Source organism: Sciurus vulgaris (assembly GCF_902686455.1).
Source record: "Sciurus vulgaris genome assembly, chromosome: 12".
Taxonomy (NCBI): Eukaryota; Metazoa; Chordata; class Mammalia; order Rodentia; family Sciuridae; genus Sciurus; species Sciurus vulgaris.
The window spans coordinates 38,754,000-39,907,432 of record NC_136473.1 but is presented as its reverse complement, the minus strand read 5'-3'; the positions used below and the strand labels follow the sequence as shown (position 1 = coordinate 39,907,432).

Genomic DNA, 1,153,433 nt, shown 5'->3' with positions numbered 1-1,153,433 from the left:
GTACAGCTTAGATGACAGTGTTTCCAAGGACAGAGTGGAGCTGTCTGCTTGATTTTAGCAGTTTAGTCAAATTCAATCTGAAATCAAATCAGTCCCAACATATTTATTAGGGAAACAATGTCTAAACCTTCTAACAATATGGTTTTGGGGAACAAGCCTTCAAGACTTGCTTCCTTTCCTTCAGTCTTCTGAATAGTAGAAGGGAGGGGTGGAGGTGCCTTCAATGTTAGCACTGTATTTAGAGGCTCAGATTTTCCTGTTCAGAAACAGACCTTACTATGGATCCTGGGAATTTCATCAGGAGTGGAAGCGACTGCCCATTAGACTCATTTGCAAACGATTTCCTGTCATGGCCCATTCTCCCTGAAAAATCACATTTCTGACTGGCTGCAGTGTGAGCAGGATGGAGTTGTTCTCCTCATTAGAATCTCAAATGTCCTCAGAAAAGAAAGAATCATTGTCCCCTGCACACCTTGGTACTACTATCTGGTCTCTGCTCATTTTGCCTATTTATTTCTCATGCTTTCCCTTTCTTTCACTTTTTCTTTTCTTTTAATAGTCTCCTTGGTATTATTCCAGCTCTTAATAGCTTCCCTTCTGATGTTTTCCCAAACAAAGCACCTTTTGTGTTACTGTCAAATACTTGCATTGGACTTTGCCATGTCGTCTTTTAATACTTTGTGTTTTTTTGGACAAATATGAAGAGGCTGTTTGAATTTTTCTTTTAGTTCTCTTCATTATCTTAAAACAGCAATTAAGACACCAACCAGAACTCTCTAGTGCTCTATTGGAAACAAAGCCATCATACTCAGCCTTCCCTATAATTGAATTATTGAAGCTTGATGTCATTTTGGTTTCCATTCAGTCTAACCCCTTAATAGCAATTTCATCCTATCTTAGACCTGATAACCAGTCCTAGTGCCAATTCTCTAAGGTACCTGAGATCGAATCTTACAAGGCCATAATTTCATTTTCTTTATCTGTATTATATCATTTCTTGCCACATAACTACTCTTAACATTGTTTGTATCGTCTTGATTATATCTGTGAATGAAGTTAATAAAACTTTCACCATTTAAAATACCTGGAAGATGTAAAAATCATTTTTGTGAAGTCATTTCAGCAGAGTTGGCTTTACCCTTCTAAATAATTCTTCAATCATGCCTTTCCAAAGCATACTACTAAGTCATCATATTTTTATTGATTGATTTAATTTTTATGATTAATTTTGTTAATTGTTCCATACAGTCCTGCTAAATCTAGGGCTATCACCCCCTTTGTTCTTTTATGTTTCTGTACTGACCCTTGGTAATCACCCTCAAAGTTGAGAAGTCAGTCTGTTTTCTTCTAGGTAACCAGTTTTCATTATAATGTCATAATAATAATTATTTTAATTGTATCATTTATCTGATGGAAATACTCATTGGTGGCTCTGGAACTAGGCTGGCTTGACTGTATGTTGAAATAACACCCTTATTATTACAGGGAAGAACAGATTCTGGGCTATCATTTTAACTCAATCTACAAGGCAGGAAAATGTCCAACAAATGATTGTCACAGAATTGAAGAAGATTGTACTGCTTTGTCACAAGTTTCCAGGAAACCACAATGCACATGAATTGCTAAAGGCTTGCTCTTCAACTTCTGCTAGGCGTTCATGAGCCCCTGGGAAGAGGACAAGGGCAGATTCCCCTCATTATGCATAAGCCACTTTCATTATCTGCCACCATATTAGCATTCAGAGGAGCAGATGAAGCAGCCAGTTGAGCTTTGGCAAATTATTTAATGAATCTGCTATAGCCACAAGTGTTTTATGAATTCAATTCAGCCAATATGCTATGATCTGAGTTTGTGAGAGTTTAGCTGCAGTCAATCTTCAAGCTAATTGTTTAATAGCAGAATTGATACCTAATAGGGCATTTCGTGCCTTGCAAATCAAAGCACAGGACTGCAGCTTTATTTAGGATCTAATATAGGAATCTATCCCTTTCTACCAACATACTCAACTTCCAATAGGTTTCAGATATCACAAGTTAACCTTTATTTCTGGAAGAAATCTGTTGAAGAACTATCTCCTGACAACAAGAAGGTTTTCTGTGATTTTCAGTAGAATAGTGATATTCCAACTGAGTGGAGGTCTTTTTATTATGAAAAAAGAGGTTTCTCTTCATTTTTTGAAATCTGTGTCAATAGTGCTGACTCTTCAGATATCATCAGAGCTCTCATTCCCACAGTGAGCTGAGGGAGAACACTGTCGCCAAGAGTGCCAGTGGCATCTAGGAGCAGAAAGGGGAAGTTTGTGTTTTATTGAGATTTTGTAGTTGATCCGTCAAGAAGGAAAACTTCCTCTACCTTCTTAGGTTCAGTATCTGGGGCCTGCAAATTAAACTGATAAAAGACCAATAGCAAGAAGAAAAGACAAGGTCTATGGGTGTAATTCAGTGGTGGAGTGCTTGCCTAACACGCAGGAGGCCATGGATTCCATCCCCAGCACTGAAAGGAAAAAAAGAAAAGCAAGAAAAATCAGTAGACTGTTAGTCACATATGTATGCTGGAGTTCACAGAAAATTGCGACTCAAAAACTTAATCTGGGACTTAATAAGAGTTAATAAATGGGATGACATCGAATTAAAAAGTGTTCGCATAGCAAAGGAAATAGTAATGTGAAGAGAACCTACAGAATGGGAGAAAAACTTTGTTAGCTACTCTTCAGACAGAGGATTAATATCTAGAATACACAAAGAATTCAAAAAACTTAACACCAAAAAAAGGAACCCAATTAAAGGGCAAATGAATTAAATAGACACTTCTCAAAAGATGAAATACAAAGTCAATAAATATATAAAAATGTGTTTAACATCTCTAGCGATTATTAAAATGAAAATCAAAACTACCCTGAGATTTCGTCTCACACAAGTCAGAATGGCAATCATAAAGAATACAAACGATAATAAATACCAGAAAGAATATAAAGAAAAAGGAGACTTCTACACTGTCGATGGGACTGTAAATCAGTACAACCACAATGGAGATCAGTATGGAAGTTCCTCAAAAGACTAGGCAAGGAACCACCACATTACCGAGCTATGTGCTCCTTGATATTTATCCTAAATAACTAAAGTCATTTTACAAAGATGGAACATGCATACCCATGTTTATAGCAGCACAATTCACAATAGACAAACTATGGAAGAAGCCTAGGTGTCCATCAATGGATAAATAGACAAAGAAAATATGGTATTTATACACAATGGAGTTTTACTCAGCTATAAAGAAAAATGCAATTATGTGATTTGCAGGGAAATGGATGAAACTTGAGACTATTATGTTAAAGGAAATAAGCCCAACTCAGAAGGTCAAGGGTCATATATTTTCTCTCATTTGTGGAAGCTACAAAGGAAAAAAGAAAAGAGAGTTTGGCCAGGGATGGGGTGGGGGGTTTTGCATGAAAAGCAAAGTGAGATTAGTAGAATAGAGGAAAGAGATAGGGGAAGGGGAAGGAGAGGAAGTGCTGGGGAGGGATATTGGCCAAATTATATTGTTTTGTTGTTTGCATGTACAAATATGTAACAATGAATCCCATTATCATGCATAACTATAATGCACCAATAAAAATATTGTGAACAAATTTAAAAAAGAACTGGGGGTTTATATACCTCTTCATAAGGGAAAGGAAGGAGAAGAAAGGGGACTGATGGAGAAACAAAGGACTTTTAGGAAAGATACAAGGGCCCTTAGGATAATAGATATGATCGTTTCATCCTACTGTCTGGGTGATCTCTTTTCCCAGTGCCGACTTCATCCTTCTGGTGACTGGAGTCAATCTCCCTAGTTTGTGAAACTCTCAGGGGAAGGAATTTATGACAGTTAAATTTATTTATCAGATAAGGAGAGTTCAGGAAGAGAAAAAAAGTCTCTTTTCAGTGTTGTATTCTGGATCTTTCAGGTTTAAGGTGGGCCTTTCAATGAGATTCAGCAGAGGGGAATGCCTGATAGAACTGAAAGAAGATCATGGGGTAATCGTTCAGAATTAGTGGGAAAGGCCAGGGAAAACATCTTAGGTAAAAAATTTTATATAATCTTGCTAGGAAAACTGTTTATGCTTTCTGTTGAAGAACTGATAGGTTCTGAAAATTGTTCCTCAAGTGAACAATTCAGGAGCTTGACTGAACAAGATTCTCCTGTAAAAGTAAGGTTCTGCTAATGAGCACGGTGAAATGTGAAAGTCCAGTTAATGTGGATCAAGGATCGTTCGGGGATAGGTGTTTCCATTCTTGCCGGTTAGCATACTCTATTCTTGCTACATCTTTGGTTTTATGTATCAGCTAATAGATCCTTTCTGTCAACCTATAGCAAGAACTTTTCAATCAGTATTAATGAGTTTTGGTAATAATTTCATTTATACTTTGAAAAGGTTGACACCTTGTCCTTTCATTCTGATTTGGAGATGTTCTGACATGCAGATCACTTGAGCTACTTTTTTTTTTTTTTTTTTTTTTTTTTTAATGTCAGTTCCTTAACATTTTAACTTGCAGTTATATCTGACACAAAGTCTAAAACCAAAGTCAAGCACACAGGGCCATACGAAATGCCTGGGAAGATAAACTAATCTAAACAAAGCATCTACTTCTACTGCACACCTCTGACCCTATCTAGTGTGCCAAGCACAGGAGATGCTTGTGGCTGCCTCCACCCTGGATTCCTTGTGAGCTGGCCAGCTCTTTGCCATCACAGTCCCCATTGAACTCCAGACAGCTCCACCCAGGAGAGGAGTTTAAAGGTGTCTTCTCCGCCACTGTAAGCCGCGGAGAAGGTCAACCCAAGGACAGCCCTCCAGGCTTACTGGTACTAATGATTAAAAGAATCAACTTCCTGGGCATTAAATGAAGCTGGCAAAGGCATTTAAAACCCTTGGGTCAAATATTTAGACCTACTTTTTCTTCTATAAGATGCAGGGTCTCTGGTCTGATTCCGAGGTCCTTGATCCATTTTGAGTTGAGTTTTGTGCAGGGTGAGAGATAGGGGTTTAGTTTCCAGTTTTCCCAGGACCATTTGTTGAAAAGGCTATCTTTTCTCCATTGCATAATTTTGGCACCTTTGTCTAGTTTGAGAAAATTGTATTTATTTGGGTTTATGATGACACATAATGGGGGGGGTGGGAGGGAGGCAAGAATGGAGGAAGGAGGGACTGTATAGAGGGAAAAGAGGGGTGGGGGGAAGGAAAAAATAACAGAGTGAATCAAACACCATTACCCTATGTAAATGCATGATTACACAAATGATATGCCTCTACTTCATTTACAAACAGAGAAACAAGATGTACCCCATTTGTTTACAATAAAAATAAATTTAAAAAATAAAACCCTTGGGTCTTAAGACTATGATGTCATTTTATGTTATATCTCATGGGTCTGTCACATGGTAGGTATCCCAGGAATATTTTAATAATTTCCACTTCACATACTTCTAAAGCCTCAGAGTTTTTCCCTTAGCAGTCTAAAAACTCCCAGCCTGTCTCCCTATCGGCATTCCATCAGAGGGACTCTAATGAGATACAGTCCCTTGGAAAGGGTAGACGAGAACAAACTGGACATGGCTGGCTCACAGGGACCCAGGCCAAATTCTGAAAGACAATTTGATTCCAGCAAGCTAATATGTCCTTCCCCTTCTTTTATTTCTCCTCCCAGATCCAAGCAATCTTGTGCCATCCTTTGTTTGCAGAAGATCCTCTGACATGGTGCCAGATTTAGGTTTCTCCTTCTCAGAACGATTTGACCTCCAAAAACAAAATGAACTTGTTCCCAACTTCAATTACTCAGGATTTGCTCTAGGATAACAGTTAATAGTTTTCTCCTCCAAGGGTACACAGTCATATTAGAAATATGAGATCTCTTCATCACAAAGGGCAGAAACACAGGTACCCCCAGAAGCGTGATCTGGAGCTAATTAGTGAAAACAAAACTGCTGTATACAGGAGGGCACATTATGAACCAAACAACATTAGTGGGAAAGGCGCCCCCTAAAGTTTTGCAGACTCTCTGTCCTAAGCAATCTTGTGGTGGTCCCTCAAATTACAGTGTTGATGCCTCTATTTGGATTAGCCTTGGACTAACCATAGAAAAACCACGTGCTTTGCTGTGCTGGTAGTGATGGTATTTGCAAATGGATCGAATTCCATTCCCTTTGTTGCTTTGACTTTATCTAACTGGGCTTTAGGGTTCAGAGTCAAACTCTTCTACATGTAAGCTAATGTGAAGATGTGATGATCTCATATTATCAATATACATTCTATGCCATGTAACAACAGGGACATGTTCTTAGAAATGCATCTTTAGATGAGTTTTTCATGGTGTTGACACAAACCTAAGTGGTATAGCCTACTACATGCCTCCACTGTATGGTATAGCCACTGTCATATACATGACTAATAGTTGATCTAAAGGTCTTTATGTGGCATACAATTGTACAGCCTTTGTTCCTTTTGGAGAAGGATGAATTGTGGATATGAAGGGAAAAGTTCTCTTTGTTTACAAAGGTTTATTGGAATTCTACATAAAATGAGAAATTATGTATAATCTAAAAATTATGAAATAATCTTGTATTTGGGAGAAACTTCTTTTGGTAATACAATTTGAAGAGAGCAAAGTTTAATAAAAATCACCTGGTGAACATAAGTGATTCTCAGGCCCCTTGTTTATACCTTTCAGTGAACACATCGATGTCTTTATAGGGAAAGGGGTTTGATCTTCTTCTATTCTAACAAAATGGAATATGGACCACAAAAAATAAAACATTATGCAAACTACTATATGCAAATCAACCTCCAGTAGGACTGAAGCTCACATTTGCAAACCTGTTAAGATTCTATTAGAGTACAGTAGTTAATAATAGTCAAGAAATCAGACTTGCAATTAGACAGATCCAGGTTTATAGCCTGGACTCTGCCATTCTTCAACTGTGTAATTCTGGACAAATTATTTAACCTCTCTCTCAGTTATAGCATTTGTAAAGTGTGATTAATTAGTAGTCATTGTTTCAGAGGAAAAATGATATGCAAAAAAAAGAATTAAAAGCTAATCCCAGGAAGCACTCCCTGGATGATAGCTATTAATATAACCACCCTGAACATTTTAAACCATTTTTTTAAATTTCATGTTATCCCAAATTTTTCCCAATGTTAAAGAAAGAGATCCTGAATCTGTGTGCATGTACACATGTGTTTAAGTAATTTAGTTTGAAATACAAGTGACATTTGCCTACATCCATTGTGAGAGAAAATTCTCCAGTGGTTTAGCCTACTCTCCAACCAGCAGAAAGCGACAAGTAGGAATCTCTGTGCCTCTAGGAAGCCCTCAAAATCTCTGTAAGGCAAGACAGCAAATTTCCCTGAAAGAAAAACTACTGGGAAACCTGTAATAGAGAACAATCGCTGAGAGAAAAACCAACAGGGCACACCTATGTCCACATTCAACACTGCTTGCTTATTCAACACAGTTCTGGATCATTTTCCAAATCCAGATAAAAGGGAAAGATATTAAGCCTGTGCAGGCTTTGCCTTTTTGACTCCAAACGCCCACCCATATTTAAAGAAAGCCAAAAATCTGGTTGTTTTGGCAGTGTATAGATAAAATACCCATTTTAAAAATTGAATATTTTGCATTTTTATTTGGACATTGGACAGCATGTATTTATTTATTTATACATGCCCTACCTACTTCCTCAGAGGGTTTGAGACAACAGCATCATAAAGACAGCCTTAGGTTATAATTTGCTCTAAAAACCCACTAGCTTAATGCATTACAAAAGCTGTGCTCGAAGAGGAGGAGTCATGGGCTTCTGTAAACATAACACCATTAATTTAAGTACTAAACTAAAATAACAAACTATATGTTAAGCATAAAATCAAATCTGCAATTGTACCTTAAAGTACCCATATGAAAAACATAGTCATTTTAACTAGATGAGAACATTCTTTATTATAACAAAATTAATTTGCAAAATCTATTTGCATTTATCTACATGTTCAACATCAGTACAATCCCGGAAGCAGACTTCCTAAGACTGAGGTTATTACCACACCACTCTGATTAAATTTGCCCAGAATAAAAATTCAAGTGAAAAAAGAAAGAATATATTTTATGTCATGCTAGTACCAAGGTTTAATTTCTTCCATCATTCATGCTACACAGTCATAAAAGGAAATCACCAAATATAAGTAGCAGCTACAATAATAATAGTTACCATCTCCTGAGCAATTACTGTATGCCAGACACTTTAAATACATGAGCTATAATGACACTAGAAGGGGATCTGCCCCTTAAATTGGGTTTCATATTTACCATCATTAGAATTTCATTGTCACCACAATATTATTAGTAATAAATTAAAAGTAAGAGGGTATGCTCATTTATAAATTATAAAAGTGATATTTCCAGTCTGTGGTACAAGCAGTACTTTGCAAAGAGTGTGTATTCTCAGGCTGAAATATATAAATAGTCTCTGAGTATATACTGTACACAACAGCAAACTGCAATTCCATTAGACTCTACCCTGACTTATGTATTTGTATCTGTCTTTATTGGATGCTTTTCACTGCATGCCAAGTTTCTTCCTCACCACAAACTTGTGGAAAACATTGGTGTGTTCACCTGGGGAAACTGAGGTTCAGAGGACTCAGACCACAAGTGGGAGAACCAAAGTATTATCTGTTTTGCCCCAAATATCATGCCTGTCATTACCACATTTTGTCACCTTTTCTTCATATTTTATCTGATCTTTCATCTGTATTATTTCCTCATGTGACTTCTTGTCCCTAATACTGAGAACATGTAATTAAGAAAAACTCACTTGTCAGATTTTATTATTGTCCTAGTCGGCTTTTCAACACTGTCAAAAATACCTGATTCTTACACTTCTGAATGGGTTTGTGGAAAAAGAGATAAAAGCCAGAAGATAGTTGCTTGGATTTAACCTCCACCACAATTCAGAAACCCACTGTCATGATCAAACGCAATCATTTTAATAATCATATAGAATTGTATCAGCACGAAACTGCTTCTTCATCTTCCTATAATCTCTCTACTTTGGTATAGTCAGTCATTCAGCAAAAACTTTAAGGATCAACTAATGCCGGGAGGAAGGCTATGGAGGAGGTATGGATGGGAAAGTACTGTGCCCACCTCTGGATATCACACCATCTAGACAGGGAAAGATTAGAAAAGCATCAGTCAAATGGAGCAGGTGCCCTGGGGGAACTGAAGGGGTGCATACCTCTTGAAACTGTTCCCTCCTCTCCAGAACAATAACAGGAGTATTGAGAATCAGATACGTGATTCGGTTTATACGTAGCATATGCCAGTGCCTCCCCATTGCTTTTAGATTGGCAACCAGGCTTTTCATCATCCAACTGCTGCTGAACTACTCAGCCTACTTCCTCAACCACTTCCCTTTTCAAAACACTATATCCCTCAAATCCCAAGACTATTAGTAATTACTATATATATGATGATTTTTCACATTTCCAAGGTTTAGTTATGAGGGTTTTTTTGTTTTGTTTTGTTTTTCTGAATTATACTAGACTCTGTCCTTTGCTTCACTCTCATATCCCACTGGTCACCAAATTCCCTTAATCTCAGCTCTTCCTTGACTCCTTTGAATGGCACTTCTTATCCAAAAACAGAATACAAATTATTCTCAAATACAAATGGAAAACGTTCCAGGATGCACTTATGTTAGACTACTGCTGTGACTTGAATGTGTTCCCCAAGGTGCCTGTGTTGGAAACTTAGACACTAATACAAATGTTGGGAGGTAGGACCTAAGAGAATGAGTGTCACAAGGGTGGAATGAATGGATTAATGCCACTATTTTGGAAGTAAGGTTGTTAGCATAAGGGAGACTTTGACGCCTTCCCTCTCTTTCTCTCTCTCTCTCTCTCCCTCCTTCCCTTTGTTCCTATTCTGCCTTCTATCATGGGATAATGTATCAAGAATGCTCTCATCTGATTCCAACTCCTCGATCTTGGATTTCCCAACTTCAGAACCACAATTCATAAATTTCTATTAATTATATCTTACCCAGTCTAAGGTATCCTATCCTGTTACAGCAACACAAAACAGACTAAAAGACACAAAACAATCCTAAAAGATTAAAGAAAATCGAAATCCTTTCAATTATCTATTCTAACCATAATGGTATGAAACCAAAAATCAATAACAGGGACGTACAAAAGACATAAATATATGGAAATTTAAAATATGCTTCTGAACAACCAATGAGTAAAGACGAAATCAAAGGGAAATTATAAAAAATACAATGAGATGTTATGGTTTGAATATGAGGTGTCCCCCAAAAGTTTTCCTATGAGATAGTGCAAGAAGGTTCAAAGGAGAAATGATTGGCTTGTAAGAGTCTTAACCTAATCAGTAATTTAATCCCCTGATAGAGTTAATTGAGAGGCAACTGAGGTGGCAGGGTATGGTTGGAGGAGGTGGTAATTGGGGTGTGGCTTTGGGTATATATTTGTATGCGGGTGAGGGGAGTCTTTCTGCTTTCTGATCACCATGATGTGAGCTGCTTTCCTCCGCCACCCTCTCCTGCCATGATGTTCAGCCTCACCTCGAGCCCTGAGGAATGGAGCTGGCCTTCTATGGACTAAGACCTCTGAAACTGTGAGCCCTAAATAAACTTTTCACCCTTTACACTTCTCAGGTCCTTTAGTCACAGCAGTGAAAAAGATGACTAAGACCTGATAGAAATAAAAATGGAAGCAGAAGACACCAAATCTTATGGGACCAAAACAAGCAGTTACAAGAGGGAAGCTTATAGCAACACACACCCACATTAAAAAATGAAGAAAGATTTCAAATAAATAACCTAACACTATACCTCAAGGAACTAGAAAAAGAACAAACTAAGCCCAGAGTTAGTAGAAGGAAAGAAATAACAAAGAGCAGAAATAAACAGAGACTAGAAAAACAATAGAAAAGATCAACAAGAGTCCATTTTTTGAAAAGATAAACAAAATTGACAAATCCTCAGACAAAGAAGAGAGTTGACACAAATAAACAGAATCAGAAATGAAAGAGAAGACACAGCAGCTGATAACAGTAGGAAGAGAAAGAATTGTTGAGATAACTATGAGTAGTTAAACCCCAACAAAGTAGATAACCCAGAAGGAATGGACAAATTTCTAGAAATATATAGCTTGCAAAGACTGAATTATAAATAAACAGCAAACCTGAACAGGTCAATAACAAGTAAGAAGATCAAATTAGTAATAATGATTAAAAAGAAAGAACACTCCCATCAACGAAAATACGGAACTGGTGGCTTCATGGTTGAATTCTACCAAATGTTTTTAAACAAATTAATATCCTCCTCAAATTGTTTCCAAAAAATGAAAAGAAAGTGGTTTCCATGAGCTAGGGTAGGGAGGACAGTAGGGAGGTATTGTCCAAAGATTACTAAGTTTCAGTTGACAAAATGAATATGTTCTGCAGATCTATTATACCATGCAGTGACTATAATTAATAATAACATACTATGTGCTTGAAAATTGCAAAGAAAGGTCTTAAAGGATCTTAACACAAAAGATAAGTATGTGAGGTGATGAATGCTAATCAGGTTGATTTAATCATTTCATAATGTACATACACCCACCCACACACACACATATATATATATCAAAGTGTCATGTTGCACACCATAAATATATTCCATTTTCAATTGTATCCAAAAAAAATTGCACTTCTCTATCTGACCAAAATCTACAAAAATTTACAAATCTACAAATTTTTACTTTAAGCATCATATTCTCCAGAAACTTCTCTCTGGTACCCTTTCTTAAAAGGCTGACTTAGGTGCCTCTTATTCGCCCTCTCTTTATTTCACAAGGAGTAATTTCAGCATGATTATATTGCTTATTTGGCAGGCTCCATTGGGTGGCAGTGACCTTTCTTATCTGCACCCTCAGTGCCTCATATAGTATCTGAACATCATAAACACTCCAAGTATTTTGGAGTGAATGAGTAAGGAAGAATTTAGGAGAAAGGATGAAATGGAATAGGGAGATTTGGTTCTTCTTAGTTACTGTCCACTGCTGACTAACTCTTGTGTTCTTAGATTCTGTTCTCACATAAGAAGTACAAAAGAACTTTATTTACCCAGTGGTACCCCCACCCAACTTCTCTCAGATTTCTATAGTGAGTCTTTTGTGTCTTCTATGACCATTGCAATATTATTTAACTCAAAGATCTGAGTTGGGGGAGAGAAGCAAATTATATATGATTGAGAGACATTTAGCACAGTTTCATGTAATCAGTGTGATAATGATAATGGTGAAACAACTAAGCCATTTACCACTTGGTGCCAAATTTCATTTCCCCTGAGTTCTGGTTATTTTGTCTGGCTGCTAAAAAAAATCTTCATTCAGAACTCTTAAACTTCTTTTTCCTCATCTTGCAAACATGGTTATTCCATCTTCTCTTTCTTTATCCTACCTACTCTCCTTTGGTGACTTTTATTTTTTAACCTCACATGGTATCTTTACCCTCTTTTCACTTTATGATTCTTTTGATTCCAGTGTCATTCTATCCTCTTCCCCTCATAAGCCCTGGGTATCAAGCCATATTCTTTTGCAATATCCTTTTTAGATCTTCATAACACATGTCCCCTTTATGAACACAACTCATGGTGAAGTCAACTCTGCCTTTTAAAATATTCATACTTCGTTCTTTACATTTTAATTAAGATAATTATGTCTCAGGGTATAGAGGACCACTTCTCCTTTCAACCTACCTTTTAGGGAATTGCTTTAATTACCTCCTCTTCACCCCTTTGGTGAGGGAAAGATTCCTACCCCAGTATTATAGGGATAGCTGAACACATGGCACCTGACAAGGTCAGATGAGATTGACGGCAAGTCACCCGTCACATATAATCACAGCCCAGAGAGAAGAACACAGCATGCCACACAGGAACAGAGAACTTGTACTTTGGAACAGTGAACAGGTAGAAGGCTGTGAGAGGTGTGCTTTGTAGCATCAAGAGGGTGGTATGAACCTCTCTTTTCTGTGAGAGGATGTGATTGACTTGTTGATTCATTCCTCAGGCTAGCAAGGAACCCACAACTCAAAGACCAGCAGAAACTCTGCATGACCCGTGGCAAGGGGATTTGTTTAGCTAGGGCAAATTATCTGAGGGACAGAGTGAAAGAGACAATTTGAAGCCCTCCCAGTTTTCCCCAGATGTCAAGACATAATATTGGGTACTGAATTTTCATCTTACATGATAGTAATGACCATGTTACCTAAAAGGGAACCAAATAGAGTACATTTTCTTGTACCCAAGAGAATACACTTAAATATAAAGTGTGAAAAGAGAACTGAGACCATTGCTCATAATGAATGGGGGAGAGGGGATAACTATCCAGTCTGAAGAATTAAATCCAAGCTTTCGAGGTCAGAGGGCTCCACTTCCCAAAGCCCCCTAAGGCCTGGCATGATCAGGACCTGTTCTTCCTGGCTTGTGTGAGGTTGATAATGTGATGAATGTGCAGAGTACCCTGACTGAGTGACAATTCTGCAAACCAATCATCCCACATTTTCTTTGTCTCTAAAAGTACTATGACACCATGATACCAGTGGTTCCTCTGTGGGTGAAACTAGAATGTCCAGTTGTGGACAGTAATAATTGTAATACTCAGTTTGTACAAGAGAAGGTTCCTATGCATCCAGGGAGGCATTTTCTTAAACAAAATAGCCAAGCAGAAATGGAAAGCTTACGATATTTCACTCTATGCAAAGTGCATATTTCATTCTATACAATCTATACATCTTTTCTCAAAATATTCTAGAATTTAATTCTCACATATTTTACTACCTGGAAAATGCAAGATCTTTAATAATGGGAGTGATTGTCCTCTTGGCTGTTTTTCCTTCTTTCTCTCATCCTTGATAGGCTCGTTTCTCCTTTGCAACCAGGGTGTGTAATTGTGAGCCACAGGCTACTGTGTAATGAGGAGAGAGCAGTTGGTTCCACTTAACTGAGCTGATTTGTGTTATTCTGTATGGTAATATGCACTTATTTTGCATTCAGGGAATATAGACTTTTTTTTAAAAGGCATTTGTCTTTTTCCATGAATTTTTCTTTGAGAATCATGAAAGGACAATGCAAGGTTGCTGCTAAGCTGTGGGAACATGATAGACTATCCTATACAAACATGTGCCATTTCCTTCCTTCCATTTTAACCTCCTCCTAAAGAATGGCAATTTTTTTCATTGTTGTTTTTGAACATGGTCTAAAGGGTTACCCTGAAGTCACATTTATGGTGGCCTCACAGCTGAAAGCTTACAGTAACCACTATTCTTACAGACCATATCCTGTCATTGATTTTTACAGAGAACTCCCCATTGATTTCAATAGGGTGTTTTTCTCTTAGATCGATGGCAGGATATAGCCAGTGACATTAAGCATAGATAAAAGACCTATGAGTTAACTGTCAACAGAACTAAAATTTAGATGTAAACTTGCTTAACAAAAATTGACTTTCAAAGGTTCATCAGAAATGAAAGTGTTTCAAAATGCCTTTTCCCCCTTCAAGGTCAATATAGATAAAAAGTTTCTTATTCCCAAATCCTTATTACCTTAGATTTGTCTTTTTGCTTTTCTTGTTTATCAAAATCACATTCTCATTAGTACTTCTAATAGATTTAAAGATTTTTCTTAAAAGATCATGTTCTTTGCCTTCAACCATAAAAACTTTGCAGGAAGGAATAACCAGTATACACATAACTCTAATATAAAGTAGGAGCAGGGAGAAAAAAGAGCAGAAAAAACATTTCAAACTCAGGGGTGTTCAGAAAGTAATCACTCCATAGTTACCTATACAGTATCTTGTATATGAGAAGTAAAAAATTAAAAATTTAAACATCTAATTACTTTTTTTTTTTCCAAGACAGAGTCTGGCTATATTGTCCAGGCTGGCCCTGAACTCCTGGGCTCAAGCAATCCTCCTATTTAAGCCTTGCAAACAGCTGAGACTACTTGCATGGTACATGCTGGCAATCAACTCAAAATTTTTAATACTGTGTGATATATTCATTGGCCCAATGCACATATCAGTATTATGTATATTTCAAGATCAAAGCAGGAAATCATCTGCTAGTAGAATGTACTATTATTAGAGTAACCGTACCTCTTAGTATTCCTAGAAAATTTCAGTTTTTGCCTGATGTCCCACAGTAGTTATTAAGAACACTTACTTATACTTTCAAAAACCACCCTATTGAGCTGATGAATTCCATGACCACATTTCTAGTAATGCTGATGTAAGGTATGTCTTAGATATGGCTGGTCAATGAGAAATGGAACAGGGGACTATGAGGACTCTGTGAGGACTGGTCTGGGGTTCAGAGCCCAGGACTCTTCCTACATAGTCAGGCTAGGTAGACAATATCTGGCAGTGTGACATCCAAACCCTGCAAATATTGAGGCAATTGATATTGGTCCCTGACCTCCTTCAAGATATTGGTTTCTTTCCACCTATTCTCTCCTTTTCTTTTAATTTTATATCTCTTTTCTCCCCTTCTCCCTTTCCTCCTAGAATCACTAATTGCTGAATGGTTATCCTACAGTCTGCAATGCTGCTGGCCTGCCCAAGAGCATCCACATCTCTTCCACATGGTTAGAAAGTCATACTTTCCAATCTGTCAACCAGTCAGTCAATAAATATTTATTGAACAACTGTTTGGGCCAAAAGAAGTGCTAGGTACTAGGAATGTAGTGATAAAATGTTAAAAAAAAAAAAAAAAAAAAAAAAAAAAAGCTGTAATCATTCCTAGATCTGGGATTTTACGCGACTTTACCATGCAGGACCAGTGCTACATAACTGATTCAAATTTGCTGACAGATTTGTGAGTGTAACCACATAAAATCATCTTGAAGGTTTCATCAGTCTGAAGAATTTTAGATTATAACCAGTAACTCTGAAACATTTTTCTAATTAGTAGGGGATCCTTTAGGGTTGATTCATATATATTTGAACTTAACATTAATCACATTCAAACATGTTTAATGAGAAATCATTAAAATTTGATATAAGTAGACTTCACAAATATAATCCTTTTTTAACAAAGAAATTGCATGGGTAAAAGGAAACAATAGAGTAGCATTGTTCTTTGGACATAAAACATCTGATCAACAGATTTAAAAGAGATCTTATCAGCCTAATGTTCAGAAATGATTTTTGTTTTGTTTTGTTTTATGCTGTTTCTTTATTTCTCACCATATTCATAAACTCAAGTAACAAATCTTGGATTTTGCACCAGATAATCTTCTTGTGTTGACGTTCTGGATATGAAGGCTTAAATTGAGGAAATGGCTATGAACACAGGCAGACTCACAGTTAATACATTTCAGACATTTGGCTTCCAGAACCTTCAGTGAGCAAAAGAAAGTTTATAAAGCTCTTGGAGCCATTTTATAGGAAACTGAATTGTTGAGCTCTTCTATCTCATTACACTTGCCATCTCTGCCCACCAATTCCCTCTTTCATTGCACCTAGCAATTAAGAATGGGCCTGAATCTGGACATTCAGATGCAAGTGTGGCATTTAGATTTAGCCTTATTTGTAAACAGCATGATTCACAAAAAAATCCATGTGAATAACAAAAGGAAGAGGCTAGTGCAGTGTGAAGCTTTAATTAATGTGAAGCTAACCCAAGGATGTGCAAACTGTCAATTTCTTCCTGGCTGCATGGGAGGCAGCAGCTGACGTGTCTGTCCTGATTCAAAAGCAGTTTGCAATCTCGATAAAGCAATAATCATGCAAAAGATTGGTAGATCTGCAAAGATGTATTAAAAAATAGCCACTCCCTAAGGATTACTCTCTGGGGAAAGAGTGAAGAAAATACATACTCATTTCCTTCGATTCCGTCTGCGTCAGATAAAATCATTACACAAGATTAGAAGTCCAAAGGGTGGGAATTGTTTCCCTATCAGAAAAACCTTTTCAATTTTCTCCAAGCCACCATGTTTCCTGATGGTGTCCTGAGCTGAACGGGCAGCTACCTCCCCAACTCCTGAATAAGACAGTTCCATTTCTCTATGTCTCTGCCTCAGAAAAGCTCTATGGTCCTATCCAGAAGCTGTCCACAGTTCATTTTTAACCCAGTGGAGAGGTTCTGAGAACTCAGATGACAGTTCTATCATAGGTATGCATCTGGTTGTATAAGAGGTTTATCAGAAGAAAAGGGCATTGGTTTCTGCTCATAGAGTTGTCTGTATTCAACCTTAGCTGCTTTTTTTCCTTTTGTGTGCATACATGCACCTGTGTGTATGCATACACCACTCATGAGAAATTAGAAAAGGCCGTTGGGGGTTTTGCCTTCATCCCAACTAGCTGTCCATGGTTGCTGATATGCAATATTTATAGCTTCGGAAGACATTACTATTGTCTAGCATATTTTTTTGGATTTTCTTCTAAGCACACAGTAGAATTGCAATTTATTGCCCTCTTAAATTTGTGATTGGCTCTGACCAACAAAGGGTGGGAGAGAAACAACACACCCATTCTAAGTGGAAGCCATGGGACCAGCAAGCAAATTACCACTCTCTCACTTCCTTCCTTCTGTCACAATAACTGCCATGTATTATAGTTTGTAGTTGTAGTGTCAGACTGAGTCCTAGACACAGGACAAAGAAGAAAAGAAAATGTCCAGGTGCACAGACAAGAAATAAACCTTGTTTTTTAAACCTGCTGAGAGTTAAGTTAGGCATGTTGGTGAATACCTAGAGTCCAGCTACTCAGAGGCTGGAGCAGAAGGATCCCTTGAGCTCAGGAGTTGGAGACCACACTCAGCAACATTGTAGTACCCCATCTAAAAACAAACAAAAACAAAAAAACAAAACAACCAGCTTATGAGGTTTACGAGTTGCTTGTCACTATTGTTTAACGTATCCTGTAAGGCTGATATGTGAATCTAGAATATGTTGTGGACTTTTAAAAACAGTGTATGTTTACACAACAACATACCAGCCACAGATCCCCACAGACCAACATTTTACCGATGTCCTGTTCTTTAAGCAACACTACACATGGAGCCAGTTCAAACTACAGCTGCTAGCACACCTGCCAAATGCTTGCAAAATCTCCCCAAAACTCTTGACATGAGATGTGAGCCCTGTGCACCTCTACAAAGAAAAAGTTCACTTTGAAAGTCATTTCTTTTGTTTTGAAAACCAACTCTTTTTCTTTTATCCCTTTCCTACCTGAACACACACTCTCATAAATTCAAATGAGATCACCAGCCCGTCAGACATTAATAGAGATGCAGGCAGCCTATCCATTTGGGGAAACATACACTTAGTCATCCATTTCTCCACCTATCTATTCTTCTGCCCCCACTTCCAGGAATTATTTCTGTTGAGACAGCAGTTATTCATTCTCCATCCCCCAATCTTCCTTGACTGGGCCACTTCTCAATTCATAATAGGCAATTTGAAACGTAAACCAACTCAGGGACATGGACTGTCTGAGCCAGGGAATTACTGTCGGGGGTTTCTTCCTAATGCCCCTCTGCAGGGGAGCTGTCCTGGCTACAGTATCAGTAGACAATCTAAGAGTCTCACCTTCCATCAGTACAGATGTAATAAGAATAGAATCTCAAAATACAGCTTTCTGCAAACTCTCAATTTATTAACCTAACGTTTTAAGAAAAGAAGGATTCAATTGGTGATATCAGAACCAACTCTCTCCCACATGCCTGAAAGAAAAGAAACTTATGGGGGAAAAAAATGTAGTGACACTGAAATATTCAAATATAGGATTTACATGATAATGGTGGGATAGAATACATTTTTCACCATTCTACCTGCAAATGATTATACAGCCGTATAATCGTTTGCATGGCAAAAGCAAACCATATTTCGATTAAACCCAGAAGTTCAAAAGATTGATGGAAATCTTTTGCTCATTTCCAAAACAAAGGCATCAAAAGATAGTGGAATACACCCTAAGTAACCAGTCTCCCTTTCCAACCTGAATAACTGAGCTTTTCATCTCATGTCAAAGACCTCTCTATGGGGACAATCTGTAAGGTAGATTAGAATATGTCGTATTGCTCTGAAGGCAATTTTGTTTAGGAAAAGTGATGCCTCTCTCCTAGGCATGTGCCCCTTCTTTATGCCTCTCAAGCACTTGCTACATCTGGTTCTTGTCTACTATCACACTACATGGGGACTTTTCTGACACCCTTATCAGACTGTATTCCTTAAGGGCAGGGCCCACTCTTGATTTCATTGTCATGTTCTTGGCAGCCAGCATCCTGCCTGGCACAGGGCAGATAATAAATATTAAGCTTCAAAGTCTTTTGGATGATGCCACTTTTGAGCACTGTGTACTCTTTTCCTCTCCAGCACAGGTGTAAAGGGAGACTCCGAGTCCCTGGAACTGAGCTCTCCTTCACAGCAAGGGACTCATCAGGAAGAGGAGATCCTCACAATTCAGGGAGAGACAAGAAAAGGATCTATCTTCTCATCATCTCAAAGGTCTATAATTATATTCTGGATCTTCCTTTCTTTATCTTGAAGCTTTTGAACTCTATATGAAAAATATGCACACATTTGGATTCTATATTTGGCAGATTAGACTCTCAAATTCACACCCACCCACACCCTACTTATCAAAGACTTCCCATCAGACTTTTAAAAATGCAAACTCCTCATTACAACTGATAAGCCCCCTCCCATTCTCATCCATGATCTGAGCCCTAGGGCCTAACTCCCTGAGCCTGGCCCTCATCCGTGTTCCTCCTATTGGCTCATTTCATTCCAAATCCTTCCATTCCAGCTGCTCAGACTTCCTTCTACCCTTGACTCACAACAAACACCTTCTCACCTTGTGGCCTTTGCAATAAATGTGTTCCCTCTGTAACACACACTTACACTAGAATTTTGCATGACTCACTTCTTCCCCATATTCCTGTTGCTTACTCGAGAGGCCTTTCCAAATTGCCTGATCTTCTCTCACTCTTTTATCTATGACCCTCCTATTCACTCTATTTTTCTCCCTGGCACTGAACACTATTTGCAGTGATACCACTTATTTGTTAGTCTATTTTTAATTAATTAATTTATTTTTTCATTCACTGATTTTCCATATTTATTGTCTACTTCCCCTACTAGAATGCAAACTTAGTAAGGGCCAGGACTCGACCCTAGCTCTCAGATATATGCCACAGTTACTTGTGTGTAGGAATCAACAGATCTGAGACTTGTTGGGTAAGTGACTTGCTCAGAGTCACAGGACCTGGATATTTTCACTCCTCCTTTCAGGCACTGTCTCTAATTCCAAGGTGTTGGCAAACAAGAGTTCCAACTTAATTTCCTTTTAATCCAAGAGAAGTGAAAGCTTTTTGAACAATGCTGTTTATATTACCAAGACCACCATAACAAAGCACCACAACTCTGTGACTTAAAACAGCAAAAATTTATTTACTCACAATTCTAGAGGCCAGAAGACCAAAACATGTGGGTAGGACCGTGCTTCCTCTGAATGTTCTAGGGAAGGATACTCCCTAGCTTCTTGCACCTTCTGCTCGTTGCCAGCAATCCCTTAGCTTGGACACATAGCTCCCGTCTCTCCACTACCATATGCCATTCTTCCATGTGTGTCCTTGTTTCCTCTCCTCTTCTTACCAAGACACCCATCATTGGATTTAAGGCCCACTCTAATCTAGCGTGACTCCATCTTAACTTCATTACATCTGCAAAGATCTCATTTCCAAAAAAGGTCACTTTCACAGTCACAGGTATCCTTTGAAGAGAAGACAATTCAACCTATAATGAAAGTTCATTTAATCCGTCACAAGGAGAACATGGGGACCATTTTAAGAATAAGCCCCTTCTCCTGATTTGATCTTGAATGCAGTCTACACAGCGTCCTCAGGGACACAGGCAAAGGAGTCCTCCCATAACATCCTTTAATCAAGAAGTTCATCAACCTCAATCTTAGGGAATTTTGGAAGGAAGTACTCTAAAGAGGACCTCTAAAATACATAGGATATGTCAGGGAAGAGGTTAAACAGAATACTAAGTATTTAAGTTATAGAAAGTTGTAAACAGTAAGGAGAGAGAAACACATTAGTGTTTTCAAGAAAGCTAGGATTTTAGAAAAGTAACAGATACAAATTTTTTAAGAGAAAAGTAAGTAAATTTAATTTACCAGTAAAAATATATTTATAGAGTGTGCAAGTCTCTGGATCAGAAATACGACAAATGACCCCAGAAACCCAGAAAGCAAGTGGGTATATTCTCTATATACACACACATTAAAAAAAAAAAAAAACCTAAAATCGCATTCTCATAATGCCAAACCAGCAGATGATAGTGTACAATTCAGTAAACACATACTTACTCTATTTTATGCCAAATGTCCAACTGTTGTTTTTTCCTGCAGAACCAACAGTTTGGCCAAATTCTATGCAGAGTGTAACAAGAAGTTAGGGTTGTAGCCATGGCCTCCAGGCTGTTCAATAGGGTAACCAGACCCATCTTCAGCACAAGTAGTATGAATTCCTACCTTGTCCTGCTAAAGTCTACAGAAGGCTAACTCTTGTCCTTCCCTGCTTCCACAGGAGGGTCACATGAACTACACCAAGAAGGCTGCTCCATACAGAATTGCAGCTATTCTGAAAAATTGCATTCTGTGTTCAATGACTCCAAAATGTGAATGTGTTCCATTCCTAAGCATTGTGACAGTCTGATCTGGGATGCATGAGACATTCCTGAGGGAAGACATGGTGTCTGCTTCTAAGATTCACATTACTGGAAGATCTTAAGAAGAGAAATGCATTTCTTTGGGCTCAAAAAATAAAGGACTTCCATGGGAGGTAGCAAGTACTTAATTAAAAAAAATATATTGCAGCAATTAACTAGAATGCTGTAAAATGAATTCCTGCTAAATTGTGGGAGATCATCTCTCATGTCCTTTTTTCAAAAATTGTATCACTTTGAAGATTTATTCACTCCCCAAAGATTTCAAATATACAGAAATTTCAAATTCATTGAAAGAGAAATCAGAAAAGAATAACATAGAAGGAATTTAATCATGGATATAGTGCACGAAGCAAGCAGCTGATACTCCACAGGAAAGGTCTTTAGAGGCTCATCTGTACAGAAAGAACCCAGATCGTGGAGTAATTTCAGAGGGTATATGAGGGAGATCAAGTCATCCACCCTAAATTAATCATAGGAAGTTGTACTCTCTTCAGGAGTTTGTATTTTATAGCACTGGTTCTAAGATTGAGAAACAGAGTACTTTGATGGGGTGGAGAGAAACTACTAGAATCAATTCAAGGGTATTTTTAAATTATACCTGCTCAACCTCAGAGGCTGAAGTCCCTAGGTAGGGATTGGAAAGGGAGTTGGTAAGGGGTAAGGATGGAGAAGGATGCTTAAGAAGGAGGTTTGAGAAAGCTCCTTAGGTGACTGTAATGATCTTTTATTCACTTTCATGAAACATAATTTACATTCTTTTCCATCTCTTAATGATTTTTCCTCCAAAGTTGACTTTGCTTTTCATATGCCCTGACTTTTCTTAGGCACAGTTAACTGTAACAGAGATTACTGTGGCTAACAATTTGCTCAGTAAAACTGTCTTGGTCAAGTAAAAAAGTTTTGTTTTTGTTTTTTTTTTTTTTTCTCAATTTTCTAAAACGCTATTAATTTGTGGAGACAACAAACTTTCACAACTTGAGTTTGGGGGAAATAAAGTTCAAAATTATATGATGGCCAAACTATGTAAAGTCCCTTTTGTGTTGCTACACAAGTATGAATCTATCCCAACCAGACCTCCCATGTTTAGGGACTTCCCTCAAACCCCTTGACTATTTTAAGATTATGAAATGCGCTCTGGGTTCAGCTCCCCTAGGTATCCACACCCTCCCACTCCATGAAGAGACAAAACATCTGCTCCTCATCTCATCTTTGGGAAAGTATATTTAATTATTGGATGCTTTCCTTTTCAAAATGGTGCTAGCTTTTTTTCTTCTTCTTCTTCTTCTTCTTCTTCTTCTTCTTCTTCTTTTAGCCTTCAGGTCACAAACAAAATAAAATCATCTCTTCAAACGTTTAAATCAGATAATAGCATCCACGTCAACAAAAATAACAGCTAATAGTATAAAATCATGTCTTCTCTACTTAGAAGTAAAAGTCAGTCTCCAGCATTGGTTTTCTCAGCATCATGCCATGAAATTGACCTTAGAAGGCTTCTAGAAGCAAGGGCATGCCAAGAAAGGAACAGCTAGGGAACAAAGGAAGATTATGGGATCTTGCAAACTTGAGCACCTCACGAGGATCAGTTATTGTTTCTCCATCCTAGCAGAATCTTCTAGAAAACTGCATGTGCACATGTAAGCAAGAAAAAGAAAGGCACTCACAGAAGATGGATATAATGTGGGAGACAAGGAAACAAACCAAGCATCTGAGTCTTCTTAAGAGAAACATAATGTCTTCCACATCTTGGTATAAAAGACTGATAAAATGAGAAGCAGAGGTTTCACTACAGTAAATCTTTATTAAAAGAAAAAGAAAAAAAAAAAAAAAAAACCACAGGGGTTTAAGCAAGTATGGGCCTAGTATTACTCACATTTGAGCAACAACCAAAAAACAATATTACCGGTCTCTAAAAATTTATTTTTTTATACTTTTTAAAAATATTGTCTCATTTGTTTTAAGTCCTGTTTAAAATTTGGCCAAAGGGAAATTTGGCTTTGCTTTTGTTTTAGCAAGAACTACTAGAAGGAAAAAGAGATAGGAAACCTTCTCTAGCCTTGCTTCACTTTAATTTAGGCAACATTTTGTGAATCACTTCTAAGCCAGAGTTCCTGCCTTCTAGAAGTGGGCATTCATTGGGGGTACATGTAATGAGAGACATTTGTAATCCAATTCAGAGAGAAATTTAACTCCAAGTTAGGGCAGGGTAGGGGGTGGGAGGAAGTCAGGACAGGAAAGTTCCTCAGAAAGGCAATGTCTACACAGAATCCCCAAACTCAACTACTCTCAGAATTTTCAGGGAAGTCTTTGAAACTACATATTTCAGGATCTCCCTATGGATCTTTTGAATCAGAAGAGAAGACTGCATCTTCACAAGCCTCCCTGGGGTGAAACTGAAACCATGGCCTATGCTGGGCTCTGAAAAGAGAAGGAAAATCAAGGATGTGTAGGATCCGGAGATGAAAAAGAGCACATTGGAGAAAGAACTGAAAACAACTGGGCATGTTTTAGTCACCATTTTCTGTAACTTTTTTCTTTTGCTGTGAACGAAAGACCTGAAGAGAACAATTTTAAGAAGGAAAAGTTTATTTGGGGGCTCATGATCTTAGAGGTCTCAGTCCATAGACAGCTGACTCCATTCCTCCAGGCCTAAGCTGAGGCAGAATGTCATGGCAGAAGCTTATGGCAGAGGAAAGCAGCTGGAGACAAGGCACCAGGAGGCAGAGAGAAATACCTTCACCACAGACAAAATATATAGCACAAAGGAGTTCCCCCAATGACCCTTTCTCTCCAGCCACACCTTACCTGCCTGCAGTTACCACCCAGTTAATACATTCAAGTGGACTAATGCAAAGATTAGTTCAAACTCTCAAAACCCAATTGTTTCAGCTCTGAACTTTCTTGCATTGTCTTACACACAGGCTCCTGGAGGACCCCTCATATCTAAACCATGACAGGGATGACTGGCAGTCACAGAGCAACATGGGGATAATTGACTGAGAAAACTGGAGTTGAGAAATAGCCATATCAGCAAAGGACTTGTGCCTGATGTTAAGGAGTTAGGACTCCATCCCACTGTTGTAAAAACTGGAAGCCAAGACAGCAAACAGAAAGGGGCAGAGAGGGATCAGGGGAGATGTGGGAATAAAGGTAAGAAAACAAGAAGCGAGACCTTCCCATGGTCTCCAAGAACCACTTTCTTTGCCCTGTTCCTTTGTTTCTCAACCTTCTTCCTTTTCACAAATATCATTTGCCATCAGGGAAAGAAAGTGAGAGAGAAGTACATACATTGTTTGCGATCAGCTGGTACACTTCTGCTCTTGAACTGTGTCAAGAGAAATATATGAAAATTCATCAAAGGAGGAAGCCCTACGTTCTTTCCAACATGGCTCTCCCAGACTGCCCAGAATAACTTCGCTCTCCACCTAAGACCACATCTAATGTTCACTTAAATTGGTCTCACTTGTAAATAAATATCAAAGTTGGTTTGAGTTCTCTCTGTAATAATGAGGTTGGACCCCTAAGACACACCATATGATGATACAATCACTGTCCCCTTTGTCCTGTGACAATGTCCTGAGATTATAAATCTCCCCACCCCCAGGCTTCTTTAGAGTCAAAACATCGTAACACAAGAACCTGAGGGAACTTGAGACAGTGATTACATAACAGAGGAAAGGGGGTTTTTCTTCTGCATGTTGCAGTCAGCCTCACCTCTCTGTCCAAGGTGTGTCCATGCTAGCTCAATTTGTGAAACTTGAAGGTACAGAGACCAGTGGAAAGATTTAATAAAAACATTTAGTAGTAATAGGTCAAGAGATGGATCCTTGAAAACCACAAATTTCTCCCCAAGCCCATTTAAGTGAACACACTTGCACTAATAAGAAGTGAGGTTTCTCTAAGCAGAGGAAGTAGATAAGTGAGAGAAAACCAAACCTTTGATAACAAAGATTATTATCTTTAAAAGTAACCACACACAAAGTAAATTGTGCTGGGGGACAATTTAAAGGCATTTCCCCTCTGTCCAACAGGTTTTCTAACAGGACAGTTGTTGAAAACAATCACAATGTGGAGAACGTCAATTTAAATGCAACCATGGATATTGGCCAACAGGTCAACCAGTTCTCCACATAGCTTCTTGGAGCTCTTTTATTGGTGTTTTTGAAGATAAGTAGAAGAGTAATCAAAGAAGGGCAGAAGCAACTTTTTTTTTTTTTTTTTTTTTTTTCCAACATCCGGCCTGATCAAACAAGCTATTTATGCCCAAAACAGAAGACAGAGAGTCCTGGAGTCTCACTCACCCACACTCAGCTGTAGATTCTCTAAAATCTAGATCAGTATGTTGGAAAGATACTCACTGGTAGAAAACATCTAGCAGAGGTCATTATTCAGATATAGAAATTAAGTTTAATGCAAGATGATACCAAGGAGTATATAGAAGTATCTTTGTATGATATTCTTGTTTTAGGGTCCCAAAATCCTCAAACAGGAATTGAATTACTCTTCTTATGCTGCTCCTTACTCCTTTGAATGAAGTTGGAATCCTTAAAATAGTTTGAACCTTAAACTTCTCCTAAAGAACCATGTGTTAAAGGCTTGGTCCCCAAGGATGATGCTATTGGGAGGCAATGGAAGCTTTAAGAAGCGTGACATAGTAGGAGTCTTTAGGTCACTGGGGGTATGCCATTGAAAGGGATAGTGGGACCCCGGCACCTTCCTGTTCCCCTTTTCTCCTTCCCTGACTAGTTTTACTCTGCCACATATTCCACCTCAATGTGCTTAAAAAAAAAGTGGGGAGGCAGAGCAATCAATCATGGACTGAAACCTGCAAAACTGTAAGCAGAAAAAAACCTTTTCTCTTTCTAAGTTGATTATCTCAGGTATTTTGTTATAGTGATGGAAAGCTAACACAATCCTGATCAAAGGTAAAGCAATTTAAAACAAAAACCTAAAAGCTCAGCTCATAACTGAGCTCTCCTAAGAAAAAGAAAAGTTAACACAATGAAAATGTCATCCTTTTGAGCTATTCTTCCCTAGAGAGAGAAAGAAAAATGGAGCAATAAGCAGAAACAGAGGAATTCAGGGAAGATAAGGAAGCCAGAATATTCTGTTATCCATGGACAGGTAGCTTGTCTGTGTCTCACATTTCAACCGAACCCAAATTCGGAATGTATAAGTAAGATAGAATAATAACTCTTTCCTTGAGTGTTTGATATAGTCTGAATCTTGTGAATACGGATTCAGAAACATCTGTCTTCCACATCATCCGTCTATTGCCTGCCTTAGACTAAAATCTTGGGTGGAACTAATAGCTCCAGTCATGCAAGTTGATGCCTCCAGGGGAAGGAGGTGAGAACACAGAAATATTAATACAGCCATCAGAGAAACCACTCAAAGCCAGCAGCTGACACTGTTTAGTCTCATTGACTTACAAGGACTGGGTAGTTTTAAAAGTGAATTATGAAAGTGGTTAAGGGTTTGCCTGCGGAAAATGTTGGCAGGTATCGAAACCAGACTGCTTGTGGCCACTTCTAAGATTTCAGTTGACATGGTTTGTGGTTGAGAAGTCAGAAGGACTCCCCTGGAACTAGGGTTTAGCCCTTCCTAGTTGATGCCAAATCCAAGCCGGGCATGAAAGGCAATTTTTATAGAGTCAAAGGCACCGACAGTATATAAAGTTTTATAATCTGATTTCTACAACATGACCCTGGCTGTCTAAATTTCCATGATGTTGAGAATGCAGAATAAAAGACACCAAATGCAGAGGGCAAATCTAGACCTGCTCAGAGCCCAGAGGTTAAAAAGTTTATACTGGCCAATTACTTTCAGCCTGAAAAATTCAGTATCAAAATCAGGCTTGGTCCTTAAGAGATAAGCCAGGGCATTGCAACATCAAGGTAATATTCTTTCATTTTGCTCTTATCCCCAAAAGGAAATTAAGAAAATGTAGCTAAAATAAAAACAAAAAATTTCAACTTCATTAATGATCAACCCAGAAATAAGGTATAGTATTTATTTATATAAATGAACAAGGTATTATTTCTTAATATGCTTAATACACTTATGCTTGGGTATTTACTTAAAATACAATTCGAATTCATACCATACTTTACATTTATCTTATTCCTAACTATTCAATATCATCCAGAAAGGCCTGGAATGATTTCTATGGCAATATCATGGTCCAGACTACAAAGAAGTCACATTACTTTCTAGATTCACCCCACTGTACAGATGTCAAAATCACAGAATTTCTTATTTCTGTTGCTCCATTTGATTGGTCATGCCTAATCTCCAGAGGGGTGGCTCATTGACACAGAATGAGCACCTCCTTTTAAGTCAAGAGACCTGGCGAGGGGCCCAAGCTCTACTACCTCCTGCCCCATTGAAATTGGGTCATTTTGCAGTGATTCATACTGCTGCCTTGGTTTATTACTGTCTCCTTTAAAACTATATTCCAATCTGTTCTCCTCTGAAGTTCTTTAACTTTTGCCTTTAAAGAATTTTATTGCATCTACTAGAACCATGCTTTTATGAAACATTGACACACTAGAGTGAACAATTTTAAGCTTCCTAGTCATTGCATAAATATGACCACCAAGTTGAATACCACTTACTGAATACTATCTTGTCATTAACAGCACAGACTTTGGAATCAACTTTTAGGTTCATATCCCATCTCTGACAGCAACTAGAGGTGTAACCTTGTGCAAGATTCTTAACTTCATGTCTGAGACTTTAAAAGGTATCTGTCTTAGAGCTCTCAATGAAGAAAATAAGGTACATGCCTCATGCAATAATTATGTGGGAATTCAGAGCAATAATTCATGTAAAGTTATTAAAAAAAAAGAGTGCCTAATGCATATCAGAGTGCTAGATGGTCTGTTTTCATCAAATCAATATTTGTACATAATTTAAAAAGCAAAATAGTAGTGGGTAGAAGGAAAAGATAGGAGTCTACTCCACAAGCAGTTTCCAACCTGCTAAGGTAACTGTTCTGTCAATTCTTGAACCTGCTCTAGGCCTAGAGTTTGTGAAATAAAAGGACTTTTCATTGTCACTTCTCTGTGAAAGCACATACATTCAGATAAGTCTGTCACTAATTCCCCCCTCTGCTTTTCATCTGAATTTTCAGTGGAACTTCTCTTGATCTCCTTGTCCTTTACCTTTAAACTCTTTAAAATTATTTACTGTGAGCTTTGAAGCATTCGGGAGGGAGTAAGAGCAATGTGTGTTCAGTCCACCACAGTGTTCAGTAATGTTAAATGCTTGACTATTGTTATTAACACATAACCATTGCATAGCTAGTTTTACTATGGCAATCACCACTCAGGTCCTCTGCCTGCTCAGAGTAAAAATGCATTCAAATAAAGCTGTGTTGGTGAACATTCAGAACTGGGGCATGTTATGTGCATCTCAGTCTGGTTTTAAATAGTATAGCAGTGGAAAATTCTTTCTCCTCCCTCCTAACTAAATTGCACCTCCTTAGTGACTTTTCCCAAACTTTCTGGGTTCTTTTCCTCCAGTAACTTTTTAATGGGCCCCCTGACTGTTTTGACCTTCCAGTGACCCTTTGGTTCTTTGCAAGTCCTTCTCTCACAAACTTGTTTTAGCATTTCCACATTTCCTCCCTTCTCACTGTTTCCAATTCCTCAGATTGACTTTCTCCTTGTCAGGTCATCAGCAGCTCTCAGTAATCCAGCTCACAGATCGCTGACCCAGCAAGGCATAATTGAGCTTCAGATTAAGTCTTCTAATTGCAGCATGTGGTCCTGAGCTCCTCAAAGAAAGACTGTGGGGGGTGAAATGGAAAGAGAGAGAGAGAGAGAGAGAGAGAGAGAGAGAGAGAGAGAGAGAGAACAATTGCTCCTCAGGACATTTCCAATAATTCCACAAATAAATAGAAAAGGAAAATGGGTGTTTTGAAACCAGAAGAGTGAGAACCCAGAATGTTCTATATAGTCTGGAGTTTTAGAAAAAGTGGTTCAGTAAGGCTGCACAGAGATTGGCAGAGACCTCCCATCAGTCCTAACGTGTTCTAATGGAGAAAAGTAAAGATGGATTTCCTTCTCTTTTTAACTTAGAATTGTTCAATGGGACAAGCTAAGAGGCTTTGTTTGCCTGGAATACCTATCATTGGCAATTTCCCCATAGACCTCTGGATACCAGGACTCAAATATCTAAAGTAAGGGAAATTTCCATTCCCCTTTCTACCTTTCTTTGTTTCTTAGTGTGGACTGCATAATAATCAGGTACAGAGTTGGTATCCTGGCTGCAAGTGAGATTTCTACTCTTCCAACATTTCCCTTTGTTTTGGGGTGTCTTCAGTTTATTCATGTAAATATATTCTATGGAGACATAAGTAACCTGAAAAAAAAACTATATGCAGCTGAAACCTCTGGGTTTATGCTGTCTATTCTAACCCTATTGAGAAACAGCAGGGAATAAATGCAAGGAAATTATATAAAGGCATGATTCCATAACAACAAAAGTGAAGAGCCTTGAGGTGACATGTGCAAAAGAGGAATTGTTGGGCAACTTCCTTCCTACCAAGAGACAATACTACAAGACCAAGCTAAGAAAATTAACAGTAAATCATGCAGTATGTGAGCAAGGCTAAATAATAGCATAATTTAGGTGAAAAGAGTGTAGTTGGCTGAAAGCGCCTGGATTGTAATTGTTTAATACAATAGAAACACTGGCAACATTTCAAGTTAGAAATTCCCGGTTGATTTAACTCACCATTCCCACCATCCCTTAGCAAACCTCCCAGTAAGTTGAGGAGCTCTGCCATTGCTATGAAGTATTTTGGTTTACCAGAAGATTGTTTATCTTGGCTGCATAAATTCCACATGTCATCTCCTACCTTCCCTTGGGTTGAAAGATTCTGAACTTGCAGAAGAGATAAGAAAACTTGCCTTTTGGAATAAAAACACTTTGATATATCAGACACTTTATACAATGCATAAAATATAGATATTCTTAAATGTCCCTCTACTATCTGTTATCTTCCCCACCATCCTTTCAACCCCAGAAACATATTTTAACAAGACTAGAGAATAAAAACAGCATTAGTCCATTTAGGACATTTGTGTGTGTGTGTGTGTGTGTGTGTGTGTGTGTGTGTGTTGCTAGGGATGAAGCCCAGATTCTCGTGCACAATAAACAAGTGTTCTTCCAGTGAACTACGTCTCCATCCTTCCTTTTTTCTAAATAAAATTTTTTTTCTTTCCCAATCATAATACTAAGTTAACTATGATTTTCACCATCAATACATAGTTGTAAATAAACAAACAAAATAACAGAGTATCTTATAGAAGTGACTCTGAGAAATAATTCTCTCATCCATATTTTTCTTCTGATCCAGAAATGACAGGATCTTTATCGTTTCTGTAGGAAAATTAAAGTGGTTTGTGGGAAAGAAAATTTGGGAGGTTTTCTAAATTGGGGGGAACCATGGCCAATGGAGCAAAGAAAAATGACAGTCTGCATGGGATAGGGGGTAGGAGGATAGGTATTTAACTCACTACCTGTCATTAAAAATACCAATATGGCCTAAGATTTTCTACCTTCCCATAAGTGTTTAAAAAATATTTTAGAACTTGCACCACACTAGCAAAGATGCAGCTGCTGTGCTGTTTTTCTTGGCAGGCATCAGGACCCTTTGTGGATACTGAATAAACCTGAGCTTCGAAGTCAAGCAACTCTAGAACCAGACTGCTGAATGGTTCTCCTGAGAGTTCAAATATTTGACTGAAAAGATATGTATAAAACTCACTTCTTGTTTGGATGCTAGAAAATATGGACACTTAACCAGGTGTGAAAACATGGCTGGGCTTCTGTAACTGTGGTGTTAGATATCACTGGTCTCAAGGGGTGTTGGGAAATGAGCCTTCCCCAGCCACCAGCTCACACTAAGGGACAAGGGTCCACCTCTGCTCTCTTGACCTGGTTTCCTTGGGGCTTTCAATTAGGAGCACATTCCTTTCCTCCCTTTACTATTTTCAAGTTTAGTACAGGTCAATAAGCACCTGAAGCTTTTAGGACAGCAAATACGAAGTTTAATCAGCCTCCTGATGAGTGAAAATGCTCTCTGAGTTGTACAGCACTTGAGCCTTTGGCATTTTCCTATTCAAGATAAGCCTAGATAATATCTGGGATCAAATGCAGTTGATGAGGTTTGAAGTACACAAATGCTAACTTATTTTTTTAAAAAAGAAAACTTAGCCTTGTTACACCCCAAAAAGTAGAAGAGTAAGTACGTGGCCTTCTAGCCAAAAACCTTCCATCTTTTAAAAGTTTTCTTTAAATTTTTTTTTATAAAAATCATTAGAAATTTTTATAGATAAATTAGTTGCCTATGGGAACTTGAGACTACTATAGTTTGGATCTAGAATGTCCCCAAAAGCCCATGTGTCAAAGACTTGGTTCCCTGACTGGTGCTGTTGGAAGGCAGTAGCACCTGCATGAGGTAGAGTCTAGTGGAAGGTCTTCAGGTCATTGAGACACGGCATTTAAGAGGACTTGGGTTCCCAGTTTCCTCTTCTTCTTTGCTCTACCATGAGGTAAAAGTGTCTGCTTGACCCCTTGCACCCCAACATGATATCAACAGGGCCAATTAACCATGGACTGGAACCTCTGAAACCTGAGCCAAAATAAACCTTTCTCTTTTTAAGTTGAGTATCTCAGTATTTGTTGTGATGACAGAAATCTGACTAACACAGAGGCCAAAGAAGTAAATGTTTCAAACTAGGAAAACAGCTGGAAAATTCAATCTTCATATAAATAAAAGTTACTAAAGTTTGTTTAATTTGAAGAAGACTGATACAAATTGAAATCATAGTTTTATGAAAATAATCCATAAGCAATTCATGGTGGCCTTTTCAGAAGCACAACATCTGTGACTTTCTTTGGTAAATTAACTTAGTTCATGTTACTGTCAATAAACCAAAAGAATACTTTAAGCCTTTTATTTTTATCTATTGTTAGGAAAATTAAATCCATATTTCTAGGGCTTTGTTTTTCTTGTCAAAATTCACCTGCCAATGGACCTTGCAGATAAATGTGAGGTATGTTTGGTTTTGAACAAATCTAGGAAGTACTGGTTTGAGAACAATGCAGTGGCATTAGGTCTTGGCCAGATACTAATGATTCAATTCAAATAAATTGCACATAGGCCCAGACGTTCTGTATTGTTCTTCATGCAGATCACTTGTAGGAGACCATCTCTTCTTCCTGATTACTCAGGAATCACTCAATGCCCTGGAATTGTAATCATTTGGAGATATATTTTACCTTGTTACAGTAAGTAACAAAAGAACATGCCTAAGTCACATATTTTTCTCGTAAAATGGTTGAGAGTCTCCTTTATCCCAAGATATGATCTCTAAACCTCTGTGTGGAACTGAAAGGGAATATCTGAGTCAGCCCATAAGAGGGGAAACTTGTTTTAGGACACTTGGCAGTGAAGCTTATCTGCCCAGGAGAAGCCCTTTCTGTGGCACCTGATGACTATCCTGCCTAGCTACCCCTTTTATCTTCTACTTAAAGGCTTGAAAGCATGACTTTCTCCCTCATCAGTCTCCTCTGGCTGCCTCTGATCTCCCTACCCCCAACCACCAACCCAAGGTCTGTTCTGCACATGGCCAAGCCTCACCCGGCAGCATGCCAGAGAATGGTCACCTCGTAACTACTTCATAATGATGATGAAAGCACATAGCCATAATGCAGCAGTTAATCATTGCAAAGTGAGCCTCATCTCCAGGACCCAGAGGGGAAATCCAAGCAATGGCACATATTTTTGTCAAAATTTGCCTGTCAGTGGACCTTGCAGATGGAGTGAAGTGAGTTTTGGTTTTGGACAAAGCTAGGGAGTACTGGTTTGAGAAACAATGCAGTTGCATTGGGTCTTGACCAAATACTAATGTTTTAAATAAATACAACTTATTCAGTATTATGTTTGATAGAACCCAGAGAAGAAAAGTCACTTCTGGCTAGAAAATCTGGAAGAGCTTTATGAAGAAGGCAAGACAGAAGATGAGGAAGAATGTGAACCCATTGTGCAGGGGAGTGAGAAAAGACACATGGAATGGAAGAAAAAGTGGCTACAAAGGTAAGCAAGCAAGAAAGGGAGTTGGTGGTAGGAAGAGAAGTAGGAGAAAAGCTGAAAAAGCAGCCTGGTATCCTACCTGGGGGCCTCTGACTTCTATACCAGAGGAGGTAAGCTATTCCTTAGACAAGGGGAGTCATCGAAGGTTCCAAGAATGGGGTTGTCCTAATAGGAGCAATATTCTTCAGAAGATGAATATGACCAGACTAATGGGTTGACTCAGAGATAGAAAGGACAGGAAGCAGACAGCAGCTAGGAGGCTAGCGCAGTGTCTGAGTAACAGGTGATAGTGCAGTTGGAAGTCTGGGACAGACGGGAGAAAGAGAACAAGAATGGAAGAAAGGCTTAGATGGGAGTTGGACCTGAGTAGATGGAGGAGGAAACTACAAAGTCATTCTGAGGTTCCAAGCAGAAGTGACCAGGATCACTGTGTTACCAAGGATGGACAAAGGAAACCGGACTTGAAGACAGAGGACTGTAGGATAGAAAGGAGCTAAGATCCAGAAACACGGGTTAGTGGTGAGTAGGGAGGTCCACATAAGGTAGGACCCCAAGGCAGTTAGACAGTGCTGCTTACTTAATACTCACTTGGTAAGCATTAAGTAAATGAGTGAGAGTATAAAGGGGGAGAAAAATCTGAAAGTATATTCCTTATCTCCACTTAACAAAGATGGAATGCAGTGAAATTCAAATACAAATAAAGGCTGAGAAGTACAAAAGACCCAATGAAGCAGGTGCTCTTAAAAAGCTTAGTCAAATTGAAACCATTCCTGCCATCTAGCTTTGACTTAATAATATAGGCATAACATGATGTAATTTTATCATACAACATAACTTTCGTTAATGAAGTATAACAACCACTGGCAAAATCCGGGAAATGTTTTTTAAAGTACCAAGGGTACTGCTCTGCTCAATAAATTATATAATCAAAATAAACCCATGGCATTATTCTAAAGTAGTGGAATTTCTGAATTCAAGAATCAAGGAGCCATGCTGCCAGAAGTGGCTCATTACGTGGACGTCCAGCAGTGTGAGTCTCTCATTGAGTAGAATGCTTCAGTTCATCAACTGTTGTAAATTGTTTTGTTTTTATTCTGTTTCCCATCCTGTAACTAGAAGCCTATTGTAGCAGCAAAGTTATAGACCATGATCATTTCCCCACTATCCTTTGATATATTTTTTTTTTTTTTTTTTTGTTCTCATTTCTTGAGAGTTTGGGTGCTAGTGGAAGATAAGTGTGAGTCCTTGTCCAAGGAACTCTCAGTGGCCAAAAATAAATGGGAAAGTGTTATAATATTACCAATTTGTATTTCTAAAGCATCCTTACTTGAAAGAGCTTAGAATAGTTTTAGAACTATTTCATTACACCAGTGTACATGGAAAATATGATGGCATTCATGTTATAGATTTTTTAGCTTGGTCAATAAAACTTTCTGTACTCCACCAATAAAGAATATTATTAAGATGTCAACTCTTAAATCTGAGTCCTCTTTTCATGAACGGTCAGTTCCTTCTAAACCTCCATAGTGAATATATCATCCAAAATGATTTTCACTAAAGTGCCCTTGGCTGCAGAGCTAAGCAGGATTAATAATTTTAAGAATCATGGCGTTTCATTTTCAAAGAAAATAATGTTACCATTCTGAGTAATGGTGGGTATGGAGTGAGCTAAGTGGGGAAGACAGTTGTACTGAGGCACCTCCATATGCAAAATTCACCTTTTAACTATGTATGTAAAAAAAAAAATTGTACAAAGGACATTTCACCTCTGTCAGTGGAGTCTAGAAATTTCCACATTACTCCTCACTTTTTTTTTTTTTTTTCAAACCAGCTGCCAAGGATAAGGTAAAATGAGCTCTGGCTAATGGAATTCATAAATCATTTGTTAAGAGCCTGGGCACCTTTCAACTCTAGCATTCTTTTGTGTGGTCCTCAAACAAGTTGGCAGCTATGGCATTTAAAATACCTCGGCACTGTCCTTTGCTCACTGCCACCAAACCCTCAAGGAAAGGGGGAGAGAGGACCAACAACTCTGCTTCCTACACTGACCAAATAATTTCCACACAGGCGGATGAGAGCAGAGACTGATTTGTTCCCACCCTTGAGAGTTAACAAAGGTGGATAAACACAGCTCAGCTACCTGTCTGTTTAATCCTCAAATATTCATGAAGAGGTTCATGGGAGCCAGTCATGAGGGGAGCAAAAATAAAATCCAATTCCTGCCCTCCAAAGAATCCATCAAGGGAGGAATTACAAATATCCCCATTTGATACCACTCTTGAAAGCAGCTGGGCCAATGAACCTTTGCACTGCAAACTCCCCTACTAGGTCTCCTTCTTAGCCTAGGGGAAGTGACAGAGCAAAACTGTGCTAATGAAGGTTGCCACGGCCCCTCCATTCCCATCTATCCATTTTTCTCTCTTCTTCACACAGCTGCTTCCCGCCCTCTGCCTCCATCCCCCACCCACTTTAGAGGCATAGTTATGTGGTTGTCACCCCACCCCCAACACCTCTCTCAGGAAAGGGCTAAAGTCAGTCAATGAACAAGAACAGGTGTGTGCTTTTTCTTGCAATCAGAACAAAGCAGAGTTCCCCTAACAAGTTACTAAATTAAGGAAGTTGATTTTCTTGCATGACTTATGTAAAGCCATGTCCTCCCTTACTTTAAAGCTACTATGTCACTCCAAACTTGAGGATTTAAATCCCAGTCATACTTGTCCTTAAAGCTTTGTAGCTGCTTAGGTATCACAAGTATTATGAACTGGTGAGCAGAGTAGTAATTATGGAGCAGAGGGCCCTTCCTCATAACCACCTCTGAAACATCCCATTGACATAAGCACGTGCTATTCATTATGAGGTGTCTCCAAAGTTCATGTGTGAGATGATGCAAAGTTTTCAGAGGTGAAAAGATTAGATTTATGAGAGATTTAACCTGATCAGTACATTAATCCACTGATGTGGATTACCTGGGCAGTAACTACAGGCAGGTAGGGTGTGACTGGAGGAGGTAGGTCACTAAGGGCCTGCCTTTGGGGTTAATATTTTGCCCCTGGTTTGTGGAGCTCTCTCTCTGCTTTCTCCTTGCCATGTCCTGAGCTGCTTTTGTCTGCCACACTCTGCTAACATGCTGTTCCTCCTCATCTTGGACCCAGAACTAAAGAATAAGCCATCTATGGACTGGGACCTCTAAAACCATGAGCCTAAATAAAATTTTCCTCCTCTAACTCTTCTTGTTAGGTCTTTTGGTCACAGTGATGAAAAAAGTTGACTAAAACACATGCAGCTACACGTGACTGTTTAAATTACCTGGCTAAGGGTATGGCTCCATGGCAGAGGGCTTGGCTGGCATAGTAAAGGCCCTGTAAAAAAAAAAAAAAAAATACTAAAATAAGTTTTAAATCAAGTAAAATAAAGTGAAATTCAAAATTCAGAGTCTCAATCAAACTAGCCATATTTCAAGTCACACCTGACCAGTAGCCATACTATTGAACAGCACAGAATGTTTCTGTCTTTGCAGAAATATTTGTTGGTCGGTGTCACTCTCAACTAATACTCCAACCATGGATGAGGATCACTTTCAGAAGTATTCACCCAACAGCATCTACACCATTTATGTTTTTAAAAAAAATCAGCCATAATAAAAAAATTTAAGCTATAATTATGCAAAACAATTCATTCTCCTACACATAAAAGGACCAGAGACATTTTTCATTATATTCCAAATAAAGATGATAACAAAGAGATGCAGTAAGGATTGAATTGAAATAAGTTAGAAAAAAAAATCAACTTATCTTTTAAACAGGTTTAATCTTTGGAGATCTTTGCAAAGAGTTATTTCATAATGTTTCCAATTCTCACACAATGCTCTAAAATTCACATAAATATTTTAATCGTCTTTTTGTTCTTCTAGTGTTTCATGAAAGAATACATTGAAGGCCTATAGTGTTACAATGTGGTATAATGTACACAAATCACAAGGCAATCTCCAGCCACCAAGAGCAAGGAGGGTAGCACTAAATACAAAGAAGGAACAGGTGACAGCTATCTACTCATGGTACTCCAGCAGCTGGGAAACTTTGTCTTATCTCTTCACAAGCGCATGTTGATGCTCTCTTTCATGATGGCAACAGAAGTATTGATTCTTAGGCAGGACTCTCTTGGCCCATTGTTTCTGCTGCTATCGCTTTGTGGGCTTCTGTAGCATGCCAGTGCCTTACCAGTGTGGGACAGGATGGTGTGTAAGCAACGCAGTGGGATTGAGCTATAAATTGCAAGCCAGAGAGATCTGCAGAATGGCCAGATTGGTGACTAAACTTAGGAAAGAAAAATATAGGAAGAAGTACATTTCCATCCTTGAGATTATCGACCCAACCCTAGTCTATTTCTAACCCACCACCTAATAGAATGACAAAATACAAAGAGCATAAACGAGGAAGCAGAGCTTGGGTTCTGCGATCTTCCTTGCATCTTTCCACCTGTGCACAGTCTGGTCTTCACCTGATTCCCAAAAGTTAATTCCCCTTCCTCTGAATAGCTTAATGGAGGACAGCTTACCACTCAAAACTCAGAGAATCAGCTTCTCTTTCAAACATGAGCCACAGTACATCCCAAAGATCTTCCTTCTGCCCCATCTCTCTTGTAGTATTACACTTATTCCCTTGGTGGCCTATCATGTCAGCTGAAAAGCAACATTCAAATCAGTGTCAATCAGTCAACACATACTTCCTGGCACCCCTTGTGGAGTTTCCAGATGGAAACACTCTCTCTGTGAAAATGCAAATGTCTGAGAAAGGAGAGCAATCTAGAGTCTCTGAGGCCTTGACCATTGATGAGTGAGAGTCCTAATCACTTGGACAGCAGAGGCAAGGGTGGGGCTGGAGGAGCACATGGAGAGTGGAATGTCTGTAGTGTTCGAGGCAGAGAAAGTAGCACATCCATGTGGCAGCAGCATTCTCATTGCTCCTGAGCTCTCCAGAAGAGGTGTTAGGGCAAAGCTGATGGGTTGGGACTTAACCAGCAGGCCCTTTCTTGTCTTCCAGGCAGATGGGAACATTATATTGGAAGAGATAAACAGGGCCGAGCATGTTTCAAAGCCTACATGGAAAAGTAGGTAAGTTCAGCTACTGAGCTGCTCTATGACTCCACCAAGATGACAGTTTTAATTGCACTTGCCAAATGAGCTAATTATGGTCAGAGAAAGTTAACACTGGGGCTGCAATGAACAACGCTTTTTTTCCTGTGAAATGCAGCACACAGGTGACATCCTTATGCAATTCAAGTGCTTCTTTAGGGTTTGGAAAGATATTTAAACCAAAAGAGTTCAAGATAAAGGGGAAGGAGGGGAAGAATATCTGTGTGGGATTGTGAAGGTTGAGTGGTGAGCAGGAAGTGGAGTTCAAAAGAGATAGACTAATAGCTCACAAAAGGCAGCAATAAGTGGGAAAGAGCAATTAATTGGATCAGTCTGTTAAGGCTCAAAACAGTCTGATAGGAAGAAGACGTAACATCCTGATTCCCGAGTTAGCATCCCAAATCTTCCATATGACTAATAATTAAAGCCAGCTCTTGGGAAATAAATTCTTTCATTTGTATATTCAAAGCAGGGAATGCAGTAAGCCCTTTGACCGTACTCCAAATTTTCTTTTGGAAGGTAAATTCCTTAAGATCCTCAAAAAAATGTTTGGAAGCATTCTATATAGCCATGACAAACTTGAGGTTCTAATGAAAGGACCAGCAAACAATCTTTACTTCCAAAAGTTGAACTGCATCCCAACCTATCCACAGAATTTGTTTTTGAAGACTCAACTGCTAGCGTCAGCATGTACTTCAGGAAGTCTTTTTGAGGATATTGTTAGGTTTTTCTATTCCTTTTTTCATTTTGTTATTCTGCTTTTATACACGAAAGCACACATGTACACACTCTAACTCCTCCAGGAATTTTGGCAGAAACAGAACAACGAGGTACACTACAAGGAGCAGAGGTAACGAACACACCGGTCACTTGGGAGCCCAGAATAGAAAACAGAGACATGTATTCAGCCAGTTCTCCCTCACCTCAGCTATCACCTGGGGACAACCCTAGACTACAGGAAGAAGAATGACCTTGGTCCCTGTTGAAATGGTTACTAGCACAACCACATTGAATGTTGATGATTACTTTTTTTCATGCCGTTTTCAAACTGGGTAATAAATTCTCCACCATCTCTCAGGAAGTGAGTTATTCAAGTTTTGTGAATAAGAGAAAAATGAGTGAGAAAAACTCAGTGAAGTACATGGTATTGATCATTGAGAAATGACAAGAAAATAACTTTTTCCTTAGAGTATTTTTTTTTATTTTATTGTTTTTTTTTTTTTTTTTTATTGGAGTTTTATATACAGTAGTTGGGTTCATCCAGACAAACTCATACATGCATGGACCTTTTTTGGTTTTTTTTTTTTTTGTTTTTTGTTTTGTTTTGTTTTTTTTTTAACTCTCTGCTTCTAACAAAAATCAGTGGAACTAGTCTAGGAAGAAGAGAAGTATAAAAAGGCCCCTGTGTTGGAAGAAGCAATAGAGGATGTATTTGATTGAGTTTGGAGAAAATACACCAATTAGAAGAAAATAGCTAGATGGCATCCCCACGGACAGTCTGGGGGTGGGGGTTTCACACTGAGGACAGTGAGAGCAAAATACCTGTCAGCTAACATCAAAAGCCTAAAGAGCCCAGGGAGCAGCAGTTGGCCTCTAGCCATGCTTAATGACCATTAGAATCATCTGTTATGCACAGGGCACTGGGCAAACCTCAAGTTCCTGAGATGCCCTTCAGTAGGGCTTGGGTGAGGCCAGTAAATTTGCATAGCTAACAAACTCCAGGTATTGCCAATGCTGCTTGTTCTGAGGACAGGCACAGTTCTCCAGGGGAGTTTGGCTAACATTCGAGTGACTGGAATCTTATGGGAAACTCAGTCTCTGTTTTCTTTTATTAGATGGTACAATTGCATCATCTTTAGGCCTCTTAGAGAACAGGGTGTTGACCTACTTGCAGCTGAGGAGCATCAGTCTGTCCAGCAAGGTCCATGTTCCCAGGATTCAGGGAGGATGCACGTTGCTGAGTATGGGTTCTTTATGGCAAGGGTCACACTGGGAAAAGTTGGGGAAATTGTTCAAATACACACATAGCTTTTGGAACCCTTCTTTACACTAACAGAAAGGCTTGTTATTCTGCTATTGCACTTATTTTCAGTCTTAAAGGCGCCACTCAGGTGAGCCCTACTTATTATACCAGGACTTCTTTTCTCCCCTTCTTCACAAGCAATGGCTCATTTCTAGCACTTTTAAAAGTCCTTGGAGACTTCTGAATACCTGTTAAGAAAACTGAGACTCACATTAGTTCTGGAAAGAGAGCTGAGATTGTCAAACACATTGGTGTTGAGCTTGATTTGGTGGTGATGGGATCAGGCCCTCTCAAAAAGAAATTGCAGTGATATACACAGTCTTTTAAGTGAAAAAGTCAATGACTCCTAGTCAGGTATATTCTGTTTGACCACCTAAAATTGTGTCCCCAGGTGATGTGAGCAAGACAACCACTTTAGCTATTTGTTGAAAAGCCTCACTTCCACTGCACAACCATTTCAGCACTTCTTCATTAAATTTAAAACATCAAAGAGGATTTGCAAATCTGGAAAACATTTATGAAAAATTTAAATGGGGTGTCACTTTGGCAGTGTAAGTGGCATGAACTGTTTGATTTTCAACTATTTACAGATGTCTCTGGCTCTGGGACTAATGCATATATTTTCTAGGAGAAATTTTGTATGCAAAGTTTTGACCAAATTTGCCTGAGAGAAGAAAATTAGTTTAAATCTATATAGTGGAACTGCCTCCCTATATGCAGTATGTGTCTTTTTCATCAGATATATGAGAAAAGAGAAAATTTTTCCCCAAATTTGTATTGTATTACAGTTCTTGATATCTGAAATTCTGCATGAGAAGATTTAAGAACTTAATGTTCTATTCTCATTTTTGTTTGGAATTCCTGAGTTCCAAAGTTGCCAAATCCTTTCTTTCCTGTTTCATATTTATGCCTGAGAACTTTCTTTAAATAACTATCTGGAAACTGGACACATAAGACAATGCCAAAAGACAATATGAACTGGGGACATATCTGGCCCTCTTCAAATCTAGAAATTTTCCCAAACATTGTTTTTTTGGTTTTTTTCCCAAAGATTCCAGTAATAAATGATACTGTGACTCAGAGCTTCTACCCTTGGGAAAAAAGAGAAGAAAGTTCAGGGTTTTGTCTAGAATATTTTGAAAGACTAAATGTTTTCTGTAGACTAAATGTTTTATGCAATTCATATTTTAGTTATCATTTATGTCACTTCTTACCCTGAAAATAATTTGATGTGACTTACAAAAGACCATACAATACTTTAAAAACTAGCTAAGAAAGTGGGGAAAAAGAAAAAAAAAATAATTGCCATAATTATATTTCACTAATGTTTGGCTGCATATTGGGACCTGAATTTTCTTGTAGTCAACCAAGAAAAGGAAACTCTCTTTTTGAAACTATTAGTGGGAAAAAGTTGCTCATGAGAAATATAATCTAGTGCTGGTGTTAAGACTGAGTGAAAATTTTGCATGAATAAATTGATAATATTCTGAATGGCTTTCTTGCATTGTATAATAATGACTTTAAAAAGACTGAGGTCAGCCCGGTGCAGTGGTGCACACCTGTAATCCCAGCAGCTCAGGAACCTGAGGCAGGAGGATGGCAAGTTTAAAGCCAGCCTCAGCAAAAAGTGAGGTGCTAAGCAACCCAGTGAGACCCTGTCCCTAAATAAAATACAAAATAGGGCTGGGGATGTGGCTCAGTGGCCATGTGCCCTGAGTTCAATCCCTGACACCCCCCCCAAAAAATTAAAATAAAAAATAAAAAGACTGAGGTCTGTACACCCCTCAACAAAGACCAATGGTTTAACCCCAAAGGAGAACACAATTAAAGCAACCCCAGGAAGGGGCAGAAAGATGTAGTCCAGAAAATCAGCTGAACCTGAAGCCATCTGAATTCAAGGACAACATTCATGCATTTTTGACAATCTTCTCTAGATATTCTTATCTTGAAACCAAACCTTTAAAACATGTCAAACCCAGTCATGCTTATCACTTGGGGAGATTGTTAAAAATGGAATTTTGGAGCATCACCCAGGTCTAACACATCAGCATCTCTGAGTTAATGCCTTGGTATCCTCTGGTCTTTCTAAAGGATGACCAGATATGGCTACCATCACACCGAAGTATTTGACACATTTAAACCTTAATAAATATGCTGCCTCCGATGGCTTCTGTGACCCTGAACACTCTCTCTTGTTTCTTTACATTTCTTATAGCTGTTTCTCCAATTCTACCTCTTTTTCTTCTTACCTAAATGGTTTGTGACTTTCTTGTTTTTTTTTCTTCAGTCTCAAATCTAGTGGCACAAATAGATATTTCTATTCAACCACCTCACCAAAAATGTCCCTCCCCAAAATTATCTTTCTCTGCTCCGAGTACATTTTCAACTGCCTACCAGGGATCTTTGTGTAAATCTCTTATCATTTTTTATACCAATGCCCATCCCAATTGGTCATTTCCTCTTTTTGATAACTCCATTATCACCAGTACCTTTCCAGTTATGCAAATTTGAAACCTCAAAGACAGTTTCCTTTCTCTTCGGGCCCTAACACCATTTTCAATCAACTGTCGGCTCCTTTTAATGGTATTTCTAAAATGTCAATCTCATTTGTAAGTCCCTCACTGTCTTCTCTCTACAACTGCCCTATATTGGATCCTCATGGCTTATTGAGGATTATGCAAATTATTAAACTGTATAATATTCTTCAGTCTAGACACTTGAGGAAAAGTTGGAATAGTTTGGGTAGGATTCAGTTTTAGATTCATAAAGCATACCTCTGACAATCAAAGTCTCATCTTGTACTTACCAGAATAAGTTGCAGGGTCGGTCTTCATATATCAGCCTGCCTTTCCAAACATCTTTAGCCCATACCAGTGCTGCCCTTTCCCATCTCTGTACCAAAGTGCATGCTGTTTCCTCCAGTGGGGATATCACCCCACTCCCATCCCACTGAGATCCAAATCCCACCAAGTCTTTAGGGTCAGTCAACTGTGCCTCCCACACATCAATTAGATTTAATATCTTTCCCAAAGTTGGGGTTCAATTAATATTGGATGAATGAGTGAATAAATAAAAGAATCAATATTCTTATCAAAATTTTCTCTTGGTCACATTATACAGGGAAATAAGAATTGTTTTTATTATTTCTCATTTATTTGAGTCCGTTCTTTCTGGGGAAAGAAACATTCCTTGATGCTCTTTCATAACCGAAGAGAAAAATATTTCATATGTGACCCTTCACAGGAAGCAGAAAACCTTTCTATGAGCCACATGTCATAGACTCTCAAGGAGACCTTGAATCAGAGGATCCGTGAGGGGCAAGCCGAGGCATAACAGAGGGAAGTCTATGGGTCAGACACCTGCACGAGATCTCAAGACCAGGCAGCTCTGCAGAAGAGCAATGGCTTAGTTAGGAAAGAAGTATGGGGGCTCAGGAGCATCACTTTCTCTTCACCTGCTGCTATTATGGGTGCAATGACACCATGGGACACTGTGATTTATCAGAGGAAAATAGCCTGGTAATAGGAGTAGAACTAGACCTCATTAAGATGAAACAGTGTCTGATATCCTTGAGTCAGACAAAAGAGAATATGAAATTGATGTGGTCAGCATTACTGCCAAGCTGCATTTGAAAAGAATCAAACAAAGTAGCAATTGACAGCACTTCAGGAGGAAAATACTCACAAATGAAACAGAAGCATGTTGAATGTAAACCTCCAGTCTTAAATGCACTAAAATATGACTTTATGTTTCTATAGTTAGATCATTTTGGAACAGATCTATAAAAGGAACAAGGTGTATACTTTTAATATGTTCTTACCAGAGCCCTACAGCAAAGGGTGGTGGTAGGATTAATTTAATTACCAAACTGTCATCTCTTTGAAATAAGTATGGACATGTTTCTAGGGCTGAAAAGACAGAAAGTGCTTTATGGAAAAGGGGTGGGAGAAGAGTTGGTGACACCTGACCTGAAGAATAGTACTGGACAGAGTCCTCGAGATCTTCAACTGTTAAATAAAGGAATAGTTAGATATGCATCATAACTGCTTCTTGCCACTTCCCAAAACTGTAGGTAAGGTAGAGACATTTATTTAGAGTTCTCCTTAACCAGTAAGCCATGCAGTCTATACATACGAAATAGTCCTCATGCAAATGAAAAATCTATTTTATCAAGTTGCTTTTAAAAAGAGTCAACATGCTTTTTTTTGTCTGAGGAGCAAATGATAACTAGTAACCTTTCACTCCATGTGAGATTTGGTATTACCCTTTGTTGTTTATTGTTATTTATTAACAGAAGAAAACTTGATAATCACTATTTTCCCATCCAAAAAAATATTTATTCATGTTTTCCATTCAAATCCTCACAATGTACTACCTCTTATCTATAACCCAGGGGACCATCTCAAGCCTTTTATCTCAAAGTTTTGTATCTCCTTCCCGTCCCTCATCACACTTCCAAAACAACTGAAGAATAGCGCTGAGCTAAGAAAGGAGTCTCTAGGATCTTTGAGGGTGCAGCAGGGGTCAAATTTGTTCTGGAGACGTGACCTGGAAGTCAATTCCATTTCCTCCTCCGGGCTACAGTGTTCCTTCTTCCTTCACTTAGTGGCTAACAATTTTTAAAGTGAGAGATGTGTAGACTTTAAATAACATGAAGCCATCTTTTTAAAACAATTATCATGTAATCTACTTAGTTTTATAAACTTCAAGTGAAATACATCTATACGTGGCAGATACTCTCTGGCTTAAAAATAAATTTCTTGTCTTAGATGGTTTCACTAGAACAGCATGTAGCATGGAATAAATCTTTGGAGAGCCTCATCTTATTGGACATAGAGCGCTTCTTCAGCCAACTGTGACAGCAATAATAAAGGGTGCAGTTCTCTGCTGTGGGAAAAGGCAAAGCAAACAAAAAAGTGCAATATGTTCCTCACAGAGACTTGCTTTGAAACATGACCAATAATAATTGCAAAGGAAGGAGAATCTTTCCCATAAGTCTTCAGAAACCTACTTTATCTGAACAGTTGACTTAAAACCCAGAAACAATGGGCTTCTCTGATTTTCATTTTACTTCTTAATATAAATAAAATCTTCCAACAGAGCACAGGAGCAACATGGATAAGGTTAAAACCACATTGGACTGGCAGTGCAGAGACCCAGTCCCGTCTCTGGGTGACCAGGACTTCATGTGTCAGTTATTGCACCTTTGTGGGCCTCCTTCCCCCATCCCATCTTCTGCAAAGTGAAATTCAGTAATTTCATGTATTGAGAAAAATTGACCAATAAAAATCAAAATAAAGCTTCTGTGGAAAGATTCATGAATATCTAATTGAAATCACAGCATATACACTATTTTAAAGAACTTTCTTAAGGGATTCATCTTTCTAGCTTTGACTCTCCTTAGTAAAATTTTCCTAAGGAGAATTACAACAAAAGACAGCAGGGTTAAAAAACAAAACAAATCATTTTTTCCAGATCCTAGAGCCTATACAAATATGGTGTGCAAAATGTATGGCAGGAGGAAAGGAAAAGCAAGGAAAACCAAGTTGACCTGCTGCAGACCCTTTTGCCAACATACCCGGTAAGGTTATTTTACAAGCCAAGAGGAGATGGTGGATTTTACCCCAAAAGAAACTCTGGGGTCAAAAAACAAACAAGCACTATTGGAAATCATAACCATTTAATTTCTACTGTGATAAATGAACATTTCATTTTCTCTATTTAGCATACAATAAAAACTTACTTATTAATGAACTGTATTGTAATGAATTGAAAGGAGTTCTTGCATGTGATGGAGGAAAAAAATATGAAAACCCCACAAACACAAGGACCATCATTTCACATTAATATAATTCTCTTTCCCACCCATTTCTCACAATCATGTACTCTTGATATATTTAATCTTTTGCAATGGTTCCCATAGCAACTCCTCCTGGTAGTGTACAGCTGAAGGCTACTGTATCTTGAAACCCAGCCCTGCCCTGGGCAGGTTTTTTTTTTTTTTTTTTTTCCCTTTCTCTCCCCACCACTCCATTTATGTTTGTATTAAATCTGGGGTATCAGCTCCCCTTGCACTGACCATCGGAAAACTGCTGGAGATAAGAACATGAGACCCTTTTAGGACAAAAGATATGCTACTTTTATCTTTCATGATTTTCAAAGTAGAGGTCCTTATTCATTTAAATCTACCCTCTTCATCACTATATACAACTTCCTCAACAGCACCTATGAACATGAAGAGGTGCCCTTTAAGTGGTATTAATTAAAATCTGTCCCTAAGGAATAAAAACATCACCTCTTCTCTGCCCTCAGTTCTGGGGTAACCAGGAAAACAAGATGCTGCAAATCCTCTGTTCAGTAATTCATGGGGGGCTCACAGGCAGGTTTGCAAACAGCAGCTTTGAGAGAGCATAATACTTAAGAATCCGAATGGTAGGATATACTTCTCATTTCCTCCCTGCAATTTGTTTCTCTGCCCCCAGATAATACCAGCTCTGAGGAGTGGGCTCAGGGACTAGAAAATCAAATATTATTATTAATCACTGTAATTACTTTTCTTGGCCCAACTTTGGAGCTGGGAAGCAAACCAAATTCTCTTGAGTGCAGTCCTAGCTAAAACATGTTGCAAAGCCACCATTACCTCATTCTTAGTCATCTTAAGCTAGAAAGAATATTACTGCAATTTTTTTTCTAAACTATAATTCAGCTTGTTTACATACATTCACCTCATCAAAGACAAGGTTCAAAGTGCTTCTCTCTGAAGACTGAAAAAAAATCTTGTCTCTAACTCACAAATGTCAAAAAAAAACTTCAGGGTAAATAAAATTAAAAATTACTTATGTATATTTGTATGCAAATACACTTTTGCTTACCAATTGAGGAGAATTAAGGTTTCTGAGTTAATAATATGTAAGTGACTTGTTTGATATAGCAGTTATACTTCCAATAAGTTAATGACACATTCTCTTTTCTAAAAAATGCCCATCTAGGGTATCAACCATTGCAAAACTATAGGGTGCTATTTGCTCCTGGAGAAATGATAAATTTATGTATTTATTTAAGCCATTCCTCAGCAGAGGAGATTAGTGTTTTAATCTTAAACCCCCAAACAGCCTATGAAGACAATTTTGTGTCCTAAAAAGCACATTATGACAAACAGCATATTTTGACATAGAAGCAAATATTAAGTACATTAAGTGCATCTCATTTAAAAACATTACTATGGGCTATAGAATACACCAAAATACTCTGGTAGAGATCTGTGATCAGATTAAATTATCCTCTTGTTCTCTATTCAACAACAGTTAAAAGGTTATTTGAACTTTTCAACCAGTGGATTTACCATCAAGAAGTCAAGTTTGAAACTACATGGACTCAACATTATTGACTATTTATTAAATTGCCACTGTGACTTAGCTTTTCAGGTGGCAGGAAACCAAAGCCTTTTTTTTTATGTGAGCTAGTTTAGACACACTGTATTCTTACATAATTTGGGTCATGTCAGTTTGCCTAAAAAAGTCAACTACAGAAACCCTAAGATCTCTTTGATCATATAGTGATCAAAACATGAATTTGATCCACTGATACTTTCAGGAATGTGTAATTAAACACACCCTTAAAATTGTTCATATTCTGTGGGTCAAATGGTAGCATATGAGACAAATAGTGCAAATCCTATTTTCTTTTTTTTCTTTTTGAAAATATATTATTGAAGTATAATTGACATATAATAAACTGCATAATGGAAGTATACAATTGAATAAGGTTAATTTTTGTATCACTGCCACATTCAAGATAAGGAACATATCTGTCACCCAGGTAAGTTCCTCATGTCCCTTGGTAATGCCTCCTTCTTCTTTCCCCTCCCCAGATTCCATTCCAATCCTTAGTCAACCACCCCCATCTACTTTATTTCACCATAGATTAGTTTGTATTTTCTAGAATTTCATATGAATAAATTTTATATGTGAATTATTTTTGTTGTTCTTCTGCCTTCTTTCACTCAGTATGATTATTTTGAGATTCATCCATGTGGTTGTGAATATTGATGATTTGTTCCCTTTTATTACTGAGTTGTATTCCACAGTCTGGAGATACCAGACAGTGTTTATCATTCAGTTGTTGGTGGACAGTGGGGATGTTTCCAGTATGGGACAAATAAGGCTTCTGTGAATATTTGTGTATAAATCTTTGTCTGCACATGAGTTTTGATTTCTAGGAATAGAGTAGCTGGATCATACAGTAGGTTTGTCTTTTACTTCTAAAGAAACTGACAGACTAGTTCCAAAGGAGATGTTCCCTTACACATTACCACTAGCAGTGTGTAAAGAGTTCCAGTTGCTCTACATCCTTGCCAACATTGATATCATTGGTCTTTTTAATTTTAGACTTTTGAATCAAAGAGTAGACATATGTCATTGTGGTTTTAATTTGCATTTCTCATATGACTAATGATAGTATCTTTCCATGGGCTTATCTGCTGTGCATATATCTTCTTCAGAAAAATATCTACTCAAATCTTATGCCCATTTTGTTTTTGGCTGTTTGCCTTCTAATTACTGAGTCTTAGAAGCTTCTTTACCATACTACAAATTTAAAGTTCCTTAGTCAATACATGATTTGTAAATGTTTTCTCCCAGTGTCTGTCTTTTCATCATCCTCATAGTGTCTTTCAAAGAGCAGCGTTCTTAATTTTGATGAAGTCTAATTTAGCAAATTTTTTACTTTTGTAGATTGTGCTTTTAATGTTACATATGAAATGCCTTGGTCTAAGCAAACATAAGAAATTTTTTCTCCTATATTTTCTTCTAGGAGGTTATAGATTTATATTTTATATTTAGATCTATGATCCACTTAATTTGTATGTGGTACAAGGTGTAGACTGATGTTCATTTTTGTAGGTACTACCATTCAATTATTCCAGTACAATATAATGAAAGATTATCCTTCCCCACTAATTTGCCTAGACAACTTTTTAAAAAACTCACTTAACATATATGCATGAGACTACTTATGAATACCCTACTCTGGTTGTGTCTATTTTTCCTTGCAGTTCTATCTGCTTTTGTTTCCTCTACTCTGAAGCTCTGTTATTAGGTAAATTAACATATTCAGTGGTTGTGCTATAATGAATTGACCCTTTTATCATTATGAAATGACCTTCTTTAGCATGCTAATATCCTTTGCTCTAAAACCTACTTTGTTTGATACTAACATAGCCACAGTAGCTTATTTGTAATTAAGGTTAGCATGAGGTATCTTTTTCCAAATTTTTACTTTGAAACTAATTTTGTCTTTACAGTTAAACTGTAAATCAGCCTATAGTTGTTCTTGGGTTAGTTTTTATTTGTTTTTCTTTTCTTTTCTTTCCTTTTTTTTTTTTTTTATCACCACCTAACAGTTTCTGCGTTTTAATTTAAATGAGACCTCTGTAACTTAATGTAATTATCAATATGGTTAAATTTTACCTACCATCTCACTACTTATTTGTATTTGTCCCATCTATGTCCTGTTCCTTTCTTCCTTTTTCTCTGTCTTCCTTTTAAGTGGGTATTATTAAAATTTATTTCTTTATTTAAGACATCATTGACATCTACTTTATGTCAGGCATTGTTGTAGGCACTGGAAATACAACTGTGAGTAAAACAGACATAATCCCTGCCTTCTGAGACTTACATTCCCTATGGAAAATAGCAAAGAGATCAGGTGGCCGACTGAAGCAGGTATGTAAGGAGAATGGAAGGTAAGAGATCACTGATTACGTAAGACCTCATAGATCATTGTAGGGTGTTTGGATTTTATTCTCAGTGTGATGGGAAGCTACTGATACCTTCTGAGCATGAAAGTAACATTATCTGCTTTACATTTTTAAAGAATCACTCTGTCTGCCATATGACAAAGCTCTAGTAGAAGCAGAAAACAATTAGGAGGGTGTGCTGTTTCCAAGGAGAGAGAATGGCATTTAGAATAGATGACACAGTGAAGATGGTGTTTGGAGTTTGGCTATATTTTTAAGGTAGATTGACAAAGCTGACTAATAAGTTAGCTATGGGATGGAAAAAGAGAAATCAATCCCATTTTATGTGAGCAATTACATGAAAGTTGATGCTACTTGTCATAGAAGGTTAAGTTTTGTTTTGAATACCCTAAGTTTGAGATGCTCAATAGACATTCAAATATTAATTAGGAAGTTGGATAGGAACCTCGAAGATGAGGGGAGAGGTCATGCTGGGGAGAGATATTTAGGAATGAACAGTAGACTTGTGTGAAAATAAGAAAATATTCCAATTGGTAACTCCAGGGGAATAAATTATTTTCTTACAATACAAATATGGTACATCTCTTTGTACTCCAAGCCCAACACACAGTCTGCAGTAGTCAAAGTCCTATTGATTGTGTACAATAGAAATGGACTCTACATAACTAAAGTAAAATGAGAACATTAATTTAGAGAAAATTTTTACACAACTGAAGGACAATTGGAAACCATGTGACAAGAGGGGCTGCCAGAAACCAAGGCCAAACCAGAGACCTCCATGATAAGAGCTGAGGAATTGCCATTAATAAAGCTCAGCCCAATGGCTTTAAGTTGCAATGCCCTAAAAAGCCAGTGGAAACCAGAGGAAGGAAGGACCACCTATTCCTCATTTGTTCAAGAGAGTTACAGAAATAAATCCTTGCTATTTGAAGTGTCTTGGATCAGCATGTGCAGAAAACCCTAGAAGGCAGAATCCTAGTTCCCACCCCAGAACTACTCAACAGAATTTTATATATATATATATAGTTTTTCCATTAGTTTTTCTGAGTATTACTATATATACACATGACATATTTATTTTGTGGTCATCTATTCATACTTATAACCCCAAAACCTTAATTCCATTTCAGTGCCTTTACCTTCCCTACTTCAAATGTCCTTATCTTGAGCATCACTTAATGCCACATTTTTTGCTTGAGTCTTCAGATAGGGTCTACAGATTTCATCAAGAGATGGATAGGCCACCATTCATACACCTCTTTCTATCCTTCCCATTATTCTTACTTGATGCTCCAAAATACTTTCTTTTATAATTTCGTTCCTTTTGGAACAATTTCCCATAGTCATCATTTAAGGGTAGATTGACTGGTGGTGAATTCCTTTAGTTGTTTTGTTTTTGTTTTTTCACCTGAGAATGTCTCTATGTTCCTTCATTCCTGAAAGTTTCACCAGCAGAAGTCCTGGTTAGCATTTTTTCTTTTTGTTTTTGTTTTGGCATTTTTGAAAAATGTTGTGCTACTTCTTTCTGGTCTCCGTTATTTCAGATAAGAAATTCACCGTGATTCTAGTTGGTGTTTCTGATAGGTAACAAGTTTTTCTCTAGTGCCTTTAAATATTTTTCTCTTTGCTTTCAGCTTTCAGAAGTTTAATTACAGTGTGTCTTAATGTGGATATTTTGGGGTTTCTTATTTGGAGTTTGCTCAGCTTCTTCACTCTGAGGTATGTGTCATTCACAAAAAGTGAAAACTTAGCCATTATTTCCTTGAATACTGGTTTACCTACTTTTTTTCTCTTTGCCTTTTGAAACTCCAATGATATAAATATCGGGTCTTTTGTTCTTGTCCCAGAGTTCCCTGATGTTCTCTTCATTTTTTCTCCAATCTGTTTTCCCTCCTTGTTCAGATTAGATACATTCTATTTCTTGTCCTCAACTTTGCTTATTCTATTCTCTGTCATACCCACTCTACTATTGAGCTCACCCAGCAATTTTTAGTTTCTCTTATTGAATTTTATTAGCCCTATAATTTCCACTTGGTTCCTTTTTTATCCTTTTATTTCTTGTTGATACCTTCTATTTTTAAAATTTCTTTCAAAAGAATTAATAATACCTTGTTGAGGGATCTTTTTTATGATGAGTGCTTTCAAATCCTGATTCTTAGTGTGAAGGTGATATATATTATATCCTGGACATTTTGGCTTTTATGTTAGGAGACTCTGGGCTCTATTTAGATCTTTTATGATAGCAGACAGTCAATCTATTTAGGTTTAGCACAGAGGTCCTGGCCTGCTTCTATGGGCTGTGATTCCAATGACATCTAATTTTCAGAGCCATGCAGTGCCACTTCTCTGCTTGCTTTCTCCGGTGCTACTGGGGCTCTCACTAGTCCATGCTGGTTTTGCTGGTGGGGTCAGGGTATAGTTTCTCCAAGCCAGGGTGTCAAAAACCTGTAGGAGGAGGTTTCAAGATGGCGTCCTAGAGGGTGGCTGCATTTCATGTTGCTCCAGGACTCAGGATTCAAAAGAGGAGATATTGAGACACTTCGGACCAACTCAAAGCAGCCAGGTGACTCTCACCCGTTGGGAAGGCGTCCTGGATGGGACGGTGGTCCCGGAACGCAGGGAACTTAGTGAAGTAGAGCTGCCGGCAAGACGCCCCTTCCCCCGCTGGAGCAGTGAACTCGGACAACTGGGAGCGCCGTAAAGGAGGCCGCTCGGCACAGCGCTGGGACTCGGAGCAACCACTGGGGCCCCGGCGGCTGCCCAGGGGAGGAGCGGTGAGGAGAGCTGTGTGGACTCAGAACACCGGGGCCTGCCCTGAGGAGGAGGAGGAGGAGCGTGGCCGCTTGGATTCGGAGTGACTACACCAGAGCTACAGGCGGTTGCCAGAGGAGGGGCTGCGTGGCGAGCTGTTTGGACTCGGACCACTTCTGAACACCGGGGCCTGCCCAGAGGAGGAGGAGGAGGAGGAGGAGGAGGAGGAGGAGGAGCGCGGCGGGTCGTGTGGACTCGCAGTGACTGCATTAGCGCTCCAGGCAGCTGCTCAGAGGAGAAGGCGAGTGGTGAGTTGTTTGGACTTAAAGTGACAGCTCCTGAACACAGGGGGGCTGCCTGGAGGAGGAGCGTGGTGGGTCGCTTGGTCTTGAGTGGCCGCACCAGAGCTCCGGGCGGTTGCCCAGAGGACCCGTGCAGCGGGTCACGTGGATTCAGAGCCACTCAGAGTGACCGCTCCTGAACACCCGGGGGGTTATCTGGAGAAGGAGGAGGAACGGGGAGGGTCACTTCGACTCGGAGTGATTGATTGCCCAGGGCTACGGGTGGTTGGTGGGAGGAGGAGGCACGCAGTGAGTTTCTTGGACTCTTAGTGAACGCACTGGAATACTGGGCAGCTGTCTGGAGGAAGAGGCGTGTGGCAGGTCTCTGGGACTCAGAGCGATTATACGGGGCCCCAGGTGGCTGCTCAGAGGAGGGGCCGCATAGCCAGGCGATTAGGTGCAGAGCAGGGTCCCAGGACCTAGGAGGCTTCTTGGTGGAAGAGCCTCACAGAGACAGGCTTAGGGGCGGAGTGAAGGTTCCAGGACTGTGGGCAGATTCTCTGAGGAGAGGCAGCCTAAGGAGATTCATCTGCGAAGGGTGAGGCTCCCAGGCCCAGGAGGTAGGGCCGGGCCCCTGGGAATTTTGCAGATGAAGGCAGCCCAGCCCAGGCGGTAGCTGTAAATTGAGGGGAACCTCTAGGAGGGAACTGACCAACGAGACCTCCCCACTGGGTGAGTCTTCCTTGCCGGGTGAGGTTTCCCCACAAGGATGGTAAAACCAGAGACTCAGGCCCAAACAGGCCGTGCCTCAGCCCGCAGCCTAGGTCCCCTTTGGATGACCATTGGTTAACAAGTGGAGGCACCTCTGCCCACTAGCAGGGATTATACCCCACCTGAAGGCCACCACTCCTAGAGAGGCAGCTTCCTTGTGTTGCACCGCATTATCAACTTCCTCCAAGACTTCAGCCTACTGAAGGCTAAGAGGGGATATATATAGAAATCTTCAGGGACATTGTTAGTCAATAGAGGAAATCTGCAATATCTCAGCAGTCCACTGATACCTGAACAATATGAGAAAACAAGGAAAGAAAATGCTGCAAACAAATCTAGATATTACATCAATAAAACCCAATGACAGCATGGCAGAAGAAATGACCGAAAAGAAGTTCAGAATGTACATAATTAAAATGATCAGAGAAGCAAACGATGAGATGAAAGAGCAAATGCATGCACTGAATGATGAGATGAAAGAGCAAATGCAAGCATTGAATGATCGCACCAATCGACAGTTAAAAGAGCAAATACAGGAAGCAAAACATCATTTCAATAAAGAGTTAGAGATATTGAAAAAAAACCAAACAGAAATCCTTGACATGAAGGAAACAATAAACCAAATTAAGAACTCCATAGAAAGCATATCCAATAGGATAGAACACCTGGAAGACAGAACCTCAGACATTGAACACAAAATATTTAACCTTGAAAACAAAGTTGAACAAACAGAGAAGATGGTAAGAAATCATGAACAGAATCTACAAGAACTATGGGATATCATGAAAAGGCCAAATTTAAGAATTATTGGGATTGAGGAAGGCCTAGAGAAACAAGCCAAAGGAATGAACAATTTATTCAATGAAATAATATCAGAAAATTTCCCAAATCTGAAGAATGAAATGGAAAATCAAGTTCAAGAGGCTTATAGGACTCCAAATACACAAAATTACAACAGACCCACACCAAGGCACATTATAATGAAAGTACCTAACATACAAAATAAAGACAGAATTTTAAAGGCTGTGAGAGGAAAGAACCAAATTACATTCAGGGGGAAACCAATACGGATATCAGCAGATTTTTCAATCCAGATCCTAAAAGCTAGAAGGGCCTGGAACAACATTTTTCAAGCCCTGAAAGAAAATGGATGCCAACCAAGAGTCTTATACCCAGCAAAACTTACCTTCAAATTTGACAATGAAATAAAATCCTTCCATGATAAACAAAAGCTAAAAGAATTTACAAAAAGAAAGCCAGCATTACAGAACATTCTCAGCAAAGTACTCCACGAGGAAGAGATGAAAAACAAAGAAGCAAATCAGCAAAGGGAGGAATTATCCTAAAGGAATTGTCAAATAAAGGAGGAACCAAGTTGTGTCAAACAAATAAATAAATAAAATTTTAAAAATGAACCAAATGACCGGGAAACCAAATCATATCTCTATAATAACCCTGAATGTTAATGGCCTGAATTCATCAATCAAAAGACATAGACTGGCAGATTGGATTAAAAAGAAAGATCCAACAATATGTTGCCTGCAAGAGACTCACCTCATAGAAAAAGATACCCATAGACTAAAGGTGAAAGGATGGGGAAAAACATACCATGCACATGGACTCAGCAAAAAAGCTGGAGTATCCATTCTCATTTCCAATAATGTGTACTTCAAGCCAAAGTTAGTCAGAAGGGATAAAGAAGGTCATTTCATACTGCTTAAGGGAAGCATAAATCAGCAAGATATAACAATCATAAACATCTATGCCCCAAACAGTGGCTCATCCATGTATGTCAAACAAATCTTTCTCAATTTCAGAAACCAAATAGACCATAACACAATAATACTAGGTGATTTTAACACACCTCTCTCACCACTGGACCGATCTTCCAGACAAAAATTGAACAAAGAAACCATAGATCTCAATAACATAATCAATAATTTAGACTTAACGGACATTTATAGAATATACCATCCAACCAAGAGTGAATACACTTTCTTCTCAGCAGCACATGGATCCTTCTCTAAAATAGACCGTATATTATGCCACAAAGCTAATGTTAGCAAATACAAGAAGATAGAGACACTACCATGTATTCTATCAGATCATAATGGATTGAAGTTAGAAATAAATGAAAGAGTAAAACACAGAAACTATTCCAACATCTGGAGATTAAACAATATGCTATTATATGATGAATGGATAACAGAAGATATTAGGAAGGAAAGTAAAAAATTCTTAGAGGTAAATGAGAACAAAGAAACATCATATCAAAATCTCTGGGACACTATGAAAGCAGTACTTAGAGGGAAATTTATTTCATGGAGCGCATTTAATAAAAGAAGTAAAACTCAACAAATAAACGACCTAACACTACAGCTCAAAGCCCTAGAAAAAGAGGAACAGAACAGCACCAAAAGTAGTAGAAGACAGGAAATAGTTAAACTCAGAGCTGAAATCAATGAAATTGAAACAAAAGAAACAATACAAAAAAATTGACAAAATAAATAGTTGGTTCTTCGAAAAAATAAACAAAATTGATAAACCTTTAGCCACACTAACAAAGAGAAGACGAGAGAAAACCCAAATCACTAAAATTCGGAATGAACAAGGAAACATCACAACAGACAGGATTGAAATACAAAACATAATTAGAAGCTATTTTGAAAATCTATACTCCAACAAAATAGAAAATTTTGAATACATCAACAGGTTTCTAGAGACATATGAATTACCTAAACTGAACGAGGAGGACATAAACAATTTAAATAGACCAATTTCAAGTAATGAAATAGAAGAAGTCATCAAAAGCCTACCAACAAAGAAAAGTCCGGGACCAGATGGGTTCTCAGCCAAGTTCTACAAAACCTTTAAAGAAGAGCTCATTCCAATACTTCTCAAAGTATTCCATAAAATAGAAGAGGAGGGAACCCTCCCAAACTCATTCTATGAAGCCAGTATCACCCTGATACCTAAACCAGACAGAGACTCATCAAGGAAAGAAAATTTCAGACCAATATCCTTAATGAACATCGATGCAAAAATTCTCAACAAAATGTTAGCAAATCGCATACAAAAACATATTAAAAAGATAGTGCACCATGATCAAGTGGGTTTCATTCCAGGGATGCAAGGTTGGTTCAACATCAGGAAATCAATAAACGTAATTCACCATATTAATAGACTTAAAGTCAAGAATCACATGATTATTTCAATAGATGCAGAAAAAGCATTTGATAAAATACAGCACCCCTTCATGCTCAAAACACTAGAAAAAATAGGGATAGTGGGAACATTCCTTAACATTGTAAAGGCCATTTATGCTAAGCCCATGGCTAATATCATTCTAAATGGTGAAAAACTGAAAGCATTCCCCCTAAAAACTGGAACAAGGCAGGGATGCCCTCTTTCACCACTTCTATTCAACATCGTTCTTGAGACTCTGGCCAGAGCAATTAGACAAACCCAAGAAATTAAAGGGATACGAATTGGAAAAGAAGAACTCAAACTATCCCTGTTCGCTGATGACATGATTATATATTTAGAGGAACCTGGAAATTCCACCAGAAAACTCTTAGAACTCATAAGTGAATTCAGTAAAGTAGCAGGTTACAAGATCAATGCCCATAAATCCAACACATTTTTATACATAAGTGACGAATCTTCAGAAAGAGAAATTAGGAAAACTACCCCATTCACAATAGCATCGAAAAAAATAAAATACTTGGGAATCAATCTCACAAAAGAGGTGGAAGACCTCTACAATGAGAACTATACAACACTAAAGAAAGAAATTAAAGAACATCTTAGAAGATGGAAAGATCTTCCATGTTCTTGGATAGGAAGAATTAATATTGTCAAAATGGCCATACTACCTAAAGTGCTAAACAAATTCAATGCAATTCCAATTAAAATCCCAATGACGTACCTTACAGAAATAGAGCAAGCAATTATGAAATTCATCTGGAAGAATAAGAAACCCAGAATAGCTAAAGCAATCCTTAGTAGGAAGAGTGAAACAGGGGGTATTGCAATACCAGATCTTCAACTCTACTACAAAGCAATAGTAACAAAAACGGCATGGTATTGGTACCAAAATAAAAAGGTAGATCAATGGTACAGAATAGAGGACACGGACACAAACCCAAATAAATACAATTTTCTCATACTAGACAAAGGTGCCAAAAATATGCAATGGAGAAAAGATAGCCTCTTCAACAAATGGTGCTGGGAGAATTGGAAATCCATATGCAACAGAATGAAACTAAACCCATATCTCTCACCATGCACGAAACTAAACTCAAAATGGATTAAGGACCTCGGAATCAGACCAGAGACCCTGCAGATTATAGAAGAAAAAGTAGGTCCAAATCTTCACCTTGTTGGTCTAGGATCAAACTTCCTTAACAGGACTCCCATAGCACAAAAAATAAAAGCTAGAATCAACCACTGGGATAGATTCAAACTAAAAAGCTTTCTCTCAGCAAAGGAAACTATCAGCAATGCGAAGAAAGAGCCTACAGAGTGGGAGAATATCTTTGCCAATCATACTTCAGATAGAGCACTAATCTCCAGAATCTATAAAGAACTCAAAAAACTCTACTCCAAGAATTCAAATAATCCAGTCGACAAATGGGCTAAGGAAATGAATAGACACTTCACAGAAGAAGATCTACAAGCAATCAACAAACATATGGAAAAATGTTCAACATCTCTAGTAGTAAGAGAAATGCAAATCAAAACCACCCTAAGATTCCATCTCACCCCAATTAGAATGGCGATTATCAAGAATACGAGCAACAACAGGTGTTGGCGAGAATGTGGGGAGAAAGGTACACTCATACATTGCTGGTGGGGCTGCAAATTAGTGCAGCCACTCTGGAAAGCAGTGTGGAGATTCCTTAGAAAACTTGGAAAGGACCCTCCATTTGACCCAGCTATCCCACTCCTTGGCCTATACCCAAAGGACTTAAAATCAGCATACTACAGAGATACAGCCATATCAATGTTCATAGCTGCTCAATTCACAATAGCCAGGCTGTGGAACCAACCTAGATGCCCTTCAATTGATGAGTGGATAAAGAAACTGTGGTATATATACACAATGGAATATTACTCAGCCATAAAGAATGATAAAATTATGGCATTTGCAGGCAAATGGATGAAATTGGAGAATATCATGCTAAGTGAGATAAGCCAATCTCAAAAAGCCAAAGAACGAATGATATCGCTAGTAAGTGGAGGATGACACATAATGGGGGGGAGGGAAGGGTTAGTGTTAGGGTTAGAGTTAGGGTTAGGGAGGGGGACAAGTATGGAGGAAGGAACTACTGTATAGAGGGTAAAGAGGGGTGGGAGGGGTGGGGGGAAGGGAAAAAATAACAGAATGAATCAAACAACATTACTCTATGTAAATTTATGATTACACAAATGGAATGCCTCTACGCCATGTACAAACAGAGAAACAACATGTATCCCATTTGTTTACAATAAAAAAAAAAAAAAAAAAACCTGTAGGAGGAGAAAGGCATTCCTGACCCAGGAGCACTGTGTTAGTCAGTTTTCCATCACTGTGACAAAATAACCTGAGATAAACAACTTATAAAGAGGAAAATTTTATTTTGGCTTATAGTTTCAGAGGCTTCAATCCATAGTTGGTGGGCCTCATTGATTTGGGTCTGTGGTGAGGCAAAACATCATGGCAGAAGTGCATGGTGAAGGAAAACACCTCAGAGAAGCTGGGAAGCAAAGAGAGAGACAAGAAGGGCATGAGTCCCCATAGTTCCTTCAAGGTCATGCCCTCAATGATATAATCTCCTTCCACTAGGCCTCATCTCCTAAAGGTACCACACCTCCCAATAACACCAGAAGCTGTCAACCAAGTCTTTAGCATTTGATTCTTTGGGGTACATTTAGGATTCAAAGCATCAAAAGGACCAAGAGATTTCCTGGACCAGGTTTTTATAGTCACAAGATTTCCCTTGTTAGTGCTGTCTAGCCACTTAGTGTCACTGGGTGGAGGAAGGGAAATTTGAAGCATGCTTTCTGGGCCAGGTATTTGCTACAATGGGATCTCCCTGTCAATGGGTGCCTGGACTGTGAAAGGGCCTCAGCCCCAGTGCAGGGATGAGGAGAGCACTTCCCCTGGACCTTACCCTTAGCAGAACTCTGATCAGTCCCTTTGGCTGATGCTACTCAGCTTGCTTACTGTTGCTGACAGGCTTCTCCTTCAACATGAGGAAGAAATGAACCTACCCCAAGCCACTGCCAATGGTAAGGTGGAGGCCTGGGTCACCTTGGGAAGGAGGGATTGTAAGACCTACTGTTGCTTATTTTTCCTCTGGTCCTAAGGTCCCTAAGCATTTCTCCATCATTCAGACTTCTCTTTAAGTTTGCCACATCCCTAGCCATTTTTTATATTTTCTTTGAGACAGGGTCTCACTGAGTTGCTTAGGGCCTTGTTAAGTTGCTGAGGCTGGCTTTGAACTCATGATCCTCCTACCTCAGCCTCCCAAGTCACTGGGATTACAAGCATATGCCACTGTGCCCAGCTAAGCTGTCTCTCACATTACTTCCAGGGCTTAGAGTTGAACTTAACAGGGAGAAATGCACCCACACCATTTTACCTGGGCAGAAGTCCCAGAGGTGTTCATTTGCTTGTTTGTTTTCATTTTTTTTCTTTTTGCCAGGGTCTCACTGTTGCCCAGGTTGGTCTCAAGTTCCTGGACCCATACTCCACAATACATTGTTATTGCCTTAAGTCGATTACAGTTTTACGTTATTTCAATAAGAAAAACTCTTTATATTATCCTCCTCATTCCCATTTCCTGGGCTCCTCCTTCCTTAGCGCAGATATGATTTGCCATCTGGAATCATTTTCCTCAGCTCCAAGGAGTTCCTTTAACATTTCTATAGTGCAGGTATGTTGCCAAAATGTTTTTTTTTTTTTTCAACTCTGTCTGAAGAAGTCTATTGTGTATTATCTTTAAAAGATAATGTGTTTGTTGATTAAGAATCTAAGTCAACAGTTTTTGTCTTTGAGAACTTTAAGATGCAACATCACTGTCTTTTCACTTGAATTGTTTCTGAGAAAACTACTTTTCTTCTATACTTAATATGTCCTTTTTCTCTGGTTGTTTTCACTATGTTTTCTTTATTGCTGGTTTTAAACAATTTGATTGTGATGTATCTCCCAGTTTTCTACATGATTCTTTCAGTTTGGTTCTTCCTAATCTTCTTGGCTTTGTTGATTTATACATTTAATCCAATTTGGAAATATTTTCATCATTATCTCTTCCAAACCAGTTTTCTGTCCTACTCCAATTACACATAGTTTAGGCCCTACAGTTGTCCCATAGCACACCAATGCTCTCCTATATTTTTTCAGTCTGTTTTCTCTTTATATTATTTTGGATAGTTTTTACTACTATCTCTCCAACTTCATTAATCTTAACTTGGCAATATCAAATATTCTACTAAGCACATCCAATATGTTTTTCATATTGGACCTTCTAAGCTTCATCTTTTAAAGTTTGTCTTAGTTCTGTCTTTTCAATGTTTCTACATAACACATTTAATCTTTCCTCTAGTTTTTTGATCATAGGAATATAGTTATGACTGTTTTAATGTCCTTGTCTACTAATTCTATCATTCCTTGATTCAGAGTTGATTTTAATTAATTGGATTTTTAAATCCTCACTAAGTGTTGTCCCTTCTTGCTTCTTTTGCATGTCAGGTTATTTTTTATTAGACAGACATTGTGATTGTGTGATTGACTGCTAAATACTTTTGTATCCCTGTCAGTTTTCTTGAGTTCTTTTTTTAAATTTTTCCTTAGATGTAATCAAATTACTTAGACACAGTTTGATTTTCTTGGATCTTGTGTTTAAACATTGTTAGGCAGGACTAGTGAACCATTATGTCTAGGAACAACTTTCCTCCTTACTTAGGCAAAACCCCTAAGCACTGTATTTGATGAACCATAAATTATGAAGTTTTCCACTCTAACTGCTGGGAATGGGCTTTATTGTAAACCCTGAGGGAGCTCTGCGTCTTTTTCCCTGTAACTCTTCTGACTGGTTCTTCCTCAAGCATGGGCAGTTTCCTTGCTGACATCCTAATGTACACTTAGAGAGAATGGCCACCAAGCAGACCTTCAGGGTTACCTCTCTGCAGCTCTTTCTTCTGTGGCATTCCATCCTGTGAAATCTAACCACCTTCATCTCCCCATTCTCCCACTTCTCTTCCCTTAACTCAGACTACTAGGCTCCATGGGGCTTTGTTTCCCTGCATCATGGCCTAGAAACTTCTTCTTATGATAAATTCAGTCAGTCATGGGTCTCACCTTCTTTGCTTTGCCTGTTATCTTTGGATTTCATCACCTGGTGGCCTGATGTATAAGATCTTGTAAACTTTTTTTCATAAAACTGTTGTAGTCTTTTGCTTTTTGGATGAGAGAGTAAATCTAATATCTATTCATTTATTTTGGGCTGAAATAGAAATATAACTCCTATTTTCTTGGGACCTGAAAGGAACAAGAATCAATGAAGAGGCACTCATTAGGAGGTTTGGCATTTGCATCCTCATGGACTAGGAAGGGGGAGTGGAGATGTGCAGAAGTGGGTAGATATGAGAGCTACATATGAATCAGAATCAACAGGATTTGGTGACTGGGGGACGGTTCAGGAAGGGAACAGGAGGGAGAAGGAAGTGTTGACATGCCACTGGAGGTGTGGCTATGCTCTGCATGGACACGGGAAGCTCTGGAGGAGGTACTGATTTGGGGTGAGATGACCTCAATATTGGATATGTCCAACTTGGTTTTGAAAGACCAAGTATTTATGGACTGAGAGTAACTTATTAAAAGATGAAGTTAGAAGCAGATTTTAAAAAGGAATAGGCCTTTCTGCCCTATCCAAGAAGGGGACTATACGGCATTGTTCTTGATTCCTGTCATAACTTAAAGGGAAACTGTCACAATGTCCAGAGCCCTTGACGTCCTGCAGACGAAGGAGTAGGATGTCCTCAAATGTCTTGTAGCAGGAATCCATGTAGGTGGCACCAACCTTGATTTTCAGATGGAATAATCTATCTACAAAAGGAAAAGTACCGCATATGCATCATAAGTCTGAAAAGGACCTGGGAGAACCTTCTGTTGGCAGCTTGTGCCATTGTTGCCATTGAAAACCTGCTGATGTCAGTGTCACATCCTGACATAGGAATACCGGCCAGTGGGCTGTGCTAAAGCTTGCTGCTGCCACCGGAGCCACTCCTATTGCTGGCCACTTCACTCCTGGAACCTTCCCTGACCAGATCTAGGCAGCCTTCTGGGAGCCACGTCTTCTGGTGGTTACTGATCCCAGGGCTGACCACCCGCCTCTTACAGAAGCATCTTATGTCAATCTGGCCACCATTGCTCTGTGTAACATAGACTCTCCTCTGCGCTATGTGGACATTGCCATTCCATGCAACAATAAGGGAGCTCATTCTGTGGGTCTGAGGTGGTGGATGCTGGCCCAAGAAAAGTTCTGCGCATGCGTGGCACCATTTCCCATGAACACCTGTGGGAGGTCATGCCTGATCTCTACTTCTACAGAGATCCTGAAGAGATTGAAAAGGAAGAGCAGGCTGCTGCTGAAAAAGCTGTGACCAAGAAAAAATTTCAGGGTGAATGGACTCCTCCAGATCCTGAGTTCACTGCTACTCAACCAGAGGTTGCAGACTGGTCTGAAGGTGTGCGGGTACCCTCTGTTACTTCCAGAAGTTCCCTACTGAAGACTGGAGTGCCCAGTCAGCCACTGAAGACTGGACTGCAGCTCCTACTGCTCAGGCTACTGAGTGGGTAGGAACAACCACCGAGTGGTCTTGAGCTGTTCTGCAGAATCTTATTAAGCAAAATGGAAATAAGGTTACGGAAAACAAACACCAGTTTCCTAGGGAAAAAAAAAAAAAACAAAAAAGATAGTAGAAAAGAACTGTGATCATGCCATACTGTGGATTGTCATGGGTTGTTATTACTCTTGTTGGAAGGAGAACTCACTTAACACTTAGAAACAAGATGCTTTGAGGTCATCAGACTGCTTTTACCAAGTCCGTAAAATAAAAATGGCTTCAACTTTCAGTTTTAGAGTTAAAAATGTTGAGGGTTCTTATCAATGGAATATAGATTTTATAATGAAGTTGCTGTAGGACTTATTTTTCAAATATTTGAAAATTCTTGATTTGTACCATGAGGTTTTTATATTATAAGCTGTCACAACCTATAAAGAAAACTAATGTAGATGACAGACTGATGTCCAGGGAAGTCAAAGCACTGAGCCAAATGGAAAAAGCAAGCTAAAAGAACTCACCTGAGCATTCAGAAAAGATACTGGACTTGGAAGGGAACAATCAAGAGAACAAAAAGAGCCTCTTGATATAAGCTGAGAATTTTTAAATATATAAAAGTAATTACTTGCAAGCAATTCATTGACAATATTTACTCCCTTAATAATAAGAATGACTTCAGGATGCCTGACTTTAAAATCATCAGTTGAAACCATTTTTATTTTGTATTGACATGTTAGAAGCAGGCAGAATTGTTCCAGGCTGAGTCTAAACGACCTGATTATGAGCCAACATCAAAAGTGTAGACAGTTTTAGTCAGCAAGAGCAAACACCTGCTGAACTCACCATCATGTTTAATATTGTGCTGAATTTTGAGATATAAGACCACAGCTTAAATACTTGTCTAACAAAACAGCATCAGGCTTAAGACATTGACCTTTATTTGTGTAAAACACACAGAACTCTCTCCTGTCAATAAGCATAGCTGTCAGATGCTCTGTGTGCAGCCACTAAACACTCTGAGGATTGCAAGTGGAGGTATGGATATTAAGTCTGTACTTAATCAGCTGGGAAAGGTGAGAAGGTGCATCACACTGACTAATTTCAACAGCAACTCTAATGCACTCTTAATTATATTTGGTGTCTGAAACATTCATTTAGTCACTGATTGCAAGACATAGTGGCAAATATTGAGCACATTTACCTCTCTTTATAGACAGTGCATACTGAAAAAAAAAAAAAAAAAAAAAAAAGAAATCCATATCCTCAAACCATGTGGTTGGGAGTATAAATTGGGGAAACCTCTTTGGATGTAAATTTGGCAGTATAGATCAAAATTAAAATTTGATTATTTTCCCTTCAGCCCAGAAATTTGACTCTAATACTTTTATTCTATAGGTAGTTTCACATATGTGCACAAAGATAGGTGGATAAAGAGAGATGGAGCAGAATTGAAAGTCCTAGAAAAATATTGGAAATAAGCTATATATTCATCTCTAGTGAATTGGTTCAATAAAACATTGTATTGCCCTATAATAAAAAAAAAAAACAGTACAGTTGTAAAACTAATGAGAACTTAATATACATATACACTGATTTGGAACACTTTCTGAGATATGTAGAGGAAAATAAGACACAGAAGTATGTAACATACATTTGTGTAAAAGGAGGGATCAGTGTAAATATTGTGTGTACACAGCATATGTTTGTCTCTGAAAGGATACATGAGAATTGAATAGTCATGGTTGTCTCAGGGAAGGACCAAAATAAGAAAAGAAGATGCAGAAGATAGGGAAAGGTGTACTTTTCATATATATCCTTTGAATATTTTACTATGTAATATATAACCTCTTCAAAAATTAAAAATTAAAAATGTATCAAATATTAAAATTATATCAAACTCCATTATAAATTTTGACATGGCTTCAAGAAAAAATACTTGACTGGAAGATGGAGTAGAGATACTTAAGAATGTATCAAATCCTGTTAAAATTGCATATTTAAAGGAAATTAGAAATTTCAGATAAAACTAATGATCATCCAAAGAAGTCAGAAATACAGAAACAAAGGAATTAGGATGATTTCCTTGCTTGGCACATTAGCTTTGAATTCTAAGAGAAAAATAATGACAGCTTTCCTGAACAGAAGACAAACCTCAAAAGTCACTTAGTTCCTCTCATGTCTCCTCCTTCTCTTAATAGCTTATACCCTGCAGTTACCCAGCATTTATGAAGCTTTTATAAATAAACAGGTGGGTCTGGCCAACAAGAGAAAGAGAATCAAGAAAATAGGGGAAAAAAACATTTGAAATGAGACTATATACAAACGAAAGAGCATATTTAATGGAATTTGTAGTGAAAATAGTTCATTTTACCACTTATCAACAAAAATATTTTTTGTCAAATTTTTACGCTATATGTATCTATCAAAAATCACCTTCAGTCAGGCGTGGTGGGGTACACCTGTAATCCCAATGACTCAGGAGGCTGAGACAGGAGGATCAGAGCCAGCCTCAGCAAAAGTGAGGTGCTAAGCAATTCAGTGAGACCCTGTCTCTAAATAAAATACAAAATAGGACTGGGGATGTGACTCAGTGGTAGAGTGCCCCTGAGTTCAATCCCCAATTACCACCCTGGCAAAAAATGACCTTCATTGTGCATGACTTGTAAGTTGATGGAAGTACATAGAATACAAATGAATGTATAATAAAACAGATCACATCACAGGCGGGCACCACCTGAGCCTCCCTACAGAGCTTTGTTACCCAGAGAACATCTAGGCCGCAGTGAGGACCTCTAAAAATTTTGTTTGAAGTTCTAAAATCTGAACTGATAGCTACTATTTTGCATCTATAAATAACAAGAACTTTGATATTTGACTTTCTATCCTAACAATTAGTTTGCAATGTTTTACATATCCAGTTAGTGTTGTTTTTTTTTTAATTAGACATTTATAAAGGACTAGTGTTGCATTTTCCCATTTTGTCTTTAAATAGTTTTGTTTTTGTTGGTTTTGTTGCTGCCGTTGTTATTATTTTGGTGGCTTTACAACTTTATTTGACTTGAGTGGTTATTCTCATCTATGTTGACATGGACTTTTGAAGGTGGTAATGGGGACATAGGTCACCATTGTCTAGAGCTTGTTCAGTGGATCTTCACCCTCATTGTTTTCTTGGACAATGGCACATGGATACCTTATGGGACATTCCTTATTCCTCTGGCCAGAGAGCCTTGCTGGGCCTGGTATACACATCTAGAGTTCTCGTCTCCTTTGTGGCATCTCTCCACTATTCTTTGGAGCTAAAGGAGAGCCCTTCTTTAAGCCCATTTGTAGATGTCAATGATATATTCTTGGGTCACACCTAGTTAATGGCAGAATGACCCTTCTTCTTCCCACCATTCTGCCAGGCCCAGGTTGAAAAGAGAAACTTAAAATCATTTTAACAACTATCAGTTAGGTGGGGGAAAGCCCCTCATGAGGACAATAAACTTACTTTAAAGAACCAAGTCATCATGTTGAGGCCATGCTTCATATATCCAATTGACCTGGTCATGAATTATCTCTTAGAAAAGTCACGGCTTAGTTCGAACAATTGCCTTCATCAAAGTTTAATCATATTACACAAGTTTCTGGATGCTTTTGGGGGCAGATTCCACTCTGGTAGAACTTCACTGACTCTAAATACAATTTATGAGAAGATTAAAAGCATATGTTCCCTAACACTCACAGGTGGCCCCACTTTAAAGCACTGAACTAATGCCAAAGACAGACAGCAATGTCTATGGAAGAAACCCAAAGAGAGAAGAAAAGGAAAACCAAGAGATAATGAAAGGATGGGGAACATCAGAAGATTTTAAAAGTTCATTTCCTGTAGAGAAACAAATTCCTTTCCTTCCTGCCCGCCCCACTCCCCAACCAAGACAGCTTCTCTGTATCCCACAGACCTCAGGCCGCACCTCCATTTACCTAATAAAAACCAGCTTTCAGCCACTTCTTTCTCTCCTAATCTTGAAGGATTCTCCTCTCCACCTTGCTGTCATTTATTGAATGTCTCTATCCAAATGGGGCAGTGAGATAGAAGATGAATCTGGTATGGATTACATCAAGTTCACAGCTGAGTAAATGTTCTACATCTCTCAATTATGATGCTTAAGTCCAACAAGATGGACCAGACTTCAACACAACCCACCTTCATCTGAAGGTCCTGCCTATGCTACGAAGAGGCTATTAGACAAACCACTGAACTGAAAGATGGCCTCTGACTTTAGTTACTGTTATTTCTGTTAACAAGATTCTCTGCAGTGGGCAACAGATATTTGTACTGTGTTCTACAATTCAGCTAGGAAATTATTTGTAACATGGGGAGTTAGAAATGGTCTCTCAAAATCCTCTCAATCTTTGTGAATTGAGCTGCTATAAACATTGATGTGGCTGTGTTACTGTAGTATGCTAATTTTAAGTCTTTTGGGTATAAACAGAGGAGTGAGATAACTGGGTCAAAAGGTGGTTCCATTCTAAGTTTTCTGAGGATTCTCCACACTGCTTTCCAGAATGTCTACACCAATTTGCAACTCCACCAGAAATGTACAAGTGTGCCCTTTTTCCCCACATCCATGCCAACATCTATTATTATTTGTGTTCTTGATAATAGCCATTCTAATTACATGAAAGATATGAATCTACATTGTGTACAACCATGGAAATGAAATGATGTACCCCATTTGTGTACAATGAATCAAAATGAAGTCTGTAAAAAATAAAATAAAAAAAAAATTAAAACAAACCCTCTCAGCCTCGTGGTTATATAAATCTAGGAATCTATATATTGTAAGGCCCCCAAAAAGGAAACCCCAACTCTGTCCCATGGATCGACGGCAACCCCAATCAACCGCAGGAGGCGTCACTTGATGCAAACCGCAAGAGGTGTTTATTCCAGGGCACTGGGACCCGACTCATGACTCACGCAGGAGTCCAGGAGTCGAGTCCCTAGCAGAAAATCTTGTAGGTTTATAAAGGCAGAAACCACACATCAGGAGGGGTCGCACATGAAAAGGGGAAAAGGGGGGAAAAGAAGGAAAAATGGGGAACAAAGCTGCCAGGAAATTTCAAAGGGGGTCTGGGTTTGCTGATAACATATAACATGTTTCACAATGTTTTACAACAGGCTGTAGATTCTGGTCAATAGTTTCTGGTAATCCTACTGTTTGAGCACTATCTGGCTATCAGGCTCAATTTACTCTTTTACTCTCTGTTTGGGGCTGTTTCCTGGAACAGCTTTAAGGGCTTTGTTCCCATTACTGGGAGGGAGACCTTAGGGAGTTGAAATAAAACAGACAGCTTAAAAAAATGTCCATTCTTTCAATATCAGGTAACCAAAAATCAGAATGGATCCCTAGCAAAGTAAGCATTCACAGATTCTATGACACATTGGGATTTTTTGTTTACTATTGCCAGTTAGTTATAAAGGATATTATAAAGGATGCAAATTTTATAACCAAAACATATATATTTGTTTTCTATCACAAATACCTAAGTTAATCAACTTACAGAAAAGGTTTATTTTGGTTCATAATCTTAGAGGTTTCAGTAAATAATCAATTGGCCCTGTTGCTTTGGCCCTGTTTCCCCTTGGAGTGCATTTCCCCAATGACCTAAAGACTTCCTGCCATCCCTCTTACATTTCCTTGGCCTTGCCTCTTGAAATTTCCACCCAGAAGCACCAAACCTCTAACACCTATGCCTTTAGGGCACATTCCAGATCCAAACTACAGCAGCAAGGCATGGGGAAGGGATACCACACTTCCATGCCTTAGAAGTTCTCCTAATCCACTCATTTTGGATATTTATAGAGGCTTCATTACATAAACATTACGGATTAAATCACTGACCCTTGGCGATCAACTCAACCTTCAGCCCCTTTCCATTTGCTGTAAATGAGAAAACGGAGGTGGGAGGTGCAGGGGGGGTATTGGAAAAGGGATTGAATGTTCTGATCCTCTAATCACAAGTGGGTTCCCCAGACAACCAGTTGTCCAGCACAGAGCTATGAGTCATCTCATTAGCATACAAAAAGATACTTATCACTTTGGGGATTCCAAGTGTTATACCAGGAAGAGGGATTAAGGCCAAATGTGTTTTTCTTATTATAAACCACAATATTACAGTTCAAAAGCCAGTCTTCGAACATGCAAAGGGGTCATAAAAGTCAAAAGATATTCATGTTACTAAAATACCAGGCATCAATAATTAGCCCAGTCCATTGTATAATATGTCAAAACACACTCTACTGTCATGTACATCTAAAAAGAACAAATAAGTTTTTAAAAAAATGTGTCTTCCAGGGTAAGGTCACTGTTTCACAGGTTTCTATAAGATCTGGTATGAAAAGCAGGAGTGGGCTCTGCAAACACAGAACTCCAACCTATCAGGAAGCTGTCATGATTGAGATAAGGTAAAGATCAGTGTCCTTTTGCTCTGAGTCACTTTTGAGGTTTAAATGGAACTGATGGATTTTAATAGGAAACAGAAGATTCCTAAGACAGAAACAATGTACTTTGTTACTCACAACATGGCAAGAAGTATTACCATTGCCTGTTTCTACAGGTTCCCTTGCCCCAGCATTAAGTCCCTTGGGTATGCAGCAGTGTGGGCCCAAATTGGCCCAATGTGCACACACTGGGTTTGCATTTCAGCTGAGGAGCACTAAGTTTGGAGAGCCCACTGCTTTTAAATAATAAGCAAGCTTATTCTTTGAGGAGAGTTGACCCTATGTCTAAAGGTTGTTAGCTTCAAACACAACCCTGAGAACTGACCCAGGTAAAGAGTCACCTTGATCTTGCATTCTGGGTTCACCCAGCAAGATGTATAGATGCATAAGATTTCTATGAGAGACAGTTTCTCCCAAAAGGAAGCCTATATTTCATACTTTGAGGGTGGGGGAATGAATGAAAACTTATATTAATATTTTGAGATTTTTTTAAATGCCTTTCTGAATATGCCATTTCAGTATCCTCCTCTCTTCAGTGGCAGATTACAGTTTCAGACTAAATTTGAAGGGTCAGTATAGTCTCATGCTGCATTTTACATTTCTTGATGTGGTAACAATAATGGTCAAATAATATATTGTATTTATTGAACACTTACAATTTTTAGCACTGTGCTAATTTTTATAGGAATCATTTCATGTAGTCTTCATAACTTCATGACATAGGTACTATTTACTATTATCCCATTATATAGATGATTATAAGTGAGGTGCAGGTAAGTTAAGTGAGACAAGGTCTCACTGAGTTGCTTAGTGCCTCACTTTTGCTGAGGCTGGCTTTGAACTCTCGATCCTCCTGCATCAGCCTCCCAAGCCACTAAAGATAGATTTTTAGTGTAGATCTGACTGTTTTATGAGTCCATTCATTATTAGGAAAATATTCTAAAATACCATATTATTATTTCAGGACCTGGAAGCATGAGTTTTTGGCCCAGTCAGTTTAAATGCATTTTATGCTGTGAATATTTTCTTCTTTTTTGGGTCATCCTGGAATATTCCTGGGTTTGCCACACAAAAGTGCAAGGCAAATTCTAATGCTGGCAAACTCTGGGGAGGTAAGTTGGATAAAGATTCTCAGACAGGAAAGAAGAGAGCCAAGGACAGTTGAGAAGGAATAGAGAAGGCTTTGCCACATATTACTTTCAGTTTAAGAATGAAAGTTGCTAGAGGTTGAATTCATGGAACGGGCTGAGTAGATTTCACAGTGAGGATGTGTCAAGAGCACAGATGCCTCCTCTGTCCATGATGTTTGTGGGTGGCCTGGCCTGAGACTCTGGGTTTCTCATGAAGGCAGGTCACAGGAAAGGGTGTTTCTATCACTGTGAGACAGAAGGTGTTCCTCAGATGGTTGCCCATGGAATCACCTAGGACCAAACCAGATCAGTTATGAGAAAATGGGATTGGCTTTAAGAAAGGAAAGTAGAATCTTGGTGTTCTGTTCTAGAAGGGTTAAGTGGGGGCACTAAAAAGGAGCCCAGGATCAGTAACAATAAAATCAGTAAAATGACTCTTGGGGAGGAGGGAGCCAATGATTTCCTATGTGTTAGGTTTCTTTTTTACAGGGGTAGGGGAGGGGAGGTACCAGGGATTGAATTCAGGGGCACTTGACCACTGAGCCACATCCCCAGCCCTTTTTTGTATTTTATTTAGAGACAAGGTCTCACTGAGTTGCTTAGTGCCTCACTTTTGCTGAGGCTGGCTTTGAACTCTCGATCCTCCTACATCAGCCTCCCAAGCCACTGGGATTACAGGTGTACACCATCGCACCTGGCCTAAATGCTGGGTTTCTAACCAAGAGCAGTCTTCCAGGGGATGAGCAACTCTACTCCTAGTAAGAGTACCTAAAACCTAGACACACCACACTGCAAAATGAAAACCCCAAACAGGAAAGTATCTAATAGATAGAGAAGCTTAAGGAGACACGTCTTCAAAGTCCCTCATGTTCATACTCAATCTATAGACTTATTAGTATACGCATCTTTGTTTAATATAATGCTAAACCACTGCATTTAGAGGAATGTACGGGGATGTTTGTGGGTCCAGGAAGGTGCAAAATAACACTGCCCATCTACCCAGAAGTATCCAAGAGGCTGTGCTCAGTGACAAGGATACTATTCAAAGATCTGGTTTCTCAAGGGAGGGTGGAACTAAAGCAAAGTCTACATGAGAACACATATGCCTGCTTAGATATGGAGACAGATGAAGGTCCAAAACGATACACATCTCTAGGCACATGCTGTCATGTGCAGTCTCTAGAAAGAACTTGCCTCTCTCAGGTGGTCATCCTGCATCCCACCTGCTTATCATCACACCATGACCACAGAACATTGCTCACATGGATGCTGCATGGGATAGTTCATTCATGCTCTGATTTCCTGGGCAGAGGACAACAACAGTAGACCACCCCTTTAGAGGTAGTATTTTAACTTTCCAGGGAGTAAAGTTAGAGTAGGAAGCCACACAGGTCTTTGGGGACATTTTAGTGGCATTCTCTCCTTTCTTTTTACATTTAACAATGTGAGAAATAGTTTACACTCTAACTTTCAAGTATTCAGAACCAAAATAGAAAATACATACCTTTCCTCCCCTTTATTTTGACTCACTACCATTAGCAGATCACACTTTAGGGTTAATAATCAGTAAATTTTATAATTAATACTTGAGAAAATCTCATTTATGGTCGAGAGGTTTCTCATCGCATAGGACATCATATTTTTTTAACAATCTATTCTCACATGTGCATGTCAACGAAAGAAACAATGACTTAGTAATACACCCCAGGACAGCTCAAGGGCAAATTATAACCGGTAACATAGGCATGGGAATTTACAACCAGGGGCATTTACCTTGTTTGTAGTCATAGGTACTACTGCCCACTATAGGGTCTTCTTAAAACACTTTATTCCAAATTCCAAATTATAATTAGCTAATTATTACTTGGTTCAGGGACTATAGATAAAGAAACTTTGGAAGATTAAATGATACCTAGAATACCTGCCTCAAAACGCTCACTTTTTATTACTTAAATACTTCAATTTTCTCTTAGAAAAGGGAGAAAAATACCTTAAACTCTGAAGGGGAGAGAACTCAGAAGATGTTAATGACTGTAGCTTCCAAGTCAAATCACTTAATTTGGTGTTATGTGCTATGTTAATTTCAGTTTTCCTACAGAAGAGGAAGGCTAATTGAAGGTTTATCTGACATTTCTTTTCTCAGGGCTGTGAGTTGTTCCCGTGCTATTTCTCTCCTGCAAATTGATGCACACCCCGACTTTCTTAGCACACTTGGAGTCAGCTGCCTCAGCAGAAGTCACCTTTTGCTGAATTCCACAGACTTAACCAGCTATCTATTAAAGAAGACAGTGTTGGCCTGGGATTCCAGAGATGAGCTTCTAGTCTCAGCTCCTCTACAGCTTGCTGTGTGACCTTGATGAACACAACGCCTCTCTGGGACCAGATTCTTCACATTTAATTGAAGGAGGTTGTGTGAGATGATCTCAAGGGTACCCTCCAGCCCTGAAGTGAGATTCTGTGGCTATAGGAAAGAAATGTCACCATAATGAAAGAAAAAAAAAAAAAAAAAAAAAAAGAAGGAAATAAAAAGAAACAAATTAGCAGCCTGGAAACAACTTCAAGATAACATCCAGGCCAGAAATTTGATTCAAAAAAAAAATGGCAGGTGTGGGGTAGGATTCACAGAACCTTATTTTCTATTCTGCAGTTCACATCTCAAACCCTGGAAAAATCAACATTTCCCCAGTTACTTCACTGTGGCATCTTCTGATTCAAGGTCATCTCTTAGACCCAAAGTCCACTCATAGTGTCCCTAGTGTGAGGTGCCCCTGGTCCCCACTCCCTCTTCCTTTACATGGTTCTTTTCTCTCCCATTGGCAGATAAGTAGCATAAAGAGTGTGGGGGCTGAGAAAAGATGAAAAAAAATTATAGACGGGCAACAGCAAAACAAAGAATATGAAAGAGAGCACCCTTCACAAAGGAATCCTGAGCAGAGTTAAGCAAAACAAGGCCTAAGAAGCAGAGATACAAGATGTGCCACATCTTCCTGTTCAGTCGATTGCAGAAAACTCTGAGAAGAAATGAGAGAAGGTGCCAGAAGCAGAGGAGCAGAGGGCTGGCTCAAACACTCCCAGAAATGTTTGAATTTTTTTTTTTAAAAAAAAGCCAAAATCAGGAAGAGAATATATTACTGACTCCCATGGGAAGAAGTCCCATTGCTAGCATTATTTAAATCTGGATGAGTCAGGGCACCAGAAAGATGTACCTGAGGGAATATCCACCAGGATCAGACGGCTGGGCTACGTGACTTAACAAGTCCTTCCTCACTTGTCTATTTTGGCATGTGGGTGAACACTGCAGCAATGCCCCAGGGACTCCAAAACCAAGAATAACATCAGTGAAGCTATTCCAGCTGATAATGATTGGACCTTGATTTAAGGGACCAGGGTCATGAATTGCCAGTTTGGGCAAAGGTGTTGTGGGATATGTGCTTGCTTTGCTGCTGGCACCCAGTTTTTCATTGCCATAACCACAAAATACCTCTGAACAATATGCACAAATTTTGTAACAAGACCTTGTGGGATTTTCTGGTGGATGAGAAGGTATTTGGGGGGAAGGGAGACATTTTATATTCTATCCACCTAGCTAAACATGAGAATGTAAGAAAAATTTTCTGACCTAGATAGCAAGAGGAGAATATTCTGACAGAGACCTCAGCTGCTTCTATTGGCTATGTCAACCATATTGGAGGTGGTGACAGACCACAGGGGGGAGCAGCCTGAGTCCCTTGAATTGTAAATGGCTCCTCACATGTCCTGCTAAGGAAGAGCACACTGGTGGTTTCATTCCTGCTACCAAAGAACAGTCATGCATGCTGGAGCTCATCCAAATGTATTCCTGTTTCTCCCAGTGGACCGTCCCCTGTCATAGGACAGTCTCTGCTTTAAAAAACAGGGATCTCCCACTGTGATATAAAACAGATTGCAAATCAACCCTGCTCTGAAACTGAAGCACCAAAGAAAATAGCCACCAAAGCCAAATAATTCAGCAGGCAGCAATCCAGGGCTACTCAGTCTCCTTACTGGATTCCTGAAATGGATTTCCAAATTGGGTTCCCCATGCCTGAAAAGCACTTCTATTGCTGGGGTGAAACAATTTAGTTCCTAGTTAACAAGGATTCCAGAATCATTTTTCCTCCAGTTTCTGACCAAGTTCCACCTGATGGAGTAGTTAAATTCAAACAACCTCTTCCACCAAAATGGAATGCCTTCCAGGATAAAACTTGACCTCCTTCTAAAACAGCTTGGATCCTAAAGAAAGATTACACAGAAACTGTAAAAGAAAAAGTTCCCTCCCTAAAAATACAAAAAATTTTGCCCAGGAATAAAATGGGAAGATAGCAGACTGGCTATTTAAAGTTATCCTTGGATTCATTAGAGCTTCGATATGGTACCTACTGCTGAGCTGATGACAGGCAGGGATTTTACAGAAATCAGTGGATCCAATTAGCACCAGGGGTCCACAAGTCAAGCACTTCCAAGCTACAAATTATTGGTGACATTTCTAAACACAGATTGACAACCAAAGCCAGGATGGCTTTCTCTACACCTTTGGAATGTAATACCCTGCCCACTTTTTCTTATCTGCAATATTATTTTAAAAAGAAAAAAAAAAAAAAGCATCCTAAGATTTTTGTTGTCACACTGACACCTATGCTTGAGAGACTGGTATATGCTTACTCTAGTGAACTAGGCTTGTTAGTGATGTTTACATTTTGCACTTTTAGCAACATACATATGTAGGCACGCAGACAGTGCAGACAGTGCAAAATTCATTATCATGATAAGATTATATAGACGTTTGTGGATAATTGAGTCACTTCTAGACTTTTCTGTCCCTATAAAATGTCAGACCCTGTCTTGCAATTAAGGAAAGTCCACTTCTGTTATAAACTAGTCATCCTCCAATTGTTCCCGTAAAACAGCACTGCTTCATAAATCAGGTCCAAATATTCCACAAGTAAAATCCAATCATCTCAGACACAAACAATTCCTGGGAAAAGATTGAGTTAATGACTGTCAAGGAGGTTTTCTCACATATATTTTTCTTGAACTCTCAGTGCTACTCCCCTTGTGTCTACTCGCATTCATTGGCAGAGGTCAATGCATCTCAACAAATAACAAATGGAAGAAAACCTAGTGACAGCTGATCCTTTGGTTCAGTAGTTTGTTTCTCTTCCCATGTGTGTTCAAGTTTGTGGTTTTATATTATAAACACATAACACACTCCCATTAGGCTTTCAACTTTCAGAAGAGGAGGAGTGTCTCTACACACAACTCAGCTGACTATTTTAAAATATGTGTCTAATAGAGAAAAAAATAGCCTACCCATCCTCTAAACCATGCCAGGGACTCTAACCGTTAACTCTGCCTCACCATCGCAAGCACAGGTCAGGTGAGAAAACAAGACTAAAGAAAGTGTAGTCCATCACTTCTCAATAATCTGAGGCAAGAAGGAACTTTATCTGTAAAAACCAGATAAGTAGAGATTTTAGTCTTGTGGACTGTACAGTTCCTGCCACAACTATTCAACTTTGCTGTTATGGTACACAAATATTAGGTCACACATAAATAAATGTGATTAGCTCCAACGAAATTTTACTTATGGACACTAATATTTAAATTTTATGTAACTCTCACATGCCATGACATATTCTTTTTCCTTTTTTTCTATTCACTTATAAATAATTTAAAAAAAAAAATGACATTTAGCCCACAGGCCAAACCCTGTCCTAAAGCCTACATGCTTTAAAACACTTCCTTGGCCATTGGGTAATTAAATACTTGAACTTCCTAATTTTTTTCTTTCCCCAGAATACATTTACCAAATTGACTTTGTCACCATACTACTAATTACATAAAGGGAAGTGTAAGTAGCAACAGGTGAGTGTCACAATTGGATTTATTGTGAAGATGCCACCAAAACATCATACACTGCATTGTAGTGGATAATTTCTCTTAGGTTCTGATCACAGAAATGGTTTTCCTCTTGAGCAAATAGCTTATCACAAAGAACCATAGCATTGATCACTTTCCCTTTTTGCTTGAACTGAGAAAGTTAAAAGGCTGATTTGCTCAAAGTCAACAAGCATATTGGATTGCACAATATATATTTTGGGGTAAATACACTCCCCACTTCTATCTTATCTATTTATTTATTTATTTATTTATTTTTCCCTTTATCGTGCATTCTTCACTTTTCAAACTTCGTTTTATTTCATGCACTTTATAATTTAGCCTAATACGCAAGATTCAAATAAAATAAAACAAGTAAAATATACATACTATGCTCATATATCTGTAGTTAAGATTGTTGGCTATCAAGCCAAGCTTAGTGGTGCATGATTATAATCCCAGTGGTTCAGGAGACTGAGGCAGAAGGATCACAAGTTCAAAGCCAGCCTCAGCAATTTAGCAAGGCTCTAATCTACTTAGAGGGGCCCTATCTCAAATAAAATATTAAAAATATGGGGAACTGGATGGAGATATGGCTCAGTGGTTAAGCAGCCCTGGGTTCAACCCTCAGTACTATAAAAAAGAAGATTGCTGGAAAATGTATTAATCAGAAAGTAAATTGTCATAATGTCCCCCCTCCTCAAAAAAGCACTATGAACTTCCAGAAATGTAACTAGTGAAAGTGACCTTCAAATCTATTATGGCTGTAGAATCCTCTTTATTTAATTTTTAAAAACTTTTATTTGTTATTTTTACTTATACACGACAGTAGAATTTATTTTGATATATTTATACAAGCATGGAATGTACATTATTCTAATTAGGATTCCAGTCTTGTGGATATACATGATGTTGAGATTCACTGTGTTGTATTCATATAAGTATATAGGAAAGTTATGTCAGATTCATTCCACTGTCTTTCTTATTTCTATCCCCCATCCTTTTCCTTCATTTCCCTTTGTCTAATCCACTTTTCTTCCCCACTCTCTTGTTGTGGGTTAGAACCCATATATCAGAGAAAACCTTCAATATTTGATTTTTGAGGATTGGCTTATTTCACTTAGGATGATAGTCTCCAGACCCATCTATTTACCAGCAACTGCCATAAAATTATTCTTCTTTATGGCTAAGTAATATTCCATTGTGAATATACACCACAACTTCTTTATCCATTCATATGTTGATTGGCATCTAGGTTAGTTCCATAGCTTATTATTGTGAGTTGTGCTTCTATAAATATGGATGTGGCTGCATCACTGTAGGATGCTGATTTTAGCTTCTTTGGATATATACTGAGGAGTGGTATAACTGGATCAAATGGTGGTTCCATTTCTAGTATTTTTTGAAGAATCCCCATATTGTTTTCCAGAGTAGTTGCACTAATTTTCAGTCCCAGCAACAATGTATGAGTATACCCTCTTCCCCATATCACCACCAACATTTATTGTTACTTGTATTCTTGATAATTGCCATTCTAACTGGAGTGAGGTGAAATCTCAGTGCAGTTTTAATTCACATTTCTCTAATTGCTAGAGATGTTGAACATTTTTTCATGTATTTGTTGACCACTCATGTTTCTTCTTTTGAAAAGTGTCTGTTTAGTTCCTTTGTCCATTTACTGATTGAGTCATTTGGACTTTTTGGTGTTAAGCTTTTTGAGTTCTTTATCCTGAAAATTAATACCTTACATAAGGGACAGGTGGTAAAGATTTTCTATCATTCTGTACGTACTCTCTTCATGCTCTTGATTGTTTCCTTTGTTGTGAAACCACATAAACAGTTATCTCTTACTAGACAAAGGTGACAACAACATACATTAGAGAAAAGATAGCCTCTTTGACAAATGGTGCTGGGAAAACTGGAAATCCATATGTAGTAGAGTGAAATTTAATCCCTATCGCTCACCCTGAACAACACTCAATCGAAGTGGATCAAAGATCTAGGCATTAGACCAGAGACCCTGCACCTAGTAGAAGAAAATGTAGGCCCACCTTTCTATCATGTCAGCTTAGGAACCAACTTCCTCAACAAGACTCCTAAAGTATAAGAAGTAAAATCAAAAATATATAAATGGGATGGTATCAAACTTAAAAAGAATCTCTCCTTCAGGGAAATCTTCAGCGGAAGTCCAACAGCAACAGACAAAAAATGGAGCTATTTAGAGTAAAGGTAAGAATTCTGAGCCCAGGGAGAAAGCAGGCAGAGCTCACCTAATGGACGGCTTCTCGGAGTGTTTGTTAGAATGACAGATTTGGGGACTCCACTTAGAAACTCTGAAACTGCCTTTCTCAAGCACTGAGCATGAGAATCTGCATGCTAAATGAGTTCCTTGGGGAATTCTTTAAAACACTAAAAAGGAGAAATACTACCCAACATCCTGACAAGGACAATCTGACAAGCACTCTTCCAGGCAATAATTGCTGGATAATTTGGAGAAGATGGGTAGGGAAAGGAAGCTACCTGGGAAATGTGATGGGTTCTTCATTCACAGGCAGAGGGTGCATGATGATGACCCCATCCTCAAGTCCTGCTTTGTGGTTTACTCACTGTCTAGCATAACATCTTACCTCCTATAAGCACGTTCTTCATAATCTCTATGTCCCATTGTAAAACAGGGATGTTGATCAGTCACAGTTTCTTGGGATGATTTGGTGAGTCACAGTAAGGTCTTTACATTAATCTGAAAAGAAAGAAAAACACTTTCCTTATTCCCATCCTCTTACCGGAACTATCACAGTGCCCTTCATAATGTCTCCTCCTACTTCTCTCTGTTTTCCTTTCTTTACTGCCCTTATGGTTTCTATTCCTTTGCATTTACCCTCTTTGATACCAAAATGCAACTTTGCATTACTGGGGTGGGGAAAGAAAAACAGCATCTTTATAGTTAAAAAGGTGTCAAGATCAAAAGACTGTTGTTCTTTCTCAACATGGTGGCAACTTCATAAAATGGGATACAGTGTGCATAGTGGCTAAGCTGAAGGCCCTTTCATTCCCGTAGTGAATCGGGCTTAATCTAAGCATGCACCTGTAGACCAAGAGCTATTTTCTAATGTCCAACTTCAGTTTGTCAGTACCGCACTTCCTCTATCAGCCTAGCAGCTGCAATGCAGATATTACCAAGAGGAGATACACAAAAAATGTCTGAATATCATCAGTCACATCATCTTTATGTGCAAAGACACATTAAATATATTTTTTATCAGTAGCATCATTTCAAAAAGCTTCAGTCATATATTGTGCCTTAAGGAAACAAAATGTAATATTTACTTGGTAGTAGGGTATTTTATGCATATTTTAGTACATGTATTTGGGGGAAGGTGTGTAATGTTGCCCCAAGGGGTTGAAAATTGGTTCTTGGAAGGCAAAAAAAAAAAAAATCTTAGCAATTATGATGCTTTATGGTCATATAGAGGGCAATAGTATATAAACAGATATACAGTGTGTCTAAGGTATTAAAGCATTACAGGAAAATGGAATAATTAGGAGAAAAAATATCCAAACGTCTCCTATGTGTGTGAGTGGGGAATATTGAACAAAAGGGTAAGAAATAATGTGTCAGTGGAATATGTTGATATGGTGGCATAAACAGTTTGGGGTGCCCAGATAAGATAGATTATTAAGACATAGGCATTAAAACAATTCTGATAACCACTGGAGATTCTGAGGGGAATTCAGGGCTCCTGGAAGAAATCCTAATTGGCAAAAGTTTCAAGATTTCCTATAGGATGGGTTAAATTAAATCAATGTATAGTAAAATACACTATATGCTTAGATCATGGCCTAATTCTAAAAAGGCTTATTGCTGAACACTGAGAAATCATTTTTTAAAAAGAGAGAAATCCACCCTGTATTCTTGAATTAAAATTATGCCCCATGAATTCTAAACTATAACAATAGCTACAATAAAATGATTAAGATGCCCAAATTCATCTAATCACACATTCCGTCTGGTCCATTCAAGCACACACAGTGCACAACAGAATGTAGTCACAGCTTTTCTTCTCTCTGCTATCTGTAAATAGGAAGGAATGTAGGAAAGATTAGTATTGAGTTCTGTGATAAATGCTCATATTTTCACAAAATGTAGATTGTGTTCTAGAAAGATCAGCTTAAAGTTTAGTTTATTAAAACAGGATAAAACCCAGAAGTTTAAAAGAGCCGTATTAATATTCTGTTCAAATCATCCCTTGATTTCTGTTTCGAAGGGCACCATGAGACAGCTTGATTTTTATTACAGTGAAGAAAAATAAAACGACTCCTTTCCATTAATCAAAAAGGACCATAAAAATAGGTTTCACTAAAAGCTAGCTCTGACAAGTCCAAATGGAAAGTTTGATTTTGTGAAAAGATAAAGAATATCTTTAGAAATATTGTAATCAATTCTGCAAAACTTAATTTTTTTTTTTTTTTTATTCCATGACTTTTCAGTTATTGTGATCTTCAATTTCAAATGCTCCTTGGAGCCATTTTACTCTGTCTCGCAGAAGAAAATGAACTATTTAGCTCCACACTTAATAGTGAACTCCATTTCAGCATACACATTAAGGCCAGACTCCAGCAGGCTCTGATCAATACATTTGGTTATGAACCAGAGGTCCTTCATGCAGTCAAAGATCTGCACTGGAGATAAAGGACTGAGAGCCCTCAGTGATTGATGCTCTCTCAGCAGTGCCCTGACAAGTGAAGCCCCAGGAAACAGAGTAGAAAACCATATGAAGGTAGCCAATCGGTCCTTGGGGAAATGCTGACCAGCATGGACCAGGAATCACATCTAAAAGTCAACAGAACAGAGAGCTGGTGTAGCACATGGTACTTAATGTGAAATCTGGACTCTGTCTACATATTCTGTGTCAAAGCAGTTCTATGAACCCCAGGGACTCTCTTGGACTCAGACTGAGGAGTCTGCTTCTGAAATGAGGGTCATGGAAGTGCTAATCAAGTAGGCTGCTCTCGCGGCACCTCTTCATTCACACTCTGAGGCTTGCTTTGACTGGCAGCTGTGATTGGAATAGTTACTGCAAGCACATCCTTCCAAGCATGTGGACACAGCCCAAGACACCTTATAGATAGATCAAACACCTAGAAGAACAGAGAGCAAGAGAGAATTAGCGATGGCAAAATCCTTATCACAGGCAGTCCTGCGCTGTGACAATTCAGCTGGTTGAGACTCAGATTCACTTCACTAAATAGGTATGTAACATTGCTGACACACTTCCTTCATCTGATTGTCGAAGTAGAGCGGGTTTTCCAAATATTGTACAATATCTAGTGGAGAACTTCAGAACTCATTAATAGCTTTCAGAGTAGCAGTAATAATTTAACCAGATACGCAGTAAGCAACAGTAAAGACATTAAGAGAAAATCATCGGTGGGTAACATTTCAGCAACTAGTCCTGGATAACATGCCAAGGCCTACAGACTGCAAAGAATCTGGGTTCCTGGACTTTACATCTTTGTATCTTTTAAGAAAAACTACAAGTGGTTAAAAGAAACAACGAAAAAAATTCTACCTATATGTGTATTACTTCGTAGAAAATATTTTAGCAGCTAATACTGCATAACACACCCAGACCCCCAGAGTACAAGAAATCTGGGTTCCTGGAATGTAAAATGTAAAAATTGTGGATCTTTTTAAAAAGATCTTAAGTTGTTTAAAAAAAATTTACCTATACATGCAACATTTCATAGAGAAGTTTGGAAGAGATAAAGGAAACATCCACAACCTTTAAATTAATGTTTGACTGTTAAACAGAAAGAAAATAATTAAGGGGCAACATGTGTTTATAGAAAGAGCTGAGTTGAAAAACTGACATTTGAGTTCAGAAGTTTCCATTTGGATAAAACTTGTGTTTGAAGCACATGAAATGAAATGATGATTCCCTCTAACACATGTGTCCATCAGTTGTTATGATGTAGGGACAAAGAATCCATGTTTTTCTCTTAGCAATTCGATATAGTATAAATTCCTAGGAAAAAAAAAATACTGTTAAAATCAGATAACCCAGGTGAGATTGTCCTGCATACAGCAGACCTCTAATAAAAGCTAGCTTTTGTCCTAACATTTGATAGGCTCACTTGTTTCAGAGGATGTCCATCTAGCACAGACACATGCACAGCTCTGTCAGGAAAGATGAACTATAACAAACTCTCCCTTAGTACCTCCCAGAAGACCCGTATTCATTCCAACACGGTGGCCTAACAAACATCACCCCTCCAGTTTGGAGGGGAATTCTAATGAGAGCCTGTGCTCATTTGTTGCTCTTCCAGGTAATCCATTTGAGATGATATTTTGCAGTTTTTCTTGTCCTTTTCTTTTTCTTTGGTTTTGTTTTTAAATAACAACAGCTGTGCTCTGAATCAGCTCCTTTTTGTTCCTTTTCAAGTGACTGGAATCTGGGGGGTTGGAAAGATGCTTCTTCATCCCATTGATCAAAGATTCCTTTCTCTGAGAACTGGTTCACTCCCTAGCTATACATTAATCAAATCCTCCCCTTTTTCTCAAGCGCCAAAAGTGTTTTCCTTCCCTCCCTCTAGCTTTACGTCTGCTTCTACATTAGGGAAGTTGATGAAGTAGTTCTGCTGTGACAGACACCCAGGGGGCTTTCATCTCAAAGGCCACAGATTCCATCTCGATGGGTCAGATTCGTTTACTAAACCATCAGGCTGCATCTTACATGACCCCTCAGAGCCCCCTTGGTTGTGGAGTTGGAGCCAACACCTGAGAACTGGCAGCAACCAACCTTGTGTGTTTGTGAAGTGGTGACCTACAAGGGACAGCCTCCTGTGGGGCATGACCCTTGCACACACATCCGGGATCCTCTTCCAGAAAACAGCTCTTCACTTAGGTTGCTGTCAGCCTCTCAGCCATCTGTCTTCAGTGAGTCATTTTATCTTTTACAATAATTTTTTATTGGTCATCTATCATGTGCTTAGGTTTGAAGCTCTAATTGGGAATAATCTTGGTCAAATAGAATCCACTTTTCTCTGAGTGGCATTAGGCAGTCATTATTTCACCCCATAGAGAAAATGCCTTATTATGAACCCAACTTTGGCTTCCTAATCATATTCTAATTGCCTGAATCTGGGCTCTTTCTGGCTTAGCCAGCCTTAGTCTGAGAACAGTCATTCTAATTCACAATGAATAAGTAAATAAATAGCTAGTATTTGCAGAACCAAAACATTGCTTCAGTCCTTTAAGAAATGAGGAGAACTCGGCTCAGAAATCTGTTGCCTAGCAACGCTGAACTAACTTTTCTCTCCATTTTCCAAACCAGTTGATAGCCTCCTGTTGGTTTGTCAGCATTCCAATGTAAAACTTCTTTCCCCTTTTAAATTAAGAATGAATTTTTGTTTTTCAATTTTCAGAGAATAGACTTTAAAAATCACTATTTTTTCCCCCGAATTTCACAGCCATCTCGTTCTCAGTCGGGCCCAATTTGTTTTCCTTCCCTGATAAAAACATCTTTTATCTTCCAATTAAGTACTATATCTAAGAACAATTTGCATATTTCTCACAAAAGGACACAAGCCTCTCATGGATGTTTAATTGATTTTAATTAATAATAACAACACCAGGCAATTAAGTGGCACTTATACTTTGCAACATCCTTTCATGTCCACTAATTCATTTAATTAAAATTTTAGATGCTTATGCAAACTTCTTTGGTGTATGACACCATGCTCAAATTTTTTTTTTTGAACTTTGATAAAGAGGTTGGTGGTGCTCTTTTCTTTTGTTCTGTTTTAAATTAGGAGACAGTATCTGCAACTAGGCTTTCACATGGTAATTTGGCATTCCCACTCCTCAGATGGTCAGAAATATAGAGAAAAAGCAAAACAAAGTCTTTCATCTGTTCTTTTCTCTTTTTTTTTCCTGACACTGAGTTCGGTTGTGGAGGTGACGGGCCTTGGTCAGTGGCTTTAAACAATGCAGAGCCCGTTTCTCTCTCTGGGTTCCAGTCCCTCTGGGTTTTTAGTAGAACTTGTCACTGAAAGGAGACAAGGAGAGCTGTATCCCTGAGGACATCTCTGGGCTCACAGTTATCTTGATGCCTTTTTCTTGCTATTCAATCTTTGAAAACTTCCCCATACCAAAGGCAGACACTCTGTGGCCGAGCACCTCCTTATATTTCTTAACATGATTGCTTTAAATGTCACTATGACCCAAGTCAGACGTGTTAAATTGGTTTGTGGGTCTTAGGTTTGACTCCGTCCTTCCTTGAACACTCTCATTTCATATCGGCTTCCATGTAGACTCCCAAATCATGGACCAGCGTTAGGTGTCACAGACGTCATAAGCACATTGATTTCTATTCTTTGCACATTAGTGTTGGTGAACAATTTCCTAGGAGGCTGGGCCCAGGTTAGACAAAATAAATCACCACGTTTATTAAAATCACCTGTCTTGTCTCTACTGTAAAGTACTTTACAGGGCCTCAGACTTTACTTTTAGGGGTTGGAACGAACTTCAGCACAATTCATCATAAAAACCACCCAGATAGTCAATGTAAAGATGTGAATAAATTAACTTAGATGAGGGAATGTTCACTTCAAAGGACTGTGTTTAGACATCAACAAAATGTAAGAGAAACAAATGTGTCCTAAAATATCTCAATCCTTTGGCAGCTGTATTATTTGGTTTGTGTTGAAGGATATGTGAATATGTGTATTTTAAGGCTCCAAATATGTAATGTAAAGTAGAGAAGGAATATACTTCAATATTCCCAAAGCATAGTCCCACAATAATTTCACTGACCAAGGAAAACATAGCAGAAAGTACGTTCCTCAAATTCTTTTTCTTTTTTTTTTTTTTTTTTACTCCTTCATACCAGTAAAAGGATTTTCCAAGTCTTTTCCATTCTCCCTCTTCCACCCAACAGCAGGCCCTTGGCCTAGCCATCACTTCCCAGAGATTTATGCCTTTGGAAAAATGGAGGCCAAGTGCCCATGCTTACAAACAGGACAGGGCTATGAAGCCAAGGGAATGTCATCTGGCTGAGACCAACTCTATAATTTGTAGGGTTCTAACCAAAATAAAAATACAAGGACCCAATTTCAAATATCATTAAGGCCTTCCTGATGGCAAAGGGAGAACTAAAACTAAGCCCAGGGGATCTTCTAAGAGCAAGGCCCTAGGCAATGGTACGGGTCTCATGGTGCCCCTGGCAAGAGGGACCCTCCTCTGATGAAGCTGGAATCTCAAAAGCACACGGGCAAAGCTGCCAAGAGGAGTATCTTCAGCTAGAACAGGAGAGAGAACAGTGACTGCTGCTCTCCCTCAGCTTCCACATGTTCTCCTCTCCTTAGTAGGAGAGGTTTGGGGCAGGAAGGAAAGGAAAAGAACACTTACCAGTGTCAGGCATTACACAGATGGTTATACTTAATACCTACAATTGCTTTTAATCCTTGGAAGAACATTTTGAGTTAGGTAGGTGTTGTTAGCTCTCTAATGTGGGAACAAAAATGCCTGAAAAATCAACTTATACAAATCAGCTTTTACTTTGGCTCATGGTTTCCAGGGCTTTAGTCCATAGTCACCTGCCTTGTCATCTTGGGTCTGTGGCTCCACAGTACACCACAGTGAAAAGCATGTGGAGGAACAAAGCTACCCACCTTATGGCAGCAAAGGAAGCAAAGAGACTAAGTGAGAGGAAGGGACTGGGTCTCAGTATCCCCTTCAAGGGTACGCCTCAATGACCTAACTTCCTCCCACTCTGCCCTGCCTCATAAAGATTCCAGCACATCCCAGTCCTGCCACTCTGTGGACCAAACCTTTAGCAAATAAGCCTTGAGAAGACATTTAAGATCTAAACCATAACATAGGTAAATTTAACAAGTGAAAGAAACTCAAAGTATGTTAGTAATGTTTGCAAATTTTATAATTCATAAATGATAAAGACTGTATGTGAATCCCTGTAAAGCTTCTTACAGAAGTAGTTGTCCTCTGAAAAATCAGGGAAAACCAGCCCTTAACAGTGGGGCAAGTCTATTCAGTACAAGAAAAGGTAAACTAATGAATCAGTAAATACAGGTGTCCTTCCATATGCATGGACTATGCTTCCTTGGATTCAATCAATTGCAGATCAAAAATATTCAAATATAAAATTGTGTCTGTACTGAACAGGTAGAGGCATTTTTTTGGTCATTATTCCCTAAACAATACAGTAAAACAGCTATTTACATAGTATTTACATTGCATTAGATATAACAGATTTAAAGAATACAGAAGGATGTACATAGGTTATATGCAAATGCTTTGCAATTTTAAACAACAGACTTGAGCATTCATAGGTTTTGATATACAAGGGGAAGTTCCTGGAACCAGTACCCTGTGGATGTGGATGATGGTGTGTTCATTCAGAGTGTAACTGTGCTTCCCCAGTCCTGTGATCTGTACCCTTCTGTATTGGAGCATTCACCCTCCTTCCAGGAGCCCTGCCCTTACTGTCTTGTGAGTTCCACTGTATCTTCCATCCTTAATGCTCATGGCATGCCCTTCTAGATAACATCCCAAACCTTCCACCTTTCCCAAACTTTCTTTCCATCAAAATGTTCCTACCTGACATGACACTCATGGAAGGGCGTGCTATCTACCAAGTTAACTCATTACATCAGTGAGTTCACGAATCAATTAACTTGACCCAAAAGTGTAAATAATGTGTGAATTTCTGGGCTTCATAGCAAAATCAATGAGGTGATTTTTTTTTTTTTTTCTGAGAGATGCTTTTCTGAACCCCTCAAATTATATCATCTAGTCCACCTTAGGCCTCTAGAGTCGACAGCATTTTAGCCATATAAAACAAAATAAAGGATTTAGGATTTAGGTATAATTGTCAGAGGTATAGGTTAGATAACAGGTTGTAGGAAATGACCTGAGATACCACAGAACTTTCACAGACAGCAGCAATAAAACACTTTCTGTCTGGTCTGTAATATCCTGTATCCTGTTAGTCCTAGACCTGCAATGAACAAAATTGCCACTTCTGCTAAATTTCATGGTCAGTGATTCTGTGATATGGAGAAATGTCTCGTATAGATTAAAATGAAATCATCAATGGCCTTACACTGACTACTGATGACACACTGGGACCAACTCTTCCAAAGTACATTCATAGCTCAACCCACCTCTCTGTGGAGTTCAGTCAACCAGGGTGAGAGTACTTGAGGAAGTATTCATAGGAGAGCACACATAGAACACAACCTCAGTATTGTCCTAATAAAACATAGTTTTATCTCAGGCTTTCCTGATTTTATTTGACAAGAAACAAGTTAGATCATGTGTTGAGCCTGATACATGAAAATCTTAAAATTATTTGTAAATAATATGCCATTTTTTGCTTTGGAATATGATATAATCCTTAAATGTGTACTTGGTTGTGTATGATAGTCTAGGAAATAACTTCCCACAAGAAAACTAAGTCATGCTATGAAGATTTTATCCAGAAGAATGCAAAGGAGTTTCCTGGTTTGTTCTTTCTGCTTATTTTCTGCAGCATTTGCTATTATTTGCCTTTTTGGACTTCTCTGACTTCCATGACACAGAACAGTAATTAATCCTTTTCTCCTCTGGTCTCTTTCTCCTTTGTGGTTTATTTTCCTTTCCCCTGTCCTCCAAAGGCCAATCATGGTTCTTTCCTCATCCCTTCTTTGTCTCTACAGGGGCCATTTCTCATAGCTACTTGTCACAATGTCAAGTCATTACCTTGGCCCCAAATCCTTCTTTTTTTTTTTTTTTTCCCAAGACTCCTGGCTTGAAATCCTGTTCTTCAATAATCTGAATAGCTCTTCTTCACAGTGAGTTTAAGAAAACTCAAACAAAACTCCAAAGGGAGAATATAGTATTTAAAGAGAGAGAATGTTCCCTGTTATTAGAGATCTCTAACCTGAGGCTAAACATTCCTATGGCAAGAGGAGCTAGAGGGATCTGAACACTGGAAGTGAGACTGAACTAAAAGAACTTTACTTAAGGTCCCATCAACAAGGTTCTATAAATTATTACTTTTTCCACAACCAGTTTCTCCTTTCAAAATTTCGCTGGTCATTCAGACTCAAAATAATGGAGTCCTTTGCGCCTTCTACTTTGCTTTTCTTCCATATCTCAGTAGTCATCCAGACCTACTGGTTCTCTTGTACAGCTTTCCTCGCTCTTCTCCACTGTCTATTCCCATTGCTTCCAGCAGCAAAATTAAGCTGATCTACCAATGCCCTTGAGTTAAATCTGGAATGAATCTGGAGCCAGAATCTCTGCAGCAATTTTGTTTTGCAGCAGGTAAACACTCTCAGAGGAGAAAGCTTGAATAATACAAGCAATGAAAGAGAGGACCAAGGCTAGGGAGGAAAACAAGGGTGGAGGTGGGCCCACAGCCACTCCTCAGTTCCCAGGGTGCTGCTGCGGCTCTGTCTTAAGGGCAGGCTGCTGAACTCTAGGCCGTCTCTGCCATATATAGGTTCACCCTCCCAGGTGAGCAGAGTTTGATTTGTTCAGTTTATTCCCCTCCACAGCCTGCCTCATCCCTCCATAACTCCTCAATCTCCATGTTTCCTTCAGTACCCCCAAACTTCTCACATACTTAAACAACCCACTTTCCCTTCTTAAAGGAAAAGAAGGAGAATGTTTTCACTATACTTGCTGGAACCTTTCCCGTAGAGCCCGCATCAGGCTCCATTCTGGTATCTCTTCTCTGGACTCTTTACCTTATGATTAGGATACTGAAACTGCCTTTCAGACTCAAAATCCTCACACCAGGGAATCCAAGATGGCGGACTAGAGGGAGGCTGTGTTCCTTGTCGCTCTGTAACTCCAGTGTCAAGCAGAGGATATCTGTTTCTTGGTAAGGCAAATTTGCTGCTTATCGATTCCCTGGTGTTTACCCCATTTGTCTGCTGTGATGACCTGCAGTCTGCCAGCATATCGACGCCTTTTTTGAGTACAGATTGCTCACTGTCAGGCGCCTATCATCCACCATTTGCCTGCCTCTCGCCTGTCCATCGCCTGCCCTACACCTATCCATCACCCAACACACGAGGTTCACCTCCCGATCGTCGGACAACGGTCAGCAAACTGATCGCAGACTGCCAGTGGATCACCAGCTGCCTGCTGTTGCCTGGAAGTTCTCTGTTACAGTACCTGCAGGTTTGATTACACATGGTTGCCGCCATTTTGAGACAACAGCCAGGCCCCGGAGGACCCCTGGCCGGACTGACTGAGCCCCGTCTCCAGGATCCCTCAGCCTGACCGATCACTCCCTACCTCTGGGGCCCTCACATCGACTAACTGCTCCCTGCTGCCAGGACCCCGAGACCAACTGACTGCACCCTATCACCGGGACCCCAGACCAACTGCACCCGGCCTCCAGGATCCCACAACCACACCAAACACACCAGAACTCCAGGACCCCTGCCTGACCAACTGCATCCCGCCTCCAGGACCTCCAGCTGACCACATCCACCCCTGAGCTGCAGCTCCCCATTTGCCAACACATTTTGAAGCCAGAGCAGCCATCTTGGATAATCCTGGAAGCCAGAGCTCCGATCTTTAGGTGGGGCAAATCCCATCCTGAGACGTCTGCTGGAGGCTTGAAGCTCATTGTCAGGTACCGCTTATGCATCAGGCTACTGAACACTGGGAGGGTTCATTACTATATGACTGTTATACTATAGATTTTCTTTTTTCTCCTTATAGAAAAATTTAAGTTTTTATTTCTTTACTTTTCTTGCTCTCTTTTCCTTTTGTTTACCTGTTCCCTCAGAGTCTCTTTCTCCCTTTTTTGCATGCTAACATCCAATTTCTTTTGATTACACTCTCGCCCTTTCTATTATGTAGAACTTCTGTATAATCTTTTCTTATCCCATTAACAGCCACATTCTACATCCCTCTGCATCCTCTTTGTCCTCCATTAGAAACTGCAGACCTTATTGCAAGTCTGTTTGTTTTATTGAAGATAATATTTTAACTCATTCTGTTTATTATGACAATTTTGTTATTGTCCTCATAGGGGCTATTTGGTCTAGGATTGCATAGTGTCTGAATTGGGCACTGCTAATATTGATCTCCCCTTAAAGAAAGGGTTTTGGAAACCTATAGGGCCACTATAAGCCTATAGGGGGAAATCTGAAATACCCCAGATCTGCACTGCTAGAGGGGAAGATACATGAACAACATGAAAAAACAAGGAAAGAAAATGATCCAAACAAATCTAGATTCTATATTAATAAAATCCAATGACAGTATGTTAGAAGAAATGTCAGAAAAGGACTTCAGAATGATAATACCAATAAGCTGAAAGACACCTGCAGGAAGCAAAAGATCATTTCAACAAAGAGATAGAGATTCTCAAAAAAAATCAAATAGAAATCCTTGAAATGAAGGAAACAATAAACCAAATAAAAAACTCAATGGAAAGCATCACCAAAAGACTAGACCACTTGGAAGACAGAACCTCAGATAATGAAGACAAAATATTTAATTTTGAAAATAAAGTTGTCCAAACCGAGAAAATGGTAAGAAATCATGAACAGAAGCTCCAAGAACTATGGGACATCACGAAAAGACCAAATTTAAGAATTATTGGGATTGAGGAAGGCACAGAGATACAAACCAAAGGAATGAACAACCTATTCAATGAAATAATAGAAAATTTTCCAAACCTGAAAAATGAAATGGAAAATCAAATACAAGAGGCTTACAGAACAATAAATGCACAGAATCACAACAGATCCACACCAAGGCACATTATAATGAAAATGCCTAACATTCAAAATAAAGATAGGATTTTGAAGGCTGCGAGAGAAAAGCATCAGAATACATATAGGGGGAGACCAATACGGATAGCAACAGACTTCTCAACCCAGATTCTAAAAGCTAGAAGGGCCTGGACCAACATATTTCAAGCTCTGAAAGAACATGTTGCCAACAAAGAATCCTATACCCAGCAAAACTAACCTTCAGATTTGAAGATGAAATAAAATCCTTCCATGATAAACAAAAGTTAAAAGAATTTACAAATAGAAAGCCTGTGCTACAGAATGTTCTCAACAAAATATTCCATGAGGAGGAAATAAAAAAAACAAGGTAAGTCAGCAAAAGGAGGAACTACCTTAGAGAAAAACCAGTCAAAGGAGAAACCAAGCCAACTTAAAAACCAAGAATAAGCTAAATGACTGGGAATACAAATCATTTCTCAATAATAACCCTGAACGTTAATGGCCTAAACTCATCAATCAAAAGACACAGACTGGCAGAATGGATTAAAAAGAAAGACCCAACAATATGCTGCCTGCAAGAGACTCATCTCATAGATAAAGACATCCACAGACTAAAGCTGAAAGGATGGGAAAACACCTACCACGCACATGGACCCAGTAAAAAAGCGGGGGTTTCCATCCTTATATCAGATAAAGTGGACTTCAAGCCAATGTTAGTCAGAAGGGATAAAGAAGGACATTTCATACTGCTTAAGGGAACCATAAATCAGGAAGACATAACGATAGTAAATATTTATGCCCCAAACAATGGTGCATCCCTACACACCAAACAAATCCTTCTCAATTTTAGGAATCACATAGACCACAACACAATAATTCTGGGTGACTTTAATGCACCACTGTCACCACTAGATAGATATTCCAAACAAAAACCAACCAAAGAAACCATAGAACTCAATAACACAATCAATAACCTAGACGTAATAGACATATATACAATATTCCATCCATTAACAAGTGGATTCACTTTCTTCTCAGCAGCACATGGAACCTTCTCAAAAATAGACCATATGTTATGCCACAAAGCAGCCCTTAGGAAATGCAGAAAAATAGAGATACTGCCTTGTGTTCTATCAGATCATAATGGACTGAGAGTAGAAATCAATGACAAAATAAAAAAGGGAAATTACTCCAACACCTGGAGACTAAATAATATGCTATTGAATGAAACATGGATAACAGAAAACATCAGGGAGGAGATAAAAAAATTCTTAGAGGTAAATGAGAATGACGATACAACATATCAAAATCTCTGGGACACTATGAAAGCGGTATTAAGAGGAAAATTCATTGCATGGAGCACATTCCAGAAGAGAATGAAAAGTCAACAACTGAATGACCTAACATTACAGCTCAAAGCCCTAGGAAAAGAAGAACAGAATAACAGCAAAAGTAGTAGAAGACAAGAAATAATTAAAATCAGAGCTGAAATCAATGAAATTGAAACAAAAGAAACAATTCAAAAAATTGACAAAACAAAAAGTTGGTTCATTGAGAAAGTAGACAAAATAGACAAACCCTTAGCCACACTAACAAAGAGAAGGAGAGAGAAAACTCAAATTAGTAAAATTCATGATGAAAAAGGAAATATCACGACAGACATCACTGAGATACAGAACATAATGAGAAGCTACTTTGAAAATCTGTATTCCAACAAAATAGAATCTACCGAAGACACTGACAAATTTCTAGAGACATATGCTCCTCCCAAACTGAACCAGGAGGACATACACAATTTAAACAGATCAATATCAAGCAATGAAATAGAAGAAGCCATTAAAAACCTACCATCCATGAAAAGCCCAGAACCAGATGGACTCCCAGTCGAGTTCTACAAGATCTTCAAAGAAGATATCATTCCAAGACTTCTCAAAGTATTCCAGGAAATAGAAAAATAGTTTGCCCCCTCATTCTATGAAGCTAATATCACCCTCATATACAAACCAGGAAAAGACACATCAAGGAAAGAAAATTTTAGACCAATATCCTTGATGAATATAGATGCAAAGATCCTTAACAAAATATTGGCAAAGTGTATCCAAAAGCATATTAAGAAAATCGTGCACCACAATCAAGTGGGGTTCATCCCTGGAATGCAAGGATGGTTTAACATCCGTAAATCAATAAACATAATCCATCATGTCAATAGACTTAAGGATAAGTATCATATGGTTATTTCAATTGACGCAGACAAAGCGTTTGACAAAATACAACACCCCTTCATGCTCAAAACACTAGAAAAAAATAGGGATAGTAGGAACATACCTGAACATTGTAAAGGCTACGTATGCTAAGCCCATGGCTAACATCATTCTGAATGGAGAAAAACTGAAACCATTCCCTTTAAAAATGGGAACAAGACAGGGATGTCCTCTTTCTCCACTTCTATTCAACTTTGTCCTTGAAACTCTAGCCAGAGCAATTAGGCAGACTAAAGAAATTAAAGGGATACGAATAGGAAAAGAGGAACTTAAGCTGTCACTGTTTGCTGATGACATGATTCTATATTTAGAGGATCCAAAAAACTCCTCCAGAAAACTTCTAGGCCTCATCAATGAATTCAGCAAAATAGCAGGCTATAAAATCAACATGCATAAATCTAAAGCATTTTTATATACAAGCGATGAAACAGCTGAAATGGAAATGAGGAAAACAATTCCATTTGCAATAGCCTCACAAAAAAATAAAATACTTGGGAATCAATCTAACCAAAGAGGTAAAATATCTCTACAATGAAAACTACAAAACATTGAAGAAAGAAATTGAGGAAGACCTTAGAAGATGGAAAGATCTCCCATGTTCTTGGATAGGCAGAATTAATATAGTCAAAATGGCCATACTACCAAAAGTGCTATACAGATTCAATGCAATTCCAATTAAAATCCCAATGATGTACCTTATAGAAATAGAGCAAGCAATCATGAAATTCATCTGGAAGAATAAGAAACCCAGAATAGCTAAAACAACCCTTAGCAGGAAGAATGAAGCAGGGGGTATCGCAATACCAGAACTTCAACTATACTACAAAGCAACAGTAACAAAAACGGCATGGTATTGGCACCAAAATAGACAGGTAGATCAATGGTACAGAATAGAGGACACGAACACAAACCCAAATAAATACAATTTTCTCATACTAGAAAAAAGGGCCAAAAATATGCAATGGAGAAAAGATAGCCTCTGCAACAAATGGTGCTGGGAAAACTGGAAATCCATATGCAACAGAATGAAACTAAACCCCTATCTCTCACCCTGCACAAAAATCAACTCACAATGGATCAAGGACCTTGAAATCAGACCAGAGACCGTGCATCTTATAGAAGAAAAAGTAGGTCCAAATCTTCACCTTGTTGGCTTAGGATCAGACTTCCTTAACAGGACTCCCATAGCACAAGAAATAAAAGCATGAATCAACAACTGGGATAGATTCAAACTAAATAGCTTTCTCTCAGCAAAGGAAACTATCAGCAATGCGAAGAGAGAGCCTACAGAGTGGGAGAATATCTTTGCCAATCATACTTCAGATAGAGCACTAATTTCCAGAATCTATAAAGAACTCAAAAAACTCTACACGAAGAATACAAAAAACCCAATCAACAAATGGGCTAAGGATATGAACAGACGCTTCACAGAAGAAGATCTACAAGCAATCAACAAACATATGAAAAAATGTTCACCATCTTTAGTAATAAGAGAAATGCAAGTCAAAACTACACTAAGATTCCATCTCACCCCAATTAGAATGGCAATTATCAAGAATACCAGCAACAATAGGTGTTGGAGAGGATGTGGGGAAAAAGGTACACTCATAAATTGCTGGTGGTGCTGCAAATTAGTGCAACCACTCTGGAAAGCAGTGTGGAGATTCCTTAGAAAACTTGGAATGGACCTACCATTTGACCCAGCTATCCCACTCCTTGGCCTATACCCAAAGAACTTAAAATCAGCATACTACAGAGATATAGCCACATCAATGTTCATAGCTGCTCATTTCACAATAGCCAGACTGTGGAACCAACCTAGATGTCCTTCAATTGATGAGTGAATAAAGAAACTGTGGTATATATATACAATGGAATATTACTCAGCTATAAAGAAATTATAAAGAAAAATAAAATTATGGCATTTGCAGGCAAATGGATGAAATTGGAGAATATCATGCTAAGTGAGATCAGCCAATCTCAAAAATCCAAGAGGTGAATGATCTCACTGATAAGCGGATGATGACACATAATGAGGGGAGGGAGGGGGGCAAGAATGGAGGAAAGAGGGACTGTATAGAGGGAAAAGAGGGGTGGGAGGGGTGGGGGGGAAGGAAAAAATAACAGAATGAATCAAACATCATTACCCTATGTAAATGTATGATTACGCAAATGGTATGCTCTTACTCCATGTACAATCAGAAACAACATGTATCCCATTTGTTTACAATAAAAAAAAATCCTCACACCACTGTGTGCAGTGATACCAGATTAATCTTCATGAAATAGCTATTTGTATTCATCTCTTCCTCAGAAGCCTTTAATATTGTCTCTTTTCCATGGAACAGAGCCCCAAATCTTGTCTCATAATTAAAAGCCTTCCAGAATATCTTCAATTTCTCTTTCCCCAACACACCTTCTGCTAGACAAATGTCTCTTGTTTCCCGAACACCGTATTTTACTCACTCCTTTTCTTGGCCAGCATCCCTCCCTCGAACTGAAGAGCTCCTGCTACTTCCAATTATCAGGATTCTAATTCATTCTTAAAAATCCAACTAAATATATCCTTAGTGTATAAGCTTCTCCCCAAATTTCAGTAATAGATGTTCTCTCCTCTTTTTCATCCTTTAAGATTGACTAAGAAGTCATTGGCGGTTCCTCATGCCCAAAGTATTACAACAGCCACATCTGTGTTGTGGTTTTTGCATACATCTTAGTTTTTCTACTAGTTCATTTCCTGGAGTTCTGATAGTTCTTTATGTATATCACAGTATTAAATATAATGTGTCAAACACAGTAGGGATGTAAATTTTCCATTGACTAAATAAATGAATGAGTAAATCTTTTCTAGCAATGATTCTTCAACTCTTCTTTCTTAAACAACTCTAATGTTGCCCTCCCAATATTCCTTAAGGAAAGAAAGTATTTTGATTTCAAAGTTTTATATTCACAAAAAATAGAGAGTTGAGATGGGAATCAAACTGTAATTAGTATTATTTACTATCTTTGGTAAGGGCAGTGCTTTGGTAGAGTGGATGATAGGAAACTTGAAAGAAAGTTTCTGCTCAGAGAAGCCCATTCACAATTGCCTAGAGCTACTAAAATACTGTCTGTATATAATCCTATCATTGTTTGTTGAAATTAGCAAACTGCCCTAAAATAAATTTATTATATGACCACTAATTTTACATTGCCACTTAAGGGTATGATAAACAACTCACACAGAACACAAAAATATAAATGAGATGAGTCCTCCACAATCAAGTCTAACCAATGTTTCTGAACGATTTCACTAGGCTCAAAAGATTTATTCTTTTTGCTTTCATATCCTGATAAAAAAAGGTGGTTGCTAGCTGAGAATTTACTGGTCTCCTGTTTCAAAAACATGAAAGTTTATCCAATGGGAAAATGTCAATTTGAAAGGAGATTTTATTAGGTGTTACTCATAAGTACAGAACCATCTATTTAGCATCAAAGCTGGTATGTTAAAAAAATGCATCCACATATTTGAAACTGAAATGACATAAAGACCAATGATATTACTTGAGTTTTTAGAACAACTCTATGGGTAAATGCCATCCATCAGCAATTCAGCTAAGCCTAGACACTTCCAGCATCTATAGTACAATCATAGTTATTTGTTCAAGCCGTTGATAACTTCCAGACACTGTTAAGTTTTAGGAATACAAAGGTGAACAAGACATAGCCCTAAAGGAACTTTATTCTAGTTTGAAAAACAGACATGTAAGTTAGCATAATGTGAATTACATGCTTTAACAGAGAGGTTTGCCCCAGATGTGATGACAAGCCATAAAGGAGGTAGTCCCAAACTCTGCCAGGAGAGCAGGGACTTGAGGAGGAGGAGGATAATGAAGGAGAAGGTAGAGATTGCTTCCCTTAGAAAGGAGCATATAGGTGTTGAAAAATAAGTAGGATCTAAATCACATTAAAGTAATACTGTCACTGCTAGAGTGACTAATTTGCTTAACGCAAGAAAGAACAAGAAAATGTTTTAATATGCACCTTCCAAATCATCTAAACTTAAATTTTGTTTAGTATAATTGCAACATTGAATTAATTTCACTTTATTTAGGATTTTAGAATATCTTAAGTAGTGATATTTTGAGAATGAGGAAATATTTTATCATTGCATTATGTTTCGCAGAAAACTGTTTTCTATGAAGACATAGATTCACTATTAAAGCATATAGCTCCTTTGACATGCAGTTACCAAAATGACCCTTTTTATTCAGATATGGAAGTGCTAAAGTTGCTTCTGAGGAAGTGAACAAATATCCTCATACCACAGAGAAGAGACACTGTGAGTTCATTGAAACCCTGAAACCCTGTCGATAGAAATGTTGAGAGGCCATGCCTACTTTGGACAGAGAGCCCTGACTGAGCTTGACCTAGGGAGAAGCAACTACTGTGAAATTAGTTACCCTGAATATCACTGCAAAGAACATACCTTGGTACAACTTCTCAATAAAGAAATCCTAAGTAAAAAATCTGGCAGTGTGTATCAGATACATTTACTCATTTCCTTTGACCACTCATCCACTTCTAGACTCAAAAATGATTCAAACTGTGGCCTAACAATTCCAAAAAATTATCAGTGAAGAATCATTTGTTATGACAAAATAATGTAAAAACAATCAGGAGGGCTTGGGAAGTAGCTCTGTTGTAGAGCACTTTCCTAGCATATGGGAGGTCCTGAGTTCAATCCCCAATACCATAATAAAAATAAAATAATCAGGAGCAATCCTGTGGCCCAACATTTAGGTTATGGTTGTATAAATTATGAAACTTCCATAAAATAAAGCATTATGCAGTATTTAAAGTAGTGTTTATGAAGAGCATGTCATTTATGTCTTAAATGTACAAAAACATTTTGGCATTTTGAATGTATTAGCTTTGATGCCAGATAGATGGTTCTGTGCCCATAAGTAGTTTCTAATAAAATTAATGAAATCTCCTTTCAAACTAATATTATCACATTGAAAAAATTTCCAGGTGTTTGAAATAGGAGATTAGTAATTTCTCAGCTGGCAACTATTTCCCTCTTTAGCATATGATAGCGAAAAGAATAAGACTTTTAAGCATACAGAAATCTTACAGGAACATTGGTTAGAGTTGATACTGGAGGTCTTATCTCATATACATTTTTGTGTATTTGTAGAATTGGTTATCTTAAACTTCAGAGGCATTTTAAACTTCTTGGTCATATAATAATTTGTTTCAGCATAAGGGAAAATGTTCACGATCTCATGCTAAATTAAGGAAAAATAATTACATGATTCTATACATAGAGTAAGACCTCTATTAGCCATCCATCTCTTCCTTCTCTCTGCCTCCAGCTGCTTGCCAGTATCATTCACGTGTGCAGGGATCTTGTCTATGTATCAACATTAAACCAGTGACTCTCCCAAAGTAAGCTCTGGATGAATATGTTTTGATGAATCAACTAATTTTATAAACAGTACATATGTATTCCCTTGTTAAGCCCTTACTATTTAGCTGCATTGACAGTATAACCCATACCCATGGGTGTCTGCAGAGAATTCCTAAGGACAGAGGGTGCGAACACAAGCCAATCTTCCCTCTCTTCTCCCACCACCCCCCCCCCCCAAGGACTCCCTGCTCATTTAAATCCTTTACCATTCCCCAGGCTGGTCTTTGCACTTGGGTATTCCCTATCTTCCCATCAAGTCTTAGCATGGGGGCAGAGGTTCTATTACAAAGTGGACCATCTGTTAATAACTCACCATCTCGTTTTTCTCAGTATTATCAGACTTTTTTTTTTTTGCTATGTATCATTGAGTGTGCATAAGGAAGAAAATCTTTCATTATCATAAATATAAATACCTTGCGAAATGGCTAGGAGATTTGTATACCAAAGTAGCAAGACAAATTTTTCTATGGGCAGTTAAGAATCAAATTAATTGTCTACTGTATTAATTGTATACTATATATATATATATAAATACAGTATATACACTATAATATACACACACACTTTTCCCCATTTCCTACAATTGTCATATTAAAATTTAAAAACAATAACCATTTTAAAGCTCATTGACTATATTCACAAATAATTTTTAATATATTTCTCTATTAGTCCACAAGCCTATTAAAGGAAACCATAATTTAAAGAAGAATATTAAGTGGTAATTAAGAAAAAGCCTATAGGAACATTGTTTTCTTTGAAATCACACCAAACTGAATGGAATATCATAACACACTTTTCTATGTGCTTACCTTGGTATATTCTGTGCTGTTTTTGCAATAATGTCTGAGAATGGGTAATCTATAAAAAATTTATTTTCTCATTTTTTTCATACAGTTCTGGAAGTATAAGATCAAGATGCCAGCATATGGCAAGGGCTTTCTTGCTATGTCATCCATGGTGGAAGGCTGAAGGGCAAGAGAAGGCCTGGGGGGCAAACTGTTCTTTTTATAATGAGCCTGATCCCATGATAGTGACATTAATCTATTCATGAGGACAGAGCCCTCTTCACCTCATCACTTTTAACAATCTTACCTCTTAATATTGTTACAATAGCAATTAAATTTCAGCATGAGTTTGGGAGGGCATAAACATTCAAACCATAGCAGTACTCCAATCAGATCAGACCTCCAGAACTATTTTGAAGCAACACAGTTTATCCAAAGTTTGCATTTCAAAGATTCCTTCTGACCTCTGGTTTCCTGCAGCTCCACAACTCTGAAACAGTGAGTCTAAATGCACATATAGCTCTTCTCGTTAAGATTCTAGTTCTGTACTTATTAAGAGATTTGGATCTCTACACTAGTCAGAGAATTCTGAATCTCAGCTTCAGTCATGAAAGTGATAATTACTATGGTAAGCAAGGCTAGATTTTTATGCATTTTGCTGGTCTGCCTAGTCATTGAATATACACCACTTTTGGAAAGCAGAAACACTTGGGGTAGCTCCATGGTGGTTTTTGTTTACACTTGCTTATTGAGTTACTTACTTTATTTTGCTAAATGCAAATCAGTTAAGTTTCAGTCACATTGCTGACCACTGAGAGAAAATAAACAAATAATGTACATTTTGTCAATGGATAGTTCTTTGTATCCCTGATGTAGTCACTGTACATCATCTATCAATCAACTGCAGGAATTTTCCTTAGTTACTCCCACATCTTTGAATATTCACTTCACCACAATACCCACATTCTCTGGCTCCTGAGAAGAGACTAATTGAGAGGGTGTGCTGTATTACAAAGCACAGTTTGCCTAAAAAGGAGATTGCCATCTTGCTCATTAATTTTACATTACCATACTGTGCTTCTATTGATATTATCACAATGCTTTCTACAGCTACTTACTGCGATTGCAAAAATACACAGATTGTTCTGTCATTAAGAAGAGTAAATGATTTTTTGAGCATTGCAAGAAAAACTTTTATGATCATTTTCCCTGGCTATAGTAAACTGTTCTAAGATTACAATATGTGTTTTTGTGTCAACAGTCATGTGCAATATACATTGATGTGATAGAGCTACCACATAGCTCTTGTACTGTTGAACTGTTGAAGATGTCTTGCTCTCCCACAGAATGTTGGTTTTAGGGTACATCAACAAAAGAGGCAATTGATATAGTTATAAAGATGTGACTCCATGTCAGTTTTCTCATTTATTCCTAAATCACTGAAAAATAGATGAGAAAGGATGGCCACAGTAGAACTTCTAGCATAATTGTCATCATGTAGGATTTGGTATATCTGTGCATATCTAGTATGTGGACATACCAAACAACAAAAACAACCTAAAAAACACTAAAGAAACAAAAATATCTCTTTACTGTGGAAAATGGGTTTCAGATTCCAATCTGTCACTTATTTCTGGAACACTCCAGGTAAGTGCAACATGCCCATTTACTAAGAGCCTGGGCTTTATAAATAAGACGTGTTGGTTTGACCAAAAGCTGCATCATTTACATCTATGTGACCTTGAGCAAAATACTCCCTGAGCCTCAGTTTTCTTCATCTCTAAAAGTGAGATAATAATAATATCCAACTCAATAAGTTGTAAATATTACATGCAATAACATGCAATAATGTATACAAAGTGCCTAGCCTAGCATCTGGCAGATAATAAACTTCCAACAAATAATAGATACCACTATTACTATTAGGGCATTATTACTACTGGACTTTGCATTCTTTAACTCTAGAAAATCACTAGATGAAACAATATCTGAGAGTCCATCCAGATATAATAGTCTATGACTGAACTGGGGAATAATTAGAACCTTACAAAAGAATTCCTTACAAAACACTTAAATAAAAAAATGTCAATTCCTTCATGAAGAATATTAACTTATACTTCAAAGATCTTGTGTAAGGTAAAGATCTGATGTTAAGGATAGCATAAGTATTAAAATTGCCTTCTTCCGTATTTATTTGTTCTTCTTTCCCAGTGGAGGGTAAGGTTTAGGGAGGCAGCCGTTCTGTCTTGTTTGGCTTTATAATCCCAATGTCAGCTCATTGAGTGACTTAAAAACATTGAAATGAAAGAATGTTTTTGTGGTGGAAATGAGCAGCCTAAAATTACTGCCTTTGGAACTATGGCTGTGAATCAGTGGCAGAGCACGTACCTCACATGTACCAGGCCCCAGGTTCAATCCCCAGAAAAAAAAACTTTGCTTTTTGTGGAGAATACAGTTGAGTGATAAGGACTATAATGAAAAATAAGGTATGAAAGGGGTAAAAGAAACTTAAGACTGAAGTTTACAATTTTGCTTAGAATGGCCAAAGAAGGCCTCACTAAAGATGTGACATTCAAAGAAAGACAAGAATGTGAGGGAGCATGTTCCTCTGATATTAAGAGAACATTCCAGAGGTAAATAAAATGGGTGCAAAGGCTCTGACCTGTGAATATGATTAGTGTGTTGGAGGAACAAGAAGAAATGTGTGGCTGAAATGGAGGGAGCTGCAGGGAGGGTAGCCCGAGATGCAGTCCAAGAAGAGGGGAGGAGGGAAGAGCATGTAGGGTCTTACAGGGCCTTTCAAGCCATTGGCTTTTGCTTGGAAAATGAATGGAAAAGAAGCTGGAGTTTGAACAAATAGGTGATATGAATTGATTTGTTTACATGGATTTCTTTGGCTTCTGTGTTAACAGATTGGTCTGGGAAAGGAGGAATAAAGAATGTCCATTGGGAGTCTATTGCCTTTTAGACAGAGAAAAGATAATGGTGGTTCTGCTTGTCATAGTAGAACTGATGACAACTGGTCACATGCAGGATACATGGTGAAAGCAATGTTTCAGGATTTTCTTTGATAAAGTGCAGAATAGAAGGGAAAGAGAGCAAATAACTGAAGGAAACCATTTCCACTGGTAGAGATATCAAGACTGTGGAGAAAAGAGGCTTGAAGGGAAATATTAGGGGTTCTTTTTTTATTAAACCTGTTTGATGTGAGGTGCATAGGAGAACTCTAAGTAGAACATTGAAGAGACAGACACAGAGTCTGGAGTTCAAGCTTATCGCCAAAGGTACAGATTGGTAAGGATCAAAAAATAGATGGTATTTTTATCTATGAAATGGAATGGGATCATAAAGGCAGTGTGTATGTGTAGAAAAGAGAGTGGTCCAATGACTGAGCATGAGATTCCTTGAATGTTTGGAGGTGGATAGCTAAAGAGGAACCAGCAAGAGACTGCAAATGATTGACTGGTGAGGAAGCAGGAAAACCAGGAGAGCATGGAGCATGGATCAGAGAAGCCAACCACAAACTACACCCAGGGAGAGAGAATGGAGACAACTGCCTCAAATGCTGCCAAGAGGTCAGTATGATGGTGAAAAACTGACCATGATAATTAGCAACATGGAGGTTAACTGATAACTTGATAAAGGAAAATCTGATGGTGTGAAAAGCCTGATGGGAAGAATACAAAGGAGAATGGGTGGAAGGAAATGAGAAATAACCATGTATAATGAACTCCCAAAAGGAGTTTATTTAAAAGAAGTGGAGAGAATTGGAATGGTAGCAATATGAGAAGTGGACCCTGGAGAAGGGTTGTGGAGAGTGGTAACTGAGAATGGGAGGGCAATGACTGAGATTGAGTGTCTCATAGCTGTGGCTGCCTTGTGCCTAGGAATGTTCCTGTGCAAGGCCACAGGATGCTCAGCTGCTGTGGCAATGCCCTGCTTGAGGAGGCTCTATGTAAGAGTCCTATCAGTTCTGACCTTGATCTCAAGCACACAGCTTCTGGGAATAGAGGATTTTTTTTTCGTTTATTTTATTTTATTTGTTCTAATTAGTTGTACATGACAGTAGAATACATTTACATATTTTGATAGAGTGTGATCTCTCATTTTTTCTGATTATACATATTACAGGACCACATCAGTCACGCACTCATACATGTACCAGAGGTAAGCATCCTAAATTGAGGGTCATCACTAAAAATAAGTGGGAGCTATTTGCAAACATTAAAGGAATTCTTATGCTAGACAATGTTTCACCAGCTCCGCTACTCCTAAGCCAGCCCGATTAACAGTAACTTTAAACAAGGGACATTCTTGAAAACTACACAAAGTTCCTAACATTGCACTTTGCAACTATGGATTGCAACTGCCAAAAAACTATGTCAATGTATCTTCTAGTTCTGTAACTTTCCAAGTACAAAGAGTAATGCTTGCATAGTCTTTAACTGGATAACAAGACATATATAAATAAAGATTGCTGGCATAACTGTAGATCTGCTTCCCCATCAGAGAGTGACACTCTCCTGATCCCAGCTATTTATCTTCAAAATCTGTGCTTGTGAGTTTTTATTTTTCAAATTCCTCATCACCCCTGGCTGGAACTGCAAGTTTGACCACGCTGGTGGAGAAGAAGGGTTGTTTGGTTATTGGTTTGTTTTTTCTAAGATGAGAGAAATAATCACATATCTGTCTGCTGATGGTAATAATCTACTGGAGAGTGAGAAAATTTTCCAGAACAATTTTCTGGTTTGAGAGAGGAAATGATCTAATGAACAAATGGGGGGGCAGTTGACTTTGGCTATAGATAGAGACAATTTCTCCATAATCTTCAACAATGAAGATGAAAGAGAAATGGGCAAGTTTAATCAAGTGGTTCTTTCTTTTCACTCTTTTCTAATGCTAAAAATAGATCAGTTTCTTCCTCAAATTCACATTTTAATTACTACAACAACCCTGGATTTATTATTTAAAAATTGCAGATGTTATGGTGATAATTCCAATTCACTTGCCTTTTCAGGAACACACCTATTACCTGAAGTAAATTACTCCTAAACAATATAACACACTTCTGGAACCAGCCATCATAGAACACAGATTTTTGAGAATAGACTTTTAAATACAGATTTATTGTGTAGCTTATGCTCTTTCTAAAACAGAAATCCATAATAATATTCCATATCTAAATTATATTTCACTATTAGGAAGAAACAGTCTGTGAAGTCCCTTTTTGATTACTCTCCATCTTTTCAGAATATCTATAGGAACCATGAAAGATATCATTTATTTAACACTTAATCAACTGGAACCTTGTGTTGTTATTTCTTGTATGTGTTACATGTGTGTTCAAATACACATTAATAAACTTATTGTAACTATTTGTAGAATATGGTTATATTTCTGCATAACTGATGATGACTGAAGCAGTATCCTGGAAACAAGCAAAACAGGGAAATTTCTAGGAAACATCCATTGTCATTTTTCTGTTTAAACAGAAGTAGAAAATAAATAATAAGCATAAGTCCATGGAGACAAAAGCTAGACCATAACCAAATGGTAAGCCTAATGCATTCTTTGAAGGATGAGGCAACTTCCTAAAGCTAGTATCAGATCATCTTTAAAAACAATGTTTCTCTTTTAAAAATTGTGCAAAATAATGTTTCCTAAGCAAAAGAACAACTGGAAATAAAATTGCTAGGACTACAGGTCTTCCACTGTAAACTTCACATAGAGAAGTTGGCTGCCATCTTTGCAGAAAATGAAAGGTTAAGTGTAATCCCACATTGTGAGTTGGCATCATAAAGATTTTCATCATTGTACCTTGTCAGGTATAATTTGTATCCACTCTTCTTTCTCATCTAAGATTGATTCTTCTCTGCTTTATCTTGCTGCAATGTATTTCTCAAGAGAAAGTCTTATATTACATTATATTATATTATGGAATCAGGCACATAAAGAATTTGAAGTATACTTGTAAAACTTAATTTTCACAGAAGAATCTTCCAGTGATAAAAAATATTTTTATGGATTACAGTTCTTAATTACTAAAGAGCAATTTTACATGTGAAAGCAACATTTAAAGTAATAAATTACACAGTGCAAAACATTATGTTAATCAATAACTTTTTTAAATGCAGTAAAAGTGATATATTTCACAAACATTTACTAGGTTTTACTCTGTTAATGGAAGTTACAATCATTATAAAACAGTTTAGAAATACAGAAACACACACACAAAAAAAGAAGTTTAAATTCTCTTAAGTCCATCTCCCCCAATAAATTAATTGCTAACATTTTATTACATTAATGCAATAAATATTTTATGTATAGTTGGTATTTTATAGTACCTGCTTTATAACATGGTTTTTTATGTAATTAATAACATGATATCAGTGATCTTCTAGGTCATTAGTTTTCTCAAACATCATTTCCAATGGATGTAACAGAATAAAGATACCATAATTTATTTTACATATTCTCTATTGTCGGTCATTAAATATTACTTCTAATTTTTCACTGTTAATAAGGTATGCTGAAATACAAATTGCTCAAGCCTAGGATATTTCCTCAGGTTAAATTCATCAAAGAAGGATTATTTAGTCAAAAGGTTTAAGCATATTAGGACTTTGAGTACATATTGCTAGTGGTTCTATACAAAGCTTGAGTGATTTACATTCATCACAAAGCATTAGAAAACTACTATTTTCCCTCTGATATGATATTACTCTAGGGAAGTTTGCTCCTCTAAAAAGAGAATGTCATCATATTTTATAACTTTGACAGATGAAAAATATCTTGTTTAAATTTGCATTTCTTTGGATCCTAGTAAGTTGAAATCTTCCACTTTTCTGGTTGTTTATAGTTTATATTTTAGAAATTCTCATTTATGTCTTTTGCTTTGATGTGATCCTCTTTCTGTGAATAAGATTTTCATTTAAATAGTTATATATTAAGAACATCAGTCATTTGTCCTCACGTCATAAATATTTTCACTTTTTTCCCTTAATTGTATTAAAAGGTGACTTTTAACATTTTTCTAAACAAATTTTTAAATGCTTGAATTTTTTTAGTTTTTAGATAGCAAACATTTCCATTTGTGCTCTTGGCTTCTCATTTCTTAATAGAATTCCAATTTACTTTCTCTATTCCCATTTCAGTGTAGCTGGAAGCCCCACCTTTCTTTTAACCATGGGATGGATACATGATCATAATTAGGTCCATACCATTTACCCTTTATGAAATATTAATCTTTAGCTGAGGAAGAAAGAAACAGAAAAGTGTTAGAGTTCATTCAACTTCAGTTGAAATGTCTCGACAATACTGTTTCCTGCTATAAAATCGTTTCTATAGGCCTGACTTCTTAGTCTCCTATATTTTCGTGGTAATTTCCATTCCCCAAGTCTGTTTATGTCCAAGCATTCATATTCATTTTCTGAATCCCTGATATTAGTCCAATGGCTACCTTTTTCTTAATGAACCAATCAGTATAAGCTAGACAATTACAAGGTAAAAAAGAACCAGCAAATCTCACCAAAGTTCATTTCCCACTTAATTCAGTGCTATCAGAAATGGTTTGCTCCTCAGGGTCACTGAGGATGCCTGCCGACAGAACTTTAACATTAAGACATGCTCTCACAATTCCAGGGGCAGGAAAGGGAAGGTTAAATCTCTCTGAAATGTTCTGGAATGAAGTGACTTCTTTTTACTTTTCATTGGTTCAAACACGTCACATGGCCAAGCCAGATGTGAGAGAGGAAGGGAAGTATGACCCCTTCCCCAAGGACATACAGCAAATATTTGGAAATAATATTAGAATCTACTATGGTTAGCTAATCAGTTTTCCTAATGCTTATAACCTTAATGGTACAAGTTTCCTTTTGGAAGTAATATTAATGGTACAAATTTCTCCTTGGAGTTCTATCTTTGATATGTTTAAAAAGGTCTTCCTAACACTAAAATTATATAATGTTTCATGAAATTGCTCTGTAGTTTGTTTAGTGTTTTAATCCCAATTTTCCAAATTGATGTTATACTTTGATAATAAAAATAGTTGCACAAATTTAAGCCAAATGTTGCAATATCACGCAGTTTGTGAATTCACAATGCACATTAACATCATTTTTAGAATTTGTGCAGTAAAGGAAGCACTTTAGTTTAATTTGGAGTTTACCACACTTACTTAGCCATAAAACTATTTATTTTTCATGTTAACCTTTTAATAGCCCAAAGGTTAAGTGTTCCTTGGAACACATTTAAGAAATACTATTTTCTCTGAATTGGAATTTATTTTATTTTCCAGGACATAGAGTTCTACACTTCTAATCCAAAAAGTATATTTTCCTAGCTCTACATAGTAAATGAATTTTATTTCACCTAGCAAATTGATGTGTTATTTTTATCAGATGCCTGTTATTGTATCCATATTAGGGATTATTTCTGAGGTTTTCCTTATGTTTCATTGATTGCTCCTTGGCTTCCAGTATTAGCACTACATTGATTTTATCATTATGGTTTTGTCATGTTCCTTCATCCATTATTGCAAGTTCTTTCTACGCTTTGGCAAGTTTTTTCTTTATTTCCATCTAACATTCTATAAAAACCTAGACTACCTACTAGTGTACTATGATAAGCAAATCACCTGGTAAGCACAGGGAAGACTAGGGTCTGTCCATATGTAGGGAATTATTCTATTGGAATTTGTAATTGTTGAATAATTAATTACACAAATTATTACTTACAATTTCTATACAATCTATGAAGAAATATAGGGTCATAAAATTGAATTAGTAAGAATGTGCTTAAGTCTTCCTTCAACTCCATGATTTTGAACTGGTTCTTAAAAGACAAGGGAGAAATTAACAGGATACAAGGAAGAGAAAGAAAAATTCAAGCAGAAGGAATCTTAAAGGTGTTGAAGGGCAAACTTACTAAACATGCAGGTAACTAAAATCATTGTACCCACAGCATGGAACAGGTTGGGAAAAGGAGCCTAAGATGCAGCAGCTGGGGCAATAGGAGCCATCTGATAGGGAACCTTGTAAACCACAGGGAGGATCAAGCTTTTACTTAAGCAACAATAAGAAGCAATGAAAGGATCTTTAGTTAGTGCAGTTACAAGATCAGGAATTAAACCCCTTCTCACTGTTGTTTAAGAAAATAGTAAAGGAATTGAGGCTATGATGGGCATTAACTGAAAGAGGAGACTAGTCAGGAGATAAACCCAAGAAATGACAGTTGACTGGCTGGCAGAAAGGATGATGTCTTAGGGAGACACAGAAAACATTTAGAAGGTAAAAGTCATTGAATTTGATAATTCATGGAATTTTCCCTGATTTGAATTCCCTGAATCCCAAATCTATTGTGCTCTTGATTCGGATTGAGTGAATCCATAAATAGATTTGTGGACAGTTGTTTTGCACAATATTTATTCTGTTCAACCAGGAACAAGCTTTCATTCATTCACACCTTTCTTTATGCCCCCTCAGCAAAATTTACTTCCCGAAAATCACATATATTTCAAGCAAGGCTGAATTTTAGAGGTGGTGTTTTCTTGTTGTTGTTATGCAATATAATCTTTTTTCCAGTGTGTTTTTTATTTAATTGTCACTGTATCTGGTATACAAGAAAGCCCTCGACTTCGGTAATTATATTATAACTCACCACCTTGAAACAGAGTTCCCTATTACACCTAATTTTTCCCCCACGTGAATCTCTTGGGTTTTCTGAAAATGGTAACCACTGAATTTCTCCTTTCCAGAGGATATCTGGCCCTCCACTAACTTTCTTCACCACTGACTGCATTTGTAAGAAGCTTCACTGATGATAACAAGTATTACTGCTTTACTTCTGGTTTTAAGAACACCAGTGTGGTTCTTTCCAAGTAACATTTCAAAGCATTGAAAAGATTACAGAATTAAATACTTTGGGGAAACATCAGCTCAAACAAGGCAACACTGATTTCTTCATAAATTCGTCTTCTGTGTCCATATAACAATCTAGTACAGCATTTCCCAACTTGATTTGAACCTATGTACCCCTAATTCTTTTATCTCATTTTCCATCTTTGAAGTCTCTTATTTTGTGGGATGCAGATCTGGAAAAAGGTGCCAAACTATTTTACCATTGTTTTCCTCTTTGGTTGTAAGGGAAGACCATTCCAACATATTTTCTCAATCCCAGTTCCAACATGTTTTCCCAGTCTCAGTCCCAAATTTTTGGGAAAACAAATTTACTAGTCCTGCTGGGACCAGTGATTCTCCCCATCCCCAGGAATAGACAAGTCCTACCTTCATGTATTCCTGTTCGCCCATCCCAAGGATTAGAAGAGACAAGTGTAAAGCAGTTTTTTATAAAGCCACCAGGCAAATCGTCTCCCTCCTCCCATGGCGCATAGGTGAGGGACACACAAATGATCTCTAGAAAAGTCTCCAATGGATGGCCCGATTTGTATCTGGTTAATTCCAAACAGTTGGACTTACTTTAAAACTAAGAATTAAGTTAATTACCCTCCATTTTAACCAGTGATCTACGCCTTTAGAATTCTCCAGCTCCTTAATACATGACTAGGACTGAGTGCATAGTGGAAATTTTGAAAAATAAATAATAAAGTTTCATAGGTTGGAATAGTAAATGTTAGGTTTTTTAGTGATGGCACAATTCCAGTGAAGTCCTGGTCTATATATGACACTTTCCTCCAGAATTAAACTTTTAGAATTAAATTAATTCTTTTTGAATTAATTTTATTTTTATTTATTTATTTATTTATTTTTTTTTTGGTAGAGAAGGAAAAGTTTATTTGAGGTCTCACAGTTTCAAACTTCTCAGTCCATAGACAGCAAACTCATTCCTCGGGGCTCAAGGTGAGGCTGAACATCATGGCGGAAGAGTGTGGTAGAGGGAAGTAACTTACATGATGATCAGAAAGCAGAGAGAGGTTCCACTTGCCAGATACAAATATATACCCCAAAGCCACACCCCAGTTCCCACCTCCTCCAGCCACACCCCACCACTTCAGTTACCACTCAGTTAATCCCTATCAGGGATTGATTCACTGATTGGGTTAAGACTCTTAAAACCCAGTCACTTCTCTGAACTTCTTGCATTAACCTACACGTGAGCTTTTGGGGGACACCTCACATTCAAACCATAATATATAATTTTCCCTTTGCCTTGAAATTGCTTGCCTCCTCTTATCCCAACTAATCTCCTCTTAGCCAACTAATTCCTCCTCATTTTTAGGGTGTTTGTGTTGTAAGCAATAGAATCAAACTTTTAGAATTAAATTAATTCTTTTAGAATTAAATTAAAATACATTATCATCCTCCTACCTTTTTTAAAAAAATCTTATATCAAAACAAACAGTTCACAGTACAAAATGTAACACAAGTTGGATGAATGTTTTAGGAGAAAAATGCATACCTCCATTACTGCCTGATGAAGAAGCATACAGGTTAGCTGTCTGGACTTGTCAGTAGCACCTCAAAAATATAATCTGTAACCACAAAGGAATATGCTTTTTAAGGCATCAGCCATCTGTAGCAATGTCATAACAGTAGTCCTTGTCTTTATTTCCTAGTGACTTCCCCAAGGTACATGTTCCCTCAGTTACACTAGGAACTCAAATCCTTTCACATCCAGAAACCCACAAAATATGAATATATCTATATGCTATACCAATAACCAAACATTGCTTGAATAAAGATATTTTTATTTCTATTCATTAAATTGCTGTGTTTGAAATGTCTCAAATGAATGCTTTGGAACAGTGTCATGCCAAATGTACCCACACAAACAGAAAGGCAACCCGGCTTAAAAAAACAGTGCTAACAGCCACCATGCTCTGATTGGAGCCACATGGTACTCCAGGATGCCATGTGCTGCCTTTTCTACCAAAATTAAGTTGGAACATTTCCTCCTCTGGGCCCCCCTTTCCCATTGCCTTCTCCCTCTCTGATTTTGAACACATTACAAGAAACTTGGATAAAGGACAACACAAAGTAACTATGACCAAATGTTCTTTTAACCCCTACAGTGAGTTGTTCTGTTTTTTAATCTGCAAGCTATCAAGAGTATGTTTTACCCACTCAAATAAAGACTTGCCAGCCATAACTCCCAGCCATAACCAGTATCAAGTTAATTTTTAGGAGGATTCTTTGCCCACCTGAGTGACCTCCTCCAGCTTTGGCTTAGGGTTGCCATTCTTGGTTGTGAATGCTTAGGCAGAGCTCAGGAGTTGCATGAAGATGCAAAAATGGGGATGCCCCAGGAGTCTCACCTGAAACACATTTTAGCATTGCACAACCCCAGCCTATGAGGAGGTGACATGATGAAAACACATAGGAAAAAAACAAGACATGAAGTTTATTTAGCTTGTCCAGGATCCCACAGCTCCTAAGACATGAAAGAAAGTATAGGACTGAAGACTAACAGATGCCAAAACTCAAACTCTAACTGTCCTGCCACTTGGCTTCTGAGGGTTTGCTTACATGAAGGTTTTACTTTAGCAAAAGAAATGGGTATCTTTCAACCACAAAACAATAAAACATTCATTTCACTGAAATGTCAAATGTTCAATATTTAGTACTGTTTAAATGCAGTGTTTCACATTTTTTAAAAAAAGTTTGTGTTTTACTTGACTGGAACAGAGCCTCAGAGTTTGATTCCTTCTAGTCGGGCTTCCTAATGTGGACCATCATGGCATCATGATATGGAACTTTAGATTACATAGAGGGGAATGAGAGGGGGAAGTGGGGTTATGAAAGATGGTGGAGTGAGACAGACATCATTACCTTGTATACATGTATGATTACACGAATGGTATGAATCTACTTCATGCACAACCATAGAAATGAAAAGATGTACCCCATTTGTGTACAATGAATCAAAATTTAGTCTGTAAAAAAGAACTTTTTTTAAGTCTATGTATTTTTTGTGGGGGCAGGGAGGTTGCTGGGGATTGAACCCAGGACAACTAACCACTGAACCACATCTCCAACCTCCTTTTTCATATGTTTTATTTAGAGACAGGGTCTTGCTGAGTTGCTTAGGACCTCACTAATTACTGAGGCTGACTTTGAACTTGCAATCCTCCTGCCTCAGCCTCCTGAGTCGCTGGGATTACAGGTGTGTGCCACCACTCAGCTTGAAAAGGCTCTCTGAGGATAACCAGGCCACTCACTTGAATGCCTTGTGGCTTGGAAATATTTACTGCAGATGAACATCCTGCAAATGTGGCACCCTGCCCCAGCAGCTCATGACGGTAGATCCCAAAGCACTGGATACAGAGAGCAAGTGCCCTGTGCTGAGCACTCCCCTCAGAAGCACATGTCGCATTGGCTCCTCACTTCTCATCTCCCTGCCTCCCTGCCCCATGGCCTCCTGTACATGTCTGGACCTTTTCTATACATCAAGGGTAGTCAGAAGCTGCTCCTCTGTTGCAAAAGAGAACTTAAGGATAGTTACTCCACACCAAGAAAACATATGGTCTAATTTCCTGAAGAGAAGAATGGAAGGAAAAGGTTCAAAGGGTGCTCGTTTACTTTTAGAGGAAAAAGTTATTGCACAGGGTAGTAAGTGAGCTACATTGTTTTAAAGAATAAGTGACAGGTATGCTAGACCAGGTGTGGTATTTCCTAAATCCAGATCACATTTTAAGAAAAAATTCTCTAAAAGGAAATGTGTGTCAGGGAGTCATCTCCTTTGCATTGGAAGTGATAAGGGGCACCATTTACCTCTCCCCACCGCCCCAGCCAGGCAGGACAAGGGAGGCTGGGCTGAAAGATGAGCCATGTCTGTCTCCGTTGGTTGAAAGCTCTTCACTCTGACCGGGTTAGGAATGGATTCATCCAGCCAAAGGAGCTTTCAAATTCTTCCCATTATACCCCCCCTCAAATAATGTGACAACACAAAAGCTGTGGCAAATGCAGCTGCTCCTCTCTCCTCTCTGTGGATTCAACAAACCACAGATAGAAAAGATTTTTTTAAAAATGGCATCTACTGAACATGTACAGACTTTTTCTTCTTGTCATTATTCCCTAAAACAACACAGCATAAGCAACATTTACATAGAATTTGCATTGTATCAGATGTTTAAAGTAATCTAAAGATGATTTTAAGTAGGTGCACAAGAGAAGGTTCCTGGGTTATATGGAAATACGATGCCATTTTCTATAAGGGATATGAGAATCCTCAGATTTTGATATCTGTGGGAAGCCCTGGAACCAAATGCCCATGGATACTAAGAAATGACCTCACTTAGCAAATAATCAGAAAGAAAAAGCTACAGAACCAAGCAAATACAGAAGTCACTCCCAGGCCATTGGCACCAAAGTGAGGAGTGTGTGGGAGAAGGCAAGATTCCCTCATAGTGCTGGTGAAGATTGGGTCCTAAACGTGAACTTGGAGCAAGCTCAGGAACAGAGGGTGTGGATTTCTTCCTGCTTAATGCTAAGGGTCCTGCTACTTGGCGCACACAGGCCAGGACTGGGCAGGATTGTGCAAGGCCCAGGGAAGAGCAAATCCAGTGAGTTCAACAGAAGAGAAATATGGCCTGGATTCTCACAGAACCTGTTACTATACTCTAACTAGGCTCAGCTTTTCACCCACTCCACCCAAGAAGAACCTGGACTTCATCTTTCCAAAGCCCCAATGAATGGTGGTTCCAGGAAAGGAACACAGATCAATTCTTTTGTTGCCTGAATAAAATTTCACCTGTAAACAAACTACACATAATTCTCATCCCAGTAGTAGGATCAATCATTTATTGATCATTTTTGTAGTCCAGAATTAAAGTGGATATTTTATTGGTAGGTTCTATGAACAACCAAGTTTCCATGACCCCAGTGGGAAAATCAGCTGAGTAGCTCAATGGATGAATAACCCAAGGTGACTGGTGCCTCACCTGACATCCAGTCATATGGGAAATGTGCACCTTTAATAACAAGATATACTTTTGCTGCATTTCAAACACAGTATAGACAACTGCCTCAGTTGTCACTCCACAAGGGTCTGAAGCCCTTTCTTATAACCTTCACCTCCCAAGCACAGGTATTCTTAGAGAAAGACCTCTTTGGGGTTAGGTGTCATGGCTTGCTCATCTTTGTGCCTCATTATCTTCCCCCAAGCCACTCCTCCAATTCACAGAACAGGAGCTTATATGCGACTGATACTCCATAAATATTTATGGAAGTCAATCTGCTGTAACCTTCTTCATGCTAGCACTTTGACAGTGTGAAACCGCCAAGCCAGTCATCTTGAGAATAACAAAAACTGTTTTCCTAAGGAGAAAGCATATTTTCAAATGACACTTGTGAGCTTTTTCTGATTACAAAAGTAATGCATATTCATTATAGAAATTTGGAAAATGCAGAAAAGCATAAATAAAAAGTACAATAATTAATAATCCCATCTACAAAAGAATCATGGTTAACATTTTGATGCATATTCCTCAAGGTTTCTACATACCGCATACTTCTACGTACATATATTACAAAATTGGGATCATAGTGATTACTATTTTTAATCTTTTTAGCATAACTTATTAGCTTTGTCATGCATGTCCTTAAATATTCTTGAAGAACATGATTTCTAATGGTTGCAATGTGTTCCGCCATATGGATGTTCCAGTATTCTGTAATATAACCAATTTCCTTTGTTGGGTATTTTGGTTATTTTCAATTTTCTACTATTATAAATAAAGCTTCAGTGAACATCCTAGTACATAAATCTTTGCACCCATTTTAATTATTTCCATATGTGAAATTTCTACAAGTGAAATTGCTCAAATCCCAAAAAAACAAAACTATTTTGAAGATGAAAAATGATCTGCAGGCCAAGAACTAACTTTATCCATTTGAGGAGATGAGAAACAGGTAATGATCTCTTAGTTTCTAGGCATGAATCTTGAAACCTTAGTATTTTGGTTCATAGACTTACTATCTTCCCAGAATATACAGAAGATAGTTTTCTCTCATTTCTTTTTTTTTTAAATTAGGGTAATAGATTTTTATTTTTTGATTTTTGAAATGTTTTAAATTTTTACAGACTGCATGTGATTCATTATACACAAAGGGGTACAACTTTTCATTTCTATGGTTGTGCAAAATGTAGATTCATACCATTCGTGTAAGCATACATGTACATAAGGTAATGATGTCTGTCTCAGGCCACCATCTTTCATACCCCTGCCCCTCCCCCTTCTCATTTCCCTCTATGTAATCTAATGTTCCTCCATTCTTCTCTCACCTCCCCATTCCCGTTATGTATCATTATCCACTTATCAGGGAGAACATTAGACCTTTGGTTTTTTTGGGATTGGTTTACTTCATTGAGCATGATATTCTCCAATTCCATCCATTTGTCTGCAAATGCCATAATATTATTCTTCTTTATGGCTGAATAATATTCCATTGTGTGTATATACCACAGTTTCTTGACCCATTCATCTGTTGAAGGGTATCTAGATTGGTTCCACAGTCTAGCTATTGTGAATTGAGCTATTATAAACATTGCGGCAGCTGTGCTACTGTAGTATGATAATTTTAAGTCCTTTGGGTAAAAACCGAGGAGTGGGATAACTGGGTCAAAAGGGGATCCATTCCAAATTTTCTGAGGAATCTCCATACTGCTTTCTAGAGTGGTTGCACCAATTTGCAACTCCACCAGCAATGTAAAATGTGCCTTTTTCCCCACATCCATGCCAACATCTATTATTGTTTGTGTTCTTGGTAATAGCCATTCAAACTGGAGCAAGACTCCCAAAGCACAAGAAATCAAAGCAAGAATCAATAAATGGGATGAATTCAAACTAGAAGACAGTCTTCTGTTGAGTCAGTGTCACATAAGGAAAGGAGATTTGGCTCAGCAGCCAGACAGGCCTGTGTTCTAATGCTGATACCTCCATTTATTAGTCATGTGCCCTTAACTAACATACTGAGCCTGATTTTCAACAAATATGCAATCAAAGAAAGTCAACTGCCTCTTTTCAAAGAATGCTAGTTGATTACTCAAAACTGTTAAACTTCTTCTCTCCTTCTTTGCTATTGAAGCTGTTTTTTGTTTGTTTGTTTCCTGGTTTGGAGAGGTACTGCACCTAGTAAATTTATGAAAATATCAGTTGCTTTCAGCTAGCTGTGGTCTTGTATATTAGCACTTAGTCATAGAATGTAAGGGAAAAAGATTGTGAGACTTTTTCTTAGAATCAGAGATAGTTGGAAAAAAATCCTCTTGCATTTTCTTTCTGCTGATGCTTGGAATGCAAATGTGATGGCTGGAACTCCAGCAGTCACCTTGTGTTAAAATGAAGCCATACTGTAAGAATATTGAAAAAGAAAACCTGATGCCTGAGAACTTTGTGATACCAGGCAGCTGCTACATCTGCCTGAGACTGATCTATTCACATTGCTTTTAGCTGAAAGAATAAACCCCATGTGGTTAAGCCAGCATTATTTTGAGTTTTCTCCTATAGGCAGCCAAACCCAATTTTAAGTGATGAGAAAAATCCCTGTTGCATAGTTGTTGTGAGGATAAAATAATTTATTAATATGCTTGGCATATAACCGTTTCTCATAAAAGTTAGGTCCTACTTTACACAATGACATTCAGTTTTTATCCTCAGAACCTGTTAACCTTCAGCTGGCCTTCTCTTGACTGTCCTTTTGACCTCTACTATGAAGCCACAGAAAGGCCTCCTCTGATTTCCAGTTCAGAATTTTCTCCCAGTAATCTCAGCAGTTTATATCCCCACATAAATTGTTCACTGCTTTCTACTCCCCACCCTGAAGCTCAGGTTTCCATGAATTTCCAGTGATTTCTAAACTCACATGCTTTCTCAGGGACCAGAATCAATTCTGATTTTTCTAATACTTAACTCACAAATGTACTCATAAGATTTATCATGAAGGCAAAAGTGTTCATCATACCTTACTCTAAGGAGCTATCACACACTCACACAGACCTGGGCCTGAAGTCCTAATGCACAGTTTGCATTATCTTACTGATTAGATCTGGCAGATTCCCTGATCTCCAATCAGAAAAAAACCTTTTTCAGCCAAGTGCCAGTGGTGCATACCTGCAATCCCAGCTACCTGGAGATTGAAGTAGAAGGATCACAAGTTTGAGGCCAGCCTTAGCAATTTAGCAAGACCCTGTCTGAAAATGAAATATAAAAAAGATCTGGGTATATCCCAGTGTTAGAGTACTCCTGGATTCAATCCCAGTACCACAGAAAGGCAGGGGAGGGGGGACTTCTTATAAATCTGAAATTCAGAAAAATACCTAATTAGCCCTTTTAATGTACTGTGGACACATCAACCTATCTATCTATGTACCACTTTCTCTTCATGAACTGGGAGTCGTAAACTGTAACCAGGGCAGAGCCTCATTCTTGAATGGTTAAAATTAAATTAATTTACCCAGTCACAAAGTGATTTGACTGAATTTGATCAGTTGTTAAATAAAAAACAAAGCAATTGTCTGAATTCAAAAAGCGCCTTCAGTTTTGTTTGCAAACATATATGCAAATAGAAATAGGACTAAATTATATTTAACAGTGAAAAACTAGAAACAATTTAAATGCAGCAGAGAGTACATAGACTGTTACAACCAGAGATGTAACCATCAGTTATAAAAGTTACATTTATAAAGTAGATAATAACAAGTAAAATGTTTATAATATTAGGAGAAAAAATTGCATATCCAGATGGCATAAAAACAGACCCACTCTGTCCTTCCGATCTGTTACCTGCTGGTTTTTCAGTTATTCTCTCACCTTCGTGGGACAGCTTCGCACCAGAATCACCACATTCCTCTGCAGGTACATCCCACCACAAACCTGGCCTACAGATCTTTCCTTCCGATGACTCGCCATCCTACCTAGCAACCTACTTCTGTGATCCCTCTGGCTCTTATTAAACAGAATTTTTCTGTCTTCCCAGTGTAAAAATTTGGTACCCCATTTCCTGACACGATTGTATTTCTCCCACACTCATCCTCCTTGCACACATATTCTTTATATTTATTTCCACCCCAGATCCCTTAGTCACCCCATTGCACACCCTAACTAATCCTTCTGCCCTCACACTTCCCCACTGAGGTGGCAAGCCCTTAGTTCTCTGTGTGTCTTCAGTTTTCTGGCACCTTTATCCTCCTTCCCTCCTGTCCTACGAGGCTCAAGCCTTAGACTGACCCAAACATCAGCATTCTCCGATTTTACTTTGAGGCTTCTAAGCACCACTGAGGTCTCCCCATCCACCCAGACTGGGTTCAGTTGTGGTTTCTGACCTTAGCTAAGACCACTGCTCCCCGCTCATTCCAGTAGATCCCTATGCCTAACCCCTCGACCTCTGTCAACCACGGCTCTCCTTTCCCCCTTCCCTTACCAACTCATTGGAACCAACGTCCTTCTGTCTCAAGTTCATCTCAATCCTTCTGGGCCATCTTGTCTTGTTCCTCTGGGTCATAAGTAACCATCACCCTCATTGCCTCACCTTTCTTACCAGCATCAAAATTATTCCACTGCATCCATATCAAAAAATGATGTTCCCTTGCCCTATGTCCATTCCACCTGTCCTCCTTCACACACAGACAGATATATAGATATTTCTCCTGCCTTTCCTCCCATATCTCACACTTTCTATGATAAAAATATGTGGAAATAAACAGAAAGAAGGATCTGATCTTAAACATTGACAAACAAAAGCAGTAAGTACACAAACACCTTCCCTGGTGTGTGTGAGATCAGTTGAAACCATGTAATTAAAAGTATTCATTATAAAAACCCTATAGAAATATAGCATAAAATTCCAAACAAACTTCAGATACCTTTGCTGTCATCTGAACTCCTCTGGGGCACACGATTTTGTGTACATCCCTTTCCATGCCCATTCCAGGCACCTGGCACAATGCCTGGCACAGAGCACATCTTAATTCTTTTAATTATTCAGCCAATATGTCTTGAGCAGCTACCATGTGCCAGAAACTACGCAACATGCTGGAGAATATAGAGGTGAGAAGAGGGAAATCCTGGCCATCATGCCCTACCATGCCGCTGAAATGAGGAATAAATATTTCTTGAGAAAACCTAAATCTGCCTGTGGTCTTGACATGTTATCTTTTAGAAATTCAGTTGTAAGGAAAATATATTTCCAACAACTTTTAGAAGGCTGAAGAAAAAGTAAGAATATTAGCCAAACGGAAACCTATTTGAGATTTTTAGAGTACCTTCTGCAAGGGACACACTGTCCCAGAATCTGTGATGATTAAAGAAAAGAGTGAGTCCTGGCTTCTGGTCTGCAAAAGCACAGGAGCTGGCTGAGAGAGGAGGGTAGATGGACATAGGCAGATAAGTCTAATCCAAGCAGACACAAGCAAATGCTGTATTGGAAGTTCAAACGGGAATGCTGAGAGTTCAGGGAAGGGCAAGAATGTAGGAGAGCATCATGTTCTTTTAGGGGGGGTTCTGCTCATGCCTGTATGTCTGGCAACTTAGGCAGCAACAGCTTTGCAAACAGATTTGAGTATCTGTGCACCCACAAAGCATCCCAACCCTGCCTGAATGGATGGATTGCTGGTAACTCTGGGAGCGGTGAATGAATGCTGGGTTCCTATGAATGTGCAGGGCAAGACCGATGTGTGGGTGGATTTTCCATGTCTTCTGAAATATGTAGGATCAGTACACAGTGCAGGAAAGGAAGCTGAAGACCACCCATTCTAACCTCCTATTCTGTGTGTCACTGTTTACTTGTCTGTATTTCAACCCTGGAGTCTGCATCCAGGTGTAAAGACAAGAATCCTGCAGTTCCACCTTCCTGCAGACCCTCGATTTTTGAAGTTACCCACACTTAAAGAAAAAGTAGGAGAAGTGAATATTGAATTAAATAGAACTCAAGCAATCTGTTTTATTAAAGCAAATTAATCATAAATCAGAAGAATAGGTGGAGTCCAAATTACATAAACGAGACAGGAACTTGGCCACAGCCCCATCCTGGCAAGCTGTCATGCCCGATCTACACAAGGTCAATACGGCAATTCATTTCCTGAAATTACTTAATTCTGCTGTCTGTAACCAAACAGTTATTTATCTTCAAGTACAGGAGCAAGTCACTTCAAAGTAAAATTGATATTTGGAAATCCAAGTTGGTGAATTGTTACTAAACCATAGGGCTTGACTCCTTTAAAGAGGAACACTTATTAAGCACTTGAAAATAGAATTCCATTTACAAAATTTGACTCCACTTTCCTGTATCATGGCTGGATATTTCTCTACCAAAAATAGAAGAAGAAGAAGAAGAAGAAAGAAAAATAGAAGAAGAAGAAAAGAAGGAAGTAAAACTTCTTACCATGATCAGCAGATAATATTTATGCTAAAACAAGCTGCAAAAATTTGAGTGGTAAAAGTCTTTATGCTGCCAAGTCAGATTGCTGGAGGTCAATTTTAACTTCCTTTCAAATTACAGTAATTAATAACAGATTTTTCCCTATTATTGACCCAGCCATAAACACAGTCTTGAAAAACAGCCCAAATAGATCTACATGATGCCCTAAAAAAGAAAGTTTGCCTCCATGGCATCAATGTAAGCTTTATTCCAGATTTCTGGCAAAGCTCATCTCAATTGCCTCTCTCCAGCAAAGTGGGCCTACGCACACTGCAAAATAAACTCAGAGAATGTTCAGCAATCTGCTGGTGGAGGTGCTTGCTAAGTGAGCATCTCTCCCCTCCGTAAGCTGAAGTGTGATCATTTCTCTGTTCACCTCATTTGCATTATCTAATGAAAAATGCACAACCTTGGACTATATCTGAAACTACAAATTTATTAGACCTTTGCAATAAGAAGCTAGGCCCAGTCTGGACATCTTTATTGCACACATAGTAAATGAAACAGCATAGCATTTCATGATTGGAAGGCATTAAGGGAATTTTTTTTCAAGTTGTAAAAATACAAGCATTTACTTCATAAACACTTAACAAACCTAAGAAGGTAAGGAACCAACCTTATCATTTGGTAGAAAAATATAAATTCGACACAGAATGAAGAACTGGACATGCTCAAAAAGAAATGGATGGGCCTTCAGAAGCGTTGACTCTCTCTTGGTTAGAAGAATACACTCTCAGTATATTGGACATAGAAAGTTGGGAGAGAATCTAACCAGGTGACTTTGTACACATCACGCCTTCCTTACTTAAACATGGAAACTTTAAAATGATGGTATCTTTAGCAGAGATACAAATTTGGGTATTTTCCCTAAAATCAAAAGTGTACTGGGAATAACCCAGGTGACAAGTTATACTGAAAATTCCTTTTTTCACAAAAGAAGGGGAGATCTTATTTTCTGCAGTTGCAATTACATCAGCTAATGCTCACCTTTCTGAGTTATGCACACAGGTGAGCCAATGGTACTTTCTGCTCTTTTCTTTTGAGGATGAAAATGACAGCTGTACCCAGCACAAGGTATTGCCATCTGTATGCATTAGATGAGCCAATTTAATTTTTAGGATAATAGGGCTTTCCAAGTCTTCAAAGCTACAGGCAAAAGGAAGAAAAGGCCATTGTAGGCTTACTTGGATACTGGAAGTAATTTTTCTCTCTTCTGTAAACTATTAAGATAATGAAACCTATCGAAATTGCATATTTACTGGATAAGATTTTGTTTTGGAATCGCATTTAATACATATTATTACAAAGGAATAACGAAAGGGAAGGTGGGGTGATGTGTCAGCACTGGAGCTGAGGAGAAGACGCATTACCTTGCAGATGGAGTCCTGTGTGGAGTGCTTGCGGATGTCAGAATGCATCAGGGGAATCAGAAGGAGTGAGCAAATTCAACATGTTGTGAATCTGGGAAGTCATTCTGTGTTTCCTATAGAAAGGCACAAGCAGGATCAATCAAATTGGGTTTTAATTAGAACACAAGTCAATCAGGAGACTAAATTCCAAGGCTAATTCTAGCACTGTCCCAAAACAAAAACAACAATAAAAAAAAAAAAAGCTCAATTAGACATTGTCTTCTAGTTCTCAGCAAAAACGGAAGCATCTGCCTAATTAGAAAAAGACATCATTCATCCAACACAAATTAGGAGACTCTTCCATGGAGGTTGCATGCAAAATTACATGAGCATGGGTAAGAATTTCTATAACTCCTGAGAACATGTTTACAGAATTACATAGCCTTTGATGAAATTCTCATTGCATCCTGCTCTCAGGGCTGCGTGAAGGGAGTTATCCTTATCTTTAAATGAACAAATGCCAAGAATATCCCATCCCAATAGCCTCTCTCAGCAGAGCAAGAAAAACGTGTAATTTTTTTTTAACTGAATGCACATTTAGCTTCCCTTTTTCTCTGCTGATTATATTTTCCAAATTCATTTTTATTGAATTGGTCTGGCTTAACATTTAATTGGCTTCATATAAGACAAAAATAGGTCTTATAACAGTTTGCACTGAATTTTAAAAATGCAAAATAGAAAAATAAAATAATGCAAACACATTTATTTACCTCATATTCCCATATATGTGATTCGATCCAGATTGCACACTTGTCATCATGAGGTGCCCAGAAAATTATTACACATGTGACCATATAAAAGAACTTATCACTTGGTTTAGAGGGGGAAAAATGCCCACATTACAACTCTACATTTTAATATAGCGGAAGTAAGTCCATGTAGTCACACATTTATCAGGAGTTGCTCACCAAAGAATATCTATTAAGAATCCACCTGCACATATGGCTCTATTGAATGCTGAACAAAGATCACCTGTTTCTGAGGAAACAGAAATGTCAGTGCCTGCAATATACTGTGCAAAGATCATATTTTGTTCACATGGAATTCAGTTTTCATGTGCAAACTAAATTTTTAATGAAATATTTTTCTTTTTTCTACCATAATATCATTCCCAGAATACTCTTAACAGACAAAAAGGTATATGATATTCAGACTCAAATCTGGTTTTTCCAAGTTCAAGTTTTACTTTTATGTTAAATAACAGGGTTTTTTATTAATAAAATTTTACTGTGAATACAGTGATATCTCTGGTTACAAATGATGTGTTGGTGAAAGTTTTAGTCTTTCTTCATTATGAAAGATTATGTTCTCATCTGGGAGCAAGTCAGGTAGGTAGGGTGACATATAGCCCTAACCTAGAGAAAGCTCCAACAAGGTGAAAGGTCATAGGAATGGCTCAATTCCCAATACAAAGGAAATGGTAAAATGGCCCACTCATGAAAAATCTCTCCTGTCATCTCCCAATGCTTTACGCAGACCCACGCTCTTGAGATACCCTCTCCCCAGTATATCTGTGGAACATGTTATTTGGCAAATGAACCCACCTGCTGCTGTAGTTTGAACTGCAGTGTACCTCCAAGGTCCATGTGTTGAAAGTTTGGTTCCCAGCCTGTGATGTCTTGGGAGGTGGTGTTACTTTTAGGAGGAGGAACCTAGTTGGAAGAAGTTAGGTCATTGTGGGTGTCCCCACAAAGTGAATACTGGGAACCTGGCTCCTTTCTCTCTTTTGCCTCCCAGCACCCTGAGATGAACAGACCTTCTTCACCACATATCCCCAGTCATGATATACTGTGCCTCCACAGGCCAAAATAATAAGACTAAGCAACCAAGGACTGAAACCTCTGGAACTATGAGCCTAACTAAATATTCCCTGTTTTTAAGTTGACTAATCTCAGGTATTTGTTACAGCAACCCTAACCTGACTAACATACCTACCTTGTAGACTCTCATGGCAAAGAATTCAATATGGACCAATTTCTCCATATGCACCCCAAAAAGAAAGTGGAGAAAATGCACATTCCTCTTTGCTCCTGGTCTCTGAGTTTTCTTCTTCTAAATGCTTCTCATTTCTTAACATCTAAAACATACTTCAAACTCCCCACCCCCCAGAATTGCCTAAAGTCCCCTTTCCCTAATTTAAAATGTATTCCAACCATTTCATCCAACTATCTTTACCTCTTTCAAAACATGCCTCAACAGATTTCTCACTTCTTTTATTTGCCAAAATCTTCAATGTTTGCACCTTTGACAAAAATACTATATGGCTTGTGTTCTCTCCATTCTTTGTTTTGCTGAATACATTGCACATCCATACTGAATCCAACAGTGCTGAAGTGTTGCTAGAACCAATCATAGCTGTATTTCAATTACAGCCAGATGCCCTGCCCTCTGAAGGACTCAGTAGCACAGCACCTATGCTGTTCTTTGGGGTAACGAGTGATAGGACAGAGGGCTCTCGTATGTGGTCCATCTGAGGCCTAGTTCTGAATCATGAATATCCCTGGACAATAGGGTCAAAGGTAAACTGACAACCAAGCTGGTTTTCTGGGATTTAGACTGGACATGCAGAGAATGGTCAGTTTGTATTGACAGCAGAATAGTGGAAAGGAAAGGAGATTCACCAGGAAAAGGAAATTGTGCAGATCTGAAAAGGCAAAGAGAGAGTCCTAAGATCCCTAACCTATCTCTATGTCCTTGGCTTCTATTCTCGTTGAGTCTTTTACTTGAAACAGAAAATGCCTAATTAGATGTGTACTAAGTCTTCCATTTTCTCTCCAAATTTGCCTCCTTCTCACCTTCACCCACATTCAGAAATCCCAACACTGTTTCTGATGACTCTAGAACCTTCTCCCCTCTCTCACCCCCTGCTCCTTCTACAAATGCATCCCCCTAACCAACCACAGAGGTAGTTTGAGACAGCTTAGGCAGTCATCCTATAACCATCTGTTAAGATAGAAGAAATGTTCTAAAGACACTTTAGCTAAAAAGCATTGGCTAGTATGTGAGAACAGTTGGAGGAAAAAAGTATGAACTATAGAAGGGAAGCAGGTTTTGGAGACTGCATCCAGGAATTCAACAGGGACAGAACAAGTAACATGTGTTAGCTTAACCACTCTCAGAAGGCAGTTAAAGAAAATGAAGAAGATTAGGGGTAGGAACCAATGATTAAAATATGGTTCAAAGTAGTTTGGGGAGACCTCTGGGAAATGAGAATGAAAATCCAAGTAGTCTTTTTGGAAATGTGATATATAAGTGAAGATAGTTTTAAATGACGACAATTTTCACCTCGCTGAGTTTAATCGGCAGACTTTTTTTTTCCCTGAGAACTTCATTTTTATGTTTATTCCTGGTTCCTGAGATCTGATTAAGAGCAATGAAATCAACCAATCTTAAATTGTGGTGAGTAGTGTTTTGCATTATGCTAGTCTGCAATTTATTATCTGGGCCATCTTTACCATACCAGTGACAGAAATGCATCTTGCTTCCTTGTAACATTTCAGTTTAATCCATTTTGATAAATGGTAGAACCTATAATTAACTCAAAAAAATAGGGAATAAAACTTGTGCTTTTATAGTAAAATAAATGTCTTTTTTATCTTTTTAAGTCAAAGAGACTCTTTCCCAGAAACCATTTAATTTGATTCAACTTTGAAAAAAATCATCCCATTTCCTCCTTCCCACTGAAAGATGGTATTTTATTTAAAAGCTGACATAGGCAGTTTGACTTCTTAACCCAAGTCTGCATTTCCTAGGTCCCAACAAATGCAGTCCACTTTCCATGGTTATGAGCCACCTCTTCATCTGTTTCCCAGCCACAAGATCACCCATTGCCAACTTCTCCCAAACAACTCATTGTCAGCAAAATTCCTGGATACCAGGACGATCCCACAGATTAAATTTTCATTCTCTATAGAATGCAAGTTTTTGTATTAGAGGGAACCAAGAAAAGTGGGTTTGGCATTAAAATCTCTGATGAAGGAGAAACACTTCTCTTGATGTTTACTTTGTGGCAGAAAATGTTCCTCAAAAATCAATCAAACACCAACTTGAAGGAGCATAAACTAACGGAAGACGTCATTGGCTCTAATCTAATTGTGATTAACCCACACTTCTGGGGCAAAATTAATTTTAATTCGTGTATGGGTGTGTGCGCGTGCATGTGGGTGTTTGCATGTGTGTGTACATCTTTAGGTTTCACAAAGCACCTGCAGAAGAAGAACAGCATGAAAACATCACAAAGCCAAAGAATATTAGACACTTTAAAAAGGCAAATATTGGGGCTAGGGATGTGGCTCGGTAAATGCACAAACCCTGGGTTCAATCGCGAGCACCACACACAAAATAATAATAATAACAACTGAATTAGACAATGTCTATAAATTTTTGTCATTTATTTTTTAAACAAAGTGTTCATTCATCCACCTAATACCCAGTTCTCTTCTTCCTCCAGTTCTAACATAACCACCTCCTGCTTAGCAAACTACAATGTCAATATGAAATAGAGCAAAACAAGAAGCAGATCATTCTGGCTCTCTTTGAAGATCGCTTTAGGGAAGTGTCTGGCCAAGAAGGAGGGTCCTGTCAGGCCTGGACATCAGGCCACAGCAGGTGGCCCCGCTGCCTCCCTGGCCACTGGACAATCCCTCAGAAATAGAGTTGTCCTGGAGAGTGACAGATTACTAGCCCTGGAGGCTACAGGCCAGTGCTGCCAGGACTGGGCCTGAGCACAGGGAAGGAAAGTCACAGCACCAGAGAGAATACTGGAAGGGAAACGGTGAAGCCAACTTTCAGCTGGGTGTTTGGCTTGTGTTCCCAAAGTCGCCCTCAGGTTATCACGGTTTTACCTCCTGTGCAGGTTTTGGTGGAATAACAAACAGCCTTGTCCTACAAACTGGCTTAAAACCAGGGGAAGTTTCAAACCATCTCAGGTAATGCTGGTGAGTAAATATTTCTCTAGTAAAAAACTTCTGTCTTCCCATGCCATACAATAAAGGTGACTTCTTCGCTTTAAAATGTCATCTCTTTTAAGAAATGCAGTATCTGTTCTTGGTTCCACTTACCCTGCCATAAAAGAAAATGTTCATAAAGAGTATGTTATCCTTCTCCAGTTGAGTTTCTGGATCTTTTGGGTATGAGGTGCTCTGATACCTGATACATTATAGTGATGATTTAAAAGACGAACAGAACCTGCTTGCTTTGCATGGATAGCAAATACCAAATTAGTTTATCAGCTATTTTCATCAAAGATCAATAAACAGCTCTCCTGCTTGGCACTCCCTCTAGAGTCTGGTTGTCTGGTTGTGGACTTAGAAACACTCTCAGCATTAAATGCCCTGTGTTAGTCTGCCACTTTAACGTAAGAGATGAATCAAGAGTGTCACTTCTCATTTTTACTTCTCTAAGCCAAAGCATTCACTTGTGTCTCTGTTGAAATGTCTTATAAAACACTCCCATAAAGAATCTGGCCACTTAGACACTATAATGTTAAAAAAAAATCAAATCTTTTAATTGAATATTTACTTGGATTTAACTATGTGAACAACTGAGGCCTGGCATCGTATATCATTCATTTATTTTGTGCATCCTGAGAAAGGCTTAAATGATACAAAGACAAATTGTTAGTGTTGTTTAGAAGAAAAAAGTGCTATGCTACCTAAGTATTTGGGGCATAAAAAATACTTAATGAAATAATTTTTTTTTTTTTTTTTTTTTTTTTTTTTGTCTTTGGATTTCTGTCCTAATTTTGCCAGGTAAGTTGATTTACTTGAATTAGGGACAAAGGAGTTCACTACTTTCCTCCCTCCTAATGGACTTAGAGATCATTATTTTGAGTTTTTCAAGTCTAGTACATTGAGCAAATGGATCACTGAATATGTTTATTTATACTGTTTCCTGGGTTCCTAATGGTCTTCCTATGTAGATTGGTTTGTTTTATAAACATGCATGGAATACCAAAATAATACTAATCTTTTCCCTCTTTATTTTAATAGAGCCACGTTTTTAAAAACTCAGAAACATATCATGTATTGGGTTTTTGAGAACTAGATTACCAGATTAATTATCTATTTTATAAATAGTAAGAACATCAAGAAATGGAAATAAAAGAAGAAATACTGGCTCCGGTGTGTAGCTCAGTGGTAGAGCATTTACCTAGAACTTACCTAACATGCACAAGGTTCTGGGTTCAATCTCCAGCATTGCAAGGGGGAAAAAGAAATAGTATCTTCTTTGCTTAGTAGAATTCCCATACTAGAAATGGCTAAGGAGTCCCTTTTCATAGTCCCTTTTCCAAAGTATAGTTAGCTAAAGCTAGTATCCTTTTAGGGAAGGGAATGTTGAGAAGTAATTCATAGAAAGTGGGTATTTAATTGCATTATACCTTCCCTAAAAAGAAGGAGGAGGAGAAGGAGAAAAGGATGAAGAAGAGAAATAAATAGCTTTGAATGAAATAAGCCACTTGCAATATACCAGACAAACATCATGCATCATGTTCACACCTTTCCTTATAACAGGTTTTTTTCAAAGGTAAGGTATATTTTTACACTAGCAATTTGTTTTAAGATCAGTAAATGCTGAGTTTTAAAAAAAAAATCTGCAAAGTGACTAATTCACATATGGACATTTTAGGAGGGGATAGACTTGGACTCAGAAGACATTCAGCACTTTCTAAATGCATACCAGTTCATCACTTTCCTCAGGAGGAAAGGTGAAAGCTGGCTTGCATTTTCCCTTGCTGTAAACATCGGTGTACTCATTTTCCGAACATAAAATAATAATGATTTATAATAGCATCCCCTCCTGGTCCAAAATCTATTGGCTAGAGTCATGTTACTAATGGAATTGAAGCTATTTTCACTTATTATTCATGGTAATACTCAGGTTCGGCTGTAGGCAAAACTGTTAAATAGGCAAAACTTATCTTTGGTGCCTTCCCCCTCAATAGAAATTTCCCCTGGTGGGAAAAACTAGACCCATACTTACTCAGGTGTTTATAGCTAGTGTGACAAAATATTCAGTCTTACCTCTTTCAGGGATATTTGTGCCATAATAAGAGATTCTCAAATTCCAGAGGGGAAAAGAAGGGATTCTCTAATTTTGAGATCTCAGGTCCTATGGCAGCCAGAGCAGTGCTTCGTTTAGGAGACTTCTGTGCAGCAACCTTTATCCTCAATCATATGGGTGTCCACCTACCCTGTCAATGTGGAGGCTGATTCATAAAAACATGAGTTGCAGTGTAGCTCCAGGTGGTAGAGCGTGTACTTAGCATGTGGAGGGCCCTTGGGTTCAAACTCAAGCACCAAAAATAAATAAATAATAAAATAAAACAAAAACAGCAAAGTGATAAATCTTGAGCATCAATATAACCATCACTTGTAAGTATTATTAAGTATTTCAATTCCACATTATAGGCTAGCACTTTGCAATCTAACTACGAATGCAGAGTTCCTACTTCCTGTGTTTTTTTCAAAATACAGAGGGCAAGACACAACACATTTTGTTCTTTGTTTACCTACAAGAACTTTCTGTGAAGTAGAGAAGAGAGGAAATTCTGTAGACTGCAGGCAATCTCGCTGGTCTCTTTATCTATGATATTTTATTGATGAGAAAGAACAAAAAAAAGTTTCCAAAGACATGATTGCCAAGTCAGCCCTCTGTTTTCAGACTCATTCCCAGAGAAAGAAGAGCACAGAATGAAATGAACATTAGACTTAGAACCAAAGTTCCGTCTAAATCATGGACTTGCCACTTTGAGACCTTGAGCAAATCCCATTTTTTGAGCTTCAGAGTCAGCCCTATGTGGAGAATGAGATGTCAAAATTCCCTGCCAGCACTAAAAACATCTTGAACTTAAGAATGCAGTATGAATAATATGAATAATGGTCCAATTCAGACTCCAACTTGGAGTGATAAAGTATGATTTTAAATATTTGAATTACTTGAAATAATGAATGGCATTCTTATTTCCTCTTCCACATCCGTATTCACACTTGTATCTATTACAGCCTCCCAATTATGATTCATTATGAAGAGAAAAATCTTTCTTTCTGGTTTGGTGAAAGGTCCATTTTTTAATGTTATTCAGGTCAAAGTTGCCTTTTCTGTGTTGGGTGAAATTACGTAACTAACTCCAGAAATAGGATTACAGAATGGGCAAGATAACAGCATTTCCAATAATTAATGAGTCTTTTTGTCTTGGCCTATGCAGTTGACATTTCATACAGATCTGTATTTATTCTGTAGTCAAACATGGGCCAAAATAAGACAGCTGAACACCAATTTTGGTTTGTATGATTATCATGGGGGGAAAGCCCTGTCAATTGCACTGCTTAGTCCTATTTCTATGAATTGCTTAATAGTGGTTAAATGGATTTTGAGAAATTGGATTTTCTCTATTTCTCCTCGGGCAGGAACCAAAAACAGGAAAAGCTCTAAATATGGTTAACAGAACTCTTTCCTCCAGACTATTTCCTGAAGCTGAATAAGGATCAGGGGCTGGATCGGTTCCTTTGTTTTCATTTAACATCATCTTTAGATGAACACTTTTTAATAATAGACTACTCTTTGAGTCTCTGATTTAAGTAGTGACTATTGATTGACTAGTTAGAACTTCCGTGCTTTATGAATTGTTCTCTAGAGGTGATGAAATGAGGAAATCAATGCTCTTATTTGCGTTTATAGTCAGACTACAGAGTGAATTGGATTTTCAAACACCAGAGACAAAAGGACATTTTAGAATGCCATTAGTTAAGGGATAAAATTTTTAAAGGGCTAATCATATCAAGGCAAACATTGCTCAAACTATTCCCGCACATGCTGAAATCCATGATGAATTTAAAAGAGTCAACCCTCAAGCATGCGAGACGGCTTTCTTTAAGATAGAAATTGTCATCTTCACCATTGGTCCCTTGCTACTAATTCATGCAAAGCAAAGTCATCTAATGAGTAAAAGAATGTACTTTGAGTTACCTTGCACTGGTTTATTTTCAGCTGCATGGCCTTGAGCATGTGGCTCAGTTCATCTGAATCTTCATCCATTTTCCTCTAAAATGGGCTACAATACTTCTCCCTCCTGGCATTCCAAGGAGAATTAAATAAGGCACATGATTTCTGGCTTATGCAAAACATGATAATAAACAAGTCTCTCAGACCTTCCCTTGGTTCCATGTCTTGATTCTCTTTGATCTCTTTTCTCTTCTGAAATTCAGTCAAAGCCTTTCCCTAAAGTTTCTTTATTTACCTAAGGACTGGATCCACCAAAGAAGGGTATAATTGCTCCTATCCTCTTACTGAAAATTCATTAACCAAGGAAGATTAAAATCATGTCACAGAGGAAGAGAAGGAAAATCAAGCACCAGGCCTAGAGCCCAGGTAAACTTTACCTCCAGCCTTTGTGTGTTCTCCAGGTTATTTTATTTTCTCTAAAACTCATTTAAATATTACCCCTACATTGCCCATAGCCCCTCCATTTCCCTCTCAGCTAGGAAGTATGTATTTGAGCTTCAACCATCTGGCCCTTTCTTTGAGTTTCATATTTTGTATGGGTCCTATACACATATGTATGTTAAAAAATAAATTTATGCCAGTTTCAGACTTACCTGGGAGCCATCTTGCTCTTACACAGAAAACCTCATCTTGTGAGTAAAAAACTTTGTCATACCTTTTTATGGTTTATACATGAGGTGTCTCCCAAAATTCATGTGTGAGACAATGCAGGAAAATTTAGAGGTGAAATGATTGGGTTATGAGAGCCTTAACATAATCAGTACATCAATTTCCTGATAGGGAGTAAATGGGTGGTAGCATAGGCAGGTAGGGTGTGCCAGGAGGAGATGGGTCATTGGGGCTGTACCTTTGGGGTATTTTGTCTTTGGAGAGCAGAAACTCTCTCTGCTTCCTGGTGCCATATCCTGAGCCTCTTTCCTCCACCAGACACTTCCTGCCACAATTTTCTGCCACACATTGCGCTCAGAGCAATGGAGCTGGCTGTCTCTGCACTGAGACCTCTATAATTGTGAGCACCAAATAAACTTTTCCTCCTTAAAATTGTTCTTGTCAGGTCTTTTGGTCACAGTAGCAAAACAGTTGACTAAAACATACCTTCTTAGTGTGTATGTGCTCATTCCTAAATTGGCTCTCACTCCTTCAATCAACAGACAATATGTCTCAACTGAATAGTAGGAAATACATAGAATTACCGTGTATTTCTTACACAGTAAGAATTACATAGGAGAGTGTAGGATGTATGGAGGCAAGAAGGCCAATGAAAGGGAATTTGCATAATTAAAGACTACATTCCTTAATTTTCATTATAATGAAAGGTGTAAAACATGTCAAATTAAGTTACAAAATCTCTAAAAGATCTAGGAAATCATTGGACTGAGCTCTCCCACCCAATGAGTCTTTATTCTTCTTAAAATAAATATCATTACTATGCTTATCAATAGCATCTTTTGAATTTAGCTTTAGAGGTAAGCATGTTTCCATTCTATCTTGCCTTATACCAGTTTGAGGAGAGTAGCACCCCTCTAAAAAAGTGAGATGATGCAACCACTATGGAAAGCAGTATGGAGATTCCTCAGAATCTCTTGGAATGGAACCACCAATTGACCCAGTCATCTCACTCCTTGGTTTAAAATCAGCATACTACAGTGATGCAGCCACATCAATGTTTATAGCAGCTCAATTCACAATAGCCAGATTGTGGAACCAACGTAGATGCCCCTCAGCTGATGAATGGATAAAGAAACTGTGGTACATATACACAATGAAATATTACAAAGCCTTAAAGAGGAATGAAATTACACCATTTGCCAGTAAATGGATAGAACTAGAGAATATTATGCTAAGCAAAATAAGCCAATCCTAAAAATCCAAAGGCTGAGTGTTTTCTCTGATATGCTGATGATAATTCACAATAAGGGCAGCAGATGGGTGCTAGGGAAGAATAGAGGTTCTTTGGATTAGATAGAGCAGTGTGAAAGGAGGGCAGGGGTGGTGGGGATAAGGATAGTAGAATGAATTGGACATTATTACCCTATGTGCATATATGATTATATGACTGGTGTAACTCTATATCATGTACAACCAGAAGAATGAGTAATTATACTCCATTTATGTATGATATGTCAAAACGCATTCTATTATCATGTATAACTAATTAGAACAAATAAAAAAACTAAGTGGATAAGACAATTTTTTAAAAAAGTGAGTTGACATTTGACCAACAACAGACACTAAAACATTTCAGAGCTTTGTGACATATTATATGTGCACACACACATATACAGGGTATAATAGTATATATATGTGGTGTGTATATATATATATATATATATCATGGTATGTATATTATATATAATAGGAAGCATAAGATAGCATTCTGCTAATATTCTTTTTTATTTTTTTTCACCTTTGGTTTAGGTTAAATTACTAAATAAGTCCCAGGAAAGAGAGGAGAGAGTAAGAATTTTATAGTGTTATTTTAAAAATTATTTTCAAGGCCTGCAAAATATATGCTCAATGTTTTGATTTCAATCAGAAATGAAGGATTCCTCTCATCACTGCATGTCAGTATTTCTTAGTGCAGACATCTCTGCAGAATTTCAATTCATTTGAAATAATCTAATCTTACGAGTAAATCTGACAGGTCTGAGTGAAATAAAGACAATTTCTTGAGTTGAAGCAGTAATTATTTCCATTTTCCATTAAAGTAACCCATTCAGCAGTAAAAGATCAGAAAAAATTCAAATTATAAGACAAAATTACCATTAAAGTTGAAATGAGTTAATGGAAGAAAATATGTAAGCAAAATGAAGATGAATACTTTTCAAAATTAAAAAAAATAATGGTAAACACTAATAGAAAATGCTTTGTAGGTCTAAAATACCTTATATCTAGAAACCTAAAAATCAAAGACAAATGAATAGATAATTATAACACCTGGGAAGAAAGGCAAAGGACTGGAGCATTCCCTGTAACCTTCAGCAAAGGGAAGTAGATTCAAAAGGAAAATAAAAATTCAGGGAATTTTTTTTTTTTTTTTTTTCTGTTTCACTCTTCACTCTTGAACATTCTCCTGAGAAGTGAGTTTTCTTTGAAGATGTTTTCTCTCAGTGGGTTTCCTATACTCCGTGAGCTCTCTTGGAGCACAGAGCATGATGGTTTGTGGCATTGGGGCCAAGACAGAAATGTGTGTTTTGGAAGGAATACTCTCCTTTCTACTCTGCTTCCCTTTCCCTCTTGCTATGGTATTTCTGAGTGGAGGGCAGACACAGAATGTGAAGGCATGAATTAAAATCACTCCAATCCAGTGAGGTGTCCTCTGGGAATTTTCATGGCTCAACTCCGTTCCAAGTACATCTGATAAGGACAAGGGACCTGGAAACTACAGACTGGTTTTTCCAAGTGGTCACTCTATAAGAATCCAGTGTTTGTGTGAATTTTTCTCTGCATGTACCAAGGTGTGCATTTTGTTGACATATTTTTCCTACAGACTAAAAATTCTGAAAGAATCTTAATTGTAATTTAAAAGAAATGGGAATCTGTTTTTTATTTTAATCTTAAAATCCTCACCAAGATTATAGAAATAATATCTATTTTTCCGGATGCATATACCCTTAAGAGAAAGAAAAAGATTAAACAGTTATCAAAAAAAAAGCAACTGCTGCTTTTGAGTATTCTGAGCACATTGCCTCTTGTCCAGTCTCCATCACTGTGTCTTTTTGCTTCCTGAACCTGGTGTGATGGAACTGATACTAGGTCAAACATTATGTCAGACTTAAGAGAGTTCTCATTTCCAGGCTTACAAAATTGTTTAACTGCTGTAGGCCTCAACTTCCTCATCTGTAAAATGGGAATTAAATTAGATAATTTGGTCTGGCACATAGTGCTTAACAACAGCTCTGCATTACTGCTTAATTCTAGCCAGTGATAATTTTAAAAATGGAGGAGAAAGGGATGTATTAGTAATAAAGAGGCAAGCTCATTTTTTTAAAAAAATGATTTTTAATTTCAACATGTTTAAATTTTATACTGAGCAATTAATATCCCGCAGCTCAAGAGTAAGTTAAATATAATCATTCTACTGCAGTCAAGTAGGAGGGGATATGTGTATCAGAGATAGGTCAGTACATTCTTGACCCCATTATGAATTTCTTAGACTCTCAAGAACCTTTGAATCAATTCCTCAGATTCTTCTGAAGACTATGGAAGCAAAATTCTCCCTCCAGATAGAAAGATACCCATGGGATAATTGTATGCATCAACTTACTTGAGCTGAGGGATACCCAGAAAGCCGATGAAACGTTATGTCTGGTTGTGCCTGTGAGGATGTTTCTGAAAGGTATTAGCACTTGAATTGCTACTCTGCGTGAAGATCACCCTCACTTTTATGGTTTGGATGTGAAGTGTCCCCCAATGATTCGTGTGATCAGACTTGGTTCCCAGTGCAGGAATGGGGATTTGGGGAAGATATGGCACATGAGTGCTTTGACTTCATTGATGTATTAGTCCATTGAAGAATTCATATCTGAATGAATGACTGGGAGGTGTTGGAAACCGTAGGCGATGGAGCCTAGTTGGAGGGAGTGGGTCCTTGGGGGCACACCCTGGGGGACTAGATCTTGCTTCCAGCTCCTCCCTCTCCCTCTTTCTATTCCCCCTTTCTCTCTCTCTCTCTCTCTCTCTCTCTCTCTCTCTCTCTCTCTCTCTCTCTCTCTCTCTCTTTCTCTCTCTCTCTCTCTGTTTCCAGGCTTTCCTCCATCATGCCATCTGCCATGATGCTCTGCTTCACCTCAGGCCCAAAGCCATGGACCCAGATGACCATTTACTGAAACCTCTGAATGGTCAACCAAAATAAATCTTTCTTCCTTTAAATAGTTTTTTCCCAGGCATTTGTCATGGTGATGAAAAGCCAACTAACATACTCACCATTGTGGGTGGGCTTCTTCCAATCCAAGGAGGTCCCAAACAGAACAAAAAGGCAAAGGAAGGGCAAATTTGCTGTCTCAGTGAACTTGAACATTCATCCTCTCCTGCCCTCAGTCATACGCACTCCTTGCTCTCAAGCCATCAAGCTCACACCGGGTTTTACACCACCAGCTGCCCCATTCTGTTGAGACTAGAACTACATCACTGTCTTTCCTAGGCCTCCAGCGAATACAAATCATGGAATGTCTCAGCCTCCATAATCATGCAAGCCAATTCCCTCATAGTAAGTCTCTATGTCTTTCTATGTCTGATATGGTTTGAATATTATCCCCCCAACCTGGTCCAGTTCATTGGTGGAAATCCTAACCCTGATGATACAATGAGATGGGAATTGGGGATATAAATAGGTCAAGAGGGTGGAGTCTTCATAAATAAAATTAGTGCCCTTTTAAAAGAAACCTAGAAGAGATCCCTCACCTTTTCCACCATGTGCAGGAATAGAAAAAAGAGGTAATCTATGAACCAGGAAGCAGACCCTCACCAGATATTGATTCTGCCAGAGCCATAACCTTAGACATTTCAGCCTCCAGAACTGTGAGAAATAAATAATTGTTGAAATTTGTGTGCTGTTTTGTTTTAGCAGCCTAAACAGACTAAGACAATATTCTATTGGATCTGTCCCTTGGGATATTCCTGACGTAAGCAGAGAAATCCACTGAGAAAAGAATCGGAATTGCATGCTTTGAGCTCCTGTGTTTTCTGCAGTTGTGTGACCTTGAGTGTACAGCTTAGTCTTTTTAAGTAAGACTCTGCTTCTTCATCTGGAAATGGTGATTTTAGCAAGATTTATGTCATTGTTTTTTTTTAGTTTAATGCTTGGCAAAGGCTGACTTTCAATAAATATTACCTTTTATATATTAATATTATTGCTTTTCTCTCAAATTCCAAAAGTTAGATATTAAGCACTTAGATGATACTTCCATAATGAGGTCAGTTCAAGGATGCTGCCTTGTCCCCATGCCTACCTATTCCTGTACTTACCATAGCAGAAGCCCTATAATGGAGCAGCTATATTCAAATGAGAGAGATTAATTGCCTGTTCTGAATTCTGAACTAGTGAGCTTCCAGCATTTAGTTATAAAAATAATATTCACCCTGTTCATTTTAATTCCACTCTGACCCCCCAGCCCAGATCCTTTCCCTTTCTTGTTCACACAGTGACTAGGATGTCCCAATGGCTGGTAGCACCTGGACCCACCATTACTTCAAAGTGATGAAGGAGATGCTTCATCTGAAAGCTATGTTATCTTTCAGCAGATGACTGCAGTCCAGAGGCGATAATCATTTCAAACTAGCCAGGAGAAGGAGAACGAGGGAACTATAATAATGTTAGTCAGGTAGCGTTTCCTACCTTATCAGCCCCAGCAGACGCAAACACGCACTGACAAATACTACACCAGAGGGTAGGATAAAAGTGGAATTAGAAAATAACTACCTTCAGGAGATACTGGGCTTCCAAATTCGATATGCAATTGTAATATAGATAACATGGAAAAACAGATAATAAATACAGCTTTTAATTCAAACATGACCTTCAAAGAGATTTTTCCTTGGAAACACAAATGAAAAGTCCTATACCTTTGAAAGAGCTGATCCAAACAATAAGCATCCTCTCTCGTCCCCCAACCTCAGAGTACAAGGCACATCACAGACTGTTCCTCTCAATAATGGCCTTGCAGTATGCTTTTATCACATTTTATCACATATTCTTAAGTTCTTTATCACATTAGAAAGATAGGCTTCCTTTACCACGTTTTATCTCATTCCAAAGGTATCTTATCAATATTCACTGGGCAAGCATATGAGTATTTCTAAATGACAGCACAGAACAGTATATGATAAACGGGAACATTGCTGCCACTCTGATCAGCAGGCAAGATAAAGAGAATGTGGCCAGCCGGAAAAATCAACTGGGCTTGGCAGAAGTGTCAGGATCATCTGTAATGTGGCAGGGAATGATTCATCACCAAGCTCAGCGACCCCCCTAAAGTTGAAGGGAACCAAGCCATACAAGGTCAGAAGGCCCAAAGTTCCTTGCAGAAGTGGCTCCCAGCTACAGCCAAGTGGATGCCATCCATTGTCCTTGAGAAGCTATGGAGGCTTTGCATTAAAGTGTTCTCTCCTAAAGCCATATTTTATGGTGCCAGAGCATTTTAATTGAGCTGAACTACGTGCACTGGCCTCTTAAGGCTCAAGCGAGCTCTTCCCAGCATGACATTGAAACAAAGACTATTTCTGCTGCTTAACAGTTTGTAAATCATATAGAAAACCTTGCAAGGACAGGGGCCCCTCCAGCATCCTTGATGTCTCAATCCCTCCCTTTTCCTTGCCCCATATCTTTGGTCTCCATTCTTCTGTGGACCATTTGTGTCTTCTATAGTAAGCTTCCCAAGGGATGGGAAGGGTAAACATACGGCTTCCTTTCTCACAGGAGCATCCCAACATCCAACTACTTTGCAATTTCCAACAGTACTATTTAATATAATTTTTAAACAAAATCATTTGATTGGTCTCATTAAGAAAAATTATTACATGAAGAAATTCAATTCTACCAACTAGAATAAGACAAGCATGCCCTCATTTCTGAGATAAAAACACAAAAACATTCTCACATTAAGAAAATAAAAAAATTGTAAATTAAATTTATAAAAAGTAAAAGGAATTCAATCCTATAGCGAGTATATTAACTAACACAAAAGCAGATGAAAACTTCCAAATCTCATCAGTCAAGTGCCTGTAAACCAGGTGCAAGACCAGCCAAAAAGTTATGATGTTACAGATGACCTACAAGGCAGGTCACTGACCCCAATAGACTCTGTGATCCCTTTTGCTGGACAGAGGAATTGCAATTCACAAGCAATTGAGCAGAAATTATTTCCTCTCTGGGGCGGTTGAACTAGCATAACAAAATCACAAATGCTGTGACTGAGTTAGCTTAGTTGTTTCAAAAACAATGCTAATGATGTCAGGGTTGCAGGGTCAAACCCCATATGGGCTCATTGTCTTGGAGCAGAAGAAATGATATTCCATGGCTCGGGTGGTTTCAAAAGCTAATGTCTCTGGTTAAATGGAGACCCAGCACCAAGATTTCACCAAAACCCATATACAATTCTGGAAAATCAGTTCAAAAGATAATTTCTCTCTGCCTAATTATGCCTAATTAGTATGATCCCTGAAAGGCAAACACATAAGAGTGTCTTGTCTATACAGAATACAAAAGGATAGTAAATGATCTGATTTCTGCATTTTGTTGCTGAAGAGATCAGAGAAGAAATGATTGGGAATTCAGGGCCAGAAGCATGATTGCTTTAAGAAGAGATGGTCTCTCAAAATATTTTAAAAAAAAATCTAAGAGACAAATAAAAAATGACCCCAAGAGCAAGAACAATGTAAAAAGACCAATGTGACAACAAAAAGAACTCTAAGATAGTAGGGTCTCTCATAGCTGCTCCCAACACTCATTGCAACACCCTAAAGTTCTCCTACTCAAACACCTAACAGTCTCCTGGTTCTGCTCTTGAGAAAACAGTTTTAATAGCACATTCTCAGTCTAAGGCACAATTGCACGATATACAACTGGACTTTTATGAATAAGCACTATATTTTTAAGCAACTTATTCATCATATTTTTCACATTTTTGTTTTGGCATCCTACTAATTAGGAATTTACTGCCACTTCTAAAAAGGACTTTGGTGAGTTGGCACCTGGTAAGCAAGTTATTTCGACAGCAGCAGCATCAAAGAGCTGATGGATAAGAATCATCCGTGAGTTCAGACTTCAACACTTTTCTGTAAATATGCTTAGATCCTGTCTTCCTGACAGGCTGTGACAAGTGCCAGAGACAATCTTCAATTCCATTTTTTTAAAAATGAGAATATGGAAAGGGGTGAGCTGGCTAATGAATGTAATTGACCAGTTATTAAAACAAAAGTAAGGTGAGATTCTGAATGCTCCTCCCACCCGACATTTACCTGCAGAAAGTCATTCCTAAAAATGTAAGATACAAGTAGTAGAAATGTTAGAAAGAGGTTGTGGGTATGAGGGATTTGATAGCTGAGCCTGAGAAATCTGTTAATCATGTCTATTAAGAAGTCAATAATTAAAGCCTTAGGTGCCCTGAAGGATTACCCTTATCTTCAGACCCACAGGTAAAAGTTCTGATGTTTTTTATAGCTTTTATGATCAAGGTACATGACCTTGGGAAACAAAAACAATTGCTTCTCTCCATCTTGGGCCCATTTGATTACATTCCAATCAGAAAAAAGTTGGGGGAACACTACTCCCAAATTATATAGATCTTTAAAATGTTGCCCTGGAAAGCAAAGGCAACAGAAAAATCCAGATGCATACATACCCTTATAAATTGAAATTATGATTTGATGAAGATTCTTTAGATCATTTTCCTTGAGAATGTATTTCTAGCTCTCACTGATGAGCAGAAAGTAGGAGAGAAAAAGTCAACAGCCGAAAAGATAGTGCTGACATGTCAGAGGATCCGAATAATCAGCTTTAAAAAAAAAAAAAAAAAAAAAAAAAAAAGACCTGGGGTTAATAAGCAAAATGAGAAATGTAATTAAGCTTTTTCTGTTCTGTTCTAAATAGAAGGATCTACTCACTCAGCATCTTAATGACTGCCTGCTACCTACCTTGAGGAGTGGCGCTTCCCACAGGGGACTTAACCTCAGGACCTCGGAGAGTTCATGTTCTGAACTACCCTCTTCTTTCAACCTGAATTCTATCTCGCATTGCTCCAGGCCCTCCTAGGAATATGTGACTGTTTACTTAATGTTCAGGGAAAACAGATAAGGAGAAGGAGGGCTGATTCTGGTACTGACATCCTATACAATGAAGTCTCCTCATAATTTTCAAGCCTTTGTCGCCTGACCAGCCCAACCCAGAGTAATTGCTCTCTTCTCTTCCTTTCTGCTAGCTCTTATCTCTAACATTCACTTGTTACTTTACCTAGCAGAGTTAGCTGTCTGTTTATGTAAACTTATCATGTTTTTAGAAGAGGCAGTAAAGCAATTGACACAGGAACCATTAAATGAGATAATGTACATGATTAATGTCACGTATTTCTATAAACTTCAGGCCAACTAGCACAATACCTTGTATAGTAATCAATAAACACTTGTTGGTTAGATATATGTATTTTTAGAAGTATTTTGTTAAATCGGTGAAACTTCATTACCCAGCAACAAAATGAGGAATTTGGGTTAGATGATCTTTAAATTTATTTTGAGCCTAACTACTCTGTGATTTTTACTCATTAATTGGCAATTCAATACTACATTAATGTTTATCTTAGCACAATCTATAAGGGGGAAAAATGGTGTTTGCTGACAAACTAATACAGTAAGGCAAATAACCCCCAGGAAAAAATATCTGAATGAGGGTTTTAGAAGGTTGTTCATGTCACTTCAGATGTATTACATGATTAAAATTGGTAAGTTAATTATAAATCTATTCTATTTATTGATTTTAATAACTTTTTTGGTACTTGAAAATAACAAAACTACGTTTCTTTAAAATATAATCTATGATTCTATATCTTAATTTATGGAAATGAATTTTACCTCACCCATTTAATGGCAAAGTCAGGGTTCATTCATACTTATTTCTTCACAATCCACAGCACTTCAAAGACCTTGCCAGGTATAAAATGTCCATGCTATCTTGTTGCATTAACTATTCAAGTCACCATCTACCTATTATTTGCCAAATTTAGCTCTTTCATAGGAAATTCAATAAATATTTCCTGAGAGGCTATTACATTTAAGTCAGTGGCCTACATATTAGATTTTTTAAATTACAAACTGGATTTTGGTTCAGGAGAGGTAGACAGAATTACACAAGCAACTGTGACTCAGTGGGCACATAATAAAGAAGAGAAGAATACTCTTCAAACCTTAGGGAAATTTTCCAAAAGAAAAGCTGTCCCAGATGAAACCTGAAGGCACAGTAACTTCAAGCATGATGTGATAGTTTGGGGACTGAAGCTGCAGCTCAGTGGTAGTGGGCTCGGCTAGCATGCATGAGGCCCGAGATTCTTCCTAGCACTACAGAGGGAGAGAAAGAGAAAAAGAAAGAGAGAAAAAGAGAGAGAGAGAGAGTTCTATCAGGAAATACTTTCTAGACTGAAGGAAATAGTCATATAAAAGTGAGAAAGCACAAAGAAACTGTTAGCCGAATAATTTTAGACTGACCTAAATGGAAGTATGAGCAAAGTTACAGATTAAGGTAAGAAAGAAAGTAAGAGATGAGGGCGAGAGGAAGAAAGAGAAAGAGGGAGAGAAAACAGGCTAGAGAGAGACATGAGCAGTGGCAAAATTATGTCAAGATCTTATGTGCAATATCAAATAATTTAGACTTTGTCTTCTGGTGATGAGACAATTCATTGTTGTTTTCCAAGACACAAAAATAAAGTGATCCAATGGATATGCAACTGTAGGATAGAGAAGAAATGGAAGGCAGACAAGATTTGGCATGAAGATAGAAGATAGGAGCACAAGAAGATGGTGACCCCGGGTCAGTTACTATGTAGACAGAGACATGTGGTCAGGCTTCCCAGACACTGAGGAAACATCAGTGGGAGTCAGTGATTGATCATGAGGGTGAGCAGGTGGATAGGTCAAGGATGACGCTTCAGGTTCTGCACTGGAGAATTGAGTGCATAGATAGCATCATTAATTGTGACTGGGAACAGAAGAGGGAGTGGTTTGTAGGGCTAGTAAAGAAGGGCAGCAGGGAAGGCACAGAGATAAGAGGCTGAGGTTTTATGGTGTTGAGTTCAATATGATTGTGAAACACTCAGTTAGAGATGTCTGGTTGGCACTGGGCTACATTTGCCTGTAGATAAGACAAGAGCTCTGACTTGGACATAGGATCTGGAAGTCATTAACCACTACATGGTGATTAAGTCATGGAAGACAGAAACAAGAAATTAAGAGGAGAGAATAAGACATAACTTCTAATTAATAGTATTTAATAAAGGTTGAAGGAAGGCGTGAGAACTGGGATCAAGAGGGAAGAGCTGGAGAAGCAGGAAGAAAACTAGAGAGTGTATGGTTTCAAAAAAGGCAAAGGAAGGCTATGTTTGAAGAAGGATAAAGATATGGATGGTGCCCAGTGCTACTGATAAAAGGTGACTACAGTACAGCCATTGGGGTTAGGAACAAAGAGGTCAAAGGAGGCCTTGTGACTTAGAAAACTGATGCTTAAAAGCTAAATTGCAGGACTCACCTTCCAGACCTCTCATCAGTAACTGGACATACCGACCATGGTCTCTACCACCCAGTTCCATTAACTTCTAGGTTCCTGTGGGTTTCCCTCTTGCCCATCCATCCTAGAGAAGGGATTTCCTGGATCCTTTCCTCCTATTCATATCCACCGAACTTGAGAACTCTGAGCTTTAGTCCTTAGACTGCTCCACTCCTTTCTCTGCTCTCCCTCTCATCTTTCCTCTCCCTCTGACCATGTCTACAACCCCATCCTCACACCTTCTTCACATCCATTAGCCGTGCCTGATGTCCTACAGCTGCCACTCAAGCATTTGTCCCTCCATCTTTCTCACCATCTCTCCCTCTCTCTCCTACTGACTGTCTGTTACTCTGCTCCCTCTGTCCCTCTCCCTCTCTGCCCTAACAATGACTTCTGCACTTTATATCAAAAGCACACTTCTAACTGTGTGCTGAGCTCCTGCAATTTCATCTGCTGAAAGCATCCTGAATTCACAATAAACCAACTGATCTCCACCAACCTTTCCTCTCCCCATCTCCCAATTCCTCTGTTCCTTCATTTCTCATTTTAAAACAGACTATTTTTCACTCATTTTAGGTTTCTGCATCCAATCTGTTGAGATCACATTTACCTGATCTGCCCAATATTCTCACATCTCTCCCTGCCTTCTGTTACACACCCACCATTATAGTTTAGGTCACTCTGTTTCCCAACACTAAACCGCTTTCCTATTCAGTCTCTTTATATCCTGCCCTTGAACATGCTATACATTCAACCAGAGATTAATTCTCCTGCTCAGTTTAATGCCTTCCATTGTCTTATGAATTCAAAACTGTTCGAATATGCCCTCAGAGCCCTCCATAACTTGACATTTTACATCTTACCTTTCCAGTTTACTGTTCCTCTATCTGTTCACTAAGTCCCAAGGAAACTAGACTGCTCACCCTCTAATATATTAAACCCGCATCGTTCACCCGGCATCTGTCCATTTTGTTTCCTCTCTGGAAATCTTTCCATTATATAAAGTCCAACTCCAATGCTATTCCTGCCCATTACCAACTCCCCACCAACAACTGATGCTATGCTTCCCCCTGCAAACAAAAAGATCCTCATGGCATTTTTATTATATTTCCCTTGTGACACTCACTGTTTCTGTCTGGATTACAATCATTTGTGTCCTGGAATTATCACCTTCTACTATAACCCAAGATTCCTGTAGGCCATAAACATGCCTGCTCACCTGGGGCTTTTGGTGGGCAATAATTGTCCATTGGTCTGAATTAATGAGATTTCATTACACATATGTAAGCATTTGTTAATAGAGTTATTTTTTCCTTTTCTAGTGGCATCTTGAACAGAGGTCCCAAATTGGCAGCTGGAGGCTGAATCTGGCCCACAGATGTATTTTGTTGAATCCACAGTTATTTTTTTAATTGAGTCAACATTTTTAAATGGAATACTTTATACAGAATGCCAGATTTTCAGCTTCTCTATAAAAGGAGACTGTTCTGGCAACACAGAGCCCATACTCACTTCTGGCAGAAAAATAAGTGAAACTGGAGTCTGCTCACCTCCTTTGGATGAGGCATGTACCCCTCAGATCACCCACTCCACAGTCCTTCATATGGCTTTGTAGCCCAAGTCCATGTCCTCATTGGGTTACTGATAGGTCCCTGAAGGCAATAGAGTTTGCATCCCCTGGTCTAGCATCCTTATAAAAGCAGTGTGTAGAGCTTATGCTGGTCCATGTTTCTAACTTAAGACAATTCCTAGGATCAAATTTGAGAGGTAAAAGAGTTGTATCACAGAATGACTTTCCCTTCTTTCAGTAATAGGGCTCATTCTCACCTTTACCCAACAATGCCCTTGGACTCCAGCTAGAAAATCATCCCATGTGATTTGCCCTGCTCCTTTCTCATCAAAATATACCTGCCTTCTAAGGTAAGTTGCATGATTAAAATGTGTTGAGACGTTAATGAATTAACGATGATAATATTTCCCGCATGGGCATGAATATGACAGATCTGTGCCAAGAATGATGTCATGTTCACCCATACACACTTATACATGCACTATGGTAGATGTCGTGAATGAATCACAGTTCTTTTTCAGGCCAGGTTCAAATAAATCCTCAGAAATAATCTCAATTCAGCACTTTGGAAACTACCAGTTGGGTGGCACTCAAGCAGGCCACATTGCCATCTTCACAGTGTATGTGACACAGTAGCCTGCATCCTTCACAGCATACCTGCTACACACACTTCTCACATCTTTACTCTCACTTTGGGAATGGGTGGTGGACAGAGAGGTAGGATCATTGCTTTGTAGATGAGAAAACTAGTTCCAAAATATTTGTCACTTACTTGCTCTCAAGTGAGATGAAGGCATTCAAGATAAGTTAAAATTCCTGCTCTGGGTGTCAAAATCTGCCCTCTTCCAAAGAGTGATTTAAATAACAGAGCCCCAGAAAAAAAGTTGGGGACTTTTGTTGATTGTAACTAAGAAGGAATAAAGATGAGACGAGTTCCGTTATATGTCCAGGGAAGTGATGCTTCTGCTCTCCTCCATCTTGTAGGGCAGATGCAGTGAGCACAAGAAACATTCTGGTTGCTTCCATTTAGCAAATAAACATGTGGGGCAAGAAGGCAGGTAGGAAAGAATGGAAAGAAAGGTTGAAGGGACAGAGATGTGTCCACTGGAAAAGAGAAGAGGTGGCAATCATGAGAAAGATACCGGACAGCAGACTTGGACTCAAGAAGGGAAGAACATTTAAATAAATATGATTGCTCCCTTTGTGATCCCTGTCATTGAAAATGTTCCAGAAAGTTTTAAGTGGACTTGACACACTGAATAAGGAGAATCACTACATGTTTCTAAGATTCTTCTCATATCTAATTTCTGTGCTTTCCTACAAAGATCACTTAGGAAGAATTGAAGCCAAATTTGCTGATAGTTGGTCAAGCATACTCTCCTACACACTATAAGCCCTCTAAAATAATATATTTACTTTTTACAGAGAATGTCAATGCCTTAGAGCCAAGAAATGTACAATGTGAATTTGAGCATCTTGACAGAGTAAAGCCATATAATTACCATTTGTTTATTGTTTCTTTTAAGTTATCCCTAATGTTCCTATCATATGTCATAATACTGCCTTTTTAATCTCAATCCTCTCAGCAAAACTCTTATAAATTCCCAGGAGTATTTCTCTTCTAAAAACATCACAAAGAATTGGGGCAAATCTATCTAGTAATGTACATGAACAGTGACCACAGGGACCTTGAATCTTTTTCTGAGTTTTGTGTCGACCAGTCACCCACCTGTAGGACTCTGTTCTGCTTTTGTGGAGCCTAGGATTTGGAGGAGTGGAATCCAGGAACTAAGTAAGCTGTGAAGAGGACAGGGAGAATCAGACAATGAACAGAAACTGCAGAGAGTGGGGTCTGTGAATGGGGAAGCAAGCCAAGTCTCTCATCAGATAGGCATGAAGAGCTGAACCAGTAGACAAGCAAAGGGCAGGTCACTGGAAGTACCAACAAAAGCACATTTTAGAGGTTAATATATGGCAGCGAGCCTGGATGACAGGCATCTTTTACAATCATCCCAAGGTACAAAAATCCAGAAGACCCTAAGATGATCTTCATATGGAAGGAGTTCTAAGTAATGCAGGAGTTCCAGCTGTGCTTCCTGTTAGGTCAGAAGCCAAACCCACAGCAATTGTAGCCCAGAGTCTAAAGGTGGAAACAGTCAGAGAATATGCCTACAGGGAAAAAAGAGAGGATGTGACAGTTCAAGGATAATTAGGACACATTATAATGGAAACCACCAATCACCCTCCCCATTCAGTCATTCTGGGCCTTTTTTAGAGATTCCTAGTCATAACACAGTGTTCTCTAAGTTCTCCAGGTCTAAGTTAGGACAATGGCAGACAATCACATTCTATCTTTCCTGAGCTGAGAAGTAAGTACATCATGGTCAATGTACATGCACGTGCCCAAATGGGTAGCCATTTACACACATTGCACACACAGATGCACAGATCTGTACTCTTCCACATCTGCATATTTTCACTCATTTTGTCACTCTAAGTCAAGATATGGCTCAGAGCTACATCACTTGATAGAAATACAAATGGGGAAAATAAAAGCAGAATATTCTTGCACATCACTCTCTGTCAATAATAATTTTATCCCAATCAACCTCCCCAGTGGAGTATAAGCCTTGCCTTCTACTAGATTTTCAAAAAGTGTTAAATCAGAGCAAATACTTCTCTGCTTCCTATGTGACTGTACAAAGCACTGTATGCAGGTGGCTGCCTAGTAAATGCCTTTTAATGATCTGGTGCAATACCAAGAATCACACAATAAATGCAGGGGTGGCAGGTTTTCCAGCCTGTGTTCTGAGATGTGCTGCATTCCTTTAGTGCCTAAGGCCAAATCTGTGGTAGTGAGAGAGAGGGTTAAATGTATCTCCTTTCACTTCAATAGTTAACCAAATAACTTTGTTCAAAGGCACAGTAAAACTAAAAAATAAAGAGAAAAAAGTTGTACATGTAAAAAAAAAAAACCTAAAAATAATGATTAATGGATATACTTAACAGGGTATTGCTTACATTCATCTCTGTCATAAAGTTGCCTTGATAGCTTTTAGAGACCTTTATCAGTGTTAATTTTGAAAGAGATTATCACAAGAAGTGGGTTCAGTTTCTTAGGACTGCATGGTAGGCTCCCTAGGAGCACAGCCTGAAGCTTAATGAGGGTGTCACCAATGTGCCATCAAGGCACAGAAGACTGGAAAACATGGCCCGTTCTCCAAACAGAAAATGCCTCTGTTTTTCCAAGTACCACATTCAGGGGCAGGATCAATGTCTATTTCTAAGAGTCAGGCTTGGGTAATAACTCAATATTAGACGCCTGACTGAATGGGTTTTTTTAATCAGCTGCATTATACATTATGAATTCTGTTTCTAGGAATTCAGAGGCAGAAGAATAGAAGAGTCCCAAATAGTCACTAAGGAAAGGATGTAAATCTGCCCTTAACAAGTAGGGGTGGCTTAGTTCAGCATGACCCCCGATCCCTGGGGCTCCCGTGAAGCTCTATCAGTATTTCAGTGAATCATCCCTAGGTAGAAGGAACTGTTAGTTCTGGAAGCTGGAAATCTTGATTTTCATTCCAAATGCCTTCTAAAGCAATCAAGGTTTTGGTAGACTGCAATTCAATTTCTCATATATAAGTGATCTTATTGAATAAAATGTTCAAATGAGATTAATTGCCTCACTTTATAATCTACAAGTATGTTACAGCAACAAGATATAAATTTAAAGAATGAATTATAAAGTAAAGAAAATGCTAAGTGTGTCTGGTACCTCCCTGATAGTTGGCTTTAGCTCCTGCTTCTGTTAAGCTCTGTGACTGACTCCTGGATGGAAACAGGTCTCGAAAAACAGCTCTCCTCAGGTCTATCCTCACCCACCACATCTGTCACCACTCTGATTGTCACCATGCTGCTCACACATTCCTAATTCATAATCTAAGGCTGGCTTCAAAGGAAGGGAAACAAATCCTTTCCCTGAAGGGGACATTCAGTAAGTAGCTGTATTTCCCATCTTGAAGGCAAATGGCTATCAAATCTTGATTTGATTTGGATGATAACACAGTTATCATTTCACAGCAGATTTGCAGATCCAGGCCTGTTTGGACATTTATCGATTATGGATCTAATCCTCCTGTGATGGCTAATTATATGTGTCAACTTGATTGGGTCACAAGATACCCAGATATTTGATTAAATATTATTTTGGATGTGTCTGTGAGGGTATTTCTGGGTGAGATTAACATTTGAATCAATAGACTGAGTAAAGCAGATTGTCTTCCATAATGTGGGTGGGTCTCATCTAATCCACTGAAGCCCTAAATAGAAAAAAGCTGAATAGCAGAGAATTTGCTTTCTCTGTCTGATAGTTTTTAAGCTATGACTTTGGTCTTCTTCTGCCTTCACACTTGAATTTATACCATTGACTCCTTTGGTTTCCAGGCCTTCAGACTGATATTCTTAGGATTTCTCAGTCTGCATAATTATGTAAGTCAATTTCTTGTAATAAATCTATCTTTGCATCTATCATCTACCTTTCTATCCATCAGTATATGGATCTTATTGGATTTGTTTTTCTGGAGAACCACCCCCAATGGCCAGGCATGGTCAAATGTTGATCCATTCACGTATGACTGCTTTTTGTGACTTTACCTATGAAAAACTTGAGCTTAAAGGGTTTAAGTAATGTATCTAGTACCCCAGAGCAAATAAGTGGCTGAACTCAGATTCAAATTCAGATCTGTACGATTGCAAAGGACAGTCTCTCTCCATACAAAATGCACTGTGTCACTACTGTGTTTCAATTGGCTCGTTCTAACTTGCTCTCTCTGCATAGGGAAAAAGCTAGAGAAAGAGAGAGGTGCAGGAGACAGAGAATCAGGCAGAAAAGGGATTCAGAGACAGAACACACAAACACTAAAGATGGCAGCTACAAAATTCAACAAGGCAAGGCATTCTGATTTCAGACAAAGGATGTTAGGAACTGCAGCAGCAGAACAAGGTAGGCCATGGAGAGACAGACAGCACCAGCAGCCCACAGCTCTAGAAGGGATTGCAAGGACAAGGCTGGCTGGAAATTGGACAAGGGAGTGACATAACTCTGATGCAAAGGCAGCGGACTTCCTCAAGACCAGATGCTTTTATTCTCTTCTCACCTTGGTTGTGCCAACCCTTGGTGAGTCTGGCCTAAAGCCCTGCAGGTGAGGAAAATGGGAAACAGCTGACGGGCCAGTACATGTGGGAGCAGAGAGCAGACCCTCTTCCCTGGCAAAGGCATTCCCCTGACAGGTGGCAGGAGGAGAGCCTGTTCCCAATCAAACAGAGCTGGATGGAAATAGCTAAGATGAAAAACAAACTCGATGCCATCACTTCAAACTCTCCACAGGCAATGGGAAGCGGCTGCTGGTCTGGACCTTGGTGGGAAGGAGTCTTCCCAGCTGAGAACCTGCACAGAAATATCAGCAGCCAGCTCCCTGAAGTCAGCAGAGTCCCAGATCCAGCTGAAATTCTGACTCATAATAATAAACCATGATAATAATAATCTCAACAACACTTATTGAAAAGTCTTCATGGCTCAATACTTGGCATATAGTTCTCTATTTGATCATCTAAACAATCCTGGCATTTTCCCATTTTATAGGTGATGAGATGGTAGATCAGCATGGTTAAGTGACAGTCCCCACACCTTAAGTAGGAGTGCACACTCCTGCAACACTCTTTTCCCAAAGGTGAACAGAACATCAGAATCCAAATTTTCCTACTCTGCTCTTCCTACTATGAAGATCTTCTTCTGCAACCAAAACACCAGAATGTGGGAGAGAAGGGAACAGGGGAATGGACTCAGTATGCTGAATATGCACTGGGGAAAAGATACACACACACACACACAAAAAAAAAAAAAAACAAAAAAAAACAAAAAACATATGTATGTGGGTAGATACATAATATCTACATAGAAAGTATATAGTTATGTAAAATTTTACAGGCTTCAGTCATTCCCATGTTTTTCTACTTTAAAAATGACCTCATGCATCCCTTTTTCTCCCAGAAGATATATCTTAGCCATATCTTAGCCATAATTAAGACATATTTAAATGGGCACACTATTTTTTCTTTAAGGAATATAAAGTAGGTTTTTTTTTTCACATTCCTTTAAGAACAGCTTGTTTGATGATCATTTCCCATAATTTTACTCTTTTCTAAAATGGAATGTTTTTCTAATTCAAAAGAAGTATAAGTCCATTATTTTAAAATTTTAGGCAATGTGATTTAAATTTCCTAGTTACGAAATGCAATTTTAATTCAAGATTCCTTAATGCTTCTAGCTGAATTGTAGAATAGCTAAGGGACTTGGATGAATTTTGCAGAAATGGTCCCAGCTAGCATATTTAATTCCCTGATTTCAGACCAGGAATTATGGAATCTACAAGTCTTACAAATATAAGTTATCTCTGCATAAGGAAAAATTTTTGAAGACATTTTTCCTATACCATTAACTAAAATGTAGACAATTTAGCACTTTGAGTCTGTCAGTGGCACAAGAAATAGAGAGCTTCACATGAAAACAAAGGTTTTTCACCATGTCATCTCAAAAGCTTTATTTTCAATTTTAAATAGATTTCATCTTCAGTAAGTCAGTTTTATGGAGTTTGGTTTTAGGGCACATACACATTAGTAGTCATTTGTTCTTATGTATAATTTTACTACTAATACCAGACAAGCCCTTCAAAGAAACTCCCAGGACCTGTCGTGCCTAAAAGAAGTTCATTTATTCAACTGCAACGTCCTTGTTCCCAAATGGGCTCTTCCTAACAAGCACAGAAGCCGAAAACATCACCGGAAAAATATCCTGGAAAATGGTTCACAACATTCTAATGGGTTACAGATGGCTTGGGAACCTTCCTGCCATTTTTTATTGTTAGCAAGCTTCCTTTCTTCTGTCTGGAGTTTTATTGCTTGCTTTCCTTGTTAGCCTCCTGGATGCTTGAATTAACCCACTGAATCTTTCCAAGCTGGTGGATAGAGCTGACTGCCCCTTGCCATAAAGGTCTCCAGCTGACTATGAGGCTCCTAAGGCTTTGGGATGTGTTTCCACACAATCTGTAACAGAAGTCGTTCATGCTTGCCAAGCCCAGCAATAGGTTGAAAAGTTTACTTCTGTAAAGATATTAAACTTCCTTTAACTGCATATGTGTGTGTGTGTGTGTGTGTGTGTGTGTGTGTGTGTGTGTGTGTGTATTCTAACGGTAAATCCTTACAGTTACAATGGTGTCCTTGGAGACCAGGAAAGCTTATCCAGATCATTTTTATTGGGTCAAATATCAATCAGTCAAGCTCAGGCTGCCAGTGGATTATGTAGTTAGGAAGTGTCAGCATGTTAATAGTTCTGCCTGTTAACAGTGTTAACTGGTTCACAAGATTGAGAAGGATTATTACCTGACACTTGTGTATCCTGGCTGAACTTGGAATGCAACAGCTCAAATCCAACCAAAATTAACTACATCAGACATCGCTGATGGGGAAATAAAAAGCAACTAACCCAACAGAAGGAGGGATGGGACATAGGAAGCACTCTGGATCAGGAACCAAAACACTAGAATTGAGTCCTTCATTGTTAGCCCCCACCTCTGCGAGAAGCATCTACTTTGTTTGCCCAGTCTTCTTCTCTATTTCTTCCAGGAGATGGCCTTCCTTGCATTCACCAGGTTCTTCTTCTGAGTATATCAATCAACATTTACCCTGGACATGACCCAAGTCAGCCAATCCGAGCCCTCCCCTAGGGATTTTTTTTTTTTTTTAACTTATAACTGAGTTAATAGATCATTGCACTGTATAGCAGAGACCAGTGGCTATGGTCCCAGTACATAGAAGAGGCAGGTCTGTAGTAAAATAAATAGGATCTGACACATAGAAAGCAGTAAAAAGGGGAGAATCAGAAAATCCAATAATTGTCCAACTCCAATTCCATTACCCGTGAGGCTTAGATCCAACTTTGCTCATCCCATAGTGGGCTCCGTGGAAAACACTACATCTTGCCTTTCACCTGAACTTACTTAACATGAGTTTCTCTCATTTGAAATAAAAGAGTCGTGATGGGGTGCAGTGGTACACAGCTGTAATCCTAGTGGCTCTGGTGGCTGAGGCAGGAGGATCCAGAGTTCAAAGCCAACCTCAGCAAAGCGAGGTACTAAGCAACTTAGTGAGACCCTGTCTCTAAATAAAATACAAAATAGGACTGAGGATGTAGCTCAGTGATTGAGTGCCCACGAGTTCAATCTCTGGTAACTGCACCCCCCAAAAAGTATAGGGAAGACAGAACTATTTCCTTTTCTGGATGGGCATTTCTACTATCATGAATCTAATCCTGCACTACCACTGTATATAGAGTGTAAGAAAGAAATAGATGACTCGGTTTTCCTGTCTAGAGAAACCTCATCTGGAAGTGAATGAGATGACTATATCACCCAGAGATCTAAACGTTGAACTGGGTGGAGTGACTCAATGAGACTTCAGGATGGTCTTCCTTGGAAAAGGGCTTGGTATGGTCTATGAGGGAAGAAGAATACATATTTGAGTAACCAAAGTAGGGTCATGTTAGTTTTCAATCATTAAAACAAATACACGAGACAATCAACTTATGAAGAGAAAAGGTTTATTCTGGATCATAGTTTGGGAAGTTACAATCCATGATTGATTGGCCTGGTTGCTTTGAGCCATGAGTTGGACATTATGCAGGAGCTCATGGTGGAGCGAAACCATTCACCCATGATCAGGAAGCAAAATAGAGGAAGAGGCAGGGGCCAAGATCCCACAGTTTCCTTCAATTTGAAGACTTCCCACTAGGGTCACCAGGTTATACCTCTTAAAGACTCCGTAATCTCCCAATAGTACCACTCTGGGGAACAAAGCTTCAACACATAGGGTTTCCTGGAATATTTAAGATAAAAACTATAACAAAGGTACTATAATACAAACAGCTAATTGTTCCCTAATCTCTCTTCTTTTTCTTAATAGAATGTCCAATTTTAGCTAGATGTACCACTATAGAATGAGGAGTACATTTCCTAGCCTTCTTGCTGCCAAGATGAGTGGCCACATGACTCAGATCTACTTACTGGGATATAGCAGAAGGGTCACTTAGTCATATTCCAAAAGGGAGAAGCTTGCCCTCCTTTTCTTCTCCATCCCTCCTTATCCAGATTGGGTGGTAAACCATCTTGGAAAGTATAGATGAGACCAATATCTTAGGGAAGGCAGAACTCCAAAACAGGAAAACCCTTGGTTCCCAGCACAGTAATATCACCTTATTAGCCCTGGAGCTTTATATGAGAAGGAGAAATAAAACTCTACCTTATTTAAGTCACTTAGTACTGGTCCTTGTTAGAGCAACTAGATAATGTTCCCTACTTTTGCAAATACTTCACATCCATGAAGGTATTCATTTCAGAATTAAAGTTCCTTAAAGACAAGGACTGGTACCACTCAGTTTCTGGTGCGAATCTGAAATGGTAGTAAATGCTGGAGACAAGATGACTGACAATGCCTCTGTCTGGCTATCCTTTCCCAGTTCCTTGGGGCAGCTATTTGTCCCTGTGTAAGGTCCAACTCATTCTTGCCAGGAGATGAAGGACACTGACTGTCTTGTTTTAATAAAGCTGAGAAGAATATGAAATAAGCTGCTAATGCCAACTCTCAGAGAACCGATATTAGGACAAAGGTGTACCTATTAGGACATAGCACAATGATAGGGACTCAGTGCCACTCTGTTGGGGATAAGGTTCCAGGAGGATTGACAGTTATATCCTAACATCCCAAACATTGTCCCATTGCCCCATTGAAACTAAAAAGTTAACTTCTGATTTACTTAGTTAGCAAGGTTCACCAGAACCTCATTTCAAGGCTAAAACCAATGTCCATTCTGATTCATCAAACATGAAATTGATGAATGATTAAATAGCTTGAATCATCCTTGCCTTAGATACCAGAGTATATTTTGTACATGATCAGGTCATTCAAATGAGTTTCCACGACTATATGTTCCCTTAGCTCCCCTACTGGTTATTTTCTTATTTCTGTTGAAACTGGAACCCTGTCCTCAAGCCTGTCTGATATCCTGCAATGTTCTTGCAAATTCTTTTCCTTTAGGGGAACAATTGGACCCTGCCATAAAGAAAAAAGATCCTCAATGCCATTTCCCTGACTTTCACCTTGACTTCTATGGTCATGCACAACCCATCATATCAGAAACCCTTCACTAATACCTGCTACATTCACACTTCGGGGCATCATATGGCTATAGTTGAAAACTTTAGATTCAGAAGATTTGGAATAAATGATCTTATCATTTAAAGATATAAATATAGCCTTGGCAAAATTAACCTTTCTAATTTATTCGGTAGCTTCATCTTCAAATGAAGAGAATAACCTTTACCTTAGTAAGTTGTTATGAGAATTAAATGGCACATAGTAAGTATCCTAGAAATTCTAGTGGGTCAGTGCCATTACTATCCACCTGGTAATTACTCTTGGGCCATAAAACTGCCTTTCTGCAGTGAGCCTGAAATTCTCCTCCATTCATCTGGTCCTGGATATTGTCCCTAGTCTGACAATGTTTTTGACCCATATAGTTGTGAATAGTCAGTGGATGAACACATGAATTAAATATGGTATCTGTTGTTTTCAAATACAGACTAAGTATCTACTGTAAGCCAAGACAGAGTTTTACCCCACTCTCATCATCCCATCCTTCAGTGTCATTGTCAGAACAATAGGAGTCACTGAACATATCATCTTTCCATCTCCTCACTGCCAATGACATCCGAGAACTTATATGAAGAGAAGAACTACCATGAAGGAAGTTCATATTGGCTTTCAAGTTCCTGGGATTAACCCCAGTCTAATGCTGTGAGGGACTCTGTGGTAGACATGAGTCAGTAAAGCAATCTGTTCTAACTCTCCCCCAGTGGGATGGCCTCACTCCATGAACTCTTGAAGGCCTGCCCTGCTGAGGGGCCCACTAGAAGGAAAGGAAGGAGAGAACAAGGAGGAGTGTCACCATGAGTCCCCATGCTAGGAAGGGATTCCCAGGCTCTGGCACAAAACCCAGCAGCAGCTGGTCCTTCCCTGGAAACAGCACCAGTCTTAGGAAACAGATAAAATTGAAAAAAACTGCAGAAAGGGAAACCTTCCTTGTCTATTAAACTTTCAAATATGGCACCTGTTCCCTGATCTGGGACAAGTCCCCACTTGGTCTCCTCAGAGTCTCAGTCCTCATCACTGCCCTAGGGCTTAGAACAAAGAAAAAATATTTAAATGGCTCTGTTCCAATGATCATCACAACCCTGCCTTGGGGAGCTGTATAAATAGATAAAAAACCATCTCTTTTCTCAAGTGTAAGTATCAAGTCCTGAAAAATATTTCTACCCTTTTAGAAAGGGGTAGGAATGAAAATTATGTTAGAAAAGACTGAAGTAACAAAGGAGAAGTAAGCAACTTGGTAAAAGATCAAGGTAGATGGAGGAAAGGGAAGAATTAATTCTGAAAGAATCAATTGGTGGTTTTATATCACCAGACACATGCAGCCCAAAAACCCTGTAGGGCTTACAGATACAAGAATTCATCTACCTCTAGACCTGTTCTTAGATTGTACAAGAGGCATGGATGATTGAACTTGGAGTTTGGGTTCATCATGGCAGGATCAGAAATATTATCAAAATAATTCCCAATGATTTTCCTCCCGTTGTCTTTCCTATTGTATGTATGGCTATGAGCACAGCAGAGTCCATGGAGAAGATCAGACCCATCAGGCATGTGGCTGCTGAGCTGCAGACTGTCCCCATAGATCCTGTCTCTCTTCCTACTTTCACAGCCTCCACATACTGGCTTTGCTCCCAGCAGAGGCAATGTTCCCGTAGGATTGTGTCCAGCTACAAGGCCCTGGCAATCTGGCCCAGAGAACTCATGTGGCTGATGGGCAGACAAAGGATCAGTGTGGCTAAGACATTAAGGTCTCCCCTGGATGCTGCTCACCTTAGACCTAGGCCTGCAGTCCCGTATATCCCACAAGCCAAGCAAGAATAGAATGAGAAGAGACAGCCATTTATTTTGGCATTTAACTTTCTTTATCATTGTAGTTGATTAATTGCAGCTGCCCTTCAGCCTTTTTCTCTGCATTAGTTATATAGACTCTTTAAGGTAAAGGACTGTGTTCTAGTCATGGTGACTTTCACAGTGTCAAGCAGGATACCAGGCACATATTGGAATATAGAGAATCCAAGGGTGGGTAATGGGTTTCAAGTCTGTTTCTGTGCCTACTTCACAATCTTAACTGTCCTCTACCTATGAAAATATGAATCCCATCTGTGGCAAAAGAGTCTGAAAGTTTGCCAAAATTTTCACTGCTGCAGAGCTTCTCTCTGGCCAAATATGACTCAATCGGATCTTAAGCAAAAGACCTGGAATGTCTTCCACTTCTGGAGACTTCATGCCAAGCACAGGATGTAAAAGCTCACTTCTTACTCTTGCTGCCCACTTCTGACACTGTGAAAGACAAATCTCCCCTCCACTTGCAGATGACCTTCTTTGCAGAAACACAAAGGCACTAGCTCACTTTGGGCACAGCATTGCCAACAGTCACAGATTTCTGCACCATAGTGTCTCTTCCCTTTCCCTGGAGATCATCCCAAACTTCTCTCACCTTGGAATATTTTTTGAGCCCTGAGAACTGGGTAGGAATGACAATGCAAAGGATTCAACATAGGTGAGCTTCCTATACTTCTTTCTGCACTTCTTGCCACCACCCAACCTTCCTTTGGCACGGTAGTAGTTAGAACCAGGTAGTTATGGGCACTATCTTGTACACATTAGCTACAAATGGTGTCTTGGACTGTTTTCTGCAGCTATAACAGAATACCTGAGATTGAGTCACTTATTTACAAAAAGGGGGATTTTTTGTTTGTTCTTTAGCTTGCAGTTCTTGAAGTTCAAGAGGTTGGCACTAGCATCTGCTCATCTTCTGAAAACAGCTATAAGCTGCTCCATGTATAGCAGAAAATGAAAGAGGAAGAGAGATGAAGAAGGTCAAACTTTAATGATATCTAACCCATTTCCATGAGGAAAACATTGATTCATCCATGAGGGTAGAACGTTTTGACCCTAAATGCCTCTTCAAGAGCCCACCAGTTCTTAATACCATAACATTAAGGACCATGTCTCAACATGAGTTTTAGTGAGGACAAACTATAGCAAATGGTTATCCAAATACTTGATATAAAAGCATAACCCATGATGGAGTTTTGAGCACTGGTGAAAGAATATTTGGGGTGGGGCTGGAGTTGTAGCTCAGTGGTAGAGCGATTGCCTAGCATGTGTGAGGCACTGGGTTCAATTCTTAGCACCACATAAAAATAAATAAATAAAATAAAAGTATTGTGTCCATCTGCAACTAAAAAATATATTTAAAAAGACTAGGGAATTTTTCCTATAGGATACCTCCTGGATTTCTGTTTTAAAAATTACTTTTGCACCAAGTATAAGAAGACAGAAAGTATTCAAATAGGTAAGTGATTATCAAATGATTTTTCCCCACCTTTTCAATTAAACTCAACAAATGTCAACTGAATTACTTCTATACACAAACCTCTGTGCCAGCTGTAAGAATTACAAAGAACATGGAATGCTTTTCACTTCTGGAGTCTTTGTGCAAAGCACAATATATAAAAGCTCACTTCATACTCTTGCTGCCCACTTCTGATACTGTGCAAGATAAATGTCCCCTCAACTTGCAGTTGAACTTCCTTGCAGAAGCACGAAGACACAAGGTCACTTGGACTCAGCATTGCCAAAGTGAGCTAATGAGAAGGACACAAGTATCTGTTCTCAGAAAGCACAACTCTTTTGCAAAAAGGATGCATTTAACCTCAGATTAATTTGCTGAACCCTGTTGAGTCATATAAACAGGAGACCATTGGCCTGAGATTGTCTTCCTACTTTTAGTTCCTATCTAATAAATCACAACCTAACCTGGTATGTAAACAAACTGAAACCTAACTTTGGAATATATTTTTATAACAAATAACTAAGCTCCAGCTAATTGTAGGCAGCCAACTGATAAGACCATGTCCAATTATGGTAAATACCCAGCTGTAACAAATCAGCTGGTTTTTCTACTTTGCTTCTGTGTTTGATATATAAAAGCTTATTGGTCATATTACTGGTAGATCCCTCTGAACCTCTTCTACTTCTAAGTGCTGCCCAGTTCATGAATCATTCTGTGCTCCAACAAACTATATTAAACTTGTTTAAAATTCTTCTTTTACAGACCTAAGTACTGTAATACCCACTAACATGATTCTTTGTGGGGCTGGAAGGTTAATTTAGAAGTGATCATTATGGTTCAGGTATGAGATGTCCCCCAAAAGCTCAAGCGTAAGAAAATGCAAGAAAGTTTAGAGGTGAAATGATTGGGTTATGAGAGTTTTAATTTAACCAGTGTGTTAATCCCCTGATATGGGTTAACCGGGTGGTAACTGGAGGCAAGTAAGGTATGGCTGGAGGAGGTGGGTCCCTGGGGGTGTGCCTTTAGGGTATATATTTTGACCCTGTTGAGCAGAGCTCTCTCTCGCTCTCTCTACTCCCTGGTACAAAGTCCCCAGCTGTCTTTCTGCACTACACACCTCCACCATGATGTTCTGTCTCAAGTCAGGCCGAGAGCAATGGAATCAGACATCTAGGACTGAAAACTCTGAAACTGTGAACCTCAAAACAAACTTTTCTTCTTCTAAAATAGTTCTCTTTTCAGTTCTTTTTGTCATAGTGGCAAAAAATCTGGCTAAAATGGTGATGCTGTCCTGGGCTTTTCCTGAGGGCTAGGATGTGTCTAAGAGCAGGTATGTGTGGTATATGTGGAACTGGGGGAGGCAGGGGTGGCAAAAGTAGGGAAGAATGGGTTTTCTTGGCAGAGGAAGATTCTGAGCAAAGGAATGGAAGGATGAAGATACACATGAGCTCTTGGGGAGCAGTGATGAACCTAAGTGTCTGCCCTTGGAGGAGGTTGTGTAGAGGTCGAAGAGTGGCCATGGGGCCAGAATGATACAATGGCCTGATATTGCACATCATGATTGCCAGGTACCCTGGAGGCAGGTAGGGACCTTCAAAAGATTTTGCTATAGAAATGATATGATTGCATTTGTTTTAGAAAAGCTAATCCTAACAGTTTATTATCTCAATGTTAATAAACTATAAGAGACTGAATATCTGCTCACTCACATTCAGTGCCAATGATTTACACAAAAATGGAACCATAGCAGGGAAAGTTGAGGTGCCACAGAGGCACTTATTAAAGGGCATTATGGTTTTTACAACTAAGACTGGGGGCAGTGGATCCTTCAGCTTGCTACTGAGCCCAGTGAGTGCAGGTATAAGGAGTGTCATTTTCCATTTCTTTGCCCACCTATTGGTCCAGAGACCCACTTTGTTCCTATAGGCATTTTCAAGGATATTTTAAGGAGAGTTCTCTACCTAGGGTTAATCAGACTGGAAGGAATTGGTGAAGACGCAGATAACCCCCATCAGCTGGGCAGCCATGTGGGGTATACTGGTCACAGCCCACCCCAGGGGAGGCTGGGCTACTCATGCAGCAACTGTATCCCTGCCTGCCTGGTCTCTTCTCACAAAGCCACAGCCTCTTACCCCATCCTCTCCTCTCCCTGGGCCTTGTACACTTGTCCTAGTGTGAGAGGCTGATCCAGGTGGGAACCTTTTTACTCATGAGCCTCTCTCACAAACCCTGGTTAGATTGAGTCTTTGCCTTTTCCATTAACTTTTTTAAAAATATCCAGAAAGAGGTATACTTTTTCTCTGCTCCCTGCTCTCATTTCCAGTTCAAGAATACTTCAGCAGCAACAAAATGGAAAAAAGAAAGACAAAAGAAAATGTGTATCATATTTCAAAAATATTATGCTATGGTAAAAAGATTCTGAATGCTATTGGCTTTTGTTAATATACTTATTACATGCATGAAATGCAAAATTCTTGAAATTCATCAAATATTTTCCTTTGGGCTTTTAAACTTATCCAAGTCACCAAAGCACCACTATTAATAAACCAGTATATGTCAGTAAATCCATCTGAATCTTAATTAATACAGTTATTTTGCCACACAGTTAAAACTTCAGAGTGTTTATTACTATCATTCAACCAGCTGGCTGGTTCCTCCCCAACGACATCACTACTCTGAGTAATTGTGCATAGCAAATATTTTAGTAAATTATCTTTTTTCCTTTTTTGAAAAATAATTCAAGATACAGAGATAATTCACTTCATCCTTCATCTCTAAATCCTAATCCAGTCTAAATATATTCACATCTCTTTTAAATAGTCTCTTCAGGCTCCTTAATCTTTCTAATCATTTCTTGGGAAAAAAAATTGCTCAGTTCTAAATAACACCTCTCCTGGCAAAATACCTGCTCCCATGAATTCTGTCCTGGACTCCTACCAACTCTGGGGCTCCTATCACTAGAAATGATAGAATGAGGTACCCCTGCAAGAATATAGACCCCTACACATCTCTGAGGTCTAGGCCTGTTGGTAAGGTCTCTGGGATGCTGTAATAGTCTCACACAGCATAGTTAGCTCCATGAGAAGGTGCTGGAAGGTTTTATTTCTGTCTTACTAGATGACATGACCTACAGTGTTGGAAAAGGAGTCTGATCCACCCACAAACAACACAAAAACTGTTCAATTTCAAAATATACTCACAGCATAGCAGGGGAAGTTTTTCATTTTTAGGTAGACCTTTAACCATGGAGCCTCACTAAATCTGGTAAGAACTTTACCAGGGGTAAGTAAATACAGTAAAGTGATCTATTGGAAATTCTTGCCTTCATTAGTTTTTCTAAGTCTATTACATATATTTTTGAAAACTTATCATTCTGATTGTTCATCTAATTCAGGATTTTTTTTTTTCTGGTGATCAGAAGTGAGTGTTCTGGGAAGGATGCTCTTGTTTCAGATTCTGTTCAATTCCCTTGACTGGAATTAAAGAATACCATATCTCATTATTTTTAGTTCACTTGATTTTCACCTTATTATTTCCAAAATTATTTCTGAAATTATACATAAGCAGAGTAGTTAGTCACATGATATGGTAATAGGCAGGAAATCCTTTAGTCACTTGGAAGCATTTTATATGCAAAAAAGAGTGGGTGCCTGTGTGTGTGTGTGTGTGTGTGTGTGTGTGTGTGTGTGTGTGTCTGTGTGTGTGCACTCACATGAACACCCTTTTGTTGCCTAAAACTCATCATTCACTAATCTTCATCACTCACTCACTTGAAACTAAAGCTATGTCTATATTGATTTTCGGGGAGATTTTTTTTTTTTAAGTATACTTCTGACAATCCTAACTGATGAAATCATTCTTTCTTCAAGTACCAGAATTCTCTGGAATATTATTTAAAAGTGCAGCTTTCTGGATCCTACCCCAGGCCTACAAAATCAGAATCTCTGGTGGCAGAAGCCAAGGATCTGTGTTGTTAACAAATGAATCCTTAAGAACTATAAAGTCTAAAGTCTAAGAGCCACTGGATTAAATATTGAGAGTAGTCTAATTATCCTAGCATGTGTAATTTCTACACATATGCATGCATGCACACACACACAAACTGTAGTCTCTCAAGATTGTCTTCATGTACACTTGCATTCAAGGCAAGAGTCTGATGCCATAAGCCATGAATAAATTCTTTTAGGACAGATACCATAACAATGTAAGTAACCAACTCGTACAAAATAATTTACTCCAAATGAATTCCTAACAATCTTCTTCCTCCTCTAATTTTCCTACTTTCAAGAAAAGATAAAAGCTATTAAACATCCTTCCTTCTTATTTATTAAAAAACAAAACCAAGGCTATTTATGCTAAGCCCATGGCCAACATCATTCTTAATGGAGAAAAACTGAAACCATTCCCTTTAAAAACAGGGACAAGACAAGGATGTCCTCTTTTACCACTTCTATTAAACATTGTTCTTGAAATACTAGCCAGAGCAATTAGACTAAAGAAATTAAAGGGATACAAATAGGAAAAGAGGAACTTAAGCTGTCACTATTTGCTGATGACATGATACTATATTTAGAGGATCCAAAAAATTCCTCCAGAAAACTTCTAGACCTCATCAATGAATTCAGCAAAATAGCAGACTATAAAATCAAAACACATAAACCTAAAGTATTTTTATACACAAGCAATGAAACATCTGAAAGGGAAAAACAAACCCATTTGCAATAGCCTCAAAAAAAAAAAAATAAATAAACTACTTGGGAAACAATTTAACCAAAGAGGTAAAAGATCTCTACAATGAAAACTACAAAACATTGAAGAAAGAAATTGAGGAAGACCTTAGAAGATGGAAAGATCTTCCATGTTCTTGGATAGGCAGAATTAACATTGTCAAAATGGCCATACTACCAAAAAGTGCTATACAGATTCAATGCAATTCCAATTAAAATCCCAATGACGTACCTTACAGAAATAGAGCAAGCAATCATGAAATTCATCTGGAAGAATAAGAAACTCAGAATAGCTAAAGCAATCCTTAGCAGGAAGAGTGAAGCAGGGGGTATCATAATACCAGAACTTCAACTATACTACAGAGTAATAGTAACAAAAATGGCATGGGATTGGCACCAATATAGACAGGTAGATCAATGGCACAGAATAGAGAACACAGACACAAACCCAAATAAATACAATTTTCTCATACTAGACAAAGGTGCCAAAAACATGCAATGGAGAAAAGATAGCCTCTTCAACAAATGGTGCTGGGAAAACTGGAAATCCATATGTAGCAGAATGAAACTAAACCCCTATCTCTCACCCTGCACAAAACTCAACTCAAAATGCATCAAGGACTTTGGAATCAGACCAGAGACCCTGCATCTTATAGAAGAAAAAGTAGGTCCAAATCTTCAACATGTCAGCTTAGGATCAGACTTCCTTAACAGGACTCCCATAGCAAGAATCGACAACTGGGATGGATTCAAACTAAAAAGCTTTCTCTCAGCAAAGGAAACTATCAGTAATGTGAAGAAAGAGCCTACAGAGTGGGAGAAAATCTTTGCCACCCATACTTCAGATAGAGTGCTAATTTTCAGAATATATTAAAAAAAAAAAACTCAAAAAACTCTACACCAAGAATACAAATAATCCAATCAACAAATGGGCTAAGGAAATGAACAGACACTTCACAGAAGAAGATGTACAAGCAATCAACAGATATATGAAAAAATATTCAACATCCCTAGTAATAAGAGAAATGCAAATAAAAAATACCCTAAGATTCCATCTCACCCCAATTAGAATGGTGATTTTCAAGAATACAAGCAACAATAGGTGTTGGCGAGGATGTGGGGATAAAGGTACACTGATACATTGCTGGTGGGGTTGCAAATTAGTGCAGCCACTTTGGAAAGCAGTGTGGAGATTCCTCAGAAAGCTTGGAATAGAACCACCATTTGACCCAGCTATCCCACTCCTTGGCCTATACCCAAAGGACTTAAAATCAGCATACTACAGAGATACAGCCACATCAATGTTCATTGCTGCTCAATTCACCATAGCCAGATTGTGGAACCAACCTAGCTATCCTTCAATTGATGGATGGATAAATAAACTGTGATATATATATATATCCATATATATGTGGAATTTATCCCAAGGTAACAAGGACAAAACTCTATGCATAATGATGGAAACTACAATATTTTTTTAAGAGCAGAAATTCTGGACATATACAAAGGTTCCACAGCGGGGTACTCAAGTACAACTGAGACTATATGTACATCCAATATAATAAATATTGAATACTATATATAAGCAAAGTTGCTTAGGAATTCTACAGAGCTGGGTAATAAAGGTACAGACCAGGTTAGAGAAAGAAGACAGAAAGAAAGATATTCTTTAGAGGAGTTCAATAATGTGAGTAAACTACTTTTAGTTGTGTATTTAAATTCTTTTTTACCGTTTATTTATTTTTTATTTTTTTATTGTAAACAAATGGGGTGCAAGTTGTTTCTCTAGTTGTACATGAAGTAGAGCTATGTAATCCTGTATTTAAATTCTTAAAAAAAATTAGAGCTCATACTTCTGATCGCCCCAAAGTCCCATTGCACATTTTCATATTCCTTACTCAACCTAATCACTCAAATTGAGCCAACATTAAAATAAGAAAAATAAATCCTTATCATCAATATACTATATATTGGGGGTCAAACATTTTAAAGTAGAACAATATCTTTAAAAAGCAAATGGGGAGGTGGGTTCAATTCCCAGCACCACATATAAATAAATTAACTAAATAAAAGTCCATCAACAACTTAAAAAAAAAAAAAAACCTACAAAAGAAATCTTTGGGTAGTTGAAGATATGTGAATATGGACTGTATATTAAATGCTATTATTGTTAGGTATGATAGAGGTGTGGTGATGTATGTGAATGTCCTTTGCCTTGAGAGTTGTATGAATCTGAAGAATTTATGCAGGAGGTGTCATGATGTCTTCAAATTACTTTCAAATGTCTCAGAATAAAAGCATATATTCATATACACATATATAAACAAGTTATTTTCAAATGATTCAGAATAAAAGCATGCATATATAGAGTATAGGTATTCATATATGCACATATAAACTTGCATTTGTACGTGTGTGAGAGAGAAAGTAATTGTGGCAGAATGCTAAAAATTGGTGAATTCAAGCATTTATTATATTTATCTTCTAACTTTTCTGTAGATTTAAATTTTTTAATAAAAAAAGTTGGGAAAACACATTTTTTTCTGTTTTTATTCCTGTTCTCTCTTCACCTCCCATACCCTTTCCCACACCTCCCACCTCCCAGCTGGCAGTGACCATCACTTACCTAACCACACCAGACACTTGTCACCACTAGCAGACTTGAAGGCATCACACTTCCCAGGGTTCCCTTGTAATCCACAGGAGTAAGAAAATGGGCTGCCAGATTCTGCCCCCACCCCAGAAGGATGATTTTCTGCTCTCATTCTGTCTTTCAAGAAATTCCAGCATATAAGATTCTCCCCTTGCAATATATGGATATGTTTATCAGTTAGTGTCCAACTAGCAGTTAACTGAAAAACTCAAGGGCATATAGTCATTCCAAGGGACTAGACAAACATAATCCTGCAGACGGTCCAGAGCACTCGCAGGTCTTGTGCCAATGTTATGTAGATACACAGAAGGGACATTGGTATATCTGACATTTTCTTATTCCTTGATGGAGAAGAAATTAGAAATTAGTGTCAGAAACTAACAATGGCAGGCTGAATAAATGCCATTCAAAAAATGTCCAAATTTGAATCCCTAGAATCTACGAATGTTACTGTTTATGGAAAAGAAACTTAGAAGATGCAGTTAAAGATCCTAGGATGGGATGGTCATCTTGGATTACCTCAGGAGACACTAAATACAGTCATAAGGGCCCACATAAGAGGGAGGCAAGTGATGAGGGAAGCAGAGATTAGAATGAGACTGTCACAAGCCAAGGAAGATGACAAGAAACTGATTCTTCCCTGGCGTCTCCAGAAGGAACCAACTCTGACATCTTGATTTTAGAGTTCTGATTCCAGAACTGTAAGAGAATAAATATGTATTTTTTAAGTCACTAAATTTGTGAAAATTTGTTACAAGGCAACAATAAAACTAATATGCCAGTCTTGTAAATGTTTACTGTGTTTGGTCACAGTCATTTGATAATAAACTGTAGCTTGTTTCACAGTGTAACTTCCATATTCCCTAATCACTTTGGTTTTTGTATCTTTATAAAATTTTGCATTAACAAATTCTATCCAAAACTGGTATTGGCTATAGAGGTAACTATAAATCCCCTAAACCCCACCTCCTACAGAAGTCAAAGCAGACTTGCTGAGAGAGGGAAGGACTTCCTCAGTTCTGTCTTCTGTTGGGACCACCATCTTGACTCAGTGCCCTGCTCTCTTTTCTGGCTGCCATCTGAAACCACCCCAGGCACCATGGGATAATAGAACCAAGGAAAACAGAGATTATTCATCAACTGGGGCCCAAAGAGGTCAGCGGGAGGCAGTTTGATATGGTAGAGACACATATGCAATTAAATCCCAGTTCTTCAATTGCCAGCTATGAAGTCTAAGCTGTTATTACATCTGAAAATCAGAAATAGTAATGTTCACTTACTAACTAGTTTTCTTGTGTGGATGAAATCAGGTTATGAAAATAAAGTCCCTAACATGGTGGCTATTAGCTATTATGATTGAAAGTGACTTTCCTGTAGTCCATAAAGGTAGTATTGTTTAGAAAAGGACTTTGTCTCCCATATTCATCCACAATGGCATTCCAGTGCGCCAGACATGAAACCATCTCACAGGGTACACCAGATTGCCTTAGAATACCTTGGAGAATAGTAATCCTCATTGTTTTCTGTTCATTTGACTGCCCAAGACTGCCCTCAGTTCATTGAGTCAAACATTTGTTGGACACCAGCTGCATGATACATGGTGGATAATTCTGTCTGGGTGGGAGGAAGGACTTGGATGAGCAAAACAATGTCCCTTCCTCAAGAAAAGTCTATTTTAATGTGTCTAGACAAGAACAGAGTTGACATTTATGGTGCAAAAAGAGTGGAAAGCATAAAAAGGACAAAACAAGGTGCCATGACCAGTTCATGGACAGATGAAAGGCTTCATATGGCTCCCCAAAGAGAGCAGGGATTTAAGTAGACCCTGGAGATGGCAGGATGGTGACAGATGGTGGAGGGATGAGGAGTGTGTTACAGGAGGAAGGAGCATAAACATCTGGGACCTACTCAGACAAGAACGAGCAGTCTGTCATGGCTCAATTTAGGGACACAGTGGACAAGCTCATATCCACTCCAAATGTAAATGCCATTTCTCATTGGGATAGTTCTGCTTTGTTCTTTATGAACGAAACAGGGCAAAGTGTTTAAATTGATCTTGGCCACTTCTCCTTCCCTAGGTATAGTCAACAAGTAAAAATAAAGCTGATTTCCACTCTTGTAAAAGAAATAGCTCAAATAGCTTCTCAATTTAAACAATTTTAAAGCCAGTAGGTTTCCATTAGGATGAGGAAAATCTAAAAGAGACACTTTTGTGGCTAGAGGAAGGCTTCCCAAGGACCCCTTAGTGCAAAAGTTCTGCAAAGCAAGTATTCCAAGTTTCAATAGACAGCCCAGTCCCTGGATTCTCAATGCAGAAAATCAGAGAAACCAGTTAGTACGAGCTAGGGGACTCTTGACTATGACAATCTGTGGCTAAAAAAAGATAGCAAGGACACCCATCAGGAAGTTTACATGGTAGGGAAGGTTTCTGCACTGGTAACCAGAACTCACTCAAGAGCCTGAGGTTTATGTGAAAGAAGTGATCCCAGAAAAGCAGGGATATAATACTCAAGGTCCCTACAGACCCACAAGGCTAGCCCAGTACAGCATTTTGCAAGGAATGTCTGGGAATGTGAGTGTGAACCAAAGAGATAGTAATCTTGGTGCTCAGTTAATATGGGATACGCTACTGAGGAGTAAGCAGGAGAGCCAGGCTGGGTGTCTCTCTCCCCTCCACAGAGGAGAAGCATCCAGGAGACAGTGCAGGACTGTTATTCCCAGTGTGCTGAGCACTGACCAGATTCTCCCATTCTTTCTCTGTCTTTTATTTGGAAGTAGAACTGAACTTTTAGGACTAACTAAATCCTCACAATAGGGAGGGCCATGGGAGTTTCTCAAAAGGAAAAGATTAGAAAAAACATACTGGCAGGACATGCTTAAACTTGGAGAAATGGTACAGTGTTTATCGCATTAGTACCAATGGTCAAAAAAGCCCTGCCACTTCCATAGGAATTCATGTTTGAGGAGAGATTTCAGTGTGCCATGTTTATATGCATACCTGCGTCCCCTGTGGCACACACCTACAAAGGACTCTGGCTATTAAGCATGAGTGATCAGCACCCTGGTTCTGGAATGCTGGTTGCAGAAGACATTGATGAGCAAGGACTTGTCAACATCTTTAAAATCTTTCCTATAACAGGATCTATGTAGATCATATTAAATGCATAAGTGGAATCCTTGTCAATTTATCTTATTTATATTCAATCCTAGATAAAAGTCCCTCTCCTCCACAGCTACTTGTCACATATTATTTTTTAATCAGACAATTTAACATCAAATTGGTGTGGAAGAAAGCAGATGAATGTAAGGGAGACTGGGCTAAATTCCGTATTCTGAAGTTCAAGTCAAGGTGCTAGACTCAACATCTGGCTATATTCTTGAGAGTCTCAAATTCTGTAAGATCAATAACCATCCTTTCTCACAAGACCTCTTCATCTTCAACCTGTCTCCCCAACTGTGCAACTTACCAGGAACAACAGTGGGCTAAAGATGTTGCCCAGTGGTAGAGTGCTCTCCAAACATCCAAAAAGGCCTGGATTCAATCCCCAGCACAGGAGAGAAAAGAAACAGTGAAAGATAGCTTCTTAGACCCTTAGAGCAAAGTTTGAACATGCAGAAAGTCAAACCTTGTGATAATTCTACCTTAATGTTCCACGTCAGAAGGAACTATAGGAGAGCTGTGACAATGGGGTTGCTGACCTAGGGGGCCATATCTCCCATTTTGCCAAGGAGACACAGGCAGACAGCTGCTCCAGGCATGTTTGTGTATATGTAAATATTCATATACATACACTGAACTCTGAGAGCAGTCTGGCCATCTGCCACAAATGCGGGGCCCATCTCAACTATGCAGTCAGCGTCACAGATGGAGACAGGGCCAGTGCCGTGCAGCTCTGCCCTCGCTTAGACTTCCACATGCAGACAATCCAGTACCAAGGCTCCTTTCTGAGCCTTGGAGGTTTTCCCATCACACTATTACAATAAACGGAAAACACAATTCAAATTAAATCTAGTCTTATGGTTGCATTGTTCTAAACTCCAAAGCAGTTATTAACAAGACAAGGTTGAAGATGCTCAGACAATAGTTCATCCAGACCCCCTTTCTCTCTCTTGCCCAAAGCTGTTCTGTAAACTCAACCAATAACTCTTCCCTCTTAGATCCAAATCAACAGCCCATTGAAAACGTTCCTACTTCAAATCCCAGAGACAAAAGTGAATAGCCAAGCACAGTCCCAAATAAATCCTATTGTTCCTTCTCCCTCTGGCCCCTACCTTCCAGCCTCAAAGCATCGCTGTCTTAGCTTTTCTTTCACTGGATTCTCACCACTGCTGCCTTGTTTCCATAGAATCACAGAAGCCAAAGCTAAAAAAGACTTTGCATGATATTTCCCTTCACACAAACCCCAAGGGCAAAATTTTACCAAACTCCTACTCTTACATGCACAACAGACATTTCTACTGGGAGTTGGGCAGAGAATCATCCATGATTATTGAGTTCTTTCATATGCATCAGAGAGCAGCTCTGGATTGGCGGGTAGAGGCCGAATGTGGTAACATTTTCTCCTTCCAAAAGAGCCATTCTGTTTAGCTTTCATTTCCTGCTCCAGATTAGAAACCTCAAGTTCATATCTATTTCTAAGCACTCTCATGGCATACTCTCTCACTAATAATGCTGTACACACCCAAGCCAAGAAGCACTCAGAGAGATGGATGGGGCAGAAGACAGGAAGGTAGGCAAACTTCACAAATCTTAAGTCTTGTCTGTGCCACAATGTGACCTTGAGAGAGGATTCAAGTTGTAGTGCCCCAGACCATGATAAACAAGCAAGAAGACATCAACTTGGAAAGTTGGCCTCCTCTGATCTCTATAGGTTTTCCACCGAGACCAAAGAGTGCCTACATTCTATATTATTATTTTGGGGTCTGCCTTGCCAGGTTAATATGATCAATTGAATCATAAAACAGTGTTACAAGAGTGTCAAAATTTGGTTACATGATCAAGATTGCATAACATCTTCAATATCCTAACTTGAAAAATGTTATCCAATGAGAGAAATGTAGGGCTGAAAGTTAAGCAAGCAAAGAACTATTTAAAAACCCCTGCAATGAACGTAGGTAACCATCAACTAGTTTGTGGGTTCTGAACAAGCAACATTAAATTGATTTTTAATGTCTTCATCCATATCATTATGCCATCACAGTTGAGAATGGTAAAGCTCTAGTAAGTGGCATCCAGTAAGTAGACAACTAGGACAAGAAAATGTTCCCAGACCTTTCAGTCTATCAGACTGGAGATATAGGTATGTCATATGGCCAAGGACCAGTCCTTCCTGATGGACCAGTTCACAAGGCCAACTTGGCCCACTGACCCTGTCCACCAACAGGGAGAGGGTTTATACACAAAAAAACAGATACTTAATCATGAGCTGTCTCATTTTGAGATAGTAGTAGTTTTCTTTCCACACCATTCTGAAAATCAGGCCCTGTTAAGAATCATGATCAGACCATATTGATTACTTCTCTAAGCATCTCTTCAAGGGATTCTCTAGACACAGTTGACTGAGCTGACTTTAATTTAAGCACTTTGCTATCTACAGATTCCATCAGTTTAGCTTTGTGAAAATTATGACATTAAGGACCCAGCTTCCCTAAGGAACTCTGAGCATTGATGTTCTTGATGTCCTATACTTCCCTAGCTTAAGGGAGGGCTCTGGGTAAGTCTGCCCCTCCCCTCAGTTGAACGCTGCCTTGCCAGCACTTTTTCGACCATCAGCCATACCTTCTTGCTGCCCAGATTTCTCTCCCTGACAATCAACAGCACACAGTGACAACTAAGACTATATACCCAACCCAACACCATCCAACTCTGTGGAGCAACTTTCCTGTCAACAGAGAGGAGTGAAACATTTGAAGGAGCCACATACCCTTCCCAACATGTCTGGTTTTTTAAAAAAATATTTTTTAAAATATTTTTTAATATTTTTGATTGACACATAATATTTGAACATATTTATGATTCATGTATATGTTGGTCAATCATCAATTCAGTGTAATTAGCATATCTATCATTAATCTTTTATCATCCATTCCCTTATGGTGAGTGTATTCAAAATCCTATCTTTTAACTATTTTGAGATGTACAATGCTGTGGGGTTTTGTTTTGTTTTGTTTTAAGTCCTCTGACACCTCCAGAGAAGGTCATCCTTGGGTAATGAACACTGGACTGATTCTTTGATTCACTGACAGTGAGACAGTGGGAATTACAGGTACCCAGAGGAAGTAGATTTTCAACCTCTTTATTTGTTGAAACTATTTCCTCTCATAGCGTGAATGGAATTTTAAAAATGATATCTAAAGCACAGCAGGAAAATAATGTAAATCTAGTGGCAGGAAATTTTTCCCTCCAGGCACCATTCAAAAGCCAAACTCATTTAAGCGAAGTTCCAGGGGTTCAGAACAGTCGAGAGGACTCTTGCTCTGCTTTGCCCGACTGCATCAGGGCGAGAGGCCGGAGTGCGTGGGGAAGAGGAGCTCGGAGCTGTGAGTCAGCCCTGGAGACGCCCACTGAAAACAAGCACTCAGACTTGTGCAGATGAAATCTGGAGGCGTGTGTAGGTGGATCTCGTGTTTCAGATGCTTTCAGAGTATTTTGTCATGTCATTTGTTCCATTAAGGTTTGTTTAAAAGAGAAAAAATATAATCCAGGAAGCTAACGTCAACAACTAGGAGGATTTTGTAAATACCATTCCTCCCACTTCGAGCGGCATCGCCTACATCAACACTTACCCACACGTCGTCGGTAACGCTCTGAAAGAAAGTATGCGAAAACGACAGTGCAAGGTTCCCATTATTTCAGGAAGCTTTTACCAAACATCTACTTTGATTTCACACTTCTGCACACAAGGAGCCATGACCACACTTCGAAGCGTGAGCCTTGTTCCAAAATGGATGGGGAGCGTTGCCAAGAAACAGGCTGGTGGGCAGCAAAGGAGAAAGGTAGCCTGGGACAGTGACTTCCGTGAGAAACTGTCCCCCGCTGATGAAGAAGTGTTCCTACACTATGTGGGGCAGCCTGCATGCTTAAATAACTCAGCCAAGTGTGGAATTTTTAATTTACAATAGAGGCAGAAAGCTCCTTTAGAGATGGGATGGTTGTATTGAAACATCAGTAAACAACCAGAAATGGAAAAGAGTTTGAGTGAAATGGTACATTTTTTTTTTTAAACTGGAAATTGAACACGGGGACACTTTACAATTGAACTACATCCTCAACCCTTTTTAAAACATTGTTTTATTTTGAGACAGGGTCTAACTAGGTTGTGAGACAAATAGTAATCGTTTAGGTTGTGTGGTGTGTGCGTGTGTGTGCGTGTGCGTGTGATGCCGGGAACTGAATCTAGGGTCTCACACGCACTAAGCAAATGCTCTACCACTGAGCTACATCCCGAGCCCTGGGAATCTTTTAGGTGACACCTAGGTTGAAAAGGGGCTATGTTTTGTTTTGTTCGTTGTTTCTCACCTGAAACCAAAGCGTTATAACCCTTTCCCACTTGGTCAGCTGGAGGCATTGCAGGTGGTGAACATCTTGTAGCCTGATTGGATATTGAGTTTGGGAAGCAGAAGTGAAGGAGGAAGTAACAGAAGCCACTAATTAATACAATTGATGATGAACAGCATGGTTGAGAAAGGAAACCTCTGCCCGTGGGGCTCTCAGAAGGCCTATTGCACCGGGACACCAGCAGGAGCTTCCCTATGTCATGTTGGGGGTTGTCCCATCCTAGGCTTAAGGTTGACACCAGCTCAAGATTGGGACTGAGATAATTTTTTAAACCAAAGTAAAGACTTACAATCCTGATCTTCATAAGCTGGTGTGGCCCGTCTGCTTCCTTTCCTTTCCTGACTGTTCAGTCCTAGAGCTCTTAGTGGCAGAGCAAAGGATAGAAAGAGGGAGCCTCTGTGGCCGACAGTGGTGAAGAAGACAGAAAGGAGGAGGAGGACACATTCTCAGAAGGGTCACCTTCTAGGGGTGTCAGAGCTCAAGCAAGGCGAGGTGGGTGTCCTCAAAGAGGATGGCAGCAGCATGGTCCAACCCAGAGTGTTGAAGTCTGAAAGAGGGGAGGGCATGTACCTGTGGGCGCAGCGTTAATGGGCAACAGATCAAATAAGCAAATGTGCTGAGTGCAGTGGGCTTCACACTCTTTACTGTTCAAAGAAGGGAGGCTACAAATTAGGCAAGGAGAAGAAACTAGAACCTCATGGTATTGTGTTTTGGAGGGACTGATATGATCCTTTGGGGTTTTCAAATGATAAATTTAAAAAATTTTAAAACCAGATAGATACAGAAATAAGTATAGAGGTGAGCGCATGTGCATGTATGCATATTTGTTTGTGTCTGTATGTACGTATCCATATCTCCTGCACACCTGCATGTCCACTGAAGAAGCTACATTCCAAAAGCAACGAGGACATCTAGCACCCAGATATTAGCACCTAATACCCTTCTTCACTGAAAGGAACAGGGCTTCTTGGGGAAGTGAGTGATTCCATGGCAAAGGCAAGAAAAATAATATTGAGAACATCTAATTATGTCAGAAAAGAATGGAGTCTTCAAATAATGACTTGGAACATGTCAAGGGTCACAAATGACAGCTTGAAGGGTTACTGCTGGCCAAATCTATGGCAATCAGTGAATCAAAATAATGTTAGAAATATATCCTATCAGAATAAAGAACAAAAAACATGAATCCATATGGATAAAATATGAATAGAAGTTCATATACTCACAGGATATTTACGTAGTTTCTAACTGTTCTGCTCAAAATGCTTATCAATTAAGAGTAAAAGAATAATTTTAGTGTAGAGGAACCTGGCAGATGCTATCATCAACTATCAAAATAAAGCTCACCATTAAGGGGACAAATGGAAGCTGTACACCTCCTGGCAGAATGCACTGAGAGGAACACAGTATTTCCTCCTGAATACTCTGGACAAAAATATATAACAAAAACCTAATCATGGGAATGCATCAGACAAGGCCAAGTTGAGGGACATCCTACACTTAACTGGCCTAAAATCTTCAAAAATATCAAAGTCCTGAAATCCAAGCAAAGAATAAGAAACTCCTCCAGACTGAGATGAATGTGTTGTGACAATTAAATGCAATGAGTGCTTCCGGATAAGATCCTTTTGCTATCCAGGTCATTCTTGGGACAAGTGGTAGAACTGGAATGGGGTCAGAAGACTACATTGCAGAAATATATTGTTTTTGATATTATAATTTGGATGAGTACATTATGGCTACATATAGGGAACATGGGAAATATAATAAAATACAAACTACTTGTTTTCCATGTAGGAAATACAAACCAAAATGTTCAGAAATCATGGGGCATGAGGTAGGCAACTTAACCTCAAATGGTTCCATGAAAAAAAAAAAAAGGAATACTATATGTGTAATGTTCCTGTAATTTTGAGCTTGTTCCATATTTTCTCTAAAAAGAAACTTATAGGGAAGGTAAATTCTATAAGGATTTGGGCAAATTAATACAACAGTGAGGCTTCCTGGATTATGATTCTAAGCCCACAGGCATAAAAATTATCTAGGGGATTTACACACACACACACACACACACACACACACACACACACACACACGAAGAATTACCCCAGTGTGGCTGCTGTCACTAGTTGAGTAGGCTCAAATAAGGAGGTGTTGATGCTATGCTATTGAACTGGCCTGAGGTTACATGGACAAAAGTAAAGGGTTCTAAAGAAAGTTGGGTAAAGCACTTGCTGTCTCTCACCATATTGATATGTACCCTGAATAGTACATAGAATAAGTCCCTTTGTAATCTATATGGTCAATTCAAAAAGTTTATGTCAGCAGACTAACAGGAGCTCAGTAAATATAGCAATTATCATCATTGGACACCAGAGGCTGGGCTCAGTGCTCCAAGTATGTTGTCCCAAATCTTCACGACTACAATTGCATTTTACCACAACTCAAGCGAGTTAGTGTTATTCCATGAGGGATAATAACCTGTCCACCTGAGGCTCAGAGAGGCAGAGATTCTTGACAAAGGTCACTCAGCAAGAAATTTAGTATGTTCTTTTCCTGACCCCACATGGAGGGCAGATCTCCCTCCCTCTCAGGCACCCTTAACTCAGTTGAATAAACCACCCACCCTCTGGATAGGAAAAACCTAAAGGAAAAATTTGAAATGATTTTCAGTGTCCGGAGGGTCAAAAAGAAATCCATTCTCCCGTCAGAGCACCTGTGCATTGAGCAAAATCACTGCAATACCAAGACACATTGCCACTCTCACACCCTGGGAAGGAAACAGGGTGTAGTTCTTCCCTTCACTGCTAATGGGATCTCCTGTTTTCTGCCAAGGACATGGCTGGAAAAGAACAGCATGATGGTGACCTCCAAATAGCATTGTGGGATCCTGAGTCATCCTGCTCCCCTGACTATGAGACTGGAAAGAGATGCATGCTCTTCTCCTCCCTACCTATGCAAGCTGCCCTCTGCCTCCTTGACGCTTCCTCCCTAACTCCTACACCATCTGAAGCCATTGCCTCAGTTTCAGGGCCAGTGAGATGAGGCAGAATTTCAGGATCTCACTCTTACATGGCTGCTTTATCTTAATAATTCTAATGCTTGGGTATATAGGAGGTTCCTATAGCATCTGAGCAGTAATGGAGAACTAGATTAAATCATTTTCCATTTTGTGAGCTGTCCTATATTTTCATTAGCTTTTAGCAAATTTCCAAATGAGAATCCCTATAGATGCTGTTCATTAAAATATGTAAACTGGATACAACTGGATTTCATTCCCAGTCTTTATGCTCTTATATGACAAACAAACAATTACCCTTAACACAAGAAACAGTGCTTAGGTAAGCTCAGGTTTTGGAAGACACCATCAAGTAAGTAGTATAAGGGACTTTGTAGGCAGTGTAAAATAAGCAGAAATACAAAGTTAATGGACTCAGGTTTGGCAGATATTTCCAAGAGATGAATGGTTCAATCTATGCCTACGGTCCACAAATACTTATCGAGTTTCTGCTCCATACCAAGTACTGGTATAGCCTCTGAATATACAGAGATGAATATAACTAACAGGGGGTAGAAGGAGTCCCTTCCTCAAAGAAGATCAGCTCCAATGGGAAGTCAGGCAAGTCAATCAGTTTGCACGAGTGGAGAATCAATTTCTCATTCACTCAACAAATGGTGACTTGTTCACACCTCAGTCAAAGGTCTGAGCTAATGCAGATTGAGAATGTCTGGCTCTCCTAGCCCCAGCTCTGTCCAGCTACTTCGTTTTTCTGCTGGATTACCACCAATGCCTACCTCCTCTGGTGTATGTAACAGAGAAGAGTATGAAACTCTTCTTTTTATCTCTAGATCAATACAGAAGTCAGGAGCTGACAAACATGAATTCTTCTCAAAGAGGATCACAGAGATGCCAGACACCAGTCATGTAAAGCTCTGGAGTTGTTTGGGGTTACTAATTGAAAATCAGGCCGTCTCATTTACTTTGTATGAATACTAGCATCACCTAAATGGAAAGTTTGAACACCCTGGAAAGCAAAGCTAAGGCTGGCCTCCCTTTTGCAGTCTGAATAGAGTGAAACCCACCACCAGCTGATTCCCAGGACCAATTAACTGGCCAGCCTGTGTCCTGTCTGAGTGTAGTGAGGCAGCTCTCAATGAATTCCACTATTTTTATGGCAAGGACAAACTTCTAGAGTTGTCTGGGATTTATTTCAGGCCCTCTTTATGATGGGAAAGTAAAGCCTCCCTATTTGTACAAGCCACTGTGTGTTTACAGAGGGATTCTAAACAGACTGCCAACTGGATAGCATGGCTCTGGCCTAGTTTTGAAGAGAATCTTAATTAGTAACACCAGCAAAAATCCCATTTGGACCAAAAATTCATATTCCAAAAGTTGTCATCTCAACTCTCCTAAGGCTTATAGATGACTCTTTATTTCTGGAACAGTCTAGTGAAGAGGGAGTAAAAGAATCCAAAATCATATATTTATCTCATTATATCAAAGTAAAAAATTGCAATGACTCCAAACTCACAAATTGAAGCATGAGAATGAGTCCATTATAAATACTGTTAATCCGGAGTCTTGGGTTTCCTTGAGTGTTCCTTCTGTGTTAGGAAAGCGTTTATCAAGAGCCCTCCGCTGGTTTCCTGGCCAGGCCACAAGGTTAGATCTCCAAACTTGGAGGAGGAAGAGTGTCTTCGGTTAGAATAACAAATCGGCTTTCTAGGTAAGCATTTCTCAAACATTAAAGTACATATTCACCAGGAGATCTTGTTAAAATTCAGATTTGGGTTCAGAGATCTGGGGTGTGTCCTAAGAAGATATATTCCTAAGAAGCCCCTTGGGGTGCTGATGCTACTGGTTCATGGACCACGCACTGAGAAGCAAGGTAATGACCGTGAGCCTGGAAGTAAGGCACCACCTCACTCAGAACTTACTCTGAAACAAATTAGGGAGAGGGTATAATGCTGGAGAACAGAGTGATTAGATTGAGCAGCCTGGAGGAGAATGCACTCTGCTTCCTAGAGAACTTAGTGTGTGCCTGGCCACTTCCAGCCACTTATGAGAGATACCATCTCTTTCAAAGTGTTTACCCCTTGTCCAGCCAGAATTGCTCAAGTCTCATGCAGCTGGAGGATAGAGAATCCCATCTATGGCTTTATTCTATCTCATGCATACATTTATTCGTGGCAGTCTTACTGTTGGGATTTTTCTGGTATAGACTGCCTACTTAGGTGACTTCCATCCAAATGATCTTTAAGGAAGAGACCCTACCTGTTCCTACTTTAGCAGTGCCTGTTATAAAACATCCTTGTCAGCAGACTGGGAACTGCAGCATCATTTCTATTTCCCACCTGTTACTGACCCGCAGGTTGTTTCTTGCTCAGCCCTGCAAATGATAGATCTGGCTTTATACAGGAAGGGGCCCAACTCTCGTCCTCCTCTCCACGTCTGTTTATCTAACTAAATGATGAAGTTGTTTGAAGAACAGCAAGGAGTAAAAGAGGATTAATTTAAAAAAGAATTATTATTCTGAAATTAATAATAAAAATAGGAAAAGAAAAATAATAAAACAACCATTTATGAGTATTTTTGATGAAAGAGTACAACATGAAACTGCTGACTAGCTTGGTTCGGGGTTCTACTCCCATAGGGGACCATGAGGCATTCTGCTTTCCCCAATACTTCTGGCTGTGAGGAGATGGGCTTGCTGTGCAGCTGAAACAGAACTGCATTGCCAACTGAGATGGCTCCTCCTTTGACATTTCAGTTCTTTCTAAATCCATAAAGTTCTTCCATGCAGGAAAGCTTGGTATAAGAACAGAAAGCAGATCCAGATTCAAGATGAAATGTTCTGAGTGCCATAGAACCTTGCTTCTCAAAGTGTGGTTTGGGGACCAGCAGCATTGGGATTACCTGGTCCCAACCTGAACATGAATCACAAACTGCATTTTAACAGATCTCCAGGCAATCCATAAGTGCATTAATCTTTGAGAAACACTGCTACAGAATTCTCATGCTTGTGTAGTATAACTTTTTGATACCTCTCATTTGAGACAAACTTGTTTATTCAAGGAACCAGTTCTAAAATTAAATAAACTGGCCACATAGCTTGCAATTTCATCCCATAATTCCTAGACCGGGAAGAAGATTCAGGTGCCCACTTTTCAGATAGATGCTTCTTAAGAAAAAACATTTTTTAAACGTCCATGGAAATGTTCAATTGGCTTAAAAAACATTTCCTAGGATAGACTAAAATGTAGTCACAAATTCTATTATCTAGACCATAGTCAATGGGTATCTTCCTTCACATTATGTTTGTGGCATTGTGTATAAGATTCAGAGCATGGATTTTGTTCCATATCATGGAGGATTTTAGATCGCTTTGCATCTCCAGGACCAAAATACCTGAGAAGGTATTTATTGGGGAGTTTATTGGGAGCTCACAGTTTCAGAGGATTCAGTCCCTAGACAGCTGACTCCATTGCTCCCAGCCAAAGATGACATAGCACATTATGGCAGAAGGCACCAGTGGAAGAAAGCTCTTAATCTCATGGTGGGGTCAAGAATGATCTCACTGATAAGCAGATGATGACACATATAGGGGGTGGGAAGGGGACAAGAATGGAGGAAGGAGGAACCCTATAGAGGGATAAGAGAGATGGGAGGGGCGGGGGGGAGAAAAAAATAACAGAAAAAAAAAAAAAGAGAATTAGAGAAAGAGAGGGAGGGTGATTGGGGCCACAGAGAAAGTTAGCCCTTTCAGGGGACGCCCATGACTCACCTCCTGCAGCCACATCTCACCTGCCTATAGTTACCACTGTCAGTCCATTCAGTCTAGGAAGACTGATCAGGGTACAGTTCTCACAATCCAGGCATTTTACCCCCAAATATTCCTGCTAACACAGGAGATTTTAGGGGATACTCATATCAAACCATAACATTCCACCCCTGGATCCCAAAAGTTCATGTCCATCTCACAATGCAAAATGCATTTAGTCCATCTCCAAGAGTTCCCATAGTCTTAACAGTTCTGGCACTGCCCAAAAATCCAAGCCAAGAGTCTCATTTGAAACTCAAGGCAAACTCTTGACTATGAGGATGTAAAAATCAAAACAAGTTACATATATCTGATATACAATGGCACAGACTAAACATTCCCATTCCAAAAGGAAGGAACAGGGACATAGGAAAAAAGGATGGAAGCCAAAGCAAGGCCTAAACTCAGTTGGGCAAACATTTTTTGTAGCTCTATCTCTGGCATTGGGGCGAACAGTGTCAAGATGTGATTTCCAAAGGACTTGGGTAGCCCCATCCCTTTGGTCTTATAGGTTGCAGTGCACATGGACTCTTTTAGTCTTATTCTTACTCTCTTTGTAGTCAGCAGATTTTCTTATCAGATAGTTCACATATGGCTTTTTAAAATTTATTTTTATTATAAACAAATGGGGTACATCTTGTTTCTCTGGTTGTACACGAAGTAGAGGCATACCATTTGTGTAATCATACATTTACATAGGGTAATAGTGTTTGATTCATTCTGTTATTTTTTCCTTCCCCTCCACCCCTCCCACCCCTCTTTTCCCTCTATACAGTCCCTCCTTCCTCCATTCTTGCCTCCCTCCCACCCCCCATTATGTATCATCATCTGCTTATGAGTGAGATCTTTCGTCCTTTGCTTTTTTGAGCTTGGCTATCTCACTTAGCATGATATTCTCCAATTTCATCCATTTGCCTGCAAATGCCATAACTTTATTATTCTTTATGGCTGAGTAATAGTCCATCATATATATATATCACAGTTTCTTTGTCCATTCATAAATTGAAGGGCATCTAGGTTGGTTTCACAATCTGGCTATTGTGAATTGAGCAGCTATGAACATCAATGTGGCTGCATCACTGTACTATGCTGATTTTAAGTCCTTTGGGCATGGGCCAAGGAGTGGGATAGCTAGGTCAAATGGTGGTTCCATTCCAGGCTTTCCAAGGAATCTCCACACTGCTTTCCAAAGTGGCTGCACTAATTTGCAACCCCACCAGCAATGTATCAGTGTACCTTTATCCCCACATCCTCGCCAACACCTATTGTTGCTTGTATTCTTGAAAATCACCATTCTAATTGGGGTGAGATGGAATCTTAGGGTATTTTTTATTTGCATTTCTCTTATTACTAGGGATGTGGAACATTTTTTCATATATCTGTTGATTGCTTGTACATCTTCTTCCGTGAAGTGTCTGTTCATTTCCTTAGCCCATTTGTTGATTGGATTATTTGTATTCTTGGTGTAGAGTTTTTTAAGTTTTTTTTTATATATTCTGAAAATTAGTGCTCTATCTGAAGTATGGGTGGCAAAGATTTTCTCCCACTCTGTAGGCTCTTTCTTCACATTGCTGATAGTTTCCCTTGCTGAGAGAAAGATTTTAGTTTGAATCTATCACAGTTGTTGATTCTTGCTTTTATTTCTTGTGCTATGGGAATCCTGTTAAGGAAGTCTGATCCTAAGCTGACGTGTTGAAGATTTGGACCTACTTTTTCTTCTATAAGATGCAGAGTCTCTGGTCTGATTCCAAAGTCCTTGATGCATTTTGAGTTGAGTTTTGTGCAGGGTGAGAGATAGGGGTTTAGTTTCATTCTGCTGCATACGGATTTCCAGTTTTCACAGCACTATTTGTTGAAGAGGCTATCTTTTCTCCATTGCATATTTTTGGTACCTTTGTGTAGTATGAGAAAACTGTATTTATTTGGGTTTGTGTCCATGTCCTCTATTCTGTGCCATTGATCTACCTGTCTATATTGGTGCCAATACCATGCCGTTTTTGTTACTATTGCTTTGTAGTAGAGTTGAAGTTCTGGTATTGTGATACCCCCTGCTTCACTCTTCCTGCTAAGGATTGCTTTAGCTATTCTGGGTTTCTTATTCTTCCAGATGAATTTCATGATTGCATGCTCTATTTCTGTAAGGTACGTCATTGGGATTTTAATTGGAATTGCATTGAATCTGTATAGCACTTTTGGTAGTATGGCCATTTTGACAATATTAATTCTGTATGGCTATCTCTTAATTTTTGGGATCTCCATTCAAGTTTCAGATTGACCTTCACAGTTTTACATATCACCCTCTCAGAGGCAACCCATAAGAATTCTGACTTTGCTATACTTTGCCTGGCCTCCTAAGCCTTCTTTGAAACCTCAGTGTGCACTTCCATGACCCCTTTACTACAGCATCCTTCATTCCTGCAGAACCAGGACTATGTGGATGATGCCAAGGTTTGCTACCAGACTTTGCAGTGCCTGGGTCCCCTGGAATCATGGCTACTGTGGCTTCCAGGTAACTGCACAGCATGGCAAAATAGTTTCCTAGAGCCTTGTGTGAGCGGGGTACTCCCATGATCTTTTCTCAAAGGAATATTCCCTTTTCTGCACCGGAGACTTCAGTGGTGTTGTCTTGCAAATTCCTGAGATACCTTAAAGTCATCTTTCCTATTGTCTGTGTAAAGTGCTTAGCAGCTCTTTAGAAGCTGTAATCTCTTCAACAGGGATGTCTTTCTTGGCCCAGTTTTATATGCATTTTTCTGGTCAAACTGCAAGTTTTTATCTTTCAGCCCTGCTTTCTGCTCCTGTTTCTCATGGTAAACCTGGCCAAAGCTTCTAGCAATATCCATGTGACCAGCTAAACACTGCTGCTTTGAAATTTCCTCCACCAGTTTAATTATTCCATCATCTTTAAATTCAGCCTCACTCAAAGTCTCAGGACATGAGCAAAATGTAGCCAAGTTCTTTGCCAACATGTAACATGAATGGCCTCTAGTCCAATTCCCAATAGAGACCTTATTTTCCTCTAAAACTTCATGAGCACAATTGACACACTGTCCTTCTCAGCTCCCACCAGATTCACTCATTAAGCTCCACTTACAACATTCAAAAGCTTTTCCAGTCTGAGTCTATAAACTTTTTCAAATTTCTTCTACAAACTAACTCCAAAGGCTTCTGAAACACACAGGGTCACAGCAATGACTCCACTTCTGGCACCAATTTCTATGTTAACCAGCTTTGCATCACTGTGACCAAAATGCCTGACAAGTACAACTTGGAGGAAAAGTTCACTTGGGGCTCATAGTTTCAGAAGTCTCAGTATATAGATAGCCAACTCCATTGCTCTGGGCCCACGGTGAGGTCGGATACCATGGCCAAAAAGGCAAGGTGAAGGAAAGAGGCTCACTTCATAGTGGCCAGGAAGCCAAGAAGGTGGGTGAAGGTGCCACAGGGCATGTGCACCCTTAAAGGACAGTGACCCACCTTCTCTAGCTATGCCCAGCTGCCTACGGTGGTTACTCATTAAGTTCATTCAAACCAAGACAGACTGATTAGATTACTGCTCTCATAACCAAATCATTTCACCTCCAAACATTTCTGTATTAACACAGGGGCTTTCTGTAGACACCTTATATCCATACCAGGGTGAATACATGACTGTCTCTTATTCCAATAATCTTTCCTTCCTGTTCACTGTAACTGAAGGTCTTCTCATATTAGTTATTTTGCTACTCTGAACCATGAATACTAGTGGATTTATTTTGAGGAAAGGTAAAGGGGGGTACAGTCATTGGTTGCTGACATTTCAGTCAAACAACAGACCACATATATGTTGGTGTTCCTATAATATTATAATGGGGAGAAGTATTTGAGAATGAAATTGGTCAAACTGTATTTTTATGTATGTACAAATATGTCACAATGAAACCCACTTTTCTCTATAATTAATACGCACCAATAAATAATGGTGCTGAAAAATTCCTGTTACCCAGTGATATCATAACTGTTTTAATGTTGGAGCACATGCACTGTGTATTTGGTGATGCTGGTGTAAAAATACTGTACTGCCAGTTGCATAAAAGTTTAGCACACACAATCATGTCCAGTAGGTACAGTACATACTTGATAATGAAAATAATTGAATAAAACCTATTGTTTTATGTATTTATTATACTATACTTTTTGTCATTATTTAAAGTATGAAAACCTTATGAAAAAGGTTAACTGGGCAACAGTATGCTGTGTTTTGCTGGAAGCAGCCATATATACCTTGTGTTTACTGTAGCTCTTGACTGCATCATTTTCTCCTGTGCTCAATTTAATCTCATGTAGTTTGTTCACCATGGACCTAGTAGCAATAAGCAATAAGTGGCATGTGTCTGTGTCTGTGTGTATGTTTGTATATTAGCAATAGGTTAATACACATACACACACACAAACATACACATGCAACACATAGCCTAAGTGTGTAATAGGCTATACCACCTATATTTGTGTAAGCACCCTGAGTGATGGTCATGTTTTAATGAAATCAATCACCTAACACCTTTTTCAGAGTCTATCCTTATTGTTAAACAATACATGATCACATTTGGATCAATCAATCTAATAAAAGTTAAAATAAATAAACTACCTTCTTAAAGATATAGACTGAAAGGAATTTTCTTTATGATCAGTTTATCATGGAGGAGAACACAAATTATAGTTCAGAGTTTATAAAAGATATGGTGACCCCAAAATAAACTGGCTCCTAAAAGTGGTACACTCTTAAGATATGAGTAAACAAAAAATACCAAGACTTCCTAAATATTTACACCTCATTTTTCACTGCTGAGACTAAAAGATCTCACCAGAATTTTAAGGAAGAGAAGTTTATTTGAGGGGTTCATGGTTTCAAAGATCTCAATTCACAGCCAACCAACTTTATTCCCTAGGTCTCCAGTTGAGGAAGAACAACATGGCAGAAGAGTGTGACACAGAGAAGCAGCTCACAGGATGATGACGAAGCAGAGACGGAGACTCTACTTGCCACATACAAATATACAGACCCCCAAAGCAATGGCCCTAATTCCTACCTCCTCCAGCCACACCCTACCACTTCAGTTATCACTCAGTCAATCCCTATCAGAGTATCAATTCACTGATTGGGTTAAGACTCTCACAATCCAATCATTTCTCTTCTGAACCTTCTTGCACTGTCTCACCTGCACTTTCATCCCTGCTTTCTGCTCCTGTTTCTCACGGTAAACCTGGCCAAAGCTTCTAGCAATATCCATGTGACCAGCTAAACACTGTGCTGCCTTGAAATTTCCTCCACCAGTTTAATTATTCCATCATCTTTAAATTCAGCCTCACTCAAAGTCTGAACCTTCTTGCACTGTCTCACATGTGGACTTGTGGGTGATACCTCACATCCAAACCATAACATGTTAATTACCTCAAGCCTTACACTTAGTTTAAGTGTCTGAGACTGATTATAACCCCAAGCACTTGAGATGCAACTATAAACTCTCTTATGGAGTAAGGTACTTTTATCTAAATCTCAAATTATCTAAAATTAATTTTCAAACACAATGACTAGCACTCAGTCAAAGATAACAGGCAAACAGGGAGCTAGCACACCATGAGCAGGAATTCACAGAAGCAAGACCCATCAGATAGAGAATTATCAGGCAATAATTGTGAGTGAAGCATTCATAATATTAAAATTCCAAAAAAATCTAGAATGCAACATAAAGGAAAAAATCTTACAAAAATAAAATTAAGAGGTATAGAGAATAGACTGAAATATCTAATATTTATTTGATATCCCAAAACAATTATTACAGGAAAAGTATTAAAAGAAACACCTTTAAAATTTCCCAAAATTATGTAAAATGCCAAATTACATATTTAAGGATAAGAAATTCCAAATATAAAAATATTAACAACTTCATACACCATAGTGAAACTGCAGAAAATTAGAGGCAAAGGGATTATCTAAAATCATTAAGAGATCGCTTCTCGGCCTTTTGGCTAAGATCAAGTGTAAAATCATTAAGAGAATAAAAAGGGTAGAGACAAAAACAGTACAGTTAGACTGACAGCTGACTTCTCGAAAGTAACACCAAAAGCTGAAATCCAATGGAAAATATCTTTCATATACTAAAGAAAATTAAATTATATGGCTAATACAATAATCTTCAAAAAGTATGGGTAAAATAAAAATGAAGAGCTTGTCCCCAACTTGGCTCCACTGAAGGAAATTCTAAAGCAGCACTTGTCAATCTTTCTGTAACAAAGAACCAGGATTTGGGTTTTATTTCATTCTATTTTACTTTATTTCAATCTGTCAGACATGGGCTTTTGGTTTATACCTTGTTCAACAAGCCAGGTACAATTATCAACAGTGTCCAATTGCTCCCCGAGTTTGAGATTCTCATTCTCTGTACCTAACTTGTGGTAGACTAGAAATTGTTTGCAGACTGAAAACCACTCCATGGACCACACTCTCAGTAAAAATTTTAGAGAATGTACTTTAGCCAAGGGGAAAGTGATCCCATGAGGGTGGGCTGAGATAAGAGAAATAGAGTCAAGAAAGTGATTCCACGAGAACATGCTAGGAAGGCACCAAAATGTCCAGATTTACACAGGAGTGATTCCCATCTCCTTTTAAGTCAAGTGAAACCGAGTTAGCTGAGGGGGTTCATTAAAGCAGTTTAGTAACCCAGTTTTTCCTATGTGGCAGGAAGAATGAATCTCATTGCAAGAGAGTAAGAGAGAGGGCTTTCCTTTTCTTTTTAAAATCAAATGCATTGTGTAATGATGTACACACAATATTTTAGGGATTATGACATTCCCATGATGATATAGGTAATTGTGGAAAGCCACTTGAGAAAACTGCCTCAGAAAAAACTACCAAAACAAATTTAAAAATCAACTATACTTTCATCTCCAATACTAACATGAATAGCCAGCTAAAACAAACTAGGGCTATAGGAATATAAGTTATAGAGTTCTTATGCAGAGATCCAATAGAACAGGACAGTATCAGGAGGAATACTTCTATTTTGATTGCTATCATAAATAATATTGTTATAATATAAAAGAAATAATTGCAACCCAAGTCTAGTATTCTTCAAAGTAATGAGAGCTTAAAAATAAGAATCCCACTGCTGACTACTGAGAACTCTAGTCTATCAAAGAAATGAGAAAATGGTATTCTACTGTTTCATGCCCTTTATATAAGAATACCAGAAAAAAATGAGTATCTGTATCCCATCTTTCTCTTTCCCCATCTGAACTCATTAATTTATTTATTCTCTTTTATTCTCATATACCACTCCTAGTATTTAATTGTATATAGTCTTACAAAATGTATATTGTTTATGCCCATAGGTATTTTTTACATAGAAATGGTATTGTATTGTATATTTTGCAAATCTGGATGGATCTATATTTCACTGAAAATAGTTTCATGGAAACTAAATTGACTTTTGAAGTCAAATTTGTATTTCCTCCCAGAATGTCTTTCCCTTGAAAAATCCATGATATATGTGCTATATGTTCAGACTGGTTTAAACACTTGTATAATAGAAATCTCAGCATTAGAGGGGGCACAACTTCATGTCAGTGAAGTCAAAGCCAAGAGAAGATCGTTTTGTCCTTCTGGGCTAACATGCTCCCCTGCTTGCTCCCCACTGCATTAACTCTGCATCCAGACATGCCACAGCATTGTGACACAGTGGACGTCTTACCAGATGTCATTCTGTCATCTAGTTGCTCAGGCTGAGATTTGGGAAGTGGGTTTTTAAAGACCTACTTCCTGACTTCATCTTTATTAGCTTTATTTTCCTGAATAGGTCATGCCCTTATTCGGAAATCTTCCTCAGCAACTCAATTTTACCTTCTCTGCCTGGCTTCCAGTGCCACATCTAACCTGCCCCACCCCCACCCTTCTTTCCCCACTCCTATGCATGCCTGTTGCTAGAATCAAGTGCTCTTTTCTCCCTCTCACCTACACACCTGGCCTGCTCCTGCCTGGGTGGCTCTGCTCATGCTGCAGTTATCTTTTCCTGTCTCTCCTCCAAGACCCAGGGCAATTTCCACTTTCTCTGTGAAGGGTTAAAGACACACAGTGGGGCAGGAAAGCAGTTCATGGTGAAAAATAGCTGAGGAAAAGTAGTTCCAATATAGGAAGCTGAGCATAATATGTGACCATGACTTTTCTCATTGGAAGTAAGAGATTCTAACTTTAGTTCATTTAAGCCATAAAAGAATTTAATATAAGGTTAACATGTAGCTCATAGACTCTATGATGAAAACTAAAATGCAAACTTTGGCAAATGGGCTGGAAGCTAGAGAGTGGTGGACAGACCCAGGTACCCCAAAGAATCTTCTCATTCAATGCAGCAGGTTGACCAGCTGCAGAAGATACTCAGTACCACTGCTGGATTCCAAGCCACACAGGTATAGATGCTTTTCAGCTGTCATTCTTTCTTCGATTCATTACCCCAGACTTGATTCCCAGGAAGGGCACGTGACTCGCACACCTGGTCTGCTAGTTTTTTGCCAGGGAACAGGAAAAGGAAACAAGCCCTAGAAACTTACTTCACCAGAAGTGAGGTGCTGCCTCCCCTCAAGTCTCATACAGCTGGATGTTTGTGATTCTAGGTGGTCTATTTTTTTTTTTTTTTGGGGGGGGGGTGCTGGGGATCGAACCCAGGGCCTTGTGCTTGCAAGGCAAGCACTCAACCAAGTGAGGTATCTCCCCAGCCCCCATTCGTGATTCTAAATGACCAGAAAAGAAACACTGACTACAGGTAGTTGAAAAATTAACTCATCCTTTTGAAGTAGATCCACGATTTCCAGTTCAAATATTGAAAAACAATCTCAATTCTTTTTAAAGGTAACTTAAAATATTATTAATAAACAAGAAGTTTCAGCAGCTTCATGAGAATAAGAACTGCAGCTCATGCTTCTCTTGTTTATTGAAGCTAGATCTGGGTGGGATGCATGGACAGTATCAATAAACACAGGAAGCCTCCATTACCAAGATGGCTTCATCAATTTTACTTTTTCAGTTTGACCAAGAGAAGACCTTTTGTCATTTCAGATTTCTATCATGATTCTTTCCAGGAAGCTAAACAATCAATTTTTTATTTTTATTTATTTTTTGATTGAACCCAGGACTTTATTCATGTTAAGTACATGCTGCACAACTGAACTAAACAAACCTACACGGCTAAACATTAAGATTCACTTGCTGTTTCTAAGAGGTCGAGTCTCAAGGCCATGATGTGCAGTTAAATGACACTCTGGAGAAGATACCAGAAATACCTCCTGCTGCCATTTATACAGAACTGGGATCCATTAAGGTCAAAGATGCTTTGAACCCTGAATTAGTCAATTCAAGGAGCTCTTATTAGAGAGCTAGTTTAGGAGAGGACTGGACCCTGGAACTAGGTATTCTCACATAGCCTTAGGGCGCCAACAACCCAACTGGAAGGTGGGGAGAAATGAAAGAAGGCTAGCGGAGTTTATAGCAAGGAAATGTTGGCAGGTCTCCAGTCAGTAGTCAGCTTCAGTCTCAACAGGTGAAAAGAGAATAGCCAATAGTCAATGTCCTCAGCTCCCCTGAGAAAGCACACTAACTTTATGCAGTATGATCTTGTGCACAGGGAAAAGTCCATACTTTCCTACCAGTGTTGCAGCTAGGAGTGGGCAAATGAGATGTAGGTAGAAATCACTGGATGGGATTTTTGGGACAGTCCCTCAAAAGCTGCTGGCTATTTCCTTTTTTCTTGTGTAGACTGGGGAATTAAGAGCTGCAGCTCTGTAGCCATCTTATAATGTGAGAATCATCCTCAAGTAAGCCAAAGAGAAAGACAGAGGGGCATAGGTCTTCAATGACTCTGTGAAGCCACCATAGCAGTCCTGGACAGCTTACCTCCAAGCTTTTTGTATATGGGAGAATGAGCATGTATTTGGAGTCTGTTAGTCCAATAATCCTTATTCGTTCTATGGTCATAAAGAAGCCCAGGGACAAGAGAAATTCAGAGGTCCAAGCAAGGGAGAAGCTGCAAATGTCAGGAAAGGAGGGTAGTACCAAGCCAGGCTTTCCCCACCAGCCTGCCTGCAATGCAAGCCCTCTCTCCAAGCTCCTGGGGAACTGAGCTGTCTGTCATGTTGCCCAGATGGAGCTTTGTCCAGAGAATTAGATGACATCAGTTTCCAGAACTTGTATACAAAACCAGAACTGAGTTTCAGGAACAAATAAGAGCATAGTTATCAGGACCAGATGTGGGCATGTAGCTTTGGCATTAAGAAATGACTTCAGGTAACTCAAAAGAGTTATAAATCACTGAAAAATCTTTCATCAGTCTCCTCATACCCTAGTCCACAAAATCACTGTCCATTATGACCAAATTGTCTCCTGTAAGTCCTTCCTACAAAGGAATTCTGGGACTGTCCCTTAGAGCAACTGAATAGATTACTTTCTCCTGATATTTGAACCTCAAGTCAAAGTAATTAAAATGCAGAAAATGGTTGAAGCTGTAGTATTTAGGCTTCTATATCATTTTGGTACCCTAGAACATGTCCTCCTGGTCCTTATTCTGGCATTTTTCAATATATGCGAGGCACCTGATATTACTGGAATAAACTCCTTTTTAGATGAAGGTCAGCAGAGTTGCCGTTGCTTGCCATAAATAACCCTGTCTATACAGACAGGACACTGCCTGTAACTCCTGCTCACAGGAGAGAAGAAAGGGGCTACACTTCCATTTAAAAAAAAAAAATCACAACTTTAATTCTATCACTAAAAGATCCTTTAAAGTCAAATCTTGAACTACTTTCATGTTATGCGGGGTGCATTTTTAACACTAAAATCAGCCTATCAAGGTGAGAAAGAAAACATTAACTGAGGTCTTGTACTAATCAACACTTTCAACTCAACCTATGCCTGTATCTGATTTCTCCACAAATAGATATGAACTCAGTCTTACAGCCCACCATGTCCACATGCTAGAAAATTGCCTGGCATACAATGAATGAACCTTGTGTCTCTAAAGTAAAAGAACACATTAATTTTATCAGAGCATTCAGAACTGGAATTATTTGCCAGCTTCACTCACCTCCCCCTAGAGATTTAGCCAAACAGTGTCACTCGCTTGTGAAAAACAAAATAGAAAGCAATTACTATTAGGAATATTAAACTTTAATCTTAGCTTTTTAAATGACACTAAAGTCCTTTCTCCAAAGAGAACTTCAATCAGGTATTCACTCTTCACTACAAAAGAAACTAAGGGTACCTCTGTTGAGCAGGGATTATGAGATAAGGTCTATAATAGACAGCCAGCCCTATTGAGGTAACAATATTTCATTACCCTGCATCAAACTAATGCACCATTATAATGATCTGATTATTAGGACAGTGGTTCATTCAGACTAATAGCCCACAAGAAATAAGCCTATAAAACAAAGCTGAGTTTTGTTGTAGAAAGAGATAGCATGCTGCTGGGCCATGTCATAGACCTGGGGAGAAAATCTGGAATTCACGATCACAAATCAACGCTCCAGCACCCCATGAGGAAAATATGGGAAGACACTTCTATATTATGACATGCCTGTTGTGAGAAATGGCCTGATTGTCACTTGTGCACTGTGCTTCATTCTCTTGACATCTGCATGTTATATTATCGTACTATAGCTGCTCGACCCAACGTTCAATTAAAAAAGGGTTTCTTAGCAACCAAAACAATATTATTATGCAGCCAGAGGAAAAGCACCAGATTAACAGAAAATTCAGCTTCCAAGTCCTGAATCAGGACTTTCAGCCAAACACATGCTCTGCCCTTGACTCAATGAGGTCTCCACGGCCAGGGGCTTTCCTTGTTGGCCACAACATCGCTGGCACTACACAGTGGGTGGGTGTTGGGTGAGGTGCCAGAACCAGCACTGGAGAAGAGCCCCAGGCCCAGAAGTAACCAGGTGGGAGTGTAGGAGGTCCCCAGAAGAAGCCGTCTCAGAAGGACCCACAGTACACTCTCTGCCACAACACAATCTGCAGGGCCCAGATTGTCCCAGAAAAGACCCAGACCTCCCTGTGCTTTTTCTGGTTTTGCTAGCCCCTCCCTCTTATGCTGCTTGACAATGATTTAGTGGGTGTAACATGATGTTTTTGGAGCTCTGCTCTTTATAGACAGCTTGAATCCCTCCTCCCCATGAGCTGGCAGTTCCACATCCCTGGGGAAAACTTGCTGGGAATTTAGGAATGACTATCTGGAAGAAGACACCTAGCCAACTGAGGATCTCCTGAACAAGGGCTGGGGAGGCTCAGGGTGGACTCTGCTGGCATAGAAAGGAATGAAATGCATCCCTCCCTCCATCTGTCCCTCTACACTTGAGTAGGGGCAGAGTAGGACAAATGTGCTTGCTCTGGGACTCTGAATCCCACATTGGGCAAGATGTCCCTTCCATACACTTACAGAAAAACCTTTACCTATTTTTATTTTCAATGTAACAGTACTGACCATATGATTTAATAAAATGACCAGAATTCCTGCTTGGGGAGATCTGACCTTGCCTTATTCACGCCTTGTCCCCCACGTGTGACACAATGCTTGGCAGGAAAGAAAAAGAAATTACAACAAATTCAATTCACTGCACACACAACACAGTAAAACTGCATGCAAGGGCTTAGTGATTTCTTTGCTCTGTGAAAGCTCATGATCTGATGAGAAGAGGTCGTGACTGAGTACAGAGCTGGGGACTCTAGGGCAGGGGGGTTGGCAGACATTTACCCATTTTTTGCATGTGCTCAAAAGTTGCAAGGAGGAATCCAAGCATCCAAAAGATAATCTCAGGACCAGAGAATCCCTCTCCCACCCACTGCAAACCTTAGTTCTGGGCGCTGGAAGAAACTAAATGTGCTCTGTTCTTCCCTTGAGGGGAGCCCTACAAATGTCAATTGCTTAATTTTTCAGTTCTGACATCTTAGGTTTCTCTACATCAGAATGTCTTTGAAAACCACAATTCAAACTGGATTAACAAAAAGGAAAAAAAAGAAAAAGAAATTTCTCACTTTATATGGTGTAAGGGAGAACAGGACAAGCCCCTCTGGTTCTGTGTCTTTGTTCTACTTGGCTTCCTTCCTTCACGTGTTGTATTGGACTCACCTCAGGCTGCTACCGAATAGCTGCTACAGCTCTGGCCATCACATCAGGCATGGCATTAGGGGCTTAGTTATGTTTCCCAAAATTGATAGGTCAAAGTCTTAATGCCAGTACCTCAGAATGTGACTATATTTAGAGATGAAGTCTTTCGAAAGATAACTAAGGTAAAATGATCATTAGAGTTTGCCCTAATCCAGACTGTGTCCTTATTAAAACACACACACACACACACACACACACACATAGAAGGAAGACCATGTAAATTCATAAGGAGAAGATGGCCATCTACAAGCCAAGGAGACCTCAGAACCAGCACTGATGACATCTTGAACTTGAACCTCTAGCCTCCAGAACTGTGAGAAAATTAGTTCATGTTCTTTAAGCCCCAGCCTGTGGTACTTTGTGATGGCAGCCCTGGAAATTAACACTTGGCAACAGTCAGAAACACCAAGGGGCTCTCTCCTCCTTGAGACTCTGCCCTCAACAACAAACTTTACCTCCTGTCTCAAGCACCCATTCAGATCTCCGACCCTTCTAAATCAATCTGATAAAATGAATGGGATTGCTTCATTCAGACTAAACACCTCATCTGAGAGGAAAGAATAAAGCCCCATAGTTACAGCACACCCAGGAAGAATGACCCCTTCTCTTCTTCTCTGTTCATTGCTTCTCAGTGGAAGACAGCACGATAGAACCCCAAATGGAAGCTGAACCATAGCATTATTTATTATGACTGATTGTATTCTATTTAAGTTCTTAAAGTATGTAGAACTATATGATTTGTATAGCAACTAATACTCATTCACCTTTTGAAATCTTATTTGTAAAGAAAGATTCAACTTTTATTAAAAAAAAAAAAAAAAGAACCACCTAATATTTGTCCTTTGATGTCACAATGCAAAATTGTCCTTGTCATCTCTTAAGGATCATCTGAACAGTGCCCAGGGGCTCTTGGATAAGCAATTTCCAATAGTTGAATGAAGATTGGTCATGACTTTTGAGAACCACCATTCTATGAAAGAGAGGATAAATTGAATGAAAAACCTACATAATGTTTATATATTATTCAGGGTTGTGTTGTCCAGATAAACAGAACCAGTAGGGTGTGTGTAGATACATAGGAAGAGTTTTGTTATGGGAATTGGTTTACATGATTATGAGGGTAAGAAAACCCATGATCTACTCTCTACAAGCTGGATGCCCAGGAAGACCATGGGTGGATCAGTCTGAGTCAGGACCCTGAGAGCTCCAGGGGAGTTTGTGGTGGAACTCTCAGTCCAAGCTTGAAGGCCTGAGAAGAGGAGTAGTGGGTGACAAACAGGTAGCACACCTCTGTTAAGTCTTGCAGTCTGAAAACTCCGGAACCAGGGGCTCCAATATCTAAGGCTGAAGAAGACAGATGTCCTGGCTTGAGAAGAGACTTGTCTTTTTGTTCTTTTGAGTCCCCAGTGGGTTAGATGATGCCCACCTATGATGGTGAGGTGATTTTACTCACTCTGCTGATTCAAATGTGAATTTCTTCTGGAATTTCACTCACAGACACATCCAGAAAGCATGTTTGCCATTTACCTGGCATCCCTTGCCCTGACCAAATTGACACCTACAGTTAACCATTACAGTTTGGAAACCTAACAGAACCAACCAAAGTTAACCAACAGATTAGATTTTTGTCCTTCAGGAATATTGAGGCTCTGATTGTTCCTTTTTCTCTGAGGTGACCATAGAGTTTCTTTACAAACAGATTGGATATTTTCTAAAATTGGGGGGAGATATTAGAAATATTGTCTTACTGTCCCTGTGTCCAACAATGCTGTAATTATCTGCCCCACAGCCTGCCATGCCCATAGCCTTTCTATATGAAGCTGCCTGGCAAAAGCACCTACTAAAGGGAAGTCCTTAATGACCACATTTTAAATACCATAACCCTTCCTCCAGCTACATCATATTCTATTTTGTGTTGACAATTAATCCACAGTCAAGTCCATCTCTCTGTGGTTCAATGATATCTGACTTGAAAAAAAAATATGGAGTGTGCTAATCAGATATTTTTTGAAAAATCCAAACTTTGAAACTGAAACAAGATATCAGCAACAACAATATTCAAAAGAAAGCAAAAAGAATGCTCCCAGAACAGTGGGAGCAGGATATATCAATTGAAAGGATGAAAGGAACTGTGAGGCAGAGTCACAGCAAGTCCAAATTCTAAAGAAGCAGGAACTGAAAGGTATGAACCAGGAGAACAACATGGTGGTCCCATCTCAAATGTCAGCTCAAAAATGCCATGCTCTTACTTAAATGATACTGCCACTACTCAGACTATTTGAAGAAATGTTCAGGGTCTTTCTTCCCTCTCTTAGGTAGCTCCAAATGTGGCACATTTTCCTTCGATAGTGGCTTGGCTTTCACCCCAGTTATTTACAGCCAACTCTTATGAACATAGTTTGTGATTCAACCAGCTAAAGAAAATGACTAAGCCAGTCACTGGGCTTCAGATCTGTGGGTCAAGTTTTTGAACAAGGGCTTCACTGTGCTCTTCTCAGGTGCTCATATTCTATCACCATGATTTTCTTCCTCACTATGTCTAAACATGAAGAAATACAGGAACATTTCACATGATAATGAGACCCTCCCCATTAGGCAAATCTTGGGAAACTTAACGTAAAAACATAAACTTTAAAAAATGACAGTTATCCTGGCAATATTTATAGGACTATTTTGTTTCTTGGCTTCCATGCCCAGTATCCCCACCAATCCAACTTCTGGTCTTGATCCCTTATTTCATATTCCTGGCTCTCTTCCTGCAAAGAGATGGTTGAGCTTCTTTCCCAAACATCTTCAACTTGAGCCGTGGGATCCATATACCAAACTACAAAAAGGCACCTCACGATGGAAATGTGTGACTTCAAACATCAACTTGATTTTCTGATTTCCTCTGTTAGATTATTTCCTATAAATCTAATCCCTAGAGACACATGGGTACAAATACAAAAACAAATTGAACTAAAATTCTGCAGAAAGAGCCAGGGGACTGTGGGGAAGAAGACCGACAAAAGTGATACAAGTTGTTCTGAACAATTATAAAAAGAAAAAGTAGAATACCATCCCTGTCCTATAAGTTGGCACTGATATCAGATCACCACATTTTCTGGACAGACCCATCCTGCGTTCAGTGGGTTGTTAATCTTCTTTAGTGTTTGTGGTTCTACTGTTCAGGACTGAAAATAAGGATGGGGATTAGATATAATATAACCTCCCCTGATTCAGAGGCATGATGTGGAGCACACCTTGGTTCTCTCAATTACCATGTTTTCAGTAGAAAATGTCAGGGAAAATTAGGTTAGAAAGGTTGTGGAGTTTTTTTGTTTTGTTTGGTGTTGGTTTTGAGACAGGACCTCACTATGTTGCCCAGGCTGACCTTGATCTCCTGGCATCAAGTGATCTTGCTGCCTCAGCCTCCCAAGTAGCTGGGACTACAAGGCTCACATCCCACATGGTTAAAAAGGTTTCGGAAGGAAAGACTGGTCAAAGGGAAATGACAGGAGTGCTTTATTTTCCTGTCTGTTCTGGTGGCTGCTGGAGTTTAATTATGCAGTCGGATTCAGGACAAAGCAAGGTGGGTGGGTGGCCAGCCTGAAGGGGAAAATTGCATAAGGCAGACTGTGGACATCACATGAAGTATTTGCAAAATCCTTTTTCTGACAGATGCACATGTTTGAGAAGGATTTCGTCCCTGCAAGGTGGATGGAATCGACACCTCTCACAAAGAAAAATTATAAAGAAGAAGTATGTGCAGTTAGCTGGCATCCCTAGGAAGCATTGCTAACAAAAGCAGCAGCCTGGGCTCTGCCCTGAATAGCAGCACTGCCACCAGTGGTCTCAGTGTGACTTCACAACCCTGCCAACCAGGCTGCTCTCTCATTTTGAACACAACCAAGCTGAGCTGAGAGGAAAGTCAGGTGACCTCGTGGTCTGAGCAGTGGAGGAGACTTGAGGATTTCTGGGACCAACTGGCCAAGTCACTGGGTTCTTAGAAGCTCCATTCCCTTCACTCTTGATGACAGACCAAAGATAAACCTTTCATGAGGGTGTAGAAGAACTGAAACTTCCAGACACTGCTGGTGGGGATGGAAGGTGGGACAAGCGCTTTGGAAAGAACTTGGCAGCTCCTTACAAAGACAAACATACACTTACCATAGGATCCAGCCGTTCCGCTCCTGGGTATTGACCCAAGAGAAAAGGAAGCTGTTTATGGCAGTTTTATTTGTAATAGTTAAAATCTAGAAATGTTCCCCAAGTCCATCGATGGTGAACACAAATTATTGTACATCCAAACTGTGGAATGGTACTCAAGCAAAAAAAAAAAAAAAAAAAAAAAAGAAAGAAAGAAAGCACTAATACACAGTGATATGAATGAACCTCAAACAAATATGCTGAGTGAAAGAAGCCAGATTCCCCCCAGCACCCCCAAAGTAGTACATACTATGTACATACTTTTTTATGTAAGATATTTCCTTATACAAAGTTTTAGGAAATGAAGACTAATCTATTTTGACAGAAAGTCTACCAGCGGATGACTATAGGTGGGGAAGACAGTAAAGAGGGATTACAAAGGCGTATGAAGAAACTTGGGGGTTATGATTTCACAGGTCTACACACATGTCAAACTGAACAATGACTATGTGCAACTTATCACAGGCCAACTGGTTCTCAGTAAGGCTGTTTTTCCAGTACATGTATCTTTTACACTCTTCCTGGAATTGCTGTCTGTTTATCCTTTAAGGCTCAGCTTATGCTTCCATCAGTTTCTCCGCCACTCCCTCCCCTCTCCCTCGCACACCCTCTTCAGACCTCCCCCTTGCTCACCTGTCTCTCTTGAGACCCATTGACTTATGTAGTTACTAAGTGTGTGTGTGTGTGTGTGTGTGTGTTTTGAAAACAAGTGTTTTTCCTCTGCTCTCACACAACAATGAACTCAGAAGACTTCTGTGGCCTCAGAAGGTGTGGGAACTTCTTCCTACCACCAAGGGAACCACTCTAGACTATGGCGGACACCAGCTGGGTGTACTCTAACCCAATTCGGTTCTGACACCTTCTACCTGGCAACAGCATCAGGTCCCACAGGTTGAAGTCTTAGTCCCCTACAGACACATTAGGTACCAGTCACAAGTCCCAACTTGTCTTACCTGTGCTTCTGCCCAATCAGCTATAACCTGGGGTTTCCACAAACCCCACCCCAGCTTCAATTAATTTGTTCGGGTGACTCATAAAACTTAACAATTTTACCTGCTTAGTATGAAAACTATTACGAAGGAGACAGATGTAGAGATGCTTGGGGGAGGGTGTGAGAGAAGGAGCATGGCCCCTTCATGCACTCTCTGGGCACAGCCCCCTACAGGACCCTCGCCACATGTTCAGCAATCTGGAAGCTCTGTGCATCTTGTTCTTTGCGGGGGATTTTGTTTGTTTTGTTTTGTTTGAGATGAGGACACTGTGTGTTGCCCAGGCTAGCTCTGAATTCGTGGGCTCAATGGCTCTTTCTGCCTCAGCCTCTGACTAGCTGGGACTACAGATGCATGCTACCATAACGTTTGAGGGTTGGGGGGCTTCATTGCTTAGGCATGATTACTAATAGACTGGGTGGGGACAGACAGCAAGACCTATTCAGTTTCTTATTTTTTTAATTTTTAATTTGTTCTAATTAGTTGTACATCAGTAGAATGCATTTATGCATTTTGATAAATCATATATAAATGGAGTATAATTTCTCATTTTTCTGATTGTATATGTAGAATCACATTGGTCATGCAGTCACATATGTACACGAGTTAATAATGTCTGTTTCACTCTACTATTCTTCCTACCCCCGTACCCCTTCCCCTTCCTTCACTCCCCTCTACCTAATCTAAACTCTATTCTTCCCTAGAGACTCCTCCTCTTATTGTGAATTAGCATCTGCATATCAGAGAAAACAAAAGCCTTTGGTTTTTTGGGATTGGCTTATTTTGCTTTCGTATTGGTCTCTCTGTGAAATCTTCCCTCCTCCAGAGTATAAGTCAGAACTCCTCTGAAATAGGGAGGGCCTTATAACCTAGTATAGGACAAGGTAGGTCAGAGAATTTCTTTTTTGCCATCTCCAAGACAAAAATAAATTAGAATTTTGGCAGGGAAAAAATTAGAGTTTCTGTGATTCACCCTGGAAAGAAAAATTCTATTTTCTGTGATCTTTGGAGAGGCAGTTATGAACCAAGAATTGTGGGGTTAAAAATTTAAAAAAAAAATTATATATATACATATATATATACATATACTCAAATATATGTATATATATACTCAAATATATGTGTACTTAGATATAATTTCAAAGCAGGACTCAATCTTTCAGTTGTGTCCTTGGCACCTACCCCTGTGTTGGGTACATAGATGCTCAGAGTGTTTGTTGAATGAATGAATAAATAAAAGAATTTGTAAATTTTTAGTTTGCATCTTTTAAAACACTAGATTCTTCAGTAGGGACATAATATGTGTTTAACATTCCATGAAGGAAGGAAAAGTGGATAGATGGAAGGATGGATGGATGGGAATGTATTGGTCTGACCACACATGGGCCTTCAGTACCTGAAGCTATATTTCCCTGTGATCTAGCTTCTGAAAACTACCCTCAAACTCTTCCCAATGACCACCATGCCCTAGGCCAGCAGCCCTGACCCTTTGCTTCCTCCATACCAGGCATCCCCAGGTTCAGTTCATCCCAGAGACCTAGCTTAATCACTGTTGTGATATTATTGTATGTTTTCCAGGCCTTCCCAGATGAACACTTCACCTGGAGAATGTTCTACTTTGTCATGGTCCTGCATGGGGAAAAAATTGAATAAATTATTCCAGTCTGATGCCTTCTTTTTTCTCTAATAAACCCCAATTTCCCCGATTATAATTAAAAGGAAATATTAGAGCACAAACAGCATTGTATCATTGAATTGCTATATTTGGTGGACTTTCCTCTCTAAATCCACATCAATAGGCAATTTAACAATAGAAGAAATCTCAATGGGAGTTCAATAGATGAAATTAACACAGCACACAGCTCTGGACTAAAATATTTCTTTGCCCATGTAATTGCTTGCAGCCACCCTTGTGTAAAAGCCCCCATCAGATTACAGGATTTGTTGTATGTAAATTGAAGACTAAATGGTTGGTAGCACCTTTCAGCTCTGCAATGCTGGAAATGAGTTTTTTAATAGGAAATTAGATTAGTAATATTTTAGTCAACAAAAAATGTGGGAAAATTCTGCATAAAGATGAAAAAATTATTCACGCAAAATGACTTTTAGAATCAAGGGTGAACAATTGTTAAAATTTGTGAATGGTTATCCACAAAAGAATTTCTCTACACTTCTCCTGGCCAACATCCAGAGCAGGAAAAAAAAAAAAAAGAATTTCCTCATTTATCATAAGATTCTACCACAGTTAATGTTGTAGATAATGACAATACAATCCCTTTCTCCACAAGTCCCAACATTTGTGTGTAAACTGGAAGGTTAAACTGGTTGCAGGGTAAGTACTGTACTTCCTGCATCCTACGTGGCCAGGGATGCTTCCTAAGAACTTTAGCACATGGCACCTGGAAGGTGGGGGTTGGGAAGGGTGGGATCTGGGCTTCTAGTTCCAGTTGATGGCCCTCAGTTCTAGAAACCAGGTAATTTATAAATAATAGAAATTTATTTCGCATAGTTTTGAAGGCTGGCAAGTTCAAGATCAAGTTTCTAGCATCTAGTGAAGGCCTCCTTGCTACATCATCTCATGGTGGAAAGAGGAAGGCGGAAGGGCAAAGAGTGTGAGATCATAAGAGGGGCCAAAAACTCATTCTGTAGATACTTAGCTCATTTCCATAATAACAATGATAATCCATTCACGAAGGAATCCATTCATGACCTAATCGCCTGTTAAAGTTCCCACCTCTTAATACATGGAGAGGTGTAGTCAACATTGTGGATTCAGAATCCAAAACATAAACTCTGGGGGACACATTTAAAAACAGCAGCATGGGAACACAGTAGAGAGTGCACATTCCCAGTGAGGAGAGATAGTAGGGCCAGGTCGCAGAGAACCCACCTGCTGTGCTAAGGAAGAAGGACTGTGGGATTCATTTTTAGGGATAATGTCTAAAAGGATCCCATTGACAAGAACAAATTTAGTTTTTGTAATGTGTGGAACTCATTTAATTAGGGGAGCTTGCTCGCTTAATGAAAGAATAGAAAATTATGATTACCCCATTAGGCACAAGGACTTGGAAGAGGCCTTGAAAGGGAAGGGCCCTGGAACTGAAGTTTCATGAACTACCTGCTGATATGCCTGCAAAGAGGGAGGAAGCTGTGTATGAGCCTGCAGTTCATGGTCAGGATGAAAATATTCCAAGTGATACATTCTTTTTCTTCACTGAGGTTGAGTGATAGGGCGGGAGTAGACAGCACTGTCGTCAGGGGTTGGTCCCCAGAAGGAACGTAAAACCAGCTGGAGGTGGCCTGTGCAGCCCTCCTCCACCAGAAGCAAGAATCAGGTAAAGTGCATGCTGCAATCCTGCAGAAACTGAGCAGCACCCTAAAAATCATTCACAGAACCGCACAGAGGGGCAGCAGAACATAGGCCTAGGCAGAACTAAGTGCTCAAGGAGCCAGAGAAAGTAGCCTTTGGTTTTCTCCTGCTTCAACTTCGCAACTCTTTAGGGATCTTTCTGCCTGTGAACAAGGCTGAGATGGCTGAAAACGAGGGAGAAGTGCCTGCTGGATCAGCTCACAGGAGAGGGAAGGTTAGTGGGCAGAACCATGGGTTATGCCTCACCACCACTGCACATAGCTGATCTCCCTTCTGTCCTGGTTCAATGTCTTAATTTGATATAGTTGAGAGCATTGACTCTATGAAGAGGCACACTGCCTCAGCTTGAACCCTGGCTCTAGCACTCACGAGCTTTGTCAAAAAAACCTCTCTGGACTCAGTTTTCACATCTATAAAATGGGTACGATAATAGCTCCATAAATATAAACTATTATTCTTATCTGTTCATTTTAAGTCATGATTTTGTAGATTAGAGGATATCAAATGAGTTGCATTTTAGTATCAACTGGGAACACTTTTCCTTAAAAATGTTTTATTGAAATATAATATACATACAGAAAGTATGCAAATCATAGCTCTGCAGTTAATTACATTTTCACTAAAGTGCAATAGTCTCCACTTACCCACAGTTAAGATTTCTGTAGTTTCAGTCATTTGTAGTCAAGCATAATCAAAAGTGTTATTATTTGTCTTGACTTTCAAGGGAAAAAGGTCACATTCAACATAAGTTTTACTACAATATATTGTTATAATTGCTCTGCTTTATTATTTGTAATTATTATTAATCTCTTACTGTGCCTAATTTACAAGTTAATCTTTATCATAGGTGTGTATATACAGGGATAAGATCTGAGATGTGGATCCTTAGACAATTTCATTATCACGCAGCCATCACAGAGTGGACTACACAAATAAGGAGGCCACCATCTCACTGTGTGATATAATTTTATGTGACCACTGTAGTATTTCTGGCCCATAGTTCATTCAAGCTTTGTTATGCTTTGCACAACTTACTGTAGGAAAAGCATACAGTATATGCAGGATTTGGTACTATAGTTTCAGGCATCCACAGAGGTGTAAGAATATATCCCTTGAGGATAAGAGAAGACCACTGGAACTACTATCCAAACCCAAAATAAAATGTTGCCTCATGTGCAGAGATAGATTCCTTCCAGAATTTCTGATAATACATAATTCCTTAGAATTCCCAACACCAGGAGGCAGGGATGATGGGAAGTCATTCAGACAATAACAAATCTTTCCTCAGTTGACCGTTTCTCACCTTCTAGGTCATATCTTAGAAGAAGGGAAGAGAAGTCCCGGACGCCTGGGAGCTGCCCCAGCATAGCTTCTCCCTCATAGCTCAACTGTCAGACTGGGCCTACCTTCTGGCATGGAGTCAGAAGGTGCATGGGCTCAGCTGGCAATCCTGCTGCCCAGAGCTGCCTGTGTAGTGGGTAAGTTATTCCACCTTGCTCACTTGAGTCCTCCTCTGCAGGATGAAGATAAGGTGTGCCCTGCAGGGCTGTGAGAAATAAATGACTTGACATCTACATAATGTTTAATCAATAATGAGTACTCAATAATTTCATTTTCAACACCCCAGGCTTTGAGATATTTGTTATCCCTCTGCCAAAAAGCATTGCCCATCCTGTCCTCTTTCCTAAAACTTCTGACTCCTCCAGTCCCTTATAAGCCTTTAAGACCTTTCTCTGGCTCTCTCTCTCTCTCTCTCTCTCTTTCTCTCTCTCTCTCTCTCTCTCTCTCTCCTTTGTCTCACACTGCTTACCACCTTTTCCACACATCTCGACTCTGGAGTCCAATCAATTTAGCACTTTAATGGATATGGTCTTTTATTTTGGACTAATTGTTTCCTAATTCTTTCATGTTGGAAATGAATATCCTCCTAAACATTGGCTGTTTGAAAGTGGAAGCTGTGTCCAAGATATCTTTTTTATTTTCAAACATTTGGCACTGCATTTATCCATAGCACTAGCATGCACTTGCTGAGTTGATTTGAACAAATTCCCTTTCTTCAGTCAGAATGAAATTGATTTGATCTTGGTGTTTTTCTGCACTGCTGTTAGGCAGGGAACCACAGGACTGACAAACTGACAGGTTCCCAAAGAGTCTGGACTTGCTTTTAATTCATCAACAAGTCAAGAACACTGCAGAGAAGCCACCCGTGAGGTAAGCACAGACAAAAGTGCTCCATGGTAAAATGTCATCAAAGAGCTCTGGGTGGTGAGCAGTCATGAGGCTAGAGAGGCCAGAGAGAGTTTTGTAGGCAGGAAATAGAAATTAAGGAATGAGTAGGATTTAGCCATTTTTCTATGGCTGAGAGTCAGCTATTAGGGAGGACTTTCAATCCAGAATAATGTTGTGGACTAAAGAATCAGATAGGAATGCAGGATGCTTTAATAGAAGGGGACATTTGGGGATGAGACACCATGTGAGAAAAGGCTAGAAAGATAAGTTTTGCCATAGAAAGCCTCAAAGCATAACTAAGGAAGTTGTCAAAGGCCAAGAGAACCTTGAGCTACAGAATGACTTGACCACGTCAACTCTGAGGCAACTTGGTCTGGTTCAGAATGTGCAGCCCAAACAGGAAAATCCACCATAGCTGGCATAACTGGCACTAAATGGTTGAATGGTTGAAAAAGTTGCCCCTTGGTCATAGGACAGCTTGTTCCTCACAGCCAGGAGCTCTCCAGGATCAGCACTGTTAGGTCCCTCAGTTCTGATGTGTCTACTGTTCATGGACATCTCGCTTGTAGCTAGGTGTCACTTTCACATGCTTTCTTGAGTGTGGCTTTCATGGAGGCAGCCTTTCTTATTGCAAAAGAAGCAAAACAAAAACAAAAGCAAGAAGGAGTCATTGGAGAGTTCTGACAACATCTGTGCAAGCTGGGTAATGGACAAATATTCTCTTACCTGGGACCGTATCCTCACTGAGCTGCAGAATCAGGAAAATTAAAGAACGAATAGACTTAATAGGTTTTTTTAGTGTGTCCCCCTAGACATTCCCCAATTGTTCCCCATAGTATAGAATTAAATTACTCTAAAACACAATGACTTCCCAAGAAACCAGAAAATCTTAATAATTTAAGGAACTTAAGGAAAATAAGCTTAAAAAACAGATTATGATTTTGAATTTATTTATGCAACTACCACAGAAACATGTTGGAAAATTCCCTCAGAAGCTTAACAAACCTAAAAAGGAATCAAAGTAAATATTCTGATTATGTTCACCTAATCCTCAAGACGCAACAGTATTATCGGTCATTAGTGGACCTGGAGAGGGGGTAGGCTCTCTTGGAAACAGGACGGAGGGGCTCTGCTAATGGAGTGAGGGTCAAATCCATAATTCTGGAAACATTATTTGGTTTGGAGTCCCAGCCTGGATAAGGCTCTGAACATGTGATCAACTGGTGACCAAAGCATTCTACAGTTAGTCTATACACAAAGCTTCAGGCAGAAGAGAAGAGGGACCAGGAAGAGAGACAAGTAGAGGATGGATGACATAGTGACTATCTAGGCTATACATAGGTAGCTATATCTAGGCTGAGCATCCCTGTAAACACCCTTCTAAGCTCCGTGGACAAAATGGAAACTTAAGGACATAACTTTTATAAAGGAATCTTTGACAAATAACAACTAACATTTTGGAAACACTTCTGGAATTAAGCAGTTGCATTATCAGTTAATTCACTTAACCCACCACGAGGTCAGTGTTCTCATTGCACAGATGGTGCTACTGAGACTTGGAGGGGCTAAAGAACTCATTCAAGACCTCTCATGAAGGGCACAGCTGGGATTTAACCTCATAGCAGATGACTCCAGAGTCCATACCCTCAGACACTACACTAAACTATGTCACAAGCAAGGCTGAGAGCCATGTATCCAACACAGGTGGTGTGGGAGGGAAATTGAATCTCAGAGAGGGCATCAGATAATCAGGGCCTTGGCATGGCATTGGTGAATTCACACAGGGCACCAGTAACAGAGGCAGTAGACGGGAACAATGTGTGAAAACCAGGAGGAAACTGAGAGGTCCCACAGACATTGGGACTGGGAGTCTTTGACATGCATATGGCTTGGAAGAGATCATGCAGGAAGAGGACAGAACAAGAGAAGAAAAGAAAGCCCAGGAAAGATCTCATAGGAACATCAATATTTTGGGGATAAGGGAAAAGATCAAACTCAAAATCAAGATGAAAGGGGTCAATATTCCATCAACCTAATTTTATTAAAATGTGTTGCATTCCATTAGGGATAACTCCCCAATACAGTCCATCAACAGCCTAAGAGTAATTGTCTTCTTAGGTTTCTCTACTTTCAGACTCATACCAATATCTATTTTCTTATAACTTGCCTTCTCTTTATTGTTGTTTCTATATTGGAAGTCTCCAAATATTTTTAAAAGAAACATTAAAAGTTTGCTTTGAGCACACACAAAAAAATTAGAAAGATACTCTGGAAGAAAGAAAAGTTATTTTAAGTTTCTCTAACTTTTCTTGCAAAGCATTCATTCAATAAACATTTATTGAGTGAGTACTTATTATGAGAAAAATCCAGGACAAGCCAGATTAATTTCATGGCCAATTAATTTTGCAAAGTCAACCTATCTAAAGTGATGGATGTAGTGCCCTAGGTGCCATCTGGGGACAGAAAGGTGTGATTCCAGCAATCCTGGAGTGCAGCTAGAGAGATGCAGCTGAGGCATCTGATGAAACCAAAGGACATCAGAGCATGCGTGACCTAAGAAAGACTTACATAGGATAGAAAGAAGACCAAAGCAAGAAATAAGCCTAAAACATAAGACTAGGATTAGACAAATCTAATGGATTTGTCTGGATGAGAAGATCAATATGGAGTATCTAAGCATCCTAATCCTGCCTCCAAGCTAACCTAAGAGGAAGGACACAGTGTGCAGTAAGGGGATATTGGAAAGCTCCAACTATTTTTAAAAACAGTGGTCCAAATTTTCATCTATATATAAATGGGTCTGAGTTTTTTGTATGTGGGTGAATCACTTTGTAATGTGCTGAACTACCCCTTTAGGAATCTGATCTTCAGAAATGAGATTTGACAGTCCCTAAAAATTCTATTTTCCATGGTTTCTTTGCCCCCAGTTGATGATTCCATTTCCACAGGAAGACCACAGTCATAGCAATGAAAAGAATATGAAGAAAATGGGCTCAGAGCAGATGCATGGTGATTAAGTCAGAAAAAGAAGGGCCAGAAGTGTGGTTCGTTGGTAGAGCACTTGCACAAGGCTTTGGGTTCCATCCCCAGCACCACGGAAAGAATTTTTAAAAAATGGAGTTAGCATCTAAAAGAAAAACAGAAGAGTAAAGGATACACCCAAGTTATACTGTGGCAACAATGAGAATGTACGTTCTGGCAAGAGCTACCCCTTAACATAGAGATTTCTTTAATGTAGGCTATTAACCAGGCTGGTCACCTTGGGCCTTTATAAGAAATTTTTAAACAGAGAGGGAATTAGCATTTCCTTCCCTTAAAGGGTGATCAATACTCACACTTGTGCCAAGAGGCCATCTGCCAAAACCAGCATTTTTGCCAGATCTCTACAAGACTCAAAAGGAAAATTGGCACTCCTGAGCAGAACGTGAATCTTTGACGGTATCCTAATGGCCAACAGGATTAAATAGTAATCATGTGGCTCTAAACTTCTCTTGTCATCTCAGGATTCAGAGGGCAAAGAAAGTCCCAGTTTCCCATTTCTCATCCCATCTCTCTTACACATCCAAAGATGAACTGGGAAAGTTATGTTCCAACATTCCCAGTAAGTTATATGAGTTCCCTGTGTCGTTGGATCACCCTCAATTTGAATTCTAGTGAAAAATAGTCATCCTGTGAACACATTGTGGAAAAATAGTGATGTGGGCCCAATGCAAGGAGAGAGATCTCCAGGGATCTCCACCCTAGAGAACATCTGTATTCTGTAGAAAGCTCTGATACTCCTTCCCCACTGGAGTCCCACTCTCCATCCCGGACATCAATCGGCAGCTACTGGAAGAGCCCTTATTTCTGGAATTTATAAAAGTTGAGCTTTTAAGCAATTCTTTTTCTGATTAAACTTTAAAATCTTTCGATAAAGGCCAGTCAGAAAAGATCAGACCAAGAGTTCATCATCATTAGAGAACTTTTACTTGTTCTAGCTACTGAATTGATGATAAGGAAGGGCACGAAAGGAATGTAAGACTTTTGTTTCTGAACAAATCTAAAAGTTTAGAAAACTCCTTGGCCTCCTTTTTATTGTACTTGGAGTTATTTTAAAAGAAAAAAAGAAAGAATAGAATTCTCCCAATCCACTCTCAGACATGTTTAATAAGTAGTCTGTCCTATCCTATACCTGGCTGTGTGGTAGTCTCACTGACCTCATTCTCACAAAGAGCCTGAAATAGGCTTGAAACTCTGTTACAGACCCTCTCAACCATTTATGGTCTAAGAACAGTTCTGCCTACCCCAGTGCCCAGAGAGAAATACACCTGTTGATGCCCCTGCAGGAAAATCTGTTGATCTAAGTCCTACTGGAAATCATTAGGTGGTGCTGTAAATCAGTTCTATCCTCATTCAACTGTGATCTGAAAGCAGTCTTACTTGCTCAGAAACCTGCCAAGTGATACACTTGTCCATGACCTCTCACAGACTGAGGTCTCAGCTGTAGATCCCGAAATGGCCCTGTGACTCAGTTTCAGACCCTTTTTGAGCCATGGTATAAGGTCAGTACTACCTGCCAAAGGATCCACCCAATTATATAATAAGAACTCTCCCTGAGACCCAGAGGAAGTAATGCCTATCTAAACATATGATAATGGAACCAGTGTCAGCAGACACTAAAGCAGACCCTCACCCTGTTACCAGCCCTAATGATCAAGGACTTGGAAGCAGTCCAGTCTACCCCACTCCAGGAACACACAGGATCCATACCTACTACAGACCCTGGCAACAGACCCACCAAACATGGATCCCACTGCAGACCTAGCAGCAGCCACAGGACTGGGCTCGAGCCTCACTGACCACAACCTTGGAAGCTCTCTTATTGTTCAGGTATCCAACAGAAGGCCTCTTCCTGTTACAAACACTGGGAGTGGGCCCAGTGTGGCAATGCATGCCTGTAATCCCAGGGTTATGGTTTGAATGTGAGGTGTCCCCCAGAAGCTCACATGTGAGACAGTACAAGAAGGTTCAGAGGATAAATGACTGGGGCGTAAGAGTCTTAACCCAATCAGTGATTTAATCCTCTGATAGAGATTAACTGAGTGGTAACTTAAAGTGGTACAGTGTGACTGGAGGAGGTGGGAATTGGGGTGTGGCTTTGGGCATATATTTGTATCTGGTGAGTGGACTCTCTGCTTCTTGGTCACCATGATGTGAGCTGCTTTTCTCCACCACCTTCTCCTGCAATGATGTTGAGCCTCACCTCAAGCCCTGAAGAATGAAGCCAGCCTCCTACGGACTAAGACCTCTGAAACTGTGAACCCTCAAATAAACCTTTCCTCCTCTACAGTAGTTCTGGTTGGGTCCTTTAGTTACAGCAACTAAAAAGCTGACTAAAACACCCAGCTACTAAGGAGGCTGAGGTAGGAGTATTTCACATTCAAGACCAGCCTGGGCAACTTAAAGAAACCTCAAAACAAAAAGTTAAAAGGTGGGATGTAGCTCAGTGACAAAGCACTTGACTACCTCTGGGTTTAATCCCCAGTAACACACACACACACACACACACACACACACACACACACACACACACACACAGACTGGGAGTACCATTGATTAATTTAACTGCACAGACACAAGTGTGGGGACATAAGGATAAGAAAGAATCAGGCAAACATGATACTATCAAAGGAAACTAATAATACTCCAGTATTTGATCCCTAAATAAGTGGAAATCTTAAAATGGTTTGAAAAGAATTCAAAATAATCATCTTCAGAAGCTCAGTGAGATAAAACATACATACACACACACACACACACACACACACTAAATGAAATTAGGAAAACAATGCATGCATAAAATAAATTTAATAAGAAAATTAAAACCATAAAAAAGAACCAAACAGAAATCCTGAAGCTGAAGACTACAATGACATACCTGAGAAATTCACTAGAGAGTTTCTAGAGCAGACTCAATCATGTAGAAGAAGGGATTCGTGGCAATGCCCCTGGACCCTCTCGACTGGTCTGAGAGCAGGCCTGCTCACCCAGGTACCCAGGAGACTCCTGACTGTACCCTGTAAGCAGGGTGAGGATGGATACATTAACTAATCTGGTTATTTAATCAGTTCACAATGTATGTATATATCAAATCAAAATAAATAAATCACTGACCAATAGGAACATATTTCTGCTGAGCAAGTAGATTTGAAGAGCAATCAAAATAATTTTGATCAGTTATTTTGAACCCCTTGACTCAGATCAGTTACTAGTTAGAAAAATTATTCTTCAGATAGAAGCCAATCTAAACATTCAAGGACTGGATGTGTAGGAAACAGGGAAGCTGTTTCAGGTACAGAGTATGCAGTTGAAGTCACTTGGTTAAACAGTATTCCCTATGTCCTGCCATCTGCCTCAATTATGTTCTAAAATATCTAGACCAGGTGGGAGGGCGGTCCAGTCAAGAGGAAGTGACTGAGTCAGCATAAAGTTGGTCTTAATTTCTTCCATTCCCCCATATTCTCAAAACCTCTGGGGGGTTCAGGAATTCAGTGTCCAGATTTACAACCACAAAGTCTCCACATTCTCAGCCTCATCCTGGTATGCTGAGGGTATGGCTTCCCTCTGGCCATCATGAATGTAGCTCTTGGCCTTCCTTGTCCATATTGGGTCAACAGTGGGAGGACACATCTTCCTTTATCCTCACAACAGCTCCAGACCGTTCTCTTGTCAAAACTCCCCTCCTCTGGGAATCTCACGTCATCAGACTCTCACTCACCACCTTCATCTTGTTATAGATACCATCAGATCACCCCTCCTGGTCTTCAGGAATTTTTGCACTGATTCAGTGGGTTCAATGTCACTTTTACCAAAGCAATTCCTGTCAATCATTTAGAATGATACCATTATTCGTGAAATTACTCCCCAAATCTTTGCTTTTCTGCTCCTTAAGTGTCTGTATTCCTGTTATTTGGTTGTCCATGTACCTTAACCACTTGTTCCTATGGTTACACTGTAGAACTTGACGTTGCCAGTACCTGTATCCCTTCCATGGATTAGTTTCCACACTGTTAACTAGCTTCACTGTTCAGCCTTTGCAGAGTGAGACCTCAGGGAAGCCTGCTGGTCACCCTGTTTAACCGGCCATTGACCCTGGCATCCACGTGCACTCACGCTGCCTCATTCCTTTTCTGCTGTGCACAGTGACACACCACTAACTAATGCACCATATTTTCCATTGAACTTGTTTATTGTCTCCCCCAAGCCCCATTTCCCCAAGACACTCGAATGTAAGCTTTGTGTGACTTCTTCACTAATGTGCCCCAAGCTCCTCAAACATGCCTGACCAAAAAAAAAAAAAAAAAAAAAACCACCACCTGACCTGACACACTTAAATACATAGTGAATGGATGAATAAATAACTGCTCCAGAGCCTGCAGGCTCCCCACCTGCTGTCTCAATGTCTCTGCAGCTGGCTCCACCCCACTGGCCAAGCATTTCCCTGCCTGGTTCAGCCCATGACCCCCATAGCTGTCTCCACATAGTTGCTTCCATGGTTGATTGAACTCTGCTTCTGCGCATTCCACCCTGTGGTTTTCTTCACGGTTGTGGCTGCTCCCTCTTCACCCCTCCCAAACACCAGCCACCCGGTCTTGAAAGCACAAGCCCAAGTCCCCCATCCTCCACCAACTCATTGTGAATCACCTCAACTCAGGTGGCATTTTCCTGTTCTGGTGTTATTTTCCCACTGCCCACAGAAGTCCTGGGTGCCCAAGCATTCAGTAAACAGTGATTAAATGCTATCATCATGTGTGACACAGCTCATGCCCAACAGAGAGGGAAATGACTAAAGGTACTGAAGGTTTTTTTTTTAGTGCAAATTTTAAAAGTACATTAATTTTGTTTATTTGAGTGGAGATACAGCTAAAGAAGTATATACATATCCTAATCCAAACACTCAGTGATAACTTTTAATATTAAGGGTATTTCCTCCCTTTATTAATATTATCCACACACACACATAAAAACACAATCACAATGTGGGCACAACTTGATATCCCGGTATCTTTCATTGAACATATATTGTGATTATATTTCTATGATGGTGGGGTTATTCGAAACATTAATTTTAATAACTATGATACACTACTACATTGTATATCATAATTTACTTAGTCATTTCCCAATTTGGGGATGTTTAGGTTTAATTTTTCTCTTATAAACAATATTGTTTAATGGCTTTGGGCATAACTCTGTCCACATTTTGGTTTTCATTAGCTAAATTCTTCTAAATAAAACCTATTTCTGTGGTCTTGAAATGTTTCCAAATTCTTCTTAGGTTTTCAGTCTCCTTCAAGGCTCAGCTTACATGCCACTCCTCACCAACCTTCATGGTCCTCCATCTTAATTATGTCCTCTCCCCCTATAATTCTCTCACAGCAAATTTGTTTTTAGGACTCTGGTCACAATTTACCATCCTGCTTATTTAGTCTACTCATATGTTTATTTTATGCCTTTGCTCTGTCATATTTATGGGAACCTCAGGGTCTCTTTAGTTCATCACTAGATGCCCAGTGACAAACATGTCATCTGTTATGTAGTAGGCCCTCCATGAATTAATGAATGAATGTTCTGTCATCAAGACACAAGGCAGGAAGCAGGTTTGGGAATTTGGGTTGTAGCCATGGAAGATGTTACAGCATCTTGCTCCTTGTTGCAAGATTCCTACTTTTTAGCACCTGAAAAGCAGGCAAAGGTTAGAACTGAACTTTTACCTCCACTCAGAGACCATAGAACAGTACCTTGCCCTGAAACCCTGTTTCCTTCAGACATCAGAAGAAGCCCAAGAAATTAATCTCATTAGGTCACTCTCATTCAGTGGTCTCACCTCCGTAAAGGCTTTGTACATCCCCCACCTTCTTGCTCTAAAGATATGCACAGCCTTCCCAGTGGTGGCTGTTTTTCACTCCCAGAATGCGTATTTAGGGATTGGGAATAGGATAGGCATCTTAGTTCTTATTGACACTTCTGGGACATTATTTTTGTCTTCTCAATGAGCCCGCCCACACTCCTCTTTTGAAGGTTGTTAATTGGACTGTGTTATTTCACTCCTTGCTACAGTCCTCTACGGATTTCCACCCTGTGAAGATTCTAGCACCCAAATCACTGTCGAACACCCATGTTTGTTGTTGATGTTGATTTCAGTACTGTTATGGTTTGGATATGAGCTGTCCCCCCAAAGCTCCTGTGTTCCTATAGGAATATTCAGAGGTGACATGATTACATTATGAGAGCTGTGATGTAACCAGGCCATCCTAGTTTGAATGGACTAACTGGGTGATAACTGGAGGAAGGTGGAGTACTGTTGGAGAAGGTGGGTCACTGGGGTTGTGCCCTGGAAGGGATCCCCTTCCCCTCTCTCCCTCTGCTTTCTCCTTCCTCCATCATGCCCTTCCTTCACCATGTTCTGCCTTCCTTGGGCCCAGATCAATAGACTCAGCCCACCATGGACTAAACCTCTGAAACTGTGAGCCAAAATAAACCTTTCCTCTGCCAAGTTGTTCTTGTCAGTTATTTTGGCCACAGTGATGAAAAGCTCACTAACTCAGATACTCATGAGGAAGACCCTTTGAGGAGGATCCTCCTGACATCTTAGTCTCTGTTCTTGGACTGCCTCACCTCCATTGATCTCATCTTCCACCACACATCAACACCTGTCTGCCATGGTCATGCCCGTCAGTATCGTTCTTACCAATATTCTCTCCAGAATCTCTATTTAAAGCACCCTACTAACTGCACCTCTAATCCCCCAACCCCAAGCATTCCTTAATCAATGTTGATTTGGGTCCTCACTTGACTCTTCTCCCTTTCATCTTTTTCTCTTTGTTTTTTTTTTTTTTTTTTTTCCTTATCATTATTCTATATTCCTCTTTTCCTCAGCCATACTCACCTGACAAAATAAATGCTAGGCCTGACCCCATTTTTATTCTTTGAACGCGGCAGGCATATAGTTGCTCAGGAGCTGCGCTGTCCCTTCTTTCAGGCATGGTCTTGCTTCACATCGTCACATGAATCCCTCCCCTCCTTTACATTTCTGCTCAGTTGTGCCTCTGTCCACTCCACTTCAAGTGGTAGCTCCCTTGTTCCTTCTCATTTCCTAGTCCTGAATCCTGCTTTATTTTCTCCATGCTAACTAAGTACTACCCTATGTCCTACAGCTATTCCTTATAGAACAAGGCCACGTTCATTTCTAGCATGTTCCCAGCCCTTCACACAGCACCCAACACAGAGTGGGAGCTACACGTGAATGAATAAATAAGAGATAATGATTTTTCCTGAAGCGACTCTGAATCCTACATTTTAAGTCTCAGTTTCCATAAAGTGGCATCTTCTTTTAAAAATCAATATTGGCCCTTTCATGGCCTTACAATTAGCCAGAATAGATCACACAAACAGGATATCCAAGATTTCCAATTGATCCACAGGGAACACCTAAAAGTATCTAAGATACACAGTTGAAGACACTAACATAGCATATGAAGTCACCAATCCGAGATTAGAAGTCCCTCATGAGCCGCCCCTAATGCCGGGAGAGCACGTTTCCTGGCTTACGGGAAGGAGAGCTGGAGAAGGGGGAAGTGCCTCGTTCAGCTGGATTAGTTATTGGAAACTCTCTTTCCAGGGTCAGCCAGTTCTCCCAGATGCTGAGAGTCTGTGGTTGTCTGGGATCTTCTCTAGGGGTGTGAGATCAGAGGTGATGGGTCCATGGCATCCGCTCTTGGCTTCTGTCTTCAACCCCTGCCATCTGCTTAAATGACCAATGGAGGAGAAAGCGCCTTGGCTAGCAGAGGACAGATACGACCCTCACTGCCACCTGAAACAGAAGGCAAAACGAACCCCAGAGAGCTTCCCAGGGGAGGATCTTGGTCCCATGAGCCATCCCAACCCTGCCTCATGCTTGCTCAGAGTGACTCACTAAGCAACTGCCAGCATTTCTCTCTGATATCACAACTGTGTTTGATTAGGATCTTGAGTGAAATAAGCCACTCGCTTCATTGGGAATGTCTCAGAGCTAAAAGTTTCTTTCTATGCATAATTAATATTCTACCTCTTTGAAGATAAATTCTATCTATCCTACTCTGTAAATGGATCATTTCCCCTTGACTATTCCTATGTCATCTCTTTACCAAAAGTAAAACAAAATACAAAGAAAAAACAAAATGTAAAGAACAAATCTGCACTAAAAATGATTTACATTTTTATTCCCAATGTGAAAAGCTCAAGAATGTTTTTAATGCGTGTCCAGCTTGAAACCCGCTGCAAATGTCTTACAACATTTTGTAACAGGCTTTTCCCATCTGTGCTGAAAGCAGCTGATGATTTAATGCAAATTGTTATTGTTTCACAATCTCCCAACGATCTTTTCTATTTTGGATTAGCATTTGGGGTCTCGTTTGCATCTGCTTCAGAAATTCAACTGCTGGGTTTGACTTTTCGTTGTGGCCATTCTGTATTCTACCATATCCTACATCCCTCATGTTTCTGGGCCTACTCATTTTTAAAAACATGTTCACTGTCTTCAATCTCATATGACTGTTCATTTTCTCAACATTAAAACCCGACTTTACTGTCCTAAGAGTCTTAAAGAGTGAAGCCAAGGAAGCATGCCAGGAAGCAATGGTCACCAACAAGAGACTGTGGTGGAGTCTGCAAATCCAGATGGAAGCCTGGCATTGTCTATTTCAGTAGACATTTATAAATATATGACACCTTGTGCCTAATGTGTAGTAAGTTGTCCTATGTGTATATGTGTATGTGTGTCTAAATATATATACATATATAATTTTCAAGGGTATATTAATAATATTGTGATGAATAAAATTTATTTTTAAGGCATTACTAATTTCATAACCCTTTATACATTATGTTGTGCTTATTTTCCCCATCAATAAAAAGTATAATTACCAACAAAAAAGGAATTTTAAATTGTTACAACACAATTTTTGATTTTGATAAAACCTTTGTACCACTGTGAAGTGGTAACTGACAGGACAAAGGGTTTTATTTTGATTGAGCAGCTCACAAAGTCCTGGAGTCTTGTTTTTTTCAGGTGTAAATTTCAACCTTCTTTCAAGTGTCTGGGGACTCAAAAAGAAAAGATGAGAGTGTTTTGCAAATTGTAAAAGGCTACATAAATAGAGTTACCAAATAAAGTGGGAAACCAGAGGCGGCTTGTAGACTCCATTTGTGGGTTCAGACTTTGCGGGCATGCTTTGGTTGCGTGGATCATAGGGAGAGCTCCTTGGGCTCAGATGGATGACAAGTCAAGCAGATAAAATTCAGAAAAGCCTGGAAATGAGGTTGAAAGTCAGGGCATGTGTAGGGCAAATTCACTTTGAGTCCTCACAAGATGAGTTCAAAGGGTTGTTTTATTCCCCAATACCCTGAATTCATTGGCCAGCCCTAATCCGACCCATCTCTGGGTTGTTGGGCCCATGTTTTTGCCCATTTCATCTCAACATAAACAACCGTGATAATATGTTGCTGCTGACTGAATAAAAAGCACGTCAGATATGAACTGAACCCTGAAACCAGATCATTAGCCAAGGTCACGATTGGTTTAAAAATTTGTGTTGTTTTCCTTCCTGTCACTTGCCAGCAATACATGGCACTTTTCCCCCTTGTAGTTTGCAGTCAGCTGGGCCCTGAGCCATGCAAGACTGTTTTGAATGGCAAAACCTTCAAAGTTGTACTTAAAATATTTGCATCATAAAATCCCTCATGGAAGCCAAACTTCAGAAGGAGCCTTCTAGCAAGCAGCAGAACTTGCCTTCAGAGACAGAAGAATGGCTCCTGCTAACAGCACCATCTTCCAGCAGCTGATCCATCCAGGCTCGTGACACCCTGGGAGAATCAGATCATCGTGAGGCAACCACAGTGTCCAGGAGCACACTCCAAATGGCTTTTCTAAGCCAACAACAGTGTGAGATGACTCAGCAGTTCGTTGAGCAATTCAGAAAGAGTGTTTTTCACACATTTAATTGATCCTGAGAGCAAATAAGTGCTAAGCAAGAAAAATGAGTAATGGTTCCACCTCACTGTAGGAAGACAAGTACTTTGTTTCTCGCATTTTTCTCGTGTACAGTATTTGATAGACCCATATGGAGAGTGGCAGGCTAAGGTGCATAAAATTTGCTTTTAAGAACATTAAAGTCAGAAAATGATCCCAGCAGCTCAGGAGGCTGAGGCAGGAGGATCCGAGTTCAAAGCCAGTGTCAGCAACTTAGTGAAGCCTTAAGCAACTCAGTGAGACCCTGTCTCTAAATAAAAGACAAAAAAGGACTGGGATGTGGCTCAGTGTTTAAGTGCCCCTGGATTCAATCCCCAGTACCAAAAAAAAAAAAAAAAAAAAAAAAATCAGAAAATAAAAAGTAATCATTTAAATTTTAACACGGGAAAGGGAATAAAGAAGTTCTTAAGCAAAGGCTGCCTTATCTTAAGGAGCCCATAATGAACTCCTTTAAATGTGAACTTCCCTACTGTAGGATTTAGCCTAAAGAAATTAGATCTACCAACAAAGGGTACCCATAGATTTATACTTTGCTGAATGGGATATGAACACTGAGAAAGGAGAAGAGGGGGCATGAACACTGACTGGAAAAATAATGGATGTAAGAACTCATCTAATGGGAAAAGAAGTTCCTTCGACGGGGAAGGCAACAACAATCTTCCCTTTTACCCGTGAGCTCTGAACAGAATATCAGTTTCTTGTTTTTAAAAAGGAAAAAAGAAAACATACATTCAGAATTACAACTCTCATACCCCACACATTAAAAAAAAAGTCAATTTAATTCAACCAGCTTTGTGATCTAATCATTACTCAGAGCTGAAGGTGGATTTCCATTAAAGCATCTCCATCTCTCTCACTTTCTGACCTGTGAACGCTCTTATTAGCTGCCTTATTAAGATGATATCCTGTCTCTAAAGTAAGAAAAGAAGATTATCTCCTTACCTGACATGTCATCATTGGAGTAATCTTTGTTCAAAAAAAAAAAAAAAAAAGAAAGAAAAAGGAAAAAAGAGCCATTAAATAGACATTTAAATTTATGGCACACTATGCTATCCAAAGGAGGTTATTTATTGCTTAGAGGAAGTTAGTAGAACCTTAGCAAATGATCCTTCCATGACTAGCAACCAAAACCAGAGACAAAGTATTATCTGCTTAATTTTAGTTTGTTTTTGATTTAGGAGCAATATCTGAGTGTAAAGGACTCATGAGATAAAACAGTAGCATATGAAAATAGACAAATATGGAATTATACATCTTCTTCACATATGACACCTATGCCTGTATGTACAAATATGTGTATCTTTAAATAAAAAATACTGGAGTGGGGGGCGCAGTCTCGAGAGTGACCACCATATTTGGGTAAATCTAGAGCAATGACACGGGCCAGGAATCCACTGTAACACCTGGTCTCTCTCTTGTGGCTACCACCTTCTCAGACTCTTTCTGGTGGACGATCACAAAGAACATTCCTGAGAGAGAAGTCAGTCTGTTTGCATTTTTCACCTATTTTCAAAAGGAATTTGGAATAAAACCAATTGCCCCTACTTGGGGGGGGGGAAGCTCATTTATTTGGTTTGTTCTTTATGATTTGATACATTTTTTTGACTTTCTTGGTAGCAAATCTGAGAAGCCCACATCCTACTTTCCTCCAGTGGGACAGCTCTGTCAATTGGGGGATGCTTTGATCTCTGAGCTCCCTTTGTTCTTTCATTGTAGTACCAGGGAGTGAACCCAGGGGTGCTCAACCTCTGAGCCACATCCTCAGCCCTTTTTATATTTTATTGAGAGACAGGGTCTCACTGAGTTACTTCGGGCCTCACTAAGTTGCTGAGGCTGGCTTTAAACTCCTAATCCTCCTCCTCCTCAGCCTCCTGAGCTGCTGGATTACAGGTGTGTGTCACCATGCCTGGCTATGTGCTGCCTTTTTTCTGACTGACCACAAAGAAAGAAGGGAGGGGCAGTTCTTAAATATGATAGGTATATTATTGTTATGGATTGGATAAGTATCTCTCAAAGGTCCGCGTGTTAAAGGCTTGGTCCCCAGGGCGGTGCTATTGGGAGATTGTGGAACTTTTGAGAGGTGGAACCTAAGGGAGTGTGTCCTTGAAGGGGATTTTGGATCCTGGTCTCTTCCACACACACTCTCTCTCTCTTTCTCTCTCTCTCTCTGCTTTCTGGCTTGTGATGTGAACACTGGCTTCAACACACCCTCACAGTCTGATGTCCTAACCGATGGGGGTCACCCAATCTTTGACTTAAATCTCCAGTTCTATAAGCCAAAAGTAAACCTTTCTTTACTTCATTAGTAGCCTTGTTTCAGTATTTCGTTATATTGCTGTGATGCTAGTACAGTTATGTAATATTATTTTTACAATTTATGCTTTTAATGTAAATATTTATAGCTTTAATAGACTAAGAGTGCTAATAATGTCAGAGTGGAAATATCTTTTCTGAGGAATAGCTGTGTTATTCCACTTCCATCCCTATCTGAGTGTGGGCCACCTGCCCCCTTTTGTGGAATCAGGGCTTCGGTCTGAGGGTGCTGGGCAGAGGCCAGTGCACATCTGGCTTGGCGCTCCTCAGGGACACACTTTCCTAGGTGTTCCTCAAGTCCTTGTGAAGGAAGGGTTCTGGACCCAGGAAGTCAGTTCATTTAGACAAGATTGATTGGTGGGGTATATTTTCACTCCTCCACTGACTCATCTCTATTCCTACTTCTCTTCCCAGTGCGGCTCAAATTGTCAGTTTTAATCCACAAATCCCTTTGTGATTTGAGTCCCCACAACATTCTATATTACCTCTCCTGCTCTGCCTCTCACTGTCAGTTGAGATAAATAATCTGTGAGTTTTGGCATTTGCAATGGGCCTCCTGGTCAGTGAGAAAATTAACAAATCTGTCCATCTTCCCTTTTCTACTTTCCCACACCTGCCATGCACATCAGAACCCAAAAGGTGACATTTTCTTGGCTTGCCACATACCTCTACTTACTAAAGGTGATAGATCTTTGATTTGGTGACAGGATGAGGGCTGCTGTGAGAACCAACTGATGCTAGGCACCCCCACAAGCAGTGCATTTTAGATGGGTCCTTGCAAAGCCTGTCCTTAGGGTGGGAGCCACATCTATATTTGTGCACAGATGTGCCTAGGGATGTATTGCCCTTTACGCCTTTGGCACACTGTACAAATATTAGTGAACATTCATCTAAAAGAAACAGCAAAACCTTATTTAGTGATTTGGAAAATAACAACCAGGTTTGTTTTGGAAGTGGAACAGAATTTGGACCTTTCTCTGGGCTTGCAGTATGTGAGGCCAGGACTCATCTAAAACACCTGATCTGCCAAAACAACCCAAAAAGAATACCGGGCAGCAATGGAAATATTATGTAGCTTACTATATAATTCTCCTTTTATTCTGTCTTAACATCTTGGCTCTTTCAGTTCAGAATTCTCCAGGTTTCTTTATGTTGCCTGGATCTTCCAGTTGTCTATTAAGAAAGAGCTTGTGTCTTTTCCATCCCTGTCTCCTCAGGTGTCCAAATAAATAATCAATCACCCATTTCGATGTGTGCACACCAAAGATGTAAAGAAACTTTCTACTTTCACTAAATATGAAAAAAAATCACATCTGTTAATATACTTTAAAAAAAACAGCTAGGAAAGGTTCTACAGGAAAACTACAGACACCACAAAGAACAGGAAGAAATATGCCTTTTATTAGAGGTCTCATATGTACAGGGAAAGCTGTTTCTCACAGCTCAGGGAAGGCTGTGAGAAAGAGCCACTGTCATCCAAGGTCACCGTGCTTACATTGGTAACAACATTTAAACATTGCTGCACATTATTAACAAATAGAACCATTACACAGAAATGCAAAAGAGACACAGGTACGGGTTGACACTTCATGTATTTTCTAAAAACAAGTCGACACAAAAATACAATGTGCCAGTAAAAAAAAAAAAAAAAAATAGGCATATCAATACATGTCTTTTTTTCTTCTTTTTTGTTAATACGTTATGCTGAGCTTTCATCTCAAGCTTTTTTTTCACATCAGGATTCGCAGGCACTTTAGCAACCCAGCCATGGTTTACAATACAGAACGTTCAGACCGACAGATGAAAACAGGGAGCAACCGAGGGTCTGATGACCCGCACGTGCGCTAAAATATTGACATGAGAGCAATCTTTTGTAACCACTGTTTTGGGACACCCTAATGTTCTGTATGTAATATAAAATGGCTTTTCCCTTATTTGCTTTTATGTTTCATGGCAGAATTATTTAGAGATGTGGTATCACCAGGCAGGGATACGGTTTGTGGATGTACTAGACAAATATCAATTCCAAATGACCTTAAGAACTACAGAGAGATCCATTTTTAGAATCCAGAAATGACCACCTGATTTATCTTTGTCCCACTCAATGCCCTTCCTTCCAAACTGTCATAACAAAAACTGATTAAAATAATGACTGGGATGTACTGGCCCATACTCCTCCCAGGAGAATTCTTTTCTCAGCTCCCGGCTCCCTCCACATGGTTCCAGGTAGGCCCAGTGCTTCCTCCACCCAGGTCACTCCCATGTCCCTCGTTCCCTAAGCAGAGCTGTGCTGACTCAACACGTGTCAGGAACATGACTGAACAAGTGTATTTATAAACACAGACTAGAATTATCTCTTTATTGGTAATGTTGAGTTATAAGGCAGATACAAAAGGACCCCCCTGATAACCAAATGGTGTTGGAATATGGCTTAGCTTCTTTAATACAATGACGGAACTTTCCTGATACAAGGAGCTGAGAAAGAGAAGGGAAACCCACACTGATTACAGAGTACTATAAATGACTGTGCTGTGAAATCCTGGAAAGTCCCAGTTTCTGGTGTATGTCATCCACTGTCATCCACCAGAAACCGAGATGTCCCCTCGTAGCTAAGAGAACATAGAGGAATCAACAACACCCTCTTCAGCTTCATCTGTCACCACAAGTTGTATGGGACCGTAACAACAAAGCCATGGCCATCTTACGCATTGGGCCAAGAATCCTGGTCCTCCAGAGAGATGCAGAGTGTGTGGATGCCTCGAACAGATGATTGTCAGATGGTGGGAAATCCTTCCATGAAAGAGACACTTGAGACATAGTGGCAAAGACATTAAGGCCTTCCATTTCTTTGCCCACACTGCTTAAAGGCACTGATACCAACAACAGAAATATTCCATAGTACCATCAAGGTTTTAAAAAACTCCCAAAATACAAGTCTTTGTATGAAAATGTCCTTTATTGCATGACATGAAGCATCTGTTCTCCTCGTGCTCAGGAATAGAAGGGCCGCCCCTTCTCAGGAGTTTGGAGTCTGTTCAGTCTGGCGACCTGAGAAGGGGATGGGGGCACATCTTGCCGGAAGGGTCCCTTAGGAGGAGCGTAATTGGGGTCCTGGACTTTCTTATATGAGTCATAGTTGCTGGGTCCCTCAGGAGGAGGCTGCTTCTTCATCTGCTGTTCTTTCCGCCGCTGCTCCTGGCGGAGGAGCTCCTGGGTCTCCAGCATGACCCTGGCATTGAAGCCGTGCCCTCCCAGGTAGCCATTTCTGGAGCCTTGATAGCTGGAGTACCTGGGGTTCTCCTTGGCACTCTGGAAACCTTCACCAGGTGGGTAGTTCTGCTCCCAGGAATCCTGGGAGACGGAACTGGCGTTCTTCCTGCTTTGCCTAGAAAGCAAAGCCCAAAGGTTAGTGTGCAGGCTGAGAGAAGTGAAGAGAGGAAAGAAAGGAGAAGGAATGGGTGAAATCTGCATTTTCATGTTTTGACAAATTTTACCCTATGCTAATGGTACACTAGACACCATGATAGGGGCTGGAGAACTAAGGCAACTGTCCTCAGCAAGCTCACAGTCTCCGAAAAGTCAACAAATATTGAACAGGAAAGAGAAACATATTCGGCAGCTATTTGGAAATAGGGCCCTCCTCCTGCGTCTGGCTAGGTACTGTCTGCTTAGGGTAACAATATCTCCTGCAATTTAGACACATTGGCAAGGATGGGAGTATTAGAGATTTGGCAGTGTCGACTATAGCAATAATTGCTGCTTGCTTTAGAACGTTACGATTCAATTCTAAACAAGCAAAACAAATATTTTACACAGCTGCCACCATAATGCCAGAAATGCTAGCTAATATGAAGTACATGTAATGGATTACAATATGAGTTCAGTTATGAAAGATTTAAGTCTAAACTTTGTGATTAAAAATGCAACAGGCGGTCCCTTGAAGACCCACTTTCAAGTTCTATATGTCAGCAACTGGCACTCTTCAGAGCACAATCCCATCAGGATGGGAGAGCCTGAAGTCTGAAGGGTAAGCACTATTTTCTTACACACTTTGCCTTCACCACGGGCCAGGGTAACCTACTTAACTCTCTTTGTCACCCTAGGATTGGGAAATAAATCAGTCATCCAGAAATTTCAAATTCGAATCATTTCTACAATAAAATTGCACATGATTTTCAGGAAACATTATTGTTTCAAAACATCTTTAATTTACTATCAAGTCCCAAGATGCTTTTATGAATTTACAATAAGATTGGCTATGATAAAGTGAAACAATTTTGTGCCAGGAAGGAAGACATGCCCTAATTTTTTTGCCTTGAAAATGGAAGATGGGGGAAGAGACGATTGAGTATTAAAGCAAAATATATTGCTCCATTTATCAATAAGAAAATCATTTGGTGATAGTACGCATTGCTCAGCCTTTTACATCAACACACACAACATGGCTAAATGTTCAAAAAGACTCCTGCCTGTGGAAGGAAAATAAGGTCTGTGAAGCCACCGGGTTTCCCACAGGAATGGAGCAATTTGCATTTTTGAACATTTTGGACTGCCAGCAATATGGTTTGGGATGGAATCTGCCCATTTTCCATATGGCCTAAAATGTAGCTGGGGATGTTTTCAAAAATGGAAAATGAACTTAATGTCCAGCATCACCTCTGGATCCAACTATGATTAATTAGACAGTCTACAGTATATCTGTCTGGCCCTCTTTCAGTGGGAGTGAGGCCATTTGTACCATCAGCCCAGGAGAGAATCCTTAGATTTGATGGAAGAGTTTATTTGCCTAAAGCACTGATTATCTTCACTTAAAAAGTCATAAATTAATCTGCCTAGAGACATGAATGATGGAAAGTGTCAGCAAGAAACCAGGGATTTGACATTAATCATGAAACTTTAATTAAAACAATGAACTTGTTACTGATATCAGAGCAACAAGGGGGGATTCCTTTATGAGTTGGTTATCAATTTGGAGATAATCAGAAATAGACTGCAGAAATTTCACCTCTTTTTCATTCCTGTCCTACTGAGACCCAGGAATGCCCTTCCTTCCCAACTCCTGAGGCCTGGGGCATCACTTTATGTAGTTGTACACCGCTGAGTTCAATTTTGGATCATCCCAGAAAGATACGATGTTACTATATTTAAACACATTGAGAATTCACTAAGATTTATTAGGGATAGAAATTATGATGATGTGAGAGAATGAATTTCTCATAGCCAAAATTTTCTTCAAATTAATCAGTTTAGAGAGAAGGAAGCAAACTGCCCTGAGGTTTGAAAGAAAGTATGTGGGGAAAATGCACAGATCCACACAACACACACACACACACACACACACACACACACACACACACACACACGAAATTTCTTGGTAGGGAACCTACTGGTATCAGTAAGTTCTTGATTAAGGAAAGGATGGATGATGAGTTGACTGAAGAAATCAAGAAAAGGAAGCAGACAATAGAACAGGAAAACTAGACTTTCGGGCACTATTCCATAAGGGGACAGTGCCTAAGGAACAGACAGACATAGGTTCAGATTCTAAACCTGCCACGTGGCAGCTGTGTGACCCTGGGGAAATTACGCTCACTGGATGAAAGTGACCTTACCTGTGAAATGGGTATATTTGACTTTATAAGGTTGTGGGGGACAATAAATGAAATATCACACATGTAAAGTGCTTAGAAAAGTGACTACTGTGCCTTTAGCACTGGAGAATCAATTTGAAGACAGTTACTTTGCCTTTAAGATATGGATCTCAGTTTTAGGGGGCATCTTTTAGACCAAAGAAGAAAGCTAAACAACACAATTAACTTTCCCTTCCTTGTTCAGAAGTGTTGGGTAGAGATAGAGACACTGGAGAATAAGTAAAGAGCCTGTAGTAAGGAAGGACAACTCCACACTTCCACAGAGATTAGAAGAAGTTCATGCTTGGAGACTGAGATATCTCTGCAGCCCCAGGATCCCTCAGTCGAAGGTCACTAGTGCCAACAGAAAAAAAGCATCAATCTCCTTAAATCTGATTTCTTTACAACCAACACCTAGGTTCCTTTGATCCCACAAAGAGCCCACTGGAGATTTCTAAATCCACTTAACACACATATCCAGGTCTGGCAATAATTATCTCCTAATGTTTACAGTGGCCTCCAATAAGGCCTGAAGACCATTGTCATGTAGAGGACATAAACCAAAGATCTAAAGACCTAAGGAAAGGATATAGGAGGACATAGAAGGGTGAAGAAAGAAAAAGACTGAAGCTGAAAAGCTGACAAGCAGGCTGCAGATGTAACAAACGGGTCTGGTGGGAAGAACGCGTGAGGGCGCAGAGAGGCAGCTGGGAGGGAGGCATGCACAGCAGAGGCGTTCAGCAGACATGCAGCCGAGGCAGGGGAGAAAGAAGAGGAAGCATCGAGCAGGAAAGGAAAACAGGAAAAGTACTGAATCAAGGACCATAAGTGCCCTTCTCTCATCGACTCTGCCTGCCTGTACCTTGGCTCAGTGTGAGAGCCGCCTTTTGGGTACTAAGGCAAGGAACTAATTTAGGAATCAAAAAAAGGAAAACATCCTAGAGTCTGATTGAGAATCCAGTGAGGGGCCACTTGGGTCCCCTTTCCTCTCAAACTAGTGTTACCACCTGGCTAGTGTTTCTCCCTGCATTTCAAAATGTGACTTGAATTCTGCCCGTGGATTTCCTTAATTACAGTTAGAATTCACAAACTAGTCTGGCCCATATACATTCCTCTAATTCAAACCACCTTATCTAATGCAACTGATACAAAGACCTGACCATTTGTTTTACTTTATGCTCCACTTTGTTACTGCATGTTTGTGTATGTGTGTGAAATCTTTTTGGTTTCAAATGCCATACCAACTTGTTTAGACAAAACTCTGCTAATTGTCAACATCCGAAAGGCAGAGGTCAAGTGTCTCTGAAGAACAGCACATGTCAGAAACTTGGACGTGACCCAAGCTCATGTAGGTTGTTCCAAGTCCCCCTCTGACCTGCTGGTTGAGTCCTTCACCTTCCTTCAGATGGCTGCACCACACGCAGCCTGTTTTAAGTGGCACTGCTCGGTGAGGAATGAAGCTGGGGCAGGGCTGTCCATTTCTTACCTTCCTCACAAATACCAAGATTCACACTGAGAAGTTATTCTCTAAAAGAAGAGAATTAAGAGAACATTATGCAGAAGGCTCCCAGCCCCTTTTGCCGAAATTCACATAACTATTTTGGGGATGTCTGCTTTTCTCATATCTAAATAGAATAAAATGACTCAAAATAGGGAGCTACAATTAGCCCAGAGGGAAAGTTTCTTTTTTATTGTGGGAAACTCTAAAAAGCAGCAGTAGTACTAGCAATCGCAGAAGAACCTCTCCAGTGTTTGTACATGTGGGTAGTCTACTCATGCTCCTAGGGGCACGGGACAGCGCGAGAAGGAAGAGATGCAAAGGAGGAGTGGGGTATAAGGGTAGTAAAGGAGGGGTGAAGGGTGAAGAGGGACACAGCTGCATAATTAGGGTGGATAAAAATTAATACTTTGAATACTTCAAAGTAGCTAATCGTTTTCTGAATGTTTAATACAAATGACATACATCTGAGATGGCACACATGCCAGTTACCCTGATCCCATCATTCCACGTTACATACACTATTGAAAGGTCACACTGTACATCAAAAATAAGTACAATTACTATGTGTTAATTTAAGATGTTAATTAATTAAAAATAAACAGTGAAGGGGGAAGAAGAAAACTTGGATAAAAGGCTCAGTTCAGACTATAAGAGCTACTTTGGAATGTGGCCAGCGCAAGCCCTGTCACCTCGTTGACATTCTTCCGCTTCCCAGTCCTCAGATCCTAGTATTTCTCTTCCCTCCCAAGGGTCCTGCTTTCCAGGCTCTCCCCACCAGCATCTCTCCTACCTCCTTTCCTTAATCCTTTACATTTGTCAAGTTCCTTCTCTCATTATACATACTTTGTTATAGTTCTCCTTCCTTTCTTGTAAATACTCTTAAACATACCTGAAATACATGAAGCCAACACTTTGCCAATACAAACAAGAACACTGTGCCCTGCAACTCCATTCACACAAGCCACATGCCATGGCTCACCTATGTGGCTGTAGAGTCAGGACCACACAGCTATGTCAATTCATCCACAATGTCACCTTTTCAATTGAATGTAAGCCAGACAAGCTGGAAGAAGGGAACCCTTGTGTATAATTCTTAAGGTGTTTAGCATTCTGTACTTGGAAACAAAAGCCCTTGGTAGTAAGGTGGATCTTATAAAATAAAGGTTTAGGGCATGTGCAAGTTTGGGTTTCAATTTTGGCAAAAGAATTTAACTAGCTGTGTGAACTTGGGGGAAGTTACTTCATGTCTCTTGTTTCCTTACAAAACAAGACAATTCCCAAGAACCTGTCCAGAACTAAACTTCAATAACTCTTACCTAGAGTAGGCTAAATAACTGCTGGTGGGTAATCTAGTACTTAAAAACAATTTAGTGCTCAAAGGAGATAGAGTCTTATGGATTGAAAAAGAACAACTGAAGGAGTCAGTCTTTGGGGGATGACACTTGTCTTGGTGGACACTTCCATTCACACCCACACTCCCTTGGATGACCCCTGCCAATGTGAAGTCCCTCATGTTGTCATAGTGATTGTTTAAGGGGACTCACCTCACTTTTATTAGAAATTGGAAAGTGACTTTTACATGGGTCAGTCAAGTATACACAGATAAACATCTTCCTCCTCCCAAAATTGTTTCCTTTGACTTCATAAAAAGTTACTTCACATCAATATGGCAACTGATCTTTTAACACTCAAACTGTATTTGTTTCCAGGTTTTGAAATAGGACAATAAATGTTTATAATCATTGTGACTATAGTAATGACTTGTTTGGGAAAGTTTGAAAAGTTGAATGTTTTTCAACACTTTTATTCTTAACCACATATTGTCTGGAAGAAATACTTCCATGGCTATTAGTGGAAGTAATTAGTGGAAGTTGGTCTTGGGGACCAGTCACCTGAGAGCCTTCCAGTTGTTTCACAGAGAACATTTGGAGCATGGATGTGTTTCCTGGGAGCCTAGTACACAACCTTTCTTGGTTGTCACTAAGGAGTGGAACACCCCCAGGACTCTTTTTTTTTTTTTTTTTTGTGGTGCTGGGGATCGAACCCAGGGCCTTGTGCTTTCTACCAACTGAGCTATCTCCCCAGCCGCCCCAGGACTCTTTTAACACGCGAGCAACAGCCTGGATAGCAGGACTGTAAGAGAGTGAAGTTAGTGACTACTGATCCCACAAAAGTTAAGTGAATGAACCACCCACTCCTTCTCTCTTTTTACCAAGTTCTAGCTGTACAAAGCATTATTCATCCAAGTTACTTAAGAGCTAAGCAAAAGAAGAGTTATCTTCCCATTTTTCAGATGTTGGAAATGTTTTTTTTTTTTTTTCTGCCGCCACAGAGAAAATGGCAGAGTCAACACTAGCACTTCAGGGACGTCAGGCTTTCTGAGCGCAGTCTCCCATTTGTCATGCTGCTTCCCTTTTGGTTAGGGAGCTGTTGGGTAAAAACGTAGGCATTTTCTGAAATCCCTTTCTTTCTAGTCTTGCCATAAGGTAAGATGCATTCTCCCTGAGCTAAGCGACCATCCATTTACAATTCCACTGTGACTACAGAGGCAAGTTGGAGAAGCCAGTGCAATTTGGGAAGGAGTGGTTTTTGCAAGGCCTGGTCAGACCTGAAGACCTAGGCACCAGCGCTTACCGAGGCAGGGAACTGTACTGGCGCTGGGCCTGCTGGAAGCTCTCACGTTCTTCTTGCCGCTGCCGCTGTGCCTGCACCTCTACGGACACCGAGTGCCTGCCGCTCTGTGCTGCTGGCCGGGAGCTGGGCTGCAGGAGAGAAGCACAGCCTCTTACCAAGACCGGAACTACAATGCACATCATGTGACTGCTTACTCAAAAGCACGTTTTCTTTCTTTTTTTTTGCAGTGCTGGGTATGGAACCCAGGCCACACCCATGCTAGTCAGCGCTCTATTACTGAGCTCCACCCCCAGCCCTCAATTTCAATTCTTGTAAATTAAGAAATATTTTGCAAATTCTGTGAATTTTTCTCCCCTCAAATTAAGTTTCTTTGAGAAAAGGGGCATGTACTTGCCCTTTGGAGCTCCCAATACTCCATCTTAAGGTTTAAACAGGAGAAATCAGTCTTGCTAATCTTCTCAATATGGTTTGTTAAACACAGACATGAGATACCAGTTTACAACCCTTGTGTATACAGTAAATACAGAAAAGTAGGTTGCTCAGAAGACTAAAAGAAGTTAATGCCAAAAAATTATTTGCTGTAGTAACTCACAAAAGTGGGAAAGTCCACAGGTCCACACTTTAAAGTTGGCTGTTGTTATGGTTTAGATATGTGGTGTGCCCCAAAAGCTTATGTGTGAGACAATGTAAGAATGATCAGAAAGCCACAATCTAATCGGTGGATTAGTCCACTGATGGATTAACTGGATGGTAACTATAGGCTGATAAGGCATGGCTGGAGGAAGCAGGTCACCTGTGGTGTGGCTTTAGGGTTCATATTTTGTCTCTAGTGAACACAGTCTCTCTCTCTCTCTCTCTCTTTCTCTTCTGGTTGCCATGTTCTTTCTCAGCTGCTTCCCTTCTCCATGCCCTTCTTCTGAGATTCTACCTCACATCCAGCACAAAACTATGGAGTTGCCTGACCAACTGTGGACTGAACCTTTGAAACTGTGAGCCAAAATAAAAATTTCCTTCTCTAAATTGTTTTTGCCCAATCTTTTGGTCACAGCAACACAAAGGCTACCTAGAATAACTGTGCTGGTGAATTTTTGGGGTACTTTATATATAGCCTAGCAGTAGAAAGCAATATAACTCATTCCCCCTTCACTACCAGAAGATAGGACCTAAAGAGAGATTTTAAATCCTCCTGGCCAGTTTGGTCAGTTTGGCCAGCAGGTCATCTTTTGATTGGTAATTCTCACCAAAACTGGATTATTCAATTTGCACACTGTGCTGTGTAAATGGAGGTCCTGTGGATGTTTTTAGTTTTCGCTGACAGTTGTTAGCTTACCCTCTAGAGCTGACCTTTGGAAATGAAAGTAGCTCTGCTCAAAATAGATGGTGATACCTCTATCTTAACAAAACATCTAGTAACAGTTTATCATTGCATCTGTGGCCAGGACCCTTAAGTCATCCTTTCTGACACTTGCTAACCTCTGTTCCCCTTTGTGTTGAGCAACATCGTGCAACAGGCATATCTACGTGAAGAATGTCTGTTAAAAACATGTTATTGATTTTCTTCTGGAGTTGAAAGCCAGTGGCAGACTTTAACTCAATAATAATTTTCTAAAATAACAGAGTCTTAGCATTCATTTGGACAGTGGTTAAAATAACATGGCTCCTCTGGTTGGCTTTGTTTGAACAGAAATTAAGCAACATCCATTGTTCTCTTTCTGCCAGACCAGCATTATCTTATTTGTTGGTAAGCAATAATGAGGCAATATCCAGGACAAAAATTTCTAAGCATATGGGTATAGTCAGTGAGCATATTAAAACTATCCTGATACAAAAATAATGTGTGAAAAGATTAGGCTTTACAATACCCCGGTCTCTACTAGTGGATGTTTATAACCACACTCATTGGGACAAATGTGTGTTCAGAGACTCACTGCACAACTCAGTTCAAATAACACATCAGTGGTGCCTTCAGCAAGAAAAACACTTCTCTGAGTGAGATTCTGCTTATGCAAACAAAGCATCAACCAGTTGTTCATCAACTCATTAAAGGAGACAGACATTTACTTCCATTACAATTGCTGAGGCTCACTGAATAGGCTACTGAACTGTTCATGATGTTCGTGGTGAGCCATAGGAAGATTGAGGGAAGCCACTGGACAGAGGGAAAGCAAAGCAAGGAAATACTACACAGTTCCCATTACACCCTCAAAAAGAACCATTTTCCTTTCCTTTTCATTCAGCATAAGCATCTACATGTGTCAAGCAGTCTTGAAGGATGTGGCATTCTGCAGCAGGATTTAGTAACCAGCTTTTTAAGCTCATGCTGTTCTGTGACACACTGCTTGCGGAGATGTGAAAAGAAAATGCAAGGTCTTGTAGAAATTTCAGGTGTATTTTTAAGCTGTTTCTCCAAGTAGCCTGAAATTTTTTTTTTTTTTTTTTTTTTCTAACAGAGAAGAAAGAAGTTGAAGGGCTTTTGTTTCTCCAACTGTGTGTTTTCTGACACTGTTCAGCTCAAATCTTGCCAGCTGCAGGCATCTACTCGGATCCTGATGAATTCTAGTTAAGGAAATGATCAGCATTTGGAGCCCATAAACTTTAATTGAGTAAATGAATCTGGTATTAGCAAAATGACATATTTCAGGCTACCATGCTTAATATCATAAAATATGAATATCAGTCTCCCTATTAGTATTTTATTCCATTTCTCTTTCCAGAGCATGCATAAGGGTAGGTTAGTTAAGATAATTACCGTTATCTTTAAGATGAAACTCTAATGGGCCACACATTTTAAGGAAGACTGCATTCATGACCATCCCATAACAGTAACTCAATAAAATCATTCTGGCATGTTTTACACTTGGCCTTAATTAAAAAAAAAAAAAAACAAAAAAACCCTCTCTATTCACAATTTCAATGAAGACCTCATAAACATGTAAATCATGGGAAATTTTAAATTGGTAATCCTGTCTTTAAATACAATGACTTCAGTTCCTATGGCAGAGACAAATTCATACATCTGAATGCAAAAATCACAAAATTAAAAAAAAATAAACCTCATTAACTGCACATTTTTAAAGAAAGCACCATCGATGACTGTAACACCAAAGTAATAACTGCACAGGGAAATGCATGTGTAGGCATAATTGTGACAATCCTGGGGATTCTTCAGAGAATAAGGCAAAGCTCTGTTTTAGAAGTACAAATTACAAATAACCCAGGCCTTATTTGTGATGGGATGGGTAACAAAAAATAACCTTTTAAATAAGAAAAAAAAAAACTGCTAAGAATGCCAAGGCCAGAATAATTACAGAAGGCGTAAAACAGAAATAAATATGATTATTATACAGTATTCTGGAATCTCTTTATGCCTTACTTTTAAAACCATAAGTAAAAAATATTTCTTTACCATGATTATAAAGAGAAAGTATTTGATATTTGAGAAGGCTGCACAACTTTGGTATCATTTTGAGTAAAATAAAATATAAGAAATATCTTCCATGTAGTGTTTCAATAAGTTAGTCATTAAGTAAGCATTTCTCTCAACTAATTAAAATCTTACTTTTCCAAAATAAAAATAGAAACTTCAAAAATAGAAATACAAAACAAAATAGTTAATAGACTAATGAATAAAAATAACAGTGCAAAGTTTCAGTACTAATTAGAACTAGGTAACATTGTAAGACTCTTTTTTACAGCTTACTATAGAAGTATGTTGTCCTAATAAAGTCATTACTGGTTTACTAACCTTTACATAAAATATTCAATAATCTTTAAAATAGCCAATTTTCTTCATAAAGACAGAAAAATAGTGTATAAGTATGTGCATTTTTCTATATATGCAAATACAAGTGATCATTTGAAGGTTTTCGTCAAAATTATGAATAATAAATCTTCAAATTTTCACACATGACCAAAGGCACATGTAGAAAACAAAATAACAACAACAAAAACAACAACAACAAAATACAAAGTTTCTGTGCTTTGGATGCAAACCTATAATGAAAGATTATGATGAGAATAATGTTGATGATAATAATAATAATAAAATCATCAATTATATCCTTTTAAGATTGAGAATCCTTATTTTAGCAGTCCCAATGTTTTGTGACTGCACAATGAATTCCTTAATCTGATAAAAATGTCAATTTAAAGATTCGGTACAGGGGAGAAATAACTTTTATGCACCAAATCATGAAAAGAGTAAATTATTTACTTAAAAGTCATTGCTAATATTGATAATTATTTTCTATGGTAGACTTTTCACAACTTTTAATCACTATAATATCCACTTTTGTCTATCTACCTGGCTTCTCAGCCCTCTACCCCACCATATCAATTGAATTGAGGGTTTTGAAAAATGTTGAAATTCTTAATTGCTACAGAGAACCTGAGTCATGGCTCACATATCTGCAGAGTACACCCTTCTCACTTGTAAAGCTTTTATAAATGCACATTTTGGTTTTGACACAGTATTTGTCTATCTCATCTTTCTCATTACTGTTTGGGTCTATTTGATTTCCTCACTTTAAGCAACAGGTACATTGAAAATTAAAGAAAAGTTCTACAGAACAAGCCAGGCCCTTTAATGTCAGGTGCTAATGGTAGCCAAAGGCCCCTTCGTGAGCTCCCACCACCCCAGCCCTCTACAGTAGAATAGCCCATGGGTCATGGGAGGTTTGGCTGGGGAGAGAGTTCATGGTGCTAAAAATAAAGAGATCTACTTTATAGAAGTATAGAGGCTCTATGGGCAAAGGGTACCCCTTTGCTAAAAGAATGGTTTCTCCAGGTTTATTTCTAGGGCAGGTGATCACCACGTTTGAGCTGGGGTCACACTACAAGGCTGTTAATGAGGCCGCATTTTTGAGTCAAGGCATGGAAACTGCTATGAAGAAATGATAGCATATACCTTTCAAGTCTTAAAAAAGATGAAAACAAAGGAAGACCACCATTTTCTCAAATCCATAGGCTTAGGGAAGAAATCTAGAAGTGCAGAGTGGCTGTTCACTGTAATTGGCTCACCAATTAAAACAGTCAAAACCCTAAAAAGGGTAAAAAGAGCTATTAAGGTCCAGGAAAATGGAGGAATGGGCAGATTTTGTTATTTGTTTAAAGACAGCAAGGAAGAAAGCAAGCTTGGGGGAGAAGAGGATGTTCAGAGTGCAGAGTGTCAATTTTCTACCTGCAGGACTAAACTATTTTCAGTCACTACCAACCTGAGATGGAAAGGATTTAGCAATACAGCTATTAAAGGATTCATTATCCCATCTATCAATCGTCTCAGCCAGCAAGTCTTCTTGTGGGCAACACTCGTATCTGCAAAGTTTTAACAGCCTACGGTACTTACATGTGCAGCCTGCAATTTAATTCTTTTAAAAGCAATGTGAAGTCCTGTCCATATCTGAGCTATGTAATAATAGCCCTACCCTCAGCTATTGTTCCATTATCTTAAGACAGCCTGAAAGCAACTTGCTGCTTTATTTAGATTGCACCTGGCACTATGTGAGGAAGAAGTTGCTTTTCCTTCTTCTCTTACTCAACTTGGGGGAGAACTGACTTCACTTATGGAGCTGAGGAAATTTTCTGGGCCTCTGCTCATCTAAAGGCCTTTTGTGCCACAAATCAGCTCCCTCAGGCCCAAACATTATTTTGAACAAAGCCCATGAGCAGGTGCATTCCATACCGCTAGAGTTTATAGAGCCCATTTTCAAAATAGATGAATTGAAAAGGGCTACTTGGATGAATTTTCTGCAGCATCCTACCCTGTATGTACAGTAATTGGCTTGAATATTTTTCTATGTGACACATCTGGTTGCACTTTGTGTGTGGGCATTTCTAACAAGCATGACAATTTCGACTAATATGGTCTAAGTTGTACACACAGCTTGAAGATGAGTTTGTGGCTCCATAAAGCTAAAATGATCACAAACCACTCCAATGGGTGAGATCATGCTCTCATCCTTTCCAAACACAGTGACCTTGCAAGGTGAGAAGACGCAGGGGAAGAGAGAAAGGAGTCCAAGATACTCAAAGCTAATTTTGTACAATGGATAATAAAAACTATATGCCAAATTACATTTTGAACTGAGCAGCTCTTACTAAGGTAACAATGAAAATTGGTATGAAAATTAATACACTAAGCAGAATTACAGTCACTTTAAGCTCATTTACATGATCAGTAGACTGGAGAGTCCACAGCAAGATCCCAATTGTTTGGAAATGAAAAAAAGGAAAGAAAAGAAAAGGTCAACTTCCGACCCACAATTTAGGAAATTATTCCATTCCCAGGGTAATAAGCCTGTCATCCAAGTACTAATTCCCTGCTCACTCATTACAGGAAACAATAATATAAGCCAAGTTGTCTGTCTAAAAGTTCCAATGGCATTTTGATATACAAAAATTTGGCCTACGACCTTCAGTAGTTGAGTTTCCAAATGTATAAGATTATCTCAAATATTTTCCCTAGAACAACTGCTCATATTAAGTAGATAATATAGAAATATGTCAATATATTCACTACTCTTATTTAAAAGAGGCTTATTTAAAATTTTCCAAAAAAACAGAATTTGAATGATTTTTACTTCTCTTAATGAAAAGCATCTCGTGCTAAGAAGTAGGAAACCCTCATTTAGCCTGGAACTTAGAGATCTTGAAGGTGATACAATGTCACCAATCAGAAATAAATTCATGAACCTTAGTTCCCAAAGATATGTTTCTCTACTTCTCAAACTTAGATACTTAAAATATATTCCAAGAGGGGTTCTTTCAAGCTTTCCCTGTCTACCTAAAACTTGTTTGGGCCTCTCTCCTATGTGCCTGTTCCATGCTTACACATCATGTCCCTTCTACACTGTACAGTGTCCCTCTTCTTTGTATCAGTTCTACTGTGGGGTTCCTTCCCATCATTTTTCTTATCGCTAAGCATAATACTGGACCAGACTACTTGATGAATTAAATAATTTGTTAAAAAATAAATTTTGCGAAGATCTGGTTGGAAATACTTCTCCGGTAGAGTAAGATGGCCTAATGCATGGTAGAGTATGGGGAATGATAAGCCACTGTGTGTGACAACTGTTTCCACCTGTAGTTGCTGTTTTCTTCTTTGGGTTGACAATGTGCTCTTCACTCTTCTCAGCTCCTTTGTAAAAATATATGTCATTAAGAACATATTTATCATAGATCACAAAAATATCCTGCTTTAAAACATCTAGTGGGAATAGATGGAGTCAATTATGTCAAAGGATAGGAGGAGATGAACACAATCCTGTCCTGTTGCTACCATGGAAATGACTTGATTTACTTAATCATCTAGAAAAACAAGCTGACTACCTTAGGAAAAACACCATGGTTGGCACTATTGTTGCAGAAGACAATTAGATATTTTTATTGATATTAGACTTGCTATCTATAGCCATACAACCCTGAATGCGCCTGATCTCGTCTGATATCACACTTGCCAAACTTGTTTTATAACCTCCCCAAATCAGGCAAAAGAGTGATTTCATGAGTTATTTTTAGTGCAGGATGCTGTTCCCATATTGCCAGTTGCCTGTTTTAAGGCTCCAGCTTCCTTTCCTCAACTAAGGTGAATCCTTTCAACCTAGTACTGCTTTCCTTCTCCTTTCACTCTCAAATTAATCTTCCTCAACTCTAATCCCTTAATCAGAAAACTTTACAGATTTCTTGTTTTATGTAATTTATTGGGAGTGTCAGGTATTAGGACCAAAAAGGATCTCAAAGACCATCCAGACACTAGAACAGTGTGCTTCTTAATGTCAAACATGTGTACATTGACTTGGAGGCTTGCTAAAATGCAGATCCTTGGGCCCCACCAGAGAGGTTCAAATCTAGTGGGTCTGAAACAGGGTGTTACAATGTGTGTTTCTAACAAGTTTCCAGGTGAGTGAAGATCTGACCTGTGGACCACAATTCGAGAAGATCTGATCCCAGCAGCAGTTAACTGGATCCACAGCGGACTCTACATTCAACTGGCGGAGCCCTGATTGTGTCTGTTTCACCCACCCAGCTGCCTTTTTTCCCTATGATCACAGGGTTTAGTAACTGACTATCACTTAATCTAATCTTCCTTGCTCACAAATAAGAAAACTGAAGCCTCAAAGGCCAGGCCATCTGGCTAGTGGATCAATGTTCTGTCCTGGTACCATCCCTTTTAGGTCTTTTAATCTAGCATCAAAGCCTCCTATTACTTTTCTACTTTTTTTTTTTTAATTGTAAACAAATGGGATACATTTTGATTCTCTGTACACAGAGTAAAGTCATACCATTCATGTAATCATAAATTTACACAGGGCAATGTTGTTTGATTCATTCTGCCATTTTTCCCTCTTTCCCCCCACCTCACCCATCCCTCTTTTCCCTCTATACAGTCCTTCCTTCCTTCATTCTTGCCCCCCTCCCTAACCCTAAACCTAACCCTAACCCTAACACTAACCCCTCCCACCCCCCATTATATGTCATCATCCGTTTATCAGCAAGATCATTCTTCCTTTGGTTTTTTGAGATTGGTTTATCTCACTTAGCATGATATTCTCCAATTTCATCCATTTGCCTGCAAATGCCATAATTTTATCATTCTTTGTGCCAGAGTAATATTCCATTGTATATATATGCCACAGTTTCTTTAATCTCTACTTCCCCTCAAAGTAACCGACCCTCAATTCTACTTCAGGTGGATGGTTTATTCTTCTACAAATAAAATAGGATCATTTGTTTTACTTCAATTCTTTTTTCCTAGCTTCTCAGAAATGCAGTACAATTAGTTCTACTTCCAACACTTTATCCAAACTGGACACATCAACCTTATTGGCACTAATCTCTCTGTTTCTGTAACTCACATACACAGAAGACGGGTCTTAGATCTCAACATTATCCAGAATTTTGGGACCTTCAAGATCCTGGAATCCAAAAATATATACTGTCTTGACTATAACTTCCTAGATTTGAAAACTCCTAAACTTCTGATCCCTCTTTTCATACTCCCAAAGCTATCAGGCAATCCTTCCTTGAGGTACACTTTTCACCCCGCCCAGATTAGGTGATGCGACACCAGTATCTCACCAAGACTCTAGATTGACTTCCCTCTCTGCCATGTCTATCTTACCAATCTCCATCAGAGAATTAATCTACAAATTTGCTTTTCTTTATTCCCATTCCTCTAAGCATTGTTAGTCATGGTTACCTTACTATGATAATTAGACTTTATAGTACTCAGAACTAGATTTTTCTACCTTAGGCAGCTTATTTGTCTCTAACTGACTCACTCTGGAGTTGCCCAAAGAGATTCTTTAAAATCCCCATCATCTGAAACCCAAGTCTGTTATTCCCAGAGGTGCCATCATTTCTAGAGAAAAATATAAGAAAAGGACACAGGTATGGCATCAAGAAAACCATTTGAAGTTTTGTTCTAGAAAGATTACTCTGAAGACTGTGCAGAGGGTAGACTAGAATAGAAATATAAATGGATAAATCTGTGATTTGACAATACCCAAGAGGGATAAGGGAGAACTCAAGAATCAAGAATTAATCGGGTGTTGTGGAACACACCAGTAATCCCAGGGTCTTGGGAGGCTGAGGCAGGAGGATCTCAAGTTCAAAGCCAGCCTCAGGAAAAGTGAGGTGCTGTGTAAGCAACTCAGTGAGAACCTGTCTCTAAATAAAATACAAAATAGGGCTGGGGATGTGGCTTAGTGATTGAGTGCCTCTGAGTTCAGTCTCTGGTACCCCCCCCCAATAAAAAAAAGAATCAAGAATTATTAAACATTGTACTTTATGCCTCACAGACACAAATAGTGATGTGTTCAACTTAGTTTGTCTCTGATTCTGATGTTTCTATAGAAAAATATTTACTAACTTAATAAAAATATATAGTTGAAAGCACGAATATTTTTGCTATGTCTTGTCATAAGGCTAATTAAGCCTATTATGCAATGGACAGATGGTGGAACAAGATATAAAATGAAATTAACAATGATGAAACCCAGATGGAAATGAGGGAAAGGTCAATATGTTAAAGGTCAAAGAAATTTGGCTTCATCTCTTCTTATTTCTTAAAGGACTGAGGTCATAACTTTGGGGCCTTTCCTGCAGGGAAGCTGTAGGACTTTCATTGCACTAAAGAACCACATACTAACCCATGGTTGTTCAAAGCTATAGGTGCGTCGCCGATCTTCCACATCTTCGTCCTGCTTTGCCTGCTGAAACTCTTGCCGCAGACGCTGTATCCGATCGTGGTTGCTAGGAGTTGATCGGTTGCTGAAAGAGAGAAGGGACAACAATGAACACCCTTCAGAAATATCTGTGAATTGCAGTTGCTAGGGAAAATGGCAACTTGCTATGAAAGGATGTTATTTAAGAGGAAATGGGTTTTTAAAACAGTATCTGGGCATTTAAAATATGTTTTCATCTTGTTCTTAACAATTTGTGTTTATTGTAGTTATTCCAGACAGATATCAAAGAGGATAAGTGGTATTTTTAGATATTCCTTTCCCCACCACACCAATCTTTAAAAGCCTCATCTCCTTTTTGTAATCTGGTAAAGTGCTGGCAGTGAAGTGGTTTTGGAAAGTATGTGGCAGAGATACCAGGGTCCTGTCCTGGCTCCTCTACTGTCTTAGACTCTGAACTCAACCCTTCTGAACTACAGTTTCTTTATATGTGAAATGGAGATAATTTTGTTCTAGATATCATAGTTGCGATAATTAAGTGAGATGACACCATAAAATGTTTCCTCACAAATGTGCAGTACTCTTATTTTCATAAGGCCATTATATAAAGTTCCTATTTATGAGTCATCATGTCTATGAACAAAACATAACTCTTGCAGCATAAATGAAAAACATTCAAAAGATGAGTTCAAGTGGTAGTTCATTTAACCATTTAGTTAATAATGATGCTTTCGTTTAGTATAGCACTGAATTTCGTTTTATACCTACAAAGAGTTTAGCTTACAAGAGTAATGTGGTATGTAGTATTACATACACAAACACACACACACACACACACAAACACACACACACACACACCTCACGCAAATGTGGAAAGTGACATTTGAGGGAGGCAGGTGGCTTGCTTTTGGTCTCTCAGCTGGCCAGTAGGGAAAGTGGGACTAGAATCCAGATTTTTCTGGCTCCTAGTGCAGTTTCCACATCACTGTACCACATGTGGCACTTAGTAAAACAAGTATCAGATTCCAAAGAACCCCCCTTTGCAAAATTATACAAGTCTTTAAAACAGCATTTTTGTATTAAGAAAAACACAATCCAATGAACAAAATTATGTCAATCTTAAATCTCACAACACCTTTTGCCTATTCCACTCACTGAACACTAGTCACACCCTGTCATGAATGCTATGTAAGCACACCAGGTTTATACTGTCTCCCCAAGAAAACTTCACATTCCTCGAGGTCAAGAAACAAGTCATATTTCTCATCTATACCCTCCACACTGCTGGCAGAATGGGAAGCTGCAAGCTATTAGAAATATCTGGGCTCTTCACTGAAACCATATTGTCTACAACTTTCTCAATAGGACTCCTAAAGCTCAGAAAATAATGTCAAGAGTTAATAAATGGGATGGCATCAAATTAAAAATGACTAGGAATGTGAAGAGAAAACAATTAAGAATGTGAAGAGAAAGCCTATAAAATGAAAGAAAATCTTCACTAGCTACACTTCTGAGAGGATTAATATCTAGAATATATAAAGAACTAAAAAAAATTAACCCCCCAAAATATCCAATTAATAAATGGGCAAATGAATTATGCTTCTGATGCTTCTCAAAAGAAGAAATACAAAAGGTCAACAAATATATAAATAAAAAAAGGTTCGACATCTATAGTAATTAGGAAAATGCAAATCTAAACTACACTGAGATTTCATCTCACACAAAATGGCCATCATCAAGAATACCAACAAAAATAAATGATACATGTCAGAGGCCAGGTGTGGTAGTGCAAGCCTGTAAGTAATCCCAGCACAGCACGAGGTTGAGGCAGGAGGATCACAAGTTCAAAGCTAGCCTCAGCAACTTAGGAGTCTCTAAGCAACTTGGCAAGACCTTGTCTCAAAATAAAAAAATAAGAAGGGTTGGAGATGTAGCTCAATTATTAAGCATCTCTGAGTTCAATCCCTGGGTCAAAAAAAAAAAAAAAAAAAAAAAAGGCCAGAGAGGTAAAGAAAAAGGAACACTTATACAACATGAATGGGATAGTAAATTAACACAATGACTGTGGAAGTTGGAATGAGATTCCTCAAAAACTAGGCATGGAACCACCGTGTGACCCAGCTACATTACACTTCCTTATTTATCTTAAAGAATTAAAGTCATGTTACTACAGTGATACATGCATACCCATGTTTATAGCAGCACAATTCGTAATAACTAAACTATGGAACTAGCTTAGGTATCCATAAATGGATGAATGGATAAAGAAAATGTGGTTATATATACTCAATGGAGTTTTATTCAGCCATAAAGAAAAATGAAATTATGTCATTTGCAGGAAAGTGGATAGCACTTGAGAACATTATGTTAGGTGAAATAATCCAAACTTTGAAGATCAAGAGTCATATCTTTTCTCTCATATGTGAAAGCTAGAGAGGAAAAAAGAAAAGAAAATTAGGGGAAATTTCATGAAAATTGAAGAAAGATCACTGGAGTACAGAAGATCAGGGAGGGAGGAGTGAAGGGAAAGGGGAAATACTGCGGAAGAATATTGGCCAAATTATATTGTTATTAAGTGTGTATGTACCAATATGGAACAACAAATCCCACCATTATGTGCAAACAGGACACCATTTTTTTAAAAAATGAAAAAAAGAAAACACACTGCCCTAGTTACTCCATGTGTAAGTTCTGTGAGCTGCATACCCTCCTTGGTGATGTCATTTGTGAGAGGTAGCTTGGAAAGAGAAAGTCTGTCAAGGTAGAGTTTATAAAATTCTCAGATAGACTTCTGTCTACATATAACTTCACATATTTTGAAAGTTTAACAATCTCAAAGAGAAAATATGCACATGTAGGATTGCAATGTTAACATCACTCAAGAATATGGGGTGGTCTTTCATCATTGAATCTATCAGGAGGGGTCCCAGTCTCCTTCATGATTGCAGCAATTTCATTAGCACTTCCAGAATATTCTGTCAATTCATTCAATTTGATTATTTTCCCAGTCAATACAAGCTTGTCCTCCTCAGCAAATATTTTGAGCTGATCAGCCTGAGAACATTGAAAGTTAATAGGTCTGAAAATGTGTGGTTTGACAGTGGAAGGCTTCAGTCCCTCCTGGATACAACTTCAAATTTTCCTCCACAGTTCTGAGGCAGGCAGGTGGCAGGCACTGGCCTTTTAAAAATACATACACTATCTTATACTGTTCAACACATAAATTTTCAATAATGGCTACCCAGTAGAATGTCCAATCTATAGAGCTCCCTGTTCTCTATGTGAAATTGTGATTGTGGGGGCATGAGGATGGCTACACTCATAAGACAAAGAGAGAGGAAAGTCAGCATCCATTAATGCCACTGTCACCTTCCCAGCTGTGTCTTTTTTGTTCCTAGCATACATCATAGCTCTTAATGGGAAGATGGCAGGAGGCTTAACTGACAAAGTATTTTACAATTCTAACCAGAAATATTTCTCTATTATTGTAATCATGCAGCAAAGTCTTAATTCTACAATTTATTAGGTTCATGAAGTCTAAACCATTGGGGAAAACTGACCTCCTACTATTTGTGATTATGTAAAAATTCAATCTCCCAACAAAGGAAGTTGACCCAGTGTCCTTAATTTTAAATTATGGTGGCCTCATGTTTTTCAGAGTAACAGACAAGTTCTGGAAGTCACTTTTGCCCTTATTTCCAAATCCAGAGAGCTAGTGAGGCTTATCCCCCCTTTTGCCTTTGCTCTCTTTCTTCCTATGCTCTAGAGAAAGCTGACTGGTTGGCCTCAGACTAGCAAAGCCACTTTCAGGGTTGAAGTTGGAAAACAGGCTGCAATGGTTCATGATTGATGATGATTTCCAAAGACTGGAAGACTGTCAAGCATCCTTGGGGATCAGCAGTTGGCAGTCTGAAGGTGAAATTCTGGCTTCAAGAGATGAAACCTTTGTAATGGTTCATTTCTGTTTCTCAGGCCAGTCTATAAAGGGCCAATAATTCAAATTTGGCCTTCTAAATCTCCTGGTGAGCTTTTCTGCCAAGAAAGTCAAAGGAAATTTTAAATATTCATTAGCAACAGGGACTGATCCCTACACATCCCAATCAACTTAGATTTAGGTTCAATGTCCATTTAAAATTGCTAATTTTTTTGTATGAGGAAGATAATGAAAAATACCACCTGAGTTGATCAGACAGATGAGTGAGACAATAAAACTCTTAATGAGGAGTCACTACATCATTATTTCCAGATACTATGCATGATCAGAATCTGAATAAAGATGATGAGGGGGCCTATACAGAAGTTTTTTGGGCAAAGAAAATACAAAAGATAGTTTTAGTCCAATACAAAACACTTAGCCTTCTCTTACACATTGGGTTTTGTAGTTGAACTGGAACTATGTGTGTATGTATGTGTGAGTGTGTAAGGGAGGGAGTCAGGGAGGGAGAGAGAGAAGGGGAGAGAGCGAGCATGTGCACTAAATTAAGAAGACTAGTTTTGGTTCAGTAATGATGTGTTTGTTTTTTTTTTTTTTTTTTTTTTTTTTTTGGGGTTAAGGAAAGGTATCTTGAATCCCACACTACAGAGATTCCTAACCCAGCATGCACAGCACAATGTGACCTTGAACAATATGGAGCTTAGATCTTTTCCATCCATAATTGCCACAGAGATTATACCTTGCCCTCTCAGAGGCAGACCACAGTGTATGAGACTTATGTATGTCATGACCTTCAGATTAGACACTGCAATATGCTTCCTAAAGGCAGCTAAAAATACCCATTAATGCTAAATGTAGCAATGAATTTGCAGGTAAGCACTGAACCTGTCCTGCACCTTGTTCCTCACATATGAAAACTCAACACCTCCCCAGGTATAGTGAAAGAAAAGTGAAACTGCACAACCAGGGTTCCCATGTGTCTGAGAATCATTCAGGGAGCTTGTTAAAAAAAAAAAAAAAAAAAAAGGTTGCTGAGATCCACCTTTAGATATGCCCAAGGCTCTGCATATATTCAGAAAACACTGCAGGTGTAAAGACAATGCTTTGAAAAATGATGCCTGGAGGCTTCAAAGTTAGCCAAAATTTCAATATCTCCATGGAAGGATGAAGGAGAATCCACTGCACTGGAAGTACCCATGTACATTCTATTACAAATGGGGGTGATATGCCTGATTTAGACAGGGAGGTCCTTGGTTCCCAAAGACTCTTCCCCTGGAGGGATGTGGGCCTGGTGTTGATTTCCAATTTTTTAAAAAGAGAAGTGAGAAATACAGGTTTTCCCCAAATTTAAAATTTGCTTTGTTTTTTAATGCTAGGTAAGGCAAACAAAATCAGTCTATTGGAAGCTAGTCTGCAACCTCTGCTTTATATTCTGCAGATGCTGTCTGTTTCATATGTTGTTTCTCCAGGCTATTTACTTCCATTGCATCAAGATAAGGCTTGTGGTCCCCTAGTAACAGTCCCAAGAATCAAACACAATTGGCCCTCCATATCCATGGGTTCTGCATCCTTGGATTCAACCACCCTTGAAAGGAAAAATATTTGGAAAAAGAATTGTGTCTGTGCTGAACATGTACAGCTTTTTTTTTGGTATCATTATTCCCTAAAGAATATAGCGTAACAACTATTTACACAGTATTCTCATTATATTAAGTATTATAAGTAATATAGAGATGATTTAAAGTACATGGGAAAGTGTGTGCAAGTTATATGCAAACACTACACCATTTTATATAAGGAATTTGGGCATCCACAGACTTTGGTATTTGAGGGGGTCCTGGAACCTGGGGATACTAAGGAACAAGTGTATCAAAAACCTGACAACTGGGCACTGCCCACATAGTCTTGCCTCTGCTAAGTTGTCCCCTCCCTTCAATCTTTCTAAAATGAACCTGGGTGCACTTTCTTGTGGGCCCAAGTTCTGGCCTATTTTTCAGAGGAGCATACGCTAAGAGAGAGGAGTTTGTGATGTGACTGATTAATTCATTATGGATCAAAAATACTTTAACATTTGCATTTTTAATTATGCAAAAGAAATCTGGAAATCTGGAAGCGAAGACAGAGCTTTAAGACCCAGAAATCAAAGGAAGGGAGATAAACCACTCATTTTGTAAATAAGGAGGTGCCATCTTGGTATATTTTCCTTCCCATGGGAGAGAAAAAGAACAAAATGAAAGAAAGTAAGATGGTAAACAGAAGGGAGGAAATGAATTTCCTGGTTTTCCATGCCGCTCAGAAGAGGGAGATGATTGTAGTGTCTGGTACAAAAGAAGGAAAAGCTGCCAAAGAAGAGAGAAAGATAAATCTGCTCATAGTTTGCTTTCTTTCATATCCCCCACTTCTTCCAAATTCTACCAGTGAGTAAAAGAAATCAAGCTCGACTTCCTGGCAGCCTTTCTTAATCACTCCAGCCCACATTCATCTTTCTTTTCCATTCTTCTGCAATTGTTCTGACCCAAATACTGTCTCACAGCATATACGACACTTTGCATGTCTGAGTGGTTTTCTCAAGTTGGTGCCGTCATCATAACCACTAACGTGTATGTAGTTTATCGCTCCCTTGCTTGCTTGCGGCAGAATAAATGATTCAGCGAATATCTGTGATGGGCAGACTTTAAGGTGGTGCTCAGGCCTTTGTTTCCTGGTGTTCCACCTTTCTGTGATCCACTTTCAGTGTGGACAGGATCCACACTTCCTCTAAACAATGACAGGGGGCAATAATTATGAACTGGATGTGATGACATTTATGCAATCACTGAAGAACGTGGCATTCACTCTGAATGTCTCTGGTCCCCTTGTTGGCTCTGAGGACAACTGCAAGGAATAGAATCCTGCCAAGATCCACAAGAGCAAGAAGACTGGCACTTCCTTAGTGGAGCATCCACATGAGAACCCAGCCTGGCTGACTCCTTGGACAGACTGTTGACCAGGTTTTAGGAAAAACTGAACTCACTGGCCCTGATGAGACCAATGAGCCCTCAGGAGGCCCAGGTAAAAATATGGGTATTTTCCTGCAATGTGATGAATATATATACCTGATGAAATGATTTTTCTGTAAAACTTAACTCAATGGCCCACTCCTACTTTCTCTTTCTGAAGGAGACTGAAAACCTGTTGGGATCTACATCAAGCACATAAACTAACAAGGAGCTAGTCCAAGTTAAAATTTGTTTTCCTTAATTTGGAAAGTCTAGGAGTTAACAGGTGTCCTTCAAATCCCCAATTTGCAAAAGAACAGGTACACAGCAGATTTTTGTTAATCATGTTAACTTATATCTTTGGCCATTTCAGCTTTTCCATATACTTCCCAGGTCTAGCAATTTACTCTTTGGCCTACATACAAAATTTTGTTCTAAATGCTAGTGAATTTCACACCTGCACTTGGCATTCAACTACTGGAGATGCCAAAGGGGCATTATTCTTTTTTCAATTAAAAAATGCAAAAGTCAATCTCTAAATTGTATGTAAGATCCTGAAAATTAATGTGATACCACATCCAAAAACCTTTTTTCTATTGATAGATTTGAGGGGCAAATCATGCTAAAGACATGTTAACTGCTATCCTCACTACCTAAGGAATTTCTTCTCCTCCAAACACCAGTGCTTCAAAGCCCTATGACTTGTGAAACATCCTTAGGGTCTGTATCCTGGCACACTGAGAAAGAATATTGTAGGTTAAAGCTCCCAAAATCTGATTCATTTACCCACAAGGATTCTGTTTTCCTGAACCTTGACATTTTCAGGACTTGATGACATACTTAGATAATGACTTTCCTGTCACATGAGGGTCCTGTGTTTTAGTCTACTTGTTTAATGGAAACGTATTTCTTAATTGGTTTCCTTTGTAGTTACATAAATGGAAGGATTAAAGACCCAGTCCATTATGTAAAAAAATAAATAAAAATAAATGGAAAACAGCCTTGTTTATAAGAGTACTATTTTTTGAAACACGTTCATTGGAGAAACTTTAGAGCAAATTTTCCTTCCTTGCTTTATCACTAATTCTTCTTGCATCAAACTGTTAGATCTTTTATTTGTTCCAAAAGTAAGTCTAAAACTCATCTATTTCATGAGTGTCACTGAAAGCCAACATGGGGACTGAAGTCGGCAAAAAGCAACACTGGGAGAAACAGATGTAGGGCAGACCTGTCAAACAGCCTCAGTAACAGGCAGCCAGCAATGACCACCAGCGTCTCACATCATTAAGCAATGTCTTACTGTGATGTCATGCACGGATGTACAGAGTTGTAAGCCTTTCAGAACAGACAGATTGTCAGCATGATAAAGTGGATACAAACAAGTTCTTGAACAGGGATGACTAAAGTGTCGGGGGGAGAAATGTCACTGAACTAAAAAGGGATCCAAGCAGAACTACCAGGAATTGACACCATTCTGAGAGCAGAGGTAAACAACCTTCTTGCCATTAGATATTTTTCTACGCTGATTAGCAATTCCATAAAATATTCCTGATCTTGTAATCGCCAGATAAATAGTTCTTATCTACAGATGTCAGAACTAAGTTCTTAATTGCTGTAAATTAGTAAGCAAACACAGGTTTCTCATTAAACCCATTACACCCCCGTATGTTAAAATGGAACACTGTCATTTGTTTTCCCTCCTGGCAGCTGAATCAGGAGCATTCTTCCTATACCCTATGTATAAATGGTAAGGCAGAAAGAGATGGCAAGGGTCATGTGTGGCAGGTTCCTGTCCTTTGATGGCGTGCTTATTCTGGAGGAGACAGCAATGAATTCATTGCCTAAATTTTAATGATGAGCTGTATTGTGCCTCCACATCTTAGCTTCCTTAAGAAACTGTAAAGTGATGTCACCCCTTTCTGAAAACTTTTGCTTCTTTTGGAATAAAGGATCACTTCCTTCCAGGTGTCTGCTCAAAGCATATGGGTTTACCTCCTGTCACCTGTATAGTAAAGAAGCCTAAATTACTAAATTAAAAGGGAAGGGAAGGAACAGACTAAAACAATGTGGAAAGGTGAGCTCTGAACTTTACAAATTAGGTAAGGTAAAGGTTAGAACAAGCTGGCCAGGAAGACCAGGTCTCCACTATGGTTCTCTCTCTCTCTCTCTCTCTCTCTCTCTCTCTCTCTCTCTCTCTCAGGCTGGAAGATTTATGAGGAATGGGAGAAAGCATGGGAGGGTTAAATGAAGAAATGTATCAATTACCAAACTACAAATAAAAATAGCTCCTCTACACAAGGTTCATTAAATTTTATCAGCAAGTATCTTGGGGTTTTACACTCAAACCACAGGTCATAAATTCACAGTAAATCCCCCATATGTTCACCAAACACCTGAATTCAATTTCTCTTCTGTTTGTGAACTAGGAATGTGATGCTCAAATTAATTATGCATGCAAAGTTAGTTTCTAACAAGGGCAGCTTTTTTGTGATGCTGAAGGGTATTTATAACATCTGATATTTTGGGATAGATCTTCTTCCATCTTAGCACTTTTATACTGGTATGTGAGTCTAAATTCCCATTTCCAAATTTGAACATTAAAACAAAAGTTATAATTGGTAAATATCTTGTTATAATGTTTATAATTTCTATAAATAATCTAAGACATTTATGATATAGAACAAATTGTCTTAATGTTGACTTAAAGGTTCTAAGACAAATGTATCTCTAGATAAGTACAAATCACCTTGAATTATAGAGAAAGCCTAAACTGAGGCTAAGTGGCTAAATTTATATGTGTCTATGTGTAGATGTGAAATTAGCTACTTAGGAAATATCATGTCATTTTCAGTTTATTTTCACAGTTTTACTCATCATGTGTAATATGAAAAGAATTATGAGAAACTTATGCAAATCCCAAAGGCACTCACTTTGCTCAGCTGATAAAATTCATTTCCAGATTCTGACACCCATGATTTGTTGTCCATTTCACACCAATTTCAGTGTAATAAATCATAACAAATTAAAAACATACAGCTATGTTCTCTGGGTTAAAAAGGTGGTTGCCAAAGCTGTTAATCCTACATTTGCTTCTGATGTGATAGCTCCAGCTCTCGGGATGCTTTATGGATCGCAGGGAGGTCACCTCTCCATCAGAAGGCCCCAGGACTAGATCTTGCTCCAAGTCCCTCTGTGGTCATTTGGAAACAGGCCTATCATTTTATAAGCAACGAAATCTCAGGAATGTACCCCTCGCCCCATTTTATTACTATCATCACTCTTCCTTATTAGCTTGTCAGTGGTCTCAGGCAGAAGTGGGAAAAATTTAGCTTTACTTTTCAAGGGGAATTCCTCTAGCTACAGAGCACACACATGTACAGACATACATAATTTCAGGGCCCAACAATAAATACATGGAGAAAGGCATTCTATTATGAAACCTAAGTTTTTTTCTGGTTGGTTTCATAGAAATAGTTCAAGCTAGTTTCTACCTACAAGGATTTCTAAATCTACTCAGTCACACCTCCAATAAGGATTTGTTTAAAACAGCACAAAAAATTATATTACTCAGTCAGGTTCCTCTGTTTTGGTTTGTCTGTTTTAAGGGATCTCTCTATGTTTCCCAGGTTGACCTAGTACTCACTCCCAGGCTCAAGGGATTCTCCTGTAAACCAGGACTTGCAAACTGACAATATTTTAGAAAATTATCAATGAAAAACTAATTGTCCCAGTGTTCTTGAAGAAACCATATTCTTTAAAACATTTTAGACAAATGACCTTTGAAAGTCATGAGGGTGAATGCTAGAGCCTAAAATCCCAGAGACTGTAGAAAGAACTAGACTGAACTTCCTTCAGTTCCCTCTGAGGGAAACAGGCATGGGTTAGTAGCCAGAAGCAGAGTTCTGAGCCTCTGGTGTCTTCCTGACTCCCTAGCAGGCAACCCTGCATAGCTTTAAGCAAGTAGATGATGAGAAAGAAAATGTTTTCTCAGTATACCTATGATAAATGAATTTTAGAAAATACCTGTAAAATGTTGTTGCCTACAAGAAATCATGGATGCCATTTTTCTTTGTACAATGAAGAAGGGGTTATAAATTGACTTTGACACCCAAAGTACACTTTTCATAGACGTGTGATTTTCTGAATTCTCTAATAAATGGCAAGGACATGTAAGGTATTCCAATAGGTTAGAGAACTGAAGAAAGTTTGGAGATTATGTTATTCATTCAATAAAACCACTGGGGATACAAAGGTTAGTCAGTTGTGACCCACAGTTAAAAGTCTACTTCAAGCTTAAAATATACATTTAGGTGTCTGAACAAAGCAAATGGTATTCAAAATTATAAGTAAAAATCATGATGAATTTAAAAAGGAGTGAAAATCAGGAATACATTATAAAACTTTTAACTAAAAATGCACTGGAAATGAAATTACAAAACCTGAAGGATTTTGATGACAAAATAAAATTATCATGTTATTTTTCATATTAGAGAGGTTTTATCATACAAGCATAGAAACTAATTATAGAACCATTATTTTAATCTTTTAATCATGAAATGATTACACAGAATTCAAGGCTAATATTTTCTTTGTTTCTGCATTCTCTGTCTTTAATGACAGCATAATTGCAAAATGCTATACAATGCAAACTATGTTTTTTTTTGGGGGGGTGGGTTATTTTTAAGAAAAAATTCCAAAGCAAAGCAGGGCTTAATTCTAAATCGTGGTTAAATTCTATATGGTTTTTCTGAAATGACTCAAAATGAAAAACAATGTAACAGGAGATATCCTGCCTATAAGTTTTATAATAGGAAAACACTTTGAAAACTAAAATAAAAGTAATGAAACATAATAAATATTAACTAGTTTTGAAAAAAATGGATGTACCTAAATGACAAAAATGTATTATTGGTTTTTAAGCATTTTGAAGATTATTAGAATAATTTCCTTGATCATTTTTACTTCTATTTATTTTATGCTCTTGATTAACTTCATAATTATTAGTTGATAACTTTATGTATTTTATTTCTATTCACAATTTGGTCATGTCCCAACTTACAAGTTATTTATCTGGATAGAGAGAATAAGTGAAATAGAAATGTCTATCAATTCAATCTCTCATTTCAGGCTTAGTTAAATTATTATATGAGGAAAACAAAGCATGTGACCAGAGTGGTTTGAAATTATTGATATAATTTTGAGAACTATAAAATGGTTTACATTTTTTCAAAATAATACAGGTATATGGTCTGCATTTTTAAATGCTTAGGGGCTTAAAATAAAAGAATTTCTAGCTTCATTACACTTATCTCCATTACTGCCCAAACCCATGAATATTGACATGGCTGTGTCACTGTAGTATGCTGATTTTAAGTCTTTTGGGTGTACACTGAGGAGTGGGATAGCTGGGTCAAATGGTGGTTCCATTCCGAGTTTTCTGAGGAATCACCGTATCACTTTCCATAATGGTTGCACATATTCACCAACATTTATTTTGTCTGCATTGTTGATAATTGCCATTCTGACTAGAGTGAGATGAAGTGTTAGAGTAGTTTTGATTTGCATTTCTCTAATTGCTGGAGATGTTGAACATTTTTTTCATATATTTGTTGATCTGTTATATTTCTTCTGTGAAGTGTCTTAGTTCACAGTTCCTTAGCCCATTTATTGATCGTGTTATTTGGTTTTTTTGGGTGTTAAGTTTCTTGGTTGGGAATTCTCATGTCAAAGTAAGAGGTTCCTCTTTAGGTATTGTTCAGTTTCTTCCTACAATGTTTGGTCTTGGGTGCAAACACTAGGTTCTTGACATTGTGGGATCATTCTGTCATCACATATGGAATAAAGAAATATACCCACTTTTGTAAAAAATAGACTGAATATTTCTCTTTCTTGTTCTCTTTGTTGTTTTGGATTGATTTTCAAGAAGAAAAGAGAACAAAATATTTTTTTCAGCCTACATTACCATTGTACTTTCTAGTTTGTGTTATTCTTAATTTTCAATTATTTTCAAATAAATCAAACATCTTTTCAAGAACAAATCTAGGACATTGATACTTACACTATTTTTAAGTATATGAAACATATGGATGCAAATTTCCAAAATGATGATAATTGTTAGTTACAATAACATGGTAATGTTCCCAACTACCCAAAAAGGCTTAGGGATTTCTTCTATATTACTTTCATAGAATATACTTAGTTAACTTGAGGATGAAACTTTTAAAGTATTGAATTTGTGATTTATAAAGCTCCAAATATAAATATTATTTTTTAAGATTTAGCCAAGTTCCTCAAACGTTTTCTCCCAAGCACATGTTCTGGCACTATACTCAAAATAGTTTTCCCTTCTTTGACATGTGGTGAAGCTTACAGTTTGTCCTTCAATGTTCACTATGTAAGTTTACTCCAATTTTTAATCCTGTTTCAAAGGTTGCTGGACTTTATTCTTAATTCTCCTGCCAAACAATGACCAGCTCCTATTGCGATGTCTTAAATTATCCCACTGATGATAGTGATGAGAATGTTTCACTATTCTTCCCACAATGTATTCCCTTCACAGCCACAGACACAGGCTTTGAGGTTACAACCCAGACTCCAGCCCATCCCAACAAACACAAAACTGAAGCCATTTTCCCAGCAGATGCCATAGCTTTTATGGTGAATACCTGAGAATTGATATAAGCAAACTGGACCTGATAGAAAATCCTGAATAACAATGACCTTCCAAAAACCAGTTTATAATTGAAAAATTTACCAAAAATTCTTTTTTTGCTTCAGTCCTGGAGTTTGAAAAATTTCTAGAAAGCGATAAATGCCTCTTCAATCTTGAAAAGGAGAATAACATATTATTTCATTTTAGAAAAACATTTTGAGATTCTCATGACCTTTAGTTCTCATTATTGAGTACTCTGAGTCGGAAAAAGAAGAACTGAGCTGAACCTCACTCAGCTGCAGTCACAGGATGTTGTCTAAAACCTCTGTTGCTTTCTCACTATTTTTCCGACAAACTTCCAGTAGCAGCACTTTTATAGGCATCTACTGCCCTCTTTTAAAACTGTAATTTGTAAATATAATGCTTACTGAGGGTTTGCTTGGTTTCTGGTTCCTTGAGATTTCATTGAATTGTTGCTTAATATGTGATTTTTAGAATTATATTGCAACTGATTAAAATGAAGAAAACAAATTTTTGTTTCTTTTGTAGGCATGGATTTGATGAATATTTTTTTGTTTCCCCCTCTAATTTGACTTTTTCTTCTCCCAACTTCAGGGATTTTTTTTTTCTTTTTTTTTTTCTTTTTTTCTCAGTACTGGGGATTGAACCCAGGGCCTTCTGTCAGGAATTTTTTTTTTTTTTTCAAATTTCTAAAACAATAATAAATTGATACCAACTTCTATACACAAATTACTTAAAATATAGATAAGATCCCTTTGACCTTTATAATTTCTTTATGCAGTAATATTTTAGACATTTCTCTATGTCTAAAATGTTGTTCAAAGTCTTTGACATTTTCCTTTTTAAAGAACAATTCTCAATTTAACATCATTAAAGATTTTAATAAAGATCTGTTTTTCTGTTTATACATAGAATTTTTGATCTTTCTCTTAGTAGGAGAAGGCTAGAAAAAAGGTAGAATAACTACCCAGCCAAGATGCTACTGAATCATGGACAGGAAAGCCAAAGGTCACTGGAATTTAGGTGCACATTTCAAAACCAGCTATGATGCCTGAAGTCTCACTAAGGCTGGGGCAGTGCCAGCCTCCACCTGAGGACAGAGGAGAAAAGAATGGAGCAAGGCATCTGCTGAAACTCAGTATGATCCTTTATAAGCAGATTGTAATACTGCCTCTCCTGTATTTTATACTTTCGACTGATGTCCAAGTACTAGTGAGCAGGGAAGTTATGCCAAGACCAAATGGAATTAATTATGTGTTCAGTAGCATCAGCAGCCCAGAATGAACATGGAAGACACTGACAAAGACACTGACATAAATACAGTCATAGCAGAGATTTAACTATAAATATCAGCAATTTTATACACCAGGCACTTACACTAAAGAATGACTTTGGGATGCCTTGAGTTACAAAAGGAAGACTTGAAAAATATAATGAAGTATAATCCACGATTGCCACAATCAAGCCATCTGACACAAAGCTACACTGAGACTCAGAAGTCACAGGTCTCTGCAGATACCGTTTTGTTTTGTCTTTTCTCATATTGTAATGTCTCTACAGGCTGGCACTGATATTGTTTCATTTTGATATCATAATAGTGTCTCCATGGATTTTGGCTGACATTTTGTTTTGACATTATGTTACAATAGACCTCCACTGACATTTCATTTTGTCACTGCAACATGGTTTCTATAGGTTTCTGCTGCATTATTTTGTTTTGACATTAAAATGCCAGCACCATGGTCTTGCTGCAACATTGTGTAGAGAACTTTATGAGGAGGTATGTGGCCCATGGAATAGATGGGCAAAACGGCATCATGCAGAGCATTTAATAAATCTGAAAATGTTTTTGATAAGCACAAACTTATATGACACATAAGGCCAGATTTGCAAAATCATTTCCATCTAGTCCACTTTATTCCAATATGGATTGAGTTAAGGTGTTAATTCTCTATCTCTCCAGTAAAAGGAGACCCTACAATCCCTTTTACTAGTCAAGAACTTCAGAGAATTAATCCTCTACCCTCTCTGTTGTCAGAATTATTTTAAAAATTAATGTGGTCTGATTTTTTTGTGTTACAAAACTGCAATAATTTTTTTTTTTTTTTTTTTTTTTTGTGGTGCTGGGGATTGAACCAGGGCCTTGTGCTTGCAAAGCAAACACTCTACCAACTGAGTTATCTCCCCAGCCCAATAAATATTTTTGAAATCAACAATTACAGCTTTCTACAATGATCATTTAAGAACCCATTGTTTCTGACACATTTTATATGTCTAAGAAGGAAAGAAAATGTTGACAATTCAACTGATGTTGATTATAAGAAGCACCTCAATATCAGAGATTTCAAATTATGAAAAAAGTGAATCTTACAAAAACATGAATCTCAAACTGAGTTTTGCAGTTTTAGGTAGAAATCACTTAGTAAATATCTTCAGAAGGATTCAAAACAGCCTTCTCCCTTTCTTGGTAGTCACCTTTTTCTTTTGTATTTACAAAACTCTCTATGAACATTTTCTATTCATAAGAAGTTCAAGAATACTGACTCTTAAGGCTGCATACTTCTATTTTATTTTATATTAGTTTAGATCCCTGGGAAAACAGTTTTATAATATGTTATATACTCAACTTTGACAAAAAAAATTATGATTGTCATAATGTAAATCATTCTGGTTTTGTTTGCAACCCTATATTTTAAAATGTCATTCCATTTGTTATATATTTTTTCTTCTAGAACGTATGTATGCAAACAATGCTCCTAAAATTTAATGTCAGGGAAGATATTTCCATTTATCACACAAAGAATTGGTCCTAAGAAAAAATCATGAATGTCACACAACCCTTCATTTGAAAATGGTTATTGTCTTATACAATCCCCCTGTTCAGGTATGTATGTTTAAAAAAAATAGTCCTACAATTTCCTGGCAGTAAAAGTACTCTCTATATGAACTCATACATTTCCTTTCATCACAGATTAAGAATTTTTATTGTGTCCTTTTTGCCTTAACTGCCAGGAAACTCTGAATAAATTTAATGCTCAATAATATAGCTTTTTCTACCATTTTTGTATCCTTTTAAACTCATTTTAATAGGTATTTTTTTAACAAAATGTTTCAAATAATTCTTGGAACTAAGGTGATTATAACTCACTTCTAGAGGGTTACAATGACCATTCTGCTGAGCATGGAATATAAAGTCTAGAGTCACTTTTCCTGCTTTGAATTGTTTCTTATGATTCTTCCAGTAGAAATAAGTACAGTCCAGAGGTCCACAGTGGCAGTTGGCATGTGACTGGGACAAGGCATACACAGGCAGGGATCATGCTAGGACAACAAAACTGTCCATGCCCCACCTGATAGACAACAAGAACTTGGGGTCACTTCCCCCAGCTTTACCTTCTCTCATTAGGAAGCTTGGAGATGTTGTCACCCACTTTCCATAGAAATGGAATGCAGATATTGACAGTGGGGAAATGTAACAGTGGTTCACTTTATGCTTTGAATATAGCTACTCTGCCACTGTGACTTATTTTTTAAAAGGACATGTTTCTTTCTCTCTCATTGCTCCTCCCTAATCTCTCCCCCTTCTTAATCTCAGGGGAGACAGGATTACCTTTCTTCCCCATCCTAGGCAGAATTATCTGTCCTTGAGCACATACCCACCACAGGAATGAAGTAATTCAGATTTGGGTTTGGCACCAGAAGACCTCAGAAATGATTATCTCCCATATTAACAACTAAACTACAACTCAGGACAGAGAACATGTGGAATGTAACCTTTGAATCACCTCTTTAAAAGTTCCTCGTTCCCTGGATGGGCAGAATCACAGCCTCTGCGACAAGAGTCCCCTGTGCATCTCCTTTGCTAGCTAGCAAAGTAATGAAGTGCTTTTTTCCTTTCTCTCAAAAAAAAAAAAAAAAAAAAAAAAAGTTGGCTCCATGTGTATGTGAACTGTTTTAGATGAGCTATTATGTAATCCCATGCTGAGCACAGAGCAGGTACTTCATGAACAATGAATATTATGAAGACAATGACACTTAAGTAGAGACACAGAGGGCGTTGTTATAGACCCAGGACAGAAGTGGCTCTGAAGTATAGTTGGAGAGTGTGTGTGTGTGTGTGTGTGTGTGTGTGCGCACTTGCGTGCATAATTTAAGCTGCAGCGGTGGATGAGCTCATAGGGAACAGATAGATACAAAGAGGGGCCACACCATAAATCCAATCAACATTCTTCTGAAGAAAGGGTTTTTTTTTTTTTTTTTTCTTTCAATAGTGGTTGTCCCAGTAATAGAGATGCAAAAAGGAAGACTAAATTGCTCATGACGTGAGGATGCTATGGGTCACAAAATGCATTGAATTTGAGAGGATCATGAAAGGTGACTGTGGGGAAAAGTGGGAGGCCTGGGCACAAACCATCCCATCCCCTGCAGGCTGGGTCTCAGGGCTGTGACACCTGGGATGCTGGCAGGTGGTATCAACCTCACTGGTAGCAAGAAGAGTCTTCTCAGAATCCATGAATCCAATTACTTGCAAGAACACTAAGACTTCACTAATTGAAAGAAACTTTAAATTAAAAATTTGTTTAAGCTAAAATATGACAGCTGTGGTGTTTCATTGTCATAATTATCCTTTCCAAGTCCAAGTCTCTAAGATGAACTTCCTATTTCTTTGTTAGATTTAGACCTGTTATCAACTATGCTCTTCATCCATCCATTCAATGGTTTGGCTAACTCTTCTCATGAAAATAATAAAAGAAATAGCACAGGTGGTACCCCTCTCTTGACAAGTTCACTATATTCTCAGTATTTCTTTGTAGATAAACTTGAAATTTATAAGTTTAAAAGTTTATAGTTAATAAGGTTCACTGATGTTATTAAATATTAATTTTTGAAAATAAACTAATTGTAGATCTTCAATTTACTTAACTACTTTGCAAAAAATAAATAAAACAACTTGATAAACTCTTTTTCCCCCCTTACAATTTAGGATTATAAATCTCTGTGGGATCTTAGAAGTAATTCAATTATTAAAGATTTCACCAAGTAATGTAAGTCTGATAATGAAAAAAAAAAGGAGCACAAAAAGACAATGAACTTTTGAATTTTTAAGAGAAAAGCCCAGATTTGTTATCCATGACTGTGACTTTAGTCTATGTTTGGAAGATCAAGATATTTAGCATTAGAAAAAAGATCAATCTTTTCCTTTATCACACTCTTTATAAAACCCTCATTGCAAAATCTTGTGTATATAGTTTGTATATCTCCAAATTTTCCAATTAAAACTTGAGTTTGATGTATACATTTTTATGCATTTAGGAGCATTTATATGCATTTAGGAGATGTTCTTGTGACCACACTCAAGAGCAATCCATAAATGACTTTTGATGTAAGACACATTTGTTCACATCTGCCAAGTCACAGCTGATGTTATAAAAGGTTGAAAAGCTTAAATTTAGAAAAATGCAGACATCTCTACTTTTCACCACAATGTGTTCCTAGAAACCACATCATAAAGTGCACATTAGATTTTCCCATAGGAGGAAGATTATAATTGGAGGTTATATTTCTCACCAAGGATTTGACTATGATATAGCAGCAATGGATCACATAAGCAAAACTGTATTAACTCTGAATCTTTATAGTAATTTTAATAGTAAAAGTTGACTTCACATACCATAAAGTGGGCTTAAAAATATTCTGTATGTTACTTAAACAGGAGAATTCAAGATTTTAATAGTATATGAGGAATATACTATATATACAGGATTAAGAAATTTTTAGAAATTTAGCATGAAATGAACATGCTAATAGCCAAACATAATACTTTTAAACTTTTGGTACTTTTTTAAACCTAATGTGGCTTTACAGAAAACTTAGATCAGATTTCTTAAAAAAAAAAAAAAAATAAGAATATCTTCTAGTTAAACCCTTTACAATTTTACCCTGGAGACTTAATGTACTTTTTATGTGATTTTTCACAGGATTTTTCTTTTACTTTGCAAGAATAGCTAGTAGAGACTTTCAAAAAATTACCTGACCAACTTTAGACTATTCCAAAATGACAGAGCCAGGAAATCTCAGATTGTTCAACCAAGTGTCTGAGTGTGTGTTGATCTCTATTATGGCAATTCATACTTTATTAAAATTCCATTTTAAAAAAATCATCTTTTAAAAAAGGAATATTCAATTATTTCCCAGATAAATGAAAAAACTAGAATATATCAAACCTGTACTTGTACTGCTATGGTTTGGATATAAGGTGTTCCCCCAAAGCACCTGTGTCAATGTAGGACTGTTCAGAGATTAAGTGACTGAACTGTGAGAGCTACAACCTAATCAGTCCATCCTAGTTTGAAAGGACTCTCTGGGTTGTAACAGTAGGCAGGTGGGCTATGGATGGATGGATGTGGGTCACTAGGGGAGTGCCCTGGAAGGGTTTATTGTCCAAGCAGCCATTTCCCCTTTCCTCTCTCTGCTTACTATCTGCCATGAACAACAGAGCAGCGCCCACACCACCATGACCTTCCACCGTGTTCCACCTCGTCTTGGACCCTGAGCAATGGAGTCAGTCTACCATGGACTAAAACCTCTGAAATGATAAGCCAAAATAAACTTTTTCTCCTCTACGTTGTTCTTTTCAGGTATTTTGGTCACAGTGAGAAGAACCTAACACATTTACTTTTCTGTCTTCTAGTTCAGACAGTGGCTATGAATAGGACAGTTTAAAGGGTTAAAAAGAGGAAAATGTAAGATGTAGGTGGTTAATTACATGGTGTGAAATAGGTGACTAGTGACTCAAACAGAAGTTAAGCCTAAAAAGTATACTCCATGACCATAAGACCACTGCTTTTTACAACTAAAGAACATTCATTCCAAGTACAAGGCAGCTTTGTGATCATCAGGACCAACACCTTAACTTTGATGGTGAGGAAACTGAGGCTCAGAAAGATCAAGTGACAATACAAAGCTAGTTAACTGGGCAATGGCAAAGGTGGCACAATGCAGGTCCCTGCCTAGAGCTATTCCAGCTTGTTTCATACTAACACTCTAATGTCTTCCTGATGCATAGTTGGGGGTACATTTCTCATCTGTGTCATACTTGCATTAGGGTGCACTCACTAACGTGAACACACACACACACACATACACGTAAGAAGAAAAAACAAACTTTGGCCATTTTAAATCAGATCTCCTAAAAGCAAGTTAGATTCATGTAATTTCATTGTCCAAAGAAGTCTGTTATCAGTAGTTTAATTTAAATTTTTGCAGCAAAAAGGAATTAAATATTCATCTAAGTCTAAAGAATTTGAAACATCTATTCCATTATCTTACATGTGACTCCAGAAAAAACCACCAAAGCAAATTTCTTTTTCCCCCTTACCCACCAACATAAATAAGACTTTTGCATCTTATGGTATAACTCATACCAAATGATGACACTATTTACAGTATCTGCTTTAAAAGGGCATAGCTCCTATTCCTATTTCAATTAAAGTCATTGTGCAATTATGCTTTCAAGAAACAATTAACAGAGGAAAAACCATTTCTCTTGATCTAGCCCTTTTAGAATTGGGTAGTGAGTACCCTTTCTTACCACCAGTGGCATTGAAGTAATTATTTAATGTTAAGGTTCACTTCCTCGGGTGTAAATTTTGGTTTTCGTTGACACTAAAAAGAAACATCAATTTATTAGGAGATAAAACATGTTCTCCAGTAATGGAGCCCCTTTATTCATAAATTTATTGCAGTTTAATGTTCTCACACATAAAGCAATTAGAACTTTCTGACGAAGAGATTTGCCACTGAAATAATGGTGTGGAGATGACCTGGAAGATGTGAAAGTAAAATGTGATGTTTCCATCAAAAAGTGCAGAAATGTCAAATAATAACGTGTTGGAGAAATGCAAGCAACCCTTTCCCTTCAAAGAGTTCAAAATGAAAAGAAAAACTGAAAATTTTTTTACAGTTTTTTACAGATAATCTTTTGCTGCAAGCCACCACCATCTTCAGGGATGGTGAATTTACACCATTTTTTTTACACATTTGTAAAAAAAAAATTACAGTTATGGTAATTACCCTCAGCACCCATGTTTTAAGCTTTCCTGGAGATGCCTTAACACTGGATAGAGCCTGCTTGAACTCTGAGCAAGGGATGGTACAATCTCAGACAGGCATCACCTGATGTTCCTCATAAACAAAGGACAGAGAAGGTGAGGGATTACAGGTACCCAATTGCTTGGTCACATTTGCCTGATTGGAAACTAAAACACATTCACCCAAGATTTTGTTTCTCTCCAGACAGTGGCCTCATCTTCCACATATAGCCTCTCATTTTTAATCGGAGGAAGAGTGGATTATTTCTTTGCACCCGCCCCCATCCTCTGCCCACAAGCAATATGCTTGCCATTGTAGTAACTACCTCCAGGTGTTGATACTTGTGGGTTTTGGCTGAGAATGTTTTTTCCTAGTTAATTTGGGAAGACTGAGACTTTAAAATGCTACAACATATTTCTGTAATTTGCAGCAACAATTACCACTGTGATGTATTATGTACCTATTAAATGCCAGGCACTATGCAAATCTCTACAGAGATGAGAAAAAGGGTTCCTGTACTCAGTTCTAGGGCAACATTATAAGAGATGGTCTTAAATAGTAATGGATACCATTGTGTATGTGTGTGAAAATAGGAGTAGTGACCATTTCTTAAGGGAATGGTGGAGACCAGTCCACATGCATTTTCAAAGATTGTTTAAATTTGGGCTGGGCTTGAAGAGCAGAATAGGACTTATTCGGGCCAAGAGATCAGTCTGTGTGAAGTAGAGCAGGACTGAGAGGCAGCAGGTGGTTGGGGGCTCTGGACTGGATGCTGATTATTCCTAAGAGGCTGAGGTGTCTGACTCCACATGACTTGGCCTCAGCTCTCTTCTACAACCTGGCTAAACTGACCTCAAAGAATAAAAGGTCTTAAAATCACAATGATAAAGCAAATAACAACAGAAGAGCTCATGGCAAATGAAAGATAAGATTTGAGAAGCCATGGGGCTACTGGATGAGACAGCATGGTGGAAACTGTGGAAAGCCACGCTTGCATATGAAATACGCTAAGAGGCACAGTGTTGCTTCTGCACAACTCCAGAAAGACTTGGGATGGGGAAGCTCCAGGTCCCTGAAGATGGTGGTGGCTTGCAGCAAAAGATTATCTTTGGCATTTTTGCTTTTCATTTCCCCCCTTTTTCATCTTCAGAAGCCTCAAATCCTTTAAAAATGTGTGAGTGCATGTGCATATATATTGGTATATTACATATGGGTTTTTTGGTTCCTATGTCAGCAGCAACAAGACCAATGAAAGCAGCTGAGTGAAGAAGTGGTGGCCATACAGAGGCTCTGTGACTTGAGCATCAGCACTCTGGGACATTGTACTCAGGAGAAGGCAGATAAAGCATTGCCCATTCAAAATGTATAACCTGTGTCTTGAGGATTCCTAAAGCAGCGTGATCAACCCAGCTGTTAAGCACAGACCAAAGCTTCCCACCAGACCTAGCAGCTGCTCCCTAATCTGGTAACTTTGAGGCAGTAATTTCAGTGGGAAGAAAGCATGGCTATGAGAGACCCGTGACCTAGAGGCCAGAGATAAGTATTAAATTGGATGAATAAATTTCACAATTTTCTAAAGCAGGTATGTGTCCTGGTTTTTGCAGAACACTCATGAGCAGAATGCGCATGGTCAAAGCAAATGAATCATTTTAGTTCCATAGTCGGAACAGAATGGTCTACACTGGGGTAAGGTGTTCAGAGGGAAGGGCTTTATTGCAATTGTGCTCACAAGAAAACTCAAAAATGATGCATAAGAGCTACCGGTCAAGGTTCTGCATGGAAGGTTTGCACCACTGGCCCCCACTTAGGTCTTGGTGAGGAGTGCAGCTGCTAGCTGGCCTGGGCAGACTCCACATGGAGAAGCAGCCTCCCAGGGCAGTGGCAGAGCTCAGCCCTGTTGTTTCCATGCTCTTCTCATGAGACCGAACCACCACCTAGGCACTTATTAAATATCATATATCTGTGCTCTACATGAATGAGAAGAATAGCTTCCACATATTTAATCTCCTTACTATAAATATCTAAGTGAAGAAAAAAGGTGACGATGAGGCGCATCCCACTCAATTTATTCCTGTTGGCATTCTTTCAGAGGAAAAATAGGAGGAAAGAAAAGATACCAGCCTTTGAGTTTGAATGCAACATGAAAAACCCTGTGCTGAATCATGAACATGATTATTATATGAAAAGATTCAAACTGAATTTTAAAATCTCATATTACAGCTACTTATAAATCCTGTGAATAGTTGCGCCTGAATCTCAGCAAATTTACACAAGAATGTGCAGAGATTTTCAAACTCAGTGGGGACGATAAGGATGGTATGGAGCAGAAGATTCTGGTTAGGATGAGGCAAAGTTGAGATCACTCACAGGCGCCCCCCTGGCTGAGTCAGAGGCACCTACTTGCACCAGCCCTGGAGATCAGTGTCCTACCTGCATGGTGCCTTGTCCCTATTTCTCTGCTGCACTTGTCTGTCTCCCTGGAATCAGGAAGGCAGCTTTTTGAGGGCAGGGAGCCTGTCTTGTCAATGCCCAATGAATACCTAGTTGATGAACTTGTTGAATGAATGAGAACCTGTGACCTATGCTGTCCAGTGATGTCTTTTCTCCTGTTTTCTTTTACTTTCTTGTATCAGTATTAATGTTGTGTTTACACCTCCCAAAACAGAACATCAAGAGGACATGTACAATAAATTCCCCATAACACCAGCCAGAAATGATCCTCTATACTCGAATCTGCACATTTCACAACAAAACTGTTTTATAATTCTTCTTCTAAGCTCATAATTCACATTTAAAATTCTAGAGAGGATTCCCACTGCAATCACACACACTCAATGAAGCACTTACACATACATATATGTACAACTGTAACAGATTATGAAATAAAACTATATTTCCAATTTAATATTTTTTATTCTTCCACAATATTCTCCCCCTCCTCTCTTTCTTGGGTGCTCTCTTTCTAAGGCCTCACACATATTAATCACATGTTCTACCACTGAGCTATCATCCTAGCCTCCACCTTCCCTTTAAAATTTGCTGATGCCCATTTAATTTCACAACCTGATAATGGGCAGTAACCCACAATTTAAAAGTTGTTGCCACCTAAAAGTTGCCTCTCACTTAATTTCAAGACAGTATTGATATGATTCAAAAGCAAAATAGACTATTAAGACCCATAAGGTAGAAAACAATTTTTATGGAAGAAGTTAAAGAACACAAAATATTCTGGAAAAATCTGTCTTATATTTCTTCTTTGTTTAGCATCTCCATTCTGTGGTTTTCTAGGATAACTTCTGTGCGTTTAATTCTCTACTCTCTTCCATTTCCCATGTAGTTAAGACAGGGGTGAAACCCAAACATGAGACAAACAGAGCCCAGGAGAAACAGAAAACTAGCCCCTGCTCAGATCTTACTCGGTCAGTTCAGGCTTCATTCTAAAAGATCAGAGGAGGCCTCAGTGCTCCCTAAGACTCTGTCCTGTGTACCATATTGCACCAACTAAGAAACCAGGTCCCAAACCTTAGCTAGCAGTAAAGAGTATGTATGTGTCATGTACCTATTGGACCATCTTTCCAAAATGCTATTCAACATAACTTTCTGCCATGACAGAAGTATTCCATACTAGAACTGTTCATTCTGGTTGTTCTAAGTAACTACTGAGCCCTTGACATGTGACTAATTCAATGGAGGAACTGAATTTTTAATATAATTTTAACAAACTGAAAGTTAAAGAGCTATGTGTAGCTAGTGGCTTCCTTATCGGACAGCATAGCCCTTAAATCGATCCAAGATAGGTAAGAAAGGTGAGGTCAGAGACTTTGGGGTAGGTGAAAATGTGGAGATACTGATCCTGGACAATCTTTTCATGAGACATCTCCAAGAATAAGGATTAAATTGTGGCATTTTTCATTTTCAAATCTTGAAAGAGAAACAGTTTGTGGAATCCAACAACAGAATTTCAAACAAAACTGTGAAGTTATTGTATTTTAATTGGTAACAAGCAATATATTTCAACTATACCTGTGGTCAATATTGTTGTAAAGAATTGTATATTCTATTCTTTCATGGGCAGAGGAGGCAAGAATCTAGTTCATCGTAAGGTTTTGGAAAGACTTAAATTTTATTCTGCTCTATCACTTACTGGCTGTAAGATCTGGAGCAAGTTATAAATGTTCTTTTGAGATTCCACTGTGATTCATAGGCTATTCTGAATAATAAATAAGTTAGCATAAGGAAGAGAAGCACTTGGTGCTATGGTTGATGGTAGGTGCACATGGTAGTTATTCACATCACTCAGCTGTGTGTGCACCCAGGCAGATGTGCAAATAAGTCTTTCACTCTAGCTTAGGATAACTACCAACTAAATAACATGGATAGAGGACTGATTTTATTCCTTTATATCTGTGTAATTCCTAGAGAAGAATGAGGTAATAAAAGAATTGTGGGAAATAGAATAATTTTCTGAATAGCAAGTTTCTCAATTTCTTATACCTAGGCAACTAGTAAAGCCCAAAAGGTAGGCTGTGATTGAACAGAATCAAAAGGTTTCTGAGCTATAAGACAGTTTCAACAAGATCCTTATTCATTGGTGTTATTTACAACAAAAAAAGCAAACAGAGCAATTTAGCTGCTTCTTACATACCAGGTTCTGTTCTGTGCACCTGTTTCTTACAATTCTGAAAGGTGAGTCCTATTATGCCCATTTTATAGGTAGAGTGAGATAAATGAGAGAAATGGAAAGGCTAGGTAACTTGTTCAAGATTAACAGGAAGCAGTGCTGGGATTGTGTCAGAAGAGTGCCCATTTTTAGCCACACAATGCTACCCCTGTATGAGGAGTAGTACCTCTATATGGAGCAGTTATGCTAGCCATGTTCACTGAGGAATCTGTGTTTTTTTTTTTTTTAATTTTTTTATTGTAAACAAATGGGATACATGTTGTTTCTCTGTTTGTACATGGCGTAAAGGCATACCATTTGTGTAATCATAAATTTACATAGAGTAATGTTGTTTGATTGGAATCTGTGTTTAAAATGATATAGCATATTCAATATCACCAAGGGTACATTAGTAGAAATGAAAAATCATAGATGCCCAGGGAGAAAGTAGACAGAATCTTTAAAAAAAAGACCAAAGTATTTTAACAATCTGGAGTTATTTAATATAGGAGCAATCAGTTCTTCATATCTTACTATGCCAAAGGAATACTGAGTGCAATAAATGGCCTAGAACCATAAAGTATGGTTCAACTATCATGTGAATATATTGCTGAAGAGGGCAGGGGCTCATTAAGCACTAAATTTCTTATAGGGAAAGACTTTGGTTCCTAAAACGAGTAAGCTTTGATTCCTTGGAAGTCGCTATATTGAACACATTCACATTGTCATGTGGAGATTTCTATGAGTATTAGAAGATTGGTCCCAGTGTCTTCTAAGGGTTTATCCTCAAAATAGTGTACACAGCTTGGTGTAATCAGTAGGCACCAACAAAACAGAATTCAAGAGAACTGATGTTTCAACACTGCTGTTGGATACATTTTTTTAAGTACTAAGACAATGGGCAATTGAGGCACTCTGAAATTAGATCTAACAAGGTGAATAATTGCTGAGAAAGTAGCACTACATTTTACAGGCTGTTCTCAGAATGAGTAAGATGCAAAGATTGTCTTTAAGAGGTATAATCTTCTGTGGTTGGTTTAGTGTGTGTATGTTCAAAGCAATTGCTTTCCAATAGGAAAACAAGAGAACAATGGTACATACCCCAGACTTCTTGCCAACATGTAAACTTTGACCATTCACAGCATGCAGTTATTGACCAGCTAGACTAAAGGACAATGTGGCCATTAACTTACTGCAACACTCATCTGAAAAACAGTGAAACCCTATGAGACTTGTTTGTAGTACACAAGCCCAACTGAGCAAGGACGTGGGGGTAAACTTAATCATTACTAGGTAATGCAAATTAGGAGAAGTATCACATCTATGAGAATTAAGTTAGCATGAATTGGGGAGCAAAGTCAGCTGAAATTCAATGCCAAGAGGGCAAGCATGTCGACAATGTATGACTAGAGAAAGACACTATGTTATGCCTACAGGGAATGAGAAGATGAATGAGACATCTTCACAGGAGTAGGAAACACATGAGTTTAAAACGTGTATGTGTGCATGTGTATGTATACACGTACAGGCTGTTATCTGCATTTTGGCAGTGTCTACTCTGTCATGTGCTGGGCATAAAGTGATCACTACAATAGGTATGTTTCCTGTCCTTACAGAGCAATTGGGCCAATAAGAAATTAATTAAAATTGTGTTATGTGAAAGAAAAACAAGGTGTAATTTGACAAGCTCAGCTTGAATTGTGACTTCATGAAACAAATTAATGATTAATAAGAAACTGCACCAAAAGTTGACCTCATTAACTAAAAGAGACCCACAAGCAAGGACAGTGCCACATACTTACAGGAGTATGAGAAGTCAGATTCATCATCCCAACTCTGGGGGAAGCTGTTAAGATAAAAGCCACTATCACAGGGGAATCTGAAACCCCACACTTTCAGAGCTGGAAATACTTCCCCCAAACAACAAATGGGTTCTGGATGAATCTCAACACATATAAGTCAAGAACCAGCTTATATGACTCAAGAATGAGTTCATATCCCTCTTGATACAAGTAAGAGGTGTGCTTTACTCATTTCCGTATATTAATTTAAATTCTTTTCTTAATGTCAGATAATTCAACTGGTTATTTTTGATTTCAGAAAAAACTGACTTGTCACCAACTAGACTGAAGATAGGGGTTTAGGTTTGTTTAAACAAAAATTCTGAGAGTCTGTTGTTCTGGATCAAACTTCTGTGATAGGCCCCAGCAGACTAGACCAAACCAAAATGAAGTCACTCATGCTAAATGCCATAATATCAAACTGTTTTTTTCACTTTTTAAAAAATTTGTTCTAATTAGTTATAATGCATTTTGACACATCATACGTAAATGCAGTATAACTTTTAATTCTTCTGGCTGTGTATGATGTAGAGTTATACTCCCCTCTGTCTAAAGTCCAAAGTACCTCTATTCTTCTTAGCCCCACCCCCTCATTATGTGTTGGCATCCGCATATCAGACAGAATATTCATATGGCCTTTGGTTCTTTGGAATTGACTTATTTCGGTTAGCATAATATTCTCCAGTTCCATCCATTTACTGGCAAATGCCATAATATTATTCTTCTTTAAGGCTGAGTAATATTCCATTGTGTATATAAACCACATTTTCTTTATCCATTCATCCATTGAAAAACATCAATGTTGGTTCCATAGTTTAGCTACTGTGAGTTGAGCTGCTATAAACATTGATGTGGCTGAATCACTGAAGTATGCTGATTTTAAGTCTTTTGGGTACAAACCAAGGAATAGGATAACTGGGTCAAATGGTGGTTCCACTCCAAGTTTTCTGAGGAATCTCCATACTGCTTTCTATAATGGTTGCAACAATTTGCAGTCCCACCAGCAGTGTGTGAGTGTACCTTTTTCCCCACATCCTCGCCAACATTTATTGTTGCTTTATTCGTGATCATTGTCATTCTGACTGGAGGGAGATGGAATAGTGTAGTTCAGGTTTGCATTTCTCTAACTGCGATAGATGTTGAGCATTTTTTTCATATATTTACCAAACTGCAACTTTAAGAAAGCAGAGATCCCAAAACAGACCAGTTTTCTTTTTTTCTGAAAATAGGAGATTCCAGTCCACCTGAGTCAGTATAATAAGGCAATCCCTCTGCTTAAACCTCACAAAAAGATAACCTAAAGTAACCTAATGTTAATCAATTATTTTCCTTCCATTACTGTTTCCTTGTCCCCCTTTCACAAAGCCCACTGTTCTGCTGTTGCCCCACGGGAACTCTCATCCTACTGTGTAGAATGGAGCTGGGACTCATGAATCACAAATACAAGCCAATTACATAGACAACTAAATTTGCTTGTTTATCTTTTGCAAGACCAACAAAACCCTTGTTGGGATTTAGAGTGCTCATAACCCCTGGGAGGGGATGAATCTTCATCTAGGGTGGTAAGTTTGGGGGAGAAGCCTGTGCTCCTACCCCCTTTACAGTCTAAACAGAGAATCAGATTACGACTTCTTGGGTGATGTAGTATATATGTTGAAAGCAGAATTCGAAAAAGATGAAAAAGGGGTGTGAGATTTAAAAAAAAAAAAAATCAGCACAGGCAAGAGGTAGTTAGACAAAAAAAGGAATGCCAGTTTGGCTGAGACTGAGGATGCCCAACTATTGAAGAAGAACGAGAAAAGTGGAAACTTATATTAGAGAGACGCAAGGACAAAATAATTTACAATGGAATTAAGAGCTGCTAGCAATTTTTTTTTTTTTAAGTTTCAACTTTATGGGCCTGTTTTTCAACTATTCAACCCTACCTTTCACAGTGCAAAAGCAGCCACAGGCAAAGCAGGAATGAACAAATACTGTGGGGCATCTGGTCTATGGCCAGAGCTTGCAGACCCTCTTGTTAGAGAATTTCAGTAAGATCTGATCTGCTCAAGCACCACTGTGGGAGGGTGACTGGGATGGCAGAATGAGAATCACGGATGCTTAGCAGCAGAGATTGTGGAGGAAGAAGACAGGGAGAATCATTAATACTCTGAAGTCATGGATTCTTGTTACTCACACAAAGGGGCGTGAATACAGCAAACACCCGTGGGAAACAGGTAACCAGGAACAATGTAACCAAACTGGGTTAATATTCCATTTGTTAGTTTAAGCAATTGTTATTATAAGTTCACCAAGAGTAACCATGGACAAAATAATAGTGAATTAAAATACCACACATGTAGGTCTACTTTGGAATACAATGAACAGCAAATCAGTAATATAACTTTTGCCTAAAGCAGAAAAATAAATAGTTGCTATGTAGAGGACTGGGAATTAAAAACAAAGAGACACTAGATAAAGAAGGGTTCATGAAAAAACATTTCTTCTGTTTTGGATCTACTTTGAAATATTAATGGGAAAACTTCTGTTTATCTCAAACTCTTCATGGAGTTGCTAACATTAAACATGCTGAAGCCCATCACCTGTACTTCTGCAATGAGTAACTGCGCATAACTTCTGAATGCAACCTCCCTCATTCTTATTATCTCTAGGAATTAACCAAGATTGGCAATTTCCAGAGATTCAGTACCATAAGAATATATTTATAACAAATACATGGCACAATATTTCTGAAGAATCTAGAAAGGATATTCTAAAGTTGCCAATAAAGAATAGCACTTGTTGAATTATTCTCTGCAATATCTGAGAATGCCAGACAGCAATAGCCAAGATCATCAGTAGAAGTCTGCGTGACTCCAAGACCAGTAATTTCTTTTTCTACTCTGAGAAATACTGGAGCAAATTCCAATGACAACATTCATAGACAGATTTTAGAGCCACGGTAAAAATGATTCGTACTTTGTGCGTAAAGAATCCAAAGGGATGGGGCTAGTTGGTAGAGTGCTTGCCTCACATGCACAAGGCCCTGGGTTCAATCCCCAGGACTACACACACACACACATGCACACAAAGAATCCAAAACTAAATTGTATATGAAGTGGAACTGTTTTCAAAAGTCATTAAGAACTACTTTTAGTTTTCCTCGCATTTGTGCATGCACGCGCACACACACACGTGAGCGAACATACAGTGTTCTTTATATTCATAGGACTTCTCTGAAAATTAAAAAGTCAAGCAGTAGCATTTCTAAATTCATTCATAATAATAATGAAGTTATTTACTGGGAAGGGTCTCAAGATATTAACTGGCCTTGACCCTTGACCTCAGTCAACTGAAAGAAAGATATTTAAAAGAGATAATACACTTTTTCCCCCTTAAGAGTCTCTATTGCCTATTTGAAGTCTACCCTAAATATTTCACTAAGTTCTTTCTAAGATACAGACTGGATATAGATATTATAATTATATATATTACAGGAGTATTTGTATTATCATATATTATATATTACAGTATATTCTGTATTATATCTACAGATACATTATATATATGCATATATATTTCTCTTTTTTTAAATTTAAACACATTTCTCCTCATTTGAGCCTTTAAAGTAATGAGGAAAAATTTGTCACACTCATTCCCATAAGACTGTTTCTGAGAAAATGAACTAGGTCTCTATCCAGGCTGCTCTTTCATAAGCTCACTAAATTTCAATTCTTTAACTTTTACATGGAGCCTTTCATCTATCCCTTCATTCCTTCAGTACTGTCAAACTTTCCATCTTTTCCACTTCCTTCCTTTTAAAATTTGCAGATCCCAAATTTTACTGTAGTCTCTATCATATATCCAGCAAGCCAGATTATTCTTATATTTAAAGCAAGGTGGTTAGAAATGTTAAAAGCTAGACCCATATATTTACTGAAATTTACTGAGTATCTAGCGTGTTGCAAGGTGCTGTGGGGAGACAAGCTTTACAGTACTCCAAAAGGAAAACCTGTTCTTGTTCTTTCACAAGGATAACACCATTTTTTGTCTATTATCACAACCTCCACCACTACCTGCCTGCATTCCCTCCTCTCCACCCCTGCTCATTCTGGATGTGCAATGAGGACTTTGCTCCCTGAGTTATTTTCCTCTTATATCACTAATGCTCCCTCCATTGCTGTTGATTTATCTCAGCTTAATAACCTTTTCTGGGCCTTCCTATTCAATCCAGTTATAAATACCAAATTCCATCTCCACAATTCTATACCAGCATGTGAGTCAATTATGCTCGCTCCCTCACCTCATACTGACTTCTCAATACCCAGTAAATTGACTGTGGAAGCTCCCCTGCATTCTCAGATGATTTCCTAACAGCTTAAGACAGTGAGTGACTTCTTGGCCTTCCTATATTTCTCACAAAAATTGACACTCTGGTTCTCTTCAACTAAAACATTATTTCTCCACGTTTATGAGGTGTTCCCAAAATTATCGCTCATCTCTTCTTTTTCTGATTGCTCCACCCATAGGCTGGTCCAGCCCATGATGCCAATGACCATTTTCATAGAGAAGAATCCACATCCCCAGGTCTCCTAAAAAACCCATCCATAATTCAAATTGCCTTCTGGATATCACAACTGAATCTGCTGACAATATTTTGAACATACACATATACAAATATGAAGTGTCTTTCTCCAAACTTCCTCTGCTTTCATTATCCCTCTAGTGGTTAATGCTATCATCATCCTGTCTTTAAATCAGTAACTTTTAAATTTCTTTACCTAACCCCTCCCTCAAATTTGATGAACTGGATTCCCAGGTATGAAGCAGGAATAAGGGATATCACTCTATTGCTGATAAAACAGTAAACTTTGAAAAAGTAGTCGTATTGGGGGAAATTAATTGAAAATAAAATTTCAGCAGTAAACCTGTGTGTTCCAAAATATGGACTATGCTCTTTCTTAAGTATTGACGGATGTTGATTCTATCCCTGAGTCTCAAGGCAAAATTACATTTGACTCTGACAGATGGAAACACCAGAATTCTCACTTGCATTAAAAAGAGCTTAGCAAGCCTCAAGGACTCTAAACCCTGGCTGGGACAGCCTGAGGCCCGTCCTTCCTCTAGGGAGAAAGTCCACTCACAAAACACTATGCAAACACCCCACAACACACACAGAACCCAACCTATAATCTTCCTTAAATATTTATTTTTTTAGGAATACAAACTAAAACTCAACCTTAAAGATGTTTCTAAGCTGGGTTTTCACTCCATTTCTAGTTAAGGAAGGATGACTGGTATAATTCAATATTAACATTCTCAATATCCCATCTGAAACCATACACTCTGCTGGAGCCACTGTTTGCAAAACAAAACTATCACACTAATTAAGAGAGTGATTTGTGAGAACAAATAAAATAAGCATGACCAATTTGTTTGGGCAGTAACAATGTAAACCTGGCATATCACTGAAGATTTACACCTGCTGTGGTGTCAGGCTCAGTTTTTCTGCTGCTTAAAGGCCTGTGTCTGTCTGGTGCTATACCTGCCAAGAAAATCTCCCACTACCCACAATGGCCCATTTTATATTGTTCACTAAAAATTCTTTATGTAGGACTTACCTACTTTATCTGGACTTACGTCCAAAAGCTTTGACGATAAAGTATGTTTAGCCCAAAATTATACTGACCAGCCCAGGGACATTAACCATCAACACCTGATCCTGCCAGCAGAACGTGATGGGCTAGGTTGCTGTGGGGTGGGTTGTGGGGCCAGTGCATGCTGTGCCATGCACAAGGAGGCTACCAGAGATGCCCACTCAGTAGTAACAGCCTACACTAGGAACAGCGCTGAGAGGAGTTCGTGAAAAGTTACTCCACAAATGATAAGACTTTTTCATTCTCTAAAGAAATACCATACATTAAGACCAAAAAATCTCGCGTCAAGAAATTACTGCCCCATGGTTACTAGCACAAAATGCAAAGCCGGCAATATTCAGGTAAATATAAAGAACATCTGAAATGAAAAAAAAAAATTAGAAAGCAGAACCACACATCTTTTAAGACCTCATGTCTTTTAAGGGTAACTTTTATGTATTATAAACGATTCTACCACCTTTATGCAGAATAACTTGTTTATACTTCATCATGTCTCTAGTACTAAAAGGTGGTTTTATAAGACTTTTCAATCTCTAATTTGTTTTATAATTTAATTATTTTTATAGCTACTTATTTATGTCCTTTGGTACAATGATTGACTCTTGGTACTAATTGAAATGTCCACTGACCTTGTGTCCCCAAATCATGTACTACCATTAACAGAAAGGGCTGCCCTCTGCCCTTTGCTGCTCCCAGGGGTGCAGGAGTGTTATGTTGAAACATGGATCTTTCTGAGCAAAGGTCGTGTCACTAGTAACTGGCTTGATGTGGGGTTTTTCTTCTCTTTTTTTTTTTCCTTAATGATAAGGTTGGATGTTTGATACATATGTAACATGTGAGCTTCCCTTGTTTTATAGCTCCGGTAGACAAAAGAAGTCTGAGATTTGAAACTTTAATATTTTATTCAACAATGCCTCCTCCCACAAAACTGTTAATAATTTAAAATCTGATAAACTTAGTAGTTTCCGAAATAGTTACTTAGTAATATTTTTGTATTTGATATGAAAGCTTAGTAGATAATCCCCTTGCTACGTTCTTTATTTAAAGGGTGTTTTATCCCTGAAAAAAAAAATCTATTAACATAAAATGTCATAGTAAATTCTAATTTTAAAATAACTTTCTAATTTTTTAAAAATTTAATTTTTTCCTTTAATCTTGAGAACTGAGGATGTTTGTGGGCAGAATCAACACATCTTAACAAAGCTTGATTTCAATGTTAAATATTCAAGCCCACACATTGCTATGTGGTTCCATTGAGCCATATCCTTCCTAAGACATTGGGGAAAGCTTCAGGACAGCCTCACACTTGGTAAGTCATCACGAGGCTGATGAGCCTGGCTCTGATTTGTCCTGACAGGCTCTCCCTGTGCAGGGTTCATTGGCTCCGAGGTAGTTTCTGAAAAGAGCATCTATAATCAACAGCTGTGTCCTGATGTTTTGCCAATCTGTGCTCATAAAACATGATGTTTGGTAACATATTTCAAACAGTTTGCTTTTGTCTTTTCAACACCAAAATTCCCACTTCTGTATTTTCTTTCATCCAAGAATATCTAAATAGTTTGAGGGCATTAATTATGCCATACAAAATCCTTTCACAGTAATTATTGATGTAACTGTTATCCTAATTATCTGTAATACCAACAAATCCACTTCCTATATTGGATTGCACCACGGAAATGGCTTAATGGAACATGCTTTACCGCTACCTAGGAATATCTACTGCCTTCTTGGTATACAGAGAGCTCTCCAATGCACACCACAGAGTCCTCTCAGTCCCACATCAGCATTTCACATTATATTTTGGTGCTGACATTTTTTCTTCTAGAAAGCCTCTTCTATCTACATACAGACTTTCCCTTCAGTAGGAATTAAGTCTACTGGCTACATTTCTTGATCAATTCAAACTTGGGCTAGGTATGTAAAGGGAAGCCACTGCTGCTAGGAAATTTTATGGGCAGGAAATACAAAGAGGAGACCTGCAATCTTTACTTTCAAGAAGCTGACAACTGTGGAGGTAGACCAAATGCACAGAATAAGTTCAGTTTCCCATGATGGTGACAAAAGAGAAACAGAAAATAGCTTGGGAGGGCAGGGAGCAGGAGAGCAGGGTGACAACGGAAGCTGGATATTCTGGTGATAAACTTGGGTTGAAAGTTCAAGTCTTAGTTTTACTCACAAATATAATGAGAAACTTCTGAAAACCCTGAGGAGATGATACATGATCCAAGGGATGGATAGAGAAAAAAAAACTGAGGTGGCCAGCTGTTCCCTCTCTCTACTTGGGGACCAAATGTAGAAAAATGAGCATTTGGGGATTTAGATTAAAGAAAAAGAATACATTTGACAGCAAGACTTATTAAACGAATAATGAAACAGGTTATAGAAAGAAGCTATGAGAACATCATCTGTGAAAGTCTTTAAATCCGGGATGTATTTTCAACAACTTGAAGAATGGAGTGAGGGATGGAGCACACTGACCTCAGAGAAACCACCCTGCACTAAGTTCCAGCGACTGCATAAGGCTTCTTTGGATCCATCTGCTGGAGATTCTTTCTGTAGTGATGATGGTCACAGCAAGCTACCATATTCTCTCACAGTTTCCCTGGCCAGCAAAGAGAAGCCGAGGCTATGGATCAGAGAAGCAAGGTTCGGCTACTATGTGATATGAACCTACAACATAAGATTCATTTGCAAAAATCCCTAATAAACTCAATCCACAAGCTCAAGTTTGGCATTGTGAGATGTTTAGCTTTTCAGAACTGGTTTAGGATACTCTAAAAGTCATGGGTTTACTCATTTAACAAGTTTATTGAGTGGTTAATCTGAATTAAGCGGCAGGGATGGAGCTGCACAAAACAGAGTGGCTACCCTAGGGGAGAAAGGCCCGTAAACAGTTCATTATATGCCAGAGTGATGAGTGTTAGGATAGAGGTGAGCCTGGAACATGTGGGAAGCACAGATGGTGGACACTGACCCTGGACCAAGGGGCTCAGGGAAGGCTCTGGAAAGAGGCAGCTGATGGTGGAGAAGGAAAAAAGCTTTCCTTTCAAATAAAGGGTATGGCATGATTAAGGGCATTGCATGCCACAACACAGAGGAAGCATGAAAAATCCTGATAGCAAGGGGAAAACTGGCAAAATTGCAATCTAGGCTGGAGTTGTATTTGCCTTCTAGTGCCAAGGTTGCTTTTAAAAATATTTAAGTAAGACCTTCAGCCTTGATTAGTGCATCTGTCATATGAATATGTATTTGTTGGCTCCCTGGAATAATGTGTTAGACATGGAATTCAAATGCCCTTTCATTTACCAATGGCTACTAAAAGCTGCAATCAAGCCATGTCATCTTATTTAAACAAACTCACTATATTTAGGGATTGATGTCTAAACAGAAAACAGGATTAATTTGATCATTGTTTTCTTCCACCATAAACACTCACTCTTTATCTATGACATATATTCTCATATGTATAAACATATATTTATACATACCATCCATCAATCAAGAAAAGTTGTCAGGTTGAACGTCTGATTTGACAAACAAGAATTTAAGCTTCACCAAAAAGAAGCTTAATGATTTAAAAAAATTCTCTAGTTATGTATCAGCTCAAACTAAAACACTCAAAGTAAAGATAATCAAGGTTGCTTTAATTCGTCACCCATTCAGGCTTTCCCAGGATCATGAGCAGTAGTTAAGTCTCTCACCCTTTGTCAACAGTGCTCAGAGGCTGGCTAACAATAAATTTGGACAAGGTCTTTACAAGGGCCAAAACCCCAAAATTTCAAAGTGATAGAGTACAACTTGTACAAGAAAGAGAGAGAAATGGTAACATGTGCTTGGTAAAACTATGGATTTTGACAGTGCTTCATGGTTTACGCATGCCCTGTTTGTTTTCAATACAGGAATCTGTATCATCATCCTACCTCACCTCTGCCATAGATGTGTAAAAAGAAGTGGTTTGCACCTAGCATCTGCGCAGACCTGACTCCAGATTCAGAGTCCTCAACCCAGACCCCAGCTTTCGATAGTCTGCCATTGACTTCTCTCCATTCTCTCTTCTCCAACTCTCTGCCCTTATAAAGGATTTACTAAAAGACTGAGATATTTTTGGACAGGCGATTGCTGTTGTAACACAACCTTCTCAAGGGTTAAGTGTAAATGAATCAGAAACATGTGGCTTAAATTTCCCACAAAATTGAATGCATATGGGCTTTGATATAAAAGGGAAAATAGTGTTTTCCAAAACATGACTTGAGTTTTGAAAAACTCCAAGGGCTGGGAAAATGGCTTAGGTATTCACGTAACTTTTAACTATGGCAGAATCACTCATCCACCATGTAATAAAACTTCACTCTATGAAATAATGTGTGTCACATTCAGAGAAAACTGCACATACAGTGATTAAACACTAACCTTCACAATTTTGTGAAAAGTTCCAAAACGAACAGGATAGAACAGGACACTAATACTAGTGTGCCTAACAGGGACAAGTGATTCCTATGGTGGAATGAGCACATGTGTTATTTAGGGATCTTGTAAAATTGCAGATGCTGATTCAACAAGCCTGGGTGGGATCTGAGATCCTGTATTTATAAAAAGTTCCCAAGTGGTACTGATACTGCTGGCTCATTGACCAAACTTTCAGTAGCAAGGACTGAGGTCACCTATGCCACATGTCACAGTTCACTATGCAAGTCCCTTTTTACTATGGTACATAGCTTCAAGTTTCCTGAGATTCCTATTTATTTGGCAACCAAAAAAATTCCAAGCAAAATTACACAAATAGGAATTAAAATTTCCTTCTAAAAAGGTATAGATAATTGCTGTGAAATTTACATAACAATATCCACTGATTAGAAGTAATGAGTAATGCATTCATTAGTACATATGAACAATGAGAAAACAAATAAGAAACAGTAAATATTCATCACTACCAGCTCTGCTACTACTTTATATTTTACTCCAACTGGGAATCCTTTCACGAAATCTTCCAAATCACTTCAGACATCAGAGTTATTGCCTGTTTTGAATTCAAGCACTTCTTTGTTTACCACATGACTAATTAGTTAGGAATCATCTAGTCCTGTTGCATGATTAATTTTGCACATATGGATGCCTTGTTTTCACAAGTAGATCTTAATCTCTGTGAGAATGTGGACAGAGTCGTCTTCCTTTCCAGCACCCCAAAGTCCCTCAATATACTCTGAAATAAACTGCACACCCCATATAGCCATAGAGGCTACCGACAAACCTCAGCCTCTAATGTTTCAAGACCATACAAGCACCCATTTCTACAGTGCTAGGACTCATGCTGTTGTAATAAATCTAGTTCTATTTGTTAACTGGGGTGGGGGGTGAAGGCAGGGGCAGATGTCGGAACTGGGTAAGGAGACATCTAATGTTCTGAAAAAATATTTACTACTTATCCACAAGGCCTGATAAAAAGATGAAAACTCTTTCCTCCCCCAGGGGTTGAATGGGCCCATTTTTTATCTATGCCCCTTTACAGGATTCTTGTTATAATAAAGAAGGCTATTACTTTCTTCTTTGGTAAGAAGCAGCTTACTTTTGTGTGCCCCCCGCCAACACACACACAAATACACACCATGAAAGCAAAACAAGAACAAGTGTTCATCAAACCCTCCAACTTCCAAACCATCACTCTCGATTTTTTAACAGGAAGACATATTTGATTGCCTCTCTAAGGGCAGGTCACTTCCAGCTTCTGGAAACCAATTCACACACTTACCACTGAAGAGGCCACCCTGTCACTGCCCTTATGTTTCATGTCAGAGCACCTGGCCAAGCCCAACACAAAGGGTCCTCTTTTTCACAGGCAAAGAGAAGGTCCACAGGATGATGTGGCTCCAAGAATCCTATCATCTCTTATACTTGCTTTGAGTTTTGCCCCAGCTGAAGTGCCAAGACCAGAGACCAAGGAAGCTGTCCCTAGACTCTGATGCTCCCCTCAGGCAAGGATAGGAAGCACCTCCCCACATCAGTGAGGTATCCAGTTGGTCACAAAAGCAGATTTCTGCATCAAGTATGTCATCAAACCTAATAATGCTTCCCTAGCAAAATGTGCTCCAGCTCATATAGGGCTAACTGGAAACAAACTTAAATGCCATTTTTTTCTACTGGGGAAGCTCCAAACAGATTTTTTTTTTTAAAGATGTTACTCACAAATTCATTTTGGAAGAATTAGCAAATATATGCTTTAGTCCTTTGCTATGCTAAGTTTGAGGATGGTGAAAATGTTTTTTCTTTAATTTTACAAAAGAAATTTGTATTCTAGATGGTAAAAAAGATGCATACATATAAGCAGTTAAATAGTTTGCAGAGCCAAGGATGTTAATATGAGAAATGTTATGAAGTAGGGTTGTGGGTGTAGCTCAGTGATAGAGCTCTTGCCTAGAATGCACAAAGTCCACAGGGTTCAATCCCTAGCACCAGAGAGAGAGAGAGAGAGGAGAGAGAGAGAGAGAGAGAGAGAGAGAGAGAGAGAGAGAGAGAGAGAGAAATGTTATGAAATGGTACCTACAACAAGAAAGAAATGCTTGGGTTACGTGGTAAACGTTGGGGAAAAAATGCATAAAGAAAGAATAGGAGACATTCTGGATTATGAATGTTAAATCATGAAATCCTGATGTTTAGCATATGGCAAGTCAACCTGACTGGCTGGTGTAAAAGAAATAACTTCAGATAAAAACTTAGGTTTGTGGATAAGTGAGGAAATCATCATATCAAAGACCCTGGATGCTGTCCAGTAAGTGGAGGTTTACCAAACAATGCTTTGCAGAATCCTAAGATTCCACAGACATGCCTCAATACCTTAAAGATTAATGTTAAGAATAAATAAATGTAATTGCTTTGACCTTAAAATAAATATATACCAGTCAAATAAGATCATTTTGATCAGTTTAATAAGTTTTCACTTAATCTTAAGCCAAAAAGCTGAGAAATGATGTATACTAAGTTTCTATATAGGATTTTATTAGGGAAAAAGAATGATACTGAAAACATGAGCTACCTTTTAAATTATCACAGGAAAGACAACATCAAATAATTTTATTTTATTTATAATAAAATTTCACTTCAAAATTAATTTAAAATTCAATGTATTTTTAAAACAATACAAATGCTTAATTTGACACTTGGAGTTCCTGGTATATATAATGTGGAAGTTATTACTAGCATCATCATTATTAATTATATCAATCTGGTTGCATCTCGTTATATGATGAAAACTAATTAAATCGGAACATTATGGGATTTAACTGCACATGGTAAAAAAGAATTGCTTAGTTTCCCCTAATCATGCATCCTTATATAAACAAAATCCACATTAACTCAGAGGAGAGTTAAGCATCGAGCAGAGACAGCAGATGATGTGCTTTTGTCCTTGATGACTCTAAAGAAAGATATTAATTTTGGTTTTGCAGCTCATTGAGAAAATTGTCTTGATAACTTGGGAAAGCCCTGTGTATATTTTGTGTGTGTGTGTGTGTGTGTGTGTGTGTGTGTGTGTGTGTGTGCTGGTGCATATGTCTAAACCAAAAGAAACCACAGCAGCCATAAAGGAAATTAAAAATAAACTTAAATATGCTTCCATATGCCAATGCAGGGGCCCCAGAGACTCGATCATAAACTTGCACATTTAAATTGTCTACATGAATTTTTGATTCAAAAAAAGCATACTAAGCAATTTCATCATCACTATCACATAAAATAAAATTTATTTTCACCTGGGGAAAAGTATTCCTTAGGCAAACAGTAGGATATTTTATTTAGACATTCAAGGATTAGACAATTTATAAGTGAACATTCTGATCTCTAAGAAGCCTAATAAAGCCACTAATTTCCTTGTATTAAAAGGACTATAGAGTGAATAATATGTGAGATATAGGAAAAGAAATTTAAAACAATCAAGTTTATGGGATGATTGGGAATCTTGAAGTACAATTGTATTAACAATTTAAGTGTTCAGTCCCCAACTGTTGATGGGCTCAAATTCCCTCATATTGCTAAGCAGGAGTCTAAGTTCCTATATTATTTCATCATACTCAGACCATTTTCTTCCTGTTACTGTATTAAGACAGTTTCCAAATGGTCATTTTAGTCACTGAGCATTCTTCATACACTGGTTGAGAACTGTGCACAAATACATAAAATAGAAGGTCAATAAAATATTTAAAGGGGAATGAAGGGAAGGAAAGGGGGATAGGAATAAGAAGGACAGTAGAATGAATCAGTTTTCCTATGTTCATATATGAGTATATGACCAGTGAAACTCCACATCATATATAACCACAAGAATGGGAAGTTATACTCCATGTATGTATGATATGTAAAAATTCCTTATACTGTCATGTATAACTAAAAAGAACAAATAAAATATTTAGCTAATGTTTTACTCTAAAGATTAATTTAATATTTTTGGACTGACTAAAGTCATCATTCTAATTTGAATTGAATTGATTTTAAAATAAGGTGCTATTATTCTTAAAAAGGAGGCTCTTATTATTCTACTAAAATCTTATATGCTTATGGGCTGCTGTGATTGTCACTCCCCTTCTTTGATTTATTAAAACCAAGAAAATAAAGAGTTGAATCAATCTAATTTTAATTTCAATTAAAAATACCTGTCCTGCAATCAAATGACAGACATAGACTTCTAAGTCAAGAGGATGCAAAAACGGGACTTTAAGTGTACTGTTAAGAAAAACTGAAGAGAGCATAAATGAAATGGAGGGAGGGCAGAGAGCAGAGGAGATTGGTGGAAGTGCTTATTAGTGAAAAATCCACTTGTTTATTGAGAGACAGCAGCAATTAGCCGATGGTGGAAGTAGATAATTTGTTTATTGTTTCCACTTTGAGGAAAGGTTTTCTTACGTATTTCCAACCAAAATAATGGCCCCAATGGTGTCGCTGCTGTCTCTGGGGCAGCTCCTGCCACCTGTACCGTCGACCACACCCTCCACTCCCTGATCCCAGGCTTGCCAATCATCATCTTTGGCACCATCACAGGCTTTAGAAGAGGCCAAGATTGCTGGGGTAAGGGACTTAGGTGTGACAAAGGCTGGTGCAATCAGATCAGAAAATGACTGCAGTTAAAATAGAAAAAGAAAAGTTAGCTTGCCAAGGGTAAGCCATGCTATGGGGAAGGGCCAGCTTATAAAAATCCTTGGCAATACAACTGAATTCACAGGGCTTTCCCTGGTTACAGGATTGTTCATGGGAAGTGAGTGAGTTGCAATTGGGCAGGGTATTTTTACCCTTTTAAATCCTTCGTTAAAGTGTGAGTGTACGTGCATGAAAGTCTATTTTTGGGTTTGAACTGCAAGATTTACCCTCTCGTTGAAGGAACCTATGCTACTTGTTTTGCTTTTATTATAAATATTAAAATTTAAGGGGCTGGAGGCATAGATTGGTGGTAGAATGCTCGTCTGGCACAGCAAAAATAAAAATAAAAAATAAGGCTACTGTGTGTGTAAGGCTAGCACGTGCACTGAAAGCAAGAACCTAGCAAAAGGATATATATTTTAAATACATTTCAAATAGCACCATAACCCAGCAGACACTGAAGGTAGCAGAAAATAGCACAAGCGCTGCACGCTGCCCTGACCCATCCCTCCTCACCTCCTGTCACTGCTCCTGTGCTATTATTCTCTGCCTTAGTAATGTACTTGGTCTAAACCTCTTTTGCAGCTGAGATTTTCATTCATTATCTGATGAAATAACATAAAAGATTAGAGAAATACGTCCCAAATCAATTTGACAAGTATGCCTCAACCAGATTTCAAAATGTTTAAGAAAGTATCTCTCTACCTTAGACAAAGTAATTTAAAAAAGAAAAAAAGAAGAAAAAAGAAAAGTTGTCCTTCATTCTCTCTGATTTGGTCTGCTCACTGGGTTGCCTTCTTTCAAGCCTGACCTTTCCTTGATATCTACTTATTGTCCCCAAACCTCAACCCACTGGGCAATTAGAACGTAAGACCCACTTTCAGACCACCTCATTTTAGGAGAATACAAGATCAAGGTCTTCCCTTGAAAGGGCAAGAAGCCCTGCCAGTCAGGGCACATCAGAGTCACTTTATACACTGATGTCTGCACCACACATATCCGCCCTTCCAGTTACCAGAGTAACACCAGGAAGTGAGGGTCTTTGCTTTCCTTGGCCCTTTCCAAGGACTCTGCTGCACACAGTCTTTCCTTCCCTGCTGGGGACTTCTAGCCCTCAGCCATTCTAATTTCTTCAATGTTTCTGACCTTACAAAGTAATTTGCACAAAGTCGTGAGACCTACTATTAGAATAAAGCATAAAGTAATACATAGCAATGTCGGCAGGTGTATTTTCTACTGACTTCACCATAAAAAAAAAAATAATGTGAAAAGTTTTACATTTGACAGAAGGGAACAATGCATTTTTGGCTGCATACTTCTGAAAACTGCATTTACGGAGACAAAGGAGATAAAAGATGCACCATGAATAAGCTGAACCTTCTCTAATAAAATGAACACTGACACCAATAAACTTTCCTCTAACATAATTACCTACAGCCAAGTTGGTTTCTTTTATTCATAAATCTAAGCTCAGTAAGTGGAAATCCTCAAATTTCAGCAGTAAAGGGGAGATTAAAATAGGTCAAGACGTTCCAGGACTACGTCAGCTCAGCCCACATCCCACTTTGCACCAGACCACAAAGACATGGGTGCCAACATTTTCTTTTTCTTTTTTGGTATTGGGGATTGAGCCTAGGGGTGCTGTACCACTGAATTACATCCCCAGATCTTTTTATTTTTTATTTAGAGACAGGGTCTCACTAACTTGCTTAGGGCCTCGCTAAGTTGCTGAGGCTGGCTTTGAACTTACTATCTTCCTGACTCAACTTCCAAACCACTGAGATTACTGATGTTGCACCACTGCACCTGACTTCTTTTTCTTTTTAGGACGTGATGATGACTTTTAATGCCTGTGTTTAAGAGAGAAACCCATAAGGATGGTATCTCCAACACTGACCTATATTGTAAGAACTTTTCCTAAGGAAAAAGAGGGATATGAAAGTAAACCTCACAGATGCTGCTCATGAAATGGCTTCTACTGTCTGACTTGCAATCCCAATACCAAATGGACCAGTTCTGCCTCCACCTACACTCATCATGAAACACTGAACCTGTAGGCAAAGAGGTTGGGAACTAAAGGGATGAGCATTTGCCAACGCTAAAAAGAAAGCTTTGTAGTAGAAGGGGGGGGGGGGAACTGGTGCTAAAAAAAAATTAATAATTTAAAATTCTAATAATTTGCAGAATGTTTTCATAATTTTAACAAGAACCCAGTACATTATTTTACTGATAATGGATTGTGATTCAAAGATATAAATAAATTAACTTGGTTAGGATGTGACAGAAACAAACGTTAGCGTCAGAACTTGAGGGCAGCTTCCTGAAGCTGGGCAGTGGGTAATGGTATCTGTAAGCTCATCCCAAATTCCAGGCAAACACATTGCCTCTGCTGAAAAGACCTCACTTCCCCTAGGAACAGAGGAAGAGAGAAAGGAATGCAAGGGGCAAACACCAAGATAGGAAGAGGAGATGTCAATGTTTCTCTCTGCCCTTCGAGCACAGAAACAACACATAGGGAATTCATTGACAGCAAGCACATACACACAGCAGAAAGTTTAGAGACTGTTTTAAAATTTATTGCAGGTCACAGGAGCCCGAAGTGGAAGTATCTATAAATAGCTCGGGGGTCTGGCAAGATAGCCCTCTGGTGGAACATTTCAGCTGTGTGACTGCTGCCCCTTCTCCAAATATGTGTGGTACATTGCCATTCCTCAGCTGGAGAAAGCCTCTGCATGAGCAAAGCTCCAAGCACAGAGAATGGTTTCCATCACTGTGGTGACACGAGATACCTGAGCATTTCAGTGGAGGAAAAGCAAAGCTTCATATAAATCAACTCGAAATGTAAACATACCACTTAAGTATTAATCAAAGTAATTATAGAAAAACAGTCCGGAAAATCTCTCTAACAATCCAAGATAAATAAATAAATGTCCCTTCCAGAAAAGAAACTCAGCACTCATTTGTTCATAACCTGACTTGACTTTACTCACATAATTCATGCCAAATACCATGCATTTGGCTGTGTCTGTCTGAAATAAAGCATCCAGCACGTCTACACAAAACACAAATTCAGGCTTATAAAAGGAGAAGATTAAGTTCAAGGTAAAAAGCAATTAAAATAATCACAACATACATCAAACTGGAACACATTACACATTGGATAGAGTCTGGTTTTCAACAACATCCTTTAGGGGCACATAAAAGAGGAGAAAGGGCCCTCAGGCAGTGTAGCAGGTATGCTTCAGACCAGACTTTGGTTACAACTCCCTGTTATACAGAGCAGCAGGAACTCAGGTAGCTAGAAACAGGTGAGTGGCTGGTCCCCAGTAACTGTGGGGGTGAAGATGTAACTTTGCTGAGGTGAAATGGGAAGAAGGCTCTCTAAAGAGAAGGAAGCTGAGTCCCAAGTGACAAACAAAGACCAATTATGAGAAAACACAACTGTAGCAAGAAGAAACAGCCAATGCAAAGGCCTTGAGGCAACAACCAATGTGCTTGCAGAACAGAAGGAAAGCCTTAGTGGCTAAAGCATTTTTAGCAATGGGAAGAATATCTAGCTGGGAGCTTGGTATACTACACTGGCTACTTAAAAGTTACTTCCTTCTTATCTTCTGAGCTCTTAAGAATTGAAGGAGGGGCTAGGCTAAGTAACCCTAGGTTCCTACTAGTTTTTTTCCACCAGGAAAGCAACTACCAAAGGTACTTATTATTAGCTGTGTGACCAGAGGTGAATGACTTCATCTCTCTAAACCTCAGTGTAAAATAAGGATAATTACCAATATGTTGATAGGATTATTGTGCTGCTGTACACACACACACACACACGCACACACACACATGCAAAACAGGTGTGTTACATTACTGCTGCACATTATAAACCTCCCTGGCTTGTACCGGTATCTTTTAAAGGGCACTTTCTTGAGTAGATTTTGTTTTAACAGGTCATTCATTAACTTCTTAAGGTACTTCAAGCTCAAGTGCTAAAACCAATGACAACATCAGACCAATTATAAACACTGATCAGCCAGCTCTGAGCTCTTAACTCAGTGGGAAGCTATGATTCAATTAGCAAAAGTTTGGTTTCTGTATTGCCGTTCAAAAATACTTATCTGTATAATGTCCACTTTGCAAGTTAAAAAAACATTCACATACTATTCGGAGGGACATTTTAATCTCGGAATTTCTCCAAGCCTTGTCAAGTGCTGTAGAGAAAAATGAGCTACAAAATCTTAAATACTGGTTTCAAAACGAAAGGCAAACCCAACCAAACGAGTCACATCACTATTTCTAATTGCTGATCAAAATGTGTTTAGAAAATACAATTTTCTAATGCTTACAAAGTTTTTTTTCATCAAAAATCAGTTAATACTAGCAGTCTACTGCTCATACAACAACAGGTAACCACCCATCTTTTTGTCAGCAGGTAACCTGCTGACATCTGGTTACATGGGATTGTTCTGAAACTTCCTAATTCAGGAAATTCCTGCAGGAAACATTGTGTTTGACCTCTATGCAAATGACTCTGTCCTTTCAGAATTTGTTACCGATGGTGCCTTTGAACGCTCCCAAATGAAGGCATTCCTCCAAATTTTAACATCAAGATTCTTCCAAAGCCAGGATAAGTAGAGAAGTGAAAAGTTGCACAGTTGGAAACAAGATTAGTCCTCAGAGATGCCCCCAATTTGTGGCATTAGGGTCAACTAAATGTGTCAGATAAGAATTTGGTGAATTTACTTCAGCTAACACTGCTGCTCTCCTTCTGAGTACACAGGGCTGATGAAAAGCCAGATGTTTTCAATCTGTAAAGCTTAACACTAGCGCACAGCAAAACCAGCTGGCAACAGCCTGAAAGAAAGTGTGTGTCTCTCTGGGAGGAGTCGCAGCTCTGGCTTGTTTGATCTGTCACACATGCCAGAGCTCTGCCCTTCTGGAGGCCATGCCTCTGTCCCCGTCCTCATAGCCAGTTCAAGCAAAAACTTTTAGCAACAACTGGATCATCTCTTTCTTTTTCCTACAGTTCAAAACTACCTGAAATGCACGTTGTTTCCCTAATAGATCTCTTCATATTAGTTAATATGAAAGGAACATAAAAATTATTTAACAAAAAAATGTAATCATTTCATCTGATTTTGTAGTACAGGCATACATGTGTGTGAATATAAAATAATCTCAAGAGTTCATGTGCCATACATTCCTAGGACTTGGAAAGAGCCAGACTGAAGTTGACTTTTGAACCAACTTAGAGTTGTCCAAATTACTCAAATTTTTGGAAAACTGGAAGTAATGTGAATCTATTTAAGGAAACAACTGGCTATAACCAACTTTTGATTGCTGCAAAAGTAACCCATCTGCTCCAGTGTGACATTGGCCAGAAGATCATGAACAAATCTTACCTATTCAGTAAAAGCTAACTCCCTCGGTACCAAAAATAAGCAGCACTTTGTTGATCTAGCTTTAAACTGCATTTCTTGGAGGCGGGTGGGAGAGAAATATCATGAATTCCTATAGTCCCATTGCCTAACAGGTCAGAATTAGTTTGACTTAACTTTGTGTAAATGGTTCTTCTATGCCAGGTTATTACTTATTCTCTAAGTATAGTGTATCTTTCTCAACATAAGAAATACAAATGCATAACATTTACTGGTAAATTACATCAACTTTGCAAAAACAATCTAATAATCATAACATTTATGTCATATAAGCAGATGGAAGAAATGAAAATACTCATCCGACATAGAAAGAACAAAGGAAATCACCCTGAGCCGCTAGACCATGAGCAGGGAATTGCTCTTCTCATGTACAGGTCTTTGAGGACAACCCTGAAGTCTAACAGGAAACAAGAACTCAAAACCCTAGCGAATTCTTATAGTAGTGATTGAATAAATCAGTGAATGAATGAATCTTTGAATTAACTATTTAAATAGCAAGAGAAATACTAATTTCCAGTGTGGCTTGGCTGCTGCATGTTCTCATATCCTGAGAACAAGTGAATTGCACTCAGATCTTTACTCTGGAGTTTCAGACCAACTTCAAGCAGAGTTTTGGAAATAAAAAAGGCAAACAATAGGCAAACAAATATCTCATGACAAATGCCTGGAATCACCAGAAAGAAACTAAATTGTTGGTTGATGGGCCTCCATCCACAGTCATAATATCCAGGTTTATTTCCCACACAGGCTGATCAACATTCTACCTTTGTTGTTCTTTCTCATAAAAATTCCACTCCACCTCCTCAGCTCCCAGGCCTGCAGTGTTCTCTAACTTGCATATCCACTCTGGCAAGAATCACTGGTCCTCCTTCGTGATTAGTTACCAATGGAACCCCCGGCTCATGAGGGTTCAGAGAATTAATTAATGTTTGCAAAGTGCTTGTAGATCCACAAGCCAAGGGGTATTATATAAATGCAAATTATTAGCATTATTCTGTTTTGCAGTGGGGCAGACTGCCCAGAGCACTTATTCATGCCTTATAAGAAAAACCAAAGTCTCTTTAACTAGGTCTTCCTCTGTTAGAGGGATAGTCGATTTACAATCCCAGGTCACCAGTGCCTGCACATCAGCCTATTTCCCGGGCTCTGGATTTTTCTTTTTCTTTTTTTCCCTTAAGAAGTTATTTCTGTGTTCTTGCTTCTTATGTTCAAGGCCTGCAAAACAGATCAGCCCCTACCACTAAAAACAAATCCCATGTCCAAAAAGGAGCTTCACATCTCACTTTCTCAATTTTTGGAGGAGACAAAACAGAGGTCTTGAATTTTTAGAAAGTTCACCAAGTGCCTTGGTGGGACTTGGGAGGTCACAAATTCCACTGAATTCCACTCTGAGTGATCACTCTCAGCTCACCTCCAGGGTCTCCTGCTGCTTTCTTGCATGGAGTATTTACTGCCATTTCCTGCCCTTGAAGGTTCTGCAGTCTTTCCTTTTCTGTTTAAACAAATGCTGTTTCACCTGCCATAGCCCCTTCCTTGGGAAGGGAATAAAGGAGGACAGGCGGCCGACACAGTTTAGGACCTGGACCCCTGGTTTATTTTGCTATGTAGACTGGGTGAGCTATTAATAAATCATGTTTACACGTGTCTTTTCTGCCTTTATCTATGTTATTTTCACTTGAAGTTCAGGAAAGCAGCCAAGAGGTTGTGTAAGCATTATCCTAGGTCTGGATCTGAAAATATTTTTGGTAACTTCAGTCTTTGAGATCTCCATTCCTTTGCACTAAAGAACAGTCTTTCATATGTCACTAGTATTATACAAAGTTAGAAGCAAACTTCCTTGTCATATAGATCTTCAAACATGCTCTGGAAAAAAGAGTATAAATGATTTAAATTACTCTTCATGTATATTAAAAACAGAAACTAAAATAAAAGATGAAAAGGGAAGAGAAGAAAAAATATTTTAAGGACTTCCTTTATTTACTAGATGTTTATTGAATTGCTATATGCAACACAAATATGGCATTTATCTTTAAGATATTTTATCTCTCCTATTTTAGTTAAAGGATATTTAGTAACTTTGGTAGGAAGAGGATAGGGCAGACAGCAACTAAAACTCCTAACCAAGGCTTCATCTCTCAACTAGGACAGCTACAAACCACAATGAATGATCCCAGAGTAGACACCACCAGCTAAGGAAGAATCTCAAAATCATTGTATATTACCTATATTAAACATTATATTATGGAATTTTACAGTTTAAGGTATGCTTTAAATTTTGCCTCATTGAATTCTCATAACCACCGCCAAGAATACATACAAATTATGTTTATGAATAGATAGGAAAACTTTGCTTCCAAAGAGTGACATGTTCAAATCGCCTGGCCACTTGAGGTGCACAGACCACACCTGGGCCTAGGAGGCAGCCAGAACTTGGAGGAGGGTTCTCATCAACTCAAATGATGAGCAAGGTGTGGAGCAATGAAAGGAGAGAAGAAATACGGAAGCAGTGAGAAGGAGGAGGATATTCAAACAACCATTATACCACATTCTCAAAACCCACCCAGACTCTAAATGCCCCCACCAGGAAGATTTGCACATTCTGTGATTCATATACACAAGTTAGAATAGGAGTTGTCCCCTAAATGTTCCGACAGTCAGAATGACTTCACTACGGTAAGATCCCCTGGGCCTCCTCACTTCTTCTGTCTCAAAGTGCCATTCTGGAAGAACCATGGAAACCTTGGATTTTATGTCTTCTAGGTTCCCAGATGAGCCCAGAGTGAGCCACTGTTCCCAGCTGGTGGTGAGCAGAGCAGATGAAGAGGTGAGAATATAAGTAGAGGCAACCTCAAAGGCCCACTCGAGATACCAGCTGTGACTTGTCCACCTCTCCTTCCTCTTCCCTGGACACCAAGGGCCTAGGCAACTGCATTCTCTTCCCCACCCTAGCTCCTCTGGTGTCAACCCCTCTCTCCTAACTTCTTAATGGCTGTGGTCTCACTTCCCCACACCAACCGATTCCTACAGAGCTGTGACTTCCTATGCACAGTAGCAGGGCTTCATTTTTCTTGGTCTTCTGTGTAGTACTAGTTCCAAGCCAGACCTTCCAAAAATGCCTACTGAATTAGCTCCTGCAAAATCCCAAGTTAGAATCCACCTTTCCTCTCTCCCACTGTTCAATTGATAGTACGAAGCTACTCAACGCTTAAGACTATCACCTTCCAGAAACATAACCCTGCGCCAGCTGTTAACAATGAGTTAAGATTTTCAGTTTATTACTCTGTGAAGTTTTGGGTCCAAGCTTTGGGTGTCCCAGCAGTGCATGGCAGGGAGTGGAGAGAGTTAGAGAATGGGTTTTGAAGGTTGCTTAACATTTTACTATTTATATACACCTCAACAGCAGCAAGAGGAGCAGTACTAGGTGAGAACTGTAACAAAACATCTCAATGCTAGCTGAAGGAGCTTCTATGATGACAATTCGGGGAACTTTCATTTGAAAATTCCATCTGTTCACATCTAAAGCTCCAGGCCAAGATGCACACATTCCTGTCCCCTCCATAAGCACAACAAAAACAGATGCTTGGAAGCCCCACTTTGGAACAAAGGCAGGCTCATTCTTGGTGGGGATTATTTTCTTCAGCATCCTCTCTCATAGGGGAAAAGACAAAGTCAAACTGCAAGATACTGCCTAAGAGGGCATAATAGCAAATTCCAAGCTGGAAAACTGACACAAGGGAGTCTCAGAGCATGTGCCACAACAGCAACCTTTTGGGGCGCCTTACAAACTCAGCACCTAAAATGATGCACACCTTCATCTCCTTTCCCTGATTCTGGTCTACCCATGTTTTGAGGGTAAATTGATTGAGGGACATTCACTACACACATTAGCAAACTCTTTTCCAACTGAATGGAAATTAAGAAGTATTCCTTCTTTTTGTAGGCAAGGTTAATTACACTCTCCAAAGGAAAGGCACAATGTTTTGTTTTTAAGGCATTTAACTAAGTCACTTTAAATCAACTTAGTCAATCAAAGGTGCACAATACATTTTCTCTCTGCTATGGCAATGAAAAACTTCCTGTCACCCTTGCCAGAATGAGACAACAAGTTGCCTGGGTAAATATGGCCGAGAAAGGAATATGGAGCTGCAGATAATTAAAGTGCTTTAGACCACTCACCAATTGATTTTGGTTGCTCAATTGAAATGTTCAGAATAAATCATGTGTTAGAATTATCTTCTGAAGTAAGAGCTGAGAGCCTATTGATTAATAATTATTTGCACTAACAGACTCAACTAAGGCAATATCATCAATTACCTTAAAATTGGCTCAGATCAATCACAATAGAATCAGCTGAGTATGAAGATTCATTGTCTTTTGTTTAGTATTTTTAGAGAGATCAACAAAGAAGCAAGACTCCTGAGTGGCATCCTAGGCAAGTACTGCTAGCCTAGTTAGAATGATGTGCGATGACTTCAGGATATTGTATTGACCTAGACCTTTTAACTGAGTAACGAGTCTCCCATGCTTCCGCACAGTGGGAGGTCTTCATGGTAAACAAATGCTTTCCACATATGATACAACATAATGAGTATAGTCCAAGAAATGTACTGCTGTTGACAAAATACAAACCAGGCCAGAAAGTGATGACTTAAGGGCCAACGAGTCAATGGTGCCTGTGCACACACATTTTATACATGAATGTGATTTTGAATAAAAACACCAAACCTCTTGTCTAAGAATTTGGGACTCAATCTTATATATACATCTGGTAACAACTACCAAACAATGATAGCCAGTTCAAATCCCCCCAACTCCCCGGAACATTCTCCACTCTCTGGTCACTGTGGTCACTCTCAGGTATAAAACTGACCATCCCTCTCCTCCCCTCACACCCTTCCTGGCACAGATTCTGCAACAGATTTGGTATAAGGGGCTTCTGCATGTCTCTCCAGTCCATCCCAAGGCACTTGGAGTGTGAGCTATGGATTCTTAGGGGTCTCCAATATCCATTCTGAGGGTCCATGAGATCCAAAGTATTTTATAATAGTACTAAGACATCACTTGTTTTCTTTACTGGATTGACACTTGCACAGAGGTACAAAGACATTGGGGAGGGTTGGTGAAACAGCTGGCAATATGGCACTAATCAGGGCAGTGAGAGACACCAGTCAATACCGGTGGTCAGTCCATTCAGCCCCTCCAAATACTGGAGGAAAATAAACGCCAGTTTCATATAGGTACATCCCGGAAGAAGCAGTCGACGTTAATTTTCATAAATTTTGGCCCTATTTACTGAGAGCGAGAATATGCAAGAACACGTTTCTTGATTCCCAGGTGTGATGTCTGTCTCAGCTGGAAAAGCACTGGGACAATCAAGTTACAAGCTGAACTAGCCACTTTTTTCTCAATACAATTTACTGAAAAAAGAACAACTGGTAAAAACTGTTATTCAGACGTGAATATTTAAAAGGCATTTTCTTGAAAAAGGACAAAGTGAGCCTGTCCCCTTGAGGAAAACTACTAGTAATATTTGTTACCAATGACAAAATCTAAGCCTCTGAGTGAAAATTAGAACTCTGAAAACTCTGTAGTGAGTGTGACGACTTCCTAACATAAAGATTTCCACTGCAGTGTAACAAAGGTGTCACTGTCTGGAAGCTGGGCGTGACTAAGTGACCCATGTTTTCCAAGTGACTGATACATGGCATAACTAAATCCTGACAGGGTAAAAGAACTGTACAAGGGGCAAGAGAGATCATTTGATGGTTTTAAGGTCTAGCATATCTATGGTTTGAATGGGTGTTTGAACCTAAAGGCCCATGGGTTAATGGTTTGGTCCTAAGGGTGGTCCTATTGTTCAACTCCTGTCCTCTCCTCTTCCTCTTTGTTCCCTTGTGATATAAGTGGCTTTGCTTTCCCATGTGCTCCCACCATAATGTGTTGCCTCAGCACAGGCCCAAAGCAAGGGCGTCATTGATTAAGGACTGGAACCTCCAAAAATGTGAATAAAAATACCCTTCCTCTTTATAAAAAGTTTTCTTCAGTATCTTGTTACAGTGACAAGAAGCTGACTAACAGACCTTGAAAAGTTCATCCCTAAGATGTCAGGTTTCACCTTATAACAGGATGTCAGAAATTACCATTTGTCAAGTTTTTGTGTTTAAAAAAAATCCACAGTTAGGGTACATTGTCTTCATATTCTTTAAACAAAATAATGCAATGAGCAGAAGCAGATATGAGAATCTGGCTGTCTTCTGTTAATAAGTCAGACATTAAAAAGATCTCCAAAAACATAAAGCAGTGTTCCCCTTCTCGCTGTAATTTTTTAAATTCCTAAGTTAATTTTACAAAAATCTATCACTGATAGTACCATATAATGAGTTTAGTATTGCTGACTTTAAAAGAATAATTTTTTTTTTTTAAGATTTCTCAATGTAATTTCAAATATTCATGGGTATTTCCCCAAATTATAAACAAAAAGTTCTTTTAGGCCCTTAGTAATTTTTAAAAGTATAAAGGGATCCTGAGAACAAAACGTCTGAGAACTGCGTGCTGCCCTCTCTGGTCACCTGCTCACCCAACACCATCCAGTCCTTTGGGATTCATGATCTGCTGGGGGACATACCAGGAAACAGCACTTTAGAGGACCTTGTGAGGAATGCTGCAACCAGAGGCTTCCAGTGCAACAAAAGAAAGCATGACAAATTCAGCACCGGAGGGTGAGAGAAGGAAAACCTCTCTCCCAGGAGTAAGGTAAGTAGGAATTTTCTAGACAGAGGTAGAAGACACGGGTGGTAAAGGAGTGTTTCAGGCTGAGAAAACAGTATGTGCACAGGCAAAAAAACAGAAATGGCCAGCATCTTGGAGGTCCTATTATTCAGGCTATTGCACAGGATGCAGGGAAGGGGAGGGGGAGAGAGGAAGGGAGAGAGGGAGAGAGGGAGAGAGGGAGAGAGAGGGGGGAGAGAGGGAGGGGAGAGAGAGAGAAAAGAAGGAGGAGGAGGAGGAGGAGGAGGAAGAGGGAGAAAGAGAGATGACTAGTAAAGTGGTAAAGTCCAGGTCATTTAATACTTTAAAAAAATTTTAACAATGTGGCATCAGAAAACCTTGATCAGGAATGCGATGAAGATTTGTGTTTTAAGAACTATTGCAATACATTTGGTTGAGAAAAGAGGTCTACACCATATTATTAGATGTTCGGAAGAGGGAAGATTTGGAATGTTCCATTTTCTTCCAGTTCAGAGGAAAGTTATCAAAGTGAATTTGGGATAATGTTTATTGCAGGACTTCCAGGAAAAAGACACCAGGTGGGCAGTGAGATGTAGTCTGTGCTATGAATACAGCAATCACTGCACCAACCAATCATGGGTTGAAAGTCTGCCACTGAAGGTATCATGAATTCAGAGACAGGAAAGGGTTTTAACAGATAGGAAAGTACCATGCTCAGGTTCCAGATGAAGAAACTCTCCTGGCCCAAGGAAACACGAGCTGTGACCCTTCTGATCTCCAACCAGAATGTACTTTTCAATTCATGATGCTATTTGGCTCACAAGCACGTCAGCCTCAGGACTGGGGGAGAATGGGAACTGGGACAGAAAGGGAGAGAAGGATGAAAGAAGACTGGCATGAATTCAGAAGGATTACTGGTCCTGTTGAAGAGAAAGTGGATCCAACCCTCCCTCAGAAGAATGACACATTCAGCTTCTCTTTCTTTCTTTTTAAATCAGCTACACTTTTTAATTTCTTACACCAGATATGGGAATTTCAGATGAAGGGACACAAGTCTAAAAGAGAGTTTTCTGTGTTGCATGTGATCAAAATGTTTTATTATAATGAACTACTTTTGTTCTCCAAAGACACGAAATAAGTACTGTGGCCTAAAACATAGGTTCCATTGAAATCAGAGGAATACATAATCAGGAAGAAAATAAGAGCTGTCCTTGGGTGCTGTGGAACTTAAAAGAACACTTTGAAATCAGCCTAGGTGTCCATCAGCAGAAGAATGGATAAAGAAAATGTGGTACATCTACACAATGAAGTACTATTCAGTCATAAAGAAAAATAAAATTCTGTCACTTACAGCAAAATGGATAGAACTGGAGATCATTATGTTAAGCAAAATAATCCAGACTCAGAAAGATAAGTGCCTTACGTTTTCTCTCTTAAGTGAAAGCTAATTAAAGTCAACCTGAAAATAGAATAATGATAAGTAGAGACTGAGAAGGGTATTGTGGGAAGCAGGGGTAGAAAAAGGGAGGTTGGATTTTATTAGTACATGCTGTGTAAATGTATGGGAATATAGACTAAAGCCCATTTATATGTACAATTATGACATGCAATTAAAAAATTATACTCCCCCCTCCTCTGACAGCAAGCATTTAAAGAACTAGCATAAACCATTTCCCTGTTTGTTTTTCTGTCTGTTCTTGAGGTTGCTGTGTCCAAGGCAGAAACAGCACCAATTGTGTAAGATAGTTTATATATTTTCAACACAGAAGTTACATGTTTTACACTAATTTGTTTCTGCTCTATGCTTTGCAAAAGTCCTTCTATCTACTTAAACTGAAATCTTCTGAAATCAAATGCTTTTCCTCTTCTGTCCCTAGCAGACCTGGAAGATGACAAATACTGCCCAACAGAATAAAGAAGGTGTCCTTCTGGATGTGAGAGTGAGCAATAGGTTGGTATACTTCTGGATATGTTGATGCAATAGGTTGGTATACTTTCTGTTGTACCACAACATCTTCTTAGAATCCAGGGAAAATGAGTTGGTTATGGTCTGGGTATCTCCAGGTGTTCTAAAACTCGTGAAATGAAAGTACAACATGAGGTTTGTATGAGTGGAATAAGAAACTGTGATCCCTACACCCAGCTCCCCCTCACTCTCAAATAATCATGTCTGCCTCTGGAGTCTGTTTTGGAGGTAAAGGTATTAAAACAAGAATGCATTTTTATGGCAGCTAATTCTTAGATTAAACCCAATTTTAAAGTTTAACTGAGTCAGAGCAAAGCTCCAAAAACTGATTTTTGAAGGAAATGGGAACATCACTAAGGACAAGCCTTCCCTGAATTATACAAAACACCTTTTGAATTAAACAAGTAATTCTTTCCACTGAAGTATCTAATTTGAATTTAAATATTTCTTTACATGCTACCTTAATTAGATGCACGTTTCTCTCAGCATCTTAATTTTATGCATTTTACACTTCTAAGCAGCTTGCTAGTGAGGATCGCTTATTTGCATTCATTTACATACAATTTGCAAGAAATGTTGAAAAACCTAGAAAGGGAGAGATTGTAAATTCATGAATTTTTCCCTAAATAAAAATGTCAATTCTATGAGGAAACAAACAGTGAATTTTTTTTCCTTGCTTACCTATAGTACTTTCAAGACTACTTTTAATATTTGTATACACAAAGAGATCTGTTTAACGAATATTGGTATAGGAAGATTTCCCCCTGCAAGTTAATAATGAGGATGAAAAAGGTTCCAAACTTCTAACCGCTTTCTTAATAAGAAGATGAAACATCTTCAAGCAGATGATGCCTCCTGAAAAATATTATTTGAAAAGTGCATCTTCTCATACAATAAGGACATATTTGATCAATTCTGCTCTAAAGATTCATTCAATTTAAAACCTATTTCTTTTAGTGATGGGTAGTTTATTCTGTATGACTTTCACTTCAGTTAATTGGATTTTCTCCACATCCCTCTCTTCTCTTGAGCTTGAATTTATATTCACAGTAATTCTGGCCCATCCTTACAAGAGCTCAAAGTAAAGCTGGAAGACTAGTTTGGGCCACTCTTTATGTGAGAAAATTCAGTTGGCTATTTTTCAAAGATAAAGCAGTTGATACTTCCCTGATTCTTAATGCTTTTATTTCTACTAACATCACAAAATCCAGGGTGCTCCTCTTCCTGTGACCTTGGTCTGAGCTCAGAGAAAGCTCTGGAAATAGATTTCTTGCTTCAGCTATGGATGCAAGGACTGCAGAGGGAGCAAAACGGTAGAAAACTCTTAAAAGTGTAAGTGCCTTCGACATTAAAATTTTATCTCTCTGATTTCACTGGGATGGCAGGGAGCTGCCCCACCAGGCTTCATAAATAACCAGTGCACTTCCAGAAGGCTCTTCCCTCTGCATATTGAAAGTAATTTTCAGTTACTGCTCTCTGAGCTTCGCAGAAGAAAGCTGGTTGTCCAAAATAAGACAGACTAAGCAAAATTTGAGTTTTGACATTCTTTTAGTTACAAAGGAATGGTATCTGGCAGATGGAGTTTACCCCTGAAAAACAGATGAAAAGCCCGACATGGAAGTTGTCCATGCAGAGCAGCAAGGGGAGGCACAGGCACCACTGGTGAAGGGAGTCCTGACACAGCAGGTTCCAGGAGCTGCTTGTGTGGTCCACTCCAGTCACCTGCCTTCCCCCGTGCCTGAGTCCCCCTGATGGAAAAACCAAGATCTCACAGAGAAAGCAAAAACAGATGCTGCACTGGAGATGATCTCTCCAAAGTAAACAAATTAGGGAATTTATACGTTAACTCTGGTCTCTGGACATCAGTTAAGAACTGAGTTACCTAAAATAATTCAAGAAATCACTGCAATATGCATATTGCATATTGCATATCCTGCAATATGCCTGAGAATTCTCTAGTTTTTTTCAAGTCAACACCTTTTCTTCCATTGCCAAGGTATTGTTAGGTGGATAAGGAGGAGAAGGACTGTGGATTGAAAATGAAATACATTCAAATTATTATGTGTAGTCCCTGAAGGGGACCAATAGGATTGTGGGGGGAATACCATTTTTATTTAAATGCTTAAATGAATGGGCTGGGGATGTAGCTCAGAGGTAGCACCACAAAAAATAAGAATGAAATAAATGCTTAAGAGTGTTATCAGATAATCGCCATTCTAATTGGGGTGAGATGGAATCTTAGGGTAGTTTTGATTTGCATTTCTCTTATTACTAGAGATGTTGAACATTTTTTCATATATCTGTTGATTGCTTGTAGATCTTCTTCTGTGAAGTGTCTGTTCATTTCCTTAGCCCATTTGTTGATTGGATTATTTGTATTCTTGGTGTAGAGTTTTTTGAGTTCTTTATAGATTCTGGAGATTAGTGCTCTATCTGAAGTATGCGTGGCAAAGATTTTCTCCCACTCTGTAGGCTCTTTCTTCACATTGCTGATAGTTTCCTTTGCTGAGAGAAAGCTTTTTAGTTTGAATCTATCCCAGTTATTGATTCTTGCTTTTATTTCTTGTGCTATGGGAGTCCTGTTAAGGAAGTCTGATCCTGGGCTGACATGTTGAAGATTTGGACCTACTTTTTCTTCTATAAGACCTAGATGCCCTTCAATTGATGAATGGATAAAGAAACTGTGGTATATTTATGCAATGGAATATTACTCAGCCATAAAGAATAATAAAATTATGGCATTTGCAAGCAAACGGATGAAATTGGAGAATATCATGTTAAGTGAGATAAGCCAATCTCACAAAAACCAAAGGAAGAATGATCTCGCTGGGGATTGGAGGGGGCAAGAATGGAGGAAGGAGGGACTATATAGAGGGGAAAGAGGGGTGGGAGGGGTGGGGGGAAGGGGAAAATAACAGAATGAATCAAACAACATTACCCTATGTAAATGTATGATTAGACAAATGGTATGCCTTTACTCCATGTACACACAGAAAAACAACATGTACAACATGTATCCCATTTGTTTACAATAAAAATAAATTTTAAGAGTGTTATTAGACACTATTAAATAGCAATGTATTTATTAAGATACTATTTTACCATCATTGTAAATTTATTTTTACAACAGATGTGATTGCATATATTAGAGAAAGTAAAAGTTGATGAACTTACCTTTTACTTAAAAATTTCATCATATGCTTATTTATTAATCACATTTGCTAAATTTTGTCTAGCAGAATAATCCTCAACTCTGATTTTGTACCATCCAAAATTGCTTTCAAGTATCTCAAGATGTCCTGAAGCAATTTCTCTATATGAAGTTAACAGAAGAAACAAATTGCTTTATTTCACAAATAGGCCAAACAATGTCTCTTAGGAAAAAAATCATAATCCATAACTAATCAATTAGAATAAGGAGCAAAATGGTTGAATACAGTCAATCCAATGTTTATGCTCTCTCACTTAAAATGTGTCTTATTTAATAGTAACCTTAAACTTCATTTTCGTGTGTGACCATTTTCAGACTTGGACAAATAATAGGACCCTCAGCACTGACAATGGGTTCTGGCAATGGGTTCTCTTCACCACCCTGACCATGGGTCTGCTCTTTTATTTGTTGTTCAAGCAGTGTCTGACACTTGTAACTGGCATTTCTGTGAATGTTATACATTACAGAAGACCTGCTATGAATATGCACACAAAAGCACTGAAGTATTTACTGAGAGCATACAGCAATACATTAGGTGTTTCTCAGAAAAAATTCCTTCAAGACAGACATAAAGGATACACATCAAAAACATTTTATAGGACTTATTATATTGGACTGTATTGACAGGCAACACATTCACTCTCCTTAAAAACTGAGCTTCGTTTTAGGAAAGAAGATATATTTATATAACTAAAAATATACAGCATCCTATATTTCATGGGAAATGAGAAAGGACAGAAATATGAGAGGGGACATTTAAAAATGTATGGAGTTGAGCTGGGTGTGGTAGCATACTCCTGTAATCCCAGCGACTCAGGAGGCTGAGGCAGGATGATCAGAAGTTCAAAGCCAGTCTCAACAATTTAGCCAAGCCCTAAGCAACTCAGTGAGACACTGTCTTAAAATGAAAAAATAAAAAGAGCTGGGGATGTGAATCAGTGGTAAAGCACCCCTGAGTTCAATCTCCAGTCCCCCCCCACCAAAAAAAAAAAAAGTAAGAAAGGAAGGAAGGAAGGAAAAAAAAGAAAAGCAGGCCTGGAGTCACATGAATGGGTACAAACATCCCAGACCAAATCATTATAAGAGGTATGTGATATCATCAAATAGAATGGGACAGTTTCTATGTATACACACAATCATACACTTGCATCACCCCAAACCAGAAAACCCAGCCCCTCATTAGGTATGAAAATTTGGGCAAGCTCATTAACCACCTGTCTACAGCTTAGCTTCCTGAAGTATTAAATGTGGACAACAGTAGTAACCACAGAGCTGTTGAGGGAAATGTGAAAATGGAATCCAGTTAAAGGGCTTACACAGTGCCTAGAGCACAGAATATGTGTATGAGAAATATTAGCTAGGATAGAACTGGTTTACATTAAGCTTACCTCACTCTCTTTTAGTCCAATGATTCACTTATGTCATTTAATTTGTTCTCATAATGACTCTTCCTATTCCCCCACTTTCTGGCTTCCTTGTCTATAGCTTTCTAGAAATAAGTGACCCAGACAGAGTTCAAAGTGTTTCCATGCTCTACAGGGTTGTGCAGCATGCAATGACTACATCTCAGTTTTGTGACACAATATCTTTAAATAGAGTGCATTAAATTGTACTTACTTAATACCCTATCAAATCTAATGAAAAAGCACTGTGGTTGGAGAGTCAATTTTTAAAATCACTTTTATTAATATCTTGAAATCTCCTCATATCATGCTCTGGTTCTGGTGTTGATGATAATTTTTAATAGAACACAAGGATGGTCCTACTCTAATTTTGAAATAAATCAGTTCTCCAGGGCAGCTTAGAAATCCTTCTTTTATATTGATTTGTATGATAGCAGCATTTTTTTTTTAACTTGCTTTAGACCTGTGTAGTACCTTTGAGTTACAAATATTTTTTATCCTTTCTGTTTTGATTATTAGTGTACTTAAGAGAAAAGCCAGACCTAAACCCCTTATCTGGGTCACTTCCTAAGAGGGGCCTCCCAAAACTAATTCTTTTGTTATTGATGTTACTATACAGTGTGAGCTTTGTCCATTTTATATAATGATGGGGTGTGTCTGGAGGTAGATCCACATAATACTTCATCACCTTTCCCAACTGCACTCAGGAGATGAGGAAACATTCAGACCAAAATCAAATTAAATTATTTTGAAGAGTGCAGTCTCTTGAAACACTGTGTTCTATTCCTAAATTAAACTGTGTGTGCACATTCATAACAGCCAACAAATGTGAATAACCTATGTGTCCACAAACAATGAATGAATAAAGAAAATGTGGTACATACACACCATGGAAAATTATTTAGCCTTGAAAAAGAAGGAAATCCTGCCATTTGTGACAACATGAATAGAACTGGAGATCACTGTGTTAAGTATAAGCCAGGCACAGAGAGAATCAAAAAATGTGATATCTAAAAAAGTTGTTCTCAGAATTTGAAAGCAGAATGGTGGTTATCAGAGGCTGGGGAGAGCAGTGACCAACAGGTACTAAGTCAAAGGAGCAAGAAGCTCTGACATGCTATTGCACAGCAGGGTGACAATGGATAACAATAATGTACTGAATATTTCAGAAAGCTAGAAGATGTTTGAAATATTTTCACCATAAAGAAACCATAAATGTTTGAGTAGATTTGTCTAACCTGATTTAAAAGTTACACAATGTACATATGCATCAAAGTATAAAATGATTTCCCATTAATATGTATAATTTTTTGAGAAAGTATCAGTTAAAAATTAATTTTTAGTCAGGCACAATGGTGCACGCCTGTAATCCCAGTTTAGAAGACTGAGGCAGGAAGATCACGAGTTCAAAACCAGCCTCAGCAACTTTGTGGGGCCCTAAGCAACTTAGTGACATCCTGTCTCAAAAAACAAAACAAAACAAACAAAAACAACAACAAAAAAAAATGGGGGGCCTGGGGATGTGGCTCATTCATTGGTAAGTGCCCCTGGGTTCACCCTGGTAATAGTAGTAATAATGATAATAATAATTTTTAAACAGCACGTGTGGTTCTGCAGGCATATGCACACACGCATATATTTAATTCATCATTTAAAATAGTTTATTACAGTGACCAAATATCATCTATTCTTAGGGAAAATACTTGCTTGTTTTACAAGGTTCAGTTGGCTTCTGAGTATCTACAGATGGTCATAATGTTTTAATTACTCAATCTAAGGAACTGATTGAACCAGACCTGGAATTCAACCTTCAGCCTCCTGGTTTCTGTCCCATCAGTTCTCAGTTCAGACTGAACACTCAGAACTGTATATTGTTTTCCTCTCAGACACCTGCCCACTTCCACCAAACAAACCTCCCATGAAAAACAACCTCCATGTCTCTAGCACATGTTTCTAGTATGTTAGTCCTTCAACAACCTACATCATCAGTTTACATTTAATTACTCTGGGACATGCAAATGGCTCTAGCTCTTCTCCTTTGCTTAGATCAGGTACATACTGAATAACCAAACAATTTCAGGCCTTTGGGTTACCTGAAAGTATTTTTAACATGAGTTAACAAGTTATGTGCTTGAATTCTCCATTCTATTTCACTGGGCAACTTTAGCTCCTACTATAGGATGTGAATCTGTTGTTGTTTAATGAAAAGAATAAAAGTGAGAAGTATTTTTGGATGTTAGCATTTACGATACAGCTCCCAACAGAACACTGATAGCAGCAGTATTCCAGATGATGGTACAGAAATTAAAATTATTTTTAAAAATTCTACAAGCCAAACAAACACAATATTTCTACACAATTTTAAAATCACTTCAATTTTTGAGTCTAAGGAACTGCATTAAATTCAGATACTGTAGGTATTAAAGAAGAAAAGGAAAATCATGCATCATCCTGGAGACTGACTTTCACATTTTTTCTCCTTTTCCCTCTGCAATAGTCAACATTTAATTAGTGACTCAGTAAAAGATAAGCTATATTTCAATAAGTTCCACCTGGGTACCAATTTTAACTTAAATTAATGAAGAATTCAGGAAAATATGCCCATTTGAACCCCCTGGCATGCGAATATATGCATAAGGAGATAACTGGAAGGACAAGCTTAGAAGGCTATCAGTGTAATGAGGGGTCATTTTTCTTTTTTTCCTTATGCATTTTTGCACTTTTGAATTTCTATAATGAACACTGTTCTTTTTATCACTTAGAAGTTAAAATTATTCAATCTTGACAGAAAATTCTCACTATCATTCAACTGATCGACAAATGCACCTTGCTACCCCTTTATACATGACAAAACTGTGCAAGACAATTCCTTCAAAAAGTGCCATAAAATAGGCAGATACAGAGGGACAGGTAGTCAATTCAACCCCAGGCCTACATTTAACCAGGTCAGTGATGAGATAGCTGATGGCGACATGCAGGTGCCTGCTCCGCTGTGGATGGGATGTTCAGAGTAAGAACTGTCCTAAGCCTGGAGAAGTCACAGACATCTTGAACAGGGAACTGAAGAGAGGACCTTCCCAGAAAGAGTGGCCTAAGGACCAAAAGGTAGTAATAAGTGCTCTAAGCTGAACTTAGTAGCTGGTTAGCCCGGGCAGAGCCCACAGTCAACAAGGCCAAGGTCATGGTTTCATGTAGATGACCAGGAGCTTTGCTCTGACCTATAGCCATTGACAACACCCCAATTCCAGTTACCTGTCAGCAAGGACCAGTCTACTGTGTTAAGGCAACCTGATAAAAACACAAATAGAATAAAGAGATTGGTGTATTAAACATTCACTTCCTACAAGGTGGGTGGCAAAAGCACAGCCCTCCTATTTTTAAGAATAGAAGCTTTCCCTTCTGGTTAATCAGGAGTAACTGGGCCATAAAATTCCTAGTAAGAGCAATGTCTTTTATTTCCCAGTGCTGGGGATAGAACCTAGGGCCTTGTGCATGCTAGGTAAGTGACCTACCAACTGAGCTGCACATCCAGCCTTAGTGATAGTCATTCTTTCTGTTATCTGAGGTTTTTGGCAAAAAAAAAAAAAACTATTGTTCAAATGTGAGCAGCAACTACCCAGCCCGAAGAAAGCAGAATACCATGTTCACAAAAATGGCCTAATGATTCCAGAACATTGTGTTAATATTCTAGAGTCAAGAAAACCATCTAGACAACCATAAATGAGACTGGTAAGTGAAGGTCATCATCAAAGGTGGATTTTTATAAATGAATTATCTTTGAGAGCCATGTGGATCTTTGTTATAAATCATGATCATAATGAAAATTGATCACATTAAGAAGCTTTATATTCACTATCTCAGTTAATCCTGAAAACAACCCCATAAGATAGGAAATGATAGGATGAGTTTAGAGAGGGTAAGTATCTGGTCTAAGGTCGCCCAGCTAATTAGAGGCAGAAAGAGAAAAACCCCAAGAGGGCTGACTCCCAGTGTCTCTTAATCAACCACAAAAAAAGGGAATCTTGAATTTCCCATAGATGGCTAACTTATTTTAGGGATGGGCAATATTTGTGGCTATCACCACAAAGAACGAAGAGTTGAAAAACCCTCAGGAGAGGCAAGAGATGCAAGTCAAGAAATGAATTGGTGGCAGCAGATGGGGTCTCTCTGCCTGCTTGCCTGACCTCTAATTAAGGAGTCTTCATCCAAATCAGAAAAAGTCAACTGTTACCAGCATGCTGCCCATCCAACCCATGGCTTAGTACTTACTGAACCCTAACAAGGCATGAACAGCATGTTGGTGTGAGTCCAACCAATCAGCTAGACATACAACAATGACTGAGGACTAGCTGGGGACCAGAGTAGTGACAACAGGAAAGAAGAGACAAAGCATGAGTTCCTAGGTTACTGGCTCCTTCCATAATAAGGAGCCTGCTGAATTATGGAACAAACCTCACACACAGATGCTGGGGCTATATAATATAGCAGATGGTTTTTCAATTGGCTGTGATGGTCAACACAGGCATCTGTAGGAATGTAGCTGTTCCTGCCTCAGCCTTTGCCATTTCAAAAATGGGATAGATGCCGAACAAATTCTCTGGCAGTTCCTTGGCAAGCTCCCTGTCCCCTGTCCCCTTTTCTCCCTCTGATGTGTTTGTGTATGTGTGTGTGTGCGCACTATATGTGTGCCTGTACATACACCCAGGCACACACACCAGCCAGGGAACATTCTGCTTGGAACTGAAAAGGTGTAAGACTTACAGAGCTGAGTTTCAATTCCTCTATCTCTGTGTTCTGGGTGGTGATGTTCAGTCTTTAATTTCTCATTTGCCAAAGAAGGATGTAGACACCTACTTTGGGGAGTTCTGAAGATGAGGGACAACAGCACCTTCATGGCAAGCGGCACTCAATAAGTGCTACTCACTAATACTACTGTTAGAAGCTGCTCCTCAAGAAATACTGAGCCATTGTTCAATTTCCAAAGTGAGAACTTTCTTGGAATAAAACAAGTATTCTCCCATTATTTAAAGATGATATTTTATAATGAGGCAGATCCTTAGAATAAATAAGAGTTTACTTAAATAAATTTCCATAAACACACAAATTTCAAACAAATGAAAGGGCACTTCTAGGAAAGGGCCTAGACTGTTTTGGAGAAAGGAGTTCATCTTTTCAGAGCACTGAGAGTGACACCTTTTGTAAGGGGAGACATGTTTTAAAATTTTAGTTTTAAGTTAACATACAATGCAGTTGACTTTTTGTGGTACAATTTTGTGGATTAAAATTCCTTGAGAAATTCACCAAAAAGGACAATCCTACTGTATTTTTTAAAAATCAAATGAGTTTTCACCTATCAAGACATTTCTGTAATGACCACAGCAACAGATACACAGCTTCCACCACAATCACCCTGAACAACCAAAGGGCAGAGCACAGTTCTGTTCCACACTCACTCACTGAGCACTTATTTCTGCTGATCACTGTGCTGGGTCCCAGGGAGACAGTGCTGAAAGACAAGATTCCCACTCTAGAGCACCACTGCTCTTGGGAAGAAGTGTCAGAAAAGCTTCTAAAATATTTGAAAGGCACTTCAACCACATGCATTACACCTATCTTCAACTTCTTCCAGATGAGAATTGAGAAAGAACCCACTGTGATTGAGAGACACTCATTGGAAGGAGAAAGCATCAATTCTAGTCCAAATACCACATTGCTTAAATAAAGAACAGAAGGAGCTACCGAGGTAAGTGACTTTACCACATTACACACCGGATCCAAAGCCACGGTAGGTGACCAAAACTATTTCATCAATATCTCTGAAAACTCAGTAAAACAAACTTGCTTTTATTCCAAATGAAGTTTTTACATCTGTAACATTACTTATATGCATTGATATGAACAAATTATATGGAAGAATCCATTCTTTGTGAGTTTATCTCCAATTTAAAAACATAAGTAAATGGGTCTAAATGTGTTCCACATGTTACTCTCATGGCAATATTTGAAGTATGCTCCATGATCTATTTCCCCTACTGTGATACACTTGAAAGACAAGTGGCTTGGATTCAGAAAAAAAGTGGCTTAGATTCAGTGGCAATGGCCATCCTGAGTTGGCGGTGACTGAGAAGTAAATACATTGCCTGGCATTCTGAGGGGCCAGAGCTTGACTCCACCAAGGCCTGCATGTGAATACCACCAAGCAGGCACAGTTAGTTTTTGCTAATAACATGTGTCCCTCTGCCCAGGTTCTGCTGCCAGCTGTAGCCCCAGGGTACACATCCCCAGTTCCTCCTTCTTCCTGTGCCAAGAACACATGATGGATCAATTTCAAAGGTTGTTTTATAGCATTTTGGAGTGTGAGTATACTACAAGAGAGAGCTCTGTGTCTATTTGCTTCCACCAACAGAAGGAAAAGCAAAACACTTCAATCTGAACACCAACAATTGAAGAATGAAGACAAAAATGGATTAACCACCAGTAGCTCACATAGAGAAATTCTCCTCCTAGACACAGATCAAATGAATGGCTGTTCTGAGATCAGTAAAGTTCCCAACAACTCTTAGCCCCCTGCATTGGTCTACAAAGTTTCTGAAGCAAACAGATCCAAATACTAAAGCAAGAGATGAGAACTGCTTGGAATCTACATGTTTGGGTTCTGCTGATTTATCAATGACCAGCTTTTGTTACAGTAGAAACTATACTCAAGTTATGAAATAGGAATCATGGCAAAATATTTTGTTCATGCGCTAGAAAAGTTTGGAAGATATCTGATCTCTTTTGAAGAAGGTTCTAAATGCCTCAAAGATGCCTTTTATGTTATGATTAAAGATCAAAAGCAGCTAGAGTATAGTTGATATTGGTAAATCAGACTCCTATTCTATCACTTGATTAAAAATTTCTGAATAGTAAATGTGTTGACTAAGCCTAAATCTCATTTAGAAAATGGAAGGTATATGGAAAGTTAATCACAGCAACATTTACTGATAGTATTGATTTTAACAACAATAAAACGTTTTAAAAGTAAAACATTACCTTTGCAATGAAATTTATAAGAAGATCTTAAATAATTTTCAAACTACCTTTCCTGATGTGTACATAAGCCAGCCCAAGATTTTTGCGCTCACATCATCTTATGGCCTCATATACAGAAATGTGTAACTTCAGAAATAAAACAATTGTTATTTGGCAAACATTGGAAATGCTTCTCTTATATCTAATTACAAGTCCATTAATTTTTATCATCATATTAAAGAACTCCAATAAAACTTTCTGGACTCAAGGGAAAGGTAGTTTTAGATAGTCAACCATAATTAAGCAAAATGATTGTATGTGCATCATTATGGCAAATGTAAGCGGTAATTCGAGTCTGGGGACAATCATCTTCAAAAAATTGGAAAACAACACACTGCAAACCTTTGCATCATAAGCACATTTCATCAACAGCATCCTCAGGGCTCTAGTGAAATCAATTATACTTAACAATGGAAAAAAATCTTTGATTTTGTATGTCTCAACTAAGAGACATCTGATGCTGAAGTCATTGGAATTTTTAGGTGCGAATTAGCAGGAACTGAGATCTTTAACACTTGCTCTGTTGAACTTGCCTAATCTGACTATATTTAGTCTGTTATATTGATATCTGATCTCAGTTAAAAAATATTCCTACACTGGCCTAATTCTTTTAAAATGCAACACAGACCAGATGTAAAGAGGAAAACATCTTAACATATAAGAAAACAAATTTGTAAAGTATTCAAATTCTTCTGTACCTTTTTTTTTTTTTTTAAAGAAAAATACTCCCCTGATTCTATTCACATTACCAGTTTCCATAAGCAAAGATGTGCCAGGTCAAAGACAGGGCGTGAAGAAGGACAAGGAAATGAGGGCAGCAGAGATGGGCCTATAGGAAGTGCATGGACTCACCTTCCTGATGCTGGTCCTCTAACCTCTGAGGTCTAGTTAAAGCAACAGACAGGGATTGTCTGACCTATTTCTGACATAACTACCTCAGCTCTTGGTAGGCAGCACAAGAAGGTGAAGGTGTGTGCTCTGGATAGAGTCAACCTGTCCCCTGAGATTGGGCATCTGAGGACTGCTACCATCAAACCCCAGCAACTAGGGGCTAAGGACTAAATCTGAGACTGGGGAGAAAGGCAGCCACCATGTGGCAGGAGGGTCTGAGTGAAGAATCAATGATTTTAAAAAGCTGTTCCCCCTGTATGAAACTTGAATCAATCACATATATGATTTCATTGAACCCAGGCTCTCCTGGGAGAGGAGGAGGAGAAGGGCAGGGTCTGGAAGCAGATACCAAAGGCAGCTGTGGGCAAGGAGGAGCAAGAACCACACTGAGTCCCTGAACACGGACTGGGAGTGAAAAAGAACAGCCAGTTGGCTGCTGGAGGGCCCCTGGCTATTCATTTCTTATCTTTAGCACTTTGGGGGTAGGAAGCTAGGCTACAAGTCTCAGGATGTCCCTGGCTATCAGAAAAGAGTCTCAGCCAATCCAGCACTACCAGGAAATAAGCTAGCCCTCTTTATGTACCTCCTGCTAATCCTGAGATCTGTTAGGCTCCTACTAGACATGGGTCTTGTCCCAGATAGTCAAAGGAAAACAGTATTCTGCATAGATCAAAAGGATCAGTACTGGACTCTGGATTACCCAGTTTCATCAAAAAATACGTACCAAGTTGTCACCCTGTGCCCAGTTTTCAGTCCCCATCTGCTGGGGGGCAGGTGTCAGCCTGTGTACGTGGTAAGTTGGGGTGCACAGTCTCCCTGCTTACAATTTTATTTACTAAGCTCCTAAAATACATTTTCCCTTTCTCTTGCACAGGGGCTCGGAGTTAGTTAAGATTCACTCTCCTGATTATCTCCCATTCAAATAGTCTGTTTCACAACTCTTGGGTGGGGAGTGGAGGAAAAGTATAAAATAAATTTTAAAAATGAGAGGACTGCATCAAGTACTTTCAATAAGCAACCCTTATGCTGAGTGTTGATAGAGTGGACCTCCTTTGAGTTAAGTTAGTGTAAGTAAGACAGGACAGAAAAAGCAAAACCCAAGTGGGGGTGGGGGTGTTCCTTGTGAAAGCATTCGCAGGGGTGAGGTAGAACAATTGCCCTGTCCTTCTGAGGTCACTGCAGGATGGGACACTATGGATCGAGTTTCACTTACTTCAGGACAAAGGGAGTCACATAAATAAAGCATAGAGTCAGTGAAGGGTTAAATACACACACAACCCTTTTCTTTTACTGAGACATACCCCCCTTTATAAATTCCTAAAACACACACCAATAAAGAGACACAGTAAACTTTATGGAAAGTCCCGACTGATATGCACCAAAAGAGTTTATTTTAAATTCTTTTATTCTAACTTTAAAGATAACCAGTATGAGTTTAGTTTTTAAGGTGATACAAATTCCCTTTAGAATGGACATTGACGTTTTATAGAAAACTTAAAATGGCTGATTTTTTTTTAAGTGCCTCCTGTCCTTTTTCAGAAAACAGAAATTTTTATATCAAAAGAGACTGTTCTCTAACTTTTTGTAAGAGAAAAAAGCAATGAACTGTCTCTGGACAAAATATGCCTGGGAATCTCATACAAAGAACACACCTTTCCAATTCTTCAAAGGTTGAATATTCTCTATGGTGTAAAACAATTGAAAGTACTTTTGCTAAAAAATGAGCAGCTTTAAGCCATAAATCAGCAGAATTGCATTTTTGGAGATATAACGATGAACACATGATTTACTTTTTTCTTCTATGTATCTTCTTTTAAAAAAAAAATCAGTTTCTGTCATGAGTACAAGTCAAATCAGGAATAATGAGCCATTCTCTAAAGTGCAAATAATAGCATTCATTAAAGAAGAAGTATTTTAGCAAAGAAAAGTAATTGACAATAAGGATGACGCATAAGTGAAGATTGTCTGCAGGTGGCCTGAATGTGGGAAGCAGAACCAAATTACAGAGGTTTTGCATGACTATTTATTCAGTTGTTCAATATGAGAAAAGCCATACAAGTGGCTTCTCAGCTAACATTACTAATGATATTCTTTCTGTCTTCCACCTTCAAAAGGCTTATCAGCACCGCCAGGGGAATTCAGGGCTTTTAGTGTGTTTTTTAACAAGACTGTTTACTAATAAATCACACCTCATGGCAAAGGCGCACCTACAGCTCGTTTCTTGTGAGTCTCATTTTGCACAGGGTTAAAGACCATAGGTAACCCAAGGAAGAGAGGAGTAAAGATGCTGGTGGGACAGTGCCATGCATATAGGAATGGTTCCCAGCACTTCTCCAGAGTAGGAGCTGTGTGGCCCAGCCACTGGTTCTCTGTGACCAGAATGCTTCAACAGTGGCTTTTTAACTTTAGAGTTTCATACACAAACCTCAAGGAGCCAACAGAACCCCAGCTGCTCTGTAGCATCAGGCTTGAGACAAGATCTCTGAGGACCTTTCAGACATTTGCAGTCATAGGTTTTGATATCTTCAAAAATAATAATAAAAGGAGTCCCCAATATGGGATGTTTGAAATCTCTATAAAAATACATATTAGACGGACTGGGGATATGGCTCAGTTGGCCCTGGGTTCAATCCCCAGCACCGGAAAAAAAAAAAAAAATACATACTAGAACTTTACCAAGAATTTACACACCAACTTCTTTAAACTTTAAGAAATAAACTTGTACATATGTGTGTGTGTGTGTGTGTGTGTGTGTGTGTGTATTTCAACAAGAACTTACACACCAAGTTCTTTAAACTTTAAGAAATAAATGTATGTGAGGGGGGTATATATACACAGATATGTATATATACACACACATTATGGTTATTATGGAGAGTAATATTATTTGAGAGTGAACTACATTTTCACATATGGTATCTTGACCAGAAAAAAAAAAAAGTAAAACAAAACAAATGTAATCCTGTCACTTAAAATTAGCTAGAAAGTCTGCGTGTGTGTGGTGGAGGAGGGGAGGTGGTTTCAGAATTTCTATTTCATTCAGTAACCTAAAAATCCTTATTCCTTTAAAACCCATATCTTGGGTCAAAAGGTAACTAACATAGGAATGTGCTAATTGTTCTAATGAGAATTAAACTTCATTTTGTAGGAAAAATATCCTCATCAAAAAGAATATTTGGTCAAGGATTATTTACTTATCAGGAGCCCAAAGGACTCCATATTATTTAACTTCCTTTAATATCATGCTCTTAAGTATTCTAGAATGAAAGAGGCAGGGCTGCCATGGAGACGTCATCAGTGATAGTACTGCAGTTTGAGTAAGGTAGATCATTGCTCTGAGGAGCAAAGCACTGTTGTTCTGTTCTTTCATGAGATAACTGACATCAGTGTTAATGTGTTGTGGGGGAAGTAGAAAATTAACAACATTTATAAAAAGGGAAAATATTCCTCATCTGAAATTTCCTAAACAAGAGTGAAGAAACTAGAGTTAGAGAGGCACAGGTTTGAATCCTGATTCTACTACATACTAGATAAGGGACTTTGTTCAATTGCTTCTCTATATGTTCTAAGTACATCGAGTGGTATTTAAAAAAAAAAAAAAAAAGTGTGCACCTCACACGGGTGCTGTAAAAACTCAGAAAATGCATGCAAATTCTTGCAAGAAAAGTATTTGATAAATGTTAGCTATTATTAGCTATCATTAACATTATTATTTTTGTCACAAAGTTGTAGGGATGATAAACTATATAGATATTTATGGATAGAAATCTAAAATAAGTACTCAATTTCATTATCAGTCATACGTAGACTTTATCCTCAGTTATCAAAAATCCTCCCTAGCAAAGATTAAAGTCACTGAATTTCCAACACATATTTTTCTAAAATTAGGCACATATTGTAAGGGCATGAAGATTTTCCAGAATTCTTGAACATCTACATGACATTGTCTTTGTGTAATATGTTCAATGCAAGGCCAGGACTAAGAATTTCCCAACATGTAACATGTAAACATACCTCCTGTTACCATTAAAAAAATGTAAAAATGGGTCATGCATGCACATATGATAGACATGCTCATGTGTTTTAGGTGGTGAAAAGAAGTGGAATTAGAAAGGATGAGAAATAGTTGGGGTTTTATTTCTTCCTCCAATCATTAAGGCTGTGGTTGAATTCTGTGACATGTTAACACAAATCAGGACTGCTCTTGCATGGGTGAATTGTCCCATGTAGTTTTCAAGTGAATCCTGGATGAGGTATTGGATGGGACTCATGGATGGGAAGTCTTTCTTGTAGGATTCTGCCCTCTGCACTGAAGCCTGATCCCTCCTGCAGATCTGGAGCAGCTCCATTATTTCTACCCTTCTACACACAAGGAGGAGAAGGATACCAAGTAGAATAAAATGGAAATAATGTATTACTTTCTCTTGAGTACGTTTATAGATATTAATCACCACAAACTTGCTACCTGTAAAGATGCCTTCTGAAACAGGAGTGACCCCACCTCTTCGCTCCATCTGGAAGACATTCACCATATTATTGCTATCACAGCCACAGCCTAGATCCATTTTTCAGGAAATGCAGTGGTCTGAGATGACCCTGAGAACACAACTTCTGAGACAGCTAGACTTTAGGGCACCATGGCCATTTGGGACTAGGGACAAGTTTTTCCTAACTTGAGTCTTCAACAGTGTGGTGGTAAAAGGTTTGGTAGCGCTCTGTTGGGGCCTACATTCCCCCCAATATTAGAAGAAGGTAACAATATACTCTTCCATGTCAGTCCAGGTGACAACTACCAAAGTAAAGGAAGAGAAATTACATTTCTATGGACTTGGTGTATGTGAGGTACTACATCTAGGTATTTCTGTGCATTATCTCAGTTAATCATACCTATTTCACTGAATTATCACAAGAACTGAGAACAGATAATACACAACCATCAGTCCGTTGCTGGCACATTATAAGCACAGATAAATGTTCATTCTCCTCCCTTGACCCTTAATTATTACATTTCTGTGAGATCAGAGTGACCACTTCCAATCAAGAGATGTGAAAACATGTCTCAGGTCTTAGACATGGGACATGGCTGAGAAAGGCTTAGGCCTGGTTCTGCTCTATGTGATCCCAAGACCCAAGTGGGCCCTTTCCCCTCTGCTAAGCCACTTTTTTGAAAGTGTGTGCTTCCTTTTAGGATCATAGTCACAACGTGGGAAAACGACATGCCACTTAGAATCTGGGAAGGGTGTGTGCTGAGCAGAGGGGGACACAGGGCAAAGCAGAACACAGAGGTAAAAATGGAACAAAAGAATAAAAATCAAAGTTCTAGAAAATGGAGTAGAGATGTCTGTCTGTTTTGGCACAAGTGTCTCCTTGTCTGTTAAATATTTGAATCATCTCCTTGATCACTCCAACACTCTGTATGGGGACCCTGGCACTGCCACTTGTGGGTATATCATATAAAAGTTTACTTTAGAACTGGAGTGGGGTATAGCTCAGTGGTAGAGCACTTGCCTGGCATGCACAAGGCGCTGGGTGTGATTCCAGCACAACCGAGAAAGAAAACAAAAAAAAAAAAAAAAAACCTGACAGTGTCCAAGACCCTCTTGACTCTTTGTTTTTTCCTCCGTCTATCTTAGTTCTCTATTTCACTCCCACAGTTATTTCTGCCCATTCCTCCATTCTTCATTCTTATATCTACTAATTGAAGCCTGAACAAATCACTATTATTCTAAATTTATTATGTTATCGGATGAGTCATATTAGGGAAATCAACACTCATTATTACTCCTTTACCTACCCCCATGCCTTCATTTCCTTATGTTCTCACAAATTTTTCAATATATATTTAAGAAATACCTTTAATAAAATCATGTGCAAAATTGAGGTCCTGTTATACAGGTCCATTCTTATGGACCTTGTGGCTATCAACACCTCCCTAGACAGGCTTCTGTCCTTCAGAGTTCTCTAACCTGATCCCAACTGGCAATCTCTTCTAACCCAATTGAACCTTATTATTTTTTTGTTTGTTTGTTTTTTGTTTTTGTTTTTTGTTTTTGGTTTTTTTTTTTTTTTTTTTTCCTTGCACCCCCACCAGTTTTGTTTCAATTATTCAAAAATCTGAAAACTCTGCCGATTTTGATGGCTATAGAGATCATTAGAAAAGAGCTTCACTTAGGGAAGTAACTCCCACGTATGTTAAAAGGCAGAAGACCAACACCTTGTCTGGTGTGTCCTTGCCCCCCGCCCAGTGGAACAGGAAACAATGAGACAGTTGGTGGGAGAGGTCAGAGGAAGTACTAGGTGGAGATGACTAGGAATAAGGCTGACTGTGGGATGAGAGAACTCTGGACTGACCTCAAACTGTAAGATAACAAAATGCCTAGATACGATCCTGCAGCCAGAAAAGGTCATCAATGAATCCAGAGTGACCTGGTCAGAGATTTTCATATTGAGGTGGACAGAAAGGAGACACTCATGATTAAAGATCAGAAGAGGATGCTCCTTCACCAACACTTTCGCTAACCCTCAGGCTCAGAGGCAGCAGTGTAGGGAAAAGGTTTGGAAGTCCCTTCCTTTCAACACCTCTCCTCATCTGTGGCTCTCTTAAAATCATCTCAAGTTAACCTAAAACTTCCCTGGCTTTTCTGTTCCTCCCACTAACATGGGCCTTTATAAAACCCTTCCAGGTCTTCTAGCAGATGAAGCTAACTTGGATACCACTCTAATTCCTTACATTCCACTCAGGTCTGGAAAACCTATTGGTCTAACCTGATTCAAGTTAGTGATTAAATAAATGTTTACCAAGGATTCTAGGTCTATAGCCCACTATTCGGTTGTGTGAGGGATGCAAAGATAAAAGAGAGGCCCTCAAAGGGTTCACAGTCCTCTTGTAGACATATGATAGACACATAAATAACAGGAAAAAAGGAAAGTGCAAACAACTGTGCAGGCAGCTCAGAGGATAGGAGGCACAGCTGGCAATGTATTCCACCTTTTTTGACTATTCATTCAATGAGGACAAACCATTAACTTTTTTCAACTTCTTTTTTTACAAGGTGACTTTTTATATGAATTCCTATAGGAGGACTCCTTTGATAAGTAAAGTGGCCTAAACATATTGCTCTTCAGGGTCCACAAATTCAGAGTGGGGGCATGTTGTGATTTCAGAGAGCCTTATGAAGTTACTGCCATTATTAATCTGGCTATATGTGCAATTTTTATCAAAGAATTCAGCTTCTTTCCTCACCATTGATGACAAGTTAAACTGACTATAAAGGCCTTTATTGGTTTTAAGTTATGTAGCACGGTCTGTTTCTGGGTAGACAGGAAAGAAAAATAGCTTTTAAGCCTCCCATTTGGTCTTCCTTCCAGATGCTACCACCACTAGATAGGTGGGAAGGAAAGTGTGGCTGTTCATATTGAGTTCTTCATTGTATAATGAATGCCTCCAAGTTTCAAAGGGAGGGGCTTTAACAACTCTCAGAAAAGTATAACATCAGAAGGTGACATTTTGAAGATAATTAAAACTTTACAGAGTCAGGACTTTTCCGTAAAGGAAGATTATGAGATGAATTTTTTTTCAGCACTTCAAAAAGTCTAGGCCAACTGAAAAATTTCAAATGAATGGGCCTGGTTTCCTTTAAGGGTCAGACACAGTCGGGAACTTCCTGTGCTGGTTTTGCTGAGGGGCTGTCATGGTAGCATTAACTGTAATGGTCCGTTTTACTTATTAGGTCTCCCTCATCTATTGGCATTCCAGGCACCTTGCATAAATCCTACAATAAAACCAATTAAAATCTCATTAAAAGATAAAACCTAAAACTATGCCAGTAAATGCTAAACACACTTTAAATACATTCATTTTGCATCACATTTGGAAGGTATAAAGTGGAAAAGAATGCTGTGACTATTGCAAAGCCGGATTGAGGGCTGTACCAATCTCAGGAGGTTAACTTGAAAAATACAATTAAATTAGTAAAATGTGCCCAGACTTGTCAAATTTCCAGATCTGGTTTCCATCAGTACTATATTTAAGGGATTTCCTAAGTTTTATGTGAAATTCTGTTTCTACCTGTAATAAAGTAAGGGAGATATTTCTGAGATAAATGTGTATTGAAAAGTACATAAAATGTCATGACAGGCAAGCTGAAATGTCACTTTCAAAAATTCTATCCTTTTATACAATTCTTAGCACATGTTTCATCCGAAAGCATGGAATTTGCTCTGTGAACATCTCCTAGGAATAAGGAGCTGCATTTTAAGCATGAAACTTAAGAACAACTTGTATGAACAGACCTGAAGAGCTGACCCATCAAGAATTTTTAAAAGTCGAATTCCATGGATTATAAAATGCCTCTTGGTTACCCAACTTCAGAAGTGTATAAACATAGGCTCGACTTCGATCTTTCTAAAATGTCTGAAGTTAAGAGGTAACACTCTTCTAGGGAAACTGTATTTCCTTTACCTAGGAAAGTAACTAAGGAAAGAAAATGAAAAAAAAAAAAAAACTTATAAAATCAAATGAGTGTCTAGTAAAGAAGTGGGTGAGTAGGTATAGAAGAGAAATGTATTTTAAAAAAATTATTGAAAAACTTGCATCAAAAAATTCAAAATAATTATACCAGGCAGTGATATTTGTTGCTTTTCTGTATTTGCCATTCTTTTTGCACTAAAGATCTATTTGATATTTCAGAAAATGATTGCCCTTTACAAACAAATGTAAGAATATAGATATACCAAAAAAAAGGTGGTTATCTATTTGATTGGTTTCACAAAAAATGCTACTTGATTGTTCCACAAAAAAAAAAAAAAAAAAAAGAATGCAAATATCCAAGTCAAATATTTGACTTTTTTCTTACTTCATTCCCTTCTCAACTTCATTCCCTGGTTTGGGCGCAGCTGATGGTCTGAGATGGCTCCACACATTCTTGATGTCCTGCCACCCGACTCGATATTGTATGTAAATATTTAAGAAACATGCATGAAATTGAGCAAGTGGGACACACCACTTTAACAATAAGCATTCATAATGCTATTTGTATGACTACCTGCAGAGAAGAACACTAAATTGATCTCTTTGGAAATTTTATAAATGGAACACTGTCAAATTTATAAGCAACGTTTTAGACAGCAAATATGTTGCTTGGATTTTAGTGGTCTTAAACACTGCAAGCAGCTTACCCTTATCTCCCAGTGCCACTGCCTTCCTGGAGTAATTGATGCTTGGAGTCCCCAATTTCACATAAACCAGGTCACTGTGTTATTGTATACAGCCATCTGACTGCTGGCAGAGACAGGAAACTGCACGGAACCCAGATCAATAGACATGTCAACAGTAAGCTGCTTAATCTAATTCAGCCTATCTCATCTCAGGGCACAGAGTTTGCAATTTTGCTGTTGGGTCCCTCTGGCAGGAAATGGTTTGGAAAGTTTAGTCTTAAGAAGTTTAAGTGATATGCTTATCCTTCAACCTCTTGAATGTTTATTCAGCAGAATAGCTGCTTTAAATGTTTTATAAATGGCAGTAATGTAAACAAAGCACGTCTGATTTCCCCCACATGTGAAAACTATAATGGTGATTTCCTTGACTAAGGACATAGAGATTAACACAACAGCCAATTACACTTTAGAAAACACTGCTTTGGTCCACATGTTCTGAGCTAAAGCATCTTTAAACTCTATTCAAATCCAATGGTGTCCATCTAAGAATGTCAAACTCTTCATTTAAAGTAAATATATTTCTCTTTAACCGTATATTGGACAAATGATTTCTATAGTTATGAAGCCTAAAATGATTACCCATAAAAGCATCATTCTTCCTCAAATAGCATGGGAAATGAGAAATGGTGGGTTGGCTGGAAGATAACAGGCCTGAGATCCATAATGCTGGCTCTGCCTAAGACATCATCATCTTGGGCAGGGATGAGCCCACCTCACTGTTCTTTCTCTCTCTCTCTCTCTCTCCCTCCCCCTCTCTCTCAGCAGAACTTGATACTACTCATCACTTGGAAGACAGAGTGTTAAGTACCTGATATTGCCCACAGTATCAGTGCAAGTTGTCCTTCGGTTATCAAAAAAGGAAGGGGTCATATCACTTACACACTTGTGAAAACACTCCATTTCTACAAGTCTCAATACTCCCATAAGCCTTTGCAAAGGAGAACTCATAATCACTGTCATCCTTACAAAGACTTCCACAGAGATGTGCCAGGTGAAGCAAGCTCATTTACAAGGACCAGGTCTGTTAAGTGGGGCCCTGAGGATCACATATCAGACCAGAGGTGGGACAGGTATGGGACCATACTATTGTTGTGAACTCAACAAGGCAGTGCCTGAGCAAAATGTTTTGTAACTACAAAGCCCTATACAATAAGCCTTTGGAGTCTGGCACATATTAGAATGGTCTGAGGGCAAGACACTTGAATTTTTGGTTGTGGAATATTCATGTCACATTCACTGGGTTCCTACTAAAGGCTTGGTTCCTTTGTACGAGGAATGCAACACTGAAGGAGACCAGCACCGATCCTCCCTCTGGGACCCACAATTGTAAAGAGGGAGGTAGAAAACAAACAGTAAAGAAATAATATAGCTTCAGATAATGACAAGTACTTTAAAAAATAGATACAGTAATGTAATGAAGAATGATATGCAGGGGTGGGGACAGAACACATCGTGTGGCAGGAGCCAGCTTGTGAAGAAGTGACTCCTGGCACTGTGTTTGCAACCAATTCCATACACATACCACCAGCTTCCCACAGATAGTTCTCCAGTCTCTGGAGAAATAGTCTCTGAATTTTCACACTGAGGAGAGTCAAGAGAACGAGGGATACTAATACACAATTGATTTCACAATCCATTAGACTGTAATCCGGAAGATTCTATGGAATACAAATGACTTATTTATCTTTTTATTCTTAGTATAGGAGTTAGCATAGAGTATCTTACATAGGTGTTCCATCATTCTTTCAGTCTTTTTTTTTTTTTTTTCTTTTCTTTTTTTGGATGATAGGGATTGAACCCAGGAGTACTGAACCACTAAGCCTCTTCCCCAGCCTTTTAAAAATATTTTATCTAGAGAAAGGGTCTCACTGAGTTGCTGGCTTTGAACTTGTGATCCTCCTGCCTCAGGCTCCTGAGCCCCTGGGATTATAGGTAGGTGTGTGCCACTGCACCTGGCCATCATTGTTTCTTGAGTGGAAAACTTATGGAACTGAAAATCTCACAGGACACTTCTATTAACTAACCACTAAAAAGAAATAAGCTACAGATAATCAGTCTGAAGCTGTCAGTCAAGAGTATCTCTAAATGTCCAGTATTTAAAGCAGACTGCCATCCTAACCCTTCCCACATAGCCCCCTAAAACATGCTCAATTCTGTGATGTGCCTAAATAACCAGTTTTCTACATAGCAAATCACTGTTGGAACTGGGGAAAGCAGGATTCTAGGGTAAGGAGGACTTCAAAGCTTTCCACTGCTACTCCCCCTCTGCACAGCACACAGATTAGTAGGTGACAGGGAGTCAATACACCTGTGGGATTTTAGCCTGGCAAGAAATAGCTTGCGATTTGCGTCACTTCTCCAAGGACAAAACAAAACATTTTAAGGTTGTAAAACTTAATTTGAAAAAAAAAAAAAAAAAGATGATGACAACAATGAAAAAGTTGGAGAAAGTACAAAAGGAGAAGAGCCGAGTTGAGAGAGAGGCTGGAGTGGGGGAGACATGGAGCATGTAGATGAGGATGAGCAAAGAGGGCACAAGGATGGGGATGCTAATGGAGGGAGAAACACGGAGGCATGCACCCTCTAATCAGTGGCACCTGAGGATCATAGACTGTAAGGATATTTTAAGAAGATATCTGCTTTTGGAAATGAAACGAGGGCTCCTCTGTTGAATCTAAACTGGCTGAATGTTTTCTAATGCAGAACAGTGAAGAAGTCACAGCCAACAGGGTCGGAGAGGGAGTTCACAGAAGAGGAGACGCATCCAGGGAATTGTCAAGCTGAAGACCTGACGGTCCAACTGAAGAAACACTTGGCAGAAGGAAGAAATAACAAATAGGGTTGTCATGAGATTTAAAAACAGTGCACTGATGGTCCAAAGTGTGAAAGACAGAGAACTGGCAAAGGGATAAAACAGGGTTGAAGAGGGGACGTCAATCTCCTAGTCTACTTCTGATCCATGATTAGATAACTGACCATCTACGTAGTTCCCAAATCTCAAGCTTCAAGGCCCTTGTCCCATAGCTTATGCTAACACAGGAGAGAGCCCACTGCGGATAAAATAACTCATTAAATGCATGAAACTCCCTCAAGAATTTTGTTGAATTGATGGGAGTCTGGATATCACTTATTTTAAAGAAGACCTTCAAGAAAATCTCGTGTTTAATCTCCACTTTTTTTAACCTAAGCAATATGGTGGCAAGCACAGAATTAACAATGACACATTTTCTGCATAACAGTAAGCACACGGAAATAACACCAAAACATGAGACACTAGAGTATATGCAAATAACTAAAACATGAAAAAGCAATTGGTTGTTTTAGTGGAGCCCCCCTCATCACAACCTCAAGTGATTCTTCGTTCAGCTCAAGAGTACATTAGTAGGAAGATTCATGAAGTAAGTCTGGAACACACAAGGCAAGAACCTTACAATAGACAACCTGCCATGTGCACATCAGGGTCCTTGTATCCACTAGGCCAGAAGCTCTGTTCTCTTTTCAAACTGGTAAGCAACAGGCTCAGAAGCTGATAATTTGCTCAGTCACCAAGACTAGTGATTGATTAGAGGGACGCTGATTCTTATACTGAAGGTTTTCCTACAGCGAATTAGGTTTTCATGATACAGCTGCCCGAGTTACACACTACATGATGCCATGACTAAGTTGTCACTCTTGGGATCACAGTCTGTCAGTCTGTAATCATGGTAACAATTTGTGTTGCAAATGGGATAAGTATACCTTTTCTAATACAATGCCAGCAGAGAGGAATTGGCATTTCTAGAAAAGGCTTGGTGGCCTTTTCTAACTAGTACAAAAGTGCCCACATTGACCAGTGGAGGCCCTGACTGATACAGTGTAGTAATTCTGAAGAAGCAGAAATAAAATGGACCTGGGAACAGATGGGGGGAGCTAGGATTCTTTTCTAGGTTCTCATTCTACTTTGACTCTCTGAGAGTACACTCCAATTGCCCATCAGCCAATGCTGAAAGTAGCAGTTCAAATCATCACGGATTTTAGCGATAGGCCCAAAGTAGTGGACAGTGTTTCCCAGGCCCAGGAAGAAGAAGAAGACCCTAGTTTAAATGCTTCCATTAAAAAATCCAAGTACACTGAAGTTTTACAGGACTTTTAGTTCCCTTTCAGTTGGGTCTGTCCATACAAAAGTGAAAGTCAAAAAGTGAGAGTCTAGTTTGCCTTTCTTCTCTGATTTCTAAAACATCATCCTCTCTTGTTTTTCAAGGTCCAATCACCGAAGGTGATCCGAGGAGACCAGTGCCCCGCTGAGGTTGGAGGGGTACGGCAGGAGGATATTTCTCAAGGAATTCTTCCCCAGACACCAAAATTAACAGGCCCGCGACTCGCATTATAGCAGATATTAAAATTACAATTCTAGGGGGGAAATGATTTTCATTATCGTGATACGTATTCTTACATTTTAAAGACAAGGAAGACCCTGCAAAGAAATATGCCACTGGCTTTTCTCCCATTTACTCTGGAAGAGCGGCACCCCCTTCATGATTATGAAACAAAGCCCCACCTTCACTGCACCTGGTGATTTCCTATGCAATGGCGCAGGAATAGCGTTCAATAGGGATTGTTTTAATCGGGTTGGTAATGGGATCTGGGTGAAAAAAAATCTCCCTGTTAATTTAGCAGGCCTCCTGAGATGTTAAACTTCTAGTCTGCAGGTGTTTTTAAACTTCCTCACCAAGCCTGACCCCAGCCCTGCCCCCTAAGTTTTGACAGTCGGTTTTAATATTCACCTCTAAGTCTCTTAGTCCATTTGTCCCCATCAAAAATCACTTCAAATTTCTTATGCCTCTATGCCACTTTAAGTCTCTTTTCTGATTTGCTCAGTACTAACTAAAACATTATTAAATTAATAATTTGGCAATATAATGATCTATAAAATTTGAAAGCAAGCCTCTACAAAGTTTCAATTCTAAGATCTTTCCAATCAAAGGTAAGGCGACCTCCAATGGCCAAAATCGAATGGAACAGCAGCTGTCGCATCTTGACCTTTTTGTTTAACAAATGCATGAGTTGCTGCAAGCGTAGTTAGATAAATGACTTGCAAATTAAAAGAAACGTTTTTATGATTCACTGCAGTAGCTTGCTTTTTGGGATACAAGGTTAAAAGTGAACAGTAAACCTTTTAAGGTTATTGAAACTAAATTATTAACGCTATGTTTCACCTTCTTTTTGTCCTCTCTATGGCATTCTTCCTGATTACTCACTGCAACTCCACTCCTACAAGTTGTAAATCAAATGAAAAATCTTTAAAGCACAAAAACAGCTGATTAAAATGTTCAACCACAGGGGAACTACAGAGACTACAGGGAGTGACATCCTGCATTAAAAAAAAAAATTATATATATATATATATATGGCTTCTGGTAGCTTTTAAAAACAACAATGTTGTGAAAAATTGTGCACTTTCATCTCCAGAAGTAACCAAAAGGAACAATCCCACTTTTGAAATCCATTTGCAACCTTCAAAATAACGAGAGCTTTCTCTGCTGGGATCACACCTGGTGCACCCCGAGTGCTTCTTACCTGGAGGGTTTTATGCAAACGTGAACTGCTTCAAAGGGAGCTGGTGACTTAGAGAATGGAGTTCTCTTTCAGTCCTCTGACTAGAGGGTGATTAACAAAGGTCTGAAATCAGAATGGGAGACCTCTAATGTAATGGAGAGAGGGATGTCAAATTTCACCTTCCTCACTTGGGCCTCCAATTCCTTCGCTGCAGAATGGACTGATGATACTTTCTTCAGTCATAACTATGAACAAGACTTGGACCTTCTAGAACATAGTTGGTTCAATAAAATATCATTGGGTGACTCATGCTTTATATAGTTTATAAAATTACGGTATTCTGATTCACAAAAGAGTTTAAATTAGTTAAATATACCTGATGGATGCTGCCTATCCAATCCTACCTCAGGCTGTCACACTGACACCTGGAGGAACGTTACTGACAGTGAGGAAAGGGATGGGAGCGGGAACAGGGCCTCAGAGATCCAGACTGATGATTCCAAGGGATCTGATTGAAAGATTTTCGAAGCAGTGCTGTCTCAAGAATCTGCTCTTCCTGCAGTCATATTGGAAATATCTACCATGAGCAGGGTCAGTTCACACAGGGTCCCATGCACAGAGGGGTTCTGTAGCTTCTGTCTTGACAAGTTCACTAATTTATCCTGGAATATGTATAAGTGAAGTTTGATGGATCTTTGGAGCAAATATCTAAGGAGAAGGGAGACTGGTGAAGAACTTGTCCACCACCATTCTTTGACACCACATTTGTGTTGTTTTTGTTTTTGTTTTTTGGTACTAGGGATTGAACTCAGGGGCACTCAACCACTGAGCCACATCCCCAGCTCTATTTTGTATTTTATCTAGAGACAGGATCTCACTGAGTTCCTTAGTGCCTCACTTTTACTGAGGCTGGCTTTGAACTCAAGATCCTCCTGCCTCAGCCTTCTGAGCCACTGGGATCCCATTTGTGTTTTTACCATCCTTGAAACCCTATCTTCACAAGATTTTAGTGGATCCAGGAAGCACAGGGGTTCAGTGGGAAGTGTCAACAGACCTGAGAGACCCCTCTTTCCATTCAAATCAGAACTTGTTTTGCTTTTTAATTGACAAGTAAAAATTATATATATATTTATTGGTGTAAAACTAGATGCTCTGATATGTTTACACTGTGAAATGACTAAATCAGGTTATTTAACATGTGCATTACCTTACATACTTTTGTCATTTCTTCATGGTGGGAACTCTGAAAACCTATTCTCTTAGAAATCGATGAATGGTATGAATCTACATGGTGCACAACCATAGAAATGAAATGATTTACCCCATTTGTATACAATGAACCAAAATACAGTCTGTAAAAAAGAAAAAAAGAAAAAAAAGAAAAAAAATCGACATCCTCTAAATGCAGAAAGCAGGCAATGTTATCCTAAGAAGCTTGACTGGCCAAGGAGCCCAGAAATCTATCAAATCATTTCTTCACAAGGATGTTATATCCTTAAATTAACCAATCACTTATGCAAAAGATGATGACACAAAAAGAAAGAAAAAGATCAGGCTACCTGTAGTTCCTTTGCTTTTAATCCTTTCTACTCATCAGTAAACCAAAAGTAGAGAGTGTGGACAGGGTGTGCACATGAGAGACAAGACAAAAACAGCTGAGTTAGTTGTGCGTAGAGTTTCACCGTCCTGTTGACAATGGAATACATATGCATGTGTGAGCTATGAAATACAAATTATATTTCAGTGACTCCACATGAGTTCGATGCTCTTATTCTTGCTTTTAAAGCTGGCATCAGCATGGATCACAACAATGCAAATGCACTTAACACCACTGAACTATACACTTAAAGATGCATAAGATGGTAAATTTTGTTATGTGGTTTTTACTATAAAAACAAACTTGGCCTTACACTATATAAAGATCAATGGTAAAATACATGCTAATACTTCACATTTTTAATGTTTCTTTTCATAGGACAACATTTGACTGCAAATTAAAAACATCATGGCAATTCAGGAAAAAAAAAAAAAGACCACAGAAGAAAGAAATAAGATTTTAATTTTGGTATTTTTAATGGCACTTTTTTCTTGCACTTTAAACAAGAGCCTAGCACTTTGAGTTTGCACTAAGCCTCCAAATACTTTCAACTGGCACTGACCATGAGTCAGTTATCTGAATGGAAGTCTTTGTCTCTGGCATGATCTTAGGAAAACCAAGGCATGCCCCAGAAGGATTAGGACTTGTGTCTTTTGGGGCTCCTCTTACTAAGAGCTGAAAGCTCAGACCTCAAATAGGATACACTTTCAAGATTCAGGGGCCCTCTGTGTATGTGTCCTGCCGCTCTTGCAATAAATGAGAAAATACAGCAACAGCAGCAGCCTCCAGGCATAAGCAGGCTGATAACACATTGAGAGAGGGAGAGATCCATCTGGTGGTGGTGAAGGGAGACTGTGGTTCCCAATTACCTGAAGGCTACCCGAGTCTGTAAGCGTGCCCACATGCAGAAAGGGCTTGCCAGGACCTCAGAACTGGACCAGCATGAAACTAAGTTGCTCTCTTTCAAAGGAGCTTTTCTGATCCAGCAGCCCTTCTGTGTCAGCTGCATCAGTCTCTAGAATCCCATTGCTCCTTCTTTTTTCCACATCTCAGCGCAATGAATCCAAGAAAGGAAGATGAACTGAAGCAAGTCTCCTAACCTCGGCTGCCTTTGGCCACCCTCAGCTGGGAGGCTCCGCTCTTCGACCCGTTCAGTTCTGACTGGTGATCCTCACACCTCTCCGAATGCTCTGAGGTCTAGCACATGCCTGGAGTCTGCTGGGGACTTTATGTAAATTATCGTATGAGGAACTCATGTTCATCTTCTGTGCTGTGTATTGTAAGTCTCATAATTCAGAGAAGTAAGTTCTGAGAGAATAAGTAGGATCATGGGAAGTCAGACAGCAGGGCCAGCGGAAGCACCCTGGGACTGCAGCCCCTCAGTATCACAGGCTGGGGGAGACAACCAGGCAGATCTAGAATACAGTGTGTTAGACAGGATAAACGGCAGGGGTGCTACAAGAAAATGACACTGTCAAGACATATAATGGGGGACAGGTCAGAGAAAGAGCACACTAGATAAGAAGGAATTGAAAAAGACAATAGCCAAATGCAATGCACAAACTCAAGTGGATCCTGGGTCAAGAACAAACTATACCAATTAAGAGAACTCAAATATGGATTATAAATTAGATTCTACTGAGTTAATATTAATCTATTATTGGGTGAGTTTTTTTAAACAAGAGGATATAGACAGGTTTCAAGGACTACTGACCTCTTGAAGGGAAAAGGTGAGTGGAATATGAGAAAAAACTCAACTGTATCCATAATGTATGATTAAATGAGAAATTTAAAGCATTAAAAAAAAAAAAGTCAAAGCAAGTGACACCATATGAAGTCCAGAATGATATGGAAAAATCACATGGATACAACAAACTCAGCACAATCATGTCAGCACAGAAATAGTTACAAACACAGTAGTAATGACAGTCATCTATCACCAACTCCTGCACTAGGTAGGTCTATACAGCTTCCCTACAATTCTTGGTCAAACTTTGTAACTGCTCTCTCTGTGAGACAAGTATGAAGCACCATTGCTATAGGGTTCAGAGAAATCATGCAGTATATACAAGAACACACAGCCAGTATCAGGTGCAGAATTCCTAACCAGGTTTGGGACCCAAATCCCAGCCTAATCATTTTTCTAAATTGTGTATTTTAAACTACATGAAAGGTGAGATGATAAAGGTGGATATTAAAAAGTTTGATCTTAAACTTTAAGCAGGTGCTTGATCCCTATTGTTTGATATGATTCAAACTTATGAGCAGGTTAGCCTCAGAGGGGACAAGTCTCATTCTGAGAGCCCCTGCCAAATCCTGTAATCATCACTGCCCTTATCTTCCTGTCTCAAAACAACTAACATTAAGAGATTGACTTAAGAGCTTTTCATGACATAGTTAAGAAGATCAATAGCCAAATACATTGCTCACTGAATCCTGCTCAAGTTGACAATAAGGAAAGATTATTTCTCAGCTGGATTTGGGAAAACCTCACAAGATTTTGCACAGGTACATGGGGGAATTGGGGCAATATTTCTTCTTCTTTCACCAATGTTTTAAATGTATTGAAATTCCCCCCTGGGAAAGGATCATGTGTTAAGTGGGGCCTGGAGGAGGAAATGTAGGTATTTGTATTTGTGTGTGTGTGAGGGTGTGTGCCTTCCACAGAGTATAGGGTGCAGAGCTTTATACATACTAAATCCTCAATAAACATCTGGAGAAAATAGACCAGTTCTCTCCCACCTAAATATAAAGAAAAAGAAGCAAACTTCAACACAACAAATTTAAAATAAATCCCTAAGGCACTGGGCACTGATTGTTGTCACACCTGTGGGGTCAAAAAACTTGTGACTCAGGTGCCACAACAGGAAGTACATAGGTCAAGAGATGAAAAAGGGCACATGTCTATGATCAATTGGGGACAATGAGATATGTGGCAGGACAAAATACAGAATGACTGGGAGTGAATAATGGAGATGGAGCAGGTTGCATGTCTGCTGTCTGAGGGTTTCCAGGTTTCCTTAGATATGCTATTTCATTAGGACTGGAGCAGCTATCCATCACCATGCTCAAGTCCCATCAAATCACTGTCCCTTTTTATATGTCTATCTCAAAAAGCTACAAAGCAGTTCTGTAGAAATCTGGGTACTGTCAACTAGAATGATTTATTCCTTTTCCTGTACAAACTGGTTCCCTGGACTACTTTCATCGTTATTGTTGTTGCAAATGTTTTAAATACTGAGGAAGAAAAACTGCGTGTTTTAAATACTGAGGAAGAAAAAAGAAAAAAAGAGGGCCAGGGAGAGAGAGCTTCATGATTCTTAGGGGTTGATACTTAACCACATGCAACCAGAATTACTATAGGTCCTACTATATTTCAGCCACCGAGAATACAGAGATGAATAAGCTCATATTCCAGGAAGGCATGCAGACAAATGCACATCACTACAGTACAGGATTTTACATGCTATGACAGACTAATGTTCTAACACAGAGGATATGAGAAACCTCATAGAGACCCTGCCGTGTTTAAATATCCAAGACTGGTTCTGAGGGGCAAATGTACTCCCAGGTAGTGTTGTCCATTTTGATTTAATGATGGGTTAAGGTATCTACATACAGAGGGGATATCTTCAGACCCTTACTTCACACCTCACACAAAAATGATCTCAAAGTGGGCTGGAGGGCTGTAAGTAAGAGTTAAATCTGTGAAACAGCTGGAAGAAAATATAAGAGAAAAATTCTCAAGGCCTTGGATAAGGGAAAGAATTTTAAGATACGACACCAAAACAATAATCAAGAAAAAACACTTGCTAAACTGGATTCATCAAAAATAAAATATTACACTTCAAACAACATCATTTTAAAAATTAACAAAATGCTAGGCATGTTGGTACACACCTGTAATCCTGGTCTCTTAAATGGCTGAGGCAGGAGGATCATAAGTTCAAGGCCTGTCTGAGCAACCTAGTGAGATCCTGTGTCAAAAAATAAAATTAAAAAAGGATAGAACTGTGCACTAGAACACTCGCCTAGCATGAGTGAGACACTGGGTTCAATCCCCAAGAAGGGAAGTGAAGGGAAGAAATCAGGGAGGGAGGGAGGAAATTAACAAGCAAGCCATGGATTGGGAAAATATTGGTAAATCGTGTATCTGTTAAAGGACTTATATCCATAATATATAAAGGACTCTAACAATTCAAAAATAAGAGCATAAGTAACATTATAAAAATACAGGCAAAAGATTTGAATAGTTTATCAAAATAAAAATAAAACAAAAAAGATATGCAAATGGCCACTAAGCAGATGAAGAGATCATTAGTCATTGGGGGAATGTAAATCATGGGATATCACTTTATATCCACTAAGATACCTAAAATCAAAAAGACAGACAATAAACTGGGCACAGCGGTACACACTTGAAATCCTACCTACTCAGCAAGCTGAGGCAGAAGGCTTGCTTGAGCCCAGGAGTTCAAGACCCGGCTGGGCAACATAGCAGACCTCCATCTCAAAAAACAAAAAACAAACTAACAAATGACAATACCTAGTACTAGTGAGGACGTGAATAAGCTGGAACTCTCACCTTTTCCTGGTGGGAATGTAAAGTAGTGTAGCCACTTTGAAAAAAGGTGTGGCAGTTTCTCAAAAAGTCAAACATAAGTTAGCCATACAGTCTGGCAATCCACTCTTGGAAAATGAAATTTGTGTCCACACAAAAACTTGTAGGCATAAGTTCATAACAGCATTATTCATAAGAGCCCCAAACTGGAAAAAATTCAAATATCCATCATAAATATCCATCATGAATAAATAAAGAAAATACAGCATATCCTATAATAGAATACTATGAAGCAGTATAAAGGAAGGTTCTACAACATGATTGAACTATAAAAATCTTAGGCTAAGTTAAAGAATTCAAATGCAAAAAAATGAAATAAAATAATACATTCTAATGCTTCCATCTCTAAAAAAAGGTCCAGAAAAGGTAAATCCATAGAAGGCAGTTAAGTGGTTGCCTGGGGCTGGGGGAAGGACAAAGACTAACGGCCAACAAGTAGCACATACTTGGGACCTTCCGGGGATGATAGAAATCTCCTGAAACTGAATTGTGGTAATGGTTGCACAACTCTGTGCACTTACTAAAAATAACTGACTCGTACAGTTAAACGACATGATGTGTATGTTACACAAATTATACTTCAATAAATCTAAAAAAATATTGGTTGGGATGAAAACAGGGAGGAATGATGAAGTTTTAGGCAGCCTAACACTTGAATAGCCTGGTACTCGATAAAATTGTTTAAGCAAATAATAAAAAACTGAAAGAATGAACAGACTCATGCCACCCCACGGATGCTGAAAAATGTCCTCCAGCATTTCAACTCCTTTCCCTGCTCTTTGTCATTCGTGTCTGTTTTTGTGGTAGGAGAGAATTCTGGAATTACTCTGAATACTCTTCCTTTTGCTTTTTAATTCTACAACCACCTTAATTTGCTGTGATTGCACTTTCTCCCCCTTATATCTAAATTACCCAAGTCCCCTGGTCTCTGTTTCTCATGACTGGGTGACTGACAAGGTCTACTAGCACTGTTCCCTTAACATTTTCCTCAAAACCTCGTCATTGGCTCCTATATCTTTTGCCTCCATCTCCAAAGTGGCAACTCCATTTCCACAAACACCCCTGGTCAGCGGGCTCCCCAGCCACGGCTTCTCTGCATCAGCTCTGTGACTGTTTCTACGCAGAGGCAGCTTCTTAGCTCTGTGTAGCAGTTTATGTCTGTTCCTAATGCTTTTCTTTTTAAATGTACCCCAGGACTAGGAAACCCAAATGTGCCTCTCTCATGGCATGGTTTTGCTCTTATTCATGCATCCCTTTGTAATTCTTCTCTACTTGTGGCAGACGGTATGTGTGTAAGCCCAACTAGATTAAAAACCTGAGTGCACAAACTCTGCTCTGCCCCATATTTCTTATGCTTTCAATGTACCTCATCAATTTTTGCTGCTATTTTTATTGGGCAATGAATGAACAAATAAATGACCAAAGGAAAGAATGATTGAAGTGCTGGTGCAATAAAGGAATATTTCCTCCATTTTATTCATCCAATTTGCCCATTTTAATAAACTATCAATACATAAAAGTTTAAGTAGGACCTACTGATCCTCTCAGCCTTATGTGTCATTGCCATTCATATGAATTTGTCATTGGCAATCATATGAATTGCATATGGGACACCATCGCTTTGGTTAATATGTACGCACTTAGTCAGATATAAGGTGACACCTAACACCGAAAAACATTAGTGTCAAATATGAATAACCTCTCCTCGACCAGCTCTGTGTGGGCCTTGACCTAAGGCTCTATTAAATACATTCGGCAACCACAAATCAAAGACTGTAACCAATAAGTAAATACAAACAATAAATGGAACACAAACCAACCCAGCCACAGAAACCAGGAAAGCCCCAGCATGTCAATTTCCTGAACAGAGAGAAATACACAAGGCACAGGCCAGACCTCAGCACCAGCTGGCACCAGACATGCTCTCTGTCTGTTCCGTCCTTCCCTTCTGTCCCCACCCCAGATTGCCACACCAAGATAGTTTCTTTCTAAATTCACATTGGTAAGACTGAATATTTTGTTTATATTTTTCAAAAAGCAAAAGTAAAAAGACTTTTCAATGCAGCCAATATGGAGGGTGTTTGCTTAAGGAAGAAGTAGATTTTCCATGCCTGGCAACACCCGTTAGACACATGAATATAACCTTACACCAGCTCTGTTTTCTTCAAGTTATTTTTCCTTTAGTCAACTTAATACTGAAGATGTTCTGTTTGGATTTTTACTACTCAATGCACATCAGCCACCTGGGAAACAAGAACCCCTTTCTCTCTTCTAAAACAGAGAGATTAGAAAGTGGAGGGGAAAGTGTACAAGCCACAACTTTAAAAAATAAAAACATGAGCTGGGGGTGTGATCAGCGGTTAAGCACTTGCCAAGCATGGTGTGGTCCTGGATCCAATCTCTGGGGCTGCAAAAGTGAATGAACAAATGAATGAGTGAGTGAGTAAAAGATAAAATAAAATATTCTCCAAGTCTGCTTCCATTCTCAGGTTATTCCAGCTGCATTTAAAAGGGAGGCTCATGTGCTGAAGTTTCTCAAAGTAGAGTCAGATATCTACATACACAAACATATACGTACATCAAAGTAGAGTCAGATATCTACATACACAAACATATACGTACATTCGTGTTACATGAATTGTGTTTCCTTTTGTTTGATACACATGTGAGCAATAAATCCTAAAAGACAACAAAAGAAATTATTCATAAACTATATGAAGAACCAACTTTTGGTTCCTGTACTATATTATTTCCAGAATTCACATAAGCTGGAAATCTATTCATTACTTTAGAAGGCACAAAATTTCAATCAATTTTAGAATGTTAGGGCTGTCTGTGGCATATTCCAAAACTCAACATTCAAAGTGGCAGTTTGGCTTAAAGATGATCATCTTTCAGGGCCATCAACTACTTACACAGTTCTCACAGGACAGAGAGGCACAGAAAACTGGTCAGAGGCAAAAACCTCCTCTTGAAAGTCTCCACCATCCGCACCAAACAGCCCCTCATTGTTCCCTGACATGACAGACTGTGCTTAAAATCTTCATCTTTTTCCTGAAGCTCTCTCGCTTGTCAATGCCCTGACCCTGCATCTGTGTGCAAAAGGCAGCTAATGTGATCTGCTCCAACAATGCTGACTATTGGCAAGGAATATGAGCACGCTCGATGATGTCATCGAACTCATTAGGGATATATTTGACATTTTGGCCCAAGACAACATACTTATTAAACACAACCTTAGTCAACAGCAGTGTGGTCTGTTGATAAGTAAAGTAAAACAATACATGCTTTGTCCTGCTATTAAAATAGCACTTTGACCAAGAAATAGATTTCTGTTCTTATCTACTTATGGTAGCAAAGCAAACTGAGAGATAACTTATGTACCAAGAGATAATAGTTCAAATGTTCAGTGCTATGTTAGGTATTTTATGGAACTTTTCTAAACATTCAATATTAACTGATCATTTAGCAAACTGTCCCCTTCCCGTGACTGACCCAAGTAGAGACAGGTGTTACTTCAGCCAAGATAATATTACTAGAGAACATGTCTTTTGGGTATACAATATTTAAATTATGCTTTAGTTAAGAGGAGGAACGTGAAGACTGATAAAGGCTTCTAAGAACTCCAATCACTTGCAGTTTTATCACTCTAGTCAGTCAAGATGGTTTGCCCTGAATATGACAGACAGAAAAGACAGCTTGAAAAGGTTATAGAAACACTTCTGAACTTTGGCATCATAAAGTAGACCTACCAAGTCTAAGAAATCTACTAAAATACTGCCCTCTGGGCTTCACTTCAGAACCTAAAAAAAGGCAAACTACTAAACAGGACTTAAAAGAAATAAAATACTCATTATTGTTATCATCCGAAATTTTTCTAAACAAGATGACTTTTAGACCTGAGTGGAGTTTTCCTCATTTATAGAGCAGTGCAACTGAAGAAAGATGGACAAAAAAACTGTTCAGTAATGAATACTGTGAAATGTAAACAAAAACCTGGTAGAGAAAGGAACTTAGAAGAGCAGATGGGATCGCTGCTTTGTGGCAGGTATGTTAGACAGTTTTCCATTACTATGATAAAATAGCTAAGATAATCAAAATAAAAGGAAGAAAGGTTATTCTGGTATAATATTTCAGTGGTTTCAGTCCACAATCGCTTGGCCCTGTTGCTCTGGGCCTGCGACAGCTCAAACATCATACAGGAGCATATGAAGGTGGACATTTTCACTTCATGGTGGCCAGGAAGTAAAAAAGAGACAGGAATGGGCTGGGGTTCCCAAATCACCTTCTAGGACACACCCTCAATGACCTAACTTACTTCCATAGGCCCCACCACCTCCTAATAGCACCACAGCTGGTGGCCAAGCCTATAGCATATGGGTCACTGAGGGGTGGGGGTCACTTAACCAAACTGTCATAGCAGGTATAGAGTGAATGAACACTGAGCAAACTACCAGAACTCAAATATATTTGTGTCAAATATTTATTCTCCACACACACAAACACACACTTTTCCCCCTGAGCTTTAGGCAGGGCCCTGGCCAAGGAAACAATTTTTACCTTATGTCTCCGTTGAGCTCTTTGTGTCGGAATGTAAAGCTCTTGCCTATTGTGAATTCTTCAGGCTTCTACCCCATCAGACATGTAGCCAAATATCATTACCTGTCCATTTCTTACTGAAGAGTCTCTTGGCAACAGTGGATACAGAAGCCCACTGCCTCCTTCCTGCCTTGCCTCCCACAGCACCACTCTGACTTCCCCCCTTCCATTCTTTTTTTTTTTAATAATTTTTTAGTTGTTGACAGACCTTTATTTTATTTATTTTTATGTTGTGTAGTGCCTCACACATGCTAGGCAAGCATTCTATCACTGAGCTATAACCCCAGTACCCACCCCCTTCCATTCTTGTTCTCCTGTCTCAGTTTCTTGAGTTCTTTCTTACTCTTGCACTGATGTCCCAAGATCCAAGGCTCACGACCATCTCCCTCTTCATTCTCCTCATATATGATAGCCTCCCTTACCACAGTTTAAACTACCATCTGAATGTGGATGGTTTCCACGCTGATACCTCCTGTCTGCACTTGTCCTCTGTCTACCAGAGTGACCAGACCATTTGCTTGACATCTCAAACTCAACATGCTTGAAGCTCAACACTTAGATTCTTTTCCAAGCCCACTCCTCTTAGCTTCCCTATCTTAATAAATTATGCCACTATTCTGTTGTTCGAGCCAGAAGCTTGGGACTAATGTTTTAAAATTTCCTATCCAATACAACCAATCCATCAGCAGGTCCTATTGGCTCTAACTCCAAATCTCTCCTAAATGTATGCATGTCTATTTCTATCTCTATCCCACCACCTGGTCCCAACTTCCATTATCTCATCTCTGGATTGCTGTCACAGCTCTTTCACAGGTTTCTCTGCATTTGTTATTTCCCACAGTGGTGGGGGTTTTATATACTCTCTCAATTCCAAAGTTGCCCTTTTATGCCCTGTGTTGTGGGAGCTGCTTTCGGAAGTTTAGTTACTTCTGTGTTATCTTTTTATTCTACCAACACTTGTGTAACTGAGCCCCTATATAAAATCCCACCTGTCTGAAATACCTAGGGTGGTTTCTGTTTTCTTGGCTGACATACCTACCTTGTAATCTATTTTCTGCACAGCAGCAATTGGGATGTTTTAGAATGATAAATCAAACTAGGCTCACTATCTTAAAAAACACTGTTATGGCTCCCCATGACACCTTGAATAAAATTTCATCTTGTTACTTTGCCAGGTAGATTTTACTCTCACACATGTCTCCGATTTCATCCCACACCATTAAACACATTGTAGCCAGAATGGCCTCATAGTTTCTGGAACATGATAAACTTTTCCCTGTCTTTTCTTAGTTCATGTAGTATTTTCTGCCTGGATGACTCTTTAATTCCTTGCATGATTGACTTCTTTGCATCTTCAGTACTCAGTCCAACTGTCATTTCTCAAAAAAAAAAAAAAAAATCTATCTATCTATCTATCTATCTATCTATCCCTAAATTATTTCAATACCCTAATTGTGCTCTTATCATAATCTATAAGTAAATTTTTTTTTTTTTTTTTTTTTTTTTTGGGTACTGGGAATTAAACTCAGGTACACTCAACCACTGAGTCACATCCCTAGCCCTATTTTGTATTTTATTTAGAGATAGGGTCTCACTGAGTTGATTAGTACCTCACTTTTACTGAGGCTGGCTTTGAACTTGTGATCCTCCTGCCTTAGCTTCCTGCGCTGCTGTGAGCACCACACCTGGCTATAAGTAAATATTTGTTTATTTTTTTAGTTAACTCTCATCTCCTGTACTACAAAGGCAAGGACTTCGCTGAACTCGTTGAACTCGTTACTCTCAAGTTGCTGTAGTCACAACACTTGAAAAGCTGAGGTAGGAGAATCACTTGGGCTGTGATTTCACCAGACCAGTCTGGGGAACATAGCAACAACATTCCCACATCAAAAAGAAAAGAAAGAATATATATATAAAATATTTGTTCAATGAATGAATGAGTAAAAGAATGACGATCATTCCTACAATATTTTTGTAAGTGAATGACTTCTTTTCTTTTCTGTAAGGCTGGGAAATCAAACCCAGGGCCTTACAAATGCTAGGCAAGCATCTGGCCTCTGGGGTACACCCCCATACCCAAGCAGACAAATGCCTTCTAAATACCACAAATAATTTGAAAAGTCACAGATAATTCTCTTTATTTCTTATAAAGAAAGATTTCAGAAGAAAAATTGATAGCATATATACACTTCTTGGGGAAAAGTTTAAAAATACTAGTCCATGGTGAATTCTTTGGAAACACTATTTTATTTACCAAACTTTGTACTATTTGTAAATTTTTATTTATTTATCTTTTTTGTTATCTATTCAACCAAGTAATTTCTCTAAGGAACTCCATGAATCTGAAAGTAATTAAGTTATTATTAATTTTTCATAGATTGTATAATTCAGACACTAATTCAGTTAGGTTTTTCTCCTACTTAATATGAATTTATTAAGTTTTGCCATATTTTCTCCTTTTTTTTCCCTCCCCTAAAAGGTAAAATTACTAAGCTATGGAACTATAAAAATTCCTTTAATTCCTATGTTGAATTTCAAAATGAATATTCCTAAAAATATAAAAGCTACTGTGTGGTGAGTCAGGGAAAGAGTACATGAGAGATGTGCAGTGAGTTCAGAGCTGCTGAGCATGAAGAACTGGCTGAGGGGTGGTGAGAAGCTTTGCTTTCTCCCACAGACCATCGCTTTGACTTTTTATATAACCTCATTCAAATCATTTGCCCTTGCTATGTTCTCTCCTACTCACAGATATTTTTGTGATGGATATGACATTACTTACAATTGGTCACTATTCAGGCATAGTTTTTTTTCCCCCAATTCTTTGATGTGTTTATAAAGAATCACATTAACTACCACTGCCGTTTAGTTACTGAATTCTAATGACTGACATAAACAAACAAATGTGTCTGTGTGGGTGTGACTGGCATGAAATCAGATCTTGCAGAGTTCTGACTAATGATATCCACTTGTGGTCTTATTGGTCTGAATCTGAGTCAGTGATGCATATTTACAGGAGTGAAGGTTACAATAATTGCTTTTACATGTCTTTATATTTTACATGGTATTAAATGATTTGATTTGTTCTAAACAAAAAAGTCTGACAATATTCAATTCAATTCCTTTTCCAGGTGAAATGCTTCCAAACATAATAGCTCCCTTTAAAAGTATCTGACCATACCGCTAAGGGTGTAGCTCAGTGGTAAAGTATGTGCTTGGGATATGCAAGGCCCTGGGCTTGATCCTAACGCCTAAATAAATAAATAGTATTCACCTATGTAAGAACATCCACAAACTCTTATAAGTATCAATGAAGACAGAAGATGCCAAGAAAACCCTGCAGAATTCAAGGGTATCACCAGGGCACTTCTATAGCTGGTGAACACCAAATGTTGCAAGTAAGTCAGAAAAGATGTGGGAGATTACACCCAATCCACCCATCTATTGAAGTATAAGGCCAGTGTGGGTCTTGATGGCTATTATTTGAGCAATCCAAGGAAACAGAGAGCACTTACTGAAAGGGTGATGACTAATTCCACAATCTACTTAGTCTGCTTTCCAGTGCCACTACATCAATCAAAGAAAACCACATCTCTAATAATAGATATCACTATAGTTTGGATGTGGACTGTCTTCCAATGGTGGATGCGTTAAGGGCTTGGTCCTGAGCTTAGTGCTGTGGGGAAGCAGTAGGAACTTCAAAGTGGCAGTGGTCTTAAATCACTGGGGGCATGCCCTTGAAGAGGAGAGTGAGACCCCAGCCCCTTTCTCTTCTTTCTCATCATGTCCCTGCCATGAGGTAAGCTGCTTTGCTCCTCCATATGCTCCCTGTCACCTTATGTTGCCTCACCAAAGGCCCCAAAACAATGGGGCCAAATCTGCAAAACCATGAGCCAAAAAATACCTTTTTTCCATTATAAGTTGATTATCTCAGGTATTTGTTACAGTAATAGGAACTAGAAAATTATCACAGAACATATATATATATATGCATATATATGTGTGTATATATTTTCTATCCTATGTATATATGGGCTAAATATGTATATTTAAATATGTATATATATATACACATATTTAGCCCTTATAAGCTCATATAAGTTTCAACTTATTTTTATTCCCCATTGCCTCCCCATTTCAATTTCCAGGCCTGCCTGATCAGGATCATTTTAATATCACTTTTAATGAAAGGTTTTCCACTATTATGATAAAGAATAGATCATTTATTCAACTCTATCAGAAGACTAAAATTAACAATATATTTTCTCATAATGAACATATAATAAGTAACTACAAGTTTTAAATGAAAAAGTTCCTTTCACCTTAAGAGATGCTATTGTTTGATGCTATTGTTGTTTTTCCTGTTTGCTATTATGAAACATGAACCCTGACTGTCTCACGACCATAGTTCTCTGGAGGAGATGGACATAAACCCACGCTGGCACTCCAAGACTGAACATGTTAACAGTTGTCCAAGTCTTTTAAAGCAATGCAAATTTTAAAAATGTTTTAGTGGGATTCAATAAGTAATAACATAAGGCTAATAACCTTCACTATTCTCTTATTACCAATCAAATCTGTTCTCTAGGAGCGACTTATACAATGCAAAATATTACTAGCATATGTCTGATTCCTTTCATCAAGATGATGTCAGGACAGGGCAAGAATTAAGGTTCTTAAAAGCATTTGAAAACTAAGAATAATTAAGCTCCGGGAAAATATTATTCCCAATATTTATTAAGGTTGATGACAAAATAAAGTAGAATTAAATCCTGTGCAAAAAGAATTTTTAAATTCCTACTAAGAACAGAGAAGCTGTAACTGACAGATGCTGAGGTCAAGCCATCTAGCCTCTTACAGCTAATACAAAACCTATTACAGCGCTCCGTGCACATTGCTGGGTTGTGAGAATGAGCATGTGTCTTTAAACTCTTAACCACAGATTAGAGGCTTGCTTCCTGAGGGTTTTTAGTTTCTTTTAAACAGATGGTCCAAAGTGAGGATGAAGGAAGTTGTTTTGATCCATTGTGTAGGTACAGAATGTTATCTTTGTTTTGTTTAAGCATTACACTGCCTAGAGTTAAATAATTGGGTGAAAATTTTCAGATTCAACTTTGAAGCCAGAGCACATACAGTCAAAGTGTTTGATAATTTTTCTTACTGTATTTGCATAAATGTTTACACTCTTGAAAATATGAATATAAATACAACTATTCTTAGTATTTATAAAGTTATTTAGGGCATACTTCTATGAACATTATATATATATATATATATATATATATATATATAACTATGATAATCTTTTGTAGAAATGTTGCTGCTTAACAAAGTTTAACTTAAGATGGGGAGAAGTTGCCATGTGTAAGTTTCCATACAATATCTAAAACAGCTTTCAAAGGGCAGAAAGTAAATCTTCCTGACACATCTTTCAACTTTACTGAGGATGAACACGTACAAGTGATTTTAACTCTGAAATTCTGGTTTACTCAAGCCATCGAGTATGACATTATTCTGATATATGTCATATTCCCAAAATTACATTGTTAAAATAATAAGGCTCAAAGTAGTACTTCTTCATGCATATAGGATCGGGAATAAAGAACGCTGTCTTTTTAAACTTAGCATTTGAATGCATTATTTTATATGCTTCTCCTGGCTTGGCTTCACACTGGTAAATGGTGTTTCATCAGCCCAAATGATTGGAAGGATGGTTCATGAATTTAGTTTATGAATACTGACACATTTCAACCCACAAATAAGGATGTAACACTGCATCAAAATGGAACTAAACGAGGAGAATGGAGGCAGCAGCCAATAGGCAAATCTAAATGAACTGAACAAAGGCACTTAATTTAATAATGAAAACCACTCCAACTTACAGGGTACTGTGCTATACCTCTAGCCATTGAATTATTAAAATAAATGCATATTCAGATGTTTCCCAAAGATGCTTTTCTTCTCTTTCAGATTCAAAAGAATGCCTCTCTAATCCAATACAATTCTTTTCACTCTGCATTTCAGCAGCTGTCTTTCCTGATTTCTAATCAAAGCTGATGATAACTGGCTTTGGCAACAGACTGTAAAATCCCAAATGAGTAATTAAAGCTATAAATGTGCTCACTTCTTCCTCAAAACCCAGGGTGCATTTCATAGCCTAACACATTCAGGCTCAACAAGGCTCTCCTGGTTTTTTAATTTGGTCAGGATCTTTCATACATTTAGAAAGAAATGGATAAGGTTTTGTGTTCACATTTCTCAATAACCAGTTCTACTTGAACAATACAAAGGTCAGAAGGGTTGACAAACTCCTGTCCCAAACCTCTCCAACACACATGGGTCCAGGACAAAGAAGCTGAATGCCAACAATTGGTTTAGACTAAGAAAGAAATGGGGGAAAATGATATGTCATTTTAAGAGGAAAAAAAATGAGAAAATAGTTTCAAAATCATTTTTAAAAGGTTTTTTTCCTTTTTTAAAATCACACAGTGCTGAACACCTTAAAATATTCTCTGAGGAAGAGTGGTAACTGAAGAGATGACCACTGTGAAGCTGTATTCACTTTGAAAGGAAATGTTCTCTTCTAACACACCCCACCCTCTCCTGTACAAAAAGGTTTGGGGCAACTCCTAAAATGGAGGGAAAATGTAATAGATACATTTTGTCAACTTGAATAAAGCCTCAAAAGCATGTTGTCTCTAGCTCTTAAATGCACTGCACAACCATGAATATAGATGCCTTTTAATATATGTAACTTCAGAACAGAAACTTAACATTGACACATTTTAAAACAGGAACAGACCTTATCATTAGAAATATACATATTTAAAAAAAAATCCACACTAAGAAAAACAGTTCAGCATTTTCTAAAGGTGTTTCCTTACATGCTTAACCTAATGAGACAGAGTCAAAATAACATTTATTTTAAATTAAATCGACATGTATTATTTAAGGTCTTAAAGAATATTGTTGAATTATCAACTCAACAACTTCTTTAGTGTACCATCATTCTACAGTCCAGAGGGTGGTGAGAAGATCAGCAAAAAGACAAAGGAGTAGCAAAAGTAAGACTGAAAGGCTCAGGATGAACTTCCAGGAAACCCTAGGAGATCTCTTATAAAACTAAAGAGGAAAAAAAACTAAAGAGTTTTAAGGAGGGGTTTTTCTTGGGTAAAAATACTCTACCATCTTCAATAATACTATGTGAAAATGAAAAAATAAAGTTATAATTTTATGGATAAAACAAAATTACATATTTCAATTTGGAGAAAATAGGACAGGTCATAGACATGGGTCATAGTACATTTAAAGTTGTTAACAGATGGGAGGAAGTTGAAAAATATCAACAACAGCTGCTCGTCACTGAGCACATCTCTGTGACAGGCCCACTGCCATGCTTTATCACACTATTCCATTTAATTCCTATAGGCCACATAAACAGCATAATTGTTCCCTTTTACAGACCAGAAAACTGAGTCTTAGTAGGTTTAACCACTTGACCAAAATAAAACAATAAATGAAACATCAAGCAGTTATTCTAAAAACAATACTTTTAGAAGAGAATACTGAATAGTACGGGAAGACGTTACTGACAGATTAAGTAAAAGGACACGGTTACTAAAGACTGATGTATATCATGATTTTATGTTTGCTTTTCAATAAGTACAGACACATGAAGATTTATGTGTGTCTCCCTAATAATATATCCCCAAAATGTTAACAATTGTTATTTTCCAGTTGGATGATCTTTTCCAAGTTTTGTACAAAAAAAGTAATGCTTTTCTATAAAGACAATTTTAATGTTTAGTCAAAAGGATCATATGACAAGTGGATAATAGTTCAGGGAACATGGTTTACATACTGAGAAAGAGGAATTTTCCAGAAGGTACACAATAAAGGGTTAATAGCAAAATCTCTCTGAGAGTCTTTTCAACATAACTGCCTTGAAGCAAGGTGGGATTTTCTGGATTTGGTGAAAGGATGTGCTTTAACAAAACACAGGGAGCACCAGCACCCTAAGGCCAGAGCTCATTTTGGTTCCTGGTAGGGAAATCTTCTTGATGGCAGACCCAGGTGTCAGTCCTCTGCCCCTGGCCCCCAGAGCAGGACTCTCTGAGGAAAGGTAAATAATCTCTCCAATCAGTCAGAGTTCAAAATCCCACACAGAAGGAAGCAGAGCAGAAAACCAGAGCAAGCGCATCCTGAGTGGAAAGCACTGACTGGATGGGGAGCAGCAGAGCCTGCACCCTATACGCATCCATACACACTAGTATCCGTGGAGGCTCGGCTGCTTGTACAAATGTACAGGAGCTTCGTGAGGACAGATGGGGTCTCTGCTCTCACAGACTTAAGAGGGAAAAGTGAGAAATAAAACATGAGTGCAAAATGCAATTGCAGGTAGGAATACTCATATGCAAAGAATTAAAGAAGGGCGATTATGGTAGAGAAGGTGTGGTGGTGGGAGGGCACTCTGCTGTAGGCTGGACCTCGGTGATGGCCACACTAAGGAGGCAACTTCAAGGAAACCTGGATGATAGAAGGAAACCAGCCAAGTCAAGATCCAGGGCACAGCCTCCAGCAGACCAATGACAAGGGCAAAGGCACTGTGGTGGGAAGACTCTCTTGGCCTGGCTGAGGAGCTTCACGGAGGTGCATGTGGCTGGCCCGGGCAAACACTAGGAAGCATGAGTGAGGCAAGAGCACATCTGAGGCGCAGGCCTCCCCAGAGGAGTGGCTAGGGGGCTTGGAGTGCAGGGAAGGGAAAGCAACAGTGGGTCAATGGCAAGAGAAAGAAAGAAAAGAACCAAAGAGAAGGGAGAGCAGCACTGAAGTGGAAGAAGGGAACAGGGGAACAGTGCACACTCAGCAGCAGGGAGCAAGGTTAGTGTATCTAAGTCATCAATGCAAAGAATCACATCAAGATGTTCACAGAAGGTCACAGAGGCAGCCCAGGGCAGCACTTGGCCAGTGAGAGTAATAAGGACAGGGAATTCAGAAGTGGGAGAGGCCTCAACTCCAAAGCCAAGGAAATGGGCCTAGGCACCAAGACATCCCAGGACTGAGCAGCCTTACCAGGTTGTCAGCTACAAGGGACTGGCAGTTGAACAATCAAATCATACATTTATTGCTTAATCAGAAATAGCTGGACCTGTTTAGCTTTCAGGTATATCTGGTGACAGCTATCTATATAGTGCTTACTGAGCAATTTTTTAATCTAATTTTTAAGCCCACGTAAGACCTTTAACTAGATGTCATATTTATAATACAAATAACTAAATCCAGGAGTATTCCAATAACCAGTTGGCACTGTGAGGTGTACCCCGTTTTTCATGGTAGCTGTCATATACATCTTCTCACTTGAATTAGCTCACTTAATGCAATTCTAGAGGTCATGAAAAAGGTCAATGTGCAGGGGTAATTATAAGAGGAATCTAATATAATACACTTTCACATATACACTTTATATGATCCATGAGTCTTCCTTCTGTAATTGGCAAACCCAGTTTGATTATCCTTGTTTACAAATTTGTAAAAAGGCTACCGATAAAGTTAAGGGAACTGGACCCATGGGCTCACAGTCTCCAGCTCCATGTCAGATACCACTGTGATGTCCTTCAAAAGAAAAGAAGTTTCCTCCCACCCAGGTGCTACTCCCGTAACTTGAGGGGCTGTAAAATCAGATTCCTTCCCATTCTACTGGTAGAAATCTATAATTCTAAGTAAATTTTTATTAACAAAGCTTAATGAAAACAAATATTTCATAGATAACAAAAGCAGCACTACACCTGTCAAACCATCACTATCCCTAGATTCTGGAAACTGAAAAATGATTACCACTTTCAGGACCTTGTTAAAAAGTGTGCACATTAAAAATAATTTACAGAATCAATTCTCTGTTTGCAGCCACAGTTTAAGAAACAGAAAAATCCATTTGCATTTCTATCTTGTTAATTCCCGTGTTATGCTGGTGTTACTAATAATATAAAATATTTAAAATTTGTGTTACACATGGAGCCAATTATAATTATCTAGTGAGAAAACAATTTTATATTGAGAATCTAAAAATAATCTATTTTACCACTGCAACAGATCACACACATTATGAAATAAATTCTATCACCAATTAATGTAACAGTGGTTCATCTACTGACAGTCCAAGTTTGAAATGTTCTCACCAGCTGATGCCCACATTCACAACATAACATCCAGAAGATATTAGATAGACACAAATCATTATTATGCTTGTGCAATACATATTAAGCATATTGTCCAATATGCCACATACAGGAATTACCTCCTTTTGTGTACTCCATGTTTTGTCCAGCAGTTTATATAATTTTATTACAATCCATTCAAAATGAACTACAGAGCTAGGGGTGTAGCTCAGTGGTAGAACACTTACTTGGCCTATGCAAGGGCCTGGGTTCCAACCATAGCACCAAAATAACAACAATAAACAACTCTAAGGGGTTATCCAAAATTTTATGATATGTTAAAACTGAATGCTTCCTCAAATAAGAAACTACCTATTGAGTTCTGGATCTTCTTAGTAGGATTTTGATTATATGCTTTTGATATAAGATTTTTACCTGCGACACAATTAAATATATTTCTAAAACTGCTAGCAGCCACTATCCAAATATTTTATTTATATTATCTCATTCATTCCACAATATAACCATAGAAAGATAGTGATTCTAATTATTAATTTGCATACAGTTATCTGATTTTACAAATGGGGGAAGAGACATTTATTTATCACATTCACATAGTATTTCAGTTTAAGAAAGAAGAAATTTCTTATGTTAGTGTATTTGTTGTTGTATGTGGTTGATTGGTTAAGACCAATAAGTTGATAGACATGCTAATAAGCTTAATATTTGTTTCTACTGCACCTCAACTTCAATATTACGGTAAAGTAACAGGATACTCCTTCAGACAATGTTTAATTACCAGTGCTTTTGCTTAGAATTTCAAACTAATTGGAATAGGACTTTGTTTAGTATAAACAGACATCTCAAAAGAAGCTGATTAAGGGATAATATGTTTCATACTCAGGAAACATTTAAAGGAAATCAGCAAAATGTTGTGTCTAGTTAAACATAATGCCCAGTAGTGCCTGAATATCTACCCAGGAAGAAAACATAGACAAGAGGAGAGAACACTGAAGGGTCCCAAAATAATCTACAGTTTTTGTTTCCTTTTGATACCTGTTCCTGAACCTAGCAGTATCAGAAGAAGAATATATCATGGTTACTGGCTCAAGAAATTTACCAAAACCAAAAACAAAAATAAAACAACAATAACAAAAAAGCCCCTCACAACCAACACACACACACACACACACACACACACACACACACACACACACACTTTATCAATTCTGAATTACAGTTATGTTATTTTTAAGACAAAAAAGTCCTACTGAACAATTACAGTGTAGTAATGAATTTGTAAAGTGTCTATTCTTTTCCATGTCATTGACATGTTAATGCAAAATTCTATATGCCTAATTTTTTTAAAGTTGAATCATTTTTACATGCTTAGGTTATAGGTTAAAGGATCATCTTAAATATATCAAGACACTAAATACTTTTTTTAAAAAAAATCACTCATCTTACATACCCATTTTTAAATGCTGCAAAAGTACACAAAAGCATTTGGAGGATACAGGTCAAGGTCCTTGTGTTTATCTCCTAAAGTCTTTATCTCCTCTTAGGAAAACTCATCTGTTCAAAGAGTGAGTCCTTTGCATGAGAATGCATTCTAGCAGCAGCATAGGTCCTAAAAACAGTTCTCAAAGAATGCCTGGATGATTTCCCAATGCCACCAAAGATGTCCAAAAGAACATAGGGAAAAGTCCAAATTATGGGAAATGTAGAGGGGACACAGATGCACAGATAGTATCTAACCATCACATGTAGACACTTAAGGGAATCCTAGTAACATACAAAATGTTTCTGTATCCAAGCAAGAGGAGACTTTCATTCCAACTTGGTACAGAAGAGATATCATTTGGAGAATTAGGATTTTAACAACGGGGATTAAGAGAGCTGCTGCAGGGCATTCCACACCAATGAAAAGGCACATGTAATGGGAACTATTTGACAGATTCTAGGATAGGAAGCAGCCTGCAGTGACTAGAGTTTTGATGAGAAGAGATACAGAGGATTAAGACCATGGTAGCTCACTAGGATGAGTGTGCCACACTAGAGGCTTTGGACTCTATTCTGCAGACAGTGTTTTTGAGCACGTGCGTGATGCCATGCAAAGTAGACTTTAGGAAGGTACTGCTGACAGGGCTGTGCAAGATGGATCAGAGGTGGTTGGGAGGGGTGTAGGAATGTGAGTGCTGCTACTTTATTATATCAGGCAACAGGTAATACACCTCTGAATCAGAAAAATTTTTAAATAGATGGAGAAGAACTGATTGGAGAAACAGCACAGAAACAGAATCCATAAAACCTCATGATCAGGTCTAGGGATCAAGGAAGAAGGAGAAAAAACAAGATAGGGAGGACGCTGGTGACAACAGCAGAGAGGGGACATAGTGACAGCCATGACATTAATAATAAGATCACACCAGATCTGTTCCTGCTGTATTTGTCAAGATTCTCAGAGAGACACACAGGAAGTCGGGTTGGGAATTCAGGACATCCACACTACAACAATGACCTTGCATATAACTGAGAGTTGAAGACATGACAGGGAGAAGACTAAACAAGACAGTAGGCACTCGAGAACTGCAGCATGTAGAAGACAAAAGAACCTGCACAAAAGGTGGGAGTCTGCAATGAAGACCAGAGCATAAGGGACCAAGGAAGAAGGCGATCTTGGACATCTATGTGGACACATTTTCAAGATGGTCTCCAGATCTGACCATCAGTTTGACGGACTAAAGACTTTCTTAACAGAGATGGATGGAAACCAATTAAGTGTAAGAATGAGGTGAGTAGATGGAAGAAGTTTTTAGTACAATGATTATTCATAAGTATTTTGAGGAATTTCTACTTCTGGCAATGAGAGGACAAGGGGGTCTTGAATTAACTTCCCACTGCAGGCAACTGTAAAATGGGACAAAACACAGGAAATAAATATTTTCAGACACTGGGGTCCAGGAAGACTAAGACTGTAATGTAACCCTCAAGAAGGGAAACAAATGAGGCGAGCCTTACCATCACCTAGGCTGTCAACACAAGGAGGGGGAAACGGAGCGTCACTGCTGTCAAACTAAGGAGACAGAATTTTGAATCTGGGGATGCTAAGGTGGTTAGCATTTGCAGACAGATAATTTGAGAGGAAGCATCTACAAAGAGAAAGAGCTCTGGAAATCTACACGGGTCCTCTTCAGTCCTTAAAAACCAATTTGGACATGAGTAAGGAAAAAACCCCACAAGCCCAGGAAAGAGCAATTCCTGTGGAAAGAATAATTAGCAGCCAGCAGTAAGAAGAACAGTTGTGGGCAGGCTCACAGTACCCAACTGGAGTAAGAGACTTCATTAAATATACCAGCTGAAGACAGAGTATCAAGTCAAGAAAGGCCTCACCTTGGAAATGGGGCTAAATTAGGCCTCAGTATGACATCTATTCTGGATCTGACCTAAAAGAAATTAAAACATAATTTAAAAATAAGAAACACTCATCAATTAACTAACCTGCCTCTCAGGAAAGATTTAATACTCAAAAACTGTGATAAAACCCAGCCTTCAACAACAGAAAATTCACAATACCTGATATCCAGTAAAAAATTATTAGACATAAAAAGAGGAAAATGTGACCCCCACACACTATACATCAATATAAACACATTCACAAAGTATAGTGAGAGCTAGGGGTGTAGCTCACTGGTAAAAGGTTGGCTTAATATGCACGAGGCCCAGGAAAGAAAGGAGGGAAGGAAGGGACAGAGAGAGGGTGGAGGGAAGGATAGAAGGAAGAAAGTGTAGTGATAATACAAACAGAGGAAAAAGGACTCTAAAAATATTCTTCAAGCCAGGCATAGTCACATGCATCTATAATACCAGCAGCTCAGGAGGTCGAGGCAGGAGGATTACAAGTTCAAAGTCAGCCTCAGCAATTGAGCAAGGCTCCAAGCAACTCAGAGAGGCCCTAAGCAACTCAACCAGAATCTGTCTCTAAATAATTTTTTTTTTAAAAAAAGGGCTAGGGGTGTGGTTCAGTGGTTAAGTGTCCCTGAGTTCAACCCCTAGTGCAAAAAAAAAAAAAAAACCTTCAAATACAAGGTATATGCTAACACATATGCTATGGTTTGAATGTGATTTGCCCCCTTCAAAACTCATATTTGAGTTTGATCCCTGTCGTAAGGTATTAAGAAAGTGGAATCTCAATCCAATTATGATGTTCAGAGGTGGCCCTTTACGAAGTAATGAGGATTGGATAAGGTTAATAGGTAAACTTCCCATGATTGAATCCTGGTGGCTTTGTAAGAAGAGAAAGACCAGCAAATGTTTTTGCTGATATGTGGAATCTAAAGCACAATAAAGGCAGGAAAGGGAAAGAAGAGAAGTTCGGTAGATTAGACAAAGAGGACTGAAAGGAAGAGAGCGGGACAGAAACAGAATCTACAATTTTCCTGTGAACACATGAAAATACTTAAGTGAACCCTACCATCATGCCCACCCACAAGAATGGGGTCCTAATTAGAATAAGATATATCCTATGCGTGTATAATTTTATCAAAATGGATTCTACTATCATGTATAACTAAGAAGAACCAATAAAATATTTTTTTTTTAAAAAAAGAGAAAGACCAAATGACAGACACAGATACACACACACACACACACACAGGTGGGCTCCCTGTCTCTTGCCATGTGATGCCTTGTACTACCCCAGGCCTCTGCCAGCAGAAAGCCATTACCAGAGGCATCCCCCACAACTGTGAGCTGAAATAAACCTCTGTGATATTACAGCAAAAGAAAACTAAGATAGGATGAAAAGAAAAATGAACAGAAAGGAAAGGAAGATACAAATATGATGGTAACAAGGATGCTTGGAATGGAATGCAAACCTAAAATTTCATCAAAGATTTTGAAATTCTTTCATTCAAAAAAATAAGTGTTTGAGGTAATAGATATGCTTATTAGTCATATTTATGTATATATGTATCAAAGTGCCACACTGTACCACATAAATATGTATCATTATAATGTGCTGATTAAAAATAATAAAAGAACAAGAAAGAATTGATCAAAAGACGGTTAAGACTGTTATGCTATTTCACTATGATACACAGGCATTAGTGTATTTTGACTCAGAATGGTTTGTACTTTGGGTCCTGTATAAAAATGAGAAAAACAGTCTTCCTCCTTTAAACCTTAATAACTTTTTTTTAAATGTTACTAATGAATATTCTTAAATTCCCATTTTTTTTTACATTCTCCAAGAATTACAACACATTCAGTATAAAGTAACCTGTACTGTGTTCCCACAATTAACTGATTTGGGGTAGTTTATAACATTTCAGGCATCCCCAACCATACCATGTACATTTCTTTCTAGATCATTTCACAAACTAGTTGCCTACAGTTCTTTGATGCTACAAATTTCCAATGACTGATGAAAGATAATCTGCACTTTATCCCTCAAGATGGGTGTTTATATTACCAAGAGCTTGGAAAATGGATCAATTCAAGATAAAACATTTTGCTAACAACTTTCATGGTTCACTGGCAGAGAAAAGAAGGCTTATTAGCTTGGCACTCTAGATATGGCCTTGTCCATATGGTAAAAAACATACCAGATTTTTTAAAAAGTCAATCAACCATTCTGGCCTAGCTATTAAAATAAACAGCATGGTCAATAAAACTGGTTGTGTTATTTAAGTCCGTCTGTTATTCTCCCAAAAGACTGGGAGAGCATTACCATAAGAGATGGTATCTGTACTTCTCTTTCAGCCCCACTAGCTTCTAGCACAGATCAGGATACATGGTTATAAAGAACATATTTCCTAAATAAAAAAATCAGGACGTAGCTGACATATGGTCTAACAATGGGCCAAAAAATAAAAAAGGAAAATACAGATGACTATAACAAGGCTCATATAGAGGTCAACCAACTTGCCAAACATCTAAGTGAGTGGCAGAGCCAGAATCTGAATCCAAAGCCACAATGACTGCACTTGTTCCTACTACTTACACACACGTAGGACAAAGCCCAGAAGTCAGGAAAGGCAGTTGGGAAGGTCACAGAGTTGAAGGACAAATCCAATAAAGAAAAATGTTTTTTATAATCTATCTTCAAACTTCTTTCAGGAACCCTAAAGATTATTGTAAGCAAAATAAATAAATAAATAAAAATTTTAAAACATACATACCCACACAAAGCAAGTTAATTTTAATATGCAAGGATGAAGTGTTTATTTTACAGAAAGCACTATTAATAAATAAAGCATCCTTTTAAGTCTAAATAGATATTTGTATTTCCATTGATGGCTTCTTGATTTTTAAGGCATGCTTCTGGAACAGGAATCTGGGACACGAGGGAGACCAGTATCAAATTTTCTAGGAAATATTAAAAAGCTAATAAAGGGTCCAGACTGATGAATATATTTAGTCTTCTGAATACATATGCTAAATTTTTAAAAACATAGATTTTTATTTAGCAGGCAGCAATTTCTATTTAACTTCAAAACAAGTACAACTAGTGATAGTTTCTCATTCACACTTTATACAAACTACTCAACATGGTTATAAAAGACAGGCTTGTAGAATTTTCTGGTTAATCTGGAGGAAGTGAAAACTACATGTTTATTCATCTATTTTTCTTTTTCCCAGGGTCAGCATTAGCCCATTGGAATTTCAGCCTATGCTGGTGTGTTTCTATGTTTAAGATTAGTTACTCCCAACCACTAAGATATATCTATGTTTGCAAAGAGAAGTGGTTAGAACTTTGTTTTAAGCAATCCCAGCCAGATTTTCCCACCCTTATGGCTGTCGCTGGTTCTGAACTGATCTGACTACTCATAGATAGCCCTGAAGGAGAAGGGATCTTTTCTGCACAAGCCTCTTCTTCCTCTCAGGCCCCCCACCTCCTGGCTTTTTGGATCAGCACAACACTCCCTAGGTGGCAGCACTGCAGCCTGGGAACACAGCCACCACCTGAGCAAGACAGGCAGGAGGCAGGCTGACTCTCAAGCAACAAGAGGAACAATATTGAAAATAAGGTATTCGCACAGAGAGTGAGCTCAGCTGCTGAGTATGCCACACAAGATGCTTTGTTCTTCCCTGTTGATGGCATCGTCTAAGAATGTGTCCCAATTATTTACTTCCTGACTTGTTTACACAGGAGCAATCAGCCTTGACTCTCAGAACTTATGAAATCCAAAATTTACATATTATTATTGACTGCTCACATGATGAAACTTCCAAAACACAGGTGCACACACATGCACACAAGTGTGTGCACACACACATGAATTTTCTGTAGCCTAGAACACTTAGCTTTAAGTACAGTTAAAAAAAAAAAAAAGTTGGATCAATTAGCAGCCCTGTGGATGTTGGAAACATCTTAACAGTGTCTCAGAGATGAAAGAGCATAACACAGAAAGAGAAAAAGAGGAAAAGTTAAATTATGTCTGCAGTCGTAATGAATCAAAGCCCAGAAGGAGGTCTGCAAATCAGCAGGTTCTAATGAAATATTAAGGTAAGTGATTATTGATGAAAAATGAATAAGGCTTTTTGATTTCAGCAACCTTTAAATCACACCTAGCTAATTAAAACAACTCAAACGCATTCATTTATTCCTTGACGGGCATTTAGCTATCCTTGAGTATAATGAGATTTCACCTATGAAGCATGTAGGTAGTTGAACCTAGGCAAGTGGACAGGGTATGCTAGAAAAAGAAACACACATTAAAAAAAAAAAAAAAAAAAAACTAACCCATCTTCATATATATGCATCATTTCTAAGCTGGAAATTATTTTTAAAAATCACTCAGAATATTTCCTGTTTATCTTTCAAAACACATGCATAATCGTGTATTAAATATTTATTAACATTCAGCTTTAATTGATTAGGATATAATGGACATATGGCATTTATAATACTAACATTATTCAATTATATGATAGTTTTAATTTAAACATCTCATGGAGCTATTTAAAAAAGCTTATCATCCCACCCTACACTTCCTGGAGAAAAGCAATAAATAGTTTCTCAAAAGGTGAGATTTATCTACAGGCAGTGTCACAAGCCATGGGAGAATCCAACCCCAGCACTTAGGCTTGCAGGATCGCCACACACATCCTCTAACATCATAACCCTCATTCACCTTAGTCTCCTGTTTGCAGAATTGATACTAGGCTATTTAAGTTAAATATATACCAAGGATTAATCCTTACAAGGATTAAGTTGCTTCCTAATTACAGAAATCAATCAAATATCCACAGCAATGAACATTTGAGCACCAATAACTAAAACCAAGTTTAGTTTACAGCATCAAAATAAAAAGCTGAGAACTCTAAAAGAAGTTTTTACATGTGAAAGATACTAAAAATAAGATATAGAATCATCATATATCCTATACACACAAAACAATCAACACTGCAAACTTTTTAGCTTCTAAATGTCCTTAGAACACCAGAATAAAGATGATGGTTGTGGTGGTGATACTTGTGTTAGCACAACAATGGTAACAGCAACTTTATTAGTCAACTTTCTGTCATTGTGACAAAATACCTGAGATTACCAATGTGAGGGAAGAAAATTTTGTTTTGGCTCATGATTTCAGAGGTTTCTGTCCATAGTTCTGGGCCTGAAGTGGCTCAGAACATCATAGTGAGGGTGTGTGGTATAGGAGGAAGCCTACTTACCTCATGGCAGCCAGGGTTCAAAAAGACAGACAGGAAGGAACTAGCATCCCGCATTATCTTCAAGGGCACTGCCCCAGTGACTAACTACTAAGGTTCCACTGCCTTCCAACAGCAGAACAGATGAGCGATCAGGCCTTCAACACATGAGTCTTTGAGGGACATTCCAGGTCCAAAGTGTAACACAATTAAAACTTACTGACCTCTTTCTGTGTGTCAGGCAAGTTAAAGTGCTTCATAGGTAGTCATTCATTTAATGTTCCTATCCCACTGGGTACTATTATTTGCCCCCACTTTACAGGCAGCATTGAGTCAATGTTGTGGTTTGGATGTGAGGTGTCCCCTAAAAGCTCATATGTAAAACAATGCAAGATCATTCTGAGGTGAAATGATAGGGATATCAGAGTCTTAACCCAATCAGTGAATTAATCTCCTGATAGAGATTAACTGAGTGGTAATATGTGGCTAATAGGTAAGAGCTGGTTAGAAGAGGTGGGTCATTGGGGTGTGTCTTTGGGATATATATTCTGTGAGCTAAGCTTAGTCTTTCCTCTGCTTTCTGATCATCATGTGAGCCACCTTCCTTAGCCACACTCTTTTGCCATGATGTTCTGCCTGACCTCAAGTCCCAAGGAATAAAGCTGGCTCTCTATGAACTGAGATTTCTGAAACTGTGAGACCCCAAAATAACCTTTCCACCTTAAAATTGTTCTTGTCAGGTCTTTTAGTCACAGCAGTGAAAAAGCTGACAAAAACAGTATAGTACTTACTCCTGACAGAGAGGGACATGAACTCAGGCTGGAACTCAGGATATGAACTCCAGAGCCTGTGCTCTTAACAATACCTATAGCATATGGTACAGCATTATATCAAATTCAATTACAGGAGCTTTATGAAACCTATAAAAATTATAAATTTTACCTAAAATAAGCAAAAAGGGACTCTTTATTTTTTATCTTTTTTGGAGCCCATCCAGGCTGGTCTAAAACGTGTGTGATTTCCTGCCTCAGCCTCCAAGCAGCTGGGATCACAGGCATGTGCTACCACATCCATAAAAGGGACTTTACCAATTAAAATTTTACATTTTGCTAACAGAAAATCCATATTCTTTTCCTAAAGCACAACTTCTCTACTTACATACAACTTATAGTCTTCTCTATCATACACTGTACCCCTAAACTGTCCTTGCAGAGCTGATGAGGAATTTGCTTTATTCATTTCTTAATTTACTTACACATACAAATGTAAATAAATGGAATGTAGCAGTGAACAAAATAGACAAAAATCCCCTTTAAAATGCAACTTCATTGTAATTAGAGAAGATGGATGAAAAAATTGTTAAAGTGTGTTATTATATTCCATATCATAATGTCGAACACTTGCAGGCAAAAGAAAGGAGGGAAGGTAGATAAGGAGACCCAGGAGGGGACAGTTGCAATTTCTAATTATTTGCATTTCCTAATATCAGCTAATGCCAGTCACTACATGGTGGCAGTGCCTGCCTGTCCCTGTTCTTCTGTGGGGACCGAAGCAGGCCCCCCCAGAGGCAGTCAAGCTTGATTCAGGTATTGCTCCTGAGAAAAAACAGTTCCATATCGAAGCAACTGGACTCACTCTTTCCCAAGGGCTGAGCTCCTGTGACCCCCCAGTAAGTGCAAGGCCAACCAACTTGTCACCTGCCCCTGCCTTACTCTCCCTGACTAATCACCTTCCCAGCTGTCCCCCTTCCCGTTATGGGCAGTGAAGGGTTTCAAGCAGAAAGCCACTCACAAAAGTCACCCTGATAGCCATGTACAAGCACTGGCAGAGTCCAGAAAGGGTCAAGAAGGGCAAAAATCTCTGAGATAGGGTAATGCCCAGCTCCATATGCCTCTCCCTACAGTGATGAGTAGATGGCAGGGTCCTTGCTTGCATCTGCCTCAGCCCTGGATCTTCCAAGACAGCAGGGTTGATCACCAGTGCCTGCAGAAAGCATCCTTGTTAATTTTACCATTATTTCCACTCTCTGGGGACACATGGTCTCATCCAAACATGTGCACACATATGTGTGTGGCATTGGCATAGTCCCTTGACTTTTAAATACTTCCAAGAACGTACTAAATATCAAAGTCGGGAAGTGGTGCTCTCATGCAATTGCTATAAAGGAAGTTGCAGTAAACAAGTAGAGAACAATCTGCCCTTTTAAAAATCAACTGAAATACTGTTTCAGTTATAAAGAGGATGGGATGTTGGATGCTACAACCATTCATCAGCAAGGGTAACACTACACCTACAACCAGTTTGCCTTGATCTCACACAAAAACTGGAAATCCTATAGGAAAGAACAACAACAAGAAGACAATACAAAGATGTGGTACTGTTTAAAAGAAACTGGGATAGAATGTTTTAGATTGGTCCATCCAAGATGGATTCATGGAAATCTCCCAGGTGCAAATAAAATTCCTTAGAAATAGCATTAGAAGGAAGACGCTGATAAAAGCATGGCTTTGACATCTGAAATGGTCTAGAGAGGTAGTCTGTGTCTCCTTGATGCTCAACAGATTCTGTAACTGACTCATGCAGTTAGCACCATCTCCCCTGATGCACCAGCAAAGCCTTCAGCAAACGGCATGTCATTTATAGTCATGTAGGGCAAAAATAAGAATGCTAATTCCCCACATCCCTTAAGTGAAGTTTTATTAAAGACAATATTCTCACAGATTAACTTTGAAACTCTTGCACAAGGTTGTAATTACTACCCTCGCTATGACTCATGGCCCCTGAGTCCTAGAAGCCATCTGGTTGCTACTTTACTGGGTCTGTTGCCTCTTTCCGTGGCTGGCTCTACTTCATCATCCTGTAGGTTTCAAAGTTCCACTCACCTGAGGGTTCAGGATAGCATAAGCACTTGTGGCTCGGTAAGCCTTAATGAATGAAATCCCACAAATATTTTCAAAGAATCAGACCACTCAGAGAAAAGTCACAACAGTTCCATCTACTTTTAGGGATAGAAAGCATCTAGGAACTTCCAAAGTAAAGAGTTCACCATATTTAATATTCAGCAGGTGGTGTGGTTTGGGTAAGTGTCCCCCAAAGGCCTATGTGTTAAAGGCTCAGTACCCAGACTATGGAGCTATTGAGAGGTGGTGGAGAAGAGAGGTGGGACCTAATGGGAGGTCTTCTAGTCACTGGGGGCATATCCTTAAAAGAGACATTGGTAACCCAGTATCTTTATCTTCCTCTCACCCCATCACTTCTGCCATGAGGTTCTAGCCCCAAAGATCTAAAAGCAGTATGTTCATCCAATTATGGACTGAAACCTCTAGAACTATGAGCCAAAATAAACCTTTTTATTCATAAGTTGATTGTCTCAGGTATTTGTTACAGTTACCAAAAGCTGACACTAGAAGGACATAAATCCAGCATCTAAACTACATGACCTATCAGTCAAAACTAGGCATTATGGTCCCTCCCTATCCCCTGCATATATTATATACCTCTTATCCTTTTAGGATGCAGCTCAAGCATGCCAGCTCATAGAAATTCACCCATCTCCAATTTGAGTCAACCTTCTTAGTATCCCATTTAATTCATATCATTCTGTATGCAATATATAACATGTGACATGTGACACCAAGTGGGAGGAATGTGGAAGGTGAATAGGTCTTATTCCTTTCTATCCCCAGCACCTACCACAATTCTTGGCACAGGGTCACTGAATAAATGCCTGGGAGGTGACCACAGGGAGTGCCAAATACACTAGCACATGCATACATACAAAAATATTGGAATTGTTCAAAAAGTTTAAGACCCTGAATATTTCACAGAACTTAAACATAGGAGGAGGAGGAGAAGAAAGAATGGGGGGGGGGGAGAATAATTAGAAATTAGTCTTTATCAATCTTCAATAAGCTTTTCTGTTACAAAGTAGGTAATTTTTTAAAGATATGCTAATAGTTTGCAAAAAATAAAATAAAATCCCCAATCTCCCATTTTCTTCTGCATCAGAATTACATAATTATCCAATTATCTAGGATTTAAAGAACAAAGTTTTTTACTGAATTCATGTACATCCATGAAATCCTCTGAACTCCTAAACTTCCTAAATTTAGTATTTATTATTACATACAGGGAGTCTAAGGGGCAGAACTAATAATGAAAGACACAGACTGATACAGAAAAATTATTTTAATAAAAATATTTGTTTTAGCCAGACGTGGTGGAACACACCTGTAATCCCAGCAACTCGGCAGGCTGAGGCAGGAGGATCACGAGTTCAAAGCTAGCCTCAGCAATGGCAAGGTGCTAAGCAACTCAATGACACCCTGTCTCTAAATAAAAATACAAAATAGGGCTGGGGATATGGCTCAGTGGTCAAGTGCCCCTGAGTTCAATTCCCAGGAGCAAAAAAAAAAAAAAAAAAAAAAAAAAATTGTTTTACAGAAATGTACATTTCTGTATAATAGACATTTATTCTAACATTTGAGTCTATTTTATGTCATTTTAAGTGCATCTTCAAATAATTACTACCTACACATTGAATACATGAATTATTTAGCAATTTCCTGCTCTGTAACAATCTAGAAAGTTCATAATTTTTTCCCATTTCCATATACACAATTACCAAGTGAAAAGGATATCAGAACTATTTCCTTGATTAGAAAACAAGTATCTTTTTAAATTAACTACTGTTTTTCCTTTAGCTACACAAAATCAAACTATGGGGTAAAGATCAAAGAAGGAATGAAGGGGAAAAAACCGAAAAATCGAATAGTTATCCACAGCAAGGACTTAGGGTGCCCAAGGAAAAGCTCCAGAACATCTGGGAAGTTAATTTAAAAATGGATTGTGGATTCAGGGCTTGATAAATTTTCCCAAGAAGTCGAAAATGCATCTCACAACAGGGCTCTGCATAAATCCTCATGAATTTATATTAATAGTGATTGATATTCCATCCTTATGCAGGAGCAAAAAAGAAAATAACACCAAAGTAAAATCACTAAATACCAGTAAGATTGGTACTTGCAGCCATAGGTTTGAAATGCCAAAGGGAAAGGGGAACCAGACTGTTAGGTCAAAATAAAAAGACGAGATATTGTGCCAAACTGCATATCAAGCAGGATCTTGGAGCTTCTGTTAGAGGCCAAAATCAAATGAAATACCAAGCAGCTCAATAAGATTTGGGCCACAGTGTGGTCAGCTCATCATCAAAGACCTAAAAGTTCAGTGCCCTGTGAAGACAAAGACATTAAAACAAAAATGAACACACTCTGCTGGAGGACTATTTATCTGATAACCACCAAAGTCTAAATAGTTTTTGTTTAGGCCCATATTTCTGCAGAATATTTAAACTTTCCCTAAGGCTAAAATAAATATATAAATAAACAACCCACATTACACGTTACTTCTACAAACAAATTGTGGTTTCAGGCAATGTTAATCAACAAAAAGAATTAAACAAGAAGTCTTTAAAATTAGCCATGACCTTATTTATGGCTTCATTACTTTCACGATTTCATTTGTTGGGTTGTTTATGTCACCTCGGCCTTTAATTTAATTGCTGCATCTCTAACTATATTAGAATAGCTTAATGAATGGTGGTTGCTTGTTTTTCCTACCAAAATTTAACATTTGCAGAACTTATAACACCAGAAAGCTATTTAATTCACCCATGTATCTGGCGAAATTGGATTTATATTTTTAGACTGATCCCCTGTTGGCAAAAGTAGTATGTGAATCAATACGACAGTCTGATATAACTGAAGATAAACCTGAAGAATGAAGTCTTAGAGGCCTCAAAGCCCTATGCTGAAGATTTAGACTGCACCTTGGAGACAATAAGCCACAGAATAATTTTAAGCAAGGGACTGACATGATCATATTTTATCTTATAAAACTTCAGGTCTTGGGTGCAGTAGGAATTTGTGAAAAACAAGAATGGAGATGAAAGAAGTTAGGAGACTCCAGCTAGGATCCATGTACAGTGCTACAGAAAGAAAGAAAAGACTTGGAATTATTTTAAATGAAATCTTGGCAGGGCTTTGTTCTGGACCATCATAGGTAGGGGTGGGCTACTGAAGAAAGATTCTGGATAGAGTGGATGTATGAGTGATGAGATTAGGCTGATGAAATGAGAGGGGGTTTAGGATACAAATAATAAGAAATGTAAGTCTAGAAAGGTTGACTTTGAGTACCTGCAAGGCACAGGAAGATGTGGGCCCAGCTGATGGTGCTAAGGGAATCTGGAAAGAGAGGACTGGGCTAGTACAGGTTAGGCACAACCAGTGCCTCCTGGTAGGTAAAACCTTAACCAAGAATGGCATGGACAAAGTAGTAGAGATCTATAGTTATTTCCCTAGGAAATTCAAAATTTAAGGGAAAAGGTAGACTAGATCTTCTACAGAGACTGTTAAAGAACAGACAGAGCAAGCATGCAAATTTTCATAGACAATAATCCATGGGACAGAAATTGGATCTTCAACAGACAACCAATCTGTTGACATTTTAACCTTAAATTTGCCAGCCTCCACACAAGTGTGAGAAATAAATTTCTGTTGTTTATAAGCTTGGTTAAAAAAAAAAAAAAAAAAAAAAAAAAAGTCAGAAAGGAAGATGGAAGTAAAAGAAAGTAGTACTGGAAACAGAGATGACAGTTTCAGGAATGACAGTTTCAGGAATGCTGGAGTAATCCACAATGGAAATATTCATTGGATCAGGAATTTTGGAGGCCAAGAGAAACTGATAGGCTGTGGATGCTGTGACAAATTATAAACTTACTGCTTGAAGATGACACAAATTTATTATCTATTGTTCTGAAGGTCTGAAGTCTGAAATGAGTTTCACTTGGCTAAAATCAAGGTGATGGTGGGTTTGGGGGCGGGTGTTCTTTCTAGAGGCCCAGGGTCAATGCTTCCTTTATTCCAGGTTCTAGAAGTCACCTGGATCCTTTGTCTTGGAATTTTTCCTTTTCTTCAAAGCCAGCAGTGTATCATCTTCAAATCCTCTCTGATTTGGACTCTCTTGTCTCTCCCTTTCACTTATAACATCTGTTGTGATAATATTGGGCAAATCAATATAATACAGAAAAATCACCCTCCATTTTAAGATCCTGAACTTAGCCAGGCATGGTGGTGCACTCCTATAATATAATAAAGCTGGCTTGGGAGACTGAGACAAGAGGATTGCAAGTTCAAAGTAAGCTTCAGCAAATTAGCAAGACCATAAACAATAGAGCAAGACCCTGTCTCAAAATGATGGTTAAGCACCCCTGGGTTCAATACTAGTTCAAAAAAAAAAAAAAGAAAAAAAAAAAAAAAGATCCTGAACTTAATCTGCAGCATCCTTTTTGCCCTATGAGATAATGTATCCACAGGTTCAGGAGATTAAGTGTGGGGAGCTTTGGGGGATCAGTAATATGATACACACAGAACAAATGAGATATGGGAAAGAAGATAATAGCAGTCTATATCAAACTAGATTTACTCTTTATCAAGAAGTTTGGGTTAGATGTGAAGAGGGAAACTTGGGTAGAAAACAGATTGATGGTAAAAACTGATTTTTAAAAAATAAAGTAAAATTGACTTTAGCCTATTTATAGGCTATGTGAAAACTTCATTGGAGAGACCAAAGCTAAACATGGCAGCTGATGAGAGATACTCATGCAGTAACCTCCATGGAGGAGTAGAGCTAGCATCCCAGAGACTGCTCACAGACCTGACCTGGAAGGAGGGCCACTGATCTTTAGCAGTGAGGACTGAGAAGTATCAGGTGCAAATGTGAGTGGGTTATGGCTCTAGAACATGTTAAAGAAAATGACAAAGTTGGGAACATTTGCTGAGTTAGCTAAGGTCGGAAACAGACAGATGGCAAAGGGCACTGAGATCAGCCCCAGCTGGATGGAGCACATGAATTAACAATGGCACCAACCTGTAAAACTTACATTACAATGACATTTACTACCTTTGAAAATTACTTTCTCACATTTCAAGAAAAGCAGAGATAAATAATATTAAGTAAATGGAAGTAAAGTGGTATTTGACTTTTTGAATAGCAAATGCAACTTTGTTATATGACCCACCATTTTTAAAAGAGCACATGTTTAATAACTGCTTGTACCTAAGAAAATTAGTTTTGTTCTGTGTTTGCCAGACTTCCTTTTTGACACAACTGGATTCCAGTCTTAATGGGGGGAAAAACAAGTTCACAAAGGTCTTTTCTTTCAAAATTGGCATTTTCTCTTTAGTGGTAAAATGCATGCAAAAAGCATATGATTATGGTATTTATGTTTCCATTAAGGTGTCCTCAGCAAGCTAGGGGAGTATAGCCTACTATTTTCCTGCTATTTAGATTTATAGCAGCACAGTTCTTATTTTATTTCAATTATATTTGAGGACAATGCACTCCTGGAGGCAAATGATTGCATGGTGACAGTCAGCAAATGTCCATTAGAGCTGTCTTTTTGTGAAGTTTTTAACTACAGATTCTGGTATCTGGATATAAAAATACAAATTGCATGGTGTCCTCAAGTAAATAAAAAACATATTGACCAGAATTTCATCATGCCTTTGTTAGAATTCAAAGCATACTAGACTTTCAAAATTGGAATTATGGTAACTTGTACAAAAAGAAATTCTTTGGTATGAAGACACACTGAAATAAGTTTAGTGATAATATCACACCTGCAAGATGATCGTTTAAATAAAATGATGACTGAATCACAGGTGAACAATGGAAATCATGAATGCCAGGATAAAACTGTGTCTATGAGGATTATTGATGATTTCACAGCTTTATTACTAACAAACTAACTCATATTGGAGTTCCAATTTTTTTTTCCCCTATTACCTCAAGAATAATGCTTTTCCAAATTGGATGGATCAGTGGCAGCAGAGTCAACTAGAGTGCTTGTTTAAAATATGAGCTCACAGTTCTTAACCAGACCTACTGGAATCAAAATATCTAACATCTGTGAGAAGCATTTTGAGTAATTTTGGAGAACTCCAGGTTCTTTTATACACACTAAAATTTGAAAATGCACTGTTTTAAAATGCAGCCTATGTTAGTCAGCTTTCTATTACTATAACAAATACCTGAGATAATCAGCTTATAAAGAGAAAAGGTTTATTTTGGCTCAATTTTGGAAGTTTAGTTCACAGTCAATTGGTCCTGTTGCTTTTGGGTCTTTAACAAGGCAGGACCTCATGATGTGAGTACATGGTGGAACAAAGCTGTTTACTTCATGATAGCCAGGAAGAGACCAGAGTCCCAGAGTCCCTTGAACAGCAAATTCCCAAAGATTTAAGACCTCCCACTAGACCCCCATCTCTAAAGGATTCACCACTTCCCAACAGTGCCAAAGGTTGAGACTGAGTCTTCAACATAAGGGTCTTTAGGGGATATTCCATATTCAAACTATAACACAGTCTATTACAGTTCTTGAGGTCATAATTCCTGCTTGTCAGTTCTACCAGGAGGTAACCTGACATATAAGAAATGCCAAAAGTTTACATGAGGTTTGTAGTACGTCAAGCCTCTCTTTTTCTGGGTGTCTCGCAAGCTTGCAATCAGTAAAAATTGTGGGGTGGGGATGTAGCTCAGTGGTAGACTGCTTGCCTAGCATGCATGAGGTTCCAGCTTTAATCTCCAGCACAGGGGGTAGGGGGAACCTCCTAGAATCAGTAAGAATTAGTAAGAGTTCCATGAAAGCCAAACACAAAGAACTCCAAAATTCTGTGAAAATACAAAATGAAGACCTTCACATTGTTAAAGGACAGAGTGAAATGGACGGAAAGGCCCTGTTCTTAATACCACCAGTCCTTATTCATGCTCAGATGAGACATTCTAGGGTACCCAGCATAAATACCCAGCATTCACTTTTAATCTCAGTACTAAAGAAATAATGTGTAATGTCTCGTGCTGTATGTAGTAAGTCCTAAAAGAAAGGGAAATTTTCATGATATGATGTGATTCTAGGAGAATATGTAGAGACAAAGCTATTTAATATTTAATATGTATATATAGAATTACATCTCCATTCTTAGTGTTAAGTAATAAAGAATCAGACCTTACTTGATTAATTTCAATTTCATTCCTTTCTTGTTTTCCGCATCTATGCATACTGTACTTTCCTGAGAGTAAAAGTCCATTTCCTATGTAATGACTGCAACAGCAAACTCTGGAATAGTACTTTTTATGAACTAGGCACAGTGCTGAATGCTTTATTGCTATTAACAGGGTTAATCCCACGTCTAAGGAGGTAAGGACCATGATTATCCCCATCTTACAGATGAGGCAAGTGAAGCACTGTTTATACAGCCGATGGCTGTGTAAACCAAACTCAGGCAAGATGGCTCTATAGTTTATGCTCTAGTACCAACTGCCTCTGACTTCATAGCAGAATTGTGGATGAGGTAGGAGCTGGCAGGGGATAAAGGTCTTCAGAAGTTAAAGAGGATATTTTCTAACAAACATTTTATTGATAAAATACCTTTAGGTAGAGGCTTGACAAATTAAAAGGCAGAATAGCTAAATGAGCAACATTGGAGAATTTTGCCCATTATTTAATTTCACGAATATTAAAATCATTTGACCTGGGGACAGTTTTCCAATCTGCAGACAATCTTGATCAAAACATAAGGATTCCTTTTGGGGATCTTCTGTGCACAACTTATTGTATTGAGAATAGCATTTGGCTTCATGAAACAGAAACCTGATGGTAGGTAACTTACGCAAAGAACAGGTAACAACAAGTCAAGTCAAGTCAACAAGTCAAGGGTGGCCATGCCAGTAGGAGTGCAACAGCCAGCTGCTCAAGGGGCCAACCCCACTCTTCCTCCATGTGGCCTTCACCTCAGGATTGCTAGGTGACCCTCCCAGCACCCACTCAGGATCCAAGCAGAGAATGTCAAAGGGCAAAAACTGACTCAGCACCCTTTTACGGATAGTTTTATTTTTTTGCAGTGCTGGGGATTGTACCTTGGGCCTTGGAAATGCTAGTCAAGCACTCTACTACTGCATTAAACCCCTAGTGTTGCTCATTTAGCTATTCTGCCTTTTATTTTATTAAGCCTCTACCTAAACGTATTTAATTATCAATAAAATGTTTGTTAGTGGTCTTAACTTCTGAGACCTTTATCCCCTGCCAGCTCCTACCTCCATCATTTTAGTAAGGGAAAAAAAAAACTAGTTTTGTAGGAAGCTATCTATAGATCTGCTTCTAACTTTTATTAGTCATAACTTTGCCACCTATGGCTGAAAGGGAGCCTGGAGAAATTGAAATTTTTAGATAGGCACTTGCTAGCCTGAACAAAATTGGGATTTATTAAGCAAGGAAGAAGGGGATAAGAAGATAGTGGGCACTCGACTGGCAGTTTCTTCCACAGTGCATTGAGTATGGATATAGCAATGCATCAGCTGAGATGCAGTAACAAATAGGAAAGGTGCTCATGTCTAAGAAATACAGGATTATGAATCATTTACAGTGGTAAAATTTTGAGGTCCCTGATAAATAGGCAGGATAAAGAATAAATACACCAACATTTTTGTGAGTTTAAGTCTACTATTTATATAAAAGAGGATCTGCTTCTCTTCAGCTTCTCACCAACAACGAAAAATCAAAATGTTACCAGTGATACCAATAAAGACTAAAAAAGGCATCATGATTAAAGCATGTAATTAGATAATAGACGACATGTCAATAAACAGTCATGAAAATATTCCTAGACATAGTATGATGCTATCCTATAAAAAGCATTTCATAAATGATACAAGGAAATTGAAAAGATACCCCCATTTTGACATTAAATTCATTAAGAAAAGAAAATTCTGCATTCTACTTTCTTACTGAATAAAGAAAATCCAAGAAGAGATGCAGGCCACACTTCAGACTGTCACTTCTTTATACTGCCTGCACTCCCACAAAATCCAAAAATTTGAATAGTAAAGTTCATCAGAGACAGATTGCAAATTTCGGTGACATTTAGTGAGTAGATAGGAGCTTGTGCTTTGTTTATACAAGAAATAATCTCTAAGGAGTTTCAAGTTTTGTGTTTCCATTAGGATAATTTTTTTAAAGAGTTAATATAAGTGTATTCTAGATCATCTTACAGGCATGTTATTTTATTGTCAGAATTGAAGTTTACAAATATGAAGGCACCAAGAATTTACTTTCACTGTCTCAACTTAATGCTAATAGAGGCAAGCTAGACTTTGCACATAATTGATTCATCTCTGTGATGTACAGGCCAAAGATATTTGGATAGGAACATTCAAAAGAACCCAGAGTTTTGCAGTTCTTTTGGTGATGTAATGAACATTAGTACCTAGTGCGTGGCGCTACACAAACACACTCAAGTGAACTTACCATGTAGCAGCCACCACCATATTAGTGATTTGTGAGAGAATTTAATTATTTAAAAAAAATAGTATTGGACACATTAATGCTGTTCATTTGGACATAATGGCTCTGCCATTATGTATTTAATTTTGTAAAGATGTTTGGTTTTATAGTTGTATAATGGTTATAAACAGAAGGAGTTTAGTCTTATTTTATTTTTATACATATTTAAATAACATTATAACCAAAACATTTTAAGCCAATGCTGCAGTATCAAGAGCTTGTCGTTCCATTAAAAAAAGAGTTTCTACACTACTCAAGCTTGAGATGCACTTTTCTACAAATTTCTCTCTGACATAAAAAGACAATGGGGATGATACCATTTTTTTTTTTTTTTTAACACCAAGTTCACACTCAGGCATAGGCAAGTGAAGAAGTACTTTACAAGTAGAGTAATTGTCAACCTTTTGAAATAGTGATGTCACTCATTATTTAATGGATATCTTATCCTCTGGGAAAAAAAAGTAATAAAATTAAACTTAGGTTTCTGTAATTTTTTTTTTTTTTTAATTCTCTCTGAGTAAGGATGGGGGTGGGTTGGATTATAGCAATGTCTAAGGTATGATTTTGAATTATTTACTGGTGATTCATCCCTGTGGCTAAATTTTCTTCTGGGATGTTTTCCTCAGTGGACTTTTGATGGCAATTAGTTAGGAGGCTGCTTAGTTTGGGATTCGTGTGGTACACAGCAGAAGTCATGGGAAGGGATGTTGCAGCCCAGAGCAAAGGGGTTCTTGAGCACAGAAGCCCTTTCAAAAATTTGCAGAGATCTTCTGGCAGGATTCAGTCTTTTTTAGAGCACTGGGGCTTAAAGCAACCACTTCTGACCACGAGTTGAGGGGAGATCCCTTCTGACTCTGACTCTGGTCATGTAGAACTTCTGAGCTATGTAACTGCTCAAGCACATCCACTCTTTTTAACTAGATGTGGAAATGATGAATGCTTCATCAATGATCAATAATACATTGATTAACTTTTTTTTTTTAAGTTTCCCCTAAAGTTGCAAACTGGCAATGTTACTGTTTTAAGTGTCCTTTCTCCCAAGAAAACACTTTCAATGGGACATTTACAGCCTTCAAATGCTATTTGACCTTCTACAAGCAGCTTTCACAAATATGGCAGAAACAAGTAAAAAGCTTTTAAAGGAAATGTCACTGTCATTGATAATAACTTCATTCTTTAAGTCCTGGCACATCTGTGTTAGTTAATAAGCATGTGAACCTTCTAGGTCATCACAGTAAAGGGCCTTAAGAAAACTAGAAGCCTCCTTATTCACCCATTATACTCAACATCAAATAGATTTTCTAAGAAAAAAAAAAAAAGAATATCAAAAGCACAACACAAAAAGGAAACATCAGAACAATAATCTGACTAATGTTTCACATTAAGATCTGCATCTTCATTTACTGTTTTTTGTTTTGTTTTCTTTTACATTTGATGGTTTTTAAAATGCTTCCTTCTGGGTTTGCCTGAGGGTTACATGTTGCATTTACAAACTTCTATTAAAAATAGCTGGAAGTAAATAACTAAAATATAGACTTCTTGCAAAACTGTATCAACTAAATAACATACACATGCCACAGACGAAATGATTCCAGTGCCACCTCTTGTCTTGCAAGGGTTCTTAAAGTACATCCCTAGAATCAGTGATGCCAGCATCAAACTTGGAATTTGGGCTTCACTCCAGACAAAATTCTAGAGGACAGTCAACCAATCAGTGCTTTAAGAAACCTTCAGGTGATCCTAAAGCTCACAAAGGCTTGAGAATCACTGATTTTAAGTGAAACCATGTACAAAGTACAGAGACCAGATCCCACACACAGCAACAATAATAACACTGTGAGCGAATTGTTTATGATAATACCATGCATATGTTTGACATAAAAGAAATGAGTATTATTTTCTTCATGAGCTAAACTCCATATGGTGCTTGATTATACAAATGGAGAAATGGAAAAAGATCTGTTTAAAATTATGTCAGTTAAAACTTGAAATATACACGTAGCCATTTGAAAAAAACATACAGCCAAAAGTATAGAGACATCACTAAGGATATAACCAATAAATAACAGCCAAAAACATGTAGATATTAGTTAGTATATAATAAATAAATATACATCCATAGAGATAGTTAAATTTTTAAATAACTATATAGTCATCAAAATACAGTCAACATTGTATTCCTGTATGTTAGTTATACTGGTAAACATAAATCAGACCTGTGGTGTGTGACTGCTAATTAGCAATTTCAAAACTGGCTGTACTATATTTCTCATTTACTAAGTCTTTCATAATCTAAAATTATGTCACCAAAAAAAGTGGCCCATCTAAATCATAACTGGAACAAATCATGTCATTCTCCATCTAGTTAATTAGCCCAACTGGAGCCTCTCCTAGCAATAAAAGCAAATATTGCTTAAGTAGAAGAGCCATAATTTCAAGTTTGCTTTTTATTTGAGTTATAAACTAAAGGTTGGCTCTCAGGTCTAAAACTGTTTGAAGAACAGGATGAAATATGTTGGAATCATTAGAAAAGCTATCAAAACCTCTTGCTGCTCTCTCCATTAGGCTTCGATTTGTGTAAATTCAATACTTTAGACACAACAGCTTTTAAAAGGCCATTAATAACAGGCAGTTCAGGTCTGAGGATTGATGAACAATCTACTCCCTTGTCAAAAACTATATAAAAGCTGATTTGAAAGCAATACCATGATCGCCCCTGGAGCCTACCTGTCTACAGGTGAAGGTTTGGAATTCCGCGGCTTCTTCACTTGAGCATACAAAGCATCCATCAAATGCCCTTCTCTTGGGCTCTGGGGTCTAGTGTTGAGAGCCAGGGAACCCTCATAAGAAGACATTCCCCCATACATCAACTCATCGTCACAGCCGAATGCACGATGAAAATCTTGGATTTCAGCATAGTCACGTTCTCGAGCCTGTCGCTCTCTAAATTCTCGAGTTTTGGCTTGAATCCTGTAACATTACAACAAAGATGGAATAAGAGAAACTATTCCTTCTCTAAGAACTGCATACAGAAACATTCACCAAAATATGTTGTAAAATAAATCTTCTCTCATGCAGCTACAGGAAGTGTTATAAATGCTAAGCTGTTTACATTTGATATTGTCAAGTAAAGCTATTGAAGGAACTTTGGGTGATGCAGAGGGGAAGGAGGGATGGTAGGAATGGGAAGGATGGTAGAATGAGACATACTTTTATCCTATATACATGTATGAAAAAATTTAAAATATTTATCAGTCAAAAATAAAGTTATCAAGATCATATGAAAGAAAAATAATGCCATGGATGCTAAAAACAATTTCAGATATTTTTTGTTCATGTCAATAAGATATACTCATAATTTAAATGTTAAGTTTTCATGTATTAACTGGCATTAAAATTCATCATGAACAAAAGGATTTCTGGCATCTACCTGCATAGTGCAAGGAATGAAGTGATTAAGGCAAGAAATGTTTTCTGTTCAAGTTACACGTATACACTGTGTGTGTGTGTGCATGTGTGTATACAGACATATATACATAATGTATATATCTTCCTCATTATAAATAAGCATAAACATTAAACATACTACAAAGTTTAAGCATGAATTCACACTGTTCATGTTGATTAATAGCAAAAAGTGATTTCATTTTAATGACAATGGTTTTGATTTCATGTGATGCATACAGAACCAGAGAATTCTGAGATTAAGGACAAGAAACACATATTCAGTCAAATTCTGAAATGAAATTCACATTAAAATTAAAAAGCAGCCAGGCACAGTGGCACACGCCTGTAATCCTAATGGCTCAGGAGGCAGGCAGAAGGATCACAAGTTGAAAACCATCCTCCCAACTTAGCAAGGCCCTAAAAAACTTAGCAAGACACTGTCTCAAAATAAAAAAAAAAAATTAAAAGGGCTGGGAATGTGGCTCAGTGGTTAAGCACCTCTACTGGTACCTAAATAAATAAATAAAAAGCAGGCCTTATATAACCACTTTTATTAAAGACATATTCAGTTTATTATGATTTTACTAAATTATTTGAGTATTTATAATGTCTTGATATAATTTATGCCCACAAGTCATATTTATCTAAAAATAATTAGCTGTCAGTAGAAGTTTGATGAAATTTGATGGAAAAATATTTTTGTTACACACTTACAAACTGAAATATTTATTTAAAAAGCAGTAAAGTCTTGGAAAAGATGTAGGGAAAAGGGAACACTTAAATGCTCTTGGTGGGAATGTAAATTTATCCAATCATTATGAAAAACAGTATGGACAATCCTTAGGACCCTAAACAAAGAACTACTATATGGTTCAGCAATCCTACTGCTGGGTATATGTTCAAAAGAAATAAAATCAGTATATCATAAAGATATATGTTCTTAAATGTTTATTACAGCACTATTCACAATAGCCATGATATGGAATTGACCTAAGAATCCAACAATGGATGAACTGATAAATAAAATGGGGTATATATTCCCAATGGAATACTATTCAACCATAAATTCAACCATAAAAAAGAATGAAAGAATGAAATTTTGTCCTTTACAGCAACATGGATGAACCTGGAGGACATTATGTTAAATGACAAACAAATACTGCATAATCTCACTCATATGTGGAACTAAAAAGTTAATCTCAGAGAAGTAATGAATAAAATAGTGATGGCCAGAGACTTGGAAGGCAAAGGAAGGATAGAGGCTGGTCAAGAATTTGAAGTTATAATTAGAAAGGCAAAAAACGTTCCAGTGTTCTGTTGAATATCAGAGTGACTACAGTTAATGACATATTGTCTACTTCAATACAGATGTTCCCACCACAAAGAAATGACAAATATTTGTGGAAAGGGACATACTAGTTAGTCCTTCTTTAAGCATTACACCATGTTTACTCATATCAAAACATTACATTGGATTCCATTACTATATAATGTTGCTGAAGGAAATCAAAGAATATCTAAAAAAGAGAAAAAAAAAGACATATTGTGGTCATGGATGGAAAGATTCTATGTGTAAGTCAATGTGCCCCAAACTGATAAGCAGGTTTAATGCAATTCCTATAAAAATTCCAGCAATATTTGTAGATACTGACAAGATAATTTCAAAATCAAAATTGGGTTGGGGTGTTGCTCAGTGATAGTGTGTGCTTAGTGTTCATGAGAACCTGGGTTTGATTCTCAGCACCAAAAAACAAAACAAAACAAAACAAAAAACTAAATAAAATTAATATGAAAGGGCAAAAGATAGAATAGTAAAACAATTGTGAAAAAGAACAAAGAAATGGGAGGAATCACACTTCCAGAATGCAAGACCTAAAATATAGCTACTCTAATATAGATCATGTAGATTTTTTTTAGAAGGACAGATGTATAGATCAGTGGAACAGAATAAAGAACCCAAAAATCCACAACTATAGACAACTAATTTCTCATGACTGTGCAAAACCAATTCAATGGAACAAAATAGATTTTTCAACAAATGGTGATGAAGCAATTGGATACCCATAGGGAGGAAGAAAAAAAAAAACCTGAAATTAAGTTTCAAACCTTATGTAGGTTTAAATGTAAACTATAAAACTACCAAAATTTAGAAGGAAACATAGAAGAATACCTTTAGGACCTAGTGTTTGGTGAAGAGTTCTTAGAAATGATACAGGAGCACTATCCATAAAATAAAAAAGAAAATATAAATTTGACATCATGAAAACTACAAATTATTCTTCTGTGCAAGGTTCTATTTAGAATATGAAAAGGCAGGTGCAAAGAGGGAGAAGAAATCCACAAATCACTTATCTCACAAAAGGCTAAAAAATATTCAAACTGCAACAATAAGAAAACAATCTGTGGGCAAAAAAAAAAAAAAGTGAAGAGAGATTTCACTGAAGAGGATATACAGATGACAAATAAGGACATGGAAGGATGGTCAGCATCACCTGCCATTGGGAAATGCAAATTAAGACCATCATGAGCTACCATTAGATATCTAGTAGATCAGTTAAAATAAAAAATAGTGACAATACCAAAGGCAGGCAAGGATAAAAGGAAACAAGGTCTCTCACACATTGTCATTAGAAATATTAAGTGGTACAGTCACCCTGGAAAGCAGTTTGGTAGCTACTTAAAACTTAAAAATACTCTTAATATACTATCCAGCAATTGAACTTCTGGGTATTTATCCAAAAGAAAGAAAAAATTTACGTCCAAGGAAAAATCTGCACACAACTGTTCATAGCCATTTTATTTCAAATCAGAAATAACAGAAATACCACACAACAGGCAAATAGTTAAACAAACTGGGGTATATCTATATCATAGAATGTCACTCAGTGGTCAATTTCCTGGCTTTGATGTCATCCTATAGCTAAAACCACTGTAACCACTGGCAGAACCTAGATGAAAGCACATAAGACCTCACTGTACTATCTTTGCAACTTGTTACAAATCTAAAATAATTTTAAAAATAGTTTTCTTTTTAATTCTAGAAAAGTGTCACATACCATTTTTCTCCTTTTTTTCCTACTTACACCTAGCTTATCACTAACACTTCAGTCTTGATTTTCAAAATGTTGGACCCAGAGGGTTAAATTTCCCCAGTTTTTCTTATTTTGCAGCTATAAAGTAGAAATACTTAAATTCACCTAGGCCAGTTTTTCTCAGCAGGTATCCAGTGACATTTAAAAAGGAGCTATTTGTGATTGTAGAGGACACCTAGCACAATAGGGACCCCAAGCACACATAATTAAGCAGTGTCCCTGAGCAATGGGGACAATCAAAAGTGTTTTTCATATTCCCAAAACTCTAGAGAAGAACTGTATTTCCTGAGAACTAATGGCTTCCTTAGACCAAGAGAATACTGGAAAATTAGAAATTTTTATCAGGAGAGTCCCAGATCCTAATAAATATAAGTCCCATGGATAGAATACCTCCAAGAAAAATAGCAATTCAAAGTCTAATGTCAAATTTAGCTAAAATCATCATAGCTTTTTTTTAACTATACACCATTTACCCATTTAAGAGCAATTTTGATAGAAAAGCTATTATGAAAGTTATGTTATCATAAAAGTCAGTTATCACTAAATACTACATATGCATGATGGAAAATCTTCATAAATTGAGAGATAATTTTATTGTTTGTGACACACTGTCTTTTTGACTCTGGATTCATAAAAAGGGAAGTTAGTTCTTTCTTAATGAACAGGATATTAACTTGAAATTCAATTCTCACTTATCCCTAACCCACTTGATGATTGATTTGGTCATCATCAGAGAATCACCTAATCATAAAAAATATCCAGGGGGGCCTGGGGTTGTGATTGTGGTAGAGCACTTGCCTGGCATGTGTGAGGTCCTGGGTTTGAGACTCAGCACCACATATAAATAAATTTAAAAAAAAAAAAAAAATTGACAACTAAAAAATATTTTAAAAAATATCCAAGGGTCCTCAACATTCACATAAGTCTTGAAGTTTGGGAACATGATGAAATTTTGATGGAAAAAATAGATACAAACATCATTATATAAATATAAATTCTAAAATTCTGATTTGGAGAAACTTCATAACCAAAGGAGCTGGTTTAAGACTGATTTCTAAATGACTAACCTTATGGTATATGAATCTCATTCATTAAAAGTGAAACTCCATTTGGAAAGTATAGCACAGCTAGAAGTTATCATAAAAAGAGAACAGGAACATAGTCTTCTCAAGGGAAGCACACTTCCAAATAATCTCCCCAAATTTCTTGTACCCTCAGTTTCAGTATATTACTGTTGGGTCCTGGATTTGAATACTCTTTTTTTCTAAATTACACAGAAAAAAAAAAATTCCCTGGATGTCAATTTCTAAGTATCTCCAAAGAAATGTTCGGCTGCATGAGGTACTATTCAGAAAGCACAGCTCTTAATTGTTTTCTTTTACCCAAATTGAATCCAATGTACATCACAGTCCCATCACACTTTCTGAAAACACTGATTTTTTTTCTCTTTAAGTTCCAATAATATAATAAGTCACATTTTCATTGCTTACCTTGTCATCAACAATGTATTTTATCCCCACAGTTTTGAAAGCTGATCGCACCATTCCTTTTCACCCTGACAGTTTATGCTGGTCATGAAAACCTTAGTATAAAACTGTAGTAGACCTGTGATCCACCAAGGGAGGATTGCTACTGCAAAGGCTAATCAACCTGGTTACCAGCATGAACTACAGTGCACTTCAAAGTTCATTGTAAAAATGAATGCCAATAAGATTTGCTATGCAATGACAATTTTAAAATCCAGGAGTATACAGTGGTTTTTGTGAATTTTAGTAATGATTCACAAGCAAAATTAATAAGTCACCAATGATTTGCTTTATTATACTCTTCTATAGTTGAATGTCTTATTTATTACAAAGTGGACTTTGTAAAACTACCAGCATTTCTTCTGATAGTGACCTGTTAGAAATTGATGCCCCATTCTGTGTAATTTGAAAAAAAAAAAAAAAAAAAGAACATTCAAATCTATGTTACATATTTTAATTTTTTTATTTGGAGAAACTTACTTCAGAAAAAAAATAATATTTGGCTCAGGGGAAAAATATTTTCAGTGTTCTAATAAAAATAGCATGGTTTCTTAAGGAAACTTTAAAAAGAGATAGTATCTTGCAGTTGAGCTCCTAATGGTTCCAGATGGTCAATGCTATAAAAGGACACCCCCTTCATTCTTTTATTGTGACCCCGAGGTCACAAATTATCTCTAAGATGTAGGAGTCATTAGTTTTTCTCAACAGTCAGGTTGTTGTTCAGCATTATCCATTCCATTTATCTCAGACCAACCCTCAGCAATGACAGAAGAAACTGATTAGTCCAAAACTTAGCAAAAGAAATAAATGTCTATTGCTTTATGCATCTCAGCGAGTCCTTCCTAGTTATAAACAAAAGAACTATTCTGAGGTTAAAATTAGTGCAAGCAGCTGTGCGGACTGACATTGATAGACAACAGCATACACTATTTCCCTATCCTTGAAATCTGAGGGAAAAAATTGAAACAACAATTAAAACATTTTATCAAGACAAAAAAAAAACAAATTAGTGAAGAACTTATTATTTCGATTTGTTATGTTGAAACATAAATATTCACACCTTTTCCTTTTGCAAAAAAAACTCTTTTCCATTATGATAATGAAATTGCCTTGAACCTGCATAGAAAACAATACACAAAATAATGTAATATACTAAATAAAGTAATAAGGTTAATTTCTTTCCTGCTGTCACTAAATTCATGCTAACAGTCTCTCTTCAGCTTGACATCAATTAATGATTTTAATTCCAGTCTCTTGTCACAGTGCTCACCACCCTTTTCTCTAATTAAAATGGATGATGCATGATGAAGATAAAACACACAAGACTTCTGTTCTTGTAACATTTCTATTCATTAGTATTTTTGCTTTTACAATAAATGGCTTTTAGCACTAATTGCAGTAGACTAAAATGGAAAGAACTTTTTTATGATTATGAAGTATAGTCTTTACATATCCAGAGAAGGTATGAGGCATGGGAACCACAACTGCCTGATCAACTCCTCAGGATGGAAAATCAATGCTGTACTAAAATTAGTTAGTTAGATCACAAAACACCTCTACCTTCAAAGATAGGAAGCTTCAATAAAGAGTACATTAAAAAAAAAGTTTAGAAGAAATAGAAATCGGCCTTTAATTTTTATTTATTTATTTATTTACTTTTTTTTTTTTTTTTTTTTGGTGCTGGAGGTTGAACTCTTCCCATATTCAATCCCACCTCCCTCCCTCAAGTACCAAGGGGTATAGACAGTCTTTTTTTGTTTGTTTTAGTACCAGGAATTGAACCCAGGGGTGCTTAACCACTAGCCACATGCCTAGCCCTTTTTATCTTTTATTTTGAGATAGGATCTCACTAAATTGTTTAGGACCTTGCCAAGTTGCTGAAGGCTGGCTTTGAACTTGTAATCCTTCCGCCTCAGCCTCTGGAGCCACTGGGATTACAGGTGTGCAAAGCTACACCCAGGAAAGGATGGATAGTGTTTTAACTGCTTAGATTCTTTAAAAATTATGATTGTATTACTAGTTATTAATAACACTGTGAATACCTTCTTTTATCTATCTTTCAACTTTTACCGTTGTATATTGTAAAACTGATATCATCTCATTAGTATTAATGATGCAATTTAACTTATCCCCCCACCTATTATAATTTTGCTAAATTGTATGTATTGTTGGAAAATAAACCTAGCCACCAAACTATCATCTTTATGAAGCATTCACTATTAACTCTGGGCCCACGAATTTGTCCTTTGCAAAGCTAATCAATCACTCATTCGCAATTCCTTATTTTACATCTTTTTTGTGCATGCGAGGCAAGTGCTGTGCTACTGAGCTATATCTCCAGTCTTTGGGACAATTTTTTTAAACGTTAACACATTAAATATTTCTGTTTTTTAATGAAGGTAAGGAAACAATGTCATCATAAAATAAATGTTGATAAAATAAGGAAGAGAGAATTCTAATGAATAGAAGCTGTATGCAGAAATGCCAGAAAAACTTGCAAAATGACACACCAACAACTAGAAGTGTACCAGTTAAGGACACAGATAGCTCAACAGTCTAGTGTTAAAAACTAGGCTTCAGGTCAGGCACAGGGGCGAACGCCTATAATCCCAGTGGCTTGGGAGGCTGAGGCAGGAGGATCATAAGTTCAAAGCCAGCTTCAGCAATGGGAAGGCACTAAGCAACACTGTGAGACCCTGTCTCACCGGGACTGGGGATGTGACTCAGTGGCTGAGTGTCCCTGAGTGCAACACCTGGTACCCCACCCTCCCAAAAAAACCCACAAGGTTTCAATGGATGATTATAACATTAAATAGTGAAAAATTTCAAGCCATGTATTTCTTCAGTGGATCTGAAAATACCTCTCACAACTGGGAGGATTTTTTAAGAAATTCATTAACTTTTTCATATCTCCACTATGAACATTCAGAATCCTTGGAAATATTTCCAAGCACAACTTACTATAATAAATATAAGTGATAATACTGTAACACTATCATTTGCCAAATAACTACAAAATGTGAGTCAGCTACCATTATAATACTCACCTAATAGAATGAATAACGTATGAGGTAAATATTATTTGAAGTTAAGGACTTTGATCAGAAATAAAAGCTACTATTTCTATCTTTTATCTATTACTATCTATCTATCTTCTATCTATTTCTGTCTTTCAAACTGTCTTTAATTCTTTCTGTCTGTACTTATCTATCTGTTCATACATATAGACATTACCTTGTTCCAGAAAACTTTCAACGTAATTGTCTAAGAATCCTTAAAACCCAAAATAAATCAAATGGTAAATAGATGCCAACTTTTTAAAGTACACATGTATGGAAATATGTATTTTGTAGGAAAAAAATAGGTGGCATACACCAATATCTAAATAGTGATGTTAATACAGATATATTTTTGTTTTCTTATATTAAATTTATAAGTTCTACCCCAAAGTTTCTGTAGTTTTAGAATTAGATTATCTTGGAATTAGAGCTCATGTTTTTAGCAGGGGAGAAGTATGTGGGAGGGAGAAAACTGAAAAAGAGAGATAAACATTAATAAGATTCATGAGTACACAAAACAAAATCCATAAAGCAGAGGTGTGTCCTAAGCCTGACTTTAAACTCCGTCACAGCTCTACATAACAATCAGCTCTGGTTTCTACAGTCAGTCAGTTGAGTGAGCTGGACATGGTTGAACCAGAAGCCAAGTCTTTACTTCACATCAGTATTTCCCCAGGACTCTGAATTCTGAGAGATGTTAACGTCCAAGAACAAAAAGAGTAGATTGGATGAATGTCTTCTCTATTGGGAGAATGATCTTCCCTAAGTTGGGAGAATGATTCTATTATTCCTATTTTGGTACTTTACAAGACACATCACAAGTTAATAGAATTTGGAGAAATAATGAAGTAAAGAAACATGCATAAATTGGTTTAACTAAGTATTTCTCAAATGTATTTGTGTACACCAAACACTACTGCTTAACCCTTTTTTATCCTGCTAAACACTGTTGGGGATACCCTGTGCCACAAAGTATGTATACTATCATTTACACATCAGTGGAGATATCATTGTAGCAAAAATAGAAAAATAGATCATTTAATTGAAATTGAACATGTTCTATTATTTGGTTTTGAAGCTCAAACCTTTCAAATGGCAGAAACAAACTAAACAGGGATGCTGGCTCTACCAGGAAAAGGCAGTGAGCACTGCACTCAGGCCTTGCTCAGTGTGCCAGCTTGTGCTCAGTGGGCCCAACAGTATCTCTGAAAGGCTAGGTACCCAGGTTTGGGGCTCACAACAATAAGTTAAAATAGTACAACTCAGGACCATTAACTTTACCCTTGGCATCACCCCAGACTCCCTCTTCTTAAGAAGAGATCTGGGTTATGTGAGCTCAAACTTGTGGCAGGTAGCCCTAGCAGAGCCAGCAGACAGACCCACACTGGGTTGTTCCTCATCCATTGCTTCCACTTGGACAGCATTTACTCAAGACCTAAACTCCCAGGGTTGGCAGCAGGTGGAAAGAAGAGGAAGAAGTTAGTAAGAATGAAATCAAATTTAATCTTAGATCTAGGCTCAGAAGAATCTAGTTTACATTCACCATCAGAATAAATCTTAACCTTGTAGGAAAAACATTTTAAATCATATTCACAGTCCTTTCAATTTTTCAATATTTATATCTTAAGTAATATTCAGGCTTCACAGATGTATGTGGGCGAAAAAATATTTTGGTTTGTGGACATGTCATAACTCATAACTAAGGAATGTCAGGTTTTCTATTTTTATATGGAATCAGCCAAAATGATTTTTGGAACTCAAATAGTTACAGTGGAAAATAATGTTATAGGAAATATTTCACTGCCAGTCAGCAGAAGGAAAAGCTGTGATGAGAACATAAGCAGAGGTTGATTTATTTTCATCAATTCCTCTAATCAAACGCTTCCTAAAGAAGTTGCAGTTTCTATTCTCGAAAGGAGCATTCCATTGCCAATGTCAAAATACAGAACAGAAGGGATAACATGCAAAGAAGAGTCACCTTACCAAAATGACAAACACTAAACACACTCTTAGTATACCCCAACAACCCTCATGCATTCACTCACTCTATTACATGAGTTTAAACAAAACATAATTGTAAAAATTGCTATTGAAATACAAAGCCAAAGTACAATAATTCTCTTAAATTATGATCCTAATTGATTTTTTTAATGGGCCAGTCACTTGTTCCTTGACCCTAAAAGATTTTTACTCTAAGCCTCCTGGACATTGTAAATTCATTATGACCAACCTAGTTCCCAGAAGGATTGCATCATTAGAGGTACAGAGATGGAGATTAAAAGTAAAACTGAGAAGTGAACTGTGCCTTAGGCAAATTAATAATACAAGTGAAAGCATTATGAAAAAATCATTGTTTGGCTAGAAATATCTGATGATGCATTACAAAAGCATTTTGGGAAATGTTGATAGAATTCTGCATTGAAACACAGAAGTCACCTTAAACTGCAAAGCAGGAATATTTAGATATGAAAAATGGTACAGGATTAATGAACCTATCCCCTTTGGCAGGTTGTAAGAGATGAAAGAAATAGAATGGTTCTTTCTATCGCTCTGATTGCTCTCTAAGTAAATGCCATATTTGCCTGTGGATGAATCTGAGCACATACATTTACCTGGTAGGTTCTCTTTTCAGGCACGGGAAACTCTTTAGGACAGAAGTTTATCTTCTGAGCAATTAAATATCATACTATGCATGCAAAGGAATACTAGGCACTGTCCTAAAAATAGTGAGCTTATAAATAAGTTCTGAAATCTCAAAATTTGTGAGAAATAGTGGGAGTCCTAATAAACAAGGCAATGTGATTTTCTAAAAAATAAAATTGGGAATTGAAATATATAACTCAGCAAGAATACTTGTATAGCATGCAGTCCTCAGCACTGCCAAAAACAAAATAAATAAATAATTAATAAATAAATAAGTAAATAAATAAATAAATAAATAAACAAAATTATGGAATGAACCAGCAGTACAAACCCAGACTTACATCATAAAACTCCCATGTTGTTCCCATGTATATATTCTGGAAAGTTACAGAGAATCAAAGTAATCATTCCACTCAGACAAAAATAAAACAAAAACATACACACACACAAAAAAAGGAGAACCAAAAACCTTAGAGATATTAAAAAGACGAATAAAAATATCCAAACACTAATCTCCTTTAAAGAAAACAGTCCTGGGATGACATTTTTAGTTTTGGGCATTCATTTTTGTAAGACTGAAAGCATCCCACCTCCAGAAGTATCATAAAACACTGAACTTGACCTCGAGGTTGTTGGCTAGAATCCTAGTTCTGGACAACATTTAGCTTTAAAACTTGATCAAAGCACCAGAAACTCACTTAACCCCAAGATTATTCAAAGTAAAATAGAAATAATGTCACTTGCTTTGGCTACTACGAACATGAAATGCAATGCTACAAAGAGGTGTTCACTGTGAGCCTGGTAAACTCCGATAGCACAAGTGTGAGATTGCTTTCTCATCCCCTGGAATTCTAATGAGGAAATCCTCATCACTTATAAAAGAGATTTTCAATTGGCTGCTTAATGTACCTCTCTTAATCCATTTCATTGGTCTTTGAGTTTTCAACATGGAATGACCCAATAATAAACAACCATCTTTCTGGAAGATGGAATAAAACTAAGTGGAAAATAGCATAAAATGTGAAGATAGTGAAATAGAAGAATTAGGAAATAAGAGTCACATTGGAAAGGAAAACAATGTGGTGAAAAACCACATTGTTAAGCTCTGAATTCTTATTATGAATCAAGAGATTCAAAAGGAGATATAAAAATTCAAGTTATTTTCAAATGAGTATTTCTTAAGTATTACTATCATATAATACAACTCATAGTTCAATGAGGCAGAATTTTAAACATTTTTTTGTTTATTTAAAGCAATTATAAATTCAATATTAATGTGTTCTCCTACCTCCTATGTAAAAGTTCTGAACTAAAACAATTGACATCCACTTTGGCTCATATAAGGGTTTCTTTTCTCTCTCTTAAAAAAAAAAATCTTTCATTACAATATATTCACCTCACAACCATCAGTACTTAGATTGACACAGATAATAAAATGAATGCAAAATATCAACCTTATAAAAAGAAAGCAGAAAGAAAAAACAGAACCTCTTTCTAATGAGGTTTAACAAAATAACTGAAGTCTACCTCTCCTGCTCCTGCTTCATTCGTATTCTTTCCTCTTCTGATGTAAAGGAGTCCTGTATTTTTATTTTACCCGTTTTCTCAATCTTGTCATCTTTTCGATGTTTGCCAAACCTGTTGGTAACAAAAAATTCTAACTTGTCAATATATACAAAATAAGTTTTCTTTCCTTTGTGATAAAGACACATACTCAGTGAAATGTTCCCTTCTTCACAATGAGGGCCAAATGTCTCTTGCCATCAGTATTAATAATTTTGAGTCAGAATATCTCACTCTTTTTTCAACTAGAATATTCCAGAGAAAGCTCTTTGGGAAAATGGCCTCAGTATTCACTTTTCTTTTGGCAAAACAAAACCAAAAATGAGCAATAAGACTTGCAGTTTTGGTTTATGTAACAAATAATAATCCTATAGGCCCAAGTGCTCTGAGTACCTCAGATGGCAGAAGAAAAAGGATCTGCACTGGAGTGAGTTTCTCTCAGGACTAAAGAATGATAATCCACAATCATCTATTTAATAATCTTCCCATAAACAACTATTCCTCTTTATTTTCTTAGCCTGGTTTATTGGAAACATTCATCACAGTTTAAAAACTGACAAACAAGGCCATGTTTGCAAGGTTTAAAGCACAAAGGATAATTTACACTGCTATAATACTTTGAGCTTATTAAATCGAAAGCTTTCAGGCATTCTCATCAAACACTCTCCTAAGTCTGAGGAAAAGCGATTACTGAATGTGACATCTTTGACTTGGAAATCTAGATCTGATCAAAAACAAATATGAGGAACAAACACATGATTGAAAAATGGCTCACAAACTGCTACCGATGGATGCTGACCTCAAGGCTCCTTAAGGAAACACTAACATCATTCTACTCTGGCATGCAAAGTATCCACAAACCTGAAATTCGGTATAAATCCTTTTTCCTGCTGTCATTTTTCCCTATAAAGAGACCATGAAGCCTGTGATGCATATTCTCTATATCCTCAAGTCCTAGTCATCTGTTGAGAGCTTCAGGCTACCTGATATTTCAAACCAGAAATCTTTTACAATTACGCATCTAAGCAAATATAAATAAAGCATATTGTGTATTTCTATCTGAGGAGGAACCAGGAATCTAACTTATGGTGACAATTAAATATCACAAAAGAAAAGAAAGGGATATACAGAAAGTTGACATACAAAAAAGAAAAGAAAAAGATATACAGAAAGTTGACATACAAAAAAGAAAAGAAAAAATCCCCAAGAACTTAAATCTAGAACACAACTTAAATCTATTCGCAAGGGATAAAATACATGCTGTGCCTTTAAAGCTAATAAATACAAAACATTAAAAAAAAAGACTTTATTTTTATCTGTATATCAATAATGCCTCAGAGATAAGCAAAATGATGGGCTTTATGAAATGAATTCATTCACTCATTCATGAATAATTGAGGAATAATGAACAAATATAAAAAATATACTTCCCAGAAACCGACACCTAAAACACAATTTTTATTCATTTGACAAAAATTTATTGAGCATCTACTATGTAGTAAGGACTTATTTATTTAAGGCTATAAGCAGTAACAAAACACATTAAGTCACAGCGACTGTGATAAAGCTTACATTGTAGCTTACAGTTAGGTAACAAATTAGGATGAACCAGATGAGGGAGTACTTGGATACACAATGCTATGGAGCAAATCACAGTGAGTAGGCTAATTCATTTCAGAGAAAGTGATCAAAAATGACCTCCCTGACAAGAAAATATTTGAGCACAGATCTGAGTGAAGTAAGGAAACCAGTCATACTGGAAGAGAGAAGAGAGCAAGTGCAAAGGCACTGAGACACAGGGGCGTGGAGTTTCTTTGAGGTACTATAAGTAAACAACATAGTGAAAACTGAAGAGAACAAGAGATGAGAGGAAATGAAGTAGGCACCAGAGCCCACAAGACTTTGAAGACCACATAGGAGATGAGACCAAAAGGCAATGCAGATTTCCAAATACAGGAGTGACACTGGTGACATATTAATGATACTGGCAACAGTGGGAAGAATATATTGTAAGTAAATCAGGGGAGAAGACTTGGAGAAGAGGTTAGTTTCTGGATATATTTTGACAATAGCACTAACAGGATTTGCTGATAGGGAGGCCAGGGATGTGAGGCAGAGGGAAACCAATAACGACTCCAGGTTTTAACCAAGGAACTTGAAGAGGGGAGTTAATATTCAGGAAAAGATTTGGTGACCCAGAGGCACAGGTGATGTCATAGCCAAGATTCAAGCCACAGTGCCGAACTGGACCATTAATGTGAGAGCCATCAGCAGATACGTGGCATGTAAAGCCATAGGGTTCAGTTTCATCCTTTCTATTCTGCAAAGCTGAGACATCTGGAAGTATAAAGTACATTAATCTCTATCTTCTAGAAGAGTATCAATTCAAATTTTAATATATTTACTTAAAATCATAAACTTCCAAAGGTAAATCATTTTAACTATTTAATGTTCCCATTCATAAATGTCCTTCAAATGGTACAATGTGCCCATAATGACTCCTTTTTTATGACATTGTGCTGGTTCACAATCTAAAAATTACATAAATTCAATGAATTACATAAATTCAATTGAATACATAAATCAATTGAATTACATAAATTCAATCCTGCATCATATTTGAGAAATACTATGCAACAACACATAATGATACAGTATTCATCTGTGCCAAAAGGCACAGTTTTATAAGAAAACAATGTGTATTTGCTCTTTGAGTTAGTAATATTGGGGGGAAATTGAGACAGGTGGATTTTTACATTTTTAAAATAGTATTTATTTACTTATTTTTGCAGTGCTTGGGAGTAGAATCCAGGGCCTCCTGCATGGTATACAAGCACTCTTCCACTGAAATACACCCACAGCCCATTTTTGCATTTTTTAAAAACAGCTTAGATATTTTCATTCTAAACATTGAGTTTAACCATGTCAAAACATTTTTTTTAATGTTTTTTGTCCTGTTTTATGAAGGAAGTTTCAGTTTGTTCACCAAATCTCATATGTACATAAATTCATTCTCTCAACTTTCAGCTTTTTATCTTACATACAAATGACTAGAAGGACAAAAGAGTGAAATCCTGATTTATATTTAAGAATGCATTTTTTCCCATTGTGTTTGGTAGCAAAATATTAGTTACCTATGTCACCTCCTAATCATGAGAATAACTACTACATTATTTGCAAATTTGTAATCAAACTACTATAGAATAATTTCCTTTTTTATATTACAGATTCAAGATTAATGAATGAAAAAGTAAAGAAAGTGTACATAAAATGTTTATAGGTTAACATTTAGACATTTCCCTTAATGCCTGCTTTACTTAATAAATTATGTGATTTCTTTAAGGTATACTATAAAATCGCAGTATATTACTTTATGAGTGAGGCAAAAATGGATCCCTCAGCTCTGATTTTCTTGACAGAATGAAATAAAGACTATAAGTGAAAAGATATGCCAACCATTCTAGTTTGCAAAAAAGAAAAATGAAAGTATCTGTATCCTCATCCACTCTAATTGCCAGCATATTCTACTGGTTTTTGTTTTGTTTTGCTTTGTTTTGGTACTCCCAGTACCAAACCCAGGGGTGCTTTACCACTGAGCTACATCCCTAGCCCTTTTTAATGTATTTTAAGACAGAGTTTCACTAAGTTGCTGTGGCTGGTCTCAAATTTGCAATCCTGAGTTGCTGGGATTGTAGGTGTGCACCATGGTGTCCAGTTTACTGTACTTCTTAATCCATGATTGTTGAATTCTTCCTGAAAAGGCAGATGTTGGTCACTGAAAAACATCAGCTGTGCCAAGTCAGTTTCACAACTGAAATTAGTCATCAGCTTCGAAGATAATCATTCAATAGCAAGATACTTAACAGTTTGGAAAGTATCAATTACTTTTATATTAATGTCTTGTTTTATTTTTACATACTGCATTTTCATTCAACGTACACAAATGGGGTACAACTTTTTGTTTCTATGGTTGTGCACGATGTAGATTCACACCACTCATGCAATCATACATGTACATAGGGTGATGATGTCGGTCTCAGTCCACCATCTTTCCTACCCCAGCTCCTTCCTGCTCTCATTTCCCTCTACACAATACAAAGTTCCTCCATTCTTTTCCACTAATGTCTTTTTAAAGCCATGGATGAGGGACTGGGGTTGTAGCTCAGTGGTAGAGCCAGAGCATAGCACGTGTGAGGCACTGGGTTCAATTCTCAGTGTCACATATAAATAAAGAAATAAAACAAAGGTCCATCGAAAATTTAAAAAAATATATATTTTTTAAAAAGTCATGGATAAATGAAAGTCAACTGGGTAATTTTTTTTTTTTTTTTGAAAAGCGGATCTGGAAATACACTGGGCTCATAGTAGGTCCAGGAAACCAACCCACTCTGAACAGAGAATGGGCGTTTTGCTAATTGCCCCCTGATGAACCCACACAGACATCCCGAGGGGAAAACGCTACCATCACCCAACAGATGTGAGGCTGACAGGCAGAGTGACCACCTACCCTAGTGCCTCAGGAAATCTGCTAGTCACGTTAACATAGGAGAAGCCTTTTAAAAAAATAGAGAAACAAAAGGGAAACATAGAGCTTGAAAAAAAATTATAGGAGAAAACTTGCTTTAGAGGTGACAGCCTGGGGAAAGTATAGAGAAAAACTAGCCAAAGTGACACTGAAGTCTCCTTCACAGAAAGATTCAGTGAATGAGCCTGTCTCAGTCACAGCAGGACTGTAATCATTCTTAAGCACGGGACTTTCTTCATAAAGGATTCAGCAACATTTACCCTCAGCTAAAGTAATCTCAAAGTAATCTGCTAAATGGGTTTTACTATGACACATTATAGATGAACTCATTGCTGTCTACCCCATCAGCCATGTGTCATTACAGTAAACAATGACAGGCACAAAGAGCTCTTGCTGACCAGTGCAAACAGCAAACAAAACCACCAGGAGAGGTTGTTTTTATTGGGGGCCAGGGTACACAGGATTGAACTCAGATGCACTCAGCCACTGGGCCACTTTCCCAGCCCTATTTTGTATTTTATTTAGAGACAGTATCTCACTGAGTTGTTAGTGCCTCACTCTTGCTGAGGCTGGTTTTGAACTTGCTATCCTCCTGTCTCAGCCTCCTAAGCTGCTGGGATTACAGGCGTGAGCCACCACATCCAGCAAGAGGTTGTGGTTTTAAGTAGAAAGAACAGTCACCAAAAATTAACTACCGTTAAGAATTTCATTGCTATTAAACCATTATTTGGGCTTTTAATAAAGTAACATAATTCTCTCTACAGTATAAACACTGCCAAAGTATTTTATCATTTAAAGTGTAATATTTCTACTGCCACTAAAATTAGAGGTCTTAAGGAAAAATTATAGTGAATGATAACACATCCCATCCTGCTATAAATGGGATAAAACTAATATAATTGGTTTTGTAATGAAGGGGCTTTTCCAAATACCACATTTGAAAATATAACATGGTAAAAAGAAAGTCTTAAAAAAATCTTCTGCCATATTTAAAAATGGATGGACAAGATATCCAGAACCAATTAACTTGTAGGATTTGAAGAGTAACTTTAAAAATAAGATTTTCTTCAAAATATTCCCACTGGCATGTCACTGAAATCTGGTATTTCTCACTGCTAATTATCACAGTTTTCAAAGTCCAAGGAAGACTTTACTACATTACTTGCCTGACTATTTACCCTAAGAAATCTGTAAGCTAAATGATGCTGCTTGTCTGGGCAAGAGAACTTAAAATGGTTGGAATATGAATTCAGCGTCAGCTATCAGAAGCCACTTGTACTGTCTGGATGCCAGACTCCCATACTGGAGGACTCAATGGAGGCATGTAACTCAATATTCTGTCCTATATTTTGTCTGTCTTTTCTAAGTATTTGCATTGCCATGATTTATTTTATAGCCTTTTCTCTCCAAGAATTCGTTTTCTCTTTCTGGAATCTTCCAGTTGTTTCTGGTGGATGCATGTGTTTCTAGAGCCATTGCATAACCTGTCTTTGACCACTGACTTCAATGATGATTCTTCCATTTGCCCTAAAGGTCCTCTAGAGATATTAGCTGCCCAGTGAGCCAGTCTCAAGATTTACTACAGTCAAATTATGTACCCTGCGTGGTATCATTCCTGCATTCCAATCCAGTTCTCTGCATAGCCCAGAACACACTGTTCACACAAATCAAAGCAAAACCATGAGGGCTGGGGATGCAGCTCAGTTGTAGAGCATTTGCCTAGTGTGCACAAGGCCCTGGGTTCCATCCCCAGCACCACAAAAAGAAAAGCAAGAGCATGAGCCATTGACATCATTCCTCTGTAGTCCTTCAAGCCATACTTTTCCTAAACAGTCTGTGACCCAAGTTTCTCTAGAAACCTGTCTTCAATTGATTCAGGTACTAACTTTCCCCACATTCTCGGTGTTTTAACTTTTCCTCAACTTATCACTCTCATTTCTAACTCAATAATGAACTGCTGTGGATTTTCTGTAAAGATAAAAAAAAAAAATCTTGCCATATATCTTTGTAAATTCTCTTGCATTCTTGTCTATATTCACTGAATGTTTCTGGAAATCAAAAATTAGAAATTAGTCTCCTAGAACAATACATTATTTTACAGAAGAAACTGAGTACTAGGAGCTGGTACTAGGAGCTGCCCAGTGACAACACGAGTTCAGACTAGAGATTAGGTCTCCTCACAAGTGGTTGAAGGTAGCAGATCTAAGCTTGAATACTCCTACAAGAAAATGAAATTCCACGATCTATGAAGTCTAAGTTGTGTAATTCCTACATAAGACATATAACTGAGTAATGAATGCTCTTTTAATTACTTAATTACATTTAACTGGAATTTATTGAATTCTTATTATGTTCTTTATATCATTAATCACCACTGAGAATGTGAGGGAGGTGTTGTCATCCTCCTGCTGAGCAGGGAGAAGCCTGGATCAAGAAGCACATTGGAATCCAGTGATCTATCAAGTAACAGAACAAGTAGCAAAGCCAGAATTCAGACCTAAGACTTTTCCACCTACACACCTCAGAAGCTTATGAACCAAAGACACTATTGTTTTATGCTTAGAACAGTTGTTTAGTAAAATCTTTGTTTAAATAAATGTGATAAGTTTTGCCATTGCCTGTAGCATTTCAGTCCTGGGGATACTGCTCCTGAATGGAATTTGTCTACAAATATCAGGCATTTGAAGGCCAGGACAAGAACCGTTCCTAATGATTATAAAGGATCATAACACTGCCCACACACCCATTCACAGGACACTGCCAACATTTCTAAATGCAAGGACCCTCCATATGTTAAAATCATCTGTCCTGGTATATGCAAATGCTGTCATGCAGTGGCAGAAGCTCATCACACTGCTCACACTCATTCAGAGAGTGAAATAGCAAGGAGCGTACTTGAGCCATTTGTCTTTTGTAATGCTGTGCTCCTGGTCTCTGGCCATATTTTAAATACTTCAGTCTCCTTTTTACAAATGAAATAAGAAGAAAAAAAAAATAAGTCACTCCTAATATGTCCTTCCTGTGCAGGATCTCACATATTTTAGTGACATTTTAAGAAATCGCTGTCATGAAAGCGCACTGATTTGCTCAGCAGTAGATTGTAGCAACGCTGGATGAATCAGGGAAGAGGAGGCTGATTATGAAAAGCAGAAAGCTCCTATTTAGGCAAAAAAAAAAAAAAAAAAAAATCTTGGTAATCAACAATGATGAGAAGGGAGTCAGAGAAAAAGGGTACATGACAACTTGATAGTGCTTTTTGTAAGATGGGGTACAGTTTTTAGCTGGTAGAGTTTAGCAGGGGTTCTCTTTAAACTTGAGGATCATTATTTGATTGTGCAGTTTTCATCATTGCTAGTCTGATTAGATTTAATAAACCAAATTTGTGTTGCTTGGCATGGAGGGAAAAAGAAATGACTTTTTTCTTCCTTTTTTTTTTTTTTTTTTTTAAAAAAAAGCTCTATTTAACCAAGCCTTAGATGTGCAATGTACCCTTAATGGATAACATATCCTTTTCAGGAGTCCCATTAAATGTCCCTTTAAGTGCACTCTTACCCTGGCATAGCCTTTGCTATCCAATCAAGGATGTGCTGATATACTTTGTAATCTGACACTTCAGAAATCCCAGAAGAATATGGAACAAGGAAATATTAAAACAATAATTGAGGAATTGAAAATAGAGGGGGGCAAAAGGAATTCAGCACAGAATCAATCTTGACTTTATAAGAAACATTGTAAATTCCAAATATGGAAAAGAAGGAAAGAAAAAGTGTGGGAATCAGAAAGAAAGACTTAAAGGGGGGGATCACACACAGTAATCCTTCCAACCACAAGACAAATACATAAATAACTCAAATACTATTTGCAATCTATACTTGGAAGCATCCTAGTAAAATGAGAGCAGATGAGTAGAAGCATACCTTAATTATGAGGTTGAAGCTTTTCAGGTATCTGTTCACAGATCACATGACATGCTTTCTGGGGCAAATAAATTCCCTCTTTGTGAAAAGAGGTCAATTACTAATTACTGCTCTATACCAGGTTTTTATAAAGCTTGCCATGCCTTACCACTTTTTTCCAAATCAGATCCACACAGGTAATCAAACCATACTGACTCCATAACCCCTAACATCCAAATGCAAATAATATGCAAATTATATTTTCTTTCTTCCTTAACTACACTGACTTTATTACAATATATACATACATGCAGACACGCACAACACACATATACATTCATATGTACTTACACACAGCAAAAACAACACATGATTCTGATTTTTTTAAATGCTTAATTTGGCAATGAAATCAGCCATGTCCACTTAAAATGAGAGTGCCTTTCATGCGACTCCTTCTCTGGATCCTTTCTCCACCACCATGCTCCTAATTCTTGTTCTGTTCACTTTAATGCATTATTGTTTCATAATACAATACTACAAATTGCAAATTACATTTGGCTCAAGGAGTGATTATGAAAAATACTATCACTGCTGCCTTTGCTCGAATAACTCTGATAATAATGAGAGATTGATTGAGCTCGAAGCAGCACAAGTGATGAGAAGGGTCAATTTGAGCATTTCTATTAAGCTTCTTTTGTTAAACCCAACACTTTGCCAGGTCAGAGGCAAATAATCATACCCTACATCTGGTTTCCATGGTTTTCCTTTTCCTAAGACATCAGAACAATTTAGTAAGTGGTCTTGCCCCGAAGGCAGTCCCCACAAGAAATGCTAATGAGACCCAAGTCACAAAAATACATCCATTTAAAAGGGCACTTGAAAGAAAAAAAAATAATAAAAGGTAGAATGATATTTTACTACACACCTTTTTCTGTAGGACAAAGAATAAGGAGTATTTAGTAACAAAGATAATCCTAATAATTCCTGTTGCCATCTGCCTTTCTGATACTCAAATTGGTATCCTGGTTCGAAAGGTTCATGACACTACACAAATATATGCACAAGGTATCTTTTTAAAAATTTCTAGTTAGGAATATTCACTCTCAGTTAAATAGGCACTGTGAATCAAATTACATGTTTGAACTACTGATACAAAGCGATATGTTAGTTAAAGCAGAAACACTTTCAAATGCCTCCTTATTCTCATATGTTTATAGAGCAGGCGGAAGTCACAAAGAAAGATATTATGGTCATTGAAGTTTCAAAAGAAAAAAAGTCTCAGACTTTTTGTATAGCTCCTGGAAACTTCGAAAGATGAAAACTTCCCCAAAGATCTCATTATCTATGAAGTTAAGATGTCAGTCAGCACTTTTTTCTGTCGATTATAGGAAACAATTTCTGTTGATTCACAGTTCTTAGAGAATGCTCTCTATAGAGTAAATTAAGAGGTGCAGATTCTTGTTTTTTTTTTAATCTTTAACTTGATTTGCATATTCAGATTCTACTTTCAGGAGCTAATGTGCTTTCCAAGGCCCAAAAGGCCAGTGCTGTGGCAAATTGTCAAGAACTAGAGGCCACATCTAACTTTTGAAACTGGGAGGGCAAGCAGAGCCCCCCGCCCCAAGAGGCAACAGGTCCCCAAACCCAGATGCAGATGCCTACTGTCTGCTTGAATTACACCACCTTCTTAAAAAGCAAGGGGCTGAGAAATCAGTGTCTTCACAGCATGTCCTGGTTTTGGGACACCTGGTGAGAGCAGCAGTTCTTCCCCAGGCAAGTTTCTACACTGTTCTGGTCTGTGTTTTCTCTCTACCAGGATGCACAATATTATACATTATCAATGACTCAGCTGTGGTTAAGAACCCAGCTGGGAACTAAGATCCAGAATCCTGGCATGGTTCCAGGGATGGAGCAACAAGGGGTAAGAACAAGGAGATGTGTTTCCTGTCTCAACTCAAACCCGCAGGCCCCTCACGTGAAAGGGAACATGAAATTCGACAAAATGTCAAACCACCACATTCTTCCTTATTTGACTAAATAGTTCAGCAAGTGTTCAAATATAGAACTTGTTGATTTGTGCACTGGCCTGGAATTCCTCTCATCCCAAGTCATTTCCATCTTCTCAGAGCTGTCACATCTGCACTGCATGCTGTGTGGTCTCAGATGCTAGGCCTACTTGCTGGCAATCACAAGCAAGAAAGAGGTGCTCCGTGAAAGCATGTAGTGTCATCCAAAACATCATTCTGGAACTAGAGGCAGTGCCACTAATATCATTCTAAAGGTTCAGTCTTCCCCACTTACAGTTGCTTTTATAGGCTATCATTATGTTGCTTTCCTGGCTACAGTTTAAAACTGTCTGTTCTTAACTAGTGTGTATAATCATGGTGTATTAGTGAACCTAATATCATTGAGGACGGTATGTACATAAACTCTCAAGAGTGGAAATGACCCTTGTGTGGTGAAGGGTTTCAGAATACCTACCTAGGAAAAAGAAGAATAAGGGAAGAAAACCACCAAGAACCAACCAAATAATATGAACTAACAGATGGACAGTACCTTAAAAGTTCAAAAGGCTAACTTACAAATTTGTTATTAAAATTAAAAGTGAAGAAAGTGGAAATTAGGTAACTGAGCTGATGTGGAAGATAGGTACAAGAAGAGGTGGTGGGGCTGGGCTGGGTAAGGTGAGTAGCAAATCTAAACCCCTAAATCTCTCTACTCTAGCACACTCTTCACCCTCTAAGATGTACCTCAACCCTTTTGTACACCTAAGGTTCTTCATGTTGACTTACACATCAAGAGTCCATGAAGTAACATCTTTGTTATGCTAACATTAAAAATATACTTTAAAAATAATCTCTGCCAAAGAACATTGAGTAATCTAAAACCAACTAGACCGTAAATAAATTTGAAAATGGTAAATAAAATTTTGACCCTCAAACATCTACCAAAATGCATGGTATGCTGTTCCTTGACACAGAATAATAGTCAATACATGCTGCTAATGGATAGTTATGAAACAATCCAACATAAAAATATCAAAGCATTTGGGTAACATCTGAAGACCCGCAACTCAGCTCCAAGTTATCCATCTCAGCTGAGATCGGGCAGCAGTAGAGTTTGTCAATCTTTGCACTGTTGAAATTTGGGGTAAGGGTCCCTTGCAAGGCAGACGCTCTTATCCATCAAAGAAATTTAGCAGCCTCCATAGCAGTAGCACCCCTTTCCTATTTGTGTCAACCAAAGAAGTTGCCAGACATTGACAAACACTCACAAGGGGCAAAACTCTGGAAATTAAAAACCACTTGGCTAGGGTTTAAGACATTATCTTCATTATTACAAAGAATAAGATGAGTGAAGAAACAGTAGTAGACATATCAATTTTCATCCCCCAAAAGATGTATATATTTCAGGATACTAAGGAGAGAAGTCTCTTTATACTAAGATGGTTAGAGTTGAATGCAGATGACCATCTAAATCCCAGAAGACAAGATCTGGCATAGATACACAAAACATGATCTAGCATGCTAAAACAAGAATACATTATGAGGTGTTTCCATAAGGTACCAAAGTCAGTCAGTACAATCAATATACCATGATTAAGTGCTCACTTCAGCAGCACATATTCTAAAATATATCATGATTAAGAGCCTGCCCCCCAAATCAGAAAAACAAGTGTGGTTACTTGATATGTGACAAACAGCACTACTAAATAATAAAAATACTATTTTAAAAAGTTAGTAATAATAATTAAGAGCTATCATGTTTAAAACCATATAGCACACTGCTGGCAGAAATCAATGCTCAATACATAATGGACAGTATTTTCTAACTAGAGTATATATCCATTCATCCTCCATTTCCAGGTAGCTACTCCAGGGTCCCTATGTTTGGAAGATTGTGATCATTTAAGTGGTAGATATAATATTTGCCACCTTATGTGGTATACTCCCTCTCCTTTGGTTAAACCAGAATAACCTGGCCAGCAGTGGTTAATCTCGGCTAGCACAATGGCGTAAGGATGAAGAGCAGCCTGGAGCTATGAGGTAGTTGTGGCTTCAGGCCTCTGATGGTTGAATTCAGGCACCTGGCTTCAGAAACCATGAGGTGAAGAAAAGACTTCTTAGCATCAGGTGATGCACAGCAGATTCTGCTAGCTGGTACCCAGTATTCGATCTCTTCTTCCTCCTATCAGACCCCTGAGTTTACTGGGTGAGAAGATACACTTTACTTGAGATAAAATGACATTGTCCAGTCCACTAGAAACAGGAATAAAAGACAGAAGGCGGCGGTTAAGAGCACAGACTTGAGTCAGAATCCTGGGTTCACATCCTTCTTTTTTTTTTTTTTTGCTGTGCTGGGGATTGAACCCAGGGCCTTGTGCTTGTAAGGCAAGCACTCTACCAACTGAGCTATCTCCCCAGCCCTTGTTTCTCCTCTTAATGACTTTATGACAAACAGCTATAGGACTTGTTTAATCTCTTTATGCCTCAATTTACTCTTTGGTCAAATGCAACCATCCTTACAGATTTATTGTGAGGATTAAATGAATTATATATCACTGTGTCCTGGCACATACAAGCACTCAGTAAATAGTAACTATTTTATTATTACTGTTAAACTTAAATTTCTGGTTCACGAAATTGATAATAGGAATTTACACAATGAAACTGACTTAGTTTTTTTCCCCTTCCTCTTCTTTCCTGCTGAGAATGCTGACAAGATTACTAGAGATGTAACCATGAAGTGACACTGAAGACAGAAATATGTGTTGAGACAGTCATGTTTAAAGGAGCATTACTTGGAATAACCTAGTGTCCAATGATGGATGAATTGAGAAACAAAGTGTGGTATATACATATCATGGAATATTATTCAACCATAAAAGGACATTCTAATGTGCTAAATAGGACTGCAACCCTGAAGACATCACACTAAATGAAATCGACCAGTGATAGAAAGATAAATACTGTGTGATTTTCCTTACATGAGGCACCTAGAGTAGTCAAATTCATAGAGACAGAAAGTAAAATGGTGGTCTCCAGGGGTGGGAGAAGAGGGAAATGGGGAGTTAGTTTTATGGGTACAGAGTATCACTTTTGCTAGATGAAAGTGTTTTGGAGATGGATGATGATGAGGGTTTGCACAACAATGCAAATGTACTTAATGCCACTGAACATACACATTTTAAAATGATTAAGATGACAAATATTATGCTGTGTATTTTACTACAATAAAAAATATTAAAATACATATTCAGGATGGTTGAATAAAAAGAAGGTAGTGACACTGATAACAAACTGAGGCCACTACAAAAAGCCAGACTTCTTTAAAACGAGAGAAACCCTGGTCTGCTTAAGCTGTAGTTTTGCACGTTGGTGCTACAACTGAAATGACTGCTTGCAGATACAGTCATGGAGATAAGGAGACAAGAAGAAGTGTCTCTTTTCATATGTTCAGCTTCCCAGTAAAAGAGAGTGTTTATTTGCAGCATCTCTATAATGATCCTATTTTCAGGTCACTATCATACCAGCTCAGTCCCACGGTTCCTGGAAACTAATTTTCTCCTCAAGATGTTGTCCTAAAAGTCAACCCAGGTGGCAAACAGAGGGCAGGGAGGAGCCAATAGCCTTCCATGGGTGTAAGAGTGGAATTAATTGAAGCAACTGAAAATAACCACCACAGTGAAGCCTCATCTATTCAGCCCAGAGCTGCCCTTCCAGCTGACAAGCACTCTCACTATTGAAGACAACAGGCCATGAGTCAGAAGTGATTTTCATTTTCTCCTCATTGTTGCTGATGCTATTTGGATACTCACCATTTGGTGAGTAGACACCACTACCCACCCTTCTATTATCTTGGTTGTTAATAAGTGTTTTCTCTATAATTAGACAGCCAATCAGCTGCATGGATACATAATCGTGGAAGATAGTGCTAAAGAAAAAGGTCCATTGCTCACTGTACTAAATGGAAATGATATGAAAATTCTGCATTAGTGACTTACAGAACTTCCATCTCACAAACAAAAATAATAATATTCAAAGGAGTTCATGTTGTCATTCTAAATAGGGGTCTACTCAAAGAGAAAAAGAACTTTGAGAATATAAGATAGTAACGTCTGAATAGATAAAATTATACTGGAATGTAGAAACTTTTCAGAAGAGTTTCATAGGAAAAACATGTTTTCTACTTGTTCATTAAAATTGAGAAGGAAGATCTAAAACCTTAGTAGAAACTCATTTAAGTTTCCACGGCTATCTGTTAACAAACAAGATAGTTACATTTTCTAATTTTTTAAAAATAACACGTGGTTCATAATATTTTACTACTGAAAATTAAAAGAATCAAAATTGTGTCACAAAAGGAAATACATATAAGTCTATTACTGTTCTGGGAAATACATTTCTAGACAGAAAACTATTTAGATTTTTAATGCATCAACAATAAAGTACATAATACAGAGAATGATTTGTGAAATTAAAAATGCAAGTAGAAAATAATTAAAAGTGTTTTAAAAGATGCATGTAAGAAGAACACAGTCATGGAGTCCTTTAGAAAAAGCCAACAAGCTAAAATCATGAACATGTTCAATATACCAATTTCAACTGTCTACATAAAGCATCAATATTTTGAATACACCAAGCATTCTATTATTCTTTGGGAGTAGAATACAAAAGACAAATACTGTGGCCATGAAAAAGAAAGATATCTGCAACTCATATTTGTTACAATTTTTTGAGGTAAAAGGAAAAGAGGCACTCACGAATCCTGGGAAAATAGGCCCTGAGAAAACAGTCTTAAAATGTAAATACTGATTTGTATTTTTATTTTTTACAGCACCAAGGATCAAACCCAGGGACTTGTGCATACAAGATAAGTACTCTACCACTGAACAGCCCTCCCAGATCCAGGACTCTGATTATATAGAGGTTAAATATCACAATTATTCTCTTTCTTTTTTTGTACTGGGAATTAAACCCAGGGGAGCAATACCACTGAGCTACATCCCCAAACCTTTTTCTTTTCCATTGTGAGATAGGATCTCATTAAGTTTCTAAGGATCTCACTAAATTGTTGAGGCTGGCCTTGAACTTGCAATTCTCCTGCCTCAGTCTTCCAAGTTGCCAGGACTATAGGCTTATGCCACCATGCATGGCACACTTTTTCAAAAAAGGTTTTCAAAAAAGATTAGCCTAACTTTGATGAAACAAGCTATTTATCTAAATTAAACATTTAAATTAAACATTTAGATAAATTAAATTAATATGACCTAAATATTTTTGTTGTGTAAACATGAGGGAAGTTCAGAACAAAGCAGCTAATTTAGAATCTAATGACATCGGGGCCCTTAACCCACACCTGCCGCTGGGAAGGTCACATGCTGGACAGTAGCACAACTGCCAACACAAAAGAGAAAAGAAAAACAGAAAGCAAAGGATAAATTCTCTCACCGCTGAAGGTAAGACATGAGTCATAGTCAACAAAACCCAGGTCATTACATTTATTTTGCTACCAAGTTGTATTTTGGCAATAGTTTACTTAAAATATATTCTTCATAACCTAAATTCTACAATCCTTGTTCAAAAATCTGCATTGAGATTAATACATCACTTAGTATGTCATTTCTACTGCTCAAAAAATGTGGAAATTTGGCATTGGTTTTGTGTCTATGTGTAGGGAATGTTGGTGAAAAAAGCTTTACTTCTTAAGTTAATTAACTAGCATGTAATGTTCTCAACTTGGAACAAACCTTGGCATAAGAGACTACACTGGCATTGTAGAGAAACACTATTACTCAGCAGTGGGCAACCACTCAAAGCAGGCTCAGTGGCACCACTGACTAATCACTCGCACACAGCCAAGGCCAGGAGCAGGTTTCAACCTCTCAACAGGAGTACTATTGACCACATCATTCTAATTTAAAAAATAATGTAAAATAAAAAACATCCTTGTTCTAATGGCTCTTATGACCACCCTCCTGGTTTTCCTCCTCTCTTTGCAGCAGCGTCTCCTCAATCACTAATGCCTCCTCCCACCATCTGGATCCCTGTCCTGTACTGGCCCCCCATATTTGTAGGGGACTCAGATTCCATGGCCTTCACCTGCTGTCCCTCCCCACTTCCCAGGCACTCTCTTCCAGGAATAGAGTCATGGTTTCAAGAATCACTTTACCTGTCTGGAATCTCTCATCTACTCATCTGTCAACTCCATTTAGATCTATCACATTTCCTCCACACTGACCTCCTCCAGTGTCTTTCAGTCAGTGTGACTATCCACCCAGTTGATCAGGCCAAAATTGTGAGATTTCATACTGTTATTCTCCCTTGTTATTTATTTATTTTTTCTTCTATATCTAATTAAATTAGATTCTACTCTCTGTCCCGTGGTCACCATGTACGGCTACAACTGCAATAGCTACCTAGCAAGAGTTCCCAGCCTCACCAGAATCCTGCCCTTTAGTTCACACTATGCAGTGCAGTGAGAGAAATATCTTAATTTTTCCAAAAACTTATTATCAAGCCATTCTCCTTGAATGTTTAACCAAGGTCCTTAGGATATGGTCCTGGGTTATTTATGAGAAGCCATCCTGCCTCTCCAAGTTCACTCTAGACAATTTCTGCATCAAAACTATTTTTTTCAAGTTGTCTGGTGTAACATGCTAAGATATAAAAGTTGATTTGGTGGTACTCACCTAGCATTTTTTTAATCAATGAAGAATAGTAACAGCAGCAGTAGGTCGTATCTAGCTAATGCTTGCTCAGTAGCAGCAGCAATTCTAAGATGCTTTTCTATGGTAATTCTAGATTCAAAACAACTCTGAGGGGTAGGTGCACATGGTATGCGTATTTTACTGAGAAAAAAAAAAAAAAAAAAAAGAGTAAAGCACAAAGAGATCAATGTGCCCAAGATTCCAGGGTAACCATATAGCTGAGATTTGAACTCAAGCAATCTAACTTCAGAGTGTAGGCTCTTAACCACTATGCTACATACCTGTTAACGAAATACAACAGGCCTTACGTACAGAAGGGCAAGTATTTCAAGAAATGTTTATTTTAGTTATTGGTGCATGCTCACTGGGTTGCAAGGTAAGAATGTTTTTCTTACTATGCATGATATTTTTTTAAAAATTTTTGAATCTCACTGATTTAAAATACTTCTTTCCTTGAACATTTCCTTCAGAGAGAGAATTCAAAACATCTTTGAGATCTCAGTTTTAAAGTCATTTTTCTGGAAGAAGACAATCTCTCTAGTCTGATCTAGGCCCACATCCCCCTTTCCCAAGTCTCCCTGGAATGGGGCATGCTCATCAATAGGTCAGTGCCTATCATTTCTCACTATATCCTGACCCCTGCCACAGTGCCCAGGATGCAGTGGGTATCCTAATAGATTTCTGTTGAATATATGAAGTGGTTTTATCTCCCAATTACTAAAGAAAAAAAATCATACATACTCTAAATCAAGGCTTGAAGAAAACAACAATAAATCCACCTGCTCATCATTACAAACAGTTTTTGCCAGGTGAGTGGGAAAATACTCAGAATTTATCTTACTGGCCAGGTGATATTTTTGTGCAAGGTAGGCAAAATGTTCTATGGATGCATCTATCTGCTGTGCTTATTCCAGAGTTACATAGCACTACAACTGACGGGGTGGGACAGAAGCAGGGAGTGGATATACAATGAATCTGTTCTCTTAAGAAGCAATCAGAGAGCTGTGGCTGTGGCTGTGGCTCACCTAGGCAGGGTAGGCACTGGGTTCCATTCTCAGCACCACATAAAAATAAAGGTATACTGTGTCCACCCACAACTAAAAAAATATATTTAAAAAAAAAAAAAGAAAAAGAGGCAATCAGAGTAAAAGTCCAAACTTAGTCCTACAACAGGTAACTGGTCTTTCCTGCCAAAAGTATCTGGGTCATACACTGAATCAGACAACACTTCACAAGCTAAAGGCTGCTTTGATTTCCCATCTGTAGTGTGTCTCTGTCAACCTGCAAAGGAGCAGTAAAAGTTAATCTTTAATAAGTCACTCATCAAGGGCTGGAATTTGATTGCCCATCAGTAGGATTACTGCTCATTTGCAAACAAATATACCTGAATGGGGAGGCACATCACGCCAACTTTGTCAAAGGGCAACCACCTTTCCCCTGCTGTGGCTAGGGCAACTCGTAGGCAGCAGAATATTCTGCATAATTGATCATCAATGCTTTGCCACTGTGCTTCAAGCAACATCAGGCAGTTGGTGATGCTATGCTCTTGAGAGAGTATCAAAGGCAAATCCCCACCTCTTCAGAGTACTTATTCACACTTAAAGCTTAATGTCTTAAAACTAACTCTTCCAGAATCAGCCTATACTCAAAGTAGATGTCATCATTTTGTTTCCTCAAAGAAATGTTTTCAGTACTATATATGAAATTAAAAGTTTTTAAAGAAGGAAAGAAAATAAACTTGAAATTGCAGGGATTCTAAACTTAAACTGGGGGTGCTTTCCTAATGGCTAACATCAATGAGGAAAAGCTGGAATTGGCTTAAAAGTTATTTCCCCTGCACAACAGTTAGAGAAAACTTGAAAAAGGCCAGGTTTGAGGATGCCAGACAGATCTGGGCAAGAGACCCCAAGACCAACAATTGAGGGGTAAAGCCCTGGAAAGGTGAGCCATGGTTTTGTGGGGTAATCAAAGATCAGGCAATGTTGTGATCTGGGCAGCACTGCCAGAGCACAGGTGAAGGTGGAGAGGAAGACACCTCAGAGGCATGTCAAGAAGGTCAGGACTACAAACATATTCTGAGGAAGTGACCTCAAAATTTAATAGGGAAAAATGAGAGAGAACAGTGGTGGTACAAAAATCTAGATGCAAGAAGGGATGAAGTAAGAAATGGATAAGTGGAGTATTAAAAAGAGGAAAAGAATTAGAGCAGTTATAGGATTGAATAAGGCCACCTTGAAAGAGGGGAGGAGAGCGAGCATATATTTTTTTTTATCATCATCATCATTAGTTTTCTGGAGTAGGAACTTTGCTATCATATGTAGTACACTGAGTTAAGAGGAAAAGGGATATGGCAATTTGGTAATTTCTGAACTAATAATAAAATTCTTAAGAATAGTTTGGAGCTGGGTGCAGTGGTGCATACCTATAATCCCAGCAGCTCGGGAGGCTGAGGCAGGAGGATATCAAGTTCAAAGCCAGCCTCAGCAAATTAGGGAGGCTCTAAGCAACTCAATGAGACCCTGTCTCTAAAAGACAAAAAAGGGCTTGTGATAGGTTCAGTGCTTAAGTGCCCCTGAGTTCAATTCCTGGTACCAATAATATAATAATAATAATAATTTGGAAGAAGGGTTGGAGGTGTAGTTCAGTGGTAGAGCACTTGCATAGCATGCATGATGCTCTAGGTTACATCCCCAGCATTGCAAAAATAAATGAATAAATAAATGAATAAATAAGAACAATTCGAGGGAGAGAAAGAACCACAAAGAAAGCTACAGAAACCAAGTTGGAACAAAACTTAAAAATCAGGTTCAAAAAATACTAACTTTACATTTCTAAGGTAGCAATAAAAATCTGTTTTATCACAGATTGCACAATAGCAGTGCCACATCACCTGGTAAATTTCATAGCAATATTGGCTCCTGCAGATTTGGGGGAAGGGACCAAGAAGACTCGGCTGGTGCATAGTGCTCAGGAACACAGTCCTAGAGGTTGACCAGTATTCAAATTCCATGTGGCTCTACCCTTCAATTATGAATTATGGTGTGACTTTGGTAAGTTAGTTCACTCTTGGGCCTTTTCTGTTTTAGTTTCTTTATCCACCAGTATCAAAATGCAATGGATGCTTACTACCAGCTGTAGTAAGCTACATGAGGAATGCTTTTTCTCCTTAGGAGTGATAATGACCACCATGTCACCGAACAAAATCAGAAGCATGGGCTAAGAAGTGATAATGGATAGTGCTATAAAATGAATTAGAAGGCTGGAATATAATAAGTAGTTAAAGCAGTTCATTTCAAAGTCTCTGTTACTGTGTATGAATAGAGAACGTAAAGATTTCTAAAGACTAGAACTGTTATGAGAGAATGTAAGGTACAATATAAATATTACAAATATTATGGGAGGAGAAACTAAGGAGGTGAGGTTGTCATCACCCTGTCAATCCACACTTCACTGAGGAGTGCGTCAGAGGATTCCAAGCTGCAGGAGTGGGCTGGCCCCAGATGCTTCAGCAGTGTGTAGATCCCAGGCCAGCAGGAGAAATAGAAAGCTGTTGAGTGACCCCTGACGGTAAAGCAGAGGTGGCAGGTGAACTGCCTCTGCCTATGGCTATGGCTTCAAAGCAGAAGAGGCCTTAAACCAACTCACTCACACAGCTTACTTCTTTTAGGGACGAATCATACCCCCATCTCCTAGACCCTGATATTCTGAGTCCATGCAAAACATTCATAGTTCAATGTTAGTTAGCACTGACTAGGCAAGTCTGAGGTGGGGCCTCTGATTCTGCTTTTCTTTTTTCTTTTTTTTTTTTCCTTAGTTGTTAATGGACCTTTATTTTTTTAATTAATTAATTTATTTATTTATTATTTATTTATGAGCAGTACTGAGAAAGAGAAAAATAATGCCCCAAAGTGGGATACAACAGTGGCAGGGAGTGCAATTTGCAATTCTGGATTGATCCCTCTAATAAGCTGACACTTGAGTACTGTTAAAGGTAGACAGTGAACCCATGGATATCTTAAAAAAGAATATTCCAGGGGCGGGATGAGCAAGGGCAAAGATTCTAGTGGACTGGGTAGGCTCTGGGAAAAGGAGGTCAGTGTTGCAGACCAAAGTCAGGAAAGGAGAGGGGGATGGTAATGGGGTCAGAAAGGATGTGGTAGGGGGGAATCTTGTGGCCCCCAGCAGATGACTTAAGTATTTCACTTTTAGTCTGAGTGACTTGGAAGGCTTTGGGGGCAGGGGTTGAACATTGTGACATTGGGCTATAGTGGTAAGAATATAGCTTGGGGAAAAAAGAGTAGCAGGAGGGAGCATAGCTCAAGGGCTACTGACCAAATTGGAAAGAGAACAGGCCGAGAGCTTGGACCAAAATATTCCTAGATGCTATATTAAGGCTTGTCTATTTACCCTCTTCCAGTTAATTTAGAGGGTTGTCCATTATTACATCTTGGCCCACATTTCTGATTTTTTGGGTGATGCGTTGGTCATTAGTGATCACTGTGTCAGCAGCGTGGAGACTAAAACATCCTAGGATTATAGATAGGGGTTGAAAACAGACCAAATGGGTTTTGCTTTTGTACATTAACAAATCAAATTCATGGTATAAGGAAAAAAAAAAAAAACAACAACAGTCAAGGATTACTCTGTTTTGGAATTAACCAAATGAATAAACAAGTCTCCTATTATCTGAGACAGGGAAGACAAGAACAGCTCAGGGAATATCTAGGACTGAGGTGGGAGTGTTTAATATTTCAGCAACCAGGTCAACATTCATGAGAATGTCAAGATGACTGGAATTAGAGAGTTAGAGTTAGAAGAAGATGCACATGAAGGAGATGAAAACTTGGAAGTCATTTGCCTGTAGATTGTATTTAGGGCCCAAAGGTTCTGTTTCCTGAGCACATTCCTGTTATTCAGGAAAGAAGAGGAGAAGGGGACTAAAGACAGCGCTGGGGGTACCCCAGTACCCAAAGAACAGAGAATGAAACAGAATTACTAAAGGAGACTAAAATGGAGTGGGCAGAGGAAGGAGGGGAACCCAGCAGAGATATCCTAGAGAAGAACAATGATCAACATAGGAAGCACTGCCAATGAGATGAGGGAGGGGGACAGACAGATTTGCCAAGGCGGAGGCCATCAGAGACCAGGAGAGAGGAGCAGATTTTATGGAGCAGAGACAGGACAGAGTTCAAGACAGAATAAAAAAATAGAGCAAACAGAAATGTACCCAAGGGTTTGTTATAAAGTGGAGGAGAGAAAATGACATCATAGTTGGAAGGGGAATTTTTTTCTCTACAAGAGGGAAAATAATCACAGGGCGAAGGACGCTGTGGTTGATCCAGTAGCAAAGAGCAATCACTGATGATGCAGGAGAGAGAAGGAATTGCAGAGGTAGGAAAAAGGGAAGAGGATCCGCAGGGCTTTCAGGGGCCTGGCTTTAGCTCAGAGCATGGATTAAAAATAAAACAAAACAAAATGCAAGTGAAAAGGTCAACAGCAGACATGGTTATATCCCTGTGATTTGAAATTTAATCTGATTTTACTCTTTTGTTTCTAAATTGGCTATTATTAAACATAGGTCAGAAGAAAACCATCCAACATTCAATTATGTCAGAGGTCACTTCCCCAGGGAATTCTTTAAAAGCCTAAAGGGTAAAATGATTACCTTTATACAATAATTTGTGGTTGGCTAAAAATATATTTTGGAATAATGTGTATTTGATCTATCATATTTAATGTACAAGAGAGAGGGCCTCAAATGATAACAAATGAAAACATTTAGAGAGAATATCTCCATTATATGTTGTGGTGAATGTCATTAGCCAAGCCTGTCTTCCAGTACATTTTTCAACAGTGTGATAATATTTATTTACCCTATGTTATTAGAAACTGAATAGTCACTAGCCTTCAATTTTCACATCAATTGCAGAAAAAAAAGATTCCATTTTCTACACAGTCTAGAATTGAAATTGACTTAGCATCTCGGAACTGTCAAAAATTTCTTTTACGAAAAGGTTTGCTTTACAGAGACTTTAAGTGTCATCCTTGACACTTGTCTTCTATATTCACGCCGCAGGTCTGTGGAAAAGAAACGGTAGAGAACGTCAGAAAAGGTCTTAGAAAGGCTCAGCCGTCATGCTCTGTGCCTCCTCCAGCGTCCTTTGCAGTCAGCCTCAGCGCTCTAGATGTCAGGGGGTCTCTATTTAAAGTGCTAACAAGGAAGAGACGAATACTTGAAAAATATGATATCAGCTACCCCAGAACTTGTCTTTGCTATCAGGTCAGTCTGACACTTATTTTCCAGTGTTAAAAAAAAAAAAAAAGGAACCTCTGTTTCAATTAGAAATAAAAGATGCATATTTTAAGCCCTTGGGATTTACAAATTCAAAATGCAGTCTAAGGAAATCTCCCAGGATATGCATTTATAAAACAGAGCTATTCTCTGTCCAGGTAACAAATAAGAAAACAAAATCATGCAAAATTTCTTTACAAGTTCTTTCTTTTCATTGCAAAGTACTGCTCCTGTGTTTCACTTAGAGAGGCATAGTCTTCTACATATTTCTTTTAACTGCATTCCTGAAATCCCCCAACAGATTGCATAGGATGCCATTCAATTTTACCAATGTGAAACTGGTCACATTAACCCACATGGCAATTAAACCCAAGTCATGAAAAACTCCAAGCCCTCATATTTCTGACAGGAGCAAATGAGTAGAGTCACGTGTACCTCCTCTGAATACAGGTGAGGATTTTCCCCCAATGGAGTGGGATAAGGGAAGGACTGCAAACCATGGCCCAGTCCAAATCGTGTTAAATCCTTCTCAGAGACAACTCAATTCCATAGACCCCTTATTAAATGGTTTTCATTTTCACATTAATTTTTAATTAGGATGCCATTCTAACATTCTCAGGAAACAGAGCTAACTAAAAAAATCTTTGAAATCCTGAGGGGCCATGAATAATGGAGGGATTGTGAATTAAGGCTTCTTGGAAGGCAGGCAACTTTCTTCCACAGTAAATACTCCACAGTTTGAGCTCCACCTACACTAACTAGCCTTTGGATGTGAAATTGGAACACTTGGTCAGGCAGACTCTTTCCAGAAACATCTATAAAAGAGGGTACACTCTTATGACTTGCAGTCTCAGCAGACCTTGGGATTACTATTTACCAAAGTAGCTCTACTTTTATGCACTGAGAGAACTTGCTGGTTCAGCCATCCCAGAGCACAGAAATTTATTTTCTCAATCCTTTGTTTTTTGTCTAAACGTTATAACCCATATAAGGACTAAATTTGTCAAAAAGACACCTTTAGACTGGACCTTTTGGTCACTGATCTTTATTCTGTTGCATTTCAACCTGGATGGGTGACCTCTGCAACCCACACACCTCATTGCCTCTGTCCTGTTCATTCTCCACTGTCTGACCACCCGAAGCCACCATGTTACACAGGAAACCAAACCAGTGGTGATACTTTGCATAATCTTGGAAGCACTGATTCTGACATCCAAATGGTATATGCTGATGATTTCTGAATACGCCAGCAGTCAGGACTATGGTTTTCCACTAAGAAAAGGGGCTGATTAAAAATATGTAGGAAAAAAACCTTTGTCTCTGACTTTTGAAGCAGTCATTTAAACCCCCAAGCTTGAAATCATGATAAAAAAAGTTCCAAATTGATTAATATGGAAATCACTAAACCATCAAAACTGCTGATGTCATAAACAAAATTCGTCAACAGAATTCATTGAAAGTAAATTTATTGTTTGTTTTAAAAAACAACTGTGTAACACGTGCTGCTCATGACATTTTTGAATCTGGTTTGTTGTTCATCTCTTCTCAGGCTTCAGTTTGGCAAGGCTAAATGAGAAACACGGTACAGACACACAGTTAGTAAGCACGAGTAAGGAAGCAACAATAACACGTGTTTGCTATTCTGTCAAACCTGAGATGTGCCACCCAAACAGTAGTGAAGTTTTAAGATCTGAGCACGCTCCTTGTATTCTGAAAATGATTACATCTTTAAAAGGAAAAGCTAGTGGTATATCTGATTTCACCCAAAAGAGGTTTCAGACCAAGTTATCTATTTCTTCTTACAGAACTGAATAAAACAATGTGGCAGGGGTCCGGAATTATTTTGAATGTGTAACTGGAAGATTCTGTTTTAATTGGTAATATTGCAACATTACTTTTGCTTCAGCTTTCCCCAGCAATCAGTTCTCAGCTACCACATATAGACTATAGCAAGAGATAAACCTGTGACATACACAGTCAGGTCACTTCTGAGGACCTTCAGTTTTAGGACACTTACAATTCTCTGACATTCAAATGATAATAGTTCCAATTTTCTATCAAAGCAGTATCAAATTGCACTTACTCCAAAGTTAAAAAAAAAAAAAGAGCACATAATTTTTAAAAAGTCTTAATATCTGAGAAGGCAGGATTTTATTATCTTGTTGGTAATTTCTATTTGGAGATGGAAACTAAGACCAAAAGCATATTGCTTAAAAATGTTCTTGCTTTCCTTTGAAAACATACATTTAAATCTTTAAACTTATCTCCCTCCTTCTAAAATACATATTTAGTTGCTTCTTCACAGACAACCTTATATAATAGCAGAATTCTCAGAAATATCTTATAGTATGAAATGCGTATAGCCATGCACAAACATACACAAAGATTCAAAATTCCAGACCCTTCCCTGCTCTGCACCTCACATGCGACTAATTGCATTCACAAGTTATGTTTACCCATTTGTAAGCACACTCAGGTTTCTTAGATACAAAGTCAGTTTAATTAATGCAATAGGAACTCTTTGTGAGCCAAAGAAGATGTGATATGTACAAGGAGAAATTAATACAAACATGAGCCCCTTTGCATTTGTTATTTCATTCCTTATATATCTAAATTTGTGATTCAAAACTTGCATTAAGGCAGCTTTTGCTCTTCATATACTCCATAATTTATAAACAGAAAAAAAAAAATTCATAGGAGTCACAACATTCATTCCTAGAGCTATTTATCAATAATTAAGTCATTTTTGTGACTACCATTCAGTGTGTGAAATAGAAAACCATATCATCTGTATATGCCAATGACTAAAAATACCTACCCAATGGACCATTAACTTCCTCTGATAAGTTTTAAAAATATGGTCTATTTGGCTCTCATTATATTTAACCACAAATGTTGGACAACCTGTAGAAGTAGGAGCAGTTTGAGTGTGTATGTGTGCACGCACGCGTGCTTGTATGTATGTGCATGTGTACGCATGTGTGTGTGCGTGCGCACAATGAGCAAAACAGGATGGAGAGTGGAGGAGTCTGTGAGTCTGGTTTTAAAGGAAAACACTATTTATTTTGTTAAATAGATTAAAGAGAAAAAGCTTATATGCTGATACATTTATCTAGAAAGCTTGACTCCCAATAACTAAAGCACTTAACCCTTTTCTTTTCATTATGTGGACCACAAAACAACTTGCTGAGTCCCTGACACCTGCTTAGCCCACTACAGCAGCACCCCTTATAAACTACTGCAAGAAATGTGCATGCACATACACCTTTTAAGCTATTTCAAAGCACTGCTGCTAAGGAAATCACATCCTATTTTCAAAAGAACAAAAAGAAAGGAAGAAACTAATTTCAAAATCTTACTAACTTCTACTATGTTGTTTAAAAAACAAAACATAAAAGAATCAACTAGAGGGCTGTCTCAAATAATCAGATCTAGTAGGTCTGAAAGGTTGATTAAAAATGTTTTTTAAAAAAATCTAACAACACTTAAATAATAATGACATGTAATAATGCTGTGAAGACAGAAATGCAAGCCAACATTAAAAAAAAAAAAACTTGTTTTATGTTTAATAGATCATGATCATGTTCAACTCAATTTCAAGAGTATTGTTTGGCAAACTTCAGTCCTACAGTGCTGAGGCAGTGACTTGTGATCAGACAGAATGCAGCCACATGCAAGGCTTCTAAGTAAGACTGGGTTTCTGCTCAATTCTTCCAATTCCCACAATGGGGTAGCACCTTGTTCTCCTAGGAGATAAGTTCTGTTTCCTAGAATTCATAGGCTTTCATGGTGGAAATCCTCTGTCCATGGCTGACTTTAGGCTAGCAGTAGTCCTCACTGAACACAGAGTTTGGAAGAGGGGCGCAATAGCCACCAGTATGAAGTATTAACATATGCTCATACAGCAGGTATAGATCATCTCAGAAGCAGGGATCATAGTGTGGTAAAGTAATTAGGAGGTGATGAATTTTGAGTATTAATTACTTAAGATTTTTATATGATCTACTTAATTTTTAATAATGGTTGGAATTAACAAATTTGCAAAATTTATAAAAATTGCTTTCATAAATAAATGTGTGCTGACTTTAGCAAACCACTGATTCCAGGTACTCAGAGAAGTTTAAATATCTATGATTTTCTTAAATACTGGAAGAATATTAGTCTAATTTTAAAAAAAAGAAAAAAGAGAAGGAGGGGAAAAAAAAGAAGAAAGAAACTTCAGGTCCTGCCTCTGAACATATAATTTGACTTTCAAGAGTAAGCAGGTTAATTTTTTTTTTTTTTTTTTTTTACTAAAAAGCTAGCTTTCATTACAGATTAAAGTCTATGGATTTAGATCTTGAGAAAACATCATATAATGTTCTGTAAGCCATTTAAGAGAAAGAGGGTCATGAAGTGTTCATGGTCCCTTTAAAACAATATACATTTGCCCACTCTCCATTCCTCTGGCCCCAAATGGTAAGTCTACCATTGAAGTTGCAAACTGCAGACAAAGATGATTTATAATTAATGTAATTCCAAAAGACTAGAACTTAGTTTACCCATTGTCTCATAACAAGTCCAGAACCCTGTATCTACCAGATAAATGTTGGTTGATGAATGAAAACTAACAAGCCATTCGTTTTCAGTATGCCTCAGGAAAGCCCTGGAAATGCGACTGTGCTGCATTCTTGCAGGAGGTTTCCTTCCACCTATTATTCTCTAATTTAAAGAAGACAGTAGCAAGAATTCCTTACATTTTAATTGATGGACAGCAGCCTTATGTCTGTGCATTGTGTACATGCCAGTTTCTGAGCTGTCAGATTGCATATATGAAATGAAAAGCCCCCTGGCTAACATCAGAGCTGAAATAAAGTGGCAGTAAGAGCTATTTCGTTCTGTAAATATTTTTGGACATGGAATATAATGAAGAAAGATGATTTGACTGAAAATGGATTTAGAAGGAGCAGTATATAAACAAGAAAAAGTCTAATGAAAAATGATGAAGATTCCAAGGCTCTGAATCATTGGAGAGAGAAATGCAATCCTATTTTAAACTAAAGATAATACTGTGAACAAGCCAGATTTTGTGTTAATATGAATCTATACTTTCCTTCTTCCATGCACTTGACTTAAACAGACATCTACAGAACACATCTGCTGTGTTGTGTAACCTTCTGGCTGAGTCCTGACTCCTCAACTTTCCAGATCTGACATATCTATAACACCCTGAGTTATTGAGGTCAAACTGAGGATCGTAAATCAGGGAATTCTATGAAAATAAAAACTCTTGTTCACATTTTGCAATTAAAAACAAGTTAAAAGGATGGGATTCATAATGAAGGATAACTACTTTTTGAAAAGTCAAGAGGCTGTGCTGTATGTTTTCAATTTTAAACCATCATCTTGATATGTTTAGGGTTTTAATTTATGGAACAATCAAGCAATCTTTATATTTAACATTAAATGCCTGAATATTATAAATCACCTTAGATGAACATTTATGGAGGAGTTTCAGTGAAACTTCTGAACAACTTGTCACTTTTATTGTATAGCAATGATTTGTAAAAAATGATATGCTAAGTAATCCTAGAGTATAATTTAGGACACAAAAACAACTGTCAAGAAACAGCCAGAGACTACGTTTAATGAAATCTTTACTGACTAAAGTAATAAGTATTAAATTAATCAACACAACTTAATTGAAGTTCTATCTGTAACATTTTTTATTAGACTTGTTATTAATGAACCTTTAAATGCTACCACTAACTTGAGCTGTGTGTTAAATTTAAATAATGAACCATTGTTCCCACACAAAAAAGAATAGACACTGCTTTAACAGCCCTTTGTTTCAATGGACCTTTTCCTCTCCTACAGAGGGAAGATACAGAGGACTCCCTCCTTCCTCTCCAGGATTATTTACATGATCCATAAGATATCATATTGAAGGTTGCTGAAATAACTAAAGCAAAATCATTAAAAAAGTAAAAAATGTAGTAGCTAAGACTGGAAATGATAAAGGAATTTCAGTTGACTTCAAAGATACTGTTTTCAATCTGTGCTTTTCATGTTTTTTATTTAAACCTCACAGTTATATACAGTCATGCGCCACTTAACATTTTGGTCAACCACAACCACATATACAATAGCATATACTACATAGCTAAGCATGCAGTAAGCTATAAAAAAGACCGAAGTTCCAAGATGTTTGCACAATGATGAAACCACCTAAGATGCATTTCTCAGAAGGCATCCCCATTGTTAAGTGATGCATGAGTGTATATTTAAGGATGCTCTGGTTTATGGTGGTAAAGACTTACCTGAACATGTCTCCCAAACCCTTCAGCATTCCCTTCTTGGCTTTCATTTTATCCTTTTCCTTTTCTCTATCTTTTTTCTTCTCTTTTCCAGTTTTGTCTTTTTTCCTATCAGTCTTGTCCCCTTTCTCTTGGTTCCCATTCATTTGTCTCTCCAGAGAGTGAGAAGGCTGATCACTGGCTGTGGATACAGACTCTCTCCCTGATCGTGAACTTTCTTCTGTGTCCTCTTCCACTACATAGGAAAAATAAAATAAAATAAAGTTAAGAAATACAGTGACTCAGAGCAACAAAATAAGAAAGCAAAAATGTTTATGAGAACTTTAGTTTCCCACATTTTCTACAGCAGAATGGTCCTGCCCTCAACTTGAATTGCATGGCTGTGTAATCTTGAGTAGAAATAGAAGGGAATATGTAATGCGGATGAGTCCCATGCACAAGTGTCTGCTACATGAAGAAGATGCACCAAGAGCCAGAGCTGGATAGCTAGATGCTACTATATGCACAGTAACACCTGTTGCTACATAGCACATATCAGGGGAGGACTTCAAGCCTACTTACACAGCACAGATTTCTCAGGGTCTTTGTACTACAGTTGCAAGATGAAAAGAAAACAAGCAAGTTTCCTTCCCCAAGTACTTCCTTTCTTCTCTGTTAAGGCAATGTAGACACATCCTGGCTCCTCATTAATTTGCTAACCTGTACCACTCACTGTAAGCACACCATTGTTAACACAAGGACTTCTTTCCTCAGGTTTCCAAGTAGGTCCATTTATGATTTCTGGACACCAAGGAGTGGATTTTTTTTAGTTTATAACAACAACAGATCCTCAAGGCCTCTATAAAGTTTCTTTATATTGTTATTGCTAACATCCTAATAAATACTACTATATGTGCTACAGGTTCTAATTCTCACGCCTATCTGCACAAGGGCAGCTAAAGAGAAGGGAATGAAGCCATGAAAATGAACAAAGCAGTAGTCCTCACTTCTTCAGATTTTGCAGATAAAAGCTACTTAGTGGTAACAATGTTCTTTCCTTAAGTCCATACTTTAAACATATGGAACAAAGGCAGTTCAAACATTTTACATTTGAAAGAATGGCAAATAACTAAAGTAGGTTTCTACCTATTGAAAAAACTTTAAGAATTTCTCTATTAAGAAGCCTACTAGAAAATATACTGCCCAAATTATAGTTATAAGTGTGTATGAATATGTAATAATGAATCTCACCATTATACATGTATTATTATAATGCACCAATAAAAATATGGAATATGTAAAAAAAAAATAGATGCACATATTAACAGTCATTCACAGCAATCTTATCTGAGATTGGCTGCCTAAGATTGATTGTCAAATACATTAAGAACTACGGTGTCTTCATTACTTCTTGAATTTCAAGGTCATTTCTTTATAGTATCAACAAATAATGTATGAATCACTTTGAGTTTCTAGTAACACAGAATCAAATAGGACAATTAGAGCTTCATCTCAAACTTTTACTAAGAACTGACCATAATATCTCATCAAATGAAATTCAGTCTTGCCTCTTTTCCAGCCAAGGAGCACTTGAATTTTCAAAACAAAGTATCAATGAATCAAACTAGCTATTTCAGACCCAGTATCTTAGTTTTCTGCTATTATAGCCTCACAAATCTGAGAAGAGATTATCAAATGATGGCACAGTCATGGCCAAGTAGTACAGTTTTGTTTTTAAAAAAATTGCCAGCTATTTTAGTATAACATAAAAAGCAAAGGTGCACAATTCTTTTGCTTGATACATTTGGTTAAAAACATGAGCCGACATATTTTCTATCCCAGCAGGTCATGCCCTGTGTACAGCCAAAGAGTAAAAACATCACTGTGTCTAAATCTGGAAGGTCCTTTGGAGGGCATTTGGACCAACTCTTCCATTTGGCAGCAGCACCCTCACAGTCTGGGGTTACTGTATCTACTATAATATCACTTGTACATTTGTACTTCAGCAAGACCTTCACGCATTTCTTTGATCAGCTCTGTGTGTGCCTGCTCAATTCCACGCTTCATACAACACATATTTGGGTGATCTATCATCCAGTCACTACACAGTCTGCCCAGAAGATAATTACAGGAGTCAGCATTACATTTCAAAAACCTGTTGCCAATCCTGTGTGGACATTTAATGCTGTGACTTGTGGCTCTATTGGCGAACTTGGGAGGCGAGATCAAATGGGCACAGGACTCTGGACCATTTACCTAACCCATATTGACAACTTTTGGTACCACCCTATATTGGGGTATCTAATATGAGCCACTCTCCTCCAGAGGGCATAATGGCGGTTGGAAAATTTGCTTCTTTTCCTTTCTATCAATTAATATATAAATAGTAATTGTGCAAGTTTGGCAGAGGAAGCCAGTTTCCACGTGCAGATGGACACAGTGAAAATCTATACACTTACACATGATACTGAGTTAAGGCAGAAATTATTTGTGGTATTCACAGAGAAGGCAAAGAAAAACTTGACCAAATGGTCCAAGAGCTTGCTAATTATGAGTAGTCTTTTCAAAGGAGAGTTCACCAAGAAAAGGCAAACATAGCTTAAGCAGGGTTGCAGCGTCCTGCCTAGTAACCTGGAGTGAGGTTGTGTTCTATTTGTTTGCAGACCACTACTTCAACCCTATTTGGGTGTGACCCCAAATTTAAAATAATTGAGCAAATCACTATAAATTCTCAAAAGCTAAAAAACGGAGGCCTATTGCTATATTCAAGTGAGCTAAATGTATGCTGGTCAATGTTCTAGGATTCTTACATGGAAACCACATTTGCTTATACTCCCAGAGTTCTTTGTACAATTTTCTATTATTGTACTTCTCATCTATGCTTCCCATTCTCTAGGTTCCAGAAATGAGAACTACCAGGCAGACAGTAGCTGCAAAAATTGCCAATGGAAATAAAAAATGACTGGTAAAACCTGGACAAAGTCCTTTCCCAACCAAATTTTTGTCAGATTTCTGAGTATCATCATTCCTCTATCTTCAGGAAAATGCCCACTCTCCTGTGATCAAGTCTAACAAGGTTAGCCCCAATCCAAATACAGCAACACCAGGAATGTCCATTGTACGCAATGAAATTCCAATTGGTTTCTGGTATATTTTTGTGCTATTGTTGTTAGTGCTATACATATCATCTAATGGATTTTATGACCCTCTATAATGTCTGAAACTATAAACAAAAAAACGAGCTCAATAAATGTAAATGACTTAGTCTTCCACAGCAACCATTATCATAAATCATGAATGGAAGTATCAGTAGCGATTCTGTTAGTTTTCTGCCTAATAGTTTTGGCAGAAGTTCAAGGGGCATATGTCTGCTCTTGGCTCCATAACAGAATAAATGCAGTGCCTTCACAACTCACTATATGCTGAAGTCATGTTTGTTGCCAGTTCTCTTCATATTCACAATAATTTTCTGGTATATGTAATGCAACTTATTTTCTAAATTGGGCGAAATAGAAAACGTATTAAATCATTTATCAACTTTGTGTTTTGTAACCTCATTTTAAATAAAAACTCCTACCTCACTTTCCTGCCTGAAGCTTGTGGACTGTTTAAAATGATACTTGCACATTTGAGGATTCTTTATGCTTGTTCTAATTTAGATAATACATTATCACAGAAACTCTACTGGGGGGTGTACTGATCTAACTAATTCCTTTGAATGCCAACTAATTAAAAATATTTAGCAATATGGATCTTCATATGTACAAACATAAGATGTTCTTTTATACTATCACGTTATATATGCTTCAAACTCAGAAATTACTTGATAGAGAAAAATAAGAATTTCTCACTTTACCCTTCCCTTTTATAAAACTGCTCTGGTTTCTAAAAGCTCAAATAAATTGGTTACATGTGTTTAATAAATATATATATTTTTTAAGGTCACTATTAAGCTAGTCATATTCTAAGTTTCAAAACCAATATTTGTATATTTAATACTAGCTTTATAATGAAGGCCATAAAATATTTTTATTCCCTAGGTGGGAAAAAAAAAACCACAAAATATTCATGTAAATAATTTTTCAACTAAGAAAAGCAACAGTAATATATCAGCAGTAAATGACTTGATCTATTGTGTTCATACATTAAATTACAATGCAAGAACTAATCGTAAACTTCATTTAGATAATTTACTATTTTAAATGCTATATAAATTTTGATGTTTTTCACTTTAATTTTGTTCCTCTTTAAAGATTATTTGCTTTCCTTTTGCAGACACCCTGAACAAAGAAACATGATTATCTCCTTCCTAACAAATAGAAATGTCTATTTTTGACAACATTTCTGCCTGTTTTAACCTACTCAGTGCAGTGAACTCTCAGCTACTTTCCCATGTGATTACCTATAAAGACAGGTATTTTCAAGTTTCTTTTTTTAAAGAAGGTAAAGTGTGAAGCTGCTTATTTCTCTTCCATGCAGCACAGTCATTCTGCAATTAAAACATACCTAATTACCATGTTTTCAACAGATGCAAATCTAGCTCAATTAAAATTCTAGCCCATGTTACAAATTAAGCTAGTCAATTCTGAAAGGTATCATGTTAGGATTGGGCCTCCAAGAAACTTCGAAAAGATTGGGCACGTAGGTATTAATGATTATGGAAAAAATGGTACTGGATTTCAATTGAACCTCAAAGTTCTGGGGCTTCTGCCATCAATAAAACACATTTCTCTAGCCATCCCAAACCTTTTATTGTCAAAAAAGTGACTCCAAGCCACAGGGACATCAATGATTTTCCCCCCATTGAGAAGTGATGCTACTGTTGATATTGTAATGATCTGTGTTGCTTATCCAAATGTATTTCTTGCTTTCTTCTTCCCAATGGAACTCTGTGTTCAGGACTGTGACCTAGCTAGCTCCAAGGAGTGAATTCATTAAGTTTAAACCAATGAATGGATGCCATGCTCCTATGGATTTGTTAGTCCAAGGTTATTAGAACAAGAATGGCCCCATCAAACTAAATGAACATATTCTATACTTGGAGTCACAATTCATGTCTTTAGTTGGACAAGAAAGTAAAAAATCCTTCAGTGCTGAAGTTACACTGCAGATAGGTCAAATTATGGATAGTGGAACAGAAGGGGCAGAAAGATGTTGGGTCTTTGATGATACTGCTGGACTGTGAAATTAATAAACCCTGAAATGCTCAACTCTAAAACTCATAAGACAACGCATTTCCTTACATTTTAAGTTGGTTCAAATTGGTAGTGCTGTTAAGTGAGACTGAAAGCATCCTAATACATAGTCTAAGTCAAACTATAAAGCAGTTGTGCAATATCAACAGTTATTTATCATGAGTGTAAAGTGTAGAAGTTCATGTCATTTTAGGTAGTTCTGATAATTTTTCTAGATTTAAATGAAATGTTCAATATACATAAACAAAGAAATACCAAATTAAAATGATAACCTAACATTATTTTTTACTCACTACTCAACAGGTATTCTCCTCTGAGGGCAAGGCCTAAGGAATCATGAGTAAATAGTCATTGAGTAATGACCATAAGAACAAATTGCCAAAAATATGAAAAGCTGTCATTTTTTGCTCTCTGTTTATAAAGAATCACCCTAGGAATTTTAAAACTGTAAAGGTAGAAAGGAATTCTTCAGCAATTTACAATTTACAGTTGAAAACTAAAAATCAAATGTGAAAATTCTACACAGGATAATTACAGACTTCACAAGGTAACATTTTAAAACGAAACTTAAACTGGGTTAAAATAAGATATTAATAGTGGAAGATTTCACTAAACTCAGCAAATCTCCTGACTTTTATCGATTAATGATAGGTAAATAACAATGTAATAAAAATCAATGAGAGTGGCTTCTCAGGTACTGCAAAGTCCTACTCAGGAACTGAGCATGTTGGGTACATAAATAATATTTTTGTTTCTTATTTTAGTTAATTATTTTGACTTTGGAAAAGGAAGAAAGATGTAGGAAATGAACAGCTAGTGATACAGATGGTGTGGAATAACAGGATCTGCTGTTCTGGACTCTGACTTTTAACACAGAATGTTGAGCTATTGGCAAAGGAAACACGTTTTTCTGAACACCAAATGTAATGATGATGCTGATAATAATAATAATAATAATAATAATAATAATAAGAATAGGTAGCATGAAACATGAAGACTTGAGAACCTTTTATACTAAGATTATGGGGTGAGAATAATAATTGATATGATGATGAACCAAGAGTATAACCCTGAATGGAGATGGAGGAATCAGTTGATAGTAGGATATTATAGAAGGGGTTTCAACAATAGGAGGAAAGTTGAAATCCATGACTACCAAGGCACTCTACTCTAAAACAGACTTATTTCACTTTAAAATAATCTTTCACATATGCACAGAGGGACAAAAACACTAGGATTATTCTTCCAAAGGATTTAAGACTTATTACTCAAACCACTGTTCACTTTTACTCTGCATTCTAAACTGCTCTCTAATCCATTCTCCTAAATAAATTGGGTAAAAAGCTCCCAAAGGTATTGGTAAGACCTCACCTGCATTATTCCCCTCTTCTAACACAATGCTGTAGACAGGAACAAGGAGGTCACACACTCAGTTTTATGAACCCTTGCAAATTTGCTTTTGGTTCTCAAATGATTTTTACACTTAAATGATGATACATCATGGATGTTTTCTGCCCAATGGGATAATTTATAATGACACTGAAGGCTTTCCTTTCAATATTAAGTCCAAATGAAATGTTTATAATAATCAAAATGGGAGCACCCATATCTCTATTGTAATTGCCATTTAAAATTTTATTTAAAGCAAGGAGTGGGTTTAATGTCAAACCTATGTTTCAACAAGACACAAAACATTGCTTATTGTGTTAAAGAGATTCTTAGTCCACTGATCAGAAATAAATAACATAAATGCATACAGATATAATACAAAAGTGAATGACTATCAATACTCTTTTTTTTTTTTTTTGAGAAATCAGAATTCCTGTCTCCCAAAAGCCTCAGTATTTTTTTTAACTACCATGAAACATAATCCACATTGGGGAATCTTCAGACATTTCTTCATGTTAAAATACATTTTAGCTCAGTGGTAGAGAACTTGCTGGGCATGCACAAAGCCCTGGGTTTGATCCCAAGAACCCAAACAAACAAACAAACAAAAAATCATTATTTTAAATAGTCTCAGATGTACTTTATATAATGTGGGGCTTTAGAAAGTTAGGGGGAAACTAGATTGTTCAGGAAAAAGTGTAAAATGCACACATATTAAATGACAGCGTAAAGAGACAGTGTAAAATGCACACAGAGGTGCTGGGGCCATGTACCTGGGACAGCGAGAAGATATACTCATGGAGAGTGCACAGTGCGGGCAACAAAGAGCACCCCAACTGGAGGGATAGGAAGAAGAGTGTGCAATTACAGAACTTCCTGAGCAAATCCAGACACAGGAGGACCAGTCAGGAAATCCTAACAATAACTTCAGATATTAAATAAAAAGGGTTCAGGCTAGATTGGAAAGGAGTGAAATTAGATTTCATGAGAAAAAATTAAGAGTGCTTGGTAATGGAGTGGTTACACAGAGAGATGATGATTTCCACTTTCTGAGCCTGGAAATGCTAATGAGAGAAATCACATCATCATCATCCATCTTTATATGCATGATGCTAAGTGTGTAAACTCAGTTTCTTCTTTTTCTCTTGCACTGCCAAGCATCATTCCTCACCTGGATTATTCCATTACTATTATATAAGTGATCTTCTTGCCACCAACATTGTTACTTGCGTTCCTTTCCCCAGTAACCCATCCTCAAATCCATGGCCACAAAAATCATATTCTTTTACCTGAAATTCTTCAAAAGTGCTTAAAGTTCTCCAGGATAAAAGGTAAACAATTTAAATTAGGCTATGATCTGCTGTCTGCCTACATCTTAAATCTTATTCCTCACTATGATCTCACAGCTACCATACACACCATCCTAAGAGAACTTGGAACTACAAAAATCTAGAGATGATATCCATTCCACCTGGTCCATATGTCCCCTCTGCACCCAGCTGAAGACCCTCAAGCAGTAGAGCTGAACTGAAGCAATCTCTCTGGGAAACCTTCTCCACATCTGCATGTACTTCCTTCTCCACCTGAATCCCACACAGGCTGGGCGTGTGGCTCACCCTCTGATGCCATGACAACCTGTACCTACCATGATCCTCAACCACACAGCTAATCAAGAGTTGGTTACCACTGGGTTAAATCACTTCAGAACCCTCAGAAACTTACAGCCAAAATATCAGAATGTAGGAGCCCTGTCTCATTAATATGCACTTAAATATATTCAAGTAGTTTTAGTGTAATGGGGTATACCATTTGGAAGACTGCTCAGAGTGTCTAGAAAATCACAGAACTGAAAACCAAAAAAGTATGATTATGGTCGAATATTTGATCAAATACTTTCCTCTTTAAAAAAATGGTTATAAATGAGGATTCTATAATTCATGCACTTTGAGATAAGATTTTTCATTGCACTTTTAGCTTAAGTTACTTTTCATCTGGAAAAAAAAAAAATTGAGGAAGAACTTTTGCTCCTGTACATGCATACACCCATGCTACATCCAGAAATTTCCTAGAAACAAATCAAAGCTCCTTTTCTTAAACTGAAGGTAATGTTTAAAATTGCAAGTTAGCATACAATGATAGTATATATTATTCTTTTATTAGTATTTCAGAACATTCATCTAACTGTTAAAATGGATTAACTAAAGGAAACAGTTCATAAGGTGCTTTGACTTTGAAACCAATATCCTGAATTTTTTCACAGTAGTTTTACTATTATCTAAATGGATTCTGGTTTTCATAAAATTAAATGTAGTTTGTATTGTTTTTCTTCAAATTCATAGTGACAAAAGGGGGCAGAATGCTGAGAAGTAAAAAATCTTGAGGTATCAAACGCAATGTGTTATTATGTAGCTAATAAAACAACAAAATTCCCCTAGAAGTTCTCATATTACCTGATTTAATAATGTAAATTTAGTTTCTTCCAATCTCATATTGCAAAGCTAAATTATGCATGTTTTAGAGCAATGCTTTTCTATTTCCTAAGAGAACTATATGAAAACAAGGCAAGCTACTCAAAAGCAGTATGTCCATCTTTGCAAGACCAAGTTTTCCACATTTTAAATTCTGAACATATCTTAAAATCAATAGTTACAATTAATAGGAGATATTTGGTTCTGTTGTGTTTCATCACTTCAACTCCAAAAAGCTGTTACTAAATTAAAAATGGCTTATAGTTTCTGGCAATCTTTAATTATGAAAAAAAGAGATTTTTTTTTTAAAAAAGGAAACAAAGCAATGTTACTGTATGTATTTTCTTGGTAGTTACAGAAACTGATTTATTGTGGGAGATACAGAAACTGCTTGCTGAGAGCCAGACTGGGTATGTAATTTGCATAGAAGAAGTGGCAGATTGTAGATGCCCTGACCTGTCAAACACAGGTAGAGCCTCAGAGATAATGGGTCCCAGAATACAAAGCTCCATCTCGATCCAGACAGACACACACAACATGGAGAGGCCAGATGGATTAAATGAGAGACACAAACGCTGGCTTCTGCCATCTCTGCAGGAAGAACGTAAGTGCTACAGAAGATGACAGATACCAGATACCACATGGATCCCGCCCCAGTCTCTTGGCCCCCAGTGTAGTGCCTTTGCCATGATTTCAACACTGTAGAGAAGAGGCAAGCCTGTTCAGAGCTGTGAAATGCAGTCACTGGGGATGTGCTCGACCCAGTTGATGAGATCAACCATGCCTGTGTGTGCATCTCCCTCGTAAAGAGGAAACATACCAGTAGAAAACAAGAGACTAAGTCAGTCTGGGATTCTCTGCTCCTCACCAACTGTCCTCCACTACCTGTTAGTAGCTTTTCATCAACAGCCCACTGTCCACCACAATATTTGCAGGGTGCACTGCATCCTTGCAAGATGTCTGCCTAACTGAAAGATTGCTCAGACAATGGTCCTCTTTTCAGAGCTATGGTGATATGGTATTTTAATTTCAACAGGCAACCAGAACCGAGTCACAGCACAGAACAAGAATCTTTTGGCCCAGTATCTCAGAGTGCAGACAGTGGAGGTGAGTTACTGAGGAACAGGCCTGCAAAAGTGAGATTGTAAGAGCAAGGTCACAGTGATAAACAGCGTACAGACCATGTGGCAAAAGCCCACAAGGCAGACTTGAAAAGGATGGCACTCAGGAAACCAGAGGAGGAGCTAAAAGAGCCAGCTGGCCTTCTCACAATCCTGAGGCATGAAAAGCTTTTTTGTCTCTCATCATCATGACCACCAGCACTGAGTGCACCCTTGATTATTTGTTTGCTTGTTTGTTTTTTAGGAAAAAGAAAGTTTGCTAAGATGGTGAAGGTTTTGTAGGTGCAAGGCCCAGTGCAGGATACAACAGGTATGGTGAAATGTCAATAACATTCTATTAGGACACACTGAGAGTCTTTCTCTGTCCCCCTCCTTTCTCACACAACGGCAGCAGTCAGCCTGGAGCTCACTGACTGATTTGACAGACATTCATAAAACCTTTGATTGGCCCAGCCCTGTGGGGTTGCAGGACTACAACAGACACAGGGTGTTCTCCCTCAGTGGGCCTCACAGAAGGTATGAGAAGTTATCAGGCAGGATAAGTGCAGGTAAGAAAATGGGTACAGATAATCATAGAATGTTAAAACTAGAAGTGGCCTCAAAAACGATCTAAACCATCTAAACCAGAACTTGTTAAACTTTTTCCTAAAAATTGCAAACAATGGTTTTTAAAATCTAAAATTTGCTAAGAACCCCAATGAATAAAAGCAAATCAAAAGCAACTGTTAAGGAAGAGGAGAGGTAATGGCAGGTAGTGGGGTGAAACTCAGAGCCTCCTCCAGGCCCCAAAACTAGGAAGTACTTCTCCTGACCAGAGGTCACAGCACACAGTTTGAAAATCAGTGACCTTATTGTCCAAATCTTCAGTTTTACAAATGAAGAAATTAAAGCTCAAGGGTTTAAGTATTTTAACACAAAACCCAACCTTGTTAGGAGACCATAGACTAGCATAGGATTCCTCTTTGGAATTCCGCACTCCATCTATTAATATGTCAACTTTTCTAACAGTAAACATTTGAAATTTACAATAGTTGCTTTTTGCTTGCCACAGCTAAAGATCAGCACACTGATCTGAGAATTAATATTAATGGCAGGAATTGTGAAAAATATGGCATTTTGTGGTGATAGGCATGGCACATTTCAGAGCACCTGTCTTTCTAGTTCTTGTTCAGAAGTGCATGTTTGTCTATTTCCCTTCTTGCTTTTCATTTGGAGATAGGTAAATGAATAATTTTAATACGCTGCTATTTCTATTAAGAATCTGTTATTTCATCCAGTTATGGTGGTACACATCTGTAATTCTGGCAACTCAGGAGGCTGAGGTAGGAGAATCGCAAGACTAAGGCCAGCCTCAGCAACATAGCAGAGCCCTAAGCAACTACTAAGACCTTGTCTCAGAACAAAAAATTGAAAAAGGGCTGCAGATGTGGCTCAGTAGTTAAATAATCCTGAGTTCATTCCCCAGCATGCATACACACACACACACACACACACACACACACACACACACACCCCTCTTCTATTTCACATTTTAAAAGAAAACAAAGTATATTTGATGATAAAAGCAGATGTCCATTTTGGTGGAAAACTCAGGAAGCTATCCCTATAGAATTAAGAACTGCTATGGTTTGCATGAGTGTCCCCCAAAGGTTCACGTTTTAATGGCATTTAATGGCGGTGCTATTGGGAGGTGGTAGAACCTTGAGAGATGGGACCTCATGAGGGTGTGCCCTCAAGGGCAATTGTGGACTGATCTCTTGGCATCTTTCTGCTTCTAGGATCACGATGTGAGCAGTTTGCTCCACTACACACCCCAACGTTGCCATGCAGCATCCTCACCAGAGGCTCAAAGAACTAGGGCTGCCTACTCTTACACTGGAAACTCCAAAACTGAGAGCTAAAATGATTCTTTTCTTTTTATGAGTTAAATGTGTCAGGTGTACCATAATAGTAATGTGAAGCTGGCTAACACAAAAATGTACCTTATACTCCATCTCCTGTTCTATTTGAAATGAATCACATAAGAGAAAACTGAACTTTATCAGGGAACATAAATAACATTTTAGCCAGAACAAGAAAAAAGTTCAAAAGCATATAAGCTGTAGATGCTAAAAATATACATGTTAAGAAGTCAAAGTACAATATTTTTTAATAAGTATGCACCCAGAAAAGACAAGTTAAATCTTTAAATGTCAACTATTATTGGTTAGTATGGCAAGAAATCATTACAATGGGAGAAAACTCAAGAGGGTCAAAAGCTCCTATGACTCAGGATCTTGGAGAACAGAACTGGCAGCTAAAATAGGAAATATGTTCTTCATTTGGCAAGAATAGGCAGCATATATATGAAACCATTGGCTGATTATAGTGAAAAAACTGTCCAGATTTAGATGAAGAATTGGGCAGGGGGTGGGGGAGAAAGCAACAATCTTTTCCCTAAGTTTTATTTGCATTTTACATTATGGCAGAAATATTCACCTTCTCAAACACATTATATGCTACAGGGAAAAATTATGTAATTTTGCTTTAAATCTCCTCAGAATGTGTTCTTTTTTATTTAAAACTCTTCTTCCCAACTACAATCTTACTTAAGCATGTGTGATAAGAAACGGTCTACTCAAATGTTAAAGAGAAAATGATTCACATTCCACAAAAATTATCTTTGCTCTCTGCAATAACTTTGAGCTTCAGGGTCTCCAACCTTTCTAAGAATTGGATGGGTAAAGTCACGTTTAATTTTAAGAAAGGTAAAATGTAAATTATTAGTAATAAATAATATCAATTAATAACTTTTATGATTAAAAACCCCTAAGACCTTGCTCTTCTAAATAAATACATTAGCTGAGTTATCCCTGTACTTTAAATGGAGTGGTTATTTTTATAAAGTAAATGTTGAATGATAAGGATAACTTACATGAAGCAATTTTTTTAAAAATATAAACATTATATATTTTTTCTCAGTGGAAAACCATCTCAATGAACTTGGCTTAAACTATCTTGTAATTTGGAAATACAAGCATACACAAATAAATTCTGTCAGTTCAGTTCAAGTAAATCAAGAGTAAAAAAAAATGTGCTTTTAAGATCATAAATTATTATACATATTCACCGGCACTATCACCTTATAGACTCTATATAGCAGTGACTGTCAAACATTTTGGTCTTAGGATAACTTCACACCCCTAAATATGATTAAGGACACCAAATATTTTTTTTCTGAATCTAAATTATAGCTATCAATATGTACTGATTAAAAACTGAGACAGCTTTAGAATATAATATACAATGGGGCAAACCTATAATTCCAGCTACTTGGGAAGGTGAGATAGGAAGATCACCAAGTTTTAGGCCAGCCATGGCAACTTAGTGAGATCCTGTCTCAAAGTTAAAACATAAAAAGGACTGGGGATGTAGCCTAATGGTAAAGTGCCTCTGGTTCAATCCCTAAAACCAATAAATAAAAATATAAAAAACAACAAATCAATTCATAGTAATAGAAATTACATTTTCACAAAAAAAAGATATTTTCTAAAAGAAATCTAAGAACAATGCTGTTCTATAATTTTTTAATTTTTTTCAAAAGTTTTATTTTAACACCAACTGAATAGAAATTCTCTTATCTGACACTACATTCAGTCTAATGCAATATCACACTGCATGCATCCCTAGGAAACCCCCACTTGTGAAAGAATGAGAGTAAAAGGGCAAATGATACCTTTTTATTATGAAAATAGTTTAGATTTCAGAGGTCACCTTGAAGATTCTTAGGAATCCCCACGTGTTGTCTGGAGCACACTTTAAGATTCAGTGCTCTTGAGAGCGATTTATAACAGCTGTTCTTTAGCCATCATAAACTTACATGTCTCCATGCCTTCATCATCATCATCAATGGCAGGTTTATCATAAGACTTGTCAATAGCAGCTCTGAAACTCTCATTGCACCCCCTTCCTCGGATTATGCGTGGCCGTGGGCGATGGAAAGGAATATCCCCATTCAATGTCACCTCAGCTACTGCTGTCTGCAGACTCTCCAGTGAGCTTGACTTCTTGAGACCCAGGGAAGGTCCTACATCCCTGCTGGGGGAGCCTTGAAGGTTAAAAAAATATATATATATATAAATTAGTTAGAGGTAGGCGAACATTACGTACTCAAATACTTATGCATATTGGAAAACTGGGATATAGGTCATTTGCACATAGGCGAGTGATAGAATATGGATGAAAAATATCTAAATAAAGTAATCATTATGAATTTTCATTTTCCCAAATTTATATTTGATTTTTTTCCCCTATATTTCCATTAGGAAAAGGTCTAAGTTTCAAGTTTCCATTTTTATCTGAACAGATGAAATTTTTATCAAATCATTTGCTCCAACTAATATAAATAATCTAAACGAACCAGAATAACCAAGAATGTCATTTTAAAAATGCAGAGGTTATAAGAAGGCTAAGCAACTAAGAGTAAGCTTTTAAACCCAACTGAAACCATTTTCTGGCAGTATAGAGTCATTTCCAACAGAAGTTAGACATTTGTATCAATGAGCTTCACTTCCCATGAATAACTGCAGATATACAGCCTGTCACAAATACAATTAGAACAATCTAGCACTGGGTAGAATTTGTTAGAGTCTTCCTAATACTGGAAAAAAAGAATGTTCTAGTGAAAGAGCAATACAAGATTGTAAAAGAAACAAATGATGAGAGTGACGGCTCTCTCCCAGAAGCACGGAAAGGAAGTGAGACCAGAGAGCTGAAAGTGAGTGCTTGCATCACCAGGCCTGGGAATACTACCTGTTTGAAAAACAGGTGAGGGAAAAAAGGAAGATGACTTAGCAATTACTAAGAAAACTTCAGTAGGATGGCAGGGGAGAATTCAGGGAATTAACAATTTGGCTCTATTTCTTGAAGATTCAGGGCAGAAAGACCTGAGATAATAACAATAGTATCCAGGTTTAGAAGGCAATCAGAGCTTATTTCTTTAACCAGGTGAAACAGCCTCATCCATCAAGGCCTGACCTGGCACTCAAAGGTAGACTAATTTAGCCCCTACATGGCTGAAACACCAGCTCTGCACCACCACCTGGGCAATCCAGGTTGTAGAACTGGTTCTTCAATTATCCTGTTAAAAAGACAGATGAAAAAAATGGGAGGGGAGGAGAAACTAAATAGTTTATCTCTACATGGGGTCATCAGTCCATATGTTGATCAATAATTAAGGAGTAGCCTTGTCATGTTATTACCTTGAAGACAAATAGTTGTGACATGGGCTTTCCATAGCTCAGAGTATAAAATAGAATGAAAATTAAATTGAAATCATCCAATCAAGAATTATTTTTTTTAGATTCATTTACATGTTAACTTTCACCTCATTTTCAAAATTGTGTAGTTGTTTTAAGTAAGAATAGATTGCTGAAAATGTAATATAGACAGAAAGGCAGATATATGAGTCTAATGATGGAAAGATATTCAATATAGTATCATGCTTGGGAGAAAACGATGATATATTCAGCTTTCTTAATGCACGTTTGCATATATTCATTATTTTATGATACAAGTTCACATGAAATATTTCAAGGAGATCAATCTTTTTTCTCTTCACAGCATTTAAATTTTTGGCAAGTACATTTTCTAAATTAATCATAAAAGTTAAGCAAAGAAAATTAATTTTCTTCAAAAGAACTAAAGGTAAGAAATCAAGAAATAAAGGGTAGGGGATCATTTCTGGGCAGAAACATTTACCTTTATACTTCCTAGAATTAGCATGGGAAGCATCTTTTTTGAGTAAATTATGCCTATAAATTTTCATAATTTTCCATTTGTATTTCAGGTCTATAAAATATGTATTAGGCAAATATTTGGTGTTTTCATGGGTTCCTCAAAGATAATGTGCATATATGAATGTCTGTATTTAGAGCTCTAAGATTTCATGGTTCAGTATACTAAATATATTAAGCTTAGCTGAGGTTTCATTGTATTCAGAGCAACAAAAACTACAATAATGAACTTCAGAACTGGCATGAATATTTATTAAAATTAAGTGTCCCTTAGCATAAACACAGAAAAATCTGCAAAGAAAAATAATGGTGAAAGTAAAATTAAATAAGCAATAAAATATTTGTAAGTGGGACTAGGGGCGCAGGTCCATGGTACAGCATGTGCTTAGGATGCATGAGGTCCTGGTTTAATCTCCAGTACCCCCTCAAAAAAAATGTACCAATGTAACTCAGAGCTTTACCTATTTAATTTTTCCCTTATATCCATAACAGTATGATACAAAATTTTAGCAAAATGTTGATAATTGTAGATGGTAGATATTGGGTTTGTTGGAGATTAATCAACTACCCTCTCTACATTTACATGTGGTTGATATTCTTTAAAAAAAAAAGTTACATAAAGGTCACCTCTATAACTTGTAGCTTTATGAAAGGGATTGGCAAACCCAGGGCCAAACCTGGAAAATTTCACTGGAATACAAGCACACACCCATTTATTAACTCACTATCTACAACTACGTGCGTACCCTCAATCTGGAAATAAAGAATGAAACCACAATCATATTTTCTTCCCTAGATCTGTTTGTTTTTTGGGATTTTTTTGTTTTGTTTTGTTTTGTTCTCTCAGTCCTGCGTATCTATCTCAGGCCTTCCACATGCTAGGCAAACACTATACCACTGAGCTATACCCCAGCCTTAGATCTGATTTTCTATTCCTACCTATTACTACCCCTCTTGCCAAAAATCAACAAAACAAAAACTCAAAAACAGTGACTGATGTCTTTTGCAAGGGTCAAAGGAAAATGGAATTCAGTTTTCATTATGAAAGGCTTAGAGCAAGTCAGATGATCTATGTTAAAATGCCATTATGACTCTCCCCAAAACTCATGGACCAGAGTAAAAATCACAATAATCTTGAAAATTAAAGTGAAATGAAAAAAGAAAAATAATGGAAAACCCGTTTACTAATTGGGTGGAGAGAATCCAGTTTAAAAGTTTTATTAATGGAGATCTAAAACCAATAGACCAAAAGGCACACCTATATAATAATTTTTTGTCAAAATTTTCCAATTTACTTTGATAGAAAAGATTGCAGATAGTACAGAAAAATGTTGTTTAAACTAGGGCCTAACATTTTAAAAGACTTAACATGCTTTGATTAAATTATAAAATTTGCCTACTCACCAGGAAAGTTATATAACACTTTCAGTTAAAGTCTGGATATCATTATTTTTAAAATTACAATAAATTGTTCGTTTCCTTGTAGTAGCTTTGACCTGGTTACATTAAATATTTTCCCTATTTGATTAATTGGCATAGTATGCAAAGTCACGTCCTTTAGCTGGAGGACAACAGGGTTTTTAGTAACATTAAGTTAGACAAGGGTTACTCCTTTAAAAAGTACTGAATACTACCAACTTCAAAAACATATCACCCATTTTAAATATGTAAACTACCAAATAATGTTTTTCTTTAATCCTACTTTAGAATTTCAATGAATTTAATATCTGATAAGAAAAGTAACTAGTTAGGGGCTGAGTTTATAATTAATTGCCTTGCAATACAGTTAATCTTATGATTTATTGGATGTAATTTTTATAATCTCTTTTACTCTACAGTACATGATAACTCCAACCACAACCACAATAATCTTTACATATGTATGTGGGATACACATTTTTCAAGCAGGCTAAAACTAATTACTACTGCAGGTTAAAAAGGTGAATTAAAGCTAATTAGAGCTAAGCGATGTAACTCAATTATCCTGGATCTCAAATAATTAAAACATGATTCCAACTTATAATAATAAATCACAAGTGCTCAATTTAACAAAGCACATTCCCTGAACTATACTTAAAGACTTTCCTCTGCTTTTTTTTTTCATACAACATAAAAAGTAAAATCTATAATATAAAACCCAGTTCAATATAACCCACTATTTTATGAGATGGTCTAGCAGTATTTTGAAAGCAATGAATTCAGAACAAGTTCACAGAGCTAAGATATGGAGGCATATGCATTATATTGTCTAATCCAATACAAGTTAACTGTAAGTTAATTCAAACATCCATAAAAGAAACAAAGTTTTCTGAGTGATCAAAGACAGCAATCCTGTATGAAGTTTCCTGTAGTAAGAAATGTTTATATTGGCAATGTTATCTTTCAAATCAAAATCACCACTTAGAAAATTGGATGTAACATAGATAACATATAAATAACTTAAAAACTTAAATGACTCTACCACAGAGAACAAATTTTCAGGATTTTGCTTTTTTTTTTTTTTTTTTTTTTTCTAATTGTGATAAAACATTCCTACACAATAATTAGAAAAATCTAGGAGCTGGGTGTGGTGCCATATGTCTGTACTCCTAGCAACTGGACAGGCTGAGGATGAAGTTTGCTTGAGCCCAGGAGTTCAACAGCCTGGGACCCCATCTCAAAAAAAGAAGAAAATCTAGATTGTTTTTAACATTATAAATGCACTACATTGTATTTCCATTTTGGATGTATACCACTGATAAATCTGTCCTGAGAGAAAAATTTTCCTTTATTATACAATTTGATTTCCCACAATGAGAACATCTGTGCAAGACTGGAATACTTATGTTTACATGCAGTATGACTGGCAGCTCTATAATTGTGATAAGCTTCTTGGACCACTGTTTCTATGGCAACAGTCTAACTGTCCATTCTTACCTGCTTTCTGGTCATCCACTGTATTGAGTTTAGTCTCGTCAGCTACTGTTAAAAGGTAAATGTATAATGGTTAGCCCAGTTAGTCCCCACAGCCCAACATGCTTCAACCATTCCCAGACCTTTACAGTTAGGGACAATTCTTAAGTAATATTTCATGCAAATAATACGAAACATCAAGCAAACATTCATAATCAAAAATAAAAGGAGAAAAAAAAAAAAGCAGTGTCTCCATGCAATATGCCAGTCATTTCATTTCACAGACGTGTGTTATTTATATGTTAGCATATCAAAATTAGCCACGGCTATGCATTGCCAAATTTTTCTTATATACATCTGATAAATTAATGCTTTTAGTCTTGAAGTGCAAACAGCCAAAGAATAGTATAAGGTACACTTTATTAACAATGTATTTTTTTTAGATCATTCACTTTACAAATTTAATTAATTATTATTTTGTGGATTTGGATTTACAGAGACACTACCTGATTGGTGTCTGATTGAACAATTATTGTTATATTCCTCCTCTCATTTGCTCCCATTACTTTCTATAATAAATATTCTCTCAAATTATTGATCTGATTAAATGTCTTAATTCTCAAAGCACAAGAGGTTCTATTAAATAAACTGTAAAGGATAGCAATAAAAGGAAGATATCATAAAGTAACCAAATTCCAGACATGGATTGAGATAATGGTTTTTCTCCAAAACTTTTGTCTTCTAGTCAAAAATTCCATAACAAACAAAATACAATTTCAATGAAATTGCTTTTTAAATAGTCAAAAGTGCTAAACATTTCAGATTTAAAAATAAACATACATGAGTATAGTATGATATGCACATGTACTTGCTTCCTTTCTCATAAGAAAACATATTAACATATTGCATATTATGAAAACATGCCACTTATGAGTAATACGGTTATCTCAAACTCAGAGGAAAACTAATTTTTGCCAAATAGCCACATTTCACATTTATTTTCTCTATTGCTCAAAGTAAACAGACATGTGTTTGTGACTATCAATTTTATCCTGAAAGCATCTAAACCTTATTTAGATAAAGATTCATGGAGATTGTACTCACTACCTAAATCCATGCTTTTTGATTTTCTCGTTTTAACGAAATCCAATTGACTGGCATCTGAAAATTGCTTTGTGCGTTTTTCTGACATACTCTGGCGTCCAAATCCTTCCCGTTGAAAAGCAAGTACTGGATCAACATCTGGACTCAAAGAGCTGGTGTGAAAAGAAAGATAAATATAAAAGTATTACTAAAAATAGAAGACATCCAATTGCGGAAAATTTGGATATACTTTGTGTATAGTAATGTGCGTGTAAATGTGTACATATGTAGATTCATCAAAATTTAAGCTGCATGACATAAATAAAGTTTATTAATAAAACTGTAGCTGAATAGGTTTCTTCACTCTGACAAATCATTACTTCTAAGTGATTATTAATAATGAAGGACTAAGGGCAGGTGTGGTGGTTCATGCCTGCAATCCTACAGGCTTGGCAGAAGGGTTGCAAGTTCAAGACAAAGATGGCAATTTAGTAAAAGACTGTCTCAAAATAAAATTGAAAGGGCTGGAGTTGTAGCGCAGTGGTAAAGCAACCCTGGATTCAATCCCTAGAATCAAAAGAATTTTTAAAAGACTGATGGTTAGGTCAGTGGTAGAGCACTCGCCTAAGATGCAAGATGCCTTTGGTTCAATCCCCAGCACTGCAAAAATAAATAAAGTAAAAATGAAACAGATATTTGTCAGATATTGGAAGGACTGAATGTTTGAGAAAATCTGCCATATATTATATACATAGACTGACACAAAAAGTGACCATATAAAGTGTAACTGGAGAGAAATTCCAAAAAAAAAATGTGTCCTCATCCTCTTATCTATCATGTGTTTCAGGAAAAAATAACCACCATTATGGGTAGTTTTATGAGGCTGTTGTTTCTCTGACATAGTTAATCAACTGAAAAGAACTCAATTCAACACAACTCTATCAGAACATACCCTGATTCAACTATTGTGATGGGTAGACAAAGGTCAAAATAATAAATGAGAATATAAGTTCATAAGTTCTATAAGTTCATAAGAAAAATACTGTGTAAACTTGAAGCATGAAACAGATGCTGTGGATGCACAGATGAGAGAATTAACAGTATATGAGGGAGTCAGGAAAAGCATAACTAAGTTTAGATGACATTTGATTTGGGTGACACCAACACAGTGGCTCAAATGGAGATGATAGGAAAGCATATGGCAAATCACTAGTAACAGGATATATTCCAAAGTGTTTTTCCAGCGGAAGTGGCTGGAGATGACACAGAATCACTCTCATTTGTAAAAATCTGTGAATATTTTAAAAAGCACTACCAGGTGTTCTGAGTATAGTTCATACCATGGAAATGCTTTTTCGCCTTGTGTTGGACACACTCAGTAAATAAATATACCAGCTCTCCTTTATCAGGGTAGAGTCACCTTACCTATCTGGCCAGAGAACACTCCTCTAGAGCCAACTAAATATACTGAGGATGTGAGGGGGCCACTTCCACTAAATCGGTTGAATTTATGATAGACTTCCATATGTTTCTGATGGAAGCAAGCTTCTCTAAGCCTTTATAATTGTACAAGAATTATCATTCATACTGATGAAAGGATAGTGATCTGGTTTGGATGGACATCAGAAATTTAGGTACCATTTACTATGCATGAATAGTTTTTAAAGAAGAGGTAAATCAAAAGTTGTGAAAAGTAGGGTACCTGAGAAAAGCTCCACCACACATGAAGTTTTGAACCAATATGCCTTAATATGCTCAACAAGGAGAATAGCAGCCTAACCAACTTTCAAGGCTAATGAGAGAATTCAAACTTAAGATGAAAAAGCCCTTTGTAAACTGCTAAGCACTGAAGAAAACGTTACTTTTACCCAATGAAGACTATCAATCTCAAATTATGAAGTAATGTAATTGGACAATTGTCTCAATCTTTTCCACCAGAGAGGACCCAAGGATGAAATACAGGGTATGTGGGGCCCAGAATTTAAGGAAGTATTCACTCTCAAGGTCATAGAAATATAGCATTAACATCTGGCAGCAAGCCTTCCTTAAATTTTGCCTCTAGAGAACCTTCTTGCCTCACTCTATCCCTGGTGCAGGAATACAGAAAAGAGAAGATTAACCTCAGAGAGACTAGGGGTTTAGTCTGAGGCCAAAAACAATTTTGCTTTATAGTTTTGCAAAATACTGTATCTCAATAAAACAATTTTGCTTTATAGTTTTGCAAAATACTGTATCTCATTTTGCTTGCATTCTCCTTAAAATCATTTCATTTTAAACACAGTATCACATTTTCCCCAAAAAGTTTTCAATAAATTTGATGCTCCAAGAAGAAGAAGGGTCATGTTTATTTTGCAGTCCTGGGTGCCCCTTCACATACTATGTACTGTACTCTGGGATAGATGGCTTATAATTTCCAGAATACAAAGAGTTTACTCAAAAAACACATTTTAGAAGTGGAAAATTAAAACCCACTATCACCCAATTTTACAGGAGCAAACTAGAAATAAAATATTTCCAATAACAGTAGTTATTTTATATATTGAAAGTAAATCTAGTCAATAATTCTGTACATGTTTAGCAAATCATTGGGGCAGGAGGTTAGTATATGGAGCACTTCAACACCTGAACACCAAGAAGGTATAAAACTTGTGGATGGAATGAATTTGAAATACAGTTTTAAAAGAAATTATTGGCAAACATGTTTTGAAGAAATATAAATGATTACTTCCCATGTTGACTAATATCCCCATACAGTATATTTGCAACTAATATTATATCCTCCAAGTTTATGTTATAATTAAAATTAGAATTTGCTGCTATGTCTTTTCCCCCCTTAAAAAACTGTTTTCTAATTAATTGATATATTGGAAAAAGCATATTCTATTAGGTTACAAATTAGAAGTTTTAGCCATTTGACATATTTAGCCTTCCACAATTGTGAAATGAACTGTAAATATACATAATTTAAAATGTCAAATGAGTTTGTGAGTTAATAAGAGTCTTAAAATAACTAAATATTCTCCAACCATGACTTAATTAATTCTTCCCTATCAATATACCCATTAAACTAATTTCAGACAAATAAACAGTACATTAGAATATTTAAAAAGTTAGATTGCAGGACTGACAGATGATTCTTTGAAGAATGTAACCATATCCTGACCCCCAGTGTTATTAAAATTCCAGTTATTAATCCTGTCTTATTGCCCTTTTGTTTTCCTAACATTTTCATCAAAGATTAGGGAGATATTGTCAGACTGGAAAAGCTTACATTTTCTGCTGTGATGCAGAACAGCTGCCATTCTTGTTTGGATAACCCTTCATTCATATTCTTTCCTTTGCCCCACATTCCCCACAGCAAAATCACACCAGTCCGTACCATTTTTGCAAATCCCCCTTAGGGAAATTAATAACACAATCTATCCCTACACATTATTTATTTCTTTTCATCAATGCAGTGCTTTATAAAGCCCCAAATAGATCTATTCCTATGACCACTTCCACAATTTCTTATCATGGTGGAGATTCAAAGGCTTTTGTCCCCAAGATGAATACTGCACAGATCTAAACCTTACTCTCTCTGCTACTGCTCTCGCTTTCAGAAAGCGACATAAACTGCAGCAATGTAACAGCATCTGCTCATTTCAAATGGGTTTTTACTGTATATTGTAGTCACCCCTGCTACATTTAACCAAAAAATTCATTCAAAGCTAAGCTATTATGCAGGCTTAGCAGAGCTCTATTTTTATATACTGTATTTTCAAAAAGAGAATTAAAAAAGAAAGAAAAGCCATAGATGAACTTTTCAAGGGCTCAAACAACAGGTGAAGTTATTCCAAGAGAACATCTGTAGAACTGGCAGATGAATGAACTATGTTTTTGTGATTTCATCTGGTGAGTGGGACAAGAGAACTAGGGGAGTGATTTGCCTTGTTAAAATAATTGCGTTAACATAAATAACCAGTCCTCTGGATACCTCGTATCTGATATTTAATGTTGACGCATGTCAAGGAAAAAGTAGAAGTAGAAACTGGTAAGCAATGAATGAACAATGATACAACATTTCAATACAATTTTACTGATATGCTTATAAAAGATGTGAGAGAAAGGGAAAAAGAAAATTCTGGCTTAATACTTCACAGGTTTGTGTTAATGATCTCTCTAATCTTACGAGGTCATCTCTAAGAGGGATTTTCCTTTTGCTTACTGATGTACATAATTACTAGGGACATAGATGAAGGTACCTATCCACATTTGTGAGCCACACACTGGCTCAATAATATCAACTACTTTCTTCTACTTTCAAAGACATGGCAGAGGGTTGGGGATATAACCCAGTTGGTAGAATGTTTGCCTCAAATGCACGAGGCCCTGGGTTCAGTCACAAGCACCGCCCCACCTCCACCCCCCCCCCCCCGCAAAAAAAAGACGTGGAAGAAAAAATGGAATGGAATGAGAATTTCTCAAAAATCACCGTTAGAAAGAAGTTCAAAGGATTTTAAACAGTATTGTTACAACACTCTCAAAGAAAACCTTAAAGTCTCCTCCCATTCCCAGAACACATTCACTATTAGTTTTGTATCTAACTGCAGCAAGTAAATTGGGGATTTGCATAGAACTTATTTATTGTATGAAAATACAATAGTCAAATTAACAGGAATCTAAAATAAATAACAAATAACAAAACTTGAAAACAAATGAGTAGCCTTAGTTCTGTTGTTTGGGCTAAATTACTAACTATAACACTTGAAGGCTAAAACAACTGAGCAAGATTACAGGATTGCAGTATATAATCAATAAGAACATGCAAATCATGAACAGAGAAAAAAGCTATAAAAAATGGATTTACTGTGCTCAGTGATAAGCCATAGAAAACATAAATTAATTAATGTTTTCCAACCTTGGACTATGAACTTACCAGTCGGCTGAATCACTGATTGCAGCCTTAGCCCATGTGCCAGCATCTGTCATCATGAATCCCACATCATCATGGGAACTGGAAGAGGACTGGTCAGAGAGATGTGGAGGAAGCATGGGCAACCTGTCATCTTCTATAATGACAGTGTCATCTTGGGGCATATTCACAGTAGGGGACAGCTGGTATTTACCTGTCCAGTAAAAAAAGAAAAAGAGAAATTCTAGACATCCATCTAAGTACTATGCCTATTCATTTTAATACTTTACTAAATTAGAAAACGCCTAAACTTCCACATATCTGCTAAACCTGGTAGAACAAAATAGAATTTAGCACATTTATTCTTCACCAATGATTGTCAAACAGAAGCTTCGAGTCTGTTATTGCTTCTGACACCACAGCTATGTAGCTCTGGGCAGAGTATACAATTTCTTTGGTTTTAAGTTACCTAAAGCCAAAGATAATCATCAAAATGTCTTCTAAAATGAAAATGTTATGCATATTCTAAGCTGTGAAAAGTTCTGTGAAATTTTTACCAGGAAGTTTAGAGGAAAGCCCTACTAATGTACATCAATCATTCATCCATTCATTCATCAGGCAACTACCCTGGGGAGATACTATAAGACAGAATCTCTGTCCAAAGAGCTCACAGCCTAATGAGAATGAGAAAGGCACTCAGCAGTAACTGGTATACGTGTCATGTCAAAGGTTCGGTGGCATTCACTTGGCATTGGTAATTGCCTCGGTAGCTGCACGTAGGGAGTGCTGGCGATCTCAAAAAAAATTAGCATCAGAGTTGGATTTTCAATAAAGAATATTATCTTTTCTGCTAGAAGAAATGATGGCATTTGTTTTTAGACATCAGCAACAAAGGCATGGGTACATGAAGAAGAAAAGCTCATGATGATGCTTCAAAGGGGAATAAGCACAGAATCAAGGCTTGGGAGAGAGGAGATGATGGGATGATGTTAAAGTTGAAAAAAAAAAAATTGAAGGATCTGACTACCCTTGAGGTTTTCAGACCTCGACTATAGAACCTGTAAATTTTGATTTATTCTGTTAGGACACAATGTTCTTAGTAAGGAAAGTTGCACAACTGTACTGTCCAGTTTCTTGTAGTACAATTTGCTCAGGCTCAAGGATCAGCTTAACAGTCATTTACATATCACAACCTTTATAGGGACAGAATCATGTTATAAGCCTCTAACTCTGGAATGATAAAGATGGGGTCCAAATGATGTTATCTTTTTCCCCCAAATCACCTACAGTTCCTGTAGGTTCTTCCCAAAATCTTGTACCATGCTTCTTCTCAGAAAGAATGTGTTGCCAAGGCTTTTGATCCATGTGAATACCTTGTGAGAGGCTATATTCACAGTAACATCACTGTGGCATGAAGTCCACAACCTGGATTCCCAACAAAGCAAAGAGCTCTTACAATTTCTCTGTCCACCTCACAGCATAGGAAAGCTCTCATTTAAGTTCAATTTCCAAATCTGCTAAAGTAGCTATATTGGGGTTCTTACCCAAGTAAAATCCACCACCATTTAACACTGGGAGCACTTTCCTTTCATTATAAATTACTCTTTTTTATATAACACCACAGCAAAGTATAGAGTTCAATAACATTTTAATATTACCCTCAGATCCAACTTTAAAAGAGAACATTCATAAGAATGTCGGATGTGCTATAGATAGGCTTAAAGGATTTTTTTTAAGCACATAATATATTTTTTCAAGAGACTTCAGCAAAGAAACAAAAAATATTTAAGCTGTACTGTTCCAGGACAGTACTTTCCACAAAATTAACCTTGCTAGAAATTGCTAATGCATCCATTATTTAGCATCGACTACTCTAGTGTAGAGACACTACATGTTCATTGAAACCTCTGCTTAGCATCTCATCAAGAAAACTTTCTACTTTGATTTCAAATGCACCAGTTTGACCAACTATGAAAACTAGCAACTTTATATGAATGCTTACAATACAAACATAAATCAAATGGAAAGTATAATCATTTCCCTTTCTTGATTTCAAATAATTTATTTCTTCCCACACAAGATTTGGAATATTAGTATAGAAACCTATTTACCAAAATACCATTTATATGTTAGGTAGGGCATTCCACACTATTAGCTACAGACTATATCCTCTTAGAGATGTGTTTTTCCACCCAAAAAGTATACAGGATTATAAAATGATGGCTACACCTGACTGACAATTGACACTGATGAGACATATTAAATACCAAGTCTTTACTCAGGCATAGTTTACTAACGGAAATATCACAAAGTAATAATGGTGCACATATTTTTAAACACAAAAGCTAAAATTCTTGCAAAGACACACTATATCCTGAAAGACATCCTAATAAGCAATATGAAACATTGGTTCATGTGATAATCCTGTTTCATAATGTTGTTTGGAGTTGAAATATTGTACCTTAAATGATCCAAAATTTTATGCATATATGTCAAAAACTGTATCTAATAAAACAATTTGATATTTATCTCTCACCCATGATTCTTGAGGTTAATGCGTCACAAGATTTGCCTACTCATATTTTCCATCAATTTTTCACTTCTCAGCATGTTGGCCAAGAATAGGTTTGGGATTTGGCTCCAAGAATCAACTGGAGTAATGGACAACTAAGCCACTTAACAACACATTCCAGCAAGCTCCACCAAGAGAACACCATAATCTCTCAATTACATTTACTAGTACTTGGCACATCCTAAATATGAAACCTTCTAAGAGTGACATGAGAAGGATTCTCTCTGTTTTTTGATGAAAAAACTGTTCTTTGTCCTCAGCGAGTTCATCACCATAAACAAACTAAGAAGTAAACCAGTCAGTATCTTATAGAAGAATGAAACAATGAGATACAAAATTATTGTTTACTGAACATTTATTCATTGGTAAATTTACATAGAATGCAGTGTCATGCATGAGACTAGAAACAAATGAGAAGAGAAAAATTATGCCAGTGATATGACTGATAACATAAGTATCCCATTTTTCTGTTAAATTTCTAACAAGGTAAAAATGTTTTGAACATAATTTCAACTCACCACAAATGTATGAATGCAAACATGACTGAGGTAAATTATAAAATAGATGTAAAAAATTCATTTTGCTTTAAACAAAATTTGTTCAGATAAAAATGTTGATGGAAAAATTAAGGTTTGATTCTCTCAAATATCAATTTGTACTGTATTTTATGGAGTAAATATATTAATTAAATTAGCTATGCCTATTATTTCACTATTAATTAAGACAGTCCAAAAATTAGAAAACCTTTTCAAGACTCTTCATTGAAAGAAATCCTATGTGGGCGCACTACAGGTTACTTCTTGATGGATATACAAAACTGTGCTTTTAAAATCCACGACAGTGGAAATTCAGTAAAAACAGATGACATTTGGAGAAATCTAACCTTTGGTCACAATTCTCACTAACATCACTCACAGATAAAGCGACAGGTCAGTTGTGACAAGTGTGGGACCCATGACCCAGAAAATTATAAATCCAAATTTTGGTTCAGAAACACAGAAACTATGCCATTTTAGTTTGATCACTTAAGTTTTTTGGTCCATAATTTCCTTGAGTAAAGGGTATGTAGGATGGAATACATGGTATCTAAGGTTATTTTAAACATGAACTTCTTTAACTTTTAGATCACAATGGATGCTGGGATGGAACAGATTCTGAAAACTAATGCCATTGCTTAAGGACTGGACACTTTAAACTGATTGTGAATAAATAGTAAATGTCATGAATATCATTCACACGGTGTGATCTCAGCATCCCTCCCACGAGGACTATTTTTAGCAAGTGGAAATAGTCAAAAAACAAAATAAAACAAAAATCATCAGGGGATGCTGGGACTTAGTTCCTTTATCTGGTAAGTGAGAAAGTGTGTGACTGATGACATCTGACATTCCTCCAAGTGAAAAGGCTGTTCCTTTTTTGGTGTTATTTTATAGAGGGTTCTCTCCTGGGATGTGATCCCATAGAAATAGATCACAAGACCTTAAGACTCTGGTTCAGTCCTTACTTAGGGAATATTGTATGTGAAAATTTGCCCTGTTCATATTTTTTAAAAAATCACTTCTTTATGTAATCATCTGGAATTTCCATACTAAGTTCTCTTCCTAGCATATGGAAAATGCAGTAAATAGCATCATGTCCACAGCAACCACTCAGGAGTGATTCTAAATGTACAGAACACAACAGTTAATTAAACGGGATCTGTATGAGAAATTTCTATGCTTCTAGATACAGTGCAAATCAATAAACACTACAGCAATTACTATAAGCTAATGGAAGTTCAGTGCTCTCATATTTATATGTGGTACCCTGTATTTTGGTTTCACAGGATTTCTAAAGTTGTGTTTTAACCAACTTTATAAATAGCATCTGATTCTTAGGGCCAATGATACTGAGAACAAGGACTGGTAAAAGACTATAATTCTCAAATATGCAAAATGTAATATAAATCAAATTAAGCATATACATTCTTCAGGATGAAACTACGTAGGATGCTTCCTTTCTAGTATAACATGTAAAAAAAAAAATTGTCTTAAGGAAATACGTAAATCACACATCAATTTTGCCTGCCATCAAACAATAACGAATCTGTCATTCCCCAACCAAAGGAAATGTACAATATCACAAGGCACAGAACTGGAAGGGTAATTCCTGTGATAGGGAGGCATCTGGAATGTAAGAATTCATTACATATCTATCAGAGGGAAGGGGAAACAATGTCAACTAGAATGCAAACTGAAAAAGACTAACAGTCACAGCTAACAAAATCAGGGTAACAGACCATAGGAAAAACAAAAAACTCCTCAACCCATATATATATGTATATATCTATATATATATATATATAGATATATACACACACACAGCATTTCAATAAGTCGCTAGGTGAAAATTTGGGGATTTTTGTTTGTTTGGTTTTTTTTAAAAGTTTTAGTTTTCGCCTTCCTCTGAAGCATCAGGGGTTGGAGGCAGGATGCAGGTTACAGGAACTGGTGGACCAATGGTCTGATTCAGTATGGCAAGTCCTATGTTCCTATAACAAAGGGGAAATTACAGCATATCACTTTGTATGCACACAGATCCAGGGATACATGCACACACACACACACTTTCTCAAGGGATCTAAAATTCATCAATAAAAAAGAATTCAACAAAGATAAAGTTTTATACCAAAGCCAAGAAAGTATGGAAAATCCAACTGCAGTGAAGAGGAGTGACAATTAATAAGCAAAGAATATGTGTGATAAACTACACACAAGGTCTTTCACCCAATTGGTGTTCAAACCAACAGGTGAAACACCCTGCCCTGAATTTCTCTTATGACAAGCAGATAAAAAGAAAATGCCAACAGAGTAAAACCAGAGAGCTGCCGTGTTAGCTCTACATATACCAAGATAAGAAATCCAGAATTTAGCAATTTTTCCAAATAAGAAAGCCAGAAGGATTAGAGAAATAACAACAGAAAATTCTACTAGTCATATTGATGAACTTTTTTCTTTTATGTCCAGTAGAACGTTCTTCAAAGTTACAGATTATTTCTTACTCATCTTTGTCATCTACAGCAAAAAGCATATTCACATGGTCTTGCCAATAGCAGGCTTTCCATAAACACCCACTGATGAACTCAATAAATTCTTGTTTCAATGAAGTCTCATAATAAAAACTTGAAGTATATTCGATCTGCATTAAATGTACTCAAAATGGAGTTAAATTTAGGTTTTTATTTTAAATGAGAGCCTTGCAAAATATACCAGTAATATCAGTGTTTTATGTCAGCTGTTGTTTTAATCAAACCACCACTTATGTTTTAAATTTGAAGAATCTCACAAGCTAATCCCAAGATGAGCAATTCTGCAAATCCAACCACTCCTGTAGCAGAGAAAGTCTTTATTAACTGAATCTGTTAGTAGGAAGCTGAACTGCTGCAGAGCAAGTGCTAATAACCTCATTACCCACTGGGGGCCATGCAGACAGTATGGTGTTGAATCCAAACAAAGGATGCAAAAGACTAGGTATAGAATTTTGAGACTGAAGCTTTGAAAATGTAGAAATACAATTAAAACATACCAATATTCTAATTAGTATAAACAAAATAAATGAATATTTAATAAAGGTATATAACCATATGGATACATATTTTTTTTCTTCAAAGCAGTTCTACCTGTGAATCGCATAGCTTTTGAATCCTTCTTGCCCTAACCACTAAATTTTGACATTTTTAAAAACAGCTTCACTGGTTTTCTTCAACCAGTTAAGAATATCTTGCTCAGTGGGAAAAAAAAAAAAATTTCTTAATGATCCTTTTCTTTTTTTATTCTTTCCACATATTATGGGATCTGAAACTTCACTTAACAAATCAATGTAATTGATTTACTCTTTTCACGTTAATACTTCCTGAATGATTATAATGAACCTGTTCTCTTTCCTCTTGGAAACATGGGCCTCCTTTACATTAATATTACATTAATAACCTCTCAGTGAACCAATGAAAGTATATATATAAGATGAGATAAACAGAGTTTTACCTGACTCACCCATTATCCTACTGAGTGCAGCATTTCTTGTGGGTGATTCATCAAGTCCCTCAATTCCACTGTAGAGGGAATGGGAAATTCTTCGTTCTCTATCATCCAATACTGTTTCAATGGGCAGCTCAGGTCCAGGGGGGCTCCCAGGTGACTTTAACTATACAGAAAGCAGGGGCAAGCAAAAATCAGTCCTGGAGGCCCATTAGCAGCATGGGGGAATTATAACAACTTGCCCAAGGCCTGTATCCAACTGGGTACCAAATGAACTAGAACTTTTCACCCTGTACCAAAATAATTTGTGATGACAGCTCTGCCTAATGACCAACTTTCTGTGCCACTTTATACAATACCTCCCATGAAGTTCTGTCAGATTTCAACCATCAGAGGAAAAATATGTATATTAAAACCTTTTCTAAAAAAATCTTATCTGGTTGCTTATTTTTTCAATTTCATTGTTAGTATTTGTTGAAGTCAGTTTAAGTTACATTTTAATTCAGAATTCCTTACTACATGTTGTTCTGTAAAAGGCATGCTTTGTCAGAATAGAAGCTGGACTTGGGATATAATTTTATTACATACAGAATGCAAATATATCTAACAATTAGCACATGTTTGCCTACGTGCTGGTAGAATTATTAGTTCCTCCATTTGTCAGCTTAAATGTTTTCAACCATACAATAAATCTAAATTTCTTCTAGTAGAAACTAAGAATAATCATGGTATCATCTTATCATAATCTTTCAGTATGAAATAGTAATGACTGAAATAAGCACTTTAACAGTATATAGAATAATATGAAAATAAGCCCAAATATTCTGGTGGAATACACAGATAAGAGTGTTTAACAAACATGCAATCTATTAAATGAGCAAAAAAGGCAGGTCAATTTCTATGATGACACATTAAAATAGTATGTGGCATTCCTTAAAACTGCTTTGTCTTACAACTCCAATTCTTCATAGAAATAATAGAAAGAAGACATTTAGGTTAATAAGAACTTGAAACAACTCTGCTTCAAGGAAAAACAAAGTACATTTAACTATAACTGTCAGTACTCGTTTTCTGAGGTTAACTTCATGGACTAACTTCTTATGAGGCTTTGGTGCCAGTCATACCTGGGGAAGGCGGATGCAGGGCGAGGGCAGGACCAGGGCACCACAGGGCCACATGTGAGAAGCCTATATATTCAAAATGGATGAAACTGCAACTGTGGTGCTTTGTCTGAACAAATCATTATTTCTGTTAGAAGCTATCATGTATTTAATATAAATGAGATATTTAATGAAGTTCCAAATTGTAGACCTATCTCTCCCAGTTTGATAAGCACTGGGGAGATTTAATGCATTGAAGGGTCAACACAATTACAATTGGAGGCACGTCAAACTGCAGGAGAATAATAAACTTGCAGTGCTAGTGAATTAGATTCAATAAGGTTTAAATTGTGAAATGAGGATTTGTTTTTTTATTAGGCTCTATTTTTTAAACTGCAGATTACAACTGACAGCTTTACTGAAGAGTAAATTAAATATTCAAGGTCTCTGATGTAAAGAAATAAAAGAACATTTTCTGAAAACATACAATGCCTAAATTCCAAGATATTCTAGGGAGGTAAAAATAAACAACAAATAAAACTAGTGTTCTATAACTTTAAGGACAAGCGTTTTTCAAAGTGTGAGATTTTAAATGAGCACATACATAAAAGACATTTGGTATAAAAGTCTCTACATATAAGTACTGCTTGCTACATAGTTTAACACAACATAAATATACCCAAAAGTTTGCTTAAAAAATAAATTTAACTCGACTATATAACACTTATTTTCTGAAAGATAAAACCTTTAAAAACCTCCTTCATTTAAGAAATCCCAAAATATAACAAGAGGGTACTGAAAAATTTTAAAAAGAAAAATAAAAATTCCATTAAAAATAGTGAACCCCAGCTTTCTAGACAAAAACAATCAGATGTCTGTTCAGAAGAATCATGCACTTGAACATTTTCCTGGGAAAGATCTTACACCTCCCTACCTCAACCCATGTCTAATTTGCATTTGAAAAGACAGATTTAAATGAAGACATCAATAGTCTACTACATAAATATTTAACAGAACATACAATGCCTTTTAATTTCTGCAGTTAAAAAAAACTGATTGGGGTACACAGTTTTAAATCTTTTGGTGATTTTTTTTTTTCCCCTGCAAGAAAATGAGGTTCAGAAAGAGAACTGTGTCAGGTGGCATAACACCAGCACAGAGAAGGGGGGCAAAACAACCATTCTCCAAGCTTGGTCTCCCACACCCTTGCAAACTCCATATATTAAAATCTTATTAAATTTGAATTTAATGAGAAGAAGAACAAAGTAAACAGAATTGCACTTTCCATGACATTGTCTCTTTGCTGCTTAAAGTGCAAAATTTTTCTTCACTCTAATTCAGTCCCAAGTAACAACAGTAGTTGCTTCACCCTTTAGCTCCACCCCTATCAAGATTCTATCTGCTAAAGAACAGAAATAGTTCTAGGTTGCAGCAGGATAACCCATATTAGTAGGAGGTAAAGTGATAGTGTTTTGCTAAAGCAACTTGGAAATGAAAAAGGCAGGTCAAAAAGTATTCTATTTTTTGGCTCTTTGTCCAGGCATTTATTTCACTTTGTGGTCACTATCTCAAGAAAAAAATAATCAATATTTATCATAACATTATTTACAGAGATATAAAAATTGGGAATAACCTTGAAATCTAAAACAATGTAAATATGGTATGCTTTTGAAAAAGATATTCAAATCATATTGCTTTTATAATCAGAAAATAATAAATGCTTTTTAATAAAAAAATTGTATATTGCCCAATGAATATGCTTTTCATTATATCTTGGTATATTTATCTTTTCTTAAGAAAAGTTAAAATCTTGGTTTCTTCTAAAGACACTAATATGATTTCTGTAGAGTTATAGGAAAATCTCATTTTGATCTAAATATACATTAGTGGGTCAAATTATGTTTTTTCACATAAAGAAAATGTATACCACCATCTCCACTATAAACACTGAAAAGATGGCCTAGGTATGGCCTTAATTCCCTTCAGCCAACCTAAAACTGGATTCTAGTTAGCAATTGGCAAAATCTTATTATTTGATATTCAAACTTTATGAGTATATTCTTTTCTGTTTTATCCCCAAAGCCTGGTAGAGATCAAGCACTGCCTGAATAATTTACTTCAAAAATTCATTCCTCAGAAAAGTGATTCAGATTTTCCTTAAAACAATATACAAGGTCACATGAAAGAAGGCTTTTAAAACTGAGGACACCATCACAAATTAAATGACATTTAACCTAGATTACAATTATACATGCTAGAATATGCCAGCATCCAAAGGGCAGGTAAACATAAAGCAAGTAATAAAAATATAGGTTTTACTTTTGGGGGAGAGTGGAGGGAGTTTTAAGACAGGTTCTGCTTTCACATAGGATAACATTTAACTTCTTCCACATTCCTATTGGCAACACCAAGAATCAGAATGAAAAAAAAAAAAGAATAACAACAACAACAACAAACTCCCCAAGTCATTGTGCCTGTACACTGCAGAACAAAATTCAACTGATTCTGTCTAATAATAAAGACCACGCTTTTCTTGTATGCTACTTCCCAACACAACTGGGACGCAGGTTGCCTTAACAATATGATTGATTAATTCCACTCACCTGTGTAAGAGGCATGGCCACCTAACTTCTAACCTTACTGTCAGTGTGTTGCTTTTGCAGCCATTAAGCAAAACATTTGACTTCTCAGCATTTTTTCCTAATTCATACAATGAAGAGAACTATAAATGATACCTTAGGCGCTTTTCTATTCTAATACAACTTTCTAATTCTAAGAGGATTAAATCTAGAGAAAGAATTCATTCTAAAGTAGTCCTTGATGACTAAATCCCTCAATATGGGGTCTAAGTCAAAAGCTCACATGGTAATGTTCTCTACCAGAACTTAGAAAAGGCTTACATAAAATCACTTCTAACATAGAAATAGTGAAATAACTGGAAGCTATGTTAAATTACAGTAATTTCTACAAATATTAATGTCCTTAAACTATTTAAAATCAGCATAATTCTCATACACAAGTTATTTTCAATACTAAAGGAAAGATGCCAGGCATTTACTCCCAGCCTCCTCTACTTTCTTTCATTCTTCAACAAGTTTTTCCTTTGGGGTAAGTGATATGATTTTTCTCTTTTTGCTTTGTAAATTCCAAAGCTGAAACAATGGACAAGAATGTCAGAACTTAAAAATTCATCTCTAAAAAATTACAGCATCCTCCAGGAGCATAAAACATAGGGAAACCATTTCTATTTCTTAGAAAATAAACAAAGATTGGTTTATGATTATTATTATTATTATTTTTTAGTCCCAGGAATTGAACCTAAGGCCTTGCACAGTTCTACCACTGAGTTACATCCACAGCCCTTTTTAATTATATTTTGAGACAAGGTCTCCCTAAGTTGTCAAGGCTAACCTTGCTTCTGCTGAGATTATAGGCATACACCACCACACTGTAGTTAAGGAAGAGCCTAAGATCTAAAAAAGCAAGCAAAGGAAATCTAGAATCTCTGCCAAAAAAACTTCATTTTCTTACCTTGCCTGATGGTTATTTCAGAACTTTAGTCTCTAACAGTAACTATGTTCTCTTTTAATTTGAAAAATGCCACATTCCAGGACTGTTTCCATGATCATTCATTGACGTGTTAGGACCTGGACTGATACCCGTGACAGACAGAAACACAGTAGATGAACAAGAGCCTGGCAGTCTCAGCATGAACAATTCTAGTGAAAGAGAATGAGAGGAAGCCATGAGAGTGACATGGCGCTGGATGACAGTGGGTACACAGGGCTATGGAAATATTTGAAGAGAGAAAACTGAAACTCAAAGGCTACATGAGTCTTTGCTGCTAGGACAAGGGGCAGAATGGACTCAAGTGGAGGTGAGAGGCATCATCCATCTGAGGAAAGAGCACTGACGAGCTGCAGCAGACTGCACAAGAGGGAATGGAAGGGGGAATTCCAGGTGACCTATGTCCCGTGGGCACGTGATGGGCTTGCATCTATCCTGGAGACGTGAGAGCTCCTGAAGGGATTTCAGCAGGGACTGACACGATCATCTTGTTTTCTAGAAACTGTTCCTTACAACAGTGCAGAGCAAGAACCGTGGAAGACAGCCTGACTATATAGAAACCTACAGGGAAATACAGAGTGAGCTTGAGAAGATGATGGGCGCTGAATCCAGGTAGTCGCAGCGAGGATGGAGAAGAGTGGGTTGAATCAGACAGATTCCCAAGGACAAAGTTATACACCTGAGAGCTCAGGGGTGACCCCAGATCTCTGACTTCTATCCCTGAAGGAATGGCAGTGCCTTGGGAATTAGGAGCCTTGGAGATATGCCAGTGAATATATCTGTGGGCAGTTGGATGAGGAATCTGGTGCTCCAGGAGAGTTCTGAGCTGGAAAGGGGACTCTGGGATTCATCACCAATCACAACTCATTATCATCCCTTGATATTTGTAGGGATGCAGGACCCCCGCACATGTCAAACTCCAAGGATATATAGTATTTGCCTGGAATATTCTTCCATACACTTTAAATCATCTCTATTTATAATAATGCCTTAATTATAAAAACTAAAATAATGTTAATCCTAATAAAAAGTTGTTATAACAACTGTATTGTTTAGGGAATAATGACAAAAAAGAAGTCTGTACATAACCACTGCAGAGGCAGTTGGTTGAATCCCTGGGTGTAGAACCCATGAAGAGGGAGGGCCAACCTGATGGTAACAGGTGATCAGGGAGTGCAGATCAGCAAAAGAGCAGGTAAAGTCAAGAGAAACAATAACACAGCAAGCAGGATGAAGGAACCCTTAAAGGAAAGCGAATGGCCAGAGTCTAGTAGCAGAAAAATAGAGAGTGCAGGTAAGGAAGTATTCTGAGCATAAAGTGATATTCCTGAAAGGTCAACAAAATAGATTGAGAAGTAGCTTCCAGCATGCTAGAAGTACTGCATAGGGACTAATGTTAGTGTAATGCAGGGTTTGAAGATGAAACCTAGAGAGGAAAGTCGATAAATAAATTTAAAGAAAACATATTAGGATAATGTCTAAGGGAAGGAAAGACGGATAAAGTACATAAGATTTTCTTTTGCAAATTCTCATCTTATCTAGTCTGAAAGTATATAAACCTTTAGGAAGAGACTGTACAATATCGTTTTGTGATATTGTTGCAGACAGGACTACATAGTTGACAAATACACCTGGAAGGGAAGAACTCAAGCACGTTCTTTTAACTCGAGGTTTATTTGTGCCAGCAAGATGTCCTATGCTTATATCAATATTTATAGTAACACAATTTACACATAGTCCCCCAATGACTCAGGGATAAGGTTTTCCTAATGTGATATAAGCACAACAGCAGCAAAATCATGTCTTATGCCTTATGGGAAGCTGAATTGAGCTCTTCTGTTTTCATATAATTCTTTAGTTAAACCCTATCAGTACAAAAGGCTTCTTGCTAGAATTACAAAGAAAGCCCAACATTCATGATAAGATTTTTTTGATATAATTGCTTTATAAGCTTACACTGTCCTAAGAAATAGTAATAACCAGCAACGTATGAAAATGATACCATAAGGAATATTGAATATTAAAGTCTATTACTGTCTATTGTAGTTGTTCCCTTAGTTAAATCATTTTCATTCACATAAATTCACATGCAGAAGTAAACGTAACACGGTATTTCAATGGGATTCCAATTTCATGTATTTTACAGGGCAACAGGGAATAAAATCAGTGCTTTTATCAAAACATTTTCAGGCTGGTGCAGGTTTGCTTTGCTACTGTTTGGGGAACAACAGAGAATAATCTGAATCAGATGAAAGCAGAATACTGATCTTCAGTTCATTTCTGACTTAAGTTCCCTCATAACATTCAATGTTTTCTGTGAAAGAAAATTCTGAGGTGTTACAATTTTTAATTTGTTTTTAAAGAGACTAAGAAATTGATATACTAGCCAGAGCACATTCGATAAGAGAAGACACCATCTATTTTATTCACTGCTATTGTTTCCAGGATCTCTCAGGTTTCCTGTGCTATAGTAGATGCTAGGTAAATACATGTTGAATGAATACATGTTCTCTGGAATGTGAAAGTATAGTACTTCAAAGGAAAAAGAGCTAATAAGGAAAAATGTGTCCTATAAACAGACTATTGACAATTTTTCATGTAGCACTTTGTTAATGATTTGGCAACCATGAAAAACTGTTATTCAAGAATAACAGTTCAGGAGGCTGGGATGTGGCTCAGTGGTAAAGTGCTTGCCTGTCATGTTCAATCTCTAGCACTGCAAAATAAATAAGAATAAGAGTTCAAGTATGGGGATGCCGATGAGTGCTAGAACACTTGCCTAAAACTGTTGAGGCCCCGGTTCGTTACCCAACATCACAAAAAGTAAAATATAAACACAGTCCAGTAGCCTACTCTGAGGCTTAGTTTTTGTGTTCACCTCATTATATGTATATTCTGTCCTACTCACAATTTATTTTTTATTTTCAAATGCTCCACTACACAGTATAGTATGCTTTGATTTATTTGGGAAAGGAGATGGTCAGGCCCTTCCAGAAAAGAGCCTATGTCTTTCTATTCACTCCTAATTCCATTCCATTTTTCTTCCAGTGCTGGGGATCAAACCCAGGATGCCAGGCATACCTGCAGCAAACACTGAAACAGACTAAATCTAGGGGGTCCCTTTTCTGAATTGGAAACCGAATTCCTCCTGCTGAGATTGGAGACTGAAGAGCTACAACACCCACTCTTGTATGGCATGACAAAGAAGCTTAGAGAGAGGATTGCTGTTCCTCAATCTTGTGTAGCACAGACTAACTAAATCTCCACATGTGCATTTCCAATCTCATATCTCGCTTCACTGTCTCTTCTTTAAAAGTTCTACTCACCTTCAGGGATTGCAAAGAGGGAAACTTTGGAACAATACATTTCTTCTATTTTCCTTTTCAAAAGTTACTTTGAATAAAACCTATTTTTCTATCAATCTGACTCCCATATTTTTGGAGCTGTGACCGTTATAGCCAAGCCACTTTCCCTTGGGGTAGCACTGGTGTCATCTGATAACACATTTAGAACCAACGATGGTACGAAGAAGCACAAACCTCTGAAAAAGCAGCAACGCAGATAAAAAGACTCAGCCCCCTGGCGAAAAAGAAAGGGGAAGCTGGGGGTGCGGAATGGACTTCCACTACTGACAGGAGAACAACATGGAAGAAAACCAGACTATTTATCTTATTTCATAAGGCGAATCCCATTTTAGATAAATAAATGAATAAGCAGTTGTTTCTCCTCAGAATATCACCTCCTGGTAGAATTTGGCTGGAGAAAGCAGAAACTGTGGGCTTAGAGGAGTAAGGTGTGGCCCTGTTTTCCAGAAGAGAACTCAGTTGGCTTTAGGTGCCTCAGAGAGCGTCAGCTAGTGAATTAGTCACAGAAACTTTCATGTACACTTAGAAATATTTCAATCACAATTAGGAAAACTAATCCCAATCCAGTGACAAAACAATACAACTATAGCAAGTCAAGATAACGTATGGTCTTTGGAGGTAACATCCCAGAACCTGCCATTCTTTGTCCAATGTTAGGAAAGAAATGAGCCTTATTGTAATTTCGGCTGCTAGTGCCTTTGGTGCTTTATATTTTTTACCTCATTGCACTTGCTTATTCGCCGTGCCACAATAAGCTGGATCATTCCTCGTTTATTTCCTTCAGTGGACATAGACCTTCTTAGGGTTTCCATGGCATCTTGGTTTGTCTTGCCCAACAGGGATTCTCCATTTACTGCTATCAGTTGGTCATTCACCCGCAGCCTTCCATCCTGGGAAGAAAACAGGTAAAATAAGTGTTGTTAAATAGTCTGCAACAAAAGAAATTGCTTTCCCTTTAGTTAAAAAAAAATTAAAACTAAACTAAAAATAGTCGGGGGTGGGGGGGAGGCTTTAATCCTAATGGATTATGCCCAATTGAACACTAGCATAATGAAGTCTAAGCAGCCATTGTAGCCTGGGTCTATTTCAATCATTTATACATTTGTAAATCAAGTCATTATCATAATCTGTTTACCAAAATAGCATACTAATTCAAAAGACACAAAGTGATTACTTTCTAGCTTCCAGAAACACCCATAGAGATTATTTACAACCCAAGACATGTAAAAGCTCCAGGCTATTAGACAATTGCAGAGAAGTGCCCCCTTACCAAACAGCCAGGAAATTTTTTCTGTGCTAAGAAACAGAACAAGTGACCCACAAGCAAGAGAGGGAAGGGAAAAAGATTAACCTTTACTATATACCAGGAACTATGGTAAGTCTTTGCATAGATTAAAACAGTATGATTATTGGTTGGAGGTCTTGTGAGATTAAAAATGCAGAGTTGAAGTTATAGATTTCATCCCCAAATGATACATCAAGATTTCTCTTAGTTGTTTGATCAGGATTGGGATATTGTTGAAAAAAATAAAACAGAACTCAAAACATTTGTTAACTAAATATACTTCCTAAACAGGAATGAGGTAGGAATTAAACATTTTTGTTAGTGGGTATATGCTTGATAAAGTTGACTTGTACTTACTTTAGATGCTGCTCCTCCATTAATAATAGACTTGACGAAGATTCCCAAATCTGCATGGTTCTCTTTGGACCGGTTACCTTTGACACTGACACCAAGACCAGCAGATCCTGAATCATTAAGTGGAACTTCAAATGTCAGAAATTCCCTGGTGCCATCAGGTGTGAGAACAATATCTTCATCTTCTGCTTTCTAATAGGGGATAAAATTGCACAGCATTATATTCGAGTTATCTCTTTCTCGCCACTATTGTTTTAAAGATTGCTTAATGAGCAGTTCTTTACTGCAGACCCAATATTTCCCCCAAAGCTCCATGACAAGATTCGTGATAGCAGTACATCTGCACCCCCTCTAGATGATTCCTGAAACCAGCTGCTAATATTTTCAGAAACAATTATTACAATATTGAAACAAACCTAAAGCAGATTCTGAGAAAAGGGGAGGGAGTAGCCTGTGGAAACATTGGAGGCATGGAGTTTCCTAGCATTTTGGATTTATTTTATTAGCCTGTTTATATACTTTAAACCACAAGAGAAAAACAGTAACAGAAGTCAAAATATATGTAGTTCATTTGCCCCTTTTCTCTTAATAATAGGAATTTGCAGTGTTATTAATTGCTCCATGTTCACTATGGTGTATCTTTTTTATTCACAAACTATAAGAAATCCTGATAATGCAAAGTCAGCAGAAAAAGGAATTCAGGTTTAGAGACAATAAAGAATTTAACCTTTGACACCCATGAGACAAAGTAGAGAGAAACCACATTCAGGAAAGAGTTTACACAATTCTGTATCATGAATACAGATGATGAATATTATTCAGGCAACAGGGTTTAATTTGTTATTTAATTAGTTATATATCAAGTATTAATTTCATAATTGCAGTCAAGTACAAAAAACGTATTAAATATATCTAGAATACACAAATGCTTACTTATCTCCCTTACAACAGAGTGCAAGAAATCAAAGTTTAATGTAATGAAACGTGTCAATGAAATATGGTGAGATGACACATTCTGTCAATAAAAAGTGTTCCACTGTAGAAGAGGAAGCACTGCCCTTTAATCTCCTCTTCAGTCATCAAACCAGGGCCAAAGCTCCACCTACCCCTCTCTACCTGCCATCTCCAGGCCCTAAGGCCAGTATTCTACATAAGCTCAGTATTTCTAACCTCATGATGGATATGTAGCAAAGGGTCTTCCCATCGAAATTAAATAACTTATCTAGTCCTGTGATCTGTTCCTCTTTCTCCTCCTCCTCCTCTTTTCCCAATTTTGAAACACTTCTTTGGCATCCATTTAGTCAATCAAACCAGATTTGCCAAATAATAAAAGAACAGTAGACATATGATGTCATGCAGTATCATTTAGAAAGACTGATCTTTTAAACAGTTTTCAATTACAAAAAAAAACTTATTAGAGAGGATGGAAAATGATTTGACTTCAATCTTCTTTCCATCTTAAGGATATTTTTGAAATTTTCTAGGAATCAGAATCAACCAGATAATGAAGAAATGATTTTTAAAAGGAATTTGGAGGTTTCACATGTAACTTTACATGTGTCAATTAGAGGAAATGATTTTTGGAAGCACGGTATTTATCTGTAAGGATGTTTATATTATCATAACAAGCAATATGCTATTTTAAATTTTCAAATCCTTAATAACATCATTTGAAAAGTAATGTCTCTAATTTATTAATGTTTGATGTTAACATTTTATAGTAGGCCTTTTTCTTTTCTTTTCTGGTACTGGGGATCAATTCTTACATGATAAGCAAGTGCTCTACCAATAAGCCACATTCCCAGCCCCCCAGTAAGTACAGTCTTTGTGCCATCTCAAAGGAGGGCCTGATAGTAAGAGGAAGAGAGTTTTCAATAAAATAAAAACTACTGTTTTCAAAACATGAATACTATGTAATCAAGAATGAAGAACAAATTGAAAAGATACAGTGCAAAAGCAATACTACCTATGAGGGGGAACCACATTTCAGCATCAAAATCCAAAGAAAGCATAACCTGCTCATTATAAAAGCTTTGATATCTTTAAAATATTCTCAGAGAACAACTGTAATTCAAATAAAAACAATACATTGGAGATAAAAATCAAATACATCCAAATATTGATAACCTATCAAACATGTACTATACAGAAGTAGCTTTATAAGCATGTTTTGCTCTATAATCCACAAAGGTCCAATTTACACTTTATTTCTATTCATATGGTTCAAAATATTTAAAGAGTACTAACTAATGACTGTGTGAATGAATAACGCTACCTTAACTTAAAATCTACTATAAAAACATACCACATGGGGTTGATGGTGGAGCTCAGTGGTAGAGTGCTTGCTTATCATAACAAAGGGAAGAAGATGGAAAGAGAGAGAGGCAGATAAAGGAATGAAACAAGCCATGTGCAAACATGGGTTCAATCCCAGAAACATAAAAAAAAACAAAACTAAACTTAAAAAAAAAAAGTAAAATATAGAAGAAGTTTTGATATTTGAAACATAAAATAGCATTAATAACTTCAAAACACAATACTGTCCCCTTCTACTTGAAATTCAGAAGCAAAAGAAACATAAATTTTGTCAATCAGTATTTTTATTCCTGAAAAAAATATGAAAAGACAGAGAGTCCTGAGGTGAACACACTTAGGGCTCATCATTTAGGTTTACTTGCCTCAAATCTAGAAAGTTTTTAATTGTCACTTACCTATACGGATTTTTAGTTCGCTTTTTTCATGTTTACTTATTTTGACATTTCCATAACATTTTACAAAGGCTTAAAACTCTTATTTTTCTTGGACTTTAAAATAAAGACAAGGAGCTGACTAAATATATGAAGAAAAATTTTAATCAAGTTGGAATCATTTCCCAACTAACTGCCTTACTCTGAACCCTTTTTCAAAATGACCACATACTGTATGGATTAGTTTCATTTATTATGAAAACTGCAATATGAGAATAATCTTCTTTTTCTGCCCTCTTTATCAAGTCGTAAGTCATTATTATCATTAAAAACGTTAAAGTGAGACACTACGTTTCATTTGATATTTCGTTATTAATCCATTTGGCTCCTGACATAAGACTGAAATTAATGCCAGCTTTTAGAACTTAATTCTCTTGCAGCAAAACACTAAAAATCTGCTCTGCAAAAATCATTTGAAATGCTATGCTACTGAAAACTTTCACAATGTCATACTACTATGGGGATCTCTTCCTTCCAAAATAGAGTAGAATCTAATTTTCTATCACTCTGCTATTCCATTTACATTACATACCTTACCAACAGTTTCTTGAGCCAAGTTCTTTCTACAGATATATAATATATGTGTTTTATTTAATTTGTCCTTCAAGTTATTTGTGTGTGGTCATGTAACTCAAGTACATGTGTCATGGGTATCTCTCACAAACATACTTATGTAAGTATGTATACCTTGAGTGATTTTTTTTAAGTTAGTTCTGTTAGTTCTTCTTTTTACTTATTCACTAACATTTTTGTCTTTTAATGACCAGGAAACAAAATACATTTCTACTAAGTACATAAGCATATAAGAAACAGGGAGCATTCTCAATGGACATTATGAAAGCTATTTACTTTCCCAGTATCATCAGAAAAGCACAGAAATGTACATTTATATCTGTAGTGAAACTGAAAAATAAATCACACTGGCCTCCACCATGGCCCAATTTTCCTTCATTCACCAACAACAGACTTAATATCTATGAGGACACCTGCTTAGAGGCAGCTCAGAGTGTATACTCAACCCAGGCCCATCTATAGAAAAGGAAATGATAGTTGATTATGTAAAGCAACAGAAAAATAATCACATGAACTGTAATATCTGAACCTTGATATATAAAGATTTTGATTACTGTGATAGGAGGCAAAAGAAATATGTTACAAACACCATAAGATAATAAAATTATAAAAGCAAGCACAGAATTTGATTTGAGCCTATGTAAAGAAATGAATGACTCAGCAAACAATTTATCACTCCACTATAATTCCTTGATTTCTTTCTTAACATCAGCCTTTCTCTGTTGCTAAAGTATATATGTAAAAACTGGCATCCAACAATGTAGAAGGTATGGTAAATTGAGGATGTACTTGAACTGCTGGTGAATATGTAAAAAGGTGCATTTATGGAAGCCAATTTAATAAAAACCTCTATAGTTTATATGTTACCTAACTCAAAATAAGATTACTGTTTGCAATATAGCCTGAAAAACTGTGATCATCTACAAAGATTTATCTAGGAGGATGCTAAAATCACCATAGCTAAAAACTGAATACAACTTACCTGTGTGGCTCTAGGTAAATTAAGATATAACTTACACAGCAGAATATCAATCAGCTATTAAAATGTCTTAGAAAAATATTCAGGGCAATTAAATAACATTTATGACTAAGAAATTTTGTTTTACACTCTGTGGGTTTTCCATCACTATATTGATTAAAAACGTGATTTCATTATTAATCTCTAATGTTTACACAAGCAAGTATTTATCTAAAGAAATATCAGACTAACCCAAACTGAGAGCCATTCTTAAGGTAATTTTCTCTTTAAAAATCAAACTTTTCTTAAAGTAATTTGCTCTTAAAAATGAAAACAAGCACAAACTGAAAAAATTTTCCAGATTAGAGACTTAAAGTGACATAAAAACTAGACACAATCTATGTGTGATACTGAGTTGAAAACTGAACCAGAATTCTACTCTAATTATTTATTCAGTTAATCTTACATTTATTTATGCTTTAAAGGACAGTAATTCGTACATACAGTCATTACAATAATAATAAATCAATGTTAATTTAATGGTTCTGATAACCATAATATGGTTACATAAAGTCCTTTGTTCATAGGACACACACTATACATAATCATTACGATTTCCTTAAAATCATGAAAATGTCATTGTATTTTATTTTTGCAATAAGATAGTTTTAAAATAAGTTTGCATCAACATTTTAAGGACTAGAGATAGCACACATTTTATAAAATTTTTTATCACAACAACACTGATGCTAAAAACCAAACTATTAAGGTCAACAAGATTTGTGTATATTAGTTTCAACAAAAACTAAAATGAGGGAGTTTTTAACATTTCCATATGCATTCATTATTATTAAAATTAAGTTACATTATAGGCCTAAGGAAGTGTTTAGTTTGTAAACCTAAAGAGCTCCGGATGAAGCCTAAACAACTAACAAATTTATTCCCCAATAAGCATTTGTTTTGTCCAGATCCACTGTTAACTTACAGTGGGAACCCACTGTTAACTTACAGTGGGAACAACACGGTGGCCTACATTTGATCTTCTGTAACGTAACTATTAGTTAAATGAACCTATTAATACCATGCTTACTGCCTAGCTCATTTCATTTCTAAACTGAGGTTATAAACTTTCTGAAGTTAGCCCATGAAGGTGCCTCCTGATCTTTAGGGAGGGTTCGAAGGAATCCACCATATATTCCTGTGGTTTTTGTAGGGCAAGTTCAATAACTCTTTTTAGAATGCATTTTGAATTCTTAAAATTTAAGTACCACACCTTATTTGTATGGTCTCTGAACAGTATTATGTTTTAAAGCTCTACTTTTACCCAATATCACTCAATCTGTTTAGCATACAACTATATGCTTTTAGGGTCCTTACCAAGAGTTCATAGGGTCATCCAAAGAAAGTATGCATTAATCTATTTGAAGTTTGGGAAAGAATCTGACATTCGGGCAAGTCAAGGCCTCATACTCACTAAATTCACATTATTGTGATGGTTAATTTTAGGTGTCAATAGGAATGGTGTTTTTGGATGAGAGTAACATTTAAACGGTGAAATTTGAGTAGACTGCCCTCCATAATGGGGTTGGGTATCATCCAGGCCTGAAAGGACAGGACCACCAGCCTTCCTGAGCAAGGAAGAATTCTTAACAGACTGATTTGCACTTCATCTTACCATCAGCTCTCTTGGGGCTCTACCCTGCCTGTGTTCAGAGTGGAACTACATCGTCTCCTCTCAGGTTTTCAACCATTTAACCAATGTTGCAAATGTGAACTTGCCAGCCTCCATAATGGCATGATGGCATGAGCCAATTTCATATAAAAACCTCCATTTTACACACACACACACACACACACACACACACTTTCTCTCTCTCTCTCTCTCTTCTTTCTCTCTCCATTGGTTTTTCTCTAGAAGACCCTAAAACTCTCAAGTAATATCAACTCCAACCCAGATATCCATATGAATCCCCTGCCAAGTGAATAAATTTCATAGGCTTTCAAAAGCAAAGGAGTTCATCCAGGACATGTGGCAGGAGGCTTTGGGCCTTCGCTGAAGACCAAAGCTTTTGGTCCAATTTGAATGGGTAACCTAAAATAGATTCTAATCTCCTACCGTCAGTAATTTGTACAATGCTTGGAAGATGTACAGGAAATTTATATATTGGAAATTCAATAGGTTTACCAGCCACTGACCCTATTCTTCTAATCTTAATGACCTGTTTTATTTCTCAGACTAAATCAGTTGTAGGTAATTAACATAACTGACAAATTAATTGAGCTATTACTTAGGGTAAATTCTGAGGTAGGTGTTATAGAGCATCTGTTCTTAAGGTGCCTGAAATCACAAGGAAGTTTAAAGAATAAAGCAAGACAAAATCATTCTACAAATACAAATAACAGAAACAAATAGGATAAAGAATCAAAAAGGGAGAGAACTCTACTTCTGGTCTGGGAAAGCTATATGAAATAGGACTTTTATGTTCCCATGGTCCATATGGACAGGCAAACGGAAGAGCAGCCCAAGTAAAGAGAGAGTAACTGCAAGGTCAGTCACCAAAGTGAAAAAGGACAAAAGTGACTGTGGATCAGTAAACAGAAATCACAGATAGTAAGCCCATGTTCCAATACAGTCTATGTATAATCCATTCCTAATATAAAAAATTGAATGGAATCTCTTCTCAGCATATTGACCAATAAGATGTCATATGAGCAAGGAATTCTTCTATTTTAATAAAATTCAATCATCATTGTCGACTTAAACTATGAAACTCATTACCTTAGCTTTAAGTAAATATTTACATTTTTTAAAAAAATTCCACATACCAAATTGTTCCACAATAACCAATATCAAGGAGAAGAAAATTTTGCCCTGCAGATTCTGGAGTAAGACAACGTGAGTTTATTCCTGCTCCAAGATTTGGAGCATCCTGAATTTAATTTTTTTTTCTCCTATTTTACAAAGAATAATATTACTAAGTCAAAGACATAATAAAATAATAAACACAATAAGGGAATTTACAACAGGAAAATAAATGTCAGTCGTTAATACTACAATGCTATAAGCAATGTTCAAAACATTCGAAGGGTAAAGAAATTCTTTCCAGTGAGCCTGAATAAATCATGTGTAAGTCCAGAGAGCAATACTATAACTCTTTCAGGAGGAAAAAAAAAAGAGACAACACTACCACAGGTATCTTTCCTGTTATTTAAAGTGGATACACCATGGTTGATTCTCAAGGAATCAAACCAAACGAATGAGAATTGGGAATTAAGACTCAGATTTGTGGTATGATCATTGATGTATTTGCACTCCCCCTTACAAAGATAAGGGGGGTGGATAATTTAGGATATCACAAACCTGGTCTCTAAAACAAAAGAAAATCAATTTAAAAGCACTAATACAAACAGTAAAATCTTAACATGGAGTTTTCCTTGAGTTCCATTATGTGTCAAGCATTGGCAGCATTTTAAATGCCTGGAAAAGATCCTTGCCAGAAAAAGGTACAGAAAGAGGCAGGGATTTAGCCTCCACCAATTTATTTAAACTTTAAATATTATATAATCCAAAATGATTTTGTATAGCCAGAGTACAAAGAGAGACAAAGATATAAAAGGACACATAAATTAAGAAGCAAAAATCTTTCTTTGAATCTAAAACTATGCTTTTGATTTAGTTTGGAAAATTCCTAGTAGGAAAAAAGGTTCCATTTATAATCAGAAGTCAGATACATAAATGTGTGCATCCCACTTATTTTTTTATCATGACTGTATGTTGCTCTGAAATGCTATTACAAAAAACACAGTTTAGTGGATTGAACTAGCCTTTGAAACTCTTTTTTCTTTTTTGGTACCAGAGAATGAACCCATAGGCACTTTATCATTGAGCCACTTTCCCAGCCCCTTTCATTTTTTTTTTTCTTTTTTTTTTTTTAATTTTCAAACAAGGTCTAAACTGCTGAGGATTATCAGTTTCCTCAATAGGACTGACTACATGTTTTGAAAGAACATGAGTCATTCTGTTTCCCAAAAAGTTCAATGCTGCTAAGATAGAACCACAAAGGAATGGCACTTCACACAAGGATCAAAAGGCAAATACTTATCCCTTTACCTTGCAACTGTTTCAGGACATAGTGAGTGATAAAGAAAAAAAATATATATATATATATATAAATATATATATATATATATATATATGTAAACACACACATTTTTTCTCTTGACACACATGGAATTACATCCTGATAAATCCATTCTAATTTGAAATATCACAGGTCAAAAATGCAATAATACACCTAACTTATGCTAGCCTACCTCAAATGTGTTTAAAACACAATAGCCTACACTTGGGCAAAATCACCTAACACAAAACCTATTACGTAAAATGTGCTGAATAGCTCCTCTAACTTATTGAATAATATACTGAAAGTAAAATCAGAATGGTTGGCATAGGTATGTCTATCTCACAATCGTTAAGTTGAAAAATATTAAAAACTATCATAGGTTTTGTGTGTGTGTGTGTGTGTGTGTGTATGTGTGTGTATGTGTGTATGAATCTGTCAATTTGTCATGCTCAGATAGGCATTCACTACACAAAGAAATTTTCATATATTTTCTTTAAAAAAAAATCTACTACTTTTTTAGGTTAAAATTCATAAGGAACTGGGATTTACTTTCATGTACAGCAATAAAAAAAAAAATCTAACTTTTTTAAAGTGAACCACAAGCTGGAGGTGTAGCTCTGTGGTAGAGTACATGCTTAGCAGATACAAGGCTCTGGGTTCAATTTCCAGCACCAAAATAGAAAATATTTAATATTACAAAGTCACTGGCCAACTGTTATCAACAGTAACTAACACGTATTTTACCACTAAAAGATGAAATGCCATCTTTAGGATACAAGCACATACATATACATATCATGTTTGTTTTCATAATTACCAATCTGTTTGAAAAGATCTACTTGTATATTCCTATAGTGATACATAGCTGATTTAAATCCTTGGCTTTATATTATACTTTGCCACAATTTCTGTCTTTTCAAATAATATAAATTAGTCTTGTATTCCATTTTAGTCTTTACAAGCAATCTGTTCAATTTCCCCTCACCCACAGCCTATATTCCCAACAGGCAATTACCACTGTGGTTTTGACCTATTTATTTCACAAACAAAAATATGTCTATTATTACAACCCATTTTTTTTCACCTTTATTTTAATGTGGTACAGAGGTGCCTCACATGTGCTAAGCAAGCGCTTCACCACTGAGTCACAACCCCAGTCCTATAACCCATATTTATTAATGTGTAATATTCTCAAGGCACGTTAGTGATTTTACTCTGAAGTTTGATTTTTCATCCATTTTTAGAATGGAATATTCAAAAATAACATTCCATTTGTTTATTAGTTCAAAGTTGTCTGCTTATAAATTTATACAGAATATAAAACCTATTAATTACATTACTCAAATTCTTTATAGTTTCACTTTATTGCCTTACTTAACATGATGGCTTTTGGAAAGATATGCACTAACACACATCTATCTACCTACCTACCTATCTATATAAATATAAATAATATAAATAATGGTTTGATGATATGTTGATATGCTACGTTGTTTGATATACAAAAGATACTGATTGTTAGAATTTTTACACGATAATATTATATGTCAACATAACACACCCTCTATATTACCCCATGTACATAATGGCAGAGACTGACAGGAAAATCCCAACATTTCCGTGCTGGTACTGCCTGCCAGCCTGGATTAGGATCAATTTTCTAAACAGGACACAACTACATCTTTATTTTAATCCAACTTAATAGTACTTGACTTTTATTAAGAGAAATTTTCCTCCTTATAGTTATTACAACAACTATATATGTCAGCCCAATAGATGACATATCATTTCAAATTTTACTGCTTAAAATACATTTTTATTTTATTCTATTGGTTTTGCTTTATTCTAGTTTCTTTTTTAGGTTTTTAAACCTTTTTTTTCCATTTGATAGCAACCTAGAGCATTTTGAAACTAATAAAATACGTAGCATATCTATCCAACTACTAACTTCATCAAGTCTTGATGAGTAATAGGAAATTAATCTCTCTTTTTCATTCCTATCTGACCAAAAATAATCACAAAGTATCCTCTACTTGGGGAAGTTATCTATAAGTCATTTAAAAATAAGACCACTTTGGAAAAAAGGCAGGACAAGTAACTTCATATTTAATTAGTAAGAAGTTAGTTCCTTAGTTCCATTTATCTTTCCAACATCTCTGCATCCTGCAAAAGACAAAGCTCTTACCGTTTCTTTTGGAATCTGCATCTGGCTTGGCTCTGCATTCTAGAAGAATCGAAGAAAAACATAAATACAGACTGACCAAAGCCATCTTCAACACACAGGGACACAAAGCTTTATTTTAATGGAAATTTTGCTGGTTCTTAAAATCCACAAACTAGATGAAGGGTGATTATATTATGGATGATGAATTTCTCTGTCTCCCAAACTTCCATTGATGTTTGTGGAGTTTGTATGTGGGTTTTCAGAAATTTTTCTAAATATAAACTTTGACTTGGTCATTCATAGCACATCATGAATGTATTATTTGCAGGAAAATAAATCTCACCAAACTGCTTTCCTAATCATGGCACTGTTTCTAATTTTGCGTTTTAATTTTTCCAAACAAATCTAGATTTAAAGGTATAGATCATCTCATAGCTAGACAGATAATAACAGTCTGAGCCACAGTCTGAACCACAACTTCATATTTTAAGATATTACACAGGGAATAAATACAATATTTTTTCCACATAATGTAGAGTACTTAAAAGGTTGGTACTTGGAATGATTTTTTTTTAAAGGCACAAACTGATAAAAGTATTCAGACTAAGATCCACAGAATTGAAACACAGACATCCTCAAAACAGGAAAAGAGTTATACTAATTGGATTCAAATATCAGTTTTAAATGCACCCACCCTTTAACTTTTCAGAATTTTATTCTTTTAAATCGTGAAAAGCAGCTGCAACGTACACAATGGACTGACTGACGGCCTATTGGCTCATTCCTTAATGAAAAGCTCACAAGCAATAAATTAAATAACCAAGAAAAAAAAAAGAGGCAGCAGACGGGAAAAACAGAAGCCTGAAAGATCAAAATTGGACCAGAAGAACCTGAATAACCTTGGGCTGTCTATACGTTGGCACTCACTCTGGGAAGGCTGCTGAAGAGCAGTGTTTAAGCTTTGGCAATCTAATGATGCTAACTATCATGGCTTGGATACACCCAGGAAGAATTAAAGCTTCATCAAATCACATGGAAAGCCTAGTTGTTGTTTTGGTAAGTGCTCATTTACAATTTAATAGAGACATCTCCAGATTTAGGATCAGGTGGCATTTTAAGCACAAAATTGGATAACAGTGGGGGGAAAATGGAAAACTGAATTTAAATTGAGGAATAATGCATTAAACATTTTTAAATATAAAGAAGCTTTCATAATTTATTCAAAATCAACCAAAACCAAAGTGTTCACTTTTCAACCCCTATCCCCATATGAAATTTCCACAAAATCACAGAGAGTTTTAGGACCATATGTAACCAAGAGATTTGAAATTAAAGACTGAAGCAAATCTCTATTTTAAATAACTATTTATATGAATATATGTAATTTATATGGAAAAAATATTTATTGATAAGCAGAGAAAAACTATCAACCATGATGCATCCATACTTGAAGTTATAACCCAAGAGAATTAGGTCTATATGATCAGTTTGAGAACTGCACCTTAAAACCTTGCCATTCAAATTGATGCAGATTAATAGTTGTTTAGATAAAACAACAAACTAGCTGAAAAAGATGTCAAATAGTCTAACATAACTCAGCAACAAACTGTTTTTAAACATTTAAAATACCACTTGTCTTTAAAATAAAGCATTTTCTCACCATGTGAAAAGAAAAGGTGATTTCTCCAATTATGTCATTTTTATATATAATTGAAACATTGCAATTTTGCAGAAAAACATTCAGAATTATATAAATTAATATATGTATTTCATTCACACTAATGCCATGTAAATGTTTCTAATAGTTGAACTTACTGATGTAAGCAGTGAGAGTAAAGTATATATGTTTCAAACAAATGACTTTTCAGTTCATTTATGTCATGCTAAACAATGTGATCTTTATTGGTCATTAATAGCTATGGGACTAGCCACTTAGGTCTTATTATTTTCAATAATATTTTTTCAAGGAACTCCCTTGCATGTAACAGCATGAAACCATCTATATTTGGCTAAGCTACATCTATTAAGAAAATCCGCAATATGAAATTTTATCATGTGCAGGGGAAAAGATGGTAAGCTTTTGATGACAACCTTTGAAATGACAGTTATGAGATCACTGATGTCTTTATTCAACAAGTTCATCTGAAAGTGAATAATGATAAATATTTGACATCCTAGAAAATACCCCTATAATCTGTTTTTAAATATCCTAATGCTCATCATTGTGGATATTCATTTCCAAATCAGAGTAGTGAAGACAATACTTATACTGAGTTAGGGTAGAAAGAAATATAAAGAAATTCCTTAGAAACTGTCTCCATAAACATTCGCCATCAGGTAGCTAACCCATATCCCTGGCTCATATACATCAGAAATCTTTCATCTGTTCTGAATTTACACACCAGTTCCCTTGGGTGAAAGGCATCTTCCTGGCGAAAGACCAGAAGGCTCACAGTCCCTTCCATCTTGGTGCTTCTTAACAGGGAAACAACTTCCTCTTGGGATTTGCCTGCTAAGTCTACTCCATTTACCTAAAACAAATAAAAAATTTTCAGCTGCAATCCTGTACAGATTGATAACAGAAGAAAAGACACATGTTCTAGAATTGACCATATTTGGTATGAAATGTAACTCATTTCATGCTAAACTCTCCCATGACCTGGTTACCACTAAGCTTCTAAGGTTTAAAAAAAAAAGAACCTTAGGCCAGAAATCTAGAAGAATGCCAGGAAGTAATAAATCTTTTAGTGCACATCAATAAACCAAAAGCTACAAACACCAGGGATTAACAAGTAACAAGTAATAAACAAATGCATCTAAAATGCCAAGTCAACACAAATCGTACTGACTTTGAACTGATATTTTAACGGTCTTGTGTATCACCAATGTTCTCATACTAAAATAAAACACTACTCTTATAAGAAGTAGTAAAAATAAAAAATAATTTGGCATAAATATTTTAAGCTTCAGGAAAGTTTTACCTAAAATTAGGAAAAAAAAAAAAAAAAAAAAAACCTTATCCCTAAAATGTAAAACACTACAGAATAATCACAACAAGATAATAATATTTTTGGAGTGGAAGCAATATTTCATCTCAATTGTTTTCAATGTTATAAGAAGATTCTAGTAGGAAAAAGTGAATTGCAATAACCCATTCTCGAGAATCTCATAGATTTTATCTCATAGGAACTATTATATCAGTATTAGAAAGCACTACATACTTGACAAAAATAAGAACATAAGTTTCTTTTAAAATACTTCCAGGGCTTGGGTTCTGGCTCAGTAGTTGTGTGTTCACCTAGTATGCGTGAGGCCCTAGGTTAGATCCTCAGCACCACATAAAAATAAACATATTGTGTCCACATACAACTGAAAAATTTTTAAAAAATAAATACTTCCATATTACTTACTTTGGACAAAAAATAATGTTATCCAAGGCAAATAAGTATTTTACTTAAATTGCAATATCAAATTTTTCCTGTAGTTAAAATGTTTTAGAACTTTGCCCTTGCTGTTATAATTGTCTACAGATCAAGAGGACTAATATTAAGAAATGGCAGGAAATAGGTGACAATAGGTTCAGAGAAAAATGAAAAGATTCTAGATAAAAGAGAAAAAAAAGTGAGTCCACTGACTTTTTTACTTTGTCAGATTCCAAATATCCAGATACTCAGAAAAACCGAGTCTGCCAAATTGTCAATATTATATGAATACAACTATTAGATATCAGAAGACTGGGTTTGAAAAATGCAAATACGAAGTTTCAGATTTAAGGCAAAGCTGACAGCTTTAGAAAGTAAAGTCTAACTCATCTATAGTAACTCATCTATAGTTTCAGGCCAATCCAATAGTTCAAAAAGATAAGCAAAAGCCTTTGTAATGTTTTGAAAGTAAAGAAATTATGAAAAAAGACTCAAAAATAAAGTGATTATCAAGAAAGATAGGGAGCAGGATTGCAAGAGGGATAAGGAAGAAGAAGGAAAAGCACAGAGAGTAGGGTGCAGCTCAGTGGTAGTGCTCCTGCGTAGCATGCAGCAGGCCCTGGGTTCCATCTCCAGCAAAACACACACATACACACATACACATGAAAGAAAGAACATTAGAATATGTTTTCTACAAAAAAACACTATGAAAAACAGCCAATAAAGTATACTGTTTCTCATGTGTCTCTCTACATTCATAAATCTTTCCACCGACAGAAATTATATGTATGTATGTGCAGGAAGGAAATTTTCAAACACTGTTTTACTCATTCTTTTCTTATCATTGAACTTGTGTGTCTCACTTCATTCTTCATGCTGCCATTTCAAACTTGTTCCTTTCATCATGATACATTAATTTTATTTACTTTATCTCTGCTCTGATTAAAAAGTAGATTAAAAAAAAGTATACTTATGCCAGACTTAACTATAGAGCCCTCTAGAAAACGCTGACTATTGAAAACAGAACTTTTCAGGAATGATAGGTATTGTGTTCTAGAGAGGTCACTCACCTCTATGAGTCTATCTCCTGCCTTCAGTCTACCATCTTGAATGGCAGCCCCTCGAGGGAGGATGTTTTTCACATAAATTGGAGCTGAACCACCTATTGTTACATCTCGTGAAGTGATGCTAAATCCCAAACCTTCTGTACCTAAAGATGAAGGAAAATTTTAAAAAATGAAATGAAGTATCTTGAATGTTACACATACACACATACAAGTATACATATTGTTTACATGAGGGGTTTCTCTACCTCAGCTTAAAGATATGTAACTTTCACCATGACCAATAATTCTTCTAATACTTTAAAAGGTGTAATAAACTGAGGTAAACTAAATTATGGAAGGTTTACAGTGATTTATCTATCAAAAAACAATCTTCTCAAAGACAGATGAAGGTTTTAATATACAAATATGCTTACTGAAAGTTCTCAAATCCATCTAAAGTATTTGAGTATCAAATAAATTGAATTGTTCTATGTGAACAAAGGAAAAAAAACTTCTGGGAAAACTCATGGTAGCTGAAAAATCAAATATTATTGTGCAATAATGATATTCGGATTTGAAAAGTGAAAGGTAGAAGGGAGAAAAAAAAATGTTCAGAGAGATAAGAATAGTGAAATGAGAAATATTTCTAGATACATGTAACAGATTCTCCCCAAACTACAAGAACAGCAATTTACTAAGGAATGAACTGTATTATCTTTATCAATAAATTGCAAGAGAACTTGACAAATAAATTTGTCAATAACTTTGTAATAAATTTGTAAATAACTTTGACAATAAATTGGAAGAGAACTTGGTACCACTTATATTCTCTGCCCTCCCCACCAAAGGCAAATTAAGTGAATAATCCACTTCAGACCATGGCCAATATCTGAAGTTCACCCTAGCATGTTGAAAGATACTAAAATTAATGAGACATTTATAAATGACTTTCTTGATTTCTATAATTCTCACTTTAGCAGATTTTTTAAAAAATATATTTTAGTTGTCATTGGACCTTTTCATTTAATTTATATGTGGTTCTGAGGATTGAACCCAGTGCCTCACACATGCTAGACAAGTGCTCTTCCACTGAGCCACCACCCCAGCCCATTAGCAGATTTCTTGACAAGCAATCTTATAAGTTCCATACAGGGTCCAAAAGGTACTGTATGTCACATGAATGACCATGTAAGAAGCCAAAACATAGCAAGGAAAAATACCTGGAACATAATGACAACTTCTAATGAATCAGAATTTTTTATACTTTGAATAATGAGTAATATCTAAGCTTTTTGAAAAACAATTCATAGGATATTAGGTTCCATTTTCATAATATTAGAGCAAACACCTGCTCATTATGAGAGTACAGTGCTCTGAAAGTTAAATCTAGAGTACATTAATTTGATGCAGCATTCATTACAAAAACTATAATAAAAAGTATAACAAAGTGAACAAAGATGGGCAAATAGAAATGTGAGTTAAAGAAGAAATATAAAGCAGAAATGAATACTTGATTATACCTGTAACAAAACCTACCATAAATATTCTGTAGTTAAAACAAAATAATCATTTACTTCTAGTCTGAAATCCCATTAACACGTGCCTGGACTGTTAACGTTTTAAGTCTTCAGTGCAGAAGACTTGAATGGCATATTGTCTATAAGAAATTTTCCTAATTATTCTGTTGGGACGTTTCCATATGTCCCTGTGCTTTCATAGAACTCTTAATGACATGCAATAACATTTATTAAGAAAGAATTCTAAATTATGCTCCTTTTGCAATATTAATTTGTATGAACTACAAAGACTGTTATATGAACCTCAATACTATTAAAATATCAGCAATAACCCCTAAATCTGAAAGCTAAAAGTTCACACAATGACCTTTAAAAGAAAGATAAATAGATATCAATTTTCATTTAGCAAAGCCAACAAAACATTTTGAACTGACTGAAACAGATTACTGACCTTCTCCTCTGACTTTATTAAAAAGCTAATTTCTCCAAAAGAGCAGGGTATTTGAGAACGCCAAATGGCAATAAATATTAAGAAATCATAATTATGAAAGCAAGTGCATTGGGGCTATTATATTTTGTCACGTTATATGACATAGTTCCAAAATTATGCCAAAAGGCATCATCCTGAAGGCTTCGCTCTGTTGAACTAAGAGTTAATACCAGTTTTTAAGTAATCTCCGTCACACAAAGCACACCAGTTTACACCAAACTGAATCTAAAGTTTCACACTAATGTGTACTATGTATATATTAAAAGACTTCCTTAAAAATGTTTAAAATGTTAACTGTAACATAACTGATAAAAACATTGTTAAGTACAATGAAATCTTGTTAAATTCTCATACAATCACTATTATTAAATTGTGTGTATTTAGTCCTTATCAAAGGCAATCAGTATTCTTCTTCCCACTTATTTATGGTAAACATAATGTGTTTATACAGAATATTGTAAGAATTGACAGTTACATAGGAAGTATGTGCTTTTTGTTATATGTTCTCACAGTAAATTAAAATTACGATAGATCTATGGGTCTCTATGTCATTTAGATTACTCAAGGTCAGAAAAATATTTAAAAGCAAACCACCATTTCCATTTTTCTTATATTGATTAAGCATACCCTTTCTAAATTAGCTTGTGTAGATGCAATCATATCTTTCTAAACACTTTTAAAATAAAACAACTAATTCTTATATTCAACCAAATAGTTCTCTCACTAGCAAATAAAATTTCACTTCATTAAAAAAAAGTGCATATTATAACCACAATTTGTTAAGCCTAGCAATTGTGGGAAAACTATAATTAACTAAATGAATATCCCTCCATCAACCTAAAAGAGAAACAATATTCATTAAACTAATACCTTTATGGCAGTGGCCAACTAAGATACTCTACCTTTGTTGAGAGATTTCAGGTAGACTTTTATTTTTATACAACTCTATTTGTAGTTCTTGATAAGTTCTTGGTTAAAAACTAGCGCCTGTGATTTAAGTAGAAAAAAAATGAGGAAAGAAGATCGGGTATTTCTTTCATTTGGGAATTAACAGTTAGAGAGGGTTTCCACTGATAGGTTCTGTATTTGCAAGGGTTGCAGGCAAGCTGTCAACTCCTGATCATGTCAACCAAGTATCTGGAGCTTAAAAATCAGTAACCAGAAATAAGGAACTTGTGGTTCACATAAAGTTCAAAGAAAGACTATGACTTCGAAAGGAAATAGCAGTTGCAGAGTTTACAACCTTGTAAATGCTACCCCATATAGGAAGAAGAATAGTCTGAATGTCAGAATATGGAAAACATTCTAATAGGACTCTACTGCCAACAGTCAGGTGACATGAAGAAATCACTCTCTGGATTAATTTCCATCAAAGTGCAGGAGTTGGTTTAGTTCATAAAAATATTTTTATAATGACACTATTTCAAAAAACATGCTTTTAAAATATATCAAAATCCTCTGATATAATGGAACGTGAACAGCCAAAGTATATCGCAGTGCTGTTTACCAGTTGGAAATCAGAAAGTTGAGTCCTGCAGTCTGCTCCGAGGCAGCAAACTGGAAAAGCACATTCCCTATACACATGGATCCACCATTTATGGGGAGGGTAAATAAATTCATAACAGTATATGAAGAATCACCACTATCTTTCACCTTAGGAAAGGGAAGCAATGGGAGAGCACTGAGTCACAGAGCTGCAAGCTCCAACAAAGAGAGATTCTGACTTAAAAAAAAGCCTGGGGATATCACTGAGTGGTAGATCACTTACCTAGCATTCGAGACCCTGAGTTTAATAAGAAGGAAGGAAGGAAGGAAGGAAGGAAGGAAGGAAGGAAGGAAGGAAGGAAGGGAGGGAGGGAGGAAGGAAAGAAGGAAGGAAGGAAGGAAGAAAGGAAGGAAGGGAGGGAGGGGAGAGGAGGAAAGCAATGTAGTGTTCTGGAAAAGCAAAAGACAACGGGATAAGACCTGACTTCTTAGCAACCTACCACAAACCACTAACAGCATCAAACCAGTCACTCCCCATCTAGAACTGAAGTACACAACCTCTAGAGTCCTCTCTGAGGGCCATATCTGCCAAAACAAATATGACCCTCAGTATTTGGTTTTATTGCTATAGTCTCACTTTGGTTTTATTTGGGTAGTCATGCCCTGAAACATTTTTCTTTCATTGTCAAAACTTTTACTGTAGCAGTACCTGATACCTTCTTTTCATAAACTTATATCATGAAGTATTATTTTCTCAAATTATACATTTTAATTTCTATATAGCAAATAAATATGGAGAGCATAAAAATACAGTTTTTAATACATTAAAAAAGCAAGGTTTTTATTTTGTTTTGTTTTGAATCTTTGTATATCAGTTCTTTTACCTAGTACTAGCTTTAATCCCAGATGCTAGGCTGGGGATACAGCTCCTTGTTATAGCATTTGCCCAGCATGTGCAAAGTCTAGGGTTCCATTCCCACACTGGACAAAAAGAAACAATCAACTCAAGATGTTTGGATTAGTTGGTTGACGTTTAAAAGCAATTCTATCAAAGAAAAATAAAATAGTTCATACCTTTCTTCAGCTGGATATTGAGCCTCTTGCCTACTTTTTTGGTGTTATAACCACTGCTTGCACTTGAACTAAATACATTCTGTGAGGCCAGAGCTGGGGCTGATGGTGGTTTTGTGGAGGGGTGTGCACTATGAGGTAGTCGTGGGTGAGCTTCTATCTGCTCGGGTGGGTGGCTCAGTCTGGGTGCTCTTTGCAGTGCATGAGGCCCAGCACTGTTCACACTCTTGTTATCAATATACTGGCTGTCAGGGCTGAAGCGGCTTGAATAGTAATTGTTCTTCTCACTTTGGGATAGTTGTTCATACTGCTCTTTATTTGCTGCAGGAACCACATGGAACCAAATGATGGGTGTACGCATGGCTTGGCGAAACATATGTTGTGCTCTGGGTTTGAGAAAGAATGGAAGATTAGCAAATTAAGATCAGCAGACTAGAAGATATTATGAGCTTAATTAAGTATACTAATTAAGCAATAAGAACTGACAGAGTGTTGAAACTGAAAAGCAAAATTCTGATAACCCATTTATTAATCAAGTTTGCAAGCTCTGATAGAAGCAGAGCTATGTCTCCAAATATAAATTTGTCATTCTCTAAATAAAAATGGCAAAATTATCTATGACCATGGATAAAATACAATACTATGATCTCAACTGTAAATTATTAAATAACAGTTTTAAGAACAGAAGCATAATTTTAATATTAATAGAAATCGGATGCAGCCTTCTCCCTATGACACCATCTATACAAATTGTTAAATTTATTAAATATTTCCCTAACAAAGAAGTCCTTTGAGTTTTCAGAAATAAATTTATAAATATACTTAGGAAAGTACAGAAAGCAACTAGCTATTCATCAGTTATCAGCAAAATTAATTCAACACTATGTATGCAAAGAACATTTCCCACCATCACCACCCCCAAAAAGTGGGGTGGGGTGGGGGAGCGTATGGCTCAGTGGTAGAGCCCTTGAATAAAATGTGCAAAGCCATGGACTCTTCTTAAGTGTTCTTCTACTCTCACACATGCCCTTTCAACTGGCCAACATTTTGTTTTTAATTGAATAAGGTCTTCAGTCAGGAAAAAGGAAATCGAAGACACAATATTGTGGTTCAAGGCAGCTTTTTCTGTTTATTTATATTAAGGAACATTGTGTGCAACAAAGTTGAAAATGTGAGTTAAAAAATAATACAGATGAGCACATTGGTGAGTTTTCCAAAAGGTGAGGAAGCAACAGAAGTGTATAATGTACAATGGGCTCAGAATATTTCAAAATCAGCTCTATTGGTCAGAGGTCATTCGTAAATACGGTCTACAGGTGGTAATTAGCGCAAGTTGATTAAATTTTTAAAAGTCATGTGATGGCACAAAACAGGAACAATACACAGAGACAGCAGACATGTTTGGAGCTTTTCGACTGACTGCACTCCATCATGCCTAAAGCAGGAAAAGACCACAGTGCAGCCACCACACACTTACTGTTCAAATCTTCTATTCCGAAGGTCACCATCATTAATCCTGACAATGCAATCATTCTCATGAAAAAGGTTTTCTTGTTCAGCTTTACCACCTTTCTCCAATCGTTTTACTAATAACCCCAGGGTTCTGGAACATTAAGAATGCAAATTATTACACATGTAATATTTCCACCATGCACAAAGCCCTATTATTTTAATGCTGGCATTGCAGTTAGAAAAACTCCCTTATAAAGGTGTGTACCAAGTCATGATTAATACAAAGCAAAAATCACAACAATCTAAAAGATATGAAGAAATGTACCCTTTCAATAAATATAAGAAATCATTTTCTGGCATGTCAGTATTATATTTCTGAAGCAAGTTGCATACACTATATTATATATATTGTATGTTGAAAAATGCTCCAAACAGAGCTTGCTTAATGGGTCAGGGAATATAACAATGTGAAGTATGGATGAGCTCACATTTATGCATGGCTTTCGTAGTTTTCTGTTTTAAGCCAGATGGCACACTGCTGATGGCAACCTCCGCCTTTCTGTTAAAGTAAAGATAACTGGAAACAGTTAAACTCATGGCACTAAAGGTTTCAGAAGGTAATAGGAAAGACTTCAGAAAAAATAGATTCTCCATGCATGTCACTTGAATTTAACAGAATCTAATATTTGCAGTATCAGACCTGGTTAGGACTACCAAGTAAATGAAATAATTTGTTGCTAGTGTTTCAATTTAAAGAAAAATAGAAGAAAGTCAGTAAGAGGTTTAAAGAATGCCAGTCACCATTCCATGCTTTAATACATGTACTAAAACTTCAGGTCTACAAAAAGTTTGAATGAACTTTCAAAGATTCAGATGGAAAAAAAAATGAAAATTACTAATGTGTTCGCTCTAGAATGCTAACTTCTTAACTGACAGGACACTCAATATATCTTAGGACAAACAGTAAATGCCTGAAATGCAAAAAGAACGAGAATCTTTACCTAGTTGTAATTACTAATTTTTACATGGTAATTGGCATCAATTCTGTATCATGATTAAATACAAATTTTTAGGTGAAAATATTTTTGAAACTTTCAAAGTTTGCATTTTCTTTCATAATCCTAGTTAAGAGGCAAAGAAATGCTCAGGTACTAGAATTTAGAATACTTATATTTTAAAATTAAAGACATCATAATTTCCAGTAACTCCTATGTATTTACCAACAGAAAAAAAAAACTTGCAGGATTGTGAACGTGCTTCCCACTAGAAATATACTCAAATAGATACCTTCTTCTTCTATACTTAGTAATCATATCTTTTCTATGGTCATTTATCTCGTTCTCCTGTTATATACACACCTTATCTCTACTATTGCATTGCAAGCTCCTAGAAGATGGACAAGATGGGATTCAGTGATATGCACTCAAGCACTTAGTTGGTAGTAAGGTCTGATAAATGACAACTGAATGAATGGATGATTGAGTTCAGCTGAGGCAAAGAAGTCTCATATCTAACAAGGTTTTTGTAAAATAGAATGCTAGTGATCAGAATTCAGATTCAGTACAGTTCCATGAAGGTTACATTTATACTAAAGATACCACTGAACAGAAAGTAATTGAAGCAAAAGTCCTGTTTCGCTTGTTATTTGTAATTTAACCTCGTTTCTTTCATGAGTATTTATAAAATCATTAAGTTCATTCTAATGTTTATCATTAAAGATAATAAAGAGGCAATATACTAAGATCAAATCTATCAATTTACAAGAATAGTAAGAAGAGATATTACTGAAATTCCCTTCTGTAATTTTACCAATGGAGAATTAGCATTTATTTGTATTGGAATCTAAAAATATTAATGACTGGTTAAAAAATAATATGTAGGCAATTTTAGTCACTTACTAATATATTGGATTTATAATTGAAAAAACTATCATAACTCAAAGGTAAGAATAAAGTACAGTGATTTACCTGCATGAGCAACTTAACTATCTCAGTCCATATTAGGAAGAAAGAGATTCCATAACTTAGGATACCAATAATTAAGATATTAAAATATCATTATACAACAATCTAGGCATCCCTATTATTGAAGTTTGTTTCTATCTATAATTACAGTGTTCTGACAGAGGAATCAAATAAATAACATATCTATAATTTTGATGAATGGAAAAGATTTATATGAGAAATAAAATTAATTTCATTCTGTTGCATATGGATTTCCAATTCTTCCAGCACCATTTGTTGAAGAGGCTATCTTTTCTCCATTGCATATTTTTGGCCCCTTTGTCTAGTATAAGAAAATTGTATTTATTTGGGTTTGTGTCCATGTCCTCTATTCTGTACCATTGATCTACCTTTCTATTTTGGTACCAATACCATGCTGTTTTTGTTACTATTGCTTTGTAGTAGAGTTGAAGATCTGGTATTGCGATACCCCTGCTTTACTCTTCCTGCTAAGGATTGCTTTAGCTATTCTGGGTTTCTTATTCTTCCAGATGAATTTCATAATTGCTTGCTCTATTTCTGTAAGGTACATCATTGGGATTTTAATTGGAATTGCATTGAATCTGTATAGCACTTTAGGTAGTATGGCCATTTTGACAATATTAATTCTTTCTATCCAAGAACATGGGAGATCTTTCCATCTTCTAAGGTGCTGGGAGAATTGGAAATCCATATGCAACAGAATGAAACTAAACCCATCTCTCTCACCCTGCACAAAACTCAACTCAAAATGGATTAAGGGTCTCGAAATCAGACCAGAGACCCTGCAGATTATAGAAGAAAAAGTAGGTCCAGATCTTCAACATGTCGGCTTAGGACCAGACTTCCTCAACAGGACTCCCATAGCACAAGAAATAAAAGCAAGAATCAATAACTGGGATAGATTCAAACTAAAAAGCTTTCTCTCAGCAAAGGAAACTATCAGCAATGCGAAGAAAGAGCCTACAGAGTGGGAGAATATCTTTGCCAATCATATTTCAGATAGATCACTAATCTCCAGAATCTATAAAGAACTCAAAAAACTCTACACCAAGAATGCAAATAATCCAATCCACAAATGGGCTAAGGAAATGAATAGACACTTCACAGAAGATGATCTACAAGCAATCAACAAACATATGGAAAAATGTTCAACATCTCTAGTAATAAGAGAAATGCAAATCAAAACCACCCTCAGATTCCATCTCACCCCAATTAGAATGGCGATTATCAAGAATACGAGCAACAACAGGTGTTGGCGAGAATGTGGGGAGAAAGGTACACTCATACATTGCTGGTGGGGCTGCAAATTAGTGCAGCCACTATGGAAAGCAGTGTGGAGATTCCTTAGAAAACTTGGAATGGAATCACCATTTGACCCAGCTATCCCACTCCTTGGTCTATACCCAAAGGACTTAAAATCAGCATACTACAGAGATACAGCCACATCAATGTTCACAGCTGCTCAATTCACAATAGCCAGACTGTGGAACCAACCTTGATGTCCTTCAATTGATGAATGGATAAAGAAACTGTGGTATATATACACAATGGAATATTACTCAGCCATAAAGAATGATAAAATTATAGCATTTGCAGGCAAATGGATGAAATTGGAGAATATCATGCTAAGTGAGATAAGCCAATCTCAAAAAACCAAAGGTTGAATGATATCACTAATAAGTGGATGAGGACACATAATGGGGGAAGGGAGGGGTTAGTGTTAGGGTTAGGATTAGGGTTAGGGAGGGGGGCAAGAATGGAGGAAGGAAGGTCTGTATAGAGGGAAAAGAGGGGTGGGGGGAAGGGAAAAATAACAGAATGAATCAAACAACATTACCCTATGTAAATTTATGATTACACAAATGGTATGCCTTTACGCCATGTACAGAGAAACAACATGTATCCCATTTGTTTACAATAAAAAAAAATTGAAAAAAAAATTAAGGCACAAACACTGATAACACTGGAATGTGAAAAAGTCACTTGACCTCTTGACCTTCAAAGCAGACATGAAAAGAAAACCTTACAGGTAAAGAGGCATTAATTGTTCATAGGTAATCATAACATAGCCACACATGTGGTGTGGCACACCTATTGTTAAAAGCCACCTCTATGACTAAGAACACCTTTTTAAAGTGCAGGAACACAGTCCTTGAAATAAAAATATACTGCACCAAGATTGACTCCAGTTAATTAGTTTTAATTGAGAAAATCATAAGTAATTTTCTCATGTGGCTCCATTTCTGTAATCAAAAGTAACTACTAATAAATATGTTTTTATGTCCTCCAAAATATTTTGTATAACCCAAAATAACTCACAGAAAATTTCTAGGGAAATATACATTGACTATATTTAATGACACTTGTTTCGTAGTTAACTAATACTGATAATTTCCTGAAATTTGTGAATTTATATTCAAAAGATCCTTTCAGTATTTATGACACTTTAAAACAGTGCCACTGTCTGGTGCACATCCACAGACCTAGGTATGTGGGAGGCTGAAGTTGGAGGATTATTTCACCCAGGCTTCTCAAGCCAGCATGAACAACATGGTGAGATAAAAATCCCTAAATAACTAAATAAACAAAACCAGAAAACTTAGAAATCTCTACTCTGTTTCTACAAGTGACATCAATATTCTTTTCAGATAAATAGGTAAATGGATTTATACTCATCTAGATGTTGTTTTCCTAGTAATCATTCTAAAATAATGATCCAAAGTTAAAAAAAAAAAAAAAAAGCATGCCACATTTTGTGTATTCAATGACTGTCTTTCTGAATAGGCTCTCTTATATGGCCAAATGCATCAGGGATCCAAATATACAATAAAAATGTTAAAAATCATAATTAAATACCCTACCACATTTCCAAGAGAGAAAATGGAAGTTTATTAACCAAGACTTTAACATCCAATATTGCTATAATAGATGCAAATATCCTTTAACTCCGTACTGGGGTTCAGAGGCTTGATGGAGTGGGGAGGGGCACAGGATGAAAAGCTTCACCCAGTGTGACACAGAAAATGATCAGGGAATCAAGGAACAGACTGAATTAAGGTGAAGTTAGTAGCCTGCTGATTTCTAAGTACTTGACCATAGTATTAGAATTATTCTCTCAAAAAGAATGAATTAATTTAAAGTAAAGTGGTACAATCTGCAAAATTATCTCATTTGTTCCATGAAAATGATTACAAAAGTACAAAAGGAATAGGAATGAATGATGATTTAAAAGAAAAAAAACCTCACAAGAAAATTGAACTGATAACTGAGAAGGAAAAGAACCTCTGAGGGGAAATCTAAGGGAAGTAGCAATAACACACACTTTCAGCTGCCTGCAAATGTGTGGGGGCAAGCAGATAATAATTCTATTTCTATACTAATCACTTTAAATTTAAAGTTATCTCAAAGGGTATATTAAAAGCAAATTTTAGGTACGTATGCCAGGAACTCAATGCAGAGACTGGTGTTTGTTCTAAAGCAATGGACAATTACCACCTGTGGTACAGCAGCTCCCACATCATTTTTTTAAATATATATATATATATATATATTTCTCTTTTTTTTCTAGTTGTAAGTGGACACAATATCTTTATTTTTATGTGGTGCTGAGAATCAAACCTAGGGCCTCACGCATGCTAGGCAAGCGCTTTACTACTGAGCCACAATCCCAGTCCCCCACATCATTTTTTTACAGAGTCCCTAAAGCCAGCCAGGTTCCAAACCTTTGGGCATGTCTGTGTGCTGGTACGAGAACTGTTTTTGTTATCAGCAGCTAGTACCAGACATCCTTATGGAGGCAATCATGTTCTATCAAAGAGACTACTATATAAAAAATAAAAAGGTCTTGGCATTGTGCAGCACATCTGTGCAGCTCAGGAGGCTGAGGCAGGAGGATCACAAGTTCAAAGCCAGCTTCAGCAACCTAGGGAGACCTTGTCTCAAAATGAAAAAATAAAAACAGCTGGGATGTGGCTCAGTGGTTAAAGGCCCAGGGGTACAGTTCCTGGGGAAGGAAAATGGGAAGGGACAGGAGGGGAGGGGAAGGGAAGGGAAGGGAAGGAAATACAGACAGAAATACAGACAGACAGATAAGACATGACACATTTATTAATGCAGCTGGTCACTTTCTTGAAGAAATAACTATAGGCTTTAGGGGTAGGTTAAAAAAGAATCCTACTGCACTTCACTTACAAATCCAATGTAAACCCTACTCGATTTATATGGTTTCCAAGCAAATGGATTTTTTCTGGATAGTCTCAAACATTCCTCCTCTTCTACTATTTCCTACATCTTTTTCCATTCCAAATACTTTTCTTAAACAAATAAAAATATGTAATTGCATAGACATTTCTTTCAAGTCTTTTCTCATAGTTCTTGAACAATTCTCTTCAAAAAGTCAAGTAAAAATGCAGTCACAGAAAGCAAGCCATTGAAATGCTGCATCTTTGTACATGATATCGGATGCATAATTAGAAATTTAACTGCTTAGATTATATTAAGAATTGCACCACTACATTTTTACAAGGTTCATTAGCCTAATTATACACTTAATTAAAACAAACTCAGTCACACATGGTAACATTTTCAATTCTAAGTATAAATTACAACCAATGATAAAACTGAAAATAAGTAACAAATGTTTTATTGACATCTAAATTGGCTGAGTAAGTCTGAGTTTTGCTTTGATAATGTAAACTCCCACAACTGCCACCCAGCTGTATGGAAATGATCATAATTCATCTTAATAAAAGCTGACACAGTGTAAACACCACAACTGTAGTGAAGGCAGAGTATGAATGGGCAGAACAGGATCCCATCAAAAGAAACCTGTCACCTCCCAGAGTGCTGTATGTGGGAGGCCAGCAATTATATGGTGAAACCACAGCCAATGACAGAGCCCACTGCAACTCAGGAAAATTTAAAGAGAACTCGAATTAAACAAACAAACAAAAATTGATTTTTAAAAAAAATCTTTGGACTGAGGGTGTAACTCCGTGGTCAAGTGTTTGGCACACATGAGGCCCTAGGACAGGAGAGGAGGGGAGGCGAGGGGAGAGGAGGAGAGAGGAGGGGAGACGAACTTAATGGATGAGAAAAGGTAGTTTGAAAAAAAGAAAAAAAAAATGGTAAATAAAAAATGTAGAATTTCTAGCTGGACATGGTGGCACGTAAATCTGTAAATTTGTGTAAGATCTGTAAATAGCTTGTAAATCTCAGCAACTCCAAAGGCAAGAAGATTATAAGTTCCAGGCAAGGCTTGGCAACACAGCGTGACCCTGTCTTAAAATAAAAAGGGCTGGAGGTATAGCTTAGTTTCCACTAAGTATCCCTGTGTTCCATCCACGTGTACCAAAAAAAAAAAAAGTGGAATAGAGGGGCGGGTTTCTACAGCTTAAGCAGAAATGATAGATACTTTCATAACACACTCAAAAAAATGTAACTTATCTGAATGTAAAATACAAACTTTTCTCTCTGAACCAACAGATTATGGTCCTTTATTTTGCACAAAATATTCTGGCAAAAGACTACTGATCCAGTAAATAAATTTAAATTGTGTTTTTTCAAAAGGAATGAAATTAAAATTGAATACTCAGAGTTCAGGAGCATATTTATTCTGTGCTAATTCCACAAAGTTCACATTGATTCTAAGTCTTATTAACATATGTACCCAATTAACTAAACAAATGTGTACTCAGATTCTCAAATTTAAAATGTAACAATAAATTTTCCCTTAGTTTCATGATATAGGAAAAAAATCATTTTCCCTGATTTTGTAGACAAATCACTACCTCCCTAGACAACCAGAATACCAAGCAACATTGGAAAGAATTCTAAGGCACATATGCAATATAAGTTGAAGATAAAAATACGTTCTCATGATTTGATCATTTTTATTAGCTGTCAGCGCCATGTACCTTTGTAAAATTCATTACATGCATAGTCTTATTTAAAACCCTCAGAAATCATATGATTCACATCATTCCATGTACAGACTGAGGCTAAGTGACATTAATTTGCCCAAAGATAAGTTTAGTACAAAGATAGAACCAGGTTACATCCAGGTATTCTGGACTGCTGCTGAAAACCCTCTGCAAATAACAAATTAACTAACAATAATTATAACCTGATAAATCATAACTGGGACAGCCAAACTCACATTTTGCTTGAATAATTAAATTAATGAATATGTTATATCTCAAGATCTTCCAAAAATGTTTGCCTCCTACTCTTACAGAAAGAAGAACATTAGGGCTGGGGATATAGCTCAGTGGTAGATCACTTGCCTAGCATTCACGAGGTCCTAGCACCACAAGAGAGAAAAAAAAAAAAAAGGAAAAAAAGAAGAAGAAGAGGAACATTAGCTTAAGGGAATTTAATCAATTTATATGTCCAATTTACCAAAAACAAACATATTTCAATAACTTTCTAGATAATTAATATATACTTATATTAATACAGAATACATATTTGTTGAATACAAATAGTAATACATACAGAATACACATTTTCCATTAAGGTCATTTTCACTTCAACATGAAACCCAAAAACATTACGAATATTCTCTTAGGCATAGAATTTTTTTTTTTTTTTGAGTTTAAGAGATGGTAGAATTGATGGACAATAATGTAAGTAAGCAATAGGAAGGTGTAGAATGGAGGAGTCATAAAAGAAACTTCAGCATATCAGTTAAACTTTTCCTAAGGATGTGGATGTTTCATCTGATACTCTGAATATTAAGTTGAATATAAATTTTTGAAAAAAAATTTATTTGGGGAAAAAATTCAAAATCAAACAAATCAAAAGATGGTACACAGGTTAAAAAATAGTAAGATGAAAAGTAATGTGAATAAACAGAGCAGCTGCCAACACAGGCCAGTAGCAGAAAGAAACACACCCAGACCCATCTGGGATTGTGCACCATCTCACCAGGCCTTTATTTTCTCCCTAAGTGAGAATCAGATCCTAGAAAGGAGAATTATGTGAGCACATTTTACTAACTGGAAGATGCTTGGTGGGTTTTTTGTTTGTTTGTTTTCCTTTTTCCCTTTTTCTTGTGAATTCCTGAGAACTGGCAGCAGGATTGGGTGTGTGTGTGCAAAATAATACCCAATTGCCACAAAAGGCTTTCTTGTCAACCAGTAAGTGAAACTGAAAAAATTATGGATGCTTGCTCCCCACAAATATGAATAGGAAACCGATAAGGGAGTTTTAAACATGACAAATAATAAACTATAAACCCCAGGCCATCAGGCATTTTTGTTTATTTGATTCCCTAGGGCAAAGGCTGGCAAACTACAGCCCATGAATCAAATCAGCCAGCAAACGGTTTTGTAAGAGAAGCTTTTCTGAAACACAGCCACACTTCTTTGTGTTTGTTAGGTGGTTTTTGCAAAACACAGGGATCAAACCCAGGACCTCCCAAATGCTATGCAAGTTTACTATCACTTAATTACATTCCTAACCCTTTTTATTTTCTCACTTTGAGTCAGGTCTGAGTTGCCCAGGCTACCCTCAAACCTGATGATCCTCCTGCCTCAGCCTCCCTAGTAGTGAGATTATACGGGTGTGTCACTGCACCTAGTCATTTGTTTATTTTTTGTCAAGGACAGTGTTCGTACTACAACAAGTATGAATAGTTGCAACAGACCCTCAGGGGCTTCTGCCCCTGAGAGTCTCTTCACAGAAAGTTTGCAAATCCCTGATCTGGGATATCCTCAGCATCAGATGTTGTAACTGGTAGACACTAGATCTTTTTTGAAAAAACCTGCTTAAATAAAATTAATAAACACATAACTACTATTTCCATAAAGAAAAAGTAATACCAAAGAGATTTTAAGTGCCACAGATTTGAGTACAAAGATGAATGTATACTAGTATCTGTTACAGAAAAGATTCAGAGAAACAGCCTATACTTCATCAAAATATGTTTTAAACATACTTGTATCGATAGGGGAAAAGATTTAGAATATGTACTATGAGTTAGATTGGAGTTCATGTAAGACTAATAAAAGTCTCTGCAGTGTTATCGTCTAATACATTCTGATTCATATACTTTACAAACTATTTCCCACCAAATCACACACACTTGTATATAGCCCTTATTCATAACATATTTTTGGAATGACTATCTTTCTAGAACAATGTCACTGGAATAGGTCAAGTTCAATTGCTTCTCTGAGGGCTTGCACAGTGTGCTACATTCAATAGTACTACTTTCTCTAAATCCCTATGACATGTAGCATGTATCTTTCTATATACTTTTTTCTCAGTTAAGTCCCTTAAAACCAACCATGAAATATTATAATTGTAATAGGTCAACTCCTATTTCAACAAGCATTTTCTCTTACTTTTTATAGACTTAATGATATAATCATATTTCTATATCATTAGAAAGTCTCAAGAAAATTCACTAAACACTATGGAGGCCAGGATATGACATTGTTGCTTTATTTTTAATCTAGTAATGTCAAAGCTAAAATGGATTCATTCATTCATGGGTTTATTCATTTCTTTGCCCAGTAAAAGCAATACTTAAAATCCTTTGGTCTAATATCTATGAATAGGTCCTAGAAACATAAAAATATATAAAATAAAGCATGCTCTTCTACCAAAGGAAGTCACAATCATTTGTTTTAAATTTTCTGAAAATAGAAGTATTTGTGATTTAAATGAGGTTATATTTGTCACTTAAATCACAGAGTCAAATGAAATGTTTGGTGTGAAGGGAAAGTTGATTTCAAGGTTGTGAAACTGTGAATAAGGAGTTCTCCATGGAGATGAGTTCATTGTTTTTAATAAAATAAAGGAAGATAACTAAAGAAAAACACCATCAAGGGGAAGATGATATTGTCTAAGTATCAAGAGGTGGTAACTGAAGGGTTTGAAGGTGACCTGATTGTCATTAATGTCCCAGATCCTTCTTTAGAAAAACTTGATTATACATTTTCCATAATAGCTAAGTGGCTTTAAAATGTTCTCTATCCTTGACTTCACAATTTTAAATTACTATTTTCCTTAATTAGATGTGACATTGGAGGTGACATGGAGGGAGTTCCTTTTTGCTTCAATATATAATTCTAATTCTGAATAGTACCTTAGACACCTTGACTTTGAAAATCTAAATAGGAAAGCAATACTGATGTGTATTTATCAGATTTATAGAAATAAATATTCAGTAAGAGTTATTCAATTAGTTATGTCTCCAAAATTGAGAAAGCCCAGGAAAGATTAGAATTTTGTACCACGGAAGACATTCATGGAAATTTCAACTTACGTACCATGAATATATTTTCTTCTATTCCCACAAGAGGTATGTGCAATTTCTTCCTGAGTTCCACTTAATTTCTTCCTTTCTGCTATACCATACTGCTTAATTTGCCCTTGCAGTCACTATGGAGTTGATGCAGCTCCCTTTATAAGCTGTCATCACATTTAAAATTGGCATCCTCAGCAAGTCAGTCTCAGTTGCACAATGCCGACAATTCTTCCTCTCTCGGCTCACAGATCACTATTATATAACTGTATCAACATTTATCACATAATTATAATTGTGTGATTTCTCAGCTATCACTCCATCTAGACTGCAAATTCCCAGAGGAAATCCATTTCCTATTCATCTTTGTTTCCCAGCACCTAAAACAGGAATTATCACATGATGAATGCTTGGAAAGGTTTCCAACTGAACTAGAGGAACCCACTTTGAAGCACTTCTAGGTGTCTCTGGCTCAAGAAGAACAGTGTCTGGGAGTCTGAGCAGCCTACCTGCTTTTCTTCCCCCATTGTCCACAGACCCCTGAAGAACCATGACTATCATGGCGGAAACTTAAAGATGTCATCATGCATCTTTAAGCCCTAAAGACTTCAATAAAAACAAAAAATTCTTCTCTGCTTCCATATAAAAATTAATGATAACTGAAAAGGGTATATAAAGAATCTGTCTTTCTTAAATAAGTTTATATAGAAAATTTGCACAAGATTTTCCTCATTAAGTGCCAAATTAATAGCAATTTAAAAAAGGTCTCAGTTATAGAAAAACTTTTAGCTCTGCAAAGTGATACTCTTCACTTGAATGTGTTCAGTGAATCAAAACTGAACTAAAGGCCATGTTGGTTTTGTAAAAGTCTACCTATGAATTAGTCTAATAAGCGTATTTTCCTGTCTTATTCCCCTTTTGTTTTAAGTTTTTCATCTATTTACTGCATCCAAATATCCTTAAATGCAGAAGTAATAAAGATGTTTAAAATGATTTAAAAAAATGACATTTTTGTAAATGAAATACTGGTTTGAAGCTGGTACATGAACAATTTAATCTCATTTGTGATGAGTTAAGTTTCACAGACAGTTTAAGGCACATTACTATTGGGAAGCTATAATCCATTTTACCTGCTTACCTTTTTGTCTCCTATTCATGAAAGACTTACAAGACATTTTTGAGATGATTTTTTAATATATTTTTTAAAGGAAATAAAGGCAAGGTCCACTTTGAAAACTACTAATACTGTTTAACTGAAAGTTCTTTGAAGAAATTTTAATGTTCCTTCAAAGTTCAAAAATAAAAATAAAAAAGAGGAGAAAAAAAATGAAAGCAATTGTAACTCTGTGAATGTAACACCACTCAAAAATTCAAGGTGAATTTCAGGTACTGGAATAAAGGACTAACATTCAAGATTCATTGTACTCCAACAGAGTTCTAAAAACAACATTCTCAGCTTTGAAACATTCAATAAACCAAAGGTGCTTTACCAAAGGACTGAAATCTGGACTCACCAAGGTTACTAAAATAATAGAAAGGTGGTACAATTGCTCAGATACTTGCATTAAAAATAAAAAATACATATTTAATCATATACTTGCAGTTTATACACTGTCTTTTAGAAGATGCAAGATACGTATAATTCCTTGATCATGGATTTAATTGTGTCTAAGCTCTGGATTGCCAGTCTAAGCTCATGGCTACTGATCTAAGCAGTCAGTCACTTGTCTAGGTTCTCAAACACTGGTCTCAATGCTCAGTCACTGGTCTCAGGCTACTTTCCAACTTCCCCTTTTCTGTCCCCATGAAAAGAAATTATACATGAAAAATTAAAAGTAAGGTGAAAAAAATAAAAGAAATAAGGAATTGAAAATTAAGATGTCAAAAAGTTCATAAGTATATTTTACCAGGTAATCAACAGATGAGCAAATAAGAAAGATTGTAATAAAACTGCTAAGTTAGACGTCCATAGGTTTAAGTTCCTGGGCAAGGATGCCATGTACTTCACTTGTCCAGGATGGAAGCCCACCAGGCACTAGTGGCAAATCAATTTGCACATTTGAATATATTAAAACCAAAATTACAATTATGATTTCACAGAAACAAACAAAAATAAAGAACAGAATTAAGGAACCTCATGGGTCATTTGTAGCTTTTAAGGATGTGTGTTCTGTATTATAATGAAGTCTGGATTAACAAACACTGGACATTTTGATATATTTTGAATATTTGGATATTAAAGTGAAGAAGTTACACACCACAAGTAGGGAATAAATCTCCAGCATGCTTCATTTTCTAAAATTTCAAACTTGAGGGTATTTTAAAATTATCAAAGTAAATAAAATTGCAGAACTAACTAATCATCAAGGCAAATTTAAAATGATTCATCACCCAAGTTATCCAGGTAATTTTTAATGGATGAATTTTTCCAGGTAAATGCTTTAAGCCCTCCCAAACTTTGCAACTCCAAGCAGAGTTCTAACTAAAGCCATCAATTCACAGCAAAAGTTAAATGTTAGCTCAGACACGATGAACAATAAACCTGTATAATAATTTAAATGCACCATTTCTTCCTGTGCCTGAAAAAAACCTCTCTTCATTAGGCTAAGAGCTTTCTGTGATTAGGATACAAACATATGAATGAAGCAGCAGTTGCCCCCAAGTGAAAAGTTTTCTATTAAGTACATGCTTAAGTCAACACCTTTCTATATCTGAACATAAATGAAGAGAAAAACACTCCGCATTATGATTCAGTTAAAAACCTCCAAGATACGTTACCTGCCGCCTCGAGCACTGAAAGGCACTACATGGATTCCCAGAGGCCCTCCATCGTTGGGGACTTGTACGAGCTTTACCATATCACTGTGAGACAATGATGAATGAGGGAGCATGAACATGTACTGTAAACAAACCAAACCAAACAAAAATCCGCCACAACACAGACACACAATAAACAACAAAAAGAAACAAAACAAAAACCCCACCAAGTACACAGGCACATACACACATAATTAGGGATATAAGCATGGTTGATGAGGGCCACGTCAAACACCACATACCTGAACGCTAGTCTGATGGCATGGAGGGAGAGCAATCATCAGAGATAACTACATTAAAAATGACACAGAACCATTTCTCTTGAACCACGCTCTTCCATATAATATAAACTCATGCTTTGCAAGTCAAATCTTGAGTCTTCCACTGAAAATTTTCCATCCCCATATCTATCTCATGGACTCTGAAGATTAGCTCAATAAAGCTGCTGCATCTATATAGTACTTGATAATTTACCAAGTACTCTTACATTTGTCTCATCATAGATCCTTTCCAAAATCTAATGATTTTGCCCCTGTGGGTAACTATCCAGAGGAGATCCCAATTGTCCTTATTGTCTACTATTCTATGATATTTCAGTCACTATTTCTTAATCTGCTATGAGAGCCTTTCAGGTATGGGTTCTAAAACCCCTTTTTCTATGATAAACCCTCTCAGACACTGCTAACAATTTCAACAACAGTTTAATCATTGGCTTAACAAATAAGAGTGGTACAACTTTGATAAATATATTTTATTTAAATTTACTATTTTACTTTAATTTGTTATATATTTCTAAAAAGAACTCTGGCACAGCAAGTGTGTCTCCAATGGAAACACTCCAAGTACTGATTGCTATGTACCTAATCATAACCTGATCCTGGAGCGTGCTGCTTAGTATCACTAAAGTTCTTAGAGCCCTCCCTTGGAAAGCCAAGAGAAGATAGAATTAAGGTATAAATGTTAATGTCTACACCCCCAGCTTTACCTACATTGGAAGAAAGAATCCAGAATGACTGTCTTTCCTGTTCTAAAATATTGAGGGAAAAGGTTCTGAGAACATTTTCCCTTTTAATATGCCAATATTTACAATGATTATAGTGTTATGATACTATTGGAAAACACATTTTTGTTCTTTTGTATTTAAAATCATATTCAAGGTCCTGAACTATGACCTCTAGTTTTTTTATCAAATGTTGAGATTTTCTATTTCTTCAAATTAAAAATACATATATGCATACACATACACACACACACAATAGTGACTAATGCTTACATGATCCAACTAGTTTTTCATGTAAAATATAGCCACATTTTTAAGTTAACAAAGTTGAAAAATAACCAAAATACTGACAAAGCAATCTAAAAATAGTGTTTACAGTGCTGTCAACATGATGAACATTTTTAATCAAATACTATTTTAATATTCTAATTTAATAGTATTTGCCAAGGCATGAAACTCAGAACAGGTACATGTGAACATGAACTTCCATGCTATACTGCTTACAGTACATAATTAACTCAACAGATGAAAGATGCTCTTAGGAAAAACAAATCAAAGCAAGGCATGTTTTTTAACTAAGCACAAACATTCCGCATGCCATATGCTTTTGGAATACTTTCTGCGATTAATGATGCTACATGTACATAACAAATGTAGTTAAAACCATCAGTAACTTACTCCAGAGAAAAGCTGGGTATATTCTCTAAACCAGTGTCAGCATGTCCAACCGGTTCCACGCGGCTACTGTCTTCTTCTGTCCCATCCTCGTCCTGGAGGTAGCAGGACACAAGAGAGAAGCACACTGTTAGGTTTATTTCCACAATGTGAAAGGAAGTGGGATAAAATCCCAGTGTAACAGGCAGTATGATCAAGTTAACTACGTATTTCCTCTAGGGAGAATGACCTTCAATGGTAAGATGGGTGTGAGTGTATAAAGTTGAATTTTAAAGCAACAGCATTCGGAGTTAGCAAGTCCCAGAAGATAAAGAAGATACTGCTGCTGGGATAAGGAAAGAAAACTGAACTTCAATTTATGTACCTTTTCTTATCTCAATATTTTAACTTCACTTTTTTTGATGTAAGGAAATAATTACATATTACTATAATGTTATGGTATACTAATAAATAAATGTGTGTGGCACTGGGGATGCATATTTAAAATTGTTTACAGATCAAAACATTTGAGACTACATTATAATCTGTGACCACTACCAAAATCTTTGAAGTCAGTATCTGAGAGTCAGGGCTGGGGTGGTGGCTCAGTGGTAGAGTGTGTGCCTATCATGTGTCAGGCACTGCGTTCAATTCTCAGCACCACACAAAAATAAATGAATAAAATAAAGGTCTAAAGGTCCATCAACAGTGTGTGTATATACATATATATATATATATATATGAGAGTCCCTCATCTCCTACTAACTTAGCTTGTCAACTGGAACATGTCATAAGCAGAATCTCAGACATAAAATCCTTCATCCTGGGAAATTTCACGTGAAGTTTCCTTAACCAATTGACTGTCTTAGAGCTGTTTCTAAAGACATTGAAGTCTTAGCCAAAAAGGTTCGTGTTTGTTTACTTCTACATATCAAGGAAAAACAAATAGCAAAACAATCAGACCCCCCGCTGCCATTTGTATTCCTCCTTCAACAAAGGCAACATTTTGTAAAAATATGTTCCAGTATGTTGTAGACATTGGATAAAGTATGCTGAAACTGGAAAAGTACACGTGGAATAAATTTAGTAGTTCACAAAAATAAATGAAATGCCAAATAAGAATATTCCTTAATTTATAATGATACCATTGCCTTTTCATTAGGGAGTTTCACAAATATTTATGTTGGTTTTTCAAGCTGAATAATGATAACATGCCTGATATCATGGTCTTGTTAACCAAATTATAATATTTTTAAAAGATTCAGATCTCCAAACACAATGGTTAAGAGGCCCATGTGTATTTTACCTAGGATCCACAATGTCTAGCACCTGTTAGACACTCTGTAAATATTTTCCTACTTAAGGTAAAATTATCTGTAGGAATCTCTAGGGATGTCCCAAGGCAACTACATAAAATTTATTTATTTTACTTCTTGAATGTTCACAAATAAAATTGATGTATACATACAATTTGTTAGTGTTTTCTTTTCCTATGGTACAAATTGGGCATCAGTGATTTTACTATGAACATATTAAATCACCTACATTATGAAAGAGTCTACCTTTGAGAAAAATTTTATAATTTTACCCATGTATTTGAGAGATTCCTAGCAGAAATGCACATGCCATCAATAGAGAGATCAATCAATAAAATGATAAGCAAGAGCTAGAGGTTCAAGACACAAAATACACTAAATTAAGGTAGAATAATTCATTATGTTCTATTGTCATTTCTACTGAAAATCTATCAAAATAAGCAGCAGAATGCACAGAGCTTGTCTGTGAGCTACAGAGGTGCTCCGTGCATTCCGGAAGGTGGTGCACTGCATGGAGCCAGGCTACTTGAAGATTGATGATCCTGCGTTTTGAGAGGCTCTAATATGTACTTCTTAGTCATCTATCTCTCTTAAGCACCAGCACATTATACATCTCAAAGGTTAACAGCATCTTGAACCTGCCTAAGAACAGCACTTTGAATGTAAACACGAACTCCCAAAATGATGCTTTTCCATTGGGAGTGGGGGTAGGGAGGAGAGCTAATGGGATTGTTTATAAACCAGATGTAAGACATAAAAATAATCTTACAAGTTGAAGACATTTTGATTTAGGATTCATTAATAATTTAAGCCCCACTGAAATGCCACCAAGATGTATCGCCAAGTGAAACACCTAAGTTGCCCTATCAAAATTGCTACATAAATGAAAAGCCCCCAACTACAGTGATAAACCAGTAACTGATAATTTACACATTCATTGTTCCCACAGCGGCCATTATCAGGCCCCCCAAAGCATGTCAAATATTATTTCATGTGGCTGCATATGGTGTTCAGTTTGGATTGCAACATTCACTGCCCTAAAGCTGAGCTGCAGTTGCTGTGGGAACCACAGCTTAGAATTTCTCAACTTTTAGATACATAAATATCAGCTCCTATAAGGTTTTATTTTATTGTCTGGTACTTTTTTAAAGCTGTGACTGAACAGTTACTTTTAGCAAGATTTATATATTGAATTTCATTGTAACCATAGTAAATGAAGCTCAGTTATTATATACCTTATATCAATATTTAAGTACCATACTATTAATTTAAACTAGACAGTGTTAAATAACTTCCTTATGAAATAGTGTATATTTTTTTGAGTGTGGAGAGTTCACACTCAATGGGGCACACACCTGTGCTACTCAGGAGGCTGAGGCAGGAGGATCACAAGTTCCAGCCCAGCCCGGACACCATAGGGAGACCCTTATCTTAAAATAAAAAATAATCTTGGCAATATAGCTCATAGCTCAGTGGTAGAGCTTTTGTCTAGCATGTGTAAGGCCCCAAATTCGATCATCAACACTGGGGTGGGGATTTTGGGGTGGTGCAGAGCGCTCAGGTTCAGGAATTAAAAATACTAGAGTGTATATACCACCTCTAGCATTCCCAATTTTATAACCCTGGGCAAGTGATATGCTTTTTCTATGTCTATTCCTTTTTCTGAAAAATGGGATTCTCTTGGGACTACTAAAAGAACTAAGTAAATCCATGTCAAAAGTATGACATGGTGCCTGATATACAGTAACTGTCAAATGAATGGCAGTTCATAAATGTCACTGAAAACAGAAATGATTTATGGATAAAATATACCTTGGTAAATTATCTTAGGGTAATTACATACAAATGCAAGATGATCTCTATCTTTTCAGACAAACCATCTACCTATAAGTGTTATAGTTAATATGTTAAAAGATGTGTTACAGGGCTGGGGAGATAGCTAAGTCGGTAGAGTGCTTGCCTTGCAAGCACGAGGCCCTGGGTTCGATCCCCAATACCGCAAAAAAAAAAAAAAAAAAAGTTACAGTTAAATATACAATGTGTTATATTTAATGTGTATATATATTCATCTATATATACTATCTGCCTTGCAAAAGAATTTAATATAAAAATACTAATAATCAATTCAATTAAAATTTTTTTCTAAAATTAAGCTTTGCATAAAACAGTATTTTTCACTTTGCTATATTTGAAATATTTACATTGTAAAATGTCTTTGGAATATGAAAACAAATCAAGAAAAACATAACTAAATGCTCATATAATCAAGTGAATGGCAGGAGGAGGAAAAAACTACACGTTGATGGTTCAGGAAATTTTCAAAAACAAAGTAAGATTCAAGAACTGTAAAGCATCCCCAAAATATATACAATTACTATGCATCATTTTTTAAATATGAATAATAAAATATAACTATGAAGATTCAAAATTTTAGCCCCTTTGCCAGCTCGTAAGTTAGCCTGACTTATCTTCATGAATGCTGGAAAGAGATATAAGACTCAGAAAACAAAAAAATTTGATTGTTCTTATTCCATCAGTCAGAGTACCATCTTTGCAGGCAGTAGTTCTTCAAGCAAAAATTCTCAAAAGGCAAGGTGAAGAGGGCCTCAGGACACTTGCACACACACACACACACACACACACAAGAAGAACCCTGAGCTTAGGGATCTTGAATCTTTTAAACAAACACTAAAGAAGTTTGCTCACTATCTTCCAAGGCTGGGCACTATATAAAAATCATTCAGACAAGATGTGTGTTACTAAGTTAAACAGAATGCAAGAAAACTATGGAGAATTATCTCCCAACAACATTTAACCTGAACACTAACAAATAACACTTGCATGATTAGTAAGTAGAAAAAACCAAGGAATATCATTAATAAATGTTCTAGGGTATAAAACCTTACGAATAGTAACAAATTCTACTAGATCAGAGTCATACCTTCTATATTAAGGAGAAATTATTTTTCAGTGTAGAATTAAATTTCTAAACACAATGAAGTATGAAAGTTGAAAAAAGTAATTTTTCAGAAATGAAATATTTACTTTGCCTGAACCCTTTCTTATAAAGCAGTTTCAGTATGAGATGTAGCAAAATCCAAGACATTCAAGTAAAACAATGGTCAGACCCATGGCAAGTCCCAGCATGTGGGTGAAGGGACAGCCCAAGAAAGCAGAAACCAGTTCAGATTAGAGCAGAAGAGGGAGATATTGGGGAGGTCCATCTCCATCTGAAAAAAGAAATTAATAATCAAATAATATTTTTGAATATTTTAAAAATAACAGAATTTTGACAAGTCCTCCTAGAAAACTGTAGGGGAAAATATTAAAAACTCTGATCAAGAAAAAAAATTTTTTTTAAAAAGTCAAATAAATTAACTTCAAGAACCACAAAAGAAAATGTACAAAACAATAAATGTAATCAAACTAACTAACAGGTTATACAGTGAGCAATTCATACACTGCCATGTAATGTGAAATTGGTTAGTAAAGGAATTTATACTACATGTGTATGTTGGGGATTGAAGTCCAAGCCTGGTACAACCTGTGAAGCATGTGCTTCACCACTGAGCTTTACACCCAACCCTGAACTTAGACTTTTGCTGCAGCAATATTGAAAGGATGGAAATAGCATTAAAGGAAAAACTTTCATCTTCCACCAAGGCAAGGCAACAAATGTCAGTAATTGATAATAAGGAATAAAAGAACATACATATATTAATAAATGGTAAACAGAAAAAGAACAACATACACATATTGTGTTATTTAGTTACATGGAAGGAGGGATCAGAACAGATATCTGGAGAGAAATCTACAAGATTGTGGAGTGGTGAAGAGGAGTTGCTAGTTTTTATACTAAGCATTTTAGTATGATTTTTCTATTTTTAATCTGAGTGCATATTTGAAATGTCTGCCAAGGAACGGAGGGACTTTTTAGTTCCAACCAAACATCTAGGCTCTGAAGAGTCTAACAGGCCACCTGATATCAGATTTACTTTGAAGGATATAAAGCAGGAAACAACTTGCCAGCAAGGCAGCATCCTGCTCCTGTGCTAGTAAGGTATGTGCTCCCAGCAGCCCTCAGAACTGTTCAGCAACTATGCTGGTAGGTCCCCCAGTTGACAGAGCTCAAGTACAGGGAAAGGAACTTACTACATGTGTTTGCAAGAGTTACCCCAACTGCCATGTTATGTCCAAAGAAGGTAAAAAGGAACTGCACAAATCAGGTAATCTCTGTAGGTCTATACTTTATGTGTTCTATTTCTGATTATAAAAATAGCTCACCAAGAGGGCATGCTGAATATTCTGTCTGGAATCCTACCCTGCCTCGGGACAGGGTAGGAGTTGGGGTGAGGGGGGAGTGTATTACTTAGCCTAAGTTTTTGTTTGTTTGTTTGTTTGTTTGTTTTAACAAAGAGAAAATGAACACTTGATGAGCCTAGATCAGAAGGCTAAGTCTAATCAGGTAAATACACCTGGTAGACAAGGGAAGATTAAAGTGTTCCATGAAGCCATTGGTTACAGGCTTCTAGTAAAAATTAACATTTCTTCTACTATGCTAATAATATAAAAGCCAAATCTCAAATGAAAAAAATGTTACAGTGCCAATAGATAATACATTTCTAAAATTACAAGTAAATAAAACTAACTTTGGCTAAACTCCCAATTATCACTTGAATTTGGAAATTTTTCTACTTCTATCACCTCCTCCCCTATTTGAGTTCTAGATATTTGTCCACCTCATACATTAAAAATAATAATGAAATAAAACCTAAGTAGGTGTCATGCAAAGATGTACAAGTTAGAATAGTTAAGATGTAAATTCCTCCTTCATCATTCAAGTTTTACTCAGCTATTTCACTACTGTGACTAAATGATCTGACCAGCACAATTTATAGAAGTGGAAAAGTTTATTAGAGGGCTAACGGTTTCAAAGGTCTTAGTCCATAGAATGCAGTCTCCATTCCTTGGGACTTGAGGTAAAGCTGAACATCATGGTGGAGTGTGGCAGAGGGAAGCAGCTCACATGAGATGAGGAAGCAGAGAAACACTCCACTCTCCAGATACAAAACATATACCCCCATAGCCATATCCCAAATCCCCTGCCCTCTCCAGCCACACCCAACCACCACAACTAATCCCATCAGGGATTAATTCACTGATTGAGTTAAGACTCTTACAACCCAATCATTTCTTCTCTGAATCTTCCTGCATTGTCTCACATGTGAGTTTTTGGGGGACACCTCACATCCAAACCATAACATTCACTATATAAAAAGTACTAAATAAGGAAAACAAAACCACACTATTCACCTCACAAAAACTTAAGGAAAATTAGTCTAGAAACTCATCATCTGCATATCCACATTCAAATTCTGAATTCCAAGGAACTAAATACTTTTAATAACTATTACTGAAAGAAAAGCCTGTGGTTTTAAGAAATAACAACCGTTTGAAAGTGTTTTATAAAAAATATAATTAAATCCCTTACCTAAGTTTCCTATTTAGCTTTGATTTTTATGCTTAGGAAGTATAAAAGGAAATGAAAGCTCTTATGGTACTCTCTTCAACAAATTTATTGTATTTTTTCTCAAGTGGTTTTATTACAATTAAGACAATAAAGTATTTTAACTGTTTCAATTATATGCCCCAAAAATTATTTATTAACTGGCTTTTTTCACACTTTTGAGAATATCTCCACGATTTTCCTAACTTAATGAGAGACATGTTAACTATTCATGAGCTATATAGTATCCTAGAGAAAATATTTATCTGAACGTTGACACAATAAATTAAACCATTTTTCCTTTCGGTTATATTGGGTAGAAAATAATTCCAGAGGGAATCTCTTTCCAAGTCTCTTAAGTATCACAAATAGAATTCCAGAAGGTGTTTGTGTTAATGTTAGAATTACTTGATTAACTGGCCAAATCACTGGGGAAAGTAATTTCCCATCATTCTTAGGAAACAAGTGAAAACATATGGGGGAGGGGAATCCTTCACAATTGAAAATGAAAATTCTATAGCAACCTTCCAAAAGGAATAAATTGAGAAAATGTGTAACACAGTTTTACTTCATGATCACAACATTCCACGAGAGTAAAAATATTCATTTAAAAACCCTAATTCAAATACTTTTTAAGAATGGTAAGAATCTACAATGTGCACAACCACAGAAACAAAAAGATGTATTCCATTTGTGTACAATGAGTCAAAATGCAGTATGTAAAAATAAAAAAAAATTTAAATAGACAATACTAGATAACAAGATCTTTTAAAATATATATATATCTTCTACTAGAAGAAAATTAATAGTTGTTATGCTTTTAGACACAGTTCAGTTATGTAATAAAAACTGAGCACGAATGAACACAGCCCAGCACCAAATTATTTAGGATTATGTCAAGAATTATTCAGCACACATGATATTAATATTGTATGTGAATTTCATTCCTGCATCTAGATTCCTAACATTCTCAACTCAAGCTAATATTGATCAAACGTAGTGTTTAACACAGTCCATGAAATTTCCATTTCCCAGAAAAATGAAATGTTTCCTGTCTTGAAACATAAACCAACATGACTCCACACAACCAAAGGCAAGCGGAGTCTTTAAAAGAAGAACAGATGGTGCTGATTTTTGAAAACTATCTAACCACAGAGAACAAAAGCCATGCATATTTTCACCCATTATATGCAGAATGGAATCTCAAAATTAAGTTCCAAAATGAAAGCTTGCTACTCATTGATTATTAGGACTCAAGAGCCTGGAAGTATCTCACTGGATGATATCTAATGGATATTCACTTGTGTACAACAATCAATTTATTCATATTCTTCTTTCATTTTTCCTGTGCCCCATGATAACAGAAGGAAGATTTGCTTATGCACTCTTCAGGATTCCCCTACCACATACTAATGGCCAAGTGGCTACTGTTTAGGTAAAGTGATTTAAATCAGACTATCTACATAGTTTCAGCTGAGGTTTCTTAACTGAATAACACGTACTGGTTTTCTTTGAACATTAATGAAAAAATACACTCATTTAGATAGTTGAAATGTATGGATGTTATAATATAACCAATCTTGCCTTTCTGACATAACATTCTGATCCTCATTGAGGTTACGTTTATTTTAGAGGTGAGGTATGAGATAAGTAATACAAGGGTAAGTAAACTACACGTACCCTACTCAGAGGTCTATTAAGAGAATATATATAACTATTTTCATGCAAAAGATCGCTTTGTCCTTGGTTTGAAATTTTTTAACTAAATTTTATTTACTAAGGTTGAAACTAAAATAACTTCAATAAAGTTCCCTTTAAATCAATAATAAAAAAAAAAAAATCTAAGGTTTTTTTTCCTACTACTAAGAGCAAATCACTTCCAAAAAGGGCAAAAACTTAAATTTAAGTTCAATACCAGCACCAAATAAAAATACACACACAAGTAAACAAAAAATAAACATAAATGTTTGTTTGCACTGAGAATTTAGCAGGTGCCAATTAGTTCTTTAGTCCACAATACAACCTCAATTTAATTCTTAACACGACTTTTAAAAATATTTCAATAAACAGAATATGTGGGACTTTTAATGACTTAAATGTGTCATTAAGTTCTTTTCCAAACATGACTGATAAGCTTCTGATGACTGCTTTACTTTACAGTTTGGATAATAGAGCAGTTTTTGATATGCAAAATATTCCTTAATAACGTTTACTGAACACACTACATGAAATTATGTCTGGAAATGTACCAGACTCATGAGCCTGTGGACCCATGCACAATAGGCCTAGGAAGGAGTCAGCCTCTGCCATGTCCTATTTGTTTCACTAAGACCTAGCTGCTTATTCCGAATACAGGTATTGACAACCTTATCTCATAAGATAAGAGATGGACACATGAATTTCACTATGTGGAATGTACCTTACATATAAAATAATTTTTTTAGAGAAAAAAGGAAGATCCCTTTTTCTAACCATCTAGAATGATCACAAACTGGATACACTGACTGCCTTGTTCCTATACAATTCTCACAATAGACTGGGAATTCTTCCTGGGAGAAAAATCAGACCTAGAATATTGTTCATATTTCTCTACAGTGACAGAGCTGATATTTTGAAAACTGAATTAAGTTTTGCAGTTTCACCTTTTTTTCCCACCCTATTTTACCCATGGAAGAATGACCAAGAATTATTAAACACTGAATGTGATCCCCAAGCCAACTAGTTAAGTGTCAGAGCCAAGATGTGTAAGAAGATAAGATTTTTGTAAAAAAAAAAAAAAAATTCTAAATGTACAATAAATATACTTACATATAACATGAGAATTCCTATTAAATGTCTGGGAATTTACATTTTAAGAAAATTGTAAATAATAAACACCAAGAGGTATTTCAAGGGACATGTTACCCTTTTTCTATCTGGGTGGCAAGACTACAAGTGATTTTAATGAGTCTATAATTTGTAGCGCTTTCACATAAAGTATAAAATGTTTTAGAAATAAGGTCCATTTTTATTGTGGGTTTATGGTATTGTTTTATTTTGTTTGTAGTACTGAAGATTGAACCCAGGGGTACTCTACCACTAAACCACATCTCCGGCACGTTTTATTTTTTATTTTGTGACAGGGTCTTGCTAAATTGCCCAGGCTGGCTTCAAAATTGCAATCCTATCTCAGTATCCTGAGTAGGAAGGACCACAGGCATGCATGACCAGGCCCAACCATTTTTATTGTTGTTCTTGTTGTTGTTGTTGTTTTTTAAAGCCTGCTGTATTCTTACAAATTACTTTTTACACATATGTATTACAACATTATAATTTCTCTAAAAAGTGACTTTGCCAACAACTAGGAACTAGAAAGAACATAGGACATTTCAGGGAAGTACAGCTTTGGGATTGTTAGTGCTATCAGTGTGTGTCACATTGAGTTGGACCTAAAAATTCAGCACAGAGATTTTTAAATAAGCAATTATTTCAGTCTAGTATTCTGAGTAGGAGAAGAGTTTACAAAGAGAAAAAACAGGCAGACTGGTAAGATGCCTTGTCAATTAATTAGATAACTATAAGAAATTTCAGTTAAACAGAATCAAAGAAAGAATGGAAGTGAGAGAGGACTCACAACTACGCAAGTTTACCACCAGGCATGATGGTCCACAGAACCTAACAGGGCTTCCAACAGGAGCCAAGATACTTGTCTTATGTATTTTCCTTGACAATACATATAATGTCATTATAAATTATGAAGGGCTCGTTAAGGAAACAAGAAGAAAGAATTTTCTTGGTTACAGAAACTCTACATTTCATTATTTTGAATTTTGTAATGAACAAGTAAAGAACAACACATGGATCCTATATCAAAATCTATTAATGTAGACATATATTAGAAATTTGTATTGGCTTATAATTTTCCAGTGCAATATTACAATTTCACAAAGGATGTACAATCATTAACTTACTTGAAATCAGTAAATGGCTTCAGGTGAAGTAACCAGATTAAAAGACAAAAGTTTAAAAACTTTAACTCATTGTTGTAGTTGAATTCAATGAAGCAAAAGCTAATTGGTAGATTTCCAAGAGATTATATGATCTCTAATAAAATGAAATCCATTGTATGTTTGACACAGGTTTATAGCAATGAGGATTTGTTTGAATTTTAATTTTTAAATTATGGTTTCAAAAGTTTATAATATTAGTAATTAACATTACTGAAACTAATTAGTTATATCTTATTGCATTGTTCATAATATCCAGAATTTGATACAAATGCCAAACAAAAATTAAAATATTAAATAAAAATAATAATTTAAAGTATTAACCACATTATATTTGTTGTGGCAGCTTCACATGGTGGATATAAATACAGATTAGGCATGCAGAATGATTTTGAATACTTAACTTCTTTGTGCCCCACTTTACTCATTTATAAACAGTAAAGAATAAAAGTATTACATAATAAATATGGGAGGGAAGAATAGAAGGACATTGAATTAGACAAAGGGTAATGAAGAGAAGGAAAGGAAGATGGGAATAGGAAAGATAGTAGAATGAATTGGACAAAACTTTCCTATGCTCACATATGAATAAATGAACATTGTAACTCCACATCATGTTCAACCACTGAATGGGAACCTAATTAGAATGTTATACTCCATGTATGTATAATATGTAAAAATACATTCTACTGTCAAGTATATCTAAGAAGAACAAATAGAAAAAATAACACTAAAAATTGACTCATAACAATACATTTGTTTTTAAAAAGAAAAACTCTCCCATCTTCTATGGAACAAAATTTAGTTATACTGATTAAAATATGCAGTGCTCTCCAAGACAATTATGTACTGATATAAGATGATGTCTACCATTTCCAAAAGACACAACCATATTTTAGTGTTTGTTTCCAGTGTTTTGGAATCATATTTTTCTTTGTTTACATAGTAACAATAAAATATATCTTATTTAATGCATCATTTTATTGCAGTATTTATAGAAAACTTTTAAGATTTAATAATCTCATGCTTATAATAAATCACCATTGGGACTGGGAATGTGGCTCAGTGGTAGGGCACTTGCCTAGCATGTGTGAGGCACTGGGTTTGATTCTCAGCACCACATAAAAAATGAATAAAGGTATTGTGTCCAACTACAACTAAGAAAAAAAATCTTTAAATAAATTAATAAATAAATCGCCATTCAACAATTCACTTATCACAGAGCATTTTAAACCTTCAATAACTTCTGAATAAAAACGTTTCAATATTTAGAATTAATTTATTTGAAGGAAATCTACAAAGGAAGGTTTCAAATAGCATGATCATTTGTATTAGTCAACTTTCCATCACTGTGACAAAATACCTGAGTGATGAATCTACTGAAAGAGAAATGAGGAAAACTACTCCATTCACAATAGCCTTGAAAAAAACATAAAATACTTGAGAATCGATCTAACAAAAGAAGTGAAAAGATCTCTACAATGAAAACTACAGAACACTAAAGAAAGAAATTGAAGAAGACCTTAAACAATGGAAAGATCTCCCATGTTCCAGGATAGGCAGAATTAGTATTGTCAAAATGTCGAAATGGCCATTCTACCAAAGGTGCTATTCAGATTTAATGCAATTCCTAAAATTCCAATAATATTCTTCATAGAACTAGAAAAAGCAATCATGAAATTCATTTGGAAAGAGACCTAGAATAGCCAAAGCAATCCTGAGCAAGAAGGGTGAAGCAGGAGGCATCACAATACCAGACCTTAAGACTCTACACAGAGACATAATAACAAAAACAGCATGCAACTGGCACCAACTGAACACACACTTCACAGAAGAAATACAATCAAACAAATACATGAAAAAATGTTCAACATCTTTAGCAATTAGAGAAATGCAAATCAAAACTACTCTAAGATTTCATGTCACCCCAGTCAGAATGGCAACTATCAAGCAATAAGTGTTGGTGAAAAGCAATGTTGATCCAACATTGCTGGTGGGACTGCAAATTGGTGCAACCATTATGGAAAACAGTATGGAAATTCCTTAGAAAACTTGGAATGGAACCACCATTTGACCCAGCTATCACAGTCCTTGGTTTATACCCAAAGGACTTAAAATCAGCATGTTGTTTGCTTGCTTGTTTGGTTTTTGGTATCAGGAACTGAACCCAGGGACACTTAACCACTGAGCTACATACCCCTTCCTTTTATCCTTTTATTTTAAGACAGGGTCTCACTAAATCCTTAGGGGCTGGCTAAGTAAACCAGGGCTGACCTGGAACTTGTGATCCTCCCGCCTCAGTCTTCAGAGTGGCTGGGTTTAAGCATGAGCCACCATACCTGGTTTATGATTCCTAAAATTTCTTGAATCAAATAAATGAATTAAAAGCTGGGAAATCATTTCATTAGTTTTAATAACCATATCATTTGCTTTTGATTACACAATTTGGCTTAATTATGTTAGTACTTTAGATTTCCTCGGGTTTTTCTCTAGGGATATAATTAAATCCAGAATTTATAATTTGCAAACAGACCAAAAAACTTCAGCTTCTTTTATATGAAAGGTTTTCTTATCAATATTTACCAGAAAGAGAAGTCTTCAGAGAAGGAGACTCATTATAATTTTTAGTAGAGAATGATTAAATAAATGGATATAGGACAAATTATACATAGAAAATAAAGTAGACATCAGTTACTTTCATTTATACAAATAAAAGTTTTGAAATATTTATTTAAGGCACACTTAGAGATCAGGACTGTTTAATACTTGAAATATTTACTTTTAAAATGTTCAAATAAAGGAGAATTCAGATGTCTGATTACTTGCTTTCCAAATGACAGAGCAGGCTGAACTGGACTAGGGGTAACAGGAATATAACCTTATTATCTAGTACGGCTGTTAGGTTTAAAAAAAAAAAAAAAAAGCTTCGTAACTGATAACCATTTAAAATGAATTTTAAAGTATTAGAGAATATTGTTTAAAAACCTCAACATCTACCCCACTCCAGAGCATGGACATGTGTAATTGTGTATGAACAATGTGTGGTATCTTCATGTGAAGACAAAGGAAAGGAAAGTACATTCAGAAGCCTTTCACACTTTTCCTGTAAAGTCAGCTCAGTCTTTGTTATTCAGATTAGCTTTTCAAGGGCCAGAACTACCTTTTTGCACTTATTTGAGAAACCTTCTGAATACTAAATACTATTTCCTATTCAAAACCCTGAATTTGTCATTAGGCAATTTCTAAAATAAGTCTCATAGCTCTTTCATCCTGATTCTCCTTTATCTCTAATAGTCCCCAGTTGCCTCTTTTGCAGAACTCTATCAGATTGTTGGGTTTCTCAGGCTCTGACAGGTCCCTTGGACATTAAATGTAAAACAGAGGCCTCCTATGGTCATACCATTTGGGGTCTGTTCTCCCTCACTTTGAATATACACTCTATACATAAAGATCCTTTTAGAAACTGAATTGCAAAGGGAGGGAACTTTCTGACTGTAAATATTCGTTAGGATAGTAACTCAGGTATTAAGAAAATTCCAACTTAAAAGACTCATTAAACCACCTGAAAATGCATAAGACTAGTAATTATATTGCCAAGGTTAAAGTAGTGAAGGCAAAACATTTGACTAGGTTGAAGAGACTTGAAGCTTCAGTCTTATTTTTTCCTGAAAACTTAAAAGTAGTACCATCAAGATACAAATCACATTTAGAGCAGAAGTACTTTAAAAGTCCAAGAAGAGTAGTGGTAGGGTGCAGGTTTCTTCTCAACTCCAAGATACCATTAGCAATAAAAGTCTCCAAAAACCTCAGCCCTGCCTTTCTGAAAGGACAAGGCAGAAAAGCTAATAGAAAAGTTGGAAAGGACCAGTTTTAAATCATATCTTCAGGTCAAAATCCTGGGGTATCTAGAATAGTAAAAACTAAGAAAGCATTGGGGAAAGTCACCTGAAAAGACCTACCCAACCGCCCCTCCACATCACAACTCTTCTAGGGGTTCACACAGAGAGGTCTGAAAGTGGTTAAACCAGATAGGCAGACATGGACATGCACACGCATTTGTAGTAATTCAAATGTATGATCAGACAGGTAAAAAACAAAAATCTAATGCCAAAATGGTGACCTGGAGGAATAACCACCACCTTCTGGAGCACTAACCAGCAACTTCTACCAAATGGTGTGAAGATGGGATCAAATAAGGAATATACTAATAAATATCCAACAGACTCACCCAGAAAGGGAAAAGCTCTATTTGAAGCGTTTGTCAATACCATGCACAACTATGCCCATCCTGGTGGATTTCACACAACCTATGTGATGTCAATGAACATAGAGTCTGGAAGATATGCCCAATCAGCTCACATAAATGATGAGAAAAGTGGTACTTGAGTACTATTGGAAAGAAAGAGTTCGGAGAACATCAATAAATAAATGAAATCAACAATATAAATGTGTATATGTGTAGTTGGCCAGATTATGGTTTAGTTGTACTTTATATTCCAGGTTATTCACATCTAAGGTTTTTAAATGTTCTTTGAACTGACAAATGATAAATATGACTCTTATACTAAAAGTGAGTATAATTGCATAAAGGCCAGTTAGAAAGATGTTAGTCCCTCTACTCACTGATGGGGCACGTTAGTGGGATCACAGAAAGGTGTGCCTTGGAGAGGATATAGCTTGAGATGCAGAAAATAGACTGCATTCCACCTCAACAAAGCTAATCAGCAAGGTAGCCCTGAGTGCAGAATTGCTTTGTGGTGTTTTATAATTATATTTGGTAAGTGCATATATTCTGGAAAACACATTTTACTTTATCTTACAAATATTTAGGTTAAATACCTAGAAGAAATAAATACGAATCAATTACCTCAGAAAGGTGAATACGGATTATTAAGAGTAATAATGTAAAAAAGCCTTCATGAAAGAGTCAGACACTATATGTGTGCTGTTCCTGCTCCAAGAAAAGAGAGCTACATTCAGAGTGAGTGGCCCATTCTGTCAAACAGCTATAGGTCTACTGAACCCAATGCCCACATATAAATCTACCTTACTTAATGGAGACTGATTTGAGAACACAGTATGTGCTATGAAGAGAGAGTGCAAAAACACACACTCCACACTATGAGGTATAAACAGGAAAGAGTGCTTACCAGGGATGATCACAGAGAATGGAAGGAGTAGAACACCACATAATCACCCAGATCTTGTCAAGTCCCACAGGTCAGTTTTGAGTAGACTCAGCTGAACTAGATGCATGGAAAGCAGTTCAGGAAAAAGACACACTCCCAGTGGCATTTAAGACATTAATAAGGACTTCAAAGGGAGAAGTTGCAAAAAACATTACTAAAACAAGTTTTTTGGACAAAATATAGCCATGTCAATAAGGCAGCCTGCAGAACAGAGAGGCTCTTCCAGTGAACACACTTAGCTCTTTATAAATCATTTGCCTGGGGCTGGACTTTCCTTGGGCATTTTTGCACCTACAACACCTAACTCAGTTCCTTGCTCCAGGGCTATAGCCAGAAGTATAGTTCTCCAGAATGTGTTGAATTATTACAGGAATAACCTAATGCAAAATGAAAATGAAAACCTGAGCAGACACTGACAAATATTAGCATAAACATCCATTTTTTGGTAGAGAATATAGAAGATGAAATTATGAACAAATAGAATTGACTACAGATGAAATAACATGTGATGTTAGGTTCCTTAAATAAAGGTGATAAACTGGAATTATGAAATCTATTTTAAATCAAGAGCTGCAATAGCCTCATTCACATAAGAATGAATCCGTTTTGTAGTTTTAAAAGGAAACTGAAGAGAACATGGATCACACAATTTCCTCTTATCGAAATCATCATTGTTGTCATTGTCCTCATTGTCGTCACCGTCATCATCGTCATCATCAGAATCATCATATCATCATGCTAGGAACTAAACCCATGGTCCTGCACATGATAAGCAACTCTTCAAATGAGCAGCGCCTCAGTACATTCTTAAATTTTTTAAAAATATTTTTAAAGTTGTCAATGGACCTTTTTACTTTATTTATTTATATGTGGTGCTGAGTTTTGAAACCCAGGGCCTCACACATGCCAGGCAAGCACTGTTCCACTGAGCCACAACTCCAGCCCTATTCTTTAAAAAAAAAATTCTTAAAGAAAGAATTTTAAAAGAATTTAAAAAGAATTCTTAGAGAAAATTGAAAGAATATACTCAAAACCATATACCCTTCACCTATATTTATTGCTAAATTGCTAACATTGTGTCTCTTTTTTTCCTGCATGTTTCATTTTGAGATTAAATTCCCATAGAAATTCCTAAAGGTGAAGGTAATGAAATATTGGAGAAAGCTATATAGGAATGGGTGTAAAGTTCAAAATTTTAAATGTAAAATTTTAAATCTCTACCTCTTCATGACAGTTAAGTGCTATGGATGATGCTTACTATACTTTTTAAATTTTACACATTATCCATGTTCCTGATGGGAACATGAAATAACTTTTAAATTGCTAGACTTCATCTTTTACTTCATAAACATGAGGAAATAAATTAAAGGTCTATTTATTTTTGATGATTACAATCTTCAGAAAATTAATCTGGTCTAGAAATATTTCATATAGTAGTCTTTATGAGTGACTACCTTCAAAATCATTGCACTTGACACAAATACCTCTGTCTAGTTATGTTCCACTGTCAGAGGACAAGTGACTCCTACCTTGACCCCTGGGAGTGCAATGGAATTTGTAGTTTAAAAAAAAAAAAAAAAAAACCACTATATTCTATAAAATTAAATGTATATTAAGATTTTAAAAGTGGTCATCCAGTAGGCTATAAAATCTGGGGTTTCTGAAGGTAATGGAAAAAAGTAATGTAAAGAATGAAGGTAAAAAGGAAACCAAACTTATTTAACTCTACGAAAGGCAAAAGAAACCAATCCACCTCAGTTCTAGAGTGCATGCATGTCCCTTTAAGAATTACAAAAATTATAGGAAGTACTTCCCCATCATAAAGTTGTTCCTAAAAGATTTAACTAGTGCTAAAGTATACAGAATAAAATATTTCACACTTATAATTGTACTTTAAGTCCCCTCTTCAAAGTTAATCATGACGACAATTTGGAAAACATCCCTCCAATTTCCTTTTTATGATTTTATATAACCAATGTCCATAAACTCAGGTGTAATTTTTACAAGAATTTAAACATATTATACCAATTATGTAAAACATGTTCTTTTCACTTTATAACATGCACAAATCTCTCAATACCTATCTTTGCCTCAACTGCTTTAATAGCTGCAGAGTATCCCATAGTACAATGATAAAATTGATTTAGTCATTCCTTCATTAATGGAAATTTAGCTTGGTTCTAACATTTTACTACTGCAACAATTCACATACTTATCAATATACAAATATTTTTGCAGGTAATCTTCCTAGATGTAAAAATCTTAAAATCAAAGACAGATACACCAAATTGACTTTGAGAAAAGCTTCATCAATTCCATTCCATAGTACTGAGCTATGTCCTTGGAAACACTTTATATTAAAAGTATTTTTAATTGTCAAACTACAGCAAGAAATTTAATGTGCATTCCCATTAATCCTGGTAAGGGTGAACATCTATTTATATGAAAATGATTACTCTTTCATTTTCTTTGAGAACGAGTTAAAGAGCTTTTTTCCAGTACATGGGTGTCATTAAACCAATGTATCATCAAAGTGAAAAAATTTATTCCTACTTGTTTTATTAATGATTGACTCTGATCAACAGAATTCAAACTTACAAGCAGTTCATGCATGGAAAATGGTAGATGGAAACACAAAGGTATCTAACATTTAATGGGATGAAACAATGACCAATAGCTCAGAGACCATGAGACCAGAACTCAGTGAGCCTCCATTGCTTACACCTGCATCCATTTGCATGATCCTCTTTTTGGCCCTACTTATTATGTAGCATTGTGGGCAATTACATTATAGAGCAAATCAATTCTTTATTTTGGTCACAAGATGGTCATTGGCTGGTCCCCAGTTTGTTAGACATTGGATATGTACAATTCCTGTGTAACTAAATGGAGACATATGTATTCATAAAAAGACACAGAAAATGACAGAAATTTATAATGTGTATTTATAACACGTAGCATTAACTCCCATAATTTGATCTGCTGTCTTAAATGTTAATATTCATTTATATATATACATATATATGCATGTATAATGCAAATTTTGATAATTTTCATTCTATAATTTTAAATAGCATAACACAATCTTCAATCTCAAAAGGGCCCCAAGAAGGAGTTTAAAATGAACTAGTGTTTACTAGCTGTTAATATTTTAAATGTCTATGGCAGCAAAACCAGACATTTATGGTTTTCTGGATTCAACTTAAAAGTATATGAATCACAACCCCTTAGGGCAAACATTGGGTCCAGTTCATAAAGTGAAAATGTGATCAAAGCCAAGAACCTTTTTCCTATCAGCAAACTCATAAAACAATAAATCCTACAGACAAATTCACAGAGTTCTTGCCTATCTATTTACTTCTTTATTCAATTACTGAATAGCTACAATGTGCCAAACACATACCAGGCACTTGGGTTGATAACTGAACAAAACAGAAAAAACTTGGGCCCTTCTGATACTTTCCTCTTAATAGACAGAAATAGAAAATATACAAGAAATGTAATAATAAATAAGTAAATTATATATGACTAAGAAAGTACTATTAAAATGAGTCAAGAAAGGAGAAATGTGAATATAGAAAGTAGCAAAAGCAGAGCTTATAGCTGAGGTAGCAAGATAGTTATGAATAGAGGTTAGGGAAGGTCTCAGTGAAAAGCAAAGATCTAAGGAGCCCAAAAGACTTCAGCAAAGGGTTGTCTTGTAGAAAGCACATCCCAGGCAGAGGGCCAGAACAGAGAAACTAAGGAAGAAGTGAGCATGTGACTCATATTCAAAGAACAGAACTCAGACATCCCAAAGGATTTCAGGTTATGAATAATCCATCTTCCCTACACAGTTGAGTACAGTGGATAACACTAGGGATTTTAGAGGTAGAAATACCTAGATCTGAAGCCAAGGTGGACTTATTGTGAGACCTTTAGTCAGTTATATCTCTTCTGTGAGCCTCAAGTTTCTCATCCAGAAAATGAGTGAAATAATACTAAGATCTACTAATAGATTCTATTTAAAGATAATAAAAGGAGCATAACAAAGTAAAATGTAAGAAATGATAGTTTATGTTGGATATAAATCCAAAAGCATAGGGAACAAAAGCAAAATTAGACAAGATTACAGTCAACTATGAAGCTTCTGCACAGCCAAAGAAGTAAGAGTGAAAAGGCAAAATGAGGAAAGGGGAAATATTGAGAAACGATACATCTGATCAGGAGGTAATATCCAAAACACATAAAAAACTCAAACAACTTAACAGGAAGAGAAGGAATAACACAATTTTGAAGAGCAAGGACCTGACAGACATTTCTCGAAAGAAGATATAACAAATGGTGAACAAATGTGTGTGTGTGTGCATGTGTGTGTGTATAAATAATTTAAATTCTCAACATTCTTAATCATCAGAGATATACAAATTAAAACCACACTGAAATATCACCTCACTCCAGTTAGAATGGCTATTTTCTTCTTTTTTTTGGGTGCTGGGGATCGAACCCAGGGCCTTGTGCTTACAAGACAAGCTCTCTACCGACTGAGCTATCTCCCCAGCCCCAGAATGGCTATTTTCAAAATGACAAAAGATAACTAATATTGGAAAGGATGTGGAATAACAATAACCCTTATCACGGATGGTGAAAATCAGTATAGCCATCACAGAAAATTATAAAAAGGGTCCCAAAAAATTAAAAATAGAACTCCCATATGCTCTTTAAACCCCATTACTGGATATATTACTAAAGGAAATGAAAGCAGTATGTCAAAGAGATATCTGCACTCCCATGTTCACTGAAACATTGTTTGCAATAACCAAGCTATGCAGGCAACCCTAAGTGTAAACAGAAGAATGAAAATCAAAAAAGTGATATATATACAAGTAGACTACTAATCAGCCTTAATAGTGAAGGAAATTTGTCATTTGTAACAACATAGATGAACTTGGAAGACACTGAGTAGAATGAAATAAGCCAGGCACAGAAAGACAAATACCCCAGGATCTCACTTACTGTTGAAACTAAAACAGCCTCATCAAATTAAGAAGTCATTGAAAGAGGGAATAGTTACCAAAGGTGGTAGACAAAGGACACAGAATTTCAATCAGGAGGAAGATCATGAACGCTATTGTACAATATAAAGACTATAGTTAGCAACAATATGCTATTCTATTAAAATTGCTTAAGAGAATAAATTTAAAGTATTCTCACTATGAAAAAACCCACGTGGTGTAATACTACGTTAATTACCTCAATTTAGCCATTTCATAATGTAAACATATTTCAAAACTACATGTTATGCATGATAAATACATACAAGTTTTATTTATCCATTAAATAAAAATACTGAAAAAGTTAAAAAGAAATAGTAGTTATTTGAACAGCACCTTACAGAAGAAGAAAGACAATCAGTCAAAAAATATACAAAAAAATGTTCAACACCTCCAGGAATTAGAGAAATGCAAATTAAAACTACACTGAGGGGGGGATTCAAGATGGCGGACTAGAGGGTGGCTGCGTTTCGTGTTGCTCCAGGACTCAGGACTCAAGAAGAGGAGATATAGAGAGCCTTGGGACCAACTCAAAGCAGCCGGGCGAGAGTCCCCCACTGGGCAGGCGTCCCGGATGGGGCAGGAGTCCTGGACGGGGCGGTAGCCCCAAAAGCAGGGATCTTTGCAAAGTAGAACGGCCGGCGAGGCGCCCCTCCCCCCGCCGGAGCAGTGATCGCAGACAGCTGGGAGCATTGAAGAGGGGGCTGCCCAGAGGAGAAGGAGAAATACGGGCTCGGCACGTCGCTTGGAATTGGATCAGCTGCGCCAGGGCTCCGGACGGCTATCCGGAGGAACAGCGTGGACTCAGGACTCAAGAAAAGGAGATATTGAGAGACTTGGGACCAACTCAAAGCAGCCGGGTGAGTGTTTCCCACTGGGCAGGCATCCCGGACGGGGCGGTAGCCCCCGGACAGGGCGGTAGCCCCGAAAGCAGGGATCTTTGCAAAGTAGAACTGCCGGCGAGGCGCCCCTCCCCCCGCCGGAGCAGTGATCGCAGACAGCTGGGAGCATTGGAGAGGTGGCTGTGCACCACAGCGCTTGGACTCGGCGCAACCCACCCGCGCTCTGGGAGGCTGCCCAAAGGAGAAGGTGCTCGGTGAGCTGTTTGGACTGAACGTGACCACCCCTGAACACAGGGGGCTGCCCAGAGGAGAAGGAGAAATACGGGCTCGGCACGTCGCTTGGAATTGGAGCAGCTGCGCAAGGGCTCTGGGCGGCTATCCGGTGGAACTGCGTGGTGAGTGGTTTGGTCCCAGAGCATCCGCTCCTGAACATAGGGGGGTTGTCTGGAGAAGGAGGAGGAGCGCGGCGGGGTGCTTGGGCTCGAAGTGACTGCACCAGGGCTACGGGAGGCAGTCGGGACAAGAAGGTGCACAGTGAGTTCTTGGGACTCGTGACGCACCAGATCTCTGGGTGACTGCCTGGCGGAGAAAGTGGTGCGTGGTGGGTCACTAGGTCTTAGAGCGACCGTACGGAACAACAGGTGGCTGCCGGAGGAAAAGGCGTGTGGCGGGTCACTGGGACTCGGAGCGATTGTAAGGGGCTCCAGGTGGCTGCTCAGAGGAGGGGCCGCATAGCCAGGCGAAAAGTGCAGAGCAGGGTCCTAGACGGCTTCTTGGTGGAAGGGCCCCACAGACAAACTGAGGGGTGGAGCGAAGGCTCCAGGACTGCAGGCAGCTTCTCTGAGGAGAGGCAGCCGAAGGAGATTCGTTTGCGAAGGGTGAGGCTTCCAGGCCCAGGAGGTAGGTCCGGGTCCCTGGGAACATTGCAGAAGAAGGCTGCCCAGCCCAGGCGGTAGTTGTGAATTGAACGGAACCTCTGGGAGGAAAACCGACCAGCGAGACCTCCCCACCTGGTGACTCCTCCCTGTTGGGTGAGGTTCTCCCAAAAGGACCGTAAAATCAGAGACACAGGCCCAAACTGGTCTTGCATCAGCCCATAACCTACTTCCCTTCTGGATGACCATTCATCAGCAAGTGAAGGTACCTCTGTCCACTAGCAGGGAATATAACCCACCAGAAGGCCACCACCCCTAGGGAGTCAGCTCCCTTGTGGAGCACTGCATTATCAACTTCCTCCAAGATTTCAGGCTACTGAAGACTAAGAGGGGATATAATAGAAATCTTCAGGGATATTATAAGACAATAGAGGAAATCTGCAATATCACAGCGGTCAACTGATACCTGAACAATATGAGAAAACAAGGAAAGAAAATGCTGCAAACAAATCTAGATGTTACATCAATGAAACCCAACGACAGCATGGTAGAAGAAATGACAGAAAGGGAGTTCAGAATGTACATAATTAAAATGCTCAGGGAAGCAAATGACGAGATGCAAGAGCAAATGCAGGCACTGAATGATCGCACCAATCGACAGTTAAAAGAGCAAATACAGGAAGCAAAAGATCATTTCAATAAAGAGTTAGAGATATTGAAAAAAAACCAAACAGAAATCCTTGAAATGAAGGAAACAATAAACCAAATTAAGAACTCCATAGAAAGCATAACCAATAGAATAGAACACCTGGAAGACAGAACATCAGACATTGAAGATAAAATATTTAACCTTGAAAACAAAGTTGAACAAACAGAGAAGATGGTAAGAAATCATGAACAGAATCTACAAGAACTATGAGATATCATGAAGAGGCCAAATTTGAGAATTATTGGAATTGAGGAAGGCTTAGAGAAACAGACCAAAGGAATGAACAATCTATTCAATGAAATACTATCAGAAAATTTCCCAAATCTGAAGAATGAAATGGAAGATCAAGTACAAGAGGCTTATAGGACTCCAAATATACAAAATTACAACAGACCCACACCAAGGCACATTATAATGAAAATGCCCAACATACAAAATAAAGACAGAATTTTAAAGGCCGCAAGAGAGAGGAATCAAATTACATTCAGGGGGAAACCAATACGGATATCAGCAGATTTTTCAATCCAGACCCTAAAAGCTAGAAGGAACAACATTTTTCAAGCCCTGAAAGAAAATGGATGCCAACCAAGAATCTTATACCCAGCAAAACTTACCTTCAAATTTGATGATGAAATAAAATCCTTCCATGATAAACAAAAGCTAAAAGAATTTACAAAAAGAAAGCCAGCATTACAGAACATTCTCAGCAAAATATTCCATGAGGAAGAGATGAAAAACAAAGAAACAAATCAGCAATGGGAGGAACCATCCTAAAGGAATTGTCAAATAAAGGAAGAACCAAGTCGTCTCAAAATAAATAAATAAATAAATAAATAAATAAATAAATGAATAAATAAATAAATAAAATGAACCAAATGACCGGGAATACTAATCATATCTCAATAATAACCCTGAATATTAATGGCCTGAACTCACCAATCAAAAGACATAGACTGGCAGATTGGATCAAAAAGAAAGATCCAACAATATGTTGCCTGCAAGAGACTCACCTCGTAGAAAGAGATACACATAGACTAAAGGTGAAAGGATGGGGGAAAACATATCATGCACATGGACTCAGCAAAAAAGCTGGGGTATCCATTCTTATTTCAGATAAGGTGGACTTCAAGTCAAAACTAGTCAAAAGGGATAAAGAAGGACATTACATACTGCTTAAGGGAACCATAAATCAGCAAGACATAACAATCATAAACATCTATGCCCCAAACAGTGGCTCATCCATGTATGTCAAACAAATCCTTCTCAATTTCAGAAACCAAATAGACCATAACACAATAATACTAGGTGATTTTAACATGCCTCTCTCACCACTGGACAGATCTTCCAAACAAAAATTGAACAAAGAAACCATAGATCTCAATAACACAATCAATAATTTAGACTTAACGGACATTTATAGAATATACCATCCAACCAAGAGCGAATACACTTTCTTCTCAGCAGCACATGGATCCTTCTCTAAAATAGACCATATATTATGCCACAAAGCTAATGTAAGCAAATACGAGAAGATAGAGACACTACCTTGTATTCTATCAGATCATAATGGTTTGAAGTTAGAAATAAATGAAAGAGTAAAAAACAGAAGCTACTCCAACACCTGGAGATTAAACAATATGCTATTACATGATGAATGGATAACAGAAGATATTAGGAAGGAAATTAAAAAATTCCTAGAGGTAAATGAGAACAAAGAAACATCATATCAAAATCTTTGGGACACTATGAAAGCAGTACTTAGAGGAAAATTTATTTCATGGAGCGCATTCAATAAAAGAAGTAAAAATCAACAAATAAACAACCTAACACTTCAGCTCAAAGCCCTAGAAAAAGAAGAACAGACCAACACCAAAAGTAGTAGAAGACAGGAAATAGTTAAACTCAGAGCTGAAATCAACGAAATCGAAACAAAAGAAACTATACAAAAAATTGACAAAATAAATAGTTGGTTCTTTGAAAAAATAAAATTGATAAACCCTTAGCCACTCTAACAAAGAGAAGACGAGAGAAAACCCAAATCACCAAAATTCGGAATGAACAAGGAAATATCACAACAGACACGATTGAAATACAAAACATAATTAGAAGCTATTTTGAAAATCTATATTCTAACCAAATAGAAAATTTCGAAGACATCAACAGGTTTCTAGAGACATATGAATTGCCTAAATTGAACGAGGAGGACATACACAATTTAAATAGATCAATTTCAAGTAATGAAGTAGAAGAGGTCATCAAAAGCCTACCAACAAAGAAAAGTCCAGGACCAGATGGGTTCTCAGCCGAGTTCTACAAAATCTTTAAAGAAGAGCTCATTCCAATACTTCTCAAAGTATTCCATGAAATAGAAGAGGAGGGTACCCTCCCAAACTCATTCTATGAAACCAATATTACCCTGATACCCAAGCCAGACAGAGATAAATCGAGGAAAGAAAATTTCAGACCGATATCATTAATGAACATTGACGCAAAAATTCTCAATAAAATTTTAGCAAATCGCATACAAAAATATATTAAAAAGATAGTGCACCACGATCAAGTGGGTTTTATCCCAGGGATGCAAGGTTGGTTCAACATCCGGAAATCAATAAATGTAATTCACCATATCAATAGACTTAAAGTCAAGAACCACATGATTATTTCAATAGATGCAGAAAAAGCATTTGATAAAACACAACACCCCTTCATGCTCAAAACACTAGAAAAAATAGGGATAGTGGGAACATTCCTTAACATTGTAAAGGCCATCTATGCTAAGCCCATGGCTAATATCATTCTAAACGGTGAAAAACTGAAAGCATTCCCCCTAAAAACTGGAACAAGACAGGGATGCCCTCTTTCACCACTCCTATTCAATATAGTTCTTGAGACTCTAGCCAGAGCAATTAGACAGACCAAGGAAATTAAAGGAATACGAATAGGAAAAGAAGAACTCAAACTATCCCTATTTGCGGATGATATGATTATATACTTAGAGGAACCAGGAAATTCCACCAGAAAACTGTTAGAACTCATAAGTGAATTCAGTAAAGTGGCAGGTTACAAGATCAATGCTCATAAATCCAATGCATTTTTATACATAAGTGAGGAATCCTCAGAAAGAGAAATTATGAAAACTACCCCATTCACCATAGCACCGAAAAAAATAAAATACTTGGGAATCAATCTCACAAAAGAGGTAAAAGACCTCTACAATGAGAACTACAGAACACTAAAGAAAGAAATCGAAGAAAACCTTAGAAGATGGAAAGATCTCCCATGTTCTTGGATAGGCCGAATTAATATTGTCAAAATGGCCATACTACCAAAAGTGCTATACAGATTCAATGCAATCCCAATTAAAATCCCAATGATGTACCTTACAGAAATAGAGCAAGCAATCATGAAATTCATCTGGAAGAATAAGAAACCCAGAATAGCTAAAGCAATCCTTCGCAGGAAAAATGAAGCTGGGGGTATCGCAATACCCGAACTTCAACTTTATTACAAAGCAATAGTAACAAAGACGGCATGGTACTGGTACCAAAATAGACAGGTAGATCAATGGTACAGAATAGAGGACACGGACACAAACCCAAATAAATACAACTTTCTAATACTAGACAAAGGTGCCAAAAATATGCAATGGAGAAAAGATAGCCTCTTCAACAAATGGTGCTGGGAGAATTGGAAATCCATATGCAACAGAATGAAACTAAACCCATCTCTCTCACCCTGCACAAAACTCAACTCAAAATGGATTAAGGACCTTGGAATCAGACCAGAGACTCTGCAGATTATAGAAGAAAAAGTAGGTCCCGATCTTTAACATGTCGGCCTAGGACCAGACTTCCTCAACAGGACTCCCATAGCACAAGAAATAAAAGCAAGAATCAATAACTGGGATAGATTCAAACTAAAAAGCTTTCTCTCAGCAAAGGAAACTATCAGCAATGCGAAGAAGAGCCTACAGAGTGGGAGAATATCTTTGCCAATCATACTTCAGATAGAGCGCTAATTTCCAGAATCTATAAAGAACTCAAAAAACTCTACACCAAGAATACAAATAATCCAATTGACAAATGGGCTAAGGAAATGAATAGACACTTCACAGAAGAAGATCTACAAGCAATCAATAAACATATGAAAAAATGTTCAACATCTCTAGTAATAAGAGAAATGCAAATCAAAACCACCCTAAGATTCCATCTCACCCCAATTAGAATGGCGTTATCAAGAATACAAGCAACAGGTGTTGGCGAGGATGTGGGGAGAAAGGTACACTCATACATTGCTGGTGGGGCTGCAAATTAGTGCAGCCACTCTGGAAAGCAGTGTGGAGATTCCTTAGAAAACTTGGAATGGACCCTCCATTGACCCAGCTATCCCACTCCTTGGTCTATACCCAAAGGACTTAAAATCAGCATACTACAGAGATACAGCCACATCAATGTTCATAGCTGCTCAATTCACAATAGCCAGACTATGGAACCAACCTAGATGCCCTTCAATTGACGAGTGGATAAAGAAACTGTGGTATATATACACAATGGAATATTACTCAGCCATAAAGAATGACAAAATTATGGCATTTGCAGGCAAATGGATGAAATTGGAGAATATCATGCTAAGTGATATAAGCCAATCTCAAAAAGACAAGGGACGAATGATATCGCTAATAAGTGGAGGATGACACATAATGGGGGGGAGGGAAGGGTTAGTGTTAGGGTTAGAGTTAGGGTTAGGGAGGGGGGCAAATATGGAGGAAGAAAGTACTGTATAGAGGGTAAAGAGGGGTGGGAGAGGTGGGGGGAAGGGGAAAAAATAACAGAATGAATCAAACAACATTACTGTATGTGGATTTATGATTACACAAATGGTATGCCTTTGCGCCATGTACAAACAGAGAGGCAACATGTATCCCATTTGTTTACAATAAAATAAAAAAAAAAGTTAAAAAAAAAAAAAACTACACTGATATTTCATCTCACTCCACGTCAGAATAATAATTATCAAGAATACAACTAACAGTAAATGCTGGTGAGGATGTGGGAGAGAAGTACACTCCTACATTGCTGGTGGGTCTACAAATTGGTACAACCACTCTGGAAAGCAGTATGGAGATTCCTCAGAAAACTTGGAATGGAAGCACCATCTGACCCAGTTATTCCATTCCTTGGCATATACCCAAAGGAACTGAAATCAGCATACTATAGTGATGCAGCCACATCAATGCTTACAGCAGCTCAATTCACAGTAGTTAAATATGGATCCAATCTAGGCACCCTTCAACAGATGAAGAGATAAAGAAAATGTGGTTCATATATACAGTAGAATAAGTGATGAATCCTCAGAAAGAGAAATTATGAAAACTACCCCATTCACGATAGCATCGAAAAAAATAAAATACTTGGGAATCAATCTCACAAAAGAGGTGAAAGACCTCTACAATGAGAACTACAGAGCACTAAAGACAGAAATTAAAGAAAACCTTAGAAGATGGAAAGATCTCCCATATTCCTGGATAGGCCGAATTAATATTGTCAAAATGGCCATACTACCAAAAGTGCTATACAGATTCCATGCAATCCCAATTAAAATCCCAATGATGTACCTTACAGAAATAGAGCAATCAATCATGAAATTCATCTGGAAGAATAAGAAACCCAGAATAGCTAAAGCAATCCTTCGCAGGAAAAATGAAGCTGGGGGTATCCCAATACCCGAACTTCAACTTTATTACAAAGCAATAGTAACAAAGACGGCATGGTATTGGTACCAAAATAGACAGGTAGATCAATGGTACAGAATAGAGGACACGGACACAAACCCAAATAAATACAACTTTCTAATACTAGACAAAGGTGCCAAAAATATGCAATGGAGAAAAGATAGCCTCTTCAACAAATGGTGCTGGGAGAATTGGAAATCCATATGCAACAGAATGAAACTAAACCCATCTCTCTCACCCTGCACAAAACTCAACTCAAAATGGATTAAGGACCTTGGAATCAGACCAGAGACTCTGCAGATTATAGAAGAAAAAGTAGGTCCTGATCTTCAACATGTCAGCCTAGGACCAGACTTCCTCAACAGGACTCCCATAGCACAAGAAATAAAAGCAAGAATCAATAACTGGGATAGATTCAAACTAAAAAGCTTTCTCTCAGCAAAGGAAACTATCAGCAATGTGAAGAGCCTACAGATTGGGAGAATATCTTTGCCAATCATACTTCAGATAGATCACTAATCTCCAGAATCTATAAAGAACTCAAAGAACTCTACACCAAGAATACAAATAATCCAATCAACAAATGGGCTAAGGAAATGAACAGACACTTCACAGAAGAAGATGTACAAGCAATCAACAAACATTTGAAAAAATGTTGAACATCTCTAGTAATAAGAGAAATGCAAATCAAAACCACCCTAAGATTCCATCTCACCCCAATTAGAATGGCGTTATCAAGAATACAAGCAACAACAGGTGTTGGAGAGGATGTGGGGAAAAAGGTACACTCATACATTGCTGGTGGGGTTGCAAATTAGCGCAGCCACTCTGGAAAGCAGTGTGGAGATTCCTTAGAAAACTTGGAATGGAACCACCATTTGACCCAGCTATCCCACTCCTTGGTCTATACCCAAAGGACTTAAAATCAGCATACTACAGAGATACAGCCACATCAATGTTCATAGCTGCTCAATTCACAATAGCCAGATTGTGGAACCAACCTAGATGTCCTTCAATTGATGAGTGGATAAAGAAACTGTGGTATATATATACAATGGAATATTACTCTGCTATAAAGAATGATAAAATTAAGGCATTTGCAGGCAAATGGATGAAATTGGAGACCATCATGCTAAGTGAGATAAGCCAATCTCAAAAAACTAAAGGACAAATGATCTCTCTGATAAGTGGATGATGACACATAAGGGGAAGGGTGGGGGTGTTAGTGTTAGGTTTAGGATTAGGGTTAGGGAGGGGGGCAAGAATGGAGGAAGAAAGGACTGTTTAGAGGGAAAAGAAGGGTGGGAGGGAAAATAATAGAATGAATCAAACAATATTACCATATGTAAATTTATGATTATACAAATGGTATGCCTTTACGCCATGTACAAACAGACAAACAACATGTATCCCATTTGTTTACAATAAAAAAAATGAAAAAATATATATATACAGTAGAATATTATTTAGCCATAAAATATAATGAAATGATGGCATTTGCCTGGAAATGGACGGAACTGGAGACTATTATGCTATGTGAAATAAGCCAATCCCCAAAAAATAAAGGTCAAATGTTCTCTCTGATATGCCAATGCTGACACACAATAAGGGGTGTGGGAGGGAAGAATAGAAGTTCACTGGATTAGACAAAGGGGAATGAAGAAAAGGGAGAGAGGATGGATACAGGAAAGGCAGTAGAATGAACTGGACATAACTTTCCTATGTTCATATATGAATACACAACCAGTGTAACTCCACATCATGTACACCACAAGAATGGGGAGTTATACTCCATGTATGTATAACATGTCAAAATATACTCTAGAATGTATACGTCATGTATATCTAAAAAAGAACAAAAAATTTTAAAACGAAAACAAAGAAATAGTTTTTATTAACTAAAAATTACCCTACATATAGTTCCAAAATCCCATATACATAAATACATACACAGCTGAATCTCAGGGTTTAAAAAAAAAAAAAAAAAAAAAAAAAAAACAAAAAAAAACCTAGCATGCTTTTACTATCATCAAAATTGCTTTTATGAGAACTAGAGTTTCAAGAAGTTAAGGTGAATTATGAAACAATTACCCAAGTTTTCTAGACCACCTTAAAAATCACAGTGATGTTTTTCAAGTCACACAACCATTATTAAAGTTCAAATATTAACAACCTGTTAAATTTATAATCACATAGGGAATTGAAAAGAAACCAGAGAACTCAGGTTCAATTTTTATCTCCTTATTCATAGCAAGTCCCTAGGCAATATTATTCCAGTAAAAATCAACTCACCACAGATTGAAGATTAACCCTTAAATTCCCTGCTCTTTTGAAGGTCATATATATTTCTATATTTGCATTTGTCATATACCATAAAATATGATAATTTATACATTAACATTTTACCCAACAGCATCAATAAAATAGGAAATTAGCAGGAGGAACTAAAAATGGATGATGAACAGTTTCACTGTTACATTCATTACATACAACCATGCATGTAGAGGATGAAAAATAAAATTACCAACCATTTCATATATTCTACCAAACAAAAATGAGAAGTTTCTTTAGCAGAAGTTTTAATGTCAAAACCCCTTGGGACAAAAATAAAGACCAATGTTATTTCATATATTCATAATAATCTGTTGGAAAAAATAGACAATAAAAGGTATTCTAGTAATACAAAACTATTTAAGTCACTACAAACCAGAAAGGTCTTTGAAAGACTACAGAAGGAACTAATCAAATATGAAGCATGATGAGGTTTGAAGTATTATTGCATGTAATTAAGGTTCTAATTTTAAAAGAGCAAACAACCCTATCAAGCGAGCAATGGCTCATACATGCTCATACATACTCTCAACACCTGACTATGCACAAAGAAAAATCCATCTATTTTCATGGTTCTTTGTCCAGGATCAACCTAGTGCTTCAAGGCTCAAAATGAATACCATCTACTTATCCAAGGGAACCCTAGAGTTTGTGGCAGAGTCCTCAAATGTCTGCCTGTCATATCCACTGGAATGTTCACAGATGCCTTATATCCAATTCCACCACTTCATTGCAGGCACAACAATGATTCCAGTTCTCTGCTGGCCCCAAAGACTGTCATGTACTTTAAAAAAGAGGTAACATTACTTTCATTAATACTGAGCACCAATGCCTACAGTCAATACTTTACTTAACAAAAACAAACTTAGTATTACATTTTCAACTGTAGAATAAACTGGCTTGGGAACCAGACTCAATTGGTTTTAAATTATTACTTATAGGAAGATACCATTATACAAGGAGTTCAGTAAAAGATGAGTTTCCTCATCTTCAAATGAGAGTAACAATGCTTACATCACTTACTTCACATCATAAACTTTGGTGTGTAGCACAAACCCTGGTAAAAGGTAAACATTCAGCATATTAGGTTTCTTCTTTCTTTATAACATCTTAGATAAAAAGGTTGAAGTTTAAAAAAATTAAATGAACTCTATGCTTTGCATTTTGCTAGCTTATTTTACATGAAATGTCCTTTTGGAGAAAGTTATTCTTATGTAGAAAGAGATAAGGAAAAGAGCACAAAAATATTACACTGCTATCAAATCTACTTCTTCAAACTGAAAAGAGAATTTAAAAATCAAAACTACCTGATTATTTTAAAATTTTTAATTTAAAAAAATTTTCAGTAATGGTACACATTAAGTTGAAAACTAAAATTACTAGTGCTAGAAGCTGAAAACCTAAAATTTAGTAGTAAATACTCATGGTGTTCAAAAGAATGTTCTTCTTTGGAAATTTTCCTCACTCTCAGTGTTCAAATAATAAATTCCAGTTAAAAGTCCTTACTATAAAGAGGAGTAAAATGAGAGTTAGTCGAGATGTGCAGAGATGAGGAAGGGCTCAAGTGAAGTGGGAACTCTGTGGCAAGGTAAGAAGACACATCTCCCACGTCAACATGTTAAAACAAAGGAGAGGAGTTGAGATAAGTTATGGCAACCAGAAAAAGCTACAAGACAGAGAAAGCAGGTGGATCCAGGCTCCTGCAAGGTGGGCAGCTCCCCAAAATAGGGTTTCAAGTAATAAATCACCCCGAGTTTATCTCTGCCACTGTCACAACCTTTACGATAGGAAACTTCCCTGGCAACCCTGACTACAATTACTATACAATACTAAGAGCCAAATATAATGAAAATCTCATCTTCTGACAAGTTCCTATGATTGCTTTACTGTTAAATCTACTAAAAAAGCCTACAAATTGCTTATCTTTGGAACATTTAAGTTTGGAACTGAAGGACTGAAACCTCACTTATTACAATACAAATTAATTATTCAAAATACAGATGAAATTGGCCTTGCCTTTCCCTATTTGGATGGAAGAAGATTGCAATATTTTCTTCTGCAATCTTCTAGAAAAAGAGGTCAGAGATAGTCAATTGGGAAAAAAGGATCAGGAAAGGATTTTAAACCCAGTGATTTTTGCAAATTCAAACTACTAGGTTAAAGAAGGCAAGAACTACTTGTAGTCCATATTATAAACAAAGGTAAGTCATACAAAAATACTGGTACTAAATGATTTTATGTAATTTGGCACAAACACACACACACACATACACACACACACACACACACAAACAAAATTAGCTATGCAAAGAAAAAAAACCAACGAAAATTTGCAAGCAATGCAAAATGGTGCACCCAAGAAAGAACTCCAGCCTAGGCTAAAAGTATAAAGGACACGAGTGAACAGTAGACAATTTTTTTTAATTTATTATTTTTGGACACTGAATTTTATAAGTTATAGTCTTAATTTTCAAATCAGAGTAAAACATATTTTAAAACCCAAAGTAGTTTTAGCATAGAACTTGAAAAGGACTATTACTCTGAACAAAAAGAAAAAGAAACAACAAAATCTCAGAAATTGGGAGTAAACATTTGTATCTCATGCATGCTGGCTGAAATCCTTATGACCTGAGATAACAAATACAGTCATGAATTGAGATGCCAGTTATAAGTTTATTTCAACTTAGACAATCCTGAGAATTTAAATAAAAGATCAATCTAGATGAGAAGCCACAAAAAAAAAAAAAATCTATTTCAATTACACAGAAGAAATTCAACAAATTCAACCATAATGCTAGTACTTCTTAGAAAGCTAATAAGAGACATCTTCTTTAAGTTTCTACATTTCCAGAACAGTCAGAGAATATGCTGTGTGGCATATTCTTGGTTAAATTTTTTTCATCAATGGATTTTAGCCTTGTGTATAATTACATGAAAAGTTTAATCATCTAACACGTGAAAATTACAAAGATAATGATGATCATATACTAAAGCTTTCTTTTAGATACAAATCATAACCTAGAATCTTTGATAAACGAATAGACTATTATATACAATTTGTTTATCACGCAATCCAATAAGGTCTTGCATTCCAAGATACGCAGCAAGCTTTCTATGCAACGATTGAAAACATGTAGCAATCACTAGGAGAGAGTAAATAACTGAGAAAAACAATAAATTTTACATTAAACTTAAATTAGCACATTAAGGTAATTAAACTAGCTAATATTTATTAACAATTGAGTTATGTTATCTACCTAATCCTTCCAAAATCATGAGACAGGTTCTATCATCTACCATTTACAAAGAAGAAAATAGTTAACAGAAAAAAAGTCAATCAACACAGCCAAGGTCACACAGCTAAGGAATGCAGAAATCATTGTTCCGGGTCAAGAGCATAAGCTGTTCCTATGCTATGATCATTAAAGCTTCTAAAAAGTGTATTAGAAAGAAAGAGGCAATTTTCCCAATTACCCAGATGAAGAAAGGTGGCTAAAGAGATCAAGCTAATAAATGCCTCAGGCAGGAAGTCAAACCAAAGTCTTCTGATCATAAGCATATTACACCATTTGCTCATAGGGTGCTACACACAGAGGGAGCACCAGAACATCCTGTACTCCACAACAACCTCCCCAACACACACAAACAAACAATGACAACAACAAAAAATCTAGCAACTATTCTTGTGATTGTAAGGAATTGACATTTTGTGAAAAGATCATTAACAGAGATGAACAGTTTGGATTTCCTTAAATTTTTACCATATTCTTTTTGGTTATTGCTAAGACAGAGTTTTGAAATATTTGTTCTCTTTAAGTGACCATTTCAACCCAGATTTCAGTTCCTGCAGAAACTAAAGGCTAATAGCTCAAAATTCCTGTTCATAAGTAGTATGCCAGGATCTGACTTTGGTCTGCATGACCAACAGCCTTGATCCTACCACTCTATTGTCAAGCTGAGTGCTGTTTCAGAGCAACTTCTAATACAGTATCATAAAAGACTGACTTAAGCTACAAATGACACAATGCTAATTCAAAAGGTTGTAGGAGTCTGTCATTGTAGGAATATTTGAGGGAGAAGGAGCTACTTTTAACAGAAGGTACAGTACTGTACTTACAGCACAGAATACATATGGGATCACTGTAAACCATGATGTCTAAAGAAGTAAAATTGGCATTTGGATTGAAGAAGACATAGAATATCAAGATAATGAGTTTAATTTTGAATCAGGGTACAGTAGGGAATTCTTTTATGCTTTTCAACTTGGTTAAGGTAACCCAATGGTGATTTGTAAGATTAAGGGGATAGGAATATGTAGAATTGATTTTTAAAAGGAACATATGGTAAAGAGAGACAGTTACATCAGTTCAGTCAAAAGGAATATGGCTAAAATGAGAACAGGTGCTATTAAAGTTGAAAGATGTGTATATATGGAAGAATGAAGGTAAAATCTATGGTACCTGGCAATAGGTGAAATATGAAGAAGAAAGAAAATATATTTGAAACTTAAGAGATGTGGCAGAATTAAAAGAAATAAGAAAACCATAGACCATCAAGGAATTTTCTAGATCTAGAAAACATTTGGAAATAACTCACAATTTCACAATTGATGAGGTATTTCTGCACACTGTGGCTGCTTCATGGAAAACCTTCGTTCATGTTGTACCTGAGTTAGTACTCTGAGGTAGGACCACCTAGTACACACAAGACTGAAAGTATGAGAAGAGAAACCAGTAAAACAGAAATTCACCAAGGAAATGCATATAACACCACATCTAGAGAAAGGACCCTCAAGTAGAACAAAAAGACTTTAGCCAATAACACAAGTGAGCTTAGAAAGAAAATGTCAGAGAAGCCATGGAAGGATGTCACAGAGTCAAAGCGAGGTTTTAGTTTCTTACTAACTGCTGATATATCTTAAAGAAAACACATTAAAATGAAAACAGTTTTACCTTCAACATTTGTTTTGCATATTTTACCATCTCAAAGGTAGTTAAGAAATAAAACATAGGATTCATCCTTTAATAAAAAAAATCCGCAAAAGAAAGAAGAGTTAACTATTAAATAAATAATAACATATAACCTAACATAACTTACTTACATGTCAAAAGCGAAACCTTTTGAATTCAAAGTCATTATACTGATCCACAGAAAATACATCAACTCCCTCCCTGTGTCATGTTCAATACTAGACAACTAACTTAGCAAAAAGTTTAATACACTACTCAACTGAAAAACTCTTTAAAATAATAAATACATTATTTTTATTTGAATTGAGACCTATTTTTCTTGGCCAACCCACAAAAATATGTTTCTCTTTTTAAAAGTTCAGGACATTAATACCAAAGTCTCAGCCAAAGGTTTATGAAAGTATTATTGCATTGAGTCTGTTTATGATTAAAATTCAAAGTTCTCAGGAAAATTAGTTCCCTCCAAGGACTTAAAATAGGAATAAGTCCAAAAGCCTAGATTTCTGCTGATATAATCAAACTCACATTCCTTGCTCTCCCCTCAAACTTTCTCCAATTTAAGTTAGAGGAGATTCTTGTAAAGTTAAACATTGAATGTAGGAAAACAGACTGCCTATGCAATAAGATTTTTTTTAACAAAAATGTTTACTACTCAAATGTTTTAAGAGAAAAATATTTTCAGATACACAAATTACGAGCAGATACTCTTTTACAATAACAAATGTATTCAATAAAAATATGGCTAGGCCAACATACTCGAGTACGTAAAGGAGATCCAATGCCACCAGAAATCTAGTCATGCATCCCTCAAAAAGGAAAGAAACAAATTAAGTGTCCTAAGGAATACAAATGAGTTGTGCCCTCACAGAGAAAGATACATAATTCAAAGGAAATCTAGTAAGGACTGTCAATGAAAAAGCAGTAAGACACTACTATGTGCTTTGGTTTGGGCAGGGATAGCATGTGGCTAAGTTTAGGAGCTGAAGGAGGTCTGTGTCAGAAATAATGTATGGCTGGAGGAGAGAACAAAAGAAAAAGGTCTTCAGAATCCTCTGAAATATGTTCCAGAAAGCCAGGAAGCTTGCTCTGTAGGCTTAGGAATTTCAGGAACTTTCTCGACGCAACATGCTATTCCAACTCAAGTCACTGTGACTTCCAGCAGAGGTTAAGCACTTTAGTTCTTGATACTCCTAAAAATGGTCAAAGCCCTGGGGTATGAAAAGTGTTCTTTATTGCACATCACTGGCTGCAGTAGACAGTCAGATGACAGGGAGGATGACTGCAAAACTTTTGCTTGAGAGCTGATGGCAGCCTGAACATGGAAAGGAGAAATAGGGATGGAGAGAGATTGAGGCTAAGAATCACCAGGGATAGAGGTACAGAGAAAAGGAATAACAAAAAAAAAAAAAAAAATCACACTCATAACATCAGTGTTGCAAAAAGATGGAAGTATTAGAATCCTGGGTGATGTTGCCTTTAGTTAAAAAGCCTGGAGATAACGTAACAGCCCCCAAATCCACACAAGTGCTTATCATGTTCACAGGTGTTTTACCCTAAGCTACTCAAATTCTTTTTCTGTTTTTATCAGGTACAACGTTTCATAAATTAGACATAGAAATGTCCAAAATTATGGGTTATAGAATGGTAAAAGATTTTTAAACAGGCACATAGATGGCATTAACCTAGACACTTAAATGAAGCTTTAGAAAGTCCACATTTGTTATCCATATTTTACATAATACTCATTCTGTGTCAGTAACTCTTTCTGGTCTATATTTCAAAGCTACAAATAACAGGAAAAACTCTAAGGAGAAAAATCACTGCACTTATGGCCATTCCTGATAATTTCTTTTTTTTTTTTTTTTTTTTTTGAAACTGCAAATGCCAACCTCTTACCATCTCAATTTCATATACACCAAAAAGGGAAAGGTTTTTAAATATCAAGAACAATCTAAAATCAGGGATTCCCCGAGCACATCCAGAGACAGGATTCTTATCATCCAGGACTCTTCAACTAAGCTAATAAATAATGGAATAATGGAAAAAAGAAAAGAACACCTGGTCCTAATAGGTAATAAACTAATAAGAGGAAATAAACTGCCAGCAATCCTTCATGAAATGAGGAGGGTTATAAATAATAATTATCTGCTGATTAAAATTTTCAAGCCCACAATAGCACATTCCCTTAACATATATCTCCTGAAGGTAAGTTTTCTTCAATGAATCCCAATAATCAAGAACATTACAGTATATTTAAAGTAAGAAGACTGCATCAGTTCCCACGAGTTGAAATCTTTCAAATAGGTGGTTTCTATACTATTGTATAACATACAATCCAAGGCATAATGGAAAAAGGAGTTAACATAGAGATAAATTACAATAGCATGTCCTCTTGTGGTATACCAAAGGAAGAGAAAATTATTGGTTTTTTTCATATAGAATTCATGTATCCAATTTACTGTAAGAATTATGAGAAGCAAATATAAAACTCACATTTGGGCCTGGGGTTGTAGTTCAGTGGTAGAGTGTGAGGTTAGCATGCAAGAGGCCTGGGGATCAAGTCCCAACACTCTCTCCTTTTTAAAAAAAAAAAAAAAAAAAAAAAAAAAATATATATATATATATATACACACATATATACACACACACACATTTATATATATATATGTTTATATATATATTCATGTTTCAAAAAGAAGTATTTAGTGAGCTACCCATCCTTCAAAAATCTTGTCAGCTCTCTAAAAGAGCAATGAAAACTTCTTCCCAAACTCTTGATTTTCCTTAACTGCTGTTTATTTAATGGGGAGAAGGGAATGGACTTGAATGGCCTGGACTCATCATAGTAGATGTTATGATTTGGATATTAGCTTTCTCTTATGTGTGAAACAGTGCAAGAAGGTTTAGAGATAAAATGATTGGGTTTTGAGAGCCTTAACTCAGTTGGTGAATTAATTCCCTGGTAGTGATTAACTGAGTGGTAACTGTAGGCTGGCAGTGTATGGCTGGAAGAGGTGGGTCCCTGGTGGGTGTGCCTTTGGGGTATATATTTTGTCCTTGATGAGTACAGCTCTCTCTCTCTGTTTCCCGATGTGATATCTTGAGCTGGTTCCTTCCACCACACTCTTCCGCCATGATGTTCAGCTTCACTTTGAGCCCTGAGGAATGAGGCCGGATGTCTATGGATGGGACCTCTGAAACTGAGGCATAAAATAAACTTTTCCTTCTAAAATTATTCTTACCAGACCTTTTATTCACAGCAGCAAAAAAAAAGCTGACTAAAACATTAGAGAAAGTCCATTTACAGCCTATAAATTTTGAGGTATGGCAATAGCCTCCTATATTAGGGAACATGCAAAGCCAAATATTTCAGAAGCCTATCTGATTTGGTCAGTTGAGTGGACTGCATAGATTATCATGTGGCAAGGTGATCTGATAGAGGGAATGGGATCTCTTGGGCATCTCTAGAGGAATCTAACTTGGTCCAGTGTCTATGAGGTCTGGAAACATCAGTTAGAACTGTACACGTTTTTATATAATACATTCAGTGTACAATCACATTTTTATACATTTATCTCAGATATAATTCAAAAGGATTAAAGAAGGATTGTCTATTACAACTATCTATTGTCTTTGTAACAGCAAATGACAGTAAACAAAGTAAATCTCCATCAGTAGATAATAGCCTATCTATACAAAGGAAAATTATAAAACTGCTTCAAAAATGGACACTTTTTGTGTTCATTACAAAAGATTGCCAAGCTACATTAAGCAAATAATAATAACAGCATAGAAGATTGTAAATGTTATCTATACCAAAATGTGAAAAGAGGATATATTTTATATTTGCTGTAACATATAGAAAAAAGAGTCAAGCGGCTGAAACAGTTGTGGGAGACAAACTATTATTTTGTATATGTATGTATAATGTTTCCTGTGGGGACTATGTATTTATTACCTATGCAAAAACCAAATAGCATCTTTAAAATAAATAAATAATGTGACTGAATTAATCCCCATACAGTCCAATAACTCACTATTCCATAGTCATAGGGAAGACCTCTAATTCTAATCACTCAACTCCCATAGATGACTGACTGCTTAGAATAATAAGGAACAAATAGTTACATGTCACCACTTAAAAAATAAAATGCTCTCAGTGGTGCATGCCTGTAATCAGCAACTTGGGAAGCTGAAGTAGGAGGATCACAAGTTCCAGGCTAGCCTCAGCAAGTTAGGGAGGCCCTGTGCAACTTAGTGAAATTCTGATTCAAAGTAAAAAATTAAAAAGGACTGAAGATGTAGCTCAGTGGTAAAGTACCCCTGGGTTCAAACCACAGTTGAATGAATGAATGAATGAATGAATAAATAAATAAATCACTCTCTACAGCCTGTGTGGAGTCATCTTCAAAACAGAATCAATTCCATTAACTAAGAAACTTTTTGTGCAATACCATAATAAATAAGGAATAGTTCCTCTCTACCTGAAGCAATTTATAAAACTCAACATCATTTCCATGTCAAAATATCAAATAAACTAAAGAAAATAAACTAAAATTAAATAAACTAAAAAAATACACTGTATGTAACTTATTAAAGGTGTATTAGAATTTATAATAGCCATATTTTATAAATTGAACATACAAGGACCAGTAATCTGTTGTACCTATAAGAAAAAAAATTATCTCTAAAAGAAAATTTTTGCCAGCTTGGAGTCCCTGACTGATAGTATAATTCATTTTCATCCTAATCAATATGAAAAGGCCTCCGAACTCTGAAAAAACACTCCGAGTAAAATCACATGGTATTTTCAGGAGACTATTAACTATATTACATTCAACTCAATTGTTTCCATATTATTCACAATAATCAGTTTGCTCAAATATTGTTTTTCCAGTTAGACACTTTATTTCCTGATAATTAGACATTTAAATATTTAATTAAATATTTTAGAGCTTATAAAACTGACAACAATCTTGGGCTTATAATAATTTTTTGGCCTTTTATTCTCCTCACTTAGTTAGGAGCAACTCTTGCCCTCTACTCCCATCACCTACTCTGGAAAGCCCTTAGAGACTCAGGTGGGTTTCCTACAGCACTGTGATCAACTGTGATACAGCAGAACTCATTAGGAGACAGGGAGAAGACTGACAGTGCTTCGTCATCTTTTAACACTTGATCCGTGTTCACTTGCAAGACATTCTCAAAGTTCACAACTGATCAGCCTTATGGGTAAAAGAGGCTGAGCCCTCTATCACATCAAGTTTTGCTTTTTTATGTTGGTGCTGGGAATCAAACCTTGGGCACAAGCAGGCTAGGCAAACAAATGCTCTACCTCTGAGCTACATTCCCTGCTGTATGCCATCTAGTTTTCCAAAGTAGGAAAATTCCCTTCCCTTGAAAGAACTTACATCCCCCCCCAATTGTCGGTCATTTAATCTGTAATAATTTCTGAATCTTTTTTTTCATCATATAGACATGCTGAGAGACAGCAATGGTGTGATCAAGTACCAACAATGCAGTAATACTATTATGTTAAAAGGTTTACCAGTGTCTACATCTTAGTATTCAACAGGTTTTTGCTCATTTACCTAAGCTCTGCACTGTTTCATTCATAATTAATGAAAGTCAAAGTCATATAATATTTTGAAACAATAAATTTTGTTAACTCTATAAAGAATTCACCAATAATACAGAGTATCAGAAAAAGTGATGTCAGCCAGGCAGCATAATCCCAGCTACTTGGACTGATGCAAGAGGATCCTTAGTACGAGGTTAGTTAGCCTGGTCAACTTAGTGAGATCCTACCTCAAAATTTAAAAAAGGTCTAGGGGTATTGTTCAGTGTTAGAGAACTTGCCTAACATGTATGAGCCCCTAAGTTCAGTCCTCAGAACTGCAAACAACAAAAGCAAACAAACTTAAGAAAGGAAAGAAAGAAAAAGTGAGGTCACTGTGGACTTCTTCTTTTCAAATTATTGATTTATTCACACACACACACAAGTATGAGGGCTTAGTAGTATTTACAAACAAACAGCATACAACAAACACAATACCTGGGAAGTTTTAGAGGAACAAACGAATAGAAACAAAGACCCATTCGAATTCATAAATGTTATAAAGAAAAGAATAGTGAGCAAAGACACAATAATGGAAGGCAGCAGGGATGTCATCCTCTTTCAAATGTGATGATTAATGGAGGTTCTTTCATGTGATCTTTTATATGAAAGATAAGAAGGAACCAAATCTGAGAATTATGAGGACAGCAGGCCAGGCTGAGCCAACAGCAGGATAAAGGCTAGGAGAGGGAGAGGGGTGGGGTTATTTGAACACATATTTGCTGATTGGAAAGTTCTAGCAGAAAGAGACAGAAATATTCATGATGGGTAGCTCTCTGGGAGTTTAATGTAAGAATAAAGTCCAAAGTCTGAGATGGATGGGAGACAGCACAGAAACGAGGACACTGGCATGTGACAGGGGAAGGAAGCCTCTTCCCTGAATGATAAGGGGCATCTATCCTCTCATTGGAAGAGGAAGCTAAGCCACAAGAGGCCCAGCTAATGAACTGTTTCTAACAATTAAAGGGATCACCAAAAATAGGAAAAGACAACATGCTTCTCCAAGAGTTTAACTTGATTCCAATAAATATCAACATTGCAATCCCATCTCACAATATAGAAATTACAGTTCTTGAAGAAAAAGAAAAAATGCTCACATTGCCAAACTTGTATACTTTGATGTACTAAAAATAAAAAAAGATTTCAAAAGTAATATGTGCTTATTGTAAAGGAATAGAAACAATATTCACAAGTGAAATGAAACCCAAAAGTTCATTTTAACCTTTTCCCAACACCAGCATGTATATGTTGTAGAAACAACATTTTTTTTTTTTTTTTGCAGTGTTATAATCCCTTTATAATTTGTTCAGCTATTTCAAAAAAATGATCTAGGGCTGGTGCACCAGCCCTTGGTTCCATCCTTAACATAGGGGTAAGGGAACAAAAAAGAAAAAGTGATCCACATTCTCAAACATAATAACATAAGAGAAAAAAAATGAAAAACTGAAGAAAAAAAAAGATTTGTCAATATACAAAACCAATGAAAAATATTATTGGGCACACTCTTTTAGATCACAGTGGCAATGAAGACATAAAGCCATTGAACAAAATGCTTTAACCCTTAAAATAGGAACATTTTAAGACCACTTCATGACCATGTTCAAGGTAGGTGGGAAAAGTCTGTGTAATACTGGAAAGAGTATATATACCTAGATCAAAAAATTAAAAATGGCTTATGAATGATTCAATTTCTACAAGCTGTAGGAAATAGGTAGTGAAAACAACATATTGTAGGCTAAAAATGTTAATGCAAGTTCTTAACCAGTATTTTTTAAAGAACAGCAGTTCTACTGCTCATGAAATATAGAAATAAAAACCAAAATTTCAAAAGCAAATGACATACAGATGGGTGGGAATATAATATAAAGCAAGTATTCTTTCTATCATCATATTCAATCACACAACTCGCAACAAAAATCTTTAAGATTTCCTGCAGTGAAAATATGAAAAGGCACCTGAAGGTCAGAGCTAAAAATGAAAATGCACCTTTATCCATAGAACAGGCTCTTAAATGTCTGATTCTAGCAGCAATATTCACAGGCAAGGAAATCATCAGCTACTAACAGATTCCCCATGAAGGTTAATCCACATACCACTCAAGATTTTTTTCACTCAGTAGAATTTCTGCCTCACTTCTTTGCTGCTTGCAGGCTTTTAGGACCATAGGCCAACAAAGCAATAAATATGGTCAGCGATCAAGAGAAAGGAGAAATAGATGTGTAACCCTCCAACTGCATAATCCAGTTCCAAAACCAAATGAGTGACATTGGGTCTCCCTAACTTCACTCATATGGCAAAGCAATCCATATGCTTAACCAGTGGCCAAGCAGAAGCCTATACAAGAGACTTAGAATGCTTGACTAGAATCCTACATAGGGCTGCCAAAAACAAAAGGAAATATTTAAAAATGCAGACACAGAGATTTAACACTAATGTCATTTTGGTGTCAGATTATGTTCTTCAGAAAAGAACCAGAGATGATTTAAAAAGATTAAATTTTATTCTAATTCTGATAAGATGCCACAGAAACAAGAATCCAATTCTGAAAGGATGATGAGGGCATTAGAAATACACCAGGGATGAAAATGAACTGCACAGCATACCAAATGGTACTTCCAACATGCAAGGAGAAAATAACATTTAAGACAATAAAATCAGTCAGGGATGAGGGTGGAACTCAGTAGCAGAGCTCTTGTGTAGCATGTGTGAGGCTAAGAGGAGTTCAATCCCCAGCAAAACACACACACACACACAAACACACACAATTACTCATCACAAAACAGAGTTGCTGAGGTACAACCTAAAATGAAAGACAGGAAGGAAAACAGCCTCTTAGAAGTGTCTACAATGTGCCAGAAACTGGGTCTGCTTTTCAACCTATAATAAATCCAAATCTGCCAAATTTATTTTTCCCATTTTATACACAATGAAAATGAAGTTTGAGGAGTTTATTTGCCTTGGATACAGCCACACAGCCAGTGATATGAGGGCCAGAAAGCAAGATCCACTAATTGGCGGGGCAAGTTTCTAATCCTGACACACGCTCCCCAAACTCACAGTGTCTTTTTGTCTTTAAATATGTGTAAGAGTAGAATGTGTCTTGTCTTTCTCAGGAGAAAATACCAACTAAAGCAGCCCTCCGTGTGACCAGGAAGGCTTCCCTAGGAAGTCAGAGGAGCCTTCTAAAAAGAATGTCAACAAGGGCCCCTACACTCCAGACCTGTTCTCCATTGATACTATTCAAGTCCACAATATCTGAAAATAAAAGTAGGACATATGGAAAACATGTACTACATCCTTCAGCCATTATATGTATTATAACAGTAGTTACCCTTGCATGGAAGCACAATAAAATAATCTGCTTTTGCATTAATATATCCAGGTAAGAAGACAACTCATTTTTTAAAAAATATTTTTTAGTTGTAGACATACGCAGTATCTTTATTTATTTATTTTCAAGTGGTGCTAAGGATTGAACCCAGTGCCTCGCACCTGCAAGGCAAGAGTTCTACCACTGAGCTACAGCCCCAGCCCCAAGAAGATTATTCTTTAAAAAGGTTGTTTTGGGTTTTATTTTTGGTGTTATTGAACAACTTTCTGTTATAAAATAAAACCTCTGGTATTTACTCATTAAATTAACTTTATTTTTAAAACAGTATTCTTTTTTAAAATATTTTTTAGTTGTTGATGTACCTTTATTTTATTTATTCATTTATATGTGGTACTGAGGATCAAACCAGTGTCTCACACATGCCAGGTAAGCGCTCTACCACTGAGCTACAACCCCAGCCCCAAGAAGACAATTCTTTAAAAAAGTTGTTTTGGGTTTCATTTTTGGTGTTACTGTGAGAACAACTTTGTTATAAAATAAAATCTCTGGCATTTAATCATTAAAACTAAATTTAGTTTTAAAACAATCTTGATATTTTTAGTATCTACTTTTGGTGTTTCTAGAGAAAAACACAATTATGTTTGCTTCTACACAAATTTTGCAAAGGTTTGAAAATAATATTAATAAATCTTCCTCTTCACATACAACTGTAGAAATTTAGAACCAGAGGGCTTAGGTTATTTTTAACCAGATAATCAGAACAGTCATTGGTTACTCAGTGTTCATGGATTAAAGAACGATCATAAAATGAACTACAATAAAACATCTCCATTACATTTGGCATCACCAGAATCTGTCCTTGTTTCCCACCAATGACAGTAGATACCATGAAGCTCTGTTTCTACATCTGAATTTCTGTAGTTCTTCTGTTTTAATGCTGCGACCATTGAGTTGTTTTACTGGCCAGTCTGCATCTGTTGTAATCAGATTTCTAAATAAACCATCTCCTGATTTTATAATTAATAAAGCATGATCATTTCATGTTCCAGAAACCAACTTCTTTATCTCATCTACATAGTTCTAGGTCTGATGAAAAGGAGATTTTCTCCCCTTCTATTCTGGAATGACTAGTAAGTACTTGGTAAAGAAAGAGGATCTTCCTCTATAGGGAGAAAATTCCAAGTGTGATGAATCATGTGGGAACAGGAGCCAATCTGACTGTACCCAACACTCAGGAATTTGTAAGACAAAGTGAAATAGGTAAAACTGAGGACCACAGTTACTTATTGACTGGCATGGAAGGAAATAAGTTTTTAAAATGCTTATATAAAACCTGGATACACATTAAAATGCTTCTTCACTATGTTTTAAATTTACTTTTGCCCTAGGTATTTTAAAATTCGGTATAAATAAAATTATAATGCAAAGTAAAAATAAAACAAATTTAGAGTAATATGATGTATGAATATAACCATTATGTATCATGTCAATATTAATTGTGACATAAAAATATTTTTGAAGGTTTAAAAGGTATCAGAATAAACACACAAGTAGGTTGTTTTGACAATAAAGAAAAGATTAAGTATTTTCTAGTATTATTCTCCATATACAAATATCTTATATTTAAGATTTGGCTGTGTTCTTATTCTAATATCTAGGACTCCACAAGTTCAGGCTAACATAAAAACAGACACTATTCCCATCTCAGTCATCTTCATTTTAGAAGGACTATATATATGATCAAAGTTCAGAAATATAATATTCTGCATGATAAAGTATAAAGCCAATGTGTCATGACTGGAACAGATAATAAAGGTATATAAAATAACAAGAAAAAAGGCATTGTGGGGGCTGGGGCTGTAGCTCAGTGATAGAGCATATGCTTAGCATGCACAGGTCCTGGGTTGCAATTCCAGCATGTGCATGTGCATGTGCACACGTGCAGACACACACACACAAAGGCCTTGCCACTGCTTCTAAAACTTCTGGCTGTGAAACTTTAAAACACAACCCTGGATGGTGGAATTTCAATTTGGCTAGCAAGAGGACAAATGTGAGGATACAGAACACAGTGGAACTGTGTCCTCATTAAATATTCAAGGTATTTTTCTACCTTCTGAAGAATCCGCCAGTTAAATGAAGTTTTTCTTGATGGAAAGAACCCTAGAACATAGAATTTTCACAAAAGGTCAGGGCAGTCATTCCCTTCTCACTAAGCTTAAGTGGCAGTTAGAAGGTCCCTTATACCTCCTTGCTATTTCTGCTAATTGGGTTCAGGACTGTTCACCAAGAGAAAGTAGTGAAAATGGCAGGATCCCAATTAGCTTATATTTTCCTTAAGATCACTCTACTTTCAGATCTTAAATACTTCCAATCATGTATTATAAAGTTCCTGACTCCTCTTTTGTAGAATTTATTAGTTCCAATAAAGTGTGAAGATACAGCTTATGATCCATTATCTGCCAATATTAAATTACAGTTCAAACTTTTTAAAACACAGTACCACATGAAAACTAAGGGGTCCATTGCTTTTTTTCTTTGTTTCCTCTGAGTCTCAGAATCAAAATTTCAGAAGAAAATTTTTTTCAAGGGAACAACAACAATCCATTTAGTTTTTCAGATCCTTCATGTTTCCTCTGAGATCTCTCAGAGAAAGGAAGTCACAAGATTGACAAAACAAAAGGATGTCCTTTGAAAGATAAACAGCCCTGTACCTCTTGAGATGAATCTGATGTAGGATTAAGCTACAGGCTATTCTGAGGTGAATTTGTCACTGAAATGCAAGACTACTATTTCTAGAAATCATGTTGAGCTTGACCGCAAGTACTTCCATACAGAGTTCTACCAGGATACAACACCTCCTTTTTGTTATAGAAGTAAAATCAACCAATATCCTGACAGAAGAAAAGAAGTTTCAATGTCTTCTTATGTACGGTCAGTTCTACACAGAAAATAGGATACTCTGGGTTTCTAGAGGTGCCGCTAGTTTAGCATTCCAAAGCACCCTTTTGTCCTTTTCTCTCTGCTGTTTATTCCCACTGGCAAAGCTGATGTGGTCATAATCGCCTTCAAAAGCAGAGATAATGAGAGACAAACACTCTAGCAGGAAATAGAGCAAAAACAAAAGCACCGGAGGCATATAAAATCTAGAACTCTCTTGACCTCTCCAGTGTAGAGGCATAAGGAAAGGAGGACAGCCATCAGTTCTACCCTGGCAATCCCAAATTGTCAAGTCTGAGAGTTAATAATTCTTTTTTTTTTTTTAATAATACAAAACATTCTTTTTATCTATGAGATGCAAACCTCTTTATTTTGAATGGCAAGAACTATGGAGGAAAAAAAGCCTCAGAAGAGACATGGAGCTATTAAAGTCAGATGACTCATGGGGAACAGTTAACAAAATACATGGACTGCACTGACGGTGTATAAAGTGGAAACAATAACTCTTCTTCTGTCCAAACAATAGTGCTTACTTCTGGCAAATAGATTTAATCTGAGTTTTGTTTTATTTGTGTGTATGTGTGGTTCTTGTCCCATTAAATAAATTTCCCTCTACTTCTGTTGAACAGAAATTGTCAATGGCTTTGGTATACAGTCTCATTCATACTGTATTTAGTGCATGCATCGCCCTTTTCTAAACTTAAGTCAAGGAAGATGGTTTAGGCTTGGGAATCGACTAGCTGATGTCATCTACATAGACTGAGGAGTAGCTGTTTTTCCAAAACCTGCCTATCATGAAACAAATATATCAAATAATGGCAACAGAAACAAATCAAAACTAAGTCTTAGGAGGACAGTCTCTCAAAAGAATCTTTTATGCTTAAAAAGAAACCACTTTTTATACTATAATTATAAAAAGAAACTGTACTACTTCCTTAAAAACAGATCTACAATTGTAACAGTAGATAAAAGTTATATCCTTACAATATAATTAAATGTAATGTCATATTTAGAAACCCTGGGTTACCAATCTTTTTATCCAAATATTGCAATAAAAATGTCATATTTAGCATATTAGCTAACTGTGGGTTGTCATTCCTTTCTACATTGCCCTCCCTTCTTGATTTAATGAACCCCTGATACTATTCAGTAATGACAAAGCCCCTGCCCTCAACTCCAGAGGGTTAAGCTCTACTAGTCTAAACCAACACTGGTACTTTTACTCCCTTTGATTTAGAAGTGGGCAGAGAAGTAATGCAATTTTGGCTAACAAAACACTAAGGGGCATCTGTTGGGAGGCTGTGGGAAAGGATTTTGTGCATTCAAAAACAGCCACAAAGAGGACAAAGGCTTCATTCCCCCTTCCTCTGTGCAAGATGGGATGGTTGGGGCTCTAGTAATAAAGGACAAACTGGAGCAGACAGTCAAGGTGGCCGGGAAGAGCACCCTGGAAGGAAAATTCAGACCCTTACTGAGGTTGCTGAGCTTTAAATATAGTCTGGACTCTCCCTCCCACAAGCCTTTCTGTTGTATGAATAACAAGTATTTCCGTACTAGAGAATCTAGGTTGTCTGTTATTAGCAGCCAATTTTCTTTCTGATATAATAGAGACTTCTAGGTATCAGGAATGATCCTAAGCCCTTGGTGGGGTTTTTTGTTTTTGTTTTTTAATTTTTTTCATTAGTTGTTGATAAACCTTTATTTATTTATTTGTATGCAGTGCTGAGAACTGAACCCTGTGCCTTGCATATGCTAGGCAAGCGCTCTACCACTGAGTTATAATCCCAGCCCCCTTGGTGGGTTTTATGACACTTGACACATCAAACGCCACAAGGCAGGTACTCTTTGTTGATGCCCCTTTGATAGATGAGTAAAAGGATAATAGGCAAGTTTAGTCATATGTCCAAATCTCATATAGTAAAAGCAAGCTAGTAACTAGCTAATTCCACTATCCAAATCTTATAAACATTTATTTCAAAGTAATGATGCAATAACAATTTGTTTAAAAATCTGTTATTTTGAGAAAAGGGTGTTTTCTAAGTAGAATTTCCACATTTTAAAAAGTTGTTTAAAATTATTTCCATCACACAGTATTTATATGTTAATACTTACTATATGATAAAAATGAGTACATTTGCAATACCAAAAAGTGCTGTGCAAGGCAAATCATGCTTTTTTGGTGGTTCATATTTGAACATTGCACAAAATTATTTTTGGTGGTTTGTACTTTATGAAACACAAAGTGAGATGAAACATGTAAAATTCTTATAATTTCTTTCCACTGACATCATTGATCTAAATTGAAAACTGCTTATCTGATATTTAGGCCATAAAATTATTAGTTAGTAAAATATTGAAATAAAACATTCTTCCATAGGGTACACACTTAGTTTTACACTCAGATGAACTTTTTAAAGAAAATAACTAATTAATCAGGTAACCAAAAAAATGTTGGTATTTGATGTCAAAACTATTAAAACGTGTTCACCATCAGTGAACATCATGGGAATGTAAATCAAAACCATGAGTTGTCACCACATACCTGGTTAGGGCTACTGTTATCAGTCAAGAGGTACAAAGTGTTAGTGAGAAAGGACATGAAAAGGCAACCCTTGAAATCTGCTGGTAGGAATATGAATTAGTACAGCCTCTGTGGAAAACAGCACAGATGCCTCAAAGGTAAAAATTGAACTACCAAATAATGCAGCAATTCCACTTATGGATATGTATCTAAATAAAACAAACTTACCACATTAAAAATATATTTGTACTTTCATTTCATTAAAGGATTATTTGTAATAGCGAAGATATAGAAACAATTTAAGTATTCATCAGCAGATAAATGGATAAAGAAAATCAAATGCACAAACAGGAATATTATTCAACCTTAATAAAGAAGAAATCCTGTAATTTGTGACAAGGATGAACACAGAGAATATTATGCTAAGTGAAATAAGCTAGACACATAAAGACAAATACCACATAGTCTAACTTATATTTTAACAGTGGAAACTTAAAAGTGAAATAGAAATCATATTACCAGAGTAAAATGGCAGTTACCAAGAGCTGGGGCATGGAGGAATATGTCAAGTACTGGTCAAAGAGCACAAACTTTTAGTTATAAGACTAATAAGTTCTGTAGATCTGACATAAAGCATGGTGAGTATACTAAATAATAAGGTATTATAGAGTTGAATTTCTCTAAAAGAATAGATCTCAAATGTTCTACACACATACACACACACACACACACACACACACACACACCACTATCCATGCGAGGTAACAGATTTATTAATCATCTTGATCATGGTAATGACTTCACAATGTATGCATATATCAAGATATCACATTGTACATGTTAAAAATATACAGTTTTGTCAATCATGCCTCAATAACGGCTAGCAGAGAAAAAAAAAATCTATCACAATGACAAGGAAAACACTGGGATTCTCCACTATCAAGGAGAGAGGAAAGAAGGAAAAGGGAAAGGAAGAGAAAAGGAAAGGGCAAGAGGAAGGGGAAGGGGAAGGGGAGGGGGAAGGGAGGGGGAGGGGGGAGGGGAGGGGGAGGGGCAAGGAAAATATTATGACCAAATAAGAATCCAAGACACTAAAAACAACAAAGAATTAGCTTACCAGGTCAGTTCTTAGTCTTCCTGGGAGGCAGCACTTCTCTAACAGTGATATAACAACTGTATGTGGTACACCTATTTCTCACCCAGTTCCCCCACCGTTGGTGCTAGGGATGAAACCCAGGGCCTTGCACATGCTAATCATGTACTTTACCACTGAGTAGAATTCACAGCCCCTGGAAGAAGTTATTTCTAGCCAATGGTAAACAATCCAGACTTCATGAATTATTAGGTGACTGTTTCAGAAGGTGAACTAGCCAAACTCTAAAAATTTAAAAACTTAAAATAAATCATTGACATTTATGAAGGGTGTTATGGCTTGGATGTAAGGTGTCCCCCAAAAGCTCACCTGTGAGACATGTAAGAAGGTTCAGAGGAGAAGTGATTGGGTTGTGAGAGTCTTAACCCAGTGATTTAATCCTCTGATAGGGATTAACTGAGTGGTAACTGAAGGCAGGTAGGGTGGGGCTGGAGGAGGTGGGCATGGGGGTGTGCCTTTGGGGTATATAATTGTATCTGGTAAGTGAAGACTCTATGCTTCCTAATCAAATCATCAGGAGAGCTGCTTCCCTCTGACACACGCTTCTTCCATGATGTTCAACCTCACCTTGAACCACCAGGAAGGGTCTGTTATCTATGGATTAAGACCTCTGAAACTGTAAGCCCCCACATAAATTTATCCTCCTTTACAGATGTTCCGGTTGGGTCCTTTTAGTCACAGCAGCCAAAAAGCTGACTAAAACAAAGGGATAAGTGCCTACACCTGATAAACTAGATTCTAAAACAACACTGTGGCATATACTCCTCTCATAAAGTGAAGTAAGGAATAATGGAAAGTTTTAATTTGTCTTTCAGATTCCTTGACTTATTGTCTAATGAAAAAAGGAAGAGCCTTGAAAATGTCTTCACTAACTGCATTATTCACTGCCAAATATTGAAGCTACTGCACCATTACCAGCTGCAGTACTTCAGAAAATCTCCTGCAAATATTCACAGCTACTCAGAAGAATTCTTTGAGCAGCACAAAAATATTCTGCATTTAGGTTAGATGGACTTAGACATAGAACCTACTACTTGAAACTTCACTGGACAGATGAGATAGGATATTGCATCAAGGACCCATGTACAAGGAGGCATTTATGTTACCTGTTCTTGCTTCTCCAACCACTTGTCCACCATTGGGTGACTGGCACTGAGAGATGAGCGAGCATTGTCTCTCTGAAAATGATTAGACCAGTTACTAGTATCCCGTGGAAGGCTTCTGTAGTTTTCATCTTTCTATTCAAAAAGAAAAACAAAAAGGCATCTTGTGAAGCTCCAGACCAAAAGTAGCAGAAAAATGATTCCACATACTTAAAATACTTTTCCAAGTCTATACCAAGTAGCTGACTAAGGACATCACATCCACATTAGACCTCAAAAATGCTGTAATGTGCCAAAGTCAGGAAAGTCTAATCACACAAACACACACACACACACACACACACAAAGAACACACAAAACACTTGTATACTTCATACTCCCATAGATTTCCCCAGTCAAATAAGTACATCTAAAAAGTAAAAAATGAAATAAAAAAATTTGTAAGTGAAATTTTATCTGTTAATTATGACATATTCTCTTTTACTCTTCTGTCCAATATCACAATTACATCGTTGTGTGTCTTCTTCAATTTACCCAAAATGTTGACAACAAGGAACACTAATAAATTTGCTGCTTCTTTGGATCCTGTAGTTTTGTAACTTGGGGTAAAAGATTTTAGATTCTCAGAGTTATTGTGTTACCTATTTCACAAACTGACAGGATTAACTAAAATATCACAAAAAGGTAGGGCTATCACAAACCTGACACATAAACAGAAACAAAATTGCTCACTCTGACATGGTTATGAAAAGCTATATCTTAACATAAATAAATATTTATTCAATATGTTTTAAAACTCCCCAGAACAATCAAGTGCTACTGGATCATTCTTTCAAATAATAAATTTTAAGAACTTGCTTTGACTTTTGAGTTTTAAAACTTAATTTCAATGTTCTGCAAAGAAATGACAAATCTAGGAAGAAATAGTCCAATTTTGAGTTCGATAACTAAATCTAAATTATCTTCTATAAGATCAGATTTAAAATGTTACCTTTGGTTTCAGTCAAAGTCAGAGAAATATAATATTCTCAGTTTTGCTAACAATAGTCTGGCTATAAATATTATGTATGCAATTGATTCTTATTCTTCATTCCTTAAACTATATAAGCACCAAATACCATTAAAAAATTTTTAAAGTGCAATAATAGTATCACATGGTAAAGATCTTAGCTGTGGACCAGGATACTCTTTTCTCTTTCTTTATGAGTTCTACCTGAGAATAAAACCAAGTGCAAATGGATAGTCCTGGGCCTATGTCAATAATATGACATACAAAAATAAACAACAAAAAAAAAATCTACATTTACCAATATAAACTTTGATGTGAAACTTCATAATTTTTTTGAGAAGTAAACTAAAATCATTTTAAATTCTGATAGTCAAACATTTGCAGCTAGGAGTTTTTAATAGAAAAAGTTCTATAAAAAAGTTCACTAGAAAAAGTCAAAGCATTTCTGGTCAATGCAACTTGAGAAAACTGTAAAGGGGCATAAACACCAGTATAAGAAAATGCTGATAAGATTAAGGATGTTGCCCCATGCTCAGGGATTAGAGCTGACCTTGCTTACAGGCATGGAAATGATAAGGAGAAAACACTTCCAAATCTAAGGAAAGGAATGCAGCAAATAAGGAAACTAAGACACACCACATCTCAAAATGCTAAGAGACTTTCCTGAAAATGTGAGCTTCAGAACAAAGCAAAGGAAAAATTATTTTGCAGCATATTCCATAAATACACAGACAATATATGCTTTTATGCCAGTTTTGTCATGTCAACAGATGATTAAAATAACTGTAAAAAAAAAAAAGTTTAAACAAACCACAAGGGATAAATAAATTTATTAGTGATAGAAACTTAAATGTCTACAAAGAGAACAATAGGAAAAAGGGTTAAATATAATTTTTATATAAAGGATCTTGGAGTTTCCATTGACTAGGGACCTTCTTTTATTCACTTCCCATTTGAGATGATTACTACACCAACTCCTTCCTTAGAAACCAAATCATTAAACAGAAAGTATGAAAAACCTATCCTGTCTTTTCAGTAGGAAAGGTTTCAGGGAAACCAACACCAGGTGCCAGGTGACAAAGGGAAGTTTGTCTTTTCAGAAAAGAGCCAAGTAATGGAGTAGAATAAATAACAGAATTAGAAAAATCAACTGTTTTCAACTACTAATGAAATAATTCCAAGGTAATCAATAAATGCTGAATGTTAGTTGAAAAGTTAATAGGGAACTAGATGTTTGCACAGTGATAAAATATCACTTGAAAGGGGAGAATATATAGCTTTAAAATAATAGATTTGATGCTACTACAGTCTCAATATTTTTGCCTTTGGAATCCTGTCTGCAGTAGATACTTCTGTTGCTCCTTCTGAGCCTCCATCACTGTTCTTATTCCTAAAAAAACTGCCGTAATGGGTTTTTTCTGTGACCTGATCACTACTGACTCCTTGGACAAACTCAAAAAATGCACAATTTCAAAATCACCTATCCTGATAACTTGGCACTGGTCACAAATACAAAATATTTTCCTGAATTCATAATATAAATTTACAACAGGAAGCCTCAAAGAAATCTCAAACACAACGAATACAAAATGAAGCTTACCTCCTAGGTTAACTCATGCACCCTTCCCAAACATATTCAGAATCGCCCTCAACTCCTTCCTTTATCCAGAGTCCATAAATCTTGTTAATCCAATATTCTATATCTAGATTTTACTTCTTGATCATAAGTGCACTTCAGGATCAATGTATCACGTCACTCATGTGAACTACAAAGTGACCTTCCAACAGGACATTGGCTCCAGTCTTTAAAAAAAAAAAAAAAAAAATGTTCTGCACTGCTTCCTAGCTGAGAATTTTTCTAAAATGTATGTTGGAACACATGGTCATTGTGTCAAACACTGTAGGTGGTGGAGAGAGGAACTTTCAGACAACTGTGCTTACTATGCCACACACTCCGCTTCACCTTCACTCATGCTCTTTATGAGCCAAGACTTCCAAGAGCATTTCTTCCACTTAAATAGTTTACATTCTTCAAACCCTAGTTCAAATGCACTTCCACTGTGAATTCCCTGATTCTCAAAAGAACTAATCATGTCATGCTTTTTGTTACCACTATATTCTAATTTTACTTTAATTATGGTTCTAACTTATAATTTAGCTAATTTTAAAAATTGCTATTTCCACTATTACAGTGAAGGCTATGCAGAGATCACTGCTCACCTTTAAACCCAAGCATTTAACACAGTGGCCTACACCAATGCAGATGGCTTACTCTTCAATATTTTTTAGGTTTCCTATTTCACATGTTTTCAGAAAAATGGACTTCTAAAAGAACACTCTCATAAAGTAATAAATTAAGAGAATACTTTAAAGAAGTATCAATATAAACTTCAATGAAAAGTATTCCACTGAAATGTAATAATTGTTTTTAGACTTATACTGAAAGATGTGTACCACTGATGTACACATATTTCAAGTTAATGTCACACTACAGTATACAATGTCTTTGGAAAAAGTGATTCTTTATAATTGCATCTAAAAAATAGTATGTTATTTCTCCATTTAAGTCCATTATGACATGTAGTTAATACAGCAGGGTACTACAGAATAATCATAGTACAGAGACTATGGCTAAAGATTAAAGGAGCTGTCTTTTTGCACCATACTTGAAAAATTCTTTAATTTTATATTTGTATAATCAACTTTGAAGAGTTAATTGATAAGAAAAGTAAAACTGATATTAACCCCTCATAAGTTTCTCTAATTCAAAGGGAAGTCATCAATGAATCCATGTATTAATTCATTGTGTAATCAAAGTTCAGTAAATTATAGTAATCTTAAATCATTATCAATTAAGTAAAGAATTTTGAAAACATATTTCTAACAACTAAGCAACATTTATATTATATTATATTATATTATATATTATATTATATAGTGTCATTTAGGTCCTATTAGCATTTCAGTCATCTTTCTCCCATACGATTTCACCTAAAGTTTGAGTCAAGTGCAGATAAAGAATATAGGCCTGAAAAGCTGTTATTCTGTAGTTATCATGTGAATGGATTAACAAACATCATTTAATGCAATTTCTTTTCTTTTCTTTTTTGGGAGGGGGTACTAGGGATTGAACTCAGGGACACTAGACCAATGACCACGTCCCCAGCCCTATTTTGTATTTTATTTAGAGACACAGTGTCACTGAGTTGCTTAGCACCTCACTTTTGCTGAGGCTGGCTTTGAACTCAAGATCCTCCTGCCTCAGCCTCCCAAGCCAAGGGAATTACAGGCATGCACCACCACACCAGGCTTTTTAATGCAATTTATTTTCTACATCACAATGTATACTTATATATTTACTATTTTCCCATTGAAATGTATATAGTACACTATTTTCAATTTGAAAGTATTTTAGAGTAAATTTTTAAAATGTGGTAGTTTTAATTATATCTATGCAAGACTACATGCAAACTCACTTATGAACCAAACAACAAGAATTTAAAATCAAATAAATTTCAGTCCTCTATTTCATACCTTAAAAGACAACCAAACTGTCAAATTTTATTCCTGTTCAGATTTTGCAACACGGTAGAATTTATTCTATATAATAAACTGTAGAATGTATTTTAAATCAATTTCATTACTTGAATAAATTAATGTCTCCATTCTGTACACTAGTAAATATCAAATCAAAAACAGAACTCCTCTTTTAGACTTTTTTAAAAAAATCCATCAGTAACATCAATATGTAAAAACCTAATGATTATTAAAATTGCTAATGACAAGAAATAATTTATTCCAGTGAAGCCCATACTACAAAGATATTTTAAGAAAAAATACTATATGGAATTACACGTTCCTTGTTTATTGTTATTTTTTAAATTATGTTAATCTTCCATTTAAGAGGATGCCCCAAGCAGTCATTCAGCTTTGTGCTGGATGGGGGAAGACTTTCCCTCTTGCCAGAAAAAAACAGATGTTCCTACTGTGATCAGGGATTTTCCTTATCATCTAAATGTACGCCACATCATCAGGTGTCAAAAAGGCAGCAAGCTGGGAAATGCATATTAATTTGTTGCTCCCTGGTAGTAGCATCCTGGTTATGGAGTAAATCTGGTCCAGGATACTGAAAGTAAGTGTGCTTTCTCCCCCACCCTTCTCCCCAAGCCAATTACAATTCAATAAAAAGAAATCACATAGAACCCAACCAATGCCTTGAGACAGAAGCTTATTCCTGGCATGCTCAGCTGAGACTTCAAGGCTTTATCTACTAGAAACAGCTATTTAGCTGATGGTCAGATTTCTTGGCAAGCCTACATGCCTATGTTGCAAAATCAGAACTATTTCATGATTTTTGGAGAAGTAATGGACATTTCTGTCTTACTACAGGAAACCCAAGTACATTTCCACTTTGTTTCAGTACAAAAATTCCAGACACCTTTCTAAAAATCATGAGGAATCACACCACATTTTGAAACACAAAACATTCAATGCATATAAATTTCACTTTTGCACCCTCTGTGCATCATATGGTTTCAAATATTCCCATGTGATTTTAAGATTTTAAATTTAAAACATTTTTCAATGCTGCAATTGTGGTAAAGGAGAATTCAATTTTCTACTTTATCATTTCTCCTGGAAATGATACACAAAGAACAAAGGAAACTATTTTCAGAATATGTAACCTGAAATTATGAGACTAAAGTAAAATTAGTAATTATGGCTTTGCATAATTTTTTTCTAAAAAATTACATGAAGCTTGCTAAAAATCATCAGTAATCACAATGTTGATTCAATGTAGCAGACTCTTTCCTCTCTTCCTGGTCAGAGTTTATCTTTTGTGCTCCTGATGGGTACACCTGAATACAACCTTGTTAGCAACACTAAGGATAAAGCATATAAGAAGACAACTATAAAATGTCCTGTAAATAAAAATTCAGATTTTCAAGTCATCTTCAAAAACAATGAAAGAAAAATGGGAGAGGAAACGGGAAAAGTGGGAAGAGAGGAAGAGGAATAAATTGATTTGCACACCAAAAAAAGCAGGTTCAATAATCAACTTGTAAATGAAGGCAGAAAGTTCTGCAGCCAATTACATATCTATTAAGACATTTATTATTATTATTTTTGGTACTGGGGACTAAAATCAAGTGACTTTATCACTGAGCTGCATCCCCACCCCTTTGAATTTTTTTATTTTGTGACAGAGTCTCACTAGATTGCTAAGGCCCTTGATAAGCTGCTGAGGCTGGTCTTGAATTTGTGATCCTCCTGCATTAGCCTCCTGGTTCACTATGATTAAAACTGCACCACTGCAACATACAAGACATTTTTGAAAATACAGAAACAAAGAATTTTATTCCAAACACAGCATAGGTTTGGAATTCCATATCCATAATGCTTTGGGATAAGAACTGTTTAAGATTTCAGAATTTTTTTTTTTTTTTTCAGATTTGGAAATATTTTCTTATATATAAGGAGACACCTTGGGTATCAGACCCAATTCTAAAAGCAAAATTCATTAATATTTCATATATACCTTTTACATGTAGCATGAAGGTAATTTTATAGAATATTTAAGTAATTGTGTGCAAGAAACAAAGTTTCACAGGGTGGAATTTTACCAACTGGCATCAGGTCGATGTTCAAAAAAGTTTAGACTTTGAAGCATTTCAGATTTTGAATTTTCAGATTAGGGATGCTTGACCTGTATTCATCATCACTTATGACAGGTACATGGCTATTCTGAAGCATACTACTAGCCCTCATCTGTGATTTAGCTTTCTGAGGTTTTAGTTACCAGTCAACCTCAAAATTGTGAAATGGAAAATTACAGGAACTGTACAACATTCTCAGGAGGGTGATAAAACCTTGTGCCCTCTCACTCACTCTCTTGCTCATCCTAACCGGAAGTGGACCAAACCTTTGTCCAGCATACCCATGCTGTATATGCTACTTGCCCATTACTCAGTTAGCAGCCATCACGATTATCAATCAAATGCAGTAGTATCACAGTGCTTGTGTTCAGGTAATTCTTATTTCACCTAATATTGGCCCCAAAGTGCCAAAGTAGCTGTATACCAAAGAAAACCTCTGAAGTGCTTACTTTATGTAAAAAAGTGAAAGTTCTCCATATACTAAGAATGAAAATTATGTGCTGAGGTTGTTTTGTTTTTGTACTTGAAACTGCAAAAGATATAACATGCTAAATGCTTAGTTAAGATAGGAAAAAAACCCACTAAATTATTAGGTTCACTACTATATAAAATTTTAGGCATCCATTGGGAGTCTTGGAGAGAACCCCTGTGGGTAAGGAGAATTTACTATATAATAAATGAAAAAAAAAAAAACAGCATTATTTCAAATACCTAGTGGTTCATATACTATATGAAATGCCTAATGTTGTTGATCTGAGATCAATCTGTTTCTCCAATCTGTAATACTTAAAACAATATCCAACACATGAATGAGAATATACATTAGTTCATATGTACATCTTACTTTCCTTTTTGATAACAGGTTTCCCTCATATTCTTAATAACTATTAATGATAGCCATGGAAGAAACCAAGGAAATAATAGTGTTTATAAACTTGCACCAGCAAAACCATGATGAGACAAACAGGAAGCCCAGATATCCATACATTTTTGTCAAAACGCCAAAATTGTGAGTTACAGATACATACTCTGCTAAATTTCAGTAGAGTGTACAAGAAGAGACAACACTGGCTTTGTAATCTTTAAAATATTTTAACACAAAATGTCAAAATCCAGAAATATTGAAGGCAAACATTTGTCAAATGCTCAAATTTTGAGTAATAAATATCTTCTTATTAAATGTCTGATTTAACCTTTTAACTTTTTGAATAGAAATTAGTAACAAAAACTGAAAATAATCTATCCAAGTAAATTACCTAAGCAAATTAATAATGTAAAAATAAAAACCTCTCAGCTCGTACACCTCAAATTTTATTATTTTTCCTTTGAAGTTTTAAAGATACCCCATCCCTAGTTGTTAAAATTCCTTCTGGCCAGAAAATTCTAAACTATCACTCCCTACATGTGATATGACTCATGCTCAATAACTTTCAGATTATACTGTTAAATTTAATTGAGTGAGAAATTCAAAAGAATGACAAATGCACATACACACAAATTTATGTACAAAAATAGAAGTACATGGCTTGAGAATTACAATTACATTTGCAGACAATTTTCTGGATACACAGTAAACCCTTCAGGTTGATGCACTAACAAAACCAGACACAATGTTTTGGCTTTAACGTACAGCATACAATTGGCCAGCAGCTTGTTTACAATCTCCATATCACTCAAGAAAAATAACCCCAAGAAGATAGATCTGCATCAGGCTATCCACATAAAGGGATCCAGTATGCTAAAAGGTTGGTCAAAATCTCTCATGGGGTTTCAGGTCAAATAAACATAAAAAGGGGACAACTCTCTCTAAAGGTGTGATCAATAGAGCAGACCAGAACGTAAAAGAAGAGAAAGAAAGCAAAAAGGCCTCATTTAGGCTACTTGTTTGAACAAATTTTCCTAATCCACTTCAAGAACTCAGAATACTATGAAAAATTTTAGATATAGATCCCCCCGCTGCCCCTCAGTACAGGAGATCAAGTCTGGGCCTTGTACATAAAAGGCACATCCTCCACCTCTTAGCTATGCCCCCAGCCCCTATAGTATCCTGGATTTGGAATACAGACAACAAGAGAACATCAAGCTTAACCTTTTGCTGTCTGAAAGAGGAAACAGGGATCCAAAGAATTTCCAACAGATGCTCTGCAGAGATCAGAATGGACATGTCTACCCATCTCAATGCCCAATTGCTAGTCAATTCCTGAGTAAGGAGACATGCCACTTTTCCCTCTCGAGGGTAATGACAGTAATTTCTGGTATCCACCCATTTGTAGAGACTGAACCCTCCCACAGAAAGTATTTCCTGAATTCTTTTATATAAAGTTAGGTACAGCAACTGAAGAATCTTTGATCATAAATTATATTTTCAGTAGAGATGTTGGTTCACTGCTGCTTTAAAATTGTGGTAAGTTACAATGATCTTTTTACATGTATACTGGGTTTATCTCCTTTGAGCTATGAAAACACATAGAAGTGGGTGAGGAGAATATGCACGAAGAATACAAATAACCCAATCAACAAATGGGCTAAGGATATGAGCAGACACTTCACAGAAGAAGATCTACAAGCAATCAACAAACATAAGAAAAATTATTCACCATCTTTAGTAATAAGAGAAATGCAAATCAAAACTACACTAAGATTCCCTCTCACCCCAATTAGAATGGGCGATTATCAAGAATACAAGCAACAATAGGTATTGGAGAGGATGTGGGGGGAAAAGGTACACTCATACATTGCTGGTGGGGCTACAAATTAGTGCAGCCACTCTGGAAAGCAGTGTGGAGATTCCTTAGAAAACTTGGAATGGACCCACCATTTGACCCAGCTATCCTACTCCTCGGCCTATACCCAAAGAACTTAAAATCAGCATACTACAGAGATATAGCCACATCAATGTTCATAGCTGCTCAATTCACAATAGCCAGATTGTGGAACCAACCTAGATGTCCTTCAATTGATGAATGGATAAAGAAACTGTGATATATATATATATATATATCACACAATGGAATATTACTCAGCTATAAAAAATAATAAAATTGTGGCATTTGCAGGCAAATGGGTGAAACTGGAGAATATCATGCTAAGTGAGATAAGCCAATCTCAAAAAAACCAAAGGACGAATGATCTCGCTGATAAGTGAATGATGACACATAATGGGGGGTGGGAGGGGGGCAAGAATGGAAGAAGGAGGGACTGTATAGAGGGAAAAGAGGGGTGGGAGGGATGGAGGGAGGAAAAAATAAAAATAAATTAAAATAAATTTAAAAATTAAAAAAAGAAGTGGGTGAGGAGGAAAGAAGTTTGATTTTTTTTCCAAACTCTATAAAAATGTTTATTCCCCTTGGATTCTGAAGAACTGAAGAATGTGACCAACAGGGAAACAGAGAGAATGGAAGTTTTCATTTTATTTCTTGCACAGTTCTTCATAAAAACCAACATGGCCACTCAGTTCCCCTAGAGTCAAAAGCATACCATAATCAGTCAATGTTAGGAATAGAGAAAAAAGGGCCTCCATTTTGACCTATAATTTTTGGCAAAGTATAGGAGGGGGTGTGGGGGCAGAGAACAGATATTTCAGGTAAGATTAAAGTTTGAAAAGCCTGGTCTGTCATTTCTTTCTCATTCTTCTTCCTTATTTATTTATTTATTTTTGATTTTAATTTTTGGAAATGAGTTCTCACTATGTTGCCCAGGCAGGTCTCAAACTCAGGGGCTCAAGTGATTCTCTGCCTTCAGCCTCCCAAGTAGCTGACTACTGGTACAAATCACATCACCTGGCTTCATTTTTATCCCCCTCTGGTGCTGGGAATTGAATCCAGGACCTCAAGTGGCTAGACAAGTGCTCTGCGACTGAGTACATTTCTACAACCTGACTCAATTTTTTAAAGCACAATAAACATGAAGAGTACCATTTGACTAATATTGCTTGACTCTTAAAAAAAAATGAAATCTGATACAATCTTAAATCATTTTAGAAAGTGACATACATTTCTGACCTTGAAATGTACACACTTGTCATTTTCTTTCAACAACACACAATCCTGTTGATCTCAAAACTAAAGTTATAAGCAACAACTGTATTTGCACCGACTGGTTCACACAACACCAACAGAAGAAGAGATTATAGGAAATGAGGGAGAGAAAGTAAAATAGTCTTTGTCTTATTCCATGATACCAACAGTCTTATGCCTTATCTAAATGTGCACCATTGTTATGTTTTAGATCTGGAAGATCCCCCAAAAGCTAATGTGTTGAAAGCTTAGTCCCCAGTGCAACAGTGATCAGAGGTAGAGCTTTGAGGAAGTGACTGGTAATGAGGGCTATGGATTCATCAGCGGGTTAATCCATTCAAAGCTGAATGGACTACTGGGAGGGGGTGGAAACTGCAGGAAGTTAGGGCATATTTGGAGGAAGGAGGTCACTGAGGGTGTGCCCGGGGCACTACATCTTGACTCTGGCCCATTCATAATTTGCCCTCTCTCCCACTCTCCCCACTTCCCAACTGCCATGATGTTCTGCTTTACGACTCAGGCTCAGAGCATGGGAGCTGGCTGACCATGCACTGAGACCTCCAAAACTGTACAAAACACATCTTTCCTTCTCTAAATAGTTCTTGGCAGGTTTTTAGTCATAGTGGTGAAAAGCTAACTAATACAATGACAAATCATTTATATTTATCTACCTGAATATTTTTTCAACTCTATTTGAAAAGGAATGTATCTCTATACACATATGTATATGTGTATGTGTACATATTTTTCAAGAAGTTACTAAAATTTGAAGATTGAAATATCTACATCATAATTACTCTGACAATATAAAATACTAGCACTTTCTTCTTAGTATTTTCAAGCTTACCATTCCAAGACTTCAATGAATCAGATGAATTCACAGAACTGTTGGGAATTTCTGTGGAAATTCCTAAACACAATATAAGGTACATTTGTATTCATTCCTAAACACAATGGAAGTTACAACAAGAAGGTATCTTTCCCCATAATTGCAAAACTATCTCTTCAGGTAAACCATCCATCTCCATGGAGGCATTTTGGAAAAAGTAGGAAATGTTTATTTTCACCTAACACAATCTTGTCCTAAATATTGCCTTTTGAACAAGAATAATGACATTTCTAGACACTTGCATCTCTTCTTAGGAAGAACTGAGTATAAAGAAAGAGAAACCACAAACTTCTAAAGAATCAAGACCCTTGGGAGTGCAGGGTATAACTCAGTTGTGAAATGCTCACATGCCATGAGCAGGGCCCCAGGCTCAACTCTCAGCACAAAACAAAAACAAAAACAAAAACAACAACAAAAAACCTCTCATCCATTCCATCAGGAGACAAAGCATATTTTCTGAGCAGAATATTCAAGAAAATTATTTTTGCCCCAAATTTTGACTAAAAATCAGAACTTCAGAATATGTGAATCAAAGAATTTTTGAATAAATCCTGTTGAAATCCTGCCCTCTCCAGAAAGCTTAATCTGATTAAAGTAGAAACATAACAACTGCAGCATCAGGATGACTCAAGAAAAATTAAAAAGTGGGAGTATGCAGCCAGGAGAATGCAGCATGTTTAAAAACAGTGGGGAAGGGCTGAGCACTTGCCTAGCATGCACTTGCCGGGTTCCATGCTTAGCATTGCTAGCTAGATAGCTATTCATCTATTGTTATTCATCTGGTTATAGTGATCCTACCATGTTTCTCCAGGACCTGGTCAGTATTTTTCACTTTCCATTTTCTATTCTTTGGAAATGAATCAGTAAGCGCAGCCGATCCTAAAGCACGAAACAAAGCTTCTGGGGGCTGAAGTATTACACATATTGCTTGAAATTCTTCTCTAAAGAAATGTGTCCCTTCACCCCATTGATCTTTTTTTTATTCAATCACCTGACCATGGATATTTACTTTAGTCCGTGGGTTATAATCCCATGGTATCACTATTTTGTTATTGCTAAGATGTTGTGAGCATCATATGTAGGATATCAAGAAGAAGGCTGAGTATGTCATTTCTCAAAAATGATAAAATGACAATAATATAAATTCTAAGGACTAGAGAAAAGACACAGAAGAAGGAGTGAAAAGGAACAGATCAGTTAACACAATCAGATTGTTAGTAGAAACCTTAATGAAGACCACATATTTCTAAGAATGATTCTAAAATATAATATAGACAGTGGGTTTTCAAAACTCTCAGTTTTAATAATAAATGTTCATTGTTGTTATATTCATATTTTTAAGTTTCTTAACAGAAAGTTTTAGGAGTTTTAAGGTATGACAAGATATTTATAAATTTTTTATTTTAAAATTTTTAACCAAATAGACATTTGGCTATATATAAACTCTGTAAATATATTGGAAGGTAGCATACTTGTTAAGAACACAGACATTATTTCTTTATATATTTATTTTGGTGTTAGGAATCATACCCAGGGCCTCACAAATACTAGGCAAGTGCTTTACCACTAAGCTAAACCCCCCAGGCCCAAGAATACAAAATGTAGAAGTAGACAATGTGAGTTCATATTACAACTTTCAGCATATAAGAACTGGTCTATCAGGTGAGTTATCTAAATTTCATAAGTTAGTTTTAACCAATGAACAATAAAATGGAAATATCAACAGTACCTGAACTTTTGGAGAGTGGTTAAATGAAATATAATATGTAAACTACCAGCACACCAAACTTAGCATAGTGCCTGAAAATAGCAGGTACTCAAGACCATGTGGCTAACCTTCCATGAAAATATTAAAGCCTCAAAAGCAGATGTGGTATAGAGACAGGAGAGATGGTGCTAAGCTTGAATTTGGTAGAATATCTCAGCTGAGGTCCATGTACTTCTAAAAGGTTGGTCCCCAGAGTAGCAATATTGAGAGGGTACTATGTACCTCAGAGATGTGACTTCGCAGGAAGTCCTCAGGTCTTTGGAACCCTGGCCCCTTCTTGTCTGTCCACTTTCAAGTACATGCTTATGTGGTTTGTTACACCATGGACTCCTCCAAAACATGCTGCCCTCAATAGACACTCAAAGCAATGGAACCACCTGAACTTGGACTGGAAACTTCAGAACAATAAGCCCAAATAAATCTTAGTTTGTTGTTTTTGTGGTACTGAGAACTGAACCCAGGGCCTTGAACAAACCAGACAAGTGTGCTACCAGTGGATCCCAGTGTTAGCTCTTTAAAATTAACTGCCTCAAGTATTTCAATTTGGTAATGTGAAGCTGACTAGTATAAATGGAAAACACTTGTAACCTCCAAGGTGCAAAAACACTTGACTGGAATGTATTCCTCCAAAGGCATCCCAGAACACAATAGCACTGAGAATACATGCAAATTAAAACTAAGGACACTCAAAACTGGAACAGTTAGAACGCAAACCCCAGGTGCTTCAGTCTCAGGCAATACCATCTGATACTTTTCTAGTTTATGGCAGGAACTTAAGGGTCTAGATCTCACTTCATGATTCAAAATGGGTAAGTTTATAAGCTAAATTATCAAAAATTAAAAATAGAAATAAAATTTTAAAGATTAAATAAGGCCAAAGTATTTTAAGTGGGTAAAAACTATGTGAATTTTTGATCAAAATAGTCAATGCTATTTCCTTGTCCTCGCCTCTAAGAAAAACAGGTACAGAATATTCATTTCCTTTTGTACTATATGTAACTTTGAGGAGGCTCAATGAACATTCTGATTTTATTTTGGATTTATATTCCTGGGATGATGTGTGAGCTCTAAAAATATCACATCCCATTTCAAATAAAATTTTTCTCAATAGAATGTTAGGATTTTAAAACTTTGAACACAAATTATAATATTTAAAGCACATGAAGGCAGATTACATTCCTAAATGTGGCATAGAAATATATGAGACTAGATTATTAACAAATCAGGCTAGGTGAGCTTGGCACTTGAAGTCGGCCTATTGTAGTAATGATTATAACCACCACTGACTGAAAGTCTAAAAACGCACTGTGTTCAATTTAAAATCTTTTAATATGCAAAGCAGAAGGATAAAATTTATAGTTTTAGAGACCTCTAACAGGAAATACAAATGTTACAGCAGAGTAGTCTAAGATCTAGGTCTCAGCTGGATCTTCCTTGAAGCTAATGCCGCAGAAAATTAAACACAGCTATAGGTCTGTCACAGAGGGAACATGTGGTTTTAAAGAACTATCTCAGCTCATCCTTTGGGGCTTTGGATGGTTACTGTAACACTGGCAGCAATGCTCAGCTCACAAATAACCAAAAGATAGAGAATATTTTTCTCAATAGCCTAGTGGTCAAGGGTACAAGTTTAAAACCAAAATTGTATTTTCAAATTTACCAACATGACAACTGGTTTTATACACTAGAGAAAATAAATAGGAAGTAGAGACCAGGAAACCAAGGAGTTCTGAAAGGGGAAGGGGAGCAGAAAGGTAAAATGAAGAATCACTTCTTACTAAATAAGCAAACATGAAAGAAGCTATTTAAGAACAGTATGCAATTGGATTGGATGTTATTTATCAGTCTACTGTGTGCATATTGACAGCAAACTTCTTCTCACCCTCAATAAAACAAAATGGGCATTTTCTGGAGATGAAATGTGCCTGAATTATCATTGGTGACCTCAGATATGATACCAAGAGTTGAACACCTTGACCTTTTGCATTCAAATGCACATGGAAGGCAGTGGGTGGGCTGGTGGGAAAGGATGCACAAAGTGACAGTAGACAGAAGCACTGTTTGTATTACATCTTCAACCTCAAAGATATATGTCCAATTCTAGTTTTACATTGATGGGAAGATTCAATATTTGAAAATTTTGTCTTTAAAATTTTTAAGAATAAATTAATTTTAATTGATTTTCACCTACAAAGAATAAATTGGTGCAATTCAAGTATGAAGAAAAATGTCACAAAACCAAATATAATGAATGTTCCAGATTCTATTCTTCTACGACTAAAAGGAAAAAAATACCTCAAAATACTCAATTTACTCCTATTTGCAAACACACTTTCGCTTTTAGCTAGACTTGAGGTTCTCACAAGAATGAGCTGAGGAATCAACAAAGAAGCTTTAAGGAAACATGGACAAATTTCCTAGACTGGGTAATGGAATCTGTTTTTGCGTGTGTGTTTCCTCTCTTAAAAATCCACAGGTACTTCTAATGCATACTCAAAGCCATCAAGCTATTAAGTTGTGTCAGGACTTCTAATAATGCTTTATACTTTATAAGTATTTTATATTTTATTATTCATGAATTTATATGAAATAATTACCAATGGTTTTAAAAAATGTTCATCTCCTCGATCAAATAAGTCTACTCCAGGAATCTAGTCTAAGAAAATAGTCAGAGATGTCAACAGAAATTGATATATAAGGATATTCTCTGAAGGGCACTTCTAAAGGTTACTTGTAAGAACAAACAAAATTGGTAAAAATATAAATGTCAAACAAAAGAAAATCCACCAAATAAAGTTAATAAACACCAACTATAAAAAGCTCAATACATGACAGAATATTATTCAAGCTACCAATTTTTAAGAGACATAGAAAAATTCTCTCTCAAAAAAAAAAATTAGGAAAATAAGCTGAAAGTCTAACTATACTACTGGGTAATTTCTCACTGGCAGTAAGGACTGCCAATATCTGTGTGAACTTATATGGCTAGGTGTCACAGAAGTGCTGAAGTTAGGACATCAAAATGTCAATACCACTCTTCTTCAAGATTTCAAATGACTTATCTGCTTCTCTTTACCTTTTATTATTTGGTAAATGAAAAGCATAGGCTTTATTATTACCAGAAAAATATTCATTGAGAACCGTAAAATATACTGTAAGAAATATTTGTAAAAATAACTTTCTAGGCCAGAGCACTTGCCTAGCACGTATGAGGCTACGGTGCTCAATCTTCAACAGCACAAATTGTTTTTTCTAAGTGTAGAAGAAAGAGCCCACTTTTCTAATAGAAAAGAAAGATGACAGAAATATAATTAAGAAAGCATCTAAGAGGGTGCAGGTATCAGGAGATGCTGAAAAGACACCAAACACATCAAACAGCTAAATCAAACAAAAATAATAAACCCAGGGGGTTAGAAACATTCCAAGCTCAGAGCATTGAAAAATTGGAATGGAAAAAAAAAAAAAAGGCCAATGCAATATGTTATATGTTTTCTTTATCACTTTCTTCCCCTTTCCTTAATAGGTAAGAATCTTTCTTAGAAAGTTGTCCAACACATTTTTTATGCTAAATCTACCTAGGTTTATTTATTTTTTTACAAGGGAAGAGGGTATATAATCTAGAAAAGCAAGATCTGTCATTATTTAGAGGAAAGGAACAATGGCTTATGACAAATGATCAGTAAAAATTATATACAGTCTTTATCCTTGGAACTTCCCGGTAAACTGTTTCTGCTAAGTGCCTCATTACGTCTTTTTTGATGGAACAAATCAAAGGCTCCTCCACACACAATTTGGCCTCTTTAGTCACAGTGACACTAAGGAAGACCAAAGAGATGACAAAATGATTTAAGTATTCACACTGACTACAATTCTAAATCTTGTTTCCCAAGATGAAATATTAAGCAAACATGAAATCTCAAAAGAAAATACAGCTTTCCAGCAAGATATTTTCCACACATAATGAGAAGAAAATGTTCTCTAAAATGATGGAAAAGGTAGTCCATCCCAAAATGCTGGAAAAAGGAATCAGCAAATAACCTGAAGAAGTTTGAGGAGAGCAAACTCTCTTGACTCTACATCTTACCTCCAAATAAAAGCATAAGGAAGTTTAACAAACCCAGAAGCCCATAGAACAATTGGTCTCTCCAAGCTTGAGGCAAGTTTAGCATCATCCATCATAAAAGTCTTTTCATGTGGCCTTTCAATTTTTTAGTGGAATAAAATATTACCACGGTTTCAACTAGAAAGATTCCACTTCTCATATGTGGGGTGGAATCACAGGAGAGGGTTAGACACAATAGTTGTTCAAACATACCAGAACAGAACTTTCCTGGTCATAAATAAGAAATTTTATTAGATGGGTGCATTGTTCTGGAACTATTTGTTATGCTTATGCAATGTGGAAGAATATAATCCACATAACAATGTAGACGAGTTGTTCAAGAACATTCACTGATTTTAACTATTAAGGATCAACAAATCACAAGACTATGAACATTTAATTAATTTATGTGTGTGAAAACTTAAACCACTACAAACTGACAAGAATTTATGCCAACTTCAAATTACCCAGCATAAGTAAGCTTTCGCGGACTCTACAGAAATAAATATACTTAATGCTTTGTGCCTAATCAGCAAGTATGCTTTCCTCCAACCTCCTTTCTGAATATTAAGAAGATGGAAAGTCTTTTCATAACTGAAAATAAGTGTTATGGTTTGGATATGAAGTGTCCCCCAGAGACTCCTGTGTTGAAGGCTTGGTCCCCAGTGCAACAGTGTTCAGAGGGAGGGCTCTTGGGAGGTGATTAGATATGAGGGCTCTGACCTCATCAGTGGATTAATCCAGTAATAGAATAATAATTTGACAGCATTATTGGGAGGTGTTGGAAACTGCAGGAGGTGGAGCCATGTTGGAGAAAATAGGCCACCGGTGACATTCCCCACGGGTATCTCTTTTCCTGGTCCCCATCCCCATCCTCTTCTCTTTCTAAACCTCCCTCCCTCCCTTCTTCTCTCCCTCCTTCATACAGACACAAAACTCTAACATTTTAATACTGGTTGTGGTTTGTAGTCATCAATAATTTCATTTGGTTCTTCTTGAACATGTCCAAATATTTCACAATGACGGACTCACATTATTTAAAGCACAACCAGTAAGGTGGATGTGGATAACTGAAAGTGAGCATCTAAACCCTCCTCTCACTTTCCACTGCTCAGAAGGTGGAAGGCAAAGATCTGTCTTCATACTTTCCTACAGGTCAGAGTCTGGACACAAACTGGACTCTGCCTCCTCAGATTCGGAAGCATGAGATTTAATGGCAGTCATAAAAACGGTATTTCTTGGATGGCAGCATTTTTAGGTTCAGTCTCCAGTTTGCCACGTGAGGAGAGGCAATATTAGCATACCTGGAGACAGCATGTGGACCAAAGGAGGGCTGAAGCCTTGCTTCTTCATAGAGGCAGGCCAGATGTACCTTCCTCTAGTTTTTAAAGTTCTTCAGACCCAGTCTGGGTCATTGTGAGCCCATCCAGTGTTTTGTAAAAACCAAGTTGTAAGTATTAATTCCATCATGATCAAAATGTCTTATGTTAAAAACTGATGTGCACTTATACACTGTTAGTGGTATTGTAAATTAGTACAACCACTATGTAAGTCTATATGGAGATTTCTCAATACTAGTTATGGAACCACCATATGGCCCAGTTGTACCACTCCACTGCATTTATACTAAAGAATTAAAGTCATCATATTACAGTGATACATGTATACCTATGTTTATAGCGGCACAATTCACAATAGCCCAACTATGAAACCAGGCTAGGTGTCCACCAACAGATGAAAGGATGAAGAAAATGTTACACATGCAATGAAAGAAAAAAGAAATTAGGTCATTTGCAGGAAAATGAATGAAACTAGAGACCATCATGTTAAGCGAAATAAGCCAGATTCAGAAAGTCAAGAGTCCTGTTTTCTCTCATATGTGGAAGCCAGAAAGGAAAAAGAAAAAGAAAAGTGGGGTCAGGGATCTCATGAAAATCAAAAGGAGATCAGCAGAAGAGACAGATGGAAGGGGAGACCCTGAGGAGCAATAATGGTCAAATTATGTTGTTATATTGTGTGCATGTACAAATATGTAACAACAAATCCCATTATTATGTACAACTATAATGCATCAATTTAAAAAATGTGGAAAGTGGAAAAAATTGGTCTATTTTCTGTAACTTAACTGCTCATATACTGAAGACAAGGTTGTTTCGTTTGTTTGTTGTTTCCACAATCCCAGAGTGCTGGGAACTCGAAACCAGGCCTCCAGCATGAGAGGCAGGAACTCTACGAGATGAGCTAAATGGCCTGCACTTACTGAAGACAAGGAATGAAAATAAATAATAAACCCCAATTACTATACTGTCTTCTGACCTGCACACATCAATGCATGGAAACAATATTGAATTTAATTTTTTAAAATTACAAACTTGACTTGCTTGTGCATTTCTGAATACCCATGTAAAATGGATCTATTCTAAATGAAAATTAGTACCATGAAACCAATCCAGAAAATGGATTACACTCCTTTGGACAGTCAACTGCAATGACAGAGTGCTCTAAAATTTCAAGTTGATCTTAATAAGGAATCAATTCAATGTGGATCCTCATACAACCTACAAAAACAAAGTATTTTAGGAAATTGACCTTAACAGTAAAATTCCTAATACAAAAAAATCAGAAACTGAAGTACACATTATTTTTCCTAGAACATTCTTCTCAGTTTCAACTTGTATATTCCATGTAGCCCTTTTTTTTTTTTAATTTGAACTAATAGAAAAAAAGAGTCTATTGGAACACAAAATTAAAATATTAGGCATTTTTACATACATGCAAAGAATAAATCAATCAAATCTCAAACTATATCCATTTTGATATTGATAGGATTGATATTATTTCCACATTTCTCACTACATACTATGTTAAATTACTGGCAACATTGAAAAGTGTTTATTAAATCATTCAACAATTGTTTACTGAGCATCTATCTATTCAACAGATTCAGTGGCAAAGATGACAAACTTAGCTTAAACCTCACAGAGTAAATGAAAAAAGGCTATAGGCATGATAGAACGTAATAGGACACCTTCTGTAGGAATAGATGACTACAAGCACTTAAAAAAAAACTTTATAAAGTAGACCACATAGACTAAGTATGTTTACTTGGACTACGTAAATTAGGTCAAAGACTCAAATAGATTCAGTCAAGGAAGCAAACGGCATTGACCAGACAGCATATTTCCATTTTGATGTGAAAAAAATGATCAATTCAGCATTCAGAATAAAGTACCATGAAGTCCACTTTCATCCTTAAAGTCCATAAGAAGTTCTTTAATGTACCTCATGAGCTAATGTGAAATTTTCCTTACGTGTGTGTAAAATGCTGAAATTTTTCCTTTTCCTATAATTTTTATTTGTTTTATATTATTTAAAGATTGCACCCACATGTGCTTAACCACTGAGCTACATCCCTAATGCCCACCTCCACCCCGCCTCCCCTGCCCCATTTTGAGACAGGGACTCACTAAGTTGTTGAAGCTGGCCTTGAACATGCATTCCTCCTGCCTCAGCCCCTCCAGAAGCTGGGATGACAGGAATGCACTATTGCACCTGGCCAAAAGTACTACTTTTTAATCGTAAGAACATAATATCAAGGCAAAATATGGATATATAAGGCTGGGGATATAGCTCAGTGGTAGAGTTCTTTCCTAAATAAAAAGATAAATAAGAATATACTACACATATCACTGAACTTCATCAGAAAATTCAACCATAATACAAAATTGGTTGTCTGAACTTTGATGTGAAAGTCAATAATACAACCACAAATGGCCACAGCAAGGAAGCCCTAGGAGCAAAAGGTCTACCCGACAGGACACTTATCATGGATACCAAGAAGACAAGAGATGCAAAGGTGGCAGCAAACACGAGAGGTGGTTACCTTCCTGTCACAGGCTTTGGGACTACCAGCAGTGTTCTGTTTGAGGAAGCCAGCTGTTGTTGACCAGCGTGTAGGGTTTTTCCTTGAGGGCTCTTCAGAAGAAAAATTATTATCACTGACAGAAGTTGAGAGGCCAATTAAAGCTGGGTCACTGCTTCGTCGGACGTGAAGAGGCATATCTAAAAACACAAATAAAAGCATTATGTTTAAAATGTGGATGCTAATGTCTGAAAACTCTATGTTAGGATCAGGGTAATTAAATCCCAAAGATGAAAAAATAGAAGGCTTCTTAAACAGAGATAGTAGCTCACCATGCTAAATGCAAATCCACTGGTTCCTTTATTTTATTTATTTTATTTTTTGGTACCAGGAATTGAACCACTGAGCCACAAACCGAGTCCATTTTTAGGGATCTCCCTAAGTTCTTAGGGCCTCACTAAGTTGCTCAGGATGGCTTTAAACTTGCAATCCTCCTGCCTCAGCTTCCTGAGCCACTGTGATTACAGGCATGGGCCACCATGCCTAGCTCCCTGGTTCCTATAAAACCATTTATGGTGAAAGAGATGTGATGAGGGATCAGCTCTGGGAGAGATGTCAGGGCATGTATTTGGGCTTCTCCACCATTATCTCTGTGGCTCTTGATAGGAAACCCAGCTGTCCTCTATCTCTCGTCTTTCCCTACTGTATCAACAATGAAATAATATATTTTATCTTAAAGGTACTTCAAGGACTAAATGAGGAAACAGTGCCTATGTACTCAATGGAGATGACCAACAATAATTATTGGTTTTATGTACTTCTAAATGAATTATATTCTATAAAAAATAACAAATCTAAGCAACTAAACAAAACTGCATATAACCTAATTATATCTCCTAAATAAAAAATACAAAACCTAGACAATATAAATATTCTACTAAATAATTTTGTTAAATGTTTCCTTTTTTTAAAAAATAACATAGTATCAGAAAGTGTTCAACAAAACATACTTATTTACCTTAAGATAAACTAACTCTTGAAAGTACTATGTTAATGTGCAGAAGTGTTTGCTATTGCTAACATACACAATTACATGAAAGACAGTAAGTGAACAACTGTATTCACATACAAGAGTTTGCCTGCAACTGCTGTAACAAAATCATTAACAAATTGAGGCAAACATGTATTAGTATCTCTGAAAACATCTTGGCAGATAGGATCACTGTTACAGCAGAGCAGGAATAGAACTACAAAAAGATGAGAGAAGAATAAGGTAAATGAGTCTGAGGCAGGTAGAATCAGAGCTAAAAGTCTTATTCATCACCTGAGTGAAATCACTCAAAAACACAATAAACATAAGACACAAAACTTAGATTAAATTATATTTCATTCATATCCAAAAAGTAAAATACAAGTCAAATATTTATTTTTTAAAAATGCACTCTTAACAAAATAGTTTCAACCACAAAGCAGTAAACTCATTATTTACTCTATGAGAAACATTTTGGAAACATTGATGTAGACACAAACAATGGTGTGAACACAAGATCCTTGAGGATCAGAATATATATATAAATATATATATATATATTTATATATCTCTCTCAAAATATATATAATATATATATAATATATATTGAGAGAGAGAGAGAGATAGTTATACTTAAGCCACTGTAAATCCAACAATCTCCAAATTAGAAATGATCAAGAAAAAAACAGAAGCATATCATACTTATACTGCATTTAACATTTGCTTCTACATCATGAGGATTTGATAAAAATAATACAGACTAAGTAACATTACCAGAAGGAAAACAATGCACATCACTAAATTTAAAAGTGTCAGTAGTTATCTTAATTTACTAGGAGAAATACACACATGAAAACTGTAGAGGAGAGTTTCTGGCTTTTAAGTGTGTCTGATCTATGAGAGCTGCCACTGCTTATAATTTGCACCAAAATACATGCATACCTACATACATTCATACATAGATACATACATCATACATACAGTTACTCTCAAAAGAAATTCACAATCATATGCATCTAAGAATCTGTGTGTGTTAATATTACAATACTCTTAGAAGGAAAGTTCTCTGCCAAGAGGAAACAAAATCATTCCCAGAATTACCAAATGAAAAATATAAGCCAAAAAGTAACCCAAAAGGGCAGGGGACTAAAATATTCTGAACAATCACAATAGTTACTTAGATGTGGATTCTGTTGTTTTCCAATTAGAGTGTTGTTATTCAGTTATTAAACAACTCGGTACACTAATCTCCCTCCCCTTCCCCCTTCCCTTACTCTAGTGTTTATGCCAAAAAGAAGTACTATTAGTTCACAAGAAAAGGTCTTTAAAAATGGTACAGAGAGCACTGGCTGCAGTGGTGTGTGCCTGTTATCCCAGTGACTTGGAAGCGAAGGCAGGAGGATCACAAGTTCAAAGTCAGTCTCAGCAACATAGTGAGGGCCTAAGCAACTGAACAAGTCCATACACCAAAATTTTAAAAAATAGAAATATTTCTTAAAAAGGGACTGAGGATGTGGTTTACCCTCACACCTCTGGTTTCAATCCCCAGTACCAGAAAAGAAGAAGTTTAACAAAAAAGGGTGCAGGGGGGACCCAAAAGCCTTGCCTACTAACTGTAATAGCCACATAAAAATATATTCCAACTCCAAAATAAATTGAGGGGCTATATAATTTCACTGAACTTAAGCACAATAAAACAGCTTACTCTACTTGTGTTCATAAATGTCTTCAGGAGAATATATTACATGATTTCAATTAGATGAATAATGAGAACCATCTCATCCTCTGAGCAGGCATGAAGTTATGTTAATCTCTTAGTCTGAAACAGGGCAAAAATAATTCTTATTTTATCCCCTCTATATAGTTACAGAACCTTCACAAAAAAGATGTGACTTGGGGAAAGAAAGGGTCTTAGAGAAGAGGGACATTAGAACAGAGGCAGCAGACCCTGTGGGCTGTCTCTGATAGGTGGATGATGGGGCACAGTGCCAGGTCAGCATTTATATAAACTGCAAGGGGAAGGATGCCCTAGAAGATGTTTGATTATGCAGTCCTTCCTTTAAGTGCTTCATGAATTAAATCATGTTTTCATTTCAGTGAAACTGATTAAAAAAAATTAATAAGAACATAGTCTGGGTCTTTTCTTCGCAGTGCCTTGTAACTGATAATCCTGTGCAATTTCAGGACCCACTCTTAGGTCTGTGTCTACTGTCAAATTCAGGAAGGTGTCCTAGAGTTAAGTGCCAAGATGATGAGAAAAGAACAGAATTCAATGAAAGAACTAAACAGTGTATTCTTTCCAGAGGAATGCCAAGTAATATCATAGTGATCCTGATATCCAGGGCTGCAAAAATTGGGCCATAAGACTACATGTAAGCAGCCTAAAGGCACTTCACATGAAAAAGCCCCAATATCATGTTAAATGAAAGCCAGGAACAGAAAGACAAATGACACATGATCTCACTGATAGGTAGAAGCTAAGTAAGCTCATCTCACTGAGGCAGAAAATGGAATAATGGGTACCAGAGTCTGGGTCTGGGAAGAGATATCAGGAGCAGCAGGTAGACATGCTAAGGAAAGGCTGGTGAATGGATTTAAGAATACAGTTACATAAAAGGAATAAGTTCTACTGTTTATAATGTAAGATGACTAGAGTTTATAATAATTTATTATACATTCAAAATAGCTAGAAGAAAGGACTTTGAACATTCACAACACAGCGTTTGAGAAAATGGATGTGCTAATTTTATATTACACATTTTACATACAGGGAAATACTACACTGTACCATATAAAAATATACAACTACTGTGTGTCAATTAAATATAATTTTTTTAAAACAACAGGCCCCAGCATGGATTTATGTTCATACTATAAAAGATTTCAAATCAGCAAGACATCATTATCTCCTGGAATGATAGTACCCATTCAGAACTGTATTGATTTATAATTTCTTCTTGGTTTTATGATCACATGAAAATTATAAGGGATTCTTATTCACTTTACACACACACATACACACATTTAGCAACACTGTATTAGAACCAATAACCTGGAGGGATTTTAACTTTTTAAAAAATTTTATTTAAATGAGTGGAAAAACACTGACTAGCTTCACAGATAATAAGTAAGCTGGAGCTCAAAAAGATGATCTGAGGAGTACAGGGTCACAGAACAATTTCCTAGTCAATACTTCAGGCTTCTGAATCACTGCTCAGTCACTACACAAATCATGAAGTCACTTCTATTATTCTGCAATGTATTAGAAAACAAAATTTGTAAGTAACTATGAAATAAATGCAAGTCTCAATTTTACAGTTGGGAAGAATTTTGTGGGGAGTATGAAAAATGGTGGAATAAGACAGACATCATTACCTGACGTATGATTACATGAATGGTATGAATCTACATTATGCACAACCATAGAAATGAAAAAGATGTACCCCCATTTGTGTGTAATGAATAAAAATGTAGTCTGTAAAAATTTTTAAAAAGTTAAAAAAAATTTTGTGGTTTTCAAGACAGAATTTCATGCACTGCAAAATCATACACTGATTTAACTCAGTACTATTTCATCTTGAGGAATTGAAGAAATAGTACATTTACTACATACGTAGATTGTAAGGAGGCACCCAAAAATTCAGAAATAGTAAAATAGAAGAAGGGGAGAGACCTGATAGGTAAAATGAAGGAACATGAATAAGATAATGAAAGATAATAAAGCATGCCCAAAAGGAATAGGCCTAGATTAATGATTCTCAAACTTTTATCTTAGGACCTTAACACACTGTAAACATGAAAGACTTCTAAAAGGTTTTGGTTATGTAACTTATAGCTAGTGGTATTGATCATTTTGTGAATAAAAATGAGAAAAATTGAGTATTTATTCATTCACTCACTTGAAAGTAACAATTGTAAACCTGTTACATGTTAACATAAACAACATCAGTTTATGAAAACTATTTTACAAAACAAAGCATATTGAATGGGGAGCATGCCACTGTTCCACATTTTGCTTAATAGATGACATCTGGAATCTTGTAGCTGCTTTCACATTCAATCTGCTCCAGTATGGCGAAATACATCAGTACAAATATACTTCACAAAAATGTAGAAGAGGGAATAATATTTTAATATCCTTGAGATAATCATGGATATTCTTTGATACAAAAGTACGAAGAATCGTTTCTCAGATATGACCTTTCTTGTTATATTAAAATCTACTTGTCTGTCTCACACACTAAGTGGATCGTCTACTCATGAAAAATTCTGCAACATTATTCATTTGGAAAATATTACTGAGTTACGCCAATCTTCCAAATGTTGATATATTTCTTCATATCAGAAAATCACAAATGCTAATATCTCTATACAAATGTCATCAGAAAAGCGTTAAGTATTAGGAAACTGTCATGCTCAAAATGGAATACAAGTTCCCAAAATCTGCTTTTCATCAGAACGTTCTAATTTTATCTTTGGAAACAAACAATGTTAGTTGTTTACTTTGTTTGACAGGCTCATGTCATTCATTTTCTAGAAATCCTCTGCCAGATCCTCTGTGCCTGAATAGCCAGTTTTTCTATCTTTCTTTCAAACAAACCCCAGTACCAAAAGAAATATACATATTCCATAAGAAAAAAAAAAAGTTACCTTAAATGCAACACAAACCGTCACATTAAATTCTTCAAAACAACTCCTGATCTTGCACAGTTAGCAGAAGTACTAGATGCCTACTTACTACTTCATAACATGAAAGGTTAAAAAACCTTTGTACTCCAGGTTCATGTAGAGAACCATTTCTGTTGTTTCAAGAACTGAATGAACTTGGATTTTTTTTTTTTTTTTTTTTTTTTTTTAACTGTGAGTGTGTGGTGGTGCAGAATACATTTGTGCCACTGTCTTTATTTGTGCCAAGCAGCCTGCAATTTACTGCTTAGAGTCTGGGCAACACTGGTGTAGATATGAATCCAATCAACAATACAGGATAGGTTCATTCTCTCTCTTTTTTTCCCTAGTGCTAATGACTGAATCGAAGGCCTTTTGCATGTTAGGCAAGAGTTCCATTATACTCCTGGCCCCCGGAACATGTTTTAATGATACTCTGAAAACGGTTTTGCTCTAACAGCCTGTGTGAAGTGATTTCTGTGATTTCGAAGGACCCACAGGACACACTAAGAATTGCTGATCTACACTTCTCATCCTGGCACATCAGTTCACCTCTCGAGGCCTTAGTCCTTATTTATAAAACCAAGAGGATGCACTGATGGGTTTAGTAGATGCCTTTAATGTTAAAAATGTGTAATTCCATGTATGTTTATGCTCCCCTTACTAGGACCATTCTCCAAACATCATCTTAACAGAATTAACAATTTGTGAACAATAAAATTGAAAAAATAAAAAAGCACTTTGAAGCCGTATCAGCAGTCATTATCAAATATCCCTAAAGTTTAAAAAGGTTTAAAATATCATTAGCAACACAGGAGAATAAAAATACACAGACTTGTAGGAATGGCACAGAAAAGCAGCCACAAACAGCATGTGGTCTTTGGACAAGCTGAATCTGATTTTAAGGCAAGAGATGACTATGAACATCTTATCAACAAACTAAATTATGAAACACAACTGTTTGATTCATATGGGCGGGTTTCCACCTATCACTGTCCTGAAAAAATACATTACTGCATGAAGAATGCAATTTTGCTATGGCCTCGGAGGAATAAAATACAAATACAATGTTCTCCCCTGTGATTCGCTAGATGATTCTGGGCCCTATGGACTGTTTCAACATTACTAGTAATCTGATGTCATCTGTGTCCTGTTACAGTAATTAGAAATAATAGGAGCTTCTCACTGAAGGCAATTTGGTCATTATTACTGAAATTCCTCAGCCACAATTTTAGGAAAATTGATGCATTTACAAATATGATAAAAAAAAAAACTTTCTAACCTTGCAATCTTCAGATTTAATATATAGATATTCAAAGTACATCCTCTGAAATATTAAAAAGAAAATTCAAAGATGAAGATCTTCAATAATTAAGCTGCTGGATGAAGCTCAGAGGGACCGGTGCAATGTCACTGGGCCCAGGACAACGGTGGATGCTGTTTGATGTCTACACAGCTTTGAAGAGTGGATAAAACAGCAATAAACCCTCATCACAAGATTTGAAATTCTCTGTGGCACTAATGCACTGTAAATATTGATTTGTCTCTCTAGATAACATGCTTTTTAAATAAGTGGAAGAAAGGGTAAATCTAATAATGAATTAGAGCAAATACTAAGCAGACATACACATTTTTAACTGTTAAATATCCTATCCTGCTGCCCATCATCTGGCCCATTGCTTCTCTTCTTTCATTCAGCAAGTGATTTTTACATTTAAGCACTCAAGGCAATGAACAAACCTTTTCCAAGAAGACAGGCATAAGCCGTCAAGGTATTTAATCAAATCTAAAAATAATATGCAGCTACACATGTTCGATTAGAACTTATGGTGCAAACAGCATAATTACTCTTCATGCAAATTTAAGACTGTCTACCCATCTTCAGGGCAATTATACATTTCCTGAAGACACATCTCACCATGGGAAGAACCAAGTTATTAACACACGCCATGGGGATTAAAACCTGTCATCAGGATTATAAAACTGGCCTTCCAATATATGTTGTCCCTTAAAAGTATCTATCAGTATTTGACCGACTCTAATAAATTCCTTGGAAGAAATCTGTAGCTGCCAAGGTAAGAAATAATCTTTGAAAAGTAATGAATGTGGGCTGGAAATGTAGCTCAGTGGTAAAGCGCTTGCCTAGAATGTGTGAGGCCTTAAGTTCCATCCCAGCGTTTGTGGAGGTTGTGGGGGGAGGGAGGGTAAAGGTAAGGAAAAAAGAAGAAAGCCACAATGGAGAATATAAAACTGCGTTTTATCACCCTTTTATTGACTTTTTGTGACCAAGTAATAAATACAGAATACTATGGTTAGAAGTTGTCTTGGAGATGAATTGATACGTCACCTTTTACAGATAAATAGCTTAAGGGCTAGGTCAAAGGTGACTCTGTTTCAGGGTGTCCTAGTTGCACCTGGCACCCTTGTTAAATGACTCCTTGTCCAATGTAATTTGGATTAGATCACAGTACTTTCCAGGAAGAACAGATGTTATCAATTGACAAGATGCCTACCCTCCACTTGAGATAACAGGTGGTGGCTCATGAAGTTTAAGACACATTTTTATACAGCAGAGGATGGTTTCAATGGTTCCACTGAAGCCTGGACAAATATAAGGAGGCGAAAGTAAGTCAAGGAGGAAAAATATAAATAAGTTTTCAAATGTCATATGGATGTTTCTGGGGAAAAAAGGAGGTTTTCTGAGACATATTAAATTGGTAGCATTAGGATTCTCATTCTGAAACTGACAATATAGCCACCTTGACAAAATCTTTTAAATGTTCTTTGATTACAAATACAAATGGAGAAATCTGAATAAGATCAGTGGCTTCTATCAATATCAATATTGGGGCTGTGATTGAATACTACCATTTCTCAAAATTTTAACATTATAGGAAACATAAAAAAATTCTTGAAATCATTTCTTATAACAGCTTGTAAACATGGGATATTATATTTATTTTAAATTAAAAACAAAAAGTTAAACAGAAATCCCAGATAAGAACGTCATTGTGAAGAGTTGCAGCAGTCTGAATTTCAGCTTGCTTGCTAGCACTGTTTTCTGTACTATTTTTCTCATGGCCAATGCTCAGCCCCACACACAGCAGTGTCTGGAAGCTTTCCCACACTGTTCCCTCACCAGGTTTCAGCATGGACTCCCCAACACAGACCACTCCTGCTGTCAAGAACCTAAGTTTCCCTCACAGTCATTTCAATGAGCAGTGTGACCTGTGCCCTACAGATGTGCCTCGAATTCATGAGCTCTTGTGTTGCATGTCAGCAGTCATAAGCTGCAGTCTCAGAAAGGAAGAAGTGAAGAAAGTTTAAAGGAAGAATTGCTCATAAATATATGGCAGGACTAAGGAAAAGGCAGGGACGAATCCCCTGTGTTCACAGAAGGCAAGGGGAGCTGTGGCTTTCCCTGGAGGTTCAAAACTGCCCACAAACCATCGCCAGGGTGGGAGCCCAGTAATGAGAACTGCCTTTCTCCTTCCACTTTCCCTCAGTGCCCTCTGCTGGTATATTTCCTGGCCTGATATAGGCACAGAAGCAGGCCAGAGAGGACAAGGCTGGATGGGCAGTATAAGGGCAGCCTCTGGGGTGCATGAGTCAGAGTAGTTTGGAGGAATCAAAAATAAACCATCCAGCTCAAAGAAGCTAGTTAAATTCTTCTGCTTATTTCTCCCACTGCATTTTGTTTCTACTTTTAATAGCATCAGTCAGTCATTCCACCGGAGGGCTAGTAATTACTCACTATAATGGCCCAGCTTCCCCCACCCCAGCACACACACTACTCTGACAAAGTAGGAACAACATTTTTTTAAGTGACTAAAATACATCAGTCAATTACAAAAAACTTCACCATTGTTAAAGAGCTAGGTGCAGTAGCACACACCTATAGCCTCAGCTATGTGGAAGGCTGAGGAAGAATAGCACCTCTATCTTCAAACAAAGAAAAAAAATCAAGGGTAGAAAACAGTGGGTAAGGTGCAAGAAACAGACCTTTTATTTCTCTTCCTGCTTCCTGGGTAATGGGCAGGGCCTGTCCCTTAGGCAATACGCAAATGACCAATTGGCTTGAAAAAACATGTATACACTAGTGAATAATATACATAAGAACCTAGTGTCCCCAAATCCTTTGTCAAGACAGTGACATCTCAGAAGAAAGAGTTATGTCAGAATTGTAAGCACCCGCTCCTTCATCAGGGAACTCTGGCCAGCCAAAAGAAAACAAAGAAAGCAAGATTTCTCAATGATGAGCTTCTCTCTTTTTTCTAGTTTTCCTGTCCCTTTTTTGTTATCTTGTGGTAGGCAAAATGTCTGCTTACTTCAGCTGAAAACTGTTTCTCAAACATTTAAAAAAGAATAATGAACATGGGACTAAGTGTTTGAAAGTCATTCAACCTCAAAAAAAAAAAAAAAAAAAAATCCAAGTAAATCCCATTCTAACCATTCAAAAGGGAACAAATATTTGTAACAGAGACCACCATCTGCCCAGTGATTAGGTCCAGACAAGTTAAAAAAAAAAAAAAAAAAGTTAGTAACAGGAAGATGAATAAGGTAAGAAGAGTCAAAAATACAAAAGATGCCCAGATGCAACTAAACACAACAATTTGTACAACTGGTAATAGACACTTTCTTTGGGAGAGTATTATGGAAATATTGTTCTAGCTTGTTTTTGTACTTTCAGAAAAATACCTTAAAGAACAATGAGGGAATAGAAGTTGAGAGCATGAAACTGTAAGCTTGAAAGAAACAAGAGAGAAAGGAAAAGAAAAGGAGAGCAAGTGGACAGAAGCATCTGAGCAGACAAATCTAGCCAAGCTATTTTCCTGAAAAAAAAATGAACAAAACATCTGAGAAAAAAAAAAAAAAGAAAAAGAAAAAAAGTTGGAGGTGTTTATGTTATTATTGATCATGCTGATTTTCCTCTTGGGTGTGTTCTGAATGATACATGTGCTGTTCGTCTCTTTCCATAGGACCAAAGATCACTAGGTGCAGTATTAAGATTCATTTGGGTAGACTGAGCATCTTCCTCATTGTTTCATTCTCAGGACCCAGAGTACCTGGAGGAGTACATTCAGTTGATTCTTTTATACACAGTAGTTGTGTTCTATAAAAGTCATGGGAAATACTGAATTAACACTGAGCCATTGATCCTAGGAGGAAGCATGACAGGATTAGGTAGAGTCTCACATCACAACATTGTTGTTAACCAATGAATACGAGGTCTTGTGATGTGGATGTTTCTGTTTAAGGGTAGTTTATTTAATTCATTAAACTCATGGACAGCAAGAATATAACCTATGCCTTAATGAAGCTTGTCTAACACATACGTTTTCCCTGTCAGTCATATCACAGGTGAATTGTAATTAGAAACACTAACCATTGCTTTGGTGTAATATGAGGGTCATTTTAACAAGTCAACAACAAAAAACACATAAATGCAAAAAACATGGTGCTTGATAGACCTCAAAAAAGACACTTATTACAGTATGAGAAATGATATAAGAAGGGACTGTCACCTTATTGGACCTCAACTGAGAACAAGCACAGAGGTAGCTCAAATTGTGTGTCACTCTGCACATGTGTGGGAACGAACAAAAAGGCACCTTAATATTACAAATACATTTTAGCAAGTAGGCAAAATCACAAATATGGAATTCACAAAGATTAAGGATCCACTATATTTTCCTCAGTACAAATTTGCTGAATGAATAAAATGACTTACAAATCTTTTTTTTTTTTTTAATGACTTACAAATCTTTAAAGAATATTCTACCACTTTCACCAGGTCTCTTTCCAGATACCCTTCCTTGGCAACTGCTGCTGCTCCCCCAACCCCTTCATATGTTATTAGAGAAAGGAGTTGGCTGCTTTATTACTCCTGTATTCTTTAATCCATTATGATTCAGCTTCCTCCCTAGTACTCAACTAATACGTTTTTATTGTTTATTTGTTTGTTTAAACAGGAGCACCACAAACCTCCCCCTCTTTATCAAGTCATGTTTTTGAGCACCATGTCCCCACATTTCTCAGAAGATACAACAGAGACCTGGTCTCTGGGCTCATGTGTTTTCAGTGCCATGGAACAGGCAGCCAGATGATCCAGCCCTTCACAATGTGAGGGTGGTGCTGTAGAAGTACAGAGCACTTAATAACACCCAAGAGAGGCACCTCTTGAAGAGCATTAGCAAAGACTTCCAGATGGAAGCGACAGCTACAAGTTACCCATTATCCTTCACACTGTCCACTGTGTCCCCAGTGTGAGCTTCTGATTACTTGCACATGAGCTCCTCCCTCTAGGCTACCTGTTCCTATCATGGCAATTGCCACATACATCAAAGAGTTTAGCATGCAACTCCTAGAGAACATTGTGCTTAACTGTGCCTTTAATCAGCACATGCTACACCAGGGACAATGTGAGTGAAGGAGATGAAATGTTCAAGTTTGTCTGGTTTTAGTTTTTGTTATGGATGCTGATGGTAGTTTCTAGGCCAGTGAGATCGGGAAGAAGAAATAGAACATAAGGTAGAGGAAAAATGGAAGGCTAAAGGCCAGATAAATCCAAGAGAATTAAAGGACCGACAGGAAATTCAGTATGGTTAGAGTGAGGAGTTAAAATGTGATGGGAGAATGATTTAAAAAAAAAAAAAAATTGAAACAGCCCTGGGTGATGCAACTCAGGGTCCTGTGAGTTTGAGATCCTCAAACTTTAATGTGTGTACAAACCACCTAATGATCAGTTTCAAGTGTTTCAGTAGGTCTCGAGCAAAGAAGACCTGAAATTTGGAGTTTCAATGTCCCAGTGACATCAGAGTTGCTGGTGTGAGCACCACCCTTGAAACTAAGCAGCCGGGCTATATGTTGAAAAATATTTCTCATTGCAATAAAGAAGTTGAACTTCATACTGCAGGTCATGAGCTTTTATCATTTTTCAGCTTGGCTGACTCCATCCCTCCAGCCTTGGATCTCTCCAACTCATCCTCCAAGAAGCACACACAATACCTTTTTTAACCACAGACTGAAGACGTTCTAAGAATTCTTGGTCTGTTTTGGTCACAGTGCCGTAAGATTAAGCCCTGAAGAATACCTCTATCCCTTTGCTCAGATTCAATTGGAATGCTCTGAAGCAATCAGGAGACCATGGGCTCCCAGGCTTCCCTACATACTTGCCATACCACCCTGCTTCACCTCTCCAAAGACATCCTGGTGAACTCCGCCCTAGGTCCAAAAAAGTCCAACAAGAGAAGTGAAGTCATGTGTGTGCTAATTTTACATTTTACTGGTTGGAACTGGTACATTCTTGTCTATCTCCCTTATTAAATTCTATCTCCAGTCCAGGAAATGACAATTTGAAATGTTTGTCAAAGTGTTATTGTACAAACAAAGGAGATGAATGGGACTTCCATCTATCTCCATCCTTTTCACACTTGATTGTCTCAAATATTATAAGAGCAATCTTTTTAGCAAAGAAGAAACAATTACATATATTGGATGGCTCAGGAGACCGAAAAAAAAATTAAAAACAAAAACAACAAAAATTCTGCTGAGAAAGGACAAATTGCTGCTTCCAATGCTGCTGAACTCTCTAGCCAGAAACTCTAACAATGTTTTCTTTTTTTTTTTTACCATTACCTTTGTGCTATTGTATTTCATGAGATAATGACCCCACCGATGAGAATATTTGAGTAAGAGTCATTCTAAAATAATTTTCCATGTACAGTTTTATACATATGTCTGAACAAATCCCTCATATCACTTCCACTTTACCAGTTCAGTTCAACAATCATGTAATTATATATTTAAATTATCAATTTCATCTGACAAGTCATTTATCTTTCAAAAACTGATATTAACTATTGATTTCACTGAAGATATTCTCTAAATGCTCAATACCCTCTCCTTTGACATTTGCCTTCTATTATTTTATTAAGGATTCAAGTACTTCACTAACTGCGAGGTTAATTTTTGATAAGTATTATTTTCCCATTCCTTTATTTCTACAACCTTTATTCCATAATACTGTATAAGTGTATTATTCTTCCCTTTTCTAAGTAGCAATTCACTTATTTCATTAGCTGATTTCTTTTATTTAAGGATCCACATTCAAAATTCCTCTACTTGACTTTGTAATTATTCCAGGAGAATGTTACTCAGCATCGACTCCTTCACAATGGCAAACCTCTTCTTAACTCACAGGTAGTTAATTTCACTAGAATCCTCCACACTTTCTTCTGGCTTTTGTTGTTTATTTTTTCCAGCGCTTGCCCATTCTAGACAGTGCTCTACCACTGAGTTACACCCAAAGCTCAAGTCTCTATGCTTTGTTTTGGTCATGAATTCACTTCTCTTTCTTGAACATGAATCTTCATGGCATTACTAACTTTATAAGAAAGTATAAAGTCATTTGTTCAAGACAATTATCTATTGAGTGTCTAGTATGTGCTAGGCACTCTTCTGGTTGCTGGCAGTCAAGAATCCTTCAAGGATTTTAGATTCTGATGAGGAGAGAAGGACGAAGGATAAACAAGAACAGGCTGTCAGAAGGAATGAGTGCTAAGAAGAAAAGTTAAAAGGACTAAAGAATCAGGGGCTGCTGGAAGTTGAAAGAATGCTATTTTATATATTTATTTCATGATAGGAGCATTTTAAAAGCATTTCAAATAGCTCATTACCCATTTTTCTGTCTCAAGTATTCTGGTTCAAATTAATTTCCTTACCATAGAGCCATATAATGCTGGCTATTAATAATACCATTTTGGCACCAACTGGTTGCTCCAAGGCGGCAATAAGACTTCAGGCTTCTGAAACATATGGCTGCATGTCTGTTCATGTTACCTTTAAAGTGCAGAGATCTTTCATAGCTAATCTAATCCATTCATTCTTCTCCTTAAGGGAAGAGTAGTGGGCAAGTAAATTATCTGATCATTTATAATAAACTAATTAAGTCTGTAATCACTAACATTTATTGAGCCTTTACTATGGTCGTATATGCACTAGGAACTTTAATGTACTCATAAATCCTCAGAAACAAGGCTACAAAGAAGGTCATATTACTATTCCCATTTTTTTTAAGTAGAGAAACTCTAGTGTTACAGGAATAAGATAGTCTGGCTAAAGTTAATCTATTAGTAGCTGGTGAAGATAAAATCTAAGCCTCAGTAGACGGGCCACAGAGAAAGAACCCTGGAATTCTAAGAACTTACAGTGTGGTTCTTCTGACTGGCTCACAACTTCTTTCACTTTTGTTTTTTACTTTCATGGTCAGTGCCATGCAGCAGTGCTGTAAATGCAGATTGAGTTGAACTCACACTGAAATTTAGAGGAAGGAAACGCACTACCCCTCAGTCAATGACTAACTGTGCTTGAACCACTGTGATCATTCCTCACAGTTAAAGAAACTCAAGAAAAATTAAAAATCAGACAAGTTCCCTCTAGATAAGACTGACAAAGGAAATCTTCTACTTTAATCATGATTTGTCATATTATTAAGGAACTTTTATAAGGGAGAGAGGAGTGACACATTGAAGAAAGGGGACTTCATCTGTGTATGTGTTAAAACTAAACGCTCCATAATTCATAGCTATGGTAAGAACACTTGACTTGGATTAACAGAAATGTGCTGGGTACCCACAGTCTATATTTTCACACACTATCACTACAATCCTTATTTTCACACAAAGGATCTTTTCAGTCAATGATTAGCCAGTTCAGGGGTAAGAATGCCATCATATGCTAAGCACTCCGGAAGGGCTCTCTCTTACCTATACACTCCTATTTAATCTTAACCAAAGTTGGGAAAGCTAAGGTCAGTATTAAAGATCTCCACTTCTCAGCTACACACTGTGTCCCACTCTTTGAATGCAACACCAATGGTTCCAAATATTCACTAGTCATTAAAGTGATCTGCAATAATTCATAAAACACTGCCCCTAGGGCTCTCACCCAGATATAATAAAGTTCTGGCCTCGTTGAGGCTCAGGCATTATTTTTCCAAGCTCCCTGGGTGATTCCCAATGTGCAGTCAAGACTAGGAATCATGCTCTGGAGGAAGAGCACTGCAGGTCACTTCACACGGGGATCTTGATAAGAACACAGATTCTAATTCAGTAGATCCAAGACAGAGCCTCAGATTCTGCATTTCTAACCAGCCACCAAAGCTACACTGGAGGTAGCAAGACCCCCAGCAGTGCTTGTCCCAATACAGTAGTCACTCTCCACACTGGCTTTAGAATTCAGGTTCTAGCCAGGTGCATGCCTGTAATCCCAGTGACTCGGGAGGCTGAAGCAGGCAGGAGAATCACAAGTTCAAAGACAGTCTCAGCAACTCAGCAAGAACCTAAGCAAACCTAACCAGACCCTGTCTTAATATAAAAATAAAATGGGCTACGGGTGGAGTCAGTGGTAAATCAACACTGGGTTCAGTCCCTAAACGGCCCCCCTGCCCATTCAGGTTCTCACTCTCTGTCACCACATTTTAAGGCTCAACAGCTACATGCGGTAAGTAGCTATTATATTGTACAAATACACATCTCTTTGAATGTTTTAAATGAATGTTGTAAATAAAATAATTTGTAGAAAACTGAACTCAGCTAGACTGTAGTGAGATTAACAACCACAACTTTATACTCTCAATTTCATTCCTTTTACTCAGAAAGAAAAAGATCTGAGGCATTTTTATTATCGAAAACTTCAACTTGAAAAAAGTTTTATAGAGGAATAGTGTCTCTACTTATCAAACCTGCATTTCCTAACATCTCATTTGGTATTTGTGGAATATTTTCTATTATATTTACATGTTTGGGAATCATAATACATGTCCACAAATTTCCTAAGGAAGTATACAAATAATCTGTGTAAGGATTTTTTTAAATTAAAGTACTATATTTGGAACTAGTCCACTGTGACCAGCCCAAATCCAAAAGCAAATTTGAAAACAACATTCCAATAATGACTCAAGAAAAATAATAATCCTGTATTAAGTATTTAGAAAACCAAACGAATGCTTGTCTGCTTTTCAATTGAGGAAATAAAGCACTTTAATATTGATAAAACCTTTGTAATATTTAAGTAGCACTTTTACCACTCTAAAGTCAAGAACTTTTCCCATAACTCTGCAGTCTGACAACCAAGCAAACAAAATTCAACCCAATAATGGTTTCCTAGGCAAACAAGCACAGACAGGGCCACTGGAAAAAATGAAAACAAGAAAAAGCATTTCAAGCATTTCCAGTAGACTTAAGAAATGCATTCTAATTGTCCAAATTGTCACAAAGACAACAATATTGAAAATCATTTCATTGGAAATGATTCAAAGCAGAATGCCATTTTCATTACAGCAAAACAAGGTGTAGAAAAATAGAAAATTAGAGTCCCTTCCTTTGCCTCTGAATTAAGTAGGGGACAGTCATCAATCTTATTTGATTTTTAAAAATTAACTATGTTAGTGCAGATTTCTAATATGCTTCTTTTTTCTCCTGTAAATTTGACCACACACTGACTCAAAATAAGAAGAGAGTCATCTAGGATACAGGACAGCACAGGATAATATGGCTGGCTGTAATGGTGTGCAATGACAAGTTCATGCATGCTCAGATTTTAATTCAAATGGTAAACCACACATTTCAAAACAAAGATTTAAAACAGACTGGGCTGGCCATATTCGCACTTGGCTCCAGTTTCCTCATCTATGACAAAAGGTTTAGATTTATTTAATCTTAAAAATTGTTTCAGCATTTGATTTTTAGAATAAAGTATGAAAGGGCTGTTGTTTTTTAATTTGTCTTTTTTAGATATATAGGACAGTAGAGTGTATTTTGACATATTATACATACATAGAGTATAACTTATTCTAATTAGGATCCCATTTCTTGTGGTTGTACGTTATGTGGAGTTTCCGTGCTCATGTATTCATACATATCATAGCAAAAGTTATGTTCGATTCATTCTACTGTCTTTTGCTTAGAAATATTGCTAAAATAAAATACTGTATTCTAAGTCATTCATAAACTTTGTCTTACAGGATTTAAACTGTGACGGTTAACCTTTAGACAGTAACACTGGAAATGGTCCTACTAACATGGTTAGTAAAAATTCTAAATTTTATACCAGCTTTTGTAACCTGATGGCATGTGTTCTTAAATCTACGTGAGGACCCGTTACCACATTTAACACGAATGTGCTGGATGCCTTTAATCTGTACTTTCATACAATAATGCCACCAGAAACTAACCTGAACTACTCTATATTTCCACTCAAAGAATCTCTGCAGCCAACACTTAGTCAATTTAGGAACTTAGGCTGAATTGATCGAGGTAATTCAGTCAGAACTACCAATTTAATAGCTGCAGGCAAATATTCCCAAGTGTTCTTCTGATAATTCACCTCTCAATAACTGACAAATTTAAGGAATGATTGCAAAATAGAGTCCAAGAAACAAACTGTTTACTATTTTTTCTTTCTACTATGTATATTCAACAGAGCAACATTAATAAGTTTATATTCATTTCCCAGGCAATCACCTGCCTCTGAACCTCTGAGATCAATGTTAATGCCTGAGTGAATCAACAGCACTACTGGAGGGGGCCTAGGGTATGTTGGCTGCACTTGTATATACTTCCCTTTTGTATACATCGTTCTCATATAAAAGCTTGTGCAATGCAAGACATGCAAGTTGTAACGGAGAGGCTGATAATTCACAGCAGTGAATTCCAAGATTAATGGCATATATGTTGGTAAATGCATTCTTATAATTAATTTCAATTCAATTACATTCTCATTTTGTTTTTATCTTACTCTCTCTAGATTTATCCTATCTATTTATCTTACTCTCTATACTTATCTCTATATTTATTTACTTCTCATAATTATGTTGGTAGTTATTACTCAGAACAGGACATTAATATAGTTGGACAGGAAAAGAAAACTTGTACATAATGCAAAATCAGCTCAAAGAAAATTTAAAACAATATGAACATTAAAAGGAAGAGTAAATCCTAAGAATCTCGCTTAACTGATAAGATTGGATAAAATTACGTGTATGTCTGCCAGGATCTGACAAGGCGTAATGTTTGGTCAGGAAGGCTGAGAAGAAGGGAAATGTTAGAAGATTGATGTTTTTCCCCATTCCTATTATCTGCAGAAGAAAATTCAAAGCTCTGGGAATTCTAAAGAAATACGCAATAGATATATACAGATAGGTTAGATAACAAATAAGATTTCTCTCACTTGTCTTAGTTTTCAACTCCAATTTATGTCTTCTTATTTCACAATTATTTCCTACTAATTGTTTTTGATTTTTATTTCACATATCAACATCTACCAAAAGAGAACAACATACATTATTGGTTCTGTACAGCATTAATTGCATATTTAACAAAGGATTACAAGCTATTGGTATGTCAAAATCAGTGGGATACATACAAATGACCTTACTTCAGCATGTCAAGAACTTATGGCACAAAAAAATACATTTTAATTAGAATTAATTTATTCCAAGCAATACTCTACGAGTTATACTTCACACAATTCACAACAGACCAGGAACAAGGAAAAATATCTAAAAAATTTTAAACCTTTGAAATCTCAGATTTCAAAAACATCTCATACACTCTACAACTATGGTCAAAAATTATCATAACCCAAAGGGAGTATTTTACAAAAGATTAAACAATGTTTTGACAAACCACATTCTTTTTGTGCTTACATTTCTAAAAAGAGAAAGCTGAAATTCCTATTGGGAAGTAGTAGCATTCAATATCTGTATAAATTAATCATAAGAATCTTAAGAACAAACTGGCGATTTGAAGGATTGGCTCCATGTCAAAACATATCTACTGAATTAAAATACTAAAAAAAAAAAAAAAAAACTACATTAAATATTTTGATATGACAGCTAAATCACTAGAAAAGAGCAAACGCAGGGAAAGAATTCTTCCTTCACTTATCACTGTGAAACCTGTGGAGGCAAGTATACCACTTGAAGAGCAGGAATAAATGCCCTGCCAGCTATTCTACAGCAGATTCCTAAAGGAATAAACTGTCAGGACTGGGAAGATAGAATGCCTCAAATCATATCTTCTTTATAATTCCAAATGGTCTACAGGAACACCGCATCAAGAGTAAGGTGAAAATAAAAAAGTCATGATGGAGTGGGTAGAACACACAAATTTTTAATAAATCACAGTCAAATTATTGAACATTCTCTTTCCCTTTCTTCTTTACCCAATCCACTCAATGTTTCAATATTGAACTAAATCTACAGATCTATTTTTAAAAATTTCCCCTCTTCCTCCTGCCTTCTTCACTGAATCATCCTAAAATTGTTTCACGCATGACACAATTGGATTACCTATGGTAACCAACTATCCAATTTCTTCAATTAATTCAAAAGTACAATCCATCTGTTTAACACAGGGAATTTCTAGACTGATCTATACCACTGCATGCAAGCAGATTATTAAATTTGCAGGAACTTTTGAAAAATGACTATTAAACAAACTCATTATTAAAATTAAACTACAGGTGGCACAGGCCTGCAATCCCAGCTTACTGGGAAGACAGAGAGAGAATTGCAAGTTTGAGATCAGTCTCAGCAATTTAGCAAGACCCTGTCTCAAATTTAAAACATAATTAAACAGGGTAAGGGAGTAGCTCTCAGTGGGTTCAGCACTTATCTATCATGCACAAGAAACCTGGGTTCAATTCCCATCACCACACAAAAAAAAAAAAAAAAAAAAAAAAAAAGATTTTTTTTTTTTTCCTTCTTCCCAGTTTTATTTTAAAGTTTTACAATTACAACGACAGGCAAATCTTTTCTGGGCACAAATAACACTGGTTTATATAAAAAAAAAAAGTTGGGGAGGGGTCACGCAAGTGTGCCATTCTGCTATTAAAAATAAGAAGAAGACAATTGTACAGGTATTTTTCTCCCAGCTCTCGGTGAGACGTTAGGTACTAGTCCTAGACAGGCATATATACATATACACCCATGCACAGACCTAGCTCTAACACTACTTAGCAAGTTCAAAACAGCCGCAGGGTCTTACTGTCCACACACGCCACCCCCTTTCCCCCTCCACAACACTTATAAAAGAAGTAAAAAGAGGTAGGGAGGTTTTTAAGTGGTTACTGGGCCCAAGTAAAGCCACGTCATATACAGGAGGGACAACAAAAAGACCTCCTAGGACATAATCCATCAATTATGTAGAAAAACCCAATAGTTTCAACAGGGCATACTGAGGCACTTGGCTGACTGACTCCCCCGCTTCCCCCTCCCATTTAACAGGTGACTTTACAAAGTCACAGAGACTCTTCAATGGCCAGTTTCTAGCTGACTGGGAGAAGCACTAGCTTCTCCCAACCGCTGTCATTTGGACCCCCTCCCCTTCCCTAAGACAACAGAGAGGTCACAAGGGCAGATTAACAAAAGTGAGAAGGAAACTGGGCTTGGACCTGCCACTGCTGGCCACTGGGAGGTCTGCCCAGGGAGAGTTTTCTCCACGTTCCTCCTTTGCCACTGGCGGCTGCTACCCCTTTCCTCCCCACCGAGGGTTCCTAAACTCAAAAGGGGTGCCCAAGCTCAAGACTTGGAGATACTCCTACAGCCCCCATCCCTGGCTGCCTCTGGGCTAACCAGATCAAACCGCCTGGCTGTTCTCTCCACCCCCATCTGTCTTCAGCAGACAAACCACCGGACCACACCCACTCGAATCTCTACACCCTAAGATTACTAGCAAATCAACAGAACACAACATGAGCACGTCCTCATCACCTCCCGGACGGGATCTGTGGCTGGTCCTTGGAAGTTATTCGCCAATTTCTAAGGAATCCACATTGTCTCTTATAAAGTCAGAATAGAATGGGGTGAAGGGTTGCAGATGAGGATGGAGACAGCTGAAAGGAGAAAAGTATTTACAGGAAAAAGAGGAAGGAGAGTCCATAGGAAAGCCTCCACTGTCACTTCTTCTTGCCGACCCTCTTGGCACTGGACTTGGCTTTGAGCTTCACTGGCTTGGCCTTCTTGGGCTTGGATGCCTTGACGGGCTTGGTTTTGACCACCTTGGGAGTTCTGGTTTTATTGGGCATGGTAGCGGCTTCTACTTGGCCTTCTTGACTGGGGGGGCTTTGGGCTTCTTGCTTGAGGCTTTGGTGGCAGACTTCTTGGGCTTGGTGGCTTTCTTTGGCGTGGCCACCTTCTTGACTTCCTTCTTGGTCTTCTTGAAGGCCACTGACCTCTTGGGCTTGTCCCTCTTGGCCAGACAGAAGCAGCCAGAGGCACCCACCCCTTTGGTTTGCTTGAGGACACCGGTGGTCACCAGGCATTTGATGGACAACTTGATCTGGAAGTCAGCAATTTCACCCACCTTATAGTGACACTTGACATACTTCTGGATGGACTGGCGAGAAGAGCCAGCGCAGTTCTTCTCAGCCTGGATGGCGGCCACGATCATGTCTGAATACTGGGGTGGTCTGTGGACTTCTTGGAGACACTGGCCTGCTTGGGTTTGGCCGCAGGAGTGGACGTGGAGTTCTCTGTCATGGTGGCCCGCTGGGTACTGCCATGGAAGACGCCTTCCAAAGGAGCAGCCCTGGTCGGAGGCTGGGCAAAGCCTGAGTTGGGGTCTGCTCTCGGGTCCCTGACCAGCAGGCCAGTCCTGAGTCCTGCTGTCAAGGGCATGGGCGAGGGGTCGCAGGAGGGCTAGCGGGGCCGGCTCTACATGACCCGGCCACACCTGTGTGCGCTCAGCATGGGCACCCGGCTGAGGCTCCGCCTCCGCCTCCACCTCCTCTGCCTCCCTTTTCCCAGCTCCACGTCTGACACTCCAATAAGATTTAAAAAAAAAAAAAAAAAAAACTATATAGATTTCCACCTAAATTATGTTAAAATGATACTCTAAAATCTTCACTAGTTATTTTACTATATTCTACTATAATTATTATGGTTTGGATATGCAGTGTCCCACAAAAGCTCCTGTTAATGCAAGAATATTCAAAGGTGAAATGAATATTTATGAGAGGATAATCCATTCTAGTTTAGATACACTGAGTGGTAACTATAAGCTGATGGGGTATGCTTGGAAGAGGTAGGTCACTGGAGGTGTGCCACACCCATCCCTTCCTTTGCCACACCCATCCTCCATGGTGTTCTGCCTTATCTTGGGCCCAGCGTACTGGAGGTAGGCCATCTATGGACAGAGACCTCTGTAATCATGAGCCCCAATCAATTTTTTCCTCCTCTACGTTGTTCTTGTCAGGTATTTTAGTTACAGTGGCATGAAACCTAACCAAAACAATAATCTTTGTTCTTGATGCATCTACAGCATCTTTACAGGAGAAATACAATGTAATAGTGTGCTCCCAAGCATTTCTTCTCCATTCTGAATTTAGTGACATCACCTTGGTAGCTTGAAAATAGCCATGATAAGCATATTTGGTCATGGAAATGGCCAAATGCTATCAACCAGGTCATTGTTAATTTCAAAGTGATACTTGTGAAACATTTACCAGCACACTAGTGGATCGAGAAAACCCAAATTCTATATGCTCCTGGAATCATAGTATAAGATGCTATGGAACTACTAAATAGCAAATTTATGAAACCAAGAAATGTCTACCAGAGAAACTATTACCTGGGAAGTGGCCTAACTGATAAGAAAGGTCATTCAAGTAGGCAATGAAGACAGAGAAGTTTTAGCAGGCAGAGGGAAACTAGGCAATTACAGTCAAATAGGAAAGATACACAGACAAAAAACTCACAAAGGTCTCAGGTGCCAGTTAGGGATAGAAATAGATAATGTTCAAAAGACAGACCCAAGCTAATTCTCCCAAAGAAAAACACTGGAAATCTACTGATGGTTTGAAAGCACTAAGATACAAGGAAGCAATGTGAATTATTAATCTCTCTTGACTAAGATAAAAAATGAGATGAAGATCATCCATGACAAGATGCAGAAAGACTGACCAGGAGGCAGGCAGGGACTCCAAATTTTCCTGAAAAAAACTGCACTGTTATTGATTTTTGAAGTGCTATGAACTAAACCCAAGACATTGCACATACTAGGCAAGTCTAGCATAAACTTGTGTGAGTATGTAGCAACAAAGCATTCAGAGTTATTTACATGCATGTGCAATCTACTAATATAAACATTATTAAAACATACATGGAATGGGAAATTTTAAAATTAGAAAATAAAGAAATATGTAAATTTGTAATATTTTCCCCAAAACTTCAGTTGTTCTCCATTCCACCTCAGAGACCACTGGTGAGGACATCTTTGAGAGATGAAACACAGAATGTAAAATGAACAGGAATTGATGAGGATTACATGGAGTTGGTGTCAAACTCTCAAGGGAAAGGAAACCAGGAAAAAGTTTTTCAAAACATGGCAATCCTGCCTATGCCCATGTTCACTCACAGTTTAACCACTGATGACATCACAATAGTCTGGAAATTTTTTCTGGCACTCAATTTCACCAGGGGCAAAGGCAGAATGTTAAGCTCATTAATTGAGATGCCATTTCTTCTTCAATATTTGTGTGAATTAAAAAAAAAAAATCACAGTGGCAATTCTTGTGTTCTGACATTCTACTAGAGCCCAACAGAACTACCCATCAGTGCTTCTCATCAAATGCAAATATAGTGCCCACAGAAAGACACTATTCTTTTCTTTACTTAAAAACTACATCAGTCCAAAAACAAAATAGTTAACAAGTTTCTCTTTATAAAAATAGTACAGTTAGTAAGCAAAAGATAGAACATCATGATGTTAAAAACACATAAATAAAGGATCCACATAATAAAGACCAATGGCTGCTCACAAAATAATTTAAAAAAACAGGCTTTGTGTGCCTCCTGAAAGAAATACACCCTACCTAGAGACATTACTTTAGAAAAAATTCAAATTGATCTAAATTGATCAAATTGATCAAGCCAAGGATGGGTGTTTAAGAAACACAGAGGATATAAGAACATGGCAGGGTTAAGGATGCAGCTAAGTCAGTATTAGAGGGTGTGCTTAGCATGCAAAAAGCCCTGGTTTCAACACCTAATACTAGAGACAGGGGCTGGGGTGGGGGAGGGGGAAGAATCATGGTAGGCACTACAGGATGGGTTCAGCAAAAATCAGACAGGATAAAACAATACAGTGGGAGCCAGGGATGGGGATAAAATTTCAATGAAGAAAATGCAAAAAGCAATAAAATTTCTCTCTTCTCATATACACAGACAGACACACGCCGACATGTGGGCACCATGTGAGAGAGACGTAGAGAAGGAAGAAATTATAGAATAAAAGAAACTTAAGAGACATATCAACAAACACAAAGTCAAATACGAAACCACAATAATGGGCTGAGGTTGTAGTTCAGTGGTAGAGCACTTGCCTAGCACATGTGAGGCACTGGCTTCAATTCTCAACACCACATATAAATAAATGATTAAAATAAAGGTCTATCACATCTAAGAATACTTTTTAAAACACAATAACAAAGCCATTAGAAATGCTTTAATAATAATATTACATAGCACTACGTATTGCCTTTTGTTAAGTAGCATGGGATGATAAAAGTTTGATTTTTCAAAAATCTATTTTAAAACATTTCAAATCTGCCACCAGTGGCACATGCCCATATTCGCAGTAACACAAGAAGGCTGAGGCAGAAGGATCACAAGTTTGAGGTTAACCTCAGCAACTAAGAGAAACCTACTCTCAAAGAAAAAAAAAAAGGCCAGGGACATATTCAGTGTTAGAATACCCCTGGATTAAACCTCCAGTACTACTAGTATGGAATTTGCTTCAAAAAATCCATTTGAAGAAGTTTATGAGAATACAGATGAAGTTAGGCCAAAAATTGTTAGAACTGACAATAAAAGAAAATACAGCTTTCCAGCAAGATATTTTCCACACATAATGAGAAGAAAATGTTCTCTAAAATGATGGAAAAGGTAGTCCATCCCAAAATGCTGGAAAAAGGAATCAGCAAATAACCTGAAGAAGTTTGAGGAGAGCAAACTCTCTTGACTCTACATCTTACCTCCAAATAAAAGCATAAGGAAGTTTAACAAACCCAGAAGCCCATAGAACAATTGGTCTCTCCAAGCTTGAGGCAAGTTTAGCATCATCCATCATAAAAGTCTTTTCATGTGGCCTTTCAATTTTTTAGTGGAATAAAATATACCACGGTTTTCAACTAGAAAGATTCCACTTCTCATAGTGGGGTGGAATCACAGGAGAGGGTTAGACAATAGTTGTTCAAACATACCAGAACAGAACTTTCCTGGTCATAAATAAGAAATTTTATTAGATGGGTGCATTGTTCTGGAACTATTTGTTATGCTTATGCAATGTGGAAGAATATAATCCACATAACAATGTAGACGAGTTGTTCAAGAACATTCACTGATTTTAACTATTAAGGATCAACAAATCACAAGACTATGAACATTTAACTAATTTATGTGTGTGAAAACTTAAACCACTACAAACTGACAAGAATTTATGCCAACTTCAAATTACCCAGCATAAGTAAGCTTCGCGGACTCTACAGAAATAAATATACTTAATGCTTTGTGCCTAATCAGCAAGTATGCTTTCCTCCAACCTCCTTTCTGAATATTAAGAAGATGGAAAGTCTTTTCATAACTGAAAATAAGTGTTATGGTTTGGATATGAAGTGTCCCCCAGAGACTCCTGTGTTGAAGGCTTGGTCCCAGTGCAACAGTGTTCAGAGGGAGGGCTCTTGGGAGGTGATTAGATATGAGGGCTCTGACCTCATCAGTGGATTAATCCAGTAATAGAATAATAATTTGACAGCATTATTGGGAGGTGTTGGAAACTGCAGGAGGTGGAGCCATGTTGGAGAAAATAGGCCACCGGTGACATTCCCCACGGGTATCTCTTTTCCTGGTCCCCATCCCCATCCTCTTCTCTTTCTAAACCTCCCTCCCTCCCTTCTTCTCTCCCTCCTTCATACAGACACAAAACTCTAACATTTTAATACTGGTTGTGGTTTGTAGTCATCAATAATTTCATTTGGTTCTTCTTGAACATGTCCAATATTTCACAATGACGGACTCACATTATTTAAAGCACAACCAGTAAGGTGGATGTGGATAACTGAAAGTGAGCATCTAAACCCTCCTCTCACTTTCCACTGCTCAGAAGGTGGAAGGCAAAGATCTGTCTTCATACTTTCCTACAGGTCAGAGTCTGGACACAAACTGGACTCTGCCTCCTCAGATTCGGAAGCATGAGATTTAATGGCAGTCATAAAAACGGTATTTCTTGGATGGCAGCATTTTTAGGTTCAGTCTCCAGTTTGCCACGTGAGGAGAGGCAATAGGCAATATAGCATACCTGGAGACAGCATGTGGACCAAAGGAGGGCTGAAGCCTTGCTTCTTCATAGAGGCAGGCCACATGTACCTTCCTCTAGTTTTTAAAGTTCTTCAGACCCAGTCTGGGTCATTGTGAGCCCATCCAGTGTTTTGTAAAAACCAAGTTGTAAGTATTAATTCCATCATGATCAAAATGTCTTATGTTACAAAACTGATGTGCACTTATACACTGTAGTGGTATTTGTAAATTAGTACAACCACTATGTAAGTCTATATGGAGATTTCTCAATACTAGTTATGGAACCACACATGGCCCAGCTTGTACCACTCCACTGCATTTATACTAAAGAATTAAATAAGTCATCATATTACAGTGATACATGTATACCTATGTTTATAGCGGCACAATTCACAATAGCCCAACTATGAAACCAGGCTAGGTGTCCACCAACAGATGAAAGGATGAAGAAATGTTACACATGCAATGAAAGAAAAAGAAATTAGGTCATTTGCAGGAAAATGAATGAAACTAGAGACCATCATGTTAAGCCGAAATAAGCCAGATTCAGAAAGTCAAGAGTCCTGTTTTCTCTCATATGTGGAAGCCAGAAAGGAAAAAGAAAAAGAAAGGCTGGGGTCAGGTGATCTCATGAAAATCAAAGGAGATCAGCAGAAGAGACAGATGGAAGGGGAGACCCTGAGGAGCAATAATGGTCAAATTATGTTGTTATATTGTGTGCATGTACAAATATGTAACAACAAATCCCATTATTATGTACAACTATAATGCATCAATTTAAAAAATGTGGAAAGTGGAAAAAATTGGTCTATTTTCTGTAACTTAACTGCTCATATACTGAAGACAAGGTTGTTTCGTTTGTTGTTGTTTCCACAATCCCAGAGTGCTGGGAACTCGAACCAGGCCTCCAGCATGAGAGGCAGGAGGAACTCTACGAGATGAGCTAAATGGCCTGCACTTACTGAAGACAAGGAATGAAAATAAATAATAAACCCCAATTACTATACTGTCTTCTGACCTGCACACATCAATGCATGGAAACAATATTGAATTTAATTTTTTAAAATTACAAACTTGACTTGCTTGTGCATTTCTGAATACTCATGTAAAATGGATCTATTCTAAATGAAAATTAGTACCATGAAACCAATCCAGAAAATGGATTACACTCCTTTGGACAGTCAACTGCAATGACAGAGTGCTCTAAAATTTCAAGTTGATCTTAATAGGAATCAATTCAATGTGGATCCTCATACAACCTACAAAAACAAAGTATTTAGGAAATTGACCTTAACAGTAAAATTCCTAATACAAAAAAATCAGAAAACTGAAGTACACATTATTTTTCCTAGAACATTCTTCTCAGTTTCAACTTGTATATTCCATGTAGCCCTTTTTTTTTTTTTTTTTAATTTGAAACTAATAGAAAAAAGAGTCTATTGGAACACAAAATTAAAATATTAGGCATTTTTTACATACATGCAAAGAATAAATCAATCAAATCTCAAACTATATCCATTTTGATATTGATAGGATTGATATTATTTCCACATTTCTCACTACATACTATGTTAAATTACTGGCAACATTGAAAAGTGTTTATTAAATCATTCAACAATTGTTTACTGAGCATCTATCTATTCAACAGATTCAGTGGCAAAGATGACAAACTTAGCTTAAACCTCACAGAGTAAATGAAAAAAAGGCTATAGGCATGATAGAACGTAATAGGACACCTTCTGTAGGAATAGATGACTACAAGCACTTAAAAAAAACTTTATAAAGTAGACCACATAGACTAAGTATGTTTACTTGGACTACGTAAATTAGGTCAAAGACTCAAATAGATTCAGTCAAGGAAGCAAACGCATTGACCAGACAGCATATTTCCATTTTGATGTGAAAAAAAAATGATCAATTCAGCATTCAGAATAAAGTACCATGAAGTCCACTTTCATCCTTAAAGTCCATAAGAAGTTCTTTAATGTACCTCATGAGCTAATGTGAAATTTTCCTTACGTGTGTGTAAAATGCTGAAATTTTCCTTTTCCTATAATTTTTATTTGTTTTATATTATTTAAAGATTGCACCCACATGTGCTTAACACTGAGCTACATCCCTAATGCCCACCTCCACCCCGCCTCCCCCTGCCCCCATTTTGAGACAGGGACTCACTAAGTTGTTGAAGCTGGCCTTGAACATGCATTCCTCCTGCCTCAGCCCCTCCAGAAGCTGGGATGACAGGAATGCACTATTGCACCTGGCCAAAAGTACTACTTTTTAATCGTAAGAACATAATATCAAGGCAAAATATGGATATATAAGGCTGGGGATATAGCTCAGTGGTAGAGTTCTTTCCTAAATAAAAAGATAAATAAGAATATACTACACATATCACTGAACTTCATCAGAAAATTCAACCATAATACAAAATTGGTTGTCTGAACTTTGATGTGAAAGTCAATAATACAACCACAAATGGCCACAGCAAGGAAGCCCTAGGAGCAAAAGGTCTACCCGACAGGACACTTATCATGGATACCAGAAGACAAGAGATGCAAAGGTGGCAGCAAACACGAGAGGTGGTTACCTTCCTGTCACAGGCTTTGGGACTACCAGCAGTGTTCTGTTTGAGGAAGCCAGCTGTTGTTGACCAGCGTGTAGGGTTTTTCCTTGAGGGCTCTTCAGAAGAAAAATTATTATCACTGACAGAAGTTGAGAGGCCATTAAAGCTGGGTCACTGCTTCGTCGGACGTGAAGAGGCATATCTAAAAACACAAATAAAAGCATTATGTTTAAAATGTGGATGCTAATGTCTGAAAACTCTATGTTAGGATCAGGGTAATTAAATCCCAAGATGAAAAAATAGAAGGCTTCTTAAACAGAGACGTAGCTCACCATGCTAAATGCAAATCCACTGGTTCCTTTATTTTATTTATTTTATTTTTGGTACAGGAATTGAACCACTGAGCCACAAACCGAGTCCATTTTTAGGGATCTCCCTAAGTTCTTAGGGCCTCACTAAGTTGCTCAGGATGGCTTTAAACTTGCAATCCTCCTGCCTCAGCTTCCTGAGCCACTGTGATTACAGGCATGGGCCACCATGCCTAGCTCCCTGGTTCCTATAAAACCATTTATGGTGAAAGAGATGTGATGAGGGATCAGCTCTGGGAGAGATGTCAGGGCATGTATTTGGGCTTCTCCACCATTATCTCTGTGGCTCTTGATAGGAAACCCAGCTGTCCTCTATCTCTCGTCTTCCCTACTGTATCAACAATGAAATAATATATTTTATCTTAAAGGTACTTCAAGGACTAAATGAGGAAACAGTGCCTATGTACTCAATAGAGATGACCAACAATAATTATTGGTTTTATGTACTTCTAAATGAATTATATTCTATAAAAAATAACAAATCTAAGCAACTAAACAAAACTGCATATAACCTAATTATATCTCCTAAATAAAAAATACAAAACCTAGACAATATAAATATTCTACTAAATAATTTTGTTAAATGTTTCCTTTTTTTAAAAAAATAACATAGTATCAGAAAGTGTTCAACAAAACATACTTATTTACCTTAAGATAAACTAACTCTTGAAAGTACTATGTTAATGTGCAGAAGTGTTTGCTATTGCTAACATACACAATTACATGAAAGACAGTAAGTGAACAACTGTATTCACATACAAGAGTTTGCCTGCAACTGCTGTAACAAATCATTAACAAATTGAGGCAAACTATGTATTAGTATCTCTGAAAACATCTTGGCAGATAGGATCAGCTGTTACAGCAGAGCAGGAATAGAACTACAAAAAGATGAGAGAAGAATAAGGTAAATGAGTCTGAGGCAGGTAGAATCAGAGCTAAAAGTCTTATTCATCACCTGAGTGAATCACTCAAAAACACAATAAACATAAGACACAAAACTTAGATTAAATTATATTTCATTCATATCCAAAAAGTAAATACAAGTCAAATATTTATTTTTTAAAAATGCACTCTTAACAAAATAGTTTCAACCACAAAGCAGTAAACTCATTATTTACTCTATGAGAAACATTTTGGAAACATTGATGTAGACACAAACAATGGTGTGAACACAAGATCCTTGAGGATCAGAATATATATATAAATATATATATATATATTTATATATCTCTCTCAAAATATATATAATATATATATAATATATATTGAGAGAGAGAGAGAGAGATAGTTATACTTAAGCCACTGTAAATCCAACAATCTCCAAATTAGAAATGATCAAGAAAAAAACAGAAGCATATCATACTTATACTGCATTTAACATTTGCTTCTACATCATGAGGATTTGATAAAAATAATACAGACTAAGTAACATTACCAGAAGGAAAACAATGCACATCACTAAATTTAAAGTGTCAGTAGTTATCTTAATTTACTAGGAGAAATACACACATGAAAACTGTAGAGGAGAGTTTCTGGCTTTTAAGTGTGTCTGATCTATGAGAGCTGCCACTGCTTATAATTTGCACCAAAATACATGCATACCTACATACATTCATACATAGATACATACATCATACATACAGTTACTCTCAAAAGAAATTCACAATCATATGCATCTAAGAATCTGTGTGTGTTAATATTACAATACTCTTAGAAGGAAAGTTCTCTGCCAAGAGGAAACAAAATCATTCCCAGAATTACCAAATGAAAAATATAAGCCAAAAAGTAACCCAAAAGGGCAGGGGACTAAAATATTCTGAACAATCACAATAGTTACTTAGATGTGGATTCTGTTGTTTTCCAATTAGAGTGTTGTTATTCAGTTATTAAACAACTCGGTACACTAATCTCCCTCCCCTTTCCCCCTTCCCTTACTCTAGTGTTTATGCCAAAAAGAAGTACTATTAGTTCACAAGAAAAGGTCTTTAAAAATGGTACAGAGAGCACTGGCTGCAGTGGTGTGTGCCTGTTATCCCAGTGACTTGGAAGCGAAGGCAGGAGGATCACAAGTTCAAAGTCAGTCTCAGCAACATAGTGAGGGCCTAAGCAACTGAACAAGTCCATACACCAAAATTTTAAAAAATAGAAATATTTCTTAAAAAGGGACTGAGGATGTGGTTTACCCTCACACCTCTGGTTTCAATCCCCAGTACCAGAAAAGAAGAAGTTTAACAAAAAAGGGTGCAGGGGGGACCCAAAAGCCTTGCCTACTAACTGTAATAGCCACATAAAAATATATTCCAACTCCAAAATAAATTGAGGGGCTATATAATTTCACTGAACTTAAGCACAATAAAACAGCTTACTCTACTTGTGTTCATAAATGTCTTCAGGAGAATATATTACATGATTTCAATTAGATGAATAATGAGAACCATCTCATCCTCTGAGCAGGCATGAAGTTATGTTAATCTCTTAGTCTGAAACAGGGCAAAAATAATTCTTATTTTATCCCCTCTATATAGTTACAGAACCTTCACAAAAAAGATGTGACTTGGGGAAAGAAAGGGTCTTAGAGAAGAGGGACATTAGAACAGAGGCAGCAGACCCTGTGGGCTGTCTCTGATAGGTGGATGATGGGGCACAGTGCCAGGTCAGCATTTATATAAACTGCAAGGGGAAGGATGCCCTAGAAGATGTTTGATTATGCAGTCCTTCCTTTAAGTGCTTCATGAATTAAATCATGTTTTCATTTCAGTGAAACTGATTAAAAAAATTAATAAGAACATAGTCTGGGTCTTTTCTTCGCAGTGCCTTGTAACTGATAATCCTGTGCAATTTCAGGACCCACTCTTAGGTCTGTGTCTACTGTCAAATTCAGGAAGGTGTCCTAGAGTTAAGTGCCAAGATGATGAGAAAAGAACAGAATTCAATGAAAGAACTAAACAGTGTATTCTTTCCAGAGGAATGCCAAGTAATATCATAGTGATCCTGATATCCAGGGCTGCAAAAATTGGGCCATAAGACTACATGTAAGCAGCCTAAAGGCACTTCACATGAAAAAGCCCCAATATCATGTTAAATGAAAGCCAGGAACAGAAAGACAAATGACACATGATCTCACTGATAGGTAGAAGCTAAGTAAGCTCATCTCACTGAGGCAGAAAATGGAATAATGGGTACCAGAGTCTGGGTCTGGGAAGAGATATCAGGAGCAGCAGGTAGACATGCTAAGGAAAGGCTGGTGAATGGATTTAAGAATACAGTTACATAAAAGGAATAAGTTCTACTGTTTATAATGTAAGATGACTAGAGTTTATAATAATTTATTATACATTCAAAATAGCTAGAAGAAAGGACTTTGAACATTCACAACACAGCGTTTGAGAAAATGGATGTGCTAATTTTATATTACACATTTTACATACAGGGAAATACTACACTGTACCATATATACAACTACTGTGTGTCAATTAAATATAATTTTTTTAAAACAACAGGCCCCAGCATGGATTTATGTTCATACTATAAAAGATTTCAAATCAGCAAGACATCATTATCTCCTGGAATGATAGTACCCATTCAGAACTGTATTGATTTATAATTTCTTCTTGGTTTTATGATCACATGAAAATTATAAGGGATTCTTATTCACTTTACACACACACATACACACATTTAGCAACACTGTATTAGAACCAATAACCTGGAGGGATTTTAACTTTTTAAAAAATTTTATTTAAATGAGTGGAAAAACACTGACTAGCTTCACAGATAATAAGTAAGCTGGAGCTCAAAAAGATGATCTGAGGAGTACAGGGTCACAGAACAATTTCCTAGTCAATACTTCAGGCTTCTGAATCACTGCTCAGTCACTACACAAATCATGAAGTCACTTCTATTATTCTGCAATGTATTAGAAAACAAAATTTGTAAGTAACTATGAAATAAATGCAAGTCTCAATTTTACAGTTGGGAAGAATTTTGTGGGGAGTATGAAAAATGGTGGAATAAGACAGACATCATTACCTGACGTATGATTACATGAATGGTATGAATCTACATTATGCACAACCATAGAAATGAAAAAGATGTACCCCCATTTGTGTGTAATGAATAAAAATGTAGTCTGTAAAAATTTTTAAAAAGTTAAAAAAAATTTTGTGGTTTTCAAGACAGAATTTCATGCACTGCAAAATCATACACTGATTTAACTCAGTACTATTTCATCTTGAGGAATTGAAGAAATAGTACATTTACTACATACGTAGATTGTAAGGAGGCACCCAAAAATTCAGAAATAGTAAAATAGAAGAAGGGGAGAGACCTGATAGGTAAAATGAAGGAACATGAATAAGATAATGAAAGATAATAAAGCATGCCCAAAAGGAATAGGCCTAGATTAATGATTCTCAAACTTTTATCTTAGGACCTTAACACACTGTAAACATGAAAGACCTTCTAAAAGGTTTTGGTTATGTAACTTATAGCTAGTGGTATTGATCATTTTGTGAATAAAAATGAGAAAAATTGAGTATTTATTCATTCACTCACTTGAAAGTAACAATTGTAAACCTGTTACATGTTAACATAAACAACATCAGTTTATGAAAACTATTTTACAAAACAAAGCATATTGAATGGGGAGCATGCCACTGTTCCACATTTTGCTTAATAGATGACATCTGGAATCTTGTAGCTGCTTTTCACATTCAATCTGCTCCAGTATGGCGAAATACATCAGTACAAATATACTTCACAAAAATGTAGAAGAGGGAATAATATTTTAATATCCTTGAGATAATCATGGATATTCTTTGATACAAAAGTACGAAGAATCGTTTCTCAGATATGACCTTTCTTGTTATATTAAAATCTACTTGTCTGTCTCACACACTAAGTGGATCGTCTACTCATGAAAAATTCTGCAACATTATTCATTTGGAAAATATTACTGAGTTACGCCAATCTTCCAAATGTTGATATATTTCTTCATATCAGAAAATCACAAATGCTAATATCTCTATACAAATGTCATCAGAAAAGCGTTAAGTATTAGGAAACTGTCATGCTCAAAATGGAATACAAGTTCCCAAAATCTGCTTTTCATCAGAAAGTTCTAATTTTATCTTTGGAAACAAACAATGTTAGTTGTTTACTTTGTTTGACAGGCTCATGTCATTCATTTTCTAGAAATCCTCTGCCAGATCCTCTGTGCCTGAATAGCCAGTTTTTCTATCTTTCTTTCAAACAAACCCCAGTACCAAAAGAAATATACATATTCCATAAGAAAAAAAAAAGTTACCTTAAATGCAACACAAACCGTCACATTAAATTCTTCAAAACAACTCCTGATCTTGCACAGTTAGCAGAAGTACTAGATGCCTACTTACTACTTCATAACATGAAAGGTTAAAAAACCTTTGTACTCCAGGTTCATGTAGAGAACCATTTCTGTTGTTTCAAGAACTGAATGAACTTGGATTTTTTTTTTTTTTTTTTTTTTTTTTAACTGTGAGTGTGTGGTGGTGCAGAATACATTTGTGCCACTGTCTTTATTTGTGCCAAGCAGCCTGCAATTTACTGCTTAGAGTCTGGGCAACACTGGTGTAGATATGAATCCAATCAACAATACAGGATAGGTTCATTCTCTCTCTTTTTTTCCCTAGTGCTAATGACTGAATTGAAGGCCTTTTGCATGTTAGGCAAGAGTTCCATTATACTCCTGGCCCCCGGAACATGTTTTAATGATACTCTGAAAACGGTTTTGCTCTAACAGCCTGTGTGAAGTGATTTCTGTGATTTCGAAGGACCCACAGGACACACTAAGAATTGCTGATCTACACTTCTCATCCTGGCACATCAGTTCACCTCTCGAGGCCTTAGTCCTTATTTATAAAACCAAGAGGATGCACTGATGGGTTTAGTAGATGCCTTTAATGTTAAAAATGTGTAATTCCATGTATGTTTATGCTCCCCTTACTAGGACCATTCTCCAAACATCATCTTAACAGAATTAACAATTTGTGAACAATAAAATTGAAAAAATAAAAAAGCACTTTGAAGCCGTATCAGCAGTCATTATCAAATATCCCTAAAGTTTAAAAAGGTTAAAATATCATTAGCAACACAGGAGAATAAAAATACACAGACTTGTAGGAATGGCACAGAAAAGCAGCCACAAACAGCATGTGGTCTTTGGACAAGCTGAATCTGATTTTAAGGCAAGAGATGACTATGAACATCTTATCAACAAACTAAATTATGAAACACAACTGTTTGATTCATATGGGCGGGTTTCCACCTATCACTGTCCTGAAAAAATACATTACTGCATGAAGAATGCAATTTTGCTATGGCCTCGGAGGAATAAAATACAAATACAATGTTCTCCCCTGTGATTCGCTAGATGATTCTGGGCCCTATGGACTGTTTCAACATTACTAGTAATCTGATGTCATCTGTGTCCTGTTACAGTAATTAGAAATAATAGGAGCTTCTCACTGAAGGCAATTTGGTCATTATTACTGAAATTCCTCAGCCACAATTTTAGGAAAATTGATGCATTTACAAATATGATAAAAAAAAAACTTTCTAACCTTGCAATCTTCAGATTTAATATATAGATATTCAAAGTACATCCTCTGAAATATTAAAAAGAAAATTCAAAGATGAAGATCTTCAATAATTAAGCTGCTGGATGAAGCTCAGAGGGACCGGTGCAATGTCACTGGGCCCAGGACAACGGTGGATGCTGTTTGATGTCTACACAGCTTTGAAGAGTGGATAAAACAGCAATAAACCCTCATCACAAGATTTGAAATTCTCTGTGGCACTAATGCACTGTAAATATTGATTTGTCTCTCTAGATAACATGCTTTTTAAATAAGTGGAAGAAAGGGTAAATCTAATAATGAATTAGAGCAAATACTAAGCAGACATACACATTTTTAACTGTTAAATATCCTATCCTGCTGCCCATCATCTGGCCCATTGCTTCTCTTCTTTCATTCAGCAAGTGATTTTTACATTTAAGCACTCAAGGCAATGAACAAACCTTTTCCAAGAAGACAGGCATAAGCCGTCAAGGTATTTAATCAAATCTAAAAATAATATGCAGCTACACATGTTCGATTAGAACTTATGGTGCAAACAGCATAATTACTCTTCATGCAAATTTAAGACTGTCTACCCATCTTCAGGGCAATTATACATTTCCTGAAGACACATCTCACCATGGGAAGAACCAAGTTATTAACACACGCCATGGGGATTAAAACCTGTCATCAGGATTATAAAACTGGCCTTCCAATATATGTTGTCCCTTAAAAGTATCTATCAGTATTTGACCGACTCTAATAAATTCCTTGGAAGAAATCTGTAGCTGCCAAGGTAAGAAATAATCTTTGAAAAGTAATGAATGTGGGCTGGAAATGTAGCTCAGTGGTAAAGCGCTTGCCTAGAATGTGTGAGGCCTTAAGTTCCATCCCAGCGTTTGTGGAGGTTGTGGGGGAGGGAGGGTAAAGGTAAGGAAAAAAGAAGAAAGCCACAATGGAGAATATAAAACTGCGTTTTATCACCCTATTATTGACTTTTTGTGACCAAGTAATAAATACAGAATACTATGGTTAGAAGTTGTCTTGGAGATGAATTGATACGTCACCTTTTACAGATAAATAGCTTAAGGGCTAGGTCAAAGGTGACTCTGTTTCAGGGTGTCCTAGTTGCACCTGGCACCCTTGTTAAATGACTCCTTGTCCAATGTAATTTGGATTAGATCACAGTACTTTCCAGGAAGAACAGATGTTATCAATTGACAAGATGCCTACCCTCCACTTGAGATAACAGGTGGTGGCTCATGAAGTTTAAGACACATTTTTATACAGCAGAGGATGGTTTCAATGGTTCCACTGAAGCCTGGACAAATATAAGGAGGCGAAAGTAAGTCAAGGAGGAAAAATATAAATAAGTTTTCAAATGTCATATGGATGTTTCTGGGGAAAAAAGGAGGTTTTCTGAGACATATTAAATTGGTAGCATTAGGATTCTCATTCTGAAACTGACAATATAGCCACCTTGACAAAATCTTTTAAATGTTCTTTGATTACAAATACAAATGGAGAAATCTGAATAAGATCAGTGGCTTCTATCAATATCAATATTGGGGCTGTGATTGAATACTACCATTTCTCAAAATTTTAACATTATAGGAAACATAAAAAAATTCTTGAAATCATTTCTTATAACAGCTTGTAAACATGGGATATTATATTTATTTTAAATTAAAAACAAAAAGTTAAACAGAAATCCCAGATAAGAACGTCATTGTGAAGAGTTGCAGCAGTCTGAATTTCAGCTTGCTTGCTAGCACTGTTTTCTGTACTATTTTTCTCATGGCCAATGCTCAGCCCCACACACAGCAGTGTCTGGAAGCTTTCCCACACTGTTCCCTCAGCAGGTTTCAGCATGGACTCCCCAACACAGACCACTTCTGCTGTCAAGAACCTAAGTTTCCCTCACAGTCATTTCAATGAGCAGTGTGACCTGTGCCCTACAGATGTGCCTCGAATTCATGAGCTCTTGTGTTGCATGTCAGCAGTCATAAGCTGGCAGTCTCAGAAAGGAAGAAGTGAAGAAAGTTTAAAGGAAGAATTGCTCATAAATATATGGCAGGACTAAGGAAAAGGCAGGGACGAATCCCCTGTGTTCACAGAAGGCAAGGGGAGCTGTGGCTTTCCCTGGAGGTTCAAAACTGCCCACAAACCATCGCCAGGGTGGGAGCCCAGTAATGAGAACTGCCTTTCTCCTTCCACTTTCCCTCAGTGCCCTCTGCTGGTATATTTCCTGGCCTGATATAGGCACAGAAGCAGGCCAGAGAGGACAAGGCTGGATGGGCAGTATAAGGGCAGCCTCTGGGGTGCATGAGTCAGAGTAGTTTGGAGGAATCAAAAATAAACCATCCAGCTCAAAGAAGCTAGTTAAATTCTTCTGCTTATTTCTCCCACTGCATTTTGTTTCTACTTTTAATAGCATCAGTCAGTCATTCCACCGGAGGGCTAGTAATTACTCACTATAATGGCCCAGCTTCCCCCACCCCAGCACACACACTACTCTGACAAAGTAGGAACAACATTTTTTTAAGTGACTAAAATACATCAGTCAATTACAAAAAACTTCACCATTGTTAAAGAGCTAGGTGCAGTAGCACACACCTATAGCCTCAGCTATGTGGAAGGCTGAGGAAGAATAGCACCTCTATCTTCAAACAAAGAAAAAAAATCAAGGGTAGAAAACAGTGGGTAAGGTGCAAGAAACAGACCTTTTATTTCTCTTCCTGCTTCCTGGGTAATGGGCAGGGCCTGTCCCTTAGGCAATACGCAAATGACCAATTGGCTTGAAAAACATGTATACACTAGTGAATAATATACATAAGAACCTAGTGTCCCCAAATCCTTTGTCAAGACAGTGACATCTCAGAAGAAAGAGTTATGTCAGAATTGTAAGCACCCGCTCCTTCATCAGGGAACTCTGGCCAGCCAAAAGAAAACAAAGAAAGCAAGATTTCTCAATGATGAGCTTCTCTCTTTTTTCTAGTTTTCCTGTCCCTTTTTTGTTATCTTGTGGTAGGCAAAATGTCTGCTTACTTCAGCTGAAAACTGTTTCTCAAACATTTAAAAAAGAATAATGAACATGGGACTAAGTGTTTGAAAGTCATTCAACCTCAAAAAAAAAAAAAAAAAAAATCCAAGTAAATCCCATTCTAACCATTCAAAAGGGAACAAATATTTGTAACAGAGACCACCATCTGCCCAGTGATTAGGTCCAGACAAGTTAAAAAAAAAAAAAAAAAAAGTTAGTAACAGGAAGATGAATAAGGTAAGAAGAGTCAAAAATACAAAAGATGCCCAGATGCAACTAAACACAACAATTTGTACAACTGGTAATAGACACTTTCTTTGGGAGAGTATTATGGAAATATTGTTCTAGCTTGTTTTTGTACTTTCAGAAAAATACCTTAAAGAACAATGAGGGAATAGAAGTTGAGAGCATGAAACTATAAGCTTGAAAGAAACAAGAGAGAAAGGAAAAGAAAAGGAGAGCAAGTGGACAGAAGCATCTGAGCAGACAAATCTAGCCAAGCTATTTTCCTGAAAAAAAAATGAACAAAACATCTGAGAAAAAAAAAAAAAGAAAAAGAAAAAAAGTTGGAGGTGTTTATGTTATTATTGATCATGCTGATTTTCCTCTTGGGTGTGTTCTGAATGATACATGTGCTGTTCGTCTCTTTCCATAGGACCAAAGATCACTAGGTGCAGTATTAAGATTCATTTGGGTAGACTGAGCATCTTCCTCATTGTTTCATTCTCAGGACCCAGAGTACCTGGAGGAGTACATTCAGTTGATTCTTTTATACACAGTAGTTGTGTTCTATAAAAGTCATGGGAAATACTGAATTAACACTGAGCCATTGATCCTAGGAGGAAGCATGACAGGATTAGGTAGAGTCTCACATCACAACATTGTTGTCAACCAATGAATACGAGGTCTTGTTATGTGGATGTTTCTGTTTAAGGGTAGTTTATTTAATTCATTAAACTCATGGACAGCAAGAATATAACCTATGCCTTAATGAAGCTTATCTAACACATACGTTTTCCCTGTCAGTCATATCACAGGTGAATTGTAATTAGAAACACTAACCATTGCTTTGGTGTAATATGAGGGTCATTTTAACAAGTCAACAACAAAAAACACATAAATGCAAAAAACATGGTGCTTGATAGACCTCAAAAAAGACACTTATTACAGTATGAGAAATGATATAAGAAGGGACTGTCACCTTATTGGACCTCAACTGAGAACAAGCACAGAGGTAGCTCAAATTGTGTGTCACTCTGCACATGTGTGGGAACGAACAAAAAGGCACCTTAATATTACAAATACATTTTAGCAAGTAGGCAAAATCACAAATATGGAATTCACAAAGATTAAGGATCCACTATATTTTCCTCAGTACAAATTTGCTGAATGAATAAAATGACTTACAAATCTTTTTTTTTTTTTTTTAATGACTTACAAATCTTTAAAGAATATTCTACCACTTTCACCAGGTCTCTTTCCAGATACCCTTCCTTGGCAACTGCTGCTGCTCCCCCAACCCCTTCATATGTTATTAGAGAAAGGAGTTGGCTGCTTTATTACTCCTGTATTCTTTAATCCATTATGATTCAGCTTCCTCCCTAGTACTCAACTAATACGTTTTTATTGTTTATTTGTTTGTTTAAACAGGAGCACCACAAACCTCCCCCTCTTTATCAAGTCATGTTTTTGAGCACCATGTCCCCACATTTCTCAGAAGATACAACAGAGACCTGGTCTCTGGGCTCATGTGTTTTCAGTGCCATGGAACAGGCAGCCAGATGATCCAGCCCTTCACAATGTGAGGGTGGTGCTGTAGAAGTACAGAGCACTTAATAACACCCAAGAGAGGCACCTCTTGAAGAGCATTAGCAAAGACTTCCAGATGGAAGCGACAGCTACAAGTTACCCATTATCCTTCACACTGTCCACTGTGTCCCCAGTGTGAGCTTCTGATTACTTGCACATGAGCTCCTCCCTCTAGGCTACCTGTTCCTATCATGGCAATTGCCACATACATCAAAGAGTTTAGCATGCAACTCCTAGAGAACATTGTGCTTAACTGTGCCTTTAATCAGCACATGCTACACCAGGGACAATGTGAGTGAAGGAGATGAAATGTTCAAGTTTGTCTGGTTTTAGTTTTGTTATGGATGCTGATGGTAGTTTCTAGGCCAGTGAGATCGGGAAGAAGAAATAGAACATAAAGTAGAGGAAAAATGGAAGGCTAAAGGCCAGATAAATCCAAGAGAATTAAAGGACCGACAGGAAATTCAGTATGGTTAGAGTGAGGAGTTAAAATGTGATGGGAGAATGATTTAAAAAAAAAAAAAATTGAAACAGCCCTGGGTGATGCAACTCAGGGTCCTGTGAGTTTGAGATCCTCAAACTTTAATGTGTGTACAAACCACCTAATGATCAGTTTCAAGTGTTTCAGTAGGTCTCGAGCAAAGAAGACCTGAAATTTGGAGTTTCAATGTCCCAGTGACATCAGAGTTGCTGGTGTGAGCACCACCCTTGAAACTAAGCAGCCGGGCTATATGTTGAAAAATATTTCTCATTGCAATAAAGAAGTTGAACTTCATACTGCAGGTCATGAGCTTTTATCATTTTTCAGCTTGGCTGACTCCATCCCTCCAGCCTTGGATCTCTCCAACTCATCCTCCAAGAAGCACACACAATACCTTTTTTAACCACAGACTGAAGACGTTCTAAGAATTCTTGGTCTGTTTTGGTCACAGTGCCGTAAGATTAAGCCCTGAAGAATACCTCTATCCCTTTGCTCAGATTCAACTGGAATGCTCTGAAGCAATCAGGAGACCATGGGCTCCCAGGCTTCCCTACATACTTGCCATACCACCCTGCTTCACCTCTCCAAAGACATCCTAGTGAACTCCGCCCTAGGTCCAAAAAAGTCCAACAAGAGAAGTGAAGTCATGTGTGTGCTAATTTTACATTTTACTGGTTGGAACTGGTACATTCTTGTCTATCTCCCTTATTAAATTCTATCTCCAGTCCAGGAAATGACAATTTGAAATGTTTGTCAAAGTGTTATTGTACAAACAAAGGAGATGAATGGGACTTCCATCTATCTCCATCCTTTTCACATTGATTGTCTCAAATATTATAAGAGCAATCTTTTTAGCAAAGAAGAAACAATTACATATATTGGATGGCTCAGGAGACCGAAAAAAAAATTAAAAACAAAAACAACAAAAATTCTGCTGAGAAAGGACAAATTGCTGCTTCCAATGCTGCTGAACTCTCTAGCCAGAAACTCTAACAATGTTTTCTTTTTTTTTTTTACCATTACCTTTGTGCTATTGTATTTCATGAGATAATGACCCCACCGATGAGAATATTTGAGTAAGAGTCATTCTAAAATAATTTTCCATGTACAGTTTTATACATATGTCTGAACAAATCCCTCATATCACTTCCACTTTACCAGTTCAGTTCAACAATCATGTAATTATATATTTAAATTATCAATTTCATCTGACAAGTCATTTATCTTTCAAAAACTGATATTAACTACTGATTTCACTGAAGATATTCTCTAAATGCTCAATACCCTCTCCTTTGACATTTGCCTTCTATATTTTATTAAGGATTCAAGTACTTCACTAACTGCGAGGTTAATTTTTGATAAGTATTATTTTCCCATTCCTTTATTTCTACAACCTTTATTCCATAATACTGTATAAGTGTATTATTCTTCCCTTTTCTAAGTAGCAATTCACTTATTTCATTAGCTGATTTTCTTTTATTTAAGGATCCACATTCAAAATTCCTCTACTTGACTTTGTAATTATTCCAGGAGAATGTTACTCAGCATCGACTCCTTCACAATGGCAAACCTCTTCTTAACTCACAGGTAGTTAATTTCCACTAGAATCTCCACACTTTCTTCTGGCTTTTGTTTGTTTATTTTTTCCAGCGCTTGCCCATTCTAGACAAGTGCTCTACCACTGAGTTACACCCAAAGCTCAAGTCTCTATGCTTTGTTTTGGTCATGAATTCACTTCTCTTTCTTGAACATGAATCTTCATGGCATTACTAACTTTATAAGAAAGTATAAAGTCATTTGTTCAAGACAATTATCTATTGAGTGTCTAGTATGTGCTAGGCACTCTTCTGGTTGCTGGCAGTCAAGAATCCTTCAAGGATTTTAGATTCTGATGAGGAGAGAAGGACGAAGGATAAACAAGAACAGGCTGTCAGAAGGAATGAGTGCTAAGAAGAAAAGTTAAAAGGACTAAAGAATCAGGGGCTGCTGGAAGTTGAAAGAATGCTATTTTATATATTTATTTCATGATAGGAGCATTTTAAAAGCATTCAAATAGCTCATTACCCATTTTTCTGTCTCAAGTATTCTGGTTTCAAATTAATTCCTTACCATAGAGCCATATACATGCTGGCTATTAATAATACCATTTGGCACCAACTGGTTGCTCCAAGGCGGCAATAAGACTTCAGGCTTCTGAAACATATGGCTGCATGTCTGTTCATGTTACCTTTAAAGTGCAGAGATCTTTCATAGCTAATCTAATCCATTCATTCTTCTCCTTAAGGGAAGAGTAGTGGGCAAGTAAATCTATCTGATCATTTATAATAAACTAATTAAGTCTGTAATCACTAACATTTATTGAGCATTTACTATGGTCGTATATGCACTAGGAACTTTAATGTACTCATAAATCCTCAGAACAAGGCTACAAAGAAGGTCATATTACTATTCCCATTTTTTTTAAGTAGAGAAACTCTAGTGTTACAGGAATAAGATAGTCTGGCTAAAGTTAATCTATTAGTAGCTGGTGAAGATAAAATCTAAGCCTCAGTAGACGGGCCACAGAGAAAGAACCCTGGAATTCTAAGAACTTACAGGTGGTTCTTCTGACTGGCTCACAACTTCTTTCACTTTTGTTTTTTACTTTCATGGTCAGTGCACTGCAGCAGTGCTGTAAATGCAGATGAGTTGAACTCACACTGAAATTTAGAGGAAGGAAACGCACTACCCCTCAGTCAATGACTAACCTGTGCTTGAACCACTGTGATCATTCCTCACAGTTAAAGAAACTCAAGAAAAATTAAAAATCAGACAAGTTCCCTCTAGATAAGACTGACAAAGGAAACTTCTACTTTAATCATGATTTGTCATATTATTAAGGAACTTTTATAAGGGAGAGAGGAGTGACACATTGAAGAAAGGGGACTTCATCTGTGTATGTGTAAAACTAAACGCTCCATAATTCATAGCTATGGTAAGAACACTTGACTTGGATTAACAGAAATGTGCTGGGTACCCACAGTCTATATTTTCACACACTATCACTACAATCCTTATTTTCACGCAAAGGATCTTTTCAGTCAAATGATTAGCCAGTTCAGGGTAAGAATGCCATCATATGCTAAGCACTCCGGAAGGGCTCTCTCTTACCTATACACCTCCTATTTAATCTTAACCAAAGTTGGGAAACTAAGGTCAGTATTAAAGATCTCCACTTCTCAGCTACACACTGTGTCCACTCTTTGATCAACACCAATGGTTCCAAATATTCACTAGTCATTAAAGTGATCTGCAAATAATTCATAAAACACTGCCCCTAGGGCTCTCACCCAGATATAATAAAGTTCTGGCCTCGTTGAGGCTCAGGCATTATTTTTCCAAGCTCCCTGGGTGATTCCAATGTGCAGTCAAGACTAGGAATCATGCTCTGGAGAAGAGCACTGCAGGTCACTTCACAGGGGATCTTGATAAGAACACAGATTCTAATTCAGTAGATCCAAGACAGAGCCTCAGATTCTGCATTTCTAACCAGCCACCAAAGCTACACTGGAGTAGCAAGACCCCCAGCAGTGCTGTCCCAATACAGTAGTCACTCTCCACACTGGCTTTAGAATTCAGGTTCTAGCCAGGTGCATGCCTGTAATCCCAGTGACTCGGGAGGCTGAAGCAGGCAGGAGAATCACAAGTTCAAAGACAGTCTCAGCAACTCAGCAAGAACCTAAGCAACCTAACCAGACCCTGTCTTAATATAAAAAATAAAATGGGCTACGGGTGGAGTCAGTGGTAAATCACCACTGGGTTCAGTCCCTAACGGCCCCCCTGCCCAATTCAGGTTCTCACTCTCTGTCACCACATTTTAAGGCTCAACAGCTACATGCGGTAAGTAGCTAGTATATTGTACAAATACACATCTCTTTGAAATGTTTTAAATAAATGTTTTAAATAAAATAATTTTGTAGAAAACTGAACTCAGCTAGACTGTAGTGAGATTAAACAACCACAACTTTATACTCTCAATTTCATTCACTTTTACTCAGAAAGAAAAAGATCTGAGGCATTTTTATTATCGAAAACTTCAACTTGAAAAAAGTTTTATAGAGGAAATAGTGTCTCTACTTATCAAACCTGCATTTCCTAACATCTCATTTGGTATTTTGTGGAATATTTTCTATTTATATTTACATGTTTGGGAAATCATAATACATGTCCACAATTTCCTAAGGAAGTATACAAATATCTGTGTAAGGATTTTTTTAAATTAAAGTACTATATTTGGAACTAGTCCACTGTGACAGCCCAAATCCAAAAGCAAATTTGAAAACAAAATTCCAATAATGATCAAGAAAAATAATAATCCTGTATTAAGTATTTAAGAAAACCAAACGAATGCTTGTCTGCTTTTCAATTGAGGAAATAAAGCACTTTAATATTGATAAAACCTTTGTAATATTTAAGTAGCACTTTTACCACTCTAAAGTCAAGAACTTTTCCCATAACTCTGCAGTCTGACAACCAAGCAAACAAAATTCAACCCAATAATGGTTTCCTAGGCAACAAGCACAGACAGGGCCACTGGAAAAAAATGAAAACAAGAAAAAGCATTTCAGCATTTCCAGTAGACTTAAGAAATGCATTCTAATTGTCCAAATGTCACAAAGACAACAATATTGAAAATCATTTCATTGGAAATGATTCAAAGCAGAATGCCATTTTCATTACAGCAAACAAGGTGTAGAAAAATAGAAAAATTAGAGTCCCTTCCTTTGCTCTGAATTAAGTAGGGACAGTCATCAATCTTATTTGATTTTTAAAAAATTAACTATGTTAGTGCAGATTTCTAATATGCTTCTTTTTTCTCCTGTAAATTTGACCACACACTGACTCAAAATAAGAAGAGAAGTCATCTAGGATACAGGACAGCACAGGATAATATGGCTGGCTGTAATGGTGTGCAATGACAAGTTCATGCATGCTCAGATTTTAATTCAAATGGTAAACCACACATTTCAAAACAAAGATTTAAAACAGAACTGGGCTGGCCATATTCTCACTTGGCTCCAGTTTCCTCATCTATGACAAAAAGGTTTAGATTTATTTAATCTTAAAAAATTGTTTCAGCATTTGATTTTTAGAAATAAAGTATGAAAGGGCTGTTGTTTTTTAATTTGTCTTTTTAGATATATAGGACAGTAGAGTGTATTTTGACATATTATACATACATAGAGTATAACTTATTCTAATTAGGATCCCATTTCTTGTGGTTGTACGTTATGTGGAGTTTCAGTGCTCATGTATTCATACATGATCATAGCAAAGTTATGTTCGATTCATTCTACTGTCTTTTGCTTAGAAATATTGCTAAAAATAAAATACTGTATTCTAAGTCATTCATAAACTTTGTCTTTACAGGATTTAACTGTGACGGTTAACCTTTAGACAGTAACACTGGAAATGTCCTACTACATGGTTAGTAAAAATTCTAAATTTTATACCAGCTTTTGTAACCATGATGGCATTTGTTCTTAAATCTACGTGAGGACCCGTTACCACATTTAACACGAATGTGCTGGATGCCTTTAATCTGTACTTTCATACAATATGCCACCAGAAACCTGTGAACTACTCTATATTTCCACTCAAAGAATCTCTGCAGCCAAACACTTAGTCAATTTAGGAACTTAGGCTGAATTGATCGAGTAATTCAGTCAGAACTACCAATTTAATAGCTGCAGGCAAATATTCCAAGTGTTCTGATAATTCACCTCTCAATAACTGACAAATTAAGGGAATGAATTGCAAAATAGAGTCCAAGAAACAAACTGTTTACTATTTTTTCTTTCTACTATGTATATTCAACAGAGCAACATTAATAAGTTATAATTCATTTCCCAGGCAATCACCTGCCTCTGAACCTCATGAGATCAATGTTAATGCCTGAGTGAATCAACAGCACTACTGGAGGGGCCTAGGGTATGTTGGCTGCACTTGTATATACTTCCCTTTTGTATACATCTTCTCATATAAAAGCTTGTGCAATGCAAGACATGCAAGTTGTAACGGAAGAGGCTGATAATTCACAGCAGTGAATTCCAAGAATTAATGGCATATATGTTGGTAAATGCATTCTTATAAATTAATTTCAATTCAATTACATTCTCATTTTGTTTTTATCTTACTCTCTATATTTATCCTATCTATTTATCTTACTCTCTATACTTATCTCTATATTTATTTTACTTCTCATATTTATGTTGGTAGTTATTACTCAGAACAGGACATTAATATAGTTGGACAGGAAAAGAAAACTTGTACATAATGCAAAATCAGCTCAAAGAAAATTTAAACAATATGAACATTAAAAGGAAGAGTAAATCCTAAGAATCTCGCTTAACTGATAAGATGGAATAAAATTACGTGTATGTCTGCCAGGATTCTGACAAGGCGTATGTTTGGTCAGGAAGGCTGAGAAGAAGGGAAATGTTAGAAGATTGATGTTTTTCCCCATTTCCTATTATCTGCCAGAAGAAAATTCAAAGCTCTGGGAATCTAAAAAATACGCAATAGATAATATACAGATAGGTTAGATAAAAATAAGATTTTCTTCTCACTTGTCTTAGTTTTCAACTCCAATTTATGTCTTCTTATTTCACAATTATTTCCTACTAATTGTTTTGATTTTTATTTCACATATCAACATCTACCAAAAGAGAACACATACATTATTGGTTCTGTACAGCATTAATTGCATATTTAACAAAGGATTACAAGCTTTGGTATGTCAAAATCAGTGGGATACATACAAATGACTTACTTCAGCATGTCAAGAACTTAGTGCACAAAAAAATACATGTTAATTAGAATTAATTTATTCCAAGCAATACTCTACGAGTTATACTTCACACAATTCACAACAGACCAGGAACAAGGAAAAAATATCTAAAAAATTTTAAACCTTTGAAATCTCAGATTTCAAAAACATCTCATACACTCTACAACTATGGTCAAAAATTATCATAACCCAAAGGGAGTATTTTTACAAAAGATTAAACAATGTTTTGACAAACCACATTCTTTTTGTGCTTACATTTCTAAAAAGAGAAAGCTGAAATTCCTATTGGGAAGTAGTAGCATTCAATATCTGTATAAATTAATCATAAGAATCATTAAGAACAAACTGGCGATTTGAAGGATTGGCTCCATGTCAAAACATATCTACTGAATTAAAATACTAAAAAAAAAAAAAAAAACTACATTAAATATTTTGATATGACAGCTAAATCACTAGAAAAGAGCAAACGCAGGGAAAGAATTCTTCCTTCACTTATCACTGTGAAACCTGTGGAGGCAAGTATACCACTTGAAGAGCAGGAATAAATGCCCTGCCAGCTATTCTACAGCAGATTCCTAAAGGAATAAACTGTCAGGACTGGGAAGATAGAATGCCTCAAATCATATCTGTCTTTATAATTCCAAATGTCTACAGGAACACCGCATCAAGAGTAAGGTGAAAATAAAAAAGTCATGATGGAGTGGTAGAACACACAAATTTTTAATAAAATCACAGTCAAATCTATTGGAACATTCTCTTTCCCTTTCTTCTTTACCCAATCCACTCAATGTTTCAATATTGAAAATCTACAGATCTATTTTAAAAATTTCCCCTCTTCCTCCTGCCTTCTTCACTGAATCATCCTAAAATTGTTTCACGCATGACACAATTGGATTACCTATGGTAACCAACTATCCAATTTCTTCAATTAATTCAAAAGTACAATCCATCTGTTTAACACAGGGAATTTCTAGACTGATCTATACCACTGCATGCAAGCAGATTATTAAATTTGCAGGAACTTTTGAAAAATGACTATTAAACAAACTCATTATTAAAAATTAAACTACAGGTGGCACAGGCCTGCAATCCCAGCTACTGGGAAGACAGAGAGAGAATTGCAAGTTTGAGATCAGTCTCAGCAATTTAGCAAGACCCTGTCTCAAAATTTAAAACATAATTAAACAGGGTAAGGGAGTAGCTCTCAGTGGTTCAGCACTTATCTATCATGCACAAGAAACCTGGGTTCAATTCCCATCACCACAAAAAAAAAAAAAAAAAAAAGAATTTTTTTTTTTTTCTTTTCCCAGTTTTATTTTAAAGTTTTACAATTACAACGACAGCAAATCTTTTCTGGGCACAAATAACACTGGTTTATAAAAAAAAAAAAGTTGGGGAGGGGTCACGCAAGTGTGCCATTCTGCTATTAAAAATAAGAAGAAGACAATTGTACAGGTATTTTTCTCCCAGCTCTCGGTGAGACGTTAGGTACTAGTCCTAGACAGGCATATATACATATACACCCATGCACAGACCTAGCTCTAACACTACTTAGCAAGTTCAAAACAGCCGCAGGGTCTTACTGTCCACACGCCACCCCTTTCCCTCCCACCTACAACAACTTATAAAAGAAGTAAAAAGAGGTAGGGAGGTTTTTAAGTGGTTACTGGGCCCAAGTAAAGCCACGTCATATACAGGAGGGACAACAAAAAGACCTCCTAGGACATAATCCATCAATTATGTAGAAAAACCCAATAGTTTCAACAGGGCATACTGAGGCACTTGGCTGACTGACTCCCCCGCTTCCCCCTCCCATTTAACAGGTGACTTTACAAAGTCACAGAGACTCTTCAATGGCCAGTTTCTAGCTGACTGGGAGAAGCACTAGCTTCTCCCAACCGCTGTCATTTGGACCCCCTCCCCTTCCCTAAGACAACAGAGAGGTCACAAGGGCAGATTAACAAAAGTGAGAAGGAAACTGGGCTTGGACCTGCCACTGCTGGCCACTGGGAGGTCTGCCCAGGGAGAGTTTTCTCCACGTTCCTCCTTTGCCACTGGCGGCTGCTACCCCTTTCCTCCCCACCGAGGGTTCCTAAACTCAAAAGGGGTGCCCAAGCTCAAGACTTGGAGATACTCCTACAGCCCCCATCCCTGGCTGCCTCTGGGCTAACCAGATCAAACCGCCTGGCTGTTCTCTCCACCCCCATCTGTCTTCAGCAGACAAACCACCGGACACACACCCACTCGAATCTCTACACCCTAAGATTACTAGCAAATCAACAGAACACAACATGAGCACGTCCTCATCACCTCCCGGACGGGATCTGTGGCTGTGGTCCTTGGAAGTTATTCGCCAATTTCTAAGGAATCCACATTGTCTCTTATAAAGTCAGAATAGAATGGGGTGAAGGGTTGCAGATGAGGATGGAGACAGCTGAAAGGAGAAAAGTATTTACAGGAAAAAGAGGAAGGAGAGTCCATAGGAAAGCCTCCACTGTCACTTCTTCTTGCCGACCCTCTTGGCACTGGACTTGGCTTTGAGCTTCACTGGCTTGGCCTTCTTGGGCTTGGATGCCTTGACGGGCTTGGTTTTGACCACCTTGGGAGTTCTGGTTTTATTGGGCATGGCAGCGGCTTCTACTTGGCCTTCTTGACTGGGGGGGCTTTGGGCTTCTTGCTTGAGGCTTTGGTGGCAGACTTCTTGGGCTTGGTGGCTTTCTTTGGCGTGGCCACCTTCTTGACTTCCTTCTTGGTCTTCTTGAAGGCCACTGACCTCTTGGGCTTGTCCCTCTTGGCCAGACAGAAGCAGCCAGAGGCACCCACCCCTTTGGTTTGCTTGAGGACACCGGTGGTCACCAGGCATTTGATGGACAACTTGATCTGGAAGTCAGCAATTTCACCCACCTTATAGTGACACTTGACATACTTCTGGATGGACTGGCGAGAAGAGCCAGCGCAGTTCTTCTCAGCCTGGATGGCGGCCACGATCATGTCTGAATACCTGGGGTGGTCTGTGGACTTCTTGGAGACACTGGCCTGCTTGGGTTTGGCCGCAGGAGTGGACGTGGAGTTCTCTGTCATGGTGGCCCGCTGGGTACTGCCATGGAAGACGCCTTCCAAAGGAGCAGCCCTGGTCGGAGGCTGGGCAAAGCCTGAGTTGGGGTCTGCTCTCGGGTCCCTGACCAGCAGGCCAGTCCTGAGTCCTGCTGTCAAGGGCATGGGCGAGGGGTCGCAGGAGGGCTAGCGGGGCCGGCTCTACATGACCCGGCCACACCTGTGTGCGCTCAGCATGGGCACCCGGCTGAGGCTCCGCCTCCGCCTCCACCTCCTCTGCCTCCCTTTTCCCAGCTCCACGTCTGACACTCCAATAAGATTTAAAAAAAAAAAAAAAAAAAAACTATATAGATTTCCACCTAAATTATGTTAAAATGATACTCTAAAATCTTCACTAGTTATTTTACTATATTCTACTATAATTATTATGGTTTGGATATGCAGTGTCCCACAAAAGCTCCTGTTAATGCAAGAATATTCAAAGGTGAAATGAATATTTATGAGAGGATAATCCATTCTAGTTTAGATACACTGAGTGGTAACTATAAGCTGATGGGGTATGCTTGGAAGAGGTAGGTCACTGGAGGTGTGCCACACCCATCCCTTCCTTTGCCACACCCATCCTCCATGGTGTTCTGCCTTATCTTGGGCCCAGCGTACTGGAGGTAGGCCATCTATGGACAGAGACCTCTGTAATCATGAGCCCCAATCAATTTTTTCCTCCTCTACGTTGTTCTTGTCAGGTATTTTAGTTACAGTGGCATGAAACCTAACCAAAACAATAATCTTTGTTCTTGATGCATCTACAGCATCTTTACAGGAGAAATACAATGTAATAGTGTGCTCCCAAGCATTTCTTCTCCATTCTGAATTTAGTGACATCACCTTGGTAGCTTGAAAATAGCCATGATAAGCATATTTGGTCATGGAAATGGCCAAATGCTATCAACCAGGTCATTGTTAATTTCAAAGTGATACTTGTGAAACATTTACCAGCACACTAGTGGATCGAGAAAACCCAAATTCTATATGCTCCTGGAATCATAGTATAAGATGCTATGGAACTACTAAATAGCAAATTTATGAAACCAAGAAATGTCTACCAGAGAAACTATTACCTGGGAAGTGGCCTAACTGATAAGAAAGGTCATTCAAGTAGGCAATGAAGACAGAGAAGTTTTAGCAGGCAGAGGGAAACTAGGCAATTACAGTCAAATAGGAAAGATACACAGACAAAAAACTCACAAAGGTCTCAGGTGCCAGTTAGGGATAGAAATAGATAATGTTCAAAAGACAGACCCAAGCTAATTCTCCCAAAGAAAAACACTGGAAATCTACTGATGGTTTGAAAGCACTAAGATACAAGGAAGCAATGTGAATTATTAATCTCTCTTGACTAAGATAAAAAATGAGATGAAAGATCATCCATGACAAGATGCAGAAAGACTGACCAGGAGGCAGGCAGGGACTCCAAATTTTCCTGAAAAAAACTGCACTGTTATTGATTTTTGAAGTGCTATGAACTAAACCCAAGACATTGCACATACTAGGCAAGTCTAGCATAAACTTGTGTGAGTATGTAGCAACAAAGCATTCAGAGTTATTTACATGCATGTGCAATCTACTAATATAAACATTATTAAAACATACATGGAATGGGAAATTTTAAAATTAGAAAATAAAGAAATATGTAAATTTGTAATATTTTCCCCAAAACTTCAGTTGTTCTCCATTCCACCTCAGAGACCACTGGTGAGGACATCTTTGAGAGATGAAACACAGAATGTAAAATGAACAGGAATTGATGAGGATTACATGGAGTTGGTGTCAAACTCTCAGGGGAAAGGAAACCAGGAAAAAGTTTTTCAAAACATGGCAATCCTGCCTATGCCCATGTTCACTCACAGTTTAACCACTGATGACATCACAATAGTCTGGAAATTTTTTCTGGCACTCAATTTCACCAGGGGCAAAGGCAGAATGTTAAGCTCATTAATTGAGATGCCATTTCTTCTTCAATATTTGTGTGAATTAAAAAAAAAAAAATCACAGTGGCAATTCTTGTGTTCTGACATTCTACTAGAGCCCAACAGAACTACCCATCAGTGCTTCTCATCAAATGCAAATATAGTGCCCACAGAAAGACACTATTCTTTTCTTTACTTAAAAACTACATCAGTCCAAAAACAAAATAGTTAACAAGTTTCTCTTTATAAAAATAGTACAGTTAGTAAGCAAAAGATAGAACATCATGATGTTAAAAACACATAAAATAAAGGATCCACATAATAAAGACCAATGGCTGCTCACAAAATAATAATTTAAAAAAACAGGCTTTGTGTGCCTCCTGAAAGAACCATACAACCCTACCTAGAGACATTACTTTAGAAAAAATTCAAATTGATCTAAATTGATCAAATTGATCAAGCCAAGGATGGGTGTTTAAGAAACACAGAGGATATAAGAACATGGCAGGGTTAAGGATGCAGCTAAGTCAGTATTAGAGGGTGTGCTTAGCATGCAAAAAGCCCTGGTTTCAACACCTAATACTAGAGACAGGGGCTGGGGTGGGGGAGGGGGAAGAATCATGGTAGGCACTACAGGATGGGTTCAGCAAAAATCAGACAGGATAAAACAATACAGTGGGAGCCAGGGATGGGGATAAAATTTCAATGAAGAAAATGCAAAAAGCAATAAAATTTCTCTCTTCTCATATATACACAGACAGACACACGCCGACATGTGGGCACCATGTGAGAGAGACGTAGAGAAGGAAGAAATTATAGAATAAAAGAAACTTAAGAGACATATCAACAAACACAAAGTCAAATACGAAACCACAATAATGGGCTGAGGTTGTAGTTCAGTGGTAGAGCACTTGCCTAGCACATGTGAGGCACTGGCTTCAATTCTCAACACCACATATAAATAAATGATTAAAATAAAGGTCTATCAACATCTAAGAATACTTTTTTAAAAACCACAATAACAAAGCCATTAGAAATGCTTTAATAATAATATTACATAGCACTACGTATTGCCTTTTGTTAAGTAGCATGGGATGATATAAAGTTTGATTTTTCAAAAATCTATTTTAAAACATTTCAAATCTGCCACCAGTGGCACATGCCCATATTCGCAGTAACACAAGAAGGCTGAGGCAGAAGGATCACAAGTTTGAGGTTAACCTCAGCAACTAAGAGAAACCTACTCTCAAAGAAAAAAAAAAAGGCCAGGGACATATTCAGTGTTAGAATACCCCTGGATTAAACCTCCAGTACTACTAGTATGGAATTTGCTTCAAAAAATCCATTTGAAGAAGTTTATGAGAATACAGATGAAGTTAGGCCAAAAATTGTTAGAACTGACAATTAGGTAAGGGATTTTAGTAAAGTACTATCTTTAGCTTTGCATATATTTACATATTTTCTATAATAAAAAAAAAAATTGGTCTGGGGATGTAGCTCAGTGGTACAGCACTTGCCTAGCACACACAGAGTTCTAGATTCCATTCCAGCACTGCCCAGCAACGTAGGAAATCATGACGATGAGTGTAAAATATGTAATGATATGGAATGATAGTCACTTTTCCCTATTAGTCTGGAATTTTTCAAATGGAAATCTGTCAAAAGTCACATATTTACCATAATGATTTATTCAATATTTTCTGTTCCACTGTGCCAAATTTATACACTACTCATTCAGGAGAGGTTTGGTGTTATGGAAAAGACTTATTAAATCAATTTTCCTAAAATACCATTTTTTCACAAAATGAGTAAGATGTAATATGAAATGATTAACATGTGTAGATGAAATCTGAACCCTGTTTACTTAGATGTACTCTTAAAACTATTTTTTAGTGGTACATTATAATGTATAGTTGTATAATGTATGGTAGGACTTATTGTCATATTAAAACATGCACACTACTTAGATGCCCTTTGACAATTTTAAGAAAGATTAAGCATAATTGATCATAAGCAATTTATGAATAATAAAAAATAAGTAGCATTTTGCCCAAATTTAGAAGAGCTTTCTGAAAAGTAAAGGGCAAAGAAGCAATGCAGAGTAGTAATAATTGTAAAGAAATGTGGAGAGAAAATTTACATTATTTCTATGTCCTTAAAATATAATACTAACAGATGTTTAAAAAGATGAAGCTTACCAGAGGGATTAATAGATATGTAGATATAAAAAACAAAAATTTCTAATGTGAGTAGCATAAAAATAGAAAGAAGCTCTAAATCCATAGGAACCGACAGCAAATTATAAAAAGTAGTCAAATGTAGATAGGTAGACTTAGCAATTTATTAACTTCATGTGATTAATAACTTCCTTAAAAGTATGTCTGGAGCAAAAGGTGTATGCATAACATGTATTTTGAGGACAGAATTAATGAAAGTAAATCAAGAAAACAATCCAGAGAATATTGAATACTTAGAGATATATTAATCCCATTGAAGAGGAGGTGACACTAGTACCATGGGTTTTATAAATAGTTTTCATTCATACATGTCATTTATGTATTCAGGTTATGAAAATGTGAAGTTAAAAGGTCTATATGGATATTCAATTTTCAGTCAATAAATGAGAATAGTCACTTAGGAATGAATATACAAAAATAAAGGTAAAGAACCACTAACGCGCACACATACATACACACACACACCCCTTTTGCAGACTGTAAGAACACCACTGTTCGGACAGTTGCTATACTTGTATAAGACACATACAATTTGTTACTAATGAGGACAAAATCATCATCTACTGCAGGTGAGTGAGAAGAAAAAAAAAACTTTACTTTTAAAAGTACATATTCTTTCTTTAAAGTTGTTGAAGAATAACCACAACTAGAAAAATAGCTAAATTAAACTTTACTTTTGAAGCAATGATGCCTGTATTGAGACCTTCACAAAAATGCAGGGATTTACTACATCTTGATAAGAAAAGAAGAATATGAAGGGCAATTATTTGAAATGTGCTTTCAACAGATACATACAACCTTGGAGAATGCATAAAAAAATAAAATATATAAACGTGTGTCCAGTGAAAAATATTGTGAAACATTTGTCCACTGTAAAAAAAAAAAAAAAAATTCTTAAAGGAATTTGGTAAATGAAATTAAAAGATCAAGTATACCTTTGAACCTGGATCTGTTGACATTTTATTCAATATAGATGAATAGTCTTTTATCATGCTGCATTACCTAGAACCTGAATTTAATTGAATACACTGTCTACCCCCCAATCAATCTGACCAAGGTCATTCTTTATGCCATTACTCTTGAAGCCACTGCCAGTCCAACAGGTCTGGGAAGGAAGAGGACTGTATGTTTTGAAGGGAGAGCATTGAGCCAGTTGGCACACAAAGAGGAGGAAATAATTCTTTTCCTTTATTTTTAGACAGGGTCTCACTATTGCCCAGGCCTGTCTGGAACTTAAGCAATTCCCCCACCTCACCTTCTCAAGAAGCTGGGACTCCAGGTATGTGCCACCAAACCCAGCTTGATTGTACAAAAACTTACATACATAAATACCTATAAAATAAAGCAAACTATAGGATACAATAAAGTAGAAAAGGGTGCTATGTATAAGAAAACTGTAACCCTTTAAAAGATCAGGATATGCCCAAGAAAGCACTTCTTCCCAATCAAAATAAATAAGTAAATAAATAAATAATAAACTGGAGTAATACATAAAGGCCTGGAAATGACTGTACTCACAAAGCTCATTACAACTAGTCTTCCATAATTTCTAAAGCCCATTCAAAGCCGAATTATTATGGACTTCTGAGACAGCATGAGAATAGCAATTGTTACAGTGGTTCAGGAATAGAAATTACATCCAATACATAACTTACTCATGTTACAATAATGTTACATCACAACACAATAACTTACCACATTAATGCTTAGAAATAAAATGAATCACAAGGAAGGGAAGAAGGAAAGTGTGAACAAGAAAGAACCTGTAAGAGAATGAAACTGCCCAACATATTCAATATTCACAACTTGTACATGATTTTACTAATCAACATTTCACACATCACAAAATTCAGTATTATGAAAATTCTTTTAAAATATGCAAACAAGCTTTTAAAAATCAACCAAATTTTTTTACCACAGATTATTTTTACCAAGCAAACAGAATCGTACAACGGCTAGAGTTTTAATTTTGCAAATATTGCCCCATTGAGCTCACCTACATAAAACAAGATCTTAAAAAATACTAATGAAGTTGTTTGCCCTCTGCTGCCCATCACTTCCTTTTCCAACATACTTAAAATAGTCAGTCCACAAACATCATTGGGTCAAATGTTTATTCTTATGCCAGAGTCCCCTGACCTGGGAAGACAATGACTTCACATAGAAAGCAGGGCAGAGGGCAGAGCTCAGTGTTGGAATGTTTGCCTAGCATATATGAGACCCTGGGTCCAAAACCACTATGAAATAAATAAAAGAATATAAAGCAATGAAAGTCATGTTTTATCATATTACTCTAAATTAAATTTTAGGTAAAATAGCCCCATCTGCACCAGCAGTTTTGCTTTCCAGTTTCAGTGAATGGAAAATTCCAGAAAAAACAGATCTGTAACTTAAAAATGCATATCATTCTGAATAACATGATAAAATATCATGTCTTCCCTCTCCATTCCACCAGAATATGAATCATCCTTTTACCCAGTGTATCCACATTGTATACGCTACTCTTTCATTACTCACAGTGCTTTTATTTGAATAATCCTTCTTTTTACTTAATTATTCACCCCAAAATGCCACAGTTTTGATTCTGGTAATTTTCATATGCCAAAGAGGAGCAGTTAAGTACTTCACTTAAGTATCATTTCACATCATAAGAAAGGTGACAAAGTACCAATACAATAGGATATTTTTAGATAGAGCACATTCATATAAATGTTATTAAAATATATTTTATAATCATTTTTTTCATTTAGTTATTATAATAACTTACCATGACTAATTTATAAATTAAACTCTATATAGATATATAGATATATATATATACATACACATATACATGTATGTAGATATATATGTTCTGTACTATATCATATATATAGGTTTGGTAATATTCACAGTTTCAGGCATCTATTGGGGATCACAGAATGGATCTTATGCTTCCAAGATTTCAAAACTGTAAGAAATAAATTTCTACTACTTGTAAGCTACCAAGTTTAAGATATTTTGTCATAATAGCCTGTGAAAGACTTAGACACTTGGATTATCTAACTGGGCACAATGTAACTACATGAGTCCTGAAGATTAGATAGCAGAAAGAAAAGAGGGAGAGGGGGAGGGGGACAAGAGGGAGCGGGAGGGGACAGGCGGGAGGGGAGAGAGGGAGAAAGAAATGACTACAGAAGAGTCTAAGAGGTGCAAGGTTGCTGATGTTGGAAATGGAAGAAGGGCCACAAGCAAAGGAATCTAAGTGACCTCTAGAATCCAGAAAAGGAAAGAATATGGATTCTTCCAGAACAATGAATGAATAAATGAAAGACAACCCTGCAGGAACCTACACTTTAGCCCAATGAGATTCATATCAGACACTGACTTATAGAACTATAATAAATTCATATAGTTTTAAGACATTAAGTTTGTGGTAATTTGTTAAAGCATCAATAGGCTAATACTTAAAGGTAAACAGATTTATACATTCAGAATTTATGCACTCTGCTAGTCAAAAGTGGGGCAGATAAATTATGTATTAACTTTGATTAAGCTAATTTCACAATTTTGAGAGGAATCCTCACAAGAAAAGATGAGGGTAGAACCAGCAGCTTTTCTGGTTGGCCCACAGGTGGCAAGTCCATGACATTTCTGCCCACCTGCTCTCCCTTACCTCCTCATTAGGATTCATGATCCTCTCAAGCTTCACCTAAAGATCAGAGATCCCTATACAGAATTCAACACTGACCTGTCCCAAGGTTTTTGATTCATCAAGGATCTTGTTTCTACTTCCCCTTCCCAACCCTCTCACTCTGGTTACAAAAGAATGGCTATTATCAAAACATTATTAGGATAGATTTTCATATACTACTTAAGCAAACTAATCACCAGCTGGTTTTCTTATTCTAAGTCATAAATCTTTAGGCTGTAATGTCTCTGCCAAGCAAGAGGATATTCTTTTCCAATTCATTAACACAAATTCTATATTTAAAATAAATACTTCTTAAGCTGATTTAAATAACAAATTAACCAATGGATCAGTCATGGCCCCAACTGACATTTTAATTAAATGTGAAGATAAATTGCATAACATAGCACTACTCTAAAATGTCCTTTAGTTACTGTTTTCTCCCATATTATGGTTGGTCTGAGGCTTCTGTGACTTACCTGAATGTAGTCTTTTAAAAATTATTTATTTTCCCGAAGTCATATGCTTCTTTCATAATCCTTACACACATAACTTCACTAAATATCAACTGTATGGGCATATACATACAATAAAACATGTATGTATGCATACATACGTACATATATACACATAGACAAGAAGACATCTTGTGAAGAACAGAGTGCATATAATTTTGTATGTGTTTATATATGTATTAGTGTATCAATGCTGTAACAAATAATCACAAACTTAGTGGCTTAAACACAAGTAATTGTTGCACAAGGTAACAGGCTCTTTAGTTTGTAAGAAAAAATGGAAAAATAAAGAATAGCAGCAGTTGAATCCTTAGAATAGACAGAAGATGTAGGGTATAGAACTATAACTTTGGAGAGAACATAAAAAGAAAGGAAGTTCAGGAGGAAATACATAGTACGATGCTTTTAGCAAGGCCCATGTATTTATGACATCAAGAGAAAGAAATAGCAGATGAGGTAATCTAATCATAGTCCCTTTTTTTTTTTTTACAGCTTTATGAAAATTCTAGATTTTCTTTAAGTTTAGGGGCTTTCAAATGTCAATGAGGGAAATGTTGAAAGGAAGTATCAAAACCCTAATCCTAATCCTAACCCTAACACACCACACACACACACACACACACACACACACACACACACACACCCAAAGACCTATGTTTCTGAGAAAGCACTTTCATCAACTGTGGTGAAGCATGTTCCTCAAGCACACATGTCCACTCATATGCATGTCTGCATTCACAAGGCAAAGAGGGTGCATGCGCCACAGAGTCTTTAAGATTCCTTCCTAAAACTAAAAATAACTTCCTGTTTTTTTCACGCTTTTCTTCCGCCTGCGGTTTCAGCGCTCTTCGCAGAGGCCCCAGCAGCGCCATGTTGGGACAGAGCATTCGGAGGTTCACGACTTCAGTGGTCCGTCGGAGCCACTATGAGGAGGGCCCCGGGAAGAATTTGCCATTTTCAGTGGAAAACAAGTGGCGCTTACTGGTTATGATGACCTTATTCTTTGGATCAGGTTTTGCTGCACGTTTCTTTATAGTAAGACACCAACTGCTTAAGAAATAGGGATGTTGTGATTCATACATTTAACAGATATGAAGACTGTTTTAAGAGGTGCAGTCTCTGAAAAATGAATCAAACTCTTGGATTCATAGCATACTGGATATGTTTGTAAATAAACTAATGACATGAAAAAAATAAATAAATAAATAAAAATAACTTCCTGATATGTAGGTGCTCAGTTTTCATGTGGAATAGCCAACAAATGCCCGTGTATTAGAAATTTGGCTGCCTGGCTGTGGTGCTATTGGAAGATGGTGAAACCCTGAGGAACTGGGCCTAGCAGAGGAAAGTGAGACCACAAATACTCTTGATATTTGGGCCCTATCCATTTCCTCTCTTTTTTTTTTTTTTTTTTGCTTTTCAGTGGTCATGAGGAGAGCAACTCTACAGCCATGATGCACTGAACCACCAAATGCCCAAGGCAACAAGGCCAAATGACCATGAACTGAAACCTCTGAAATCATGAGTCAAAATAAAATTAGTGTCTTTATTAGACCAGACACCTTGTTTACCCCTTTCCCCAGGTGAAGCAGGAACAAAAAGGAAATATCAATGATAAACAGGCTTTTATCAGACATCAAAATTGCCAGCACTTTGATCTTATGCTTCCAAGATTCCAAAACTATAAGAAATAAATTTCTACTACTCGTAAGCTACCAAGTTTAAGACATTTTCTCTTTTTAAGTTGATTTGCCACAGTGATAGAAAACTGACTAACACATATCATGCAAGGAATTGATAGATAATAATTAACAAATTGCTAATTACAAATCAATATAAATGATTTGAGTAAACACAAAATAATACAATGAATGAAAAAGTTGTTTTTCCCCTTTAAAATATAGCCCTCACAGAGATGGCTACTTACCATTCCATGGAAAAGCCAGAGGACTTTAAAACATCAAAGACAGATTTACCAACACCTTGTTGCCTTTTGTGTAGTTCTCTTTCAGTCCCTCACCACTGGGACTGGCAGACTGATTCTGAGATACAAGGCACATCCCCAGCTGGGTACAGTTGCCAGACAGAACTGAGGGTGCAAAGCCATTGCTGACATTAAAGGCAATGAAGAAATAAATAAGCAAACATAGTCTAAAGAAGTAAACAAGAGATCTATATCAATTGAAGCAAGACAAGAAGAAAGGATTTTATCTGTCAGGTTTTCATACTGACAAAATAATCCACAATGAGTCTCTCTGGGACATGCACTAATAGAAAACAAGGACCTAACTACTTGGATGGAATAGATGCAGAAAACAAAAAGAAACCTTGTTTATTCACCACTGTATAATTTCTACTGAAACAAACATTTTCAAATAATTATTTTCTCTATGTAACAACATACTCCTTTTCACCATTTGGAAATGGTCTTCCTGGCTTTGATTTAAATTATACTTTCTTAACACAGTCACAGCTACACTGTCATTACAATTTTTCAACGCAACTGTCTCTGCATTTGGTAGACAAGATAATATAATTGGGCATATCAGGCAGATTAGCACACAAAGGCAAGGGTACAAACAAGGCAAGACCTCAGAGTCAAGTAAACTATGCAATGATCAAGGATAAAAAGTGAGGAAGGAAAACGTGATTGGGCAGTGGGGAAATCACTGGGGCAAAAAGAATAAAGCTGTAAAACTCTTCCTAAGAAATCTAAAACTGAGGTTTTAAAAGACCTCAGTTTCCAAATGTGCACAGGGGTCCAGTTCCACATGGTTTGGATCTCATTTCAAAAGCAACTTCTCGTGAAGTCTATAGCTCAATTTGTCCTTGTGTCACATATCAAAGGTGTGGAGATAGCCCAGTGTCAGCACTGAACCCCCTCCAGGAAAACCATTCCAGATGAGTGCCAGGGTGCTGTCCAGGTATGTCTGATTACATGGTGCAGAAAATCTCTAAAACACCATTTCCTCAGGCAAACAGACTGTCAATCACTATTAAGTATAAAATATCTTTTACATATGTGTTTGGATTTCTCTTAAAAATGTGAAGTGCTTTGAGGTTGGGGTGGGGGGTGTAGCTCAGTGGAAGAGTGCCCTGAGTCAAATGTTTATTCTACATAAAGATACCTGGAAATACTGATGCCAGAGAAAAAGTGCAAAGATGTTTTGGCTACAAGCTTTGGAAATGCCACAAATAAACAGATAAAGGCGTTCTGAGGTATATACACAGAGTGTTCATATATTTTGGTAATACCTGCTCATCTTGACTATGAAGACCTGAGCTGTGGCTATGCCTTAAGCACAGGATGTATTATTAGTTTACATCATTGAGCCTCAGTTTCCAAATGGTATAAACAGAGAAGGTGAACTGGGCAGTTTCCTAAGGGATCACTAACATCAAGCAAAGTTATGAAAATCTTTCCCAAATGTCCTTTAAACCATAGAATTATGCTGATGGCATCAATGAGAAAAAGTCATGCATGTGTCTAAATTTTCATGTGCTCAATGGGAGGAAAGGACTCCTGGGTAAAGTGAGCATATTTGACATAGTACATTGAAAAGACAATAATGTTACTTTGGAGTGTTCGAATTGTAAAGACCACAGATGAAACGTTGCAGTCCACTGAAGCAAGTGATCACTTATATTTTATTAGTGTGTGTTAAAGTCTAATATCACTTGTGTTCTGATGTAGGGAAAATATATCCTATTCATTTTTTTTTATTGATGAAACATGTGAAAAGGCAAGTTTAAAAATAATTTTACAATCTAAATCACCGTATGTTGACTGCTGATTATTTAATTGGAAATCTGAAGAATAAAATATACATGTTTGTGGTAGCAAACATTACTGAAAAAAGATTTTATTTGTGGTATTTAAATGGAGTGCTCTTGAAAAAACAACTAGGTTCACAGGCAGCACGTCCACATCTGAACCACCACTGCCTGACAGGCTATCTTATCTGCCAAATTGCTCATTAGGTTTGGCAATTTTCACCTGCGCCTCCAGTTTATATTTCAGCAGGGAATAAACCTCAGTCTGCTTTTACAGTCTTCTGCAGTGAGCCTCCAACACCCTGCAGTAGCACGGCACCCCTGCACCACAATCCTTCAGCCGCGCTCACCTTGTGTACATAACCATTATTTTTAAAATGTCAATTCATCTTCCAGCTTTGGAAGCTACCTTAGCTTAAACAAAGCAGAATTACAAGACAGAATATGCAAAGTAAAATCTATATTATGGTACAAAGTTGGCTGACCAATAATTTACTTAATTTTTTACCCAAAAATAACAGGAAAAAAGAAACATGTAAACCATATGAATTAAATTTTTTAAACTGCTCATTTCAGAGACTATTGTAAGTAGAACACAGGTGACAAGAGAGCAGAGGATTCCTCTTCCAATTGGGTCTGACCCATCCAACCTTTGTTACAGGTCTGAAAGGAGAATATTCCAATTTATAAATAAACAATAGAAGTAGCAGCAACCAGAACAAAGAGGAAGCTGAGAGTACTACTCAGCTCCCTGCCTCCTCATTCCCCAGATCCCTGCCAATGAGCACTGTGACATTCAGAGGCCGATCAATACCAAAAAGAGATACAAAAAGAGATACTTTGTGGGCAAAAAGCACCAAAGATATACAACAAAATGTCTGCAACCCCATAAAACAACTTCTGATGGAATACTGTTTTTCATTTTGCAGAAGTAAAATATTCACCACCAACCCTGCAATTAGCTAGAAAATTACAATAATTACAGCAATTTTGTATCCCATCTCCAATCCAATTAATAGATATATGACCTTGTCAACATGTAATAATCGGATTGCATCTACAACAAAACTGGATGGGTTTTATATGCTGAATAGAACTTGCACAGTAAGAAGGTAATTATTTGAAATACTGAGAATACCATTTGTATGCCATGCTCTACTTCACAACTTAAAAGGAAATACAATAGAAATATTATTTCTATTTTCAATATATATTTAAATCAGATCTAAAAACTAATATTCTAATACCAGTTAATGCTAAAAGAACAGAACTATAAAGCAAAGATATTGGATCTTCTAGAAAGATGAAATCAATCTGTATGTTCTTGAGCATGAAAAAAATTACAAGATCAAGACGTGAAAGAGATGTTAATGTTATGGTGCAATACTTTTATAAAAATCATTGGTGTATCTTTAAATTCTAAAAACTAGGAAGTCAGAAAAAAATCTTACAAATTAAATAATACCATTTCAGAAATTTTTTGCAAATGATGGATAAAATTTAATTTTAAAATTAATAAAGCTTACAAATGATTAAAATGTTAAAACACTTAAACAGCACTAAAATAAAATAAAATAAATCAAATACTTAGCCAAAAAAAAATTTAGCAATACTATTTCCAAAAATTCTGCCATCAATAGGGCATTTCCAAAGAAAACTGAATCTTCCACCTGATGTTCTAGAACTTATATTAAAAGATCAGAGTTCTGAGATGAAAAGGAATCCGGCCACAAGTCTAAAATCAGGGTGCCTATCCCCAAATATTTGACCTTTTGGTAAAGTCCAGGAGAATCAAAAAATGAAAAAAATTCTAAAGTGAAAAAAGTACTTGTGTCAGACTCAGAGATTTACACACAAACTGTGCACTCTGGACACATTAAGGACCCACAGCAAAATTTTAACTTCTCTGAAAATCTAAAGAAAAAAAAAAATGAACTTTAAAAAAAAAGGTTTTTATTTTTTCTCTCACCTCAAAAGAAAATAATCATTTGAGAGCCTATAATAATTTGTTAAATTTTGCACATAATAATGAAACAAAGTCATAATTAAATTTTATTACTGGCATTATGGTGGGAGACATCCATGGAGAGCCAAAGTGCCCAGACTAGTCCAAGAAAGTCATAGGATGCCCTGGACAGCTCTTTATCCTACTTTATAAAATGGGGTGGGGGTGGGGGACAAAAAGTCTTTTAATTCTAAACCAAAAAAGTAGGCATCATCTCTTCCAAATTGTGCAACTGATGAAGGGTAAAACCATAAGTTTTCAGGATGATAAACACAGCACATCTTGATAAAAAAAAAAGCATTGAAGTGAAGAAAGTAAATCAGTATGATAACAAGTCTTCTGATACTTATAGTTCATTCCGTTCCATAAAAAGAAAGAACAGCTTCTAGTTTATTCCTTTCAATAAAAAGAAAGAACACCATAAGCCAAGTCATCTGACCAACAACAGTAACTTTCTGATGAAGGATTCCTAGTTGTTTAACTTGGAGAGAGTTAAAAGAATTGGGTAATACTGCTAACACTCCATTTATTACCTAATTTTTGACACTGCTCCCAGCAAACATATGAAAAAGCCAGATATGGCTAACCACTCACACCCTGTGCCCATCGTCTGATTTGCCCACCTACAGTTAACCCACAGTTTCCAATCAGCGGAACTTTTACTTTTTTCCCATTTCAAAACCTCCCCATTTATCTTATGCCTGCGATCCCCTGGCAAATACAAGTTGTGGTATCTGGCTTCCTTTCTCAGTACAAAGCCTTTACATGGTCTCATCTGGATGGTCTTCATTTATTTACACATTAAAAAGGCAAAATTTATTGCATATTTGTATGCTGATGATATTTGATCATATACTAATAATTATAATTACATATTATATTCAATTTAACATAAAATTTCAACTAAATTTTAATTTTTTGAAGAGGAATATGAAAAGATCATCAATAAAAGATATTCAAGCCTGAAGATATATTGGGTTAAAATTTGGGATTATAGAGAAAGGGGGAAGAAAAGTTTAAGGAGGAAAAGTAAGAACTAAACTTTCAAAATATTACAAAAACTGTGTGTCCTTAAAATAATACCTATATAAAGGATGATTTTAAACACATAGAAAAGTAGATAGAATGGTATATTAATTAAATGTAATCCATTCATTACATACCTAGACCGTCTTTATGAAGAAAATTCCAGACACATTGTTTCAACCATAAATAGCTCAGTATACTTACTAAAAGATAAAGTTTTTTAAAAACAATTCCAGGAACATTATTACACTCAAATAAATAATAAGTCCTTAACAACAAATACCAAATTAGTGTTCAACTAATTAGCACATAAATGCCAATTTTTTGTTTCATTTTAATCAGGATTTAAATAAGACTCACATATTATGATTATATGTTATGTCTCTTTAAAGTCCCTATATATTTATAAGTTCCCACTCTCTTTCCCCTTCACCGTTGATTTATTGAAGAACCTGAGTCATTTGTCACAAATGGTTTCCCACAGTCTGGATGTGGCTGGCTACATCCCTGTGGTGTTAACATGCTTCTCAGGGCTCTGAATTTCCTGTAAATTGGCAGTTGCATCTAGGTATTTGATCAGATCCATGATTAATTTCCTTGTCAGGACTACTGCATAGGAGGTGTGTTCTTCAATCAGGAGGCATGCAAGACTTGGCTGTCTCCTTATAGTTTGTTTGCTTTTTTAATGGTAGCAGTGCTTGAGAAGTGTCACAGCAATACCTGAGGACTTGTCAGCTTATAAAGAACAGAAATTTTCCTCTCAGGTTTGGAAGCTGGGAAGTTCAAGGTCTAGATAACAGCTTCTGATGTGGGTCTTCTTACCATGTCCTCCTCACATGGTAGAAGGGAGAAGAATAAGAGAAGACAGGTCATATCCTCATTTAGCAGAGTAAGAAGACAGATCTCACTCCTTCAAGTCCTTTTTATATTGACAAGAAACCATTTATGAGTTCAGAGCCCACCTGATTTAAAGACCTCCCATTAGGTCCCACCTGCTAACCCTGTTGCATTGGTGATTAAGTTTCCAATATTGGGGAGACACATTCAGACCTCAGCAAACATCAATACCTAGAGCCATGATTTCACCAGTAGTTGCAAAATAGTAATATTCAAATTTTATCATTACTTCTTCATGTATTACCTGGAAAATTCATATAAAAACAAACTGCCTTCTTAGATACTATTTCACTATTCAGTGATTCCACTCACATGGGAAATGCCAAATAGATAGCTGATTCCTTTATCTGTTTTCTAAAAAAGTTGATTCACTAGCATGCTTTACCTAGCTTGCTTGCATATTTATCAACATTATAAATTCATGAATTTATTGCTGTTACTATCCTTACTAATGTTCTAATTGTAACATCTTTGGCCAGCAGGCTTAAAGTTGGTCCTCAGAGACAACTCCAGTAATATTCCAGAACTTCCTTATTTTCTGATATGATGGAATTACCTCATATTATCTATCTTACACCCTTTTCTGTTCAGACCTAAATTCAGCCACTTCTCCAAAGAGCTCTGATCTCTGCGAATGGGAAATGCTACTTCCAGAACAAAGAAAGAACATGAAAAAGGCTTAGGTACTGGGCTGATCTTTAATTCTAGAATGTTTCAGTGAACATATGCCAAAAATGGTCCTTCACCTTCCTTGTTTTAAAAAATAAAACATATCATAAATTTATTACAATGTCCTATCCAAACTGAGGACTACTGTATTTTTGTTCATTCTCCTCTTTTATCTATACTCCTTTTCTTCTATACTAAGAATTTTGTGTCCACATTATCAGGAATGACAGAATTAGAATACAAGTTAAGAATCCTAACCTGAAAATCCAAAATGCTTCAAAATCTGAAAATTTTTCAATGCCAACATGATGCCAAAAGAGTACAATTTCATACTTGACCTCATGTGATGGGCCCCAATCAGAATAAAGGTACACTAAAAAATATTGTATAAAATTTTCTTCAGCCTATGTACAAAGGTATATATGCAAAATAAACAATTTCATGTTTGGACTCAGGTAACATCCTAAAGGTATCTCATTATGTACATGCAAATATTTCAAAATAAAAAAAATCCAAATGCAAAATAGTTCTGATCTCAAAGCATTTCAGATAAGGGATACTCAACCTATACTAACCCCTCATTTATTTTATCCTATAATATCCACCTATCAATCTAATTAACAATGTCTACATTATCAACAACAACCAGTTTTAGAGTTCCTGTTTGTTTGGTAGTTCTTCACAGCCCTCTCACTTTTGCATACATCTTCTTTGATTGTGCAAATTACTGTATTGTACAGTGATTCAAAATAGTTACTCCTGGTATGCTTGGGTCACCAACTGGATACATATTTATGTTGGGGTGTTTCACATGTTTCGTATTTTAAGAATTATTCCTTATTAAAATATTATTATGAATCATTAATATGAATCAACTTTTGTTTTAAAAACAAAATGTGATTGATTTATAACTGTGTTAGATAAAATGATTTCAAAATCAAAAGAATAAAACAAGGTAGTGTGAATCTAGCTTGCATTTTCTCTCCTCCATCCTATTTTCTACTTTGCCCAAATATATGTATCTTTTACTCAACTTCATTGAATCCTAAGTACCCTTAGGGATTGAACCCAGGGGTTTTACCACTGATCTACATTTCCAGCCCCTTTTTATTTTTATTTTGAGACAGATCTCACATGGTTGCAGAAGCTGGCCTTGAACTCGGGATCCTCCTGCCTCAGGCTCCAGAGCAGCTTGGCTTTCAGGTGCTCTGGGCCATAGATAATTTTTGTATCAACAGTCTTTCTTTTTATAAGTTATATGATACTTTTGTTAATATTTGGCAACTGAACTAAATTAAAAAGACTGATTCCAGTACAAGTCCACTTATTGACAATAGGCATGAAGCAGCCCCATTCTTAAAATCAAAACCCTTTAAAACCAGTTGCTGGAATTCACTTAAGGAACTTGACAGCAGCGTTGAAGGTGCCAGGTTTTCACATGATCTCAGCCACCACTGCCCGTTGGCTGGTGTTGCCGCACTGCAGCATCCAGTCTGCTGAAGCACAGGCCAGAGCAGGACATCTACCATGGTGAGTTTGTTCCCAACCAGCCACAGGATCTTCCCTAAAGCAGAATTCATGGAGCAGAAAACTATTGCTTTTTCTTTACTGCCCCCCTCTTTCAGTTGAAAAATAGCTATATCTACCCAGCTACCTATGAGGGCTGAGTTGACAGCATTATGCTTCTGGCCAAACAGAGAGAACAAGAAACGTGCAATGTTCTCTTCTCCTTCCATGGGGCACATGGTCTGGACACTGAACGTCATTTGAGTCTTGGGCACAACCTTCCAAATTAAAGTGAAGCCCAGCTGATACTCATGACAGTGCTGTTTCCTAGTCTGTTCCACAAAGCACTTGAGAAGGTTCTTGGGCATGCTCTTAATTAATGTGTGTGCACACTGTGGATAGCACCCTGTAGCTCTCACAGAGCAGACTGTGCAGCAGGAGTAGGGAGAGAGGAAGGGAGGCAGAGTTCCCTTTGATCATGATGTCTTTCAGTGCCCCATAGTCCTTTCCAAGCACTGAATTCAGGTCCAATGCATTGGTCATTAAAGTAATGGGCTCACCAGCATGCATTATGTTTGTCACATCCAAGTCTGCATCTGGCATGTGAATCATCGTGGAGAGACCACTGACTGCATCTTTCAACTCATACAAACATTTTAAAATATCTAGGCAGGACTCGAGAGCTTGCAGAGATAGGTCAGATGCTTCCTGTTACATTGGCATGGTGGGAACCACAGGAAGAAAGGTGGCAGGTGACAGACAGGAACACTAAGAAACATTCCAAGGTCACAACAAACTGTGGCCACCTTCTTTCCGACCCTGCTTGAGGTATTCCGTCAACAGTCTTTTCTATGTAGCTTGTTTTTTTCATTTGCTAAATTATAATTTTTTTCTATTTAGGAAATTTATATTTTTGTTCTGATAATCACATATATACTAATATTTGTGTATAATACCATGATAGGCCATTTTTTGTCTGTTATCCACTAACAGCAATATAGATATTATCTAAAAATCATATCATTGTTCTTTAATTATAGAGTGCTTTCCAGAGTAGTGTTCAATATACTGAATTCAATAAAATTTTACAATAAAATTTCAGGTAACTGCAACTTTGGTTTTTAAGACAATACATTTATATCACAGTTTCTAAGCTTTGGCTATACAGACATTTAGGTTGGACAAATTTTTTGTATGGACATTGTTCTGGGTCCATAGGATGTTTAGCAGCACCCTTGTCCTCTACTAGCTGACAGCAGCATCCCCCACATCCAACCAAGAGTGAAACCAAAAATTATCTCTGAATACTCTCGAATATTCCTTGGCATTTCAAAAGCTGCTCCCAGTTGAGAATCACTGAGTTAACTAAATCAGAAATCTTTTCATGTATACAGAAAAAAAACTCAAGGCCAAATTAATGGTAACTTCAAAGAAAACAGACATAAGAATCTTATTTAATAAACTTAATACCCAAACTTAATCTTCACTATTTTATGGGGGAGAATTATACTCTATACACCCTCTGCAGCATCCATTGATTCTTTGTGGGGGGCGGGGGGGAGCATGACTGAATTCACTCATTGGATAACACAAAAAAGTTATCACTTTCTTCAAGGCAAAAATTAGGAGTCAGTTTATCTGAAAGCCTTTATTCATCATGCCCCCAGTGAGAGTTGATTATTCCTAAATCAAACAAATTGCAACTATTGCTGACTTCTTTATTTTCAAATCCGTAAATAAGGAAGCCTACATATTTCACTGATGGAAAAACACTAAGCTTCATTAACTCAACTCTAGACACTTTCAACACAACACAATGCCTGGCAAGCACAGACAAAATCATGTTTCCTGTTTGAACCTCAATAATATGGTATCAGAAATCATCTTAATACATAGATGACAAGTGTGACAGGTAACTTTTACATAGTCAGGAGCCTTGTATACAGTAGATGCTTAACATGTATTTACCCAATGCCAGCCAAGGCCATAAAATTTAAAAAACCTTACCATACAAAAATCAGAGCCTGAAAATAGATCTGCATATTCTCCCACTGATGGCTGGAAGACAACACATATGCTTGAAATATAACTTCCTTTTCTCAGTAAAAACAAGATAAAAGAGATATTTGAATTGAAAACAGCATTTAAATTTTAACACACAGGACCAGCCAAGTGCAGGTGTTTTAATGTGAGAAATTTTGGTGAGTCCACAGAAGACAAAAAATAAAAGTTGATAGAAGGTACACCATTCACATTCTTAAGATGAACATAAATTTAGCATTCTGCCAACAAAAATAACCCAACAAAATTTCTGTATGTAATTATATTTATATTAAGGTATAATTGCTCAAATTGAGACACTGTTTTCTAAAGTTCAGGTACCTAAATGCTGGTACTATTATTTAATGAAAAAAAAATTTTAATCACATTTAGGAAATCTACTTTTTTATACAAAAGTTCATTCCAAGCAGATATCCACTTAATTATGGGCTCAGTGAGCTAATACCTAATTTAAAAAAAAAAAAAAAAAAAAAAAAAAAAAAAAAACTAGGGTTGCCTGTTAATCACCTCATATCACCTTGGATACCATGCCTGAAGTAAATCCAACATAAGACTTCTTTTTAAGTGTATATCCTTAGAGTAATCAAATGTTATTTTCATAAAATAAGTTTAAAACATACTTGCTTATACATGTGCACCAACAAACCTAAATCTCCTGCATATAAAAAAATATTCAAGATGGGTGTGGTGGTGTACACCTGTAATCCCAAGCTACTCAGGAGAATGAGGAAGGAGGAAACCTCAAACCACTGAGTTTGAGAGCAGCCTAGGCAATGCGGGGGTAACAAGAAGAACCACTACAAGAAAGAAGGACAAGAGAAGGAAAAAAGAGTGGGAAGGAAGTTGAGAAGAGAAGGAAAGAAGAAAGGAAAGTTCAACTAAAACAACGTAACTAACAATAGCTGTTCTACTTCAAGTTGCCTTACAAACGTTTTTAATTATGCCTGGGTCTCATCTGGTACAGAAAATACGAAGCAGTTATAGGAAGTGGTTAACATGGATCTCCATCCCGACAGAGTCCCACGGTATATCATTTAGATCCCTCATCTTGCAATATGCCTTCTAGATCTCTATTTCTTTTTAGGGAATTCAAGGTATATTTTTACTGTAGTTTTTGATGGACTATCAGATTTGTTCATTGTTAAGTTAAATGGGCTTTAAAATTATAAATGTCTTGAAATGGGCCTTTCTATACTTAACAACTCCAACTATAAGATTGTACAATTACAAACATGGAATTCTATGTCTAGTAAAAGCCTCTCACTCTCCTGAGTATACCTTCTAGAAATGCTTAACAGAACTTTTCAAATAGATGTCCGGAACTGGAATACTCTAGGTCACCGGATTCATAACATAGGTTCTCTTGGTCCCTAACTTTCCTCTCTTTGAGGTGTGCTCCAATTGTAGAATTTCTCTAGAAATTCTAAGTTCTAGACCTCTGAAGATAACTTTGGTCTCCTCTTTCCCAGTGTGTTACATAAAGTTCAAGTATCACAAGTAAGAAATGTAACGGAGCTGATTGTGAATCAATGGTACTATGCTTTATTTCAGTGAAAAGCCCTTTGATGACTTCTATCCGTACTAGCATTCATATGAAATATATACAGAAAGAAAAATCCAGGTAACTTAACTACCACCATTATCTTTTTTTTTTTACTTCATGTGAGCAATTAAAAGTGTACTAGTATAAAGTAAAGTAATCCTGGTCTATTAAAATGTAAAGAGTTGCTTGCTTCTCTTGCAAAAGACATTGACCCAGGTTCTAAACTTAATCAACTTTTGATAAAAACAGATAATGAATTCCATTCACAGGAGCATGGATGGATAACGAAAGTTGGCGTCCCTGTAAATTAAGATGAAATGTGCAGAGAACAAAGAGCTTTCACTTACTTGCTCGGAGGACTGAAGGTGTAACCTCAATTTCACTTGTTGCTTGGTAAGGCTGAAAGGCTGAAACACTGTTGGTACCAAGCTCACTACCAAACACTTCTGGACTCTGGGTACCTGTGGAACTGGCACTGGTACCATCGCCTCCATGATGTGGATCTTGTTCATCAAACACCGCTACCAGCTAGAAATGAAAGGCAAATTTGCACATATAAATAAAGACAAATAATTACTACCAAAATGTTAAACTATTTTAACCTAAATTCACAGTGGAAAAATACTGACATTAATGCACCCAGGGATGTTAAGTTTCAGATGCAAAACCCCTCAGAAATGGGGTTTCCCTTAAGTTTGAGGCTTTACTTCTACAATTCTAATTTGTATATTTCATATTTAAAATTCTATGGGTCAAATATATGAAAAAAGATTGGTATCGGAGAGTCTTAACTCGGGTGTATTTAATATCTCTTTTTTTATTTTAAACATAGCTTACACTATTAAGTAGAAAGGAAAAATTGTGTATGTGTGTGTACACATACATATAAATGTATATACATAGGAAGAAGGGAATTTAAAAAACTGTACATGTCTGCTCATTTCTGCAATAAAAAAATCAGGAAGGATAAAAGAGACATTAATAAAATGAGTTACCTACAAGTGGTACATTGGAATAGGGTGGAATGAAAAAGGAAATGGGAATGGGCAGTGGCAGTAATGAGAAAGTAACATTTTTCTGAGTCTTTTTTTTTTTTTTTTCTGTATACTTCTGAATCTCAGAACCATAATAAAGATTCAATTAATTAAAACAGAAATAAAAATTTAAAACAAACCAGGATGTCAATGTAAGGTGAGTGGCACGGGGAAAATAAAAAATGTCTCACAAACAAATGAAACCAGTTATGTACAAATGAACATACATAAAATGGAATGGGAAACAAAAGAACCAGCTAAATATAGGAAAACTCTTTCCATTGTTTAATGTAAAGTTTAAGACAAAAAGAACTGTCACACAAATACTATATATATAGTATATATATATATATATATATTCTAGTTAGTAAATTTGCTTCTGACAAGGGTATATGGTTTATCTATTTCTCTACTGTACACAAACAAACCTACTAAGAATGAACAAAAACATGAAAATATTTTGGAAAACAGAAACCAACATTTTCATAAAACCAGTTACAAATAAGGAAAAGTTAACTCGTTGGTATCAGTTTGGAATCAGAGGTCCCTGGAGGTGGGGAGGGGGGCTGTTTCTTTTCTTTGTCCTGTAGTATGGGGATTGAACTCAGAATCTTGTGCATGCTAGGCCACTAAGCTCCATTCTCAGTTCTCTTTCTTTTTTTATTTGTTTTGAGACAGGGTTTCAGGGGTTAATTAAGTTATCTAGACTGGCCTCAAATTTGTGATCCTCCTGCTTCAGTCTTCTAAGTAGCTAAAATTATAGGTGTGCACTACCATGTCCAGCTCAAACTCATGTTTGTTTGTTTGTTTGTTTTTTATAAATAGATGCAATCATGTGTCACTTACAACAGGACCCATTCCAAGAAATGCATCACTGATGACTGTCATTGCACAAACATACTGGAATGGCAGGGTTGGGGTTGTAGCTCAGTGGTAGATCACTTGACTAACAAGTGTGAGGCACTGGGTTTAATCCTCAGCACCACATAAAAATAATTAAAATGAAGGTATTGTGTTCATCTATGACTAAAAAAAAATATTTAAAAGAAAACATCCTGGAATGTACTTACACAGCCTAGGATGTAGACCAATCTATCAATCTATCCACATGGTTTCTGATGCTATCAAGAGAGATGGTAAACACCAGAAATAAAGGCTACTGCTACAAGGAATACGCTGTACAAGAATCCTTATATGTAATAAGTAGTATACTCAAAAGATAAGAATCATACATAAGCCAGTAAATAAGTTGCTTACCATCAAGTATCACATACTATACATAATTGTATACACTATACTTTTACATAACAGGCAGCACAGGGGGATTGTTTACATAAGCATCATCACAAATGTGAATAATATCTTATGTTAGAACATCACCAGGTAAGAGACAATTTTCAGTTCCACTGTAATCTAACAGAACCACCATCACCCATGTACTTCATCGTTGACTGAGATGTCATAATGAGAGGTGGGAACAGCTAAGTATAGGCAAATAAAAATGCACGTCTGAGTATACAAACACATATTTCCTGACTGTTCACTTAGGGGTCCTTGAAACGATTACTTCACAGTACCAATGAAGACACTGAATGCCCAGATGTTGGTATCTAATATCATTCTCCAATAAATTAACCAGGGCATCCTGGAAAAAAGGTTATTTTATTGACTGAGGACAAGGATAACACACAATGAGCTGGAACACCCTGTGATACTGAGTAAAGAAGTATTCAAAGTGATGGAGACACAAAAAAGGAAACAGGTGCCAACCTAAAGGTGACCAAAGCTGAGACAACCTATAATAAGTACCTATGCTAACATTGATTAATAATCCAAAGAATAAACTAAATATGCACCATTCCATAATGATTTAAGAAATAAAGAAATAAATGGTAGAGAATGAACAGATGATCTCTATATAATGTTCCAAATAATAAGGATAATGGAATAATGGAAATAGAAGTCATCATTGGGCAATTTCCATAGCAATAATTGTTTTAGGTAAGATCTACCAATGGATGCTAAACTTAATGGGTAAGAAAATGATGAGAAACAGGATATTTGTATATCTCACAATGTCTCCCCATCAGATACATTTCAACTGAAAAGGGGGAAATCTCTGCAATGGAGAAACATGGTAAACATCACTTTACTAGGTATAAGAGATGTCAACATCATGTGCCATCTGATAAAATGCACTAGGAAGGATAATGACTTCTGAAGCTTGTATTTGTACCAAAAATGTTTAACTTCAATTTAATCATGAAACATTAGGCAAAGCAAAATTGAAGGACATTCCACAAAATAAATAATATGCTTTCAGGTTGCAAAGGTCATGAAAGTCAAAGAATGATGAAATTATATAATTTGGAGACAGAGGAAAAATGAGAAATACATGCAATGTGATCCTATCATTAAATGGATCCAGCAATAGAAAAAGGATGTCAGTTTAAAAAATAATTGAAATGAACTCTGTAGATTAGTTGACATATTGACTCAATATTATTTTATTGTTTTTGATTATTATAAATGATGAAAACTTTAGAGATAAATGAAGCAACATGTATGGAAATGTTCTGTAACTATTTTTCTAACTTTTCTGAAATTTAAAAAGATTTCAAAACAAAATTTTTAAATGTTAGGTACAGTGTTAAAAATATTACGGAAATCACATTTTATCATGTATAAATTATAAATCTCTAAGTTGCTCTTAAAATAAAAATTTTGGTGGCCAAAAAAATTATTAAAATAAAATAGATTCTTTTTCATCTTACTACAAGAACAGTTCTTAAACTGATAATGGATTTCTTTAAAAGGATCAACAATAGCCATCACCGTGGTCTTTCATCTACACTCCTGGTTCTAGTAACAGAGAAGCTTAGCATTCCAAGGAAAGGTAAGCCATGGGGACAGCCAAAATAAACGCCCCCTGTTCCGTCCTGAATCCAAGTTTCTTCAATGCCAATAGTCCTGTCTACTCCTATCTGTTCAAGTATAGTAAATTTATAGAATATGAACAGTAATTAAAATTACAATCCTCATTACATAGTTTTGTCATTTTGAACAAATCGCATTTCCATGAATGCTTACATATTATTAATCAATTCATGAAACAAAGAAAGCCAGTATAACATCATAGAGACACACAGATAAAAAGTAAGTTCAGAACCCTACTGCAGTATAATATATAATTAGCTGATTAAACAATCCAGTGAGAGGATAAGCAAATCAGGATGAATACATGGCCACTCACTCTTATAATAAGCAACAAAAGTGGGAAAAGAGAGTCATAACATTTATTTTTATTTTTACAAACTGCATTTTGATTCATTATACACAAATGGGGTACAACTTTTCATTTCTATGGTTGTACACAATGTATATTCACACGATTTATGTAATCATACATGTACATAGGGTAGTACTGTTTCATCCTACTATCTTTCTGTCCCCCACCCCCTCCCACCATTTTCCTCTATACCATCCAAAGTTCCTTCATTCTTCTCTTCCCCCTGCCAACCCCCATCATTATATATTGTCACACACTTATCAGAGAAAACATTCAGCCTTTGGTTTTTTGGGTTTGGCCTATTTCACTTAGCATGATATTTTCCAACTTCATCCATTTACCAGCAAATGCCATAATTTTACTCTTCTTTATGGCTGAGTAATATTCCATTGTGTATATATACTACAGTTTCTTTATCCATTCGTCAAATGAAGGGCATCTAGGTTGGTTCCATAATCCAGCTATTGTGAATTGAGCTGCTATGAACATTGATGTGGCTGCATCACTGTAGTATGCTGATTTTAAGTCCTTTGGGTATAAATCAAGGAGTGGGATAGCTGGGTCAAATGGTGGGTCTATTCCAAGCTTGCTGAGGAATCTCCATACTGCTTTCCAGAGAGGCTGCACCAATTTGCAACTCCACCAGCAATGTATGAGTGTGCCTTTTTCCTCACATCCACACCAACACTTATTATTGCTTGTGTTCTTGATAATGGCCATTCTAATTGGAGTTAGATGAAATCTTAGGGTGGTTTTAATTTGCTTTTTTCTAATTACTAGGGATGATGAGCACTTTTTCATATATTTGTTGATTACCTGTGTATCTTCTGTGAAATGTATGCCCATTTCCTTAGCCCATTTATTGACTGGGTTCTTTGTATTTTGGGTGTAAAGTTTTTTAAGTTCTTTATAAACTTTGTAGATTAGATAGCCTCTTAAACAAATGGTGCTGGCAAAACTGGAAATCCATATGCAGTAAATTGAAACTAAACCCCTATCTCTCACCCTGTACAAAACTCAACTCAAAATAGATCAAGGATCTAAGAATTAGACCTGCAACCCTTCACCAAATAGAAGAAAATGTAGGCCCAAATCTCCATCACATTGGCTTAAGACCAGACTTCCTTAACAAGACCCCATAGCACAAGAAATAAAAGCAAGAATCAATAAATGGGATAGATTCAAACTAAAAAGTTTTTTTTCTCAGCACAGCAAACAATAATGTGAAAAGAGAGCCCACAAAGTGGAAGAAAATCTTTTCCACACACACTTCAGACAGAGCATTAATCTCCAAAGTTTATAAAGAACTTAAAAACAAGTATTAAAAAAAATGGACAGCTGTTCATATGCATATACCAGTTTACTTATATACAAATAAAATCAATGTGACATTGACTGGCAATTGTCTCTCTGTAGTACAAGCCCAGACATTCCACTAGATCTGGAATTAGCAAACTTCCTGGAAAGGACCAGAGAGCAAATACTTTCAGACATGTGGTCCATATCATCTCTGTCAGAACTATTCTACTTTGCCATGATGACATGAAAGCAACCACAAACAACAAACGAGTATGGATACGTTTAAATAAAACTTTATTCATAAAATGGGCAGTGAATCAAGATTGCAGAATACAGGGGGATGGGTTGAGATTCAATGATAGAGTGTTTGCCTGGCACATATGAGGCACTGGGTTGATTCTCAGCACCATGTATAAATAAATAAATAAGTAAATAAATAAATAAAGGTTCATCAACAACTAAAAATAAAAAAGATTGCCGAATACAGTTTAGTGACTGTCCATTAGACTGTCTGTCTTTCTAGTAACACTCAACTTTAAACTTTTAGACTGGGAAAGAAAAATAACCAAAGTACCTTGGTACCAGATAAGCTAACAATTTTCATTTCAAGCTCTTCAACAGGTTCTATGATTTCTATACAAAATTTTAATATCATCACACTTTTCACAAGGTGTGTGGCTTACTATGCATTTTGAAGATATTAAGTTTTGACATTTTGGTGCATAATTGGAAGCAAATGAAATTCAAGTTTGTTATTAACTTTTCACAATGATATCTTCTCTCAAGAATCAAGTCCTTCTTGCAAACTGAAAATAGAAAAGGAAAATTACAAAGAAAAAGTCTTTAAATGCCAAACATGATGGAAGAGCTTGTACATGTATATTAGTTTCAATAATTATCTCCAGCATTTTTAGAAAACACAAGGATTATGAAATCTGGACTGTGTCATGAACAAATGCTGCTTGAATTTCAGTAACAGAATCACAGTTGGTGATTTGCAATATGCCAATAACAGACAATTTTACAGTTTTCTTTTAAACCAAAATTTAAGTGCCAGGTGCAGATATGAAGTAATTTTGTGTTAAATTAGGAAGGATGTATAATTTTAGAAAATCTACTCTACAAGAATACATATAGTAATGCAGCAAAAGAAAATTGGGACCTTCACAAAAACATCACATATTAAAAATCTCTATCATGCCCTTCAAAAAGTAAAGGAAATGTCTTTTAAATTTCTGAAACAACCCAACTCCACTTTTAACAGATGGAATCTTAACTGCTGTCCATGAAGTAGATCATTTTTGAAAGTTCATTTTTAAATTTTCAATAGTTATTACTTAAATCTCTCTTCTGTTCCATTCATTCATTAAGTCTCCATGAGAGAAGACAAGCTGAATTTGAATAACAGCTGCAATAATTTTGACATAAAAAAAACTCTTATCTGATCACTGACACACATTTCCTCATTACATTAGGACAAGTCATTTTAACTCTCTGAAACATCAAAACTTTCCAACAGAAAACCTGTTATATAAGCATCACACATAAATGCTTAGAAACAATTTGGATGTAGTGTGGACCCTATAATGGGTAAAATTATAAGCTGAAAGCCCACAACTGGATGCAGCAAAGTGACTAAAAGTAGAGAAATAGGAGTCAGCTGTGTTTAAAAACAACTCTGACCTTGTTTATTAAATGGCTGTTCATGAATCTGCTGGTCTCTCTAATATCTCCAAGCCCTTACTTATCTTGAAAAAGGGAGGCAGATGTCCTAAGGCAGAATGATGACCTGTCACCAAAGGTAGCCATGTTCAAATTGCTAGAATCAATGAATGTTACCTTCAATGGCAAAATGGGCATTATGGATGGGATTTAGGTTAACGGACTTAAAACAGAGAGATTATTCATCCTGGACAACTTGGTAAATCCCATCTTGTCACATGAGCAACAGAAAACAGTGAACCTTCCCTGGTTGAGGCCAAGGAGAGATGTGATGGTGGTCAGGGAGATGCTGCACTGCTGGCTTTCAAGATCAACAAAGGAAGCCAGGTGTCAAGGCTTCTCTTTCTTTATTGCTCTACTGAAGAAAAGAACATGCTCTGCTAATGTCATTTTCCCCAATGAGAACAATGTCAGACTTCTGCCACCTAGGTCTGTAAGTTAATAAATTTACATTGTCTTCAGACACTAGTTTGTGATAATTCCATGTAGCAGAAAACTAACAGTGGCCATACCTACTGTGACAGAGATAAGGCATATCATCTGACAGAACACAATGACTCCAATAAAATGGAGAAGTGTAGGGTAAAGTGCCAGAAAATGCTTTGTGCAACATAGAACCATGGAATGGGATTCTTTGACACATGCTCCTCTCCTAAATGCCCCAAATTTCACTTTACAAAAAAGCAAACTGAGAGTCAGAGAGATTAATTTAAACAGAATTTAAGTAAGTACAGATGAATCCAAGATTGGAAATCAAGTCTACTGACTTCAAACATCCTATTTACGTCAAATGCACCTTCCAGTGGATTATTTACTACATGAACAGCACAGTCCACTGGAAAGCTGCCGAGTATGGGCATCTTCAAGTCTTCAAATAGGGATCTATTCATTCTTGACTAGCCAAAGGTAATAACCCACCTTGCAAATCAATGGCATTTTGATGCCACTACCTAAAATGTTTCTTAATATATTTGAATCAAGATAATTGTGAACAATTCCACAATGGTGTTATCATCATTCAGTCTTCATCAGAAAGCTCAAAAGAATTTTCCATTTCTGTCTTCCTACAGGAAAATAGCAAGCAATTTGGGTCAAATGGTTATCTTGAATACTTCTAGATGCAGAGTCCTCACATACGCAGATACCCTTTTATTGCCACACCCTTTGAGCATGCTTTCTGTGTTCCTGCCATTTCTTCACATACAAGTTGAGCATACCCAGAGGCAGCTAATTAAGATGGATCACTTGAATGTTCATCAAGTGTTCAATATTAATACACAGAACTGTTTGACTATGAAGTAAAAAACATGATTCATTAGAAAGGCATCATATTATTCACCCCATGGAAGGATCAAATTATGTGGAACAATACTAAAAATCAGAAGGAGCTTCACGATGCCCCGAAGCCTTCCCAACCTCAACATGTAAGGCAGATTCTTTTTATCATAACAAAGTCAAATAGGAACATAAAATAGAAAGTGCACCTCTAAGCAGTAGCAGGCAGGTTTCATGGGCAGATCTCAGAATGAATGCCACAGATAACACCACAAAGAAAATCCAACAGGAATGGGAGATAGCACACTGTAACAAGTTCCTAAAACACTAAGAATAGAAATCATGGAGATATATGTATTTTATTCATTATGTTCCATAATGAATAATTCTGATATATCAATATTCCAGAAGTCACTTTTCCTTTCCACAGGTTAATCTATGAATTACCATAATTAGTATTACATATATCAGTAACTTCAAATTTTTCTGCCTTTGCACTTACGATTTTTTAAATGAAAAATTAGATCAAGTATTTGAGCTCCCCTTTACCAAGACTTTAGTTTTAAATTTTTTCATTTACAGTCATCTCCCATAAAGCATGCTTGATAATGTGTAGCCCTAAAGGAAAACTCAGCAGGCACTAAAAGGCTTACTACATAGGTTAGCACTGTGTTATCCAAAGCAAGAAAGGAATGTAATGAGATAAATCTTAAACTGTGTCATTTTAAACAATACATCATGAGGAAAGGGCAAGATACTTCCATTCCCGCCTGATCAACTCAGGAAACCACCATCAAAACTAACTGCAGATGGTCAAAAGTCACCTGTACCACAGAGCTAACAGCATCCTTTAAGAAGGTAGTATTTCTTCATCACAGATGCCTGAAAAGATACTCTTCTCCATCTGCAAATCACAGTGAAAGATATTCACCTATGATACTTCGCAGCCCTGATACTTACACACTTCAGAGCTGAGATTTAATTCTGCTATTCCTCAGGGTGACACACACTATCACCCACTGAGCCTTCAGACTAATTAGATTCCCAATTTAAAGTTATATTTAAAACTAATAGCCTTGAGTATGTCAACCACAAACCACAATGAAAATATGCAAATGAAAATAGCCATAAGCTAGCTGACCCACTTGTCATATATAATGTAAACCCATCTCACAAGTGTCACTGTTCCATTTGTACCTATGCATGAGGTTACAACTGGATTACACTACTGTATAATAATACAAAGCAGGATAATACAGAAAGATAGGACAAAATTATTCTAAAACTGGCTAATATACAGAAAGGTAGATTCCAAATTGAAGGAAGTGACATTAGTTATAATTTTATCAGAAATACATGTATCATTCCCTCACCGACCACAAGAACAGGAAATAAGCATATGAAACTCAGAAGTAAATGCAATGATGTAATAACTAATTATTTTAGACATGAAAAAGGAACTATAAAATCAATTTGTAAGCTTTCTGATGACTGAACTTACTTTAATGACAGAGAAACAATACTAAATCCTTAATCATTCTCTAAGCCTTACTTGCTATCATGGTTCATTAAAAACTCATTTAAAGAGAATTGGTGTTTTAGTGGACGAGTGAGCAAAACAATAGTAAAAGAATATACTTGAGCCAATGATGTTCTGTAATGGTGGGAATACAAGTTATACCAATAAAATCTAACTCACAACAGGAGAATCTTAAGCTTGCCATTGAAAAACTTAAATGTTACACATGCAAGATTAATTCTGTGCTTCATCAGCATGTTAAGAGTTAGGTATATTTCAGCTGATTTTTAAAAAAATGGAACATAGAAAAGAACTGAAAAAATAGCAAAAGCACACTGAAACTAGCCACTTTTCCTACTAGCTAAGCTACGGTAGCTCAGATACAGTAAGAGTAGCAAAGAGTTAGGAATCCTTTCCACGGTTTGCATCACGAGAACTCACCATTTCCTGCCTCAAACTTAGTTCCACGGTTTCAGATTTTGGAGGCAGTTGCTCCTCATCTCTGAGTACCTTCTGCACCTGGACAACCTGCATCTACAAACCTTCCCACAATATATCCATCTAAGAGTGAGTAACACCTGGAACTAGAAACCAACAACATGGTATTTAAAAACCTGTGGACAATTTTGCTTGACAATTAATGTGTGTTTTGGGGAATAGCCGCAATGATGAATGGTAGAAAAGAAGATTCCTGAAGAGCAACTCCTTCAGTTAAAAAAAAAAAAAAAAAAATCTATTAAAGTTCAACATCACAGAAGAAATAAGGTTTAATGGGACAAGACGAAAACATGGTTGTATGCATACACATGTACACACACATCGCCCACAGCACACCTCTCAATGACTTACTCTAAATTAATCAAAAGTCACAATACCAATGCTGTAGATACAGCTCACTGATAGAGCAGTTGTTTAGCATGTGTGAGGCTCTGGGTTCAATTCCCAGTATGGAAAACGTACACACACACACAACCTATAGCACCAATCATGATGTTATCTGAACTTCAAGGAGCAAGTATGGGTAAAGTTACACTTGCACTTTGTTCCTTGGATGAGTCACTTGCCCCCTTTATCACAGGACTCTGTCAATATCCTTAATTTCTCTCCCATTCCTAACCAGCAGACCCAAGGGATGAGAAGGTGTTGGTGTGAATACTCAGTCCAGAAACACAGTCCTGTAGTTATCACCAGGCAGGACCACAAACTGATTTGCTTACCTGATTACTGCCAACATTTGGTGAGTTCACCAAACTGAATTTGAACTCCTTAGTAAGGAAGGCCCTTTTTATTTAGTCTTTACATTTTCAGCAAAGCTGAAAACCTTAAGTCAGGACCTATTTCACCATCCTAGAAACCTTTGAGATAAAAATTTAGAAATATAGAGAAGAAAACTGAGAATCTAAAGGAAAAATGTCCATGTTGGAACAGGGAATGGGCAGCTTGTGGACAGTGAGTGAGTCACACAGGAGCCAAAAAGCATAAGAGCAAAAAGGTTTAAGAGTATTCAAATATTCATAAATTACTTTGTTAACTTTCCAACTCCTGTAAAATTTCTGAAAAGTAGCAAAGCAGGAACAAGACCTCAAGAGAAAGAGAACATTTACTTCATGAGGAGAGGGGCTAACATGTGATGAGACCATGAAGTTCTGGTCAGTTCACCTGATCACCCTGCTGAATGCCACAAACACAGATATAAGCTGAAACGTACATGAAAGACAAGATTGCTAATCAGGAAACATGACCTTTTTTGGTATTTTGCAATCCCAAGGGAATTCCAGCCCCTTTGGATAATACAAATTGACCTAATCATTTACTGTAATAAAAAATCTAACCTTGAGCCCTGCCAGAGTCCACATTATGCTCTGAACATATACAGAGTTATCTTTGGCTTTCTAATAAAGTTCTTTGCTTTTTGCTAAAATCTAACACATCCTTAAACTATTTTCTTTGATATGGTCAAGAGCCTAGAAGAGTACAGATCTCCTCTGACTATGGAGAAACTTCCTCAGAAACCCTTACGGTGGATGATACTTTGTCTTGAAACTCTCGTCACCCTCAAATACTTCTATGCAACCAGCGATGATAGGTAGCAGACAGACATGATCAGCAGGAATATGAAGTTCAAAGAATAATTCTAAAAAGTGGGCCTGCATGCTGGTTCTCCAAGTTCTTTTAAAAAGCAATATACCCAAGGTCATTCTGAACATGTTCTGGCTTAAGTCAAGGAGATATGCAACATTTCTTAACAACCTGTTATACGCAGGGCTGTTCTCTCTAGGTCACAGAATTTAAGACTCTTCCCTGTTGTCTCTGTCAATAAGAACACAAATTACCTTATAAATGGACTTTTGTGACCTTGATACAGACCAAAAATTCCAAGACTATGGAAGGCAAGATAACTAAAAGCAAAACCCCCTGTCATAAAGATTGGAAAAACAGGGAGTTTTTCAAGATGGCGGCCTAGAGGGTGGCTGCATTTCATGTTGCTCCAGGACTCAGGATTCAAAAGAGGAGATACAGAGAGTCTTGGGACCAAATCAAAGCAGCCGAGTGAGTCTCTCCCGTTGGGGAGGCGTCCCGGATGGGGCGGTAGTCCCGGAACGCAGGGAACTTTGTGAAGTAGAGCTGCCGGGGAGACACCCCTCCCCCCGCTAGAGCAGTGAACTCGGACAACTGGGAGCATCGGAGAGGAGGCCGCTCAGCACAGCGCTGGGACTCGGAGCAACCACTGGGGCTCCGGTGGCTGCCCAGAGGAGGGGCTGTGAGGAGAGCTGTGTGGACTCAGAACACCGGGGCCTGCCCTGAGGAGGAGGAGGAGGAGCGTGGCCGCTTGGATTCGGAGTGACGGCACCAGAGCTACAGGCAGGTGCCAGAGGAGAAGCGGCGCGGCGAGCTGTTTGGACTCAGACCACTTCTGAACACCGGGGCCTGCCCGGAGGAGTGGGAGGAGGAGGAGGAGCGCGGTGGGTCGTTTGGACTCGCAGTGACTGCATTAGAGCTCCAGGAGACTGCTCAGAGGAGGAGGCGATTGGTGAGTTGTTTGGACTTAAAGTGACCGCTCCTGAACACAGGGAGGCTGCCTGGAGGAGAAGCGCGGTGGGTCGCTTGGTCTTGAGTGGCCGCACCAGAGCTCCAGGCAGCTGCCCAGAGGACACGTGCAGCGGGTCACGTGGATTCAGAGCCACCCAGAGCAACCGCTCCTGAACACACGGGGGGGTTACCTGGAGGAGGAGGAGGAGGAACGGGGAGGGTCATTTCCACCCGGAGTAATTGAATGCCCAGGGCTACGGGTGGTTGGTGGGAGGAGGCACGCAGTGAGTTTCTTGGACTCCTAGTGACCGCACCAGAATACTGGGCGGCTGTCTGGAGGAAGAGGCATGTGGCGGGTCTCTGGGACTCAGAGCGATTGTACGGGGCTCCAGGGGGCTGCTCAAAGGAGGGGCTGCATAGCCAGGCGATTAGGTGCAGAGCAGGGTCCCAGGATCTAGGAGGCTTCTTGGTGGAAGAGCCACACAGAGACACGCTTAGGGGCGGAGCGAAGGTTCCAGGAGTGCGGGCAGATTCTCTAAAGAGGGGCAGCCTAAGGAGATTCATCTGCGAAGGGTGAGGCTCCCAGGCCCAGAAGGTAGGGCCGGGCCCCTGGGAACTTTGCAGAGGAAGGCAGCCCAGCCCAGGCGGTAGCTGTAAATTGAGGGGAACCTCTAAGAGGGAACTGACCAACGAGACCTCCCCACCGGGTGAGTCTTCCCTGCCGGGTGAGGTTTCCCCACAAGGACGGTAAAACCAGAGACACAGGCCCAAACAGGCCTTGCCTCAACCCGCAGCATAGGTCCCCTTTGGATGACCATTGGTCAACAAGTGGAGGCACCTCTGCCCACTAGTAGGGAATATACTCCACCTGAAGGCCACCACTCCTAGAGAGGCAGCTTCCTTGTGGAGCACCGCATTATCAACTTCCTCCAAGACTTCAGCCTACTGAAGGCTAAGAGGGGATATATATAGAAATCTTCAGGGACATTGTAAGTCAATAGAGGAAATCTACAATATCTCAGCGGTCCACTGATACCTGAACAATATGAGAAAACAAGGAAAGAAAATGCTGCAAACAAATCTAGATGTTACATCAATAAAACCCAATGACAGCATGGCAGAAGAAATGACAGAAAAGGAGTTCAGAATGTACATAATTAAAATGATCAGGGAAGCAAACAATGAGATGAAAGAGCAAATGCAGGCATTGAATGATCGCACCAATCAACAGTTAAAAGAGCAAATACAGGAAGCAAAAGATCATTTCAATAAAGAGTTAGAGATGATGAAAAAAAAACCAAACATAAATCCTTGACATGAAGGAAACAATAAACCAAATTAAGAACTCCATAGAAAGCATATCCAGTAGGATAGAACACCTGGAAGACAGAACCTCAGACATTGAAGACAAAATATTTAACCTTGAAAACAAAGTTGAACAAACAGAGAAGATGGTAAAAAATCATGAACAGAATCTCCAAGAACTATGGGATATCATGAAAAGGCCTAATTTAAGAATTATTGGGATTGAGGAAGGCTTAGAGAAACAAACCAAAGGAATGAACAATCTATTCAATGAAATAATATCAGAAAATTTCCCAAATCTGAAGAATGAAATGGAAAATCAAGTACAAGAGGCTTATAGGACTCCAAATACACAAAATTACAACAGACCCACACCAAGGCACATTATAATGAACATACATCACATACAAAATAAAGACAGAATTTTAAAGGCTGAGAGAGAAAAGAATCAAATTACATTTAGGGGGAAACCAATACAGATATCAGCAGATTTTTCAATACAGACCCTAAAAGCTAGAAGGGTCTGGAACAACATTTTTCAAGCCCTGAAGGAAAACAGATGCCAACCAAGAATCTTATACCCAGCAAGACTTACCTTCAGATTTGACGATGAAATAAAATCCTTCCATGATAAACAAAAGCTAAAAGAATTTACAAAAAGAAAGCCAGCATTACAGAACATTCTCAGCAAAATATTCCATGAGGAAGAGATGAAAAACAAAGAAGCAAATCAGCAAAGGGAGGAATTATCCTAAAGGAATTGTCAAATAAAGGAGGAACCAAGCCGTATCAAATAAATAAAGAAATAAAATTTTAAAAATGAACCAAATGACCGGGAAACCAAATCATATCTCAATAATAACCCTGAATGTTAATGGCCTGAATTCATCAATCAAAAGACATAGACTGGCAGATTGGATTAAAAAGAAAGATCCAACAATATGCTGCCTGCAAGAGACTCATCTCATAGAAAGAGATACCCACAGACTAAAGGTGAAAGGATGGGAAAAAAACATACCATGCACATGGACATAGCAGAAAAGCCACAGTATCCATCCTCATTTCAGATAATGTGGACTTCAAGCCAAAGTTAGTCAGAAGGGATAAAGAAGGACATTTCATACTGCTTAAGGGAAGCATCAATCAGCAAGACATAACAATCATAAATATCTATGCCCCAAACATTGCTCATTCATGTACATCAAACAAATCCTTCTCAATTTCAGAAACCAAATAGACCATAACACAATAATACTAGGTGATTTTAACACGCCTCTCTCGCCACTGGACAGATCTTCCAGACAAAAATTGAACAAAGAAACCATAGATCTCAATAACACAATCAATAATTTAGACTTAACAGACATTTATAGAATATACCATCCAACCAAGAGTGAATACACTTTCTTCTCAGCAGCACATGGATCCTTCTCTAAAATAGACCATATATTATGCCACAAAGCTAATGTTAGCAAATACAAGAAGACAGAGACACTACCACGTATTCTATCAGATCATAATGGATTGAAGTTAGAAATAAATGAAAGAGTAAAACACAGAAACTATTCCAACATCTGGACATTAAACAATATGTTATTATATGATGAATGGATAACAAGAAGATACTAGGAAGGAAATTAAAAAATTCTTAGAGGTAAATGAGAACAAAGAAACATCATATCAAAATCTCTGGGACACTATGAAAGCAGTACTTAGAGAGAAATTTATTTCACGGAGCACATTTAATAAAAGAAGTAAAACTCAACAAATAAACGACCTAACACTACAGCTCAAAGCCCTAGAAAAAGAACAGACCAGCACCAATGTAGTAGAAGACAGGAAATAGTAAAACTCAGAGCTGAAATCAATGAAATTGAAACAAAAGAAACAATACAAAAAATTGACAAAATAAATAGTTGGTTCTTCGAAAAAATAAACAAAATTGATAAACCTTTAGCCACACTAACAAAGAGAAGACGAGAGAAAACCCAAATCACTAAAATTCGGAATGAACAAGGAAATATCACAACAGACAGGATTGAAATACAAAACATAATTAGAAGCTATTTTGAAAATCTATACTCCAACAAAATAGAAAATTTCGAAGACATCAACAGGTTTCTAGAGAAATATGAATGGCCTAAACTGAACAAGGAGGACATACACAATTTAAATAGACCAATTTCAAGTAAATAGAAGAAGTCATCAAAAGCCTACCAACAAAGAAAAGTCCAGGACCAGATGGGTTCTCAGCCGAGTTCTACAAAACCTTTAAAGAAGAGCTCATTCCAATACTTCTCAAAGTATTCCATAAAATAGAAGAGGAGGGAACCCTCCCAAACTCAATTCTATGAAGCCAGTATCACACTGATACCTAAACCAGACAGAGACTCATCAAGGAAAGAAAATTTCAGACCAATATCCTTAATGAACATCGACGCAAAAATTCTCAACAAAATTTAGCAAATCGCATACAAAAACATATTAAAAAGATAGTGCACCAGGATCAAGTGGATTTCATCCCAGGGATGCAAGGTTGGTTCAACATCAGGAAATCAATAAATGTAATTCACCATATCAATAGACTTAAAGTCAAGAATCACATGATTATTTCAATAGATGCAGAAAAAGCATTTGATAAAATACAGCACCCCTTCATGCTCAAAACACTAGAAAAAATAGGGATAGTGGGAACATTCCTTAACATTGTGAAGGCCATTTATGCTAAGCCCATGGCTAATATCATTCTAATGGTGAAAAACTGAAAGCATTCCCCCTAAAAACTGGAACAAGGCAGGGATGCCCTCTTTCACCACTTCTATTTAACATCATTCTTGAGACTAGCCAGAGCAATTAGACAAACCAAAGAAATTAAAGGGATACGAACTGGAAAAGAAGAACTCAAACTATCCCTGTTCGCTGATGACATGATTATATATTCAGAGGAACCTGGAAATTCCACCAGAAAACTCTTAGAACTCATAAGTGAATTCAGTAAAGTAGCAGGTTACAAAATCAATGCTCATAAATCCAATGCTTTTTTAAACATAAGTGATGAATCTTCAGAAAGAGAAATTAGGAAAACTACCTCATTCACAATAGCCACGAAAAAAATAAAATACTTGGGAATCAATCTCACAAAAGAGGTGAAAGACCTCTACAATGAGAACTATACAACACTAAAGAAAGAAATTAAAGAACACCTTAGAAGATGGAAAGATCTTCCATGTTCTTGGATAGGAAGAATTAATATTGTCAAAATGGCCATAGTACCTAAAGTGCTATACAAATTCAATGCAATTCCAATTAAAATCCCAATGACGTACCTTACAGAAATAGAGCAAGCAATTATGAAATTCATCTGGAAGAATAAGAAACCCAGAATAGCTAAAGCAATCACTAGCAGAAAGAGTGAAACAGGGGGTATTGCAATACCAGATTTCAACTGTACTAAAAAACAATAGTAACAAAAACGGCATGGTATTGGTACCAAAATAGAAAGGTAGATCAATGGTACAGAATGGAGGACACGGACACAAACCCAAATAAATACAATTGTCTCATACTAGACAAAGGTGCCAAAAATATGCAATGGAGAAAAGATAGCCTCTTCAACAAATGGTGCTGGGAGAATTGGAAATCCATATGCAACAGAATGAAACTAAACCCATATCTCTCACCATGCACGAAACTAAACTCAAAATGGATTAAGGACCTCGGAATCAGACCAGAGACCCTGCAGATTATAGAAGAAAAAGTAGGTCCAGATCTTCAACACGTCAGTCGGACCAGACTTCCTTAACAGGACTATCATAGCACAAGAAATAAAAGCTAGAATCAACCACTGAGATAGATTCAAACTAAAAAGCTTTCTCTCAGCAAAGGAAACTATCAGCAATGCAAAGAAAGAGCCTACAGAGTGGGAGAATATCTTTGCCAATCATACTTCAGATAGAGCACTAACCTCCAGAATCTATAAAGAACTCAAAAAACTCTACTCCAAGAATTCTAATAATCCAGTTGACAAATGGGCTAAGGAAATGAATAGACACTTCACAGAAGATCTACAAGCAATCAACAAACATGTGGAAAAATGTTCAACATCTCTAGTAATAAGAGAAATGCAAATCAAAACCACCCCAAGATTCCATCTCACCCCAATTAGAATGGCGATTATCAAGAATACGAGCAACAACAGGTGTTGGCGAGGATGTGGGGAGAAAGGTACACTCATACATTGCTGGTGGGACTGCAAATTAGTGCAGCCACTCTGGAAAGCAGTGTGGAGATTCCTTAGAAAACTTGGAATGGACCCTCCATTTGACCCAGCTATCCCACTCCTTGGCCTATACCCAAAGGTCTTAAAATCAGCATACTACTACAGAGACACAGCCACATCAATGTTCATAGCTGCTCAATTCCCAATAGTCAGACTGTGGAACCAACCTAGATGCCCTTCAATTGATGAGTGGATAAAGAAACTGTGGTATATATATACAATGGAATATTACTCAGCCATAAAGAATGATAAAATTATGACATTTGCAGGCAAATGGATGAAATTGGAGAATATCATGCTAAGTGAGATAAGCCAATCTCAAAAAGCCAAAGGACGAATGATATCGCTAATAAGTGGATGATGACACATAATGGAGGGAGGGAAGGGTTAGTGTTAGGGTTAGAGTTAGGGTTAGGGAGGGGGGCAAGTATGGAGGAAGGAAGCACTGTATAGAGGGAAAAGAGGGGTGGGAAGGGTGGAGGGAAGGGAAAAAATAACAGAATGAATCAAACAACATTACTCTATGTAAATTTATGATTACACAAATGGTATGCCTTTACGCTATGTACAGAGAAACAACATGTATCCCATTTGTTTACAATAAAATTAAAAAAAAAAAAGATTGTAGAAACATGTTTCAATTAGAACCACTCAGCACAGGTCAAAATGATGAAGAGTTGCCTTTAGATCTTTACCATATGATTTTAATTTCATAAAATCCCTCTCATGGATTTTGGTTGGGTGCCTGTGGGTAAAATCTTGCCAATTAAGGGCTTAAAATTCTGATACAATATTATTGACAGCCAAGAGTTAAGAAGTGGTACCAGGGTAGAACTCTAGAAACTTCCCTAAGACCCTCTATAGATCTAGGAAACAAAGGTAGCACAATGACACTCTTTGCTCTATTAAGAAGACCCACCTTCTACCTTGAAGATGTTTTCCTTTCTCTTCCAATAAAGTTTGCTATACTTCTACATTTTGTGTCTTGCTTGAAAATTTTTACTGCAAGAACACAAGAGCCATGAGACACTAGACTCCTTAGGCCACTGCAGGTAGCAGTAAGATGTAAATGTTTCAATGGAAGCAAAGTAGTACTTCTATTTAAGGCAAACCCACCTTATTCTTCCAACCTGTACCATGAGCTCTGAGCTGGACTTTGTATCAGGTATCTTTAGAAATAAAAATAAAATCAGCCCAAAAATTTCATGAAATAGCACCATATCTGAGAACTCAAAGACACTTCCATATTGTCCCTAATATTTCTATCACCAACTCCACTGTTGAACATGTTTTTAAAAGAAAAAAGAAAAAGACATTTCTAAAGTTTCTTGCCAGTCAAATTTGGTAAACTATAATACTTTATTTTTTGGCAATCAGTAGTGGAAAACTTTCCTTCCTAAAATAGAAATTTGAAATCTGAAGGATCATTTCCTTAGTTCTAAATTTTTCAAATTATGTTTAAAATTAAAAGTACTAGAAAAGAAAATTGGCTATGGCTTCAATTAATCAAGAAAGTTGCTAAGCAATTTGCGCACAGCCAGAGAAAACAACTCAACACAATGTTAGTACTACAGATGATGCAACAGAGGTAAGCAAATCATTATCTCTGACATTTAAAGACAAGATAATATTTCCAATCCAAAGAACTAGCCTTGTTTCCAAGGCAACCTTCCAATTGTATAGGGGACTCACTTGAGAGTCATTAATCCCATTAACTGCTGACTTCACAATTTCAACAAGAACCCCACTGGTAACTAGTTTCCATCTAAAAGCATCAACAGAAAAATGAGTTTAACTGCTCTAACAAAAGAAAAAAAGAAGAAAAAGAAGAAGAATTCAAATGACTCTATTAAGACATTAGGGGTGGAGGAGTTAGGAGAAAAAAGCATAAGAAGAAAAAAGTAGAGGTGAATGTTGCTACTTAAACAGTGATTTATTTTCAAATTAAGATGCATCAAAGCCACTAGTTTTGTTCACTTAAAAGTTCTGACTGGCAGTTCAATTTTAAATGATGCATAATAAAGTCACTATTCATTCTACAACCACAAGGCAATATTAGCAAAAGATCAAAGTTCAATCCATTTGTTTTGTAAAATACAAGCCCAATGTTACATTACAGAATGACTTTCAGTGTAATTTGCATGCAAAAAGAAAGAGTGTTTTTTTAAATATCCACCATGGCACAGATGAAAAACTTCAAACATTTTCTGAATCCTTTTTTTACTATACTCATTATTTCAATACCTTCTACAAAGGAGAAACAACAGTGTCCTTGACATTAGCCTAAATTATCTTCAGCATGCAATAAAATACTGATTAAATTAGGCTCATTCTAATCATCTGGCAGGTTTATTCAAAAACTAAACGTAAAACTGTTTTATCAGCTGTTCAGTGGTATAACCTCTTTAGCAATGTTTCTAAAAGTGAACACAGAACAAATACTAATTGTGTACCGATCCCCTCCCGGGTCATATCCAACAAGTTAAAAACAAAAACAAAAACCCAAAAGTTAAACAATTCCCCCAATCCAAAAATCACTTTAAATACTAAAATTTAATGTAATGTTTGAAAGGTAAATATCAGTGCCATCTAATGGATGTAGTCAAGCACAAAGTATTGGAAACTTTGAATATTAAAGGAAGTATATTCTGAAAGAAACCAATGTCTCTACTCAAAGTTTCTCACACAAAATATCCAGGCAGGTGACCTGGAACAAGAAGTGAAGTCATCTTATCCTGTGATTGATTACCAGGACACTCCACCCACATCATTACCATAAGGTGGGAGGTGACTCACCAGCTATGTGACCCTAAACAGTTTCTTCAATTCTCTGAGGTCAATACTGTAGAAATGTTGACTATGTTGTTCATCTAAAGATGGAAAGCTGTTCAGAATAGTTCTTCAAAGTACTTAATAAATGATAGTTTTTATTATTTAACATTATTTTTATTAGAGAATGTTTGAAGAGATTGAAGTTATCAACAGAGGAAGATGAAAGGCAGTGGGGATTAAGTAAGCCATATGAACTTTATCCTAAAGATTGTGGGGCAACTTTGAATGCACACCAGTTTAATGTGCATTTATTCTGCAGGCTGCATAGGATTCAGAGAAAGGACTGGAAAGGTAAAAACTTATAGCTCATTAGTCCAATAATGAAGAAGTCATGAGTACCTAGAGTAATGGACAGTCAGTGGAGGGAAAATAGAAATAAAATATAGAATTAAGAAAATGCAGAATTCATACTTCTTTAAAAGGATTTGGCATGTGGTGTATGGGTGGCACTATAAAGGAGGGGTATGGATCTGCATGAGGCTTAGGTGGGTGGGCCAGGACAACCACAAGGACAAACAGATTTGGAAGGAGAGATGATGTATTCAGTTTGAGGTAAACCTATTAGACTCAAGATTCACATCCTGGCAGAAAATTGCAAATGGGAGTCCACAGGAGTCTAGCCTTAGTTCCAGACAAATATACATAACTAGGTGATGTCTCTAGTTACGGAAAACCGCCGCTTCTTAGCCTGGATTGCTTCAAGCGGCTTGCGCTGCTCTTACGGAAAACCGCGGCTTCTTTGCCCGGCTGCTCCAAGCGGCTCCGCCTTACAGAAAACCGCCGCTTCTTGGCCCAGCCAGCAGGACGAAAAACACGTACAGTTGAGAGGTTCATGAAGCAGCTTCCTGTGTATTCAGATAACACCCTCAACATATAAGCAGTCTCATGCATAAGCAATTGTAACCAGATATGTCCATCCAATCCTGTTAAAGGTCAAGCGATCACTCGCTTGAGCATACATGTATATCTGTCCACAAGCTAGGCGGCTGAACTGATTATCATGCAGCCAATTGTAAATGCTTGCTGCCATTCTCCAAGCATAATCAGAATGCCGATTGCTCTCTGCCAGTTGCCATCTTTAGATGCACGTGGCGTAACCCTGGGCCCGGGGTTTCACCCACCACATCTAGTTAGGTGTAGCTGGCACTACAGGTTGAATTAATCTGAAGTGGAGCATGTATAGAAATTGGGACCAAAGTCTAAATAAAGCTACAATTTCAGGTTTCTCTTCTCCTTCAATTCTGCTATCAAAAAAAAATTGAAAACCAACACAAGAATATAAGTTAAGTCAAGGAAACATGGTTTCCGAGAGACTAGAAAAAGGAAAGTATCATGGAGTACAGTGATCAGTAATTAAATAATTAAATACCCCAAGGAGGCATATTAACACTTCCTCATGAGGTTTTTTTTTTTTTGGTGCGTGTGTGTGTGTGTTTATGTGTGTCTCCATATATGTAAAGGGAGACCTAATACTATCTCACATCAGTGATAAAATAATTTCAGTCATAGCAGATAAATATAAAAGCAATATGAATAAAAAATTTTTAGTCCAATAATGTATAAAAAATAAACATTCAGGTCTGGGATTGTGGTTCAGTGATAGTGCGCCTAGCATGTGTGAGGCACTGGTTTCAATCCTCAGCACCACATAAAAATAAATAAGATAAAGGTATTGTGTCCATCTATAACTTAAAAAATTGAAAAAGAAAAAGTAAGCATTCAAATATTAGTTCAAGTAACACTAAGGAGATAAATTCATATTTACAATATTCTCATCTTAACAAATGAGAATTCTGCAAAACAGTTCTTGATTTTCTTGTGAAAAACTATTTCATTAATCTTGGTATGGTATCCTGCTCCTGTGCCACAGAAGGGCCAATAAATAAATACTTGATTAAGATCATTTATCATACCTAATTTGCAATCCCTTTGAAAGATGAAGGCAAGTTAGTACAAGCAAATAATGTACTAAAAATCTTCTGGAAGTCACTCCCTAACCTCACCCCTCCAAAAAGAGATCCAGGAAATCAAGTGCTTTTTGAAGCTGCAGGAAAATAAAACCATAGCATGCACCATAGTCCAACTACCCACAACGTAGTCGTCCTATTTTTCAACATTCAAAGTAAAAATTCAGATCTTATTACTCTGTAACCAAAGTAGGTATGAAGGAAGCTAAGCCTACAATCTCAGGAAACCATACATAAATGTAAAACAGTTGGTGTTCCCACCCTCTTTTTCCTGTGATTCCACCTTTCTTCAAGTATCAACTCTCATTTTTGATTACCAAACTTTGCACCAGTTTATAAGGCTATGAATCATTACCTGTGCCATTTACTCCTTTGTTCTTGCCTAGTGCCAAGAACTATGCAAATGCTGGAATATACCACATCCATATTTTAAAAAGATATAAATGCACAGAGGCATTTAATTCTAGATACACTGCCAGCAAATTCAACATCCCATCTCTTAAGAATAAAACCTGTATTTTTCTAACATTCAGTTAAAAAAAAAAAATGGTGGAATGAGATAGACATCATTACCCTATGCACATGTATGATTACACAAATGGTACATCATGCACAACCATAGAGATGAGATGATGTACCCCATTTGTGTATGATGAATCAAAATGCAGTCTATAAAAATAAACATATAACAAAAAACCAATAAACTCTTCTTATTCTAGTATATCACTATAACATCACAATATTACATATTAGAGTGTAAATTTCTCCAAAATATCTTGTAAAATCTATTTCCTTCTGAAGTGTCTCTTCTAGATTTTCTGCTTCATCTTCTCATTTGACCAAAAGCAAATCTCAAAGTTAAGCAATATTCAATCAGTCTACATCCATTAGAAGAGACTCATAAGATACCTGAATATTTTAAATGTCATTAAAATAAGAATAGCAATGGTAACAATCATAGCAATATCAATTGCAGTAGCTAACATTTATTACCACTGCTATGGTTAGGCCTTTTATATATTATTTTATTCTCAAAATAAAGATGACTACTGTCTTACCCATTTTCTACCCAAGAAAACTGAAAACATAGACATCTTAAGTTATTTGGCCATGGTCTACCACCCCAAGTTCAGAACTGCCCTAGTGAACCTCTAACAAAGGTTCTGCACAAAACCACCACATAACACTGTCAACAATGGTCAGCACACAACCACAGCAAGACCAGTAGGATGACTCTTAAATATGGGCATGTCCCAGAAAAGTCACAAGTTTTCATATAAAGGAAGACCTAAAAGAGAAGTAGGGCTCAGATAGCGAGACAATCTCCCCAAAATACAATGTCACTCATCTGACAGTTTTCCCAAAACGCCTTCAACCACCAAAATTGATCAAATAGCCATGAAAGTCACAAAGCACCTTTTTTTGGGTGAGCGCTTCTCTTTCAAAGTTGAGGTGCAGCATGGTGGAGAAGAAGAGAGCTACAGTAAGGGAGTGTCCTGTGAATGTTCCTTACCTAAGCAGAGGTCTAATGCCCTGGATGACACCTTATGTGCAGGTCCTCAGAGACTACGGTACACTTTTGCTGTGGTACGGACAGTGAATGTTCCCCAAAGGCCATGTGAACAGGCTAGGTCCCCAGGTGGTGCTGTTGGGAGGAGGTGAAATCATTAAGAAATGGGGCCTCATGGGAAGCTTTAGGTCATTGGGCATATGCCCTAGAAAAGGCTGTGGGACCCTGGTCTCCTCCACTCCCCCAACCCCACATGTCCTGGCCAAGAGGTTGAAAGATTTTGCTTTGTCACTGTCTTCCACCATGATATACTGTCTTGCCACAGGCCCAAAAGCAATAGAACCAAACAACCATGGACTGCAACCTCCAATACTGTAAGCCAAAGTAAGTCTTTTCTCTTTATAAGTCAATTGTCACAGGTATATATTATCATGATGGAAAACTGACTAACACAGAATCTGAGCAAAAAAAGGGTTCAAGTCAGAACCAAAAACAAAAGGGACTATTTTTCATTCTTCCTTTTACTTCAAAACCTAGTCAATCCTGAAATGAGTTACGTAATGTGTAAAGAAAATAAAGAAAAATGCAAAAAAGATTCAAAAGTCAAGGAAGACAGTGAAGAAGAAGTAAGTAACAATGGTAGTAGAAGAACAGAAATAAAGAGCTCCCTCCCAAGCCACAGAGGAGACACTGGGTGTTCACAGAACCAATGTCAATGAACCCAGGTTATGCCTGGATCAGGTCCACACTCATCATCAATATTACTATCTTTGAAACCATAGAAAATGCAGGAAATGTTTTATGATCCAGAAGCTGGGAACCACTCAGACAATGAAATTGCTCTCCCATCCAAGAGCAGTAAAGAGGAACAATAACAAATATAAACAAAAGCCAATACTGAGACCTTTTTAAAAGTTTTTATGTATTTAAATACTAACAGAAAAGAAAACAAACACAGAAACTGGCCAAACACACACAAAAAATGTCTGATTGGATGATTAACATCAGGATTGTCTAAAAAAATAAAAACAGATTTTATGTAAACAAACCATTAATAAGTTGCTGCCTTTCCTTGTGGGAAAAAAAATACATTATTTATAAATTGCCACCACCTAAATTAAACCTGATTCAATTCTGTCAGACAGTGAAGTACACTTAGGCAACTGGCAAACAAGAAGGAAAAAAAGCTCATCACAAACTGTGACACCTCATTCTAAGTGTAATAAATGCACAAAACAGAATCCTGCACAATGAGAGTGTGAAGTCTTTATACATAATACTTTTCACCAGGAAATGCCTAAGGCTGAATTAGATTTCTATATAATGTGATTAAAATATCTGGTAATTAGTTTCCTCTTATAAAAACATAATATTAATGAAAACCCTAAAATCATTAAGTGAGAATTTCTAAAACCAACTATTCCCTGTGGAGCCTTAAAAGACACAAGAGAATTTAAAAAAAAAAAAAAAAAAAAATCAGCACCTAGCATGTATGCACACCCTAGGATGAACTTGCTCAATTGCTCCTACCCGTTAATATTGCCTGGTTTTGGGTTGCCACCAACAGTTGAAGTCCTTCAGAGATGTAAAACATAACAGGAGTGTGAAGATGAGAGTAATGACTAGTTAGAACATATCTGAAGCTGTCTCAATCACAGTAACTGAAAGAAGCTTTTAAAGACACAGAAGCCAATATGCCAAGTACTTGAAGAAATGCATTTCTACTGCTGGGATTTATTATTCAGAGGCAGTGCTAAGTTTCATGCCACTCTCTTGTGTAAGCTCAGGAGCTGGGTCTGTGATTTTGTGGCCTCTGTACCATCAGGGGTTGGCAATATACATCAAACACAACTGAAAAGAGCAGCTATAGAAAGGTTGTAATGAGAAAGGAAGAACTGAATGAACTGGAGTGAAGCCCTGGAGAAGCGTCAGTCAGGCTTGGCAGAAAGAAAGCAACTCAGGATGAGTCTTCAAGGTGAAGGAAGTCACAGGAGTGGGAGCTTTCCAAATGCAGAGGGTGAGCACCTTTCCTGCAAAGATCCTATGCTACAGGTAGGAGAACATGCAAAGTTTCTATTCTTCTCCATAATGAAAAAGCAAACACACAGATTTTCTAGACCTAGAGTATAAGCTTGATTTGCAAACAGTAATACAGGATGAGGATGCCTTATCCACAATTCCAAAGTCAAATAGCTCTAAAAATCAGTCTCTCTCTTTTTTTTTTTTTTTATAAGTTTGTAAAATACACATCTGGAGAAAGAACCAAGCCTGATCTGATGCATGATTATTGATATATACTTATTCAGTGAATAATCACGTGAAATATCAGTGTTTTAAGAAATCTGCCTCAGACGTCACAAGAGGTGTTATATTTTATGACACATATTCCATTTCATTTTTCTGAAATTTGGATAGTTCTGGACTCGTTTCAGGTAACGTGTTGTGGTGCTCCTGGTTGTGTGCTTCAGCTAATGAGGTCTAGCTTGCAAGAACTCATAGTTAAATTTTCAGGAGTTTTGACACTAGTTGTTAACAGACTAATTATTAAAAGTTAAATTATATAAACTTATAATTAAATTAAAATCACATATTTAAAATTCATTACTTTATTACTTTATTTCATTTTATTATGATATATGGTCTTGAATTTATGAGTGCCTATTGTAGCTGTATGGCAGAAATATTATATAATCAATAGTTTATGATAATGCATTGCCCAACTCCAACTCACACTAGACTGCAAACCCATTCCTAGGTTGGAAACATTAAGCTTAAGGATAGAGCTACTTTTTCTACCTAAGATCTCATAGTCTTAAATTAAAATATAAGTAAAATTTTAGGCGGATGTGGTGGTGCACACCCATAATCCCAACAACTCAGGAGGCTGAGGCAGGAGGATTTCAAATTCAAAGCCAACCTCAACAATTTAGTGAGGCCTTAAGTAATTTAGCAAGACCCTGTCTCAAAATAAAATATAAAACAAGGCCTGGAGATATGGTGCTGAGGTTAAGCACCCCTGGGTTCAATCCCTGGTGTCAATTTAAAAATTTTAAAACGTACAATTTTTTTAAATTAAAAATTTCATTAAAAAAATCAAATAATCCAAATAGCCCATCAACACACATTGAAAATGCCAATGTAAAAAGTTAGTCACTTTATTATATTTTGATTTTTTATTTGTTAAAATTAGTTATATGACAGTAGAATGCATTTTGATAAATCATACATGAATGGAGTATAATTGCTTATTTTTCTGATTGCGCACATTGTAGGACATCAGTCATGCAGTCATATATGTACATAAGGTAATAATGTTTGTTTCACTCTACTATTCTTCCTAATCCCAGATCTTATCCCCTCCCTTCACTCCCCTCTACCTAATCTAAAACAATTATATTCTTCTCTAGCACCCAACCCCCTTATTGTGAATTAGCATCCACATATCAGAGAAAACATTCGGCCTTTGGTTTTAGGGGTTTAGTTTATTTTGCTTAACATGATATTCTCCAACTCCATTTACCAGTAAAAGCCATAATTTCATTCTTCTTTTAAAGCTGAGTAATATCCCAGCATGTATGTATGTATGTATGTATGTATGTATGTGTGTGTGTGTGTGTGTGTGTATCTCATTTTCTTTATCCATTCATATGTTGAGGCACAACTAAGTTAGTTCCATAGTTTAGCTACTGTGAGTTGAACTACTATGAACATTGATGTGACTTCATCACTGTAGTATGCTGATGTTAAGTCCTTTGGGTATAAACTGAGGAGTGGGGTAGCTGGGTCAAATGGTGATTCCATTCCATATCTTCTGAGGAATTTCCATAATGGTTGTACTGATTTTCATTTCCACCAGCAATGTAAGAGTGTACCTTTTTCCCCACATCCTTGGCAACATTTATTGTTGTTTATATTCTTGATAATTGCCATTCTGATCGGAGTGAGATAAAATCTTAGTTTATGATTTGTATTTCTCTAATTGCTAGAGATGTTGAACCCCTTCATGTTCAAAACACTAGAAAAACTAGAGATAGCAGGAACATACCTGAAAATTGTAAAAGTCATATATGCTAAACCCAAGGCCAACATAATTCTAAATGGAGAAAAAATGAAAGCATTCCCTCTAAAAACTGAGAACAAGGATGCCCTCTTTCACCACTTTTATTCAACATTGTCCTTGAAACTCTAGCCAGAGACATTAGACAGAAGAAAGAATTTAAAGATATACAATTAGGTAAAGAAGAACTCAAACTATCACTATTTGCCAGTGATATGATTCTATATTTAGAAGATCCAAAAAATTCCTCCAAAAATATTTCTAAAACTAATAAATGAGTTCAGCAAGGTAGTGTAGGTGATTTTAAGAAAATAAAATTAATGTTTCTTTTCTAACACATTATTTAATAAGGCATTTGGAGGATTTCTTATTTACTGCCTAAGGAAAACCCTTTATCCTGTACATAACTGTGGTATAATATTTCACACATGGTATATAAGAAACACAAATGCAAAGAGAAAGCAAGGACTTCCAGCACTTAAGCATCTAACACTATAAATGCTTCCTTTCGAAAAATGAAAATTGAAATCTCCCTAATCTACAATGTAGGATTCCAAAGCCATCTGCACCAACATCCAATTTATATTCCTAAGGGGCCAATAAAATTCTCTCATTCTATGAGCCCTTTACAGATACATTCAGAATTCACAGAAAACTTCAAACTCCCTCATGAACAAATTCCTAAAGCCTGAGAAGGCACAACCTCTTCATGCTGACAGCATAACCTTCAGCTCCTAAACAGAAGCAGATACATGTTTCTGCCACACCAGTGACAATCTCTCTCGTGTGTTACACCTCGGATAACAGGGAAGGGGACACCAAGCAATTCTGGGCCTCAACCCAGCTGTGTTTCAGAATCATCACTACCTGTGGCATCTAATGTAAGCACAGAGGCAATATTCTGCCATCCTGGCATGCCTCACTTTACACAAATTCAAATAGATTGAAAACAGTGATCTTTACTCCACAGCAATTGTAAATGAACACTAAGTGCCATGGGGTCACCCTGTCCAGAAATATATTCTTAGGGTAATTTTTGAATAAAATGATATAGGATGGACAAAATGGAACAAAACAAAATAGAAAATATCAATGCACATTTTAAGTCGTGTGGCTACTCGTTGTAGGGAGGGTTGTACGAGTAGAGGCATTTAGTTTAGGGCAGTGGCTCAAAGTGAGGAGGCATTTCCCCAAGGGGACCTTAACAATGAGGAAGACACATTTAGTTGTCAGAATTGGAGGATGACTGACATCTCATTGTTACATGTCAGGCAATCCGCAAAACATTCTACAACGCACCCAGCCCAAATCTCCTTAGTACAGAAGTTGAGAGACCTTGTTAAAGATCACTAACTGACCCCATACTTTGGCCTACTTGTCACTTCTGTAGAACATATTATATGAATTCAAGTGAATTTCCTTTAGTTGAGTCTGCTAATATTTAAAAAGTAAAGGCTCTCAGTAGGAAATGCTAAAACTGTTGTAAAATATTCCTTCCTAATTATAAAAATAATGAATTTGAAACTCAAAATAAGAAATAAAGCATTTTATTATATAGGAAGGAGAATGGCACAATCATTTGTAAGTCTTTTGCCAAAAATTGATAAATCCCTGGGATATACATTCTGTTTTTCAAAATTCTTAGACTTCACAGCTTTTGTACGACATTAATGACAGGACGACTCTCACTTTTCTCATCAGAGCATGCAAAAGGTATAGATGTTAGAATTAACTCAAAAACATCCCAAAATTAAAGCTGATAAATTAGACAGTGATGACCAGAAAGAAAAGTAAAAGAAAACACCAAACCAGGAATAGACAGAAACATACTTCCAATTCATCACAAGTATCTATTTAAACCATAATGCAATAAAGTTTTGAGTCAGCTAAACCAGTGTAAAACTTGTTCCAGACAAGACCACTCTGATGGAAAACCACACAGTGGTGAAGGCTTGACCATAAACAAGCTTATCTTTGTTTTCCGAACTGTTAAAAAGAGTAACTACCCAACAGAAGAACAAAATACGAAGTCCTAAGTTAAGGATTTTATCAAAAACATTTTTTTTTGGGGGGTGCTGGGGATCGAACCCGGGGCCTTGTGCTTACAAGGCAAGCACTCTACCGACTGAGCTATCTCCCCAGCCCCATCAAAAACATTTTTTAATCACAGCCTGATAAATTTTAGTCATTATATTTAAAAAAAAAAAAAAACTCTAATTGCTTGCCAAAGAAAAGTGGAGATGCACATTGTCACTAATGAGATTTCAGGACATGTGAATTATTTCAGAAGCAGCAGCTAGTATCCTAGGATGCATTTTGTTTCATCATTTGCATTAAGTAAAAGTTTTATCAGAAGGCCAATTAATAGTCAATTTAATAGCTTTGTGGAAAGAGTACTAAATTAAGTGTGTCAACACCATATATTCACTATCTGCCCCTGTCTTACACTCATCAAGAAAATTACATGAGTGAGGCTCAATTCTCACAGATAGCAAATCCGTAGCAACTTACAATACTTGGATGACGATTCCAGTTGTTTTAAACAGCTGGTAGAAAATGGTGCCATTAAAAACAGCTTAGGCCCTGCAGATCTTTCACAGGAACTAAAAATAATTAACTAAAGTTTATAGTGTAATATTTTTTTAATTTTGAAAAAAAAAAAGAATTGAAGTGAACTAGGTACATTAGAAACATGTAGAATATCTGTATCTGAGGAAAACAACTTTCATGTAACAACTGTCACTAGAATTAATCCAAAATTCTATGTATATGCATAAGAACATTCAAATTTTTCAAAAATCTACATCATTCTAGCCATAAAATAAATAGGTAATGCTAGTTCTAAATCTCTTTAATTCAAAACAATTCAGACTTGACTGCTAAAGGAAAATGGTACTACAGGATATCAAGTTAGCCTACTACCTGGGTATCAAGTTTGAGGGTCTTAAATGTTATCCATTTCAGTGGTTGTAAGGAAAGGATTATGTAACTTCCTGATTCAAAATAACACCTGTCCCAGTTTTCAAGATGGCGGCCTAGAGGGTGGCTGCATTTCATGTTGCTCCAGGACTCAGGATTCAAAAGAGGAGATATTGAGACACTTGGGACCAACTCAAAGCAGCCGGGTGACTCTCACCCGTTGGGAAGGCGTCCCGAATGGGACGGTGGTCCCGGAACGCAGGGAACTTTGTGAAGTAGAGCTACCGGCGAGACGCCCCTCCCCCCGCTGGAGCAGTGAACGCGGACACCTGGGAGCGCTGAAAAGGAGGCCGCTCGGCACAGCGCTGGTACTCGGAGCAACCACTGGGGCTCTGGCGGCTGCCCAGGGGAGGAGTGGCGAGGAGAGCTGTGTGGACTCAGGACACCGGGGCCTGCCCTGAGGAGGAGGAGGGGGAACGTGGCCGCTTGGATTCAGAGTGACTACACCAGAGCTACAGGCGGTTGCCAGAGGAGGGGCTGCGTGGCGAGCTGTTTGGACTCAGACCACTTCTGAACCCCGGGGCCTGCCTGGAGGAGGAGGAGGAGGAGGAGGAGCGCGGCGGGTCGCTTGGACTCGCAGTGACTGCATTAGTGCTCCAGGCAGCTGCTCAGAGGAGAAGGCGAGTGGTGAGTTGTTTGGACTTAAAGTGACACCTCCTGAACACAGGGGGGCTGCCTGGAGGAGAAGCGTGGTGGGTCGCTTGGTCTTGAGTGGCCGCACCAGAGCTCCGGGCGGTTGCTCAGAGGACCCATGCTGCGGGTCACGTGGATTCAGAGCCACTCAGAGCGACCGCTCCTGAACACTCAGGGGGTTATCTGGAGAAGGAGGAGGAACGGGGAGGGTCACTTCGACTCGGAGTGATTGATTGCCCAGGGCTACAGGTGGTTGGTGGGAGGTGGAGGCACACAGTGAGTTTCTTGGACTCCTAGTGACCGCACCAGAATACTGGGTGGCTGTCTGGAGGAAGAGGCGTGTGGCGGGTCTCTGGGTCTCAGAGCGATTGTACGGGGCCCCAGGTGGCTGCTCAGAGGAGGGGCCGCATAGCCAGGCGATTAGGTGCAGAGCAGGGTCCCAGGATCTAGGAGGCTTCTGGGTGGAAGAGCCGCACAGAGACACGCTTAGGGCGGAACAAAGGTTCCAGGCCTGCGGGCAGATTCTCTAAAGAGGGGCAGCCTAAGGAGATTCATCTGCGAAGGGTGAGGCTCCCAGGCCCAGAAGGTAGGGCCGGGCCCCTGGGAACTTTGCAGAGGAAGGCAGCCCAGCCCAGGTGGTAGCTGTAAATTGAGGGGAACCTCTAGGAGGGTACTGACCAGCGAGACCTCCCCACTGGGTGAGTCTTCCCTGCCGGGTGAGGTTTCCCCACAAGGATGGTAAAACTCAGGCCCAAATAGGCCTTGCCTCAGCCCGCAGCCTAGGTCCCCTTTGAATGACCATTGGTCAACAAGTGGAGGCACCTCTGCCCACTAGCAGGGATTGTACCCCACCTGAAGGCCACCACTCCTAGAGAGGCAGCTTCCTTGTGGAGCACCGCATTATCAACTTCCTCCAAGACTTCAGCCTACTGAAGGCTAAGGGGGGATATATATAGAAATCTTCAGGGACATTGTAAGTCAATAGAGGAAATCTACAATATCTCAGCGGTCCACTGATACCTGAACAATATGAGAAAACAAGGAAAGAAAATGCTGCAAACAAATCTAGATGTTACATCAATAAAACCCAATGACAGCATGGCAGAAGAAATGACAGAAAAGGAGTTCAGAATGTACATAATTAAAATGATCAGGGAAGCAACTGTATTGAGCAACATCCATGATTTATCTCACTTAATTATTACTATATTACTATGATGTAGGATCTATTATTGTCATTTGCAGTGCAGCAATTATGGCTTAGGGACATTAAGCAGCTAAGCCCAAACACACTAAGAGACAGGGTAGAGCCCAACTTCACAATTAACCACAATTCCATGCCCATAGGCAAGGAGGATTCCCCATACTCTGTGTTTTCATACTACCGAGTACATGCACTCATTAAATGGTCAAAGATTTTAGGAAACAAAGGGATTCTTTAGGACACAGCTTCGGACCTCTACTACATGTGCATCAGCAACCCACATGCACTGATGCTATCCCTCCTTTCAGAAATAGGCTGGGCACTAATCATCATTTGATCCCTCTTTCACTAGGTCTCTATTTAATCACTTGACTGAAAATAACTTACATATAGCTCACCTTGCCATCTTTGCAATCTGCTCACCTGCTGCAAAATAAAGGCAAAGTTACCACAACTGATTCATTCCAAACCTAAAACCCAACAACCACAACCAAGGGGCCAGACAGGAGAGAGAGAGCTTCAGCCCTCTGGTGTAGTGGTAGCTCATAAAACTCATGGAAATGAGAGATGTTAGGGCCAACCATTGCCCAACTCACTTAATAAAAGAAATAAACATATGGACAAGATGTCAGTAAAAATCTATTAACAGGGCTAAGAGTGCAGTTCAGTGGTAAGCTCATGCTTATTAGCATGCACAAGGCCCTCCTCCTATACCCAGCACAAGGCAGAAAAAAAAAAAATCTATCAACATTCATGCTGAAAAGAATAATATTTATAATTGTTTTTATTTTATTTTTTAGCTATTTATTTTTTAATTTTTTACAGACTGCATTTTGATTTATTGTACACAAATAGGGTACATCATTTTGTTTCTATGGTTGTACACAATGTAGATTCATACCATTCATGTAATCATACATTTACATAGAGTAATGATGTCTGTCTCATTCCACCATTTTTCATACCCCTGCTCCCTCTCATTTCCTTCTACATAAAGATCCCCCATTCTTCTCTCACTCCCCACACCCCCACCCCCATTATATATCATTCTCCACTTATCAGGGAAACTATTCCGCCTTTGGTTTTTTGGGGATTGATTTATTTCACTTAGCATGATATTCTCTAATTCCATTAATTTATTTGCAAATGCCATAATATTATTCTTCTTTATGGCTAAATAATATTCCATTGTGTATGTATATACCACAGTTTTTTTATCCATTCATCTGTCGAAGGGCATGGAGGTTGTTTCCACAATCTAGCTATTGTGAACTGAGCTGCTATAAACATTGATGTGGCTGTGTTACTGTAGTATGCTGATTTTAAATCCTTTGGGTTTAAACCGAGGAGTGGGATAACTGGGTCAAAAGGTGGATCCATTCCAAGTGTTCAGAGGATTCTCCACACTGCTTTTCAGAGTGGCTGCACCAATTTGCAGCTCCACTGGTAATGTAAAAGTGTGCCTTTTTCCCCACATCCATGCCAACATCTATCATTGTTTGTGTTCTTGATAATAGCCATTCTAATTGGAGTAAGATGAAATCTTAGGGTTGTTTTCTCAGCAAAGGATACAATCAAGAACGTGAAGAGAGAGCCTACAGAGTGGGAGAAAATCTTTTCCACACACAGATAGAGCACTTATCTCCAAAATTTATAAAGAACTTACAAAACTTTATACCAAAAAATACAAATAACCCAATCAATAAATACGGAATGGACAGACACTTTACTAAAGTATTTTTTAGTGTTTTTATTAAACATTGTTTTAAATATACACTTGGAGACTCATTAAACAAATCAGCTTATAATCACATTGGTTAAAAGCTATCTAGGTACTAAAAGTATATATCCATAGGCATGGAAAGAAAACCAAAAAGATAGTGTTATGGTTTGGATGGGAGGTATCCACCAAAAGCTCATGTGAGAGACAATGCGCAAGAAAGAGGAAAAATGATTGGGTTATGTAAGCCTTAACCTAGTCAGTGCATTAATTCTCTGATGTGGATGAACGGAGTATTGACTATAGGCAGGAAGGGTGTGAATGGAGGAGGTGGATCAAAGGGGTTGTGCACTTGGGGTTTATATTTCTGTCTGTAGGGGGAACACACTCTCTGTTTCCTGATGTGATGTCCTAGGCCGCTTTCCTCCGCCACACTCTTTCACCATGATGTCTTGCCTCAGCTCGAGCCCCAGGGAATGGAGTTGGCCATCTATACGGACTGAGACCTCTGAAACCATGAGCCCCCCCAAAAAATGTTTCCTCCTCTAACTTTTCTTGCAGGTCTTTTGGTCATGATAGCAAAAAAGCTGACTAAAACAGATAAACAGAAAAATAAAAACATATTACATGAAATTACTTAGATTTCAGGGGGTGTAGTTTCACCTTCGAATTCTTCTGGTTTTCAAATCTTTACATTATAACATTTTTATATAAAAGTATATTTATAATGAAATCAGAAAAATCAATAAAACATTGTTTTAAAACCTAGCAAATTATCAACATATGATAAATGTTGATACTAAAATAATGATGAAAAGTTATTTTCAAGTTTGAAGTTAACATTTTCTAGTAACTACTTAAATATGGCATTCTAATGGAACTACTGAAAATACTGAATATACTAGCTGAATACATTTATGTACACAGAAAAATAAGCACTATGTAGGTCACAGTAATTACCAAAATCTACCTCAAGTTTCAGGGCTCCTCTGGGAATAAATACACAGTTTTTGTTTTCATTGGAATTAACTGGGCTGACTCTAGTCTTCTTTCACATTGCTTTAGATACTTAATGTGTTCTTTAGGCTCCATGCAATGAACAAGCACATTAGCTGTTCAGACCAACCTAAAGGGGCCCTTGATAGTCAGATAAAACATAGCTTATTATTGTCAGAACACAAATGAAATAATCTAAAAAAGCAAGGAACTATTAGCCCATTGACCAGCTTTCAAACACACAAGAGCAAGAACTATTTCTTAAATGCTTAACTTACTCTGAAGTTATTTTCATAAAATTCAGTTTTTCAAAATTTGATAATAAAAACACAAATTTTCCTAGCCCACAAAAGGGCTAATGAAACTTTTAAACCTTCATGCAAATTTGGAATATGTGATATCATTGAACAGTTCAGCAAAAACTCAAGGAGAGGTTCCTCTTGCAGCCTATTCATTATCAGGTAAATTGAATGAACATTAGCAATTAACAGTAATTTAGAGAAAGAAATATTTTAAAACAGGATTTGACTCTGCTTACTTTCTTTATTAAACACTACCATTGGGCTGGGGATTTAGTTCAGTTGGTAGAGTGCTTGCCTTGCAAGCACAAGGCCCTGGGTTCAATCTCCCATACCGGGGGGAAAAAAAAAAAAAAAAACTACCATTTAAAAAGAGAACAGTATAAATGTCAAAGTTCAATACACAGAATTTTTTACAATACATTTTGAACATAATATAAATAAACTGCCAGAATTATGCCACATCATTTTGCCCTTTGGGAAGACTATAAATGTTATACGTATCACATATATTAAATAATTATAACTGGAGATTATCACAGTCATAATTATCACAGTGCACAGAAAACATACACATCATTACCAAGAAATCATCCAGAGACTTATTACATAGACATACAAATTTTAGGCTCTGTAAGGAAATCACATTCTTAGCTCTTAACATTACATAGAAATAATAACCAAAGATTGAGAGAAAGAAGAGATAGGGTGATTTCCCAATTGGACAGACCATTACTAAGAGTTTTCCTCTTCTTCAAATAGCACGACCTAACATCTACTGCTCAAATGGCAACTCAAATTAAAATATGATCATAGAAGAAACACACTGTGCAGACTGGAAAAAACCTATCTGAGGCAATGACTATGCTTAAAAATACATAATTAACCAGAACATTTTGACCATCAGTTCTAATAACTACTGAAAAATACATTTTTTAGCTTACATAAGTTCGAAACATTAAAAAAAAAAATCTGCAATGATTCCATAAATGTTGTGCTTCTCTTGAGTTTTAAAAGATAACCAGATGGTGACAAACAAGTTACATAATGGAGCTGGCATCCTTAGGCGACTAAATTTCTACTGATCAAGCACACAATCCTTCCATTTCATTTTTTATGTTATGACAGTTATTTAGACTGTACTTGTTAAAACTTACATATAGTCAATAATATGTACTAATCCTAGAAACTCAGTTTTCTATATGTCACATGCAGTCTTTTTCTTCACTTGTCTATCTTATTTCCTATAGAAATTTCCCTACTATTTAAAACAGAATGAGATTCCTGAAGAAGTAGTGACTCCACAAGTGTGATTTATGAACTTCTTCCTCAATAATATTTTTTAAAAAATCACACACACACACACACACAGAGTGCCATTCTTCAGATTTCAAGACCAATGGCAGGAACTAGAGAAAGTTACTAATGAGGCAGCCTTTGACTGACATTACTTCGGTGAATATTTTGAACAAAAATGTCAGTCACCTCCTACAAGTTTTTCTTTGGTACTGTCACATCCCAAACCCAATTCCTGCTCATCACTCTCAAAAGTAGTCAACTTTCAATTACTGGAAGAGGAATGATCCAGGTACACTTGTTCTTAGACACTGTTTCAGCTAGTTCCAACTAATCAAACAGTGTCTTGTACCAAGCATCTCCAAAGAGGGTGAGCAGGAGGCAAGAAATCTCCACTGCAACCATCAAGTAAATCCCAGCCTGATAGTTATATTTTTTGTGTGTTTTAGCTGACATTCTCCAACAATAGAAAACTTGATCCAATGTGGTTTTTTTTCCATAGAGTATCTGTGATATCTTTTAAATTCAAATACTTTGGAAATTACTTGAAAGAATGCTTTTCCCTACATGGGAAATACTCTGAATTAGGAGCTCTATGGGGATGTTAATAACTGTTTAACAGAACCTAGGTGGCTATCTTTAACTTGGAGGACCTGACCTTATAGTCATATTTAAGGAACAGACAACAAACTCTACTTTAAATAATATTCTTCACTGAAGATGTTAAATTTCATAATATTCCTCAGAGACTAAAGTCAAAAATTAATAAAATACTATCTTAACCACTGTCTATCTTCGCTTTGCAGAGGTGAGACTCTCTTCTCTTCTGAAGCCTATAAAATAGCTCACAATTCACAACGTAAGGTAAGACAGACATATGATGGACCCAGTTTCTGAATATTGTCAAAAGCTAGGCAATCCTTCACCCTATCCATGCAATTTTGCTTTTTCATCAGTTGTGAATATTTTAACAAAATGTTTATAACATCTTGTCACTGAACTTACATTGGTTGTAGTTTTACTTAAAGGGGCTTTGTTACTGTTTTTTAAACCATCTACTATCCTCAAACAAGCATAAAGTTCCTTGAAATTGAAGATAAAATCACTGTGTATCTTTCTTTTGATGAGGTATGCTCATCCACTCTCTCTTTCTGTAGGTAAAGTGGGCTAAGGTTCTCTGACCTCTCTGCTGTTAAGACAGTTCTACTTTTTTTTTTTACCATGCTGAAGATTGTACCCAGGGCCTCTTGCATGCTAGGCAAGCACTCTCCCACTGAACAATATGCCCAGGCCTATAAAAGGTTCTTATGCAAGGACTATGTAGAACTAAGTCCCAAGCCAGTCACACTTCCACTTCTCATCTATGACCATGTCTAGACAGCTCCACAAGCTAGATGGGCCTCAACCATCTATTATACATAAGCACACTCCAATCAATACGAATCATACTATCAATAATTGATGTAGCCATTAACCTAAAAATGAGGTGAGAGCTCTCCTGGACCTTTTTACATCTAGGCCAAATTGGTTAAAAGAAAATCCCACAGGTTCTGTGAAATGAATCATGGTTCATTTCTTGATAATTTAAATAAACAGCGGTAGCTGCTTGTGCTGGGTATAGTTGGATGCACATGAGAACTCAAAAAAATAGTCCCTGTCCAATACTGTGTAACAAGCACATCATGGCCAAATACTCACCACCTTTAATGTACTTGGACCAAATCCACCTACAAAACTGAACCCTACCTTTAAAAAAAAATATACATATATTGCAGTGCAATATACATTTCAAGGAAATCATGCTCACAGAAGCTTAAGAAAAACAAATGTCCCTCCTAGGGGCTTATGTTATTTTTACAGTCACTCCATATTTGGAGATAATTAGGATTTGCTTCTAACCCAAGACAAAAAAAGAAATCTTTGTTATGCTCTTTGAACTATTAGTTTAAAAATAAAACAGCAGGAGTATGATATTAAAAGTTTGTACTTCAAAAACAGAATGTTTTTAATTATTTAAATAATCTACTCATTTTTCACCTATTCATTATTCTTAAAGACAACATGTCTGCACAACCCCAATCTAAAACATCACACGGACAACATCCTGCATTACACATGCCCTTCACTTTAGAATGCCAACAAGAGTTCCACTACTGCATGTCAGTTTAATGTCGTAAACACTAGGGAAATTGTATCATGTTTACCAAACTCTCCTGAGCCCCAGCTATAGAAATATGTTAGAATTGATTATCTTCTTCAAACTGCGTGCAAAAAAGACTGACCCTAAATCAAATGGAATTGTAAATGAAACCCCATATAAACTATATGATATACGGCTTGGTTATTAATACTTATTAATTGAAATTTCAAAGTCACAAAACTTTGCACATAGACATGTCAAAGAGGGCAAGAAGAAATGCCCATGTTCTACACACAGGTAACCAGTTTGGTTCTTCCAGGGAGCATGATGGGATGACAGAAGGCACAGTCAGCAACACCACCAGTGGCCTCCATGGAACTTCATTTGGCACTCAGAAAATGAAAACCCCAAACTCAGGTACAATGGCATGCTGAGTGCGCTTCAAACTGAAGGACACTGGGTTAGCCTCAGAAGTAGCATCTCTCTGGAACTGGACACTTTATAGAAGACATACAGGTGACTAATAAATAAATGAAAAGTGTTCAACATCTCTAGTAATTAGAGAAATGCAAATTAAAACAATTGGTGCAGCAACTCTGGAGAGCAGTGTGGAGAATCCTCAGAAAACTTGGAATGGAACCACATTTTGTCCCAGTTATCCCACTCCTCGGTTTATACCCAAAGGACTTAAATTTAGTATACTACAGTAATGCAGGCGCATCGAAATTTATAGCAGCTCAATTCACAATAGCTAGATTGTGGAACCTACCTAGATGCCCTTTGACAGATGAATGGATAAAGAAACTATGGTATATTAGTTACACAATAGAATATTATTCAGCCATAAAGAATAATATTATGGCATTTGCAGATAAATTGAGAATATCATGGAGAATATCATGCGAAGTGAAATAAGCCAATCCCAAAAAAAACAGAGGCCAAATGTTTTCCCTGATAAATGTATGTGATGATATATATCTGGGGTGACAGGGTGGGGGGTGAGAGATGAATGGAGGAACTTTAGATTATGTAGAGGGAAATGAGAGGGAATGGGGTATGAAAACTGGTAGAATGAGACAGACATCATTACCCTATGTATGTGTATGAATCTACATCGTGCATAACCATAGAAATGAAATGATGTACCCCATTTGTGTACAATGAATCAAAATGCAGTCTGTAAAAAAATTAAAAGTTAAATAAAAATTAAAAAATTTAAAAATATATTATTAAAAAAAAAAAAAATAAGGTCTCTCTGACCTTCTTCTACCCTTCTTTTTCCTGCTCTACTTTCTTCCCAAGGGCCGTCACAGAAACTAGAATTTCTCTTCCCCAAGGTGGGTTACAGAAACTTGAATCCCCTCTCCAACACAGCCGTCCATAAACCAAAAAGAACTCCTCTCCCTCGCCCTTTCTGTGTAAGAGCTGCTCATGAAGAAATTCTCTCACCTACCTAGTCTGATAGTAAATCATAAGACCCTCATTCCAGAAGGAGCCTGCCCTATCCCAGGAAGAAGGAATGACACAAAGAGAACAAGAAGAACATGGGCAGATGACCCTTCTTCCTGATATGCCCTGCACATGAGGCATATCAAGAGATCTGAGCAATTGTCCCATTAGATTTTCATGCACATTTTTAAATCAAAATATTAAGGAGAAGGAATTGCTGGGAGCAATGTCCTGATGAAGTGGGAGGCCTCCCCTACTCCTGACAATGACCAAACACTGACACCAAGTCAAAATTAACCAGGTAGAAGGAACTGTAGCAGTTGAGGTGGGTGAGAGGCTCCCACAGGAAGTAACCGAAGGATAGTGGACAAGCCTGAAAGCAATAGCAAAGAGGGTAAGAAAGAAATGCCCATGTTCTAAGGCACAAGTAAGCAAATGTTCTAGCTTAGGCTTTGGTCATGCAAGGATGTGTGTGCACAGAACTCTGGGTGGCTAACTGGGCCTAAAATTGAGACTGGAGCCTGATGCCCAAGTGCTGATTGTGGGGTCACACACATCCTTGGTGTTTCTATACCAACTGAGCTATATGGCACTTGCAGGGGCATATTCCTGGTTCAGCAGCCAAGAGAAACAGTCCCCATAAGTCTTTGCTGTCTGAACCTGACCAATAAATTACAACCTATAACCATATGTGCATGTCAAACAATTAGGAATGAGCACAGTGATAGCCCTCATTTATATAAAACACCAATCAGGATTAACCCATTCTTAACTCTCATCTCCATAAGCAGACTGGAATGGGAACCTGGAGGGACTGTTCTTTGTATAAAACAAACTCTTGTTCCTTCCTGAGTGCACTTTTGATTTGTACCCACTTTTGTACCAAAGGCCAATCTTCCTAATTTGCAAACGTTTTTTGTGTTTAAACTAAAACCTCGCCTCATCTTGAATTCTTTTCCAGAGAATTTTGTTGATTGAGGAAATGTCAGCACAAGAGGGACACTTGAGGGCTGGGGATATAGCTCAGTTGGTAGAGTGCTTTGCCTTGCAAGCACAAGGTCCTGGGTTCAATCCCCAGCACCATCAAAAAAAAAAAAAAAAAGAAGAAGAAGAAGAAGAAGAAGATGGACACTTGTTTGTAGCCATGTGTAAGAACAACGGTAAAGCCAGTTTGCCACCCAAAGACTGCAAGCTGAGCCACCAACACCACAGGCACAAGGAACCTTACAGTAAAAGTTGCCAGGATCAGCTACAATGTGTTTGAAGAGACAAAGTCTCTAATAACAAGGTTTTAATGTCCAACTTAGTTTATATATTTTGACCCTGCCACAAAAAATAACTGATCCAGGCTTTAGGGAAAAGAAAAATACCATATACATTCAAAACTAAGTTTTAAGCACTAGTGTTTCTAAAAACATCAATAACCACATTCCAGACTCAATATTTCAAAAGGTACAACAAATTTCAAAGAAAATAATCATTTAAATGTATGTTTAATTCTCAAGAATCAAATATTTTAACAATCACCAGGTGACTGATTTCTAGTTTTAAGGAACTTACAGTAAAGAACTTTTAAAAAAGCATTTAAAATATTAATCTGGCATTAAAATATAACAGTAAAATCTATTGAAGGTCAATGTCATTGCTGACTTGAAGCTACTATGCCATTAGATAAAGCAAGTCACTTCACTCAAACATTCCATCAAACAATGCTACATGATACAGGCAAACAAATGTAGTATATGACCATACTTTACAGTGGATTCAAATGCATTCTGCGCCATATCCTGGTAAGGATTCAGGAGAATGGCAGCAAATCAGTGTCAACCTACAGAACCTGGGAAACAATCTACAAGACTTCAGTTCTCAGGAGCCAGATTCAGAGTCATCAAAATGACCAAACCAGGGCAGCAATGACTGCCAAACATCACTCCTGGATCAGAACCACTGAAGGGACTTGTTAAGGGGACTTATTCTCCAAGTTACTGCACTTGAGTGCTCAGAGAGGGAACGCAAGGAGACATACAAGAAAATATCCCAGAACTATTTTACACAGAGAGAAAATAAGGCCTTTGAAAGTCTTTCAATTACAATAGAATTAGTACAACCAAGTGGAGGAATAACTGCAAAAATGGTATGCTGGACAAATGGCAAATTTTCAGGGAAACCACAAAGAGGAAGGAAGGATAAACATGAAGATATAGGGAGCTTGCTTACTGAAGCATGCTCAATGTACAGGCATGCACAATTTTGAGGGAACATGCTAAGAATAGCACATTACAAGGAAAGAAAAATTGGAAAGAAGATAAAGGCATGAAGAAAATGGAAGCATGATACAAAAGCTTATATTAATCAAATACTGGAGTCTTAGAAGAAAGGTTTTATTTTGTTCTGTTTAACCCCACTGGACGGAAAGAGCTGCAAAACATAAATAAGCCACGATTTTGTTCAAAAGAACAATAAGACCCTCACACAATACTTAAAAAAAAAAACCTATCAAATTATGCTGTGGGTAACTGAGTGGCTGGCATCCTGAGGCTCTGGTAAGGTAAATACTAAAACTGTATACTGCTGTTTTATGTATTTTACTGCTAGACTAGTGATGCATTTAACACACAAATGCCAGCAATTCCAGGCCAGGATACAAAAATTTATTGTGGATGTGCTTTAAGTTAATGTTGATTCCAACAGTTTACCATCCATCAACTATTCTAGAGCCAATTAGCACCTTAAAAATTGTGTGTAAATATTTGAAAAACATGTTAGCAATTAAAGGGAGGAAATATTCCACATTAAAATCAGGAAGAGACTTTAGGTTAAATGCTAAAAGGTAGCTGCATTCTCAAAACACTGAGTTTTCACAGCATAACACAGAACAGCATATGCAGCCTAAAATAAAAATACATCATGTAAAATCCTATTTAAAATTCAGTAAAAGCCAATTATTATTTACTGCTTTCAGAGCTAATAGGTCCTCTAATTGAATATAAGGGGTTTTAAAAGTTGGTGCATCATTAACTTATACTCCAAGTTACTAATGAAGTGTTGACAAATGCTTTCAGTGTACTAAGAACTTGAAAGATTGGAGAAAGATTGAATTCTTTGTACAACTTTTAATGACTGCCTTTTTAAAACAATAGGAAAGTTTGAGCATGGTTTTAAAGCAAGCTTTATTCTTAAACAATCTAAAGGGGAGAGTATAACATCAAGGCTGGACTTCCTTAACCCTAATGGCCACAATGGAACTAACAGCAACTGAAAGAAACTGGACGCAAGTTACAACTGAGGTCAGTGCAAACACAATAGCCTTTCCTTAGGAAACAAAATCTCACACTAGGGTCCAGTTTTTTAAATACTGACCTTTAAAATTGGAACAAAAATTACTAATAGGAGGAATGAATGAGAAAAGCAGCTAATGGCATTCAATTATGGAAAGAAACCTAGAAAACTGACAGTAAGATATTTAGATGTCATTAAGTCCAGTGTTTGAGAATTTATTAACTGGTTGAAAGGAAAGAGATATGGTCTTTTAAGAGTAGTAATAATTTTAGGGATGGGAAGAGGGTAGTCAGAACACACAGAATTGTGGAAGCCACAGAACTATAGGGTATGACACTATAATGATTTCATTTTATATTTGTCTAGATCCATAGAATGTACAACACCAAATCTGAACACTAACATAGACTATGGACTGGGTGAAAATGACAAGTCAATGTAGGTCCATTCATATATGCACTGTAACAAATGCATGGGATGTTGATGATGGGGAAGACTCTGCACATGTGACTACACAGAATATATGGGAAATCGCTGTAGTTTCTGCTTGGTTTTGCTATGAACCTAAAATTGCTCCTTAAAAAAAAAAAAAAAAAAAAAACTATTCGAAAATAAAACAAAAAGAACAGTAATTTGAATGTCAGCTTTAAGACAAACTATGTGTTCCCATTCCATTCAAATAGAACAGTGTTGCCACTTTTCTACTTGAAGAAAATGATTAAAAGTTTTTCTTTCATTTTAAAATTTAGTTTAGAAAACAATCTGATAATGCATGCATGGGAAAATGATCCCTTCAAAGACTGTAAATCAGAAATAATTGAGAAAAAAAAGGAGAAAATATATAGGATGAAAGAATCATGAATATTTTCATCCTTGCTTTAATTGTTAAAAAGCATGGAACCAAATGGATCATGTAACTTCCCTGTATGAACACTAATCTTAACGTTATTACTTTATTCTCCTTATTGTTTCTTGTATACTTAATGTTTTAGTCTTATAATTTTCTCAAAGATCACTCAGTTCATTCACATTTTGGCATTATGCACCATTTTCTGGCAAATACCTACCTACACACACACACACCCCTACCACAATCCAATGGAGTGGGCCCATGGATAAACATGGGTTTTCTGTGTAGCTCTAACCCCTTAATCTATGGGCCACAGTTGTCATCACTGTCACCACCCAACCCTAGCCACCGCTAATGAGATTAGGTTCACTTGATCTAAGTTAGACCAACTGGATTATCTCTCCAGATAACTTGGAAATGGAACTGAAAAAGAGATTGCTATTTGTAGCTAGAACTATCATAATGAAAATTCAACAATGTGAGGCAGACAAATTATAATGCAAAAATAGAGAAGTGAAGAAAGCTACTTTAAAGAAAGAGGAATAAAGCAAAAGGTCAGAAGAAGGCAGAACTCAGAGACTGAGCAGAGGAACTTTGGGAGTCCCTAATACCTTCCAAGAGGATTCTCATTTCTATTAACTTCCCAAACTGACTGAGGTTATGAAGAACTCCTATAGTACCAGTACAACATTTTTTTCCTTTTTGTTCTGAAGCTAAATTGATTTGGCTTTGTGATGTGGAACACAAAAAACTTAACTGAACATTCTCTATCATCCTTTGTGTGGCAAGGATGTAACATAAACAACTGTGGTCTTTAATCTGTTTGAGAGGTAAGATGAATAAAGTGGGAACATTCATGTTTTCTGTCTGTGCCTGTACTAGTCATGAACCTCAAGGGTTAAATAGCCCTCCCACACAGACCCTTTCCTTCCCCTTGGTCATAGTCCTTTACTGTGCTAAATCCAAAATATAAAAAGGTGTTTCCAGTTCACCAACTGTATACATTCTCACATATAAATTTCCTGGACACACTGATACACCTAACACTGCCAAACCAGGTGGCACTTCTCCCTTAAAATGCCCCTGTGTGGTAAAGGAAAGTAAAACTGGCTATTACATATGGGGCTTCTTGCCAGACAATATCAACTCTAAGGTCTGATCTACTTTTCTACACCCTTGTCAAAATAGGTCTCTGTTACTATGTGTGTTTCTGAGTGTGTTGGTTTCAAGAGAGAAAAACAGATTATAACCAACTAAACTACTTAAAACGGACTGTGCTTTATTTATTTTTGTAAGCTCAGTGCTGAACACATATAGGATATGGCATATACCAAAAAAATAATTATTAAAAAGTAACTAGAAAATATGAGATCTGATAGTATTAATCTTACTATTACTATGATTACTATAATTATTTTGTCAATACTATTTTTAAATCAAAGATAAAAGACACTTTTTGTGTTACTGGTTGCATGTACAATAACTACAAACACATTCCTCTGAGAAGATGTCAAACACCTCTCAGCTCCTTTGATGAAAATACTGTCATTATATCTCCCCTTGCTAAACCTCAAATGACTACGAGCATTGCTATTTTAGAGGCTTATTTATGACTTACCTCAAAACTAATTTGAGTAGATGCTTCAACAAAGTTTCTGGTAGTTATAGTTCTTCCTAGAAATTCTGCTCCGTTGGATTAATCAAGGTATTAGCAACAGAATTACAAGAAGGAATTATGGTCAACTATCATAATTGCTTTACTCTTTAGACTAACTCTCAGTTAAGATCATTTCAACTAAAATCCTCAAGTCATTCATAACATGGGAATGTGTTTCATCTCCTTTCTAACTATCCCTTAGCCTCCTTCATGCTAGATCTGCAAGAGGCTGAATGTACTCTATTTCATAGAGTCTCACTGTCTCAGTGTCCATTTCATAATGTCACCTTCCCAAAATACATGATGCTTGCCTGTGTTTACCATGGGCATGCTGCAGATAAAACCTAGCATCTTTTGCATGCTAACATAAGCTAGTGCCCTACCACTTAATTACATCCAAAAAACAACAAAATTTTTTCAACCCATACATTTGCCATTTTTTCTACCTTGGATATTCTCTCTAAGAATTGAAAGTTATATTCTCCCCCTAAAAGTAAGCCTTAAAATCAACTCCTTTTCAGTGTTTTTATGCCCCTTTGAGAAAAGTCCCTCTTTTTAATTCCTCTGTATTTCTATGTCTTTTTAACACAGGTGCCATATTCTGTGATACATATTTTTTAGCTGATTGTACACACATCTTAGAAGAGCTCAATTTTACTGAATTGATTTTATTGGTCAAGTAGTATTTTTCAATGATCTAAGTTATTTAAAAAGACTTGTCAGTTAATTGATAAAACAATTGTTATGGTTTCTAAAACCCATGCCTTAGGTGGAATGTCTTGCTTCTTCCTTGTAACCATTAAGTACGCAGAATTACTTGTGCATTTTTAGGTAACTGTTATCAATAAACACTGCAGAAGTGGTCAGAGATGTTTTATTTTTAAAAACCCAATTTAATTTTAAACAGTAAGCATCTAGCCAGCCCTTTCACAATATTTTCCAAAACAAAGATGAAACATTGAGATAAGAATTCCACCTGAGTTACATTAGTTAAGTTAGCAGACAGAAGAACAAAAACGCTAACAAAAGAGAAACCAAGATTGCTACCTTTTAACATTCCAGCAAACCAAGCTATCTTACTGAATGCCCACTCGACAATGCCACAGCTTCTTCCTCTGTAAATCATTATTCCAAGCTTCATAAATAGAGTTAGTCACTCAACAGAAAGACACACAGTAAGTGATAAAAAGAATGACTCCCTGGACAGTACTATAACGTGACCTTACCTACTCCACGAGAATAGAAGTGACCATAACAACAAAAAAGGCACTTCAAAGGCTTAGTCTGCAACCACTTGTCAAGTGAGGATGACAATGGGTAATATTTAAGATGATCCCAGAACCTGAACTGAGATTGTTCACATTGCACAAGACCAGCCATTAAAAATCAGTCAGTGGATGCACAAAGTTTTTGTTGTTGTTACTACTGGGGCACTCGACCACTGAGCCACATCCCCAGCCCTATTTTGTATTTAAATTAGAGACAAGGTCTCACTGAGTTGCTTAGCACCTCGCTTTTGCTGAGGCTGGCTTTGAACTCGTGATCCTCCTGCCTCAGTCTCCTGAGCTACTGTGATTACAGATATGCGCCACCACGCTCAGCTTACTGTCAGATTTTATGTAGATTTTGCAAGTTTAAATAGAGTTTGTCATAGATCAAGTACCTTAATTGTTGTTATCATGATAATCACTATATCTTACTGCATATAACATTAAGAGATCATTCAAAAAATTGTAAATTTTGGGCTTCCCAGGAAACCACTTAATTTTAAAGACTTGGAAAAAAAAAAGCCAACCATGTTTGGTAAAGAAGGAATGAGAGACAAAAAGAGGTTTTTGCAGGTATTTTCCTTGACTTTACAATCCTGACTTCATCATACTCTAAATATTTCAATAGGTTATTTGAGTTTATCAATAATACTTCTTAAACTCAATCATCTGTTGTTCAAGATTTGGCTATTTAGAAAAAGTTAATGATATTGCAGATATTTGTCATTAGTATATGTTTTCATATATGTTAATTCCCTAATTTTTAAATCGTTTAGGAGAATGGCCTACGTCAAAGGCATGATAATGAAAAAAGGACACACGCCTCATATGATGTCACAAGAAACAAAAACTACTAAGCAAAAATACTTTCAGTTTGGGGTTCCTCCATATTATGCATTTTGCAATTAAATTTACATAAATGACTCTACTATTAACAATAATTCCTGTATCCGAAAGACAGTATCTCTAGACACAGAATTATATTTTTAAAACTCCATTGCGACAAAGTCTTTTCAAGAATGGGAGTTTGTATCCTGTAACTTGAGGAGAGAAAGTGGTCAGAGAAAAGCAGAAAGCAAAACATGCCCACTAAGTTCATTTTTAAGTGTTTCTCTTTTGAGACAATGATGTTAAATAAATTATGATCAAGTTTTCATGACCTACAAAGGATAGCCAGGGGAGTGTCAGTACCTCAATTTGATCTTCTGAAGTGTTTGGAAATAAGTCAGTATTCTCATGCAAAGATAATAGAATTTTAATTCACATTACTCTCAGTGGTTTCCCTCAGGGCATATATTCAAGTGAGGATTTCCTCAAACTACTATTCGGGGTAAGGTTTTATTTTAAAATTTGCATTTTTGTGCTCACAAGTGAACCCATGGCTTCACACAGACAAAGCACACCCTCTCCACTGAGGTATACCACAGCCCCTGGGGTAAGGTTTTACAGAAATAAATAATAAACAACAAAATTAAAATAAAATAAAATTCTGGTTGTAAAAACAGTTGTCACTGCTGTTTAACATTAGACTTTTTACTTGTGAAGCATAACTGGAACTATGAACTTGAGTCCTGTGGTTTCTCCCTTAGTGCAGCCATCTGTGGGTCTCACCCTTTCATGGCATCAGCAGCAGCAAGTCCACACCAAACTTTTATTTTATACATCCTTTCATGTTATCTGTCTTCCAAGGCTCATGTCAGAATTTTATGGGAGAATTTCTATACTTATGTTTTTAAAGTTGCTATCATTTCTAGGAATATTAAAAATATTTTTTAACCAAGCAAAAGATAAATATTTTCAACCAAATGAAATATGGTCATCTTCTAGAAGGAGAAAGAAAGGCATCAAGAGGAATATATTCTTCCTAGACTACTAAAATAATGATTTTTATCTAACTTGAAAAAAAAATCTCTTTTTCTAAATCTATGAAGAAAAGTCAACTCATTTCTATACTAATCAGGACATGTCAACCATTCTTCCTTTTAAAGACAACCATATTTTATATCATCATTCTTCAAGTCACCCAAATTATAAAGGCAATAATATTTTAAATATAGATAAAATAGAGAACTCTTTTGGTATATAGTTGAACATCTTGAAAGTATTTCAAACATGTGTTTTAGAATGAGTTGATGGAATCACAGGGTTAAGTTCTTACATATTAATGCAGAAGATCTAATGAAGCATTTCACATCCCATTCCTACATCCCATTTATATTTAATAAACAAGTTAATTCATTAGGAAAAATGTTGATAATGACAATATGGAGCACTGGAATTAGAATCTGTTCATACATAAAATTCTAATCTACAAAAATTACTAAGGTATATCAGTGCTTCAAGATATAAGAGTATCATCTAATATCCTGATGCTTAATGGGATTAAGAAATTGCGTGCTCTAATGAGAAAAGCAGGACATTGGAGGGTGACATATCTTTCAACTGTTACTTGCCGTATAGTATAACTCTGGGCTAATGACTCTACCCATGAAAAGCAGTTAATAATTTCTGCCCAAAAGGTGTATGTTTTAAATTATTTTGTAGTTGTAAATGGACAGTATGCCTTCATTTTATTTGTTTATTTTTATGTGGTGCTGAGGACTGAACCCAGGGTGCCACACACGCTAGGCAAGCGCTCTGCCACTGAGCTACAGCCCCAGACCTCAAAGGGTTTTTATAAGTAAAAATTATATACATATAATTTTTGTTTCAAAAAATATCAACCTATCCCCTGGTAGGTAGATTATATCTACACAAATGTTGATATATTTTATATATATTTTATATATTTATTTTTATATATTTTATATATTTTATCTGCAAAAATATAGATATAAATGATACAACAGATCATTTTAGTTAACTCAATATCCATTGCACCTTCCTTCCTCACTAACATACCCCAACTTTTCTCAGGTATCTATTTTGCCCTGCCTGACCATGTGACTCATTTCATTCCATTTTCAGGATTCACTAAGAAAAAGATAAGGGACTTCATTGTAGCCCACAATTCTTCAAGCCAAGGAGACAGGTTTCCAGCTCAGAGTGGATGGAACATACATGAAGAGTTGCTGCAACTTTCAAGATTCTGAGAAGTGCCAGCCTAGATGCTGAAGATGACTGACAGAAAAAAGAAACAGAGTAGAGCCCTTGATAATGTTATTGACTTATGCAATTAACACAGCCTACGCGTCACCCTATTTTCTAATTATGCAAAATACATATCTGCTATTTGAATGTCTTTTAGATGAATTTTTTGTTACTTGCATGTAAATTAACTAAGTAGACATATTGGATGTTTTCTGTGAGAATACATATTTTATAATCTCAGTCTATGTTTGCAAGTCAATATCATTTTAATGTCTTTATGGAATAAAATAACCATCACTTTTCTAAAATTCACTTTAACTCAATTCTTACAACTTTGTTAGATACTTCTCTTACCCTCAATTTAGAGATGGGTAAACTGAAGCTCAGAAAAGTCAAAGAACTTGCTCAAGTCCACAGAACTATTAAGTTATAGAGCCAAGACTGAGCTCAGGCAGGCTGTCTTAAAGCCCACACGTGATGTTAAGCAATATTGTATAATGAGTGTGATTTCAACTATCAGTGATATTAATTGCTGTCCAAAAATCCAAGATAATTTATTGTCCAATTATACCCAATTACGAAAATTAGTTTAATTATATAAAGACAGTTCTTCCTCTGGTCACTACTGAAGAACATATGGCCAGATAAAATGCATAATATTAAAAGAAATAAAGAAACTTAACTCAATAAACAACTTCTTCTTTAACAACTGTATGCTTTAGGTCATTTATTTCCAATTCTTAAAATAGAATTTTTAAAAAGTGATTTTGAGGTACAGGATGCCTAGAAACAACTTCTTTAGATAATTAAGCTGTTACTTGTAACATTTGCTTTTCAAATGAGAAAGATGATGGCCTTAACTTGAATCAGATCACCAGGTTTTTTATCTGGGGTGGTGGGGAGTTCCAAAAAATGAAGAATTCCAATTATTCCTAGTTTGTCACATTTTCTAAATTCAAGAAACAAACAAAAAGTCATGATTCAACTGTTTTTCTGTCTTATCAAAAGGAAAAATATACCTTGTTTTAATAATTAAATATAGTCTAATGAAATGATCAATGGCAATGCAACTAACACATTCCACTGATTCTGAAGTTATCTCTACAATAATGCAGAGAGAGATTTTTCTTATTATGTAGGGAATGGGGATAAGTTCCTACATACTTTGTAATAGGGCTGAAGAATGAGAGGCCCCATTACCACCACAATGTATAATGAAATCTTCTACTTCACCAAATATCTTGAACTATTCTTTTCCCCAGAGGTTGAAAGACATAGCATAAGCATTCCTGTAAGTGATGAGAAAACATGAAGCACCCTCTGTGAAACATTTCCACATGGGTCACTAAAGCATCTGTAAAGACAGGCATGCATCCCTTCAGAGGCTTAATCTTACAGTGAAACACAGGTTTTGACTAATTCCAAAAACAGATTAAAATACTTAAGAACTAGATCACAGTCATGGACTTGGTCCTTTCTGACCTATAAGTGCAAAGATACCCTGAGGGGAAGGAAGCCAGGTGGACACTCAGAGGTGCAATGACTACGTGTATGGTAAATACATTATACTGAAAATGCAAGAATATCTTACCAACAATGGTACAGAGTGGTGCAAAAAGGATTATGAAAAAAAAAGGATTATGAGACATTTTTTTCTGTATTGCACCCCACAAAAAGGAAATTTTGAATCTAAGTTGAGAGTTTTTCTCATACCTTATTACACTTGACAAACATGTTCATTGCTTTCACAATAGAAAGTATAAATAAAAGTCCCACATAGCATCTTACGGTTTTCTATCTGGGCATTAATTAAACAATTAATCAAAGTGATTTTAGACCTGGCACCATTCATTTCTGCAGCAAGCCAAATCCATCACAGGATGCTGATCTAATTGCTATTAAAGTCAATACTGCTTTAAGATAAGAAAATATCTTTAAATTTCCTGTTATTAAAACTCTTTTTGAATGTACTATTTTGAGGGGCAAAATTAAGAAAACATTTCTCGCTGTTCAGATACTTCCAGGATTTTGTAATTGACAATTTAACTTTTCCAAAAAGTCACTTCCTCCATCAAATCTCAGACATAAAAGAGTATTATTGACTAGTTAAGAAAAATTGCTACACAGGAAACAAATAACAGGAAAAGCAATTTATTGCTGTTAGTAGAGTGAACTACTCAAAAAAAAAAAAACAAAAACAAAAACCACGAGGTTAATGAGATCTTATTGAAAGCCAACCTTTCCTGACATAATTGCTAGGTAATTCACAGTAGAGAAAAAGATTTTCAACCAAGTGTTGATGTCAACATGTATATTTCTACTATGTTGTGCACTGGAATAGTAAATGTTCTGAAAATTAAATAAATCCACTACAAAATGTTTTAAATGTCAAACATTCATTTCAAAAATAATGATAAAGAATTGAGACCATTTCAAATAAAAATGTTATCTAAATATGTACATGAAGGTTTGCCTCAGTGTAGTGTTTTATCAATATTATAAAAAATATTATAAAAAAATTACAATGACCAAGTGATTTCTTAGGAAAAATTGTGTTCGTGGCCAACATTTTCTTTTTACATTGGTTTGATTTAACATTAAACAAGCGGGTCTACTCAAAATTTCCACCAAAGTTTAAATTCACCCAATAAAATATTTCTTACAAATCATTAGTTAACAAGGACAGACAGATACAAACATCAGTTACACAGTTTGACAATTTAATCTAATTTTAAAAATTTCCATGGCTTTTAAAGTAGTAATGGTATTATTTGTTTAAATAATAAGATAAAAATAGGAACACCAGAAACCAGCAGCTACAGCTGGACATTAAGCTATCACTATTTTACCAAGAAGCCTTGTACAATATATTTGACATTAACTTTTTCAATTTTATGCCTCCACCATCTGTCCTCTAAATCACATGATACGTGTAATTATCCTAGGATCTAGCTACCAAATACAATCAGTTTACCACAAGGCACATGTTACAGAGTTTTTTATCCAACAAAATATAATCAAGTTTATCCACTTAAGAACTACTGACAGGTGGGTTATGAAGAAAGAAAACCAACTGTCTTCTTGTCACTATGGACTGCTCTTACTTTGGGGTAATCAGAATATACTACTGTCACATCTCTCTCTGCTAATGTATAGCCATGGGGTTTTTTAGTGAACAGAAAAGGATTTTTAGCAACTATCTTCATAAAAGAAAAAAAATGCATTTTTATACTGCTGTGAATATCACAGATCTTTTTAAAAATTTTATCACAATTCACCTAAATGAAGTGAAAGTTACAAATGTAAATGATGTTCTATACACAAGGATCAGTCAATCAGCCTTACAGGAATGTTTCCTTTTGTTTTGCATTACTATAACAAACTATCTGAGAAAATCAAGTTAAAGAGAGAAAATATGTATTTTCTGATCACAGTTGCAGAGATTTCAGTGGAATGTCAGGTGAACCCATTCCTTTTTAACCTATGGTGAGGGAAAATATCACCAGGAGGAGTGAGTGGTGGAGCAAGCTGCTCATGCTCCAGCAGCTGGGAAACAAAAAGAGAGAGGAGGGGCTGGTGACCTTTGGGGACACACCTCCAATAACCTAACTACTTCTCATTAGGTCCTGCCTCTTAAAGGTTCCACAGCCTTCCAATGTTGCCAAGTTACGCACCAACTCTTTATCTTTTTAGAACGTTCTGATTCAAAGTATAGCATCATTATTGGCGAATGAGACCTTTACCCTTTAAGACTCCTTAATTCTTTCTTTTTTGACATTAGATCTGTGTATTTATTCATATAATATGTACAAACACATTAAACCTTTTCATACAAATTTGAGAGTATAATGCATTACAGTAGTAATTACTGTGTCTTTGTTAGAGGACGTAAGCTATTTTAGAAAATATTTTAATAAAAGACTCCTTAATTTTTTATGATCTTAAATATGTCTGTTATGAACCAAACCTTGGTCACTTTGTAGGGAAAAGAAAGAAAACTCATCTGTCTGATAATTATACCCCACACCCAAATAATCATATTTAAAAGAATTCATAAAAATCAAATCAAGTAGATTTCATTTTTAAAAAATACATTGTTTTTATTTCTAAAAATAACAAAACTGAATTCTAAGTGTGATGATTTACATGGAGTCATGCAGCGAAGAGTGGTAGAGCCCGTAAGGTGACCCACCCTGTTCTCAGAAGCAACGATTTATAAGTTGGAAAACACAGGAGTCAAACTGGTAACAGCTAAAATCCTTCTCTAGAAGTTCCTCACTGTTTGACAAATTAACCTGTTTGCACTTCAATTCCCTCAACTATGAAAGGATGCCCTCAAATGTCAATTGACCAATTCCTTTTCCTAAAGTTTTTTCCTAAAAGTACTGAGTATAAACTGTTAAAACCAATATAGACTAAATTACATTAACAAAAATGTTAATGAAAGCATCAAAAACCAAACAGTGACTAAGGGTATTAATATTCAAATATGACATTTTCCACTGTCAACTTTTATACTTTAAAAAGTGTGTGTATCTATATATATATATATATATATATATTTTTTTTTTTTTTTTTTAAATTTTTGGTGCAGGAACCGAGTTCCTCATGTATGCTAAACACCTGCTCTACCATCGAGCTATGCCTTCAGCCTCTAAGATAATGTTAATGTCATATAAACAGTATTTGACAAATAATTACCTAAGGAACAACAATATTTTACCTCAGAAGAAAATCATTACAAAGCTCTTCACAGTAAGCAAGGATAGTTACATGAAATTAGCCAATTACAAAATAACAACAAAGTACTAGATTAATATTTACTTTTTAAAAATATGTGTATTTGTGGTTGTAGGTGGACACAATATCTTATATTTTATTTTTATGTGATACTGAGGATTGAACCCAGTACCCCACACGTTCCAGGCAAGCACTCCAACCCCTTAATATCTAAACATACAGAAAGTGCAAAGAAAGGAAAAAATTATTCTGTAGAGTAATGGCTGCTCAGAGAAGAACTGATCAAGAAAATTTACATAGGACATTTAATTTGACAGCAATTTTTAAATATATTTAAATTATAAGAGAAATTTTCACAAAATAAAATTGGAATGTGTTTTGATGTTAAATCACAGTAATTTAAAAAAAAAAAAAAAAAAAGGTCAACAGGCCTGGTCTGGTCTTCAGGCTTCTGTCAGGAGGCTGAGATCCGAGGATCACCAAGGCCAATCAGGGCAACTCAGCAAGACCATCTCGAAATAAAAGACTAAAAGGGCCTGGGGATGTAGTTCAGCAATACAGCACCTTCCTCACATGCACAATGCCCTGGGGTCCCTCAACATAAATCACCATGACTAAACACAACCAAAATTTTTAGAAAAATTCTACCATCAGAAAAAAATGATGAAACGAAGGTATCCATACCTGATTGAATTAGGATGAAGTGGCCATTAGGTTAACCAAGTCTTTCCATCTTACCCAGGCAAATAGAAGCAATAGATTAGATAATAAAGATTTCTCAATTCACCATTAAAAGCTTTATTATCTTGCTAAATAAAAATAGGAGTCGGTAATTCCAATGCTACCAAAAGATTTTTCTTATTTCCTTGAAGCAAATACAAATAATACGCTCAAGTGAAATTTTTTTTTAATAGAGAAGAGAACACATGTATCTAGTCCTATAGTAAAAATTTTAAGTTTTGCATTCCAAAATGTGTTTATTCAGGGTTCTGTCTATTTAGTGATGAAGGTGGTGTACCAATGACAAGCCAGGAAAAATGAAGATGTAATATATTATTTTTTTCAACATTTAAATAATTATTGAATTTGTTTGTGAGAGGTCATACTAATGTGTTCTTACACTAGGGAAATGTGAATTCAAATTGGCACTCTTCTTTTAATATCAAAATGCTCATTTTTAGAATTCCATGAAACAGGAAAGGTTTTTAATGTTTCATCCTAACATTTCAATGAACAAAGGGAGTTGCTGAGTTGAGCCTGCCACCTGGGAGCCAAGAGTTAGAGGTTGCTCCTCTCCAATTTAGACTGAAAGTTTTGATGGCTTGGGAATCCTGACACAAAACTCTACAGAGCTTTTGTTTATGTGGGTTGCATCCATCAACATTACCCACATTTTAGAAATTAAAACTGAGGAAAATTTAAAACGTGATAATAGACAAGTCCTAAGCACACTGTTGACAGATATCACCACACATCAGGTACTCTAGAAAAATTAACTGTGAGCTCTATAGAGAACAAAAGGGAAAATCCAATAACATCTTGGCAATGTTATGAAGATAACTGTCACCTCACAAACACCTGAGAACCCCAGATGACCCCAGACCACACTGAGGAAAAACCCTGGACCAAAGTATTCAGGGAACTGACCATTAGCTATTTAAAAAAAAAAAAAAAAAAATGTCCTCCCTACAACAATCAGTAGCAGAAGTACACATATCAAGTACCTATAGTCCTATTTATAGCAGGGTTAAAATAAAATATTCTAATTGATCACATTTTGGCAAATACTTTATAACTAGAATAATAAATTTCCTGTGTGTGTACATGTGAATGTGATGCTGGGGACTAAACCCAGAGCTGTGCACTATCTTACGCAAGCACTCTACCACTGAGTGACATCAGCAGCACAAATTTCCTCTTCTTGAGTGACTAGGATAACACTGATTTAATAAATACTGTTGATGAATATAAACTTCTGATGAAGAAAGTAATGATTGATTCAATTAAGAATGCTGATGTCCCTAGTAGGGTTCAACCAGCAATTCAAGTTTTTAGTACGCTAGGTAGTGAAATAATTCACTCATTTAAATGCAAGAATTAATATGTGCACCAATTTGATGTACTTCACTTGCATGAAGCTAACAAGTTAGGGAAACAAAAATATTTGTTTTTTAAAAAAGTTACTTAACTGGGAAAAACAATGTTAAGAGTCCAGATTTGGTGAGAGAATGCAAACAAATGTTATTATATGCTATCCAGTGAGAAATTATTTACTCAAGTTGCCCAAGCAACTACAATTTCCACAAATAAAAAACAATTCTCAAATTATGATAAATATGAACATTTGGAACTATGAATTACTAGAGTCAAAAACTGCTAACTTTAAATGCTTTCTGCAAATGTTTTTGATATCTAAAACTATTTGACTGCTCTACATAAGAAACAGGTACATTTTACTAACACAACTGATACAGAGATTATTCCAAGAATGTGACTTAAAAGTAGCACAATGAGTTAAAGATAATTCATTTGACAGTGACTGAATTGGTTTTGTTGCTCTGCTTTTAAACAAGACCTCATGAACTGATCTCTCTCTCTCTCTCTCTCTCTCTCTCTCTCTCAAGAGAAAAAGAGATAAATAAAATCTAACAACTAGTTGGGGTATTAAAAGTAAAAGATGATGAAGCCAGGCATAGTAAAATATCAGCTACCAGAGAGGATAAGGCAGGAAAATTATAAGTTTAAAGCCAGGTCAGCCTGAGTAACATAAAGAAATTCCATTTCTTAAAAATTTTTAAAAATATATATATAATTGATCTTATCATTTATATCCTAAAGAGATCATTTAACATTTTCTATCTTACTACACATACTGGAACAGGGAGGTGGGGAGGTAAACATTACATAATACACTGGTATTTCAAATTATTCTCTGTTCTTAATGTTGAGAATTTCAAGGATATATTATTATCAGTGGCTCAGAAGGAAGTCACAAAGTCAAATTCAGCATTGTTTCTGAATGTTATGCCCTGTGAGCAGTGTTTTGGCATGGTTAGGGCATTTATTCTCAAGTTTAGTCATGCATGAGAATTTGGGTATTAGAATGCCTATAATATAATACACCCTATAATGTTAACATTATACACTAATATATCCTATAAGAATTCAGGCAGTTTTATTTTCTATTTACATAACTATTTATAATATTTATAGGTAGATTATAGTTGTATGAATTTCATTTCACACCACCAAAAAGAAGCATTACAAAATAGTTATTACCAAGAGGGATTACTGGACCTAAGGGTTAAAAACTGCTACTTAAAAAGACAAATGTGCTTAATTATCTTAATTGTGTAAAACCTTCCCACATTCCTGCCCCAAATTCACAGTTTCATTAATAGAGATGTACAGTCTTCCAAGACCCTGGACTGACAATTACCAGATGCAGGCCGCCCTCCACAATAATCTATCCTCTGGGTTTTTGGCCACACAATGCAGCCTGACCTGCTCATCAGCTGTCCTACTACTCCAAGATAGGGACCCACCCTGGTGAAAAAGGAGTGTAATAGAACCAAAATCAAAAACAGTATTCAGACTTCATTCAAGACATTTTGTTTCCTTGAAGGAAAAGTGAAATAGTTAAGCCCAAATAGCCAAGAGACTTTCTTAGGCTTTATTAAACTGGTCCCATGAATGAAGTATTTATGTCAGTCCTATCCTTAGGCAGAGAATCATAGAATCGAGTCTTACAACACCTACTCCCATCTCAGAAGAAACACTCTTAGAAAAGAACAATGATACACCTGGAGGACCTCTACACAATTTGAAACAAGTAACATTTTCAAACATTGTCAGCAAAAAATGCTGTAATAGCCAAGTTCCTAGACAGCATTTCGAAGACACCTGCCTGCTGCTACCACCCACACTAATATCCAAAACAGTCTCTACAAGACTTCTTACACACAAACCTTCATAAAATGGAAAAGACTGCCTAAATACATATTAAAAGAAATGAAATAGAACACAATTCTGAGGATGCACAAATTCTTACTAAATCAGATTCTACATTCTATAATATTTAAGACATAGTATATGAAGCCTTATACAGAAACGCAGTATTCACAATTAAGAGAAGGATCACTAAATTTTAAATAATCTTATTTATAAGAAATTATGATTTCAACATCAAATTTCTATTAGTGTACAAACACTTGAAACAATCATTATGTAGTGGGCTTTTTTCTTTTTTCCTCAAAAAGAGGTTTTAATAGAAACCTTTGATAGACACAAAAATAATTTTGGATCCCATCTTCTGTTCATGTACACAAATTCGCACTCCATGGAATGGGATTGACTTTTGTATAATCTTATACTCCTGGTCTCACATCTTACCTCCTAACTTAAAAGGAGCTGGGTTTTTCAACCATGGCTGAGCATCAAGACACTTGAGGGGGAAAAAAAAATCAGTAAATTCTTCCCAGTGGATTCTGCCAGACTAGGCCTGTGATGGGCTTAAGTATCTGCTATGGTTTAGATGAGTGTGCCCCAAAGTTCCATATGTAAAGGCTTGGTCCCTGGGGGTGACACTGTTGGGAGGTACTGTGGGTCTTTATAAGGCACAGCCTAAAGGAGTATCCTTAGTTCATGGGGGTAGGAAGGGGTGTTCATGTGTCCTTGAAGGTACTGTCATGTTGTATCTCTCTAATGTGAGCACTCATTCCAACTTGCACTCCTGCCAAGATATTCCACCCTTGCCAAAGACCCAGACCAATGGGGTCATCCAATCTTGGACTTGAACCTCCAGAACCATAAGCCTACATAAAACTCTCTTTACTTTATAAATAGCCTGTGTCAAGATATTTGCTGTAGTGACCCAAGGCTTACTCAAACACTATCTTTGTCTTCTACTAAATAGAAATCTAAAAAGAGATCTTTCCATCTTCTAAGGTGTTCTTTAATTTCTTTCTTTAGTGTTGTATAGTTCTCATTGTAGAGGTCTTTCACCTCTTTTGTGAGATTGATTCCCAAGTATTTTATTTTTTTCGAGGCTATTGTGAATGGGGTAGTTTTCCTAATTGCTCTTTCTGAAGATTCATCACTTATGTATAAAAATGCGTTGGATTTATGGGCATTGATCTTGTAACCTGCTACTTTACTGAAATCACTTATGAGTTCTAAGAGTTTTCTGGTGGAATTTCCAGGTTCCTCTAAATATATAATCATGTCATCAGCGAACAGGGATAGTTTGAGTTCTTCTTTTCCAATTCGTATCCCTTTAATTTCTTTGGTTTGTCTAATTGCTCTGGCCAGAGTCTCAAGAACGATCTTCCATGTTCTTGGATAGGAAGAATTAATATTGTCAAAATGGCCATACTACCTAAAGTGCTATACAAATTCAATGCAATTCCAATTAAAATCCCAATTGTGTACCTTACAGAAATAGAGCAAGCAATTATGAAATTCATCTGGAAGAATAAGAAACCCAGAATAGCTAAAGCAATCCTGAGCAGGAAGAGTGAAACAGGGGGTATTGCAATACCAGATCTTCAACTCTACTACAAAGCAATAGTAACAAAAACGGCATGGTATTGGTACCAAGATAGAAAGGTAGATCAATGGTACAGAATAGAGGACACGGACACAAACCCAAATAAATACAATTGTCTCATACTAGACAAAGGGGCCAAAAATATGCAATGGAGAAAAGATAGCCTCTTCAACAAATGGTGCTGGGAGAATTGGAAATCCATATGCAACAGAATGAAACTAAACCCATATCTCTCACCATGCACGAAACTAAACTCAAAATGGATTAAGGACCTCGGAATCAGACCAGAGACCCTGCAGATTATAGAAGAAAAAGTAGGTCCAAATCTTCACCTTGTTGGTCTAGGACCAGACTTCCTTAACAGGACTCCCATAGCACAAGAAATAAAAGCTAGAATCAACCACTGGGATAGATTCAAACTAAAAAGCTTTCTCTCAGCAAAGGAAACTATCAGCAATGCGAAGAAAGAGCCTACAGAGTGGGAGAATATCTTTGCCAATCATACTTCAGATAGAGCACTAATCTCCAGAATCTATAAAGAACTCAAAAAACTCTACTCCAAGAATTCAAATAGTCCAGTCAACAAATGGGCTAAGGAAATGAATAGACACTTCACAGAAGAAGATCTACAAGCAATCAACAAACATATGGAAAAATGTTCAACAACTCTAGTAATAAGAGAAATGCAAATCAAAACCACCCTAAGATTCCATCTCACCCCAATTAGAATGGCGATTATCAAGAATACGAGCAACAACAGGTGTTGGCGAGGATGTGGGGAGAAAGGTACACTCATACACTGCTGGTGGGGCTGCAAATTAGTGCAGCCACTCTGGAAAGCAGTGTGGAGATTCCTTAGAAAACTTGGAATGGAACCACCATTTGACCCAGCTATCCCACTCCTTGGCCTATACCCAAAGGACTTAAAATCTGCATACTACAGAAATACAGCCACATCAATGTTCATAGCTGCTCAATTCACAATAGCCAGACTGTGGAACCAACCTAGATGCCCTTCAATTGATGAGTGGATAAAGAAACTGTGGTATATATATACTATGGAATATTACTCAGCCATAAAGAATGATAAAATTATGACATTTGCAGGCAAATGGATGAAATTGGAGAATATCATGCTAAGTGAGATAAGCCAATCTCAAAAAGCCAAAGGACGAATGATATCGCTAATAAGTGGAGGATGACACATAATGGGGGGGAGGGAAGGGTTAGAGTTAGGGTTAGGGAGGGGGGCAAGTATGGAGGAAGGAACTACTGTATAGAGGGTAAAGAGGGGTGGGAGGGGTGGGGGGAAGGGAAAAAATAACAGAATGAATCAAACAACATTGCTCTATGTAAATTTATGATTACACAAATGGTATGCCTTTACGCCATGTACAAACAGAGAAACAACATGTATCCCATTTGTTTACAATAAAAAAAAAAAAGAAGAAAAAAAAAAAAAAAAAAAGGATACTTATTTATTACTATTTTGATTTTCACTATGGCATAAGAACTCGCCACGAATCCTGGTGTCAAAGAAATGATAAATGTTTATGGCAAAGGATATGAAAATAATTCTTATATGATCATTACATAATGTATACATAGATCAAAACATCACTTTATACCCCATAAATATGTACAATTATTATCTGTCAATAAAAATTTTGAGAAATGGTAAAATAAAAAAAAAAAAAAAAAAGAAATCTAAAAAGAGTGAGCCAGGGAATATGTATTGCTTTTTCAATCTCTGTAGATTATGTTTATGCATGGTCCTGAATAACTGAAAACAAGTAGTACAGGTGTTTGACGTGGGAGCTGAAGGTAAGAATTCCTCCTGCAAAGTCTCAACCCATTGATTTCAATGAGAGTATTTATAAAATATGAGCAAAGTCACTGTGCCTAAGGGTCTGCAGAAGACCAAACTAAAGAAGCAAAACAAAATAACATGGCTTGCTTGCCTCTGGCCTCTCTTACTCACCCCCAATTCTACCCATCATTACCTCCAAAGAGTTGAATGTGGGTAACTTTCTCTCATTAGCAGTGTTCCCCATTTCTTTCACCCTTTAAGGGTTATGGATAGCGGAATGAAGAAATCTTTAAAAACGAATTCAAGTCCAATTAAGTCATCCTTAGAAACACATTGTATTCATTTCTTTACACTTTAGGGCAAGACATTTTTAACATAAAAACAATGACAAGAATGGGGGAGGAAAGTTTAAAAAAAAAAAAAAAAAAAAGCTTTTCTTGGACAATATAAAATTATAGATAACCAGATGGCAGCTGGTTTTCATGTCACCCTCTCCTGGCCCCTAATTTAGTGTGTCACCCCCTAACTACATTAATCAGAACTCTACTGAAGGAGATAGCTGTGAATTTATCAGAAGCCAAACAAACCACGATAGAAACAGTCTCCAAAACCCAAAGATAATCCTGTAGGCTGACCAGTGTCAAGATCTGAATACTAAAACATACCAATCCAAATTTAGATACTGCTATGATATTTTTAGTTACAGTAGAATATGTCACTGTATAGTTCCTCTGCATCTAATGCATAAAAATGAAAGGAAATCTACTTCTCAACCTCGTACTTCCACTAAAACAACTTGCAATCAATTAACGTTGTCAGCAGCAAAACTCAATTTGCTCCCCTGCGTGTGGAGGTGAACGTAGAGAACAGATTGATAATTCCCGTTGAGAATGTGGCTAAGTGTTTCTAAGCAACCTTGCTCCATCATCTTCCCTGACAAAAACAAGGGAAAGAGTTTGAACTGCAGGCTGATGGAACTTTGAATACTAATGACGAGGCAAAGAGGAATGGTTCATTACTGGCTTCGGGAAGAGGAACGGGGGAGCAGCTTCTAGATGTAAATAAATTCTAATTAAAACTTAGTATGCAGTTCATACATCTGGACTTAATCCTACATATGGAATTCCTTTAGTACTGTCCATTCATGTGAGATGAGCTCATTAATACACCTATATAGTTAGTTTAGCAAATGATTCATGTGTGTTTTCTGAAAATTACTGGGGGGGGGGGGGGGTCTTCCAAACATGCCATTTGCTGTGGAATTTGTTTAATCCTCTTATGCACATTTAGACTGACAACAGTCTTAAATTAGCATCTCTGCCCAAGAGACCTTCCAAAGTAGTTACTGGACAACCCGAAATCAAATTGAACCTTTCAAAGGGCTGGCCACACCTCTGAAGGCAACACAGCACAGCCCAGTGAATACAATTTGAATGAACGCTTCTCTCTTCACATCCCCATCCTTTTGGATGCAAATATATCACTTTATTGCTCTTGTAATAGGAGTATCAGGATTCATCTGTAAAATGCAAATAAAAAATTTTTTTTCCAATAAAAACTCCACAGGGCTACTATAAAAATAACATTTTTCTTTAAATTTTAACTCAGATTTTTATGCTATTTATGGATAGGAAACATTTATTTATTTAATGTATTGACTGATACCTGAATAAACTTATCATGCTAAGTGAAATAAGTCAATCCCAAAAAACCAAAGGCTGAATGTTTTCTCTGATATTTGGATGCTAATTCACAATAGTGGGCAAGGGGCCTACAGAAAAATAGAGGCACTTTGGATTAGGCAGAGGGGAGTGAAGGGAGGGGAAGGGGTATTAGGGTAGAAAGGATAGTAGAATGAATCAGACACTGTTACCCTCCATACATATATAATTACATGATTGTGTAATTCTAAATCAGGTACAACCAGAAAAATGAGAAGTTATACTCCATTTATATATGATGTGTCAAAATGCATTCTACTGTCATGTATAACTAATTAGAATAAAAATAAAAAAATAGCATCTCAAAAAATTTCAACTACTGTTCAATAAAATGCAACAAAAGTAAGAGGAGGACTTCCATTGTATCCAAACCACAGCAAAATCTTATTTTGAAAAACTTTCTTAACTGAATCATATCCTGAGTCCACTGAAAGCTGTGATGTTTAGGGAAATTCCACCGTTTGCTTTTTTGGTTTTTTTTTGGGGGGGAGGGGATTGTTTATTTGTTTGTTTTTTAATAAAACAAGCTTCAAAAATTCCCCAAACATTACCTGGGCAAATTTTCATTTTTTATTATAAGAATTCTTCTTGGGCTGGGGATGTAGCTCAGTTGGTAGAGTGCGGAAGGCCCTGGGTTCAACCCCCAGCAACGCAAAAAAAAAAAAAAAAAAAAAAAAAAAGAATTCTTAAAATGTGCCAGTTCCCTTAAACCAAAAGAGAAAGTATCCCCATGTATGTCAAGGAGTAAAGGAATTATCAAAGAATAATTTTTAAAATAGCAGCAGCAATTAACGTTCACCAAGAATACATACTGTGCCAAGCACTATGATTCTTGTTTACATATATTATCTCATTTTAACCTGACAATTCCAAGTAAATTCTATCCACTCATTTAATATGAGGAAACTAAGACTCAAGCAAACACACATAACAGTTCGTGGAGCTAGGATTCAAACCCAGATTATCTATAGAGCCTGTGCCCTTACCAACCCAACTTCTAAAAAATGATGGATAGAGATAACTCATGTTCCCTACATTTCCAAGAGAAACTTTATTCAAGTCCCCTGATCACATACACTAACCAGATTTTTTTTTAATTAAATCTTTTTCCCCTAAATCAGTTCGGGTTAAACTTACGTATTTGTGTGGAGAGACAGGGAGGGTGAAGACAGGTTCATCAGATAAAACGTTAAGAGATTTGCTGTTCAACAACTGCGCCAAGATCCTTCTCAATGAACCTCAGAACCTCTAGTCATCATCTCTCCAAAGGGTGGATACTCCAGTTCTGACATGGGGTAAGTCCATCAGCAATTTTGCCTCCCCACAACCTATACCACACACCCTAGATGACCTTAGTTTCTTTCTCTGGGAAATGGGTGTTCTGCACAAGAGGTTTTTTAAAAGATAAAATCGAAACATATATAAGGAATTCAATGGCAAACAGCACTAAATATCTATCATTTAAACTATAGAAAATATATATTAATTGCCCAAATAAAACATTCTTGATAGAATCTCAAAAAGTACTTTAATCTGTGGGAAATGGTAAAATGAGATTTTTTTTTTTAATTATTAAAGATAGTGTCTGTTCCCCAAACTTCTAACTAACCTTGGCTGTTGTCCCTAAAACATATTCCCAACACTTGGTACACTGGTATTGTTTTAGTTTAGATATGAGGTATCCCCTAAAAGTTCATATGCAAGACAATGCAATAATTGTCAGAGGCAAAAAGATTAGAATATGAGAGGTAAGATCTGATCAGTGGATTAATCCAATTGAATGGATTAAATGAGTGTAACTGTAGACAGGTAGAGAATGACAGAATGAAGTAGATTCCTGGAGGTGTGTCTTTTGGGTTTATTATTTTGTTGAGCTAAGCACTTGCATCTCACCACCCCCTCCCCTTTCTGGCTGTCATGTCCTGAGTTCTCTCCTTTGCCACACCCTTCCATCATGATATTCTGCTTCACCTTGGGTCCAAAGGTAAGGAGTCTGCTAAACAATAACTAGACCTCTGAAACTGTGAGTCAAAATAAACTTTATGTCCTCTAAGTTGTTCTTCTCAGGCATTATGATCACAGCATGGCAAAAGCTGACTATGACATTTATGTTTGTAATCCTGAAATTGTTATCAACACAGAGTCCATAAAAATGTATACCAAAGTTCAAAAAGCACACAAAGACTGCAGTAGTAGGGCCACTTACAAGCACAACATGCTCAGGACAGCTCCCACTGCTTCAGAACAGTGAAGGCTGCCAGTGAAATGAAACGTGCCCTATTTAAATACAAAAAAAATTTGTTGTTATCCAGAAGATTGATAGGATTATTTGCTGAACTCACAAAGTGTCTCCTTCAACCCTCCTGTCTGACTTCAGGGACCTAACACATTTATCATTTAATTTCTAACCAAAAATGTAAAACACATGGTCAGGGTATGGAGTAATATTTTTTTGTTTCAGCTTCTTTTTCCCTCAGAAAATAAAGGTATCATGACAAAAATCAGCGCACATGCCTGAACTCATAATAAACATCCATCCAGTGGTGCCAAACATTTTTTTTCATTTAAGTTCATTTTTAAAGCTCTTAATTGGGCTGGGGATGTAGGTCAGTGGCACAGCTCTTGTATAATATGCACAAGGCCCTGGATTCCATCCCCAGCACTGTAATAATGATACTGTTAATAATGATGGTGATGTTACACTGTTTAAGTTCAATACAGCATTTTAAACATAAATTAATATTTGAGATTCTGAAGAAAGTCGGTTTTAGAAATATTTTTTCAAGTTATTATACAGAGTTATGGAATTATGGAAGTAGAAGCCAGGTATGGTGGCATACTCCTATAGTCCCAGTGATCTGGGAGGCTGACACAGGAGGATCACAAGTTCAAGATCAGTCTTGGCAACTTAAGAAAACTCTGTCTCAAATTAAAATAAAAAGGCCTGGTGACATAGCTCAGTGGTTTGAGTACCCCTCTGCTCAATCCCCAGAGCTGGGGGGGAGGTGGATTTGAGAAACAGAAGAAAATAGCATTTTAACTCAACCCTTTGTTTGAAAGGCCAAGATGCTGAGAAAGACAGCAGGCCTGGGGGTGGCTCCGCAGTACAGCACTTGCCCAGCATGTGGGATACCATGGGTTCCATCCCTAGCACTGCAAAAGAAGGAAGCAAAAAATTACTTGAAAGACACAGTAATTTGCCCAATTTCAAACATCAGGAATCTAGAATTAAACCTGGGTTCTTTGAGAAACCAGGACTTGTTCTCACTTGATATAGAGTTGAACATGATGAACAACCACCCTTCCTGAAGGAACTGTGAGAAGCAGTGGTGTAAAGGAAGAATTTTGCCAGTTATGGATGAAAACAGAATCTCACAATAACAATATTACTGGAAATCCCTTCGGTGCCTGGAAACTACTATTTAGCATGCCTGACAACTGAGACATGCATGAGTTGATTCAGCGGCTAACTAAAGGCATTCTTTATATCACAGCAAGCTGTTTTCACATTAGCACTGCAACTGAAGGAATATAAAGAATAGAAAGCTGATATCAACTATTTAAAAATTTACACCAAGAACCAAGGAATTCCCTGGTAGAAATATAAAGACTTGCTGGAAGTTTCATTATGTGAATTTATTGCCAATTTAGTCGTCTTAAAAGTTGTGCTATAAAACATACTGTCCTTTGCTGTTCCCAATAACATTTGAAAGAAACAATAACTTTCTTAAGATGGTTGCTGGAATGTTCTTGCACTGTCTAAAGCCAAATCTGAGTCCCTTAAAGAAAGGGGGAATTGGAAGCTTGCCCACTGCTCTCTAATCAACTTCCTTTTCCTTTTCCTTTTCTTTTTTTGGAGGGGGTGGACATTGGGAATCTAAACCTGGGTGCTTTACCACTGAGCTACATCACCAGCCCTCTCCAACTTTTCTAAGCACAGGGTCTCACTAATTTGATGAGGCTGGCCTGGAACTTGAGATCCTCCTATCTCAGCCTCCTGAGTCACTGGGGTTGCAGGTATGCACCACACTGCACCCAGCTCTAAGCAATTATTAATTCCATTAAATAATGGCCTGGAGCTATAGCTCAGTGGCAGAATGCTTGCCTAGCAGGTGTGAGGCACTGAGTTCAATCCTCAGCACCACATAAATATAAATAAATAAAATAAAGGCATTATGGTCCATCTACAACAACAAAAAATTTTTAAAGAATTGGGGAGGGGGTCCACATTAAAAAAAAAAAAAAAACTATTCTAGCAGCAAACTACTTATATTTCCTCCTGAAGACTTTGGAGGTAATGTGGAAATTAGAAGCAGAACAGAAACCTGGTGTGAGGTTAGAAAATGATTTTTGAGAACAAACATGCTCTCCAATACCTTCTTGTCTAAGTGAATGGCGGGAGGGCATATACATGCATACATATACACATGTGTATAGTCACACATCTATGTACGTGTACACACACACACACAAACATACAAAGAGAGAAGGTTGTGTATAAATTTATAGAAAAAAAGGGGTAATATGTCACAAGATCTTAACCACTGTAACTGATTGGTAGGAGAGCACAAAAAGCGATGGGTGGGGGGGTGCTAGGGAAGAATAGAGTTACTTTAAGTAGAGGGGAGCAAAGGGAAGGGGTATAGGGGTAGGAAGGGTAGTAGAGTGAAACAGACAGTATTACCTTATGTAGATATATGACTGCATGACTGATGTGATCCTACAATATGTACAATCAGAAAAATGAGCAACTGTACTCCATTTATGTATGATTTATCAAAATAAATTGTTATGTATAATTGTAACAAAAAATTTTTTAAAAACATAAAAAAGAATACATTAATAAAAATATGTTCTCTACTCTTAAAAAAAAAAAGTAATAAAGCATTCTCATTGCTGATCTACTACAAAATGTACTTTATGTGACAGACCAAGAAGTGCCTATCAGGACATCCATTCTGCTCTTCCCCTTCGGTAAGAAAACCTGATTTTTACCTGAATAGTCACATGTTTACCTTGGAGCAGGCTGTTTTCTCAATAGTCCTAAAACTAGAATGAGATAAAGCTGGAGTGCTATGTGGTACTTCACAAAGGCATCCTGCCAGAGAAACCAGGTGAACTTTATCCCTCCTTTATGCTGCCTGGAATATGAACCTGATGGCTGAAGCTCCGGTGCCACCTTGGATCATGAGGTAATGTGCAGTTAGACTGGTGTTGAGTTCTCTGACACTGAGGCGATAACACATAACAACAGCTCTGACCTACCAACGGCTTAACTTCTGTTATAAAAGAGAAACATAAGCTTCTAAAATGTTTAAGCTACTCCTGTGATGAGTTGGGGATGGTGGGGTTATACACCACCATATTTAATCTTAATGAATAAAGTAAAATATTTACCAAAATTCCCACATAAATAATAAATATAACTATGACAGAAAAGATACACACATCTTAGTTTCTAATGCTATGAAACTTAAATCCAGCTATAGCATACATCAGGAAAACAATGCATCACTGAAGAAAAAATAAATTTGTCCTTACAAAGTGGATATCCAGGTGTTCTGTTGGAAAAAACAGACATCCATGAAAGCTGCTACTCTAAGTAACAGAATCAGAGGCACACATGCTCCCTGCTTTCATTGTTATCTTTAGGTTTTGTTTTCATTTTTATTTTGCAACCTTTGGGAAAATGAGGGAGATTGCTACTCCAATCATTTCAGGTGTGATTTTTATTATTTAGAACTGTTTGTCTCTTCTTTTGCTGCCTTCTGGCATATTCCACCAGTTAATTAGTTCAACCTTCTAAATTGAGGAAGTGGAACTCCATCAATCTGCTTTTAGACAGAGTTAAGACATAGATGTTAAGAAACATAATTAGGAAATCTTATCTTCCAGAGGTCATTGCACAGATGAAATATGAGAATATGTGTAAATCCACTTTGTAAACACTAAAGTATAATACAAATGATATTAGTATTGATTCTATGTTAAAACAGTCAAGATAGGAAAACAGACCATTTTCCCTCCCAGAAACAGGATGTGTTTCACAATTCTCTGTCACTTTAATGCTTCAAAATTTTCTACAAAACTGATACCTTTTAAAAAAATATTCTAAGTAAATTAGGAACTAAGTTTAATTTTTTCATCTCCACCTCTTTGATTCATATCAATAAGGCTATAATTTCCAGATATTACTCATTGGAACCCTTAGCATACAGAAATCACACAATATAGCATATGTTCTTAGTAGCACTCATTATAAAACCTACACTTGATACTAAATACACTGGCATGTTCTACTGATTTTTTTAAAGCTATTTTTTCTTCTTGGTTCAAACCAAGCAAAATGACATGTACATGTATGATTCTAGTCAAAAGGGCATCTCTTCATTAATACTTTAGAGACTGAAACCTTATCTTCCTCTTTGTTCACATAGACATATCCCTTACAGCTATCTTAAATGAAGAATGAACACTGATTCACTGATTGTGATGCTGGCTTATAAAACCTCAGTGCAAAGGTCTTTCTAATGTATTAGGGAAGAAAGAGCTTTGGCATGGAGCAAAGATCCACAGGTTTCAATTCTACTTCAGCTGTTCAAATCTAGAACATTTGATAAGACACTGCAACTTCTAAGTTCTAAGCAGGTAAACAGGGAGTAACTCTGATGAAGCACATCCAGATGCTAGTTCCTTGGCCCACTTCATCTCTACTCAAGCAGCTATGGTCAGTCCCTTAAGGAAGAAAGGTAAGTGGCATTCCATTAATCAAAAGGCTGAGTCTCCTAATAATTCACATGAAAACAAATATCATCAGACACAGCACAATTTTCATGTGTATCTACAACATGTCTATGTTTTCTTTATTTTTGTCAATTGAAAGACATACATCTTTCAAAAAGTTCCATTACTGCAGTAGAATCTCTTACTTGGTTTGCCCAATCTTAATTCCATCTGATAATCGTTAGTAACTGGAATAATTGAGCAGACAAGATATATAATAGTATTTCAAAACGACTTCTTGATATTCTTTCATTATATGAACTGAAAATCTTTAGGCTAATTGTACTTCCAAGTTCATATCTAATTCATGAAATAACCAACTGTCATTTCCCTACCATCTCCCCAAAACAGTTCATTAGATTTTTTTTTCCCTCACTGGATCTGATTGATTTGAATTCTCCCTAGATACATAAGTGATCTTTTTGCAAAGACATATTTTCCTTTTTCTTTTTCTTTTTTTTTTTGTTATAGTAAACTGAATGTGTGACCCCATTGCTTCCTTCTAACACTCATGAAAAACAAAAGCACTCATGCACCATTATCTGTAATTTCATTAATATACAGCTTAGCTAATTCTTCCAGATCATTAAAGAAAATATACACATTATCCTGTGGTTTTCTTCAATTTGATATGCTTTCAATAATCACTATCTCTTGGACAGTTTATTATACACTTACCCTTTTTTTTTTTAAATCCAATTCAGTTAATTTGGCATGTAAGATTTCAAAAATACTGCTTTCTCAAAATCATGATATCTAACCACTACAGTGTTTTTTTAATCAAGTAATTCTATAAAGCTATCAAGGAAAGCAATCAGGTTTTTGTATGATGATTAGTACTTTAAAGTCTTTAGTCCTGCTTCCATTATCTTATAGATGTTTACACATTCTTGTTAATGTTTATTTCATCAGCCTATTAGGAATTGAAATTAAACTAACTGGATGCTAATTTTTTCTTTGTAAAAACAAAAACAACCTACTAACTTTTGCCTGTCGATTCTTACTATTTTTATACTAAGGGCCGGCAATTATTATAATTTTTCTCTTTTGGGTGAAACTCTGGAAGTCAACAAACAGTACCAACTCCATGAGAAGACAGAGATGAGCATGGTATGTATGATTTCAGAAGTACTAGGCACACATTCTGCATATCAAATGGTTCTACCTTCAGTCCTGAAAGCTTTTGCTTTTTGTAAATCCCATGCTATAATTTGTATGAATTTGTAAAAGGTACAAAACAATTAAGTTTGCAGCTTGTGTAAAATGACAGTGAGATGCTTATATTTACTCATAAAGACATAAACCAACTTTAGACCAACACACATACAAAACTTAACAATATTGATTGCTTCCAAGGAAGGAAACTGAATGGCTTATAGATACTGTTATCAATTACACCATTTGAATTTTGAACCATGTGAATACATCACTTATTCAAAATGCAGGCTGGAATTCCAGACCTACAGATTCAAAAGATTTTTATTAATTTTATTAAAACTATCTCCCTAAGATCCCATATTTGAATATCCACAAGAAGAAAATAAACTAGTCATATAAAATAACTTACTACCACAGTAATGCAAATTACTTTTTAGCCTCCACAAATGGCTACAGAAATAGGACACTTGAAAAACAAGGATATGGAAAATAATGTAAAAAGTACCAGTGTTAGGGGACAATGTGAATGGTGGAAAGGTTAAGAGAATAATTCTATAAAATGGGCCCACTCTGCTGACCCCCGCCCCATGCTTTCTTTTCCAAGAAACAATTCATCTGCAGTCCTGTGATGACTAAGTGAACAGGATATATCATATTCCTCAGCAAACTGCCTGTTAAGTGCAGAAGAATTGCAAGCCCAAAATAATGTTGATAAGAGGAATCCAAGTGACCCAGAAGGAGGAGACTTTTGTGACCAGATCCTGAAACTCTGGGAGATAAGGACAGCTTTTCCTAACCATAAAATACATAATAATGCATGGTTAAGAATCCAATTAGAACCAGTCAGCATGGGCCAAAGACATCTAACGTTGCCATGACAGTCTGATGTCACCCTGCTGTCAGTCAAAAGTCAAGAGGTGGACCTGGGCAGGACTCTGGAAATTTCTCTGGGATCACCAATAAAACTGGAATGCAGGAGAGGTAAGTTGTCCTTCTCCTCTCTGAGTGGACCCACTCTCTCCCTTGAGAGTTTCCCCTTTTCCTTCTCCTTATCCCTTCAATAAACTCATTTCTATTACTCTGGGTGACAAGCTGAAATCTTTCTGAACTGATTACAAGAATCAGGGTTTGCAGTTTCTTGGAAGGCCCCAGCTCTATAACACCAAGAATCTAAAAGAAGCAATGACCCTATGGAAATCTGATCATTTTCTCTGAATAATTACTTGATTAAAGGAACTTAGTATCAAGGATTTGGAAAAGAATCAATAGGCAATCTGGTAGGATGAGTAGGAATAGACCTTAGGCCATTTTCATTGTACCTCAAGTTCCTCTGGGGCTAACCGTAAATGAAAAACCATTTCCTTGGCTTGCAGAATTACATACCTCCATAGTTCCCTAACGTGAAGGGGGCTGCAGTGGAGGAGTGGCAGAAAGCAGGGGAATGGAAGGCAATTCTAAAGATGTACACTGAGTACATCAAAGGATAACAGGAACTTGGAAACTGCTTTTGCTAAAAGCACTGACTTTTCACTTGGACTGCAGGTGCCCCATGGGTAACTAAAAGAAGAATAAAAGCTTGGAATCTCTGCCTTTATTTTATATCTGTGTCCTCTACCACCTCAAACTCTGGGTCAGATTCCTGCTTGGCTCTGCATGGAGACATGTTAATCACTTGAAGAATGTCTGTCTAAAAACTGCTAATACAAGGTTGATTAACCCTAAATTTACCTAACCTTTCTCATTCCCCTGTAAGACTGAGAGCACCACATAAGAGCAACTAAAGTATTTTCAAGATCTGGAGGGACATAAACAGATAAGTCAACGGCTTTTACACAGCCTTATTCCAGATACCCTCAATGATGCCTGGACATCTCCAATCATTGCTCTAAACTTTCCAAGAACAGCAAGGCTAGCAGGCAGATCACCTGACTGCCCACCCAGTTAAGCAGGAATCATTACCCCATGATGGGAACTGACCTACCTCCCCTTTAAGCAAGAGGAATCATCTTATGATGAGAACCAAATTGCCCCTCAAGTGATAATGACTTCTCCAGACTGATAGAACAGACCTAAGACAACAATTAACCAGATCATGGTTTGACAGAGACTGCTTAATTATGCTTGCTCATGCCCCCAATTCTTCCTCTCTTTCAACCCAGAGCTCATTTCAGTACTCCTGAAGACAAGGTTGAGGTTGCTTGGTTCCCAACTCTCTTCTAGTATGGCTGTACTGAATCTGAAATTCCTTTCCTACTTCACCATTACTTTTTCCTGTTGGTCATTTAGGGCATGTGGCCAGACATGATTTGTTGGAACTTCCAAGATCAGGTGCTGTGGCCTAGGACCCTGGCAACAAGAGTGTGGTTTTTGTTCAGATAGGTTAATCAATCCATGTGCGCGTACAACTCAAGCATTTTATAATCAACTACTGTATTATTATCGCAGTGATTGTTCACCTCTAAAATATAGAATGACTGTTGCTCCCAGTTTAAACACTACCATTAAAAAGTAGGCAGACAGCAGTATACTCCTAAAATCCCAGCAGCTCAGGAGGCTGATGCAGGAGGATCACAAAGCTAGATTCAGCAACTTAGCAAGACCCTGTCTCAAAATAAAAACCATAAAAAGGGCTTGGGATGTGGATCAGTGGTTAAGCATCATGGTACAATTCCCAGCACTGGAAGGGGGCGGGGGGGGGGGGCGGGGGGAAGGCAGGCATAATGTTAGATCAAAGACAAAACAAAATAATCATCATTGGGTAGCAGAATTCATGTATCCGGACCTAGACTCCTTTGAAACTTTCCAAAGGAAAAACAAGTAATATAATCACTGGTATTGCTGGTAATATTCGGTGTTTTATACACAAAAATAGTTAGAATATTTTCAGACACAACTTGTCTTAGCAACACCTCCTGCATGGTAATGCTTCCTCAAATTCTGAGAGTTTTGTAGATGATCTAACACAGTGTAAAGCCATGACTAGTTAGAAGTATCAGGATGTTATCACTGGCCAATAAAAAGTAATCTTACAAATCAGCATGAGTAAGTCCCTGAGATCATTTCCATTAGCACTCTGACACTTAGCTCAGGGTTGGCCCTGTGGGCGGCATCACCAGTGTGCTTCATTTAGAGCTCTGCTGTTGCTGCCTCAAAGTTCTTAATCATTTCAAACTAGAAACCTACATGTTTTATTCTGCACTGGGATCTGCAAATTGTGCAGTGGATCCTAACCCTGCTTCTTAAGGTGTGGTCTAAGAACCAGCAATATCAGTGTCAACTGGAGATATGTTAGAAATACAGGTCCTCAGGCTCCACACAAGACTAACAGAATTGAAATCTGCATCTTAACAAGGTCCCCAGGACACTGCCATGCCATGCATTATAAAGTCAGAGAAGCACTATTCTACTGAAAGTAATTCTACATTATAATAAAAATTCCTTCAAAAATATCATGCTATGGAAGACACATGACAAGTGGTGCAAAACTCAAGTACGTGAGATTAAAAAGTAACTAATATAAGTGAAGAATTTCACTTAATAGAAATCAACATAAGATCTTTGGTTAAACAGGGCGGTTACCCTTCCCTTAAACTCATGCTTCAAGAGCTTCATAACCACTCTGAAAGATGAGTAGTACTGCCATGAGCTGAACTACGCACCCCTGCCCCTCCCCATTCATACATTGAAGGGCTTGCTAACCCCCAGTACCTCAGAATGCTGTATTTGAAAATAGGGCCTTTAAAGAGATAATTAATTAAAATGAAATCAGTAGGGTGGACCCTGAAACAATACAACTGGTCTCCTTATAAGAAGGCATTTGAAACACATGGTGGTACATGCCTGTGATCCCAGCCACCCTACAGGCTAAGGCAGGAGGATCTTGAGTTTGACACTAGCCTCAGCAACTGAGTAAGGCCCTAAACAACTTAGAAAGACCCTATGTCAAATTTAAAAAAAAAAAAAAAAAAAAAAAAAGTGGGTTTGCTGGAAACGTAGCTCAGAGATAGATTACCCCGAGTTCAACACAGAACAAGAAACAAGAAATTTGAGCAGAGACAGGTACAAAGGGAAGACTAGGTGAGAACACAGGAAGAGGGAGCCATTTCCAAGCCAAGGAAACAGCCTCAGAAGAAACCAATCCTACCAACACCATGATCTTAAACTTCAAACATCCCAAAGTGTGAGAATATACATTTCTGTTGTTTAAGTCATCCAGTCTGTGTTATTTTGGCACAGAAGTCCTAACCTGAAACGGGAAAAAAAGGTCCTTTAAAAAAAAAAAAAGAAAAGAAAAAGGTTCTAACCTAACTAATACATTTCCAAAACAAGCAACATGTATCAAAAATATAGTTTCTTCCTCTTTCTGACAACATATAATTCACAATTCTATTGGTAATAGGAAAGGCAGTAATCAAATGTTTCTTTTAAAAAATTCTCCAATTGGCCTTACATCCAAATACTCAAGCGATTCTATGAATAGAATACATATCAAATAATATACAGTATATATTCATAACTCCCATGGCTACACAAAATAGAATTTGCAAGCTAAAAGAATGAAGAAGAATGACATGGTAGCCATCTTATCATGACCCAAGACTGACCTGACTCCTATTTCTGATACTTGTACAAAGATGGTGAACATTAGTGAACCAGAATCATTTCATAAATGTCAACCCTCATTCTTACTCTGGGTGTTTCATTAACATGGATACAATTAGACCTGTATGAAAAGTGATCTCAACAGAGTCCATTCTCAAGTCTCTTCACTGCACATGGTCAGTGAGCAACATGAGCCAGGGACACATCTGTGAGTGGCAACTGAGGGTTATTCACCAATCACTCTGCAAATCTAATTTAAAATTAGTGCTAAAGGAAGAGCAAGACTCAGAATGTCAACTCAATAAATTCTAGAAATTATGACAAATGTGACTTTGCATCTATTTGGTTTTCAGAATACATGTGGTGTTCTGCCTGACTGATTCTTCTTTTGTTCTCTCCTGTTTTCCAATTGTTCCCTTAGAGGGAAAAGAGAGGGAAAAAAACACACTAATGTTTACTTGAAAATTCTAATAGTGTACAATCTGCATTTGATTGCATATTCCCTGATTCAGAGTGCAGTTCTGCTACTTAATATTTTTAAACTGGGGGTTGGATGAGGAATTGGAAACTCTGTTAAGGAAGAGCAAGGAAAACACTAGCTCTTGGTGTTAGTGTGCAAAGGAGAGGGTGCATTCAGGACTGCCTTTCTTTCTTGCCATCAGATAGGATCCCTGTTCAGTAAGGATCGGGTTTAGAAGACCCTGCCTGGTTTGCAAAGGGAATCATCCCCAAAATGGTTCCTGAAAGCAGACACTATCAATGGACATATCCAAAAAGTCTAGCTGTGTCACTTATAATATCTCCTCAGAAAATCCTGATTCCCTTAAAATATATGAAAGTAGCCAAGTGAGGTCATGCACACCTGTAATACTAGCAACTCAGGAAGTTGAGGCAAGAGGACCACAAGTTCCATTCCAGTCTCAACAACCTTGTGAGACCGTCCCTCAAAATAAAAAATCAAAAGGGATGGGAGACATAGCTTAGTGGTAGAGCACCGCTGGGTTATATCTCCAGTACCACAAATAAAAGAGAACAGTTTTTAAAACTCTGTTTCTAGGGATTAAGACACACACAAAGTTAAAAACAAAACAAAACAAAAAACTTTCTGTCCTTAATGTGATCATTCATTAAAGTCCCCATTTTCCACCATCTGCCCATGCAAACCTAATCAACACCTGGAAACTACTGCTTCTGGCCCAAAGATGGGTCTGTGTTTGCAGGGCCAGGAAGGAACAAGAGAAAATAAGTCCCGTACACCATTTTGACCCTACCCAGGGCTCCCATCTCTAGTTACAAGGACCAGTTTGTTCCCAGAACTCCTACTACTCCCTCTCCATCACACTCCACACCTGTCAACTACCTCCCGTGGTATAATAACCATTTTTGTGTCTGCACTTTCTTCCAAAAAATAAATCACCTAACTTTATGTGTGTCTAAACCAAGGCTCTCCATACCCAATACTGGCAAGTGTTTTTAATTACCAAATGTGGTAGGAGTGAAAGGAGACCAGGAAATGGTGCTGAGGTATCTTTTCATTCATTGATTTGTTCTCTCTCTGGAGCAACATTTGAGTGTCTATTACCATATATCGAACATCATTCTACACACAGAGCTCACAGCAGTGAGCAGACAAAGAGCCTATTCTCATGAGCTCATTTTATATAGTAAAGTATCAGAGACAGTAAAATGAGAATTAAGACATGACAACATGACGGTCAATCTTGGTGATCGAGGAACACTTCTCTGGGAGTCAAGACTGGAAGACAAGCTCATGACCAGGACAGCCTACCATTTTTCAAATCCGGAGAAGTCCCCAGCAAGAAGACAAAGAAGGGCAAGGCCCTAATTGGGAAATAAAGTTGGTGGGCTCAAAGAGCAAAAAGATATTCCACGTGGCTAAACTGTTGGTGGGTAAGGTATTACTGGTGCAAGATAAGCAGGGGGAGCTTAGGACAGGACAAGTTTCTGTACTCACTATTACCAAGCTTAATACCTGAATATGCCTGCTTTAGGGATAAGATAACATTGTTGTCATAACAAGAAACTGTCCTCCACACAACCGCAGGTCCAAGTAAGTTACAATGGATGGTAAGAGCCAGCAAAGAAGCCCCTGCATCACTGTGCCAGGGAAGAGACTTGTGAGCACTCAGAACACAGGCTGAGGTTGACACTGTACTCCAGTAAGTGCCATCAATCTAAAGTTCTTCACTCCCACATTCCAAAATGTCCCTTCTCAGCCTTTAGTGCTACCTCAGACTCAAACTTCAGGGACTCCAATTGATCCATCAAGTTAAGAAGAAATTCTTTATAGTGAATTCTAAGCCCTTCACAAGACTGGCCCAACTTTCTTTTCCAGACTCATCGATATCCTCTAATGTGTGATGTATTCATATTTGTTAATAGTACTCAGCACTTACCTAGGAAACTCTTCTTCATATAATAAATTCTACAATAGGAAGTGAAACTACCCTACTCCGAATCACCTGAAAGTTTGATGTTATAAGTTAGGTTGAGTAGCTGGCACATTCTTTTGACTAGAATAATGCTAGAGTGCATTCTATTTCACTAGCATCCCATTAGACTGCTCCACACAGTACCTTGTGCAGAACCCTGCCTGGACAAGGAGGAGCCAATGCTCCAAAATCCTACTCTCTTCTAGGTAACTCATAAAGAATTTTAGTTATATAATCTCACTCTCACAATTCAATCACTGTCTACCCTATGACTGGCACTGCTCGGACTCTACTGATACAAATGGGAACAAAGTGAAAGACAAATGGAAGTTTCACAGTGCTGTAACATTTTTTAAAAAGTGGACAGTGAAAAAGGCACAGGTATGTTATCAATGTGAGTTAGAGGCAGAAATACTATGGGGAAGAGAGGGGGAGATAAGAGACTTATAAAGGAGGAAAATGATCAAAGAGAAAACTAATATTTGCATGAGACAAGTTCATAGCATAAGTACTCAAAAGCACAAATCTGCAATTGACAATAAAACAGGACTAGATATATAAATATGAGGCTATGTCTTCATACACACACGTGTGTGTGTATATAATATATGTAATATATATACATTATATAGCATAATGGGTGCAGGAGTGGGGGTGATGGGGGTTGAACCCAGGGCATCAAAGATGTTAAGCATGCACTGTATCAGTGAGCTACAACCCTAGCCGCTATCTAAAGGTTTTTAAATTTTCAAAAAATATTTCTCAAATGCTACTTTGGACTAGGTACATAAAAAAAAGAATGAGCTAAAATGACAGGTACAAATAAACCATACTAATATTCACCAGCCATGGAGTTAATATATATTTTATGATGGAGAATGCATATCATTTCTAATCACCTATTTAGATTAACTAGTGTGTGGGTGTGTGTACTCACACACACACACACACACCTGCCAGTACTAAAACCCATAAATCATTGAGTATCTCAGAGCTATTAGAAAACATTAATTCAATTCCTCAAGCTAAATTACATTTCACAATTTCCATCAATGGACTTGAATAGAACCTTGAGATGATTAATGTTTTATCAGAGATTACCCAGACAGGGGAACAGAGAGCCTGCCATTTCGAATTTAGAATGTTAGTTCAGTACCACTGAGTAAGTGAAGACCAGAGCTATCATTCCTCTGAGCATTATTATTTAAATGTAGTAGCAAAAACTTGAAAAAGTTTAACTTATTTACAAATTCATTTGTGTCATTTAAGACTTGATATTGGTCTCTTGCTAGAAACAGAGAGACCAGAGAGTTTTGAGAAGGCTTAGAAATCTCACCATTAAAAAGATGGATAATGCTTGTATGATCTGGACTCCAAAAAGGAACACTACTGGCACACGTTTTTACAAGCCCCTGCTACTCAGCTATTTAAAGCTAAACCATTTTTCATAGATTTACATTTATTAGAGCCTACAATTATGACTTATGCCTTTTCCAAAGGCTCAAATGATACCTTCCTTTTGCACCTCAGAGAGCAAAGAAAAGGTTTATTACTTGAACAGTCAATTGCAAGCCCTAAGGACAATACAGAGCACACAGGACATGTTCTGTTAGTAGAAACTTTCTGTTCAATCAAAGCATGCTACTGGAAGGACCCAATATGCATGTCATTAATTTGTAAAAACAGTATTTTGAAGTGACTCACAATTTACACTTTAATGAACATCACTTTCAAACTTGTATTTCCAACTACTAGAAAACCTTAGTAAAAATGTATACAGTCATTTCTGTGATAAAGAAGTGAACTAATTGGGCTTCTCCAGGGTTTTTTTCTTAGATCTATGATCCATTTACACAAACATCATATCACAAATGACTGTAGAAAAAGCTCTTCCTCTCTCTCACTGGGCTTTGCAGGAGATCAGAAAAACTCAAGAATGAGGAGGGAGTAATCCCAGGAGTTATAAAGACAGGATTATCCTCCCATGAAGTCCTTTTGAAAGCAGATGGGGACAACAAAGAGAAAGGGGGTTTTAAAATAAGTAGGTCTCTAAAAGTTGGGAATATGATAAAGGAAAGAGGAAGGTAAGGGCTTGTGTATTTCTTATGCAGCAATCTCAGAGAGCAGTAGGGGTTGCACTAGCAATTTTTAATATATTATCTAAATCTTAAATAAATCTGGAGAGAAATTGCTGAAGAGACTAGGGGTCTAACTAGCTTTAGGCTCATAAATAGGAAATTGCTCCCAGCTGCAGAGTTTAAATATAGGGAGGGGAAATTTTACAGTCCCAGAGCCAAAGACATTCCAAGGATCTGTTTTATAAAAGACAGTGAAAACCCCCAGAAATCTCTAGGATCATGACAGAAAGGTAAAGAAATAGGTCCTGGGGTGTTAAGGTGGAGCAAGGAATCAGTCAGTAGCTGCTGGGTATTATCAGGTGAACACGAGAAAAAGAACATCTGTAAAACATCTGGTGTTCTCCAAAGCCTGGATTCATGGTGACAGGTGGACAGGAAGGACAAAAGCTGATTAGAACCCAATATCCTAAAAGGCACAACTTCACCTATCTACTACATACCTCCAATACTACTAAAATTTTGTGATTTTCTTTTCTTCTGGCGTGTGTGTGTGTGTGTGTGTGTGTGTGTGTGTTTTCTCAACAGTGGGGGCTGGCAGTAATGAGGATGGAATCCAGGGTCTCCCACATGCTAAGCAAGAACTGAACCACTCAACTATACCATGGGCCCTTTTATTATATTTATATGATATATAATACTGAAACATATAACATGTTCATATATTTATATTTAGCAGTTTTTGTTTAATAAGTATGCCCAATAAGTTTTATGGAGATAAATCGTTTTTAGAAAAACAAAGTTCGTGTTTCCATCATTTAAAACATTGCTTCTCAGGGAAAACAATTCTTAGAATTATCCTAATTTTCTATGAGTGGGAAGATGAGGCTGGGGTGATATGTGTGCGCACACAGAAGAAAAGGAGAAGACAAAGCCTGTGGGAGTGGGGAACAAAAGTACCTGCCTCTCCAAGGTCACACTACCCCTTGTTGATTCTTTGGTGAGTTGGGCTGGGCACTGCTGTCTCCTGACTGTACCTCCATTAAGTGATTAAATCGTAAATATTTGCTCTTGGGAAAAAACACCTTTCTAATTTCTGTCATTGAGTATCAATTATTAGTTGCTCAGTAATACTCCAAAGAAGTATGCCCATCTCCCCAAGAACCTACCAAACCACGGCCAAAGAGAACAGAGACCACTTTTTGCTGAAACTTCAAAGACATTCTTCTCAAGTTCAAAAGTAATAACTATTACTCATAAATGTCTGTCTCTACAAGTTGGCGGGAAATCCTTAGCTAGGAACTGAAGAATGCATTTGTTTCTGCAAACGCTCATATTATCCACTTAATTTAGTGAAAAACAGAAGAAATTCTAATAGGTTCTAAAGAGCAAGAAGGATTTCTGAAGTTAACACTGAATGAAAGTGATTACTTGATATGTAACGCCTACCAAAAAAAAGAACACGAAGATACAATTACAAAAAATACATTACAAATATGGGAAAAGTGGAATTTTACATATAAATAAAATACTGAAACATAGAATTTGTACCAGATGTCAGTTTTAAATTTAGCTTCATCACAAGGAATTGTCCACCCCAAAATAACACATTCTCATATTCAAAGCTAAAAATAAATAAAACATTCAATTTATGTAACATTGTAAGTTTTCAGAGCACTTTCTTGATGAGAATTGAACATATTTATTTTGCTTTTTAAACATTTCTATTAATTTTTAAACTGATACATATAAACATAAACATTAATGGGGTACTATGTGATGTTTTGATGCATGTATATACTGTATAATGTTTAAACCAAATGGAACATATCTATTTCTCTAAACATTTATCATTTCTTTATGGTTAAAACATTCAAAATCCTTTTCCTAACTTTTTGAAATGTACAGTACATCACTGTCATCTATAGTCACCCTACTGTGCAGTAGCACACCAGAGCTTCTTATTTCTATCTAACTGTAACTTAGAGCCCATTGATCAACCGTTACTCATCCTTCCCTCCCTAACCTTAATTTTTTTTTTTAAAGTGAGGAAGGAGAGAATGTTTATAAATAAGATTTTTCCAAGAAATTTATTAAACTGAAGTATTATCAGGCATGTTTTAATTTATTCATGAACTTGTCTTTAGGAGTAAACTGTGTCTGCCCAAAACCAAACACACTTGAAAACTGTGAAACTAACTTGCAGAGACGGCAGAGGCCATTAGTAAGTACTGCAGGTGCCAAAAGTAAAGCAATATGAACCACATCTAATACAGTACACCAATACTGCATATTTTTTTTTGGGGGGGGGGGGGACTGGTGATTGAACCCAGAGGCACTTTACCAATGAATTATATCTCCAGCCCTTTTAATTTTTTTTTTTTTTTTTTTTTTTGAGTTAGTGTCTCTCACCAAGTTGCTTAGAGCCTTGCTAAGTTACTGAGGCTGGTCTTGAACTTGCAATCTTCTTAGTTAAGCCTCCAGAAGTCTATGAGATTACACCACACCCTGCTGCCAAAAGGATTTTAAATTATAAATGTGAACACTTCCCAGGGTGCACCATGGAAGCCCAAGTACCTCTGCATGGCATTAAAGGAAGGCCTTCCAAGATCCAGCCCTGCCTCCTGATTCAGCCCCCTACCCACCTTCACCTTTGTGATCCTGAGCAGCTTAGTGACTTGACAGTCACTGACCCAGAAGTATGGCATAGTCCCCACAAAGTTGGTAGCACTCCCTCTACCAGGACTAAACTTGCAGCTAAACTGACTCCACAAATAAAAAAGTCAAGTCTGAAAGCTTCCCCCACTCACCACCATCATGATCATCCCTCTCTCCCACACTCCCCCAGACAAAATAAACCCCCCACACAAAAGCACAGGAGATGCATTTCTGCCATCAATACTACATCCTAAGCACAACTCTGAGACTGAGTATGACTGGAAATTATCATCAAGGTAACCTAATCCCTTCCCAGATGCTAAAATTGTCTTACTTAACACTATACATCCAGGTCTGGGCACAGTGCCTGACACATTAGGGTTTAACAGATACCTAACCTTCACTTGGGCTAGATCCAATTCCATGGCTCATTCCGGAATCCAAACTGATTAAATCATTCAGCATAAAATATTGACATAAGAGCAGAAGGTACAGTTCAGTGGAAGAGCACATGCTTATGTAGAAGAGGCCCTGGGTTCAATTCCTACACCCACCACCAAAAGTCATGCTTGAATCCCTGGGTTTGATCCTCACAAAAAACTTTTTAAAAACATTTTAACTGAAATAAATCAATCCACATACATGGAGGCTGGGCATGGTGGTGCATGCTTGTAATCCCAGCAAATGAAGGCTAAGACAAGAGGATCTCAAGTTCAAAGCAAGCCTCAGCACTTATCAAGGCCCTAAACAACTGAGCAATACCATATCTCAAAATAAAAAGGGCTGGAGATGTAGTTCTGTGGTTAAGTCCCTCTAGGTTAAATCCCCAATACTATCCCCACCTTAAAAAAAGAGTAGTTCTCTTCCAGTTGTTGGAAGATTATGACTGAATAGGCATTAATGACTAGAATCTAGACTTTCAGCATGGAAGTGAAAAATCTAACCCCTACTAAGTCTCAAGAGACATGTCAAACTGGGAATATTGTCATCCCTAATTCTCTGCATGAACCAAGTGTACACAAAATTAAAACTTTAAAACATACCCTATGACCTCTTTAAATTATTATCAGGAACAAAGAGCCAACAATTGAAGGACAGAAAATATTTACTACAATACTAAGGGCATATGCATATACATATGCTAAGCATATGCATCAAGCCCAATACTAGGTACTTAAGATAGATTATCTTGCTTTACTTTAATGATCTTAATAACCTTATGTGGTATTATTTTTCTAATATATAGGTTCGAAAGTTAAAACCACAGATAGTAAGGCCAAAATTCTGTCCACAAGACTTCAAAGCCCACTACTTTCCTTATGACGTATTTATGAAAATACAAAATCATATTTTGACTTTCCTATAGCATAATTTAATTTTTCTTTTAAAATAAAGTCCTCCTTGGAACTTTTAAAATCTGATAAATAGTATCTACAAAGACACCTGTGGTTTTTTTTGTTTGTTTGTTTTTTTGTTTTAAATAGATGCTGTGGATCAAATCCACAATCTCACACGTCAAGCAAGCCAGTCTACCACTGAGCTACACACCCAGCCCACAGAAGCCTTGATTGTTTTAATGGTGGGAAACTGAATGCTTTCTCCTAGGTTCATGAATAAGACAAAGCCACATATGCTATCATTACACTATATAACATTATGCTAAGATTCTAGCCAGTGGGATAAGGCATGAAGAAGAAATAAAATTGATAAAGATTAGAAAGGAAGAAGGAACCATGGAGAATGTCTAAAATGGAAAAAATAAATAAATAAATCAGTAGAATCCAGTGTTAGGCAGGCTGTGAAAAAGGAATACCCATATGTCAAATCAGAAGATTTGAGCAAGAAAATATATAAGAGATATATTCAGGAGAGGAGATAAAACAAAGACTAGCAGAAAGGGAGAGGCTGCCACAGATATAGGCAAATGGGACATACTAAAGAGAAATTTAGAACAATTTTTAAAGACAGAAAAATTATTCTGCTTTTATTATCACCATGTACTGGAAATTTCAAATAATGTCAAAGATTTAAGGGGGGGAAAAAAAACTCCTCCCATAAAGAATCATTAGTCTAAATTCAAAATAATTATTATGGCTACTGTCAAGTTAATTTCAATTTTGTTTAAACTACAACTCAGCAAGCCTTTCCAGACACAGGAAATGTTCTACATCTTAAAATCTGATTGGCAGCTATATGGGTTTACATATCTGTACAAATTTTCCCAAGTCTTCACTTGGAATTATTACCAAGTCTTACACTTGAATTATTAAAAAGACTTTCTCAACTACCCACATATGCATATAATTAACAGAAAGCAGCACAGAAGTACAAAAAATGCAAAATATGTCCCCCAAATCATTAGAACTTTAAAAAATGTTAGATATACTTAAGGGTAGCTGACAAATAGTGCTAAAGATTTTAAATTTTATATGTGATTATGTTCTCCTTTAAAGTGATGGCTTGGTTGAGAGAGATGAGTGGAAAGAAGTACAGTCAAGTATTAAGAGTAGTGAATGGTTATCAAAATTAAGTACATTATATGGAACCTGAGGGGGTATATCAGAAAAATAAATGCTGTGCTTGGAAAATCATTCTTTGCTGGCAAGTTGTCAAAACTGTCCCAGAATGAAGCAACAGCACTATGGTGGGCTGCAAGTTTAAATTAGAAAGGACCACCTGCCTAGTGCTCTGGTGTTAATAAAGTTGCATCCTTATCTCCCCTTAAGAGCTCACCTTTGTCCTCTATCACATCGTGCCCTTGGTAGAGAAGACCCAACACATTCCAAGAGACCCTAGGGTTAATAGTCTTTACCAATGACAACATTAACTTGCCTGGGTTTAAACTGCAAAGATTGCCTCTTCTGCCTAATCCCCTCCAAAATAATGCAAATGGTAAAGGAACACAATGAATGGCAGTTACTCCATTCAGAATGAAGAGTTTCACCCTGGGTTTTGGAAAAGGGGCTCCCAAGTCAATCAGAGTTCAAAACACAGAATGGAACCTTAATTAGCAAAGCAATTAGCAAAGAGGAGGGAGTCCAAAACTCACTTCTTTGCCACAACCTTTGTAATCAGAAACATGTAACACCATGAGAGGCTATAATAATCGTTCTAGCATATTGGGTAGTTAGAAGGACAGAGGAGACAGGAAGTGAAGGAATGAAAATAGAAAAAAATCTATCAGACAACATAAAACACACTTGTGGCAGTCACAGGGAAAAGAGATAAAAAGGTGGGCAGATGATAGGCTGGTTTAGGTTACTGCCCGAAGTACAAAGAAAGACTGTGGACGTGGAGGAGTCCCAAAGACCCCAAGGTCATCATTACACATATTTCTTGCCATTAACCTGTGGCATGCACTCGAGGGTGCAGCATAACGTAACAAACAACATATGCTCAATAGGACATTAAAAAAGAGGATGATGATCATGACCCCGAATCTAAATAGAAAACAGAATCAAGAGTATGCACAGCATGGCGAAAGTAACCATAACCCCCAATTTGGTGGGAACTAGAAAAAGGAGCATGCACAACACAGTAAAAAGCAGCCCCAGTACAACATGGGGCACATGGTCCAGGAAAAACATGAACATGCCATAAATTTCAACCCTAAGTTTGCCCCTGATCCTCCTCTTAGGTTTCCCATCCCCTGAATAACCCAAGACCCCATACAAGCCAACAACTCTTCATTCTTGGGGAACCTGGAAATTTTCCTCAGGAGACCATGTAGGGTCCTAACATGTGCAACTCAATAAAGTTCCTTTCTGCTAGACTTGAACCTGCCTGGAAGTTTCTACTGGTTTACATGGGAGACAAGGACCCTCCACCCCTAGGGCTAAATCAACCAAGGGACATGTTACACATGAACTATCCAACTTCTGGGCCAACCCCTCTATAACTAAATCCTGGGGAATGGTGTTGATGGTCAAAGATGCCTTAAATCCCAGATGCCTTCAGGAATAAGAAATTCAAAAGCCATTGTAAACCGAGTTCTGTGAAGAAGCCACAGCTATATTCCAGATCCTGAAGACTGTTTGACCTTAGCTGAGTAGAACATCTTGACTGTGGACAGTTGGAATGAATATTGCAGCTCAAGGGTGAAAGTTATCTTGGACTGTTTGAAGCCCTTTAATGGTCATTTACTTTAAACCTGTGTATCTTACCTAACATTTTCCTATTAGGTAAGTCTCAGAATGTATAGTTAAGACTGCACCAACCCTAAAGCTAAGAATGCTATAGGATAACATCTGAAACCAATGGGCAAGATTTCCCCATTCTGCTATAAATGTCCACCTAATGTCTCCACTAATGTATTTATTTAATGCACTGGTAGCTATTACATGTTATGAACTGTGATGCCTCTTCCAGGGAAGAATGTGTTACTTGGGGTAGCTTGAATCTGTGTCCCCAAGCCACAGTCACTGATATCTGGCTCAAAATAAACTATTTTCATATTGCCATTAATGCAGAGTCATTATTTTAGGTCATGCTACCTAGAATTTTCCCTGAAACTTACAATCTTAAAAGGTTTAATAAAGGGATCCTCTTTATTTCACTAAAGGGGTTCCAAGCAAAGGACAAATGTCCAAATGAAATATACTTCTGTGAAAGGAATTATCAAACTGTAATACTGAAGTAATTTCTTCTTCCCAGTTTCCACGGGAAAAAAAGAAATCACAGAAATCTACATCTGCAAGTGGGTATGTAAAGGTATGTGCTCAGGGTATAGGGAGGAGATAGGGGAGGAAGGGCACCTCAGCTTAGGCTGAGTGACCAAGAACAGCTGAGAAGGAGGAAAAAGATGAGTCTGGAAGCAAGGGGGGAAAAAAAAAAAATCACACCTGATTTAATTCTCTTCTCTAGTTAGCATGCTTCCTCTACTTAGCATGGAAATTGATGTTCCAGGACTTCTTGCAGTTGGTTGATTTTTCATGGGTCTTAGGAGACATAGAAACAACATTTATATAGAAGTGTAAGCCCTGGTCAAGCCCTAACACAGCTCTGGCATGGAAGGACTTGCCTAGATCTGTAGATACATGCACTGTGTTTGTGGTGAGAAGTGCAGCTCAGAAATTGAGCCACATTCCCAGCCCTATTTTGTACTTTATTTAGAGACAGGGTCTCACTCAGTTCCTAGGTGGTTCACTATTGCTGAGGCTGGCTTTGAACTTGAGGTCCTCCTGTCTCGACCTCCCAAGCAGCTGGGATTACAGGCATGTGCTACCACATCCGCTTCAGCCCCACTGTTAACCTTTGGAGGCCCATCTCAGTTCCTGGGAAGGTAGTATCCAGTTTTCTTCATTTTACAGATTTCAAAACTGGCAGAGCTTTACCCAGTCCCACCCAGAAAATCATTACATTAAAACCATTAAAATTTTCACCATTTTATAGATAAATGTGCAACACGTGCAATCTGTATTTGCAAACAACCCTCCAGGGTATGCACAAATGTGCTAAAAACTGAAACATTTCATAGTCATATCAAAATAAAAAGATGACAGCATTCCCAAGATGAGGCTGAAGCAATGGGTTTGGTGCCAACAATAGAAATTCTTAATGTGTAACAGCTAGAAGAACAGTTGAATAATTAAGAAACTTCTTGGGAGAGTGGGAGTAAAAATAATGTGAGTGGAGAATTAATGGACTAATGAAAGGAATATTCTGCATTTTGTATTCTAATAATTACTCAAATTCCAGATGACAGTTACCCTTAGCAATATCTGGGTTTTTTGTGTGTGTGTGTGTGATCCAAATGTGTGAAAAAAAGTAGAAGGGAAGTCCATCTTTTGGCAACTGTCAGACATTTCTATGTGTCCTCTGACACACTCCTTGGAGCTCATTCTGATGTCTGCAGGAGGGCCAGAGCATAATCGGCAATGAATATTCTAACTCAAAGACCTAGAATGGTTAGAATCAAGTCAAGTTCCTTTGAAAATTGTTCTTTAGCATGAGAATTAAGAACCTAAATGTTCCTCGTAGAGGGACATTTATTTTGACAGTAAGAGCACAGGCTTTGGGAAGGCAACCTATCCATGCCCTAAAAAGCCAGCACAGAGCTCGACACTTGATTTTTAAAGCTCTGCCGCCAACGTCCTGACATTCTTCAGTTTTGAAACAAGTGCCCTGCACATTCATCCTGTATCATGCCCACAAATCATGCAGCAGGGCCTGAGTAAGAGCCTCATTTGTTCTTGGTGCTCACTTGTCTTGCTGGCTACTAATCAAGATCTACCGGAGGCTGAAGTGTGGAGCCTCTCTACACTACACAGCCAGCACCGGCTCTGGCAGAAATCAGAGCAGGAGACTTCAAGTTCCTCTTATTTTCATGCTAGGAAAATATAGCAGAATTTTAAATACACAGTCACCCACATTCATTGCTCCATTATTCCCTCCAACTTTCCTCAACCCCCAGGCCACCTTCAGCAATTTTTGTAGTATAAAAGATAACATAAAAACTGGGGGAAATCAAAAGCATTGTCACCATAAAAATAAATAAATAAACAAACAAACAAACAAACAAACACGAAAACTACTCTCCCACAGCAGCCTATCTCTTAGGAGACCCTATTTCTCTGTTCTCCAAGGAAGAAAGTTGAATTGACCCTTTGGTGTCTGTTGATACTCTGAATTGAATGGAAAACCATTATCAGTAACTGCACCAAAAGGTCCATAGAATGTAAAAATAAATAAATGAATGTAAAAATAAATAAACAAAATATGTGCCACTGAACATGTAAAAAATCCAGAGATGCAAGGTGAATAAATGACTCATAAAATAACTAAGTTTGAACTCAAGGTAGTAGTCTAAGGTGACAGAGAAAACATTTCTAAAACTAACCATCTGGTCCAAATTTGGAACCCCAGGTACATTTTCAATTTTCAACTCTATGATTATTTCTGGTCAGTTAATATAACAATCCAGCATTGATTTAATAGTTACACAACATTTAAATAGGATTCCACTGAGCATGGTAGAGCACTCTTGTAATTCCAGTGACTCAGAAAGTGTAGGCTGGAGGATAATCGCAAGCTGAGGTCAGCCTGAACAATTTAGCAAGACCCTGTCTCAAAATAAAAAACTAAGAAAGGCTGGGGATGCAGCAGCTCAATGGTAAAGAGCCACTGTTTTCAATCCCAGTAATGACAAAAAAAAAGACAAAAAAAAAACCCAACTTCATATGCCAATAGCAGGAGAAAATTAGCCAATACATAAAGATAAGCTTTATGAATCAAACATGACAAACTTTAAAGGGCCTCAAAAACAAACAAGCACAGCAGTTTGCATGGTAGGTTTTCAACAAATGAAAAATTCAAGCAATGCAAGGCAAATGCACCTGTCTTGATACTGTCAGGACCTTGTAACACTAAAACCTGTTCCTAAGAGCAAACAAGATTCCTGGGAGAGCTGAGGATATAGCTCAGTTGGTAGAGTGCCTGCCTCACCTGCCCAAGGCCCTGGGTTCAATCCCCAGCACCACCCAAAAAAAAAAAAAAAAAAAAGAAAAAACAAAATTCCTGAGAAACAACCAGTTGGTCAAGGAGCATAAGAAGAGATCAAGGCCTTGAACACTTACTTTCTCCCTCTTAACAGTGTTTTTAAAAGCATGAGTAATTATCAGAAAGTTATGAAATGCTAAGCAATGGACTATGAGAGTAGAAAATTCATTTGATGTTACCTTTCAAAAGGCTGGACAACCTTCTCCAGAATTATTATTTTTATTAAGAGTAGTGAAGTTTCTATGTAGTGGAAATATACCAAACTTACAGAATCCCATGAATGTAGAGGCTGCCAATTAATGGTTTCATAGAACAGAATCTTATCCAAAGGGTCCTCTTATTGACACTGATTATTTACCACAGATTCACCAAAATTTTTCCAGTCTCCAGTAATATATTCCTATACTTTCTGATGTACATTCCATTGGCAACAACTGAAAAAAAGTATTAAATATATTAATAAGGGCATGCAGCAAGAAACATGAGGTATTAAACTACGCTAAATCCCAATAAATAATCTGGGCACCTATCAAAGTATCAGTGAATGTGAAAGCTAGTCTGTTCTTAGGAAGCCACAGTTATGACCATTAGGACCTTTTTCTTATCCGAACAAATGCTCTGATGATACCTACGAATTGTCATTAAATCATGCTTCTACTAATTATGTTCAAAAGTGGTGATAGAAATGGGCAGCACTCATCATGGTCAGGCATGGGAACAGAACACTCTTCAAAAGTCTAAATCATTATGCAGAAAACATTAACAAAAATCTAGCCTTAGAGGAACAGCTAGGAGGAAGATCAAATAAACCACAAAGGGTTACATGTGGACTTGTGTTAATCATCAAGGAATATAAAAACATGTTGGTACAAAGAACGAGTATGAAGAAAATTCTTAGGATGGTCATGGGTGAACTCTATTCATACTAGAATATACTAGGCATGTTGGCAGCAGGTTTCTTTATTTTTTTTTTTAATAATGTTGCTGGGGACATTTCATTTTATATTGGTTCATAATCTTAATAAGTTATGAGCAAAATTAAACTGCTCAATGCTATATATGTGTGACTGGCTAGTAGGCATACTTTAAGTTTTACAAAGCATGGTTTACCCCCCCACCTTCACCACCCCCACCTCAAAAAAGGGAAAATATTACCAGCTTTTGATTATGGAAAATATACAACACAAATTGAATTGGCCAGGGGTGTATGAATATGCAGATGTTTGTGTGTTAGAAATTGTATGTGCATATGATTGTATAAGCAAAGTAGCACCAAGAAAAATACATTGATACAATGTCAATGAAAGTGGAAGGCATTCTTTTTTTTAAAAGATCTCATTGAGGAAAATATTCTAGTCCCGGTCAATTTAAGAGAGCTGAAATCAGTCCATTTTCATGATGCTTGCCAACTCAGTCCTCAAAGTAGGAAAAAAAAAAAAAAAATCACATGCCTGGAATTAGGCAGAATAAGGACTGGTTTATACTGACATTCATTAGTGAAGCATAAGGCAAAACCCTGTTGTGGCTGGTAAAATTAATTATAGCTTTCAGAGGTATTCTGTACTAGGTAGTTACTTATAAACACACATGAATAAATGCCTTCCATTACAATTTTGTACCTATAGTACATAACCTTCCAACAACTAAATTCATTTACTGTTAAAACAATGGTGGCCCTCAATCTAAAAATAGAAAGAAAATAAGTCAGCCAAAGGTGAAGTTTTTCTAGAAATACAAAACATTTAAAAGAAAGCATAACCTTATAAGGTATTACCTACTCACACGTTATCTGAAAAAAAAAAAAAAAAAAAAAAAAAAAACAGAAGACAGAACAAATGAAAACACCAAACATCAAAAGGAATACAGACTACTCATGTACAGAGCAAGGTAAGAAAAAGAAACTTGAGGAAGTAATTTCAGGGTTTTCTAATGCCTTTTCAAATTTAATTTCGAATTTAGCCAATGAAGCTAACTCAGCAATTATTTTTAGAATTCCTTCCTTCTACTAAGGCAAATCAATATAATTAAAGGAAGTCTGAATTTTGGATTAAGCCCATGAATCCCACCACTCTAAGGACCCCACAGTTTTTCACAATGAAATAGGTTTTTTTTTTTTTAAACTAAAAACTGATAATTTATTGATTTCTGTACATGAAGATGGAAAAACAAATCTAATGTGTTTAGAATTAAATAGTTCAATAACAGTATGAATCTTTAAACACAGTATATAAGCCACACAGAAAAATAACTATAGACTAGAAACATGTGACAATAATTCTATTTATATGCCCGAAGGGATTAAAACTGGGTTTTTACACATACACACACACACACACACACATATATTTAACAAGTATATCATTAACAGATACATCATTTTCCATGTATATTCTAAATTCTTAAAAACACACTTTTTCTCAAAGATAAATTTATCCCTTAGAAAGAGTACAATCATAATTTTTTAAAAATTAAAAAGCCTACCACAATGGAGGACAAACATTTTCTTTCTGGCTCTTTTATACAAATGATCATGATGGATCTATAAAGTGGTGATTACAGATCTATAACAATGACAATATCTAGGATGAATGTTGTCCATGTACTGTCACCAGCTCCTTAGGAGTTTTATACAATCTTGGAGAGGCCAGGTGAAACTTTGATGATTAATTTCTTTATTTGGAAATGTGAGGCAACAACAGTTCCCCCAGAGGGCAGCAGTGAGGTTTTATGAGGTAATGAAGGGAGAAGGTTTCTTAATGATGTATGAGTGGTACTAGACAATGAATAGGAACTCTTATCGCTAGACATCACAGCAATAAAGCCAAGTAGGTAACTATTCTCATTCTGGGGGAAATGAGGATATGAGAACTTGAAGTGATTTGTCTGTGAAATAACTGAGCAACTGTGGGCTGCCAAACAGATGAAGGACAAATATATGATAAAGTACACTAGTTAATCTTTATTAAAAGCTAAATTTAATCTTTTGTGTAAAAGTACATAATTCTCTAAGCTGCTACATAAAATCTAAACCAACAAATGTGAACACAAATTAAGCAAAGCTACTAACACTACAAATATTAATAAATTATTATTTCTACTTAAAATCCAACATACAAAAAAAAAATTTTTCCCCTGAATTTAAAGGCAAGTTCAGAACCAGTCTATTGATAGCTCAATCATTTCAAGTTATTTTAAAGCATTAACATAGGTGTATTTTTACACTTTTATAAAGCCATAATTAAGTGAAAAATAAATCAAGAAAGCAAATTCTGGCCTCTTGATTAATGTGTAAGTGTACAAGCTATTGACGAACTGCTTTCTTTTAGATTCAGTTCTCAGTTTTGCCCTTTTTAGGTGTAATCTGTGAAATACAAGGATATATAAAATCTTATTTTCATTAGAAAGCAGCCTCAAACATTTCTATGACTTGAAATTTGAGCTGAACAACTATGCAATTACAAAATATATCTTCTAGGAATAATAGAGCTATGTATCATAAATACATACTAGCAGCATAATGTTAAAATCATTAAGTTTTATCTAATTACCATCCACTCTCTGAAATGCACATGGTCCAGCTTACAATGAATCATAATTATCCAATCACACAGCATAGCACCACACAGCATCAAGAGGATTAGCAAATGTGTGGCCTCCCTATTCTTTCTACCTATTGTAAGAACAGAAAGAAAATTCAGACAATATGGTACCACAGGAAGAGGGCAAACAAATTCATTTTCTGTTGAATTAAGAAAGGGTTTTAAAGATAAGTTTCTGTCCAATATTCTCTGGAGGTCACCTTCCAAGCATCTGAGTGTATGGAAGAAACCATTTAGGGAAAATGTGCAAAAACCGTTTTGCATATTTTTCAGACCACTTTGTTAATCAGCATTTTGTTTTTTAAAATGATATAACAATACAAGTTGTGAATTTATAATGCCAACTTTACTGTCACTAGATCCTTTCATGAACTAACTTATTCAAGTTACTAAAACCGCAGCAATCACTAATACTAGACTGCTTGGCTATTCTTAAAGGTGAAGCTTATGAACACAAAAATATGAAGACATGTATACTCACGCACACATGTTTCTCTGCCTGAGGTAGCTTTCAAGGGCAAATATTAAAGTTCAAGGAAAGGAAAAAGGAAATGTTTTCCTGCTTTTTTTAAAAAAAGTTCCTTCTTGGAAAGAATGGTTATGAAATTTTAAAGGTCAACTAGTATAGAGAAGTCATTTGAGTCTGTGCCCTCGCTCCTTTCGTACCATTGTACAGAACAGAAGAGTAATTCAGAGGAAGGAATGGGAATCTCTAGAAAATTATTTCAAAGCTGGCACTGAAGAACACATGAGGGTCTGGAGCCCCCAAATTTATGCCAAGAAGCTCTCTAACAATAATCATTGGGAAAGCAGAAGAAAAGAAGGAATAAAAATATAAATTTAAGGCTGGGGCTGTAGCTCAGTGGTAGACCGATTGCCTCACACGTGTGAGGTACTAGGTTTAATCCTCAGCACCACATGAAAAGAAATGAATAAACAAAGATATTGTGTCCATCTACAACTAAAAAAAAAATTAAAAACACTATATATGTATGTACGTGTGTGTGTGTGTGTGTGTGTGTGTGTGTGTGTATAAATTTAAGAGAAAATCGGGGTAAGACCAAAAAAAAAGAAAAAGAAAGTATCCTATTTAAGGGTAACAAAACCAATTAGGAATAATAGAGTTTATTAACTCATCCTCTAAATTTCTAACATATATTTAAAATATTTTTAACAATGGTTGCTGTTTTATTAACCCTCCTAAATAAAAATGTTTTCAAAAGTATATGTCAATGTGTCTATAAATAACCTAGCAATTTGGTTCACAAGATCATTTAGTTTCTCAAACTGAAAGCAAAGTACATTGGATTGAGGAGAGGATTGGCCAGCTTTCACAGAATAGGTTTTATAAATCTCTCTCTCAAAAGGGACAGCCATCTTCAAAAAAATAAAGAATCAAACTCCAGGGACTCAAAGAAAATCAAAATTAATTCTTTTGTTAAGAAGTTTTAAGTTTTTTTAGGTTAGTAAGACTATGAATTTCTTGGTAAAACTTACAGATAAGATTTATAAGAAAGGAAATTTGGTCTGAAATTTTTAAAGGAAAACATTTTAAAACATTAGCCATAACCCCTCTATAAATAGTCATATTCAACTTTATTCTCTGGAGGAAAAATTACATTGTTACAATGAAAGATCCCACAAAACTCTACCTTCGAGACTATAACTCAGAGCTATATAAATAAATGAGCACAAATTCTCTGCTACTTCCTCTAAAACTTAAGTTTCCTAATCTTTATTTAAAATATTTGAGAACTTAACACAAAATTTTATTAAGCATCCAATGATATTCAACTAATAATGCCTATCAACAAAGAGTCAGAATGTATGTTGACCTAAGACCTTCCCAAATCAGAAGACACACAAGTTCCAACTCTTTAGAAATTCTTACTTTTGCTTGAAATTCAGTGACTCATGTAAAACCAGAAATATATCCCTTTTCCATCCCACTTAAAAGTTTTTTCTCAACTATCAGTGACATCAAGTGACATTTTGCACCAGTGAAGCCAGCAGGTGAGGACACTTTCATAACAGTGACAAAGCAAGTCACAATTAATGCTAAAATGAGAAAGTGTCAATAGCACTCTGGTAAATGTCTAAGGATCCATTTTAAAAGAAAACAGACCCATTCCTCCAAACAAGAGTAGATCTAAAATGAACCAAATGCATTTTTAGATCAGCAAATAGATGAGCTGCTTACAAAACTTCAAATGTCTTTTTCATGATGACAGCCTTCCTAATTTACTGTTTTCAACTGGATCTCCACAATATCAAAGACACATCTAAGATTACATGTGTTTTCACCTACTCTGAGTTTATGTCTGGCAAAAGCATCTGCTTCTCTCACCCCACTGGAGCCTACACACCCTCAGAGTCAGTCACACCATTTCCACCTCAATGCTAAGGTAAAATGGTAAAGGTCAACTACAGTGCGACCCAGCCTCCTTTATGGTTTCACTGCTACCACTTCCCTAAGGTTTCCTCATTGTTCCCCAAGCACAATTCCTCATTCCTATAACTTCACATTCACCCCCACACCCACCACAGTCCCTCACTGAATTTCTAGTCCACCAATACATTCCTATAAACCCTTTATGGTCCAACTCAACTCCACCACCTCCTAGAAAGCTCTGCTGTTCTCTCCAACTACAAACATGACCCTGACACCTATAATGTTTACCGGCACTGAATATTTATTGAATGAATGGATGGTTTAAGTACCCGGAACTTTATTGTATGGGTTTATAATGTATTTGCCAACTTTTATTTTTTTTTAATTTTTCTTTAACACCATGAGATCGAGACTACCTAACCACTGGCAGGCATCACCTCTCATACATTGCTGAATCTGTCCCCTGTGACTCACACATTGTTATGAAAACAGGGGATGCTCAGTTAATGGAGTCTCAAAACATTTGGCAGAATCATCTGGTTTAACTACACATTAAAAATCTTTGAATGCCCTCAACAATATTCCTACCACCCACGCTCTGACTTTACCAGAGTGTTCTGTTCTTCCTGTCACTGGACCCCTGGCACTGTGAAGGATAGGCCTACTTCTGTTTCTGGACAATACCAGAACCAACTTTAGGTTCATCCCTTCATGTATGTTCAACAAATACTTTCTGAACACCCACTGAACTACCACCCCTGTAGCAGGCACCAGGAATATAAAGAACACACCCCCCCACTACCCCTTCCCCCTCAGCAGGCCCCATTCTCATAGCATTAAAAATAAACAGAAAATACATTCAAATACTCACCCATGCTATACATCCCCGTTCGCACAGCAATGGCATAAGATAGGACCTCACCTCCCCAGGGTCATCTTGGCTTCCTCCTCCCAAATGCATCCAATTTATTCAGGAAAACATGACCTGCCTCACTAACAATCAAGATCTGCATTTAACTCCATTCAAAGCCAAAGCAGTTGAACTCATGGCCATCTGTGCTACCAGACTCCACTCATATTTTCATGCTTCTTTTCCAGTAGGCCCAAACTCACTGTCAGTGGAAACAAGTTTTCATGATGTAGAAATTATCTCTTCCTACACTCGTCATATGAACCAGAAGGAGAACAAATTGTGCAAACAAAATATTTCATAGAATCCTAGTTCATTTTTTAAAAATAACCTTATCCTTTAATTTAGAATGCATGCCTTTGGGGCTTGGGGGTGCAGGGGACCAGGGATTGAACCCATGCATGCTTGATCACTGAGCCATATTCCCAACCCATTTTATTTTTTATTTTGAGACAGGGTCTCCCTAAGTTGCTTAGGGCCTTGCTGAAGCTTGCTTTGAACTTGCAGTCCTCCTGCCTCAGCCTCACAAGTTACTGGGATTACAAGAGTGTGCCACTGCACCTGACCATATCTGACATTTCTTACTAAAAAACAATTGAAGAAAACAATGAGGGGGAGTTTAGTGAACAAAACAATAACTCAAAATTGGGACCAGGTATCATATCAACCTGAGAGTCCAATTAGTTTCTGCACTTCTGATCTGCTTACATACAATCAGTTTAAACCCTCCTAAGAAAAGTTCACCTTGCAATAATTGAACTGATTCAGAGGTAGGAAATTTCAGATTCAAAGTCGAATTACTAACAACGAGCCAGTTCTAATTCCTTTTGAAAACTGCACATGACAAGCACCCATCCCTTAAGGGGAGTAGGGTCAGGTAAATTAAAAAACATAAACACCCATCAACACCACTATCTTGCCACACATTCCTCCATTATCACACAATGGGAGCATCTAAAACTTAGATTGCAATTCACTGAGCTTATTATACAGAATGGTAAATATTTACCATACTGTGCCAGTGAAGCCAGAATTGGGAACAGGTAGTTAGTGTAGAAATAGGGGATCGGGTCAAATCGAGGAAATGGAGGCCATAAAATCATCTGCCTCTGGAAGTTGGAAACTGCCCCTGGAAGAATGGAATGTCAAGGATCTCTGGAGCCCACTGATTACCAAATTTACCTGCCTTTATCAAGAACTGCAAGCAAGAAGCTGCTAATTAATGCCCCCTGGGCCCTTGCCTGCCTGAATCACCTTGTCCCTCCCCCTGCCCATGGCTTCTCACTTAATGCAAAACCAAGCCTAGTCATGTAGGCAGGAAGGAGAGATAAGGGGGGGACAGAACTGGAGAACAAAAGAGAATTTAACCTATAAAAGATGTAGGGTGCGCTCACTTCTTGGGACTTTTGAACATCAGCTATGGCCCCCTTCTCCCTGCCAGGAGAAGTCTGTATTATTAGCTTTAAATAAAACCTGCTTAATATGCTTGCCTTGGTGTGCTTCTCTAGTGTTCAATCTTCAACATTAGAAGGAGCAGAACTCGTCACTGGTAAACGGCGGTATCACCAGGATAGAGTGTCAGCCAGTATCAGCAATGATAAATCAAAGAGAAATCCTTAAACAGAGATGGTGGGAGAAACCTGCCCTATTCTAAGGTTTGCACAGAAATAGACTTAATCTGATAGGACATGTGAATGAATGAGCATTTTCCAATATTTGACATCAGATGACACATTTGTATGACCCTAGTATTTCAGGAACATCCTTGAAAAATCTTAAGACATGAATTGAAATGAATAGTACCTCCCCCTTCACACCTCTTTTTTTAAAAAAATCGATATATCCATTATTTAAACAGTAACACTTTTCTAAAGGAGCATGTACACTATTATTCTCTAGAAGATTTCATGAAAAACTATCCTAATGAACACAAATGCCATCATATTATGGATAGATCTTAAAACGTTTATAAACATCAGATTTTCTCTTAAGTCAGCACCACAGTACCAGAACTGAAAAGAAAATTGTGTATCTGAATATATTTTCATTTATAATGAATGTGGATAAAATAAACAGCTCAAGTAATGTAACATTCAATCCAATATGAAGAAAAAACTTCTCAAACACAACATGAATATCAATCATTTATTTACTCATTATTTAATTTCTATACATTTCTTAAAATTCAGTAGAAGAACCAGTTATTCCTAAAGAAGGCAATTCTGAAACTTGCTTTCAACCAGAGAATTTTATGGAAACCAAATCAAGCTTATATTATATCTGACCACATTCCTTGCTAAAACAGAAAACAGAACACCTTTTTCATTTTGTTGTGTTTGGGGCAGGCATGGGATTGAGCCCAGGGAAGCTCTGCTACAGAGCTACATTCCCAGCACATTCTATTTTTTAATTTTGACAGCGTATTGCTAAGTATCCTAGGCTGGCCCAGAACTTGCGGTCCTCCTGCTCAGCCCCCTGAATTGCTGAGATTACAGACAAGCACCACACAGCACCTGGGTAGAAAATAGAACTCTTTTAAACAAGGCAATATTCCTCATCTATTGGAAACATATAGAAAGAAAGGAACAGATACAGAATTTAATTTGGAAAACATTCCAGGAAAAGACCATCCGTCTAAGACATAAGGTTATTTTAGCCAATTTTTACATTCCATATAAATTTAACAAAAATATTAATTTTGAATTACAGACTGATGCTGGTTTAAATTAAAACCCAAAGCCTAAAGATATAATGGATTAAGAGAGAAAAGAATATCAAATAAGCAAATTATGCATCTGAGATTAAGTGTTCCCTTCTCTAAAGTTTCTGAAAATATTTAGAATTTTGCCTTAAACACTAGCCATTTCAATTGTCATAAGAGGAAAAATTAGACAATATTTGTCACAAGGAAAATTTTCTTCCCCTTCTATGCTGGGAGTAGGGAAAAAAGTCACTTCAGATCTCAAAATGAGTTTTTATTTGTAAGCAAGATATCAATTATAACCTTTTTTTTTTTTTTTTTTTTTTTTTGCGGTGCTGGGGATCGAACCCAGGGCTTTGGGCTTGCAAGGCAAGCACTCTACCAACCGAGCTATCTCCCCAGCCCAAGATATCAATTATAATTAGGCTGATCAGGCTACACAAACACGCTGAATAAACTGGGGTTAAATGAATTTATTGTACAAACTTCAGTCAGTTGCTTTTAGTTTCTTTCACAAAAAAACTAGAAGGTTTGGGGAAAACAAATCTATTTCCTAGGACAAAATGTGGAGAGAACAGTGAGAGAGGTGTCTAAAGTAATCAAATTGTTTTACTAATGTGGCCTGGGCTTTCTTTTTTTAGTGCACAGACACAACCCATATTAAGATTATTGCTTATAATCCCCCTGAAATGATCACTGTGACGAGTGTGAACACAGCCTTTCCAGGAGCTTTCTCAGGCATTTCTGTTCTTCCTGACAAATGTACTGGTGTTTTCCCTCTTATAGCTCTGCAGCCATGCGTGAGAGGTTTAAGTTTGCAGGTCACACATGAAACTTCAGTGCTTCTGGCCCCTGAAGGCACAGTAAGAAAAGTGATGAAATAGCACAAATCCATCCTGAGAGTGCTCTACAAAGACACACAAAAGCATATGGGAATATAAATTGGGCTTCAACAGCCCAAAAGTGAAAATTGATACTTTCACGCGGCAGTGTCGTTAACACATATAGTAGAAGACCAGGAACACCACTAAAGGCTCTTCCCACGTGTGAAGGAAATGCACACAGTTCACCGTCTGACAACATCTATTGATAGCAGACCTGACTTCTCCAAACACAGTTATTTATGCACATTAGATGTGCATTATTTAGCATACTGCTCAGTCAAAACGGGAATCTTCTGTGCATCTTTTAATAGGCCAAACTCTTTCCCCAAAAAATACCCATGTTCAGTGTATATAATTTAATCCTCAATGTTAATTGAAAACAAGGCTTTTGAATTTCTTCTAAATCAGAGCATTTTTCTCATCTTAACAAACTAGGTGGATAAAAGCAAGACTATGAGAGGCTTTCCAGAGTTAATCAAAGGGAATTTTTTAAAAATTATTTTTCCAGGGCCAAGGACCAAAATTAGGGCCTTGCACATGCTAGGTAAATCCATGCTAGGTAAATCCTTGCACATGCCACTGAGCTAAATCCCCAACCCTTACAAAAAATTTTTAACCCAGTACATGTTAACAGAAGTAATAATCCAATCCATTTATCAACCCCCCAAAATCCACACTTTACCTTTAGATGGATCTGTTTAACAATCTCAGCCCAAACTTATCTATCCTGTTACAGAGAGCCCTCACGAATGGTATTTGAACATTGAACTTGTACATTAATAATAATAATAATAATAATAATAGCAGTGTGCACAGAACAATACTTTTGTCAGTTTTTCTGTCATCTCCCAAAAAGACTATACCATCCTGCAGCAAATGACTGTATCCTGAGTATTTATGTCTCCCACAGTAATGTTTTTGCCCTATTGTTCTAAGGAGGAAATGTGTGTGAAGAGTTTAAAGGTCCTTTCTGTTAGGAAAGTAGAAGCTGCAGCTTAATATGTACAAGCGTGATACTCCGAATCTCATCCGGCAGCTGTGAGGGAAGAACTTTTTGAAAGGAAACTGGGTAGAAACCACACAGAAAAGGAACTGTTGTGATTAGGGGCAGAGTCTTCCCAAGCAGATTTATTTCTGCTCAAATCCACAAAGTGAGAATCAACAGTTACTCTTCATGGATCCAAGCAGAGACAGAGGGAGCCATGTCAGCACAGCGTCAGGTGAGGCATCTGAGATGTCTCAGATCCTTGGTGCACTAATGTTGCCAGCAACGTCCCATGACAGACACTAAGCCCAGAAGGTCCCACCTCAGATAGGCAGCCTCGAGGAGGGCAGGAAGATAGGGCTTCACATGCTCCCTCCTGCAGTCTCCCTACAGACCAGATGCTGGTAAGGGCTGGAGAGCTGATAGCCTGCCCTCCAGGAAGTAGGTACACTAAGAGACCCAAGGCTGGGTCTCAGCTGGCTGTATGTCACCCAGGTGAAGGTTAAACAGTGCTGCACCATCCACTGCAACCACGTCCCAAGGCAGCTGGCAATGATCCAGCCACGTGCAGATAGAGCTCCCTCCTGGGAGGCAATATCCCAAAAACAACCTGGACTGCACTTCTAAGGAAAGGCTTCCCAGGCTCAGGTCCCAGGTATAGTCACCAGACCTCAACAAGCATGAATCAACAGCTCTGAGCTGAAAACACACAGTATCTATGAAAGTTGACCTCTCATAGAGTCCTCAGCCCTGGGCATGCTCAGCCATTAAGATTCCACAGGGCCTTACTGCCTATTTTTGAATGTGGTCAGTGGTCCCTGATGTTCTCAGGAGTCCAGAACATATAAAGAGAAAAAATATCTATGAGTATCCTTTGTGAATTCTCAGACCACAGCCTAGTCTCATGCACGTTCTGACTGCAGGAGAAGGAGCTTTGAAAAGCACAACCTAGGCAAGTTCAATGTTCTCATGGAGGCTTAAGCAGCTCTTATGAGCAAGGCAGCAGGAATTACTTTTGTCAAATAATAAGCCCAGATAACTGAGATCAGAAAAGAGCTTAAACCAGACATGTTCTGAACACCAACTATTTGCCTGGCACATTTCTTGGTGAACACCTGCACTGCTAGTAAGTTTTCCCCAACTCAGCATGAGCCTTCCAGCGCGAGCCCTGTTAGGTGCAGACCCCTAAGAGGTATCTATGCTGGTGTCCTGGAGACTCATACACAGATGGTCTTAGTCTCAGCACCCAAGCTGATACAATATAGCTGGGAAAATACAAGTTTAGTTATTTCCCATTAATGAAACCTGAGCAGAGGGTTTAACTTGATACTGGTATTCAATATTCATAATCAGGTACATTAATTGAGTGAAATGGCAGGTACACTGGCCAACTCTTTTGAAATAACTTGCTGTCTTTATGTGTGTATACTTTCTCCTCTGTGTGTGTGGGGAAAGGTCCTATGTCAGTCTGCCACCCATTCCCTTCTGAGTCTTTTCTCCCTCTCTCTCAGAATAAAGTTTGTTCTTTTAAATCTCTCTTTCTTTCTGGGGAGGGCTAGGAACAGAAACAGAAACAAGAATGAAAATATAATTAGATCTAGTTCTGAGATTAACTCCATAACTAATTTTGGCAGCACACAGTGTAAAAGCAGTCATAGGGCATGTATCTTATCTGTTATGACTCACATGTAAAATTAAGAATAAAATTCAGACTGATTTGAGGGCCCTCCCTTGTATTTGGATAAAAACATCTAATCATTAGTCAAGTAAATGACAAAACACATGAACAGAACATGGATGTGATCTTCAGGTCTAACACACGTGTGTAACTATAACTTCAAGGTAACCTTTCAAAAGTAAGGTAATCTTTCAAAAGCAGTCCCTTCTTTCTAACCACAAGCAAAAAACAAAACTGTGCACATACAAAATGAGGTATTACAACCTCTGGAATTCACACCTAAGCCCTTTCCTAAAGCCCAAGCAATCAAGTTCCAGACTTTCTAGGCTCAAAGAACAACAGGTTGCCTTCTCTTGGCCATATTTTTATAAGAAAAACTCCGCTTTTGAAGCCAAGCATCCTTCTGAATTGTACTGATCTGAGATAATCCGTCTACTGTGGAGTGAAATGTGCCCCTCCACAATAAAAGAAACAATGAAGTCCTAACCCCCAGTATGTCAGAATATGATCTTATTTGCAGACAGAACCTTGATATAGGTAATTAAGGTAAAATGAAGTCATTAGAGTGAACCTGAATGCAATATGTCTGATGTCTATATGAGAATGGAAAAACCAAACAGAGAGACAGAGGGAAAATTATGTGAAGACACACAGGGAGACGTCATGTGAACCTGGAACCTGGACTAAGTATCTCCAAGGCAAAGAGTACCTGGGCTACTAGAAGCTAGGGAGAAATGGAACAGATCCTTCTCTGGAGCCTTCAGAGGGAGCATAGTCCTGCTGCCACCTTCGTTTCAGACTTTTAGCCTCTAGAACGGTGGGGTGATACATTTCTCTTGTTTCAAGCTATCTAGTCATTGACGTTCTGTTACGACAGCCCTACAAAACTAACAGACATATATGAGCACTTCTAGAATCATTTTTAAAGATCATGTGAGAAACAGGGTCATACTGACTCTAGCAGAAGCTGGAATAAACACACATAAGTGGCCTTTTCCTTGTTATGGAAACAGCCTAAAGCTGTCTGCACACACATTATTTAGCTCTCTTTGGTAGTATGGTGGATCTTTTGATCTAAAGTCTAGAGAGAACAGGGTGCAAGAATTCATCCATTGGGCTCCAATGGGACTTGCAAGGCTAATACTGAGGAACTGATGCACAAAACATCCATGCTTCTTAGGAATGTTGTCCAAGGTCCAGCAATGTCTTTTTTCCAAATCTTTCATTTTCCTGTTGAACGTTCTGCCCAGAAGACACACAGATTTCATTCACTGGTGATGTGACAGGAAGACACATCCATTTGGGCTACATTCAAGCACATACTCTATTGTCTCTTTATTCTTGGGTGTACAAGTCACCAAACACCAGGGACTAGGAGATTTGTGTACATATTAAACAAAACTAGATTGGGAAAACTCTATGTAATATGTTCCTTCATGCAACATTTATTGAATATCTGTTATGTTTGAACTAGATCAGGGTTGGTAAAATTTTCTTATAAAGAGCCAGAGAGTAGGTCTTTAGGGCTAGGAGGGCCATGTAGACTTTGTAGTAACTAGTGAACAGTGTCCAGTGATGTACTAGTGAGAAGCAGCCACAAACAACCCACAAATGAATGAGTGCAGCTGTGCTCCAATACCAGGGCTAGATCTGCCCCCGATTTAGATGAGAAAGAGATGAGGCAGCCCTTCCCACCCACAGCTTCATCTAGCTGGAGACATAGGAATCAGAAAGCAAAGGGCTTTGACAGAACCAAAGGGTGTCACCAATGAGAGAGAGAAATGGGCACACCTGTGTTCTAAGCCAATACAATTTTGGCAAGTGAGACAGTGAAAAGTTGGATGATAACCACCATCAAGGAAGGAAGGAAGGAGAAAGTAAAACACAAGAAAGAAAAATGCATCCCAGATAGGAGTGGTTCACAAGACATCTATCAATGTTACAGATGACACAAATGTTACAGGTGACACAAATATTACCTGACTACATCCTTCAAATATTTTTTTTTAAAAAATCCCTATGAAAAGCCAAATGGCATACAAATAGCCAAAAGAATAGGTCTTTAAACCATCCCCCAAAAGGGAAAGGAAAGAGTGTTAAATCCCACCTTCACCACAAGCTCTACCAGTCATCTAATATTGCAGAGTTATGAGGTGAGAATAATGTGCCCGACTGGTGCAGGAATGAAAAGTCCCTGGGCAGAAACACACGCTCCATCCACCCGTACATTGCGGACATCTATTTAACAAGCTTGTGTGTGATTTACTGCCCCTGACTCTCTTATTAAACATTTTCAATATCTTTTAGCAGTTTGATAAAACCTGTTAAAATTAAATTCCAACCACAATTCACTCATCCACACCTTAGGAGGCAAAGGTTATACTAATGTGATCTCTCTTTATAGCCCTTGCCAAAGGAGGAGGGAGTTCTCTCAGTCTACATGTACAAAAGTAGTAATCTAAAAGGAACAAGGGGGAATTCCCACCTTAAGTTATACACATGTGTACACACACACGCACGCGCGCGCGCATGTTAACGTCAATGACAAATTTGGAAATGGGTTCTGTTGCTCAGAGTATCACCTACTGCAAACCCAAAAAGATCCCTTCTAATTTGATGAATGGAAAACTCACAGAGGGGGCTTCAGTCACACATTCCATATGAATGAATACCATTTGTCTGAAATTAATATTCACTCCATTATTTGGAACCCATTAAAAAGAGACCACCCAGACAGTTCGAAAGCTTGAGATGGAACACTTTATCCCACTGTCATAATAACCCTCCATTTAGTGTCTTGTTTAAAACAATAAGCACCAAAATATTCAAGACCCTCAGCTTTTATTAGCAGATCTTAAGATAATTTTTTGGATAATTTATCATCTTCATAAGGTCAGTGGTTCACAGTGCTTCTTAATTCACTAAGCAGATGCTACAGCTACAGTATATTAGGATATGGAATATACTTAGTTATATATGGATATTCAGACAAACACTTAATGTCTAACATAATAAAATAAAACATGAGAATGAATGTAGCCATCCCTTAATACAGTAATTTGAACTTGGCCTGTATTACTCACATCAATGACCAGCTCTTACATAAGTTACCTCAACTTGAAATGGGACAGGAGTTCTAAAAGTATGGACAAGCATTGATATTCCAGGATTTTACAAATGCTTCAACTCCATGTAGACCTCAGTTTGTTCAACATGGAACTAGTCCCCTGCTCACCAAAACTGGGGAAATAGATTACCAGTGCCTACATCACCAGGCCATATCTGATTTCATTTTCATGAAGGTTTGAACTACGGTCAAAACACCCTGGCAGATCTGGCAGATGCCCTATTATAAGAAGACACCTAATTCACATCTAGGTTCCCTAACCTACAAATGATCACGACCAATCATGGCCTGGATATCCCAGTTCACATTCGTCCTCTGCCCTTGGAAGTATAAACACACGGACATGATTCTATGAATGAAGACTTTTATTTTCCAACATTTCAAATCCACAGGTCATCACAGCTGCGTAAGTGATCAGTGAAGCAAAATGTCCATGTGATCAACTTTCCAAGTCTACCATCTCAGCCTCTTCTCTCCCATCCTCCAACCATTAATCCAACATTTTTCCTCTATATTTGATATAAAAACATAATCATACATGGCCTGAAAAGGTATCTTATGTCAACGTAACGTACCATTTGGGTTAAGATAGAGGCAAGGGGCAAGTGTAGAAGAAGCATTCTCAAGGGCAAGTTGCCTTTGTTCTCTGGAAGAGGGAACAGTGCTTGGAGATGGAGGAAGAGTCTCAGTTTTCACTACTGTGCCTGTGAAGGTCCTGACCTCACTTTCTCATCCACGGCTTGTTACATCTCTATAGCATCACAGGAACTGCCAAAATGCAGAGAACGAATTCTATTGCTCTGATTTCAAATATCAAGAACTGGAATTTGGCTTAAAATAATCAGACAATTTTATTTAAGCATGAACATGAGACCTAAAACTCCACAATATTGTCAGCTAGAGAGAGAGAGAGAGAGAGAGAAAGGAGGGGAGGGAGGGAGGGAGGGAGGGAGGGAGGAAAGAAGGAAGGAAGGAAGAAAGGAGGGAAAGAAGGAAGAAACTAATCTATTAAGTCTTGGTATCCTCAAGCCCCCTTCTGTGGACCATTCCCAGATTCCCACTCCATCTTCCATGCTAACAGGGCTCTCATGACCTTCACATCACATCAAAAGGTAGATTAAGGGGGCCGCCTCTCTCCAAAGTGCTTCAGACCCATTTAGAACAAAGGAGTTAGTTTTGATTTTAAGGGGCCGGCCAAAAACATATCAAAAAACAGAAGTAAAGAGGAATATAAACAGTTTGACAGATAATCACAGACAAAGCTGCCAATGCATGCTTCTGTGGCTTTTACACCAGGTAGATAAAATTCAGAAGGGCTACTTTTAGAAAAAAATTAGAAACTGATTCACTAAAAGAAAATGTATATTTTGAAAATGAAAATCTTATGCAGTCAAAATTTAATTAAACTGATTATATACAAACTGTGGTTAGCATAAAGTACTAGAAAATAAACCTAGCAAGCTAAAATTTCATAAAAGCATTTATAATACTCATATTGATTCAAATATAAAGAATTGACTATAATTTTCAGAGTGACATCTAATGCATTGCTTATTTTTACTTCCATTAAGTCAAAAGGGTAAGGTGAAGGCCAGTGGCCACTGATGGCTGAAGAATGGGGGAGACAGGTGGAGGTTTAGGGCACAGGCCAAGTTGCTTGCCTTATAAAAGAGCAGTACTTTCACTCCCAGAAGTTCACCTAATTTGAAGCTCAGGTTTGAGATTTTTGAAGAGCAGGTGTCACTGCCTGTCTTGACTTTTAACTCTATCCTCAGCTGCAGACCCGGCTCAGGTCCTCTGACCAGATGCTTTCTTATTAAAGAGGTAGTGGGTAACAAGCTCAGGCAATCAGAAGCTACAAAATGTGAGGAATAGATGATGTTAGAAGATGAAGCTCTTTCCCTAAAGGAAACAGAACTGCACTAAGCACTGAAATAGGAAGTGGAATGGGGAGAACCCTGGGAATATCTCCAAAGCAGCTTGTTTTGGAACCAAAAAAAAAAAGAAAGAAAGAAAAAAATAGGGGAGTTGTGAGAAATTATCCCCTAATTACTAAGGAGCTGTTAACAGATGAAGTCAATCTATATTTGCTGATGCGGAAACATATCCAAGATATATTGGCAGAACAGTATGTATAGCAGGAAGCCATTTGTGTGTGGGTGTGCTTAAAATGCTCATATATGTGCAGAAATTTTCTGGAAGGATGCAAGAAAAAAAAAAAGGTAATTGTGTTTTGCTTTTAGGGGAGGGAATGGGAGTAGTATTCAGTGCATTTTTATTTATTTTCCACTTAACAAACTTTTCTAGTTTCTTTTTCCATAAGCATATACCACTGTTATAATTAAACAAGAAATACACAGGCTGTAGAAGAACAGAAGAATTGAGAGTGGGGCATATGCAAGGTTTTTAAGAGTTGTTCTGTTTAATAAGGAGGAAAGCAAAAAAAAAAAAAAAAAAAATAGGGCGAAAAGTGCTTCTGCATTCACAGTGCATAACTGAGGACAAAAACAACACCTCCAAATGAAACATGGAGACAGACTTGTTGCTTTGCAGATACCCTAAAAAGCTGGTCTTTCAAATATATCGTGGATTGAATGGAAGCCACCAAGTACCATTTCCAGAATTAGGAGCCTTTTCAATTTATCTGGTGAGTTCCAGTTAAGACTAAAGCTGTAGTGCCACAAACAAAAGCCATCAAAAGGCAAAGAGGTGACAACCAGAATAAGAATGAGGTGAGGAAAACCTAGGGTGGCATTACTAAAGGCAAAGAATGAAGCCTGGAAGACAACAGTACTTTAATTTCTAATGCCCACTTGAAGAATGTGTGTCTCCACCCGGTCCCCAAACAGTAACTCATAACCACAGTCCCAGAGCAAGCTTGGACACTTTCACAATGTCGCTATTGAAAACACTGCTCAAAACAGAAGGAGAACTAAGGCCCAAGAAAGAGAAGTGATTGCTCAAGCTTAGGCACTGTAGACTAATTAAAGCCTTCTCCCCTGTGGCTGCTTTCACACAACCATATTGCCTGTACTCGGGTTATATTTACACAGAAAAGCTAAAAACAGAGTACTGCAAATCGTGGTGGCCAGAAAGTATTAGTAAGTCCATTTCTGCTAACGTCAAATCCTGGCCACCTTTCCGAGGGAAAGGTCCCGGAAATGACCCATAGTTGAGGGTTGGATCCTGCAGCCCCAAGAGTGCCCTTTGAGTCTTAATTCCTTCTTTTCCCAGCATGAGAAATGTGTTTTAACCTTTCTACCTGTCCTGAGTCACCTCAGAAGTAAAACAGCAGTCGCAGCAGTAAGCAGTCCCTATATGATATGGTGAAGAGAACTGAGTGAGATAATGAAGACTAAGACTAACAACCAGTAAAACTCCAAGTTATGTCACCTACAATTCTGAACACTTCAATCTCCTTAATGTCAGTCAACTAATGTGGAAATCTTTAATATTTTTATTCTTTTATATTAATTTAATCCTACAGGATGTTGTACCAAATATTGTGCTGAACTTTTTGACAGATACAATAGCACCTAATTTGCACATTCCCTCAGTTGACAGTACACAGATTAACAGACAAAATCCAGGAAGAGTCTGGAACCATTCAAAGACACGAAATTGAAGTGTATAGTCACTGAGCCTATGCACACCTAACCACACCATATCCCCTCAGTGAAATCTGGTTCTAATAGTGATAAGAATTATTCCTCAAATTTTATTTTCCTTCTAAATAGGAAACAATACCTGAGGAATAAATGCAGGTCTTTGCATTTATTAAAAGTCTTCATCAGTTTGAGACAAACCCACAATCAGCCCCAGCTCCCTGAACACCTGGATGCAAACCCTGTAATCCACTCCAGCAAGATGTGGCATCTCCGTTTTTTTTTTTTTAGCCCTCTTCTGCCTTAATCCCTACATCACCTCAAGTTCCCCAAATCCACACTGGCCCATACAGGACTCCACATGTGCCCCACTACTCCATTAAAGCTACTAGCTAACACATCTCCTCCTACTGACCACCTTGATGCCAGTCTCTGGCATTCATTCACTGGTAGCATCTCACCCAATCTCACCACCCAGTCCAAAAAGGCCTCTGGTGAGAGGCTATGAAAGTATAAGACTAAGTTAACTGTGACAGTCACTGTACAAAAGTTTCTGTCACACAGGAGCCTGAAAAGTAAGTATCAAATAGCACCCCAAGTCAAAGTCACAGTGATGTTGAAGACAATAATGTGCCAGTTCCCATCAAGTCTAATGTTGTCAGCCAATTAGTAGAATGAATCGATTTACTTCATGATAGACTATGTCTCTGTGTTAATTTGCCTGTATCCTAGTGATGAAGATCTGTACATAAAAAGGTGGGGCAGGGTGATGTGGCTGATATGAAAGATCCAACTGCTGTGATGAACAAGGCAGAAGATGGGAGGTGCACGGTAGAGCAGGAGCATCTGAGCACGGTTGGGGGAAGCTAAGCTAAAAATGATAACAGAGAACGGCAAGGAATTTTGCAATTGCTCATAATGTAAAAGCCTAGTAGACAAATGTCTTCTTTGCCTTATCCATGTAAAACTCCATGCTGAGCAGTAAGAAAGTTGGAAATAAGGCATGGAGCATAAAGGAAAGGAATTTAAAATCTAGAGGATTATCCAAAACACAAGCCACACAACTGATACAAAAATAAATCTAAGAATACAGTCACATACTGTTGTAGGGATTTGCAACGTCAATAATTAAATGGTCCAGTTTTGTGCCTGCTTTATTTCCGGAAATCAATAGGTAAAATAAACCTGTTAGCCAGGACTCAATCAGGTGTTAGGAACACAGTTTCTTGCAAGATGGATAAAATAATCCATATGTCTTTTTTGCAAGTATTTTCTATTCTTTTCAAAAACAAAGATGAAGCCAGCACATAAGTTTTCTCCCAACTAATTCTTATTTCTATGCCTTATAACTATTCAAGGGATATAAAAATTTTTAATGCTCCCTTGTATCAAAGGCCTGCCACATATTTTGAAAGTTCTACAATGAGAAACATCCATTTACATTATAGCTCAACCCATTCACAAGTGTTAGTTTTAATTACAAGTGATCCTGCGTATCAGGCCTTGCCTTGGAGACCAGTCACAGGGGCGCTGAGAATTTCCCAGATCGTTATTTGAATTCACTACAATGCTTTGTCACTGGGGGTTTAGGCGTTCAGTAATAATGTGCTTTGTTCTCAAAAGTGCCCCCCACACCTGCCAACCAAAAGGAAAGCCAAGGACACTCTTGTGGGATGATATGCAATCATGCTGCCCCCTAGTGGCGGCCTCTGATTAGTATTGCTAAAGAAAGCAGAAGAGGAGCGGGAAAACACCCAAAACAGGAAAGAGAGAAGATATCTGACAAGAGTGTAAGAAGAAGAGAAAAAAAAAATCAAAATAAAAAAATAAGGGGTGGGGGGAAGGGAAAAAATAACAGAATGAATCAAACAACATTACTCTATGTAAATTTATGATTACACAAATGGTATGCCTTTACGCCATATACAAACAGAGAAACATGTATCCCATTTGTTTACAATAAAATAAAAAAAATAAAAAATAAAAAAATAAACAGAAGCTCACCTGAGAAGGAAAAAATACTGAGATCTCTTCTAAAAATTCAATGGTATCCTGGTATTTCATGGGCACTAAATAAGTAAATCTGCAGGCATGAAATACAGGCAAACATCACGTATGTATAAAAACATCTGCACTGCTTATAATTTTACATACAGGAAAGCTGAGGCAAAACTGCATCTGTATCTATAAATGTATATATACACACATACAAGCTAATTGCACCCTACCACACTTTCACTCAAGAAAACAGTGACAATTCGAAGTCCACGGAATACAGCAGCTGTGTTAGTCTGATAGACAAAGAACACAGAAAGATAATTTGGACATTATGGGGAGGATAAAAAGGGAGGGTGGACCTAACTGGGCTGTGTAAGTCTCCATTTAAAATGCAACCATTTCCCAGGTTTCAGAGAAGGTAAAGAAATATCTAGAATTTCTGAAAAGTTAAAAAAAAAAAAAACAGGAAGCCATAAAGACACCAATAAGGAACTGCCTGGCTTTCCTTTTTGTTACACATTAACCTCATATCTGAAGTCCCCCCACCACCACATTCATAAATAGTTAAGATTTCCTTTATAAAACTCAAATAGAATTCATGGGAAGGGGCACAGCAGGGAATCAAGCCATGTTCCAGTTATAGTCCCCATATTAGGATAAAGTACATGAAGGAGCTGTTAGATGTTCAATACACCTAAGCAGCAGGAAAAGGGTGGTATCTTTTAAGATAGCTGACAAATGCTATTATGACACCTGTAATAACTTTCATGGCAACATTATAAACTAAAATCCATTTTCACATCACACTCTAATTTTCTCTGGAAGTACACAGACAGGGACCCACTCATTAGCCCTCAGCAACACTTAATCACAAACTCGCAGTGACCTCTACTGGACAGTTCACAAATCACCCCCTTACAACAAGAATAGTGTTGCTGTTCATGTCTGGGTAAAAAGAAAACAGCTCAACTATTTACCCTTAGCTGAGTCCCCTCCACGTATTAGAAAACCATATAAATGTGTATGCTCTCAGCTGGTTTGCTTTGATTTGGAAATCAGTTATGAATTGTGTTCACTCAACCACAAACATCTTTTGTCTCTGTTACTATTCATATGATGTATAGTTCTCCCTTGAGAGAAAAATAAAATTAAGTTCTTTCACAATTCTGAGAAATATAAAATATGATATATGGTTAGATGAGTTTATTTCAAACTAGGCCTGGGGTCCTCATGACATTAGTATAATATCTCAAATGTTCTCTGCTCTGAAATTCACTTGAATCTATAGAACAAGGAATACAGGTGGATAAAAAGAATAGCATGAGAAAATATGGTAAGTATTATGGCCACCACTCTGTGTAAAATACACAGAAAGCCAGGTGCAGTGGCACATGCCTGTAATCCCAGCAATTCAGGAGTTACCTATGCAAATTTAGTGAGACACGGTCTCAAAATAAAAAATAAAATGGGCTGGGGATGTAGCTTAGTGGTAAAGTGCCTCTGGGTTCAATCCCAAGTACCCCCCCCCAAAAAAATAAAATAAAATAAAACCACAGGAAAATATAAGAAAAAATTTTATAACACTTGTTTTCAAACAAAAAGGATGGAGAATTTCATGCTCAGTAGGTGCTGAAGTAAGAATCAGCTCCAAGTTTTACCACTTGGTAGTAGTCCTGGGCCTCAACTTACTTACCTATGAAACAGGGAAAAGTAGAGTTAGCATGGTTGCTATGTACTTAATGTAATGTATCCAGCACATAGTTTATGTTCAATAAACACCACTTGTTTTACACACATATACCCATAGATATGAACCTTGCCTCTACAAAACCTTCCAAGGTTCTATACTACGAGCAGAAGTAAATCCCAACCCCCCTAGACTGCCAACCTCAGGCTTCCTCTTGCACAATTTAAGAAAGAACAAGCAGGCTATGGCCACTAAGGTAGACGGCTTCTTGAGACAATGAGGATCCCACAGAACCAGAGCAGCACCTTTGCACCCCAGGACTGGGAGGTCACAGAGATTGTTCCACAGGATGAAAGAGCCTACACACCCACAAAGGTCCTCCATGGAAGATTTCAGTGTTCCATGAAGCTGGAACTCAACATCATAGACACCTTTAAAAAGGACAATTTGACAACATCTGCCCAAATTTAAAATGCAAACTCCTTTGGACCCATCAATGTCACTACCACTTAAGTATGAATGGCATATTTTCAAACAAATTTAAAAGCAGTATTTTCTTTTATGGAAAGAGAGGGAGGGAATGTGGAATATCAATAAATATGGAAGCTGAGTCCAGTGGCACATGCCTGTAATCCCAGTGGCTCAGGAGGCTGAAGCAGGAGGATCACAAGTTTAAAGCTAGCCTCAGCAACTTAGCAAGGCACGGCACAACTCAGAGAGACCTGTCTCTAAGTAAAATATTAAAAAGGGCTAGGAATGCAGCTCAGTGGTTAAGTGTCCCTTGGGTTCAATCCCAGGTACCAATAAATAAATGAACATGAAATATTTTTTGATCATTAAAAACAATCAATGGGTCTAACATATGCTCATTTAGAGAGACTCAAATTATTTGCTAAATTTAAGAAGGAAAATTATATAAGACTATACATGTAGTTTCTCTATACCATTAAAATTTCTGGAATAATACACACTAAAAAATATTATTTGTGATCAATTCTGGGGAGTGAAATGGTGGTGATGGTAGAGCACCTCTAATGTATTCCTTACATTCTCCTGAAACCTATGACTTCTTTACCATGAACAAGCTTTATTATTAAAAGATCTCCAATAATAAAATTTTACTGTGTTAAACACACATCCAAAGAGGTCAATGAGCAACCAGAATTAAGCCAGGTCTTCTTCCAGGCACACAAGGTTTCCAGGAGAAACCTTGCCAACTGAAGACCAACCATGTCCTGTGTACTATTAAATGGATGTATGTGAGGGGTTGAGAGGGGAGGCGAGGAGGAAAAGATGGATTGGTGAAGTGCTTTGATGAAACAGGACAGATGAGGTCTCGCCTACCAACCATGGCTGGGCAGACACCTCCAGGAGCAGCGATTTCCTTGGCTGTCAGGACACACACCACCTCTCTCACAGGGCTGTGGGATTACGTAGGCTCCTTACGTTCATAGCCAAATTCCGCTCTTGCTATCTTGAATTCCTCACCTCCCACTTGCTCGGCAGCCCCCACCATATCCTGTCCCCCTCCAGCTTGAGGATCTGGTTCTCCATGAAGCTCTCAGTCACCCACGAGCTGAAGATTTCCAGGTTATCTTCCCCTTCCCACCTCCTGCAATGAGCACCAAATCTGATCACCTATGCAACATTATAGGTGAAATGCCACACAGAATCCCCACTTAGTGTGCCCAAAATTTGCCCTGTGATTGCCCCCTCCTGCCCAAACCTCTTCCCCTTCTCTGCTGTCCCAGCTGGAAACCTGGAAAACAGCTTTGACACCCTCCTCTTCCACATCCAGTGCAGTGAGCCAGCTGCAGTCCACCAAATCTACCTCCTGAACATCATCTCTCAAATCCACCTGCTCTTCCCCCCTTCCCAAACCAGTCACAGCGACCCTCATGTCCTTCCCACATTCTGCAACAGTGTTTTAAATGAGTCCAGGACCCCAGTGAGCCTCATCACCTTATTGGAACACAAATCTGATCATTCTCCAGTAAGTCCCTCAATGGCTTCCCATTGTTTTTATAACTGATAATGAACCCTTCAAAGGGCTGAAGGGCCTTTGCTGACATCTTACCTCGTCAGAAAACAGACTTCCTCTGCCTCTCTAAGGCACCACCTCCAGGCACTCTGTCCTGCTCTGTGACTCATGTGGTCACACATTCTAGTCTGATGCACTACATATCTACCTCTGTGGATCATTCATCGCAAAGACCACAAGCATGGAATGTGCTCAGCTGGATGGGCCTGGCAGTCACTCAAATGTCAGATGCTGTACCTTGAGCCCTCTCTTCTTTCTCCAACACTGCTGGCCTTCTCCTCAGCTGCAGGACTGGTCCCCAATTCCCCTCAGCCAGGTCCCCCTCCCAGGCTTCCTTTTCTTATTCTTTTTTGGCAAACTCCTTCCAAGTCTTTGGCTTAAAAGCCACCATTGGAGCCAGGTGAGGAATCACATGCTTATAATCCCAGTGGCTCAGGAGGCTGAAGCAGGAGGATTGTGAGTTCACAGCCAGCCTCAGCAACTGAGAGAGGCCCTAAGCAACTTAATGAGACCCCATTTCAAAATTAAATAAAAGGGGCCTGGGGATGTGGCTCAGTGGTTAAGCATCCCTAGGTTCAATCCCCAGGAATGAATGAATGAATGAATGAATGAATGTATGTCACCACTGGGAATCTTACCTGACCATACCCCCTACTCCCAGGATGAAGTCAAGTCTCTCTCTACATGCCCTGATAGTGTGACTTCAGCTCCTCACTCCAAGATTTAGTGATGTTCACCATGAGAATGTCATCAGGACAGAGTCTTGTGGCCTGTGTGTTGGTGTTTGACCCTACCCACATTTGATGCAGAGAAGGAGCTCTAGAAACACATGTCCAATGAAAGCCCATGTCCACCATTGTGCCTATAGGGTCTAAATATACCAAAGCATCCACTGCTGAAAGAAATAACAAAATAAATGAATAAAATGGGCACAGAGGCCTCTTCTAATTCTGTTAATGTTTTTGACATTTACAGATACAGTACCACTGGATCTCCCTTAATTCATGGCACCACAGTTTATAATAGCACCCTTTCTCTTGTAAATCTAAAAGAGAATTATGAAACATACAAAAGTAAAAGACTCCATGGAAGGGTGTGTGTGTGTGTGTGTGTGTGTGCATGTGTGCACATGACAGACATGCATACACACTCCTTTTAAATTTCCTTTTACTGCCTGAATAATTTTTTTAGACTGCAAAATTTACTGCAGAACTGTACATGGTGAGTGGCTACTGAATTCTGAAAACAAAATAACAAAGAAAAGACAATAAACAAAATTCAAAGCCATTTCTCCTTGTCCTTTGGGACTTCTAGAGTCAAAGCTGCCAGCTACTCACATCCTAGTGCCTAAGACTTCAGCCCAGGGGATACATCTGCCCTGCAGCCAGAAACTGATATAACAGAGAGGGACCCAAAGGACCTAAAGTCTTTACCCAGCTCAGTGGGATTTTTCCAAGCTTAATATTTTAAAACTGCTTCACACAAGCAGCAGCTAAATCCCAAGGGCCAGCTCTGCACTCCAGCAATTCTCTGACTGTTATGACACGTGTGCAGGTTTCGTCTCAGGTGCCACAGCACCACTGGCTGACGTGGCCCATAGCAGCAGGAGAGGGTAGTGGGTCTCAAGGTTCCAGGCATATAAAGTGCTTCAGGCATCACCAGCCTACATGGAATCCTGGAATTTTTTCTAGCAGTTTGTTTCAAGAACGAATCTACAGAATAAGGACAAAAGCCATGCCCCCTTGACAACTGAACCTCAGCTTCTTGAGGCTATTGTTCAGGGGGTAGGACAACAACTATGCAGAGTCCTTACATTTGGTGACATTAAATCTTTTCTGAATGATGGGGCTTACACATTCATTTAGCATACAGATTCTCAGTGTCAAGGACATTAGAATTCAGTTTCTTATGCAGTTTGTGAATTTTAAGGAATTTATTTGCTGACTAAACTGAGGGTAAAACTGCATTTTAAATGAGCAAAATAAAGCTTGTACATCACACTCAGTTTCTTATAGCACTAGGATATTCACCTAATTTCCAAAAGGGTCACCTATTATGATCAGACCAGACAAAAAGGGGTTTTAAATAAATGGCATGAAATGAAGAACTAAGATCTTGGGATTCTTGACTCAACACTGCTGCTAAACACAAGCAGCTGTGGTATATGCTTTTGCTGGGACATTAAGAAATTAAGGTTAAAGAAGGTAAAAATGTAGGTAGGTGGGGTAAGTTATTAGCTGATAGACAGGTTATTATTATACCTTATGTGTTCTAATTCCTGTTTTATATTTAGCTACTACCTTACTAATAAGAATAAAACTTTAAGCTTAAAACATCAAAATGAAAAAGAAAACCTCTTTGAACAGATTACTATGGAGAATCACTAGGGCCATACCGAACTTCGATAAAAGTTTACATTGGGGTCATTAGAACATACCCACCTACCCCTCAACAGGGCCCAAACATCATTTTTCATGAAAGAGGCAAGTTAGAAATACTAGGTATGTGGTTTTATAATATCTAGATGCTTACAGGCAAAAACTAAGTATGTTTTTTCCTAAGTAATAATCATCAATAATTTTTGTTTTTAGATTAGTACAGATGAGTGACTACAATTAGCTAAATATTTATTTTTCATTTTTTTGTAACCATAATTAAGTCCAGGTACATGAAAAACAGATTCTTCTCCCTCATGAATAGTTTGGAAAATAATATACTTTACTATTGAAATTTTGCCCTAAAGCTTTCTCTGCTGTCCAAATAATTTCCCAACTGCATTTCAAATTAAACTCCTAAGTTTTCATCTTGCTCCCCTAGGGTGTTCTTCTGCATTACAACATATTTTAATATGTTTAAATGATAGTGATGCTATAAAGTGTTATTTCTCACTGAAAACGGTCATTAATATCACTTCATACCTCAGAGAGCAGAACAATAATTTGGCAATAAAACAAAGTACGATCATCATCTACTAATAACCTGAGAGGGATGTCCTGCTAGGACTTCATTTCTGCAACGGAATAGTCTTCACATGAGTGTATCTGGTTGTTATTTAGATGATAACACTTCCCCTACCACATCTCTAATTCAATAATTTCATGTCCTTTTATATAATTACTTTCCCCAAAATTTCCATACACCTCTCGTGGTCCTCTTCAACATGAAAGTGATATAACTCATACTTGGGTATTCATTTTTCAGAAATGTGAAAGTATTTGCTCTCAATTCAGCAGCAAGCTTTAGTAATTGCTCTTTCATCTTTTGCAGGGGGTTGTGGGGATGGGGATAAAACCCAGGAAATCACAATTGCTAAGCATGTACTCTACCACTGAGCTACATACTCAGGCCTAGTTACTCCTTAATCTTGATGGCTACTGTGCACTCTGAAAATAAGTTGTTTTAAATACAGTAAGGTGGCTTCTGACACCCAGAACTTGGTTTTGTGTGTACCTAAAAATCGCATTCTGATTCATTATTCCTCCCTCCTGTGAATAACCTCACACGGTCAGTTACTCTAACAAGTAGGAAGCTGGAGTGTGCACCCCATGAGGGCAGTGGCTTGTCATTCGCTGCTGTACCTCAGATCTGGAAAAGCCTGACTGCAGGCATTCAATGTGCATTAACTGAAGGAAGAATGAGTAGACTTCATAAAGAAGGTGACTGCAAATGCCTGTCAGGCAAAGCTTTAGCCAAGTCAGCAGTCCTATAAACACTCCACAAACCTTAAATTGTTTTGCATTCTAATACATAAATAGTATCAGGGAGGTAAAATGCAAACTTCAAAGACTTTTTTCATCACACCCACAAAAGCAGATCTATACCTGACCCAAAAAATAAAAAATTCTGCTATAGAATATATTCTAAAAAGTTCCTTTTTCTTGATGTAATCAATAAACCAGACTGACTTGTAGCCCTAATTACCTTGTTATTTTCCCATTAAAATGCAGAGTTTTCCTTTCTATCTTCTAATTGATATCAACTCTTGCTACCACCTAAGACAAAGTCTAGGATGACTTTATAAATATTTATAAATTTTTATAAATATTTGGCCAAGAAATGATAAACACATTTGGAAATCTGCTTTATAATATTTGGAACTGGTAGCCAGTAGAGGGGTTAGGGGGTCAGGTGGGCATGTAAGCACTGCTTCATGGGCCTAAATAAAACCTCAAAGAACAGTAGCAAAGAGTCGGGTTCAATGAGACCCCTGATGTTTCAGTATTATTCTCTGTACTTTCAGATATGTGCCAGTTCCAGATAGAAACTCAATATGCAAAGTATATCTAAAAGACTCATGAATACATCTGTTTATAAACAGAAATACTTTCTTCAGTCTAATATTGCCATGTGGTAGGCACATGGGTCTGAGGACTGCACTTGATTTATATAAACAGACCAAAACTTCATGTAATGCTATATCATCTTAAAACGCATATGTGAACCCAAGATTAAAACCCATAAAGCCCAAGTTGAACTGCAGAGTGACTGTAATAAATGCAACAACATTAAGTCAGCTTCAAAGAAATTCTTGAAAGAAACTCCAAAAACTTTCATGAATGTTTTATAGTTTATTTTTAATATTGATGTATTTCATCTTAAAACCAATGCCAAGAGCTGTTGTGAATGGCTCCTCTTTTCATGTTGGTGATGCTGTTAGGAGTCTTTGATAAGACCAAAAAACACCTTGTGACACTGTGAGATCTAAACAATATTAAACAAATGTGGAAATAAATGTCCCCACGATTGATACTTTTGAAGACATCAAGCTATCCCAGATGGCCTATCATTTAGCACTTCCTAGATGGGCCAAGATTTCCTGCTGCTCTTTGGGGAATGACCAGGATATACTTAATATTGTCACTTACAAATAAATCTTCCAAAAATAGGAAACCAACAACATCAGTTATGGATGCAGAGCTACATATGCCAAGCATTAAATGAACCAAGTTCAGAAGATTTTTAAACTTCAAGTGATTTACAGTCCCCAAGAAGTCACATTCAATAGAAACTGTACAAGTAGTAAGGAAAAGCAAGGCCCTGCATGAACATTTATTTGTATTTGCACATGAATTGCAAGATTGAAAACATCAAGTGTGTCTTGTGAGATGATGAATGGGAGTGTGCAGCAGGAGCTCAGTGCCTGGGCAGGGGAGAACTGGAAAGATGGTCTTTGTTTTTCAAGTTGCCTCAATGGCCAGAGAAAGTTAAGTTGTTAGGTTTTGCTCTTAGAAATTATCCTTATAGCCAATTCGTTCATTATGGTATGTGTTACTAGTTAATATGGTATGTGTTAGTCAGTAGGCAAAGAAGAATACTAAAATGGAAAAGGATGGAGGATAAGCACACTTAATTACATCTTGGATGTACCTGACCTTGCGGAAGCTAAGCAGTTCCACCTGCACACCCACTGAGCCTGTGAGGAATTATGTGTCTATCAGAGTGCAAGAGATCATGGAATTCATGGATAACATGTTCCTGACCTCACTTTCACAAAAATCAGACTTGTGCTGCATATAGCAAAAAATCAATGTAGGAAAATACTTCCCATGTGTGCTTTTTGTTGATCTAAATTCATGTGCACTTAAGACCAGGGTCTTTCCCTCAGTCCTTAGCACTAATGCCCCTTGATACTCCTCCCCCCAAAAGGGCCCATAACCAGCTATTTCTCTGCCCAGAGGAATTCTCACAAACAGTTCTACCACCCACACTGCAGGGAACTGAGAGAAAAGTAGCCTGTACACACAGAAAGAGACGGGAATGAGACTCTGAGCAGGAACTGGTGAAGTCAGAAGTCACCTGTGGCCCACCAACCTCTGGCAGGGTGCTGCCCAACTGGGGGCTGACTTGGCCACACCCAGCATGATGGGTCTTCAAGATGTCCTTGAAAACCATCTGGGCACAACTAATTTCTAACTCTTCCTCAGCATATACCTCCTCCTGAGGTATACACGGAAATCCTCACCTTGAGCATCTGACTCCCCAGATTCTGGGGCTGGCATCTAATTGAGATCACCATTCTGGATAGGGACATGTGACATGACAAAGCCAAAGAGTGCCTTGTCTAGAGCCAACACACTCCTCTGAAGAGTGACCTTCAACAACTAATACCCTAACACTGCTGGAAGATTGCTGCCACAGCCAGCAGGTTGACTTCTGGATCAATGTTAATGGTGTGCTGGTAGGAGACCTGGGTTTTAGAAAAACTGTATCCTATTAGTTACTTGAGGCCCTTTTTGTTCTGGATAATAAGGATTTAGGAGAGAGGGCAAAACAAAGTACATAGACTGGTCTCTTATCTCCTGTTGACCTTTTAGATTTCAGTATAATTATTTTTTCTTCCTCAGAAAGATCTAAGTGAAATCCTGAAATCCTCTTATTTTTATTGCACAATGCAGTCACCCTTCTTGAAAATTTTACACCTCAGAGTGCAATTGCATAATTGATTAATGGCTGGCCCTAACCTCTAAGGACTTCCACAGAGCAGACACAATATCAGTTCTTGCTCCCAATCAATCTTCACTGTCTACAACAGTGCTCAACACACAGGACTGGCATATTTTCCCCCAGTTCTCACTGGGTCCCCACAAGAGCTGGCTATGACTTGTGCAAACACTCGCCTTCTTCATGCATGATTTTGGGACACAGAGTCTACTTTGCTGGTCCATTACTGGCGACCACGAAGCATGTCAGCAGAGTGAACAGCCTGAGACTCACGGAGAAAGAACAAGGTAATGTCCCCAAAAGCTTCATGCCTTTCTGTTTTCAGCGTCCTGTTTCCTTAAAGGGGTTGATTTCACTTTCTTCTGAAGCTGAGTACTAGATCCTGGAAAACCAGGAACAGAGAAGATTGAGAAGCTCTGCTGAACGACCATATAGATGTTGAAGCCAGTGCAAGGGACATGATAGAAATACTGAGTCGCAAAAATGGTCAGTGTCCTTCAAGTAACAGAAGTTTTGAAACTGATGAATCAAGCCTCAAGACTGTGCACTTACTTAAGTGTGTGTCTGTGGGTTGGATCTTGTCTTACTGGCATGGAGCAAGGAGATGCTGCCCCCTAAGGGTGCCAACTGCCTCCCTAAAAGATCCCACATGGAAAGACAGCAGACAAACTCCAGAAAATGCAAATATGTAAGTCAGAAGATTTACTATAACCATATCTAACAACCATGCAAATCTTCAGTTACTAGGAAGAGCTTATATATAAAAGTAACAATAGGGCTGGGGTTGTGGCTCAGTGGTAAAGTGCTTGCCCAGCATGGGTGAGGCACTGGGTTTGATCCTCAGCAACACATAAAATAACTACATAAATAAATTAAAGTGACAATAGCACTGGTGAGTTAGGCTTAGACTAGTTACAGAAATTTGCATTTCAAGTAAAAGTTGCTAGCTAAAACAAATGAAAAAGATGAGGTGGGAAGTGTTAAAACAGAAGTGCTCATTTAAGTGGCCAACCTCATTTAAGTGGAAGAAAGAAGTATGCTCCCCCTCCCCAAATCACATGGTTAAGAGAAAATGTATTGGGTTAGCTCATAGCACTTTAAAGGAAGAGAAAAATTTGGAGCATCTTATATAAGCATTAGTCATCAAGAAAAAAATGGCATTTGGGATTATTACAAGAATTTCTTTAAGAGGGAACAAACTGTGCTCAAACATAGATATGGAGACAATATTGGGAGTAGTACTGAAGCAAAGACATCTTGGTTTCAGAGGCTTCAATGTCAAACAGCTGATATCCTTCTGAGGTCATTTATTCCACTTGATGACCTCTTGGTTAGCAAAGATGAACCCCCGAGTCGTCTTCCCCTACATCCAATAATATGTCTTCCTCAGTCCCAGGCAGAGACATGATCATGTTTAAGAACTGGAAAATCAGCTGGGTGTGGTGGCACAGCCTGTAATCCCAGAGACTCAGGAAGCTGAGGCAGGAGGATCACAAGTTCAAGGCTAGCCTCAGCAACATAGCAAGGCTCTAATCAATTTAGCAAGCCCCTGTCTCGAAAAAATAAAAACTGCTGCGGGTATAGTTTCGTGGTAAAGCACCCTAGGTTAAATCCCCAGTACAAAAAAAAAGAGAGAGAGAGAGAGAGAGAGAGAGAGAGAGGAGAGAGAGAGAGAGAGAGAGGAGAGAGAGAGAGAGAGAGGAGAGAGAGAGAGAGAGAGAGGAGAGAGAGAGTGAGGAGAGAGAGAGAGAGAGAGAGAGAGAGAGAGAGAGAGAGAGAGAGAGAGAGAGAGAGGGGAGAGAGAGAGAGAGAGAGGGCTCCCACAAAGGAATAGGATATTCTTCCTTGTGCCTGGGCAGCATGAGACATTACCTAACCATGATGAATAGAAGTTTTTGGAAAGTATGAAGGAAGGGGACTCAGATAAACATGACTTTACAGAAAAATGTACTGAGACACTGGGTTTCTGACCTGGGTCATTCCAGAGGACCCTGAGGCAGCCTGTCTGTGAAGAAGATTCTGTTGTCTCTGCCTTAGATTACCTGGAGATGCAGTTATATTATGGGGCAAAAAGAAGAGAAGTCTAAAAGAGAAACGTGTGTCCATGTACACAGACACATATGCCCAGTATGACATAGTGCTTAGAAATGTCTTCCCATCAACACAGAGGCACAAGTGAACATAACAATTCACACCTTGTCTTTATTAATTGCTTTAATATTAAACTGACAACTTTTATAAAAATATGGATGTGAATGCCTGGCTCTAATGGGGATTAGGTGAAGATAAACACATTTGGTGCTAGCAAAATTGTGAAAAACAGTACAAAGAACTAACATAAAGATAACTTCATTGCCAGCTTCTGGGAAAGTATCTTGCAAACACAAAAATTAATAAATTAAATTTCTAACATGTATGGGGTAATATATTCCAAACAATGATTTCACCCTCTCCCAGCCCCATGCTACATGCATTATGACCGCCATTTGATAATAATGATGCACTGAGAAGTTGAGTAACTATCTCACTGCCACACAGTCAATAAACAGAAGGCCAGATTTTGAACCCAAATCAACTGAATTCAAACTCCATGCTCCAGGGTCTATAATGCACTGTCTGCCTTTCAATGGTAAAAAATATCTATGACTTTCTCAGGAAAAGCACAAGACCAACCAATGAATAACAAAAACAGTTGTCTGGTTCCTTTCTTGCTGAGTCATATCAAAGTCCACGCCAAAGCCAATCACAAAATCTATTTACTTCGTATTTCTCGGTTTCCCTTTACCCCACTTGCTCTACCAGCAAGCACATGGTTACTCCAAAACTCAAGTCCAATGCCTGGCTTTCAAGAGCCTCCATTTTATGGTTCTTCCCAACCCATTCTCCAATAGAGAGACTCTTCTGTTACACGAACACACAATGCACATTTCCACGTCTTTGCTTTCCTTAATGTTGATGTTCAAAACATTTTCTGACCCTCAGCTTTTCTAAAACCACCATCTGCCACTGACTGCTCATACCTGTGATCAATTTCCCCGCTTCTGTGTGCCTATTGCCTTATAATCAAAACCATTAAATCAAGCACTTAAAGATTACCTTCTATTCTTTCCTATTTCAAAAACAGAAGAGCATAGGACAAATGCTTTTTCTGAGCCTGAAACTCTCCCCAACATTTGTTGAGCATATCAACAACTTTTAGCATCCCTCAAAATCTCTGGGAGGCTGGTTCCAGGAACACCTGCAGATACCAAAATTGTCCAAAGTTCAAGTCCCATACATGGAATAACATAGTATCTGCATAGAACCTACACACATTCTCCCATATACTTTAAGTTATTTTATGTGGTACCAGGGATGGATCATGCATGCTAGGCAAGCACTCTACCAGTAAGCCACACCCCTAACTCCCTCCCCTGGACTTTAAATCATACCTAGATTACTTATAATACCTTATAAGACAATATATGTTAGATAAATAATTGTTGTACAGTATAGCTTAAATAACAATAACATGTTCAAGCAGATGTGACTTTTTTTCCAGAATATTTTTGGAAATATTCCATGGTTGAATCTGTGAACACAGAATCCACAGATATGGAGGATCAACCATATTTGAAATTCAAACCTGTTAAGAAAACAGCCATTTCCCTTACAAAACCAAGAGATTTTTAGGTGCTCGAGCATGCTCACTCTGCAGTCTCACCTGTAATATACTGGCATTTGAAGATGGAGGTGTTCAAAAGACAGGTAAATTTTGCCCCATAACCAACCTTTGTAAATTTCTTAAACATGAAATTGGAATTGTACATAAGAAAGACATATACTTTGTAGAGCTATATGAGAGAACTTTTTACAGTGCACAGCGTTTATCCATATATATTTGTAGCTTATGAGTTCACACTGATTTCTTTGTATGTCTTATTTGTAAGACATTAGGTGTTGCTCTATCTTGTGTATCTCAAGATCACATGGCATGTGGGGATGGAGCATGTACACAACATCACAAGTCTGCAAAACAGAACACAGAATGAGTAAACAAAAGAATGAGAGCTCCAAAAAAATGTGTCCATTTTCACTTCTTTGAGGGCAGTGATGAAGTTACACCATAAGCTGTTTAACCAAGAGCCTGAGAATGACAATACACAAAGCAGACATGAGGGGGAGCCGTGGGACAATCTTAAATGATCCATATTAACTAGAGGCTAGAAATTTGGTTTTCGTTTGTTTGTTCGTTCTTTGGGTACCAGGGATCAAACTTAGGGGCACTCAACCACTGAGCCACATCCCCAGCCCTATTTTGTATTTTTCTTAGAGACAGGGTCCGAGTTGCTTAGAGCTTAGCTTTTTGCTGAAGCTGGCTTTGAACTCACGATCCTCCTGCCTCAGCCTCCAGAGCCACTGGGATTACAGGCATGCGCCACCATACCTGACTAGAAATGTGGTTTTTAAGAACTTAAAATTCCCTAAAGACAAGCCACAGGAACAGGAATGAACAAAGGTTAGGAGCAACAAGAGATACAATGAGAAAGTCATAAAATGGCAAGAGAAATAGAAATTCCCTATGCTCCTCAAAACTGAATTTAAAAACCAGATTTTTAAAAAATTATAACTTTCAATGTGAATTCAAAATCTAATATTTGAGAAGGATGACTTGGAAACAGACCTCTCACATATCAGCAGAATGTCAAATTTTTTTTTTTTCTGGTACACAAATTAGAGGTTAAAGAAAAAGTATAATACATGCATAATTTTTAAAATTTCCTTCATCAAATTTATTTACCACTGCTGCCTCTCATGAGCTACAAAAATCACATTAACAGAGTGACGATTAATCCATTCTCTATTCTCAACATGGGATTTTTCTTAGGCTTTCCTATTTCATATTTTATTTTCAACCTTCAAGATAAGAGAACCATCTGGAACATATTTCATTCCAATATTTTCTTGAGACTCCAGATAACTGACCTTAATTCCAGGAAATGTTATGTGATAAATATATTGTCAGTAAAGATTTTAAATATTGCTAGTAAAGATGTAATTATAGATGCTCAAGTTTTCATACTATGGAAGCACATTAATTAAAACTTGGCACAGGGGAAGGAAATCAGGGGACAAATGAAAAGGAGGATGACGTGTATTTCATATTGAGTGTAGCATAATTATTACCTCTTTTTGATAAAGATGTCGGGAAGAAGGCACTAGTGCTGTGCCTGTAATCACTTTAATCATCCTTCAATACAAAAGAACCAATCCATCAAAATCCAAAGGGATTTGCTTATTGTTATGCTTTTAGAGAGCTCACCAGGTATTTCCAAATGCTTCCTAATGACAATAATTAAACATCTGGTAATGGTGACCTACTTGAGGCTGCCTAACTTCCTTGGATAGTCTTTTCCATTAATTATGTACATGCTGGGAACTGAGAGAGAATTTACATTATGAATAATAACTCAAGACCACATGAGAAGTCAGAAACCGTCAGGAGCCACTCCCTGCTGTCCCCACAGCTATCTGTATTAGGGCCTTGTTAGCACACTTGGATCTGGGAACAGATGCTATATAAAAATTGCAAAAGCACTAAGCTAAGGCATGCATGCAAGCTCGATGTAAACAAGTTGGAAGGAAGAAGCCTTTTATTAAACATTCAAAACTGTACAGGGGTTGGGGGGGATGGCCAAGCTGTCACATTTTCTACATTTCTGTACAGAATTATTTAGATGCAAACTTTGACACTGAACTTTTGTAATAACAGCCAGGTCTAGTAGAGACTTGGCAAGAGCACAGAAAAGAAAAGCCAGATCAAGTACACATACACTTTCAGCAGGGCATAGCTGTACACGACTATAATCCCAGGAGGATTTCAAGTTTCAGGCCAGCCTGGGCAACCTCTCTCTGAGGCTACTGAGCTACATTCTCTGCCTTCTCGCAAGAAAAAATTAAAAGGGCAGAGAATGTAGCTCAGTAGTACAGCACCCCTGGGTTCAATTCCCAGCACCAAAGGAAAACAAACATACACACACACACACACACACACACACACACACACACACACACACACACACACATTTTCAAACACCATTTCAGTTCCTTAAATTTTAGGGTGGAAAAAAAGGTGACAGAAAGATGGGAACTGAGACAAAGATGTCTATGGGAGTCTGAAATTCTTTTGGTGATGAAAGAATCTTTGTCAAAAACAGTCCACTTGGATCTCATTAAAATCAACTGATAGCCATTTATTCTAATTGGATCTGCATCTACCCCCAAAGCCACAAGATTTTACTAATTAACACATCGCTGCTCCTACTTGCTTTTCAGACGGCATTTTAACTTTTCTGGAGATCAAAACAAGTAGAGGCATCATCCAATTTTTTTTAAAAAAGACTTTTTAGGTTTTATACCCTTTGGTATAAAAATGTGAAAATAAGTGTTAGTACTCAACACCTAGGAAATATTTTTAATTGGAATATTAGAATATATTTACCAAAATTATTTTTATTATCTGGTTTGCTCAATCATGAATATCATTTAATATACACCAGAAGTATTAGTGTAGGGAAAACAGAGACCACAACAGAGAATTTAATCTAAGAAACAGGGTAAACAGGTGGACTGTGGAAGAGCTACACCCCTGGAGCAGAGTGAAGGCCGAGTTACCAGAACCTAGAAGCCTGAAGCCTGGAGAAGGGTCAAGGCAGGCAGTACACAGTCCCCAGAGATGGTGCTGCTTGCTGAGCTGTGTAGGGAGCTTAGCAGAACTTGATGGAGCTGGGGCGCCACTCAGGGAGGGTTGTGGTGTCAACTCCTCCAAAGGGGGCCTGAGGAGGCTGCCAGAAAAAAAGGTTGACAGCTAGAATCAGCTGGCACTTCCTGGTCATTGCTGGGTGGTGCCGACACAAATAGCAAGCAAATAAGAAAAGACGTGCCATGCCCTCCTTCCTGCCTTCCAGATTCCCTGCAGTGCCCCCTGATGGGGAGCAACTGACAACACAGACGTCCTCTGGAAGCACAGCACACACAAGGCTCACTGCTGACAAAGTAACTTCATCCTGATCCTGCCGCGGTATCACTGAGCCTCAAGTCCTCATCCACACAACAAAAGAAACAACAGAACATATCCCAGACTGGTGAACATCAAGTGTATTAAAATGTGTAATTTTATAATCCACATAAGTTGATAACTGTGCCTGCCACACAACTAATGCTGAATTTATACTATATTTTCCAAGTATTTGTTACTTAATTTCTATAATTTCGTTGGACAGAATTTACCGACAAAGTCCATCTTACTAGAAAAATTAGTGCACTAAAAGAGCACACACAGGGCTGGCATGGTGTGCACACTAAGGAACCTAATTCTAAAAGCAAGGACCCAGACGTGCACCCCATGACAGGCTCAACCTCCAACACGCATTGGGACACAGAGCAAATCAACACAAGTCACCTGGTCCTCAGCTTCTTCCACTAAACCAGAAGCCCAGATGAAATTATTCCTAGGGTTCCTGCTACTCTTTAACAATTACGATTATGAAAACGCTTTTTACTTTTTTATAATGTAATTTTCTGAGCTTGAACAAAAGTACAGATGGTTTAATGAATTCCTATGTATCTCTCATCCAGCTGTGATAATTATTAATATTTTGCCAATATTGTTTCATTCCTTTACTCTTTGGTGGGAAGACTAGTGTATTTAAAGATAGTGCCATTTGCTATGCTGTAGCACTCAAAGGCCCTTTTTGATGAGGGGGTCGGGTATTTACTGGGGATTGAACCCAGGGGTACTTTACCACAAAACTACTTCCATGATCCTTTTGTAGTTTTTTATTTTGAAACAGGTCTCACTGAGTCTCACTAAGTTCCCAGGCTGGGATTGAATTTGAAATCCCCCTGCCTCCCACATCTCTAGAATGACAGGCTTGTGCCACCTCACCCATCAAGAAGCTATTTCTTAACTACTCACAACATTAAGCTAGATGATACACAGTAACATTTAAAACAAGACATAATAGTTTAAAGGAGTAAAGGTGCATTACTAATACTTTTTCTTAAAGGGTAAGTCTAAATCATTTTGAATCTTTTGAATCCCCCTCTGAGTCAATTTACATTTTTAACTCAAAAGTATGGTAAAAATGACTCCCATTTACCAAGCTCCACTCAAGATAACACTGTTAATTTTTAATTCATATGTCACTGCGTGACTCAGTAAAACCTTAACTTACTTTTCTTCTTTCTATAGTCCCCAAACTATGCATCTAGTTAGAAACTTAATGACTGACTGAGCCATGCCATCTACAGGTTAAAACATGCAAATCCAAGGACTTTAGATACATAGTATATTAAAATCAACAGAACCATATTGCTTCAAGACATACATGTTTTCCCCTGAAAATTGTCAAATATTATTTACACTACACACAAACAAGCCACACTCAAAGGTTATTTACACTAACCACAAACAGGGGCAATATAAAACCTCGAATAACATTTTAGAACATAAAGTATTTTCTAAGAAGCTTAAATAGATGTACATAACCATGCATAGGGGCTGCTGAACCCACAGAGGTTAGGGGAGTGACACCCCTGGACCTAGAGAGGGCACAGCCTGGTGGTCATACATACAGCAGACCTGAACATGCCACTGATGATGCATAACAAAACTGAGCTAAATGAAGATGCATTTGAGAATAAAATGTGTCTGTCATCTGCTCACTGGCTCAAATGCACAGCAATCAACACCACAGACAGACAATCCTCAAGGGTTATTAACTGTAGGTACAGTAACCATTAGGCATTTCTTGACTGAAATTGCCAATACCAAACCCAATCAGAGCCAAATAGGATAGCAATTCCTGTAAAGCAAGGCTGGAGGGAGGAAAGTCACTCAACAGAAACTGGGCTCAGCTGTTTCCGTACAGGAAAATTATTTAAATACAAGACAAAGAAAAAGTGTGCTCTGTTACAAATTTTTAAACATTTTTTTGGTCAGGTACCACTTTGTCCCTCATTTTCTGATGCTTGCACTAAGGAGTAGGTTCTATTGAGCTAATGAACTAGTAATTTAAATAAATGTAACTTTTAAAAACTGAACTGATGACCGACGACCTTTCTCACATTAAATTTCCCTTTTACATGCAAGAAAAAAGCTAAGATTATGATTAATTGGACTAGTTGAGATAACATGAGTATGTTCTGTAACAGAGAGGTTTTCAGCTTTTTACATAACATAGCCCTTCAGGACATAGTGAGAATCTCAAGTAAAAAGCTTTCTTTTTAATTGAACTATAATTACTCCACCTGAGAAACAAGGAACAATAAGATGTATTTCATGTACCAAACATGCTGACAAAACTAATCTGTAACTAATAAAGAACAGTTGAGCATGCAATAAGACCTACTTTCAAATATTCTGAAACAAATGTACAAATAAAGGGACCTGGGACTTTCATAGAGTGCAAATATCAAACTTTTTAACTGAACAGGACTCCTCCTCAAATTATTAGCTTTTTATGGTAGGAAAATGGGTTGGCTAATCACCACTTTGGTGGCCTCCAAAAGTCAAAACAAAGCAAAATCCTAGCACAGAAATAGGAGTGTGTGTGTGTGTGTGTGTGTGTGTGTGTGTGTGTGTGTGTGGTGTGTATACACAATCAGTCTACCACTGATCTACATCCCAAGAGCAAATACAATTTCTTCAGACTTCATAATCAAGAAACATGTTATTAAAATAGCTTGATCTTCTTTGCATAAAGAGGGAAGAAGAAACAATGAACATGATCTATTTATTTATCTACAGGCAAAATTGGACCTAGATTATAATTGAAAAACCTTCATCCATATTCAATGATCTAGAATGAAACATAACAACAGAGACCAAAGTTGTTTATCACAGATTAGGAAAACAACCTTCCAGGGAGGGATTCCAGGACAGTGAAGTGAGATAGCATAGAAAAGAGGCTTTGACCTTCAGATAGTCACTTCAGAGTGGAAGGTGAGGCATTTTGTCCAATTAGCATTATATACAGGTTCATGTGAAAGTCACTGAGGGGCAGAGAGATGTTTCCACACTTGTGTTTGTCAGGGGAATAGAAACTTTGTCTATACTCACTTTCTTTAAAAGGGAACTCAGAAAGTGCCTCCGCTGGCATCACAGAGTGACAGAAACAAACTGCTGGCCCTTGAATCAGTTTTCCTCACTCTCAAATTGCTCCCTTTCTCTACTTCTAAGCATCTGATATGAGGACAGATTGATGACACAGAAGCACACTGAACACAGCAGGTGTCTCTCTGCTGATGCCCTCCCATGCCTGGAGAGGTTCCAGAAGTTCATCATTCTTCCACTCAATCATAAAACTTCTCAATTTCAACATGAATTCCAAAAAGAGTTCTTCCTTTTAATATATTTGGGGATATCAATGTCTGTATCAATACCAAATGCAATTGAAACCTTTTACTTAACCAAATTAGTGGTTGCTACTGTCATTTCAGATCCAAGCAAACAAGTCTTCATGTATTGAATATGTTCTTCTAATTCACTTCTGAGTTCTTAAACACTCTGACCTATTCCTCTGCAATGACTTATACAGAATTTGCAGACAATATGGAATTGTTTCATAAATTATATGTGTGTATATATGTGTATGTATGCAAAACAAGTGCATACACATATACACACACAAAGGGAAAAAATATGAATGCCCAAAATTTAAAATGAGCACATTTTTAGGAAAGATGTAACTTATGTTACTGAGGGTAACATAAGTAAAATCAGAATTTTAAGAAAGATGACTCTTTTTCTAAATGAAAAAGAAAACTTGCTTGGAAAACTTTCCTGTGCCTAAAATAATCTGTAAGAGTTATTAATGACTGAGATTTCCAGATGTGTTTATAAAAACAGGCACAGCGATTCAAATAAACTAAGAGATAATTATACTGAAAAAGAGATTCTCAGGAACCACCTAAATTGCAATTGCTAAATAAAAGTCAATCTTAAAAAAAAAAAAAAAAAAAAAGGAAAAAAAGAAAAAAAAAAAACCACTTTGGATAAAGAAGGAACATTACTGGGCATTAGTAATATAGTAAAACTCTATGGATACTCCTATGGAGAGTATACAATAAACACTATGTGGCTAATTAAGTATCAAGAAAATGCTTTTTTCCTGTTAGTATTCGTTCACTTCATGATACAATACAAAAATAATCTAAGAATCTGTTTTTCTAAGTAGAAGCTCAAAACTCAGTGTTACCATTAGACTCTAGGTGGCACTACAGGAATTACTCAGCACAAATCTCCAAAAGATGAAGACAAGTTTTGAACCTGGCCTTTTGGATCTAATATGGAACCAGACCTTGATTTGCACACTGAACTCTCTATTTCCCCTCTGCCCACCCCCAGCTACCCTAGACCTTTCAAAACTATTCTAAACCTAATTATAAATAGTTAGCCCACAGCATGACTACTGACACACAGGTTGAAATTTTGGTTTGGAAATTCAAACACCAAAAATCATCAGGGGGGAATCTAGGTAGTCGATGGAAACAAAATCTGAAATTAAAATAATACTGACAGGTCAAAAATAAGAATTCCATTTCTAAACACCAAGTGTCATTCCACAGTGCTTCATTAAACACACTAATCAAAACTGAAAGCAACCTGGAGGGTGGGGGTAAAAAGATCAATCAATGGAGCCCTGCACTGGTATTCACTATGGCTAGACCAAGAGTCAGTCATTTGAGGCTTCAATGCTGTCACTTTATTCATCACTGAGCCAGGAGAAGACTTTGCAAAAAAAAAAGACTTATTTTTATTCATTTTTATTTCAGTGCTTTTGGCACTGAAAATGCATACTGATTTAAGACAATTTTGTATCTGAGCATATTTGAAAACTAGTTGCAGCAGATGATTCTAAGCATTCAAGTATTCATCTAAGGGTAGCACAGGATAAACATTTTTCCAGCCAGTCCAATGGAACAAGTTCAAAGACTGACAGTCAAATACCAGCTCAGGTTTATGTATAGATCAGCTACTATAGTTAACATTTGCTCATTTTAAAATTCCATAGGAAATACTAATGACAATGTGATAATTTTGTTAAGATTAACACATAATCAGAAGCACTATAATCATTTGTGAGGGCTGAGGGAGAAAATACTTGAAGTTTTAATGTTCTAACATCACATAAAACAAAGTGAGGAGGAGGAGGGATTTTCTGAAAACCAAAGGAAGGAGGTTCAATATAACTATCAGCAGTACCAAGTTCCTCGTCCTTTAATTTCCAGGAGGGTCCGAAGAGGAATATGGATTTTTTTCTCAGGTGGCCTGTAATGCCTAAAATGGAAAGATGAGAAGAGCAGCCAACAGCTACTTGTTTGCAGATAAAATGCAGTAAAACAGCTCAGCCACAAGTATTTAATTCCTCACCTACAACAATTACAAATGAAACAATACAGATTTGAGGGCAGGGCCTCAACAAACCTCATTTTGACCTTATCAGAAAAATTCACTTTCTACCAGTATAAAAATACCTTTCCCTGTAAAACCCTTCTCTTTCCATTACTGTACTGTCCCTAAGGGGAATCTGTAGGTGCTCACTACCGAATATAACCTGCTCTACATAAGTAACTGCATCACTGTTGAGGAGGAAGATTTGAACTGGGTGTTCATCACAGCTCACATCCATTTGAGTAGGTTAAAGAGAGTTTGAACACCAGGCCAGAAAGGGCTGAGAGAGAGGGAGATGAAAAACAGACAATTTTCTTCCTCCAAACCTGGCTTTATAGGATTTCATTATTCTGACTTCCATGATATAAAAGCCTTCAAAGATGGGTAGAACAGCACTCCAAAGCCTTTGTAAAGTTATACTTAATTTTCATGGATAAGCAAAGGAAAAAGAAATTAGGACCTTTCTCCAGGCAAATATTGATTCATTTCCACATCTTCATCCACTAATTCCACTAATACCTGAGTGCCTCTGTGTCAGATATTATTCTGACAGGTGGGAATACAGCTGGGACTACAACAGATGAAAACAGGAGACAGAAAAGAGAGAGAAAGCCTATACCTACTAAAGAAAAGTTACACAGTGCAACAGAGGAGGAGATAACAAGTAGCTAGTAACTAATGAAAAGGAAAAGGATCCCTTACACATACCTATTTCCCTACAGTTAGGTGATTTGGGAGTTCTAAGTATCAGCATCAAAATGTGATTTTTTTAAACAAAATTTTATCTAAGATATCTGATGCTTCAGATGGTCTTCAGATATAGGTACAAAAACATAACCCAAACTCATTTATTAAAAGTCTGGTTTTTAATCCAATGACAAAAGTAAAATTTCGCAATTTTAAAATAGATGTTATATGACAAAGCACTTATATATCCACCCTGAAGGAATACACTGAAAAGTCATCCAAAGTCAGATAATATAACTAGTGACTGATGATCATTAACAAAGTCATGCTTTAAGTCGGAGGAGTATGAGATTCCTGATTAGTAACCAATTTAGAAACTTCAATATTGACTTTTTAATTTCAACCCAAAGGAAGGTAGCTTACCTGTGCTAATAATAATAATGACAGCTGATAAAGTCCATTTTTGGCCTGTGATCCTGAGCAGCAAGAACTGAGTGGCTAGCCTCCCATCTCCATGTCCTGTCAACCCTACCACCTGTAGATGCTTCTTCACCTGCCTCACAGCACAATGAAGCCTCCATGACACCTAACACAAAAACACGAGGCAGCTCATGCAGGGCTCACCAAACACCACTGGTTCCCTGGTAGGTGATAGTCACAGGTCTCTGCTCCATATGCTCCTAATTCCCATTGTAGTGAATACAAATAATATGCTTAATTGCCACTGGGTTCCTTTACAAATCTGTCACTAAATAGTTGTATTATCTTCAACAAGCCACCTGACTTTTCCAGGCTGTTTCTTTACCTGAATGCACAGTGGTTTAGGCAGACACTTAAGGGACCTTTTACTGAGCCCTGTCCCTTCCACCAGCAGAGGAGATTCTGATTCAGCAAGCCCCGAGTCAAGTTTGGGGATCTGGGAGATGGGGAATCTGTGTGCATAGCTGAGTGTCTATAAGCCTGTGGTTCATCCGGTGATTAAGAATTCCTAGATCAAGGTTGTGGGTGTTGCTCAGTGGTAGAACACATGCTAAAGCATACACAAGGTCCTGGGATTGATTCCCATCACCAAAATAACGGGAAAAAATTGTAAGAAAAATTTCTAGATTAGATGGCATCTAAAACCAAATCAAGTTACAAAATTCTGAGTCCGATCCAACTCCACATTGAACAATCATAACCCCTACCCTTGATCAAAGAACTTTGTTCATTGTTTGTTGGGTTTATAATTTCAACTTTATTTCTAATAGGAAAAAAAAAAAAAAAACAGTGAGGGAACAGAGATCACTACAACCCGAAGTTTTAAGTATCTGGACCTCACAAAAAAGACAAGAATGTGACCAGTGGTAGTGGTGTATGCCTATAGTCCCAGTTACTAAAGAGGTTGAGGTAGGAGGATCTCCAGTGTAAGGCCAGCCTAGACAACTTAGCGAGACTCTGTCTCAACTAAAAAACAAAAAGGGCTGGGGTATAGCTCAGGGGTTAAATGCCCCTAGGTTCAATCCTCAGTAACAAAAACAAAGTAGCAGGCATAGTGGCAGGTGTTTGTGGTCCTAATACTCAAGATCCCTTGAATTCAAGAGCTGGAGACCAGACTGGACAATATAGCAAGACCTCACCTCCAAAAAGAAAAAAAATAAATAAAATTAAAAATAGTTTTACAGCCAGGCATAGTGGCATACACCTATAATCCACCTACCCCCCAGGCTGAGGCAGAAGGATCTTGAGTTCAAGTCAATGAGACTCTATCTTTAAAAAAAAAAAGAAGAATAAAAATAGAAAAACCCCCAATTAATAGTATTGGTTTTGTTTATTTGTTTTTGTATTACTAGGGATTTATCTCAAGGGCTCTTAACCACTGAACCACATCTCCTTTTTATTTTGAGACAGGTTCTCACTAAATTGCTTTAGGATCTCACTACATTGCTGAGGCTGGCCTTATACTTGAGATCCTCCTATAGGTATATGCCACTGTGTACACTCCCTAAGAAGTAGTTTAAGTCAGGGAACTCAAATTCATGTATAGATATTCAAACTATCTAAACTGCCAATTTAGATAGGGTTAAAAAAAAAATGTGAGTAAAACTTGAAAGAGGATAAACTTAAAGCTTCTTCCTCAAGTAATATATTAATCTCTTCTATAATGTTCAAACCTTATTTTCTAAAAAATAAGAGTTTTAAGGTTGTTTGGCGTCATATTAAAATACAGAAGCAAATCTGGGTTTAGGGAGGCGCGGCTATAGCTTCAGTATTTGGGAGGTTGAGGCAGGAAGATCATTTAACCTCTGGAATTTAAGACTAGACTGGGAAACAGTGAGACTACATCTCAAAAAAATAAATAAAATATAGCAGTAAAAAACTAAAAATCTTTACCATATGCATCACAGTAATACATATTTTAAACTCCAGAAGAAAATTAAAAATCAAGAAAAATACTATGGGTATACAAGTACCATACAATGTTACAAGACAAATTTAAACACTGGAATAAGTAGAAACTGAAACAAGCTGAAAGAGCTTGATTAAACTGTATTCAATGCTCATTTTATGTTTAAATTCTTCCCCAAATAAAATTATATGTATTTCCAAAACCCAGAGAATTGATTCTCATAAGAGTTAATGTCACTGTCCCATCTATTACAAAGATTGGCATTAACGGCATAGTTTGCACTTCTATAAGAATTCAGAAGTGGTATTCCTAAAGTGAAAAAGAAGATCATGAATTTCTTTTTTTTTTTTTTTTTTTTTTTAAGATCATGAATTTCAAAAACGTATTTCACAACTCAAAAAGTACAACTTAAGATCTACATATCAGGGACAAGTCCTGAATTTGGTTACATATTATTATGCATAGTTTTATCTCTTTCCTGCCTTTACAATCAAGTATCAAACTGAAGCCTCTGAAGCAAAATTAACATAAATTGCAGTGCACTTAGTTCACAACCAAAAAAAGGTAAACAAAAAATTTACCACCAGCTGATCACTCGTTCATGCTAACCAAGCAACTACATGTTCCCTCATGGCATGCTCAGTCATTTTTTAATTTTACAGAAACAGTTCCTCATTGCAATCATGTTTAGCCAGTTCATCATATACGCTGTATTCCCTATTCAATCAACTTGTATTAAATCCATTTTGTTTTAAAACCGGGTGTGGTGGCACACACCTGTTATCCCAGTGTCACAGGAGAATGACAAGCTGGAGGCCAGCCTCAAAAACTTAGGAAGATCCTCAGCAACTTAGCAAGAGCCTCTCTCAAAATAACAAATAAAAAAGGCAGGAATTTAGCTTACTGATTTTTAAGGAAAAAAAAAAGTTTGTATTAATAAGCACAGTCCTTGTAGTTTGTAGAAGAAACATTGCCCTTCAAACAAATTATATTGATCCTCAGAATTACAAGACCTAAGTTGTTTTGTTTTGTTTTTCTTAATTAAAAACCACAGAGGTCCCATACTGGTCCTTCTGTACTTTGGAAACCAAGGCCTGCTTTAGTTAGTATTAGGATGTGGCAAAATTTCTATCTGAAGCAACAGATATGGAATAAGAGAAAAGCGGAAGACCTTGCTGGATTAAACACTCATTTTTTTTTTTTTTTTCATTTCATCCTCTCTCTCACCTTCACATATTTCCATTTTCCATTAATATCTACATGCTCAATGCTCTGGAATATTCTATTCTTAAACTCCAAGTATCTCAGCTTAGTTTAAACTTAGCTTCCATTTCAGACCAAGCCATCTTAATAAAGAAATGTCAGTGGAGAACTGGGAGTACAATTAATGCCCAAAACACTTCAACAATAACATTTCTCTAAAAATAACAGGTGAGCCTACTTCACTCCAATTGGAAACCCCTCAATCTGAGGATAGCTTGTTTTTGGAAAAAAGCTTATTTGTGTGAAGTAATATGCAGGCAGCAAATACTTAAGGTATGTTTCTAGTTTGTGCTTTAAACTAATATTTTGAGTACTGCTGTATATACATTTTCATCTGATTACATAAGGTAAAGTTAAATATATAACAAATTAGAAGCTATCCTTGAAAATATGAACTGCATTTAAATTTAGAACTCACGAATTGCTAAGGAAGAATACAAAACTTTCACAACACAAGAGTAACAAGAAATTAATATCTATATTTTAGTATTAAGCTCATAGAGAACACATTTCACCATGAGCACCAGCTGGTCCCCAGGCAGGTCAGGCAACTTCTTGCCCCTGTGCTTTTGCCCACCCCATCTCCTCCACATCTCCCAAAGCACTATTCATGAAATACCAGTCCCCCAAATAGCCTGTGAAGCCAGTGACCACTAGTCAAATAAGTTTTAGAAAAACTGCACCTATTTTTTTCTCCTAGAGCCTCCTTAAGCTCTAACATGTCCCCTAATTAGGAAGTCTAACTTTGTTTAACCTTTTATTAAGATATTTGTGGAACACACCTTGGAAACTCTATTCTATTGTGTGAATGGTTACATGTGTGATATCACTCAGTCCTTGGTCTCGTTGGCTTCTAAGCTGATAAATACTTAATATTATTCTTTCCGAGATGAATATGAATACTTTTCTAATTTTATCAATTCCCCTTGTCACAGAATTAGATGGACTTTGCAAAACTTAACCAAGAGCATTTTGGGTGTGAAGGATAAAACCATGTTTCTCCTTTAGGTCTGTGTGGCATTAATAGCCAATACCACCTTTTCTGTTATGATTAGGAGACTACTCTGATAATGAAAGGGGGGGGGGACCACTTTTACTGGTTATCTACACTTTCACATTCTGCTTTCTATTTAGGAATCTAATATATTCTCTTTCTACAGGGGGCAGGGGATTGAGCCTCGAATACAACCACTTTATGAAACAGAAGAGGTATATTCCTAATTCAATATATATTCTTACCAAGTTTTCTAACACAACACTTAAACAGAACATATGTGTTTTAGTATTTATGACAAAATTGCACTTCAAATTATCCTAGACATATCTGCATTTGCTCATTAACAAGAAGTGGCATTGTCAACTGTGGAGAAAATGACTGGTATAAAAATACAACTCTGTGTGTACAAAACTAAATTCCAATTAACTATAACTCTACTGCACGCCACTTTTCATAATACGTGGGAAATTATAAGACAGCACACCTATCTTTAAAATCTCTCTTTTTAATTTTAAAAATCATCTAACTTTCCGAGTTATCAACACTGTTATTTCACCATTGTTTAATTTTGTTTTTGGTACAGTGAGCTACATCCCAGCCCTTTATATTTTTTATTTTGAGGCAAGATCTTGATAAGTTCCTGAGGTTTTCACTATATTTCTGAGGCTAGTCTCAAACTCCTAATTCTCCTGGCTCAGTCTACCAAGTCACTGGGATCACAGGCATGCGCCACTGCACTGTTGTTCCACTTTTAGGAAACCTTATCAGCATGTATCATTCTGCAGGCTTCTACACTGAGATTGTGATTTCCTGTATAATGGAGATATAGAAGTCAGCACACAAGCAAATCTGTGTATATCTATACACAGATAAGTAATCACAATCTAGGTGTGAAAGTAAATGCCTTGAATCCATGACTGGCTCATGCATGTAACCTGATGTACAAATTTAAACCTATAGAACACTTAAAGCCATGTTCTATTTTTGTTGAGGTACGAATTTCAATCTTGCTCACTATAATTGAATCCCTTACCTAATGAGTCTAAAGAACTACCAAATATACAATATTTCAGTTTTCTTGGTATCCTCCTCCCCTCCCCCTGTTCCATATAATACATGATCTCAATTCTCTTGACAAGTCTCTGAGGGATGATTATGCTCTTGTTCTAACTACATCTCCTTCCCCCAGGGAAAGTATACAAAACACTGATTTTTAACTTATGGCTTTTATGGAAATTTTTCCTCAAAGTGATGCACAAAACTGAAATCATATGCTGCTTAAATGTCACATACTGGTTTGTAGCAGAGAAACAATACTCTGAAAAGGGGGTGTTTCCTACTTGAGGAAAAAAGAAAATGTTTTTCTTTTACATCAGTGTTATATACTGCCATAAAGAAAATGGCCTAGGAACTCTGCATAGGACAAGCTCTTCACCTGTACTACCAATGTCCCTATGCATCCTCTCAAAAGCCACATCTCATTTTAAGGTGGAAAACATATCATTTTACAGAAGAGGTTGGAACTTAATAATTTGAAAGCATGTTTACAAGAGCTGAACACCATCACTGTTATTACCACCAATGGAACTTCAAGCAATTAAAAGCAGTTTAGGGCAGGAAGTTAGAAATGCTTCACAGAATTTAATTAAACAAATTGGATTTTGGCAGAGAACTACAGGTCAACACCCTCTTTTATAAACAATGCCACAAACTCCTTAAGGACAAAGAAGGCACTCATATTTCAACTCTCATGTGTCAAATACCAACACACAGGCCCCCACCTTCAGCTTCAAGAACAGTTTTGAACTCATTGCTTCTTTAAAAGGGAAAAGATTTTGCCAACTGAATCAACAACAATGCTTTCAGGTATTACTTTAATTTCCTTATTCCTATGTGGTATTATTTTCTAGAACTCTACACAGAAGTTTGAATTTCATAAAAGCAGGTTTTACTACATGCTTTTGCTCCAATTACATTAATCTGAACACAACATTTTCACATTGAAATAAATCAGGATTGCTGCCTGGTGGCACATTTATAATCCCAACAACTCCAGAGGCTGAGACAAAAAGACTAAAGTTCAAGACCAGCCTCAGCAACTTAACAAGGCCCTAAACAACTTAGTGAGGCCCTGTCTCAAAATAAAAAATAAAAGTGACTGGGGATGTAGTTCAGTGGTAAATTGCTCCTGGGTTAAATTCCCAGTACCAAAAATAAAAATCAGGATTGCTGAAAAAGTTTAACCAGCAAGGTGTATTATAGTTGTGATTTGTCCTAGAGGCAAAACATTATTTATAAAATGATCAGAGATTCAGCCTATCTCAGACTTTATTTCCAATAAATATGTCAAGGTTCTCTGTGATAATAAGGAAAATGAGGGGGTGAAGACTAAAGCTACTTAAGATGTAGTTGACATGCAAGGACCAAAATATATGTAGCATTGATACACAGTCATATTGTGGCCACTTCTCTACACCATTTAGACAAATATTCCCAAAACAAATATCATTCATAAACTAGCTAGAATCCATACCACTGTTTTAAGTTGAATTTTAATTACTAGAAGAAGACACAATTTTCCTGGCAGAGACATAAATACCATGGTTTCACAACTGAAAAACAACTATTCTATCAAAAGACCACTGGAGGGCATACATAAACCATAGCATTCACCCAAAAATAAACTGTAAAGGTGTGTTTGGGGGGGGGGGGGGCAGGGATTCACATTTGTATATGTGAGATTATTTTTACTAGAATCTATTATTTGTGTTTGATAACTACAAAATATTTCCAGAAGTATTAATGATAAGAAAAGGAATATAATTTTTTTTATTTTTACAGACTGCATTTTGATTCATTGTACACAAACAGGATACAACTTTTTGTTTCTATGGTTGTGCACAATGTACATTCATACCATTCATGTAATCATACATGTATGTACACAGGGTAATAATGTCTGTCTCATTCCACCATCTTTCATACCTCCACCCCCTCCTCCCTCTCATTTCCCTCTACATAATCTAAAGTGTAGAAAGAATATAATTTTAATAGACAATAGTATTAAAAATAAATTATGTATTATCTGAACAGTTTAAAATTTATGTATTCTACACATAAATGAAGCAAAACTAAATTCCTTTTATTCTAATAATTTGTTTCTGCATAAAAGTCAAGCTTATCCTTTTAAACTGGATAACAAAGTTCTTCATTAAAACCATGTTTTATCAGAATATTGCATATTAGTACTCAAAATCTAACATGACAGATGTTAGTATTGAGACATGTATAACATCCTTATAATAAATGAATAAATACACAAATGAATAGTGAGTTTCTACAAATAGATTAATGGCACAGAAAATATGATTTCAAAGCTATAACATGTTCAAACTAATCAAGGAACTTTTCCAAAAGAGTATTATGGAAAAAAATGAAGAACAATATTACTTTCAACTCCAAAGAAAATGTAAAGGGGTCGGAAATTTCTGTACCAACCTGCCTTTTGCTGATTTCTGATGTGGCTCTTTTGAGATTCAAGGACCTTGAAAACCTCAGTGCCTTCACCGAGTCCTTCCTAGAGACACCAGAAAAAGAGTAATACCTCCCTGCCGGCTTCCTCTTCAGCCTGTCTGCCATCTTGATCCATCAGAAAGGCAACATCCACAATGTCCCAAGTTTCAAAACTAATTACAAAGTAAAATGATCCCCTCCTCAAACAGTATGCAAAACCCAACTATATGGCCTATGTTTTTTGCTCAGTCCTCAGGAAAGGATAACCACCTAAGAATACTCAGGAAATAGAAGACAGAGCCCATTCCACATTAAGTAATCCTCAATGGACAGCACAGACTTTGCATATGGCAACATCAACTCTAAGATCTCCACAGAGACCAGGTTTAGGCTCCTCCACACCAAATTAAAACAACCTTCACCAGTTAAACAAGCCTGGAGTAGTTTGTCAAGAGTAAAACAGGGTGTAGCAACACGCTTGGAGTCAGCAGGGTGTGAATAAATACGTCAGGTTCAAAGAGGTTTCTTTAACTCATTCCTTGTCAAAACAGACAGCAGGCCAGCTGGCTCCAAGACAGACACAATCACAACTCCTACTTAAAAACATAAGTCCTCTTAGCCTGACTGTTTGGTTAAGTTCTGTTAACACTTTTTCTTTTTTGGTGGTGGGGGGAGATACTGGGGATTATCCCAGAAGCACTCTATCACTGAGCTACTTCCCCAGCCCTTTTTATTTACTTATGTATTTTTATTTTCAGACAGGGTCTTGCTAAGTTGCTGAGGCTGGCTTCAAACTTGCAAACCTCCTGCCTCCAAGTCACTGGGATTACAGGTGTGTGCCACTGTGCCCAGCTGCGTGTCCACTCTTCTTCCAGTGAATGAGAAATTGGATGATCAGATGCTCAAATGCACCGGTTTTACTCAGAAAAATAGAGAACAAAGTACGAAACATTATTCATTAGGAGTCTAGGACACCCTTCATCTGTCCCAGAAAGGGGAGGAAGGGTGTTATTATGCCCTTTCCATATCTTATCTCAGGTCTAGGTGAACTGATGTTGAATGTGAGGGACATTCAGCAAATGAGACCTAAGGACTAGGGTGTAGCTCAGTGGTAGAGTGCTTGCCTCCCACATCTGAGGGCAGAGTTCCATCTGCAGCACCAGTCGAAAAAAGAAAAGAAGAAGAAGAAGAAGAAGTTTGTTTTTAAAGACATGAGAAAGCCAGGAGCTATGGCCCATGCCAGTCATCCCAGTGACTCAGAAGGTTGAGGCAGGAAAATCACAAGTTCCAAGCCAGCCTCAGCAGCTTAGCAAGATCCTGTCCCAAAAGAAAGTGTGTGCGTGCGTGCGTGCGTGCGTGCGTGTGTGTGTGTGTGTGTGTGTGTGTGTTGGGTGGGTGGGGGGGCTGAGAAATATAGAAATACATCAACAAAAATATAGGATTTTATGAATATTCACAGTACAATTAATACTATTCATAATACAGTCACATAAAATTCAATACTTTAGGAAACACTCAAACCAAATGGTTGAAAGGAAATACATTCGAAGTAATATTTTCTTAATTTAGCTACTAATCCTAAGTATTCATTCTTCAACAAGAGACAATTATTTAAAAAACACATAGCAATCATTAAAAAAACCACATAACTGAAAAAACTACAAAACCAAATATTAGCTTTTACCAGAAATACAAAGCTGATGCATAATACAAACATAGGAAATTTAAAGATGACAGTGTTTAGCAAAGAGTTTTATACTACAGCACTGCTCCAAGTGTGGTCCCAGTCTACAATGAAGTACAGAAACAGTAAGCTTTTGGAAACACAGCAACATGACAGAGTAATATTATGTCTGCTGATTCTAATAATAGATGGAATAAGAGCATGCAAACCAAAGCCAACTTTTCCCAGCAATTCTTTTGCATTGTATTTAACCAAAGTATTGCTATGCCACAGATTGGAAAAAGAAAACAAATAAAATTATTCACAAAGGTAGTGACAGAAGCAGTTGTCAATTGTGTTCTTTGAAGGCAGAATATTCAAGACTATCTTTCTGGGAGGAAGGGACAGCAGAACCATGGCGAACAGGAAGCATTTTTCATCTGAAGGCTTACCAGAAGGTAACTCCTAATATTCCCAGTCTGAATATTCCCACCTACATATGGAACATTTCTTACTTTAAAAGCACTTGGAATTAAATTATACTATGAAAAAATAGATGCAAGACATAGCCTCATCATTATGGGGCAAAATCATTGTAGCTGAAAATATTTTGTTAGCAATATCATTTTCCCTTTACAATGAATCCCTAAAAGTAAATGTTCTCTATTCACATCAATATCTAAAGGTCTGCTTGGAATAGAATATAAATAGACACCAGCTAAGATAAAGAAAATTATTCTGCTATGGAAATTCAAGTGCATCCCATAGCAGCATCATTTTCTTTATATCTCAGGTTCCTAGCAACTGAGATATCACTGACACTGCACATTAGTGCTAAATAACAAATGCCTGGAGAGTAGATGTTCATCATCTGACTGGCCCTTTGGAAGGAAGTATCTCTTAGAATTGTTTTGCGAGAAAATAAGTCAAGCTCTAAGTGACACACTAAGATATAAAGAACTTCAGAATTCTTATGGACTCTATAATTCCCTCACTGTAGGTCAATTTCCACATTTAAACTATGTGCTTTTAACTTAGCAAGTCCCTAAGCAACTTAGTGAGGCCCTGTATCAAAATAAAAAAGGATGGGGATGTGGCTCAGTGATTAAGCACCCTTGGGTTCAATACCTAGTACCCTGGTCCCCCAAAAAAGTATGCACATATGTATGCATGCACATACATAAACACACACACACACACACACACACACACACACAGTGTGCTTTTAATATATTAAATAAGTTTCTCCTGTTAGTTAAGTGCTTGCCATTCTAACATTAACTGGTTTTAAGTCATAAATTTCTAGTGGCTTACAGAATGTGATTTTCAGAATATATTTTAGAAAGAATATCACTACTGTCTCAAGTCAAAGGCATAGCCTGTCTTAATTATCTCTTTACAGTATTTCAAATTCAGCTTCCCCCCGAAAAAAAATCTAGATTTCATTTTACTCTCATTCACATATTTTGAGGCAGGAGAATATTTTATCTGTATTTCCTAATTAAAACTTACTCATTCATATTTTCCTTCATAGTCAAGGGCTAGTATTAAGTCAAGGGTGTGGACCATCAAAAGAACCAAAAAAGATGATTAGGTTGGAATGACTGCAATTTTTGCCACATGAAAATGCTATTTGTCACATGTCTGTAAATACCATTAGAGTCTCCAACTCTAATCTCTTCCTTGGTCTTCAGATTTACAAGTCCAATGACCTACTTGACATCTCTATCAGATGTCTCATAAGTATTTCAAAATCAGCCAAATGTGCCAACAGGCCTGACCTGACCTTGAATCCTTTTTCCCTTCCTTAAGTCTTCTTCATCCAAGTAAATGGAACCTCTAAATCCCCTTCTCCATTTCTTCTGCTTAGAACACTAAAGAGTCATCTTTAATCCCTTCTCTCATTCCTCACAGTCTGAAATGCTGGAAATTTCAATTCCAAACATATGTCAACTCATACATTTTCCCCCCCAACTCTACTTTGGTCTCAGCTGCCATCATGTCTTCATTGTCTTGTTCCCTTCTCTTGCCCATCTTCTCACAAGTTTCTGAAAATATACATCTGATGATGTCACTCCACAGATCTCAAAATCCTCAGGATAGTCTCTGATGTCCTCCCTGCTCTCAACCCTGCCTCCTCCCTCTCCCGTGGCTCACTGCATCCAGTCACACTGGTTCCCTTTTGACCCATAAACACATCAACCGTTCTTCCACTCCAGGGTTTCATACCTGCTGTTCCCTCTGCCTGTGCTGCTCTGCCCCAGCTGTTCCCAGGTCTGGTTCCTTCCAATCCAAATTCCAGTCGACCTGTCTCCTGGGAGAGGTTCTTTCCAACCACTCCAAACTGTCACCTGCCCCTCTGTCATCTATCACATCCCACTCTCACTTCCTTCCTAGTATGCATTCCTAAAGGGAGCTCTGTTTTTCAGGAAATTCCCTGATGCTGCTCACTGGTTCATCCTCAGCACGTCTCACTATTTCTCAAATATATTAAGGACTGAATAATTTTTTATTAAACAAATGTTGGAAGGACCGAATTTGGAAGACCTGCTTAACCTTTCCTCAAACTCTATAATTTAAATTTAATAATATGAACAATGGGCACCAATAAATATAACTTGTGGTACAATTATACATGACAGTAAGCTCTTGACAGTTTAACAAATGTCATATAAGAAGACATAAAGAAATATAGCTAAAAATACACTTTTTTTTTTACTAGGCAAGCTAGCTTCTTTCTCCAACCTTACTCAATAATTAGAATACTTATTATTCAGGGGCAGGAAGAAACGCAAAGAAGTAGAAATAGACCTCAAAACCTAGGAAACAGGTTTAAAATGTGGTTGCTATCATTTGTGTTGCAGGTTAATACAAAGTGTGAGTATAACCTAACACAGAGGGTAGCACATGCAGTCAAAACATTTCTTAGTTATAAGCTGACTTACTCTGCATTTAAAGGAGAACCAAAGAGTCCAGTATCTAATTTTCCTCTTCTTTTCCTGTAAAATCCAGAAGGTGGGTCGGGGGGAATGTTACTTTCTATTATGATTTCAATTCTTCTGTAAATGATGTGATCTTTTTATAATTTAAAATTACTTCCTCTGAATTATCCAGATAATGTTTATTAAGAAGAAATTAAGAGTCAACTGTCATCTCTGTTCTCTGTGTGCTCTCTCTCTCTTTCGGAAGGATGTTACTATGGATGGCTTTTGAGGATGTAAGGAGGTAGGGATGGTGGGAGATAATGATACATTCTTTGTGTAGTCCCAAATACCAAATACTCAAAATATAAAACTGGGCTCTTTCTCATTTGTTTGTTACTAAGCATTGAACTCAGGGGACTCTATCACTGAACTACACCTCCAGCCCTTTTCTATTTTTATTTTGAGAAAGGGTCTTGTTAGGTGACTGAGACTTGACTGGAACTTGTCTCAGCCTCCTAAATTGCCAGAATAAAGGTATGAACCTCCATGTCCGCCTCTGCTTTTTTTCTGTTTCCGGAAAATAAACATACTGATGGTAATACTAGGAACTCTCAAAGTCTAAGGATACAGAAAGCAAATTATGCTTTTCTTCCAACAACTATTGCTGAGTACCACTTGTAAGCCATGTTCTCTTCAAATTGATAGAAATGTAAAAATAAGCTATTTAAATTTATTGTCTGTGCAAAACAAATGCCTTAGAGTCTGGTTTAGTTGTTTATTTACTTGTTTTCAAATCCTTACAAGCTGGTATTTCAGGAATGAATAGCCTCATTTGACACTGGTGGTAGAGTAGCTGTGACAGGGACAGCCAATGGCAACGACAATTAATTAATTTTGCCAAGACAACGCTAAAACATTAACAGGCTTAATCTTCAATTTAAAACAACTTCACAAGTAGGTACAATCATTTCCCATTTATATATGGGAAAACTGAGGCTAGAGAGGTTCAGTCATCTTCCCAGGCTCATTAAGTAAAGAAGTCACAGAACCAGAATTCAAATGCAGACAGTGAGGCTCCAGATTCCACTGCACAAGAAGCCCTGGGTTTATGAAGCAACACAAAAGTCAAGTGCAGCAAACCAAGTTATCCCACCTATGATTAATATAACTGAAAATGCAAGCTAGACTCTCTGCCCCACTTCTCCTGACTCACTGGTAGGTTAAGGGCCAGTCAACACTGCACAGGCTGTGCCCATACTGCTTATGAGGGGTCTTTACCCTTCTTGGCACTTGACTGCCTACCAGATTCCCTATCACTACCACCTCTACTGCAAAAAGGAAGAAATGTGGGCAAACCAGTACCCATAAATGTTTGTTTTAATGTTAGGAAATAATATTTTTGAAATTAATTAGCTACTAGTGTTCCACTTGACAGTTAGTTTAAATATTCTCTTCTTTAGAGTCTCACTAAAATAGTAAATTCATTTAAGAGGAAATTAATCAAGTCATCTAGTTACTGAAGACTATTTATATAAATTACTTCGATTCTAGGTTATCAAACTTTTAAAAATCATTCCTTCCCTATGCCAATTCATACTAAGGTTAAAATTTAAGAAGTTTCTATTCTAAGCTATATTTAGAACTGTCTAATGCTTTCTTTATATTGGAATTAGGCAGAAGTATTGAAAAAAATTTTTAATTGGAAGTAAAAAAAAAAAAAAAAAGATCCTCAGTTAGTCATATAGCCTACCCTCAGAGAAGACCACTATTGATATTTTTATTCTGTTCCTTCAAACTTTTTCCAACATAATTATTACTACTAAAATTAGACCATATTTTTATGCTGTTTTAACAGATTTGCAGCTGGTTCTCTAAATTATCTATGCTTCAGTGCCCACCTGACACCTTCAAGGAACTCAAACTCGCTAAAGTCAATACTCAACCCTGACCTCCCATCCCAACATGGTCAACTTGAAGAACTCTATACGTTGGTGACAAACCCACAAACTACACTGGGTTCAACCTCCATCATCTCCTGCCTCCCCATCCACTCTCATTCTTCACGTTTCTCAAATGTTCATCTGATCACCGGACACTCCATACATTTCCACTTGATCGTTCCTCCCACCCCCTCCCAAGGCAAACCTTGCTTTAACCTGGGCTTTGGCAGGGTACTTTGCTACATCTTTCATAGGACCATTCCTTTTGTTCAAAACTATTATCTGACTGTAATTGCACATTTCATTTTTGTAACTGTTTAATTTTTACTTTCACAATAGATGACCCTGCCCAAGAAAACAGGGACCACATGTACTTTCATTTGTTCTAATTAGTTATACATGACAGTAGAATGTACTTTGATACATCATATATAGATGGAATATAATTTCTTATTCTTCTGGTTGTACATTATGTAGAATCCCGCCAGTCATATAATTATATATGTACATAGGATAATAATGACTGATTCATTCTACTATCGTTCCTACCCCCATACCCCCACCCTCTCTTCACTCTCCTCCACCTAATCCATAGTAATTCTATTCTTTCTTAGCACTGCCCCCTCACCTTATTGTGAATTAGCATCGGCATATGAGAGAAAACATTCGGCCTTTGGTTTTTTGAGATTGACTTATTTCACTTAGCATGATATTCTCCAGCTCCGCTTACCAGCAAATGCCATAATTTCATTCTTCTTTAAGGCTGAGCAATATTCTATATATATATATATATGTGTGTGTGTGTGTGTGTATACATATATATGTACATACATGTGTATGTGTATATATATATATATATATATATATATATATATATATCACATTTTTTATCCATTCATCTGTTGAAGGGCACCTAGGTCTGTTCCATAGTTTAGCTATTGTGAGTTTAGCTACTATAAATATTGATGTGGCTGCATCAATTGTAATATGCTGATTTTAAGTCCTTTGGGTGTAAACAGAGGAGTGGAATAATTGGGTCAAATAGTGGTTCCATCCAAAGTTTTCTGAAGAATCTCCATACCACTTTCCATAACAATTGCACCAATTTGCATTCTCACCAGCAAAGTATGAGTGTACATTTTCCCCCACATCCTCGACAACACATGTACTTTTATTTGACTTTGTATAGCAGCATTTCGTACAATGCCTGGCATTTAACAGGTGTTTAGTAAACTGGCTGAACTAACTGAAAATTAACTATCATTACTATCTTTCCAAGCATATTATTATATATGTTGTCTTCTAAATTGTTATTATTGAAGCGCTCTCGTTTTTAAAAATTCTCAATCTTTTTCAAGAAAGGGTTGACACTCGTTTTTTGTTGTTCTTGTTGTTTGGGTATCAGAAATTGAACCCAGGGGCACTGAACCACTGAACATCCCCAGCCCTTCTTATATTTTATTTGAAGAGAGGGTCTCAATAAATTGCTTAGGGCCTTGTTAAATTGCTAAGACTGGCTTTGAAGGGTATACATCACCACACTTGGCTTTTTTTTTTTTTTTTTTTTTTTTTTTTTTGGTGGGGTGCTGGGGATTGAACTCAAGGACAGGGACACTCTACCACTGAGCTACAACCCCAGTCCTTTTTCTTTCTCATTTTGGGACAGGGTCTTACTAAATTGCTGAGACTGCCCTTGAATTTTTGATCCTCCTGCATCAGCCTTCCAAGCATCTGGGATTAACAGGCGTGTTCCAGAGCACCTAGCTGAAACTATATTTTGTCTATTTAATCTCAACTTCAAATATTCATCAGAAGGCAAGAGGATACATATGAATGCATAAATAAATTATTCCTTTTGATTAAGAAAACAAAAAACACATGTCATAAGTATTCCCCTAGTGTGTTTTCTGTAAATTGAGAGGGCTCATGAAGAGACATGCCTGCAGAAAACATTGTTGCTTTAAAATGTACATTTCTCCAAGACCAAAAGATAAAGATGTCTGCATTCACTTCACTTAAAAGAAAACAAGGAATAGAGATTCCATGATGTTAGAGCATACCTGATCTGCCTGAACAGCAAAAGATAATGTGCTGGTCATAAGTAGAACCTCAGGCAGACATCATCATTCATAGAAATTTACAGAAATGAGGCCAGAACTTGCATAAATAAAAAACACTTGGTGTAAATTTTTTATACCAAAACATTCTAAGGCAGATTACAACCTGATGCACATGATTTCTACAATCATTTTATATTTCAAAACAACAAGCAGAAATTAAACATTTCTCTGGGAGCCCCATTTAGTAGTCCATCCCTTTTTCACATGCAGATTAATTTCACATGTTTAGTAAGAACTAAAATAATCCATTTAGCTAAAATGAGGCCACCTTAGTTATTTTGGTGATGACTGCTTTTCATTAAACACAGAATTAACTTGAATTCCATAAATGTGAACACAATTGTTATACATTTGTTACCAGAGGTCCTCCCTCATTCAAGACATGTGTTTTGCTTTAGTTTACAGCTTGACAGTTCTGGGGAAGGCACTATTTGTAAGGTTATGCATTAATTTTCTTATTTCTGTTTTCTACCTTTTCACAACATACCCAAGTTTATTTTAAGATACTATATATTTCAGAATTAAAGGAAATTTGTCATCTTTGAAAATTCTATTCAAAGGCACCTCTTTAGGAAATCAGTCCATATTAGTAAGAACACCTTTTTAAAAATAAAACAACTTTCTGCAAATGGACCAAGTCCTCAATTAAAAAAGAAAAAATTGCACCCCCAGCCAAAAAAAGATTTAAAGGAAGTTAGCCTAAGAACTGCCCCACTATTCCTACCCTTGGATATGGACATTCTAAAAGGAAGTGACCCCTAGAATGGTTTAATGTCCCACTAATATTTGTGTTGAAATTTAATCACCATTAAATTCAATGGTATGGAGAGGTGGAATATTTGCGAGGTGACAGGGTCAGGAGCACAACCCTCCCCTCCCCTCCCCACCCCCCCGCAGCACACACACACACACATATACATGAATGGATTAAGGCCATTATCTCAGGAGCAAATGCCTAATAAAAAGGTTGAGTTCAGCCCGATTTTCTCTCAGGGTTCACTTGGCCCTTCTTTCATGTTATAATGCAGCACAAAGGCTGTTGCCCAGTGCTGTGCCACAATCTTGGACCTCCTAACCTCCAGAACTTTGAGCCAAATAAATTTCTATTGTTTGGTATACATTACCTAGTCTGTGGTGTTCTGTTATAGCATCAGAAAGCAGACTAAGACAAACTCAGGCTTCCATTTAGTTCTCTAGTCTTGAGAAGAAAATCTCAAATCTCTCTCTGCCAGGTACATACCTGGTCATGCATTAAAAAGTAGAAAAAGAGAGCCTTCAAAGAAATAAACACTAGTGTCAACTATAAACAGTTAAATCTCACTATCATTTATGAAGCAATCCATTCCTTAACATTGTCATTTAATAAGGTTCTTAGAACTCATTTCAACATCTCTAAATAAATTCATTTGAATAATCTTTATTTGAAATACAAAATATATTCTGACCAGGCACATTTGCACATGCCTGTGACTTGGGAAGCTAAAGCAGGAGGAGCTTTTTCCAAGATCAGCCTCAGAAACTTAGTGAGACCCTGTTTCAAAATAAAAGAGGCTTGGGATATGGGTCAGTGTTTTAAAGCCCCTGGGTTAAATCTCTGGTAACTTTAAAAAAAAAAAAAAAAAGTTCTACATTCTCTTCTACAAATTGTACAGACACTAACTGTCCTCAGCATACAAACAACAGAGGGCTTCCATCCATCCACACTAGCAAGATCAATAACTAGGGACAAAATCTATAAACCTTTTTAGAGTATGCATGTATAGATGTTTTCCACCTATAATGAGGGTATCTCCCACCATCACTTTGTCGAACACTGGGTTGTTTTTTTTTTTTTTTTAAATAATTGATGACAAAACAAGTAAAATGATGATTTATATATGGAATAAAAAATAACATTTACAGAAGTAGAAAACTGCTCTTCAAATTAAGGCATGTTCCTTACCTGAAAGTTCTGCCATTCTTATATTTCAAAAGCAAAATTTATTACAACACATTTTGGAATTATCAATATATATGTCTGGTAGGGTGATCTTTTTCCTTTTTGTTTTGTTTTTAACACTGGGATAATTTTATTAACACATGACGCACAAAAACTGTATCAGTTTATAGGTTAAAAAGCTATCAGTGGGGTGGGATGGGGTGGGGTGGGGGAATAATCGAAATGCCTCTGCTCAAGCTTTTCCCCAGCGCAGGGAAACCGTTGCTCACCCATGTAACCCTTAAAGTAACATTTTCCCCAACATTCTTCTGAAGAAAGAGCCAAACTTCCTAGAGGAGCCTGGACTCTGACAAACACCAACAAGCAGAAGCCAATGATCTCCATCACAAAATTTTGCCATAACTGGACCCCAGTATAAATATACATGCTCTTCATAGTGAACGTAATGGCTACTCCCTTCAATACTTCTTTCACCATGCACAAGAAACAGGCCATGGAAGACATTTCACAAGGTCACCACCCAAAAAAGAACATGCCTGACATCATTCTTGGTCACAACAGAACTACATCAAAGTATGACCGAAGAAACGCTTATTATCACATCTTAAATCACCGTGAGCACCAAAGATACAAAAGAGGAGACAATAATATGTACAAGGGAAAGACTTTCTTCTTCTTGCCCACACAAAAGTACACTTACCTCAAATCTAAGCACACAGCCAGTTATGCCTGAAGTCTTTGATTATGCCCCTTATAGTCTCAAGCTATTGTCATACAGAGAGAAGTGATTCTCAAATGTTTATTTGATGACAAATTTAGAAATTCCTTAATTTACTGTCACAGAGGAGTGGCCTAGACCCATTGATGACAGTGAAGGGAAGGTTCTCCAATAATAGTGAAGACCAAACCAGAAAGAAAATCAGACAAAAACAAGTCAGAAAGTAACACTCTGTCTCATAAACAAAAGAATCGCAGTTGCTCTAAATGGTGGTAAGGAAAATACACACACACACACACACAACACACACACACAACACACACACACATCAAAAAGAAAAAAAAAAAAAACTTTTAGTTTTTCATAACCTCGCAAAATGTCAAATAAGAAAACAGAGAATTGGACATTAAAGGTGAAAAAGACACCATGACAGCCCAAAGACTCTCCTGTCCGTTGGTCCCCATTGGAAAGCAGCATTAGGAAAAAGGGACAAACAAAACAGAGTACACAGTTATGGCCAAAGTAGATGAAAGAATAGTCTCTGCCTTAGAAAATCAAATCTCTTCCAAGAACCCAAGACAACCCATGTTTAGCTAGTACCATGTTAAACAAATCTGGATACAACCTGGAAAATGAAATTGAGCACAGAAAAAGCCCTTTCTCAGGACTCTCTGCACTAACCCCTAATAATTAAAGGATAATGCAGAAAATTATGACTAAATACTTAAGTTTTCTATTGCTATCATTTGAAATATTATTTCTTAATCCTAATTTGTCCCCTGTAAAAGAACTTTTCATAATATTTCAAATTCATGGTGATCAGTTATGAAACGGGGCACCTTTAGGAGAATTTTTCCCATGAAAAGACATGATTTCAGAGTTCAGCGAACCTAAATATCAGATGCAAAGAATTGTGAAATGCAGCTGCCAGGCTGATCACAGAGATCCTACCTCCCCAGGCTGGGTATCTTCATTTTAAATATGCACCCAGGGGATTTTCAAAAAATGGTACATTTTTAGAGGAACTGTATTATTTAGGAGAGCTATAATGTTTGTTTTGGTTTTAATGTAAAAGCAAAACAGGTGTCAAGATTTTTACTCACAGTAGCTGCCAAAAATAGTTGAAAACACTCCAAGATGATTAAATCAGAATCAAATTTCAGAGCCATGGAAAACAAGCATACGGCACACCACATCACACAATCTCTGGGTTTGAATAATGCATCCAACAATACCTGTCAATCTGGGCATTGTGATTTTGAATTGTTAAATTTATTTATATGTAAATTATTTTATTTATATATCTAAATATACACTACACTTATGTGTGTATATATATACACATATATATGTATATATATACACACACTACAGTTACAACTTAAAATGAGTCCTTTAACCTAGGAAATCACTGAAAAATTTTAAAATTAGTTTAATATAAGTATTTTAGAATAAAATGCCAATTTGAAAGGTACTTCAGCCTTTTGTGCACTGTACTCTGGCATTTTTAATATAGAAACTGACTTTTATATCATCCATCAGCATGATATAAAATTGTCTATAAAAGTATTTCCCTTATTAATGGTTAAAACTTTTTTCCTCAGGTTAAAGCACTTAATTGTTGTCCTCTTTCATTTTGTTTTTGTTTTTGCAGTACTAGAGACTGAACCAAGGGCACTCTACCACTGAGCTACATCTCCTATCCATTTTACTTTTTACTTTGAGACAGGCCCAGGCTGGCCTGAGACTTGCAATCCACATGCCTCAGCCACTCAAGCAGCTGGAATACAGGTGTGCATTGCTGAACTATTTTTATGTAAGAAATGACAAAAAGGAAGGAGAAGGTGAGAAGAAGGGAGGAAGAGGGAAAGGAAAGGAAGAGAAAGAGGATAGAAAAGGAAAAGAGAAATCAAAGGGAGAAGAGGAGGGTAATGAAAGAAAAATCAATATGACATCAGTTCATTTCTTTCTAACATGGTTGGGAAAGGACAACTGTGTAAATTCTTCAAAAATCCCTGTAATCACTGTAGGCTTTAGAACAGAACCACAACAAAGTGGCTATAATTTAAGTCTCTAGATGGTGCTCTTCATGTGGCTCGCAGAAGCGTTGGAGAGTTACTATTACTGGCTGAATGAAAAGGCTCAAAAGGAAAAATGGCATCAAAAAAATAAAAGAATACCAGTATCCATCATGCATATGCAGAACAGTTCTGCAGTTTATGACACTATGTTCTGGGCCACAGTAGCTACACGGGACAAATTCCACTATGGCAGGTGATAATGAATCAAATATCCCTGAATTGATGCAATATTTCTATCTGAAATCTTTTGTTTTCTTTGAGATTTCAGGAAAGCATGTAAGACTTCTGCAGACTCTGAGCAGGCATGATACTCAATGTTAGAAATGCAGGCATGATCAAGATCCAATAGTTGGGTTCAACAACTTAGAGCCCAGTGAACAAATGGATGGGAGGATGAAAATAGAGGGATGGGGATTAGAGAGTGTCCTGGAAGGAATCAGAATGAGCACCTTGAGGACTTTACCATCTTCCCACCTCCAGACAAAACATTGCTGGTGTAACAACACCTCTTGCCATTTACAGTGACGTTTCATGAGGAAGTGGATCTATCAGGCAGTGACCTCAATGCAGCTGTCATAATACAACTGTTTATGTGGCTGTGAGCCCTTCTGCAGTCTCAGTTCAAGTCAAACGCGAAAGAAGATATGTCCAAATAACCAGCCTGCCCAAGTCTCATCATCTCATTACAAAAAAGAATTTGCTGACTTCTATATGCAAAGGCAGACATCCTGAACAAATTAAAATGTTGAGAGCTGTCATCCTCCTCCATTCACACTTCTTCCAAGAGTACAGGGAAAACAAATAACGGTGAGGGAGGAAGCTTGTGAGTTAATGCTAAGGGGCTATGGGCATCTACATTCATGATACCAAATACAGTACATTGAAGACAGTGTTCCATTGTGGAGAAACACCCAGAGCAACGATGGAAAAGGGAGCAGTTTTCTAAGAGCTACTCACACCACAAGGGAGGGTGCCCAAGATGTGTGCCCAAGCTTGCTCAGGCTAGCTGTTGGGATGGACCATCTCTGGGCCAACACGGGGACAGAAGCCTGAGACCTCATACATCCCACACTAAAACACAGTCATCATAATGATAGACCCAAATTGACAAGGAAGGTGAAATGTTAGTTAAAAATCAAGGAAAAGGTGGCACAGCAACCTTTTTGTAATAATATTTCAATTTTAAAAGTTGTATTTTATAAATTCTAAACTTAAGTCCCAAGTATTAAGAAAAATCATTATACCCTGGCATTCAGAGTAGTGAAGATTCTGGGTAATTATTATACAGCAAAACATACTAGAGTGGGTAAGTCAAATGATATTTAAACAATGTATTTAAAACAGAGAGGAAAGCACTTTCAATTACCCACCCCCTCCCGTCCCCAAACAATGCATTCTGAGCAGCTACCCCTGAACTTGAACTCACTCTGTCTTTATCATCTGCTACATCACAGAGGATGTCATCCAGGTCTAGAATTCCTCCATCTCCATGTTCCAAGCGATGCACCTGTATCCAGTAGTTTGGATCCTAGAGAAAAGAACCGAAATACTGAAGTAACATGTTAGCATCACCACAAGAGAATCCAACAATTTAAACTGTGATAACTTCCTGTCCATTAAAGGAAGCAGATTACACAAATAATGCTGTAACTGAGTAAAAATTATGGTGGTACCATAAGTTTCATATAGAGTTAATTTTCCTTTTATTTTATTATAGAGTCACTCGTGTGTACTCTTCCTTTTGGCTCAGATGTTGATTTACCATATAGGAATTGCAAAAACCAGCAAAAATCACTGCATAGGAAATATTGATTCTCTAAAGTAGATAGATTAGGTTTCCCATTGTCCAGTATATGGATTACTTATTAATTCCCTCAAAGCAATCTACAAAAATATTCTAATAAGCAAGCAGCATATATGATTTATTGAAAACCTCATATATTTGCTAATCTGCATAAAAATGGTCACACACCCTGGTGGTTCAAAGTGCCCATTACAAACAGATCTGAAGATACTGACAGAGGCTGCTGCCAAGACCATAAGTGAACAAAGCAGTCTCAGAACAATGCATGGTTTGAGCTTGTGTTTATAAGGGTAAAAGTATATACACATGTATATGTGCCTGTTAAAATATAAAACACACACCAAAATGTGCAGTGGTTATCACTGAGAAATGGGATTTGGCAGAACGGAATAAAACACCATTTCAAACTTTATAAAGTTCCTTCATGGTTTGTGTTTTTAAAACCATAAAACTCTTCTTTTCAAATTATTTGAAGAAGGAACATAGTTGGCTTTGAACTTGCACAATCATTCTTATTTATATACTCAACTGAAAATACACTAAATTGTGTTCTGCCATTAACTACAGCTTTTCCTGCTACATAGGACTGCTACCAAAAAGTTTCTTCAACATTCTAGTTTCTTTTTCCCCCAAAACTAAGTTACAGCTCTTTCTTGAAGAAAAAGTGGGGAAAAGATAAAAGATTAATGACAGTCAAAATACAGATTCTTCCCAGATCTACAGATTAAGTCCCCCCAGGGTTGGTGCCATGAAATTCAGACCCTTAAGATGCTCTCCAAGTGCTCTCCACTAAAATGGAATACTTCTTACTTAAAAAATGCAGAATTACCAATACTTGTCACTTTTTTAACCAGCAAACAGCTCAGATCTTAATACCATGAAAAGTACTATGCAAATAACCTTTAGTTACTACACCCTCACCTACCTGGACCTCAAGAAAAGGAATCAATCATCCACAACAACTAAGAGTAAAATGCACACACACACACAGTCATCCTCTTCATCTGTAGGGCTTCTGTGACTGCACATGTATTCCCTGATTTCAATGTCACACAAGGAGTCCTTAAGAACCCACTACTGTGCTTGCTCCAGAATTTATCATTTCTATATTTGTTGAGTTGCCAAGAAACAAAGCTCTAAAACAAACTATATTCCTGGTTCCTAGTTTTCCATACCAAATAGTACCAACTTTCCAAGAGAAAAATGGAAATAACTAATATCCTGGGATGAACAAGGAATGATGTCCCTTAGCCATTATTCCCTTGCCATTCTGAACAGGTACAGCCAGTCTCCCCACTTCCCACCAAGCAAGCTCTAGTGAGAACTAATCAACTTAAATATCAATTTCCATTTTTATATACACACACACAAGCAGACTGACCTCAAAAAGTAGCTATAAAAACTGTTCTTTTAGTTTCCTAAACCGCCTTACTCTCTCTGAGATTATCACCTGCAGGTTTTCTACGATGTTTGTAGCCACCCTGTCAAAATAAATTCCCATTTAAAGAGTATTCTCAGCCCTACAACTTCATCCTTCAGAACCTGGTGTGCTTCAGCCTTTTCTCCAGCATCTCCCTTTTCATAGGCTGCATTAAACCCTGCGGGACTGTGATCTCCACACAGTGCCCAGGGCCTCCAATGCTTTAGTCCTACCTGATCCTTCAGGCTGACCCAACAAGCCTCATCCATCCAGTCTCCTCAGGCCCCCTATTCTCTAAGAGCTGTTCCTGAAACTCTCCCACCCCTTGGAAAGACTAGAAGTTTAGTTCCATCCCAGTATTAATGTTTCCAAAAATCTTAACAGTGCAAAACAGTTGTCAGATGTCAACTTTAAACACTAAAAACTCTTAATGCTTTATTTTTATGCATGCTAAAATAACAGTACAAAATTTCTGCTGAACCTCACTACTATACCAATTCTCTGATGATGTTGACAGCAATGTGTTAAAGAACTGTCTATCCTTGTCTCAGATTTATCTCCTTCCAAAATTCCATTTCATCAGGCTTCCTGCCCACCACACTCCCAAAACTATTCAAGTGACCAATAGCCTCCACATTGCTAAATTGCAATGGACCTTTCTCAATTATCGTTATACTTGGTTTATCAGCAGAATTTAACATCAGTGATTATTCCCTACTCTTTGAAATACCCTATAAACTTGGCTAGCTCCAACTAGCTGATCAAGGCTTTTTAATATGAAGAGTTAATTGTTGCCCTCTGCCCCTGAAAGGGTCCTGATTCAACAACCAGCTAGGCCAGGTGATCAGGACAGCATCATGCCGAGCCACCTCAGGCTGATGCTTATTATTAAAGGCCACTCCATAAATACACGCTCAAAAAGTCAAAGGAAGTGACTTTTTGCTGAGAGGGAATGAAAAGAACATCTGTAATCCTAACAGACCATACTACGTTAAGAAAAGTAGATGTGAGCAGGCTACAGAAAAATTATTTACTCCTATCAGAGTATAAAAACCAGGAAGGATATTTTGCCGTTGAAAAATAACTCCTTGGAAGGTTTTAATCTCCTGAGAGATTTTAAGTGGCAGCTTTCATCAACACATTTCTCTTCAATAAACAGAGGACTTGCAGTATATTCAAGGGACTAGTCAAGCAACCAAGTGGAGAAAAACTGAATTACAGCTATTTATTCTACTTTGCAGCAGTTTACATTAAAAAGTTTAAAGAATAATAGTAAAAATCATTTTTGTCTTGTCTACAGAAAATTAGAAATGTGACTGAACAAAAATGATGATACATCACTTTATATACCACTAAAAATACTAATTCTGTAATAATTATACTGGTCACTGGATTAAAAAAATAAAGCAATGTGACATAACAGTGGATTTTTTTAAAGGAATGACCAAGCGTCTTGTTTATGATATGTTCATTTAAATAATGAAAGATTTAAACACTAACAATAAAGCAGAGAGAGGTATCATAGGAAGCAGTCTCATCTACTCAGCGGCTCTGGAAGAAGGGCTGCTTGAGCCCAGCACTTCAGGGGTAAACTTGGATAACACAGAAAGACCCAGTCTCTTAAAAAATAAACACCTAACAATAATTTTACTGTATAACAACTAAAAATCTATCACACATGTACAATAAATGAAGAACAAAATTTATCCATCAGTAGCTAGAGAAAAGGCTGTCAAGAAGGAAATGCCAGGCACATTTGATCCAAAAATGGGTGGAAGCCCAGAGAGAGATCTAGAGATCAAGCCATGTGAAGAATCACCGCTTCTCACCCATGAAAAGAACATGACCCAGGACCTGGTCTTTTGCTTGAGAAACAGGGGTGTGAGTGAGTATCTCGAGGGCTCAGCTAGAATGTAAACAGAGGTAACTTTACAAGATCCAAGCTCCAAGAAATATGAATGTTTACTCTATTTCAGGACATGGTAAGAGAAGACAGCACAGGCAAATCCTAATGAAGACTGATTCCTATCCCACCTTCCAGAAATCTCTCAAATTCTATGAAGAGCATCAACATGTTATATACAGCAAGTTAATGAGCTTTGTGAACTATGACCTGTACAAGGAATAACTCCTTCACATTTAATGCTTGAAAACACTTCAAGAGAAATATTTGCCTCACTTTGCTGACACTTCTCCTTCAAAAGCTTTGCTTCCCCTTCAGAGATTTTGAAGATGGAACTTTTGAAACAGTAAGTTTCTTCTATCTCTCTTCAAAGCTGGCCTTGAATAAAACATATTCTCCTACCAATTTTATTTCAAATACTTCTGCAGCAACAAGTGTTGTAGCCCAGCCTCTCCCCCGCACCTCGCCCCTCCCCCGCATGGTACTGGTGCCACCCAGTGACAGTTGTCAGAAATAAAACATTATCAGATAAAACACAAACAAGTAGACCATGATGCGTCAGGAGAAAAACAGACCCACAAATGCTTCATGAGCTCAGAGGAGGAAAGGGTTAGGAAACACATGTGTGAGGAGTGTTTCTGCAGAACTGAATCCTAACAGATGAGGAGACAGGAGGAAGGGGAACCCGAGGCATTCTGAGGAGGATGAAGAGCAAAAAGCAGGCCTGGAGGAGTGGCAGAGCTTATCAGAAAACTGAGGACACAAAAAAACCAGCTAAGAGACAAAAAATGGAGGAGTGACAATATCACATCACATAGTCCCATGGTTATTTTGATTTCCTGCCAACAGCCCACTGAAACTACAATGGTGGGGAAGGTTGTTGCTGATTATTTTTCAAGGCATAATCCCACAAAGACAAAGAGAACAGAGGAAGCCAGCACAACAGGTTCTGGATCGGTGAAGCAGGTAGCCCAGTGGTAACATCCTTAGCAGAACTGACAAAAGGAGCCTGAAGATCGTTGTGGGGAAAACCAGGAGGTAATTTGACCCCCACTGCAGATTTTCTAAGAATTCTAAATTGAGAAAACCAAATACAGTAGAACACAGAAAAGAAAACAGGAGAGGCTGAAAGTGTGTTTGGGCTGTAATTTAAGCCCCAGTTCCCCTGAGACTCCACACAGCATGATATCTATTCCTCCCACCCGCTTACCTGGCAGCTCACTGGAGGCTAATTTTCTGGAGGTTAAAACAGTTGGTGGAGACTGACAAATTCAAGGTAGAGTGATGGTAGAGGTTCTGTGATAAAAATGTGAGGAAGTAACTGAATGCTATATACCAAAGGCTGAAAATCCAGCTCTCTGCTTCCACTTGTCCCCAGAATGCTGGCAGGTAGGCTGATGCCACCTAAGCAAGAGGCTGGTAGAGGCTTCCTGGGCCTCTAACCATCCAAAGAAGAAAGCTCAGAGGATCTGATCTAGCCCAGTGACTCCGCTATGAAGCTCCCAATGTAAGCCCTTGACTGAACTCAGTGTTCTCAAGTTTATTCAGACTTCTGAGTGAAGAACCAAGGATGGAAGAGAGGCCAAAACAAACAGGAAACAGAAATTGGAAACCACAGACTACATAAGAAAAGATGCTACTAAGATGCTCCTCCATCACTGGTCCCCTAAGGGAGTTCAGACGGGAGTGTATCCAGGTTGCAGAGTGAGATGAGAAGAGAGGGAAGGAAGGAAGGAGAAAACATCCTGAGAGAGAACTAAAAATGAAAAAGAAAAGCATGTGAAAACTCAATACTAGAAATGAAAAGTTAAACAGGAGAGTTGAGAGGATTTAAAATTAACTCCCACAGAATGTATTTTTTAAAAAGACAAAAGACAAAATAAGACAAAGGATAATAACTTAGAGTATCTATCAAGTTCAACAGCTCAAAAAGTTGTAGAGAAAGAAAACTGGGCAAACAGAAAAACAACAACAACAAAAAAAAAAAAACTCATCATTACCCAGAATGATGTGTTTCCTCATTGAAAAGTTCCACAGAAAACCTGATGAAACTTATGAAACATACATAGACCAAGGCACATCAGAACACAGTAGACAAAGGGGAAAAACAGAACAAGGGGATAGGAATCAAATGAGTTGGAATTTCTCAAAAGCAACACTGGAATCCAGATGATAAGGTTCCAATGGCTTCAAAATTCCTGAGAAACAGTTCTTATCCTAGAATCCCATACCTTGCCCAACTATCAGTCAAGTGTGGAGATAGAAAGCAGGGTATTTTTAGAAATGCAATGTCTAAGAAAATTTTGCCCTCCTCATACACTAGAAGACATGTTCCAACAAAACAAGGAATAAACACAAATTGAATGGCACAGTCTATGAAAACAGAAGACATAAAACAGAAGAGAACTCCCAGGACAATGGTGCCTGCTGGTGGTGCTGATCCAGGATGTCAGCTGTGAACCAAGAGTAGAAAAAGTGTCAGTCTAGACTGGAGCAGACCAGAAACTACAGGTGTGAAGTCTCCACTGTGGCTTGGAAAAAAGACCCCAGTGTAACTGAGCATACCAAATGCTTCACAACAGCTGGGAGCTGGGGTTGAGTTTGTTGTCTTTTTCAGGAAAAAGAAAATCTGTGAAGAAAAAGGAATCAAGGAATCATCCGTAGCTCAGCTATATATAAGCAGCTTCAAGCAATGAAAAACAATGTGAAAGTTGAATGTATTTATCAAATCAAGATCATAACTACATTTGGAAGAAAGTGGACAAGTAAGCGTGTAAGATAGGAGAGAGATGTACCCAAGAAGTAGCTTTTTGTGAGAGACAAAGCACAAACATGGGGCAGTGTAACAGGGTTAAGCCTTCCACTCTAAGTCAACAGACGAACACAAAAACAAAAACAAGCAATTTATATAGAAATGTGTCAGTAGTTATCAAAAGAACCAACTGGAAAAGCAACCTCTGGTGGCAAAGGTACAGTTCTTTCTCATGACAATCCTAACAGCACCAAGGGACTACAAACATGCATAATGCTGAGAAGCAAAAAGAGTAAAGAGTTTGAAAAATTCCTTTAAATTGTAAACAACAATGGCACATAACTTAAGAGTTAGCATCCATCAATCTTTTTAGTCACAAAATAATTATGTTGTCACAATAAATGAAATAAATCTCTTGATATATAACAAAGAGACAACATTTTATTTTTTGAAAGATAATGGAAGAGCACAATCAAAAGGAATTATATACTTCATTCTAGATTCTCCTGGTAACTCACTCTTCAATTTAGGTAAGCCAAAAATGAAACATTTCAAACGTTCTAAAGTTGTTTTTTAAAATAATAAAACATTGGCATTTCAAGGCAGACAATCCATGTGATTTTACCTGATTTAATCAGCTCCATTAAAAAAAAAAAAAGCCTTTTAACAAACTCAGACTTAGGACTCATTTCCAACTTTGGTGCAACAACACTGCTCAACAGTGAACACATTTTTGTTGTCTTCTCAATAAAGTTAGAAAACACAGCCGATCAGATATCATAGCTGATATTCAACTATAACAAAACAACCTGGATCACCACTAGAGAGTGACTAACAGAACACATGCATGCCTGGCCCCCACTTCTCTATCCCAAGCCACACCCAACACCAACACCTCACCACAACACAGCACACAGCAAACCACAAACCTGCTGCCTCCACTGAAGGGTGGATGCCTTCATTTAGCATGTCAGTCAAAAAGAGAAAAGGCAACAGGAAACCAAAGGTGAAGTCCAAGTTCAAGGAAATAACTTTCTGGTATTTTATTCCATTAAAACTAGCGCACAATCTTTCACAGAGTCACGCAGTATCGTAGGAATAAGTGAAATCAAGCCACTATCAACCTGTGGCGCTCACATAACTTCCATAACATCTTAGAAAACTCACGAATGTCCTCAAACTCCTTCTTTCTGTATAAATGAAGGGAACAGCCCATATCACAGGGTTGGTTTGGAATGGAGCCAAGGCAAGAATGATACACAGTAACCACCAGTTAGACAATCTGCACTGTGCTGTACAATTTTAAAAATGCATTCATGTGCATTCTCCAGTGTTGGGGAAGGATTTATAATTCCTATTTTCAGATGAGAAAACTGAAACTTGGTGAATATGATACTGACAAAAGGTCACAACTAATATATGCTGTCAGTCAGGACTCCAATCTACATGGGTTATCCATCTCTTAGTGCTTTCTCACACTGACAATAATGATTTTCAATCCATAGCATCAGTTATTTGGATTCTCTCTACCTGCTCCTCCCAACTTCCTCACATTTTAATAGAGTACACAAGAAGGAGGACCACAAAATATTTCTTTTAATAAAAAAGTTCATGCTACTTTTAAAAAATCAAGTCTGAAAAACCACACACCTAAATGTTCTATTACATGTTCTATTCTCGTCCATGATTTAAAGCAGTGGTTCTCAAAGTAGAAGTCCAGATCTGAACATCAGCATCACCTGGAAACTCCTCAGAAATCCCAAAGCTAGAGTTCCAACCTGGTTCCTACTAAATCAATATTTCTTGAGGCAGGACCCAGCAATCTGCATTTAAACAAGACCTCCCAGTGATTCTGATGCGTGCTAAAAGTTTAAGGTCCAGTTATACAGAACTAGGAAGAGAGCAACACTTTTGTGTTTCTTCTACATATTGTGTTTCAGTCCATGGATACATGTTATTACCCACACTTTTTAAATCAAACAGCTGTTAGGTATTACATCTTAAAAATGGTTACCATGAACACACAAATATATATATTTGTCTCCTGTAATAAATATACAAATTTCAGTATTCATGCCAGATAGACTTTCTCAGAGTTGTTTCAACTCTAAGCTCCAAAGAATCATAAAACTCTACATTTTTAAACTAGGGTCCTCCCAACATTCCACCTCAAATATCCATTCACTTCCCATGACACACCACCTTGGGAGCTGCCTAAGACCCCAGCAGCTTCTTTTAAAAGCCTGCCAGGAAAATTTTATACAATGAATGAAAAGGACACCCATTTAGAAATAACTTACAACTGAACGATAGTTTCGTTACATCCAATTTTACTATAAATTCATTAAGCTTCTAAGCTTTTAGTCTTTCTTATTTTCCCTCTAAAACCAGTTTCCAATGTTGCCCCCCCACCAATTTTTTCTTTATTCCTCCCGGCAGTGATAGGAATCCTCCTCTAATCTAACCTTCTGACAGTAAATAGAGACACAAAGGAATAGGCTACCAAGGTAAATGACACCACAGGGAAACAGCCAGACAAATCAAGATGGGAGGTTTTGTTTTGTTTTTACAATAAAACTAAAAAGATCTTTAAAAAAAAGAGTCTACTTCATCTGACAGCTAAATGAAATGTGGGACCCCAAAGCAGATCCTGGATCTGGAGAGAGTGAAAAAGGTAAGAAATTTGTCATAGTAGATAACGGAATCATAATTGGTAAGTTTCCTGAATGTTATTATGCTGAAGTTAGGTAAAAAGAATACTCCTACCAATTAGAACAAATTAAAAAATAAGTAGAAATCAAAATTTTAAAATTCTCCCATATGGAGAATATGTATGCTGAAGTATTTAGGTCATGAGAAATGTCCTAATATCTAGACTGGTCTCAAGTGGTCCATCACACATGAAAATAAAGCAATTAATATCACTATTATTAATGCATATTTATGTGTTCATATAGATAGAAAGCTGATGTCCACCATTGGTTCATTTTCTAGCTTTCAGATTTGAAATTTCTCAAAAGAAAAGTCCACGACTTAAAAATAACTGGAGTGCCAAATGTACTCGCACACACCTGTAATCCCAGTGGCTCGGAAGACTGAGACAGGAGCATCACAAGTTCAAAGCCAGCCTCAGCAATAGGCAAAGCCCTTAGTAACCTAGAGAGACCCTATCTCAAAATAAAAAATAAAAAGGGCTGGGGATATGGCTCAGTGGTTAAGCGCCCCTGGGTTCAATCCCCGGTACCAAAAAAATAGAAATAAAAATGAAAATAATATAAATAATAATAATTTTAAAAAATAAAAATAACTGGAGAACTATTCTGGATCAAAGAGAACAAAGAGGCAGGACAAAAGTCAAGGTATAAGTCTTGACTGGATCCTTACTGGGATTATGAAAAACAGTCACTGTAAAAAGTGTGGAAATTTTTAATATGGACTCAATATTAGATGATTTTAGGAAATCATTCTTACTTTTCCAAGTTGTGATAATAGTTTTGTGGATATTTAAGGAATACATTCTATTCTATTTTTAGGAGATATACTATATTGATGAAGTATGATGATGTCGGTGATACTTATTTTAAAATAGCCCTTATTCTTTCTATATATACACACATATACATATATACATAAAAACATATGAATAAATATCAAGCATAATGCAAACCAGTCCAACTATTTTAAGCAGAGGGAAGCAAATATAAGGAATTAGTTACTAAGCTGGAAGAAAACATGAGACTCCAAACAGAGAAGCAGTAGCAGGAAGCCACTATCACCCCTCTAGCCTGCAGGGAGGTGGTAGCAGAGCCCAGGGCTAGGGTGCCACAGCAGAAGTTGACCCACAGGGTTACAGCTGAACCTTGCATGATTCTCTCAGCTACTATTGAGTTTTCATAACAAATTGGAAGCAGATTAATTTTAAACAAACTGAATGACCAGCATTCATGAGAACACAGGAAGCCAGCATTCTCACATACTGCTCCTGGGCACTAATTATCACACACATTGGGATGAGGGTGGGGGAGAATAGATTTTTTTTTTTTCTTTTCTTTCCTTTTGCAGTGCTGTGGATTGAACCCAGGGCTTTGTGCACAATAGGTAAACACTATGCACTGAGCTATACCTCCAGCACATGGAGGGGGAGGGGAGATCTGGTACCATGAAATTTTTTTAAAATGCCTAAAATTGTACATATCCATTAACCCAGTAATTTAAAATATGGAGAAAAATACAGAATCAAGATATATAAATAGTAAATCAGATGTTTTGATATATAATACATAATAGGAAACCAGTTATACATGCAACAATGAAAAATCAGGTTGAGCATTCAAAATGGTATCATGTGATACTATATAAAGTATCATCTCACCTTTTGTTCAAAAAAAGGGTACTATGAATTGGAAGTGCTTGCTATATTTTCTGACTTTCCATAATAAACATACATGATTTTTTGTCATCTTAAATAACTAGTGAATGTTTTTTCCTTTCCCATTCCTTTATCTCTTGCTCTCAATAATATAATTACTATCCAACTCATCTTCCCACTTCAAAAATCATATCCTTTAATCCTGTCTTGCATATAGCTACCATATAAATTGTCACAAAATACCCCTTTTATCATGTCACTGTCCTGTAATATGAGTCATTTCCAGTGACTCACTATAGTCTAAAGGTCAAACTCCAATGTCCATAGCCAAGCACTCAAAGCTCTTTCCAAGTCTGCCTTTCAGGGTTCCCCAAAACAGTCTCTCCATCCTCCCAGTCAGGCCTCAGTGCCACCCTGCCATATCTGAATCTTACTGTTAAACCCTAAGTACCCAGAATAGTGTGTAAGACAAAGTAGATGCTCAATAAATATCAGCTAAGTGAATTAATTCTTATGTTTTTTTGTATTCTCTTCCACACATCTGGAATGCTTTCATCTTCACATCTTACAGCTACCCCACTTATATGCATTTTTCTAAGGCAAGTTCAAAACGTACTTCCTCAGTAAAATGTGCCCTCATGTTAACCCACTTATCTAGACCACAGATCTGTCACTAATAGCCTATTTCCTTGTATATGTGTGGTAGTGTTTGCTCTTGTTTACCAGCCCCCACCCCCGACCCCAGATAAGATCCCTAAAGGCAGGGACCGTCTTCAGTTTGTTCTTTTTTTTTTTTTTTTTTTAAATAGCACAGAACAAAGAACAAAGTACTGTGTTGTATAAATAGTGTGTACTAGAGAAAAAAAATTAAAATAATCACCCTATTGGGTAAAGGAATGAATTTACACAATCTCTTCTCAGAGAACTTAATCAACAAACACAGGCTTGTCCCCTCCTAACTGCCAAAAGAAAGGAACGGACATGCCGTGCTGTGTCAGGATCAACGCCTCCCCATTCCCCCCTCATCCTCTGCCTCTTCAAGCTGGCTCAGGAAATGCTGTGTGAGTGTTCTAGCTGACACTCCAGAAAACAGTTTAGATGTAGGGAAAGAAGACATCCAGATATTTTTCCATTGCAATAAGAAGCCCAGACTACAGTGTGAACACCTTCATCCTCACCCAAGGAGCTAAGTCTCCAGACTGAGTGACCAGAAGCTCCAGGCAGACATGCATTGACACTTGGATAAATGTGCCCGCCCAATTCCCTGGAGAAGGAGGACAAGACAAAATCTCATCTTAGCCAAGCATGCTCTCCTACAATAGTCCTGATAAATGTAACAAAATCCAAGAGTGTGGGAGACTGCCTGCATGGCTCCCTGATGAGCTGGTATGGGCAGAATCAAAGGCTTCACTGAAGGAAGGAAATACCTGAGGTACTGTATGTGTAATATATCCAAGCCTGGTAGTGGATGTGTGTCCAAGAGTACTTCTCTTAAAAAAAAAAAAAAAAAAAGGAAAGAAAGAAAGAAAGAAAAAAGAAAAAAGAAAAAAACAACGTGTACCTAAAGGATAGCCTACCCTAGATCTCAAAATCTGTAAGCTGTACAACCATCAATACCCTGAAAGCAGACAGCTGGCAATGTACCCCCTCCACCCCCAATGCATTCCTTCACATGCACTCTGTGAAGTCCAGCAGTGGGGCTGTCAAGTTTCAAACATTTCTGTGCCACTCTTTCACAAGTGACCATTTTTTCAACAATTCTGCCTTGTACATGAAGAGACAAAGGACCAGCAAACTTGACTTGTCTGAGATGTAACTAAAGCTGAAGAGCAAAACAAGGGGTGCGTGGGCTCAGATGTTACTGTGACTTGGAAATCCATCTATAAGACATGCTGCCGCCTCTTCCAGGACATAACCAGTTTGCCAAGAGAACATATGTGGAAGGGAGAAACTGAAGCATCAACCAAGATAAAAGACAATAATGAGAATAGAACAAAAGGAATAATGAAAACAGTATCACCCAGCAGGTAATATACTTGACTAACTTCAATATGGGAAAGGAATGCTTTACATCTATAGAAATATAAATCGACTGAAGATACATTTCATTCCAGTCATATTGCAAGTAGCAACGGATTCAAAGCTGTAGTAAAAAACAATCCATAAACAGGTCAGGGTTACCTCAAGGTAGACGCATCTGCACCTCAGGGACCACAATTTCTATGTTGCATGATACATTTTAAAGCTAACTGAAATGTTGACTGTTTCATACATACATATAGATGTGTGTGTAATATATGTATATGTGTACACATATATACACATATATATGAACTAATCCAAGGAGATTCTCAAAGTTACTCACTCACCCAATCTAAGCTAAGAAAAACCTACCCTCACATATTTACTCTCCAACTAGGAAACAAGAAAGTGCAGCTGATACAGTCCAAAAGGAATTCTCATGACCTGGAAAGAAAACCTCAGTGAGATATGATAAATTCTAAGTGGTTCTGAGATCTAAAACAAAAATTTAACTTCCAAGCAGTTCCCCATACCCCCTGACATTACTTAATCCAAAAACCACCTCCTGATTTTTTTTCCTGTTTAAAGAAATTCTCTCAAATTACTTAACCATACAGGAATAATTTCTTACACCTGGCTATACTAAAAATGGCTGAATCAGAAGAAATATTTCTAAGTCAATTGAGAAGAAGAAACTACAAGAAAACCAATTTGAACAGAGGACTTTGCACCTACCTCTGATTTCCTCTTTGGAAGCCTGGGCAAACAGTCATCCAGTTGTACCTTGTGACCCCTGTACTGAAACCCAGCACAGTCCACACTGCGTGGGGTCCGGGCTAGAGTCCCACAGCACCACATCATCAGGACACCAGACAGCAGTGCTCCAAGAGTGGTTCAGACCACAGCCACTTAGAAGGGTGGAGGGGCCTGTGCACAATGTCTCCTCAGGATTGCTGTTGCCAGAGGTGGGGCTCCCTTCTCCTCCCAGGATACTCCTACCCCGAGTCAAGGGAGGAATACATGATGGTATCTTCAAAAGATTTGCCTAAGACCAGAGAGAGCTCTGGAATCTGATTACCTTGGAGATCTTGTAGGCAAGGAGCATGCATCAGCTTTGAGGACAGATTATCAGCAGGGACAGAGTGATCAAGTTTCAATGGATATGTATATCCATATACACCAAGACATGAGCTTCTCACTCAGTCCATGGGTTTTCCCTGTTACTCAAATCCACTTGCTGGTTTATACCTCTGGAAAGTCATTCTCACACTTCCTCACTTGCAGGACTTTCCCACATTCCAATTCCAGCACACCTCTATCTCTCTTTCTGACAGTATTCTTCAATCGCACTTTATCTTATGCCCAATCTCTCCACAAGCATGTAAAACAATGTCTTGAAAATTTTCACATTTTACAATGTGTCACCCTGATGAGTCTGTAGGTAATAATATTCACTCATTCAGCAAATATTTATGGAACATCCATGGTGCAGCAGTTGCTGGACTGGATGAGGGTTCACAGCAGCTTTGATCCCCACCCTCTGGAGTCTCCAGTCTAGCATATGAAATAGCAAAGACTCTTTTAAATGGGGCACATACACCCCACGGTATTCACTGGTATATATTACTAGTTTTCTCAAGTCGAAGGTCAAATTGTATTCCTTTACAGATCAACTTATATTCCTTTATTTATTTCCAGATTTGCTGGCACTTAAATACTCCTAAAAGACCTAATGTGGCTCAAACATTTTCTAGTCCCACCTGGTCAGATTCCAATAGGGACATTCATTTGAAATAAGGGAATTTTTAAATAAGGACTCCAAGATAACTTATAAAATCCACATAAAGTTTATATATGTTAAATTCCTAATTCCTTAAAGACATGACTAGGTCTCTGTTCCTATAAAATTTTCCCTCATAAGATAGTTGAAATTTAGTTACCATCACCTTCAATTTATTCCTAAGAAATTATGCTACTAGTATCTCAAGAAAAAGACATGAAGCAACACAATCTAAGCAGCCCAACAGAGAACACAAACACAAGTACCCTGAATTATTAAAATTAACAGGATACTTAAAAATTAAGTTTCTGATAAAATCCTTGCATAGTAGCGAAAAAGAAACAAATTAACTATATAGGAACTCAGGAAAAATATAATTACACAACTAGTAATTAGGGAAATGGACTACCTCAAACAACAATAAAACTTGTAACTATAAAATTATCAGATGGGGAGGGGACAAAAGAGGAGCAAAACTAGTTTGTGAAGCTTCACAGACACAAGGAGTGGATGCAACAAGAAACCCGGGCTTTGATGACAAGGACATCTTGTGGGTGTCTGTCCTATCAGGAGCTACAAAAAAAGGAAATAAAATGACTACATGATTAATGAGGATGCACACATCATTTACACTTTGTGGGCATCTGAAGCCTTTTGTGTAAAAATGAAGGGGTTGGATTATCTCTGATGTTCTTATATTGTTCCACCACTCTATGATGCTACAGTATGAAAATTAAACATACTCTAGGCAGCTTTTCCCCTAAGGATAAATAAGATAAGAATTCCAGCCAGGTGTGGTGGCACATGGCTATAATCCTAGTGGCTCAGGAGACTGAGGCAGGAGGATCACAGGTTTGAGGCTAGCCTCAGAAACTTACTGAGGCCCTAAGCAACTTAGCAAGACCCTATCTAAAATAAAAATAAATAAAAGGGGACGGGGATGTGGCTCAGTGGTTAAGTGCCACTGGATTCAATCCCCAGTACAAAAAAAAAAAAAAAAAAAAAAAAAATATATATATATATATATATATATATATATAAAATTCTACCCACACATAATTTGATCCTGAAAACTCATAATATAAAATTAAAACTACCTTAATTTTTCCTTTAACATTCTGTTAAACATCCACATCCTTGCAAGAGCAGAATTCTAAGCTGACATATCACCTGCATGAACAACTCTCCAAACCTGAGAGTTGGGTGCTGCCAAAGTGGAATAACACACTAGGGAGCAGGGCTAAGGCCCATTCGTGATTGGAAAAGATAGCTGCTAGCAGGAATGGAAGAGCCACACAGAGGCTCCTAATGACACAACACATTTCTATAGCACTCACTGTGCCCTTGAACAACTGTAGATGACAAGATGGCATGTACACAGCACCAGTCAATCATGAACTCAATACTCATGGGGCTAGGGATATAGCTCAGTGGTACAACGCCTCTTTAGCATGTACAAGGTCCTAGTTTCCATCCCCAGCACAAAGAAAAGAAAGGAAAGAAAGAAAGAAAGAAAGAAAGAAAGAAAGAAAGAAAGAAAGAAAGAAAGAAAGAAAGAAAGAAAGAAAGAAAGAAAGAAAGAAAGAAAGAAACGGCATTATAAATACAGGGAATATAATCAAGTCAATAATGATGCAGGAGCATCATTATTGTTCTCCAAGATTTTAAAATCAAATTTGGGAAGCAAGCCATAGGTATGTGAAAGTTCACTAACAATACTCCATTATAAAACCTAAACACCAGTCAAGTGGTACAAGAATTAGAAAAGTTTGGAAAACACTGAAGACAAAGAACACTTCATGAAGGAATTATTATTTCATTTTAATCCAGGGGAATCTCAGGACAAAGGTGAGGAGGGTAAATATATTTATGGCACACCTTGAATGACCAGGAATCGAACTCAAAAGTTCTAACAATGCACACCCTCAGCACATGAGCTTTCTCTTTATTCCACCCCTCCCCCACACCCCACCCCCAGTCCCTGCCCCATAGTGACAGGTTGCACTGAGCTGGCCAGGATCCCTGCCAGGGGTAGACTAGAGCAAAGCCCTTCTCAGACCTGTGCAAAAATGGCTGATGCTCAAGTCCTAACCTTAATGTCATCACCAAGTGTCACATCTGTCCTAAACAACATAATTTCCCAGGAACAAAAACAGCTAATATGAACCCACAATTTGTGGTCTGAAAAGAGTTATTTGACAGACCTGAAAACAAACCCTTCTTTAATTCTAAAATTTTAAAGGTTGCTTGATTATCTTTGGTTTGCATTCTCCCCACTCCTCCCCACTTTTTTCTTTGAAGTTAAATCTTTCAGGTTAAAACTCTCATCCCTCAAATTTGTTAATAGTTCCTTAAAACATTCCTTTAGTATAGTGCAGCAGCTCTTCCTGTTTATCAAAAGACTGAAATAAATATCAGGTCAACAAGACTAGACAAGGGAAACATAAAACTTGTTTGACAACTGAGGCCACAAGTATGTTCCTATGAGTGCAAGAGAAACAACCACCCACCTTTTTGTTTTACCTGCTCAGGTCCATGCAGCCAGCAGGGCTTCCAATGCAACCCTGCATCCCCACCCCTCAGACTCCCCCACCACCCAAAGAGCAAAGACATTTCAAGTCAACTTGGAATTTGAACCATGAATTCATTAAGTTCAAGACTTTCAGCTTTCACATCACAGCTGAGTAATGTGTATTATGCTTATGATTTAATTGCCATGAAATCAGCATATCTACAAATGTGAAATACAATACTAGAGTTCATTCCTACTGAAAATCTATGATGCCAAACCACTGATAGCACAAAGCTGTTGGAGCTAAGAAGGGTATTTGTTTTGATGCAAAGCCACTAGCCTGTTCCCGTGGGGGCCTGCCCCACAGTCACCTGACATTCCTGCAAAAACTTGTCTCTCTTTTGACTGGGAACACAAGGAATGGGATTGGCACCAAAAGTTCAACTCATGGCATGTTAGGAAATAACTTCTCCCTCAAGTAAATAGGTATAGTGCATATTCTTGGCACTTTTTTGTTGTTGTTTCGCTTTTTCTTACTTTAAAAAAACTTTGCCTTGGAAATAATGCCACCTTGCTTTGCATCAAGACCTTTTAAACTCACCTAAAATAAAATTTATGATAAAGATATATGCCAGTGTATATACCACTGAAATCAGGATAATATTCCCCAATTATTTAATAAGTCTAAATCCACCATAAGTTAAATAAGTTAGTTGCCTTTAAGAACTGTTCTTCTCAATTAAAAGCCACAATACTATGACAAAGTTAAAGAAAACACTTTTCAGGTTAACGAGAGGGCACCCGGTAGAAGTTTATGCTGTGTTATACCAGAAAGGCAATAGATAAACCTTGAGAATGCTAATTAGTTTATTCTAAATCTGTACCACACATTCAAAGAGCCCCTGAGGAGATGGAGGGGTAGCTCAGTGGTAGAGCACTTTCCAAGCATGCAGGAAGCTATAGAGATTAGAACCCTAGCACCAAAAAACATAAGCAAAACAAAAACAATATACCCTTGAAAAGGCTTACCTAAAGGATTTTTGCCACACTCTACAGAGACCCATGGCAACCAAAATAAATCGATTTCAGAGTTGAGGAGAGTACATTCTAAAAATAGCAAAATTAATTAAGTTTAGTTGCTCCTTTCCTACAACCCCATCCTGTGTTGGAAAAGAATCAAACAATTCCAGAAAGAAGAGTATGCAAAGGAAACCATGTGAAAAGAAGAGAAACAACAGAGGATAAGGCCTCAGAAATACTTCAACTTCACAATGGACCTCCTCGGGCACCCTGTGAGGACTGTGAAGGAAACTGACCCTCCTGGCAGCAGGTGGGTACCCCCCAAGGAGAAGGCTCTGAACTGGACCAGGGCTGTGGGGTGGCCATCAGGAAACTCCTTCAAAGTGCCTGCCATCCATGAGATGAGCTAAGTGATCAGAAACATCAAGGTCCCCACAGGATACCCAGAAATAGCCTCACTGTCCTACAACTCAAATCAACAAGCAGATACTACTGTACCAGGATCTTCTAGAGCTGTTGGAGTCCAAACTTTCAGCAATTATGATAAAATAAGAAATGAGAGTCAGACATCTACTAAGTGGGTAGTTTCAGATATCTGGTAAAAGATACAAACCAAGCATTAAGTATCACTGCAAATCTGAGTCATATGAAAAAGAAAATATATTTGGGGATTATACTAATATCTTCAATCAGGCATATATGAAATTCTAAATATGTCAACTCCAACACTAGAAAAAGAGTGGCTTTAATGTTTTTGAACAGTAATAAATAGGAACTCACCCACACCATCTAATCATTCACACTTACAATTTCCACGAGACATCATCAAACAGAAAACAATGTATAGTTAATATTCTCCAGGGTTTAGTAGTAAACTGGCTCAATGCTTCTGCACAGGGTCATGTAAATACAGTCACAGGAAATGAAAAGAATGTTAAAGTTGTCAAAATCAAAATGGAGTCACTCATGTCAAGCCTCGCCAAAAAGAAAAAAAAAAAAAAAAAAGTAAATAAAGCCAAGAGGTTATAAAGGAAGAGTTCATATGCATGACTACCTGATGGTAACTATAGCAAAAGACTGAAAAAGCCGGGTGTGGTGACGCACAGCTGTAACCCAATGGCTCAGGAGGCTGAGGCAGGAGGGTCATAAGTTCAAAGCCAGCATCTACAACTAAGCAAGGACCTATGCAACTTAGTGAGAACCTGTCTCAAAATAAAAAATATAAAGGATTGGGGATATGACTCAATGGTAAAGCACCCTGGGTTTAGTCCCTCATACCCAAAAAGGAAAAAAATAAAAAAGACTGAAAGAATACAGTCTTGTGCAAGGTCACTGCAATCCCAATTAAAAAAAAAAAAAAAAAAAAGCACCACAAGAAGCTAATCTGCCCAGAAACTGCTATTCAGCTGAGACTGAGACTCCCCTTGATATTAATAATAATCATTGTGGCCAAGTATTGTTATTTCAAAATAATTGATGTAATCTTCCTAATTTTTGTCTTTAAAAGTTTCCCCCATCCCAACCTCTTTGAAAACACCTATAGGTAATTATGCCATGTGTAATCCCTTGCATTGCTCTGCTTTTCCCAAATAAATATCAGTATCCTCCAGAAAATGTTCATTTTTGTTTGTACCCCCACCAAATTGACAAAAAATATCCACGAAGGTGTTATGAAAGTGAGGACTGAAGGCCAGGCCTAGGCAATCACATCAAGTGAGAGTGGGTTAATGAGAGACTGCTCAATTCATCGAAAGCTTCAGGGTGGAACTCTTCAGCCTCTCACTTTCTGTGCAAAGGAGCCCCACAGGTCTCCTAACCTAAGTTCTAAAAGCTGCACAAGGCTTCAAACGCTAAAAACTTTTTAAACTTTATATTATTTGCCTCTTGCAGATGGTAAATCACAAAGCATTTTTAAACTACTTTCCAAAACAATTTCAGTATAAAGTGTGGCTGAGGGCAGGATGTTTAATATTCTCATTTGCCAAATGCCTATATTGATTTGTAGGAGTAGAGGGCACCTTTGATTTAAAAGTATCCAATAAAACCTTAAAAGAGGGCAAGGGGAGGAATCAAAACTCACCATACTGGACAGGGCAAGGGACGGGGGATTGGAATGGGAAAGACAGTAGAATGAATCAGACATAACTTCCCTATGTCTGTATATGAATACACGACCACTGTAACTCCACATTATGTACAACCACAAAAATGGGAAGTCACACTCCATGTATATATGATATATCAAAATACATTCTACTGTCATGTCAAAATAAATCAACAAATAAAAAATTTAAAAAAATTTTTAAACCATTGAAAGAAAAAATTCATCACTGATAACTGAATACACACACACACCAGTGACATCACTATGCTTATTGTACCTTTCTGGTTCCTTTTTGGCCCATAAGGAAACATGGAGCCTTTGGTTTTTATTATTGACTCTCCAAATTTTAAAGTCAGTGTCTGTCTCAGATAAGATCATAAACATCTTTATGCTCAGATTACTAATTATTTCAAACAATCTTGTACAAACCAAAATGTATTAGATATCGGTTATATCATAGTAATTAATCTTGGCTTTATTATGTCAGAAAAGTTTTTAAACTTTCCATATTCCACAGCAGCCAATTCCCAGCGTGGGGGGGGGGGGAGAAACCCAACCACCACCTCATAAATTTTGCATCATCCTAGTACATCATGTCTTAAAATAAGCTCAAATATTGATCGCAGAGGTGCAGAGAAGGCCTACAGGACTGCAGGCTTCTGCAGGGACACAGGACAAGGATGGGCAGTTTTTTCAGGGGCTGTCTACAGACCTCAGGCAGGATCCTCCCACACTGGGCCAGGCAGCAGAAAGCCCCTGGGCTGAAGTAAGGCTGCAGAGCTTCTCTGACTCTTAAGTTCACACCCACTTATGTACTTTGGTGACAGGTTCTCTCACTGCTGTTAAAACCCAGAGCTGCCAGCAGAGAGCACTCTGCCAGCACAAGCACACAGCTCTCAATTCTGCAGTGGGAAATGGGAGCTCCTCACTGCATCAAGGCAAAAACAGCCCTCCAAATGGAAACTTCATGTCCAGCACTGGAACAGTGTAGTCAGAAATGTGAATAAACACAAGTGTTCATAAGAAAACAAACAGGCAATCTGAGAATGCTACAAAACAAATCTGATCTTGTTTAAAATATTTTTCTAGGTAACACTCTTTTTAAAGGAAAAAAGTCAACTCAGTGCAGTAGAAACTGTATCATGATCTATGATCTACCTGCAATTAAAATAGTCTTTCTAATCGTGCTTATTTTTAAAAATGTGTACCACCATCCACTGTCTTGGAACAATGGAGATAGCACTGTTGCTCTTATTTCCCTTTATTTCTCTTATATGTCTAGGGTTTTGTTTGTTTGTTTTGGTGAGGAAAGAGGCTGTTTGCTTTGTGTTTTGCAGTGCCAGGGACTGAACACAGGGCATCCTGCTGCGGAGCAAGTGCTCTGCCACTGAGCTACACCCCGAGTACTATTGTTTTTTTAAGGCTCATATGTATCCAAGGTTGCTAGTAAAAACTGAATTGTAAATGTGCTAGTAAATTTCTAAACTTACCAGAAAAACTTAAATTATATAAATGGGCTGCCCTATTCCTAATCCCAGTAAAAATATTTAAAATAATTTTATTATCATCACTATAAACAGTACACAGAATCATAGGAAATACTATAGTTGAAGTATGTATTTATTAGTTAAATGGCCAGTTTATTCTAAACCCAGGTATCAAAAAACTGGTCATAACCATGTAAATGTGTATACTTATTATTTGCCAATTAAAAATAAGAGAAGAGAATTGACCTTGAGATATTTTCCACAAGAACTCCCTCACATCACAGAGTCTACTGGATGGTAATAATATAAGAGACAAAGTCAGGCTGTGGGGGAAAAAAATATCCAAGCAGTAGAAACGCCAGGGCTTCTATAATCAGCTTCATGAGCTATGTGGCTTCCGTTAATCATGAGTATAAAGGAAGCATTAGCTCATTCAACACAAGCAATAAATCCAAAAGTTAAGAGTGCAAGCTCTGAAACAGCTGGAACAAATTACTTGACCTCTTTCTGCCTTAGTTTCCACATGTGAGAAATGTAACAGGAGTACCTAACTCACAGTTCTTAAAAAGTATTAGATAAACCAAAATCTGTAAAAGCTTTTCAAATAATTCATGGCATTTAGTCACTGCTCAAAAAGTATTGGTTGCTGCTATTATGAGCCAGGATTTTTTTTTTTTTTTTTTTTTTTTTTTTAAGTCTCTACTCCTCACCTGTATAGACTAATGTAATAGACCGTAAAATTTTCTCTTGGGGCAGGGGGAGTCTCAGGAGCATATGAATACCAAGTTCCAATCGCTCTTCAAAAGGACTGAGGGTATGTACTGATAGAGCTCAATCCTGGCTGCACTGGAAACACATGGAAAGCTTATTAACTAGCTACCAACCACATCAACCCAGATTCACTTAATTAGAAACACAGATAATGCTAATGGGCAATCAGCCTTAGGAGCTCCACCACCTGACCTAGGATTATAACTGAACAAGTTTCTGTGCGTATAGGCAAATTCTCTAGTAGAGCTAAAGCAGTAGTTGCTTGATATGGATCATTCTACTATCTTGTGTGTACACTTGTGGTTAAAGTAAACAATCCTTAAAAAAAAATCCTATGTGTTAAGGTAGTGAATGTAGTACTAAGCCTAAGTTTCTCTAGAATGGAATTTGGTTGCTATTCCTTCCAGTCTTCAGACTCTATATAGATAATCAATTAGCACCCCATGGATTTCTGCCTAAAATGCGTCTTAACCATCAACAGATGCCATCTGACTTCCTCAAGCTTTCAGCTATAACTATTTTTACACCTAGATCAGAGCAGAGTTAATGATTTCCATCAACAAAAGCTCTTCTCTCTCCTGTGTTTAGCAAAGGCCAATATTATCTCTTTATATTCTCCTCCCTGAGCCTAGACTTGCCAGGGACTTCTCCAGCCACACAGTCTCAGAGTCCTCGGGTGCTGCAGCTTTCCCCACTTTTCTGTGGACTGGGAATTAACTCTAGCTTCTACCCTGCCACTAATGAGCTGAGTGAGTTTAGGCAATGAATTGTCCTGTCGCCTTCCCCACCATGAAGTAAAGGGGAGCACTGTACTCTTAATATTATTCTATCCTTTGAGAGCACAAAAATCACATCACCTATTCCACTTCATACAGTGTGGTGGGTGGGTTATTCCATCATTCTAAGAAGCATAAGTAAATACCTTGGCACCAGAGTCACAAGCTCATAATCCTATAGGAACCAAAGGAGGAAATGAAAGGGGCAGGATGGGTGGGTTCCTGCAAACTGGAGAGCACAAACCACATCTAACGAGCGCAGCTGTTATGGGCAAGCAGGCGTGAGCCCGCTCCTGCCTGAGCTCCCCAGGCCTTGGGAAGGGCTATATGTTCTGATGTCTTCTGCAGCATCTTCTCACTTCCTCAGGTTGGCCATGACAGACAACATGAAAACAATGCTGTCCAAACCACTTCTCTGCAGGCATGGCAATCCTCACAGGACCCCAGGTCAATCAGCCCTTCCAGAGGGCTTAAACACAAAAGAAAACTATAACCTTGTATCTTGGAAAGGGGGTGAAGTTCATTTAACTGAAGCAAGTCTGAACACAGCAACAAGAGATATTGCTGTGCTTTCTTTAATTAAAAAAAAAAAAAAAATTCCAAATTTATATCCATGATGATTTACGGGCACTTTGGAGCCTTTAAGATTTTCTTTCTGCCCCAGTCTCTCCTCTCTATAGTCCCAATCCTATATACACTGTTACCAGAATACAACCCTTCCAACCCTTGTGAAACCCTTTCCTGTTTGAGAATTTCACTTGTAACAAAAGTATTCAACCCCAGCACATACACACACATACACACAAACGTGCACGTGTGCGTGCACACACACACCTTCCAATTTCTCCAGCCACATGTACTATCATTTACTGGGCACAGGCTCTTGTGGAAGCTAAAATCTGAAATGGGAAGTTCAACAATGTTAGCCATGAAACAACAAAAGACCCTTGCAATGCATTCTGGATCAAAGACCAAGTATAATATGTCTACTGCATTAGATCCTAGGCATTTCCTAGGATAGATCTATAGGTAAGAAAAATAAGAGTAAAAGCCTTTCCTTCCCCATTTTCCTCAAAAACTTATAATAAAACAATTTTTAGAAAACACTCAAGTTTAGGGTCTTGAATATTTAATGAAATTACACAGTACTTCAAATACAAACATGCCTCAAAAAACCTGTACATTTAACAGCAAAATGTCTAAAGATTCTGACACTTAATAAATATCATTTCTGAATATTTTCATAGATTAGAAAAATAGTCGTATTAACAGCCAGCTAACCCCACATCCTGAATCCGTCCACAAACTGCAACGACATAGTGGCACTTCAGAAAAAAAGCAGCAAACTTTTCTTCAGTCCTGAAATGTATCCTAACAGATGAGCAATGAAAGAACAGAAATTTACACCAAGTCCCTATTCACATTAAAATGACACGTTTCCATTTGTCCTAATGCTACTGACCAGCTTACAGTAAGTATGGCTCATTGTTGCTTCTTTCTAAGTATTCTCGATTAAGATGATGTCATTGCAAACTAAAGTAAACAGTTTTTATTGCCCAGCAGAATATAACCATTTCTATGCTTGTCTTTTCTTTCTCATTACCTGGAGGCAGCAATTTTAAAATCCAAAATTTCATGATGTACATTAATTTCAAAAATAGCTTGAAATACTTAATGTAATATCCTGATTTTCACATCAGGCAAAATTTTCAAATTATTCTCATACACAATAGTTAAAATGCTGACAGCAGTCTACTTTTTTGAATATATAAAGCCATTTAAAAATATTATGAGAATTTCATGACACTAAACATCTCTAAATACTATACTTTCTATGACTTAACATAGAAGGGTTTGCCACAATAAGACTAATCTGATGACAAAGTACCCAAAAAAGTTTCCACTTAATTAAAAATACACTAAGGAAGTTACACACAACAAATTAACTTTATTATACAGTGAACAATCTCCTAGAGAAGCCGGAAAGTAATCTGACAGCAGTCCAAGTAGCTCATTGTGCTTCACTCCTGGCTGCTATGTACTCCCTGAGATCCATCCCCAGGGAGAGATTAAATTTAAAAGGATGGGGAAAAGAAGGAAAGATCCTTCCAATAAAAACCACATCCAAGAATCCCCCTCATCCCTCCTCCTATCAGAACTAGGGGCTGTCCAATATGTGTTCTGGAGAATTTTAATAGGTTTTATAGCCTGAATCGGAACTAAAGAGTAATTCATAAAGAATTTTAGTGTGTTCCTTAAAATGATCAATAAAATAAGTTCTTAGGGTTATATCCTGACCTAAGATAAGCTGTCACTCATGGAACATCTCAGAACAAAAACTAGAGTTATATCACAGATACTTCTATGAGATATGAGATCTTTCTGACAGCTGCACCAGCTCAAATCTTTTAGCACAACTTTTAGAAATCCTGCCCTTCTGGATAAATAAATATACTTCTGAGCCTGGAAAATACAGGCAAAAGCGAAAGAAAATTTTAGGTGACCAAATTTTCCCCAAAATATAGGAAATATTTTAAGACTTTCAACTATGCAGTTAAATAATTCAAAGACTAATTGAAATTCAATTTTCATAGAAGTGTTTCTTTTGTTCTTTATTCATCCTAATGTGTGCTGAGAAAGATTTGATTAATTGTTAATAAGTTGTTAATTTTGGCTATAGTATGATTTGTCACGATCTTAAATCTATCACAATCCACTATAAGGAAAGTGTTTTGTGTCTGTTGTTTTAAATCCAGCATCTAGAGATGAGTGAAATGTGGTTGGTCAATATTCTCATAAAACAAAATGTAATTCATGTTGCCAAGTGGTTGTATTGATTTGGTAGTCCCTGGCTGGTCTAAATTCTATAAGAGAACAAGATAATAACTTGGGTCCTACTGTGCCAGGGTGTTTCAAACCACACTTACTCTGGCTATAAAATTTTAAGACAAGACACAACAGGCTCCAGGCATCAAATTTTAGTATTTGTTTTCATGGGGAAATGTGCTGTAGATAAATCGTCATTTCACAAAACTGTCTGAGTTCATCAGACAGTGAAATTTTCATCTCCAGAATCTTGATATGTATTACACAAAATACCTAATGCTGGAGAATGAAATTTTAGTAAGAAATCAGATTTCTGTCATTTTTGGAGCTGCCCAAAGCATGCTAGTGAGTTGACATTTGAGAAAAGAAACAATTAGCAATTTTTTTTTCCTTTCAGAGCCTACCGACACCTCCTTGTTGCACTATTATGACTTTGTATGCAACTACCCCAGGAGGGGGCATCACAGAATCCCTTCCACATAAAAAGCACAAGCAAGGTTCACATCGCTCCCATAACTCAGCTTGACAAAAGATGCTATTTTGTTCTCAATTGAACTTTCACCAAAATAAACCATATGCTGGGCCGTAAAGCAAGTATCTATAAATTTTGAAAGATGGAAAAACAGTGTATGTTCCTGGGTCACAGAATCAGATTATACTTTGATAATCAAAAGGCTGGGTAAATCTCCCAAGTGTTTGGATATTTGAAAAATAAAGAACCTACTTCTAAATAACCCATCAGTAAAATAACTCAAAAGGGATTAGAAACATTTTTAAATGACAATAAAAATCTCAACATATCATAATTTATGGATTACAGCTAAAGTCTGATGGGAAATCTGTAGCTCTAAATGCTTACGTTAGAAAAGTGAGAAAGATATAAAAACAATTACCTAGCATCTCAAAAAAGGCAAGAAAAATAAAATAAGTAGAACTGGGAAAATAATAAGCTAAGTGGAAAATAAATCAAACAAATACAGAATATCAAACAAGCCAGGAGTGGTGGCACAGGTCTATAATCCCAGTGAATCAGGAGGCTGAGGCAGGAGGATCACAAATTCAAGGCTAGCCTCAGCAACATAGTGAGACTGTTTTATTTTATAACCAAATAAAAAAGACTGGGGACATAGCTTAGTGGCAAAATGTACTAGGTTAAATTCCCAAACAAAAAAATTCACAAAGTCAAAGTCTGGGTCCTTGAAAATTTATAAGCCCCCTTGTTAAATGAATTAAAGAAAAAGAAAACTCACAAATTCTATTAAGAATTCAATAGGTGCATCAGTACAAATCAAATATTAAAGGATAATAATGGGACACTACATGCTACTTTATGCTGATAAAATTTGACAACTTAGATGAAATGAACCATTTCCATGGAAGGCACAAATTACTACAACCAATAGGAAATGATATAGAAAATCTGAATGACCCCCTGCCTGTTTTTAAATATACACTTGTAACTTAAAACTTTTTCACAAAGAAAACTCCAGCTAAGATGGCTTTGTTGTTGAATTCTCTGTAAAAAGAACTAATACCAACTTTACAAGAACTCTTTTGAAAACTAGGAGGGGATGCTTAATTTACTTTAAAAGGCCAGTACAAACCTGATGGGTAGATTGTCCCCTGTGAACACAAGCACAGAATCCTGAACAATATATTACCAAATTAAATCCAGTGATATATAAAAAGAAGCATTTGGCATAAAAATGCATCCTGTCTACAACCAAACCTCTCCCTCTCAAAATCCAAAAGAATAAATTAAGCCAGGTGCAGTGGTGCATTCCTGTAATCCCAGGAGCACAGGAGGCTGAGGAAGGAGGATCCCAGGTTGCATGGAAGCCGGCCTCAGCAACTCAGTGAGACTCTAAGCAATCTAGTGAGACCCTGTCTCAAAATAAAAAGGAAAACAAAAAGGGCTGGGCATGTGGCTCAGTGGATCAGTGCTCTTGGATTTAATCCCAGGAAGGAGGGAGGGAAAGGAGGGAGGGAGGAAGGGAAAAGGAGGAAGAATAAATTAACGAGGTCTGGAAATTACATGAACTGAGTTTGTAGACTTAAAAGTTTTCATTATTTTATACTGTACTATACAACTGCAAATTTTCATAACACAGGATTATTTTTTAATAAATCTAGGTCAGGAGTAGAGAAATTAATTTTTAAAATAAGATGAAGACAAAGGCAGTATTCAAAATACACACCATGACACCATGAGGTCTTTCACTGAAGGCAGATGTAAACCACAGATGCTGTGAAGATTCTAGCAGCCTTGGGGTGTCTTCTTTTTAATGAGCATACACAAATTACAAGAGTCACAACTACTTCTACTACCAGAAAAAAAATGTCTCTTGTGCATTCATTCTCAAGGAGAATGCTGGGTGAGACGTAATAAACTTTCTCCTCAAAACTATTTTTTTCATTTTAATCTAATTTATTTATTATTTTTATTTTATTTTATTTCATTTTGTGGTACAAGGGATTGAACCCAGGGGTGCTCTACCATTGAGCTATATCCCCAGTCCTTTTTATTCTGAGACAGGGTCTGACCTGAAACTTACACTCATTCTGCCTCAGCCTCCCAAGTAGCTGGTATTACAGGTATGCACCACTGTGCCTGGTCTCAAAGCTATTCTTTAGTAAATCCAGCTTTGATTTTAAAAGGTACGCTTATTTTAAGGTCTCTCAAAGAGAAGTGGCTTACTGCCAATAGCAATGGTGGCGGGGGAAGCAGTCCAAGATTTGGTTTGGTTATACACATTAACTTTGTTGCCCAAACTTAAGAATTTTGCAACTACAGGTTTCCAAAAATAGGCAGTCTCCACACAATATCTCAAAGGATGTATACATGATTATTAAGTCATCATACGCTTTAGGCTATTTCTTTATGTTTTGTCTCTGCTTAACATGGTCTTTTGACTCAGAAAAGAAATATCAAAATGTAAAATTACGACTGATCATCTTTTAGGAATCCTTCTACAGAGCAGATCTGTATTTTAAATTGCAATGTGGAAAATGTACACAAAGAAAAATTATTCCAGTATGAGATCCTCAGTTGCCCCATGAACTGCCGTCAACTCTTGTTTGGAGAGCTGTTCTTTGACAGTCTTTTATATTAGTCTTTCATACTAATCACTGACATGACAGCTGCCAAAAGTACACTTACTGCTCTAGTGACAACTGAAGGAGGTGCTGAGCAGATGCCACGTTGCCTGACCTATTGTTCCATGTCTGTTTGAAAGCAACAACAACAACAAAAAAACCTATATGTTCTGTAAAATATAGGTTCTTCACAAGAACCTTTAAGACCATGAAAGAATATAACATAATCTGCCATCAAAATCGCTTAAAAGAACCTGCAAAAACTGTGGTGATCATCAATAACAGCTTTAAAAAGTTAAGGCTCAAAATCAAATAATAATTTTTTTTTTTCAAAATCCAATTGTAGTTGGACATCAAGACCCTAAGTTTCCATCTCCTCCTAGTTCAAATATTTTTTTCTCAGCATTCCACGCATGTCTTGTCCAAATCTTTTTTAAGTCAAACTACAAGAAAAGTAAACACTGTAATGAATTTGCAAATATTTGCAAGAGGAGAACAAAGAAGGAAGCCTACTAAATTCAGTGAGAAAAGGATAATGGAAAACGACCTCAAGGCTCAGTTTTTTCAGCATCTTAAAACTGACAGCTCAAGAGTAAAAAGAAAAAAAGAATTTTGCATGAACAACTCTCAAAAAAAATTTCACAAAATTGATCACACCTATTAATCTTTCCTTGAAAAATATAAGACAGCAGGGTATTTTTCCCATCTCTAATTTTAAAAGACCTCCTGCAGAAGAGCTATTAGAGGAAACATTGCATACCATTGTTAAGATATGTAATCTTTGAAAATGTTAAACTACAGAACTGTCACCAATAACATTAGCAAAAGTATAATCCAACCTGCAATACAGTCCCCACTTATCTTCTCAAAACAAATGCACATTAGTAAAATAGAGGGCATTCTAGAGTACACAATTCTCTTCACCTCCCCCAGGACAAAATGTCTTTGAAGTCTCCTAGAATATCTTGATTCTGTTTTTTATTTTTATTTTTCTATATATTTTTAGTTGTAGAGGGACACAATACCTTTATTTTACTTATCTACTTTTATAAGGTGCTGAGGATTGAACCCAGTGCTTCACACCATAGGCCAGCGCTCTACCACTGAGCCACAACCCCAGTCCTTGATTCTGTTTTTTAAGTGTAGATAAAAATCCACATTTCACTCCATAATATTTGTCTTATTAAACCAAAGCTGAGCTGGGCACAGTGATACATGCTTGTAACCCCAGGGACACTAGAGATTGAGGCAGGAGAATGGCCAACCTTGGCAACTCAGCAAGACCCTCAGCAACTTAGTGAGTCTCTGTCTCAAAATAAAAATAGTTGTTGTCATCATCATCATCACCACCACCACCACCATCATAAAAAGGACTGGGGATGTGGCTCAGGGATAAAGAGCCCCAGTTCAAATCCCCCATCCAACAATGAAGCTAAGTGTTCACAGATCAATGGACAACCATCCTTGACAAACCCACATCTGCCCTTGCAGTTCCCACGCTCAGTGTGAGGGGCATCATGGAGGGTCACTGAAGATAGAGACAATGTGCTGAAAGAACCAGCACCTTTCAGCACCAGGCAGAGAAGGGACACCAGGGAGCTGTATTTCCATGAAAGCCCTGCTCCAGGGGCTCCCCACAACCAACACCTCTGCCTCTCTCCTGCCCTCTAGAGGAATGGAGGAGACACTACAAGAATGGAGTCTGGGCCAAGGTCAGGCAACCAAACATGAAGTGTCCCAAGAAAAACACAGGTGCTGGGTAATACACCTCTATCAACTGCTAACACAGAAGTTTCACTGTTACAATGAAACATTTGCTTCTCTCAGACTTTATACCAAAGTTCAAAGATAACACCATTAATCATCATGCACAAAACAATGACTAGGTCATGACTAACCAGTCATTTCCTCAATGCATATGGGGAGCTGAACTTTTCCAATATCACTGACAGGGACGATTTGTAATGAAAATCCCATTACAATCATGTTTCAAAGAACTCTTTGTTATTAAGATAAAATTTAGGATAGAAATATAACATTTTCTTTATTACTAGTTATCTAAGTTTTTTGTTTGGGGGATTTTTTTTTGGTTAGGGGGGTGGTGGGGGGAGTAGCAGGGATTGAACCCAGGTGTACTTAACCACTGAATCAAATCCCCGGTCCTTTATTTTTTATTTTGAGAGAGGGTCTCACTAAGCTGCTTAGGGCCTCACGAAGTGCTGAGGCTGGCTTTTGGCTTGCTGTCCTCCTGCCTCAGCTTCCCAAGCCCCTGGGATTACAGGTGTGTGTGTCACAGGGCCCAGTCACCAGTTATCTAAGATGTTAATGCAAACATATTTCCATGCTCTAATAAGAAAAATAACTCAGGTTAAAAAAAAAAAAATCTATTGACAAGCATGATCAGAGATTTTTATCAGGAGTTTGTCCCTATAAATAAACTCAAACATAATATAAACCATCTTTCTCAAAACTCCTAATATAAAGCTAACAAATGAAGAGAAAAAATTATGCCTCTGTGAAGGTAAATTTTTTCTTATTTCCCACTGACAAAATGAGCCCCATAAACAACAAAATAATCACTTATTCATAACAAAAATGTGTAAAGTATAAATAAGTCATGTACCTTTCTTTAAAAGTAATGGGAGCATGCTGTATGGAAACAACACAGCACCCCATTAATATGTACCATTTTTATTAGGTACTGGTTAAAAAAATAAACTAAAAATATGAAAAGAAAACATTTTAAATAAATAAAAATAGGTTTAATAGAACAATTTTTAAAACAAACTAAAGTGACAGAGAATGAACTGTACAACAAAATGTTTTCTAATCTCCAATTTATGATTTTAAAAGTCACACTTTATTTTCAGGGTTCAAATAAAATCCTTTCAAAAATTTTTTTTCATGAGAAAAAGCATCATATTTTCAAATTCCCCCCAAAGTAAACACAGGATATTACATCAAAGTACTTTATGAAGTTGCCCACCAGGATAAAGCACTTCTGCACTTAAAGATCTGTCAAATTCCCACCATGAAGATTTGCCCATGTAAGAAATATATGGAGCACTTCTGTCACAAAAACAGATACAAAACAAAATCTTCAGATGCTGTGTTACACTAATTAGCTCTCCACCTGAGAGACAGAGGGGAGGTGGGGGGGAAAAATCAGATTCCTACTTACCAACACAAAACCAATTACAGATGGATTTGGGAATACATACATACATTCTGGGAATTGAACCCAGGGACACTTTGCCACTGAGCTACATCTTCAGCTCTTTTTTATTTTTAAATTTGTGACAGGGTCTCACTAAGTTGCTTAAGGCCCAAGTTGCTGAGGCAGGCCTCACACTTCCTGCCTCAGCTGCCTGAGTCACTGGGATTACAGGCATGTGCCACCCCACCTGGCAAAAATAGATTCTTAAATGTTCTCTTCCATTTTAGTGTTAGATTTAAAATCAGAGAATATTTTTGCAATTTGAGGAAAGAATTAAGTTAAAATCAAAATCCAGAAAATTTAAAATGTCTATATGGAATATGATATATATGACTATTCAATATGTATTACAAAGTTATCACTATAAAAAGCTTAAAAGAAAAACAACCCAAAAGAAAATGTGAATAGAAATTTTTATGAAACGGGTAAGTACAAGAAAATGGTAAAGCTCACCAGTGCTAAGGGAAATTAATGATGACATATTTAACTTATGCAATTGGCCAAAAAAAGAGATAACCTAGTATTCACAGAAAGTAAAGAGATAAGTACTCGTTTTCAGTGCAATTTGTATCTAATAAAACACAAGATGTATGTTCCCTTTACCCCTAGCTACTCATCTATAGTCTATAAATTTCCAAATACATGAATATATCTGTAAAGTTGCTATAGCAGCGGTTATTTTTAATAGAATATTAGGAAAAAAATTAACCATTAATCATTAAACCAATTGTTACATAAGTTAAGATGCCTCCATATCATGAGATATAGTAGTCTCCCCTTATCCACAGTTCTGCTTTCTACAGTTTCAGTCACTAAGGTCAACACACAGTCCAATAATGTTAATATTTGTCTTGACATTTTAAAGAGAGACCACATTTACAAAACTTTTATTACAGTATATTGTTTTATAATTATTTTATTTCATTATTGTTTTATTTTTTACTGAGCCTAATTTATAAGTTAAATGTCATCATAGGTACGTATGTATAAGAAAAAACATAGTACAGTCATCCCTCAGTATCCCCAAGGATAGGTTCCAGGACTCCCTATGGATACCCAAATCTGTAGGTGCTCCAGTCCTTACATGAATTGTCATAGTATTTTCTCACCAACATACATATGCAATATAATTTTTCACGCATGATTCACTGAATTCACAGACATGGAGGTCCTGGATACAGAGGGACAACTGTACATACAGGTTATCAGTACTCTGTGTATTTTCAGGCATCCACCAGGGTCTCAGAATAATTCCCCTATGGATGGGGGAGTACTGTATTATGGGATATACCATAATGATGACGGGACTTCTCATAAGATGCAAACTGAAATCCAGACTCAGGCTGGCACTGAACTCCAGCATAACTAACCATAATCTAGATTCTCTGCCTTATCTCTCACTCATCCTCCTCAAATGAGCTGTTGCAACACAACAAATCTGTTTGACAGCACCCAAACTGACTTGCGCTTTAAGCATTCCAAATCTCCAACTTCACCAACAATGCCTATCAAAGTGCTACCTAGTCTTACTAGAGGTTTCAAAGGTTTTTCCTAAGAAAATAAAACATATGCAATTACTTATTCAGAATTAATCACACCTTTTATAATAGAAAAATTAAAACAATCCCTTTTTTAAATTTCTATTTTGAAGTGCATTTTTACCTATAATTCTTTTTTCCTTTCTTTCTTTTGTGGTGCTGGGGATCAAACTCATAGTCCTGCTCATGCCATGCAAGTGCTCTATCACTAAGCTTACATCCCCAGCCTTCATATAAGCATCTAGCAAGGCAATGTGTGTAACTTAACATCAAATTTTAAAAGAAATACTTTGTGAATGGTAAACCACTTGTGCAATAGGCACCTTTTCTGGAGTGATAAAATTTATGTTTTTCCTAAGCAATTAAGACTTTAAAAAAATCATATCCCAAAATGAGTCATTTTGAGAAGAAAGTCCTAGAAAACAAGGAATCCAAGAAAATCACTTTTATCTTTTCTGACCTTCTCTTAAAAAAATTTTTTTCAAAGGAAACATAACTTTGCAACAATATATACATTCATATTTTTGCTCCATTAATGAAACTCTTCCTCTTGCCTACAGTTGAAAACACGACAAAAAATAGCTGATGCAAAAGGTATGATCTGATTCTTAAGCTAAATTTTTCACCAACATTAAATCACTAAGGAAAAATAAAAAACACTATTAAGTCAGGCAACCTGAATTTTATCTACTTATTCTTTCTTTCCCTTGAATACATGTAAGCTGAGTCCAAGAGCATGTTTCATCTCTCAAGGGTCTCATACACTTCTGCACTCTTTATTATACAGAAAATACCTGAGGCCAATGTTTTCAAACTGAAAAATACATATTTTTTTTTTTACACCAAAACCCCACATTACACACAAAGACAAATGAAAGATATTTTCCTTGCATTTTTGAAATTCAATTTTTTGGGGCCAGGGTCTGGCTATGTTACCCAGGTTGGACTCAAGCAATCCTCTTGCCTCAGCCTCCTGAGTAGCTGAGACTTTAGGGACATGCTACCGCATCCAGCTATGGGGAAAAAAAAAAAAAAATTCTATCCAACAGGTATACTACATGTACACTCAAATATTTTCATTTCTTTTCCCTAATGTCAGCTTTCTTCACTAAGGAAACACATCCCATTCACTTGAAACATTTTTCTTCCTCTAATTTATTATAAAACTATTCAAATATACCAAAAAGCACTATACTATTAACATCATGTATCTACTATCTAGATTCTACACTCAACAGTTTACCATATGCTTTATCACAAATCTATCCATCAATCCCTCTATCCACCCACCATTCCATCCTATTTTCGATACATTTCAAAGTGAGTTTGAAACAGTGCACTTATCCCTAAATCCCCTCAGCAAACAACATTGAGAGATCAATATTTGAAACACTCAGGTTTTTCAGGCGTGTTTTCTTCCTTTTCACCATAATAAAAATTAAAAAATAAAGTCCCTTGGGCCTATGACTGAACTCCCCTCCACTAGAACATGCATTTTCCATGGGGAAAACCAAAACAGGCTGCAGTCCTTAGATACCCAGGGTCAACAACTGCTCACAATGAGGAAATGCTCCACAGAGGCCATCTCTAGCCCCTAACCTCCCATTCAACTACATGGAGCTGCTAGCAAACAATCAGTGCTCTGGCCCCAACCAGTGCATGGCACACCAAGATGCTGAACAGATAATGTCTTGCCCACCATTACCTTCTATCATTCCCAAGGCACTTGTATAATTTAATATTAATTATAATTGTGTGCATGTCTTATCTTCTCAAGTAGGTTGCTACCTTCTAAACTGTAGGGACTATTCTCTATAGTACTAAATAATGAAGCATTGTTTTAAATCAGAAATATGGCATAAGCCCTAAAATTAAGGCCCAATGTTCTGTGTTACCTTGATACCTGGGAAAAATCAGGAGGGTCTCAAATGACCTAATTGCAAGTTTCCCTCCCCACTCTGACCTTGCTGATAAGGTCCCAAAGCCAGAAAGCCCTCCTTGTTACTGTAACCAGCACAGTTCCTGTTTGTTTTCCAGTAGCACCCTTTAGTTCCCTGCTTACTACAGAATTATTCAAATGAGCCAATCACATCCTCTTGCAGGAACTAGGGATCATTCAAACTTTTAACACTGCAAAAACTACCTCTCACATCCTACTTGATCATTTTGTTCCTGGGTACAGCAGTGGCCCCATAAGGCATGCATTTATCTCCTCCCAAGCTGTGACTGATGAACTATCAAGTTCTTCTCTCTGGTGTCAGGTGTCATGTGTTCAGCCATCCCCATAACCCTAGGGTTAACCCTAGAGAATCCCTCCCTCATCAATAGGGTATAAAAGAAATTATCAAAATAAGATATTCATTTTAATTAACACATACATGATGTTGAAGAAAAAAAAAAAGATGACTACTATAACCACAACAAAAGACAGATTTTTTTTTTTAAACTTACCAAACAGAAATATAGGAGGCTATAATGACTTTCTTTAGTCACAACACAGTGAGTATAGAATTCCAGTCATTAAAAAAAAAAAATGTCCTGCTGGTGTCTTCACACTTAACATGACCAAGTAGAACCCCCCCCCCGAAGATTCCTGTCCTGCTGAGACACCACCATCCATGCAACCAGACTTAGGCCAACTTTGAGATGAGACCTGGGTTTCCTATTCAGGGCAGCAGCCCCAGCACACAGAACAGGGCCCAGCATAGAGTACAAACTTTATGTTTGTGGAATAAATGGATAGAGAAATGGTGTCCTTTGAAAGATAAATTCACTTTTCTAAACCCCCAAATACTTCTGAAATATATTTGATTAAATTCAGTTTAGAAGTTTGTTTGGTTTTTGTTTTGTTTTTTGGTCATTAACAGAATGAGTGATATCAGAAATAAGAAAGAGATTGCTTCGATAAGTAATTCTGCCCTGTTTTCTATATTTACAAAATAGTGACAACCACTCAGAAGAAAGAAGCAACAAGTCTCACTGGTCCCTCCCAGGTGAGACTATCCATAATTCCAGCTAGAACATCATGAAGATCTAGCCACAAAATATATGAATGGCGGGAAAAGGGAAAGAGAGAGAGAAGGGGCACGTGGCATTGACCTGGTTCCAAGAATTCATTACATGGTGTGTTTATTTCCATGGTTCAGCTAAAAGAGGTCAAAGGTATCTATCTCACTCATACAATTTGTCTTTTCTATTTTAACAAAAGCCAAAGTTTATTCTGTGATTATGTGGTCAGGCAAGAAGGATTTCCCACTTCTGTGCTAATAACAATTCAAAGTTAAAGCTGTTTTCGAGGTTCTTGGACACATTCTGCATTGAAGGTTGGGCCTACCACGGACTGGGAAAGATGTCTGCCACACATTACTAAAGAGCACTTGTCCAAGAGCCACAGAGGTGAAAGTCATACCCCTCCCTCAAAAAGTATATATTTGGAGGAGGAACAACCAAGGTACTATAGTTTGAATGTCTGCATCCTTTCCAAGGTTTAGGTTGAAATGTTATCCCCAGTGAAATAGTATTAAGAAGGGCCTTTGGGAGGGGATCATTGCCTTATAAAAGTTGCCACCAACTAAGCCCTTTTGTTCTTCTAACCTTACACCATGTGAGGATGCAGCAACATCCACCCATTTGGAAGCAGAGATCAGGCCCTCACATGACACAAACCACCAGAGCCTTCATCTTGGATTTCTAGCTTCCAAAACCATGAGAAGTAATTTTCCATTGTTTATAGATTATGTGGTCTCCAATATTTTCTTACAGTTGTGTAAATGGTCTGAGACGCACAGTAAAGCAACATGATACAGATCTAGAAAGAGAAGAACATGGTATGCCACAGCAGGGCCTGGGACAGAGGGAGGGTCACAGAATGGCAATCGAGATGGACTGTCTAGAGCTGGGGATGTAGGAGGCAAAGGCTCAGAAAGAAGGTGAGACAGGTTGTAGATGTCTTGATGGAGAAGCCAGGGCTCTGAACTGTATCCTAAAGAATATGGATTTTACTACAGTCAATGAATTCAAATGTTTCCTATTCTATGTCCTGTAAAATGTTTTACATAAAAATTTCACAAAAAATTGTACCATAATGTTTCAAGACATCTTTTTTAGTGCCAGTTTTAACATAGTAAGGAACACAACCTCTTCTTCCCCTGCTCTTGCCTCACTGCCTCTAACACATATACACACACAACTAACCACCCTACATGATACATAAACTATAATAAGGAAAATACTTTTAATCATTAGCTGGAGGGAATGACCAGGCTATTACAAGAACCACTGATCCTGGGAAAGCTAGTATTAGACCCATCTGACCAAACTGGAAGAATAATTCCATTCTTAACAAGGTCCGCAGCATATTGAAACTGCTATGTATCAATACCTCATTAAAATGGAAGGAAGCCATCGATACTTCACACAAAGTATCGCTAATTTTATTTGTAAAGGGTTTAAACTACACAGTAGTATAAAACATAAAATCAAAGAAGTACAAGTAGGGATGCTTGGTGAATTAACTGTTAATTGATATATTTGAATGAAATGTTTACAAATGGAAATGAAGAAATACTACAGCTAAGAGAAGATAACTGACCTTCCCTACCACTCCCTTAAACAAAATTACCGATTACAGAAATATATGTGAAGATTTTATTAAAATGAAGTTGACAACTAAATGTAATATAGTACCTTTGACTGAAATCTGCAATACAAGGAGAACATTAATGGAAAAAAGTGGTGAAAATCAGATCCATCTGAAGTTTAAAATAACCCAGCAAGACTGGTTCCTTCTTTGACAAATGTAACATGATAATGAGAGAGATAAACCTGGGGAACTAGTCAAGGGGATATTCTTTCCCTAATACCTCTACAATTTTTCTATAAATCTAAAATGATTCCAAAGTAAAGTTCATTTTTTGAATGCAGTTAATGAATACTACATCAAAGGTTTTTCAAGAGGAGAAAGAGATCAATTATTTCAAGTACTATTGAGCTTGTACCTGTAAGTCCTACCAATCCCAGCTACTCAGGAGGCTGAGGCAGGAGGATCACTTGCCAGCCTAGGCAACAACCAAATCCCACCTCAAAAAAAAAAAAAAAAAAAAAAAAAAAAAAAAAAAAAGGCATATGCAGCTGAGGGATCTAGTGTATGTATCCATCCATCCGCTGGACTAATTAATATGCTGAAATCCCATGCGTAATGTGGGAGAGAAAAGAGGGGAGATATTCACAGAAACTTGTGCTGCTACACAAGGTCTCTGAAGTTCTCTTTGGCCCCAGAAACCCCTTGATGAATACTTCTCTGTACCACAGCTAGCAGAGACTGCCTTACAGGCATCTTCTTCCACTGCCACTAATCACCACATCCAACCTCAGTGATGCCCCTGAGAGGTTCTAAATCAGAAGATCCTGGCAGCTTTCCCTGAAGTTTGGAATGCATCTTAAACCACTGATTTAACACAATGTTTAATGCATTCCGGGAAGGGAACGGAAAGTAAACCATGCATCATTCTCTTTACTTAAATTCTACAGAAGATTCTACACCTACAGCATCTCTGTACATACAGTACAGAATACTTCATGTAGGATAATGGGAAATTATCTTCTTTCAGAGAAAGAAAACAATACATCACAAAGAGAGAGGGACAGGAGATGGGGTACGATAGAAACTACGATTCAACCTCCTATACTTGCCCAGGAAGTAACTCTGGGAAGTTCCCAGAGAAGCAAGTTAGGAGGAAGGAAAGGTATCAGACGATTTTAGGTAAAGAGAGAAAACACAAGTCAGCTGGTAAGAGCTGCCTTCAAAACCAACCCACCGGAGAGGAAAAAAATATGAAACCCTTTCAAGAGGGAAGAGGTGGCTTCTCACTGCCCTGCCTCTTCCCAGGCTTTAACCAGTGCAAGTCAGGACTGGGAATCAGAGGAGGCGGCAACTACTAAGCTGAGTGACAGGAGATGGATCTAGCACTCCTAGATTCTGAGATAGGAGTTCATTCAAGGACACAAAGATGTCCTGAAAGCAAGTTTTTAAAAATGCAGTAGTGGATCTGGTCTCCCAGTAAAAATACGCATCCTTAGGATCAGTCCCTTTCATGACTTCAGTACCTCAGAGTCACCAACCTTTTGAATCACTGGCAATAGCCTAAGACAACTTTGTCAATTTGCCAGTTACAGCAAAATGATTTCTGTCATTTATCACTGACAGGACTGTAAAAAGCATGTTCAGAACTGAGCTGTTCTCTGGCTCCTGCCCCCCTCCCAATCTCACACCTCCCACTGCTTCTACCTGTCCTCTCCCCAGGTCACCTCCACTTTCATGTCAGTATGTTTTGAAGCTTCAAAATGCCCCTCCCCAGCAGCCTCTTTATATTGTAAGAACAACTAATTATGTTCTCTCCCCTCTTCTTATGATTAAAGACTCAAATCTTTATTTGGAATAAAAAAGGAGAAGAAAATTCACATCTTCTTTATATTTTCAGAGCCAACTTCACAGAATAAAAAAATCAATTAAGTCTACTAAATAATTATAGCAAGTAAACAGTGGTCTAAAAATTTTTTTAAAGTGAAACTTGACTTTCAAACATCACTGCATCAACAATATGGTGGGCCTGTGACATTGTTCATGTCTCAAAATCACTAACTCAAGTTAAACTTTCTTAACATACCTGGAATTTATTTACACCCATTTTTTTAACCTCTTAAAAGAATATATTGGCTTAATCAAACTAGTCTACTTCCACACAAGCAAGCCAATGAGTTACTCAATATTACATTTCCCACAAACAATAGAATGTCAAACTTAGAAATAAGTTACTGCCTATGGAAAAGCCATAGGTTTTTATAGGACAAAACAAAATCTCAAAAGAGCTAAGTTTTTATAGGGCAAACATTTATTTTTATTTTATTTTTTATTTTAAAAGAAAATCTTTAGCGAAAGGAATGGTTAATTCCTGTTTGTGTTGGTGTTTGTGGACACCAACAATTCTAAAATGTTTGGATAGCCCCAAATATGCTTCCAAATAAACAACCCCTGTGCAAATGAGCACAAACACCTGTAATCAAAAAGAACACCCAAATGTCAGCACAAAATCCCTTCCCTTGCTGGTCAGTCACTCTGACATCCATATCCTTGGGTCAGGAGACTCTGGAATCATAATTAGTCCTTATCATGAATGCATTCAGTAGGGTCTCCATTTCACCGAGAAATCTCTTGTAGTCTAACAGAAGCCCTCTGTCCAATGCAGAGTGATCCAACCATGATACTTCATCATTGACTATATAGAGGAGAACACAGGATGTGTGCAGTTTTCAACATTGCTTACCACTAGAAGGGAAACTAGAGAGACTGCATTTCTTCCTTTCCTACTGCTTACAAGTTTATTATTACTTTTTAAAATCAATTTTTCAGAGGAAGAAAGGAAAAAATACAGGCAGGCCCCTCTGTGTCCACAGTGAAGAATCTATAACCAGCAACAAGGAACAGCAGACTGTAACCATGAGAAACAGTGGACCACACGTAACTACCATGGGCTCCTTCACTGAAAGTAGGAGCTGTAGAGTCCTACAGTCTTAGGTGCCAAGTCTCTCTCAGTTATTTAATAATATTGCCATGTTTCAATTTCTTTTTGTAAGAGATGAAGATAAGATCTAATTCACTGGGTTATAAACTACGTTGAAGGACTAGGATTATGTCTTAGACCAATTATGTATTTTATTAAATGTTATCTTCTTCTCATTATTAATGTTTCCAAATAGGCATCCACTTACCAGCAATCAGAAAATCTCTGTGAATGTCTAGGTTCCATGACAACATGTACATAGAAAGGACCAAAATCCTGGCAGAATTTCTTGTCTGCTGCTGTCTTCACTTCCACGTGGTTTCCTAAGGAACCAGGCACACAGAACAGGCCTACAGCACTACTCCTTTCATCTGCTACAACTTCAGACCAGCTTCTTGGATACATGTGAAGTACATACAACTGAATATAGACTAAATCTATCCTAATAGGACCCCCACTTAAAATCAGCACCCGTAACACAGAGGCCCACATTTCACACTCACCTTTCAAAATGAATTGAACGCTACATGAAATTTCCTGCCAATTAATGTAGAATAAAGAACCACAAAAATCAAGCAAACTCTCCCTGTATCAAAAATCCATGTTCTTTAAGCCACGTAGACAACCTAATGAGTTTTGACAGATTTTTACATACAGCACTGACTGGTAATGGGCATCAGAAGTTGAAATGATTGTTCCATTTACATGAAGAGTCAAGCTGCATATCAGCTGTCTAAAATCAATGCCAAAGTTGCAGGAGGGGAAAGGGAAACTGGGAGCCTGTGCAAGCCACGTGAATGCGCCAAGACCGTTCTCGCCATTGTGCTCAGGTAGAGGCATGGCAGGCCCTCCCACTGCTGCCCTTTCCCTGCCATATATAGCAGCACTGGGGCTCTGGCATAGATTCCCTTGGCGCTCACGACACCCTGTAAAATTGCTCAGAGTAACAGCATGTCTCTGCTAGTTGAAGGGATCCCCAGACGCTCTGAACCCATCCAAGAAGCACAAACAGTCAGGTCTGGCCAATCCAGATGACTGACAGAGCAGCAGAAACCACAGCTGTTCAGACTAGTCAATGCAAACCTCATTCCTGCATCTCACTGGGGCCCAATCACTCTCCATGGTGTCACTTAGAAATAATAATAATAAATAGTACAACAACTTAATTGTATAGTTAAAAGACAATAGGCAAGACAGCTTTGTTTCTCCTAACATTACCTACATTAGGGAAGATTTGCATTAACCCTGCAAACCTTCAGATATTTACTTTGACATATTCCAATTTTAAAATACATTCATCAGTAGAGAAGAGAATGATGGTTAGCAGAGGCTGGGGTGTTTAAGAGGGAGGGGCAGGAAGAGAGATGCTGGTCAGAAGAAAACTAAAGTTTAGGAATACATTTGAAGAGATCTATTGTACCGCAAGGTGACTACAACAAATGATGACATACTGTATTCTTGAAAAACAAAGATAGTGGACAGTATATGCTAAAGCCACAAAAATTATATGTGAAAACACATTTGTTAATCAGCTAGATTTAACATTCCACAGTGTATATATACTTCAAAACATGTACATGATAAAAATGTATAATGCTATTGATTTTTAAATAAAATATAAAAATAAATAAAACACAGTCACCATTAAGAGGAATTCAATTGCAAGGATAGAACATGTACTCTCTCAAAAGTAATGAAAAAATTTTTAAATTAATCCAATACTCAGCTATTTAAGATTTACCATTCAGGACTGAAAAAACTAAAAAGCATCTTTTTACCCTAGGGGAAGAGACTGTGGGCACTTTCTTAGCCAGTCCTAAAGTTCTGTTCTTTCTTTCTCCCCCTCCCTTCCCCGCCCCCCAGTGGGGGAGAGTGATATGGGGGGGTGGGGCGTGGGGATTATGGAACCCAGAGTCTTGCACATGCTAGGCATGCTACAGCACTGAACCACATCCCGAGCCCAAACAGCTCTGTTTTTATGTTAGGTTTTTACAACTGCCATCACCCAGCCACCAATAAAATGAGCATAAATAGGCATCCACTTACCAGCATTATCGATGGAATCTCTCATTTAAAGCTCCAAATTACTTGGCTTTGATTAACTATTTTTTAATGACAAATTGCAAACAATTTTAGCATTTACAAGGGAATAACTACCAGGCCCAAAATTTAATGGGGTGCCAAAATCTTTAGTAATCATGAGAGTTTAATATAATTGGGAAAAAAATTAATGCAAAAATCACATATAAGCAAACTGTCAAATTTTTAAATAAAAATCAGATCATTTTAGTGCTATAATAAGAGGAATACTAAGAAAACTTCTCTCCCAACATTCATCATAATCACAAGCCAGAAGAGCTCCCCCAGAGACCTAAAGAGCTTCTGTGGACTTCATATTAGTGCACACTCTGTGCTCAGGAGCCTCAGGCTAGAGACCCTGCCTCTTGATCTCCATCTTTTGAAAAGCGTCTCATCCAACCTTCCAAGGCAGCACTTCCCTACTTCTCTAGATAGAGAAAGAGCTGGAGAAATAGAGAAGGCAGCCCTCTGGGTCCTCCCAGGCACCCAGTTTCTGGCCTAACCCTATAAAATTAACAGTTTTAGCAAGCAACTAACAACCAATTTCATAGTTTTACAAATGAGAAAAACAAGACTCAAAAAAGGTAAATTTAAGAAATGAATACACACATTCTAGGCCCACCAATTGTTTCTGCAAAGGCCAGGAGAATATCTCAGACATCCTACCCCAGAGTTGCAATGTGGGCAGCAATCCTCTGATGAATGGTCACAGCAGGGGACATGCAAAGTAGACTTGCCTTCTATTTCCACTTCAAATTTTTTTTAAATATGTAATTGTGTGATAGTTACTAACCACTAAAATTTTCTATGTAAAATATTCTTCTCATTTGCCCTCTCAAGATTATCATTCTTCAGAAATCAAAACAAGAGCAACAAAAGTAAAACTCTCCAATATAACAGGATTTCTAATAGGATTATTTGCCCTGCTCTAGAATTGCCTTGAAAACTCATACATGCATTTTTTTAAATATATTTTAACATGCCATAAATCATGTTAAATGACCATGCCACAATACAATTTTAAAAAATTAGATAACTAGGACTGGGGTGAAGTTCTGTTATATAAAGCCCTTGCTTTATATAACACCACCAAAAAGAAAAAATAAATAAATAAATAATAGATTACTAAAGCTTCTTTCCCCCTACTCCCCTTCGATACGTTAGCAACCATACCTAACACTTTTAATTTGGGGTACTTATCACCAAATGGTACAAATGCTCTCCTTGTGCCAATACAACCATAAAGTAACCAATACATTTTTCTTCAAGTTCCAAAGTTTCCCCTTTTTAAAAATTTTTCCATTACATGAAATAAATGAGAAATGCGGTACTTTTTAAAAAATTGATGTGATGTTAGCAATTGATATGATAGTCCCATTTTACAAATTGATATGATAGTCCCATTTTACATTTACATTTTGCAATTTGCCAACCCAAGTCTTTGCTGAAGTCTTTGCTTAGGTTGAGTGATCTTGTGTGGTCTATAATTCCTCTAATAAGCTGACCTTTAGCATACAACATCTCACATAGGGGCACCTGAACTGAGAGAAATCACAGGCTCCACTCCCTCTAAAAAACATACTCTCCAATAGGTAAGGGTGGTACCCTTAACTCACAGCCAGACTTCCCTCTCAGGCAGCCACCCTGGTCAGACACTCATGAGGTGCAACCCTGCCTCTCTCACATGCTCTGAGGGACTGTGCAAACTACTTAATCTGAGCAGGCTTCAATCCATCCTTCTAGGAAAATATGGATGAAACCACCCACATCATCGGAGCAAAGTGAGGACTAAATCAAGTATACAAAACCCCTACACTATAATACAGTTGGACAATAAACAGTGTCAATCCTATAACAGCCTGTCAAAAATGTGCTTATTCAAGGCACTTCTCTAAGTAGCTCTGTGCTAAACATTCACACAGAAATGAGACAAGACACAGGTGCATAAACTTTGTATAATACTGTAAGATTAAGGAGACTTAAAACATTTAAAACACTCTGTACTCTTATTAATAAACTTCACGGAAAAACATACTATTCCTTTCATAGACTAGAGAGAGGCTTTAGCTTCCCTACACAGAATGGCTTCACTGCCATGGGTAAAATTACTGACCTTATATTGTGCAAAAGAAGCAGTGTAATAGTTCTTAGAAAACAACTGAGAAACAAGGGCACCTCTAAGAATAACTCTATTATCTAATTTCTTAAATGTACTCCTAAGTATTGAGAGCATATTTTTATTTTTTTTTAATAATGGAAGTCAAATGTCCCAAATTTAGTTTCCTAAAAGTACTTCTGCAAATATGCCCATATGTAGCCCCAAACTTTAGCCAGCTTCATTTACTCTAGGAAACAAGCAATTAAAAGCATTTGTAATAAATAAAAATGGTCAATTTCACTGATTTAGCCCTTTTTTGCAAGGGGGGATGCCGGGGAAGGATCCAAAGATTGAACTCAGGGCGAGGGCGCTTGACCACTGAACCACATCCTTAAGTAGCTGGGATGACAAGCGTGTGCCAACTCACCCAGTTGGTTTAACCATTTCCAGTGGAAAAAAATAATAATAAATAAAAGGAACTAAAAAGAATTTTCTATGATAGGTTTCCAGGAATATTCTCTGAGAAACAGAAATTTGTTTCTAACACATCACCTGGAAATTAACTTGAAAAACACTAATAAATTTCTGTGACATTTCTACTAAAAGGGAGCCATGTCTTCTACATAAAGAATAATCTTTCAGGGCTGGGGATATAGCTCAGCCCTGGGTTCGATCCCCAGCACCACCAAAAAAAAAAAAAGAATAATTTTTCAGAGGTGTCCATACAGGACACTATGACTTCTACTTGGATGCCTAGGGGGCTGCGCGTCAGGGCCACTGTTTTGATCTGTGGGTTCTTTGTACAGGGATTGGAAGGTAGAAAAAGTAACCCTGTGTTAACAGAACAGAAACTCTCAGCTTCCTGCCACTGTGTTAAAATACCTGAGATAACTGACTGTAAAGGAAAAATTTATTTTGGCTCATGGTTTAGGGGTTTCAGTCCATGATCACTTGGCCCTGCTGTTTTAGGCTTGTAGCAACACTGTACATCATGGTAGGAAAAGTGTGATGGAGGACCTTGTTCACCTCATGATGACTGTGAAGCAAAGAAAGAGACAGGAAGGGCCAGGGTCCACAGTATCACCTTCAAGGGCATGCCCCAAATGACCTAAATTCCTCCCACTAGGCCCCAGCTTCTAAAGGTTCCACCCACTCCCAATAGCACCTAGGCTGGGACCAAACCTTCAACATAGGCCTTTGGAGGATATCCAGGATTCAAACTATAGCACGTTCCTATGTGCCGTTTTGTTGAAACCTTGCTTATCACAAAAACCACATATCTTCAACAGAAGAGAATTTTGGTCTTCTATTTTTCTTCAGATTATAAAGGACAGAAATTTCTTATTGGAAATGTTTCTGTTTACACAGTTTACTGGGGGTTTTATTTTTGTTTTTCCTTAACTTAAAAAAAAAAAAAAAAATCAGGAAAGACACCTAGGAATATCACTTGAACTCCGATTCTACAGCAGCTGGGTTGACCATGGCTATAGAAAGCCAAGAGAATACCCTAGAGAAAGGCAATAACTCCAATGAAGATTAGGTGCTAATTCCTTTTCCATTTGGAAATTCTTCTTTAGAATCTACCAGCCCAAAAGGTGCAAGCCTTTGTATTTTAATAAAGAAGGCCACTTTATATGGACACAAAATAATTAAATCTTTTATGGGTACAATATAATAGTTCAATATATGTAATGATGTATAATAATCAAATCAGTGTAATTAGCATGTCCATCTCTTCCAACATTTCTTTATTAAATGCTCAAGACATTTGCACTCTAAAAAATGTGGAGCTGAGAATGCAAAGTTAAATCTTCACTGTATGAGAGGGCAGAGGGGGCAGGGGAAGGAAAGACAATGGAATGAGACAGACATTACCCTACATACATGTATGATTATACAAATGGTATGAATTCACACCATGTACAAACCATAGAGACAAAAAGTTGTACCCCATTTGTGTACAATGAATCAAAATGCAGTCTGTAAAAATTAAAAATAAAAAAAGATGAAAGGAGCAGGATTCAGTTGAAGAAAAAAAAAAATGGCAGAAACCATTTAAATAAAAGATAGTGATTTATAGATGCAAGAATCTCAGTGAATCCCATGCAAGAAACACAGACAAACCCAACGAGGGTGCCATGAATAAGCTGCAGGAAACGTGACTGAAAAGGAGATGGAGAAAGAGTTGAGAGTTACACCTGCACCCAACAAGCACTCTGCAGGTGACCTCCCCATCCCATTTAATCCACCAGGCAGCATTAGACCCCATAAAAAGATGGGTATAAAAGGAAGCTCAGGTGTCTAAGTATCAGCCCCTACAAAAAAAGAGGAAGTACAGGACAGCGGTAGAGTATTATGGTTTGAATTTTAGACTACTAAATTCACTCACTACCTAAGTTACTGTGCAGAAAATTTTTTATTCTCCCCTACCCCCACCACCCAACCAGTAATTGAGATTGAACTCACACATGCTAGGCAAGCACTCTGCCACTGAATTAATCCCCAGCCCTTTCTTTAATTTTATTTTTAGTTTGACACAGGGTCTTCTTATTTTGCTAAGGCTGGTCCAGAACTTGAGCTCCTCCTGCCTCAGTCTCCCAAGTATCTGGGCTTACCAGCATGCACCACCGTGCCTTGCTCTGAGAAAACATCTTTAACCTTAGATTTCTTCTCTGTAAATAGCAATAAACAACATGTGGTTAGAGTTCTCCTGTGGGGGATATGGGAGGGGGGTCCTCACTGTCATAATTTTTACTGCCATCTTATGAATATCTCAACTAAAAATGAAAATTTTATTTCCAAATACTTTTGCTAGTACTCTTGCTGAGCTTCCAGGGATTTCCACAATGCCAAGGCCAATTGCCTCAGTCTGAGTCCCGAGAGGCAGCATTATGGTTTGTTCGTCATACTGGTCTCCCTTGCAAGAGTTCACTTAGTCAAAGGTTCCATGACTAACAATGATTTGAAAACCACTTGTGAAAGGTGTTGAAACATGTTCACAATATAGTGAGTAAAAAACACGAGTTACAAAAACAGATTTTACAGGATGGCTCTGTGGCATACATTGTAACTGGCTGACTTAATATTCTTTCCCAACTCTCTCTGTCCCTGGCTGTCCTTGCCTAAAGAGGCTGTTAAAGAAAAAATCTCATACTCACTGTTCCAGGCTCCCTTTGTGGCTGAGACAGTTTCCTGACCAATGAGATCTACAGCAAAGTCAGCTGTGGAGCAGGGATGGAGCACAGGAATTAATAGAGGTGCCACACTAAACATCCTCTCTCCTGTACTGATCATCATCATGGAAAATGTAGAAAATATGAAACAAGAGACCTGGGGGCAGCTACTTGAAGGCTAGAATTCACACCTCTCAGTCACCAGCACTCCCCCACATTGCACTAGTTAGAAAGCTCTGCCTTCAGCCATATCTGTACCCTTTCCTTCCACCTCTTTCTCCAATGCAAATACTCCACACCTCAGATAGTACAAATTTGCCCTAAATCCTGTCTATGATAGTTCACCTGTATGCAATTCTTCAGGCAATGGCCTCTTCCCCTCCTCCCACTCTCTAACATCAAAAACCTAGCTCGCCTCCTCCACAGCTCTAGCTGAGAATCACAATGAGCAGAAATTTTGTTCATTATTTTTAATATAGACCTGGGCACCTCTCTGTTCCTGACCCTGTTTTGGGTGCAGGGATAAGAACAGTTAAGGCAGATGATTTTGATTACAATAACAATTTGTGATTCACAACACATAATAACCTCAGACTTCTACTGCACTAATCACAAAGAATTTTCTCTTCATTTAAATACACAAAACCCCTATGTTGTAGGTACTTTCACAAAAGGATGTTATAGTCCTTGTCTTCACAGAACCCATTAGATAACATTCAGCCCAAGGTACAATTAATTATTAAGTACTAACTGACTCAACAGATAACACCATGGCATTAAGTGTAACCTATCAATCAGGACTCGCTTTAATTTGCTTTGTTAGATTTTCCCATTTACTTTCCAAAATGAAATAAACTATTCTCTTACTTAACCCCTTGTACTTTTAATTTATATGCTTTATCTTTTTCCAAAATTATACATATAGTATTCTGTGTTCTTACGGCATACCTTGCTATTTTTTACTAAATACATTATTATGCAACATGGCATACAGTCAAATGGATGCTTACTAACACTACTATTATATATCATTATTCTGAAATGGCTAACCAGTGCAATTCAATAGAGAAGCAACTGTTTGCTATAAATACAGAGAGGAAACAAAGTTGTTATTATTTTTACATAATAAATTTGCATGCCTGGAAAACCCAAGATATTAACTTGAATTTTTATAAAACTAAGAGAACTCTTAGTTTTGAAGATTACAAAATGAAAGTTATACAAATAAACATACAAATTAATAGTTTTTCTCCACATAAACTATAACTAATTTAAAAATATATTGAGGAAAAAGTCGACAATAATGATCAAAAGGTTAGATGCCTGGGCTGGAGTTGCGGCTCAGTGGTGGAGCACTCGCCTAGCATGCATGGGGCTCTGGATTTGATCCTCAGTAACACATAAAAATAAAATAAATGTATTGTGTCCATCCACAACTAAAACAAAAACAAACAAACAAACAAAAACAAAGTTAGATGCCAAGGGGGGAAAAATGTACAGAACTTACATGATGTATAACACTTTAAAACTCCGAAGAGTGACCACCCCCCCAAAAAAAGACTTAGTAAAAGGAAAGTTAACATATCTGGGTTATTTCTTATCCAAATGCTTGAGACCAAAAATATTTTATTTTGTAATATTTGCATATACATAATGAAGTTTCTCAGGGACAGGACCCAAGGTCATGCAGGAAACTCATTTATGTTTCTTATATACCTTCCACACTTAACCTGAAAGTGATCTTACCTAATTTTTTTGGTTCCCCTGTTTTTTGACCGGGACCTATCACATGGGCTCAGGTACAGAACCTTCCACTGTGGTGTCATGTCAATGCTCAAAAGGTTTCAGGTTCTGGAGAATTTGGAAGTAGGGACACTCAATCTGTATTCTTGGATGTATGAATTTTTTTCTAGGATAGTCATAATTAACAATTTAATTGTCAACTGTCTCTTAAAATAATGCATAAATGAAATGCATCCCAAATTAATTATGCAGGATCTATTTTGTTTTCATGACCAAATGGGTCTAAGAGTTATAATCCTGAAAATACAAAACAGAGAATTTGAAAAAATTTGAAAGCAAAAATGCAATACAGAGAAGCTTTATCTGAACTAAAAATCATTCAAAACTGAGAAGAGAAAAAAATGGAGCACAGAAGTACCAAGGTCAAACATACCTTAATTTATGGAAAATATGGCATTTTAAGCAAAATCAGGAAAGAATGGTTACTTTAAAATAAAATGGCCCAGAAATTCCATTTCTAGAAAGCTACTTATAGTGCCATGAACATTAAGATTATATCTTCTTTCTCTCAATACCTGTGTCTGTGTGTGTGTGTCTCTTCGTCTCTGTCTCTCTCTCCCACACACTCATGTGCACACATGCATCCCTAAAATCATAGAAAACTGGGAAGCTAGAGAAGACACAATTAACATGGTACATCTACAGGAAAGGATTGAGGCAGGGAGTTTATTTCTTTTCTGAACTGAGTAAGTTTCCTGTTTATATACTTTTTAAAGGCAATTTGGATTATTCTTGGTAGTGACATAAGGAATCATTTTTCTTTTTCTATTTTTTGGGGGGTATGTGGAGGGGGGGTGCCAGAGATTCAACCCAGGGGTATTTTACCATTAAACCACATTCCTAGCCCTTTTTATTTTGAGACAAGTTCTCACTAAGTTGCTGAGGGCCTCACCAAGTTGCTGAGGCTAGCTTTGAAATTGTGGTCCTCTTCCCTCAGCCTCCCAAGCTTCTGAGATTACAGGCATTTGTATTTGTTTGCACTGTAAATAGGGTTGGGGGACATGAAAAGAAGAACACACTTTGCCAACAGACAAAAATAAGTTCAAAAACCATTGCTTGTATGCACCATTTGTGTGATCTCTGGGAAACTACTGTCTTGACTAAATCTATCCCTTCACTTGCAAAATGAGGATAATACCCTCTCACTAAATTGTTGTAAGTATCAAATGCAGTAAAAACAGCCCAGAACCAGGCCTATAATTACCTAATAAATGGAAGTGGTTGCTGTATGATGATGACTATGTTCAAAATAACAGTAATATCCCACATTTGTACAGTACGGTGTGCTTGTAGGACAAGGAGGTAACACTGGTTAGACATCTGAGATATGCAGTTTTTTAAATTTGTTAATCTAATGCTTTTCCCAGTACAGGATATTTCAGTCATATTTTCTTGCAGAATAACAACTTACTTTTACAGGAGATTTTTCTGTGGGATGAGAAAAACTCAGTGGTTAATTTGCTTATACAAAACATCATATATTAGTGGGTCAAGTTCAGCAAGGAGAACAACTCACCTTGCAGTCCCACTAAAAGAAGTGTGTGATCCCCTGCAGTCCCATTCAAATAAGTGTGTGATCCTTCCTTCTCAGGCTGGGGTTGTAGTTTAGTGGTAGAGTGCTCCACTAGCATGCATGAGGCCCTGGGTTCAACCCTCAGCATCTCATAAAAATAAAATGAAGGTATTGTGTCCACCAAAAACTAAAATAAAATATTAAAAAAAAGAACCTTCTCCTTTCCATTCCCAGGTCAAACCTTAGCAAGAAAACTGGAAAATAACTTATTCAAGTCAGCACACTACGCAGACAGCATCATCAATTTGGCAGTAAGCAGACCCTGCTGCACCACTAACAGAAGTCAGTACTGTGTGTTATTTATGTGATGAGCTTTTTTAAAAGGTCATTTAAATGTTCCTGAAGTCATAGCAAAACCTAATGCTCTTGTTAAAAAATAAAAAGCTGAAGCTAAGTCAGAGCTGACTGATATGAACAATCATGACATTTTAAGAGTTTGATGTGGTCAAATATAATCACCTACCTGAAACATTTAGTGTCTCAATTCAGTAAGACTCTCTTTACGAAATGTTCAAACATAATGCAAGTACTAGACTCTGCACACTATGACTTAGAATGCACTTACAGCTGACTTAAAGAAAGGGGATGCTATTGTCTGCCTAAAAAGCCTGGAAGCCATGATCTCCAGAAGGCTGGGGCAGGCTTTGTGGTTATCTCCATTTGCAGAGCCAGGGGCTGCCTGAGAACACCTCTGCCAAAAGCTTTTGTTTCAAGAAAGCCTCTTTACTAGACCAAATTTTCACAGATTGGTCTCAAAATCAGAGTGGAAATTCTTTTCCTCTTCCATAACTACCTAATTTTCCAAACGTTCCATCATAAGATGTTTTATAATGAAAGAAAACAGCCAGAATAGCAGATAAAGTCCTCAGTACACCTCAGGAACCTCTGCCTGTGGCTGTTTCCAGCCCCAAAGACACCATCTCAGAACCAGCAAATCACAATGGCTTCTCTAACTCTGACTGCTGTTTGTACAGCTTCTCTTCTCACACCTGGCCTAATGAGGAATGGAACAGGATGACACCCTCTTCATGATCCAAAGGCACTTGGAGTCACAAATGGAAAAATAAACCACGACACCCTTGCAGAAGCTGGCAGAAGCTTCCAGGCAACCTCAAAGAACAGGCAAACCTGTGCCAACCATGACCCCAACCAGGTACCATGTGTGACTGACTGAACACACCAATTAACTGTACCTTTAAAAATCCTAAGTGAGATCAGATCACCACAAAAGAAGCCTTGGAATGTAGTCATTTAAAATGTCAAAGGCACAAATATTTCTGAAGACCTTTACCACATGGCTAACAATTACAGAAAGTAACCAGTGCTCTAGTGAGTAATGCAAGTTTGTAATTTATTGCTGCCTCTCAAATCACCTGGTGGGATAAAAGTAAATATTAGCTATTTATCAGTTAGACTATCCTTCCAACAGCTCATCTCTGTAGAACATGGCAGAGGGTTGTGTGTATTCTGGGCATTCAGAAGTTTGGTAATAAAATCCAAGAGGACATTTGCATCAAATCCTCTTATGCCTCTAGATCAGTAAATCCATCCCACTAAGAGAAGCCTAAACTCATTATAGGAATAGCCAGTCATGGAAAAGTGAGACCAAGAAAGCCATCTCAAAGTGCCCAGGGCAGAGAAAAAACAGCAGAAAGAGTACAAGGGAGAAGAAATAAATAGCAGCAAAAATTTCTGGTCTAGGATACTATAAAATTCACCAACAATGGGAGTGCCTGTGAGGTCAAGAACAACTAACAAAATGAAAATAGTCACACTTACGATGAAAACTTTCAACAGTGATTTCCACTGAATAACATTTATATATGGAAAAAGCAGAAAATAGTCATTACAGGTCTGTCAGCATATGGAATCTGTTATGCTGCTGGACCATTAATTTATTGAGAAATAAAAAGCATCTGTTCATAGTGATAGTAAAAACTTTTCTAAGTCTTAAGTGACTTTTTCTACAACTCCTACTTCAGGTAACACCTTTTATCTATCTTGTCCCTTACTTTCTAAAGTAGTAAGTTCCTTGAAAACAAGGACCATATTTCATATTTATGTATTTTGTATACAGCTATGTGGCTACACATGACTTACTCAAATGCTTTATTAGTAAAGAATATTTTGTTGCAATAAGGTTGTCTTTTTCATATTACATATCCACTTGTTCAAAGTCAATGATTCTCTATTTTCTAACGTCTATATAAATTCTAGGCTTCTCTAAAAAAAAGGCAGGCTGAGCTCAGATCATACCAACCACCCCAAACTATTTTAGACTGTGTTAGATTACAATCTCCAGACATAAATAACCGATCAAAAATAAGTCTTATAAAAACTTTCTCCCTTTTAATAAATGGCATTTATGAGTAACTAAGAGAAGACACACTGTGACTAAAGTCAAAGTTGGCAGCAATGAGAATAAGACTTAAAAGCAAAGACCTATACCTTTGACTTCAAAGATAAAGGACAATGTACAAGAAATTCAGAGTTATGAACAAATTGAGGATTTTTCTCAAAGCAAGATTGTCACTTTTCCAAGGTCATTAAAGCAAGTGTAGTGATACAAAGGTAGAAGATTTCAGTGAGACAAAAGAAGATCGACAGCTTCAGAAAGACCTCCTGGGCCAGCTCTCCAGTCCAGGTAAAATGACCTCCCTTCAAAGGGAACCCTTCCTTCTTGCGGCTCACCTGGTAACACGTGCGGTCACAACTAGGGAGTTGGTCTGTGCATGGTGCTGCTGTGATGTGGACCTCTGTCTTAGGTGATAACAGCTTACGCTGGACTCCGAGATCAGCATCTGCTTCTTAGTGGTTTCTTTTTTCAATCAAATGATTTCCAAAAATAATTTATCATCAAGGATTTGGTCAATCAAAGAACTGACATTAAAAGTAGAATTTAGATGAGGGACGGGTAAAAGAAAATATCCCGTCCTACATACTTTTTTCTGTTTTCCCCTTTCTGTCCTCATCAACTAATGACAGAACTAATGTAAAATAATGTTACAAGCAAACCAACAGGAGAGTTACTAATCTCAAGGCTCACCACAGCTGTGCTTGCCCAACCTCAAACATGATAGTAACTGGGAACTGTATTCACAGGTCCTCTTATCCTCTTCCTGGAGACTGAGGCTTCCCTACAATCCAGGAGATAGTCAAGTTCCCTTATTCTGGGCTCAAGTGGAAGCACATGACTCACAAGAAGTTAATAAGCAAAACCAGCAGAGGAACTGGGGTACTCACCTGGATTAGCATCTGTACAGATAAGCAGATACTTGCTTAACCTTTCCTCTCTCCAAAAAATAAAACTTTTTTTTAAAAGACAATTTCTGTCCTTCAGAATAAAAAATGTTTCAGAGCAAAAACTTCTGGTAAAGTCAAGCTGAAAAGATAAATGGAAATTCTATTAACAGATCCTCATGTATTGCTTTCTGCTCCTAACATTTTATTCTTCTACTTGTCTTTTAGTTTGGTTTTGGTACTGGGGATTGAACCCAGGGGCACTTTACCACTGAGTTACACCCCTGGTCCTTTTAATTTTGAGAAAGGGTCTTGTTAAATTGCTTAAGGCCTTGCTAAATTGCAGAGACTGACCTCGAAATTGCAATCCTCCAGTCTCAGTCGCCCAAGTTGCTGGGATTACAGGCATGCACCTCTGCACCTGGTTATGAATCTTAGTTTTAAATTACAGACTTATATCACAAAAGGTACTGCTATTCCCCTGAAAGAAGGGCTCTAAACAAGACAAATGACATAATGCTGTGAACATCTGCAGAAGAAAAATTCTTTGATTCATTTGGTATGTACAATGGCTTTTCATCCGAATTTGTTTTGGAAACCTGTGTTGCCATTTTGAATCCTTTACTATGAACCTTCACTTACATTAAAACTTTCACCTATCTAAAATAAATGTTTCCAAGATATTTGCATGATAGATTCAAATACAGTGATCAAGACTGAACTTCATAGTTAATATATTAGTCATAACCAAAAAAAGTTTTTTCCTAAAGTGTGCAATTTCACGTAACACGGTATCTGGTAAACAGAAATTCGCAACAATAGTGAGATGAGACATGAACAGCCTGTTCTTCATCTACCTGTCTTTCTTTATCAATTCACAAGAAACTCTTACTTTAAGAAAACCATATATCCTGCCAGGCAAAGTAACACATGCCTGTAATCCCAGGTACATGAGAGGCTGAAGTAAGAGGATCACAAGTTTTAAGGTCAGCCTCAACAACTTAACTTAGCAAAACCCTCTCTCAAAATAAAATAAAAGGGGTGGGGATGTTGCTCAGTGGTATTGTTTGTCCTGTTCAATTCCCAGTATCCCTGAAAAAAGATAGAGAAAACAATACATTCTGAAAGCCATTATAGATTTCACTTGTACCAGTTAGGACCATGCCTAAGATTCTGATCCTGTTAACCTTGTAAGGAATGCATTTTTCTGACAAGTGTTCTAAAATTCAGGGCAAATGATACCTCATTTTGCCCTTGCATTGGAAAAGCTTTGCTGATGGAACTTCACTATGCTAGTCTAAAACTGGCCCCTCTTCTAAGATGAACCTGTTTTTTGGACATGAAATTTTTAGATACATAATTTAATTTGTACAAGCAACTTCCTTACTAGTAACCTTTGAACTTTACTCCTATAGTACAGTCCTGACTCCTTTGTAAGCACTCCATGTTTTTAGTGTGTTCTCCAAAATTTGCCCAAAACATGAAATGCTAGAAAATGCTACGATTTTCTATATGAATCACTCCAACAGAAACCTACATAATGGGGGCTCAGTGTTGACATTTCCAGACTTGGAAGAATCCGCTGAGAAAGAAAGTGTTTTAAAATCATACCAATTTTTTTTCTCCACACACACCATGCTAGATGTTCTTTCCTATATTCTTAGTAACCTTCAACCAGCTCCTTCAAGAAAAGTGGCACTCTCTCCCCACTTCACAGCCTTGGAAACTCAGGTTTGGAGAGATTTAAGTAATTTTTCTACAGTTCAGCTAGTTCCCTCTTCACCATGCTGTACCCCATGACAAACTGCAGGAGAATAGCTTTGAAATGCAGGGTATTCAGAGAAGCAAGTGAATTGTGATTAGGGGAGCTGCTGCTTCACCTTCCATTTCCTTTTTCCTCTACCATGTCATGCTCTTGGAATTGCACCTAATGATGAGTCATTTTGTAGTTCAAGCACTCACACAGCAGACCTTCAACTCACAGTGTAATAGGTAAATGTGTTCAAATCCTGAAGCACCAAGTTTGGATTAACTTCACTCTGGCTCATATACAGAAGGAAAAAAATCCCCAAGAACAGCTTCTACCTACAATGTAAGAACCAGAGGAATCCCAGTCCTACTCCTGAAAGGGCACACCTTGAAGCTCCTTAAATTTAAGCTAGTGATGGGTGACAAGGAAGGCTTAACAACACTGGAAATCTCCCACTGAACAAATTATTAAGGGCGTGACCGAAACAGCTAAAAGGAGTTATGATAGAAGGCTGTGTCAGAATATGTTACGCAAACAAAAGCCAAACAGAGGCTTTTTGATACCTAATGCTGCTCAAGAAGAATAGAAAGAGGAGAGGGGAGGATATAGAATCAGAGGCACTGAAGATAGAAGCAAACTAACATGCATGAAGAAGAGGCAATAATTATGACTGCTTGCATTAATCAAAACTCAATGCTGGAAAAAAAAAAAAAACTCAATGCTTGAGACTAGATATAACTGTGAGAATTGGATATCAAAGACAACTATTCTTTTTAAACAGGGATCCAAAGAAATATACAACATCATAGAAAACTAGTGTAGAACAGGGTTGGCAACAGATTTTATTCACACTTTTAAATCTCTAAACTGGGACCTTAATAGTCGTATCACCTTTGGGAAGCAAAATGATAAATTTAAACAATTGTTAAGTGTCTACTAGATACAATGTGCTCTTCAAAACTGTTTCACAGGTGGTCCCACTATAGTAGACTTTTTTTTTTTTTTTGGTATAGGGGATTGAACTCAGGGGCACCAGTCCACTGAGCCACACCCCCCCCCATTTTGCATTTTATTTAGAGTCAGGGTCTGAGTTGCTTAGCAACTCATTTTTGCTCCTGCCTCAGCCTCCATTTTCCTCCTGTCTCAGCCTCCAGAGCCTCAGGAATTATAGGCATACACCACCACTCCCAGTGACTATTCATCTTGATTATAATCAACCAGAGTGTTTATACCAGCAAGTGTCATCTATTCTCAGCAAAGGGGAAAAGAAACTTCTAGAACTTTCTGCTCCAAATTACCTCATTTAAGAATGACACACTTGGGCTGGGGTTGTGGCTCAGTGGTAGACCACTTGTCTTGCATGTGTGGGGCAATGGGTTCGATCCTCAGCACCATATAAATAAATAAAGTTATTATGTCCATTTACAACTAAAAACTAAAAAGATTTTTTAAATGTTTTTAAAAAAGAATGACACAATTAGCAATCAAACATTCTAATTTAAAATAAGTGAAATGGGACAAAGAAAAATTATTAATATTAAAAAAAGAGAACTGAATTTATTTAGGGTAGCCAATTCAACAGCACCTCACCAAAGACCAAGACAAAAATTTTTAGCACACAACATGTTAAACACAAGGATTTCAGCCAGCATAACGTTTTAACGTAAAAACTAATATTAAAGATTACTGGTTAAAGGAGCCATATGGCAATTCACAAGTCACTTTATTTCACACATGAAATAAAAAATAGTCTTAGGGATCAATTTTGAATATAGTGGAAAGCTCTGAATATTATACAGCTGATCTTTCCGCTTTCCCTACTTTAGAGATCAACTTAGACAATTCACAATAGCCAAACTATGGAACCAGTCTAGGTGTCCATCAATAGATGAATGGATAAAGAAAATGTGGTATATATACACAATGGAGTTTTATATTCAGTCATACAGAAAAATAAAAGTATGTCATGTGCAGGAGAATGGATGGAACTAGAGACCATTATGTTAAAGGAAATAAGCCAAACTCAGAAGATCAAGGGCTCTATGTTTCCTCTCACATGCAAAAGCTTGAGAGGAAAAAGGAAAAGTAAGGTAGGGGCAGATTTCATGGAAATTAAAGAGAGATCAGTAGAGAAAAGGGACCAGGCAGTGGGAGGTGGGTAGGGAGGAGGAAGTACTGGGGAGTGATACTGGTCAATTATATTGTTATATTGTGTGCATGTACAGTATGTGACAACAAATCCCATTACTGTGTACAACTATAATGTACCAATTCTTAAAAAAAAAAAAAAAACTAATGTAATTCAAATCAAAAAAACTAAAAGGTCAAAAAATAAAGATCAGCTTTGAACATTTATGAATCTGAAAAAAAACTGCTTTCCTTCAAGAGGGATTTCTTTATTCATTTTCGTAAACAGAACTTTACTCATCAAAATCTTCAAATTGCTATTAGGTACGTAGCTTTCAACAAATTCAGTAGAATTCCAATTTTTATATACTATGCTATGTAACAACGAAAGTAGTGAGATGTTGCTCCCAAATTAGGTTACAAAAAATGTGTGGATTCCTTTTAGGTGCTCAGTGGCTCTCTCTCAAATTACCATCTTCATGTGGTCAGGGGCTGAGGCCTCTTGCCAAAGGCCACTGAGTGCGCTTGGAAGCAGATTCCCCAAGTTCACTGAAGCCTGGGACAACTACAAACTCCCAGGACATAGTAAACCAGGGAGATTCCACTCAGCCACACCTGAAGTCCTGGACCACAGAAACTATGAGTCAATAAGAGTCTGGACTTTTTATTCTTGTACCATCAAGTTTGGGGTTTTTGTGCCACAACTGATAAATTATATGAATCAGAAAAATAGTAAATCAAATAATTTGCTGCTTGTCTTTATATAGAGCCTGTCATAAAAGACATAATAAGGTCATTTGGGCAGAAGTTTCAATAACAAAACAAAGCAAAAAAAGGAACAAAGCACAAATGTATTCAAATATCTAAACTTATTAAAAACAAAAAGAGCCCCAGAAATATTATAGACATTCTGATACCTAGGTTAGCTTTTTAAAAGAATAAATTGGATTTATTATTTTTCTACTCTAAGAAATGATCAGTGAAAGACTATAGAAATATAGGCAAATTATAAAATTCCTGAGAGACTTACAGTGGCAAATAATGGTATGTTTCTTCTACTAACTCAATGAAATATTCCAGCATCCGTCCCTTGACACTTGAAATGAGTACATCACCCTGGAGAATCATGTTAAGCAAGGACAAATGACTTCCTTCACTTATCTCGTTGTAGTATTTCATGTTCTCCCAAGAAAGGGCGATGGCTTTCTACTTAAAAATACAATAACCCCTGAGGAAACAAGGTGCTGCCATCCGAAGAACTATGCACAACATGATAACAAACTAGGGAGGAAAATGTCTCCAGAATGGGTCCTGACGTACTTCCACAGTCCCAAGCAGCTTAATACACACTACTTAAGAACCATGCCATTTAATCCTGTAACATGTACACACTCACAAAAGAGCATTCAATTTCACTTAAGGCTATTTTGACATTCCGATTTACACCCATACTTCTACTGATAATGAAACAAGTATGTCCTTTTTAAAAAATCAGAATAGAAATTTCTAATGTTTCAAAACTGAAAGTTACCTGGTTCACCCCTATAACAGGTTCAGGTCCCAAAATTCCAGAACATCCCCTATTTTATTGAAATTTACCTTTTAAAGGGTTCTTTTCATCTGCATAATCTTGCATACTTGATAAAAAAAAAAAAAACTCTTCTGTTGCACAAAATAGCTTCTGAAGTATGGGGTAGAAAAAAATGATTTTGTAGATTAACGCCAGTTGTTCGTGCTGAAGCTGGCAAGAATCTGCACTTGCAGCAGAGACAAGACATAAATATGACTTCTAGAGTTTTCACATGCAGAAAAATCAGCAAACGAACCAGCTACCCCCCTCAAAGCACTCAATCTGTTACTTTGCAAATACAATATATACATGGGGAATATTACATTTTTAAGAATAAGAAATGTTGTGCATTAGAACATCAATGTTATTACATAGTCCCCCCCCCCCGCCAAAAAAAAACCACCCCATACACTGAGAATTCTCTCTCCAACATCAGCACTAAGAAACAGATTTCATCAGGAGACATATTTATTCGCCTCTCAGCAGTTCTCAAAGAGTGTGGTACCAGTCCCTCAAAAGCATTTTGGAAACTTTGCATCACAATGATTGGAGGACACTCTGGCATTTAGTGGCAGAGGCCAGGAAATGCTAGACATTTTGCAGTGGAACAGGCCCCCAGCAGGATAAAACTGTCCTCAACTTCTGGAAATCAGAGAGTCCCAAACACTCAGAAAATAATTTGTTTATCATTTTCTGAACTGTGAACACATAAGCACAAAGTACATTTGCACAGTCTTAATCACACCAAATATTTCAAGAATGCAGTCTCTGTGTAAATTGACAGAAGACTGCCTGGAAACTCCTAAGAGTTGGCTGCTGTTTTGGAGGAACCCATGACTATAGCAGTGCCATTGGTGGTACTGAGCAGCCAATGCCTCATGCCATCAGTAAACCATCCTATTCCTGTGACCAATGGGGAAAGCCATGAGGATAATAGTGCACTCTCACAATCATAGCAACTTCCTGTGAAATTATATCTCAAATTTAAAAGTTAAAAGAGATTTTTGAGTCACATAGGATTGACCCTGACCTTATTATCAGTCTTAAGATGTCTATCACTGGGCTGGGGGTATTGCTCAGTTGGTAGAGTGTTGCCTCACATGCACAAGGCCCCTGGGTTCAATTCCCAGCACCAATAAAAATTAAAAAAGAAGAAAAAAAAAAAAGGATGTCTATCACTGCCAGACCCTATTCACTCCAATTCACCAAGGTCAAAATAATCTTTTGACTTAGAGCCCATTCCTAACCCAAACCATACAAAGTAAAACATAGAGCTGTGTCTAGTCAAAGGCCACTCAAAGGTACTCAGGAGATGAGATATCTGTATGAGAACTCACATCTCCTGACTCCCAGTTCAGTACTTCCACCAGAATACAGATTGTACACTCCTCTGCCTCTGTTTACTGTGAACTATTTATTCCTAGACTCCAGTTTTCAGATGAAATATTCTTTTCAAAACTGAAATAAATTCCACTGCTATACCTAACCACACATTTATAGATCCAAATGTGTTAAAAGAATAATCTCCCTAGATTTTCACTTTCAATTCACCTGACCATCAACAATAACTAGGCTTTGATTCCTGCACCTTTTTCATTCTATGGTACATTAAGAATATGGAATATGTACAGCTATTCAGGCCTGGCCTCCCAGAGGACTAAGGGTGATCACCATCCTGCGTGCTGGCTGGGGAGCTATGAGCTACCCTAACATTAGCAAAATAGCATCACTGGTTCTGAATTATCAAGAAACCTAACAGAAACTCCTTTATCAATAAAAGTCTGACTGCAAGACCGTCAGGAAATAAGCAACCTAGAATTCCTCTGAAATGTGTGAAATCCATCTATACCTAGGTTGCTCGTTAAATACAAGATCTCCTAATATATAGTCATTGAATATGTTGCAGCCAACCTATCTACTTCAGTCAGCAAATGCAATCTCCTTCAGTGAAAAATGGTGGTTGGAAAAATATAAAGTAAAAGCCTCTTAAGAGTTCTTATCTTTGTCTGATACTGAAGAATTTGTAGGAGGAAAAAATGATAGATTTTCTGGGACTTACTTTGAAGTAATTCAGCAGGAGCCAAGGGTAGAGAGGAGTAGGGAAAACAAAACCAGTCATGTGTTTGTAGTTACAGTTGCTAAAGCTGAGTGATAAGTACCGGAGGGCTCACTCTACTCTCTAGTTATCCCTGTTTGAACATTTCCATAATGAAAAGTTACCCCATGCCACCACCAAAAAAAAAAAAAAAAAAAAAAAGCTTAGTATGTAAAATTCAGCAGGTTAAGAACTAAATGGTGCTGGTGCTGGAAAGAAAATGAAGGCAAACAGGTTGGGAGTGGGAGCAGAATTCCCTCCTCAGTTCTGGCTCTGAACCACACCTTTCTGAGACAGGGCACTTCTAGATGAGCACCTTGCTGTCCTGTGCTTCTCATTAGCCTAGCACACAGTACTCAAAGTGTTATGAGATGAAAACTCACTTATCTTCACACACAGCCTTCATTGTCAATGATCACATGCCTGTCACCCTGCAATAAATGGCTGAGTTTAGAAGAGCTGGGTTAGGTCTTAGTACCACCACAGCAGGAATACTACACCTTTGCCAGCTGTTAGGCTTTAACATCCTCCCTACCTTTGGAACATACAGCTAAAAGTAAAACATGTGTAGTGGGGGCTTAGGGTGTAGCTCAGTGGTAGAGCATTTGCTTAGCATGCAGAAGGTCCTGGGTTGATCCTCAGGACCACACACACAAAATAAATATATATGACCAAAAAAACATGTCTGCCAAAGAAAAGGGGAATGGAGTGGGAGTTCTAATTCAAGGCACTGGTTTTCCAATACCTTTTAAGAATGAAAGCTCAAATCTAAACAATATGTCCCCAAATCAATATTAGCTACATCCAAGGTAGCAGCAGGTCCAAAAGAAAGCAAGCCAAACCAGTCAACAACACATGGGTTTTAACAGAGAACTTCTTAAGATCTGGAATTCTTCCAGCAGTGAGAGCCCTTATTCCTCAAAGGACCAGGAGGAAGAAGATAAGGATATTAATAAAAGCAGCTAACATTTCTGTAGTGATTATGAACCAGGAAGCATTCTCAGTATTCTTCATCTACTAACTCACAAACCCTCACTCAAGCCTAAAAGTGCCAGTATAACACACATACGCATTAAAGATGTGGAAACTGCAATGTTAGGTAATGTGCCTGAAGGTTACATGGGTCCCAAGTGGCATAGCCGAATTTCAGACCCAGGCTCTGAATCAATGACACCAATGACACCAATCAACAATCTGAAGAAATCAAATTATCTTTAATCAGAATCACCTTTTTTTAGTGTCACAAATCAATAATTTGTGTTAATGCTGTATTATTAATGAATGCCTGGTTATCTAGTAAATTGAGATATTGTACTTGAATCAGAATAAAGCACTGTGGATTAATCAATACAGAATTATGTTTTATTAGTCATATTTTATCAGATCTCTTTGTAAGGGTCTTTGTAGTTCCATATTCGGGGTGGGGGAGGGGGGAATCACCCAAAGCTGAAACAAGCAGGTCAGAAGTGGGTATTTGCCAAGGGAAACACTTCAAGGTACAAGAGCAGATTTAAAACACTCTGATTCAACATGGACATCTGTTCTGCCATAAGCAACCATCTGCTTCATATCCCAGACAGCAAAACATTTCAATAGGAAGTGTCAAATCTGACTCCTAATCAGGAAACAATTACCTACATTTGCTACCAGCCTGAAAGCTGATTAAAAACTCCTGGGGCAAAAGTTAATGGAAAAATCACAGTACAGGTACTCATTCTAATGAGACTGGTTATTGGCCAAGATTCCTACCAGTTGTAATATTTTAAATATTTAATATTTTAAAAATTGAGATGTAAGATGAGAGATGTCAAGAAGATTTTTCAGAAGGGGCAAACTTAGGAGTATGGGAAACAAAGACCTTTGAGTAAAAGATTCAGTGGCCTTTCAGGTACCTAAGCATAAGCGCTGACCAGGGACCATGATGAGTAAAAACAGTGGGACCCAAAGTGGCCCACAGTCAAATACAACTACACCCAAGACTACAATGCAAGAAGATATCACAAGGCATTCTTTAAAATGACTTCCAAAGATTCAAAAGATCATGCACAAGAGCCAGGAAAGGTTTTGAGGAGGAGACTAGCAATTGAGTTGGGTCCCAAAGACCCACATTTCTTCAGGTATGAAAGGAAGCCCAGCAGCAAATCCCTAACCAGGAAGCAGAAAGACCTGGGACCTGCTACCTGTGAGTATAATTCACAGAGATGCTCGGAGAAAGCAGCATAGGGCAAAATGAAGATAGGATCAAAGAAACATCTGCAGTTGTTTCCACAGGCCACAGAAACCCTATGGAGCTCACCCAAGGAACACACAGTCAGAACTTACTATGAACTGGATCCTTGGGAATTGGGGATAAACTAGAATAACCAACAGAGTGCTTATAATAGAGCTTGAATTCTAACAGAAAGAAACAGTCAAACTTGTGAGATAATTTCAGTTAGTGAGAAGCACAACAAAGAGAATAAAACAAGATAAAGAGCCAGAAGGGACAGGTGGATTGCTACCTTGGCTAGCACAGCAGATGGTTAATGCTGCTCCTTCATTAACTAATCTTTTTCTTTTGAAAGGTGTGTTCAGGACTGGGACAGGGAGAGGAACACAGCTATGGAGACATAAGTCATTAGACAGGCTCTCGCAGAGTGCTCCCGGACACCAAACAGCACAGAAGACTCTGACTCTAGGTCTTTTTTAATTCAGGCTCATTGACTGTGCTAATGAGAACCTACTTACAAAATGACTCCTTGTTAACATGAGGAGCAGAAAGATCTTGAATGGTGGCATCAGGTTCTCCTTGGGTTTTGGGTGACTAACAGTTGCCAATCCTGTTTTGGTTGCAAGTCAAAGTGCTGCTGAATGCAAGTGCAGCAATACACCCCCCTGTAAAGCTCCAGGAAGCAGAGGGCAACAAGAGGCTTCTTTTAATTACATTTTTTTTCTCTGTCCACTGTATTTTATTGGGCATCATAGTTGTACATAACGATGGGATTTGATGTTACATATTTCTATATGCACACAATATAACAATATAATTTGGCCGATATTATTTCCTGCCCCTCTCCCTCCCCTCCTCCTATTCCCTGGTCCCTTTCCTCTACTGATCTCCCTTTCATTTTTATGAGATCCCTTCCCATGCTCGCCTCCCTCTTTTCCTTTTTCCTCCTTAGCTTCCACATGAGAGAAAAAATATGGCCCTTGATCTTCTGGGGTTGGCTTATTCTGCTTAACATAATGGTCTCTAGTTTCATCCATTTTCTTGCAAATGACATATTCATTACAATTTTTAAGCAAAAATTTTAAATTTTTATTAAGTGAATAAAGGTAGAATGAATCCTGTACTTTTTATACAATGTTGATAAGCTATTTAGACTGTAACATCACAGTCTTTCTAAAAAGCAACATGGCAATATATGTTGTTTCTTCTGATCTAATAATTCCTCTTTGGGGATCTTAAGATAAAATTAGATACTTAGGTACTTAAATACAAGTAAGTTCAGTGTGGTGTTGTTTATAAGAACAAATAAAATAAATTTATTAAATATATCCCTATATCCATACAAAGAAATTGTAAGCCACCAAGAATGAAATAATATTAACAAGAGAAGGGGTCAGGGGTGTGGCTCAGTAGTATAGCACTTGCCTAGCATGCCCAAAGCCAGGGTCCCAACCTCAGCACCACAAAAAAATACATATGGTATGCATAAAATACAAGAAAACATTCATATTTTTAAAAGCAGGAATTAATTGTACTTAGTGTGATCTCCAAATTCATAAGGATAGATTTTTTTTTAATTAGATGAGAATACAAAGTTAAAGAATGAGGCCAATCTTTGTAAAACACATTAATTCGTTTTTAAAAACATGCATTTTTAAAATTTTCTTCTCTGAACCTATCAATCTAGTCTCCTTATGTAGTTCTATCACTTAACTGAATTTAAGTGCTCTACGGCTATTCTAGGGTCCAAGTTTTCCATACCGAACGAAGCCTTAGAACAGTGGCTCAACACTCAGTGTTGCAGGCAGTGAAAAGGGGAAAGGAAACCTGACTTGCCCTGGCTCACTTTTATTCTCTCAACACAGGATGGTGGAGTCAGGCACATGGCTGGCTCCCTGGCTCCCAGCCCTGGTGTGAGCCCTACACACATGCCACCACCTGCTGAACATAACCGGGGTGTGGCTCTACCACTGGCAGTGACAGCACTCCGATAGGGTGTGATTCCCTAAGTACAAACAGGTAAATATCTAGTTCCCAGTGCTGAACTCCAATTCACTGTCACGCTTCTGAAAGTGCCCACACATTACTGCTCAACACACCTGAGAACGCTCAGCTCATCACCTCCCCTTTGTATAAATTTCCCTGACTACTACCTCCTGCCAAAACTAAATTCTAACAACCCACCCCATCTCAATCTCAAACTTCACTTTCCACATGATCAAGCTGTTTCACATTACGCTTTGCAGCTGTGTATGCAGGAGTTGAGGGTAGTTCTGGATGCTGGATGCTGGTGGACTTCAATGACACATTGCCACCAATACAGACCTTCCCTAGGTCTATCTGCCATGATGGCCTCGGCTTGCTCACGAAATCTATCACAACTCAGTTACCCATCCCTATAACCAAATTCTCACGATGATACTGCCTTCAAGTGGCTTAACTGAAAGCCTTAGAAGATGGCATGCCAAATTTAGCATCACCTAAGAATGCAGCCAACCCAGCATTCATTCTGCTCCCACCCACTCAAATTCAGAGCCTCAGTTTTGTATAAACATTTTCATTCAATCAGGGAAACAACAGGGTACACCATTTCCCATTCTCCAAAACATCAATTACTTTTTAATCAGATCTCACTTCGTGTCACACTCATAATTACTATGGGTTCTGCATTCATGTACTCTGCTACTGTTTCAGTGACAGCCCCAAGTCCAGTGACTAATCTTTACTAGGCACCCAAGTGCTCCACACATCACTGTGTACTCTACAAGTACTCTGGAATAATCACCTAAAAGCTTTCTACAAGTATTAAGGGATGAATGTGAGCAGGTCATTGATTCTCTTTCTCTTGTCCTCTGCCAGTTACTTCACCTCTCGTTTTCAAATATAACATGGGGGCAGGGATGTGACAAGGGTATCTACCTCCCTCAAAGGGTGGCTGTTTACAATTAATTACAGAATTACAAGAGTTTTCATTTTATGCCACAAAAACCCATTCCTAATTACTTTTTAAAAAGTGGAGTGTGTGTGTGTGTGTGTGTGTGTGAGAGAGAGAGAGAGAATATATCCATTTTTAAATGGAGGTTGAATATGTACCCACTGGGGTTCAAGATAAGTAGGAGTCTTGCTCTCAAGGAGTTCATGGTCTGACAGCAATACAAATGAGTAAAAATATTTATAATACCATGTTACAGTGTAAGTACATGGGAAGTGCTAGGGCACCACTAAAGAATAATAGGGCCAACTAAGTGAGAAAAAGAGCAGGCATGTACATAAAGAAAGGGAAGGAGGGAGGAAGGGATTTGAGGAGAGTGGGTTAAGTCGAAAAGGCTTCTTAACCAGTAATTAGGGAAACCAACTGCAGAAAACAACAATATGGAATATAAAATTGGTCTCTTCTCCATTAAATTATCTCAACTCTAAGAAAATTATACAATGAACTGGCCTCAATTTTTCTCAGTTGTCTCATATTAAAAATAGAACAATACTGTTAGCACTTACGTACCATGAAAAATCAACTCAAGATCTTTTTTAAAAATAGGTTATGCATCCGGAGTCATTAACTTTGGCAGACTGAGAATTGAAAATTCTAAAGAAGTACATCACACAAAAAAATCTTTGGTATATTTTTTGTGTAAAATCACAGTGTTCTTCAGTTATATATTTTAATCAAATTCAAACACACACACATGCACACAATTATACCCACTCCATACTTGTGAGAATGATAATTTCCTTTCATGTGTCTTCTAATTAACCTGTAGATGCTTGCTTTAGCAGTCACAATTGCTACCATTTATTTTCAAAGAGCACTAGTACCTCCCACTTCCCCTAGTACGTCCACTTCATAGATTGACAACATCATTTATGTCTGAAATTGATTGTGAGCCCTAAGTGCCTTTTTAACCGATCCTCCAGCTGCTCAGTTTGAGCCTCTCTTCCTAAATTATATTAATTCAGAATGAGAGGGGGGATCCCCAGCTCTATGCCACCCTTACTACCAAACCAGCTTTATCTTGTTAAAATACAACCCCAATCACTTAATTCTCCTGCTCAAAACTTTTCAATGACTCCTAATAACTTTCTAAATTAAGTCTTTCCTGATGACCCTATATTCAAGATCTTCTATTACATGATGCCTGTCATTTTCCAGCCTTATCTTCCACCTGCTCCCTACATCGTCCAAATACTTCCTGCTCCTCAAACATAAGTCATAGCTTCTCCTCTCTATGGTTCCCTAGATTGCTGCAGTCAACATGCCCGCACATCTGTTCTTCTCTGAAGGTCCACTCAATGCCATCTCTCAAAGTCTTTCCTGGTTATGGCCAATCTATGAGCATTTCTCATGCCTTTCAAGAGTATTTTCTATCTCTGATGAAAATTATCCCTTTCTGCTGGCATTCTTAGTATCCCTAAACTATTATTATACCTCCAGCCCTTAGCTGTCCTGTGAATCCCTTGAGAACAGGACTTTGAAATCTAACTATTCTCAGCATCCTCTACTAACCCTCCTGCACATAAAGAACTATCTGGATTGAATTAAGTAAATTTCACTCCAACTTTTCCTTGAGTGTCCAAAGGAAGAGGCTATAGGGAAAAGGGAGCCATGGATAGTTTTGAGCAGGCAAATCATGTGACTGGAGCTACAATTAAGAGAACTGAGTGACCTTGAAGAGTGGAAAGCAAAAGACTTGTCAAGAGCTGCCTGTGACTTTCCAGCACAGCTGCAAAAAGGGAGGGATGACTTATAAGTTTGAGGTGCAGGAGGCATTTGGCTGAATGATGTAGGCAGCAGGTGGAAAATAAGAATGGAAAATGATTGCCATCATGTAATGGAGGTTCTTGAAGGCAGGAACCTTAAGCAGATGATTCACCTACCAGGGACCACAGGAACCTAATATGCAATTGTTGCTTTGAGAGTAAATTAGTAATGGCAAATAAAGTGCTTCTCAAGGTCCAGTTCCAATCTCCTAGTGGAAATCATAAGCAATGGAGAGTGACTGCAGGCAGAGAACTTCTGACATGTTTCCTCAGCACCCACCATGAGATTTCTGAGGCCACAGACATGCCATTCCTGGACCCTATGATCTTTACGTCTAACATCATTGGATTTGATGAGGTTCTGCAATGCTCTTCTGGGAAATAAAGTCCTAGAAACCTCTGAGATTGTTCTGCAGTGGAGCTGGAGGGCAACCCTGGAAAGGGGGCAGGAGAAAGGGGGAGGCATTGAGCTAATATTGAAATTTTTCATTTTAAAACACACAAGCATTTGTGATTTCCACCAGGAAACTACACAAAAATTAAACTAGTCATGTTTTTGAAAAATTTATACTCCTTAGATTAAAATGTTCTGGACTTTGAAAGCAAATATGAAAAAGTGCCCATCCCAAGTCCACTTGATACAGTGGTTACAACATGAAGGTAGCTGACACAGCTCAGAACATGGCTCTGCCCATCCCAGCTGTTGGACTCCATGGTGATCAGCCTCCCCATTCCATCTTCTGAAGACAATAATAATAATCATACCTACCAGACAGGACTGCTGTGAGATTAAAGGAGACCTGTGAGTAACACAGTGCCTGGCACATGGGACGTGCACAATTAATTTGCCACTATTATTATCATCATTATCAAGATTGCTATGTAATTAGCAAGATATTTCTGTTGGCATGTTGTTAGTGCAAAAAACAGTATTTTTAAAACACAAAATACACAAAACTGAGAAAGAAAAATAGCATCAGTTGGTCCTGCCCATCTAAGTCCTGCAATCAATCACTTGCTGGCTTTTCTTCAGTTTCTGGTTTTGAGGCCAGACAAGGAACAGTTCTTGACTCTTTAATTTTTGTGGTACATCTCAAGAAGCACTAGATGCTTAGGCAAAGATACACGCATGTTCAGGCCAGTATATCTGAAAGAATTCATCTGGTAAAAATGAATAATCTGTCCTTTTAGGTAGAAACAAAGGAGTTTTTCAACAAAGCGAGCTCAGATCTTGTTTTGTGGAACGTCCCAGGAATACAGCAAATTAAAATGATATTATTTCCTAACAGGCCACCAGGATAAGCCAATGAGGCTTGGACACACCTGGAACACCTTCGAATAAGTCCTCTGCAGTGGTCAGAAGTCATGAATTCCTTTAAAAAAGGGGAAGACCAAGAAAGTTCTTTCATCTGGAAAGTAGGACTGACCATCTTCACACCAATTGACTAACAGAATACAAAGAAGCACACGCCAAAGGTTTCTGCCTTTACTAACAACTCCATAATGCACTGGTCTGTTCTACAAAACATACACTAAAAACCCATACTCAAGTCACATTGTAAATTATAATGCCTTGGCACAAAACAGACAGTCCCATCTAAGCTGAGTAAGTACAGTTGGGTATAACCACCAACAGATCTTGCACAGTGCACAAGATCACATTTGAGGTTCACCGCCCCCCCAAAGTAACTAATCTCTCTGAAACCCTATAGTGTTGTGGTAAATTTTTCCACATTTTCAGTTGAAGCATTTCTTAAAGGAATTAGTGGGCAAAGGCTGGGCTGTCTGTGTCCATCTGCAGCTACTGGTGCTGAAAAAATGGAATGCAGGGAATATTTTCACTACATTAAAAACAATGGATACTTGAGAATGTATATGGTTTTGTTGCAGCTAAGGGTGGACACACTACTTGAGCAAGTAACTACACAAAATAGCTAAGACAAACATAACTACACTAGATCTTTAAGAAGGAAATCATATGAAAGTTGGCAACAATAAAAGCTGTGCTCTGAGCGACTGTTATGTTAAAAAAGGAAAAGAAAATAATTTTAGAACTTATAACATTTGTTTTGATATTCATAAATGGACCTAACAACTCCATGTATCAAGGACATGGCTCATTTCAAAATACCCATCCATAAGAGTTCTTAACAAAGTAAAAAGCAAAAATCAATTGACTTAAGACCGACCTTTTTAAGGCAGACTACCAACACTTTAACACTTAAAGTACCTTAAAAATTAGAAATAATGAAATAAACAGAGTGAAACTTTTCAAAAAGCACAGGCAACACAAAATAGATCATGGAAAGGAGGCTAATTTTAACACTTAGTTGACCTGTTTTCTAAATTGATTTCTCTATTTCTCCCTTTATTTAAAATCCCTATTTATAAACATTTCTCAAAACAGAAAGGCCTGGTAATACACACCTGTAATCCCAGCTACTAGGGAGTCTAAGGCAGGAGGATCACAAGTTCCAGGCAAGCCTGGGGCACATAGTGAGATCCTGCCTCAAAATAAAATTTATAAAGGCCTGGGAATGTAGCTCAGTGGTAAGGCACTTGCCTAGCATATGAGAAGCCTTGGGTTCAATCCCTAGCACTGCAAGAAGAATAAAATAAAAATGAATTTAAAACAACAAAATTAATTAATCTTAATAAGATAATCAGCAACCAATCTCCAACGAAATTTTCATTCTTTACCCATGATTACCCTCCTAAGAAGCTATAATCATTTTTATTTCAAGTCATTTGGCACCAAAACGTGATATACATTTATAATTAAAATTTTACTAATCTACTTTCAATATTTCCCACAGAATATTTAATACCACTGTGCTAATTATGATTCAAAGTGAAATGGAAGCCACCTTTTTTAAAAAAAAAAAAAAAAACTATTAAAATAAAGCCTGCTAATTTTCTAAGGGCTACTCTGAATTGCAGTTTGCTGAAAGTCACTTAGAAACACATTGTATTTTACAGCCAATATTAAGTAGCATGTGATCCTGTAATGTTAAAAGTATCAATATGCAAATGGAGCAAAGATTCTTATTTTGATAAACGACACTTGCAAAAAATATTTCTATAGTGCAAACTCAAGAAAGGGAGAGGTCTTACTTTTAATATTTCAGCAATATGAAAAGCACAGAGCAAACACAATCTGCTGTCACAGCAGAATAAAAATTACACTAAAAAACAGCACAAAGTTCCTTCTTAACATCAAAACAATTAATTTCAAAGTATGTAATGCAAACAGAGGTATACTTCCTGCAAAACCTTGCTTTCTATGGTCTTTAACAGTACAGGGACAGAGCTATCACCTGGGAACCCACTTGAAATGTGTAATATCAGGCCTCCACCCCAGGCCTGCTGAATCGGAATTCACATTTTTCCAACAACACCAGGCCACTTCGAGAAGTAATGCTCTTAACAGCATAAACAAAACATACCAAAAAATTATATGAAATACTAACAGAAAAACAGTTAATAAGACCAGGCCTCCTCAGTGTGGCAGTGATAAAATATCAACATACTTACTATAATATTCAAATTTCAAAGTTTGCACACCAAAAACTGAATTTGCCCTCCAATTGCAAATCAGGGCTCTTTTAAGAAAATTAAGACATGAGATTACTATAAAAAGTAAATAATCATAACATCTTTAAAATTTCAGGGAACTTGCATGTTAAGTCCACAATTACAGAGAAGGAAATAGATATGCAAAGCTACAGGATGACTGCTAAGCTGGAATTTTGTGTTATGACTAATTCTTTGTAACAAAAATGGAGCTCAGATTCTTACTAGATCACAGATCTGTCCATCACTGTATGGTGATTTTTCAAATGAACACTGATCTATAACTCTGAATGGCTTAAAATCGTTAGGGTTGGACTTGAGGCGTAGCTCAGTGATAAGGCAGTTGCCTAGCTTCACAAGATTCTGGGTTGCATGCCCAGCACCACAAACAATAATAATAATAGATTAAAAAAAAAAAATCTTAAGGGATTTTGTACCCTTTTCTCAGGAAAAGGGAAAGGGGATTGCGAGGGTCTAGGGGCGTAATTTAGTGATACAGAGCTTGCCTAGCAGGAGCAAGGATACAGGTTCCATCCCTAATACCTCTAACAAAAAAGGATAGGAAATGCTAGAGACAGAAAAACACAGATAAGCTCTCAGGTTAGCTGAAGACAGTCTCTATATCAGGGGAGGTTCTAGCACAAGAGCTATGTTTGAATCCTTTTATAATGACAATTCCAGTAAGAGATTACTGGGAGTAAATAGTAAGAGGTTGAGCCTGCAAGTAGAATTTCTTCTGAATTGGTACCAAAACCCACCCAAATCAACTAAAGATTGTTTAATGATTTCTTTTCATGATGAAGGGGGAAAAGAAAAGATCCCTCACTGGCAATTTTTTTTTTTCTATCAAGTGGCATATTTAAACGATAATGTGCCCCTCATTATTTTTAAAACTTGGGTCTTATGACAATTATTACAGTCTATATGCAAAAGTCAATATTATTTTCTAAAACTCCTCTAAAATACACAAATGCAAAAGACACTGTGTATCTCTCAGTACTTCACAAAGTGCCTGGTACCTAGTAAATGCTCAACAAATATTTGCCGTACAAAGAGTACAAGAATCATGCCCCTGCAAAATGGGGAAAAAATCAAGTCTAAGCAGAACTTAGCTCTTCCTTCATTTCTTTTTCCATTCCCCAAAAAGCACATTTCATTCACTAATGAGAATCTTAAGTAGATGTAAATTTAAATGAAAAAAGTGTCAGTAAAGTGGGAATGACCAGAATACCTGCCTACTCCAGTAAAACACCTCAAACACAAAGGAAAATGCACTACTGATGTCTCATACACTGGTTCCTCACTAAAATAGAAAGGGGGGAAAAAACTATCAACAGTTTCCAAACTTTTTTTTTTTAATCAAAAGAATTTTCTCTATAAAGTACTCTAAAGTTTCCTCTAAGGAGGAAAATACATACAGATAAAAATTTTGATAATTAAAATATTTATTCCAAAACTCTTAAGAAAAAATTCTATTTCTACATGGTTCTACGGTTTGTATTCTCAATAAAACAAGCAAGGCTGCAAATAAATACCTTTGTAAACACATACTCAGCAGATGGAATCTGAGCTTTAAAATATGGCCTTAACATGTTACTTTACCAAGATTACTTCTCATTTATTCCAAGGCATCTAGGAAAACTATATCCATTTACACAGCAAACAGACTGTTAGCAGAACCAGCGGCACAACAAAAGTAGACACATCCCTTAGATTAAAAACAGTCATCCCAGCATCTCATTTTCATCCTTCCATAACCGTATCTAATTCTTTAATGTTCTCTTTACCTTGCTGAAGATTTTAACTATGAATAACAAACAGAAAATACATCTATAAGCGCTCTACCCCTCAACAAATAACATTTTGGGTATTAGTTATAACATGTTTTAACACTGTTCTAATCATAATGTTCATTTAATTTTGTACCTCATTTCACTCAGCTAATAGTATCTACATCCATTTAATGGCTGTATGTTATTTCTTCTAATGGATAAACTATAACTTATTTAACTGTGCTCTGGTTTTTGGATTTTTTTTTTAATCTTTTTTTAAATTTTAATTAAAAATCATAAATTTACATAGGACAATGTTGTTTGATTCATTCTGTTATTTTGGTTTTTGGATATTTTAAGTTATTCTGAATGTATCAGAAATTAAATAATGCTGAAATGAATATTCTTATCCATAACTTCAGTTTCCTATGGGATAAAGAATATCCCAGAGAACATCATCCCAAAGGACTGAAACAAAGGGCATGAACATTTTTGAAATTTAATAATCTTGCCAAACTACTTTTCAAAAGGGATGTAAAATTCTACACAATGTTGCCAGCAATGTCCAAATGCACCAGGTCACTGTGACTTTGCAGGGTTTGGGTATGTTAATCATTTTCTGCTTTTGCCAATTTAATAAAGGATAATATTTTCATTTTTGGATATAGTGGGTTTATGTAACATTTTTCTGTGGCTTTTTACTAGTTAATGCTCTTCTTTGTAAATTGCCTATTTGAATCCTTTGGGCAAGCATCCATTAGGCTCTTAATGTTTTTCTCATAAATTTGATGGAGTCCAAGTGCCCTGTAAGTGCTCTGCATTTTTGATTAGAAGCTTTCATATTAGAATAATAACAGAGAATTAATTTTATCACTAACCAGCTGAATAAATGTTCAGAAGTAAACCAACATACTGCTACTCCCATCTCTGGAAATGTCCTTTACTTTAAACCAGTGGTTCTCCAAATTATTTAACACAGTCCACATTTCTCACCCATTACTACTTTCCAATGGAGCAAACCAAATAATAAAAATGGATGGTCACCACATAAATAGAGAAATACATGTGTGTTCATAAACAGGATGATGGACAGTTCATATGTGAACAGCAAAAAGGGAAGCTGGCTTCAATTCTCATTATGAGAAGTATAACCCCAAAACACTATTGGTAATAAAATGCACACTACACCAAAGAACTACAAAATGCAGAGTCACCCCTTACACAAGACTTGGCTTCTAAAATGAAGTCAAAGGTTGAGACAAAATTATCCTTGAAAATTAACTAAGTGGCCCCACGCAGTAAGTACATGTGGTTTTTCTAGTACTATACTACCTCTCATAGAGCCCAATGCTGCCAGTTTCTCAGCAGTGTTGGAAGAGATTCCTCTGTGTGTGTGTGTGTGTGTGTGTGTGTGTGTGTGTGTGTGTTCTGTTGTTGTTGTTGTTGCTTGGATACAAGAAGAAATGGGCCTGGGCCACATTTAAGGAAATGTTGCATAGAAAAATATTATATACATATAGTGCTACTTATTTTAAGAACACATTTACAGTTGAATTAGCATAAGTTAAATCATTAATAGTTGAATTAACAAGAATTAAATGCACAAGATACAATGTAACTGTAAACTGATAATAAAGTCAAAAGAATTTATTAAAGCAAACAAAGAGAGCAACCAAAAACCACAACGAACTCAAGACCACACTGATTGTACCTTGACAAAACATCCTTCTCACAATTTATCTGAATTAAAACCACCTGCATATATGCAGCTGCCATTACTTCATAACCTTGCCAAGTACTAAGTGGCATTCAATTTTCAGAATACTAAATTCAAATCAATATAATGTCATAGTACAATGAATCAAAATGCAGTCTCTAAAAAATAAAAAAAATCAAAAATTTTAAAAATGTAACAACATGCTCATTTTTCCTTTACAGATACCAAATTTCAGTAACTCAGTATTATACTTAGTTTTTGCTTCTTTGTTCAATGAATGTATATGAAAGAAAAGAAACCTAGAGGTAATTTGCAGCAGCCTTCAGGATACTCAGTAATTGTGCTTTGAAGACAAGTGTCAACTGGATAAAGGAAACTTGAAAATCTTCAGGAAAAAGTGAAAAGTTTAGTAAAAGCCCAAATCCATTTAATTTGGAGATTTGTACAACATGAAAAGGAGCATCTAGTAGCCAGTATGTCAATGATCTATGATAAATTGCTCAATATACAACATGCTCTAAATTTACATACCATTAAACCAAGATTCACTGATAAAAAAAAAAAAAAAAACTTCTTTAGAGGACCAAGACTGGGCACAGTCAAGGGGAAGGTAAGGTACCCTCTGTTCAAAAAGAAGAGAGCAGGAATAAATTTGGGTGCAAGTAAGAGGGAAGCAAAATAGAAGCAGCTTTGCTATAAGAGACTGCTACTCACTGTCCAGAGAAACCAGAGATGGAGGGAATTTTGCACAGAACCAAAATGTGAGGATGCATTATTCTAAAAATTAAAGAGCATGTCATGAGAACTCTCCACCTGCCTCTAAAGTAGCAATAGGCTTATCTATCATCTTCAACTGCATTCTTTTTTAATTAATCACTTTGTTCTTTTACAAAAGCAATATAGGCTCATTGTAGACATTTTGAGAAGAATGAAGAAAATAAATCTCATCCATAATGTTGACCAAGCACTGATCAGTCAGGCAGTTGAGATCCCTGGAAGAAGGTGAGAATATAGTTTCAGAACTAGCTCTAACAAGACAAGGGAATAACAAAGCCAACAAGACACCATCTCTGAACTCTAGAGAACTAATTTTGAAAAGTTTAAGGGTAAAAAACATCAAGTACCTACAAGATGATGTTACTGCTTTTGTGGCAATGGAGACACTGAAATACAACAACCTGAGAAAGAAAAGACAGTATCATTCAAAGCAATTAATCTGATTGGTGAGCTCAGTTTTTAAAATAGATCTGAGAACATGAGGGGCAGGCACATCGCCAAGGAGGAAACAAAAATGTAGTAGATCCACAAAGAACTTTGTCAGGAAGATAAACTCCAAATTAGCGGAAGCTAACAATTTTTATTATTGTTGTTTTTAGTAAGTAGAGGAGTAAAATAAGATTTTGAGCTATATTTGGAGTAGGAAGAGATAAGCTGCAGTGTGGAGAATGTTGCTACTATTAATCATAGTTTTTCTTTGTCTCATAACAGCAGAATCTTTCAGTTGGAGAAGGAAAAATTATGTGAGCAGAAAATTTAAAAAAACCCCACCCCTACAAAAAATTAAGGAAAAATTTTCCAAGCACTCTCCATAATCTTGTGTCATTTCCCCACTTCAAAACCTCTGAAGACTCCCCACTGTCCAAGGAAACAGGAATTGCACTGTGTGTCAATAAACCCCCACACAGTCAATCCCTCAAGCCCTCTTCATTCCACCATCTCATGCCTCTCCTCCTGTAGGACTCTTCCAAATCTGCCCCAAATGACAATTTCTCTGGATGGCCTGTCAATTGCCATCAGTCTGGGAAGAGTTCTAGAAGGCCTTCCCTGTGTCCCCAGGTCACATCATGGATGGGTCTGCTACCCCAGTTCCACCTATGCTAACATTACCTACCTGGACATCTCTCAAACAGGACTGGAGCTAGCGCACCCTTCATCCCTGCCACCAGGAATACAGCAGGAGATGCTCATTAAGCATTGGTAAAGAGCTAAGTCCCTAAGGAATAATCCTAAAAATAGGAAGCTAGAAAATTAAGACTTCACTATTTCCTCCAAAGATGTGGGTTGGAAAGAGAGCTCTGCTGAGTTATCACAACATACATGGCTCTGAGTTACAGTTCTATTCACCAACACACCTTCAAAAAAGAGAGAAAGGACAAAAATAAATCATGCAACTCAGCACCTGTGTAACTTGTTTGAGGTCCCAAGGGTAAGAAATGGTTGCACACCCATGTTCACAAGACTGCAAAGCTTATTCCTCCTTCACCTTACCAGGCCGGAGGAAGGAGAATCAGGAGGGAGAAAAGAAACAGATTCCAGTGAAATCTGTGATGATTAGTAAGGGAGAGAGCCCCTGTTACCTGCCTTGGGATCATTAGGACCAAGTTCATGAAACTAGCCTTCTGGTTTTTATATGACTGCCAAGGACCAGCAAGTATTTTCAACAATTTCTCAAAATATGATATTAACTGGTGAAATAGTAAACTGGAGGCAAATATCTTTGTGTGTTCTACCTGATCAAAGCCATACTCAAAAATTTAAAAAAAAAAAAAAAAAAAAAAAGCAAATTTTCAATTTGGAGATGAAAGTACATTTTCATTATGAACTCAGACTTGAAATAAAGCTCATTCAACTCAAAGCCAATATGTACCGCTCTGAGCAACATATTTAAGCTTGTGCTGTCTCAAGGTGTTCATCTGTAAATAGGGGAATAAGGATGGAAAGAGGCAACAGGTGATCAGGTGATCTCTAAATCTGATTCTCAAACTGTTGAATTCTAAACCCTTTGGGACAAGGACTGATACAAGGCTCAAGTCCACTTGAGTGATAAATAGATGATTTGGCACAAGGAAGAAAGTTGCTGCAATATGGAACTCAAGCTCATCTTTGGTGCTTAGCTTCAGGAGCTGGGTATCATGAATGAAGGGGAACAGACTTGGTCTGTGTTGCAAATGGCAAACAACATGAATTAGCCTAGGAAAAAATGCAGCAAAAGTCAGACCAACAGAGTATTTTCTAATAAGAAGTGTTAATCCTGAAAGCTGGCTATTTAGAGAAGTGCAGAGTATGTGTCCATAGGTGTTGCCCCAGCAAAGATAGGGCAGAGAAAATATTTCTATACTGTTCAGAAAGTCTACACATTTAGAAGGTTACTAAAGTTCTTTTCAACTCTAAATTCTAATTTATCAATTATATGGGCTATGAGACTGTGTGCTGAACTAATATAAATAAATCATGTCTTAAATGACAGTAAGAGCTTATTGTTTAAAAGAATTAGTGTGACTGGGTTTTCTCTTGGCATGTATGTGTTTTAAATACACATCATTTCATCTATCACTTTCCTTAAGTGAGGTAGCATTTTGTTCACAAAGGAATGATAAATAGCAGCTAAATGAAAAGCTATCCAATTTTGAAAAATCTGGTATGCTACAGCATGCACAATGTATTTAATTTGCATTAATAGGTAAAGTTACAGTTACCATTCATATAAAATAAAGCAATTATACTCCAAGATATCTCCAGATTCTGAATTTTATACAGGCAACTAAATTTCCAGGTTCGGTGAAATGAGATGCATTATGATGAAACAGGATGAAACAGGTAGAAGACATGAGTTATAACATTTCAATATTACATGTGATGTAAACTGCAAATGCTATTCAGACATGCTATTCATGCACAAAGAAAACCAACATGGCTCTCTTGCTGTGTATTTCAAGGAGATATGTCCACTTGGGACAAAGTCCTACACAAAGGCATTTAGATGTTCAGAAATGAACAAAGGATGACATTAATGCCTCTGAGTTGTAACTAAAATCAAGTGTGGCATGCTCTCATTCCCATCACACTCTCCTACTTCCTTCTTCCATCATCTTCCATCCCCAGAAGATGCCTTACACCTGTTGGTAAACCCCATGGAAACTATTATGAAGTTCACTGTAACTCTTCATCCTTAGTACAAATAGTTTCAAAGTTACTTATTCTATGAAAAACATTATTTTGCCCTTGATAAAACTAACATTGAAAACCAATCACCAAATACTTACCTGATTTTTCATATCTTCCCCCAAAACTGAATGCTTTTCAATAATGGAGCTGGGGGTACAATTTGTGAGGTATTTTGGGAATATTTGCTATAAGTTCAAGTACTGGTTTATGGTAGATCTCTTGGGAATTTAGTTGAACAGTTCTCCCAAAACATTTTCGGAATGGTGTGGAATATAAAATAACAATTTACATAATAAGGTGCATAAACACTTCTCTTGAACTATTAATAAATTTTGTTGGCAATATTTTCTGAGGATAAACATCTAATTATTATAAGTCTATAATCAGAAAGCTGTCATATGAGTACTCCACTAAGGAATTATTTCTTGGAGGTCATCAGAACTCACAATAGGAGGAAATCCTTCTCTGCTGTTAAAACTCTCCTGGGATTCATTAATAAAATCATTGTGAAGTAGAAACTTAGTCTTTGGTCTCATGCCTATTTTATCCCCAGGGACAATAGTACGCCCCTTCTTTTCTCCTGCCAGAGTTTTTACAGAAACTGTACTTTTAAAAAATAAAAGGAGGGAAAGCTGTAATCCCAAATTGCTGTTATTTTCCTGTTCTGCTTCCCCTGGTAAAACAAGACTTCTAAACTAACAAAGAACAATAATCAGTGCAGATGTGAGATAAAATACACTGTAATAAGGAAATACTGGAAAATACCATTCACAGCATCACACATAAAAAGGAGCTGAAACTCAATATTAAGGCTAAATTGCAAGATATTATTTCACACAGTTATCACAGGAAACAAAAAAGCAACTTGGGACTTTCTATATTTGAAGGGATTTATTTCCATTGACTTTGTACTTTTCTTGAACTTGGGGTAGGAGATCACACTCCCATCCCACGCTTCTCAGTTCAGGCTCAGTATCCAAATAAAGCTCTGCATCTTGGGGACTTGGGATATCCCTCCCCCACCTAGCCCGCCAGAGCACCCACATATGTAGATGTTCATGTGAACATAAATCAAGGAATCTGGATGACATGCAGCATTTCTCTGAGCCTCTGAGGCTGCAGATGTTGCTCTCAGGGTAAAAGACATGTTCCTATGTGGAAGGCAGCTGTGGTATTTCACTTGCCCCTGTGACCGGGACCCATGCAGTCCTCGGATGAGCTGTAGTGCTTGCTAAAGGAACTGGTATTTCCTGTCTGCTCTTCAGTTACTTCCCACTTTTTTTTTTTTTTTTTTTTATTAGTTTCTGGTGGTTCTTCATATGGGAAAATAAAGCAGAATAAAGAGGTTCACTAGACTTCAGCGCTTTTTTTTTTAATAGCCAATACTTGATTTAAAATGACAAACTTGAAAAAAAAAAAAAAACTTACAAAACCAACAGACTCCTGGTGATTTCAGGAAAAGGTTAGTATAACTGTATAACAATGTTAAAAGAGAGTTGGAGCTGATTCTCCAAACACACACTGATTTTTCCCATGAAACATTTAACTTTAATTATTTGTTCTTGGATTCAGGTGAGGATTTGCAAGAGTTAGAACAAAAATAAATTAACTTCAACTGTGCTCAGCACTATATGTACTACACATAAAGTGTAAAAGATATAAAATATCACCCCTGACCTAAAATTCAGAGTTTTATGGGGGGGTTAAAAAAAAAAGAGCCAAACACCCAAACCAATGAGAGAACACTGTGCTCTATTAGATAACCCAGAACTGAACCTCATGGTCCAAGCAATCTCAAACATGGAGCAGCCTTGGAGATGTTTTTGAACTTTTTAGACAAAACTATACACATAATTAATGGAATTGTCCCTTCAGAATCCGTTAGTGCTCTGAAAAGTTAGTACCTAAATCTGGTAACCACTAAGAAATTTTGACACAGTTGGCAGCTATACTTTTTAGGTATGTGTGTATCTGTAAACAGAACAGAGTGGAGGAATGCACCTTGAGCCAGTTATTACCATAAGTATTCCCCCCCCCCCTCGCTTCAAATATCATCCTAACTGGCTTCTGAATCCAACTGCTGATATCAGAGCAAGAAAAGTTACCAACATATTATAGACAAATTTAAGGAAAAGGTGTAACCTAAGCACAGTTTGATCAAGTAGTGAGAGAAGAACTGCACCTGTGCTCTAGAATTCTAAAATTCTAAGTTTTAGGAGAACAGAGGGAGAACTCAGCCTCCTCCATTCGTTGTCAGAATAAAGTTTAAGAAAGGTTATCTGTGGAATCTGGATGAAGGCCTAAAACACCCTTAGAGGGAGCCAGATGCGCTCAACCAAACTTGGGGCACATAAAAATCTTCACTGAAGGACTCTTCATTTTGCACAATCTCAAAATATTGAAATCAACTCTGCATCCATTCTTTTTAAATAACTTACATCCTCACAATGACATTTAAACATTTTAAGAGCTATCCATCTCCCTTTGGGCAGATGAAAAGACTTGCAATGCTAGGAATCATTTCCTCTACACGTAAAACCTTACTGCCTTTACCCAGCAATTTACAAAGGTTAATTTATTTCCCCCCCCTCTAAACACCAGCTTTATTTAAAGCAAGCATATGCAACCAAATGCTAGGAAAGCTAAAACCCCATCCTCTTTTATCTTATTTTGACACAGGATCTTGCTAAGTAGCTCAGGCTGGCCTTGAACTTAGTACCTGCCTCTGCCTCCAGAGTTGCTGGAATTACAGGCATAAGCCACCATGCCTGGCTGGCTAGGAAAGGTTTTAAACCTTATGTAATTTATTTACTTTTTTAAATTTTTTTTAGTTGTAGATGGACACAAAAACTTTATTTTTACTTAATCATTTTATGTGGTGCTAAGGATCAAACCCTGTGCCTCACACATGCCAGGCAAGCACTCCATCACTAAGCCAGGATCCCAGCCCTTAAACCTTATGTAATTTAAAATATTTTAAAACACCTTTGTATGTTAAAACCTAAGTTTTGTTAAATGAAGTTTTAATCCAAGGGATAACAGGTATATTTGGGAGTATAACATACTGAATGATGCAACTTTCATCTAGAAATTTGGTGTCTAAATACTCTCTCCAAAGCACATTTATTTGAATTTTTAAACATTTCTGAATGTTTGAATTTTTAAACATTTCTGATTGGCTTTTTTATTTGGAATATTTTTGCCTCACAATATATTTTAATTATTTGAGTATAACTCCTCTAGCACATTTAAAATAAAAATGAATGATTATATAATTTTAATTCATCACAGAAATATTACCAATCATATTATAAAAACTTAGAAAAGGAAAAAAGGGAGAACCACCCATAATTCCATAGTTCAAAAACTAACACTACTATGGATTTAGCATGTTTTCAAATCATTTATTTCATTCCTTTATGTATTTGAAAGCATGCTGCATATATCATGTACATCTTACAAGTAGTTTTTGAAACTGCTACATTTTTATAACTATGATTCTATTCCTCAAAAAATAAAAAAAAAAAAACAATACTACTCTAAGACATACAATGTAAATGGCAGTATTTTATAAGTAAAGAAACTGTAGCCCACAACCTGTGTAACGGTAGGAAAAAAAAAGACCTGAGTATTTTAGGATCTTTCCTTTTACCCGGGGAAAATGGAACACTAACAAAAGTGTACAGCTGATGAAGATAGCTTTCTCCTGGTATTTTCAAACAAACTTTTTTAAAAATTTTTTTCTCTTTCTTTTTCCATCACTTTATTTCTTCTAATCTTGTGGAATTTTAGGAGAGCAAGTTAAATTTTCCTCAACTATAAAGTGGGAACATAACTTATTCAGCCACAAAATCCTTTTTAGAAGCTTTACCAAAGTAATATTTTCAGCATGCATTTCTATTTTCACCTCTTAATATTCTTTTTGAAAAGTGAGTGCCAGAAATCCAGTCACCATCTAAGTTTCATCCTGCCTTAGAACTGTAGGAAATGGTTAAAATGGACACTGGAATTTGTTTAATTTATAGAAACAAATATTAAACTGACTGCCAGACTTTAGGTGCTACAGATAAATTCTGTACACTGAATACTACACAGGGGAATAATTTGCTAGTGCTTCCTTTAGGAATGCTGTTAACCTTTCAGTACACACAACAAAACTATCTGGGACATTAAATTACATCTTTATCTAAACACTCAAGTGAATGATTTTATCCTTTTGAAAATGCATGGTTTTTCAAATCTTGAATGACCTCCATCTCTAAAAACCTGTACGTTTCACATAGTTAGGATTTTTACAACCCAGAAATATAAATTCACGATTTTCTCTATCTCCATAATTTTGCACTTTGAAATTCAGTCTCGTAGAAAGATAATCTTCAAGTGAAAGCATTTAATATATCATACATGTTTTAAAAAAGAAAAAGAAAAGCATCTTTCCTGCATTTTCCCCTCCCTGAACATTTTCTTCCTCTTTACTATCATTTGTGTTGGTATTCAGTAAAATAATGTGAATAGTATTCAGTGAAACAATTTCAGTAGACAGAGGTAGATACAGCAGTGAAACCACATATGAAATACAGAATCCTGAGAATTTACTAAACAAAGGGAAAAGTTCACCTGGCCAACTCATCTCTCCAAGCTTTGCCTGGGGTTTTGGGAAAGTTCCATAGTGCAAACATTCTCAGCTAAAGAGTCCACTGCCAATGTATGCTTTTAAGGTGAGTATCTACACATTATTTACTCTAAAGAGGACTTTGTCAATCATTCTGTGTTCTGACCAAAGCTCTGACCCATAACCACTGACTATAAGAGGCCAAGTGATGATGCTGTACTAGTCCAAATAAATGAAGAAAGATATCCCACTGGATGTGAAAATACAAGATTTACAGCAGGGCAGACTCTATAAGGGAAATGACAAGCAGGTTACTAGGGAAGGATAGAAGTCCTCTGACATTCTGAAAGGTGTTATAAACATCAATGTCACCCAAGTGGTCTGGCCAAGAATTTTATGAATGGCAGATGTAACTAACTATAGTAAGAGACATTACATCTGGGTATTACAAAGGAATGGATGCCTGCCAGTCTATGACAGGGAATAGATCTCCATAAGATCCACTCTGATCCAATCACTGTTTCTATTTAAATAATATGCCCTAAACTACCACTTAATGTCTATCCATTCCTGACACTGCTTAGTATAGGCCTTTTAGAAACTTAAAATTTCATTTTGGGATCCTGCATATTTCTTCTCCAATATGTATATATACATCTGTTCTTAGAACTCCAGAAATAGTATGTGGAGTTCAAAGAAAAAGCAACTAATACGCATCATTATTTTAGATAGATCAAACACCAAAAACTATTACACACGGTTGCAATGCTTTAAAAACAAAGAAAACAAAAACTCTCTCTAAAACAAGTAGTCTAAAAATTACTACCACATCTAGATCATAGTAATGTACATAGGAAACTACTGTGTCTTTCATCCTTTGTCAATCCTTGAAGACTTACCAAAAATCCCTGCAAATCTGTAGTGCACCACAAGAATTCAAAGATAAAATCCAGTTCATATGAACATTAAACAAGTATAGATTAATGCAAACACAAGAGTTATCAGATATATTCTTCACATAAAATAGGGTTTCAAAATACCCAAAAGAAAAGGGTGACAAAATTTTATTCCAAAATGGCAGATTTCTAAGGAAAGACAAACAATTGATCAGATAACCACCTGATGCTATTTGCCTCAGCAAAAGGGTGAGTAGACAAATAAGACTTGCCAAAGAAACTGCTAAGAGAGCAGATGTTCTTTACCTGGTCTTAATAATGGTTGAGAGCAATTAAAGAGCAATGTTGCAGAGAAATACTTAACATTTTCATATCTCATTAAAAATGGAAGAAATATGGACCCAAGAAGAATCTGAGCCTGTGATCAGGTCAAACTGATGAAGCTTGTTAGACCTCAGCATTCTCATCTGTTTAAAAACATACCCAACTCAAAATGTTTTTGTGAGAGTTTAATGAGATTGTATATGACTGCATCACGTGTAGTATAAAGCAACAATGTGGGTCAGGGAGTCTTGGGGGTTCCCCAGGTCCTTTGAGGAAGTTTTTAAAATCAAAATGATTTCCATGCCAAAAAAAAAAAAGGAAGAATTCCTTAAAGACCAAAGATGTATATGAAGTACATACATTTTTAGCTGAAGAAAAGATAACTTTGTAGCCATCAATCAGTTTTGAAAAATGCCACCCAACACCCAAGGCACAGGCACCCAATACTCATTTACAAGCATAATTGAGGCAGGCAGAACCAAGGATCTCAGGAAGACATGGGCAGCCATATGGGCAGATGGGAACTTATCTAGATGTCCCAAAACCCTTGTATTCCATTCCAGGTAACAGGGAAGAAATTTGTCTTTAATATTAAACACTGGATTTCACAATATTTTACATAGAACCCCAGTACAAAGTAGAACTTTGTGTGCTGAAAGTGTAGAATAAGTTGATATAGTTACCTGTAACTATTCATCACTCTGCTTCATGAACATGGTAGAATCTAAACAATGGACATAAAATCAGTCAGCACACATCCACCAGGCACCAACTGTCAATCTTGAGACAAACTCTAGGTCAAGTCCTTTACATACACTGCAGTGACATCTTACCCACCAGTGGATGGGTGAAACTGAGCATAGTACCAAACCCTACATACACTATGTTTTTTCCCACATGCTCCACAGTATTGCCACAGAGTTCCAAAGTTAATCTGCCCTTCCATGTTTTATGCCCGGTGCCTCCTTTGCGCCTCCTTTGCACCACTACTCTTGTGCTTTGGCACCATTAATACGCAAAATAAGGATTACAAGCCCTATGAAAACACAACAGTTGATCTGATAACCTTGATGGCTACTAAGTGATGGACAGGTAAGCAGCATAAACAATAGCATGCATATGCTGACAAAGGGATGATTTACATCCTTGGTCAGGACACAGCAGGATCGCATAAGATCTCATCATACTTTTCAGAACAGGGTGCAATTTAAAACTTATAAATTGCTTATTTCTGGGATTTTTTCCATGTAGTACTTTATATCACAGTTGACCCCAGGTAACAGAGAAATGTGGAAAGTAAAACCCTGGGTGAGAAGGGAATACTGTACATCTATCATTCAATCTGCAAAGAGAAGTAGCCCCAATGAAAAATGATCAAAACAAGGATGGGGACCTCTCACATCTCAAGCCCAAGAACTCACAGCTTCAAAGTAGCAATGGCACTGTTACCACAGACCCAGGAAAACTTCCTGACAGAGGCAAAGTACAACCCTCCTGGGTGCAATCTCCCCAAGTGCAGACCCAGTATACACTGGTGTAGGCCTGCTGCAAGCAAACCACATGGATGTGTAAATATCCTTCAAATGTTCATGATTTCCCAAAGATTATACTTCAGAAAACCTAATTTAAAGTAAATAAAGCTGTGGAACAAATTTTATACAAAGATTATGATAATATTTTTAAATGATGAAAAATAAGAAAGTAAATTTCCAGTAATAGCCAAATAGGTAAATATTTATATGTTCATATAATGCAATGCAACATGCAGCCTTTTAAAACCATTACAAAAAAAATTTAAAGAGATGGGAAAATGCTAATTATTAAGTAAAATAAGGAGGAAATAAATGTATATTCACCTTGATTTCAACTATCTAAAAAAGCATTTGTGGGCTTGAGGGTGTAGTTCAGGGGCCCCGTGTGAGCTCAGCATGTGCAAGATGAAGAAATGGATCTACACAAAAACATACAAAAAAATAAGCTTAAAAAGAAACAGGCTGAGTGTAGTGGCACTTGTCTGTGATCCCAATGGCTCGGGAGGCTAAGGCAGGAGGATCCCAAGTTCAAGGACAGTGTCAGCAACTTAGTGAGGCCCTGTCTCAAAATAAAAAAGGACTGGGGATGTAGTTCAATGGTTGAGTACCTCTAGTACCAAAAAAGAAAGGAAAAAGACACAGTACTCTTAAATCTTAATTATTTTGAGTGGTAAGATTATCAGTCATTTATCATCTTCTTTAAAATAATGTATATTTCCCAAATTCCCTATAAAATGTAGTTCCTATTACAAAAAATTAATATTTAACATTTTTCCAAAAACATCCAGTATGCTCACTTGAACCAGTGTCGTTGTAACAGAATCCTGAGCTCCAGGGCACTGAATCGGAAACTATAGACACTTCATCTGCAGGAGCACACTGTCTGAAACACTGTGCAGCTTTGGGTTGGCAGAAAACTTGTCATATTACTACTTAATTATTGATGAATCTGGAAATTGCCTCCTTCATTAAAGACGTATGTGCTCTCATAGGCAATAGCAACATACTTTGAAGCCTGTACTCCGTGTGTGCAGTTTCTACACTACAGTGGAATTACTTTTGGTACTCTCATTCAAAACACAAAATCCAATAAGATAAATTGTAGACTGTATTTGTTTAAATAAAACATGCTCACATATTGTCTTCCACTTCTCCACCAGCACTAATTTACCAGTCAGATCCCTACAGAGGCATGCACAGTAATGATGCTGATGCATAAACACAGTGGAGTAAAGATGCTGAAATTATTTCACTGGCAACAACACAGAGTACTAACTAAAAGTGACATAGAACGGAAACTTAGTAGCTTTGTCTGCCCTCTTGATAAGACTGGCAAGCCTGACATCGTCCTGATGTAAGTACCCCACCCTTGGTAAACTCACAGCTGTCAGAGCCAGACCTGCAGAAAAAGCAGCATTCATGCAATAAATGCAGTGGTTGCTGGCAAATGAGCTGGAGACCAGGAAAGGGGAAAGAAAAGAGTACATATCCTCTTTAAAATGAAGCAGGAAAAATCCAGTTACAACTGAATTACTCAAAAAGAATGAAAAGCTAGAAAGCTTCTAACAATTTTTTTCTAAATATTGCAGTAAATCCCATTATAAATTTTTTAATTTTTTATTTTTTTCATACATGTATACAGGGTAATAATGTCTCATTCTACCGGCCTTCCCATCCCCAGCACCCCACCCTTCCCCTCACTCCATTCTGCATAATCCAAAATTCTTTCATTCTTCCCTACCCATGCCCCCACTTGGATCAGCATCTGATTATCAGAGAAAACATTCAGCCTTTGACTTTTTTTGGAATTGACTTATTTCACTTAGCATGATATTCTCTAGTTCCATCCATTTACCTCCAAATGCCATAATTTCATTCTTAAGGCTGAGTAATGTTCCATTGTGTATATGTACCACATCTTCTTTATCCATTTATCTGCTGAAGGGTGCCTAGGTCTAGGTTGGTTCCATAGTTAGCTATTGTGAATTGAGCTGCTACATTGATGTGGCTATGTCACTGTAGTATGCTGATTTTAAGTCCTTTGGATATAAACTGAGGAGTGGGATACCTGGGTCAAATGGTGGTTTCATTCCACCTTTTCTTAGGAATCTCCATACTGCTTTCCATAGTAGTTGCACCAATCTGCAGTCCCATAAGCAATGTATAAATAAGTGTACCTTTTTCCCATATTGTCACCAACACTTCTTATTGCTGTATTCTTGATAATGCCATTCTGCCTGGCATGAGATGAAATCTTGGTTTTGATTTGCATCTAATTGCAAGAGATGATGAATATTTTTTCATATGCTTCTTGATCAATTGTATTTCCTCTTCTGGTGAAACGTCTGTTCAGTTCCTTAGCCTATTTATTGATTGGGTTATTTGGTTTTTTGGTGTTAAGTTTTTTGAGTTCTTCATATATCCTGGAGATCAGTGCTCTAAATGAGGTGTATGTGGTAAAGATTTTTTTCCCATTCTGTAGGTTCTCTCTTCATGTTATTGCTTCCCTTTGCTGAGAAGCTTTTTAATTTGAGTCCATCCCATTTATTGATTCCTAATTTTACTTCTTGGACTTAAGGAGTCTTGTTAAGGAAGTCAGGTCCTAAGGCAACATGATGAAGATTTGGGCCTACTTTTTCTTCTATTAGGCGCAGGGTCTCTGTTTTAATGCCTAAGTCTTTGATCCACTTTGAGTTGATTTTTGTGCAGGGTGAGAGATAGAGGTTTAATTTCATTTTATTCCATATGGATTTCCAGTTTTACCAATGCCATTTATTGAATAGGCTATCTTTTCTCTAAATGTATATTTTTGGCACCTCTGTCTAGTATGAGATAACCTTATTTATGTGGGTTTATCTCTGAGTCTTTTATTTGTACCATTGGTCTACATGTCTATTTTGGTGCCAATACCATATTGTTTTTGTTACTATTGCTCTATAGTAAAGTTTAGGGTAGTGTGATGCCCCCAGCTTCACTCTTCCTGCTAAGGATTGCCTTGGCTATTCTGGATCTCTTATTTTTCCAAATGAATTTCATGATTGCTTTTCCAATTCCATGAAGAAGGCCTTTGGGATTTTAATAGGAATTGAATTGAATCTGTACAAAACATTTAGTAGTATGGCCACTTGGACAATATTAATTCTGCCTATCCAAGACTATGGGAGACCTTTCCATCTTCTAAGGTCTTTTTCAATTTTTTTATCTAGTGTTCTGTAGTTTTCATTGTAGAGGTCTTTCACCTCTTTTGTTAGATTGATTCCCCAATATGAATTTTTTAAAAATTTACTGAGCCATACAAAAACTAAATGCATTTCTTTAAGCCATAGCATTATAGAAAAGAATCACTTATTACTTAAAAGACACCAAAAGACAATCTGTAACTATAAAATAAATCCCAAACCTTTCATGAAAACCTGGAATCAGTTTGGTAATAACAATTCCTTCTGTCCCAGTCTCCCACAAACTTAAACATACACGCATGTACACACATGTACAGACGAACAGGTATACACACAGATAAGGACATGCACACGCTCGGATACACACACACAGACATGCTTTGATTGATAACCTGAAAGTGTCACAAAATACTTATAATTTCACTTAGGGAAAACAACACAAGCCAAAGTAAACCCTTTCTAAAGGCTTTTTTCTCTATTCAGTTAAGCAATGCAAAATACAATTTTTTTTTCCTATTACAACCACTCCTAAATATGGCCAGACGGAATACGCATCATGTAACATTCAACACCACCCTGAGTGAGAAGCACAGAAAGTGTTACCTGCCACCACAGAGCCCCAGCTACAGAGGAAATCACCAGCCTACTCAAACAACCCACTAAATCAGGGCAACCCCAAGAGTCACAGGCAGAACCAGCTGGCCTGAGTACCCCCTGCATGCTCCACTGCACTGCGGGAAACTGGCAATTCAAGGTTTACACAGCTTCCAAGACCCTAAGCCTGCTGCCGGTGACAGTATTAAGTCCTCAGGGCAGCAGCACCACAAAGGCTCCATCCAAGTAGCAGAGGCACCACCACACAGTCAGGTCAGGCACTCTTCCTGAGGAAGCTGTGGTCTAAGCCAATGCTGAGCTCTGATTTAAACAGCAAGTCTTCAAAGGAACAACTTCAGCCTTCTTGGGCAGAGATAATTTGAGGGAAACGTGGAGGTGGGAAAGGGAAAGACCTGAGTCAGCACAGAATTAATGCGCATCACTAAACCACCTTCACCTTCTCAGGGATCCAGAAGGGTGGATGTAACCTGGTCTCATCAAGAACCTGCAAGCTCTAAAACGCTGTCCCTGGGCTACACAGGGACTTCGATGATTCCTGTTTTTACAACTTCACTCTAACTTTTCCTGAACTTCTCTTTGGATGCTCCCTGAGATGCATGTTGGTGCTCAACTACTGTGCACCAATTTCTTGCTTCACCTGACACTGAGAGTGATGAGGTCAGTGGTGACAGAATTGAGTCCATGGCGTTGTCCCAATTTTTAACAGAAAGGTAAGTGAAGACCAATACTTCAAACACCCAGCTCAATTCAGACATCCTTTTCATGAACATAGCAGCACCTGCCCTTCCATGATCAAAAGTCACAGGGTCCACTCTGTAGAGTACATCTACCCTGGCAGCACATACCTCAAACCTTAACATTCATTCAGGTTTAATTACAAGAAACAAAAAAATATATATACACACACACACACACACACACACACACACACCATATTTATGGTATTTACCATATTTAAATATTTGTATATATATACCATATATATATGGTGTTTGTTTTTGGCTCCATGAAGTCAGAGGAATATTTCTTAATTAACTACACCATTAGTCATAAACCCTTCAATTTTCAAGTACCTTGTTTTTCCACAAAGGATACACTTCATCCTCTTTTAGCTATTTATGAACAAGTCATCCAGCACCTGGAACTTGCATATCCACCCATAATCTTCATGGTGACATGTGAGCCCTGTAAATCCAGCCAGTCAAACCATGGTTGTCAGCAGTATGATTTTGAAAACTCGATGGATTTTTTTATGAAGATGGGCTGCTAGGATGAGCAACCACACCAGAAGAGAACATTTAAGAAATTCTTCTTGATGGCATCAGCTTATTCTCCCTTAAAAGTTCAACCACTGTTAATTATTTACAACTAACGTAACATGTAATGACACAGTTAAAACTACTGGGGCAACCTCCTTTCAAAAAGTACATGTTTGCAGAGTGATTCTTTATATCCTTTTAACTCGTATCTATTTTTTAATCTCACGAGGCTGTGGGTGGGGAGTCAGGGAAGGCTCCATCTGGGTTCTGCCTGGAGCCATAGCAAAGATAGCCTGGTGTGGGCTCCAGCAACAGCACTTGGTGCAGTTGCTGAGAGAAGCCTGGGGTCAGGACAGACTGGCTGGAATCCACTTGTGGCAGAGGCAGAATGGGGGCACCTGTCCTGGAGGCAACTAGGAGTCTCTGAAGCTTTCTGATCAAAAAGCAGAGCTCAGGCAGCAGTACAGATGAACAAATATAAGAACCAAAATGAAAGGGCAAAGAAAATATGCCTAGCCTGGAGACAAGTACAAAGGCAAGGGAACCAGGGGACATGATACAACTTTGGTAAATGGTAAATAATGTAAAATATTACCAGATCAAAGTCAATATCCACTGTTTCCCAGAATTATATCTGAAGAAAGGTAGATTCATACTCCAATTCTAATCAGTTGACAGTGTTGCAAGAGCTACCTTCTAAACAACGCTCATTAGTGGACTGGTAGAATCACTGCACTCCCTCATCTGTGTGTGAACTCGGGGGTACTATGGCTTACTTAGCTCACAGTACATTCCCATAAAGGAACCATGAGTGGCTCAACCACTTTGAACCTCTTGGAAGAAGGTGCCACATAAACCTAAGGTATTATTATCATTATCTCTCTCTACCACATAGCCTGGGAAAGCTGTCTGATCCTTGGACTCATGAAATGTGAGCACAAATTACTTCTTCAGTTTGTTGGCTTCAAAAGTTCAGGATATATATTTTATTTTTCCTCCTCAGATCAAGAAAAGTACAATTTTATAACAGGATACATAATCATGTTTAATGTTACTTACAATACATGCACATGCGTACACATATGCATACACACACTTACAGCAAAATAAAGAGGGCCACAAGTTCTTTTACAATCCTGACACTGAAAAGCAAGGTCCATACCACATCCCCTTGAACATAGCCACACTTGATGATGCATATGGAAAACAGAGGCTAGGGATTTAGCTCAGTGGTAGAGTGCTTGTTTAGCATGTGCAAAGCCCTGGGGGTTCTATCCCCAGCACTTAAAAAAAAAAAAAAAGAACTAATTTGGTAAACAGAATATAAGGAGAATAATGCTATGCTGACTTCCAGATACAAGTCTTATGAGAGCAGCAGTTTTCACATCCTGACTCTGGGGATGCTAAGCACCCTAAATATTAAGACATCCAAATACCCTGAGATCTGCATGTTGCAGCTACCATATTCAGGTGCTATGGTCAACAGTCCCAACTGAGCCCCACCCCTGGTCACCCCACTAACACCAGACATGAAGTTGGCCATCTTGGACCCTCCAGACCAGGTCATCTGTCAGCAGAGTACCAAGTAACTTCAAGTAGAACAGAAGAAAAACCAAGCTCAGCCATGCCTAAATACCTAACCCACAAAACCAGAAGATCTAATTAAATAGGTGTTGATTTAAGCCATTAACTTGTAGGTATATTATTCAGCAATATCTAAATACACACTAATTTTCAAACAACATTTTTACTAATCAACCTATAGTTAAGTGCTATTTGAAACTGTTGAATGAGAAAAAAAAATTACATGGGCATTACTGACACATTATCCATTTAACTAAAGTAATTTCCACTAGTTTTTTAAAATTCCATACTAGCATGTTCTTATAGCCTCAGTATATTTGAAGATAATATTTTTAAATATTATTACAAAGAACTGCACTTTGCAGCTCTGAGAGTACCCTTGAGGAAATTATGTCCTGTTTTAATCACCTCTCAGCAGTCATACCACAAATACTTTGAGCTCTGTGCTAGGTTCTCCACTTGTTAAGTACACACAGCACTGTGCGGGCAGCCAGGGAAGGAGAGCTACACAACCTAGGAGATTCCCAGAGTAGTAGCCACCAGCTACTCTGGTAACATTTAGGGATCTAACTGAAAGTATAGATTCTGATATACAAAATCTAGGATGGGATCCAAAATTTAGAACCCAAGTTTCTAAAAAGTTTCAGAGGAATGCCTATTCTGCTGCTCCACAGACCACGCCTAAGTAATGAAGTGATCTGGCAGCTGGCTGAATCTCAACCCTCATCAACTTCAAGGCCATCCCAAAGAACACTTCTTCCCTAAACCCATAAGCCATTCAAGCAAACCCAAGTCAGAAAAGAACCTGTTCTTCTCCTGTGGGTACTATGTATTCTTTCTTGTGGAACTGCACAGAACACATCAGCATGTCACAGCGTCATGATTCACAGTGCAGACTCTGTAGTTACAGGAGTCTTCATGAAAAGGTCAAGCCATGCATCAGGTGCCCATGATTCCTCATCTATAAACTCAGAACTGCACCATTACCAATACTCCATCAGATGAACATGTACACAGAAAGTGCTGAGCTACAACGTACACCATAATAAACAAACCACTCTCAATAATGATGGCACTACAATTTCCTGACACCATTGTCTTCAGATCCTCCTCCTACCTCTCTGAAACTCCTTGTCAATAAACTGGGCTAGAAAATGTGATAGGTATCACTGTTAAGGGCACTTTCTCAACAGCACCCCAAGTTGATAAGCTGATAAATAATGTCCCTGATATAGCACCTTTGGTGCAAGACCTTTTGATTATCAATTATTGGTCCTGACCTAAAAAACTTTCCAACACCAAGAACAAAGACTGAGCTGGTTATATCAAACCCCAGAATTCATAAAGAGAGCAGCTTCCCTTCCCATGGGTGAAAAGAACCACCCAAAACCAAAATCCCACCTATCAAAAGAGATTAAGATCTATCTTAAATTCCCCCAATTATTTTTCCACAGTTTTGTTACAAAATGCTTGAGTATTCTGAAAAGCTTTTGAAAGCACCATTCATCACTTTCATTAGCAAAGCACAAAAACAAAGAGGAAGTTGTGAAGGGATGAAATATACATAAATTCCAATCTCCTGTGCTGGGCTCTCTCTCCCTCTCTTTCATGTCCTGTACAAAACTGAAACTTAGAATTTCAAATGCACTCCTATGAAACAATGTTTACAAACACACACTAGAAAGGATCAGAGTCAAAATATGAACACTGCACAATGGGATAAACTTTATTATTTTAATCGCTACTTAGCAACTTTCCTAAATACACCTGGAGAGAAGGAGGAAGTATTATTTTAATTAATAAGATGTTTAAGGTCCTTGGAGAGAGAAAAACAACTATCCATATTGTGATATGGAAAAGATGGATGGGAAGAGGTGATTCTCGTGAATATGAAGCCAGGATGTTGATAATTTCACAAGCCCAACAAAACAACACTGCCCAGAACCTGAGGGCCTTCGAGACACCACTCCCTATTTAGTATGATAAATAGGTCAACTCTTGGGTGAAACATTCAGGTGACTGGCAAGGGGTGCATTTAGCTGAACTAAAGTATTAAAAGTTACATCAATCTGTCAGCCCTTACAACTAAGTACCTTGGCAAAAGATGTTCTGTGTTCCTGTACTGCTGATTTAGCTGCCTAAAATCACCAGCTTAGGATCTAGAGAAAAGTAAAGAAGGGTTATGGGCACATGAATTATAGAGGCCTATATAATAAAGGATTAGCGAATCCACAAAAGTGTCGGTTTCCCCATTTTATAACTTAGATGGTCTCCTTGAGCTCCACAATAGTCCCAGAACTACTAGTAGTTAACAAATGCTACAGGTCTTTAAAACCCTGCACTTTATAAATAAATGTACTTACAGTTCCTAGTTTTATTCTTTCCTCATTTTAAAGGATTTTTTTAATGGAAAATGTGAAATCAGTGCCTTTTAAAATACTTCAAATACAACAAATATTAATTTCCTTAGATCTATCAATGTAGCAGCTGCAGTTATTTTAGAAAGGACTAAATGGAAAGCCCCACATAAGGGATGTATAGCTCTGTGATAGAGTGTTTTCTAGCATGTACAGGCCATTGGGTTCTATCCCCTGCCCCACAAAAACAAGGATAACTCAAACAGTAAGATGGAAGGGCAAATATAATTCTCCTTAATCTGTGAAAGAAGCAGGTTTAAATATTGAGTGATCTGAACGTTCTTGGACCTAGAATTTTCTCTTTTTCAAATGATTTATAAATACCACTGGAATTCCTACAGTACTTAAACAAGAAAAGAAGTGACCCTTTAGTTGGGTGCAGTGTCTATAATCACAGCAGCTCAGAAAGCTGAGGCAAAAAGACCTTGAGTTCAAAGCCAGCCTCAGCAACTTAGCAATGCCCTAAGCAACTTACCAAGACTCTGTATCAAAATAAAAATTAAAAAGGGCTTGGGATGAAGCTCAGTAGCTAAGTAGCCCTGGATTCAATCCCAGGTACAAAAAAAAAAAAAAAAAAAAGTGACTAACAGATCATTTGGAAAAATACCATTTGATATCATAAATCAAATAAGAATTAGGTTAACTTATAAATTAGCCTTAATTGTGCTTAATCTATATTTAAAACTTGAAAGAGACACTGAGAATATATTGTATAAGATGGGCACTGCACTGTCTACATTATATCACTTAATCTGGGCCTGGGTGTGTGCCTCAGTGATGGAGCACTTGTCTGACACACATAAGGCTCTGAGGTTCCATCCTCAGCATTGCAAAAAAGAAAAGAAAAAAAGTCACAATCTTCATGGCAGCAAAGGAAAGATAACATCCCCCAATTACAGATGGGAAAACTATGGCTCACAAGCTTGTGAGATTTTCCAAAACTCAGAATACCAGAGGCCAAAACCAAACACTGAAAAAGCTCTTCCTCTATGGACACCCTTGAAGTGCCTAAGGCCAGGTCATTGGGATTTTATTAAGTTGCAAAAGAAAGTCTGAGTAATTTTCTAAGGAAGCCAGTTTTTACTGCTCAATTTCCCACAGCTCCTGCCATTCTAACATGGATGAGAAGAAACAATTTAGGAAAGCTTATTCAAGTGATCCCTACTCACTGGTAACCATGCTCTGCAAAAAGAAAAAACACATTACGGCTAACATCTACTCCATCTGATTTCCTACAATGCCTCCTCTTGTTCTTTCTGAACCCTGACAACATGCCCATGTGGTAGGTGGCATCAGAGGCCAAGGATCCTTCTGAATCCTGGTGTGTTGTGTCACTCTGATGTACCTGCCCCCTTAGGAGAAAAACACCCACCACCACCAAACTTTGCACTTTCAGCTCTTTTTTTTTTTTTTAAACTTCTGTATTTTAAGCAGTGGGTCAGAAAGAAAAAGAAAGAAAGACAGAAAGAAAGAAAGAAAGACAGAAAGAAAGAAAGAAAGACAGAAAGAAAGAAAGAAAGAAAGAAAGAAAGAAAGAAAGAAAGAAAGAAAGAAAGAAAGAAAGAAAAAACTGACACCGTCACTGAAAGTTCAGGGGTTTATTAGCATTTCAGGTTTCCTTAAAAAAAATATTTCTGATAGGATGTGCCTTCATAACTTAATATACATTGATTTTGCATTGTTCAACAATAAAAATGTTGAAATGCCACCATCTTCCAGACATGACTGTTTAAATAGTTACCAATCCAAATGATGCACTTGCACTCATGGATCCTCTTGATTGGTCAAAAAGGGTTTTTTGTTTTTTTCAAGCTCTAACCAAGTGGTGAAGGTACAAAATCCTATATTTAACTTTAATAGATTTAGTGATTAGTCATATCCTTTGTGATAGTGCACAATGAACCAATATCCTGTATATTTCACCTCCTCCTTCTGACTGTAGTAACAGAAATTTCAGTTTAGAGCATAACCCTGCAGGGCAGGAATCTGGCCAACCATCATTCACATGTGACTTTGTACATTGGGTCTCAGAATCATTATAAGTTATACATCTTAAAGATTTTTGTGGTATGAAAAAAAAGTGTTCCCTGGAAGACTCAATTTTTTAAATTCTGAATTTTAATATTGAATTTAAAAATGAAAATTAAAGCACAAACATGAAAAGGCTTTTCAATTTTTATTTTATACATAAAAGGAACAGAACAAAAAAATTCTTATGTCAACCACCTACACAAAAATACCACTGTTTCTAATTTGTTAATACAACAAATTTTGATTAACCATTTTTATTTGGGAGGGCATACAGTGAGTAGGTTGCTTTAATGTTGGAGAAGGGAACATTGATTTTTAGTTTAAGCTATCTCAAAGGCCTTTGCAAAAATACCATCCCTGTGATATGGTGGTTTTCTGATCTAAAGAGATGTAGTCCAATAACAAACAAACAAAATGCACATACACACAAAATATATCCAAGTTCCAAAAATTTAATAGCAGTGTATTAATTATTAAAGAACATCAAGAGTAAGAGAAAAAATATTGACTTGTCATCTCTAAAACCACTTCAAGTTATACACCATAAAAACAACCTCACGAATATATGTGTATATGTGTGTACATGTATCATACATTGAATATCATGCAATACCATACATTTAGTTATAATTCACAAGTAGTAAGTCATTTCTGAGCACGTGATCTATCTTAAACAATAAGGAATTCTGAAGGACACCCTAGGCAAAATTTACCCTCTCAACAGCGTGCATTTGATGGGAAGCAAGTCCCATCATTTCATACTAAGGGAAACAAAATAGTCTCACAATGTGGGTAGGTGGAGTAAGATTCCATGCCCTGCCTACTCCTTTGAAACATCACTGCACATCATACATGCCTTGTGACCCCAGAGCACCTTAACCAACAATGAAGACCAGAAATGCTGGTATGTTTCAGGACATTGACAACAGAAGTACAGCCCAGCTCCTCTGAACAGAAGACGTAGATGGGGATAATGGAAGTTCACAGAGTTTTGTCAGTGCTCAAACCTACTGAGGGTCAAAAGGAGACACCGGAAAATCGCTTCCATTATGTACATCCTTGAGACATTCTAATCAACAGTCTATAATCAGCAACAGCAACTACGGGGCAGGGTAGGAAGGAGTTCAACTGAAGGGGAACAGATATACAACTGGTGAAGTCTTTCCAGGGGGGACAGCATGGAAAGGCAAGGGGACACAGAGGCTTAGACAGTAAGAGCATAGACTGACTATGCAGGCACAAGAAAGCAGGGTTAATACATTGTATGGAAAATTCCTAAAAATAGCTAGTTTTATTGGTGTTTAAGCATCTCTGACAAACAAACATATGTTGTTTTTATGGGATTCTCAGAACAATAAAATACCTAAAAATGGACTTTAATTCACGGTGGCTTATATAATCTATTTAATCTATTTATTGTGATATAATCATATACCATAAAAACCCATTTAAAGTATATAGAGTTAAATGATTTTTTAGTACACTCACTGACCTGTGCAACCATGACCACCTAAATTTAGAATATTTTCATCACCTCTAAAAGAAAATACATAACTTTCCATCACCCAAGCCACTAATACCAAATACTACTACTGTCTCTATAGATTTTCCCCCTCTGGTCATTTCTTACTAATGGACTCCTATAATATGTGGGTTCTTGGGATTGGCCTTGTTCAAACAATATGTTCTCAAGGTTCACCCATGTTACAGCATGTATTAGAACGTTATTTATTTATTTATTTTTTTTAAAGCTGAGTGGTATATCACTTTGCTCATACATCTGTCATTTGATGAACTCTTAGGTGGTTTTGCACCATTGTAAACAATGCTGCTGTGAACCTACATGTACAAGTTTGTGCATAAACATGTTTTCACTTCTCTTGTGTGTCTACTAAAGTCTATGTTTAGAGGGAAAAAATGAAATAACTTACATTCTAAGTCACTTAGATATGGAGCTTAAATTTTTATTTGTAAATACCAAAAGCAATTGATGGAGAAAAGGGAATAAGCAAGAGTCCTATTTAATGGCATAAACCACCCCAAGATGGCACTTTAGATCCAAGGTATAGACCCATAAAAGGAAATCATTTTTACATAATATTTCCAAATGGGGAAAGTTTTAAATAAGATAATGACTAAAAGACAATATTAGTTACCTTTCTACTTTTTTCACCGAACTTTGCATTTCTTTTCAAGCAGATTCACTTTCCTATTTTCCATGTAAACCAGAAAAGGCACCAAAAATAATTTTTAAAAATCACATAAATTTAATGACAATGACCTCTTGCTCAGCTGCCACTGACCTTGGTTCCAGCTAGGAATGTTGAGTAAGGGGTAGAGCAGGAGGAAAGAATGCTGAGTGGGCCTAACAGGTCACCTCCACCTGAAGGAAAAAGACCTATGGAAAATACCTTCTGGCCCAATTTTACCTATTTCCATCCTTGGGGGAAAAAAAAGGAGAGAGTGAGTTCTGATCATTTCTTGAGTGTTTGCCATTACCAACCTGCATCCAACTCTACAGGAAGGTAGACACTTCCCAGGACAGATAGAGGATCTGTCTGTGGTTTAGTGGCCCATGTGGGACTTTAAATATTACCTCCAACAACCAATTCCTCCACTTTCACTACAAGCCAAAACATGCCTCACATCAACCAGGTTCTCTCTGTAAATCTCAGATCCTAAACATTTCTATTTACTTCTGGCCCTAGCCCAAGGATCCCAGCTGACAGAATTTGAGGTGCCAGACCAAGCAAAAGTGTGTTGCAGGGCCAGATTCCCACACTTCCCTGGCCACTTGCCTTGAACCCTGCCCAATGCAAACCTCAGGACTATGTTCTGCTTGGTCTGAAAAACAGACTGAACTCCTTCAAAATAGCTGATACAAAAGAGTACCTTCCAGGTATTCCAAATCTCACTAAATCTTAGTTCCAATTACAAGTTATGTCTGTATGCCAAACATACCAAACACTGAAGTCCTTAAGATAAGCAAGTGAAAATTACAGTCTTCTTAGTAGGAGTGTTCTTTCTGTATGGGAACATGTGCGATGTGTTTATTTTGAACTTACTATTTACTCAGTCTTTATGATTACTATGTGACAGGCATCAATAATTCCACCTGGAAGGGGTACAAGCCATAAAGCATGCTCATCTGGGCCAGCAGAGGAATTCTGGGAAGTCCCCAGGATATGCACAGAGGAGGGAAAGTCTCAAACAGCTTGGGATACAGAAACAGCCTCCAGAGACAGCTGGTCTGTGCTGAGCCTCAATGGATGCATGCAAAGAGAGAGCAAGCATTCCAGGAAGAAACAGAAAATGCCAAAGTGGAGGCAGGAAAAGTGCATGCAAATCCCAGTGGGTGGAGTGTGGGGTATGGAAGAGCTCAGTGAAGGAGAGCTGGGAAAGCAAGAGGGGTCCACCACAAGAGACAGGATGTGCTAAGGCACAGGACCTAGCCAACAACAGGAGGGAATACAAGGCACTTAAACAGAAAAAAACAAGGTCTAAATTTTCGAAAGATCAGTCTTTTGAAAATGTTTAGTTTCTCTCTCCTTTCTGAGAAGACAAAAAATGTTAATAAAACTTCTTTCAATTTGCTATTTTTATGATTGCCTCTATTTCCCTTCAATCTCGGCTGCAGTGTAACTATTTTCCTAAAGGTTTCCAGAAGCTTATAAATGTTAACAACATATGGTCATACATTTATTCACAGAAAAATTCCATATCAACCACCAGATTCTTCATAAAAATCATGACTTATGTGATTTTAGTAATTAATAATCCCCTGAAAAGACCGCACATTTTCAAAAGTTTCTGTCCATAAGCCAAAAGTTATTTTTTAAATAACAAACTACTCTAAAATAATTGAGACATGTTTGAGGGACAGAAGCAGTGGCCCAGAAATCAGAGGCACATATAATCTATGGGTAATAAAGCCATTACTGGCAACTTTTACATTGTCTGCTCCATGGTCACATTCCATTCCTCTGATTGAGGTATTGTATAGGCAAATAATATTGTATCTGTTCTTCAGTTAAATTACACATTGCCTTTTCAAGCAAAGAGGAAAAACTCAAGCAGGAATAGTGAGACACTTGGGAATGTTTTGCAGGAGTAAAGCCATTTAGTTGATGAAATATATTAGTGATTCAATTAGCCTTTACTGAGTAGCTGCTACAGGGGCCAGAACCCTGTACTGAAGAAACTCATGCACGTTATCCTGCTTAATATTCACATTAACTCTACAAGGGAGTATCCCACTTTATTTATTTTTATGTGGTGCTGAGGATCAAGCCCAGTGCCTCACACATGCTAGGCAAGTGCTCAACCACTAAGCTACAACTCCAGCCCAAGTATTCCACTTTAGAGATAAGGAAAATGAGGCTCTGTAGGGCAAGCTTGCCCAAAGTTAAATGGCTAATAAGGTGTAGGTATCCAACACTTTCCCCGGAGAAGAGAGATGGGGAGAGAGGGGGCAAACAGAACAAACAGGTTCTAGAAACTCCCTTTTGCCCTTCAGTCCCTTCTTCCCCTTTCTCAGTAACTCAGCAGCCAGTTAGCACCATGTCTTTATACTCATCCCAACAGTGGCTCAAGTTGTCCTCCTAGAAACTACTTGCTACCCTAGCCAAACAACCCAGTCATTCCAAATACCAGAGTCATTTCTGTACTAACAATCTGCATAAAGTCCTGGTCTTGCCCTGGGATTGATGCACAGTCCTCTGGAGTTTGATCATAATCAACCATCTGACATAAACCTCAAAGAAGCCAATCTGCCCTGCACGTCCAAATCACCTTTGTTCACACTGTTCCCCTACCTAGAATGCTTTCACTCCTACTCTCAGAATGGCAGCAGACACTCCAGAGTCACATACTTGGCCCCACTGCAGACCTAAAAACCAAAACCCTCTCAACCCACTAAGCCAGCGCTCTCTGAGGCCACTCCATTACTCAATTAGAAGACACTTCCCTAAATCAAGGACAGCCTTCCTGCCCACCAAACCAAAACCTAGTGACTGAATGACACTTACTCTTCCTCACACCAGAAAGGTGCCTCCCATGTCCAAAACCCAGAAGCAACTACTATCCCATTCCACCCTGTTGCCAATTAATCCTACAGCTCTGTTATTAATAATTTTATACATTCTTCTTGTCTCTTTTTGAGTGCAAAAGTTTAGTCCTAAAATTCATACAGCATGATGTTCTGTACATAGCAGCACTTCAGCTTTAGAGTTGGAACTCTCACACCCCATGTCCACCAGGAATCATAAATGTCAGACCACAGGCACAAGAACAGATATGTAAATGGTCAGCACCCTGATCCAAAGCAGTCACTTGAAATATCAATGTAACACAGTTTTCAATGCCTAGAGAGCACCCTGCTCACAGAGGGTCTGGATGAGAATGGGTGAATGAAGATGGAGAGGCATTTTCACCCGTCAGTGATCATAACCACAAAAATATTTTATGTTTGTTTGTTTACCAGTGGGGGAAAACTATTACTTATGACTTCAAGGCTTCAAATACCTGCTTATTGAGGACATTTCTTGTACTAAGTCATGCCATTTTACTGCCCAGAAAAATTGATTTGTTTAACTTGAAGAGAAAACAGCTCATATATACAAATATGATGCCAAAAAATTAGCTGAAGCATAACACAAAATGCTTGCTGCAGTGAAAGGCTTGGTGAATTTGGGATCTTTCTCTGGGGGAGAGAGGTATTGTTTTTTATACAATAAACATGATCTCCCCACCTTTCTCCCCACCAGACAGAAATTCATCTCACTACCACATGCCACCTAGCAATCTAAATGCTACTTTACAACCACCCAGTTATCCCATTCTTCATACAGGATTTGTCTTGTTCTCTTAAACAGAACAGATAAGAGAATAAAATTTAAAACATGGTTAATATGCTTTTGCTTCATTATTACCTTATATAGGATAGGAAAAGTGGAAAGATAAGATTAATCTTTAGCCTAACAATTTAAGAGGAAAAACTACAAATGAACCTAGAAGGTCCTCAGACCCTTGTAACATTTAAGAGTCAACATTCTGATGATCCAATGATTGAACCTTGTATGGTGAAACCCATCTTACAATTCTCCTGCTAAATTGTTACAGTTAAAGAGTTTTAAAATAATTTTGGAAACCCCTGAATCATCTCTGACTCTCCCTCTCTTTTGTCTCCAACTCCAATGTCACAATCACCTTCTTTCTCTTCTCTACCTGGTCATCTCACACTTAGCCTTTATTCATGCCCCTTTTCTCTAAGTGACCCTTTAAGCTTCCTCTTCTCCTGAGGTACCACAGCATGACAATCCACACCACTAGTCTCTTCTCCTGAAGGACCATGAGTCTCTTGTCCTAGACTCTTGTCACAGTCCATTTTACCACACAGTAGCCAGTAGGTCCCCTAAATGTCCAGCACCCAAAACAGGGCTTTGGACATGGTAAATGCTTAATTTCTGTGGGCAGAACAAACTAATGATTCAATCAATCAACTACATTTTTAACTCCCCATCAAGCAATTCAACCAATGTCCACACTGTGCACATGATGAAATATGACTAACTTTAGGCATGTAAAATTACCAAAGCACAAGGAAATACCTGTCACTTTCTCTGTTCAGGACCCAGGCACAGGCAGAGCATGTTATTGCATTTCGCTTTCGTTCACAGCTTAAAATGTTGCTTTCCTTATTTGTTTAGAACATTTAGCTCATAAGCTGTCACAAATTATCCTTAAAAATGCCAAAGGTAAGGTTGGAAGGGAATTTTCCCCCTTATCTGCTTTACAAGTTAAACAAGTGCCAAATTTCCATTAATTTTGTTAGATTGTCAAAAAGAGTTCAACCAACTGTAAGGAATATTTTACAGCTGTTTTTAAAAAGTCAACGTCTTCCACCTTGTGTCAAGTTCCTAAAGATCCCTCAAAGTTACCTTTAAAATGCAAAAGTTATGCTATTTTCCCAATAGAAAACAAAAATGATAGTGTAAATTCCTTTTCCTTAATCTTAGAGAAATTTGGAGGATGCCACCCCAAGGATTCTGTATACTCAATTAGGCTGATAAGGCCACCTTCCCCTAACCTGATGCCTCAAATCCCACAGAAACCAGGCCACTCCACTGTAAGGAACAGATAGGGAATACAAAATGAATATGCTTTCTACCAAACTTAACTATCACAAAGGAAATATCCTCAGGTGCTCGAGAGAAACTTCAGCGTGGGCTGTTGTCAAACACAGACACAGTCGATAAAACAATTTAACAAAATGCCTTTTCACTTCTGACACATTGTAGAGGAATGCACTTAAGTGGAGACAATGTTATCACTCCACCAAGAAAAAGGGAAATCTACTCAGCTCCGAAATCAGGCCCTGGCTCCGCAGCCCCAGCACCATATGGAAGTAGTTCTAGATAGGTAAAAGCCGAGTTCCTGGCAGGAAAACTTTTAATTCGGTGACTGATCCCAGGCTTGAATTTTTTTACGGAGCCTATTCATCACCAAGATTCTCTGCTCAACAATCGCCCTATGAGCTTGTGCGAATGGGTGCCCCTCTCGGGGCTGCATCCCGATCCCGAACCAGCGACTTTCTCCTAACCCTGCAGCCCCCAAATCGAACCCGGACACCCCGGCGCACGATCAGCTAGGAGGAAAAGGTTCACTACAGTTCTCTGCCCCTCCCGGAGGAAGGGAGTGTGAGGAAGGAACGAAGCCACTCTCTGCCGTCTGTGGTATAATTCAACTCTCTCCACACCAAAAAAGTTCCCTTTCCCTAGCCTTTGCCCGCGGGGCCTGGGAGCGGGAGAGGCCTGGGGCTGGATTTCAAGGGCCAGCTGCAGAGCCGGGACGGAGGCGTCTGGCCAGGCTCTCCCAGCGACCCCCAAGCGTGGGATTCGGAATTCACTCCCTGCAGGTTTCGGGGCGGCGATGGCCCGTCTGCTCAGCACTGCCCTCCTAGCCCCGCGGTCCCGCGGCCGGAGCTCCGAGGGGTCCCGGGGCGGCGTTCGGTGGGGACAGCGGGTTGCGACTCCGGGTCTGGAGTGGTCGCCTTGCCGGCCCAGCAGGCGCGGAGAACTTTGCCGCCCGCAGCCCGGAGCGGGGGGCGCCAGCGAGGCCCGGCCGGGCCGCCGCACTTTCCCTTTCCCCGCCTCCCTTCTGTCTCCCTCCTCCCGTTTCCAGGAAGCGCCATATTGATCCCGGCGCCTTCCCCCTCCTCCTCCTCCTCCTCCTCCTCCTCCTCCTCCTCCTCCTGCCCCAGCCGCCCTCCTGCTCCCGGCTTCTCCCGCCCCCGTGCTCCCCCGGCCCCTCACCTTGGCGATGGCCTTCCGGTAGCGGGTCACCGCTTGCTGGATAAGGCTGAAAACTTTCATGTGGCCGTCTCCGCACGGCACGACCACCCGGGTCCTCCCGAAGCACACGGTCACTTTCATGCCGCCGCCGCCGCGGGCCGGCCCGCGCCCCTCGCTGACCGCGGCGGGAGCGGCCCTGAGCCGGGGCGCCTGGACACTGGGCGCGGTGGGGCCGCTACACCGGCGCGCGGGCTGCTAGGGGCGCGGGCAGGCGGCGGCGCCGGGGGGCCACTCGGCTACCATGCCCGGCCCGGCCCGACCGCCCTCGCCTTGCCCGGGGCTCGCCTTGCCTCTGCCCGCCGCGGCGCCCTCAGCCTCCGGCCACCTGTTCGGCGTCTCGGCGCGCTCGGCGGCGGCGGCTGCGGCCCGGGGCTGTGTGGCGCTCGCGCTCACTCGGGCCGAGGGGGGAGGGGACGGCGGCGAGGGGAGGGGAGGAGGAGGAGCAGGGCTGGGCACACAACACCGCGCACATGCGGCAGGGGGAGGCGCGGCCCGCTCCCGGCGCGGCGCGGGGCGGGGCGCACAGCCGCCCACTGCCGCCCCCGCCACCTCCCTTCCACCCGCGCACGGCCGGGAGACCCCTTAACCCTGCCGCCGCTCGAGCCGGCTGGCTTTTGCCTCTACTGTCCCTTTCCCCGGCGCCGCAGAGGTGCGAGGCTGGGGCGCTTCCTGGCTCAACCCCGACCCCCGAGTCCTGGCACTGCGGTCTCCCCAACCCCCCTCACTCTGCCCAGCAAGCTGCGGGGCTGTGCTCGCCCCAGCGATCCCCTCCTTGGAGATCCCCTCTCAAAATCCCCAGAGGTCTCTACTGAGCACCACCCTCCCCCCTTTCTTTGTCACTTTTAATCCCCGTCCTTGGGCTGGAGGGTTTCGAGTGCAATCGCATCTGGAGAGAGCAGTTTATACTCAACCAGCAGACTGAATGAGCCCACACCTTTAAAGCCCAGCAGTCACCAACCCGCCCCTGGGAGGATAGGGATGGGGCTGGGTAGGGATGTTCCAGCTGAGATCTCTCCGCTGGCCGGGGGCCCTAGCGAAGCGGACGCCTGCCTCTTCCCAACCCGCAGCTTGGCAGGGTTTTTGCACTGGCTTGCTTGCTTGGCTGCAAAGCCAGGCAGCGGTTGTTCTGCGTTAAAAGCAAAAATTAATCGTCTCTTCTGGGGAGAAGTTGGTGAGGCTTTGAGGATCCCAGCCTTTCTCCTGAAGCCACCATTTACCTTGAAGTTTCCTGTTGACCCCTTGGTGAAACATGGTTTAAATACGTAGAACTTTTCCACCAGCAATTGAGACTTTTTTTTTTTTTTTTTTAATTCTGCAACATTGGTAACCCTAATGCAAATCTGTGAAAAATATACTCCAAATGCGCTGGGGGATCGCTATGAAAGGGAAACCCCACAATGTGCGGACGCTTAACGCAAGCACTTAAACCCGCAACTCCGTAAAGAGTTAGTTACTTGCAGAATATGAGACGTTTGAAAAGAACATGGACCAAGTTAAGAAAGTAAAGAAGCTCATTGCTGTCTTAGTTATGGGCTGTTAATTCCTAAATAGCCGTATGTCACTGTGTTTAAGAATGACAGTTGACAATTGTCTGTAAAGAGTTATTGTTGACCCAAGTTTGTAATTTTTTTTAAGTAAATTCATTTGTGCTAGTTGTTTCTGGGATGTGTGATCGCAACAAAGCTCCCATGAGCTGAAGAACTTCAGTGTCTAGAGCTGGTGATCATCCATCCCTCCCACTCCAGTTCCCACGTTAAAATAAGGAAACAAGACAAAGAGGTTCATTGCTTTCCAGAATTCCTGCACTTTCCAGTATCCCACACTGCCCTCAATAGAGTGCACTTTGTCATATAAAACGTGTACTTCCTCTCTCATCTCACAGCCTTAACCAACACTCTTATCAACTATCCTAGCAAATCACTGCAATGAATAGGTGCTGTGAGCCATCATCCCCATCTTCCTCCAAGATCTTAACCAAGAAATCACTTTCCCAAGGCCACTGAGAAAGCTTAAGGCAGTCGGAAACAATCCAGGTTTCCTTCCACTATCCTGGGAAAGATTCATCATTATTTTTTTGACTGCAACATTCAACATTTCTACTCAAGTTTGTAAGAACCATGACAACGACTTGCTGCGATCTTTTTAAATTAATACTTGGGTCAGCAACAAGAGTTATGAGTTCTGTTTCTGCTTTATGCATGTGGGGGGATATACTTGTTTAGAGTGGGCTTTTTTAAAAAAAATTCTGATAGAAAAGTCAAGTTTCAGTAATAGCTAGGGTACATCAGCATACATCTAAGTTCAGCTCTTAATCCATCCATTTAATTGTGCCTTAGACATGATATTTTCTCTCATTCCAGCCTCAGTTTTACCAGTTAAGTGAAGCTGATGAGATCCATCTCATAAATTATATGGATTAAATAACATTAAAATGCAGGCTGTCACCTGGGAGTGTGTAGCATAACAGTCTAATTATCATTAGGTACATAAAGGGTAGCAAAGTCCAGGACAGAATAGCAGATGATTATGGGGTTGGGGAATGAGAAGCTCAAGTCTTGGAGAAATTCCTGGACAGGTGATACAAATATTCAGTGACTGGGCCAGGACTAGAACCAAAGACCAGAGCTCTCAGGTCACACTAATTCAATTTCACCTATAGGTAGTGAAGTACTTCCATACGGAAAACACTGAAAATATTACTGAAAGGTGAGTCAAAAAAGACACACTAGAGGTCAAAATAAGATAACTACTTCAATAACTGTATTGTAAGACATTAAGTAAGTGGCAGCAAAGTCCTTATGCCACTTCTGGGGAGGGAGGGATGCCTGAATAAATGAGGTGAAAGTGTATCATTTTATTTACATCAGTTCCTCTTACCATTTGTCAATAAGGGTTTGGAGAGTTTTCCAAACATATGATCCCTAGGATGAATAATAATAACATGTATTCAACTAACCAGATAAAGCTTTATAGTTTTATTTAAATCTACCTAGTTTATCTAGATGCCAGCATCCCCTTGACATTAATAATTGATGAAGAACTAATGCTCTGTAATCTAAGCTGCCAGACCCTTTGGTAATTTAAAGTCAATTTCATAAAATTTCATAACAAATAATGAATCCATTTTCACTAGTATTTCCCTCAACTAACATCTAGCCATAAAATTGGATTAGGATCAGGCCACCTTCATATCTATGAAATGTTCAGCTTGACCAAATTGCTTCTGGTCTGAGGTAAGCATAAAAGCAAGCCTAGTCCCAGTGAGAAACAAAATTATCAAAGTCAAGGATCAAATGTTACATAAATACTTTATAACATGTTTACTTTCTTAAATTCTGTATATTTCTGGTAATAAAAAAACATTACTACCCTTCTCTTCCTTGTACTTCTATTTTACAGTTGATTGGTTCAGTTGGTTTTCAATACCCCAGAGAGTTCTGGGAATTAATTCAGGTTTATCTGGGCTTTGGGTCTATCTGCAAATGGGCAGGTATGACCATATAGACTATGATTTCTACTATATCCTGCCACACTCATGGGTACCATGAAATAAATACACATTTGATATGTGTCAGGGATGGCATTTTACCCTTAGAAAGTTAGTACTAAGAATAAAGAAAACATGTACAGGAATTTTTGAAATTCAGTCATACATTGAATATTATAGTTATCTCTGGGGCATACCTATCAATGCCTACTCTTGTTTTATGTTTAAGATGATGTTAATAATCTTATATGCCTAGCCTCAGCTATAGTCTAATAGAAGAATTGGGTAACTTATTTAATAAGTGCTTACTACCCACTTATTTTATTTCAAATCCTGCACAATGCATTGGGTTGGTAAGCCCTCCCTTAAGAGGGTCTCTATCTGGTAAAGATTTCAGAATTGAACAGGCAACAACTGAGAGTATAGTATTACATATTAGAGATCCTGGTGATACCCAGAGAAAGTTTTCACTTCTTCTGGTAGAGAGGAAAGGAAGAGGAGGAAATCTAACGTTGTCCAAGAGAAATATAATATGAACCGTATTTATGATTTAATATTCTCATAGTCACACACAAAATTAATTTTAATAATGCAGTTGATTTAACTCAATAGATACTACATATTATCTCAGCATGTAATCAATTTTTAAAAAATATTAATGGGTCTTTTATATTTATTTTTTTTCCGCCTAAAGTCCTCATGATCCTGTGTGGTTGATATTACAGCACATCTCAATTTGAACTAGTCCCATTTCCAGAGCTCAATAGTTACATGTGGCATGTGGCTACCGTATTGGTCAGCATAGCTCTAAAGAATGAGATTGCTGACGACTGGAAGCCACACACACCGTTAAGGAACTGACTCACAAGTGGACCGAGATTTTGAGGACAGAGCCTGTGTTAGTCACAGCCCTTGCCTAGAAGTTATCACAAGGTTGGACTCATTAAGCATTTGGTGAATAGATGAAGGAGTGAGTACATGAGTGGATGAATACGGAAGGTGCAGGGAAAGATGGCTTCTTGACATAGATGTGCATTGTATACTAGTACAGTTGCATTTGGTATAAAATGCAAAGATTGGGGGAAGAAAGAACTGTACTTAGGCTCAGTGCAGCTTCCCTGTTGTTGAATAACATTAAACACAAATCTAAAAGCAGCAGTTTTTCTAATGAGGCATGAGCTCATGTGAATTGCATGTTCAGAGTAAAGATCAACAAAGGAAAAGGAAACAAACAAGAAAAGAAGAGAATAAGAGAGAGGAGGACCCTTAATAATCCCCCAACCTGCTGAAAGCAGTCAGTAGACTGAAAAGTACAGGGAATGACTTGTTTCAAAACAGAAGTAAATTATACAGGATCAGGAAGTCCCTGCCAGACTCCCTCAACCATCTCCTTTTCCCCCTTACTTATAGTCAGTGCTTCTGATTTCATCCTAGAGGCTAATGTAATCCAAATGACTCCTGCTTTGCCAGCCTGGGATTACAGCAGATTTATGCACCAACTATATGTATCCAAGTCCTTCCCTACCCAAACATTGCCTGTTTCAAAATATTCTAGGGTCATCCTCTACCAGTCCATCAACTATAATCACCAAGATATCCACCACATCAAAAACTGAAGGCCCCAAAGTTGAAGAGCAAGACAGCTTGTTGAAGTCCATGCAGGCCAAACAACAAAGGCCCACACATGGCAAAATTAAAACTTAGTGTATCAAAGACAAATCTGCAAGAGGGTCAAGTACAGCAGTGTAAGAGCAGAATGTAAATGGTACACTGAAGGTAGGATTCAGAGAACCCAGTGGTGTGGAGATGTAGTTCCACAGGATGATTTATAAATTTCAGTTCTTGTCAGGTGCAGTGGCATGCGCTTGTAATCCCAGCAACTCAACGGTTCTCAACAATTTAGCGAGACCCTGCCTCAAAATTTAAAAATAAATAAATAAAAAGGGGTAGTATAAATAAAGTATCCCTGGGTTTAAGTCCCACTATCAAAAAATAAAATAAATGTTAGTTCTTCCAGCCTATCTTTGAGCACAAAATTCAGAGTCAAGTTCTCTGACAAGGTCTAGAGCGCTGGCCTTCTATGTTGCAAGGGAACCGGAAGTATATATGTAGTTAGTGAGATTGCTGTGATTTAGGGAATTTCAGTGTTTGAACCAACATTCTCTACCATTTTGTCTTCTTTCAAAGGTGGACATGCTTTTCCCAGGAATATAAAGTACTCAACATCTAGGAGAAAGGAAGGAAGGAAGAAAAGAAGGAAGGAAGGAAGGAAGAGAGGAAGAGAGGAAGAAAGGAAGGAAGGAAGAAAAGAAGGAAGGAAGGAAGAGAGGAAGAGAGGAAGAAAGGAAAGAAGGAAGGAAGGAAGGAAGGAAGGAAGGAAGGAAGGAAGGAAGGAAGAGAGGAAGAGAGGAAGAGGAAGGAAGGAAGGAAAGGAGGGAGGGAGGGAAAATAATGGGGTGGGGATGGGAGCAGATCAAGGAAATAACTTTAAGCATTTCTAAATGCTTAAAGAGGTTAACTTCTCACCCAGGGACACTTATTACATGATTAAAAGAAAAAGAATGAAATGAATTCACATAAAGCTTCATACTAATGCTTAGATAAATCTCAGCTCTAAAAGACTCCGATAAGGAGAGAGATATGAATCATCTTTGAAAGACCATTTAATGAATATAGTCAAGCAGTTTCATTCAGTAACGAGAAAAAGAAAAAAATGCATTGAGGTTGATAATCAGAAAAACATACTTTTGTGTTTGACCTCTCAAGATTAAATGAAGGAAATTCTCAAACCCTGAAACAATCAGGATGAGCAAAGGGAAGGCTTTAATTAGAGTCAGTGTGATAGAATTAACCAAGGTTCAGGCCATGGACCCACCGGGGGTTACCAGCCTGCAAGACCCCCCAGTACAACACGCTCCAACCCACACCAACCCCAGCCCACCTGATGAAGAAATGTCCTTTTGCCCATAACTCAGAGTTCTCCAGAGCCAGGTCTGTTGATGTCAGAGGAAGCACGTGACTGTGAGAATGCTTTCTGATAAAGCCCAGGGCCCTGACCTTCTGTATAATAATTCTGATATGCTGAACCAGTGCACATCCAACTCTGCTGATCCCCTATACCTGATTTAAAATGACTGACACATCCTCCCTTCCCCTGTCAAGTTGCTCTGCTAAGCTAGGAGTTCAAGCTCAAAGCTTTCTCTGGTGCTTTGGAATTTCAATGTCTAAGCAGAGGATCTGTGCTTGTTTTGGCTGGGGAGGTTTTCTCGGGTGGAGCATGACAGAGTAGGACTCCAGTCCTGGATCCAGAACCCACAAAAGCAAGAAGTCTTTGTAACCACAAAACAATAACAACAGATCTCTCTGTCCTGGCTCAGACCTCCTCTCCCACGGGTTATTTTGTGGTCCAGACCATGCCATTTCTCTACTCAGAGTCCTGAGATGCTCTCCATCCCATTCAGAGACAAAAACCCAAGTCATAAGGATTTACAGGAACCCATGTGAAACACCTTCCACTCCCAAAACTCTTCTATTCCTCTTTCTTCTTCACTCCATCTCAACAGCCCTAATCTTTCTGCTGATCCTTAAATAGGCTGAGTGGAATTTCACCACAGGGCCTTTGCACTTATCCTACAATGCTCTTCTTTCTGTCTCTGCTTGAATTTCTCCCTCACTTCTTTTAGGCCCTGCCAAATATCACTTTTGCATTTCCTGACTACCCAGTAATTTCTCCCTGTTCGTCACTATGCCCCTTGCTTTGTGGTTCTCCATGACACTTATCACGATTAATTATTATATAGTTACTTATTGATCAGTAGTTGCCTCTCTTCCCCAAAGAATGTAAGCTTCCAGAGAACAGAGACTTCTATTTCATTTATCACAGTTACCTCGGTGTCTAAGACATAGGTGATCAATACATATTTGTTAAATACATTTTGATAATTAATGACCCGTAAGATAATTGTCATTTGGTATAGTAGTCTTTTGAGGTAGATGTTTCCTAAGTTATTGTTTTTTTTTAATAGTTTTGAATACCAACTGTGTGTGTGTGTGTGTGTGTGTGTGTGTGTGTGTGTGTGTGTGTGTGGTGTGTTTGTGTGATGGCATAGCAATTGTCCATTTAAGGCAGAGGTTAGCCAAGTATGGACTATAGGTCAAATTATGTCTACTGCCTGGTTTATTTTGTTGTTATTTGTTTTTGTTTGGTTTGGTTCTGGGGATTGAACCCAGCTACATTCTTCCACTGAGCTACATCCACAGCCCATTTTTAGATTATTTTTTATTTTGAGGTGAGGGTCTTACTAAATTGCCAAGGGTGGCTTCAAACTTGAAATCCTCCTAAATTGTTGGGATTACAGCTATAGGCCACCACACTGGGCTCCCACCACTTGTTTTTATAAGGCCTGTGAACTTTGAAAAATTTTTTCAACATTTTTGAATGCTTACCAAAAAAATCATAGCCAGAATAATATTTTGTGATGTAAAAATGACAAGAAATTCACATTTCAGTGTCCATAAATAAAGATTTATTGGAACACAGGCATGCTCCTTCACTGCATATTGTCTGCAGCTGCTTTTGTGCTTTATCAGCAGATATGCAGTTGCTATACAGACCACAAAATCTAAAATATTTACAATCTGACTATTTACAGCAGAAGTTCGCTGGCTCCTGGTTTGGAGGAATGCATGATGATTAAACCGTGATAGGCAGTGTAGAGAAGGACTATGTCTCTCCATTTTTGGAAGTAAAAAATGTCTTTGTCTTTCCACATTTGCCTCTCATTCTCCTGGGACCTTGACAGGCTAATGGCTCAGAGCTTCCATTTCTTCCTCTACTGTGGTCGATACATCCCAAAGCAATTCCCAGGAATTGCAGCCTTATATAACCCCCTCACCTCAGGTACAGGCAGAACTTGTGGCTCCTCATCAGTAGAACATAGCATATGTGATAGGACATCTCTCTTGTATTTCATTCCATAAAACTCTGCTCCAGTAGACTAGAGACTCTGCAACTGACCTTGAAGAATCAAAGAACCATGTTGCAAACTGTCTATGGAGAGGGACATGTGGCAGGGAACTATGGATGCCTCTGAGACCTGAGGGCAGCTTTCCCTGACTGCAAGTGAAAAACCAGGACTCTCTGCCATACAACCCTTGGGGAGTGAATTCTGCCCACAACAAATCAGCTTGGCAAGAACTATTTGAGCTCCAGATAACAGTGCAGGCCTGCAGATACCTTGATGGCAGCCTGTGAGATCCTGAGCAGGGAACCCAGCTAAGCCTTGCTCAGACTCCTGACCCACAGAAACTGAACTATTAAATGAATATTGTTTTAAGTCACTAAGCTTGTGGTCATTTGTCATATAGCACTATAAAATGAATTCATCTGTACAGTAAAGTACTTGAACTATTTTAAAATACCTTGGAATTCTAAGATTGCTCTTTAAGCAATGTGGTCTGATGATTAAAATCACCTAGGATGCTTATCTGCAATACAGATTCCCCTGGTCCTTCCTTTGAACTTCTAATTCAGCAGGTGTCGAATGGGACCTAAAATCTGAGGGGTTTTGTTGTTTTTGCTTTTTTGTTTGTTAGTTAGTTAGTTTGTTTGTTTGTTTGAAATATGAATTTTTAAGCCAGCATCCAGCATGATTCTTATTACCACCAGGCAAGTTTAGAAAACACTGACTTCATTGTCAAAAAATAGGAGGAGAGAAAGTCACCATGGACTGAAAGTGGTCAAAAGTAAAGTGACTAGAATCAGGTACAGTGGTGCTCACCTGTAATCTCAGCTACTCGGGAGGCCGAGTCAGGAGGATTGCAAGTTTTAGGCCAGCCTGAATGACTTAGCAAGACTCTGTCTCAAAATAAAATGAAAGGGGTTGGAGGTGTAGTTCAGCAGGAGAGCACTCACCTAGCATGTGAGAGACCCTGGGTTCAGTCTCCAAACAACAAACAAAAGGGGAGTGACTAGAGAATGGAAATTGAGTGAAGATGCTTTTGTTTCAAACACACCATCTTGTTCTCCCACCTCCATGCCAGGACCCAAGCTGTGTTCTCTGGTTAGAATACTCTTTCCTGATTACAAATACCTTTTTTTTTCCCCCCTAACATTACGTCCTCTGTGACGCTGTCATCAAAATCCCTCTGCAGGGAATCTTCTTCCACCTCTGGATTCCTATTGTATTTTTCATGCAATTCTATGGTTTCTTCAACAAATATTTGTTGAGTGGCTATTATGTGCTAGGTATGTGCTAAACACTCAGGATAAAGCCATGAGCAAAATGAATAGCAATCCCTTCCTTTATTTAGCTTACATTATAGTTTCTTGAACATAATGAGCATTAGTTTATAGTAATGGTTCTTAAAGTGTGGCCCCTGCACCAGCAGCACTGGCATCGGCCAGGGACTTATTAAAAATGCAGACTTTCAGGCTGCTCCACACTACCAAATCAGAAACTCCAGAGCTAGGACTCAGCCCTAAAAAATCTTCCTGGTGATTCTAATGCACCCTAAAGTTTGAGAAAAGCTATTTAACAGACCTGCTCCCAATGGGAGCCAAGGTATTTTAATACGCTACTCAACACTAACCCCTAAAAATCAGTACTTTAAAAGTTTTTAATTCGTGTTTTGAATAAATTGTGTAATGGATGATTGAATTTGGGGGTCATTCTTAGTGTAATGTGGGACCCAGAGTACTGGAAAACAAACCCAAAATAAATTACATGGCCCCCTCTAGTTTTATGTAATTGAAATCAGGTTAAAAATGAATGTCAAGAGAACACTTGATACTGAATAAAGTGTCTCCAAAGCTTCAAAGTGAACATTGACTGAAACCTGAGAAGTGGCCGTGGGAGAAGGGGAGTGTGGACCTCCTGGCTTAGGGCTTACCAGTGACTCACAGTCCTCATGTGTGTGCGAGCTCGGGTATGCTTGCATCCCTGTGTGCCCTCCCTTGTGGAACCAAGAATAGCTGTCTTTCTTCCCTGCATCGAAGGGGGACTCTGAGGGGATTTGGGCAGGACATTCCACCCAGCAGGAGCAGGAGCAAGAACACACTAACTAGCCTTTTTGCAAAGCAGTGACAACCCTACAGGCCTTGTAGAAATGGAGCATTCTTGGAAGTTAGTGGTGGAGGTAAAGGGTGAAATGTATCTTGTTGAACCTGAAGGTGGTGGACGTTTCTGTGAAAATTTTTCCTCTTTATTAAATGGTCAGTGAGGAATCTTTGAAGTATTTGAAGTACAGATGTTCCTTGACTTACAATAGATTTATGTCCCAATAAACTTCTCCTAAGTTGAAAATATCCTAAATTAGAAATGCATTTAATACACCTACCCTGCCTAATACCCTAGCTTAGTCTTGCCTACTTTAAACCTACTCAGGACTTACATTATCCTACAGCAAATCATCTACCACAAAGCCTATTTTAAGATTGGAGATATAGCTCAGCAATAAAGCATTTGCCTAGCAAGTGGGAGGCTCTGGATTCAAGCTCCAACACTGGAAGAAGATTAAAAAAACAAAAACAAAAACAAACAAAAAAACCCATTCTAATAAAGAATTGAATAGCTCATGTAATTTACTGAATACTGTAAAACATGCTGCAGAGTAGTTTCCCCTTGTGATTGCATGATTTATTAGGAGCCAGGGCTCACTGCTGCCGATGCCCACATCGAGAGAGGATTGCACCACATAGTGCTAGCCTGGGGAAAGATCCAAATTCAAAATTGGAAGTTTGGTTTCTACTGAATGCATATCACTTTCACACCATGGTAAATCCAAAACATCTTATGCTGAACAAGTATGAAACCCACAAGACTGGAATGGCAAAATCGTCTAGTGTCTACCTCCCTGCCTCACCATCCTGGCAAATGGAAACTAGCAGAGATGGAAAGGGTCACACCCTGCATCTAAAACTTGGAATATCAGGGCTCTACCCTGAGTGGAGAGTTGCTTCCTGCCCCTACACCCCTCTGAGGAACTATACAACCTGGGCCTGAGATTCACACTGCTGTCCCTCCCTGCCCTGGCTACTGCCCCAGCATTTCTACTGCGCTGCTGCAGCTTGCCCCTCTAGGACCTGTCTGGGATATCCTGCTCCCCAAGTCCTAGGGTGAGCCCTGGGTAGGTTCAACCACTCACTTGCCATAGCCAGAGAATAGAGTAGCCATGCATTCTCCCAAGTCACTCAGAAGATTTCCCATGGGCCAAAAGCTGCCCAGTGTCAGCAGTGAGTGGAGATGTGTAGGCTGCAGTGCTGAAGACAGTTGTTTTTTTTCCCCAGCAGCTGCACTTTTCCAGTCATGGTCCTCCTTTCTCTGCACTCTCTTTAGATATCTGGATCACAGCCCTGTACCCTGGTGCTTCAGCCATCTCTAAAGCACCCCTTTTCTACTTCTGTACAACCAGATTTCACATGTGTTGAAGAACTGCTTGTAGATCTTTGAATCTGTTGGGGGAAAACATCCATTCATTCATTCAACTTTTATTGGGCAATTAGTATTTTGCTAAGCACTATGTTAAAATTATAGTGATAAAAAGGTAAGAGACTATCTTGCCCTCCTAGTTGTTTTCTTTTCAACAACAAAAAGGGAATGGGAAGGGATAAGAAATTGATGTCAATAGGCCATTATAATAATGTACTATTTGCCATGGGAACACAAAGGGTAGAAAACTCTGAGGTCAGAGGTGGTCAGAGAAAGCATCCAGATAAGGGTAATTTTTTAAATGGATGATTGGCAGCCAGCCACTTAGGAAATTATATGCCTAAACTAAGGTGAGTGGAGAGAGTGCAATGGAAATGGATTATGGACAAATCTGTGAGCTTCTCTAAGAATCAAAAAGACTTTAAATGACCAGGTATAGAATAATACTACAAGGAGAATTCAAAGATAACTACAGTTTATTTTTATAATATTGGAAAAATGAAGGGATCATTGGCAGGTAAGGAGATCAGCAGGAATATCAGTTTTACAAATTTGTAGCAACAAATCTCATTGGTATATATAACTATAATGCACTGATAAAAATAAATATTATTTTTTTTAAAAGGAAAGGTGGGGTAAAGTTGTTAAACACATAAACATTCCAAACTTTGGAGAGGAAGGTAGAATATACTTCAGAAGGGTCTTTTTAATATAGACTGTTCATATGACTTTCTTATATCATGTTTACTCGGGTACCATGTGTAGATCATGACAACTAAATAGCCTTATAGTACAGTATTCTGTGTTGCAAAATGGAAATAATATGAGATTTAAAGCCAGAAGACCTGGATTTGAGCCTTCCCTCTACTAGCAGGGTTGTTAGCCAAATTAAGTAACCAACAATTATGATGCTTTATTTCTACATCTGCACAGTGTGAACAGTTCAAATACATAACTCTCGGATTGCTGTAACAATCAAATGAGATAATTAAAATGAAAATGTTTTATGCAATGGAATGCACTCTACAAATGTTAGCTATGATGATTGCTAATTCATTTTTCAGCTTGCTCTCTTTGTAATATTTTACTTATGCTTTTGAAATATCAAAGATAATAGCTTTTTCCCCCTAATATTTTAGATGAGCACATTTATCATCATGGTTTTTCTGATTACAAAAGTAGCCACATTCTGTTTACATATTTCAAACATAGTGGAAATAGATAAGAGAAAAAGTGAACAACACCCATGTTCCCTCCCTTTAGAGATACCCACTGTTTGGTGCCTCCTCTTTCTGGATATTGTACTTTGTTTAGAAATTCAGTCTTTCCACAAAGCATAACAAAAGATGTACTAGGAACTTTATTTTTGCTGACCCCCACCCCTTCAAAGTATATTCAGTGGAGTAATTTTCCTCTGCTGCTAACTGAAAACATGGCAGGCCTCTGAATATTTTTGCTCTGAAAACTGTCCTGCAATCACAAAATATAGTGTCAAAACAGAAATTAGGCCCAAGATTGTATTTCACCAACTCAGTTTCATTCAAAGGAAAGATGTTTTCCTTCCCTGAAGGTGGTAGGGTCAGGTTTTCTCTCTCTTTAATCCTCTTTCCCACTTGCTCTTTTAGCTAAGTCAAGGGGAATGGAGAAGAGAGGTGAGGAGACAGATGGGGACTTCCTTACTTGGCTACAGACTGTCTCTCTGTGGGATAACAAATGCTTAGAGTCAACACATTCCTCTCCAAAATGTTCCTGAGACATCTTGGAGGGCCCCTACTGGATAGATTCCAAGACCTGGTTGATGCCTTCTTTTTACCCAAATACAGCTCGCTTCAGCCCTTGGGTCTCCAAGAATCCAGTCCTCACTAAGACTCTCACAGAAGGAGGTCCCAGGTGCTCCTGGCACTCCTTTTGGAATTAAAATGAACTTACAGTGACTAAAGACTGGCTGTCCCTCCCTCTTGGCCCAGGACCTTTGAGAAACAGTAATGCACTCCTTATCCATGGCCATGGTCATCAGTGGGAGCATAGCTACTTCTCAAATGCAGTCCTCCACTTTGCCTTGCTACAGCCACTTTAGATCTCCCAGGTGTAAATCAGGCTCCAACCCATGGGAATATAAGCAAAGCTCTGTAAGTATGTACATGCTCACCCTGTCTCAGACTCACAACTTCCTTGCTCCTCCTTCCCTTTAGCAGAACTGTTCATGTAAATTTCCTCACAAAGCCCTGTCTCCAGCATGAGACAGAGTAAGAAGATTACAGGGTCCCAGGGTCAGTTTTCAGAATTTACTGTGAGGTTCACTCTACCATTGCTTGTGTCACCCACTCCATCTGGTATCTGATATCTCTCATATCTTGATACAGTTGAAACCTAAGTGTGTTGTGGGTTTTTTTTTTGTTGTTGTTGTATATTTGTTTGTTTGTTTTGTTTTGTTTTGTTTTTGGTACCAGAGATTGAACCCTGGGGTAGTGAACCACTGAGCAACATCTCTAGCCCTTTTTTGTATTTTATTTAGAGACGGGGTCTCACTGAGTTGCTTAGGGCCTTGCAAAATTGCTGAGGCTGGATTTGGACTCACAATCCTCCTGCCCCTGCCTCCAGAGCCCCTAGGATTACAGGCATGTACCATTGTACCTGACTGAAACTTAAGTTTGGATGGCCAACTCCGCGCATTAAGACATGTGCATGACCTCGGGTGGTAGCACATGTGTGTAATTCCAGTGGCTCGGAAGGCAGAGGCTGGAGGATAGTGAGTTGAAAGCCAGCCTCAGCAATTTAGACAGGCACTAAGCAACTCAATGAGAACCTGTCTCTAAATAAAATATAAAATAGGGCTAAGGATGTACTCAGTGATTGAGTGCCCCTGAGTTCAATTCCAGGTACAGGAAAAAAAAAGATTGTGCATTATGGGACTGAGAACATGGCTCAATCATAGAGTGCTTGCCTAGCATTATAAGAGTCATGTAACTTTTAATTTTTAATTGCATTTAGTGCATTTGAAAGAATTTCTGACCAAAAATATATTTACATTTTTTAAAAACCCTGTATTTATAAATAGGATTTTCAAACAAAATACTATATTATGGATATGTAGCTTTGCAATTCATTTTTTTAACTTAGTGTGTATTGTATATATTTTCATATCAGCACAATAGATTCATCTAATAAATACCAATTGTGATAATTCACCTGGATAATACATAACTCATGGAGGTAAAGAAATTCCATTGTGGTTTCAGACCGCTCCTCGAGCAGATCATCCTTCTAACCTAGTTTTTTGGCTTTAACAGTAGCAATGGAGATGGTGGCTACAGGCCTGGGCTAGGGTACTGTGTGTTCCTTAGGAGTGGTCTGGAAGAACATTTCCCAACAACTAAAAATCCTTGTAGTACAGCACTGGGTTTTATGGAATGGAAAGAATATGGGATTTAAAGCCAGAAGACCTGATTCAGTGGGGGAGGAGTGGCGGAAGGGCAGATTGGAGGTAGCATGACAGCATTCTCTAAAGGGCTATGATTAGAAGAGCTGCCCCACACAGCTACGCCTTAGTCCCTGAGGTGCACTCAGAACTTAATTATGGGATGGAGACTAAAGATGTAATCCTCTTACCTTTCCTCAGGTCCTAAATCCTTCTCATCTTTATTTAATGGACTCAGTACATGTTGGAAAAGCCCCTTTCTTTTTCAGGCCCTTTCAGTTTTCCTTTCTTCCCATTTCAATGCTTGGGTTTGGGGAAAGAGCAGAGGGGTAGAAATGGTAATAATGGGGGTTAGTGCTGAAGAGAAGGGAGGGTGGTATTCAGGAGAAATATGGAACATCAGGAGATCCGAGTGGGGTGAAGTGAGAAAGAAAGCAAGAAGAAATACTTTCTCTCAAATCATTCTAATTCTTTCCTCCTCTATCTCTACTCCATTATTTCCAGCTGGGGTAAACAAAAGTTACTATCAGGTTCAAAATTATATTGCTTGGGGAAGTAAAAAAATATATATATTTTTTAACTTATAGGACACTGCTGAAATACCATTCATGATCATTATAGCATAATTCCCTGCATTGTGTTCATTCTCTATCCTGTGGAGCTCGTTGATGTAACAATAACTCATTAACAATCTGATTGTCAGAGGTTGTGAACATAAACTACAAATATGCACAAAATTTGTATCTCACAAAATAGGTGGGTCTTCATTTGGCTGATGTTGGAAATGTAATCTTGTTGCAGAGATATTGAACAGGCAGAACCTGTCAGCATTAGACTATTTAAACTAGAATAGAACTGGGCAGGGGTGTAGCTCAGTGGTAGAGTGCTGGCTTTGCATGCACAAGACCCTGAGTTTGACCCCCAGCAATACACACACTCATATATATTTTAAAATAAAGAAGATGAAAAAACTTTAAAGTGTGATATGAGATGGGTACTTCAAAGAATTATTTGAACATCAAGAGATTAAGAAAGCCCCTTGGGAAAATTTATCAAGTTAGGGGATAGTTCATAAACACAATTCCTTTTATGATTATGCTGTCAAGTCAACCATAAAGCAACATCAGTCATGAAGCAAAAACTATTGGTATGGTTTTGTCAATAAAGTTTACCCCCTCCTGGAATAAATAATTTGTGTATTCTTGGTTTATTCTAAGACTTTGTCCATATTTATAATGTAATATAACCTAAATCTTCTTAAACATAAATCACATTTTTTAAAGTTTTTCACAGTTTTTAGTTTCATTTTCCATATAAAGTTCAAACATTTAAAACAACTAATTAATATGAAATTTTTATTTCCTATTGGAGGTCAAATTCAGTAAAATAACTTTTTATCTTCTGGTCATGAGGGTCTCTATATAGCACACATGTAAAAAAGAAAAGCATATTTTTTTTAAGTTTAGCAATCAATTACCTCCCAGGTTTTTGTTAAAAATGGAAGGATAGCTTTTTCAACCATGCGCCCAGGCTAATTATGTTCTCACTCCTTGGAACTCTTCATCACCCAGATAGGAGGAAGCTTCATAACAATCTTAGCTTTCCTCAAACACTTTTCATTAACTGGGCAGCGGTTCCACTATCGAGCACCTTTTCTGCATACCAAAGTCATAGAGAATTACAAAGCAAATATAAAATAGTAAAAACAATCCATGTTCCCAAGCAGATCACAATACAAACACCAATTATTTGTGAACTCCAAATAGAAAGCCTTGGGAAAATATAAATAACCTTAAACATAGCTTGCTAGAACTTGTCCTGAACAGATCAGATTTATTCCCACAGGACTTTTTGTTTTCAGGCAATGACTGATATATAAAAATAGCATTTACATTAGCAATGGTGACTATTTCAGTCATGGAAGAAAAGAATTAAATAGGAATATAAGTGAAGTGGCTTCTAACTAGGACCTCCCCAATATCTTATTGACCATCATATATAATTAAGTCAAAGTATTCTCTGGTAAGAGCCCAGGATGAAGAGGCATTGGAATGGGGGCTTGCCAAATCTGAGTGTGATCATCATTGCTAAATGAAGCAATTTAGCATCGTCCAGTCTGGATTTGGATTCTAGAATGATCCCTTACTAATTTTGACAGTTAAAATCTTTGAGTTTTTATAATTAAACTCAAAATTAAACTCTCAAAACTTCTTCTTCATTTGTAAAAATAAATTTGCATCTGCATGTTGTCTCAATGATAAATAAAATAGCAGAGTACCTGAAATATACAAAGTGTTTAATAAAACGTGACTGTTTCACCATTGTCATTATCTCTATAAATTGTATTTATTTTATAGAATGACCTTGATTTTTTCAAATTCAAATTTTTAATAATGCCTTGACAATAAATCAAATTCTATCTTTCTTATATCCTTGTCTTTACTTGACAACTTTGATCCCCAGATTTTTGCCAATAGCTCCCTTTCTGTTGTTAGCAAGTTCCAGAACCTCATATCATGAACCAAAAAAAAGAACAAAATACCTTCCCTATTTCTACATCTCCCTCCAGAAAGCACTTTCACCATTTCTCTACTGCTTTTTTTTTTTTCCTTCATCTTTCCTTATCTTTCTGGCAACTCCTTTTCCAATCAGCTTGGCTGGTTGTCTGTAATCACTACATTTTAGAGTATCACAAAGATCAACCCCATTTTTCCTACCGTAGTACTTTCCTACTCCATCTTTCCTGTTGCCTAGATCATCCAACAAGCTGCATGGCCTTGAACAGCATCCATGTCTCTGTCACTGTGAGAGATTCAGATAGGTGATAGACTGAGGGGCACATGGTACAGCCTCTATCTTCCTCTGAATCTCAGATTTCTATTTCTACCTGCTCACAAGACATTGCCTCCTGGATGCAGAAAAGATATTTGAAATCTAACACACCTAACAGAACCCTGATATGCTACCCTAACCTTCATTTCAGATCCATTCCTCTCAGAGTCTTCTGAATGTCAGTAAATGGAACCACTGTCTACCCTATCACCCTGAGTCCTCCTGTTCCCTCACCCTCAGATTATACACTCCATTTGTAAAACTTACCATGAATCCACGCAGTTCCCCATTCTTAGTAAGCACCATCTTTATCTTCAGTAGATCATGGTACTCCTCTTTTTAAGACCCTTAGATGACTGTCCACCACACTTAGAATAATAGCCTTCTTGGATTCCATGAGACCCTGCATGCCCTGGTCCTGCCTTCCACATTGACCCCAAACCTTTCCTCCCCAGCCTTCACTGCCTGCAACACTGGCCTCCTTACTCTTCCTCTGGCCTTCTTTGGGCCCCTGTACCTTCTATTCCCTCCATGTGGAATGTTCTTACCAATGATTTTCATGTGTATGTTTACTGTCAGCAGGGTGTCAGTTCAGATGTCAACAACTCAGACATGACTTCCTGGACCATTCATTCTAAAGGAGCCTCCACTACTCTATTCTACAACCTGTGTGAATTATATACTTTGCACATATATATTAATATTTGGCACATTCTTACTCATTGTCTCCTCTTATAAGAGTAAGGGTCCCACTGGGCATGCTTTTTTCTCCATTCTCCATGCCCAGCACCAAGTAGGCATTCAATATCATGTTTGTTCAACAGAAGATTCCTGTAATAGTCAGTTGTTAAGAATCTGCAGACGCTTCATAGAAGAAGATCTACAAGCAATCAACAAACATATGAAAAAATGTTCACCATCTTTAGTAATAAGAGAAATGCAAATCAAAACTACATTAAGATTCCATCTCACCCTAATTAGAATGATGATTATCAAGAACACAAGCAACAATAGGTGTTGGCAAGGATGTGGGGAAAAAGGTACACTCATACATTGCTGGTGGGGCTGCAAATTAGTGCAGCCACTCTGGAAAGCAGTGTGAGAGATTCCTTAGAAAACTTGGAATGGACCCACTATTTAACCTAGCTATTCCACTCTTCGGCCTATACCCAAAGGACTTAAAATCAGCATACTACAGAGATACAGCTACATCAATGTTCATAGCTGCTCAATTCCCAATAGTCAGACTGTGGAACCAACCGAGATGTCCTTCAATTGATGAGTGGATAAAGAAACTGTGGTATATATATACAATGGAATATTACTCACCTATAAAGAATAATAAAATTATGGCATTTGCAGGCAAATGGATGAAATTGGAGAATATCATGCTAAGTGAGATAAGCCAATCTCAAAAATCCAAAGGACAAATGATCTCACTGATAAGCGGATGATGACACATAATGGGGGGGTGGGAGGGGGGCAAGAATGGAGGAAGGAGGGACTGTATAGAGGGAAAAGAGGGGTGAGAGGGGTGGGAGGGGCGGGGGGAAGGAAAAAATAACAGAATTAATCAAACCTCATTACCCTATGTGAATGTATGATTACACAAATAGTATGCTGTTACTCCATGTACAAACAGAAACAACATGTATCCCATTTGTTTACAACAAAAATAAATTAAAAAAAAAGAATCTGTGTGAGGCTAAATCCTTTAGAGATGATCAGTTCTAACATCTGAATCCTGTATTTCTTTTGGGATAGGGAGAAATAAGTTTTGGTAATATTGACTTTTCATTTTAAGGGTGGACACACTACAAATTCAGAGTAATTTTTGTATTACTTGTCTATCTCCCTTCCTTCTCCAAAATTTGAAGGTTATTTCATAATAAAATTACATAAATACAAATACAGTAGATAACACAGGGGCTCATTGTTTTGGATAATCCTTATTAATGTTTCCCAAACTGTCTTCTCTGGATAAGACAGAGAATTGTTCTGCATGCACCCACATTGTATACCTACTGTGTACCAGGCATTAACCTACCAAGAAGGTAAAGATGAAGGTTATACTGCCTGCTCTCAAAAAGATCATTCTCTAATTTTAAAAAATGAAGAAAAAACAGATAGACTGTTTTACTCCACAGTAGTCCTTGCAGTGCTTGAAAGAGGACAGGATAACTCTGAAGTACCAGGAAGGGACTGGAGTAGCCAACCCAATCTGTGAGGTTTCAGAAAGGCTCCCTGGAGGTATAACAAGGTTGACTCTGCAGGCATGAACCGGGCAAGGTGAGCAGAGTATGAACTGCGGAGGCAATGGCAAACAGTAGAGATTAAAGTCCATAGGAGGTGGATAAATAGAACTACACAAGTAACAGAAAACAACCTGAACCGTTTGCATGCATTTGCTAGAGTTGCCATAAGAAAACATCTCAGGACGGGTGACTTAAACAACAGAAATTTATTGTCTCATAGTTCAGAGAATGAAAGTCCAAGATTTCTTCTGAGGCTTCTCGCTTTGACTGGTTAAATGATCTTCTTCTCCCTGTGTCCCCACATGATCTTTCCTCTGTGTGTGTTTCTATCCGAATCAACTCTTCTTATAAAGACAGCAGTCATATTACTCCAGGACCCACACCTAATTACCTCTTTAAAGAACCCATCTACAAATATAGTCATATTCTGAGCTATTGAGATTTAGGATTTAAACATATGAACTTTGTGAGGGACACAATTTAGTTGATAACATTAGTAAACAAAGAAAGAAATTTAATATACAAATACCAGGATGTTGCATAGCAAGAATGCAGCTAAGCCTGTGAAAAGTCCCTGTCTCTCTTTGCTGACGATCTATCTGACTGTCTCCCTTCCTCTCTCGTTCTTTCTTACCCATCTTCTCTTATTCTTCCATCTCTGCTTCTCAGGACTAGGATTTATAGCTCAGTGGTAGAACACTTGCCTAGCATGTATAAGATCCTGGTTCATTCCCAGTACTGGGGGAAAAAAAAAAGATACTTTCTTTTATGTAATTGTGTGTATGTATTTTTATATTTTATATATATTTATATATTTATGCATATTCATATATTATATATTTTATATGTATACATATAAAATTTAAAGAATCTTAACAATGAAAGCTGGGCACAGTGGCTCATGCTTGTATTCCCTGGGAGGCTGTGATGCAGGATTGCTTGAGCCCAGGAGTTCACGGTCAGCCCAGGCAACATAGCGAGAATTTACCTCAAAAAAAAAAAAAAGGGAGGTTTCAAGATGGCGGACTAGAGGGTGGCTGCATTTCATGTTGCTCGAGGACTCAGGATTCAAAAGAGGAGATATTGAGACACTTGGGACCAACTCAAAGCAGCCGGGTGACTCTCACCCGTTGGGAAGGCATCCCGGATGGGATGGTGGTCCCGGAACGCAGGAAACTTTGTGAAGTAGAGCTGCCGGCGAGACGCCCCTCCCCCCGCTAGAGCAGTGAACTCGGACAACTGGGAGCGCCGTAAAGGAGGCTACTCAGCACAGCGCTGGGACTCGGAGCAACCACTGGGGCTCCGGCGGCTGCCCAGGGGAGGAGTGGCGAGGAGAGCTGTGTGGACTCAGAACACCGGGGCCTGCCCTGAGGACGAGGAGGAGGAAGAGAAGCGCGGCCGCTTGGATTCAGAGTGACTACAACAGAGCTACAGGCGGTTGCCAGAGGAGGGGCTGCGTGGCGAGCTGTTTGGACTCAGACCACTTCTGAACACTGGGGCCTGCCCGGAGGACTAGGAGGAGGAGGAGGAGGAGCGCAGCGGGTTATTTGGACTCGCAGTGACTGCATTAGCGCTCCAGGCGGCTGCTCAGAGGAGAAGGCGAGTGGTGAGTTGTTTGGACTTAAAGTGACAGCTCCTGAACACAGGGGGGCTGCCTGGAGGAGAAGCGTGGTGGGTCGCTTGGTCTTGAGTGGCCGCACCAGAGCTCCGGGCAGTTGCCCAGAGGACCCGTGCAGCGGGTCACGTGGATTCAGAGCCACTCAGAGCGACCGCTCCTGAACACCCGGGGGGTTATCTGGAGAAGGAGGAGGAACGGGGAGGGTCACTTCGACTCGGTGTGATTGATTGCCCAGGGCTACGGGTGGTTGGTGGGAGGTGGAGGCACGCAGTGAGTTTCTTGGACTCCTAGTGACCGCACCAGAATACTGGGCGGCTGTCTGGAGGAAGAGGCGTGTGGCGGGTCTCTGGGACTCAGAGCGATTGTACGGGGCCCCAGGTGGCTGCTCAGAGGAGGGGCCGCATAGCCAGGCGATTAGGTGCAGAGCAGGGTCCCAGGATATAGGAGGCTTCTTGGTGGAAAAGCCACACAGAGACAGGCTTAGGGTGGAGCGAAGGTTCCAGGCCTGCGGGCAGATTCTCTGAGGAGGGGCAGCCTAAGGAGATTCATCTGCGAAGGGTGAGGCTCCCAGGCCCAGGAGGTAGGGCCGGGCCCCTGGGAACTTTGCAGAGGAAGGCAGCCCAGCCCAGGCGGTAGCTGTAAATTGAGGGGAACCTCTAGGAGGGAACTGACCAGCGAGACCTCCCCACTGGGTGAGTCTTCCCTGCTGGGTGAGGTTTCCCCACAAGGACGGTAAAACCAGAGACTCAGGCCCAAACAGGCCTTGCCTCAGCCCGCAGCCTAGGTCCCCTTTGGATGACCATTGGTCAACAAGTGGAGGCACCTCTGCCCACTAGCAGGGAATATACCCCACCTGAAGGCCACCACTCCTAGAGAGGCAGCTTCCTTGTGGAGCACCGCATTATCAACTTCCTCCAAGACTTCAGCCTACTGAAGGCTAAGGGGGGATATATATAGAAATCTTCAGGGATATTGTAAGTCAATAGAGGAAATCTGCAATATCTCAGCGGTCCACTGATACCTGAACAATATGAGAAAACAAGGAAAGAAAATGCTGCAAACAAATCCAGATGTTATATCAATAAAACCCAATGACAGCATGGCAGAAGAAATGACAGAAAAGGAGTTCAGAATGTACATAATTAAAATGATCAGAGAAGCAAACGATGAGATGAAAGAGCAAATGCATGCACTGAATGATGAGATGAAAGAGCAAATACAAGCATTGAATGATCGCACCAATCGACAGTTAAAAGAGCAAATACAGGAAGCAAAAGATCATTTCAATAAAGAGTTAGAGATATTGAAAAAAAAACAAACAGAAATCCTTGACATGAAGGAAACAATAAACCAAATTAAGAACTCCATAGAAAGCATATCCAATAGGATAGAACACCTGGAAGACAGAACCTCAGACATTGAACACAAAATATTTAACTTTGAAAACAAAGTTGAACAAACAGAGAAGATGGTAAGAAATCATGAACAGAATCTACAAGAACTATGGGATATCATGAAAAGGCCAAATTTAAGAATTATTGGGATTGAGGAAGGCCTAGAGAAACAAGCCAAAGGAATGAACAATTTATTCAATGAAATAATATCAGAAAATTTCCCAAATCTGAAGAATGAAATGGAAAATCAAGTTCAAGAGGCTTATAGGACTCCAAATACACAAAATTACAACAGACCCACACCAAGGCACATTATAATGAAAATACATCACATACAAAATAAAGACAGAATATTAAAGGCTGTGAGAGAAAAGAACCAAATTACATTCAGGGGGAAACCAATACGGATATCAGCAGATTTTTCAATCCAGACTCTAAAAGCTAGAAGGGCCTGGAACAACATTTTTCAAGCCCTGAAAGAAAATGGATGCCAACCAAGAATCTTATACCCAGCAAAACTTACCTTCAAATTTGACGATGAAATAAAATCCTTCCATGATAAACAAAAGCTAAAAGAATTTACAAAAAGAAAGCCAGCATTACAGAACATTCTCAGCAAAATAGTCCATGAGGAAGAGATGAAAAACAAAGAAGCAAATCAGCAAAGGGAGGAATTATCCTAAAGGAATTGTCAAATAAAGGAGGAAACAACTTGTGTCAAACAAATAAATAAAAAATGAACCAAATGACCGGGAAACCAAATCATATCTCTATAATAACCCTGAATGTTAATGGCCTGAATTCATCAATCAAAAGACATAGACTGGCAGATTGGATTAAAAAGAAAGATCCAACAATATGTTGCCTGCAAGAGACTCACCTCATAGAAAAAGATACCCATAGACTAAAGGTGAAAGGATGGGGAAAAACATACCATGCACATGGACTCAGCAAAAAAGCTGGAGTATCCATCCTCATTTCTGATAATGTGGACTTCAAGCCAAAGTTAGTCAGAAGGGATAAAGAAGGTCATTTCATACTGCTTAAGGGAAGCATAAATCAGCAAGATATAACAATCATAAACATCTATGCCCCAAACAGTGGCTCATCCATGTATGTCAAACAAATCCTTCTCAATTTCAGAAACCAAATAGACCATAACACAATAATACTAGGTGATTTTAACATGCCTCTCTCACCACTGGACAGATCTTCCAGACAAAAATTGAACAAAGAAACCATAGATCTCAATAACACAATCAATAATTTAGACTTAACGGACATTTATAGAATATACCATCCAACCAAGAGCTAATACACTTTCTTCTCAGCAGCACATGGATCCTTCTCTAAAATAGACCATATATTATGCCACAAAGCTAATGTTAGCAAATACAAGAAGATAGAGACACTAGCATGTATTCTATCAGATCATAATGGATTGAAGTTAGAAATAAATGAAAGAGTAAAACACAGAAACTATTCCAACATCTGGAGATTAAACAATATGCTATTATATGATGAATGGATAACAGAAGATATTAGGAAGGAAATTAAAAAATTCTTAGAGGTAAATGAGAACAAAGAAACATCATATCAAAATGTCTGGGACACTATGAAAGCAGTACTTAGAGGGAAATTTATTTCATGGAGCGCATTTAATAAAAGAAGTAAAACTCAACAAATAAACAACCTAACACTACAGCTCAAAGCCCTAGAAAAAGAAGAACAGACCAGCACCAAAAGTAGTAGAAGACAGGAAATAGTTAAACTCAGAGCTGAAATCAATGAAATTGAAACAAAAGAAACAATACAAAAAATTGACAAAATAAATAGTTGGTTCTTCGAAAAAATAAACAAAATTGATAAACCTTTAGCCACACTAACAAAGAGAAGACGAGAGAAAACCCAAATCACTAAAATTCGGGATGAACAAGGAAATATCACAACAGACAGGATTGAAATACAAAATATAATTAGAAGCTATTTTGAAAATCTATACTCCAACAAAATAGAAAATTTTGAAGACATCAACAGGTTTCTAGAGACATATGAATTGCCTAAACTGAATGAGGAGGACATAAACAATTTAAATAGACCAATTTCAAGTACTGAAATAGAAGAAGTCATCAAAAGCCTACCAACAAAGAAAAGTCTGGGACCAGATGGGTTCTCAGCCGAGTTCTACAAAACCTTTAAAGAAGAGCTCATTCCAATACTTCTCAAAGTATTCCATAAAATAGAAGAGAAGGGAACCCTCCCAAACTCATTCTATGAAGCCAATATCACCCTGATACCTAAACCAGACAGAGACTCATCAAGGAAAGAAAATTTCAGACCAATATCCTTAATGAACATCGACGCAAAAATTCTCAACAAAATTTTAGCAAATCGCATACAAAAACATACTAAAAAGATAGTGCACCATGATCAAGTGGGTTTCATCCCAGGGATGCAAGGTTGGTTCAACATCAGGAAATCAATAAACGTAATTCACCATATTAATAGACTTAAAGTCAAGAATCACATGATTATTTCAATAGATGCAGAAAAAGCATTTGATAAAATACAGCACCCCTTCATGCTCAAAACACTAGAAAAAATAGGGATAGTGGGAACATTCCTTAACATTGTAAAGGCCATTTATGCTAAGCCCATGGCTAATATCATTCTAAATGGTGAAAAACTGAAAGCATTCCCCCTAAAAACTGGAACAAGGCAGGGATGCCCTCTTTCACCACTTCTATTCAACATCATTCTTGAGACTCTGGCCAGAGCAATTAGACAAACCAAAGAAATTAAAGGGATATGAATTGGGAAAGAAGAACTCAAACTATCCCTGTTCGGTGATGACATGATTATATATTTAGAGGAACCTGGAAATTCCACCAGAAAACTCTTAGAACTCATAAGTGAATTCAGTAAAGTAGCAGGTTACAAGATCAATGCCCATAAATCCAACGCATTTTTATACATAAGTGATGAATCTTCAGAAAGAGAAATTAGGAAAACTACCCCATTCACAATAGCCTCGAAAAAAATAAAATACTTGGGAATCAATCTCACAAAAGAGGTGAAAGACCTCTACAATGAGAACTATACAACACTAAAGAAAGAAATTAAAGAACACCTTAGAAGATGGAAAGATCTTCCATGTTCTTGGATAGGAAGAATTAATATTGTCAAAATGGCCATACTACCTAAAGTGCTATACAAATTCAATGCAATTCCAATTAAAATCCCAATGACGTACCTTACAGAAATAGAGCAAGCAATTATGAAATTCATCTGGAAGAATAAGAAACCCAGAATAGCTAAAGCAATCCTTATCAGGAAGAGTGAAACAGGGGGTATTGCAATACCAGATCTTCAACTCTACTACAAAGCAATAGTAACAAAAACGGCATGGTATTGGTACCAAAATAGAAAGGTAGATCAATGGTACAGAATAGAGGACACGGACACAAACCCAAATAAATACAATTTTCTCATACTAGACAAAGGTGCCAAAAATATGCAATGGAGAAAAGATAGCCTCTTCAACAAATGGTGCTGGGAGAATTGGAAATCCATATGCAACAGAATGAAACTAAACCCATATCTCTCACCATGCACGAAACTAAACTCAAAATGGATTAAGGACCTCGGAATCAGACCAGAGACCCTGCAGATTATAGAAGAAAAAGTAGGTCCAAATCTTCACCTTGTTGGTCTAGGATCAGACTTCCTTAACAGGACTCCCATAGCACAAGAAATAAAAGCTAGAATCAACCACTGGGATAGATTCAAACTAAAAAGCTTTCTCTCAGCAAAGGAAACTATCAGCAATGCGAAGAAAGAGCCTACAGAGTGGGAGAAAATCTTTGCCAATCATACTTCAGATAGAGCACTAATCTTCAGAATCTATAAAGAACTCAAAAAACTCTACTCCAAGAATTCAAATAATCCAGTCGACAAATGGGCTAAGGAAATGAATAGACACTTCACAGAAGAAGATCTACAAGCAATCAACAAACATATGGAAAAATGTTCAACATCTCTAGTAATAAGAGAAATGCAAATCAAAACCACCCTAAGATTCCATCTCACCCCAATTAGAATGGCGATTATCAAGAATACGAGCAACAACAGGTGTTGGCGAGGATGTGGGGAGAAAGGTACACTCATACACTGCTGGTGGGGCTGCAAATTAGTGCAGCCACTCTGGAAAGCAGTGTGGAGATTCCTTAGAAAACTTGGAATGAACCCTCCATTTGACCCAGCTATCCCACTCCTTGGCCTATACCCAAAGGACTTCAAATCAGCATACTACAGAGATACAGCCACATCAATGTTCATAGCTGCTCAATTCACAATAGCCAGACTGTGGAACCAACCTAGATGCCCTTCAATTGATGAGTGGATAAAGAAGCTGTGGTATGTATATACAATGAAATATTACTCAGCCATAAAGAATGATAAAATTATGGCATTTGCAGGCAAATGGATGAAATTGGAGAATATCATGCTAAGTGAGATAAGTCAATCTCAAAAAGCCAAAGGACGAATGATATCGCTAATAAGTGGAGGATGACACATAATGGGGGGGAGGGAAGTGTTAGTGTTAGGGTTAGAGTTAGGGTTAGGGAGGGGGGCAAGTATGGAGGAAGGAAGGACTGTATAGAGGGTAAAGAGGGGTGGGAGGGGTGGAGGGAAGGGAAAAAATAACAGAATGAATCAAACAACATTACTCTATGTAAATTTATGATTACACAAATGGTATGCCTTTACGCCATGTACAGAGAAACAACATGTATCCCATTTGTTTACAATAAAAAAAAAATGCTGAAAAAAAATTCAAAATAAAAAAATTTAAAAACCCAGCAACAAACAAAAAAGAATCATAATTATAGGCATTTGTGTAACTCCTAAGAAACAGATATTTCCAGTGGCTTAAATACACTGTGTCTTAGAAATACTAAGTAAACTAAGAAACACTGTATCTCTAAGTAAGCCTCCCCTCTCAAGGGGTTCCTCTTTCCTGAATTCCACCTCAATCGCTTTTTTTTTTTTTTTTTTTTTTTTTTGGTACTGAGGATTGAACGCAGGGTACTCTACCACTGACTTATATCCCCAGGCAGGGCCTTTTTATTTTTTTAAATTTTGAGTCAGGGTCTTACTTTGCTGAGACTGGTCTCAAATATGCAATTCTCCTGCCTCAGCCTCCCAAGTCACTGGGATTATAGGCATAAACCAGGGCAACCAGCCTGCCTTTTTCTTTTATTTTACTCCAAAAATGCATAACCCAAACAACATAGTTTTCCTTCTTTTATACTTCTTAGAAATTAACTGTGTAGTATAGTGCATGTGATCTGACTCTTCACTGAAGATTATACTATTGAGATCCAAGCATGTTGATGCATGTTGCTACTCATTTTCATGATGGGTAGTATGCATGACCATAGTTTGATATCTTGCCATCTTATCTGTCCCACCACTTATGACTATTTGGGTGGTTTCCAGTACTCCGCTGTTATGAACAAAGCTGTACTAAACCTCTTGCTCATGTTTCTGGGTGCACAGGTGCTAGAATTACTCTAGGATTCATTCCTTAGGAATTGAGATTCTTGGCCACACATTACTCCACTAGTCATTGCCAAATTATCTTTTAAACTGAAAACTTCCATTCTCTACATTCTCTCCAACACTTAATCTTACTAGACTTTTAAATTTTTGGTGAGTATGGAATAATATCTCATGCGTGGTTTTAAAGTTTATTGCCTAGATTACTGAAAGAGATTGGGCAACTTTATATGTATTCATAGGCTACTTGTGTTTCCTTTTCTGTGAAGCATCATTTCATGGTTTTGTTCATTTTTCTATTGGGTTGTTTTCTTATTGATTCACTAAATAAATACATATTTATATATTTATATATATTTATATATTATTCATCAATGATATATATTACAAATGTCTTCTCCCAGTTTGTGATATTTGTTTGTTAGTTTTTCCCTTTTAAGTCATTTTCTAACTAGCAAAATATTTTTATTTTCAACATAGTTGAATTTGTGATTATTTTTCTTTATAGTTAGTGCTTTTTATTTCTTGTTTAAATAGTTTGTACCTACCCTAAGGTCATAACTACATTCTCCTAATTATCTTCTAATTTTTTTCAAGTTTCCCCCTTTAATTTAAACCTTTACTTCATTTAGAATAGATTTTTAGTGTGTGAAGGAGCAGTCCAATTCATTTTTTTTCTCAGTTGGGTAGGAAATTTGTTTGATAGCATTTATTGAAATGTCCACTCATTTTTTCACTGACATGAAACACCTGCTAAGCCATGAATAGATGTTCTACTTTTTCATTGGTCTGTTATTGGGTTTTCTATTCTCTCCCATTGGTCTGTCTAACCTTGTACTAATACCAGCTGTCTTTATTACAATACCTTTGTAATACGTTTTGATATAACAAATAACTTCAGTAACTTTTAGACTAGTCTCCACCTTTTGCTCTTCTTTATACATTTTTAGGATAAATTTGTTATTTTCCAGGCAGGGACAGGAAGAGACACTCTTTGGGACTTCAATTTTAATTTTTTTTTTTTTTGATCAGCTTAGAAACAATTTATATTGTGTCTTTTTATTCATGAACTTTATGCATCTTTCCATTTTATCTAATCCTTTCTTATTGTCAATCTGCAATGTTTTAAAATGTTTTCATAACAAACTTGCTTATTATGGAAAATTTCCCCTTGTTTCTCTGCACTTTTGCTGCTACTACAAATGGTATCTTTTTCAAAATTACTTTTTCTAACCACTTCTGCTGATGTATAAAAATGAAATTGGCATTTGTGTATTGATTTTGTATTCAGCAACCTTGCCAATCTCTTATTGATTTTCATATTTTTATAGATTCTTTTGAATTTTACATGTGCACAATCATAACATCAATAAGTAATATGTTTATTTCTTCTTTTCTAATCCACAGGGCTTATATTTCTTTTCTTCACTGACTAGAGACTTCAGGCAAATATGGAATAGAAGGAGTGATAATGGATTTGTTTGTTTTGATCCTGATCTTGGAGAAAATGTTTTAAATCTTTCAAAATTAGAAATTGATTTTTTTCTAGAAGGAATTTCAATGCTATTCCTATTTTATTTAGTACTTTTTATCATGAATGGATTTTGAAATTTTTTGGGGGGGAAGGTATTGGATTGAACTCAGGAGCACTCTACCACTGAACCACATCCCCAGCCCTATTTTGTATTTTATTTAGAGACAGGGTCTCACTGAGTTGCTTAGCACCTCTCTTTTGCTGAGACTAACTTTGAACTCCTCCTGCCTCCATCTTCAAAGCTGCTGGAATTATAGGTACACACCACTGTTCAACACTGTATTTTGAATTTTAAAGATGCATTTTCCACATATATGCAGATTACCTTATGCTCTTTATCCTTTTATCTGTTAACATGGTGAATACATTAATAATCTTTCTAGTGTTAAGCCACCCTTAGGGAAAAATCAACTTGCTCATATTTCATTTAGAAGTCTTGCACCACTTAGAATAAGATTAGCAATTTTCCTGTTCCATATTTTTGTTTCTAGTTTTGATATCAATAAATTAATTAGAGAGGGTTCCAACTTTCTCTTTTCTCTAGGAAAGAACACTATAAGATGGTGACATGGAGTGAGCAAAAGCTTTTCAACAGTGACATAAGGAGTCAGGTTGGAATTTTAAGAGACCAGAAGGAAGACAACTGTGGAAGGATGAACACCACTCCAGAGGTTGTTTTATATGCCAAGAAAGAGTTCATAAAAGTCCAGTAACCTAAGATTATAGGGAAGATAGGTGAGGGAACATAGAAAAAAAAAAAAAAAACTACTTTGGAATTGTAATAAGAAAGACTCAAGATTTATTGCATTAAAAAAAAAAAAGGGGTGATGTGACATAATAAGAAATGTACAATCAGTCTCTATTTCTGATTCCTGAACCGGAGCCCTTAAAATTCTTATAATTTTCCTGGTGATAGTGGTGACAGGAACATCCTTTGTTGTAATATTTGGTCTTAGTCCCCAATGCCTGACACAAGAACTTCTAAGACCCTTGGAATCTCCAGAGCCATGAGTATCTTTTTGTATGCTAATAAGATAACTGGTGGCTTGGGTCTCATCATAACTTCAAGATGGAGCTGGTTGCCAGGGAAACCTACTCTATGATTAGAGGCTATGACCCTCAGCTCCACTCCAGGGAGAGGCGATGGACTGGAGATTGAGTTCAATCACCAATGACCAATGATTTAATTAATCATACCCTCCATAAAAATTCTAAATAATAGAATTCAGAGAGTTTCCAGCTTGGTAAATGCACCCAGGAGCCAAGGGGGTGGTGCAGCCTAACTTCACAGAAAAGGAAGCTCCTACACCACAACCCTCTGGACCTTGCTCTGTATGCCTATTCGAAAAGCTATTTATTTGGTTTCTTCATAACATTCTTTATAATAAACCAGTAATCGTGGGTAAAATGTTTCCCTGAATTCTGTGAACCATTATAACAAAATATCAAACATGAAGAGACAGCATGGTTGTATTTGAATTGCATCAAGTGGATCAGAAGTATCTGACATTCTAAACTTGGGACTGAAGTTTGAAATGGGGGTAATCTTATGAGAGTGAACCCTTAACTTGTGGGTTCTGTTGACTGCTCCAAGTAGATAGTGTCAGAATTTAATTGAAACAAATTATAGGATATGGAGTTATTGTTTAGAGAGTTGAAGAATTTGTTGTTGATAAGAAAAAAAGGGCACATTTATCAGAATTATTGATAACATATAAACAGTATTTCTTTTAGCAAGAGAGAAGAGTCAAAGATATCACCCTCTGATTCTATGTATGATGGCAGACAGTGTCCACACCTGAAAGACTACAAAAGCAAAATCAACTTAAGTTAAATAAAAACAAATAATATATGCAATAAATGAAATTTGTTTCAATCTGTGTAGAGCTATCCACTTGTATAGGATGGAAAACCTTCCATAACTTTTATCGTCAAGTTCTCTTTTGAGTGATATTAAAGGTGTCAGTACTCCATATTATGAGTTTGTAAAATATAGTATCTATTCAACATAACCATGTAGATTCATTTTCCCAGGAATTTTAGAAAATAAATGAGAAGTATTGTCATCATATTACCATGGATCCCCTGTAAGAACTTCACTAAATAACTTCAGTCAGCTTAAAACTTGGTGGTAAAAATATTTATTATTGCTGGGTGCAGTGGCACATGCCTGTAATCCCAGTGACTTGGGAGGCTGAGGAAAGAAAATTATAAATTCAAGGTTAGCCTCAGCAACTAAGAGACACTCTAACTCAATATAAAAAATAAAAAGGGCTTGGAATATAGCTCAGTGGTGAAATGCCCTTGGGTTCAATCCCCAGTATCTCCCCCCAAAAATTATTATTAAGATTATATATATTTGGAGGTATTTAATTTTTAGCAATCAAAACTAAGCCCCTCAAAAAAGAAAAGCTGAAAGATCAGTTAATGTCAGGAGGAGACCAACCTTAGATTAGAGAAGATAGCCTATTGAGGAATTAGAAACCACCCTTGGGAAGGTCATGGAAACTGGGCCATCCCATGTAGATCAACACACAGAGGGAAAGAGATTTCAACAGGTATTTGGAAATGTTTCTTAAAGCAGGAGATGATATGGCAAGTTAATTGGGGAAATGCAGAAGAGAAATATTGTCTTTCCCTAGAAATCAAAGATAAATTGGGATTAGAACACTTGACATCCTCATGCATTTATACATTTTTAGACCCACTTAAAGGAACATAGAAACTGGTTATGTGGGGCTGGGGATGTAGCTCAGATGGTAGAGTGCTTGCCTTGCAAGCACAAGGCTCTGGGTTCAATCCCCAGCACCACTAAAAAAGGAAACTGGATATGTGATGCATGCCTATAATTCTAGCAACACGGGAAGCTGAGGCAGGAGGATTGCAAGTTCAAAGTCATTTTCAGCAATTTAGCAAGACCCTTAGCAACTTAGGGAGATCCTGTTAAAAAAAAAAAAAAAAAGGCTGGGGATGAGGCTCAATGGGTTCATGGGTTCAATCCCTAGCACCAAAATAAATAAACAAATAAATTGAATTAAATTAAATTAAATTAAACTAAAAATAAAAAGGACTGGGGATGTATCTCAGTGATAAAGTAAACCCTGGGTTCAATCTCCAATATCAAAAAACAAAAACAAAGGGAAAAAAAAAAAAAAACCCCACAATAAATAAAAGATTAAAATGTAATATTTTAACAAGAATTTAATAGAACTAAAACTTGTGAATGTTAAGAATATATAAAAATATTTCCTCCCCCTGAAATATCTGGGGCAATAAGCCTATTATTAGAGGTATACTTCAGAGGTATAGTGCTTGCCTAGCATATGCAATACCCTGAGTCCCATTCCTAGCACCATGGTGAGCAAAAAGAAAAAGAAAAGAAAATGTCTACATTTACAAAAATACAGTTTGCAAATAGAAACTGCTGAAGAGATTCCCCCTAAAGTTTGATATAAATATGCAACCAGGCATCATGATCATTGTTGAAAAATTTGAGCAGAAGATGAACTGCTTTCTCCTGGGAGAAATCTTCTAAATTAGTATGTAGGATAACACTGGGTTTTGGGAGATGACAATTTCATGGTGTATTTTTCCACACATTCAAATCAGATTCAAATCAGATTTCACATTTGTACTGTGTGAGAAGCCTAGTCAAATGGAGAGATCATCCAAAAGAAAAGAGGCTTCATCTAATTCCATGAGGATTGTTTCCACTCACTTAGCTAAATTTGAGATAGATGCAAATTACATTGTTGTGTTTTTCATGTTAATCATAAAACATTTTTCAAAAAGAAAAATAACATTTTTAAAAGAACTTAAGGATGCAATTTTAACTGTTTTTTTTTAATTTTTATTTATTTATTTATTTTTACTAATACAGTTCAGCAATGGGTTAGCAAATACACAATTTCTGAATTACACAAGGGAGTCTATGACTCTAAAATTAAGAGGTTTTTTTTTTGGTTTTTTTTTTTTTTTTTTTTTTTTAATTTTAGTGCTGGAGATTGAACCCAGGGGCATTTTACTGACCTACATCCCCAGTCCTTTTTATTTTTTATTTCATGGCAGGATTTTGCTAGGTTGCCAGGCTGAACTTGAACTTGCCATCCTTCCCAAGACACGGGAATTATAGCATGCCCTGCTGTGCCTGACTTTATAAGTTTGGGGTATGTTTGTTTGTTTGTTTGTTTTTTGTATGTGTGAGAAATTGGTGTAACTTACAGAAATTGCTACTAAAAAGTATTTGATTTGATGCTATGTCTTCCCTCACTTCCAAGTGCCACTGAATTGTAGTCAGAAGACATCAAACATAGAAAGATGATCATATTCTCAGCAAAGTTTCATTGCTTCCTGCTATCATCCTCTACAAAAGGAATGATCAATTTTGGGGTCTGGTGACAGCAGAAGTATGGTTTTCATTAACTGGGATAGGCATTGATGTTAGGAGATGAGAGGACTTCAGGAGCAGAAGTTGGAGGATTTTCACACAGGAGGTCTCAATGTGTAAAGTAATCGTGTGCTCAAATTAAACTGAAAAATATCCATGAACAAACTCAACAGAAAACAGTGGAAAAACAAGTTGTTTCTGATCTTCCTTGACCTCAGAAAGCAAACTTCAATGCATTGAATTTATCAGCAGTATTTTGAAATAAACAATGGCACACAGCATGGGCAATTTGCACCAAAACAATGTTTTCTTATCCATGTCTTTACTGTTAAGCCTATATTTCTGTAAACACAGTATCACTTACATATATCTAATTATTCTCAAGAGACAAAATTGCCGCAAAGAATTATTAAACCTACATAAAATTAAGGATTAAGACTTATATTTACAATTTTTGGTCTGGGAAATTTTGCTTTATATTAGCTACTACTTGAAAATGATATTTTGTATTATAGAATGGAGAAAACTTAAGCATAAATATGGTTTTTAAAATTTTTATTTTTATTTTTACAGACTGCATTTTGATGCATTGTACACAAATGGGGTATAACTTTTCATTTCTACAGTTTTACACAGTATAGATTCACACCATTCATGTAATCGTACATGTACTTAGGGTAATAATGTCTCAGTCTACTGTCTTTCCTTCCCCTACCCCCTCCTGCCCCAATTTCCTCTATACCATCCAAAGTTCCTCCATTCTAAGCGTAAATATGTTTTTGATGAAAAATATCATAATAGCTTATATGGTCTTGTAAAAGAAAATGTAAATATAAGGTATTCCTGAAGGCAATATGTCCATGCTCCAGTCTTAACTTTTGTCTACATCTAAATAGTTCAAGGCCCTTTGGCACAAAGCAATAAGGTTTTTAAAAAATTTGTTTTAAAAAGAGAAAAATGGTGGTTTTCTTTTGCTTCAGTGTGAAATAGTTTGACTTGTTGAAAGAGTATTATGAGAAATTAAAGGTCAAGAAAAAAACTACAAGTGAACATGTGAAGTTTGAAGGCTAGATATGAAGAACTTCAGTATTGAGAAGTGGATTCTGAAACCAGGCTGCCACTCACAACCATGTGACCTTGGGTAAGCTAATTCACCTTGCTGGGACTTGGTTTGCTCATCTGTAAAACAGAAACAATAATAAATGCCTACCTCACAGGCTTGTGATGAAGAGTAAATGGATCAATAAAACATTGAGAATATTTCCTGGCAAAGTGCCAACACTTTGTAGCTTGTACATTCATTCATTCATCAGATATTTAATGAGCATCTATATGTGCTTGGCATCGTTCTAGGTACTGACAATAACATCAGTGAACAGAACAAATTTTAAAAACAAAAATACCTACCCAGTGGAATTTATACTCAATGAAGGGATTCTGGATACATTTTGAAGGTAGAAACTCAACAGGGTTTGGTTCCTATTATAATTGTTAATGAGAAAAGATCATGAAATACATGAGAGTGCTCATGCATTGAGATTTGTGCTGCTTTAGTGAAAATAATAAAGCATCTGAATTGAATTGGAGATGCATTCAGTTCCCTATTCCTGCGGCAAACCGAACACTCTGGGAGCTGATGAGGACAGCTTGCTGATATGCAGGAAAACACACCACCATGGGCCCCCCGAGTGTCCTCAAGGCTCATATCATCCAGGGTGCCTCATCTTTTCAAAACAAGGCTGCCTCTTTGAATCTCTGCCCTTGATATCATTCGCCTCATCCTGGGACTCATTCTGTGTTACTTCAGGTTACATCCAGCCACTTGACGATGTTTTTGTGTTTGGTTGTTTTTCTGCTGTTTCCTGGATTTCTGTCAGCAATCCAGCTTTACAAATTGCTTGGCTGAGATTTGTATTTGTCGTCTTCCTTTGAAACTGTGATTCACAGTGTACACCCTTTAAACAGAATCCTCTCAGCCTGCAAGACTGAAAAGCTTGTTTTAAAAACAAACTGCAGAACAGGCTGTCTACCCAGGGTTTTCACGCAGCATGCTCAGATGGTCAGATATAATGAAAAGGGCATATTCAAAATGCCTATTTTTTTTTTTTTTAATTAGCCAAAATGTTTTTAGATGCTGATCAGATGTTGATGTCACTTCACACCTCCAGGGTGCCCAAGACAAATCCAGTCAGCTGAGAAAACAAACTTCAAAATTAGAACTTCGTGAGGAAGAAAAGAATATGTTGACCATCTTCAAAGTATCCTCAGGATTCATGTTAGTAATCTTCAGACTGAGATTTTTGACCTATCAGAAAAGGTGATGGGGCTAGGGATATAGCTCAGTTGGTAGAGTACTTGCCTCCCATGCACAAGGCCCCGGGTTCAATCCCCAGTACCACACACACACACGCAAAAGGTGATGAACGCAGTAAATCTAAAGGATCATTGGTTTATATAGTTTTACCTCTAGACAGAGGTTAGAGTTATCTTCTCCTGTCCCACTCTCCATGTGCAAGAAGGGACAGTAATAGCATTTGACTCTTGGTAATATTTTGGATTTCAATAAGATAATGTGGGCTAGGGGTGAAACTCATTGCTAGAGCACTTGCCCAGCATGCAGGAGGACCTGGGTATGATCCCCAGATGTGCCTAAATAAATAAATAAATAAAATGCATGTCAATATTTAGTATTATACCCAGAACAGTGAACTTTCAAGAGATATTAGCTATTATTGTGTAGGCTAGGCTATGGGCACTCACTGAAAGGGAAATAGTATTATGTGCCCACCCACAGTGCTACAAAAATCTTTAGCTTCTTGTCCATGATTCCCCAAGGTTCAGAGAACCCTCCAGGGGTGTCATAGGTCTGGTGGAGAAGAGAGCCCTCTTGGCTGCTACAAGGGAGCCATCATTTTCCTCTGTCTGGTCCCTGAAACTATCTCAGATGACTTCCAGGGTCCAAACACTCTGGCAATGGATGCACACAATCCTCCTTATCCACCCTGGACATAGCTGCCCAGCTTGCTTCTCTGGCCTCCAGGTCCTCCTGAGGCCAACGATATGTTCTTTCTTGCACCTGCCTGCCACACAGAGTCTTAAGCAGACATAGGTAAAGCAGGCCTTTCACTTTCAACATCTGCAAAGATGCAGGAATCCAGCACAAGACCCTGGGAAAGGACATGGGCTGGACACTGTGAGCTCACCTCTCCTCCCATCTGAGGCCCTTTTCTTTTACCCTATGTTTTCCCTCCAATGACTTATTTGCCTGTGGTTCCTCTGTCCTCATGCAAAGGGCTCCTGATGGATCTGCCCAACCTGGCTCCAAAACCCTGAGTGGTTCAGATTTTCAAACTGAGATCATACCTCAGTATTCTGGGAAGGCAGCAAGGATCCACAATGGTGAAGAGTTCGGTGGGCAAGGGGGCCCAGATCTAGCTTGCCGTCGTGTGGTTGTATCAATCTGGGCAGCTGTTCCGTCTTTTTGTTCCTCAATTTCCCACCCCTTAAGTGGGGCTAATTATACTCCCTCACAGGGCTGCAGGAAAACTGAGTGAAATAAAGTGGACAGCAAACTCTTACCACTGTTATTTTATTTATTGTTTTCTTACCAAGATCCCCACAACCAAGGGATCAACTCCCAATCAGAAGTCTCTCCAGCACCATCCTCTGCAAAATTGTTCCTCCTTTTTCATCTTTATCACCATCACAAGATCCTGCCACTTCTTGCCCAGAGACATCTCAAGAGTCTACCTATCCCTCTTTTCCATCTCTGCCATTGTTGCCTTCCTTCAGACCTTAACAGGGTCCCTGAAAGCATTACAGCAGCATCCCAACTAGCATTCTCCACACTGCAGAGGTGTAAAGACAGTCTACCAGTCACTCTTGCCTGCAGGAAAAGGCAAAAACGCAACACCTTGGAAAGACATAAAAGGCAATTCATAATCCTCAAATTTGCACCTGCAGACTCACCTTGCACCTTTCTGCTGCAGGGCTCTGGCTCCTTGCTTCTGTATATCTACACTGTCTTAGGCCCTTTAAATAAATCTCCCCTTCTTCAGACACCTCCCTCTGGCTTGCCAATACCACAGCTGTGCAGTTTGTGAGTGATTTCATAAATTCCGGGGCCTGATCCTTGGTGGTTTCACTTGGAAATTAGTGGTCCCTTTTTAAAGTCTGAGTACCAGTGCTGTGAGAAATCAACCTTCGACTCAGCTCTTAAAGACCTGGTTTGGGGACTGGCACTACCAGCAGAAAAATGGGGGATATCATGTCCTGATCACCCCAAACTTGTCACCCATGTACTCAATAATCCAGAGTCTTTATTGGCTGTAAATTCTTTGTACATGTTCCCTACCCCACCTCCAACCCTGGTCCTGGGGATTAAACCCAGGGATATTTTTCCTATGAGTTGTATTCCTAGACCTTTTTATTTTTTATTTTGAGATAGGATTTCACTAAGTTGCCCAGGTAGCCTGGAACTTGTGATTCTTTTGCCTCAGCCTCCAAAGTACTTGGGATTACAGGTGCATACCACCACACCTGGCTGTACATGTTACAGCCATTCTTTCTAGAATGTCAGTCTCTTCTACTTTCCTCTTGCAAACCCTTATTCATCCTTCAAGAAATAATATCACCTGCTAGAGGCAGCTTTTCAACCAGCCCAGATTGGGCTTATGGCTCACATCACTGATATTTGATGTTTCTTCCCTAACTTGGTCTCTCAAAATTTCTTGTTCATCTTTTTATACCCAGCTCATAGCAAATGCAATAGTGAGTTCTCAACAAAACTTGATGAATGGATGAAATGACAACAGCTAGATGTTTCATTTTTCTTTTCCTTATGGATAAGTCACTGTGCCAAAATCTAGCATTCTGAGTAGAAAAGAGTACTTTTCAAAAGAACAAATTCCCAGAGACATGAAACAATTTCCCTGGCAAATCTAACACTGGTAAACTGAATGATCAGAAGCTTTCCATAATTATCTCTCAGGCTTTTTGTTAGGGAACCAGCTACTTTGGAGCCTTGGAAAGTTATTCCATAACATGAATCTACACTGCTGGGCCAACTCACTAGTTTACAACTTTAATGAAGTAAACTAAGGCCTTGACAACAAACCTCTGAGGAACTGTAGAATACTTTTTAATTGTGACCTTTCTTCAGCAAAGTAAGAAAGTCTAGAGGAAGAGGTTTTGAACTTCAACACCACTGAAGAACATTAATGACAATATACTAATGTCAAATATATTTGACCCTTATTAGGCAAGCACTGTGTGAAGTGCTTTATATGCATTAACTCACGTATCTCTAACAATGATAATGACATAAGATGTAAGTTCTGTTTTTAGCCCCACTTACAGATGAACAGAGTCACTGGCACAGGATTTGATCCTATTCAGATCTCTTGAGTCCCAGCTTCTAACCTAAAAAAATCCAAATAGTATGGAGTCTTCAGAAATATACTCTGAGAGCCTAAATTTTGATAAGACTGACTTCCCACAAAAACACATAGGAAGATGAGCAGCTGTGAGTAAAGGCAAATTGTCCTATGACATCAGTGGTGTCTCCTATAACCAGAAAAATGCAATCCCTGGGCAGTGCCCAGTCGCCATTTCTGGAATTGTCTGAGAATCAGCCTGGGAAGACCACTTCAAGGGTGGATCTCTTTGAAGTGCCTGTTCCATGCCAGAGGGTCTGCTCAGAGAGTGCCAGAATGCCCCACTGTCCAAGTCCTACAACATTCACCTTCATCACGTCTGTACATTCTTATTCCCTTGGGGGAAAAAACTTTCTACCTGATTCTTCAATCCACACCTCCACTGAGCTTTGAAAAATGAAAGAAAAGAAAAAGAAACATTCCCTACAATAATTCAGATTAGAGGGGCTGGGTTGTATCTCAGTGGTAGAGCACTTGCTAGCATGGGTGAGGCCCTGGGTTTGATGCTCAGCACCACATAAAAACAAATAAATAAAATAAAGGTTAAATTCTTCTAAAAAAATAATAATTCACATTAGGTAGAATCAGGTTTGGACTTTCTTTCCATAATCTCATAGTTACAAGAGTCCTTATGAAGGATAAGGATTCACGCAAGCAAAGATGAAGACAAAACCTGAATTTTGTGTAAGAGGGACAGAGGATGCTAAGGGGTCTAGGAGCTAAAATAATAGCAGCGTCAACAGCTCCATCTTCTCAATATTCAGTGGTATTTTTGCAATCTAAATAGTTTTTAGGGTTCCCCCAGATCCAATTTTCCCTTTGGAGGAGCCCAAAAAGGATACAAATACATGAAAGAGGCAGACCCTTAATCATACTTTTCTCTTTCTGTTTTGCAGTGGTGGGGATGGAACTCAGGGCCTCAGGCAAGCTGGGCAATCACTCTACCACTGAGCTACACTCCCAGCCCTGCCCCCGCCCCCTTGCACTGTCATAGCAAAAAGTACCACACATAACTTGGTTTGGAGCTGCCTCTGAAACTGGCTTCCTTCTCACGGGTGTGGCAGGCCCTGCCTTCTGCTCTTACATGTCCCAGGAGGCATCGGCCTGCTCACTGAAATCCAAAGCCACACAATGTCAACACAGTACTCCTGTGCAAATATTTGCTCCTGAGAAAATAGTCTTCAGTGCCTCTATAACTACTTTTCTAGTAGGCGGTGAGATGAATTGGAGAATTAATGCTTGCATTAAAAGAATTTCTTATAAGAGCCCAACAATTGCTGCGCTGCCTTGGTCACAAAATAGACGTAATGGCCCTTTCCCTCCGCTCTTCCTCCCCACTCCAGTTCTTTTAATAAAAAGCATTCTGAGTCTTTAGCTCTCTGTTGGCAAGAAGAATTAAATTGCTATTTGCCACCTGGTGTGGTCTTACTTAACATATTTCCAAATTGCTCTTAAACTTCCCTTTGGAATGCTAAGTTTAAATAGAAGGAAGAAGGAAAGGGAACAAGAGAGAGAAAAAGATGCAAACAAAAGTGAGGAAATTTGCATAATTTCCAAACACTGTCTTTTAATAGGCTGTAATCTGTTTGTTCTTCTGTCTTTCTCTTCCTTCCTTTATCTCATTCATTTCTTGAAGTTCATCTTTTTCTTTTCTTTTCTTTTTCCACCCTTCAGAACTCAAAGAAACACTTTTCTTCCCCTTGACAAAAATCATACTCAGGCTCAAAATGGAGTGGTCTGGATATTTTTAATGGAATTTGATCATAGAAGTTCTGGAATTCTGCCCATCAGAACCCTGTTTTTAAGTTTTCAGGGTTCCATTTCTTCTCTTACTTACTCAGCAAACATTTGATGAAAATCTATTCTTACTCGGCACTGTGTGCTATCGTCTTTTTCTAGTTTTCTGACTTTCTTTGTAGCTCAATTATCAACTATCAGAAGTGAGTAAAATCATAAAATCCAATAATTTCCTCAGTTGAACAAAAGTCCATTCTTTTCATCTGTGAGATATTCTTCCTTCTGCAGCTTTTTGTAATATGAGAAAGTATAGTTAACAAGAAGCTCTATAAGACTTTATCAGATAGCAAATACTTCATTTCTATTGAATGAATTGTTTTAGAACTGAGTCATTCTCAACAACCATTGAAAATGATGTTTTCATTCTAAATGGGATTTAAAGACACTTTGGAAATGCTACTTCATTTGTTATAATAGAAGCTTACTGAAGGCTTAAACAAGAAACAAGGGGAAAAAATCAGCTGACAAATCAGTAACAATTGCAGAGTCAATTTTAGGATCCCTTGGGAAATTTACAATCTGAGGAAAAAGGTAAAAGGACACATAAATGAAAATAAATGACAATGAAGCACTGTACTGATAAAAGCTTTACTGATGGATTTCTAGTGAGGAAAAGGCGTCTAGCCTAGAACATCATGGAGATAAAGCGTGGTTTCCAAAGGAAGAACAGGACAGGGCTTGGGGTGGGAAGGAACCACTCTGACATGTTTAAACCCATCCTGCTAAAGAGATGCTTAAGTGGTTAGAATTCAGATTGTTGTATTCAACTCGGAGGGAGAAGGTCTGCCTTAGTTGGGAATTAAGTGCAGACAGATGAAGCATCATTTCTGTCCTAACTGGGGAGATCAGTGTCCCTCTTACCAAAGACTGTTGAGACAGTAGGTGCTGGAGTGCTGTGGAAAACTAAAGAAAATGTGTGAGTGAGGAGAGTCTAAGAGCTGCTTGGGGGCATTTGAGGCTGTAAGCAAGGAGCAGGGAAATGTTAAAAAGGTAATTAACATCCGTATTCTGAATAGCAGCAGAGTACAGGTCAGAACAGATGGATTCAAATCATAAAACTAACCTGGGATCGTCTGTAGGTGGAAGAAAGAGCTGGATACACCTGAACCTCAAGGTTCTGCAGTAAATGGTTCATTAGCGTTTTCTTCTCTCTAAACATTTACTTTAACGGGTAGGCTGAGCATTAATAAGAAGATGGCTCACATATTGTCATCTAAATGAATAGTTTCTTTGAAAAACTGTACTTGTAAATATAATGAGGGGTGTATCCTATCTGCTCTCTACAACTGGAAGTAAATCTAATCTCTGTCAGGAACTATCAATGAAACAGTGACAGTTGCCTACCAAAAAGCCATAGAAGAGGAATCTATGCTAAGTGTTGCGCTGTGAAAACCTTGTCTAAGTGGCACTTGGTAAAATGTAGAGGACAAGCAACCGTCATCCTGGAAGCCAATTCAAAACGGGTCAGTGAAAATACAACAGCAAAGGCTCATGAGTTAAACCCACGGTTACACAAAGCCCAGTAGAAGCAATCATTTTCACAAGACTAATTACTGTACTGCCAAGAATTCATTAATATAGGGCTGGGGTTGTGGCTCAGTGGAAGATCACTTGCCTAACTTGTGTGAGGCACTGGTTTCCATCCTCAGCACCGTGTATAAATAAATAAAATAAAGGTCCATCAACAACTAAAAAAAAGACAGCATTGATATGGTGGACATTCTTAATAACTAAATGTTACATGATCCAGAAGCACCTTGAGTGTTGAAGAGATGTGTAGCAGAGAACAGGTAGAGTATTGAAAAGGAAGCATTAATTCAGTTCTTAATTAGTCTTTTTTTTTGGGGGGTGGGGGGTACCTGGGATTGAACTCAGGGGCACTCAGCCACTGAGTCACATCCTCAGCCCTATTTTTTATTTTATTTAGATACAGGGTCTCACTGAGTTGCTTAGGTCCTCTCTAAGTTGCTGAGGCTGGCTTTGAACTTGATATTCTCCTGCCCACCTCCTTAGCTGCTGGGATTACAGGTGTGCACCACAGTGCCCAGCTTTCATTCAGTCTTCCTGCTGAATAAAAGTGTTCTATAAGAAAATTTCGAGTCTCCCATAGGATAGCATGACGTTAGAAATAATAATAATTTTTAAAAACTTTATTACAGTTTAAGACAGTTATCTAACTGCGTTTGATCCTCCCTTCAAGTTAAACACTTAAAAGAATTTTTGAAATATAAGTGAATGGGGGGCCTGGGGATGTAGCTCAGAGGTTAAGCCCTTGCCTAGGACATATGAGGCCCTAGGTTCCATCCCTGAGATGGGGTGGGGGAATGATATATGTATGTCTTGTCCTAAATACTCTCCTTTACCATTGTTCCTAATTTCAATGAAATTAATAAGATAATGATTGTTGAGATATAGATTGAGGAACATGAAAACTAGGAGATTTTTATCTAGAAAAATTCCCAATTACAATAACTACATAAGTATTTAAGATTAGAGAAAAAAATTTTTAAAAACCATAATGTTCATTAATTCTGACACTATTTCACTTTGTAGTTTGCACAGAGGTTCTCAAGGAAGTAATATTTCCTAAATTATGAAAAGGAGTTTGGTGACCAGAAGCAGGATGGGAAGATACTGTAGCAGGGCACAGTATATGTAGATGCACTGCCATGAGGAAAGTCCCTGGCACTCAGGAGAGGGATTCCAGTCCTTGGCTCTGTCAGCTGGGGATGCTGGCTCTTAAAGTGTGAGAGAGAAACAATAGATATTGTAGAAGAAGAAACTGAGGCTCAGAGAGTTCCTGTGATTTGGTCAAGGTCAAAAGTTGGAGGCAGGGTATGAAAACTGGTAGAATGAGACAGACATCATTACCCTATGTACATGTATGATTACACGAATGGTATGAATCTACACTGTGCACAACCATAGAAACGAAAGTATGTACCCCATTTGTTTACAATGAATCAAAATGCAGTCTGTAAAAAATTAAAAGCTAAATAAAAATAATAATTTAAAAAAAAGTTGTCATGAGGGGCTGGGGATATAGCTCAGTAGGTAGAGCAAGCACAAGGTCCTAGGTTCAATCCCCAGCACCACAAAATAAATAAATAAAAAATAAAAATAGAAATAAAAGTTGTCATGTTGTAGAATAGAGCAGAGGGGGCACTGGGTTCCCTCCTCCTCCCCACCTCACCCACACTCAAGGTCAGCCAGATGGGCACTGTGAGTGGTCACCTCTTCTATTTTTGTTACTATCATTATAATGTATGTGTACCATAAACAAAGCAACCTAGAAGTACGTGGAGAATCAAAAGGTAAGAATTTGTTGATCTTTTTTTCCCCTGGCCTCAAAATTTTAAACATCATATAAGCTCCATGGCAGTGACACTGTATTACTTTATATTTTCTGGGGAAAAGGAAAAGTAGACTCAGTTTGGTTTGGGTCAGAAAATGAATGTTGTTTAATGTAGATTTTTACAACCTCCTGGTCCTACTCAAGGAACATGCTGGGGCGAAAATCAGAAAATAAGAAAACGAGAATCATAAAGTGGACAACATTCAGTGACATATAATCAATTTCATAGTTTATAGAATTATTATTCTCCAGGATAAGGGGTGGTTTTACAGCCATGTTTATAACCATCTGTTGGCCTCATTATTTTTTAACGTATTTAGAAAATAAACAATGAAACACAATAATACATAAGAATGCAATCCAGTAAACAGGGGGCAAGATGAGATTGTGCATTCATTGTTAGGAAGAAAAAAAAGCACTTCTCTTACTAAGAATTATAAAAGGAAGCAGTGAATGGTATTCTTGTTGGTAGCATCAGACCAATCCCTAAGGATCTTTAGAGCTACTGAGAACAAAATGCCAGGTGGTGTCCTGGAGCAGCAGTCCTAGGGACACCGCAGCTTGGATGCTGACATTAAATCCCACTTAATGTAGCAGATGGCATGATTTAGGTTACCTACTTGGGTGCATGACTTTTTTAAAATGCCATTTTCAAACTTGACTAGTTTTAACAAGATGAACTTTTGGAGAAAAATGAAAAGTATTTTGTTTCATTTCCAAGTTAAAGCATATGCACTTATAATGCTAATGAAGTCCGGAAGGTGGGGGAGCCCTAGACTGAACAGAACCAAAACCCAAAACCGCTGCAAGAGAACCCACTAGGAAAGCACGATCCCTGCCGGGGTCTTTGAGAAAGGGAAGGTGTCTCAGAGAAGCTGGGTAGGAGAGCCAATGAGAATGAGCGTAGAGAAAAGAATTTAGCTGAACTACACAAGTGGAACTTGGATTGAGACATGAATGGAGAAGATTCACAGGGAATGTTAACCTCCTGGGTCCTTCAGTATGAAAAGGGATTATTTAAACCCAATTAATGTCATATTAATGCAATCATATTTTCAGCATAATTAACTGACAATCACAATCCAGAATCCACTTCTCATCACTTCTGCTACCACCTCCCTGGTCCAAGTCACCATATCTCTCACCTAGATTGTTGACCTAGCCCCTTGACTGACCTCCCTGTGCTTCATTTCAGACCAAGGTGTTTTAAAAATTTTGCAAGAACACATGCCAGGTTCCAGCACCCCCTGGCTGAAGAACAACTCCCCTTTAGACTATTACCATCAGAGCAGCCAGGATGACCCCATTACAGTGCATACCTGATTATGGGACTCTTCTCACCACAACCTCCCCATTGCAGCTCTTCTCACTTAGAGAAAAAGTCAGAGTCTTGACAGTGACCCCAGGGCCCAGCCCATACTCTCCCATGACACATCAATTCCTCATTCTGCTCTCTTTCTTGTTTCCCATCCAACTCATTCCCCAGGACCTTTGCACATGCTATCCCCACTCCCTGGAGCATTCCTCTGTAAAATACAAAAACTATCCTATAACTCCTTCAAGTCTTTATAAAAATGTCACCTCTTATTTGGCCTTGCCAGGCCATTCTTAGTTAATGTTGAGACTACCTAGATTTAATTCCCTCATCCCTGTCCCCTGCTTTATTTTCCTCCATAGTTCTTGTTTTTAAATCCACTTGATTTGCTTCATCATCCCCAATACAACAGTGCTTTCCACATAGTGGGTACTCTGTAGATATTTGTGAGGCAAACACATGATTGAATGAATGCATGAATAATGAGGCTTCAAGGAAACATATTCCTAAAACTTCTGTCGTGATCATGCTATAGAGGCTAAAAGAGGAAGAGGATTACAGGAGAAAAAAATGAGTCAAATAATATAATATAGACAAAATAAACTAGAGATTACATCAATAGAAATTAGGATAATGCTTCCATTAGAAAAAACTAGACATTATTCAAAAGTAAATATGTTCTAAAAGAATCATAGTTTGTTAAAAGAATATTAAAAAATGTAACTTTTTCTCTGCTAAGAGTTCATATAAAATAGGCTAAGGGGCTAGAGATGTAGCTCACTGGGAGATCGCTTGCCTGGCAGGCAGGGCTCTGACTTCCATCCTCTGCACTGCAAATAAATAAAATAAAATAGGATAAACTAATACAAAATAAACTTGGGAGAAACCGGGTCTTTTGAGTAGAGGCAGATGCAGATAGCCAGCAATGTTCCTACTTGCCCAGCCCCTGAGGACAGCAGCTTCTGGAGAATAAGGACAGGACAGATGTGTATTTATATAGCCAGCCGTGGGCAACATTGGGAAATCATAATAGAAGGCTTTATGCAGCCCTTCATGGTTTAAAGAGAACCTCTTTATATGCAGTATTTCTTTTCATTCTCAAAGAAACACTATGAGGTTGGGAGTTACGAAAAACTGATTTTCAGAGAAAAATTTGACCTGGGTTAATACCCATCATCCACCACAGCCCGGGTCCAGCCGGGACCTCCTGCCTCCCTGCTCTGCACTGTGCCCTGGACACCCCTTGCCCTTGGGGCAGGACTGCCTTTCCCAGAGCATGCAGGGCTCTGGGCATTGGCTCCTTCCCCTGCCCATGGAGCACTATACACCATCACCATAAGTACTATTTGCTGGGTACTTTCTCCCACTTCCAGGAACTCTGCTAAGTGGTTTAGACAGGACTCCATTGAAACCTCCCAACAACTTTTCATAGCCCACAGACATTACTGTTCTCACTCCTTCAGAGACCAGGACACTGAGGCTGAGAGAAGTTAAATGGCTTGTTCAGGGTCACTCAGGGAGCAAGTGGCAGATCTATGAGGCCCCCCAGGGACTTGCTCTATCTGCTCTGTCTCATCAACCCCAGGCTTTTCCTCTCCTATTAAAATTTACCTGTTTTCTTCATTCTACAGATATTTATTGGGCACCTTCTGTTGTCCTGGGCACTACAGATACAGCACAGAAGAAAACAGACAACGTTCATGTTCTCATAGCATTTACATTATAATGGGGGGAGGACTAAACAAACAATATGCATGTATATATTGTATAAATATATAAAACAGGTGATAGATGATAAATACTAAGAAGAAAAACACAGAGCAGAACCAGGGTTAGGAGAACAAGAATGATGACGTGTTTTTCTATTTTTGGAGATGGGGAAATCTCCCTATGCTGCCCATGACCCCAAACTTCCAGGTTCAAGTGATCCTCCAGCCTCAGGTTCCTGAGTAGCTGGAACTACAAGTACCTGTCAACACATCAACATGAAGAAGTTTTGTTTTGTTTGCTTTGGTGTTGAGGATTGACCTCTACTACACCTGCACCCTAATACTATTTTAGGTGGGGTGGTCAAGGAATATATCCATGATGGGTGTATTTCTTTGTGGTTCTTGGGATTGAACTCAGGGCCTTGTCCTGCCACTGTTATATTCCTCCAACCCCCCTTCTTGGTGGTGGTATTTAAGTAGAGATCTGCATAATGTTGCAAATCAATCAACAATGGGGGGTGAGGGGAAGGGCAATCCAGGCAGAGGTCTCTAAATGCAAAGACCCTGAGGGTGTTCTGGAACTAGCAAGGGAAGGCAGCCTCAGGGGATTTTAAGGCTAAGGAGGAATGGGGGTTGGGTGGTGGTGGCAGAAGATGAGTTCAAAAAGGTAACCCCCTACGCCCTAAATCTTGATTAAAAACAGTTTTGTTTTGTTTTTGCTTTTTTCCCTGAGATATAAGCAGGAGAGTTTTGATCAGACAGCAATACCTAGCCTCTGCTTCAATGAGATCCCTTTGGTGGTGGGGCTGAAAACAAACTACTGTGGACAGAGGTGGGTACAGATAGGGGCCATTGAAATAGCCCAGGATTGGGATGGGGGGGGGGGTTGCAGGAGGATGGCGAGCTGGTGGGACAAGTGTTGATTTGGAAGGTAGAGCCAAAGGGACTTTGTACTGGATTGGAGGTGGGGTGTGAGAGAACAGGGAGAGTCAGGAAGGCTAGGCTGACGCAGCCTTAATAACTTATTGGAACCACCTGGAAGAGACTTAGATCTCTGATGGCCTCACCATACAGCAATTAGAAATTCAGAGGTGGCAGAATTAGTGAGGCTTTCCAGGTGTTTTCAATGTGCAGCCCCTGCTGAATTTTGCTGATAATGGAGATGCTGTGGATATAGAAGGGGTCGAAGGGCAGGAAGCAGCCCACTTCCTTGAGGTATGTGTGGGGGTCCCCATTTGAAATCTGATGAGAGCATCTGGCATGATGATGAGAATTCATATGTCAACGTGCATGGTCTGCAAGTTTCCAGGATGGCAATTTAGCAGTCACATTTTTTTTTTTTTTCTTTCTCTTTCTTTCTCCCCCCCTCCCTTTTTTTTTTTTTTTTTTTTTCTTTTGTACTGGGGATTGAACCCAGGAGCATTTAACCACTGAGCCACATTCCAGCCCTTTTAATGTTTTATTTAGAGACAGGGTCTTGCTGAGTTGCTTAGGGCCTTGCTAAATTGCTGAGGCTGCCTTTTGAATTTGTGATCCTCCTGCCTCAGCCTCTGGAGATTCTGGGATTACAGGCATAAACCACTGTGCCCAGCCCTAGCAATTGCTTTTTACAGGTGAACTTTAAACTAATATAAATCCTGATTCCCACAGCTGCCTGTCAGCATTCTTTCAGTCCTATTTCTCTAATAGAATTGAGCATTGACATTGTATTATATTTATTGGAGTTTGTATCAATGGCCTCTTCGGGATCACTTGGCCAGAGAAAGGGGTTCTCAAAAGTTCCTCCCAAGGAAGTCCCTCCCAACGACTATTATAGGTCCAACCTCAGGGTATTGTAGGAGCCTGGTAATAGCCCAATTTGTGCCTGCTCTTGGGGGAGGGGAGTGGATACTGGGTTAATTCTGGCCTAAGTCAGAGGACACAGTCAGAAACAAATTTTATATTGATTATTTACTTACTGATTTGCAGCACCGGGGATTGAACATGGGGCTTCTCTACCACTGAGCTACATTCCCAACACTTTTTGTTTTTATTTGGAGACAGGGTCTTACTAAGTTGCCCAGACTGGCCTTGTATTTGTAATCCTTCTACCTTGGCCTCCAGAGCAGCTAGGATTTCAGGCCTGTGCCACTGCACTTGGCTAGAAATAAATTTTAAATACTGCAAAAATGTAGAACAGCTAGAAATAGGATATGGTAGTGGAAACTAAATGAAGACAGAATTAAACTCAATATAAAGAACACTCTAGCAATTAAAGCTTAGCCAAAAGCTTGCACAATATCAATAGCTAGAGAATCAATAAGGGACTTTGTAGTAGGGTTCCTATTTTGGTTGAAAATAGGGTGACAAAGGGTCCTGGTTTGCCTGGACATAGGATTTTCAGTGCTAAAGCTGGGAAATTCCCAGCAAACTGAGCCAAATGAGTCATCCTAGTGGGAAGTTTGGTCCAAAGACTTTCTCAAAGTCTGGTATAAAATAGGTGCTCAATGTCTGGTATATAATAGGTGCTCAATAAGTACCTTTCAAATGAACAAATGAATCACATTCTATGATTCTAGAAACTATTCACTTTTACTTTGTGTGTGCTTCTTTGTGTGTGTGTGGGGGAGTTATCTTAAGGATAATTAATTAAAATAAATAGAACACATTTAAACTAGTTCAAGTACAAGTGGAAATCATGCAAAGGTTATAAAGAATTCTCACAAATCAAAAATAGGAGCTGGGCAAGGTGGAACATGCCTGTTATCCCAATGATTCAGGTGGCTGACACATGAGGATACCAAGTTCAAGACCAGCCCCAACAGTTCAGCAAGAACCTCAGCAACTCGGGGAGATCCTGTCTCAAAATTTAAAAAATAAAAATAAATAGGACTGAGAATGTAGTTCAGGGGTAAAGTGCCCCTGGGTTTAATCTCCTGTCTTAAAAAAAAAAAAAGAGAGAGAGAGAGAGAGAGAGAGAGAGAGAGAAGAAAGGAAAAACAGGCAGGTCAAAGAGGGGGAGAGCAGAGAAGCAGGAAACTGGAATTAAAATCAAAAAGACTTATAGGGGGCTCGGTGGTAGAGTGCTTGCCTGGAATGTGTGAGGCCCTGGGTTTGATACTTAGCACCACATATAAATAAATAAAATTGAACAAAAGATTCATTGACAACTAAAAATATATATTTTTAAAAAAGCCTTATGAATCAGACATGACTTTCCTATGTTCACAAATGAATACACCACCAGTGAAACTCCTCATCATGTACAACCACAAGAATGGAATCCTAATTATAATGTTATACTCCACATATGTACAATATGTCAAAATACACTCGACTGTCATGTATATCTAAAAAGAACAAAAATATTTTAAAATTATAAATTAAAAAAAAAAGCTTCTCTCCCGTAGCTGTGGCCCACACCTATAATCCCAGCTGAGGCTGAAGCAGGAGGACCAAAAATTCAAAGACAGCCTCAGCAATTTAGAGAAGCCCTAAAGGACTAGGGATGTGGCTCAGTAGCTAAGCACCCCGGGTTCAATCCTAGGGACAAAAAAAAAAAAAAGCCTCTGTTCCTCTCCTTCATCTTTCTTCCTACCTTTCTTTTTCTTCCTCCCTCTCTCTACCCGCTCCCTTTGCTCTGCCTTTCTCTTTACATCTTCTCTTTTTGTCCCTTCAATCTATTTATTCAACCTTCCTTGCACTAGGCTCATAATTTCCAAACCCCAAAATGTCTAAGCCCTAAAATTGGCACGACTTGTCCAATCATCACAGCAAATTAGCTCAGGCTAGTGATTTTTTGCTTTTCTTTCTTACTCCCCCTTCCCCTGCCTACTGGGGATAGCATCCAGCTATATCCCTGGCCCTTTTCATTTTTTATTTTGAGACAGGGTCTCCCTAAAGTGTTTGGTGGGTCTTGACTTTCCAATCCTGCTTCATTCTACCTACTCACCAGGATTACAGGCAATTATCAGGCTCTCAATTCCAAATTCCTAGGAAGAAACTGGTGCAGGTGACTCAGGTGTCCGCCTTTGTATTCACCTGTGAGGGGAGGGGAGCGGCAGGATCCTGCAGGTGTGTGCTCCCCTCTAGGACTGCAGGGGTTTCTTTACATTCAGGACAATGGTTACCTCTGGTGGGAAGGAACACACAGGTGGCTTCAACTGCTTTTGTTTTTTCTTTCCTAAACTTTATGGAGATTTTCCTGGTGTTATATTTCTTTTTATACCGTTTTGAATGTCTTAGATCTTCCTCAACATTTTTCTAAAATAAAAAGAAGGTTCTCCTTTTTTTAAATTAAAAGGAGGAAAATTCCTATGCAATTACATGGATATAGCCATGCATACATCCACCAAAGATTGGCTTTTAATAGGATTATTATATAATTCTTGTGGTTCTTGAATTCTTGTCCTGATAAAATTTCATACAGGAGTTCATGTATTCAACAGATATTTATTAAATGCCCACCATCTGCCAGGAGTGGTGGGAAGTCCTGGATTTACAGGATAAAGCAGAGAAGATGAGGCTTGAACCAGGTAGACAGATACACAGTTGATAAATACTTCATAGGTAGAATTCTTTTTTTCCTTTTTTAAATTCAAAATGAACTTCTATTTAAAAAAGCTTTCTCACAGCTTCTCTCCAAGAAAATCCTCAATTATATGGGAGCAAATTGCCTTCAATTATTAAATTATTATTATCATCTTTTACACTACTGGGGATCAAACCCAGGACATGGTGCATGCTAGGCAAGCGCTCTACTACTGACCTAGATCACCAGCACCTCACCCCCATTGTCTTTTGCTGAGAAGAATTACTTGGATGGCCCTTCTTGGTAATAGGAGTGGGCTGTTACTCTAAGGCAGGGAAATAAAGAAGCATTTATATACGTGTGGCTTACTATTGGCTTCTTTTCCTAATTTCCTCTTGATAATCAGAGGTAGGGAGGAGAGATAGGTTAATTGGGTAGGAGCCAATGATCTTTTTGGGAAGAAATAGAAGGAGACCTTTAATCTTTAAAATTGAGATGGCTTTAAGGAATATGCTGATAGAGTATCAAGTTTCCTGAAGGGGAACCCATAATGAGGGAAGGGCATCTTAGGCTACCCTCAGAAGCCAACCCTAAGACGAGCAAGCATTCATCAGCAAGTGGTTTCTTGATGTCGATCCAGGAGAGTCAGCTAAGGGAGTAGGGAAGCCAAGCAAGAATGTGTTTTCAGAACAAGTTTCCAGAGAGTAGCTTCAGCCTGATTCAGCGGTGAACTCTGGCCTTATGTCACATCCCAAAACTGTCTATACTTTTTGATGTGAGAGGGAAGGGGTCGCAAAACCGGTATAAGGGGATCCTAATGGATCTCAGCAGAAACCATTATCAAATGCAACAAAGAAGTGATGTGAAATAGTGAGCCGGTGGAGAACTCCCATCCTTAGGGTCATGGCCTGGGGGAGTTGTAGGAGGTAGGCCTGGCAGTGTCTACAACCAACCTGGAGCCAAGTCACCCGTGATCCACCGCCTTGGCATGGTGAGTCCTCTTTGGAAACCACCATTGTCTAGGTCATCATTCTGCCTGGAGGCTCCAAATGGTGAGTTCTGAACCAACCAAGGTGATCTGGGGCAGTGGACAAAGACCTATCATGGTATAAAGGATTAGTTTTAACCACTTGGGAAGCAATATCAGTTTAAAAATAGAGTCAACTACTGAACTGATCTGATGAGTCTCTGAGTCTCGTCAAAATATTTGGGATCAGTACTGGCTCCTTGGAGATAAGTAAATGCCTAAAGTGTTTGGGCAATTTGATGGAAGGAGGAAAAAACCCAAGACAAGAGCATCCTGGAAATCTGGCAGATGAAAACTAGAGCCAGTTCTGACTTGAAGAATAAAGTGTTCTACACTCATTTTCACCCCAAGCTGGTGAAGCAGGTCATACCAGTTACAAGCAGAAATAGGTAGATAATTTCAAATTGTGATAAGTGCTATGGCTAGAAAGCTCGGGTTACAGTAAGAGAGTAACAGGGAGAGCTGTGTGGATTTGGGAAAAGAAGGGTTCAGGAAATCTGGTCTAAAACCGTGTACTTGAACAGAGTCCGAGGAACCAACTGCATGGGAGTGCAAAGAAACAACATGGGCAAAGGCCCGGAGGCAGAAAACCATTTCAAATACCCCAAATAGAACTGGGTGGTGCATGCCTGTAGTTCCAGCTGCTTTGGAAGATGAGGCAGGAGGATCATTTGAGCCTTTAAGTTGGAGAACAGTCTGGGCAACATAGCATGACTCTATCTCAAAACAAACAAGCAAACAAGCAAACAAACAAAAAACCCAAATAAAGTCAGGATGACCCCAGAATAGTATGTGAGAAGGAAAATTGTTCTGAGGCTGGGGAGGACCTCATGGGCAGTATGAAGGGTCTGGAATTTGTTTTTTCCCTAATGGTCATGGGAATACATTGAAGGAATTACCACAGAGAACTGGTCTGATAAAATCTACCCTCTACCCTTTACCAAGTAACGGTAATTGAACTCAGGACCTTGTGCCATACTAGGCAAGGGCTCTACCACTGAGTTACATCCCCCGCTCCAAATCTACCCTTTAAAGGTAGATTTAAAAAAAAAAAGAAAGAAGAAAGAAAGAAAAGATTTCACCTGAGTTCTTGTGAAGAAAATGGACTGGAAGACAGGACTGAGGAGGGAAGGGAAAGGAAAGGATAGGGAGAGAGCGTCAAAAGGTATGAAGTTCCCAGAAGGTAGGAGGAAGGAGTACTGGTGTTCTAATTGCACAGCAAGGTGACTAGTTAACAATTTGGAGAACAGTTCATCAGTTTCTGATATGAAATGTATTGTATATTCCAAAATAGCTAGAAAAGAGGTTTTTGAAGGCTCTCACCACAAAATGAGAAATGACAAATGTATGAAGCAATGAATATTGTAATTACCCTCATTTGTTCATGACATAATTTATACATATGTAGAACCATCCCATTATATCCCATATATATGTATAATCATTATGTGTCAATAAGAACAATTTTAAAAAATTGGAATCAATAATGAGCAAGGCCATCATATTGTGATCCAATTACTTGGATTTAAAATCCAGTTCTGGGCTGGGGAGATAGCTTAGTCGGTAGAGTGCTTGCCTTGCAAGTACAAGGCCCTGGGTTTGATCCCCAGTACCGCAAAAAAAAAAAAAAAAAAAAAAAAAAAAAATCCAGTTCTGCTACCTACTAGTTGCATAATCATGGGCAAGTCACTTAGACTCTCTTTGTCTTGGTTTCACTGTTTCCAAAGTGGAAACAACAGTAGTACTCATTTGGTTCGGCTATTATGAGAATCGAAAGATATGATGTTTATATGCATTTTTATACGTGGTGTAAACCTGACACCTAGTAAATACCCAATAAATGTTGGTTAATTCATGGTTTATTGTTATGCTGTTGCTATCATTATTGTCTGTAAAAAGGAGGTGGTTGTGGGTATTTTAGAAAACAAATAAGAACCCTATCTTTCCCTTATGAGCTTGGAACCAAATGAGGAATAAGACACAGAAGATGACAGAAGGGCATCTATTATATTTTATTGATAACCCACTATACTAAGAACAAAAGAAGATGAAAAACTTGCCCTTGCATCGCTTAGATTTTAACATGAGAGGAGGGCGAGGGTTAGAATATTTCTGTTTAAATGTTTGGATTAATGTCACGCTAGTCCATTTTCCTCACAGGAGCAGATATTTTTTCCTTTTCCCTTCTTCTTTTTTTTTTTTTTTTTTAAATCTGCATTTACAAGGTAGATTTTATCAGGTCAGTTCTCTGTGGTAATTCCTTTGCTATATCCACATGAGCCTAAGGGAAAACAACATTTTAAAATAAATGTTTAAATTAGTAAGTTAGGTGGTACTTTAGAACACGACTTCCACCTGCAGAAAACTCATTCTTTTATTTCCCCCAATGAAATCAGTCACAGACCATTATACCCCCCACCAATCCCTATTATTTTAGGGGTAGATGTTACTGTAACTAACCACCTAGCAGATAGAAGACCAGACCGGGTTGTCTTTTCCTAAATCAACTTTCATCAAAATGAACCCATTTAAAGTGCACAGACAGATGAGTTTTGACAAACAAATGCATCTGTGTATCCACCACCACAATCAACATGTAGAATATTCCTATTACTTCAGGAAGTTCCCTCATAATCTTTTTTGCTAAAAATCTCACTCCCCCTGAAGCAGCTACAGATTAGTTTCGCCTCTTCTAGAATTTCTTATACGTGTAATTAAAAAAAAATTTTTTAGTTGTAGATGGACACAATACCTTTATTTATTTATTTTTATGTGGTGCTGAGGATTGAACCCAGTGCCTCACATGCACTAGACAAGAGCTCTACCACTGAGCCACATCCTTGGCCCCTTATAAGTGTAATTTTATGGTGTGTACACTTTTCCTGTCTCATTATTTTTACTCACCATATTTTGGGGACTGATCCATGCTGTTTGGGGATTGGTTTTTCACTTGATATTGCTGAGTATTTAATTGTATGCATATCCATTCACCAGTGGATAAAATTTGAGTTGTTTCCCATTTTTGTCTATTATGAATAAAGTTGCCAGTGTGAAAGTCTCTGTGGACATGTTTTTACTCTTGGGTGAATTACTAGGAGTGGAATTGCTAGGTCATATTATTAAGCATATTCTTCACTTTATCAGAATCTGACGAACTGTTCTCCAGATTGCTCATATCATCTTTTGTGTTCCCACCAGCACTACAAGGAGACTTGCTATTGCTCCCCATACTTGTCAACTTTTGGTTCTGTTGTCTTTTAAATTTTAGCCATTTTAACTATACTGGGTGTATAGTTTTCATTGTGCTTTAATTTGTATTTCTCTGATGACTAATGATGTTGAGTATCTTTTCATGTACTTTTTACAATTACCATGTCAGTTGAAATATTTTAATAAATACTTTATCAAATCCACAGGAAATAAAGTCCCAGAGCTTCTATAAGGCAGGAAATACAGACTCTGTTAAATAATAGTATCAAGTTTGTGCATTTAGAACTTGGTTTTGAGATTAGCAGCATCACTTTCTATCTTCCTATCTGTCTGGGTGAGGTCCCAATCTTGCTGGGTGTGCAGTTCCATTATTTCTGTCCTTAATTTCAATAGCTTCCTTTTGTGCAATGAATGCAACTGTTTTATTCTGCTCCTTTCCAGACTGAAGGCCAATCTGGTATTTGCTTAGAATACTTGTTGAATTAATGCTGTGATTCAAGTTTATCTTTTCATTTTCTGCTTTGAAGGTTGAAGTTCACTCTTCTCCAAAACAATTGTATCTGATTTATCAGACAATTTGCTGCTGTGACCAAAAGACCTGATAAGAACAATTAGATGAGGAAAAGTTTATTTTGGTGCTCATGGTTTTAGAGGTCTTAGTCCATAGACAGGAAACTCCATTCTTTGGGGCCTGAGGTGAGGCAGAACATCATGGCAGAAGAGTGTGGTGGAGGACAGTGGCCCAGGACATGGCATCAGGAAGCAGAGAGTTCTCTTCACCACAGACAAAATATAAAACCTAAAGGCACACCCCCAATTACCCACCTCCTCCAGCCTACAGTTACCTACCTGCCTACAGTTACCACCCAGTTAATCCCTATCAGGGGATTAAAGCACTGATTAGGTTAAGACTCTCGTAACCCAATCATTTACCTCAAAATTTCTTGCATTATTTCTAACATGAGCTCCTGGTGAACACCTCATTGAATGGGACTAAAAATAATGAGAATATTGAGAATGAAAGGGGCACAGATATATTAGGGGAAAGTACACCAGAAGAAAGCAAAGTTTGTGCTTTTAATTTTTTAGGTAAGTTGGAATTTTGGCCCCATAATGATCAAACAAGATGAATAAAAGCACCTTATAATTCTAAGACTATGGTTTGCAGTGAAGAAATAATAGTTACAAATAGCTAAACATCAAATAAGAAGGAAATAGCACTCATAAAGTACCTTGAGATTATAGGACACAAAGGAAGAATTAAGCAGAAACACACTGGTTTCATTCCTGTCTCTCTGTGGTGTATAAAACACCAAGTGGATAAAAGTAAAATAAAAGCAATAATGCAGAATTCATAAACATGGTAGATCTGATATATTTTATAAACTGAGAGAGAGAATGTAAAGGAAATATGTATATATCACCTATACATAGAACATATTCTCAATTTCAACAATATATAAGAATGGAGTATTCAGGAAAATTGACCATTGTCATGGTTTGGAAATGAGGTTCCCCAAAAAACTTCTGTGTTAATGCAGGAATGTTTAGAGATGAAATGATTATCTTGTGAAAACTGGAACCTAATCAGTCCATCCTAGTTTGAATGGACTAACTAGGTGGGTGAAGTGTAGACAGGTGGGGTGTGGCTGGAGGAGATAGGTCACTGGGACCCGGAAATGTTCTCTTCCCTGCAGACCCTCCCCCTTTTCTCTTTCTGCTTTCTGGCAGCCATGTACAACAGAGCATGAGCCTCTACCAGGCCCTACTGCCATGATGTTCTGCCTGACCTTGGGTCTTGAGAAATGCAGCTGGCCCACTGTGGACTAAACCTCTGAAACTGTGAACCAAAACACACTTTTCCTCCTCTAAGTTATTCTTGTCAGGTATTTTGGTCACAGGGATGAAAACCTAACTAACACAACCACACAAAGAAAACCTGGGTCGACTAGAAAATAGTAAAAATAGCATAGGCACCATTCTCTGATCCCTCTGCAATAAATGATAAATTAATTTTTAAAATCAGATAAAGATTCCCTTCCACCTGAAAGTTTATTTTTTTAATTTTTATTTTTCAGACTGCATTTTGATTCATTGTACACAACTTTTCATTTCTATGGTTGTACACAATGTAGATTCACACCATTCAGGTAATCATACATGTACATAGGGTAATACTGTCTGTCTCAGTCTACTGCCTTTCCTTCCCCCTCCCTTCCCACTCCATTTTCTCTATACCATCCAAAGTTCCTCCATTCTTCTCTTGCCTCCACCAACCCCCCCCACTCACTTAGCATGATGTTCTCCAACTCCATCCATTAACCTGCAAATGCCATAATTTTATTCTTTATGACTGAGCAATATTCCATTGTGTATATATACCACAGTTTCTTTATCCATTCATCAACTGAAGGGCATCTCAGTTGGTTCCACAATCTAGTTATTGTGAATTGAACATCCTTGAACATTGATGTGGCTGCATCACTGTAGTATGCTGATTTTAAGTCTTTTGGGTATAAACCAAGGAGTGGGATAACTGAGTCAGATGGTGGGTCCAATCCAGGTTTTCTGAGGAATCTCCATACTGCTTTCCAGAATGGCTGCACCAATTTGCAACTCTACCAGCAATGTACGAGTGTGCCTTTTTCTCCACATCCATGCCAACACGTATTATTGCTTGTGTTCTTGATAATAGTCATTCTAATTAGAATTAGATGAAATCTTAGAGTGGTTTTAACTTGCATTTCTCTAATTACTAGAGATGATGAGCATTTTTTTATATATTTGTTGATTAATTGTATATCTTCTGTGAAGTATCTGCCCAGTTCCTTAGCCCATTTATTGATTGGGTTCTTTTTATTTTGGGTGTAAAGTTTTTTAAGTTCTTTATAAATTTTGGAGATTAGTGCTCTGTCTGAAATGTGTATGGAAAAGATTTTCTCCCACTCTGTAGGCTCTTTTTTCACATTATTGATTGTTTCCTTTGCTGAGAAAAAAAAAACTTTTTTGTTTGAATCCATCCCATTTACTGATTCTTACTTTTATTTCTTGCACCCTGGGAGGCCTGTTAAGGAAGTCTGGTCCTAAGTCAACATGATGAAGATTCGGGCCTACTTTTTCTTCTATTTGGTGAAGGGCTTCAGGTCTAATTCCTAGATCCTTGATCCATTTTGAGTTGAGTTTTGTACAGAGCGAGAGATAGGGGTTTAATTTCATTTTACTGCATATGGATTTCCAGTTTTCCTCGCACCATTTATTGAACAGGCTATCTTTTCTCCATTGTATGTTTTTGGCACCTTTGTCTAATATAAGGTAACTGTACTTATGTGGGTTTGTCTCTGTGTCTTCTATCTTGTACCATTGGTCTACTTGTGTATTTTGGTGCCAATACCACGCTGTTTTTGTTACTATTGCTCTATAGTAGAGTTTAAGTTCTGGTATTGCGATACCTCCTGCATCATTCTTCCTTCCCAGGAAAGTGATTTTGAAACTTTTTCTCTTTTTTCAGTGCTGGAAATCAAACATAGGGCCTTGGGCATGTTAGACAAATACTGTATCTCTGAGCTACATCCCCAGTCCTTGAATTTTAATATTTTTAGAAATCCCTCGACTCCTAGATCAAAAAATACTATTAACCTAAATCATAGCCTTTCTAAAAAAATGACAATAACAAAACCAGTAAACTTCCTGCATATCATAATCTATGAGATAGTACTAAAATAGCACTCAGTGGAAAGTTCATAGGCTTAAATACTTAAGGGAAAAAAAATGAATCAAGCATCGTTTAAAAAAGGAGCAATAAAACAAACTTAAGGAGAGTAGAAAGACCAAGTTAATGAAAACAAAAGCAGAACTTTCTAGTTTATTCAGTTAGAAAAAAAAAGGAAGAAATAAGTAAGCTGGATATTTGGGTACAAAACAAGGACATAGAAAAGTACAAACTAACCAAATAATGAAGGGGGAAAGTAGAAAATGTGAATATACAAAATAAAAAACAGAAGAAAATAACCACAAAATAATATTAAATTAAAATAATCATAATAAATACTTTACTTAACTTTATGAAAGTAAATTTGAAAACTTGGATCAAACATATAATTTTCTTGGAAAATATAACTTAGCAAAATTTACCTCCAGAAAAGAAAGAAAAACAGACTGATTTTCATACATAAAAAGAGAAAAAGTTGTCTGAGTCCCCCCAGATATGCCCATCTGGCTTCACAGGGAAATTCTAAGATATTTTTAAAAAGCAGATAGTACACAATTTTGCTTAAATTGTTCCAAAGCTTAGAAAAGAGGGTAAACTCTGGAATTTTTTTAGAAATACAGCATTGATTTCCAAACCTGAGATGATAAACTTTAATGAAGGAAACTACAAATCTATTTCATTTATTAATGCAAAAATCATAAAAACAAATAACTCAAAAAAATTAAATGTAAACTATTTGGGGATGATTTTGCGGTCACTCTTTAGAAAATGCAGCCTGATATAAAATTTTGATTCTGGACCAGTTACCTTAAGTGAACCCTGGGTCCAGACATAATTGATGGTCACATTTCTCTACCAAATGTGTAACCTACCACCAGGCCCTTAATGAAACTGCTCAGGAAGCAACCTTATAGATTGATTCTTTACCAGGCATTGCAAAGCCCCTCACCACTCCTATTGCCTCTTCTCCTCAGGTATCAGGTAATTCAAGACAGTTCTGGCATCTTCTCACAAAACTGGGTGATTTCTAGCCCTCATTCATCAGGCCTCTTCTCTGACAGGCTGTCTACTTGGACAAACTAAATTTCCAATGATCTCTCAGATGATTATGGCATTGTTAGCTTCTGTTACTATACCACCATGCCTGAGGTAATGAACTTATGCTTTATTTTGGCTTACATTTTTGGAGGTTTCAGTCCACAGTTACAGCCATGATGCACATCACTTTGTCATGAACTAGGGAGCAAAAAGAGAAAGAGGAGGCAGGCTGGAGACTGACAATTTCCTTCAAGGGCACAACCCAGTGACCTACTGACTTTCCGCTAGGTCCCACCTCTTAAAGGTTTTACCACCCTGGAGAACAAGCCTTTAACACATGGGTCTTTGGGGGCCATTTAAGATCCACACAGTAACAAGCATCCGGTGAAACCCTTCCAGGTAATATATTTGTGTTCTAATTGTGAGTTCTTTTGACTTTTAACTCTAATAAGTGATTCAGACATATGGGGTATTATGATCTAATAAGAGGGAGGACATTTGAGGGGTTAGTAAGCATTTGATGTCTCTCATATTACATAGCATAGGTGACTTCCTTCACCTTTAACAGGCAGTCTAGCCTGTCAGCTCTGGGACTGGGATCCATCCAGTATTTAGCCTTTCCGCCACTAGTTAGTTGTGCTATTTGAAATATCAGCACATTCTTAGAAGCACCTTGTCCAAATCATGACTACCAGGTTTTCAGAACATACTCGCCCATCCAGTATTTCAGGGATTTCTCCCCTTTTCAGCTATATCTGGTTGAGCAAGCGCTTGTGATCCTCGGTGTCAGTGCCAGGAATTACTGTGTACCCCACAGCCCTCTCCCTGCCCTACACCCTGGTAATATGTCCCACGGGTGATAAATGGAACCCGGAAGGTACAGCAGACAGTCACTGCCTTTGGAAGAAGCTTCCTTAAGCAGTTCTGTTTCAGGCTACTTTTGTTCCTAGGCTGGGTCTCACTCAGCTTCATGGAAGTGCTGTCATTCCTGACCTCTGAGTACCTGACCACTGACCCCTCGGGTACTTGATCAGCTCCTCCAGATAGTCCTAGAGCTTCCGCCTTCCACGGACAAGTATGGAAAGTGTTCGGATGCTCACCACCAGAGGATGTTTGGATTTGTCTGCTCGTTGGTTTTAAATTATCTTGTTCATCTTCCCTCTCACAAGGTCTGCGGGCTGTTATCATATAGCTCAGAGGCAAAGGGTAACTTGGGTTAAAAACAGGAAGGGGTAATTGGAAGTACATGGTTTCCTGGGGAACTTTCAGAGGAAAAAAATTTGCTTTATAGATAGACACAAGGTAGGAAGCAAGGAATTGGGAGGTTTTCAGCTTTGTGTTATAGAGCTGACTCTGACCTCTCCCTAGAAGCCAGCGTCATCAGGATTAGAGGAGAGAGGGTGTGATCTCAATCACTTCAGATGGCTCACAGAGGGCATGCTTAGACCTGCACTGTTTCCCTTGCCTGGGCTTGGCAGGTCACAGCAGTTACTGCTGCTTGGATAGAAGGAGAGAGACGTGCAAAATTTAAAAAAACAGGAGATAGTCCTAGAAGTTCAGTTTTTCAAAATCTGGGCTCGTTATGAACTAGAGTTATAATCTGATAGAAATAGCTAGGGCTGTCTTGGAGGCATTTATTTCATTTATTCATTTAGTCTTTTAAAACATGCTTTTTAAGTTTTAGATGGACACAGCACCTTTAGTTTATTTCATTTATGTTTATGTGGTGCCTCACACGTGCTAAGTGAGACTCTACCACTGAGCCACAACCCCACAAATTTCATTTTTAAAACAACAGGAGAAAGTCCCCTGAGGTCAGGGACCATGTCTGACTAGGTCACATTTGTAGCACAGTGATTGGCATATAGTAAAATCTGAATAAATATTTATTCAATGGTGAATGAATAAATGAAGAATGAGTGAACGACGACGACAACAACAACAACAACAAAAAACAGTAGACTAGCTTTGTTTCTGAGTATGATATATTGAAGTATCAAACTGCTTTTGTAACAAAATCCAAAAATAGCTTCAGGTTTGACACTTATGCTCTACTTGTCCTCATCTCATCAACACATTTGATTGTTTACCAGAATTTAAGTCATAAGAACAAATATGATGCCAGGCACCATGGTGCACCCCTGTAATCCCAGTGGCTCCGGAGGCTGAGGCAGGAGGATCACAAGTTCAAAGCCAGCCTCCGCAAAAGCAAGGTGCTAAGCAACTCAGTGAGACCCTATCTCTAATGAAAATACAAATAGGGCTGGGGATGTGGCTCAGTGGTTGAGTGCCCCTGAGTTCAATCTCTGGCACCGGTACCGTGCTCCACCTACAAAGAACAAATATGACTAAAACGGATTTCATGCCATTGGAACGTTGCAGGTCTGATTCACAAACATAATGGTTTTCTGATGGATAAAACTCATCTCCGTAGGCACATTTATGAAGAGTTGGCATCCTTGACCTGATTGGGGAATGATTCTTCATCTTGAACAAAACGCGGGGTGCTGGGGCTCCCTACTCTGACGGCCATGAGAGCCTGACCTCTGAAGTTAGGCAGAAGCAGAGGTTCCAAACCATGATCCAGTCAGGATGCATCAAGTGTGTTAAAGTGGTCAAGGTGGGTGTCAGATGATACAGCCTGTGGGGGTGGGAGTGCGGGAGCCCTCAAAGGCAGACCTCATGACCCTAGGATAGAATCAGAAGCCTCAGCAGGCTCCTCGGAGACTGGTGAAATAAAAGGGACTGAGATGTGGAATAAAAGGGACTGAGGGCCAAGTACAGTGACACACACCTGTAATCCTATCTCCTAGAGAGGCTAAGGCAGGAGGCAGACAAGTTCAAGACCAGCCCCAGCAGCTTAGTGAGACCCTGTCTCAAAATAAATAATAAAAGGGACTGGGGATGTAACTCAGTGGTTGAGTGCCCCTGGGTACAATCCCCTGTACCACAGGGTCAGGGGACTTTGTGTGGATGTGGAACAGGTAAAGTCCATTGATATTATAAGGTGGATTGATAGGCCACCAAAGCCAACTGTGAAAGTGTCAGTCTCTGCATGGCTACCTGCCTCTCGTTTCTTCTGTACCAGGAGGCCACTGATTTTGGCACAATGTCCACGCATCTCCTTTAGGACTCATGGGTAAATCTCATTTTTTAAAGCCAATCCTGATGTTTTATTCCACTAGGCAGTGATTTATCTAGGGGTGTCCCTGGGGCCAACTCTGACCATGGGGAAGGAAAGTGAACTCTAAGAAACATTTTCTTGTTAATAAAAAGTTATAAGTGAAGGAACAATCTGTTTTTTTGATTTTGTTTTTTTGTTGTTGTTGTTGTTGTTTTCCCCTACTGGTGTTGCTACATCTGGATGTGAAGTTTGGATTTGCTACCAGTATCTTGTAAACATGAGGAAAAAATCATTTGCAATGCGGCAGAAAGACAAGAAAGATGAAAAGAATGGAGCCCTTGATGGTCATGCTGAGCCACTGAACAGACCAACCCAAAGCTCTTCTCCTCTTGGTAGGTGGGTAGCAGACTCCCTAATCGTTTTAGACAGTTACATTGGTGCTCTCTCTTACTTGCATCCAAAATCATCCTGAACTGATGTATAAAAAAGAAGGAAAGAGGGAAGGAAAGAAGGAAGGATGAAAGAAAAGAAAAGGAGAGAGGAAGGGAGGTGTCTTTGCAGAAACATTTGTTATACTCACAGGTAATGGTCCCAACTTGTTAAGCAGATGTTTCAGTCCAGTGTCACGGGAAATGTAAGCCTGATGTTCACTGAACATTTTTTTACCTGTTTCAGAGAAGTCTCCCACAGAATCAAGTATAAATAAGCATGAATAGAATGAATACCTTCTCAGAAGATTTTCCTTGTCAACCAATCAATAGCTTTTTATTTATTCGTTTTTTGCAGTGTTGGGGATTGAACCCAGGGCCTTTTGCTTACGAGGCAAGCACTCTACCAACTGAGCTATCTCCCCAGCACCAATCAATAGCTCTTTATTGGTCAAATAGTAAACATACAGGCTGCAAGGCAATAGCAAAACAAAACAAGAATTATTCCCTCTGAAAAGATGTTTTTCCGTTAATTTTAGCTCCAATTCACAGAAAGAATCAAGGAGCTTCAAGGTTCACAGGGCTCTCATAGTTCTTTTAAGGGTTATCTGTCTATTTCTCACATCCTGAAATCCAAGCAGGGAAATTATTTAGAATCTTATAAGTCCTAGGGACTGAGAGTAGCTCCGTGGTAAAGCACATGCTTAGAGTGCGTAAGGTCCCAACTTCAATCCCAGCACCTCAATAAACAAATCAATAAACAAACAAATAAGTAAGTTAAGTAAAAAATAAAACCACACAGTCCAGAGAAATGGAAGGGACCTTGAAGTCACCAGTACAACTATCCACTTCCACAAGATCATCTAACCTAGAACCAGAACCCAGGTCTTTTTATTTTGTGTGTGTGTGTGTGTGTGTGTGTGTGTGTGTGTGTGTAAATTTTTTATTCTTTTTAGTTATACATGACAGTAGAATGTATTTTGACATATTATACATACATGGAGTATAGCTTGTTGTGGTGTACATGCTGTGGAGTTACACTGGTTGTGTATTCATATATGAACATAGGAAAGTTGTGTCTGATTCATTCCACTGTCTTTCCTATTTCCACCACCCCTCCCATCCCTTCATTCCCCTTCATCTAAACTACTAAACTTCTATTCTCCTCCTGCCCCCATCTTATATGTGTTAGCATTCCACATATCAGAAAGAACATTCGGCCTTTGGTTTTTTAGGATTGGCTTATTTCTCTTAGCATCACAGTCTCCAGTTCTATCCATTTGCCTGCAAATGCCATAATTTCATTCTTCCTTAAGGCTGGGTAATATTCCATTGCATATATATATATATATATATATATATATATATATATATATATATACCAAAATTTCTTTAACCATTCATCTGTTGAAACACACCTAGGTTGGTTCCATAGCTTAGCTATTGTGAATTGAACTGCTATAAACATTAATGTGGCTGTGTCATTGTTGATTTTAAGTCCTTTGGGTATAAATCTAGGAGTGGGATAACTGGGTCAAATGGTGGTTCCATTCCAAGTTTTCTGAGGAATCTCCATACTGATTTCCAGAGTGGTTGTACAAATTTGCAGTCCCACCAGCAAGGTATGAGTGAAACTTTCCCCCCACATTCTTGTCAACATTTATTGTTGCTTGTATTCTTGATAATTGCCATTCTGACTTGAGTGAGATGAAATCTCAGTGTAGTTTTAATTTGCATTCCTCTAATTGCTAGAGATGTTGAATATTTTTTCCTATATTTGTTGACCATTCATATTTCTTCTTCTGTGAAGTGCCTGTTCAGTTCCTTGGCCTATTTATTGATTGGGTTATTTGGTTTTTTGATGTTAAGTTTTTTTGAGTTTTTTATATATCCTGGAGATTAATGCAAAGATTTTATCCCATTCTGTAGGCTCTCTCTTCAAGTTCTTGATTGTTTCCTTTGTTGTGAAGAAGCATTTTAGTCTGCTACCATACTGTTTATTGATTATTGAATTCAGTTCCTAAGGTCCTTGATCCACTTAGAGTTGACTTTTGTGCAGGGTGAGAAGTAGGGTTCTAATTTTGTTTTATTACACATAGATTTCTAGTTTTCCCAGCACCATTTGTTGAAAAGACTATCTTTTCTCCAATGCATGTTTATGGCACCTTTGTCTAATATGAGATAACTCTATTTATGTTGGTTTGTCTCTGTGTCTTCTATTCTGTATCATCAGTCTTTGTGTCTGTTTTGGTGCCAATACCATGCTGTTTTTGTTACTATAGCTCTGTGGTATAGTTTAAGGTCTGATATTATGATGCCTCCTTGCTTCACTTTTCTTATTGAGGATTTCTTCAGCTATTCTGGGCCTCTTATTTTTCCAAATGAATTCATGACTGCTTTTTCTATTCCTATGAAGAACATCATTGGAATTTTAATAGGAATTGCATTAAATTTGTATGGTATTTTTGGTAGTATGCCATTTTGACATTATTAATTCTGCCTATCCAAGACCATGGGAGATCTTTCCATTTTCTAAGGTCTCCTTCAATTTCTTTCTTTAGTGTTCTGTAGTTTTCATTGTAGAGGTCTTTCACCCCTTTTTATGGATGATTCCCAAGCATTTTTCTGTTTTTTTTTTTCTCTTTCTTTTTTTTTTCCCCTGAGGTTATTGAATGGGATAGTTTTCCTAATTTCTCTTTCAGTTGATTCATCACTGATGTATAGGAACACAATTGATTTATGGGTGTTGATTTTATATACTGCTACTTTGCGTAATTCATTTTGTGTCCTAGAAGTTTTCTGGTGGAATTTTTTGAGTCTTCTAAATACATAATCATGTCATTGGCAAAAAGGGGTCATTTGAATTCTTCTTTTCCTATTCATATTCCGTTAATTTCTTCCTTCTGTCTAATTGCTCTGGCTAGAGTTTCAAGGACTATGTTGAATAGAAGTGGTGAAAGAGGGCATCCCTGCCTTGTTCTAGTTTTTAGAGGCAGAACCTAGGTCTAGGTCTTCTGATGTCAATCTGGTACTCTTGTTCATCTTGTTTGCTAAAAAAAATTTTTAAAGAGACAAAATAAAGCAAATCTTTAGGAGGAAAGAGCTCTACATTTGTTGGCCTCCCTATCTGTATTTTGGATGTATTAAGCCTGTGTAGTTTTAACCAACATTGTTAATCATATTGCCACTGGGATTGCAGCAGTGTGCCTTCACACCCAGCTAACACTTTATATTTCTGTAATTAAACAGTTTCTGACTGACGCCCCCTTCCTCTTATGTCTTCACTCATCTCTGTGTTCTTAGTTGCTTCAGGATCCAGGCTCCTGCAACTCCAAGTGCTAAGCATTTGAAGCTCTGAAGCATGGTTCCTAAACATTTAGGGAGTATAGTGAAGCCTATGAATTCCTTTCTCATAGATTGTTTTCCAATATAAAAACAAAAAACTGATAGGCCAGGCACAGTGGTGCACCTGTAATCCCAGCAGCTCAGGAGGCTAAGGCAAGAGGATCCTGAGTTCAAACCCAGCCTCAGCAATGGTGAGGTGCTAAGCAAATCATTGAGACTCTGTCTCTAAATAAAATACAAAATAGGTCTGGGGATGTGCTCAGTGGTTGAGTGCCTCTGAGTTTAATCCCTGGTTAAAAAAAAAAAAAAAAAAAAAAAAAAAAAAAGCATAGGATTACAAGCCTGGTGGGTAGCATTCATTTGTAGTCCCAACTACTTGGGAAGCTGAGGTGGGAGTATACTTGAGCCCAGGAATTAAGCTTAAGCAACATTAGAGTCCAGCTTAAAAAAAAAAGTATAGTATTACAAAATAAACCCAATACATGGAAATACATTTATGAAAATATTTGAGTTATTATAAATAATAAGATCTAACCACAGGCTTAATGACTATCATAATTTCCAATGAGTGTAAAAGGCAATTAGGTATATCTGCAACAACTGCCATATGCTATAAAAACACTTGTGATTTCTTTTGGTAACAATGTCACAGATATTGCCATTACCACTGTGGTTTGTTGCCTGAACCCATAACAGAAGCAAAAGTTAAATTTTAGTTGGAGTCTATTGAAAATAAAAACAGGATATTTTTCCCAACAAACTTTATTGACTCCTTGAAATCCATCCATAGACCTTCTTAGTTCACTCCTGAAACCTATAACAAAATACCTTAGTCTGGGCTATTTATAAGCATACATTTCTTAATAGTTATGGAAGCTGGCAAGTTCAAAAATCTGTATTTGGGATGTATTAAGCCTGCTTCCAAGATGGCACCACAAACAGCTTCCTCCAGAGGGGGAATGCTGTGTTCTTATGTAACAAAAGGAACAAAAAGGGGCTAGCTATCTGCCTCATGCCCCTTTATAAGGTCACTAATCAGCTTACTTACTACTATCACACTACCATTAAATTTCTACTTATGAATTTGTGTGAGAGATATTCAGACCACAGCACTTCCCAAGCATGCCACAGACCCCAAGTTTATCAGATATAGCTTCTTCCACAACCACTCTAAAGACTTCTTTCTGCCTTCCTGCCCTGCCCTTCCATTCCAGCAAGACAGCATTAACCCACTCTTTAGTGTAGAGCCCCCATGACTTATTGGAAAATAACACTGAAATTTTTATAATATAACCTTTTCCCAGGTTGTGAATCCAGCTGATCAAATGAGGGAAGACCTACAAGATAAAAGGAGATTCCTGAAGCAAAATTTTGTCCTGCCTCATTGAGAGAATAAACTACCCATTTCCCTGGGGTGCTGAGCAGAACCGTCACTGCCCCAAAATGGAGAAATCTCTGCCCCTTCCCTCCTGTTACCAGTGCCAGCAGAACTTCTTCAGTAAGACTGACAGGTCAAACACTTCTGGTTAAATGTGGCAAATCCTTACATTTTCCTTTAGAATAAAAAATACACATGAAGTCATAGGACCAAGATTTTGGTAGAGGAGACATCAGTGGATAAAAGTTTTGAACACCTATTTGAGAGCTAGGTAAAAACTGAGGGAAGACGGATAGCTAATGTGGTTGTGGAAGAAGTTATGTCTGATTAATAGTTTGGTTTGCAGGGGGGACACTGGAGGGAGCACCAGTTCTTTTCATGGGACCTCTGAAAGACTCAAAACCTGAAGACAACGAGGTGGGAGAAGGAGGTTACTCTTCTGCCCCAGGAATCAGATTCTAACCCATGTGATTCTCACCCACTTACCATTCTCATCACTCTAAATGTCAAGGAACTGGAACTCTATTTGTTGGAGAAGATAATTAGAGAGAAAGCAAAGGTGGGCCTTGGATTTGAACACAGGGATGTTAAGTGAAATTCTTCAAGTTGACTCTTTTCTTTCTTAATCTACTTCCAGAATACCAGCAATATATCCTTTGGCCCCCTGGAAAAGGTGTTAAGAGATTGAAGTATTCTTCTCCTGATAAACTCAATTTCCTGTAGGTGCTGAATTTGGGAGTGTCCGCAATGAAGAGACCACCTGATCATCCGGTAGGTTACGGAGAAGTAACCTACCAGACAAGTTCCACCACCAAAGAGCTTCCAAAGAACTTTTGAGTTCCTCATTCTTTAGTATGAATGGATGGATAGGCAAGGAGCATGAGAACGTTGAAGTTTCCCATGTGAGTTTTATAAGGATTTAAATTCACCTACCATTCGATCTTTCTCAAGAATTAAATATTTTCTCCCCACATCAATAGAATAAATGAAAAGGAAAAATGGCACATGACCCAGGAAAGGGGATCCAACACAAGAAGACTGTAAGCAGTAAAATTAATTTCTATGAGGTAAGCTTTGTCTAGGCCAGTGCAATCTGGAATAGGAGATTGAAGAGTTCTGGGAGCAAGAATTTCCTACTGGGTTGGGATGGAAAGGGTGGAAGGAATGGAATAAACAGATTAACAGATTTACTTGACCATTTGGAAAATAATACTGAAATGTTTATAACATCTTAGATGAAATGTCTTGAGCCATTTTATATTACTATACCAAAATGCCTGACTGAATACTTTATATAGAAAAGAGGGTTTTGTTTGACATATGGTTGTAGGGGTTGAACCCAGAGTCTTAAATATGCTAGGCAAGCACTCTACTGCTGAGCTACATCTCAAGCCCTTTTTAAAAATTTTTATTTTGAAGCAACTAAGTTTCCAGACTGGCCTCAAAGTTGTGATCCGCCTGCCTTAGCCTCTGAGCAGCTGGGATTTTGGCATGCACTATCATACTTGGTGAAAAGAGATTTATTTGGTGTATAGTTTTGGAGGCTGGCAGTCCACGTGTCATCTGTTCAACCTCTGGTGAGAGTCTTTTGTTTACATCTCAAAATAGTGGAGAAGCAGAAAGGAAATTGGCTTTGGGCAGAAGGGGCATATGTGTGAATAAGGAGGCAAAAGAGTGTGGAGGGGCAGGCTTCAGTCTTTTTCTAACAATCCACTCAGGAGAGCTAATCTGCTCCTGGGATTAATCCAGATCTGACCCACTCCGGGAAGATAACATTAATCCACTGGTGAGGGAGGGGTTCCCATGACCTAATTACCTCCCACTAGGCCCCACTCTCAAAGTTCCACACCCCTACACGGCCACACTGGGGAGCAAGCTTCCGGCATGTGAACCTTTCAGGGGTGAACTACATCCAAACCATAGCAAAGCTTGTGGATCAAATTAAAACCAAGTTTATTTAAAAAAAAAAATAAGGAAAAAGTGATTTTTCTTTCCAGGAAAAATGGAAGAGCTTTATAGCATAGTTATAGTTATAGCACATTATATGGCTCAGCATTGAACCATGTTTTAAAAATCCTAATAATGCTAACACTGTTAATATAACTCTCTCTTAAGATAAAACTACATGGGTGCTATAGTTTAGATGTAGATTGTCTCCCAAAGACCCATGTGTTAAAAGGTTGGTCCCAAGGATGGCGCTATGGAGGTGGCAGAACCTTAAAGATGGGTCCCAGTGGTGTGTCCTGGAAGAGCACAGAGGGACCTCAAATAATTCTTCTTGATCTTTTTTTTTGCCTGGCCACAAAGTGAGTGCTGCCCCAGAGGCTCCTACCATGATGCACTGCTTCACCATAGGTTTAAAGGCAACAGTGCAGCCAATCATGGGCCAAAACCTCTGAAACTGTGAGCCAAAATAAGTCTTTCCTCTATAAGTTGATTATGTCAGGTATTTGTTGGAGTAATGGAAAGGTAGCTAACACAATAAGGAACAAGAAAGAAGGGGTGTATATTATAGTTAAATGCTCAGCTATTAGAATCAGAAGTCAGCAGAAAACGTCCAAACTTGATTAAATTTAACAGTAGAATAAATACACCATTTAGAAACATGAAGCTATGAAACAGAAGAGAGGATGGTAAAACCATAGTCAACAAAGTTCCATAACCTAAAAGAGTATGGCCTTGTCATCTTTGTTAATTACTGCAATGATCTACTTATTAAACTGTATTTTCTGAGAATACAACTGATGTGGGATGAGGGATATGGATCATAACTTAAATTTCCTATCTACCCAAAGGATAAATTTCGTTTTGTTTTGGTACTGGGAGTGAACCCAGGGGCACGTTACCACTGAATTTTATCCCCATTCCTTTTTTGGGGGGTCAGGGGGAGTACAGGGATTGAACTCAGAGGCACTCAACCACTGAGCCACATCCCCAGTCCTATTTTGCATTTTATTTAGAGACAGGGTCTCACTGAGTTGCTTAGCACCTTCCTTTTGCTGGGGCTGGCTTTGAACTCTCAATCCTCCTCTCTGTCTCCTGAGCCACTGGGATTATAGGCATGAGCCACTGTGCCCAGCTCCCAATCTTTCTTAACACTTTTTTTTTTTTTTTTTTAATCTGCTGTTGAGCATGGTGGTGCACTTGTTTGTTTATTTATTTAGATTTTGTGTTGCTGGAGATCAAATCTAGCACCTCAAACATGACAGGTATGTGCTCTACCACTGAGCCACATCTCCAGTGCCCCCCCCATTCCTTTTTATTTTTATTTTGAAATAGGGTTTTACTAAGTCATTGAGGGTCTTGTTAAATTGTTGAGGCTGAACTTGAACTTGTAATTCTCTTGCCTCAGCCTACAGGGTTGCTGGGATTACAGGCATGTGCCATTGTGCCCAGCTAAACAGTATTTTTTTTTTTTTTAAGGAAATCATGCAATGAATTGGAAATATTTGTTCTTGGAATCTATTATATGTCCATGTGAATGGTATTTCTCTTCATTGATAAGGACCTCACCATTCTACAAAATTAGTTTGTCCTCTTTTCCACAGGAGACATCCTTTGAGGCATTGTTGACTGCCATTGGAAATATTAAGTGATATGAAGGTAAAAAGTAGCAACTGCTTTTGTTACATATATTATTTAACATGTTGAAATGATCCTGCAAATCTGATGTCAATCCCTATGTTTATATGTGAAACAAATTCAAGTTTAAAAATATTAATCAACTCTCAAGTTCACCCAGTCAGTAACAGGCTAGGCCTAACACTATGCAGATATTTTGGTAGAGAGGAAACTGTCCAAGTAATAAAAATTAAAACAGGTTTATCATTTTTGTTTTTGCCTCCTCCCTCTGCCCCCCCCAGGCAACAGAAAAAAGAAATGGCTAGGAATCTCAGGACTAATTCCCAAATCTGTCCCCTGAATGGGTTTGCTGCAAACACCAGGGCCTAAAATAGATCTCCTGATAAATAACAGCACAATAGGGCAGGGACAGGGAGTACCCCTGGCCTTATAAAATAATACTCTTCTCTGTTCCAGGAACATTTAACATATCATGGCATCTCTATCAAGGCAGGCATTATTATATTCATTTTATAAATAAGGAAATGAGAAAGTTTATTTCCCTAAGTTCATGGTGTGGCTGAACTTGGATTTGAAGTCACCTTGTCTGTGAAGCTAAGGCTTGGGCTTTCCGTTCAGTGTCAGTGTGCATGCACAAGGGCCCATATTTATACTTGCATGTGTGCATACACTTGTGTGCCCACGTGTGTGTGTTTTCTAACTTCATGACTTTAGAAACATTCTGTGTCAAATCAGAATATGGAGAGTAAGAAAATAGTTTTTTCTTTTAAAAAAAATAAATAAGATGACAAGGCAGAGACCAAATTCTCATCTCCAGATATTTAGCCCGACATGAGCAGCTCTTCAACCTACAACCACCCACTCTCTAGCATCCCAGAAACCCTGAGCTCACCATCGCAGATGCGTGAGGCAGAGCACAGAACGCTAACCCAGGCAGGGAGAAGAAACCACTCCTGCGCAGATCCCCGGGGGAAACGGCTGCCTCTAACCAACCAACTTCTAAAAAAATGAATCAGAGTTTCATATGAAGCTCCTATAAAACTGCGGGCCACTCAGAGACTGCAAATTGCTAACAGATGTCTTTTTGGTTACAGTACAGTCACATTCCTGCCAAGGATAAAAATGAGAGGTTAGGTTAGATCTTGTTATTATCATGGAAGGAAAACCAGTCAATTAAACATTCATTTTTTTTCCAGGTATATATGATATGGATTTTGAAATATCCAGCAAAAGTTCATTTTTTTTTTATAGCTAAAGAAGGACTTAGTTATTAGAGGTAAAGTCCTATGCATCTGAATTTTAAAATAGATTATGTATCTACATTTTCTTTTAAATTTGATTTAAATATGCTATAGTCCACTCTAACATATTTTATAGCTAAAACCTCATATGAGTCTAAACCATTTTCTTACTTGTTCTTTTTCCATAATCACATGCAATGAATTATAGGATTTCAGCTAAAAGGAGGTTTGCATGTGTATGCACATGCATGTACTCTATAATTTTTACTTTTGTGGATAATGAGTGGGATTTTACATTGCATATTTTTACTAATCAGACTTAGAATGTTGTTGCTATAATGTTTCTATATCAAAAGTGTACTTACTATCATGGTTAAATATACCTAAAAATGTCAATGGTCAATAATCTTTAAAATTGATCAAGTGAGGTTGATTTGAGACTGCTTAATTTAACAATTAGTTCAACCAAATTGTCTTTTATTATATAAGAAAAGTTTATAATAAAGAACCATCCACTTATATAGTTTTTTTGTGTTTTTTTGGCCAGGCACAATAAATACAAAAATAAAAAACATACATTTGCCAAATCAGCTTCAAATATAGGGTCAGTAACTAAAAATGTCTCTGGCTTATAATGCAATTCAAGTCCTAAATGTTCAACATTAAACTTAAAGACAAACATTGTAATTTTGGAAAAATCAATAAAATTATATTCTCTCTTCATTGTTCAAATTATGTATTTTCTAGTGCTTTATAGTAGAGGATCATGAGGCTCATAAGGGGGGAAAAAAAAAAAAAACCTGGCCATCTTTTTGAATAGTTAATGCAGCCAGAAGCCAGCAGGCTCATAACACTTGTTTTTGTTTGGTTGCCTGTGGCCCCAAGCCATGGAAAATTGCAGAGTGGCCTGGGAACTGCTACAAATGAACTTTCTTTCCCCTTATGACTTTTTAATCCTGAGGTTTTGAGCTGTTTGATGCTCCTCTGAATTCAGTAATGCAACTATCAGTCTCTAGTAACTGGATAAAGTGGTTTTCTAGAACTTTAAGCCAGTTTCAGCATAGTCTGTTTCTCAAATTCAGGTTACATACCATCCCCTCTTTAGACAGATTTATTTATCCTTAGCTCTACTGTAGTGATATAAATAAAGAGCAGGGAGCCTACAACCAATCAAGCGATCACTCAGTCAATCAGTGTTTACCCAGCATCTGCCAAGTCCAACACTTGCTCTCTAAATATCTCTGGAGATGTAGATAGGTGAGCAGAAGGGAGTGTCTACCACATCACTTTGAACAGAAAATAGTATTTGCTGATTTCATGGCTACAGCATAGGGATCTGCGGTTGCAGCTCAGTGGTAGAGTGTGTGCTTAACATGCATAGGCCCTGACTTCGATCCCCAGCACCAAAGCGAATAAATGATCAATCAAAACTTGTGTGAAATAGTGTGATCTGAGGAAGATATTCTGGGAGAGTGGAATGTTCAGAGAATGAGAATGAGTAGAGAGAGCATGTCAAGAGCAGCCACACCTAGCAGAAGGAGGCATCCAGTGCCCACAGAGGGAGCTCTCCCTCTGCCAAGCACAGAACAGGGAGACCTTTCTGGACTTTCCACCCCTGGCAGCTGCCTGACCTCTCTGCTGTCTGCTCACCACTAGAACCCCAGGCCCACACTCCTGGCCTGTCCTAGCCAGAAAGGATTCTGGGAGCACTACCCTGTGCTACAAAGTGGTAGATCCACACGATGTCTGAATATAGATCCTAGCAAAGGGGCATCACACCAGCTTCTAGGAAAAGGAACAGATGAGAACACTGTTCTGATGCCTCTGTTCCCAAAGTTTTATTCCACCTACCAGCTGAGGTTCTTTGACTGACATTTAATTAACTCCTCAGAAGGAATTCACAGGGACAGTGTTCAGGTGCTGTCTTCATTAACCACAGCCTTGAAATCCAGAAGTTCAGCTTCTCATTAGTACCACCTCAACCCTGATTGCTGACCACCTGTCCTCTGTGAGGCATTGACTCAGAGAATAATTAGGAAGAGGGAAAAGACAATACAAATCCCTTGTTCATTAAAGATGATCATCTCATAGTTTCTACTTTAATGTATTTTCATATTAGCCTCCATATGTCCAAATTACTCTAGCATGATAAAGACATGCACATGGAAAACATTACCTGGCCTCTTAAAAAATTAATTTTGTTTGCCATGTTGAGTAAATGATCAAGTAGGTTAAACGGCAACCATTTCCCTGAGCATTTCTTCATAAATGAAAGTACTATGTACAGAAAGAGTACCAACATTTTCAGAAAAGTCACCTACTAATCAAGTGTTAAAGTCAGGATGAAAACTTGTCTTACTTTTCCTGATAAAGATGTGGGAAAAATCTTCCTCATTTCCTAAGAGTCTTTCTGCCCAGCTTCCCATGAACCTACGACATGCAAATGGCTCCCTGTTCTAGAGGGAAATTTTACATAGTTAGTGCTTTCTCTCATTACATTCTTTTTTCTTCTTCTTCCTCTCCTCTTCCTCCTCCTCCTCCTCCTTCTTTTCTCTCTTTCTTGGCACTGGGGATTGATCTCAAGGGTGCTCTACTGAGCTACATTCCTAGTTCTTTTATTTATTTTTTTTCATTTTGAGACAGGGTCTCACTAAGCTGCTGAGGCTGGCCTCGAATCTGTAATTCCCTTATTCCCGAGTTGCTGAGATTAGAGGCATGCACCACTGCACCTAGGTTCATGTTTTTATGAAGTGAAAAATAAAATTGCAAATATTTATGGTATACAACAGGTGTATATAATCTAGAGTGATTAAATCAAGCTACATTCATTGCCTCACATAGTTACCATTTTTTTTCAATGTGGTGAGACATTCAAATTCTACTCTCTTAGCAATTTTCAAGTGTACAATACATTGTTATTAACTATAATAATTGATGCTTTCTGAAGAAGACAAAAGATTATGAGTTATTTCTTCACATTCTTTTCCATTCCAAAAACTGGTTATTCATGGAAACAGGATATAACTGGTCCTTAGGGAACATTAAACATGTCAGCATGGAAAACCATGCAGTAAAAGGTGAATAATAATGGAAGCAAAAGTCACACCTTATATGATTTATATTTAAAGCAATTGTTAAAACCAGGAAAAAGACCTCAGAATTTGGGGGGTGTTCTGTTTATCTTGCTCTGAGCAAAGGTGGGTCCTTGGTGTGAGTTTATTTAGAAGAATTTTGAAGAAGTAGCCTTTAGAGAAAATAGAAACCTAGAGGATATAAAACAAGTTATCCCCTGGCACAACTGAATACCAGGATTCCTGCACAAACAACAAAGACCTTTAACTCGGCAGAATTACCTACCATGTAATAGGTTCTTAGGTTCTATTTTTTTTGATATAAGGGGTTGAACCCAGGGGTGCTTAACCATTGAGCAACACACCCGGTCCTTGTGAGACAGGGTCTCAATAAGTTGCTTTAGGCCTAACTAAGTTGCTGAGGCTGGCTTTGACTCTGTGATTATCCTGCCTCAGCCTCCTGAGCTGCTGGGATTAGAGGCATGTGCCACTGCACCTGGCTGGTTCTTGGATTCTTACAGACAGAACTGGGCTGAGGGTGTACTTCACTGGTGGAGTACTTGTCTAACATGCTCATAGCCCTGGCTCCAATTCTTATCATCAAAACTTAAAGACATCAGATTATAAACCTCTATTCAGTTCTTCCCTTGTATAGTCTAAGTTGTTTGGTGGCAGAAAGAGGTACTGCCTGAAAATTATCATATCTACATAACAAGCAAGAGTTTTGATTTTTATTTAACTCCGAGTTTTTTTAAGCTTGGCCTGGTTTTGTTCAGACCCTACATCTATGAGTCAAAATCAATTTGCAGAGCAGATTGACATATTCTGAGTTTCGATACTATAATATAAGAAAGAAAACAAGGACAGAATGACTTTTCAATAATGAACATCTGAGTTTATTAGCTCCATGTCAGATATGTCTAAAGATTGCCTCTGATGGCACAGTGTTGGCGTTTCTAAATGTTGAATTTCTTGATTTTGATAACAGCTTGGATTGTTTCAAGTGCTTCTGACTCATTCCATGTGGTTGCCTGACATAAGCCCACACACCATTTGCTCACAAATATGTCAGAGGCCTAATCAACTGAGCCCTGACCTGAAAACTTGGGGCTCGATTACCAAGAAATTCTTTGGCCCCTCTAGAAAAGAGAGTCTTTCTCTCCACCTTAGCTCCAGCATCGTATGTTAATATGGAATTCTCCCTTAGTAGTCTAAAAGTAGCTCTGGCAAGGTGTTATGTTTGTATGGTGGGCTCTTTAATGTTGGGGATCTTTTATCTTCTGAATTTTGAAATTAAATCCTAAAGGGACTTAAAAGTAGGGTTAGTCCAAAGTCTTTTTTATCTCTCAGAACAGTTCTTTAAAGTCCAGGTCTTATCCTAGTAGATCCTTGGTTCCAGAGAGAAGCAATGTGCACGGAAGCTATGTATATGGGTTGTGGAGGCAAACATCCTCAACTTTTCCCCCCTGGGGATTGAACCCAGGGCCTTGTACATGCTAGGTGAGCATTCTACCACTGAACTCCATCCCCAGCCCAGGTGTCCTCAGTTTAAATCCCAGCACCATCTCTTTCCATCTGGGTGACCTTGGAGAAGTTACCTTGCCCTTCTGTGCTTCCATTTCCTCATCCATACACACACTGATACATGTCAATGACAGTCATGCATTGCTTAAAGTAGGGAATTGAGAAATGCATTGTTAGGCAAGTCCATCACTGTGTGAACTTTCTACAGCATCCTTGCACAAACCTAGATGTCTGCTTCAGTCACTTGATACGGCCTCTTGCTGCAGTGGAGAAACACATTACAAAATGTGAGAGGCCCATGTCACACAGCATGCTGTTTTACAGTGAACTTTTTTTTTATTAAGTCGAGGGAGCATACTTTAAAAGAATGATTGAAGTACACTATAGTGGATACGTAAGCAATAACAGTCATTTATTGTCATTATAAATTATTATGTCACAGATTTGTTTATGCTACCATCACCACAAATGTGAGAATGTGATGACGTTATTATAGCTACAGTGCAGTTAGGTGGTAGGAATTTTTCGACTCCACAATAATCTCATGAGACCACTGTCACATATGTTGTCCATTATTGGTCAAAAGTCATTCCATGGGGCTGGAGTGGTGGCCTGGGTGGAGTGCTTGCCTAGCATGTGTGAGCACTGGGTTTGATTCTTAGTTCCACATATAAATAAATAAAAAAGAAAGGTCCATCAAAAACTAAAAAGAAAAAAGTCATTCCACGGCACAAGATAATACTAATGACAGTGCAGGACGCGTTTTGGAAGCATTCAGCGTGTCTTCCAAACTAAGAAAGACACACAGCATAATCTCTGCTCCAGCATATTACCAAGACCCACCAGGAGTAAATGCTCATCAGTCATTGAAACTGTCTCTCTCCATTGTGAACGATAACCCCTACACAACTTTTGTTTGATAGCCAGTGGCAGCACTAGGATTGGAATTCAGGCCTATCAAACTCCTGATTCTGGGTTCTCAATCACCTCCAAGTTCCCTCAATTATTCACTAAAGTCAGTGTATCTCGTTCTTTCAAGCTGCATCTATTAGGCGAACTATATGAGATTCTTGATATTTGACCATTTTTTGCCCTTCTTTTTTGGATGATTCATCCTAGTGGTGAAAACCTGCATCATTTAGAATCTGACCCACCAAGGGATCTAAAGAGAGGTTGACTCAGAGTCCTCCTTACAGGAAAAGGACTTGTTCAGGACCCAGTGGTCACTAACCCCAGAATAGGAGGCAGTCTGAGAACCAGATCAGAGATGGTGATGACCAGTATTGCTGGGTCTTGCTTTGCACAAAGGCCCCCCTTGGGAGTGTGCTCAGCTGGACTCTGCAACAGAGGTGGTGCTCACTCTGTAGAACTTAGGAAAACAAATTTCTTTACTCTCTAAAAACTATGATTACTATACTTTTAAAACTGACTCTGAGAGTAAGCACCATTTTGTTAGATATCCTATAAATAGTATTTGGCTCATTGTAAAAACTTAATAAATATTTTAGAATTAGAAGAAAAGTCATAAGGAGTCTCTTGTTTCTGGAAAACAAGAACTCTCCGGCTTTTGCTGTCCTCGCTCCCAGCCTTTGATCAGCTCTGCAAATGCCCAGATCCAAACAGCTCTGGCCAGGGCTGGCAGAGCCCTGGGAAGGAACGGTTGCATCTCCATCCCCACCCCCTGCCCCTGAAGGCAGCCTGCACCCAGCCAGCCATTTTTCTCAAGGCAATGACTGCCCCATGGCTTTAAACAAAGGAAATAAATTTAACACCACCTTGGATAAGAATAACAGAAAACATTGTACGTTGATTACATAATTATAATGCTCTTTCAGTTCTGCAATCAATATTTGTTGAACCTCCCTTTTGAATACTAAGGTACAACAAATACATCCAGAATGACTTCTACACTTGGCGACTTCAGAATCTACTCAGGGGCAGGTAGACAAGGGTGCACACCACTCCTATATTCACGAAGTTGTGCACACGATTCAGAGAGGGAGATCAGCAAGGCAGCTTCTGGAGGAACAGTATTTGGTTGAAGCATAGGGAGAGAGAGAAAGATCTGGAAGGTGGCTGGAGAAGGATGATGGAGGAACATGAGGCAGGGTATGGAAGGAGAAGAGATGTGCTGGGGAGCAGTGGGGTTTGAGGGATAACAGGGATATGCCCATGTTGATGGGCCTATGCCAGGGAGAGTCTTGAAGCCCTGCAGGACAGGATGGTCACCTGCATCTGTGTTGTGCATCTCTCAGCGCATCTTCCCCAACTTGCCTCATCTGACCTCACCACAGTCACTTGAGGGCCTTTTATGTCCCCAGGGATGGGCAAGGACACTTATCTGTAGACTTGCCTATAATCACAGAGCTTTTAAAAGGCAGAACCTGGGTGGGCCCAGATCCAGGTCTGACTCCACATCCCACACTCTCCGCGTGAGACCCACTGCTTAAAGATCTGAGAGCCGTTGTCTGACAGCTTCCCTTGCCCATGTGTCTAGAAATAAAATCACTGTACCTCATCTTTATTGACTTTCATCTACCTGTATACTCTCTGGCATTGATCAAATTTCTGACTTATGTTCAGGGATTTTCTCTTTCCACAGAGCTAATACTAAATTATGGGTGACTGATATGAAACCCTGAACTTCTGACAGATAGCCCACTTCTGGAGAAAACTGGTACATGGGGCCCTCCCTGGAAAGGCAGTTGGGGCAGAGTAGAGGGCCACCCCCAGGAGGAGGAGGTAAAATGAAATGTCCATAAATAGTACAGCAATTCTTGGAGGAAGGAAGCTTCCTGCATTCCCGGACTTGAGACTTGTCTCAATTAGCAGAGTTTTTACAGGCGCCATAGAAGCATATTAACCTTGTGACCCCATGACTAGCTCAGAGTGTGTTCTTTCCCCCACACTCCCCACTTCTGTGGGTGACGGGCTTCATCCCTTAATACCCAACGTGACATGAAATATGTAAAACAGTAACCAAATCACTGACACCAGATGTGATGCCAAATGCTCAGCTTTACCCAAACAGCTGAATCGGGGCTGCCGGCCACACTCCAGCTTCCGGCCCTGGAAAAAACGGGACCATAGGGGTCTGCTGGGGCTGAGGCTGCAGCTGTCACCTGGCAGCTCCACTCAGGGAGCCCTGCCTTTCTGGGCCTGCCAGGTTGTGGCTATCTGGGACAGTGACCCCCAAGAGGTTCCCATTTCAGCTGCTGTCCTTTTGTGTTCTCAGTTGTTCTCCAGGGTTTGTAGCCTCCTGAGAGAACCTCACAGCTGCTCCAGTAAGGACCCCATACACACTTCCTCCTCATCCCATTTTCCTGAGAAGTCAGATCCACACACAATCATTGCATCATCTGTCTTATCAAGATAATGTATTTAAGAGGCTCCTTTGTCCCCTTGCATGTCACTAAATGCCCACTGCACACAAGCACAGCTGTGTCATCTGGGTATCCTCCTCATTTTCCATCAGCTCCCAGAACATGATGGAGTAGAGGCTTTGTTTTGCTCTGCACAGCTGCCTTTCTGTGACACGTCGAAGGAGGTGCGTTGCCACCCGCGTCCCCCAGATGCATAGTAAGTGGCATTTGAGGGAGTTTGATGGAATAGTTGGAGTAAGTACTTGAATTTAATGAGATTCATTCTTCAGTTGTTCTCATTCACTGCAAGATGGCTTTACATTTAACAGAATTATAACACCATAACCTCCATTTTAATCACAGTCTATGGCAGCTGGCACCCCAATGCACAGCACCAACTTTTTGTCAATGATAAGCAATTCACATGTATTTAATCCCTATCGAAAGATAGGAGTACAATAGCCAATTGGCTTGTGTTTGTCTGATTTAAACACTAGGGAGGCAATAGCAGGCCCAGTTGTCATGATCTATTATCTTTTGTTACTTTCCAGGTCCTAAGAATCCTACAGATTCATAAAGCTTCACTGAACCTCATGAAGCCTGAGCTTGTGAGAAGAGTCCTGAACTTTATTTCCAATACTTTGCACGGACTTCTTAAACTTGCATCAGATGTCCTTTGGAATCAAATCAAACCATGGCAACATACTTACAGGTAGAATATGAAGATATTTCATACATTCATTATTCATTCAATAAAAATTCTGATAATAGAGCTAGAGACAGAACTCAGTGGTACCTAGCATATGCAAGGCCCTGGGTTCAATCCCCAGCAACTGCCCCCGCCCAAAAAAAAATAGAAAGAAAGGAAATAATTTAGGTAATAATGAAGAAACAAAGATGAAGAAGGTCTTCAGATGATAAGAATCATGAAGACAGTCATAAAGAAGAATGAGCCAGGGACATGGAAGACTGAGGCAAGAGGATCACAAGTTTGAAGCCAGACTCAGCAACTTAGTGAAACCCTCAGCAATGTAGACAGACCCTGTCTCAAAATAAAAATAATAAATAAATAAATAAATATAGAAAAAAAGGGAGAGAGATAAAAAAAAATTGTAGGGATATAACTCAGTGGTACCCTGGATTTAATCCACAGTACTCTTCCCAAAATTAAAGAAATGAAATCATGTCATTTGTAGGTAAATGGATGGAACCAGAAATTATCAAATCACACTCAGACAGATTGTATGCTTTCTATCATCTGTGGAATCTAGTGGGGGCGGGAAATGACATAAATGTAGAAGGGAAATTAGTAGTGAAGAGGGAGGAGATCGGGGGAGAGGAAAAGGGAGATGATAGGTGAGTAAGGAGAAGTTGAAATGATCAAAATATGTAATATACACATATGAATGTGACACAATGAAACCCTCTATTCTGTACAATTAATATGCAGTGATTTAAAAAAAAAGAATCATGAAGAGAAATAAATTTTGGTTAAAGGAATATCGGAGGCTAGAGATGTGGGTACAGTGCTTAGTATGTGTAAGAGCCAGGTTCAGTCGCAGCACCAGAAATTTTAAAAAGAAAAAAAAAAAAAGATTGTTGGAGCAAAAGTAGAGCTTGGTACTCCATATTGCTTGCTCGGTGTCTGGCTGGTAGGATGACGCTGAGGAGAAGGCAGGATGCAGAACTAGCCACGTTGATACTTAGAGGAAGTGTTCCAGCCAGAAAGATAATCCCAAGGGTCCAAATACAGGAACGTGCTTGAAATGTGTAAGAAACAGCAAAGAGGCCATGGTGGTTGGAATCACACAGAGAAGGGAAGGTTGTCAGAAAAGAGTTCAGAGAAAGATCAGGGGCCAAATGACACAGGCCTTGTAGCCAACATTAGGATGTGGGCTGTTGCTGAATGGGATAGGAAACCAATAGTGTTTTAAATAGAAGAGAGATGTACCCTGATTACATTTTAATGGGTTTGATCAGTTTCTGTGCTGGGAATGGACTACTGCAGACAAGGGCAGAAATGGAATTGCTGACAGGAGATGTTTAAGTCTGCTCAGGTCTGCTCAGGGTGCCATAACAAGAGCCAAGACTGGGAACTTAAACAATAGAAATTTATTTCCTTGGAGTTCTGAAGACTGGAAGTCCAATATCAAGGTGTTAGCAAGTTTGGTCTCCCAGAGGCCATTCTCCTTGGCATGTAGATGGATACCTTCGTGCTGTGTCTTCATTGGTCTCTCCTCTGTGTGTACTCAATCTTTGTGTCTCTTCCTATTTTTTAAGGACAACAGTCCTACTGGATTATGGTTCCATCCTTATGACCTTCGAAGGCCTCTTTAGAGACCCCCATCTCCAAACAATCACTATGGGCTAGGGGTATAACATGAGAATTTTGAAAGGATACAATTCAGTCCATTACAGGAAGTAATTGCAAAATCCCAGGAAGAAATGACCATGCTTGAACCATGACCCTACCTGTGGAGATAGTGAGGAGCTGGATTTTGGTTCTTTTTCTGAAGATCAATTTAGACAGAATTGGGTTTGTTTCAGATTTCATGGACATCAAGAATGAATGGAAGGAACACAAAATTTTGAGCACTGGAAAAAAAAAGAAGAGAAGGTCTCGGATGCATAATTTTTTTTGTTTAATATTCTGTTTTTTATTTATTTATATATTTATTTGTTGGGAGTACTAGGGATTGAACTCAGGGGCACTGAATGCCTGAACCACATCCCCAGTCTTGTTTTGTATTTTATTTAGAGACAGGGTCTCACTGAGTTGCTTAGTGCCTTGATTTTGCTGAGGTTAGTTTTGAATTTGCCATCCTGCTGTCTCAGCCTCCTGAGCCACTGGAATTGCAGGCATGAGCCACCAAACTCCTTACGCCATGCCTGTAGTTTTTGAAATTCAAAAGTATAATTAAAAAAGAAGATGATAAAGGCATTTTAACTTTTTATTGAAGTATAATGTACTTTCAGTGCAGTACATATTTTCAGAGTGTATTTTCAGTGCACGAATCTTCAATGTACAGCAAATGAGCTTTGCCTTTGTACACATTCATGTAACCACCAGCCAGGTGGAGAAATGTAACATTTACAGTACACCAGAAGATTCATACTCTAGCCCAAACAACAGCTCCCCAAAGGTAACCACTATTCTGACTCTCACACCACAGATTACTTTTATTTGTTCTTGAACTTCATGCAAATGAAATCAAGTGGTATGTTACTTTTGGTGTTTATCTTACTCTTTTCACTCAGCATTATGTATGTGAGACTCATCCTTGTTGTTGCATGCAGATGAAGTTTATCCATTTTCTTGGGTGGGTTGGTATTTCAATGTATAAATAGATCAAAATTTATTTTCCAAATGGAGAATTGAGTTGCTTTTGCATTAAACTATTATAAATATACTGATGCTCTTTCATTATAATGGAGTTACATACTGATAAACCCATGGTAAGATGAACATATCCTAAGTCAAAAATGCATATAATATACCTAACCTACTGACCACCATAGCTTGGCAACACTATCCACTGTAGAGTACCTGTTGTTTACCCTTGCATGGCTGCCTAGAAGCAGCAGATCACTGCTGCTGTCCAGCACCATGAGAGAGAATTACACTGCATATCACTACCAGGAAAAAGATCAAAATTTAAAACTTGAAGTATGGTTTCTACTGAGTAAGAATCACTTTTGCACCATCATAAGGTCAAAAAGTCATAAGTCAAATATAATTATAAGTTGGGGGTATTTGTAAGGATAGTTACAATAAACATTCCTATACATGTTTTTGTTGGGCTCTTTAAGAAAATCATTTCTTCCCAGCCAATAAGAGATAGTTTTCTCTGTGAAAAAGTAGACCCTTTTCCTTTTTTCCATTCAGGCTTCTGATCAAAACAGACAAATAATTCAGGCATGATCAGTTCCAGAGGTGTGCTAGAGAGGCCATTGTTATGTTTGAAGAAATTTTTTAAATTGATTGCTAAACACAAATATATTAAAAGTTAATTTAGGAAAGTTTTAGTTTATCCAACAAATAAATAAAAGAGGAGAGACTACTTCCAAACTCATTTTATGAGGCAACCAAAATTCTTGTTATGAAAGCCAAAGACATGACAAAAAATCTACTGACCAATATGCCTGATAAATATTTATGCGAAAATCTTTAACAAAACACCAGCAAACAGAATTCACAGCACAATTAAAGAATTGTACACAATGGCCAGGTGGGATATTTTTCTGGAATGCAAGTATGGTTCAACACATGAAAATCTATATACATATTTTACATACAAACACACACGTATTAGCTAAATGAAGGAAAAAAGAACATACGATCAACTCTAATGATGCCTAAAAATCCAACAACATCATTTCATGATAATGACACTAAATAAACTGGGAATTGAAGAAAACCATCTCAAGTAGTCAAATGTAGAAACAGAATTAAAATGGGCATAGCAAGGAGATGGAAAAAAGGAAAATGAGAATTTTTTTGTTTGTTTGTTTTTTATTTTTTTTGGTACGGGGAATTGAACTCAAGGGCACTCAACCACTGAGCCACATCCCCCAGACCTATTTTGTATTTTATCAGGGTCTCACTGAGTTGCTTAGCGCCTCACCATTGCTGAGGCTGACTTTGAACTTGTGATCCTCCTGCCACAGCCTCCCGAGCCGCTGGGATTATAGACGTGCACCACCACACCTGGCTGAGAAGTTGTTAATGGGTGTACAGTTTGAGCTTTGCAAGATGAAAAAGCTCTGGAGATCAGTTGTAGAACAATGGGAACCCCATCAAATTGTAAACTTAAAAATTATTTGTGATACATTTTATGTTATATGTATTTTACCACAAATTAAAAATTTTTAATTAGATGAATTATATTAAAACAAAGGTAATAATCAAAACTCATCACTTCTTAAGTATTCTATTTTCTATTCTCTTGATGTTATTTAGATTTTCTTGTATTCATATTATGGAAATAGTACGTAATATTATGTTAGTGCACCTCATAGGTTGAAATTCACCGTAGTGGTGGTGGCATTTACACCATGAAAATTGGCCAATTTATTGTTTATGCTTAAGAAAGTGATAGGAATAAAAAGCATTGTCAATAGCGCAGAAAATCAAAGAAAATGTTTTTTTTTTTTCTTTCACTTTTTAAAGGCTATTATCCAGTTCAGCAAACATGTTGCTCATGTCACTGAAGAATGAGTGAGGTTCTGACACGCGTCTTCCTTGTTTCACTTTCATCTGACTTTTAAAGGAAAACTAGCATCTGTGATGGTACCACACCTATTTATCAGGTGTAACCTTAGGTTGCCTATCAACACAGTGGTTTAACAGAAATCAGTGAAAGCCTTCTGCGAGAATTAGTTACTAGGAATTTATAGTAAAAATGGTAAATATTGCACAAATTTGTATATTTCACTATTTAATAGTAAACTGTGTGCTACATACCCTTTTTATTAGTAAGGTATATAATAAACCATATTTACAATTTTTCCCCCCAAAGAGTTTGTAACCAGTCATTTACCAGCACACACTGCTCACCCCTGTGCTGTGGTAGGGAGTGGGATGAGGTCTAAGGATGACCTAGGGCCTTTCAGTGTCCTCCCTCAGGGAGGGGCTGGAGTGTGGTCAGTGATAAAGCCTTGGCTTAGCATGCTCCAGGCCCTGGGTTCCAACCCCACAGCACTGAAAATAGTAAATAAAATAAATAAAACAGTGGTGTCTCTCTCTGACACTTAGAGACTGCTAGTCTATGGAAAATAACGCATAATTATGGCTATGGCCACAAATGTTGCTTTCTTTCCCTGAGACACAAAGGACTTCCCGGCTACTGCATCTGAAATCACCTTGCTCTGGGCCTTTCCATGCACCCTTCAAGTAAATTTCCCTACAGTTCAAGTGAAACGAATCTTATCGATGACCTTGGCATTCCCCAGTCACCACCGTGCTCTCCAGAGTCAGAGAAGAGGGCTGTGAGCCAAGGGCTGGAAGGACTCACCTGTTTATTATGAACAGGCCACACTAGCGCTTCCAGAAGCCTGTTCAAACAACTCAGCTCAGAACTGTGCTGAACGCATGCCCCAAGCTCCCCATCCCCTTTGCTAGACCCACGGTTTTTCCTCCATAGCACTGATCCCTTCCCTATGTTTATCGTTTGTCCTCTCCCCACTAAAACGCAGAGTCATTTAGGGCAGGGTCTTCTGTTCATAGTCATATCTTCGGTACTTCACAAAATACCTGTTGCTCCATAGACACTGGGTCCCGGCACTCAATAATATTTGTCCCGTGAACAAACACAACTTCAGGCTCATGAACTCTTGCAGTGCGCTCCCTACAGAGCACATGCCCTGCTGTGTACCTATGTCCTTTCACCTCGCCACATGACAGCATGTGCACACCAATCATAGCGCACAACACTGATGTGAGAACCAGCCTGCTGGGGTCGTCCTAGTCTGGCTTACTTCCATTGTAAAACTCTTTTAAAAAATCCTTTGTGAAGAAAAATGTCAGAATTAAAAGAAAATTTATCTGATACATAAGACATAAACATTGTACACACTTTGGGGTACCATATGATGTTTTGATATAGGTACACATTGTGCAATGTTTAAATTAGGGTAAACATATCTATGCCCACATTTACCATTTCTTTTTAGTGAAACACTAAAAATTCTTTCTTCTAGATTTTTTGGAATATATAGTACATTATCATCACCTATAGTCATCCTAGAGTACAACAGCACACCAGAACTTCTTGTTCCTATCTAGCTATAACTTAATGTGCATTGGTCCGCCCTTCCCCATCTCTCCCTTCCCCCTATTCTTCCCAGTCTCTAGAACTACCATTCCACTCTCAACCTCTGTAATATCAACTTTTTATATTACACGTATGAATGAGATCACGTAGTGCTTGTCTTTCAGTATTTGGCTCATTTTACTTAACACAACAAATTTCAGTTTCATCCATGTTGTCACAAGTGACAAAATTTCATTCTTTTAGCTGGGTTTGGTGATGCACACCTATAATTCCAGTGACTTGGGAGACTGAGGCAGGAGAATCTTGAGTTCAAAGCCAGCCTCAGCAATTCGGTGAGGCTCTAAAAAACTTAGCAAGACCCTGTCTTAAAATTAAAAATAATAAGGGCTGGGAGGGTGGTTCAGTGGTTAAATGTCCCTGGGTTCAATCCCTGATACCAAAAGAAAAAAAAAAAAAAAAAAGAATTCCATTCTTTTTATGTCTCACTAGTATTTCAATATATGTATGTACCACATTTTCTTCATCCATTGGACACTTAACCTGTTTCTTTTTCTCGGCTATTGTGAATAGTGCCACAAGAAAAGTGGGGGTGCAGTTGTATCTTTGATATATTGATATCATTTCCTTTGGATATATATCTAGGAATGGGATTGCAGGATCAGATGGTAGTTCTATTTTTAATCTTTCAAGGAGCCTCCGTACTGTTTTCCATAATGGCTGTACTAATTTACATTCCTAGGATTTTTTAAAAAAATATTGCCCTTAGTGCACCATGTATCAAAGCCAAGACTCTTCCCTAGTTGTTCTCCTGTGTGTCATTTCAGATCAGTAAATCCAGTTTTTCATTGTCACTCCAGGAAGTGCCATTGTCCCAAAGAGCAATCATGTCTTTTTTGTTCATATTGACCTTTATCTGTTTATTTCTACATTTGTGGGAATCCAAGAGTCAGACAAAATGATAGTGAACAGATTTTTGGAAATATGGTGGGTACCATAATTAAACTTTACATAAAAATTCTGAAGGAAATAAAGATGTTGAATTTCCATTTTTTTTTATAGGAAGTAAAATGAAAAACCAACATCCTATTATAGTAGCTGAAAATCAATCCAAGGTTTTTATTATGTAAAATATGTTCTTTAACATGAATCAAGACACTAGTACATAAGCCACCCTGTTTATCTGCCTTCAGTACCCAGAATTTATTTCCTTCAAAGTGAAGAACGTTAAGGTAGAGGTGACACTTTTAACAGTAAACAAACAAGCAATGGGATCCTACTCAAACTTAACTATAACTAAAAGAATCTTGTAAACAGTGAATTACACCACAGTAACAATTATCCTTAGAGAGCACCCCTCCCACTCCACCACCATAGGACTTTCTGAATATCTTTGCCTCTAACATTGCATTTGTCTTCCTGTTTTCATGCTTCACATGAGAATGTATGTGCCTAAGCATTCCCCTTTCTCCATCAGTAAGTAGGTGCTCTGGTCCCTTGCCCATCTCAAGGTGACAGCCAGTGAATGCAATCACTAAATCTGGACTAACAAATATTGAGTGTTTAATATTACCCTCCTTTGGCCACACACTGTCCCCTGACCATGCCCTGGTGCTGGGGATCAAACCTGAGACCTCCTACATGTTAGGTAGGATCACAAAGAAACCCTAGAGAAAAATCTTTAATAAGAGAACTCCCAAAATTTGATGGGGGTGTGGGTAAGGGGTTGGGGGCAGGCAGACCCTGGCTCTCCTCATCTGGGCAGGTGCCTCCTAGAACAGTGTTGAATACTAGGCTAGCTTTATTCTGACCCCAGCTGGAAGGATTGACAGATCAGCAGAGAGGTGGAGGAGGGAACATTGCTTTCAGTGTTTGGTTGGTATTCATTAGAAACAGAGTAGCCAGCCCAAAAGCCATTTGCTATTCCCATAGCTCCTCGGAGCATCCCAGGCAGAGCCAAAGCTGCCTTTCTAAATATTTGGTCAGCCATTGCTGTGTGGGAAGTAGATAGCTGAACAGCCATATCTGGGAGGACTGTAGTTCACCTGAACACATTCTTTGAGCAAACTTTCTAAGTTTAGTAGATTTGCAACCTGCCCTCTTTTTAATATATGCATTGGAGGCACAAAGCTGTGGCAGCCCCACTTTTTGTTATTCTTTAACAGGAATTGACTGAATGATAGAGCAATTCCAGCTGGCCTATTTGTGGACTATTAGCATGTGTGTGGCATGAAGATTTGGACTCAACTAACTGTGGCTATTTTTCGGTTGTATGTACATAAGGCAGCAGAGAGCCAATGTGACCATTTTCCCTACTTGGCCCATGTGGTGGTTGTCTAAGTTCTGAGTAGGCTATACCAGCAAGGGCAATTTCAATGTTCAGGAATATTCAAGACGAGCTTTGCCCCTCTATTCTTCGGGCCCCTGAATCCTGTTGCAGTTTTAGTACCAGGGACACCTCATTTGAAAATATATCAAAAGTAGTGTTATGACTTGTCTGTCTTAGGAATATCCAACCAAGAAATAAAGTAGATATACTATTTTCATTTTACAATGGAGAAACCTGAAGGAGAGATGGTGCTGATGATGATGATGACTAATAGTGAAGCTCTCTTAGTGGCTCCTAGAGAGTGGACCACCAGCCACAGGTGTCCAAGGCAAACAGGCTCCATCTTCATCCCCAGGGCCTTCTCTAGCCTCTATTCCCAGCTACCCTTCTGATCACATTGACTCCATTTGTTGATTAATTAACTTATAATAAGAAATGAAATTTTTGCTAAATGAATAAATAAACAAGAGCACGAACAAAGTGTTCAGAGTGATGAGGAAAACATATTAAACCATCACATAAATAAACATGATTGCAACATGTGATAAAGGCTATCACGATAAGGTAAAGGGTGTGCTAAGAGCCAGTGTAGGGATTGGATGAGAGGGGGTAGAGTCAGTTTTCTGACATTTAAACTAAGACCTGAAGAATGAAAAACAGCTGGCCAGGCAAAGAATGTGGGGAAAGAGAGTCCTAGGCATGGGGACTTGGAGGGCGAGGTGAGTTGAGGAACCAGGAGGAGACTGCAGTGGCTCAAGTACGATTAGCACAGAAAAGGTGGCTCAAGAGGACACTGCATATGTAGGAAGACAATACGTTAAGGCCTTGGGAACTGATAAAGGGTTTGGGACTGCATTTCACACTATGCGGATCTGTGGTTTTGAGGAGTTTTCATGGTTACATTTTCTTCTTGAGTAGTTTTGAAAACCACTGTATAGAATATAGGGGTAAAGGGGAGAGGCCAAGTGGAAGCCCAGTTAGCATGCTAATGCCATAGTTCAGGCAAGAGATGGTGTTTGGGACTCAAATTGTAGCCATGGAAGTGTAGAGCAGATGGGTGTGACATGGATTTGGGAAGTGGAACCAGTAGGACAGGTTAATGAGCTGAATAAGAGGGAGAGGAAAATGTTAAGAACAACTCCTACAATGACATCGTGAGAAATGGAGACCAAGAGAACGACACAGAGGGCAGGTTGAGGGAGAGAGATAAGGAGCAGAATGGGGGACAGAATGTCCAGGAGACATGCATGTCAAGGAGGCAGTTGTGTGAGCCCAGAGTTCAAAGAAGGGACCGGGAGTATATATTTGGACCCTTGACAGTATGCCAATGGCATCTGAAAATGACAAAGTAGGTCTGGGAATGAGGGAGCTATGAGAAGAAAGACAGCCTTGGAGGAAACTGCCAACAAACAGACTAGGAGGAGCAGGCCAAGCGGTGGAAGGCTGTCTCCATGGAAACGGAGGGAGGGCGGATGAGCAGAGGAAGGATGAGCAAGGAGGGGACACCTCTGCCAACTGACACTGAGAGGTCATTTAAGAGGAGACTGGAGAAGTGTCCATTCCATTTGGGGCAGTGTCTGTGATGTGGCTGGTGTGGAAATCCTACACAGAAGAAGGAAATTGAGGCAACAGCCTCCAGAAAGGTTTGTATGTAAAGGGGAGGGCTGAAGCCGGAAGGAGAGTCTTTAAAAGATGGGAGGTAATACAGTGCATTTGGAATGCTGAGGGAACTTTTCAAGGATGCACTTCAGTCTGGAATGAGGGTTTGACTTATCTGTGAGCGCCTGCTCTAATCTCAGCCCTGTCACTAACGTGATGTGATATCCTGGCCAAGGGGATGGGATCTGATTAAAATGCCATGGTACTGGGCTTAGTGCTGTGGCAGGTGCGCTGGTCACCAAAGCCTTAACCTCACATTTGACTTGCACTTCCTTTTGCCCCCGCCCTATCAGCTGCCATTTCCCATTTTCAATGTGTCTCATCAAAAGCACATTCCTTTTCCCCCAGTTTCCTGCTCTCAACTCAAACCTGGGTAATGTAAAAGCCTCCCCAGGTCTCTAGGCTGCTAATTTCTCCCCAAGCAGGCATGTTCCCTGCACTTAAAGCTCAGCTCTAATCACAGCACCAGCACAGCAATGAGAGGCACATCCATTTGACTCAGTGCTCTGTTGTTGGATCAAACAAAATCACGGAGAAATCAGCTTAAAGGAGGAAAAGATTTATTTTGGCTCACGGTTTCAGAGGGTTTCATTCAGTCCCTGGTTGGTTGACCCTGTTGCTTTTGGGCCTGTTGTGAGGCAAAACTCATGGTGGGGAGCATGTAAAGTGGAGAAAAGCTGCTAACCTCATAGTGACTGGGAAACACAGAAAGAAAAGAGGGGTTTGGGGTTCCAATATTTGCTTCAAGGTATGCCCCCAGTGACTTAACTTTTTCCCACCAGGTCCTACCTCCTAAGAGCTCCATCTCAGGCTGGTGACCAAATTTTCAGCCTATGGGTCTTTGCACTACATTTAAGATTCAAATAATAATAGCTGATAAACCTTTGCTTGGTTAAAAGCAAGCAAACAACAACAATAAAAACTAAGAGCCCATTAGGAAAAGTACATCCCACAAGAATTCTGACTTTTTATAGGATTTCAAGGAGAAACTGGGACCCTTACAAAACAGTTGGAATATCTGTTGAGAAAGAGTGAGTGAGGGGGGTGGGGGGAAGAGGGGGAGGAGAGAGAGAGAGAGAGAGACAGAGAGAGAGAGAGACAGACAGAGAGAGAGAGAGAGAGAGAGAGAGAGAGAGAGAGGTTGATTATGACATAAATTACTGAAACTTTCAGAAGAAAATATGCATTTATTTCCATTTTTCCAGATTCTCCTATATACTCATGTCTTATTCTGTTTTTTCTTTAACACCAAATATTAAAAATGGTCTAAGAGTGAAGAGTGATGATTCCATTCTTGAGGCTTCTGACATCTATTTATCACTTTGTTCTTCACGGGTACTGACCGGTTGACTCTAGACAGTTGTCATGAAAAGGAGCTGAAATTCCACATGGCTTCACCCAGCATGCAGTGAGATAAAGCTGTTACCCAGGTCAAAGACGACAGTTCACTTCACTGGAGATTGGCCACCACAAATTGAACATTGTGGTGAACAGAGTCTCCTTCTCTTAACAAAACATGTTGAGTGGAAACCAATTTTTAACTAACAGATCAATTTCTATGCCAAAGTAATTAGTCTTTAATTTTAATTAGTATTTAATTTTCAAAATATTCTGCTCTGTCTTTTTCTTTCTTTCCAGGGCTGGGGATGGAACTCAGGGTCTGGCATGTGCAGGAAAGCGCTCTACCACTGAGTTACGTCCCCAACTTCAGTGGCTGCTCTTGAAGTGCGGGGGTCCTGTGTGGCAGAAGCAGGCCTGCTTGTGAACTGCCCGTGGAGGGATGTGGCCAGCATAGTGAGGACCTGGGCTCAATAACACTGCGATCTACAGAGCTACTTTTGAAAGCTTGAGCTGTGTGCTGTTTTCCATTTTCAGGACTTTGGAGATGTGCTCAGAATTTTTTACAGAAAACAGACAAGATGACTCCAGGCTATGAGTGATACCACTTGGGATAATTATTCCTAATGGCCTCTCAGATGCTTTGGGGCTTGTCCCAGACAATGCATTTAGCATGACTTATTACATCGTCATTCACACGCCAGAGTCTTCTTTAAAATGTAATTCGAGAGATAATTTTGATCTAATTTAAATCATTTCAAGTGTTTAAGTAATAAACACTTTATTAAGAGGTAGGTAGCAATAACAATGTCATGAAGAAATATGATAAGACCTTTTCAGTAGCTCAGCTGACATATGTTTATTTAGGGACATGAGAGATGACAGTCGTTTACATGAAGAGCATTGGCATAACTGATAATAGTGGTGGATAATATGCTACAGTTTAATAATATATCTTTTCATAAAAAAGATTTAAGTTAAATAATTTAAAACTTATATTAGATATATCTTTATGTGTGGGCATATTTATATGAGGAGAAAAAGATGAATGTAAACCTTATTTTTTAAAAAATTGCCTTTCACTTATTGGGTTAATATAACAGATTGAGAACATGTTTCTTTGAGTGAAAAACGTAAATTCTGAATATCCACATTAAGGAATATAAAAGTTTATCCATCTCAGACAAGATATTAATACACACACGCACACACACACATACACATACTTCTGATAAGAAGCATTAGAAGGAGGCTCCAGGTTTTTCTTTATATACGTCTAAAGTTTGATTATTTTTATCCTAGCACATATTTTAAAGTGGTGCTGTATATTTTGAAATGATAATGATTTTTTTTTTGGTTGGTTTTTTTGTACCAGGGATAGAACCCAAGAGCACCTAACCACTGAGCAACATTCCCAGCCCTTTTTATATTTTATTTAGAGACAGAATCTTGTTAGTTGCTTTAGGACCTCACTAAATTGCTGAGTTTGGCTTTGAACTCACGGTCCTCCTGCCTCAGTCTCTCAAGCCACTGGGATGGCAGGCATGCGCCACCATGCCCAGCAATATGAGATTTCAAAAGTGACTTTTTGTATTTTTCTTTTAAACTGTGGTCATTTGATGAAGGAGTAGAAGACAAAAAAAAAAAAAGTGAAGAGAACTGAGGAAAAAAAGAACTTAAAGTAAAAATAAGGTTGATTGTGGAATGTTTGAGTAACTTTGGAGAGTATTTAGAAGAATTCTACAACAATTTGGAAATTCAGTTACAAAATGTCCTTAACAATGATCTAGAATCACATATAGGCTACTTTAGTTTTAGTCATTCTGTGCAAATGTTTAAAGAAATATGTGACTCATATTGTTCTTTTGCTTAATTAGACTGCAAAGTAAAGTTGGTGTGTGCAGAATTCTGTGCTCATTGAATCAGAAGCTAAAACTGCTCAGGAGCGTGGGGGTCTAGCACTGCTGGCAGCCATCTTGCTGCCATCTGGAGTTTGCAAATGAAGCCAACAGGGCCTCATCGTTTGCTGAAGTCATTTGAGACTATGAATCAAGACAGACTGAATATTTCCATTATTTAAGTCAATTACCACTTCCCTCTTTTTGTGTGTATTTAGATAAATAAATAGTTCAGTTGTCCCATTGCCAAAATAAAGTGCCTTGACTTGTTGGCTTCAAGATGAGTAGTCATGTGCTATTTTGTGTTACATTTATGGTGTTCTTGTAAAGGTAAAATGCACAGACATCTTCCAAACACCACCACTTTTTTCCTGTCAAGAGTGACCTTATGTTGCCCTCTTTCTCTCTCACTCTGAGTCATCCATCTCTAAGTGTGTCTCGCTCCCAGTTCATTGGACCACACATTCTCTTTATTCTTCAACACAGGCAAGGAACTTGAGGATTATACTCTATTCTCCTTACTGGTTTCTGCAGGCTATCATGAAAAAGGTGATAAATATTCAAGTCACCGTGATTTGTGCCAATGGTGGATATTACTAATAAATCTTTCCCCTCCAATGAACCTAGAAAGTTTCTCGTTTAGTGTTCCAGGGAAGCCATTATAAATTAATTATGGGGAACACGAAAATGAAAACTTATTGTCTGCCCTTCATTTGGTTTATATACCCACAGCATAATGTCATGGACAATCCTCATTTAGTGCCTTATCCTTTGTGATTGGAACTCAGGCCTTGACTACAACTCAGTCCATCTACCAGATTCAACTTGTCACTTATCAAGAGGTATCTTCTAGGCTTGAGTCTAGAATCTATCAGTTCTCTTCTCTGTCTGGTCCAGAAAGTCTTGTTTCCTACCCATTAGAGGAACAGTATTGTTAAGGATGCGTGGTGTGTCAGACGCTGGGGTTTTTCTCACTTTCCTTTACATTCCAGCCCTATTCTAATGTGCCTCTCTTACTGAAGCTAGGATAGGAAAGGACATTTCACAAGCCCCTGAGTAGCCAGGGTTCTACAAGAGAGTTAGATTCTGCTAATCAGATGAACATGCAAGACTTGGATTTAGAAAGGAGTTCAGTGGGAGGAAAGGCAGGGCACGAGGGCTCCGACTTGTGGGGGTGCACTGTGGCTGAGTCAGGGTGCTTCTGTGCCAGCAGTTCTGAGGGAGGCTTGCCAGTTCCACAGATGGCTTGCTGTTGTTCCCCTGATACCCACTGTTTGTAGCCTTAGGAGCTGGAAACTCAGCAGAGTCTCCTTCTTCCTTCCTCAAACACTTCTTTCATCCATCCAATACCCTGTGATAAACTCCTTTAGGCTTACACCACAGCTGAAAGTGATGGATGCAGGCTGCAGTCCTGGGACGCTTCCTAACCACCTGCCCATTGACTTGCATCTGATATTGCCCCACTCTCAGGAATCTGTTGACCTGTGAACACTAAAAATGCTGGTCCACACCAGGTAGTATAGTTTTCAATAGATAAAAAATAAAATATGGGGCCAGGCATGGTGACACATGCCTGTAATCCCAATGGTTAAGGAGGCTGAAGCAGGAGGATCCTGAGTTCAAACCCAGCCTCAGCAATGCGAGGCGCTAAGCAAATCAGTGAGACTCTGTCTCCAAATAAAATACAAAATAGGGCTGTGGATGTGGCTCAGGTGTGGAGTGTTCTTGAGTTCAATCCCTCATACCAAAAAAGCAAAAACAAACAAACAAACAAACAAAAAATGGGAAGAATTATTTGGAGCATAGGGAGAAAATTAAAATGGTAAACATAACTTTAAAGATCCATAAAAATGGCTCCTATATATGCTGAACATTTATGTTGAGACGTTTTTTCCCATTGTGTTTCTACCAAAATATGACCACTATCTCCCCTCAAATCATTCAGGAGATGCTAGCAGACATGCTATCAGGATTCAGTAATTATTTTATTCAGGGATTTCAGTGACAATGTTCTTAATTCATAAGGCAATTTCAACATAATAAACAGTTAATGATAGAAAGTCAATGCTGTGAATGAGTTTAGTGAGAAGAGATGTTTTCTTCTGATAAAAAATTTAAAAGGAGGATGAAAAGGGAGGGGTAGGGTAGCTTTATAGGGGAGAAACCTGATAAATACCATCCAAAGCCAAAGGATCAAGGTCAACATCAGCAGAAATAATACATATGGATAGTTTGTACCTTTGATATGATGTGATAAGAATGGCACATGATCTTCCTCCCCCAAACCCATAAGCCCAGCTTAATCACTGGAAAAACACAAATCCCAGTAGAGGGGCATCTTACAAACACCTGGATGGTACTCCTCAAAACTTTCCAGATCAAGAAAAAACAACAACCACAAAACAAAACAAAACAAAAACAAAGGAAAGCCTGAACAACTGTCACAGCCAAGAGGAGCCTAAAGAGACACGAGGACTATATGTGGTGGTATCCTGATGGGATCCAGGGACAGAAAAAGGATCCTAGTTCAAAACTAAGAGAATCAGAGGCTGGAGGTGTAGCTCAGTGGCAGAGTACATGCTTAGTATGCAGGAGGCCCTGGGTCCGATCCCTCTCACTGCAAACAAACAAACAAATAAGAGGAAATCTGAATTAGTATGGACTTTAGTTGATAATAATATATCAATATTGGTTCATCATTTGTGGACAAGCATCCCATTCTGAAATAAGATGGAATATTAGAGGAAACCAGGTATGGATTGTATGGAACTCTCTATACTATCACTGTAGAAATTTTGTAAGTTTAAAGTTGTTATAAATAAAAAGTTTTTTGAGAGGAATAAAAGAGCCTTGTAGCTATTGCCATAAAAGAAAACTTACCAGAAGGTCAGAACAATCCAGTGCTTAAATGTCCAAACTTGGAGCAACTGGCCATTATCTTTCATTTCATTATTATAACTAAGATAGGCCTGAAGGAGATTGATGATGCCTTGAAAGTTTCCAAGGAGCATTTCAGTGATCTTGTAAAATGTAGACATGGAATTTTAAACATCATGTGAGTTAAAATCAAAAGGGCAATTGCATTGCTCATTAATTCTGATGCACGGGTTGCTTAGCGATGATGGTGCATCCCAGTGTACTTTTCATCAACATCAATGCCTATCAATCACATTCCTGTATTCCTTTTATTATTATTATCAGTAGGCTTTAAATGGAAATGTGCACACACAGAATTTTAATGGATGAAATAGCATAGTGCCTCTAATATCATTTCCATGCACACTCAATGGAAACTGGAGGGATTGTATGAAGGTTTTCTTACTATGGTACATTTTAAAAATTTGGCCAAGGAAAGAAACACTAATAGTAAAATGAGGCATATACAAGTATTGTGCCTCATTATGGGAAACCAGGACACAGGGACTTGTACATTTTGGGATCTCAATCTTATTTGATAATCACAAAACACTAGGATTTTTATCATCTTAATCTTCCTCCAACTCACTTGGCTTACATTGATGGAGACTGACCACACCTCTGAAGGCTTATAGCAGTGCAGATTGAGAAATAAAAAGGGAAAATATTATTTTTATTTCAACTTGGAAAGGTGCAATATTTTGAAACTCAAAAATTCTAGCCAGCAGTTGGGCACAGTGGCACACATGTGTAATCTAAGCAACTCGGTAGGTTGAGGCAGGAGAATTGCAAGTTCAAGATCAGCCTCAGCAACTCAGCTAGACCCTAAGCAACTTGGCAAGACTCTGTCTCAAAATAAAAAGGGAGGGGATGTGGCTCAGTGGTTAAGGACCGCTGGGTTCAAACCCCAACACCAAAAAAAAAAAAAAATTCCAGCTAGCAGAAACAGGATGGAGAGACAGCTGGATTTTTTTTTTTTTTTTTTTTCCCAGAAACTGTAGTTGAAAGAAAAAATGCACTTGAAGACAAGGTCAGTCTGCAGCTGTTGGACCAGTCTTGCCGGAAATAGGATGAGCTAGAGTACAGAACATGAAAATCCATTAGGAATAGGGTCAGAATAGATGGAAGGAGCAGAAGAGGGACAGCCATCTATTTAATCTGGACAGAGCATGCTGGGCATGTTAGGTGCATTATCCCACAAGATCTATAAAGTAGGTACTCTTTATGTCTTAGGAAACAGATGTAGAGAGATTAAATTGAAAAGAGCCAATTGCTTATAAGAGAAAAAGTCAAGAATCAAACCTCGGTGCACGTGAGTCCAGTCTCTGAAACTAAAAGCTGTATGATCCCTACTTTATCGGTATGCACTGTGCTGTGCCCCGAGTGTGAATCCTCAATAATCACAATAATAATTTGCTATAAAAGATTTCTGTAACTTTTTAAAAAGTACTTTTTCTTTTTGCAATTTTTATTTAATTTTTGTGCAGTTTGTACGGGATGATGTTAATAGGCACTAAGCTGAATCCTGAGTTTCTGTCTCTGCCAACTCTCCTGTACTAAAGCCTGACGTCTCTAACGGGCCTTCTGGCAGGCTGAATATGGGTAAAGTGATTTTTTTAAAGCAAGGTAGCAAATGAGAAGCAGACAGTAATTAACTCCCAGGTAATTGCTCAACTCCTGTGTGGTGCCTCACAAGCCTGGTCTCCAGCCATGTAGATACGTGGAGAATGAAGAGTCTTGACATGACAGGATCTGCCACTACCTGTTTAGACTCCTGCCACCCCAAAGGGAATGATTGGAAGATAACAGAATGGGCCACGCCAGAGTTTTGTGATCACACATGGACACAGCCCTAGATAGTTAGAACCAAAAGATCTTAACAGGCTTTGACATTTACATAACATTGTTTTGAAAAGTTTGGAATAAATCTATAGACAGAGCACTGAGAAACATGAATGTTAACTATGACTATGTAAAGTTGAACGTACCCTGAGAGGGAAAGGAGAGGTAGAGGGAGGTGTAGAGAGCAAGGTCCTGCTGTGTTTCACAGAGGCCTTCTGAGCTACGGATATTTTAACCAAGACAAGATTAGGTGTATACTAAAAGACACTTACAAATCTTTGTGTCCACCCAGAGTTCAGTGGTAAAGGACAGAAAGCAACACTGGTTTTCAGTATCTAGGGATTGTATTTGAAGGTGCTATATAAGCATTGATTATATGTTTTTCTTAATCCTTCTCTGCTATTTAAAGCTGAAATCACCAGCTGTTTACCGACCTGTCTCAGAAAGTTCTAAGACACAGTATATTCATCAAGAGAGGCGCATCTGAAGGATAAACTGGAATCACTCAGAATCAGACCTTGTAGTCAAGGACTGACAGGAGCCAAGCTCAGGGGCCAGTCTCTATAACCAGTTCTCCACCAAACAGGCTTATGGGGACAGTGTAGATTTGTCACACCTGCACTTTGTATTTTTTGGCCTCACAGGAGGAAGCAACCAGGTGCAGGGCAGACCTAAGCTGAACTGTTCGATAATGCCCATTGTGGACAGTTGGGTTGCCACCCACCTCTTTGTTAGAATACTTTTTATGACTGTAGATCACTTAAGATTTGTTTTGTAGAAGGCTTTTCCTGGAGGGGGGATTCTAAAGCAAAAATGTCAGCAGTCTCTGCAGGACACGTTAGAACATGGTGTTCTAATAACAATTTTTGGCTGCAGCCTGTGAGCTGTCAGGCATCCTCCTGGAGGTCAGGGTGAGGTTGCCGGACGAATGAAGGAGCCCTGAAACCACACTGCTTGCTATTGGCATCCAGGGAAAGTGCTCGCCACACACCCACGAGGGGCACTGGGAAAACATCAGACCTGCCACTTTTCCAGGGTGACCCTATACGGTTTAAGCTGTCTGGATTTAACCAGTTGTGGGGCTACTTAAAAGAAAGATATTCTTTTAAGAGCAAAAGTCTTCCGTTAAAAACTGTTATGCCAAACAATATCAAAGAATGCTTTAGTTCAAAAGATTATGCTTTCTGAAAAATGTAAGGAAAGAGACATCCATTCAGCAAATACTTATGGGACACCACTCTGTGGTAGACACTGCAGCCTCGGAGTACAGTACAGAGAGCAATTCCCACCCTACTGGAACCTATGCTTTCTTTTCTTTCTTTCTTCCTTTTCTTTCTCTTTCTTTCTTTCTTTCTTTCTTTCTTTCTTTCTTTCTTTCTTTCTTTCTTTCTTTCTTTCTTTCTTTCTTTCTTTCTTTCCCTCCTCCTCCTCCTGCTCCTTCTTCTTTTTGCAGTGCTGGGGGGTGCAACCCAAGGCAACCCAGAGTCTCCCACTTTCTAGGCAAGCACTCTACCTCTGAGCTACACCCTCAGCCTTGTTTTCATATGCCAGTGGCAGGAGATAGTTAACAAGCATTCAAGAAAACTATACACATTTACACAATGTTAAATGACAACAGAGTTGTGGAAGAAAACAAAGCAGGGGAAGGGGTTATGTGTGGCAGTGGAGTGGGGAGGTAGCAATTCCAAATAGGGTAGTCACAAAGGCTTCGCTGAGAGCATGACATTTGAGCCAAGACCTGGAAGTGGGAGGAACATGGGCATGTGCAAATCTGTCCAAGGAACTGCTGGAAGGCCAACATGACAAGAATAGAATGAAGGAAGATAGAGCCAGAAAGGTGATGGGGCAGGTGGTGATGTGGGGACAGGGAAGTATAGACAGACTGTACAGGACCTGAAGTCCATTGCATAAGGACGAGGACTTTTCTCTGAGCAAAATGGAAAGCCAGTTGAGAGTGACAGAAGTGACACATAATCTGTTTTAGCATGAAAAGCGCTGCTCTGGCTGCTGTTTTGAGAATAAACTGGTGTTGGGAGTGGTATGATCCACAGCTGGGAGAGGAGCCTGAAGGTTGCTTCGACAATCTAAGAAAGATCACCGCAGCCTGAATCATGTTGGTGATAAGTAATAGATAAAATCTGGGTGTATTTGAAGACAGAGTCAACAGGATTTGCTGAGATTGAATGTAAGATGTGAAAGAAAAAAAAAAAAAGGAGTCAAAGATGATGCTAGATTTTGGGTGACTGTTTTAGTCAGCCTGCACTGCCCCACAGAAGACCATTGACTTGATGGTTTAAACAACAAATATTTCCTTTGCACAGTTCTGGATTCTGGGAAGTCCAACATCAAGGTGCCAGCAGGGTCTATTTCTGGTCAGATCTCTCTTTCTGATTTGCAGAGAATCATCCTCTTGTATTCTCACATAAGGATAAGAGAGCTCTGATGTTTCTTCCTACTTTATGAGGATACCAGCACCAGTTTTACTGGATCAAGGCTCTGCTGTTATGATCTTATTTAAAGGTCTCCAAATATGGTCACGGGGTGGGGGGGAGGTTAGGACTTCAACATATGAACCTCTGTGCGTTGAAGGGACACATAATACAGTCTATAATAGCAACTAAAAGCCAGGGTTGTTGTTTACAAAATAAGAAGTTAGATGAGAAGTGAGTTTTGGGAGAAAGTGCAGGAGTTCCAAGCTGTACATGCTAGGTTTAAGATACCTGTCCAACAAGGCAGTTGACCATAAAATTTGGAATGAAAGCAACAGTTTTACTTTTCTTGCCTAGAAATGTAAAACTGGAGACATGAGCTCACTGGGGGTGAGGAGACTAGATGAGATCACCAGAAGAGAAGAGGACCAATGGCTAGCCCTGCAGCACACCACGGGCAGTTTTAAAGTAAGGAGGAATAACACAGTAGCCTTGAAAGAAGCAGCCAGGACATAGAAAGACAAGCAGGGTGTGTAGCATCCAAGAAGCCAATTTCTGACAATGAGTAAGGAAGAAGGGCTGATTGATTGTGCCAAGGGGTACAGAAGGGTCAAGAAAAAGGAAGACTGAGAAGTGAGTCCCAGATTGTCATCACTGTGGCAAAATACCTGAGATAGTCAACTTACAAGACAGATGATTTTATTTTGGTTCATAGTTTCAAAGGTTTCAGTCCATGGTTGCATGGCCCTTATCGCCTTTGGGCCTATAGCAAGGCATAACATCATGGGGGGGGAAATGTGAGAGAGGAAGATGGTTGCCTCATAGCAGCCAGGAAGCAGAGACAGACAGGAAGGGGTCTGTGTCCCAGTACCCTCTTCAAAGGTACACCCCAATGGCTTAATCTCCTTCCATTAGGCCCACCTCCTAAAGGTTCCACTATGTACCAATAGTACTACCAACACATAAACCTATGTGGGATGTTCAAAATCCAAACTATAGTGTGGATATAGCCCCCCACAAGGGTCCCAGGACAACTTGATAATAGTAATGTCGTTGGGTGCAAAACCTGACTGGAGAAGGCTCTAGAAGGAATGGTATGAGGCACATTAGAAATGGAGTACATGTCAACCTTCTCAGAGTTTTGCTACAAATGAAGGAGAGAAGTGATGCAGTAACTGAATGAGCTTGTGTGTTAGTCGGTTTCTCATCACTGACTAAAATACCTGACAAGAACAACTTAAAGAAGAAAAAGTTTATTTTGGGCTCAGTTCCTGGCTGGCTGATTCCATTGCTCTGGGTCTGATGGTAAAACACCTCAGCAGAACTTGAAAAGAGCTCCTTATTTGAGTGTCTTCAGAGGCACAGGCCCCAGGCACACACCTGCCCTGATTACAGGCTCACAGCACAGCCTTGAAGAGGCCTTTCCCTTTCCCACCCAGGGCACTTGCTCTGAAGTCACCACCAAAGGCTGGCACATGGGTGCATATGCTGTCAGTCAGCAGCCAGGCAAACAGGATTCCAGAAGACAGGGCATATTGGAAAAGTAGCCATCATTTTAGTGTCTTTGACTTGATACCTTTTCCTCTGCTATTACTCCTATCTTCTGTTCCTTGTGGTTTGTGATGCTGTCCTCTCTCTCTTCCAGAAGTCCCAGTTGACAAAATCAAGAAATATTTGTTGGTATTGATTCAGAGACCATCCAGTGCTCTCCATGAGCAGAGTTTCATTCATCCTGAGTCAGCAAGGACCTCTTGTTTCCTTCCCTGTCATGTACCAGAATTAGGACAGGATCAGCATAAAAAACCTTGGGAGGAAACAAATATCTAGGGCAAGGTAGTCTATGGATCTACCTCAGAATGGCTCAAGCTGATTCCTAATGTCTTTACCTGGCTCCCAGCCCAAGGCTGACAGAATCAGAATGGAAAGGGGAAGAACAAGAATCTCAATTCTAACCCTGGGTGATTCTAATACACAAAGAAAACTGAAACCAGTGGTCTAGACTATGCCTAAGGAGAAGTGAAAAGTAGGCTAGCCCTCCTGGGGCTGCCCCATCTCCAGAAGCAGCAAATGGAGAGCTACCTGGTGTTTCCCAAGTCATGTTCTACCTTCCCAAATCTGTGGTTGGTGTCTTCTGTGGATGTATGAAGTGTGCACATTTTAACACTTCTCCCATGTAATCTTAGAGTGTAAAATGTTTAGAAATCCTCTGGTTCAATCATCTGTCTCAAGTCTTTCCTGGAATGTGGTACAGTCTAAGTAAATACTAAAATTTAATCTGGCCCAATTTTCTATCATTTAACAGATGAGAGCTCTTGAGGCCAAGAAAATTATGTCACTTGTTCACTCACCAAGCCAACTAGTGGTGGAACTAGGCCGAGATCCGGAAGACTTGTGTCTTCAGAGCTTTTTCTGATGTCTCAAACCAAACCAAACTTGACTGAGAGTTGGTAGACATTCCTGAAGGACTCAGGTTTTTGCCTATATCTGGGTTCACTCCAGGTGTGGCTTGCTTATGCTGCTTACTGAAAAGACTCTGGTATCACCATTAATGGCACCATTTATTGAATGTCTACCACTCTACTTGATCTTCAGTATTTTGCCTAGATTTTTCTCAATTTTCATCCAAGCTCTGCAAAGTCCTGTTATCTCTATTTTACATAGGAGATAAGTGAGGCTCAGAGGATAAGTAAAAAGGATAAGATCATATATTAATGAGGAGGGAAACTGAGAATGAGACTGGAATTTTGCTCACTCCAAGTCTCTGTTGATTTCCACACATGATGAAGTCTCCCAAATTAGCCAGCTTTCCATCACTGTGACAAATTACCTGAGAAATATGATTGGAGAAAATAATTTATTTGGGCTGACAGTTTCAGAGCTTTCAGTCCATGGGCAGCTGTTCCTTAGCTTTGGGCCTGAGGTGAGCCAGAACATCATGGTAGAAAGGCATAGCAGACAAAAACTATTCACCTCATCGCACCCAGGAAACAGGAATGGGGTGGTTGGGATATTGAGAACAAGATGTAGTTCTCTAAGAGTACACCCCACAAGAACCTACCTAGGTTTCACTTCCTACATTTTTCACCATTCCCAATAGCCCATTCCACTTTGAATCAATCAATGAATTAATCCATTGAAGAGGTCAGAGCCCTGATGATCCAATCATTTCCCCAAAGTCCCATCTCTGAATATTGCTGCAATGGGGACTAAGCTTTCAACACATGAGCCTTTGGAGGACTTTTCAGATCCAAACTACAACAACTTTCTAAATCCAAATTCAAGACCAAGTGCTAATGTATTAATTTCCATGCAAGTCATGTCTAATGACACTGCTTGTTTTAACCAGCTATCATGGTTTCTTTCCAGTGAGAAAACTCACTTGAAAATGCAAATTAAGATGAGAAAGTTACTTACTGAATATAAAAACGGAACAAAGGAAATCTGATGTGCTTAAAGAATACTCTTATCAAGTAGATAGGCTACGAAACAGCAGCCTGCACGGGGGGGTTGATGCTCAACCCTTGCCAAGCGTGCTGGAGGACTTGTGTCAGCCTGCTGGGCCAACTGTTCGAACACATTGCTGGAGTCACCTGGCAAACTCTTACCCTGATGCTTTCTCCTTTGTGACCACATTTTCACAGCTGGGATTCAGTTTTCCTTCCCCAGTTACATTTCAAACATGTCACAACTCATGGCTTATTTTGCATTGCATACACTTTTTAATAGAATCTAGGGAGTCTCCTTGCGCATCTCCAAACAACAGTTAGAAAATATCGTCTCTGGGAAAGGGTTAGCTTTTAAATTCCGCTTATAGTAAATGCATTCAAGTAACTCTCTAAGACTTCTGACCTAACCATGGCCTGTAGACCATGTGCCTTGTGAGATTCATTTCTCACTGGATAAGTTCAACACTCAAAAATGGTGAGAATTGGTTCCATCAGACAAGGTGTCATTTACAAAGTTATTGGTCAGTACAAGATCCAACACTTCTCAGCTCCTTGAGTGGTCAGAGGATAGTCAGCCCACAGCATTATCTATATGTCAGGTGAGATCTCAAATCTGATGACAAATGACACCCTCTCACTCACCCTCACTGGCCTAGCACCCATAGTTCACTCAACCTTTGGCTTCTTGGGTAGATTTCTGCCCCTCTGAAAGTGAGTGGCTGCAGGCTCATGGCTAGGATTTCATCCCAACACTGAAAAAAAAAAAAAGTTTAATGGTAAGCTAGAAGGTGATAAATGTTACAGAAAGAGAAAAAGAGTCTGAGATAAGGGGACCTGGCACTGCTGGAAGGAGAGGGTTTGTGTGCAGGGTGGTTTGCTGTCTTAAATAGGAGTGTTCAGAAGAGGTCCTACTGAGAAGGAGAGATTTGAGCAAAGACTCAAAGGAGTTGAAATGAATTAACACAATGAATATCTGGAAGAGTAATATTCCAAGCTAAGGGAATGGCTGCAGAAAGATCCTGAGAGAGAAGCATGCCCAGAAGGTTTGAGGACAAAAGGTTGTAACAGCCAGAGCAGAGTAGTGGTAGAACATATAGAGGGAGCGGCAAGGGGCTCAGTGAGGCAGGGCAGCCCTTCCTCAGCACCTTGGCTTTTGTTCAGAGTGAAAGGGGCCCTGAACTGGACAGGGACAGCAGCATGATCTGACTCAGATTCTGAAAGGCAGTGAGCAGGAAGGAGACTGAAAAAGGACCAGGGCAGAATTGAGGGAAGAGATCAATGCACAAATCCAGTGCCTAACTCCAGGGTGGCAATTCCGGATATATTCCAAAGGTTGCGTCAAAAGCACTTCCTATAGAACATTACAAAATGCCAACATTTTTGGCCTGAGCAATTGGAATAATGATAGTTACCATCAGTTAGACTAACATAGTGTCAGAAATATAGCATTGCCTATATTATTTAATAGCAAAAGGATGCAAGGCTCCTAAAGATACTTAGCAACATGAATCATCTGAAAATGATATATCCTATATGAGCCAATATCACATTCACATAGCAAACCACAAGGGCTTAAGCAGAAAAATTGGAATCTAGAGAGTTTTTTGTTTTTTTTGTTTGTTTGTTTTTGGTACTGGGGATTGAATGTAGGGGAATTTTTACCATTGAACTGCATCTTTTTTTTTTTTTTTTTTCTTTTTTTGCTGAGGCTGGCTTCAAACTTGTGATCTTCCTGCCTCAGTCTCCAGGGTCACTGGAACTACTTGCACCATTGCGCTTGACTGGAGATCATTCTTGACTCTTGAACATATTTACAAAGAATATTGGTGTAGTCACCTTACAACTTGCTGTCAAGAGGGCCATTATGAGATGCAGCCCCTCAACCTTGGACCACCATAATCATGAGCCAAAATGAGGCATTTATTCATTCACTTATTTATTTATTTATTCATTTATTTATGCTGATGATTGAACCCAGAGCTGCTCTACCACAGGGCTACATTATTAACACTTTATTTTTTATTTTGAGACAGGGTCTTGCTAGGTTGCTCAGGGCTGCCCTCAAATTTGCAATCCTCCTATCTCAGCCTCCAGATAAATAATTCTAGCTACACTACACTCGCCACACTTACCCAAAATAAACCTTTTTTTACATATATATTATAATATATATGTGAATTATCAATATATATCATATATAATCTACATATATACACACGCACACGCGCACACACACACATATATATAAATATAATATGTAGTAGAGGATTCTTCAAGAAGTAATTTCTTTCTGCCCACGTCCTGCATGGGAAGGGAGTGGGTAACCATTGGAGGTGTGGGATGGCTAAAAATAAAAGTTAGAAAAGTAATGTTAAAAAATAGAGACAAAAGACAAGAATTCTATATATTTTCAAAATGGAGGCATAATGGGTGGACCTTAACCCATTATGGGTATGACCCTAACAAATAAAAAAGCCATCAAATGCTTTATTTATAGGGGTATACACCAAAGGGAATCGGTAAGGAGCTTCTTCAGGAAAATAAGGGAAGAGTGGGAAAAACAGTTTGTCTGATGCTTGATAAGTTACGCCCATCTCCAGGTAGCTGCATTTGAACATGGGGCTGTGGGCTAAGGCAGGGCATCAGCATGATCTGGGCTTTCTTGAACCAGGGAATTTCACCCAGAACTTCCTAGAAAAGCAGCTTCCATGCCTTAATGACTTAAACAAAATCCATAGTTCATACAAGGCTTCCAGCAATTTCTGGCTGAGCATGGTGGCACATGCCTGTAATCTGAGCAACCAGTGAGACTGAGATAGGAGGATTGGAAGTTCAAAGCCAGCCTCAGCAACTTAGTGAGGCACTAAGCAATTTAGTAAGACCCTGTCTCAAAATTAAAAAATGAAAAGAGACTGGGAATGTAGCTCAGTGGTAAAGCACCCCTGTGTTAAATCCCCAGCATGCACACACACAAAAAAAGTAATTTTCAGAAATCTCCCATCCCTTCCATCCAAGCCTGTTAATGAAAGCCAATAAATGAGTAAGCATAAAATACTACATTAAGAACATTCTCTGGACTCAGTGGTAGAGCATGTGCTTAGCATGTGTGAGGTCCCCAGTACCAAAAAAAAAAAAAAAAAAAAAAAAAAAGAATTCTCCACTGTTTGAAGCTATGAACAGTGATAACTATTGGCCTTTTTAAGCTAATTTTTAATAAAATATGTTCTGTTCCCAATATGAAAAGAGACATTTGCTTTTTATAATTGCAGAAAATGAAGTAGAATCAAGATCTCAGATTTTCCCTTTTGTAATTGTCTGTCTGTGTAAATGCAGAATAACAGTAATTTTCTGTAATGCATATTATACCCTGGGAGATGACAATTTTTTTAAAGTTCAGATCTAACCTCACTGATAAGCGGATGATGACACATATAGGGGGTGGGAAGGGCCCAAAAATGGAGGAAGGAGGGACTCTATAGAGAGATAAGAGGGATGGGAGGAGTGGGGGGGGGGGAGAAAAAAAATAACAGAATGAATCAAAAACTATTACCCTAGGTAAATGCATGATTACACAAATGGAATGCCTTACTTCATGTACAAACAGAGAAACAAGATGTATCCCATTTGTTTACAATAAAAATGAATTTTAAAAAATACTGAAAAAAAATTCAGATCTAACTACACATGCAAAAGTATTGAACAAATTAAAAGCATTCAATCAGCAGATATGGTTGATTAAAAGAGGAAATACAGATTTGTCTGAAATTTGTTTTTCTGTCCTCAAGACTCTAAGAATTTTACTTTTTAAGAGTAAAAATATAACAGACTACTTCCTGAATGATAAAAGTGAATTTGATACATTTATGCAGACTTAACAATGAATTCCAAAAATACAAATAAACTATGCAATATTCTAGAAGCATATGTGAGTTTATGTTTTATTTTCTACAACTGATAGGCTTATCAGAATCATTAATTGCCAGATTATTTTCACCTATAGATTATAAAAATTCCAATCCCCAGCACCACACACAAAAAAAAAGATTATAAAAATTGTATCTATTATCATTATATGGAATGGTAGTAGGTATGAGCTCAATGGTAGCATGCATGAGAAACTCAGTTCTGTTTTCACACCCAAAAGTAAAGTTTGCCAATCATTATGTATAATATGTATGAATATCATACATGAGTTATATGAATTATCAATATAATTTTATAACTTGCATTTTTATGTTTCCAACTTTAATTTGCTCATTAGATATTTAATATACCCTTTGAAATAGATTTCTGGAGACATACCCAAAACTTCATTAATTATACCCTTTGCTAACCTTTTCTAGCTGGTCTTAATGGTCATTTGAGCAACTTCTCCACCATTGGTTATTTGCTCAGTCATTTCTTTTCTGTGATCCATCCTGTTGACTGCAACATCAAAAACACCAGTAGAAAACCCAATTCTGCTTGCAGAAGGTAAACCAGGTGGGTGGGTGTTAAGCAGGGTGAAGTCAGAGGTGAGAGGAAGGAAAGAACTCCACTTGATCAAGTAGAAGGCTCCACATTTTGAACTCACCAAAAGTGGGCTCTCCCCCTCCCCCTTTTGTGCCTTGTGTTCATTTTCCTTGAAACAAGTTTGTGAGTTGAGATGCAGATCAGTGGTAGAGCATTTGCCTAGTCTATGTGAGACCTTGGATTTAATCCCCAGCACTAACACTGCAAAAAATAAATAAGTGAATAAATATCACCTTTTATGGGTACAGGGGCCCCCATAGGAGCAAACCCTTGCAATTCTGAACAAAACCCTGTTCTAATCATCTTTCTGAGAGGGACACACAGGTTGGTTAGGACTTTGGAATAAAACATATCTGGATCTCAGTCTGGGCCTAGCTGCTCACCAGTTCTATTACTTACTGCAAGATAGACAACCAAGACTTCTGGAGGAGTAACTAAGGAAATGAACTACTTGCCAATCCCTGTCGCCTCCCAGGGTGGTCTGGAGGACTAACTGTAAACTTTAAAGTACAGGAAGAACTTTACGGAGCTGTCCCTACACACTGGCTCAAGCCCCTCCTTGGGGTACCTAAGAAAACTCACCCCCAGACCTCTCTAGCACCCCAGGAACACTGTAAAGGAGAGACGCATTTGGACAAACAACCGTAAAGAAAATAGTTTGGCAGTCACAGAGTGTTTGCCAAAGACATGAATTCTATGAGGTTTGATGACTTCCTTTTCCCAGTAAAACAAAGAATGCTCTTCATCCAAATTGGTGTTGGTTGGCAGGGAAAATGCTCCAGTGCTACCACTGTGGGCTTTAACTACCCCACAGCTCTGGCTTTGAGGGAAAGTCAGCCCACAGCTGTCTCTGTGATAGTGACCCGAAACTCTCATCACCCAGCCTCCTTGCACAAACAAGCAACTGCGGCCCAGGCCTGTGCCTCCTTACAAACGCAGCCTCCATCAGCTGCGATTCAGCTGAGAAGCTGAAATGTTTCATGGGAGCTAATATATAAGAGAAATGTGTACCAAAAGAATATTTCTACCTCTAGTGCAATGTTGAGGCTAAAACAGGCATCTTTTGTATTAATTTATGTATTTCATTACTAACCCAATAATCAGAAAGTGCTCTCAAAACCACAAAGCATTACCCAAACATAAAGTGGTATCTTGATCACTGTGGCCAACCTGTTGGAATTGAACCGACAGGTTTTGTCTGCTGGATTTCATAATCTTTTTCCTCTCAAAGTGTGTGATTTTTCCAGAGTACAAGGTGTGTTCTTATTTTAAAGTGCAGGAAATTAAGATGATTTTATTTTTAGAATTTCATAATCGTCCTTGGAATAATTAAAGAGACCTGAGGGTATCCTAAAACTAGGGCTTGGGAATCATCAGTTTAACCTCTTGGTAAGTAGCTAAACAAGGCTGGGTAACCAGGGGGACTTGAAAATCGAGTTTGAATTTTTTTCACTGCCGTGTATCTGTATGCTAGCCACTGGTGCCACTCATGTTGCTTTTTTGCTTTGGTGGCCTGGGCAAGGTAGGGGTGGGGTAGGAAGAAAAGGAAAAAGGACAGGATTCTCCCCTCCAGTCATGATCTCTCATCATGATTTTTTCTAGTCTGTTGTCCACTTGAGGAGGGGTATCTGCTTACTGCTTTCTCTTGATGCTTCTTTATGATTGTGTTTTGTTTTGTTTTGGGTCCAGGGAGTGAACCCAGGGCTTTATGCATGCTAAGCACATGTTCTGCCACTGAGCTGTGCCCCCAGCAACTTCTTTACAGTTTTGAACCCTCAGAGCAGTGGTTGCCCATTTCCCCAGGACAAAGCCTGAGGCCACAACCTGAACATAGCAGTGCTCAGTCCGATGAAGTGCATAAAATCTAGGGGAAGAGAGGTATGCCCACTCACACCCAGCTCTTCTGATATGGTATTTGTTTTGCTTTTTCTCTTTTGGAAGAAAAAAATCTCAGCCTGGCATGATAGTGTGCCTGTAGTCCCAGCTATTGGAGCCCAGGAGTTAGTTCCAGGCTAACTTGGGCAACATTGTTTGACAAAGAAAGAAAGAAAGAAAGAATGAAAGAAAGAAAGAAAGAAAGAAAGGAAGGAAGGAAGGAAGGAAGGAAGGAAGGAAGGAAGGAAGGAAGGAAGGAAGGAAGGAAGGAAGGAAGGAAGGAAGGGAGGGAAAAAGGAAGAAAGATCTCATTTTGATTTAAGTATGGTTCAAATATGAGTCACACTGGACCGTCTTCAGTCTTCTCTTCTGTCCTTCCTGACTCTCCAAGGCAGGGTTAGTGACATTGAGGGTCAAGGGCATCAGCTCAATCCCTTCATCAGATGAAGCACCCTGCTGTGGCCACTTCTCCAGAGTCCTCTTTGTGCATTGAGGCCAGGCCTGACTAACAGAGTCTCCCCAAACTCAATCTTCCCATCTGGCATCCAGGTCCCTGACTGCACCAGGATCTTCACTCTGCACTGGGATCCAGTGCCACTAAGTCAAAGAGACAACTCTGTTCTCCTCCTGGCCCTTTTCTTTATTCAGAAAGTGGTTTTCATGATTTGCAGCAATGTTTTCTCTGTGGAAGTTGTTTTCCTCAATGGTCCATCTGTTTCCACAAGTGTATTTCAACAATAAAGCACAATGTGTATTAGTGATGAACTCACTAAGGACTGAGTGTGCAGATGAAGGAATAGCTGGAGTGAGGTCAGGCCCTGGGTGCACTGGTGGTGGGATGGAGTTACTATGTATGTTAACACCAGAGATTGCTAGGTAAATGTTACCTAGTGTCAAGTCCACAATCAATGAGGAGAAAAGAAAGAAATGCATCTTCATGGTAGGATACACTTAATTGTGGGTTTGACACTGAATGGTGTCTCCCATCTGTCAATGATTTTTATTTACACTAGTAAAAGAAAGTCATGACTCTCAAAACTCGGTTAGTGTGATATAGTTCTGGAAAGTCCTCCCTCGCCATGCAGATTTCATTTAAGACGTTTCTGAAGCTCTTCTTGGGCTTTTCCTCTGTGTTCTGCCATCTATAATCCAACTGGTATGGAAGCCAAATGTGCCCAAGAGATCAGGCTACCTGTGGCCAGTTCATTCCTGTGTGTGCATTTCCATAGGTCTGCCCATCTCACAGATGATTGTTTCAGAACTCTCTGTGACCAGTGGTATTTCTTCCCACTGCTAATCCTGTTACTCTGTTGCCCAGGGCTTGGTCATCACAGAGAGTTTTAGAATTAGAATGGTTGTTTTGTTTGTTGTGGGCTGGGGACCAAACCCAGAGCCTCACACTTTAGGCAAGCACTCTACTACTGAGCTACAGCCCAGCCCAGTATTCCTTAAAGTGCCAACTGCTGTAAATATTCCACTTTGCATATACAACTTCTTCCTTTTTCACAGACATCTCTCTCTGGGGGGATCCTCCATCTGCTGTCTGACCAAAGATATGATAGGATTTCAGGAGCCTGCTTTTAAGATAATCAAGTTTCAAACATTAATACGGATCTGGATCTTAAGGGGATTAGGAAAGGGGGAAGGTCAGGGTGTGAGTCTGTAACAAGACCCTGGGAAGAAGGCATTGGCCCTCTCAATGCCCTTCTGTCCCAATTAAAGACAGCTCATTATCTACCCTATTTAACTGTAGCCAGCAAGTTTCTTAAAATGAAGGTATAAGATAAAGACCAAATCATCAAATAACTTTCTATCCACCCACCTGAAAAGGCCAACTCATTCTATAAAACAAAAGTGCTGGAAGTTGGTTCTATTTAAAGATCATAATGGTCATTTTTAATTCTTTTTATCAACGTGTGTGTACATGGTTTTAAAAACAAAATTATTTTGTTCCATGTAAGATAAACCCACCTTTCCAACACAGCATTTTATTTATTTTTTTTTTTTTATTTTGGTGCTGGGGTGGACCTAGGGCCTCATGCATGCTAAGCACGTTTTCTATCACTGAACTATACCCCTACCCTTAACCAGTATAGCAAGTTAAACTATTATCCTCCCCAGCATCTGTCACCATAAGGTACAGGCACCTGAGGTAGGTTCTGTATATCACAGAGACCTTTGTACACCATGATTTGAAACTGAGTGAGTGGGGAAGAGGTGAGGTGTGAGGTTTGCATTTTGCAGGAGTGGTGGGAAGGCCTGTCCTGCTGTCGACAGCTGGAGCAGTGGGCATCTGACACAGTGGCCCCTAATCAAGGTAGAGGCCATCACTCCCTTGGGGGCCATTTCTGTAGTACTTTTAGGAACTACTACAGAAATAGTTTTTCTCTTCAGATTTCCTCAGCATTCTTGGAGTTTATTTTTAATAAACTCCTCTTAAGAAAAAAAAAAAAAAAACAAGAGTGGGTTCTGTTGTCTCAGGAAGAACTCTGATAATAAAGAATTATGGGTTTGTAATGAAAGATAATGGTCTCATGCCCTTCCTAAGCCTTACTTTCAGAGGCAACGCTCAGCCATTTTAGCTATGCTTCTGATATACATTATCTACATGTGCGAAGTTTTGACAGGATTTTGAGAACTTGACATGACTCCTGATGGGGTTGAAATACACTATTGTGGTATAAAATACCATGTTGAGCAGAAACTGTTAGAATTGCTCTGAAATCCCTTTTCTGTTTAAAAGGGGAGCCTTCCAAATGCATTCAGTGATCAAATCCCCACCCAAGGAACAACCAGGGAAAATTAACTCTCATCCTTAGAGACAATGAGAAGTCCTCACTACACCTAAACAGCCATTATCTCAAAACTACCAAATCTCCCATCCATTCTAAGTCCCAGTTATCTTGCCTAAGAGTTGATTGTCTTCCCACACACAGAGCTTTCTCTCCTTTACCTTCCCTTATTAAAATATTAAGATATTAAGAGGGTATACAACCCCTAATTCTTTTTTATTTTTATTTTTTCCTCAGTGCCAGGTATCTAACCCAGGGTCTCCTACAGGCTAATCAAGTGCTCTATCACTGAGCTATACCCTCAACCCCCAAAGAGGCCAACTTCAATCAGCATGATAATGAAGTTTCCTCTGCCTAATCTGTTTGCAGAACAGATAATCTAAAGTAACCCAGTGTTAAAGAGTTATTTTTCTATTGTTCAGTCTCCCTGCCCCTGACTTACAAGGAAAGTGACTTTGAAATAACCAATCTGCCTTCTCTGTTTCTATTTTCTTCAGTCCTCTCTCTATATAGCTCTCTTCTGCTATCACATCAGGAAAAAAAAATTGTTTTATTTATTTATTTGCTGCTGATTCTGAAATGAAAAATAAAGTCAATTACGGGCTGGGGTTTTGACTCAGCGGTAGAGTGCTTGCCTAGCACGTGTGAGGCACTGGGTTCCATCCTCAGCACCACATAAAAATAAATAAATAAAATAAAGGTATTGTGTCCATCTACAACTAAAAAATATTTTTAAAAAATAAAGCCAATTAAGATTAAGATAAATTGTTGTGATTTTGTCTTTTGACATTGTTCATTTACTGAGTTTTCCAAGTAAAAAACAAAAACAAAACAAAATCTCTTCCTTTTATTTCCAAACATTCCAACAGATGTAGCAATGCTTACCAGAATCAGAATCTTGACCCAATTTGCTCAAGATACCACCAAAAGTGGATGACACAAGGTGCAATGAGACGTGAGTTTCAGTGTCCTACAGGTGCTTGCTACAACATCACACACATGCAAACATACACACACACACACAATGACATAAATAATATATATGTGTCATAAAATAAGCTGTAATAAATACTGAGGCAAAATCTAGAAATGAAGTTTGTTCAAAAATGATGCAGGTAAACTAACTTCACAAACTCAACATCCATTGACCTACAATGGCAGCTATAAAAGTCAACAACATAGAATAAAGCAGTTTTACTGATCTTTCCGTTTCTTTTACTTTCTTTCAGTTTTAAATATTTATTTTTATTTATTGAATCTTTCATTAATTTTCATATTTTATTGTTTCTTAAAAATAACCAAAGTAATAAATTAACACTATCAGAGTCAAAGAAAACATGAGCACAGAAAGTGAAAAGTATGTATGTATATGTCTCTCTCTCTCTCTCTCTCTCTCTCTCTTTGTGTGTGTGGTGCTGGGGATTGAACCCAGGGCCTTGCACATGCTAAGCACATGCTCTACCACTGAGCTACACCCCAGCCAAAAATGTGTCTTAACTCACCTTTCCCCCTTCCCACAAAAGAGTGTGTTTCCTTCCAGGATTTCCTGAGTCTTGGGTTGTATGGTGGGAAATCAACTGGACAGGTGGCAGGAGAGCAAAGTTGTTAAGAATTGAGTCCTGCCACTCAGTTCACACTCTTTCTGTGTCATTTGGTAGCTTAGAGATATTGGGCAAGTTCTTTAGGTTCTGAGATGGGCCATCTTACTGGTAGCACATGGATGATTATCAGGTCTATGGCATCAGGTAAAGCCCCTTGCCAGCATCTTGGAAATGCTAAGTCAAAACAAGGGGACTCCTAGTAACTGACCACCCAGCAGTTGGAACTCAGCCTACTCTCACCATTCTGTGTCTTCCCATACCCACCAACTCTCACAGAGGGATTAAAATCTTCTAAATTGAGTGTATATTAGTAGGGGCTATAGCTCAGTAGTATATATTATATTTCAACCCTTCCTTCCTTCCTTCCTTCCTTCCTTCCTTCCTTCCTTCCTTCCTTCCTTCCTTCCTTCCTTCCTTCCTTCTTTCTTTCCTTACTTCTTTTGTGGTGCTAAGGATTGAACCCAGGGCCTCATGTATTCCACCACTGAGTCACATTCCCAGCCCTAATAATTTTAAAAAGGATTAGTAGCTTTGTAGGATATAGCCCTAAAAAACCAAATGCTTTTTACAGATGGAAGCCAAAGAAACAAACAAATAAATAAATAAATAAACAAACAATAATAACAACCCCCCCCCCCCCAAACCAAAAACAAAAACCAGACATGGTTCTTAGCCAGGAAAATGGAAGTTTTGGGTAAACTAAGAAATGGAACTGGGGTTGTCTGGAACAAGGGTGTGAACAAATTACTGCACACTCTGCTCTATAAACAGAAAAGTAAACAAAGATGGCAATTGGTGGAATTATTCTCAGCAAAAGCTTTAAGTAGCACAAAAATTGCTCATGTGAGAAATATTACTGAAAATTAGAACTCCAATTAGCTTGCAGGGTGAGGAGAGTCATAGAAACCATATGAAGCCAGATGGAAATGCATAACCAGAAACCACAACAAACATTTCCTTAGCCAAAACTTGCATGGATTTTAAATATCTTCAAAGTATCCCTTGAAAATCCTTTTCTGGTGATTGAGGAAATTGTCAGACAAGTAGGAAATCTTTAGAGTTTGGATTGGTGCTTCTGCAGAGAAACAGGGGCATGAGGACAGTAGATTTGAATATTAGGATTCCTGCTGAGTGGTAAGGTCACATTGGGACAAGTTTCAGACATCCAGTTCTGCGTGGGGAACTACCTTGCCCCGAATTCCAAATCATAAAAGGCATTTGTCAAACCAACGTCCCTCCTCCCCCGTTAATGGAAAACATCACCTCCAGCTTTGCTGGTGTTAGAGGCACACTTTGCCAGGTGCTGCCTCTCTGCTTCCTCCCACCTTGCCCTCGCCCTGGTTCCACAGAGGGTATCTGCTCCCAGATCTCCCCTCTCTACTAGAGCCGGTTCCCTTGCCCTTTTTCTGTACTTATCTTGGAAAACGATATGACCTGTCTGTGACAAGACCATCACTTGCTCTCTAGCAGGTGTCAAAAAGGTGGTCATAATTACAAAAGCCTAAGAAATCTAGATTTCTGTGTGAACTTTTCTGATTTTTAATCTCTTTGCTTATCTTTTTATTAAAATCCATAGCCACAGGAAACATTTGGCCTACAGGTCACAGCGAAGATGGAGAATCAGCGTGATGTGTCTGTATAAGCCAAGGAATGCCAATGATGGCCAGCAAACGACTAGAAGTTAGGAAGAAGGGAGAAAGGCATTCTTCTCTTTGGGTTTCAGAAGGAACACAGCCCTGCCAACACCTTGATTTTGAACTTCAAGCCTCTAGAACCATAAGCAAATACATTTCTGCTGTTTTAAAGTCACTCTGTTTGTGGTACTTAGTTATGGCAGCCCTAGCAAATGAACACAGATTTTGGTATTTTATATCCTCTGGCCTAAACCAAATAGATGAACATTAGACATCACTAAGTCACAGGGGACATCTTTGGATACCATGTTGGTGGCCACCAGCTGATAAGACCACCCTACTCACACAGCTTGTGATTAAAAGGAGGCCTCAGGACAGAAAAGCAATGAGTAAGTGGGCACCACACCGGGCAGTAAGGCATTGGGCATCATGAAGTGACTTGGAAGTGAGTCTGAATTCTGTTTACTCAGGAGACACAGCTCTCTGGGGACTCTGACCCCGATTCACCTGCGGAGCTAAACTGAAACTGTGGGAAGTACACCGCAATCTCCACCTCCCTCAAAGAGATGGTGCTCTTCAGAGAGGGTAGAGGGAATTTAGTGAGGTCGCACAGTTACTCTTGCTCTCAGAGTCATTCCAGGTTTCAGATAGTAGGGTCTCTATGAAAGTGGCTGACTTTGTGAAAATAGGGCATGTAGACTGACAGTGGTTTTCTTTTGTTGTTGTTGTTGTTGTTGTTTTTTTTTAACCAAATTCCTCTCTGAGCTGGATCCTGACACCAAGTCATTAGGTAGGAAGGAGAGGACAAATCTGGGGAAAGCCAGAGTCAAAGGGTCCTGAGCCAGAGCAGGGTGTCAGGACTGCATAAATCAGGCTGAGGAATCTGTGGGTCTTTGCTGGAGAGGGAGGAATGTAGTCCCAGAGGAACCGAGTGGGGTGGTCATTAGGTCTAGGCAGAGCAGGAACCTACAGGTGAATGTGGAGGTAGGGCAGGAACCAGGAATGCAGATGCTGTTCTGGAAGTGGGAGGCTAGCCACTGGAAGGCACAGTGTTCTGGAGAGAGTATGTGACCCAGCAAGTGTGCTGGGACCTTGCCCTTCAGGTTTCGGATCTTGAGGTCCAGGTGTGGAAGGCTGGTTTCAAGAAGTAGCATCAGGTCAAATAGCAAGAGAAATGGGCCTCTTGCCTGCTCTGTAGAGCTAACAAGGCCTCTACTAAGTGTCTGTTCTTCACAAGTTGGGTGGCCAGATCAATACTCCTGGGTATCCTCAGTTAAATCTGAATTTCAGATAAACAATAAATAATTTACAATATAAGTATGCACAAATACTGCATGGGACATACTTAAACTGAAAAGTGATGAACTAACTGGATTTTTTTTTGGCGGGGGGGGCTTGTACTAGAGATTGAATACAAGAGTGCTTTATCACTGGGCTATATCTCCAGTTCATTTCTACTTTTAATTTTTTTTCTGTTGTTGTTGTTGTTACTGGGGATTGAATCCAGGGGCACTTAACCACTGAACCACATCCCCAACCCTTTTTATTTTTTTATTTTGAGATCGGGTCTTGCTAAGTTGCATAGGGCCTTAATAAGTGGCAGACTTAAGATGATAAGTTGCTGTCTTTGAACTTGTGATACTCCTACCTCAGCTTCCTGACCTGTAGGAATTACAAGTGTGCACTACAGTGCCTACCTGGAATTTTCATCTAACTGGATACCCTATATTTATTTGCCAAATCTGGCAACTCTTTCTCAGGCAGCAAAGAAGTGCCTGTACCTACTTCGAATTCATCCTTTTCATCAACCCTCAAGAAATATGCACATAAAGGATAAAAAAAAAAAATCCACAGGGCTGCAGAGAAAAGCAGGGTTATCAGAACAGGAAGAAACATGGTAAATTAAGTTCCTCTACCTGCCTCACACAGTTTGAAGGTCATGGTGATGACAGCCATTAGCAACGCAATGCCAACAGTCCCCTGTCTCCAGACCAAACCCTGGTAAGTTGCAGGAGGTTCCGACTTCTTTCATAATCACTACCCAAAGACACTGTATTGAATGCAGCTGCAGTGCCAGATCGTGGTTTGGGACAAGGCCCAATGCATTTTTTCCCAGAACTATTATAAGGAAGTCATCATGAAACAAAATGAATCTACTATGGTTGAAAACTGTAGTGCTGACCCCAAATATTTTTAATGTGTGGAACTAACTGGCAAGTCGAGAGCCTGAGAAAATAGAAAGAGCTGTTTGGTTGTTTTGAAATGCCCAGGCCTTAGAAGTGCTGCTTTTCCTACACACTGTTAGCTGTGTTCCAACAGGCAGAGGGCCAACTTAGGCAATTCCAGTGGGGGAGATGTTGGCAGAAGTGCAGTTTAGCCTTGACAGCTTCATTTGGAGGACAGGAAAGGGTGAGAAGGAGGAGGGCTGGGGGATTTGGAGGCCAGGGGACAAGGTCCTACCTCTGTGTGGTACCTCCGAGTTTTACCAGCAACATTCATTCATATGTCATCTGCTCCTTGCCACAACTCTGTGAACTGCTAATTTCTCTTTTTACAGATAGCAAAGCAGGGTTTCCAAAGTTATCTTGTGGATGAGAATTCAAACTCAGCTCCTTTTTATTTACACTTTATTTATTTAGGTACTGGGGCTTGAACCCAGGGGCATTCTATCATTAAACTACATCCCCAGCCCTGCCCCACTTTTTTTTTTAATTTTTAAATTTTGAGACAGGGTCTTACTAAGTTGCCCAGGCTGGCCTTGAACTTTCGATCCTCCTCCCTCAGCCTCCTGAGTCACTGGAATTACAGGTGCACACCACTGTGTTCAGCTACACTTCATCTTTTGTATAGACAATTTACTCACATGTTTCAAAATTCAAAATGTGTTCAGGAATATAGTGAAAATGTTGTCTCCACAGGCCCAAGCCTCCTAGCTCCCCTTCACACAAGCAATTATTGTTCTCCATTTCTTATATGTCCTCCCAGAGAGTTTTTATAAATATATTTTTCTAATTTCCTTTTTTAGACAGATCTTAGTTTACTATGCACACTATTCTGTTGCTCTGACTTAAGCAGAACTCTTTACATCTTTGTCTAATGCTTTTTCTTATAAAAAGTAAATAAATAAATGAGCTGCTGGGGGAGTAGCTTTGTGGTGCAGCACTTGCCTAGCATTCACAAGATCCTGGGTTTGATTCTGAGCACCCCAAAACAAACAAACAAACAAACCCCCATTATAAGTATAGTACATTTGGCAAATACTAAAACTATATATAAAAATTAAAACATCATACTTTGTACTGCTCTTCCAAAACCAGTGTTAATAGTTAATAGTTCAGTGGGTTTTACTCCAGGTTTTATAAAATATTTTGTGTGGGTTCTTTCTAGTATCCTGCAGTCTTACCTTTGGGCAGAATTAGGGGCAAAAAGACAACGTAAAAGAAGAGAAGAAATAGAAGCAAATAATTTGTCCTGGGGAGGTAGGGACAATGTGGGCCAAAAGAAGTCAACTAATTCAAAGAGAAAGTGAGTATTTATATTCTTTTGAAGACCTTTTTTGTCGAACCCTAAAACCTGCTTTGTGGAAACACAAATGGTACAATAAAGCCATTAGCAGGGAGAAAATAAAAGGGCAGGCCATTTGAGCACTGTGCGACAAGCGTACAGCAGCTTCCTGTCCATGGAGCTCTGAAGAAGGTGGAGCAAGCCGTCAGAGACGGTGCCCTGGAAGAGTGCCCTGGACTGGACCTTGGCTGACTTGCAGGGTTAAGCCAGGTGATGGGCAAAAGGGGCATTCCCACAAAAGGGATTGCAAAATTAAGAAGAGTTGGGTATGGTGGCAGGAAGCAGGTGTGTAATATGAAAGGAATTTTGGCTCTATCCCCGGGGTGGCCTGAAGTTGTTGAAAGATTCCAAGCAGGAAATCGACACCACTGGATTTGTACTTTGACAAAGACCAAGTCTGGCAGCTAGATAAAAATAAACTAGGAGTGGATTATGGTGTAGGTGGGTTTAGAAATTGGAAAACTGTAATTAATAAATCCAGGCGAGAGAAGATGGCGGTCTGAAGAAAGACCGTGGGCGTCCACATTTGACAGAGTGGATTCTAAAGAGACTGTGTATGTGTATCTGGTGACCTACTAGTAGATTTGGTGACTGACTAGTAGATTTGTTGGGGATAAGAATGGCTCCCAGGGCTGGGTTGTGGTTCAGTGAGAGCACTTGCCTGGTGTGTGTGAGGCACTGGGTTCTATTCTCAGCACCACATATAAATAAATAAATAAATAAATAAATAAATAAATAAATAAATAAATATCCATTGGCCACTAAAAAAAAGTTAAAAAAAAAAAAAAAAAGAAAGAAAGAAAAAGAAAGGAACGGTTCCCAGAGTGAAGCTTGGGCAGTTCTGTATTCCAAATTCTTCACTGGCTCCTCTTTATCCACAAAAGTTGATGTTTCTAAATTTAGTATGAAGACTCTCAATGACATCATTGAAAACTTCCTTTACAATCTTACTAAGTCTCTCTCTTTCCAAGCTTGTATTTGAGCCATACTAGAATCATAATAATTCCAAAAGCAGGCTGTCTCTTTGTCCCCCATCCTCCTCCACCCATCTCCTTCTTGAAACACTTTGATCCATCAAGCCATCTCAATGCCACCTCCCTGATAAGCTTTCCCAGGCCTGCCACCCATTTTTCCCTTTTCTTGTTTGGCACTGTTCTCCTCCTCTAGGATCCAGGTGCACTTTGCATCTCTATTTACTGAAACCCCACATTTTACATTTTACTTTTGGTAGAAGTGTCTTATTTTTATTACAAATTTAAAGACACCTTTGAAGGCAGAGACTACAACTTCCTTGGAAGTTCAAGGAATGCTTGTCGAATTGAAATGGGTACTAACTGAAAGGAAAAAAAAAACCAATTTCAGAACCAGGAAGGTTTGCCATAAAAGAGAATCCGGTGGCACAGGAGATTGTTGAGTCAATAGCATCAAATCTGTGAGAAGATCCTGAAGGCAGGAAGGACCAGGAGAGTACAGTGAGTGTTAAGGCCATGACCGTGGGCCTAGAACAGACTCTGGGTCTGATCTGAGGCTCTCTGCTGCAGGCCGGAGGCCTCAGGACTGTGAGGGGCTCCTCTGAGAAGCAGAGGCTCACAGATGCTGGTGGATCTTGACTAGCTCAGGACCAGGGACAGGTGCTTTTATTGGGGAAGTGCCTGAAGTCAGACCCTAACCCAAGGGGCGAGAGAATCCAGAGGGTTTCTTGAAACACTCTAAAGTCTTTAAAGAACACCCTGCCATCCCCTCCCAAGAACAGGAATCATTTCTTCTTCTCTTACCCTCCCTCAGCCCTCACTGTCAATTCCCACACCATGAAGGGCCCTGCAGTGACCACAGGCCAAGTTATCACCATCAAGAGCCCCCATAACTTAGCCATAAAGCAACTCTTTATAGTTAAGCACTTCCCTTTCAAAGTTGAGGTGGAAGATGAGGGAGAGGGAGAGAAATGTGGTGGCGAGGTGTCCTGTGGACATTCCTGGCCTGAGCAGAGGCCTGTATGTTCTCATTGCCACCTTATGTGCAGATCCTCAAAGACCAGGATATACTTTGTGCTGTAGTTCAGACATTAAACATCCCCAAGGGTCTACATGTAAACTCTTGGTCCCCAGGGGGGCGCTGTTGGTTGGTACTGTGGACCTTGAGGAGGTAGGGCCTTGTGACAGGTCCTTAAGTCATTGAGGATCTGCTGTAGAAGGAAATCATGGGATCCCAGTCTCCTCTTTTTCCTCTCTGGCTTTACTTCCTGGCTCTGCCACATGCTCTGACATAATGTGCTGCCTGGTCAAAGTCTCAAAGCAATGGGCACTCAGTCATGGGCTGGAACCTCAGAATCATAAGTCAAAACAAATCTTTTCTCTTTATAAGGTAATTATCTCAGGTATTTAGTTATAGTAACTAATATACTTTGGTATCCCTAGATTGTACCTTTCAATCAGAGAAAGAAGAATCAAATTAGGAGAAAATAGAAGTTCCACAAATCTTCTTCAAAATACAAAAGGGAAGGGCAGGCTTGGGAGCTGCAGTTCTAGGAATAAATACATTCTAAACTTTTTTTTTTTTTTTTTTTTTGACTCAGGATTTAACCCAGGGTTGCTTTACTACTGAGCTACATTCCCAGACCTTTTTATTTTTTTATTTTCAGACAGGATCTTACTAAGTTGCTTAGGGTCTCACTAAGTTGCTGAGTGATCCTTCCGCCTCAGTCTCCCAAGATTCTGGAATTACGGGTGTGTGCCACCACACCCAGTTAATACATTCTACATAAGAAGTCCAAAACATTCCACCTTTGGAGGTCCAGGGAATTATAGACCAAGTGGAGAACTCTGGAATTGCTTGTGCATGGTACTTTACCATCTCCACACCATTAATGGCTAGAGCGCCTACTCTGCATGTGGTATATTGGGTTGTGAGAGGGATGAGGAGGAGGGGAGCATCTGGTAGAAAAATTAAGGGAAAGGAATAAAGGCAACAAGAGATGTCTCAATGTAGTTTATAACTACTCAGCAGTGGGGAAGATTACCAAAAATGTGTCAATTCTTTATTCATTTATTCACTCACTCATGCACTTAAGGATGTCCAAGCACTGAAGCAGAGACAAATGTCTCTAAGGAGTCTTCTATTACATGCATGGAAAACTGAGAAATCTGTAGAACTGTAGTACAAATGTAACAATAAAAGGTGAAAAAAAAAAAAAAAAAAAAAGCACTGAAGAATTCCAGTAAAAGGCTTTTAAGTCAAATTGAAGAGGTAAGGGAAAATAATGTTGTCATTGAGCATCCAAGAGTCAGTAGGATCATGGTCTACAAAGACTTAGAGAACAGTACTAAGACAATAGAAGAAGACTGGGGTATAGCTCAGTGGTTGAGTGCTTGCCTAGCATGAGTGAGGCTCTGAGTTCAATCCCCATCACTATGAATGAGAGAGAGAGAGAGAGAGAAAGGGAGAGAGAGAGAGAGAGAGACAGACAGAGAGATAGGTAAGAAGACTATAGTGGTGATCTATAAAAGATAAGGGAGTTAAAAAAGACATGCACTATAATAGAGACCCTGGTAAACCTTCAGCCTCTTCTGCACCAAAGCATCCACACAGGACTCAGTGATCAGGAATTACCTAAGGTGGGTGTGGTGGTACATGCCTGTAATCCCAGTGACTCGGGAGGCTAAGGCAGGAGGATTGCAAGTTCAAAGCCAACCTCAGAGACTTAGCAAGGCACTTAATAACTCAGCAAGACCCTGTCTTTAACTAAAATATTTAAAAAGGGGATGGGGATGTGTGTCAGTATTTAAATGCCCCTGGGTTCAAACTCTGGGACCAAAAAAAAAAAAAGGACTTACCTAAGGTAAAGCTTGTGGAGAGAGAAACAGTAGGTATCACCTAAGGTAATGCCCTGTGGTATCAGGGTCAGGAGAAGGGGGAATTTATAAATCCTGCAATGACAAGTTACACATATCAAGTGATGATGACTTAAGAGTGAGAAATTCCATTACAGTCTGTTTTGTCTTCACAGACCTTGCACATAGTAGGCACTCAACTAAATTGAGTTTTCAGTGCAGGTGAGGTGGGCCCTGCTCACAGGCCACCTGCTTCTTGAGTATCCACTATTCTGGCTCCTTTGAAATTCAGAGAGCAGGCAAGGGCAGACATTAAAATGCACCTGAGCTCCTTATGAAAGGTGTTCCCTGAGCTATATCTGCAACCACACCTCCCCAAGGCCAGGTTCAAACCAGCCAGACCACGGAGGCATTTGTCCCATTTGTGTAATTAACAGGTGAGGAGCTTCGGGCCTCATGTTCTGTAGAAGAGGAGGTCATTTTCAATCTGAGGATAGAGGCTGAATCCAAGGTCAGCCCTTTTCCATGTGTCTGCTATCTTCTAACCAGACCCAGGGAGGCCACAGGTAAAATGAAATGTGCAGGAAATTTCAGTTCTGCCACACTCCCTGATGACCTTGTGCAGATAAACCTTACCTGTAAAAAAGGGCAAATGATAGCCACATCAAAGAGTTGTTTTAACCAGACTACTTTTTGAATATAGGGAGAAAATACAGGAAGCTTATCTGACCCTGGCCCATAGTAGGTATTTAGCTAAATTGAACTGAACCCCACTTGCTTTCCAACTTTAGATTTTCTCATTACAGTACATCTTTTGAGAAAGAGGTGAAGACAGGAAGGTAGGGAGAATATTTCACTCTTTTCCCACTTTCTAGCACTCTGGTTGTTATATCACAGGGTCAATCACAGTACTCTGAAGAATCTGGAATTTGGGAGTAGAGTTCACTTACAGATGAAAGATGAGAACCCAAGTGTTTTAGCTTTTCTGTTGCTGTGACCAAGATATTCTACAAGAACTACTTAGAGGAGGGAGAGTTTACCTGAGGCTCATGGTTTCAGAAGTCTCAGTTCACAAACAGCTGACTCCATTGCTCTGCACCCAAGGTGAGGCAACACATCATGGGGGCCTTCCGCCAAGCAGAGGCCCAGGAGAGGAAACCTGTTCAGTTTAGGAAAGCTGCTCAGCTCAGAGCCCAGTCAGGAAGCAGAGGGAAAGCACAGAAAAGATGCATCTTTCCAGAGCACATCTCCTCTAACCATGCCCCAACTGCCTATATTACCACCCAATTCATTCAAACTAGGATGGACTGATTAGGTAATAGTTCTCGCAAGTCAATCATTTCACCTCTGAATATCCTACACAAACAGGAATTTTGGGGGGATATCTCATATTTAAACCATAACATTCTGCCTCTCTACCCAACCCCCCAAACTCACATCTATCTCATAATGCAAAATGCATTGTTTATCTCCAAGAATTCCATGGTCTTAACAGTTTTAGCATTGTCCAAAAGTCCAAGCTAAAAGTCTCCTGCATGACTCAAGGCAAATTCTTAGCTGTGAGCCCCTGTAAAAATCAAAAGCAAGTTACATATCTCTAATACAGTAGCCCAGGATAAACATTCCCAATCAAAAAGAGAGGAACGGGAACCTAGAAGGAAGAGATGATGTCAAAGCAAGACTGAAACCCAGCCAGGCAAACAGGTCCTGTACCTATACATATAGCATCTAGGACACATGACCAGGAAATGTGCTCCCCAAAGGACTTTGGCAGCCCTGCCCCTTGGTGGCCTCACCGGTTGCAGTGTACATGACCTCTCTTTTAGCCTGGCTTTATCTGCAATCAGCAGTTTTTCTTGGTATACTGTCCATGTTACTGGTATCTCTTAAATCCTGGAATCTCCATTCCACCTTTGGCTTCACCTTCACAGCTTCATGTATCACCTCTCAGGGGCAGATTGCAGGGACTATGATCCTGCTACACTTTTCCTGGCCTCCCAGGTCTTTTGAAATCTCAGTGGAAGCCCCCATGACCTCTTAAATCCAGCATCCTGCATTCCTGCAGAACCAGAACCATGTGGATGACAGCAAGGTGTACTGCCACACAGCACCTGGCAACCCAGAATTGAAATTGCAGTGGCCTCTGTGTGTCTATGTGGTTCAGCATGGTGAAACAATGTCTTAGGCTCTCCTTGTGCAAGTAGAATGCCCCATGATCTCTTCTCATAGGTATTTTCCTTCTACATCATTAAGCTTTCAGTGAGTGTGGTTTTGCAAATTCTAGCAATGTCCTCAAGGCATCTTTCCCCACATCTCTGTGCAAAGTACTGAGCACCTCTTCAGAGGGTGTAATCTCTTCAACAAGCACATCTTACTTAGCCCCAGCTTTACATGTACTTTTCTGGCCAAACAGCAAGACTTTAAAATCCTTTAAATCAGGCCAGTTACAGTGGCACCTGCCTATAATCCCAGCAGCTCAGGAAACTGAGGCAGGAGGATCATTAGTTCAAGGACAGTCTCAGCAACTTAGCAAGGCCCTAAGCAATTCAGTGAGATCCTACCTCTAAATAAAATATAAAAAGGGCTGGGAATGCAGCTCAGAGGTTAATCTCCTCTTGGTTCAATCCCTAGTACCAACCAATCAATCAATAAGATTCTTTAACTCTGTTGTCTGCTTCAAATTCCCACAATAAACCTGACTAAAAGTTACCAGCAATACTGGTGTCACTGACTGAATGCTGTACTGCCTTGAAATTTCATCTGACAGATTAAATGGTTCATCACTTTTAAATTCAGCCTCACACAAAATCTCAGGATATAGGTAAAATGTACCCAAGTTTTTTGCCAGAATGTAATATGAATTGTCTCTAGTCCAATTCCTAATAGAGTCCTCATTTCCGCCTGAAATCTCATGATTTCACATTCCTGTTGGCATTCTGGTCTTCTGAGTTGCCACCAGAATCTCCCATAAGGTCTACTTACGATATTCTAAAGCTTTTCTAGCTTACATCTCTAAACTTTAAAAAAAAAAAAATCCCTCCTGCAAACCATTTTCAAAGTCTTCTGAACCATATGGTCATGTTAGTCACAATAATAACCCCATTTCCTGATATTGATTTCTGTTTTAGTCAGCTTTTCATCACTGGGACCAAAATACCCAGCAAGAACTACTTATGGGGGAAAACTCTATTTGGAAATCATGGTTTCAGAGGTCTCAGTGCATAAACAGCTGACTCCATTTCTCTGGGCACAGGGAGAAGCAGCACATCATGAAGGAAGTGTCCAGTGGAGGAAAGCTGCTCATCTAAGGAAGTAGAGAGAAAGGAGGGGAAAAAGGGGCCACAGGAAGAACAACCCTGGATTCATGCCCCCAGTGACCCATCTCCTCCATCCATGTCCCACCAGCCTATAGTTACTACCTAGTCATTTCATTCAAACTAGAATGGACTGATTAGGTTACAGCTCTCATAATTCAATCATTTCATCTCTGAATATTCCTGCATTAACAGAAGCTTTTGGGGGATGCCTCTTATGCAAATCATAATAACAGTTTGTTGGTGTCATATTAACCATCAAGGCAGAGGTGAGACCATGCACCAAACAGACAACTGTAATCCCCAAGCCCCTTCCATGTGACCTTGGAAACGTAGCCATGCCATGAAGGGTAGTTCAGAACCTACTCTGAAGGATCTTCCATGGCAGCAGGAACACAGAGCAAAGCAACTGCTAAGATAAAGAATCCTGGGAGAGAAAGGATTCTTATCAGGAAGGCGAGCTGAGGCACAGAAACAAGAAGGGATCCAGAGGATGAACACCCCCCACCACCACTTACTGCCAGATAGAGGAGGAAGAATGGGAGATGTAGAAGCAGATAAGACTGAAGTTTTAGGGGCTGAAAATTGAGGGTGTCTCCCTTCCAGGGCTTCTCTGTTTGGTGGGTTTGTTTTTCTCCAACTCATGTTAGGCTCCTTGTTCCTTTGGTTGTTACTTGAGTCATTCATACATACAGTCACATACAGTTGTAGATTATCTTCATTACTTTCAAAGAATATAATTTCCCTTGCATTTCTTACACAAGTGTCCCACCATTTTTTCATGCTGTAGTTGATGGACATTTGGGTTCTTTTCAGTTTCGGACTATGTCAATTTTGCTATTTCAAAATCGCACAACCATGGGCATTCTTACACACCTCTTTGCATTGATAGCACATCTGGAGTGTTATACATCTCAGAGTAAAATTACTGGGTCACAGGGCATGGGTATTTTCAACTGTAGAAGACAGTGCCACACTGCTTACCAGAGGGATTGTTCCAATTTACTCCCACCAGTGTTGCATGAAATTGCCAGTTGCTTCAAATCCTGGAATTGTCCAATATAAAAATTTTAGTTTTTCTGGTGAGTGGGTAGTGGTATTTCATTGTGTTTTTAATTTTCATTTCTCTAATTAGTAATGAGGTTGAACATCATGTCATTTGTTTTTTGACCATCTGGATTTGTGCTTTTGTAAATTTCAATCTCTTGCAAATTTTTTAATGTATTATTTGTCCTTTTCTTATTGTCCTTCTCTTATCACCCTTCTCTTGATTCATAGCAATTATTTCAATATTATAGATATTTGTCAGTGATACATGTTGCTAATATCTTTCCCCAGCCTGTGGCTAGTTTTATTTATTCTGCTTATAGTCTTTTCATTAATAAAAGTTCTTAATTTGAATTTTTTTTTGTGTGTGTATGGTGCTGGGACTTAAACCCACGGCTTCACACATGCCAGATGAGTGCTCAGCCAGAGTTAAACACCCAGTACAGAATTTCTTAATTTTAACATAGGTAAATCTATCTGTATTTTTTTTTTTAATTAGGAGGGGATCCAACTCAGGACCTCATAAATGCTAGACAATGAACTACTTTTTGTCAATGCTACCACTGAACTACAATCCCAGTCCTATATTATGTTCTAAAAGCTTTATTATATTGCCTTTCACATTTAGATTTACAACCTACCTACCTAGTCTATCTGGAGTTGACTTAAATCATTGTGTGAGGAAGGGATCAAGATTCCTTTTTTTTTTCCTTGTGGATGTCCCTTTATTCCAGGACTATTTATTTAAAAGGGCATCTTTCCCCCATTACTTTGCAGTAATACTTTTGTCACGAATAAATGTCCATGTACTCAAGGATCTGTTTCTGGACTCTCAATTTTATTTTACCATTGTTATACCAATACCACATTGACCTAATGTTCTAAAATTTTTGATAAGCTTTGATACTTAGAAGAACAAGCCTTCCTACTTTGGTTTTCTTCAAGGGACAGTCTTGATTATTATTGACTTTTTGTATTTCCATATAGACCTTACAATTGTGTTGTAAAAACAAAACCAAAAAAAAAAAAAAAAAAACTACTGAGATGGAATCAAACTGAATCTATGGACTGATTTAGGCAAATTGATAGAATATGTGCTTAGCATGTGCGAGGCCCTTGATTTGATTCCTAGCACTAACAGAGGAAAACAAAAAATGTAGGAAGACCTGATATCTTCGAAATATCTTTTTAGTTTCTTGAAAAAATAGGGGTCTTACTTATCTTTTGTAAGTGGTATGTTTTTCAAATTTATTTTCATCCAATATGGATACATTTTTGCATATTAACTTTGTATTCAGCAGCTTATTAATTCTTTAATTTTTTTTTTTTTTTTTCAGTGCTGGGGATTGAACCCAGGGCCTTGTGCTTGTGAGGCAAGCACTCTACCAACTAAGCTATATCCCCAGCCCTCAGCAGTTTATTAATTCTAACAATTTATCTGTACATTTAAAATTTTTCCCAATTACATAATAATATTGTACTTAAACAATAACATTTTACCTTTCTTTTCCAGTTCTTATGCATCTGATTTCCAAAATGCTAAGAAATGTTAAGAAATGCTGAATAGAATTGGTGAAAGCAGGTATCCTGTATTTCTGTCATTAAGTATTTGGTTTTTTCTGAAGATTTTCTGGATCTGGACTTCTTTTTCACTTATCCTGTTTGGAATTGTTTTCTGAAAACTGGCTTTGCTAGTTTTAGAAATTGTTCAACCAAAACCCCTCAAGTATTGCTTCTATTCCATTTACTCTATTATTTATGGGATCTCAAATAAGCAAATATTTAGACCAGCATTAGCAGAACATGCTCAATGAGAGAAGTGTTTTGTATCTGTGGTGGAGCTAATGAGCATTTGAAATGTAGCTACTATGATCAATGAACTGAATTTAAAGATTTCATTTAATTGTAATTAACATAAATTTAAATAGCCACTTCTAGCCAGTGGCTACCATATGGAACCATTCAGATTTAGAACCTTCTAACTCTATCATAAATGTCTCTTATCCTCTTCTCTGTATATTCTAGCCTTCGGATCTATCTTTTAGTTCCCTAATCCTCTGTTCAGTTGTGTTTATTACTGAACTTATCCGTTGAGTTCTTAATTTTAGTTATTTAATATTTTAAAATTCTAAGATGTTTATCAATGTATTGCCTTAAACTCCAAATTTGCCCTTTTAGACTGCTTTACAAAAATGTACATTTTCATGTGTATCTAAAAAGAACAAAAACAAATTGAAGGAAAAGTATTTTTCCCTTTAAGGATTTTCTTTCTCACAATAACTGGCCTGAGGTTTTCTCAGTAGAGTGTGTTGGAGAGACATTGCAGAAGAAAGATTTTGTTTCCCGGTTCCAGTGTACTCTCAAGAGTACATGGCTTTTCCAGCACCTGACTTCTATAAGTGAGTACATCTTCCTCAGCATGCAACTTTAGTAATGCACCCTGCACTGCCTACCTGGCAGTTTTGTAGTAGAGCATCTCTAGTGACAACCTTCCCTGTGAACATCTTTTCCTGGTACTCTAATGGGCAGATTTCCAGAAAGTTCTATCAGTACAGGACCATAGCAAATTCTTTGCAATCCAGTGAACCACAGTGAATTTTATCTTTTATCTCCATGCACATAAAAGACATTGATATATTATAGTTTATATCTAGTAATTACACTATCTGGAGTATCTGTGAGTCTGTTTCTAGAATCTTTTTCCAGCATCAACAAAATAAATGATCATACATTTGGCCTCACTCCCTCATATTGAAGTTTATATTTGATTTTGTATTAATCATTACAATTTTGCAATTATTCACAGAAGTTGTGGACAAGTGTGTTACTACTTTCAGAGATAGTTTTCTTGTTTCTGCTATTAAGCATGGTAACAATCCAATATTTCCTCAACGTGGCATCTACTGAGATTTTCTGGATAATCCAAATGAGTACAGGCTGCAGTTGATGTCATGGTAGCCTCATGTTTTCCTTGACTACTCAGAGGCATCCCCTGAGAGTCCCAGTCCTTATCAGAGAGATTTATACAAGGCCTTCATTTGGCCAATCCTAGAGTCCAGTGTTTTTCCTCCTTACCCTGATAGTGCTGCTCAGCCATCTCTTTTGGATTAGCAAATGTCCCCTAGGAAAAAGCAGTCCCAAATGGCAGACTTCATTCTCTGGATTCCCAGATCTTATTTTTGTAGTTCTTTACTATCTTTTTAGCTCTTTGATGCTATTAGGAAGATTTTAAAAAGTTACCTAACTTTTCTTTCGGCTTCAGCAAGAGAATTGGAATATTTGACTCAGACATAGGAATAGAAATCATCATTTATTCTTTACTGAAAACGAAGTCTTAATTACATTCTGCAGACCATTCTAGGCTTAGTTCATATTTTGGAGCATCATTTTCTCTCTGGAAAAGAACACCCATCTTCACCTCGCATAATGTTCTGTGCATATTTAACCTTCTATTTAATTCTATTAGGCTGTGATTACTTGAGGGCAAGAATTATTCTTTGCATGCTTAGTGTCTATCAGGTGTCTTGCACATAAGAGATATTCAATGAGTCTACCTGAGGGAAGGAATGGTTAATAAAGGCTTTATTTTGATTTCTTAAATTTTTGACATTTCCTCCAAAATGCTGATCTTATCTTTGGGAGCAAGAGTTCAATCTGTTCTTCAAGGACTGAATCTTAAGAACCGAATCTAAGAAACCTGCTCAGGCTTGCTGTGGGCTCCTGTCTTCTTCCTCTTTCTCATGGAGCTAACCTCTGCTTCACTGAGAGCTTTTCTTTTCAGGTGTGCATGTTCCAGCAAGTCAGAAGGCAAGCAATTAGTTGTTAACTCAGTGTCAAAAAGAAGTCAGCCTGGGATCACATAATAGATTTTTAAAGTACACACAAATATTAATTTACTTTAAAATACTGTCATTTTCTTTAAAGTACTTTGGGGTGTGTTCGTTTAAGATGCACTTAAAGAGAAGTTAGTTTGTTTTTTGCTTTTGAGACTGGTTCTCACTGTGCATGCCAGGCTAATCTGGGACTCTGGGGCTCAAGCACTCCTCCTGCCTCAGCCTCATAAATTGCTGGGCTAACAGGCCTGTGCCACTGAGACTGGCAAGAGTCCATTTCTTTTCTTTTCTTTTTTTTTTTTTTTTGGGTGATGGGGATCGAACCCAGGGCCTGTGCTTGCAAGGCAAGCACTCTACCAACTGAGCTATCTCCCCAGCCCCAAGAGTCCATTTCTTTAATCAGGAACTCACTCTTTAAGAATGGTCAGCTAGCATCTAACCCAAATTTACACAATAGATTCAGTTACTCCAAACCCTTTACTACCCATGTGTTAATCAAAGGACAGGGTTTCTCCTAGCAAAGTCAGTCATAAAAAGGTTTTCATTTATGGAATTAGTGGCTCAATAAACAGTATGATGAATGTCAGAAATGGGCTCTTACTCCATAAACAAAACTTCAAACCCAGGTAGATTTTACAAGCAGGTCTTCCTTTTGAAGAATAGACTATTCTACTTTCTCTTTTCTTTTGTGGTGCTAGGGATGGAATCCAGAACTTTGTATGTGCTAGACCAGTGTTCTACCACTGAGCTACACATCCAGGCCCTAGATCATTTTTTTTTTTTTTTTTTTTTTTTGAGATGAAGTCTCACTGGCCTCAGACTGGCCTCAGACTCCTGGACTCCAGTCATGCTCCTGCCTCAGCCTCCTGAGAAGCCAAGACTGAAGGCATGTGCCATGTATCCTGAATAGATCTTTCAAATTTTATAGATTTCTCTAGAGACGAGAGAAATAAGATGGGTCTGTTTATGACCCATATACATAGAAAACTGTGTGACTTTATTGAAAATCACTGAAGAAGACCTAAATAAAGAGAGTAATATCTTATGTGTATGAGCAGGAAGGCTTAATCTAAAAGTATCAATTGCTCACATAATGATCTATAGATTTAATGCAAAATCAATCAAAAATCCACAAGTGTTTATGTGTTTTCATTTATAAAACAGGACAAATGTATAAGGAATGAGTGAAGAATATCCAAGACACTGTTGTTGTTAGTTTATTTTATTCAAGACACTTCTGAAGACTATGAGTAAGGAGACTTGCTGTACCAGATATTGAGCCTTAAGATAAAGCTACAGTAATGAAGACAATGATGTTATTGACAGTAGACAGTGACCAACAGGCTGAGAAACAGAATCCTGCATATGGGTAACATTAATATGTGACTGAGCTGGCATGACAAATACTTGATGAAAAGAGAAACTGTCAAAGACAAAAAGATTGGTTCATTATTGGAAAATAATGAACATGTATCCCTACAATAAAAATTAATCCTAAATGGATTAAAGAAATTAAATATCAAAAAAAGATTAACTTTTAAAAGAAAACATAGGTGACTTCTTCTAAGTTCAGAGTAAGGAATGATTTTAAAATAAGTCTGCTAGAGGTTGGATCTTGAGAGTCCCTCAAAGACCCATATGTTGAAGGCTTGTTCCTCACTCTGATCTGTTGGTAGGTGGTAGAACTTTTAGTTGGTGGGACCTAGTGGAAGGAAATTAGGTCATTGGAAACATGTCCTTGAAGGTGATGTTGGATCCCCAGTGCTTCCTCTTCCTCTTCCTTTTTTTTTTTTTTTTTTCTTTTTGCTTTCCAGTGGCCATGAGGTAAGCAGGCCTCCTCCTTGCAATCCTGTCATGATGTACTGTGCCACGTCAGCAATGGGGCCAGGTGACCTTGAATAGAAACCTCCGAATCTGTGAACCAAAATAAACTTTTCCCCCTTATAAGTTGTTTATCTCAGGTATTTTGTCATACTGACAGAAGACTAACACAAAGACTCAATCTACAAAACACGTGACTCAGTGCTCCTCAAAACCATCAAGGCCATGAAAGGCAACGAAAGACTGACTAGAGGGAATAAGGAGACATGATAACTAAATGTATTATGATTTCCTAGATTAGATCCTGGAACAGAAAAAGAAAAACCTACAAAAATCCAAATACAGTGAAGAATTATTCTTGTTTTCTTGGTTTTAATAATGCACCACAGTAATGCAAGATAACATTAGGAAAAATAGAAACTCTGTACTTACCATCTTTGCAAATCTTCTGCAAATATGGAATTGTCTTCAAATTAAAAGTTTATTTTCAAAATAAATAAGCTGGGACCAGTAACACACACCTATAATTCCAACTATTTGGGAGAATTGCAATCCCAGTTGAGATAGGAAGATTGCAAGTTTGAGGTCAGACTTGGCAAGACCCTGTCTCAAATTGACAAATAAAAAGGACTGGGGATGTAGCTCAGTGGTAAAGCCCCTTGGATTCAATTCCCAGTACCAAAACAAAACAAAACAAAACAAAACAAACAAACAAAAACCCATAATATATAAATAAATAAGACCCAAGAGGTTCTAATGATAAAATATTTGTTTGGGCCTGGGGATGGAGCTCAGTGGTAGAGTGCATGTCTAACATAAATAAGCCCCTAGGTTCAATCCCAAGCACAAAAAAATAAAATAAAATAAAATGTTAAGCATGTGATCTACCACTGAACTATTTCCTTAGGTTGGTCATTACGTTTTTTTTTTTTTTTTTAACATTTATTTTTTGGACACAATACCTTTATTTTATTTATTTATTTTTATGTGGTACTGAGGATTGAACCCAGTGCCTCACAGGTGCTAGGCAAGTCTACCACTGACCCATGCCCCCAGACCCAAGCCTGGTCATTCTTTTTTTTTTTTTTTTTTTAATTGTCTTTTTATTTTAAAATATTTCACTTTTCAACTGCATTTTGGATTCAGTTAGTGAACCTCATCTCAGAAGTGAATTATTATTTCAATCAAATTTTATATGGGACAATGCATTTCTGAATCCAAATATTTGATTTCCTTACAAAATTTTGGAATATTGTATAATTCCTCACAACGATTTCAAAATACCAGTCAAATGTTGTTAAATTCATATGTGGAAACCAAGCAATCTCAGGCTGGAAGCAAAGCCCATTTACAACAGATGAGGGAATCCATTTACACTGTATGGAGAGCATACTACTCCATCATTAACCTATGGTCTTAGGTCAGTGTTCAGAACCATAATTTGGGTTACCCAAATTATTTATCTTCTTATTATGCTTTTTAAAATATATTCTTCTCATTCCTGTTTTGCTGTGGTACCTACCTTCTGACCGTAATGGTGTTAAAATTAGAAACACAATCTTGACAGACCATTTGGAACATTAAGTTATCCGAGTGCTAACTAATAATAACAAAGATAAAAGTTCCCAAGTTGGGCAACATTTCCCTCATGAATTTCTGTGGAGCTGAGGAAAAAGACAATCCATCTTCACTTTACTTCAGGACTTCCATGGACATGATAATGAGACTGGTCGTTCTTAAATGGAGTTTGAGGATTAGATGGTAGTAATGTATAAAATAATATGCTGATTTCTTATTGTAGTTCTGAAGGAAATCATCCTCATTTGTGGAAAACACTGTTTAGGAGTAACTGGGTGTGTGTGCACTGGGTGAGGAACATACTCTCAAGTCATTCAGAAAAAGAGTTTTTGTACTGTATTCCAATTGTCTATAAGTTTTAAACTGATTCACATTTGGGAAAAAAAAAAAATTCTCCACATCACCCAGAGGTGGGAGAGGAATGAAAAGGAAAGGAAAGCTAATAGGAGGTAACTAAAGGAAACAGTGAGGGTCATTTCCCTAGTTTATCCTTGTTTGTCTTCCAGAAGTGCCCACAGGAATAAAACCAGAGGTAAAGACTAGACCGTTCAAAATGGAATGGAGGAGAAAATGTCCCTAACTCCTGGTACCTAATCTGGAGCATGCTGGGACTTGCAGATAAGTGGTGACAGGTCCTCCCTGTGGTGAGGGTCACAGATCACTGTGCTTGGACTGAGACAGGTCAGGAGAGAGTGGGAGGTGTCTGCTGCCATGACTGACGGCTCTGCCCACACACAGTTATTCACAAAAGGCTTTTTCCTGAATAATCTAGGCAGTTTCCATTTCTCAGGAACTGTGGTAATGTGGTCTATAGTTCACTAACTAGCAAAAAAAAAAAAAAAAAAAAAAAAAAAAGCCAGCTGGGAGATCCTCATCATCTCTCCTTGTTATGGTTTGGATATAAGGCATCCTCCCAAAATTCTTGTTTTAAGCAGGAATAGTTAGAGGTAAAATGATTAGTTTATGGGAGCTGTCCATCCTAGTTTGAATGGACTAACTGGGTGGTAACTGAAGGCAGGGGTCATGTGGTTGGAGAAGGTGAGCACTGGGGTGTGCATCTTCCCTGCAGCCCCTTTTTCTTTCTCTCTCTGCTTCCTGGCCACCATGAGGTGAGCAGCACTCCTCCCCATGCCCTATACCATGATGCTCTCTCCCAACTCAGGCCCAGAATAATGGTGCTCACCGACCTCTGAAACCATAAACCAAAATAAATTTTTCCTCCTCTATGTTGTTCTTGTTGGGTATTTTGGTCACAGCAATGAAAAGCTAACATACCACTCTTAAAGCATTAACTGCCCTTCTAAACAAAGGTGAGAGGGGCTGAGTACAGAGTTACCTGGACCAGCCAGGAGATACATCAAGTTGATGCTAGCCCCAAATTTTCACCTGCTTCAGGCTGCCTCTCACCAATATCTTACCATCATGAAATCATCACCAGAAATTATTTGGTGGGACACCTACTAGTCCTAAGTGCCTGCCTCTCTAGGAACCTCAGATATGGTTTTTTTTTTTTTTTTCCCTTCTTTGCCTATTCATAGTCAAGAGAAGAAAAAGATGCAAGAAGAGCTATATTTAAACTCTTGGTGTGTTAGTCAGCTTCTGTTGCTGTGGCTAAATAACTGAGAAAATCAACTTTAAAGGAGGAAAGGTTTCAGAGGTTTCAATTCATGGTCCTGTTGAGAGTGTGTGATGGAGACCTGGTCACCATGGGAGAATAAAGAGAGCCAGGATCCCAATAACCTCTTCAAGGATATGCCCCAATGACCTAATTTCTTTTCTACCTCCTAAATGTTCTACCAATTCCTAATTGTACCACAGGTTGGGGATCAAGTCTTCAACACATGGCCTTTGGGGGCACATTTAAGATCCAAACCATAGCACTTGGATCCCTGAAAATATAGATGACCTCAAATAATGTTCTTAAGCTCAGTTTCATTCTCATTGAAAACAGTACATGATACTAGCAAATCTTGTATTACTGGCCCACAGTCCCATGCAGAAGTCAGGTTTTATTTCTTTACTTAAATCTAAAGATTTAATCAACACAGGCATTAGTGAAAGCTTAATGCTGGAACAAACAAATACAGCAGAAATACTAAACATTAGGTCATAGGCTGAATTTCCACCTTGCTTTCTGTCATTCAGGCAAGGAACAACTGCCTGATGGCAGTTATTTGCTCTGGCTGTTGCTAGAATGTATGTGTGCTCTCTGGGTTAATAACTTCCATGCAGTCTCAAAGGTGAGGGCACCACCCAGAGATGCTTAGCGCAAGCATGGGCAAAATTGTTTTCATCCAAGCTGGCAAAATTATAGAGTCCTAAGCTATTAAACCAATCTTCTTGTAAAAGTTATCATCTTAACTCTGCATTCTGAAGGAGACCAGATACCATGGAAAGAGATGAGTAGACTTCAATTTTGATTTTGGTTTTGTGTATATGACCTTAACCAAGTAACAATTCTACTGACGATTTCTTCATATATTTAGTGGGTTTAATAATGCCTACTTCTCAGAGTAAGATCTTGACAGGGCCAAGAGGCAATGACACCAAAGGAGTCCCCAGGCCTTCACTTCTAAACACTACCTTCACTAAAGGAACCAGGACTGCTTGGAGAAATGGCTGATTCCAGGTCAAATATATGTGAGCCTGGGTATATGCTGATTGTGGGTATGTCAAAAGGACACATGAACCAGATTGAGGGCCTCCCCCAGTGGACAAATCTTAGACAATTTGAGCATCAAAAAAATGATAGCAACAGACTTTAATCCCTGGGACAGAACAAAACTCCATGAGTCCATTCTAATAGAAATGAAAAAGTCAGCAAATAGGGGAGTCAGCAAAGCTTTCCTCATGTAGAATGCTGTTATTGTTTGAATAAGGGTCTCTCAAATGTCTGTGTGATAAAGGCTGTCTTCAGGATGGCTCTAAGAGGAGCTGCTAGGGAACCTTTTGGAGTGGAGCCTAATGAGAGGTTCTTAGACTACTGGGAAGGCCCTTGAAGGGGATTATGGAAGTCTGGCCCCTTTCTTCTTCTCTTTATTTCCTGACTATGATGTAAGCTATTTTCCTCTGCCACACACTCCTGCCACGATGGGTTACCTTACACTCGACTCAGAGCAATGGGGCTAATTGATCACAGATTGAAACCTCCAAAACTGTGAGCCAGATACAAACCTATTCTCCTTAGAAACTGATTATCTGAAGTATTTTGATGTAGCAATGGAAAACTGAATAACCAAGTGTCGACTGAAATGTAGAAGGAATAATGAAAGCATTTTGCAATTATAGTTGATTTGGGCAATAATCATCAATGTACGTTGTATACTTTCCTACAACATTGTAATAAATTGTCACAAAATTATTGACTTAAAACAATATAAAATGTACTATTTTACAGTTCCAGAGGTCAGAAGTCCAGAATAGGTCAGCAGGGCTATGTTCCTTTTGAGGGCTCTAGAAAAGAATCAATTTCCTTGTCTTTTCTGAGTGCAGCAGAAGCTGAAGCCAGGAGGCAGATGAGGCCTTGTCTTCCTTGTCTTTCCAGCTTCTAGAGGTGGCTATATTTCTTTCTAGAAACTTTACCATTCGAATGTAAGTTCGTCTGGATTTAACCCTCAAGTATAGTTCCTTCAATATTTTTGTGTTTGTAATTTCATTTTGAGATTTTTCTTTCACTGAATCTTCTGGGCTATTCATTCAGATTACAATCATTCCATTCAATTCATCAGATGAAATCTGAAACATGAAAATCGTGTTTCTTATTTCCATGAAGTATTTTAATGCTGGAATAGAGTCTCTTCAGTTTATTATGTTTGTTACTTTTTGGTTCTAATTGTTGAATGTCTCTTAATCCTCCCTCTTCCTTGAATCAATTCCTTTCATTTGGGCTGTTCACCTTCTGGGTTTAGACTGACTAAAGAAAACTTTTGTAATCTAACAAGGTCTAGGGTTGGCTGTCTTTGTGATGGGTGATATGTCAGTCGGCATGCTGAAATGAAACCAGGGAAGATCTGCTCTCCCCACTGTCCTCAGCTGCAAGAGCTGGCCTTTTGCAGATGCACACCAGTGAACACTGCCTCTCTGTCCTTGCAGTCCCCCACGTTGCAGACCATTAACTACTCTGATCTACAGCCCAGCTCCCTCCAGACAGGAAACTCTGATCATTGCCCTGGACTCCCTACCACTGGTCTCACTCCTACCCTTCCTATGGGAACATGGTCCTGGGCTCCATCGATGTTTTTATTATTTCCCTTGGCACAGCAGAGGGCTTCCAAGCCTCATCTGCCTCCTGGCCTTAGCTTCTGCTGCACTCAGGAAAGGAAGCTAGCAGTTGAAAGGAATTAGAAGGGAAAGCTTCCCATTGGTATAATTTAGGGACATGCAACCAGGACAACTTCCATGAAAAGAATTATTCTTTGGCTGCAGAGAGAGAAATATTTACAGCAGTATTTTTTATTATGCCTTTTTAGCCTGAATCTATGGAAAGGCAAATGCTACTTAAAAATAGAATATCAGGCATACTACTAGGAACTTCAGATAAGTTATCTCATATGGTTTTCACAATGATGTTATCATTTGTGTATATTAAGAGATACTAAGTAATTTTCTCAGGGTCAACTCAGACAAGCTATTAAGTGGATTAGAATTCAGCATCTTCAAAATGTCTGCATTGCACCATTGAGCTGGGAACAAAAGTGCAGGCCCTACAAAAAGCCATCTTCTACAGCTTCAGCTTCTGCACCCTGCAGAAGCACCAGCTGCCATGACAACGTAACAAAATGCTTCACTGTAGTTGGTGGGAGAAAACTTCATGTCCCAATAGTGAAAACACACCCCAGTATTTGAAGGTTACTAACCAATGCCTGTATTTACCACCACTAGAGGGAGACATAGATCCCCAACAGCAAAATGGGAAACGTTTGTGTTCCAAATTTGGCGTTCTCCCAGCGGCCCTGTCTTTTGTCCAAGCTAAGGGATTCTTCCCAGTCTCCTGGGCGGACCTTCCTACTTGCAGAGCCCTTCAAACTACTTCCTTCCCACCAGAGCTCATGGCTTGAGAGCTGACCCCTTCATGGCAACAGAGAGGTGACCTGCTGCTTCATCTGGTTTTAAAAAAAAGGGGGTTGGGGGCGTCAGAGAACAAGGGAATCAGAAACTGATGCATTAATCCCTAAGAGGTTTAAATAGGGAAATTTTAGACACAGAGATAAGGGTAATGTTTGGAAGATATTTTGGTCTGAGATTTTTTTCCAGATCCTTCATTTCTTAGTAGAATCAAGACCTGTACCCCTGCTTCCATTCTGCAGAATAGGTTTCCAGTCACCCAAGCAATGTTAGCATAGTGTTCAGGAAGAAGTTGCACTCAACCCTAAATTTTTGGGTAGCTTTTGTTGACTCACATAACAAATTCCTATGGAAATTCTGGAATTCTTTTGACTCACCAGAGAACCACTACAACATTTGTTCTTTAACCCAGAGAAATGAGGGGTCTCTGGCTATTTCTGCTACATGTGAAAGAAAAAATTATTTTCTTTTTCTTTCATTATTTTTTCCCCTTGTAGTACCAGGGACTGAACTCAATGGTGCTCTACCACTGGGTTACATTTCCAGCCCTTCAAACTTGAGATCCTTCTTCTTCAGCCTCCTGAGTCACTAGGATTGCAGGCATGTGCCACCAAGGCAGGCAGAAAAAATTATTTAATTCCAGGCAAAACCAAAATAGGGATTAGATTAAAAAACTCCCCACCCACACCCCAGTGCTGAGGAAATTACTAACACTGAGCTATACCACCAGCCCAAATCTTTAAACCTCTGCTTTTGCCCCCTACTCAATTAGAGGCAAGTTATGAGCCTCTGGATCAGAAAGCACTTAAACAATTGGTCTAGCTTTAATAAAGCCTACCAGGAGTTTAGGGAGCAAAAGTACATGCAGCATTGCAGAAAATTATTTAGAAACCAATGTAAATAAGGAGTGCTGAGCTTGTAGCAAAGAAGCTGTGAAGAACTCCCATGGAGTGGGGGAAACACATGTTCTCTGCTGTTCCAGAGAGCCAAACTAGAACCAAAGGTCTTAGACATGAGATGTAAGGGGAGCAAGCTAGGGAAGAAACCTGTGAAGTGATACCAAGGAATGGACAACAATCACTGTAACAAGTCTGACTGTAGCAAGGACTTTCTGGCAGCTCAAAGCCCAGCATCAGAGGATGTAGTAAACTCAGCATCATTCAGGAAAATGCTAGAACTTGGTGCTCCAGTCCAGCAGCCAGGGCACAACTGCAGGGATGCTAGGAAGGTTTCTAAAAGTCCTTCCTCAAAGGTCATAACAACTGGTGGTAGGGAGGGTAGAGGACAGGAGGTAACAGGGAAAAGACATGGTACCTGTGCTCCTTCACCGCCTGACCACCTACAGTATGGACAGGTTCCCAGGCTTAAGAGGGAGGATGATAGCTGAACAGAAACCAAGGGAATATGCTCTTGCTTAAAGCCAAGCCTGCTGGACTTGACCAGTGGAATGGGAGTACTAGGATGGATGGAGAAGCATAGGAACACCAGGTTTGTATTGCTTCATGGGGCTCAGGATACACAAGACCTGGGTGTACTGGCTGTGAAAGGGTGTGACTGTGCACATGGGCCTGAGAATGGAATACATGTGCAGGGGCCCAAAGGAGGGACAGACTGAAGGGGCAACCTGAGCAAGTGATAATCATTGAAATATCAGGAGTCTGTGTGGAGGCCAGCAGTCAGTCTGCTTGGAAGTGGAATTTCAGTGTGTGAAATGTTTGACCTTTAAGACCCAATCCAACTCTGATCTCTTTGGGACCCATAAGACATGAGGCCTAGGAACTATCACACCTGAATTTGATGATGTCCATTTCTGTCTTCCTTCCTACTTGTTTGGGATCCAAGTATTTCAGAAGCAGGATTCCATGACAATTCTTGTTAGAATATCAAGTCAGTTTGACTTCCACGATGGTATCTCTCAGTCTCCCCAAACTGGAGTCTCCTGACCTCCCTTGCAGCTGTAGACCCACTCTAGCCTCCTATAGGATTGGCATATTGTGCAGGACTGCTAGTTTAGGCTAGTCTGGTGTCCAGTTCGGATGAGTGAACTTCCTCCTGCTTCTGAGACCTTTGGGCTCTCACTGGATTAACTGGGGGTTGGTCTTTTTCTCATACTTAGAAGTCTGTCATGGAAACTTGCCTGGTAGTTCAGTTTCTCCTACCCTGGGCCTAGCTTGCATTTCCCAGGCTCAGTAGGTGGAACCCTGATTTCTGCTTCCTTCCTTCCTTCCTGATGGAAATTTGAGTATCCATGTGGCTGAGTATCTCTGGCCTCTAGTCATCCTTATACATTCATCTGGTAGCATGCCCCTTTAGACAGCTGTGGTTCTGCTGGACAACTGTCATTGTTTTGGTGAAACCCATCTGCCAGATTCTGAATATGTTCTGAAAGTGGAGTTGGCAAGATTTCCTGATGAATTATATGTGGGAGTAAAAGAGAAAGAGATAAGTAAAGTTTGTTGGCTTGAGAAAATGTTAGGGAGCTGCTATCCACCGAGATGGGCAAGGCTGACAGTAGAATGTGTGTGGGCTTGCCAGAGGAAGACCGTCTTAGTCCGTTTCAGGCTGCTATAACAAAATACCATAGACTAGGCAATTTATAAACATCAAAATTTTATTTCTTATGTTTCTAGGGGCTAAGAAGTCTAAGATCAAGCAGATTCTGTGTCTGGTGAGGACTTGTTTATTCTACTTTTTAAATGCCTTCTCACTGTCACAAGATACAAGAGGAAAACAAGCTCCCTCAGACCTCTTCATAAGGACCATTTATGAAGGCCCCAACCTCATTTCCTAAATCATCTCCTAAAGGCCCCACCTCAATAACATTGCATTATGAATTAGATTTCAACATATGAATTTCATAATGGGACACAAACATTCAGACCATAGCAAAATTCAAGAGTTCACTTTTGGGGCTAGGGCTGTAGCTCAGTGGCAGAGCACTAACCTAGCATTTGTGAGGCACTGGGTTCAATCCTTAGCACCACAGAAAAATAAACAAATAAAATTAAAGGCACTCGATCCATCTACAAGTACAAAAAAAAATTTTTTTTAAATCGGAGTTCATTTTTGGATATGCTAAATTAGAGATGTCTGGTAGCCATCCAGGTATGGAGGTTGCATTGGCAACTGGATGTGTACTTCTGGGGTGGAAGAGGGATGCCTGGTTTGGATGCTGGATGTTGTTGGCAGGTAGACAGTATTTAAGGTATTGCACTGGAAGATCACTAAAGGGTTTATGTTCATAGAAAAAAAGAAAATCTAAGGACTATAAAAGAAAACCCTGTATTAAGAGACCAGTGAGGAGAGGAAGAACCAAGCAAGGAAGACTGCTTATTTTTTTTTTTTTAAGCAAACAATTAGAATTCATGACCATAGTAGATGCATGCTAGGCTTCAGCCAGGGTTCTGTGAATTTCTTTGGCATGTACCTGACTGTACCCACAAACACATTTTGTACTCACCAACAGATGTCTGAATAATTGAATGCAGGTGATGGTTTTGCTCCAAGTCTTCCTCATTTTCTTCTGTAGGTGCGGGATCAATGGTGTGCATTTATAGAAAAACGTGGCAGCAGCTGTAGTGAAGATCGTACCCAACGAATAGTGGCATCCACAGGCTCACATAGGTTGAATGCAAGGTTTAAGGACAATCTCCTACCCTCTAATATGACAGCCAACTGCATTTGAGGTTTTTTGTCATGTGTATAGTCTTCAAATATTCCCAAAAAGTGATTCTTTGGGAACTATCTTTTCTAAGATTTTTAAGGGAAACGGAGAAAATTTTGTGTTTAGTTGACTTTTATACCAAAGTGTGACCTTCTAATTAAAATTACAAAATATCTGAAATATTAAGAACCTCAAAAAATTTAAGTTATTTAAAACACTTATGAGGGGAACTGGACTAGTTTTCCAAGACTGCCAATACAAAGTACTACAACAACAGTGGCTTAAAATAACAGAAACTTAGTTCTCTCACAGTTCTAGAGGACACAGCCTGAATTAAAGTATAGTAGGGCCACATTACCTCCGAAGGTTCCAGGGGAAGATCCTCTATTGCCTCTTCCTAGCTTTTGGTAATTGCAGGAAATTCCTGGAGTTACTTGGCTTATGGCTACATCATTCCAAACTCTTTGTCTTCAGATGGTTTTCTCTGTATGTCTGTGACCTTTTCTTATGAGAAGCTTAGTAATTGTATTAGGGCCCACCTTAATCTAGTATGGACTCCTCTAAACTTGATTACACCGGCAAAGAACCTATTTCCAAATAAGAGCACATATACAGGTTCTGAGTGGGTATGAATTTTTTGAGGGGAGCACCATTCAACCCAGCACAGGAACTAAAGGAAAACTATGATGAGTATGTAACCAAATATAGGTGTGATGTTAATTTTACAGATCAATTTGAATGGACTACAAGATGCCCAGATATCTGGGTAAACATTTCTTTGGTGTGTCTATGAGGATGCTGTGGAAGAGATTAGCTGAATTTCAACAGTAGACTGTCCTTCCCAATGTGGGTGGGCATAATTCAAACTCTTGAGAGTTCAACTCAACAAAAAGGTAGAGAGGTTAAATTCTCTCTTTGCAAATGACGGGGTTGAGAAATTGTTCTCCTGCCTGTGGAATGAGAATTAGATCATCAGTACTCCAGGTTCTCAGGCCTTAACATTCAGACTGCAATTCAGACTACTGGCTTTTCTAGATCTCCAGATTGCAGGCTTCAGATGCTTTTATTTTATGAGCCACTTCCTTAGGATCAATCTCAAGTTGTCCCTATCTCCTATTGATTTTGTTTCTCTAGAGAACTCTAACACAACAGAGTATTAGATGATTTTTTGTTCACATACAGTTGTATTTTCAGAAACAGGACTCTAATACTGTGTTCTGTGGTTTCATGAGATTCTTCAGTTGGTCACATCCTTGTCCTTTTATGAGTCAGCCTGACAGTCTTGATCGAGGCTCTCGTGGGGTTCAAAATAAATTAGTTGTTTGGCCCTTCTCTGCCTTTGTTTCCCAAAGGATCCCAGATTGCTTTCTTCAAGGACTGCCAGTGGTCTCAGAATATTAAGATCTAAACAGATTTGATTTAGATTACTGGGTCAACAGTGAGCCTGCTTTTTGACTTTTTTGGAGCTAAAGTGGATCTCTTAATGTGTAACTTCCCAAGAAATGCCAAGGGTTCCCTCAATGTAGACTTAAAGTCAAATGCCAAAGAGCAGAAGGTAAAGCCCCCTTCTTGACATGAATATCCCTCTTCCCTGCTTTACGGAGCAGTGGAGATGGTGTCCCCATACAGAGTCAACCATATAATGTACAAGTGAAGAGGGCATGCACCTTCCTGACTTCTTCCATCACATTTCCAATTTACCATATACCAAGTGACTGAAGGTCCTACCCCTTCTTGGCTGACAACAGTTAGAGATGATTATTTTAAAATATAACACGGTGTCTCATGTTTACTTCATAGCATAGCACTGATTTGAACTTGTTACTTCAGCAGTCCATAAACTAATATATGAAAAGAGCAGTATACAACTAACGCACTTTACTATTCAAGTTTTCTTTAATGTCAGCATACTTCTGCCTCATCATTGATCTCTTTGGGCCAAATGTTTATGACTTATGCTAAACCTGTTTTGTTCTCACTAAAAGTAGATCTCTTTTTCTTCCCTAGAAAAGAAAGAAATAAAACCCACCCATTTAAAGAATTCAGGCTCTGAGCATAGGATTGAATGCTTGTTCGTAGTAGCCCCATGAGTTTTGACAGCTAAACAGGGTTCATTATAAAAGTCAAAGTTTCACCTTTTTCCTACAACACCAAAGTTCGTTCCAGGAAAATATTCATTTGGCCATGCAATATAAAAACAGCAACCCACTAAATCTACTTCCTCCTCAAGGCTGAAACTTCCAACACAGGCTGATTCTTCAATTGCTGTAACTATCAATAGTTAGCTACTAACATGGAGAAAAAGAATACATTAGTAAAAAATTAAAAACTGTCCTTTCCCATTCAAATTCTTTCCAAGTTTGTTTCCAAAGTTTCTTTGCTTTTGCTGATAAATATCTTTATATTTTCCAGGAAGGAAAGGCAAAACCCTTAAGGACAGTTTTTAATCGATATTTTGTAAAGATTTGTGAATATAAGCAACAATCAGGTGGCAGATGTGCTTGTGGCTCAATGTTCCTGCTTCTGTACATGTGTCCTCCTCAAAGTGGGACCATTCACTGAATTATAGACACAATCCTAGAATATACATAAAGGACTCAATAAAAATTCTCATTTCATTTCTGCTTTTCTTATTTAAAATGTAAAAATGCTTGTTACCTTCTGGTCACACTGAACCAGGATACTGTTAATTCATATAAGTCAAAGCATCAGAGAAATGGGAATGGGTCAAAAAGCTTCTTTCAATAGATTTCCAAGGTTCAGGAGGAGAGGATCCATGCAGTAGAGTTTCAAAACTTCATAACCAACTGTCTGTTTTACTCGGGTATATCAAAAGCACCCAAAGAATTTAAAACCAAGCCTACAATCTTCCTTCTACATCCTGGTTTTCATCTGTCATTCACCGAATGGTGTTAGGTGTGAAAGCCAAAAGTATAGGTGTCACCTCCCACCCCCTTTGTAAAACATTGCAATACTGGGGATGGAACCTAGGGCCTCATACACACATGCGAGGGAAGTGCTCTACCACTGAGTTGCCCCCTCAGTCACAACTGACCTCTTTTCCCATTCACTCAACACCAATCCATTCAAGGCATGTCAATTTTACCTACTTATTCCTCTGGAGATGGCTACCACCATTATGGTTACTGCTTGCTTATATTGCTGATAGGGGATAACTAATTTCATACAATGCATTCTTTATACTAGTAGAGACTATTCATTTTCCACTTAAAATTTGCAAATATCATAAAACAGTCACAAACATCAAAGCAAAAAATACATAAAATTGGACACTGTAAAATATGATAAATGCACATATAATCAAATTACTTCCAGGATTAAAATCCACTTAATTCAGCATACTGGTCTTCAGGTACCTGAGTGTTGGCTGCTTCTTCTTACCTCAAGATCTTTGCTATTACCTCTGTAGAGTAAGCCCTCCCACCCTTCCCAAAGTCCTCCTCATAGTAGCCAGCATTTTCCTTCATAAACACTTATACTATAATCACAGTTTGATGACAACTACAAGACTAAAAGCTCCATGTGGGCACAGACCATATCTTTTTGGTTCACTGCAGCTGATATACTCAACATAATAGACAATGAAAAGAAGAGGAATTTCCTGAATGTGAATAGGGTGCAAGGGCAGGGGAAAAAATTATTAGAGTTTCCTAGGTAATTATATCCATTGCATATGAAAATCATTTTTCCCCATTAATGAAGCACTGTTTTAATAAATCCTATCTTATGTCTTTGGCCTCTGACGTACTTCATAAACACAGCAATCTCAACAAGTCAGTCTCTCCATATTAATTTCCACTCATTTAGCTACAACTCATGTGCAACAGCCCTTAGCACTAGTAATTTTAAAGTTCACGATTTTTACTTTGACTTTGTTCAAACAAGAATTTTCCTTGGAACAAAAAAATTTAGAGCTGAATAAACTATTCTTTGCCAAATAGCTAAAAAATTTTAATAACTTTAACAGTTTGATAATAACCTTAAGAATGTGTATATAGGGTTTCAAGATGGCAGACAGAGGGTGACTGCATCTCCTGGTGCTCCAGAACTCAGGATTCAAGAAGAGGAGGTATTGAGAGACTGGAATGAACTCAGAGACGCTGGGTGAGTCGCTCCCACTGGTTGAAGCTTGGCCTGGGCGGCAGGCCGGGAAACTGGGCAGCTTCTCGGAGCGGAGCAGGGCAGGGCAGCGAGAGGCTTTCCCCAGCAGCCCGGCTCCATCCAGCGGCAGGCCCGACCCACAGCCAGCTTCTGTGAGCCAGCTTCTCAGAGCAGGTCCGCCCAGTGACAGGCTTTCTGCGCACAACCAGCCCCAAGCGGCGGGCCCGGCCTGGTCCCCAGGCAGCTTCTCTCTGACTAGGGCAGCAGGGCCAGAGGCTTTCTCAAGCAGCCTGGCTCCATTGGGCTGCAGGCCCATTCCACAGCCAGATTCTCAGAGCAGACCCGCCCAGTGAGAGGCTTTCCGCGCACACCCAGTCCCCAGCAGCAGACCCAGTCCTATCCTTAAGTAGCTTCTCTGACCAGGGCAGGGGGCCTGAGGCTTTCCGGGGCAGCCCGGCTCCATCTGGTGGCAGGCCCGGTCCACAGCAGGCTTCTCAGGAGTAGGCCCGCCTAGAGACAGGCTTTCTGAGCACACCCATCCCCCAATCCCGCACCCAGCAGTGGGCTAGGGGTAGCTTTCTTTGGAAGCACTGCATTATCAAGTTCCTCCAAGACTTCAGGCAACTGAAGGCTAAGAGGGGATATATAGAAATCTTCAGGGACATTATAAGTCAATAGAGGAAATCTGCAATATCTCAGCGGTCCACTGATACCTGAACAATATGAGAAAACAAGGGAAGAAAATGCCCCAAACAAATCTAGATGTTACATCAATAAAATCCAATGACAGCATGGCAGAAGAAATGACAGAAAAGGAATTCAGAATGTACATAATTAAAATGATCAGAGAAGCAAACGATGAGATGAAAGAGCAAATGCATGCACTGAATGATGAGATGAAAAAGCAAATGCAGGCATTGAATGATCGCACCAATCGACAGTTAAAAGAACAAATACGGGAAGCAAGAGATCATTTCAATAAAGAGTTAGAGATATTGAAAAAAAAAAAAAAAACAAACAGAAATCCTTGAAATGAAGGAAACAATAAACCAAATTAAGAACTTCATAGAAAGCACAACCAACAGGATAGAACACCTGGAAGACAGAACCTCAGATATTGAAGACAAAATATTTAACCTTGAAAACAAAGTTGAACAAACAGAGAAGATGGTAAGAAATCATGAACAGAATCTACAAGAACTATGGGATATCATGAAAAGGCCAAATTAAGAATTATTGGGATTGAGGAAGGCTTAGAGAAACAAACCAAAGGAATGAACAATCTATTCAATGAAATAATATCAGAAAATTTCCCAAATCTGAAGAATGAAATGGAAAATCAAGTACAAGAGGTTTATAGGACTCCAAATACACAAAATTACAACAGACCCACACCAAGGCACATTATAATGAAAATACATCACATACAAAATAAAGACAGAATTTTAAAGGCTGAGAGAGAAAAGAATCAAATTACATTCAGGGGGAAACCAATACGGATATCAGCAGATTTTTCAACCCAGACCCTAAAAGCTAGAAGGGTCTGGAACAACATTTTTCAAGCCCTGAAGGAAAACAGATGCCAACCAAGAATCTTATACCCAGCAAAACTTACCTTCAGATTTGATGATGAAATAAAATCCTTCCATGATAAACAAAAGCTAAAAGAATTTACAAAAAGAAAGCCAGCCCTACAGAACATTCTCAGCAAAATATTCCATGAGGAAGAGATGAAAAACAAAGAAGCAAATCAGCAAAGGGAGGAATTATCCTAAAGGAATTGTCAAATAAAGGAGGAACCAAGTCGTGTCAAATAAATAATAAAGAAATAAAATTTTAAAAATGAACCAAATGACCGGGAAACCAAATCATATCTCAATAATAACCCTGAATGTTAATGGCCTGAATTCATCAATCAAAAGACATAGACTGGCAGATTGGATTAAAAAGAAAGATCCAACAATATGCTGCCTGCAAGAGACTCATCTCATAGAAAGAGATACCCACAGACTAAAGGTGAAAGGATGGGAAAAAAACATACCATGCACATGGACATAGCAGAAAAGCCAGAGTATCCATCCTCATTTCAGATAATGCGGACTTCAAGCCAAAGTTAGTCAGAAGGGATAAAGAAGGTCATTTCATACTGCTTAAGGGAAGCATAAATCAGCAAGACATAACAATCATAAATATCTATGCCCCAAACATTGCTCATTCATGTACATCAAACAAATCCTTCTCAATTTCAGAAACCAAATAGACCATAACACAATAATACTAGGTGATTTTAACACACCTCTCTCACCACTGGACAGATCTTCCAAACAAAAATTGAACAAAGAAACCATAGATCTCAATAACACAATCAATAATTTAGACTTAATGGACATTTATAGAATATACCATCCAACCAAGAGCTAATACACTTTCTTCTCAGCAGCACATGGATCATTCTCTAAAATAGACCATATATTATGTCACAAAGCTAATGTTAGCAAATACAAGAAGATAGAGACACTACCTTGTATTCTATCAGATCATAATGGATTGAAGTTAGAAATAAATGAAAGAGTAAAAAACAAACTATTCCAACATCTGGAGATTAAACAATATGCTATTATATGATGAATGGATAACAGAAGATATTAGGAAGGAAATTAAAAAATTCTTAGAGGTAAATGAGAACAAAGAAGCATCATATCAAAATCTCTGGGACACTATGAAAGCAGTACTTAGAGGGAAATTTATTTCATGGAGCGCATTTAATAAGAGAAGTAAAACTCAACAAATAAACGACCTAACACTACAGCTCAAAGCCCTAGAAAAAGAACAGACCAGCACCAAAAGTAGTAGAAGACAGGAAATAGTTAAAACTCAGAGCTGAAATCAGTGAAATTGAAACAAAAGAAACAATACAAAAAATTGACAAAATAAATAGTTGGTTCTTTGAAAAAATAAACAAAATTGATAAACCCTTAGCCACACTAACAAAAAGAAGAGAGAAAACTCAAATTACTAAAATTTGGAATGACTTGGAAATATGACAGACACGAGTGAAATACAAAACATAATTAGAAGCTATTTCGAAAAATCTATACTCCAGCAAATCAGAAAATCTTGAAGAAATCAACAGATTTCTAGAGACATATGAATTACCTAAACTGAACCAGAAGGACATACACAACTTAAATAAATCAATTTCAAGCAATGAAATAGAAGAAGTCATCAAAAGCCTACCAACAAAGAAAAGTCCAGGACCAGATGGGTTCTCAGCCCAGTTCTACAAAACCTTTAAAGAAGAGCTCATTCCAATACTCCTCAAAGTATTCCATGAAATAGAAGAGGAGGGAACCCTCCCAAACTCATTCTATGAAGCCAATATCACCCTGATACCTAAACCAGACAGAGACACATCGAGGAAAGAAAATTTCAGACCAATATCCTTAATGAACATCGACACAAGAATTCTCAACAAAATTTTAGCAAATCACATCCAAAAATATATTAAAAAGGTAGTGTACCACGATCGAGTGGGTTTTATCCCAGGGATGCAAGGTTGGTTCAACATTTGGAAATCAATAAATGTAATTCATCATATCAACAGACTTGAAGTCAAGAATCACATGATTATTTCAACAGATGCAGAAAAAGCATTTGATAAAATACAGCATCCCTTTATGCTCAAAACACTAGAAAAAATAGGGATAGTGGGAACATTCCTTAACATTGCAAAGGCCATCTATGCTAAGCCCATGGCCAATATCATTCTAAAAGGTGAAAAACTGAAAGCATTCCCCCTAAAAACTGGAACAAGGCACTTCACACTTCTATTCAACATTTTCCTTGAAACTCTAGCCAGAGCAATTAGACAGACCAAAGAAATTAAAGGGATACGAATAAGAAAAGAAGAACTCAAACTATCCCTATTTGCTAATGACATGATTATATATTTAAAGGAACCGGGAAATTCCACCAGAAAACTTTTAGAACTCATAAGTGAATTCAATAAAGTAGCAGGATATAAGATCAATGCTCATAAATCCAATGCATTTTTATACATTAGTGATGAATCTTCAGAACAAGAAGTTAGGAAAACTACCCCATTCACAATAGCCTCAAAAAAAAATAAAATACTTGGGAATCAATCTAACAAGACCTCTACAATGAGAACTACAGAACACTAAAGAAAGAAATTAAAGAAAATCTTAGAAGATGGAAAGATCTCCCATGTTCTTGGATAGGCAGAATTAATATTGTCAAAATGGCCATACTACCAAAAGTGCTATACAGATTCAATGTAATTCCAATTAAAATCCCAATGACGTACCTTACAGAAATAGAGCAAGCAATTATGAAATTCATCTGGAAGAATAAGAAACCCAGAATAGCTAAAGCAATCCTTAGCAGGAAGAGTGAAGCAGAGGGTATCGCAATACCAGAACTTCAACTATACTACAAAGCAATAGTAACAAAAACAGCATGGTATTAGTACCAAAATAGACAGGTAGATCAATGGTACAGAATAGAGGACATGGACACAAACCCAAATAAATACAATTTTCTCATACTAGACAAAGGTGCCAAAAATATGCAATGGAGAAAAGATAGCCTCTTCAACAAATGGTGCTGGGAAAACTGGAAATCCATATGCAACAGAATGAAACTAAACCCATTATCTCTCACCCTGCACAAAAATCAACTCAAAATGGATCAAGAACCTTGAAATCAGACCAGAGACCCTACATCTTACAGAAGAAAAAGTAGGTCCAAATCTTCAACATGTCGGCCCAGGATCAGACTTCCTTAACAGGACTCCCATAACACAAGAAATAATAGCAAGAATCAATAACTGGGATAGATTCAAACTAAAAAGCTTTCAGCAAAGGAAACTATCAGCACTGTGAAGAGAGAGCCTACAGAGTGTGAGAAAATCTTTGTCACCCATACTTCAGATAGAGCACTAATTGTCAGAATCTATAAAGAACTCAAAAAACTCTACACCAAGAATACAAATAATCCAATCAACAAATGGGCTAAGGAAATGAACAGACACTTCACAGAAGAAGATTTACAAGGAATCAACAGACATATGAAAAAATACTCAACTTCTTTAGTAATAAGAGAAATGCAAATCAAAACTACCCTAAGATTCTATCTCACCCCAATTAGAATGGCGATTATCAAGAATAGAAGCAACAATAGGCGTTGGCGAGGATGTGGGGAAAAAGGTACACTCATACATTGCTGGTGGGGTTGCAAATTAGTGCAGCCAATCTGGAAAGCAGTGTGGAAATTCCTCAGAAAGCTTGGAATGGAACCACCATTTGACCCAGCTATCCCACTCCTCAGCCTATACCCAAAGGACTTAAAAGAAGAATACTACAAAGATGCAGCCACATCAATGTTCACAGCTGCTCAATTCACAATAGCCAGATTGTGGAACCAACCTAGATGCCCTTCAATTGATGAATGGATAAAGAAATTGTGATATATGTATACAATGGAATATTACTCAGCTATAAAGAATAATAAAATTATGGCATTTGCAGGCAAATGGATGAAACTGGAGAATATCATGCTAAGTGAGATAAGCCAATCTCAAAAAACCAAAGGATGAATGATTTCGTGATAAGTGGATGATGACACATGATGGGAGGGGGAGTGGGGCAAGAATGAAGAAAGGAGGGACTGTATAGAGGGAAAAGAGGGGTGGGCGGGGTGGGAGGGGAGGGAAAAAAAGAACAGAATGAATCAAACAACATTACTCTATGTAAATGTATGATTACACAAATGGTATGCCTTTACTCCATGTACAGAGAACATGTATCCCATTTGTTTACAATAAAAATAAATTTTAAAAAAGTGTATATATATGTATGCGTGTGTGTGTGTGTATTATGAAATGTTTTACAGTTGTACATATGAATGTTAAATACTAAATTCACAGGTACTTTTTGCCATGAATCAGTTGTGAGCCAAGACACTCCCTTAATCATTAATATTTATATCATCTTAAATATTTAAAGAGACTAAAATATGAACTACTTATCATGTTATTGAACCAGAAATTTTTTTCTTAAGTGTCTGGGAAAATTTCTTTATGAACAAAATGTAGTCATTTCAATTTATCTTACAGGCTATTTTATGTAGAGAGAGACCTATTTATGAGGTCCACACCTTTGAATGGTATTTAAATTCAGATTCTACAGTTTTTGGCAAAATTTCCTTATTTCACTTCCTATTTTATGAAAGACACATCGCTTATCTAACAGGATTATCTGAAGATTAAACAAAACAACATGTGGAATCACTTGTCACAGTTTGGACTCAATAAAGGTTAAGAAAATGAACAGAAGTGTAAGAGCAATGTAGCATGTAGAGGTTATGAACTAAACAATCCCCAAGGCATCTGTTGTTTATATTAAAGCAAATTTTTATAACACTTTGGACTAAACCATAGAATCTGTGCCTACAGTAGCAATTAAAATATTTGGCTTCAACAGGAAAGGATGGAATCTTGACAAGATCTATTATGTGTCTGGTTGTAAAATGCATTACTAATTCACACATTATCAGTGGTAATAATTTTTTTTAAAACTGGAGAGTTTTATTCACATTATTTTTGTTCATGATATTTTATATGAAACCAATTCTTAGCAAATACAAAAAAATAGATACTAACCTGCATTCTATCAGATCAAAATAGTATGAAATTAGAAATCAACAATAAAATAAAAAATAGAAGCTACTCCAACACCTGGAAACTAAATAATGCACTATTGAATGATGAATGGATAGCAGAAGAAATCAGGGATGAAATTAAAGAATAGTTAGAGGTTAATAAGAACACTGATACAACATATCAAAATCTTTGGGATGATATGAAGGCAGTGCTAAGAGGAAAGTTCACTGCAATGAGCTCATACATTAAAAGAACAGCAAGTCAACAACTAAAAGACCTAACATTACATCTCAAAGCCCTAGAAAATGAAGAGCAAAACAACACCAAAAACAGAAGAGAGGAAATAATTAAAACCAGAGCTGAAATCAATGAAATTGACACAAAAGAAATAACTGAAAAAATTGACAAAACAAAAAGATGACTCTTTGAAAAAATAAGTAAAATTGATAAACCCCTAGCCACACTGAGAGAAAACTCAAATTACTAAAGTTTGATGAAAAAGGAAATATCACAACAGACACTACTGAAATACAGAAGACAATTAGAAACTATTTTGAAAATTTATACTTCAATAAAATAGAAAATCTTGAAGATATCGACAAATTTCTAGAGATATATGAAGTACCCAAACTGAAGCAGGAGGACATACACAATTTAAACAGATCAATTTCAAGCAATGAAATAGAAGACACCATCAAAAGCCTACCAACCAAGAAAAGCCCAGGACCAGATGGGTTCTCAGCTGAGTTCTACAAGACCTTCAAAGAATTAACACCAATACTCCTCAAATTATTCCATGAAATAGAAAAGGAGGGAGCCCTTCCAAACTCATTCTATGAGGTTAGTGTCAATCTGATACCAAAATCAGACAAAGACATAATAAGGAAAGAAAACTTCAGACTAATATCCCTAATGAACATAGATGCAAAAATTCTCAATATAATTCTGGTAAATCATTCACAAAAACATAGTAAAAAGATAGTACACCACGACCAAGTGGTGTTCATCCCAAGGATGCAAGGTTGGTTCAACTTATGGAAATCAATAAACATAATTTGTCACATCAGTAGACTAAAAGAATCATATGATCATCTCAATAGATGCAGAAAAAGCACTTGACAAAATACAGCACCCCTTCATGTTCAAAACACTAGAAAAACTAAGGATAGTAGGAACATACCCAACATGTATGTGCTATCTATGCTAAGCCCAAGACCAACATCATTCTAAATGGAGAAAAATTTAAAGCATTCCTTTTAAGAACTGGAACAAGACAAGAATGCCCTCTTTCATCACTTCTATTTAACAAAGTCCTTGAAACTCTAGCCAGAGCAATTAGAAGAAAGAAATTAAAGGGATACAAATAGGAAAAAAAGAACTCAAACTATCCCTATTTGTCAACGACATGTTTCTATATTTAGGAAATCCAAAAATTTCCACCAGAAAACTTCTAGAACTAATAAATGAATTTGGCATAGTAGGATATAATATCAACACCCATAAATCAAACGTGTTCCATAAATCAAATCAGTGATGAATCCACTAAAAGAGAAATTAGGGAAACTACTCCATTAATGATAGCCTCAAACAAAAAAAAGTACTTGGGAATTAATCTAACAAAAGAGGTGAAAAGACCTCTAGAAGGAAAACTGCAGGACACTAAAGAAAGAAATAAAGGAATACCTTAGAAAACGGAAAGGTCTCCCATAGTCTTAGATTGGCAGAATTAACATCGTCAAAATGGTCATACTACCAAAAGTGTTAATACAGATTTAATGCAGTTACAATTAAAATCCCAATGACATTCTTCATAGAACTAGAAAAAGCAATCTCAGGAAATTCATTTGGAAAAATAAGAGACCTAGAATAGCCAAAGCGATCCTTAGCAAGGAAAGCAAAGCAGGAGGCATCATAATACCAGACCTTAAACTATAGTTTTTTTTAATAGTAATAAAAACAGCATGGTATTGGCACTAAAACAGATACATAGACCAATGGTACAGAATAAATAGAAGACATAGAGACAAACCCACATACATAGTTATCTCATACTAGACAAAGGTGCCAAAAACATTCATTGGAGAAAAGATAGCCTCTTAAACAAATAGTGCTGGGAAAAGTGGAAATCCAAGTGTAACACAATGAAATTAGAAACCCCTCTCACCCTGAACAATACTCAACTCAAAGTAGACCAAAGACTTAGGCACTAGAAATAGACCCTATGTCTTACAGAAAAGAAAGCAGGCCCAAATTTCCACCATGAAGGCTTAGAAACTGACTTCCTTAACAAGACTCCAAATGCACAAGAAGTAAAATCAAGAATCAATAAATGGGATAAATTCAAACTAAAAAGCTGCTTCTCGGCAAAGGAAACAATCAACGTGATGAGAGAGCCTACAAAATGGGAGAAAACTTTAACACATGCACCTTAGATAAAGCATTAATCTCCAGGATATAACTCAAAAAAACTCAACACCAAAAAACAAATAACCCAATCAATAAATGGGCAAAGGAACTGAACACTTTGCAGAAGAAGAAATACAATCGATCAACAAATATATGAAAAAATGTTCAACATCTACAGTAATTAGAGAAACACAAATCAAAAAAAAAGCTAAAATTTCATCTCACTCCAGTCAGAATGGCAATTATCAAGAATGCAAGTAACAATAAATGTTGGCAAGGATGTGGGGAAAAAGGTACACTCATACATTGCTGGAGGGAATACAAATTTGTGCAACCATTATGAAAAGCAGTATGGAGATTCCTCAGAAAACTTGGAATGGAACCACCATTTGACCTAGCTATCCCCACTCCTAGGTTTATACCCAAAGGACTTAAAATCAGCGTAGTACAATGATGCAGTCATATCAATGTTTACAGCAGCTCAATTCACATTAGCTATACTATGCAACCAATCTAGATGCCCTTCAACAGATGAATGAATAAAGAAAATGTGGCACATATACACAATGGAATATTACCCAGCCTTGAAGAAGAATGAAATTATGGCATTTGCAGGTAAATGGATGGAGCTATAGAATATCATGCTAAGTGAAATTAGTCAATCCCCCCAAACCAAAGGCCAAATGTTTTCTCTGATATGCAGATGCTAATTAACAATAAAGCGGGGCGGGGGGCGCTAGGGAAAAATAGAGGTACTTTGAATTAGGTAGAGGGGAGTAAAGGAAGGGGAGCACATATAAGGGTAGGATGGATAGTAGAATGAATTGGACATTATAACCCTATGTACATATATGATTACACTATCAGTGTGGTTCTATATCATGTATAACCAGAAGAATGAGAAGTTATATTCCATTTCTGTATGATGTGTCAAAATGCATTCTCCTGTCATGTATAACTAATTGGAACAATTTTTTTTCTTAAAAGCATAAGAAAATCCTCCCCTCCTACCTCCTCTTTACTTTTCATAGCTGACCAGTTTCTCCTACAAGTACTCAGCATTGTACAGAAGGGCTTCCCAGGTTCACACCTTGAGTTGCAGTGATATTTCAGTTGCTTGAGTCAACGTGACAAGACTGCAACTCTTGCCTACATTCTCCTTAAGGAAGGAGTGTGCTAAAATGAATTCTAAGTATTGCTCCCTTTCTGGATGGTGACTTGGTTTGATGTATCTGGCCTCTTCTTCATGTATGTTTGTAATAGGTTTCTTTTTAGGTAAAACGGGGAGAAAACGTGAACAAAACTTTTGTCAGTCATTTCTATAGACCTTAGCACAAGTATTTTGTCATTTTTCAATATGATATATTTTCTTGACAATTAGATACCAGGGTAAGTCTTCATTTAACATTTATAAATATTTAAGAGAAAAAGGAACCAATTTGGAAAAACTTAAGTTCTCAAAACAAGCATTTTGGGTTTTGACAGTAAATGTATAATATCAAAGGGCTTGCCACTATTTCCTCTCTAGGAAGAAAGGTAAGAGAAATACAGTAGGTAAATAATTATAAGTTCAGTTGATTTTGGGAGGACTACTGGGGAAAAACATCCACTCATACATTGCTGATGAGACTGCAAATTGGTGCAACCATTATGGAAAGCAGTATGGAGATTCCTCAGATCACTTGGAAAACTCAGGGGCACTTAACCATTGAGCCATACCCCAGGCCTAATTTGTATTTTATTTAGAGACAGGGTCTCACTGAGTTGCTTAGTACTTTGATTTTGCTGAGGCTGGCTTTGAACTCAACATCCTCCTGGCTAGCCTCCTGGGCTGCTGGGATTATAAGCATGCACCATCATTCCCAGCCGATTTTAAAAACACGAAACAAGTCAGAAAAAGTGCAATCAAATAAACCAATTGTAAAAGTCATTTTTCAACAAGAGAAATTTAAATATGAGATGACAATGTTTATTTGTAATAATGTAATTGTGGTTATTTTGTAAAAGGCCTGCCTTATCTGTTAAGAGATATAAACTGAAGTATTTTAAGTGAAATAATTTGTATGGGATATACTCTAAAAAATATTCCAGCTTTAAAAAATTATATGTTGTGGGAACCAGGGGCAGATATGATAATATAACAAAGTATTTTAATATTCCCATTGATTTATAATAAACAAAATAGAATTTCATGTCTCTATATAAGTGGTACCTCATGTAATGTACCAAATAAATTTTTTTTTTTAAAAAAAAAGAAAGGTATTCAGGTCATGCACTGTGAGGTAACCTGTGACTTACAGGAGTGGATATAGCATCTACACTGTTAAAGGTGGGGTGCAAGTCTACCAGGTAGAGGGAGGATGGAAGGAATAGGTTGTTATCACAGGGTCTCCTATAATTCAGGGAAGGCAAAACTGGGGTATTACTCTATATTAGAATTAGTGTGTTAAAAAAATAGAAGTAAGACAAGCTTGAATGAAAAGCTCCATTATACCAGGCTTGAAGTTACTACATACTCTACTCATACTTGTGTCTGTGGTATAAGCACATCACCAGAAACTACTGATGGAATTATATCTTCCATATTCAAAATGCTCAAAGCCAATGCAGGTCAAAACTCAAAAAAATAAAGTATTTTCTATGCTGAATGCAATCATCTAGACACTTTTCACATAGGAGGTAAGTAGAAGTACAAGTAAATTAAACCATTTAAATAAAAACACAACTTAAAGTTGCACTAGCTGCTTGTATGACTCATTATTTTTATGTAGATAAATATTATTTTGTGGTCATCCTGATACTCCATCCACATAAAAAAAGGCATTCTATTTCTTTATTTTTTTATTTGACAAGCAGCAATATCATGTTTGTCATTTTAATGTAGATACAATTATTATGTTATCTGTCATATTACAATATTTAAGTTTTTATTTTATGTCCTTTAAGATACATTAAAAAAAAACACATCAACTGCAAACGTGAAGGGGAGAGAAAGCATGGTACCCAACCAAATTTCCACATTTCAGCAATACTTCACTCATTCTCTTAATAAAGTTTTAAGAAATGTCATAATGACATGAGCTTGAAATATCTCTAGGCATTTTCTTTGACGCTCATGACGTGGCACTGGTGATGTTGTAAACAGCAGAAAAACAGGGGCTGCCAAATGACCAAATTATGGAGGCACAGGCCTGCTTTTTCCCACAGGAACACACCGAATGGTGATGGCAATGATCTTCTCACACCCACACTGGAGGAGAGCAACATCACGCGACGTAACTGTATTCATCTGCGGACGCTTGGCTGCGTTCAATGTACTGTTTGTCTATCAGAACTTCAATACATTTCTTAATCATGCTGATACTGGGATTAAACCTAGCTCTTGATTGGCTAATAACCTGTATTAAGAGAGACATGGAAGTCAAACTACCACTAATCAATCAGCTATCAATAATTACTTTTAAACAATTAGCTGCAAGCTTTCTCAAATTTACTGAAGTTTCAACAAATAGACCTAATAGGATTATATTAACTAACACTATATTTAGCTTATATTAATTAAACTGAATAAAGTCATCCAAAATAAATAGACTTGATATGCCCTTTCAGGGCATGTTAAGTGCCATGGACAATACTAAATTCTATTTATTTTTTTGTGGTACTAGGGATTAAACCCAGGAGCGCTCTGCCACTGAGATATTCCCCAGCCCTTTTAATTTTTTTTAAATTTTGAGACAAGGTCTTGCAAAGTTGCTGAGGTTGGTCCTGTACTTGCAATCCTCCTGCCTCAATCTCTGGAATAGCTGGATTATAGACATGCACAACTATACTTGGCTCAATATTAAATTTTTTAAACAAAGTAAGGCAGTGCACAGGGACAGAGTAATCAGATCTGTCAGTTTTGACATGCCAGCTGAAAAGGATTTTTATGCTAAGGGAAAAAATTTAGTGCTTATATTGTGAAAGAATTACAGTATAGAACACAGCAAAATTTAATGTTTATGCACTTAACTGCTTAGAGTTTTGCTAAATTGTTGAGGCTGGTGTTGAACCTGTGATCCTCCTGCCTCAGCCTCCTGAGTAAGTGGGATTACAGGTGTGTGCCACCATGCCTTCTATATGTTGAATGCCTTCCTTTCAGGGCATGTTAATATAGTTTTACATTTAATTGCCTATTAACTTAATAATGTATTTCTACCCCATTATGAATTCCACAAATTTTGCCACATCTTAGCTGTTTGGCACTACATCCCTGGTGGCCTGCTCAGCACTCTATCACATGGTAAACACTCCTGTATACATGGAATGAATGACCATTTGACGTAGTCAACTTCCTTCAATAACTGGAAATACAAGTAGGAATAAAATTATCAAGTCTGAATCTCAAATTTGAACCTCCAAATTCAAGTCAAAGCAAATCCAAATTTAACACTGAAATTTTAAGACAGTAAACATTAAATAATGCAACATTTCTTTTGGGAACCTATGCTTTTTGGGGATCATATTATGACTGTATCTTCTTTCAGAAGAAACAGAGCTAATCTGCACATTGATAATATCCTTAAGAAGTTTTGAGAACTTTTCCCTTCTTACCTCTTGAATAAGCGCATTGTGCCGAAGCACTTTACGTGCTTCATGATACGAACTATAGCAGCTTGAAGATACATTTTCCGGTCCTCATCTACAGCACTTCTAGTCTGCTCCATTTCCTGTTTTATAGAAGGAGGAAAAATTAGCAAATGAGTCACTATCACCGAACTCATTTTTAATTCATTTTATTAGTGAGTTAAAAAAATTTTCAACCAATAATGACTAAAAAATTACAGATATCCTGTGCCTAATATCACATAACCAATGCTATAAACATTTATTCTGGGTTATATATCATTTCTAGGGTTCGAGTTGGAAGGTTATTTTAAAAATTACATTATTATAAACTATAATGGTAATGTAAACAGGCAATAAAGTAGGACTTAAATGATAAAGAATAACAATTTTCAAGACTACTGTCCTATCAGCGATTATAGACTCTGTATCACAATGCTTTAGATGGAGTTGTACCAAGTGCAGTACTTAGCTCCTAGTACACATTGGATCAAGCTTCAAGGGAAAAGTTATGCAGGGTTCTGTTTGGCTCAAGGACTGCTGTCAAGAAAGGTGGGACAGAGAGAGGCTATGTCTCTGGAGCTCACGGAAACAGAAGCAGCAAGGCAAGCTGGCCTTGCCACAGTAATAGATTCCTCACCATAGCCTTTCAGAAGATAAAATACAATCCACGTATCACAGGCTATCATTCATTAGCCTGAAAGAAAATAGGATCTTGCACGCTTTAAGGTTTAAAGTTCAAGTCCATTAATTAACACATGTCTCCACCATGGGAATATAAAATTCTTTGTATAGGGCCTGATATCATATAGACTTATATCCTATGCTGAGTCCAAGGCTTGAAAATAAGAGGCAATCAAGAAAGTAAGTGATAGGAACAGTCTATCAAAGCATCAATCAATGCTGAGTTTTAAAAAAATCATGAGCTACTCACAGTGGTTCATCCAGGACTCTGGGCACCACTCTAGACCTACTCAATCACAATTTGCCTTTTAACAAGATCCTCAGGTGGTTCTCATTGTGCATGAAAGTTTGAGCAACATTTTCTACCTTTGAAAGAAATGAGTCCTGCCAGCCTCAGCAACTTAGTGAGACCTTGTCTCAAACTTTTAAAGAAGGGCTGGGGATGTGGCTCAGGGGTTAATAAGCACACCTGAGTTCAATCCCAGGTGGGTACAAAGAAAAAGTCATAAAACTTTTCCTTATTTAAAAATGAAAAATATGAAGTTATACCACTTCCTAAGGTGGATTTTTTGGAAGAGAATGCAAAGCAAAACTACATTTTTGGGAGGGTGGAGGTGTGCTGGGGATAAAACCCAGGAAACTCCCATAAACAAAGTAAGTGCTCTACCACTGTGCAAACATCCCCAATCCAAGTATACAGTTTAATGTGGCCTAAGAGCATATAGGACTAAATTAAAACATTTCCCCTAGCTACCCATTAACTCCTTTTTTTTTTTTTTTTTTCGGTACCAGGGATTGAACCAAGGGTGTGAACCACTGAGCCACATCCCCAGCCCTTTTTTACTATATATTTAGAGACAGAGTTCTTGCTAAGTTGCTTAAGACCTCGCTAAGGTTGCAAGGCTGCACCTTATAGAGCTCCAGCCCCCAGGAGTCACCTATTCACTAGTTTTAACCAACACTAAAATGACCAAGAGAATTTGTCAAGATTTCGCGTCTAATATAATGCACAAGCATTAAACTCAGAAAACATGTATCCATACTATTGATCCTTTGGGACTAACACAAGTTTTGTTTGATGCTCAGGGTCAACTGGACTTGGTCACCAAATCCACGCTTTAGAATGGGGTATGGTGGCACCAGCCTATAATCCCAGTGACTTGAGAGGCTGAAACAGAGGATTGAGAGTTCAAAGGCAGCCTCAGCAACTTAGCAAGGCCCTAAGGAACTCATTGAGACCTTGTCTAAAAACAAAGGTCTGGGGGGGATGTTGCTCAGTGGTTAAGCACCCAGGTCCAATCCCTGGTAAAAAAAAAAAAAATCCAATGCTTATTTTTTAAAAATGCCATTAAAAATCACTTACCTGTGGTGTATCTTTCTGCATTGATGTAGTAATTTTAAATTTTGTTCTTTTACTGCTGAAGTTCATATTTAATGAAAATGAAGATTCTACATCGATGTCTTCCTACATTTAAAGATATATTTATAAAAAATAAAATTAAATAAATTTACTGTAATATGACATGAAATTAATAATGTTCAGGCAAAAAGAATTAAACTCAATTTTTAACATTATAAAGATTACTGAGTTTAAGAAAAAGTAATTGTTAAATAAGCAAAAATCAATTCTTTTCTAATTTTACATTTGTCAGAATTTGATTTTTAGACCATTTAGGTAACTAGGATATAATACAGCAACAACAATAAAAACTTGTTACTAGAAAAAAAGTCATAGAAAATAAGGAATATATAATTTTCTTATTATTATTGTAAGGGATATTAAAACAATATGGTGATTAACTGAGTCTTGACATTAAGGTACCTGAGAGCACCTGGGATGGAATTACACATATTAAGGACTATATACAACATATACATCAAAAGCTGTCATTTCCAATTCAGAACCCTGAAACTGAACTTAACTGAACACATGGGGGCAAGAAAACCAGAAAGAGTTATGACAGTCTACAGTTAAAAAACCTCAATCAGAATCCTGTAGAGGGCAATTCTTCTGCAATTTTTCAGTAAGCAGTCACAGTACAGGACTAATAAACCAAAAAGGAGACCTAGGTACCAACTTACATAGCATTCCCTTGACTCCTAAGTTCATAGCTCTACTAGGCTTTGCAGGAATGAGCTGATTCAAGTGCTTTTCCAGCACAAGGGCACTGACAAATAAACGCTTACTTTAAAAAACTGCAAACAGATCCCATGAAAAGCTTATCATTGATGACTTGCTTAAATTTTGGGGAGTAAACAATTACCACATCCTTTTCTGAATCATGGTTAATCATTTTCACATCAGTAATGATTTGATTGTTTTTGTCAGTTCCCTTTTCATTCATTTGAGTGCTGTCTTGAAGCTCTTTATAGCTGACAGTTTCACTGTGTTAAAGGCAAGAAGAACTGCCATTTGGTATCCGTTTATAACCATAGCTACATATGGTTTGCCCAATAGTTCATTTAACTTCACCTAAAATGAAACAAAAAGTGAGACAGAATTATTTGAGTAATAATTGTGTTTTATTTCATGATTTTTTTTCCCCCCCAAGAAGAGAGACACCAGTACTTCTTAAATTACTATAAAGCCACTCCAGGTAAAAATGAAGTTGTTTTATTTGCAGGGAGTGAGGGTATTACTGGTTTTAAGTATGCAGTATAAATCACAATTACAGTACCATAACTTTACCAATGGGTTCAAACAATGAGGCAGCAGCATATTAGCACATGGGAAAGCTTGTAACAAAGAGTATCAGAACATTTATATGCTCTGTAACATGTAAAAAAGATAAATGATATGTCGAAGAACTTCCTAAAGCATAAAGTCATGGTTTAGTGACTACGTACACAATAATGGATTATAAAATAATCCAGCATGAGGTTTGACTTTAAAGCTTTTCATTTTAAGTCAATGAAGCTATATTTTACATGAAATTATTCCAGAAGTTGTATACCTTGCTCAGGGATAGTTAGTAACTGTACTTTCTTTTATTTATTGAATATACAAGAAAAGATTTTAAAGATATGTCAATTCACCAACTTAATGTTACCCTTCACAGATGCCTGTTTTGACTTTCACTATCATTATTTCCCTTTACACCTTGACTTATTTCAGAAAGAAGACGCTCAAAAATATTTTCCAGAATTATTTGAATAGGAACACTGAAAGAAATTCCCTACTACAAGTTTTTATGAAAGAAAGCTTGGCATATTAGAATATCTAGTTCCTTCAAATGGTGTACATTAAAAAATTATCATTAAGAGTGTGCTACAGCCAGGCGTGGTGGTGCATGCCTGTAATCCCACTGACTCAGGAGGCAGAGGAAGAAGGATCACAAGTTCAAGGTCAGCCTTAGCAATTTTAATTTATCAAGATCCTAAACAATTGAGCAAGACGCTGTCTTCACAATAAAAAATAAAAAGGACTAGGGATGCAGCTCAATGGTAAACTGACCCTGGGTTAAATCCCCAATATCCAAAATAAGTAAAAAGATAAATAATGCATTAGTACTCTCTAATATTTAAGTTTGGAAAATGTGGTAAGAAGCAAAACCACATAAATTTTATCATGCCTTTAATGACTACTCAATCACAAGCTAGAAACAATATTTTTTTAACCTTCATCTTGTTTTTTAAATTTTTATTTGTTCTTTTTAGATATACAAGACTATAGAGTGTATTTTTACATATTATACTTACATGGAGTAATCTGTTATACAAAAACAGTATTTTACCACAATCAGAACCCAGACAACATTAGAAGATAACGAAAGTAAGGGGCCAATGCATCATTAACCTATTATTAAGTTCATTCTCCAATCTTTAAGAAAACTAGTTAGTTTCATATTATGCCTTTTCCTTACTGATTTTTAGCAAATTCTCAGGGATGGGTGTACATGAACTTCTTCCCACTTTTTTTTTAACACTATTTTCTTATTAGTAAGTACACAGTGGGAAGTTTGGAGAAACATGTGAGGCAGGAAACCCTAAACTTGTACAATTCATCAAAGTACTGACATAAAAAACAGAAAAGGAAAATGACAAAGGAGTGGTAATTTAACCTGTAGTATAGGGTGATAAAAAGCAAACAGACTAAAATAGAAAAAAAATATATAGATGCATGTATACTGTCTAAAAAGTAAGCCAGTCATAATTCAGGAACAATTTCAAGAAATAAGAAGGCAGAACTCTCATAATTGTTTCAAATCACTCCCCTGTATCTGTCAGCTCTTTGATCTCTTAAGGATTTTCTTTACAGAGTACTGTCAGCTAGTAACTGTTAAAGGAATGATAGAACATCAGTATTTTGTAATCAGTAAGGAAATAACTGATTCAGGGAAGGATACATTAGGTAAGGTTGTTTATAAAACAAGGAATATATATATATATATATATATATAATCTCTAACTATCACCCTTCGAATAGCCAAATAAAACTCAAAAGGTACCACAGGATAAACCAACAACAAATGAAGAATCTGACAGACCCAGAACACTGGCTATTCTACCAGACAACTGACCTGGTCTTTTAAAATAAGAAAGTGTTTTAGGGACAATGGAAGGGAGGTGGTGGGGAGAGAAAACGCAGAGACATGACAGTGAATGTAATCGGTGATCTTTTATTAGATTAGGAAGGGCCATTAAAGTCAATTCAGGACAATAAGAGAAATTCAAATTATCAACTAGATATTATGTAATATTAAGACCTCTCGTTAGGGTTAGAGAGGGGGGCAAGAATGGAGGAAGGAAGGACTGTATAGAGGGAAAAGAGGGGTGGGGGGTGGGGGGGAGGGAAAAAATAACAGAATGAATCAAACAACATTACCCTATGTAAATTTATGATTACACAAATGATATGCCTTTATTCCATGTACAGAGAAACAACATGTATCCCATTTGTTTACAATAATAAAAAAAAAAAAAAAAAAAAAAAGACCTCTCACTATTTTCAACTACTGAGAGTTACAATGAGAATTCAGTCAATGATAGAATCACTGCCTTTTTTGGGGATGGGGGGCGGTACTGGGGACTGAACCCAGGGGAATCTTACCATTGAGTTGTATTACCAGTCCTTCTTGTTTAATTTTTTAAAATATTGAGATAGGGTCTCACTAAGCTGCTGAGCCTGGCCTGAAACTTGCAATTCTTCCTGTCTCATTCTTCCAAGTTGTTGGTATTATAAGGGTATGCTACCACACCTGACTGGAATAGAGTACACTACCTCTTAAGGTCTGTGCAACAATATGGTATATCTTCCTTCCTTCCTTTTCTTTTTCTTCTTCTTCTTTTTTTTTTTTTTTTAATTTTGAAACAGGTCCACATTGCTTAGGGCCTTGCTAACTTGCTGAGGTTAGTCTTGAACTTGTGATTCTCCTGCCTTAGACTCTTGTGTCATTGGGATTTCAGATGTGCAACATGGTGCCCAACTAGAGGTATGACTTTCAATTTGACAATTTTGCCAGATTTTGACAAATAATAGCAACTACCAATGTACATAATGATGGACAGTTCATAAAGTGGTGACCTGATAGATACTTTGTACTAACTAGAAAAGTTCACTGTTTCTCAACTTGTTTTTCAGCAGAACTGGAATTCCTGCAACTTCTTGCTTTGCCACAAATAAGAGTCAGTCATATCCAGATTATGTAATGGTTTCCTTTACAGTGTCTGTATATATCTCTTCAACAAGTATGTGTGGCTCTTCATCAAATTGTTCTCTCATCATAATGCCATCCAAGACCTAGTTTATAAATTCAGTGCAATTTCCAGGAATCTTCTCATTCAATATCTCTGTCACTTCTGATATCCCAGATCTTTTACTGCTTAAAATTCTTATTTCTGTTGGTAATACACTCTCAAACAGCCTGTCCTGGCTGTCCTATTAGTTTTTGAAAATCACTTAGATCATCTACCCAAGAAGTCTTACTTCTTGGTACCTGTTTGCCACTTCCATTCCATATAACACCGGAATACCCTGGGCCTTTCCTCTCTATCAGAAACATTCAAAACATTGCACTATGACTATTTACTTATTGGCCTTCCTACTAAACATGAGTGTTTCAGAGCTGAGGATCTGTATTTTAACTCTGTCTACCTGACTTTTATAAGTACCTGGTATATAGAACACATTCTAAGCTGATAAATGAATCACAAATATAAAGATGAGGAAACAGGTTTGGAGAAGTTAAGTAATATGCTGCAGGCTATTAAGTGGTAAGCTAACACTTAACCCCAGATCTTCTGATTGTAAATTCCTCCAAATATCACTTTATATCCCATTTCCAATCATTTATAAATACTCTTGGCTTTCTAAAATACAAAAACAAAAAAAAAAAATTAAGCTGTTTCTTGGATTTTTCAATAACCTGAGGGTGCAGAAGTAGGTTAAGAAAGAAAAAAATTGATTATAATGTATGTTTTGTTAAGTGATAGGGATTCTTAACAAAAAAGAACACTTAGTGATTACTCCAGGATCTCAATCAATATTTTAAAGAAGTCTTGAACCCTTATGTCATATATGGATACTTCAATAAAAGTACTAAATATGGATAATGTTTGAGACCTTTTGTTAGATAAATAAATGCAAAATAAAAACAAAATGAAAAAAGTTCAAAGGGTACCAAGTTTCAATTAAAATGAGTAAGTTCTACTCAGAAAATTTAACACCAAAAAACAACGCAATCAATAAATGGGTAAAAGAACGAAACAAAAACTTCTCAAAAGAAGAAACACAAAAGGCCAAGAAATGTATGAAAAAAGGCTCAACTTTTCTAGCACTCAGGGAAAAGCTAATCAAAACTACACTAAGATTCCATCTCACTCCAATCAGAATGGCAAAGATCAAGAATACAAACTACAGTAAATGTTGGCAGGGTTATAGGGGAAAAGGTATACTTGTACATGGTGGGACTAGTACAACTAGTTTGGAATACAGTATGGAAATTCCTCAAAAAACTAGGGATGGAATCGCCACATGACGTAGCTATCCCATTCCTTGGTAATTTCCCCAAAAGACCTGAAATTGGCATACTACAGGAACACAGACACAGCAATATTTATAGCAACAGAATTCGTAATAGCTAAATTATGGAATTAACCCAGGTGCCCATCAGATAAAGGAATTAAGAAACCGGTGTATACAATGGGGTTCTACTCAGCCATAAAAAAAAGAATGAAATTATGGCATTTGCAGATAAATGAATGGAAATGGAAATTAGCATGCTAAGTGACATTAGCCAAACTCAGAAATTCAAAGATCAAATGTTTTCTCTACTATGTCAAAGTTAAAGTAAAAGAAAGGGGGAAAGAAGGATAAGATACTATAAAGAACCCATCAAATTCAAATTAATAAACAAGTGAAAAGGTATCTACTTTAGTAGAGGATGGAGAATGGGAGAGGGGAGGGAGAATGGGAGAGAAAAGGGAGCAATTCTGAACTGAAATCAATTTCCATGCATGTATGAGTTTGTTGGGATGAACCCAACTATTATGTATAACTATAAAGCTCTAATAATAATGATAATAATAACTTAAAAATGAATAAGTTCTAAAGATTTATTATACAGCATGGAATATACAATTAAAAATGGTATATGGTCTACTTGAAAATTAAGTAAATTTATATATTTATATAAATTTTTATACAATTTTATTGTGTAAAATTTATAATTTTATAAATTTATAATTTATAATTTTACACAATAAAATTAATATATTGTAAATGTTCTAACCATACACAAAAATATAAATATATGTTAAGGTGACATATTTTAATTAGCTTAATTTAATGATTTCACCAAATGCACATACATTAGAACATCATTTTGTATACTATGAATAAATACAATTTTTGGCTATTGTATAATAAAATTAGGAAGAAAAGAAGACACAGCTTTATCCAGTGGGTTCACTGATAGTGACAGGTGGTTTCAGTACCCAATGATTCAAAATAAGAAAAGGACTTAAAAGTTACTATCTCTTTGCAACAGGAAGAAATGATTTTGGTTCTCTTATTTGTTTGTTTGTTTTTGCAGTGCTGGGGCTTTGTGCATGCTTAGGCAAGCACCCTATCACTGAGCTATAGCTCCAGACATGGAAGAAACTGGTTTCAATTAAAGCATATGCACACAACAGTAAAACAAGATAAAGGCAGGGCACAGAGAATGCATGCCTATAATTCCAGTGGCTCAGGAGGCTGAGGCAGGAGGATCGAGAGTGCAAAGCCAGCCTTAGCACCTTAGCAATGTTTTAAGGAACTCAGTGAGACCCTATCTCTAAATAAAATATAAAAAGGGTTGGGGATGTGGCTCAGTGGTTAAGCACCCTGGGTTCAACCCCTGGTACAAAAAAAAAAAAAAAAAAAAAATTTCTGGTATCTTCTTGTGATGTAAGCCAAGTTCAAAAAGAGAAAAAAAATGTTCTCTTCCCTATTTAAAATGGTAACAATTTTCAGGTCAAATTCCAATGGCTAAAACTACATACATAAATTCCTTGTTTCTTTCTCTATACAACTCTTTGCTGAACAGCAAAACCTGAAACCCCTCAATAAAACTGTTAAGAGACAGAGTGAAATACATTAGTTTTCTTAGAAAACAAAATCTAAAACACTGGTTCAGCAAAATTTTTCTTTAAAATTAATTATATTTACTAAATGAGAAGAGAAAAAATTCACAAAATACGTAAAATGGTCAACTATCAAATGACCACTTATGAAGAATATCAAGAAACAGTTTTTAGCAATCAACAAACATATGGAAAAATGTTCAACATCGCTAGTAATAAGAGAAATGCAAATCAAAACCACCCTAAGATTCCATCTCACCCCAATTAGAATGGTGATTATCAAGAATATGAACAACAACAGGTGTTGGCGAGGATGTAGGGAGAAAGGTACACTCATACATTGCTGGTGGGACTGCAAATTAGTGCAGCCACTCTGGAAAGCAGTGTGGAGATTCCTTAGAAAACTTGGAATGGACCCTCCATTTGACCCAGCTATCCCACTCCTTGGCCTATACCCAAAGGACTTCAAATCAGCATACTACAGAGATACAGCCACATCAATGTTCATAGCTGCTCAATTCACAATAGCCAGACTGTGGAACCAACCTAGATGCCCTTCAATTGATGAGTGGATAAAGAAGCTGTGGTATATATATACAATGGAATATTACTCAGCCATAAAGAATGATAAAATTATGGCATTTGCAGGCAAATGGATGAAATTGGAGAATATCATGCTAAGTGAGATAAGCCAATCTCAAAAAACTAAAGGATGAATGATCTCGCTGATAAGCGAATGAGGACATATAATGGGGGGTGGGAGGGGTTAGCATTAGGGTTAGGGTTAAGGAGGGTGGCAAGAATGGAGGAAGGAAGGACTGTATAGAGGGAAAAGAGGGGTGAGGGGGAAGGAAAAAAAATAACAGAATGAATCAAACAACATTACCCTATGTAAATTTATGATTACACAAATGGTATGCCTTGACTCCATGTACAGAGAAACAACATGTATCCCATTTGTTTACAATTAAAAAAAAAAAAGAAACAGTTTTTTTTTATTCCAGAGTACTAAAAATCAGAATGCTCAATTTGTTCAATACTCTTGTGCAGATAATGCAATATGTACTACTAACATAATGAGCCATCATAGTCCAAGGTATAAATTAGTCAAACAAATAGCAAGTAACAGTTACTTAGATGAAATCTGTCATAGGTAAGAGGAGAAAAAAAATTTCTAATGAAAGGTTATGGCATCTGATCAATTTCCTTGTACCATTTCTTGAGAGATATTAACACATTCACCCTTTTCACACAGAGGCAAAGTTGATTGACTGCACTTTTCAAAGCACTGTTTGTCAAAAAGAAAATGTGAATGTTTGCTTTGGCTAAGTATTCAGGCAATTTAGCACAAGTGCACAAAGTGTTCAATCATATAGATATTAACCCTATTATAAATAAGTCAGCCCTTATTTTTCCAGAAAGCAGCAAAGAAAATTATTAGGGAGTGATTAAATTTTTCTTAAACTAGAATCTATTGAAAATTAATTGGGACTTATTCAAAAAAGCATTTTTTATAGCAGTTCATTACAATGTAACAAGTAAATCTCCTTATAGATCTCCTTATGGTGCTGTAAAGAGTTATTAAAATTTCTAAGGATACCTGGTATACTAAGAAAACAGGTTTCTTAGGATTATCTGACCCATCAAGTCTGTTTCTAAATAAATTTTCTAATGTCTATAAAAAGTGGTTGGTTGTAGAAATGTAGTAAGTCATTATGAAATTCAGAAACTTCCTTTAAAAACAGTAATATTATAAACAGCAGAGTTATGAAATACTATTAAAAAGTGTTGTACCATGTGAAGGCATGGTAGCTCAGTGGTACAGCACTTGCTTAGCATGCTCAAGACCTTGGGTTCTATCCCCAGGACCACTAAAAAAGAAAAACACTGTACTTGAACTTCATTATTAGTTGCTTGTATAGCAACTAGAAAGGCAGATGGAGGAAGAATGGTTAAAAACTAAAATTAGGCTACAAGAAATCTCCTTCTGTGTTAACACAATTATATGAGATAAATTTCATTAAACTAGTTATATTAAATGTAGTTTACCTGTACAGAGATAATGTAACCATGTAAGTTTCCTTCCACTGAAATGCTGGCTATAAAATAATTCAAACTGTAAAAAAAAAAGGAAAAAAAAAAATCAAATTATTTTCCAGTTATCTCATACTAAAAATGTTTTTAAAAAGTTCATGTTAGAAGACAGTTTAGCCCATCTGATATACCTTGTCATTTTTAGACATGAGTAAACATATCTGTGCAGTTCCTGAGAAAGATCATACAAATATTATCTCAGGGTTTTTTTCTGTTTGTTTGTTTTTGAGATATAATGTTACAACATGTTTAATAAAACCACCAATCTTTGCAAAATAATTTTATTTATTTATTTTTTTTTGTGCCTGGGATAGCAGCACCTTGCATTGTGACATTCCTATACATACATAAGTACTCCATCCAAGCATCGACATTAAAATCATAGTAACCAAGCACAATCATGCATGCTACTCCAGAGGCTGAGGCAGAAGGACTACTTGAGCCCAGGGGTTTGAGGACTGTCTAGGAAACACAGCAAGACTCTCCTTCCTTAAAAAAAGAGGGGAGGGGCTTAGGCAGGGGCAGAATAACTTAGCCAACTGCCTGCACAAAGGTAAACAGCCACACTGTCAGTTATTTTTCTTCTGGAATCATTTCTGCTGCACAGTAAATTGTTATTACTACCAGTATAATGTTACCAATACACCCAAGCTCTTTTAATTGAAAACCTTGTTCAGGTTTTTCCACTAAACCATATCACTAAGAAATATTACTTCTGGTATAAATTTAGAAATGACATAGTCAGTGAGTCATTATTTTTGAACAATATTAATTTGGACTTTATAAATTCTACTGACTGACTGAAGGTACCATCACATACATTTCAACATAAAAATGTCATAATTTTATTATCTCATATTTGCCAACGAATACTCTTATTGATGTGGCAGACTAATTAAGAGGTGTGTGGCTACCCTACAAAGTGTTATGTATGATTTCACTTCTACATCTAAACCCTAATCCAAAGAAAGCTTCAAAGTACTTCTCTTTGAATATTCTTTTGTTGATATTATTATGAATAATTAAATTTTATGTTCTGTTAATGTAGGTAAATCTTAAAACCTTCTTCCCTGGATTGAATGTGTAATTACTGGACATGAGTTCAAAAATAAGAGTTCATATCTTTTACAGGGATGGGAGTTTGGTTCAGTGGTAGGGTATGTGCTTAGAAAGCAAGAGACCCCGGGTTCCAATTCCCAGTGCCAAAAAAGAAAAGAAAAGAAAAACAAGAAAGAGCAAGTAAATAACATAATGGGAAAATGACTCTGAAATATGAAAAGATAAAAACTTGATTTATTTATAAAACTTAAAAAATAAACAATTGTATTCAAGTAAAAGTTCAGAATTGTACACGTTTAGCATGAAGTGCCATATATAACATACCTAAAACTTTAAGTGGCATATCAAATATATTTTGAAAGATAAATTTAAATAAAGCAGTCAGCAACACTTCATCTATCAGTTACCCTATGATCACTCCTTATAGCGAAAAGCTTAAAGCTCTAACCAAAAGAATCAGTCAATTCTTTCAGCAATTTATTCCAAGTTTATCTAGTTCTGGGAAGCTGAAATTTATTGAACATGTCTTCCCTCCAGTGGCAGAGCATCCTCCTCTACCATCACACTCATCAAACCCTATACATGATAAATAGGAAATGGTTGACACCTGGGATACTTAAGAACTGTCTTCCTGCTTTTAATCCAGACAACTAGTATGTCAGAAGAGGATTAATTAATAACCTCTTAGAGTGATAATAAAATTCAATTACAATATACAACTCATAATTTATCCATAAAACACAATTTATGGACAAAAAGCAAACCCCTTTTTTTTATTTTCTTCCTTTCTTCTTTTTTTTTTGGGTACCAGAGACTAAACTCAGAGAGACTTGACCACTGAGCCACATCCTCAGTCTTATTTTGTATTTTATTTAGAGACAGGGTCTCACTAACTTGCTTAGCACCTCACTTTTGCTGAGGCTGGCTTTGAACTTGTGACCCCCTGCCTCAGCCTCCCCAGTTACTGGAGATTATAGGCATGGGTCATGGCACCTGTCCCTAAAACATCTTTAGAAATGAGAAACTCAACCTTTGAAATGTTCTATAAACCATTTAAGTGCTGCACTAGCTTCAAGATGTATACTGCAAGCTCTAAAATTGTTTTACTTCTTTATACTCCTAGCAACTAGTACTACTCAATAAGGTTTTATTGATGATGTATGCCAAAAGGAAATATTCCTTGATTCTTAAGATTAAAATCTGATTAAAGAATCTCACATGTGCAACTAGTCAAGAACAAAAGACTCAGCTACAAATGGGATTATTATTTCATCTGTACTACAAAGAAAAAGTTGCAAGAACTTGCTTAGATTATATCGTTAAGTAATTGTATTGTCAAAGTTTAATAGTAAGAAATATATGGTGACTAAACTTCTCACTTTAAAGTAAACAAGTAAGCCAGGCATGGTGTCCCACACCTGTGATCCCAGCAACTCTGGAGACTGAGGCAATAGGATTGCAAGGTTAAGGGCAACCTCAGCAAGTTTAAAAAGAGCTGGGGATGTAGCTCAATGGTAAAACACCTTTGGGTTCAATCACCAGTACCAAAATAAATATATAAGCAAGCTAAAGGACAGCATTCTTCACATACCATTTCAGGGTTTATTAATTAAAACTCAAAAGGCCTTGAAAACTGACATTTCATATACAATAAACTTATACATCTCTAATAGCTGATTAATAAACACTAGATATTTCTTTAATATTATTTAGATTTCTGAACTAGGTTCAAAAAATATAATGATTAAGATTTACTGGTTTCAAGTGAAAAATAAATTAATTTCAAGTATACAGTTTTATTTACATAGTTTTAAGATACTTATGTGTAAAATGGAAGTAATTTTTGATAAATGGCTATATTTAAGATTAAGATGTAAAAAATACAAACCATTGCTAAGGCAAAATGAATTAATTTATATGTGAAAAACGTATACCTTTAAGTACACAAATGATCTTAATTCTATAGTTAAAAACTTGGATTAGGAGAAAAAATACAAGGATAGGGACAAAATGCTTAGCTCAGTGGTAGAGCACTTGCCTAGCATGTCCAATGTCCTAAATGCAATTTCCAGCACTGTAAAAAATAAAAATACATAAAAACAAAACATATGGATAAACTCCCTCTACTGGTAATTACAGGGAATCCAAATTGAGAGAAAAAGTCTTGAAATCATAATTTTATAGTCAGGAAAATACTTCCAATTTGTAAATGAGGAAACTAAAACCTGATGATGGTCATAAATTAATAAAGTTCAAGGAATTAAAAACTCTTCTTGGAAAATAATTACTTAACAAGAGAAGGAAAAAGACATAAAGTTAAAAGAAAACTGCTTTTGCTGGTACCCAATCCATTAATTTCAACTGGAGAAACAGGGTTTCAAAAGAGGTACGGTTTAATTATGGAGAAAGAGACTGATTCATTCCAAATGACTTTTTAGTAAAATTTCAATTAAAAAAGAAGTAAGGTTTAAGACTGTCAAAGAATGAGTGTCAATGTTCTTTCTTTTGCTTAGTCACAAGTATATCAAAATGCTTTACTGGCTACCCCAGGGACCTAGTTTACCACTTCAAAACACTTAATAACCTAACAACATGTTCTGACTATCCAATGGATGGATGCTCTTCTTCGTTATTTATAAAACAGAATGTGCCATAGTCTCTTCAAAGGAGGTATATGTACCAAATTTGACTACTGTTCTCTAAGTCTACTTGTGTGTGCTATCCTCAAATCTACAGCTGGTAATACTACCCTCCTCTACTATTACCACCATAACTATAATTTCTACTATCAGTTGCCATTTTACTATTTACTACATACCATGCTAAGTGCTTTACATGGATTATTTCATTTCATTCGTTCAATGTTCTAAGGTAATACAATTATCAGTTTAACAGAATATTAAAAAGTTACTTTCCCAAAGTCAAAGCATATTTAATCTTACAACAAACATCTGAAACCAGGAATTATGATGCAAGAGGCCACACTGTTTATTTATATAATCTTTATTTTAAAAGACAAAAATAGGGCTGCGGTTATGGCTCAGTGGTATAGCGCTTGCCTGGCAGGTGTGAGGCACTGGGTTCAATCCTCAACACCACATAAATAAATAAAATAAAGATATCGTGTCCACCTACATCTAAAAAAAAAAAATCGAAAAAAAAAAAAAGGAGAGGGGGACAAAAATAAAATATTGCCTTTTTTTTTTTTTGGTTGTTGTTGTTGGTACTAGGGATTTTACCCAGGGGTGCTTTACCACTAAGCTACATTACCTAGCCCTTTATTTTGAGACAGGGTCTTAATAAATTGCTTAGGGCCTTGTGATTTAATCCCACATATGAGGTATTCAGAATAGGCAAATTCTGAGACATGAAGCAGACTGCCTAGGGTAGAAGGAGGAGGGATGTTAGGGGAAAATGAACAGTAACTGCTAATAAATAGAGGCTTTCTTTAGGGGCAATTTTTAGGCATTGAAAATGTTCTAAAATAAATTATGGTAATGGTAGCCCAATTCTGTGCATATATGCAGGTTGAATGTTCTTAATCTGAAAATCTGAAATCTTAAATGACCCAAAATCTGAAACTTTTTGAGGCTGATATGATACCAGAACTAGAAAATTCCACACATAACTTCATATGGTGGGTCGTGGTCAAAATGCAGGTATACTAAAATCATTGTTATAAAAGTGTCTTCAGGTCATGCATATAACGTATATATGACACATAAATGAACTGTGTTTAGACTTGGTTTCATCCCCAAGATATCTTGGTATTCAAATATTCCAAAATCCAGGTGGGGGGAAAATCTGAAAGATTTCAGGTCCTAAGTATTCTTGATAAAAATCACTGACACTTTCATGAGTGAATGGTATGTTATATGAATTATACAAACAGTTTTTTTTTTTTTTTTTTTAAGATGTTCTCCATGGTTTCTTTAAAAACTTTTTGGTCAGCATTCTAGGATTTCTAGTTAGCCAAAGTGTAAAGCAATTTTACTTGAATTTCTAGCTTCAAGAACATTTTTTTCTTGTGGAATCATTTCTCATTCCACATACATTTATCTAAATTACAGGGAAGAAATAAAAATATTATAAGGGATAAATGATGTATACAAATGGCTCAAAATTCAAATGGAAAAATGGAATTAAGATTTTTTTTCTTAAATACTTGTTCTAAACTTTCTTCTAATATCAAAATTTTCTAAGTTTAAAACTGCTTAAGGACAGATACTAGATTTACTAAGAATAAGAGATACGTTGTGATAAGGAACTATTTGGATACCCTCAACATTTTAGTTTTGATACTAGAAAATGCAATAATTTATTCTTTCTAAAGGACACAGTCTCTAATTTGTAAATATATTTTTCTGGCACATAAGCCATTAAGACTTAGGGAAAATACTGAAAGTGATATAATATGAAAATAATGAAAGGGGCTGAGAGTGTAGGTCAGTGTATAGCATGTTCTTAGCATGCAAAACTAAAATTCCTTTGGTTTGTTAATGTATGTCCTGCAAACTTACCATCTGTACACTTTTTTCTAATTCCTGGGGTATTGCAAATGTAGATGAAGGAGCCTGAGTAAGAGGCCATGCACCAGCCTAGAAGGGAAAAAAACCCAAAAAACAAAGATCAACGTCTAACTTGAAAGTAAATATTTATAAAATGTTTAAATAGTTAAACCCTTTGTCCTTCCTCAAAATGTTGATAAAACTCAGAAGTATTATTACCATAGCACATTTCATTCCAAATCAGTGTAACTATGGAAGCCATAATCCATCAATTGAAATGAATGTAATGAGGTACCCAGTTATTGATCCTTTATTTCAGCATTTGAAATGATTCATAAATGCCAATAATAAAACACATATTCATACCTGTAGAACATATATTTGAAAACTAATTCCCAAATCTATTACTGTGTCTTGGTTTTTGATAAAATTGTTGAACTTATTGTTGAGATCGGCACTAACACTCATATCTGTATACATCCGATGTAGCTTGCTGGTAAACTCATAACCACAGGCTTGCTGTTAAAAAGATTCAAATATAAAAATAATAAGTCACACTGATTAATAATTGCTAATATTAGTTCTTAAAGGTCCTTGCACATATGCTTTTACATCCAAGGCCTATATTATTTAAAATCCCAAGCAGCTATTAAAAACGTCAAAAATTTCTTTCCTTTTCAAAGTAGAAGTGAAAATACATAATTATGAAATCATTTTAAAATATTAATTTTAAATATATAAACTCATACAAATCCACATAACTATTTCAATACTATAAAATGCTTTATTACTACTAGTAAGATATCTTTTTGGTTTATACAGAGCATCAAATATATGTGAAAGATTACCAGCAATATTCCAGTCACATTCGATTAAAAAAGGAGGACATTTAAGACATGTTTTTAATATCAGCTATGAAGTGATGAAAAAATTTATTTCTATGAGTTACAATGATGTACAATGAACTGAAGTTCAACTGTACTCTAATACTTGTAAAAGGAATATTTTGGTAAATTAATTTGTAAGTATATTATGAATTGTTTTAAAGATACTATCTTGGAGATCTTTCTATATCAATATACATGCAGACATTTAATCCTTTTTAATGCAGTAATTGTATATTCCCATTATATGAATACGCCAGCATACATTTAACCATCCAGTACCTACTTATGAATTATTTCCCATTATTACATATGATGCTGCAATAAACATCTTTATGTACTAGTGGAATAAGTTCTAGGGCATTGGTATGTCCAAAGCTTACATTACCTTTAACTTATTGATCATGGCTTCTTCAGAATCCATAGACATAGATAACCCATGAATTAAACGTTTTGCCAGCATTCTTGCGTAGAACTATATTAAAGAAAAAATTTTAAAGTTACTTCCTTTCTAATGATTTTAAATTCAAAAATAAACAAAGCTGTTAATTCATTTCAAAACTATTCTATTCATAACTTACCTTTTGAAAAACATCCTTATCATCAATATATTTGAAAACAGTAATGAAACTTGTAAGTTTGTCTTCTACTTCATTCTCAGTCATCCCTTTTGCTGACTTCTTTAGTAAGTTGTCACAGTACTTCGCAAGCTCAAATAGAAATTGATAATATATCTTATAAAGGGCCCTTCTGGACTTATCATGCCTCAAAGAAGGTAAAGTGGCAACAATACAAAATAAGATCAACTGATGGGATCTTTGACATTCTAATGTTTTAAAAATCATGAACATGAACTAAAATAAAATATATGTGGCAAGGTAAATTTCAAAACACAAAACATTCACAAATCAAATCAATACTGACAAAACAGTGATAAAAATAATATGTTATTGAAAGAACATCTAGGTGAAATTTTGAGAAGTTCTGTAATTTCTGACAAAGAACAATGACTTTTTAAAATCTAAGAATAACCTTGGAAGCAAGTTTCCTTTAAAAGTCACCAACAACTTACCAGCCAGATTTCCTTCTAATTTCAGATATAACAAAATCTCCATGAAAACAATGTAAATTATTTCAAAGCAGATACTCTTTTTTTGTTGTTTTCTTTTTGAATACCAGGGATTGGACGTAGGGGCACTTAACCACTGAGCCACATCCTCAACCTTTTTTGTATTTTATTTAGAGACAGGTTCTCAGTGAGTTGCTTAAGGCCTTGCCAAGCCTCCCTGCCTCAGCCTCCTGAGCCTCTGGGATTACAGGCATATGCCACAGTGCACAGTTAAAGCAGATACACTTTAAAACCCAGACTTTGTAAAATGAAATGTTTTCCTCCAGTTATTTCTTAAGAAAGGGTACATGGCCTACTGTGCTCCTTACATAAATGCTAACTTATATATGATGTAGATAATAATTTTTAATCTATTTTTTCTAAAAAATGCTACCAAAAATTAATGAGATTCTGCTCAGCTTTCCTTTTCAAATACTGACTTTTCTTAAAACTATATTTACACAACCATCAAACTTACCAATTCAGGTGCTTTGCAGACAGACTTGGGTTCTCTGTAATTTACAACTGATGTAAGGGCCTAAATAGAAAACAGGTGCATAATTAGATACCAGTTAATAGGGCAAAAGTTCAGGTGGTTCAATATATGCTATAATTGATGTCCAAAAAACCCATCTGTTATGATTTAATCTTAAATGTTCCCCAAGGGCCAAGTGTTAAAGACCTGGTAGCCAGCCTGTGACACTGGTGGATGGGGGCAGAACTTTTAGGAGGTAGGGCCTTGTAAAGGCAGCTAGGTCACGGGGGCATGCCCTTGAAAGGGATATTGAGAAACTCTTCCCTGCTTCCCTAGCCATGAGGTGAGTATGTTTCCTCCACCACATACTTTCACCATGATGTTCTTGCCTTGCCAAATGTCCAAAAGCAAACAAAGCCCCCATTCCTATTACCAGGTATTCGTTATAACTCAGTACTAAAATTTGAACACAAGATAAATAAAATAATGCTATTTAAAAAACCTTACAAACTTCCAATCCAGATAATAACGTTTGTGAACTATTTTCCCCATTCAAATATTATTTAAAATAGCCTACATATTACATGTGAAGAAATAATCAGTATTGAAGAATATTAAAATTATGCATGCATTTTCAGAATATACTAGTTAATAGGCAATTCTGCTTATATAGCATAATAATAGGACATTACACAGGCATTCAGTTTAACAATTCATTTAATAAGTTAAAACTTATGTTATTCCTATTTCAACTTTCACATTTAAGTTAGTTCCTTAAGGTTAATCTCCACATCCAGATCAAAAATCTCCTATTTAGAAGCCTAATCCTGGCACTGCCTAATAAATGATAGAGAATTTTATATACATCTAATATGTATACATATATGTTAAAAAGTTACCTTATCCAATGCACTCATAAAGTGTTGATCACCATTCAAAACAGTGTTGATAAGTTGAACAAATTTACCATGTACTTCCAAAACTGACTCCACAAATAGTGTTGGCATCTAAATTTAAATATAAAATACAAAATATAAAACCACCTTTAAAAAAAAAATCAATAATACAATTAGTGTTGTTAAAGACTTAAGAGTAATGTTTACCCCAAGCAAATTATGTTTTCTTCTCTCTCTCTCTCCCTTTCTCTCTCCTGTTTCTTACACATACACACACACGCTCCTGCTCTCCTCCACCTCAGAAAGTTTTAGTTACAATGGTCTTAGAAATCTAAAACTTTGCTGTTGAAATTCACTGTTGTCATTCACTTCTCTCAAATGAAACAACCAAAAGCACATTGCTCTCTTATGTTGAACATAGTATCTTAAGGGTAATAGAATAAATCTTTGAAATATCAGATCTATCACTTTCATAGAGAATTATATAAACAAAGACTAGCTGCAAGGTCACTAAGAGCTGAAAGAGAGAGAACAGTGGAAAAAGCCAGCATCTCTAAGACTAGATACCCCTGGAACTGGACTGTATAACCCCTTACATACTCAGAAGGGGGAAGAAAAAAGAAAAGCTAATAGTGCAAAAATGAGTTTCCCTCTGAATGGAGACAACTGGAGAAGTTGGTATCTAAGGTTTAACAAAGTTAGTTGACTTGAGTCTGCTACAAATGTACTGTTACATTCCCATCTTCTAGCCGTGACACCAGACTCCATTCTTCTATGCTCAATGTCATTCAATACCCTGACTCTATAAACCTAATAATAAAAACTAAGAAACCTATTAAATAACAGAATAACAAACTTAAATAACACAACAGTCCACAAAATCGGAAAACTTATGATTTACCATGGCAAGATGTAAAAACTAAGAATTATTACTTGCTAAAGACAAATCTACTACACCAATAATCAGCATCTAAAAAGCATTTTTAAGCAAGATGTCCATACACAGATAACTATGTTAAAGATGATGAGCATACAGTTCTATTAAGGTAGAAATGCCATTCCATGTTATATTTACCTTATTGTCAATCAATACTAATAATAACAAAAAGGCAGTCTAACATAGTAAGAACATTTTTTAAAGAAAGGCAATTTGTAAATTGTTATTTGGTTCACAAAGTACTCTTGAGAAGGTATTATTAGGGATAATAATACCTAGCATATTTTGGACAGCAAATATTATGTAGGGAAGACTTTTAATTTGCCAATTACAAAGAAACATGTACAAACAGCCAAATTTTTCTGTGAGAAGTTAACTGTCAAGTGAACATCAGTATGGCTAAGAAGCAGCCTATCTCTTTCAATGGTTTTAAATAAATGGGTTTGACAAATTTTAGGTTTAAAACAGTTAGATAAAGTTATTTTTATTTGATGACTTTTTCTTTCCTCTGTTAACAAAAGAAAAACTCAGATAAATATGAATAAGAAAAAAAAAAACTTTCCAGTTCCTTATACATAACTCACATTTTCCTGAGTAAGGTTACTGGTTGCTCTAAGGCCCTCATCATGGATATGATTTTGCAGCTCCTGAATCATATGAGGTAAACCAGTGGACACAGCACGGAGTAAGACATACATATTTGCCATGTCTGAGGAGGAAAATAAATTTAATTATTAAAATTCTTGGATATTTTAAAATTAGTAGGTAATACTTAGCTCAAAATGCAAGAGTACAAAAGAGTATGTAGGTAACATCCCCCTAACCCCATCCAGTCTTATCTCCCAGCCACCCAGTCTCCCTCCTCACAAGAAAGCAATGTTAGTTTTTTTATCCTTCTAAAGATGTATGCACATTCAAGAAAATATACATATACATGTTCTATGTATTAATATAAACATACATGCTTTTCACCCTGATCCTTTTTATACAAAGAGTACAATGGATTTTATGCATTTTTGCAGCCGCAAAACATTTTAACTTAAAGATATTTTATATTAGTACATAGAGCATTTCCGCATATTTTGAAATTGCAGAGTACTTCATCATATGCACATATTACATTTACTTAAAACGACAGAAACTCAGATTGTTTTCAATCTCTTGATATTAATGATCTTGTATATGGGCAAGAATATCTGTAGCATAAATCCTGAAAAGTGGGATTACCATGTTGATCATATAGGCAGTCCCTTCAAAACAGAGATGCCATTTACAGGAAATTCCCTTGCCAAGAAAGTATCATCAAACACTTTAATCTCTGACAATGAGAGGTGAAAAATAATGTCTCAATGTAGTGATTTTAATTTTAAACTTTTTATTGAAGTATATACAAAAACAGAAAAGTATGCCAATCATGAGTACAATTCAGTGAATTATCACAAGTTAACACACAAGACACCCATATAATCACACTCAGGGTTAAGAAACAGACTTAAGCCAGGTGCAGTGGCACACGCCTGTAATCCCCCCCAAAAAAAAGAAAAAAGAAAAGAAACCAACTTAACCAATACCCATAAACTCCCTTTATGCATCCTCCCAGTTGCTACTCTTGCTCCTCTGCCAAGGTAACCCCTGATGTGACTATTAAATCATAGATTAATTTTTGAACTTTCAGTAAAAATGGAATCACACATTCTACCATGGTTAGTCATCTTTTGTTCAAAATAATACTTATAAGGATCATATAGGCTGTAATTAGCATTAATCTGTTCATTTCTATACTTCTCTGTAATATTCCATTATATGAATATACTGTATTTATCTATTCTATTGTTACTGGACATTTGAGTTGCTTCCAGATTAGAGCTATCACAAATAATGTTGCTATGACATTCTTGTACATATCTTTCAGTAAATACCTACATGCATGGGGTAGGAGTTATACACCTAGAAGATCTGCTGGATAATAGAATATGCACATATTCTGCTTTAGTGGTATCAGTTTTTCTAAGTGGTTCTATCAATATATTCTCTCATTCCAGTACACAACAAAATCCTGATATCTACAGACTTCCAAATACTTATTTTCATTCTTTTAAATTGTATATCAAATTATAAAGATATATTGATATCTTACTGTGGTTTGAATTTGCATTCCCCTAATTTAATGAGATTGAAATACCTTTTTATGTGTATAGACCATTTGTATAGCTTCTATTCTGCAATGCCTGTTGAAGTTTTTGTCCAGTTATATTCTGGTTGTAAATATTTTCCATTCACTACAACTATATTAACCTATGACTGTCCTTTTTTAAAATTTTTTGTTGTTGTTGCAGAGGGTCAGTACCAGGGATTGAATGCAGGGGCACTCAACCACTGAGCCACACTGCCAGCCCTATTTTGTATTTTATTTAGAGACAGGGTCTCACTGAGTTGCTTAGCATCTTGCCGGTTGCTGAGGCTGGCTTTGAAGTCAAGATCCTCCTGTCTCAGCTTCCTGAGCTGCTGGGATTACAGGCAGGCGCCACCACACCTGGCTGACCTATGACTGTTTTTGATGCTCTGGTTGTCTTTTAATGGTCTTTTCATGTTCCAAAGTTTTTCATTTTAAGGTAGTCTACTAGATTAATCCTTCCTCAACTGTTATGGCTTTTTGTGTCCCATTTAAAATATCATTCCCTACCATAAAGTTATAAAGATACTCCCCTATATTATCTTCTAGAAGTGTTACTGTTTTACCTTTCACATGTAGATAAAAAACACCTGTGAACTGATTTTGTATATGGTGAATAAGGTAGAGATCAAATTTCTTTTTCTTAGCAAATGGATATCCAATATCTGACTCAGCATTATGTATAGAAAAGACTCCCTTTCATTCACTGCTCTGTGGAACTACCTGGTTTTTGTTTGTTTTTTTGGTACTGATGATTTAGTCCAGGGGCACTTTACCTCTGAACTACATCCCTAGGTCTTTTTATTTTTGAGAATGGATCTCTCTAAGTTGCTGAGGGACTTTATCAAGTGTTTACATATGCATGGTCTGTTTCTAGGCTGTTTCACTTCAATGGTCTATCTGCCTATCCTTATATTAATGCCTTACTGCATGACTTTGGTTTTGTAAGTCTTGCTATCCTGTAAAAGTCTTTCTAGCATGCTCTTAGATCATCTTGGAGCTGGGCATGGTGACCCACTCCAGTAATCCCAGAGAATGGGGAGGCAGAGGCAGGAGGATTGAGAGTTCAAAGCTAGCTTCAGCAACAGCAAGGTGCTAAATAACTCAGTGAGACCCTGTCTCTAAAGAAGGATAAGAAGGATCTCAAAATAGGGATGATGTAGGTCAGTGATAAAGCCTGCCTGGGTTGGTATGTAGGAAGGAAGGGAGGAAAGAAGGGGAAGGAAAGGGAAAGGAAAGGAGGGAGGAGGGAAGGAGGGGGGTGGGAGGAGAGGAGGAAGGGAAGAAGGAAGGAGGGAAGATCATCTTGGCTATTCTTAGGGCAAGAGGACAATTTTCAGAATTTAACAAAAAGTGGCAAGGTGGAGGAGGTTACATTAGATTGCAGTGGGTTTATAAATTAATGTTGCTTTCATCAATGTTTACTTTTCTATAGAGGTCTGGCATACATGTCTTATGTTTATTCACTTGCTGTTCAATAATATTTTTTGTGTATGGTACCAGAGATTGAACCTAAGGGTGCTCAACCACTGAGCCCACATCCCAGCCCTTTTATGTATTTATTTGAGACAGGGTCTCATAAGACTGCTTACAGCCCTGATAAGTTGTTGAGGTTGGCTTTGAACCTGCGATTCACCTGAGCTGCTAGTAGTATAGGCATGCGCCACCACGCTTGATTTGTTCCGTAATTCTTAGTACTATTTTCGCTTCTTCTGAATCTTTTTTTTTTTTTGGTGATAATTACAATTATGTGGTAGTATCACACTATATTTTTATTTTTTTACTTCCCCTGTTTTGAATTGAGTATGCATCTCTTCACATATTTAAAATCTACCCACATTTCCTTTTCATAGTCTTTGCCTTTATTCCCAGTGTAATTAGGAACTAATATATTAAAGAAAGTAGATTCTGTGATATACAACATATACAAACATTTTCCCAGTTTTTCTTTTGACTTTAGAATATACTTTTTGAAAATAAACTTTTCCAAAGGTCTTTCAAAATGCAGTAATAATCTGCAAATAAGGTATATGGAATATTTTAAAGATATCAAAATATACGATTTAAATACAAGTGGGGGTGGAAGATGATATTAAAACTGGGACTAGGGATATAGCTCAGTTGGTAGAGTGCTTGTCTGGCAAGCACAAGGCCCTGGGTTCAATCCCCTGCACGGGAGATGGGGGGTGCGAAGGGAGTGGGTTTATGCTTTAATTTCTACTCACAGTTATGTTTGCTATCACTTACCATTTTTTTTCTCTTGTCGAATAATATTATGACATTCTGCATGTAAGAACTGTAAGTGGTCTGCTACCATTCGTTGCTGACATTCATGAATCACTTTAGTATATGAACTTGGATGTAAGTATTTTCGACATCGAATTTCTTCATCTTTTAATCTACCTAGAACCTATAAAAATATATTCTTAAAATAATAAACTACTAAGTTTCTGCAAGGAAAAGTCTGTAACATCAGTAAGTCATTCAGGTAGCTAAAATTTTAATGGCTCTATAAAACACAGCAAAGATAATAACGTTTACATACTAATTTAAACCCACAAACCATAAATCACTTCAAAGTTTTATTTAAGCTACCAGTGTTCACCACATTCCACCAGTCTTATAAAAAGAATAAAGTTAAATGGTCTGCCTACTGTCTTTATTTATTAACCCTAATCTTCATGTTATATGGAAACTTAGCATGCAATAGGAAAAGCTGGTAATGATTAATAAACACCAGAATATTTGGTTTCTATATGAATATTTAACTACCAAACTAAAATTAGTTACATCAAGTAATTAATTTACCTTGGTTTCTGCTCTTACAAAATGGAAACATATAGAGTATATACATGATCATTAACTATGATAAAGATTTCATTAAAAATTTTAAAAGTCAAAACATCCTTAATCAGAATCAAATAGGTCAATTAAGACTTTATGGGACTGGAGACACAGCTCAATGACAGACTGCTTACCTAGCATGCACAAAGACCTAGGTTCAATTCCCAGCACAAAAACAAAACAAAAAAGACTTTTACAAAAGCATTAAGCCTGCTATGGTGGTGCATGCCTGTGATCCGAGACTAGGAAGGCTGATCATAAGTTCAAAGAGAGCCTCAGCAACTTAGTGAGGCCCTTAGCAACTCAGTGAGAGCCTGTCTCAAAACTGTGTCAGGGGGAGCTGCTGGGGATGTAGCTCAGTGGTTAAATGCCCCAGGGTTCAATCCCCATTACCTGCCCCCAACATGCACAAAAAAAGAAAGAAAAAGAGGTACAAAGCAATACTCTGGTCAACATTAATAACTAACTAATAAGAATGATATGCAAAGAATTTGACTAATTTAATCACAAAACAACCAATATTATGATGAAATTTATATTAGCATGGCACATATACATACAAGTATATAGACTCAGAAGACATTATGTGATGTCTCTGATCCTAACTAGTCTCATGGAATTATGTACATTTGACTATGTGAAACTTGGGCTGCCTGGTGATGCTGGGAAGGGAAATCATTTCTGGACACCTGATTAGATATCTTTCAAGGAAAATGAGGCTCAAGACTGTGGAGGGTCCCATTAAGTCAAAGTTCAGGGCAGTCATTGAAATTAAGGATCAGCAAGAAGGTACTTAGATTAAAAAGTTTTCATCACATATTTAATCAACTGAGAGTCATTTTGGTCAAAAAATCTTTTGATCAATATACAATTAAAAATAGCCCTTAAAAATTAAACCTAGGCTGGGCATGTTGACACTTGCCTGTAATTCCAGCAGCTAGGGAGGTTGAGACAGGAGGATTTCGAGTTCAATGCAGCCTCAGCAAAAGTGAGGTGCTAAGCAACTCAATGAGACCCTGTCTCTAAATAAAATACAAAATAGGGGCTGGGGAAGTAGCTCAGTGGTTGAGTGCCCCTGAGTTTAAACCCCAGTACCATCGCCACAACAATTCAACCTAATAGTGACTTATGGCATAGTATGTGACTTTAAACAGTTTACTAGATTACTAAATGCAACAGGAATTAGAGTGTAGTTGCAGGAGGATCAAAGAAGGGAAGAAGTAAAATAATGGCAACCTGGGGAAAGGAGGTGCATATCAAAGGAAAGATAGATTAGGTTGGATTGCTCAATACAGGTCTTCAAATAGCCATAATACCATTGGTAGATGGGGGAAAAGCCAAAACTAGAGCAGAGAAAAGGGGCAGGGCTATACTAAAGAGTCTGTTCGTTAGCATAATACATAGTGATCAATTCTAGGACTTCAGCATTTGAGGTAAATATGGTTTACTGCCATTTTCTATAATGAACTATCAAAAACCATTTTCTGAACCTAGTTTCAATGCCCTACAATTTTTTTAGCACTTTGAGATATAATTTAACAATTTAAAATATGTAATTGGTATGTTAATATAATATTAATACACAATGTTTTTAAAATCACATTGAAATTATATTTCCTTATTTGCCACGTTAGCCATTTTCAGGTGCAATTCATGTAGCATTAATTACATTTATAAAGTTGCATAGCCATCCCCACTGTCTGTTTTTTAGAAGTGTTTCCTTAACCCAAACAGAAATTCTATAACCATTAAGCAATGACTTCCCATATGATCTCCCACAAATAACCTCTAATCTGCATTCTTTCTCTATGAATTTGCCTAATATTTCATGTAAGTGGAACTATACAATATTTGTTTTTTGGGTCTGGATTAACACTTTCAAAGTTCATCTATGTTATAGCTTGTATCAGTACTTCATTCTTTTTTAAGACCAAATAATATTCCATTGTACGTGTATACCACATTCTGCTTACTATTCTTTTGTGTGTGTGTGTGTGTGTGTGTGTGTGTGTGTGTGTGATGCTGGGGATTGACCCATGGCTTCACATGTACTAGGCAAGTGCTCTTTCAACTGAGCTATACCTATTCTTTCAACTCCTGATAAGACATCTAAAGTGCTTCTAGCATTTGCCATGTCCTCTTTTTTGAGTCAGTTATAACAAGATTTTGTATGCATCTAAGATACTCTGTGGTGCAATTTCTTTGAACTGGGATCTAGAAAATTAATAAGAGTTTAAGATGCAATAACAGCTAAGAGCTAAGAACCACTTAGCTAGAATAACCTGTACTTAATGGATGGAGGCAAAAGTCTTAAGATTGTTTATTCAAGATCCAAAACTAATTAATTAGTGATAAAAGCAGTAAGAAAACTAATTAATTCAAAACTTCTAGTTCTAGGTTTTGTGGACGGTATAACATTATATCAGAAAGCACTGATGATTCTTGTTTGACCTGTGTTCTATGGAGACTAGACTATAGGTAGTCCACTTGTAATATTTATCTTCTTGGTGAAACCAACTAACAAAAGTTTATCCAGATAATAAAATACTTGAATCCAACACTTCAAATTAAAACCTGATTAAAAATTTCAATGTACCCAGGGCACAGTGGCACATGCCTGTAATCCCAGGGGCTCAGGAGGCTAGGACAGTAGGATCTCAAGTTCGAAGCCAGTCTCAGCAAAAAGCGAGGTGCTAAGCAACTTAGAGAGACCCTGTTCTCTAAATAAAATACAAAACAGGAAATGGGGATGTGGTTCAGGTTGAGTGCCCCTGAGTTCAATTCCCAGTAACCACCTCCACCCACAAAAAAAAAAAAAAAAAAAAAAAAAAAGTCAAAAAGTCACTGTATCTTTCTGATGATTACATTTATAACTTTTAATACTGAAAAAAAAAGTATATATTTAAACATGATTATTTGGCTGCTTTATTGATTAATTAAGATTCTTTCTGGAGGTTTTCTGCTCATAATCAGCCTCCCAAGAACTTAACAGACCAGAAGAGTTATCTATCTACAGTTATCTTATTTCCCTACCATTTAAAATAATAGTAAAATCCAAACACCTAACTTCTGTACTTATGCTGTTTCCTAAACAAATCACCAAGCACAAAAACCTATTATTTCCCTAAAACTGGATGCATGTATTAATTTTACAGATAAGCAAAATTTTGCTTAAGGATAAGCAATCAGGATTTATCAAGCATGATGGGAACTAGAACAGCATTTTCCTCAGGGGAAAAAACTACAGCAAGAGCAATGGCTTACCAATAGACGTGTATTATGATAACTCAGAGTAAATGATCAAATAAACAGAACCTTTTTTCACCAAAGAACATTTTAACAAAAAAATTATGTTAAATATGCCAGATATACAATACGTGAAGGTATATAACATGGTGCGTGTTATTATTTTTTACCTTTTCCATATACTGTGAGCAATTTGATTCTTGTAATAAATTTGAAGCTTCTTGTTTGTAATACTCTCCTGTTTCAGTCAGAAAGGGAGACTCAAAGATTTCCTGATAAAACTGAATAAAATAATTAAAATCATATTAGTCAAAAACTGGAACAAATAATTTAAGAAATTAAAGATCTGATAACATTTTTAAAGGAGGTTTTCTTTACCTTTAAGGGAAATTTTTTCTTATACTGTTCAACATGAACAAAGGAGTTAATAACCCCATGGATTACTTTCTGGTTTGGGTCTTCTCCACCACGATCACTGAAATAGGGTATAATACAAAATGTTCTTGAGAATACAAATATCTATGGAAATATGCCAAAATATTACTATTTAATTGGCCTAATGAAATTATAAAGCACTTTTAAAAGGACATGTAAATCTTAAAAACAAATTTTCATATCACAGCTGAATAATATATACTGTCATATAAAGCTTTGATAATAAAATTAAACATGCCAATACTTTAATTTTAATAAGTATACACAAATTCATCAATACTGGTGGTATATACTACTGGTGGCTTAAATTTTAGTACTTCAACATAATAAAGGCCATTTACAATAAAACAACTAACATTATACTGGAGAAAAGCTGAATGCTTTCTAAGATCATAAACAAAACAAGAATGGTCACTTTCATCACTTTTTTTCAACACAGTCCTAGAAGAGCTAGTCAGAGAAATCAGGCAAGAAAAAGAAATAAAGGTCATTCAAATTGGAAAAAAAATAAACTGTCACTATTTGTAGATGACATTATCTTTTATACAGAAACTCCAAAAAGAAAAAAACTATAAAAATAAATAAAATCAGCAAAATTGCGGGATGCAAAATCAAGACACAAAAATCAGTAGCACTATTTTATGTTAAAAGCAAAATATTTGAAACAGAAATCAATCCTGTCTTATAATCATTACCAAAAAAAAAAAAAAACCTAGAAATAATTTTAACCAAAAAGGGGAAAGATTTTTAACAAAGAAAATCATAGAACACTGATGAAAGAAACTATAGAAGACAAAAAAAGAGAAAGACATCCTATATTCATGGACTGAAAGAATTAATATTGTTAAAATGTCCTTACTATCCAAAGTGATTTACAGATTCAATGAAATTCCTATCAAAATACCAAAGACATTCTTCAGAGACTGGGGTTAGTGGTGGTGGGGGGGGGACTACAATGTACATGGAATCTGTAATCCCAACAACTTGGAAGGCTGACACAGGAGGATTCCAAGTTCAAGGTCAGTCTAACTTAGTGAGGCCCTGTGTCAAGGTAAAAGTTTAAAAAGGCTGGGGATAGCTCACTGGTAAAACACCCCCTGGGTTAAATCCCAAGTATCCTCCCCCAACAAAATATATATGGAAATATAGAAAACCCCAAACAGTCAAAGGTATCTTGAACAAAAAAAAATAAAGCAGGAGACATTACATTGCTTGACTTCAAAACATACTATTCAGCTATAGTAATCAAGACAGCAAGATAATGGCACAAAAACGCAGGTTGATCAATGGAACAAAATAGAGATTAGAGAGCCTAGAACTATATCCACATATCTACAACAAACTGATTTTCAACAAATATGCTAAACACATGCATTGTTGAAAGGACAGTCTTTTCAATAAACATTGCTGGGAAAATTGAATATCTACATGCAAAAGAATGAAGTAGACACTTGTCTTTCACCAATTACAAAGATCAACTCAAAATGAAGTAAAGACTTAAATGGAAGACTATGAAACTACTACAACTACTAGAAGGGGAACTGTTTCAAGATAGGAATGAACCAGGTACAGTGGCACACATCTGTAATTCTAGTGAGGTTAAAGCAGGAGAATCCCACATTTGAGGTCAGCCTCAGCAACTTGCGAGATCCCCAGCAACTTAGTGAAACCCTATATCAAAATTAAAAAAAAAAAAAAAAAGAGTAGGAATGTAGCTCAGGGGTAAAGTAGGACCCCAACACCAAAAACAGATATTAGAATAGACAAGAATTTTTTTGACATGTCCCCACAAAACACAGGAAACAAAAACAAAAATAGACAAATATGTTATATCAAACTAACAAGCTTCTACACAGAGACAAGCTACAGAATGGAAGAAAATATTTGCAAACTATACATCTGACAAGTGTTGATAACACTAAACATCAGGTAAATGCAAACCAAAACCACAATATTCACTTCAGAAGAAAAAGGGAATCCTTGCACACTGTTGGTGAGAATGTAAATTAGAACATCCTTTTTGGAAAGCAGTATGAAATTCTTTTCAAAAAATTAAAAATAGAACTACTACATGATCCAGCAATGGATCTACTAATGGGTACAAGCCTACTTTGTATAAACTACTGGGTACATACCCAAAGGAAATGAAATCAGTGTGTTGAAGAAATATCTGAACTCCTATGTACATTGTAACTAGCTAAGAAATGGAAGCAAAGAAGTGTCTATTAACCAATGAATGAATAAAGAAAACCTGGTACACAGTTACAAAGGAATACTATCCAGCCATAAAAAGGATGAAATTTTGTCATTTGTGGCTACACAGATGGTTAATGGCAATCATGTTGCAAAACCAGCCAGGCACAGAAAGACGAGTATCATTATGATCTCATTCATCTGGAATCTAAAAAAAATAAAAATCTGTTCTCATAAGTTGAAAGTAGAGGGTGATTATCAAGGTTGGGGCTGAGGGAGATAGTGAAGGTTTATCAATGAATTCTAAGTTACAGGTTGACAGAAGCAAGAAATTCTTGTGTGCTACTGCACGGTAGGGTTACTATAGACAATGAAAATGTATGTCTCAAAAATCTAGACGAAAAAATTTTTAATGTTTTCACCACAGAGAAAGGATAAATGTTTGAGGAGATAGTTTAGCCTAACTGAAACATTATGCAATGTATACATATATCAAAACTCTACATGGTACCCCATTAACATATACAATTTTTATTTTTATAGATCAGTTAAAAATAAGTTGAAAAATTACTTCAAACTTACTGGACACAAGCTCTTATTAGAAGGTCTTGTCTGAGAATATCAGTCTCTGAACCATTACAAGTGTGACGACAGTAATTTGATGGTACTTCTTGCTCAAAGATACACCCTACATAAATGTATCACTTATTAAAATGACTAACAGCTATTATTCATTGCTCTAAGTAATCTGCTAGCACTGCTGAGCTGCTTCCTAGAACAAAGATAACTCTCAATTCAGAAATTCAATTAGATATGTTGATATTCCTATATTCCTTAATAGCTACAAAGAAATGCAAGATTATTTCAAAATATTGATATGACCTTTTACAAGTTTCTATTTAGCTTGAGGCACTACTGCAACGCAAGTCTTAATCACATTACAAATGCAGCTAGATAATAGTTTTTTAATTACAGATAGGAAAATAGGGTACTGGGGGTGTACTTTAATGGTAGAATGCTTGCCTAGCATGTACAAGGCCCTGAGTTTGAGCTCCGTCAGTGAAAAAAAAAGAGAAAAATGAAGTGGAAAAATTAAGTTTGCCTAAAGCCACAGTAAAACAGTACAGCTCTAAGCAGAAGTTTCTGTCTCCAGTACTTATTAACTAATCATTATGCAGTGAAAGGTTTATTCTACTACTGAAAATCTTCCAACCTACTTGAAAATATTTTTTTCTTCTGAATTAGTAATTATTTTACAAATAGAGCAACAGAAAACATACTATCATTCTCTATTTATTCTTTATAGAAGATGCAAGAATGTGGGGATGGAGTTGTGGCTCAGTGGTAGAGCACGTACCTGGCATGTGCCCTTGAGGCCTGGGTTTGATATTGAGCAGCACATATAAATAAACAAAAGATTCACTGACAACTAAAATAATACATAAAAAAAAGATTCAGGAATCTTTTAATAGTTTTAAAAAAGCATTGAGATAATAACCTTTACCTCCTTGCTTTTTCATTCCTCTAATTCTCCTTGATTATCTAGATATTCTAGGGAAAAGTCTTTCATACATGAATATGGACTTAGTAATTCTGTCAGAATCTTAGATACAAAACCTACTTCTTGATATGACTAACAATGAATTCATGTGGGCTCATTTCCTCTGTTCATTATCCATTAGGTCCTTCTTGAGCCCATATTCAATCTGGTGAAATGGTGATCTGGCCCATGTTATCTATTTGGAACACATCACTTTTTTGTCTTTGAATATTACTTAGGACAAATGAGATCAGTCAATAATGAGAAATATTTGAATATTTGAATATTTGATAAATCAAGTTATCTAAATTTTTTTCAGTTTCAATCCTGTTATTATCCCTTTTCAATTATAGGGTAGACAGATGTGACTGGAACATGAACATAAGGTTAAGGGAATACTGTATAAAATGGGCCCACTATGCTTGACCCCTCATGCTTTCACCTTTGAAAAGCAATTATCTACAGCCCTGCCTGGCTTAAGTGGACAGGATATTTTACATTCTTTAGCAAAATGTTATCTGCAGCAGAAATGCAAACCCTAAATAATTCCAATGAGAGGAATACAAGTTACCCTGAAGGGGGATTTCTGTGACCCTTTCATAGACCAGATTCTGAATCTCCAGGAGATAAGGATAATTTCCCCAGATTATAAAATTTCTAAGAACAGGTTTCCATTAGAACTAATCAGCATGAGCCAAAGTGATCTAGAGTTGTCATGGCAGTGATGATTTGAAAGTCTGACATTATTGCTGTCAGTCAAGAGGCAGACCTGGGCAGAACTCTCTAGAAACTTCCCTGGGACTCCCAATAAAACTGGAGGGCACAATAGGCACATTGTCCCTTTCCTCTCTGAGAGGACACACTCTCCCTTTGAGAATGTCCCCTTTCCCTCTTTGCTATCCTTTCTAATAAACTCACACTTGTTTCTCTGAGTAACATCTCTGAAATCTTTCTGACTTGATCACAAGAATTGAAGTTTGAAGGAGGGCCTTTGTGTTGCTTCAGTTTCTTGGAAGGCCCAAGCCCTATAATATCAGCACTAGAAAAATTCCACAAGGTAATTATAAATATGACCTTTTCTTTTTCCCCTCACTTCTGTCCACTCCCTCTTTCTGTGGGACTGAGGCTTGAATCAAAGGCCTGCCACATGGAAGGCAAGCAATCTACTGTGCTATATCCACAGTCTTTTTTTTTAAGACAGGGTCTCACTTTTCTTTTTTTTTTTTTTTTTTTTTAATTAAGACAGGCTATCTCAAACTTGTGATTCTCCTTCCTCCTGAATAGCTGGGATTATAGGTGTGCACCATCATGACCAGCAGGTTAACATAACAAAAGTAAACTACAAAATAATGTTGTTAGTAATTTATAAAAGCATTGACTGAACTGGTCATCTCAATCTGACCTCATCTAAGGATAGTGTTTCCAAGAGATGAGTCTAGAAAAAAGGATATGAACATTTTGAAATATGGCTCATTATTCGATTTTATCAGAAGAAAAAAGGCTATGAACAACATTTAGAAATATTGCTTATTATTCGATTTTAAAAGAACTATGTGAAAGTACCTATAATAATCATAATGAAATTACCAAAATAATGGAACCACTCAGCATATTGGGTCTAACAGAAGCAGTTTAGCATAGCAGTTAAAACTAGGTTTATGGAGTCCAACTATTGAGGTTTGAGTTCTGGATATACTAATGTCACCTTAGGCATGTCACTTAATCTTTCAGTACTCAAGAGTTTTCCTCTGGTATAAAGTGAGGATCATAAACTTTTATTATCCTACCTACTTCATCTGGGTATGGAAAAGATTAAGAAAGCACAGTTCATTGCTGCTCAATTCACCATAGCCAGATTGTGGAACCAACCTAGATGTCCTTCAATTGATGAATGGGTAAAGAAACTGTGGCATATATATACAATGGAATATTACTCCACCATAAAGAATGATAAAATTATGGCATTTGCAGGCAAATGGATGAAATTGGAGAATATCATGCTAAGTGAGATAAGCCAATCTCAAAAAACTAAAGGATGAATGATCTCGCTGATAAGCGAATGAGGACATATAATGGGGGGTGGGAGGGGTTAGCATTAGGGTTAGGGTTAGGGTTAGGGTTAAGGAGGGTGGCAAGAATGGAGGAAGGAAGGACTGTATAGAGGGAAAAGAGGGGTGAGGGGGAAGGAAAAAAAATAACAGAATGAATCAAACAACATTACCCTATGTAAATTTATGATTACACAAATGGTATGCCTTGACTCCATGTACAGAGAAACAACATGTATCCCATTTGTTTACAATAAAGAAAAAAAAGAAGAAAAAAAGAAATAACCAATAGCTGATATATTGGACACTGACCAAAATGGAAGAGAAAAAACTAAGAAATTTAAAGGAAAAAACAAACAAACAAACAAAAAAACCAACTGCAGTTTTAAAATTAAGCATTTAGCTAGAAGAGTTATTATGTATCTTCAGTCCCACCTATTACAGAGGCTAAAGCAAGAAGAACTCTTAGGTCCAGAAATTCAAGATCAATCTGGGCAATATAGTGAGATACTTCAAAAAAGAAGGCTTTCAAAACCAACTAACTGAGCATTCAATTTAACTCAGACAACAGATGTGTGAGTCATTAAAAGTTTGATTGGGGGAAGACACAGAGCAATGGCCACTACACATTCTGGACTCTACAGGTTCATGAGCCTTGTTCCAATTCCTCCACAATGATGTCTGACAAATCCAATGAAGCTGAGAGTAAAAAAAATTCAATAATGTTAAACTGAAGAAAGGAATTCAAGAGAAAACTCCAATGCCTTCAAAAGAACTGACTGAACAGAAGAAGCAAGCAGGGGAATTGTAATAAGGCATGTGCTGCCAATATGCACTGCACATTCCACAAGCATTATTTTATTTCTTTTAACTGTTTAGCTTTGTAAGAGTCAAAGGAGTGGAATCAAGTTTAAATGACTGTGCTAGCCTTTACACATCAAAGAATGGAGAACTGTCAAAGAAGGACCTGCCAGACTCTCCCTTCTGCCTCTCTGAATGCTCATATTGGTGAAGAGGATGAATGGGAGAATAGTGAAATCTAAAGCAAAACCAAGCTGATTTGAGGAATCCTGCCAGCTATGAAACAGAGGTTCAAGTGCCATTCTATTAATTTTAGTGTAACATTCATTACCCTATGTTTAAAATGAGAACAGGGTTTCTGCAAACTAAATGCAGCCCTCTGTTACCACTATAAATCTGAGAAATCACAGGAAGGACTTTTATTTTGGAGGGGTCAGGGTAATACTGGGGATTAAACCCAGGGCTTCATATTGTTACACAAGTGCTCTACCACTGAGCTATATCCCCAGCCTAGGATGGACATTTTTTTAAAATTCCATGACTAACATTAGCCCTTCGATTTGCAGAAACTGGGAGGGTGAGGTGGAGATAAAAAGATTAGAGAGTAAGAAAATACTCAACTAAAGAGCAAAAAGTACAAGGGAAAGAATTACTACAAGGAGACACTGGGAAGAGAGGGAATGAAGACTGGCAAGAAGAGGCATATTATGAAAGCTGTAGTTAGCACAAAAGGAACAGTCAGGTTACCAGGAGAAGTTGCTGGGCTCTGCAGTCAGGCATCAAACTGCAGTGTTGTCTGTATACATGCTGGATCAGGAAGTGTAGTGCTCCAAGAGGAATGAGAAGCCTCTATAGCTAGAAAACTGCTACAGCATCGATCTGAAAGTGCCTGCCAAGCTTCCCCATTCCCCCCTCAAAAAGAAACTGGGAATTTTTCATCCTCGGATTAGTTAAATTTGATACAATTATTAAGTATAGGAGATTGATAGAAAAAAAGGTATTCTATCCCATTTATTGGAAGAACAAGTACTTTTAGAGGGCAATTTGTCAAAATCTTAAATGCACATACCTATAAACCCCAACGAACCCTGCATATGTGTATTAGTGGAGAAACTAGAAACAATCTAAAATATACTAGGAGAAGAGTTTAATAAAATGAGATACAACTATACCAAATAGTATGTAGCAATTTAAAAAGAATGAAGTAGATTCTCATTTACTAATAGAACAATTAACATACTGTATCGGTAGTTCTTCTCAGAATTAAAGAAGTCTCTGAGTATAATGCATATTACTTATGAATTAGAAAAATGAAAAAAAAAAACTTCAAGGAAACAATATTGTATATATAGATGAAAACTCACAGGAAAAAGTCTGGAGAATTAATCAATTAATCAGTGATAACAGGATTTACCTTGTGAAGAGGAAAAAGACTAAGCAAAGATCTGGAATATTCATTTACATATTTAGAACTAAAATTTTCACTGAGTAACTGATAGCAGGTCTGGAAAACAAAATATACAAAATATGTCTGGAACATCTTGACATACCAGACAGCATGAAAGCTATCAAAGATGACTAGTGTCATGACAAAAGGAAACTGGCACCAACTAGTCAAAGAAAAGCAATTTAATCTATATTAAAGTAAGTCTTAAAATGAATAGAAACATACCAAATGTTTAAATCTGTAAGTTTATCATAATATATATTTTAATTTTTTGTAGTTATAGATGGACAGCATGCCTTTATTTGTTCATTTTAATGTGGTGCTAAGGATCTGAACACAGTGCCTCACACATGCTAGGCAAGCACTCTGCCACTGAGCTATAGCCCAGGCCCCACAATGAGATATTAAAAAAAAAAAAGTCACTTGAGGATGACAACAAACCATCTCATCTTAAAACTGACTAAAGAAGAAACAAGTAGTTATTTTGCCTTTCCTATATGTACTTTACCATTTGTGCAACTAAACAGTAGGTGGGGGGAACGCATACCTTTATAAAATTAATTCAGGTAATAAAAACAAAATAACCAAATTATAGTGATATAGTTAACACACCCTAATAAATTAATTGATGTCACTGTTGAGCATTGATGGTTGCTTACATTAAAAACAAAAGAATATCAGAAATTATGGAAGAATATACTATCACTTATAGTCTTGCCAGAGGGATCAAAACTTAGTTTGAATAAGTCACTGGATTGCTAATTTGTAGGAAATAGAGCATAAAGGAACATAATGAAATATGCCCAATGCATGCAAATCAGCAAAATCTGATCAATGGGAAAGTCTAAAGACCAAAAAGCCAGGATTCATCAATAAAACAAAAAAGAAACAGAAGAAAATGATTACTTTAAAATTCAGACTAGCAGTTACTTTGGAGAAAGGGTAGGGATAAAGGCTTTTGAGGTAGATGGGTTGGTTCTTTTTCTTGACCTGGGTGGTAGTAACAAGAGTATTTACCTTACAATAATTCATTAAGCATATATTTGTACATTTCATTTTATAAAAGAGTTTAAATAACACTCACAAACATACAAATAAAACACCCTCAAATGTCCAAAGGAGGGACTACAGTTGTGGTTCAGTTGTAGAGCACTCACCTAGTATGTGTGAGGCACTGGGTTCGATTCTCACCATCACATAAAAATTTTTTTAAAAAAGATATTGTGTCCATCTATAGCTAAAAATATTTTTTTTAAGAATTCCAAAGGAAAACTGGTAAAACAAGATTTTTATCTGACAGAATAAGGAAAAAGAGCATAAGATAGATAATGGAAGTTACTAGATAACAATAAAAATAATTAAATATGAAGATAATCACCTTGATATTCACTCAACTATCAACGGAGGCTCAAAACATAATACAACCAACATAAATATAATAAGAAAATCAATACATACAATAGGCAGAAAAAACAAATCTCAGAAACAGAAAGATACAAAAGAATAAGAATTCCTAAATTAGATTTTATTTTTGTCTAAGAATATCCTTTTCCTCAATTAAATCTCTAATGTCTTAATAATCAAGAAATAGAATACCAAACATGGGCAGGTCAGATACAATACAATCAGTCATAGTATCCTACATTATACTGTTTCAAACTCAGAGGAAGAATGAATTTCATTTTAACTTTAATTTTTGTTAAACACTAGAAAGTGAACTATAAAATAAAGGGAGAAAGAAAAGCAAGATTGAATCCAATTAATATAACACAATTAGTGTTTTCAATAGTATCTAGGCAATTCTAAGCAATACTTTTGCTTGTACTTTCTAAATCTACTTCTATTTTTATAACTTTATACTTACATTATCATAGTCATATGACTAATTTTAAAGTAAGAGTAAAAGGTCTTGTAAAACATTTATATCAGACCAAGTGTTATAACTTATGCTCCCAATCATTGGTTTAGTAATGTTTGTGTTTTTATGTATCACTAAAAATATTTAAATTCTTATACTGTAATATTCAGGTCCAAGAAATTACAGCATTTTAATATTATAAACAACCTTTAAGTAGTTTGGTAGTGAACACCCTAGTTGTTAATTCTACTATAGTCCTCTAAAATATAGGTAAGTTAATATATAAATAGAATTACTTTTCTCTTTGCTAGTGAGGTAAGCACAGGGAAAATTTTGCAGAAACTATGGTTACATTACTTGCTTTTCTCTCTTTATATAGGAAACGCATCCTCCATTTTGGATTAAATTTTGTGTGCAGTTTGTAATGATAAAGTAAAAAACAAAATTAACCTAACAGTGTGTCATGGACTCTCTTAAACAAAAACTTCTACAACCTATATTCCACTTTTACATTTAGTACCTCACTGAAACAATTTTTTCAAACTGCATGAAATATGAGATGACTGCTAGTGTTTATATTCCTCAAAGGGAACTTTCTTTCCAGACTACAACTGAGCAAGAGTCTGGACCAATTTGTACCTTAAAAGGAAACAGTACATGATCCTTAAGTCAACAGTTGATCCGTTTCTCCTTCTTTATCCCACTATGCTACCACATTGTTTCTGTCTGCCTTCTTTTAGACCTTCTCATCTTCCCTGTAGATCCCATTCCACCCAAGTATAACTTCTTCCAAAAGCCATGAAACTCATAATTACATTTCACTGAGTATTTCAGTATTCATGATCTTTAGGAATTTTAGTTTAATAGAACATTGTGATTTCACATTAAAAACAAACAAAAAAACCCTTCACTGTCCTAATAGGTAACTTTCATTCTTTGAAGTTTGAGGTGACCCTCATTTTTCAGGAATCTTCAAAGAAGATATATATATATCTTCAGATGCAGATGGTGATGTGGCATACAATATACCATAAACAAAGTTATATTACAAAGTAAACTTTTTCTGAAAGTAGCAACCAAATTAATGTCTAAGACAACACAAAGATGAATGAAGAAGAAAGTACATTATTAGTTTGGTAAGATAAAAAATAATCTAAAATAAACTAAGGTAGGGACTATATAAACCAAATTACAAAGGCTATTTGTTAGTATAAGATACCACCCATGTGGTAGAAGTAAAGCATTTTGGCTAATGGTCAAGTAGTTGAATCATAGGGCTGGAATAACATACAACTGCTAGAATCCAATTTTAAAGTTACAGTATATAATCGATGCTAACTACCTAAAAACATTGTCACTATGTATTTAAGAACTAGGACAGATACATGGTCTATCTTTTAACAACTCTTGGCCATCATGATAAAAACTTTTCAGACTACATTACATAATTTTACTTTTTATTCTTTTATTGGTACTTTATAATGCATAATGATAAGATTCGATGTTCCTTATTACATTAAATAATTTTAGCACTAAGACCCATCTAAGCACGAATAAAATAAAGGTCAAGTTATTAGAGATTGCTGATATATCACTGGTTTCTACCCTGAACTCTTATTTTTTTCTATTTTATTTTATTTTTTATATACTAAATTAGCTTTATTTAAGTTTTTTTTATAGTTAGGTATAATTTTTTATTATTTATTTATTTTAATTAAAAATCATAAATTTACATAGGGCAATATTGTTTCGTTCATTCTGTTATTTTTTTCCCACCACCCTCCCACCCCTCTTCTCCCTCTATACAGTCCTTCCTTCCTCCATTCTTACCACCCTCCTTATCCCTAACCCTAACGCTAACCCCTCCAACCCCCCATTATATGTCCTCATCCGCTTATCAGCGAGATCATTCGTCCTTTAGTTTTTTGAGATTGGCTTATCTCACTTAACATGATATCCTCCAATTTCATCCATTTGCCTGCAAATATCATAATTTTATCATTCTTCATGGTGGAGTAATATTCCATTGTATATATATGCCACAGTTTCTTTATCCATTCATCAACTGAAGGGCATCTAGGTTGGTTTCACAATCTGGCTATGGTGAATTGAGCAGCTATGAACATTGATGTGGCTGTATCTCTGTAGCATGCTGATTTTAAGTCCTTTGGGTATAGGCCAAGGAGTGGATAGCTGGGTCAAATGGTGGTTCCATTCCAAGCTTTCTGAGGAATCTCCATACTGCTTTCCAGAGTGGCTGCACTAATTTGCAACCACACCAGCAATGTATGAGTGTACCTTTTTCCCCACATCCTCGCCAACACCTATTGTTGCTTGCGTTCTTGATAATCCCCATTCTAATTGGGGTGAGATGAAATCTTAGGGCAGTTTTGATTTGCATTTCTCTTATTACTAGAGATGTTGAACAGTTTTTCATATATCTGTTGATTACTTGTACATCTTCTTCTGTGAAGTGTCTGTTCATTTCCTCAGCCCATTTGTTGATTGGATTATTTGTATTCCTGGTGTAGAAATTTTTGAGTTCTTTATAGATTCTGGAAATTAGCGCTCCTATCTGAAGTATGAGTGGCAAAGATATTCTCCCACTCTGTAGGCTCTCTCTTCACATTACTGATAGTTTCCTTTACCCTGAACTCTTTACTATAAAATCTTATCTCCACTCCCTCTCATTTTTTAAATTTACTTTTTTCTAGTGCTCTAGGGAACTTACCCAGCTTTTGTCACAAATATTTCTACGTACTATGTTTTTCATCATCCTTTTTTTTTTTTTTTTTTTTTTTTGCAGTACTGGGGATTTGAACCCAGGGCCTTGTGCTTGCAAGACAAGCACTCAACCAACTGAACTATATCCCCAGCCCTGTAATACTTTATTTTAAAGAACCTAAACTCCCTAAATTTCAGCACAGGTAGCTTTATTGTATGTTTCTTTTAGAAGTTGATTTTTTAAACATAGCGTGTAGAAATGAAAAGATTCAAACTGCATAAATATATTATACCATGTTATCAATACACCAAATCAAAAACAACTTGCCAAGCTGAATAATAAGTCACAAAGAAATAACAATTCTGGCTTGTACAGAAATATGCAGTGTTTTCAAAGCTTTTAACAGTTACTTACTAATACAAATCTCCAAAGGTTAGAGTTGGAAGATGAGTTTAACAATAATGTAATTTTAACTGCCATTTTCATTTATTTTAATATATTATTAAGATATTTTGCTAAGTCACAACGGTGCTTTCCAGTATTCACAATTTACAGTTTCAATTTGTACATATGTAACTCACCACCATAAGGGACAGTTCCTCCTATTACAAACTATCCTTAAGAAGAAAAATAAAACCCCACCCTATGTAGAACTCTGAACATGGTATGACTTAAAACAGATTAATGTGACATGGTTTTTAATATTTTAGCCATTTTCTAAATACCAGGATGTAAACTTGTCTATTTAATATGTGACAGCTACAATTTTATTCACTGAGAAATTCTGCATGAATTTTATTCAACCATCTTTTTCACCTTATCCTAAAAATCTCTTGCTGTTTGTTTTAGTGAATTCCAAACTGTGTGTGGGTGGTTTTTTCTTTTCTTTCTTTCTTTCTTTTTTTTTTTTTTTTTTTTTTTTTGAGAACAAGGTCATCTCACCCTATTTTACTTTCTTTTTTATTTAAAGTGAATTAGACCTCATATAAAACTATATACTGAAAAACAGAAACAGAATCAAAAGAGGACTCAAAATTCAGCTGATTCAACCTTCATTATTTTATTAATATTCATTAATTCAATGAAGACATTTAGTCAGGCAATACAATATTTTTAAGGAGATAAAAATCCATGAATTCCTATTGTAGCTATTTTTTATCCAAATGATTCAGAGAAGGTTGTTTTAAAAATAAAGGTGAGGAATGGAATCAAGAAAAATAAGAAAAATCATGTCAGCTGAGAATATTTCAGCATGTAACTACAAATATTGTGTCTGATAATTTTACCATACCTGGGAAAGCACAATAGTATAACCCCAAAGGATTTTTAAAAAATAAAACAAAAGAAAAGTAAAAAAAGGGGAAAAAAAAAAAGAAAAAAAAGCCTCAATCCTGTCAAAAGGTAATTTCAACCTGATAAATGCATTCTAGGTCTGAATAACAGACATAAGTGAATTATATCCATTATCAAGTGACAAAGATTAAGTAGAGCTGACGGGCTTTATTCAAGAATCTGTTTAAAGAACTCTTATACAAGCTGGTTGGTTTGATGAAAGTATTAAGAAAGTTTGTACTTGGGCACAGACAATATCACTGAATACTTGTTAACCTCTCTGGGTATTATGGTAAGTAACTTCATCATCAAGTATTAATCCTCTTATGTAATAACTGAATTTTCAAGACAGAGGAACAAGATCTTCTTGGCATCAAATGAAAAATATTTAGCAGTAAATTCACAACAATGTGTAAAGGTATTCTTTAAGGAACAAACTTTCTACTTTGATATTGGAAAAAATATCAATTAACTTTATTTTACTTCTTATTTCTAACTGCCCTACTTTAACACATTTTCTTACTTAGCATAGAAAAATATGAGCAGTTATTCAACAAATTTTTCTCATTATTAAAACTTTTAAAAAATCATTACTAACATTCAGCTTTGTAAGATGCTAACTACATTAACTTCTTTATTTCCTTTAACTGAGATTATCACCTGGAAAAATAACTTTTTATATTAGGAATTCTACTCACTGTAAAGAAATGAGTGGGACTGGTGATATAGCTCAGAGGTAGAGTGCATGCAACTGGCCTTGGATTCTGTACCCAGCATCACGGGAGAAAAAAAAAAAAAGACAGATGTGGTCTTACTATCAAAAACTCTGCCTCAGTCTTTTATCTTTAAGGTCTTTACTGCATAATAGTCCCTCAATTCTGTGAAAGGAAATGTCAGGTTACAGTGACAAATAATTTGGTTAAAAGTTTTAAAAACTGACTTCCCCAAGGATTCTATACTTGTTTGAGTCCAATCTAAAATCACCTGTCTCCCAAAAAGAGAGAAGAAAAATAAGAGCAAAGTAATGAAAAAGAAAACAGAGAAGATCAAATTAAGACCAAAATTGGTTCTTTGCCAGAGGTGAGTTATCACAAGAGAATATAAAATCATCTAGTAAAAATGATCAAAAAAGAGATGAATAAACAATACTACGAAGAGATTTACTATGAACAGATGAAGATTTTACTATACAAATGAAGAAAAAGAAATGCATTAACCACAGTGATCAAAGTTTTCACTAATAAAAAGTCTTGTTGCTGTCATCTACTTCTTGATATGATGTGATAAAGGTATAGTTCCTTGTGGTACTTTTCCCCAAAATCTATAATCTCAGCTTCATCTTAAAAAAAAAAATAACAGACTAAATAAAATTCAGGAGTATCTACAAATACCTATTCTTTAAAAATGCCACGGTCAAGTCTGACACATTGGTAGAAACCTATAATCCCAGCAATTTTGAAGCCTGAGGCAGAAGGGCCAGCTTTGTCAACTTAGCAAGACCCTGGGTCAAAAAAGAAAAAGGGTTTGGGAATGCAGTTGAGTGGTAGAGCAATCCTAGTTTCCATCTATCCACTCCCCAAAAGTGTATAAGGTCATATGAGACATGGTAAGAATCTAGACTAGAGGAGACCAAAGGGACATTCATTAACTGTGATGTGATGTGGATTAAATCCTGGGATAGAATGAAGGATACCAGTGGGAAAACTAGGGAAATTAAAATAAAATTAAAATTAAAGTTTTTAGTTAACAATATTACAACCAATTTTTATAAACACTAATATTTTCCCATAACATTACAACCACAATATTAACCCATGCTAATATTGAGTAATCATATGTTGGTTTTCATTTTCTGTTTGCTAATTTAGTAAATTATATTTATGGATTTGAATATATATATATGGGTTGTAATGTTATGGGAAGTTTGGTACAGGAAAAACAAAACTATGCTAACATCGTAACCCTTCAGTATCTAAATAGAAAGATTTTAATAGAGAGAACTGTCAATGACTACTTTCCAACAACTTTGTAAGAAATTATTCACAACTGATTTAAGAAGAAATACAAGTATGACCAATATTAAGACTTGAAGAAAATGAGGCTTTGTTAAAATCTCATAAAAACAAAGAAACCCTAGGCACTATGGTTTTGTAGGAGTTTTGCTACACATATAAGAAGCTGACAATACCAATTTTATATATGTTTCTCTATTAAAAAGAAAAAGAATGCCAGACATGGTGATGCACACCTACAATCCCAGTAATGCAGAAGGCTGAAGCAGGATGATTCCAAGTTTGAGGTCAGCCTCAGTAACTTACAAGACCTTGTCTCAAAATAAAAAAATAAAATGGTAGGAATGTGGCTCAGTGGTAGAATGCCCCCCCCCGCTTCAATTCGTAGTACTGCAAAAAATAAATAAATAAATAAAAATAAAATAGAACGAAAGAAATAAAATAGAGGGAATACCTAATTCATTCTATAAGGATAAACCTGACACCATATACCCCAAGACATTATAAGAAAGAATGATTGCTGATGCATTTCACTCATGTATATGGATGCAATATTCTACATAAGATATTAGCAAATCAAATGCAACAATGTATTAAAAAGCATAAGAGGCAATAACCAAGTTTTATCTCATTATCTTATTTATAAAGATACTTTAATAATAGAAAATCCATAAATATAATTTACTAAATTAGCAAACAGAAAATGAAAACCACCATATGATTACTCAATATTAGCAGAAAAGTCATTTTTATGAAATTCAATACAAATTCACATTAATTTCATTATTCAGATAAAGAATGCTATCAAAAACTAGAGGTTGCATCATCTTAAATGCATAAATGATACACATGTAACCTGTAAAATCAAGAATGAGATTAAGCCTTCTCTTCAATACTACTTTGGAGGTCCTAGCCAATGTAGTAAGGCAAACACACATGGAGGGAGAAAATAAGCTATCATTAGCTATATTATGATAGCTTAAATTTCCTATGTACACAAGTATACCACAATGAATCTCACCATTGTGTACAGCCACAAGAAATTAATTTTAAAAAATGACTACAGGTAAATGACAAAAAGATCAAGAGAGAAGGAAGCAGGGAGCCGGGAGAGGAAAGAGGAAGGAGTGGTACTGGGGTCTGAATTAGAAAAGATGTTATCAATGCTTGTATAATTATTTCAAAAAGAAGTCTACTGTCATGTATAAAAAGAAGCAATAGGCTGGAGTTGTAGCTTAGTGATGGAGCGCTTGCCTCACACGTGTGAGGTACTGGGTTCGATTCTCTGTACTACATAAAAATACAAGTATTATGTCCATCTACAACTGAAAAAAAAAATTAAAATTAAACTTAATTAAAAAAAGAAAACCCCAAAATATTCACAAATTATTAGAAAAAATAGAATTTAACAAGATGGCTGAATATAAGACATATATATGTGTATGTGTACATTGTATATATATATATATATACACACAAGAGTTTTATATAAGTTGTGTTTTTATATATATATATGTATATACATAAGAATCAAGAGTTATCTACATTTCTGTACACTAGCAGAAAACAAATAGAACAAGTAGTTATGTAGAATTACTTTTTGTGATTTTATCAGAGGATACCAAGTATCTCAAATCTAACAAAAAGCATGTAGGAGGCTGGTGGCTGTGGCTTAGTGGCAGAGCACTTGCCTAACATGCACAAGGCCCAGGGCTTAATTCCCAGCACTGCAAGAGAAGGAAAGACAAACAAACAAACAAACCAGAAAAGTCTATCAAAAATGTATTAGGATATATCAAAGAAAGCATAATAGTTGGTTAAGAGTATGTTCTTGGATAGAAAAAAACAATCCTGTTTGGTTTTTTCCAAATACAAATTCTTTCCAAATTAACTTACAGGTACAGTTTAATTCCAATCCTACAGAAAAATTTTAAATGGTGACATAATCACCTTAGAAAATATGACTATATTATAAGGACATTTTGCACTTCTAGCTGATAAACTTATCCCATCAGATATCAAGTAAGAATCCTACGTTATAATAATGAACACATTGAGGTATTGGTACAGGATAGAAAAACTTGTAAAAAGAAAAAAGTCCTGAAACATACTTATAAGAAATACAAATAGTTTTAAGTCATGACTGCCTTGCTCTTGAATTACTATTTCAGAACAAATAAAAACTTTTTCCAATCCAACAAATATTAAGTGTGGAGACATTTCAGATCAGGCTGGAGATGTAGCTCAGCAATAGAGCACTTGCTGAATGGATACTTGGCCCTGGGTTTGATCTCTAGCACCCAGAGGGAAAGAAAAAAAAAACTGCCAAATGATTCCTTCAAAGACAGAGAAGTCCAACCACTAAGTACAATTCTGGCCCTGGGAATTTATAAACCTTCTTAAAAGAATGTAAAATTTTGTGTGCATATGCATACCAAGTATTTTTGTGTGGAAAAGATCCACAGCTTTCATCATCTCCCTAAAGGAGTGTAAAGATACTCCCAAAAGGGATGAATGGCATTGTACCTTTTTAAATAGGCAAATATAGACGTCCAATCAAACTGTTATCTAATTACAAATAAAGAGAAAAGTCTGAGGTAAAGGAAGAAAACAGGAACAATCACATTTCATGCACTGTTTAAACAAAAAAAAATTTTTAAATAATTATAGATGCACATAAAGTTTCAAAAGTAACAGAGGGTCATGTATATCCTTCATCCAACTTTCTCCTTACATGACCAATATACAATATCAAAACCAGGAAACCGACATATACAATTTATAGAACTTATTCAGATTTTGCAAGTTTTTACATATAATCATTTGTATCTATACATAGTTATATGCACTTTGATCATGTCCAGATTCATGTCACTACAATCATATGCAAGATACAAAGTTATTAACACTTTATAGTCTCACACCTATCACTAATTCTGTTTAAACTCTTAACTTTAAAATATTGGCAATTAAAAAGTAAAACAAGGGCTCTTTACAATAACATGCAGCCAAAGCCCAGACAATAGTAATGCAGCTGTATATTATTTTAAAAACTTGCCACAAATAGCAGAATAGAACTGATTCAGGAAGATAAATATCGGAACTCACTTTTTGATTTCTCGAAGCAGCATTCGGATAAGGATGGTCTGAAGTGGTTCAACCATCAATTTCCTCCACATATCCAATGCTAGCTGCCAGGAAAAATGAACATCATTAAGGCTGAATTACTCAGTAATTTTTTAACATTTGTCTAAGACTTTTTAAAAATTAAAATTAGCCTTCAAAAAGAAATATTAGAAACTACTCCAAAATTCAAATGAAAACTGAAGGAACGTGAAAAATTTAAAGGAAAATACATAAATTGCTGATTCAACATGGCAATGACAATCATAGCACATTTGAAATTGTACAAAATTAAGGTTTAAAACTGTAACTGAAAATTTTACAAAAATAACTAATTTTTATAAAATATTGATTGTTATAATATATCACACACATACACAAAAAGTTTAAGGTGGTTTAAAGAATACAACACCCCTGGGGCTGGGGTTGTGGCTCAGTGGTAGAGTGCTTGCCTGGCATATGTGAGGCACTGGGTTTGATTCTCAGCACCACACATAAATAAATGAATAGAATAAAGGTCCATCGACATCTAAAAAAAAATATTAAAAAAAAAGAATACAACACCCCTATATTCACTACTACTCAGCTCAGGAAATAAAACATTATTGTTGCCCCAAATGTCCTCTCTTCCTTTCCCCTCAGAGTAATTCTGAATTTTGTGTTAAATTATTTCCTTGCTTATATTTCTAATAAACATAATAGTTTGGAGTTTACCTTTTCTGATATTTATAATGAAATCATCATGTATTTTTATGATTTTTTAAAACTGCATTTGTCATTAAAACCAATCCAAATTTAAACATATACATATAGCTTGAACATTGGCACTGCTATATAGCTATCTTATTATATGAGTACGCCATGATTTATTTTTCCATTCCATCACTGATGCTTTTTGCTTGTGATTCCAGCTTTCTGCTACTGAGAATAATGATGCTATTCTTACATTTATTTTCTGACCCACCTAAGCAAGAGATTTCTTGATATACACCTAATAAAAGTAGAGATGCTGGGGTGTAGGATTATATACACATGCAACTTTACTAAATAAAGCCAAATGGTTTTCAATTTACATCCACATACCAATGGATGAAAATTATTCCCATTAAACCACATTCTTAACAACTGCTCTTGCAGAGCTTCAGTCAATCTTTGTTAATCTATTGGACATAAAATAGCACCTCCTTGTGGTTTGAACTGGCATTTGCTTGAATGAAGCTGGGCTTCTTTTTATGTTTATTGCCTATCTTGTTTTTTTTTTTCCTGAGAAATGTCCATTCATTATTTTCCCCCATTATTCTATTAAAGTTTGTCTTGTTTTTCACAAAACATAGGAGTTCCTTACAGATAGAAGAAATTTATCCCTTAACAGTTTTACAAATTGTAAGCGGTCCAAGTAACTTGACTTCTCAGTTTCTTTTTGCATGTGTTTTTTGTCTTTTAAGAAATCCTTTCCTACCCTAAGGTCATAGGCACATACGTGTTCCTATTTTGTTCTCCAGAGTTTTCAAGTTTTCTCTTCTTGTTTAAGCTTTTAAATGTCAATACATTTTTCTCAAAGAGTATAGGTATTACAATACCAAAAACTGATTGCTTTTTAGCCTGACCTATTTCCAACCTAACTACATACATGTAGGCTGCTATTGGACTACTCTTTCTCTGTGAGGTAACATTATTCTGACCTACTGGTGATTATATTTACAGTAAGCAAAAGCACAAGGACTATACTTAAACGTTTGCCTTTGCTTTCTTTTTATAGCATGAATGGGGGGCATGAATGAAGAAAATGGGATTTCATACTTGTGGAACTGTAACAGGTAAAGCCTTTCTGAAAGAAAAGGTTGCAGAGCTATCAAAATTTAGGATGTTATAAAGAATTCTACATACAAACAAGATTTTTCTGTTTTGTTCACTGCTATAGTCTCAACATATAGAACAATACTTGACACATAAAAGGGGCTAAAATATTTAATGAACAAACGATGTTCACTGCAGTATTGTTTGAAACAACAAAAAATTGGAAACTAAGTTATGCTATATCCCTACTACTAAAGTTTAGAATCTCACAAAAAAAGTATATAACAAGAACTCCCAGACATATTACCTGCAAAAAAACAAAACAGGAGAAATTACAGGTTATAGGGAAACTGTAATTTGTGTGTATATCAATCTTTGTATTCAAATGCACAAGTAAATTCTGGGAAAGCTACAAACCAAACTGTTTATGGATGGTTTCCTCTGAGGAGTATGCTTAATGATGCTGGTGGTACACTTTTATGTAAGATATTCACAAGTAATACTACTAAGAGCAGCTACTGTTAAGATTTTTGGATTCTCAGTGAAACTCCACATTATGTACAATCACAAGAATGGGATCCTAATAAGTTATATTCCATGTATGTATAATATGTAAAAATACATTCTACTGTCATGTATATCTAAAATGAAAGATAAAAATAAGATTTTGGTATTCCCTTGTGTGCATATACAAAAATGTAACAACAAATCTCATCAATATGTATGACTATAATGCACCAATAAAATCATATGGAAAAAGAAAGATTTTGGTATTCTCTGCTGATCTTTTTCTCTACATCCTTTTTTCCTGTTTTATTTTGTTAAACATATAATGTTGTGTCCAAACTTTTTCATTAACCATCTCCCCTCTGTTGTTTCTATGAACTATTTTCTCTATTTTATTCATGTGTCTACCTTTAACAAAATCATACTATATCTATTTTTCTATATATGATTTTTAATATCAAATGTTGGAAATTTAGATAGTTTACCCATTAACTGTCCTATTAACAATGACTACAAGGAGTGCTTTTAAATACTTAAATTCTTTTTCTCCTTATTATCTCTAAAGTACAAATTATTAGACATGAGATTACTTGGTCAGGAGGTATTAAGTATTTTAAAATTTACTGAAAGACATCAATCAATTTCTTTCTCAAAGGAATATGCTAAAATTTTTACTAATGCTGCCTCTTAGCTGTTTATTTCCTTCATTCACACTCACCACAATTTAACATTTGGCATCTGCTTCTCACATCTGAACTTACAAGTTGCATGTGAGCAGGGACCTTCTATTTCCAATTGTGTCCTCAATGTCTGACTTTTCAAATATGTATTAAATAAATTTGAACAAGAGTATTTCAAAATTAATTTGTATATTATATATAACTTTTTACATTTAAATGTACAAAATACTCCAAGAAAGTAAACAAATTACTTGAACTAAATGTTTCATTGTTCTACTCTGAATTTATTTTTAGGCAGTTATAATAAATTTGTTACATCCATAAATTTGTGTTTTCTCTCTTCTAGTCACTTTTTATATCTTTTATCTTTGTACTTTTTACCTACTGGAATGTCAATATTTTCTAAATAAATGTAATGAGTTTCCCCCCACATGTTGCAGAATCATTAACTCTACATTCGTCCATTGTAAATATAATTATCAAAATAATAACATCTTTTATATTCTCATCTATCTAAAGACGCTTATTATAGTATTTTATTTAACCTTTGAATGTTTTAAATCTTGATAATTTTAAGAGTCAACTTGATGTCCTTAAAAAAAAAAAAAAAAAGAACCTGAATAATCTCAACTTATGAAAACATGTTTGCAGTTAAAGAATTTATTACCTCTCCTATTTCCATAAGTGGTTCATTCATATCTACACCACCATAGCCATACTGAAGGTCAGCTTCAGTCAATTTATTCTTTTTAATAAACTGGGTGTTGAGATACCTGAAAAACAAATGTAGTATCACTGGATACCAAGTCAAAATTAGTAAGAGAACAAACAACTTGCAACTTTAGAACAAGAATTTTAGGATTATAAACTACCCACGGAATATACTAATAGTAATAAACCCAAAAGGAATGAATTAATTATGTAGAAATTAGGAATATAATAAAAAGATAAAAATTACTAGCCCTACAATACAATGAATAAGACCTGGAGAGCAGAAAAAACACTATTATCACAGTCACACTTAAACTCAAGTGTTTTGATCTAAAGATTCTTGATACTCTATGGTTGAATAGCTCTTATCCCAGGGTCAGACCATCTACAATTCAATTTGCTAATTCTTGGCAAGTTAAGATAAGGAACAATTTACAAAAATTAAACAAACAAAATGGTCAATCAAGTCAGTTCCCTAATTTCATTACAGGGGTGGGGGGATTGTAACTTTTCATTTTTAAACAAGGGTCACCAACAGAACAAAGGGAATAGGAGGAGGAAGGAGGAAAGGGAAAGGGGAAATACTGGGAAATGATATTAGCCAATTACATAGTTATATGTTGTACATGTATGATTATGTAACAACAAATCCCACCATTATGTATGACCACAATGCAATTTAAAAAAAATGTGGTGGGGGTGGGGGGACCACAATCAGTAAGTAAGAAATGGAATAGACTGTTACAGGTAACAAGTATGGGCAAAATTTGCTGATTTAAAATCACTGTCTACCAGAGGAAAGCAAAATAATTTTTAAAAATGTTTCAATTCAATCTAAGATTTATAGTAAGTATGATTATGATGAACTCTAGGAATAACTGAGATGAATATAGTTCTAAAATAAAATAAAATGTGCAGAAAAGTCCTGTAATGTTCAAGTACACATTTTCACCATCGTAGATTTCACTGTAATGCCATTAATGCTCAAATTCTAAAACTATTCATTTGAAAGGTTCTGATCATATGAGTATTCAGGAAACAACCACAAAATCTGTATATTAAAACATACCCTTTCCAAGGTTCACTACACCACAATGAAGGGTCCACTTAGCATTTATAGACAACTGAAATTAAAACAAAGACAACAAAAATTTCCGCTTCATAATTCCACCAACAATTTTGGGAGACAATGAAAAAAATACAATTCCTGGAACTGACTTCAAAGCAGAATATGCACAACCATTTATGCAACTCCACTTCCATATACACTAATGTCCATACTCTAGACTTGAAGACCTACAACCATGATGTGTCATTTGACATTTTAGACTATTCAGTCCAGGGTTACAAAATCATTATTTTTCCTTTCACAATGTCTTTTTATTCCTCCTCTTCCATTCTCACGGTAACTCTCATGATCTTAAGCTGTTTCCACCATGTCTATCAATCAAGGAAAGAAGGAGAAATAAGATTGAGGGACAAAAGTAAAAGGCAGAGAGAAGATGGACTCATCACCTGCAATGAATGCCCTGTCACAGGTCTTCTAATGACTGGTCCCCTGTCATTCAGATCTCAGCTCAAATATACCTTTCAGGCCTTCCCTCCCCCAATCTAAAATTAACCTTACCTTCCCACTCCCAACAAAATATTTAATTCACAGTTTCTTGTAAAATAATCTTTTATAATATTCTTTTATTGCTCTCACTTTTTAATATACCCATATCCTCTACAGAATGTAAGGTTTACAAAGCAAAGACCTTGTCTTATAGACAGTGTCAAGAACAGCAGTAGGCAAATATCAAATCCTCAAAAAATACTTATTCAATGAATTACAGAATGAATAAATGGATAACATTCCAGACAGCAGGGATAGCAAAAGCTAATACTGGAACACAAACTTAGAAGAGCAGCCTGGAGCCAGATCATAAAAGTCATAATTGCCAGGAAATAAAAGTAATCGATAACATTTATTTGGATCATATCATCTGTTGGGCACAGCCCTAAGCATTCTACATGACTCAACACTATGTGGTAGATAAATGTGGCACTATGATGATCTCCATTTTAAGAATAAGAGAATTGTAGCTTTGAGAAGTTACAGAGGTTGCCAAGGTCAATCTGCTATTAAGCAGCTGAGCTGGCACAGAGAACTGGGAATTCTCCTACTCTCCTTCAACTAGTATCAGTTGAGTACTATATATCAGGTACTATGTAATGCACTGGGAACAGAAAGATGGAAAACAAAAACATAGTTTCTGTTCACACAGAGCTTACACATCTGATAGAACACATGAACAAATATAATATTTCAGCAATGCCATGCCAAGTCAATGAAACTTAATTGTCATATCTTTGCCATTTATATGTGTATTATGTACCTTCCTATATGGATCCTTTGCTCTGAACCAGTTTGCTTTTTTTTTTCTTTTGTGTATATATATATATATATTTTTTTTTTTTTTTTTTTTTATGTGGTGCTGAGGATCGAACCCAGTGCCTTACATGTGCTAGGAAAGCGCTCTGCCACTGAGCCACAACCCCAGCCCTGCTTTTGTTTTTGTTATTGGTCAGTGGTACCATGATCAATTCAATACCCACCTAAAACATTATAATCACTTATCTCACCTTTTGATTTTGTCTCCTTTAACCAACAGAACTTGCTGTTCTTTCAAACTATTTATCATCTCCTGCCATTACTTCCTTTCAGCTCTAATACCACTGTTTGCCCTCTTGGATGGATTATGTACAGTATTCTGACGATTCACTTCTATTTCTGGCATCTCTTACTCATCTAAAAATTTTTTTTCAGATGTCAACTCCCTAATCTGAATTCTACAGTAGCTCCCTTGTATCTACATAACAGGTAAAATTCTTGGCACTATGGTTTGTTAACTTTAAGACATAGCAGCTAGCTTTGCAGATTAGGTCTGTATTCACTAATGCCTTCAAAGATCTAAATGTGTATTTTTAGACCAATATATGGTTTTGGTGTAGTTTTATGCTTTTAATTTGATAAGATTCTCTTTTCAGAATAAAATTGAAACTAACTCATATTAACTGAACCTCATTTCTTATTCAAGATTTCTACTCTTGACAGTTAATGTTGAAAGACTTTTAAAATAGTCATAATATAAAATATGAACAGTAATTTTTAATTTTGATATGATACTATTCTTAATTTAAGCAAGTACAGTATTTTACAATCAAATTATTAACCACACATTTGTTTGTAAATGAATGCATATATTCTAGGAAATCATAAAACAAAATCATTTCCAATGATCTCTTAAAATAGCTTATTCTCTACCTCAAAGGTCAATAACTGTTATTCCACTATTGTATAATGTATTAGTAAATGTTAAGATTTTTTCAATCAAGTAATTAACAAGTATACTTTGCTTTTACATAATCTTAATAGTAATATAGCAATAATTGATAAGACTAAAAACCTGAGGTAACTGTTTTTTTCTTTCTTTTCTTTTCTTTTTTTTTTTTTTTTTTTTTGAGACATTGTCTTGCTATGTTGCTCAGGCTGGACTTGAACTCCTGGGCTCAAGTGGTGCTCCTGGTTCAGTCTGGCAAGTAGGTGGGACAGACACACCACTGCACCTCCCTTCAACAAATGTTTTGTTTTGTTCTGTTTTCTGTCATTCTTGTTTGTTTTTTTGCAGTGCTAGAGGTCAAATCCAGGGCCTCATGCATGCTAGGCAAGCACTAACACTGCGCCATACCCCAGTACAGATAACATAGACACCTATTTCTATAAGAAATCAGGTATTTCTTTCCATCCTAGAAAATTCCAATACAAGAATTATTCTCATGCTCATATCTATTTATTCTCATGTAAGAATTGTTTGTTCTCAAGACTATATCTTAAATACTCCACTACATGGCCCAGTAGGGTCTAAACAGGCATATAAAGCAACAGGGAAAGGTAGGGCATGAAAAAATATCAAATGTGTGAGTCTCCTGTGCTAATGGATATCCATCTTATCAATCAGTCATAGTAAAGAAGAGACTAGAAATACTTTGTAAAAATATTAAAAATAGCCAGGCACTAGAACTTTTAAAATTTTACCTATAGGCAAATGCACTTTTAACGTAGTTTTATCATTTTTTAAACCAACGCATAGGCTCTTGGAAACACTACCACAACTCAGAAGAGCCCCTCACCCTAAGAATTTGCCTCCTGCTGTTATTTTGTAGCCAGCCCTTCCCCTCCACCCACAGACCTCTCCAAACACAGGTCTGTTCTTGAAACTGGAAGTTTTGCCTTTTCCAGTATGTCATATAAATGGAACCAATAGCATGAAGTCTTTGGGGTCTGGCATCTTTCACTTAGCATAATGTGTTAGAGATTAAAGAATAATGAGGTATGTCATTAAAACATTAGTAAATTGTCACATTGTGGAAGAATGTAATTGGGCAAACTATAAAAGGAGTATGATCTTGATTCAGAAGACCCTGGAACCTATTCCCTCTTGTGACACCAGATGGCAGGAAGATATCAGAGGTTGCTAAGGTCATATTCAAAGACCTCAGGTGCTGACCTGAAGAGGCCAAATATAGGATAATTTGAACTAAAAATAAGAATAAATATTGTAAAAGATTGAAAATCATCAAATATGTTTAAAGTCATGAGATCATATGATTTTTTTTTAAAGTTTTATTTAATTTTTAATTAGTTTTTGCAGTGCTAGGGGTGAAACCTGAGACCTTGCATATGCTAGGCAAGCGCTCTATCACTGAGTTACACTCCCAGCTCCTCTTAGTTTTATCTTTAATCAAAAATGATTGTATTATCGGGGGGGGGGGAGGGAAAAAATAACAGAATGAATCAAAAACTATTACCCTGGGTAAATGTATGATTACACAAATGGTATGCCTCTACTTCATGTACAAACAGAGAAACAAGATGTATCCCATTTGTTTACAATAAAAACAAATAAAAAAATGGAAATACGAATTTATGCAAACATTGTTAATAAACATATGAACACACACACACACACACACACACACACACACACACACACACACAAAAGAGCCAAGCACAAAGGCACATGCCTATAAATCCCAGCAGCTCAGGAGGCTGAGGCAGGAGGATCTCAAATTCAAAGCCAGTCTCAGCAAAAGCAAGGCGCTAAGCAACTCAATGAGACTCTGTCTCTAAATAAAATACAAATTAGGCCTGGGGATGTGGCTCAGTAGTCAAGTGCCCCTAAGTTCAATCAGGGCACCCCACCTCCAGCCAAAAAACAAAAAAGGGTTGGGGATATGGCTCAGTGTTTGAAGTCCCAGAGTTTAATCCTCAGCACCAAAATAAACAAACAAATAAATAAATACAATTCTTTTGAAATGAAACTGAAATTTTTCCTCTTTATATTGTTAGATGGTGAATAGCAACAGGGACGACCAAACCATTAGGCAAGAAAAATACTATTAAGCTGTTTCTATCTAATTACTGTCAACTATATCCTCTGTGAAAAGGCTCTTACCACGTATACTACCAATATAATTAAATAAATAAAAAGGAGTCACATGATGCCAACACCACAGAGGTCAAGCAAAACACTCTGTTAACTGAATCCCATGGTCCATTAGCTCTAAGTCTTTGCTACCAACAGTGGAAAGTTACTAAATGATTTTCGAGAGTCATCAAATTTACACTTTAGGAAAGATAATACAAAAAAGGTTTTCCACATGGAATAAATGAGAAATCAATGACTTGGGAGGGTGAATTGCAAATTCAAAGCCAATGTGAGAAACTTAGTGTGAGACCCCGTCAAGATAATTTTTTTTTTTTTTTTTTTTTTAAAAGGAGGGGACGCTGCAGCTGCAGCTCAGTGGTAGAGTGCTTGTCTTGCACTTGGGAGGCACTGGGTTTGAACCTCAGCACCACATAAAGATAAAAAGTAGGTAAGTTATGAAAGTTTTTTAAAAAACCATAAAAATAAAGGGGGTTGGGGGATAAGGCTCAGTGGTAGAGTGCTCCTGAGTTTAATCCCCAGTACTACTGGGGTAGGGAGGAAAGACAACAAGCTCAGGGTTTTTTGTTTGTTTGTTTGTTTTAAAATTTTTTTAGTTGTAGATGAACACAATATCTTTATTTTATTTATTTTTATGTGGTGCTGAGGATTGAACCCAATGCCTCTACATACTGTGCAAGCACTCTACCACTAAGCCACAACCACAGCCCCACAAGCTCAGTTTTTAACATATACAATAGTATAATGTACCTACAGGATAGGCATTTTGCTAAAAACAAACAAACAAACAAGAAACAAAACAAATAAAAAACCTTCTCTTAATCTTAGGCTACCTGGGATAAATATATACTTTGGTACATACAGGTTGTAGCTAAAATGAGGAAAAATTGAATTCACCCCCCAAAAAATATGTAGTATAAGAAAATGATGAGAACAGAATCTACTTAAATGACTAAAATTTTCTGTATGTAGAATAAGACCAGGGTAAAATGGAGAGGTTAAAACATGAGCTTTGAAATCAGACTGACCTGGGTTTAAATTCTGCCTCTCACTCATTAGCTGAGTGATCTTCAGCAAAGTCATTAACCTCTTCAAGCCTTCATTTCCTCCACTGTAAAAATGGAGATACTGACTACCTCATATGGTTTTACACATACACATACACACATGGGTGTATAGCTTATATATTACAAACATTTACTAAAACTCAAAACGAGCATCAGTGTAAGAGTAATAATTTAAATAGTTCCAAATTAATTGATTTTGGGTATACACAAGCAAATTGTGTCCTACCACACTAACAAATAGAAAAACAACTTAAAACTTTACTGAAATGCTTAAGCTAAGAAGGAATACCACTGCATAGCACAAGCTAAACACTGTTCTATATATCAAAGGCCCACTTGTCCCAACAATGACAAACACATGCATGAGCACTCACCCTTATCCTTAAAACTCCCAATACTCCACTATGATTTCACTAGAAAATTTTTTGTTTTGTAATTTGTTTTATTTTGTTTATGGTGATGGGGATCAAATCCAGGGCCTAACTCATGCTCAGCAAACTATCACTGATCTATACCCTTGGACATTCGCTAGGGAACTCTTTTTTTTTTAGTTTTTATTTGTTTGTTTTTAGTTGTAGATGGACACAATACCTTAATTTATTTACTTATCCGGTGCTGAGGATCAAACCCAGTGCCTCATTCATGCAAGGCAAGTATTCTACCACTGAGCTACAACCTCAGCCTTTAACTTTTTGATTAAGGAGGAAACTCAAATGTCAAAATGTTTAATGTACAACAAACACTGCTCTATGAAAGCCCAAACCACAGTAAACCTGTGCTTGACAGCAACTAGTTTCTCATTTTATTATATTTTGCTCTTACAAATGCCACTGGGCCACTGAAAAGCAAGCCAAGTCTCTTACACAAGCAACTTAGAGTGAGTAAACTCTAGCTCTGTTATAAAAACTTATGAGTAGATGAACTAGTGAGGCAAAGGAAAACAAACAAGCCACAAAAATTGAGTGCTGGTCTAGAAATAAGGTATATCACTACAAAGTAGGTGGGACAGACAGTGAGTGGAGACCCGGCTCAACTCCTTAGTGTCTCTCCAATGAGAAACTAAAGGAGTAGCTCACCTGTGGACCATGCCACATGGATGGGTCAAACTTATCACTGCATCCATCTCAAGCCATCATCATTTCAAGAGAGGACATCTCAGGACCAAGGGTTAAAGAATCAGGCATTAATGCCACTATTCTTTACTTATCAACTATTCAACAATAAATAGGCCTCTGTCTTATGTGGAGAAGTAGTCATACACAACCAAACAATATTTTTGGTCAGTGACAAATCACATATACAACAGCAGTTCCTAAGATTATATTGCTTAGTGACTTGACAGCCATCTTAGTTTGGGTACGTACAGGCTATATGATGTTTGTACAATGAAACCACCCAATGACATATTTCTCAAAATACATTCCTGTTGCTATGTGATACAAAACTGTCTTATTTCCATTGTCCACATGGATGGATTAGTTAAAGAGAATCAACATAGAGAGTCATAGGGACACACAGAAATGACACCTAACAAAGATGTAAACAGAAGACGGCACAAGAAAGGAGGAGGAAGTTTAGAAAGGGGAATATAACACTTGGAATGGTGGCGCATGCCTATAAACCCAGGCAGACTGCAAGTTCAAGTCCAGCCTCAGCAAATTAGTGAGGCCCTAATAAGGACTTACGGAGACTCTGTCTCAAAAAAAAAGAACAAAACTAGGGAATATCAGAAGAACTTGTCATAATCTGTCATCCAAAGAAAAGTAGAAAAGCAATCCAAACAGGTGGAGTAGCAGAGGGAAAAGCTGGAAGATGTAAGAGATTATGGAGCGTTATAAAAATACAGATAATTCAATATACATGAAAGACAGGGTAGTAGAATTTAAAAAGAAAACTACTAAGTATTTCTGAGTGCTTTAACTAAGTGTTTCCATGAAACAAAGTATGAATACTAAAATCAAAAAAGAACTTATAGGGATAGGGGTGTAGCTCAGTGGTTAGAATGACTGCCTAAATTCTTGAGACCCTGGGGTTCCATCCTCAGCACCACACACACACACACACACACACACACACACACACACACAAAAGGGAGGGAACATATTCTTAAACTTATTCCACTAAGTTTCATCCACACTGAATTTTTACAATGATATCTGTTGAGATTTAACATGTGCTATAGTTTCCAGAAACAGTTATGACATTAAACTACAGTTTTACTTTTCTGGTTCCCAAATACCCACCTGACCTAAACTATAGACCTTTTCCAGGAGTAAGAAAAGTCCATGTAAGAGAAGACAATTTAATTCTGCCATTTCAGTGAAAAATATGTAATAAAAAATTATTCCTTCAAGTACTGAATGCAGGTAGTATTGTGTAGAATACAGTGTGTTTAAAAACATACTTACCTATATAAGCAATCCATATAATCTGCACCCTTGCTGTATTCTTCCCAATACCTATGATACATAACAAGTACTTGTTCTTCAGACTCCAGTACTCTCTATATTAAGAGAAAAAAAAATTTTAAACAGTACTAATAATTTTCACTGTAAACTACAACATACATCAAAATTAATATTCTAAAATAACTTACACAATTCAAGCACTATTAAATTACATTTACAAATTAACTTTTAAATTTAACTACCTTTAGTACAAATAAAACAATTGGGGAAAACTGTGAACCTTACACAAGAAAGGGAAGCCTTCAAAGAAACTTTCATTCCCCAAGATAAAAGAACAAAAGGTAATGGTTTGAAATTTAGCTTTGAGATAGAAGATTAAGATCAGTTTAAAACAGAAAAACATAATTCTATTGTCATATCTATGTATTTCCTCATATCTATTATTATTGATTAATCTATTAGTTACATAAATAAATTACCACCTCATTTTTGTGAATAATAGTATGTATAGAAAATGGTGCCTCTTCCACATTCCCCCAATCCCTACCATCACAAAAATGAAAGTCGGGGGTGGTGGGGGGAAAAAAAAGACATAGTATATGAAACGTGATTGAATTCTGGCTTTGGGGGAGAAAAAAACACCTAGGACTGGGGTTGCAGCTCAGTGGTAGAGTTCTTGCCTTGCATGTGAGAGGCACAGAGTTCAATTCTCAGCACCACATATTAATAACTGAATAAAATAAAGTTCTACCAACATGTTAACATTTTTTTAAAAAGAATACCTATAAAATAATACAAGTACATTGGCTATTCAGGAGATCTTAGGTTGCTCTGATCTCAATCCTTTGATTAAATGTACACATGAACTCAACTAAGACATGACTTCGATTTTATATCTAATTAATTCTCTGATAAAGTGCCATGCTTTTAAAACTGGAATTTAAAAAATTAAGCTCAGAATGACTTAAAAAAAAACTACAAATAGCACTTTCTATTTTATCAAATTAGTAAATTAAAAACGGCATCTGCTGGGTGAGGTGGCACATGCCTGTAATCCCAGTGGCTCAGGAGGTTGTGTTTGAATCCATGGCTAGAAACTGATCCTATGAAAATCATAGGGGCTAGAAGTGTGGCTCAGTGACAGAGGGTATGCTCAGCATGTTTATAAGACCTTGGGTTCAATCTCCAATACCCTCCTCTCCCCATAATCTCATGGTTACACAAGAATGTCCAGATAGTACTGTTTACAGTAACAAATTATATAAAATGGAAACAATCTACCCAGTAATGAGAGTATTTCAACCATAGCATCTCCACACAATGAATAATTTTACAAATCATCAGGATTATAAATTTATTTAATGGAAGAGAATTACAGTATTATTAAAAGCAAAAGAGATTATCAAAGTGAACAGACTTTATTTTCTAATAAAGATAGAAGCCCACAACTTGGGAGGCTGAGGCAGAAGGACTGCCAAGTTCAAGGCCAGGCTCAGCAACTCAGTGTGGCCCTAAGCATCTTAGCAAGACTCTGCCTCAAAATTAAAAAAAAGGTTGGGGGAGCCTATATGAAGTAAAACTAAACAAAAGACATACGTAAAATTAAGAATATTGATATATACCAAAAGAGATATGTTTGTTAATTCTAGAAGTATGTCATGTGTGATATTTATTTTCTTTTTCTAATCTGTATGCTATAAATCATCTGTAATGATAACACAATATTGTGGTAATGAAAAAAGTTCCTTCCAGAAAGCAGGTGAAAATTTCTTCTCACAGGTTAAACTGTTTGAATTCTGCCAGTTGTATAATAATGTATTTTTGTCACTTACACATCAACCAACTTCTTTTTCTCATAGGCTGAAAGAACATATAACTATGTAAGTATTGTGAATTATCATAAAACTACTTTGCTTTTTTTTTTTTTTTTTTTTCAACGCTAGATATGGAACCCAGGGCCTCATGCATGCTAAGCAAACATTCTACTAATGATCTATACCACTAGCCCACAACAACATTTTTAAATCACACAATTATATAAGGGTTAATTTCTAAGCTTAATAACTGTACCATTGTTTTAAAAGATTTTAATGTTAAGAATATGGGTTAAAAAATATATAAGAACTCCCTGTATTATACTTGCAACTGTTAAGTCTAAAATTATTTCCAAAATGAAAAGTTTTTTAAAATAATCACATAACATATAAAATCACAAAATTTATACATGTCTTACAAAGTTATCAATTATATTATAACCAAAGCTCACTAGCTTAAAATAGCATTTTAAAACAATTTAACATATTAAACATTAAGACCACTTTAGAGTACTTGCTATCAAAATCACCTTTATGACCTGATAAATGCACACACTAGAATCCTAAAATATATATGACACAAACAACAAATACAACAATAAAAGTACACCAATTCTTTCAAACATTTAAGGATAGTACATGATCAACCCTGCCTACTTTTGAGTTGTTACATTTTAAAATGTATCCATCCATTCCTGGTCATTTGCAGGGTTGGATACTTTCTGAAGATTGGGTTTTTTTTTTTTTTTTTTTTTTTTTTTTTTTTTATTGTCCTATTTCATAGATGCACTTAGAGCTTACTTCACAAGGTAGCTGTGAGTTTCCACAGTTGTAACAGCTAACAAAAAGTAGAATCAACATTCTAGCACAGGCAATAAATTATCTTCTCCAGTTCCTGATAAGATCAGGAGTTCAAAACAAGATAGAAATGCTATCCACAGAAAAACCTTGCTGCATTCATTGTTTATGCACAGATTAAATCCATGATGTTGTTCTCATATACAGAACACTAACCAAAATAACTGGTCAAAGCTGGGTGGCACAGCCTGTAATCCCAGCAGCTCAGGAGGTCGAGGCAGAAGGATCCCAAGTTCAAAGTCAGCCTCAGCAACTTAGTGAGGCTCTAACCAACTTAGCAAGACCCTGTCTCAAAATTAAAAAATAAAAGGGCTGGGATATGGCTTAGTAGTTAAGTACCCCTGGATTCAATTCCTGGTACCCAAGGGGGGGGGGGGGAGGGAGGAAAAAAATAATTGGTCAGAGAGACAGCTTTCTACAATGATTTTTAATTTATTGATTCTCTTTTTAATTTGTTTTTATAAGACATATAGAATATGAAGAGGCAGCTAAAAGGTTGAAAATAAAGATAGAGATTTATCAAGAGGTGGGAATGAAAGCTAAGGAGAAATTTACTTGTATAAATACCATCCAGACAACGTAAAAGCACATTTTAACTTGAGCTGAATTTGCTCTTTCACTTACTAGTTACATGATCTTGAACAAACTAAACTGATATCCTTATAGAACCCAATAGTGTAGTGCTTGACTCATAGATAAATGTAAAAACGGAAAAATGGTATTTAAGAAACAAGATAAAAACTTGAATTTGTAAGTTTTGCCCTGGAAAGTAGTGTAGCAGTCAAATAACTATGCAGTTATGAACGTATTTATATCATGCATGTATCATTCCTTACCTTGTGCAAATGCCGGACGTGATTTTCCAAAAAAATCTTAGTTTCTGTATAAAGTCTTTCTCCAAGAGGTTCAGGATAGGCCACACATAAAGCATAGATATCTCTAGTTAAATTATTAAGGTTTTTTTCCTTCATTAGGGTTATTTCAACCTATGAGACTTAAATGAATTTTTTTTTGTTTAGGCTTATAACATGCATAAAATTGTTAAACACACAAAACTGTGTATAACATTGTAATACTGTTCTAAATTACACATTGTGTAAAAAAAAAATACTGTTCTATATCTATGTCAAAGGTGAAATATATAACCATAATTTTTAAAGCACTATAGGATACATTTATTCATTTATTCAAGTTCTTAGTGACAATTATTTGAAGGCACTGTGAAAACAATGGTTCCTATCAAAGCAGTTAAGTCCAAAAGGGATTTCTATGATAAAGGTAACCAGGAACCTACAAAATAACATTTATGTAAGAGTGGACATAAGCATAATATCAACAAAGGGCTATGGAACATCACAAGACGTGGATACAAGAGCAATTCTGATAAATCAGTTACAAAAATTACTCATATAACACATTTTCCCACATCAAATAAGCTATTCACTGTCTTTCAGCATTATTTCTATTAGAAGAAATACAGTATGATGTCAACTAGTCAGTTAAGTTTTTGAACACCAACTAAGTAACTCACTAGGCATCTCAGTGGTATATGTGCTCTAAAAGAGAGTTCTCAACAAGGAGTTAAAAGCAATGAGCTCTAATTGAGACTTAACTTGTACTAGCCAGTGACCATGCCCACATCTCTTAGCCTATTTGAGTTGACAATTCCTTTTTTTTAATATCCTTTGCTTTGAATCTTCAACACCTCCAAGAATTAAAAACATTACACCAAGAAGGACAAAAAGACTCAAGGCAAAGCCAAGAAATGATCTTTGAACCAGACTCAGTATTAGATAAGTATTCTGAAGACAGGGTGTTTAATATGCTACTACCAACACTGAAAAAGCATTTTGGCGGTAACAGCTCTTATGACCCCATGAACAATGACATCTAAGCAACATACAAGTCAAAACCTCCTCATAGAGTATTGCAAGATCATATCATGGTAAAGCTATGACACTTCATCAGTAAAATCACCTAATTTTTTGCCTTCATGGTAAGAATAATGAATTCTCCCCTGACATTTCCACTGAGCCCTTTAAGATGCAAATAAGCTCTTGTATGTTAAATTGCTTCATAAACTATGCCTCACTAACCAAATGTGGAAGATAAAGCATACATGAGCAATCTGAGACCAGCCTAACTACAAATACAGTTACAAACTGAAAATAAAGTTAAAGATACACTCAAGTATTTATATTTAATACAAAGATCAGAAAATATCACAAAAAATGTATGATTAAAATCGTGGTAAGATGCAGGCTTTTTCATCATCACTGCATCCCCATAACACTTTATGTAGTCTACTGATTCAGAATTTATATTTTTATGCAATAAAACTTTATATAATAGAGATTACTTACACATTTGCCATCCACACTAGTTTGTTCTTATTCTTGTCTTTTCTATACTCCCAACTCCCATGTAATTCCTGGTGCTTACCAAAGGAATGGAGGTAGGGAATCAATCTCATGTGCTTTGTCTACTTATAGAGAATTCTTACTCCAGAAGGAGTAAAAAGCCCTCTCCTCATGAGGTAACTGTCTGGTGTTGAAGACTTTGTTAAGACATTCTCAATTTCTACTTTTATTTTTTTTTGGTTGTTGTTGCAGTGCTGAGGATAGAACCCGGGCCTTAACACGTGGTAGGTAAGCATTCTACTACAGAACTACACAATCCGTCTTCTAACATATTTTTATTTATTTTTTATTACAATGAGTAACTAATGGAAAAAAAAAAAAAAACCTTCAGACATCCAATAAAGGGGAACATAGGGCATTTCTGGGAAGCTAGGAGTGTCTATTTAATGGGTATTTAAGTATGTGTACTTTGTGAAAATGTTTCTATACATTCAATAGTCAGTATTTGTATTATAGTTAAATGAAAATTTAAAATTTTTTTAAAAGCCACTAAATTTAGCCAGGATCAACATCAATCATTCAGAAAGGTGGTATGTACTTAGTATATTAAAGTACTTTCAGATGCTTCATCCAACATTTGTTCTATTCTATCCTTAAGCCACATACGCACTTCTTTAGGGGGACCATTGCTACACATTGATCCCCTGCTGTTTACCCCCCATTTGTCAGCTGCCAGCATACAGCCTGCCTTTTGAATACAAATTGCTCTCTGACCATCACCTATCATCCGCCATTTGCCCATTTGCTGGCCTCTTACCTGCCCATTGCCTGCCTTTCACCTACCAATTGCCCACAGCCCAACATCCACCCACTGACTCCCAGCAAATCATCCCCTGCCCATTGTTGCCTGGAAGTCCACTGTCATAGTACCCACACAGGTTTGGTCACACATGGCCACTGCCATCTTGGGACACTGGCCAGGGCATGCAGGTTTGCTGCTATCAGTGCCTCCATCTCGGGGCACAGCAGCCTCAGTCTGGGGACACTGGGCAGGGCCTGGAAATATACTGGTGTACCTGCAGGTCTGGTTGTACCTGAGGTCTTTCTGCTGGGTGTGCTAGTGGCCGCCATCTGGCTGCCTCTTTGCAGGGTCACTTCTTTGTGTGAGCACATCCCTGGTGGTCTCTCCCCAAGTTGAAAGGGCATTGAGATCTTGGGACTGTAGCAAGACAGGGCCTGGGGAAGCTAAAGACCAGGTCCATCAGATTGTGGCTGGATTTGCATGGGCCAGTCTGGGTCTGGCAAGCCTGTGGAAAGCCAGAAACTAGGGGCAGTGCCTTGAGAGGAGCACAGGTTGCAGATACTTAGAAAACTGGGCTCTCTCCAGCTCAGTGAGTCCTGAAGTGTTCAGGGAAGAAAGGGGCCAGCTATAATAGGTGGGAAGAGTATAAGAGGGTGTGAGGGCATCTCGCTATGGGACAGGCTCACCCACCCAACAGGTCTGGCACTCACCACAGTGAAGCTAACACCAAACTTCAGAAAACCCCACCTACTGGCAGAGAAAGAAAGCTGAGAAAATGTTTGAAAGTCAACAGAAACAATCATTCAATTTTCCATTGAGACTTTCCTTTATTTTCCTCCCCTCTCTCACACTTCTACCATATTTGAATCCAAATATTATTCGTGCATCAATTTATTGAGGAATGCGATGTCTGATTATAGTTTTGTTGTGTATTCTTATATTTTTACTTTTTAAAAACAATTTGTATATATTTTTTTACTCATCTGTGTCTCTCTGGATTCTCTTTCTCACTTCTCTCACACTAACAGCCAACCTCTATTACTCCCTCTCTTGCTCTTCCTGTAAATCTTTACCTCTATCTTCTTTCCTCCCTCATCAACATCACATCTTACACTACTTCTGTTCCCTCACTGTCCATCATTTTGAAACAGTAAATCCTTTTAGCAAACTTACACATAATTTCTGTTTATTGCGACAAAACTGTAGATGCCTTAATAAGCGCCATCTGGTTTAAGGTTATACATTGTTTGCATTGGGTGCTGTTAATATTGGTCTCCCCCCTTAAAAGTGAGGTACTGGAAGCCTTTAGGGACACTATAAGACTACAGGGTAGACTATACTGCATCAGATCCATACAGCTAGATGAGAACATACCAACAACATGAAGAAACAAGTGAACAAAGCAACTCAAACCAATCAAGATGTTCCAACAATAGAATCCATAGACAATACAGTAGAAGAAATGTCAGAGAAGAGTTTAGAAAATTCATCGACTCATCATCGAAATAAAGGATGGTATTGGAAAGAAATTACAGGAAATGAAAGATCACTTCAATTAAAGAGGCAGAGATTATAAAAAGGAATCAAGTAGAAATCCTCAAAGTGAAGGAAACAACAAACCAAATTAAATATGCAATGGAAAGTATCACCAACAGACTACACAATAAGAAGACAAAACTTCAGATAATGAAGACAAAATATATACTCTTGAAAATAAAGTTGACTGCACAGAGAAAATGATAAGAAATTATGAACAGAACTTCCAAGAAATACAGAATAACATGAAATTTAAGACTTATTGGAATAGATGAAGGTGTGGAAATACAAATCAAAGGAATGTGTGATCTTTTCAATGACAAAAGATCAGAAAACTTTCCAATTCTAAAGAATGAAATGGAAAATCAACTACAAGGGGTTTACAGGACCCCAAATGTACCAACTTACAGCAGGCCCACACCAAGGCACATTATAATAAGAATGACTAACAGAGTAAGTATAGAATTTTAAAGGCTACAGGAGAAAAAAAATCAAATTACATATAGGGGGAAACCAATTCAGATCTAAGTTATTTCTCAACCCAGACCCTCAATGCCAGGAGGTCCTGGAATAACATGTATCAAACTCTGAAAGAAAATGGATGCCAATCGAGAATTTTATATCCAGTAAAATTAAACTTCAGATTTGAAGATGAAATAAAAACCTTTCACAAGAAACAAAAGTTAAAAGAGCTCACAACTAGAAAGCCTGCACTACAGAACATTCTCAGCAAAATATTCTATGAGGAGAAAATGAAAAAAAAAAAAAAAAAAAATGAAAAGCAGCAGAGAGGAACAACCCTAAAGGAAACATTAATCAAAGGAGGAACTAAGTCAAGTTAAAAACCAAATATAAACCAAAATGACAGGGAATACAAATCATATCTTGATAATAAACTGAGTGAATGACCTAAACTCAATCAAAAGACATAGACTGGCAGATTGGATTTTAAAAAAGATCCTACAATATGCTGTCTTCAAGAGACTCACCTCCTAGGGAAAGACAATCCAGACTAAAGTGAAAATTTGAGAAAAAAACTTATCACACACATGGACTATGTAAACAAGCAGGGGTTTCCATTCTTATATCAGACAAAGTGGACTTCGAACCAAAGTTAGTCAGAAGGGATAAAGAAGGACATTTCATAGTACGTAAGGGAATCATACATCAACAAAACATAACAATCATAAATATATATGCCCCAAACAATGGAGCATCCATTTATATCAAACAAACTCTTCTCAAATTCAAGAATCAAATAGACCACAACACAATAATACTGGGTAACGTTAACACACCTCTCTCACCACTGCATAGATCTTCCAAACAAAAACTAAACAAAGAAACTATAGAACTGCATAATACAATCAATGATTTAGAATTAACAGACATATATGAGTATTTCATCTATCATTGAGCAAACAAACTTTCTTCTCAACAGCACATGGATTCTTCTCTAAAACTGACTATAATTTATGCCACAAAGCAACTCTCAGCAAATATTAAAAAAAATTACTACCCTGCATTCTATCAGATCACAACAAAATAAAACTAGAAATCAATGATAAAATACAAAATGGAAGGCTACACCAACACCTGGAGACATGCTACTGAATGACAAATGGATAGCAGAAGAAATTAGGGATGAAATTAAAAAATACTAAGAGATTAATAAGAACACCAATACAACATTATCAAAATATTCTGGATGTTATGAAGGTAGTGCTAAGAGGAAAGTTCACTGCACTGAATTCATTCATTTAAAGAACAGAAAGTCAATGAATAAATGACCTAACATAACATCTCAAACCCCTAGAAAATGAAGAATAAAACATCAAAAGCAGAAGACAGGAAATAATTAAAATCAGAGCTGAAATCAATGAAATTGAAACAAAAGAAACAATTCAAAAAATTGACAAAACAAAAAGTTTATCAAATAAAATTTATAAACACTTAGCTACACTAACCAAGAGGGAGAAAGATTACTAAAATTCATGATGAAAAAGGAAATATCATGGATACTACTGAAATAGAGAAGAGAATTAGAAATTATTTTGAAAATGTAATAGAAAATCTCAAAGACATCATAAAAGTTCTAGAGACATATAATCTACCCAAACTGAAGCAGGAGGAAGTAATTAAATAGAAGGCACCATCAAAAGCCTACCAACCAAGACAACATTCTCAGCTAAGTTCTAGAAGACCTTCAAAGAAGAATTAACACCAATACTCCTCAAATTAATCCATGAAATAGAAAAGGAGGGTACCCTTCCAACTCATTCTATGAAGCTAGTATCAACCTGACACCAAAACCAGGCAAAGACACAACAAGGAAAGAAAACTTTAGACCAATATCCCTGATGAACATAGATGTAAAAATTCTCAGTAAAATTCTGGCAAATCATATACAAAAACATAGTAAAAACACAGTGCACCATGATCAAGTGAGGCTCATCCCAGACATGCAATGTTGGTTCAACTTATGGAAATCAAAAAACGTAATTCATCACATCAATAGACTAAAAGATAAGAATCATATGATCATCTCAACAGATGCAGAAAAAGCATCTGACAAAATAAAATACAGCACCCCTTTATGTTCAAAACACTCATAAAACCAGAGCTAGTAGGAACTTACCTCAACCACATAAAAGCCATCTATGCTAAGCCCAAGGCCAACATCATTCTAAATGAAGAAAAATTTAAAGTCTTCCCTCTAAGAACTAGAACAAGACAAAGATACCCTCTTTCACCATTTCTATAAAACACTGTCCTTGAAACTCTAGCCAGAGCAATCGGACAGATGAAAGAAATTAAAGGGATACAAAAAGGAAGAGAAGAAATCAAACTATCACTGTTTGCTGACAACATGATTCTGTATTTAGAGGAATACAAAGAATTACACCAGAAAACTTTGCGACCTCATAAATGAATTCAGCAAAGTAGCAAGATATGAAATCAACACCCATAAATCTGATGCATTTCTATTCATAACGGATGAATCCTCTGAAAGAGAAATTAGGGAAACTACTCCATTCACAAAAGTATCAAAAAAAAAAAAAAAAAAGGTGAAAGACCTCTAAAACGAAAACTACAGAACACTAAAGAAAGAAACGGAAGAAGACCTTAGAAGATGGAAAGACCTCCCATGCTCCCAGATAGGCAGTATTAATATTGTCAAAATGGTCACGTTACCAAAAGCATTATATAGATTTAATGCAATTCCTATTAAAATCCCAATGACATTCTTCATAGAACTAGAAAAAACAATCGGGAAATTCATTTGGAAAAATAAGAGGCCCAGAAGAGCCAAAGCAATCCTTAGCAAGAAGAGTGAAGCAGGAGGCATTACAATACCAGACCTTAAACTATACTACAGAACAATAATAACAAAAATGGCATGGTACTGGCACTAAAATAGACATGTAGACCAATGGTAAAAAATAGAAGACACAGAGACAAAGCCACACAAATACGGTTATCTCATACCAGACAAAGGTGCCAAAAAATATACATTGGAGAAGACAGCCTCTTTAACAAATGGTGCTGGGAAAACTGGAAATCCATATGTAGCAAAATGAAATTAAACCTCTATCTCTCACCCTGCACAAAAATCTACTCAAAGTGGATCAAAGACTTAGGCACTAGAACAGACTCTGTGCCTAATAGAAAAAAAAGTGGACTAAATCTTCATCATGTGAGCTTAGAACCTGACTTCCTTAACAAGACTCCTAAAGTGCAGAAGTAAAATTAAGAAACAATAAATGGGATGGTATCACACTAAAAAGTTTCTTCATAGAAACAGTCATGTAAACAGAGTACCTACAGTGTGGGAAAAAAATCTTTATCACACACACCTCAGATAGAGCACTAATTTCCAGGATAATAATAATTCAAAATAATAATAATAATAATAATTCAAAAATTTAACACCAGAAATACAAATAACCTAATCCAATAAATGGGCTAAGGACCTGAATAGACACTTCACAGATGATATACAGTCAATGAAGAAATATATGAAAAAATGTTCAACATCTTTAGCAATTAGAAAAATGCAAATCAAAACTACTCTTAAGTGTTCATCTCACTCCAGTCAGAAGGGCAATTATCAGGAATACAAACAATAATAATTGTTGGCAGGGCTGGAGTTATGGCTCAGTGGTAGAGTGCTTGCCTGGCATGTGCGAGGTCCTGGGTTTGATACTCAGTACCACATATAAATAAAATAAAAGATCCACTGACAATTATAAAAATATTTTTTAAAAAAATAAGTGTTGGTGGGGATGTGAGGAAAAAGGTACATCATATATTGCTGGTGGAACTGCAGATTGGTGCAGCCACTCTGGAAAGCAGTATAGATTCCTCAAAAAAACCTGGAATGGAACCACCATTTGACCCAGTTATCCCAGTCCTAGGTTTATACCCTAAGGACTTAAAATCAGCATCCTACAGTGATGCAGCCACATGGATGTTCAGAGCAGCTCAATTCACAACAGCTAAACTATGGAACCAACCTAGATGCCCTTCAACAGATGAACGGATCAAGAAAATGTAGTACATATATACAATGGAATATTATTGAGCCTTAAAGAATGAAATTATGGCATTTGCAGGTAAATGGATGGAGCTGTAGAATATCATGCTAAGTGAAATAAGCCAATCCCAAAAAACCAAAGACTCAATGTTTTGTCTGATTAGCGGATGCTGATTCATAGTGGGGGTCGGGGAGGGGAATAGGGAAGAATGAAGGATCTTTGGATTATGCAGAGGGGATTGAGGGGAGGACTGAGGGGAGGGTTGAGGCAGTGGGGATGGGAAGGACAGTAAAATGAGATTGATATCATTACCGTATATACACATATGATTACACTATTGATGTGACTCAGCACCATGTACAATCAGAGGATGAAAAGTTATGCTTCATTTTTGTTTGATGTGTCAAAATGCATTCTACTCTATATAACCAATTAGAATAAAATAAAAAAATTATGCTTCCTATGCTTAGACTCATTTCTGAGTTTTAATAATATGAACTATATTATGTAGTGGGCAAAGAACAGTGAGAATCTTACAATGGGAATAAAAGTAATGATCATATTAAAATTGAAAACAGTAAAAATAACCAAGAAAGGGTCTGACAACAAAAACATATAATGCAGACAATACCTATCTCTGAGATTATTTTTAGGATCTCATAGAGAAAACTATAGACAAAATCTTTTACAATGTATACAATCTAAAAAAGAATGAACTGCTAGGTGTATATGTCAGTTACTAAAAAGTTGTCATAACACTTGTGGAGACCGTCAAAAATAGAAATTTTTCCATCTATTAAAACTGGTCTATGTTTGAAAAGAATGCTTGATAGAATATGAATTAGAAATGAGGACAACAGTATCCTTGATTTTAAACATGGAAGAATGAATTAATTTTCTCACTTGCGAGAAATATATCCAGGGAAAGCAATCTTAAATCTCCCCTTGGGTAATCACTTTGGAGTTATATTCAACCATGTAGAATCTAACATCCTAAAGTAGGAATGCAGCAACATTATACTACAAGGGCATGGGAATCTGTCCTTGCAACTACTAAAAGGCAGAAAAGCAAGAATAAAAAAGTAGAGGAGCCAAAGAATTCCAACGAAGTGAAATAGAGTAAACATATATCTTCACCTAGCCTCTACCTTACTGGAGGAATGCACCTGATAAACAAATGAAAAGGGCAGATTCCAGAAAAGCCTAGAGAATGCACCTGTGCTGTCACAAAGCATTTGTTATGAAGCATCACTGTGTGGGCCAAACTCTAAAAATACCTTCCCAGGATTTCCCTATTATCAGGGACTGTGGGTATAAGTTATCATGCCTACAAATATGTTACTTTATGTGGCAAAAGGGACTTTGCTGCAATTAATGATTACTAACCAGTTAACCCTAAAATAGGGAGATTGTTTTGGACTATTGGAGTGGGTCTAACCTAATCACACTGGCCCTTTAAAAGGGGACCCCACACATACCTTTACTCCTACCCATAGCTCCACTTCTACCTCCTCTCCACATTAGCCATATACCATGTTAGCTACAAAAATTTGAGAGTAAAAGCACTAAAATATTTGACATGACACTGCTGGCTCTGAAAATGGAGTGGGGTCACACACAAAAACTGAAAGTGAACACAGGTCACTGAGAACAACTCCCAACCAACAAGGAAATGAGGACCTTCATCCTGCAACTATAAGGAACTGAATTCTACCAACTAACAAGAATGAGTTTGCCAGGTGCAGTGGTGCACACCTGTATTTCCAGGGAATCAGAAAGCTGAGACAGGTGGATTGCAATTTCAAGGCCAGTAAGACTGTGGGTGAAAGTAAAAAATAAAAAGGGCTGGGGATGTAGCTCAGGAGTAAAGAACCCCTGGGTTTAATGCCTAGTACCACACACAAAATTAACTGCAACTAAGTCCCTTCTGCCTTATTTAGATAAGGACCCCAAGCTCTGAATAAAATTATAGTCAGCTAATTCCTTGATTTGTCCTTACATTCTAAGCAGAGAATCCAGTCATATTATGGGTTTCTGATCTACAGAACTCTGAAATAATAAAAAAACTTTTGTAAGGGTTTTATTACATTACTAAAGGTGTGATAATTTGTTATGAGTCAATAGAAAACAGATATTTTCTTCTTTTTTTTTTTTTTTTTTTTGGCAGGGGGTGGGGGGCAGGTACTGGGGATTGAACTCAGGAGTAACTGACCACTAAGTCACATCTCTAGTTCTCTTTTTGTATTTTATTTAGAGACACGGTCTCACTTAGTTGCTTAGAACCTCACTTTTGCTGAGGCTGGCTTTGAACTCTTGATCCTTCTGCCTCAGCCTCCTGATCTGCTGGAATTACAGGCAAGGAACACTGTGTCCAGTAAAACAGATATTTTCTATAAACATTTATCAGAATGCCTTGCCTACATACCTGAACCCAATTATGAAGGATCAGTGGTAAGAACCCTGCTTATTAACTAGCCAAATAATAATATTTGTTTCATCTGTACAGTGTGCTTAATGATAGTTAGTTGACAACATCTATTCATCCATGTATTTGCTAAGTTATTTATAAGTACCAGGTTCTGGAAATACTTCAGTGAATGTAACAGAAAAGAGGATTATGAATATAGCTCAGTGGTAGAGTGCATGCTTAGCATGTGTGAAACCCTGGGTTCAATTCCAGGCACACACCAAAAACAAAAACAAAAACAAAAAATCTCTGCCTTCACGGAGCTTATGGGTTAAATATGCATTTGCACATGTTTAACACTTCACTTATCAGATCAATTTTCTTTAATACCATTTCAAGCAGATGGGATGGGTATTCTTACCCCAATCCTACAGCATCAGTAAACTATCTCACTCCTTTCAGGTCACATTCTCAACGCTGAAATGGGACTAATAATACATCCCATACAACATCATTCATAACAAATTAATGTCATATACATATGATGAAAGAAAAATGACACAAAAAATGTACAGAGTATGATTCCATTTATATAAAGTTCAAAAAACAAAGAATAGGCCAGTATTATTTAGGACTGTATAAATAAGGAAATAATAGGTACAGGTAGTTAGTTCCTATGGAGAGGAGGGAACTTGTGAACTGAAAGAGCACATGGTTCAGGGAGGGTTGGTGAATGCTGACAATATTCTACTCTTGACCTGAGTGGTAATTATGCAAGTGTTTGCATTATAACATTTGTTAAACTGTTCATGTATTTTAGTGCATTTTTCCATATATGTTGTACTTCACACCACCAAAAATTCTTCCTAAAGGTTCAAATACTAACATATATTACAATAATTTGGGGAGGCTTCTTTTCATTTTCAAAAAATAAAGTTTCATGGTTTCTAAAACTTCTGCTTAAGATATCAAAGTATCAGAAGTCAATTTTATATTCTCAGGTAAAGTAACAGAAAAGGAGGGAACTTTACTTTAGAATAATTAGTCCTTTATTTTCCAAAGCAAAATTTAAAATGAGAGTTTCTATTCTTTTATTTTACTACAATATTTTATTTTGGAGAAAGGTAGAGAAAATTCATCAAGTCAATAAATAGACCATCTTAGATGGATCAAACAATAGACACATTAAAAATAACAGTGACTTGGGCTGGGGAGATAGCTCAGTTGGTAGAGTCTTGCACGCACAAGGCCCTAGGTTCAATCCCCAGCACCGCCAAAAAAAAAAAAAAAAAAACAGTGACTGAAAGGTCATTCTCCAGGGAAGTCATCTATTTCAAAACCACATATAAACCAACCAACAAATTGTATATTCTGTACAAAAAAGTACAATTATTTTTTTCTTTTTACTAAGATTCCTGCTTTGAAACTACCCATAATGTTCCACAGAAAAATTAGCCATCTAAGAGATCAATTCAATAATAAGCCCTTTAATGGCAGAACTCATACCAATTATCCTTTAGACATACTGAAAAGCAAAGAGAACTGAATGTTAAAATCTTGTACTGAATTCTGTGCTCCATCAATTACTACTTGTATGACCCTTGGTAAGTCCCTCAAGTTTCCTTTGTTTCATAAACACAGTGATTATATTTTTCCCACTGATTTGACAGACTTGTTTGAGGTGTATATAACTTAAAACATGTAGACTCTTTGTAAACTATAAAACCTTCCAGAAACATCTGAATTATCTTCAGTGTCCAGAACACAGAGAGACTAACAAATGTTCCCAACTGAGAACTGCAGTTGTAACAAATTAAATGATTTTCTGTTGGTCTGAAAGAACTTCACTATTCTTGCATCAATATTCAGCCATATTGAGAGGCACTAAGAACAAGCTGAATCACTGTCTTTTCTTCTAAATATGCCCCATGTAACAAGGGGAATCCTTTAGTCCCAGAATATTGCTAAAGAGGGCAGCACTAGTTAGGTCCAGCAGATTGGTATCATATAGGAATGCACTGATAGTGGCCTTTTAGAGCATTCTAGGGAAACCACAAATCTGCATTTTTATATAAAATGGAGATAATTATCCAATTTAAAATCATGTTTCCATCTCAAATTTACTATTCACCTTCTACCAAGAATACTACTATGGTTTGGATAAATGTCCCCCCAAAGGTCCATATGTTGAAGGCTTGGTCACTAGCCTGTGGAAGTATTGGGAGATGTGGTAGAACTTTATAAAGAGGTAGGGCCTAGTGGGAGAAAGTTAGGTCACTGAAGCTGTCTCCTTGGAGGGGTTTCTAGGACTCCAGCTCCTTCTCCTCTGTTTTCAGGCTGACATTAGGTAAACAACTTCTGCCACATGCTCCCAATATTATACATTTACTTCTCACCACAGGCCCAAAGGCAACAGGGCCAAGAGAACATGGACTAAAACCTCTGACATCATGAGCCAAAATAAGTATTTTTTCCTTATAAATTACCTTGATTATTTTGTTACAGTAATGGAAGGCTGATTAGTACAAACACTTTTCCCTCAGATGTCTGTGTAGCTTGATCCCTTACTTTGTTTTAATCTCTGTCCAAGAGTCGACATCCTTGGGAAGACCTTCCTTGACCACTCTACCCACAGAGGGCACATGCACACAGTACTCTAAGCCTTCTCCACAATATTTAGCACTGCATATTATTAAATGTATCCCTGCAGCCAGGCACAGTGGCACATGCCTATAATCCCAGTGGCTCAGGAGGCTGAGGCAGGCGGATCACAAGTTCAAAGACAGTCTCAGCAACTTGGTGAGGTTCTGAGCAACTTAGTGAGACCCTGTCTCAAAATAAAAAAAAAAAAGCTGAGGAGGAAGCTCAGTAGTTAAGCACTGTTGGGTTCAATCCTCACTATAAACAAATAAATAAATATTATTAAAGGCTCAATGAATATGTGTTGAATGAAAGTTATAAAATATTGAATGCCACAAAAGAGGTGATAAACTTGGAAAGGTAAACCATAATATATTTGGAAAGAGTTACACTAGAAGTTCTCCCATTTCAATAAGCTTTACCTATTTTCACTTTTCAATAAGTTTATCAATTTTAGAACATTTATCAATAAGCCAATAAAAGGATACGAGAAGCGATCATTCCACGTTGCTCTTTCCACATATTCCAACATGACAACTGCTTTGATTGTAGTTAGGAGTTTGTTCCATGTTTCATCAAAATCTACTACTCTTGGTTTCAAAGACATTGTGCGAGTTTAGTGTTGAAATCTGTTGATAAAAAAAAATGATAGCATGAATTCTACCACCTCCAATGGTTATTTTTAAAGCACAACATAATGAAATTGCACGATACATGAAAGGAGTGGAAATAGAAACTGGAACACAGTAAGAACACAATAAATGTTGGCTATCATCTAGTCATGACTATCCAGATTAGGAATTTTATAGAATAATGAAAGGTGTTATTTCAAAGATTCACAAACATCATTTAACAACGTTGAGGAAAAGTTGGGACCCCATCAAACAAAAAGCCATCTCCCATCATGGAAAATACACAGGAGACATTTAACAAAAAAAGGTTTTGATCACAAATACTTGTGGTTCACACTCCTTAAACTCAAGGATGATCTGTATGCAAGGGAATATCAGTTTAGGTAAGATGAGGGAGGAAATTTACACTTATATTTTAAAGAAATGTCAGGTTATCAGCAAAGTTCTTAAAGCTCCTCAATTTCTTGGGGTATATGGTCCCAATTCCAATAACAAAAAGCATGGTTCTAGCATGGAACCTCTGGTTCAAGTGCATTTGATGGGCCTATTGGGAAGCTAGAAGACTCCTGCCTGGTGTGACAAGCTATATTTAGCAATTACTTGGTTTCTGGAACAAAGAGATCCCAAGGTTATAGAAACTTGGTTCAAATCAGATTCTCAATCTTTCGTAGCACATCAAAGAAAAAGAATTGACAGAGAAACCAAAGTTAAATTTAATTGCACAAGGAAAGGACTTTCTTGCATATGTTTAACATCCTTCCCAGTTTACTGAAGCACCAAACTAATCTGCCGCCAAAGCTAAACAAAA

At 37.5% G+C, this 1,153,433-nt stretch overlaps 3 protein-coding genes and 4 pseudogenes across 38 annotated transcripts; 2 read left to right on the top strand and 5 right to left on the bottom strand.

Annotated features, from left to right (window-relative positions):
• Positions 1-63,575: 63,575 nt before the first annotated feature.
• LOC306641589 (small ribosomal subunit protein uS2B-like) lies at positions 63,576-64,508 on the top strand (annotated as a pseudogene). Its single transcript has one exon. The product of its transcript is annotated as a small ribosomal subunit protein uS2B-like (transcript).
• A 158,306-nt stretch (positions 64,509-222,814) lies between these two features.
• On the bottom strand, positions 222,815-908,146 carry PARD3 (par-3 family cell polarity regulator). 32 transcript variants are annotated; one of them, XM_079107667.1, is made up of 25 exons: positions 907,713-908,145; positions 799,940-800,041; positions 639,120-639,300; positions 565,125-565,303; positions 543,804-543,935; positions 490,672-490,763; positions 488,955-489,038; positions 474,964-475,089; positions 473,490-473,872; positions 468,948-469,087; positions 466,858-466,986; positions 464,477-464,515; positions 453,893-454,081; positions 452,970-453,140; positions 444,225-444,384; positions 437,655-437,844; positions 432,758-432,909; positions 431,678-431,722; positions 426,847-427,074; positions 412,839-413,070; positions 383,081-383,191; positions 370,514-370,756; positions 241,350-241,470; positions 231,202-231,329; positions 222,815-224,821 (listed from the first exon to the last, which is right to left on the bottom strand). In XM_079107667.1, the coding sequence occupies exons 1-25, from the start codon at positions 907,830-907,832 to the stop codon at positions 224,428-224,430; spliced, it is 4,071 nt and encodes a 1,356-aa protein (XP_078963793.1). In that variant the 5' UTR covers positions 907,833-908,145; the 3' UTR covers positions 222,815-224,427. The 32 variants fall into 32 exon arrangements, 30 of the variants coding, with proteins under 30 accessions (XP_078963793.1, XP_078963796.1, XP_078963797.1 ...); XM_079107670.1 differs by having other exon boundaries at positions 432,761-432,909; XM_079107671.1 differs by having other exon boundaries at positions 444,234-444,384.
• Positions 583,239-617,489, bottom strand: LOC306642159 (histone H1.0-like; annotated as a pseudogene). The gene is made up of 2 exons (XR_013766835.1): positions 612,932-617,489; positions 583,239-583,334 (listed from the first exon to the last, which is right to left on the bottom strand). The product of XR_013766835.1 is annotated as a histone H1.0-like (transcript).
• LOC306642124 (histone H1.0-like) lies at positions 585,902-587,900 on the bottom strand (annotated as a pseudogene). The gene has a single exon. The product of its transcript is annotated as a histone H1.0-like (transcript).
• Positions 626,098-626,500, top strand: LOC306642216 (cytochrome c oxidase subunit 7C, mitochondrial-like). The gene has a single exon (XM_079107824.1). The coding sequence runs from the start codon at positions 626,162-626,164 to the stop codon at positions 626,351-626,353; it is 192 nt and encodes a 63-aa protein (XP_078963950.1). The 5' UTR covers positions 626,098-626,161; the 3' UTR covers positions 626,354-626,500.
• Positions 634,945-637,453, bottom strand: LOC306641600 (aminoacyl tRNA synthase complex-interacting multifunctional protein 2-like; annotated as a pseudogene). Its single transcript has one exon. The product of its transcript is annotated as an aminoacyl tRNA synthase complex-interacting multifunctional protein 2-like (transcript).
• A 162,893-nt stretch (positions 908,147-1,071,039) lies between the features above and the next one.
• CUL2 (cullin 2) lies at positions 1,071,040-1,152,618 on the bottom strand. The gene is given in 23 exon segments (XM_079107715.1): positions 1,071,040-1,072,188; positions 1,073,384-1,073,421; positions 1,073,424-1,073,499; positions 1,075,443-1,075,546; positions 1,076,352-1,076,468; positions 1,076,471-1,076,541; positions 1,076,543-1,076,552; positions 1,084,691-1,084,757; positions 1,090,315-1,090,392; positions 1,090,669-1,090,821; positions 1,091,575-1,091,661; positions 1,091,768-1,091,896; positions 1,092,773-1,092,832; positions 1,093,669-1,093,776; positions 1,095,187-1,095,311; positions 1,099,023-1,099,185; positions 1,103,036-1,103,146; positions 1,103,244-1,103,340; positions 1,122,365-1,122,447; positions 1,126,031-1,126,136; positions 1,135,039-1,135,133; positions 1,138,547-1,138,649; positions 1,152,482-1,152,618. Coding segments are annotated over 23 exon segments (2,232 nt in total). The 5' UTR covers positions 1,152,601-1,152,618; the 3' UTR covers positions 1,071,040-1,072,056.
• Positions 1,152,619-1,153,433: the final 815 nt, after the last annotated feature.

Excerpts from the sequence above, each read along its gene's own strand:
- PARD3 (XM_079107645.1), bottom strand. The coding sequence starts at position 813,644 with ATGATGTGGTGCTGTGGGACTCTAGCCCGGACCCCACGCAGTGTGGAC. Across the intron at positions 489,039-490,671 it reads ATACCCAGCTTTTCTCTGGA|TGATATGGTAAAGCTCGTAC; the intron begins GTAAGTTACTGA and ends ATTGTCTCACAG. Across the intron at positions 231,330-241,349 it reads ATAGCTTTGAACAACCATGG|CCCAGCTCCCGGCCAGCAGC; the intron begins GTTAGTATGTGG and ends TCTCTCCTGCAG.
- LOC306642216 (XM_079107824.1), top strand. The coding sequence starts at position 626,162 with ATGTTGGGACAGAGCATTCGGAGGTTCACGACTTCAGTGGTCCGTCGG.